The sequence below is a fragment of the Phasianus colchicus genome, chromosome 37, assembly GCF_987193195.1.
Source record: "Phasianus colchicus chromosome 37, bPhaCol1.hap1.1, whole genome shotgun sequence".
NCBI classification, from domain to species: domain Eukaryota; kingdom Metazoa; phylum Chordata; class Aves; order Galliformes; family Phasianidae; genus Phasianus; species Phasianus colchicus.
Genome location: NC_143472.1, coordinates 1,132,200 through 2,046,230, shown reverse-complemented (window position 1 = coordinate 2,046,230; position 914,031 = coordinate 1,132,200). Strand labels below are relative to the sequence as shown.

The 914,031-nt window shown below is 59.0% G+C and overlaps 33 protein-coding genes, 4 long non-coding RNA genes and 1 other non-coding gene across 70 annotated transcripts; 18 read left to right on the top strand and 20 right to left on the bottom strand.

The window, feature by feature from the left end:
* Positions 1 to 395: 395 nt before the first annotated feature.
* On the bottom strand, positions 396 to 2,728 carry FLRT1 (fibronectin leucine rich transmembrane protein 1). The gene is given in 2 exon segments (XM_031609586.2): positions 396 to 578; positions 581 to 2,728. Coding segments are annotated over 2 exon segments (1,923 nt in total). The 5' UTR covers positions 2,321 to 2,728.
* Positions 2,729 to 8,022: 5,294 nt separating this feature from the next.
* OTUB1 (OTU deubiquitinase, ubiquitin aldehyde binding 1) lies at positions 8,023 to 16,344 on the bottom strand. Its single transcript, XM_090129760.1, has 7 exons — positions 16,188 to 16,344; positions 14,910 to 14,971; positions 14,719 to 14,817; positions 13,112 to 13,230; positions 12,938 to 13,022; positions 11,020 to 11,214; positions 8,023 to 8,656 (listed from the first exon to the last, which is right to left on the bottom strand). The coding sequence occupies exons 1-7, from the start codon at positions 16,240 to 16,242 to the stop codon at positions 8,459 to 8,461; spliced, it is 813 nt and encodes a 270-aa protein (XP_089985886.1). The 5' UTR covers positions 16,243 to 16,344; the 3' UTR covers positions 8,023 to 8,458.
* A 373-nt stretch (positions 16,345 to 16,717) lies between these two features.
* Positions 16,718 to 22,799, bottom strand: NAA40 (N-alpha-acetyltransferase 40, NatD catalytic subunit). 2 transcript variants are annotated; one of them, XM_031609581.2, is made up of 9 exons: positions 22,669 to 22,799; positions 20,164 to 20,259; positions 19,958 to 20,010; positions 19,568 to 19,663; positions 19,327 to 19,485; positions 19,153 to 19,236; positions 18,960 to 19,037; positions 17,001 to 17,781; positions 16,718 to 16,926 (listed from the first exon to the last, which is right to left on the bottom strand). In XM_031609581.2, the coding sequence occupies exons 1-8, from the start codon at positions 22,672 to 22,674 to the stop codon at positions 17,640 to 17,642; spliced, it is 714 nt and encodes a 237-aa protein (XP_031465441.1). In that variant the 5' UTR covers positions 22,675 to 22,799; the 3' UTR covers positions 16,718 to 16,926; positions 17,001 to 17,639. The 2 variants fall into 2 exon arrangements, with proteins under 2 accessions (XP_031465441.1, XP_031465442.1); XM_031609582.2 differs by lacking the exon at positions 16,718 to 16,926 and adding an exon at positions 18,788 to 18,849 and having other exon boundaries at positions 17,642 to 17,781.
* A 78-nt stretch (positions 22,800 to 22,877) lies between these two features.
* On the top strand, positions 22,878 to 33,174 carry RCOR2 (REST corepressor 2). Of its 2 annotated transcripts, XM_090129759.1 has the most exons (12): positions 22,878 to 23,115; positions 25,990 to 26,105; positions 26,338 to 26,394; positions 26,513 to 26,593; positions 26,702 to 26,754; positions 27,674 to 27,835; positions 29,442 to 29,566; positions 29,662 to 29,929; positions 31,227 to 31,304; positions 32,359 to 32,416; positions 32,508 to 32,716; positions 33,103 to 33,174. In XM_090129759.1, the coding sequence occupies exons 2-12, from the start codon at positions 25,994 to 25,996 to the stop codon at positions 33,103 to 33,105; spliced, it is 1,206 nt and encodes a 401-aa protein (XP_089985885.1). In that variant the 5' UTR covers positions 22,878 to 23,115; positions 25,990 to 25,993; the 3' UTR covers positions 33,106 to 33,174. The 2 variants fall into 2 exon arrangements, with proteins under 2 accessions (XP_089985885.1, XP_089985884.1); XM_090129758.1 differs by having other exon boundaries at positions 32,508 to 33,104.
* On the bottom strand, positions 33,161 to 59,023 carry MARK2 (microtubule affinity regulating kinase 2). 7 transcript variants are annotated; one of them, XM_090129755.1, is made up of 19 exons: positions 58,427 to 59,022; positions 42,950 to 43,129; positions 41,754 to 41,807; positions 41,580 to 41,628; positions 41,384 to 41,449; positions 41,194 to 41,264; positions 41,039 to 41,095; positions 40,167 to 40,403; positions 39,922 to 40,041; positions 39,465 to 39,564; positions 39,252 to 39,364; positions 37,804 to 37,930; positions 37,522 to 37,697; positions 36,618 to 36,715; positions 36,410 to 36,538; positions 35,860 to 36,111; positions 34,784 to 34,810; positions 34,575 to 34,619; positions 33,161 to 34,463 (listed from the first exon to the last, which is right to left on the bottom strand). In XM_090129755.1, exons 1-19 carry the CDS (start codon positions 58,481 to 58,483, stop codon positions 34,115 to 34,117), a joined length of 2,307 nt encoding a protein of 768 aa, XP_089985881.1. In that variant the 5' UTR covers positions 58,484 to 59,022; the 3' UTR covers positions 33,161 to 34,114. The 7 variants fall into 7 exon arrangements, with proteins under 7 accessions (XP_089985881.1, XP_089985882.1, XP_089985877.1 ...); XM_090129756.1 differs by lacking the exon at positions 58,427 to 59,022 and adding an exon at positions 52,943 to 53,048; XM_090129751.1 differs by lacking the exon at positions 58,427 to 59,022 and adding an exon at positions 43,462 to 46,300.
* Positions 59,024 to 59,372: 349 nt separating this feature from the next.
* ZFTA (zinc finger translocation associated) lies at positions 59,373 to 65,467 on the top strand. Of its 3 annotated transcripts, XM_090129543.1 has the most exons (4): positions 59,373 to 59,543; positions 61,000 to 61,365; positions 62,114 to 62,452; positions 63,853 to 65,467. In XM_090129543.1, the coding sequence occupies exons 1-4, from the start codon at positions 59,504 to 59,506 to the stop codon at positions 63,924 to 63,926; spliced, it is 819 nt and encodes a 272-aa protein (XP_089985669.1). In that variant the 5' UTR covers positions 59,373 to 59,503; the 3' UTR covers positions 63,927 to 65,467. The 3 variants fall into 3 exon arrangements, with proteins under 3 accessions (XP_089985669.1, XP_089985670.1, XP_089985668.1); XM_090129544.1 differs by having other exon boundaries at positions 61,078 to 61,365; positions 62,114 to 65,467; XM_090129542.1 differs by having other exon boundaries at positions 62,114 to 65,467.
* A 275-nt stretch (positions 65,468 to 65,742) lies between these two features.
* On the bottom strand, positions 65,743 to 78,660 carry RTN3 (reticulon 3). Of its 2 annotated transcripts, XM_090129541.1 has the most exons (8): positions 78,431 to 78,610; positions 68,462 to 68,669; positions 66,877 to 67,015; positions 66,706 to 66,775; positions 66,539 to 66,585; positions 66,332 to 66,390; positions 66,180 to 66,238; positions 65,743 to 66,086 (listed from the first exon to the last, which is right to left on the bottom strand). In XM_090129541.1, exons 1-7 carry the CDS (start codon positions 78,531 to 78,533, stop codon positions 66,193 to 66,195), a joined length of 672 nt encoding a protein of 223 aa, XP_089985667.1. In that variant the 5' UTR covers positions 78,534 to 78,610; the 3' UTR covers positions 65,743 to 66,086; positions 66,180 to 66,192. The 2 variants fall into 2 exon arrangements, with proteins under 2 accessions (XP_089985667.1, XP_089985665.1); XM_090129539.1 differs by lacking the exons at positions 65,743 to 66,086; positions 66,180 to 66,238; positions 66,332 to 66,390; ... (2 more) ...; positions 66,877 to 67,015; positions 68,462 to 68,669 and adding exons at positions 68,670 to 73,230; positions 74,098 to 74,148 and having other exon boundaries at positions 78,431 to 78,660.
* A 798-nt stretch (positions 78,661 to 79,458) lies between these two features.
* PC (pyruvate carboxylase) lies at positions 79,459 to 127,299 on the top strand. Of its 2 annotated transcripts, none has more exons than XM_090129594.1 (21): positions 79,459 to 79,538; positions 83,021 to 83,156; positions 85,263 to 85,447; positions 88,374 to 88,539; positions 89,823 to 89,968; positions 92,476 to 92,593; positions 94,892 to 95,043; positions 97,849 to 97,967; positions 98,645 to 98,807; positions 103,655 to 103,837; positions 103,930 to 104,074; positions 107,237 to 107,326; positions 108,165 to 108,386; positions 110,411 to 110,567; positions 112,015 to 112,255; positions 115,112 to 115,361; positions 118,780 to 119,024; positions 122,043 to 122,222; positions 123,488 to 123,736; positions 123,961 to 124,101; positions 126,915 to 127,299. In XM_090129594.1, the coding sequence occupies exons 2-21, from the start codon at positions 83,021 to 83,023 to the stop codon at positions 127,161 to 127,163; spliced, it is 3,537 nt and encodes a 1,178-aa protein (XP_089985720.1). In that variant the 5' UTR covers positions 79,459 to 79,538; the 3' UTR covers positions 127,164 to 127,299. The 2 variants fall into 2 exon arrangements, with proteins under 2 accessions (XP_089985720.1, XP_089985719.1); XM_090129593.1 differs by lacking the exon at positions 79,459 to 79,538 and adding an exon at positions 80,655 to 80,806.
* Positions 127,300 to 128,839: 1,540 nt separating this feature from the next.
* LOC149913470 (putative transcription factor Ovo-like 1) lies at positions 128,840 to 147,011 on the bottom strand. The gene is made up of 4 exons (XM_090129723.1): positions 146,725 to 147,011; positions 138,359 to 138,540; positions 135,322 to 135,573; positions 128,840 to 129,888 (listed from the first exon to the last, which is right to left on the bottom strand). The coding sequence occupies exons 3-4, from the start codon at positions 135,434 to 135,436 to the stop codon at positions 129,581 to 129,583; spliced, it is 423 nt and encodes a 140-aa protein (XP_089985849.1). The 5' UTR covers positions 135,437 to 135,573; positions 138,359 to 138,540; positions 146,725 to 147,011; the 3' UTR covers positions 128,840 to 129,580.
* Positions 147,012 to 154,168: 7,157 nt separating this feature from the next.
* LOC149913469 (uncharacterized) lies at positions 154,169 to 161,381 on the top strand. The gene is made up of 4 exons (XM_090129724.1): positions 154,169 to 154,405; positions 154,693 to 155,115; positions 159,861 to 159,920; positions 160,019 to 161,381. The coding sequence occupies exons 2-4, from the start codon at positions 154,911 to 154,913 to the stop codon at positions 161,161 to 161,163; spliced, it is 1,410 nt and encodes a 469-aa protein (XP_089985850.1). The 5' UTR covers positions 154,169 to 154,405; positions 154,693 to 154,910; the 3' UTR covers positions 161,164 to 161,381.
* Positions 161,382 to 165,464: 4,083 nt separating this feature from the next.
* LOC149913468 (uncharacterized) lies at positions 165,465 to 169,302 on the bottom strand. Its single transcript, XR_016461236.1, has 2 exons — positions 169,085 to 169,302; positions 165,465 to 165,498 (listed from the first exon to the last, which is right to left on the bottom strand). It is a non-coding gene; the product is annotated as an uncharacterized LOC149913468 (long non-coding RNA).
* On the bottom strand, positions 168,865 to 168,994 carry LOC116241029 (small nucleolar RNA SNORA57). Its single transcript, XR_004169436.1, has one exon. It is a non-coding gene; the product is annotated as a small nucleolar RNA SNORA57 (small nucleolar RNA).
* Positions 169,283 to 180,578, top strand: INTS5 (integrator complex subunit 5). Its single transcript, XM_090129687.1, has 5 exons — positions 169,283 to 169,393; positions 169,486 to 169,550; positions 171,067 to 171,137; positions 172,929 to 173,382; positions 176,346 to 180,578. Exons 4-5 carry the CDS (start codon positions 173,261 to 173,263, stop codon positions 179,140 to 179,142), a joined length of 2,919 nt encoding a protein of 972 aa, XP_089985813.1. The 5' UTR covers positions 169,283 to 169,393; positions 169,486 to 169,550; positions 171,067 to 171,137; positions 172,929 to 173,260; the 3' UTR covers positions 179,143 to 180,578.
* Positions 180,579 to 181,130: 552 nt separating this feature from the next.
* POLR2G (RNA polymerase II subunit G) lies at positions 181,131 to 194,143 on the top strand. 2 transcript variants are annotated; one of them, XM_090129690.1, is made up of 8 exons: positions 181,131 to 182,010; positions 183,329 to 183,438; positions 184,714 to 184,873; positions 186,518 to 186,568; positions 187,049 to 187,114; positions 189,594 to 189,665; positions 193,872 to 193,905; positions 193,998 to 194,143. In XM_090129690.1, the coding sequence occupies exons 1-8, from the start codon at positions 181,672 to 181,674 to the stop codon at positions 194,009 to 194,011; spliced, it is 846 nt and encodes a 281-aa protein (XP_089985816.1). In that variant the 5' UTR covers positions 181,131 to 181,671; the 3' UTR covers positions 194,012 to 194,143. The 2 variants fall into 2 exon arrangements, with proteins under 2 accessions (XP_089985816.1, XP_089985817.1); XM_090129691.1 differs by lacking the exons at positions 181,131 to 182,010; positions 183,329 to 183,438 and adding an exon at positions 184,456 to 184,612.
* Positions 194,144 to 194,341: 198 nt separating this feature from the next.
* EEF1G (eukaryotic translation elongation factor 1 gamma) lies at positions 194,342 to 229,766 on the top strand. Its single transcript, XM_090129689.1, has 10 exons — positions 194,342 to 194,466; positions 197,520 to 197,678; positions 200,542 to 200,605; positions 206,639 to 206,781; positions 213,188 to 213,331; positions 217,340 to 217,469; positions 220,285 to 220,495; positions 222,812 to 222,984; positions 224,966 to 225,090; positions 229,516 to 229,766. Exons 1-10 carry the CDS (start codon positions 194,452 to 194,454, stop codon positions 229,672 to 229,674), a joined length of 1,323 nt encoding a protein of 440 aa, XP_089985815.1. The 5' UTR covers positions 194,342 to 194,451; the 3' UTR covers positions 229,675 to 229,766.
* Positions 197,684 to 198,900, top strand: LOC149913467 (uncharacterized; the record flags this gene model as incomplete). The annotated part of the gene is made up of 2 exons (XM_090129574.1): positions 197,684 to 198,274; positions 198,461 to 198,900. Coding segments are annotated over 2 exons (978 nt in total), but the record flags the coding sequence as incomplete, so codon positions are not given.
* LOC149913466 (uncharacterized) lies at positions 225,673 to 227,013 on the bottom strand. Of its 2 annotated transcripts, none has more exons than XR_016461234.1 (3): positions 226,727 to 227,013; positions 226,126 to 226,690; positions 225,673 to 225,761 (listed from the first exon to the last, which is right to left on the bottom strand). It is a non-coding gene; the product is annotated as an uncharacterized LOC149913466 (long non-coding RNA). The 2 variants fall into 2 exon arrangements; XR_016461235.1 differs by adding an exon at positions 226,010 to 226,078 and having other exon boundaries at positions 225,686 to 225,761; positions 226,183 to 227,013.
* Positions 229,767 to 232,975: 3,209 nt separating the features above from the next.
* LOC149913464 (uncharacterized) lies at positions 232,976 to 252,267 on the bottom strand. Its single transcript, XM_090129584.1, has 4 exons — positions 252,244 to 252,267; positions 233,618 to 233,779; positions 233,220 to 233,351; positions 232,976 to 233,155 (listed from the first exon to the last, which is right to left on the bottom strand). The coding sequence occupies exons 1-4, from the start codon at positions 252,265 to 252,267 to the stop codon at positions 232,976 to 232,978; spliced, it is 498 nt and encodes a 165-aa protein (XP_089985710.1).
* On the top strand, positions 240,768 to 279,415 carry AHNAK (AHNAK nucleoprotein). 6 transcript variants are annotated; one of them, XM_090129559.1, is made up of 7 exons: positions 240,785 to 240,843; positions 254,231 to 254,284; positions 255,264 to 255,290; positions 256,603 to 256,756; positions 257,540 to 257,727; positions 260,072 to 266,302; positions 267,614 to 279,415. In XM_090129559.1, the coding sequence occupies exons 3-7, from the start codon at positions 255,264 to 255,266 to the stop codon at positions 277,778 to 277,780; spliced, it is 16,767 nt and encodes a 5,588-aa protein (XP_089985685.1). In that variant the 5' UTR covers positions 240,785 to 240,843; positions 254,231 to 254,284; the 3' UTR covers positions 277,781 to 279,415. The 6 variants fall into 6 exon arrangements, with proteins under 6 accessions (XP_089985683.1, XP_089985685.1, XP_089985686.1 ...); XM_090129560.1 differs by having other exon boundaries at positions 260,072 to 271,483; positions 272,816 to 279,415; XM_090129555.1 differs by having other exon boundaries at positions 260,072 to 279,415.
* A 5,014-nt stretch (positions 279,416 to 284,429) lies between these two features.
* Positions 284,430 to 291,454, top strand: ZNHIT2 (zinc finger HIT-type containing 2). Its single transcript, XM_090129583.1, has one exon. It carries the CDS (start codon positions 285,251 to 285,253, stop codon positions 288,065 to 288,067), a length of 2,817 nt encoding a protein of 938 aa, XP_089985709.1. The 5' UTR covers positions 284,430 to 285,250; the 3' UTR covers positions 288,068 to 291,454.
* A 2,622-nt stretch (positions 291,455 to 294,076) lies between these two features.
* On the bottom strand, positions 294,077 to 345,207 carry SART1 (spliceosome associated factor 1, recruiter of U4/U6.U5 tri-snRNP). 3 transcript variants are annotated; one of them, XM_090129562.1, is made up of 20 exons: positions 344,759 to 345,198; positions 343,155 to 343,209; positions 342,082 to 342,137; positions 341,857 to 341,983; positions 339,406 to 339,511; positions 339,216 to 339,293; positions 336,954 to 337,053; positions 335,045 to 335,187; positions 331,091 to 331,291; positions 327,630 to 327,739; positions 326,056 to 326,219; positions 321,159 to 321,281; positions 318,541 to 318,686; positions 315,846 to 315,956; positions 312,025 to 312,112; positions 308,673 to 308,763; positions 302,387 to 302,522; positions 300,240 to 300,329; positions 298,164 to 298,285; positions 294,077 to 294,152 (listed from the first exon to the last, which is right to left on the bottom strand). In XM_090129562.1, the coding sequence occupies exons 1-20, from the start codon at positions 345,078 to 345,080 to the stop codon at positions 294,134 to 294,136; spliced, it is 2,388 nt and encodes a 795-aa protein (XP_089985688.1). In that variant the 5' UTR covers positions 345,081 to 345,198; the 3' UTR covers positions 294,077 to 294,133. The 3 variants fall into 3 exon arrangements, with proteins under 3 accessions (XP_089985688.1, XP_089985689.1, XP_089985690.1); XM_090129563.1 differs by lacking the exons at positions 294,077 to 294,152; positions 298,164 to 298,285; positions 300,240 to 300,329; positions 302,387 to 302,522 and adding an exon at positions 302,529 to 302,830 and having other exon boundaries at positions 344,759 to 345,207; XM_090129564.1 differs by lacking the exons at positions 294,077 to 294,152; positions 298,164 to 298,285; positions 300,240 to 300,329; positions 302,387 to 302,522 and adding an exon at positions 302,837 to 303,751 and having other exon boundaries at positions 344,759 to 345,207.
* Positions 345,208 to 348,194: 2,987 nt separating this feature from the next.
* MUS81 (MUS81 structure-specific endonuclease subunit) lies at positions 348,195 to 369,974 on the bottom strand. Of its 3 annotated transcripts, XM_090129565.1 has the most exons (16): positions 369,816 to 369,974; positions 368,561 to 368,684; positions 367,154 to 367,224; positions 367,011 to 367,070; positions 366,855 to 366,920; positions 364,771 to 364,841; positions 363,600 to 363,809; positions 362,818 to 362,898; positions 360,605 to 360,723; positions 359,278 to 359,378; positions 358,121 to 358,237; positions 356,735 to 356,830; positions 353,121 to 353,243; positions 350,781 to 350,884; positions 350,607 to 350,690; positions 348,262 to 348,685 (listed from the first exon to the last, which is right to left on the bottom strand). In XM_090129565.1, exons 1-16 carry the CDS (start codon positions 369,930 to 369,932, stop codon positions 348,619 to 348,621), a joined length of 1,611 nt encoding a protein of 536 aa, XP_089985691.1. In that variant the 5' UTR covers positions 369,933 to 369,974; the 3' UTR covers positions 348,262 to 348,618. The 3 variants fall into 3 exon arrangements, with proteins under 3 accessions (XP_089985693.1, XP_089985692.1, XP_089985691.1); XM_090129567.1 differs by lacking the exons at positions 368,561 to 368,684; positions 369,816 to 369,974 and adding an exon at positions 367,776 to 368,215 and having other exon boundaries at positions 348,195 to 348,685; XM_090129566.1 differs by lacking the exon at positions 353,121 to 353,243 and having other exon boundaries at positions 348,261 to 348,685.
* An 877-nt stretch (positions 369,975 to 370,851) lies between these two features.
* BANF1 (barrier to autointegration nuclear assembly factor 1) lies at positions 370,852 to 378,121 on the bottom strand. Its single transcript, XM_090129598.1, has 3 exons — positions 377,984 to 378,121; positions 375,507 to 375,637; positions 370,852 to 372,653 (listed from the first exon to the last, which is right to left on the bottom strand). Exons 2-3 carry the CDS (start codon positions 375,630 to 375,632, stop codon positions 372,507 to 372,509), a joined length of 273 nt encoding a protein of 90 aa, XP_089985724.1. The 5' UTR covers positions 375,633 to 375,637; positions 377,984 to 378,121; the 3' UTR covers positions 370,852 to 372,506.
* A 4,537-nt stretch (positions 378,122 to 382,658) lies between these two features.
* Positions 382,659 to 384,291, bottom strand: LOC116240894 (uncharacterized). The gene is made up of 2 exons (XR_004169419.2): positions 384,080 to 384,291; positions 382,659 to 383,940 (listed from the first exon to the last, which is right to left on the bottom strand). It is a non-coding gene; the product is annotated as an uncharacterized LOC116240894 (long non-coding RNA).
* A 605-nt stretch (positions 384,292 to 384,896) lies between these two features.
* Positions 384,897 to 415,925, top strand: HNRNPUL2 (heterogeneous nuclear ribonucleoprotein U like 2). The gene is made up of 14 exons (XM_090129812.1): positions 384,897 to 385,617; positions 390,990 to 391,110; positions 392,742 to 392,818; positions 394,185 to 394,324; positions 398,370 to 398,460; positions 401,617 to 401,729; positions 403,922 to 404,191; positions 406,463 to 406,585; positions 408,252 to 408,380; positions 408,485 to 408,653; positions 410,794 to 410,994; positions 415,445 to 415,521; positions 415,616 to 415,723; positions 415,847 to 415,925. Exons 1-14 carry the CDS (start codon positions 384,960 to 384,962, stop codon positions 415,913 to 415,915), a joined length of 2,346 nt encoding a protein of 781 aa, XP_089985938.1. The 5' UTR covers positions 384,897 to 384,959; the 3' UTR covers positions 415,916 to 415,925.
* Positions 415,926 to 418,318: 2,393 nt separating this feature from the next.
* Positions 418,319 to 447,935, bottom strand: BSCL2 (BSCL2 lipid droplet biogenesis associated, seipin). Its single transcript, XM_090129536.1, has 10 exons — positions 447,851 to 447,935; positions 444,691 to 444,933; positions 441,704 to 441,785; positions 436,790 to 436,930; positions 428,432 to 428,566; positions 425,876 to 425,973; positions 421,543 to 421,651; positions 420,325 to 420,370; positions 419,092 to 419,178; positions 418,319 to 418,495 (listed from the first exon to the last, which is right to left on the bottom strand). Exons 2-10 carry the CDS (start codon positions 444,885 to 444,887, stop codon positions 418,347 to 418,349), a joined length of 1,044 nt encoding a protein of 347 aa, XP_089985662.1. The 5' UTR covers positions 444,888 to 444,933; positions 447,851 to 447,935; the 3' UTR covers positions 418,319 to 418,346.
* LOC149913461 (guanine nucleotide-binding protein G(I)/G(S)/G(O) subunit gamma-3-like) lies at positions 444,478 to 465,190 on the top strand. Of its 2 annotated transcripts, none has more exons than XM_090129538.1 (3): positions 444,478 to 444,735; positions 459,640 to 459,739; positions 464,944 to 465,190. In XM_090129538.1, exons 2-3 carry the CDS (start codon positions 459,644 to 459,646, stop codon positions 465,070 to 465,072), a joined length of 225 nt encoding a protein of 74 aa, XP_089985664.1. In that variant the 5' UTR covers positions 444,478 to 444,735; positions 459,640 to 459,643; the 3' UTR covers positions 465,073 to 465,190. The 2 variants fall into 2 exon arrangements, with proteins under 2 accessions (XP_089985664.1, XP_089985663.1); XM_090129537.1 differs by lacking the exon at positions 444,478 to 444,735 and adding an exon at positions 448,278 to 448,430.
* A 4,861-nt stretch (positions 465,191 to 470,051) lies between these two features.
* Positions 470,052 to 475,721, bottom strand: UQCC3 (ubiquinol-cytochrome c reductase complex assembly factor 3). 2 transcript variants are annotated; one of them, XM_090129609.1, is made up of 4 exons: positions 475,373 to 475,704; positions 473,479 to 473,627; positions 472,490 to 472,789; positions 470,052 to 470,262 (listed from the first exon to the last, which is right to left on the bottom strand). In XM_090129609.1, exons 3-4 carry the CDS (start codon positions 472,656 to 472,658, stop codon positions 470,147 to 470,149), a joined length of 285 nt encoding a protein of 94 aa, XP_089985735.1. In that variant the 5' UTR covers positions 472,659 to 472,789; positions 473,479 to 473,627; positions 475,373 to 475,704; the 3' UTR covers positions 470,052 to 470,146. The 2 variants fall into 2 exon arrangements, with proteins under 2 accessions (XP_089985735.1, XP_089985736.1); XM_090129610.1 differs by lacking the exons at positions 470,052 to 470,262; positions 472,490 to 472,789 and adding an exon at positions 473,184 to 473,220 and having other exon boundaries at positions 475,373 to 475,721.
* Positions 475,722 to 485,069: 9,348 nt separating this feature from the next.
* Positions 485,070 to 596,012, bottom strand: PLCB3 (phospholipase C beta 3). Of its 2 annotated transcripts, XM_090129761.1 has the most exons (33): positions 595,870 to 596,012; positions 586,623 to 586,700; positions 583,845 to 583,913; positions 580,281 to 580,421; positions 577,522 to 577,601; positions 575,290 to 575,343; positions 573,502 to 573,577; positions 570,893 to 570,993; positions 568,124 to 568,290; positions 564,565 to 564,711; positions 561,921 to 562,078; positions 558,642 to 558,724; positions 555,536 to 555,620; positions 552,542 to 552,719; positions 549,068 to 549,151; positions 546,417 to 546,484; positions 540,983 to 541,079; positions 538,189 to 538,273; positions 531,812 to 531,936; positions 529,529 to 529,683; positions 523,435 to 523,596; positions 519,992 to 520,091; positions 512,732 to 512,836; positions 510,041 to 510,132; positions 507,194 to 507,326; positions 505,075 to 505,110; positions 501,889 to 502,030; positions 497,882 to 497,966; positions 495,723 to 495,799; positions 494,488 to 494,574; positions 491,998 to 492,055; positions 486,281 to 486,367; positions 485,070 to 485,319 (listed from the first exon to the last, which is right to left on the bottom strand). In XM_090129761.1, the coding sequence occupies exons 1-33, from the start codon at positions 595,966 to 595,968 to the stop codon at positions 485,194 to 485,196; spliced, it is 3,420 nt and encodes a 1,139-aa protein (XP_089985887.1). In that variant the 5' UTR covers positions 595,969 to 596,012; the 3' UTR covers positions 485,070 to 485,193. The 2 variants fall into 2 exon arrangements, with proteins under 2 accessions (XP_089985887.1, XP_089985888.1); XM_090129762.1 differs by lacking the exon at positions 549,068 to 549,151.
* Positions 495,797 to 522,381, top strand: LOC149913459 (uncharacterized). Its single transcript, XM_090129763.1, has 2 exons — positions 495,797 to 496,101; positions 520,054 to 522,381. Exon 2 carries the CDS (start codon positions 520,526 to 520,528, stop codon positions 521,357 to 521,359), a length of 834 nt encoding a protein of 277 aa, XP_089985889.1. The 5' UTR covers positions 495,797 to 496,101; positions 520,054 to 520,525; the 3' UTR covers positions 521,360 to 522,381.
* An 882-nt stretch (positions 596,013 to 596,894) lies between the features above and the next one.
* PPP1R14B (protein phosphatase 1 regulatory inhibitor subunit 14B) lies at positions 596,895 to 600,386 on the top strand. Its single transcript, XM_090129764.1, has 4 exons — positions 596,895 to 597,214; positions 599,128 to 599,211; positions 599,950 to 599,982; positions 600,128 to 600,386. The coding sequence occupies exons 1-4, from the start codon at positions 596,951 to 596,953 to the stop codon at positions 600,194 to 600,196; spliced, it is 450 nt and encodes a 149-aa protein (XP_089985890.1). The 5' UTR covers positions 596,895 to 596,950; the 3' UTR covers positions 600,197 to 600,386.
* Positions 600,387 to 602,520: 2,134 nt separating this feature from the next.
* Positions 602,521 to 613,405, bottom strand: FKBP2 (FKBP prolyl isomerase 2). Its single transcript, XM_090129770.1, has 6 exons — positions 613,265 to 613,405; positions 610,834 to 610,980; positions 608,680 to 608,792; positions 607,299 to 607,345; positions 603,977 to 604,012; positions 602,521 to 602,619 (listed from the first exon to the last, which is right to left on the bottom strand). Exons 2-6 carry the CDS (start codon positions 610,978 to 610,980, stop codon positions 602,558 to 602,560), a joined length of 405 nt encoding a protein of 134 aa, XP_089985896.1. The 5' UTR covers positions 613,265 to 613,405; the 3' UTR covers positions 602,521 to 602,557.
* LOC116241112 (dnaJ homolog subfamily C member 4-like) lies at positions 613,355 to 621,711 on the top strand. 2 transcript variants are annotated; one of them, XM_090129768.1, is made up of 7 exons: positions 613,355 to 613,463; positions 614,041 to 614,253; positions 614,360 to 614,450; positions 617,374 to 617,612; positions 619,293 to 619,430; positions 620,471 to 620,551; positions 621,623 to 621,711. In XM_090129768.1, exons 2-7 carry the CDS (start codon positions 614,222 to 614,224, stop codon positions 621,708 to 621,710), a joined length of 669 nt encoding a protein of 222 aa, XP_089985894.1. In that variant the 5' UTR covers positions 613,355 to 613,463; positions 614,041 to 614,221; the 3' UTR covers position 621,711. The 2 variants fall into 2 exon arrangements, with proteins under 2 accessions (XP_089985894.1, XP_089985895.1); XM_090129769.1 differs by having other exon boundaries at positions 613,385 to 613,463; positions 614,023 to 614,253.
* A 27,302-nt stretch (positions 621,712 to 649,013) lies between these two features.
* Positions 649,014 to 709,732, top strand: LOC149913456 (autophagy-related protein 2 homolog A-like). Its single transcript, XM_090129765.1, has 26 exons — positions 649,014 to 649,086; positions 649,719 to 649,861; positions 651,255 to 651,451; positions 654,054 to 654,262; positions 656,561 to 656,711; positions 658,888 to 659,057; positions 661,634 to 661,714; positions 663,544 to 663,650; positions 663,746 to 663,838; positions 671,390 to 671,460; positions 672,168 to 672,244; positions 676,628 to 676,777; positions 678,462 to 678,567; positions 679,072 to 679,271; positions 679,995 to 680,224; positions 681,455 to 681,551; positions 685,313 to 685,504; positions 687,055 to 687,162; positions 688,406 to 688,478; positions 689,591 to 689,663; positions 693,583 to 693,652; positions 695,977 to 696,059; positions 698,322 to 698,443; positions 701,864 to 702,015; positions 705,829 to 705,912; positions 707,189 to 709,732. Exons 2-26 carry the CDS (start codon positions 649,746 to 649,748, stop codon positions 707,291 to 707,293), a joined length of 3,117 nt encoding a protein of 1,038 aa, XP_089985891.1. The 5' UTR covers positions 649,014 to 649,086; positions 649,719 to 649,745; the 3' UTR covers positions 707,294 to 709,732.
* Positions 709,733 to 709,860: 128 nt separating this feature from the next.
* FIBP (FGF1 intracellular binding protein) lies at positions 709,861 to 744,856 on the top strand. 2 transcript variants are annotated; one of them, XM_090129767.1, is made up of 10 exons: positions 709,861 to 710,048; positions 713,249 to 713,447; positions 715,721 to 715,847; positions 721,290 to 721,390; positions 729,143 to 729,276; positions 731,630 to 731,738; positions 734,085 to 734,148; positions 738,322 to 738,408; positions 739,614 to 739,711; positions 744,671 to 744,856. In XM_090129767.1, exons 1-10 carry the CDS (start codon positions 709,964 to 709,966, stop codon positions 744,738 to 744,740), a joined length of 1,074 nt encoding a protein of 357 aa, XP_089985893.1. In that variant the 5' UTR covers positions 709,861 to 709,963; the 3' UTR covers positions 744,741 to 744,856. The 2 variants fall into 2 exon arrangements, with proteins under 2 accessions (XP_089985893.1, XP_089985892.1); XM_090129766.1 differs by having other exon boundaries at positions 709,906 to 710,048; positions 713,356 to 713,447.
* A 36,098-nt stretch (positions 744,857 to 780,954) lies between these two features.
* LOC149913454 (uncharacterized) lies at positions 780,955 to 794,369 on the bottom strand. Its single transcript, XR_016461118.1, has 4 exons — positions 794,292 to 794,369; positions 787,864 to 787,970; positions 785,494 to 785,532; positions 780,955 to 781,004 (listed from the first exon to the last, which is right to left on the bottom strand). It is a non-coding gene; the product is annotated as an uncharacterized LOC149913454 (long non-coding RNA).
* Positions 794,370 to 794,389: 20 nt separating this feature from the next.
* ZFPL1 (zinc finger protein like 1) lies at positions 794,390 to 839,075 on the top strand. Of its 3 annotated transcripts, none has more exons than XM_090129612.1 (8): positions 794,390 to 794,502; positions 801,441 to 801,546; positions 807,415 to 807,526; positions 819,043 to 819,236; positions 820,737 to 820,797; positions 830,639 to 830,731; positions 834,667 to 834,784; positions 838,919 to 839,075. In XM_090129612.1, the coding sequence occupies exons 2-8, from the start codon at positions 801,445 to 801,447 to the stop codon at positions 839,061 to 839,063; spliced, it is 825 nt and encodes a 274-aa protein (XP_089985738.1). In that variant the 5' UTR covers positions 794,390 to 794,502; positions 801,441 to 801,444; the 3' UTR covers positions 839,064 to 839,075. The 3 variants fall into 3 exon arrangements, with proteins under 3 accessions (XP_089985738.1, XP_089985740.1, XP_089985739.1); XM_090129613.1 differs by having other exon boundaries at positions 794,400 to 794,478; XM_090129614.1 differs by lacking the exon at positions 830,639 to 830,731.
* A 4,021-nt stretch (positions 839,076 to 843,096) lies between these two features.
* Positions 843,097 to 901,828, bottom strand: LOC149913452 (EGF-containing fibulin-like extracellular matrix protein 2). 3 transcript variants are annotated; one of them, XM_090129633.1, is made up of 12 exons: positions 901,382 to 901,828; positions 893,626 to 893,707; positions 887,658 to 887,706; positions 882,758 to 883,003; positions 878,211 to 878,330; positions 873,704 to 873,820; positions 868,984 to 869,103; positions 865,796 to 865,912; positions 861,210 to 861,342; positions 850,884 to 851,067; positions 844,132 to 844,317; positions 843,097 to 843,157 (listed from the first exon to the last, which is right to left on the bottom strand). In XM_090129633.1, exons 1-11 carry the CDS (start codon positions 901,438 to 901,440, stop codon positions 844,132 to 844,134), a joined length of 1,413 nt encoding a protein of 470 aa, XP_089985759.1. In that variant the 5' UTR covers positions 901,441 to 901,828; the 3' UTR covers positions 843,097 to 843,157. The 3 variants fall into 3 exon arrangements, with proteins under 3 accessions (XP_089985759.1, XP_089985758.1, XP_089985760.1); XM_090129632.1 differs by lacking the exon at positions 901,382 to 901,828 and adding an exon at positions 898,974 to 899,067; XM_090129634.1 differs by lacking the exons at positions 843,097 to 843,157; positions 901,382 to 901,828 and adding an exon at positions 898,974 to 899,067 and having other exon boundaries at positions 844,179 to 844,317; positions 850,884 to 850,939.
* Positions 901,829 to 914,031: the final 12,203 nt, after the last annotated feature.

The window sequence follows — 914,031 nt, the reverse complement described above, 5'->3', positions numbered from 1 at the left end:
CCCTATGAGGAACCCCAAAAAGATGGGGAGGTCCCCAAATGTCCCTTAAGAGGAGTTTCCCCAAATAGGGGGGGGAGGGGGCGAGGAGGGTGGGGGGGGCGGAGGGGTGGGGGCGGACGGACCGAAAGTGTCTGTGAATGGAAGGTGGGGGACCCCAAAAGCGTCCTCTCAGAGGGGTCCCCAAATGCACAAATCCCAAAGCGTCCATTCGGGAACCCTCAAAAGTAGGGTGGGATTCCCAAGGTCCTCTACGATGGGGGGGGGGGGGGGGATGTCCCCAAACTATGGGTTGTCCCCAATGAGAAGGTCCCCAAAATGTCCACAATAAAGGGGGGGGTTGGGGAGGTCCTTAAAATAAGGCCCCTCGACCCCAGCGTTCCCCCCCCCCTCCCCTCTCAGGATCCCCCACCGCCGCCCCCCACCACGCCATGGGGCACCGCGCCCCCCCGGTACCCCCGGACCGCGGGTGGGGGCGGGGGGGGCGGCGGGGGGGGGTAAACCGTGCGAATCCCCCCGTCCTCGGGTGGATGACGGAGAGGTCTGAGCGCCAAGCCCCCCCCTCCCCCTTTCCCCCCCTCCCACCACCCCGCGATGTAAAGGCGGGGGCAGCCCCCCCCCCCCCCCCTCCCCTCCGCCGCTTCCAACACCCCCCCACGACCCCCAACGCCAACAACGCCGCAGCCGCCGCCCCCCCCGCCGCCGCCCGAGGGAAAACCGGAGGGGATGCGTGGGGAGAAGCGGGGGTCCCGGAATTGGAGGGCGAAGGATCGCCCCCCCCGGCCCGCGCTTGAGCACAAAGAGGGGGTGGCGGAGCGCCGGGGGCGTCGAGGACGGACAGACAGACGCGGTACGGAGCGAACGGTTGCAACGCCGTCACCACGTACTCCCCTCGCTCCCCCCTCACCAACGTCTCGGTGACGGATCCCCCCCCCGGCCTCAACCAACTGAGCCGTAACGAAGCGCCGGGAGGGGCGGGAGGCCAACGGACCCTTAATGCCCCCCCCGGGGCCGATTGGACCCAAAGCCCCGGGGGGGAAACGGCCGGAGGTGGTGATTCGGCGGCACCCGGTGGGATCGCAGCACCCGGTGCGCCCGCAACGTTCGGTGCGCCCGCAACCCCCGGCTGACCCCCAACCCCCGGCTGACCCCCAACTCCCGGCTGACCCCCAGCCCCCGGTTGACCCCCAACCCCCGGTTGACCCCCAGCCCCCCGTGCGCCGGATGCGATCGCAACACCCGGCGCGCTGTTGGCCGGCGCGGGGGTCCCGCAAGCGTCCATCTCCCCCCTCAACTCCCCCACCGGCAGCCCCCGCAGCCGGGCTGGCGCCTGGCACAGCAACCCCCGCACCTCCAACCCTCCGGCCGCGCGTCTCCGCACCCAATCCCGCAACCAAGCCAGGTTACAGCCGCAGAACCACGGGTTGTTGCGCAGCCCCAGGTGACTGAGGCGGCTCAGGTCGTCGAACAGCCCTCGGGGCAACGTGGTCAGGTTGTTGTCCGATAGATCCAAACGTTCCAACGCCCGCATCCTCGACAACGAACCGGCCGGGACGTGACTGATGGCGTTGGCAGCCAACGATAAACGTCGGAGTTGAGCCCTGGGGAGGTTGGCCGGAGGAGCGGCCAAAGCGTTGCGACCCAACGACAATTCGCTGAGGTTGTACAACCGGCTGAACGTATCGTCCGCCATCCGTTGGTTGGCCAAAAGGTTCCCGTCCAACACCAGGCGGCGCAGCGCCGGCAGCCCCTCGAAGGCTCGCAGCGGGATGGTGTGGATGCGGTTGTCGTCCAGCCGCAGCTCCTCTAAAGCCGGAGGGAGACCGGGCGGGACGCTGCTCAAATGATTGCGGGATAAAAACAACAACCGCAACCTCCCGCTTTCGGCGAACGCGTCTTCCTCGATACCGGCGGCCGACACCGAGTTGTCGTCGAGGTGCAAACGCTCCAACAGCGGCGCCCGAGCCAAGGAACGGCGGCACAAACCCCGCACGTTGTTGTCCTGAAGGTGCAGCTCCCGCAAAGCGGGCGGGAGGTGCTTCGGCAGCTGCTCCAAAGCGTTGGCGTAGAGGTAGAGAACCCGCAAAGCTTGCAGGCGACCCAGGCGGGGGGGGATCCCGGCGTCTCCGATGCGGTTGTTTTGCAGGAAGAGGGTGGTGGCCCCCGGCGGGACCCCCTCGGGGACGGCCGTCAGTCCGCGGTCGTTGCAGTAAACGCGGCCCCCGGCGCAGCGGCAGACGGACGGGCACGGAGCCGCGCCGCCCCACAGCGAAGCCAGGAGGGCGAGAGCCCAGGGGAGGGGGGGCGGGGGAGGGGGGGCCATGGGGGGGGCTGCGGGGGGGGAGCGCGGAGATGGGACCCACTCGTAAGGTGGGAAGGGGGGGGGTCACCCCGACGGTCAACCCGACGGCTGCACCCCCGTCCCGTCGCTGTTCCAATCGCTGAACCCGTCCAGCCCCACTCCTCATCCCAATCCCAATCCCTGATCCCATGTGAGCCCACTTCTCATCCCAATCCCAATCCCTGACCCCATCTAACCCCACACCTCATTCCATCCCATCCCAATCCCTGACCCCGTCCAGCCCCACTCATCCCAATCCCAATCCCTGACCCCATGTGAGCCCACTTCTCATCCCAATCCCAATCCCAATCCCAATCCCAATCCCAATCCCTGACCCTGTCCAGCCCCACTCCTCATCCCATCCCATCCCAATCCCTGACCCCATCAAATCCCATTCCTCATCCCAATCCCAATCCCTGACCCCGTCCAGCCCCACTCCTCATCCCAATCCCAATCCCTGATCCCGTCCAACCCCAATCCTCATCCCATCCCAATCCCTGACCCCATCTAATCCCACACCTCATTCCATCCCGTCCCAATCCCTGACCCCGTCCAGCCCCACTCATCCCAATCCCAATCCCTGACCCCATGTGAGCCCACTTCTCATCCCAATCCCAATCCCTGACCCCGTCCAACCCCACTCCTCATCCCATCCCATCCCAATCCCTGACCCTGTCCAACCCCAATCCTCATCCCAATCCCAATCCCTGACCCCATGTGAGCCCACTCCTCACCCCAATCCCAATCCCAATCCCTGACTCGGTCCAGCCCCACTCCTCATCCCATCCCAATCCCTGACCCCATCAAATCCCATTCCTCATCCCAATCCCAATCCCTGACCCCGTCCAGCCCCACTCCTCATCCCATCCTAATCCCCATCCCTGACCCCATCCAATCCCACTCTTCATCCCAATCCCAATCCCTGACCCCGTCCAGCTCCACTCCTCATCCCAATCCCACTCCTCATCCCATCCCATCCCAATCCCAATCCCTGACCCCGTCCAACCCCACTCCTCATCCCATCTCATCCCAATCCCAATCCCTGACCCCATCCAACCCCAATCCTCATCTCAATCCCAATCCCTGACCCCATGTGAGCCCACTCCTCATCCCATCCCAATCCCAATCCCTGATCCCATGTGAGCCCACTCCTCATCCCAATCCCAATCCCTGACCCCGTCCAACCCCACTCCTCATCCCATCCCAATCCCAATCCCTGACCCTGTCCAGCCCCAATCCTCATCCCAATCCCAATCCCTGACCCCATCCAACTCCTCTCCTCATCCCATTCCAATCCCATCCCAATTCCATCCCCAATTAATCCCACCTCATTCCATTCCCTGTCCCCATCCCAATCTCAGTCCCAACCCCGATCCCATTTCCAATCCCAATCCCAGTATCAATCCTAATCCCAATCCCTGACCCCATCCGACCCCAATTCTCATCCCATTCCAATTCCATCCCAATCCCCAGCCCTGTGCCCACCACGATCCCAGTTCCGGTCTCCATGCCATACCAATCCCGTTGTCAATCCCAATCCCAAACCCAATCCCACCTCATTCAATTCCATCATAATCCTAATCCCAATCCTAATCCCAATCCCAACTTTGATCCCATTTCCAATTCCAATCCCCATCTCAGTAACAATCCTAGTCTCAATCTCAATCTAATCCCCTTAACAACCCCAATCTCAATCCCACCCCAATCCCAATATAATCATAATCCCAATTCCACTCTAATCCCAATCCCAATCCCAATATACTCCCAGACCCAATAGAATCCCAATCCCAACCCAATCCCAATATAGTCCCAATCCCAATATAATCCCACCTCAATCCCAATATACTCCCAATTCCACCCTAATCCCAATCCCACCCCAATCCCAATATAATCAGAATTCCAGTCCCAATGTAATCAGAATTCCAATCCCACCCTAATCCCAATATGCTCCCAATCCCAACATAATCCCAATCCCAATATAATCCCACCTCAATCCCAATATGCTCCCAATCCCAATATGCTCCCAATCCCAATATAATCCCACCCTAATCCCAATATGCTCCCAATCCCGATATAATCCCACCCTAATCCCAAAATGCTCCCAATCCCAATATAATCCCACTCTAATCCCAATATGCTCCCAATCCCAATATGCTCCCAATCCAATATAATCCCACCTCAATCCCAATATGCTCCCAATCCAATATAATCCCACCTCAATCCCAATATGCTCCCAATCCTAACACAATCCCAATCCCAATATAATCCCACCCTAATCCCAATATAATCCCAATCCCAATATAATCCCTTCCTAATCCCAGTATGCTCCCAATCCAAACATAATCCCACCCTAATCCCAATATAATCCCAATTCAAATACAATCCCACCCTAATCCCAATATAATCCCAATCCCAATATAATCCCAATCCAAATATAACCCCACTCTAATCTCATATTATCCCAGTCCCAATATAATCCCACCATAATCCCATTATGCTCCCAATCCCAATATAATCCCACCCTAATCCCACTATGCTCCCAATCCCACTATGCTCCCAATCCCAATATAATCCCAATCCCAATATAATCCCTTCCTAATCCCAATATGCTCCCAATCCAAACATAATCCCACCCTAATCCCAATATAATCCCAATTCAAATACAATCCCACCCTAATCCCAATATGCTCCCAATCACAAAATAGTCCCAATCCAAATATAATCCCACTCTAATCTCATATTATCCCAGTCCCAATATAATCCCCCCCAATCCCAAAATGCTCCCAGTCCCAATATAATCCCACCCTAATCCCATTATGCTCCCAATCCCAATATAATCCCAATCCCAATATAATCCCAATCCCAATATAATCCCTTCCTAATCCCAATATGCTCCCAATCCAAACATAATCCCACCCTAATCCCAGTATAATCCCAATTCAAATACAATCCCACCCTAATCCCAATATGCTCCCAATCCCAATATAGTCCCAATCCAAATATAATCCCACTCTAATCTCATATTATCCCAGTCCCAATATAATCCCAATCCAATCCCAGAATGCTCCCAATCCCAATATAATCCCACCCTAATCCCACTGTGCTCCCAATCCCACTATGCTCCCAATCCCAATATAATCCCAATCCCAATATAATCCCAATCCCAATATAATCCCTTCCTAATCCCAATATGCTCCCAATCCAAACATAATCCCACCCTAATCCCAGTATAATCCCAATTCAAATACAATCCCACCCTAATCCCAATATAATCCCAATCCCAATATAATCCCAATCCCAATACAACCCCGCCCCAATCCCCATTTACTCCCCATCCCAACATAATCCCAATCCCACCCCATATCCTCCCGTGCCCCCCCCCTCCCCACCTCAGTCCTGGGGGTGCTCCCAGCACACGACGTCCCCGTGATGTCCCCGTGATGTCCTCGTGCAACGTCCTCGTGCAACGTCCCCGTGCAACGGCTGCTACCGGCTCCGTTGCCCCATGGCTGAGCCACACGGCCACTCCCGGGGGGGGGATCCGGGGGGGCCGCTGTGTTTTGGGGAAGAAACACGGAAGGAGGGGCTCACACCGCCTCGTGCAATGCTCTGGTGCAAGGAGAGCTCTTGTGCAAGGAGAGCTCTTGTGCGACTGGCACCCCCTGTGGTGCACGCAACCTTGTGCAAAAGCAGCCCTCGTGCAAAAGCTGCCCTCGTGCAACGCGTGCTGTCTGGTTTTGTGCAACAGCCACGCTCACACAACGTGCAACGACAGCCTTTGTGCAATGCACAACTGCTGCAATAGCGGCTCTCGTGCAAGGCACACCTTGTGCCATGTGTCCACGTGCAGCGTGCATTCTCCAAACGCACTAGCGTGCAATAATAATCCTTGTGCAATTCCTCTGCAACGCCTGCTGTTGCACAGCCACCCTCGTGCGACACGCTCTCGTGCAACACACAATCCCTGCGATATCTGCTCGTGCAGTGCACAGCCTCACCCAACACACAATCTCGTGTCACACCTTCCCCCGTGCAACGACTCTTGTGCAACACACACCCTCGTGCAACACACACTTGTGCAACAGCCGCCCTTGTGCAACACAAGTGTGAAAGGCACATCAGCGTGCAACACACCCTCGTGCAACGTGCACTCACCCACCCCCCGTGCACTTCACCCTTACATCCCCCCCTGCCCCCCCCCCACCCCGTGCTAATTAGCCACAGCGTTAACGAGCTTCTCCCCAGCCCCACGCTAACGAAGCCCCACGAGGACCCCCCTATGTGGGGGGGGGGGGTGGGGGGGAGTGGTGCTAATTAGCAGCAGCTCATTAGGGACTTCATGCCCCCCCCCCCCCTTGGGGATGCCCTTGCATCAGCCATGGCCTTTAGGGGGGAGGGGGGGGGGAACTGAGGCACCAAAATGGGACCCCCCCCCCCCAAACACATGGAAACCCCCCCCCCAATACTGAGACCCCCCCCATAAAAAACCCAACATATCAGGACCTGACCCCCAATATCAGGACCCCCCAATATTGGGACCCCCCCCCCCACCAAACTCCCTCCACAGCTTTGCCTCTCCAGTATCACCCCCCCCCCCCCCATATCACAACCCCAATTATTAGGAACCCCCCCCCCTTATCAATAAACCCCCCCCCAAAAAGCTCTCGGTCCCATTCCAGATTTTGGGGGGAGTCCCCACTTTGTCTGCCCCCCCCGCCCCCCCAAGTTTCCCACGGGGGGGCCTCTGGGGGGGGTTCATGGGATGGGGGGGGGGGTCCAAAAGGAGGGGGGCGGGGCCCTGGATGGGGGGGGGTCTCTGTTGGTTGTAAAGGGGGGGGGGGCTGCAGGTCGGTGGGAGGAGGGGATTCTCGGGGGGGGGGGGGGGGGGGGGGAGAGAACGAAGGTGGGATTTGGGAGGGAGAGGGAATGGGGGGGGGGGGGGGCGCTGAGGCCTTGGGGCATCAATGGGGGCTGGGGAGGTCGGGGGGGGGGGGGGGTGTGGAAGTGAGGGGGGGGGCGCGGGGGTCCGTCGGTGCTGCCGGAGGGATGTGGGGGGGGGGTTTGGTGGGGGGGGGGGGGAGGAGGACACGGATATTCCCATCCATCCCCGCGGCGCCGAGCATCTCTGGATGGGAGGGGGGATGGGGGATGAAGGGGATGGGGGCTCTGAATGGGGGGGGGGGTCCCTAAGTGGGGAGGTGGGGGGGGGAAGGGGGGGGGGGGGGTCGTTACCGGGCCGGGGCCGGGCGGAGCGGTGCGGGGCCGCTGCTGGCGGCGGCGGCGGCTGCGGGCGTGGGAGGGCGGCGGGCGGGGAGGGGGCGGTGCCGGGAGCCGGGGGGGGGGGGGTTGTACCGGGGTTTGCACGGGGATTTGCACAAGGACCGGCGGAAGGGGATGAGATTTGGAGGGGGAGGGGGGGGGGCGTGGGGTCCAACGGGGCTCGCATAGGATGGGGACAATTTGTGCCCCCCCCCCTCCCCTCCCCCCCTTCCTCCTCCTCCTGATGTGGGGGGTATTGGGGGTCTCAGGAGGTGGCAGCACACGTGCAAGGGCCGTGCACGAGTGTGCAAATGTGAGTTCATACCGGGTTTTTGCACGAGGACGCCTTGCACGTCTCGCACCAGGACCCAACCCCCCCCCCCCAGCCCAACCAATGCACCCCCTTCAATAAACACGTGCACAAGTAGGGGGGGCCACGTCTTTATTTGGAACTGAAGGCGAGGGAGGATGCACAAGAGCCGTGCAAGGGCGCACGGGGACTCGTGCAAGGCCTCGCAGGGCTCGTGCAAGGCCATCGTGAGGCTGCTTGAAACCCTGGAGGGTTGTGCAAGGCCTGACAGGGACCTGCAGGACTTGTGCAAGGCCACGCACGGCCGTGCAAAGGCCCGTGAGACTCGTGTAAGGACCTTGCGGAGCCACGGGGAGCCCTGCAGGCCTCGTGCAAGACCCGACGAAGCCGTGCACAGCCCCACGGGCCTCGTGCAAGGCCAAACACGACCGCGTGGCGCTCGTGCAAGAGCCTCGTGAGACCACGGGGGGACAGCGCACGACCCCGCGGGACTCGTGCAAAGCCCTGCAGAGCCTTTGGGGGACTCGTGCGAGGCCGTGCGAGCGGCGCGGTCACTTGTAGAGGATGTCGTAGTGGCCGGGACGATAGAGGAGGCAGACACGGGGTTGTGAACCCTCGGGGAACACGTGGGGGTTGGTGGCACCACCCTCACCCCGGTCCATGTATTCCACCAACACCGGCACCTGCAGCGCTCGTGCCAACGCGATGATGTGGATGTGGTCGCTCTCCTTGCACATGGGTTCCACCTCCTGCCAGGGAAAAGAGTGGGGTGTGCACAAGCGGCGTGCGAGGAGGCGTGGGGGTGGGGTGTGTGTGTGTGTGAGAGGCGGTTTGGGGGAGTGGGGAAGTGTGCAAGAGGGGGGGAGGATGTGTGTGCGGTGCGGATGCGTGCAAGGGAAAAGGCAATGGGGGGTTGGAGGAGTGGAAGGCTTGAGAAAGTTGTGGTGGACGTGCAAGGGATGTTTAAGGCTGGGCAGTGTTGTGCAGAGTCGTGCAAGGGGTGTTTGGGGGCAGTGCAAAACCATGCCGGATGGTGGAAATGGTGTTTTGGGTCGTGCAAGCACTGTTTGAACAAGCAGAAGTCCAGTGAGAGTGTGCACAAGGCAGTAGGAGGCGTGCAAGCCCCTTGTGAGTGTGCACAAGCCCCGTGCAAGGCCCCCACAAGCCCCACAAGCCTCCATAGCCCCCACAAGCACCCTGTGAGTGCACAACAGCCCAGTGCAAGGCTCCCCAGCCCCTTGTGAGTGCACACAAGCCCTGTGCAACACCCTCCCAGCCCCTTGTGAGTGCACACGAGCCCCGTGCAAGGCCCCCACAAGCCCCCCATAGCCCCCACAAGCACCCTGTGAGTGCACACGAGCCCCGTGCACGGCCTCCCAGCCCCTTGTGAGTGCGCACAAGCCCTGTGCAACACCCTCCCAGCCCCTTGTGAGTGCACACGAGCCCCGTGCAAGGCCCCCACAAGCCCCCCATAGCCCCCACAAGCACCCTGTGAGTGCACACGACCCCCGTGCAACACCCTCCCAGCTCACTGTGAGTGCACAACAACCCAGTGCAAGGCCGTCCCAGCCCCTTGTGAGTGTGCACAAGCCCCGTGCAAGGCCCCCACAAGCCCCCCATAGCCCCCACAAGCACCCTGTGAGTGCACACGACCCCCATGCACGGTCCCCCAGCCCACTGTGAGTGCACAACAGCCCATTGCAACGCCCTCCCAGCCCCTTGTGAGTGCACACGAGCCCTGTGCAAGCCCCCCATAGCCCCCACAAGCACCCCGTGAGTGCACACGAGCCCTGTGCACGGCCTCCCAGCCCCTTGTGATTGCATAACAGCCCATTGCAACGCCCGCCCAGCCCCTTGTGAGTGCACACGAGCCCCGTGCAAAGCCCCCCAAAGCCCCCACAAGCACCCTGTGAGTGCACACGAGCCCCATGCACAGCCTCCCAGCCCCTTGTGAGTGCACAACAGCCCATTGCAACGCCCGCCCAGCCCCTTGTGAGTGCACACGAGCCCCGTGCAAGGCCCCCACAAGCACCCCGTGAGTGCACACAAGCCCCATGCACGGCCTCCCAGCCCCTTGTGAGTGCACAACAACCCAGTGCACGGCCCTCCCAGCCCCTTGTGAGTGTGCACAAGCCCTGTGCAACACCCTCCCAGCCCCTTGTGAGTGTGCACAAGCCCCGTGCAAGGCCCCCACAAGACCCATACAAGCCTCCATAGCCCCCATAAGCACCCTGTGAGTGCACAACAGCCCAGTGCAAGGCTCCCCAGCCCCTTGTGAGTGCACACAAGCCCCGTGCACGGCCCCCACAAGCCCCATACAAAGCCCCCATAGCCCCCACAAGCACCCTGTGAGTGCACATGAGCCCCGTGCACGGCCTCCCAGCCCCTTGTGAGTGCACACAAGCCCTGTGCAAGGTCCTCCCAGCCCCTCGTGAGTGCACACGAGCCCCGTGCAAAGCCCCCACAAGCCCCCCATAGCCCCCACAAGCACCCTGTGAGTGCACACAAGCCCCGTGCACGGCCTCCCAGCCCCTTGTGAGTGCACACGAGCCCCGTGCAAGCCCCCCATAGCCTCCACAAGCACCCTGTGAGTGCACACGAGCCCTGTGCACGGCCTCCCAGCCCCTTGTGAGTGCACAACAGCCCACTGCAACGCCCTCCCAGCCCCTTGTGAGTGCACACGAGCCCCGTGCAAGGCCCCCACAAGCACCCCGTGAGTGCACACAACCCCCATGCACAGCCTCCCAGACCCTTGTGAGTGCACAACAGCCCATTGCAACGCCCGCCCAGCCCCTTGTGAGTGCACACAAGCCCCGTGCAAGGCCCCCATAGCCTCCACAAGCACCCTGTGAGTGCACACAAGCCCTGTGCACGGCCTCCCAGCCCCTTGTTAGTGCGCACAAGCCCTGTGCAACACCCTCCCAGCCCCTTGTGAGTGCACACGAGCCCCGTGCAAAGCCCCCCAAAGCCCCCACAAGCACCCTGTGAGTGCACACGACCCCCATGCACGGTCCCCCAGCCCCTTGTGAGTGCACAACAGCCCATTGCAACGCCCTCCCAGCCCCTTGTGAGTGCACACGAGCCCCGTGCAAGCCCCCCCCCACGACCCCACCTGCTGGCAGAACTCCTTGATGCTGCGCCCCCCCTCCAGGAACTGCTCGAAGAAGCGGCGGTGGCGTTGGAGGCAGCCTGAGGTGAGCAGGCGGAGGTAAACCACCAGGTAATCTGAGGTGCTGGGCTCGTTGAAGGCTGCCAGCAGCTCCGGCAGCGGCACGCCACGCTCCACGCGTTCAATCAGCTCCATGAACTGCAAAAAGGGGAGGGGGGCCGCAAAGGGGGGGTGTCATGGGGTGATGTATGGGCTGATGTATATGGCACGGGGGTCCTGCATGGGTTACGCACGCTGTCATGGGGTCACACACATTCGTTATGGGGTCGTATGTATCACTGTGGTGTCACACGTGTTACCGTGGGGTCATACATGGGGTTACATGTGTCACCATGGGGTCATATGTGGGGCCACATGTGTCACCATGGGGTTACATGTGTCACCATGGGGTCACACGTGTCATCACGGGGTCACACATGGGGTTACATGTATCACCATGGGGTCACATGTGTCACCATGGGGTCATATATGGGGTTACATGCATCACCATGGGGCTACATGTATCAGCATGGGGTCACACATGTTACCGTGGGGTCATACATGGGGTTACATGCATCACCATGGGGCTACATGTATCACCATGGGGTCACATGTGTCACCACGGGGTCATATATGGGGCCACATGTGTCACCATGGGGTCACACGTGTCACCATGGGGTCATATATGGGGTTACATGCATCACCATGGGGCTACATGTATCAGCATGGGGTCACACGTGTTACCGTGGGGTCATACATGGGGATACATGTGTCACCATCGGGTCACACGTGTCACCACAGGGTCATATATGGGGTTACACGTGTCACCATGGGGTCAAACATGGGGTTACACGTGTCACCATGGGGTCACACGTGTCACCACAGGGTCACACATGGGGTTACATGCGTCACCATGGGGTTACATGTATCACCATGGGGTCACACATGTCACCATGGGGTCATACATGGGGATACATGTGTCACCATCGGGTCACACGTGTCACCACAGGGTCACACATGGGGTTACACGTGTCACCATGGGGTCAAACATGGGGTTACATGTGTCACCATGGGGTCACACGTGTCACCATGGGGTCACATATGGGGTTACATGCATCACCATGGGGTTACATGTATCACCATGGGGTCACACATGTCACCATGGGGTCATACATGGGGATACATGTGTCACCATCGGGTCACACGTGTCACCACAGGGTCACACATGGGGTTACATGTGTCACCATCGGGTCACGTGTCACCACGGGGTCATATATGGGGTTACATGCATCACCATGGGGTCACACGTGTCACCATGGGGTCAAACATGGGGTTACACGTGTCACCACGGGGTCATACATGGGGTTACTTGGCTTGTAATGGGGTCATACAGGGCTTACACATGTCGTTGTGGGGTCACGAGGGGGGGGTCATGGGGTTATCTGTGTCTGCACGTGTTGACATACGTGGCTGTGGGGTCCTGCGGGGAGCTACACGTGTGTTCATGGGATCCTGCATGGCTTACACACACACAGTTGTGGGGTCACACGCACGGTTATGGGGTCACACGTGTGACTGGGGGGTTCGATGCGCCACGACGGAGTCACACGTGACATCACACACGGGGTTACACGCGTTGCCATGGAGCCACACACGGCGTTACACGGATCCCCACGGGTTCACACGCAGGGCTACACGTCTCCCTACACACATCATACGTGGGATGTATCACGTGTGATGCGACACAGGCACAAACCGCAGCGACACGCAGACACTACGGGGACACGGGGACACGTAGGACACCCCACAGGTGAAGCCACGCCACCGCCACGCATCCCCCCACCCCACAACCCCAGCGACCCCCCCCCCGATGTCCCCACACCGTGTTGTGGAAATCCTCGATCGTGAATTCGGTGAAGCCCTGGGCCACCAACTCGTCCTTGCTGCGTGCCGAGATCTCCTTGAAGCTGTGGGACGCAGGGGTGGCACTGAGCTTTGGGGACACGGCTGTGGGGTGGGGGGAGGGAGGGGGGAACTTGGGGACAGCAGCACCCACCGCTGCAGCTCCTGGCTGTCCTCCAGCAGTGCCTCCAGGTGAGCGAAACCGAAGGCGCGGTAGAAGCAGTTTCCATCCGGCCGCGTTTTGCGGATGTAGGAATACTTCTGCAGGAGGTCCTGGGGAAAGAAAGGGGACCCAAAAAAGGGATGTGAGGGGACGAGAGGGGACGTGAGGGGACGTGGGAGCGCTGGGGGGTGGTAGGGGGTAGGGTAAAGGGTGGGTAAAGAGGGGTGCGGGGACATCAAGGGGATGCCAAGGGTGTGGAAAAGGGGATGTGAGGGCGTCCAAAGGGATGTGGGGACACCCAAAGGGGACAGGAGGACACCAAGGGGACACGAGGACACCCAAAGGGGACAGGAGGACACCCAAAGAGGACAGGAGGACACCAAGGGGACACGAGGACATCCAAAGGAGACAGGAGGACACAAGGGGACATGAGGACACCCAAAGGGGACAGGAGGACACCCAAAGAGGACAGGAGGACACCCAAAAGGGACAGGAGGACGCCCAAAGGGGAGACGAGGACACCCAAAAGGGACAGGAGGACACCCAAAGGGGACATGAGGACACCAAGGGGACACGAGGACACCCAAAGGGGACAGGAGGACACCCAAAGAGGACAGGAGGACACCCAAAGAGGACAGGAGGACACCAAGGGCACAGGAGGACAGGGGGACTCCAAGGGGATAAAAGAACATCCAGAGGGGACATGAGGACACCAAGGGGACACGAGGACACCCAAAAAGATCAGGACACCAAGTGGACATGAAGACACCCAAAGGGGACACGAGGACACCCAAAAGGGACATAGGGACACCAGGGGGACATGAGGACACCCAAAAGGGACATGGGGACACCAAGGGGACACGAAGACACCCAAAAGGGATACAGGGACACCAGGGGGACACGAGGACACCCAAAAGGGACATGGGGACACCAAGGGGACACGAAGACACCCAAAAGGGATACAGGGACACAAGGGGGACATGAGGACACCCAAAAAGGTCAGGACACCAAGCGGACATGAAGACACCCAAAGGGGACACGAGGACACCCAAAAGGGACACAGGGACACCAAGGGGACACGAGGACACCCAAAAGGGACATAGGGACACCAAGGGGACACGAGGACACCCAAAAGGGACACCAAGGGGACACGAGGACATGCTAAAGGGACATGGGGACATTGAGAGGAAGGGGACGTGAAGAGACCCCAAAGGGGACATAAGAACAGCTCAGAGGACACCAAGACCCCCTGGCAGATGTGAGATCACCCTAAAGGAACATAGGGACGCTCTAAAGGACAGCCTAGGGACACCAGAACCACTTGGGGTACGTGGGGACACCTTAAAGGGACACGGGGACACCAAGGGGACACGAGGACTCCTAAAGGGGTACAGGGACAACCTGGGGACATGGGGACACCAAGAACGTGCCAAGGGGACAGAACAGACATCCTAAAGGGACACGGGGACAGCAAGGGACACCCTAAAGGGATAGAAGAGCTGAAAGGGGTTCTCAGTGCCACAGGTGGGAACACCTCCAGCGCCATACTGGTGCGTACTGGTGTGTACTGGTGTGTACTGGTGTGTACTGGTGCCTACCTTGATCTTTTGCTGGTAGATGTGGTCGTCCTGCGCGTATTCCTTGTACAGCACCGCCAGCTCCAGGCGCTCCGACACCAGTGGGTTCTGCACAGCGATCTGGGAGGGGTGTCGTAATTAATTAGCGAGGGGGGTTAATGAATTAATTAGCGAGGGGGAGGGGGGGGTTAACGAAGCGGGGAAACTCTCACCTCCTGCTGGATGCGGTCCTGCTGTGCCATGATGGCTTCGTCGTAAGCTAAGCAGTTCACTCCTGGGGGAAAGGGGGGAGGGGGGATGTGGGGTTAGGATGCCCCAAAATAGGGGGAGACCCCAAGGGGGGGGTCATATGGGGGAGTTCTGGGGGGTATTGGTGTCCTATGGGGGGGGTTGGGTGCTGTGAGGGGTTTATGGGGCCACTGGGAGATAGCTGGGGGTCTGTGGGGGATGAGGGGGGAGGGATGTGGGGTTAGGATGCCTCAAAATAGGGGGAGGCCACAAGGGGGGGTCATATGGGGGAGTTCTGGGGGGTGTTGGTATCCTATGGGGGGGGTTGGGGGGTTTTAGGGGGCCACTGGGATATAGCTGGGGGTCTGCGGGGGATGAGGGGGGAGGGATGTGGGGTTAGGGATGCCCCAAAATAGGGGGAGGGCCCAAGGGGGGGGTCATATGGGGGAGTTCTGGGGGGTGTTGGTGTCCTATGGGGGGGGTTGGGTGCTGTGTAAGGTTTATGGGGCCACTGGGAGATAGCTGGGGGTCTGTGGGGGATGAGGGAGGAGGGATGTGGGGTTAGGATGCCCCAAAATAGGGGGAGGCCCCAAGGGGAGGGGGCATATGGGGGAGTTCTGGGGGGTGTTGGTGTCCTATGGGGGGGTTGGGTGCTGTGAGGGGTTTATGGGGCCACTGGGAGACAGCTGGGGGATACTGGAGTGCTATGGGAGGTGCTGGGGGGGGATGTAGGGGGTCTGAGGGGGATATAGGGGTGCCATAGGGAGTAGTGGGGGGATCTTAGGGGAGGTTGGGGTATCAGTGGGGGGCATGAGGTGCTACTGAGAGCCTATAGGGAACAATGGGGGAGTTTACGGGGCGCTATGGGGACTTGGAGAGGCTCCCTATGGGGCTGCGGGGGTTTTATATGGGGCTCTCCAGGGTCTCTATCGGGCTCTACGGGTCTTTGGGGTCGCTGAGGGGTTCTATAGGAAGCTCCGGGGCTTCTATAGGATCTCCATAAGGATCCATTGAGGGTTACAGGATCGCCATACGGGGCCCTATAGAAATTCTGCAGGGCTCTACGGGGTCTCTAAGCGGCCATAGGTTCTCTGCAGCTCCCTACGGAGCTCGGAGGGAATCCCCGCTGGGTTCCGGACCGTGGGGCCCACCGGGTGAATCCGACCGCACAGCGCAGTACCGGACCCGGGGGTCCCACGGCGGAGCTGCGGAGCTCCAAACCGCCGCGGGATTCAGGGCCGGGCTCGGGGCCGCGCCGTTACCGTCCGCATCGGGGCCGAGCGGCTCCGGCTGCTGCTGAGGGACCTCCGCCGCCATCTTCCGCCGCTGCCCCGCCCCGCGCTGCTCTTCCGGGGCACCGGTGACTGAGAAAGAAGCACTTCCGGGGCAACGGCCGCCCCGCCGGAAGTGAGCCCTGGGATATAGATGCCGCCCCTAGCAACCGCGGGGAGTGGAAACCCCGCCCATAGCAACCAATCAAGATCCTGGCAACGGACACGCCCCCTAGCAACAGGGAGAGTCCGTAGAGACGGGCTGGGATCTTGGCAACGGGAAACGCCCCTAGCAACAGGAAACGCCCCTAGCAACCAGCCCGGCCCATAGCAACAGGAAACGCCCCTAGCAACGGGGAAGGTCCCGAGCGGCGGGAAACGCCCCCTAGCAACCAATCTGACCAATGACCGCCCCTAGCAACGGGGAACCGCCCCCGTCAACCGCCAAAGATGCCCCAATCTGCAGCGTGACGTCACATAATGACGTCAACCCCCCTCAACAACACACACACACACAAAAATTGGAGGAGGACGCGGCCTAAGCGGCCTTTATTGGGGATGGGGCGCCCGTAAGCCCCAGGTCCGTGGAGAAGAGGTCCGTGACGGCGTTGATCCCAGAATGACGGGTGAGGACTCACTCCCGCTTCTTGTAGTCCTCGAGGTGCGCCAGGACCCAGGCGGCGGGGCCCAGGCAGGTGACAAACATGGCGACCAGGCCCACGACGCTCTCCTGAGGGCACATCGGCAGTCAAAAACCCTTTCTCCAAGGTCACCCCCCTCCCCGAGCCGTCCCCCAGAGCTCACCGCGGTGCCCAGGGGATGCTGGGGCGGCCCCGAAACGATCCCACGCGGGGCCGGACCGGGCCGGACGGCGGAGCGGAGAAAAGACCGGGCGAAGCGTCCGAGGAGCGACATGCCAGCAACGACCTGAGCGATGCGGAAGTGCAGCCGCACTTCCGGCGGAAGGAGGGAGGTGGGAACAAGGAAAGATCTTGCGCTGCTATTGGTTGATAGGAACCGCTCCCTCAAAGCGCTCATTGGACAGAGCCCTGGGGGCCACGCCCCCTCAGCAAACCACGGTCCCTATCGCCCCGGAGGGCCGAGCGGCGCGGTGCACGCCGGGAGGTTTCTTTCATTACTCGGGGCCGCGCGCGCGGGGGATGCTGGGAAACGTAGTCCGATAGCACAAACTCTACTGTCTTTATTTGTAACATACAAACCAGAGCGGCCAAAACCGAGAAAAAACAGGCAAAATCGTTCTTTAAATCCCCAAAGTGAGAGCCCCACCCCAAAGCACGTGGGCGGAGGGGTGCTAAGGGTCACCCTATGACGGTGAATACTACCTGAAGGCCCCCAAAACACGGAGGTGACAAACAGGGGAACGCAGCCAGGCTGGCTGAGCCCAATTTTGGGTGAAGATACGATGGATTTGGGTGTAGGGGCTCAATGGCAGCAGGTACCGCAGTGCCCACCAGCAGGGAGTTGGTGACCGTCACCGAATTTCGTCCTCCGGCTCAGGACCTCATAGGAGCAGTCGTCCCCACAGCAGCCTGAGACACTGGGTGAGGAATCATCGATGTCAAACCTGGAGGAAAAGGTGCAGGAGGTCAGCAGAGGTTCTGCATCACCCCCCTGGGCAGCTGTGGCCTTCTGGTGTGGGGGAAAGGAGGGGGTGGAGGTGGGGGAGTTTGGATTGAGGGAGAGGAGCGCTCGCGCGAGGAGATCAGAGGGGCAAAAACACCAAAGGGGGGTAAAACCCGAGGCCATGGGGTGAAAAGAGGGCTCAAAGATCCCTAGAAGGGGGTTAAAAAGCATCTGGAAGGGGAAAAATGGGCTTAAAATCAATCTCCATTATGTCAAAACAGAAAGAGGCTCTAAAAAGCCTCGATGGAAAAAAAAAAATGGGGAGCTAAGAAACAGGAATAAAAAAAACAAACTGAAGCCTGAAGAATAAAAGGCTTCTTTCCGCTGGAAAGAAATAAGCAGAAGTAAAATGGGTCCCAAAAATGGTCCTGGAAGCACCCAGAAGAGATGAAATCCAACCCCAGTTATGGGCCAAAGCACCTCAGCAGAGAGGGGCAAAAAGCGACAACAAAAGTAATAAAATCTCCCACTAAAAATGGCCTTTAGAGCAAACAAAAAAATGCCCCAAAACAGCAAAGAGTTCAGAAACCTCACTAAAATAAAAAAAAAAGTTAAAAAACCTCACCGAAAAGGGGCAAAAAAAAACCAACAATCCCAAGAAACAGAGGAAAGTCCTCCGTTAAAAGGGCTAAAAGCCCTCAGAACAACAAAAAAAGTCCTGGAAAAAATAAACAACAAATAATTAAGCAGCAAAAGGTTGAAAATCTTCACTTGAAAAGGGTTAGGAAAAAAAAAAAACCCAACAATTCAAGAATAAAAAAAAATAATATTCACTAAAAGCGATGCTTCGAACCGCAGAAAAGACCCGAAACCCCACCGAAACGGCTTAAAATCCCTCAACTGACCAAAACGGTGTCAAAAAAACAACCAAAAAATTGAACGGAGGAGTTGTAAAAAGCCCCAAATCTGCCTCAAAACCGCAGCAGGGGGGGCCCCCACGCACCCACCTCTCTTGGCTGCCGGCCCTGTGCCCGCCTGCCCCGGCCCACGCCCTCACGTCGCCAGCGCGCTGCAAGACAGACGTGGGGACACCACGTTATGGGAAGGGGAAAACGGGGTGAAAAGCAGTGATTTTGGGGGTTTTTTTTTTGGTTTTTTTGTTTTTTTGGTGATGCTTACTGCAACGCTTCTCGGAAGAACTGATAGGCGCCGTGGTTGTGCTTGAAAACTGTCAGCATCACTTTCTTCATCTGCGTGCTGCGAGGATGCGGTTAGAAGGAAGAATGGTGATGAAAAGATCTGGTTTTCAGCCCAAAAAATGAGCGTGGGGTGAGCTGCTCCCACCCTAAAAATAAGCCCAGTCCATCCTTACCTATTGGCCACCAGCTGTAGGATCTGCAGGAGGAACTTGCCCAGCCCTTTCCGTCGCACTTGGCTCTCCAGCTGCACTTCGTAGCTGTGGGGAACAGCCCAGCTGTTGTTTTTTTGGGGGTGAAATCACATCATTTTGGGCTACGTGGAGCAGCTCCATCCCGGCTCTACCTACCAGTACAGAACCTCATCTCCACACTCGACGTCAAAGCGGAAATGGGAAAAGGCAACAGGGCGGGCGCCGGGCTCACGTGCAATCAGGAACCAGGCGCGCTCATCTGTCAGCTCATCCCTTTTCTCCCTGTCCTTCCATCCCCATTCGCTCTGTTCATACCTGCAAGGAGACCGTGGGGCCCTGAGGTATCCATCCTCGAGTTTTTTTTGGGGTGAAATCTTTGGGTTTTGGGTACGCTTACAGAGTCTGCATGTTGGTTTTGGTCAGTTCGAACGCCCAGTCAACCGTGGCTCGTTCCAGGCTGGAGACACGTTTGCATTCGATGGAAACGTTGAGGCTGTGGGAGGAGGGAGAAGGTTGGAGCTGGGGGGCCCCCCTGTTGCTGGATGGGGGGAGGGGGGGCACTGGGAAAGGACCAGGGGGGAGCTGGAGACACTGGGAAGAAACTGGGTGGGCTTCAAGAGGTCTGAGGGAAACACTGGGAGAAGATAAGGGGATGAAGGTGAACACTGTGAAGCAACTGGGAAGGGGATTAGAAGGGCTTAAAGGGGGCTGGGGGGAGAGGGGGGAGAGGATCAGGAGGCAACTGGGAGACACTGGGAGGGAACTGGAGTGGCTTGAGGGCTCTCACCCGTTGCGATCGTATTTCTTGAAGACTGGAAAGGCTTCGAGGGGATCTTCCAGCTGCAAGCAGAGGGAAAAAAAGCAAAGAGCTGCCCCAGAAATAGGTTGGGGAGGGGGGGGAGGAAAAGCAAGAGCGGCCCACGCTGCCACAATGGGCATCTCACCCCCACCCACACCCTGTTTTCAGCCAGTTTTCACCCTAAGGATGCTTACTTTGTTGGCAGCCTCCACCTTGGCGCAGACAGCAGCCATGGCTGCGCGCTCCTCCAGGCGTTTCTGCTTCTTCTCCTTGGCTTTGCTCGATTTCCTCTGAGCAAGAAAAGGGAAAATTCGTTAGGATTATGCTTTATTAAGCTGAAGAAACCCTACCTCCATCCAATAGAATTCTTTCTGCTATGCAAAAAACAGCAACCAAGCAGCCCAGCAGAGGAAAAACGAGCAAAACCCACAGAGCACGGGAGATTTGTCCTTGCAGACAAAGTGATTTTGCAGGGGAAATAACATTTTAAAAGATGGGGAGGAGAATGAAAGAGGAAAGCCCAGATGGGGAGGAGGGCAGAGAATGAAAGAGGAAAGCCCAGAGTGCCAACAACCCCATCGAAGGCTCTGAACACGTTGAATTTCAGCAGCAAATTGGATTCCTGGGTTTCATCTCCACCAAAACAAGACTGGAAAAGCCCCAAAGGAAAACTGCACGCTGTGCTGTGTGGGGGGGGGGAGGTCAGCCCCACGTCGCCCCACATTTTGGGGGTGGGAGGAAGGGAGGGGGGGGGTTCTGGTGCAAACTGAGCTCGTGGCCAGCTGGGATAGAAGCTCCACAACCACCAATATGGGTTAATTTTGGGGGCAGAGGGGATGCTTTCCTCCAATATCTGGAGATTTGCCTTCATGGCCAGCTTGGCGCTGCCCCCAAACCCCACACAGGGCCCCAAAACTGCCCCCAAATAACCCCATAATCACCCCAAACACCCAGACCTCCATACAGGGCCCATAACCACCCCAAATAACCCCATAACTGCCCCCAAGAACCCCAAGCCTCCAAACAAGACCCCATAACTGCCCCCAAACCTCCACACAGAGCCCCATAACCACGCCAAATAACCCCATAACTGCCCCCAAACCTCCACACAGAGCCCCATAACCACCCCAAATAACCCCATAATGGCCCCCAAACACCCAGACCTCCACACAGGGCCCATAACCACCCTAAATAACCCCATAACTGCCCCCAAACCTCCACACAGGGCCCCATAACCACCCCAAATAACCCCATAACTGCCCCCAAACACCCAAACCTCCACACAGGGCCCCATAACCACCCCAAATAACCCCATAACTGCCTCCAAACCTCCACACAGGGCCCCATAACTGTCCCCCCAAGGGCCCTATAAGCTCCATGCAAGACCCCATAACTGCCCCCAAATAACCCCATAATCGCCCCCAAAAGCCCAGACCTCCACACAGGACCCATAACCACCCCAAATAACCCCATAACCACCCCCAAACAGTCAGACCTCCACACAGGGCCCCATAACTGCCCCCAAATAACCCCATAACTACTCCCAAACTCCCATAATCTCCACACAGGGCCCCATAATTGCCCCCCCAGGGGCCCTATAAGGTCCATACAAGACCCCATAACTGCCCCCAAATAACCCCATAACTACCCCCAAACACCCAGACCTCCACACAGGGCCCCATAACCACCCCAAATAACCCCATAACTGTCTCCAAACCTCCACACAGGGCCCCATAACTGCCCCCCCAAGGGCCCTATAAGTTCCATACAAGACCCCATAACCGCCCCCAAATGCCCAGACCTCCACACAGGGCCCCATAACCACCCCAAATATCCCCATAACTGCCCCCAAACCTCCACACAGGGCCCCATAACCACCCCAAATAACCCCATAACCACCCCCAAACACTGAGACCTCCACACAGGGCCCCATAACTGCCCCCAAATAACCCCATAACTACTCCCAAACTCCTACAATCTCCACACAGGGCCCCATAAGTTCCATACAAGACCCCATAACTGCCCTCAAATAACCCCATAACCACCCCCAAACGCCCAGACCTCCACACAGGGCCCCATAACCACCCCAAATAACCCCATAACTGCCCCCAAACCTCCACACAGGGCCCCATAACTGCCCCACAAACAACCCCATAATCACCACCAAATGGCCTCATAACTGCCCCCCAAACAACCCCATAACTGCCCCCAAACCCCCATAACCTCCACACAGGACCCCATAACTGCCCCCAAACCTCCACACAGGGCCCCATAGCCACCCCAAATAACCCCATAACCACCCCAAGGGCCCCAAACACCCAGACCTCCACACAGGACCCCATAACCACCCCAAATAACCCCATAACCACCCCCAAACACTCAGACCTCCACACAGGGCCCCATAACTGCCCCCAAATAACCCCATAACAGCCCCCAAACTCCCATAACCTCCACACAGGGCCCCCAACCCCCCCCCAAGGCCTCCATTTACTCCCAGAAGGCCCTAAAAACACTCAGCTAATCCCCAAAGCCCTCAGCCCCCCCCCACAGACGCCCCCAAACGGCCCACGCTGCCCCAACTCCCCCCCCAAAGGCCCCAATTCACCCCCGAGAAGCTCCCGACCCCACGCAGCTCCCCCAGATCCCCTTGGAAAAGGCCCCAAATCCCTCAAGCCCTCCTTTAAAGCCGCCCCGCTCACCCCCATTGCGACAGCTCCTCACGGCGCGGGGGCGCGCGGCCCACTGCGAAAGTGCTGCCGGGAGCGCGCCGTATATATAGGGGGGGGAGGAGCGACCCAGCACAATGCGCCTGCGCAAACCTTCGCCCCGCCCATCCGCGCAGGCGCGCTGAGGTGGATTTGTGACGTCATGGCCGCCGTGAAGGCGGGGGCGGGGCTAACGGCCGTGCGCGTGGCGGCGGTTTCGGGCGCGAAGGCAGGCGGGCGCTGATTGGCTGAGAGCGCGGAGGGCGGGAAGGCGGCGCGGCCACGCCCTTCGCTGTGGGGAGCTGAGCCTGGGTCCGCCCCACAGCGCGCGGCTGCCCCATAGCCACCCTATAGCCCCCCATAGCCGCCCTATAGCCACCCCAGAGCCGCCCCACAGTGGTAGAAGGATCCATCCCCCGTGCTCCACGGCGCCCCATAGCGGTGAGTGGGGAGAAATGGGGTGTGGGGAGGGAGGTAGGCCCTCGTGGTGGGGGCGAGGAGGTTTGGGATGAGGGAGTGGGCCCTGGGGGACTCCTTCTGCCCTAAAGCAGCTCCACGTGCCCCTGACTGCCCTATATGGGCCCCTGCCTGCCCTATATGAGCCTTTGACTGCCCTATGGGTCACTACAAGCCCCATGGGCCCCTAACTGCCCTATATGGTCCCCATCTGCCCTATGGACCCCTAACTGCCCTATATGGCCCCTAACTGCCCTATGGACCCATAACTGCTTTATATGGATCCCTATCTGCCCTATGGACCCGCAACTGCCTTATATGGACCCCCTAACTATATTATATGGGTCCCTATCTGCCCTACATAAATCCTTGCCTGCCCTAGAAATGGGCCCCCCCCATCTGCCCTATATATAGGCCCCCTATCTGCCCTATATGGTCCCCATCTGCCCTACATGAATCTCTGTGTGCCCTATATATGGATCCCTCTATCTGTCCTATATATGGATCCTTCTGTTTGCTCTATATATTGGCCCCCCATCTGCCGTACATGGGCTCCTAAATACCCTATACGGGTCCCTATCCTATGGTCCCAGCACTGCTATGGGGTGAATGTGGGGCTGGGACCCCCTGTGTTCCCCCATTCGTGTTCCCTTATCTCACCTTGTCCCCACATCCCCCTCTGTGCTCACACCCCCCATGTCAGCGCCATGTTGTCCCTATGCGTCCCTACATCCTCACCAAGGATGTCACCATATCCCCACATCTCCCTGCCCCCCATATTATTTACCCCCCCCACGTTCCCAGTGCCCCCATATCCACCCCCATGTCCCCATATCCACCCCAATGTCCTCACATCCCCCGTGCCCCCACATCCACCCCCATGTCCCCACATTCACCCCCATGTCCTTACATCCCCCGTGTCCCCATATCCACCCCCATGTCCCCATATCCACTCCTCCTGTGTCCCCATATCCCCCGTGCCCCCACATCCACCCCAATGTCACCATATCCCCAGTGTCCCCATATCCACCCCTGTGTCCCTACATCCCCCATGTCCCCATATACACCCCAATGTCCTCACATCCCCAATGCCCCCATATCCACCTCAATGCGCCCCCGTGTCCCCATATCCACCCCCATGTCCCCATATCCACCCCTGTGTCCCCATATCCCCAATGCCTCCATATCCACCCCCACGTCCCCACATCCTCCAAGCCTTCCATATCCCCTCCCCAATGTCCCCATATCCCCCCCAGTGTCCCCATGTCCCCAGTGTCCCCATATCCACCCCCGTGTCCCTACATCCCCCATGTCCCCATATACACCCCAGTGTCCTCACATGCCCCATGTCCCCACATCCCCCCCCATGTCCCCACATCCACCATGCCCCATATCCACTCCCACGTCCATACATCCCCCATGTCCCCATATCCTTCTCCATGCCCCCATATCCACCCCCATGTCCCCACGTTCCCTGTGTCCCCATATCCACTCCTATGCCCTCATATCCATCCCTGTATCCACCCCTATGCCCCCATATCCACCCCTATGCCCCCATATCCACCCCAGTGTCCCCATATCCACCCCAGTGTCCCCATATCCACCCCTATGCTCTCATACCCACCTCCATATCCACCCCAATGACCCCATATCCACCCCTATGCCCTCATATCCACCCCCATATCCACCCCAATGTCCCCATATCCACCCCAATGTCCCCATATTCACCCCTATGCCCTCATACCCACCCCCATATCCACCCCTATGCCCCCATATCCACACCACTGTCCCCATATCCACCCCCATATCCACCCCAATGTCCCCATATCCACCCCAATGTCCCCATATCCACCCCTATGCCCTCATACCCACCCCCATATCCACCCCTATGCCCCCATATCCACCCCACTGTCCCCATATCCACCCCCATATCCACCCCAGTGTCCCCATATCCACCCCAGTGTCCCCATATCCACCCCTATGTCCCCATATCCACCCCACTGTCCCCATATCCACCCCTATGCTCTCATACCCACCTCCATATCCACCCCAATGACCCCATATCCACCCCTATGCCCTCATACCCACCCCCATATCCACCCCAATGACCCCATATCCACCCCTATGTTCTCATATCCACCCCCATATCCACCCCTATGCCCCCATATCCACCCCAATGTCCCCATATCCACCCCAATGTCCCCTCATACCCACCCCCATATCCACCCCTATGCGCCCATATCCACCCCTATGCGCCCATATCCACCCCACTGTCCCCATATCCACCCCCATATCCACCCCTATGCGCCCATATCCACCCCAATGTCCCCATATCCACCCCTATGCCCTCATACCCACCCCCATATCCACCCCACTGTCCCCATATCCACCCCCATATCCACCCCAATGTCCCCATATCCACCCCTATGCCCTCATATCCACCCCCATATCCACCCCAGTGCCCCCACATCCCCCGTGTCCACATCCCCCCATTCTCCCCACATCCCCCCGTCCCCCCCACCCCGTGACATCCCCACTTCCCCCCCTCCCATCCTCAACTCCCCCCCCCAGCCCCGTTACCCCCCCGTGCCCCGTGCTGCCGGCGGAGGGCTACGCCAGGGGGCCGTGCTGAGGCCGGGGGAGCTGGAACTACTTTGGCACCGGCAGGCGGCGGGAGCAGCAGCGGCGCTTTGTGTGGCCGCGGGACCCCCACCTTCCCCCCTTTATTTCTCCTATTCGGGGCTCCCCCCTTGCAATTCCCACCCCCCCCTCCCCCCCCAACACTCTCTCAATTTGTGGGGCAGCGCCGTGAAGGGACAGCCGGCTTTTCCCCCCCCCCTCCTCTCTCCCCCCTCCCAGCGCGATGCCCTCAGTGATGGAGAAGCCCTCCGGGATTCTCTCCCGGAGCAGAGCCAAGGCGGGGGTGAGCGGCCCCCCCTCAGAGGATGAGGGCAGCGAGGAGGAGCAGACGCACGGTGAGTGCCCCCCCCCCTCCTCCACCACCCCCCCGGATCAGAGCATGGAGGGGGGGGGGGGGGGTGGGGTGTGTAGGGGGGGGTGATTGAGGGGGGGGGGGGGAACAAAAGCCCTCGGCCCCATTGTCCCCGAGCGCCGCGTGGGCACAGACCGCCGGCTTTGTTCCCTGCTGCTGCCCCCCCCCCCCCCCCCCCAATCTTAATTAACCCCCCCCCCCGGTGTTAATTGCAGACAGCATGATCCGCGTGGGTGCCGACTACCAGGCGGTGATCCCCGACTGCAAGCCAGGTAGGGCTGTTGGGGGGGGGGGGGTTGGGGTTGGGAGGGCTGGGGGAGAGGGAGGGGGGAGAAGCACATTTTGGGGTCTTCACACCCCCCCCCCTCCCATCCCAAAATGTCACTGCAGAGAGCCCCGCACGCTACAGCAACAAGGAGCTGAAGGGGATGCTGGTGTGGGCCCCCAACCAGCGCGTGTCTGATGCCAAGTGTGAGTGCAGGCCCCCCCCCCCCACGGGACAGCCCCACGGTGGGGGGAGGAGGGTCTGGGGGGGTGGGATGTGGGGACGCCCCTCACTTTGCACCCCCCCCCCCGCAGTGGATAAATACATCGCCATGGCCAAGGACAAACATGGCTACAACATCGAGCAGGTAGCAGAGCGGCGCTGGGGGGCTGCCCCACACCCCCACATAGCCCACCCCCCCCCACCCTACAGCCCCCCACCCTACAGCTCCCCAAACCCCCCACACCTCCCTAATTCCTCACAGCCCCCCACAACTCCCCAAACCCCCACACCCCCCCAAACCCCACAGCCCCCCACAGCTCCCAACCCCCCCCACAGCCCTCCACACCTCCCCACCCCCCATCCCAGACCCCCCCACCTCCCCACATCTCCCCATACCCCACATTCCCCCCACCCCCACCATTCCCCACACCCCAACACCCCCCTACACCTCCTCACACCTCCCCACCCCCCCGTAATCTACAGCCTCCCATACCCCACACCCCCCACCCCCCCCACCTCCCCAACCCCCCATACCCCACACCCCCCACAGCTTCCCACACCTCTCCCCACCTCCCCACAGCTCCCCAAACCCCCCCACACTCCCCCAAACCCCACACACGCCACAACCCCCACAAGCCCCCACACCTCCCCACACCCCCCCACACCTTCCCACTCCCCATACCCCACACTCCCCCCACAACCCCCCACAGTTTCCCACACCTCTCCCCACCCCCCATACCCCACACCCCACAGCTCCCCACAGCCCCCCCACACCTCTCCACCCCCCCAAACCCCACAGTTCCCCAAACCCTCCACACCCCCCTGCACCTTCCCACACCCCACAGCTCCCCAAACCCCCCTACACCCCCCCCCACACCCCATACCTCACACCCCCCCCAGCTTCCCACACCACTCCCCACCTCTCCACCCCCCCATACCCCACACCCCACACCCCCCACCTCTCCACCCCCCCATACCCCACACCCCACACCTCCCCCATACCCACAGCATCCCACACCCCCCTGTGTGCCCCCCCTGTGTTCCCCCCCCGTGTGCCCCCCCAGGCCCTGGGGATGCTGCTGTGGCACAAACACGATGTGGAAAAGTCTCTGGCTGACCTGGCCAACTTCACTCCGTTCCCTGACGAATGGTCGGTGGAGGACAAGGTGCTTTTCGAGCAGGCCTTCAGCTTCCACGGCAAGAGCTTCGCCCGCATACAGCAGATGGTGCGGACCCCCCCCCACAGCTGCCCCTCCCGACCCCACTTTTAGGGCTGCCTTTCCTCCCCCTCCCCCCACTCCAGACCCACTGTTGCCCCCCATCCCCACCCATACAGCCCGGACCCCCCCATCCCACCCAAACAAACCCATACACCCCCAAACCCCCCCAACCAAACCCAGACTCCCCAAATCTCCCCATAGATCCCTCTACCTACCCAAACCCAAATCAGTGATGCTCCACAGTCCCCCATGACCCCATCCTGTGCCCCCCAGACCCCCCCATAACCCCCTCCCGTGCCCCCCAGACTCCCCATGACCCCATGTGACCACCAGCCCCCTCCAATGAAGCCTCCATGACCCCCAGCACCCATAATGACCTCTCCCTGTGACCCCCCCATGCCCATCCAGCCCCCCCAATGACCTCTCTGTGTCCCCCAGCTCCCATGTGACCCCCCAGTGAACCCTGGGCTCCCCAAGCCCCCCCAGTGATCCCCTTCCATGCCCCCCAGCCCCCAATTGACCCCCCATGAACCCGTGCCCCCCAGCTTCCCTATGACCCCCCCCATAACCCTCCTGTGCCGCCCCCCATGACCCCCACCCAGTCCCCCCAGTGACCTCCCCATATTCCCCCCGGCCCCCCATGACCCCCTGCCATACCTCCTGCCCCCCATGACCCCCTGCCGTGCCCCCCAGCTCCCCCCCAATGATCCCCTGCCATGCTCCCCAGCTTCCCCATGACCCCCCCATGAGCCTCCATTGCCCCTCAGCTCTCCTATGACCTCCCCAGCCTCTCCATGACCCCCTGCCATGCCCCCCAGCCCCCCATGACCCCCCCCTTGCCCCCCAGCCCCCTCAATGACCACCTGCCATGCCCCCCAGCCCCCCCAATGACCCTCTGCCGTGCTCCCCAGCCCCCCCCATGACTTCCCTGTGCCCCCCCAGCCCCCCCATGTTCCCCCCATGACCCTCCCATGTGACCCCCAGTGAACCCCTGGGCCCCCCAAGCCCCCCTAATGATCCCCTTCCATGCTCCCCAGCCCCCAATTGACTCCCCATGAACCCTTGTGCCCCCCATGACCCCCACCCAGCCCCCCCAGTGACCTCTCTGTGCCCCCCCAACCCCGCCAATGACCCTTTGCTGTGCTCCCCAGCCCCCCCATGACTTTCTTGTGCCCCCAGCTTCTCCATGACCCCCCCATGACCCCCCCTTGCCCCCCAGCTCCCCTGTGACCCCCCATGAACCTCTGTGCCCCCCAGCCCCCCATGACCCCCACCCATCCCCCCCAGTGACCTCCCAGTGACCTCCCCGTGCCCCCCCATCCCCCAAATGACCCCTTGCTGTGCCCCCAGCCCCCCCCATGACCCTCCCATGCCCCCCAGCTCCCCTGTGACCCCCTAGTGACCCCCCCCTACCCCCCGGCTGTGCCCCCCAGCTCCTCCATGACCCCCTCCTGGCTCCCCTGTGCCACCAATCCCCCCCAGTGATCTCCCCGTGCTCCCCCCCCCCAACCCCCCCCAATGACCCCTTGCTGTGCTCCCCAGCCTCCCCTATAACTTCCCCGTGCCCCCCAGCCCCCCCATTACCCCCCTGTGACCCCCCCATGCCCCCCAGCTCCCCGACAAGCTGATTCCCAGCCTGGTGAAGTATTATTACTCCTGGAAGAAAACACGGAGCCGCACCAGCGTGATGGACCGCCAGGCCCGGCGTCTGCTGGGCCGCAAGGAGCGTGATGACAGGTGCCCCCCCCCGCCCCCCAACACATCCCCAAATCCCCCCCACACCCCCTCTTACCTTCTCCCCCCTCCCCCCCACCCCCCCCTGAATTTCACAGCAACGATGAGCTGGATGAACCTCGCCTCGCCAACGAGGGCGAAGCGGAGGCGATCGACCCCAAAAAGGAGACGTTTCACCCCAAAAACGGTGCCGGGGGGGGGCGGAAGGAGGTGCAGTACCGTCATCACCCCCCCAGGCAAAGGAGGAGACCCCCCCGGGGGATGCATCTGAGCCGGGAGGACGTGGAGGGGGTCAGCGCCAACCCCGAGCTGGGGGCTGCGGCGCTGAGGCAGCTGGACTGCCAGCTGGTGGCCCTCAAACGGCAGGTGGGGGGGGGGCTTATGTGGGGGGTGGGCGGGGCGTGGGGGGGTCACAAAATGGGGAGCAGAGGGGTGTAAGTGGGAGGGGGAGTTCCTATATTGAATGGGGGAGCTGTAAACGAGGATGGGGGGGAAGTGGGGTGGGTGCAGGGAATGAGGAAAGGGCTGTGCCCAAAGTTGGGGGAGGTCCTGAATTAGAGGGGGGGTCCTGAAGTTGGGGGGAGGGTGGGGGTTGAATCTGGGGGGGGGGTGCTGTATTAGAGAGGTGGGGGTTCTGAGTTAGGGGTGGGTCCTGAATTAGAGGAGGGGTCCTGAATTAAGGAGGGGATGCTGAAGTTAGGGGAGGGGTCTTGAATTAGGGGGTCTTGAATTAGAGGGAGGAGTCCTGAATTAAAAGAGGGGTCCTGAATTAGGGTGGGGGTACTGAAGTTAGAGGGGGGTCCTCAGTTAGGGAGGGAATCCTGAATTTGGGGAGGGGTCTTGAATTAGAGAGGGGGTCTTGAATTAGAAGGGGGGGGCCTGAAGTTAGGGTAGGGAGGGTCTTGAGTTGGAGAGGGGGTCTTGAATTAGAAGGGGGGGTCCTGAAGTTAGGGTAGGGAGGGTCCTGAATTAGAGGAGGGGGTCCTGAAGTTAGAGGGGGGGTCCTGAATTAGAGGAGGGATCCTGAATTAGAGGGGAGGGGGGCTCCTGAATTAGAGAGGTGGGTCTTGAAGTTAGGGGAGGGGTCCTGGATTAGAGAAGGGGTCCTGAATTAGAGGGGGGGTCCTGAAGTTAGGGTTGGGAGGGGTCTTGAATTGGAGAGGGGGTCTTGAATTAGAGGAGGGGTACTGAGCTGGGGGGGGGGTCCTGAATTAGAGGAGGGGGTCCTTAATTAGGGAGGGAGTTCTGAAGTTAGAGGGGGTGGGTCCTGAATTAGAGGGGGAGGTCCTGAATTACAGGAGGGGGTCTTGAATTAGAGGAGAGGTTCTGAGTTAGAGGGAGGGGGGTCCTGAGTTAGAGAGGGATCCTGAATTAGAGAGGGGGTCCTGAATTTGGGGGGAAGGGGGGGTCCTGAAGTCAGAGGGGGGGCTGTAAGAGACAGAAGGGACTCCGGGGTTGGGATGCAGTCGTCAGCCCCTTTGGGACATAAAGGGGAGGACCGGGAATGGGGTCTGCTGTGCTGCAATGGGGGGATGTGGGTTGAGGTGTGGGGGTGCAGACGGGCAGCGCTGCAACGTGGGGGTCCCTGGGGGGGGGGTCAGGCTCTGCCCCCCGGGGGTCCCATCCTGCCCCACCCCCCTGACCCCACGGCTGCTCCCTGCAGGTGCAGCGCATCAAGCAGCTGAGCTGCGGGCTGCGGCAGGCGCTGGAGGGCGGCGTGGAGGGGCTGCGGCCCCCAGAGGTGGGTGGGGGTCTGTGGGTACTCCGTGTCACCCCACTGTGTCCCTCTGTGTCCCATCATGTCCCTCTGAGTCCCATTGTGTCCCATTGCATCCCTCTGAGTCCCATTGTGCCCCATTGCATCCCTCTGAGTCCCATTGTGTCCCGTTGCATCCCTGTATCCCTCTGTGTCCCATTGCATCCTTCTGTGTCCCATCATGTCTCTTTATGTCCCTCTGTGTCCCATCGTATCCCATTGCATCCCTCTGTGTCCCATCATGTCCCATCATATCCCTCTGTGTCCCAGTGTCCCATCACGTCCCTCTGTGTCCCAGTGTCCCACTGAATCCCTCTGTGTCCCATTGTGTCCCATTGCATCCTTCTGTGTCCCATCGTGTCCCTTTATGTCCCTCTGTGTCCCATTGCATCCCATTGCATGCCTCTGTGTCCCACTGTGTCCCATCATGTCCCATCTTGTCCTTCTGTATCCCAGTGTCCCATTGAATCCCTCTGTGTCCCATCATGTCCCTCTGTGTCCCATTGTGTCCCATCCTGTCCCTCTGTGTTCCATTGTGTCCCATCATGTCCCATCTTGTCCCTCTGTGTCCCATATGTCCCTCTGTGTCCCAGTGTCCCACTGAATCCCTGTGTCCCATCATATCCCATTGCATCCCTCTGAGTCCCACTGTGTCCCATTGCATCCCTGTATCCCATTGTGTCCCATTGAATCCTTCTGTGTCCCATCGTGTCCTATTTCATTCCTCTGTGTCCCGTTGCATCCCTGTGTCCTATTGTGTTCCATCGTGTCCCATTGTATCCCATTGTGTCCCATCATGCCCCTCTATGTCCCTTTGTGACCCATCGTGTCCCATCATGTCCCGCTTTGTCCCATTGCATCCCATTATGTCCCACTGTGTCCCATTACACCGTGTGCCACTGGATGCTGCTGTGTCCCCCCATGACCCCACACACCCCCCGTGTCCCGATGTCCCCCCATGTCCCGATATCCCCCTGTATCACACAGCGCTGTGCAACCCCCCCACCCCCCACTCTCTTCCCCCCTCCCCTCCCCGCAGACCCCCGCCAAGTTCAGCTCCCGGTGGACCACGGAGGAGCAGCTGCTGGCCGTGCAGGGTGAGAGCACAGAGCGAGGGGTGACCGGCAGCGCGGGGGGGGGGGGGTTACGGCCACGTGGGTGCCGTGCTGACAGCGCGGTCTTTCGCAGCGCTGCGCCGTTACGGCCGCGACTTCCCGGCGGTGGCGGCGCTGCTGGGCACCAAAACCGCCGCCCAGGTGCGGGGCTTCGTGGGCAGCGCACGGCGTCGCTTCGGTTTGGACCGAGCGCTGCGGGAATGGGAGGCGGAGCGCGGCGGCGGCGCCGCCCCCCCGGAGGAGGAAGAGGAGGAGGAGGACGCGGAGGAAGAGGAGGAGGAGGTGCGGATCACGGCCGTGACGGCCCCGCGCGTCCCCGCGTCCCCCCCGCAACCCCCCCCTCCGCCGCTGCGCCCCGCTCTGCCTCCCGGCCCGGTGCCGCCGCCCCCCCCGGGGCTGCCCCGCCCCCCGCCCCCCCTGCAGCCCGGCCGCGCGCTTCCGCCGCGTCACGCCCCGCCCCCTTTGGTGCGGCCGGGTCGCGCCCCGCCCCTTTGAGCCCGGCCACGCCCCCTCTCGCGGGACGATCCGCTTCCGGAGGCTGCGCTCTTCAGTCGAGCGCCGCCTGCCGACTTGGAGGACTGCGGCTCCCAGCGAACGGACGCCGCTGGGAGGGGAGGAGGGGGAGGAACGGGGGGGCTGCGGCCGCGTTTGCAATAAAGGTATTTTAGTAGAGAGACGCGAGCGGCGCGCCGGGGGTCACTGCGGACGCCGGGTCGAACCGAGGGCTCTTTCTGGAAAGGTTTTAATCTAGAACCTGGAAAATCTACAGTTGGCGCTGAAGGGGGTGTGCGCGGCGGTGCTGCCCCTCTACAGCCCCTTTCCCCCCCCCCCCCCAACCCCCCCGGGGCAGCAGCACCCATGGGTGCCCCCCGAGGATGAAATCAGCACCCTCCCCCACCCCCACGCACCCCCCCAGCTGCACCACAGCCCTGGGTGGGGGAGGGGGAGTTCAGCAGGTCAAAGGGAGCGACGCCTCACCCCCCCCTCTTCCCCGGGGGTGGGTGGAGGGAGGGGACGGCCCCGGCCGCTGCCGAGCTCCCCGCCATCCCCCCCTGCAGGACCCTTCCTGAGTGAGGGGCGGGGGCGGCCCCCCGGTAACCCCCCGGAAATGGGCCGGCAGCCTCACGACCCGGGGAGGGCACAGGAACCCCCAGGGGAAAGGGGGGGGGAATCTCCCCACGTCCCCATAAGGCCACAGGACAGCCCCGGAGGGAGCGAGGGCGGCCCCGAGGACGTCCCCACAGGGCAGAGGACGATTTCCCCGTGTCCCCACCGCGGGGCTCCGGGACAGCCCCAAAACGCCCCATAAGGCCCCACATCCCCACATAAGGCTCTGGGCCGTACCTGGGACACGAGGGGGTCCCGGTGTCCCTACAAGGCAGCGGGGCGGCCGGGCGGTCCAGGTGCCTCTGTAAGGCCACAACGGCCGCCCCGGTGGACCCGGCAGACGGAGGACGGGCACCTCATCCCCGTAAGGCTCCGAGTTGTCCCCCACGGTCATCCCGGATCTCCCCCGGCAGCTTCGGGGTCTCACCGCAGGTCCTGGGTCCGTCCCCGCAACCCCGAATCGTCCCCACGTCCATCCCTGCAGCTCCTCAGGGTCGGGGGGGGGGACTCAATCCGTTTTTATGCTCACGGTGTCTCCCCCCCCACCCCAACCCCGGGCTCAGGGGCTGCCGCTCACAGCTTCAACTCGTTGGCCACCTTAGAAGCGATGTTCTTAAAGGCCATGGAAGTGCCGGCGATGCGTTTGAAGCGGACGCCGTTGAGGGAAAGGCGAGGAAGTTTACAAACTTCCATTTCCCATTGCACGAAGGAATCGTGGCCAGGAGCTCCGTGGGCGCAGAGAAGAACGAAACGCTCCTGCAGCTCGCAGCGGCAGCTGTTGGCGTCCAGCACTTTGCGGATCTCACGCATCATCTCGCCCGGTTCCAACGCGCTCGTCGTCTTCATGCTCCAAGTGAAACGCAGTGAGCGTGGCTTCGCCTCCCGGCCTTCCTCCCGTTCTTTTTCCACTCCCACCGGCGGCCTTGGGGGGGGGGGGGAACGGGGGTGTGATGATGTATAAAAATGGGGGTTTACGGGTGGGAAAATTATGGGGGTGTGAGGCTGGGGGGGGGGGGTTCAGCACAAGGCTCACCGCAGCGTCTCCACGCGTTCCTTGCTCTCAGGCTCATGCGGGTTCCTTGAGAAACAGAAGGGGCAGAGATCAGGCTTGGGAGGGGGGGGATGCAGCCCCCTCCTCTTCCTCCTCCTCCCCCGTAATGGACAGACAGGACAGGGACAGGGGGACACGGGGACATGCGGGGCTGAGGGGGGGCTGGGAGGGGGTGGGGAGGAGGCGCCTACCTTCTGGCAAACCTGAAAGACAGATTTCTACAAAGACAAACAGAAAGAAGGTGGCGTTGGGGGGCGGCGCTGGGGGGCTGGGGGAGCCACCCCCTCCCCGCAATGGGGTCACCCCACCTCTCCCCCCCCCCCCCAGACTGCCCCCGAGTCTCCCAGAAGGAGGTGGGATCAGCACAGGGAGGGGACAATGGGGGATCAGCACAGGGAGGGGACAATGGGGGACACAGAGGGAACACGAGCTGAAGGGGGGGGAGGGAGGAGAGGAGTGGGCTGTGAGGACAGTGAGGGACATAGGATGAAGGAAGGGGACATGGGACAAGAGGAGAGGACACAGGGGTACGTGGAGAGTCCCAAGGGAACACGGAAGAGAAGTAAACAAGGGGGGAGACATGGGGAGGGAACACAGAACAGTAGGGAGAAGGAGGAGCAACAGGGGGACACAGGAGTAGAATGGGGACAAAGGGGACATGGAAAGGACAAAGGGGGACCCTGGGGTGGGGACAGCGGTGGCATAAATGGGGGGATGATGACCAGAGGAGCACAGAGGCACCACAGGCAGCCTTGGAGTGGGGATGAAGGGGACACGGAGGGGACAAAGGGGGACACAGAGGGGACAAAGGGGGACACAGAGGGGACAAAGGGGGACACAGAGGGGACAAAGGGGGACACAGAGGGGACAAAGGGGGACCCTGGGTGGGGACAACGGTGGCACAAATGGGGGATGAAGACAAGAGGAGCACAGAGGCACCACAGGCAGCCTTGGAGTGGGGATGAAGGGGCACAGAGGGGATGTGGGGGACACAGAGGGGACAAAGGGGGACCCTGGGTGGGGACAACGGTGGCATAAATGGGGGATGATGACAAGAGGAGCACAGAGGCACCACAGGCAGCCTTGGAGCGGGGATGAAGCAGACACAGAGGGGATGTGGGGAACCCTGGGGTGGTGACAGAGGGAGAACACAGAGGGGACGTAGGGAACACGGAGGAGCCACAGATGGACCCCGGAACGGAGCCGACGGGGGGGGGGGGGACACAGAAGGAAGAGACGGAAGGAAGAGGAGGAGCCAGGCGCTCACCTGCGCACGAACTTGGAGGTGAACTTGCTGAAGAGGCTGGCTGATGGCCCGCGGCGGCCCTGGCTGGCACCCGAGGGGGAGGCGGGGGGCACGGCGTAGGGCAGGGGGGCCTGGTCCCGGGCCTGCCTCAGCTGCCCGGCGTGGAAGGTGCTGCGGCTGGAAACGCCGCGTGGGAAACTGGGCCGCTCGCACAACCCCTGGCTGATGTTGTGTGCGGAGGGCGAAGCCACGGGAACCCGCGTTGGAGCCGCGCTGCGGGGAGACAGAGATGGATGTTATTTGGGTTGGGGGTGAGGGGGGGGCTGTGAGGTCAATTCGGGGCGATTTGGGGAGAAGCTTGTGGCACTGACACACCGTGACGACCCCAATAGGAGCTCAGAGACGGGCAGGGGGTGGGATGCTGCCACCCCGTGACACCCCATAGACATGCAGGGGACGCCGCCACCCCAATAGGACTCAGAGGGCACGCTGTCCGTCCGTCCATCCCCCCATCCAAAGTGACCCCCCACCCCCATGTGAGGATCCTGGGGGGGGGGGGGGGGGGCCTTGCCTGGGTCGGGACCCCTCGCAGTTGGCGTCGCTGGGGGCCGCGGTGCTTTTCGGGTGCTGCCGGGACCTTGGGGGTGCAGCTGGGGCTGGGGGAGCGGCGGGAGAGGGTCTGCAGCCCGGGGTGGGTAAGCTAGGAGAGAAAAGCGGGGTGGGGGGCATTAGGGGGAGGGGTGAGGAGGCGCAGGGGGGGGGTGCAGGGGGGCCCCCACCTGTCCTTGCCGTTTTGCAGTGAGTTGGGACCCAGGCTGGCGCGGTCGAGCAGCGGGGAGTTGCGGCTGCGCGTGGTGCCGGTGGAGAGCACGCTGTTCTGTGGGACAGGTGGGGAGAGCAAGGTGATACCCCAAAATTGGAGGGGGAGGGGTCCCAAAATTAACCCAGGGAGGGGTTCTGGGGGGGGGGGGGGGAGGGGAGAGGGGAGGGAACACAGTGTCCGAGTGTCCCAAAACTGGGAGCCAGGTGTCTCGGTGCCCCAGAATGCAGGACTCGGGTATCCTGAAACCCCAAACAAACTGGCAAGCCAAAATAGGAGTTCCATTGTTACAGAACCCCAAGTTCACCCCAAAACAAGGGACTCAGGCACCCCAAAAAAACGACCCAGGTGTCCCAGCCCCCCAACCCCATCCCCGGACTGACTGTGGATTGTGATCACCCCAAAACAAGTGACTCAGGCACCCCCAAAACACACGACCCAGGTGACCCAGACCCCCAACCCCATCCCCAGACTGACTGTGGATGGTGATAACCCCAAAACACACGACCCAGGCGTCCCAGCTCCCCAGACTGACAGTGGATGGTGATCACCCCAAAACAAGGGACTCAGGCACCCCCAAAACACATGACCCAGGTGTTCCAGCCCCCCAGACTGACAACAGATGGTGATCACCCCAAAACAAGGGACTCAGGCACCCCCAAAACACACGACCCAGATGTCCCAACCCCCCAGACTGACTGTGGATGGTGATCACCCCAAAACAACGGACTCAGGCACCCCCAAAACACACGACCCAGGTGTCCCAACCCCTCAGACTGACTGTGGATGGTGATCACCCACAAACAAGGGACTCAGGCACCCCCAAAACACACGACCCAGGTGTCCCAGCCCCCCATACTGACCGTGGATGGTGAGGGGGTGCCCTTGCTGCGTTCCAGCCCAGGCAGGGGACTGGGGGGCACCTTGGCAGTGCTGCCTGTCCTCCGCCCCCCCTCCTCCTCGGCCACCCTCTTGTTCTCAGCGTTGGCTGCCTGAGTCTTCTTGGAATAGGATGAGGAGGTGGGGATGGACAGCCCAGCTGCAGGACAGAACTCAGCGTCACCCCCTGCCCTGAGGGGACGTAGATTTGGGGGGTGGTCCCAGCAAGTGGGGGGCAGGGGAGGGGGGTGGGGAAAGGGGCTCACCCTGATCGCTGACGCGGCGTTTGGGGTTGGCGGAGACGCTGCGCTGCACTTTGTGTGCAGGGGAGGGGGCTGAGCTGTTGGCCACCTCTGGGGCCGCCCGCGGCTTCAGCGGCAGATTTTCATCCAGCTGGGGGACGGAAAGGGACGGCGTGAGGGGACACGAAGGGGGGGGTGGGGTGGGCAGGGGGGGGGGATGGACAATGGGGGGGGTGGGGGATAGAATGGGCAGGGGGTGGATGGACAAGGGGGGGTGGGGGACGGAATGGGGGGTGGGGGACGGAATGGGGGGTGGGGGACGGAATGGGGGGTGGGGGACGGAATGGGGGGTGGGGGACGGAATGGGGGGTGGGGGACGGAATGGGGGGTGGGGGACGGAATGGGGGGTGGGGGACGGAATGGGGGGGGCAGGGAGGTTGGACAAGGGGGGGGTGTAGGAATGGGCAGGCGGTGGACAAGGATGGAAGGGGGGGTGGACAAGGATGGAAGGGGGGGTGGACAAGGATGGAAGGGGGGGTGGACAAGGATGGAAGGGGGGGTGGACAAGGATGGAAGGGGGGGTGGACAAGGATGGAAGGGGGGGTGGACAAGGATGGAAGGGGGGGTGGACAAGGATGGAAGGGGGGGTGGACAAGGATGGAAGGGGGGGTGGACAAGGATGGAAGGGGGGGTGGACAAGGATGGAAGGGGGGGTGGACAAGGATGGAAGGGGGGGTGGACAAGGATGGAAGGGGGGGTGGACAAGGATGGAAGGGGGGGTGGACAAGGATGGGGGGTAGAGAGAAGGGGATGACAAGGGGGGTGGGCAGGGGGGGCGGCAGGAATGGGCAGGGGGTGGATGGATAAGGGGGGGGTGGACAAGGGTGGGGTGTAGGAATGGGCAGAGGGTGGACAAGGGTGGGGTGTAGGAATGGGCAGAGGGTGGACAAGGGTGGGGGGGTGGACGACAAGGGTGGGGGGGGGTGGACGACAAGGGTGGGGGGGGGTGGACGACAAGGGTGGGGGGGGGTGGACGACAAGGGTGGGGGGGGGTGGACGACGGGGATGACAAGGGGGGTGGGCAGGGGGGTGGGCAATGGGGGTGGACGGACTGGGGGGTGGCAGGAATGGGCAGGGAGGGGACAGGGGGACGGGGTAGGGGACAGGGGGCCACAGCAACCCACGAACAGGGACAGCTCTGGGGACAGGGCAGCATGGCTGGAGGTCACAGACACAGTGTGTGGGCTGGGGATGGGGCAGCACAGACATCTCCAACCCCCCCCCCCATAGCACCCACCCCCTCATATCCCCCATCCCATCTGTGCCACCTCATCACTCCCCACTATCCCTGCCACGCCTGATTCCCTCCTCTTGTTGGCCCCAAATCCCACCTCACAGCCCCCGCCATGTCCTCACATCCCTGTTGTGCCCCCTCCTGCCCCCCCCCAAATCCCCCCACCCCAGCCCCGTACCTCGGAGCTCTTGTGGTCCAGCAGCAAATAGGTGGCCATCACCTCATTGTATTTCTGTCCCACCAACGACTCCTGGATCTCCTCCCGTGTGTACCCCATGGACACCATCAGCTCTGGGGACATTTGGCCTCAGAGAGGGGGGGTCCCGGGGGATGCCACCCTCCCCCCCCCTCCCACCCCAAGAGGGGATATTTTGTCACCCCACAGCCCCACCTGTCCTCCGGGGGTCTTTGTAGTCTGGCACGGGCTCCATGTAGGGTTTCAGCTCGTCGTCCTCGTGGCCCACGTTCATCCAGCGGTCCTTCATGATTTGCTGTAGGGTGGGAGGGACAGTGAGGGGGGTCAGCAGCTTCCTGGGGTGACACTGCGGGTTTCAGGCACTTCAGAATCCCAGGTTGGGGGGGAAGGGGAGATGGGGGCTGTCTGGACACCAGGCAGTCCCACCTTAGGGGACTTTCTTGGGGTCACATTTAGGATCTGGGGATCTTCCTGGGGTCACTTTTCGGGTCCCTGGGGGTGAGCACAGCCATTTTCAAGGGCAGAGAAGCTCTCCAGGGGCAGCTGGGCTTATGTTGGGGGTTGCCTGGAGCTGTGCTTAGGGGGGGGGGAAACCTGGGGTAACCCAGGAACTTTGCAGTGTGCCCTAAACCACACCGGGGATCCCCCTCACCTCCAGGGTACCCCGTTTGGTGGGGTTGAGGATGAGGAATTTCTTCAGCAGGTTCTCACAATCGGTGGACATGTAGAAGGGGATCCGGTATTTGCCCCGCAGCACCCGCTCCCTCAGCTCCTGGGTAAAAAGATGTGGCACAAATCAGTACTGGGGGAGGGGGGGCAGAATGGACCCCTAGGGCATCCCACACGTGGTCCCCAAGGCTGGGGATACCCCCCTCCTCCCCCCAGGCAGGCACTTACCTTCAGGTTTTGCCCATCAAAAGGCAGGGAACCGCTGACCAGGGTGTAGAGGATGACTCCCAGGCTCCAGACGTCCACCTCGGGTCCGTCGTATTTTTTGCCTTGGAAAAGTTCAGGGGCAGCGTAGGGTGGGGATCCACAGAACGTGTCCAGCTTGTTTCCGAAGGTAAATTCGTTACTGAACCCAAAATCAGCAATTTTGATGTTCATGTCGGCGTCCAGCAACAGATTTTCTGCCTGCCAGAGAGAGATGGCTGCGGTCAGGACCTTGAGGAGGGGAAGGGGGTGAGGGAGGGTGGGAAATAAGGAAGGGATGGGGGTCTGGGGGCTGCTGAACGGTGTCCTGGGGATTCCAGACATGGTCCTGGAGGTCCTGGGGTGTCTTGGTGCCACCCTGGGGGTCTCTGGGTGCTGCCCTGGGGGTCCCCGGGTGTTTCCTGGGGGTCTTTGGGTGCTGCCCTGGGGGTCCCTGGGTGTTCCCTGGGGGTCTCTGGGTGCTGCCCTGGGGGTCTTTGGGTGCTGCCCTGGGGGGTCCCTGGGTGTTTCCTGGGGGATCCCTGGGTGCTGCCCTGGGGGTCCCTGGGTGCTGCCCTGGGGGTCTTTGGGTGTTTCCTGGAGGGTCTCTGGGAGCTTCCTGGGGGGTTCCTGGGTGCTGCCCTGGGGGTCCCTGGGTGTTTCCTGGGGGGGGGGCTAAGGGGGGGATGCTGCCAGGGGTCTGGGAATGGTCAGAGATCTGTGACAATGTGACAGGGCAGCGTGGGGAGTGGGATCAGGAGGATTGTGGAAGAGAAATTGGAGAGGTGGGGGGGGGGGGGGGGGGGCACGAGGGGGGCTGGGGGGGGTCAGCCAGGAGGGACACACGAGCTCCTCACCTTCAGGTCTCTATGTACAATGAACTTCTGGTGACAGTACTGCACGGCAGATACGATCTGCAAGAGGAGGGGGGGGGGACAGACTGTCAAGGGGAGACCCCACCCCAAATGGGCATCATCACACGGGGAGGGGGGGTCCCATGCAGCCTCCCCACCTGTCGGAACTTCGCCCGGGCTTCCTTCTCCTTCATGCGCCCGTGAGCCACCAGGTAGTCAAAGACTTCGCCTGGGGGGTTGGGGGGAAGGAGATGCAGGGGTGAGATGCAGCCACAGCTGTCCTGGACCCCAACCACCCCATGTGCCCCCTCCCCTGTCCCCCGACCCCCCCTCTCCTCCCCTGCTCACCCCCACTGGCGTACTCCATCACGAGGTAAAGGGTCTTCTCTGTCTCGATCACCTCAAAGAGCTTCACTGCAAGAAACCAATTGGGGCTGAGGGGGGGAGAGTGGCCACCCACCCCCACCGTGTCCCCAGATTTGGGGGGGGGGGGAGATGATGACACAAATCCCGGTGCTGTAGGGTGGCATTTGGGGGGGCTCACCTATGTTGGGGTGGTTCAGGACCTTCATTATCCGCACCTCCCGAAAAAGCTGAGAGGAAAGGATGGGGGTCAGATGCTGCGTCCCCCCCTTTCCCCCCACCCTCCCCCATAAAGGGAGATGGTGCTGGGGGAGCTGCAAGCCACAGGGAGGGATGTTGGGGGGGGGACCATCACCTTCTGCAGGCTGGAGGAGTTGAGCTGTGTCTTGTCAATGATCTTCACAGCAACCTGCAGGGAGAGGAAAGGATGGGGCTGAGCCAGAGCTGTGCCCGCAGGCAGTGGGACTCAGAGGATGAGGACCAGCAGCCCAGCACTGGCCTTCATAACCAGGATGAGGACAGCAGCCCAGCACTGGCTTCAGATCACACTGGGACCCTCAGGATGAGGACCAGCAGCCCAGCACTGGCCTTACATCACACTGGGACCCTCAGGATGAGGACCAGCAGCCCAGCACTGGCCTCAGATCACAGTGGGACTCACAGGATGAGGACCAGCAGCCCAGCACTGGCCTTCATAACCAGGATGAGGACCAGCAGCCCAGCACCGGCCTTACATCACACCGTGAGCCTCAGGATGAGGACCAGCAGCCCAGCACTGGCCTTACATCACATTGGGGATCTCAGGATGAGGACCAGCAGCCCAGCACTGGCCTCAGATCACACTGGGACTCACAGGATGAGGACCAGCAGCCCAGCACTGGCCTTACATCACACTGAGGATCTCAGGATGAGGACCAGCAGCCCAGCACTGGCCTTACATCACCAGGATGAGGACCAGCAGCCCAGCACTGGCCTTACATCACACTGGGACCCTCAGGATGAGGACCAGCAGCCCAGCACTGGCCTTACATCACACTGGGACCCTCAGGATGAGGACCAGCAGCCCAGCACTGGCCTTACATCACACTGGGACCCTCAGGATGAGGACCAGCAGCCCAGCACTGGCCTTACATCACCAGGATGAGGACCAGCAGCCCAGCACTGGCTTTAGATCACAATGGGGATAACAGGATGAGGATCAGCAGCCCAGCACTGGCCTTACATCACCAGGATGAGGACCAGCAGCCCAGCACTGGCCTTACATCACCAGGATGAGGACCAGCAGCCCAGCACTGGCTTTAGATCACAATGGGGATAACAGGATGAGGATCAGCAGCCCAGCACTGGCCTTACATCACCAGGATGAGGACCAGCAGCCCAGCACTGGCTTCAGATCACACTGGGGATCTCAGGATGAGGACCAGCAGCCCAGCACTGGCCTTACACAACACTGGGGATCTCAGGATGAGGACCAGCAGCCCAGCACTGGCCTTACATCACCAGGATGAGGACCAGCAGCCCAGGACCGGCCCTATTGTTGTGGCTGCTCACCTCCTTGCCGGTCAGGACGTGCCGGGCCAGTTTGACCTTGGCGAAGTTGCCCTTGCCGATGGTTTTCAGCAGCCTGTAGTTGCCGATGTGGGGCTGCTCGTCGGCGGAGGTGGCCGAGTTGCGGCCCCGCAGCATGTTGGGCTTCCCAGCTCCCTTCCCTTCCGCGTGGCCCAGCGCCGGCTGCGGGGGGACACAGAGGGGACACTCAGTTTACAGCCCCCCCCCCCCCCCCAGGAGGAGGAGAAGGAAGGAGAAGGGGGTGGAGAGGAGAGGGGGGGGGTTTGGAGGCAGGCAGGGCTGGGAGCAAAGTCCGGGTGTGCCACACCGCGCCCCGGGCGGACCGGGAGCCGCCCCCGATACCTGACGCAAGCGGGGTGGTTTCGGGCTCCCTAAGGACAGGGAGGAAGGGATTTGCCCCACGCTGTCAGCTATGGGGTTGTGGGGAAATGGAGGGAGGGGTTCTGCCCCGCAGGAGGGGGAAAACAGGGTGGGATTTGGGGTTAAACGGAGACCTGCGCTGCGCGCAGCTCCGGAGCGGTGATGCCAAAACTTTCATGGCTGGCTCCAAAGCAGGGGTGGCTCCAAACCCCCACATTCAGCCCCAAATCCCCACATCCAGCCCCAAAATGGGGATGTCTCCAAAAACCCAAAGCCAGCCCCAAAACAGGGATGTCTCCAAATCTCCACATCCAGCCCCAAAACTGGGATGTCTCTAAAAACCCAAAGCCAGCCCCAAAACTGGGATGTCTCCAAACCCCCACATCCAGCCCCAAAATAGGGATGACTCCAAATCCCCACATCCAGCCTGAAATCCCCACATTCAGCCCCAAAACAGGGATGTCTCCAGACCCCCACATCCAGCCCCAAATCTCCACATCCAGCCCCAAAACGGGGATGTCTCCAAACCCCCACATCCAGCCCCAAATCTCCACATCCAGCCCCAAAACAGGGATGTCTCCAGACCCCCACATCCAGCCCCAAATCTCCACATCCAGCCCCAAAATGGGGATGTCTCCAAAAACCCAAAACCAGCCCCAAAACTGGGATGTCTCCAAAAATCCAAAGCCAGCCTCAAAACTGGGATGTCTCCAAATCTCCACATCCAGCCCCAAAACTGGGATGTCTCCAGACCCCCACATCCAGCCCCAAATCTCCACATCCAGCCCCAAAATAGGGATGACTCCAAACCCCCACATCCAGCCCCAAAATGGGGATGTCTCCAAAAACCCAAAGCCAGCCCCAAAATGGGGATGTCTCCAAATCTCCACATCCAGCCCCAAAACAGGGATGTCTCCAAAAACCCAAAGCCAGCCCCAAAACTGGGATGTCTCCAAAACTCCACATCCAGCCCCAAAATGGGGATATCTCCAAATAAACGGGGATGTCTCCAAACCCCCACATTCAGCCCCAAAATGGGGATGACTCCAAACCCCCACATCCAGCCCCAAAATGGGGATGTCTCCAAAAACCCAAAGCCAGCCCCAAAACGGGGATGTCTCCTAATCCCCACATCCAGCCTGAAATCCCCACATCCAGCACCAAAACAGGGATGTCACCAGACCCCCACATCCAGCCCCAAAACAGGGATGTCACCAGACCCCCACATCCAGCCCCAAATCTCCACATCCAGCCCCAAAATGGGGATGTCTCCAAAAACCCCCACATCCAGCCCCAAAACTGCGATGTCTTCAAATCCCCACATCCAGCCCCAAAACTGCGATGTCTCCAGACCCCCACATCCAGCCCCAAATCTCCACATCCAGCCCCAAAACAGGGATGTCTCCAAACCCCCACATCCAGCCCCAAATCCCCACATTCAGCCCCAAAATGGGGATGTCTCCAAACCCCCACATCCAGCCCCAAAACGGGGATGTCTCCAAACCCCCACATCCAGCCCCAAAATGGGGATGTCTCCAAAAACCCAAAACCAGCCCCAAAACTGGGATGTCTCCAAACCTCCACATCCAGCCCCAAAACGAGGATGTCTCCAAAAACCCAAAGCCAGCCCCAAAACTGGGATGTCTCCAAACCCCCACATCCAGCCCCAAAACGGGGATGTCTCCTAATCCCCACATCCAGCCCCAAATCTCCACATCCAGCCCCAAAAATGGGGATGTCTCCAAAAACCCAAAGCCAGCCCCAAAATGGGGATGTCTCCAAATAAATGGGGAATGTCTCCAAATCTCCACATCCAGCCCCAAAACGAGGATGTCTCCAAAAACCCAAAGCCAGCCCCAAAACGAGGATGTCTCCAAAAACCCAAAGCCAGCCCCATATCCCCACATCCAGCCCCAGAACAGGGATGTCTCCAAATAAATGGAGATGTCTCCAAACCCCCACATCCAGCCCCAAAACAGAAATGTCTCCAAACCCCCACATCCATCCCCAAAGCCCCCCATGTACCCAAATTCAGCCCCAAAGCCCTCAGCCCCAAACCCCGTGCTCCTCCCAGGCTCTATTTCCACATCCCACCCCCAAATCCCCACTTTCTGCCCCCAAATCCCCACTCCCTGCCCCCAAATCAGCCTCTCCACATCCCCAAGCTCAGCCCCACAGCTCCCAAAGGAGCTGGCTGCTGCCCACCCCAAATCCCAGCACCCCATATCAACACCCCCTTCCCCCCCAGAGATGGAAAACCCCAAAACAGGGACGTCTCTAAAAACCCAAAGCCAGCCCCAAAACTCCATATCCAGGCCCAAAACCAGGATGTCTCCAAACCCCCACGTTCCATCCCAAAACAGAAATGTCTCCAAAAACCCAAAGCCAGCCCCAAATCCCCACATCCAGCCCCAAACCCCCAAATCCATCCCCAAAGCCCCCCATGTACCCAAATTCAGCCCCAAACCCCTCAGCCCCAAACCCTGTGCTCCTCCCACCCTCTATTTCCACATCCCACCCCCAAATCCCCACTCCCTGCCCCCAAAACAGCCTCTCCACATCCCCAAGCTCAGCCCCACAGCTCCCAAAGGAGCTGGCTGCTGCCCACCCCAAATCCCAGCACCCCATATCAACACCCTTTTCCCCCCCAGAGATGGAAAACCCCAAAACAGGGATGTCTCCAAAACTCCACATCCTGCCTCAAAACGGGGATGTCTCCAAAAACCTAGAACCAGCCCCAAAACTCCACATCCAGCCCCAAAACCAGGATGTCTCCAAACCCCCACGTTCCATCCCAAAACAGAAATGTCTCCAAAAACCCAAAGCCAGCCCCAAACCCCCACATCCAGCCCCAAACCCCCACATCCATCCCCAAAGCCCCCCATGTACCCAAGTTCAGCCCTAAACCCCTCAGCCCCAAACCCCGTGCTCCTCCCAGGCTCTATTTCCACATCCCACCCCCAAATCCCCACATCCCGCCCCCAAATCCCCACTCCCTGCCCCCAAATCAGCCTCTCCACATCCCCAAGCTCAGCCCCACAGCTCCCAAAGGAGCTGGCTGCTGCCCACCCCAAATCCCAGCACCCCATATCAACACCCTTTTCCCCCCCAGAGATGGAAAACCCCAAAACAGGGACGTCTCCAAAAACCCAAAGCCAGCCCCAAAATTCCACGTCCAGCCCCAAAACAGGGATGTCTCCAAATAAATGGGGATGTCTCCAAATCCCCACTTCCTCCCCCAAAACAGGGATGTCTCCAAACCCCCACATCCAGCCCCAAAACAGAAATGTCTCCAAAAACCCAAAGCCAGCCCCAAATCCCCACATCCACCCCCAAACCCCCACATCCATCCCCAAAGCCCCCCATGTACCCAAATTCAGCCCCAAAGCCCTCAGCCCCAAACCCTGTGCTCCTCCCATCCTCTATTTCCACATCCCACCCCCAAATCCCCACTTTCTGCCCCCAAATCCCCACATCCCACCCCCAAATCCCCACTCCCTGCCCCCAAATCCCCACATCCCGCCCCCAAATCCCCACTCCCTGCCCCCCAAAACACCCCCTTCCCCCCCAGAGATGGAAAACCCCAAAACAGGGACGGCTCTAAAACTCCACATCCAGCCCCAAAATGGGGATGTCTCCAAAAACCCAAAGCCAGCCCCAAAACTCCACATCCAGGCCCAAAACCAGGATGTCTCCAAACCCCCACGTCCCATCCCAAAACAGAAATGTCTCCAAAAACCCAAAGCCAGCCCCAAATCCCCACATCCAGCCCCAAAACAGGGATGTCTCCAAATCCCCACTTCCTCCCCCAAAACAGGGACGCCTCCAAAAACCCAAAGCCAGCCCCAAAATTCCACGTCCAGCCCCAAAACAGGGATGTCTCCAAATCCCCACTTCCTCCCCCAAAACAGGGACGTCTCCAAAAACCCAAAGCCAGCTCCAAAATTCCACATCCAGCCCCAAAACAGGGATGTCTCCAAATATATGGGGATGTCTCCAAATCCCCACTTCCTCCCCCAAAACAGGGATGTCTCCAAACCCCGATGTTCCATCCCAAAACAGAAATGTCTCCAAAAACCCAAAGCCAGCCCCAAATCCCCACATCCAGCCCCAAAGCCCCCATGTACCCAAATTCAGCCCCAAAGCCCTCAGCCCCAAACCCTGTGCTCCTCCCAGGCTCTATTTCCACATCCCACCCCCAAATCCCCACTTTCTGCCCCCAAATCCCCACTCCCTGCCCCCCAAATCAGCCTCTCCACATCCCCACGCTCAGCCCCACAGCTCCCAAAGGAGCTGGCTGCTGCCCACCCCAAATCCCAGCACCCCATATCAACACCCCCTTCCCCCCCAGGGATGGAAAACCCCAAAACAGGGACGTCTCCAAAAACCCAAAGCCAGCCCCAAAATTCCACGTCCAGCCCCAAAACAGGGATGTCTCCAAATAAATGGGGATGTCTCCAAATCCCCACTTCCTCCCCCAAAACAGGGATGTCTCCAAACCCCCACATCCAGCCCCAAAACAGAAATGTCTCCAAAAACCCAAAGCCAGCCCCAAATCCCCACATCCATCCCCAAAGCCCCCCATGTACCCAAGTTCAGCCCTAAACTCCTCAGCCCCAAACCCTGTGCTCCTCCCAGGCTCTATTTCCACATCCCACCCCCAAATCCCCACTTTCTGCCCCCAAATCCCCACATCCCACCCCCAAATCCCCACTTTCTGCCCCCAAATCCCCACTCCCTGCCCCCCAATACACCCCCTTCCCCCCCAGAGATGGAAAACCCCAAAACAGGGACGCCTCTAAAACTCCACATCCAGCCCCAAAATGGGGATGTCTCCAAAAACCCAAAGCCAGCCCCAAAACTCCACATCCAGGCCCAAAACCAGGATGTCTCCAAACCCCCACGTTCCATCCCAAAACAGAAATGTCTCCAAAAACCCAAAGCCAGCCCCAAATCCCCACATCCATCCCCAAAGCCCCCCATGTACCCAAGTTCAGCCCTAAACCCCTCAGCCCCAAACCCTGTGCTCCTCCCAGGCTCTATTTCTACATCCCATCCCCAAATCCCCACTTTCTGCCCCCCAAATCCCCACTCCCTGCCCCCAAATCCCCACTCCCTGCCCCCCCAAATCCCCACATCCCGCCCCCAAATCCCCACTCCCTGCCCCCCAAATCCCCACTCCCTGCCCCCCAAATCCCCACTCCCTGCCCCCCAAATCCCCACATCCCGCCCCCAAATCCCCACATCCCGCCCCCAAATCCCCACATCCCGCCCCCAAATCCCCACATCCCGCCCCCAAATCCCCACTCCCTGGCCCCCAAATCCCCACTCCCTGGCCCCAAATCCCCACTCCCTGGCCCCCAAATCCCCACTCCCTGGCCCCCAAATCCCCACTCCCTGCCCCCCAAATCAGCCTCTCCACATCCCCACGCTCAGCCCCACAGCTCCCAAACGACAGCGCTGTGGGGCTGAAGACCACCTGGGGGTCCCCGTGGTGGTCCTACAATACGCATCGATGGGCCGTAGGGCAGCCGCCCCCCGACTGCATCACCCCAAAGCATCCAAGCCCGCACCCCCTTCACTCATTAACGCTGCTGCTTAATTAGGAAGGGGAGCACAGCGAGAGGAAGCCGCGGGCGGAAGCCGGCAGCTCGTTTCACAAACGGTGATGGTGAAACCACAGCGTTGGGGATCCCACAAAAGCCCCCCCCCCAAAAAAAAAAACAACCACCCAACACCCCGACGTTTGGGGCAGAGCTGTTGGCTGCCGATGCTCCCCCCTCCCTTCCCCAAATCCGATGGGATTATTTGGGAAATCGAAAGGTTTGGGGTTTTTTTTTTTTTGGGGGGGGTTTTGTTTTTCCCTGCCATAAAAGCTGCTGTGGCAACGGGGTGGGAAGCGGCGCTCAGCATATGGCCAAACTGCCAGGGAATTCATTTGGGTTCTGAGGCTGAATCCTAAAACGTGGGGACCCTCAGAATCCCAAACCCGCAGAGATTTGGGCTGAACGATGCCCCAAACTGCGAGATCCCATCCGTTCCTCTGCTTGAAAACCCCACGTGGAAGCAGAGAAAAGCCTGGGAATGGCAAAAAAAAAAAGGGTTTGTTTGGGGTTTGGTTTTTTTTTTGCCCTTTGTGTACATGGGGCAAAGCATGCCTGAAATGCCTGCTGCGTCTCAAGCACCTCTTATCACCCTGCAGGCGACGCCGTGGCTCTCAGCTCCCCATTTTGGGGGGTCCTGGAGGGGGGATTTGGGGGTGTATTGGGGCCCTTGGAGGCACCCCATAGAATCGTGCCCTGCAGGCACAGCCCTGCTGCCTTCCCCACAGCGACGTGGCTCCTGCTGGATGAATGAGGCGTTGCTGCTGTTGTGGGGCATCCCCAGCCCCATAGGGACGGGTTTGGGATGGGACCAAAAGGGAAGGAAAACGTCCCCCCCCCCAAAAAAAAGAAATTCAATGCTGCCCATCCTAAAGCAGCCCCGTAACCCCCCCCAAATCCACACCCTGCTGGGCATCAGACCCCAAAAGTTAAGGGGTAGGCAGACACCAAAGGATCGAGGATGCCCACCTCCAAACAGCCCCAAATCCTCCAGCAGCTCTAAACCCCAAACCAGCGAGCTGACAGGAGGAAAACCCCAAAAGCTCAGAGCCCAGAAAACACCCCAAAACCCAGAACAGCCCAAAAAACATCACAAGACCCCCCCCCCCCCCAAAAAAAAAGCCCCAAACTCAGCAACAGGAAGACCTGCAGATCCCAAAGCCAACCTGTTTTGGGGTGGCTGGGTTCAGCCCTAAAGCCCTGAGCCCCAAACCCTGTGCTCCTCCCACCCTCTATTTCCACATCCCATCCCCAAATCCCCACTTTCTGACCCCAAAACAGCCTCTCCACAACCCCAAGCTCAGCCCCACAGCTCCCAAAGGACAGCGCTGGCTGCTGCCCACCCCAAATCCCAGCACCCCATATCACCAACCCCCCCCCCAGAGATAGAAATCCCCAAAACGGGATGTCTCCAAACCCCCACATCCAGCCCCAAATCTCCACATCCAGCCCCAAAACGGGGATGTCTCCAAATCTCCACATCCAGCCCCAAATCTCCACATCCAGCCCCAAAACGGAGATGTCTCCAAAAACCCAAAGCCAGCCCCAAATCCCCACATCCAGCCCCAAAACCGGGATGTCTCCAAACCCCCACATCCATCCCCAAACCTCCCAAGGACCCAAGTTCAGCCCTAAACCCCTCAGCCCCAAACCCTGTGCTCCTCCCATCCTCTATTTCCAAATCCCACCCCCAAATCTCCACTTCCTGACCCCAAATCCCCACTTCCTGACCCCAAAACAGCCTCTCCACATTCCCAAGCTCAGCCCCACAGCTCCCCCAGGACAGCATTGGCTGCTGCCCACCCCAAATCCCAGCACCCCATATCAGCAACCCTCCCCCCCCCCCCTCCAAAAATGGAAACTGAGGTGTTGCTCACCTGGCAAAGCCCAGCACGGCCCCAGGAGCCCCCAGGTAGCCCCAAAAAGCCCAGCAACAGCCCCAGGAACCTTCAGATGGCCCCAGGAAACCCCAGGTGGCCACAAGAAGCCCAGCACAGCCCCAGGTAGCACCAGGAAGCCCAGCACAGCCCCCAAGTGGCCTCAAGGGGCCACAAGAAGCCCAGCACAGCCCCAGAGACCCCCAGGTGGCACCAGGAAGCCCAGCACGACCCCAGGAAGCCCCAGGTGGCCACAAGAAGCCCAGCAACACCCCAAAGACCCCCAGGTAGTCCCAGGAAGCCCCAGGTGGCCACAGGAAGACCCAGGAAGCCACAAGCAGCCCAGCACAGCTCCAGAGACCCCCAGGTGGCACCAGGAAACCCCAGGTGGCCACAAGAAGCCCAGCACAACCCCAGGAAGCCACAAGAAGCTCCAAAGACCCCCAGGTGGCCACAGGAAGACCCAGGTGGCCACAAGCAGCCCAGCACAGCCCCAGAGACCCCCAGGTGGCACCAGGAAACCCCAGGAAGCCACAAGAAGCACCAAAGACCCCCAGGTGGCCACAGGAAGACCCAGGTGGCCACAGGAAGACCAGCACAGCCCCAGAGACCCCCAGGTGGCACCAGGAAACCCCAGGTGGCCACAAGAAGCCCAGCACGACCCCAGGAAGCCACAAGAAGCACCAAAGACCCCCAGGTGGCCACAGGAAGACCCAGGTGGCCACAAGCAGCCCAGCACAGCCCCAGAGACCCCCAGGTGGCCACAGGAAGCCCAGCAACACCCCAAAGACCCCCAGGTAGCCCCAGGTGGCCACAAGAAGCCCAGGAAGCCCCGGACGGCCCTGCTGGGTGCTGGGCGGTGCCGGCGGAAGTTCCCAATGCCTGAACTCCTGGACCGGCCCAACCGGTTGTGCTGAGCTGGGAAGGGGGGGGGACGGGGGGGGGGGGGGGCGGACGGACGGACAGACAGACGAGACGGACAGACGGACGCAGGGTCAGCCCTAAACCCCCATCCTACAGAGAGAGAGAACAGCCTGGATCCCATAAGCCTGCGGTGCGGAGGCACTGAGGGGGTGAATGGAGAAAAGAGGGGGGGGGAAGAAAAAAAAAAGGGGGGGTGTTAATGGGGAACCCCAAAATCGGTGGGATTGGCACCTGAAAGGTCAAGGTGAGGTGACCCCCCCCCCCCAAAAGTGGGTGCTGGGGTGATGCCATGGGGGGGGGGTCACACATCCAGGCTGGAGATCCCAATGCAACCAAAGGATGCAAGGCTGGAGACGGGTCCGGAATAACAACCACCCCCCCCCCCCAAAAAAAAAACAACACACCCTAAAAGCCCCCCCCCCCCCCCCAAAATGAAGCCCAGGATGAGCTTCAGCCTCCTGGCACCGCACAGCTCTGCTCTTCCTCCTCCTCCTCCTCCTCCTCCTCCTCACCCTCAGAACCACAGCGCTGCCTGCACCTCCATCCCGACTTCCCACGTTGGGGGGGGGGGGGAACACACAGCCTCACGGGGGGGGGGCACAGCCTCATTGGGGGGGGGGGGGGGACACGACACACAGCCTCACTGGGGGGGGGGGACAACCTCATGGGGGACAACACACAGCCTCATGGGGGGGGGGGCACAGCCTCATTGGGGGGGGGGGGAAGACACACAGCCTCACTGGGGGGGGGGGGGGCAACCTCATGGGGGACAACACACAGCCTCACGGGGGGGGGGGGGCACAGCCTCATTGGGGGGGGGGGGAAGACACACAGCCTCATGGGGGGGGGGGGGAAGGCACACAGCCTCATGGGGGGGGGGGGGAAGGCACACAGCCTCATGGGGGGGGGGGGGGAAGGCACACAGCCTCATTGGGGGGGGGGGGAAGGCACACAGCCTCACTGGGGGGGGGGAAGGCACACAGCCTCACTGGGGGGGGGGGAAGGCACACAGCCTCATGGGGGGGGAGGACACGACACACAGCCTCATGGGGGGGGACGACACACAGCTTCATGGAGGGGGGGGCACAGCCTCATTGGGGGGGGGGGGGGGAAGACATACAGCCTCACAAGGGGGGGGGGGCACAGCCTCACAAGGGGGGGGGACGACACACAGCCTCACGGGGGGGGGGGGAGGGGGGGGGCAGCCTCACACGGGTTGATCCCACGTGGACTCGGTGACCCCATAAAGTGGTTCCTGCATGGGATCCGCCGGGTCGATCCTACACGGCTCCGTTTTCCCCCCCCCCAGCAACCAACCCCCCCCCCCCCCCCCCTCCTCAAGCAGAAAAGGATCTGGAAGCGGCTCCTGATGGATGGCGCTGAAATGTCAGCCAAATTTAGGTATTTTCAAGAAATATATATATATATTTTTTATGTGCCACGTGACGCAGGCTTGGCTGCGAAGGTTGGGGGGGGGGGGGAAAAAACCCAACCCCCCCCCCCGATTTTGAGGGTTGCCCATCTCCAAACCCAACCGAGAGCCTTTGGGCACCGATGGAGAGCAGGAAGGGGTGAAAAAGGTGCATGGAAACACAGCCCCCCCCCCCCTCCCCCCCTCTTTAAACCCCCCCCCCATCTTTAAAGCCCCCCCCCCTTCTTAAATCCCCCCCCCCCCGCATCTCCTCCTCTTTCATTCGCCAGCATGAATAATTACCCTCCATTCTTATATAACCCACCCGAGCAGCAGGGGAAAAAAATAAAATATAAATTAAAAGCAAAAAAAAAATACAACGCGCAGCCCCCCCCCCAACCCCCCCCTCCTGGGGGGGGGGGGGGGGACAACATAGCAACCCCCCCCCAAAAAAAAAACCAAACCCAATGCCACTGCAACGACCCCACTGACATCACAGCTGCTGGGAAGTGACCCCAGAGGGGGGGGGGGCTTCAGGTCACCTGGGGGGGGGGGGGGCATCCATGTTGGTTGGATTAAATGTGGGGGTGTCCAGCCCCCCCCCCCCCCGACCCACAACAGGGTGCTGCCCCCCCCCCCAGTGCCACTAAATGCTACCACAACGCCCACAAAAAGCAGCCGAATGGGGGCTCTGTCCGTCTGTCTGTCTGTCCGTCCGTCCCCCCCCCCACAGCATCTCTCATACAGAGCAGCACTGAAGCAAGACCCCCCCCCCCAAAAAAAAAACCACCATATTTGGGGAGGCCACCGCTCACAACCCAGCATCCAAAGCCATAACCCCCCCCCCCCCCCCAAAAAAAATCTCTCTGGAATGAATGAACACCCAAAACAGGGGGGGGGGGGGGGGAAATGCTGCCAACACCCCCCCCTCAACATCAGCTGCACCAAACACATCACAAACCCCCCCCCCAAAGTGGGATCCCCCCCCCAGACACCCCCCAAATTGGGACCCCCCAAAAGTGGGACCCCCCCAAAAGTGGGATCTCCCCCAGACCCCCACCCCCAAAGTGGGATCCCCCCACCCCCAAAAGTGGGATCTCCCCCAGACCCCCCCCAAAGTGGGACCCCCCCAGACCCCCACCCCCAAAGTGGGATCCCCCCCAGACCCCCCCAAATTGGGACCCCCCCACCCCCAAAAGTGGGATTCCCCCCAAGACCCCCCCAAAGTGGGACCCCCCCAGAGCCCCAAAAGTGGGATCTCCCCCAAGACCCCCCCCAAATTGGGACCCCCCCAAAAGTGGGACCCCCCCACCCCCAAAAGTGGGATCCCCCCAGAGCCCCCCCAAATTGGGACCCCCCCCAAAAGTGGGACCCCCCCACCCCCAAAAGTGGGATCCCCCCAAGACCCCCCCAAAGTGGGAACCCCCCCACCACCCCCCCAAAGTGGGATCCCCCCCAAGACCCCCCCAAAGTGGGAACCCCCAAAAGTGGGATCCCCCCAGGACCCCCCCAAAGTGCGACCCCCCCAGACCCCCACCCCCAAATTGGGACCCCCCCAGACCCCAGGCACCCCCCAAAGTGGGACACCCCCCCCCCCCCATCACAAAGCCCATTCTGGGTGGTCTCCATGCAACCCCCCCCCCCAACACACACAGCTCAGCTGACGGCGCCACCCCCACAAAACCCATGGGGGGGGGCACAGCTCTCAGCTCCCACCCCCACAGTCAGACATTTGGGGGTGGGAGGAGACACCCCCAAAACGCCCCCCCCCCAAATTACCCCCATGGATCAGTGCTTTTTTACCCCCCTCACAAAGCCATGCAGGACCCCCTCAACTCCCCCCAAAGAGAGACAAGACCCCCCCCCAAAAGCCCCTTCATTTCCAGGCAGTAACGCTCAGCCCCCCCCCCCAATACTCCAAACCCCACAAAAAGCCCCCAGACCCCCGCAGCCCCAACCCAATTCCCCTCCTGGTGACCCCAGACCCCCCCCCCACAACGCCCTGAGTCCCCTCAGCACAGCCCTTCATCCCCCCCCCCCCCCAAAATAAAAGGCCTCAAGACCCCCCTCTGACCCCCCCCCCTTTACTCCATCAACTGATCCCAGCCCCTCCCAGCCCCCCTCTTTCACCACCCCAGACAGACCCCAGACCCAATTACACCTCACTTTTCTCCCCCAGACCCAACCAGGACCTCCCCCATCTCCCCCCCAGGACCCCCCCAATTTCCTCACAAGACGCCCCAGGACCCCCCAGCCCCCTCCCCACACTCTCAAAAGGGGTCAAGGACCCCCCAGCCCCCCCTTTTCCACCCCAGGCAGACCCCAGACCCAATTACACCTCACTTTCCTCCCACAAACCCAACCACAACCCCCCAACCTCCCCCCCAGGACCCCCAGCCCCCTCCCCACACTTTCAAAAGGGATCAAGGCCCCCTCAGCCCCCCCTTTTCCACCCCAGACAGACCCCAGACCCAATCACACCTCACTTTCCTCCCACAAACCCAACCACGACCCCCCATCTGCCCCCCAAGACCCCCTCAGTCCCCTCACAACACAACCCAGCCCCCTCCCCACACTCACAGAAGGGGCTCAAAGCCCCCCCTTTTCCAACATTGACAGACCCCAGACCCAACCACACCTCACTTTCCTCCCACAAACCCAACCAGGACCCCTCATCTCCCCCCCAGGACTCCCCCATTTCCACACAAGACCCCCCAGCCCCCTCCCCACACTCACAGAAGGGGTCAAGGCCCCCCTTTTCCAACATTGACAGACCCCAGACCCAACCACACCTCACTTTCCTCCCACAAACCCAACCACAACCCCCCAATCTCCCCCCCAGGACGCCCACAAGATGCACCAGGACCCCCCAGCCCCCTCCCCACACTCACAAAAGGGGTCAGGGCCCCCCCAGCCCCCTCTATCCCACCCCAGACAGACCCCAGACTCGATCACACCTCACTTTTCTCCCACAGAGCAACACCAAACCAAACCATGACCCCCAATCTGCCCCCAGGACCCCCGCAACCCCCTCCCCACACTCACAGAAGTGACTCAAGGCCCCCCCAGCCCCCCCCTTTTCCACCATAGACGGAGTCCAGACCCAAACACACCTCACTTTTCCCCAAAAAAACAAAACACGACCCCCCCCATCTCCCCCCCACGACCCCCAGCCCCCTCCCCACACTCACAGAAGGGGCTCAAGGCCCCCTCAGACCCCCTCTCCCACCCCAGACAGACCCCAGACCCAATCACACCTCGCTTTCCTCCCACAAGCCCACCAATCTCCCCCCCAGACCCCCCCCAATTTCCTCACAGGACACCCCAGCCCCCACCCCACACTCACAGAAGGGGCTCAAAGCCCCCCCTTTTCCAACATTGACAGACCCCAGACCCAACCTCACCTCACTTTCCTCCCACAAACCCAACCAGGACCCCCCATCTCCCCCCCAAGACCCCCCAGCCCCCTCCCCACACTCACAGAAGGGGCTCAAGGCCCCCCTAGACCCACCTTTTCCAGCACAGACAGACCCCAGACCCAACCACACCTCACTTTCCTCCCACAAACCCAACCACGACCCCCAAACTCCCCACCAAGACCCCCTCAGCCCCCTCACAGGACACCCCAGGACCCCCCAGCCCCCTCCCCACACTCACAGAAGGGGCTCATGACCCCCCTTTCCCACCATAGACAGACCCCAGACCCAAACACACCTCACTTTTCTCCCAAAAAGCAAACCAAGACCCCCGGAGTCCCCTCACAAGACACCCCAGGACCCCCCAGCCCCCTCCCCACACTCACAGAAGGGGCTCAAGACCCCCCCAGCCCCCCCTTACTCACCCCAGACAGACCCCAGACCCAACCACACCTCACTTTTCTCCCACAAACCCCACCACGACCCCCCAACCTCCCCCTCAGGACCCCCTCACAGGACACCCCAGGACCCCCCAGCCCCCTCCCCACACTCACAGAAGGGGCCCAAGGCCCCCCCAGCGCCCCCTTTTCCCACCATAGACAGACCCCAGACCCAACCACACCTTGCTTTCCTCCCACAAACCCAACCACGACCCCCCATCTCCCCCCCAGGACCCCCTCATTCCCCTCACAAGACACCCCAGGACCCCCCAGCCCCCTCCCCACACTCACAGAAGGGGCTCAAAGCCCCCCCTTTTCCAACATTGACAGACCCCAGACCCAATCACACCTCACTTTTCTACCAAAAAGCAAAACAAGACCCCCAGTCTCCCCCACATGTCCCCCCAGCCCCCTCCCCACACTCACAGAAGGGGCTCAAGGCCCCCCCAGCCCCCTGCTTCTCCACCCCAGACAGACCCCAGACCCAACCACACCTCACTTTCCTCCCACAAACCCAACCACGACCCCCCATCTCATCCCCACGACCCCCAGCCCCCTCCCCACACTCACAGAAGGGGCCCAAGGCCCCTGCAGCCCCCTCTTTCTCCACCCCAGACAGACCCCAGACCCAACCACATCTCACTTTCTGCCCACAACCCCAACCACGACCCCCCATCTCCCCCCCAGGACCCCCCCAATTTCCTCACAAGACCCTCCAGCCCCCTCCCCACACTCACAGAAGGGGCTCAAGGCCCCCCCAGCCCCCTGCTTCTCCACCCCAGACAGACCCCAGACCCAACCACACCTCACTTTCCTCCCACAAACCCAACCACGACCCTCCATCTCCCCCCCAAGACCCCCCAGCCCCCTCCCCACACTCACAGAAGAGGCTCAAGACCCCCCCAGCCCCCCTTACTCACCACAGACAGACCCCAGACCCAACCACACCTCACTTTCCTTCCACAAACCCAACCACGACCCCCCATCTCCCCCCAAGGACCCCCTCAGCCCCCTCACAAGACGCCCCAGGACCCCCCAGCCCCCTCCCCACACTCACAGAAGGGGCTCAAGGCCCCCCTAGACCCACCTTTTCCCACCATAGACAGACCCCAGACCCAAACACACCTCATTTTCCTCCCACAAACCAAAACACGACCCCCAAACTCCCCCCCAAGACCCCCTCAGCCCCCTCACAAGACCCCCCAGCCCCCTCCCCACACTCACAGAAGGGGCTCAAAGCCCCCCTTTTCCCACCATAGTCAGACCCCAGACCCAACCACACCTCACTTTCCTCCCACAAACCCACCCAGGACCCCCCATCTCCCTCCCACGACCCCCACCCCCCTCCCCACACCCACAAAAGCGACTCCCAGACCCTTTCCCCCCCCCTCCCCCCCTTTCCCCCTCACGACCCCCCGCTTTCCCCACCTGCTCCGCGTCCCTCTCGCTGACGGTGGGCAGGGGGCTGCGACCGCTGCTCGACATGGCGTTCCCCCCCGCCGCCGCCGACTATCGCGATATCGCGATAGGGGGAAGCGCTGCGCCTGCGTCCAGAGCCCTGGCCTTCGCTCAGGGGGCGGGGGGGGGCCAAACCGGAGGCATTTGGGAGGGGGGGGAGCGGGGAGGGGACGGGAGAGGAGGAGGAAGGGAAGAGGGGGAACGGGGCCGCCTCACGCCCGCGCTTCCTCAGCGCCCAGCGGTTCCCAACATGGCGGCCGCCGCCGGCCCTCGGCCATTTCCGCCGCCGCGCCGGAAACATCCGACACGCCTCCTCTCTCTTCCCCCGCCCCCCCTCCGACTCTTCGGTTTTTTTCGGATTGCTTCGAGCGTTCGGGTGTTTCCGGAGAATCTCCGCCTCTATCGGCTTCGGGAGATGACGGAAAGAGACGAAGAGGCGTTCGGTAATTTCCGTCACTCAGCGTCGTCTTGGAGCGAAGCCGGAAATACCCGAACGTAGCTAGCACGACATCGGCCGTTTCCGTTCGCGGACGGAAACAGCCGAGAGGAGCCGAACCCCTCCCCATCCCCACAACGATGAGGAGGGGAGGGGCTAAAGAGGGGAAAACCCCCCGTTCGGTGGGCGTGGCCTAACCGCAGGCCACGCCCCTTTGGTCCAAAGGGGCGGGGCTCGCACAGGGCATGGAAGGACGGGGGGGGGGGGGGGGGTGCGGTGGTTTTTGGCTTCCCCGAGGGCGATGCTGCGGGGATGGGGCGGGGGGGGCGGCGAGGGGGAGGCGCGACGCCCCCCAAAAATTATAAAGCTTTTTATTCCTAAAGAAAAAAGACCGGAGATGAGCCTCCTCAACTCATCCTCCCCCCCTCTCCGAGTCCTCCCCCCCCCGTAGACCCCATCCTCCGGTGGTGGTGGGGGGGGGGGGGAGGAATGGAAGCAGGGGGGGAGAGCGGAAAGGCGCACGGCCCCTTTAAATTTACCCAGGAGCCCTTCGAGGAGCCCCAGGGGCCCCACGACCGCGTCCCCACCCCGGCCGGCCCCTGCCCGCCGCCATGGAACCCCCGCGGCCGCTCCCGCACCCGGAGCCCGCAGGTGAGAGCCGACGCTACGGGGGGGGGAAGCGCGGGGAGCGCGGCCCCTTTAAGGACGCCCCCAAGGAACGGGAGCGGGGTTTCCCCCGGCCGCACAATGGGAGCGGCGTTGGCCCTTTAAGACGCCCCCCCCCCAACCGGCTTGGGAGAGCCCCCACTGCTTTGCCAGCACCGGGATGACCCCGACCCTTTAAGATGCTCCTCCATCCCATTAAGGTGCCCGCATCAAATTTGGGATGGGTGTCCCCGTGACTTTTCAGGTGTCGCTGTCCCTTTAAGGTGCCCCCGCCGATTTAAGGCGACCCCCCCCTCCCGTTCCGCCACCCTCGTCCCCTTCGAAATGCTTGCTGCCCCTTTAAGGGCCCCGCCCCTTTCACGCAGCCCCGCCTCTTTAAGTCTGGTGCCCCTTTAACACGCCCTGACCCTATAAGAACCTCTTTGCCCTTTTAAGATCCCCCCCCCCCGGTGCCTTCGAGTCCCAAAAGCTTTTGACATCCCCGGCCCCTTTAAGAGCCCTCATTTGATTTCCCCCAAAAGAATTCCCATAAGGGAGCCTCCCCCCAGTGCCCACACACCCCCAAATCCCATCACTGGCTCCCATCCCCCCCCTTGCCTCCTTTTCAACATTTCCCAAAAGCCTCCATCACTGAAGACCCCAAAGAAACCCAAAGACCCCCCCTCTGCCCATACCCAGAAATCCTCATATTTGTGTCCCCCCCCATCCCTAGAGCTCTCCAAACCCCCCATAAGTGGATTCCACAAATGCTCCCATCATTGAGGAGCCCCCATTGCCCCCCATACGTGGCATCCCTAAGACCTCTTCCCCCCAGAGACTCCCCTGGTGCCCAGACACCCCAAATCCCATCATTGGCTCCCATCCCCCCCCTTGCCTCCTTTTCAACATTTCCCAAAAGCCTCCATCACTGAAGACCCCCAAAGCAACCCAAATCCAAAGACCTCCCCTCCACCCCTACCCAGAAATCCTCATATTTGTGTCCCCCCCCCCATCCCTAGAGCTCTCCAAACCCCCCATACATGCATTCCACAAATCCTCCCATCACCGAGGAGCCCCCAATTCCCCCCCATAAGTGGCATCCCTAAGACCTCTGCTGCTTTGATTCCCCCCAAAAACTCCCCCCTGGTGCCCAGACACCCCCAAATCCCATCATTGGCTCCCATCCCCCCCTTGCCTCCTTTTCAACATTTCCCAAAAGCCTTCATCATTGAAGACCCCCAAAGCAACCCAAAGACCCCCCCCCTCCACCCCTACCCAGAAATCCTCATATTTGTGTCCCCCCCATCCTTAGGGCTCTCCAAACCCCCCATACATGCATTCCACAAATCCTCCCATCACTGAGAAGCCCCCATTTCCCCCCATATGTTGCATCCCCAACCCCTCTCCATCCTTAATTCCTCCCCCTACCCTCCCCATCACCTGACCCCCTGCACCCCTGCAGCCTCTCCACCGGGCCCGGGGGGGCAGCGGGGGGGCCGGCGGAGCACGGATCATTGTGAAGCACGAGCATCGCGCCCAGGTCGGAGCCGAATTCCGGGTCGGGACCACCGTCGTTATTACCACGAACGTTGGCGAGCTGAATATTTGATGGAATTCAACGCGGCGCGGCACGGGATGCTCTGCATGGTCTGCGGGAGCGCCCTCGCCACCCTGAAGCTCAGCACCATCAAACGCCACATCCGTCAGAAGCATCCTTATTCTGGAGCTTGGGGGCCACGAGAGAAGCAGCTCATCCTCCGCTCCTGGGACGCTCACCTGGGGCCCCACGCTGACCCCGACGTGGTGCCGAGTGGTGGTCGTGGGCCAGGTACAGGTGCTGCAGGGTGGGGGGCTCTCAGTATGAGACCCCTTAGCTTGGCCCCCGATAGCCGGGTCATTGCCTCTTTAAGTTGTCCCCTTGCCCCATTAGCTTTGGGTTGCTTGAATGCTGGGCAGACCACACCTGGCCATTGCTCTTTTAACGTGGGGTCCTTATGATGAGGCCCCTTTTTGCGGGTTCCCCACCCCCGGTAACCATTGAGCCCTACCCCTTTTAAATTAGACGCTGCCCCTTTAAGGCAAGCCACGCCCCGAGGGTGGCGGGCCACGCCCACTCCCAGCAAGCCACGCCCCTAAGCCCATTAGGCCCGGTGGCACAAGACCACGCCCCTTTCGCGCGGCCACGCCCCGATGATGCAAGACCACGCCCCTTTTCGCGGCCACGCCCACAGGTCCGTTAGGCCACGCCCCTGTTACAAGACCACGCCCCTTTCGCGCAGCCACGCCCAGCGGTCCATTAGGCCACGCCCCGATGCTACAAGACCACGCCCCCACGTCCACTAGGCCACGCCCCTGTGGTGTCGGACCACGCCCCCACCTCCACCAGGCCACGCCCATCTGCCGACGGACCACGCCCACTTCCACAAAGCCACGCCCCCAGCTCCATTACCCCGCGCCCTTCCTCACCCTGACCACGCCCCCTCCTCTCCTTGGCCCCGCCCCCTTCCATCCCCAAAGCGTCCCCAGCCCACCGCCCCGGCCCGTCCCCAAAACGTCCCCGCTGTCCCCCCATCCAGGCTGCCCGCCCCCTCCCCACCGCCGAAGCCGTTTCCGTCCCCCGTCCCCACGAGGCACCAAAGCGGCGGCGGCGGGGGGCGACTCGCTGCGGGGTTGGCTGCGGGCGGAGCTGCTGCTGGACCTGGAGGCGGGGGGCAGCCGCCTGCGTTGCCTCCTGTGCGCCCGAGCGCTGCCGTCGTTGCACCTCGGGGACATCCGACGGCACGCCTTGGCCGCGCACCCCGCATCTCTCAGCCTCGGAGCCGCAGAACGGGGAGCGCTGCTGAGAGCCTGCGGGGACGGCACCGGGAATGGGACCGGGAATGGGACCGGGGACGGCGAGGAGGACGCGCCCGGCGGTGAGATGGGAGGGGATTTGGGGGCTGTGGGGCGACAGTGGGGATGGAGACAATGGGGAGGTGGGGGGGTGATGGGGACACGTGGGGTGGGGGGGATGTGGGGACATGATGGGGTGAGGGGACATGATGGGGAGGCAGGGACATGATGGGGATGTAGGGACAATATGGGGTGAGGGGGATGTGGGGACATTGTGGGGTGATGGGGATGTGGGGACATGATGGGGATGTAGGGACAATATGGTGTGATGGGGATGTGGGGACATGATGGGATGTAGGGCAATATGGGGTGGTGGGGACAATATGGGGTGAGGGGGACGTGGGGACATTGTGGGGTGATGGGGATGTGGGGACATGATGGGGATGTGGGGACAATATGGAGATGTGGGGACAGTATGGGGTGGTGGGGACATGATGGGGTGGTGGGGACAATATGGGGTGGTGGGGATGTGGGGACAATATGGAGATGAGATGTGGGGACATGATGGGATGTAGGGACAATATGGGGTGAGGGGGATGTGGGGACAATATGGGGATGTGGGGACAATATGGGGATGTGGGGACAATATGGGGTGAGGGGGATGTGAGGACATTGTGGGGTGATGGGGATGTGGGGACATGATGGGGATGTGGGGACAATATGGGGTGAGGGGGATGTGGGGACATTATGGGGTGGTGGGGATGTGGGGACAATATGGGGATGAGATGTGGGGACATGATGGGATGTAGGGACAATATGGAGATGTGGGGACATGATGGGATGTAGGGACAATATGGAGATGTGGGGACATGATGGGGATGTAGGGACAATATGGAGATGTGGGGACATGATGGGATGTAGGGACAATATGGGGTGAGGGGGATGTGGGGACATGATGGGGTGGTGGGGACATGATGGGGTGGTGGGGATGTGGGGACATGATGGGGATGTGGGGACATGATGGGGTGGTGGGGACATGATGGGGATGTAGGGACAATATGGGGTGAGGGGGATGTGGGGACATGATGGGGATGTAGGAACAATATGGGGTGAGGGGGATGTGGGGACATTGTGGGGTGGTGGGGATGTGGGGACAATATGGGGTGGTGGGGACAATATGGGGTGAGGGGGATGTGGGGACGTTGTGGGGACGTTGTGGGGATGTAGGGACAATATGGGGACGTAGGGACAATATGGGGTGGTGGGGATGTGGGGACAATATGGGGATGTAGGAACAATAGAAAGATGTGGGGACAATACGGGGTGATGGGGACGTGGGGACAATATGGAGATGTGGGGACATTATGGGGATGTAGGGACAATATGGGGTGGTGGGGACGCTGCAGGGGGGCGTGGATTGGGTCGGGGGGTGGGGGGTGTCCAGCTGAGGACAGGACGGGGATCTGTCTGTCCCCATCGGCAGCCCCCAGCCCCACAGAGGAGAAGGAGGTGGAGGCTGAAGCAGCAGAGGCTGTGGGGACGCAGTGGGGGACGTAGGGGCCACCCCCTCCTTGAGGACACCCCCCCTCCCCCCCCGAGCCCTGGTGAGGTGGGGACAAACGGACAAGATGGACACGGGAGGGGGCATCCCTTAGCCGCCCCCCAAAGTGTCACCTGTTGGTCTCCTGGAGTGGCAGCACTCCCCAATGTGCCACCAGCCCCCAAAGGGTCCCCCAATGTGTCACCAACCCCCAAAAGGGTCCCGACATGTCAGCAACCCCCAAAGGGTCCCCCAATGTGTCACCAACCCCCAAAGGATCCATCAATGTGTCACCAACCCCCAAAGGGTCCCCTGACATGTCAGCAACCCCCAAAAGGTCCCCAATGTGCCACCAACCCTCAAAGGGTCCCCCAACGTGTCACCAATCCCCAAAAGGGTCCCTCAGTGTGTCACCAACCCCCAAAAGATGCCCCAACGTGCCACCAACCCCCAGAAGGTCCCCCAACCAACAGGGTCCCTCAGTGTGTCACCAACCCCCAAAGGATCCATCAATGTGTCACCAACCCCCAAAGGATCCATCAATGTGCCACCAACCCTCAAAGGGTCCCCCAGTGTGTCACCAACCCCCAAAGGATCCCCCAACCTGCCACCAACCCCCAAAAGGATCCCTCAGTGCCACCAACCCCCAAAAGGTCCCCAATGTGCCACCAACCCCCAAAAGGGTCCCCCAAGCCCCCAAAGGGTCCCTCAGTGTGTCATCAACCCCCAAAGGGTCCCCCAATGTGCCACCGACCCCCAAAGGGTCCCCCAACGTGCCACCAACCCCCAAAAGGTCCCCCAATCTGTCACCAACCCCCAAAGGGTCCCTCAATGTGCCACCGACCCCCAAAAGGGTCCCCCAACCGGGTCCCCCAATGTGCCACCAACCCCCAAAGGGTCCCCCAACATGTCACCAACCTCCAAAAGGGTCCTGACATGTCAGCAACCCCCAAAGGGTCCCCCAATGTGCCACCAACCCCCAAAAGGGTCCCCCAACCGGGTCCCTCAATGTGCCACCAACCCCCAAAGGGTCCCCCAACGTGCCACCAATCCCCAAAAAGGTCCCTCAGTGTGTCACCAGCCCCCAAAGGATCCCTCAACCCCCAAAAGGACCCCCAACCCCCAAAAGGACCCCCAATGTGCCACCAACCCCAAAGGGTCCCCCAATGTGCCACCGACCCCCAAAGGGTCCCCCAATCCCAAAGGGTCCCCCAACGTGCCACCAACCCCCAAAGGGTCCCCCAACATGTCACCAACCTCCAAAAGGGTCCTGACATGTCAGCAACCCCCAAAGGGTCCCCCAATGTGCCACCAATCCCCAAAGGATCCCTCAACATGTCACCAACCCCCAAAAGGTCCCCTAATGTGCCACTGACTCCCAATGTGCCACCAACCCCCAACGGGTCCCCCAACGTGTCACCAACACCCAAAGGGCCCCTCAATGTGCCACCGACCCCCAAAAGGTCCCCCAACCCCCAAAAGGTCCCCCAACGTGCCACCAACCCCCAAAAGACCCCTCAATGTGCCCCCACCGTGTCCCCTCTCCTGCTGTCACCACTCCCCCCCCCCCCCCACCCTGTGTGTCCCCTGTGCCCCCCCTCCACCCCCCCCCCCTTATTTATGCGCCCCGTTTTTCATTTTTATGCCCCATTTTGTAAGCAAACTTCCTTCAATAAACCCAACCCAACGCGGAGCAGAGGATGTGGGGACACCCAAACAAAACGGCCTGGAAGCTCCCATCTGTCATGGTGATTTATTTGACCCCCCCCCCCCCCCTTTTTGCCGAGACCGGCTCACGCCATGGGGAGGAGGAGGAGGAGGGGGGGGGGGGGGGGGAAAACGCCACTTTTTTTCTTTTTTGGGGTGGTTTATGGGATTAGGGACACCCCCCTGTGCTCAGTGTACGGGGGGTGTGACAGAAGAAGGGGGGGGGGGGAACAGACACAGAGCCATTTTGGGGATGCGAGGGGGCCGTGCCCCCTACCCGGTTTTACAGCAGTTACAGACATTTCACTTCATTAACATTAAAAAAAAAGTATTGGGGGGGGGGGAAGAACGAGCAGGGATGAGGGGGAGACCCCTGGGGGGGGGGGATTTGGGGGTTTGGACCTTCCCCCCCCCCCCAGAGGCCAAAGTCCAAAGCTGAGGTGGAGGAGATGGATGCCACCGTAGGACGGCTGAAGGGGGGGGGAAATGGGAGCACAATGAGGGGTGGGGGTGATACCCCAGTATTATATTCCCCCCCCCCTGCACCCCCCACCCCCCCCAACCTTAGCTCTGGGTTCATTCTGGCTTCTTCTTGGCCAGGCCTGGGAGCTTCGCTTGGACCCTGGGGGGGAGAGGAGAGAGGTGAGATTGAGGGGGGAGGGGTGGGGGGGGGAGGGGGGGCTGTGGTGACATGGGGGGGGGGACATGCACTCACTTTGCAATGAGGGACTTGGTCTGCTCACGGGCGATGCCCACGTAGTGGTCGATCTGTACCTGGGGGGGGGAGGGCAAAAAATGGGGGGCGTCAGGTGGGGGGGGGGAGGTCCTGGCTGCTCCCCGACCCCATTTTTGGAGATCTCACTCCAAAAAGTTTGGGATCTCACCCCCAATTTGGGGATTTCTCCTCATTTTGGGGTCTCACCTTGTTCTTCTCGTAGACGGGTGGGAGGGTGAAGGCCAGCAGCTCAGCTGTGGGATGAGAAATGGGGTCAGCACCCGCTTTGGGGGGGGGGGTGGGGAGTGTGGAAATGTGGGGGGGACACGGCCCCTTAATGAAATCCAGCTTGTTAATTTGGGGAGGGGTCTTACCAAGGATGAGGAGGGTGATGCCATTGAAGACAGCTCCCACGTAGGTCATCAGCCACATGGCCACGGCCAGCTGGGGACAGATTGGGGACAGTGAGGTTCTAGGGCTTTTTTTTTGGGGGGGAGGGAGGGGTCTTCTGGGGGGTTTTGGGGGGGGGGTGGGGGGTCACACACCTTCAGCGAGTCCACCAGGTCCTCCACAAGGAAGAGGCGGAGCAGCAGCTTCAGTGCGTGGTTGACGTGGGCCATGGCAGCAGTGGCATGGCTCTGGAAGGCCTCAGGGGACAAGGTGACATCAAGCTCCAGGTAGGCCCTGGTGAGGGTGGGACACGTGGGGACAGAGGGGCAGGGGGACATGGGGTCACTACAAGGGTGACAGCATGGAGTGTCATCTCTATCGTCACCACGGGTGATGCCATCCCCATGGGTGCCAAAAAAACCCACAGAGGTGCCACCTCCATCGTCCCCATGGGTGACACCATCCCCAGAGATGCCACCACAACCCCCAGGGGTGTCCCCTCCATTGTCCCCATGGGTGATACCATCCCCACAAGTGCCACCACAACCCCCAGAGGTGTCCCCTCCATTGTCCCCATGGGTGATGCCATCCCCACAAGTGCCACCACAACCCCCAGAGGTGTCCCCTCCATTGTCCCCATGGGTGATACCATCCCTAGAGGTGCCACCACAACCCCCAGAGGTGTCCCCTCCATTGTCCCCATGGGTGACACCATCCCTAGAGGTGCCACCACCATTGTCCCATGGGCAACACCATCCCAAGTGCCACCACAACCCCCAGAGGTGCCACCACAACCCCAGAGGTGCCACCTCCATCATTCCCATGAGTGACACCATCCCTAGAGGTGCCACCACCATTGTCCCATGGGCAATACCACCCCTAGAAGTGCCACCACAACCCCCAGAGGTGCCACCTCCATCGTCCCCATGGGTGATGACATCCCCACAAGTGCCACCACAACCCCCAGAGGTGTCCCCTCCATTGTCCCCATGGGTGATACCATCCTCAGAGGTGCCACCACAACCCCCAGAGGTGCCACCTCCATCATTCCCATGGGCAATGCCATCCCCAGAGATGCCACCACAACCCCCAGAGGTGCCACCTCCAACATCCCCATGGGTGATGCCATCCCCACAAGTGCCACCACAACCCCCAGAGGTGCCACCTCCATCGTCCTCATGGGTGACACCATCCCTAGAGGTGCCACCACCATTGTCCCATGGGCAACACCATCCCCACAAGTGCCACCACAACCCCCAGAGGTGCCACCACAACCCCAGAGGTGCCACCTCCATCATTCCCATGAGTGACACCATCCCTAGAGGTGCCACCACCATTGTCCCATGGGCAATACCACCCCTAGAAGTGCCACCACAACCCCCAGAGGTGCCACCTCCAACATCCCCATGGGTGATGCCATCCCCACAAGTGCCACCACAACCCTCAGAGGTGCCACCTCCATCATCCCCATGGGTGATGCCATCCCCAGAGGTGCCACCACAACCCCCAGAGGTGCCACCTCCATCGTCCTCATGGGTGACACCATCCCTAGAGGTGCCACTACCATTGTCCCATGGGCAATGCCATCCCCAGAGATGCCACCACAACCCCCAGAGGTGCCACCTCCATCATTCCCATGAGTGACACCATCCCCAAAGTTGCCACCACCCTCCCTGAAGCCACCCACTACCGCTGCAATGTGTGCCAACCCCCCTCCCTCCCTCACCCCCGGGGTCTCACCTGAAGGGATGCCCCTCCTCAGACTTCTGCACGGCCTGGATGACCGACTTGTAGACACGGAAGCTGATGGTGACAGAAAGCAGGGCCAGCACCAGGTAAGCCACCACGCTGACCACGCTGAAGGCAGCCAAGGACAGCAGCAGCAGCAGGCTGGAAGCAAACACCAAGCCACTCCTCCTCACGTCCCTCCAGAAGATCAAGTCGTGCACTGCAGGAACAGGAACACGGCGTGGGTCCCATCTGTGTCCCCTTCCCAGCTTCCCATCCTCGAGCCCTCCGTCTCATAGGATCACAAGGGTTGGAAGGGAGCTCAAGGATCACGAATCTCCAACCCGCTGCCACGTGCAGGGCCACCAACCTTCACATTTCACAGCAGCCCAGGCTGCTCAGGTCCACATCCAACCTTGCCTTCAACACCTCCAGGGATGGACTGGGCATCCACAGCCTCTCTGGGCAGCTGTTCCAGCACCTCATCACTCTCATATCAAAAAACTTCCCCCTGGCATCCAACCTCAATCTTCCCACCCTCAACTTCCAACCATTTCCCCTTGCCCTGCAGTTATCGACCCTTCTCAACCCATCTCACGCCCTCCATTCTGTCCTGTCCGTTCGTTAACGCAGCTGCTCGTTAACATGGTGGCTCATTAAGGGATCCACAAAGCTACGAAGGGAATCACAGCACGTTTTGCCCACAAAACAACCCACAAAAATGGGTTTTTTTGTCAAAACCATCCTCCCAACCCTATGTCTTCCACTCCCCACGTCCTTCCAACACCAACTCCTGTTTTATGCCACCCCTTCGTTAACGAAGCTGCTCATTAAGAGCTCAACAAAGCTGTCATTGGGAGAGCCAGCTCCCCATCATACATTCTACCCCAAAAATCCCATTTTTGTCACCAAAAGTGTCCTCCCAACATCACATGCTCCCAACCCTGCATCTTCCATTTGGCGTCTTCCATTTTGCAAAGCCTGCTCGTTATTGGGGTGGCTCATTAATGGGGCGGCTCATTAATGGGGTAGCTCATTAAGGGCTCCACAAAGCTACGAAGGGAATCACAGCACGTTTTGCCCACAAAATAACCCATAAAAATGGGGGTTTTTGTCAAGAGCGTCCACCCAACCCTACGTCTCCCAATCTCCACGTCCTCCCAACACCAACTCCTGTTTTATGCCATCCCTTCGTTAACGAAGCTGCTCATTAAGAGCTCAACAAAGCTGTCATTGGGAGAGCCAGCTCCACATCTATGTTCTACCCCAAAAATCCCATTTTTGTCACCAAAAGCTTTCACCCAACCTCACACGCTCCCAACTTCACATCTTCCATTTGGCGTCTTCCATTTTGCAAGGCCTGCTCGTTAATGGGGTGGCTCATTAATGGGGTGGCTCATTAACATGGCAGCTCATTAAGGGCTCCACAAAGCTACGAAGGGAATCACAGCACATTTTGCCCACAAAACATTCCCAAAAAATGGGGGTTTTTGTCAAAGCCATCCTCCCAACCCTACGTCTCCCAATCCCCACGTCCTCCCAACACCAACTCCTGTTTTATGCCACCCCTTCGTTAACGAAGCCGCTCATTAAGAGCTCAACAAAGATGTCATTGGGGGAGCCAGCTCCCCATCATACATTCTACCCCAAAAATCCCATTTTTGTCACCAAAAGTGTCCTCCCAACATCACATGCTCCCAACCCTGCATCTTCCATTTGGCGTCTTCCATTTTGCAAAGCCCGCTCGTTAATGGGGTGGCTCATTAATGGGGTGGTTCATTAACATGGCAGCTCAATAAGGGCTCCACAAAGCTACGAAGGGAATCACAGCACGTTTTGCCCACAAAACAACCCACAAAAATGGGGTTTTTTGTCAAGAGTGTCCACTCAACCCTATGTCTCCCAATCCCCACGTCCTCCAAACACTAACTCCTGTTTTATGCCACCCCTTCGTTAACGAAGCTGCTCATTAAGAGCTCAACAAAGCTGTCATTGGGAGAGCCAGCTCCCCATCTTATATTCTACCCCAAAAATCCCATTTTTGTCACCAAAAGCTTTCACCCAACCTCACACGCTCCCAACTTCACATCCTCCATTTGGCGTCCTCCATTTTGCAAAGCCCGCTCGTTAATGGGGTGGCTCATTAATGGGGTGGCTCATTAATGGGATGGCTCATTAAGGGCTCCACAAAGCTACGAAGGGAATCACAGCACATTTTGCCCACAAAATAACCCATAAAAATGGGGGTTTTTGTCAAGAGTGTCCACCCAACCCTACGTCTCCCAATCTCCACGTCCTCCCAACACCAACTCCTGTTTTATGCCACCCCTTCGTTAACGAAGCCGCTCATTAAGAGCTCAACAAAGCTGTCATTGGGAGAGCCAGCTCCCCATCTATGTTCTACCCCAAAAATCCCATTTTTGTCACCAAAAGCTTTCACCCAACCTCACACGCTCCCAACTTCACATCCTCCATTTGGCGTCTTCCATTTGGCAAAGCCCGCTCGTTAATGGGGTGGCTCATTAACATGGCAGCTCATTAAGGGCTCCACAAAGCTATGAAGGGAATCACAGCACGTTCTGCCCACAAAACAACCCACAAAATTGGGGGTTTTTGTCAAGAGCGTCCACCCAACCCTACGTCTCCCAATCTCCACGTCCTCCCAACACCAACTCCTGTTTTATGCCACCCCTTCGTTAACGAAGCTGCTCATTAAGAGCTCAACAAAGCTGTCATTGGGAGAGCCAGCCCCCCATCATACATTCTACCCCAAAAACCCCATTTTTGTCACCAAAAGCTTTCACCCAACCTCACACGCTCCCAACTTCACATCTTCCATTTGGCGTCTTCCATTTGGCAAAGCCCGCTCGTTAATGGGGTGGCTCATTAATGGGGTGGCTCATTAATGGGATGGCTCATTAAGGGCTCCACAAAGCTACGAAGGGAATCACAGCACATTTTGCCCACAAACCAACCCACAAAAATGGGGGTTTTTGTCAAGAGCGTCCACCCAACCCTACGTCTCCCAATCCCCACGTCCTCCCAACACCAACTCCTGTTTTATGTCTTCCCTTCGTTAACGAAGCCGCTCATTAAGAGCTCAACAAAGCTGTCGTTGAGGGTCTCATCCCCTGAATGACACCACGGTGCAATTTTTTTTTTTCTTCTTAACCAAAAACCACGTTTTATCACCTAAAAGCATCTCTCCAACCCTACGCCTTCCCAACCCATCCTCCATTTTGTGCCGTCCGTTCGTTAACGCAGCTGCTCATTAAAAACCTCAACGCGCCCTTAATTGAGGAGTCACCTCCCCACTGCCAAGGAGTTCTCTGCCCCACAATATTGGTTTTTCCACCTCTAACCCTCAGTCCCCCCCCTGGGCTGGATGGGGTTGTGAGGGGTCGCAACCCCTATGAGTTAACCTCAAAGATCCCTTCCAACCCCCACCACTCTGATGGAGACAATTTGCCCCAAATCTGTGTTTTTTTCCACCAAAACCAAGAGCGTGTGAGCGGTGCACAATATAGGGGGGGCATTCTGTCCATTCCCGTGGTACAGATTTGAGCCAAAATCCGTGAGTTTAAGGCAATGTTTTGGGATGGGAAAAGTGTTACCTGCAAGGGGTGGGAGCAGGCGGGGGGTCCCGGGTGGGGTAGGGGGTCCTGGGGGGGTCTCCATCGCTTCCCGCAGTGCCTGCAGTGTCACCTGCTCCATGTCTGGAGGGGTTGTTTTGGGGGGGACGTTTTTGGGGGCGTTCCTTTTAGGTTGAGGGGACCCCAGACCTTTCTGATCAGGAGGGGTTTCCATTGGCACAACCCAAGCGCGCGGTTGTGGTTCTGGTGCTGATTCTGCATCTCTGGAAGGGCTTTTTGTTGGAACCACTGAGCTGCCTGGCTGTGGTTCTGGTTCTGATTCCACATCTATGGGAAGGCTTTTCATTGGAATGACTGAAATGCCACGCTGTGGTTCTGGTTCTGATTCCACACCTATAGGAGGGCTTTCCATTGGAACCTCAGAGCTGCCTCGCTGTGGTTCTGGTTCTGATTCCACATCTCTGCCAGGGCTTCCCATCGGAACCACAGAACTGCCTTGCTGTGGTTCTGGTTCTGATTCCACATCTCTGCCAGGGCTTCCCATCGGAACCACAGAACTGCCTTGCTGTGGTTCTGGTTCTGATTCCACATCTCTGCCAGGGCTTCCCATCGGAACCACAGAACTGCCTCGCCGTGGTTCTGGTTCTGATTCCACATCTCTGCCAGGGCTTCCCATCGGAACCACAGAAACGCCTCGCTGTGGTTCTGCTACTGATTCCACACCACCACCTCCTACACAAGGGGCTTCCATCGGCACATCCGACCCACCACCACGGCGCTGCGGTGCCGGCAGCGACGCCGTGCCTTCACCTCTCTCCCCATCATCCTCAATCACGGTATCATCAGAATCCCCCGAGCTCTCATCACCCGGCGGCGGCCCATCGCCGCGTTCCACCCAGTCCCAACTCAGCAGCTCGCTGGTGAAGCTGTGCATCTCCCTCACGCATTTGGACACCTCTTCCAAAGCCGCCGCCGTCCCCGAGCTCTGCCGGCACAACGCCGGGCTTTTGGCGATGCTGGCAACGCCTCGTGGTTTGGTGGTGAAGTCGCAGATTTGATCTTCTGGGATTTGACTGAGAGCTGCTCTCTCTCCCAGCAGAGCCGCCGCGTATTCCCGGTCGAAGGCTGCACGGTCCAGCACCAATTCGAAAGGTGATTCGGGGGAATCTTTCTCTTTTTGGGGTTCCCCTTGTGAGGAAGAGGAGGAGGAGAATGGGACGAAGGCTTCGGGGCTCGAAGGCCGGAGGGGGGGTTTCCCCTCGCTGCCCCCCGATGCGGCCTCACTCGCTGGTGGGGGAGAAACTCAGCTGCTGTTAGGGCAAGCGGCATGCGGGGGGCAAGCAGGCACCCCCCCCTCCCCAATGTCCCCCTATTTTGGGGACCCTCCCACGAACAGCGTGGCCATGCGAGCGGATAACAGCGCCAGTGCTTTCATCTCCATCTTCCATTTAGGGTTGAAAATGCCTGGGTTGGGTTCAGAGCTCGGGGTCCTGGCTACACAGATAAGATGTGACCTGAATGTGTTTTCTAATTATTTTTTTTTTTCCCACCATCCGGACCCAAATCTGCCTCCCTAAGTGGGTAAACGGTGTGGTTTGGGGCTGGTGTCCCCATAAAGCCAGGTTTTGGGGTGAGGGTGTGGGGTTTTGGGGGGGGGGTCTTCGTGCCACAGTGGGGTCCTGGTGTCCTTTTGTCCTCAGCAGGGATGAGCGTGCAAAGCAAGGCAGCAGCAGCAGCAGCAGCAGCAGCAAGGCACAGCAGCTCAGAAACGGGCAGATTTGGTTAAAAAGAAGGCAAAGAGCAGAATTAAAAAAAAAAAAAAAAAAAAAAAATGTGGGGTTTTTTTTTGAAAACATCGAATTTGAGGCTGGAACCGAGGTGGTTTTGGGATATGTTTCACTTTCCCTCAGCTGCCAGTGCTGAGAATTGCCAGTTGGGGATCCCCTCTGTGAGGCATCCCCAAGTTCCAGCATCATTCCCCAGTTTTCCACCCCAAAAAAAAAAAACAACCCCACATTTTTCTTCTGCAAAGGAAGCAGAAAAGGAGAGACTTGCCTGGTGAAGCCGCAAAGAGAGAGACAGGCTGGGAGGAAGAAACAAGGGGATCTGCAAGAGAATACAGAGGGTGAGAGCTCTGGACACGCCGCTGCCCCACATCTCATCACCCCCCAGCCCTGGAAAGGGGAGGGGGGGGGGGGGGTCACTGCAAGATGGGGCTGCTTGGTGTCACCAGCACAGCAATGTTGGCACAGCCAGAGCAGAGCGAGGAGTGAATCCCAGAGCAAAAGGCCTTTCTTTGCACGGTTTTTGGGGTGAAATCCCTGAAATTCAGGGGAAAAAAGGCTTTGAGGAAAAGAGGATTGCACCCACCCGGCCACCCTCACCCTTCACTTCCTCTTTTTGGGACCCTGCCTTGGGGCACAGCTCTGTGCAAGCCTTCCTCCTCCTCTTCCTCCTGCTTTGGTTTCCAGTTCCCGTATCAGCATTGTTCCAGCACTCTTCTTCCTCCTCGTTTCAGGCTCTGCTCCCCATCTTCCTCCTCGTTTCAGGCTCTGCTCCCCATCTTCCTCCTCGTTTCAGGCTCTGCTCCCCATCTTCCTCCTCGTTTCAGGCTCTGCTCCCCATCTTCCTCCACGGCCATTTCAGGGCAGTGATCCCCATTCCACAACACACAGCTTTCTGTGCCTTCCTCCTCCTCTTCCTCCAGCATTTTGGGGGATGTCTCATCCCCACATTTGTGTACAGCACTTATTGCCTTCCTCCTCTTCCTCCTTCTCTGGGGCCATTTTGGGGTCTGGTCCCTTTCCCTCCTTCAGAACCATTTTGGGGTCTGGTCCCTTTCCCCTCCTTCAGAGCCATTTTGGGGTCTGGTCCCTTTCCCTCCTTCAGAGCCATTTTGGGGTTTGGTCCCTTTCCCTCCTTCAGAGCCATTTTGGGGTTTGGTCCCTTTCCCTCATTCAGAGCCATTTTGGGGTTTGGTCCCTTTCCCTCCTTCATCACCATTTTGGGGATCTGGTCCCCATCTTTCTCCTCCTCCTTCATCACCATTTTGGGGTGCGGTTCCCATTCTCTCCTCTTCCTCAGCCCCCATTTCTGGCTTCAGTCCCAAATGGAGTTGCAGCACCGGCCCCAAAATCTTCCTCCTCCCTGCAGCCACGTCGGGGCTCAGTGCCCATTCCCTCCTCCCACCCACACAGAGCAGGTTTCCCAGCCTTCGTTAATGACTGCTAACGAGGATGACGACAAAAACCTGCAAGCACTGCTTTCTTTGTACCCCAAAAACATTACGGGGCAGGACATCTCGTTTCTTCCAGTTTCCCTTTTTTGGAGTGTCTCAAAGCAGTGTTTTTTCACCTCAAACTGCTGCTCAGCACAAAACTTACAACTTCCTCCAGGTGACACCCAGCTTTGACCAAACTGGGTTTTTTTTTGTTGTTTTTTTGTATATATTTTTTAACCTCTGGGATGCTGTTCTTATGGGGCTCGAGGTGTGATGTAAGCTTAACGTGAACCAACAGCGTGTGATTACAGCTGGGAAAGCAAATAGGAATCCATCCTGGGCTCCATCATCAGCAGAGGGGGTGGCCAGCAGGGACAGGGAGGTGATTTTTCGCCCTCTCTATTCTGCTCAGATGTGAGGCCACATCTGGAGTGCTGTGTGCAGGGCTGGGGGTTCCAATACAGGAAAGACAGAGAGCTGTTGGAGAGGGTTGAGATGAAGATGATCAGGGGGCCATAAAGATAATTGAGGGGCCATAAAGACAATCAGGAGGCCACAAAGATGATTAAAGGGCCATAAAAATGATCAGGGGGCTGCAGCACCTCCCCTATGAAGACAGGCTGAGGGAGCTGAGCTTGTTCAGCCTGGAGAAAGAAGGCTGCTGGGTGAGCTCATTACAGCCTTCCTAGAGCTAAAGTGAACCTACAAACAGGAGGGGAATCAACTCTTGGAAAGGGGAGATGATAGCAGGATGAGGGGAAACGGTCTGAAGTTGATTGAGGTTGGATGTCAGGGGGGAAGTTGTTTGATACGAGAGTGGTGAGGTGCTGGAACAGCTGCCCAGAGAGGCTGTGGATGCTCAGTCCATCCCTGGAGGTGTTCAAAGCCAGGTTGGATGGGGATCTGAGCAGCCTGGGCTGCTGTGAAATGTGGAGGTTGGTGGTCCTGGATGTTGGGGGTGGGGGGGGTTGGAGATTCGTGATCCTTGTGGTCCCTTCCAAACCTGACCATTCTGTGATTCTGTGATGTGCCACAACGGTGGGGGTGCTGCTCCTATGGGGTGCTGCTCCTATGGGGTGCTGCAGGGGCAGTGTGAAGGAAATGCTGCTGAATCCACCCCTGGATGTACGATGACCCCCCCCCCCAAACAAGTGATGCTATCAAGGATGGGAAAAAAAATAAAATAAAATAAAAAATGAAGGTTTTGAAGGGGAAAAAAAAGAAAAACCAGCAAAAAAAAACCAAAACCCACAGGATTTAGAGGAGAAAAAAAAAAAAACAACAGGATTTTGAGGCTCCGTGGTGGCACTGTGTGAACAAAGCACCCCTTCAGCTGGGCTGAAAACGGGATGTTTTCCCTACACCTCAGCAAACCCCCCCTCCACCCTTTCTGTGCTTCTTTCCTCTCCCTTCAGGCTTCACCTGATGCTGTCGTTGTCGTGTTGTTCTCCCCCCCCTTTTTTCCCCTCCTCCCCCCCCCCCCCCACGCCCAGCAGCATCTGCAGTGCAGATCCGGACAATGGCGCACGCCTTTGTCATCAGCTGTCCCTCCTGGTGACATCCCAGCACTCTGCTGGCATGAAGGGGGGCTTTGGGGAGGGGGAAAGGAGGGGAAGGGGGCTCCCTTTGTGTCCCTCAAATCTTCGTTCTGAATCCTTTTCATCCCTTCGTTCAAAAAACCCAAATCCGAGGCCCCCCCCCCCCCAAAAAAAAGACCTAAAAGATCCCGTTTCCATCATTTTAAACCCAGATTCCAGAGCCGAGCCCACAAAAGGGCTCCCCCCTTTCCCCCCCACCGATGTCTGAGCCCCCAAAATTCACACCTGAGCCACAAAAAAATAAAAAGCCTCCCGTGTCATCACCCCTAAAAACACCCCCCCAAAAAAAAGCCCAATTCCCCCACATCCCAACCCCAAAAAGCATCACCAGCAACTCAAAAACTCCATGCCTACAACAAAAGCCCACGTTTACACCCAGAGGCTCACACTTAAGCCCCAAATCCCACATTTCTCCCCACCTGCGCCCTGGATTTGAGCCCCAATGGCCTCAGCCTCCTCATCTGCACCCCAAAATCCCCTTTTTCCTTGCCCCAAATCCCCACTTTTTGCCCTAAATCTCACATCTGTGCCCCAGGTTTCCACATGAGCCCCAGGTTCCCACAGCTGAGCCACCAAAGGCCTCATTCTCTTTACCCACACCCCAAAATCCCACATTTATGCCCTCCAAAACCCATTTACATCCACCTGTCCCTTTTATTTGAGCCTTAAGGCCGCAATTCTCCTTATCCACGCCCCAAAATCCCACAATTTAACCCCAAAATCCCACATTTATGCCCTCCAAACCCCACTGATGTCCACCTGTCTCTTTCATTTCAGCCTTAAGACTGCAATTCTCCTAATCTACCCCCCAAAATCCCACATTTATGCCCTCCCAACCCCATTGATGCCCACCTGTCCCTTTTATTTCAGCCTTAAGGCCACAATTCTCCTTATCCACGCCCCAAAATCCCACATTTTAACCCCAAATCCCACATTTATGCCCTCCAAACCCCACTGATGTCCACCTGTCTCCTCAGTTTCAGCCTTAAGGCCGCAATTCTCCTCACCTACCCCCAAAATCCCCACATTTTAACCCCAAAATCCCACATTTATGCCCTCCAAAACCCATTGATGTCCACCTGTCCCTTTTATTTGAGCCTTAAGGCCACAATTCTCCTTATCCACGCCCCAAAATCCCCCAATTTAACCCCAAAATCCCACATTTATGCCCTCCAAAACCCATTGACATCCAACTGTCTCTTTAATTTCAGCCTTAAGGCTGCAATTCTCCTCACCTACCCCCAAAATCCCACATTTTAACCCCAAAATCCCACATTTATGCCCTCCAAACCCCATTTATATCCAACTGTCTCTTTAATTTCAGCCTTAAGGCCGCAATTCTCCTCACCCACACCCCAAAATCCCACCTTTTAACCCCCAAACCCCACATCCGAGCCCCCAAACCCCACTTTCACACCTCCAAAGGCCTCGCTCTCCTCACCCACCCCACAAAATCCCATCTTCACACCCCCAAAATCCCACATTTCCTCCCCCAGACTCCACAGATGCAGGCCTCACAAAGGCCCAGCCGGGCCCGTTCCCCTTTGCCTCCCTTCATCCCGCCTCTTACCGGCACAAGCCGGGGTTCCGTGCCTCCTGCAGGCCGACCCGGTTGGCTCGGAAGGAGCCGAGGAGGAGGAGACGAACGGGGATTGAGCGGCAGGGTCGGCCATGGCGGCGGCGTCGGAGCCTCAGCGCGGAGCGTCCGTCCGCGACGGCGGCCACTCAACGACTGCGGCCGGGGGTGGGGCGGGGCGGCGGCGCGCAGCCACTGCGCATGCGCCAAACCTCCGCGCCGTGCGCAGAGACCCGCCGCGCATGCGCGGCCCCACCCACCCGCCTCTCGGCCGCGCTGCGCATGCGCAGAAACAAAACCGCGCCTCTTCACGTGATCCGCCCCGCCCCGCATGGCGTTGCCATGGCGCCCCCGCGCGCGGGGGTTGATGGGAGATGTAGTTCGGCAGGCCGCACGCTCCAATGGCGGTGGGATCCTGCAGGGCTCCGTGCTGTAGGGAGGGCCGCAGGGGGCCCGTTGGCCTCTCTGTGGATGAAGCAGCACTTCGAAACGCTTTAGTTGCCTACGCTTTTTGTTTTTTTTTTCTTCTATGGGGTACAGAATGGCTCTACTGCCCTGCAGAGAGCTGAGAGGATTTTCCACCAGGAGAACGCAGCTATAAGCTGTTCAATATAAGTGAGTGCGAGCTGTAAAGCGCTCCGCATAGGGGACGCGTGTGTTTTCTACATGCGTGATGCTACAGGAGCTCTTCCGGAGGAGGCAGAGGCCATAGAGCGCCCCCCGAGGAGTGTAGAGCGTCGCGCAGACGCTCTCGCTTGTAGAGCGCCCCCTTCCGGCTGGGAGGTCCCGCCCCCAGAGGTCCCAGGGGGGAAGGGGCGGAGACATTGAAGTCACGTGACCGCCCGTCCCGCCGCAAGAATGAGTCACGCGGGCCCGGCCCCCATTGGCTCCGCCTTCAGCCAATCACCGGCAAGCGGGGAAGGCGTGTCCTTCTCCAAGGAGCGACGTTCATCCGGACCAATAAAAAAGCGAGCTCGGGGGAGGCGAGCCAATCAGATTCACGCTTTCCGATAAGTGGGCGGTTCGGAGGCGGAGCAATAAGGGGCGGGGCTAGCGGGCCGGGCCGGACCGGGACCCGGGGGGCAGCGGCAGTCGCAGAGCGGTGAGCGGGGGGGGGGGGGAGGGGGGGGGATTGCCGGGGGACGACGTAAGTACCCCTATATGACCTGACCCACGTGACCCCCGTAAGACACGCCCCCTTTCCCCGTATAGCCACTCGCTATAGGGGAGCGGTGCCCACGTGACCTCCTCTATAGTCCCTATAGCCCTTCCATGTGTCCCAGTCCATATAGCGCCTATAGGGCCCCCTATGACACCCCCACCCCCACCTTATAGGCGCTGGGATTCCCTGTAGACCCGACCCCTGTTCAGTGTCCCTATATGGGGTCACTTATAGGGCCTGGCTTCCTGCCATACGTCAGAACCGCCCTATAGACCCGTTATATGGACCCCTATACCCATACAAGCCGGTGTCCCATATGGAGTGGGGTCTCCTATAGGGCGGGGGGGGGGGCGGGTTGTAGGATCCCTGTGGGTCTACGGGGCCCCTGTGGGTCTATAGGGACCCTGTGGGGTTATAGGGACCGTATGGAATTACTGGGGGTTGTATGGGGCTATATGGGGTTATATGGGGGCTATAAGGGCTGTATGGGGTTATTAGGAGTCACGCAGGGTTATTGGGGGCCCCTGTGGGGTTATAGGGACCGTATGGAATTACTGGGGGCTGTATGGGGCTATATGGGGTTATATGGGGTTATAAGGGCTGTGTGGGGTTATTAGGAGTCACGCAGGGTTATTGGGGGCCCCTATGGGGTTATAGGGACCGTATGGAATTACTGGGGGCTGTATGGGGTTATATGGGGTTATATGGGGGCTATAGGGGCTGTGTGGGGTTATTAGGAGTCACGCAGGGTTATTGGGGGCCCTGTAGGGCTATAGGAGCTGTATGGGGTCATTAGGTGCCACGCGGAGTTTTTAAGGGCTATATGGGGCCATTGAGAATTATTAGGGTCCATATAGGAACCGTAGCAGCTACCTGTAGTCATTAGGGGCCAGAAGGAGTTTTTGGGTCCCGTATGGGGCTATAGGGGCTCATAGGGAAATAATGGGGGTCACAGGAAGCTGTGTGGGGTTATTGGGGTCCTTAGGGGACGTGGGGAGCTAATTAGGAAAGGTAGAGGTTAATTGGGGGCCGTGTGGGGCTATAGGGGCCGTGTGGGGCTATAGGGGCCAGGCAGGGGCAGCACCACGTGGGCTCGGACTTCGCCCTCCCTGGGGGTCAATGATTCACCAGGGCCAGCGTGCGAGGCGCGTGCAAGAAGGTGGTCGTGCCAGGGGAGCTCGTGCAAGGAAGGCGCTTGTGCAAGAGAGGTGCTTTCTGCGAGGAGTGCGTGGGAGTGCAAGGGAAAGGGGGGGGGGTTGGGGGGGGGGAGGGGGTTGGGCAGGGTGCTCGTGCAAAGGTTGCTGGTGAGGAAGAGGTGCTTCCGCAGGAGGTGTTTGTGCTAGAAAGTTGGTTGTGCAAGGAGGGCTCGTGCAAAGGGTGTCCTGTGCGAGGAGGGCTTGCGAAAGGAAGGGGCTTGTGTAAGGAGGGCTTGTGGAGGTGATGTGCTCGTGCAAATAGGGCTTGTGGAAAGGGTGCTTGTGTGAGGAAGGCTCGTGCAAGGAAGGTGCTTGTGTAAGGAGGGCTTTGTGGAGATGATGTGCTTGTGCAAGGAGGGCTCGTGTGAGGAAGATGCTTGTGTAAGGAGAGCTTGTAGAGATGATGTGCTAGTGCAAATAGGGCTTGTGGAAAGAGTGCTTCTGTAAGGAAAGCTTGTGCAAGGAAGATGCTTGTGTAAGGAGAGCTAGTGGAGATGATGTGCTCGTGCGAGGAGGGTTTGTGCAAAGGGTGATTGTGCAAGGAAGATGCTTGTGTAAGGAGGGCTTGTGGAGATGATGTACTTGTGCAAGGAGGGTTTGTGCAAAGGGTGCTTGTGCAAGGAAGATGCTTGTGTAAGGAGGGCTAGTGGAGATGATGTGCTTGTGCAAGGAGGGCTTGTGCAAAATGTGCTTGTGCAAGGAAGGCTCATGCAATGAAGATGCTTGTGTAAGGAGAGCTTGTGGAGATGATGTGCTTGTGCAAGGAGGGCTTGTGCAATGAAGATGCTTGTGTAAGGAGAGCTTGTGGAGATGATGTTCTAGTTCAAATAGGGCTTGTGGAAAGGGTGCTTGTGCAAGGAGGGCTCGTGCAATGAAGATGCTTGTGTATAAGAGAGCTAGTGGAGATGATGTGCTAGTGCGAGGAGGGCTTGTGCAAAGGGTGCTTGTGCAAGGAAGATGCTTGTGTAAGGAGAGCTAGTGGAGATGATGTGCTCGTGCGAGGAGGGTTTGTGCAAAGGGTGATTGTGCAAGGAAGATGCTTGTGTAAGGAGGGCTTGTGGAGATGATGTTCTTGTGCAAAGATTGCTTGTGTGAGAAAGATGCTTGTGTAAGGAGGGCTAGTGGAGATAATGTGCTTGTGCAAGGAAGGAGCTATTGCAAAGGGTGCTTGTGCAAGGAAGGCTCGTGCATGGGAAGTGCTTGTGTAAGGAGAGCTTGTGGAGATGATGTGCTCGTGCAAGGAGGGCTTATAAAGATGATGTGCTTGTGCAAGGAGGGCTCATGTGATGAAGATGCTTGTGTAAGGAGAGCTTGTGGAAATCATGTGCTAGTGCAAGGAGGGCTTGTGCAAAGGGTGCTCGTGCAAGGAAGGCTTGTGCAAGGAAGGTGCTTGTGTAAGGAGAGCTTTGTGGAGACGACGTGCTCGTGCAAGGAAGGCTTGTGCAAAGGATGCTTGTGCAAGGAGGGCTCGTGCAAGGAAGATGCTTGTGTAAGGAGGGTTGTGGAGATGGTGTGCTCGTGCAAAGGGCGCTCGTGCAAGGGCTGCTTGTGCATTCACACGCGCTTGCTGAGGCCGTGGCAGCGCTCACCCCGCCTCCACCGTCTCATTAATCAAGCCACTCTCGCTGCCTGCTAATTAAGCCGGGCCGGCGCTAATTGGCCGCGCTGGGAGGTGGGGGACCCCGGGTTGAGGATTCTCTGCTGTCTGCTATGGGGTTGTGCTTGTTGGTTTTTGGGGGGGGGGGGGGGTCAGAGGGCACTGGGGGAGCACTGAGGTCCTTTCCTGTAGGAGGAGGGGATTCTCTGCTGTCTGCTATGGGGTTGTGCTTGTTGTTTTTTGTGGTTTTTTTTTTTTTTTTTGGGGGGGGGGGGGGGGTTGGAGGGGGGAGGAGGGCACTGCCCCCTTCTGGGAATAGAGGAGGATGGGGGCAGAGATTCTCCCGTGGCTCTTATAGGGGTTGTGTACGTTTGAGGTCATGGGGCAGTAGGGCAAAGGTGGGCGTCTGGATCCCTTCTGTGAATGGGAAGGGGGGGGGGGAGGGAGGGATAGGAGGGTGGGGGGGGGGGGGGGATGCAGCACTCTGCCAGCCCCATAGGGGTTGGGCTGCCTGGGGTCAGCGGGCAGTGGGGGAAAGGTTGGCAAGGGATTCTCTGCTGGCACGTATGGGGTTGTGATCCGTGTCCGTCTGTCCCTCCCTCCCCTTCTCTTTGCATCTCCCCTTTCAGATGTCGCAGCTGTGCTTCCCCCGTGGGGGCCGGACCCTCTTGGGGGTATGGAGGCTTCGTTTTTTGTTGACCCCCCCCGGATCCGTGCGTTCTGCCAGCTGCCAGCCCATCCGCAAAGTGCTGGTGGCCAACCGTGGTGAGTGGTTGGCTTCCGTGTCCCCTTTGTCCCCCCTTCCTCCGTCCCTCCATTGTCCCCTGGGCTCCCTTATCTCAGCTGGGTCCCTTCCATCCCTGGGTCCATCATCCCTTCCATCCCTGGGTCCCTTTTTGTGCCATCTCGTCCCCATCCCAAGCACAGCATCCCCAATGCGTGTCCCTGTCCTTCTGTTCTGATGTCCCCCATGTCTGCACATCTCCATCCCATATACAGGCATCCCCGTGTCCCCATCCCCACGTTCAGGTCCCACACGGGGTTTCTCATGTCCCCACATCCCCATTCCATGTGGGATGTCCCAGTTCTGTCCCCATGGCTTTGTCCCAAGCAGGACATCCCAGAGCTGTCCCTATTTCCATGTTCCTACATCCCCATCCTATGCAGGATGTCCCAGTTCCGTCCCCATCTCCCTGTCCCAATCAGGGCAACCCAGAACTGTCCCCATCTCCTTGTCCCCACATCCTCATCCTATGCAGGATGTCCCAGTTCTGTCCCCATCTCCCTGTCCCATGCAGGGTGACCCAGAGCTGTCCCCATATGGGATGTCCCAGGACCATCCCCATGTCTGTCCCAGGCAGGGCATCCCAGAACTGTCCCCATCTCCATGTCCCCACATCCCCATCCCATATGGGATGTCCCTGTTCTGTCCCCATGGCTCTGTCCCAAGCAGGACATCCCAGTTCCATCCCCATCTCCCTGTCCCAGGCAGGGCATCCCAGAGCTGTCCCCATCTCCTTGTCCCCACATCCCCATCCCATGTGGGATGTCCCAGTTCTGTCCCCATGGCTCTGTCCCAGTTCCATCCCCATCTCCCTATCCCAATCAGGACATCCCAGAGTTGTCCCCATCTCCATGTTCCCACATCCCCATCCCATGTGGAATGTCCCAGTTCTGTCCCCATTTCCCTGTCCCAAGCAGGACACCCCAGAGCTGTCCCTATTTCCATGTTCCTACATCCGCATCCTATGCAGGATGTCCCAGTTCCGTCCCCATCTCCATGTCCCAATCAGGGCAACCCAGAACTGTCCCCATCTCCTTGTCCCCACATCCCCATCCTATGCAGGATGTCCCAGTTCTGTCCCCATCTCCCTGTCCCATGCAGGGTGACCCAGAGGTGTCCCCATATGGGATGTCCCAGGACCATCCCCATGTCTGTCCCAGGCAGGACATCCCAGAGTTGTCCCCATCTCCATGTCCCCACATCCCCACCCTATGCAGGATGTCCCAGTTCTGTCCCCATCTCCCTGTCCCAAGCAGGGTGACCCAGAAGTGTCCCCATATGGGACATCCCAGTTCCATCCCCATCTCCCTGTCCCAAGCAGGACATCCCAGAGCTGTCCCCATCTCCATGTTCCCACATCCCCATCCCATATGGGATGTCCCTGTTCTGTCCCCATGGCTCTGTCCCAGGCAGGACATCCCAGTTCCATCCCCATCTCCCTGTCCCATGCAGGGCAACCCAGAGCTGTCCCCATATGGGACATCCCAGTTCCATCCCCATCTCCCTGTCCCATCCCAGAGCTGTCCCCATCTCCATGTCCCCACATCCCCATCCCATGTGGAATGTCCCAGTTCTGTCCCCATTTCCCTGTCCCAAGCAGGACATCCCAGAGCTGTCCCCATCTCCCTGTCCCAAGCAGGGCAACCCAGAACTGTCCCCATATGGGATGTCCCAGTTCCATCCCCATCTCCCTGTCCCAAACAGGACATCCCAGAGCTGTCCCCATCTCCTTGTCCCCACATCCCCATCCCATGTGGAATGTCCCAGTTCTGTCCCCATTTCCCTGTCCCAAGCAGGACATCCCAGAGCTGTCCCCATATGGGATGTCCCAGGACCATCCCCATGTCTGTCCCAGGCAGGACATCCCAGAGCTGTCCCCATCTCCTTGTCCCCACATCCCCATCCCATGTGGGATGTCCCAGTTCCATCCCCATCTCCCTGTCCCATCCCAGAGCTGTCCCCATCTCCACATTCCCCCATCCCCATCCTATGCCGGGGATACTCCCCCCCCTCCCTGGGGCTGTTTCACACCTCCCCACCCCACCTGGGATATCCTGCATCCCCACATTGACCCCAAATATCCCCAGGTGAGATCGCCATCCGTGTTTTCCGTGCCTGCACGGAGCTGGGGCTGCGCACGGTGGCCGTTTATTCAGAGCAGGACACTGGGCAGATGCATCGTCAGAAAGCAGATGAAGCTTACCTGGTGGGGAGGGGGCTGCCCCCCGTCCAAGCCTACCTGCACGTCCCAGACATCATCCGTGTGGCCAGGGTGGGAAAGGGGGTCTGGCAAAATGGTGGTTTGGGGTGGGATTCCTGGGGTTTGTGGGGTAGCTGGGACCCCTATGGTGGTTTGGGGTGGGATATCTGGGGTAGCTGAGACCCCTATGGTGGTTTGGGGTGGGATATCTGGGGTAGCTGAGACCCCTATGGTGTTTTGGGGTGGGATTCCTGGGGTCTGTGGGGTAACTGGGACCTCTATGGTGGTTTGGGGTGGGATTCCTGGGGTCTGTGGGTTAGCTGGGACCCCTATGGTGGTTTGGGGTGGGATATCTGGGGTAACTGAGACCCCCATGGTGGTTTGGGGTGGGATATCTGGGGTAGCTGAGGCCCCTATGGTGGTTTGGGGTGGGATATCTGGGGTAGCTGAGGCCCCTATGGTGGTTTGGGGTGGGATATCTGGGGTAGCTGAGGCCCCTATGGTGGTTTGGGGTGGGATATCTGGGGTAGCTGAGGCCCCTGTGGTGGTTTGGGGTGGGATATCTGGGGTAGCTGAGACCCCTATGGTGGTTTGGGGTGGGATTCCTGGGGTCTGTGGGGTAACTGGGACCCCTATGGTGGTTTGGGGTGGGATATATGGGGTAACTGGGACCCCTATGGTGGTTTGGGGTGGGATTCCTGGGGTCTGTGGGGTAACTGAGACCCCTATGGTGGTTTGGGGTGGGACAGGTGGGGTCTGTGGGGTAGCTGGGACCCCTATGGTGGTTTGGGGTGGGATATCTGGGGTAACTGAGACCCCTGTGGTGGTTTGGGGTGGGACAGGTGGGGGTCTGTGGGGTAACTGAGACCCCTATGGTGGTTTGGGGTGGGATTCCTGGGGTCTGTGGGGTACCTGGAACCCCTATGGAGGTTTGGGGTGGGATACTTAGGGTCTGTGGGAAAAGGGACAGCTGGGACCCCTATGGTGGTTTGGGGTGGGATATCTGGAGTAACTGAGACCCCTATGGTGGTTTCGGGTGGGACAGGTGGGGGTCTGTGGGGTAACTGAGACCCTTCTGGTGTTTTTTGGGTGGGATTCCTGGGGTCTGTGGGGTAGCTGGAACCCCTATGGTGGTTTGGGATGGGACAGGTGGGGTCTATGGGATAGCCCTATCCCCCTCGCCCTCCCCTTCCCAATTCCCCTTCCCTTCCCCTCCCTTCCCCTCCCTTTCCCCTATTCCTCTTCCTCCTCACCCTCCCCTTCCCCCTTCCCCTTTCCCCCTTCCGCCTTCCCCTTTCCCCCTTCCCCCTTCCCCCTTCCTCTTCCCCTTCCTTCCCCTTCCCCCTTCCTTCCCCTTCCCCCTTCCTTCCCCTTCCCCTTCCTTCCCCCTTCCATCCCCTTCAATCCCCTTCCTTCCCCCTTCCTTCCTCCTTCCTTCCTCCTTCCTTCCCCTTCCTTCCCCTTCCTTCCCCTTCCTTCTCCCTTCCTTCCCCCTTCCTTCCCCCTTCCTTCCCCCTTCCTTCCCCCTTCCTTCCCCCTTCCTTCCCCCTTCCTTCCCCTTCCTTCCCCTTTCCTTCCCCCTTCCTTCCCCTTCCTTCCCCTTCCTTCCCCCTTCCTTCCCCTTCCTTCCCCTTCCTTCCCCTTCCTTCCCCTTCCTTCCCCTTCCTTCCCCCTTCCTTCCCCCTTCCTTCTCCCTTCCTTCCCCTTCCTTCCCCTTCCCTCCCCCTTCCTTCCCCTTCCTTCCCCTTCCTTCCCCCTTCCTTCCCCTTCCTTCCCCCTTCCTTCCCCTTCCTTCCCCTTCCTTCCCCTTCCTTCCCCCTTCCTTCCCCCTTCCTTCTCCCTTCCTTCCCCTTCCTTTCCCTTCCTTCCCCCTTCTCCTATCTCCCTATCCCCCTTCCCCTTCCTTCCCCTTCCTTCCCCTTCCTTCCCCTTCCTTCCCCCTTCTTTCCCCTTCCTTCCCCCTTCCTTCCCCCTTCCTTCCCCTTCCTTCCCCCTTCCTTCCCCCTTCCTTTCCCCTTCCTTCCCCTTCCTTCCCCTTCCTTCCCCTTCCTTCCCCCTTCTTTCCCCTTCCTTCCCCCTTCCTTCCCCCTTCCTTCCCCTTCCTTCCCCCTTCCTTCCCCCTTCCTTCCCCCTTCCTTCCCCCTTCCTTCCCCTTCCTTCCCCCTTCCTTCCCCTTCCTTCCCCTTCCTTCCCCTTCCTTCCCCTTCCTTCCCCTTCCTTCCCCCTTCCTTCCCCCTTCCTTCTCCCTTCCTTCCCCTTCCTTCCCCTTCCCTCCCCCTTCCTTCCCCTTCCTTCCCCTTCCTTCCCCCTTCCTTCCCCTTCCTTCCCCCTTCCTTCCCCTTCCTTCCCCTTCCTTCCCCTTCCTTCCCCCTTCCTTCCCCCTTCCTTCTCCCTTCCTTCCCCTTCCTTTCCCTTCCTTCCCCCTTCTCCTATCTCCCTATCCCCCTTCCCCTTCCTTCCCCTTCCTTCCCCTTCCTTCCCCTTCCTTCCCCCTTCTTTCCCCTTCCTTCCCCCTTCCTTCCCCCTTCCTTCCCCTTCCTTCCCCCTTCCTTCCCCCTTCCTTTCCCCTTCCTTCCCCTTCCTTCCCCTTCCTTCCCCTTCCTTCCCCCTTCTTTCCCCTTCCTTCCCCCTTCCTTCCCCCTTCCTTCCCCTTCCTTCCCCCTTCCTTCCCCCTTCCTTCCCCCTTCCTTCCCCCTTCCTTCCCCCTTCCTTCCCCCTTCCTTCTCCCTTCCTTCCCCTTCCTTCCCCTTCCTTCCCCTTCCTTCCCCTTCCTTCCCCCTTCCTTCCCCCTTCCTTCCCACTTCCTTCCCCTTCCCTCCCCCTTCCCTCCCCCTTCCTTCCCCCTTCCTTCCCCTTTCCTTCCCCCTTCCTTCCCCCTTCCTTCCCCCTTCCTTCCCCCTTCCTTCCCCCTTCCTTCCCCTTCCCCTTCCCCTCCCCTCGGCCTCCCCCATAGCTGTGTGTGGGACACGTTTGGATCCGTGACTCAGTTTCCCCATAGGAGAACGGTGTGGACGCCATTCACCCCGGTTACGGTTTCCTATCGGAACGCGCCGACTTTGCCCAGGCCTGCGTGGATGCGGGGGTCCGTTTTGTTGGCCCCCCCCCGGAGGTGGTCCGTAAAATGGGGGACAAAGTAGAAGCAAGGGGCATCGCCATCGCTGCCGGTGGGTGGGGGTCCAGGGGGGGGGTGGGGGGTGGGGTTTAGGATTAGGGTTAGGGTTAGGATGGCAAATGAGATGAGCCCCCCCCCCCCAAAAAAAAAAAGGGGGGGGTTAACCTGACCGAAAATGAGATGGGGGGGGGGAGAAAAGGGGGGATGACCCCAAACCTGCATCACCTCCAGTGAGATGGGGGGGGGGGTTCTTAAAGTGCCAGGGGTTGTATGGGGGGGGGGGGATGGGGGTTGTGGCCATGGGGGGGGGGGGGGGAGGATGGGGTTTTTGGAGGGGGGGGTGGGGGTTGTGGCCATGTGGGGGGGGGGAGGATGGGGTTTTTTGGGGGGGGGGTGGGGGTTGTGGCCATGTGGGGGGGGGGAGGATGGGGTTTGAGGCTGGGGGGGGGGATGGGATCTGTGTCTATGTGGGGGGGGGGGGAATTGGAGGCTGTGGGGGCGGGGGGGATGGGGTTTAAGGCTATGTGGGGGGGCAGGATGGGGTTGGAGGGTTGTGTGGGGGGGGGGGATGGGGTGTGTGTGTGTGGGGGGGTGTTTGTGGCTATGTGGGGGGGGCAGGATGGGGTTTGTGGCTATGTGGGGGGGGATGGGGTTTTGGGGGGGGGGTGTTTGTGGCTATGTGGGGGGGGGGAGAATGGGGTCTGAGGCTATGTGGGGGGGGCAGGATGGGGTTTATGGCTATGTGGGGGGGGGAGGATGGGGTTTCAGGCTATGTGGGGGGGGCAGGATGGGGTTTCAGGCTATGTGGGGGGGGCAGGATGGGGTTTATGGCTATGTGGGGGGGGAGGATGGTGTTGAAGGGTATGTGGGGGGGAGGGTGAGGTTTTGGGGGGGGAATGGGGTTTGTGGCTATGTGGGGGGGGGAGGATGGGGTCGGAGGTTGGGGGGGAGGATGGGTTTTTGGGGGGGGGATGGGGTTGAAGGCTATGGGGGGGGGGTAGGGTGGGGTTGGAGGGGATGTGGGGGGGGGAATGGGGTTTTGGGGGGGGGGGTGGTGTTTGTGGCTATGTGGGGGGGGGGGGATGGGGTTGGAGGGGATGTGGGGGGGGGAATGGGGTTTTGGGGGGGGGGTGGTGTTTGTGGCTATGTGGGGGGGGGCAGGATGGGGTTGGAGGGTGGGGGGGGGGATGGGTTTTCAGGCTATGTGGGGGGGGGATGGGGTTTCAGGCTATGTGTGGGGGAGGGGGAGAGGAAAGGGAGGGGTATATGGGGGGGGGGAGGGGTAGGGGTGATAACCATGGTGCCCCCCCCCCTGCCCCCCCCCCCCCCCCCCAGGTGTCCCGGTGGTGCCGGGGACGTCGGCACCGGTGGCGACGTTGAAAGAAGCTCAGGAATTTGCTGCCCACGTTGGGTTCCCCATCATTTTCAAAGCGGCTCACGGGGGGGGGGGACGGGGGATGCGCGCGGTGCACGGCCCCCAGGTACTGGGATTGGGGGGGGGGGGAAGGGGGGGGGCAAAAAGGGGGGGGGGGGGGCTGGGGGGTGGCAGATGGGGGGAGAAAGGGGGGGGGGTATCGATAGGAGGGGTGTTTGGGGGGTGTTGGTGTGTATGGGGGGGGTATGGGGTGGGGGGGGGCATTTGGGGGGATATGGGGTATGGGGGGGTATGGGGGGATATGGGGTATGGGGGGGTATGGGGTGTGAGTGGGGTATGGGGTGTGGGGGGGGGTATGGGGGGATATGGGGTATGGGGGAGTATGGGGGATATGGGGTATGGGGGGATATGGGGTATGGGGGGGATATGGGGGGATATGGGGTATGGGGGGGATATGGGGGGATATGGGGTATGGGGGGGTATGGGGTGTGGGGGGGGCATTTGGGGGGATATGGGGTATGGAAGGGTATGGGATATGGGGTATGGGGGGGATATGGGGTATGAGGGAGTATGGGGGGGTATGGGGTATGGGGGGGATATGGGGTGTGGGGGGATATGGGGTATGGAAGGGTATGGGATATGGGGGATATGGGGTATGGGGGGATATGGGGTGTGGGGGGGGCATTTGGGGGGATATGGGGTATGGAAGGGTATGGGATATGGGGTATGGGGGGGATATGGGGAATAAGGGACTATGGGGGGTATGGGGTATGGGGGGATATGGGGTGTGGGGGGGTATGGGGTGTGGGGGGATATGGGGTATGGAAGGGTATGGGATATGGGGGATATGGGGTGTGAGTGGGATATGGGGTGTGGGGGGGTATGGGGGGATATGGGGTATGGGGGAGATATGGGGTGTGGAAGGGTATGGGGGGATATGGGGTATGTAGGGTATGGGTTATGGGGGATATGGGGTATGGGGGGGTATGGGGTGTGGGGGGGCATTTGGGGGGTGTTGGCACTGAGGGATATGGGGTATGGGGGGTTACGGGGTATGGGAGGGATATGGGGGGATATGGGGTGTGGGGGGATATGGAGTGTGGGGGGATATGGGGTATGGAAGGGTATGGGATATGGGGGATATGGGGTGTGAGTGGGATATGGGGTGTGGGAGGGTATGGGGGGATATGGGGTATGGGGGAGATATGGGTTGTGGAAGGGTATGGGGGGGTATGGGGTGTGGGGGAATATGGGGTGTGGGGGGATATGGGGGGATATGGGGTATGGGGCGGATATGGGGTATGTAGGGTATGGGATATGGGGGATATGGGGTATGGGGGATATGGGGTGTGGGGGGGTATGGGGTGTGGAAGGGTATGGGATATGGGGTGTGGGGGGATATGGGGTATGGGGGGGCATTTGGGGGGTGTTGACACAGGGATATGGGGTATGGGAGGGATATGGGGGGATATGGGGTATGGGGGAGTATGGGGGATATGGGGTATGGAAGGGTATGGGATATGGGGTATGGGGGGATATGGGGTATGGGGGGGCATTTGGGGGGTGTTGGCACTGAGGGATGTGGGGTGTGGGGGGATATGGGGTATGGAAGGGTATGGGGTATGGGGGGATATGGGGTATGGGGGGGTATGGGGGTATGGAAGGGTATGGGATATGGGGGATATGGGGTATGGGGGGATATGGGGTGTGGGGGGATATGGGGTGTGGGGGGGCATTTGGGAGATATTGGAACTGAGGGATATGGGGTATGGGGGGATATGGGGTGTGGGGGGGATATGGGGGGATATGGGGTATGGAAGGGTATGGGATATGGGGTATGGGGGGATATGGGGTATGGGGGGGCATTTGGGGGGTGTTGGCACTGAGGGATGTGGGGTGTGGGGGGATATGGGGTATGGAAGGGTATGGGGTATGGGGGGATATGGGGTATGGGGGGGTATGGGGGTATGGAAGGGTATGGGATATGGGGGATATGGGGTATGGGGGGATATGGGGTGTGGGGGGATATGGGGTGTGGGGGGGCATTTGGGAGATATTGGAACTGAGGGATATGGGGTATGGGGGGATATGGGGTGTGGGGGGGATATGGGGGGATATGGGGTATGGAAGGGTATGGGATATGGGGTATGGGGGGATATGGGGTATGGGGGGGCATTTGGGGGGTGTTGGCACTGAGGGATGTGGGGTGTGGGGGGATATGGGGTATGGAAGGGTATGGGGTATGGGGGGATATGGGGTATGGGGGGGTATGGGGGTATGGAAGGGTATGGGATATGGGGGATATGGGGTATGGGGGGATATGGGGTGTGGGGGGATATGGGGTGTGGGGGGGCATTTGGGAGATATTGGAACTGAGGGATATGGGGTATGGGAGGGATATAGGGTGTGGGGTGATGTGGGGGATATGGGGTATGGGAGGGTATGAGATATGGGGGGATATGGGGTATGGGGTGATATGGGGTATGGGAGGGATTGGGGTGGGATTGAGTTTGGGGGGGGGGGGGATCCGGGAAAGGGGCATCTGGGTGCCTTACAGAGGGGGACTTTGGGGTCATTTGGGGTCTGTGACTGTGCCCCCCCCCCCCCTGGCAGGAGCTGGAGGAGAGCTTCTCCCGCGCCTCCTCGGAGGCTCTGGCTGCTTTTGGGGACGGAGCTCTGTTTGTGGAGAAACTCATCGAACGGCCGCGGCACATTGAGGTCCAGATCCTGGGTACGGGGGGGGGTGGGGGGGGTGGGGGGTTGAGGTCCATTAGGGGTGTGGGGGGGGGATGGGGTTTTGGGGATGGGATGGGATGGGATGGGATGGGATGGGATGGGTGGCACATTGAGGTCCTTCATGGGTTTTGGGGGGGGGGGGGGATGGGGGTATGGGGTTTTTGGGTGCTGGGATGGGATGGGATGGCAGGGATGACACATTGAGGTCCATCCTGGTTGTGGGGAGGGGATGGGGGGGCTGTGGGTGTGGGGTTTTGGGGGCTGGGATGGGATGGGATGGGATGGGATGGGATGGGATGGGATGGGATGGGATGGGATGGGATGGGGTGGGGTGGGGTGGGGTGGGGTGGGGTAGGATGGGTGGCACGTTGAGGTCCTTCATGGGTTTTGGGGTGGATATGGGGTTTTGGGGGCTGGGATGGGATGGGTGACACACTGAGGTCCTTCCTGGGTTTTGGGATGGGATGGGGGGGCTGTGGGTATGGGATTTTGGATGCTGGGATGGGATGGGATGGGATGGGATGGGATGGATGACACATTGAGGTCCATCCTGGGATTGTGGGGGCTGTGGGTATGGGATTTTGGGTGCTGGGATGGGATGAGATGGCAGGGATGACACATTGAGGTCCATCCTGGTTGTGGGGTGGGGGATGGGGGGGCTGTGGGTATGGGGTTTTGGGGGCTTTGTGGGATGGGATGGGATGGTTGACATGTTGAGGTGTATCCTGGGGGTGGGGGGGTTGTGGGTATGGGATTTTGGATGCTGGGATGGGATGGGATGGGCTGGGATGGGATGGGATGGATGACATGTTGAGGTCCTTCATGGGTTTTGGGGGGGATATGGGGTTTTGGGGGCTGGGCTGGGATGGGATGGGTGACACATTGAGGTTCATCCTGGGTTTTGGGGAGGGATGGGGGGGCTGTGGGTGTGGGATTTGTGGGATTGGATGGGATGGGATGGGATGGATGACATGTTGAGGTCCTTCATGGGTTTTGGGGTGGATATGGGGGGGCTGTGGGTGTGGGATTTGTGGGATTGGATGGGATGGGATGGGATGGGATGGGATGGGATGGATGACATGTTGAGGTCCTTCATGGGTTTTGGGGTGGATATGGGGTTTTGGGGGCTGGGCTGGGATGGGATGGGTGGCACATTGAGGTCCATCATGGGTTTTGGGGGGGGATGGGGGGGCTGTGGGTATGGGGTTTTGGGGGCTTTGTGGGATGGGATGGGATGGGTGACATGTTGAGGTGCATCCTGGGGGTGGGGGGGTTGTGGGTATGGGATTTTGGATGCTGGGATGGGATGGGATGGGATGGGATGGGATGGGATGGGATGGGATGGGATGGGATGGGATGGGATGGGTGACACATTGAGGTCCATCCTGGGTTTTGGGGGGGGATGGGGGGGCTGTGGGTGTGGGGTTTTGGGGCTGGGATGGGATGGGATGGGATGGGATGGGATGGGATGGGATGGGTGACACACTGAGGTCCATCATGGGTGTGGGGGGGGATGGGGGGGGTGGGGGTATGGGGTTTTGGGGCTGGGATGGGATGGGATGGGATGGGAGGCACATTGAGGTCCATCAAGGGTTTGGGGGGGGATGGGGGGGCTGTGGGTGTGGGGTTTTGGGGGCTGGGATGGGATGGGATGGGATGGGATGGGATGGGATAGGATGGGTGGCACATTGAGGTCCATCCTGGCTTTTGGGGGGAGATGGGAGGGCTGTGTGTAGGGGATTTTGGGTGCTGGGATGGGATGGGTGACATGTTGAGGTCCATCAAGGGTTTTGGGGAGGGATGGGGGGGCTGTGGGTGTGGGATTTGTGAGATTGGATGGGATGGGATGGGTGGCACATTGAGGTCCATCATGGGTTTTGGGGGGTGGATGGGGGGGCTGTGGGGATGGGGTTTTGGGGATGGGATGGGATGGGATGGGATGGGATGGGATGGGATGGGATGGGATGGGATGGATGACACATTGAGGTCCATCCTGGGATTGGGGGGGCTGTGGGTATGGGATTTTGGATGCTGGGGTGGGATGGGATGGGATGGGTGGCACATTGAGGTCCATCCTGGGGTTGGGGGGGCTGTGGGTATGGGATTTTGGATGCTGGGATGGGATGGGATGGGATGGGATGGGATGGGATGGGATGGGTGACACATTGAGGTCCATCCTGTGAACGTGTGTGTGTTGGGGGTTCCGGGGATGGGGATGGAGGGGGGGGGTTGGATGTCCCAAAACCCGTTGTCATTGTCCCCGTCCCGTCCCCCCCCCTTTATTTCCTGGCAGGGGACAAACACGGGAACGTGGTTCACCTGTACGAACGCGACTGCTCCATCCAGCGGCGCCACCAGAAAGTGGTGGAAATCGCCCCGGCCGCCTGCCTGGATCCGCGGCTCCGCGCCCGCCTGGCATCCGATGCCGTGCGCATCGCCCAGCAGGTATTTGGGGTTTTTGGGGGGGGTTAATGGGGTTTTTGGGGTGTGTGGGGGGGTGGGGGGGTCGTGGGGTGAGCGAAGACCCCGAAGTGTGACTTGTAGGGTTGGGATGGGGGTGGGTCAAACTAAGGGGTCCTGGAGAGGATTTGGGGGGTTTGGGGAGGGTTGGGTTTGGGGTAAAATGGAGTTTGGGGTTTTGGAGGGGGGTCATGGGGTGAGACCCCAATGGGGTGGAGGTGAGGGGGGGAGTAAAGACCCCAAAGTGTGACTTATAGGGTTGGGATGGGGGTGGCAGCCAAACTATGGGGTCCTGGAGAGGATTTGGGGGGGTTTGGGGAGGGTTGGGTTTGGGGTGAAATGGAGTTTGGGGTTTTGGGGGGGTGGGGTTTGGGGGGGGGAGAAGACCCCATGGATTGGAGGTAAGGGGGGGAGTAGAGACCCCAAAGTGCGACTTGTAGGGTTGGGATGGGTGTGGGTCAAACTATGGGGTGCTGGAGAGGATTTTGGGGGGTTTTGGGAGGGTTGGGTAAAACAGAGTTTGGGGTTTTGGGGTGATGGGGTGAGCGAAGACCCCAAAGTGCGAATTGTAGGGTTGGGATGGGGGTGGGTCAAACTAAGGGGTCCTGGAGAGGATTTTGGGGGGTTTGGGGAGGGTTGGGTTTGGGGTAAAACGGAGTTTGGGGTTTTGGGGGGGTGGGGTTATGGGGAGTTGAGACCCCAAAGTGCGACTTGTAGGGTTGGGATGGGGGTGGGTCAAACTATGGGGACCTGGAGAGGATTTTGGGGGGTTTGGGGAGGGTTTGGGGTAAAACGGAGTTTGGGGTTTTTGAGGGGGGATGGGGTGGGGGGGGGGTCGGGAGGAGAACAAAGACCCCATGGATTGGAAGTAAGGGGGGCAGTAGAGACCCCAAAGTGCGACTTGTAGGGTTGGGATGAGGGTGGCAGCCAAACTAAGGGGTGCTGGAGAGGATTTTGGGGGGTTTGGGGAGGGTTGGGTTTGGGGTAAAACGGAGTTTGGGGTTTTGGGAGGGGTGGGGGGGGTGGGGGGGCTTATGGGGAGTTGAGACCCCAAAGTGTGACTTGTAGGGTTGGGATGGGGGTGGGTCAAACTAAGGGGTCCTGGAGAGGATTTTGGGGGGTTTGGGGAGGGTTGGGTTTGGGGTAAAATGGAGTTTGGGGTTTTGGGGGGGTCATGGGGTGAGACCCCATGGGATGGAGGTAAGGGGGGCAGTAGAGACCCCAAAGTGCGACTTGTAGGGTTGGGATGGGGGTGGCAGCCAAACTAAGGGGTGCTGGAGAGGATTTTGGGGGGTTTGGGGAGGGTTGGGTTTGGGGTAAAATGGAGTTTGGGGTTTTGGAGGGGGGTCGTGGGGTGAGACCCCAATGGGGTGGAGGTAAGGGGGGGAGAAAAGACCCCAAAGTGTGACTTGTAGGGTTGGGATGGGGGTGGCAGCCAAACTATGGGGTCCTGGAGAGGATTTTGGGGGGGTTGGGGGATGTAAGCAGCCCATAATAAAGAGTGGGGGTCTCTGGTGTTTTTGGGGTTGTGTGTGGGGTTGGGGGGATGTGAGCAGCCCATAATAAAGAGTGGGGGTCTCTGGTGTCTTTTTGGGGTTGTGTGTGGGGTTGGGGGATGTAAGCAGCCCATAATGGAGAGTGGGGGTCCCTGGTGTCTTTATGGGGTTGTGTGTGGGGTTGGGGGATGTAAGCAGCCCATAATGAAGAGTGGGGGTCCCTGGTGTTTTATGGGGTTGTGTGTGCGGTTGGGGGGAGGTAAGCAGCCCATAATAAAGAGTGGGGGTCCCTGGTGTCTTTATGGGGTTGTGTGTGGGGTTGGGGGGATGTGAGCAGCCCATAATAAAGAGTGGGGGTCTGTGGGGTTGTGTGTGGGGTTGAGGGGGGGTAAGCAGCCCATAATAAAGAGTGGGGGTCCTTGGTGTCTTTTTGGGGTTGTGTGTGGGGTTGGGGGGACGTAAGCAGCCCATAATAAAGAATGGGGGTCCCTGGTGTCTTTTTGGGGTTGTGTGTGGGGTTGGGGGAGGTAAGCAGCCCATAATGAAGAGTGGGGGTCCCTGGTGTCTTTATGGGTTTGTGTGTGGGGTTGGGGGGGGGTAAGCAGCCCATAATAAAGGGTGGGGATCCCTGGTGTTTTATGGGGTTGTGTGTGGGGTTGGGGGGATGTGAGCAGCCCATAATAAGAAGTGGGGGTCCCTGGTGTCTTTATGGGGTTGTGTGTGGGGTTGGGGGGACGTAAGCATCCCATAATAAGGAGTGGGGGTCCCTGGTGTCTTTATGGGGTTGTGTGTGGGGTTGGGGGGATGTGAGCAGCCCATAATAAAGAGTGGGGGTCTGTGGGGTTGTGTGTGGGGTTGAGGGGGGGTAAGCAGCCCATAATAAAGAGTGGGGGTCCCTGGTGTTTTATGGGGTTGTGTGTAGGGTTGGGGGATGTAAGCAGCCCATAATAAAGAGTGGGGGTCTCTGGTGTTTTTGGGGTTGTGTGTGGGGTTGGGGGGATGTGAGCAGCCCATAATAAAGAGTGGGGGTCTCTGGTGTCTTTTTGGGGTTGTGTGTGGGGTTGGGGGATGTAAGCAGCCCATAATAAAGAATGGGGGTCCTTGGTGTCTTTATGGGGTTGTGTGTGGGGTTGGGGGGATGTAAGCAGCCCATAATGAAGAGTGGGGATCCTTGGTGTTTTTTGGGGTTGTGTGTGGGGTTGGGGGGATGTGAGCAGCCCATAATAAAGAGTGGGGGTCTGGGGGTCCCTGTTGGGGGGGTCCTCACCAAAATGAATTTTGGGGGGGGGTCCAGGTGGGCTATGAGAACGCGGGGACGGTGGAATTCCTGGTGGACCGAGATGGGAAGCATTACTTCATCGAGGTGAACTCGCGGCTGCAGGTGGAGCACACGGTGACCGAGGAGATCACGGGGTGAGGAGGGGGGGGCTGGGGGCTCTGGGGGTCGTTTTGGGGTGGGGGGGGTGGGGGGGTGGGGGGGGTGGAGGGGGGGTAATGTGGTTCCTGAGGTTCGGAAAAAGGCTTGCAGTAAGGATGGGGGATGCTGGGGTGGGGGGGTGGGGGGTATGGGGGGGGTATGGGGTATGGGGGGATATGGGGTATGGGGGGGTGTGGGGTGTGGGGTATGGGGGTGTATGGGGAGGTGTGGGGTATGGGGGGATATGGGGTATGGGGAGGATGTGGGGTATGGAGGGGCATTTGGGGTCACTGGAACTGAGGGATATGGGGTATGGGGGGGATATGGGGTATGGTGGGGCATTTGGGGTCACTGGAACTGAGGGATATGGGGTATGGGGGGGATATGGGGTATGGGAGGGATATGGGGTATGGAGGGGCATTTGGGGTCACTGGAACTGAGGGATATGGGGGAGTATGGGGGGGATATGGGGTATGGAGGGGCATTTGGGGTTATTGGAACTGAGGGATATGGGGTAAGGGAGGGATATGGGGTATGGAGGGGTATGGGATATAGGGGGGATATGGGGTATGGGTGGGATATGGGTTATGGGTGCACCCCAAAGAGGAAACGGGGCGGGGGGGGCATTTCCCCTAAAAGCGCCTTTTTCCCCCCCCCCCTTTCCCACCCGCAGGGTGGATTTGGTCCAGGCTCAGCTTTTGGTGGCCGCTGGCCGTTCCCTGGCCGAGCTGGGGCTGCAGCAGGACGGGGTGAGGGTGAACGGCTGCGCCATCCAGTGCCGCGTCACCACCGAGGATCCGGCCAGAGGCTTCCAGCCCGACACCGGGCGCATCGAGGTGGGGGAGGATTTGGGGTGGGGGGGGGAGGGGGGGTCGTGGGAGGGGGGGGGGGTTGGGGGGTGGATGGGATTTGGGGGGGAAAGATGGGAGAAATGGGGGGTGGATGGGGGATGTGGGATTTGGGGTGAATGGGGAGCTGCTATGGGGGGGGAGATGTGGGGTGAATGGGGAAATGCTATGGGGGGGCAGATTTGGGGGGAGGGAGATTTGGGGTGAATGGGGAGCTGCTATGGGGGGGGAGATGTGGGAGGGGGGGAGATTTGGGGTGAATGGGGAAATGCTATGGGGGGTGGATGGGGGATGTGGGATTTGGGGTGAATGGGAAGCTGCTATGGGGGGGGAGATTTGGGGGGGGGAGATTTGGGGTGAATGGGGAACTGGCACAGAGGCTTCCAGCCCGACACCGGGCGCATCGAGGTGGGGGAGGATTTGGGGTGGGGGGGGGAGGGGGGGGTCGTGGGAGGGGGGGGGGGTTGGGGGGTGGATGGGATTTGGGGGGGAAAGATGGGAGAAATGGGGGGTGGATGGGGGATGTGGGATTTGGGGTGAATGGGGAGCTGCTATGGGGGGGGAGATGTGGGGTGAATGGGGAAATGCTATGGGGGGGCAGATTTGGGGGGAGGGAGATTTGGGGTGAATGGGGAGCTGCTATGGGGGGGGAGATGTGGGAGGGGGGGAGATTTGGGGTGAATGGGGAAATGCTATGGGGGGTGGATGGGGGATGTGGGATTTGGGGTGAATGGGAAGCTGCTATGGGGGGGGAGATTTGGGGGGGGGAGATTTGGGGTGAATGGGGAACTGGCACAGAGGCTTCCAGCCCGACACCGGGCGCATCGAGGTGGGGGAGGATTTGGGGTGGGGGGGGGAGGGGGGGGTCGTGGGAGGGGGGGGGGGTTGGGGGGTGGATGGGATTTGGGGGGGAAAGATGGGAGAAATGGGGGGTGGATGGGGGATGGGGGATTTGGGGTGAATGGGGAGCTGCTATGGGGGGGGAGATGTGGGGTGAATGGGGGGGGAGATTTGGGGTGAATGGGGAAATGCTATGGGGGGTGGATGGGGGATGTGGGATTTGGGGTGAATGGGGAAATGCTATGGGGGAGAGATTTGGGGTGAATGGGGCGGAGATTTGGGGTGAATGGGGAACTGCTATGGGGGAGAGATTTGGGGTGAATGGGGCGGAGATTTGGGGTGAATGGGGAACTGCTATGGGGGAGAGATTTGGGGTGAATGGGGAAATGCTATGGGGGGTGGATTGGGGATGTGGGATTTGGGGTGAATGGGGAGCTGCTATAAGGGGGGAGAGATGTGGGGTGAATGGGGAAATGCTATGGGGGGGAGATGTGGGGTGAATGGGAAACTGCTATGGGAAGTGGCATTTGGGGGGGGGAGATGTGGGGTGAATGGGGAGCTGCTATGGGGGGGGAGATGTGGGGTGAATGGGGAAATGCTATGGGGGAGAGATTTGGGGTGAATGGGGAACTGCTATGGGGGGGAGATGTGGGATGAATGGGGGGGGAGATTTGGGGTGAATGGGGGGGGAGATGTGGGGTGAATGGGGAAATGCTATGGGGGGTGGATGGGGGATGTGGGATATGGGGTGAATGGGGAAATGCTATGGGGGGGGAGATTTGGGGTGAATGGGGAACTGGCACAGAGGTTTCCAACCCGACACTGGGAGCATCGAGGTGGGGGAGGATTTGGGGTGGGGGGGGGGGGTCGTGGGAGGGGGGTTGGGGGGTGGATGGGATTTGGGTGGGAAAGATGGGAGAAATGGGGGGTGGATGGGGGATGGGGGATTTGGGGTGAATGGGGAGCTGCTATGGGGGGGGAGATGTGGGGTGAATGGGGGGGAGATGTGGGGTGAATGGGGAAATGCTATGGGGGGGGGAGATTTGGGGTGAATGGGGAAATGCTATGGGGGGTGGATGGGGGATGTGGGATTTGGGGTGAATGGGGAGCAGCTATGGGGGGGAGATGTGGGGTGAATGGGGGGGGAGATTTGGGGTGAATGGGGAACTGGCACGAGGTTTCCAGCCCGACACCGGGAGCATCGAGGTGGGGGAGGATTTGGGGTGGGGGGGGTCGTGGGGGGCGGGTGGTTGGGGGATGGATGGGATCCGGGGGGGAAAGATGGGAGGGAGAAATGGGGGGTGGATGGGGGATGGGGGATTTGGGGTGAATGGGGAAATGCTATGGGGGGAGATGTGGGGTGAATGGGGGGGGGGGAATTGGGGTGAATGGGGAAATGCTATGGGGGGGGAGATTTGGGGTGAATGGGGAACTGGCACAGAGGTTTCCAACCCGACACTGGGAGCATCGAGGTGGGGGAGGATTTGGGGTGGGGGGGGGGGGGTCGTGGGAGGGGGGTTGGGGGGTGGATGGGATTTGGGTGGGAAAGATGGGAGAAATGGGGGGTGGATGGGGGATGGGGGATTTGGGGTGAATGGGGAGCTGCTATGGGGGGGGAGATGTGGGGTGAATGGGGGGGAGATGTGGGGTGAATGGGGAAATGCTATGGGGGGGGGAGATTTGGGGTGAATGGGGAAATGCTATGGGGGGTGGATGGGGGATGTGGGATTTGGGGTGAATGGGGAGCAGCTATGGGGGGGAGATGTGGGGTGAATGGGGGGGGAGATTTGGGGTGAATGGGGAACTGGCACGAGGTTTCCAGCCCGACACCGGGAGCATCGAGGTGGGGGAGGATTTGGGGTGGGGGGGGTCGTGGGGGGCGGGTGGTTGGGGGATGGATGGGATCCGGGGGGGAAAGATGGGAGGGAGAAATGGGGGGTGGATGGGGGATGGGGGATTTGGGGTGAATGGGGAAATGCTATGGGGGGAGATGTGGGGTGAATGGGGGGGGGGGAATTGGGGTGAATGGGGAAATGCTATGGGGGGGAGATTTGGGGGGGGGAGATTTGGGGTGAATGGGGAACAGCTATGGGAAGTGGCATTTGGGGGGGGGAGATTTGGGGTGAATGGGGAACTGCTATGGGGGAGAGATTTGGGGTGAATGGGGAACTGCTATGGGGGGGGAGATTTGGGGTGAATGGGGGGGGACATTTGGGGTGAATGGGGAAATGCTATGGGGGGTGGATGGGGGATGTGGGATTTGGGGTGAATGGGGAAATACTATGGGGGGGAGAGATTTGGGGGGGGGGGAGATTTGGGGTGAATGGGGGGGGGAGATTTGGGGTGAATGGGGAACTGGCACAGAGGTTTCCAACCCGACACTGGGAGCATCGAGGTGGGGGAGGATTTGGGGTGGGGGGGGGGTCGTGGGGGGGGGTGTTGGGGGGTGGATGGGATCCGGGGGGGAAAAATGGGAGGGAGAAATGGGGGGTGGATGGGGGATGTGGGATTTGGGGTGAATGGGGAAATGCTATGGGGGGGGGAGATTTGGGGTGCCTATTGAAGGTGAATCTGTAGGATCGATCCCTATGGGGTTCCTAGGAGCTTGTAGGGTGCAATCTATGGGCTCACATCAGATCTATAGGATCTATATGGGGTTCCTAGGTCCTTATAGGGTGCGATCTATGGGCTCACAGTGAATCTATAGGATCCCTATGGGGTTCCTAGGAGCTTGTAGGGTGCGATCTATGAGCTCCCAGTGAATCTATAGGATCCATATGGGGTTCCTAGGAGCTTGTAGGGTGCGATCTATGGGCTCACATCGGATCTATAGGATCCCTATGGGGTTCCTAGGAGCTTGTAGGGTGCGATCTATGGGCTCACATCGGATTTATAGGATCTATATGGGGTTCCTAGGAGCTTGTAGGGTGCGATCTATGGGCTCACATCGGATCTATAGGATCCCTATGGGGTTCCTAGGAGCTTGTAGGGTGCGATCTATGGGCTCACATCGGATCTATAGGATCCCTATGGGGTTCCTAGGAGCTTGTAGGGTGCGATCTATGGGCTCACATCGGATCTATAGGATCCATATGGGGTTCCTAGGAGCTTGTAGGGTGTGATCTATGGGCTCACATCGGATCTATAGGATCCCTATGGGGTTTCTAGGAGCTTGTAGGATGCGATCTATGGGCTCACATTGGATCTATATGGGGTTCCTAGGAGCTTGTAGGGTGCGATCTATGGGCTCACATCGGATCTATAGGATCCCTATGGGGTTCCTAGGAGCTTGTAGGGTGCGATCTATGGGCTCACATCGGATCTATAGGATCCCTATGGGGTTCCTAGGAGTTCTAGGATGTGATCTATGGGCTCACATCGGATCTATAGGATCCCTATGGGGTTCCTAGGAGCTTGTAGGGTGCGATCTATGGGCTCACAGTGGATCTATAGGATCTATATGGGGTTCCTAGGAGCTTGTAGGGTGCAATCTATGGGCTCACATCGGATCTGTAGGGTCTGTATGGGGTTCCTAGGAGCTTGTAGGGTGCGATCTATGGGCTCACAGTGGATCTATAGGATCCATATGGGGTTCCTAGGAGCTTGTAGGATGTGATCTATGGGCTCACATTGGATCTATATGGGGTTCCTAGGAGCTTGTAGGGTGCGATCTATGGGCTCACATCAGATCTATAGGGTCTATATGGCGTTCCTAGGAGCTTGTAGGGTGCGATCTATGGGCTCACAGTGAATCTATAGGATCCCTATGGGGTTCCTAGGAGCTTGTAGGGTGCGATCTATGGGCTCACATCAGATCTATAGGATCCCTATGGGCTTCCTAGGAGCTTGTAGGATGCAATGTGCCCTACAGATGCGCCGTATAGGATCCTCAGCCATACAACCTATAGGACCATACAGTAGCTACGTATCCCTATCATACGGATGCCCTATACAGCCACCCTATAGGATTTATAAGTTTCCCATCCATCCTCCAGGTATTCCGGAGCGGTGAAGGTATGGGAATCCGTTTAGATGGAGCTTCAGCATTTCAAGGTGCTTTGATTTCACCCCATTACGACTCACTGCTGGTGAAAGTCATCGCCCACGGCCCCGACCAGCCAGCAGCAGCAGCCAAGATGAGCCGAGCCCTCGCCGAGTTCCGCATCCGAGGCGTTAAGGTTGGGCGGTGGGCTGCACCTAAATTGGGGAGGGGGTCGGTTTTCACCCCCCCCCTCCCCTTTGCTCGCCTCAATGCTGATGTTCCTTGCAGACAAACATCCCCTTCCTGCAAAACGTCCTCGCCCACCCTCAGTTTTTGGGGGGGGCTGTCGACACTCAGTTCATCGATGAGAATCCCGAGTTGTTTCACCTGAGACCCAGCCAGAATCGAGCGCAGAAGCTGCTGCATTATTTGGGTGGGGGGCCTGATGGATGTCGGGGGGGGGTACTGGGTTGGGGTTGGGGTCATGGGTTATGGTTAGGGTCCTGGGTTGGGGTTGGGGTCCTTGGTTGGGTTCCAGGGTTAGGGTTGGGGTTGGGGTCCTGGGTTGGGGTCCTGGGTAAGGGGTTCTGGGTTGGGGTCCTGTGTTTGGGTTGGGGTCCTGGGTTAGGGTTGGGGTCCTGGGTTGAGATTGAGGTCCTTGGTTGGGGTCCTGGGTTGGGGTTGGGGTCCTGGGTTTGGGTTGGGGTCCTGGTTAGGATTAGGGTCCTGGGTTAGGGTTGGGGTCCTGGGTTGGGATTGAGGTCCTTGGTTGGGGTCCTGGGTTGGGGTCCTGGGTTGGGGTTAGGATCCTGGGTTGGGGTTGGGGTCCTGGGTTGGGGTCCTGGGTTATGGTTAGGGTCCTGGGTTGGAGTCCAGGGTTAGGGTTGGGGTCCTGGGTTGGGGTTGGGGTCCTGGTTAGGATTGGGGTCCTGGGTTAGAGTCCTGGGTCAGGGTTGGGGTTCTGGGTTGGGGTCCTGGGTTGGGGTCCTGGGTTGAGATTGAGGTCCTTGGTTGGGGTCCTGGGTTGGGGTCCTGGGTTGGGGTTGGGGTCCTGGGTTAGGGTTAGGGTCCTGGGTTGGGGTTGGGGTCCTGGGTTGGGGTCCTGGGTAAGGGGTCCTGGGTTAGGGTTGGGGTCCTGGGTTGCGATTGAGGTCCTTGGTTGGGGTCCTGAGTTGGGGTCCTGGGTTGGGGTTGGGGTCCTTGGTTGGGGTCCTGGGTTGGGATCCTGGGTTGGGGTTGGGGTCCTGGGTTGGGGTCCTGGGTTGGGGTTGGGGTCGTGGGTTGGGGTCGTGGGTTGGGGTCCTGGGTTGGGGTTGGGGTCCTGGGTTGGGGTTGAGGTCCTGGGTTGGGGTCCTGGGTTGGGGTCCTGGGTTGGGGTTGGGGTCCTGGCTTATGGTTAGGGTCCTGGGTTGGGGTTGGGGTCCTGGGTTAGGATTAGGGTCGTGGGTTAGGGTTGGGGTCCTGGGTTGGGGTCCTGGGTTGGGGTCCTGGGTAAGGGGTCCTGGGTTAGGGTTGGGGTCCTCGGTTGCGATTGAGGTCCTTGGTTGGGGTCCTGAGTTGGGGTCCTGGGTTGGGGTTGGGGTCCTGGGTTATGGTTAGGGTCCTGGGTTGGGGTTGGGGTCCTTGGTTGGGGTCCTGGGTTGGGATCCTGGGTTAGGATTAGGGTCCTGGGTTAGGGTTGGGGTCCTGGGTTAGGGTCCTGGGTTGGGGTTGGGGTCCTGGGTTGGGGTCCTGGGTTGGGGTCCTGGGTTATGGTTGGGGTCCTGGGTTGGGGTTGGGGTCCTGGGTTGGGGTCCTGGGTTATGGTTGGGGTCCTGGGTTGAGGTCCTGGGTTGGGGTCCTGGGTTGGGGTTGGGGTCCTTGGTTGGGGTCCTGGGTTGGGATCCTGCCTTAGGGTTGGGGTCCTGGGTTAGGGTCCTGGGTTGGGGTTCTGGGTTGAGGTCCTGGGTTGGGGTCCTGGGTTGGGGTTGGTGTCCTGGGTTGGGGTTAGGGTCTTGGGTTAGGGGTGGGGTCCTGGGTTAGGGTTGGGGTCCTGGTTTAGAGTCCTGGGTTAGGGTTGGGGTTCTGGGTTGAGGTCCTGGGTTGGGGTTCTGGGTTGGGGTTGGGGTTCTGGGTTGAAGTCCTGGGTTGAGGTCCTGGGTTGGGGTTGGGGTCCTGGGTTGGGGTCCTGGGTTGGGGTTAGGGTCTTGGGTTAGAGTCCTGGGTTGGGGTTGGGGTCCTGAGCTAGGGTTAGGATCCTGGGTCAGGGTTGGGGTCCTGGGTTAGGGATGGGGTCCTGGGTTGGGGTTGGGGTCCTGGGTTGGGGTCCTGGGTTGGGGTTAGGGTCTTGGGTTAGGGGTGGGGTCCTGGGTTAGGGTTGGGGTCCTGGGTTGAGGTCCTGGGTTGGGGTCCTGGGTTGGGGTCCTGGGTTGGGGTTAGGGTCTTGGGTTAGAGTCCTGGGTTGGGGTTGGGGTGCTGGGCTAGGGTTAGGATCCTGGGTCAGGGTTGGGGTCCTGGGTTAGGGTTGAGATCCTGGGTTAGGGTCCTGGGTTAGGGGTGGGGTCCTGGGTTAGGATTAGGGTCCTGGGTTATGGTTAGGGTCCTGGGTTGGGGTCCTGGGTTGGGGTCCTGGGCTGGGGTCCTGGGTAAGGGGTCCTGGGTTAGGGTTGGGGTCCTGGGTTTGGGTTGGGGTCCTGGGTTGAGTTTGGGGTCCTGATTAGGATTGGGGTCCTGGGTTAGGGTTAGGGTCCTGGGTTAGGGTCCTGGGTTAGAGTTGGGGTCCTGGGTTGGGGTCCTGGGTTAGGATTAGGGTCCTGGGTTGAGATTGAGGTCCTTGGTTGGGGTCCTGGGTTGGGGTCCTGGGTTGGGGTTGGGGTCCTGGGTTATGGTTAGGGTCCTGGGTTTGGGTTGGGGTCCTGGGTTGGGGTTGGGGTCCTGGTTAGGATTGGGGTCCTGGGTTAGGATTAGGGTCCTGGGTTGGGGTTGGGGTCCTGGGTTGGGGTCCTAGGTTAGGATTAGGGTCCTGGGTTAGGGGTGGGGTCCTAGGTTAAGGTCCTGGGTTAGGGGTGGGGTTGGGATTATGTTTGGGGTCCTGGGTTAGGGTTGGGGTCCTGGTTTAGGGTTAGGGACCTGATTTAGGGTTAGGGTCCTGGGTTATGGTGAGGGTCCTGAGGGGGAGGGGGTCTTGTGGATGTTTGGGAGGTGGGTGGGGGGGGGTCCTGAAAGGGTTCTGGGGGTCTTGGGAGGTGGCCAGGGGAATCTTAGGAGGTGTTTGTTGGGTTCCTAAAGGGGTTTTTGGGGGAGTTCTGGGGGGGGGGGAGCCTGGTTGACCTGAGGGTCCTAAAGGAGTGGGGGGCGGGGGGGTTGGGTGGGGGGGTCAAGAGGTCTTGTGGTGTCCTGAAAGGGTTTTAAACGGGGGGGGGGGGGGTTGGGGTATTTGGGGGGGTGTTTAAGGAAGCCCCTAAAGGGGTCTTGTTGGGGGGGGGGGGGGTCTTTTGGGCATCCTGGAGGCTCTGAATGGAGTGGGAGGGAGGGGGGGGGGTCTTTGGGAATCTCTGGGAGGCTGACCAGCCACCCCCCCCCCCCCCCAAAAAACCCCCCCCCCTCCCCATGCCAGGCCATGTGATGGTGAACGGCCCCAGCACCCCCCTCCCTGTGAAGGCCAAGGCTGCATTGGTGGAGCCCGTGCCCCCCCCGGTACCCATGGGTGAGTGGGGGGGGGGGGGGGGTCGTTGGGTGCTATGGGGTCCTCCTGGGGGGGGGGCAGAGGAGAAGGTGGAGGGGGGGGGTCCCAAACTGATGGTGGGGGTTCCATAGGGGGGGTTTCTTTGGATTGGTGGGGGGGGGGGCTCTCTGGGTCCTATGGGATCCTCCTTGGGGGGGGGGGGCAGAGGAGAAGGTGGAGTAGGGGGGGGGTCCCAAACTGATGGTGGGGGTTCCATAGGGGGGGCTTCATTGGATTGGTGGGGTGGGGGGGGCACAGATATCCTTGTTGGGGGGGGGGGGGTCTGTGGGGCTCTGTGGGTGCTATGGGATCCTCCTTGGGGGGGGCAGAGGACAAAGTGGAGGGGGGGGGGTCCCAAACTGATGGTGGGGGTTCCATAGGGGGGGTTTCTTTGGATTGGTGGGGTGGGGGGGGGGCACAGATATCCTTGTTGGGGGGGGGTGGTCCCATAAAAATATTCTGGGGGGGGGCTGTCTGGGTCCTATGGGGTCCTCCTGGGGGGGGGGCAGAGGACAAGGTGGAGTAGGGGGGGGTCCCAAACTGATGGTGGGGGTTCCATAGGGGGGGCTTCATTGGATTGGTGGGGTGGGGGGGGCACAGATATCCTTGTTGGGGGGGGAGGGGTCTGTGGGGCTCTGTGGGTCCTATGGGATCCTCTTTGGGGGGGGGCAGAGGACAAAGTGGAGGGGAGAGGATGGGGGGGGGACAGAGAGAGGAGGACGCTGGCACCCATCGCAGCATGGAGGAGGACTTTTTTATTTTGGGGGGGGGCTTCACCTCCATCCTTCATCCCCCACCCCCCCCCCCCTCCCCCTATTAGAGCCCCCCCCAGAGGGTCTGCGCGCCGTGCTGCAACGTGAGGGACCGGCGGGGTTTGCGAAGGCGCTGCGGGGGCACCGGGGGCTGCTGTTGACCGACACGACTTTCCGTGATGCCCATCAATCCCTGCTGGCGACCAGAGTGCGGAGCCGGGATCTGGCCCGCATCGCTCCGTTCGTGGCTCATTCGCTCAGCCCGCTCTGCAGCATGGAGACGTGGGGCGGTGAGGGGGCGGGGCTAAAGGAGGGGCAGGGCTTTGGATTGGAGCGCGGACTTCAAGGGGGCGGGGCTTACTGGGGTCGGGGGCTTCGGATTGGGGAGTGGATTTCGGGGGGCGGGGATTTCAGGATGGGGCGTGGCTTTGGGATGGGCGGGGCTTCGGGAGTGACCGGGTTTTGGATTGGGGCGTTGACTTCAGGGGGCGGGGCTTACTGGGCGGTGGAGGCTACTGATTGGGGGGAGGAGTTTGGGGGGCGGGGCTTCGGGAGGGGAGGGGCTTCGGGAAGGGCGGGGCTACGGGAGTGACCAGGCTTTGGATTGGGGCGCGGGCTTCAGGGGCGGGGCTTTCTGAGCAGCGAGGGCTTCGGATTGGGGGGTAGACTTTAGGGGGCGGGGCTTCGGGAGGGGAGGGGCTTCGGGAGTGACCGGGCATTGGATTGGGGCGCAAACATCAGGGGGCGTGGCTTAATGGGGTCGGGGGCTTCGGATTGGGGCGCCGATTTCGGGGGGCGGGGATTTCAGGATGGGGCGTGGCTTCGGGGTGGGCGGGGCTTCGGGAGTGACCGGGCTTTGGATTGGAGAGTGGGCTTCTGAGGGCGGGGCTTACTGGGGGCGGAGGCTACGGATTGGGGCGTGGAGTTTGGGGGGCGGGGCTTCGGGAGGGGAGGGGCTTCGGGAGTGACCGGGCTTTGGATTGGGGCGCGGACTTCAGGGGGCGGGGCTTTTTGGCGGCGGAGGCTACGGATTGGGGCGTGGAGTTTGAGGGGCGTGGCTTCGGGAGGGGGCGGGGCTTCAGGAGTGACCGGGTTTTTTATTGGGGCGCGGACTTCATGGGGAGGAGCTTACAATGGGCGAAGGCTACGGATTGGGGCTTGGATGTCGGGGGGCGGGGCTTCTGGGAGGCGGGGCTTTCGTGAATGGCCAGGCTTCGGATTGGGGCGCGGACTTCAGGGGGCGGGGCATTCTGGGCGGTGGGGGCTACGGATTGGGGCGTGGATTTCGGGGGGCGGGGCTTCGGGATGGGCGGGGCTTCGGGAGTGACCGGGCTTTGGATTGGAGAGTGGGCTTCTGAGGGCGGGGCTTACTGGGGGCGGAGGCTACGGATTGGGGCGTGGAGTTTGGGGGGCGGGGCTTCGGGAGGGGAGGGGCTTCGGGAGTGACCGGGTTTTTTATTGGGGCGCGGACTTCAGGGGGAGGAGCTTACGATGGGCGGGGGCTACGGATTGGGGCGTGGATGTCGGGGGGCGGGGCTTCTGGGGGGCGGGGCTTTCGTGAATGGCCAGGCTTCGGATTGGGGCGCGGACTTCAGGGGGCGGGGCTTTCTGGGCGGTGGGGGCTACGGATTGGGGCGTGGATGTCGGGGGGCGGGGCTTCGGGAGGGGCGGGGCTTTCGTGAATGGCCAGGCTTCGGATTGGGGTGCGGACTTCAGGGGGCGGGGCTTTCTGAGCGGCGAGGGCTTCGGATTGGGGGGTGGACTTTGGGGGGGCGGGGTTACGGGAGGGGCGGGGCTTCGGGAGGGGCGGGGCTTCGGGAGTGAACGGGCTTTGGATTGGAGGGCAGACTTCAGGGGGCGGGGCTTTTTGGCGGCGGAGGCTACGGATTGGGGCGTGGACTTCGGGGGGGCGGGGCTTCGGGATGGGCGGGGCTTCAGGAGTGGGCGGGTCTCTGATTGGTCTTCACTGGTAGGAAAGGCTGTGCAGGGGGCGTGGCCTCGAGGGGCGGGGCTTAACGAGATGGGGCAGCTGGCTCTGCTATTGATTGACAGCTAGGCGTGGCCTGGGGGCGTGTCTTCCTGTGCTGTGAATTAACGTGGGGCGGGGCTTCGAGGGGTGTGGTCTGTAGGGGGCGGGGCTTCCAGGGGGCGTGGCCTCAGGAGTGGGTGGAGCTTTGTGGGGAAGGGTTGGAAGCAGGGAGGGTTAATGGGGGGGTGATGTACACGAAGGGGGCGGGGCTTGCACTATGGGGGCGGGGCTTGCACCATGGGGGCGGGGCTTGCACTCACCTACAGGCTTCTGCTGGCCCTGCAGGTGCCACCTTTGACGTTGCCATGCGTTTCTTGCACGAGTGCCCCTGGGAAAGGCTGCGGGAGCTGCGGCGTTTGGTCCCCAACATCCCTTTCCAGATGCTGCTGAGGGGTGCCAACGCTGTTGGTTACACCAATTATCCTGATAACGTCATCTACCGGTGCGGGGCTGGGGGGGGGAGGGAGGGGAAGTAGGGGAGGGGGTGGGTTTGGGTCTTGGGGGTCTTATTGAGGGTATAGGAGGTCATGGAGAGAGTCATGGAAGGATGGAGAGAGGGATTCTGGTGGGCTGGAGGAGGGGGGGAGAAGGGGAGGGGGTGGGTTGGGGTCTTGGGGGTCTTCATGAGGGCATAGGAGGTGATGGAGAGAGTCATGGAAGGATGGAGAGAGGGATTCTGGTGGGCTGGGAAGGGGGGGGAGGGAGGGGAGGGAGTGGGTTTGGGTCTTGGGGGGCTTATTGAGAGTATAGGAGGTCATGGAGAGAGTCATGGAAGGATGGAGAGAAGGATTCTGGTGGGCTGGAAGGGGGGGGAGGGAGGGGAGGGAGTGGTTTTGGGTCTTGGGGGTCTTCATGAGGGCATAGGAGGTGATGGAGAGAGTCATGGAAGGATGGAGAGAGTCCTGGAAGGATGGAGAGAGGGATTCTGGTGGGCTGGAGGAGGGGGGGAGAAGGGGAGGGGGTGGATTTGGGTCTTGGGGGGCTTATTGAGAGTATAGGAGGTCATGGAGAGAGTCCTGGAAGGATGGAGAGAAGGATTCTGGTGGGCTGGGGGGGAGGGGGGGAACGGGAGGGGGTGGGTTTGGGTCTTGGGGTCTTAATGAGGGCGTAGGAGGTCATGGAGAGAGTCCTGGAAGGATGGTGAGAGTCCTGGAAGGATGGAGAGAGGGATTCTGGTGGGCTGGGGGTGGGGGGGGGGAAGGGGTGGGGGTGGGTTTGGGTCTTGGGGGTCTTAATGAGGACGGAGGAGGTCATGGAGAGAGTCCTGGAAGGATGGAGAGAGGGATTCTGGTGGGCTGGGGGTGGGGGGGGGAAGGGGAGGGGGTGGGTTTGGGTCTTGGGGGTCTTAATGAGGGTATAGGAGGTCATGGAGAGAGTCCTGGAAGGATGGAGAGAGTCATGGAAGGATGGAGAGAGGGATTCTGGTGGGCTGGAGGAGGGGGGAGAAGGGGAGGGGGTGGGTTTGGGTCTTGGGGGTCTTAATGAGGGTGTAGGAGGTGATGGAGAGAGTCCTGGAAGGATGGAGAGAGGGATTCTGGTGGGCTGGGAGAAGGGAATGGGACCAGGTTGTGGGGATGTGAAGGGATGGGGGTGAGTTTAGGGGTCATGGGGAAGATGTGGAGGATTTGGAGACGTGGGAGTTTAGGGGAGAAAATGGTTTTAGGGGGGATGTGGGAACTTAGTGGGATTTGGGGGGTGTGGAGGGATATTGGGACGTGATGGGGCGCGGGGGATGGGGGTGATGTGAGGATATGGGGAGCTGTAGGGAGATGAGGGGACCGAGGAACGTGGTGGGAACGCAGCAGAATATGGATGTGATGGGGGGGCGTGGAAACCCGAAAGCGAACGGAAGGATGCAGGGATCCTGATGGTGTTTGACCCCCCTTCAGCTTCTGCGAGGTGGCAGCAGCCAATGGAATGGACATCTTCCGTATCTTTGATGCTCTCAACTACCTGCCCAACCTGCTGCTGGGAGTGGAAGCCGTGGGTCGGGCTGGGGCTGTGGTGGAGGCTGCATTATCCTACACTGGGGACGTGGCTGATCCCACACGTACCAAATACAGTTTGGATTATTACCTGGGTTTGGCCCGAGAGCTGGTGGCTGCTGGTACCCACATCCTGTGCATTAAGGTGAGGGGTTTGGGGGGGGGGGTGGAGGGGGTGTTGGGGGGGGGTTGGGATGAGGTTTTAGGGTGAGGAAAGGGAAATTGGGTGGGTGAGGGGTTGGGATGGGTATCACAGCATCATCAGTGTAGAAGGATGGGGAGTAGGAGGATGGGGAGTAGGAGGATGGGGGCTGAAGGTTGGGGGACTGGGGGGGGGATTGGGGAGGGTTGGGATGAGGTTTTAGGGTGAGGAAAGGGAAATTGGGTGGGTGAGGGGTTGGGATGGGTATCACAGCATCATCAGTGTAGATGGATGGGGAGTAGGAGGATGGGGAGTAGGAGGATGGGGGGTGAGGGTTGGGGGATTGGGAGGGAGGATGAGGAGGGGGGGTGGTTGTGGGGGGGTTGGAATGAGGTCTTGGGGTGAGAAAAGGGAAATTGGGGGTTGTGAGGGGTTGGATGGGTATCACAGCATCATCAGTGTAGATGGATGGGGAGCAGGAGGATGGGGAGTAGGAGGATGGGGGGTGAGGGCTGGGGGATTGGGGAAGGTGGGGGTTTTGGGGGGGTTGGAATGAGGTCTTGGGGTGAGGAAAGGGAAATTGGGTGGGTGAGGGGTTGGGATGGGTATCACAGCATCATCAGTGTAGAAGGATGGGGAGGAGAAGGATGGGGGGTGAAGGTTGGGGGTCTGGGAGGGGGATTGGAGGAGGTGGGGGTTTGGGGGGGATTGGGATGAGGTTTTAGGGTGAGGAAAGGGAAATTGGGGGTCGTGAGGGGTTGGGATGGGTATCACAGCATCAGCACTGTAGATGGATGGGGAGGAGAAGGATGGGGAGTAGGAGGATGGGGGGTGAAGGTTGGGGGATTGGGAGGGGGGATTGGGGTTGTTAGGGGGGTTGGAATGAGGTTTTAGGGTGAGGAAAGGGAAATTGGGTGGGTGAGGGGTTGGGATGGGTATCACAGCATCATCAGTGTAGGAGGATGGGGAGCAGGAGGATGGGGGGTGAGGGTTGGGGGATTGGGAGTGGGGATTGGGGAGGGTTGGGATGAGGTTTTAGGGTGAGGAAAGGGGAATTGGGGCTTGTGAGGGGTTGGGATGGGTATCACAGCATCATCAGTGTTGAAGGATGGGGAGTAGGAGGATGGGGGGTGAGGGTTGGGGGACTGGGAGGGGGGATTGGGGGTGTTAGGGGGGTTGGAATGAGGTCTTGGGGTGAGGAAAGGGGAATTGGGGCTTGTGAGGGGTTGGATGGGTATCACAGCATCATCAGTGTAGAAGGATGGGGAGCAGGAGGATGGGGAGTAGGAGGATGGGGAGTGAGGGTTGGGGGACTGGGGGGGGGATTGGGGAGGGTTGGGATGAGGTTTTAGGGTGAGGAAAGGGAAATTGGGTGGGTGAGGGGTTGGGTGGGTATCACAGCATCATCAGTGTTGAAGGATGGGGAGGAGAAGGATGGGGAGTGGGGATTGGGGGGCTGGGAGGGGGATTGGAGGAGGTGGGGGTTTTGGGGGGGTTGGGATGAGGTCTTGGGGTGAGGAAAGGGGAATTGGGGTCATGAGGGGTTGGGATGGGTATCACAGCATCATCAGTGTAGATGGATGGGGAGGAGAAGGATGGGGAATGGGGATTGGTGGGCTGGGAAGGGGGATTGGGAGGCTGGGGGGTGGATTGGGGGGGGTGGAATGAGGTCTTGGGGTGAGGAAAGGGAAATTGGGGGTCGGGGGGGGTTGGATGGGTATCACAGCATCATCACTGTAGATGGATGGGGAGGAGAAGGATGGGGAGTAGGAGGATGGGGGGTGAAGGTTGGGGGACTGGGGGGGGATTGGGGAGGGTTGGGATGAGGTTTTAGGGTGAGGAAAGGGAAATTGGGTGGGTGAGGGGTTGGATGGGTATCACAGCATCATCAGTGTAGATGGATGGGGAGTAGGAGGAAGGGGGGCGAAGGTTGGGGGTCTGGGAGGGGGATTGGGGGAGGTGGGGGTGTTGGGGGGGTTGGGATGAGGTCTTGGGGTGAGGAAAGGGAAATTGGGGGTTGTGAGGGGTTGGATGGGTATCACAGCATCATCAGTGTAGAAGGATGGGGAGGAGAAGGATGGGGGGTGAGGGTTGGGGGACTGGGAGGGGGGATTGGGGGTGTTAGGGGGGTTGGAATGAGGTCTTGGGGTGATGAAAGGGAAATTGGGTGGGTGAGGGGTTGGGATGGGTATCACAGCATCATCAGTGTAGATGGATGGGGAGTAGGAGGATGGGGAGTAGGAGGATGGGGAGTGAGGGTTGGGGGACTGGGAGGGAGGATTGGGGGTGTTAGGGGGGTTGGGATGAGGTTTTAGGGTGAGGAAAGGGGAATTGGGGCTTGTGAGGGGTTGGGATGGGTATCACAGCATCATCAGTGTTGAAGGATGGGGAGTAGGAGGATGGGGGGTGAGGGTTGGGGGACTGGGAGGGGGGATTGGGGGTGTTAGGGGGGTTGGAATGAGGTCTTGGGGTGAGGAAAGGGGAATTGGGGCTTGTGAGGGGTTGGATGGGTATCACAGCATCATCAGTGTAGATGGATGGGGGGTGAGGGTTGGGGGATTGGGGGACAGGGGGTGTTGGGGGGGTTGGAATGAGGTCTTGGGGTGAGGAAAGGGAAATTGGGGGTTGTGAGGGGTTGGATGGGTATCACAGCATCCATCATCCCAGAATCATCCCAGAATCACAGGGCTTGGAAGGGACATCATCAAATCTGACCCCCCCCCTTCCCAAATCAGGTTTAATAGGGCACCTATTAAGATGTGGGAGCAGGACCCCCCCCCCCCACTCCTCTAAGTCATTCTAAAAGTCCCAAGTCCCCCCCGCGACGAGCCTTGATGAGATCCCTATTGCTGCCCCCAGGACATGGCAGGGCTGCTGACCCCTTCGGCCGCCCGTTTGTTGGTGGGGTCTTTAAGGGAACGTTTTCCTGATGTTCCCATCCACGTTCACACCCACGACACGGCCGGAGCTGCCATTGCCACCCTGCTGGCAGCTGCTGATGCCGGTGCCGACGTGGTGGATGTGGCTGTGGATGCCATGTCTGGGATGACATCACAACCCAGCATGGGAGCTTTGGTGGCTTGCGCTCGTGGGACCCCTCTGGATACAGGTATGGGGTGGGGTTGGGGGCTATGGGGTGGGTTTGGGGGTCTATGGGGTGGGTTTGGGGGTGTGGAGGTAACATAGGGGCTGTGGGACCCCCTGGATGCAGGTGTGGGGTGGGTTTGGGGGTCTATGGGGAGGGTTTGGGGGTCTATGGGGTGGGATTTGGGGTCTATTGGGTGGGTTTGGGGATCTATGGGGTGGGTTTGGGGTTTATGGGGTGGGTTGGGGGTCTATGGGGTGGGTTTGGGGGTGTGGAGGTGACACAGGGGCTGTGGGACCCCCTGGATACAGGTATGGGGTGGGGTTGGGGGCTATGGGGTGGGTTTGGGGGTCTATGGGGAGGGTTTGGGGTCTATGGGGTGGGTTTTGGGGTGTGGAGGTAGCATAGGGGCTGTGGGACCCCCTGGATGCAGGTATGGGGTGGGGTTGGGGGTCTATGGGGTGGGTTTGGGGGTGTGGTGGTAACACAGGGGCTGTGGGACCCCCTTGGTAGAGGTATGGGGTGGGGTTGGGGGTCTATGGGGTGGGTTTGGGGTGGCAGTGAGGGGTTTGGAGGTGACACAGGGGCTGTGGGACCCCCCTGGATACAGGTATGGGGTGGGGTTGGGGGCTATGGGGTGGGTTTGGGGGTCTATGGGGTGGGTTTGGGGTGGCAGTGAGGGGTTTGGAGGTGACACAGGGGCTGTGGGACCCCCTGGATTCAGGTATGGGGTGGGTTTGGGGTCTATGGGGTGGGTTTGGGGATCCATGGGGTGGGTTTTGGGGTCTATGGGGTGGGTTTGGGGTCGATGAGGTGGGTTTTGGGGTGTGGAGGTAACACAGGGGCTGTAGGACCCCCTGGATGCAGGTATGGAGTGGGATTTGGGGTGATGGGGTGGTGATTGGAGGTAAAAATGGGCTGTGGGACCCCCTGGATTCAGGTGTGGGGTGGGTTTGGGGTCTATGGGGTGGGTTTGGGGTGTGGAGGTGACACAGGGGCTGTGGGACCCCCTGGATCCAGGTGAGGGGTGGGTTTGGGGGTCTGTAGGGTGGGATTTGGGGTCTATGGGATGGGTTTGGGGATCTATGGGGTGGCATTTTGGGTCTATGGGGTGGGTTTGGGGGTGTATGGGGTGGGTTTGGGGGTCGATGAGGTGGGTTTGGGGGGTGTGGAGGTGACACAGGGGCTGTGGGACCCCCCTGGATACAGGTATGGGGTGGGGTTGGGGTCTATGGGGTGGGTTTTGGGGTCTATGGGGTGGGTTTGGGGATCTATGGGGTGGGATTTGGGTCTATGAGGTGGGTTTGGGGGTCTATGGGGTGGGGTTGGGGATCTATGGGGTGGGTTTGGGGGTCTATGTGGAGGGTTTGGGGGTCTATGGGGTGGGTTTGGGGTGGCAGTGAGGGGTTTGGAGGTGACACAGGGGCTGTGGGACCCCCTGGATGCAGGTATGGGGTGGGGGTGTGGGTCTGTGGGGTGGGTTTGGGGTCTATGGGGTGGGTTTTGGGGTGTGGAGGTAACATAGGGGCTGTGGGACCCCCTGGATCCAGGTATGGGGTGGGTTTTGGGGTCTATGGGGTGGGTTTTGGGTTCTATGGGGTGGGTTTGGGGTCTATGGGGTGGGTTTTGGGATGTGGAGGTGACACAGGGGCTGTTGGACCCCCTGGATCCAGGTGAGGGGTGGGTTTGGGGGTCTGTAGGGTGGCATTTGGGGTCTATGGGGTGGGTTTGGGGATCTATGGGGTGGGATTTGGGGTCTATGGGGTGGGTTTGGGATCTATGGGGTGGGATTTGGGGTCTATGGGGTGGGTTTGGGATCTATGGGGTGTGTTTGGGGATCTATGGGGTGGCATTTGGGGTCTATGGGGTGGGTTTGGGGATCTATGGGGTGGGATTTGGGGTCTATGGGGTGGGATTTGGGATCTATGGGGTGGGATTTGGGGTCTATGGGGTGGGTTTGGGATCTATGGGGTGTGTTTGGGGATCTATGGGGTGGCATTTGGGGTCTATGGGGTGGGATTTGGGGTCTATGGGGAGGGTTTGGGGGTCTATGGGGTGGGTTTGGGGCTCTATGGGGTGGGTTTGGGGATCTATGGGGTGGAATTTGGGGTCTATGGGGTGGGTTTGGGGTCTATGGGGTGGGTTTTGGGGTGTGGAGGTAACATAGGGGCTGTGGGACCCCCTGGATCCAGGTATGGGGTGGGTTTTGGGGTCTATGGGGTGGGTTTGGGGTCTATGGGGTGGGTTTTGGGATGTGGAGGTGACACAGGGGCTGTTGGACCCCCTGGATCCAGGTGAGGGGTGGGTTTGGGGGTCTGTAGGGTGGCATTTGGGGATCTATGGGGTGGGTTTGGGGATCTATGGGGTGGGATTTGGGGTCTATGGGGTGGGTTTGGGATCTATGGGGTGGGATTTGGGGTCTATGGGGTGGGTTTGGGATCTATGGGATGTGTTTGGGGATCTATGGGGTGGCATTTGGGGTCTATGGGGTGGGTTTGGGGATCTATGGGGTGGGTTTGGGGGTCTATGGGGTGAAAATGTGGGGTGTGGATGTAACACAGCAGCCGTGGGACCCCCTGGATTCAGGTGTGGGGTGGGTTTGGGGGTCTATGGGGTGGCATTTGGGGTCTATGGGGTGGGTTTGGGGATCTATGGGGTGGCATTTGGGGTCTATGGGGTGGGGTTGGGGTCTATGGGATGGGTTTGGGATCTATGGGGTGGCATTTGGGGTCTATGGGGTGGCATTTGGGATCTATGGGATGGGTTTGGGGATCTATGGGGTGGCATTTGGGATCTATGGGGTGGGTTTGGGGGTCTATGGGGTGGCATTTGGGGTCTATGGGGTGGGTTTGGGGATCTATGGGGTGGGTTTGGGGTCTATGGGGTGGGTTTGGGATCTATGGGGTGGGTTTGGGGTCTATGGGATAGCATTTGGGGTCTATGGGGTGGGGTTGGGGTCTATGGGGTGGGTTTGGGGATCTATGGGGTGGGTTTGGGGTCTATGGGGTGGGTTTGGGGATCTATGGGGTGGCATTTGGGGTCTATGGGATGGGTTTGGGGATCTATGGGGTGGCATTTGGGGTCTATGGGCTGGGTTTGGGATCTATGGGGTGGGTTTGGGGTCTATGGGGTGGCATTTGGGGATCTATGGGTTGGCATTTGGGGTCTATGGGATGGGTTTGGGGATCTATGGGGTGGGTTTGGGGTCTATGAGGTGGGTTTGGGATCTATGGGGTGGGTTTGGGGATCTATGGGGTGGCATTTGGGGTCTATGGGGTGGGTTTGGGGATCTATGGGGTGGCATTTGGGGTCTATGTGGTGTTTAAAAAGGCCCTGTGGGACCCCGTTGGTAGAGATACAGGTTGGATTTTTGGGATGATGGGGTCCCCATCCTCGCTGTTCCCCAACTGTTGGTGTGTCCCCCCCCCCTCCCCATCCTCAGGCATCACCTTGGAGAGGGTCTTCGAGTACAGCGAATATTGGGAGGGGGCTCGGGGGCTCTACGCCGCCTTCGACTGCACGGCCACCATGAAATCGGGCAACGCCGACGTCTACGAGAACGAGATCCCAGGAGGTCAATACACCAACCTCCATTTCCAAGCCCACGCCATGGGGCTGGGCCATAAATTCAAGGAGGTGAAGAAAGCCTACGCCGAGGCCAATAAGATGCTGGGGGACCTCATTAAGGTGAGGTGGGGGGGTGTGGGGTGGGGGGGGATGGGGGAGTGGGGAGGGGGGGGGTTGTATAGGGTGGGGGGGCTTGGTGGGTTTGGGTTTGGCTTGAGGTGGGGTGTATTGGGGGGGGAGATGATCTATAGGGTGGGTTTTGGGGTGGGTGGGTGGGGAGATGATCTATAGGGTGGGTTTTGGGGTGGGTGGGTGTGGGGGGATGTTGTATAGGGTGGGTTTTGGGGTGGGTGGGTGGTCTTGGTGGGTTTGGGTTTGGCTTCAGGTGGGGTATATGGGGGGGGGGGATGTTGTATAGGATGGGTTTTGGGGTGGGTGGGGGGGGGATGTTGTATAGGGTGGGTTTTGGGGTGGGTGGGTGGTCTTTGGGTTTGGCTTTAGTTGGGGTATTTGGGGGGGGGGCATGTTGTATAGGGTGGGTTTTGGGGTGGGTGGGGGGGGGATGTTGTATAGGGTGGGTTTTGGGGTGGGTGGGTGGTCTTGGTGGGTTTGGGTTTGGCTTTAGGTGGGGTATGGGGGGGGGAGATGTTGTATAGGGTGGGTTTTGGGGTGGGTGGGTGGTCTTTGGGTTTGGCTTTAGGTGGGGTATTTGGGGGGGGGGATGTTGTATAGGGTGGGTTTTGGGGTGGGGCAGGGAAGGGATGTTGTATAGGGTGGGTTTTGGGGTGGGTGGGTGGTCTTGGTGGGTTTGGGTTTGGCTTTAGTTGGGGTATAGGGGTGGGGAGATGCTCTATAGGGTGGATTTTGGGGTGGGTGGGTGGTCTTTGGGTTTGGCTTTAGGTGGGGTATATGGGGGGGGGGAGATGCTCTATAGGGTGGTTTTTGGGGTGGGTGGGTGCTCTTGGTGGGGTATGGGGGGGGGGATGTTCTATAGGGTGGGTTTTGGGGTGGGTGGGGGGTCTTGGTGGGTTTGGGTTTGGCTTGAGGTGGGGTATATGGGGGGGAGATGATCTATAGGGTGGGTTTTGGGGTGGTCTTTGTGGGTTTGGGTTTGGCTTTAGGTGGGGTATTGGGGGGGGGAGATGCTCTATAGGGTGGGTTTTGGGGTGGGTGGGTGGGGGGATGTTGTATAGGGTGGGTTTTGGGGTGGGTGGGTGGTCTTGGTGGGTTTGGGGGTGGGGAGATGTTTTATAGGGTGGGTGGGTTGGGGGGGGATGTTCTATAGGGTGAGTTTTGGGGTGGGTGGGTGGTCTTGGTGGGTTTGGGGGTGGGGAGATGTTTTATAGGGTGGGTGGGTGGGGGGGGATGTTCTGTAGGGTGGGTTTTGGGGTGGGTGGGTGGTCTTGGTGGGTTTGGGTTTGGCTTTAGGTGGGGATGGGGGGGGATGTTGTATAGGGTGGGTTTTGGGGTGGGTGGGTGGTCTTTGGGTTTGGCTTTAGGTGGGGTATTTGGGGGGGGAGATGCTCTATAGGGTGGTCTTTGGGGTGGGTGGGTGGTCTTGGTGGGTTTGGGTTTGGCTTCAGGTGGGGTATGGGGGGGGAGATGATCTATAGGGTGGTCTTGGTGGGTTTGGGTTTGGCTTTAGTTGGGGATGGGGGGGGATGTTGTATAGGGTGGGTTTTGGGGTGGGTGGGTGGTCTTGGTGGGTTTGGGTTTGGCTTTAGGTGGGGTATGGGGGGGGAGATGCTCTATAGGGTGGGTTTTGGGGTGGGTGGGTGGTCAGCATGGGATTGGCTTTATGGCTTTAGTTGGGGTATGGGGAGGGTGGATGTTGTATAGGGTGGGTTTTGGGGTGGGTGGGGGGTCTTGGTGGGTTTGGGTTTGGCTTGAGGTGGGGTATATGGGGGGGAGATGATCTATAGGGTGGGTTTTGGGGTGGTCTTGGTGGGTTTGGGTTTGGCTTTAGGTGGGGTATATGGGGGGGCGAGATGCTCTATAGGGTGGGTTTTGGGGTGGGTTTTATGGTGGGTGGGTGGTCTTGGTGGGGTATGGGGGGGACATGCTCTATAGGGTGGGTTTTGGGGTGGGTGGGTGGTCTTTGGGTTTGGCTTCAGGTGGGGTATGGGGGGGAGATGCTCTATAGGGTGGGTTTTGGGGTGGGTGGGTGGTCTTTGGGTTTGGGTTTGGCTTTAGGTGGGGATGGGGGAGAGTGGGGGATGTTCTATAGGGTGGGTGGGTGGTCTTGGTGGGTTTGGCTTTAGGTGGGGTATATGGGGGGGGAGATGCTCTATAGGGTGGGTTTTGGGGTGGGTGGGTGGGGGGGGGATGTTCTATAGAGTGGGTTTTGTGGTGGGTGGCTGGTCTTTGGGTTTGGCTTTAGTTGGGGTATGGGATGGGGGAGATGCTCTATAGGGTGGGTTTTGGGGTGGGTGGGTGGTCTTGGTGGGGTATGGGGGGGACATGCTCTATAGGGTGGGTTTTGGGGTGGGTGGGGGGGGATGTTCTGTAGGGTGGGTTTTGGGGTGGGTGGGTGGTCTTTGTGGGGTATGGGGGTGGGGAGATGTTTTATAGGGTGGGTGGGTGGGGGGGGTGTTCTATAGGGTAGGTTTAGGGGTGGGTGGGTGGTCAGCATGGGATTGTCTTTATGGCTTTAGTTGGGGTATGGGGGGGAGATGCTCTATAGGGTGGGTTTTGGGGTGGGTGGGTGGTCTTGGTGGGTTTGGGTTTGGCTTCAGGTGGGGTATGGGGAGGGTGGATGTTGTATAGGGTGGGTTTTGGGGTGGTTGGGTGGTCTTTGGGTTTGGCTTTAGGTGGGGTATATGGGGGGGGAGATGCTCTATAGGGTGGGTTTTGGGGTGGGTGTGGGGGGATTTTGTATAGGGTGGGTTTTGGGGTGGGTGGGTGGTCTTGGCGGGGTATGGGGGTGGGGGGAAGTTCTATAGGGTGGGTTTTGTGGTGGTCTCGGTGTGTTTGCCTTTATAGGACGGGCTGCACAGGATGCTTTCTTATAGGGTGTTGCTTATGGGATGCTGCCCTGACGAGCAGCAGCTCCTCACCCCGACCCTTCGGGCTCATCTCACGCTGTGATGCTGAGGCTGTATTTTTTTTTTGGGGGGGGGGGGTTGGGGTGGAAAACAGGTGACCCCGTCGTCAAAGGTGGTGGGAGACCTGGCTCAGTTCATGGTGCAGAACGGATTGTCCCGAGAGGAGGCAGAAGCACGAGCTGATGAACTTTCCTTTCCCCTTTCCGTCGTCGAGTTCTTACAGGGTTACATCGGGACCCCCCCAGGGGGTTTTCCTGAGCCTTTCCGTTCCAAAGTAGGTGGGGGGGGGGTGGGTGGGTGCTGGGGGGGGGGGCGAGGAGTGGGAATTTGGGGTGATGGGAAGGGATTGAGGAGCATCGGGATGGATGGGGGCTGGTTGCCGTGGTGATAAGAGCGTGGGAACGGCTGCTAATGGCAGCTTAGGAATGGGGGGGGGGCTGGTTGCCATGGCAACGGGGTGGTGATGGTTGTCGTGGGGGGTTGCCATGGTTACCGTGGATGGTTGCTGTGGGTGGGTACAGTTAGATGGTCGCCATGGTTACCGTGGCTTGTTGCCATGGTTGCTATGGATGGATAGCGTGGATGGTTGCCATGGTTACCGTGGATGGTTGCCATGGATGGTTGCTGTGGTTGCCATGGATGGATAGCATGGATGGTTGCCATGGTTACCGTGGCTTGTTGCCATGGTTGCCATGGATGGATAGCATGGATGGTTGCCATGGATGGTTGCCATGGTTACCATGGATGGTTGCCATGGCTGGTTGCTGTGGTTGCCATGGATGGATAGCATGGATGGTTGCCATGGTTACCGTGGCTTGTTGCCATGGTTACCATGGATGGATACCATGGATGGTTGCTATGGATGGTTGCCATGGTTACCATGGCTGGTTGCCATGGCTGGTTGCTGTGGTTGCCATGGATGGATAGCATGGATGGTTGCCATGGTTACCGTGGATGGTTGCCATGGTTACCATGGATGGTTGTCACAGATGGGTACCATGGATGGTTGCCATGGATGGGTAGCATGAATGGTTGCCATGGTTACCGTGGCTTGTTGCCATGGTTGCCATGGATGGTTGCCATGGATGGTTGCTATGGATGGTTGCCATGGATGGTTGCCATGGATGGTTGCTATGGAGGGTTGCCATGGTTACCATGGATGGGTACCTTGGATGGTTGCCATGGTTACCGTGGATGGTTGCTATGGATGGTTGCCATGGTTGCCATGGCTGGTTACCATGGTCGGTTGCCATGGTTACCATGGCTGGTTGCAGTGGATGGTTGCCATGGTTGCCATGGCTGGTTACCATGGTCGGTTGCCATGGTTACCATGGCTGGTTGCCATAGCTGGTTTCCATGGTCGGTTGCCATGGTTACCATGGCTGGTTGCCCTGGCTCTCAGCTCCCGTTGTGCATCTCACCATCCCATCCATACTGACAATCAACACCTTCGGTTGCCATGGCAACGGCTCCTCATCATCTGAGGACCCGGTTACCACAACCCTCATCACCATAGCAACGTCAGCATCCTCTCCCCAGGTCCTGAAAGACCTCCCACGTGTGGAGGGCCGCCCGGGGGCTTCTCTGCCCCCCCTGGACTTCGAAGCACTGAGCCAAGAGTTGGGGGCACGCGATGGGACCCCCCCCAGCCCCGAGGATTTACTCTCAGCAGCTCTGTACCCCAAAGTTTACGCCGAATTCCGTGACTTCACCTCTAATTTTGGTCCCGTCTCCTGTTTGGGCACCCGCCTTTTCCTGGAGGGTCCAACCATCGCCGAAGAGTTTGAGGTATGGGGAAGGGGAGGTGAGGGGGGGGGGGGTCTTGGGGAGTTGGTGGGGGGGCTTATTTGGGAGCTGAGGGCTTCTGATGGATGGGGTTTGCAGGCAGGTGTGGTTTGACGTAGAGGAGCTGTGTTGGCGAAACGCTGGTGCAACGCTGGTGCACGGGGGCCGTTGCACGCCCTTGCACGAGGCCTTTTTTTGGGTTTTTTTTTTTTTTTTTGCACGCGCAGGTGGAGCTGGAGAGGGGGAAGACGCTGCACATCAAAGCTTTGGCCCTGGGGGATCTGAACGCCGCCGGGCAGCGCGAGGTTTTCTTCGAGCTCAACGGGCAGCTGCGCTCCATCCTCGTCAGGGACACTCAGGCCATGAAGGTGTGTGTATATGGGGGGGGGGGGGGAAGGGTCTGAGAGGGGTCTGGGGGCATCGTCATCATCTGGGGGGGGGGGTTGGGAGGGAGTTCTGGGGGTTGGGGGGGGGTTGGGGGGAACGCGATGCTGATTTTGTGGGGTGAAAGGGGATGCGGTGGGGCTTGGGATGTGATAAGGGGTCCCATGGAGAGGAGGGGGTCCTTAGGGATGTGAGGGTGGCTCATGGACCGTGGGGGGGTCTTGGGGATGTAGGGGGGTCCCATAGGTGTCCCACAGACCATAGGGGGGTTCTTGGGGATGTAGGGGGGTCCCAGGGGTGTCCCATGGACCATGGGGGGGTTCTTGGGGATGTAGGGGGGTCCCATAGGTGTCCCATGGACCATGGGGGTTTCCAGGGGTGTCCCATGGGCCATGGGGGGTCTTGGGGATGTAGGGGGTCCCAGGGGTGTCCCATGGACCATGGAGGTTTCCAGGGGTGTCTCATGGACCATGGGGGGTCTTGGGGATGTAGGGGGGTCCCAGGGGTGTCCCATGGATCGTGGGGGGTTCTTGGGGATGTAGGGGGTCCCAGGGGTGTCCCATGGACCATGAGGGGTTCCTGGGGATGTATGGGGGGCTTCAGGGACTTGAGGGTGTCCCACAGACCATGAGGGGTTCTTGGGGATGTAGGGGGTCCCAGGGGTGTCCCATGGTCCATTTGGGGTTCCTGGGGATGTAGGGGGTCCCAGGGGTGTCCCACAGACCATGGGGGGTTCTTGGGGATGTAGGGGGGTCCCATAGGTGTCCCATGGACCATGGGGGTTTCCAGGGGTGTCTCATGGACCATGGGGGGTTCCTGGGGATGTAGGGGGTCCCAGGGGCGTCCCATAGACCATGGGGGGGTCTTGGGGATGTAGGGGGGTCCCAGGGGTGTCCCATGGACCATGGGGGTTTCCAGAGGTGTCCCATAGACCATGGGGGGTTCTTGGGGATGTAGAGGGGTCCCATAGGTGTCCCATGGACCGTGGGGGTTTCCAGGGGTGTCTCATGGACCATGGGGGGTTCTTGGGGATGTAGGGGGTCCCAGGGGTGTCCCATGGTCCATTTGGGGTTCCTGGGGATGTAGGGGGGTCCCATAGGTGTCCCATGGACCGTGGAGGTTTCCAGGCGTGTCTCATGGACCATGGGGGGTCTTGGGAATGTAGGGGGGTCCCAGGGGTGTCCCATGGATCGTGGGGGGTTCTTGGGGATGTAGGGGGGTCCCAGGGGCTGTGAGGGTGTCCCAGAGACCATGGGGGGGTTCTTGGGGATGTAGGGGGGTCCCATAGGTGTCCCATGGACCGTGGGGGTTTCCAGGGGTGTCTCATGGACCATGGGGGGTTCCTTGGGATGTAGGGTGTCCCAGGGGCGTCCCATGGACCATAGGGGGGTCTTGGGGATGTAGGGGGTCCCAGGGGTGTCCCACGGACCATGGGGGGTTCTTGGGGATGTAGTGGGGTCCCAGGGGTGTCCCATGGACCGTGGAGGTTTCCAGGGGTGTCCCACAGACCATGGGGGGTTCCTGGGGATGTAGGGGGTCCCAGGGGTGTCCCATGGACCATGGGAGGTTCCTGGGTACATATGGGGGAATTCAGGGACTGTGGGGGGGTCCCACAGACCATGAGGGGTTCTTGGGGATGTAGGGGGGTCCCAGAGGTGTCCCATGGACCATGGGGGGGTCTTGGGGATGTAGGGGGTCCCAGGGGTGTCCCATGGTCCATTTGGGGTTCCTGGGGATGTAGGGGGGTCCCATAGGTGTCCCATGGACCATGGGGGTTTCCAGGGGTGTCTCATGGGCCATGGGGGGTCTTGGGGATGTAGGGGGTCCCAGAGGTGTCCCATGGACCATGGGGGGGTTCCTGAGGATGTATGGGGGGCTTCAGGGACTTGAGGGTGTCCCACAGTCCATGAGGGGTTCTTGGGGATGTAGGGGGTCCCAGGGGTGTCCCATGGTCCATTTGGGGTTCCTGGGGATGTAGGGGGTCCCAGGGGTGTCCCATGGACCATGGGGGTTCCTGGGGATGTAGGGGGTTCCATAGGTGTCCCACAGACCATAGGGGGGTTCTTGGGGATGTAGGGGGTCCCAGGGGTGTCCCATGGACCATGGGGGTTCCTGGGGATGTAGGGGGTCCCAGGGGTCTCTAATGGACCATGGGGGGTTCATGGGGACATATGGGGGAATTCAGGGACTGTGAGGGGGTCCCACAGACCGTGGGGGGTTCTTGGGGATGTAGGGGGGTCCCGGGGGTGTCCCATGGACCATGGGGGTTTCCAGGGGTGTCTCATGGGCCATGGGGGGTCTTGGGGATGTAGGGGGGTCCCAGGGGTGTCCCATGGATTGTGGGGGGTTCTTGTGGATGTAGTGGGGTCCCAGGGGTGTCCCATGGACCATGGGGGTTTCCAGAGGTGTCCCATAGACCGTGGGGGGTTCTTGGGGATGTAGGGGGGTCCCATAGGTGTCCCATGGACCATGGGGGTTTCCAGGGGTGTCTCATGGGCCATGGGGGGTCTTGGGGATGTAGGGGGTCCCAGAGGTGTCACATGGACCATGGGGGGGTTCTTGGGGGAGTTCTTGGGGACACAGGAGGGTTGGGGGTGGGGGTTTGGGGGGAGGTCCTGAACAATATGGGGAAGGGGAGGTTGTGGGCGTAGCTGGGGGTCCTAAGGAGAATCCTGAATGATGGATGTGGGGTTGGGGGGGGACGGTGGGGATTTACGAGTCGGATTAAATTATGGGGTGGGGGGTTGGAGGGGGGATGTCAGAAGGTAATTTTTTCACACCCCCCCCCCCCTTTAAGGAAATGCACGTCCATCCCAAAGCGGACCGGTCCTCTAAAGGACAGGTGGGGGCACCCATGCCTGGAGAAGTGGTGGAAGTGAGGGTGAAAGAAGGGGAAGAGGTGGAGAAAGGAGCCCCTCTGTGCGTGCTGAGCGCCATGAAGATGGAGACGGTGGTGACGGCGCCCAGGGGGGGGAAAGTCAGCCGCCTCCACGTCAGTCCTGGAATGAGCCTGGAGGGGGACGACCTGATCGCCGTCATCGAGTAGAAGGATGATGATTATTGGGGGGGGGGGGGCAATTGTGGACCACCCCCACCCCCCAACACCACCACCACCACCAACCCACGGAGCCTCAGACCCCATTCTTCACCCCTCCTCCCCACGTAGCCACAAACACCACCCCCCCCCCCCCAAACTCCATCCCCCCCCCCCCCCACAGCCTCCAATTCCACCCTCCCCCCCCCCCACAGCCTCCAATTCCATCCTCCCCCCCCCCCACATAACCTCAGACCCCATCCTCCCCCCCCACATACCCACAAACAACCCCCCCCCAAACTCCACCCCCCCCCCACTCAAACACCACCCTCCCCCCCCCACATAACCTCAGACCCCATCCTGCCCCCCCCACATACCCACAAACACCCCCCCCCCACAAACTCCATCCCCCCCCCCACAGCCTCCAATTCCACCCTCCCCCCCCCCACAGTGCCTGAAATCCCACCCCCCCCCACATAGCCTCAGACCCCACCCTCCCCCCCCCCACAGCCACAAACACCACCCCCCCCTCAAACTCCATCCCCCCCCCCCCACAGCCTCCAATTCCATCCTCCCCCCCCCACATAACCTCAGACCCCATCCTACCCCCCCCCCACGTAGCCACAAACACCCCCCCCCAAACTCCATCCCCCCCCCACACCCTCCAACCCCATCCCCCCCCCCCATAACCACAAACCCCACCCCCCCCCCAGCCTCCAATTCCACCCCCCCCACACATAGACACAGATCCCACCCCCCCACAGCCTCAACCCCCCCCTCAAACAACCCTCCAACCCCATCCTGCCCCCCCCACATGGCCACAACCCCCACCCCCCCCACAAACTCCATCCCCCCCCCCCAAATACCATCCAACCCCCCCCCCCTCCCAATACAACCCCTGGCACTTTAAGAATCCCCCCCCCTCCCATCTCTCTGGAGGTGATGCAGGTTTGGGGTCGTCCCCCCTTTTCTCCCCCCCCCCCCCCAAAAAAAACCCCCCATCATCTCATTATTTTCTTTTGGGGGGGGGGGTTTGTCCCTTTTTAGGGGATAAACCCATTTCTGGGGGTCCATCTCATGGTTCACCCCCCCCCTTTTTTTTTTTTTTTTTTTGGGGGGGGGGGCTCATCTCATTTTGGGGGTAACGACCCCATTTATAGTGGGGGGGGGGCATCACCGTGTATATATATGTATTTTTTTTTGGGGGGGGGGGCACACTTTGCCAAATGGGGGGGGGGGTGTCGATTTTGCCCCCCTCCCCCCCCCCCTCCTTTAACCCTACCCTGGAAATATGGGGGGGGGGGGCTTTGCCCTGCCATGCTGCCTTAAAGGGGAAGATGGGGGGGGGGCGGGGGGGGAAGCAGCGTTTTTTTTTGGGGGGGGGGGCAGGGGGGGGGTTAACGTGTACAGAATCTGTGACCAAAGGCTGGGAAAGGACTGGAATTTGGGGGGGAGGGTTGGATTCCCCCCCCCCCACCCCCCCAAAAAAATAAAAGGGGGGGAGGGGGGGGCTCTCCCCCCGGCCCTCCCCCCTCCCCCCCCCAAAAAAAAAAAGCCCTGGGTAATAAAGACTGGACTAATTGCCTTGTTTTGCATTTTTGGGGGGAAAAAAGTGGGGGGGGGGGGGATGAAGTTTATTGGGGGGGGGCTCAACTTCCCACCAGCCTTGAAAGGGGGGGGGCGGTATCCAATCCCACGTGACCCTATAGAAACACTGGGAGGCCATGGATGAGCATAGAAAGCTTTATGGGGGGGCCCTCCCCCTTTTTTGGGGGGGCGAGTGGAGGAGGGGGGCGTGGCTTCGGAGCACGGGGGGGCGGGGCTTGCTCGAAAAGAGGCGTGGCTTCGCCGCGGGGGGGGCGTGGCTCCAATTGGGAGAGAGGCGGGGTCAATGCCGGAAGGGGGCGTGGCTGAAAGGCGGAGGGGGCGGGGCCTGTTCTGAAAGGGGACGTGGCTCCAGTTCCAAAAGGGGAGTGGCCTATTCTGGAAGGGGGCGTGGCCTATTTAAAGGGAGGCGACGCTCCACTTTCGAAGGGGGCGTGGCCTGTTCTAGAAGTGGGCGTGGCTCCAATTTCCAAGAGGACGTGGTCTGTTCTAAAAGGGGCGTGGCTCCAATTCAAAGAGGGCGTGGCCTGTTCTAAAAGGGGCGTGGCTCCAATTCAAAGAGGGCGTGGCCTGTTCTTAAAGGGGCAGTGACTCCAAATTCTAGGGAGGCGTGGCCTGTTCTACAAGGGGGTGTGGCTCCAATTCGAAGGGGGCGTGGCCTATTTAAAGGGAGACGCCGCTCCAATTTCTAAGGGGGCGTGGCCTGTTCTAAAAGTGGGCGTGGCTCCAATTCCAAAGAGGGCGTGGCCCGTTCGAAACGGGGCGTGGCTTGACTCGAAAGGGGGCGTGGCTTGGCCGGCATGGGGGCGGGGCCATCGTTCTCTCTATGGGGGAGGCAGCAGACGGGGAGGGACGGCGGGTTGGGGACGGGGCTGGGGGGCGGCGGCGGCGGCGGCTTTCCGTGCCAGTTTGGCGAGGAGGGGGCTGTGGGGATGCCGTTGGCGCAGGTGGGCCAGGTGGGCGTCCTGGCTGTCGGCGGTGCCACCGCATTCCTCGCAAACGTAGAGCTTGGCGCGCCGCTCCTTGTAGGCGTAGCGCTGAGCCACGCCGTGGATTTTCTTCAGGTGCGATTCCAGCGAGCAGCGCTGCGTGAAGGCTTTCTCACAAAGGCTGCATTTGTAGGGGCGGACACCTGGGGGCGGGGGGGGGGTCCAATCCACGCTGCCTTTGCCGCTCCCTTCCCTGGTCAATTATCCCCCTCCCCCCCCCCCCCCCATCATCCCCACTCCATCCCCACTCCCCACACCCCCACCCCGTTCCCCCCATCCCCCCGTCCCCCTCACCCCCATCCGCCCCATCCCCACCCATCCCACCGCACCCATCTCTTCCCCCCATCCCATCCCCATCTGCCCCCATCCCATCTCCATCTCCATCCCCATCCCCATCCCCATCTCCATCCCCATCCCCATCCCCATCTCCATCCCCATCTCCATCCCCATCTCCATCTCCATCTCCATCTCCATCCCCATCCCCATCCCCATCTCCATCTCCATCTCCATCCCCATCTCCATCCCCATCTCCATCCCCATCTCCATCCCCATCTCCATCCCATCCCATCCCCATCCCACCCCCATCCCATCCCCATCCCATCCCCATCCCACCCCCATCCCATCCCCATCCCATCCCATTCCAGCCACATCCATCACCCCCATCCCATCCCCATCTCCATCCCCATCTCCATCCCCATCCCATCCCATCCCCATCTCCATCCCCATCTCCATCCCCATCTCCATCCCCATCCCATCCCCCCGTCCCCCTCACCCCCATCCGCCCCATCCGTCCCATCCCCACCCATCCCACCGCCCCCATCTCTTCCCCCCATCCCATCCCCATCTGCCCCCATCCCATCTCCATCCCATCCCCAGCCCCCCTTACCCCCCCCATCCCACCAAACCCCCACCACCCCCATCTCCCCCATCCCCATCCCCATCCCCATCCCATCCCATCCCATCCCCATCCCACCCCCATCCCACCCCATCCCATCCCATTCCATCCCATCCCATCCCATCCCACCCCCATCCCACCCCATCCCATCCCACCCCATCCCATTCCATCCCATCCCATCCCATCCCATCCCATCCCATCCCATCCCATCCCATCCCATCCCCATCCCATCCCATCCCCATCTCCATCCCCATCTCCATCTCCATCCCCATCCCCATCTCCATCCCCATCTCCATCCCCATCTCCATCCCATCCCCATCTCATCCCCATCCCCATCCATCACCCCCATCCCCATCCCCACCCCCATCCCCATCCCATCCATCACCCCCATCCCATCCCATCCCATCCCCATCCCATCCATCACCCCCATCCCACCCCCATCCCCATCCCATCCCATCCCATCCCATCCCATCCCATCCCATCCCATCCCATCCCATCCCACCCCCATCCCATCCATCACCCCCATCCCACCCCCATCCCCACCCCCATCTCATCCCATCCATCACCCCCATCCCCATCTCATCCCATCCCATCCCCATCCTCATCCTCATCCCACCCCCATCCATCACCCCCATCCCATCCATCACCCCCATCCCATCCCATCCCATCCCATCCCATCCCATCCATCACCCCATCCCATACCCATCTCATCCATCACCCCCATCCCATCCCATCCCATCCCATCCCATCCCATCCCATCCCATCCCATCCCCATCCCATCCATCACCCCCATCCCACCCCCATCCCCATCCCATCCCATCCCATCCCATCCCATCCCATCCCATCCTCATCCCACCCCCATCCCATCCATCACCCCCATCCCACCCCCATCCCATCCATCACCCCCATCCCACCCCCATCCCCACCCCCATCTCATCCCATCCATCACCCCCATCCCCATCTCATCCCATCCCATCCCCATCCTCATCCTCATCCCACCCCCATCCATCACCCCCATCCCATCCATCACCCCCATCCCATCCCATCCCATCCCATCCCATCCCATCCCATCCCATCCCATCCCATCCCATCCCATCCCATCCATCACCCCCATCCCATCCCCATCCCATCCATCACCCCCATCCCACCCCCCATCCCATCCCATCCATCACCCCCATCCCACCCCCATCCCATCCCATCCCATCCCATCCCATCCCATCCCATCCCATCCCATCCCCATCCTCATCCTCATCCTCATCCCACCACCATCCCATCCCATCCCATCCATCACCCCCATCCCATCCCACCCCCATCCCACCCCCATCCTCATCCCTTCCCCATCCCCATCCCATCCCCATCCCATCCCATTCCAGCCACATCCATCACCCCCATCCCATCCCCATCTCCATCCCCATCTCCATCCCCATCCCATCCCATCTCCATCCCCATCCCCATCTCCATCCCCATCTCCATCCCCATCTCCATCCCATCCCCATCTCATCCCCATCCCCATCCATCACCCCCATCCCCATCCCCACCCCCATCCCCATCCCATCCATCACCCCCATCCCATCCCATCCCATCCCCATCCCATCCATCACCCCCATCCCACCCCCATCCCCATCCCCATCCCATCCCATCCCATCCCATCCCCATCCCATCCATCACCCCCATCCCACCCCCATCCCCATCCCATCCCATCCCATCCCATCCCATCCCATCCCATCCCATCCCATCCCATCCCATCCCATCCCACCCCCATCCCATCCATCACCCCCATCCCACCCCCATCCCATCCATCACCCCCATCCCACCCCCATCCCATCCATCACCCCCATCCCACCCCCATCCCCACCCCCATCTCATCCCATCCATCACCCCCATCCCCATCTCATCCCATCCCATCCCCATCCTCATCCTCATCCCACCCCCATCCATCACCCCCATCCCATCCATCACCCCCATCCCATCCCATCCCATCCCATCCCATCCCATCCCATCCCATCCCATCCATCACCCCATCCCATACCCATCTCATCCATCACCCCCATCCCATCCCATCCCATCCCATCCCATCCCATCCCATCCCATCCCCATCCCATCCATCACCCCCATCCCACCCCCATCCCCATCCCATCCCATCCCATCCCATCCCATCCCATCCCATCCTCATCCCACCCCCATCCCATCCATCACCCCCATCCCACCCCCATCCCATCCATCACCCCCATCCCACCCCCATCCCCACCCCCATCTCATCCCATCCATCACCCCCATCCCCATCTCATCCCATCCCATCCCCATCCTCATCCTCATCCCACCCCCATCCATCACCCCCATCCCATCCATCACCCCCATCCCATCCCATCCCATCCCATCCCATCCCATCCCATCCCATCCCATCCCATCCCATCCCATCCCATCCATCACCCCCATCCCATCCCCATCCCATCCATCACCCCCATCCCACCCCCATCCCATCCCATCCCATCCCATCCCATCCCATCCCATCCCATCCCATCCCATCCCATCCCATCCCCATCCTCATCCTCATCCTCATCCCACCCCCATCCCATCCCATCCCATCCATCACCCCCATCCCATCCCACCCCCATCCCACCCCCATCCTCATCCCTTCCCCATCCCCATCCCATCCCCATCCCATCCATCACCGCCATCCCATCCCCATCCCATCTCATCTCCATTCCCCCAAATCCCATCCCATCCCATCCCATCCCCATCCCATCCCATCCCCATCCCATCCATCACCCCCATCCCCACCCCCACCCCCATCCCCATCCCATCCCATCCCATCCCATCCCATCCCATCCCCATCCTCATCCTCATCCTCATCCTCATCCTCATCCTCATCCTCATCCTCATCCTCATCCTCATCCTCATCCCACCTCCATCCCATCCCATCCCATCCATCACCCCCATCCCATCCCACCCCATCCCACCCCCCCCAGGCCCCCATCCCCATCCCATCCATCCCCCCAAATCCCACCCCCATCCCATCCCCATCTCATCCATCACCCCCATCCCATCCCATCCCACCCCCATCCTCATCCCTTCCCCATCCCCATCCCACCCCCATCCCATCCATCACCGCCATCCCATCCCATCCCATCCCATCCCATCCCATCCCATCCCATCCCATCCCATCCCCATCCTCATCCTCATCCTCATCCTCATCCTCATCCTCATCCTCATCCTCATCCTCATCCTCATCCCACCTCCATCCCATCCCATCCCATCCATCACCCCCATCCCATCCCACCCCATCCCACCCCCCCCAGGCCCCCATCCCCATCCCATCCATCCCCCCAAATCCCACCCCCATCCCATCCCCATCCCATCCATCACCCCCATCCCACCCCCATCCCATCCCATCCCATCCCATCCCATCCCATCCCATCCCATCCCATCCCATCCCATCCCCATCCTCATCCTCATCCTCATCCCACCCCCATCCCATCCCATCCCATCCATCACCCCCATCCCATCCCACCCCCATCCCACCCCCATCCTCATCCCTTCCCCATCCCCATCCCATCCCCATCCCATCCATCACCGCCATCCCATCCCCATCCCATCTCATCTCCATTCCCCCAAATCCCATCCCATCCCATCCCATCCCCATCCCATCCCATCCCCATCCCATCCATCACCCCCATCCCCACCCCCACCCCCATCCCCATCCCATCCCATCCCATCCCATCCCATCCCATCCCCATCCTCATCCTCATCCTCATCCTCATCCTCATCCTCATCCTCATCCTCATCCTCATCCTCATCCTCATCCTCATCCCACCTCCATCCCATCCCATCCCATCCATCACCCCCATCCCATCCCACCCCATCCCACCCCCCCCAGGCCCCCATCCCCATCCCATCCATCCCCCCAAATCCCACCCCCATCCCATCCCCATCTCATCCATCACCCCCATCCCATCCCATCCCACCCCCATCCTCATCCCTTCCCCATCCCCATCCCACCCCCATCCCATCCATCACCGCCATCCCATCCCATCCCATCCCATCCCATCCCATCCCATCCCATCCCATCCCCATCCTCATCCTCATCCTCATCCTCATCCTCATCCTCATCCTCATCCTCATCCTCATCCCACCTCCATCCCATCCCATCCCATCCATCACCCCCATCCCATCCCACCCCATCCCACCCCCCCCAGGCCCCCATCCCCATCCCATCCATCCCCCCAAATCCCACCCCCATCCCATCCCCATCTCATCCATCACCCCCATCCCATCCCATCCCATCCCACCCCCATCCTCATCCCTTCCCCATCCCCATCCCACCCCCATCCCATCCATCACCGCCATCCCATCCCATCCCATCCCATCCCATCCCATCCCATCCCATCCCATCCCATCCCATCCCATCCCATCCATCACCCCCATCCCACCCCCATCCCATCCCACCCCCATCCCATCTCCATCCCCCCAAATCCCATCCCATCCCATCCCATCCCATCCCATCCCCATCCCATCCATCACCCCCATCCCATCCCATCCCATCCCCATCCCATCCCATCCCACCCCCATCCCATCCCATCACCCCCATCCCATCCCATCCCCACCCCCAACCCCATCCCACCCCCCACCCCATCCCATCCACCCCCCCCACCCCATCCCACCCCCCCAGGCCCCCACTGACCCGTGTGCGTACGGACGTGCCGCTTGAGGTCGAAGGTGTCGTTGAAGCCCTTCCCGCAGTAGGGACACAGGTGTCTCTTCACCTCGCTGTGACACTTGAGGTGACGGTTCAGCATCCTTTGGAAGCCGAAGCTTTTCTGACACACGGGGCAGGAGAACAGCTCCCCCCCCCCGAAACCCCCCCAGGGACGTGGATGCTTCCGGCTATGGGTACCACCATAGGGAGAGGAGCTGCGACGGGACCTGGGGGGACCTGGAAATAAAGGGGTGGGCAATGAGGGGTCTCCCAGTCGTGGGGACCCCCAGATATGGGGACCTCAGTCATGGGATCCCCCAAATATGTGGACCCCCAAATATGTGGACCCCCAAAGATGCAGACCCCCAAAGATGGGGACCCCCAAAGATGGGGACCTCCAAATATGGGGACCTCCAAATATGGGGACCCTCCGCAGCCATGGGATCCCCCAAATATGGGGACCCTCCCCAGCCATGGGATCCCCCAAATATGGGATCCCCCAAATATGGGGACCCTCCCCAGCCATGGGATCCCACAAATATGGGGACCCCCAGTCATGGGATTCCCCAAATATGGGGATCTCAGTCATGGGGACCCCCAAAGATGGGGACCTCCAAATATGGGGACCCTCCCCAGCCATGGGATCCCCCAAATATGGGGACCCTCCCCAGCCATGGGATCCCCCAAATATGGGGACCTCCAAATATGGGGACCTCCAAATATGGGGACCCTCCGCAGCCATGGGATCCCCCAAATATGGGGACCCTCCCCAGCCATGGGATCCCCCAAATATGGGATCCCCCAAAGATGGGGACCCCCAAAGATGGGGACCTCCAAATATGGGGACCCTCCCCAGCCATGAGATCCCCCAAATATGGGATCCCCCAAAGATGGGGACCCCCAGTCATGGGGACCCCCAAAGATGGGGACCCCCAAATATGAGGACACCCAAATATGGGGACCTTCCCCCATCATAGGGACTCCCAAATATGGGGACCTCAGTCATGGGGACCCCCAAATATGGGGACTCTCCACGGTAATGCAGACCCCCAGTCACGGAGAACCCCCAAATATGGGGACTCTTCCCAGTCATGGGGACCCCAAATATGGGATCCCCCAGTCATGGGATCCCCCAAATATGGGGACCCCCAAATATGAGGACACCCAAATATGGGGACCTTCCCCCATCATAGGGACCCCCAAATATGGGGGCTCTCCCCAGTCATGGGGACCCCCGGTCATGGGGACCCCCAAAGATGGGGACCCCCAAAGATGGGGACCCTCCCCAGCCATGGGATCCCCCAAATATGGGATCCCCCAAATATGGGGACCCTCCCCAGCCATGGTATCCCCCAAAGATGGGGACCCCCAGTCGTGGGATCCCCCAAATATGGGGATCTCAGTCATGGGGACCCCCAAATATGGGGACTCTCCCCAGTAATGCAGACCCCCAGTCATGGGGACCCCCAAATATGGGGACCCCCAAATATGGGGATCTCCAAATATGGGGACCCCCAAATATGGGGACCCTCCCCAGCCATGGGATCCCCCAAATATGGGATCCCCCAAATATGGGGACCCTCCCCAGTCATGGGATTCCCCAAATATGGGGACTCTTCCCAGTCATGGGGACCCCAAATATGGGGACCCTCCCCAGTAATGCAGACCCCCAGTCATGGGATCCCCCAAATATGGGGACCTTCCCCCATCATAGGGACCCCCAAATATGGGGACCTCAGTCATGGGATCCCCCAAATATGGGGAGTCTTCCCAGTCATGGGGACCCCAAATATGGGGACCTTCCTCAGTCATGGGAACCCCCAAATATGGGGACCCTTCCAAATATGGGGACCCTCCCCACATCTCCATTCCCACTCCATCCCTGTCTCCCCCCCACCCCCTCCCCATCCCCTCCTGATCCCCATCCCCACCCCCCCATCTCTATCCCCATCCCTATCCCCTCCCCCTCCCCTACCAACCCTATGCCCCCCCAAATCCACCCCCCCATTCCCCCCCATTCCAATCCCCCCCCATCCCAACCCTTAACCCCCCCCAACCCCACCCCCCCATGCCCCCCATCCCCATTCCCATCCCCCCCCAATCCCATCCCTATCCCCCCCTTTCCCCATCCCCATCCCCCCCCAACCCCAATCCCCCCCATTCCCCCCAATTTATCCCCTCCCCCCCCCTTCCACCCCCCCACCCCCCCCATTTCCACCATCCCCCCCCATCCTCATCCCTATCTCCCCCCAAATCCCCCCCCAAATCCCCCCCCATTCCTCCCATCCCCATCCCCCCCAAACACACCCCATCCATCCCCAAATCCCCCCAATTTATCCCCTCCCCCCCCCATTCCACCCCCCACCCCCCATTTCCACCCCCCCCCATCCCCATCCCTATCCCCCCCCAAATCCCCCCCCATTCCTCCCATCCCCATCCCAATCCCCCCCATCCCCCCCCAAACACACCCCATCCCCCCCCAAATCCCCCCAATTTATCCCCTCCCCCCCCCATTCCACCCCCCACCCCCCATTTCCACCCCCCCCCATCCCCATCCCTATCCCCCCCCAAATCCCCCCCCATTCCTCCCATCCCCATCCCAATCCCCCCCATCCCCCCCCCAAACACACCCCATCCCCCCCCAAATCCCCCCAATTTATCCCCTCCCCCCCCCATTCCACCCCCCACCCCCCATTTCCACCCCCCCCCCATCCCCATCCCTATCCCCCCCCAAATCCCCCCCCATTCCTCCCATCCCCACCCCCCCCATCCCCATCCCTATCCCCCCCCAAATCCCCCCCATCCCTATCCCCCCCCAAATCCCCCCCCATTCCTCCCATCCCCACCCCCCCCCCAAACACACCCCATCCCCCCCCAAATCCCCCCAATTTATCCCCTCCCCCCCCCTCCCACCCCCCACTCCCCATTTCCACCATCCCCCCCCATCCCCCCCCAAATCCCCCCAATTTATCCCCTCCCCCCCCATTCCACCCCCCACCCCCCCCATTTCCACCATCCTCACCTTTCCTTTGGGGTGCAGGAAGGATCCGTGCGGGGCGCGGGAGGGGGTGGGGGGTAAAGGGGGGGCCGGACTGAAGGCACCCCCCCCCCGTAATGTCATATCCAGGGGGGAAACGGGGGACGTGGGGGCTTCTGCCACTGCTGGTTCGGGGTCCCTGCGTAGGGCGCAGCCCCCCAGGCAAACTGGGGGGGGGGGGGGGGGGGAAAGGTTAAATGGAGACCCCACAAATGGGGACCCCAAAAGTGCATCCCCCAAAATAGGGAACCCCTCTGAGATCCCACAAATGAAGACCCCAAAAGTGCATCCCCCAATATAGGGAACCCCTCTGAGACACCATAAATGGAGACCCCACAAATGGGAGCCCACAAATGGGGAACCCCTCTGAGACCCCATAAATGGAGACCCCAAAAATGGGGACCCCCAAAGTGCATCCCACAAATGGGGAACCCATATGAGACCCCATAAATGGAGACCCCACAAATGGGGAACCCCAAAGTGCATCCCACAAATGGGGAGCTCCTATGAGATCCCATAAATGGACACCCCACAAATGGGGACCCCAAAAGTGCATCCCACAAATGGGGAGCTCCTATGAGACCCCATAAATGGAGACACCGCAAATGGGAGCCCTATAAATCGGGGCTGAGAATGGGGACCCTAAATGGAGACCCCACAAATGAGACCCCAAAGTGCATCCCACAAATGGGGAGCTCCAATGAGACCCCATAAATGGAAACCCCACAAATGGGAGCCCTAAAGTGCATCCCACAAATGGGGAGCTCCTATGAGACCCCATAAATGGACACCCCACAAATGGGGACCCCAAAGTGCATCCCCCAAAATAGGGAACCCCTCTGAGACCCCATAAATGGAGACCCCACAAATGGAAGCCCTATAAATCGGGGCTGAGAATGGGGACCCTAAATGGAGACCCCACAAAAGGGGACCTCAAAAATGCATCCTCCAGATAGGGAACCCTTATGTGACCCCATAAATGGAGACCCCACAAATGGGAGCCCACAAATGGGGAACCCCTCTGAGACCCCATAAATGGAGACCCCAAAAATGGGGACCCCAAAGTGCATCCCACAAATGGGGAGCACCTATGAGACCCCATAAATGGAGACCCCACAAATGGGGACCCCAAAAGTGCATCCCACAAATGGGGAGCTCCTATGAGACCCCATAAATGGAGACCCCACAAATGGGGACCCCCAAAGTGCATCCCACAAATAGGGAGCTCCTATGAGACCCCATAAATGGAGACCCCACAAATGGGAGCCCTATAAATCAACACTCAGAATGGGGACCCTAAATGGAGACCCCACAAAAGGGGAACCCAAAAATGCATCCTCCAAATAGGGAATCCTTATGTGACCCTATAAATGGAGACCCCACAAATGAGACCCTTAAAGTGCATCCCCCAAATAGGGAACCCCTCTGAGATCCCATAAATGGAGACCCCACAAATGGGAGCCTTATAAATCAACACTCAGAATGGGGACCCTAAACGGAGACCCCACAAATGAGACCCCCAAAGTGCATCCCCCAAATAGGGAACCCCTCTGAGACCCCATAAATGGAGACCCCACAAATGCAGACCCCAAAAGTGCATCCCACAAATGGGGAGCCCCTATGTGACCCCATAAATGGAGACCCCACAAATGGGGAACCCCAAAGTGCATCCCACAAATGGGGAGCTCCTATGAGACCCCATAAATGGAGACCCCACAAATGGAAGCCCTATAAATCGGGGCTCAGAATGGGGACCCTAAATGGAGACCCCACAAAAGGGGACCCCCAAAGTGCATCCCACAAATGGGGAGCTCCTATGAGACCCCATAAATGGAGACCCCACAAATGGGGAACCCCTATGAGACCCCATAAATGGAGACCCCACAAATGAAGACCCCTAAAATGCATCCTCCAAATAGGGAACCCTTATGTGACCCCATAAATGGAGACCCCACAAATGGGAGCCCTAAAGTGCATCCCACAAATGGGGAGCTCCTATGAGACCCCATAAATGGACACCCCACAAATGGGGACCCCAAAAGTGCATCCCACAAATGGGGAGCTCCTATGAGACCCCATAAATGGAGACCCCACAAAAGGGGACCCCAAAAATGCATCCTCCAAATAGGGAACCCTTCTGAGACCCCATAAACGGAGACCCCACAAATGGGGACCCCCAAAGTGCATCCCCCAAATAGGGAACCCCTCTGAGACCCCATAAATGGAGACCCCACAAATGCAGACCCCAAAAGGGCATCCCACAAATGGGGAGCCCCTATGTGACCCCATAAATGGAGACCCCACAAATGGGGAACCCCAAAGTGCATCCCACAAATGGGGAGCTCCTATGAGACCCCATAAATGGAGACCCCACAAATGGAAGCCCTATAAATCGGGGCTCAGAATGGGGACCCTAAATGGAGACCCCACAAAAGGGGAACCCCAAAGTGCATCCCACAAATGGGGAGCTCCTATGAGACCCCATAAATGGAGACCCCACAAATGGGGAACCCCTATGAGACCCCATAAATGGAGACCCCACAAATGAAGACCCCTAAAATGCATCCTCCAAATAGGGAACCCTTATGTGACCCCATAAATGGAGACCCCACAAATGGGAGCCCTAAAGTGCATCCCACAAATGGGGAGCTCCTATGAGACCCCATAAATGGACACCCCACAAATGGGGACCCCAAAAGTGCATCCCACAAATGGGGAGCTCCTATGAGACCCCATAAATGGAGACCCCACAAAAGGGGACCCCAAAAATGCATCCTCCAAATAGGGAACCCTTCTGAGACCCCATAAACGGAGACCCCACAAATGGGGACCCCCAAAGTGCATCCCCCAAATAGGGAACCCCTCTGAGACCCCATAAATGGAGACCCCACAAATGCAGACCCCAAAAGGGCATCCCACAAATGGGGAGCCCCTATGTGACCCCATAAATGGAGACCCCACAAATGGGGAACCCCAAAGTGCATCCCACAAATGGGGAGCTCCTATGAGACCCCATAAATGGAGACCCCACAAATGGAAGCCCTATAAATCGGGGCTCAGAATGGGGACCCTAAATGGAGACCCCACAAAAGGGGAACCCCAAAGTGCATCCCACAAATGGGGAGCTCCTATGAGACCCCATAAATGGAGACCCCACAAATGGGGAACCCCTATGAGACCCCATAAATGGAGACCCCACAAATGAAGACCCCTAAAATGCATCCTCCAAATAGGGAACCCTTATGTGACCCCATAAATGGAGACCCCACAAATGGGAGCCCTAAAGTGCATCCCACAAATGGGGAGCTCCTATGAGACCCCATAAATGGACACCCCACAAATGGGGACCCCAAAAGTGCATCCCACAAATGGGGAGCTCCTATGAGACCCCATAAATGGAGACCCCACAAATGGGAGCCCCATAAATCGGGGCTCAGAATGGGGACCCTAAATGGAGACCCCACAAAAGGGGACCCCCAAAGTGCATCCCACAAATGGGGAGCTCCTATGAGACCCCATAAATGGAGACCCCACAAATGGGGAACCCCTATGAGACCCCATAAATGGAGACCCCACAAATGAAGACCCCTAAAATGCATCCTCCAAATAGGGAACCCTTATGTGACCCCATAAATGGAGACCCCACAAATGGGAGCCCTAAAGTGCATCCCACAAATGGGGAGCTCCTATGAGACCCCATAAATGGACACCCCACAAATGGGGACCCCAAAAGTGCATCCCACAAATGGGGAGCTCCTATGAGACCCCATAAATGGAGACCCCACAAATGGGAGCAAACAAATGGGGAACCCATCTGAGACCCTATAAATGGAGACCCCACAAATGGGAGCCCTATAACTCGGGACTCAGAATGGGGACCCTAAATGGAGACTCCATAAATGAGACCCCCAAAGTGCATCCCCCAAATAGGGAACCCTTCTGAGATCCCATATATGGAGACCCCACAAATGAAGACCCCTAAAATGCATCCTCCAAATAGGGAACCCTTATGTGACCCCATAAATGGAGACACCGCAAATGGGAGCCCTATAAATCAACACTCAGAATGGGGACCCTAAATGGAGACCCCACAAATGAGACCCCAAAGTGCATCCCACAAATGGGGAACCCCTATGTGACCCCATAAATAGAGACCCCACAAATGAAGACCCCTAAAATGCATCCTCCAAATAGGGAACCCTTATGTGACCCCATAAATGGAGACCCCACAAATGGGAGCCCTATAAATCGGGGCTGAGAATGGAAACCCTAAATGGAGACTCCATAAATGAGACCCCCAAAGTGCATCCCACAAATGGGGAGCTCCAATGAGACCCCATAAATGGAGACCCCACAAATGGGAGCCCTATAAATCAACACTCAGAATGGGGAACCTAAATGGAGACCCCACAAAAGGGGAACCCCAAAAATGCATCCTCCAAATAGGGAACCCTTATGTGACCCCATAAATGGAGACCCCACAAATGGGAGCCCTAAAGTGCATCCCACAAATGGGGAGCTCCTATGAGACCCCATAAATGGAGACCCCACAAATGGGGACCCCAAAAGTGCATCCCACAAATGGGGAGCTCCTATGAGAACCCATAAATGGAGACCCCACAAATGGGAGCCCTATAAATCAACACTCAGAATGGGGACCCTAAACGGAGACCCCACAAATGAGACCCCCAAAGTGCATCCCCCAAATAGGGAACCCCTCTGAGACCCCATAAATGGAGACCCCACAAATGGGAGCCCTATAAATCGGGGCTCAAAATGGGGACCCTAAATGGAGACCCCACAAATGGGGAACCCCAAAGTGCATCCCACAAATGGGGAGCTCCTATGAGACCCCATAAATGGAGACCCCACAAATGGAAGCCCTACAAATCAACACTCAGAATGGGGACCCTAAATGGAGACCCCCCAAATGGGGAACCCCTACGTGACCCCATAAATCCTAAACGCCCCCCCCCCATTTCCTATAAGCCCCCCCCCATCCCCCCCTCATCCTCCCTCCCCCCCCCGCCCCACCGGTTGAGCAGCTCCGACTGCGGCGCCCCAAAATTATGGGGTTCCAACGGGTGTGGGCCCTTTTTTTTTTTTTTTGGGGGGGGGGGGCAAAGTAGGGTGGGGGGGGGGCAAAGAAGCCATGCCAACACCTGTCCTCCCCCCTCCCCCTTTCCCCCCCCCCCAAAATTTCCCCTATATCCCCCCCCAAATATTTCCCCTATCACCCCTCCCTCCCCCCTTCCATGCACCCCCCCTTTCCGTGACCCCCCCAGATTTGTCACCCCCCCCACTCCTCCAATGCCCCCCCCCTTTCCATGACCCCCAGGTTTGTAACCCCCCCCCCCCCTTCCATGACCCCCCCAGGTTTCTCACCCCACCCCCCTTCATGACCCCCCCAGGTTTGTCCCCCCCCCCAACCCACGACCCCCCCAGCCTTGTGTCCCCCCCCCATGACCCCCCCAGGTTTCTCACCCCCCTTCCATGACCCCCCCACGTTTCTCACCCCCCCCCTTCCATGAACCCCCCCTTCCATGTCACTTCCCCCCCCCCCCCATCCATGACCCCCCCAGGTTTGTCCCACCCCCTTCCATGACCCCCCCCCTCCATGACCCCCCTCCATGACCTTCCCAGGTTTGTTACCCCCCCCCCCTCCATGACCCCCCCAGCTTTGTCCCCCCCCCATGACCCCCCCAGGTTTGTCACCCCCCCTCCATGACCCTCTCAGGTTTGTCCCCCCCCCTTCCATGACCCACCCCTTCCATGACCCCCCCTGGTTTGTCACCCTCCCCTTCCAACCCTCCATGACCCCCCCAGGTTTGTCAACCCCCCCATGACCCCCCACGTTTCTCACCCCCCCCCTTCCATGACCACCCCAGGTTTGTCACCCCCCCCTCCCTTCTATGACCCCCAGGTTTGTCACCCACCCCTTCCATGAGCCCCCCTCCCTTCCATGACCCCCTCAAGTTTCTCACTGCCCCCCCCCTTCCATGACCCCCCCCTTCCATGACCCCCCCAGCTTTGTCCCCCCCCCCCTCCATGACCCCCCCACGTTTCTCACCCCCTCCCCTTCCATGACCCCCTCAACTTTCTGTCAACCCCCCCCCCATCCCCAAATATTCATCTGGTCGTCGTCCCCCCCCCCCCCGTGCCCCCCCCCGGGGTAGGGCTGGGCACCACTGGGTGGTGACCGCGTGGCTTCAGCCCCACCTGGGAGGGGTTGTGCCCTGGGCCCTGTCATTATGGGGTTAATCACCACCCAACGCCTGTTTTGGTGCTTGGGGGGGGGGCCAAGGGGGGGGGGACACACACGACATGTGCTAAACTCCCCAAAACCTGGCTCCCACTCCCCCTAAAAAAATGGGTGGCCGTCATCCCCCACGTTACCTGAATGCCCCCCCCCCCCCACGATACGGTGACCCCCCCCCTCCTCAACACTGTGACCCCCCCGCTTCCCCCCCCCCCTTCGCATGAGTCTCCCCCCCCCCCAAATTAACTGAGCGCCCTCCGCATCACCTGGGTCCCTCCCAAACTCTGGGACCCCCCCCCAACATGGTGACCCCCCCCCACCTGTGTCTCCCCCCCCCCCCATTACCTGGGTGCCCTCCACATCGACCCCCCTCCCCCCAACATGTTGACCCCCCCATACCTGATTCTCCCCCCCCCCCCCCATTACCTCACTGCCCTCCACATCGACCCCCCCCCAACAAGGTGACCCCCCCCACCTGAATCTCCCCCCCCCCCCCACATCACCTGGGTCCCTCCCAAACTCTGGGACCCCCCCCCAACATGGTGACCCCCCCCACCTGTGTCTCCCCCCCCCACACATCACCTGGGTCCCGCCCAAACTCTTGGTCCCCAAAACAGGGTGACCCCCCCCCAACCTGATTCTCCCCCCCCCCCATTACCTGACTGCCCTCCACATCGAGCCCCCCCCCAACATGCTGACCCCCCCAACAAGGTGACCCCCCCCAACAAGGTGACCCCCCCCCAACAAGGCAACCCCCCCCAACAAGCTGACCCCCCCCCCAACAAGGTGACCCCCCCCCAACAAGTTGACCCCCCCCCCAACAAGGTGACCCCCCCAACAAGTTGACCCCCCCCACCAAGGTGACCCCCCCCAACAAGTTGACCCCCCCCACCAAGGTGACCCCCCCCCACCAAGGTGACCCCCCCCAACAAGTTGACCCCCCCCCAAACAAGTTGACCCCCCCCCAACAAGGCAACCCCCCCCAACAAGTTGACCCCCCCCCAACAAGGCAACCCCCCCCAACAAGGTGACCCCCCCCCCAACAAGGTGACCCCCCCCCCAACAAGTTGACCCCCCCCCCAACAAGGTGACCCCCCCCAACAAGTTGACCCCCCCCCAAACAAGTTGACCCCCCCCCAACAAGGCAACCCCCCCCAACAAGTTGACCCCCCCCCAACAAGGCAACCCCCCCCAACAAGCTGACCCCCCCCCCAACAAGGTGACCCCCCCCCCAACAAGTTGACCCCCCCCCCAACAAGGTGACCCCCCCCAACAAGTTGACCCCCCCCACCAAGGTGACCCCCCCCAACAAGTTGACCCCCCCCCAAACAAGTTGACCCCCCCCACCAAGGTGACCCCCCCCAACAAGTTGACCCCCCCCCAAACAAGTTGACCCCCACCACCAAGGTGACCCCCCCCAACAAGTTGACCCCCCCCCAAACAAGCTGACCCCCCCCCCCAACAAGGTGACCCCCCCCCAACAAGTTGACCCCCCCCCCACCAAGGTGACCCCCCCCAACAAGGTGACCCCCCCCCCAACAAGGTGACCCCCCCCCACCAAGTTGACCCCCCCCAACAAGGTGACCCCCCCCAACAAGTTGACCCCCCCCCACCAAGTTGACCCCCCTCCCAACAAGGTGACCCCCCCCAACAAGGCAACCCCCCCCAACAAGGTGACCCCCCCCACCAAGCTGACCCCCCCCCCCAACAAGTTGACCCCCCCCAACAAGGCGACCCCCCCCCACCAAGGTGACCCCCCCCAACAAGTTGACCCCCCCCCCCAACAAGGTGTCCCCCCCCAACAAGTTGACCCCCCCCCCCACCAAGGTGACCCCCCCCAACAAGTTGACCCCCCCCCCCACCAAGGTGACCACCCCCCCAACAAGTTGACCCCCCCCCACCAAGGTGACCCCCCCCACCAAGTTGACCCCCCCCCAACAAGGCGACCCCCCCCACCAAGTTGACCCCCCCCCAACAAGGCAACCCCCCCCACCAAGGTGACCCCCCCCAACTAGTTGACCTCCCCCCAACAAGGTGACCCCCCCCCCCACCAAGGTGACCCCCCCCCACAAGGTGACCCCCCCCCACGCACTGGGGACGTAGATCTCCGCTCTCTGTTCATCCGGCAGCTCGCTCCAGTTGCGTTTGGCCGTGGCCACGCATGGCTTCTTCACCAAGAAGGCACGAGGCATGGCGGATCCCCGACGGATCCCAGTAGATCCCACAAGTAGATCCCGGCTTTGTTCTCGATCGCAGGGTTTTTTTTTGGCGGGGGGAGGTTTGGGGGGGGGAAGGGGGGCAGCTTCAGCCTTCAGGTGATCGAATTGGGGATGGATTTCGGCAAGAAATCTCAGATTTCCAGTCTGCTTCGGTGGTGGATCCTCGATCTTTGGTCAGTTTCAGTGGTAGATTCCCAATCCTTGGTCAGTTTTGGCACCGGATCCCAGATTCCTGGTCAGTTTTGGCACCGGATCCCAGATTAGTTTTGGCAATGGATCCCAGATTCCTGCTCAGTTTTGGCACCAGATCCCAGATTCCAGCTCAGTTTTGGCACCGGATCCCAGATTCCTGGTCAGTTTTGGCACAGATTCTCGGTCAGTTTTGGCACTGGATCCCAGATTCCTGCTCAGTTTTGGCACCGGATCCCAGATTCCTGCTCAGTTTTGGCACCGGATCCCAGATCAGTTTTGGCACCGGATCTCAGCTGGTCAGTTTTGGCACCGGATCCCAGATTCCAGCTCAGTTTTGGCAACAGATCCCAGATCAGTTTTAGCACCGGATCCCAGATTCCTGGTCAGTTCTGGCACAGATTCCTGCTCAGTTTTGGCACCAGATTCCTGCTTGGTTTTGGCACCGGATCCCAGATTCCGGCTCAGTTTGGGCACCAGATTCCTGCTCAGTTTTGGCACCAGATCCCAGATTCCGGCTCAGTTTTGGCACCAGATCCCAGATTCCAGCTCTGTTTTGGCAACAGATCCCAGATCAGTTTTAGCACCGGATCCCAGATTCCTGGTCAGTTTTGGCACAGATTCCTGCTCAGTTTTGGCACTGGATCCCAGATTCCTGCTCAGTTTTGGCACCAGATTCCTGTTTGGTTTTGGCACCGGATCCCAGATTCCTGCTCAGTTTTGGCACCAGATTCCTGCTCAGTTTTGGCACCAGATCCCAGATTCCGGCTCAGTTTTGGCAATGGATCCCAGATCAGCTTTGGCACCGGATCCCAGATTCCTGCTCAGTTTTGGCACCGGATTCCTGCTCAGCTTTGGTACCGGATCCCAGGTCAGTTTTGGCACCGGATCCCAGATTCTTGCTCAGTTTTGGCACCAGATTCCTGCTCAGTTTTAGCAACGGATCCCAGGTTCCTGGTCGGCTTGGGTACCAGATTCCAGATCAGTTTTGGCACCGAATCCCAGATCAGTTTTGGCACCAGATCCCAGATTCCTGCTCAGTTTGGGCACCAGATCCCAGATCAGTTTTGGCACCAGATCCCAGATCAGTTTTGGCACAGATTCCTGCTCAGCTTTGGTACCAGATCCCAGGTCAGCTTTGGCACCGGATCCCAGATTCCTGCTCAGTTTGGGCACCAGATCCCAGATCAGTTTTGGCACAGATTCCTGCTCCGTTTTGGCACCGAATCCCAGATTCTCAGTCAGTTTTGGTTCCTGATCACAAATATTTCATCAATTCCAGCAGCGGATCCCAGATCCTCGCTCAGTTTCAGCAGCAGATCCCCGATCCTCGATCAGCTCCAGCTCCCAGATCCTCTCCCTATTTCAGCTCCAGCTCCTCGGCTCGCTTTGACATCCCGGATTTCCACGCTTTCAGCTCCAGATCCCCATCCCAAAAAAAAAAGAACCCGAAATCCTCCATCAGTTACAACACCGGATCCCACAAACCTCAATGGATCCCGCTCTCATCCGAGCCCGGATCCCGACTGAATCCTTCACCACCACCACCTGCATCACCAACACCCACCAATACCTCCAAACACCCGGAATCACAGCCACGTCACCCAAAAGCTGGAGGTCCTCACCACCACCACCTGCATCACCACCACCCAGCAATACCTCCAAACACCCGGAATCACAACTGCGCCACCGACACCCAGAATCACAACTGTGTCACCAACACCCAAAAGCTGGAGGTCCTCACCACCACCACCAATACCTCCAAACACCCAGAATCACAACCACGTCAACGACACCCAAAAGCTGGAGGTCACCACCACCACCGACACCCAAAAGCTGGAGGTCCTCACCACCACCACCACCAATACCTCCAAACACCCGGAATCACAACCGTGTCACCCAAAAGCTGGAGGTCCTCACCACCACCACCTACATCACCAACACCCACCAATACCTCCAAACACCCGGAATCACAACCGCGCCACCGACACCCAAAAGCTGGAGGTCCTCACCACCACCACCAACACCCAGCAATACCTCCAAACACCCGGAATCACAACCATGTCACCCAAAAGCTGGAGGTCCTCACCACCACCACCTGCATCACCACCACCCAGCAATACCTCCAAACACCCGGAATCACAACCGTGTCACCCAAAAGCTGGAGGTCCTCACCACCACCACCACCAATACCTCCAAACACCCGGAATCACAACTGCGCCACCGACACCCAGAATCACAACTGTGTCACCAACACCCAAAAGCTGGAGGTCCTCACCACCACCACCAATACCTCCAAACACCCAGAATCACAACCACGCCACCGACACCCAAAAGCTGTAGGTCCTCCCCAACACCCAAAAGCTGGAGGTCCTCACCACCACCACCTACATCACCAACACCCACCAATACCTCCAAACACCCAGAATCACAACCATGTCACCCAAAAGCTGGAGGTCCTCACCACCACCACCACCAATACCTCCAAACACCCAGAATCACAACTGCGCCACCAACACCCAAAAGCTGGAGGTCCTCACCACCACCACCCCCCCACCACCACCACCACCTGCATCACCACCACCACCAATACCTCCAAACACCCAGAATCACAACCATGTCACCCAAAAGCTGGAGGTCCTCACCACCACCAATACCTCCAAACACCCGGAATCACAACCATGTCACCCAAAAGCTGGAGGTCCTCACCACCAATACCTCCAAACACCCGGAATCACAACTGCGCCACCAACACCCAAAAGCTGGAGGTCCTCCCCAACACCCAAAAGCTGGAGGTCCTCACCACCACCACCACCACCAACACCCACCAATACCTCCAAACACCCAGAATCACAACCGCGCCACCGACACCCAAAAGCTGTAGGTCCTCACCACCAATACCTCCAAACACCCGGAATCACAACCGCGCCACCGACACCCAAAAGCTGTAGGTCCTCCAATTCGACTTCTCGTCACCGAGCCACGAGCTGCTGCTCATCACCACCGATGCTCGGCCGGTTCGGGTGTCGTCAGACTGTCACCAATCGGGTGCCGGTGCCGTCGGTGACGTGTCACCCATGGGTGCTGCTTGCTTGTTGGTGGTGGTGGATGTGTATTATTATTTGCAAGGTTCTTCTTGTTTTGTCCCGCCCCGGGAGGTGTCACCGGAGGGACCGGTTAAGCCAGAGTCAAATTTTGGAGCCGGTCGGTCGGGCGCCGAGTTGGGAAATAACGGGGAGCCCCCGCCCCAGCCTTGGGGATGAGGAGGGTAATGGGGACGTGGGGGGGTGAGGGAATAGGGGGGGATGTGAGGGGATAGGGGGAGAGTAGGGGGAGGTGGGGGGGGAGGTGGGAATGTGGGTTGGGGGGGGGAATGTGGGGGATGTGGGGGATTTGGGGACTGGGTGATATGGGGGGAGATGGGGAAGTGATGGGGGTGGGGGGCTGGGGGGGTGTGAGGGAATAGGGGGAGGGTAGGGGGAGGTGGGGGGGATGTGGGGGATGTAGGGGATTTGGGGACTGGGTGATATGGGGGGAGATGGGGGGAGTGATGGGGGTGGGGATGTGGGGATGGGGGGGGAAAGGGGGGGTGTGAGGGAATAGGGGGGGGTTATGGGGAGGTGGGGGGGGGATGTGGGGGATGTGGGGGATTTGGGGACTGGGTGATATGGGGGGAGATGGGGAAGTGATGGGGGTGGGGATGGGGGGAGATTGGGGGAATGATGGGGGTGGGGGGCTGGGGGGGTGTGAGGGAATAGGGGGAGGGTGGGGGGATGTGGGAATGTGGGGGTCTGGGGGGCTGTGGGGGATGTGGGGGATTTGGGGACTGGGTGATATGGGGGGATATGGGGGGAGTGATGGGGGTGGGGATGGGGGGAGATGGGGGGAGTGATGGGGGTGTGGGGGGGGGGGAAGGGGGGGTGTGAGGGAATAGGGGGGGGTTATGGGGAGGTGGGGGGGGGATGTGGGGGATGTAGGGGATTTGGGGACTGGGTGATATGGGGGGAGATTGGGGGAGTGATGGGGATGTGGGGATATGGGGGGAAATTGGGGGAATGATGGGGGTGGGGATGTGGGGATGGGGGGGTGAAGGGGGGGTGTGAGGGAATAGGGGGAGGGTAGGGGGAGGTGGGGGGGGAGGTGGGAATGTGGGTTGGGGTGGGGGGATGTGGGGGATGTGGGGGATTTGGGGACTGGGTGATATGGGGGGAGATTGGGGGAAATATGGGGGATGGGGATGTGGGGACATGGGGGAGCGTGTGATGGATGGGGAGGGCAGGGATGTAGGGGGACGTGGTGGGGACATGGGGACAGGGTGGGGACATGGGGACACAGAGGACTTAGGAACATGGGGGAGAGTGTGAAGTATGGGACATAGGGGGACACGGGGGGGACATGGGGACAGGGTGATATGGGGGGAAATTGGGGGAAATGTGGGGGATGTGGGGACATGGGGGAGCGTGTGATGGATGGGGAGGGCAGGGATGTAGGGGGACGTGGTGGGGACATGGGGACAGGGTGGGACATGGGGACATGGTGGGGACATGGGGACAGGGTGGGACATGGGGACAGGGTGGGGACATGGGGACACAGAGGACTTGGGGACATGGGGGAGAGTGTGAAGTATGGGACATAGGGGGACACGGTGGGGACATGGGGGAACGTGTGATATATGGGGGGGGCAGGGATGTAGGGGGACACGGTGGGGACATGGGGACAGGGATATTTGGGCGGGGGGGGGACAGACATTGGGGGAATGATGGGGACGTGGATGTGGGGACATGGGAGCTGATGGATGTGAATCCATGGGGCGATGGGGAGGGAGACGTTGGGGGGGCTGAAAGGGGACACGGGGGGGGGGGGGGGGACACAAACAGAGCTGGGCTATGGGGACTTGAAGGGATGTAATGGGGTTGCATGGGCAGCACGGTGCAGTTTGGGCGGTGGCAGCAGCCTGGGGGATGATGGAGGGGGTGGGGGGGGGGGTTGAGTGGGGTGGGGGGTGGGGGGGGACGCCGGGGAACCGGCCTGGCCGGCCCTGAGTCACCTCACTGCAGCCTGGGGACAGGGACGAGCCAGCACAACGCCTGCTGTCACCCCCAGAGCCCATGGCGTCCACGTAATGAACGGGGGTGGGACAAAAGGGGGATGGGGAGGTCGGGGGGGGGGAGGTAAGGGGGGGTCTGTGAGGGGTGATGGGGGGTTATATGGGGTCTGGGAGGGGTTATGGGGGGTTATATGGGGTCTGGGAGGGGTTATGGGGGGTCTGTGAGGGGCTATAGGGGGTTTCTGAGGAGTTATAGGGGGTCTGTGAGGGGTTATGGGGGGGCTGTGAGGGGTTATGGGGGGTTATATGGGGTCTGTAAGGGGTTATAGGGGGTCTGTGAGGGGTTGTAGGGGGTCTGTGAGGGGTTATGGGGGGTTATATGGGGTCTGGGAGGGGTTATGGGGGGTTATATGGGTCTGTAAGGGGTTATGGGGGGTCTGTAAGGGGTTATGGGGGGTTATATGGGGTCTGTGAGGGGTTATGGGGGGTTATATGGGGTCTGTAATGGGTTATAGGGGGTCTGTGAGGGGTTATGGGGGGTTATATGGGGTCTGTGAGGGGTTATAGGGGGTCTGCGAGGGGTTATGGGGGGTTATATGGGGTCTGTGAGGGGTTATAGGGGTCTGGGAGGGGTTATGGGGGGTTATATGGGGTCTGGGAGGGGTTATATGGGGTCTGTGAGGGGTTATGGGGGGTATGTGGGGGGTTTAGAGGGCATGTGAGGGGTTATATGGGGTCTGTAAGGGGTTATGGGGGGTCTGTGGGGGGTTATGGGGGGTTATAAGGGGTCTGTAAGGGGTTATATGGGGTCTGTGAGGGGTTGTAGGGGGTCTGTGAAGGGTGATGGGGTTTATATGGGGTCTGTGAGGGGTTATGGGGGGTATGTGGGGGGTTTAGAGGGCATGTGAGGGGTTATATGGGGTCTGTAAGGGGTTATGGGGGGTCTGTGAGGGGTTGTAGGGGGTCTGTAAGGGGTTATGGGGGGTCTGTGGGGGGTTATAGGGGGTTATATGGGGTCTGTAAGGGGTTATATGGGGTCTGTGAGGGGTTACAGGGGGGCTGTGAGGGGTTATGGGGGGTCTGTGAGGGGTTATAGGGGTCTGGGAGGTGTTATAGGGGGTTATATGGGGTCTGGGAGGGGTTATGGGGGGTCTGTGAGGGGTTACAGGGGGTTATATGGGGTCTGTGAGGGGTTATGGGGGGTTATATGGGGTCTGTGAGGGGTTATGGGGGGTCTGTGAGGGGTTATGGGGGGGCTGTGAGGGGTTATAGGGGGTTATATGGGGTCTGTAAGGGCTTATAGGGGGTCTGTGAGGGGTTATGGGGGGTTATATGGGTCTGTAAGGGGTTATGGGGGGTCTGTAAGGAGTTATGGGGGGTTATATGGGGTCAGTGAGGAGTTGTAGGGGGTCTGGGAGGGGTTATGGGGGGTTATATGGGGTCTGTGAGGGGTTGTAGGGGATCTGGGAGGGGTTATGGGGGGTTATATGGGGTCTGTGAGGGGTTATGGGGGGTTATATGGGGTCTGTAAGGGGTTATGGGGGGTTATATGGGGTCTGTGGGGGGTTATATGGGGTCTGTGAGGGGTTATGGGGGGTTATATGGGGTCTGTGGGGGGTTATATGGGGTCTGGGAGGGATTATAGGGGTCTGGGAGGGGTTATGGGGGGTTATATGGGGTCTGTGAGGGGTTATGGGGGTTATATGGGGTCTGTAAGGGGTTATGGGGGGTCTGTGAGGGGTTATAGGGGGTCTGTAAGGGGTTATAGGGGGTCTGTAAGGGGTCTGTGAGGGGTTATGGGGGCTTATAGGAGGTCTGTGAGGGGTTATATGGGGTCTGTGAGGGGTAGTAGGGGGTCTGTGAGGGGTTATGGGGGGCTGTGGGGTGTTATAGGGGGTTATATGGGGTCTGTGAGGGGTTATGGGGGGGCTGTGAGGGGTTATGGGGGGTTATATGGGGTCTGTGAGGGGCCACAGGGCGGCTATAGGGCGGCTACAGGGTGCCCGCATGGCGACAGCGGCCCTATGGGGGCTATGGGGCACCGTGGGGCCCTATGGGGCCATGAGGGGGGCGGGGCCACACAGACACCCTCCCTCCCACTTCCGGTCTCACCCTCCCACGCCGCCACGCCCTACTTCCGGTCACGACCCACTTCCGGCAACACCCCGCTCCTCCACGCCCCGCTTCCGGTCGCGCCCCGCAGCGCCATGGCGGGGCCTTGGGGGCGGCTGACGGCGGCCCTCAGCCTCCAAACCCCTTCCGCTCCCCCGGCTCTGCGCGCCCTCCGCCGCCACCACCCCTCCTCCCCGCGCCACCAGGTGAGGCTCCTGCGATTTCCTCCATTATCCCCCAATGGGTCCCACCGTAACTACTCCCCCTAAAGTGAACGCGTGCACCGCTAAAATACGTCCCCCCCGGAAACGCGTTCTACCTCACTAGCGTTCCGCTCTCCCTTTGGTTCTCACAGCCCACCGACCCAAATTAAGGCGAGCCCGGGTGGTGGTGGGGGGGGGGGGGACAGCGTGTCTTGGGGGGGGGTGATGCTAAGCTGGAAAGAGACCCCGTGTGTCCCCCCCCCCCTTACACCCAGTTTCCCCTCCCACAGACGGAGTTGCTGCTGTTATTACTGGAATTCCCCCGGGAGTTGTGCGGGGGTCGCGGGGGGGTCGCGGAAATTTACGAGGCGTTGTTGGAACTGCTGACTTTACCCCAAAATCCCGCGACCCCCCCCCGTTCTCTTCTCTTTTTGGCCACCGTCACCGTTTTGTTGGCTACCGGCGCGGTGGGGGGGGGGGGTCACTGGATGTCGCCCCCTTGATAGCCATGCTGCTACAGGAAATTGAGGGGGGGGGTTTAAAACAAGGGGGGGCACCGGCGGCGGCTGCTGAATGCCTGAGGGAATTGCTGAAGGCAAAAGGACCCGGGGACCCCCCCAAAAAAATGTTGCCCCCCCCCGCACGGAGGTCCCTTTTGGCTCGTTTGGCTGCGGGGTCTGCAGTGCAGCCCCTGGTTCTGCTGCTGGCGGAAGGTGAGAAGGTTTGGGGGGGGGCGGGGGGGGGAGCGAGGGGGGCGGAGGGGGGGGCGGGGGGGGGCGGGGGGGGGACACCCAAGGGATCCTGTGGTGGGATTGGGGGTGAATTTTGGGGGGGGGGGCATTGGGGGTGGATTTTGGGGGGGGGGGGTTGGGGCAATGGGGGTGAATTTTGGGGAGGGGGGGCGGGGGGGGGACACCCAAGGGATCCTGTGGTGGCATTGGGGGTGAATTTTGGGGGGGGTTTGGGGCATTGGGGGTGGATTTTGGGGGGGGCTGAGGGAGTTTTGTGGCATTGGGGGTGAATTTTGGGGGGGGTTTGGGGCATTGGGCTGAATTTTGGGGAGGGGGGGGGATCTGTGACAGTGGGAGTGAATTCTGGGGGGGGGTCGGGGCATTGGGGGTGGATTTTGGGGGGGGCTGAGGGAGGTTTGTGGCATTGGGGGTGGATTTTGGGGGAGGGGGGGGGATGGGTGTCAATTTTGGGGAGGGGGGGGCGGGATCCGTGGCATTGGGGGTGAATTTTGGGCAGAGGGGGGCGGGGGGGTGACACCCAAGGGATCCTGTGGTGGGATTGGGGGTGAATTTTGGGGGGGGGGGGGAGGGGTCTGTGGTATTGGGGGGTGAATTTGGGGGGGGGGAGGGGGGGTCTGTGGCATTGGGGGTGAATTTTGGGGAGGGGGGGCAGGGGGCGACACCCAAGGGATCCTGTGGTGGGATTGGGGGTAAATTTTGGGGAGGGGGGTTGGGGATGGGTGTCAATTTTGGGGAGGGGGGGGCGGGATCCGTGGCATTGGGGGTGGATTTTGGGGGGGGGGGGGCATTGGGGGTGGATTTTGGGGGGGAGAGGGGGTGTCTGTGGCATTGGGGGTGAATTTGGGGGGGGGATCCGTGGCATTGGGGGTGAATTTTGGGCGGGGGGGGTGGGGGGGCGACACCCAAGGGATCCTGTGGTGGGATTGGGGGTGAATTTTGGGGGGGGGAGGGGGGGCCTGTGCCATTGGGGGTGGATTTGGGGGGGAGGGGGAGGGGGGGTCTGTGGTATTGGGGGTGAATATGGGGGGGGGGTTGGGGCATTAGGGGTTGATTTTGGGGAGGGGGGGGGATGGGTGTCAATTTTGGGGGGGGGGGGATCCGTGGCATTGGGGGTGAATTTTGGGGAGGGGGGGCGTGGATCTGTGGCATTGGGGGTGGATTTTGGGGGGGGGGGGGGGGGGATCTGTACCATTGGGCCCCATCCAACCTGGCCTTCAGCACCATCTTCGTGGCCCCCCACTCACTTTTATAGCCTCCAATCACCCCGATCATCTTCATGGCCCCCACCCCCATATTGTGGCACAGCAGCTGAGACCCCCACCCCCATATTGAGACCCCCACCCCCATAGAGTAGCAGAGCCCTGAGACCCCCACCCCCAATAGAGTGGCACAGCAGCTGAGACCCCCACCCCCATAGCATGAGACCCCCCCCCATAGGAAGGCAGAGCAGCTGAGACCCCCACCCCTATAGAGTGGCACAGCAGCTGAGACCCCCACCCCCATAACCTGAGACCCCCACCCCTATAGCATGAGACCCCCACCCCCATATTGAGACCCCCACCCCCATAGAGTGGCACAGCAGCTGAGACCCCCACCCCCATAACCTGAGACCCCCACCCCCATATTGTGGCACAGCAGCTGAGACCCCCACCCCCATAACCTGAGACCCCCACCCCCATAGCATGAGACCCCCACCCCCATATTGTGGCACAGCAGCTGAGACCCCCACCCCCATAGCATGAGACCCCCACCCCCATAGAAGAGCACAGCAGGTGAGACCCCCACCCCCATAGCATGAGACCCCCACCCCCATAGAAGAGCACAGCAGGTGAGACCCCCACCCCCATAACCTGAGACCCCCACCCCCATAGAGTGGCACAGCAGCTGAGACCCCCACCCCCATATTGAGACCCCCACCCTCATAGCAGGAGACCCCCACCCCCATAGAGTGGCACAGCAGCTGAGACCCCCACCCCCATAGCAGGAGACCCCCACCCCCATAGAGTGGCACGGCAGCTGAGACCCCCACCCCCATAACCTGAGACCCCCACCCCCATAGGAGAGCACAGCAGCTGAGACCCCCGCCCCCATAACCTGAGACCCCCACCCCAATAGAGTGGCACAGCAGCTGAGACCCCCACCCCTATAGCATGAGACCCCCACCCCCATATTGTGGCCCAGCAGCTGAGACCCCCACCCCCATAACCTGAGACCCCCACCCCCATATTGTGGCACAGCAGCTGAGACCCCCACCCCCATATTGAGACCCCCACCCCCATAGGAAGGCAGAGCAGCTGAGACCCCCACCCCTATAGCATGAGACCCCCACCCCCATATTGTGGCCCAGCAGCTGAGACCCCCACCCCCATAACCTGAGACCCCCACCCCTATAGCATGAGACCCCCACCCCAATAGAGTGGCACAGCAGCTGAGACCCCCACCCCCATAGCATGAGACCCCCACCCCAATAGAGTGGCACAGCAGCTGAGACCCCCACCCCCATCGCATGAGACCCCCACCCCAATAGAGTGGCACAGCAGCTGAGACCCCCACCCCCATAACCTGAGACCCCCACCCCCATAGCATGAGACCCCCACCCCCATATTGTGGCACAGCAGCTGAGACCCCCACCCCCATATTGAGACCCCCACCCCCATAGGAAGGCAGAGCAGCTGAGACCCCCACCCCTATAGCATGAGACCCCCACCCCCATATTGTGGCCCAGCAGCTGAGACCCCCTCCCCCATAACCTGAGACCCCCACCCCCATATTGTGGCACAGCAGCTGAGACCCCCGCCCCCATAACCTGAGACCCCCACCCCCATAGGGAGGCACAGCAGCTGAGACCCCCACCCCCATAGCATGAGACCCCCACCCCCATAGGAGAGCACAGCAGCTGAGACCCCCGCCCCCATAACCTGAGACCCCCACCCCAATAGAGTGGCACAGCAGCTGAGACCCCCACCCCCATAACCTGAGACCCCCACCCCCATATTGTGGCACAGCAGCTAAGACCCCCACCCCCATATTGAGACACCCACCCCCATAGAGTGGCACAGCAGCTGAGACCCCCACCCCCATAGCATGAGACCCCCACCCCCATATTGTGGCACAGCATCTGAGACCCCCACCCCCATCGCATGAGACCCCCACCCCAATAGAGTGGCACAGCAGCTGAGACCCCCACCCCCATAGCATGAGACCCCCACCCCCAATAGTGTGGCACAGCAGCTGAGACCCCCACCCCCATATTGTGGCACAGCAGCTGAGACCCCCGCCCCCATAACCTGAGACCCCCACCCCCATAGGAGAGCACAGCAGCTGAGACCCCCACCCCCATAACCTGAGACCCCCACCCCCATATTGTGGCACAGCAGCTGAGACCCCCACCCCCATAGGAAGGCACAGGTGCTGAGACCCCCACCCCTATAGCATGAGACCCCCACCCCCATAGGGAGGCACAGCAGCTGAGACCCCCACCCCCATGACCTGAGACCCCCACCCCCATAGAGTGGCACAGCAGCTGAGACCCCCACCCCCATAACCTGAGACCCCCACCCCCATATTGTGGCACAGCAGCTAAGACCCCCACCCCCATATTGAGACCCCCACCCCCATAGAGTGGCACAGCAGCTGAGACCCCCACCCCCATAACCTGAGACCCCCACCCCCATATTGTGGCACAGCAGCTGAGACCCCCACCCCCATAGCATGAGACCCCCACCCCCATTGGAAGGCACGGCAGCTGAGACCCCCACCCCTATATCATGGGACCCCCACCCCCAATAGAGTGGCACAGCAGCTGAGACCCCCACCCTTATAGCATGAGACCCCCACCCCCATATTGTGGCACAGCAGCTGAGACCCCCACCCCCATAGCATGAGACCCCCAACCCCATATTGTGGCACAGCAGATGAGACCCCCACCCCCATAGCATGAGACCCCCACCCCCATAGAAGAGCACAGCAGGTGAGACCCCCACCCCCATAACCTGAGACCCCCACCCCCATAGCAGGAGACCCCCACCCCCATAGAGTGGCACAGCAGCTGAGACCCCCACCCTCATAGCATGAGACCCCCACCCCCATCGCATGGCACAGCAGCTGAGACCCCCGCCCCCATAACCTGAGACCCTTACCCCCATATTGTGGCACAGCAGCTGAGACCCCCACCCCCATATTGAGACCCCCACCCCCATAGGAAGGCAGAGCAGCTGAGACCCCCACCCCTATAGCATGAGACCCCCACCCCCATATTGTGGCCCAGCAGCTGAGACCCCCACCCCCATAACCTGAGACCCCCACCCCTATAGCATGAGACCCCCACCCCCAATAGAGTGGCACAGCAGCTGAGACCCCCACCCCCATAACCTGAGACCCCCACCCCCATATTGTGGCACAGCAGCTGAGACCCCCACCCCCATATTGTGGCACAGCAGCTGAGACCCCCACCCCTATAGAATGAGACCCCCACCCCCATATTGTGGCACAGCAGCTGAGACCCCCACCCCCATAGGAAGGCAGAGCAGCTGAGACCCCCACCCCCATATTGTGGCACAGCAGCTGAGACCCCCACCCCCATAACCTGAGACCCCCACCCCCATAGGAAGGCAGAGCAGCTGAGACCCCCACCCTCATAGCATGAGACCCCCAGCCCCATATTGTGGCCCAGCAGCTGAGACCCCCCCCCTTTCCTTTCCCATCAGATCCCAGTGGCTCCTGCCCTGCAGTTGGATCAGATCCTGGCTCATCCCCCAGCCCTGCAGGTGATTCCTTTCACCCCCCCCCCGCCCCCCCCCCCCGCTGTGATCCACTCGATCCCTTCCTGCTGGGTGGCTGAAATCTTTTCTGTTTCCTTTGGCAGCTGATTTTGCCCAGCCTCGCATCGCCGTGGGACCCAACTCCAGTGGATCCCACCGCCCCGTTTTGCTGGATCCAACAGATCCCCGTGCCGTGGCATCACCAGATCCCCGGGATCCTCGTGCCACAGCATCACCAGATCCCAGGAATCCCTGTGCCACGGCATCACCAGATCCCCGGGATCATCGTGCCACGGCATCACCAGATCCCAGGGATCCCTGTGCCATGGTATCACCAGATCCCAGGGATCCTCGTGCCACGGCATCACCAGATCCCAGGGATCCTCGTGCCATGGCATCACTAGATCCCAGGGATCCCTGTGCAATGGCATCACCAGATCCTGGAGATCCCTGTGCCATTGCACCACTGGATCTTAGGGATCCTCGTGCCATGGCATCACCAGATCCTGGGGATCCTTGTGCTGTTGCACCACTGGATCTTAGGGATCCTCGTGCCGTTGCACCACTGGATCTTAGGGATCCCCATGCCACTGCACTACTGGATCCTAGGGATCCCCGTGCCACCGCACCACCAGATCCTAGGGATCCCTGTGCCACAGCATCACCAGATCCCATGCATCCCCGTGCCACAGCAGCACCAGATCCTAGGGATCCCCTGTCCCCAGCACCACCGGATCCCACGGATCCCCCCAGCACAGCTCTGCAGAATCCAGCCATTTCCCTTCACTCCACCTCCCCAGATCCCAAAGATCCCCACACCTCCGCACCGCTGGATTTCGGGGATCCCGATGACAAAACCCCACCGGATCCCAACCAACCTCACACCAAACCTCCGGATCCAGACCCCCCCTTCCCCCCCCCACCTCCCCGCCGTCTCCTCCTCTTCCTCCTCTCCCATTCCTTCCTCCTGACCCCAGCAGCCCAAGCTCAGCTCCTTTGGAATCTGGGGGGCACCGAAAACCCTTCGCCCCCCCCTCCGACCCCATCCCCAATTCCAAACCATCTGCTGCCCACCGTAGAGCCAGCATTGCTTCATTCCATCCTCCGGGGGTCCCGGGGGGGGGGGAGGGGGAGGAAATGGGGGTCGTCACCCCATCCTTCCTTCCTTCCAACGCCGTTTGGTTTCTTTAACCCAACACCCCGCCCTTCATCCTTCCCTGCGCCTCTTCTTCCTCTTCTGCCTCTCTAACCCCCCCGTGCCCCCCCTCCCCCCCGATTTAGCGTCCAACCTCTTCCCCAATTTCGCCGACCCCCCCGAATTTCTCCTGCCCCGTTTCGAGCTGGCGGCTTCTTCTTGTTTTGACGGTGGTGATGATGATGGTGATGATGATGATGATGAAGGCGGGGGGGGGGGCCGCTGGCTTCAGGCTTTGGTGGTGAAATTGGCGGCGCGGTGGGGGGGGGGAAATGGGGCTGGGGGGGGTGGTGGTGGTGGGGGGGAAAATCCCGGCGTTTTTTGTCGGGCTTTGGTGATTCTGTCGAAATACCTGGGGGGGGGGGGGAGGGGGGCGACGACACGGGACCCCCCCCACTCCCCCCCCAACCGAGTTGACCTCAGCTTTCGTTTCGTTGCTTTTGCGTTGCCCCCGTTTCGCCCCCCAGCTTTTAGAAGCGGCGGGGGGGGCGGCGGTGGGTTGGGGGGGGGTTTTGGGTTCCGCTTTAAGGTCGGGGGTTTTGGGGGCTCCTTTCCCATCTCATGAAGGGGGGGGGGAGTTACGGGGTTATTTAAAAATATTGACTCGTGCACCCGGCCCCCCCAAACCCAAAGCTTGCAGCCGTTACCTGCGCCGTTTAACCGCCCGTTTTGGGGAGGGGGGGGGATTTAATTGGAGGGGGGGGCAGGGAGTTTTGAGTTCCTCCTCCCCGCTTTTAATTTACGGCACCGTTCGTCCTTTAAATCCCGAAAGCATCGGAAAAGAGGAGCTGGATGTTAAGGATCGAGCCGGGCTTCATTTGGCTTTAACGACCTCTTTGAGCCCCCCCAAATTAATTAGCGTCTTGTTTTGCCCCCCCTTCCCTTTTCACGCCCCCCCGATTCGTTCGACGGCGGCTGAAAGCGGCGGCGGGGGGGGGGGAGGGATGGGGGGTGGTGGGATTTCGACCCTCACCATCCTTTCTATCCAACCCCCCCCTTTTTTTCTCCATCTCCTTCCCTTCCCCCCCCCTCCCATCCCACCGCCTTTCGGCGCCCCCCCGGATCCTCGAGGTTACGGGAGAGCCGTGGCGGGGGGGGGGAAAGGAGGAAGAAAAAAAGGGGGGGTTTTACAGCTTCGATTCCGTTTGGAGCCGCGTTTTTCTTCCCACCCCCAGCTTCGAGTTTTGGCTTTGCTGTTAAACGTGGGGGGGGCGGAGGGTCGCGTGGTCCGTTTACCCCCGGGGGGGGCGAATTTAAGGTTGATTTTACGACCTTCTTTTCGCCCCCTTCCTTCAATTCTTCCCGTCGTCGCCGTTTTCAGTTCGTCGGGGGGGTCGGCGATTTTAACTAATTTACCCCCCCTCCATTTACCTTTAACGGCTCTGTTACGACCTTTAACCATCCCGAAAATTTGGGACCCCCCAAAAAAACGTCGAATGTTCGAAAGCATGTGGCAAAATCTCCGGGGGGGTCCAGAAAGCAGAATAATATGCGATAAAATCCGACCGCCCCCCGATTCCCTCAAACCTTTTCTTTTGGATGATAGGAGTGAAAAGGATGGGGAGGGGGCGGCGGGGGGGGTTGGGGGGGGGGGGGAATGGATGGCGGCCGCTTTTTTGCCCCCCCGGGGGTTGATTTTGATTTGGGGTCGGGAGGGGAGAGCGGATCTGAGATGCCAACGGTGGGGGGCTTTAATTCCTTTGGCCCGGCTGTTGAGGGGGGAGGAATAAAGGTAAACCCCCCCCCCCCTCCATTTCCAACCCCCCCCCCTCCTTCCAAACCCTTTAAATAAAAGGAATGCAGAGCTGCTGTCTGTCCGTCCGCCTGTCTGTCCGTCGGTCGCAGGGAAATTGTGAGCCCCCCCCCCTATGAGATTAAAGGGGGTCCTTTGGGGAGGGGGGGGTGATGGGGGGGGAGGGGAGGGGGCGTAAAGCGGAGAGCTGTGGAGAATAAATGGGGATGGGGGGGTTCTCCCCCAAAATATCGCTGTTCTACCCCAAAATGTGACTTGTCTCCACCCAACCCCAAAACCCCACATCCAACCCCATGAACCCAATCCCATAAACCCCAAAACCCCACATCCCACCCCAAAACCCCAAACCCAACTCCATTACCAACCCCATAACCCCACATCCCACATCCCACCCTACAACCCCACATCCAACCCCATAAACCCAATCCCATAAACCCCAAAACCCCACATCCCACCCCAAAACCCCAATCCCAGAACATAAAAACCCCAATCCCAGAACCCCACATTCCACCCCAAAACCCCAAACCCAACCCTATAACCAACCCCATAACTCCACATCCCACCCCAAAACCCCAAACGCCACCCCAATCCCATAAGTCCACATCCAACCCCATAACCCCATAACCCAACCACATAACCCCACATCCCACCCCAAAACCCCAAACCCAACTCCATTACCAACCCCATAACCCCACATCCCACATCCCACCCTACAACCCCACATCCAACCCCATAAACCCAATCCCATAAACCCCAAAACCCCACATCCCACCCAAAAAACCCCAATCCCATAACCCCACATCCCACCCCAAAACCCCAAACGCCACCCCAACCCCATAACCCCACATCCCACCCCAAAATCCCACAACCCACCCTACAACCCCACATCCAACCCCATGAACCCAATCCCATAAACCCCAAAACCCCACATCCCACCCAAAAAACCCCAATCCCAGAACCCCACATCGCACCCCAAAACCCCAAACCCAACCCCGTAACCCCCCATCCAACCCCATGACCCCAATACCATAAACCCCCAAACCCCACATCCCACCCCAAAACCCCAATCCCAGAACATAAAAACCCCAATCCCAGAACCCCACATTCCACCCCAAAACCCCAAACCCAACCCCATAACCCCACATCGCACCCAAAAACCCCAAACCCAACTCTATAATCAACCCCATAACCCCATATCCCACCCTACAACCCCACATCCAACACCATCATCCCATAAACCCCATAACCCCGATCCCATAAACTCCAAACCCCACATCCCACCCCAAAACCCCAATCCCAGGACCCAAAAACCCCAACCCCATAACCCCACATCCCACCCCAAGACCCCACATCCCACCCTACAACCCCAACATCCAACCCCATGAACCCAATCCCATAAACCCCAAAACCCCACATCCCACCCCAAAACCCCAATCCCAGAACACAAAAACCCCAATCCCATAACCCCACATCCCACCCCAAAACCCCAAACCCAACCCTACAACCAACCCCATAACTCCACATCCCATCCCAAAACCCCAAACCCAACTCCATTACCAACCCCATAACCCCACATCCCACCCCAAGACCCCACATCCCACCCTACAACCCCACATCCAACCCCATGACCCCAATCCCATAAACCCCTTAACCCCCACATCCCACCCCAAAACCCCACATCCAACCCCAAAACCCCAAACCCAACCCCATAACCCCACATCGCACCCAAAAACCCCAAACCCAACTCTATAATCAACCCCATAACCCCATATCCCACCCTACAACCCCACATCCAACACCATCATCCCATAAACCCCATAACCCCGATCCCATAAACTCCAAACCCCACATCCCACCCCAAAACCCAAATCCCAGGACCCAAAAACCCCAACCCCATAACCCCACATCCCACCCTACAACCCCACATCCAACCCCATGAACCCAATCCCATAAACCCCAAAACCCCACATCCCACCCAAAAAACCCCAATCCCATAACCCCACATCCAACCCCAAAACCCCAAACCCAACATCCCACCCCAAAACCCCAAATGCCACCCCAATCCCATAACCCCACATGCCGTTTATAGGGCAGCAGAAACAAAAGATCCCAATAGAGGAGAAAATCTGCCTTTATTTCGGGGGAACTTATGGGGCCGCCCCACACACGGCTATAGGGCCAAACTCTATAGGGCAGCCCCACATATGGTTATGGGGCCAAACACTCTATGGGGTCACCCCACACATGGCTATGGGGCCAAACACTCTATGGGGTCGCCCCACACATGGCTATGGGGCCAAACACTCTATGGGGTCGCCCCACACATGGCTATGGGGCCAAACACTCTATGGGGTCGCCCCACACATGGCTATGGGGCCAAGCACTCTATGGGGTCGCCCCACACATGGCTATGGGGCCAAGCACTCTATAGGGCAGCCCCACATATGGTTACGGGGCCAAACACTCTATGGGGTCACCCCACACATGGCTATGGGGCCAAACGCTCTAGGGGTCACCCCACATATGGCTATGGGGTCGCCCCACACATGGCTATGGGGCTGAGCACTTTATAGGGTCAAGAACTCTATAGGGCCGCCCCACATCTCCCCCATCTCAGCGCCGTCCATCAGCAGAACCTACAGAGACAAAGCAGAGCTGTGAGCCCCCACCCCACAAATCCCATATAGGGCGTCCCCATCCCCCACGGCCCTACAAAGGGTCCCTATTAGGGTTCCTAAGGGGGGGGAGGAGGGGGGTGTTTGGGGTCAGGATCCTAAAAAGGGGGGTGGGGGAGGTGGTCCCAAACCTCGGGTCTATATGGGGTCATTAAGGGGGGATCCACACTCTCATGTCCCTATAGGGGGGGTCCGCAGTCCCATAGATTTATAGGGGATCGCCCTGCCTAAGAGGGGGATGGGGGTCCCTATGGGGATCCTATAGGTTCTGGATGCCCTCATCCCTATTGGGGTCCCTAAAGGGAGGGGGCTCCTCTGGAAGTTCCCAATCCCATATCCCTATGGGGTCCTTATAAAAAAGGGTCCTAAGGGGGGTCCTTAATGGGGTTTCTCAACCCCATATCCTTTTTGGGGTCCTTAAGGGACCTTGGGGTCCTATGGGGTCCTTAAGGGGGTTTGCCAACCCCATATCCTTTTTGGGGTCCTTAAGGGGGTTCCCAACCCCATTTCCTAATTGGGGTCCTTAAGGGACCTTGGGGTCCTATGGGGGTCCTAAAGGGGGTTTCCCAACCCCATATCCTTTTTGGGGTCCTTAATGGGGTTTGCCAACCCCATTTCCATTTTGGGGTCCTCAAGGGACCTTGGGGTCCTAAAGGGGGTTTCCCAACCCCATTTCCTTTTTGGGGTCCTTAATGGGGTTTCCCAACCCCACATCCTTATTGGGGTCCTAAAGGGGGTTTCCCAACCCCATTTCCTTTTTGGGGTCCTTAAGGGACCTTGGGGTCCTAAAGGGGGTTTCCCAACCCCATATCCTTTTTGGGGTCCTTAATGGGGTTTCCCAACCCCATATCCTTATTGGGGTCCTTAAAGGACCTTGGGGTCCTATGGGGTCCTTAAGGGGGTTCCCAACCCCATATCCTTTTTGGGATCCTCAAGGAACCCTGGGGTCCTATGGGGTCCTTAAGGGGGTTCCCAACCCCATATCCTTTTTGGGGTCCTTAAGGGACCTTGGGGTCCTATGGGGTCCTTAAGGGGGTTTGCCAACCCCATTTCCATTTTGGGGTCCTCAAGGGACCTTGGGGTCCTAAAGGGGGTTTCCCAACCCCATATCCTTTTTGGGGTCCTAAAGGGGGTTTCCCAACCCCACATCCTTATTGGGGTCCTAAAGGGGGTTTCCCAACCCCATATCCTTTTTGGGGTCCTTAATGGGGTTTCCCAACCCCATATCCTTATTGGGGTCCTTAATGGGGTTTCCCAACCCCATATCCTTATTGGGGTCCTTAAGGGGGGTTCTCAACCCCATTTCCTTTTTGGGGTCCTTAAGGGACCTTGAGGTCCTTAATGGGGGCTTTCCCAATCCCATATCCCTATTGGGGTCCTTATAAAAAAGGGTCCTTAAGGGGGGTCCTTAATGGGGGTTTCCCAACCCCATATCCTTTTTGGGGTCCTTAAAGGACCTTGGGGTCCTATGGGGTCCTTAAGGGGGTTTGCCAACCCCATTTCCTTTTTGGGGTCCTCAAGGGACCTTGGGGTCCTATGGGGGTCCTTAATGGGTTTCCCAACCCCATATCCTTTTTGGGGTCCTTAAGGGACCCTGGGGTCCTATGGGGTCCTTAAGGGGGTTTCCCAACCCCATATCCTTTTTGGGGTCCTTAAGGGACCTTGGGGTCCTATGGGGTCCTTAAGGGGGTTTCCCAATCCCATATCCTTTTTGGGGTCCTTAAGGGACCTTGGGGTCCTATGGGGTCCTTAAGGGGGTTTCCCAATCCCATATCCTTATTGGGGTCCTTAAGGGACCTTGGGGTCCTATGGGGTCCTTAAGGGGGTGTGCCAACCCCATTTCCTTATTGGGATCCTTAATGGGGGTTTTCCCAACCCCATATCCTTTTTGGGGTCCTTAAGGCACCTTGGGGTCCTATGGGGTCCTTAAGGGGGTTTCCCAACCCCATATCCTTTTTGGGGTCCTTAAGGGACCTTGGGGTCCTATGGGGTCCTTAAGGGGGTTTCCCAACCCCATATCCTTATTGGGGTCCTTAAGGGACCTTGGGGTCCTATGGGGTCCTTAAGGGGGTTTCCCAACCCCATATCCTTATTGGGGTCCTTAAGGGACCCTGGGGTCCTATGGGGTCCTTACGGGGGGTTCCCAACCCCATATCCTTATTGGGGTCCTTAAGGGACCTTGAGGTCCTTACTTGGGGTTCCCAACCCCATATCCCTATGGGGGTTTTTAAGGGGGGATTCCCACCCCATGTGTCCCCATGGGGGTCCCTAAGGGGAGGGGCCCCTTTGGGGGTTTCCAACCCCATATCCCTATAGGGATTCTTAAGAAAAGGGGTCTTAAGGGGGCTCTCATCACACTCAGCCCTATAGGGGTTCCTAAGGGGAGGAGGCTCTATGGGGGTCGTTATAGGGGGGGTTCCCAACCCACGTGTCCCTATGGGGGTCCTTAAAGGGGGGTTCTCAACACCCTCATCCTTTTAGGGGTCCTTAATGAGGGGTCCCAACCCCATATCCCTATTGGGGTCCTTAAGAAAATGGGGCCCTATGGGGGTCCTTAAGGGGGGGGGGGTTCCCAATCCCATATCAGTAATGGGATCCTTAAGAAAAGGGGGTCCTATGGGGGTCCTTAAGGGGGGGGTTCTCAACCCCACATCCTTATGGGGGTCCTTAAGGGGGGGTCCCAACCCCATATCCCTATTGGGGTCCTCAAGAAAAGGGAGCCCTATGGGGGTCCTTAAGGGGGGGTTCCCAATCCCATATCAGTAATGGGATCCTTAAGAAAACGGGGCCCTATGGGGGGGCTCTCATCACACTCAGCCCTATAGGGGTCCCTAAGGGGAGCGGGGGGTCCTATGGGGGTCCTTAAAGCGGGGTTCTCAATACCCTCATCCTTTTAGGGGTCCTTAATGAGGGGTCCCAGCCCCATATCCCTACTGGGGTCCCTAAGAGAAAGGGGTCCTTAAGGGGGGGTTCCCATCGCACTCAGTCCTATGGGGGTCCCATGGGGGTCCTTGAGGGGGGCTTCCCAACCCACGTGTCCCTATGGGGGTCCTTAAAGGGGGGTCCCAACCCCATATCCCTATTGGGGTCCTGAAGAGAAAGGGGTCCTTGTGGGGGTCCTTAAAGGGGGGTCCCAACCCCATATCCCTATTGGGGTCCTATGGGGGTCCTTAAGGGGGGGTTCCCAATCCCATATCAGTAATGGGATCCTTAAGAAAAGGGGGTCCTATGGGGGTCCTTAAGGGGGGTTCTCAACACCCTCACCCCAATGCGGGTCCCTAAGGGGGGTTCCCACCCCCTCCCCACGTGCCGCCCCCGACGTTCCTCGCGTGTCCCGGCGCGGGAGGGCAGAACCCCGCGGATGGCCGCGGGTACCGAAGACGCCGCTCCGGTCTCTGCTCTACCTCCGCCCATACAGAGCCGGGCACGGCGAGCCGGGCCTGCCAAGAACCGGAGGAGCCTCCCCCATCCAACCCCCCCGCCTCCACGTTCCCTCTTTCTCCCCCTCGTAACTGAAGCCGTATTTCGGACGCCATTACTACCGCACCTCCGCTCCGCGCTCCGCTCTGCCGCAAAATGGTCGGCTCGCCTCCACGCGGCGCCTTTTGTGCGTCGCTCAGCCAATCAGACGCGGCGCTGTCTGGAAGGAGCCAATCGCGCGCGGCGCTGGCTGACGGACAACCAATGGGGAGAGAGAATGGGCGGGATGACAGGTGAGGAGCGGAAGTGGATTTGAGAGCCACGTGGTACGGAACGGAAGCAGCGTGAGCGGAAGTCGGAGAAACAAGAAGTGGCCGGGGCCGGAAGTCGCACGTGCGCGATGGGGATCGGGGGAAAAATCAACCGACCGAAAACGGTGCGCGGCGGGAAACCTGGGGGAAAGGGAAAGGGAAAGGGGGGGGGGGGGGCAGTTCCGGTTCCGGTCTCGGTAACGGTTCCGTCCCGCAGGAGCTGCGCCGGAAGTTGTTCAAGAGGCGGCGGGAACTCAGCAAGGCGCGGAGGCGGCCGAAACGGTGATTTCTTCGGGCGCCCGGCCTCTGTGCCCCACAGCGCCGTGGTCCCTTAACGCCGGGACCCAACGGCCCGAAACCCTACAGCCCGGAACCCCATAATCCCTTAAACCCATATACCGTGATCCCATAAACCCATAACCCCACAGCCCCATAATCCCTTAAATCCATAATCCCATAAACCCATAACCCCATGGCCCCATAACCCCATAATCCCTTAAACCCATAACCCCACAATCCCTTAAAACCATAATCCCACAGCCCCATAACCCCAAAGCCCCCATTGACCCCAATGCCCCCATTGCCCCCAATGTCCACATTGACCCCATTGACCCCAATGCCCCCATTGACCCCAATGCCCCCATTTACCCCAATGTCCACATTGACCCCAATGTCCCCATTGACCCCAGTGTCTACATGGACCCCATTGACCCCAATGCCCCCATTGACCCCAAATGGCCTCAAATGCCTCCAATGTCCCCAATGCCCCCATTGACCCCAAATGTCTCCATTGTCCCCAAATGGCCTCAAATGCCCCCAATGTCCCCATTGACCCCAATGCCCCCAGTGTCCCCATTGCCCCCATTGACCCCAATGCCCCCATTGACCCCAAATGTCCTCATTGTCCCCAAATGTCCTCAAATGCCCCCAAAGCCCCCATTGACCCCAATGCCCCCATTGACCCCAAATGTCCTCATTGTCCCCAAATGTCCTCAAATGCCCCCAATGTCCCAAATGTCCCCATTGACCCCAAATGTCCCCATTGTCCTCAAATGCCCCCAATGTCCTCAAATGCCCCCATTGACCCCAAATGTCCCCATTGTCCCCAAATGTCCTCAAATGCCCCCAATGTCCCCATTGACCCCAATGCCCCCATTGACCCCAAATGTCCCCATTGACCCCAAATGTCCTCAAATGCCCCCATTGACCCCAATGCCCCCATTGACCCCAAATGTCCTCAAATGCCCACAATGTCCCCATTGACCCCAATGCCCCCATTGACCCCAAATGTCCTCAAATGCCCACAATGTCCCCATTGACCCCAATGCCCCCATTGTCCCCAAATGTCCTCAAATGCCCCCAATGTCCCAAATGCCCCCATTGACCCCAAATGTCCTCAAATGCCCACAATGTCCCCATTGACCCCAATGCCCCCATTGTCCCCAAATGTCCTCAAATGCCCCCAATGTCCCAAATGTCCCCATTGACCCCAAATGTCCCCATTGTCCCCAAATGCCCCCAATGTTCCCAAATGCCCCCAATGTCCGCGTGACACCCCATAATAACCCCATGTAACATCCCATAACAACCCCATGTAACATCCCAGAATAACCCCCTGACATCCCATAATAACCCCATGTGACACCCCATAATAACCCCACGTGACACCCCATAATAACCCCCCTGACATCCCATAATAACCCCACGTGACACCCCATAATAACCCCACGTGACACCCCATAATAACCCCATGTGACACCCCATAATAACCCCCTGACATCCCATAATAACCCCGCAGCGTTTCCATCCCGGCTCCCTCCTCCAAACGCCGCCGGAAGCTCCTGAAACGCCTCCGCCATTCGGCCAATGGTGAGTTGAGGGCGCGGCGTCATGGCGGCGTCATGGCGACGTCGTGGGGGGGGGGGGGGGGGGTCGTGGTGGTATTATGGGATGTTATGGGGGGATTGTGGGATGTGTGGGGGATTGTGGGATGTGTGGGGGATTGTGGGATGTGTGGGATGTCACGTGGGGTATTATGGGATGTCACGTGGGGTATTATGGGATGTTATATGGGGTTATTATGGGATGTGTTATATGGGGTTATTATGGGATGTTATATGGGGTTATTATGGGGTGTCTCATGGGGTTATTATGGGGTGTCACGTGGGGTTATTATGGGATGTGTCACGTGGGGTTATTATGGGGTGTCACGTGGGGTTATTATGGGATGTATATGGGGTTATTATGGGGTGTGTTATATGGGGTTACTATGGGGTGTCACATGGGGTTATTATGGGGTGTCACATGGGGTTATTATGGGATGTCACGTGGGGTTATGGGATGTCACATGGGGTTATTATGGGATGTGTTATATGGGGTTATTATGGGGTGTCACGTGGGGTTATTATGGGGTGTCACGTGGGGTTATTATGGGATGTATATGGGGTTATTATGGGGTGTGTTATATGGGGTTATTATGGGATGTGTCATGTGGGGTTATTATGGGATGCGTTATATGGGGTTATTATGGGATGTGTCACGTGGGGTTATTATGGGGTGTCACGTGGGGTTATTATGGGGTGTCACGTGGGCTATTATGGGGTGTCACGTGGGGTTATTATGGGGTGTCACGTGGGCTATTATGGGGTGTGTTATATGGGGCTATTATGGGGTGTGTTATATGGGGTTATTATGGGGTGTCTCATGGGGTTATTATGGGGTGTCTCATGGGGTTATTATGGGGTGTCACGTGGGGTTATTATGGGATGTGTCACGTGGGGTTATTATGGGATGTGTCACGTGGGGTTATTATGGGATGCGTTATATGGGGTTATTATGGGATGCGTTATATGGGGTTATTATGGGATGTGTCACGTGGGGTTATTATGGGATGCGTTATATGGGGTTATTATGGGATGCGTTATATGGGGTTATTATGGGGTGTCACGTGGGCTATTATGGGGTGTCACGTGGGCTATTATGGGGTGTGTTATATGGGGTTATTATGGGGTGTCGCGTGGGGTTATTATGGGGTGTCGCGTGGGGTTATTATGGGATGTGTTATATGGGGTTATTATGGGATGCGTTATATGGGGTTATTATGGGATGCGTTATATGGGGTTATTATGGGGTGTTATATGGGGTTATTATGGGATGCGTTATATGGGGTTATTATGGGGTGTTATAAGGGGTTATTATGGGGTGTCACGTGGGGTTCTTATGGGATGTGTTACATGGGTTTATTATGGGGGTCTTGGGGTTGTTCTGAGGTATTATGGGATGTTATGGGGTTATTATGTTGTGTCATGGGTTATTATGGGCTGTTATGGTATGTTACGGGGTGTTATGGGGTTATTATGGGGTGTCTCATGAGGTCACCTCAGGGGTCTTTGGGGGTCACGTGGGGATGCCTTGTGGGACTTTGGGGACATCTTGGGGTCACGTGGGGTCATCACGGGTCATGTGAGGTTACCCTGGGGTCACTGGAGGGCACCCTGAAGCCATCGCGTGATGGCTCCCAGGACCCCCCCCCCCCGGGCCATTTTGGGGACCCCAAATGACACGGAAGTGGCCACAGAGGGGCACCTGTCCCCCCCCGGGTCCCCATGGACTCCTATGGGGTCGTTGCTCCTCCCCTCTTAAACCCCCCCCCCCCCTCAGCTGTCCCCAAGAAGCCACAGGACGTGGAGATGGCGGATGTTACAGCGGGGAACTGAGTGATTCGATGCCGTCCCAATGTGACCAATAAAGGCTTTTGTTGCTGTTACGTGTCCGTGTGTTCTCCGTGTCCCTCTGTCCTTCTCCTCTTCCTCAACCCCCTCCAACCCACCCTCGAAAAGTTTCCTCACGGACTCATTTCGCAGCGCCGGAACATTTCAGCTGCGGAACCATTCTACGGTTCACACTTCCCGGGTCGGAACCATGAAGCGAAAAGGACACGCTTCCGGTTTGGAACCCTTTTTTTTTAGTTACCCGACACATTTCCGGTTCGGATGACGGAAGTGCGCTCCGCGCATGCGCACTCTGCACTCCGGTCCTCCGTCCCGCCTTCCGCCGCCATGGCCGCGCTGTGTGACCCCCCCGGTGCGGGCAGCCCCCCCCGGACACCGCTCAGGTACCGCCACGATCCCCCCCCCTCCCAGCCTCCCACCTCCCCCGCTCCCCCCTTCCTCTCGTTCCACGCTTCGGCCCTTCCGCCCCGCTCCCCCCCCCCCCCCAACCCCACAGACCCCCGTAGGCCTCACCGCCCCCCCCCCCCCCCCCCCTTCTATGGTTTTCGGCCCATTTCATCCATTTAACCCCATTTACATCCGGTTTAACCCCATTTAATCCCATATAGACCCCATACAGACCCCTTTTAACTCCACTTAGTCCCATACAGACCCCTTTTAGCCTATTTAATCCCATATAGACCCCATATAGACCCCTTTTAACCCCATTTAATCCCTTATAGACCCCTTTTAACCCCATTTAATCCCATATAGATCCCTTTTAACCCCATTTAGCCCCATATAGACCCCTTTTAACCCCATTTAATCCCTTATAGACCCCTTTTAACCCCATTTAATCCCATATAGATCCCTTTTAACCCCATTTAGCCCATATAGACCCCTTTTAACCCCATTTAATCCCACATAGGCCCCTTTTAACCCTATTTACTGCCATATAGACCCCACATACATCCCTTTTAACCCCACTTAGTCCCATACAGACCCCTTTTAAGCCCTTTTAGTCCCATATAGACCCATTTTAACCTATTTAATCCCATATAGACCCCATATAGATCCCTTTTAACCCCATTTAGTCCCACATAGACCCCTTTTAAACACCTTTAATCCTATATAGATCCCTTTTAACCTTATTTAATCCCATATAGACCCCTTTTAACCCCATTTAATCCCATATAGATCCCTTTTAACCCCATTTAGCCCATATAGACCCCTTTTAACCCCATTTAATCCTACATAGGCCCCTTTTAACCCTATTTACTGCCATATAGACCCCACATAGACCCCATATAGACCCCTTTTAAGCCCTTTTAGTCCCATATAGACCCTTTTTAACCTATTTAATCCCATATAGACCCCATATAGACCCCTTTTAACCCCATTTAGTCCCACATAGACCCCTTTTAAGCCCATTTAATCCTATATAGATCCCTTTTAACCTTATTTAATCCCATGTAGACCCCTTTTAACCCCATTTAATCCCATATAGACCCCACATAAACCCCTTTTAACCCCCTTTAATCCCATATAGACCTCATTTCGACCCCTATTAACCCCATTTAATCCCATATAGACCCCTTATAGACCTCTTTTAACCTCATTTAGATCCCGTTTAACCCCATTTAATCCCATACAGACCCCATATAGACCACTTTGAACTTCTTTTAACCCCATATAGATCCCCTTTAACCCCATTTAGTTCTGTTTTAACCCCATTAATCCCACATAGACCCCATTGCGCTCCCTTGTAACCCCATTTAACCCCATTTAGATCCTTTTAAACCCCTTTTAATCACATGTACACCCATATAACCCCATTTAGACCCCATATAACCCCATTTAATCCCATTTCCCCCCCATCTACTCCCCATATAGACCCCTTTGAACCCCAATTAACCCCATATAGACCCCTTTAAACCCCATTAACCCTATATAGATTCCTTTTAACCCCCTTTAACCCTATTTAATCCTATATAACCCCATTTAGCCCCATATACACCCCTTTTAATCCCATATAAGCCCATTTACTCCCTACTTAGACCCCATTTAGACGCCATTTAACCCCATTTAGACTCCATTTAGTCCCATATAGACCCCATTTAACCCCACATAGACCCCATATAGACCCCATTCTCACCCACGTAACCCATTCAGACCCCATTTGCACTCATTTAACCCCATATAGACCCCATTTAACCCCATTTAGCCACATTTGATCCCATTTAGACCCCATTTAAACCCCATTTAACCCCATATAGACCCCACAAAGACTCCATTTAACCCCATACTGACTCCATATAGACCCCATTTAACCCCATTCAGACCCCATTCTCACTCATTAAACCCCATTTCCTTCACATTTAATGCTTTTTCATCGCTTTAACCCTCACTTCTGAGTTTTAAACTCTTCATTCCCCCCCCCTTCTCTGCCCCCCCAAAATATCTCCCATATGTCCCATATCTCCCCCATTATCCCCCCCATTTCTTCCCAGTTAACCTTATTACCCCTTCTTCCCCCTATTTTCCCTCTTCTTTCCCTTATTTTCTCCTTTCCTCAACTTTCCCCATTTTTCCCCCATTTTCATCCCATATCTCCCCCATTCTTCCCAATCCTAACCTATTTCCCCCCCTTAACCCCATTCTGCAGCCCCCAGGACCTCTCCCAGGGTCCCAAAGCCTTCCTGATGGGCTCAGACCCCACTCTGGGCACCCCTTTGTCCCCAGTATCCCCCCATCTCCTCCCCACTTAACTCCATTCCCCCTTCTTCCCCCAGTTTTCTCCTCCTTCCCCCAATTTCTTTCCATATCTCCCCATTTCCCCCAAATTCTTCCCAATCCTAACCTATTTTCCCCCCCCTTAACCCCATTCTGCAGCCCCCAGGACCTCTCCCAGGGTCCCAAAGCCTTTCTGACGGGCTCAGACCCCACTCTGGGCACCCCTTTGTCCCCAGTATCCCCTCATTTCCTCCCCACTTAACCCCTTTTCCTCTTTATTAACCCCTCCTTGCCCTGATTTTTCCCCTTGTTGCCTCAATTTTTCTCCTCCACCCCTCAACTTTCCCCATTTTTCCCCCATTTTCATCCCTTATCTCCCCCATTCTTCCCAATCCTAACCTATTTCCCCCCCTTAACCCCATTCTGCAACCCCCAGGACCTCTCCCAGGAGCTCAGAGCCTTTCTGACAGACTCAGACCCCACTCTGGGCACCCCTTTGTCCCCATTATGCCCCCATCTCCTCCCCACTTAACTCCATTTCCCCTCCTTCCCCCAATTTCTTCCCATATCTCCCCATTTCCCCCAAATTCTTCCCAATCCTAACCTATTTCCCCCCCTTAACCCCATTCTGCAGCCCCCAGGACCTCTCCCAGGAGCTCAAAGCCTTTCTGACGGGCTCAGACCCCACTCTGGGCACCCCTTTGTCCCCCCCGGATCACGCTCGCTGTGCCCTCCGCCTCCTCCGCCGCCTCCCAGCCGCCCGCCACGCCGTCCTGCAGCACTTGGCTGGGCTTTTTGACGACCACGTCTGCGCCCACCTCCGCCTGCGTTCTGAAATCCCCTCCAACCCCCCTTCCAACCCCCTCCTCCTCCCCCCAGCCGCCCCTTCGGCTCTCACCGAGGTGATCCACGAAACTCAACGCCTCCTGTTGGCTTTCATCAAAGCCAAACCCAACGCCTGGGCTCCTCTGTTGGCCGCCTGGGCCGTGGAGCTGCTGGGGCAGCTGAGCAGCAAATATTCGGGACGGCACGGAGCGCGGGGGCTGAACGAGCTGCTGCAGCTGTGGATGTCGTGCGAGGCCACGCGCACCCTGATGGACATTTACGCCCAATGCCTGGCCGCCCTCATCGCCTCCTGCCCTGACGCCTGCGTGGACGCCCTGCTGGACACCTCTGTTCAGCACTCGCCCCATTTTGATTGGGTGGTGGCCCACATTGGGGGCTCCTTCCCGGGCACCATCATCAGCCGAGTGCTGTCCTGTGGCCTGAAGGATTTCTGTGCCCACGGGGACGCCGTGGTGGTGGGAGGCGGTGACAAACGCGTCCCCAAGCTGGCCTCGGTGGTGGGCATCCTGGGCCACCTGGCTTCTCGCCACGGTGCCAGCATCAAGCAGGAGCTGCTGCGAATGTTCCACGAAGGTTTGGCACCCGGGCAGCACAAAGGCACCGTTCCCTTCCTGCTGCAGCTTGCCCTCATGTCCCCTCCGCTTTTAGGCACCGTGGCGGCTGAATTGGTGGAATCCCTCAAACCTTCGGTGCTCAACCAGCTCCACCAACGTTTCTCCCCTCTGCCCCGTGACGAATTAGATTCCACCGTCGCCCTTCTGGTCCGTCTCATCTGCCAGACGTCGGCCGGGGCGTTCCGCACCCTGCAGTTCCTTTTGGACACGGCCATGCCCGCCTCGGTCATCACCCCTCCTGGCTTGGCTCTTCACGACGGCGTCCGCGAGGCCTGCGACCGCCTGGTTGCTCTCCTGCTGCTACAACTGCAGAAATTGGTTCACAACCGTTCAGCTCCCAGCCTGGCCGACGGTCCTCAACGCTGCGTTCCTTTCCTGGAAGCCCTGAGGGGTCGCGTGGCCGAGCTGTGCGCCGAAACCTTGAGGTTGGAGAGGAAGCGTTACCTGTGGCAGCACCAGCTGCTGGGGCTTCTGGCTGTTTATGCGGCCCCACACGGAGCTCCCGAGGCCATGTTCCACCTGCTGGCTTTGGCCAAAGGGCAGGACGAGCTGGCTTTGGCCACGCAGCTGCACGCCGTTCTATCTGCCAGCTTGGCCGACCTCCCCGCCGCCACCGCCGCGCTCTGCGTGCGCCAAATCCACGCCGGGGCTCTGCCGGCCCCGCAGCTCACGCAGCTCCTGCACAACCTGGCTTTGGTGGCTGCTAACGAAGACGCTAACGAGCCAGCATCGTTAGGGACGCAATTAGCACCGGCGTTGGCGTCACACCTCCCCGAGCTGGCGCAGCTCCTCCTTCACCCCGTGCCGGATACGGCCGAAGCTGCAGCACTGCTGCTCTGCTCCCTGCCAGCCCCACGTTGCCTGCGGCCGGCTCAGCTCCATGCCGGGCTCCGTGCCGCCGTGCACCATTTCTTCCTGGCTCTGCGCCGCGCTGGCACTGATGGCGGAGCCGGGCTGTGCCACGCCACGCGGCTACTGGAGAAACTGAGCGCCGTCACGCCAAGCGCCGGCAAAGCCGCCTTGCAGCTGCTGGTGGAGGGAGCTCTGCGTGGGGGGAACGCCGAGCTGTTTGGTGGCACGGCGACCGGTGCCAACGACGGCGATGATGGCAGCAAAGACGGCGCAGCCACGTCGCTGCTGGACACCAACCGGCGCTTCACCGCCGCCGTGGATTTCTCAGCCGGAGTCTGGTCAGTTTTCCACGCCGGTGTCATCGGGCACGGCTTGAAGGCACCTTCGGGGCCGCCGACGAGGAGCCAGGAGGAGGTGAACCGTAACACCCACGCCTTCCTCAACGTCCTCCTGCGCTGCTGCCGCGCCGCCGAGCCGGCTCCGCCTCCCCTCCCTTCCATCGGCCCCGAGGCGGCCAAAACTGTGGCTTCGGCTTTGGTGGACAGCGTGTGCCCGGCGGCAGCGGCGGCAGCTGGGGGAGAGCTGTGTTGGCCCCCGGAAGAACAAGCCAGGAGCACCGTGGAGCGCGACCTCGGCATCCTGCGACGCTTCCGACAGCAGCCGTTGCTTTTCCCGTTGCTGCGGGTCGTGGCCATGGGTCGGCCGGCTCTGTGCTACTGCTCCGTGTTGCTGCGGGGGCTGCTGGCCACTTTGATGGCTCACTGGGACGCGTGTCGGCACGGGGACACCACCTCATCGCCGTGGCATCTGCAGGCATCCTGCGCCTTGGTGGCTTGCATGGCCGAGGGCTCCCTGCTGCCTCCGGTGCTGGGTGAGGTGCAGGAGCTTTTCCCCCGCCTGGCGCCCTTCGAAGTCAGGCTGTTGCTGCTGAGTGTTTGGGAATATTTGAGGGAGCACAGCCCGCTGCCGCAGCGTTTCAGTTTCCAACCACACAGGGGGCTTTTCCAGCGTGATTTCGCCCGCGAAGGAGATCCGGGGAAATATTTGGTGGCTTTGCACAGCGTGTTGCATCGCAACGTCGATCGCCTCGGGCTGCTGGCTGGGAGGTTTCGATCCTAAAGGAGGGAGAACGGGTTGCTGGAGGCGCCCGTGGGGGTGTGGGGGTTGGGAAATGGGGGGCTGGTGGCAGCTGGAGGTGCCTAGGTGGTATTGAGGGCTGAGAAATGGCATCTGGTGGAACCTGGATGGCACCTGGAAGAACCCGCATGGTGTTGAGGGCTGAGAAATGGCATCTGATGGAACCTGGAAGAACCCAGATGGCATTGAGGGTCAATTAGTGGCGTCTCATGGCACCCGAAGGCACCCAGATGACACTGGGGGCCAAGAAATGGCGTCTGAAGGCACCCAGATGGCACTTGGAGGCACCCAGATGGCACTGGGGGTCAAGAAATGGCATCTAATGGCAACTGGAAGCACACAGATGGCGTTGGAGGCCAAGAAATGGCATCTGATGGAACCCAGGTGGCACCTGAAAGCAGCACCCAGATGGCATTGAGGGCTGAGAAATGGCATCTGATGGCACCTGGAAGCACCCAGATGGCATTGGAAGTCAAGAAATGGTGTCTGATGGCCTCTGGAGGCACCTGGATGGCATCAAGGGCTGAGAAGTGGCATCTGATGGAACACAGCTGGCACCTGAAGGCACGCAGATGGCAGAGAGGGTCAATCAGTGGCATCTGATGGCACCTGGAGGTGCCCAGGTGGCATTAAAGGCCAAGAAATGGCCATCTGATGGCACCTGGAAGCACCCGGATGGCATCGAGGGCCGAGAAATGGCATCTGATGGAACATAGATGGCACCTGGGCCACCTGAATGGCATCAGCAGTCAAGAAATGGGCATCTGATGGAACCCAGATGGCACCTGAGGGCACCCGAATGGCACCGAGGGTCAATCAGTGGCGTCTGATGGCACCCAAAGCACACCTCGAGAGACCCAGATGGCATCTAGGGTTGAAAAATGGCATCTGATGGCACCTGAAGGCACCCAGATGGCATTGAGGATGAAAAAATGGCATCTGATGGAAACCTGATGGCACCTGAAGGCACCCAGGTGGCACTGAGGGCCAAGAAATGGGTGTCTGATGGCACCTGGAGGCACCCAGATGGCACGAATGGTCAATGAGTGGCACCTGATGGGACCCAAATGCCATCTGGAGGAACCTGAGTGGCATCAGGAGTCGATCAGTGGCATCTGATGGAATTCGAATGGCACCTGGAGGCACCCAGATGGCATCGAGGACCAAGAAATGGCATCTGATGGCACCTGAAGGCACCGAGGTGGCATCGAGGGCCGAGAAATGGCATCTGATGGAACCCAAATGCCACCTGGAGCCACATGAGTGGCATCAGGCGTCAATGAATGGCACTTGATGGCACCCAGGTGGCACCTGGAGGTCCCCAAATGGCATCTCAGGTCAATAAGTGCCACCCAAGTATGACTTAATGGCACCAAAGTGGCTTCTAGAGATAATAAATGACATCTGATGGCACCTAAGTGGCATCAAGTGTTAATAAGTGTGACTTAATGGCACCCAAGTGACATCTTGGGACAATAAATGATGTTTGGTGGCACCCGAGTGGCATTGAGTGTCAGTAAGTGCCACCCCAGTGTGACTTAATGGCACCTAAGTGACATCTTGGGAAAATAAATCTGGTATCTGGTGGCACCCAGGAGGCATCCAGGGTCAATAAATGGCACCCAAGTGACATCTAGGGACAATAAATGGCATTTAGTGGCACTCAGGTGACATTGAGTGGCAATAAGTGCCACCCAAGTATGACTTAGTGGCACCTAAGTGACATCTTGGGACAATAAATGATGTTTGGTGGCACCCAGGTGACAGCTGGTGGCATTTCATGACACCCTGGTGTCACCTTGGTGGCACCAAATTGCACTGAATGACTCCCAGATGTCACCTGGTGGCATTTAGTGTCACCTCAGTGTCACCTTGGTGGCACATGGTGGCCCAGTGCATCACCTCGTGTCACCCCAATGTCACCTGGTGGTTCTGGGTGTCATCCAAGTGTCACCTGATGGCACATGGTGACATCCAAGTGTCCCCTCAGTGTCACCTGGGGGAACCTGGTGGCACATAGTGTCACCTCTTGTCACCCCGGTGGCATTTAGTGACATAGATGTCACCTGGTGGCACCTGTGACACCTAATGACACCCCAATGTCACCTCCTGTCACTTTGGTGGCACTGAGTGGCACCTCCTATCACCCGTGTGTCACCTGGTGGCCCTTAATGCCACTCCAATGTCACCTTGGTGTCACCTGGTGACACTTAGTGGCAGCCAATGTCACCTGGTTGCTCTGGGTGTCACCCGATTGTCACCTACTGGCACATAGTGGCACCCAAGTGTCACCCCTGTGTCATCCGGTGGCACTTAATGGCACTCCAGTGTCCCCTCATGTCCCCTTGGTGGCACACGGTGGCACCTGTGACACCTAATGACATCTCAGTGTCACCTTGGTGGCACATAGTGGCACCCCAATGTCACCTTGGTGGCACATGGTGGCACCTGTGGCGCTTGACGTCACCCAATGTCACTTCTTGTCACCTCGGTGGCACTTAGTGGCACTTAATGTCCCCCCAATGTCCCCTCACGTCCCCTTGGTGTCACGTGGTGGCACTCAGTGTCACCTCAATGTCACCTCAATGCCACCCGCTGTCACCCCGTGTCTCCCAGTGCCACCCCATGTTACCCACGGGAGTTCCCCCGTCAATCATTCCCGCGCAGCCAATCAACGCTCACTTCTCCCCTCTATTCCCTCCAATCCCGCCCATCCAGCTCTGCGCATGCGCAGCAATTACGGAGGTGGAGCCGTGTGGCGAGCGGACCAATCAGCGCCGAGCGGATGGGCGGGGTTTTGCGTTACTTCCGGCACGGCGGCGGAGCGGCGGCGCGAAGATGTTCTATCACGTGAGCGGCACCGGGAAGGGAGGGGGGCGCACCGGAAGGGGCCCGGGTGGCACCGGAAGTGGTCCGGGGGGGGGGGCGGGGCGGACTGGGGGGGGTCCCAGTTTAAACCAGTCCAAACTGGAGGCGTCCCAGCACCAAACTGGAGAGTGTTGGTGCAAACTGGTGCCAGCCCAGTGCATCCCAGTCCCATCCCAGTTCCTCCCAGTGCATCCCAGTCCTTCCCAGTTCCCCCTAGTCCCGTCCCAATCCCCCCTAGTACCCCTCAGTCCCTCCCAGTCCCATCCCAGTTCCTCCCAGTCCCATCCCAGTGCCTCCCAGTCCCTCCCAGTTCCATTCCAGTCCCATCCCAGTTCCTCCCAGTGCCTCCCAGTCCCATCCCAGTCCCTTCCAGTCCCTTCCATCCCATCCCAGTTCCATCCCAGTCCCATCCTACTCCCTCCCAGTTCCTTCCATCCCATCCCAGTGCATCCCAGTCCCTTCCAGTCTGTCCCAGTCCCTTCCATCTCATCCCAGTCCCATCCCAGTCCCTCTCAGTCCCATCCCAGTCCTTCCCAGTCCCTTCCATCCCAGTCCCATCCCAGTCCTTCCCAGTCCCTTCCATCCCAGTCCCATCCCAGTCCCATCCCAGTCCTTCCCAGTCCCTTCCATCCCAGTCCCATCCCAGTCCCATCCCAGTTACTCCCAGTCCCTTCCATCCCAGTCCCTTCCAGCCCATCCCAGTTCCATCCCAGTCCCATCCTACTCCCTCCCAGTTTCTTCCATCCCATCCCAGTCCCATCCCAGTGCCTTCCATCCCAGTTCCATCCCAGTTCAATCCCAGTCCCTTCTGTCCCATCCCAGTCCCTCCTAGTCCCATTACAGTCCATCCCAGTCCTTCCCAGTCCCATCCCAGTTCCTCCCAGTGCATCCCAGTCCTTCCCAGTCCCCCCCAGTCCCATCCCAGTCCCTACCATTCATCTCAGTCCCATCCCACTCCCTCCCAGTCCCATCCCAGTTCCTCCAAGTCCCATCCCAGTCCCATCCCAGTTCCTCCCAGTCCCTTCCATCCCATCCCAGTCCTTCCCAGTTCCTCCCAGTCCCTTCCATCCCATCCCAGTCCCATCCCAGTCCCATCCCAGTCCCATCCCAGTTCCTCCCAGTCCCTTCCATCCCATCCCAGTTCCATCCCAGTCCCATCCCAGTGCCTTCCATCCCAGTCCCTCCCAGTCCCATCCCAGTCCATCCCAGTCCCATCCCAGTCCCTCCCAGTCCCTCCCAGTCCCATCCCAGTCCATCCCAGTCCCATCCCAGTCCTCCCATTCGCTCCCCTCTCCCACAGATCTCCCTCGAACACGAGATTCTCCTCCACCCGCGGTACTTCGGGCCCAACCTGCTGAGCACCGTCAAGCAGAAACTCTTCACCGAAGTGGAGGGGACCTGCACCGGGAAGTGGGTGGGGGGGAACCGGAAATGGGGGGGGGGGAAACAGGAAGTGGGGGGAGGAAATGGGAAGTTGGGAGGGAGGGAAGTGGGGGGAGCACTGGGAAGTTGTGGTAGGGGGGAACAGAAGTAGGGGGGGAGGCACTGTGAAGTGTTGGGGGGGAACCGGAAATAGGAGGGGGCACCAGGAAGTGGGGGGGGGAACCGGAAGTGGGGGGGCATCTGGAAGTGGGGGGGAACCAGAAATGGGAGGAGGGCACCAGGAAGTGGGTGGGGGAACCGGAAATGGGGTGGCACTGGGAAGTGGGTGGGGGAGAACTGGAAATGGGGGGGGAACAGGAGGTGTGGGGGGAATGGGAAGCTGGGGGGGAGGGAAGTGAGGGGAGCACCGGGATGTGGGTGGGGGTGGGAAACAGAAGTGGGAGGGAGGCACCAGGAAGTGTGGGGGGGGAACCGGAAATGGGAGGGGGCGCCAGGAAGTCGGGGGGGAACCGGAAGTGGGGGGCACCTGGAAGTGGGTGGAACCGGAAATGGGGGGAGAACAGGAAGTGGGGGGGGGATGGGAAGTTGGGGGGAAGTGAGGGGAGCACAGGGAAGTGGGTGGGGTTGGGAAACAGAAGTGGGGGGGGGAGGCGCCGGGAAGTGTTGGGGGGGAACCGGAAATGGCAGGAGCACCGGGAAGTGGGGGAGGGAACTGGGAAGTGGGAGGGTGGAACTGGAAAGGAGGGGGGACTGGGAAGTGGATGGGGGGGAATTGCAAATGGGGGGGCACCGGGAAGTGGGGAGGGGAACCGGAAATGGGTGGGGACTGGGAAGTGGGGGGGGGAACCGGAAATGGGCGGGGACTGGGAATTGGGGGAACCGGAAATGGGCGGGGACCGGGAAGTGGGGGGGGTGGAACCGGAAATGGGGGTGCACCGGGAGGTAGGGGGGGGGGCACCGGGAAGTGAGCATTGGGGGGGGGGATGGGAGGTGAAGGAGAACCGGAAGTGAGTATGATTTGTTGGGGGGGGGGGGGGGGGGGTCGTGTGAATATGGGGGTAACCGGAAGTGAGTCCGGAAGCAACCGGAAGTGAGTTTGGGGGGGAATGGAAGTGAGTTGGAGGGAACAACCGGATGCGAGTGTGGGGAAAACCGGAAGTGGGTGTGGAGACAACCGGAAGTGAATGCTGGACTACCGGAAGTGAGTTGGGGAGGGGCACCGGGAAGGGAGTTTCGGGGGGGGGGGAGAAGGGGAGAGCCACCGGGGGAGGGGTTGGGGGTGACGTGTCGGTCACGTGACAGGTACGGGTTCGTGATCGCCGTGACCACCATCGATAACATCGGGGCCGGGGTGATCCAGCCGGGCCGCGGCTTCGTGCTGTACCCGGTGCGCTACAAGGCCATCGTGTTCCGGCCCTTTAAGGGAGAGCTGGTGGATGCCGTGGTCACCCAGGTCAACAAGGTGAGGGGGGGGGCGTGGGGGGGGGGGGAGGTACTGGGGGGGTTGGTTGGTGGGGGGGGCGTTGGGGTGGGGGGGGTGTTGGGATGGGGGGGTATTGATGTGGGGGGGGTGTTGGGGTGGGGGGACGTTGGTGAGGTGTTGGGGTGGGGGGGTATTGGTATGGGGGGGTATTGATGGGGGGGGAATTGGGGTGGGGGGTTGTTGGGGTGGGGGGCATTGATGTGGGGGGTGTTGGGGTAGGGGCGTATTGGTGGGGGGTGTATTGATGTGGGTGGGGAATTGGGGTGGGGGGGTGTTGGGATGGGGGGGTATTGATGTGGGGGGGGTGTTGGGGTGGGATGGTGGTGAGGTGTTGGGGTGGGGGAGGTGTTGGTGGGGGGGGTGTTGGGGTGGGGGGGCTATTGATATGGGAGGGTATTGATATGGGGGGGGTATTGGGGTGGGGGGCGTATTGGTGGGGAGGGGGGGTGTTGGGGTGGGGGTGTGTTGGGGGGGGGGTTGGTGTTGATGTGGGGGGGGGCATTGATGTGGGGGGGCTATGGGGTACCGTTGCTATGGGGCACTGTTGCTATGGGATGCTGTTCCTATGGGGTGCTGTTGCTATGGGGCGGTGTTGCTATGGGATGCCATTGCTATGGGGCGGTGTTGCTATGGGGCACCGTTGCTGTGGGACGCTGTTGCTATGGGGCGGTATTGCTAAAGGATTCCATTGCTATGGGGCGCCGTTGGCATGGGACACTGTTGCTATGGGGCGGTGTTGCTATGGGACGCCGTTGCTAAGGGACGTCGTTGCTATGGGGCGCTGTTGCTATGGGGCGGTGTTGCTATGGGGCGGTATTGCTATGGGGCACCGTTGCTATGGGGCACCGTTGCTATGGGGCGCCGTTGCTATGGGGTGCCGTTGCTATGGGATGCCGTTGCTATGGGACGCTGTTGCTATGGGGCGCCGTTGCTATGGTGTGCCGTTGCTAAGGGATGCCGTTGCTATGGGGCACCGTTGCTATGGGGCACCGTTGCTATGGGGCGGTGTTGCTATGGGACGCCGTTGCTAAGGGACGCCGTTGCTATGGGACGCTGTTGCTATGGGGTGCCGTTGCTATGGGACGCTGTTGCTATGGGGTGCCGTTGCTATGGGGCACCGTTGGCATGGGACACTGTTGCTATGGGGCAGTGTTGCTATGGGATGCCGTTGCTATGGGGCGGTGTTGCTATGGGACGCCGTTGCTAAGGGACGCCGTTGCTATGGGACGCTGTTGCTATGGGGCGGTGTTGCTATGGGACGCTGTTGCTATGGGGTGCCGTTGCTATGGGGCGCTGTTGCTATGGGGCGCTGTTGCTAAGGGATGCCATTGCTATGGGGCGCTGTTGCTATGGGATGCCGTTGCTATGGGGCGGTATTGCTATGGGGCACCGTTGCTATGGGGCACCGTTGCTATGGGATGTCGTTGCTATGGGACACTGTTGCTATGGGGCACCGTTGCTATGGGATGCTGTTCCTATGGGGTGCCATTGCTATGGGATGCCGTTGCTATGGGACACTGTTGCTATGGGGCAGTGTTGCTATGGGGTGGTGTTATTATGGGATGCCGTTGCTACGGGGCGGTGGTCCCTACATGGTGCTGTCCCGTTTTCCCCCCCCCCCAGGTGGGGCTGTTCACAGAGATCGGCCCCATGTCCTGCTTCATCTCCCGCCACGTGAGTGCCCCCCAAAAACCCCAAATGCCCCCCATTGCCCCCCCGGATGGGGTCACAACCCCCCCAAAAACCCCAAATCCCCCCCATTGCCCCCCCAGATGGGGTCACAACCCCCCCAAAAACCCCAAACCCCCCATTGCGTCCCCCCCCAGAATGGGGTCACAACCCCCCAAAAATCCCAAACCCCCCATTGCCCCCCCCCCGATGGGGTCACAACCCCCTCGAAGACCCCAGACCCACCCTTTATCCCCTTGGGGGGGGGGGGTCACATCCCCCCCCCAAAAATCTCCCCCTTCCCCCCCCCAGGAGGGGTCACAACCCTTCCAAAGTCCCCAAACCCCTTTTTATCCCCCCAGGAGGACTCACAACGCCCCCCCAAAAAACCCCAAACCCCCCTCTCCCCTTTGTCTTTCTGTGGGGGGGGGGGGGGGGATCACAACTCTCAGGCTGTGACCCCCCCATCCCCCCCCCCCAAAACAGTCAATCCCATCCGAGATGGAATTCGACCCCAACTCCAACCCTCCCTGCTACAAAACGGTGGATGAGGTCAGTGGGACCCCCAGGACCCCCCCCCCATATCCCCCCATAGCCCTATATAACCCCCCCATCCCCCATAGAACCCCGTATCCCCCATATAACCCCCCCAACCCCCATAGAACCCCGTATCCCCCATATAACCCCCCCAACCCCCATAGAACCCCTCTATCCCCCATAGAACCCCGTATCCCCCATATAACCCCCCCATCCCCCATAGAACCCCGTATCCCCCATATAACCCCCCCATCCCCCATAGAACCCCGTATCCCCCATAGAACCCCCCCAACCCCCATAGAACCCCGTATCCCCCATATAACCCCCCCAACCCCCATAGAACCCCGTATCCCCCATATAACCCCCCCATCCCCCATAGAACCCCGTATCCCCCATATAACCCCCCCAACCCCCATAGAATCCCTCTATCCCCCATAGAACCCCGTATCCCCCATAGAACCCCATACAACCCCATACTTCCATATCCCCTATACAACCCCATATAGCCCCATATCCCCCATACAACCCCATAGAACCCCGTATCCCCCATATAACCCCATACAACCCCATATCCCCCATATAACCCCATACAACCCCACGTCCCCATATCCCCCATACAACCCCATATCCCCCATGTAACCCCATAGAACCCCACATCCCCCATATAACCCTATACAACCCCATATCCCCCATATAACCCCGTACAACCCCATACCCCCATATCCCCCATATCCCCCATACAACCCCATATAACCTCATATTCCCCATACAACCCCATAGAACCCCATATCCCCATATAACCCCATACAACCCCATATCCCTCATGTAATCCCATAGAACCCCATATCCCCCATATCCCCCATACAATCCCACATCCCCATATTCCCCATACAACCCCATATCCCCCATACAACCCCCTAGAACCTCATATCCCCTATACAATCCCATATAACCCCATATCCCCATATCCCCCATACGACCCCACGTCCCCATATCCCCCATACGACCCCATATAACCCCATATCCCCATACAACCCCATACAACCCCATGTAACGCCATATCCCCATACAACCCCATACAGCCCCATATCCCCCATACAACCCCATATCCCCATACAACCCCATATAACCCCATATCCCCCATACAACCTCATACAACCCCATACCCCCCATACAACCCCATATCCCCCATACAACCCCATATCCCCCATACAACCCCATAGAACCCCATATCCCCATATAACCCCATACAACCCCATATCCCCCATACAACCCCATAGAACCCCATATCCCCATATAACCCCATACAACCGCATATCCCCCATACAACCCCATATCCCCCATATCCTCCATATAACCCCATATCCCCCATACAACCTCACATAACCCCGTATCCCCCATATAACCCCATAGAACCCCATATCTCCGTATCCCCTATACAACCCCATATAGCCCCATATCCCCCATACAACCCCATATCCCCCATACAACCTCATATAACCCCGTATCCCCCATATAACCCCATACAACCCCACGTCCCCATATCCCCCATACAACCCCATATCCCCCATGTAACCCCATAGAACCCCATATCCCCCGTATAACCCTATACAACTCCATGTCCCCCATATAACCCCATACAACCCCATACCCCCATATCCCCCATATCCCCCATACAACCCCACATCCCCATATCCCCCATACAACCCCATATCCCCCATACAACCCCATATCCCCCATACAACTCCCTAGAACCTCATATCCCCTATACAACCCCATACAACCCCATATCGCTCATATTCCCCATACAACCCCATATCCCTCATACAACCCCATACAACCTCATATCCCCATACAACCCCATACAGCCCCATATCCCCCATACAACCCCATATCCCCATACAACCCCATACAGCCCCATACCCCCCATACAACCCCATATCCCCATACAACCCCATATCCCTCATACAACCCCATATAACCCCATATCCCCATACAACCCCATACAGCCCCATATCCCCCATACAACCCCATATCCCCATACAACCCCATACAGCCCCATACCCCCCGTACAACCCCATATCCCCATACAACCCCATATCCCCATACAACCCCATATCCCTCATACAACCCCATATAACCCCATATCCCCATACAACCCCATACAGCCCCATATCCCCCATACAACCCCATATCCCCATACAACCCCATACAGCCCCATACCCCCCGTACAACCCCATATCCCCATACAACCCCATATCCCCATACAACCCCATATCCCCATACAACCCCATACAGCCCCATATCCCCATACAACCCCATATAACCCCATATCCCCATACAACCCCATACAACCCCGTATCCCCATACAACCCCATATCCCCATACAACCCCATATCCCCCATATAACCCCACATCCCCCCCACATCACCCCTGTAACCCCACATCCCCCACATCCCCCCCACGACCCCATACAACCCCGTATCTCTTGTAGGACATCGTTATCCAGCAGGACGATGAGATCCGCCTCAAGATTGTAGGGACGCGCGTGGACAAGAATGACATCGTGGGTCCCAGCGCCCCATAGAGACCCCATAGACCCCATAGAGACCCCAGTGCCCCATAAAGACCCATAGAGACCCCATAGAGACCCCAATGCCCCATAGAGACCCCATAGACCCCATAGAGACCCCATAGAGACCTCAGTGTCCCATAGAGACCCCATAGAGACCCCATAGAGACCCCAATGCCCCATAGAGACCCCATAGACCCCATAGAGACCATAGAGACCTCAGTGTCCCATAGAGACCCCATAGAGACCCCATAGAGACCCCAATGCCCCATAGAGACCCCATAGACCCCATAGAGACCATAGAGACCTCAGTGTCCCATAGAGACCCCATAGAGACCCCATAGAGACCCCAATGCCCCATAGAGACCCCATAGACCCCATAGAGACCCCATGGAGACCCCAATGTCCCATAGAGACCCCATAGAGACCCCATAGAGACCCCAATGCCCCATAGAGACCCCATAGACCCCATAGAGACCCCATGGAGACCCCAATGTCCCATAGAGACCCCATAGAGACCCCATAGAGACCCCAATGCCCCATAGAGACCCCATAGACCCCATAGAGACCCCATGGAGACCCCAATGTCCCATAGAGACCCCATAGAGACCCCAATGTCCCATAGAGACCCCAATGCCCCATAGAGACCCCATAGAGACCCCAGTGCCCCATAAAGACCCATAGAGACCCCAATGTCCCATAGAGACCCCATAGACCCCATAGAGACCCCATAGAGACCTCAGTGTCCCATAGAGACCCCATAGAGACCCCATAGAGACCCCATAGAGACCCCAATGCCCCATAGAGACCCCATAGAGACCCCATAGAGACCCCATAGAGACCCCAATGCCCCATAGAGACCCCATAGAGACCCCATAGAGACCCCAGTGCCCCATAAAGACCCATAGAGACTCCATAGAGACCCCAATGTCCCATAGAGACCCCATAGACCCATAGAGACCCATAGAGACCCCATAGAGACCCCAATGTCCCATAGAGACCCCAGTGCCCCATAGAGACCCATAGAGACCCCATAGAGACCCCATAGAGACCCCAGTGCCCCATAAAGACCCATAGAGACCCCAATGTCCCATAGAGACCCCATAGACCCCATAGAGACCCCATAGAGACCCCAATGCCCCATAGAGACCCCATAGAGACCCCATAGAGACCCCAGTGCCCCATAAAGACCCATAGAGACCCCATAGAGACCCCAGTGTCCCATAGAGACCCCCTAGACCCCATAGAGACCCCAATGCCCCATAGAGACCCCATAGAGACCCCATAGACCCCATAGAGACCCCAGTGCCCCATAGAGACCCCATAGAGACCCCATAGAGACCCCAGTGCCCCATAGAGACCCATAGAGACTCCATAGAGACCCCAATGTCCCATAGAGACCCCATAGACCCCATAGACCCCATAGAGACCCATAGAGACCCCAATGTCCCATAGAGACCCATAGAGACCCCAATGTCCCATAGAGACCCCAATGCCCCATAGAGACACCATAGAGACCCCATAGAGACCCCAGTGCCCCATAGAGACCCATAGAGACTCCATAGAGACCCCAATGTCCCTTAGAGACCCCATAGACCCCATAGAGACCCATAGAGACCCCATAGAGACCCCAATGTCCCATAGAGACCCCAGTGCCCCATAGAGACCCATAGAGACCCCATAGAGACCCCAGTGCCCCATAGAGACCCCATAGAGACCCCATAGAGACCCCAGTGCCCCATAAAGACCCATAGAGACCCCATAGAGACCCCAGTGCCCCATAGAGACCCCATAGAGACCCCATAGAGACCCCAGTGCCCCATAAAGACCCATAGAGACCCCATAGAGACCCCAGTGTCCCATAGAGACCCCCTAGACCCCATAGAGACCCCAATGCCCCATAGAGACCCCATAGAGACCCATAGACCCCATAGAGACCCCAATGCCCCATAGAGACCCCATAGAGACCCCATAGAGACCCCAGTGCCCCATAGAGACCCATAGAGACTCCATAGAGACCCCAATGTCCCATAGAGACCCCATAGACCCCATAGACCCCATAGAGACCCATAGAGACCCCAATGTCCCATAGAGACCCCAATGCCCCATAGAGACCCCATAGAGACCCCATAGAGACCCCAGTGCCCCATAGAGACCCCATAGAGACCCCATAGAGACCCCAGTGCTCCATAGAGACCCATAGAAACCCCATAGAGACCCCAATGTCCCCAATGTGACCCTAATGTCCCCATAGAGACCCCAATGCCCCATAGAGACCCCATAGAGACCCCAATGTCCCCATAGTGACCCCAATGTGACCCTAATGTCCCCATTGTGACCCCAGTACCCCATAGAGACCCCATAGAGACCCCAATGTCCCTGTTGTGTTTTCAATGCCCCATAGAGACCCCAATGTGACCCCGTTGTCCTCATAGAGACCCCACTGTCCCTAAAGAGACCCCATAGAGACCCCAATGTGACCCTATTGTCCCCATTGTGTCCCCAATGTCCCCATAGAGACCCCAATGAGACCCCATTGTCCTCATAGAGACCCCAATGTCCCTATAGAGACCCCATAGAGACCCCGTTGTCCTCATAGAGACCCCAATGTTCCTATAGAGACCCCATAGAGACCCCAATGTCCCCATAGAGACCCCAATGTGACCCTATTGTCCTCATTGTGTCCCCAATGTCCCCATAGAGACCCCAATGTGACCCCAATGTCCTCATAGAGACCCCAGTGTCCCCATAGAGACCCCATAGAGACCCCATTGTCCCCATAGAGACCCCAATGTGACCCTATTGTCCTCATTGTGTCCCCAATGTCCCCATAGAGACCCCAATGTGACCCTATTGTCCTCATTGTGTCCCCAATGTCCCCATAGAGACCCCAATGTGACCCTATTGTCCTCATTGTGTCCCCAATGTCCCCATAGAGACCCCAATGTGACCCCAATGTCCTCATAGAGACCCCAGAGTCCCCATAGAGACCCCATAGAGACCCCATTGTCCCCATAGAGACCCCAATGTGACCCCAATGTCCTCATTGTGTCCCCAATGTCCCCATAGAGACCCCAATGTGACCCTGTTGTCCCCATAGAGACCCCAATGTGACCCCAATGTCCTCATAGAGACCCCAGTGTCCCCATAGAGACCCCAATGTGACCCCAATGTCCTCATAGAGACCTCAGTGTCCCCATAGAGACCCCATTGTGTCCCCAATGTCCCCATTGTGTCTCCAGTGTCCCCGTTGTGTCCCCAATATCCCCACAGAGACCCCAATATCCCCAATGTGACTCCAGTGTCCCCATAGAGACCCCACAGAGACCCCAATGTCCCCAGGGTGTCCCTAGGGTCCCCATTGCCCTCCAATGTCCCCAATGTTCCCCCATGTCCCCCAGTGTCCCCCATGTCCCCAATGTCCCCATTGCCCACAGTGTCCCCAATGTCCCCAGATGTCCCCAATGCCCCCAATGGCCCCCAATGGCCCCAATGTCCCCATTGACCCCAATGTCCCAAATGTTCCCATTGACCTCAATGCCTCCAATGCCCCCCCATATCCCCCAGTGTCCCCAATGTCCCCAACACCCTCAACGCCCCCAATGTCCCCCCATGTCCCCAATGTCCCCATGTCCCCAATGCTCCCAGTACCCATAATGTCCCCCAATGCCCTCCAATGTCCCCAGTGTCCCCAATGTTCCATTGACCTCAATGCCTCCAATGCCCCCCATGTCCCCCAGTGTCCCCAATGTCCCCAACACCCCCAACGCCCCCAATGTCCCCCCATGTCCCCAATGTCCCCATTGCCCCCAACGCTCCCAATGCCCCAATGTCCCCCAATGCCCTCCAATGTCCCCAATGTCCCCAATGTTCCATTGACCTCAATGCCTCCAACGGCCCCCCATGTCCCCAAGTGTCCCCAATGTCCCCAACACCCTCAATGCCTCCAATGTCCCCCCATGTCCCCAATGTCCCCATGTCCCCAATGCTCCCAGTACCCATAGTGTCCCCCAATGCCCTCCAGTGTCCCCGATGTCCCCAACACCCCCCATGGCCCCAATGTCCCCATTGACCTCAATGCCCCCAATGACCCCAATACCCCCCAATGTCCCCAATGTCCCCCAATGCTCCCAATGTCCCCCATGTCCCCAACGTCCCCCAATACCCCCGATGTCCCCACACTCATCTCCCCCATTGCAGTTTGCCATCGGTTCCCTGATGGACGATTACCTCGGTGAGTGCAGAGTGGCCACGTGGTGCTGTGGGTCCCATTGTCCCCCATTGTCCCCAATGTCCCCCGGTGCCACCACCCCGTGTCCCCCCCAGGTCTCGTCAGCTGAGCGCCGTGGGACGAGCAGAGCAGTGGGATGGGGGATGGGATGGGGGACAAGGCTGGCCGTGGGGCTCGGTTATGGGGTGGCCCCCCCCTCCGTTCCCAATAAAAACGCTTTTTTTTTGTCACTTGACGACGTTTTGTCACGTGGGGACGCGCGACACGCGTGGCGATCGCTCGGTGGGCCCCACCTCGGTCCATCGCCGCTTTAAGGCGACGCGCGGCCGCTTGAAGCGAGAGGCTCCCGCGCGCATGCGCAGCGAGCAAGGTGGTGCCCCCGCAGCGCGCTTTGCGGCTTCGGCGCGCTTTACGGCTCCGGCGTGCTTTACGTTTTCGGGGCGCTTTACGTCTTCGGGGGGGCTTTACGACCGCCGCGCTTTCCGGCTTGGAATCACTTTCCGGCAGCGCCGCTCCGCCCCGCCCTCTCTTTCCACTGCGCTCCTCAAGATGGCGGTGTCCGGGGTGAGTGCGGCGCGCCTCCCGCAATCTGCTGCCATCCTCCGCTCCGAGCCGACCGGAGGGAACGGGACCGGCGGGGGGCGGAGCGCGGGGCTCTCCCGATGGGGTCGGGGGCGATCGGGGCGGCGGAGGGGCGCGGGGAGAGCGGCGATGGCGGACGGAGGGAGGGGGGGCGGGGGGTAGGGTAGGCCGCGGCCCGGAGGGGGGGATGGGCGCTGCGGTGCCGTGCGGGTCGGAGTGACCACGTGACCCAGAGCGCTGTCCCCAATGTCCCTTACCGGTGACCCCTCGCCCCATAGCCGCGCCCCATAGCGCCGTCCCTGTGGGTCTGAGGTTCCCCACACCCCATAGCGCTGTCCCCATGTCCCATATTGGTGACCCCACACCCCATAGTCCTGTCCCCGTGTCCCATAGCAGTGACCCCATAGCGCTGTCCCCGCACCCCATTGATGTCCCCACGCCCCATAGCAGCGTCCCCATGTCCCATAGCAGTGACCCCACACCCCATTGATGTCCCCACATCCCGTAGCGATGATCTCACACCCCATATTGGTGACCCCACACCCCATAGCGCCGTCCCCACACCCCATTGATGTCCCCACGCCCCATAGCAGTGATCCCACACCCCATAGCCCTGTCCCCATCACCTCTCGATGCCCCCCACCCCATAGCAATGCCCCCACCCCATAGCAACGGCCCCTACCCCATAGCAATGCCCCCACCCCATAGCAACGGCCCCTACCCCATAGCAATGCCCCCCACCCCATAGCAATGCCCCCCACCCCATAGCAATGCCCCCCACTCCATAGCAATGCCCCCCACCCCATAGCAATGCCCCCCACTCCATAGCAATGCCCCCCACCCCATAGCAATGCCCCCCACTCCATAGCAATGCCCCCCACCCCATAGCAATGCCCCCACCCCATAGCAATGCCCCCACCCCATAGCAACGGCCCCTACCCCATAGCAATGCCCCCACCCCATAGCAATGCTCCCATCCCATAGCAATGCTCCCACCCCACAGCCCTGTCCCCATCACCTCTCGATGCCCCTCACCCCATAGCAGTGCCCCCACCCCATGGCAGTGCCCGCCACCCCATAGCAATGTCCCCCACCCCATAGCAATGCCCCCCACCCCATAGCAATGCCCCCCACTCCATAGCAATGCCCCCCACCCCATAGCAATGCCCCCACCCCATAGCAATGCCCCCACCCCATAGCAACGGCCCCTACCCCATAGCAATGCCCCCACCCCATAGCAATGCTCCCATCCCATAGCAATGCTCCCACCCCACAGCCCTGTCCCCATCACCTCTCGATGCCCCTCACCCCATAGCAGTGCCCCCACCCCATGGCAGTGCCCGCCACCCCATAGCAATGTCCCCCACCCCATAGCAATGTCCCCCACCCCATAGCAATGCCCCCCACTCCATAGCAATGCCCCCCACCCCATAGCAATGCTCCCACTCTGTAGCCCTGTCCCCATCACCTCTCGATGCCCTGCACCCCATAGCAATGCCCCCACCCCATAGCAATGCCCCCACCCCATAGCAATGCCCCCACCCCATAGCAATGCCCCCCACTCCATAGCAATGCTCCCACCCCATAGCAATGCCCCCACCCCATAGCAATGCCCCCACCCCATAGCAATGCCCCCACCCCATAGCAATGCCCCCCACTCCATAGCAATGCTCCCACCCCACAGCCCTGTCCCCATCACCTCTCGATGCCCCCCGCCCCATAGCAATGCCCCCCACCCCATAGCAACGCCCCCCACCCCATAGCTACGCCCCCCACCCCATAGCAATGCCCCCACCCCATAGCAATGCTCCCACCCCATAGCAATGCCCCCCACCCCATAACAATGCTCCCACCCTGTAGCCCTGTCCCCATCACCTCTCGATGCCCTGCACCCCATAGCAATGTCCCCCACCCCATAGCATTGCCCCCCACCCCATAGCAATGTCCCCCACCCCATAGCAATGCCCCCCACCCCATAACAATGCTCCCACCCTGTAGCCCTGTCCCCATCACCTCTCGATGCCCTGCACCCCATAGCAATGTCCCCCACCCCATAGCATTGCCCCCCACCCCATAGCAATGTCCCCCACCCCATAGCAATGCCCCCCACCCCATAGCAATGCCCCCACCCCATAGCAACGGCCCCTACCCCATAGCAATGCCCCCCACCCCATAGCAATGCCCCCCACCCCATAGCAATGCCCCCCACCCCATAGCAATGCCCCCCACCCCATAGCAATGCCCCCCACTCCATAGCAATGTTCCCACCCCATAGCATTGCCCCCCACCCCATAGCAATGCTCCCACCTTGTCGCCCTGTCCCCATCACCTCTCAATGCCCCCCACCCCATAGCAATGCCCCCCACCCCGTAGCAATGTTCCCACCCCATAGCAATGCCCCCCACTCCATAGCAATGCCCCCCACCCCATAGCAATGCTCCCACCCCATAGCAATGCCCCCCACCCCATAACAATGCTCCCACCCTGTAGCCCTGTCCCCATCACCTCTCGATGCCCTGCACCCCATAGCAATGTCCCCCACCCCATAGCATTGCCCCCCACCCCATAGCATTGCCCCCCACCCCATAGCATTGCCCCCCACCCCATAGCAATGCCCCCCACCCCATAGCAATGCCCCCACCCCATAGCAATGCCCCCCACCCCATAGCAATGCTCCCACCTTGTCGCCCTGTCCCCATCACCTCTCAATGCCCCCCACTCCATAGCAATGCCCCCACCCCATAGCAATGCTCCCACCCCATAGCAATGCCCCCCACCCCATAACAATGCTCCCACCCTGTAGCCCTGTCCCCATCACCTCTCAATGCCCCCCACCCCATAGCATTGCCCCCCACCCCGTAGCAATGTTCCCACCCCATAGCAATGCCCCCCACTCCATAGCAATGCCCCCACTCCATAGCAATGCCCCCACCCCATAGCAATGCCCCCCACCCCATAGCAATGCCCCCCACCCCATAGCAATGCCCCCCCCATCCCCGTCCCCATCGCTCCTGACGCCCCATCGCCGCGCGCAGACGCTGTTCACGTACCCCGAGAACTGGCGCTCGTTCAAGGCGCAGATCGCGGCTCAGTACAGCGGGGCGCAGCTCCGCGTCCTCAGCTCGCCGCCCCACTTCCGCTTCGGACACAGCAACCGCAGCGCCGACTTCCTGCGCAAGTTCCCCGTCGGGAAGGTGGGCCGGCCCCACATCGCCCCACATCGCCCCACATCTCTGCCATACGGCCCCACAAACCCCACATCACTCCATATTGCCCCATATTGCCCCATATCACCCCGTATGGCCCCATAAACCCAGTATCGCCCCATATGTTTGCCATATGGCCCCACAAACCCCATATTGCCCCATATCGCTCAATATGGCCCCATAAACCCCATATCGCCCAGTATGGCCCTATAAAAACCCCATATCGCCCAGTATGGCCCTATAAAAACCCCATATCGCCCCATATATGTGGTATATGGCCTCACAAACCCTATATCGCTCCATATCGCCCCATATTGCCCAATATGGCCCCACAAACCCCATATTGCCCAGTATATCTTTTATATGGCCCCACAAACCTCGTATCACCACATATATCTGCTATACGGTCCCACAAACCCCAAATCACTCCATATCGCCCCATATGTCCCGTATACGGTGTCATAAATCCCATATCACCCTATATCACATCGTATCGCACCATCTGGCCCCATAAACCCCATATCACGCTGTTTATCTCCCATACAGCCCCAGAAATCCCATATCACCCCATATCGCCCAATATGGCCCTATAAACCCCATATCGACTTACATCAGGCTATATTGTTCCTTATCTCTTTATATGGTCCTATAAACCCCATATCGCCCCATGTATTTGCCATACAGCCCCATAAACTCTATATGTCCTGTACATGGCCCCATAATCCTATATCGCCCCATACTGCCCCATATCGCCCAGTGTGGCCCCATAAGTCCTGTATTGTTTTATGTCACATTATTTTGCTCTACATGGCCCCATAAACCGCATATCGCCCCATATATCTTCCATACGGCCCCATAAGCCCCATTTCGCCCCGTATCCCCCCATATCGCCTCATATCCCCCCATATCACCCCATATCGCCCCGTATCCCCCCATATCGCCTCATATCCCCCCATATCACCCCATATCCCCCCATATCGCCCCGTATCCCCCCATATCGCCTCATATCCCCCCATATCGCCTCATATCCCCCCATATCACCCCATATCCCCCCATATCGCCCTATATCGCCTCATATCCCCCCATATCACCCCATATCCCCCCATTTCGCCCCATATCCCCCCAAATCCCCCCGTATCGCTTCCTATCCCCCATAACTTCCCATACGACCCCATACGGCTCAGTGTTCCCCCCCCCCCCATCCGCCATGTTCCCCCCTGCCCCCCACATCCCCCCCATCCCCCCCAAATTCCCCGTGCCCCCCCACCCCCCTCACCCTGCCCTGTCCCCCCCAAATCCCCCCCAAATCCCCCTGACCCCCCCGTGTCCCCCCCCAAATTCTCCCATCCCCCCCCTGTCCCCCCACCCCCCCAAACCCCCCATGTCTCCCCTGCCCCCCCATTCCCCTGACCCCCAATTGTCCCCCCACCCCCCCACCCCCCCCAAATCCCCCTGCCCCCCCCTCCCCAACCCCCCCCTGACCCTATGACCCCCCCATCTCCCCCATTATCCCCCTGACCCCCCCATGTCCCCCCCGTCACCCCCGTCCCCGTGCCCCCCACCCCCCAACCCTGCCCTGTCCCCCCCCCAAACCCCCCATGCCCCCCCCATCGCCCTGACCCCCAATTGCCCCCCTGACCCCCCCCATGCCCCCCCATCCCCATGCCCCCCACCCCCCAACTCTGCCCTGTCCCCCCCCCAAACCCCCCATGCCCCCCCCATCGCCCTGACCCCCAATTGCCCCCCTGACCCCCAACACCCCCCCAACCCTGCCCTGTCCCCCCCCCAAATCCCCCAAGTCTCCCATGCGCCCCCCATTCCCGTCCCCAATTGCCCCCCTGACCCCCCCATTCCCCCCCCCACATCCCTGTGCCCCCCACCCCCCGACCCCCAATTGCCCCCCTGACCCCCCATGTCCCCCCCCAACCCTGCCCTGTCCCCCCCCAAATCCCCCATGCCCCCAAATCCCCCTGTCCCCAATTGCCTCCCTGACCCCCCCCATGCCCCCCCATCCCCATGCCCCCCACCCCCCAACTCTGCCCTGTCCCCCCCCCAAACCCCCCATGCCCCCCCCATTCCCCTGACCCCCAATTGCCCCCCTGACCCCCAACGCCCCCCAACCCTGCCCTGTCCCCCCCCAAATCCCCCAAGTCCCCCATGCCCCCCCCATTCCCGTCCCCAATTGCCCCCTTGACCCCCCCATTCCCCCCCCCCACATCCCTGTGCCCCCCACCCCCTGACCCCCAATTGCCCCCCTGACCCCCATGTCCCCCCCCAACCCCCAAATCCCCGTCCCCAATTGCCCCCCTGAACCCCCGTTTCCCCCCCCATCCCCAATTGCCCCCCACCCCCCTAACCCTGCCCTGTCCCCCCCCCAAATCCCCCATGCCCCCCCCATTCCCCTGTCCCCAATTGCCCCCCATGTCCCCCCCATTCCCCCCCCATCCCTGTGCCCCCCACCCCCTAACCCTGCCCTGTCCCCCCCCCAAACCCCCCATGCCCCCCCCATCCCCCTGACCCCCAATTGCCCCCCTGACCCCCATGTCCCCCCCATCCCCCCAAATCCCCCTGTCCCCAATTGCCCCCCTGACCCCCCCACGTCCCCCCATCCCCCCCACATCCCCCTTTCCCCCCCACGCCCCCCCCACGCCCCCCCAATTCCCCATACAACCCCCCCACCCCCCTCACAGCCCCCAACCCTTCCCCCCCACCCCCCCATTGTCCCCCTGACCCCCCCACGTCCCCTCACCCCCCACCTAATTCCCCCCCCACCCCCCTCACACCCCCCCAACCCTCCCCTGCCCCCCCCGTGCCCCCCCTTGCCCCCCCCCAACCCATTTCCCCCCCCCAGGTTCCGGCCTTTGAGGGCGACGACGGTTTCTGTGTGTTTGAGAGCAACGCCATCGCCTACTATGGTGAGTGCTGGGTCAAACCCCCCCATTTTGGGGACGCCCCCCCCATTCTGGGGTCGACCCCCCCATTTTAGGATCGCCCCCCCCCCTTTTGGGCTTAAATCCCCCCTTTTTCGGGTTAAATCCCCCCCCTTTTGCATCCAAATTGCTCCATTTTGGGGTTAAATCCCCACCTTTTTGGGTCCAACCCCCCCCCTTTTGAGTTTAAATCTCCCCCATTTTGGGTCCAACCCCCCCATTTTGGGTCAAACCCCCCCATTTTGGGTCCAACCCCCCCCATTTTGGGTCCAACCCACCCCAATTTTGGGTCCAACCCATTCCTTTTGAGTTCAAATCTCCCCCATTTTGGGTCCAACCCCCCCATTTTGGGTCCAACCCCCCCCCTTTTGGGTTAAATCCCCCCATTTTGGAGCCAACCCCCCCCTTTCTGGGTCCAACGCCCCCATTTTGGGGCCAAACCCCCCAATTTTGGGTCCAACCCCCCCCCTTTTGAGTTTAAATCTCCCCCCTTTTGGGTCCAACCCCTCATTTTGGGTTAAATTCCCCCCATTTTGGAGCCACCCCCCCCATTTTGGTTTAAATCCCCCCATTTTGGGTTGAGATCCCCCAATTTTGGGTCCAACCCCCCCATTTTAGGTTAAATCCCCCCCAATTTTGGGGCCAAACCCCCCAATTTTGGGTTAAAATACCCCAATTTTGGTCCAACACCCCCATTTTGGTTTAAATCCCCCCCATTTGGGGGCCAACCCCCCCAATTTTGGGCCCAACCCCTCCCCCCCCCCCCCTTTGACTTTAATTCCCCCCCCATTTTGGAGCCAAATCCCCCCCCATTTTGGGTTGAGATCCCCCAGTTTTGGGTCCAACCGCCCCATTTTGGGTTAAATCCCCCCCATTCTGGGGCCAAATCCCCCCTTTGGGGTCCAATCTCCCCCTTTTGGGACCAACCCCCCCATTTTGAGTTCAAACCCCCCCCTTTTGTGTTCACCCCCCCACTTTTCAGGTTAAATCCCCCCCATTTTGGGGTCCAAGCCCCCCCTTTTGGGGTTAAATCTCTCCCTTTTGGGTTCGAACCTCCCCATTTTTGGGTCCAAACCCCCCCTTTTTGGGTCCAAATCCCCCCCTTTTGGATCCAAACCTCCCCCTTTTGGGTCCAACCCTCCCCCCCCCCCCTTTTTGGGTCCAGTCCCCCCCCCCCCCTTTGGGTCCCACCCCCCATTTTGGGTCCAAACCCCCCCCATTTTGGGGCAGATTTGGGGCATTTCCCTCCCTATTGGTAACGGTGCATTTCCCCCCCCTCACACTGGATACTGGGGGCTGTGGGGCAATTAATTGCCTAATTAATGCAATTGTGGGACCATTTTCCATCCTAATGAGGTGTGTTTGGGGGTTGTGAGGTGATTATTTGACTAATTAAAACAATTTGGGGGCCTTTTCCCACACTAACGAGGTGTGTTTGGGGGCTGTGGGGTGATTAATTGCCCAATTAATGCAATTTTGGGGCCTTTTCCTATTTTAATGAGGTGTGTTTGGGGGTCCTGGGGCAATTAATTGCCTAATTAACGCTATTTTGGGGTAGTTTTCCATCCTAACGAGGTGTGTTTGGGGGTCGTGGGTTAATTAATTGCCCAAATAATGCAATTTTGGGGCCTTTTCCTATTTTAATGAGGTGTGTTTGGGGACTATGGGGTGATTAATTGTCCAATTAGTACAATTTTGGGGCCTTTTCCTATTTTAATGAGGTGTGTTTGGGGGTCGTGGGGCAATTAATTGCCTAATTAACGCTATTTTGGGGCAGTTTTCCATCCTAACGAGGTGTGTTTGGGGGTCGTGGGTTAATTAATCGCCTAATTAATGCAATTTTGGGTTCCTTTTCCATCCTAACGAGGTGTGTTTGGGGGTCGTGGGGCAATTAATTGCCCAATTAATGCAATTTTGGGGCAGTTTTCCATCCTAATGCGGGATGTTTGGGGGCAGTGGGGTGATTAATTGCCCAATTAATGCAATTTTGGGGCTTTTACCTATTTTAATGAGGTGTGTTTGGGGGTCGTGGGGCAATTAATTGCCTAATTAATACTATTTTGGGGCAGTTTTCCATCCTAACGAGGTGTGTTTGGGGGTCGTGGGTTAATTAATTGCCCAATTAATGCAATTTTGGGGCCTTTTCCTATTTTAATGAGGTGTGTTTGGGGACTATGGGGTGATTAATTGTGCAATTAGTACAATTTTGGGGCCTTTTCCTATTTTAATGAGGTGTGTTTGGGGGTCGTGGGGCAATTAATTGCCTAATTAACGCTATTTTGGGGCAGTTTTCCATCCTAACGAGGTGTGTTTGGGGGTCGTGGGTTAATTAATTGCCTAATTAATGCAATTTTGGGGCAGTTTTCCATCCTAATGCGGGATGTTTGGGGGCAGTGAGGTGATTAATTGCCCAATTAATGCAATTTTGGGGCCTTTTCCATCCTAACGAGGTGTGTTTGGGGGTTGCAGGGCAATTAATTGCCTAATTAATACTATTTTGGGGCAGTTTTCCATCCTAATGCGGGATGTTTGGGGGCAGTGAGGTGATTAATTGCCCAATTAATGCAATTTTAGGGCCCCTTTCCATCCTAACGAGGTGTGTTTGGATGCTGTGGGGCAATTAATTGCCTAATTAATGCAATTTTGTGGCAGTTTTCCATCCTAATGCGGGATGTTTGGGGGTTGAGGGGTGATTAATTGCCCAATTAATGCAATTTTGGGGCAGTTTTCCATCCTAATGCTGTGTGTTTGGGGGTCGTGGGTTAATTAATTGCCTAATTAATGCAATTTTGTCGCAGTTTTCCATCCTAATGCGGGATGTTTGGGGGTTGTGGGGTGATTAACTGCCCAATTAATGCAATTTTGGAGCAGTTTTCCATCCTAACGAGGTGTGTTTGGGGGTTGTGGGGCAAATAATTGCCCAATTAATGCATTTTTGAGGCAGTTTTCCATCCTAACGAGGTGTGTTTGGGGTCTATGGGTTGATTAACTGCCTAATTAATGCAATTTTGGTGTAGTTTTCCATCCTAACGAGGTGTGTTTGGGGCCTATGGGGTGATTAACTGTCTAATTAATGCAATTTTGGTGTAGTTTTCCATCCTAATGAGGTGTGTTTGGGGTCTATGGGGTGATTAACTGTCTAATTAATGCAATTTTGGTGTAGTTTTCCATCCTAACGAGGTGTGTTTGGGGTCTATGGGTTGATTAACTGCCTAATTAATGCAATTTTGGTGTAGTTTTCCATCCTAACGAGGTGTGTTTGGGGCCTATGGGGTGATTAACTGTCTAATTAATGCAATTTTGGTGTAGTTTTCCATCCTAATGAGGTGTGTTTGGGGTCTATGGGGTGATTAACTGTCTAATTAATGCAATTTTGGTGTAGTTTTCCATCCTAACGAGGTGTGTTTGGGGTCTATGGGTTGATTAACTGCCTAATTAATGCAATTTTGGTGTAGTTTTCCATCCTAATGAGGTGTGTTTGGGGTCTATGGGGTGATTAACTGTCTAATTAATGCAATTTTGGTGTAGTTTTCCATCCTAACGAGGTGTGTTTGGGGTCTATGGGGTGATTAACTGTCTAATTAATGCAATTTTGGTGTAGTTTTCCATCCTAACGAGGTGTGTTTGGGGTCTATGGGGTGATTAACTGCCTAATTAATGCAATTTTGGTGTAGTTTTCCATCCTAATGCTGTGTGTTCGGGGGTCGTGGGTTAATTAATTGCCTAATTAATGCAATTTTGTCGCAGTTTTCCATCCTAATGCGGGATGTTTGGGGGTTGTGGGGTGATTAACTGCCCAATTAATGCAATTTTGGAGCAGTTTTCCATCCTAACGAGGTGTGTTTGGGGGTTGTGGGGCAAATAATTGCCCAATTAATGCATTTTTGAGGCAGTTTTCCATCCTAACGAGGTGTGTTTGGGGTCTATGGGTTGATTAACTGCCTAATTAATGCAATTTTGGTGTAGTTTTCCATCCTAACGAGGTGTGTTTGGGGCCTATGGGGTGATTAACTGTCTAATTAATGCAATTTTGGTGTAGTTTTCCATCCTAACGAGGTGTGTTTGGGGACTATGGGGTGATTAACTGCCTAATTAATGCAATTTTGGTGTAGTTTTCCATCCTAACGAGGTGTGTTAGGGGACTATGGGGTGATTAACTGCCTAATTAATGCAATTTTGGGGCAGTTTTCCATCCTAACGAGGTGTGTTAGGGGTGTATGGGGTGATTAACTGCCTAATTAATGCAATTTTGGTGTAGTTTTCCATCCTAATGCGGGATGTTTGGGGGTTGTGGGGTGATTAATTGCCCAATTAATGCAATTTTGGGGCCCTTTTCCACACTAATGAGGTGCGTTTGGGGGTTGTGGGGCAAATAATTGCCCAATTAATGCATTTTTGGTGTAGTTTTCCATCCTAACGAGCTGTGTTAGGGGACTATGGGGTGATTAATTGCCTAATTAATGCAATTTTGGTGTAGTTTTCCATCCTAATGAGGTGTGTTTGGGGTCTATGGGGTGATTAACTGCCTAATTAATGCAATTTTGGGGCAGTTTTCCATCCTAACGAGGTGTGTTAGGGGACTATGGGGTGATTAACTGCCTAATTAATGCAATTTTGGTGTAGTTTTCCATCCTAACGAGCTGTGTTAGGGGACTATGGGGTGATTAATTGCCTAATTAATGCAATTTTGGTGTAGTTTTCCATCCTAACGAGGTGTGTTTGGGGCCTATGGGGTGATTAACTGTCTAATTAATGCAATTTTGGTGTAGTTTTCCATCCTAACGAGGTGTGTTTGGGGACTATGGGGTGATTAACTGCCTAATTAATGCAATTTTGGGGCAGTTTTCCATCCTAACGAGGTGTGTTAGGGGTGTATGGGGTGATTAACTGCCTAATTAATGCAATTTTGGTGTAGTTTTCCATCCTAATGCGGGATGTTTGGGGGTTGTGGGGTGATTAATTGCCTAATTAATGCAATTTTGGTGTAGTTTTCCATCCTAATGCGGGATGTTTGGGGGTTGTGGGGTGATTAATTGCCCAATTAATGCAATTTTGGGGCCCTTTTCCACACTAATGAGGTGCGTTTGGGGGTTGTGGGGCAAATAATTGCCCAATTAATGCATTTTTGGTGTAGTTTTCCATCCTAACGAGCTGTGTTAGGGGACTATGGGGTGATTAATTGCCTAATTAATGCAATTTTGGTGTAGTTTTCCATCCTAATGAGGTGTGTTTGGGGTCTATGGGGTGATTAACTGCCTAATTAATGCAATTTTGGGGCAGTTTTCCATCCTAACGAGGTGTGTTAGGGGACTATGGGGTGATTAACTGCCTAATTAATGCAATTTGGGGGCAGTTTTCCATCCTAACGAGCTGTGTTAGGGGACTATGGGTTGATTAACTGCCTAATTAATGCAATTTTGGTGTAGTTTTCCATCCTAATGAGGTGTGTTTGGGGTCTATGGGGTGATTAACTGTCTAATTAATGCAATTTTGGTGTAGTTTTCCATCCTAACGAGGTGTGTTTGGGGACTATGGGGTGATTAACTGCCTAATTAATGCAATTTTGGGCAGTTTTCCATCCTAACGAGGTGTGTTTGGGGTCTATGGGTTGATTAACTGCCTAATTAATGCAATTTTGGGGCAGTTTTCCATCCTTACGAGGTGTGTTTGGGGACTATGGGGTGATTAACTGCCTAATTAATGCAATTTTGGGCAGTTTTCCATCCTAACGAGGTGTGTTTGGGGCCTATGGGGTGATTAACTGTCTAATTAATGCAATTTTGGGGCAGTTTTCCATCCTAACGAGGTGTGTTTGGATGCTGTGGGGCAATTAACTGCCTAACTAATGCAATTTTGGTGTAGTTTTCCATCCTAATGCGGGATGTTTGGGGGTTGTGGGGTGATTAACTGCCCAATTAATGCAATTTTGGGGCAGTTTTCCATCCTAATGCTGTGCGTTCGGGGGTCGTGGGTTAATGACTCTCCTAATTAATGCAATTTGGGGTGCTTTTGGCGCAGTGAGCAACGAGGAGCTGCGTGGGGCCACGCGGGAGCGGGCGGCGCAGGTCCTGCAGTGGGTCAACTTTGCTGACAGCGACATCGTGCCCCCCGCCAGCACCTGGGTCTTCCCCACCCTGGGCATCATGCACTACAACAAGCAGGTGAGCGACCAAACGGCCCCAAAACGACCCAAAATGGCACCAAATGGCACCAAAATGGCCCAAAATGGCACCAAAACGGCACCAAAATGGCCCAAAACGGCACCAAAATGGCCCAAAATGGCACCAAAATGGCCCCAAATGGCACCAAAATGGCCCCAGAATGGGAGGTGGGATTTCAGAAATGGGGTTTTGAGGATTCTGAGCACTACAACAAGCAGGTGAGCGACCACAATGGCCCCAAAATGGCCCAAAATGGCCCCCAAATGGCCCCAAATAGCACCAAAATGGCCCAAAATGGCCCCAAAATGGCACCAAATGGCACCAAATGGCTCCAAAATGGCCCCAGATGGCACCAAAATGGGAGGTGGGATTTCAGAAATGGGGTTTAGAGGATTCTGAGCACTACAACAAGCAGGTGAGCGACCACAACGGCCCCAAAACGGCCCCAAATGGCACCAAAATGGCCCAAAATGGCACCAAAATGGCCCAAAATGGCACCAAAATGGCACCAAACGGCACCAAAATTGCCCAAAATGGCACCAAATGGCTCCAAAACGGCCCAAAATGGCACCAAAATGGGAGGTGGGATTTGAGAAATGGGGTTTTGAGGAATCTGAGCACTACAACAAGCAGGTGAGCGACCACAACGGCCCCAAAACGACCCAAAATGGCCCCAAATGGCACCAAAATGGCCCCAAATGGCACCAAAATGGCCCCAGATAGCCCCAAACAGCCACAGAATGGTGCCAGATGGCCCCAAAATTGGACCAAAATGGGAGGTGGGATTTGAGAAATGGGGTTTTGAGGATTCTGAGCACTACAACAAGCAGGTGAGCGACCACAACGGCCCCAAAATGGCCCCAAAATATCCCCAAAATGGCCCCAAAGGGCCCCAAAATGGCCCAAAATGGCCCCAAAATGGCACCAAATGGCACCAAATGGCTCCAAAATGGCCCCAGATGGCACCAAAATGGGAGGTGGGATTTCAGAAATGGGGTTTAGAGGATTCTGAGCACTACAACAAGCAGGTGAGCGACCACAACGGCCCCAAAACGGCCCCAAATGGCAACAAAATGGCCCAAAATGGCACCAAAATGGCCCAAAATGGCACCAAAATGGCACCAAACGGCACCAAAATGGCCCCGAATGGCACCAAATGGCTCCAAAACGGCCCAAAATGGCACCAAAATGGGAGGTGGGATTTGAGAAATGGGGTTTTGAGGAATCTGAGCACTACAACAAGCAGGTGAGCGACCACAACGGCCCCAAAATGGCCCCAAAATATCCCCAAAATGGCCCCAAAGGGCCCCAAAATGGCCCAAAATGGCTCCAAAATGGCCCAAAATGGCACCAATGTTGGACCAAAATGGGAGGTGGGTTTTCAGAAATGGGGTTTAGAGGATTCTGAGCACTGCAACAAGCAGGTGAGCGACCAGAATGGCCCCAAAACGGCCCCAAATGGCCCCAAATGGCCCCAAAATGGCCCAAAATGGCACCAAAATGGCCCAAAATGGCCCCAGATGGCTCCAAAATGGCCCAAAATGGCCCCAGAATGGGAGGTGGGATTTCAGAAATGGGGTTTTGAGGATTCTGAGCACTGCAACAAGCAGGTGAGCGACCACAACGGCCCCAAAACGACCCCAAAATGGCACCAAAATGGCCCAAAATGGCACCAAAATGGCCCAAAATGGCACCAAAATGGCACCAAACGGCACCAAAATGGCCCAAAATGGCACCAAATGGCTCCAAAACGGCCCAAAATGGCACCAAAATGGGAGGTGGGATTTGAGAAATAGGGTTTTGAGGAATCTGAGCACTACAACAAGCAGGTGAGCGACCACAACGGCCCCAAAATGGCCCCAAATGGCCCCAAAATGGCACCAAACGGCAATAAAATGGCCCAAAATGGCCCCAGAATGGGAGGTGGGATTTCAGAAATGGGGTTTTGAGGATTCTGAGCACTACAACAAGCAGGTGAGCGACCACAACGGCCCCAAAACGGCCCCAAATGGCACCAAAATGGCCCAAAATGGCTCTAAAATGGCCCAAAATGGCACCAATGTTGGACCAAAATGGGAGGTGGGATTTCAGAAATGGGGTTTTGAGGATTCTGAGCACTGCAACAAGCAGGTGAGCGACCACAACGGCCCCAAAACGGCCCCAAAATGGCCCTAAATGGCACCAAAATGGCCCCAAACGTCACCAAAATGGCCCAAAATGGCCCCAGATGGCTCCAAAATGGCCCAAAATGGCCCCAGAATGGGAGGTGGGATTTCAGAAATGGGGTTTTGAGGATTCTGAGCACTGCAACAAGCAGGTGAGCGACCACAACGGCCCCAAAACGACCCCAAAATGGCACCAAAATGGCCCAAAATGGCACCAAAATGGCCCCAAACGTCACCAAAATGGCCCAAAATGGCCCCAGATGGCTCCAAAATGGCCCAAAATGGCCCCAGAATGGGAGGTGGGATTTCAGAAATGGGGTTTTGAGGATTCTGAGCACTGCAACAAGCAGGTGAGCGACCACAACGGCCCCAAAACGACCCCAAAATGGCACCAAAATGGCCCAAAATGGCACCAAAATGGCACCAAACGGCACCAAAATGGCCCAAAATGGCACCAAATGGCTCCAAAACGGCCCAAAATGGCACCAAAATGGGAGGTGGGATTTGAGAAATGGGGTTTTGAGGAATCTGAGCACTGCAACAAGCAGGTGAGTGACCACAACGGCCCCAAAATGGCCCCAAATGGCCCCAAAATGGCACCAAACGGCAATAAAATGGCCCAAAATGGCCCCAGAATGGGAGGTGGGATTTCAGAAATGGGGTTTTGAGGATTCTGAGCACTACAACAAGCAGGTGAGCGACCACAACGGCCCCCAAACGGCCCCAAAACGGCTCCAAATGGCACCAAAATGGCCCAAAATGGCACCAAAATGGCACCAAAACCACCAAATGGCGCCAAAATGGCACCAAATGGCACCAAATGGCTCCAGAATGGCCCCAGATGGCACCAAAATGGGAGGTGGGATTTGAGAAATGGGGTTTGGAGGATTCTGAGCACTGCAACAAGCAGGTGAGCGACCACAACGGCCCCAAAATGACCCAAAATGGCCCCAAATGGCACCCAAATGGCACCCAAATGGCACCAAAATGGCACCAAATGGCCCAAAATGGCCCCAAAGTTGGACCAAAATTGGAGGTGGGTTTTCAGAAATGGGGTTTTCGATGAATCTGAGCACTGCAACAAGCAGGTGAGCGACCACAACGGCCCCAAAACGGCCCAAAATGGCACCAAAATGGCCCAAAATGGCCCCAAAATTGGACCAAAATGGGAGGTGGGATTTCAGAAATGGGGTTTAGAGGATTCGGAGCACTACAACAAGCAGGTGAGCGACCACAACGGCCCCAAAACGACCTAAAATGGCCCCAAATGGCACCAAAATGGCCCCGAATGGCACCAAAATGGCCCCAAATGGCACCAAATGGCTCCAAAACAGCCCCAAAATGGCCCCAAATGGCCCCAAATGGCTCCAAAACGGCCCAAAATGGCCCAAGATGGCCCCAAAATGGGAGGTGGGATTTCAGAAATGGGGTTTTGAGGAATCTGAGCACTGCAACAAGCAGGTGAGTGACCAGAACTGCACCAAAACGGCCCCAAATGGCCCCAAAATGGCCTCAAGGATCCCAAAATGGTCCATATAACCCCATTTCCCCTCATAACCCCCACGTCCGCCCCATAACCTCCCCATAACCCCGTTTCCCCCATAACCCCGTTTCCCCCATTACCCCCCCATTACCCTATAACCCCCTTATTTCCCCCATAACCCCATTATTCCCCCATATCCCCCACCTAACCTCATCTAACCCCATTATTCTCCCATTACCCCCCATCTAACCCCATTATTCCCCCATGTAACCCCATCTAACCCCATTATTCACCCATTATTCCCCCATGTAACCCCATTATTCCCCCATCTAACCCCATATAATCCCATTACTCCCCCATCTAACCCTATCTAACCCTATTACCCCCCATATAACCCCATTATTTCCCCATCTAACCCCATCTAACCCCAATATCCCCCATTATTCCCCCATCTAACCTCATTACCCCCCATATAACCCCATTATTCCCCACTGTTCCCCCATCTAACCCCATATAACCCATCATTCCCCCACTATTCCCCCATCTAACCCCATTATCCCCCATCTAACCCCAATATTCCCCATTATTCCCCCATCTAACCCCATTATTCCCCCATTTTTCCCCCATTACCCCCCATATAACCCCACTATTCCCCCACTATTCCCCATTATTCCCCCATCTAACCCCATTACCCCCATTGTTCCCTCATCTAACCCCATTATTCCCCCATTATTCCCCCATTATTCCCCATGTAACCCCATTATTCCCCCATCATTCCCTCATCTAACCCCATTACCCCCCATCTAACCCCACTATTCCCCCATTATTCCCCCATGTAACCCCATTATTCCCCCACTATTCCCCCATAACCCCACTATTCCCCCATAACCCCATTATTCCCCCATTATTCCCCTACCTAACCCCATTATTCCCCCATAACCCCATTATTCCCCCATCTAACCTCACTATTCCCGTTATTCCCCCATAACCCCGTTATTCCCCCACTATTCCCCCATAACCCCATTATTCCCCCATCTAACCCCATTATTCCCCCGTTATTCCTCCACCTAACCCCGTTATTCCCATGTTATTCCCCCATATAACCCCACTATTCCCCCATAACCCCACTATTCCCCCATAACCCCATTACCCCCCATAACCCCATAAATCCACTATTCCCCCATTACCCCGTTATTCCCCCATAACCCCACTGTTCCCCCATTACCCCACTATTCCCCCATTACCCCCCATATAACTCCACTATTCCCCCATAACCCCATAACCCCACTATTCCCCCATTACCCCCCATAACCCCACTACCCACCATAACCCCACTGTCCCCCCATTACCCCCATAACCCCACTATTCCCCCATAACCCCATTGTAACCCCATAACCCCACTATTCCCCCATTACCGCCCATAACTCCTCTATTCCCCCATAACCCCACTGTTCCCCCATAACCCCATAACCCCGTTATTCCCCCATAACCCCATAACCCCACTGTTCCCCCATAACCCCACTACCCCCCATAACCCCACTGTTCCCCCATAACCCCACTATTCCCCCATAACCCCCCAGAATCCCACTATTCCCCCATTACCCCACTATTCCCCCATAACCCCATAACCCCGTTATTCCCCCATAACCCCACTGTTCCCCCATAACCCCATAACCCCACTGTTCCCCCATAACCCCACTATTCCCCCATAACCCCATAACCCCACTATTCCCCCATAACCCCTCTTCCCCCATAACCCCACTGTCCCCCATAACCCCACTGTTCCCCCATAACCCCATAACCCCATAACCCCACTGTCCCCCCATAACCCCACTATTCCCCCATAACCCCACTGTTCCCCCATAACCCCATAACCCCTCTGGTCCCCCATAACCCCATAATCCCACTGTTCCCCCATTACCCCCAATAACCCCATAACCCCACTATTCCCCCATAACCCCATTACCCCCCATAACCCCACTATTCCCCCATAACCCCATAACCCCACTATTCCCCCATAACCCCATTACCCCCCATAACCCCACTATTCCCCCATAACCCCATAACCCCACTATTCCCCCATAACCCCATAACCCCACTATTCCCGCATTACCCCCCATAACCCCATAACCCCACTATTCCCCCATAACCCGATAACCCCATAACCCCACTGTTCCCCCATAACCCCATAACCCCATAACCCCATGACCCCTCTTCCCCCATAACCCCATAACCCCATAACCCCATGACCCCTCTTCCCCCATAACCCCATAACCCCATAACCCCATGACCCCTCTTCCCCCATAACCCCATAACCCCATAACCCCATAACCCCATAACCCCATAACCCCGTTATTCCCCCATAACCCCATAACCCCATAACCCCATTACCCCCCATAACCCCATAACCCCATAACCCCGTTATTCCCCCATAACCCCATAACCCCATAACCCCATAACCCCATAACCCCATAACCCCATAACCCCATAACCCCGTTATTCCCCCATAACCCCATAACCCCATAACCCCATTACCCCCCATAACCCCATAACCCCATAACCCCGTTATTCCCCCATAACCCCATAACCCCATAACCCCATTACCCCCCATAACCCCATAACCCCATAACCCCGTTATTCCCCCATAACCCCATAACCCCATAACCCCATTACCCCCCATAACCCCATAACCCCATAACCCCGTTATTCCCCCATAACCCCATTAATTACCCCCATGTCCGCCCTGCCCGCTGCCCAGGCGACAGAGCAGGCGAAGGCGGAGGTTCGCCGCGCGCTGTCGGTGCTGGACGCCCACCTGCAGAGCCGCACCTTCCTGGTGGGGGAGCGCGTGTCCCTGGCCGACATCAGCGTGGTCTGCGCCCTGCTCTGGCTCTACAAGCAGGTACGGCTGCCCCATAGCCGCCCCATAGCCGCCCCATAGCTGCCCCATGGCTGCCCCATACCCGCCCCATAGCCGCCCCATAGCCGCCCCATAGCCGCCCCATAGCCGCCCCATAGCCGCCCCATGGCTGCCCCATAGCTGCCCCATGGCTGCCCCATGGCTGCCCCATGGCTGCCCCATAGCTGCCCCATGGCTGCCCCATAGCCGCCCCATAGCTGCCCCACGGCTGCCCCATGGCTGCCCCATGGCTGCCCCATGGCTGCCCCATGGCTGCCCCATACCCGCCCCATAGCCGCCCCATAGCTGCCCCATGGCTGCCCTATAGCTGCCCCATGGCTGCCCCACGGCTGCCCCATAGCCGCCCCATAGCCGCCCCATAGCTGCCCCATAGCTGCCCCATGGCTGCCCCATAGCCGCCCCATAGCCGCCCCATAGCTGCCCCATGGCTGCCCCATAGCCGCCCCATAGCCGCCCCATAGCTGCCCCACGGCTGCCCCACAGCTGCCCCATGGCTGCCCCATGGCTGCCCCATAGCTGCCCCATGGCTGCCCCATGGCTGCCCCATGGCTGCCCCATAGCTGCCCCATAGCTGCCCCATAGCTGTCATATAGCTGCCCCACGGCTGCCCCACGGCTGCCCCATGGCTGCCCCATAGCTGCCCCATGGCTGCCCCATGGCTGCCCCATAGCTGCCCCATGGCTGCCCCATAGCTGCCCCATAGCCGCCCCATAGCTGCCCCACGGCTGCCCCATGGCTGCCCCATGGCTGCCCCATGGCTGCCCCATAGCTGCCCCATAGCTGCCCCATAGCTGTCATATAGCTGCCCCACGGCTGCCCCACGGCTGCCCCATAGCTGCCCCATAGCTGCCCCATGGCTGCCCCATGGCTGCCCCATGGCTGCCCCATAGCTGCCCCATGGCTGCCCCATGGCTGCCCCATGGCTGCCCCATAGCTGCCCCATAGCCGCCCCATAGCTGCCCCACGGCTGCCCCACGGCTGCCCCATGGCTGCCCCATGGCTGCCCCATGGCTGCCCCATAGCTGCCCCATAGCTGCCCCATAGCTGTCATATAGCTGCCCCACGGCTGCCCCACGGCTGCCCCATGGCTGCCCCACGGCTGCCCCATAGCTGCCCCATAGCTGCCCCATAGCTGCCCCATGGCTGCCCCATAGCCACCCCACAGCTGCCCCACGGCTGCCCCATAGCTGCCCCATAGCCGCCCCATAGCCGCCCCATAGCCGCCCCATACCTGCCCCATACCTGCCCCATGGCTGCCCCATAGCTGTCATATAGCTGCCCCATGGCTGCCCCATAGCTGCCCCACAGCTGCCCCACGGCTGCCCCACGGCTGCCCCACGGCTGCCCCACGGCTGCCCCATAGCTGCCCCATAGCCGCCCCATAGCCGCCCCATAGCCGCCCCATAGCTGCCCCATACCTGCCCCATGGCTGCCCCATAGCTGTCATATAGCTGCCCCACGGCTGCCCCATAGCTGCCCCATAGCCGCCCCATGGCTGCCCCATAGCCGCCCCATAGCTGCCCCATAGCCGCCCCATAGCCGCCCCATGGCTGCCCCATGGCTGCCCCATAGCTGCCCCATAGCTGCCCCATGGCTGTCATATAGCTGCCCCATGGCTGCCATATAGCTGCCCTATAGCTGCCCCACGGCTGCCCCATGGCTGCCCCATAGCTGCCCCATAACCGCCATATATCTGCCCCACGGCTGCCCCATAGCCGCCCCATAGCCACCCCATAGCCGCCCCATGGCTGCCCCATAGCTGCCCCATAGCCGCCCCATGGCTGCCCCATAGCTGCCCCACGGCTGCCCCATGGCTGCCCCATAGCTGCCCCACAGCTGCCCCATAGCTGCCCCATAGCTGTCATATAGCTGCCCCATAGCCGCCCCATAGCTGCCCCATGGCTGCCCCATGGCTGCCCCATAGCTGTCATATAGCTGCCCCATGGCTGCCCCATAGCTGCCCCACAGCTGCCCCACGGCTGCCCCATAGCTGTCATATAGCTGCCCCACGGCTGCCCCATAGCTGCCCCATAGCTGCCCCATGGCTGCCCCATGGCTGCCCCATAGCCGCCCCATAGCCGCCCCATAGCCGCCCCATGGCTGCCCCATGGCTGCCCCATAGCTGCCCCATAGCTGCCCCATAGCTGCCCCATGGCTGCCCCATAGCTGCCCCATAGCCGCCCCATAGCCGCCCCATGGCTGCCCCATGGCTGCCCCATAGCTGCCCCATAGCTGCCCCATAGCTGCCCCATGGCTGTCATATAGCTGCCCCATGGCTGCCATATAGCTGCCCTATAGCTGCCCCACGGCTGCCCCACGGCTGCCCCATGGCTGCCCCATAGCTGCCCCATAGCTGCCCCATAACTGCCATATATCTGCCCCACGGCTGCCCCATAGCCGCCCCATAGCCGCCCCATAGCTGCCCCATGGCTGCCCCATAGCTGCCCCATAGCCGCCCCATGGCTGCCCCACAGCTGCCCCACGGCTGCCCCATGGCTGCCCCATAGCTGCCCCACAGCTGCCCCATAGCTGCCCCATAGCTGTCATATAGCTGCCCCATAGCCGCCCCATGGCTGCCCCATGGCTGCCCCATGGCTGCCCCATAGCTGCCCCATAGCTGTCATATAGCTGCCCTATAACTGCCCTATAGCTGCCCCATAGCCGCCCCATAGCTGCCCCACGGCTGCCCCATAGCTGCCCTATAACTGCCATATAGCTGCCCCACGGCTGCCCCACAGCCGCCCCGTAGCTGCCCCACGGATGCCATATAGCTGCCCCAGAACTGTCATATAGCTGCCCCATAACCGCCATATATTTGCCCCACAGCTGCCCCACAGCTGCCCCACAGCTGCCCCATAACCACCATATAGCTGCCCCATAGCTGCCCTATAACTGCCCCACAGCTGCCCCATAGCTGCCCTACAACTGACCTGTGACTGCCCCACGGATGCCCCCCCAAATTCCCCCCCAGCCCCCTCAAACTGCCCCCCATAGCCCTCAAACTGCCCCCAGCCCCCTCAAGCTGCCCCCCCAGCCCCCTCAAACTGCCCCCCAACACCCACTGATTGCCCCATAGCCCCCACAAACTGCCCCCAGCCCCCTCAAACTGCCCCCCAGCCCCCCCAAACTGCTCCCCAATGCCCTCAAATTCCCCCCCATTGCCCTCAGACTGCCCTCCATCCCCCTCAAACTGCCCCCCAATGCCCTCAAGCTGCCCCCCATCACCCTCAAATTGCCCCCAGCTCACAAGAACTGCCCCCCAATGCCCTCAAACTGCCCCCAGCCCCCTCAAACTGCCCCCCAATGCCCTCAAGCTGCCCCCCATCACCCTCAAATTGCCCCCAGCCCCCTCAAACTGCCCCCCAATGCCCTCAAACTGCCCCCCAGCCCACAAGAACTGCCCCCCAGCCCCCCCAAACTGCCTCCCAATGCCCACAAGCTGCCCCCCATCACCCTCAAATTGCCCCCCATTACCCTCAAACTGCCCCCCAATGCCCTCAAACTGCCCCCAGCCCCCTCAAGCTGCCCCCCATCACCCTCAAACTGCCCCCAGCCAACAAGAACTGCCCCCCATCCCCCTCAAACTGCCCCCCAAATTACCCTCAAACTGCCCCCCAGCCCCCAAGAACTGCCTCCAATCCCCTCAAACTGCCCCCAGCCCCCTCAAACTGCCCCCCAGCCCCCAAGAACTGCCCCCAGCCCCCTCAAACTGCCCCCCAACACCCACTGATTGCCCCATAGGCCCCTCAAACTGCCCCCAGCCCACAAGAACTGCCCCTCAGCACCCCCAAACTGCCCCCCAATGCCCTCAAGCTGCCCCCCATCACCCTCAAATTGCCCCCAGCCCACAAAAACTGCCCCCAGCCCCCTAAAACTGCCCCCAGCCCCCTCAAACTGCCCCCCAACACCCACTGATTGCCCCCCATCCCCCTCAAACTGCCCCCATCCCCCCCCCAGATGCCGATGTTCCCCTTTTCCCCCCCCCGGCAGGTTTTGGAGCCGTCCTTCAGGCAGCCCTTTGGCAACGTGAACCGTTGGTTTCTCACCTGCCTGCATCAGCCCCAGTTCCGGGCCGTGCTGGGCGACGTCCCCCTGTGCCAGAGGATGGCTCAGTTCGATGGTCAGAGCCCAAAACGGGGCCAGAAGAGGGGGAGTGGGGCAAAAAGGGGCTGGGGGGGGTGGGAGAGGGGGTTGGGGGGGAAATAGGGGGAAGGAATGGGGGTTTGGGGGGGAAGAATGGGGGTTTGGGGGGAATAATGGGGGCTTCGGGGGAAATATGGGGAGTTTTGGGGAATAATGGGGATTTGGGGGGCAATAATGGGGGCTCGGGGGGAATAATGGGGATTTGGAAGGAAATATGGGGAGTTTTAGGGAAGGAATGGGGGCTTGGGGGGGAATAATGGGGTTTGGAGGGGAATAATGGGAGTTTGGGGGAGGCTGGGGGGTGGGAGAGGAGGTTGGGGGGGAATAGGGGGAAGGAATGGGGGCTTGGGGGGGAAGAATGGGGGTTTGGGGGAGATAATGGGGGCTTCGGGGGGAAATATGGGGAGTTTTGGGGAATAATGGGGATTTGGGGGGCAATAATGGGGGCTTGGGGGGAATAATGGGGATTTGGAAGGAAATATGGGTGTTTTAGGGAAGGAATGGGGGCTTGGGGGGGAATAATGGGGTTTGGAGGGGAATAATGGGGGTTTGGGGGAGGCTGGGGGGTGGGAGAGGGGGTTGGGGGGGGAATAGGGGGAAGGAATGGGGGTTTGGGGGGGAAGAATGGGGGTTTGGGGGAGATAATGGGGGCTTCGGGGGGAAATATGGGGAGTTTTGGGGAATAATGGGGATTTGGGGGGCAATAATGGGGGCTTGGGGGGAATAATGGGGATTTGGAAGGAAGTATGGGGTGTTTTAGGGAAGGAATGGGGGCTTGGGGGGGAATAATGGGGGTTTGGGGGAGGCTGGACGGTGGGAGAGGGGGTTGGGGGGAAATAGGGGGAAGGAATGGGGGTTTGGGGGGGAATAATGGGGGTTTGGAGGGGGATAATGGAGGTTTAGGGAGAAATAATGGGGACTTAGGAGAGAATAATGGGGGTTTGGGGGGGGCTGGGGGGTGGGAGAGGAGGTTGGGGGGGAAATAGGGGGAGGGAATGGGGGTTTGGGGGGGAATAATGGGGTTTGGGGAGGCTGGGGGGGTGGGAGAGGGGGTTGGGGGGAAATAGGGGGAAGGAGTGGGGGTTTGGGGGGAAAACATGGGGGTTTGGGGGGGAAATATGGGGGCTTGGGGGGAATAATGGGGATTTGGGGGGAAATATGGGGAGTTTTGGGGAAGGAATGGGGGCTTGGGGGGGAATAATGGGGTTTGGAGGGGAACAATGGGGGTTTGGGGGAGGCTGGGGGGTGGGAGAGGAGGTTGGGGGGGAAATAGGGGGAAGGAGTGGGGATTTGGGGGGAATAATGGGGGTTTGGGGGAAATAATGGGGGCTTGGGGGAGGCTGGGGAGTGGGAGAGGGGGTTGGGTGGGAATAGGGGGAAGAAATGGGGGTTTGGGGGAATAATGGGGGTTTGGGGGAAATAACGGGGGCTTGGGGGAGAAACATGGGGAGTTTTGGGGAAGGAATGGGGGCTTGGGGAATAATGGGGGTTTGGGAGGAAATAAAAGGGATTTGGGGGGGAAATAATGGGGGTTTGGGGAGGCTGGGGGGTGGGAGAGGAGGTTGGGGGGAAATAGGGGGAAGGAATGGGGGTTTGGGGGGGAATAATGGGGGTTTGGGGGGAAATAATGGGGGTTTGGGGGAGGCTGGAGGGTGGGAGAGGAAGTTGGGGGGAATAGGGGGAGGGAATGGGGGTTTGGGGGGGAAATAATGGGTTTGGGGGGAATAATGGGGGTTTGGGGGGAAATAATGGGGATTTAGGAGAGAATAATGGGGGTTTGGGGAGGCTGGGGGGTGGGAGAGGGGGTTGGGGGGAAATAGGGGGAAGGAATGGGGGTTTGGGGGGGAATAATGGGGGTTTGGGGGGAAATAATGGGGGTTTGGGGGAGGCTGGAGGGTGGGAGAGGAAGTTGGGGGGGAATAGGGGGAGGGAATGGGGGTTTGGGGGGGAAATAATGGGGGTTTGGGGGGAATAATGGGGATTTAGGAGAGAATAATGGGGGTTTGGGAGAGGCTGGGGGGTGGGAGAGGGGGTTGGGGGGAAATAGGGGAAGGAATGGGGGTTTGGGGGGGAAATATGGGGTTTAGGGGAAGGAATGGGGGTTTGGGGGAGGCTGGGGGGTGGGAGAGGAGGTTGGGGGGAAATATGGGGTTTAGGGGAAGGAATGGGGGTTTGGGGGGAAATAATGGGGACTTGGGGGGATATAAGAGGAAATGTGGGCATTGGGGGGGAAGTAATGGGGACTTGGGGGGGAAATGGGAGATTTGGGGGGAAATGAGGGGGATGTGGGGGGAAATAAAAGGGATTTGGGAGGAAATGAAAGGGATCTGGGGGGAAACGATGGGATTTGGGAGGAAATGAAAGGGATCTGGGGGGAAATGATGGGATCTGGGAGGAAATGAAAGGGATCTGGGGGGAAATGATGGGATTTGGGAGGAAATGAAAGGGATCTGGGGGGAAATGATGGGATCTGGGAGGAAATGAAAGGGATCTGGGGGGAAACGATGGGATTTGGGAGGAAATAAAAGGGATCTGGGGGGAAACGATGGGATTTGGGAGGAAATGAAAGGGATCTGGGGGGAAACAATGGGATTTGGGAGGAAATAAAAGGAATCTGGGGGGAAATGATGGGATCTGGGAGGAAATGAAAGGGATCTGGGGGGAAATGATGGGATCTGGGAGGAAATGAAAGGGATCTGGGGGGAAATGATGGGATCTGGGAGGAAATGAAAGGGATCTGGGGGGAAACGATGCGGATTTGGGGGTCCTGAGTGTCGTCCCTCCCCCCCCAGCCAAGAAGTTTGCAGAGAACCAAGCCAAGAAGGAAGCCCCGAAGAAGGAGAAGAAGGAAAAGGAGAAGGACAAGGACAAGGAGAAGGACAAGGACAAGGACAAGGACAAGGACAAGGAGCGCGGGGCTCCCGAGGAGGAGCTGGATGAGTGCGAGCAGGCGCTGCTGGCTGAGCCCAAAGCCAAGGATCCCTTCGCACATCTGCCAAAGAGGTGGGGGGCGGCGGGGGGGCTGGGGACATGAATGGGGGTTGGGGACATGAATGGGGGGCTGGGGACATAATTGGGGGTTGGGGACATGAATGGGGGGCTGGGGACATGAATGGGGGGCTGGGGACATAATTGGGGGGCTGGGGACATAATTGGGGGTTGGGGACATGAATGGGGGGCTGGGGACAGCATTGGGGGGTTGAGGACAGCATTGGGGACATGAATGGGAGGTTGGGGACAGCATTGGGGACATGAATGGGGGGCTGGGGACTTGAATGGGGGGTTGGGGACAGCATTGGGGGGTTGAGGACTGCATTGGGGACATGAATGGGAGGTTGGGGACAGCATTGGGGACATGAATGGGGGGCTGGGGACATGAATGGGGGGCTGGGGACAGCATTGGGGACATGAATGGGGGGCTGGGGACATGAATGGGGGGTTGGGGACATGAATGGGGGGCTGGGGACATGAATGGGGGGCTGGGGAGCATTGGGGACATGAATGGGGGGCTGGGGACAGCATTGGGGACATGAATGGGGGGCTGGGGACATGAATGGGGGGTTGGGGACATGAATGGGGGGCTGGGGAGCATTGGGGACATGAATGGGGGGCTGGGGACAGCATTGGGGGGTTGGGGACAGCATTGAGGGGTTGGGGACAGCGTTGGGGACACTATTGGGGGGTAGGAGACAGCATTGGGGACATGAACAGGGGGTTGGGGACAGCATTGGGGGGTTGAGGACAGCATTGGGGACATGAATGGGGGTTTGGGGACATGAATGGGGGGTTGGGGACAGCATTGGGGACATGAATGGGGGGCTGGGGACTTGAATGGGGGGCTGGGGACATGAATGGGGGGTTGGGGACATGAATGGGGGGTTGGGGACAGCGTTGGGAGACATTATTGGGGGGGACATCATAGGGATGCCATGGGGACCCCATAGGGACACTGTAGGGATGGTGGGGACCCCATAGGGACACCATGCGGTTGGTGGGGACCCCATGGGGACATCATAGGGTTGGTGGGGACCCCATGGGGACGCCATGGGAACATCATAGGGATGCCATAGGAACACCATGGGGACACCATGGGGATGCTTTTGACCCCATAGAGACCCAGTGGGGATGGTGGGGACCCCATGGGGACACCATAGGGACCCCATGGGGACATCATAGGGATGCCATGGGGACCCCATAGGGACGTTATAGGGACATCATAGGGATGCCATAGGGACATCATAGGGACCCCATGGGGACATCATAGGGACATCATAGGGACACCATAGGGACCCCATAGGGCCATCATAGGGATGCCATAGGGACCCCATAGGGACATCATAGGGATACCATAGGGACATCATGGGGATGCCATGGGGGCACCGTAGGGATGCCATAGGGACCCCATAGGGACATCGTAGGGATGCCATGGGGACCCCATGGTGGCACCATAGGGATACCATAGGGACATCATGGGGATGCCATAGGGACCCCATAGGGACATCATAGGGATGCCATGGGGACCCCATGGGGGCACCATAGGGATGCCATGGGGACCCCATAGGGCCATCGTAGGGATGCCGTGGGGACCCCATGGGGACATCATAGGGATGCCATGGGGACCCCATAGGGTCATCATAGGGATGCCATAGGGATGCCATAGGGACACCATAGGGCCATCATAGGGATGCCATGGGGACCCCATAGGGACACCATAGGGATACCATAGGGACATCATGGGGATGCCATAGGGACACCATGGGGACATCATAGGGATGCCATGGGGACCCCACGGGGACACCATAGGGACACCATAGGGACCCCATAGGGACATCATAGGGATGCCATAGGGACCCCATAGGGCCATCATAGGGATGCCATGGGGACCCCATGGGGGCACCATAGGGATGCCATGGGGACATCATAGGGACATCATAGGGATGCCATAGGGACCCCATGGGGACACCATAGGGACACCATAGGGACCCCATAGGGCCATCATAGGGATGCCATAGGGACATCATAGGGATGCCGTGGGGACCCCATGGGAACACCATGGGGACATCATAGGGATGCCATAGGGACACCATGGGGACATCATAGGGATGCCATGGGGACTCCATGGGGGCACCATAGAGATGCCATGGGGACATCATAGGGACATCATAGGGATGCCATGGGGACCACATGGGGACCCCATAGGGACCCCATAGGGACCCCATAGGGACCCCATAGGGATGCTGGGGACCCCGCGGTGCCACCTTAGGGACCCTGTAGGGCGGGTGCCCCCCCAGCCCTCTCTGACAGCCCCATCCTCGGCAGCCCGTTCGTGCTGGACGAGTTCAAGAGGAAGTACTCCAACGAGGACACGCTGGCGGTGGCGCTGCCACACCTGTGGGAGCACTTCGACCCCCAGGGCTGGTCGCTGTGGTACGGCGAGTATCGCTACCCCGAGGAGCTCAGCCAGACCTTCATGAGCTGCAACCTCATCACCGGTGATGGCGCTGCCCCTCCAGGCCCCTCCTGGCCCCTCCTGGCCCCTCCTGTCCCCTCCTGGCCCTGTGACGTCCCCTCCCATCCCTCATGTCCCCCCCATCCCTGTGATGTCCCCTCCTGTCCCCTCCTGTCCCCTCCTGGCCCTGTGACGTCCCCTCCCATCCCTCATGTCCCCCCCATCCCTGTGATGTCCCCTCCTGTCCCCTCCTGTCCCCTCCTGGCCCTGTGACGTCCCCTCCCATCCCTCATGTCCCCCCCATCCTTGTGATGTCCCCTTCTGTCCCCTCCTGGCCCCTCCTGGCCCTGTGACGTCCCCTCCCATCCCTCATGTCCCCCCCATCCCCGTGATGTCCCCTCCTGTCCCCTCCTGGCCCTGTGACGTCCCCTCCCATCCCTCATGTCCCCCCCATCCTTGTGATGTCCCCTCCTGTCCCCTCCTGGCCCTGTGACGTCCCCTCCCATCCCTCATGTCCCCCCCATCCCCGTGATGTCCCCTCCTGTCCCCTCCTGGCCCTGTGACGTCCCCTCCCATCCCTCATGTCCCCCCCATCCCTGTGATGTCCCCTCCTGTCCCCTCCTGTCCCCTCCTGGCCCTGTGACGTCCCCTCCCATCCCTCATGTCCCCCCCATCCCTGTGATGTCCCCTCCTGTCCCCTTCTGTCCCGTCCTGTCCCCTCCTGGCCCTGTTAAGGTCACCTTCTGTCCCCTTCTGTCCCTTTCTGTCCCCTTCTGTCCCTATGATGTTCCTTCCTGTCCCCATGCTGTCCCCTCTCGATGTCCCCACGCTGTCCCCCCCGTGTCCCCCTGGTATCCCCTCACTGACTCCTCTTGGCGTCCCCACACTGTCCCCACACTGTCCCCTCCTGTCCCCCTGCCGTCCCTGCTGTCCCCTCTCAATATCCCCATGCTGTCCCCACACTGTCCTCCCCATGTCCCCTCAGTATCCCCCCGCTGTCCCCCTGCTGTCCCCACATTGTCCCCTCCTGTCCCCAGGCTATCTCCCCATTGTCTCCTCTCGATGTCCCCCTGCTGTCCCCAACTGTCCCATCCTGTCACCACGCTGTCCCTGCTGTCTCCTCTCACTGTCCCCCCACTGTCCCCCCCATGTCCCCTGCTATCCCCCTGCTGTCCCCCCCCTGCTATCCCCAACTGTCCCCTCCTGTCCCCTTGCTGTCCCTGCTGTCCCCTCTCACTGTCCCCACGCTGTCCCCCCATGTCCCTCTGCTATCCCTTTGCTGTCCCCCCTTGCTGTCCCCAACTGTCCCCTCCTGTCCCCCCGCTGTCCCCACATTGTCCCCCCCATGTCCCCCTGCTATCCCCCTGCTGTCCCCCCCTGCTGTCCCCAACTGTCCCCTCCTGTCCCCTTGCTGTCCCTGCTGTCCCCTCTCACTGTCCCCACACTGTCCCCCCCATGTCCCCTGCTATCCCCCTGCTGTCCCCCCTTGCTATCCCCAACTGTCCCCTCCTGTCCCCATGCTGTCCCTGCTGTCCCCTCTCACTGTCCCCACACATTCCCCCCCGTGTCCCCCTGGCATCCCCTCCTGTCCCCATGCCATCCCCCCGCTGTCCCCCCATGTCCCCACGCTGTCCCCCTGCTGTCCCATCATGGTGTTTCCATGCTGTCCCCCACTGTCCCCCCCTGCTGTCCCCAACTGTCCCCTCCTTCCCCTTGCTGTCCCTGCTGTCCCCTCTCACTGTCCCCACACATCCCCCCCCGTGTCCCCCTGGCATCCCCTCCTGTCCCCACGCTGTCCCCCCCATGTCCCCCAGCTGTCCCCAGGGATGTCCCCTCCTTCCCCTTGCTGTCCCTGCTGTCCCCTCTCACTGTCCCCACACATTCCCCCCCCGTGTCCCCCTGGCATCCCCTCCTGTCCCCCCGCTGTCCCCATGTCCCCCCGCCGCCCCCCCGCCGTCCCATCGTGGTGTTCCCACGCTGTCCCCTCACTGTCCCCGCTGTCCCCCCCCCGCTGTCCCCCCCAGGGATGTTCCAGCGCCTGGACAAGCTGCGTAAGAACGCCTTCGCCAGCGTCATCCTCTTTGGGACCAACAACGACAGCAGCATCTCGGGGGTGTGGCTGTTCCGGGGGCAGGAGCTGGCCTTCACCGTGAGTGTCACCTCTGTGTCACCTCCTGTGTCACCTCCAGGTCACCTCCGGGTCACCTTCATGTGTCAGCTCCTGTGTCACCTCCGTGGCACCTCCTGTCAACTCCTTGCACGCCTGTGTCACCTCCTGTGTCACCTCCTCCTGTGTCACCTCCTGTGTCACCTCTCTGTCACCTCTCTGTCACCTCTCTGTCACCTCCTGTGTCACCTCCGTGTCACCTCCGGGTCACCTTCATGTGTCAGCTCCTGTGTCACCTCCGTGGCACCTCCTGTCAACTCCTTGCACGTCTGTGTCACCTCCTGTGTCACCTCCTCCTGTGTCACCTCCTGTGTCACCTCTCTGTCACCTCTCTGTCACCTCTCTGTCACCTCCTGTGTCACCTCCGTGTCACCTCCGGGTCACCTTCATGTGTCAGCTCCTGTGTCACCTCCTTGGCACCTCCTGTCAACTCCTTGCACGTCTGTGTCACCTCCTGTGTCACCTCCTCCTGTGTCACCTCCTGTGTCACCTCTCTGTCACCTCTCTGTCACCTCTCTGTCACCTCCTGTGTCACCTCCGTGTCACCTCCGGGTCACCTTCATGTGTCAGCTCCTGTGTCACCTCCTTGGCACCTCCTGTCAACTCCTTGCACGCCTGTGGCACCTCCTCTGTGTCACCTCCTCCTGTGTCACCTCCTGTGTCACCTTCATGTGTCACCTTCATGTGTCACCTCCTGTGTCACCTCCGTGTTACCTCTGTGTCACCTTCATGTGTCAGCTCCTGTGTCACCTCCTGTGTCACCTCCGTGTCACCTCCGTGCCACCTCTGTGTCATCTTCATGTGTCAGCTCCTGTGTCACCTCCGTGTCACCTCTGTGTCACCTTCATGTGTCACCTCCTGTGTCACCTCCTGTGTCACCTCTGTGTCACCTGTGTGTCACCTGTGTGTCACCTTCATGTGTCAGCTCCTGTGTCACCTCTGTGTCACCTCTGTGTCACCTGTGTGTCACCTCTGTGTCACCTCCTGTGTCACCTCCGTGTCACCTTCATGTGTCACCTGTGTGTCACCTCCTGTGTCACCTCCTGTGTCACCTCCGTGTCACCTCTGTGTCACCTTCATGTGTCAGCTCCTGTGTCACCTCTGTCACCTCTGTGTCACCTCCGTGTCACCTGTTTGTCACCTTCATGTGTCAGCTCCTGTGTCACCTCCGTGTTACCTCTGTGTCACCTTCATGTGTCAGCTCCTGTGTCACCTCCTGTGTCACCTCCGTGTCACCTCTGTGTCACCTGTGTGTCACCTTCATGTGTCACCTTCATGTGTCACCTCCGTGGCACCTCCTGTCAACTCCTTGCACGTCTGTGTCACCTCCTCTGTGTCACCTCCTCTGTGTCACCTCCTCCTGTGTCACCTCCTCCTGTGTCACCTGTGTGTCACCTCCTGTGTCACCTCCATGTCACCTCCGTGTCACCTCTGTGTCACCTTCATGTGTCACCTCCTGTGTCACCTCCGTGTTACCTCTGTGTCACCTTCATGTGTCAGCTCCTGTGTCAGCTCCTGTGTCACCTCCATGTCACCTCCGTGTCACCTCCATGTCACCTTCATGTGTCACCTCCTGTGTCACCTCCGCGTTACCTTCATGTGTCACCTCCTGTGTCACCTCCGTGTTACCTCTGTGTCACCTTCATGTGTCAGCTCCTGTGTCAGCTCCTGTGTCACCTCCATGTCACCTCCGTGTCACCTCCATGTCACCTTCATGTGTCACCTCCTGTGTCACCTCCGTGTTACCTCTGTGTCACCTTCATGTGTCAGCTCCTGTGTCAGCTCCTGTGTCACCTCCATGTCACCTTCATGTGTCACCTCCTGTGTCACCTCCGTGTCACCTCTGTGCCACCTCTATGTGGCTCCTCTATGGCACCTCAGTGTCACCTCAGTGTCGCTTTTGTGTCCCCTCCTGGCACCTGCCACCTCCGTGTGTCGCCTCCTGTGTCACCTTCATGTGCCACTCTGTGTCACCTCCTCTGTGTCACCTCCTCTGTGGCACCTCCTGGCACCTCTGTGTCGCCTCCATGTGTCACCTCCTGTGTCACCTCCGTGGCACCTCCTGTCACCTCCTCGCACCTCTGTGTCACCTCCTCCTGTGTCACCTCCATGTGTCGCCTCCTGTCAACTCCTGGCACCTTCATGTGTCACCTCTTTGTCACCTCGTTATTACCCCATTATTCCCCCAAACCCCCCATAGTGACCCCAGACCCCCCATTACTCCCCCAAACTCCCCCATACTGACCCCAAATCCCCCATTATTCACCCCCAGACCCCCCATACTGACCCCATACCCCCCATTATTCCCCCCACACCCCCCATACTGACCCCAAGCCCCCCATACTGACCCCAAATTCCCCATTATTCACCCCCAAACCCCCCATACTGACCCCATACCCCCCATTACTTCCCCCAGACCCCCCATAATGCCCCCAAACCCCCCATTATTCCCCCCAAATCCCCCCATACTGACCCCATACCCCCATTACTCACCCCAGACCCCCATACTGCCCCCAAACCCCCCCATACTGACCCTAAACCCCCCATTACTCCCCCCACACCCCCCATACTGACCCCAAACCCCCCATACTGGCCCCATACCCCCCATTACTCCCCCCACACCCCCATACTGACCCCATACCCCCATTATTCCCCCCAGAACCCCATACTGCCCCCAAACCCCCCCATACTGACCCCAGACCCCCCCCATTATTCCCCCTATACCCCCCATAGTGCCCCCAAACCCCCTCATACTGACCCCATACGCCCATTACTCCCCCCAGATTCCCCATACTGCCCCCATACCCCCCCATACTGACCCTAAACCCCCCATTACTCCCCCCAGAGCCCCCATACTGCCCCCAAACCCCCCCATACTGACCCCATACCCCCATTACTCCCCCCAGACCCCCATACTGCCCCCAAACCCCCCCATACTGACCCCAAGCCCCCCATTATTGCACCCAAACCCCCCCATACAGACCCCATACCCCCCATTACTCCCCCCATACCCGCCATTCTGCCCCCAAACCGCCCCATACTGACCCTAAACCCCCCATTACTCCCCCCACACCCTCCATACTGCCCCCAAACCCCCCCATACTGACCCCATACCCCCCATTATTCCCCCCAAACCTCCCCATACTGCCCCCAAACCCCCCCATACTGACCCCATACCCCCCATTATTCCCCCCAAACCCCCCATACTGCCCCCAAACCCCCCCATACTGCCCCCAAACCCCCCATAGTGCCCCCAAACCCCCCCATACTGACCCCATACCCCCCATTACTCCCCCTATACCCGCCATTACTCCCCCCAGCCCCCCCATACTGCCCCCAAACCCCCCCATACTGACCTTAAACCCCCCATTACTCCCCCCAGACCCGCCATACTGCCCCCAAACTCCCCCATACTGACCCCATACCCCCCATTATTCCCCCCACACCTCCCCTTACTGATCCCATACCCCCCATTACTCCCCCTATACCCCCCATACTGCCCCCAAACCCCCCCATACTGACCCCAGACCCCGCATACTGCCCCCAAAGCCCCCATACTGACCCCATACCCCCATTACTCCCCCTATACCCCCCATACTGACCCCAAACCCCCCCATACTGACCCCATACCCCCCATTATTCCCCCCACACCTCCCCTTACTGATCCCATACCCCCCATTACTGCCCCCAAACCCCCCCATACTGCCCCCAAACCCCCCCATACTGCCCCCATACCCCCCATTACTCCCCCCAAACCCCCCATACTGACCCCAAACCCCCCATTATTCCCCCCAAACCCCCCATACTGACCCCAAACCCCCCCATAGTGCCCCCAAACCCCCCCATACTGCCCCCATACCCCCCATTACTCCCCCCACACCCTCCATATTGCCCCCAAACCCCCCCATACTGACCCCATACCCCCCATTATTCCCCCCAAACCTCCCCATACTGCCCCCAAACCCCCCCATACTGACCCCATACCCCCCATTACTTCCCCCAGACCCCCCATACTGCCCCCAAACCCCCCATTATTCCCCCCTATACCCGCCATACTGCCCCCAAACCCCCTCAAACCCCCCCATACTGCCCCCAAACCCCCCCATACTGACCCCAAACCCTCCATTATTCCCCCCAAACCCCCCCATACTGACCCCATACCCCCCATACTGCCCCCAAACCCCCCTTATTCCCCCCAACCCCCCCATACTGCCCCCAAACCCCCCATTATTCCCCCCTATACCCCCCATACTGCCCCCAAACCCCCCCAAGCCCCTCTATAGTGCCCCCAAACCCCCCCATACTGCCCCCAAAGCCCCCCAAACCCCCCCATAGTGCCCCCAAACCCCCCCATAGTGCCCCCAAACCCCCCCATAGTGACCCCAAACCCCCCATTCCTCCCCCCAGCTGAGCCCAGACTGGCAGGTCGATTACGAATCCTACACGTGGCGGAAGCTGGAGCCCGGCAGCGCCGAGTGCCGCACCTTGGTGACGGAATATTTCTCCTGGGAAGGGGAATTCGCCCACGTGGGGAAACCCTTCAACCAGGGCAAAGTGTTCAAGTGATGGAACACGGCCCCCCCACCGGGGGGGGGGCAGGGGGGGGCACTGCTGGGGGCTGCGGTGTCAGCAGGGGGAATAAATGGAGAGGAAACGGCTGTGGTTGTGGTTTGTGATGGGCGCCTTAATTGGGGGGGGGGGGGTAATGGGGGTAATGAGGGCATTGGGGGTGATGGGGTGATGGGGGAGATTGGGGTAATGGGGGCAATGGGGGTAAAGGGGTAATGGGGGTAAAGGGGGTAATGGGGGCATTTGGAGTAATGGGGGCATTTGGGGTAATGGGGGCAATGGGGGTAAAGGGGGTAATGGGAGTAAAGGGGGTAAAGGAGGTAATGGGGGTAAAGGGGGTAATGGGGACATTTGGGGTAATGGGGGTAAAGGAGGTAATGGGGGTAAAGGGGGTAATGGGGGCATTTGGGGTGATGGGGGCAATGGGGGTAAAGGGGTAATGGGGGTAAAGGGGGTAATGGGGGCATTTGGGGTGATGGGGGCATTTGGGGTAATGGGGGCAATGGGGGTAAAGGGGGTAATGGAGGCATTTGGGGTAATGGGAGTAAAGGGGGTAAAGGAGGTAATGGGGGTAATGGGGGTAAAGGGGGTAATGGGGACATTTGGGGTAAAGGGGGCATTGGGGGTAAAGGGGGTAATGGGGGTATTTGGGGTAATGGGGGCATTTGGGGTAATGGGGGCAATGGGGGTAAAGGGGGCATTGGGGTAATGGGGGCAATAGGGGCAGTGGGGTAAGGGGGGTATTGGGGGGATGGGGGACATTGGGGTAATGGAGGTAAAGGGGGTATTGGGGGCATTTGGGGCAATGGGGGCAATGGGGGCATTTGGGGTAATGGGGGCATTTGGGGTAATGGGGGCATTTGGGGTAATGGGGGCAATGGGGGTAAAGGGGGTAATGGGGTAATGGGGGCATTTGGGGCAAGGTGGGCAATGGGGGCATTGGGGTAAAGGGGGTAAAAGGGGGCACTGTGTGACACTGGTGGCTATGGGGTGACAGTGGGGTGGCACTGGGTGATACTGGTGGCCATGAGGTGACACTGGTGACACTGGGGTGGCCATGGGGTAGCAGTAGGGTGACACTGGTGGCCATGAGGTGACACTGGTGGCCATGGGGTGGCACTGGTGGCCATAAGGTGGCAGTGCGTGACACTGGAGTGGCGCTGGGTGATACGGGTGGCTATGAGGTGACACTGGTGACCATGGGGTGACACTGGGGTGGCATTGGGTGATACTGGTGACACTGGGGTAGCAGTGGGGTGGCAGTAGGGTGACACTGGTGGCCATGAGGTGACACTGGTGGCCATGGGGTGCCATGAGGTGGCACTGGGTGGCACTGGGGTGGCACTGGGTGATACTGGTGGCACTGGGTGGCACTGGTGGCCATGGGGTGACATTGTTGGCAATGGGGTGGCCATGGGGTGGCAGTGGGTGGCACTGGGGTGGCACTGGGTGATACTGGTGGCACTGGGTGGCACTGGTGGCCATTGGGGTGGCACTGGTCGCAATGGGGTGGCACTGGGTGACACTGGTGGCCATGAGGTGACACTGGTGGCCATGGGGTGGCCATGGGTGACACTGGGATGGCCATGGGGTGGCAGTAGGATGACACGGGTGACAATGGAGTGGCACTGGTGGCCATGGGGTGGCGCTGGGGTGGCCATGGGGTGATACTGGTGGCCATGGGGTGGCAGTGGGGTGGCAGTAGGGTGACACTGGTGGCCATGAGGTGACTCTGGTGGCCATAAGGTGGCACTGGTGGCCATGGGGTGGCCATGGGTGACACTGGTGGCCATGAGGTGGCACGGGGTGACACTGGGGTGGCCCTGGGTGATACTGGTGGCTATGGGGTGCCATGGGGTGGCACTGGGTGGCACTGGTGGCCATGGGGTGACATTGTTGGCCATGGGGTGGCCATGGGGTGACACTGGTGGCCATGGGTGACACTGGTGGCCATGAGGTGGCACGGGGTGACACTGGGGTGGCACTGGGTGATACTGGTGGCCATGGGGTGGCACTGGTGGCCATGGGGTGACATTGTTGGCCATGGGGTGGCCATGGGGTGACACTGGTGGCCATGGGGTGACACTGGTGGCCATGGGTGACACTGGTGGCCATGAGGTGGCACTTGGTGACACTGGGGTGGCACTGGGTGATACTGGTGGCACTGGGTGACACTGGTGGCCATGGGGTGACACTGGTGGCCATTGGAGTGGCACTGGTCGCAATGGGGTGGCACTGGGTGACACTGGGGTGGCGCTGGGTGACACTGGTGGCCATGGGATGGCAGTGGGTGACACTGGGGTGGCGCTGGGTGATACTGGTGGCCATGGGGTGACACTGGTGGCCATGGGGTGGCACTGGTGGCCATGGGGTGGCTATGGGTGACACTGGTGGCCATGGGGTGGCACTGGTGGCCATGGGGTGGCTATGGGTGACACTGGGATGGCCATGGGGTGGCAGTAGGATGACACGGGTGACAATGGAGTGGCACTGGTGGCCATGGGGTGGCGCTGGGGTGGCCATGGGGTGATACTGGTGGCCATGGGGTGACATTGTTGGCAATGGGGTGGCCATGGGGTGGCAGTGGGTGGCACTGGGGTGGCACTGGGTGATACTGGTGGCACTGGGTGGCACTGGTGGCCGTGGGGTGGCACTGGTCGCAATGGGGTGGCCATGGGGTGACACTGGTGGCCATGGGGTGGCCATGGGGTGATACTGGTGGCCATTGGAGTGGCACTGGTCGCAATGGGGTGGCACTGGGTGACACTGGGGTGGCGCTGGGTGACACTGGTGGCCATGGGATGGCAGTGGGTGACACTGGGGTGGCACTGGGATGATACTGGTGGCCATGAGGTGACACTGGTGGCCATGGGGTGACATTGTTGGCCATGGGGTGGCCATGGGGTGACACTGGTGGCCATTGAGGTGACACTGGTGGCCATGGGGTGGCACTGGTGGCCATAAGGTGGCCATGGGTGACACTGGGGTGGCCATGGGGTGGCAGTAGGATGACACGGGTGACAATGGAGTGGCACTGGGGTGGCCATGGGGTGGCGGTAGGGCGACACTGGTGGCCCCGAACCACGTGGTGCCGCTGCATCTGTCACTCACGCTCCTCCGTAGCCCCGCCCACCGCTCGTGGCCACGCCCACTCCCCCCGCTTAGCCCCGCCCACCCGGCGCCGCGCCCGTGAGTCACCGCTGGCCCCGCCCACTCCGCGCGGTTGGCCACGCCCACTCGGCTTTGGCCACGCCCCCTCCCAGCCGTGTGTCTGTGAGTCAGCGCGGCCGGAAGTGAGTCAGAGGGTGGGGCGGCAGGACGGACCAGTATGGACCAGTATGGACCAGTATGGACCAGTACGGAACTGCACGGAGCTGCACGGAGCTGCAGGGAACTGTGAGCACCGGTATGGAGCTGTGTGTGCACCAGTATGGACCAGTATGGAGCTGTGTGTGCACCAGTATGGACCAGTATGGAGCTGTGTGTGCACCACTACGGACCAGTATGTGCACCAGTATGGAACTGTGTGCACCAGTATGGACCAGTATGGAGCTGTGTGCACCAGTATGGACCAGTATGGAACTGTGGGCACCAGTAGGGACCAGTATGGACCAGTATGGAACTGTGTGCACCAGTATGGACCAGTATGGAGCTGTGTGCACCAGTATGGACCAGTATGGAGCTGTGTGTGCACCAGTATGGACCAGTATGGACCAGTATGGAACTGTGTGCACCAGTATGGACCAGTATGGAGCTGTGTGCACCAGTATGGACCAGTATGGAGCTGTGTGTGCACCACTACGGACCAGTATGTGCACCAGTATGGAACTGTGTGCACCAGTATGGACCAGTATGGAGCCGTGTGCACCAGTATGGACCAGTATGGACCAGTATGGAGCTGTGTGCACCAGTATGGACCAGTATGGAGCTGTGTGTGCACCAGTATGGACCAGTATGGAACTGTGGGCACCAGTAGGGACCAGTATGGAGCTGTGTGCACCAGTATGGACCAGTATGGACCAGTATGGAGCCGTGTGCACCAGTATGGACCAGTATGGAGCTGTGTGTGCACCAGTATGGACCAGTATGGACCAGTATGGAACTGTGTGCACCAGTATGGACCAGTATGGAGCTGTGTGTGCACCAGTATGGACCAGTATGGAGCTGTGTGTGCACCACTACGGACCAGTATGTGCACCAGTATGGAACTGTGTGCACCAGTATGGACCAGTATGGACCAGTATGGAGCTGTGTGCACCAGTATGGACCAGTATGGAGCTGTGTGTGCACCAGTATGGACCAGTATGGACCAGTATGGAGCTGTGTGCACCAGTATGGACCAGTATGGAGCTGTGTGTGCACCACTACGGACCAGTATGTGCACCAGTATGGAACTGTGTGCACCAGTATGGACCAGTATGGAGCTGTGTGCACCAGTATGGACCAGTATGGACCAGTATGGAGCTGTGTGCACCAGTATGGACCAGTATGGAGCTGTGTGTGCACCAGTATGGACCAGTATGGACCAGTATGGAGCTGTGTGCACCAGTATGGACCAGTATGGAGCTGTGTGTGCACCAGTAGGGACCAGTATGGAACTGTGGGCACCAGTAGGGACCAGTATGGAGCTGTGTGTGCACCAGTATGGACCAGTATGGACCAGTATGGAACTGTGTGCACCAGTATGGACCAGTATGGACCAGTATGGAGCTGTGTGCACCAGTATGGACCAGTATGGAGCTGTGTGTGCACCAGTATGGACCAGTATGGACCAGTATGGAGCTGTGTGCACCAGTATGGACCAGTATGGACCAGTACACACCAGTACAGACTGAAATATAGCACTGCGTTCCAGTATGCAGCTGTGGGGCAGCCATGGGGCAGCTATAGGGCAGCTATAGGACAGCTATGGGGCAGCTATAGGGCAGTTATAGGGCAGTTATAGGGCAGCTATGGGGCAGCTGTAGGGCAGTTACAGGGCAGCTATAGGGCAGCTATGGGGCAGCTATAGGGCAGTTACAGGGCAGCTATGGGGCAGCTATAGGGCAGCTGTAGGACAGCTATAGGTCAGCTATAGGGCAGCTATGGGGCAGCTATAGGGCAGCTATGGGGCAGCTATAGGGCAGCTATGGGGCAGCTGTAGGGCAGTTACAGGGCAGCTATGGGGCAGCTATGGGGCAGCTATAGGGCAGTTATAGAGCAGCTGTAGGGCAGTTATAGGGCAGTTATAGGGCAGCTATGGGGCAGCTATAGGGCAGTTATGGGACAGCTATAGGGCAGCTATAGGGCAGCTATGGGGCAGCTATGGGGCAGCTATAGGGCAGCTATGGGGCAGCTGTGGGACAGCTATGGGTAGCTATGGGGCAGCTATGGGGCAGTTATAGAGCAGCTGTAGGGCAGTTATAGGGCAGCTGTGGGGCAGCTATGGGGCAGCTGTGGGACAGCTATGGGTAGCTATGGGGCAGCTATAGGGCAGCTATAAGGCAGCTATAGGGCAGTTATGGGGCAGCTATAGGGCTGTTATAGTGCAGCTATAGGGCAGTTATGGGGCAGCTATTGGGCAGCTATAGGGCAGCTGTGGGCAGCTATGGGGCAGCTATAGAGCCGCTATGGGGCAGCTGTAGGGCAGCTATAGGGCAGCTGTGGGGCAGCTATAGGGCAGCTATGGGGCAGCTATGGGGCAGCTATAAGGCAGCTATAGGGCAGCTATGGGGCAGCTATAGGGCAGTTATAGGGCAGCTATGGGGCAGCTATAGGGCAGCTGTGGGGCAGCTATAGGGCAGCTATGGGGCAGCTATGGGGCAGCTGTGGGGCAGCTATAGGGCAGCTATGGGGCAGCTATGGGGCAGCTATAGAGCCGCTATGGGGCAGCCATGGGGCAGCTATAGGGCAGCTATGGGGCAGCTGTAGGGCAGCTATAGGGCAGCTATAGGGCAGCTATGGGGCAGCTGTGGGGCAGCTATGGGGCAGCTACAGAGCCGCTATGGGGCAGCCATGGGGCAGCTATGGGGCAGCTGTAGGGCAGCTATAGGGCCGCTATGGGGCAGCTATAGGGCAGCTATGGGGCAGCTGTGGGGCAGCTATGGGGCAGCTACAGAGCCCCTATGGGGCAGCCATGGGGCAGCTATGGGGCAGCTATAGGGTAGCTATGGGGCAGCTACAGGGCAGCTATGGGGCAGCTATGGGGCAGCTGTGGGGCAGCTATGGGGCAGCTATAAGGCAGCTATAGGGCAGCTATGGGGCAGCTGTAGGACAGCTATGGGGCAGCTATAGGGCCGCTGTGGGGCAGTTAGAGGGCAGCTATAGGGCAGCTATGGGGCAGCCATAGGGCCGCTATGGGGCGTTTTGCCACCCTTTGGGACGCGTCTCCGCCCGCGGCCGCCGCTCCGGAATCCCAAAAATTCCCCACGTGACCTCGGGGGGGGGAGGAGAAGGGGAGGGGAGGGGGGGGGTCTTCCTGATCCCGCCCCCCCCCACGGCCACGCGAGACCCACAGCCGTGGGGCACCGCCCTATAGGACAGCCCCATAGGTTCTGTGGGCTCAGCCCCATAGGGGTGTGGGGCAGCCCCATAGATGTGGTCTCAGCCCCATAGATATGGGTTCTGCCCCATAGATGTGGGTTCAGCCCTATAGATGTGATCTCGGCCCCATAGCTATGGCTTAAACCCCATCGATGTGTGGGGCAGCCCCACAGATACGCTTCAGCCCCACAGATGGGGGTTCAGCCCCATAGATGGGGGTTCAGCCCCATAGATGTGGGTTCAGCCTCATGGATGTGGTCTCAGCCCCATAGATGTGTGGGGCAGCTCCATAGATATGGGTTCAGCCCCATAGATGTGGGCTCAGCCCCATAGATGTGAATTCAACCCCATAGATGTGGTCTTAACCCCATAGATATGGGTTCTGCCCCATAGATGTGGGCTCAGCCCCATAGATGTGAATTCAGCCCCATAGATGTGGGTTTGGCCCCATAGATGTGATCTCGGCCCCATAGATGTGAATTCAGCCCCATAGATGTGAATTCAGCCCCATCGATGTGTGGGGCAGCCCCATAGATATGAGCTAAACCCCATCGATGTGTGGGGCGGCCCCATAGATATGAGCTAAACCCCATCGATGTGTGGGGCAGCCCCATAGATGCAGGTTAAACCCCATAGATGTGGTCTCAGCCCCATAGATATGAGCTAAACCCCATCGATGTGTGGGGCGGCCCCATAGATATGGGCTAAACCCCATCGATGTGTGGGGCGGCCCCATAGATATGAGCTAAACCCCATCGATGTGTGGGGCGGCCCCATAGATATGGGCTAAACCCCATAGATGTGTGGGGCAGCCCCATAGATATGGGCTAAACCCCATCGATGTGTGGGGCGGCCCCGTAGATATGGGCTAAACCCCGTAAATGTGTGGGGCAGCCCCATAGATCCCGTAGGGCGGGCTCTGCTTGCTTTCAGCCAATCAGAAGCGCCCACGGAGGGGCGGGGTCTGAATGGGAGCGGCCGGCTGCTGGGCGCGCGGGGGGGGGGCGTGGCCTGGAAGTGGGCGTGGCTTCGCGGTGGGCGTGGCTTTGTGGTTTGTGGGCGTGGCCTGCGGGGATTCCTGGGCGGGGCGGGGCCGGGATTCCCTACGGGGGGGGGGAGGGGCGGAAAAGGGGGGTTCCGGGTGGGGGAGGGGGGCGGAGGGGGGCGGGGCTAAAAGGGGGACCCTGAGGGGGGTTCCCGGGGGGCGGAGCTACGGGGGAGATCCCCGGGGGCGGGGCCAAAGGGGAGGGGGGGCGGATTTATAGGGTTTCTGTGGGGTTTCTGTGAGTCCCTATGGGGTTTCTTGGGGGGGGGAGGGGTTCGGTGGGGTTTTGTGTGGGGTTTCTATGGGTCGCCCCATGGGTCCCTATGGGGTTTCTGGGGGGGGTCCTGTGGGGGTCCTATGGGTGTCCCCTGTGGATCTGTATGGGGCCTGGGGGTCCCTATGGGTCCCTATGGGGCCTTATGGGTCTCTATGGGGTCCCTATGGGGTCTCTATGGATTTCTATGGGGTCTGTGGGTCCCTGGGGTCTCTATGGGATCTTATAGGACTCTATGGGGTCTCTATGGATTTCTATGGGGTCTCTATGGATTTCTGTGGGGTCTGTGGGTCCCTGGGGGTCTCTATGGGGTCTTATAGGATTCTATGGGTTCTCTATGGATTTCTGTGGGGTCTGTGGGTCCCTGGGGGGTCTCTGTGGGGTCTTATAGGACTCTATGGGGTCTCTATGGATTTCTGTGGGGTCTGTGGGTCCCTGGGGGGTCTCTGTGGGGTCTTATAGGACTCTATGGGGTCTCTATGGATTTCTGTGGGGTCTGTGGGTCCCTGGGGGGTCTCTGTGGGGTCTTATAGGACTCTATGGGGTCTCTATGGATTTCTATGGGGTCTGTGGGTCCCTGGGGGGTCTCTGTGGGGTCTTATAGGACTCTATGGGGTCTCTATGGATTTCTGTGGGGTCTGTGGGTCCCTGGGGTCTCTATGGGATCTTATAGGACTCTATGGGGTCTCTATGGATTTCTATGGGGTCTGTGGGTCCCTGGGGGTCTCTGTGGGGTCTTATAGGATTCTATGGGGTCTCTATGGATTTCTATGGGGTCTGTGGGTCCCTGGGGGTCTCTGTGGGGTCTTATAGGATTCTATGGGGTCTCTATGGATTTCTATGGGGTCTCTATGGATTTCTGTGGGGTCTGTGGGTCCCTGGGGTCTCTATGGGATCTTGTAGGACTCTATGGGGTCTCTATGGATTTCTATGGGTCCCTATGGGGTCCCTATGGGGTCTCTATGGATTTCTGTGGGGTCTGTGGGTCCCTGGGGTCTCTATGGGATCTTATAGGACTCTATGGGGTCTCTATGGATTTCTATGGGGTCTGTGGGTCCCTGGGGGTCTCTATGGGGTCTTATAGGACTCTATGGGGTCTCTATGGATTTCTATGGGGTCTGTGGGTCCCTGGGGGTCTCTATGGGGTCTTATAGGACTCTATGGGGTCTCTATGGATTTCTGTGGGGTCTGTGGGTCCCTATGGGATCTTATAGGACTCTATGGGGTCTCTATGGATTTCTGTGGGGTCTAGGGTGTCTCTATGGGTCTCATCGGTCCCTATGGGGTTTCTACGGATTTCTATGGGGTCTGTGGGTCCCTGGGGGTCTCTGTGGGGTCTTATAGGATTCTATGGGGTCTCTATGGATTTCTGTGGGGTCTGTGGGTCCCTGGGGTCTCTGTGGGGTCTTATAGGACTCTATGGGGTCTCTATGGATTTCTGTGGGGTCCCTATGGGTCCCTGTGGGTCTCTATGGGATCTTATAGGATTCTATGGGGTCTCTATGGATTTCTGTGGGGTCCCTATGGGTCCCTGTGGGTCTCTATTGGATCTTATAGGACTCTATGGGGTCTCTATGGATTTCTATGGGGTCTCTATGGATTTCTATGGGGTCTGTGGGTCCCTATGGGATCTTATAGGACTCTATGGGGTCTCTATGGATTTCTGTGGGGTCTAGGCTGTCTCTATGGGTCTCATCGGTCCCTATGGGGTCTCTATGGATTTCTATGGGGTCTGTGGGTCCCTGGGGGTCTCTGTGGGGTCTTATAGGATTCTATGGGGTCTCTATGGATTTCTGTGGGGTCTGTGGGTCCCTGGGGTCTCTGTGGGGTCTTATAGGATTCTATGGGGTCTCTATGGATTTCTGTGGGGTCTGTGGGTCCCTGGGGTCTCTGTGGGGTCTTATAGGATTCTATGGGGTCTCTATGGATTTCTATGGGGTCTGTGGGTCCCTGGGGTCTCTGTGGGGTCTTATAGGATTCTATGGGGTCTCTATGGATTTCTGTGGGGTCCCTATGGGTCCCTGTGGGTCTCTATTGGATCTTATAGGATTCTATAGGGTCTCTATGGATTTCTGTGGGGTCTGTGGGTCCCTGTGGGTCTCTATGGGATCTTATAGGATTCTATAGGGTCTCTATGGATTTCTATGGGATCTATGGGTCCCCGTGGGTCCCTGTGGGGTTCCTATGGGTCTTTATGGTGTCTATAGGGCCCTATAAGTCTCAGAGGAGTCTCCTGTGGGTCGCTATGGGGTTCTGTGAGTCCCTATGGATCCCTATGGGTCTCTATGGGCCTGTATGTGTCCCTATATGCCCCTATATGCTCCTATATGTCCCTATATGTCCCCAGGTGTCCCTACAGCTCTCTCTGTGTCCCTATAGGGCGCTGCATGTCCCTATGGCTCTCTACGGGTCCCTATACGTCCCCACGTGTCCCTATGGCTCTCTATAGATCCCCAAGTGTCCCTATATGCCCCTACATGACCCTATATGTCCCCACCTGTCCCAACAGCTCCCTATGCGTCCCTATGAGGTTCTGTATGTCCCTATGGCTCCCTATGGCTCCCTATATGTCCCTATGGGTCCCTATGGGTCCCTATGTGTCCCTATATGTCCCCATGTGTCCCTATGTGTCCCTATGGGTCCCTATACGTCCCTATATGTCCCTATGGGTCTCTATGGGGCAACGCGGGTCCCCATACGTCCCCACACGTCCCCACGTGTCCCTATAGCTCTCCCTACGCATCCCTATGGTTCTCTATGGGTCCCCACGTGTCCCTTTGGGTTCCTATGGGGCGCTGTGGGTCCCTATATGTCCCTATGGGTCTCTATGGGTCCCTATACGTCCCCACGTGTCCCTATGGGTCTCTATGGGTCCCTATATGTCCCTATATGTCCCTATATGTCCCCACGTGTCCCTATGTCTATGGGTCCCTATATGTCCCTATGTGTCCCTATATGTCCCTGTATGTCTCTATGGCTCTCTATGGGTCCCTATGCGTCCCCATGGATTCCTATGGGGCAATGTGGGTCCCTATATGTCCCCATATGTCCCCATACGTCCCCACACGTCCCCACGTGTCCCCTATATCTCTCCCTACGCGTCCCTATGGGGCGCTGCGCGTCCCTCCGGCTCCGTCTCCCCACGCCCCCCCCCCCCGCACCCCCCCCGCCCTCCGCCCCTCTTCGCTCCGCCCCTCCCCCCCCCCCCCCACCCTCCGTCCTTCCCCCCCCCCCACCCCCCACCCCCCCCCCCGCCCTACAAGAGCGGCTCGCGGTTCGGGGCGCGGCCACTGCGGGGCCGGGAGCGGAGCGGCGTGACGGGGCGGTGAGCGGCTGTGCGTGGGGTGGGGGGGGGGGGGGAAAAACACGCGTGGGGTGGGGGGGGTAGTGGGAGAAATGGGGGGGGGGAGGTGTGGGAAGTTATGGAAAGGGGGGGGTTTGGGGAAAGTTGGAAAGCGGGGGGGGGGGAGAGGAGGAGGGGTTTGTTGTGGGGTCACGAGTGGGGGTTGGGGGGGTTGGGGACACGCGTGGGGTGGGGGGGTAATGGGAGAAAGGGGGGGTGTCGATATGGGAAGTTATGGAAAGGGGGGGTTTGGGGAAAGTTGGAAAGCGGGGGGGGGGGAGAGGAGGAGGGGTTTGTTGTGGGGTCACGAGTGGGGGTTGGGGGGGTTGGGGACACGCGTGGGGTGGGGGGGTAATGGGAGAAAGGGGGGGTGTCGATATGGGAAGTTATGGAAAGGGGGGGTTTGGGGAAAGTTGGAAAGCGGGGGGGGGGAGAGGAGGAGGGGTTTGTTGTGGGGTCACGAGTGGGGTTGAGGGGGTTGGGGACACGCGTGGGGGGGAGGGGGAGGGGGTGGGGGGGGTAGGGGGCATTCGGGGGGGGTTTGGGGTCATTGGGGGGGAGTGCGAGGAGGAATTTGGACGTGAGGGGGGGGGAGAAGGTGGGGTCCCACGCGTGTGCTTGGAGGGGTCACGAGTGGGGTTGGGGGGCACGCGTGGGGTCAACGTAGGGGGGTCCTGGGGGGGGGGGTTGGGGGCATTTGGGGGGTTTCGAGGAGGAATTTGGACGAGGGGGGCGGAATGGGGGTAAGGAGGGGACCCACGCGTGTTTATGGGGGCGTCTGGAGTGGAGTTTGTGGGGTTTGCGGACACGCGTGGGGTCACCGTAGGGGGGTCTGGGGGCGGCTTGGGGGCATTGTGGGGGGGGGCCGAGTAGGAATTCGGCGGTGCGTTGGGACGAGAAGAGGGGGGGGGGGCGTAAGGTGGGGTCCCACGCGTGTTTATGGAGGGGTCACGAGTGGGGGTGAGGTTGCAGCGCGGGTGGGAGACGCTCGTGGGGTTTTTTGGGGGGAGTTTGGGGGCTTCGGAGGCTCTTTGCGGGGGGGGGCGGGAGGGGAGGGGGGGGGGGAGGTTTGTGCCGTAGTTGTAAATAGCGCGGGGTGGGGCACGGGGGGGTCCCACGCGAGACGATCGCCGTAGGGAGCGGGGCGGTGTCGCGAGTGGGGTATTGGGGGGGGGGGGGGGGATGGGTTATGAGGGGGGGTCCCGGGTGGGGATTTTGGGGCCGTTTGGGGTTTTTTGGAGCGTGCCGTGCGAGGGGGGAAAGGCGGACGGGGGGGGGGGGGGGAGAAGAGCCGCGCCCACTCGTGACGGGGTGGGGGGGTGGGGGGGGACACGGGTGGGGCCGTGGGGACGTTGTGGACACGGGGGGGGGGTCGCCGTTGGGGGGTTTTGGGGCGGTTTGAGCGCTTTTCTGTTTGTGAGGGGGGAGCGTTGGTTTGGGGGCACCCACTCGTGTTTTTTTTAGTGGGGAGGGTGGGGTCGCGGGGGTACATCGGGCGGGGCGGGGGGGGTTGTCCCGCGTGGGGTCTTTTGGGGCTGTTTTCATAAGGGGGGTTCCGGAGTAGTCTGCATTGGGTGGGGGCACCCACGCGTGTTTTTTTTTGTGGGGAGGGTCCACGCGTGGGTCGCTTTGTGGCACTCCGCCCCTTTTCACGCCCTCAATATCCCTGGCTGTGCCCCCCCCCCAATCCCACCCCCCCACGCGAGATTTTTGGGGCCGAAGCCGCCGTTTGGTGCCGTTTCTCCCCCGCCACGCGTGTCACGCGTGGGGTGCGGGCCGCCTTTTAGGGCTCATTTTAGGGCCGTTTGTCCCATTTCAACCCCAACCCCCCCCCCGCCCCCCCCAGCCCACCCACCAAATCCGTCACGTTGCCCCCCCCCCCATACACACCACGCGTGTCTTTACGATACCCCACGCGTGGGGGCCCTCGATGCCGCGTGTCCGTGGGTCGGGGAAGTGGGGGGGGAGGGGGGGGGGGGTCCCACGCCTCAATTTTGGGGCGTTTTCCCCTAATTTCCCCCCAAACCCGTCACTTTGCCGCCCCCCCCCCACGCGTGCCTTTTCCATACCCCACGCGTGTCCGTGGGTTTTCGGGGGGGGGAGGAGGCAACGTTAGGTGTCGGTGCGGGGGGGTGCGGGGGGGTGGGGGGGGGGGTGGGGTCCCACGCCGCGTTTTTCGGCTCGTTTCTCCCGTTTTTTTTCTCTCTCCTGCTCCCCCCCCACGATCGACCCACGCGCGTTCGCGTTTTCCCGTGGGTTGGGGGGGGGTTGTTGAGGGGGGGGGGATTCCGAGAGCGCGAGCAGGGCGTGGCACCCTCCCCACCCCCCCCCCCCCACCCCACCCAATGTCCCGTTGGCGCCGGGGAGTCCCCGCGTGGGGGCGTGGTCACGCGTGGCCCCGCCCACTCCGCGCCCTTTTCTATGGGGGGGGGAGGAGGGGGGGGGGAAGGGCGCGGTCGTCTCGCGTGGGTGCGGTGTGGGGGGGGGGGAAGGGGGTTGGGGGGGGAAAATTGCGGGTGGGAAGCGGAATTTGGGGCTTTTTTGGGGCTTTTTTTGGGATTTGGGGGAAATCGGGGAGGTTTTGGGGTCGGCGGAGGGTTTGGTGTTTTGGGGTGTTTTGGGGTTTTTTGTTATAAAGGGGGGGTGTGTGGGGGGGGGGGGTTTAGGGCGGTTTTGGGGTGGGGGAAGGGGGTGGGATTTAGGGCCACGTGGGGGGGGTTGTGGGGTCTGTGTGTTCTTATGGGGTCAGGGGGGTTCTGTGGGGTCTGTGGGGTTTATGGGGTCTGTGGGTTCCTATGGGGACCTATGGGGTCCTGTGGGGTTCTGTGGGGTCCTATGGGATCTGTGGGTCCTCTGACCCCACCCGTGCCTGTGGGCCCCATAGGGCTGTAGGGTCTGTGAAGTTCTATGGGGTTTGTGGGGTCCTATGGGGTCCTGTGGGGTTCTGTAGGGTCTGCAGATCCTCTGATCCCACTCGTGTCCGTGGGCCCCATAGGGCTGTGGGGTCTGTGGGGTCCTATGGGGTTTGTGGGTTCCTATGGGGTCCTGGGGGATTCTGTGGGGTCCTTTGGTTCCCCAACCCCACCCGTGTCCGTGGGCCCCATAGGTGTGGGGTCTGTGGGGTTTCTGTGGGGTTTGTGGAGTCCTATGGGGTTTTATGGGGTCTTTGGGTTCCTATGGGATCCTATAGGGTCCTGTCGGGTTCTGTGGAGTCCTGTAGGGTCTCTGGGGTTCTGTAGGGTTCTGTGGGGTCTGTGGGTCCTCTGACCCCACCCGTGTCCGTGGGCCCCATAGGGCTGTGGGGTCTGTGAAGTTCTATGGGGTCTGTGGGGTTTGTGGGTTCCTATGGGTTCCTATGAGGTCCTATGGGGTCCTATGGGGTCCTGTGTGGTCCTGTGGGGTTTTTTTGGGTCCCCAACCCCACTCGTGTCCGTGGGCCCCATAGGGCTGTGGGGTCTGTGAAGTTCTATGGGGTCTGTGGGGTCCTGTGGGTTCCTATGGGGTTCTGTGGGGTCTGTGGGTCCTCTGACCCCACCCATGTCCGTGGGCCCCATAAAGCTGTGGGGTCTGCGAAGTTCCATGGGGTCTGTGGGGTCCTGTGGGGTTCTGTAGGGTCCTATGGGGTTCCTATGGGGTCCTGTGGGGTCCTATGGGGTTGTGTGGGGTCCTGTGTGGTCCTGTGGGGTTTTTTGGGTCCCCAACCCCACTCGTGTCCGTGGGCCCCATAGGGCTGTAGGGTCTGTGAAGTTCTATGGGGTCTGTGGGGTTTGTGGGTTCCTATGGGTTCCTATGGGGTCCTATGAGGTCCTATGGGTTCTGTGGGGTCCTGTGGGGTCCTGTGGGGTTTTTTGGGTCCCCAACCCCACTCGTGTCCGTGGGCCCATAGGGCTGTGGGTTCTGTGAAGTTCTATGGGTTCTGTGGGGTCCTATAGGGTTCTGTAGGGTCCTATGGGGTTCCTATGGGGTCCTGTGGGGTCCTATGGGGTTGTGTGGGTTCCTATGGGTTCCTATGGGGTTCTATGGGGTCCTATGGGGTTCTGTGGGGTACTTTGGGTTCCCAACCCCACTCGTGTCCGTGGGCCCATAGGACTGTGGGGTCTGTGAAGTTCTATGGGGTCTGTGGGGTCCTGTGGGGTTCTGTAGGGTCCTATGGGGTTCTGTGGGTTCCTATGGGGTCCTATGGGGTTGTGTGGGTTCCTATGGGGTCCTATGGGGTTCTATGGGGTCCTATGGGGTTCTGTGGGGTACTTTGGGTTCCCAACCCCACTCGTGTCCGTGGGCCCATAGGACTGTGGGGTCTGTGAAGTTCTATGGGGTCTGTGGGGTCCTGTGGGGTTCTGTAGGGTCCTATGGGGTTCTGTGGGTTCCTATGGGGTCCTATGGGGTTGTGTGGGTTCCTATGGGGTCCTATGAGGTCCTCTGGGGTTCTTTGGGTCCCCAACCCCACGCGTGTCCGTGGGCCCCATAGGACTGTAGGGTCAGCGGGCTCTTTGAGGTCCCGTAGGGTTCCTATGGGATCCGTGTGGTTTATGGGATCTGTCTATGGGGCGGCCGCACCCAGAGGGTTCCCCACCCCCCCCACCCCCCCCCCCATCCCGTGGGGCGGAGTCACGCGTGGGGGCGGGGCGGTGGAACCGGTCCGGGAGCGGCTGCGGGTGCGGCGCCACGTGGGGAGCCGTGGGGATGGGGGGGGGGGGGTTTGTGGGGTTTGGGGGGTTTTATGGGGTCTGGGGGGGCTGGGGGGTGAGGGGGATTCTATGGGGTCTGGGGGGTCTGTGGGCTCCTATGGGGTCTGTGGGGTTTGGGGGATTCTATGGGGTCTGGGGGGTCTGGGGGATTTTATGGGGTCTGTGGGGTTTGGGGGATTCTATGGGGTCTGGGGGGTCTGTGGGGTTTGGGGGATTCTATGGGGTCTGGGGGGTCTGTGGGGTTTGGGGGATTCTATGGGGTCTGGGGGGTCTGTGGGCTCCTATGGGGTCTGTGGGGTTTGGGGGATTCTATGGGGTCTGGGGGGTCTGGGGGATTTTATGGGGTCTGTGGGGTTTGGGGGATTCTATGGGGTCTGGGGGGTCTGTGGGGTTTGGGGGATTCTATGGGGTCTGGGGGGTCTGTGGGGTTTGGGGGATTCTATGGGGTCTGGGGGGTCTGTGGGGTTTGGGGGATTCTATGGGGTCTGGGGGGTCTGTGGGCTCCTATGGGGTCTGTGGGGTTTGGGGGATTCTATGGGGTCTGTGGGGTTTGGGGGATTTTATGGGGTCTGGGTGGTCTGTGGGGTTTGGGGGATTCTATGGGGTCTGGGGGGTCTGGGGGATTTTATGGGGTCTGTGGGGTTTGGGGGATTCTATGGGGTCTGTGGGGTCTGGGGGATTTTATGGGGTCTGTGGGGTTTGGGGGATTCTATGGGGTCTGTGGGGTTTGGGGGATTTTATGGGGTCTGGGGGGTCTGTGGGGTTTGGGGGATTCTATGGGGTCTGGGGGGTCTGGGGGATTTTATGGGGTCTGTGGGGTTTGGGGGATTCTATGGGGTCTGGGGGGTCTGTGGGCTCCTATGGGGTCTGTGGGGTTTGGGGGATTCTATGGGGTCTGGGGGGTCTGGGGGATTTTATGGGGTCTGTGGGGTTTGGGGGATTCTATGGGGTCTGTGGGGTTTGGGGGATTTTATGGGGTCTGGGGGGTCTGTGGGGTTTGGGGGATTCTATGGGGTCTGGGGGGTCTGTGGGGTTTGGGGGATTCTATGGGGTCTGGGGGGTTTGGGGGATTTTATGGGGTCTGGGGGGTTTGGGGAGATTTTATGGGGTCTGGGGGGTCTGTGGGCTCCTATGGGGTCTGTGGGGTTTGGGGGATTTTATGGGGTCTGGGGGCTCTGGGGGGTCTGTGGGGTTTGGGGAGATTTTATGGGGTCTGTGGGGTTTGGGGGATTTTATGGGGTCTGGGGGGTCTGTGGGCTCCTGTGGGGTCTGTGAGGTTTGGGGGATTTTATGGGGTCTGGGGGGTCTGTGGGGTTTGGGGGATTTTATGGGGTCTGGGGGCTCTGGGGGGTTTGGGGGGATTTTATGGGGTTTGTGGGGTCTGGGGGATTCTATGGGGTCTGTGGGGTTTGGGGGATTTTATGGGGTCTGTGGGGTTTGGGGAGATTTTATGGGGTCTGGGGGCTCTGGGGGGTCTGTGGGGTTTGGGGGATTTTATGGGGTCTGGGGGGTCTGTGGGCTCCTATGGGGTCTGTGGGGTTTGGGGGATTTTATGGGGTCTGGGGGCTCTGGGGGGTCTGTGGGGTTTGGGGGATTTTATGGGGTCTGGGGGCTCTGGGGGCTCTGTGGGGTTTGGGGGATTCTATGGGGTCTGTGGGCTCCTATGGGGTCTGTGGGGTTTGGGGGATTTTATGGGGTCTATGGGGGGCTGGGGGGTCTGTGGGGTCTGTGGAGTCTGTGGGGTCTGGGGGATTCTATGGGGTCTGTGGGGTTTGGGGGATTTTATGGGGTCTGTGGGGTCTGGGGGATTCTATGGGGTCTGTGGGGTTTTGGGGGATTCTGTGGGGTCTGTGAGGTCTGGGGAGTCTGTGGGCTCGTATGGGGTCTGAAGGGTTCTGGGGTCTGTGGGTCTGTGGGATCTGTGGGGTCTGTGGGATTCTATGGGGTCCGAGGGGTCTGGGGGATCCTATGGGGTCTGTGGGGTCTGTGGGATCTGTGGGGTCTGGGGGATTCTGTGGGGTCTGTGGGCTCCTATGGGGTCTGTGGGGTTTGGGGGATTCTATGGGGTCTGTTGTGTCTGGGGGATTCTGTGGGGTCTGTGGGCTCCTATGGGGTCTGTGGGGTCTGGGGGATTCTATGGGGTCTGTGGGGTCTGTGAGCTCCTATGGGGTCTGTGAGCTCCTATGGGGTCTGTGGGGTATGTGGGCTCTTATGGGGTCTGTGGCCCCCATAGGGCTATGGGGTCTGTGAGGTTTGTGGGCTCCTGTGGGATCTGTGGGGTCTGTGGGATTCTGTGGGTCCCATAGGGCTGTGGAGTTTTGTGGGGTCTGTAGGGTCCTGTGGGGTCTGTGGACTCCTATGGGATCTGTGAGCTCCTGTGGGGTCTGGGGAGTCTGTGGGGTCCTGTGGGGTTTGAGGGATCTGTGGGCTCCTGTGGGGTCTGTGGGCCCCATAGGGCTGTGGGGTCTGTGAGGTTCTGTGGGGTCTTTAGGGTCCTATGGGGTCTGTGGGACCTATGCAGATGTGGGGTCTGTGGGCTCCTATAGGGTCTGTGGGCTCCTATGGGATTTGTGGGGTCTGCGGGTCCTCTGACCCCACCCGTGTCTGTGGGACCCACAGGGCTGTGGGTTCTGTGGGGTCAGTGGGACCTATAGGGCTGTGGGGTCAGGGGGGGGTCTGTGGGCTCCTATGGGGTCTGTAGGGTCCTGTGGGGTCTGTGGGGTTCTGTGGGTCCCACAGGGCTCTGGGGTCTTGTGGGCTCCTATGGGGTCTGTGGGGTCTGTGGGGTTCTGTGGGTCCCATAGGGCTGTGGGGTCTGTGGGCTCCTATGGGGTCTGTGGGGTCTGGGTGGGTCCCTCGTAGGGACCATAAATGACAGCGATCCCATAGCGAGTTCATATAAGGACCCCATAGGGTGACACCAGGACCCCATAGGGACACCCATAGGGTGATCCTGAGACCCCATAGGGTCTCCATATAGGGACACCCATAGGGTGACACAAGGACCCCATAGGGTGACACAGGGACCCCATAGGGATCCCATAGGGTGATGCAGGGGCCCCATAGGGTGATCCCGAGACCCCATAGGGACCCCATATAGGGATACCCATAAGATGACACCGAGACCCCATAGGGACCCCATATAGGGACACCCATAAGGTGACACCGAGACCCCATAGGGAACCCATATAGGGACCCTATAGGGTGATCTCGAGACCCCATAGGGACCGCATATAGGGATACCTATAGGGTGACACTGAGACCCCATAGAGACCCCATATGGAGACCCCATAGAGTGACACCAGGATCCCATAGGGACCCCATATAGGGACCCCATAGGGTGATCTCGAGACCCCTATATAGGGATACCCATAGGGTGACACCAAGACCCCATAGGGACCCCATATAGGGATACCCATAGGGTGACACAGGGACCCCATAGAAACCCCATAGGGTGACATGGAGACTGCATAGGGACCCCATAAGGACCCCATAGGAACCCTTTAAGGACCCTATAAGGACCCCATAGGAACCCTATAAGGACCTCAAAAGGACCCCATAGGAACCCTATAAGGACCCCATAAGGACCCCATAGGAGCCCCATAGGAATCCTATAATGACCTCAAAAGGACCCCATAGGAACCCTATAAGGACCCTATAAGGACCCCATAGGATCCCCATAGGAACCCTGTAAGGACCCCATAAGGACCCCATAGAACCCCGTAGGAACCCTATAATGACCTCAAAAGGACCCCATAGGAACCCTATAAGGACCCCATAAGGACCCCATAGGAACCCTATAAGGACCCCATAAGGACCCCATAAGGACCCCATAGGAACCCCATAGGAACCCTATAATGACCCCATAAGGACCCCCTAGGAACCCATAAGGACCCCATAAGGACCCCATAGGAACCCCATAGGAATCCTATAATGACCCCATAAGGACCCCATAGGAATCCTATAATGACCCCATAAGGACCCCATAGGAACCCTATAAGGACCTCAAAAGGACCCCATAGGAACCCCATAGGAATCCTATAATGACCCCATAAGGACCCCATAGGAACCCCATAGGAACCCTATAATGACCCCATAAGGACCCCATAGGAATCCTATAATGACCCCATAAGGACCCCATAGGAACCCTATAATGACCTCGAAAGGACCCCATAGGAATCCTATAATGACCCCATAAGGACCCCATAAGGACCCCATAGGAACCCTATAATGACCCCATAAGGACCCCATAGGAACCCTATAAGGACCCCATAAGGAACCCATAGGAACCCCATAGGAACCCTATAATGACCTCGAAAGGACCCCATAGGAATCCTATAATGACCCCATAAGGACCCCATAAGGACCCCATAGGAACCCTATAATGACCCCATAAGGACCCCATAGGAACCCTATAAGGACCCCATAAGGAACCCATAGGAACCCCATAGGAACCCTATAATGACCTCGAAAGGACCCCATAGGAATCCTATAATGACCCCATAAGGACCCCATAAGGACCCCATAGGAACCCTATAATGACCCCATAAGGACCCCATAGGAACCCTATAAGGACCCCATAAGGACCCCATAGGAACCCCATAGGAACCCTATAATGACCTCGAAAGGACCCCATAGGAATCCTATAATGACCCCATAAGGACCCCATAGAACCCTATAAGGACCCCATAAGGACCCCATAGGAACCCTATAAGGACCCCATAAGGACCCCATAGAACCCTATAAGGACTCCATAAGGACCCCATAGGAACCCTATAATGACCTCAAAAGGACCCCACAGGAACCCCATAGGAACCCTATAATGACCCCATAAGGACCCCATAGGAACCCTATAAGGACACCATAAGGACCCCATAGAACCCTATAAGGACCCCATAGAACCCCATAGGAACCCCATAGGAACCCTATAATGACCTCAAAAGGACCCCATAGAACCCTATAAGGACCCCATAGAACCCCATAGGAACCCCATGGGAACCCTATAATGACCTCAAAAGGACCCCATAGAACCCTATAAGGACCCCATAAGGACCCCATAGGAACCCTATAATGACCTCAAAAGGACCCCATAGAACCCTATAATGACCCCATAAGGACCCCATAGAAACCCCATAGGGCGGCGCAGGGCAGGGGGGGCAGTGCTAAATATAGGGCAGCGCGTGGCTGCCATAAATAACTTTGTGGGGTATAGGGCCGGGGGGGTGTGGGGCGGGGATATGGGGCCGGGGGGGGGGTATAGGGCGGGGATATAGGGTGGGGATATAGGGCCGGAAGGGTATGGGACGGGGATATAGGGCAGGGATATGGGGCGGGGATATAGGGCTGGGGAGGTATAGGGTGGGGATATGGGGCCAGAAGGATATGGGGTGGGGGGATATGGGGTGGGGGTATGGGGTGGGGATATAGGATGGAGATATGGGATGGGGGATATGGGGCCAGGGGGTTATGGGGCAGGGATATAGGGCCAGGGGGATATAGGATGGGGATATGGGGCCAGAGGGGTATAGGGTAGGGATATGGGGTGGGGATATGGGTGGGGATACGGGGTGGGGATATAGGATGGAGATATGGGGTGGGGGGGGTATGGGGCCAGGGGGTTATGGGGCAGGGATATAGGGCCAGGGGGATATAGGGTGGGGATATGGGGCCGGGGGGGGGGTATAGGGCGGGGATATAGGGCCGGAAGGGTATGGGGTGGGGATATAGGGCGGGGCTATGGGGCCAGAAGGGTATGGGGTGGGGCTATGGGGTGGGGGGTATGGGGCCAAGGGGGTTATGGGGCAGGGATATAGGGCCAGGGGATATAGGGTGGGGATATGGGGCCTGAGGGGTATAGGGCGGGGATATAGGGTGGGGATATGAAGTTGGCAGGTTATGGGACTGGGAGGTTATGGGGTGGGGATATAGGGCAGGGATATGGGGTGGGGATATAGGGCTGGGGAGGTATAGGGCGGGGATATAGGGCCGGAAGGGTATGGGGTGGGGATATAGGGCGGGGCTATGGGGCCAGAAGGGTATGGGGTGGGGCTATGGGGTGGGGGGTATGGGGCCAAGGGGGTTATGGGGCAGGGATATAGGGCCAGGGGATATAGGGTGGGGATATGGGGCCTGAGGGGTATAGGGCGGGGATATAGGGTGGGGATATGAAGTTGGCAGGTTATGGGACTGGGAGGTTATGGGGTGGGGATATAGGGCAGGGATATGGGGTGGGGATATAGGGCTGGGGAGGTATAGGGCGGGGATATAGGGCCAGAAGGGTATGGGACGGGGATATAGGGCAGGGATATGGGGCCAGAAGGGTATGGGGTGGGGATATGGGGTGGGGGGGTATGGGGCCAGGGGGTTATGGGGCAGGGATATAGGGCCAGGGGGATATAGGGTGGGGATATGGGGCCAGAGGGGTATAGGGTAGGGATATGGGGTGGGGATATGGGGTGGGAATATAGGATGAGGATATGGGGTGGGGATATGGGGCCAGAGGGGTATAGGGTAGGGATATGGGGTGGGGATATAGGATGGGGATATGGGGCCGGAGGGGTATAGGGCAGGGATATGGGGCCAGGTGTGGTATGGGGTTGGGAGGGGTCTGTGGGTCTTCATTGGGGTCCCACTGGTCCTCCTTTTTGGGGTCGTCCTTTTTGGGGTCTGCTCTGGGTCCTTTTTGGGGTCTCACCATCGTCCTCAACGGAGTCCCCATTATTGTCCTTTTTGGGGTCCCCCACGAGGACATCTGTCCCCATTACGCCGCCCTATAGGGCCATGCTATGGGGCCGCCCTATGGGGCCGCCCTATAGGGCTGCGGTTGGTGGTGGGAGGAAAAAGGGAAGCGAAACCCCACAGCCCCAAAACCCCACAGCCCCGAAATCCCACAGCCGCCCCACTTCCCCCTTTATCCATAGGGTGGGAGGGGGGGGGGGGGATTTGGGGTTTTGGGTTCCTCTCTGCTCTGTGTGGGGTTGGATGGGTTGGGTTTGGGGTGAGGGCGGCTGTGGGGTGGATTTAGGGTGGATTTGGGGTGGTTGTGGGGCTGGTTCTGATGGGTTCTGGGTGTGGGGTGGCTGTAGGGCGGCTTTGGGGTGGCTGTAGGGTGGTTGTAGGGTGGCTTTGGGGCTGGTTGTGATGGGTTCTGGGTATGGGGTGGCTTTGGGGTGGCTGTGGGGTTTTGGGGCTTTGGGGTTTTGCTTTCCTTTCGCATCCCCTTCCTGTGGGGTTTTGGGGCTTTGGGGTGGCTGTAGGGTGGATTTGGGGTGGCTTTGGGGTGCTGTAGGGTGCTATGGGGTGCCAGGGGGCATTATGGGGCGCTGTGGGACACTGTGGGGCCCTATGGGGTGCTATGGGGCACTGTGGGGCACTATGGGGTGCTGTGGGGTGCTGTGGGTCTCTATGGGGTGCTGTGGGGCGCTATGGATCTCCGTGGGACACTGGGGTGCTAGGGGGCTCTATGGGGCGGTGTGGGGCGCTATGGGGCACTATGGGGCGCTATGGGGCACTATGGGGTGCTATGGGGCTCTATGGGGCACTATGGGGTGCTGTGGGGCTCTATGGGGTGCTGTGGGGCGCTATGGGTCACCATGGGGCGCTATGGGGTGCTGTCGGGCTCTATGGGGTGCTGTGGGGTGCTATGGGTCTCTGTGGGACAATGTGGGGTGCTGTGGGGTGCACTGGGGCACAGTGGGGCGCTATGGGGGCACTATGGGGTGCTGTGGGGTGCTATGGGGCGCTATGGGGTGCTGTGGGGCGCTGTGGGGTCTCTATGGGGTGCATTATGGGGCCCTGTGGGGTGTTATGGGTCTCTATGGGGTGCACTGGGGCACAGTGGGGCGCTATGGGCTGCTATGGGGCACTGTGGGGTGCTATGGGTCTCTATGGGACAATGTGGGGTGCTATGGGGTGCACTGAGGCACAGTGGGGCGCTGTGGGGTCTCTATGGGGCGCATTATGGGGCCCTGTGGGGTGTTATGGGTCTCTATGGGGTGCACTGGGGCGCAGTGGGGTGCTGTGGGTCTCTATGGGACGCTATGGGGCGCTATGGGCTGCTATGGGGCACTGTGGGGTACTATGGGGCGCTATGGGGTGCTATGGGTCTCTATGGGACACTGTGGGGTGCTATGGGGTGCTATAGGGCACTATGGGGCGCTGTGGGGTGCTATGGGTCTCTATGGGACAATGTAGGGTGCTATGGGGCACAGTGGGGCACTATGGGGTCTCTATGGGGCGCTGTGGGGCTCTGTGGGGTGTTATGGGTCTCTATGGGGGGCGCATTGGGGCACAGTGGGGCGCTATGGGTCTCTATGGGGCGCTGTTGGGCGCTGTGGGTCTCTATGGGGCGCTGTGGGGCGCTGTGGGTCTCTATGGGGCGCTGTGGGGCTCTGTGGGGTGTTATGGGTCTCTATGGGGCCAATTGGGGCACAGTGGGGCGCTGTGGGTCTCTATGGGGCGCTGTGGGGCGCTATGGGTCTCTATGGGGCCAATTGGGGCGCTGTGGGTCTCTATGGGGGTGCTGTGGGGCGCTGTGGGGCGCTATGGGTCTCTGTGGGGCACAGTGGGGCGCTGTGGGTCTCTATGGGGGTGCTGTGGGGCGCTGTGGGTCTCTATGGGTCTCTATGGGGCGCTGTGGGGCGCAGTGGGGCAGCGGTGACGGAGCCGCTCTGTGCCCCCAGATGCGCGCAGCACGGTGAGGTCGGAGCGGCGCTGCGGCCCCGGAGGCACCAAAGGTGGGAGACTCCCCCACGCCCCCCTCCCTCTCCCCTTCTCCCCTCCCCTCTCCCCCTCCCCTCCCCTCCCCTCCCCTCCCTCTCCCTTCCCTCCCTCCTTCCTTCCCCCCACCTTCGATCTTCCCTCCCTTTTCCCTTCCCCTCCCTTCCCTCCCTCCACTCCCCCTCCCTCTTCTCCCCTCTCTTCTCCCTTTCCTCCCTCTCCCTTCCCTCTCCTCCCCTCCCTCCCTCCCTCCCCCCGTCCTCTCCCTGTCCTTCCCTCCTCCCTCTCCCTCTTCCTCCCCCTCTCCCTCCCTCTCCTCCCCTCCCTTCTCCCTTTCCTCCCTCTCCCTCCCACTCCGCCCTTCCCTCTCCCTGACCTCCCTCCTCCCCTCCCCTCCCTCTCCCTCCCCTCTCCCTTCCCCCTCTCCCTCCCTCTTCTCTCTCTCCGTTCCCTCTCCTTCTCTCCCTCCCTGTTCCCATCCCCCTACCCCCTCCCTCTCCCTCCCTCCCCCCTTCTCCCTCCTCCCCTCCCCTCCCCTTCCTCTCCCCTCCCTCTCCCTTCTCTTTCCCTCCCCATCCCCCTTCCTCGTCCTCCCTCTCTCCTCCCTCCCCTCTCCCTGACCCCCTCCCTCTCCTCCCTTCCCTTGCCTTCCCCTTCTCATCCTCTTATCCGCTCCCTCTCCCTCCCCCTTCTCCCCTCCCCCTCATCCTCCTCCACTCCCTCTACCTGACCCTCCTCCCTCCCCTCTGCTCCCTCTCCCTCCCCCTCCCCCTCCTCTCCCTCTCCCTGTCCCTCGCTCTCCTCCCCTCCCTCACTCCTCTGCTCCCTCTCCCTCCCTCCCTCCTCCCCTCCCTCTTCCTCACCTCCCATCCCTCTCCCCATATGGATCTCACAGATGACACGCATGAGGTTCTCTCCCCTCTCTCTCCCTGTCCTCCCCTCTCCTCCCCTCCCTCTCCCCTCCCTCCCTCTCCCTCACCCCATCCTTCTCCCCAGATGGATCTCACTGACGACACCCACAAGGTTCTCTCCCCTCCCTCTCCCCTCCCTCTCCCCTCCCTCTCCCCGTCCTCCCCTCTCCCCTCCCTCTCCCCATCCCTCTCCCCAGATGGATCTCACAGATGACACCCACGAGGTTCTCTCCCCTCTCCTCCCCTCTCCTCCCCTCTCCTCCCCTCTCCTCCCCTCTCCTCCCCTCTCCTCCCCTCTCCTCCCCTCTCCTCCCCTCCATCACCCCTCTCCTCCCCTCTCCCCTCCCTCACCCCGTCCTCCCCTCCCTCTCCCCGTCCTCCCCTCTCCCCTCCCTCTCCCCAGATGGATCTCACAGATGACACCCACGAGGTTCTCTCCCCTCCCTCTCCCCTCCCTCTCCCTGTCCTCCACTCTCCCCTCCCTCACCCCATCCCTCTCCCCAGATGGATCTCACAGACGACACCCATGAGGTTCTCTCCCCTCCCTCTCCCCGTCCTCCCCTCTCCCCTCCCTCTCCCCGTCCTCCCCTCTCCCCTCCCTCTCCCTGTCCTCCCCTCTCCCCTCCCTCACCCCATCCTTCTCCCCAGATGGATCTCACTGACGACACCCACAAGGTTCTCTCCCCTCCCTCTCCCCTCCCTCTCCCCTCTCTCTCCCCTCTCTCTCCCCTCCCTCTCCCCTCCCTCTCCCCTCCCTCTCCCCTCCCTCTCCCCTCCCTCTCCCCTCCCTCTCCCTGTCCTCCCCTCTCCCCTCCCTCTCCCCATCCCTCTCCCCAGATGGATCTCACAGATGACACCCACGAGGTTCTCTCCCCTCTCCTCCCCTCTCCTCCCCTCTCCTCCCCTCTCCTCCCCTCTCCTCCCCTCTCCTCCCCTCTCCTCCCCTCTCCTCCCCTCTCCTCCCCTCTCCTCCCCTCTCCCCTCCCTCACCCCGTCCTCCCCTCCCTCTCCCCGTCCTCCCCTCTCCCCTCCCTCTCCCCAGATGGATCTCACAGATGACACCCACGAGGTTCTCTCCCCTCCCTCTCCCCTCCCTCTCCCTGTCCTCCACTCTCCCCTCCCTCACCCCATCCCTCTCCCCAGATGGATCTCACAGACGACACCCATGAGGTTCTCTCCCCTCCCTCTCCCCGTCCTCCCCTCTCCCCTCCCTCTCCCCGTCCTCCCCTCTCCCCTCCCTCTCCCTGTCCTCCCCTCTCCCCTCCCTCACCCCATCCTTCTCCCCAGATGGATCTCACAGACGACACCCATGAGGTTCTCTCCCCTCCCTCTCCCCGTCCTCCCCTCTCCCCTCCCTCACCCCGTCCTCCCCTCCCTCTCCCCGTCCTCCCCTCTCCCCTCCCTCACCCCGTCCCTCTCCCCAGATGGATCTCACAGACGACACCCGCGAGGTTCTTTTCGCCCCTTTTGCTGGCGGCGCCCCCCACGGGCTGACCATCGCTCAGACGGAGCGCGGCCTCTTCGTCCAAAGCGTCCAGCAGGGGTCGCCCGCGGCGCGAGCCGGCGTCGTGCAGGAGGGTGAGAATTTGGGCTGAAATCACCAGATTCTGGGGCCTTCGGGGGGCCGGGGGGGGGGGAGAGAGGGGTTGGGGTTTTTTGGGGCGGGAATCCCGGGGTTTTGTTTGGGGTTTGGGGGGAGATCCTCTCCCATCTCCCTGTTTCCCCCCTCAGGCCCCTCACTCCCATCCTCCCACCCTCTCCCGACCTCTGGATCCCCACATCCCCCCACCATCTCCCCCTCCTCCCCCCTCAGTCCTCCTGCCCTCTCCCCACACACTCCCCCTTCCCCTTTTTCCATCCTTTCCCCCCCTTCCCCTTTTCCATCCCTCTCCCCAGATCCTCCTCCCCCCTCAGTCCTCCCACCCTCTCCCCAACCACCCCCTCACCCTTTTCCCTCCCTCTCCCCAGATCCTCCTCCCCCTCCTCCACCTCCTCCCTTCTCCCCACCCTCAGCCCCACCTCCCACCCCCACCCCACGCCCCTCTCCCCACACACTCACCCCCTTCCTCCCCTATTTCAATCCTCCCTTCCCCCCTTAGACTCCCTCCCACTCTCCCCCCAACCACCACCACCTGACCATCTCCCCAAACCTTCCCTCTCCCCCTCCCCAGATCCTCCTCCCCCCTCAGTCCTCCCACCCTCTCCCCAGCCACCCCCTCACCCTTTTCCCTCCATCTCCCCAGATCCTCCTCCCCCTCCTCCACCTCCTCCCTTCTCCCCACCCTCAGCCCCACCTCCCACCCCCACCCCACGCCCCTCTCCCCACACGTTCACCCCCCTCCCTCTTCCCTCTCCTCCCAGGGGACCAAATTGTCAGTGCCACGGTCTACTTCGACCACCTGGAGTCTGGGGAGGTGGCGCAGCTCCTGGATTCCATGGGGCACCACACGGTGGGGCTGCGGCTGCAGCGCAGGGGGGACAAATCCCCCCATGGGGAAACGCTGTGGGGGCACGGAACGCCGGGGGGCAGCAGCCCTGAGGTGGTCCTGGTGAGCTGGGGGGGGTCCTTGGGGCTGGGGGGGGAGCAGAAGGGGGTGAGGAAGGGGTTTTTTGGTGAGCTGGGGGGGCTTTATGGGGGAGGGAGGGGCAGGAGGGGGTCGTGGTGAGTTGGGGGAGTCCTTGGGGGGAGGGGGGGCTGAGAAGGGGGTGAGGAAGGGGTTCTTGGTGAGCTGGGGGGGCGGTTTGGGGGGAGGGAGGGGCAGAAGGGGGTGGGGAAGGGGGTTCTGGTGAGCTGGGGGGTCCTTGGGGGACGGGAGGGATCAGAAGAGGGTGAGGAAGGGGTTCTTGGTGAGCTGGGGGGACTTCGGGGGGGAGGGAGGGGCAGGAGGGGGTCGTGGTGAGTTGGGGGGAGTCCTTGGGGGAAGGAGGGGTTGAGAAGGGGGTGAGGAAGGGGTTCTTGGTGAGCTGGGGGGGCTTTGGGGGGGAGGGAGGGGCAGAAGGGGGTGGGGAAGGGGGTTCTGGTGAGCTGGGGGGGGTCCTTGGGGGAAGAAGGGGTCAGAAGGGGTGGGGAAGGGGGTCGTGGTGAGGTGAGGGGGTCTTTGGGGAGCAGGATGGAAGGGGATCCTGGGGTTGTGGGGTGAGAATGGGGTTGGAAGGGGGTTCTGGTGAGCTGGGGGGGGTCCTTGGTGGGAGGGAGGGCAGAAGGGGGTTGGGGGGAGGATGGAGGGGGATCCTGGGGGGTGTGGGGTCAGAAGGGGGTGGGAAGGGGGCCTCAGTGAGCTGGGGGGGGGTCCTTGGGGGCAGGGGGGGATTGGAAGAGGTGGGAAAGGGGGTCTTGGTGAGCTGAGGGGTCCTTAGGGAGGAGGATGGGAGGGGATCCTGGGGTTGTGGGGGTCAGAAGGGGGTGGGGAAGGGGGTCCTGGTGAGCTGGGGGGGGTCCTTGGGGAGAGGGCGAGGGGCAGAAGGGGATGAGGAAGGGGGTCGTGGTGAGTTGGGGGGTCGTTGGGAGGGGGTCAGAAGGGGAAGGGGAAGGGGTTCTTAGTGAGCGGGGTTGGGGGGTCCTTGGGGGAAAGGTGGGGTTGGAAGGGTGGGGAAAGGGGTCCTGGTGAGCTGGTGGGGTTCCTTAGGGAGGGGGTGGTCAGAATGGAGAAGGGAAGGGGGTCTTGGTGAGTTGGTGGGTGCTTGGGGGAATTGGGGGGGGGTCCTGGTGGTCTGCAGGTCGCAGCGTGGGGCTGAAGGCTGCAGCTCATTGGCTGTGCCGTTATCAGAGCGGTGATGATGAGGAGTATCTGCGTATCTACAGTGGGGGGAGTTCCTGGGGGTCCATGGAGTGAATGGGGGTCCTGTGGGGAGTCTTGGGGGTCTGTGGGGCGCAGTGTGGGGCTGAAGGCCGCAGCTCATTGGCTGTGCTGTTATCAGAGCGGTGACGATGAGGAGTATCGGCGCATCTGTGGTGGGGGGAGTTCCTGGGGGTCCATGGGTGAATGGAGGATTCAGGGGAATTCCTGGGGATCTATGGGGTGAATTGGGGGTCCTGTGGGGTCTGTGGGGCGCAGTGTGGGGCTGAAGGCTGTTGCTCATTGGCTGTGCCGTTATCAGAGCGGTGACGATGAGGAGTATTGGTGTATCTACAGTGGGGGGAGTTCCTGGGGGTCCATGGGGTGAATGAGGGGGGGGTTCCTGGGGGATGGGGAGGAGGAGGGTCCTGGGGGTCCATGGGGTGAATGAGGGATTCTAGGGGGGCTTTTGTGGGTCTGTGGGGCGCAGTGTGGGGCTGAAGGCTGTCGCTCATTGGCTGTGCCGTTATCAGAGCGGTGACGATGAGGAGTATCGGCGCATCTGTGGTGGGGGGAGTTCCTGGGGGTCCATGGGTGAATGGAGGATTCAGGGGAATTCCTGGGGATCTATGGGGTGAATTGGGGGTCCTGTGGGGTCTGTGGGGCGCAGTGTGGGGCTGAAGGCTGTTGCTCATTGGCTGTGCCGTTATCAGAGCGGTGACGATGAGGAGTATTGGTGTATCAGCAGTGGGGGGAGTTCCTGGGGGTCCATGGGGTGAATGAGGGGGGGGTTCCTGGGGGATGGGGAGGAGGAGGGTCCTGGGGGTCCATGGGGTGAATGAGGGATTCTAGGGGGGCTTTTGTGGGTCTGTGGGGCGCAGTGTGGGGCTGAAGGCTGTCGCTCATTGGCTGTGCCGTTATCAGAGCGGTGATGATGAGGAGTATCGGCGCATCTGTGGTGGGGGGAGTTCCTGGGGATCCATGGGGTGAATGGGGGATTTGGGGGGAGTTCCTGGGGGTCCATGGAGTGAATGGGGGTTCCTGTGGGGAGTCTTGGGGGTCTGTGGGGCGCAGTGTGGGGCTGAAGGCTGCAGCTCATTGGCTGTGCCGTTGTCAGAGCGGTGACGATGAGGAGTATCGGCGCATCTACGCCACGAAGATCAAACCGAGGCTGAAGGCAGAGGATGCAGCCGAGGGAGAAACCCAGAGCCGCACCATCACCGTGACTCGCCGCGTCACCGCCTACACCGTGGACGTCACCGGACCCGACAGCACCGTCGTCGACGTGCCCGGAACCGATTTCAAGATCCGCCTCCCCGGAAGTGAAACGGCCATCGGGGTGCAGAGCCCCGGAACGGAGAGCGGCGTCGGTGGGGTGTGGGAGGAGAGCGTCCGTTTTGGGGCGGAAAGTGGGAAAATTGGGGGTGTGAAAGGAGCGAGCCAAGCCGGACTTATGGGGCAGATGGGGAGCGTGGTGGTGAAGGGTCCCGAATGGGGCGGGATGGAGTGCGGTTCTGCCCCATACGTGGGCGAAGGAAGTGGGGCGGGGGTGGGGGTGGTGAAGATCCCCGCTATGAAAATGCCCAAATTTGGGGTTTCGGTGGCGGGGTCCGATGGAGGTGATGTGAAAACGACCCCCCCCCAAAAGGGGCCCGGCGTGGAGGGAGAATGGAAGGGACTGCAGTTCAAGAAGACGGAGACGCCGCACATCTCCCTGTCGGACGTCGATCTGAACCTGAAGGGCTCCCATCGCGGCTCAGCGGCACCCAAAGGAGAAGGAGACCCCAATGGGCTCCAGGGGGACCCCCGTGGGTGCGCCGTGGGGGCTGTGGGGCTGGAGGTGAAGGGGCTGAAAGGAGCGGAGGGGCCGGCGATGGATGTGGGTGTGGATGTGAAGGGGCCGCAGTGGGACGTCGGAGTGGGAGTGGGCGCTGCTGGAGTGGGGGTCCAGGGGGCCAAAGGTGACATCAAAGGGCCCGAATTTGACATCAAAGGACCCAAAGTGGACATTGAAGCACCCAAAGGTGACGTCAAAGGGCCCAAAGTTGACACTGAAGCTCCAGATGTGGACATCCGTGGCCCAGATGGCAAGCTGAAGATGCCCAAGCTGAAAATGCCCAAATTTGGGGTTCCTGGCCTAAAAGGAGACGTTGATGTTTCACTTCCAAAGGGTGAAGTTGATATTTCTGCCCCCAAAGTGGACATCCATGCCCCCAAAGTGGACATTGCAGGCCCACAAGGACACCTGAAGGGCCCCGCGGTGACGATGCCCGAAATGCACGTCAAGGCGCCCCACATCTCCATGCCCGACATCGACCTGAACCTGAAGGGCCCCAAAGTGAAGGGGGATGTGGACATTTCTGCCCCAAAACTGGAAGGGGAGCTCAGAGGGCCTGGAATTGACATCAAAGCTCCAAAAGTTGACATAGAAGTGCCCAAAGTTGACGTCAAAGGACCGAAAGTTGACATTGAAGCCCCAGATGTGGACATCCATGGCCCAGATGGCAAGCTGAAGATGCCTAAGTTGAAAATGCCCAAATTTGGGGTTCCTGGCCTAAAAGGAGATACTGATGTGTCACTTCCAAAAGGTGAAGTTGACATTTCTGCCCCCAACGTTGATATTTCTGCCCCCAAAGTTGATGTTGTAGTGCCACAAGGACACCTGAAGGGCCCTGCAGTGACGATGCCCGAAATGCACGTCAAGGCGCCCCACATCTCCATGCCTGACATCGACCTGAACCTGAAGGGCCCCAAAGTGAAGGGGGATGTGGACATTTCTGCCCCAAAACTGGAAGGGGAGCTCAGAGCACCAGGACTTGACATTAAAGCGCCCAAAGTTGACATTGAGGTGCCCAAAGTTGACATCAAAGGCCCCAAAGTGGACATTGAGGCTCCCGATGTGGACATCCATGGCCCAGATGGCAAGCTGAAGATGCCCAAGCTGAAAATGCCCAAATTTGGGGTTCCTGGCCTGAAAGGAGACGTTGATGTTTCACTTCCAAAAGCTGAAGTTGACATTTCTGCCCCCAAAGTGGACATCCATGCCCCCAAAGTGGACATTGCAGGCCCACAAGGACACCTGAAGGGCCCTGCAGTGACGATGCCCGAAATGCACGTCAAGGTGCCCCACATCTCCATGCCCGACATCGACCTGAACCTGAAGGGCCCCAAAGTGAAGGGAGATGTGGACATTTCTGCCCCAAAACTGGAAGGGGAGCTCAGAGCACCAGGACTTGACATTAAAGCACCCAAAGTTGACATTGAGGTGCCCAAAGTTGATGTCAAAGGACCGAAAGTTGACATTGAAGCTCCAGATGTGGACATCCATGGCCCAGATGGCAAGCTGAAGATGCCCAAGCTGAAAATGCCCAAATTTGGGGTTCCTGGCATAAAAGCAGAGCTCCCCGATGTCGACGTGTCGCTCCCAAAGGGTGAAGTTGACATTTCTGCCCCCAAAGTGGACATTGAAGTGCCCAAAGTTGACATCAAGGGACCCAAAGTGGACGTTGAAGAGCCCAAAGTTGACTTGAAAGGCCCCAAAGTGGACGTTGAAGCTCCAGATTTGGACATCCACGGCCCAGATGGCAAGCTGAAGATGCCCAAGTTGAAAATGCCCAAATTTGGGGTTCCTGGCCTAAAAGCAGAGCTCCCCGATGTCGACGTGTCGCTCCCAAAAGGTGAAGTTGACATTTCTGCCCCCAAAGTTGACATTGAAGTGCCCAAAGTGGACATCAAAGGACCCAAAGTGGACGTTGAAGGCCCCAAAGTGGACGTTGAAGCCCCAGATGTGGACATCCACGGCCCAGACGGGAAGCTGAAGATGCCCAAGCTGAAAATGCCCAAATTTGGGGTTCCTGGCCTAAAAGCAGAGCTCCCTGACGTCGACGTATCACTCCCAAAGGGTGAAGTTGACATTTCTGCCCCCAAATTCGATCTCGATCTGCCCGACATCGACATTGAAGCCCCGGAGGTGAAATCGAAGGGCATCAAATTCCGGATGCCTGAACTGAACGTGCAGAGCCCCAAACTTTCCATTCCCGACGTCGACATCAGCCTGAAGGGCCCCAAACTGAAAGGAGACGTCTCTGCCCCAAAGGTCTCCGGGGAACTTAGGGGACCCAAAGTGGACGTGGAGGGTCCCGGGCTGGGGGTCGACGTTCCTGAGATGGACTTGGAGTGTCCAGAAGGGAAAATAAAAGGCCCCAAATTTAAGATGCCCAAACTGAACATCAAGACACCCAAACTGTCCAAACCTGAGGTGGACCTGAATGTAAAGGGACCTAAAATTAAGGGAGAAGTGGACGTTTCGGCCCCAGAAATGGAGGGGGAGCTGAAAGGACCCGGGGTTCACGTGAAGGGTCCCGGTGTGGAGGTCCCCAACGTCGACCTGGAGTGTCCTGAGGCCAAACTGAAAGGACCCAAAATAAAACTGCCCCATTTCAGCCTTTCGGGACCGAAGTTTGAGGGCGCAGATATCGAAGTGAGCGGCCCCAGAGGAGAGGTGGAGGTTTCTGGACCAGAGGTGGAGCTGGAAGGGCCGGAGGTGGATGTAGGGGGAGCAGAAGGGAAATGGAAGGGCCCCAAATTTAAAATGCCGAAACTGAACATCAAAACATCAAAGATCTCCATGCCTGATGTCGACCTGAACCTGAAGGGCCCCAAACTGAAGGGAGACGTGGATGTGTCCGTGCCCAAGATTGAGGGTGACCTGAAGGGTCCTGAAATTGATATCAAAGGTCCCAAAGTGGACGTGGACCTTCCTGAGGTGGACATTGAGGGACCAGAGGGGAAAGTGAAAGGCCCCAAGTTCAAGATGCCTGAAATGCACTTCAAGGGCCCCAAAATCTCCATGCCTGATGTTGATTTCAACCTGAAGGGCCCCAAAGTGAAGGGAGACGTGGATGTGTCCGTGCCCAAGCTGGAAGGAGACCTGAAGGGCCCCGAGGTGGACATCAAAGGCCCCAAAGTGGACGTTGACGTTCCCGACGTGGACGTTCACGGCCCTGAGGGCAAATTGAAGCGGCCCAAGTTCAAGATGCCCAAATTCTCCATGCCGGGATTCAGGGCAGAGGGCCCCGAGGTGGACGTGGAGCTGCCCAGCGGAGGGCTGGATGTGTCCGGCCCCAAAGTGGACATTGAAGGACCAGAAGTGGATGTGGCGTTGCCAGAGGGGAAAGTGAAAGGTCCCAAATTCAAGATGCCCGACATCAAGATGACCAAAATCTCCATGCCCGATGTGGACTTGAACCTGAAGGGCCCCAAAGTGAAAGGAGACGTGGATGTGTCTGTTCCCAAGTTGGAAGGGGAGCTGAAGGGCCCCGAGGTGGACATCAAAGGCCCCAAAGTGGACGTTGACGTTCCCGACGTGGACGTTCACGGCCCTGAGGGCAAATTCAAGCTGCCCAAGTTCAAGATGCCCAAATTCTCCATGCCGGGCTTCAGGGCAGAGGGCCCCGAGGTGGACGTGGAGCTGCCAAAAGGGGACGTGGACATTTCTGTCCCCAAAGTGGACATTGGAGGTCCTGAGGTGGACATTGAGGGACCCGAGGGGAAAGTGAAGGGCCCCAAGTTCAAGATGCCAGAGATGCACATCAAGACTCCAAAGATCTCCATGCCTGACATCGACCTGAACCTGAAGGGCCCCAAAGTGAAGGGGGACGTGGATGTGTCCGTGCCAAAGATTGAGGGTGACCTGAAGGGCCCTGAAATCGATATCAAAGGCCCCAAAGTGGACGTGGACCTTCCTGATGTGGACATTGAGGGTCCCGAAGGGAAAGTGAAAGGCCCCAAGTTCAAGATGCCCGAAATGCATCTCAAGGGCCCCAAATTCTCCATGCCCGATGTGGACCTGCACCTGAAGGGCCCCAAAGTGAAGGGAGACATGGATGTGTCCGTGCCAAAGATTGAGGGTGACCTGAAGGGCCCTGAGGTGGACATCAAAGGTCCGAAGGTGGATGTTGGCCTTCCTGACGTTGATTTAGAGTGTCCAGAAGCAAAGCTGAAGGGTCCCAAATTCAAGATGCCTGAAATGCACTTCAAGGCACCAAAGATCTCCATGCCTGACATCGACCTGAACCTGAAGGGCCCCAAAGTGAAGGGGGACATGGATGTGTCCGTGCCAAAGATGGAAGGGGAGCTGAAGGGCCCTGAAATTGACATCAAAGGCCCCAAAGTGGACGTGGACCTTCCTGATGTGGAACTGGAAGGTCCAGAAGGGAAAGTGAAGGGCCCCAAGTTCAAGATGCCCGAAATGCACTTCAAAGCCCCCAAAATCTCCGTGCCTGATGTTGACTTCAACCTGAAGGGTCCCAAAGTGAAAGGAGACGTGGATGTGTCCGTGCCAAAGATTGAGGGTGACCTGAAGGGCCCTGAGATTGATATCAAAGGTCCAAAGGTGGATGTGGAAGTTCCCGATGTTGATTTAGAGTGTCCAGAAGCAAAGCTGAAGGGCCCCAAGTTCAAGATGCCTGAAATGCACTTCAAAGGCCCCAAATTCTCCATGCCCGATGTGGACCTGCACCTGAAGGGACCCAAAGTGAAGGGAGACCTGGATGTGTCCGTGCCAAAGATTGAGGGCGACCTGAAGGGCCCTGAGATTGATATCAAAGGTCCCAAAGTGGATGTTTACCTTCCTGATGTTGAGTTGGAAGGTCCCGAGGGGAAACTCAAAGGCCCCAAGTTCAAGATGCCCGAAATGCACTTCAAAGCCCCCAAAATCTCCATGCCTGATGTTGATTTCAACCTGAAGGGCCCCAAAGTGAAGGGAGACGTGGATGTGTCTGTGCCAAAGATTGAGGGCGACCTGAAGGGCCCTGAGGTGGACATCAAAGGCCCCAAAGTGGATGTGGACCTTCCTGACGTCGATTTAGAGTGTCCAGAAGCAAAGCTGAAGGGCCCCAAGTTCAAGATGCCCGAAATGCACCTTAAGGGCCCCAAATTCTCCATGCCCGACATTGACTTCAACCTGAAGGGCCCCAAAGTGAAAGGAGACGTGGATGTGTCTGTTCCCAAGTTGGAAGGGGAGCTGAAGGGCCCCGAGGTGGACATCAAAGGCCCCAAAGTGGACGTTGACGTTCCCGACGTGGACGTTCACGGCCCTGAGGGCAAATTCAAGCTGCCCAAGTTCAAGATGCCCAAATTCTCCATGCCGGGCTTCAGGGCAGAGGGCCCCGAGGTGGACGTGGAGCTGCCAAAAGGGGACGTGGACATTTCTGTCCCCAAAGTGGACATTGGAGGTCCTGAGGTGGACATTGAGGGACCCGAGGGGAAAGTGAAGGGCCCCAAGTTCAAGATGCCAGAGATGCACATCAAGACTCCAAAGATCTCCATGCCTGACATCGACCTGAACCTGAAGGGCCCCAAAGTGAAGGGGGACGTGGATGTGTCTGTGCCAAAGGTTGAGGGCGACCTGAAGGGCCCCAAAGTGGACATAGAAGCTCCTGATGTGGACATTGAGCTGCCAGAGGGGAAAGTGAAGGGCCCCAAGTTCAAGATGCCTGAGATGCACTTCAAGGGCCCCAAGTTCTCCATGCCCGATGTGGACCTGCACCTGAAGGGCCACAAAGTGAAGGGAGAAATGGACATCTCCGTCCCAAAAATAGAGGGTGACCTGAAAGGGCCTGACGTGGAACTGAAAGGTCCCAAAGTGGACATCGATGTTCCTGATGTGGAGCTGGAATGTCCCGAGGGCAAAGTGAAGGGCCCCAAGTTCAAGATGCCCGAGATGCACTTCAAGGCCCCAAAAATCTCCATGCCCGACTTCGATCTGAGCCTGAAGGGTCCCAAAGTGAAGGGGGACGTGGATGTGTCCGTGCCCAAACTGGAAGGGGATATAAAAGGCCCCGAGGTGGACATCAAAGGCCCCAAAGTGGACGTTGAGGTTCCCGATGTTGAGCTGGAAGTTCCAGAAGGGAAACTCAAAGGTCCCAAATTCAAGATGCCAGAGATGCACATCAAGGCCCCAAAGATCTCCATGCCCGACATCGACCTGAACCTGAAGGGCCCCAAAGTGAAGGGGGACGTGGATGTGTCCGTGCCGAAGTTGGAAGGGGACCTGAAAGGTCCTGAGGTGGACATCAAAGGACCCAAAGTGGACGTGGACCTTCCTGACGTTGATTTGCAGTGTCCTGAAGGGAAAGTGAAAGGCCCCAAGTTCAAGATGCCTGAAATGCACTTCAAAGCCCCCAAAATCTCCATGCCTGACTTCGATCTGAGCCTGAAGGGCCCCAAAGTGAAGGGAGACGTGGATGTGTCCGTGCCAAAGGTTGAGGGCGATCTGAAGGGACCTGAAATGGATATCAAAGGTCCCAAAGTGGACGTGGACCTTCCTGATGTGGACATTGAGGGACCTGAAGGGAAAGTGAAGGGCCCCAAGTTCAAGATGCCCGAGATGCACATCAAGGCACCAAAGATCTCCATGCCTGATGTGGACTTCAACCTGAAGGGCCCCAAAGTGAAGGGAGACGTGGATGTGTCCGTGCCAAAGGTTGAGGGCGATCTGAAGGGACCTGAAATGGATATCAAAGGTCCCAAAGTGGACGTGGACCTTCCTGATGTGGACATTGAGGGACCTGAAGGGAAAGTGAAGGGCCCCAAGTTCAAGATGCCCGAGATGCACATCAAGGCACCAAAGATCTCCATGCCTGATGTGGACTTCAACCTGAAGGGCCCCAAAGTGAAGGGAGACGTGGATGTGTCCGTGCCAAAGATTGAGGGCGACCTGAAGGGCCCCGAGGTTGATATCAAAGGTCCCAAAGTGGACGTGGACCTTCCTGATGTGGACATTGAGGGCCCCGAAGGAAAGCTGAAGGGCCCCAAGTTCAAGATGCCCGAAATGCACTTCAAAACACCAAAGATCTCCATGCCTGACATCGACCTGAACCTGAAGGGCCCCAAAGTGAAGGGAGACGTGGATGTGTCCGTGCCAAAGATTGAGGGTGACCTGAAGGGCCCCAAAGTGGACATAGAAGCTCCTGATGTGGACATTGAGCTGCCAGAGGGGAAAGTGAAAGGCCCCAAGTTCAAGATGCCCGAAATGCACTTCAAAGCTCCCAAAATCTCCATGCCTGACTTCGATCTGAGCCTGAAGGGCCCCAAAGTTAAGGGGGACGTGGATGTGTCCGTGCCCAAGATGGAAGGGGACTTGAAGGGCCCTGAGATTGGTATCAAAGGTCCCAAAGTGGACGTGGACCTTCCTGATGTGGAACTAGAAGGTCCTGAAGGGAAAGTGAAGGGCCCCAAATTTAAGATGCCGGAGATGCATTTCAAGGCACCAAAGATCTCCATGCCTGATGTTGACTTCAACCTGAAAGGACCAAAACTGAAGGGAGACGTGGATGTGTCCGTGCCTAAACTGGAAGGGGACCTGAAGGGCCCTGACATTGACATTAAAGGACCCAAAGTGGACGTGGACCTTCCTGAGGTGGACATTGAGGGACCCGAGGGGAAAGTGAAGGGCCCCAAGTTCAAGATGCCTGAAATGCACATCAAGGCTCCAAAGATCTCCATGCCAGACATCGACCTGAACCTGAAGGGCCCCAAACTGAAGGGAGACGTGGATGTGTCCATGCCAAAGATTGAGGGTGACCTGAAGGGCCCCGAAATTGACATCAAAGGCCCAAAGGTGGACGTGGACCTTCCTGATGTTGAGCTGGAAGGTCCTGAGGGGAAACTCAAAGGCCCCAAGTTCAAGATGCCAGAGATGCACCTCAAGGGTCCCAAATTCTCCATGCCCGACGTCGACTTCAACCTGAAGGGCCCCAAAGTGAAAGGAGACGTGGATGTGTCTGTTCCCAAGCTGGAAGGGGAGCTGAAGGGCCCCGAGGTGGACATCAAAGGCCCCAAAGTGGACGTTGACGTTCCCGACGTGGACGTTCACGGCCCTGAGGGCAAATTCAAGCTGCCCAAGTTCAAGATGCCCAAATTCTCCATGCCGGGCTTCAGGGCAGAGGGCCCCGAGGTGGACGTGGAGCTGCCAAAAGGGGACGTGGACATTTCTGTCCCCAAAGTGGACATTGGAGGTCCTGAGGTGGACATTGAGGGACCCGAGGGGAAAGTGAAGGGCCCCAAGTTCAAGATGCCAGAGATGCACATCAAGACACCAAAGATCTCCATGCCTGACATCGACCTGAACCTGAAGGGCCCCAAAGTGAAGGGGGACGTGGATGTGTCCGTGCCAAAGATTGAGGGCGACCTGAAGGGCCCTGAAATCGATATCAAAGGCCCCAAAGTGGACATTGAGGTTCCTGATGTGGACATTGAGGGACCTGAGGGGAAACTCAAAGGCCCCAAGTTCAAGATGCCTGAGATGCACATCAAGGCACCAAAGATCTCCATGCCTGATGTTGACTTCAACCTGAAGGGTCCCAAAGTGAAGGGGGACATTGACGTGTCTGTGCCCCACTTGGAAGGGGACCTGAAGGGCCCTGAGGCGGACATCAAAGGCCCTAAATTGGATGTGGACCTTCCTGACGTTGAACTGGAAGGTCCTGAAGGGAAACTGAAAGGCCCCAAATTCAAGATGCCTGAAATGCACCTCAAGGGCCCCAAATTCTCCATGCCTGATGTTGACTTCAACCTGAAGGGCCCCAAAGTGAAGGGGGACATGGATGTGTCTGTACCCAAAATTGAGGGCGAGCTGAAGGGCCCCGAGGTGGACATCAAAGGCCCCAAAGTGGATGTAGACCTTCCTGAGGTGGATGTTCCCAGTCCCGAAGGTAAAGTCAAGCTGCCCAAGTTCAAGATGCCCAAATTTGGGGTCCCAGGTTTCAAGGCTGAGGGCCCCGAGGTGGAAGTTGGGCTCCCTGAAGCCGACGTCTCTGTGTCCGCCCCGAAGGTCGATGTCACTCTTCCTGATGTGGACATCGAAGGACCGGAGGGGAAACTGAAGGGCCCCAAATTGAAGAAACCCGAATTCGGTGTCCCCAAAATCTCCATGCCCGACATCGACCTCAACTTGAAGGGCCCCAAAGTGAAGGGAGACGTCGATCTGTCTGCCCCCAAAATCGAGGCGGAGCTGAAAGGTCCTAAAGTGGATCTGAAAGGGCCGGAGTTGGAGGCCGAGGTGCCCAAGATCGATCTGGAAGCCAAGGGCAAAAAATCCAGGTTCAAATTGCCCAAATTCGGCTTTTCTGGCCCTAAAGTGCAAAGCCCAGATGTGGATGTAAAGCTGAAGAAACCCGACGTGGAGATGTCCGGCCCCAAAGTGGAGGTTCAGGGGCCGGAGGTGGACGTCCAAGCGAAAGCAAAAGGCTCCAAGTTCAAAATGCCCTTCCTGAGCATTTCCTCCCCCAAAGTTTCGATGCCGGATGTGGAGCTGAACCTGAAAGGGCACAAAGTGAAGGGAGAGTTCGACCTGAGTGGCCCCAAAGTGGAGGGGGACATGAAAGGGCCGGAGGTGGACATCAGAGGACCCAAAGTCAGCGTTGAGGCTCCCGACGTGGACATTTCGGGACCAGAAGGGAAAGTGAAAATGCCCAAATTCAAAATGCCCAAATTTGGGGTGAAGGGTGAAGGGCCGGAGCTGGAGGTCGGCGTTCCCAAAGGAGAAGTGGAGATGGAATGTCCGCAGGTGGAGATCGAAGGACCTGAGGGGAAGGGGAAGGGGCTTCACTTCAAGATGCCCGAGATGCACCTCAAGGGCCCTAAAATCTCCATGCCTGATGTCGACTTCAACCTGAAGGGCCCCAAAGTGAAGGGGGACGTGGATGTGTCCGTGCCAAAGATTGAGGGCGACCTGAAGGGCCCCGAAGTGGACATCAAAGGTCCCAAACTGGATGTGGACCTTCCTGATGTGGAGCTGGAAGGTCCTGATGGGAAACTCAAAGGCCCCAAGTTCAAGATGCCCGAAATGCACATCAAGGCACCAAAGATCTCCATGCCCGATGTTGATTTCAACCTGAAGGGGCCAAAACTCAAGGGGGATGTGGATGTGTCTCTGCCCAAGTTGGAAGGGGAACTGAAGGGCCCTGAGGTGGACATCAAAGGCCCCAAAGTGGACGTGGACCTTCCTGATGTTGAGCTGGAAGGTCCTGAGGGGAAACTCAAAGGCCCCAAGTTCAAGATGCCTGAAATGCACCTCAAGGGCCCCAAATTCTCCATGCCTGATGTGGACTTCAACCTGAAGGGCCCCAAAGTGAAAGGAGACGTGGATGTGTCTGTTCCCAAGCTGGAAGGGGAGCTGAAGGGCCCCGAGGTGGACATCAAAGGCCCCAAAGTGGACGTTGACGTTCCTGACGTGGACGTTCACGGCCCTGAGGGCAAATTCAAGCTGCCCAAGTTCAAGATGCCCAAATTCTCCATGCCGGGCTTCAGGGCAGAGGGCCCCGAGGTGGACGTGGAGCTGCCAAAAGGGGACGTGGACATTTCTGTCCCCAAAGTGGACATTGGAGGTCCTGAGGTGGACATTGAGGGACCCGAGGGGAAAGTGAAGGGCCCCAAGTTCAAGATGCCAGAGATGCACATCAAGACTCCAAAGATCTCCATGCCTGACATCGACCTGAACCTGAAGGGCCCCAAAGTGAAGGGAGACCTGGATGTGTCTGTGCCAAAGTTGGAAGGGGACCTGAAGGGCCCTGAAATCGATATCAAAGGCCCCAAAGTGGACATTGAGGTTCCTGATGTGGACATTGAGGGTCCCGAAGGGAAAGTGAAGGGCCCCAAATTCAAGATGCCCGAAATGCACATCAAGGCACCAAAGATCTCCATGCCTGATGTTGACTTCAACCTGAAGGGCCCCAAAGTGAAGGGGGACATTGACGTGTCTGTGCCCCACTTGGAAGGGGACCTGAAGGGCCCTGAGGCGGACATCAAAGGCCCTAAATTGGATGTGGACCTTCCTGACGTTGAACTGGAAGGTCCCGAGGGGAAACTGAAAGGCCCCAAGTTCAAGATGCCCGAGATGCACATCAAGGCACCAAAGATCTCCATGCCTGATGTTGATTTCAACCTGAAGGGCCCCAAAGTGAAGGGAGACGTGGATGTGTCCGTGCCCAAACTGGAAGGGGATATAAAAGGCCCCGAGGTGGACATCAAAGGCCCCAAAGTGGACGTTGACGTTCCTGATGTGGACATTGAGGGCCCCGAAGGGAAATTGAAGGGCCCCAAGTTCAAGATGCCTGAAATGCACTTCAAAGCTCCCAAAATCTCCATGCCTGACTTCGATCTCAACCTGAAGGGCCCCAAAGTGAAGGGAGATGTGGATGTGTCCGTGCCAAAGATTGAGGGCGATCTGAAGGGCCCTGAGGTTGATATCAAAGGCCCTAAATTGGATGTGGACCTTCCTGATGTGGACATTGAGGGCCCCGAAGGAAAGCTGAAGGGCCCCAAGTTCAAGATGCCCGAAATGCACTTCAAAACACCAAAGATCTCCATGCCTGACATCGACCTGAACCTGAAGGGCCCCAAAGTGAAGGGGGACGTGGATGTGTCCGTGCCCAAAGTAGAAGGTGACCTGAAAGGTGTTGGCCTGGAATTGAAAGGACCCAAAGTGGACCTGGATGTTCCCGAAGTGGACATCGAAGGACCCGAAGGAAAATTGAAAGGCCCCAAAGTGAAGATGCCAGAGATGCACTTTAAGGCTCCGAAAATTTCGATGCCCGACTTTGATCTGAACCTGAAAGGCCCAAAAGTGAAAGGAGACGTGGATGTGTCCGTGCCGTGTGTGGAAGGTGGAGTGAAAGGAGGGACTGTGGATGTGAAAGGTCCAGAGATGGACGTGGAGGCTCCAGGGCTGAGCTTGGAGGGACCCGAAGGGAAAGTGAAGGGCCCCAAATTCAAGATGCCTGAAATGCACTTCAAGGCCCCCAAAATCTCCATGCCCGACTTCGATTTAAGCCTGAAGGGCCCCAAAGTGAAGGGAGACGTGGATGTGTCCGTGCCAAAGATTGAGGGCGACCTGAAGGGCCCCGAAATTGACATCAAAGGTCCCAAACTGGACGTGGACCTTCCTGAGGTGGACATTGAGGGACCTGAGGGGAAAGTGAAGGGTCCCAAATTCAAGATGCCCGAAATGCACATCAAGGCTCCAAAGATCTCCATGCCCGACATCGACCTGAACCTGAAGGGCCCCAAAGTGAAGGGGGACGTGGATGTGTCCGTGCCGAAGTTGGAAGGGGACTTGAAGGGTCCTGATGTGGACATCAAAGGTCCCAAAGTGGACGTGGAACTTCCTGATGTGGAACTAGAAGGTCCAGAAGGGAAAGTGAAGGGCCCCAAATTCAAGATGCCTGAAATGCACTTCAAAGCCCCCAAAATCTCCATGCCTGACTTTGATCTGAGCCTGAAGGGCCCCAAAGTGAAGGGAGACGTGGATGTGTCTGTGCCAAAGATTGAGGGTGACCTGAAGGGTCCCAAAATGGACATAGAAGCCCCTGATGTAGATGTTGAGCTGCCAGAGGGGAAACTGAAGGGCCCCAAGTTCAAGATGCCTGAGATGCACATCAAGGCACCAAAGATCTCCATGCCTGACTTCGATCTGAGCCTGAAGGGCCCCAAAGTGAAAGGAGACGTGGATGTGTCTGTTCCCAAGCTGGAAGGGGAGCTGAAGGGCCCCGAGGTGGACATCAAAGGCCCCAAAGTGGACGTTGACGTTCCCGACGTGGACGTTCACGGCCCTGAGGGCAAATTCAAGCTGCCCAAGTTCAAGATGCCCAAATTCTCCATGCCGGGCTTCAGGGCAGAGGGCCCCGAGGTGGACGTGGAGCTGCCAAAAGGGGACGTGGACATTTCTGTCCCCAAAGTGGACATTGGAGGTCCTGAGGTGGACATTGAGGGACCCGAGGGGAAAGTGAAGGGCCCCAAGTTCAAGATGCCAGAGATGCACATCAAGACTCCAAAGATCTCCATGCCTGACATCGACCTGAACCTGAAGGGCCCCAAACTGAAGGGGGACGTGGATGTGTCCGTGCCAAAGATTGAGGGCGACCTGAAGGGCCCTGAAATTGATATCAAAGGCCCCAAAGTGGACGTGGACCTTCCTGATGTGGACATTGAGGGACCTGAGGGGAAAGTGAAGGGGCCCAAATTCAAGATGCCTGAGATGCACATCAAGGCACCAAAGATCTCCATGCCTGACTTCGATCTGAGCCTGAAGGGCCCCAAAGTGAAGGGAGACGTGGATGTGTCTCTACCCAAAGTAGAAGGGGACCTGAAGGGTCCTGAAATTGATATCAAAGGCCCCAAAGTGGACATTGATGTTCCCGATGTGGAGCTGCATGGTCCGGATGGGAAAGTGAAGGGCCCCAAGTTCAAGATGCCTGAAATGCACCTCAAGGGCCCCAAATTCTCCATGCCTGATGTGGACTTCAACCTGAAGGGCCCCAAAGTGAAGGGGGACATGGATGTGTCCGTGCCAAAGATTGAAGGCGACCTGAAGGTCCCCGAGGTTGACATCAAAGGCCCCAAAGTAGATGTGGACCTTCCTGATGTGGAGCTGGAAGGTCCTGAAGGGAAACTCAAGGGTCCCAAATTCAAAATGCCTGAAATGCACCTCAAAGGCCCCAAATTCTCCATGCCCGACGTCGACTTCAACCTGAAGGGCCCCAAAGTGAAAGGAGACGTGGATGTGTCTGTTCCCAAGCTGGAAGGGGAGCTGAAGGGCCCCGAGGTGGACATCAAAGGCCCCAAAGTGGACGTTGACGTTCCCGACGTGGACGTTCACGGCCCTGAGGGCAAATTCAAGCTGCCCAAGTTCAAGATGCCCAAATTCTCCATGCCGGGCTTCAAAGGGGATGGGGTGGACGTGGATGTGAACCTCCCAAAGGGTGACGTGGACATCGCTGGTCCCAGCGTGGAGGTGGAGGCTCCTGACCTCAGTGTGGATGGGAAGCTGAAAGGTCCCAAATTCTCCATGCCCGAAATGCACATCAAGACTCCAAAGATCTCCATGCCTGACATCGACCTGAACCTGAAGGGCCCCAAAGTGAAGGGGGACATGGATGTGTCCATGCCAAAGATTGAGGGTGACCTGAAGGGTCCTGAAATCGATATCAAAGGCCCCAAAGTGGACATTGAGGTTCCTGATGTGGACATTGAGGGTCCCGAAGGGAAAGTGAAGGGGCCCAAGTTCAAGATGCCCGAAATGCACATCAAAGCCCCCAAGATCTCCATGCCTGACTTCGATCTGAGCCTGAAGGGCCCCAAAGTGAAGGGGGACGTGGATGTGTCCGTGCCAAAGATTGAGGGTGACCTGAAGGGCCCCAAGGTGGACGTGGATCTTCCTGATGTGGAGCTGGAGGGTCCCGAAGGGAAAGTGAAGGGCCCCAAATTTAAGATGCCAGAGATGCACATCAAGGCCCCCAAGATCTCCATGCCTGACGTTGACTTTAACCTGAAAGGCCCCAAAGTGAAGGGGGATGTGGATGTGAGCCTTCCCAAGGTGGAAGGGGATTTGCAATGTCCAGACGTTGACCTCAAAGGCCCCAAATTGGACCTTCAGATGCCCGATGTGAAGGTCCCTGAAATGCACCTCAAGATGCCCCACGTCTCCGTCCCTGACGTCGACCTCAACCTGAAGGGCCCAAAGATGGAGGGGGGACTGAAGGGCCCCAGTGTGGATCTTAAGGGCCCCAGTGTGGACCTGAAGGGCCCCAGTGTGGACCTGAAGGGTCCCAAAGTCGATATCGAGTGTCCAGGAGTTGACATCGATGGTCCAGAGGGAAAACTGAAACTACCAAAAATGAAGCTGCCGAAATTTGGGCTGAAAGGAGATGCCCCCGAGGTGGATGTGGAGCTGCCCAAAGGAGAGGTTGAGCTTTCGGGCCCCAAAGTGGACGTCGCTGTCCCCGATGTGAGCATTGAGGGTCCGGAAGGAAAACTGAAAGGTCCTAAAGTGAAGATGCCCGAAATGCACGTGAATGTGCCCAAAATCTCCATGCCTGACATCGATCTGAGTCTGAAAGGGCACAGAGCGAAGGGAGGATTCGACCTCACGGCCCCAAAGATCGAAGGGAGCCTGAAGGGACCCGATGTCACCATCAAAGGACCCGAATTTGGGGTGAAAAGCCCCGAAATGGACATTGAGTGTCCCGAGCTGAGCGTCGAAGGGCCGGAGGCGAATGTCAAGGCTCCCAAATTCAAGAAACCGAAATTTGGGTTTGGGATGAAGAGTCCGAAGGGCGACGCGAAGGCCCCGGAGGTGGAATTCCCAGAGGTGGAGCTGAGCGCGGATTTACCCGACCTGAGCGTGGCGGCCAAAGGCAAGAAGAGCAAATTCAAGATGCCCAAACTCCACATGAGCGGCCCCAAAGTGAAGGGGAAGAAGGGAGCCTTCGACGTGAGCGTGGCGGGGGCGGAGGTGGACGTGGGTGTGAAATCCCCCGACGTGGATGCGAGCGTGGCCGGCCCCGACATGGCCATAAAGTCCCCCAAAGGGAAGAAGGCCATGTTTGGGAAGATCTCCTTCCCCGATGTGGAGTTCGACCTGAGGTCGCACCGCTCGCGGGGGGATCCAGCAGTGGCGCTCCCAAAAATGGAAGGGGAACTGAAAGAGTTGGAGGTGAAGGGTCCGAGTGTTGACGTGGAGGTGGGAGCGGCGGATTGGAGCGCAAAGAAAGCGAAAGCGGCGGTTCCAGGGGTGAAGGTGGAGGGGGATCTGAAGGGTCCCAGCGTTGATGTCACCGTCCCCTCCGTCACAGCGCCGGAGTTTGACCTGAAAGGACCAAAAGGCAAAGTGGAAATGTGCGTTCCTGAAGGAAAGCTGAACGTGGGGGACGTGGGGCTGAAAGGACCCGAATTCGATGGGAACCTGAAAGGACCAAAGGTGAAAAGCGATGTGGAGCTCGGAGGGTTCGGAGGGCAGCTGTCCCATCTGACAGCGCCGCGCATGGAGGGCCCCGAGCTGAGCATCGGCGGCTCCGTCCCGTCCCTGGGCTGCCAGGGGGGTCACCTCCACCTCCCTGGCCCTTCGGTGGCCGTTTCGGCCCCGGATCTCAACATGAAGTCAGAGCTCGGAGGCTCCGCCAAATCCCCGGTGCTGTCGGTGGACGCGGCCGGCGTCGGCGTGGAGGTGTTGGGCGGAACCATCAAACTGCCGTCCCTCCAGCTGCCCCAGTTCGGCCTCTCCGTTAACGGGGCTGACGTTGAAGGAGTCGGCGTTGCCACGTCCGACGTCTCGGCAGCCAAAGCGAGCGCCCGAGGGCCCACGGCGTCGGGAGGAGGCGGCACCAAAGACGGCAGCACGGAGCTCTGCGCCGGCAGAGTGAGCTTCCCCAAACTGCGGGTGCCGAAATTCCATTTCTCCGAGCCGGAGGTGAAGGGCAGAGAGGTGGCGGTGGATGTGGAGTTCCCAGGGATGGAGGCGGGCGTCCCTGCGGAGCCCGAGGCGGAAGATGCCAAAGGGAAGAAATCCAAACTGAAGATGCCCAAATTCGCCTTCTCCAAAGGGAAGGCGAAAGGGGGGGCGGCTCCCGGTTCCCCCGAACTGCCCGGCTCCCCCGGGGGCTCCCGGGGCGACCTGAAGAGCTCCAAAGGCAGCCTGGGCTCGGCGGAGGGCGAGCTGGACGAGGGGACATCCTCCAAAGGGAAGTTCTCCATCTTTAAGAGCAGGAAGACGAGGCTCCGCTCGTCGTCCTTCAGCGCGGAGCCGCAGGAGCCGGAGGGAGCGCAGGGAAAAGCCAAGTTTGGGACGTTCGGCGGCGTGGGCTCCCGGAGTAAAGGCTGCTACGAGGTGACGGGGGGTGAGGAGCAGCCCTCCTCGGCCCCACATCAGCCCTCCTCGGCCCCACATCAGCCCTCCTCGGGCCCCAGCGCCGCCCGTGGGGCGCTGCGTTTGCCTTCGCTGGAGCTGACGGTGGCCAAGCGACGCGAGCAGGAGGGCGGCTGCACATAGGGCCGGGCAGACAACGCTCTGCTTCCTTTTTCCCCTTTTTCCCCTTTTTTTCCCTTTCCTTTTTTCCTTTTCCTTCTCCCCCTCCCCTTTTTTTTGTTAAAACCATTTTTGGTGTTTTTTTTTTTTTTCCCCTCCCGCCGCCAGCGGAGGTGCGGTGCGCATTTCCCCGTCCTCGGCTCCTTCGGGTCACATTTCCCCTTTTTTTTATTTACCAAATTTCGGTTCGTATCTCCCAGTTTTCACAAAATTTCGGTCCGTATTTACCCGTTTTCCCAAAATTTCGCTTCGTATTTCCTCTTTTTCCCCAAATTTCAGCTCCTATTATTTCCCCATTTCCCCAAATTTCGGTTCCCATTTCCTCAAATTTCGGTTCGTATCTTTCTTTTTCCCCAACATTTTAGTTGATATTTCTGGTTTTTCCTCAGATTTCGGTTCACATTTCCCTTTTTTCCCAGAATTTCAGCTCATATTTCCCCATTTTCCCACCATTTGGGCCCATATTTCCCCTCTTCCCAAAATTTCGGTTCGTATTTCTCCTTTTTCCTCCCATTTCGGTTCATTTTTTTCCTTTTTCCCAACACTTTGGTCCACATCTCCCCTTCTTCCCAATATTTTGATCCACATTTCCCACATTTTTCCCCAAATTTCAGTTAGTATTTCCTTGTTTTCCCAACATTTTGGTCCGTATTTTCCCTTCTTCCAAAAATTTTGGGTCATGTCTCTCCATTTTCCCAAAATTTCAGTCCACATTTCCTCATTTTCCCAACTTTTTGGTCCATGCATCCCCACTTTCCCAACATTTTAGTCCCTATTTCCCAACATTTTGGTCCCTATGTTCCCAATTTCCCACCATTTTAGTTCACATTTTCCCCATTTTCTCAACATTTTGGTCCATATTTTCCCCATTTCCCACAAATTTCAGCTCATATTTCCCCAATTTCCCACTAATCTGGTTCACATTTTCCCCATTTTCCCAACATTTTGGTCCATATTTCTCCCCGTTTCCCCCAAATTCCAGCTGATATTTCCCCACTTTCCCAACATTTTGGTGCATATTCCCATATTTTCTCACTCCACGTACTCAGACATTTTCCCCCTCCATTTCCCCATCATTTTCCTCAGCATTTTGCTTCCAAACGACCCCTTTCCGCTGCTTTTTTTTTTTTTTTTTTTTTTTAATTATCATTTTCTATTTTGGGGCAGATTCTCATTTTCAGCTCTTTTCGGGCTTTGCTGGCAGGAATTTTAAAAAAAAACCTAAAAAAAAAAACCCCAATAAACCCCAAAAGCACCGGGGGGGAGGGGCAGTGGGAGAGGGTGCACAGCAGGGTGGGAGGAGCACAGTTTGGGGTGATTTCCTTCAAATTTGGGATTTTTGTGGAATTCCCCCTTTTTTTTTTTTTTTTCCCCCCTGGTTCGATGCCTTTTGTGTTGGATTTCTGTTGAACAAAGCGGAGGATGAGTTACAAAAGAGATGATGAAAAAACAAAAATTATAAAATATATATTTTATATATAGATTTAAAAAAAAAAAAAAAAAATACCGACGCCCTTTTCAGCACTTTACTGGGAAATTAATGGAGAATGTAAGAAATAATCGTGTAAAATGCAAATTAAAAAGTTTATTAACCATTCATTATTGGCGCGCGTTTTATTGTCCCAGTGCTCCCTCGGTTCAGGGCTGCACAAATTTGGGCCCAGAGCCCCATTTTTGGGTCTAAAACGCCTTTTTTTGGGCCCAAACCCCCAAATTCAGAGCCCAAATCCCAATTTTTGGCCCAAATCCCCGATTTTGGGTCTCAAATGCCCGATTCTAGAAGCTTAAATCCCCATTTTTGCACCCAAACCCGCAATTCTGGGTCTCAAATGCCTGATTTTTAGGGTCCAAATCCCCATTTTTAGGCCCCTACCCCCAGTTTTGGGTCTCAAATCTCATAATTTTTAGAACCAAATCCCATTTTTGGGCCCAAACCATCAATTTTGGGTCTGAAATCCAAAATTGTAAGAGCCCAAATCTCCATTTTTTTGGCCCAAACCCCGAATTCTGGGTCTCAGATCCGTAATTCTTAGGAGCAAATCCCCATTTTTTTGGCCCAAACCCCCAGTCCTGATTCTCAAACGCTCAATATTTATGATCAAATCCCCATTTTTTGGTCCCAAACCCTCAATTTTGAGTCTCAAATCTGTAATTTTTAGAACCAACTCCCCATTTTATGGCCCGTATCCCCAATTTCAGCTCTCAAATCCCCAGTTTTAAGGGTTCAAATCCCAATTTTTTGTCCCAGACCCCAAATTTTATGTCTGAAACTCCAAATTTTTAGGGCCCAAATCCCCATTTTTGAGCCCCAGACCTCAATTTCAGATCTCAAATGGGACATCAATGGGACATGGGGACCCCAAAGGGACATGGGGACCCCAATGGGACACTGGGACCCCAGTGGGACATCAAGGGGACATGGGGACCCCAAAGGGACATGGGGACCCCAATGGGACGTGGGGACCCCAGTGGGACATCAATGGGACATGGGGACCCCAGTGGGACATGGGAACCCCAAAGAGACACTGGGACCCCAGTCGGACATCAAGGGGACATGGGGACCCCAATGGGACACTGGGACCCCAGTGGCACATCAAGGGGACATGGGAACCCCAATGGGACGTGGGAACCCCAATGGGACACGGGGACCCCAATGGGACACTGGGACCCCAGTGGGACATCAGTGGGACATGGGAACCCCAATGGGACATGGGGACTCAAAAGGGACACAGAGAACCTTGATGGGACACTGGGACATCAGTGGGACACTGGATATCAATGGGACATGGAGAACTGTGATGGGACACTGGGACTCCAAAGGGACATGGGGACCCCAAAGGGACTTGAGGACCCTGATGGGACATGGGGATATGAATGGGACATGGGGACCCCAATGGGATGTGGGGACCCCAATGGGACACTGGGACCCCAGTGGGACCCCAATGGGACGTGGGGCCTGTCCTATAGGGGAGGTGCTGCAGCCCCCTGCTCATCTCTGTGGCTCCTCTGGCCCCTCTCCAGCAGCTCCCTGTCCTTCTTGTCCTGGGGGCTCCAGCCCTGGACGCAGTGCTGCAGACGGAGCCTCACAAGAGCAGAGCAGAGGAGAACAATCACCTCCCTGTCCCTGCTGCCACCCCTCTGCTGATGGAGCCCAGGATCCCATTTGCCTTCCGAGCCGCAAGGGCAAACTGCTGGCTGGGCTCACCTCCCCTATAGGACAGGCTGAGGGAGCTGGGCTTGTTCAGCATGCAGAAAAGAAGGATTATGGGCTGCCCAGGGAGGTGGTGGAGTCACCAACCCTGGAGGTGTTGAAGGAACGTCTGGATGTTGTGCTGAGGGATTTGGTTTAGCGAGAACCATTGGTGATGGGTGGATGGTTGGGCTGGATGATCCTGTAGGTCTTTTCCAACCTCGGTGATTCTGTGATTCTGTGATATGGGGTGAACCATTGCAGCCTGCGGTACCTAAAGGGAGCCTACAGACAGGAGGGGGGTCAGCTCTTGGGAAGGGGAGATGGCAGCAGGACGAGGGGAGATGGTGTGAAGTTGACGAGGGGAGATTGAGGTTGGACAGCAGGGGGAAATTCTTTAAGGGAGAGCAGTGAGGTGCTGGAACAGCTGCACAGAGAGGCTGCGGACGGGCATCCATCCCTGGAGGTGTTCAACAGGTTGGATGGGGATCTGAGCAGCCTGGAGGAGCATTAGGTGGGGAGGTTGGTGGCCCTGCGTTGGCAGGGGGTTGGAGATCCATCATCCTTGAGGTCCCTTCCAACCCTGGCCGTTGATTCTGCGAGGGACGCGGATCCGTGAGAGCTGGTGGTGAAATGGGGTGAAGGTGGGGTTTTGGGATGGCGGAGCTCTGCTCCCACCTTGGGGTTCTGTGATGCTGCTGCGAGGCTGTGATGATCCCCATCAGATCAGGATGTGGTGCGGGGTGGCATGGGAGGCTGGGCTCCTGCCCAGCTGATGGAAAGGCCACCGCTCGCCTTTCCCCGTCCAGCACCCGGCAGCCAGGACTTCTCAAATGGTTTGGGTCCAACGGATCATTTCCAGCACGAGTCCCCGGGTTTTACATCTCTAAGCCCCACTTCCATGAGTCCAAACCCCACTTTTGGGATCAAATCCCCAGGTTTTACATCTCTAAGCCCCACTTTTATGGGTCCAAACCCCATTTTTGGGATCAAACTTTGAATTTTACATTTCTAAGCCCCAGTTTTATGAGTCCAAACCCCACTTTTGGGATCAAATCACGAATTTTAGGTCTCTAAGCCCCACTTCCACGAGTCCAAATCCCAATTTTGGGATCAAATCTCCAGATTTTATATCTCTAAACCCAACTTCCACGAGTCCAAACCCCATTTTGGGGATCAAATCTCGAGTTTTACATCTCTAAGCCCCACTTCCATGAGTCCAAACCCCACTTTTGGGATCAAATCCCCAGGTTTTACATCTCTAAACCCCACTTCCATGAGTCCAAACCCCAATTTTGGGATCAAAACCCAGTTTTTACATCTCTAAGCCACACTTTTATGGGTCCAAACCCATTTTTGGGATCAAACTTTGAATTTTACATCTCTAAGCCCCACTTCCATGAGTCCAAACCCCATTTTTGGGATCAAATCACGAATTTTAGGTCTCTAAGCCCCACTTCCACGAGTCCAAATCCCAATTTTGGGATCAAATCTCCAGATTTTATATCTCTAAACCCAACTTCCATGAGTCCAAACCCCACTTTTGGGGTCAAATGTCGAATTTTACATCTCTAAGCCCCACTTTTATGGGTCCAAACCCCACTTTTGGGATCAAACTTTGAATTTTACATCTCTAAGCCCCACTTCCATGAGTCCAAACCCCAATTTTGGGATCAAACCTCAAATTTTACATCTCTAAGCCCCAGTTCCATGAGTCCAAACCCCACTTTTGGGATCAAATCACGAATTTTAGGTCTCTAAGCCCCACTTCCACGAGTCCAAATCCCAATTTTGGGATCAAATCTCCAGATTTTATATCTCTAAACCCAACTTCCGTGAGTCCAAACCCCATTTTTGGGGTCAAATGTCGAATTTTACATCTCTAAGCCCCACTTTTATGGGTCCAAACCCCATTTTTGGGATCAAACTTTGAATTTTACATTTCTAAGCCCCACTTTTATGAGTCCAAACCCCATTTTTGGGATCAAATCCCCAAGTTTTACATCTCTAAGCCCCACTTTTATGAGTCCAAACCCCATTTTTGGGATCAAACTTTGAATTTTACATCTCTAAGCCCCACTTCCATGAGCCCAAACCCCACTTTTGGGATCAAATCCCCAGATTTTACATCTCTAAACCCCATTTTTATGAGTCCATACCCCACTATTGTGATCAAACCTCGAATTTTACATCTCTAAGCCCCATTTTTATGGGTCCAAACCCCACTTTTGGGATCAAATCCCCAGGTTTTACATCTCTAAGCCCCACTTTTATGAGTCCAAACCCCATTTTTGGGGTCAAATCTCGAATTTTACATCTCTAAGCCACACCTTTATGAGTCCAAACCCCAATTTTGGGATCAAATCCCCAGGTTTTACATCTCTAAGCCACACTTTTATGAGCCCAAACCCCATTTTTGGGATCAAATCTCGAATTTTCAGTCACAAATCCTCATTTTTAGGGGTCCAAATCCCACTTCTGGAACCAAATCCCCAAACATTACATCTGAAAAGCCCAGTTTTAAGGGCCCAAACCCCATTTTGGGACCAAATTCCCACATTTTAGTTTTCAAAACCCCATTTTTAACCTTCCAAAGCCCATTTTTGGAACCAACATCCCACATTTTTTTGCCTTGAACACCAATTTTTAATGGCCAAAACCCCGTTTTGGGGTCAACCCCCCAAATTTTGTGTCTCAAAATCCTGTTTTTAAGCTTCTAAATCCCATTTCTTGGAACCAATTTCCCCAATTTTTGCCCCGAACTCCAATTTTTAAGGCTCCAAACCCCATTTTTGGGTCAAACCCCCAAATTTTACATCCCAAACCCCCACTTTTAAGGGTCCAGCCGCCACCTTGGGGCCACATCCCCCAAATTTCGCATCAAAACCCCCATTTTTAAGGGTGCAGAGTCCCGTTTTTGGGTCGAATTTCCCCTCTTCCCGTCAAAAAATCCCAATTTTTCGCTTTTTAACCCCATTTTGGAGCCCACCCCCCTCACCCTTCTGTCCCCCAAACCCCACATTTCGGATTTCTGGGCTCCCATTTTGGGGTTCTTTGGGGTTTTTGGGGGTTATTTGAGGTTTTTTTGGGGCCATTTGGGGTTTTTTTGGGTCCAGTTTTGGGGTTTTTTGGGGCTTTCGGGTCCATCGCAGCGCTGGGAAAAGCGAAACCTGCGCTTAATGAGTCCCCGTCTCCCTCAGCGCCCGGCGGGGGTGTTAATGAGCCTTAATTAGAGGCGGGGCGCCCGCAGACGTTAATTAGAGGCGCCGCGCGGCTGTTAATTACAGGGAAGCGCCGTGCGGGGGCGGGGAGCGCTGCGAGCGGCGGAAAGAGCCGAGCGGGGGCGGAAAAAGCCGAGCGTGGGGGAGGGGGGTGTGGGGGAAGGGAGAGCCGAGCGGGGCCGGAAAGAGCCGAGAGATTCCGGAAAGAGACGAGGTGGGCGGGGGGAGGAAGGGAGAACCCAGGAGGGCCGGAAAGAGCCGAGCGATTCCGGAAAGAGCCGAGGTGGGCGGGGGGAAGAAGAGAGGGCCGAGAGGGGCCGGAATAAGCCGAGTCATTCCGGAAACAACCGAGCGTGGACGCGTGGGGAGGGGAGAGCCCAGGGGGCCGGAATATGCCGAGCGATTCCGGAAAGAGCCGAGCGTGGGCTGGGGGAGAAAGGGGAAAGCCCAGGGGGGCCGGAAAGAGCCGAGTTGGAGCGGAAGGAGCCGAGCGATTCCGGAAAGAGCCGAGGTGGGCGGGGAGTGGGAGGGGAGAGCCGAGCAAGGCCGGAAAGGGCCGAGAGAGGCCGGAAGAAGCCGAGCGGGGGCGGCAGAAGACGAAAGGGACCGGAAAGAGCCGAGCGATTCCGGAAAGAGCCGAACGTCGGCGGGGGGAGGAGGGGAAGAGGGGAGAGCTGAGCAAGGCCGGAAAGGGCCGAGTAGAACCGGAAAGGGCCGAGAGAGGCCGGAAGAAGCCGAGTGGGGGCGGCAAAAGACGAAAGGGACCGGAAAGAGCCGAGCGGGGACGGAAAGGGCCGAGCGCTTCCGGAAGGAGCTGAGTGGGGGTGAAAGAAACGAAGACGGACCGGAAAGAGCCGAGAGGGAGGCGGGAGAAGCCGAGTGAGAACGGAAAGAGCCGAGCGGGGCCGAAGAAATCGAGCGTTTCCGGAAGCAGCCGAGCGGGACCGGAAGAGACCAAAGCGAGAACCGGAAGAGGCCTCAGCAGAGACCGGAAGCGGAAGTCCCCCGCGCAGCGAAACCAAGATGGCGGCCGCCTGCGATCACTGCGCGGCCGCCGGCGCTCCGTACACGTGTCCCCGCTGCAACCGCCGCCTCTGCTCCCTCGGCTGCTACCGCGGGCACGGGGCCTGCGCCGAGGCCTTCTACCGCGAGCAGGTGCTGCGGGAATTGAGCTCCAAAGCGACTCCGGAGCCGTCCGAGGTGGCCCGGCTGGGGGACGCCATGGGGAGGCTGCGGGACGGCGTGGGGGGGGGAGAGGAGCGCGGGTTGTGGGGGCGGCTGAGCGAGGAGCAAAAGGCCGAATTCCGGAGGATGCTGAAAAGCGGGGAGGCCGCCCGGCTGCTGCCGCCCTGGAGGCCGTGGTGGTGGGGGAGGAGGAGGCTGGTGGAGGAGATCGGGGGGGGGGAGGGCTGGGCGGACGGAAAGGGGGCGGGCGGGGCGGGGAGGGGGGCGAGCAGCCGGGGCACGGCGGCCACCAGAGGCACAGGCGGCAACAGGGGGGGTGGCGCGGCTGATAAGAGCGCGGCCAGGGTGGGCAAGGAGACGGGTGCCAGGCTGGGCAAAAAGGGCGCAGCCAGGGTGGCCACTGAGACCACAGCCGAAGTGGCCAATGAGAGGGCAACCAGGGTGGCCACTGAGACCACAGCCAAAGTGGCCAATGAGAGGACAACCAGGGTGGCCACTGAGACCACAGCCAAGGTGGCCAGCAAGAGAACGGCCTGCGTGGCCAATGAGAGGACAGCCAAGGTGGCCAATGAGAGGACAACCAGTGTAGCCAATGAGGGCACAGCCAATGTGACCAAAAAGGGCACAGCCAAGGTGGCCAACGAGAGGACGGCCTGTGTGGCCAACGAGAGCACAGCCAAGGTGGCCAATGAGAGGACAGCCAATGTGGCCAAAAAGGGCACAGCCAATGTGGCTAGCAAGAGGACAGTCAACATGGTCAACGTGGTCAGTGAGACTGAAGCCAATGTGGCCAATGAGAGGACAGCCAGTGTGGCCAACATGGCCAACAAGACTGAAGCCAGTGTGGCCAACATGGTCGGTGAGACTGAAGCCAACATGGCCAATGAGAGGACAGCCAGTGTGGCCAATGAGAGGATGGCCAATGTGGCCAATGAGACTGAAGCCAATGTGGCCAACGAGAGGACAGCCCATGTGGCCAACAAGAGCTCGGCCAAAATGGCTGAGAAGAGCGAAGCCATTGTGGCCAATAGGAGTGAGGCCATAAGGGAGGAGGAGGAAGGCAAGAAGATGGAATGCAGGGACACCGGTGACAGTGGGGTCAGTGGTGGCAGCGGGGTCAGCAGAGACATTGGGGTCACCGATGACAACGGGGTCACAAATGATGATGAGGACAGCGATGGCAGTGGGGTCAGTGGTGGCACTGGGGTCAACAATGGCTTTGGGGTCACTGATGACAATGGGGTCACCAATGATGACGAGGACAGCGCTGACGTTGGGGACAGTGGTGGCATTGGGGTCAGCAGTGACAATGGGGTCACCGATGAGAACGGGGTTGCCAATGATGATGAGGACAGCGATGACAGCGGTGTCACCAATGACAATGGGGTGACCAATGACAATGGGGTCGCCGATGATGATGACAGCGATGACAATGGGGTGACCAATGACAATGGGGTCACCAATAACAATGGAGTCACCAGTGATGATGAGGACAGCGATGACATTGGGGTCAGCAATGACAACGGGGTCACCGATGACAATGGGGTTGCCAATGATGACGAGGACAGCGATGACAATGGGATCACTGATGACAATGGGGTCAGTGGTGGCAATGGGGTCAGCAATGACAATGGGGTCACCAGTGATGATAAGGACAGCGATGACATTGGGGTCAGCAATGACAATGGGCTCAGTGGTGGCAATGGGGTCGCCGATGATGATGAGGACAGCGATGAGAATGGGGTCAGCAATGACAACGGGGTCACCGATGACAATGGGGTCACCAATGATGATGAGGACAGCGATGAGAATGGGGTGACCAATGACAACGGTGTCGCCGATGATGATGAGGACAGCGATGACAATGGTGTCAGCAATGACAACGGGGTCACCAATGACAATGGGGTCACCAGTGATGATGATGACAGCGATGACAATGGGGTCAGCAATGACAATAGTGTCACCGATGACGACGAGGACAGCGCTGATCCCGGTGACACCGACGGGCACAGCGCCGATGACGACGCTGGCATTCCAGGCCCGACGCCCCCCACCCCCACCTCTGTGCCCCCCCTCAGCTCCTTCCGTGCCCCAGCTCCGTCCCCGCTGCTGCGCTTCCAGCTTCCCAACGTTCTCTACGGTTACGCCTTCGCCCTCAGCCTGCACGTGGGGGACGATTCCTTCCTCCCCGACGTCGCCATGGCCGCCCTGGCCGTCTCAGCCGCTCTGCGTGGCCGTCAGCCCTTCTCCTCCACCGTGGAGGCTCTGCTGGATGCCCGGCGCTCGGCCGAAGCCGCCGGTTACCCGCGGTGTCCTTTGGGTGATGCCGGCACCGTTACGGCCGTGGCTGAGCTGATGAGGGGACGCAGCCGGCATCGACCCACTGAGGACGTGGAGACGGCGCTGCATCACTTAGAGGTGATGCTGGAGAGGGCGAGGAGGATGGAAAGGGGGGAGGAGAGGGAAAGGTTGGGCCGAGCGCGGAGGAAATGTGGCTTCCTGCTGGCTTGGAGTCGGGAGAGAGGAGCGGCTGCGCTGGGGGAGATGGCAGCTGAAACGGAGGAGCTGAGCGCCAGAATGGCAAAGGGGGGGAGGGGGATGTGGGGGGGGGAGAGGAAGCAGAGAGAGGGGAACCCATGGAGATGGGAAGCATAGAGAAGGGAATCAGAGAGGAAACCACAGAGATGGGAAGCATAGAGAGGGAAAACAGAGAGAGGGGAACCATGGAGATGGGAACCATGGAGAGGGGAAACAGCAGAACCAGAGAGATGGGAATCGTGGAGACGGGAACCATAGAGAGGGGAACTGGAGAGAGAGAGGAAAACATGGAGATGGGAACCATAGAAAGGGGAATCAAGTGAACCAGAGAGAGGGGAACCCATGGAGAGGGGAACCATAGAGAATGGAACCAGAGAGAGGGAAATCAGAGCAGAACCACGGAGATGGGAACCACGGAGATGGGAACCATGGAGATGGGAAACCATAGAAAGGGGAATCAGAGAGAGGGGAAACCATGGAGGCAGAAACCACAGAGAGTGGAACCATGGAGATGGGAACCATGGAGATGGGAGCCATAAGAAGGGGAATCACAGAGAGGGGAACCTGAGAGAGCAGAACCATGGAGATGGGAATCCATAGAGAGGGAAGCAGAGAGATGGGAACCATGGAGATGGGAACCGTGGAGATGGAAACCCGTGGAGAGTGGAACCATGGAAAGGGGAATCACAGAGATGAGAACCAGAGAGAGGGGAAACCATGGAGATGGGAACCATAGAAAGGGGAATCACAGAGAGGGGAACCTGAGAGAGCAGAACCATGGGGATGGGAATTCATAGGGGAACCAGAGAGAGGAGAACCATAGGGACAGAAAGCATGGAGATGGGAACCCAGAGAGAGGGGAACCATTGAGATGGGCACCATAGAAAGGGGAATCAGAGAGATGGGAACCAGAGAGAGGGGAGCCATAGGGACAGAAACCATGGAGATGGGAACCAATAGGGACTGGAACCATGGAGGTGGGATCCATGGAGATTGGAAATATAGGAGAACCAGAGAGAGGAACCCAGGGAGAGGGGAACCAGGGAGAGGGGAACCCTTGGAAATTGGAAGCATAGAGATGGGAACCATAGAAAAGTGGAATCAGAGAGAGCAGAACCATAGAGACAGAAAGCATGGAGATGGAAACCATAGAGTTGGGAACTCAGAGAGACAGGAATCATAGAGAAGGAAATCAGAGAGGAATCAGAGCAGAACCATAGAGACAGAAACCATGGAGATGGGAACCAGAGAGAGGGGAACCATTGAGATGGGAACCAGAGAGAAGGAACCATGGAGAGGGGAACCAGAGAGTTGGGAACTCAGACAGAAACCATAGAGAGGGGAATCAGCAGAACCATAGAGACAGACAGCATGGAGAGGGGAACCATGGAGATGGGAACCATAGAAATCAGAACCAGAGAGATGGGAACTCAGAACCATAGAGAGGAGAATCAGAAAGCAGAACCATTGAGCCAGAAAGCATGGAGATGGGAACCCAGAGAGAAGGGAACCATAGAGAGGGGAACCAAAGAGAGGGGAACCAGAGAGGAATCAGAAGAAAGCATGGAGATGGGAACCAGAGAGTTGGGAACCAGAGAGTTGGGAACTCAGAGAGACAGGAACCGTAGATAGGGGAATCAGGGGAATCAGAGAGCAGAAAGCATGGAGATGGGAACCCATGGAGAGGGGAACCATTGAGATGGGAACCATGGAGAGGGGAACCAGAGAGTTGGGAACTCAGAGAGACAGGAACCATAGAGAGGGGAATCAGAGAGGAATCCGTGAGCAGAAAGTATGGAGATGGGAACCATAGAGAGGGGAACCATTGAGATGGGGACCATAGAAATCAGAACCATAGAAATCAGAACCAGAGAGATGGGAACTCAGAACCATAGAGAGGAGAATCAGAAAGCAGAACCATTGAGCCAGAAAGCATGGAGATGGGAACCCAGAGAGAGAGGAACCATTGAGATGGGAACCCAGGGAGAGGGGAACCATTGAGATGGGAACCAAAGAGAGGGGAACCATTGAGATGGGGAACCATTGAGATGGGAAACAATTGAGATGGGAACCAAAGAGAGGGGAACCATTGAGATGGGAAGCAGAGAGAGGGGAAGCAGAGTGAAGGACGAGAGAAGGGCTTCAGAGGACGTGGGGATCGAGAGGTAATTTACAGAAGCAAACGTGTGGAGTTGTCAGAAGAATGGGGACTGCAGGCGCAATCAGACCAGGAGGGGGTGGAGAACATAAGGAGTTTGGGAGCAGCCTGAGGACGTCAGCAGGGAGGTGAGGAGGCGTCCTGAAGGGCAGAAGATCACAGCGAGGAAGACTCCGATTCTTCATCCCACCGCCACCCGGAGGGGAGCCCCCCCAACCTCTGACTGCTCAGACATTGGGGGGGGGGGGTCTGCATGCTAATGAAACCTAATGAACGTGCATCCGAATCCCTGGGAATTCCTGTGGCTGGTGTGTGCAGCACGTTTCTTGCGGGGTGCAGGGCTGGGGGAGCTGCTGTCCTTGGAGCCCGCTAATGGAGCATACAGCACACGGGCTGCGTTCAGGATGTGGGCTTTGATTTCTGCATGCCCCCACCAAAAGCCACGCCCACATCCGACCCCCTGGCCACGCCCACGTAACCTCAGGCCACGCCCACAAATCTGCGACGCGTAGCCGCAGGCCACGCCCCCTAAAAAGACACGCCCACTTAAAAGACCGAGCCCTGACCACGCCCCCTACGAAAAGCCACGCCCACTTAAAAGACCAAGCCCTGACTACGCCCACTACAAAAAGCCACGCCCACTTAAAAGACCGAGCCCTGACCACGCCCCCTACAAAAAGCCACACTTACTTAAAACCCGCCCAAGCCCTGACCACGCCCCCCACAAAAGCCACGCCCACTTAAAAAGACCGAGCCCTGACCACGCCCCCTACAAAAAGCCACGCCCACTTAAAAAGACCGAGCCCTGACCACGCCCCTTACAAAACCCTCGCCCACTTAAAAGACCAAGCCCTGACCACGCCCCCTACAAAAAAGCCACGCCCACTTAAAAGACCGAGCCCTGACCACGCCCCCTACAAAAAGCCACGCCCAGAACAAAACCCTTGACCACGCCCACATCACGCAAAGCCACGCCCCCCACAAAGCCCAGCCCACATAACTTCAGGCCACGCCCACTACCTATCCCGGACCACGCCCACCTGTCATCAGGCCACGCCCACCACAAAAAAAAAGCCACACTTGCAACCAATCACCACGCCCACATAATCTCCGCTCACGCCCCCTACAAAAAGCCACGCCCACATATCGCCAGGCCACGCCCCCGAAGAGCTCCTCCCACAACCAACCCCCGATGGCCGCATCTCAGGCCACGCCCACAACCCAAAGTCCCGCCCACACAACCCCAGGCCACGCCCGGAACCGAAAGCCACGCCCACAGCTACACGCTGGCCACGCCCCCCCCCGAAACCTCAGGCCAAGCCCGTAAAGCCCCGCTCACCAACCACAGGCCACGCCCACCGGCCACCCACGTGACTCCCGGCAGCACACCTCACTTAAGCCCCGCCCATAACAAGCTCAGGCCACGCCCCCTCCCACTTAAGCCCCGCCCACCACTGGGGTCATGGGGCTCTCCGGGTTATGGGGTCATTTGGGGTCATTTTTTTGGGGCAATTTGGGGTCATTCCGGGTCAGTTTGGGGTCTGGATGAGCTCGGCAGAATAAGGGTCGTTTTGGGGTCTTTTTTGGGGTCGTTCTGGGTTATTTTTGGGGGTGTGGATGAGCTCAGCAGAATTGGGGTCATTTTGGGGTCTTCTGGGTTCATTTTGGGTCATTCCAGGTCATTTTTGGGGTGTGGATGAACTCAGCAGAATTCTGGGGTCCTTTTGGGTCTTTTAGTTTTTTTTTTTGGGGGGGTGGAGGTCATTTTGGGGGTCTGGATGGGCTCAGCAAAATCGGGATTATTTGGGTCATTTGGGGTCATTTGGGGGCATTTTGGGGTCACTTTGGGGTCATTCCAGGTCAGTTTGGGGTCTGGATGAGCCCAGCAGAATTGGGGTCATTTTGGGATTATTTTTGGTTATTTTGGGGTCATTTGGGGATCTTGATGAGCTCAGCAGAACTGGGGTCATTTTGGGGTCAATTTGGGGTTTTTTGGGGTCATTTCGGGGTCATTTTGGGGTCATTTTGGGGGTGTGGATGAGCTCGGCAGAATTGGGGTCATTTTGGGGTTTTTTGGGGGTCATTTTTGAGGACATTTGGGGGTCTGGATGAGCCTCAGCAGAATTGGGGTCTTCTGGGGGTTATTTTTGGTTATTTTGGGGTCATTTTGGGGGTCCTGATGAGCTCAGCAGAATTGGGGTCATTTTGGGTCTTTTGGGGTCATTTTGGGGACATTTTGGGGTCAATTTGGGGGCATTTTGGGGTCACTTTGGGGTCATTCCAGGTCAGCATGGGGGTCTGGATGAGCCCAGCAGAATTGGGGTCATTTTGGGGTCAATTTGGGGTTTTTTGGGGTCATTTCGGGGTCATTTTGAGGTCATTCCAGGTCAGTTTGGGGTCCGGATGAGCTCAGCAGAATTGGGGTCATTTTGGGGTCATTTTGGGGACATTTTTGGGTCATTTTGGGGTCTTTTGGGGGTCATTTTGGGGGTGTGGATGAGCTCAGCAGAATTGGGGTCATTTGGGGTCAATTTGGGGTTATTTTGGGGTCATTTGGGGGCATTTTGGGGTCACTTTGGGGTCATTCCAGGTCAGTTTGGGGTCTGGATGAGCTCAGCAGAATTTGGGTCGTTTTTGGGGTCAATTTGAGGTTATTTTGGGGTCATTTTTTTTGGGGGGGTCATGTTGGGGTCATTTTGGGGTCACTTTGGGGTCATTCCAGGTCAGTTTGGGGTCTGGATGAGCTCAGCAGAATTTGGGTCGTTTTTGGGGTCAATTTGAGGTTATTTTGGGGTCATTTTTTTGGGGGGGGTCATGTTGGGGTTATTTTGGGGTCACTTTGGTATCTTGATGAGCTCAGCAGAATTGGGGTCATTTTGGGGTCATTTTGGGGTCATTTCGGGGTCATTTTGGGGTCTTTTGGGGGTAATTTTGGGGGTGTGGATGAGCTCGGTAGAATTGGGGTCATTTTGGGGTTATTTTTGGTTATTTTGGGGTCATTTGGGGATCTTGATGAGCTCAGCAGAATTGGGGTCATTTGGGGTCAATTTGGGGTTTTTTGGGGTCATTTCGGGGTCATTTTGGGGTCATTCCAGGTCAGTTTGGGGTCCGGATGAGCTCAGCAGAATTCAAGTCATTTTGGGGTCATTTTGGGGACATTTTGGGGTCTTTTGGGGTCATTTGGGGATCTTGATGAGCTCGGCAGAATTGGGGTCATTTTGGGGTCAATTGGGGTCATTTTTGGGTCATTTGGGGGCATTTTGGGGTCACTTTGGGGTCATTCCAGGTCAGCTTGGGGGTGTGGATGAGCTCAGCAGAATTCGAGTCATTTTGGGGACATTTTTGGGTCATTTTGGGGTCATTTTGGGGACATTTTGGGGTCTTTTGGGGGTCATTTTGGGGGTGTGGATGAGCTCGGCAGAATTGGGGTCATTTTGGGGTTATTTTTGGTTATTTTGGGGTCATTTGGGGATCTTGATGAGCTCAGCAGAATTGGGGTCATTTTGGGGTTTTTTGGGGGTCATTTTTGAGGACATTTTAGGGTCTGGCTGAGCTCAGCAGAATTGGGGTCATTTTGGGGTCATTTTGGGGTCATTTTTGGGTTATTTTGGGATTATTTTGGGGGTGTGGATGAGCTCAGCAGAATTCGAGTCATTTTGGGGTCATTTTTGGGTCATTTTGGGGTTATTTTTGGTTATTTTGGGGTCATTTGGGGATCTTGATGAGCTCGGCAGAACTGGGGTCATTTTGGGGTCAATTTGGGTTTTTTTGGGGTCGTTTTGGGGTCATTTTTGGGTCATTTTTGGGTCATTTTGGGGTCTTTTGGGGGTCATTTTGGGGGTGTGGATGAGCTGAGCAGAACTGGGGTCATTTGGGGTCAATTTGGGGTTTTTTGGGGTCGTTTTGGGGTCATTTGGGGGTCATTCCCCCTCCCCCCCCCCCCCATGAGACGACCCCTCACAGCGCTGTCCCCAATCCCAAATTTATTGTCCCCATTTTGGGGGCGGCTCCTTTGTGGGGCGGCGTCACTTGGTGATGGTGTTCCTGTAAGGGGGGGGAGGGGCTCAGCGCCTCCCAGTGCTCCCAGTTCAACCCAGTAACCCCAACCAGTGCTCCCAGTTCAACCCACTGACCCCCCCCCACTCCATCCCAGTGCCCCCCCACTATTCCCAGTTCATCCCAGTGCTCCCAGTTTAACCCAGTGACCCCCCCACTCCATCCCAGTTCCCCCCCCAGTATTCCCAGTTCTTCCCAGTGCTCCCAGTTTAACCCAGTAACCCCAGCCAGTGCTCCCAGTTTAACCCAGTGACCCCCCCACTCCATCCCAGTCCCCCCCCAGTATTCCCAGTTCATCCCAGTGCTCCCAGTTTAACCCAGTGACCCCCCCACTCCATCCCAGTTCCCCCCCCAGTATTCCCAATTCATCCCAGTGCTCCCAGTTCAACCCAGTAACCCCAACCAGTGCTCCCAGTTCAACCCAGTAACCCCCCCACTCCATCCCAGTCCCCCCCCAGTATTCCCAATTCATCCCAGTGCTCCCAGTTTAACCCAGTGACCCCCCCACTCCATCCCAGTGCCCCCCCACTATTCCCAGTTCATCCCAGTGCTCCCAGTTTAACCCAGTAACCCCCCCAGGACACCCAGTTCTCCCCCAAGTCCATCCCAGTTCCTCCCAGTTTAACCCAGTAACCCCCCCAGTGCTCCCAGTTTAACCCAGTAACCCCCCCACACCATCCCAGTGCCCCCCCACTATTCCCAGTTCATCCCAGTGCTCCCAGTTTAACCCAGTAACCCCAACCAGTGCTCCCAGTTCAACCCAGTGACCCCCCCACTCCATCCCAGTTCCCCCCCCAGTATTCCCAATTCATCCCAGTGCTCCCAGTTCAACCCAGTAACCCCAACCAGTGCTCCCAGTTCAACCCAGTGACCCCCCCACTCCATCCCAGTCCCCCCCCAGTATTCCCAGTTCATCCCAGTGCTCCCAGTTTAACCCAGTAACCCCCCCAGGACACCCAGTTCTCCCCCAAGTCCATCCCAGTTCCTCCCAGTTTAACCCAGTAACCCCCCCAGTGCTCCCAGTTTAACCCAGTAACCCCCCCACACCATCCCAGTGCCCCCCCACTATTCCCAGTTCATCCCACTATTCCCAGTTTAACCCCCCCCACTCCATCCCAGTGTCTCCCAGTGCTCCCAGTTTAACCCAGTAACACCCCCAGTGCTCCCAGTTCAACCCAGTGACCCCCCCACTCCATCCCAGTGCCCCCCACTATTCCCAGTTCATCCCAGTGCTCCCAGTTTAACCCAGTAACCCCCCCAGGACACCCAGTTCTCCCCCAAGTCCATCCCAGTTCCTCCCAGTTTAACCCAGTAACCCCCCCAGTGCTCCCAGTTTAACCCAGTAACCCCCCCACTCCATCCCAGTCCCCCCCCAGTATTCCCAGTTCATCCCAGTGCTCCCAGTTTAACCCAGTAACCCCCCCAGGACACCCAATTCTCCCCCAAGTCCATCCCAGTTCCTCCCAGTTTAACCCAGTAACCCCCCCAGTGCTCCCAGTTTAACCCAGTAACCCCCCCACTCCATCCCAGTCCCCCCCCAGTATTCCCAATTCATCCCAGTGCTCCCAGTTCAACCCAGTAACCCCAACCAGTGCTCCCAGTTTAACCCAGTGACCCCCCCACTCCATCCCAGTCCCCCCCCAGTATTCCCAATTCATCCCAGTGCTCCCAGTTTAACCCAGTGACCCCCCCACTCCATCCCAGTGCCCCCCCACTATTCCCAGTTCATCCCAGTGCTCCCAGTTTAACCCAGTAACCCCCCCAGGACACCCAGTTCTCCCCCAAGTCCATCGCAGTTCCTCCCAGTTTAACCCAGTAACCCCCCCAGTGCTCCCAGTTTAACCCAGTAACCCCCCCACTCCATCCCAGTCCCCCCCCAGTATTCCCAATTCATCCCAGTGCTCCCAGTTCAACCCAGTAACCCCAACCAGTGCTCCCAGTTCAACCCAGTGACCCCCCCACTCCATCCCAGTCCCCCCCCAGTATTCCCAGTTCTTCCCAGTGCTCCCAGTTTAACCCAGTGACCCCCCCCCAGGACACCCAATTCTCCCCCAAGTCCATCCCAGTTCCTCCCAGTTTAACCCAGTGACCCCCCCACACCATCCCAGTGCCCCCCCACTATTCCCAGTTCATCCCACTATTCCCAGTTTAACCCCCCCCACTCCATCCCAGTGTCTCCCAGTGCTCCCAGTTTAACCCAGTAACACCCCCAGTGCTCCCAGTTTAACCCAGTAACCCCCCCACACCATCCCAGTGCCCCCCCACTATTCCCAGTTCATCCCAGTGCTCCCAGTTCAACCCAGTAACCCCAACCAGTGCTCCCAGTTTAACCCAGTGACCCCCCCACTCCATCCCAGTTCCCCCCCCAGTATTCCCAATTCATCCCAGTGCTCCCAGTTCAACCCAGTAACCCCAACCAGTGCTCCCAGTTTAACCCAGTGACCCCCCCACTCCATCCCAGTCCCCCCCCAGTATTCCCAATTCATCCCAGTGCTCCCAGTTCAACCCAGTAACCCCCCCACTCCATCCCAGTCCCCCCCCAGTATTCCCAGTTCTTCCCAGTGCTCCCAGTTTAACCCAGTGACCCCCCCCCAGGACACCCAATTCTCCCCCAAGTCCATCCCAGTTCCTCCCAGTTTAACCCAGTAACCCCCCAGTATTCCCAGTTCATCCCAGTGCTCCCATTTTAACCCCCCACTCCATCCCAGTGTCTCCCAATGCTCCCAGTTTAACCCAGTGACCCCCCCACTCCATCCCAGTGCCCCCCCAGTATTCCGAGTTCATCCCAGTCCATCCCAGTTTAACCCAGTGACCCCCCCACTCCATCCCAGTGCCCCCGCCAATGCTCCCAGTCCCTCCCAGTGCTCCCCAGTTCATCCCAGTCCCATCCCAGTCCCCCCTAATGCTCCCTGCTCCCCCACCCCCCTCCCAGTCCATCCCAGTTCAATCCCAGTCCTTCCAATTCCTCCCCCCAGTCCCCCCCAGTCCCCACCAGTCCATCCCAGTCCCTCCCAGTGCCCCCCAGTCCCTCCCAGTCCTCTCTAACACTCCTCCCAGTCCCTCCCAGTCCCCCACCAGTCCCTCCCAGTTCCCCCCCAGCCCCCCTAACGCTCCTCCCAGTGCCCCCCAGTCCATCCCAGTCCCTCCCAGTCCCTCCCAGTTCCCCCCCAGCCCCCCTAACGCTCCCCCCAGTGCCCCCCAGTGCCCCCCAGTCCATCCCAGTCCCTCCCAGTGCCCCCCAGTCCCTCCCAGTGCCTCCCAGTTCCCCCCCAGCTCCCCTAACGCTCCCCCCAGTGCCCCTCCCAGTCCCTCCCAGTACCCCCCAGTGCCTCCCAGTGCATCCCAGTCCCCCCCAGCTCCCCTAACGCTCCTCCCAGTGCCCCTCCCAGTCCCTCCCAGTGCCCCCCAGTCCCTCCCAGTTCCCCCCAGCCCCCTAACACTCCTCCCAGTGCCCCCCAGTCCATCCCAGTCCCCCCTAACGCTCTTCCCAGTGCCCCTTCCAGTCCATCCCAGTCCCTCCCAGTCCCTCCCAGTTCCCCCCCAGCCCCCCTAACGCTCCCCCCAGTGCCCCCCAGTGCCCCCCAGTCCATCCCAGTCCCCCCCAGTCCCTCCCAGTGCCTCCCAGTTCCCCCCCAGCTCCCCTAACGCTCCCCCCAGTGCCCCTCCCAGTGCCCCCCAGTCCCTCCCAGTTCCCCCCCAGCTCCCCTAACGCTCCTCCCAGTGCCCCTCCCAGTCCCTCCCAGTGCCCCCCAGTCCCTCCCAGTTCCCCCCCAGCCCCCCTAACGCTCCTCCCAGTGCCCCCGAGTCCATCCCAGTCCATCCCAGTGCCCCCCAGTCCATCCCAGTCCCCCCTAACGCTCTTCCCAGTGCCCCCCAGTCCCTCCCAGTGCCTCCCAGTCCCTCCCAGCTCCCCCCCAGCTCCCCTAACGCTCCTCCCAGTCCCTCCCAGTCCCCCCCAGTCCCTCCCAGCGCCCCCAGTGCCCCCAGTGCCCCACGGACGCATTCATGCTCTTCCCGCTGCCGCTCAGCACGATGTACGGCGTCTTCTGCGCCCTCTGCTTCTCCTGCAGCAGCGCCACGGTGCCCAGCGGGGTGTCGCTGGAGCTCATCTTCTTCAGCAGCTGCGGGGCGGCGGGCTCAGACCCACACGTGTGGGGCCAGACCCACAGCGGGACCCCAGACCCATAGCGGGACTCCCAGACCCATAGCGGGACTCCCAGACCCACACGTGTGGGGCCAGACCCATAGCGGGACCCCAGACCCATAGCGGGACTCCCAGACCCATAGCGGGACTCCCAGACCCACACGTGTGGGGCCAGACCCATAGCGGGACCCCAGACCCACACGTGTGGGGCCAGACCCATAGCGGGACCCCCAGACCCACACGTGTGGGGCCAGACCCATAGCGGGACCCCAGACCCACACGTGTGGGGCCAGACCCACAGCGGGACCCCAGACCCATAGCGGGACCCCAAACCCATAGCGGGACCCCCAGACCCACACGTGTGGGGCCAGACCCATAGCGGGACCCCAGACCCATAGCGGGACTCCCAGACCCACACGTGTGGGGCCAGACCCATAGCGGGACCCCAGACCCACACGTGTGGGGCCAGACCCATAGCGGGACCCCAGACCCACACGTGTGGGGCCAGACCCACAGCGGGACCCCAGACCCATAGCGGGACCCCAAACCCATAGCGGGACCCCCAGACCCACACGTGTGGGGCCAGACCCATAGCGGGACCCCAGACCCATAGCGGGACTCCCAGACCCACACGTGTGGGGCCAGACCCATAGCGGGACCCCAGACCCACACGTGTGGGGCCAGACCCATAGCGGGACCCCAGACCCACACGTGTGGGGCCAGACCCACAGCAGGACCCCAGACCCATAGCGGGACTCCCAGACCCACACGTGTGGGGCCAGACCCATAGCGGGACCCCAGACCCATAGCGGGACTCCCAGATCCATAGCGGGACTCCCAGACCCACAAGTGTGGGGCCAGACCCATAGCGGAACCCCCAGACCCATAGCGGGACTCCCAGACCCATAGCGGGACCCCAGACCCACAAGTGTGGGGCCAGACCCATAGCGGGACCCCAGACACATAGCGGGACCCCAGACACATAGCGGGACTCCCAGACCCACAGTGGGACCCCCAGACCCATAGTGGGACCCCCAGACCCACAGTGGGACCCCCAGACCCACAAGTGTGGGGCCAGACCCATAGCAGGACCCCAGACCCATAGCGGGACCCCAGACCCATAGCGGGACTCCCAGACCCACAGTGGGACCCCCAGACCCACAAGTGTGGGGCCAGACCCATAGCAGGACCCCAGACCCATAGCGGGACCCCAGACCCATAGCGGGACTCCCAGACCCATAGCAGGACCCCCAGACTCACAAGTGTGGGGCCAGACCCATAGCGGGACCCCAGACCCACAAGTGTGGGGCCAGACCCATAGCAGGACCCCAGACCCATAGCGGGACCCCCGGATCCATAGCGGGACCCCCAGACCCATAGCAGGACCCCCAGACACACAAGTGTGGGGCCAGACCCATAGCGGGACCCCCAGACCCACAAGTATGGGGCTCAGACCCATAGCAGGACCCCCAGACCCACAACTGTGGGGCCAGACCCATAGTGGAACCCCAGACCCACAGCAGGAGCCCCAGACCCATAGCGGGACCCCAGACCCATAGCAGGACCCCCAGACCCATAGTGGGACCCCAGACCCACAAGTGTGGGGCCAGACACATAGCGAGACCCCCAGACCCATAGCGGGACCCCAGACCCACAAGTGTGGGGCCAGACCCATAGCGAGACCCCCAGACCCACAAGTGTGGGGCCAGACCCACAAGTATGGGGCTCAGACCCATAGCAGGAACCCCAGACCCACAACTGTGGGGCCAGACCCAAAGCGGGACCCCCAGACCCACAAGTGTGGGGCCAGACCCATAGCAGGACCCCAGACCCATAGCGGGACCCCCAGACCCACAGCTATGGGGCTCAGCCCCACACATTTCCCCCAGTCCCCCTTTGCCCAAAATCGCCGTTTCCGGCCCCAAACTCACCGCCTCCTCGTCCAGTTTCTTCATGCGCCGCTCCGTCTTCATCTTCCCCGAGCCTTTGCCATGGAAGCGGTGCGACAGCTGCCGGAACGCCTGCGCAACAGCCGCACTGCTGCCCCACTGCTGCCCCATAGCTGCCCCACTGCTGCCCCATAGCTGCCCTATAGCTGCCCCATAGCAGCTGTATAACTGCCCTATAGCTGCCCCACAGCTGCCCCATAACTGCCCCATAGCTGCCCCATAGCTGCCCCACTGCTGCCCTATAGCTGCCCCATAGCTGCCCCACTGCTGCCCCATAGCTGCCCCATAGCTGCCCTATAGCTGCCCCACTGCTGCCCCACTGCTGCCCTATAGCTGCCCCACTGCTGCCTCATAGCTGCCCTATAGCTGCCCCACTGCTGCCCTATAGCTGCCCCACTGCTGCCCTATAGCTGCCCCACAACTGCCCCATAGCAGCTGTATAACTGCCCTATAGCTGCCCCACAGCTGCCCTATAACTGCCCTATAGCTGCCCCACTGCTACCCCACAGCTGCCCCATAGCTGCACTATAACTGCCCCATAACTGCCCCATAGCTGCCCCACAGCTGCCCCTCTGCTACCCCATAGCTGCCCCACTGCTGCCCCACAACAGCCCCATAGCTGCACTATAACTACCCCACAGCTGCCCCATAACTGCCCCACTGCTGCCCCATAGTTGCCCCTTAACTGCCCCATAGCTGCCCCACAGCTGCCCCACACCCACCCCATTGCCGCACCAGAGCTGCCCCACCCCACACCCCACAGCCGCCCCACAGCCCACCCCATAGCTGCCCCACCCCACACCCCACACCCACCCCACACCCAACCCATGCCCACCCCATAGCTGCCCTATAACTGCCCCACACCCACCCACCCCACACCCACTCCATCACTTCCCCATAGCCGCCCCACCCCCGCCCCACAGCTGCCCCACCCCACACCCCACAGCCACCCCACAGCTGCCCCACACCCACCCACCCCACGCCCACTCCATCACTGCCCCATAGCTGCCCCACACCCACCCCACCCCCGCCCCATAGCCGCCCCACACTGACCCCCATAGCCGCCCCACACCCACCCCACACCCACCCCATAGCCACCCCACAGCTGCCCCACCCCACACCCCACAGCCACCCCATAGCTGCCCCACACCCACGCCCCCCACGCCCACTCCATCACTTCCCCACAGCCGCCCCATCCCCGCCCCATAGCTGCCCCACACCCACCCCATAGCTGCCCTATAACTGCCCCACGATGACCTCACACCCACCCCACAGCCGCCCCACAGCCCACCCACCCCACGCCCACTCCATCACTGCCCCATAGCTGCCCCACCCCACACCTCACACCCACCCCACAGCTGCCCCACTCCACACCCCATAGCCGCCCCACCCCTGCCCCATAGCCGCCCCACCCCACACCCCACAGCTGCCCCACACCCACCCCACACCCACCCCATAGCCACCCCACAGCCGCCCCACAGCCCACCCCATAGCTGCCCCACACCCACCCACCCCACACCCACTCCATCACTGCCCCATAGCCGCGCTATCCCTGCCCCATAGCTGCCCCACACCCACCCCATAGCTGCCCCACCCCACAACCCACACTCACCCCACGCCCACCCCATAGCTGCCCTATAACTGCCCCACAATGACCTCACACCCACCCCACAGCTGCCTCACTCCACACCCCACAGCCCACCCCACAGCTGCCCCACACCCACCCACCCCACACCCACTCCATCACTGCCCCACAGCTGCCCCACCCCACACCCCACAGCCGCCCCACAGCCCACCCACCCCACGCCCACTCCATCACTGCCCCATAGATACCCCATAACCAGCCCCACAGCTGCCCCACCCCACACCCCACACCCACCCCACGCCCACCCCATAGCTGCCCTATAACTGCCCCACAATGACCTCACACCCACCCCACAGCCGCCCCACAGCCCACCCACCCCACGCCCACTCCATCACTGCCCCATAGCTGCCCCACACCCACCCCACCCCCGCCCCACACCGCCCCCCAGCCGCCCCACAGCCCACCCCATAGCCGCCCCACCCCCGCCCCATAGCCGCCCCACACCGCCCCCCACCCGCCCCATAGCCGCCCCCCATCGCCGCACCTCCTTGGGGCTGAGCTTGCGGCCGGTCTCGTCCACGTACTCGATCTTGACGTCGGGCCGGTAGCCGTCCTTCTCCTTGAAGTCCTGCGTGAAGCCGCGGAACTCCTCCCGCCGGCTGTACTTGTCGTCTATGGCCCTGCGCAGGGGGTTATGGGTGATATGGGGTCACGTGGGGTCATGGGGTCAGATGGGGTCATAGGTTATGTGGGGTTATATGGGTTACATGGGGTCACATGGGGTCAGATGGGGTCATGGGGTCAATGGCTGCACTTGTCGTTTATGGCCCTGCGCAGGGGGTTATGGGTACTATGGGGTCATGGGGTCACATGGGGTCATGGGTCACATGGGGCCGCATGGGTTGATGGGTTATATGGGGTGATATGGGTGATATGGGGTCAATGGCTGTGGAACTCCTCCCGCCGGCTGTACTTGTCGTCTATGGCCCTGCGGGTCACGTGGGGTCACGGGGTCACGTGGGGTCACGGGGTCACGTGGGGTCATGGGGTCACATAGGGTCATGGGGCCATAGAGGGTCAGATGGGGTCATGGGGTCAATGGCTGTACTTGTCGTCGATGGCCCTGCGCAGGGGGTTATGGGTGATATGGGGTCACATGGGGTCATGGGGTCACGTGGGGTCACGTGGGGTCATGGAGTCACATGAGGTCATGGGTTATATGGAGTCACATGGGGTGATATGGGTTATATGGGGTCAATGGCTGTGGAACTCCTCCCGCCGGCTGTACTTGTCGTCGATGGCCCTGCGGGTCACGTGGGGTCACGTGGTCACGTGGGGTCACGGGGTCACGTGGGGTCACGTGGGGTCATGGGGTCACATGGGGTTATATGGGTTATATGGGGTCATGGGGTCAATGGCTGTACTTGTTGTCGATGGCCCTGCGCAGGGGGTTATGGGTGATATGGGGTCATGGGGTCACGTGGGGTCATGGGGTCACATGGGGTCATGGGTTATGTGGGGTTATATGGGGTTATATGGGTTATATGGGGTCAGATGGGGTCATGGGGTCAATGGCTGCACTTGTCGTCGATGGCCCTGCGCAGGGGGTTATGGGTGATATGGGGTCATGGGGTCACATGGGGTCACATGGCTGTACTTGTCCTCTATGGCCCTGTGCAGGGGGTTATGGGGTCAGATAGGTTATATGGGGTCACATGGGGTCATGGGGTCACATGGGGGTCAGATGGGGTCACATGGGGTTATATGGGGTCACATGGGGTCCATGGCTGTACTTGTCCTCTATGGCCCTGTGCCATCATATGGGTTATATGGGGTTATATGGGGTTATGGGGTCAGATGGGGTCAGATGGGGTCATGGGGTCAATGGCTGTACTTGTCGTCTATGGCCCTGCGGGGTTATATGGGGTTATGGGGTCAGATAGGTTATATGGGGTTATGGGGTTATATGGGGTCACATGGGGTTATATGGGGTCACATGGGGTTATGGGGTCACATGGGGTTATATGGGGTCATATGGGGTTATATGGGGTCACATGGGGTTATGGGGTCATATGGGGTCACATGGGGTCATATGGGTTATATGGGGTCAATGGCTGTACTTGCTGTCTACGGCCCTATATGGGGTACGGGGCCAGTTATGGGGTTATGGGGGCGGTTATGGGGTCAGTGGGGATAATGGGGACATTGGGGTCAATGAGGGTAATGGGGTCAATGGGGGCACTGGGGGTAATGGGGTCAATGGCTGTACTTGTCCTCTATGGCCCTATGGGGTCAGTTATGGGGTCAGTGGGGTTATGGGGTCCACGGAGACGGAGGGGGGATTGGGATTTGGGGGCACTGGGATCCCTACGGGGTCAATGGGGTCACACTGAGGACACTGAGGTACAGAGGTGACATTTGGGGGCATTTTGGGGCCATTTAGGGCCACTTTGGGGACATTTTGAGCACACACTGAGGACACTGGGGTACAAGGGTGACATTTTGGGGCAATTTAGGGCCATTTTGGGGCCATTTTGGGGTCATTTAGGTCCATTTTGGGGCCAATTTAGGGCCACATTGAGGACACTGGGGTACAAGGGTGACATTTTGGGGCCATTTAGGGCCAATCTGGGGCCATTTGGGGCCACTTTTGAGCCATTTTGGGCTCATATTGAGGACACTGGGGTACAAGGGTGACATTTTGGGGTCATTTGGAGCCATTTTAGGGCCACTTTGGGGCCATTTGGGGCCACTATGGGCTCATACTGAGGACACTGGGGGACAAAGGTGACATTTTGGGGCTACTTGGGGCCATTTTAGGGTCATTTTGAGGCCACTTTTGGGCCATTTGGGGCCACTTTGGGGTCACACTGAGGACATGGGGTACAGAGGTGACATTTTGGGGTCATTTAGGGCCAATCTGGGGCAATCTGGGGCCATTTGGGGCCACTTTGGGGCCATTTAGGGCCACTTTGGGATCACACTGAGGACACTGGGGGACAAAGGTGACATTTTGGGGCTACTTGGGGCCATTTTAGGGTCATTTTGAGGCCACTTTTGGGCCATTTGGGGCCACTTTGGGGTCATACTGAGGACATGGGGTACAGAGGTGACATTTTGGGGTCATTTAGGGCCAATCTGGGGCAATCTGGGGCCATTTGGGGCCATTTGGGGCCACTTTGGGGCCATTTAGGGCCACTTTGGGATCACACTGAGGACACCGGGATACAGAGGTGACATTTTGGGGCAATTTAGGGCCATTTTGGGGCCATTTTGAGGCCACTTTTAGGCCACTTGGGGCCACTTTGGGGTCACACTGAGGACATGGGGTACAGAGGTGACATTTTGGGGTCTTTTAAGGCTATTTTCGGGTCATTTTGGGCCATTTTGAGGCCATTTGGGGCCATTTGGGGCCACTTTGGGATCACACTGAGGACACTGGTGTACAAAGGTGACATTTTGGGGCCATTTGGGGCCATTTTGGGGCCACTTTGGGGCCATTTAGGGGCCACTTTGGGGTCACACTGAGGACACTGGGGCACAACAGTGACATTTTGGGGCCATTTGGGGCCATTTTGGGGCCATTTGGGGCCACTTTGGGGCCACTTTGGGGTCACACTGTGGACAGCGGGGTACAGAGGTGTCATTTTGGGGCCATTTGGGGCCATTTTGGGGCCACTTTGGGGCCATTTAGGGGCCACTTTGGGGCCATTTAGGGGCCACTTTGGGGTCACACTGAGGACACTGGGGCACAACAGTGACATTTTGGGGCCATTTAGGGCCACTTTGGGGACATTTTGAGCACACACTGAGGACACTGGGGTACAAGGGTGACATTTTGGGGCAATTTAGGGCCATTTTGGGGCCATTTTGGGGTCATTTAGGTCCATTTTGGGGCCAATTTAGGGCCACATTGAGGACACTGGGGTACAAGGGTGACATTTTGGGGCCATTTAGGGCCAATCTGGGGCCATTTGGGGCCACTTTTGAGCCATTTTGGGCTCATATTGAGGACACTGGGGTACAAGGGTGACATTTTGGGGTCATTTGGAGCCATTTTAGGGCCACTTTGGGGCCATTTGGGGCCACTATGGGCTCATACTGAGGACACTGGGGGACAAAGGTGACATTTTGGGGCTACTTGGGGCCATTTTAGGGTCATTTTGAGGCCACTTTTGGGCCATTTGGGGCCACTTTGGGGTCACACTGAGGACATGGGGTACAGAGGTGACATTTTGGGGTCATTTAGGGCCAATCTGGGGCAATCTGGGGCCATTTGGGGCCACTTTGGGGCCATTTAGGGCCACTTTGGGATCACACTGAGGACACTGGGGGACAAAGGTGACATTTTGGGGCTACTTGGGGCCATTTTAGGGTCATTTTGAGGCCACTTTTGGGCCATTTGGGGCCACTTTGGGGTCATACTGAGGACATGGGGTACAGAGGTGACATTTTGGGGTCATTTAGGGCCAATCTGGGGCAATCTGGGGCCATTTGGGGCCATTTGGGGCCACTTTGGGGCCATTTAGGGCCACTTTGGGATCACACTGAGGACACCGGGATACAGAGGTGACATTTTGGGGCAATTTAGGGCCATTTTGGGGCCATTTTGAGGCCACTTTTAGGCCACTTGGGGCCACTTTGGGGTCACACTGAGGACATGGGGTACAGAGGTGACATTTTGGGGTCTTTTAAGGCTATTTTCGGGTCATTTTGGGCCATTTTGAGGCCATTTGGGGCCATTTGGGGCCACTTTGGGATCACACTGAGGACACTGGTGTACAAAGGTGACATTTTGGGGCCATTTGGGGCCATTTTGGGGCCACTTTGGGGCCATTTAGGGGCCACTTTGGGGTCACACTGAGGACACTGGGGCACAACAGTGACATTTTGGGGCCATTTGGGGCCATTTTGGGGCCATTTGGGGCCACTTTGGGGCCACTTTGGGGTCACACTGTGGACAGCGGGGTACAGAGGTGTCATTTTGGGGCCATTTGGGGCCATTTTGGGGCCACTTTGGGGCCATTTAGGGGCCACTTTGGGGCCATTTGGGGCCACTTTGGGGTCACACTGAGGACACTGGGGCACAACAGTGACATTTTGGGGCCATTTGGGGCCATTTTGGGGCCATTTTGGGGTCATTTAGGTCCATTTTGGGGCCAATTTAGGGCCACATTGAGGACACTGGGGTACAAGGGTGACATTTTGGGGCCATTTAGGGCCAATCTGGGGCCATTTGGGGCCACTTTTGAGCCATTTTGGGCTCATATTGAGGACACTGGGGTACAAGGGTGACATTTTGGGGTCATTTGGAGCCATTTTAGGGCCACTTTGGGGCCATTTGGGGCCACTATGGGCTCATACTGAGGACACTGGGGGACAAAGGTGACATTTTGGGGCTACTTGGGGCCATTTTAGGGTCATTTTGAGGCCACTTTTGGGCCATTTGGGGCCACTTTGGGGTCACACTGAGGACATGGGGTACAGAGGTGACATTTTGGGGTCATTTAGGGCCAATCTGGGGCAATCTGGGGCCATTTGGGGCCACTTTGGGGCCATTTAGGGCCACTTTGGGATCACACTGAGGACACTGGGGGACAAAGGTGACATTTTGGGGCTACTTGGGGCCATTTTAGGGTCATTTTGAGGCCACTTTTGGGCCATTTGGGGCCACTTTGGGGTCATACTGAGGACATGGGGTACAGAGGTGACATTTTGGGGTCATTTAGGGCCAATCTGGGGCAATCTGGGGCCATTTGGGGCCATTTGGGGCCACTTTGGGGCCATTTAGGGCCACTTTGGGATCACACTGAGGACACCGGGATACAGAGGTGACATTTTGGGGCAATTTAGGGCCATTTTGGGGCCATTTTGAGGCCACTTTTAGGCTACTTGGGGCCACTTTGGGGTCACACTGAGGACATGGGGTACAGAGGTGACATTTTGGGGTCTTTTAAGGCTATTTTCGGGTCATTTTGGGCCATTTTGAGGCCATTTGGGGCCATTTGGGGCCACTTTGGGATCACACTGAGGACACTGGTGTACAAAGGTGACATTTTGGGGCCATTTGGGGCCATTTTGGGGCCACTTTGGGGCCATTTAGGGGCCACTTTGGGGTCACACTGAGGACACTGGGGCACAACAGTGACATTTTGGGGCCATTTGGGGCCATTTTGGGGCCATTTTGGGCCACTTTGGGGCCACTTTGGGGTCACACTGTGGACAGCGGGGTACAGAGGTGTCATTTTGGGGCCATTTGGGGCCATTTTGGGGCCACTTTGGGGCCATTTAGGGGCCACTTTGGGGCCATTTGGGGCCACTTTGGGGTCACACTGAGGACACTGGGGCACAACAGTGACATTTTGGGGCCATTTGGGGCCATTTTGGGGCCATTTGGGGCCATTTAGGGCCACTTTGGGGCCACTTTGGGCTCATACTGAGGACACTGGGGGACAAAGGTGACATTTTGGGGCTACTTGGGGCCATTTTAGGGTCATTTTGAGGCCACTTTTGGGCCATTTGGGGCCACTTTGGGGTCACACTGAGGACAGCGGGGTACAGAGGTGTCATTTTGGGGCCATTTGGGGCCATTTTGGGGCCACTTTGGGGCCATTTGGGGCCACTTTGGGGCCATTTGGGGCCACTTTGGGATCACACTGAGGACACTGGTGTACAAAGGTGACATTTTGGGGCCATTTGGGGCCATTTTGGGGCCACTTTGGGGCCATTTAGGGGCCACTTTGGGGTCACACTGAGGACATGGGGTACAGAGGTGTCATTTTGGGGCATTTTGGGGCGTTTTGGGGCGTTTTGGGGCGCTGTGGGCTCACATCTTGTCCTCGATGCAGTACACGGCGGAGGGCAGCGATTTGTTGGGCGCCTTCACGCGGGCGACTTTTTGCACCGTCGTCTCCAGCAGCCCTGGGGGAGCACGCGGCTGCCCCACTGCTGCCCCACTGCTGCCCCACTGCTGCCCCACTGCTGCCCCACGGCTGCCCCACGGCTGCCCCACAGCTGCCCCACAGCTGCCCCACAACTGACCCATAGCTGCCCCATAGCTGCCCCATAGCTGCCCCACAACTGACCCATAGCTGCCCCATAGCTGCCCCACGGCTGCCCCATAGCTGACCCACAGCTGCCCCATAGCTGACCCACAGCTGCCCCAAAGCTGCCCCATAACTGACCCACAGCTGCCCCAAAGCTGCCCCATAACTGACCCATGGCTGCCCCATAACGGCCCTATAACTGCCCCATGGCTGCCCCACAGCCACCCTATAACTGCCCCACAGCTGCCCCATAACAGCCCCACAGCTGCCCCATAACAGCCTGATAACTGCCCCACAGCTGCCCCATAACTGCCCCACTGCTGCCCTATAGCAGCCCTATAACTGCCCCATAGCTGCCCCACCCCTGCCCCATAACTGACCCACAGCTGCCCTATAACGGCCCTATAACTGCCCCACAGCTGCCCCATAGCTGCCCCACAGCTGCCCCATAACTGACCCACAGCTCACACATAACCAGCCCATAACTGCCCCATAGCTACACCATAGCTGCCCCATAACTGACCCACAGCTGCCCCATAACAGCCCTAAAACCGCCCCACAGCTGCCCCATAACAGCCCTAAAACTGCCCCATAACTGACCCACAGCTGCCCCATAACTATCCCATAGCTATAGCTACCCATAGCTGCCCCATAGCAGCCCCACAGCTGACCCATAGCTGCCCCATAGCTACCCTATAACTGACCCACAGCTGCCCCACAGCTGCCCTATAATTGCCCCACAGCTGCCCCACAACTGACCCATAGCTGCCCCATAACACCCCATAACTGACCTACAGCTGCCCCATAGCCCCCCAAAATCCCCCCAAATCCCCCCAGAATGACCCCAAATCCCCCTCAAATGACCCTAAAATCCCCCAAATCCCCCAAACGACCCCAAATCTCCCCCAAATGACCCCAAATACCCTCAAAATGACCCCAAATGCCCCCCATAATGACCCCCAAACCCCCCAAATGCCTCCCCCCAAATGACCCCAAATCTCCCCCATAGTGACTCCAAATCCCCCCCAAACGCCCCCAAATCCCCCCAAATGACCCCCATGACCCCAAATCCCCTCAAAACGACCCCAAATCCCCCCCATAGTGACCCCAAATCCCCCCCAAAACGACCCCAAATGCCCCCAAATCCCCCCAAAACGACCCCAACCCTCCCCAACGACCCCAAATCCCCCCAAAACGACCCCAAATCCCTCCCATAGTGACCCCAAATGACCTCAAATGCCCCCATAGTGACCCCAAATCCCCCCCAAAACGACCCCAAATCCCCCCAAATCACCCCATAGTGACCCCAAATCCCCCCCAAATGACCTCAAATCCCCCCATAGTGACCCCAAATGACCCCAAATCCCAAAAAGACCCCAAATGACCTCAAGTGCCCCCATAGTGACCCCAAATCCCTTCAAAACAACCCCAAACCCCCCCAAATGACCCCAAACCCGCCCAAACGACACCAAATCCCCCCATAGTGACCCCAAATCCCCTCAAAACGACCCCAAAACCCCCCCAACGACCCTAAATCCCCCCCATAGTGACCTCAAGTGACCCCAAATCCCCCCAAAACGACCCCAAATCCTCCCCAAACGACCCCAAATGCCCCCAAATCCCCCCATAGTGACCCCAAATCCCCCCAAAATCCCCCCAAATCCCCCCCATAGTGACCCCAAATCCCCCCCCAAAACGACCCCAAATCCCCGCCAAAGGACCCCAAATCCCCCCCAAATCCCCCCCATAGTGACCCCAAATCGCCCCCAAAACGACCCCAAATGACCCCAAATCCCCCCAAAACGACCCCAAATCCCCCCATAGTGACCCCAAATCCCCCCAAATCCCCCCCAACGACCCCAAATCCCCCCCAAAGGACCCCAAACCCCCCCAAAACGACCCCAAATCCCCCCATACTGACCCCAAATCCCCCCAAACAACCCCAAATCCCCCCCAAAACGACCCCAAATGACCCCAAATCCCCCCATAGTGACCCCAAACCCACCCAAAACGACCCCAAATCCCCCCAAACGACCCCAACCCCCCCCAGCCCCACCATAGTGACCCCAAATCCCCCCCATAGTGACCCCAAATGACCTCAAATGCCCCCATAGTGACCCCAAATTCCCCCCCAAACGACCCCAAATGCCCCCAAATCCCCCCCATAGTGACCCCAAATCCCCCCAAAACGACCCCAAATCCCCCCAAATCGCCCCATAGTGACCCCAAATCCCCCCCAAACGACCCCATAGTGACCCCAAATCCCCCCATAGTGACCCCAAATCCCCCCAAATCCCCCCCAAACGACCCCAAATCCCCCCCATAGTGACCCCAAATGCCCCCCAAAACGACCCCAAATGCCCCCCAAAACGACCCCAAATCCCCCCATACTGACCCCAAATCCCCCCAAACGACCCCAAATCCGCCCCAAAACGACCCCAAATCCCCCCATAGTGACCCCAAACCCACCCAAAACGACCCCAAATCCCCCCAAACGACCCCAACCCCCCCCAGCCCCACCATACTGACCCCAAATCCCCCCATAGTGACCCCAAATGACCTCAAATGCCCCCATAGTGACCCCAAATTCCCCCCCAAACGACCCCAAATGCCCCCAAATCCCCCCCATAGTGACCCCAAATCCCCCCCAAAACGACCCCAAATCCCCCCAGTGACCCCAAATGCCCCCAAACGACCCCATAGTGACCCCAAATCGCCCCCAAATGACCCCAAATCCCCCCAAAACGACCCCAAATCCCCCCATAGTGACCCCAAATCCCCCCAAATCCCCCCCAAACGACCCCAAATCCCCCCCATAGTGACCCCAAACGACCCCAAATCCCCCCATAGTGACCCCAAATCCCCCCCAAAACGACCCCAAATCCCCCCAAATCGCCCCATAGTGACCCCAAATCCCCCCCAAACGACCCCATAGTGACCCCAAATGCCCCCATAGTGACCCCAAATCCCCCCAAATCCCCCGAAATCCCCCCCAAAGGACCCCAAATCCCCCCCATAGTGACCCCAAACGACCTCATATCCCCCCATAGTGACCCCAAATCCCCCCCAAAACGACCCCAAATCCCCCCAACGACCCCAAATCCCCCCAAAGGACCCCAAACCCCCCCAGCCCCACCTTTGTTCTGGCAGAGCAGCAGGGCGGCCGCCAGCCCCCTGTTGACGATGGGCTCCTCGTCCAGGATGGTGGTGGAGGCGGCCGAGAACTGGGGCAAAAAACAGCAATTTTGGGTCTGATGCCCAAAAAATGGCAATTTTGGGGTCTTATGTTCAAAAAGTGGCAATTTGGGGTAGGTTTTATGTCCAAAAAATGGCAATTTTGGGTTGGCTTTATGTCCCAAAAATGGCAACTTTGGGGTTGGTTTCATGTCCAAAAATGGCAATTTTGGGGTCTTATGTCCAAAAAATGGCAATTTGGGGGTTTTATGACCAAAAAACGGCAATTTTGGGGTCTTATGTCCAAAAAATGGGAATTTGGGGCTTTTATGTCCAAAAATGGCAATTTTGGGGCTGGTTTTATGTCCAAAAATGGGAATTTGGGGTCTTATGTCCAAAAAATGGGAATTTGGGGTTGGTTTTATGTTCAAAAATGGCAATTTTGGGTTGGCTTTATGTCCCAAAAATGGCAATTTGGGGTTGGTTTTATGTCCAAAGAAATGGCAACTTTGGGGTCCTATGTCCAAAAAATGGGAATTTGGGGTTGGTTTTATGTCCAAAAATGGCAATTTTGGGGTTTTATGCCCCAAAAAACAGCAATTTGGGGGTTTTATATCAAAAAATTGGCAACTTGGGGTTGGTTTTATGTCCAAAAATGGCAATTTTGGGGGGTTTTATGTCCAAAAAAATGGCAATTTTGGGGTCTTATGTCCAAAAAATGGCAATTTTGGGTTGGTTTTATGTCCAAAAATGGGAAATTTGGGTTGGCTTTATGTCCAAAAATGGGAATTTTGGGGTGGTTTTATGTTCAAAAAATGGCAGTTTGGGGATCTTATGTCCAAAGAAATGGCAATTTTGGGGTCTTATGACCTAAAAATGGCAATTTTGGGGTTGGTTTTATGTCCAAAAATGGCAATTTTGGGGGGTTTTATGTCCAAAAAATGGCAATTTTGGGGTCTTATGACCAAAAAATGGCAATTTTGGGGTTGGTTTTATGTCCAAAAATGGGAACTTGGGGGTTGGTTTTATGTCCAAAGAAATGGCAATTTTGGGGTCTTATGACCTAAAAATGGCAATTTTGGGGTTGGTTTTATGTCCAAAAGTGGCAATTTGGGAGTTTTATGTCCAAAAAACGGGAATTTAGGGGTTGGCTTTATTTCCAAAAAATGGAAATTTTGGGGTCTTATGTCCAAAAAATGGCAATTTGGGGGGTTTTATGTCCAAAAAATGGCAATTTTGGGGCCAAAAAGGGACATTTTGGCTTTTTAGGGAAAAAAAGAAAAGCATTAGGGGGACAAAAAAGGAGATTTGAGGGGCAAAAAAATGGGAATTTGGGGTTTTATGTCCAAAAATGGGCAATTTGGGGGTTTATGTCCAAAAAATGGGAATTTGTGGGGTTTTATGACCATATTTAGGATCCACCCCATATTTGGGGTCCCCTTTATATTTTAGAATCCCCCCCATATTTTGGAATCCCCCCCCATATTTAGGATCCCCCCCCATATTTTGGGTCCCCTTTATATTTTAGAAACCCCCCCCATATTTGGGGTCCCCCCCATATTTTAGAATCCCCCCCAATTTGGGGTCCCCTTTATATTTCAGAACCCCCCCATATTTTGGAATCCCCACCCCAAAATTTAGGGTCCCCCCCCATATTTGGGGTCCCCCCCATATTTTAGAATCCCCCCCCATATTTCGCCCCCCCCCCCCATTTGGGGTCCTCTTTATACTTTAGAACCCCCCCCAATATTTGGGATCCCCCCCATATTTAGAATCCCCCCCATATTTGGGATCCCCCCCATATTTGGGGTCCCCTTTATATTTTAGAATCCCCCCCCCCATATTTAGGATCCCCCCCCCCATATTTAGGATCCCCCCCCCCCCCATATTTGGGGTCCCCGTTATATTATAGAATCCCCCCCCATATTTCGGCCCCCCCCCATATTTGGGGTCCCCTTTATATTTTAGAATCCCCCCCATATTTCGCCTCCCCCCCCCCCCATTTGGGGTCTCCATTATATTTCAGAATCCCCCCCATATTTAGGATCCCCCCCCATATTTGGGGTCCTCCCCATATTTTGGGATCCCCCCCCATTTGGGGTCCCCTTTATATTTTAGAACCCCCTCCCCATATTTCAGGTCCCCCCCCATATTTGGGGTCCCATTTATATTTTAGAATCCCCCCCCCATTATTTGGGGTCCCCCCCCCAATTGGGGTCCCCCCCCCATATTTGGGATCCCCTTTATATTTTAGAATCCCCCCCATATTTCGCCCCCCCCCCCCCATTTGGGGTCTCCATTATATTTCAGAATCCCCCCCATATTTAGGATCCCCCCCCCATATTTGGGGTCCCCCCCCATATTTCAGACCCCCCCCATATTTTGGAATCCCCCCCCAATATTTAGGATCCCCCCCCATATATAGGATCCCCCCCAAATTTGGGGTCCCCTCCATATTTTGGAATCCCCCCCCATATTTGGGGTCCCCCCCCATATTTAGGGTCTCCTTTATATTTCAGACCCCCCCCATATTTTGGAATCCCCCCCCATTTTTGGGGTCCCATTTATATTTTAGAACCCCCTCCCCATATTTCAGGTCCACCCCCCCATATTTGGGGTCCCATTTATATTTTAGAATCCTCCCCCCATATTTGGGGTCCCCCCCCATATTTGGGGTCCCCTTTATATTTTAGAATCCCCCCCATATTTCGCCCCCCCCCCCCCATTTGGGGTCTCCATTATATTTCAGAATCCCCCCCATATTTAGGATCCCCCCCCATATTTGGGGTCCTCCCCATATTTTGGGATCCCCCCCCATTTGGGGTCCCCTTTATATTTTAGAACCCCCTCCCCATATTTCAGGTCCCCCCCCATATTTGGGGTCCCATTTATATTTTAGAATCCCCCCCCCATTATTTGGGGTCCCCCCCCCCAATTGGGGTCCCCCCCCCATATTTGGGATCCCCTTTATATTTTAGAATCCCCCCCATATTTCGCCCCCCCCCCCCCATTTGGGGTCTCCATTATATTTCAGAATCCCCCCCATATTTAGGATCCCCCCCCCATATTTGGGGTCCCCCCCCATATTTCAGACCCCCCCCATATTTTGGAATCCCCCCCCAATATTTAGGATCCCCCCCCATATATAGGATCCCCCCCAAATTTGGGGTCCCCTCCATATTTTGGAATCCCCCCCCATTTTTGGGGTCCCATTTATATTTTAGAACCCCCTCCCCATATTTCAGGTCCACCCCCCCATATTTGGGGTCCCATTTATATTTTAGAATCCTCCCCCCATATTTGGGGTCCCCCCCATATTTGGGGTCCCCTTTATATTTTAGAATCCCCCCCATATTTCGCCCCCCCCCCCCATTTGGGGTCTCCATTATATTTCAGAATCCCCCCCATATTTAGGATCCCCCCCCATATTTGGGGTCCTCCCCATATTTTGGGATCCCCCCCCATTTGGGGTCCCCTTTATATTTTAGAACCCCCTCCCCATATTTCAGGTGTCCCCCCCATATTTGGGGTCCCATTTATATTTTAGAATCCCCCCCCCATTATTTGGGGTCCCCCCCCCCAATTGGGGTCCCCCCCCCATATTTGGGATCCCCTTTATATTTTAGAATCCCCCCCATATTTCGCCCCCCCCCCCCCATTTGGGGTCTCCATTATATTTCAGAATCCCCCCCATATTTAGGATCCCCCCCCCATATTTGGGGTCCCCCCCCCCATTTGGGGTCCCCCCCCCATATTTGGGGTCCCCTTTCTATGTAACCCCACCTCGTGCTGCTGCCGCTCCTCGCTGATGTCGACGCTGCTCCACCCCACGTTTTCCTCCCCCTCCGAATCCGGCGCTGCTGGAGGCGATGGCCGCTCCTCTCGCTCCATTTCCTGCCCCAAAATCCCCACAATTCACCCCAAAATCACCGCCCCCAAAACCTCAAAATCGCCGCCCCAAAAAAACTCCGAAGTCCTGACCCAAAATGCCCAGAATTCAGCCCAAAATCCCTGCCAAAAAACACCAAAATCACTGCCTCAAGATCCCCGCATTTAACCCCAAAATCACCGCCCCAAAAAGCCCCAAAGTCCTGACCCAAAATGCCCGGAATTCAGCCCAAAATCTCTGCCCAAAAACCCCAAAATCTCTGCCCCAAGATCCCCAGAATTCACCCCAAAATCACTGCCAAAAAACCCCAAAGTCCTGCCCCAAAGTCCCCGGAATTCACCCCAAAATCACCGCCCCCAAAACCTCAAAATCGCCGCCCCAAAAAACCCCAAAGTCCTGACCCAAAATTCCCGGAATTCAGCCCAAAATCCCTGCCAAAAAACACCAAAATCACTGCCTCAAGATCCCCGCATTTAACCCCAAAATCACCGCCCCAAAAAGCCCCAAAGTCCTGACCCAAAATCCCCGGAATTCACCCCAAAATCACCGCCCCCAAAACCTCAAAATTGCCGCCCCAAAAAAACTCCGAAGTCCTGACCCAAAATCCCAAGATTTCAGCCCAAAATCTCTGCCCAAAAATCCCAAAGTCACTGCCCCAAGATCCCCGCATGTAACCCCAAAATCACTGCCCAAGAACCCCAAAGTCCTGACCCAAAATCCCCAGAATTCAGCCCAAAATCACCGCCCCCAAATCCTCAGAATCGCCGCCCCATTCCCCACCATCTTTCCAGCCCCAAACCCACCCCCAAATCGCCCTTTTTCCATCCCCAAATCCCCAGAATTTACCCCAAAATCCCCATTTTTTGCCCATTTCTGCCCCCCCTTTCTGGCCCCCACCCCATATTTGAAGCCCCCCCCCCCCAAATTGCCCAAAATCGCCCTTTTTCACCCCAAATCCTCACCCAACAGCCCTACCCCTTCCATCCCATATTTGGAGATTCTCCATCCCCAAATCTGCCCCCAAATCCCCATTTTTCACCCCTTTCTGCCCCCCACCCCATATCTGAAGCCCCCCCCACCCCCGAATTGCCCAAAATCGCTGTTTTTCACCCCAAACCTCACCACGTCCCCCCCATTCCTCGCCATCTTTCCAGCCCCAAACCCACCCCCAATTCGCCCTTTTCCAACCCCCAAATCCCCATTTTTCACCCCAAATCCCCATTTTTCGCCCCTTTCTGCCCCCCACCCCATATCTGAAGCCGCCCCCACCCCCAAATTGCCCAAAATCGCCCCTTTTCACCCCAAATTCTCACCACATCCCCCCCATTCCCCACCACCTTTCCAGCCCCAAACCCACCCCCAAATCGCCCTTTTTCCATCCCAAAATCCCCATTTTTTGCCCATTTCTGCCCCCCACCCCATATGTAAAACCCCCCCACCCCAAATTGCCCAAAATCGCCCTTTTTCACCCCAAAAATTCAACACTCACCCCCCATTCCTCACCATCTTTCCAGCCCCAAACCCAACCCCAAATCACCCTTTTTCCATCCTGAAATCCCCAAAATTTACCCCCAAATCCCCATTTTTTGCCCATTTCTGCCCCCCACCCCATATCTGAAGCCCCCCCCCCACCCCCAAATTGCCCAAAATCGCCCTTTTTCACCCCAAATCCTCACCCAACAGCCCTATCCCTTCCATCCCATATTTGGAGATTCTCCATCCCCAAATCTGCCCAAAATCCCCATTTTTCACCCCAAAATCCCCATTTTTTGCCCCTTTCTGCCCCCCATGCCATATGTGAAGCCCCCCCCACCCCCAAATTGCCCAAAATCGCCGTTTTTCACCCCAAAACCTCACCGCCTCCCCCCCATTCCCCACCATCTTCCCAGCCCCAAACCCACCCCCAAATCGCCCTTTTCCTACCCCAAAATCCCCATTTTTTCCCATTTTTTGCCCATTTCTGCCCCCCACCCCATATCTGAAGCCCCCCCCCTCGAAATTGCCCAAAATCGCCCTTTTTCACCCCAAAACCTCACCGCGTCCCCTCCATTCCCCACCATCTTTCCAGCCCCAAACCCACCCCCAAATCGCCCTTTGCCAACACCCAAATCCCCATTTTTCACCCCAAAATCCCCATTTTTCGCCCCTTTCTGCCCCCCACCCCATATCTGAAGCCGCCCCCACCCCTGAATTGCCCAAAATCGCCCCTTTTCACCCCAAATTCTCACCACATCCCCCCCATTCCCCACCACCTTTCCAGCCCCAAACCCACCCCCAAATCGCCCTTTTTCCATCCCAAAATCCCCATTTTTTGCCCATTTCTGCCCCCCACCCCATATGTGAAACCCCCCCACCCCAAATTGCCCAAAATCGCCCTTTTTCACCCCAAAACTTCACCACTCACCCCCCATTCCTCGCCATCTTTCCACCCCCAAACCCAACCCCAAATCACCCTTTTTCCATCCCGAAATCCCCAAAATTTACCCCCAAATCCCCATTTTTCACCCCTTTCTGCCCCCCACCCCATATGTGAAGCCCCCCCCATCCCCGAATTGCCCAAAATCGCCGTTTTTCACCCCAAATCCTCACCACGTCCCCCCTGTTCCCCGCCATGCCGTAGGTGGGGATGTCGCCCAGCGCCCTGCAGAACTCGGAGGTGGCGTTGAAGACGATGGCGGCGCCGCGCGGCTCCGCGGGAACCGCGGCCCCAAAGGGAAACGGCGGGGGGGGGGGGGGCCTGCGTTTGGGGGAAAAAACGGGGATTTTGGTTAAAAGCGGGAATTTGGGGGGAGAGGGAGGTGAAGTTGGGGTTAATGGGGGGGCTGTTGGGGTTAAAGGGAGGAAAAGGGATTTGGGGGAAGAAATGAAGGATTTGGGGTGAAAAAAAAGGGGATTTGGGGGGGGGGAGAAAAGAAGGGATTTTGGGGTGAAAAACGGGGATTTTGGTTAAAAGCGGGAATTTGGGGGATAGGGAGCTGAAGGGGGGTTAATGTGGGGGGGGTTAAAGGGAGGAAAGGGGGTTTGGGGGAAGAAATGAAGGATTTGGGGTGAAAAAAAGGGGATTTGGGGGTGAAAGAAAAGAAGGGATTTTGGGGTGAAAAACGGGGATTTTGGTTAAAAGCGGGAATTTGGGGGGAGAGGGAGGTGAGGGGGGGGGAATGGGGGGGGGGGATGAAGGGAGGAAAGGGGGTTTGGGGGAAAAATGGGGGGGAAAGAGGCGATTGGGGGGGAAACGGGAGATTGGGGGCGGAAGGGGATTTTGGGGTGAAAAACGGGGATTTTGGTTAAAAGTGGGAATTCTTTGGGAATAGGGAAATGAAGGGGGGGGTAACGGGGGAGGTGTTGGGGTTAAAGGGAGGAAAGGGGATTTGGGGGAAGAAATGAAGGATTTGGGGTGAAAAAAAAGGGGATTTGGGGGGGAGAAGAAAAGGGGATTTTGGGGTGAGAAACGGGGATTTTGGTTAAAAGTGGGAATTTGGGGGGATAGGGAACTGAAGGGGAGGGGAGTTTGGGATTAAAAGGACAAAAAACTGGTTTGGGGGAAGAAATGAAGGTTTTGGGGTTGAAAAAAGAAAAGGGATTTTGGGGAAAGAAAGAAAAGGGGATTTTGGGGTGAAAAACGGGGATTTTGGTTAAAAGTGGGAATTTTTGTGATAGGGAGCTGAAGGGGGGGGTTAATGGGGGGGGGTTAAAGGGAGGAAAGGGGGTTTGGGGGAAGAAATGAAGGATTTGGGGTGAAAAAAGGGGATTTGGGGGGGAGAAGAAAAGGGGATTTTGGGGTGAAAAATGGGGATTTTGGTTAAAAGCGGGAATTTGGGGGGAGAGGGAGGTGAGGGGGGGGGAATGGGGGGGGGGGATGAAGGGAGGAAAGGGGGTTTGGGGGAAGAAATGAAGGATTTGGGGTGAAAAAAAAGGGGATTTGGGGGGGGGGAGAAAAGAAGGGATTTTGGGGTGAAAAGTGGGGATTTTGGTTAAAAGTGGGAATTTGGGGGGAGAGGGAGGTGAGGGGGGGGGAATGGGGGGGGGGATGAAGGGAGGAAAGGGGGTTTGGGGGAAAAATGGGGGGGAAAGAGGCGATTGGGGGGGAAACGGGAGATTGGGGGCGGAAGGGGATTTTGGGGTGAAAAACGGGGATTTTGGTTAAAAGTGGGAATTTGGGGGATAGGGAGCTGAAGGGGGGGTAATGGGGGGGGATGAAGGGAGGAAAGGGGGTTTGGGGGAAAAACGGGGGGAAAGAGGAGATTGGGGGAGAAAGGGGAGATTGGGGGAGGAAGGGGATTTTGGGGTGAAAAATGGGGATTTTGGTTAAAAGTGGGAATTTTGGGGGATAGGGAGCTGAAGGGGAGGTTAATGAGGGGGGTGTTGGGGTTAAAGGGAGGAAAGGGGATTTGGGGGAAGGGAAAGGGGGGATTTGAGTGAGAAAAGGGGGATTTTAAGGTGAAAAACAGCAATTTTGATTAAAAACTTTATTTTGCCCCAAAACTCCCCCTTTGCAGGTGCAGCTCCTGACCCCAAAACCACCCCTAAAACCACCCCAAAACTCCCCCAAAATCCCCTCAAACCCACCAAAACAACCCCAAACCCCCAATAAAAACCCCCAAAAGCCCCAAAATCCCAAAATCGCCGCTTTTGACCCCAAAATCCCACCTGCATGTTGGCCGGTTGCCGCAGCGCCCGCAGCCGCCTCCCCCTCTCCAGCTGCAGCTCCCGACCCCAAAACCACCCCAAAATGCCCCAGAATCCCTAAAAATGCCCCCCAAGACCCCCCCAAAAAACCCAAGTCCCAAAAAACCCCAAAAAGCCCCAAAATTGCCGCTTTTTACCCCAAAATGTCCATGCAGTGCTGCACTGCCCACAGGCGCCACTCACCCTCTCCAGCTGCAGCTCCCGACCCCAAAACCACCCCCAAAACCCCAAAATCCACCCAAAATCCCCCAAAACCACCCCAAAAACCCCCACTAAAAACCCCCAAAAGCCCCAAAATCTCAAAATCGCCGTTTTTTGCCCCAAAACTCCCATGCAGTGCTACGTGCTGCTGCAGTGCCCGCAGCCACCGCCTGCATTCCCATGCATCTCCTGACCCCAAAACCACCCCAAAATCCCCCCAAAAAACCCCCAAATCCCCCCCAAAACAACCCCAAACCCCCAATAAAAACCCCCAAAAGCCCCAAAATCCCAAAATCACCGCTTTTGACCTCAAAATCCCACCTGCATGTTGGCCTGTTGCCGCAGCGCCCGCAGCCGCCTCCCCCTCTCCAGGTGCAGCTGCAGCTCCCGCTCCGCTTCGTCCTCCTCCAGCACAGGGGGGGATCCTGGTGCCGCTGCCTCCTCTGACCCAAAATCCCACTTTTTCACCCCAAAAGTTCGGCCCCAAATCGCCCTTTTTTACCCCAAAACGCCGCCGCCTCCCAAAGACCCAAAAACCTCCATTTTCACCCCAAAATTCCACCCCCAAACCGCTCTGCTTCACCCCAAAGTAGCGCCACCTCCGCTCCCACTGACCCCAAAGCTTTGCCCCAAAATCCCACTTTTTCACCCCAAAACCTCTGACCCCAAATCGCCCTTTTTTACCCCAAAACGCCACCGCCACCCAAAGACCCAAAAACCGCCACTTTCACCCCAAAATTCCACCCCCAAACCGCTCTGCTTCACCCCAAAGTAGCGCCACCTCCGCTCCCACTGACCCCAAAGCTTTGCCCCAAAATCCCACTTTTTCACCCCAAAACCTCTGACCCCAAATCCATCTTTTTTACCCCAAAATGCCGCTGCCACCCATTGACCCAAAAACCGCCACTTTCACCCCAAAATTCCACCCCAAAACCGCTCTGCTTCACCCCAAAACAGCACCCACCACTTTCACCCAAATCCCTCTTTTTCACTCCAAAACTCTTCCCCAAAATCCCACTTTCTCACCCCAAAATCTTTGCCCCAAATCCCACTTCATCACCCCCAATTTTTTCCCCCAAATTCCCTCCTTTTACCCCAAAGCTTTGTCCCCAAATCCCACTTTTCCACCCCAAAACTTCTACCCCAAATCACCCTTTTTCACTCCTACAATTCTGACCCAAAATCCCACTTTTTCACCCCAAAAGTTCAGCCCCAAAACGCCCTTTTTTACCCCAAAACACCGCCGCCTCCCCATGACCCAAAAACCCCCACTTTCACCCCAAAATTCCACCCCAAAACCGCTCTGCTTCACCCCAAAACAGCACCCACCACTTTCACCCAAATCCCTCTTTTTCACTCCAAAACTCTTCCCCAAAATCCCACTTTCTCACCCCAAAATCTTTGCCCCAAATCCCACTTCATCACCCCAATTTTTTTCCCCCAAATCCCCTCTTTTTACCCCAAAGCTTTGCCCCAAAATCCCTCTTTTTCACCCCAAAACTTTGTCCCCAAATCCCACTTTTCCACCCCAAAAGTTCGGCCCCAAATCGCCCTTTTTTACTCCTACAACTCTGACCCAAAATCCCACTTTTCCACCCCAAAACTGCTACCTGAAATCACTCTTTTTCACTCCTACAATTCTGACCCAAAATCCCACTTTTTCACCCCAAAAGTTCAGCCCCAAATCGCCCTTTTTTACCCCAAAACGCCGCCGCCTCCCCATGACCCAAAAACCTCAATTTTCACCCCAAAATCCCACCCCAAACCGCTCTGCTTCACCCCAAAACAGCACCCACCACTTTCACCCAAATCCCTCTTTTCCACCCCAAAACTTTCACCCAAATCCCTCTTTTCCACCCCAAAACTTTCACCCAAATCCCTCTTTTCCACCCCAAAACTTTGCCCCAAAATCCCACTTTCTCACCCCAAAACTTTGCCCCAAATCCCATTTCATCATCCCCAAATTTTTCCCCCAAATCCCCTCTTTTTACCCCAAAGCTTTGCCCCAAATCCCACTTTTCCACCCCAAAACTTCTACCCCAAATCACCATTTTTCACCCCTACAACTTTGACCCAAAATCCCACTTTTTCACCCCAAAAGTTCGGCCCCAAATCGCCCTTTTTTACCCCAAAACGCCGCCGCCACCCATTGACCCAAAAACCTCCATTTTCACCCCAAAATTCCGCCCCAAACCGCTCTGCTTCACCCCAAAACAGCACCCACCACTTTCACCCAAATCCCTCCTTTTCACCCCAAAACTTTGCCCCAAAATCCCACTTTCTCACCCCAAAACCTCTGCCCCAAATCCCACTTCATCACCCCCAATTTTTTCTCCCAAATTCCCTCTTTTTACCCCAAAGCTTTGCCCCAAATCCCACTTTTCCACCCCAAAACTTCCACCCCAATCACCCTTTTTCACTCCTACAACTCTGACCCAAAATCCCACTTTTTCACCCCAAAAGTTTGGCCCCAAATCGCCCTTTTTTACCCCAAAACATCACCGCCTCCCAAAGACCCAAAAACCCCCATTTTCACTCCAAAATTCCACCCCCAAACCGCTCTGCTTCACCCCAAAACAGCACCCACCACTTTCACCCAAATCCCTCCTTTTCACCCCAAAACTCTGCCCCAAAATCCCACTTTCTCACCCCAAAATCTCTGCCCCAAATCCCACTTCATCACCCCCAATTTTTTCTCCCAAATTCCCTCTTTTTACCCCAAAGCTTTGCCACAAATCCCACTTTTCCACCCCAAAACTTCTACCCCAAATCACCCTTTTTCACTCCTACAACTCTGACCCAAAATCCCACTTTTTCACCCCAAAAGTTCGGCCCCAAATCGCCCTTTTTTACCCCAAAACGCCGCCGCCACCCATTGACCCAAAAACCTCCATTTTCACCCCAAAATTCCGCCCCAAACCGCTCTGCTTCACCCCAAAACAGCACCCACCACTTTCACCCAAATCCCTCTTTTTCACCCCAAAACTTTGCCCCAAAATCCCACTTTCTCACCCCAAAATCTTTGCCCCAAATCCCCCTTCATCACCCCCAAATTTTTCCCCCAAATTCCCTCTTTTTACCCCAAAGCTTTGCCCCAAAATCGCCCTTTTTCACCCCAAAAATCTTTCCCCCAATTCCTTGGTTTTTGCCCCAAATCTTTCGCCCCAAATCCCTCTTTTTCACCCCAAAACTTTGGCCTGAAATCCCACCCAAATTCCACCCCTTCCCCCCCCCCAAAAACCTCGTTTTACCCAAATTTTCCCCCCTCTTCCCCCCAAATCCCCCATTTCTCCCCCAATTTGCCCAAATCCTCCCATTTTTCACCCCAAATCCCCCCATTTCTCCTCCCCAAATCCCCCATTTTTCCCATTTTTCCCCCCCAAATCCCCCAGTTTTCCCCCAAGCCCCCCATTTTCCCAACATTTTTCCCCTAAACCCCATTTTTCTCGTATTTCCCCCCCAAATCTCCCCTCTTTCCCACCAAATCCCCCATTTCTCCCCCAATTTGCCCAAAACCTCCCTTTTTCACCCCAAATTCCTCATTTTCCCTCCAAGTCCCCCATTTTCACCCTATTTTCCCCCCCAAATCCCCCATTTCCCCCCAATTTGCCCAAATCCCCCATTTTTCCCCCTAAATCCCCCAGTTTTTCCCCCATTCTTCCCCCCAAATCCCCCTTTGCCCCCCAAACCCCCCATTACTCCCCCAATTTGCCCAAATCCCACATTTTTCCCCCCAAATTCCCCCATTTCCCCCCACAAATCCTCAATTTTTTCCCCCCAAACCCCCCATTTTCCCCCCAAATCCTGTTTTTCCCCCCCATATTCCCCCAAATCCCCCATTTTCCCCCCCAAATCCCCTCATTTCTCTCCCCAAACCCCTCATATCCCCCCACAAATCTCCCATTTTCCTTTAATTTGCCCAAATCCCCCATTTTCCCCCCAAATCCCCCATTTTCCCCATATATTTCTCCCCAAACCCCTCAGGTTTCCCCCCATTTTTCCCCATTTTCCCCCAAATCTCCCATATTCCCCCCCCCATTTCCCCCCTATTTGCCCCAAATCCCACATTTTTTCCCCCAAATCCCCTCGTTTCTCTCCCCAAACCCCCCATATCCCCCCCCAAAATCCCCCATTTCCCCCCCAATTTCCCCCATTTTTCCCCATTTTCCCCCCCAAATCTCCCGTATTCCCCCCCAACCCCCCCATTTCCCCCCAATTTGCCCCAAATCCCCCATTTTCCCCCCCAAATCCCCTCATTTCTCCCCCCCAAATCCCCCATTTTCCTTTAATTTGCCCAAATCCCCCATTTTTCCCCCCAAATCCCCCATTTTCCCCCCAAGCCCCCCAATTTCCCCAAATTTTTCCCCAGTTTCCCCCCATTTTCCCCCCCAAATCTCCCATATTTCCCCCCCAACCCCACCATTTCCCCCTATTTGCCCCAAATCCCCCATTTTTTCCCCAAATCCCCTCATTTCTCCCCCCAAATCCCCCATTTTCCCAACATTTTTCCCCCCAAATCCCCCCATTTTCCCCCCTTTTTCCCCATTTTCCCCTTTCGCCCCCCAAATCTCCCATATTCCCCCCCCCCAAATCCCCCATTTTCCCTTAATTTGCCCAAATCCCCCATTTTTCCCCCCCAAATCCCCCATTTTCCCCCCAAGCCCCCCATTTTCCCAACATTTTTCCCCCCAAATCCCCCCAGTTTTCCCCCCAAACCCCCCAGTTTCCCCCCATTTTTCCCCTTCCCCCCCCCAAATCTCCCATATTCCCCCCCATTTGCCCCAAATCCCCCATTTTTTCCCCAAATCCCCTCATTTCTCCCCCAAATCCCCTCATTTCTCCCCCAAATCCCCTCATTTCTCCCCCCCAAATCCCCCATTTTCCTTTAATTTGCCCAAATCCCCCATTTTTCCCCCCAAATCCCCCATTTTCCCCCCAAGCCCCCCAATTTCCCCAAATTTTTCCCCAGTTTCCCCCCATTTTCCCCCCCAAATCTCCCATATTTCCCCCCCAACCCCCATATTTCCCATTTGCCCCAAATCCCCCTTTTTTCCCCCAAATCCCCTCATTTCTCCCCCCAAACCCCCCATATCCCCCCCCCAAATCTCCCCATTTTTCCCCCCAAATCCCCCCATTTTCCCCCCATATTCCCCCCTTACCCCCCCCATTTCCCCCCCATTTGCCCAAATCCCCCATTTTTCACCCCAAAACCCCCACCGTCGCTGCTCATTTCCATGCTCTCCACTCGGGTGTCATCAGACAGGGGGGGCTCCGTGGGGGGGGCACAGCCGGGCTCTCCTCCTCCCCCCCCCTCCTCCCCCCCTGGGGGCTCTTCTGCCCCCCCCTCCCCCTCCTCTTCTCGGCGCCCGCGGCCGCGTGTCCTAAAAAAAAAGGGGGGGGGAACTCTCAGACCCCATAGGGAGCCCCTCCCCCCCCCAGGAACCCGTAGGAAGCCTCAGAGACCCCCCAGAACCCCATAGGAACCCTCAGACCCCATAGGGACGCCCAGAACCCCATAGGGACCCTCAGACCCCATAGGGACGCCTAGAACCCCATAGGGACCCCCCCAGAACCCCATAGGGACCCTCAGACCCCATAGGGACCCCCCCAGAACCCCATAGGGACCCTCAAACTCCACAGGGACCCCCAGAACCCCATAGGGACCCTCAGACCCCATAGGGACACCCAGAACCCCATAGGGACACCCAGAACCCCATAGGGACCCCCCCAGAACCCCATAGGGACCCCCCCAGAATCCCACAGGGACCCTCAGACTCCATAGTGACCCCCCCAGAACCCCATAGGGACCCTCAAACTCCACAGGGACCCCCAGAACCCCATAGGGACCCTCAGACCCCATAGGGATGCCCAGAACCCCATAGGGACCCTCAGACCCCATAGGGACGCCCAGAACCCCATAGGGACCCCCAGAACCCCATAGGATCAGGGTGCCCTCCCCCCATCCCAATATGGGGTTATAGGAGCAAGGTGCCCCCCCCAATCCTAATATAGGGTTATAGGGTTGGGGTGCCCCCCCCATCCCAAAATGGGTTTATAGAATCGGTGTGGAGTTATAGGATCAAGGTGCCCCCCCCAATCTCAATATAAGGTTATAGGGTCAGGATGCCCCCCCCCCCATCCCAATATGGGGTTATAGGGTCGGGGTGGAGTTATAGGATCAAGGTGCCCCCCCCCATCCCAATATAAGGTTATAGGGTCGGGATGCCCCCCCCATCCCAATACGGGGTTATAGGGTGGGGGTGGAGTTATAGGATCGGGGTGCCCCCCCATCCCAATACGGGGTTATAGGGTCGGGGTGGAGTTATAGGATCGGGGTGCCCCCCCATCCCAATATGGGGTTATAGTACCGGGGTGGACTTATAGGATCAAGGTGCCCCCCCCAATCCCAATATAAGGTTATAGGGTCGGGATGCCCCCCCCCCATCCCAATATGGGGTTATAGGGTCGGGGTGGAGTTATAGGGTCAGGATGCCCCCTCCCCATCCCAATATGGGGTTATAGGGTCGGGGTGGAGTTATAGGATCGGGGTGCCCCCCCATCCCAATATGGGATTATAGGACTGGGGTGGAGTTATAGGATCAAGGTGCCCCCCCCCAATCCCAATATAAGGTTATAGGGTCGGGATGCCCCCCCCCCGATCCCAATACGGGGTTATAGGGTCGGGATGCTCCCTCCTCCCCATCCCAATACAAGGTTACAGGATCAAGGCGGGATTACAGGGTGTGGTTATAGGGTCGGGGTGGGGTTATGGGGTCAGGACGCCCCCCCACCTGGACCCGAAGTCCCCGTGGCTCTGGGGGGGGGCGCTGGGCAGGAGCTCATCGGCGCGGAGCCGCTCCCGACGGCGCAGCCGGCGAACCCGGCGTCGGGGCTTACGGAACTGGGGGGGGAAACCCCAAAGTCAGCCCAAATACCCCGGATTTACCCCAAAAATGGGGCTGGGGGGGGGGAAAACCCCAAAATGAGCCCAAATCCCCCCGGATTTACCCCAAAAATGGGCCTGGGGGGGAAAAACCCCAAAATGAGCCCAAATCCCATCAAATTTACCCCAAAAATGGGCCTGGGGGGGGGGAACAACCCCGAAATGAGCCCAAATCCCCCCGGATTTACCCCAAAAATGGGCCTGGTTTGGGGGAAAACCCCCAAAAGGAGCCCAAATGCCCCCGGATTTACCCCAAAAATGGGGCTGGGTTGGGGGAAAACCCCAAAATGAGCCCAAATCCCCCAAATTTACCCCAAAAATGGGGCTGGGTTGGGGGAAAAGCCCCAAAAGGAGCCCAAATGCCCCCAAATTTACCCCAAAAATGGGCCTGGTTTGGGGGAAAGCCCCCAAAAGGAGCCCAAAGCCCCCGTATTTACCCCAAAAATGGGCCTGGTTTGGGGGAAAACCCCCAAAAGGAGCCCAAATGCCCCCGGATTTACCCCAAAAATGGGGCTGGGTTGGGGGAAAACCCCAAAAGGAGCCCAAATCCCCCTGGATTTACCCCAAAAATGGGCCCGGGGGGGAAAAACCCCCAAAATGAGCCCAAATCCACACAGATTTACCCCAAAAATGGGCCTGGGGGGGGAAAACCCCAAAGTGAGCCCAAATCCCCCGGATTTACCCCAAAAATGGGTCGGGTTTGGGGTAAAACTCCAAAATGAGCCCAAATCCCCCCGGATTTACCCCAAAAATGGGCCTGGTTTGGGGGAAAACCCCCAAAAGGAGCCCAAATCCCCCCAAATTTACCCCAAAAATGGGCCTGGGGGGGGGGGGAACAACCCCGAAATGAGCCCAAATCCCCCTGAATTTACCCCAAAAATGGGCCTGGTTTGGGGGAAAACCCCAAAATGAGCCCAAATCCCATCAAATTTACCCCAAAAATGGGCCTGGGGGGGGGGAACAACCCCAAAATGAGCCCAAATCCCATCGAATTCACCCCCAAAATGGGCCTGGGGGGGGGAAACAACCCCGAAATGAGCCCAAATCCCCCTGAATTTACCCCAAAAATGGGCCTGGTTTGGGGGAAAACCCCCAAAAGGAGCCCAAATGCCCCCGGATTTACCCCAAAAATGGGCCTGGGGGGGGGAAAACCCCAAAATGAGCCCAAATCCCCCCAAATTTACCCCAAAAATGGGCCTGGGGGGGGGGGGGAGGAAATGGGGACGTGCCCCAAATCCGCCTCAAATGGACCCAAATCTGCCACTAATTGCCCCTCCAAGCCCCCCCCCCCAAATCCCCCTCCCCAAAACCCCCCACCCCCCCAAAAATGCTCCCCCCTTCAACCCCCCCCCCAAATTACCTCCCAAAATCTCCCCCCCAAAGCCCCCCCACCCCCCCCAAAATCTTCCACCCAATCCCCCAAAAATTCACCCCCAAAGCCCCCCCTCACAACCCCCCCCCCAAAATCTCCCCCCCTCCCAACCTCCCCCAACCCCCCCCGAAAATGCTCCCCCTCCCAACCCCCCCAAATTCTCCCCCCTACCTGCAAATCTCCCCCCCAAAATCCCCCCCATCTCCCCCAAAATTCTCCCCCCTCAAATCCCCCCAGCCCCCCCAAAATTCTCCACCCCCCAAATCCCCTCAAAGCCCCCCCCAAAACCCCCCCACATCCCCCCCTCCAAAATCCCCCCCGTCCCCACTCCCCCAAAATCCCCCCCAACGTCCCCCCCCCAAAATCTCTCCCACCCCCAATATCTCCATCCCCCTTCAAATCTCCCCCCCCCAAAACCTCCCCCCTGCCCCCAACCCCCCCAAATCTCCCCCCCCAAATCTCCCCCCCAAATCTCCCCCCTGCCCCCAACTCCCCCAAATCTCCCCCCCCAAATCTCCCCCCCCAAAACCTCCCCCTTGCCCCCAACTCCCCCACAAATCTCCCCCCACAAATCTCCACCCCACCCCCAACCCCCCCCCAAAATCTGCCCCCCCAAAATCTCCCCCCCGCCCCAAATCTCCCCCCCCAAATCTCCCCCCTGCCCCCAACCCCCCCCAAATCTCCCCCCTGCCCCAAATCTCCCCCCCTCCAAAATCTCCCCCCTGCCCCCAACCCCCCAAAATCTCCCCCCCCAAATCTCCCCCCCGCCCCCAACCCCCCCCCAAATTCTCCCCCGCACCTCCAACCCCCCCCAAATCTCCCCCCGCCCCAAATCTCCCCCCCCAAAATCTCCCCCCCCCAAAATCTCCCCCCCGCCCCCAACCCCCCCAAATCTCCCCCCCCAAATTCTCTCCCCTGCCCCCAACCCCCCCCCCAAATCTCCCCCTCCAAAATCTCCCCCCCGCCCCCAACCCCCCCCAAATCTCCCCCCCAAAATCTCCCCCCCCAAATTCTCTCCCCTGCCCCCAACCCCCCCCTAAATCTCCCCCACAAAATCTCCCCCCCGCCCCAAATCTCCCCCCCCAAAATCTCCCCCCTGCCCCCAACCCCCCCCAACCCCCCCAAAATCTCCGCCCCCCAAAATCTCCCCCCCGCCCCAAATCTCCCCCCCCAAAATCTCCCCCCCAAAATCTCCCCCCTGCCCCCAACCCCCCCCAAATCTCCCCCCCCACCAAAATCTCCCCCCCCACCAAAATCTCCCCCCCAAAATCTCCCCCCTGCCCCAAAATCTCCCCCCCACCGCCAAGCCCCCCCCAAATCTCCCCCCCCAAAATCTCCCCCCCCAAAATCTCTCCCCTGCCCCCAACCCCCCCCAAATCTCCCCCCCAAAATCTCCCCCTGAAATCTCCACCCCACCCCCAAACCCCCCCAAATCTCCCCCCCCCCAAAATCTCCCCCCGCCCCCAACCCCCCCCCAAATTCTCCCCCCCCAAATCTCCCCCCCACCCCCAACCCCCCCCCAAATTCTCCCCCCCCAAAATCTCCCCCTGCCCCCAACTCCCCCAAATCTCCCCCCCCAAATCTCCCCCCCGCCCCCAACCCCCCCCAAATCTCCCCCCTGCCCCAAATCTCCCCCCCAAATCTCCCCCCCAAAATCTCCCCCTTGCCCCCAACCCCCCCCCAAAATCTCCCCCCCATCCGCAACCCCCCCCCAAATTCTCCCCCCCCAAAATCTCCCCCTGCCCCCAACCCCCCCCCAAATCTCCCCCCCCAAAATCTCCCCCTTGCCCCCAACCCCCCCCCAAAATCTCCCCCCCATCCGCAACCCCCCCCCAAATCTCCCCCCCCCCAAAATCTCTCCCCCGTCCGCAACCCCCCCCCCAAATCTCCCCTCCCCCAATCCCCCCCCCGCCCCCCCCCAGCTGCCCCCCCCTCACCTCCTCAGGGCTCAGATACTCAGCTGCCAGGCGCAGGGGGGGCAACTCCAGGCTCTGCACTTCGGGGCCGGCCGCCCCCCCCCCAATTCCCTGCGCCGCCCCCTCCCCCCCCGCGGTGCCGTGGGGTCCCAGGCGGAAGGTGGGGCGTTGGGGGGGGGTCAAAACCTCATCGTATTGCGGCAGGAGGCTGTGGGGGGGGGGCTGAAATGGGGGGGAGAAGAGTTAATTTGGGGGGGAGGGGGGGAGATGGGATAAATGGGGGGGGGGTGCAGCTTGAGGAGGTGATGTAGGGATAAGTGGGGGGTACAAAGTGGGGGGGGCATAGGGATAAATGGGGGGGGGCACAGCTTGAGGAGGTGATGTAGGGATAAGTGGGGGGGGGATAAAGTGGGGGGGGACAAAGTGGGGGGGTGATACAGGGATAAGTGGGGGGGGCACAGCTTGAGGAGGTGATGTAGGGATAAGCTGGGGGGGGACAAAGTGGGGGGGGACAAAGTGATAAATGGGGGGGGCACGTTGAGAAGGTGACGTAGGGATAAGTGTGGGGGGGAACAAATTGGGGGGGGCATAGGGATAAATGGGGGGGGCACAGCTTGAGGAGGTGATGTAGGAATAAGGGGGGAGGTACAAAGTGGGGGGGGGACAAAGTGGGGGGGGCATAGTGATAAATGGGGGGGGCAGCTTGAGAAGATGATGTAGGGATAAGTGGGGGGGGGGGTGACAAAGAGATAAATGGGGGGGGCCCACCTTGAGGAGGCGATGTAGGGATAAGTGGGGGGGGGACAAAGTGGGGGGGGGAACAAAATGGGGGGGCATAGGGATAAATGGGGGGGGCACAGCTTGAGGAGGTGATGTAGGGATAAGGGGGGGGTACAAAGTGGGGGGGGGACAAAGTGGGGGTGGCATAGGGATAAATGGGGGGCGGCACAGCTTGAGGAGGTGATGTAGTGATAAGCTGGGGGGGAACAGTGGGGGGGGAACAAAATGGGGGGGACATAGGGATAAATGGGGGGGGGGCACAGCTTGAGGAGGTGATGTAGGGATAACTTGGGGGGGGGACAAAGTGCGGGGGGGACACAGGGATAAGTGGGGGGGGACAAAGTGGGGGGGGCATAGGGATAAATGGGGGGGGGCACAGCTTGAGGAGGCGATGTAGGGATAAGGGGGGGGGCAAAGTGGGGTGGTACAAAGTGGGGGTGATATAAGGATTAATGTGGGGGGGCACAGCTTGAGGGCTTGAGGAAGTGATGTAGGGATAAGTTGGGGGGGGACAAATTGGGGGGGGGGGGACGAAGTGGGAGTGACAATAGGGATAAGCAGGGGGGGGACAAAGTGTGGGGGGGGGACACAGGGATAAGTGGGGGGGGCACAGCTTGAGGAGGTGATGTACGAGGTGGCCCAGTGACAGAAGAGGTGACAGAAGAGGTGGCACACGAGGTGGCACAGTGACACAAAAGATGGCACGCGAGGTGGCCCAACAGGTGGCACAGGAGGTGGCCCAGTGACACACGAGGTGGCACACGAGGTGGCCCCAATGAGGTGACCCAGTAATGCATGGGGTGACACAAAGAGGTGACACAAGGGGTGACACAAAGGGTGACACACGGGGTGACCCCCATGGGGTGACACAAGGAGGTGGCACAAGGGGTGGCACAAGGGGTGGCCCCCATGGGGTGACACAAGGAGGTGGCACAAGGGGTGACACAAGGGGTGACGCAAGGAGGTGACGCAAGGAGGTGACGCAAGGAGGTGACCCCCATGGGGTGGCACAAGGAGGTGGCACACGGGGTGACCCCCATGGGGTGGCACATGGGGGGACACAAGGGGTGACCCCCATGGGGTGACACAAGGAGGCGACACACGGGGTGACACACGGGGTGACCCCCATGGGGTGGCACAAGGAGATGACACAAGGGGGTGACCCCCATGGGGTGACACAAGGGGGTGACACAAGGGGGTGACCCCCATGGGGTGACACAAGGGGGTGACACAAGGGGGTGACACAAGGGGGTGACCCCCATGGGGTGACACGAGGGGTGACACGAGGGGTGACACGAGGGGTGACACAAGGAGGTGACCCCCATGGGGTGGCACAAGGAGGTGACACACGGGGTCACCCCCATGGGGTGAAACACAGGGTGACACACGGGGTCACCTCCATGGGGTGACACAAGGAGCTGACACAAGGAGCTGACCCCCATGGAGTGACACAAAGGGTGACACAAAGGGTGACCCCCATGGGGTGACCCAAGGGGTGACACAAGGGGTGACCCCCATGGGGTGACACAAGGAGGTGACACAAGGAGGTGACCCCCATGGGGTGACACAAGGAGGTGACACCCATGGGGTGGCACAAGGAGGTGACACAAGGGGTGAAACAAGGAGGTGACCCCCATGGGGTGACATGAGGGGTGACCCCAATGGGGTGGCACAAGGAGGTGACACAAGGGGTTACACTCATGGGGTGACACAAGGAGGTGACACACGGGGTTACCCCCATGGGGTGACATGAGGGGTGACCCAAGGAGTGGCAAAAGGGGTGACCCCCATGGGGTGACACAAGGGGGTGACACAAGGGGGTGACCCCCATGGGTGACACAAGGGGGTGACACAAGGGGGTGACACAAGGGGGTGACCCCCATGGGGTGACAAGGGGGTGACACAAGGGGGTGACCTCCATGGGGTGACACAAGGGGGTGACCCCCGAGGGGTGACACGAGGGGTGACACGAGGGGTGACACGAGGAGGTGACCCCCATGGGGTGGCACAAGGAGGTGACACACGGGGTCACCCCCATGGGGTGCAACACAGGGTGACACACGGGGTCACCTCCATGGGGTGACACAAGGAGGTGACCCCCATGGAGTGACACAAAGGGTGACACAAAGGGTGACCCCCATGGGGTGACCCAAGGGGTGACCCCCATGGGGTGACACACGGAGGGACACAAGGGGTGACCCCCATGGGGTGACACAAGGGGTGACACCCATGGGGTGGCACAAGGAGGTGACACAAGGGGTGAAACAAGGAGGTGACCCCCATGGGGTGACGTGAGGGGTGACCCCAATGGGGTGGCACAAGGAGGTGACACAAGGGGTTACACTCATGGGGTGACACAAGGAGGTGACACATGGGGTTACCCCCATGGGGTGACATGAGGGGTGACCCAAGGAGTGGCAAAAGGGGTGACCCCCATGGGGTGACACAAGGGGGTGACACAAGGGGGTGACCCCCATGGGGTGACACATGAGGTGACAGACAGGGTGACCCCCATGGGGTGACCCAAGGGGTGACCCCCATGGGTGACACAAGGGGGTGACACAAGGGGGTGACACAAGGGGGTGACACAAGGGGGTGACACAAGGGGGTGACAGACAGGGTGACCCCCATGGGTGACACAAGGGGGTGACACAAGGGGGTGACACAAGGGGGTGACACAAGGGGGTGACCCCCATGGGGTGACAAGGGGGTGACACAAGGGGGTGACACAAGGGGGTGACACAAGGGGGTGACACAAGGGGGTGACACAAGGGGGTGACCCCCATGGGGTGACACATGAGGTGACAGACAGGGTGACCCCCATGGGGTGACCCAAGGGGTGACCCCCATGGGTGACACAAGGGGGTGACACAAGGGGGTGACCTCCATGGGGTGACACAAGGGGGTGACACAAGGGGGTGACCCCCATGGGGTGACACAAGGGGGTGACAGACAGGGTGACCCCCATGGGTGACACAAGGGGGTGACACAAGGAGGTGACCCCCATGGGGTGACAAGGGGGTGACACAAGGGGGTGACCCCCATGGGGTGACACAAGGGGGTGACCCCCATGGGGTGACACAAGGGGTGACACGAGGGGGTGACACGAGGGGGTGACACGAGGGGGTGACACGAGGGGTGACCCCCATGGGGTGACACAAGGAGGTGACACACGGGGTGCCCCCCCCCCCCCACCTTGGTGGCTCCGTCCCCTGCGTCCCCCTCCCCATAGGGGTCGTAGCCCGGCTTCCTGCGCCGCAGCTCCGCGTTCTGCGCCGCCGCCTCCGCCTCCGCCAGGGTGGGGTTGAGCAGGACGTCCTCTGAGTCCTCCAGGACACCTGGGGGGGCGGGGGGGGATTTGGGGGTCATTGGGGGGGCGTTTGGGGGGATATGGGGGTCATTGGGGGGGATATGGGGGTCATTGGGGGGGATATGGGGGGGATTTGGGGGGTATCAGAGAGGGGTTGAGCAGGACGTCCTCTGAGTCCTCCAGGACACCTGGGGGGGTGGGGGGGTCATTGGGGGGCAGTTGGGGAGGTATGGGGGGGTTGGGGGGTCATTGGGGGGGATTTGGGGGAGTATGGGGGCAATTGGGGGGGATTTGGGGGGATATGGAAGGGTATGAGGGGATTTGGGGTGTATGGGGGGGGTATCAGAGTGGGGTTGAGCAGGACGTCCTCTGAGTCCTCCAGGACACCTGGGGGGGCGAGGGGGGTCATTGGGGGGGGGTTGGGGGCGGATATGGGGGTCATTGGGGGGGATTTTGGGGGGTATGGGGTGGGTATGAGGGGATTCAGGGGGGATTTGGGGGGGATCAGCGTGGGGTTGAGCAGGACGTCCTCTGAGTCCTCCAGGACATCTGGGGGGCGGGGGGGGTCGTTGGGGGGGGTTTGGGGGGATATGGGGGTCATTGGGGGGGATTTGGGGGAGTATGGGGGCAATTGGGGGGGATTTGGGGGGATATGGAAGGGTATGAGGGGATTTGGGGTGTATGGGGGGGGTATCAGAGTGGGGTTGAGCAGGACGTCCTCTGAGTCCTCCAGGAGACCTGGGGGGGGCGGGGGGGGTCGTTGGGGGGGGGTTGGGGGGATATGGGGGTCATTGGGGGGGATTTGGGGGGGATTTGGGGGGTATCAGAGTGGGGTTGAGCAGGACGTCCTCTGAGTCCTCCAGGACACCTGGGGGGCGGGGGGGTCATTGGGGGGGGGTTTGGGGGGGGCAGGGGGGTCATTGGGGAGGATTTGGGGGAGTATGGGGGTCATTGGGGGGGATTTGGGGGGATATGGAAGGGTATGAGAGGATTTGGGGGGTATCAGAGTGGGGTTGAGCAGAACATCCTCTGAGTCCTCCAGGACACCTGGGGGGGCGGGGGGGTCATTGGGGGGGGTTGGGGGGGGATTTGGGGGTCATTGGGGGGGCGTTTGGGGGGATATGGGGGTCATTGGGGGGGATTTGGGGGGGATTTGGGGGGTATCAGAGTGGGGTTGAGCAGGACGTCCTCTGAGTCCTCCAGGACACCTGGGGGGGCGGGGGGGTCATTGGGGGGGGTTGGGGGGGGATTTGGGGGTCACTGGTGGGGGGTTGGGGGGATATGGGGGGGGATATGGGGGGAGCATCATGGGGTGACATGGGGGGCCATCAGGGTGGGATATGGGAGGGATGTGGGAGGGAATGGGGGGGTTGGGTGGGACTGGGGGGGGCGTGTAATGGGGATATGAGGGGGGGGATACGAGGGGGGGGGATACGAGGGGGGGGGATACGAGGGGGGGGGATACGAGGGGTTATGGGGTGTATGGGGGGGTCATAGGGGAGAATATGGGGAGATATAGGGGGGGTACAAGAGAGATACAGGGGGGTTGGGGGGGGTATAGAAGGGATATGGGTGTATAGGGTGGGAACGTGGGGGGGGAGATCATGGGGGGGCACCATGGTGGGAGGGGGGGGCACAGTGCGGGGGGCGGATATGGGGGGGATCCTGTGGGGGGGACATGGGGAGACCACAAGGGCACCCAGCATGGAGATGGGTGGGCATTTGGGGTCACTGGGGATATGGGGGAGGGGGGCATTTGGGATATGGGGGGGCCATTTTGGGACCCCCCCTCACCTTTGTCCTTGAGGGTGAGCACCAGGGTCTGCCCCTCGCGGATGGCTGAGGGGTCGTGCTGCACTGCCAGGCCCTGCAGGTCCCGAGAGCTGTACAGCTCCTGGGGGGCAGCAAGGGCACCGTAAGGGACCCCATACGGACCCCTGACCCCAAAGGGACCCCATAGAGACTTCATAGAGACCCCTGACCCCAAAGGAACCCCATACGGACCTGTGATTCTAAAGGGACCCCATACGGACCCCTGACCCCAAAGAGATCCCATAGAAACTCCATAGAGACCCCTGACCCCAAAGGGATCCCATAGAGACTCCATAGAGACCCCTGACCCCAAAGGGATCCCATAGAGACTCCATAGAGACCCCTGACCCCAAAGGGACCCCATACAGACCCGTGATTCTAAAGGGACCCCATAGGGACCCCTGACCCTAAAGGGATCCCATAGGGACTCCATAGAGACCCCTGACCCCAAAGGGATCCCATAGAGACTCCATAGAGACCCCTGACCCCAAAGGGACCCCATACAGACCCGTGATTCTAAAGGGACCCCATAGGGACCCCTGACCCTGAAGGAACCCCATAGGGACCCCTGACCCCAAAGGGATCCCATAGGAACCCCTGATTCCAAAGGAACCCCATAAAGACCCCATAGGGACCCCATAGGGACCCCTAATTCCAAAGGGATCCCATAGAGACCTCTGATCCCAAAGGGACCCCATAGGAATCCCTGATTCCAAAGCGAACCCATAAAGACCCCATAAAGACCCCTGACCCCATAAGGACCCTATAAAGACCCCTGATTCCAAAGGAAGCCCATAGAGACCCCATAGAGACCCCTGACCCCAAAGGAACCCCTGATTCCGAAGAGATTCCAAACGGACCCCATAGAGACCCTTGACCCCATAGGGACCCCATAGAGACCCCTGACCCCATACGGAGACCCCATAGGAACCCCAGATTCTAAAGCGAACCCATAAAGACCCCATAGGGACCCCTGACCCCAAAGGGATCCCATAGAGACTCCATAGAAACCCCTGACCCCAAAGGGACCCCATAGGGACCCCTGATTCCAACGGGACCCCATTGCCCCCCCCAATGCCCCCCCACTGCCCCATTTCCCACCATATTGCCCCACTCCGCCCCGTTCCCCCCCCCACTGCCCCCCCCATTTCCCCCTTCCCACCCCCATTTCCCCATTTCCCCCCCATTGCCCCCTTCCCCCTCCATCTCCCCATTTTCCCCCCATTCCCATATTTTCCCCCCATTCCCACCCCATTCCCCCCCCACTGCACCCCCATTTCCCCAATTGCCCCCCCAATTGCCCCATTCCCCCAATTCCCCCTGAATTGCCCCAATTCCCCCCCGTTGCTCCCCCATTTCCCCCCCCGTTGCCCCATCCCCCCCATTTCCCATTGCCCCCCCATTCCCCCACTCCCCCCCCATTGCCCCACTCCCCCCATTTCCCCAATTGCCCCCCCATTGACCCACTGCCCCCCCCAGTTCCCCCCATTGCCCCTTTCACCAAATTGCCCCAATTGCCCCCCCACTGCCCCCTTCCCCCCCATTCCTCCCCCATTGCCCCCTTCCCCCCATTCCCCCCTCCCCCCCATTTCTCCCCCACTGACCCCATTGCCCCATTCCCACCATATTGTCCCCCCTTCCCCCCCATTTCCCCCCTCATTCCCCCCTTCCCCCCCATTGCCCCATTCCCCCCCCATTGCCCCCTTCCCCCCCCCATTTCTCCCCCACTGACCCCATTGCCCCATTCCCACCATATTGCCCCCCCCTTCCCCCCCATTTCCCCCCTCATTCCCCCATTGCCCCCTTCCCCCCATTCCCCCCTTCCCCCCCCATTTCTCCCCCACTGACCCCATTGCCCCATTCCCACCATATTGCCCCCCCTTCCCCCCCATTTCCCCCCTCATTCCCCCATTTCCCCCCTCATTCCCCCCCACTGCCCCATTCCCCCCCATTTCTCCCCCACTGACCCCATTGCCCCATTCCCACCATATTGCCCCCCCTTCCCCCCCATTTCTCCCCCACTGCCCCCCCATTGCCCCATTCTTACCCTATTGCCCCCCCATTCCCCCCTCATTCCCCCATTCCCCCCCTTCCCCCCCCATTCCCATTTCCCCCCCCATTCTCCCCCCGTTCCCCCATTTCCCCATCCCCCCCATTCCCCATTGCCCCCCCCACTGCCCCATAACCCCCCACGACCCCAATTCCCCCCCCATAACCCCCCCCCCCAATTCCCCCCCCCCTCACCCTCTTCCTCCTCATGAACTCCTCCTCCACCAAGCTGCTGACGCCGAACTCCTGCTCCATCTCCTCCAGCAGCTTTTCCTAAAACCGCCTCGTTTCACCCCAAATCCTCAGCCTTGGAGGATAACGGGGGAGGGGGGGGTCCCTCAAAGCCCCCCCCCCCCCCAAAATAAAATAAAATAAAACCCCCCACCCTTTTCTCAGCCATTTCCCTCTCCTTTTGCAGCTGCCGGGAGCGCTCGATCCAGGCGGCCGCGTCGTCCAACCAAGGCTCACCTTCACCCAAAGGCTTCACCTTCCTTTTGGGGCAAAAAAGGCACGTTTTGGGCAAACGGAGGCGGGGGGGGGGGGATTGGTGATTGCGGGGGGAGAAAGGGGGCGTTTGGGGGGGGGGAAAAGTGAGAGGTTGGGGAGGGATGGGGTGGGTTGGGGGAGGAGATCTGGGGGTAAATATGGGGATTTGGGGGCAAAAAGGGGGGATTTGGGGGACAAAGTCTTTAAATTGGGGCAAAAAGTGGGGAATTTGGGGGAAAAAGTGGGGATTTGGGGGCAAAAAGTGGGAATTTGGGGGAAAAAAGTATTTATATTGGTGCAAAAAGGGGGGATTTGGGGGAAAAAGTGGGGATTTGGGGGCGAAAAGGGGGGATTTGGGGGACGAGATATTTATAGTGGGGGAAAAAGTGGGGATTTGGGGGCAAAAAGTGGGGATTTTGGGGGGCAAAAAGTGGGGATTTTGGGGGGCAAAGTATATTGGGGCAAAAAGGGGGGATTTGGGGGAAAAAGGGGGGATTTGGGGGAAAAAGGGGGGATTTGGGGGAAAAAGGGGGGATTTGGGGGACAAGGTATTTATAGTGGGGGAAGAAGTGGGGATTTGGGGGCAAAAAGTACTTATATTGGGGCAAAAAGTGGGGATTTGGGAGCAAAAGGGGGATTTAGAGGGGCAAAGTATATTGGGGCAAAAAGGGGGGATTTGGGGGCAAAAAGGGGGGATTTGGGGGCAAAAAGGGGGGATTTGGGGGACAAGGTATTTATAGTGGGGGAAAAAGTGGGGATTTGGAGGAGCAAAGTGTATTGGGGCAAAAAGTGGGGATTTGGGGGCAAAAAGTGGGGATTTTGGGGGGCAAAAAGTGGGGACTTTGGGGGGCAAAGTATATTGGGGCAAAAAGGGGGGATTTGGGGGCAAAAAGTGAGGATTTGGGGGACAAAAAGGGGGGATTTGGGGGACAAGGTATTTATAGTGGGGGAAGAAGTGGGGATTTGGGGGCAAAAAGTACTTATATTGGGGCAAAAAGTGGGGATTTGGGGGAAAAAGTGGGGATTTGAAGGGGCAAAGTGTATTGGGGCAAAAAGTGGGGATTTGGGGGCAAAAAGTGGGGATTTTGGGGGGGCAAAAAGTGGGGATTTTGGGGGGGCAAAAAGTGGGGATTTTGGGGGGGCAAAAAGTGGGGATTTTGGGGGGGCAAAAAGTGGGGATTTTGGGGGGATAAAGTATTTATATTGGGGCAAAAAGGGGGAATCTGTGGGCAAAAAGGGGGGGGATTTGGGGGGGGACAAAGTATTTATATTGGGGCAAAAAGTGGGGATTTGGGGGCAAAAAGTGTATCGGAGCAAATAGGCAATTTTGGGGCAAAAAGAGATGATTTTGGGGTAAAAAGCGTCCATTTTGAGGGCAAAGTGATGACTTTTGGGAGGTAAAGTATTAATATTGGGACAAAAAGTGGGGATTTTGGGGCAAAATGAGGCCCCCTCCCAGCCCCCCCAAACCCCTCCAGGACTTCCCCCCAGTTGCCCCCCCCCCACAAACTCACCCCACTTTCTGCCTCTGCAGCCACTTCCACTTTCCTGCCCCCATAACCCCCCCAAACCCCCCCAGGCCCCCTCCAAGACCCCCCCTAAATCCCTCCAAGCCCCCAGGCCCCCTCCAAGCCCCCCCATGACCCCCCCCAGTCCCCCCCCCACACACTTTCTGCCTCTGCAGCCACTTCTCTTCCACTTTCCTGCCCCCAAAGCCCCCCTCAACCCCCCCCCAGGCCCCCTCCAAGCCCCCCCCGACCCCCCCCACCCCACTTTCTGCATCTGCAGCCACTTCTCTTCCACTTTCCTGCCCCCATAACCCCCCCACACACCCCCCCAGCCCCCCTCCCAACCCCCCCAGTTGTCCCCCCCCATAAAACCCACCCCATTTTCTGGCTCTGCAGCCCCTTCTCTATCACTTTCCTGCCCCCATAACCCCGTCAAACCCCCAAAAATCCCCCCCCAGACCCCCCATCTGCCCCCCCCTATAAAACCCACCCCACTTTCTGGCTCTGCAGCCCCTTCTCTATCACTTTCCTGCCCCCATAACCCCCTCAAACTCCTTCCAAACCCCCCCAAATTCCCCCCCAAACCCCTCCAGGCCCCCTCCCGACCCCCCCCAGCCCCTCCAACCCCCCCAGGACCCCCCCAGCCCCCCCAGCACCCCCTACCCAGTTGCCCCCCCATAAAACCCACCCCACTTTCTGGCTCTGCAGCCGCTTCTCTACCACTTTCCTGCCCCCATAACCCCCTCAAACTGCCCCCAAACCCCTCCAAATCCCCCCCCCCCCCACCTCCAACCCCCCCCAGGACACCCCCCCCCCGTTGCCCCCCCCCCCCCAAAACCCACCCCAATTTCTGGTTCTGCAGCCTTTTCTCCTTGGCAGCTGCCAGCCTCTCCCGGATCTCCTGCCGCTGCTTCATCGCCATGGGGTTCACCACGTCGGCCACCACTGGCTGCTCCTGGCTGCCCGTTTCTGGGGGGGGGGGACATTTGTGGTGGGGGGGGGGTCGTGGGGAGGGGTGGACCCCCCCTTTCTGGGGGGATTTTGGTGGTTTTGGGGGGGTTTTGTACCTTTTTTAGGGGCGGAGACCTCCAGGGGTTTCAGGCCCAGCTTGGCACGGAGTTTGCTGGGGGGGGGGGAGGAGAAGGGGGGGGTGAGTTTGGGGGGGTGGCCATAAATTTTTGGGGGGGGCACAAAAGTTGCCCCATGGGTTTGGGGGAGGGAGGGTAAAATTTGGGGAATCCCATAGATTTGGAAAAGGGAGGGTGTAAGTTTGGGGGGGCAAAAATGTTTTGGAGGGGGGTCCCACGCATTGGGAGGGGAAGGGGGGGTCACATGGGTTTCGGGGGGGGTCATAAGTTTAGGGGGTCCCATGGGTTTGGAAAGGGGGGGGTGTAAGTATGGGGGGGGTGCACAAATGTTTGGGGGGGTCCCACACATTGGGGGGGGAGGGGGGGTCACATGGGTTTGGGGGGGGGCACAAATGATTGGGGGGGGTCCCATGCATTGAGAGGGGAGTGTAAGTTTGGGGGGGGGTCATAAGTTTGGGGGTCCCATGGATTTGGAAAAGGGGGGGGCGGTGTAAATTTGGGGGGTGTCCCACGGGTTTGGGGGGGGGTCATAAGTTTGGGGGTCCCATAGATTTGGAAGAGGGGGGTGTAAGTTTGCGGTGGGGGGGCACAGAAGTTTGGGGGGGGGGGGCCAAGGAAGGATGGTGGGGAAATGGGCTTCGGGGGGGGTCATAATTTGGGGGGGGAGTCGCACAGGTTTGGAAAGGGGGGAGGCTGTAAATTTGGGGGGGGGCACAAAAGTTTGGGGGGGGTCTCATGGATTTGGGGGGTCCCATTAATTGGAAAAGGGGGGCGTGGGTTTGGGGGGGGGGTCTGATGGATTTGGGGGGGGGCCATGGGTTGGAAAAAGAGAACATGAGTTTGATGGGGGGGGGGTCGTGGGTTTGGAGTGGTTGAGTGGTGCCATTAACTGGGGGGGGGCACAAAAGTTTGGAGGGGAACAGTGGGAGGAAAGGGGGGGGGGAATGTAGGAAAGAACCGAATTTTGGGGGGGGGGGAAGAAATTTTGAGGGAAATCCCTTTTTGGGGTGGAGGGGGAACCCAAGAATTTGAGGGGGGGGCACAACACCCACTTGGTCTCCTCCACGCTGAGTGAGGTCTCCCCTGAGGCGGCCTTGGGGGGGGCAGCTGGGGGGGGGGGCACAAAGGGAAACAACAAATAAGAGTCTTCCCCCCCCCCCAATATCCCCCCCATCAGCACCCCAAATTCCAAACTACCCCCACCCCAATTACCACCAACCCCCCCCAAAAAAAACCCCATGCTCCCCAATATCCCCCTCCTGAATGCCCCCCACCCCAAAACCTTCCAACGCCCCCAAAAATGCCCCCCAACCCCCCCAAAATTTACACCCTCCCCTCTCCCCCCCCCCCCCCCAAAATGCCCCCCCTGCCTGATCTCCCCTCACCCCCCAAATACCCCCCAGGCCCCCATCTCCCTCCAATCCCCCCCCCCCCCAGTCCTTCCCCCCCCCAAATTACCCTCCTCCCCAGTCTCCCCCCTCACCCCCCCCCAAATTTACCCCCCAGCCCCCCTCAATTACCCCCACCCTGCCCAAAATTACTCCCACCTCCTCCAAATGCCCCCCAACCTCCCCCCCAAATTCACCTCCCAACCCCCCCCAAATTACCCCCTCACCCCCCCAATCTCCCCCAAGCCCCCCACCCCTTTCCCCCCAATATCAACCCCCCACCCCCCCCCATAACCCCTCAAATGCCCAATATCCCCCCACCCCCCTCAAATTTCCCCCCCAGCCCCCAACCTCTCTCCAACACCCCCAAAATTATCCCCACCCCCCCTATAAACCCCCATCCCCCCCAAATGCCCCCCCAGGCCCCCAATATCCCCCCCCTCCAAATTTCTCCCCCACCCCTGCCCAAAATGCCCCCCATCCCCTCCCACACCACCTACTACCCCCCCCAGCCCCCCCAAATCTCCCCCCTGTTTCCCCCTCATCTCCCCCCCCCGTTTCCTCCTCCTCGTCTCCCCCCCATTTCCCCATCCCGCCCCATTTCCCCCCCATCTCCCCCCCTCCCATCCCCCCCCATCTCTCCCCCACCCCACTCTCCCCCCATATCCCCCCCCATCTCCTCCCACTCCCCACATCCCTCCCCCTCCCCCCCTCCCTCCCCTCATACCACCCCCCCATTTCCCCCCTCCTCATCCCCTCCATCTCCCCCCTCCTCGCCCCTATGTCCCCCCTCATCTCCCCCCTCCCACCTCCACCCCTCTCCCCCTCACCCCCATCTCCCTGCTTCCCCCCTCACCCTCTTCCCCCCCCAACTTCCCATCTCCCCCCCACTCCCTCCCCTCACACCACCCCCTCCATTTCCCCCCTCCTCATCCCTCACGCCTCCCCCCCTCCACCCTGCCTCCCCCATTTCCCCCCTCCTCACCCCTATCTCCCCCGTCATCTCCCCTCTTCCCCCCCTCATATCCTCCCTCCCACCTCCACCCCTCTCCCCATCCCCCCCTCAACTTCCCATCTCCCCCCCACTCCCTCCCCTCATATCGCCCCCATTTCCCCCCTACTCATCTCCCCCACTTCTCCCCCTCCCCCTCACCTCCCCCATCTCCCATCTCATCTCCCCTCTCCCCCCCCTCCCCCCATCTCCCCACTTCCCCTCCTCACCTCCCCCCCCATCTCCCTCCCCCACCCCCCCCCTCCCCCCCACTCACCGCTCTCCTCCCGCTCCTCCCTCCGTTCCCTCTTGCTCCTCCTCCCGCTCTCTCCTCCATCCGTTCTCCCATGGCCGCTCCTCGCCGCCGCCGTTTCCTCAGACCCCCCCCTTCGGCCCGAACCCCCCGACGAAGGCCCGGTCCCGGTTCCGGTCCCTCCGGCTCCGCTCCTCTCCCCCCGGGACCGGCTCCGTTTTCCCCGCCGCTCCCCGGCGCGGTGCCGATGTTTGCGGTGCTCCCTGGGCCGCCCCGCGCTCCCCGTCGCCTCCTCCGAGGCTTCGGTCCCTCCGCGCTCCCCCCGGTGCTTCTTCGAGGAGCCCATGGCGGTTCGCGCGCCACTTCCGGTCCCGCTCGACTTCCGCTTCCGCTGGGAAGAACTTCCGGTGCGTTACCTAGGCAACGGTCGAGCTTTCCTGCGCGTTGCTAAGGGAACGGCTGAACTTCTGGTGCGTCGCTGAGGGAATACCGGAACTTCCGTCGCGTTGCCAAGGGAGCGGCATCGCTCCGCCCCCTCCTTGCGAACTCGCGGTGGTGATTGGCTGAGCGAAAGGCGCGCTCCGGAAGTAGGCGGGGCTGTGGGTGGTGGATAAGGGAGGCGCTCTGTGGGGTCACAGCGCCACCTATGGGGCCTTAATGGCACTGATGGGGTCCCAGGGTCACTTTTAGGGTCCCAGTGTCACCTATGGGGTCTCCAATGTCACCTATGGGGACTTAATGGCACTCTGTGGGGTCCCAGTGCCACCTATGGGATTTTAATGGCACTTTTAGGGTCCCATGGTCGCCTATGGGGGCCCAGTGTCACCCAATGGGGACTCCATGTCACCCTATAGGGTCCCAGTGTCACCTATGGGGTCCCAGTGCCACCTATGGGATCCCAATGTCACCCTATGGGGTCCCAGTGTCACCTATGGGACCTCAATGCCACTTATGAGGTCCCAGTGTCACTTTTAGGGTCCCAGTGTCCCCTATGGGGGATTCATGTCACCTATGGGGTCCCAGTGCCACTTTTAGGGTCCCAATGTCACCCTATGGGGTCCCAGTGTCACTTATGGGGTCCCAGTGTCACCAATGGGGGATTCATATCACCTATGGGGTCCCAGTGCCACTTTTAGGGTCCCAATGTCACCCTATGGGGTTCCACTGTCTCTTATGGGGTCCCACTGTTCCCAATGGGGGACTCCATGTCACCCTATGGGGTCCCAGTGCCACTTTTAGGGTCCCACTGTCACCTACGGGGGATTAATGTCACTCTATGGAATCCCAATGTCACCTATGAGGTCCCAGTGTCACTGTTAGGGTGCCAGTGTCACTTATGGGGTCCCAGTGGCACCAATGGGGGATTCATATCACCTATAGGGTCCCAGTGCCACTTTTAGGGTCCCAGTGTCCCCTATGGGGTCCCAGTGTCTCTTATGGCGTCCCAGTGTCACCAATGGGGGATTAATGTCACCTATGGGGTCCCAGTGCCACTTTTAGGGTCCCAATGTCCCCTATGGGGTCCCAGTGTCACCAATGGGGGATTCATGTCACCCTATGGGGTCCCAGTGCCACTTTTAGGGTCCCAATGTCACCCTATGGGGTCCCAGTGTCTCTTATGGGGTCCCACTGTTCCCTATGGGGGATTCATGTCACCTACAGGGTCCCAATGCCACTTTTAGGGTCCCAGTGTCCCCTATGGGGTCCCAGTGTCTCTTATGGGGTCCCACTGTCACCAATGGGGGATTCATGTCACCCTATGAGGTCCCAATGTCACCCTATGGGGTCCCAGTGCCACTTTTAGGGTCCCAATGTCCCCTATGGGGTCCCAGTGTCTCTTATGGGGTCCCACTGTCACCAATGGGGGATTCATGTCACCCTATGGGGTCCCAGTGCCACTTTTAGGGTCCCAATGTCCCCTATGGGGTCCCAGTGTCTCTTATGGGGTCCCACTGTCACCAATGGGGGATTCATGTCACCCTATGGGGTCCCAGTGCCACTTTTAGGGTCCCAATGTCACCCTATGGGGTCCCAGTGTCACTTTCAAGGTCCCAGTGTCACTTATGGGGAATTAATGTCACTTTTAGGGTCCCACTGTCCCCTATGGGGGATTCATATCATCTATGGGGTCCCAGTGCCACTTTTAGGGTTCCAATGTCACCCTATGGGGTCCCAGTGTCACCAATGGGGGATTCATGTCACCTATGAGCTCCCAGTGCCACTTCTAGGGTCCCAGTGTCCCCTATGGGGTCCCAGTGTCTCTTATGGGGAATTAATGTCACTTATGGGGAATTAATGTCACTTTTAGGGTCCCACTGTCCCCTATGGGGGATTCATATCACCTATGGGGTCCCAGTGCCACTTTTAGGGTCCCAATGTCACCCTATGGGGTCCCAGTGTCTCTTATGGGGTCCCACTGTTCCCTATAGGGGATTTATGTCACCTATGGGGTCCCAGTGCCACTTTTAAGGTCCCAATGTCCCCTATGGGGTCCCAGTGTCTCTTATGGCATCCCACTGTCACCAATGGGGGATTAACGTCATCCTATGGGGTCCCAGTGTCACCCTATGGGGTTCCAGTGTCACTTTTAGGGTCCCAGTGTCACTTATGGGGAATTAATGTCACTTTTAGGGTCCCACTGTCCCCTATGGGGGATTCATATCATCTATGGGGTCCCAGTGCCACTTTTAGGGTCCCAATGTCACCCTATGGGGTCCCAGTGTCACCAATGGGGGATTCATGTCACCTATGGGGTCCCAGTGCCACTTTTAGGGTCCCAGTGTCACCTATGGGGTCCCGGTGTCACTTTTAGGGTCCCAGTGTCACTTATGGGGAATTAATGTCACTTTTAGGGTCCCACTGTCCCCTATGGGGGATTCATGTCACTCTGTGGGGTCCCAGTGCCACTTTTAGGGTCCCAATATCACCCTATGGGGTCCCAGTGTCACTTATGGGGTCCCACTGTCACCAATGGGGGATTAATGTCACCCTATGGGGTCCCAATGTCACCCTATGGGGTCCCAGTGTCTCTTATGGGGTCCCACTGTTCCCTATAGGGGATTCATGTCACCTATGAGGTCCCAGTGCCACTTCTAGGGTCCCAGTGTCCCCTATGGGGTCCCAGTGTCTCTTATGGGGTCCCAGTGTCACCAATGGGGGATTCATGTCACCCTATGGGGTCCCAATGTCACCCTATGAGGTCCCAGTGTCACTTTTAGGGTCCCAGTGTCACCTATGGGGAATTAATGTCACTTTTAGGGTCCCACTGTCCCCTATGGGGGATTCATATCACCTATGGGGTCCCAGTGCCACTTTTAGGGTCCCAATGTCACCCTATGGGGTCCCAGTGTCTCTTATGGGGTCCCACTGTTCCCTATAGGGGATTTATGTCACCTATGGGGTCCCAGTGCCACTTTTAGGTCCCAATGTCACCCTACGGGGTCCCAGTGTCACCAATGGGGGATTCATGTCACCTATGGGGTCCCAGTGTCACTTTTAGGGTCCCAGTGTCACCCTATGGGGTCCCGGTGTCACTTTTAGGGTCCCAGTGTCACTTATGGGGAATTAATGTCACTTTTAGGGTCCCACTGTCCCCTATGGGGGATTCATGTCACCTGTGGGGTCCCAGTGCCACTTTTAGGGTCCCACTGTCACCCTATGGGGTCCCACTGTCCCTTTTAGGGTCCCAGTGTCCCCTATGGGGCCGCGGTGCCCCCAGACCCCCAGAAACACCGACACAAGGGGGGGTCACAATCCGTACTGGGGGTCACCCCTTCCTTTGGGGTCCCGTTTTTATTTGGGGGGGGGGAGGGGGGTCAGCCCATTCTTGAGGGTCCCCTCTTTATTTTGGGGGGGGGTCCCACGGATTTGGGGTCGCCCCCCCCTCAGTGCAGAGGTCCTTCGGTCCCATAAAGCTGCGCCAGCGCCCGGCTCAGCACCGGGCCCAGGTTCCTGGGGGGGGGGGGGGGGGCACAAAAATGGGGTGTTGGGACCCCCCCTGTGGGTCTGGGGGCTTCTTTGGAAGTGGGGGGGGGCAGGAATTCAAGGGGGGGGGGGGGTCGCAGTTATTGGGGTGTCCCACGTGTTGGTTGGGGGAGGGGGGATCCTATGGATTGGGGAGGGGGTCCCGTAAATTGGGGAGGGGGGGTTTGATTTGGAGGGGGGGTCTCATGGATTGGGGAGGGGTTCCAATTGGGGAGGGGGGGGTTGATTTGGAGGGGGGGTCTCATGGATTGGGGAGGGGTTCCAATTGGGGAGGGGGGGGTTGATTTGGAGGGGGGGTCTCATGGATTGGGGAGGGGTTCCAATTGGGGAGGGGGGGTCTGATTTGGAGGGGGGGTCTCATGGATTGGGGAGGGGGTCCTCGTGGATTGGGGAGGGGGTTCAATTTGGGGGGTCATGTGGATTTGAGTGGGGGTTTAATTTGAGGGGGGGTCTCGTGGATTTGGGAGGGGGGGGGGTCCAATGTGGGGGGCTGTCATGGATTGGGGAGGGGGTCCGATTGGGGGGGGTCCTCGTGGATTGGGGTGGGGGTTCAATTTGGGGGGGGGTCTCGTGGATTGGGGAAGGTGGGGATCCAATGTGGGGGGGGGGGTCTTGTGGACTGGAGAGGGGGGTCCAATTTTGGGGGGGGGGTCTCGTGGGTTAGGGAGGGGGTTGAATTTGAGGGGGGGTCTCGTGGATTTGGGGAGGTGGGGATCCAATGTGGGGGGGTCTCGTGGATTGGGGAGGGGGTCTTGTAGATTGGGGAGGGGGTCCAATCTGGGGGGGGGGGGTCCTCGTGGATTGGGGAGGGGGTCCAATTGGGGGGGTCATGTGGATTTGAGTGGGGGTTGAATTTGAGGGGGGGTCTCATGGATTGGGGAGGTGGGGGTCCAATGTGGGGGGGTCTCGTGGATTGGGGAGGGGGTCCAATCTGGGGGGGGGTCCTCGTGGATTGGGGAGGGGGTTCAATTTGGGGGGGGGTCTTGTGGATTGGAGAGGGGGTCCAATTGGGGGGGTTGTGTGGATTAGGGAGGGGGTTGAATTTGAGGGGGGGTCTCGTGGATTTGGGAGGGGGGGGGTCCAATGTGGGGGGGTCTCGTGGATTGGGGAGGGGGTCTTGTAGATTGGGGAGGGGATCCAATTTGGGGGGGGAATCTCACGGATTAGGGAGGGGGTTGAATTTGAGGGGGGGTCTTGTGGATTTGGGGGGGGGGTCCAATGTGGGGGGGTCCTCGTGGATTGGGGAGGGGGGTCCAATTTTGGGGGGGAATCTCACGGATTAGGGAGGGGGTCGAATTTGAGGGGGGGTCTCGTGGATTTGGGGAGGTGGGGGTCCAATGTGGGGGGGGGGTCTCGTGGATTGGGGAGGGGGGTCCAATTTGGGGGGGGTCCCTTGGATATGGGGGGGTCCTAGGAATTGTGGGGGGGGTCCCATGTATATGGGGGGGGGGGTCTCACAGATATGGGGGTTCCCAAGAATTGGGAGGGGGGTCCCATGGATATGGGGGGGGGGGTCTCACAGATATGGGGGTTCCCAAGAATTGGGAGGGGGGTCCCATGGATATGGGGGGGTTCTCGTATATGTGGGGGGGATCCCAGGAACTGGGGGGGGGTCCTACATAAATGGGGAGGGTCCCAAGAATTGGGGGGGGGGGGGTCTTAAGAATTGGGGGGAGGGGTCCCACATACGTGGGGGGAATCCTAGGAAATGGGGGGGGGGGGAGATCTCACATATATGGGGGGGGATCCCAGGAACTGGGGGGGGGTCCCACATAAATGAAGAGAATCCCAAAAATTGGGGGGGGGGGGTGTCTTAAGAATTGAGGAGGGGGGGGTCTTAAGAACTGGGGGGGGGGGGGTCCCAAGAATTGTTGGGGGGGGGTCCCACCTTTGCAGCACCCCCCACTTGGTGTCCCTCAGCAGCTCCTGGCGGCTGCGCTCATCAGGGCAGCTCCGCAGCTCCTCCATCAGCCTGGGGGGGGGGGGGGAATTATTTGGGGGGGGGGTCGTTATTAGGGACCCCCCCCCACCCCGGACCCCCCACCCTCAGACTCCCAAATACCGGGCGGGGGTCCCGCAGCGCTGCAGGAGGGCTCTGGCTTGAGACCCCCCCAAACCCCTCAGCTGCAGCAGCTGGCGGGCGAAGACGGCGCCGACGCTTTGGGGCTGGGGGGGGGGAAATTGGGGAGGGGGGGGGAAGGGGGAAAAATGGGGAGGGGGATTTAAAGAGGGGGGGGGGGGAAATGGGGGGAGGAGCAATTGTTGAAATGGGGTGAAAAAACCCCAAAATGGGATCGCTGAGCAACGCGAAATGGGCCTCAAGGACCCCCAATCCCCCCCACCCCATAAAGAGACGCAAATCCCCCCCCCCCCCCCCGCAAAGACCCCCCCCCAAATCCCCCCATAGAACCCTATAAAACCCCCAAATCCCCCCACAAAACCCCATAAAACCCCCAAATTCCCCCAGAGAAACCCAAAGACCCCCTGAAGACCCCCACAGAATCCCCAAAGACCTCCAGATCCCCCCATAGAGCATCAAAGACCCCCCAAGACCCCAAATCCCCCCCCCAAAGACCCCCATAAAACCCCAAACACCCCCCAAATCCCCTCATAGAACTCCAAATGCCCCCCAAGACCCCAAATCCCCCCCTAAATTCCCCGATAGTCCCCCAAAGACCCCCAAATCCCCCCCAAATCCCCCCATACAACCCCAAAGACCCCCCAAAGACCCCCCAAGACCCCCAAATCCCCCCCAAATCCCCTCCAAGACCCCCCAAATCCCCCCAAACCCCCCCACAGAACCCCAAAGACCCCCCAAATCCCCCAAATGCCCCCCAAGACCCCCAAATCCCCCCAAATCCCCCCATAGAACCCCAAATCCCCCCAAAGACCCCCATAGAAACCCAAAGACCCCCCCAAATTCCCCCAAGACCCCCCTAAATCCCCCCATAGAACCCCAAAGACCCCCCCAAATCCCCCAAATTCCCAAGACCCCCAAAAGACCCCCAAATCTCCCATAGAAACCCAAAGACCCCCCAAATCCCCCAAATGCCCCCCAAGACCCCCCCAAAGACCCCCAAATCCCCCCCACAGACCCCCAAATCCCCCCCAAATCCTCTCCAGGACCCCCAAAGACACCCAAAGACCCCCATAGAACCCCAAAGACCCCCCAAATGTCCCCCAAGACCCCCAAATCGCCCCCAAAGACCCCCCAAAGACCCTCAAAGGCCCCCATAGAACCCGAAAGACCCCCCCAAAGACCCCCAAATCCCCCAAGACCCCCAAATCCCCCCCAAAAACCCCCCAAAGACCCCCCAAATCTCCCCCCAAATCCCCCAAAGACCCCCCAAATCTCTCCCCAAATCTCCCCCAAAGACCCCCCAAATCCCCCAAATCCCCCCAAATCCCCCAAAGACTCCCCAAATCCCCCAAAGACCCCCCAAATCTCCCCCCAAATCCCCTCAAGACCCCCCAAATCTCCCCCCAAATCCCCCCAAATCTCCCCCCAAGACCCCCCAAATCCCCCAAGACCCCCAAATCCCCCCCAAATCCCCCAAAGACCCCCCAAATCTCCCCCCAAATCTCCCCCCAAGACCCCCCAAATCCCCCAAGACCCCCCAAGACCCCCAAATCCCCCCCAAAGACCCCCCAAATCCCCCAAAGACCCCCCAAATCTCCCCCCAAATCCCCCCAAAGACCCCCCAAATCCCCCAGACCCCCCAAATCTCCCCCCAAATCCCCCCCAAGACCCCCCAAATCCCCCAAGACCCCCCAAGACCCCCAAATCCCCCCCAAAGACCCCCCAAATCACCCCCCAAATCCCCCCAAAGACCCCCCAAATCTCCCCCCAAGACCCCCCAAATCCCCCAAAGACCCCCCAAATCTCCCCCAAAGACCCCCAAATCCCCCAAGACCCCCAAATCCCCCCCAAATCTCCCCAAATCTCCCCCCAAGACCCCCCAAATCCCCCAAAGACCCCCCAAATCTCCCCCCAAATCCCCCCAAGACCCCCCAAATCTCCCCCCAAATCCCCCCAAATCCCCCAAAGACCCCCCAAATCTCCCCAAATCTCCCCCCAAGACCCCCCAAATCCCCCAAAGACCCCCCAAATCCCCCCCAAAGACCCCCCAAATTCCCCAAAGACGCCCCAAGACCCCCAAATCCCCCCCAAGACCCCCCAAATCCCCCAAAGACCCCCCAAATCCCCCCCAAAGACCCCCCAAATTCCCCAAAGACGCCCCAAGACCCCCAAATCCCCCCCAAGACCCCCCAAATCCCCCAAAGACCCCCCAAATCCCCCCCAAAGACCCCCCAAATTCCCCAAAGACGCCCCAAGACCCCCAAATCCCCCCCAAAGACCCCCCAAATCCCCCAAATCTCCCCCCAAATCCCCCCCCCACACCTGGCTCTTGCTGCCCCCCTCCCGCAGCCGCCGGAAGCTGAGCAGAGCGCAGGGGGTCCCGGGGGGGCCGGGTGGGGGGGGGCGGTCCTTCAGATCCCCCTCCCAAGAATACAGCACGCGACCCTACGGGGGGGCGGTGACGTCATCGGTGCGCGCCCACGTGCTGACGTCATCAGTGCGCGCCCCCCCACGTGGCGCCCCATAACACAGACCCCATAGCACAGACCCCATAGGGCTGTACCCCATAAAACAGACCCCATAAAACAGACCCCATAGCACAGACCCCATAGGGCTGCGCCCCATAGGATCGACCCCATAGCACAGACCCTATAAAACAGACCCCATAGCACAGACCCCATAGGGCTGCACCCCATAGCACAGACCCCATAGAACAGACCCCATAGCGCAGACCCCATAGCAGACCCCATAAAACAGACCCCATAGCACAGACCCCATAGGGCTGCGCCCCACAGCACAGACCCCACAGCACAGACCCCACAGCACAGACCCCATAGCACAGACCCCATAGAAAAGATCCCATAGATCAGACCCCATAGCACAGACCCCATAATGTGCCCTGTACAACAGGGCCCTATAGAAAAAACCCCATAGAACAGAACCCATAGGGCTGCGCCCCATAGCACAGACCCCATAGAACAGACCCCATAGGGCTGCACCCCATAGCACAGACCCCATAGAACAGACCCCATAGCACAGATCCCGTAGAACAGACTCCATAGAATAGACCCCACAGCACAGACCCCATAGCGCAGACCCCATAGCGCAGACCCCATAGAAAAGATCCCATAGGGCTGCACCCCATAGCACAGACCCCATAGCACAGACCCCATAGGGCTGCACCCCATAGCACAGACCCCATAGCACAGACCCCATAGCACAGACCCCATAGCGCAGACCCCATAGGGCTGCACCCCATAGCACAGACCCCATAGCACAGACCCCATAGGGCTGCGCCCCATAGGACAGACCCCATAGCACAGACCCCATAGCACAGACCCCATAGCACAGACCCCATACTGTGCCCCACAGGACAGATCCCATAGGATTGACCCCATAGTGTGCCCCATATGACAAGGCCCTATAGCACAGACCCCATAACATAGATCCCATAGAACAGACCCCATAAAACAGACCCCATAGGGTTGCACCCTATAGCACAGACCCTATAGCACAGACCCCATAGTGTGCCCCACAGCACAGACCCCATAAAACAGACCCCATAGAAAAGATCCCATAGAACAGACCCCATAGCACAGACCCCATACCTCACCCCATACCCATGTCCCATAACACACCCCATACCCACCCCACACGCCCCCAATATCCAACACCCCCCCCACACCCCACAACCCCCCCATAACCCCCAACCCACCCCATATCCCATAACACCCCCACACCCCATAACCCCCCCACACCCCATAACCCCCCCATACCCCATAACCCCCCCATACCCCATAATCCCATAACTCCCCCCATAACCCCCCCCACATCCCATAGCCCCCCCATACCCCACACCCCCCCCCATACCCCATAACCCCATAACCCCCCCCACCCCATAACCCCCCGTACCCCATAACCCCACATCCACCCCATATCCCATAACCCCCCCCACACCCCATAACCCCCCACACCCCATAACCCCCCATACCCCATAACCGCACAACCCCCGACACCCCATAACCCCCCCCACACCCCATAACCCCCCATAGCCCCACACGCCCCCCATATCCCATAACCCCATAACCCCCCCCACACCCCACAACCCCCCCATACCCCATAACCCCCCCATACCCCACACACCCCATACCCTAAAACCCCACACCCCCCCCACATCCCATAACCCCCCCCACACCCCATAACCCCCCCGTACCCCATAACCCCCCCACATCCCATAACCCCCCCCACCCCATAACCCTCCCGTACCCCATAACCCCACAGCCCCCACACACCCCATAACCCCACACCCACCCCATAACCCCATAACCCCCCCCACATCCCATAGCCCCCCCATACCCCACACCCCCCCAAACCCCATAATCCCCCCACACCCCATAACCCCCCATACCCCATAACCCCACACCCCCCCACACCCCACACACCCCATACCCCATAACCCCCCATACCCCATAACCCCATAACCCCCCCACACCCCATAACCCCTCCATACCCCACACACCCCATACCCTAAAAACCCACACCCCCCCCATATCCCATAACCCCCCCATACCCCATAACCCCACACCCCCCCCACACCCCATAACCCCCCCACACCCCATAACCCCCCCACATCCCATAACCCCTCCATACCCCACACCCCCCCATACCCCATAACCCCCCCGTATCCCATAACCCAACACCCACCCCACATCCCATAACCCCCCCCCACACCCCATAACCCCCCGTACCCCATAACCCCCCCCACCCCATAACCCCCCCATACCCCATAACCCCACACCCACCCACACCCCACACCCCACAGCCCCCCCACACCCCATAACCCCCCCATACCCCATAACCCCACACCCCCCCACACCCCATAACCCCCCACACCCCATAACCCCCCCATACCCCATAACCCCACAGCCACCCCACACCCCATAACCTCCCCATACCCCATAACCCCCCCATACCCCACACACCCCATACCCTAAAACACCACACCCCCCCACATCCCATAATTCCCCCATACCCCATAATCCCATAACTCCCCCCATATCCCATAACTCCCCCCATATCCCATAACCCCCCCACACCCCATAACCCCCCTGTACCCCATAACCCCACACCCCCCCACACCCCACACCCCCCCCACACCCCATAACCCCACACCCACCCCATAACCCCATAACCCCCCCCACATTCCATAGCCCCCCCATACCCCACACCCCCCCACACCCCATAACTCCCCCATACCCCACACACCCCATACCCCATAACCCCACACCCACCCCATATCCCATAAACCCCCCACCCCATAACCCCCCCATAACCCCATAACCCCCCCACACCCCATAACCCCCCGTACCCCATAACCCCACACCCTACACCCCATAACCCCCCCACACCCCATAACCCCCCATAGCCCCGCACCCCCCCCATACCCCATAACCCCATAACCCCCCCCACCCATTAACCCCCCCACCCCATAACCCCCCGACACCCCATAACCCCCCCCCGTACCCCATACCCCCCCACACCCCATACCCCCCCCACCCCATGACCCCCCAATACCCCATAACCCCCCACACCCCCCCACACCCCCCCACACCCCATAACCCCCCACACCCCATAACCCCCCCATAACCCCATAACCCCCCACACCCCATAACCCCCCACACCCCATAACCCCTCCATACCCCATAACCCCACACCCCCCCCACACCCCACACCCCCCCCACACCCCATAACCCCCCACACCCCATAACCCCCCCACCCCATAACCCCCCCCGTACCCCATACCCCCCCACACCCCATGACCCCCCAATACCCCATAACCCCCCACACCCCCCCACACCCCATAACCCCCCACACCCCATAACCCCCCCATAACCCCCCCACAACCCCATAACCCCCCCCACCCCATAACCCCGTACCCCATAGATGCCCCCCAGCTGCCCCCCCAGCAGCCCCAAATACGCCGCCGTCTCCCTGGGGTCCCTGGTGAGCTTCACAAACAGCCCGTCCTGCACCTGCGCAGAGGGGGGGGGGCTTCATTTGGGGGGGGTCTTTTAGGTCCGGGGGGGTCCCATGGGTGTGGGGGGGGCCCTTAATTGTGGGGGGGGGGTCCCTTAGTTGGGGGGGTTCCCGTAATTGGGGGCGGGGGGTCCCTTAATTGTGGGGAGGGCATCGGTTTGGGGGGGGGCATTGATTTGGGGAGGTCCCATGGACAGGGGGGGGGTCCTTAATTGTTGGGGGGGGTCCCATTGGGTTTGGGGGGGGCCCTTAATTGTGGGGGGGGGTCCCTTAGTTGGGGGGGTTCCCTTAATTGGGGGGGGGGGTCCCTTAATTGGGGGGGGGCTCCCTTAATTGTGGGGAGGGCATCGGTTTGGGGGGGGGCATTGATTTGGGGAGGTCCCATGGACAGGGGGGGGGTCCTTAATTGTTGGGGGGGGTCCCATTGGGTTTGGGGGGGTCGCATGGATGTGGGGGGGTCCCTTAATTTTGGGGGGGGGCTCCCTTAATTGTGGGGGGGGCATCGGTTTGGGGGGGCCCATTGATTTGGGGGGGTCCCATGGACATGGGGGGGGTCCCATTGGGTTTGGGGGGGTCCCAAGGATGTGGGGGGGCCCTTAATTGTGGGGGGGTCCCTTAATTGGGGGGGGCATCGGTTTGGGGGGCCCCATTGATTTGGGGGGGGTCCCCCTGGGTTTGGGGGGTCCCAAGGACATGGGGGGGTCTGGGGGGGTCCCATGGGTGTGGGGGGGGCCTTAATTGGGGGGGTCCCTTAATTTTGGGGGGGCTCCCTTAATTGGGGGGTGCATCGGTTTGGGGGGGTCCCATTGATTTGGGGGGGTCCCATTGGGTTTGGGAGGGTCCCATTGCTTTGGGGAGGGTCCCAATGGGTTTGGGGGGGTCCCATTGTTTGGGGGGGGGTCCCATTATTTGGGGGGGGGTCCCAATGGGTTTGGGGGGGTCCCATTATTTGGGGGGGGGTCCCAATGGGTTTGGGGGGGTCCCATTGGGTTTGGGGGGGTCCCATTGCTTTGGGGAGGGTCCCAATGGGTTTGGGGGGGTCCCATTGTTTGGGGGGGGGTCCCATTATTTGGGGGGGGGTCCCAATGGGTTTGGGGGGGTCCCATTATTTGGGGGGGGGTCCCAATGGGTTTGGGGGGGTCCCATTATTTGGGGGGGGGTCCCAATGGGTTTTGGGGGGGTCCCATCGTTTGGGGGGGGTCCCAATGGGTTTGGGGGGGTCCCATTGGGTTTGGGGGGATCCCATTGTTTGGGGGGGGGTCCCATCGTTTGGGGGGGGTCCCCACCTGCGTGCTGGCGGCCGCCTGGCGCAGCGTGGCCGTGGGGAGGGGCAGCTGCTGGGCCCCCCCCAAGCCCTCCAGCAGGAAGACGGGGAGGGTCAGCCCGCAACGCCGCAGGCGCCACTGGGAGCAGACCAGTATGCACCAGTATGGACCAGTTCCCCCCACCGGACCCCCCCCCAAAACCCCCCATCACCAGCCCTGTTTCCCACACCCCGACCCCCCAACCCCATTCCGGTCCCTCCCAGTTACACCACAGCCCCCCCATATCTGCTCCCAGTTCCTCCCAGTATCCCCCCCCCCCCACAACTGCTCCCAGTCCATCCCAGTGCTCCCCATTTCCCCCATATCTGCCCCCAATTCCTCCCAGTTCCTCCCAGTTACCCCCAAGACCCCCATGTCTACTCCCAGTCCCTCCCAGTAATCCCTATTCTCCCCCCAAAGACCCCCCAAAATCCCAACCCCCCCCCATAGACCCCCAAATCCCCCCCATCCCCACTCCCAGTTCCCTCCCAGTCCCTCCCAGTATCCCCAACGCCCCCCCCAACTGCTCCCAGTCCCTCCCAGTTATCCCCAAGACCCCCATATCTGCTCCCAGTTCCTCCCAGTATCCCCAACCCCCCCCTACAACTGCTCCCAGTCCATCCCAGTACTCCCCATTTCCCCCATATCTGCCCCCAGTTCCTCCCACTAATCCCTATTCCCCCCCAAAGACCCCCCAAAACCCCAACCCCCCCCATAGACCCCCAAATCCCCCCCATCCCCACTCCCAGTTCCCTCCCAGTTACCCCCAAGACCCCCATATCTGCTCCCAGTCCCTCCCAGTATCCCCAACGCCCCCCCCCAACTGCTCCCAGTCCATCCCAGTATCCCCAATCCCCCCCTCAACTCCTCCCAGTTCCTCCCACTAATCCCTATTCTCCCCCAAGACCCCCAAAGACCCCCTAAAATCCCCAATAAAACCCAAAACATCCCCTAAACTCCCCCCAAATCCCCCAATAGAACCCCAATTCCCCCCATAGAACCCCAATATCCCCCCAAGACCCCCAAAGGTTCCCCTATAGAACGCCAACATCCCCCCCCAGTACCCCCCAGGTTCCCAAATCCCCCCCATACCCACTCCCAGTCCCTCCCAGTCCCTCCCAGTCCCCCCCATTCCCCACCTTCTGCTCCCTGTACCGCCCATCGCTGAGGCTGTGGCACAAATCCGCCGCCGTTTTCCTCTCCACCACCACGTCCAGCACCAGCTCGTGGGGGGGCCGGCCTGCGGGGGGAGGAGGGATCAGCACAAGGCCCCGCCCACCACCCCCAAACCCCGCCCACATTGCTATAGCCCCGCCCACCACGTCGTAACCCCACCCACAGCCCCAGAACCACGTGCTCCATTTGCATAAACCCGCCCACTGTCGATTAACCCCGCCCACAACCCACAAACCCCGCCTACAATATTGCAGCCCCGCCCACCACTTCGTAACCCCGCCCACCGTCCCACAGCTCCGCCCACAATACCATAACCACGCCCCCCATTTGCATAGACCCGCCCACTGCCGAATAGCCACGCCCACCACCCCAAAACCCGCCCACGATACTATAGCCACGCCCACTAAATCCAAACCCCGCCCACTGATCTAAAGCCCCGCCCATCCTGCCGTAGCCCCGCCCACTGATCTAAAGCCCCGCCCACTACACCATAACCCCGCCCACCGAGACATAGCCACGCCCACCATTCCATAACCCCGCCCACAACGCAATAGCCCCGCCTACCATGCCATAGCTCCGCCCACTCCGCTACGACAACCCCACCCGCTATCTGAAAGCCCAGCCAATCGGCTCAGAGCCCCGCCCACCGACCTAAAGCCCCGCCCACTACACCGTAACCCCGCCCATTGCAAAAAAGAACCCCGCCCACTATGCTAAAGCCCCGCCAATCGGGTTCATAGCCCCGCCCATCCACCCAAAGCCCCGCCCACTACAACACACCACGCCCCCGTCCCATAGCCCCGCCCATTTCACCATAACCACGCCCATTATGATAAAACCCCGCCCACCATCCCAATAGCCCCGCCCACTGCACAATATCCACGCCCACAATCGCATAGAGCCGCCCACTGCACGTCAACCACGCCCACTATGCTAAAGCCCCGCCCACCATCGCATAGACCCGCCCACATCAACATAACCACGCCCACCACCCCATAGCCCCGCCCACTGTGCCACAACCACGCCCACCATGCTAAAGCCCCTCCCACTGTCTCATAGCCCCCGCCCACATCACCCTAACCCCGCCCACCATTCCCTGGTCCCGCCCACCACCCCATAGCCCCGCCCACATCACCATGACCCCCCCATTATGCTAAAGCCCCGCCCACCACCCCAAACCCCGCCCATCACCCTTTAGCCCCGCCTACCATTCACGACACCCCGCACACCCACCCATAGCCCCGCCCACTACGCCCACCGGAAGTCCCTCCCGCCGGAAGTCCCGCCCACCTGGGGGCGGATCTGTCTCTCGTGCCACCCACAGGAAGTCACCGACCGGCAACCGGCGCAGCTCCACCCGCTGCCCCACAGCCTGCAGGGGGGGCAGCGCCCCGCGGGAACGGCCCGGGCTGTGGGGCACGGAGTGGGGTCACCCCATAGGGTACGGGGTCACCCCATAGGGATGTAGGGTCACCCCATAGGGATATGGGTCACCCCATAGGGTACGGGGTCACCCCATAGAGGTGGGGTCACCCCATAGAAGTGGGATCACCCCATAGGGATACGGGGTCACCCTATAGAGGTGGGGTCACCCCATAGGGATATGGGTCACCCCATAGGGATACGGGGTCACCCTATAGAGGTGGGGTCACCCCATAGCAACAGAATCACCCCATAGAAGTGGGGTCACCCCATAGGGATACGGGGTCACCCTATAGAGGAGGGGTCACCCCATAGAGGTGGGGTCACCCCATAGGGATATGGGTCACCCCATAGGGTACGGGGTCACCCCATAGAGGTGGGGTCACCCCATAGCAATAGAATCACCCCATAGAAGTGGGGTCACCCCATAGGGATACGGGGTCACTCTATAGAGGTGGCGTCACCCCATAGGAATGGGATCACCCCATAGAAGTGGGGTCACCCCATAGAAGTTGGGTTACCCCATAGGGATATGGGGTCACCCCATAGAGCTGGGGTCACCCCATAGGAATGGGGTCACCCTATAGAATTGGGGTCACCCCATAGGTATATGGGCCACCCCATAGTGATGGGATCACCCCATAGAGATGTGTGTCACCCTATAGAGCTGTGTGTCACCCCATAAAGATGTTAGTCACCCCATAGAGCTGCAGATCACCCCATAGAGATGTGGGTCACCCCATAGAGATGTGCAGCACCCCATAGAGCTGTCCGTCACCCCATAAAGCTGTGTGTCACCCCATAGAGCTGCGTGTCACCCCATAGCGATGTGTGTCACCCCATAGTGATTTGTGTCACCCCATAGAGCTGTGTGTCACCCCATAGAGATGTGCAGCACCCCATAGAGCTGTCTGTCACCCCATAAAGCTGTGTGTCACCCCATAGAGCTGCGTGTCACCCCATAGTGGTCTGTCACCCCATAGAGCTGCATGTCACCCTATAGAGCTGCGTGTCACCCCATAGAGCTGCGTGTCACCCCATAGCGATGTGTGTCACCCCATAGCGATTTGTGTCACCCCATAGAGCTGTGTGTCACCCCATAGAGATGTGCAGCACCCCATAGAGCTGTCCGTCACCCCATAAAGCTGCGTGTCACCCCATAGAGCTGCGTGTCACCCCATAGTGGTCTGTCACCCCACAGAGCTGCATGTCACCCTATAGAGCTGCGTGTCACCCCATAGAGCTGCGTGTCACCCCATAGCGATGTGTGTCACCCCATAGCGATTTGTGTCACCCCATAGAGCTGTGTGTCACCCCATAGAGATGTGCAGCACCCCATAGAGCTGTCCGTCACCCCATAAAGCTGCGTGTCACCCCATAGAGCTGCGTGTCACCCCATAGTGGTCTGTCACCCCACAGAGCTGCATGTCACCCTATAGAGCTGCGTGTCACCCCATAGAGCTGCGTGTCACCCCATAAGGATGTGTGTCACCCCATAGAGCTGTGTGTCACCCCATAGAGCTGCGTGTCACCCCATAGTGGTCTGTCACCCCACAGAGCTGCATGTCACCCTATAGAGCTGCGTGTCACCCCATAGAGCTGCGTGTCACCCCATAAGGATGTGTGTCACCCCATAGAGCTGTGTGTCACCCCATAGAGCTGCGGGTCACCCCATAAGGATGTGTGTCACCCCATAGCGATGTGTGTCACCCCATAGAGCTGCGGGTCACCCCATAAGGATGTGTGTCACCCTATAGAGCTGCGTGTCACCCCATAAGGATGTGTGTCACCCCACAGACCTGCGTTTCACCTATAGAGCTGCGTGTCACCCCATAGAGACATGGGTCACCCCATAGAGCTGTCTGGCACCCCATAGAGCTGTCTCTCACCCCATAGAGCTGCGTGTCACCCCATAGCAATGCCTGTCACCCCATAAAGATGTGGGTCACCCCATAGAGCTGCGTGTCACCCCATAGCGATGTGTGTCACCCCATAGCGATGTGTGTCACCCCATAGCAATGTCTGTCACCCCATAGCGATGTGTGTCACCCCACAGAGCCGCGCGCCACCCACAGACCCACCCGGTGCCCTCGGTGACATCAGCGCACAGCAGCACCTCGAAGTGCCCCGGGCGCAGCTCCACCCGTTCCTCGATGGCACCCCTACGGCACAGAGATCACGTGATGTCCATCTGTCACATGACTTCTCTATCCTCCTTCCCCCAGTCACGTGACACCTCCTGACCGCCCCACCCCAACCCCGTGGTCACGTGACACTGGGGGCGGCTCCAACCATCGCTCAATGTCACCCCCATAGTGGAGATCACGTGACATCCAGGAGTCACATGACCCCTCTGTTTACCTCCCCCCTCCTAAGGTCACGTGACACCCCCCCCGACCTCCACCCCAAGGTCACGTGACCCAGGGAGCAGCTCCAACCTCCAACCTCCATTCCTCGATGTCACCCCTAAGGCAGAGAGATCACGTGATATGCAAGGGTCACATGACTCCTCTATCCTCCCCCCCCAGGTCACGTGACACCTCCTGACCCCCCCACCCCAGCCCCGTGGTCACGTGACCCCAAGAGCAGCTCTAATCATCACTCAATGTCACCCCCATAACAGAGATCACGTGACAACCATGGGTCACATGACCCTTCAGTTTACCCCCCCCACAAGATCACATGACACCCCTGACCCCACCCCACAGTCACGTGACTCCAAGAGCAGCTCCAACCACTCCTCGATGTCAGCCCTACGGCAGAGATCACGTGACATCCAGGGGGTCACACGACCTCTCGCTTATTTTTCCCACGGTCACATGACCCATCCCACGGTCACGTGACCCTTCCCCATAGCCCTTACTCTGGGGACGGAGCGCTGTCCAAAGAGGGGGCGGAGTCTTCTGAAGGGGCGGAGCTTACATGGGCGTGGTCACCGGAAGGGGCGGGGCTATCGGCAGCCATCGCCGTGCGGGTGGGGTCTGCGAGGGCGGGGTGCACCGGAAGGGGCGGGGCTTCGGTGCTCTCAGCCAATCGCTGAGCCAGGAGGCGGCCACGGTCGGTCAGCGAGTATCTGGGGGGGGGGAGGGGTGACCCCATAGAACCCCACACCCCAGAGACCCCACAGAGACCCCAACGCCCCCCCCAACACCCCATAGGGACCCCTATGCCCCCCCCTGACCCCCCCACACCCCATAGACCCCATAGGGACCCCTATGCCCCCCCCCACGTGCCCTCCACGTGCCCCACAGAGACCCCATGCCCCTCCCCAATGCCCCCCCCACACCCCATAGAGACCCCGTGCCCCCCCCAACTTACCCCCCCATGTGCCCCATAGAGACAGAAGTGCCCCCCCAACGCCCCCCCTCCCCACACACCCCATAGAGATCTCATGCCCCCCCCAACTTGCCCCCCCATACGCCCCATAGGGACCCCAATGCCCCCCCCAGTGCCCCCCACACCCCAGAGACCCCACAGAGACCCCAACGCGCCCCCTCAATGTCCCCCCCAACACCCCATAGGGACCCCTATGCCCCCCCTGCCCCCCCCACACCCCATAGACCCCACAGAGACCCCAATGCCCCCCCCCACGTGCCCTCCACGTGCCCCACAGAGACCCCATGCCCCCCCGAATGCCCCCCCCACACCCCATAGAGACCCCGTGCCCCCCCAACTTACCCCCCCATGTGCCCCATAGAAACCCCATAGAGATCCGTGCCCCCCCCCAGTGTCCCCCCCAACACCCCATAGAGACTCCTATATCTCCTAGTGCCCCCCCCCACCCCATAAAGACCCCAGTGCTCCCCCCAGTGCCCCCCCCCAGTGCCTCCCCATTACCTCGTGCCCCCCCCCAATACCCCACTTCCCCCCCACACCCCCTCCCTCATCCCCTCACACCCCACAACCCCCCCCCATTTGCCCCCTCAATCCCCCCCACCCCCCATCTATGCCCTCTACCCCCATTTGCCCCCCTCCCCCAGACCCCCCTCATTTTACCTCCCCTTCCCCCCCTCCTCCCCCCCCCCCCCCCATACCTTGGGGGTCTCCCATGACGCCTCACCAGATCTCTCTGTATCAACGTCCTCAGTGCCCCCCCCGGGGCTGCCTGGGGGGGGGGGGGGGTGGGAGGAAAGACCCTCAGTTCCCCTCAGGACCCCCATAAAGACCCCATGGGTTGGGGGGCACAGCAGGGGCACAGAATGGGTGTGGGGGTGGAAGGGGGGGGGGGGGAAATGGACCCTAAGTGCCCCCCAGGACCCCCATAGTGACCCACAGAGAAGCACATAGCGCCCCCAAGACCCCCCCCCCCCCAAATAGGGAACCACAGAACACCCCAAAACCCCCAAAGGAACCCCCAGGACCCCCATAAATCCCCCCGCCCCCCCCCCAAAACCCCACAGACTCCATAGGGCTCCCAAACCCTCAGAGGATCCCACAAAGCCCCCAAAACAACCCCATAGGACCCCCCAGGACCCCCATAGGACCCCCGAGAACCTCCAGGACACCCCCAGAACTCACAAGACCCCCCCAAAGGCCCCATAGGACCACCATGACCCCCATAGGTCTCCCATGACCCCCATAGAACCCCACAGGGCCCCATAGGACCCCCATAGAAACCCCATAAAACCACCATAAAACCCCAAAAGGCCCCCCAGACCCACATAGAACCCCATAGGACCCCCAGAAAACCCCACAGGACCCCCATAGAAACCCCCTAAGACCCCCATAAAACCTCATAGAACCCCCACACTTCCCCATAGGACCCCCATAGAAACCCCATAGGAAACCCCATAAAACCCCATAGGAACCCCAGACCTTCATAGAACCCCATAGGACCCCCATAAAACCCCATAGGACCCCCCAGATCCCCATAGAAACCCGATAGGACCCCCATAAAACCCCATAGGACCCCCATAGAAACCCCATAGGAAACCCCATAAAACCCCATAGGGCCCTCAGACCCACATAGAATCCCCATAGGACCCCCATAAAAACCCACAGGACCCCCATAGAAACCCCACAGGACCCCCAGATCCCCATAGAAACCCCATAGGACCCCCATAAAACCCCATAGGACCCCCATAGAAACCCCAAAAGAAACCCCATAAAACCCCATAGGACCCCCAGACCCACATAGAATCCCCATAGGACCCCCATAAAACCCCATAGGACCCCCCAGACCCCCATAGAATCCCCATAGGACCCCCACATGTCTCCATAGGACCCCCATAAAACCCCATAGGACCCCCATAAAACCCCATAGGACCCCCACACGTCCCCATAGGACCCCCATAGAACCCCATAGGACCCTCATAGGACCCCCACACGCCCCCATAGAACCCCCCAGCCCCGCATTGACCCCCATAGAACCTCCAGGACCCCCCCAGAATCCCCAAGACCCCCCCAGAGACCCCATAGGAACCCCCAGAACCCCCCTAGGACCCCCAAGACCCTCATAGGACCCCATTGAACCCCATAGACACCCATAGGACCCCCCCAGACCCCCATTGAACCCCATAGGCACCCATAGGACCCCCCCAGCCCCCCATAGAACCCCATTGAACCCCATAGGCACCCATAGGACCCCCCCAGCCCCCCATAGAACCCCCCCGGACCCCCATAGGCACCCATAGGACCCCTCCAGCCCCCCATAGAACTCTCCCAGACCCCCATAAACACCCATAGGACCCCATTGAACCCCATAGGCACCCATAGGATCCCCCCAGCCCCCCATAGGACCCCATTGAACCCCATGGACACCCATAGGACCCCCCCAGACCCCCATTGAACCCCATAGACACCCATAGGACCCCTTCCAGCCCCCCATAGGACCCTATTGAGCCCCATGGACACCCATAGGACCCCCCCAGTCCCCCATAGAACCCCCCCGGACCCCCATAGATACCCATAGGACCCCCCCAGCCCCCCATAGGACCCCATTGAACCCTATAGACACCCATAGGACCCCCCCGCTCCCCATAGGACCCCATTGAACCCCATAGACACCCATAGGACCCCCCCAGCCCCCCATAGGACCCCATTGAACCCCATAGGCACCCATAGGACCCCCCCAGCCCCCCATAGGACCCCATTGAACCCCCCAGGGTTGGCTGCTCACAATGGGGCGGGCACGGAGGGGCGGAGCCACGCTCAGAAGCTCCGCCTCCAGGAGGGGCTGATTGGTCTGTGGGCGGAGACAAGGGTAAGGGGGGCGGGGCCAAACGGAGTCACGTGACCTGCCTAACCCCGCCCACTACCCAGAAGTCGGACTCACCCTGAGCAGAGCGACCAATAGGGTGTGAGGGGCGGAGTGGGGGCGGGGCTTGTAGCACTCCTGTGGGTGCGGAAAGGGGTGGGGCTTAGCGAGGCCACGCCCCCTCCCTTGTGGGCATCGTCCAATCAGGGTGGTGCACTCACCGTGGGCGGAGCCACGGTGGGGGGCGGGGCCTGTGGAGCGGAGGCTGGGGGACTCGGAGGGAGCCCTTGTTCTGCAGGGAATTAATGAGCAATGAGCATGCAAATGAGTATGTAAATGAACACCTAATAATGAATTTACAAATTATAAACGCCTGGAAACTTGTATGCAAATCACATGCAAATGGAGCACACCCGTATACGCCCCACCCACGGCACCACCCCAGCTCCAGCTCCTCCTTAAGCCCCTCCCACCCAACTAAGCCCCGCCCACACCACACACCCCACCCACCTCATAGGCCCGTCCACATCACACGCTTCAGCCAATCAGAAGCCTCGCCCACACCAGCAGGTCCCACCCACTACTTCCGCCACACCCACCCCGAGGCTCCGCCCGCCCCCATAGGCTAAATCCAACCCATAAGCCCCGCCCACCTCTCCCATTGGTCCCTCAGTCCATAAGCCCCGCCCATCTATCCCATAAGCCTCGCCCACCCTCAGAAGCCCCACCCACTCCCCACGCCCCACCCACCCCTCTCAGAGCCCCCCCCACAGTTCAAGCCCCGCCTACATCCCCCATTGGCTCATCCCATAAGCCCCGCCTCCATAAGCCCCGCCCACTCACCCCTATTGGTCTCACCCACTCCTTGTTCCATGCCACCCATTGATGGCCCCAAACTTTTTCAACCACGCCCACTTCCAGCCCTACCCACTCCATGATGCCCAACCTCCCACCCCTCCACTTCCGGTCCCTCCCACTTCCGGTCCCGCCCCTCCCATGATGACCGACTTCCGGCCCCTCCCACTTCCGGCCTCTCGCACCCAATGACGCCCCCATTCCAAGCCCCGCCCACTTCCATCCCTACCCACACCATGATGGCCAACTTCCAGTCTCTCCACTTCCGGTCCCTCCCACTTCCGACCCCACCCCCCATATGGGGTCCGACTTCCGGCCCCGCCCACTCCCGGCCCCTCCCACCCAGTGACGCCCCATTCCAAGCCCCGCCCACTTTCTGCCCTACCCACCCCACCTTTTCCAGCCCTTACAGTGATCCCCCCCTCCACTTCCGGTCCCGCCCACTTTTTGCCCCACCCACCCCATGTTGCCCCATTTCCGGCCACACCCACCACACGACGACCGACTTCCGGCCCCGCCCACTCCTGGCCCTTCCCACCCAATGATGCCCAATTCCATGCCCCGCCCACTTCCAGCCCCATGATGCCCAACTTCCAACCCCTCCACTTCCGGCCCCGCCCACTTCCGTTCCCTCCCACCCAATGACGCCCCATTCCAAGCTCCACCCACTTCCTGCCCTACCCACCCCACCTTTTTCGGCCCTTCCAATGACCCCCCCTTTCACTTCCTGTCCCCCCCACTTCCGGTCCCGCCCACTTCCGGTCCCCGCCCACCCACGCGGTGGGTCCTCATCCTCGTCTCGATTTTCTGGCAGAGCCGCGGCCCAAAGTGCCGCAGGATGGCGGCGTCGCGGCCCGAGCGCAGCGGCAGCGGGTAACGGCGCAGCGAGCGCAGGGCCTGGAGGTCACGGGGTCAGGGGTCACGGGGTCAGGGGTCACGGGGAGTCACGTGTCCCAGCCCCACAGCCCCACATCTCCCCGTTCTGCGCTCCGTAACGCCGGACTTCAATGCTCTCATAGCCCACACCCCAAATCTCACGCCCCAAATCCCACGCCCCACACCTCGTATCCCCCTCCCCACATCCCACACCCTAAATCCCGTATCCCACACCCCATGGCTCGTATCCCACACCCCATATTCCTCACCCCACACCCCACGTCCCGTATCCCACATCTCTCACCCCACATCCCGTATCCCACACCCCTCATCCCATTTTCCACACCCCATATCTCATATCCCACACTCCAAGCCCCATATCCTACACCCCATATCTCATATCCCACACCCCACATCCCATATCCCAAACCCCAAACCCTGTACCCCACAGCCCACATCCTGTACCCCGCATCCCACATCTCATACCCCTCTCCCCACACCCCAAATCCCACACCCCACATCCCGTATCCCACATCTCTCACCCCACATCCCCTATCCCAAACCCCGTACCCCACAGCCCACATCCTGTGCCCCGCATCCCACATCTCATACCCCTCTCCCCACACCCCAAATCCCACACCCCACATCCCGTATCTCATATCCCACACCACACATCCCTCACCCCATATCCCTCACCCCACACCCCAAATCTCTCACCCCCCCACCCCCCGTTCCCATACCTCACATCCCATAATATCCCACCCTCCCCGTCCCATAACATCCCATATCCCACAACCCATAATACCCCACTTCCCCATCCCATAATGCCCCCATCCATCCCATAATGCCCGCATCCATCCCACAATGCCCCCATCCGTCCCATAATGCCCCTCATCCATCCCATAATGCCCCCATCCATCCCATAATGCCCCTCATCCATCCCATAATGCCCCCATCCATCCCATAATACTCTCCATCCCATAATATCCCCATCCCATCCCATCCCATAATGCCTCCATCCATCCCATAATGCCCCCCATCCATCCCATAATGCCCCCAACCCATCCCATAATGCTTCACTCCCCCGCCCCCCATTTCCACCCCCACCCCATCCCCAGGCCCCGCCCCCTTCCCATAGGCCCCGCCCCTCACCCTATCATAGACCGCCCTGGCCCTGGCTCCGCCCCCCGCCTCTTCCCGCCATTCCCGAAGCCACGCCTCCACGTGCGCGTTCGGCCGCCGCCGCCGCGCTCTGCGGGGCTGCGCCATAATGGCGCCGCCGGAAACGGAAGTGAGCCCTGGAAGAGCTGAGCGCTGAACCGGAAGCACCTCCTCAGCGCCGCTCTAGGCCGCCTGGAAGACCCGAGCCGCTGCTCTGGAGGACTCTTTCAATGACTCCATCCCACGGCTGGGGACCCCCCCAAAGTGACCCCAACCTCCCCCATAGGGACCCCAAAAACCCCCCAGAGGCCCAAATCCACCCACAGACCCCACGTTCCCCTTTAGAACCCCAATTTCCTCCCACAGACCCCAAATACCCCCCCCCCCAAGACCCCAAATGTCCCCCTAGAAACCTCATTTCCCCCCCCCCAGACCCCAATTTTCCCTTGCCCAATCCCCAAATCCCCCCTGGAGCCTCCATCTCCCCCCTAAAAAAGCCCAAATCCCCCTCCAGACCCCAAATCCCTCCCCAGAGATGCCTCTCCCCCTCTCCCTACCCTATTTCTTCCCCCCTAAGAGACCCCATTTCTCCCCCAGACCCTAAATCCAACTCAGATACTCAATTTCTCCCCCCCCCAGACCCCAAATCCCCCCGCCAAAGACCCCATTTCCTCCCCCCCCAGTCCCCAAATCCCCCCCAGAGACCCCATTTCCACCCGCCAGACCCCAAATCCCCCCCAAAAAAAACCCAAATCCCCCCTTCCCCAGAGACCCCAACCCCCCCCCCATTTCCGGGCTCTTCCAACACAGCAAACCTTTATTTCTCTTTTTTAGAAAATCCTTTTACAAACAAATTTTGGGGTCAAAAGGATGAAAAATTAAAGGGGGGGAGGGGGGGGGGGGTCGGGGGGGGGGGGGTCGGGGGGGCACCCCAAAATCAGACCCCCAAGGATGAGGATAACGCAGTGGGGGGGGTCGGGGGGGGGTCAGTCCTTTGGGGTCTATGGGGGACCCCTGGGGGGGGGGGGGGGGGGATATGGGGGTCTTTTTTGGGATCCAGATTTAGGGACCCTATTGGGTGAATCTGGGCTGGTTTGGGACCCCCCCCCTCAACCCCCCCAGGTGGGTTTTGGGGAACCTCGGGTTGTTTTTGGGGTCCCTGAGACCCCCCCCCCCCCCAAGACCCTGTGGGATCCCCCAGCCCCATTTTAGCCCATCAGGGAACCCCAAAAGCCATTTGGGGTGGCTTGGAAAGGTGCTGGGGATCCTCAGTGTCACTTTGGGGTCTCCTAAAGGCATTTTGGGGTCTCAAATCCATTTTGGGGGGGGGGGATCTGAACCCATTGGGACCCCAAAGGTTGATTTGGGGAACACAAAACCCAAACTTGGGCCCAGAAAGTCCAAATTTGGGGCCAAAAAGACCAAATTTGGGATCCCAAAGCCCAACTTCGAGACCCCAAAGATCCATCTGGGGATCCCAAAACCCTTTTGGGATCCAGAAGTCCGATTTTGGGATCCCAAAACCCAAATATAAGGCCTACAAACCCAAACTTGGGCACAGACAGAGCAATTTTGGGGACAAAAAGACCAAATTTGGGATCTCGAAGTTGGCCTTTGGGATCCCAAAAACCTTTCTAGTGACCCCAAAACCCATTCGGATCCCAAAGTCCAATTTTGGGACTCCAAAGCTCAAATTTAAGACTCCAAAACTCCAACTTTAAGATCAGAAAACCCAATTCTGGAACCCAAGAAGACCAAATTTGGGATCCCAGAGCCCATCTTTGAGACCCCAAAGACCCTTTTTGGGGTCCCAAGACCCGTTTGGCGCCCTAAAAACTGATCTTGGGACCCCAAAGTCTGATTTTGGGACCCCAAAGCTCAGATTTAAGTCCCCAAACCCAACTTTGAGATCAGAAAACCCAATTTTGACCCCAAAAAGACCAAATTCGGGATCCCAGAGCCCATCTTTGAGACCCCAAAGACCCCTATTGGCGTCCCAAGACCCGTTTGGTGCCCTAAAAACTGATCTTGGGACCCCGAAGTCTGATTTTGGGACCCCAAAGCTCAGATTTAAGTCCCCCCAACCCAACTTTGAGATCAGAAAACCCAATTTTGACCCCAAAAAGACCAAATTTGGATCCCCAAAAACCCCTTTTGGGGGTCCCAAGAAGCGTTTGGGAGCCTAAAAACTGATCTTGGGACCCCAAAGTCCGATTTTGGGACCCCAAAGCTCAACTTTAAGTCCCCCCAACCCAACTTTGAGATCAGAAAACCCAATTTTGACCCCCAAAACACCAAATTCGGGATCCCAGAGCCCATCTTTGAGACCCCAAAGACCCCTTTTGGGGTCCCAAGACCCATTTGGGGCCCTAAAAACTGATCTTGGGACCTCAAAGTCCGATTTTGGGACCCTAAATCTCAGATTTAAGTCCCCCCAACCCAATTTTGAGATCAGAAAACCCAATTTTGACCCCAAAAAGACCAAATTCGATCCCCCCAAAGAGCCCGGAACCCACAGGGCTCCCCGGCTCCCGACCCTTTGGGGTCACCCATCCAACCAAGCGGCGCGGGGACGCGATTCGGCGACGAGATTCGGGACGCGGGGTCCGGATTCGGGGTAAGGAAGTCGTACGCGGGGTGGGGAAAGGTGGATTTTGGGGTGAAAAGTGGGGATTTGGGGGCTCAGAGGAAGGCATCGCACCACTCGCGCAGGCAGCCGGAGCAATCGCGGCTCTGCTTGGCGTTGGCCCCGCAGGCGTCGCGCAGCCATTCCCGAAACAGCTCCTCGTCCTTCTTCAGCACCAGGAACTGCCCCAGCACCACGTAGGCCTGCAGGGGGGGGACACCAAAAATGTGCAATTGGTCCCCAAAATTGTCCCCAAGGTGGCCCTAAAATGTCCTCAAAGCGTCCCCTACGGTGGCCGTAAAATGTCGCTGAAGTAGCCCCAAAGTGGCCCCAAGGTGCTCCCAAAATGTCCCCGTGGTGGCCCTAAAATGTCCCCAAAGTGGCCCCAAGTTGGTCCCAAAATGTCCCCGTGGAGTCACTGAGGTGGCCCCCAAAGTGGCCCTAAGATGGCCCCAAAGCGTCCCCTACAGTGGCCATAAAATGTCGCTGAAGTAGCCCCAAAGTGGCCCCAAGGTGCTCCCAAACCATCCCCATGGTGGCCCCAAAATGTTCCCATGGAGTCACTGAGGTGGCCCCAAGCTGCTCCCAAAATGTCCCCATGGTGGCCCCAAAACGTCCCCAAAATGCCCCCATGGTGGCCCCGAGGTGGCACTAAAATGTCCTCAAAGCGTCCCCTACGGTGGCCCTAAAATGTCGCTGAAGTAGCCCCAAAGTGGCCCCAAGGTGCTCCCAAAATGTCCCCAGATTAGCTCCAAGTTGGTCCCAAAATGTCCCCATGGAGTCACCAAGATGGCCACCAAAGGGACCCTAAGATGGCCCCATGGTGGCCCCAGAATGTCCCCAAAGTGGCCCCAAGGTGGCCCCAAAATGTCCTCAAAGCATCCCCCATGGTGGCCATAAAATGTCTCTGAAGTAGCCCCAAAGTGACCCCAAGGTGCTCCCAAAATGTCCCCATGGAGTCACCGAGGTGGCCCCCAAAGTGGCCCTAAGATGGCCCCAAGGTGGCCCGAAAATGTCCTCAAAGCGTCCCCTACGGTGGCCATAAAATGTCGCTGAAGTAGCCCCAAAGTGGCCCCAGGGTGCTCCCAAAATGTCCCCGTGGTGGCCCCAAAATGTCTGTGTGGAGTCACCAAGGTGGCCACCAAAGTGACCCTAAGATGGCCCCCATGGTGGCCCCAGAATGTCCCCAAACTGGCCCCAAGGTGCTCCCAAAATGTCCGCATGGTGGCCCCAAAGTGGCCCCAAGGTGGTCCCAAAATCTCCCCGTGGAGTCACCGAGGTGGCCACCAAAGTGGCCCTAAATGGCCCCAAGGTGGCCCTAAAATGTCCCCAAAGCGTCCCCTACGGTGGCCATAAAATGTCGCTGAAGTAGCCCCAAAGTGGCCCCAAGGTGCTCCCAAAATGTCCTCGTGGTGGCCCCAAGTTGGTCCCAAAATGTCCCCATGGAGTCACAGAGGTGGCCCCAAAGTGGCCCTAAGATGGCCCCATGGTGGCCTCAAAATGTCCCCAAAGTGGCCCCAAGGTGCTCCCAAAATGTCCTCGTGAAGTCACCGAGGTGGCCACCAAAGTGGCCCCAAGATGGCTGTAAGATGGCCTCACGGTGGCCCCAAAATGTCCCCAAAATATCCCCCACGGCGGCCATAAAATGTCTCTGAAGTAGCCCCAAAGTGGCCCCATGGTGGCCTAAAATGTCCCCAAGGTGGCCCCAAGGTGCTCCCAAAATGTCCTCGTGGTGGCCCCAAGTTGGTCCCAAAATGTCCTCATGGAATCACCGTGGTGGCCACCAAAGTGGCCCCAAGATGGCCCCATGGTGGCCCTAAGATGTCCCCAAAGTGGCCCCAAGGTGGCCCTAAGATGGCCCCAAAATGTCCCCGTGGAGTCACCGAGGTGGCCCCCAAAGTGTCCCCCAAGTCCCCAGTGCCACCCCACACCCGCAAGACTTCCACCCCACATCCCCACCAACCCAACCCCAAGCCCCCCCCATGTCCCCAAGGCCCCCACAACGCCCCCAAGGCCCCCAATGTGTCCCCAAGTCCCCCGCCACGTCCCCAAGGACCCCGATGTGTCCCCAAGTCACCCAACATGTCCCCAAGGCCCCCACCATGTCCCCAAGGCCCCAGTGTGTCCCCAAGCCCCCCACCATTTCCCCAAGGACCCCGCCATGTCCCCAAGGCCCCAGTGTGTCCCCAAGCCCCCCTCCACGTCCTCAAGCCCCCCAACGTGTCCCCAAGGCCCCCGCCATGTCCCCAAGACCCCCCCCACGTCCCCAAGCCCCCCAGTGTTTCCCCAAGGCCCCCAGCATGTCCCCAAGGCCCCCCCATGTCCCCAAGCCCCCCTCCACGTCCTCAAGGCCTCCCAATGTGTCCCCAAGACACTCAACGTGTCCCCAAGCCTTTCCTCCACATCCCCAAGCCCCCCAACATGTCCCCAAGACCCCCCCCATGTCCCCAAGCCCCCCTCCATGCCCTCAAGCTCCCCAACGTGTCCCCAAGGCCCCCCAATGTGTCCCCAAGACACTCAACGTGTCCCCAAGGCCCCCCCATGTCCCCAAGCCCCCCTCCATGTCCTCAAGCCCCCAATGTGTCCCAAGGCCCCCCAACGTGTCCCCAAGACGCTCAACATGTCCCCAAGGCCCCCCAACATGTCCCCAAGGCCCCCCCATGTCCTCAAGCCCCCCATGTGTCCCCAAGACACTCAACATGTCCCCAAGGCCCCCCCCGTCCCCAAGCCCTCCTCCATGTCCCCAAAGCCCCCAGTGTGTCCCCAAGGCCCCCCAATGTGTCCCCAAGACGCTCAACGTGTCCCCAAGGCCCCCGCCATGTCCCCAAGCCCCCCTCCATGTCCCCAAGGCCCTCACCATGTCCCCAAGGCCCCCGCCATGTCCCCAAGCCCTCCCCCATCCCCAAGCCCAACATGTCCCCAAGCCCAAACGTATCCCCAAGCCCTTCCTCCACATCCCCAAGCCCCCCAACGTGTCCCCAAGGCCCTCACCGTGTCCCCAAGCCCCCCAGTGTGTCCCCAACCCCCCCGACGTGTCCCCGAGACCCCCCCCCCACCTTGTCAAAGCCCTTCTCCTCCAGCTTCTTGCCCAGCACGTCGCCGATCCCCGCCAACGTCCCCACCGGTTTGTCGCCCATCGGCTCCGCCACGAAGTCCCGGTGCTTCTGGGAGGTCGAGGACATCTCGGCTGGGGGGGGGGGGGGACAACGGGGACAATGAGGGATGTGGGGACAATGGGGGGCAGCGGGGACAATGGGGGGACAACGGGGGATGCAGGGACATGGTGGAACAATGAGGGACCACAATAGGATGACGGGGGATAATTGGGGATGTGGGAGGGATGAGGGAACAATGGGGGGTGTGGGGACAATGGGGGATGTGGGGACAATGGGGGGACAACGGGGACAATGGGGGATGTGGGGACATGGTGGAACAATGAGAAGACAATGGGGGACCATAGGAGGATGACGGGGGATAATTGGGGATGTGGGAGGGATGAGGGAACAATGGGGGGTGTGGGGACAATGGGGGATGTGGGGACAATGGGGGGACAACGGGGACGATGGGGGATGCGGGGACAATGGGGGAACAATGAGGAGACAATGGGGGACCACAGGAGGATGAAGGGGGGATAATGGGGGATGTGGGAGGGATTGGGGAACAATGGGGGATGTGGGGACAATGGTGGGACAACGGGGACAATGGGGGATGTGGGGACAATGGGGGGACAAGGGGGGATGTGGGGGGACAACGGGGGATGCGGGGACATGGTGGAACAATGAGGAGACAATGGGGGACCACAGGAGGATGACGGGGAATAATTGGGGATGTGGGAGGGATGAGGGAACAATGGGGGGTGTGGGGACAATGGGGGGACAACGGGGACAATGGGGGATGTGGGGGGATGTGGGGGGACAACGGGGGATGCGGGGACATGGGGGAACAATGAGGAGACAATGGGGGACCACGGGAGGATGATGGGGGATAATTGGGGATGTGGGAGGGATGAGGGAACAATGGGGGGTGTGGGGACAATGGGGGGACAGTGGGGACAATGGTGAGACAATGGGGACAATGGAGGGACAATAGTGGGACAATGGGGGATGTGAGGACAATGAGAAATGTGGGGGGACAATGGGGGACAGTGGGGACAATGGGGGACAATGAGTGATGTGGGGGGACAATAGTAGAACAATGGGGGATTTGGGGGGACAACGGGGACAACGGAGGGATGTGGAGACAATGGGGGACAGTGGGGACAACGTTGGGCAGTGGGGGATGTGGGGGGACAATGGAGGGATGTGGAGACAATGGGGGATGTGGGGGGACAACGGGGACAATGGAGGGACAATAGGGGATGTGGGGGGACAACGGGGACAATGAGGGATGTGGGGACAATGGGGGACAGCAGGGACAATGGGGGATGTGGGGGGACAATGTGGGGACAATGGGAGAGGTGGGGGAACAATGTAGGGTTGATGAGGGATGTGGGGACAATGAAGGATGTGGGGGGACAGTGGGGACAATGATGGGACAGTGGGGGATGTGGGGGGACAATGGGGGATCTGGGGGGAGAATGGGGGATGTGGGGGGAGAATGGGGGATGTGGGGACATGGGGGAACAATGAGATGACAATGGGGGACAACAGGAGGACAACAGGGGACAATGGGGGATGTGGGAGGGATGTGGGGACAACGGGGGATGTGGGGGGACAATATAGGAACAATGGGGGATATGGGGACAATGAGGGGAGAATGGGGGGACAATGGGGTATGTGGGAAGGATGTGGGGGGACAACGGGAGATATGGGGACAATAAGGGGGCAATGGGGGGACAATGGGGACGTGGGGGACGTAGGGGGATAATAGGGGACAATGGGGGATGTGGGGGACGTGGGGGGGGGATGGGGACAACGGTGGGACAAATGGGGGGTCAATGGGGGGGGTGAAGGGACACGGAGGGAAAATGGGGACAGCGGGGAATGTGGGGATAATGGGGGACAATGGGGACATGAAGGGACAAGGAGGGGACAATGGGGGGGCAATGGGGGAACAGTGGGGGATGGGTGGGGACAATGGGGGGGCAATGGGGGGATAATGGGGGGGCAATGGGGGGATAATGGGGGGGCAATGGGGGGAATGTTGGGACAGTGGGGGATTTGGGGACAACGGGGGGACAACAGGAGGACAATGGGGGGACAATGGGGGATGTGGGGACAGTGGGGGGGACAATGGGGGATGCGTGGGGATATAGGGGATGTGTGGGGGCAATGTGGGGACAATGGGGACGTGGGGGGCAATGGGGGGAAGTGGGGACGTTTGGGGTTGGGGTCGTGGGGGCAGTGGGGACATTTGGGGACATTGGGGGACATTTTGGGATGGGAACGCGGGGGGGGGGGGTTATGGGGGGCCATGGGAGCCATTTGGGGACGGGGCCGGGGGGACACCGGGGGGGAGGGGGGAGTGGAGGTGACACGGCGACACGTGACCCGTGACACGTGACCCTTCCCCGCTCCCTCCCCCCTCCTCTCACCTCCGCTACAACCGCCGCTCCCGCCTCGGGCCTCCGCCGCCGTGCAATAGCGTCACTTCCTGCCGCCGCAGCCGCGTGTTGACGTCACTTCCTTTCGCCGCGCAGGAGTTACTTCCGGACTCTCCCGGAAGCGCCGCTCTGGGCGGAAGGAAGGGACCATAGAGACGGGCGGGGGGACCAAATTCCTCATTTTTTGCCTTTCCGAGCCCTAAAATTCTCATTTTCAGCCCTAATGAAACCCCAAATTGCCCTTTTTTGGCCTTTATGAACCCAAAACTGCCTATCTTTGCCCCTTTTTTATTCTTCCAAACCCCCAAATCCTTTTTTTCCCCCTTCTGAGCCCCAAATTCCTCATTTTTGGCCCTTAGGAACCCCAAATTGCCCATTTTTGGCCCTCCTAAACCCCAAATTGCCCATTTTTTACCCTTCTGAACCCCAAACTTCTCATTTTTTGCTGTCCTGAACCCCAAATTCTCCGTTTTTTTCCCTTATGAATGCACAATTTCCCATTTTCTCTCTTCTAAACCCAAAATTTCCCATTTTTTTTCTTCCGAGCCCCAAAATTGTCATTTTTGGCTGTTATGAGCCCCAAATTCCCCATTTTGTGCCCTTCTAAACCCCAAATTGCCCATTTTTGCCCTTCTGAACCCACAATTGCCCCTTTTTTGTTCTTCAAACGCCCCCAATTTTTTTTTCCTGCACTTCTGAGCCCCAAATTCCCCATTTTTGCCTTTCCGAGACCCAAAACTCTCATTTTTGGCCCTTATGAACCCCCAAATTCCCCATTTTTGGCCCTCCTAAACCCCAAAATCCCCATTTTTTGCCCTTCTGAACACACAGCTGTGTACATTTTGCCCCCAATTGCCCATTTTTTGCCATTTTCACCCACATTTCCGTGTTTTTCCCCTCCCCATTGCCCAAATTCAGCCCTCCATTCCCAATTTTTGCTGTTCTGAACCAACAGTTGTCCAATTTTGCCATTTTCACCCCCAAATTTCCCCATTTTTTACCCTTCTGAGCCCACAATTCCCCATTTCTCCCACTTCCCAGCACAGAATTCCCCATTTCTTGCCCTTCTGACCCCAAAATCACCCATTTTTTGCCCTCCCAACCTCACATTTATTGAACGCTGTCCTTCCCAGCCCTCATTTACCCATTTTTTGCTTTTCTGAACCCACTTTTGCCCATTTTTAACCTTCCAAATCCGCATCTTCCCCTTTTCCCCCATTCTGATCCTACAATCGTCCATTTTTCATCTTCTGAACCCATTTTTGCCCTTTTGAGCCCACAACTGCCCAATTTTTGCACTCATTTCCTCATTCTTTTCTCCCCACCCCCCATTTTGTTGCCTCCCTGACCCCGTATTGACCATTTTTAAAGCAAAATTGCCCCCATTTTTTGCATTTCTGCAGCCACATTTACCCACTATTCCCATTTCCCTGTCTTTCTCAGCCCATTTCTCACTTTTTTACCTCAAATTTCCCCATTTTTAAATCATTTCACCCACAATTACCCCTTACTCACCATTCCAAACCCACAATTTCCCATTTTCTGCCCATCCCAGCCCAGAATTGCCCAATTTTGGGTATTTTTGGGCTCGGCATCATTCATGCTCAGCGCCTACTTTCATTTTTCTGGCGAAAACTATTTTAAAACGGCCTTTTTGGTGCCATTCTCCTCATTTTTTGGTGCACTGTGGCTCTGCCACGTGCTCAAGGTTCGCCCCGCCCCCCAAAGCCCCGCCCACACCACTTGGTCACGCCCCCTTGTGCAGGAAGTGGGCGGGGCATGCAAATGACCGCAATCCGTAGTGCACAAAAGGAGGCGTGGTTATGCAAACAAGTAGGGCGGTGCACTCACAAAACACACCCACCACGCCCTACAGCCAATCAGGAGGCAGCAGCGCCTGCTAACAGCCAATAGGGTTGCGGCGCGTCCTCACGTGACCAGCTCAAAATAAAGGAAGTCGGGATAGAGAGGCAGAGAGCTTCCATGTGCCCCAATATGGCGACGAGGGGACAGGAACCCCGTTATGGGGACAGAACTCCTGATATGGGGACAGAGACCCCCAGAATGTCCCTATATGGGGACATGGGCACAGCAAGACCCCAATATGGGACAGGGACCCCCAATATGGGCACAAGGAACCCAAATGTGAGGACAGGGATCCCCCAAAGCGTCCCCATATAAGGACATGGGGACAGGAAGACCCTACTGTGGGGACAAGACCCCCAGTATGGGGACAGGGACCCCCTGCATGTCCCTATATAGGGACATGGGGACAGGAAGACCCTACTATGGGGACAGGACCCCCGATACGGGGATAGGAACCCCCTGTGTGTCCCTATATGGTGATATGGGGACAGGAAGACCCCAATATAGGGACATGGGGACCCCCCGAGGGTCCCTATATGGAGGCAGGACCCCCTCACATGGGTGCATGGACCCCCAGAATGGGTACAGCACCCCCAGTATGGGTTCAGGGAACCTCAGAGTGTCCCTATGAGGGGATACGGGGACAGGAAGACCCCATTATGGGGACAGGATCCCAAATACGGGGACAGGGACACCCAGTGTGTCCCCATATAAGGATTTGGGGATAGGAAGAGCCCACTATGGGGACAGGACCCCCAGTATGGGGACAGGCACCCCCTGCATGTCCCTATATGGGGATATGGGGACAGGAAGACCTCAATATGTGGCAAAGGAACCCCCAATATGGGCACAAGGAACCCAGATGTGAGGACAGGGATCCCCCATAATGTTCCTATATGGGGACATGGGGACAGGACCTCCAGGATGGGGACAGGGACCCCCTGCATGTCCCTATATAGGGACATGGGGACAGGAAGAGCCCAACATAGGGACAGGACCACCAGTATGGGCACAAGGAACCTAAATGTGAGAACAGGGATCCCCCAAAATGTCCCTATATGGGGACATAGGAACAGGAAGACCCCAATATGGGGATAGGACCCCGATATGGGGCCAGGACCCCCAATATGCAGACAGGGCCCCTCAGTGTGTCCCTATATGGGGCCAGAGACCCCTCACATGGGTGCACGGCCCCCCAGTTTGGGGATAGAGATCCCCAGTATGGGGACAGGGAACCCCAGAGTGTCCCTATGAGGGGATACGGGGACAGAAAGGCCTCAGTATAGGGACAAGACTCCCAATAATGGGACAGGGACCCCCAGAGTGTTCCTGTATGGGGACATGGGGACAGGGACCACCCTATATGGGGACAGGACCCCCTCACGTGAGTACAAGGTCTCCTAATATGGGGACAGGGACACCCAGTGTGTCCCCATATAAGGACATGGGGACAGGAAGACCCCAATATGGAGACAGGGACCCCCTGCATGTCCCTATATGGAGAAATAGGTACAGGAAGACCCCAATATTGGGACAGGACCCCCAATATGGGCACAAAGACCCTCCAATGTGTGGCCAGAGACCCCCAATATGGGAACAGGATGCCAAATATGAGCACAAGGAACCCAAATGTGAGGACAAGGATCCCCCAAAGTGTCCCCATATAAGGACATGGGGACAGGAAGACCCTACTGTGGGGACAGGACCCCCTGCATGTCCCTATATGGAGACATAGGGACAGGAAGACCCCAATATTGGGACAGGACCCTGATATGGGGACAGGGACCCCCAGTATGGGCACAAGGAACCCAAATGTGAGGACAGGGATCCCCCAGAGTGTCCCTATATGGGGACATTGGGACAGGAAGAGCCTACTATGGGGACAGGACCCCAATGTGGGACAGGGACCACCTGTGTGTCCCTATATGGGGACATAGGGACCGAAAGACCCCCATTTGGGGGCAGGACCCCTAATATAGGGAGAAGGACCCCCAGTATGGGCACAAGAAACCCAAATGTGAGGACAAGGATCCCCCAAAGCGTCCCTATATGGGGACATGGGGACAGGAAGAGCCTACTATGGGGACAGGACCCCAATGTGGGCACAAAGACCCCCCAGTGTATGGCCAGAGACCCCCAGTATGGGCACAAGGAACCCAAATGTGAGGACAAGGATCCTCCAAAGCGTCCCTATATGGGGACAGGACCCTGATATGGGGACAGGGACCCCTTGCATGTTCCTATATAGGGACATAGGAACAGGAAGACCCCGTTATGGGGACAAGACCTGCAAATTGGAGACAGGGACCCCCAATATGAGCACAAGGAACCCAAATGTGAGGACAAGGATCCCCCAAAGCATCCCTGTATGGGGACATGGGGACAGGAAGACCCCGTTATGGGGACAGGGACCCCTTGCACATCCCTGTATAGGGACATAGGAACAGGAAGACCCCGTTATGGGGACAGGGACCCCAATATGGGCACAAGGAACCTAAATGCGAGGACAGGGATCCCCCAAAGCGTCCCTGTATGGGGACACGGGGACAGGAAGACCCTGTTATGAGGACAGGGTCCCCTTGCACATCCCTATATAGGAACATAGGGACACGCAGACCCCATTATGGGGACAAGACCCCCAAATTGGGGACAGGGACCCCAATATGGGCACAAGGAACCCAAATGTGAGGACAGGATCCCCCAAAGCGTCCCTATATGGGGAGATGGGGACAGGAAGACCCCGTTATGGGGACAGGACCCCCAACATGGGCACAAAGACCCCCCAGTGTGTGGCCAGAGACCCCCAACGTGTGCTCAAGACCCCCAATATTGGGGCAGAACCCCAATGTATGGCACAGGGACCCCAATGTGTGCACAAAGACCCCCCAGTGTGTGGCCAGAGACCCCCAATATGGGCACAAGGAACCCAAATGTGAGGACAAGGATCCCCAAAGCGTCCCTGTATGGGGACAAGGGGACAGGACCCTGATATGGGGACAGGGACCCCTTGAACATCCCTATATGGGGACATAGGAAGACCCCAGTATGGGGACAAGACCCCCCAAATGGGGACAGGGACCCCCAATATGGGCACAAGAAACCTAAATGTGACGACAGGGATCCCTCAAAGTGTCCCTATATGGGGACATGGGGACAGGAAGACCCCAGTATGGGGACAGGACCCCCAATATGTGCACAAAGACCCCCCCAGTGTGTGGCCAGAGACCCCCAATATGGGCACAAGGAACCCAAATGTGACGACAGGGATCCCCCAAAGCGTGCCTGTATGGGGACAAGGGGACAGGACCCTGATATGGGGACTGGGACCCCTTGCATGTTCCTATATAGGGATATAAAAACAGAAAGATCCCAGTATGGAGACAAAACCCCCAAAATGTAGACAGGGACCCCAGTATGGACACAAGAAACCCAAATGTGAGGACAGGGATCCCCCAAAGCATCCCTATATGGGGACATGGGGACAGGAAGAGCCCACTATGGGGACAGAGACCCCCAATATGGGCACAAAGACCCCCCAGGGTGTCCAGAGACCCCCAATATGGGCACAAGGAACCCAAATGTGAGGACAAGGATCCCCCAAAGCGTCCCTATATGGGGACATGGGGACAGGAAGACCCCGTTATGGGGACAGGACCCCTGATATGGGCACAGAGACCCCCAACGTGTGCTCAAGACCCCCAATGTGGGGACAGAACCCGAATACATGGCACAGGGACCCCCAATGTGTGCACAAAGACCCCCCAGCGTGTGGCCAGAGCCCCCAGCCTCATAAGCAGGAGCTCATTAGTGTGAGTTCATTACTGGGGGACTCGCGGGCTCCACTCAGGTCCCAGTTGGTGACACTTTGGTGACATTTGGTGACACTTTGGTGATAATTGGTGACACTTTGGTGACACTTTGGCGGCTCCGGGCTCTGCACAGCCCTTTCCTCGCCCCGCATCCCCGCTTTTTCACCGCTTCGCGGATTAAATCCGGCCTTTAATCGACCCGCTCCTCTCACAGCACCTGTCCACAGCACGGCGGCTTCCACACCTTCAGCGCTCAGTAACCGCACGGCACAGCTGCAGAAAAGGCATTAAATCGGTATTAAATCGCCAGAAATCACCACAGATTCCGCTCCGAAGCGGCCCGGCCCGCCGCTCCCCCTCAGCGCTCCGCTCCCCCTCACGGCCGCCACCATTTTCCTCAGCCTCTACGCACCAACCCTCCCGCCGCGCTCCGGGCTCCGTTTTCCACTCCTCTGGGCTCCTTCGCTTCCCCCCTCGCCCCGAGGAGCCGGGTTCGCCTCCGGGGGTCCCGTTGGAGGCTCGGGGCCGCCCCCGGGCTCAGCCCCGCCGCCCTCCACCCCCCTGAGGAACCCTCACAAAATGGCGGCGGGCGCGCGGCGGCGGGAAGCGGGCGAGGAAGGCGCTCTGCGCTCTCACCCAATAGGCGAGCCGCTTTCCGCGTCGCTAGGCAGACCTCGACGCATCCAGCTCCTCGATTGGCCGGCGGCGAACCAATGAGAAAATCGAACCTCTCGCGGCGGGGCGGGGGGCGCCGCGCGGCACGTAGGTGCGGGGCGAGCGAGCGACGCGCATGCGCGATACCCTCCGGCGGCGGGGGCGGGTCGGAAAGCGCATGCGCGCCGGCTCGGAGCGGGAGGGAGTGCGCGCGCGGCGCGTGCGCGCCGGAAGCAGCGCGCATGCGCGGGGTGCGCGGCGCATGCGCAGTGCGCGGGCGGGAGGCGCCGAGGAGGCAGCGGAGGAGGCCGCGCTCCGGCAGCCGCCGCGACTTCGGCCTTCCCTCAAGCGCCGCCCTTCCTCCCTCCCTTCCTCCTCCTCCTCCTCGCCCGCTCTCCCGCTCCTCCCGGAGCCCCTCGGGGGGCTCGACAGCTCTCTTCGGGCCCCCCTTCCCCCCCTCCCCCCGTCCTCCCCTCGGCGCTCCCCCCTCCCCTCGGCCCTCCCTCAGCGCTCAGGCGCGCCTTCCGCTTCCCCCCTTCCCTCTCTCCCTCTCCCCCCCCTCGTTTCTCCCTCCACCCCCCCCCTCCGTTTCTGTTTTTTTTTTTTTTTTCTTCTCTTTCTCCATCCCTCCCTCCGCCATGGACGTGAAGAGGCTGAAGGTGACCGAGCTTCGGGCCGAGCTTGGCCGCCGAGGCCTGGATTCCAGAGGCCTAAAGGTAGAATTGGCTCAGAGGCTGCAGGAAGCGTTGGATGCTGAGATGTTGGCGGCGGGACCCGAAGAGAGCGGAGGTGGAGGAGGAGGAGGAGGAGGAGGAGGGGGTGGAGGTGGAGGTGGGGGTGGAGGAAGCGCTGGAAGCTCCGGGCCGTGCGGAGGGGATGCGGCTGGGACGGCGGCGGTGGGTGAGGAGGAGGAAGAGGAGGAAGAGGAAGAAGAAGAGGAAGAGGAGGAAGAAGAGGAGGATGAAGAAGCGCTGCTCGCCGAGGAAGAGCCGCAGGAAGCGGCTGCAGAAGCGGAGGCGGCTCCTGGAACGGCTGAAGAAGAGGAGGAGGAGGAAGAGGAGGAAGGAGGGGAGGAAGGAGCTGCCGAAGCCGGTAAAGCCGTGGTGGAAAAGGAAGAGGAAGCGGTGGGAGAACCGGAGCAGCCGCAAACCGAAGGCCCCGAAGTGGGCGGGGGGGTGAACGGAGCTCAACCGGCGGCCGAACCCGAGGAGGGACCCAGCGGGGACGAAGCTGCGGCAGCCGCCGATACCGACCAGAAGGAGGAGGAGGAGGAGGAGGAGGAGGCGGCGCCGGCGGGTGAGAGAGCGGGACGGCACGGGGGTGGAGATGGGGGGAGGGGAAGGGGGGATGTGGAGTCTGGAATGGGGGGCTTTGGGGAGGGGGGGGGGGTAATGGGAGAGCTTTATGGGGCATCCAGAGCTTGTGTGGGGTATTGGGAGAACTCCATAGGGCATCCAGAGCCAATGTGGGGTATGGGGAGGGCTGTATAGGGCATCCAGAGAGCAGTATGGAGCCCACAGACCCAATGTCGGGGCACCTGGAGAGCCCTGTAGACCCCCCAGACCCAATGTTAGGGGACCCAGAGAGACCTATAGACCCCCCCAGACCCAATGTTAGGGGGCCCAGAGAGCCCTATAGACCCCCCCAGACCCAATGTTAGGGGGCCCAGAGAGCCCTATAGACCCCCCAGACCCAATGTTAGGGCACCCAGAGAGCCCTATAGACCCCTCAGACCCAATGTTACGTCACCTGGGGACCCCATAGAACATCCAGAGCTAATGTGGGCCAACAGGAAAGCTCTATGGGGCATCCAGAGCTTGCGTGGGGTATTGGGAGAGCCCCATAGGACAGCCAGAGAGCCCTATAGCCCCCCAGACCCAATGTTAGGGCATCTAGAGAGCCCTATGGAACCCCCAGACCCAATGTTAGGCCACCCAGCGACCCCTATAGACCCCCAGACCCAATGTTAGGATATTGGGGGACAGCCATAGAGCCCTGAGACCCAATGTGGGGGCACCTGGGGAGCCCCACAGAGCATCCAGAGCTCGTGTGGGGTATTGGGAGAGCCCTATAGGGATTCTAGAGACCCCTATAGACCCCCCTGAGCTAATGTGGGCCAATGGGAGAGCCGCATAGGGCATCCAGAACCAATGTGGGTTATTGGGAGAAACCTATAGGGCATCCAGAGGTTGTGGGAAGAGCTCTGTGGGGCATCAGAGAGCCCTATAGACCCCCCAGACCCAATGTTATGTCACCTGGGGACCCCGTAGGGCATCCAGAGCTAATGTGGGCCAACAGGAAAGCTCTATGGGGCATCCAGAGCTTGTGTGGAGTATTGGGAGAGCCCCATAGGGCATACAGAGAGCCCTACAGATCCCCAGACCCAATGCTAGGGCACCCAGAGACCCCTATAGACCCCCAGGCCCAATGTTAGGCCACCCAGCGACCCCTATAGACCCCCAGACCCAATGTTAGGATATTGAGGGACAGCCATAGAGCCCTGAGACCCAATGTGGGGGCACCTGGGGAGCCCCACAGAGCATCCAGAGCTCGTGTGGGGTATTGGGAGAGCCCTATAGGGATTCTAGAGACCCCTATAGACCCCCCTGAGCTAATGTGGGCTAATGGGAGAGCCGCATAGGGCATCCAGAACCAATGTGGGTTATTGGGAGAGCCCCATAGGGCAGCCAGAGAGCCCTATAGACCCCCAGACCCAATGTTAGGGCATCTAGAGAGCCCTATGTAACCCCCAGACCCAATGTTAGGATACTGAGGGAAAGCCATAGAGCCCTGAGACCCAATGTGGGGGCACGTGTAGACCCCTGTGGACCCCCACATCCAATGCAGGGCTACCTGGCAGCCCCATAAAGCACCCAGAGACCCCTATAGACCCCTAGGCCCAATGTTAGGGTACTTGGGGACCCCTGAGACCCAATGTGGGAGCACCTGGGGACCCCTATAGGGCAACCAGAGCCAATGTGGGCCCCTATGCACCCCCAGATCCAATGCAGGGGTACCTGGGAGCCCCATGGAGCACCTTACAGACTCCCCAGACCCAATGTTAGGGCACCTGGGGACCCATGAGACCCAATGTTAGGGCACCTGGGGACCCATGAGACCCAGTGTGGGGGCACATGGAGACCCATTAGGGCACCCAGAGACCCCTATCAACCCCCAGACCCAACGTTAGGGCAGTTGGGGACCCCCATAGAGCACCCAGAGCCAATGTGGGGGCATGTGGAGACACCTGTGGACCCCCACGTCCAATTCTGGGGCACCTGGGAGCCCCGTAGAGCACCCAGAGACCCCTATAGACCCCCAGACCCAATGTTAGGGCACCTGGGGACCCATGAGACCCAATGTGGGGGCACATGGAGACCCCATAGGGCACCCAGAGACCCCAATTGACCCCCAGACCCAACGTTAGGGCACCTGGGGACCCCCATAGAGCATCCAGAGCCAATGCAGGGGCACCTGGGAGCCCCATAAAGCACCCAGAGACCCTAATTGACCCCCAGACCCAACGTTAGGGCAGCTGGGGACCCCCATAGAGCAGCCAGAGCCAATGTGGGGGCACCTGGAGACCCCTGTGGACCCCCATGTCCAATGCAGGGGCACCTGGGAGCCCTGTAGAGCACCCAGAGACCCCTATAGACCCTACGTGGGGATACCTAGAGACCCCTATGGACCCCCAGACCCAAAATGGGGACAGCCAGAGGTCCCCCCCCCCCCCAGGCCCAACTTAGGGGCACCCAGAGACCCTATGTGGGGATGTTTAGAGACCCCAGACCCAACGTGGAGGCACTGAGTGACCCCTGTAGGCCCACAGCCCCTACGTGGGGTACCTGGAGTCCCTTATAGATTCCCAGACCCAGTGTGGGGGCACCCAGAGATCCCTACAGACTCACAGACCATATGTGGGGATATCTAGAGATCCCTAGAGACCCCAGACCCAGTATGGGGGCACACAGAGATCCCTATAGACCCACAGACCTTACGTTGGGGTACCTGAAGATCCTTAGAGACCCTAAACCCAGCATGGGGGCACCCAGAGACCCCTAGAGACCCCAGACCCAACGTGGGGGCACCCAGAGACCTTATGGACCCCCAGACCCAACATGGGTGCATCCAGAGGCCCCTATAGATCCCAAACCCAGCGTGGGGTCAGCCCCATAGATTCATAGACCCTATGTGGAGATACCTAGAAACCCTACAGCCCCCAGACCCAGTGTGGGGCCACCCAGGGACCCCCATAGAGCCCCCAGACCCAGGGTGAGGCCACCCAGAGACCCCATAGAACCCCCAGACCCAATGTGGGGCAACCTAGAGAGCCCTGTGGTCCCCCAGACCCAACATGGAGACCCCCCCTCCACAAGACCCAATGTGGGGACCCCCAGAGTCCCCCCAGACCCCAGTGAATGTTTTGGGTTGTTCTGGGGGGTCCCTTTGTATGTTGTAGGGTAATTTTGGGGGTCTGCCTGTATATTTTGGGGCTGTTTTGAGGACTTTTTGTATGTTTTGTTTTTGTTTTGGGGCTCCCTCTTAATGTTTGGGGTCTGTTTTGGGGGTCTCTTTGTGTGGTTTGGGGGGGGTCTCTGCACATTTTGGGGCAGTTTAGGGTTCCCTGTTTGTTTTGGGGTTTGCTGTGCACATTTTGGGGTGATTTGGGTTGTTTCTGTGCATACTTTGGGATGGTTTGGGGTCCTGTGTGTTTGTTTGGGATTTCCTGCACTCAGCTGGGGGCAATTTTGGGGTCGGGATTGGGGTCTGTGTGTCTGTTGTGGGGCTGTTTTGGGGTTCCCTCTAGCACGTTTGGGGGCAGTTTTAGGGTTCTCAGCACACATTTTGGTGTGGCTTGGGGTTCCCTGTGTTTTGAGGGTTCCCTGTGCCCATTTTGGGGTGGTTTTGGGACACCCTGTGTGCATTTTAGGTTTCCTGTGTCCATTTTGGGGTGGTTTTTGCGTCCCTGTTCCCATTTTGGGGCAATGTTGGGGTTCCCTGTGCCCATCTTGGGGTGGTTTTGGGGTTCCTGTGTCCATTTTGGGGTTCCTTGTTCCTGTTTTGGAGCAGTTTTGGGGCTCCCTATCTTTGTATTGATATTCTGTGGCAGTTTTGGGGTTCCCTGTGCCCATTTCGGGGTGGTTTTGGGTTCCCTGTGCCCCTCTTGGGGCTATGTTGGGGTTCCCTGTGCCCACTATGGGGTGGTTTTGGGCTTCCCTGTGTCTGTTATGGGGTTCCCTGTGTACATTTGGGGCTGTTTTGGGTTCCTTGTGCCCATTTTGAGGCAATTTTGGTCCTTTGTGCCCATTATGGGGTGGCTTTGGGGTTCATTGTGCCTGTTTTGTGGTTCCTGTGTGCCATAATGGGCCCATTTGGGATTCTTTGTGCCCATTTTGGGGCAGTTTTTGGGCTTCCTGTGCCTGTATTGGGGCAGTTTTGGGACTCCCTATGTCTGTATTGGGAATCCTGTGCCCATTTTGGGGGAGTTTTGGCTTCCCTGTCCCCATTTTGGGGCAATGTTGGGGTTCTCTGTGCCCATCTTGGGATGGTTTTGGGACTTCCTGTGTCCGTTTTGGGGTTCCTGTGTCCATTTTGGGGTTTCTTGTTCCTGTTTTGGGCAGTTTTGGGGCTCCTTATGTCTGTATTGGGAATCCTGTCCCCATTTTGGGGCAATGTTGGGGTTCTCTGTGCCCATCTTGGGATGGTTTTGGGACTTCCTGTGTCCGTTTTGGGGTTCCTGTGTCCATTTTGGGGTTTCTTGTTCCTGTTTTGGGCAGTTTTGGGGCTCCTTATGTCTGTATTGGGAATCCTGTCCCCATTTTGGGGCAATGTTGGGGTTCCCTGTGCCCATCTTGGGATGGTTTTGGGACTTCCTGTGTCCGTTTTGGGGTTCCTGTGTCCATTTTGGGGTTCCTTGTGCCTGTTTTGGGCAGTTTTGAGGTTCCCTATGTCTGTATTGGGAATCCTGTGCCCATTTTGGGGGAGTTTTGGCTTCGCTGTCCCCATTTTGGGGCAATGTTGGGGTTCCCTGTGCCCATCTTGGGATGGTTTTGGGACTTCCTGTGTCCGTTTTGGGGTTCCTGTGTCCATTTTGGGGTTCCTTGTTCCTGTTTTGGGCAGTTTTGAAGTTTCCTATGTCTGTATTGGGAATCCTGTGCCCATTTTGGGGGAGTTTTGGGGTTCCCTGTGCCTATTTTGGGATGGTTTGGGGGCTCCCTGTGTCCATATTGGGTTCTTTGCCCCCCATTTGGGGGCGGTTTTTGGTTCCCAGTGCTCAGTTTGGGGTTCCTGTGCCTATTTTGGGAAAACTTTGGTTTCCCCCCATGCCCCCCCCCCTTTTCCCCCCATGCCCCCCCCCCTTTTCCCCCCATGCCCCCCCCCCTTTTCCCCCCATGCCCCCCCTCTTTTCCCCCCATGCCGCCCCCTTTTCCCCCCATTCCCCCCCTTTTCCTCTTTTTCCTTTGCCCCCCCCCTTTCCCTTGCCCCCCCCCTTTCCCTTTGCCCCCCCCCCCTTTTCCTTTGCCCCCCCTCCCTTTTCCTTTGCCCCCCCTCCCTTTTCCTTTGCCCCCTCCCTTTTCCTTTGCCCCCCCTTTTTCCCTTGCCCCCCCCCATTCCCCCCCCCCACCCCCCCTTGTCCCAATTCCTCCCTTTTTTGCCCCATTTTGCAGCTGACGAAGCCTCCAAGGCCGCCGGCTCAGACGAGCGGCGCGGGGTGAAGCGGCAGCGCGACGAGAAGGACGAGCACGGCCGGGCCTACTATGAGTTCCGTGAGGAGGCCTACAACAGCAGGTACGGCCCTTTTTGGGGCACAAACAGCCCTTTTTGGGCAAAAACAGCCCTTCTAGGGGGAAAAACGGCCACTTTGGGGCAAAACCAGCCCTGCTGGGGGGAAAAACGGCCACTTTTGGGGCGGGAACAGCTGGTTTTGGGGTAGAAACAGCTCCAAATCCAGCTCCTTTTTGGGGCAAAACCAGCCCTTTTTGGGGCAAAACCAGCCCTTTTGGGGCAAAACCAGCCCTTTTGGGGCAAAACCAGCCCTTTTGGGGCAAAACCAGCCCTTTTTGGGGGAAAAAACAGCTCCTATTTGGGGCAGAAGCAGCTCCTTTTGGGGCAGAAACAGCTCCAAAAGCAGCTCCTTTTTGGGGCAAATCCAGCTCCTTTTTGGGCAGAAACAGCCCTTTTTGGGGCAAAACCAGCCCTGCTGGGGGGAAAAATGGCCACTTTTGGGGCGGGAACAGCTGGTTTTGGGGTAGAAACAGCTCCAAATCCAGCTCCTTTTTTGGGGGCAAATCCAGCTCCTTTTTTGGGGGCAAAACCAGCTCCTTTTGGGGCAAAACCAGCCCTTTTTGGGGGAAAAAACAGCTCCTATTTGGGGCAGAAACAGCTCCTTTTTGGGCAGAAACAGCTCCAAAACCAGCTCCTTTTTGGGGCAGAAACAGCTCCAAAACCAGCTCCTTTCTGGGGCAAATCCAGCTCCTTTTTGGGCAGAAACAGCTCTTTTTGGGGCAAAACCATCCCTTTTGGGGGGAAAAACTGCCACTTTTGGGGCAGGAACAGCTCCTTTTTGGGGCAAATCCAGCCGTTTTGGGGGGAAAAACTGCCACTTTTGGGGCAGGAACAGCTCCAAATCCAGCTCCTGTTTGGGGCAAATCCAGATCCAAATCCAGCTCCTTTTTGGGGCAGAACCAGAACCAGCTCCTTTTTGGAGGAAAAACAGCTCCTTTTTGGGGAAAAACAGCTCCAAATCCAGCTCCCTTTTGGGGCAAATCCAGCTCCCTTTTGGGGCAAATCCAGCTCCCTTTTGGGGCAAATCCAGCTCCCTTTTGGGGCAAATCCAGCTCCCTTTTGGGGGAAAAAGCAGCTGCTTTTGGGGCAGAAACAGCTCCAAATCCAGCTCTTTTTTGGGGCAAACCCAGCCCTTTTTGGGCAAAACCAGCCCTTTTGGGGGGAAAAACAGCTCCTTTTGGGGCAAAACAGTTCCAAATCCAGCTCCTGTTTGGGGCAGAAACAGCTCCAAATCCAGCTCCTTTTTGGGGGCAAGACCAGCTCCTTTTTAGGGCAAATCCAGCTTCTTTTTAGGGGAAAAACAGCTCCAAATCCAGCTCCTTTCTGGGGCAAAACCAGTTTCACAACAGCTCCTGTTGGGGCAAAATAAGCTCCTTTTGGAGCAAAAATGGTTCCTTTTGGGGCAAAAGCAGCTCCAAAACAGCTCCTTTTGGGGCAAAAATGGATCCTGTTGGGAGAAAGAATGCTCCCGTTGGGGCAAAACCAGTCTTTTTTGGGTGAAGACAGCTCCTGTTGGGTCAAAAACTGCCTTTTTGGGGGAAAAAAAACAGCCCTTTTTGGGACAAAAGCTGCTCTTTTGGGGTCCAAACCTGCTCTCTTTGGTTCCATTTTGGGTTTTTTTTTCCCACTTTTAGGTCCAAATCACCGCCACCACCCGAGGAGGAGCCGAGGGAAGGGGAGGAGGATGAGAGTCTGGTCATCCTGGATACCTGTATGTGGGGTTTTGGGGTGAAAAAGGCCCTTTTTGGGGCATTTGGGGGAGGGAGGAGCCTGAAAATGGTGTTTTTTAATACTTTACACCTTCATTTGTTGGGTTTAATTGAATGAGTGCTGCTCGTTAACGAGGAAACAGCAAGGAGGTTCATTAGGTCTGGGGGTGAAAGGAAGGGAGGGTGCATGGGGAGGGGAAATTTGGGGTAAGAAAGGTCTAAAAATGTCACTTTGAGAGGGCTTTCTCCCCCTAAAATGCCAGTTTTTGGGGGAAGTTATCTAAAAGTGGCATTTTGGGGTGAAAAGGTTTCTGAAAATAGTATTTTGCAGGGGAAAATCCTCTGGAAATCGCACTTTTGGGGGATGAACTCTGTTCAAAACCACTGTTGTTTAGGAGAAAAATTGTCCAAGTGTGTCATTTTTGGGGGAAAGCTGTCTGAAAATGGCCCTTTTTTGGAATAAACTCTGTCCCAAAACACTGGTTTTTAGGAAAAAAATGGTCTAAATGTCATTTTTGGGGAAAAGCTCTCTGAAAATGGCAATTTTTGGGGGGGGAAGCTCTCTGAAAATGGCACTATTGGAGGAAAAGCCCTCTGAAAATGGCATTTTTTGGGGAAAAGCTTTCTGAAAATGGCATTTTTTGGGGGAAAAGCTCTCTGAAAATGGCACTTTTTGGGGGAAAAGCTCTCTGAAAATGGCATTTTTTGGGGGAAAAGCTCTCTGAAAATGGCATTTTTGGGGGGAAAAGCTCTCTGAAAATGGCACTTTTGGGGGGAAAAGCTCTCTGAAAATGGCACTTTTTGGAGGAAAAGCCCTCTGAAAATGGCACTTTTGGGGGGAAAAGCTCTCTGAAAATGGCACTTTTGGGGGGAAAAGCTCTCTGAAAATGGCACTTTTGGGGGAAAAGCCCTCTGAAACTGGCACTTTTGGGGGGAAAAGCCCTCTGAAACTGGCACTTTTGGGGGGAAAAGCCCTCTGAAAATGGTGCTTTTTGGGGGAAAAGCCCTCTGAAAATGGCGCTTTTGGGGGGAAAAGCCCTCTGAAACTGGCACTTTTGGGGGGAAAAGCCCTCTGAAAATGGTGCTTTTTGGGGGAAAAGCCCTCTGAAAATGGCGCTTTTGGGGGGAAAAGCTCTCTGAAAATGGCACTTTTGGGGGGAAAGCTCTCTGAAAATGGCACTGTTGGGCAAACTTTTCACGACCCAATTCTGAGTGTGAAAAAATCCCTCAAACCACCCCTTTTTTGGGTCCAAACCTTTGCAAAACCCATATTTTAGACGCCTGAAACCCCCCCAGACCCAATTTCCCAACTCCCTGCGTTTCCCCGCTCCCCATTTTAGGGTTTTTCACCCCGTTTCTTCCCCTCAGACACTTCAGATCTCCACTTTCGTGCCACCAAGGACCGTTATGGGGGGCAGCCTCTGTTCTTTGAGCGTTTCCCAGCGCTGTGGTCGGGGGCACGGAGCACACATGGGGTCACTGCAGGGAAGGTCTGCTTCGAGGCCAAGGTATGGCATTGGGGGTGGGGGGGGAGGCTTTTTGGGGTCGTTTCGGGGGAGTTTGGGGTCACTCGGGGGTCTGTGATGTCATCTGGGAGCGCTTAGGGTCATTTTGGGGTATTTAGAGTTATTTTGGGGGGGATTTGGGGTGGTTTTGGTGGGATTTGGGGTCACTTGGGGGTCTCTGATGTCATCTGGGAGCGTTTAGAGTCATTTTGGGTATTTAGAGTTATTTTGGTGGGTTTTAGGGTGATTTTGGTGGGTTTTGGGGTCACTCGGGGATCTGATGTCATGTGGGAGCGTTTAGGGTCATTTTGGGGTATTTAGAGTTATTTTGGGGGGGGATTTGGGGTCATTTTGGTGGGATTTGGGGTCACTCGGGGGGTCTCTGTTATCTGAGAGCGTTTAGGATCATTTGGGGGCACTTGGGGTTGTTTTGGGGGGATTTGGGGTAATTCTGGTGGGTTTTGGGGTCACTTGGGTGTCTCTGATGTCATCTGGGAGCATTTAGGGTCATTTTGGGGCAGTTGGGGGTTGGTTTGGGGGGGATTTGGGATGACTTTGGTGGGTTTTGGGGTCAGTTGGGGGGCTTGAATGGCAGTTGGGGGCATTTAGGGGCATTTGGAATCGGTTTGGGGAGGGATTTGGGGTGATTTTGTTGGGTCTTGGGGTCAGTCAGGGGGCTCGAATGTCATTTACAGGCATTTGGGATTGGTTTGGGGAGGGATTTGGGGTGATTTTGGTGGGTTTTGGGGTCACTTGGGTGTCTCTGATGTCATCTGGGAGCATTTAAGGTCATTTTGGGGTATTTAGGGTTGGTTTTGGGGGGGATTTGGAGTGATTTTGGTGGGTATTGGGGTCACTCAGGGGCCTTGAATGGCAGTTGGGGGCATTTAGGAGCATTTGGGGTTGGTTTAGGGGAGATTTAGGGTGATTTTGGTGGGTCTTGGGGTCAGTCAGGGGGCTCGAATGTCATTTGGGAGCGTTTAGGGTCATTTTGGGGCACTTGGGGTTGGTTTTGGGGGGGATTTGGAGTGGTTTTGGTGGGTTTTGGGGTCAGTCAGGGGTCTCTGATGTCATTTGGGAGCGTTTAGGGTCATTTTGGAGCACTTGGGGTTGGTTTTGGGGGGGATTTGGAGTGGTTTTGGTGGGTTTTGGGGTCACTTGGGTGTCTCTGATGTCATCTGGGAGCATTTAGGGTCATTTTGGGGCAGTTGGGGGTTGGTTTGGGGGGGATTTGGGATGACTTTGGTGGGTTTTGGGGTCAGTTGGGGGGCTTGAATGGCAGTTGGGGGCATTTAGGAGCATTTGGAATCGGTTTGGGGAGGGATTTGGGGTGATTTTGGTGGGTTTTGGGGTCACTCAGGGATCTCTGATGTCATCTGGGAGCATTTAGGGTCACTTTAGGGTATTTAGGGTTGGTTTGGGGGGGTTTAGCGTGATTTTGGTGGGTTTTGGGGGCTTGAATGGCAGTTGGGGGCATTTAGGGGCATTTGGGGTTGGTTTGGGGGGGATTTGGGACGACTTTGGTGGGTTTTGGGGTCACTCGGGGATCTTTGATGTCACCTAGGAGCATTTAAGGTCATTTTAGGGTATTTAGGGTTGGTTTGGGGGGGGGATCTAGGGTGTCTATGGTGGGTTTTGGGTCAGTTGGGGGGCTTGAATGGCATTTGGGGGCATTTTGGGGCATTTGGGATTGGTTTGGGGAGGGATTTGGGGTGATTTTTGTGAATTTTCGGGGGTCTCTGATGTCACATAGGAGCATATAGGGTCATTTTGGGGGCATTTAGAGTTGGTTTGGAGGGGATTTGGGGTGATTTTGGTGGGTTTTGTGGTCTGTCGGGTTTCTGATGTCATCTGGGAGCGTTTAGGGTCATTTTGGGGCACTTGGGGTTGGTTTGGGGGGCTTTAGGGGGGCATTTCAGGGCATTTTGGGGTTACTTGGGGGTCTTGAGTGTCATTTTGGGGCACTTGGGTTGGTTTTGGGGGGGATTTGGGGTGATTTTGGTGGGTTTTGGGGTCAGTTGAGGGCCTTTGATGTCATTTGATAGCATTTAGGGGCATTTGGGATAGGTTTGGGGGGATTTGGGGTGATTTTGGTGGGTTTTGAGGTCACTCAGAGGTCTCTGATGTCACGTAGGAGCATTTAGGGCCATTTTGGGGTATTTAGAGTTGGTTGGGGGGTGATTTGGGGTGAGTATGGTGGGTTGTGGGGTCAATCAGGTACCTTTGATGTCACGTAGGAGCATTTAGGGGCATTTTGGGGGTATTTAGGGTTGATTTGGGGAGGTGTTTGGGGTGATTTTGGTGGGTTTTGGGGTCATTTGGAGGTCTTTGATGTCACGTAGGAGCATTTTGGGGTATTTAGGGTTGGTTTGGGGGGGTTTGGGGGGGCATTTCATGGGGTTTGGGGGTCACTTGGGGGTCTTGAGTGTCATTTAGGGGCACTTGAAGTTGGTTTGGGGGGGATTTGGGGTCATTTTGGTGGATTTTGGGGTCATTTGGGAGTCTTGAGTGTCATTTGGGGGGTTTACGGGTATTTGGGGTTGATTTGGCATCGTTTTAGTGGGTTTTGGGGTTCCTGGGAGGTCTCTAATGTCATTTTGGGTGATTTGGTGGTTTTGGGGTCACTTGGTCTGTGATGTCATTTGGGGGCATTTAGGGTTGGTTTGGGGAGGGAGGATTTGGGGTCAGTTTGGTGGGTTTTGGGGGTCTCAGGGGTCCGATGTCGTTTGGGGACATTTAGGGTTGGTCTGGAGGGGATCTGGGGTCAATTGGGGGTCTTGAATGGCATTTAGGATTGGATTGGGGGGGAGGATTTGGGGTGATTTTGGTGGGTTTTGGGGTCATTTGGGGGTCCTGAAGGTCATTTGGATGCATTTAGGGTCATTTTGGGGTCATTTTAGGGTGCCTTAAGGGTGATTTTGATGGATTTTGGGGTCATTGTTGGGTATCTAATTTTTTTAGGGGGGGAAGAGGGGCATTTAGGGTCATTTTGTAGGGTTCTTAGGGTGATTTTGATGGATTTGGGGGGTCATTCTGAGGACATTTAGGGTTTCGGGTCTGGTGAGTAGCTTTTGGGAAGTTTTTGGGGTGAGTTTGCTGGTTTTGGGGTCGTTTGTGGGCTGTTAGAGTTATTTGGGAGCACTTAAAACCATTTTGGAATTTTTGGGGGGGCATTTTAGATTATTTTAGGGTGATTTGGGGGGGTATTTGGGGTGATTTAGCTGGCTTTTGGGGACTTTCGTATCCGTTGAGAGCATTTAGGGTCATTTAGGGATTATTTTGGGACATTTAGGATTGTTGGGGGGGGGATTTAGGGGTGTTTTGGGGGACTTGGGGGGGTCATTTGGGGACCTTTGGGGTTGTTTTGGGGCCCTTAGGATAATTTTAGGGTTTTGAGGTGATTTTGGTGGACTTCGGGGGTCGCTTTGGGGTCTTTAATATCATCTGGGGGCATTTAGGATCACTTTGGGGTCACTTTGGGGATTTTGGGGTGGGGCTTAGGGTCCTTGTGAGGGCTTTCAGGGGGTCTTTAGGGCGATTTGGGGGTCTTCCTGTGTCCTTTTGGTGATCTTTAGGGTCTTTAGGGTCATTTTGGGATTTTTGGGGGGGCATTTGGGGAGGGTTAGGGTGCTTTCGGATGACTTGGGGAACTTTTAGGGTCATTTTGGGGTCTTTAGGGTCTTAGGGGAGGGGTTATGATGATACAGGGGGGTCCTTGGAGTCCTTTGGGGGCCCTGCTGGATCATTTTGGGGTCATTTCGGGGGATTTGGAGTCATCTTTTGTGGGGTTGGGGCTTTGGGTCAGTTTGGAACCCCATTTCCACCCGAATTTGGGGCTTTTTGGGGACTTAAAACCCCCCACCCAACTTTCGTATCCCAAATTTAGCACATTTTTTTGGGATTTTTTCCACCTTTTTGAACCGTTTCCTGACGCTTTTAGCTTTTTGCTTCCACTCCATTCCCTTTTTCCTTTTCCTATCCCATAATTATACCCCAAAACGGTGCAATTTTGTCCCCAAATCCCCCAATTTCTCCCCAAAACGTGCAGGTTGCTCAGCACCTCCCACTGAAGGAGGGCAGCTCTGAGGTGCCGCTGTTCCGCGTCGGGTGGTCCGTCGACTTCTCTCGTTCCCAGCTGGGTAAGGACCCCCCTCTGCACCCCAAAAATGGGACCTCCCACCCCAAAACCACCCCAAAAACAAGAAACCCAAAGCCACGTCTCTGGGCCCCCCAAAACTGCTGGTTTTGACACCACAAAACCACCCCCGGTGCCCCCAAAACCACAAATCATGGGGATCCCAAAACCTGACCCCTCTGGGAACCCCAGAATTGCCTTTGGGAACCCCAAAAATGGCCTTGAGTGCCCCCAAAATGGCCCTGGATGCCCCCCAAAACCTCCAATGTTGGGGACTCCAAAATCAGACCCCCAGGGAACCCCAAAGATGGCCCTGGGTGCCCCAAAAATTGACCTGAGTGTCCCCCAAAACCTTTAATGCTGGGGATCCCAAAATCAGACCCCTCTGGGCACCTCAAAACTGCCTCTGGGAACCCCCAAAATGGCCCTGGGTGCCCCAAAAACGGGACCCTCCATCCCAAGACCCCCCCAAAAACAAGCAACCCAAACCCACATCTCTGGGCCCCCCAAAACTGCTGGTTTTGACACCACAAAACCACCCCCGGTGCCCCCAAAACCACAAATCCTGGGGATCCCAAAACCTGACCCCTCTGGGAACCCCAGAATTGCCTTTGGGAACCCCAAAAATGGCCTTGAGTGCCCCCAAAATGGCCCTGGATGCCCCCCAAAACCTCCAATGTTGGGGACTCCAAAATCAGACCCCCAGGGAACCCCAAAAATGGTCCTGGGTGCCCCCAAGATGGGACCCCCCCACCCCAAAAGCACCACAAAAGCAAGAAACCCAAACCCAAATCTCTGGGCCCCCCCAAAATGCTGGTTTTGGCACCACAAAACCACCCCTGGTGTCCCCAAAATCTCAAATCCCGGGGATCCCAAAACCATAACCCTCTGGGAACCCCAAAAATGGCTCTGAGTGCCCCCCAAAACTTGAAATCCTGGGGACCTCAAAATCAGACCCCTCTGGGAGCCCCAAAACTGCCTCTGGGAGCCTAAAGATTGGCTTTAGGGACCCCAAAAATGGCCCTGGGTGTCTCAAAGCTCCTTCTGGACACCCCAAAAATGACTTTGGGTGCCCTAAATCCCCTCTGGGTGCCCCAAAAATGGCCCTGGGTGTTTCAAAGCCTCACCTGGGTACCCCAAAAATGGCTGTCGGTGCCCCCATACCTCCTTTGGGCACCCCAAAAATGGCCCTGGGTGTCTCAGAGCCCCACTTAGGTGCCCCGAAAGTGATTCTGGGTGCCCCAAAAATGCCTGTGGGTGCCCCAAAATCTCTTCTGGGTGCCCCAAAAATGGCTGTTGGTGCCCCAGGCCTCACTTGGGCACCCCAAAAATGACCCAGGGTGTCTCAGAACCCCATCTGGGCATCCCAAAAATGGATGTTTGTGCCCCAAAAATGGCTGTTGGTGCTCCAAAGCCCCATCTGGGCACCCTAAAAATGCCTGTGGGTGCCCCATTTCCCCCTCTGAGCACCCCAAAAATGGCCCTGGGTGTCTCAGAACCCCATCTGGGCACCCCAAAAATGACACTGGATGCCCCAAACTCCCTCACAGCGCCCCAAAAATGGCTGTTTGTGCCCCAAAGCTCTATCTGGACACCCCAAAAATGGCCCTGAGTGTCTCAAAGCCCCAGTTGGGTACCTTAAAAATAGTTGTTTGTGGCTCAAAAATGGGTGTGGGTGCCCCAGATCCCCTTTGGGTGCCCTACAAAATGGCCCTGGGTGTCTCGCAGCCCCACCTGAATGCCCCCAAAGTGAGTGTGGGTGCCCTAAAAGTGGCTGTTGATGCCCCAAAAAGGGTTTTGGGTGCCCTCAAAATGGCCCTGGGTGCCCCAAAGCCCCATCTGGGTGCCCCAAAAATGACTCTGGGTGCCCCCAAAGCTGCTCCCAGCTCCCCCAAACCCCTCCTTTTGCCCCCCCCTCAAATGAGGACCCTCGATTTGAGCCCCCTGCCCCCCATAACCCACTGCCCCCCTCCCCAACCCCGTTGTCCCCCCCCCAATTTCAGGGGAGGACGAGTTCTCCTATGGCTACAATGGGAGGGGGCTGAAGGTGGATGGACCCCAAAACCTCAAATCTTGGGGATCCCCAAACCAGACCCCTCCCTGTGAGCCCCAAAAGTGCTTCAGGGTGCCCCAAAATCTCCTCTGGGTGCCCCCAAAATGGCTGTTGGCACCCCAGGCCTCACCTGGGCACCCCAAAAATGGCCCAGGGTGTCTCAGAACCCCATCTGGGCACCCCAAAAATGACACTGGGTGCCCCCAAAGCTGCTCCCAGCTCCCCCAAACCCCTCCTTTTGCCCCACCCTCAAATGAGGACCCTCGATTTGAGCCCCCTGCCCCCCATAACCCACTGCCCCCCTCCCCAAACCCGTTGTCCCCCCCCCAATTTCAGGGGAGGACGAGTTCTCCTATGGCTACAATGGGAGGGGGCTGAAGGTGGATGGACCCCAAAACCTCAAATCTTGGGGATCCCCAAACCAGACCCCTCCCTGTGAGCCCCAAAAGTGCTTCAGGGTGCCCCAAAATCTCCTCTGGGTGCCCCCAAAATGGCTGTTGGCACCCCAGGCCTCACCTGGGCACCCCAAAAATGGCCCAGGGTGTCTCAGAACCCCATCTGGGCACCCCAAAAATGACACTGGGTGCCCCCAAAGCTGCTCCCAGCTCCCCCAAACCCCTCCTTTTGCCCCACCCTCAAATGAGGACCCTCGATTTGAGCCCCCTGCCCCCCATAACCCACTGCCCCCCTCCCCAAACCCGTTGTCCCCCCCCCAATTTCAGGGGAGGACGAGTTCTCCTATGGCTACAATGGGAGGGGGCTGAAGGTGGATGGACCCCAAAACCTCAAATCTTGGGGATCCCCAAACCAGACCCCTCCCTGTGAGCCCCAAAAGTGCTTCAGGGTGCCCCAAAATCTCCTCTGGGTGCCCCCAAAATGGCTGTTGGCACCCCAGGCCTCACCTGGGCACCCCAAAAATGGCCCAGGGTGTCTCAGAACCCCATCTGGGCACCCCAAAAATGACACTGGGTGCCCCCAAAGCTGCTCCCAGCTCCCCCAAACCCCTCCTTTTGCCCCACCCTCAAATGAGGACCCTCGATTTGAGCCCCCTGCCCCCCATAACCCACTGCCCCCCTCCCCAAACCCGTTGTCCCCCCCCCATTTCAGGGGAGGACGAGTTCTCCTACGGCTACGATGGGAGGGGGCTGAAGGTGGAGAGCGGGCGCTTCGAGGAGTTCGGGCAGCCTTTTGGGGAGGGGGACGTCATCGGCTGCTTTGCGGTCAGCACCGGGGGGGTTGGGGGGCTTTTAGGGGGGCGGTGGGGGGATTTGGGGGGGATTTAGGTGGTTTGGGGGGGGTTTGGTGGTGTTTTGGGGGGGTTGGAAGCATTTGAGGGGGCATTTTTGGGGGGGTGAATTGGGGGATTGTGGTGCATGAGAGTTGAGGGGGTAATTTGGGAGGTTGGGGGGGGGTTGGGGGCAGTTTGGGGGGAGTTTGGGGGCATTTTCGGGGGGTTTGGGGAATTTTTCTGGGGGTTAGGGGCAGTTTTGGGGAGCTTGGGGGATTTGGGGCAATTTGGGGGGGTTTGGGGGCAATTTGGGGGGGGTGGGAGCAATTGAGTGGGCATTTGGGGGGAGTTTGGGGCATTTGGGGGGAGTTTGGGGCATTTGGGGGGGCTGGGGCAGTTTGGGGCTTTTTGTGGGGGGTCGGGGGGCAATTTGGAGGGGTTTGGGAGTGGTTGGGAGCATTTGAGGGGGCATTTGGGGGGTTGGGGGCTGTTTTGGGGGGCTTGGGGCACTGGGAGGATTGGGGCAATTTGGGGGGGGGGTTCCGGGGGCAATTTGGGGGTGGGTGGGAGTGTTTGTGTGGGCATTTTGGGGGGGTGGGGGGGTTTGGAGGTTTTGGGGGGGTTGGGGGCAGTTTTGGGGAATTTGGGAGGGTTTGGGGGCATTTTGGGGGGGAGTTGGGGGCATCGGGGGGGGGGGTTGAGGGTAGTTTGGAGGTGGTTGGAGCATTTGAGGGAGCATTTGGGGGGAGTTTGGGGAATTTTTGGGGGGGCTTTGGGGCAGTTTTGGGGAGTTTGGGGCAGTTATAAAGGGTAGGGGGTGTTTTTGGGGGGGGTTAGGGCGTTTGCGGGGGCTTGAGGGAGGAATTTGGGGGTAGGAGTTGGGGGCAGAATTTGGGGGGGGGAAATGAGAGCATAATTTGGGGAGGAGGTTTGAGGGCAGAGGGAAAAGGGGGGTGGGTTGGGTGGAGGGGTGGAATTTGGGGTAAAATGATGCAGATTTGGGTGTGCTGGTTGGGATTGGGGCAGGATTTCGGGCGGAGCATAATTTGGGGGGGGATTGGGGCATAATTTGGGGGGGGACACAGAATTTGGGGGGGGATTGGAGAGGAAAAGGAAAAGGGGGGGGTTGGAGGGATGAAGGGTGGAGGGGTGGAATTTGGGGTAAAATGGTGCAGATTTGGGTGTGCTGGTGGGGATTGGGGCAGAATTTGGGGGGGGGAGCAGAATTTGGGGGGGGATTGGGGCAGAATTTGGGGAGGGGAATAGAATTTGAGGGGGGGATTTGAGAGGAAAGGGAAAAAGGGGGGGGGTGGGTGTGGAGGGGTGGAATTTGGGGTAAAATGATGCAGATTTGGGTGTGCTGATGGGGATTGGGGGGGGCTGAGTATGGGGGGGGATTGGGATAGAAATGGGGGAGTGCATAGTTTTGGGGGGGGGTTAGGACAGAATTTGGGTGGGGGGCTTAATTTTGGGGGGGGGATTTGAGGGGAAAGGGAAAAAGGGGGTTGGGGTTGGAGGGGTGAAGGGTGGAGGGGTGGAATTTGGGGCAAAATGATGCAGATTTGGGTGTGCTGATGGGGATTGGGGCATAATTTGGGGGGGAGCATAATTTGGGGGGGGATTGGGGCAGAATTTGAGGAGGGGGCAGCATTTGGGGGGGGATTTGCGGGGAAAGGGAAAAAGGGGGGGCTGGGGTTGGAGAGGTGGAATTTGGGGCAAAACGGTGCAGATTTGGGTGTGCTGATGGGGATTGGGATAGAAATGGGGGAGTGCATAGTTTGGGGGGGGGGGTTAGGACAGAATTTGGGTGGGGGGCTTAATTTGGGGGGGGGATTTGAGGGGAAAGGGAAAAAGGGGGGTTGGGGTTGGAGGGGTAGAATTTGGGGCAAAATGATGCAGATTTGGGTGTGGTGGTTGGAATTGGGGGGGGCTGAATATGGGGGGGGATTGGGATAGAAATTGGGGAGTGCATAGTTTTGGGGGGGGGGTTAGGACAGAATTAGGGTGGGGGGCTTAATTTGGGGGGGGGGGTTGAGGGGAAAGGGAAAAAGGGGGTTGGTGTTGGAGGGGTGAAGGGTGGAGGGGTGGAATTTGGGGCAAAACGGTGCAGATTTGGCTGCTCAGACTCAAATTTTGACCCTTTCCCCCCCCCCATTTGTTGTCCCCCCCCCCAATTTGACACAGGACTTCGAGACAGGCGAGGAGGAGGTGCAGCTTTCCTTCTCCAAAAACGGGGAGGGGCTGGGGGTCGCTTTTCATGTCCCCAAAGAGGCTCTGGGGGGGCGGGCGCTGCTGCCCCACGTCCTTTGCAAAGGTTGCTCCGTGCAGCTCAATTTTGGGCAGAGAGACCCTCTGTGCCCCCCGCCCCCCCCCGGGTACGTCTTCATTCACTGCGTGCCCCCCGAGCAACGTGTGAGAACCCCCCCGGCACCCAGCGAGCTGCAGCAGTGCGAGGTGAGGGGGTTTGGGGGGGAGAATGGGGGGCTGGGGGGGGGGTTGGCCAGGGGGAATGGAGGGGATTTGGGGGGGAACTGGGGGGGTTGGCAGGGGGAAATGGGGGAATTGGTAGGGGGGAGAATGGGGGGTTTGGGGGGGAGAATTGGGAGGGTTGGGGGGGACTTGGGGGGAGTTGGGGGGGAATGGAGGGGATTTGGGGGGTTGGTGGGGGGGAATGGAGGGGTTTTGGGGGGGAACTGGGGGGGTTGGCGGTGGGAAATGGGGGAGTTGGTGGGGGGAAGAATGGGGGGGTTTAGGGGAAGAATGGGGGGTTTAGGGGGGAGAATTGGGGGGATTGGGGGGAGAATGGGGGGGATTTGGAGGGGAACTGGGGGGGTTGGCGGGGGGGATTGAGGGGGTTGGCGGGGGGGAATGGAGGGGAATTGGGGGGGAGCTGGGGGGTTTGGCAGGGGGGAATTTGGGGGGTTGGCGGGGGGGAATGGAGGAGATTTGGGGAGGAACTGGGGGGTTTGGCGGGGGGAAATGGGGGAGTTGGTGGGGGGAAGAATGGGAGGTTTAGGGGGGAGAATGGGGGGGTTAGGGGGTAGAACTGGGGGGGTTGGGGGGGAATTGGGGGGGGTTGGCAGGGGGAATGGGGGGATTTGGGGGGAACTGGGGGGGTTGGGGGGGGAAATGGGGGAGTTGGTGGGGGGAAGAATGGGGGGTTTGGGGGGGGAGAATTGGGGGGGTTTAGGGGAAGAATTGGGGGGATTTGGGGGGGAACTGGGGGGGTTGGTGGGGGGGATTGAGGGGGTTGGCGGGGGGGAATGGAGGGGAATTGGGGGGCAGCTGGGGGGTTTGGCAGGGGGGAATTTGGGGGCTTGGTGGGGGGAATGGAGGGGATTTGGGGGGGAACTGGGGGTTTGGAAGGGGGAAATGGGGGAGTTGGCGGGGGGGAGAATGGGGGGTTTAGGGGGGAGAATTGGGGGGGTTGGGGGGACTTGGGGGGGGTTGGCGGGGGGAATGGAGGGGATTTGGGGGGGAACTGGGGGGTTTGGCGGGGGGGGATTTGGGGGGTTGGCGAGGGGGAATGGAGGGGATTTAGGGGGGAAATGGGGGAGTTGGGGGGGAGAAGGGGGGGTTTAGGGGGGGAGAATTGGGGGGGTTGGGGAGGAATTGGGGGGGGTTGGCGGGGGGGAATGGAGGGGATTTGGGGGGGAACTGGGGGGGTTGGCGGTGGGAAATGGGGGAGTTGGTGGGGGGAAGAATGGGGGGTTTGGGGGGGAGAATTGGGGGGGTTTAGGGGAAGAATGGGGGGTTTAGGGGGGAGAATTGGGGGGGTTGTGGGGAGAATGGGGGTTTAGGGGGGGAGAATTGGGGGGGTTGGGGGGGAATTGGGGGTTGGCGGGGGGGAATGGAGGAGATTTGGGGAGGAACTGGGGGGTTTGGTGGGGGGAAATGGGGGAGTTGGTGGGGGGGAGAATGGGGGGTTTAGGGGGGGAGAATTGGGGGGGTTGGGGGGGAATTGGGGTTGGCGGGGGGAATGGAGTAGATTTGGGGGGCACTGGGGGGTTTAGGGGGGGATTGGGGTTGGTGGGGGGGTGAATGGGAGAGTGGGGGGGAATAGGGGATGTGGGGTTTGGGGGGGACTTGGGGGGAAGGAATGGTGGTTTGGGGGGGGCTTGGGGGGAGAATGGGGGGAAATGGGGGCTTTGAGTTGGGAAATGGGGGACTTGGGGGGAAGAATGGGGGGGAAATGAGGGGGCTGGGGGAGGAATGGCAGTTTGGGGGGGGGAGAATGGAGGGTTTGGGGGGGGGAAATGGGGGAGCTCGGGGGAGAGAATGGGGTTTGGGGGGGGGAATGGGGGATTTGGGAGGTTGGGGGGAGAATGGGAGCTTTGGGGGGGAGAATGGGGGTTTGGAGGAGAGAATGGGTGTTTGAGGGCAAAATGGGGGGGGAGAATGAGGGTTTGGAGGGGGAATGGGGGGTTTGGGGGTGAGGAATGGGCATTTGGAAGGGAGAATGGGAATTTGGGGGGGGGGAAATGGGTTTGTAAGGGAGAATAGGGATTTGGGGGGGCTTTGGGGGTGGGAAATGTGCATTTTTGGGGTGAATGTTTATGTTTGGTGAGTAGTGTGACTCTTGAAATGACAAATAGACATTTTTTGGGGGGGAGAAATATTCATTTGAGGAGCGAGAGTGAAAGAAATGCTTCTTTTGTGGATGGGGGAACGACCAAATTTGAGGGGGGGGGTCTTCCTCACTGTGCCCCCCTCCCCATCCCCAAGGTGCTGCTGATGGTGGGGCTGCCGGGCTCTGGGAAAACCCAATGGGCTCAAAAACACAGCGCAGAGAACCAGGAGAAACGTTACAACATCCTGGGCACGGAGCTGGTGCTGCACCAGATGAGGGTAAAACCCCCCTCCCCAAATAAACACCCCCCCCCAAAAAAAAAAACAACAACCAACCAAACCCATTTTGCTGCGAAATCCTCACTTTTTGGATCAAATGAGGGATCTTAAGGGCGGATAGCTGAGCACAAAGAGCAGAGTGTGCCTTCGAACCCACAAAAACACCCCGAAGCCCCCCCAGAATGACCCTGAATCCCCCCCCCTCAAAAGATCTCCGAAGATCCCCAGCCCATCACTCCTCCATTTTCTTGCTAAATCCCCACTTTTTGGGTCAAATGAGGGACCCTGAGGTCAGATAGCTGAGCACAAAAAGCAAAGAGCTGCTGATCCAGCAGGCTGCTCACTGCTTAGCACCACTAAGACCCCAAGCCCCCCAAACCCCCCCAAATGATGCTGAATCCCCCTGTAAAAGACCCCCAAAGACCCCCAACCCGTCACCCTGCTAAATCCCCAATTTTGGGTCAAATGAGGGACCCTGAGGTCAGATAGCTGAGCACAAAAAGCAAAGAGCTGCTGATCCAGCAGGCTGCCCACTGCTTAGCACCAATAAAACCCCAAAACCCCAAAAAATGACACTGAATCCCCCCATAAAAGACCCCCAAAGACCCCCCAACCCGTCACGCTTCCATTTTCCTGCTAAATCCCCACTTTTTGGGGTAGGTGAGTGGTCCTGAGGTCGGATAGCTGAGTGCAAAAAGCAAAGAGCTGCTGATCCAGCAGGATGCCCACTGCTTTAGGACCACTAAGGCCACAAAAACACCCCCAGATGACCCTGACTCCCCCCCCCCCCCCCCACGCCCCCAGGAAGACCCCCAAAGACCCCCAGCCCATCACCCCTCCATTCTCCTGCTAAATCCCCACTTTTGGGGGTAGGTGAGTGGTCCTGAGGTCGGATAGCTGAGCACAGAGAATGAGGAGCTGCTGATCCAGCGGGCTGCCTAGTGCCTTAACACCCTTAAGGCCACAACCCCCCCCCCAAATGACCCTGAATCCCCTCGTGGAAGACCCCCCCCAACGACCCCAACACATCACCCCTCCATTTTCCTGCTAAATCCCCAATTTTTGGGGTGAGAGGTCCAGAGGTCAGATAGCTGAGCAGAAACAGCAAGGAGCTGCTGATCCAGCAGGCTGCCTGGTGCCTTAGCACCCCTAAAGCCACAACCCTCCCCCTGTCCTCCGCCCAAATGACCCTGAACCCCCCCCAAAAGACCCCCAAAGACCCTCAGCCCATCACAGCACCGTTTTCCTGCTAAATCCCCACTTTTTGGGGTAGGTCAGGGACTCTGGGATCAGATAGCTGAGCAGAAACAGCAAGGGGCTGCTGATCCAGCAGGCTGCCCAGTACTTAGCACCCTTAAAGCCACAACCCTCCCCTGCTCCCCCCCCCCAAATGACCCTGAACCCTCCCCCAAAAGACCCCCAAAGACCCCCAACCCATCACAGCTCTGTTTTCCTGCTAAATCCCCACTTTTTGGAGCAGATGAGGGGCCGTGGCGTCAGATAGCTGAGCAGAAACAGCAAAGAGCTGCTGATCCTGCAGGCTGCCTGGTGCCTTAGCACCCTTAAAGCCACAACCCTTCCCCCCCAAATGACCCTCAACCCCCCCCAAAGACCCTCAGCCTGTCACAGCACCGTTTTCCTGCTAAATCCCCACTTTTTGGGTCAGACAAGGGGTCCTGAAGTGGAAGAGCTGGACGCCAAGAGCAAGGACCTGCTGATCCAGCAGGCTGCCCAGTGCCTTAGCAAGCTGGTTCAGATCGCTCCCAGAGCCAAGAGGAACTTCATCCTCGACCAGGTACACCCAGGGGAGGCTCACAGAAACCCCAGGGGGGGCTCACAGGCATCCCCTGATGTCCCTTTTCACCTTTTTTTCCTCCTTTTTCCCCTCGTTTTGGGCAGTGCAACGTGTACAACTCGGGGCAGCGGCGCAAGCTGTTGGCATTCAAGGGGTTCTGCCGTAAGGTGGTGGTGGTGGTGCCCACTGAGGATGACTGGAAGAAGAGGCTGGAGCTGCGTAAAGAGGCCGAGGGGGAGGATGTGCCCGAGTCTGTCATGCTGGAGATGAAAGGTGGGCTTCAGGAATGGTGCTTGGAGACCCAAAAATGGCACTTGGTAGCCCAGAAATGGTGCTTGGAGACCCAGAAATGGCCCTCGGGCGCCTAGAAATGGTGCTTAGAGACCCCAAAATGGCACTTGGGGACCCAAAAATAGTGCTTAGAGGCCCAGAGATGGCACTTGGTAGCCCAGAAATAGTGCTTAGAGGCCCAGAAATGGCCCTCAGGGGCCTAGAAATGGTGCTTAGAGAGCCAGAAATGGGACTTGGGGGCCCTTAGAGACCTAAAAACGGTGCTTAGAGACCCAAAAATGGTGCTTGGAGACCCAAAAATGGCACTTGGTAGGCCAGAAATGGTGCTTGGAGACCCAGAAATGGCCCTCGGGTGCCTAGAAATGGTGCTTAGAGAGCCAGAAATAGGACTTGGGGCCCTTAGAGACCTAAAAATGGTGCTTAGAGACCCTAAAACGGCACTTAGGGACCAAGAAATGGTGCCTGGGGGCCCGGAAATGGGATTTGGAGACCCAAGAATGGGACTTGAGGGCCCTTAGAGACCAAGAAATGGTGCTTGGAGACCCAAAAGTGGTGTTTAGAGAGCCAGAAATGGTGCTGAGAGACCAAGAGACTGTGCTTAGAGATCTAGAAATGGTGCTTGGAGACCCAGAAATGGCACTTGGGGCCCAGAAATGGGATTTAGAGACCCAGAAATGGCCCTCGGGGGCCTAAGTATGGTGCTTAGGGAGCCAGAAATAGGACTTGGGGGCCCTTAGAGACCTAAAAATGGTGCTTAGAGACCCCAAAACGGCACTTGGGGACCCAAAAATGGTGCTTGGAGACCCAGAAATGGTGCTTGGAGACCTAAAAATGGCACTCGGGGCCCAGAAATGGGGCCCAGAAATGGTGCTCAGAGGCCAAAAATGGCACTTGGGGGGCCATTACCTTAACCCTAATCCCTTTTCAAGGCCCCCAGCTGCCCTCTAACCTCTCTATGAGCATCCCAACTGCCCCCTCTCCCCTATAGCATTCCCTCTAAGATCCCCCCAACCCCTCTCTTAAGTCCCCCAACCACCCCTTAACCCCCTCTCCAAGCCCCCCAGCCTCACCTTATCCTTTTTAGGAGCCCCCCAACCTCTGCCTAACCCATCTAGGATCCCCCCAACTCTCCCCTAACCCCTCTCCAAGCCTCCCAACCAGCCCCCAACCCCTCTAGGATCCCCCCCAATTCCCCCCTAATCCCTCTCCAAGCCCCCCAACCTCACCTTATCCTTTTTAGGATCCCCCCCCAACTCCTCTCCAAGCCTCCCAACCACCCCCAACCTTTCTAGGATCCCCCCAAATGCCCCTAACCTCTCCAAGCCCCCCAACCTCACATTATCCTTTTTAGGAGCCCCCCTAACTCTCTCTAAGTCCCCCAACTCCCCCCTAACCCTTCTCCAAAGCCCACAGCTGCTCTCTAACCCATTTCCAAGCCCCCCAACCTCACCTTATCCTTTTCAGGATCCCCCTAACCCCTCTCGAAGCCCCCAAACTTCACATTATCCTTCTCAGGAGCCCCCCCAACCCCTCTTAAAGCCCCCCAACTCCCCCCTAACCCTTCTCCAAAGCCCCCAGCTGCTCTCTAACCCCTTTCCAAGCCCCCCACCCTCACCTTATCCTTTTTAGCATCCCCCTAACCCCTCGAGAAGCCCCCCAAACTTCACATTATCCTTCTCAGGAGCCCCCCCAACCCCTCTTAAAGCCCCCCAACTCCCCCCTAACCCTTCTCCAAGGCCCCCAGTTGCTCTCTAACCCCTTTCCAAGCCCCCCAAACCTCACCTTATCCGTTTTAGGAGCCCCCCAACCACCCTCTAACCCTTCTCCAAAGCCCCCAGCTGCTCTCTAACCCCTTTCCAAGCCCCCCAACCTCACCTTATCCTATTTAGGATCCCCCTAACCCCTCTCGAAGCCCCCCAGACTTCACATTATCCTTCTCAGGAGCCCCCCCAACCCCTCTTAAAGCCCCCCAACTCCCCCCTAACCCTTCTCCAAGGCCCCCAGCTGCTCTCTAACCCCTTTCCAAGCCCCCCACCCTCACCTTATCCTTTTCAGGATCCCCCCAACCACCCCCTAACCCCTTTAGGATCCCCCTAACCTCTCTCCCTCCTCATCTCTACAGCCAACTACTCCCTCCCGGAGAAGAGTGAATACCTGGACGAGGTGCAGTACGGCGAGCTGCCCAAGGAAGAAGCCCAGCCCTTGGTCACCAAATACAAAGAGGAGGCCAGGAAACTCCTTCCACCCTCCGAAAAACGAGCCAACCGCCGCAACAACCGCAACAAACGCAACCGCCAGAACCGCAACCGCGGCCAGGGCTACGGTGAGACCCTGCTGGGGGGCTGGGGGGGGACCTGGGCCTCATTTCGGGGGTCCTGTGCCCTCCTTTCGGGGGATTGGTAGACCTGGACCTCATTTTCGGGGTCCTGTGTCCTTCTTTTTGGGGTCAGACCTCAATTTGGGGGTCCTGTGCCCTCCTTTTGGGGTTTTTGGGGGTCCAGGACCTCAATTTGGGGTTTCTGTCCCCTCTTCTGGGGGGATTGGCAGACCTGGACATCATTTTGGGGGTCCTGTGCCCTCCTTTTGGGGGCTTTGTACCTCCTGGAGTTCATGGTGGGGGTCCTGTGTCCTCCATCTGGGGGTCGGACCTGCGCCCTCCTTTTGGGGGTCCTGCGCCCTCCTTTTGGGGGTTTTGTATGTCCTGGGCCTCATTTTGGGGGTCCTGTCCCTTCCATTTGGGGTTTTCGGGGGTCCTGGAGCTCAATTTAGGGGTCCTGTGCCCTCCTTTTGGAGCTTTTGGTGGTCCTGGAGCTCAATTTGGGGGTTCTGTGCCCTCCTCTTGGGGTTTTGGGGGGTCCTGGACCTCATTTTGTGGGGTTCTGTGTCCTCCTTTTGGGGGTAGGACCTCAATTTGGGGGTCCTATTCTATCCTTTTGGGGGTTGGACATCATTTTGGGGGTCCTGTCCCTTCCATTTGCGGTTTTTGGGGGTCCTGGACCTCAATTTGGGGATCCTGTGCCCTCCTTTTGGGGGCTTTGTACCTCCTGGAGTTCATGGTGGGGGTCCTGTGTCCTCCATCTAGGGGTCGGACCTCAATTTGGGGGTCCTGTGCCCTCCTTTTGGGGGTTTTGTATGTCCTGGAGCTCATTCTGGGGGTCCTGTGCCTTCATTTTGGGGGTTTTGTATGTCCTGGACCTCATTTTGGGGGTCCTGTCCCCTCTTTTTGGGAGATTGGTAGGCCTGGACCTCATTTTGGGGGTTCTGTGCCCTCCTCTTGGGGTTTTGGGGGGTCCTGGACCTCATTTTGTGGGGTTCTGTGTCCTCCTTTTGGGGGTAGGACCTCAATTTGGGGGTCCTATTCTATCCTTCCGGGGGTTGGACCTCATTTTGGGGGTCCTGTCCCTTCCATTTGCGGTTTTTGGGGGTACTGGACCTCAATTTGGGGGTCCTGTGCCCTTCTTTTGGGGGCTTTGTACCTCCTGGAGTTCATGGTGGGGGTCCTGTGTCCTCCATCTAGGGGTCGGACCTCAATTTGGGGGTCCTGTGCCCTCCTTTTGGGGGTTTTGTATGTCCTGGAGCTCATTTTGGGGGTCCTGTCCCTTCCATTTGGGGTTTTTGGGGGTCCTGGAGCTCAATTTGGGGGTCCTGTGCCTTCATTTTGGGGGTTTTGTATGTCCTGGACCTCATTTTGGTGGTCCTGTCCCTTCCATTTGGGGTTTTTGGGGGTCCTGGAGCTCAATTTGGGGGTCCTGTGCCCTTCTTTTGGGGGCTTTGTACCTCCTGGAGTTAATGGTGGGGGTTGTGTGCCCTCCTTGTGGGGGTCGGACCTCAATTTGGGGGTCCTGTGCCCTCCTTTTGTGGTTTTTGGGGGTCCTGGACCTCAATATGGGGGTTCTGTCCCCTCTTCTTGGGGGGATTGGCAGACCTGGACCTCATTTGGGGGTCCTGTGCCCTTCTTTTGGGGGCTTTGTACCTCCTGGAGTTCATGGTGGGGGTCCTGTGTCCTCCATCTAGGGGTTGGACCTCAATTTGGGGGTCCTGTGCCCTCCTTTTGGGGGCTTTGTACCTCCTGGAGTTCATGGTGGGGGTCCTGTGTCCTCCATCTAGGGGTCGGACCTCAATTTGGGGGTCCTGTGCCCTCCTTTTGGGGGTTTTGTATGTCCTGGACCTCATTTTGGGGGTCCCGTCCCTTCCATTTGGGGTTTTTGGGGCTCCTGGACCTCAATTCGGGGGTCCTGTGCCCTCCTTTTGGGGGCTTTGTACCTCCTGGAGTTCACGGTGGGGGTCCTGCGTCCTCCATCTGGGGGTTGGACCTCATTTTGGGGCTCTTGGACCTCAATTTGGGGGTCCAGTGCCCTCCTTTTGGGGTTTTTGGGGGGTCCTGGACCTCATTTTGTGGGGTTCTGTGTTCTCCTTTTGTGGGTCGGACCTCAATTTGGGGGTCCTATTCCATCCTTTTGGGGGTTGGACATCATTTTGGGCTCATTCCCCCTCATTTTGGCCTCATTTCTGCTCCCCAACCCCCTAATTTTCCCCAATTTCCCCTCGTTTGGGGCTCATTTCCCCTCGTTTCTTGTCCCCAATTTTTCCCAATTTTTCCCAATTCCCCCTCATTTTGGGTTTGATTTCCCCTCGTTTTGGCCTCATTCCCCCTCGTTTTGGCCTCATTTCTGCTCATTTCCGGTCCCCACCCCCCCAATTTCCCCCCAATTTCCCCCAATTCCCCTCATTTTGGGCTCATTTCTCCTCATTTCCGCTCCCCAACCCCCCAAATTCCCCCAATTCCCCCCCATTTTGGCCTCATTCCCCCCCATTTTGGCCTCATTTCCACTCCCCAACCCCCCAATCCCCCCAATTTCCCCCAATCCCCCCTCGTTTTGGGTTTGATTCCCCCTCAATTTCGGTTTGATTTCCCCTCGTTTTGGGCCCATTTCCCCCCCAGTTCTCCCCAATCCCCCCAATTTCCCCCAATTTCCCCTTGTTTTGGGCTCATTTCTCCTCATTTTGGGCTCATTCCCCCTCATTTCCGCTCCCCACCCCCCAATTTTCCCCATTTCCCCCTCATTTTGGCCTCATTTCCCCTCATTTTGGGCTCATTTCCGCTCCCCAACCCCCCCAATTTCCCCCCAATCCCCCCTCATTTTGGGTTTGATTTCCCCTCGTTTTGGGTTTGATTTCCCCTCGTTTTGGCCTCATTCCCCCTCATTTTGGCCTCATTTCTGCTCATTTCCACTCCCCAATTCCCTCTCATTTTGGGCTCATTTCTCCTCATTTTGGGCTCATTCCCCCTCATTTCCGGTCCCCAACCACCCAATTTTCCCCAATTCCCCCTCGTTTTGGCCTCATTCCCCCTCGTTTTGGCCTCATTTCCCCTCGTTTTGGGCTCATTTCCGCTCCCCAACCCCCCCAATTTCCCCTCAATTCCCCCCAATTCCCCCTCGTTTTGGGTTTGATTTCCGCTCATTTCCACTCCCCAACCCCCCAATTTCCCCCAATTTCCCCCCAATTCCCCCTCATTTTGGCCTCATTTCCGTTCATTTCCGCTCCATAACCCCCCAATTTCCCCCCAATTTCCCCCAATTCCCCTCATTTTGGCCTCATTCCCCCTCATTTTGGGTTTGATTCCCCCTCATTTTGGCCTCATTTCCGCTCCCCAACCCCCCAATTCCCCCCCAATTTCCCCCCAATCCCCCCAATTTCCCCCAATCCCCCCTCGTTTTGGGTTTGATTTCCCCTCGTTTTGGGTTTGATTCCCCCTCATTTTGGCCTCATTTCTGCTCATTTCCACTCCCCAATTCCCCCTCGTTTTGGGCTCATTTCTCCTCATTTTGGGCTCATTCCCCCTCATTTCCGGTCCCCAACCCCCCAATTTTCCCCAATTCCCCCTCGTTTTGGCCTCATTTCCCCTCGTTTTGGGCTCATTTCCGCTCCCCAACCCCCCAATTTCCCCCAATTTCCCCCCAATTCCCCCTCATTTTGGCCTCATTTCCGCTCATTTCCGCTTCCCAACCCCCCAATTTCCCCCCCATTTCCCCCCAATCCCCCCAATTTCCCCCAATCCCCCCTCATTTTGGGTTTGATTTCCCCTCGTTTTGGGTTTGATTTCCCCTCGTTTTGGCCTCATTTCCGCTCCACAACCCCCCATTTCCCCCCAATTCCCCCCAATCCCCCCAATTTCCCCTCGTTTTCGGTTTGATTCCCCCTCATTTTGGCCTCATTTCTGCTCCCCAATCCCCCCAATTCCCCATAATCCCCCCAATTTCCCCCAATCCCCCCTCATTTTGGGTTTGATTTCCCCTCATTTTGGGTTTGATTCCCCCTCATTTTGGCCTCATTTCCGCTCATTTCTGCTTCCCAACCCCCCAATTTCCCCCCAATTTCCCCCCAATCCCCCCCATTTTCCCCCAATCCCCCCAATTTCCCCCAATCCCCCCTCATTTTGGGTTTGATTTCCCCTCGTTTTGGGTTTGATTTCCCCTCGTTTTGGCCTCATTCCCCCTCATTTTGGCCTCATTTCCGCTCCACAACCCCCCATTTCCCCCCAATTCCCCCCAATCCCCCCAATTTCCCCCAATTCCCCCTCATTTTGGCCTCATTCCCCCTCGTTTTGGGTTTGATTTCCCCTCGTTTTGGGTTTGATTTCCCCTCGTTTTGGGTTTGATTTCCGCTCATTTCCACTCCCCAACCCCCCAATCCCCCCCTTTTCCCCCCAACCCCCCCAAACCCCCCCCAAAACCCCCCCAAATCCCCTCACCCCCCATTTCTCCCCGCAGTGGGCGGCCAGCGCCGCGCTTACGACAACCGCATCTACGGGCAGCAGCAGTACTGGGGGCAGCCTGGCAACCGCGGGGTGAGCGCACCCAAAAACCCCCAAAAACCCCCCCAAATTCCCCCAAAACCCCCAAATTCCCCCAAAACCCTCCTTTTTTCCCCCAAAATCACAGGGCTACCGCAATTTCTACGACCGCTACCGGGGGGATTACGACAGGTTCTATGGCCGCGACTACGAGTACAACAGATACCGGGATTACTACCGGCAGTACAACCGCGAGGTGAGGCCACAAATGGACCCAAAATCCACTTTTTTCACCCCAAAAATCGCCTCCATCCTCTCCCTATTGCCCTACGGCTTCTTTTTTTCCCATTTTTTACTTCTTTTTCTTGTTTTTTCCCAGTGGCAAAACTACTACCAGGACAGAGATCGATACTACAGGAATTACTACGGCTATCAGGGCTATCGGTGAAGTCCCAAAATCGGCCGATTTTCACCCAAAAAAAAAAAAGAAAAAAAAAAAAAAAAGGAACCCGAAATAACCGTAAAATAAGAGGAGAAAAAAAAAAAGACAAAAAAATCGGACAAAAAAAAAAAAAAAAAAAAAGGGTGGGGGGGTTTTTGGGAGTTGGGGTGGGGGGTGAAAATTGGGGGAGGGGGGGATGGGGGGAAAAGGGGGGAAAAGGGGGGGAAAAAAAGGAGGAAAGAGTTAAAAAAAAAAAAAAAAACAGCCCCCCCAAAAAGGTGGGGGGGGAGCAGGGGGGGGGAGGGGAGGAAGGAATTGGGGGTGGGGGGGGGGGGGGGGATGGGGGGGGGAGGGGGGGGGAGAAAAAAAAGAGGAGGAAAAAAAGAAAAAAAAAAAAAAGAGACGGAATTGTAAATTTCTTTTTTTTTTTTTTTTTTTTTTTTTAAAGTTTGTTGAAAAAGAGCGGAGCTGTGCGTCTGTCTTGGGGGGGGGGGGGGATTTTTGGGGTGAAAAAGGGCTGGTTTGGGGTTTTTTATGGGGCGGGGGGGGATGCGACCCCATTGGGTTCGGTATCCTAGTGATGGATTGGGGCCTTTTTGGGGCTTTTTGGGGCCATTTTGGGGCTTTTTTGGGGTTTCTTCCCCCCCTTCCACCCCCATCCTGCTCCAAAAGAATGGAGTTTGAGGTTGGGGGGATTTTGGGGTGAAAAAGGGCTGATTTGGGGTTTTTATGGGGGTGGGGAATGTGGCCCATTGGGTTCACTGTCCCAGTGATGGATTGGGGCTTTTTGGGGCTTTTTGGGGCTTTTTGGGGTTTCTTCCCCCCTCCTCCACCCCCACCCTGCTCCAAAATAATGGATTATGGGGGGGGGGGGGTGGATTTTGGGGTGAAAAAGGGCTGATTTGGGGCTTTTATGGGGGTGGGGAATGCGGCCCCATTGGGTTTGGTGTCCAGTGATGGATTGGGGCTTTTTGGGGCCATTTTGGGGTTTCTTCCCCCCCCCCCCCCCTGCTTTAAAATAATGGATTATGGGGGGGGGGTGGATTTTGGGGTGAAAAAGTGTTGATGTGGGGCTTTTATGGGGGGGGTGAATGTGGCCCTATTGGGTTCCCTGTCCAGTGATGGATTGGGGGCTTTTTGGGGGCATTTTGGAATGTCTCCCCCCCCACCCCCCCCAACCTTCCCTCCACCCCAAAAGAATGGAGTTGGGGGGGTGGATTTTGGGGTGAAAAAGGGCTGATTTGGGGTTTTTATGGGGGTGGGGAATGCGGCCCCATTGGGTTTGGTGTCCAGTGATGGATTTGGGGTCATTTTGGGGCCATTTTGGGGTTTCTTCCCCCCCTCCACCCCCACCCTGCTCCAAAATAATGGATTATGGGGGAGGGGTGGATTTTGGGGTGAAAAAGTATTGATTTGGGGCTTTTATGGGGGGGGTGAATGTGGCCCTATTGGGTTCCCTGTCCCAGTGATGGATTGGGGGCTTTTTGGGGGCATTTTGGAATGTCTCCCCCCCCCACCCCCCCCAACCTTCCCTCCACCCCAAAAGAATGGAGGTGGGGGGGTGGATTTTGGGGTGAAAAAGGGCTGATTTGGGGTTTTTATGGGGGTGGGGAATGCAGCCCCATTGGGTTCGGTGTCCAGTGATGGATTGGGGCCTTTTTGGGGCCATTTTGGGGTTTCTTCCCCCCCCCCCCTCCACCCCCACCCTGCTCCAAAATAATGGAGTTTGGGGGGGGGGGGGGGGGGGGTGGATTTTGGGGTGAAAAAGGGCTGTTTGGGGGCCATTTTTGGGATGTCTCTCACCCCCAAATTGTCCCACATGGCCCCAAAAAGGGCCCCAAAATTACCCCCCCAAGAGGCCCTAAAAGAAAGGGCCCCAAATGTCCCCAAATAGGGCCTAAAATCCCCCAAATTGCTGAAAGTAAGCTTCCAAAAAGGCCCTGAAATCCCCCAAATTGCCCCAAAAAAGGGCCCCAAATTGCCAGAATTGCCCCACGTGGCCCTAAAAAAAGGCCTCAAAACCCCAAAATTGCTGAAAATGGCCCCCAAAAGCACCCCAGAACGCCGCCATCTTGGAATCGGCAGCAGCCATATTGAGGCGGGCGCTGCCATCTTGGAACCGGGAGCTGCCATCTTGGAGTTGGGAGCGCCATGTTGGAGGCAGGCGCCGCCATCTTGGAATTGGGAGCGCCATCTTGGAAGCGAGCACCGCCGTCTTGGAATCTGGAGCAGCCATATTGGAGGCGGGCGCCGCCATCTTGGAACCGGAAGCGCCATGTTGGAGGCAGGCGCCGCCATCTTGAAATTGGGAGCAGCCATATTGAGGCGGGCGCCGCCATCTTGGAACCGGGAGCCCATTGAGCCCTTCAGCACCACCCCACGCATCCCATAATAACCGCACGCATCCCATAATAACCCCAGGCGTTTATTTGCGGGCTCAGCAACGGCCGCACGTGGGGCGCAGGCGGAGGTGGGGGGGCACCGCGGTGACATCAGAGGCACCGGTGGTGACGTCATCGCTGACGTCATCGTTGGCATCGGCGGTGACGTCATCGGGGTTATGGGGCGGCCCCACGGCGTCGGGGTCTGGGGGGGGGGGGAAACGTGGGGTGAGGAATGGAAGGGGGGGGGGGGGAGGGGGGGGAATCTATGGGGTGGGACCCCCAAAAAGGGGGACCCCGAGTTCTGTAGGGTGACCCCAAAGTGGGACCCCAAAAATCTATGGGGTGACCCTAAAATCAGACCCCAAAATCTATGGGGTGACCCATCAAAGATCCCCAAATCTATGGGGTGACCCTAAAATGGGGCCCCGAAATCTATGGGGTGAAACCCCCCACAGTGGGATCCCCCCAAAAAGACTGGGACCCCAAAACCTATGGGGTCAAACCCCCAAAATAAGACCCCAATATCTGTGGGGTGACCCCAAAGCGGGACCCACCCCAAAAAAGACTGAGACCCCAAAATCTATGGGGTGAAACCCCACAAGAGGAACCTCAATATTTATGGGGTGACCCCAAAGTGACCCCCCCCAAAATAGGACCCTAATATCTGTGGGGTGACCCCAATATGGCACCCCTAAATCTATGGGGTGACCCCAAAATGGGACCCCAGTATCTGTGGGGTGACCCCAAAGTAAACCACACCCCCAGAACGGGACCCCAAATCAATGGGGTCCCCCCCACCTTCAGGCTCCGCCCCCTTCGTCCCCTCCTCGTCCCCTTCTGTCACCCCGATGTCCTCCGCTTCCCCCGTGGGGTCGGGGGTGGCACCTATGGGGTCAAAGGTCAGCGGGACCCCCCCCAAATCCCCCATCCCCTGTCCGATCAGCCCCACAACCCCCCCCTAAACCCCCCCAACCCCAAATCCCCTTCCCCAGCCCCACATCTGCCCCCAAACCCACCCCCCAACCCCACACCCCTCCATCAGCCCCACATCCCAACCCCAAAACCCACCCCCCAACCCCAAATCCCCTTCCCCACCCTACACCTCCCCCCAACCCCACATCCCCATCAGCCCCACATTCCCATCCTAAAACCCACCCCCGAACCCCAAATCCCCTTCCCCACCCCCACCCCACCCCATACGCCACCCCAAAACCCCCCCAGCCCCACATCCCCACCCTAAAACCTCCACCCCCAACCCCAAATCCCCTTCCCCACCCCATATGCCACCCCTAAACCCCCCCAACCCCACATCCCCTCCATCAGATCCACATCCCAACCCCAAAAACCCACCTCCCAACCCCACCTCCCAAATCCACCCCAAATCCCCATTCCCCAGCCCCACGTCTTCCCCCAAACACAACCCCATAGCCCCATATCCCCACCCCAAAACCCACCCCCCCCCAAACCCCAAATCCCCCACCCCACATCCCCCCCCCCAAGCCCACCCCATCAACCCCACATCCCCACCCCAAACCCAACCCCCCGGCCCCACATCTTCCCCCAAACCTCTCCACCATCAGCCCCTCCCCCAAACCAACCCCCCCAGCCCCACATCCCCTCCCTCACCCCGAATTCCCACCCCCCAACCCCACATCCCCCCCTAAATCCCCCTAAACCCCCCCAACCTCACACCCCCCCCCCAATCCTCCCCATCAGCCCCACATCCCCACCCCAAAACCCACCCTGCCAGCCCCACATCTTCCCCCAGCCCCCCCCAGCCCCATACGCCCTCCCTCACCCCAAATCCCCTCCCCCAAACCCACCCTCAGCCCCATATCCCCTCCCTCTGCCCCATATACCCCCCTAAAACCCCCAGCCCCATTCCCCAACCCCACACCCCCCTCAACCCCACACACCCCATCAGCCCAGATCCCCACCCCCCAACCCCACATCCCCCCCCACCAGCCCCACATCCCCTCCCTTCACCCCATATCCCACCCCACATCCCCCCCCAACCTCCCTACAACATACCAGGGTCCGGGACACGACGTTGGCTTGGCACTGATCGGGGCTGAGACTGCAAGAATTGGACACCGCTCAACATCCCATAATACTTCCCACCCCACATCCCACCGCCCTATATCCCCCAGCCCCATATACCCCACCTCCAACCCTACACCCCACACCCCACGTGCCTCCACCCCATAACCCACCCCAATAAACCCACCACCCCATAACCCAGCCCACACCCCCCAAATAACCCCCACACCCCATAATTCCTCACCCCATAACCCCCCAACCCGTAACCGAGCCCACATCCCACCTAAATACCCCCCCATCCCATAATCCCTCCCTTTCCATCCCATAATGCACCCCGCCATCCCATAATCCCCCCCAACCATTCCCACAATACCCTTGAATCCATCCCATAATACCCTTGAATCCATCCCCTCATGTCCCACAATCCATCCCATCCATCCCATAATGTCCCAATCCATCCCACAATCCATCCCGTAATACCCCTGCTATCCCATCATGCCCCACAATCCATCCCATATTTGTGAATCCATCCCATGATGCCCCAATCCATCCCATAATGCACCACAATCCATCCCATGATCCCCAATCCATCCCATAATGCCCAATACATCCCATAATACCCATGAATCCATCCCATGATGCCCCATCCATCCCATAATGCCCCAATCCATTCCATAATGCCCATGAATCCATCCCATAATGCCCCAACCCATCCCATGATGCCCCAATCCATCCCATAATGCCCCACAACCCATCCCACGATGCCCCGCAATCCATCCCATGATGCTCCACAATCCATCCCATAAAGCCCCAATCCATCTCATGATACCCATGAATCCATCCCATAATGCCCCCATCCATCCCATAATACCCCATCCATCCCACGCTGCCCCCATCCATCCCATAATACCCCATCCATCCCATAATGCCCCACCCATCCCATGCTGCCCCCATCCATCCCATAATGCCCCAACCCATCCCACGCTGCCCCCATCCATCCCATAATACCCCACCCATCCCATAATGCCCCATCCATCCCATAATGCCCCATCCATCCCATGCTGCCCCCATCCATCCCATGATGCCCCCATCCATCCCATAATACCCCATCCATCCCATGATGCCCCCACCCATCCCATAATACCCCACCCATCCCATAATACCCCCATCCATCCCATGATGCCCCACCCATCCCATGATGCCCCGCACCTGCCCCCATCCCCGCGCGCAGCCCAGCAGGGCGATGGCGGCCATGAAGGCGAAGTTGGTGGCGATGCCCACGATGGCCGACGTCACCGGGAAGTGGTACAGCACGTAGCTGCGCAAGGGATTGTGGGTAATGGGTCAGAAAGGCATTGTGGGTAGTGGTACAGCACGTAGCTGTGCAAGGGATTGTGGGTAATGGGTCAGAAAGGCATTGTGGGTAATGGGTCAGAAAGGCATTGTGGGTAGTGGTACAGCACGGAGCTGCGCAGGGCATTGTGGGTAATGGGGGGTCAGAAAGGCATTGTGGGTAGTGGTACAGCACGGAGCTGCGCAGGGCATTGTGGGTAATGGGTCAGAAAGGCATTGTGGGTAGTGGTACAGCACGGAGCTGCGCAGGGCATTGTGGGTAATGGGTCAGAAAGGCATTGTGGGTAGTGGTACAGCACGTAGCTGCGCAGGGCATTGTGGGTAATGGGTCAGAAAGGCATTGTGGGTAGTGGTACAGCACGTAGCTGCGCAGGGCATTGTGGGTAATGGGTCAGAAAGGCATTGTGGGTAGTGGTACAGCACGGAGCTGCGCAGGGCATTGTGGGTAATGGGTCAGAAAGGCATTGTGGGTAGTGGTACAGCACGGAGCTGCGCAGGGCATTGTGGGTAATGGGTCAGAAAGGCATTGTGGGTAGTGGTACAGCACGGAGCTGCGCAGGGCATTGTGGGTAATGGGTCAGAAAGGCATTGTGGGTAATGGGGGGGTCAGAAAGGCATTGTGGGTAGTGGTACAGCACGTAGCTGTGCAAGGGATTGTGGGTAATGGGTCAGAAAGACATTGTGGGTAGTGGTACAGCACGGAGCTGCGCAAGGGATTGTGGGTAAGGGGTCAGAAAGGCATTGTGGGTAGTGGTACAGCACGGAGCTGCGCAAGGGATTGTGGGTAAGGGGTCAGAAAGGCATTGTGGGTAGTGGTACAGCACGGAGCTGCGCAGGGCATTGTGGGTAATGGGTCAGAAAGGCATTGTGGGTAGTGGTACAGCACGTAGCTGCGCAAAGCATTGTGGGTAAGGGGTCAGAAAGGCATTGTGGGTAATGGTACAGCACGGAGCTGCGCAGGGCATTGTGGGTAACGGCCGTTAGAAAGGCATTGTGGGTAATGGGGGGGGTTATGGGGGATTGTGGGTAGTGGTACAGCACGGAGCTGCGCAGGGCATTGTGGGTAATGGGTTAGAAAGGCATTGTGGGAAGTGGTACAGCACGTAGCTGCGCAACGCATTGTGGGTAAGCGGCGGTTAGAAAGGGGGTTCTGGGTAATGGGGGGTTACAGGGCATTATGGGTAAGGGGCGGTTAGAAAAGTGTTGTGGTAAGGGGGTGGTTACAGGGCATTGTGGGTAATGGGGTTATAAAGGGATTGTGGGTAATGGGGAATTGTGGGTAATGGGGGTTACAGGGGATTGTGGGTAATAGGGAGAAGTGATAGAGGACATAGCTGCGCGGGGCATTGTGGGTAAGGGGCGGTTATAAAGGGATTGTGGGTAATGGGGTTATGGGGAATTGTGGGTAATGGGTTATAGGGGATTGTGGGTAATGGAGCTACAAGGAATTGTAGGTAATGGGAGGTTATAAGGGATTATGGGTAATATGGTTACAGGGGATTGTAGGTAATTTGGGGGATTATAGAGCATTGTGGGTAATGGGGTTATGGGGAATTGTGGGTAATGGGTTATAGGGGATTGTGGGTAATGGAGCTACAAGGAATTGTAGGTAATGGGAGGTTATAAGGGATTATGGGTAATATGGTTACAGGGGATTGTAGGTAATTTGGGGGATTATAGAGCATTGTGGGTAATGGGCTTATAGGGGATTGTGGGTAATGGGGTTATAGAGGAATGGGGGAACAGGGTTATATGGGAAATGGGGGAACAAGGTTATAGGGGAAATGGATTATAGGGGAAATGTGGTTATAGGGGAAATGGCGGAATGGGTTATGGGGCAATGGGGGCAATGGGGTTATAGGGGAAATGGAGTTATAGGGGACATGGGGGAATGGAAGAAGGGGGTTATGGGGGAAACGGGGCAATGGGGTTATAGGGGAATGAGGCAATGGGGTTATGGGGGAATGGGGTTCTCTGTGGGGAATCTGTGCACCCCTATGGGTCCCTATGGGTCCCCATGGATCCCTATATGTCTCTACGGGTCCCTACATGGGTCCCTATGGCTCTCAATGCACCTCTAGGTGTCCCTATGGGTCTCAGTGGGTCCCTATGTGTCCCTATGGCTGCCCACGGGTCCCTATGGTTTCCCTATGGGTCTCTATGGGTCTGAATGGATCTCTATGGGTCCCTATGGGTCCTTATGGCTCTCAATGTGCTCCTATGGGTCCCTATGGGTCCCTATGGCTCTCAATGTGCTCCTATGGGTCCCTATTGGTCTCAGTACATCCCTATGTGTCCCTATGGCTGTCCATAGGTCCCTATGGTTTCCCAATGCGTCTCTATGGGTCCCTATGGGTCTGAATGGATCTCTATGGGTCCCTATGTCTCCCTATGGGTCTCTATGGGTCCCTATGTGCCCCTATAGCTCCCCATGGATCCCTAGGGCTCTCAATGTGCCCCTATGGGTCCCTATGGCTGCCCACGGGTCCCTATGGTTTCCCTATGCGTCGCTATGGGTCTCTATGGGTCCCTATGTCTCCCTATGGGTCTCTATGGGGCCCTATGTGCCCCTATAGCTCCCCATGGATCCCTATGGCTCTCAATGTGCCCCTATGGGTCCCTATGGGTCTCAGTGGGTCCCTATGTGTCCCTATGGCTGCCCACGGGTCCCTATGGTTTCCCTATGGGTCTCTATGGGTCTGAATGGATCTCTATGGGTCCCTATGGGTCCCCATGGATCCCTATGGCTCTCAATGTGCCCCTATGGGTCCCTATGGGTCTCAGTGGGTCCCTATGGCTGCTCATGGGTCCCTATGGTTTCTCTATGCATCCCTATGGGTCTCTATGGGTCCCTATGTCTCCCTATGGGTCCCTATGTGCCCCTATAGCTCCCCATGGATCCCTATGGCTCTCAATGTGCCCCTATGGGTCCCTATGGATCTCTCTGGGTCCCTATGGCTGCCCACGGGTCCCTATGGTTTCCCTATGCGTCGCTATGGGTCTCTATGGGTCTGAATGGATCTCTATGGGTCCCTACGAGCCCCTATGGCTCCCCATGGATCCCTATGGCTCTCAATGTGCCCCTATGGGTCCTTATGGATCTCTATGGGTCCCTGTGGGTCTCAGTGGGTCCCTATGTGTCCCTATGGCTGCCCATGGGTCCCTATGGTTTCTCTATGCATCCCTATGAGTCTCTATGGGTCTGTGTGGGTCTCTATGGGTCCCTAAGTCTCTCTATGGGTGTCTATGGGTCCCTACAAGCCCCTATGGCTCCCCATGGATCCCTATGGCTCTCAATGTGCCCGTATGGGTTCCTATGGGTCTCTATGGGTCTGAATGGATCTCTATGGGTCCCTATGTCTCCCTACGGGTCTCAGTGGGTCCCTATGGGTCCCTATGGCTGCCCATGGGTCCCTCTGGTTTCCCTATGTGTCCCTATGGGTCTCTATGGGTCTGAATGGATCTCTATGGGTCCCTATGCCTCCCTATGGGTCTCAGTGGGTCCCTATGGGTCTCAACGCACCTCTAGGTGCCCCTATGAGTCTCTATGGGTCCCCATGGATCTCTACGGATTCCTACGGCTCCCCATGGATTCCTACATGGCTCTATGGGTCCCTATGGGTCCCTATGGGTTTCTATGGGTCCTTACGGCTCTCAATGTATCCCTATGTGTCCCTATGGGTTTCAGTGGATCCCTACGGGTTTCTATGTGTCCCTATGGCCTCCCGTGGGCCCCTATGTTTTCCCTCTGCGTCCCTATGGGTCTCTATGGGTCTGTATGGGTCTCTATGGGTCTGTATGGATCTCTATGGGTCCCTAGGTCTCCCTATGGGTCTCTACGGGTTTCTATGGGTCCTTATGGCTCTCAATGTATCCCTATGTGTCCCTATGGGTCTCAGTGGGTCCCTATGTGTCCCTATGGCTGCCCACGGGTCCCTCTGGTTTCTCTATGCATCCCTATGGGTCTCTATGGGTCCCTATGCCTCCCTATGGGTCTCAGTGGGTCCCTATGGGTCTCAACGCACCTCTAGGTGCCCCTATGAGTCTCTATGGGTCCCCATGGATCTCTACGGATTCCTACGGCTCCCCATGGATTCCTATATGGCTCTATGGGTCCCTATGGGTCCCTATGTGTCCCTATATGTCTCCGTCCCCCCCCAACCCCCCCGCCCCCCCCCCCCCCACACACCGTATGCCGTTGAATCGGGCGTGCAGCCGCAGCCTGGCGCTGTAGATCTCAATGCGGCGACTGTGGATCTCCAGCAGAGCCGCCACCGTCGGGGCGTACTGAGGGGGCAGCGTCAGCAGCGCCCCCTATGGGACACCGCCGGCACTGCATAGAAACCCTATGGGACCCCCCCGCACAGCGCCCCCTATCGGACACCGCCGGCACTGCATAGAAACCCTATGGGACCCCCCCGCACAGCGCCCCCTATGGGACACCGCCGGCACTGCATAGAAACCCTATGGGACCTCCCTGCACAGCGCCCCTATGGGACACCGCCGGCACTGCATAGAAACCCTATGGGACCTCCCTGCACAGCGCCCCTATGGGACACCGCCGGCACTGCATAGAAACCCTATGGGACCTCCCTGCACAGCGCCCCTATGGGACACCGCCGGCACTGCATAGAAACCCTATGGGACCTCCCTGCACAGCGCCCCTATGGGACACCGCCGGCACTGCATAGAAACCCTATGGGACCCCCCCGCACAGCGCCCCCTATCGGACACCGCCGGCACTGCATAGAAACCCTATGGGACCCCCCCGCACAGCGCCCCCTATGGGACACCGCCGGCACTGCATAGAAACCCTATGGGACCTCCCTGCACAGCGCCCCTATGGGACACCGCCGGCACTGCATAGAAACCCTATGGGACCTCCCTGCACAGCGCCCCTATGGGACACCGCCGGCACTGCATAGAAACCCTATGGGACCTCCCTGCACAGCGCCCCTATGGGACACCGCCGGCACTGCATAGAAACCCTATGGGACCTCCCTGCACAGCGCCCCTATGGGACACCGCCGGCACTGCATAGAAACCCTATGGGACCCCCCTGCACAGCGCCCCCTATGGGACACCGCCGGGACTGCATAGAAACCCTATGGGAGCCAATGGGACTGCAGGGTGCTCCTATAGGACCCCCACACAGCGCCCCCTATCGAACACCGCTGGGACTGCATAGAAACCCTATGGGACCCCCCAGCACATCGCCCCCTATGGGACACCGCCGGCACTGCATAGAAACCCTATGGGACCCCCCCGCACAGCGCCCCCTATGGGACACCGCCGGCACTGCATAGAAACCCTATGGGACCCCCCCGCACAGCGCCCCCTATGGGACACCGCCGGGACTGCAAGGCGCCCCTATAGGACCGCTCCCCACAGCGCCCCCTATGGGACACCGCCGGCACTGCATAGAAACCCTATGGGACTCCCCCGCACTGCGCCCCCTATGGGACACCGCCGGGACTGCAAGGCGCCCCTGTAGGACCGCTCCCCACAGCGCCCCCTATGGGACACCGCCGGCACTGCATAGAAACCCTATGGGAGCCAATGGGACCGCAAGGCGCCCCTATGGAATCCTACACAGCGCCCCCTATCGAACACCGCCAGGACTGCACAGAAACCCTATGGGAACCCCCGGACATCGCCCCCTATGGGACACCGCCGGGACTGCATAGAAACCCTATGGGACCCCGCACAGCGCCCCCTATGGGACACCGCCGGGACTGCATAGAAACCCTATGGGACCCCGCACAGCGCCCCCTATGGGACACTCATGGGACCCCAATATCCCTCCAGCGCCCCCTATGGGACCCCAACAGGACTTCACAGCACCCCACAGAACCCCCTATGGGTCCCCAATAAGTCTCCAATATCCCCACAGCGCCCCCTATGGGTCACCAATGGTACGCCAACACCCACACACCCTGTAACCCTCCCATACCCCTCATAACCCTGCTACACCCCCCATAAGCCCCCCACACCCCATAACCACCCCATAACCCTCCCCCACACACCCCACTCTCCCCCTATCCCCCCAATCCCCCCCATCCCCCAACTCCCTCCATCCCCCCAATTCCCCCCATCACCTACATTCCCCCCATTCCCCCAATTCCCCCCACTGTCCCCCCATCCCCCCACTCCCCCCCACCCCCCAACTCCCTCCAACCCCCCCATTCCCAATTCCCCCCACTCCCCCATTCCCCCATCCCCCCCATCCTCCCCATTCCCCCAATTCCCCATCCCCCCTGATCCCCCCACTCCCCCACCCCAACTCCCCCATCCCCCCAATTCCCCCCACTCCCCACACTGTCCCCCCATCTCCCCACTCCCCCCCACCCCCCAACTCCCTGCAACCCCCCCACTCCCCCAATTCCCCCCACTCCTCCACCCCAACTCCCCCCATCCCCCCAATCCCCACCCCCCCAACTCCCTCCATCCCCCCCATTCCCCCATCCCCCCAATTCCCCCCACCCCACACGCTCCCCCCAACCCCCATCCCCCCAATCCCCCCCCAGCCCCCCAACTCCCTCCATCCCCCCAATTCCCCCCATCCCCCCAATTCCCCCCATTCCAATTCCCCCCACCCCCCCAACTCCCCCCACTGTCCCCCCATCCCCCCAATGCCTCCCACCTCCCCACCCCCCCATTCCCCCCCACTCCCCCATTCCCCCAATTCCCCCCCATCCCTCCACCCCCCCAATTCCCCCCCCTGCCCCCCCCCTCCCCAAATTACCGGGTCCTCCCTGTAGGCGTCGTTCAGCTCCACCTCCAGCAGATGCTTCTGCTCGGCCGCCCCCACCAGGAACAGCCCTGACAGCAGCAGCGCCTCCAGCGCCCGCAGCAGCGCCGAGCGGTAGCGCAGCATGGCCTGGGGGGGCAGGGGGGGTCATGGGGGGGTTGGGAGGGTTGGGGGGGGGGTTATGGGGGGGTTATGGGGTGTGGGAGGGGGTATGGGGGGAGTATGGGGGGGTGTGGGGGGATATGGGGTGTGTGGCGGTAGCGCAGCATGGCCTGGGGGGGGAGCAAAAGTGGGGGTTATGGGGTGTGGGGGGGTATAGGGGGTTATGGGGGGGTTATGGGGGGCCTATAGGGGGTTATGGGGGGGTTATGGGTTGTGGGGGGGGCGTTATAGGGGGTTATAGGAGGGTTATGGGGGGGTATGGGGTATGTGGTGGTAGCGCAGCATGGCCTGGGGGGGGCAAGGGGGTGTCATGGGGGGGCTATGGGGGGGCTATGGGGGGGTTATGGGGTGTGTGGGGGGCTTATAGGGGGTTATGTTGGGGTTATGGGGGGGCTGTGGGGGGGCTATGGGGTGTGGGGGTGTATAGGACATATGGCGATAGCGCAGCATGGCCTGGGGGGGGCAGGGGGGGGTCATGGGGGGGTTATGGGGTTATGGAGGGGTTATGGGGTGTGGGGGGGGTTATGGGGGGCTGTGGGGGGGTATAGGGCGTATGGCGGTAGCGCAGCATGGCCTGGGGGGGGCAGGGGGGGTCATGGGGGGGTTATGAGGGGGTATGGGGGGGTTATGGGGTTATGGGGGGCTTATGGGGTGTGGGGGGGTTTATAGGGGGTTATGGGGGGGTTATGGGGTGTGGGAGGTGGTATGGGGGGAGTTTGGGGGGGTTATGGGGGGTGTGGGGGGGTATGGGGTGTGTGGCGGTAGCGCAGCATGGCCTGGGGGGGGGCAAGGGGGGGTCATGGGGTGGTTATGGGGGGGTATGGGGGGGTTATGGGGTGTGGGGGGGGTTATAGGGGGTTATGGGGGGGTTATGGGGTGTGGGGGGGGGTTATAGGGGGTTATGGGAGGGTTATGGGGGGGTGTGGGGGGGTATAGGACATATGGCGGTAGCGCAGCATGGCCTGGGGGGGGCAAGGGGGGGTCATGGGGGGGTTATGGGGGGGTTAGGGGGTGTGGGAGGTGGTATGGGGGGAGTTTTGGGGGGTTATGGGGGGTGTGGGGGGGTATGGGGTGTGTGGCGGTAGCGCAGCATGGCCTGGGGGGGGGCAAGGGGGGGTCATGGGGAGGTATAGGGGGGTTTTGGGGGGGTTATGGGGTTATGGGGGGGTTATGGTGTGTGGGGGGGGTTATAGGGGGTTACGGGGGGGTTATGGGGGGCTGTGGGGGGGTATAGGGCGTATGGCGATAGCGCAGCATGGCCTGGGGGGGGGCAGGGGGGGGTCATGGGGGGGTTATGGGGGGGTTATGGGGGGGCTATGGGGTGTGGGGGGGTATAGGACATATGGCGATAGCGCAGCATGGCCTGGGGGGGGGGCAGGGGGGGGTCATGGGGGGGTATGGGGGGGTTATGGGGGGGTTATGGGGTGTGGGGGGAGTTATAGGGGATTATGGGGTGTGGGGGGGGCTTATAGGGGGTTATGGGGGGGTGTGGGGTGTGGGGGGGGTTATAGGGGGTTATGGGGGGGTTATGGGGGGTTGTGGGGGGGTATAGGGCGTATGGCGATAGCGCAGCATGGCCTGGGGGGGCAGGGGGGGGTCATGGGGGGGTTATGGGGGGGTTATGGGGGGGCTATGGGGTGTGGGGGGGTATAGGACATATGGCGATAGCGCAGCATGGCCTGGGGGGGGGGCAGGGGGGGGTCATGGGGGGTTATGGGGTTATGGGGGGGTTATGGGGTGTGGGGGGAGTTATAGGGGATTATGGGGTGTGGGGGGGGCTTATAGGGGGTTATGGGGGGGTGTGGGGTGTGGGGGGGGTTATAGGGGGTTATGGGGGGGTTATGGGGGGTTGTGGGGGGGTATAGGGCGTATGGCGATAGCGCAGCATGGCCTGGGGGGGGCAAGGGGGGGTCATGGGGGGGTTATGGGGGGGTTATGGGGGGGTTAGGGGGTGTGGGAGGTGGTATGGGGGGAGTTTTGGGGGGTTATGGGGGGTGTGGGGGGGTATGGGGTGTGTGGCGGTAGCGCAGCATGGCCTGGGGGGGGGCAAGGGGGGATCATGGGGAGGTATAGGGGGGTTTTGGGGGGGTTATGGGGTTATGGGGGGGTTATGGTGTGTGGGGGGGGTTATAGGGGGTTACGGGGGGGTTATGGGGGGCTGTGGGGGGGTATAGGGCGTATGGCGGTAGCGCAGCATGGCCTGGGGGGGGCAGGGGTGGTCATGGGGGGGTTATGGGGGGTTATGGGGGGGTTATGGGGTGTGGGGGGGGTTATAGGGGGGTTATGGGGGGGTTATGGGGGGGTGTGGGGGGGTATAGGACATATGGCGATAGCGCAGCATGGCCTGGGGGGGGCAAGGGGGGGTCATGGGGGGGTATGGGGGGGTTATGGGGGGGTTATGGGGTGTGGGGGGGGTTATAGGGGGGTTATGGGGGGGTTATGGGGGGGTGTGGGGGGGTATAGGACATATGGCGATAGCGCAGCATGGCCTGGGGGGGGGCAAGGGGGGGTCATGGGGTGGTTATGGGGGGGTATGGGGGGGTTATGGGGTGTGGGGGGGGTTATAGGGGGTCATGGGGGGGTTATGGGGTGTGGGGGGGGGCTAAGGGGGTTATGGGGTGTGTGGTGGTAGCGCAGCATGGCCTGGGGGGGGCAAAGGGGGGGGGTTATGGGGGGGTTATGGGGTGTGGGGGGGTTATAGGGGGTTATGGGAGGGTTATGGGGGGGCTATGGGGGGTTATGGGGGGGTTATGGGGTGTGGGGGGGGTATGGGAGGGTTGTGGGGGGGTTATGGGGGGGGTATGGGGTATGTAGTGGTAGCGCAGCATCGCCTGGGGGGGGGCAAGGAGGGGTTATGGGGGGGTTATGGGGGGGCTATGGGGGGGTTATGGGGTGTGGGGGGGGCGGTTATAGGGGGTTATGGGGGGCTTATGGGGGGGTGTGGGGGGGTATAGGACATATGGCGATAGCGCAGCATGGCCTGGGGGGGGCAAGGGGGGGTCATGGGGGGGTTATGGGGGGGTATGGGGGGGCTATGGGGTGTGGGGGGGGTTATAGGGGGTTATGAGGGGGTTATGGGGTGGTTATGGGGGGAGTATGGGGGGGCTATGGGGTGTGTGGATGTAGTGCAGCATTCCCATTGCTCCCATTCCTCCCCTAACCCCATTCCCCCATTGCCCCCCACTCCCCCCATTCCCCCATTCCCCCTATTGACCCCATTCCCCCTATTGACCCCATTCCCCCATCCCCCTCCCATCCCCGCTCCCCCCCCCGACCCCATTCCCCCATTGACCCCATTACCCCCATTCCCCCGCTCCCCCCATTCCCCCATCCCCCCATCCCCCTCCCATTCCCGCTCCCCCCCCCCGACCCCATTCCCCCATTGACCCCATTGACCCCATCACCCCATTGCCCCCCACCCCCCTCCCATCCCCGCTCCCCCCCCCGACCCCATACCCCCCATTGACCCCATTCCCCCATTGACCCCATTCCCCCACTCCCCCTATTGCCCCAATCCCCCCATCCCCCTCCCATCCCCGCTCCCCCCTCCCAACCCCATTCCCCCATTGACCCCATTGACCCCATCACCCCATTGCCCCCCACCCCCCTCCCATCCCCGCTCCCCCCCCCGACCCCATACCCCCCATTGACCCCATTCCCCCCAATGACCCCATTCCCCCATTCTCCCCATTGACCCCATCTCCCCATTGACCCCATTCCCTCCATCGACCCCATTGCCCCCATTTCCCCACTCCCCCTCCCAACCCCATTCCCCCCATTGACCCCATCCCCCCATTCCCCCTATTGACCCCATTGCCCCCATTCCCCCATTGCCCCCCACTCCCCCTCCCAACCCCATTGACCCCATTCTCCCCAATGCCCCCATTCTCCCCATTCCCCCCATTCCCCCCCAACCCCATTCCCCCCAATGCCCCCATTACCCCCATCCCCCCATTGACCCCATTCCCCCATCCCCCCACTCCCCCCATTCCCCCATTGACCCCCACCCCCCTCCCATCCCCGCTCCCCCCCCGACCCCATCCCCCCATTGACCCCATTGCCCCCATTCTCCCCATTGACCCCATTAACCTCATTCCCCCTCCCAACCCCATTCCCCTCATTCCCCCATTTTCCCCCACCCCCCTCCCATCTGCGCTCCCCCCCCAACCCCATTTCCCACATTGACCCCAATACCCCCATTCCTCCTATTGACCCCATTCCCCCCAATGCCCCCATTCCCCCCATTGACCCCATTCCCCCACTCCCCCTATTGCCCCCATCCCCCCATCCCCCTCCCATCCCCGCTCCCCCCCGACCCCATACCCCCCATTGACCCCATTCCCCCATTGACCCCATTCCCCCACTCCCCCCTTTGCCCCCCATCCCCCTCCCATCCCCGCTCCCCCCCCAACCCCATTACCCCCATTCCCCCCATTGCCCCATTGTCCCCCACCCCCCTCCCATCCCCGCTCCCCCCCAGACCCCATTCCCCCATTGACCCCATTCCCCTATTACCCCCCACCCCCCTCCCATCCCCGCTCCCCCCCCGACCCCATATCCCCCATTGACCCCATTCCCCCCAATGCCCCCATTACCTCCATTCCCCCCATTGACCCCATTCCCCCATTGACCCCATACCCCCCATTGACCCCATTCCCCCATTGACCCCATTCCCCCACTCCCCCCTTTGCCCCCCACCCCCCTCCCATCCCCGCTCCCCCCCCGACCCCATTCCCCCCATTGACCCCATTACCCCCATTCCCCCGCTCCCCCCACTCCCCGTATTGCCCCCATCCCCCCACCCCCCTCCCATCCCCGCTCCCCCCCCCTGACCCCATTCCCCCCATTGACCCCATTCCCCCCATCGCCCCCATTGACCCCATTCCCCCCATTGCCCCCCACCCCCCTCCCATCCCCACTCCCCCCCGACCCCATTCCCCCTATTGATCCCATTCCCCAGCTCCCTCCATTCTCCCCACTCCCCCCATTCCCCCACTCCCCCTCCCAACTCCATTGACCCCATTCCCCCCAATGCCCCCATTCCACCCATTGACCCCATTGACCCCATTCCCCCACTCCCCCTATTGCCCCCATCCCCCCACCCCCCTCCCATCCCCGCTCCCCCCCCGACCCCATTACCCCCATTGACCCCATTCCCCCCATTCCCCCCATTGACCCCATCCCCCCACTTCCCCCATCCCCCTCCCATCCCCACTCCCCCCTGACCCCATTCCCCCCATTGACCCCATTCCCCCATTTTCCCCCACCCCCCTCCCATCCCCGCTCCCCCCCCCCGACCCCATTAACCCCATTGACCCCATTAACCCCATTCCCCCTCCCAACCCCATCCCCCCACCCCCCTCCCATCCCCGCTCTCCCCCCGACCCCATATCCCCCCAATGTCCCCATTACCCCCATTGACCCCATTCCCCTGCTTCCCCCATTCCCCCATTGCCCCCCACCCCCCTCCCATCCCCGCTCCCCCCCCAACCCCATTCCCCCCAATGTCCCCATTCCCCCTCCCAACCCCATTCCCCCCATTCCCCCATTGCCCCCCACCCCCCTCCCATCCCCGCTCCCCCCCCCGACCCCATATCCCCCATTGACCCCATTCCCCCCAATGCCCCCATTGACCCCATTCCCCCCATTGACCCCATTCCCCCCATCACCCCCATTCCCCCCATTCCCCCACTCCCCCCATTGTCCCCCACCCCCCTCCCATCCCCACTCCCTCCCCCCGACCCCATACCCCCCATTGACCCCATTAACCCCATTCCCCCTCCCAACCCCATTCCCCCCATTGCCCCCCACCCCCCTCCCATCCCCGCTCCCCCCCCGACCCCATATCCCCCATTGACCCCATTCCCCCCATTCCTCCTATTGACCCCATTCCCCCCAATGCCCCCATTCCCCCCATTGACCCCATTCCCCCACTCCCCCTATTGCCCCCATCCCCCCATCCCCCTCCCATCCCCGCTCCCCCCCGACCCCATACCCCCCATTGACCCCATTCCCCCATTGACCCCATTCCCCCACTCCCCCCTTTGCCCCCCATCCCCCTCCCATCCCCGCTCCCCCCCCAACCCCATTACCCCCATTCCCCCCATTGCCCCATTGTCCCCCACCCCCCTCCCATCCCCGCTCCCCCCCAGACCCCATTCCCCCATTGACCCCATTCCCCTATTACCCCCCACCCCCCTCCCATCCCCGCTCCCCCCCCGACCCCATATCCCCCATTGACCCCATTCCCCCCAATGCCCCCATTACCTCCATTCCCCCCATTGACCCCATTCCCCCATTGACCCCATACCCCCCATTGACCCCATTCCCCCATTGACCCCATTCCCCCACTCCCCCCTTTGCCCCCCACCCCCCTCCCATCCCCGCTCCCCCCCCGACCCCATTCCCCCCATTGACCCCATTACCCCCATTCCCCCGCTCCCCCCACTCCCCGTATTGCCCCCATCCCCCCACCCCCCTCCCATCCCCGCTCCCCCCCCCCTGACCCCATTCCCCCCATTGACCCCATTCCCCCCATCGCCCCCATTGACCCCATTCCCCCCATTGCCCCCCACCCCCCTCCCATCCCCACTCCCCCCCGACCCCATTCCCCCTATTGATCCCATTCCCCAGCTCCCTCCATTCTCCCCACTCCCCCCATTCCCCCACTCCCCCTCCCAACTCCATTGACCCCATTCCCCCCAATGCCCCCATTCCACCCATTGACCCCATTGACCCCATTCCCCCACTCCCCCTATTGCCCCCATCCCCCCACCCCCCTCCCATCCCCGCTCCCCCCCCGACCCCATTACCCCCATTGACCCCATTCCCCCCATTCCCCCCATTGACCCCATCCCCCCACTTCCCCCATCCCCCTCCCATCCCCACTCCCCCCTGACCCCATTCCCCCCATTGACCCCATTCCCCCATTTTCCCCCACCCCCCTCCCCTCCCCGCTCCCCCCCCCCGACCCCATTAACCCCATTGACCCCATTAACCCCATTCCCCCTCCCAACCCCATCCCCCCACCCCCCTCCCATCCCCGCTCTCCCCCCGACCCCATATCCCCCCAATGTCCCCATTACCCCCATTGACCCCATTGACCCCATTCCCCTGCTTCCCCCATTCCCCCATTGCCCCCCACCCCCCTCCCATCCCCGCTCCCCCCCCAACCCCATTCCCCCCAATGTCCCCATTCCCCCTCCCAACCCCATTCCCCCCATTCCCCCATTGCCCCCCACCCCCCTCCCATCCCCGCTCCCCCCCCCGACCCCATATCCCCCATTGACCCCATTCCCCCCAATGCCCCCATTGACCCCATTCCCCCCATTGACCCCATTCCCCCCATCACCCCCATTCCCCCCATTCCCCCACTCCCCCCATTGTCCCCCACCCCCCTCCCATCCCCACTCCCTCCCCCCGACCCCATACCCCCCATTGACCCCATTAACCCCATTCCCCCTCCCAACCCCATTCCCCCCATTGCCCCCCACCCCCCTCCCATCCCCGCTCCCCCCCCGACCCCATATCCCCCATTGACCCCATTCCCCCCATTCCTCCTATTGACCCCATTCCCCCCAATGCCCCCATTACCTCCATTCCCCCCATTGCCCCCATCCCCCCACCCCCCTCCCATCCCCGCTCCCCCCTCCCAACCCGATTCCCCCATTGACCCCATTCCCCCATTGCCCCCCACCCCCCTCCCATCCCCGCTCCCCCCCCCGACCCCATATCCCCCATTGACCCCATTCCCCCCAATGCCCCCATTGACCCCATTCCCCCCATCACCCCCATTCCCCCCATTCCCCCACTCCCCCCATTGCCCCCCACCCCCCTCCCATCCCCGCTCCCCCCCCCGACCCCATATCCCCCATTGACCCCATTCCCCCCATCGCCCCCATTGACCCCATTCCCCCACTCCCCCCATTGCCCCCCACCCCCCTCCCATCCCCGCTCCCCCCCCGACCCCATTCCCCCCATTCCCCCACTCCCCCCATTCCCCCATTGCCCCCCACCCCCGTCCCATCCCTGGTCCCCCCCCCCGACCCCATTCCCCCCATTGACCTCATTGACCCCATTCCCCCCATTCCCCCACTCCCCCCATTCCCCCATTGACCCCATTCCCCTCATTCTCCCCATTGCCCCCCACCCCCCTCCCATCCCCCCACCCCCCCCCCCGCCCCGACCCACCGTCCTGGTGCAGGACGCCCCCCCCCCGGCCGCGTTGCGCCATGTCAGCCCCACCAGGAACATCCCCAGGCGCCGGTTGCACGGCGACTCCGGCAGCTCCAGCTCCAGCGCCACGCGGTACAGCTGGCCTGGGGACAGCGCCTGGGGGGTGGGGTTGTGGGGTTATGGGGTTATGGGGTTATGGGGTTAGGGGTTGTGGGGTTATGGGGTCAGGGGTTATGGGGTCAGGGGTGTGGGGTCAGGGGTTATGGGGTTATGGGGTCAGGGGGGGCAATGGGGGAATGGGGGGAATGGGGGCAAGGGGGGCGATGGGGGGAATGGGGGCGATGGGGGAATGGGGGGAATGGGGGTTATGGGGTCGGGGGTGTGCGGTCAGGGGGTGTGGGGTCAGGGGGTATGGGGTCAGGGGTTATGGGGTCAGGGTGTTATGGGGTCAGGGGTGTGGGGTCAGGGGGGGCAATGGGGGTGATGGGGGAATGGGGGCAATGGGGGGAATGGGGGCAATGGGGGGAATGGGGTTTGTGGGGTTTGTGGGGGTTATGGGGCCAGGGGTATGGGGTCAGGGGGTATGGGGTCAGGGGTGTGGGGTCAGGAGGGGCAATGGGGGAATGGGAGGAATGGGGGGAATGGGGGCGATGGGGGGAAAGGGGGTTATGGGGTCAGGGGTGTGGGGTCAGGGGGTGTGGGGTCAGGGGGGTTATGGGGTCGGGGGGGGCAATGGGGGAATGGGGGCGATGGGAGAATGAGGGCGATGGGGGGAATGGGGGTTATGGGGTCAGGGGTGTGGGGTCAGGGGTGTGGGGTCAGGGGTTATGGGGTCACAGGTGTGGGGTCAGGAGTTATGGGGTCAGGGGGTTATGGGGTCAGGGGGGGCAATGGGGGAATGGGGGGAATGGGGGAGTTGGGGTTATGGGGTCAGGGGGGTTATGGGGTCAGGGGTGTGGGGTCAGGGGGAGCAATGGGGGAATGGGGGCGATGGGGGCGATGGGGGGAATGGGGAAGTTGGGGTTATGGGGTCAGGGGGTTATGGGGTCAGGGGGGGCAATGGGGGAATGGGGGGAATGGGGGAGTTGGGGTTATTTGGTCAGGGGGTTATGGGGTCAGGGGTGTGGGGTCAGGGGGGGCAATGGGAGAATGGGGGGAATGGGGGAATGGGGGCGATGGGGGAATGGGGGCGATGGGGGAATGGGGTCAGGGGGTTATGGGGTCAGGGGGGGCAATGGAGACGATGAGGGGAATGGGGGCAATGGGAGCAATGGGGGGAAAGGGGGCGATGGGGTTTGTGGGGGTTATGGGGTCAGGGGGTGTGGGGTCAGGGGGGGCAATGGGGGAATGGGGGCAATGGGGGCGATGGGGGGAATGGGGGCATTGGGGGAATGGGGGGGATGGGGTTTGTGGAGGTTATGGGGTCAGGGGGTTATGGGGTCGGGGGGGGCAATGGGGGAATGAGGGTGATGGGGGAATGGGGGTTATGGGGTCAGGGGTGTGGGGTCAGGAGGGGCAATGGGGGAATGGGAGGAATGGGGGGAATGGGGGCGATGGGGGAATGGGGGGAATCGGGGATATGGGGTCAGGGGGGTGTGGGGTCAGGGGTTATGGGGTTGGGGGTTATGGGGTCGGGGGTGTGGGGTCAGGGGTGTGGGGTCAGGGGTTATGGGGTTGGGGGGGTTATGGGGTCAGGGGGGGTTATGGGGTCAGGGGGGTGGGGTCAGGGGTGTGGGGTCAAGGGGTTATGGGGTTATGGGGTCAGGGGTGTGGGGTCAGGGGTTATGGGGCCAGGGGTTATGGGGTCACAGGTGTGGGGTCAGGGGTGTGGGGTCAGGAGGGGCAATGGGGGAATGGGAGGAATGGGGGGAATGGGGGCGATGGGGGAATGGGGGGAATCGGGGATATGGGGTCAGGGGGGTGTGGGGTCAGGGGTGTGGGGTATGGGGTGTGGGGTCAGGGGGTGGGGGATCAGGGGTGTGGGGTCAGGGGTGTGGGGTCAGGGGTGTGGGGTCAGGACGGGCAATGGGGGAATGGGAGGAATGGGGGGAATGGGGGCGATGGGGGAATGGGGGGAATGGGGGATATGGGGTCAGGGGGGTGTGGGGTCAGGGGTTATGGGGTATGGGGTTATGGGGTCAGGGGTGTGGGGTCAGGGGGTTATGGGGTTATGGGGTCAGGGGTTATGGGGTCAGGGGGTGTGGGGTCAGGGGTGTGGGGTCAGGGGGTTATGGGGTCAGGGGTGTGGGGTCAGGGGGTGTGGGGTCGGGGGTTATGGGGTCGGGGGGGACAATGGGGGAATGGGGGCGATGGGGGGTTATGGGGTCAGGTGGTTATGGGGTCAGGGGGGGCAATGGGGGCAATGGGGGAATGCGGAGAATGGGGAGAATGGGGGCAATGGGAGAATTGGGGTTATGGGGGGAATTGGGGATATGGGGTCAGGGGGTTATGGGGTCGGGTGGGGGTTGTGGGGTCAGGAGGAGCAATAGGGGGAATAGGAGGAATGGGGGGATGGGAGGAATGGGGGCGAGGGGGAATGGGGTTACGGGATTATGGGGTTAATGGCAGAATGAGGTCATGGGGTTATGGGGGAACGGGGTTAACGGGGTGGGGGGCAATAGGGGGAATGGGGTTATGGGGCAACGGGGGCAACAAGGGAACGGAGGTAATGGGAGAATTGGGGAATGGGGTTATGGGGTTAACGGGGAGAAAGGGAGAACATTGAGACACGTGCAGTTACCCCATAGCCATCCTACAGCGCCCCCTGCCCACCCCACACCCACCCCATAACCCCATACCCACCCCATTGTGCCCCATACCCACCCCATAACCCCCCCGTAACCCTATACTCACCCCTCTGTGCCCCATACCCACCCCATAACTCCATACCCACCCCACTATGCGCCAAACCCACCCCATAACCCCACACTCACCCCATTCTGCCCCATACCCACCCCATATCCACCCCACATCCCCCCATAACCCCATACTCACTCCTCTGTGCCCCATACCTACCCCATAACCCCCCCATAACCCCATACCCATCCCACTGTGCCCCATACCCACCCCACAACCCCGTACTCACCCCACTGTGCCCCATACCCACCCCATAACCCCACACTCACCCCATTCTGCCCCATACCCACCCCATACCCACCCCACATCCCCTCATAACCCCATACTCACCCCACTGTGCCCCATACCCACCCCATATCCCAATAATCACTCCTCTGTGCCCCATACTCACCCCATAACCCCCATAACGCCATACTCACCCCACTGCGCCCCATACCCACCCCATAACCCCATACCCACTTCTCTGTGCCCCATAGCCACCCCATAATCCCATACTCACCTCTCTGTGCCCTATTCCCACCCCATAACCACATACCCACCCCACTGTGCCCCATACCCACCCTATAACCCCCCCATAACCCCATACCCACCCCACTATGCGCCAAACCCACCCCATAACCCCACACTCACCTCATTCTGCCCTATACCCACCCCATACCCCCCCATAACCGCATACCCATCCCACTGTGCCCCATACCCACCCCACAACCCCATACTCACCCCACTGTGCCCCATACCCACCCCATACCCACCCCACATCTCCCCATAACCCCATACTCACCCCACTGTGCCCCATTCCCACCCGTTAAACCCCATAACCCCATACTCACCCCATTGTACCCCATACCCACCCCATAACCCCATATCCACTCCTCTGTGCCCCATACCCATCCCATACCGACCCCATAACCCCATACTCACCCCACTGTGCCCCATACCCACCCCATAACCCCATACCCGCTCCTCTGTGCCCCGTACTCACCCCATAATCCCATACTCACCTCTCTGTGCCCCATACCCACCCCATACCCACCCCATAACCCCATACTCACCCCACTGTGCCCCATACCCACCCCATATCCCCATAATCACCCCTCTGTGCCCCATACTCACCCCATTACCCCCATAACCCCATACTCACCCCATTGTACCCCATACCCACCCCATACCCACTTCTCTGTGCCCCATACCCACCCCATACCCACCCCATAACCCTGTACTCACCCCATTCTGCCCCATACCCACCCCATACCCACCCCATAATCCCATACTCACCTCTCTGTGCCCCATACCCACCCCATAACCCCATACTCACCCCACTGTGCCCCATGCCCACTCCATACCCACCCCATAACCCCATACCTACTTCTCTGTGCCCCACACCCGCCCCATACCCACCCCATAACCCCATACTCACCCCACTGTGCCCCATACCCACCCCATACCCACTCCATAATCCCATACTCACTTCTCTGTGCCCCATACTCACCCCATACCCACCCCATATCCCCATAATCACCACTCTGTGCCCCATACCCAACCCATACCCAGCCCATAATCCCATACTCACCTCTCTGTGCCCCACACCCACCCCATACCCACCCCATAACCCCATACTCACCCCACTGTGCCCCATACCCACCCCATACCCACCCCATAACCCTGTACTCACCCCATTCTGCCCCATACCCACCCCATACCCACCCCACATCTCCCCATAACCCCATACTCACCCCACTGTGCCCCATTCCCACCCCATAACCCTATACTCACCCCATTGTACCCCATACCCACCCCATAACCCCATATCCACTCCTCTGTGCCCCATACCCATCCCATACCGACCCCATAACCCCATACTCACCTCTCTGTGCCCCATACCCACCCCATAACCCCATACCCGCTCCTCTGTGCCCCATACTCACCCCATAATCCCATACTCACCTCTCTGTGCCCCATACCCACCCCGACCCACCCCATAACCCTGTACTCACCCCATTCTGCCCCACACCCACTCCATACTGACCCCCTACCCCACACCCCACAACCCCACACCCCACAACCCCCCCCTACCCGCTGCCTTTCGGGGCCGAGCAGCGAGACGTTGGCGGTGGGGAAGGAGCAGAGCTCAGCCCCGTGCGGGGTGCAGTCGGTGCTGTGGGGTTTAATGGGGTCACACAGATGTGGGGCTGCCCTATAGACACCCCGCAACCCTCCCCAACCCCACAAGCACCCCGCAACCCTCCCCATCCACCCCATAACCCCCCGACTGCCCCATATCCCCCCATCCACCCCATAACTGCCCCATATCCCCCCATCCACCCCATAACCTTCCCCAACTGCCCCATATCCCCCCATCCACCCCATAACCCCCCGACTGCCCCATATCCCCCCATCCACCCCATAACCCCACAACTGCCCCACATCCCCCCATCCACCCCATAACCCCACAACTGCCCCATATCCCCCCATCCACCCCATAACGCCCCGACTGCCCCACATCCCCCCATCCACCCCATAACCCCCCAACTGCCCCATATCCCCCCATCCACCCCATAACTGCCCCATATCCCCCCATCCACCCCATAACCCCCCGACTGCCCCACATCCCCCCATCCACCCCATAACCCCCCAACTGCCCCATATCCCCCCATCCACCCCATAACTGCCCCATATCCCCCCATCCACCCCATAACCCCCCCAACTGACCCATATCCCCCCATCCACCCCATAACCCCCCGACTGCCCCATATCCCCCCATCCACCCCATAACCCCCCGACTGCCCCACATCCCCCCATCCACCCCATAACCCCCCGACTGCCCCATACCCCCCCATCCACCCCATAACCCTCCCCGACTGCCCCACATCCCCCCATCCACCCTATAACCCCCCGACTGCCCCATACCCCCCCATCCACCCCATAACCCTCCCCGACTGCCCCATACTCCCCCTAATCCACCCCATAACTGCCCCATAAACCCACAACCACCCCATAACTGTCCCACAGCCCCCCGAGCTGCCCCATAACCCCACAACCCCATAACCACCCCATAACCCCCCAGCCACCCTACAGCCACCCCACATACCCCAATCCACCCCATAATGCCCCCAGCTGCCCCATTATCCCCCACCCACCCCATAACCTCCCCAGAGATCTTATAACCCCCCAACCACCCCATAACTGCCCCATAACCCCCCAACCACCCCAAAACCTTCCCAATCCACCCCACAACCCCTCAGCTGCCTCGTATCCCCCCCAACCCACCCCATAACCCCATACCCACCCCATAACTGCCCCATGACCCCACAACCACCCCACAACCCCATAACCACCCCATAACCCCCCAGCCACCCTACAGCTACCCCCCCATACCCCCAATCCACCCCAGAACCCCCCAACTGCCCCATAACCCCTCACCCACCCCATAACTGCCCCATAACCCCCCCAACAGTCCCATATCTCCCCCAACCCCATAACCCCTCCCACTCACCCTATAACTGCCCCATAACCCCCCAGCCATCCCATAACCTCCCCAATCCACCCCATAACCCCACAACCACCCCATAACCCCACAATCCCCCCCCCAACCCCATAACCTCCCAGCCACCCTACAGCTACCCCCCACATCCCAATCCACCCCATAACCCTCCCAACCACCCCATAACCCCCCAACCCACCCCATAACTGCCCCATAACCCCACAACCACCCCATAACAGCCCCATAACCACCCCATAACCCCCCCGCTCACCCCAGAACCCCCCAACCACCCTACAGCTGCTCCCCTGTGCCCCCAACCCACCCCATAACAGCCCCACAACCACCCCATATTCCTCCCCCCACCCCATAACCCTCCCCAACCACCCCATAGCCCCCAAAACCACCCCAAAACCCCGCAGCCACCCTACAGCTGCCCCCCCCATACCCCAATCCACCCCATAACCCCCCCAGCTGCCCCATATCCCCCAACCCACCCCATAACCCTCCCCAACCACCCCATAACCCCCCAACTGCCCCATAACCCCACAACCCCATAACCCCCCAACCCCCCCATAAGTCCCCAACCACCCATAACCTCCCTAATCACCCCATAACCCCACAACCGCCCCATAACCCCCCAACCCACCCTATAACCACCCCATAGCCCTCCCAACCACCCCATAACCTCCCAACCCACCCTATAACCACCCCATAACCCTCCCTGCTCACCCCATAACCCCGCAGCCACCCTACAGCTGCCCCCCTGTGCCCCCAACCCACCCCATAACAGCCCTACAACCACACCATAACCCCCCTCAACCACCCCATAACCCCGCAGCCACCCTACAGCTGCCGCCCCCCAACCGCAACCCACCCCAAAACCCCCCCAGCTGCCCCATAACCCCCCAACCCACCCCATAACTGCCCCATATCCCCCCCCCACCCCATAACCACCCCATAACCCCCCCAAACCCCCATCCATCCCATAATACCCCCCGTAACCACCCCATAACTCCCCATTCATTCACCCCACAACCACTCCAACCCCCTCCCCAAATTCACCCCAAAAGCCCCCCCCAAAAACCCCATAAAGACCCCCAAAATCCCCCCCCCAACCCTCAAATCCCAACCGGAAGTGCTACCATTTCCCACCGGAAGTGCCAAATTTGACGCCACCGGAAGTCCATATTCCCTGCCCCCCCCCACCCAAATCCCCCCCCCATTCACCTCAAATCCCACCGAACTGCCCCAAGTCCAAATCACCCCGAATTCACCCCCAAAAGCCCCCCCACAAAAACCCCCAAATCCCCCTCAAATCCCAACCGGAAGTGCTCCCATTCCCCCACCGGAAGTGCCAAATTTGACGCCACCGGAAGCCTACGATTCCTCCACCGAAATCCTCCCAACCCCTCTGCCGGAAGTTCCCAATCCTCCCACCGGAAGCCCAACAAACCCCATCCGGAAGCCCCCCGATCCCCAAACCGGAAGTACCACGATACCAAAGCACCCATTGGCTCCCACCCCGACCGGAAGTCTTTAAACCCCTAAAACCGGAAGTAACTCCCCCCGCAGCGCCTACCGGAAGCGGAAGTGCACCGGAGCAACCAGCCCGGCGGCAGGCACGGTAAGGAAGTAGAATCCGCCGTAAGCGAAGGCCGCGGCCCACAGCAGCAGCGCCGCCCCCGCCCCGCACAGCGCCGCCCGCACCGCGCAGCGCCGAGCCCAGAGCAGCAAAAGCCGCGGCCATTGCGGGGCGGCGCCGTGCGAGGGGAGCATCGGCGGGCGGAACCGGAAGGGGCGGGGCTTGGGCCGGAAGCGGGGCCTGGCAGGGGGGGGGATAGAGAGATCACAAGCGGTGGGGTTTCGTGGTGGCTGGGTGGGACCGGAAGAGGCGGGGCTTGGGCCGGAAGCGGGGCATGGAGGAGGGGAATAGATCACCAGCGGTGGGCTTTCATGGTGGCTGGGAGGGACCGGAAGGGGCGGGGCTTTAGGCGGAAGTGGGGTGGGGGTTGGGGAATAAGGAGGGGGGGTGAGGAAGAGGGTGTGGAACCAAATCCTGCCCCATAGATTTGTGGGGGGGCCTGAGACCCCCAAGTGCTGCCCCATAGAGACCCCAAATCCTGCCCCATAGATTTGTGGGGGATGAGACCCCCAAGTTCTGCCCTATAGAGACCCCCAACAGCCCCATAGAGACCCCAAATTCGGCCCCATAGGGACCCCAAATCCTGCCCCATAGATTTGTGGGGGGCCTGAGACAGACCCCCAAGTGCTGCCCCATAGAGACCCCAAATCCTGCCCCATAGATTTGTGCGGGATGAGACCCCCACGTGCTGCCCCATAGAGACCCCAAATTCGGCCCCATAGAGACCCCAAATCCTGCCCCATAGATGTGTGGGGGGCTGAGACCCGCAAGTTCTGCCCCATAGAGACCCCCAACAGCCCCATAGAGAACCCAAATTCGGCCCCATAGAGACCCCAAATGCTGCCCCATAGATGTGTGGGGTTTTGAGGCCCCCAAGTGCTGCCCCATAGAGACCCCAAATGCTGCCCCATAGACGTGGGGTTTTGAGGCCCCCAAGTGCTGCCCCATAGAGACTCCTGCCCCACAGATGTGTGGGGTGCTGCAACCCACAGCATCCGTCCCACCCTACAAATCTATAGGGCACCCCACAACCCCACGCCCCCCAAATTCTGAGCGCCCCAAATTCCGCCCCACACATCTATGGGGCGCTCAGACCCCCAGATTCCACCCCACACATCTATGGGGCGCTCAGACCCCCAGATTCCACCCCACACATCTATGGGGCGCCCCACATCCCCACATTCCATCCCATAGAAACGAATGGGGCTCAGAACCACACAACTGCCCCACACATCTATGGGGCGCCCCATATCCAGCCCCACAGCCCCACATTCTGCCCCACACATCTGTGGGGCCCTCAGACCCACAAATCCCACCCATACAGATCTATGGGGCGCCGCACACATCTATGGGGCGCCCCACAACCCCAAGATCTGCCCCACACATCTGTGGGGCACCCAAAGCCCCAGGATCCCACCCCACACATCTATGGGGCGCCCCACATCCAGCCCCACAACCCCACATTCCACCCCACACATCTATGGGGTTCTCAGACCCACAGACCCCGCCCCACACATCTATGGGGCGCCCCATATCCCACCCCACAGCCCCAAATTCCGTCCCACACATCTGTGGGGCTCTCAGACCCACAAGTCCCACCCTACAGATCTATAGGGCGCCCCACACATCTATGGGGTGCCCCATATCCTGCCCCACAGCCCCAAATTCCGCCCCACACATCTGTGGGGCTCTCAGACCCACAAATCCCCCCCTACAAATCTATGGGGTGCCCCACATCCCCAAGCTCTGCCCCGCACATCTATGGGGCACCCAAAGCCCCAGGATCCCACCCCACACATCTATGGGGCGCCCCATATCCAGCCCCACAACCCCACATTCCACCCCACACATCTATGGGGTTCTCAGACCCACAGACCCCGCCCCACACATCTATGGGGCGCCCCACATCCCCACTTTCCACCCCATAGAAACGAATGGGGCTCAGAACCACACAACTGCCCCACACATCCATGGGGCGCCCCATATCCTGCCCCACAGCCCCACATTCTGCCCCACACATCTGTGGGGCCCTCAGACCCACAAATCCCACCCATACAGATCTATGGGGCGCCGCACACATCTATGGGGCGCCCCACAACCCCAAGATCTGCCCCACACATCTGTGGGGCACCCAAAGCCCCAGGATCCCACCCCACACATCTATGGGGCGCCCCATATCCCACCCCACAGTCCCAAATTCCGCCCCACACATCTGTGGGGCTCTCAGACCCACAAATCCCATCCTACAGATCTATGGGGCACCCCACAACCCCAAGCTCTGCCCCACACATCTGTGGGGCACCCAGAGCCCCAGGATCCCACCCCACACATCTATGGGGCGCCCCACATCCAGCCCCACAACCCCACATTCCACCCCACACATCTATGGGGTTCTCAGACCCACAGACCCCGCCCCACACATCTATGGGGCGCCCCATATCCCACCCCACAGCCCCAAATTCCGTCCCACACATCTGTGGGGCTCTCAGACCCACAAGTCCCACCCTACAGATCTATAGGGCGCCCCACACATCTATGGGGTGCCCCATATCCAGCCCCACAGCCCCAAATTCCGCCCCACACATCTGTGGGGCTCTCAGACCCACAAATCCCCCCCTACAAATCTATGGGGTGCCCCACAACCCCAAGCTCTGCCCCACACATCTGTGGGGCACCCAAAGCCCCAGGATCCCACCCCACACATCTATGGGGCGCCCCACATCCAGCCCCACAACCCCACATTCCACCCCACACATCTATGGGGTTCTCAGACCCACAGACCCCGCCCCACACATCTATGGGGCGCCCCATATCCCACCCCACAGCCCCAAATTCCGTCCCACACATCTGTGGGGCTCTCAGACCCACAAGTCCCACCCTACAGATCTATGGGGCACCCCACAACCCCAAGCTCTGCCCCACACATCCATGGGGCGCCCCATATCCTCCCTCACATCCCCAGGATCCCACCCTACACATCCATGGGGCGCCCCATATCCCGCCCCACAGCCCCACATTCAACCCCACACATCTATGGGGCACCCAAAGCCCCAGGTCCGGCCCCACCCCACACATCTATGGGGCCGCCCCCCCTCACCACGCGCTGCTGTTCTCCCTGCGATGCGCTCCAGGCTCCGCCTCAAGCCCCGCCCCTTCCGCTTCATCGCCCCGCCCCTTCGGCCGCCGCTTCCGCCGTACAACACATCCTACAGCGATGCCACTTCCGCCGTACGGCACAGCCACTTCCGGTCTTTATTCCGCTTTCCAGAACATCCACTTCCGCCGTACGGCACAGCCACTTCCGACCTTTATTCTGCTTTACACCACGGCCACTTCAGCCGTACGGCACCGGCACTTCCGGCCTTTATTCTCCTTTACCTGCACCCCCACTTCCGCCGTATATTCTTCTCTGCATCGCGGCCACTTCCGCCCTTCAAACCCTTTGACTTCCGCCGTACGCTTCCCTCTAACCCCGCCCCTTTCCGCTCCCCCACGCAGAGCGACTTCCGCTCTTTCCGCCTACAAGCACCGCCCACTTCCGGCGCACAGTGCCGCATGAAGCCCCGCCCCCTTTTAAGCCCCGCCCAATGCGGCTGAAGGTGGTGGGCGTGGCTTTAAGCTCCGCCCACTTTTAGGCCACGCCCACTTCTGAGGAGCGCCGCGATCGCAGCGAGGAGGTTGGGGGGGGGGATTTTGGGGTGAATTTGGGGCATTTTGGGCAAATTTGGGGGATTTGGGGATTGGGGGCTTCGGGATGTAAAAAATGGGGATTTTGGGGGGGGATTTGGGGTAAAATTGGGGGATTTGGGGGGATTTTGGGGGTTGGGGAGGATTTGACTCGAAAATGGGGATTTTGGGGGGGTGAATTTGGGGGATTTTGGGGCATTTTGGGGGAAATTTGGGGGATTTGGGGCGAATTTGGGGGATTTGGGGTTTGGGAGCAGTGGGAGATAAAAATGGGGATTTTTGGGGGTGAATTTTGGGGTTTTTGGTGTAAAATTGGGGGATTTTGGGTTCTTTTGGGGATGGGGAAAAGGAACCAAAAATGGGGATTTTTAGGGTCAATTTGGGGGATTTTGGGGCATTTTGGGGGAAAATTGGGGGATTTGGGGTTTGGGGGCAGTGGGAGATAAAAATGGGGATTTTTAAGAGGGTGAGATTTGGGGTTTTGGGGTAAAATTGGGGGTTTTGGGGTCTTTTGGGGTGGGGAAAAGGGACCAAAAATGGGGATTTTTGGGGTGAATTTGGGGGATTTTGGGGCATTTTGGGGGAAATTTGGGGGATTTGGGGCAAATTTGGGGGATTTGGGGTTTGGGGGCTCAGAGATGCAAGAAGTGGGGATTTTTTGGGGTGAATCTTGGGGTTTTTGGGGTAAAATTGGGGGATTTTGGGGGTGGGGAAAAGGGACAAAAAATGGGGATTTTTGGGGGGTGAATTTGCGGGATTTTGGGGCATTTTGGGGGAAATTTGGGGGATTTGGGGCAAATTTGGGGGATTTGGGGTTTGGGGGCTCGGAGATGCAAGAAGTGGGGATTTTTTGGGGTGAATTTTGGGGTTTTTGGGGTAAAATTGGGGGGGTTTGGGGATGGGAAAAAGGAACCAAATTTGGGGATTTTTAGGGTGAATTTGGGGGATTTTGGGGGTGAATTTGGGGGAAATTTGGGGGATTTGGGGCAAATTTGGGGTTTGGGGGCTTCGGGATTGAAAAAATGGGGATTTTGGTTGGAGAATTTTGGGGTTTTGGGGGTAAAATTGGGGGATTTTGGGGATGGGGAAAAGGGACAAAAAATGGGGATTTTTTGGGTGAATTTGGGGCATTTTGGGGCATTTTGGGGTGAATTTGGGGGATTTGGGGTTTGGGGGCAGTGGGAGATAAAAAATGGGGATTTTTGGGGGGAGATTTGGGGTTTTGGGGGTAAAATTGGGGAAATTTGGGGTCTTTGCGTAGGGAGAAGGGACCAAAAATGGGGATTTTTGGGGTGAATTTGGGGATTTTGGGGCATTTTGGGGGAAATTTGGGGGATTTGGGGTAAATTTGGGGTTTGGGGGCTTCGGGATTGAAAAAATGGGGATTTTGGTGGGAGAATTTTGGGGTTTTTGGGGTAAAATTGGGGGATTTTGGGGTCTATTGGAGTGGGGAAAAGGGACCAGAAATGGGGATTTTGGGGGGTAAATTTGGGGGATTTTGGGGCATTTTGGGGGAAATTTGGAGGATTTGGGGCAAATTTGGGGGATTTGGGGATTGGGGGCTTCGGGATGTAAAAAATGGGGATTTTGGGGGGGGATTTTGGGGTAAATTTGGGGGATTTTGGGGGATTTTGGGGGGGTGGGGAGGATTTGACTCGAAAATGGGGATTTTTGGGGGGTGAATTTGGGGGATTTTGGGGCATTTTGGGGGAAATTTGGGGGATTTGGGGCAAATTTGGGGGATTTGGGAGCAGTGGGAGATAAAAAATGGGGAATTTTGGGGGGGGAATTTTGGAGCATTTTGGGGTAAAATTGGGGGATTTGGGGTCTTTGCGTAGGGAGAAGGGACAAAAATGGGGATTTTTGGGGTGAATTTGGGGGATTTTGGGGCATTTTGGGGCATTTTGGGGCATTTTGGGGCACTTTGGGGCAAATTTGGGGGATTTGGGGTTTGGGGGCTCGGAGATGCAAGAAGTGGGGATTTTTTGGGGTGAATTTTGGGGTTTTTGGGGTAAAATTGGGGGATTTGGGGGATGGGGAAAAGGAACCAGAAATGGGGATTTTTAGGGTGAATTTGGGGGATTTTGGGGCATTTTGGGGGAAATTTGGGGGATTTGGGGCAAATTTGGGGTTTGCGGGCTTCAGGGTTTAAAAAATGGGGATTTTGGTGGGAGAATTTTGGGGTTTTGGGGGTAAAATTGGGGGATTTTGGGGTCTTTTGGGGTGGGGAAAAGGGACCAAAAATGGGGATTTTTTGGGGGTGAATTTGGGGGATTTTGGGGCATTTTGGGGGAAATTTGGGGGATTTTGGGGTCTGGGAGCAGTGGGAGATAAAAATGGGGATTTTGGGGGGGGGAATTTTGGGTTTTTGGGGTAAAATTGGGGGATTTGGGGTCTTTTGGGGATGGGGAAAAGGAACCAAAAATGGGGATTTTTAGGGTGAATTTGCGGGATTTTGGGGCATTTTGGGGGGAATTTGGGGGATTTGGGGTTTGGGAGCAGTGGGAGATAAAAATGTGGATTTTTTGGGTGCAGAATTTGGGGGTTTTGGGGTAAAATCGGGGGATTTTGGGGTCTTTTTGAGATGGGGAAAAGGGACCAAAAATGGGGATTTTGGGGTGAATTTTGGGATTTTTGGGCATTTTGGGGGAAATTTGGGGGATTTGGGGCAAATTTGGGGGATTTGGGGTTTGGGGTCTCGGAGTTGCAAGAAGTGGGGATTTTTTGGGGTGAATTTTGGGGTTTTGGGGGTAAAATTGGGGGATTTGGGGGATGGGGAAAAGGGACCAAAAATGGGGATTTTTTGCGGTGAATTTGGGGGATTTTGGGGCATTTTGGGGGAAATTTGGGGGATTTGGGGCAAATTTGGGGTTTGGGGGCTTCGGGATGTAAAAAATGGGGATTTTGGTGGGAGAATTTTGGGGTTTTTGGGGTAAAATTGGGGGATTTTGGGGTCTATTGGAGTGGGGAAAAGGGACCAGAAATGGGGATTTTTGGGGGGTAAATTTGGGGGATTTTGGGGCATTTTGGGGGAAATTTGGAGGATTTGGGGCAAATTTGGGGGATTTGGGGATTGGGGGCTTCGGGATGTAAAAAATGGGGATTTTGGGGGGGGATTTTGGGGTAAAATTGGGGGATTTGGGGGGATTTTGGGGGTTGGGGAGGATTTGACTCGAAAATGGGGATTTTTGGGGGGTGAATTTGGGGGATTTTGGGGCATTTTGGGGGAAATTTGGGGGATTTTGGGGTCTGGGAGCAGTGGGAGATAAAAATGGGGATTTTGGGGGGGGGAATTTTGGGTTTTTGGGGTAAAATTGGGGGATTTGGGGTCTTTTGGGGATGGGGAAAAGGAACCAAAAATGGGGATTTTTAGGGTGAATTTGCGGGATTTTGGGGCATTTTGGGGAAAATTTGGGGGATTTGGGGCAAATTTGGGGGATTTGGGGTTTGGGGTCTCGGAGTTGCAAGAAGTGGGGATTTTTTGGGGTGAATTTTGGGGTTTTGGGGGTAAAATTGGGGGATTTGGGGGATGGGGAAAAGGGACCAAAAATGGGGATTTTTTGCGGTGAATTTGGGGGATTTTGGGGCATTTTGGGGGAAATTTGGGGGATTTGGGGCAAATTTGGGGTTTGGGGGCTTCGGGATTGAAAAAATGGGGATTTTGGTGGGAGAATTTTGGGGTTTTTGGGGTAAAATTGGGGGATTTTGGGGATGGGGAAAAGGGACAAAAAATGGGGATTTTTTGGGTTAATTTGGGGCATTTTGGGGCATTTTGGGGTGAATTTGGGGGATTTGGGGTTTGGGGGCAGTGGGAGATAAAAATGGGGATTTTGGGGGGGGGAATTTTGGGTTTTTGGGGTAAAATTTGGGGATTTGGGGTTTTTGGGGATGGGGAAAAGGAACGAAAAATGGGGATTTTTGGGGTGAATTTGGGCATTTTGGGGCATTTTGGGGGAAATTTGGGGGATTTGGGGCAAATTTGGGGGATTTGGGGTTTGGGGGCTCGGAGTTGCAAGAAGTGGGGATTTTTTGGGGTGAATTTTGGGGTTTTTGGGGTAAAATTGGGGGATTTTGGGGATGGGGAAAAGGAACCAGAAATGGGGATTTTGGGGGTGAATTTGGGGGATTTTGGGGCATTTTGGGGTGAATTTGGGGGATTTGGGGTTTGGGAGCAGTGGGAGATAAAAAATGGGGATTTTTAGAGGGGGGAATTTTGGGGTTTTGGGGTAAAATTGGGGGATTTTGGGGGGGAGGATTTGACCCCAAAATGGAGATTTTTGCGGGGTGAATTTGGGGGATTTTGGGGTAAAATTTGGGTTTTCGAGTCAAATTTGGGGCAGATTTGGGATTTTTGGGGTCAAAATGGGGCAAATTTGAGGTTTGGCGACAAAAATTTGGGGCAGATTTGGGGCTTTTGGGGTCAAATTTGGGGTTTTGGGGGACAAATTTGGGGCAGATTTGGGTTTTTTTGAGTCAAATTTGGGATTTTGGGGTCAAATTTGAAGCAAATTTGGGGGTTTTGGGGTCAAGTTTGGGGCAAATTTGGGGATTTTTGAGTCAAATTTGGGGCAGATTTGGGAATTTTGGGGTCAAATTTGGGGCAGATTTGGGGTTTTTGGGATTAAAATGGGGCAAATTTGTGGTTTGAGGCCAAAAATTTGGGGCAGATTTGGGGTTTTGAGGATCAAATTTGGGTTTTTTGGGTCATATTGGGGTAAATTTGGGGTTTGGGGTCAAATTTGGGGGAGATTTGGGGTTTTTTGAGTCAAATTTGGGGTTTTGGGGTCAATTATGGAGCAAATTTGGTGTTTATGGGGTCAAATTGGGGCAGATTTGGGGTCTTTGGGGTCAAATTTGGGACAGATTTTGGGATTTGGGGTCAAAGATGGGGCAGATTTGGGTTTTTTGGGCTCACAATACAAATTTTGGGGTAATACTGGGGTTTTTTGGGGTCTCATTTGGGGATTTTGGGGTCATACTGGAGATTTTTGGGGTCACATTGGGGATTTCTGAGTCAAATTTGGGGCAGATTTGGGTTTTTTGGGGGCTTTTTGGTCAAATATGGGGCAGATTTGGGGTTTTTGGGGTCACAATAGAGATTTTTAGGTCACATTGTGGATTTTGGGGTCAGACTGGGGATTTTTGGGGTCATTCTGGCTATTTTTGGGGACACATTGGGGATTTTTGGGTCACATTGGGGTTTTTTGGGGTCACATTGGGGATTTCTGCGTCAAATTTGGGGCAGATTTGGGGTTTTTTGGTCAAATATGGGGCAGATCTGGGGTTTTGGGGGTCATACTGGATATTTTTGGGGTCACATTGGGGATTTTGGGGTCACACTGGGGATTTTTGGGGCCATATTGGGGATTTTTGGGGTCACATTGGGGATTTCTGAGTCAAATTTGGGGCAGATTTGCGGTTTTTGGGGTCAAATTTGGGGCAGATTTGGGTTTTTTTGGGGTTTTTTTGGTCAAATATGGGGCAGATTTGGGGTTTTTTGGGGTCATATTGGGGATTTTGGGGTCACATTGGGGATTTCTGCGTCAAATTTGGGGCAGATTTGGGTTTTTTTGGTCAAATATTGAGCAGATTTGGGGTTTTTGGGGTCACATTGGGGATTTTGGGATCATATTGGGTTTTTTTGGGGTCATACTGGGGATTTTGGGGTCACATGGGGGATTTTTGGGGTCACATTGGGGATTTTGGGGTCACATTGGGGATTTCTGAGTCAAATTTGGGGCAGCTTTGGGGGTTTTGGGGTTTTTTTGGTCAAATATGGTGCAGATTTGGGTTTTCTGGGTTCACATGGGGGATTTTGGGGTCACATTGTGGATTTTGGGGTCATATTGGGAATTTTTGGGGTCACATTGGGGATTTCTGAGTCAAATTTGGGGCAGATTTGGGTTTTTTTGGTCAAATTTGGGGCAGATTTGGGTTTTTGGGGGATTTTTGAGTCAGATTAGGGGGAGATTTGGGTTTTTTGGGTCAAATATGGGGCAGATTTGGGGTCTTCGGGATCATATTGTATTTTTTGGGGTCACATTGCGGATTTCTGAGTCAAATTTGGGGCAGATTTGGGGATTTTGGGGTCATTCTGGGGTTTTTTGGGGCCATATTTGGGATTTTTGGGGTCACATTGGGGATTTTGGGGTCACACTGGGGTTTTTTGGGGCCATATTCGGGATTTTTGGGGTCACATGGGGGATTTTGGGGTCACATGGGGGATTTTGGGGTCATACTGGATATTTTTGGGGTCACATTGGGGATTTTGGGGTCACACTGTGGATTTTAGGGTCACATTGGGATTTTAGAGTCACATTGTGGATTTTGGGGTCATACTGGGTATTTTTGGGGTCACATTGGGGATTTCTGAGTCAAATTTGGGGCAGATTTGGGTTTTTTGGGGTGTTTTGGTCAAATATGGGGCAGATTTGGGATTTTGGGGTCACATTGGGGGTTTTGGGGTCATACTGGGTTTTTTTGGGGTCACATGGGGGATATTTGGGGTCACATTGTGGATTTTGGGGTCATACTGGGGACTTTTGGGGTCACATTGGGGATTTTGGGGTCATTCTGGCTATTTTGGGGGTCACATGGGGATTTTGGGGTCATATTGGGGACTTTTGGGGTCACATGGGGGATTTTGGGGTCATACTGGGGGTTTTGGGGTCACATTGTGGATTTTGGGGTCACATTGGGGATTTTAGGGTCACATTGGGGATTTTGGGGTCATACTGGATGTTTTTGGGGTCACATTGGGGATTTTTGGGGTCACATTGGGATTTTAGGGTTACACTGGGGATTTTAGGGTCACATTGGGATTTTAGGGTCACATTGTGGATTTTAGGGTCACATTGGGATTTTGGGGTCACATCCGGGAATCCCGCCTCAAACTTGGGGCATCTTTGTGTTTCCCTGGCCTCAACGAGGGGCTTTTTGGGGTTGAGAGGCGGGGATTTTTGGTGTGAAATGCGGGGATTTTGGGGTCAGTTTTGGGGCCGAGGTCTTTGGGGTCAGTTTTGGGGCCGAGGTGTTTGGGGTCAGTTTTGGGGCCGAGGTTTTTGGGGTCTGTTTTGGGGCCGAGGTTTTGGGGTCAGTTTTGGGGCCGAGGTTTTTGGGGTCATTTTTGGGGCCGAGGATTTGGGGTCAGTTTTGGGGCCGAGGTGTTTGGGGTCAGTTTTTTGGGGTCAGTTTTGGGGCCGAGGTTTTGGGGTCAGTTTTGGGGCAGAGGTTTTTGGGGTCAGTTTTGGGGCCGAGGTTTTGGGGTCAGTTTTGGGGCCGAGGTCTTTGGGGTCAGTTTTGGGGTCGGTTTTGGGGTCAGTTTTGGGGTCAGTTTTGGGGCCGAGGTTTTGGGGTCGGTTTTGGGGTCGGTGTTGGGGTCGGTTTTGGGGTCGGTTTTGGGGTCGGTTTTGGGGTCAGTTTTGGGGTCGGTTTTGGGGTCGGTTTTGGGGTCAGTTTTGGGGCCGAGGTTTTGGGGTCGGTTTTGGGGTCAGTTTTGGGGTCAGTTTTGGGGTCGGTTTTGGGGTCGGTTTTGGGGTCAGTTTTGGGGTCGGTTTTGGGGTCAGTTTTGGGGTCGGTTTCGGGGTCAGTTTTGGGGCCGAGGTTTTGGGGTCAGTTTTGGGGCCGAGGTTTTTGGGGTCAGTTTTGGGGTCAGTTTTGGGGTCAGTTTTGGGGCCGAGGTGTTTGGGGTCAGTTTTGGGGCCGAGGTTTTGGGGTCAGTTTTGGGGTCGGTTTTGGGGTCAGTTTTGGGGTTGGTTTTGGGGTCAGTTTTGGGGTCAGTTTTAGGGTCGGTTTTGGGGTCAGTTTTGGGGTCAGTTTTGGGGTCGGTTTTGGGGTCAGTTTTGGGGCCGAGGTTTTGGGGTCGGTTTTGGGGTCAGTTTTGGGGTCGGTTTTGGGGTCAGTTTTGGGGTCAGTTTTGGGGCCGAGGTTTTGGGGTCAGTTTTGGGGTCGGTTTTGGGGTCAGTTTTGGGGTCAGTTTTGGGGTTGGTTTTGGGGTCAGTTTTGGGGTCGGTTTTGGGGTCGGTTTTGGGGTCAGTTTTGGGGTCGGTTTTGGGGTGGGTTTTGGGGTCAGTTTTGGGGTCGGTTTTGGGGTCGGTTTTGGGGTCAGTTTTGGGGTCAGTTTTGGGGTCAGTTTTGGGGTCGGTTTTGGGGTCAGTTTTGGGGTCGGTTTTGGGGTCGGTTTTGGGGTCAGTTTTGGGGTCGGTTTTGGGGTGGGTTTTGGGGTCAGTTTTGGGGTCGGTTTTGGGGTCGGTTTTGGGGTCAGTTTTGGGGTCAGTTTTGGGGCCGAGATTTTGGGGTCGGTTTTGGGGTCGGTGTTGGGGTCAGTTTTGGGGTCGGTTTTGGGGTCAGTTTTGGGGTCAGTTTTGGGGTCAGTTTTGGGGCCGAGGTCTTTGGGGTCAGTTTTGGGGCCGAGGTTTTGGGGTCAGTTTTGGGGTCGGTTTTGGGGTCGGTTTTGGGGTCAGTTTTGGGGTCGGTTTTGGGGTCGGTTTTGGGGTCGGTGTTGGGGTCAGTTTTGGGGTCGGTTTTGGGGTCAGTTTTGGGGTCGGTTTTGGGGTCGGTTTTGGGGTCAGTTTTGGGGTCAGTTTTGGGGCCGAGGTTTTGGGGTCAGTTTTGGGGTCGGTTTTGGGGTCGGTTTTGGGGTCAGTTTTGGGGTCGGTTTTGGGGTCAGTTTTGGGGTCAGTTTTGGGGCCGAGGTCTTTGGGGTCAGTTTTGGGGCCGAGGTTTTGGGGTCAGTTTTGGGGTCAGTTTTGGGGCCGAGGTTTTTGGGGTCAGTTTTGGGGCCGAGGTTTTGGGGTCAGTTTTGGGGTCGGTTTTGGGGTCGGTTTTGGGGTCGGTTTTGGGTTCGGTTTTGGGGTCGGTTTTGGGGTCGGTTTTGGGGTCAGTTTTGGGGTCGGTTTTGGGGTCGGTTTTGGGGTCAGTTTTGGGGTCAGTTTTGGGGTCGGTTTTGGGGTTGGTTTTGGGGTCAGTTTTGGGGTCGGTTTTGGGGTCAGTTTTGGGGTCGGTTTTGGGGTCGGTTTTGGGGTCAGTTTTGGGGCCGAGGTCTTTGGGGTCGGTTTTGGGGTCAGTTTTGGGGTCAGTTTTGGGGTCAGTTTTGGGGTCAGTTTTGGGGTCGGTTTTGGGGTCGGTTTTGGGGTCAGTTTTGGGGTCAGTTTTGGGGTTGGTTTTGGGGTCAGTTTTGGGGTCGGTTTTGGGGTCGGTTTTGGGGTCAGTTTTGGGGTCGGTTTTGGGGTGGGTTTTGGGGTCAGTTTTGGGGTCGGTTTTGGGGTCGGTTTTGGGGTCAGTTTTGGGGTCAGTTTTGGGGTCAGTTTTGGGGTCGGTTTTGGGGTCAGTTTTGGGGTCGGTTTTGGGGTCGGTTTTGGGGTCAGTTTTGGGGTCGGTTTTGGGGTGGGTTTTGGGGTCAGTTTTGGGGTCGGTTTTGGGGTCGGTTTTGGGGTCAGTTTTGGGGTCAGTTTTGGGGCCGAGATTTTGGGGTCGGTTTTGGGGTCGGTGTTGGGGTCAGTTTTGGGGTCGGTTTTGGGGTCAGTTTTGGGGTCAGTTTTGGGGTCAGTTTTGGGGCCGAGGTCTTTGGGGTCAGTTTTGGGGCCGAGGTTTTGGGGTCAGTTTTGGGGTCGGTTTTGGGGTCGGTTTTGGGGTCGGTTTTGGGGTCGGTGTTGGGGTCAGTTTTGGGGTCGGTTTTGGGGTCAGTTTTGGGGTCGGTTTTGGGGTCGGTTTTGGGGTCAGTTTTGGGGTCAGTTTTGGGGCCGAGGTTTTGGGGTCAGTTTTGGGGTCGGTTTTGGGGTCGGTTTTGGGGTCAGTTTTGGGGTCGGTTTTGGGGTCAGTTTTGGGGTCAGTTTTGGGGCCGAGGTCTTTGGGGTCAGTTTTGGGGCCGAGGTTTTGGGGTCAGTTTTGGGGTCAGTTTTGGGGCCGAGGTTTTTGGGGTCAGTTTTGGGGCCGAGGTTTTGGGGTCAGTTTTGGGGTCGGTTTTGGGGTCGGTTTTGGGGTCGGTTTTGGGTTCGGTTTTGGGGTCGGTTTTGGGGTCGGTTTTGGGGTCAGTTTTGGGGTCGGTTTTGGGGTCGGTTTTGGGGTCAGTTTTGGGGTCAGTTTTGGGGTCGGTTTTGGGGTTGGTTTTGGGGTCAGTTTTGGGGTCGGTTTTGGGGTCAGTTTTGGGGTCGGTTTTGGGGTCGGTTTTGGGGTCAGTTTTGGGGCCGAGGTCTTTGGGGTCGGTTTTGGGGTCAGTTTTGGGGTCAGTTTTGGGGTCAGTTTTGGGGTCGGTTTTGGGGTCGGTTTTGGGGTCAGTTTTGGGGTCGGTTTTGGGGTCGGTTTTGGGGTCGGTTTTGGGGCCGAGGTTTTGGGGTCAGTTTTGGGGTTGGTTTTGGGGTCAGTTTTGGGGTTGGTTTTGGAGTCGGTTTTGGGGTCGGTTTTGGGGTCAGTTTTGGGGCCGAGGTTTTGGGGTCGGATTTGGGGTCAGTTTTGGGGTCAGTTTTGGGGTCAGTTTTGGGGCCGAGGTGTTTGGGGTCAGTTTTGGGGCCGAGGTTTTGGGGTCAGTTTTGGGGTCGGTTTTGGGGTCAGTTTTGGGGTCAGTTTTGGGGCCGAGGTCTTTGGGGTTGGTTTTGGGGTCGGTTTTGGGGTCAGTTTTGGGGTCGGTTTTGGGGTTGGTTTTGGGGTCAGTTTTGGGGTCGGTTTTGGGGTCGGTTTTGGGGTCGGTTTTGGGGTCAGTTTTGGGGTCGGTTTTGGGGTCAGTTTTGGGGCCGAGGTCTTTGGGGTTGGTTTTGGGGTCGGTTTTGGGGTCAGTTTTGGGGTCGGTTTTGGGGTCGGTTTTGGGGTCGGTTTTGGGTTCGGTTTTGGGGTCGGTTTTGGGGTCAGTTTTGGGGTCGGTTTTGGGTTCGGTTTTGGGGTCGGTTTTGGGGTCGGTTTTGGGGCCGAGATTTTGGGGTCAGTTTTGGGGTCAGTTTTGGGGTCAGTTTTGGGGTCGGTTTTGGGTTCGGTTTTGGGGTCGGTTTTGGGGTCGGTTTTGGGTTCGGTTTTGGGGTCGGTTTTGGGGTCGGTTTTGGGGTCAGTTTTGGGGTCGGTGTTGGGGTCAGTTTTGGGGTCAGTTTTGGGGTCGGTTTTGGGGTCGGTTTTGGGGTCGGTTTTGGGGTCAGTTTTGGGGTCGGTTTTGGGGTCAGTTTTGGGGTCGGTTTTGGGTCGGTTTTGGGGTCGCCGCAGCCCGGTTCCCTGTAGGGCCATGAAGGGCGAGGCGGCGCCGGGGGCGCTGAGCGTGGGCCAGGCCAGGAGGATGGTGGAGCAGCTGCGCATGGAGGCGGCCGTGGGCAGAACCAAGGTGGGATATGGGGTCTGTGGGGTCTTATGGGGTCTGTGGGGTTTTATGGGGTCTGTGGGGTCCTTATGGGGTCTGTGGGGTCCTTATGGGGTTGTGGGGTCCTTATAGGGTCCTTATGGGGTCCTTATGGGGTTGTGGGATCCTTATGGGGTCCTTATGGGGTCTGTGGGGTCCTTACGGGGTCCTTATGGGGTCCTTATGGGGTTGTGGGGTCCTTACGGGGTCCTTATGGGGTCCTTATGGGGTCCTTGTGGGGTCTGTGGGGTCCTTACGGGGTCCTTATGGGGTCCTTATGGGGTCCTTATGGGGTCCTTACGGGGTCCTTATGGGGTCCTTATGGGGTCCTTATGGGGTCCTTACGGGGTCCTTATGGGGTCCTTATGGGGTCCTTATGGGGTCTGTGGGGTCCTTACGGGGTCCTTATGGGGTCCTTATGGGGTCCTTATGGGGTTTTGGGGTTGTGGGGTCCTTATGGGCAGAACCAAGGTGGGATATGGGGTCTGTGGGGTCTGTGGGGTCCTTATGGGGTCCTTATGGGGTTTTGGGGTTATGGGGGCCTTATGGGGTCCTTATGGGGTCCTCATGGGGTTTTGGGGTTGTGGGGTCCTTATGGGGTCTTTATGGGGTCTTATGGGGTCCTTATGGGGTCTTGTGGGGTCTTATGGGGTCCTTATGGGGTCTGTGGGGTCCTTATGGGGTCCTTATGGGGTCCTTATGGGGTCTGTGGGGTCCTTATGGGGTCCTTATGGGGTCCTTATGGGGTCTTGTGGGGTCCTTACGGGGTCCTTATGGGGTCCTTATGGTGTCCTTATGGGCAGGACCAAGGTGTGATACGGGGTCTGTGGGGTCCTTATGGGGTCTTATGGGGTCTTGTGGGGTCTTGTGGGGTCTTATGGGGTCCTTATGGGGTCTGTGGGGTCTTATGGGGTCTGTGCGGTCATATGGGGTCCGTATGGGGTTTTGGGGTTGTGGGGTCCTTATGGGCAGGACCAAGGTGCGATATGGGGTCTGTGGGGTCTGTGGGGTCCTTATGGGGTCTGTGGGGTCCTTATGGGGTCCTTATGGGGTTTTGGGGTTGTGGGGGCCTTATGGGGAGGACCAAGGTGGGATACGGGGTCTTGTAGGGTCTTATGGGGTCTTATGAGGTCTGTGGGGTCTTGTGGGGTCCTTATGGGGTTTTATGGGGTCCTTATGGGGTCTTGTGGGGTCCTTATGGGGTTTTGGGGTTGTGGGGTCCTTATGGGCAGGACCAAGGTGGGATATGGGGTCTGTGGGGTCCTTATGGGGTCTTGTGGGGTCTTATGGGGTCCTTATGGGGTCTGTGGGGTCTGTGGGGTCTGTGGGGTCCTTATGGGGTTTTGGGGTTGTGGGGGCCTTAAGGGGTCCTTATGGGGTCCTTATGGGCAGGACCAAGGTGCGGTACGGGGTCTTATGGGGTCCTTATGGGGTCTTGTGGGGTCCTTATGGGGTTTTGGGGTTATGGGGTCCTTATGGGCAGGACCAAGGTGCGATGTGGGCTCTGTGGGGTCCTTATGGGATCTGTGGGGTCTTATGGGGTCCTTATGGGGTTTTGGGGTTGTGGGGTCCTTATGGGCAGGACCAAGGTGGGATACGGGGTCTGTGGGGTCTTATGGGGTCCTTATGGGGTCTGTGGGGTCTTGTGGGGTTCTTATGGGGTCCTTATGGGGTCTGTGGGGTCTTATGGGGTCTTGTGGGGTCTTGTGGGGTCCTTATGGGGTCCTTATGGGGTCTGTGGGGTCCTTATGGGGTCCTTATGGGGTCATTATGGGGTCTTATGGGGTCCTTATGGGGTCTTATGGGGTCTTGTGGGGTCTTATGGGGTTTTATAGGGTCCTTATGGGGTCTTATGGGGTCTTGTGGGGTCTTATGGGGTCTTATGGGGTCCTTATGGGGTCCCTATGGGGTCTTTATGGGGTTGTGGGGTCCTTATGGGGTCTTTATGGGGTCTTATGGGGTCCTTATGGGGTCTTCTGGGGTCCTTATGGGGTTTTGGGGTTGTGGGGTCCTTATGGGGTCTTTATGGGGTCCTTATGGGGTCCTTATGGGGTCTTGTGGGGTCCTTATGGGGTTTTGGGGTTATGGGGCCCTTATATGGTCTTTATGGTGTCTTGTGGGGTCTTATGGGGTCCTTATGGGGTTTTGGGGTTGTGGGGTCCTTATGGGGTCCTTATGGGGTCTTGTGGGGTCCTTATGGGGTTTTGGGGTTATGGGGGCCTTATGGGGTCCTTATGGGGTCCTTATGTGGTTTTGGGGTTGTGGGGTCCTTATGGGCAGGACCAAGGTGCGATATGGGGTCTTATGGGGTCCTTATGGGGTCCTTATGGGGCCCTTATGGGGTTTTGGGGTTGTGGAGGCCTTATGGGGTCTTATGGGGTCTTGTGGGGTCTGTGGGGTCTTTATGGGGTTTTGGGGTTGTGGGGGCCTTATGCGGTTTTATGGGGTGCTTATGGGGTCTTATGGGGTCCTTATGGGGTTTTGGGGTTATGGGGGCCTTATGGGGTCCTTATGGGGTCCTCATGGGGTTTTGGGGTTGTGGGGTCCTTATGGGGTCTTTATGGGGTTCTTATGGGGTCCTTATGGGGTCTTATGGGGTCCTTATGGGGTTTTGGGGTTATGGGGCCTTATGGGCAGGACCAAGGTGCGATATGGGGTCTGTGGGGTCTGTGGGGTCCTTATGGGGTCTGTGGGGTCTGTGGGGTCCTTATGGGGTCCTTATGGGGTCTGTGGGGTCTTGTGGGGTCCTTATGGGGTCTTTATGGGGTCTGTGGGGTCTGTGGGGTCCTTATGGGGTCTTGTGGGGTCATTATGGGGTTTTGGGGTTATGGGGTCCTTATGGGCAGGACCAAGGTGCGGTATGGGGTCTGTGGGGTCTTATGGGGTCCTTATGGTGTTTTGGGGTTGTGGGGTCCTTATGGGGTCCTTATGGGCAGGACCAAGGTGGGATACGGGGTCTGTGGGGTCTTGTGGGGTCTTATGGGGTCCTTATGGGGTTTTGGGGTTATGGGGGGCTTAAGGGGTCCTTATGGAGTCTTATGGGGTCCTTATGGGGTTTTGGGGTTGTGGGGTCCTTATGGGGAGGACCAAGGTGGGATATGGGGTCTGGTGGGACCTTATGGGGTCCTTATGGGGTTTTGGGGTTGTGGGGTCCTTATGGGTTCCTTACAGGGTCTTATGGTGTCTTATGGGGTCCTTATGAGGTCTTATGGGTTCCTTATGGGGTTATGGGGTCTTTATGGGGTTTTGGGGTTATGGGGTCCTTATGGGGTCCTTATGGGGCCTGAGGGGTCTTACGGGATTGTGGGAGGTTATGGGGTCATTATGGGGTTATGGGGCAGCTCTGGGGCACTTGTGGGGCACTTGTGGGGCAGCTATGTGGCACTTATGGGGCACTTGTGGGGCACTTGTAGGGCAGCTATGCGGCACTTATGGGGCACTTGTGGGGCAGCTATGGGGCAGCTATGGGGCAGCTATGTGGCACTTATGGGGCACTTGTCGGGCACTTGTGGGGCAGCTATGGGGCACTTATGGGGCACTTGTCGGGCACTTGTGGGGCAGCTATGGGGCACTTATGGGGCACTTGTGGGGCACTTGTGGGGCAGCTATGGGGCACTCGTGGGGCAGCTATGGGGCACTTATGGGGCACTTGTGGGGCAGCTATGCGGCACTTATGGGGCACTTGTAGGGCAGCTATGGGGCACTTATGGGGCACTTGTGGGGCACTTATGGGGCACTTGTGGGGCAGCTATGCGGCACTTATGGGGCACTTGTGGGGCAGCTATGGGGCACTTATGGGGCAATTATAGTTCACTTATGGGGCAGTTCTGGGGCACTTGTGGGGCAGCTATGGGGCACTTGTGGGGCAATTATAGTTCACTTATGGGGCAGTTCTGGGGCACTTGTGGGGCAGCTATGGGGCACTTGTGGGGCAATTATAGTTCACTTATGGGGCAGTTCTGGGGCACTTGTGGGGCAGCTATGTGACACTTATGGGGCACTTGTGGGGCACTTATGGGGCACTTGTGGGGCAGCTATGAGGCACTTATGGGGCACTTGTGGGGCACTTGTAGGGCAGCTATGGGGCACTCGTGGGGCAGCTCTGGGGCACTTATGGGGCACTTGTGGGGCAGCTATGCGGCACTTATGGGGCACTTGTAGGGCAGCTATGGGGCACTTATGGGGCACTTGTGGGGCAGCTATGGGGCACTTATGGGGCACTTGTGTGACACTTATGGGGCACTTGTGGGGCAGCTATGGGGCACTTGTGGGGCACTTGTGGGGCAGCTATGTGACACTTATGGGGCACTTGTGGGGCACTTCTGGGGCAGCTATGGGGCACTTATGTGGCACTTATGGGGCACTTGTGGGGCACTTGTGGGGCAGCTATGTGGCACTTATGGGGCACTTGTGGGGCAGCTATGTGGCACTTATGGGGCAAGTATAGTTCACTTATGGGGCAGTTCTGGGGCACTTGTGGGGCAGCTATGTGGCACTTATGGGGTACTTATGGGGCACTTGTGGGGCAGCTATGGGGCACTTATGGGGCACTTGTGGGGCACTCGTGGGGCACTTATGGGGCACTCGTGGGGCAGCTATGCGGCACTTATGGGGCACTTGTGGGGCACTTGTGGGGCAGCTATGGGGCAGCTATGGGGCACTTGTGGGGCAGCTATGCGGCACTTATGGGGCACTTGTGGGGCACTTGTGGGGCAGCTATGTGGCCCTTATGGGGCACTTCTGGGGCAGCTATGGGGCACTTATGTGGCACTTATGGGGCACTTGTGGGGCACTTGTGGGGCAGCTATGTGGCACTTATGGGGCACTTGTGGGGCAGCTATGCGGCACTTATGGGGCACTTGTGGGGCACCTATAGGACACTTGTGGGGCACTTATGTGGCACTTATGGGGCACTTGTAGGGCACTTATGGGGCACTTGTGGGGCAATTATAGTTTACTTGTGGGGCACTTGTGGGGCACTTGTGGGGCAGCTATGGGGCCCTTATGGGGCAGTTCTGGGGCACTTGTGGGGCAGCTGTGGGGCAGTTCTGGGGCACTTGTGGGGCAGCTATGGGGCACTTGTGGGGCAGCTATGCGGCACTTATGTGGCACTTATGGGGCACTTGTGGGGCACTTGTGGGGCAGCTATGCGGCACTTATGGGGCACTTGTGGGGCACTTGTGGGGCAGGTGTCGAAGGCCGCGGCAGAGCTGCTGTCGTACTGCGAAGCCCACGCAGGTGAGGATCCGCTGCTGGCGCCCGTCCCCACGGCCGAGAACCCCTTCAGGGAGAAGAAGCTCTTCTGCGCCCTGCTCTGAGCCGCGCTTGTGGGGCAGCCCCACACTTATGGGGCGGACCCACACTTAGGGGGCGGACCCACATTTATGGGGTGGAGTCGGACTTGGGCTGAGCCATAGATGTGGGGCTGTGTCTGAAGGCTGTGTATCACTTTGTGTTTCACTTATGGGGCAGCCCCACATTTATGGGGTGGACCCACACTTAGGGGGCGGACCCACATTTATGGGGTGGAGTCGGACTCGTGGGGTGGAATCATAGATGTGGGGCTGCGTCTGATTCTGAGGGTTTGTGTCATTTTGTGTTTCACTTATGGGGCAGCCCCACACTTATGGGGCAGACCCACACTTAGGGGGCGGACCCACACTTATGGGGTGGCATTGGACTCGTGGGCTGGAATCATAGATGTGGGGCTGCGTCTGATTCTGAGGGCTGTGTGTCACTTTGTGTTTCACTTGTGGGGCAGCCCCACACTTATGGGGCAGACCCACACTTATGGGGTGGACCCACACTTATGGGGTGGAATCGGACTTGTGGGGCTGAGCCATAGATGTGGGGCTGCGTCTGATTCCAAAGGTTGTGTCACTTCTGAAGGGTTTGTGTTCCACTTATGGGGCAGCCCCACACCTATGGGGTGGAGTCACACTTATGGGGCAGCCCCACACTTAGGGGGTGGACCCACACTTATGGGGTGGAGTCGCACTTGTGGGGCTGAGCCATAGATGTGGGGCTGCATCTGAAGGCTGTGTGTCATTTTGTGTTTCACTTATGGGGCAGCCCCACACTTATGGGGTGGACTCACACTTAGGGGGCGGACCCACACTTATGGGGCGGACCAAAACTTATGGGGCGGACTCACACTTCTGGGGTGGAATCACACTTATGGGGCAGCCCCACACTTATGAGGCAGACCCACACTTATGGGGCTGAGCCATAGATGTGGGGCTGTGTCTGAAGGCTGTGTGTCATTTTGTGTTTCACTTATGGGGCAGCCCCACACTTATGGGGTGGACCCACACTTATGGGGCGGGCTCACACTTATGGGGCTGAGTCATAGATGTGGGGCTGCGTCTGATTCCAAAGGTTGTGTTTCACTTCTGAAGGGTTTGTGTTCCACTTATGGGGCAGCCCCACACTTAGGGGGTGGACCCACACTTAGGGGGTGGCGTCAGACTCGTGGGGTGGAATCATAGATGTGGGGCTGCGTCTGATTCTGAGGGCTGTGTGTCATTTTGTGTTTCACTTGTGGGGCAGCCCCACACTTATGGGGTGGACCCACACTTATGGGGCTGAGCCATAGATGTGGGGCTGCATCTGATTCCAAAGGTTGTGTCACTTCTGCAGGGTTTGTGCTCCACTTATGGGGCAGCCCCACACCTATGGGGTGGGTCCACAGTTATGGGGCAGACCCACACTTATGGGGTGGAGTCGCACTTGTGGGGCTGAGCCATAGATGTGGGGCTGTGTCTGAAGGCTGTGTGTCATTTTGTGTTTGACTTATGGGGCAGCCCCACACTTAGGGGGTGGACCCACACTTATGGGGTGGAATCGGACTTGTGGGGCAGCCCCAAACTTATGGGGTAGACCCACAGTTATGGGGCTGAGCCATAGATGTGGGGCTGCATCTGATTCCAAAGGTTGTGTCACTTCTGAAGGGTTTGTGCTCCACTTATGGGGCAGCCCCACACCTATGGGGTGGGTCCACAGTTATGGGGCTGACCCACACTTATGGGGTGGAGTCGCACTTGTGGGGCTGAGCCATAGATGTGGGGCTGCGTCTGATTCTGAGGCCTGTGTGTCATTTTGTGTTTCACTTATGGGGCAGCCCCACACTTATGGGGTGGACCCACACTTATGGGGCGGGCTCACACTTATGGGGCAGCCCCACACTTATGGGGCAGGGCTAAGAGATGCGGGGCTGGTGTTAAACTTTGGGAGCAGATCCACACTTGGGGGTCCAGCCCCACATTTGGGGTCTCACCCCACACTTTGGGGTCCTGCCCCACACTTGGGGGTCTCACCCCTCATTTAGGGGTCTCAGCCCCCACTGGACAGTCTCACCCCACATTTAGGGGTCTCACCCCACACTTATGGGGCTGCCCCACATCTCGGGCACCGGAACCAATAAAGTGTTGCTCACAGAGCTGCAATGCGTGGCTCCCAATGTTCCCCCCCACCATGGGGTCTCTATGGGGTGCTGTGGGTCTCTATGGGACGCTATGGGTCTCTATGGGGAACTATGGGGTCTCTATGGGGCACTATGGGGTCCCTATGGGGCACTATGGGTCTCTATGGGGCACTATGGGTCTCTATGGGGCGCTATGGGGTCTGTATGGGGTCTCTATGGGGCACTCTGGGTTTCTATGGGGTCTCTATGGGGTCCCTATGGGGTTCTATGGGTCTCTATGGGGTCCCTATGGGGTCTCTATGGGGCACTATGGGTCTCTATGGGGCACTATGGCGCACTATGGGTTTCTATGGGGTCTCTGTGGGGCTCTATGGGGTCTCTATGGGTCTCTATGGGGGCTCTATGGGGTCCCTATGTGGTCTCTATGGGGTCTCTGTGGGGCCCTATGGGGCACTCTAGGTTTCTATGGGGTCCCTATAGGGTCCCTATGGGGCAATATGGGGCTCTATGGGGCTCTACAGCGCACTATGGGTTTCTATGGGTCTCTATGGGGTCTCTATGGGGCACTATGGGGTCTCTGTGGGGCCCTATGGGGCACTATGGGTCTCTATGGAGCTCTATGGGGTCCCTATGGGGTCTCTATGGGGTCCCTATGGGGTCTCTATGGGGTCTCTATGGGTCCCTATGGGTCTCTATGGGTTTCTATGGGGTCTCTATGGGGTCTCTATGGGTCTCTATGGGTCTCTATGGGGTCTCTGTGGGGCTCTATAGGGTCCCTATGGGGCTCTATAGGGTCCCTATGGGGCTCTATGGGGTCCCTATGGGGTCTCTATGGGGTCTCTATGGGGTCCTATGGGGTCTCTGTGAGTCCCTATGGGGTCCCTATGGGGCACTATGGGGTCCCTATATGTCCCTATGGGGTCCCCATGTAACTCCATGTGTCCCTATAGGGTCCCCATATGTTCTGATAAACCCCTATAGGATTCCTACATGTCCCTACAGGGTCCCTATAAGTCACCCTACATCCCTACAAACCTCTATGGGGTCCCTATACATCGCTATGGGGTTCCCATGTGTTCCTATACGCCCCTATGAGGTCCCTATATGCCACTATAGGGTCCCTATATGTCCCTATGGGGTCCCTATAAGTCCCTATAGGGTCTCTATAAGTCCCTACAGGTCACCCTACGTCCCTATATGTCTCTATAGGATCCTTGTATGTCCCTACAGGTCCCTATGTGTCCCTATAAGGATCCCATATGTCCCTATGGGGTCCCTACAGGTCCCTATATGTCCCTATGGGGTCCCCATGTAACCCTGTGTGTCCCTATGGGGTCCCTATATGTCCCTATAAGGATCCCATATACTCCCATAGGGTCCCTACAGGTCCCTATATGTCCCTATAGGGATCCTATGTGTCCCTATAAGGATCCTATATATCCCTATGGGGTCCCTATACGTCCCTATAAGGATCCCATATGCCCCTATGGAGTCCCTACAGGCCCCTATATGTCCCTATAGAGTCCCTACAAAGATCCTATATATCCCTATAGGGTCCCTATGTCCCTATGGGGTCCCTATATGTCCCTATAAGAATCCCATACGCCCCTATGGGGTCCCTACAACTCCCTATATGTCCCTATAGGATCCCTATACGTCCCTATAAGGATCCCATACGTCCCTATGGGGTCCCTACAAGTCCCTATATGTCCCTATAGGAATCCTATGTGTCCCTATAAGGATCCTATATGTCCCTATGGGGTCCCTACAAGTCCCTATAGGGTCCCTATATATCCCTATAAGAATCCCATATGTCCCTATGGGGTCCCTTCAGCTCCCTATACATCCCTATGGGGTCCCTATATGTCCCCATAAGGATCCCATACGTCACTATGTGGTCCCTACAGGTCCCTATAGGGATCCTATGTGTCCCTATAAAGATCCCATATATCTCTATGGGGTCCCTACAGGTCCCTATATGTCCCTATGGGGTCCCCATGTAACCCTGTGTGTCCCTATGGGGTCCCTATATGTCCCTATAAGAATCCCATACGTCCCTATGGGGTCCCTACAGGTCCCTATATGTCCCTATAGGGATCCTATGTGTCCCTATAAGGATCCTATATATCCCTATGGGGTCCCTATACGTCCCTATAAGGATCCCATATGCCCCTATGGAGTCCCTACAGGCCCCTATATGTCCCTATAGAATCCCTATAAGGATCCTATATATCCCTATAGGGTCCCTACAAGTCCCTATAGGGTCCCTATATATCCCTATAAGAATCCCATACGCCCCTATGGGGTCCCTACAACTCCCTATATGTCCCTATAGGATCCCTATGTGTCCCTATAAGGATCCTATATATCCCTATGGGGTCCCTACAAGTCCCTATAGGGTCCCTATATATCCCTATAAGGATCCCATATGTCCCTATGGGGTCCCTTCAGCTCCCTATACGTCCCTATGGGGTCCCTATATGTCCCTATAAGAATCCCATACATCCCTATGGGGTCCCTACAGCTCCCTATATGCCACTATAGGATCCCTATGTGTCCCTATAAGGATCCCATATGTCCCTATGGGGTCCCTACAGGTCCCTATATGTCCCTATGGGGTCCTTATATGTCCCTATAAGGCTCCCATATGTCCCTATGGGGTCCCTTCAGCTCCCTATATGTCCCTATATGTCCCCATAAGAATCCCATACGTCCCTATGGGGTCCCTACAGGTCCCTATATATCCCTATGGGGTCCCTATGTGTCCCTATAAGGATCCCATACGTCCCTATGGGGTCCCTTCAGCTCCCTATATGTCCCTATAGGATCCCCATGTGTCCCTATAAGGCTCCCATACGTCCCTATAGGCCCCCATTCACACCCAGCAGCGCCGCACACCTTTATTTACAGCACCATCCCCCCGTCCGTCCCCCCGTCTGTCCGTCCATCCGTCCGTCCGTCCATCCCCGTCACCGTCCGTCCGTCCGTCCGTCCGCGCCGTCATGGCTGCCGTGCGGCGCCGCCCCGCTGTAGATCTGCTTCCCCACCGGGTCCACCAGGATGACGACCCCCCACGCGCCGACGCCTGGGGAGAAAGGGGCAAAGGTCAAAGGTCAGGGGCAAAGGTCAAAGGTCGGCCCGGCGCCATGGTGACACCTCACCTCACCTCCAACCCCCCCCCCCCCCCTCCATGGCAACCAGTAAGCCCCCCCCCCCGCCCGCCATCTTGGCTTACTATCATCCCTGTTGCCATGGCAACCAGTCAGACCCCCCCGCCATCTTGGTTTCCATGTTGCCATGGCAACCACTAAGCCATTCCCCCCGCCATCTTTGTTTCCATGTTGCCATGGCAACCAGTAAGCCCCCCCCCCGCCATCTTAGTTTCCTTGTTGCCACGGCAACCAGTCAGTTTCCTCCCCCCACCATCTTGGTTTCCTTGTTGCCATAGCAACCAGTAAGCCCCCCCCCCCCCCGCCATCTTGGTTTCCCTGTTGCCATGGGAATCAGTAGCCCATTTTCCCCCCCGCCATCTTCGTTTCCCTGTTGCCATGGCAACCACTAAGCCATTCCCCCCCGCCATCTTCATTTCCCTGTTGCCATGGCAACCAGTAGCCCATTTCCCCCCCCACTATCTTTGTTTCCCTGTTGCCATGGCAACCAGTAAACCCCCGCCCCCGCCATCTTGGTTTCCTTGTTGCCACGGCAACCAGTCAGTTTCCTTCCCCCACCATCTTGGTTTCCTTGTTGCCATGGGAACCAGTACGCCATTTCCCCCCCGCGCCATCTTGGTTTCCCTGTTGCCATGGTATCCACTAAACCACCCCCCCCCCCGCGCGCCATCTTGGTTTCCCTGTTGCCATGGCAACCATTCAGCGCCCCACCCCCCCCCCCCCCTCAAATCCATCATCTTGGTTTCCTCTTCCTCAACTCAATCCCCCCCCACCCGTTCGGCCGCCATTTTGTCCCCCCCCAAATCAACTCCACACTCCTTCAATTCCTCCGCCATTTTGCCCCCCCCCTCAATTCTTCACCTTCTCCAGTCCCCAATTCGGCCGCCATTTTGTCCCCCCCCCCATCAACTCCCTCCCCAACCCCCCCCAACTTCTGCTGCCATTTTATCCCCCCCTTCCTCAACTCAATCCCCCCCCACCCCTTCGGCCGCCATTTTGTCCCCCCCCGAATCAACTCCTCACTCCTCCAATTCCTCCACCATTTTGTCCCCCCCCCTCCCTCAATTCTTCACCTTTTCCACTCCCCAATTCGGACGCCATTTTGCCGCCCCCCCCCCCCCCCCCCGAAATCCCCAGTCCCCCCCTACTTCAGCCTCCATTTTGTCCACCCGCCCCCCACCAACTCCTCACCTCCCCCCCCATTTCCACCACTTTGACCCCCTGCCAGTCCCCCCCCCCCGCCGTCTCCTTGCCCGTCACTCTGCCACCATTTTCTCTTGCCCCCCCCAAATCTGCCACCTTTTTGTCCCCCCCCACCTCAACTCCTCACCCCTTCCCCTCCCCAATTCCGCCACCATTTTGTGTTTCCCCCCCTTCAACTCCCTCCCCAACCCCCCCAACTTCTGCTGCCATTTTATCCCCCCCCCCTTCCTAAACTCAATCCCTCCCCCTCCCCCCTCCCACCCCTTTGGCCGCCATTTTGTCCCCCCCGAATCAACTCCTCACTCCTCCAATTCCGCCACCATTTCGTCCCCAGCCCCCCCCCTACTTCGGCCTCCATTTTGTCCATCCGCCCCACCATCAACTCCTCACCCCCCCCCCTTTTCCACCATGTTGACCCCCCTTCCCCCCCCCCCGTCTCCTTGCCTGTCACCCCGCCGCCATTTTGACCCCCCCCCTCCCGCCAACTTCAACTCCTCACCCCCCCGCAGACCCGTACACCCCTTCAGCCACCATTTTATCCCGCCCCCCGCCTCCCAATTCCGCCATTTTGCCCCCCCCCCTCAATTTTTCACCCCTTCCACGCCCCAATTCTGCCGCCATTTTGCTTCCCCCACCCCCAACTCCCCAGCCCCCTCCTCCTACTTCGGCCTCCATTTTGTCCATCCTCCCCCTTTTCGCCATTTTGACCCCCCGTCCGCGACCCCCCCCACCGTCTCCTTGCCCGTCACCCCGCCGCCATTTTGACACCCCCCCTCCCGCCAACTTCAACTCCTCACCCCCCCGTAGACCCGTACACCCCTTCAGCCACCATTTTATCCCGCCCCCCGCCTCCCAATTCCGCCATTTTGTCCCCCTCCCCTCCCTGCCGCCATTTTGCCCCCCCCCCCCCCCCCACGCGCCAGTTTCCCCCCCTCTCACAGATGGCGAAGGTGATCTGCGCCACGTCTCCCATTCCCGGGGTCAGCCCGCTCCGTATGAGGGCCCGAGGCCGCCGGTAGATCCAAGCGGCGGCTGCGAGCAGCGCGGCCCCCCCAAGGAAACGGCAGCTCCAGCACCGAGACAGCAAAGGCCGCTGGTCAGCCGCCATCGCGCCGGAAGTTGACGGAATATCCGCCGGAAGCGATGGGACCGGAAAGAAGTGGAACCGGAAGTGGGGAGGGTTCGCTACGCAGCCACCGGAGGTGATCCCAAATTGACCGGAAGTGATGCAAGGGCGCCCTGTAGAAAACGGCGAAAAGCCCGGAATCAACGACCGAACGACGGAAGTGACCGAAGAAAGCGCCGGAAGTGACGGTGAGAACATATGCGCGCACCGGAAGTGATGCGGATACGACCGGAAGTTAGACATGCCGGAGCTGAGTGAAGAACCCAACGTGAAAGACCGAATAACCCGCCGGAAGCGACAGGAAAGAAACCGAAAGAGATGGGAAACGCCGCCGGAAGTGCCAGCAGCCCAACAGGAAGCGATAAGGACCCACTAAAAGCAGAACCGGAACTACCAAAGGGCCCGCAGGAAACGGGCGTCAAGCCAACCGGAAGCGGCAAGGAACCACCGGAAGTGACCGCGGAACCCGCAAGCAAGGGCAGGGAGAGAACCGGAAGTGCCGAGCGCCGACAGGAAGTGAGCAAAAGATTCGCCGGAAGCGATCCTAAACCGAACTGGCGCACCGGAAGTAAGGCACTCGCCGGAAGCTGCACCCTAGGAGCTGGCCGACCAGAAGTCAATAAAAGATTCGCCGGAAGCGCCTCGAAACTGAAACTGCCGACCGGAAGTGAGTAAACGATTCACCGGAAATGACCTTAAGATGAACCCGCCGAACCGGAAGCGAGTGAAAGAACTCAGCGGAATCGACCATAAAATGAACTTTCAGACCGGAAGTCAGCCGAGCAACCCGGCAGCTCCTTACCGGAAGTCAACCCTCCCTCACTTCCGCCACGGCACCGGACGCCTGGCCACGTTCTCCTCGGTGCTGGCCGCTTCCCGCAGGGCCTCCAGCAGCAGCTCGTTGTGCCGCCGCCGCTCGGCCAGCAGCTCGGCGCTGACCTCGGGAAGGGCCTGCAGGGAAACGCATCTCCCTCATATTCCCTTTTAATCCTTCCATTCCCATTTAATCCCCCTTTTTTCCCCATAATCCCCCATATCCCCTTTAATCCCCTTCGGAGACCCCTTTAATCTCCATTTGTTACCCCATAATCCCTCATATTTCTTTTTATTCCCTCCCATATCGCCCTTTAATCCCTCTTTATTCCCCCATAATCCCTATATCCTCTTTAATCCCCTTTATAGACCCCTTTAATCCCCCCATATCATCCCATAATCCCTCACATCCCCCTTTAATCCCCCTTAGAACCCCTCTAATCCTCTATATTTCCCTCTAATCCCGCATAATCCCTCATATCCCCCTTTAATTCCATCCACAGACATCATGTATAATGCATTAATTTCCCTTAGTCCCCATTAATCCCCATTAAATCCCCATTAATTGAGATTAATTCACTTTAATCCTCCCTAAATACGCCCTAATCCCCCTACCCTGCATTAATTCCCCTTAATCCCCATTAAATCCCTATTAATTGCCATTAACTCACTTTAATCCCCACTAAGTCCCTCCTAATCCCTGCTACCCTTCATTAATTCCCCCTCAATCCCCATTAATCTCTATTAAACACAATTAACTCACTTTAATCCCCCTTAAATATCTCCTAATTCCCCACCACCATGCATTAATTCCCCTTCAATCCTCATTAATCCCCATTAAATCCCTGTTAATCACCATTAACTCACTTTAATCCCCATTAAATCCCTCTTACCCCCCGCCACCCCCCCTCACTCCACACTAAATCCCCTACAGATCCCTCCATAGTCCCCCCATTCCACCTTTAGGCCCCTGGACCATCCCCCATTCCATATTACGACCCAAGAAACTCCCTCCGTTCCACCTTAACCCCACAGAACTCCCCCATTGCACCTTAAGACCTCCGGATCTCCCTCCGTTCCACCTTAAGACCCCCTTAACCCTCCGCGATCCACCCTAAATCCCCGGATCTCCCTCCGTTCCACCTTAACACCTTCTTAACCCTCCCCGTTCCACCTTAAATCCCCGGATCAGCACCCTGTTCCACCTTAGCACCCCCTGAACCCTCCCCGTTCCACCTTAAATCCCCGCATCTCCTCCCCGTTCCACCTTAAATCTCCGGATTCCCCCTCCCCCCCTTCAACCTTAACACCCCCTTAACCCTCCCCGTTCCTCCTTAAATCCGCGAATCTCCCCTGTTCAACCTTAGCAGCCCCTTAACCTTCTTCGTTCCACCTTAAATCCCCGGATTCCCCCCCCCGTTCAACCCTAACACCCCCTTAACCCTCCCCGTTCCTCCTTAAATCCCGGATTTCCCTCCGTTCCACCTGAACACCCCTTCAGCCTCCCCATTCCACCTTAAATCCCGGATCTCCTCCCGTTCCACCTTAAAATCCCGGATCTCCTCCCGTTCCACCTTAGCATCCCCTTAACCCTCCCCGTTCCACCTTAAATCCCCGGATTTCCCTCCGTTCCACCTTAACACCCCCTTAACCCTCCTGGTTCCACCCAAAATCCCCGGATCTCCCCCGTTCCACCTTAACACCTTCTTAACCCTCCCCATTCGACCTTAAATCCCCGGATCTCCTCCCGTTCCTCCTTAAATCCCCGGATCTCCCTCGTTCCACCTTAAGCAGGCCAAATTTCCCCCGTTCCCGCCCCGCCCCGCCCCCCCCCCCCCCAATCTCCTCCCGTTTCGTTTCCCGTCCCGCTGCCGCCGTCCCACCCGGATCTCCTCCCGTCTCCGTTCTTCTCCCGCCGCCACCGCCGCCCACAGCAGCGCTCCCAGCCCCACCGGCAGCGCCCCGAGGCTCAGAGCCCGAGCCCAGCGCCTCAGAGCCTCCATGGGCGGAAGTGAGCCCGGAGGGGGGGGGAACGGAAGTGACGTAAGGAAGGGCGCAGAAAGAGAGCTCGGGAAGGCCGGAAGTGAGCGTGCAGCGGCCGGAAGTGATGTGAGAGAGGCGAAGGAGCTCGAGAAGGCCGGAAGTGACGCAAAGAAAGAGAGCTCCGAAGGCCGGAAGTGAGCCTGGAGCGGACGGAAGTGATATGAGAGGGGCGAAAGAGAGCATGGAAGGCCGGAAGTGACGTACAGAGCGACCGGAAGTGATATGAGAGGGGCGAAAAAGAACATGGAAGACCGGAAAGTGACGTAAAGAGCGGCGGGGGAAGGCGGGAATTAAGCCTGAGGCAGCAGGAAGTGATATGAGAGGAGCGAAAGAGAGCTGCGGAAGGCCGGAAGTGACGCATAGAGGGGCGGGATAGACAGCTCCGGAAGACCGGAAGTGAGCGTGCGGCGGGCGAAAGTGATAGAAGAGAGGCGCAAAAGAGCTCGGAACGGCCGGAAGTAAATCTGAGACGGCCGGAAGTGGCGTGAAAACGGATTAAAGAAAGCACGGAACGGGCGGAAGCGGCTGCCTGGCGGGCGAGTGTCCTCAGGGGACTGAATAGAACCCATTGTGAGCGCAAAATGGTAGTGGCCAGACCGGAAGGGACGCAAAGAGGGAACTAAAGAAATCCCGAGGCGGCCGGAAGTGAGTCCGAGATGAGAAGAAAGTGAAACCCAAAGCGCCGGATGTCAGTGGGGGATGCCGGATGTGACGAAATGAGCGGCTACAGAAAGACGGGTCCGAACGGAAGTGAACCTGAAACGAGAAGAAAGTGAAACCCAGAACGCCGGAAGTGATCGCGGGGTGGCCGAAAGTGGCGTCAGATGGGCAAAAAGTGCCCGGGGTGGGCGGAAGCGACCGAGGGACGGCGGAAGTTTTGAGCAACTAAAGAGAGGCTGTGGCCGCCGGAAGTGATCCCGTGGCGGGGGGAAAATGAAACCCAGAACGCCGGAAGTGCCGCCATAGCAGAGGGCTCATCCCTACGGGACCACGAAAGCACAGCGTGGATGTCCAGCATGGATTTCTATGGGGCAGCCCCACAACTACAGCCCTACAACTTCGAGCCCCGCAAACTACGGGGCGGCTCCACAATTATGGGGCTGTCCTACAACTTCAAGCCCTCCAATAGGGGGCAGCTCAACCACTGTGGGTCTGCCCTACAACTATGGGGCAGCTGCACATCTATGGGGCAGCCCTATAGCTATGGGGCTGCTCTGCAATTATAGGGCAGCCCTCCAACTACGGGGCAGCTCGATCCCTACCTCAGATTTGCATATGCAGTCATCTACATACATATTCATTCCTTCCCAGTGGCTCATTAGCATATGCTAATGAACCCCCCCCCCCGGGCACCTCAGCGCTTTCCATCCCCCACCGCTTCATCCCCACTGAGCAACACCGGCTTTGGTGCAGAGGCCCCGGCCCCACATCCACCCATTTCCATCCCGCTGCAAACCAAACCACAAAAATCGGCCTTTTCTCCACCGTTTTCCCCTTTTTTCCGCGCTTTCATCTCATCTTTGCGCCGTTTAAAACCTGTTTTTAAGGCCTTTAAGGATCGCGCCTCCGCTCCGACTCAAAATGGCGCCGCTTCCGCCTTGCTCAGCCAATCAGACGCGGCGCTGTCAACAAGCAGCCAATAGGAAGAGAGGGGAGGCGGGACGAGTGGCGAGGAGCGGAAAAGGAAGCGAAGCGAAGCGAAAGTTATGGGTGGGGTTTGGTGACGTAATGAGGATGCCGGGCGGTGATTGGCGGGCGGCGGTGTCAAGCCGGAAGCGGAAGCGCGGAGGGACGCGGAGAGGCGGTGGAGTGGAGGTGGGGGGAGGGGCAGAGGGGGGAGAATTTGGGGTTAAAAACGGGGATTTTGGGGCTTTTTGGGGTTAAAAATTGGGGTTTTGGGGTCGGGTTTGGGGGAGGGGGTCGGGTTGGGGTTGGGGGGGCGGGGGGTTTTGGGGGGAAAAATGGGGATTTGGGGGTCGGAGTTGGGGAGTTTTGGGGTAAAAAATGGGGATTTTGGGGTTAAAAATGGGGGTTTTGGGGTCGGGGTTTGGGGAGGGGGTCGGGTTGGGGTTGGGGGGGCTGAGGGTTGGGGGTTTCGGGGGTTTTGGGGTGAGAAATGGGGATTTTGGGGTCGGAGTTGGGGAGTTTGGGGGTAAAAAATGGGGATTTTGGGGTCAGAAATGCGAATTTTGGGATTAAAAACTGGGATTTTGGGGCTTTTGGACTTAAAAATGGGAACTTGGGGGTCGGAATTTTGGGGGGTGGTCGGGTTAGGATTGGGGAGGGGGGTGAGGGGAAGTTTGGGGGGGGGTTGAGGTGAAAAATGGGGATTTTGGGGTGGGAATTGGGGTTTTGGGGGTTTTTGGGGTCATCAGGGTTCATTTTTGGGGGTTTTATTCGGGATTTTGGGGTCATTTTGTGGGGCTTTTGGGGTGGGGGGTCGTTTTGGGGTCCTTTGAGGGTCATTTTGGGGTGATTTTGGGACATTTTGGGGGCAGGGGGGCTTTGGGGGAGGATTTTGGGGTCATTCTGTGGGTTTTTTTGGGGTTTTAAGGCTCATTTAGAGCTATTTTGGGGATTCTTAGGGTGGGGGGGACTTTTGGGGTCATTTTGTGAGATTTTGGGGTCACTTTCTGGAGCTTTTAGGGTGGGGGGGTCATTTTGGGGGTGATTTTGGGGGCAGGGGGCTTTTGGGGAGGGGATTTTTGGGGTCATTTTGTGGGGTTTTTGGTGGGGGGGGTCGCTTTGGGGTCATTTTGAGGCTCAGTTTGGGATCTGCTGGGGGGGATCTTTTTTTTGGGGGGGATTTTTGGGGTCATTTTGTGAGATTTTGGGGTCACTGTGGGGTTTTGGTGCGGGGAGGGTCGTTTTGGGGTCATTTTGAGGCTCTTTTGGGGTCATTTTGGGGTATTTTGGGGCCAGGGGGCTTTTGGGGGGGGATTTTGGGAGTCATTTTTTGATATTTTGGGGTCATTTTAGGGGGTTTTTGGGGTGGGGGGGGTCGCTTTGGGGTTATTTGAGGCTCAGTTTGGGGTCATTTAGAGCCGTTTTGGGGGTTTTGAGGGTGGGGGGGGACTTTTGGGGTCATTTTGGGGTCTTTTAGGGGGGTCTTTTTGGGGGAGGATTTTTGAGGTCATTTTGTGAGATTTTGGGGTCATTTTGGGGGGCCTTTGGTGCGGGGGGGTCATTTTGTGGCTCATTTTGGGGTCTTTTGGGGAAGGTCCTTTGGGGGGGGGGGATTTTGGGGTCATTTAGTGGGGTTTTCAGTGCGGGGGGGGGGGCGCTTTGGGGTCACTTAAGGCTCATTTTGGGGTCATTTAGAGCCATTTTGGAGTCTTTCATGGGGGGGGGGGGGGCATTTTTGTTCTCATTGAGTGGGATTTTGGGGGGGGGGGGGTTGATTTAGGGGGTAAAAATGGGGGTCTTTCCTCCCCCCCGTGCCCCCCCCCAGGCCATCATGCCCTGACCATGTTCAGCATCGAGGAGTTCCCGGAGGAGCCCCCCCCCCTTCCCGGCCCCCGGGACCCCCCCGAATCCCCATGGGGGGGGGGGGGCAGCTCCGGTTCCAGCCCTGCCGGCACCCCCACAGGTGAGACCCCCCCCCCCCCACACCCCAACACCCCATTAAGACCCCCCCCCCCACCTAAAAGGATCCTGTCCTTAAAACCCCCCATTGGAATCCTCCTCTTAGGACCCCCCCCGCTCTGTCCCCCCCCCCCCATTAGAACTCTCCACTTAGGAGCCCCCCTGTCCCCCCCCATTTTGAAACCCCCCACTCAGGACCCCCCATTGGGACCCCCCCCATTGGGCCCCCATTGGGACCCCCCCCATTGGAATCCTGTTCTTATGACCCCCCCCCATTTTGAAACCCCCCACTCAGGACCCCCCATTGGACCCCCCCCCACTTTGGGACCCCCCCCATTAGGAACCATTGGACCCCCCCCCAATAGAACCCTGTCCTTAGGACCCCCCCATTTTGAAGCCCCCACTCAGGACCCCCCATTGGGACCCCCCCTTTTGGAACCCCCCCCTGATTAGAATCCTATTCTTAGGACCCCCCCCCAATTTTGAAACCCCCCACTCAGGACCCCCCTTTATGACCCCCCCATTGGGCCCCCCCCCACACTGGGACCCCCATTAGGACCCCCCCATTTTGAAGCCCCCACTCAGGACCCCTCATTGACCCCCCCCAACTGGGACCCCCATTAGGACCCCCCCATTTTGAAGACCCCTTTCAGGACCCCCAATTGACTCCTCCATTGGAACCCCCCCCATTGCCCCCCCCCCCTTTGGGACTCCCCCATTAGGACCCCCCCATTTTGAAGCCCCCACTCAGGACCCCTCATTGACCCCCCCCATTGGGCCCCCCCCACACTGGGACCCCCATTAGGATCCCGCCCCCCATTTTGAAGCCCCCCCCTCATCCCCCAATTGCCTCCTCCATTGAAACCCCCCCACTGCCCCCCCCTTTGTAGCCCCCCCCATTAGAACCCTGTCCTTAGGACCCCCCCCATTTTGAAACCCCCACTCAGAATCCCTCATTGACCCCCCCCATTGGGCCCCCCCCACACTGGGACCCCCATTAGGACCCCCCCCCCATTTTGAAGCCCCCCCTCATCCCCCAATTGCCTCCTCCATTGAAACCCCCCCACTGCCCCCCCCCCTTTGAATCCCCCCCCCATTAGAACCCTGTCCTTAGGACCCCCCCCATTTTGAAGCCCCCACTTAAGCCCCCCCATTGGATCCCCTCCCCCCCCCATTGGGATTCCTATTTGACCCCCCTCCCAAATTGGGACCCCCCCCATTAGGACCCCCCCCATTGGAATCCTGTTCTTATGACCCCCCCCCATTTTGAAGCCCCCACTCAGGACCCCTCATTGACCCCCCCCATTGGGCCCCCCCCACACTGGTACCCCCATTAGGATCCCTCCCCCCATTTTGAAGCCCCCCCTCATCCCCCAATTGCCTCCTCCATTGAAACCCCCCCACTGCCCCCCCCTTTGTAGCCCCCCCTCATTAGAACCCTGTCCTTAGGACCCCCCCCATTTTGAAGCCCCCACTCAGGACCCCCCTTTAGGACCCCCCCATTGCCCCCCCCCCAAGTAGCAGACACGGGGGGGGGGGGGGCACAGGAAGCTCACCCCCCCTCCACCCTTCAAGACCCCCCCCCAAATTTTGGGGCCCTTTCCCCCCTCCGTCAATAGCAGACACGTGGGGGGGGGGGCACAGGAAATTCGCCCCCCCCCATTTAAGACCCCCCCCCCCCCAAATTTTGGGGCCCTTTTCCCCCCCCCGCAATATCAGACACGTTTGGGGGGGGGACAGGAAGCTCGCCCCCCCCACCCCCTTTAAGACCCCCCCCCACCTTTTAGATTCCCTACTCTCCCCCCCCCCATAAACAGACACGGGGGAGGGGAACAGGAAGCTCACCCCCCCCCCCCCTTTAAGACCCCCCCCCCAAATTTTGGGGCCCTTTCTCCCCCAATATCAGACACGTGGGTGTGGGGGGGCACAAGAAGCTCAGATTCCCCCCCCCCCCCCCCCGTTTAAGACCCCCCCCCGAATTTTGGACTCCTTACTCTCCCCCCCCCCTCCATTGACAGACACGGGGGGGGCACAGGAAGCTCACCCCCCCTCCACCCTTCAAGACCCCCCCCCAAATTTTGGGGCCCTTTCCCCCCCCCGCAATATCAGACACGTTTTGGGGGGGGGACAGGAAGCTCAGACCCCCACCCCCCATTTAAGACCCCCCCCCCCCCCAGATTTTGGACTCCTTACTCTCCCCCCCCCCTCCATTGACAGACGCAGGGGGGGGCACAGGAAGTTCGCCCCCCCCCCCGTTTCGGGGCCGCTCCCGCTCCGCCCCCCCCGTGCTGTGGGCGGCGCGGCGGTACGGCAGGGAGCTGCGCAGGATGAGCGATGAGTTCCAGCTGCTGGTGGGACTTCCGGTCACGTGGGGTCGCGTGGGGTCACGTGGGGATATGGGGTTATATGGGGTTGTCGGGTCTTAGGGGCCAGCTGCTTGTGGGGCTTCCGGTCACGTGGGGTCACGTGGGGATATGGGGTTACCGGGTCTTATGGGCCAGCTGCTGGTGGGACTTCCGGTCACGTGGGGTCACGTGGGGATATGGGGTTATATGGAGTCTTATGGGCCAGCTGCTGGTGGGACTTCCGGTCACGTGGGGTCACGTGGGGATATGGGGTTATATGGGATTACCGGGTTTTATGCGCCAGCTGCTAGTGGGGCTTCCGGTCACGTGGGGTCACGGGGGTTACGTGGGGTCACGTGGGGATATGGGGTTATATGGGGTCGGGTCTTATGGGCCAGCTGCTGGTGGGACTTCCGGTCACGTGGGGTCACGGTGTCACGTGGGGTTATGGGGTTATATGGGGTTATATAGGGTTATCGGGTCTTATGGGGTTATATGGGGTCTTATAGGGTCAGATATAGGGTTATAGGGTTTTATGGGGTTACATGGGGTCTTATGGGGTGGGATATAGGGTTATATGGGGGGTTATGGGGTTATATGGGGGAAGATGTAGGGTCTTCTGAAGTTATGTGGGGTTTTATGGGGCTATATAGGATGAGATGGAGTGAGATGGGGCCAGATATAGGGTCTTATGGGCTTATGTGGGGTCTTATGAGGTTATGTGGGGTTTTATGGGGTTATATGGGGTTTTATGGGTCAGTGGGGTCTCTATGGGATCAATGGGGTCTCTATGGGGTTAGTGGGGTCTCTATGGGATCAATGGGGTGTCTATGGGGTCAGTGGGGCTTCTATGGGGTTAGTGGGGTCTCTATGGGATCAATGGTGTCTCTATGGGTTCAATGGGCTCTATATGGGATCAATGGGGTCTCTATGGGATCAATGGGGTCTCTATGGGGCCAATGGGGTCTCTATGGGGCCAGTGGGGCTTCTATGGGATCAGTAGGCTCTCTATGGGGTCAATGGGGTCTCTATGGGTTCAATGGGGTCTCTATGGGGTCAGTGGGGTCTCTATGGGATCAGTGGGGCTTCTATGGGGTCAGTGGGGTCTCTGTGGGGTCATTGGGTTCTCTACGGGGTCATTGGGCTTTCTATGGGGTCAGTAGGCTATGGGATCAATGGGGTCTCTATGGGATCAATGGGGTCTCTATGGGGTCAGTGGGGTCTGTATGGGATCAGTGGGGTGTCTATGGGGTCAATGGGGTTTCTATAGAGTGAATGGAGCTTCTATGGGGTCAGTGGGGCTTCTATGGGGTCAGTGGGGTCTCTGGGATCAATGGGGTCTCTATGGGGTCGGTGGGCTCTATATGGGATCAATGGGGTCTCTATGGGTTCAATGGGGTCTCTATGGGGTCAGTGGGGTCTCTATGGGTTCAATGGGGTCTCTATGGGGTCGGTGGGCTCTATATGGGGTCAGTGGGGTCTCTATGGGGTCAGTGGGGTCTCTATGGGGTCAGTGGAGTCTCTATGGGGTCTGCGGGGTTTCTATGGGGTCAGTGGGGTCTCTATGGGGTCAGCGGGGTCTCTATGGGATCAATGGCGTCTCTATGGGATCAATGGGGTCTCTGTGGGGTTAATGGGGTCTCTATTGGGTCGGTGGGCTCTATATGGGATCAATGGGGTCTCTATGGGACCAATGGGCTCTCTATGGAGTCGGTGGGATCTCTATGGGGTCAGTCGGCTCTCTATGGGGTCAGCGGGGTTTCTATGGGGTCGGTGGGGTCTCTATGGGATCAGTGGGGTCTCTATGGGGTCAGTGGGGTCTCTGTGGGGTTAACGGGGTCTCTATGAGGTCGGTGGGCTCTATATGGGATCAATGGGGTCTCTATGGGACCAATGGGGTCTTTATGGGGTCAGCAGGGTCTCTATGGGATCAGTGGGGTCTCTATGGGACCAATGGGGTCTCTATGGGGTCAGTGGGGTCTCTATGGGGTCAGCGGGGTCTCTATGGGATCAATGGTGTCTCTATGGGATCAATGGGGTCTCTATGGGGTCGGTCGGGTCTCTATGGGGTCAGCAGGGTCTCTATGGGATCAATGGTGTCTCTATGGGATCAGTGGGGTCTCTATGGGGTCAGCAGGGTCTCTATGGGATCAATGGTGTCTCTATGGGATCAGTGGGGTCTCTATGGGGTCAGCGGGGTCTCTATGGGGTCACTGGGCTCTCCATGGTTTCAATGGGGTCTCTATGGGGTCAGTGGGCTCTCTGTGGGGTTAATGGGGTCTCTATAGGGTCAGCGGGGTCTCTATGGGGCATTAGGATCACATTGGGGTCTATGGGATCAATGGGGTCTCTACGGGGTCATTGGGCTTTCTATTGGGTCAATGGGGTCTCTATGGGGTCGGTGGGGTCTCTATGGGGTCAATGGGGTCTCTATGGGACCAATGGGGTCTCTATGGGGTCAGCGGGGTTTCTATGGGGTCAGCGGGGTTTCTATGGGGTCGGTGGGGTCTCTATGGGATCAGTGGGGTCTCTATGGGGTCAGTGGGGTCTCTGTGGGGTTAATGGGGTCTCTATGGTGGTCGGTGGGCTCTATATGGGATCAATGGGGTCTCTATGGGATCAATGGGGTCTCTATGGGGTCAGTTGGCTCTCTATGGGATCAATGGTGTCTCTATGGGTTCAATGGGGTCTCTATGGGACCAATGGGGTCTCTATGGGTTCAATGGGGTCTCTATGGGGTCAGTGGGTTCTCTATGGGGTCGGTGGGCTCCCTATGGGGTCAATGGGCTTTCTATGGGGTCGGCGGGGTCTCTATGGGGTCAGTGGGCTCCCATTGGTGACGCACACTGACCCCCCCTCCCCATTTCCCCCCCCCCAGGTCCTTCCGCGCCCCACAAGTGTGGGGGGGACGCCCCGCGGCCGCTGGATGGGGTTGGGGGTCCCGGGGGGGGGCGGAGGGGGGGGTTGGCGTGAAGCTTTGGAGAGATGGTGGAGGCGCCGCCCCCCCCGGTGACCCCCAACCCCCCCCATAAACCCGCCCTCCCCCAATTTAAAGACCCCCAAATTGAGGGCGTCGTTGCCCCCCCCCCAAAAAAACAAATTATATGGAGGCATCCATAGAAGAATAAAGAGCTCTTATTATACAATAGGAGAATTAATTGGGGGGGGGGGGGTTAATTAAGGAGGGGGGCACCGTTTTATAGGTGCCCCCCCCCCCCCACAGCAGAGCGGGACAGACAGGTGCCCCCCCCCGCCCAAATTTAGGAGAATAGCCCTTTAAAAGACACCCCCCCCCCCCCCCCCATCACCCCTATTTTGGAGTGGGGGGGTGGGGGGGGGGTTGGAGTGTGTGTGCCCCCCCCCCCAAGGCTGAATTCGAGAGGGGGGGGGGGATGTGTGTGTGAAATGCTGTAGTGTGAATATTTCCCCCCCCCCCCCAATATTTTTTTGGGGGGGTCCCCATTATTATGTGCTCCCCCCCCCCCCCCAAATTTTGGGGGTTGTGGGGAGGGGGGGTTGGAATGTGAGGTGGGGGGGGGGGGGGGTTGGAGCGTGTGTTTCGGGGGGGGGGTGACACCCCTTTAGTGGTCATTGGGGGGGGGGGGCACATGGGCCCCCCAGGAGGAAAATGTGGGGGTGGGGGTCCCCAAAATGAGCCCCCCCCCCTCCCCTTTGCAAACCCTAAACAGGGTTTTTTTTTGGGGGGGGGGGATTGAAGGTGGGGGGGGGGGTCACAGCACGGTGAAGTCCTCAGTGTCAGTTTGGGGGGTGGTCCCAGGGGGGGGTGGTGCCCCATTGCCAACTCCCCCCCCAAAATGGGGGGGCAGCTCCCAGCCCCGCTCCAGCTCCTGTGCCAGCTGTTTTGGGGGGGGGGGGGGGGGACACCCAAAAATTAGGGGGTTGAGCACCGAAAAAATCCCTCTGACACCCCCCCCCCCAGCCACCAGACCCCCATGAAAAACCCAAATCCCACCTGAAACCCCCCAGATCCCACCTGGACCCCCCCCCAGACCCCCATAGAGACCCCAAATCCCACATGAACCCCCCAGACCCCCCCCCCCCCCCAAGGAAAACCCCAAATCCCACCTGGACCCCCCAGATCCCATAGAGACCCCAAATCCCACCTGGACCCCCCCAAATCCCATTCACTCCTCCCCCCCCCCAGACCCCCATAGAGACCCCAAATGCCAACTTGACCCCCCCCACCCCCCCCCATATCCCACCTGGACCCCCCACACCCCCATAGAGACCCCAAATCCCACCTGGACCCCCCCCCAAATCCCATTCAGTCCTCCTCCCCTCCAGACCCCCATAGAAACCCCAAATCCCACCTGGACCCCCCCAGACCCCCATAGAAACCCCAAATCCCACCTGGACCCCCCCCCAAATCCCATTCAGACCCCCCCCCCCCCCCAGGCCCCCATAGAAACCCCAAATCCCACCTGGACCCCCCAGACCCCAAATCCCATTCAGTCCTCCCCCCCCAGACCCCATAGAAACCCCAAATCCCACCTGGACCCCCCCCCAAATCCCATTCAGTCCTCCCCCCCTCCAGACCCCCATAGAAACCCCAAATCCCACCTGGCCACCCCCCCCAAATCCCATTCAGACCCCCCCCCCCCAGACCCCCATAGAAATCCCAAATCCCATTTGGACCCCCCCACCCCAAACCCAGCTAAAACCCCCCCTCCAAACCCCCACCCAATTCCCCCACCCCCCCCTCTGAGACCCCCAGATCCCCCCCCCATAGGATGAAGACCCCCTCCCCCGATTTTTGTGACCCCCCCCCCCCCTTTTAGGACCCCCGACCCCAAATACCCGTGGCTCCTCATCCTGGATCTGCTGTAGGATCCCCCGGTGCCCCTCCAGCAGCTTCTCCTGACGGCGCTGCTGAGCCTCCTCCAGCTGGGGGGGGGGCAATGGGGGGGGGGGGTTATGGGGTCGGCTTTGGGGTCATTGGGGGCAATGGGGGCATTGGGGTTAATGGGGGGAATGGGGGCAATGGAGGAATGGGGTCATTGGGGTCAATGGGGGCATTGGGGGCAATGGGGGGAATGGGGTCAATGGGGGAAATGGGGTCATTGGGGTAAATGGGGGGCAATGGGGGGCAATGGGGTCAATAGGGGTAATGGGGTTAATGGGGTCATTGGGGTCAATGGGGGCATTGGGGTCAATGGGAGCAATGGGGGTAATGGAGGCAATGGAGAAATGGGGTCATTGGGGTCAATGGGGTCATTGGGGGCATTGGGGGATATGGGGGGAATGGGGGTAATGGGGTCAATGGGGGGAATGGGGTCATTGGGGTCAATGGGGTCATTGGGGGCAATGGGGGTAATGGGGTCAATAGGGGTAATGGGGTTAATGGGGTCATTGGGGTCAATGGGGGGCATTGGGGTCAATGGGAGCAATGGGGGTAATGGGGGCAATGGGGGTAATGGGGGCAATGGAGAAATGGGGTCAATGGGGTCATTGGGGGCATTGGGGGATATGGGGGGAATGGGGATAATGGGGTCATTGGGGTCAATGGGGGGCATTGGGGTCAATGGGGGCATTGGGGTCAATGGAGGGAATGGGGGTAATGGGGGCAATGGAGGAATGGGGTCATTGGGGGCATTGGGGTCAATGGGGGGAATGGGGGTAATGGGGTCAATGGGGTCAATGGGGGGAATGGGGTCAATGGGGGAAATGGGGTCATTGGGGTCAATGGGGGGCAATGGGGTCAATAGGGGTAATGGGGTTAATGGGGTCATTGGGGTCAATGGGGGCATTGGGGTCAATGGGAGCAATGGGGGTAATGGGGGCAATGGAGAAATGGGGGCAATGGGGTCATTGGGGGCATTGGGGGATATGGGGGGAATGGGGGTAATGGGTCAATGGGGGGAATGGGGTCATTGGGGTCAATGGGGGAATGGGGGGATGGGGGATATGGGGTCAGCTTTGGGGTATTGGGGTCAATGGGGTCAATGGGGGCATTGGGGGCATTGGGGTCAATGGGGGCAATGGGGCCAATAGAGGGAATGGGGTCATTAGGGTCAATGGGGGCATGGGGGTCAATGGGGGTAATGGGGGTTATGGGGTCAGCTTTGGGGGTATTGGGGGCATTGGGGTCAATGGGGGTAATAGGGTCATTGGAGTCAATGGGGTCATTGGGGGCATTGGGGGCATTGGGGGATATGGGGGGAATGGGGTCAATGGGGGGAACGGGGTCATTGGGGTCAATGGGGGCATTGGGGTCAATGGAGGGAATGGGGGTAATGGGGGCAATGGAGGAATGGGGTCATTGGGGTCAATGGGGGCATTGGGGTCAATGGGGGGAATGGGGGTAATGGGGTCAATGGGGTCAATGGGGGGAATGGGGTCAATGGGGGAAATGGGGTCATTGGGGTCAATGGGGGGCAATGGGGTCAATAGGGGTAATGGGGTTAATGGGGTCATTGGGGTCAATGGGGGCATTGGGGTCAATGGGAGCAATGGGGGTAATGGGGGCAATGGGGGTAATGGGGGCAATGGAGAAATGGGGTCAATGGGGTCAATGGGGTCATTGGGGGCATTGGGGGATATGGGGGGAATGGGGGTAATGGGGTCAATGGGGGGAATGGGGTCATTGGAGTCAATGGGGTCATTGGGGGCAATGGGGGTAATGGGGGTAATAGGGTCAATGGGGTCAATGGGGTCAATGGGGGGAATGGGGGGAATGGGGTCAGCTTTGGGGGTATTGGGGTCAATGGGGTCATTGGGGGCAATGGGGCGAATTGGGGTAATGGGGTCAATGGGGGGAATGGGGTCATTGGGGTCATTGGGGTCAATGGGGTCATTGGGGACAATGGGGGGTAATGGGGTCAATAGGGGTAATGGGGTCAATGGGGTCATTGAGGTCAATGGGGCCAGTGGGGTCAATGGGAGCAATGGGGGCATTGGGGTTAATGGGGGGAATGGGGGCAATGGAGGAATGGGGTCATTGGGGTCAATGGAGAAATGGGGTCATTGGAGTCAATGGGGGCATTGGGGGCATTGGGGGCAATGGGGGGAATGGGGGAAATGGGGTCAATGGGGGTAATGGGGGGAATGGGGTCAGCTTTGGGGGTATTGGGGTCAATGGGGTCATTGGGGACAATGGGGCGAATGGGGGTAATGGGGTCAATGGGGGAAATGGGGTCATTGGGGTAAATGGGGGGCAATGGGGGGCAATGGGGTCAATAGGGGCAATGGGGTTAATGGGGTCATTGGGGTCAATGGGGGCATTGGGGTCAATGGGAGCAATGGGGGTAATGGGGGCAATGGGGGTAATGGGGGCAATGGAGAAATGGGGTCATTGGGGTCAATGGGGTCATTGGGGGCATTGGGGGATATGGGGGGAATGGGGGTAATGGGGTCAATGGGGGGAATGGGGACAATGGGGGGAATGGGGTCAATGAGGGTAATGGGGTCATTGGGGGCAATGGGGGGTAATGGGGTCAATAGGGGTAATGGGGTTAATGGGGGCATTGGGGTCAATGGGAGCAATGGGTTCAATGGGGGTAATGGGGGTAATGGGGGTAATGCGGTCATTGGGGTCAATGGGGGGAGCTTTGGGGTATTGGGGTCAATGGAGGGAATGGGGTCATTGGGGGCAATGGGGGCTTTGGGGTCAATGGGGGTAATGGGGGCAATGGGGGGAATGGGGTCAATGGGGGAAATGGGGTCATTGGGGTAAATGGGGGGATGGGGGTTATGGGGTCAGCTTTGGGGTATTGGGGTCAATGGGGTCAATTGGGGCATTGGGGTCAATGGGGGTAATGGGGGTTATGGGGTCAGCTTTGGGGTATTGGGGTCAGTGGGGTCATTGGGGGCAATGGGGGGAATGGGGTCAGCTTTGGGGTATTGGGGTCAGTGGGGTCATTGGGGGCAATGGGGGGAATGGGGTCAATGGGGGTAATGGGGTCAATGGTGTTAATGGGGGTTATGAGGTCAGCTTTGGGGTAATGGGGTCAATGGTGGTAATGGGGGTTATGGGGTCAGCTTTGGGGGTATTGGGGTCAATGGGGGTAATGGGGGGAATGGGGGTAATGGGGGTAATGGGGTCAATGGGGGGAATGGGGTCTTTGGGGTCAATGAGGTCATTGGGGTCAATGGAGGGAATGGGGTCATTGGGGGCAATGGGATCAATGGGGTAATGGGGGGATGGGGGTTATGGGGTCAGCTTTGGGGTATTGGGGCCAATGGGGTCATTGGGGGCAATGGGGGGAATGGGGTCAATGGGGGTAATGGGGTCAATGGTGGTAATGGGGGTTATGAGGTCAGCTTTGGGGTATTGGGGTCAATGGGGTCATTGGGGGGATTGGGGGCATTGGGGTCAATGGGGGCAATGGGGGCAATGGGGCAATGGGGGTTATGGGGTCAGCTTTGGGGGTATTGGGGTCAATGGGGCTATTGGGGTCAATGGGGGAAATGGGAATGGGGTCAATGGGGGGAATGGGGTCAATGGGGGGAATGGGGTCAATGAGGGTAATGGGGTCATTGGGGGGGAATGGGGTCATTGGGGTCAATGGGGACATTGGGGGCATTGGGGGCAATGGGGGGAATGGGGGTAATGGGGTCAATGGGGGTAATGGGGGCAATGGAGAAATGGGGTCATTGGGGTCAATGGGGTCATTGGGGGCATTGGGGGATATGGGGGGAATGGGGGTAATGGGGTCAATGGGGGGAATGGGGACAATGGGGGGAATGGGGTCATTGGGGGCAATGGGGGGTAATGGGGTCAATAGGGGTAATGGGGGTAATGCGGTCATTGGGGTCAATGGGGGGAGCTTTGGGGTATTGGGGTCAATGGAGGGAATGGGGTCATTGGGGGCAATGGGGGCTTTGGGGTCAATGGGGGTAATGGGGTCAATGGGGGGAATGGGGTCAATGGGGAGAATGGGGTCATTGGGTTCAATGGGGGGATGGGGGTTATGGGGTCAGCTTTGGGGTATTGGGGTCAATGGGGTCAATTGGGGCATTGGGGTCAATGGGGGTAATGGGGGTTATGGGGTCAGCTTTGGGGTATTGGGGTCAGTGGGGTCATTGGGGGCAATGGGGGGAATGGGGTCAATGGGGGTAATGGGGTCAATGGTGTTAATGGGGGTTATGAGGTCAGCTTTGGGGTAATGGGGTCAATGGTGGTAATGGGGGTTATGGGGTCAGCTTTGGGGGTATTGGGGTCAATGGGGGCAATGGGGGGAATGGGGGTAATGGGGTCATTGGGGTCAATGGAGGGAATGGGGTCATTGGGGGCAATGGGATCAATGGGGTAATGGGGGGATGGGGGTTATGGGGTCAGCTTTGGGGTATTGGGGTCAATGGGGTCATTGGGGACAATGGGGGTAATGGGGTCAATGGGGGTAATGGGAGCAATGGGGGAATGGGGGCATTGGGGTCAATGGGGTCATTGGGGCCATTGGGGGCAATGGGGGGAATGGGGGCATTGGGGGCAATGGGGGCAATTTGAGGTCACTTTGGGGTCATTTTAGGGTCATTTGGGGGTCATGTTGGGGTCACATTGGGGTCACATTGGGGACATTGGGGTCACATTGGGTCACTGGGGTCACTGAGGTCACTTTGGGGTCAATTAGGAGTCATTTTAGGGTCACTTTGAGGTCATTTTGGGGTCACTATGGGATCATTTTAGGGTTACTTTGGGGTCATTTTGGGGTCTTTGGGGTCACTTTGAGGTCACTGGGGTCAGTTTGGGGTCACTAAGGGGTTACTTTGGGGTCACATTGGGGTCACTGAGGTCACTTTGGGGACATTGGGGTCACATTGGGGTCACTGGGGTCACTTTGGGGTCATTTTAGGGTCCCTTTGGGGTCATTTTGGGGTCTTTGGGGTCACTTTGGGGACATTGGGGTCACATTGGGGTCCCTGGGGTCATTTTAGGGTCACTTTGAGGTCACTTTGGGGTCAATTTGGGGTCATTTTGGGGTCTTTGAGGTCACTTTGGTGACATTGGGGTCACATGGGGGTCACTTTGGGGTCAATTTGGGGTCACTTTGGGGTCTTTGAGGTCACTTTGGGGACACCGGGGTCACTTTGAGGTCACTTTGGGGTCAATTTGGGGTCATTTTGGGGTCTTTGAGGTCACTTTGGGGACATTGGGGTCACATGGGGGTCACTTTGGGGTCAATTTGGGGTCACTTTGGGGTCTTTGAGGTCCCTTTGTGGACATTGGGGTCACATTGGGGTCACTGGGCTCATTTTAGGGTCCCTTTGGGGTCATTTTGGGGTCTTTGGGGTCACTTTGTGGACATTGGGGTCACATTGGGGTCACTGGGGTCATTTTAGGGTCCCTTTGGGGTCATTTTGGGGTCTTTGGGGTCACTTTGGGGTCACTTTGGGGACTTTGGGGTCACTTTGGGGACATTGGGGTCACTGGGGTCATTTTAGGGTCCCTTTGGGGTCATTTTGGGGTCTTTGGGGTCACTTTGGGGTCACTTTGGGGACTTTGGGGTCACTTTGGGGACATTGGGGTCACTGGGGTCATTTTAGGGTCCCTTTGGGGTCCCTTTGGGGTCCCTCACCCTCCTGATGGACGTCACCGACTCCGTGATGTGGCGGCGGTTGATCTCCGTCAGCTCCCTGGGGGGGGGTAATTAATTAACGGGGCTTAATTAATCAGCGCGGGTGGAGCCATTAATTAACGAATGGGAGTCACTTGGATATGGGGGGGAGGGGGTGGCGTGGCTTTGGGGGTCCTGGGGGGGGATTTTAGGGTACTGAAGGGGGGGGGGGGGATTTGAGGGTCCTATAGGGGAATTTGGGGAGGGGTCCCATGGGGGGCATTTGGGGGTCCTGGGGGGGAGTTGGGGGGTCCTATGGGGTAATTTGGGGGGGGGTCCCATGGGGGGCATTTGGGGGTCTTGGGGGGGGGGCTTGGGGGGTCCTATAGGGGAATTTGGGGAGGGGTCCCATGGGGGGCATTTGGGGGTCCTGGGGGGGGTTTGGGGGGTCCTATGGGGTAATTTGGGGAGGGGTCCCATGGGGGGTATTTGGGGGTCCTGGGGGGGGGTTGGGGGGTCCTATGGGGTAATTTGGGGAGGGGTCCCATGGGGGGGTATTTGGGGGTCCTGGGGGGGGGTTGGGGGGTCCTATGGGGTAATTTGGGGGGGGGGGGGGTCACATGGGGGTCACTGGGGTCTGGGGGGGGGATTTGGGGGTCCTATAGGGGAATTTGGGGAGGGGTCCCATGGGGGGCATTTGGGGGTCCTGGGGGGATATTTGGGGGATCCTATGGGGTAATTTGGGGAGGGGTCCCATGGGGGGTATTTGGGGGTCCGGGGGGGGGTTTTGGGGGATCCTATGGGGTAATTTGGGGAGGGGTCCCATGGGGGGTATTTGGGGGGCCTGGGGGGGGGTTGGGGGGTCCTATGGGGTAATTTGGGGAGGGGTCCCATGGGGGGTATTTGGGGGTCCTGGGGGGGGGTTGGGGGGTCCTATGGGGTAATTTGGGGAGGGGTCCCATCGGGGGCATTTGGGGGTCCTGGTGGGGGGGTTTGGGGGGTCCTATGGGGTAATTTGGGGAGGGGGGCCACATGGGGGTCACTGGGGTCTGGGGGGGGGATTTGGGGGTCCTATAGGGTAATTTGGGGAGGGGTCCCATGGGGGGCATTTGGGGGTCCTGGGGGGGGGGTTTGGGGGGTCCTATGGGGTAATTTGGGGAGGGGTCCCATGGGGGGTATTTGGGGGTCCTGGGGGGGGGTTGGGGGGTCCTATGGGGTAATTTGGGGGGGGGGGTCACATGGGGGTCACTGGGGTCTGGGGGGGGGATTTGGGGGGTCCTATGGGGTAATTTGGGGAGGGGTCCCATGGGGGGGTATTTGGGGGTCCTGGGGGGGGGTTGGGGGGTCCTATGGGGTAATTTGGGGGCGGGGGGTGTCACATGGGGGTCACTGGGGTCTGGGGGGGGGATTTGGGGGTCCTATGGGGGGATTGGGGGTCTCAGGGTTTAGGGGGAGTTTAGGGGGGGTCCCAAGGGGTATTTGGGGGTCTCAGAGTTTTGGGGGGGTCCCAAGGGGTAATTTGGGGGGGGGTCCTATGGGGGGATTGGGGGTCTCAGGGTTATGGGGGGTCCTTGGAGGGGGATTTGGGGGTTACAATGGGGGTCTCATGGGGTGATTTGAGGGGGGTCCCATGGGGGGATAGGGGGGGGGTCCCATGAGGTAATTTGGGGGGGGGGTCCCATGTGGGCATTTTGGGGGTCCTGGGGTGGTATTTGAGGGTCCTGGAGGGGGTTTTGGGGGTCTCAGGGTTTAGGGGGGGGTCTCAAAGGGTATTTGGGGGTCCTGGGGGGGGGGTTGGGGGATTCTATGGGGTAATTTGGGGAGGGGTCCCATGGGGGGTATTTGGGGGGCCTAGGGGGGTTTTGGGAGGTCCTATGGGGTAATTTGGGGGGGGGGGGGGGGTCACATGGGGGTCACTGGGGTCTGGGGGGGGGATTTGGGGGGTCCTATGGGGTAATTTGGGGAGGGGTCCCATGGGGGGTATTTGGGGGTCCGATGAGGCAATTTGGGGGGGGGTCCCATGGGGTAACTGGGAGTCCCAATGATAATTTGGGGGGGGGTCCGAAGGTGTAATTTGGGGGGGGGGTCCCATGGGGGGATATGGGGGGGTCCCATCATAGGGGTAATTCGGGGGTCCTGGGGGGGGTAATTTGGGGGGGGTCCCAGGGGGTAATTTGGGGGGGGGGTCCCATGGGGGGTAATTTTGGGGAGGGGTCCCATGAGGTATTTGGGGGTCCTGGGGGGGTATCTGGGGGTCCCATGAGGCAATTTGGGGGGGGTCCCATGGGGGGATTTGGGGGGGGGGGGTCCCAAGGGGTATTTGGGGGTGTCCCATGGGGTAACTGGGGGTCCCAATGATAATTTGGGGGGGTTCCCAGGGGGTAATTTGGGGGGGGGGTCTCATAGGGGGATCTGGGGGGGGTCCCATAGGGTATTTGGCGTCCCAGTGATAATTTGGGGGGGGGGTCCCATGGGGGGGGATTTTCGGGGGGGTCCCGGGGGTCTCCCTACGTTTGCCGCCGCCCCCCCCGTCCTCGCGCCTCTGTGATGCTGCGGTGCCGGCGCCGCTCCAGGATCTTCTGCAGCTCCTTCTTCTCCCTGCACCAGTATGGACCAGTATAGACCAGTATGGACCAGTATAAACCAGTATAGACCAGTATGGACCAGCACGAACTGATATGGACCGGTAAAAACCAGTACAAACTAATATAGACCAGTACGGACCAGTAAAAATCAGTACAAACTCGTATAGACCAGCATGGCCCAGTATAAACCTGTACGGACCGCTATGGACCAGTATAAACCAGTACGAACCGGTATAAACCAGTACAGACCAGTATGAACCTGTACGGACCGCTATGGACCAGTATAAACCAGTACGAACCGGTATAAACCAGTACAGACCAGTATGAACCTGTACGGACCGCTATGGACCAGTATAAACCAGTACGAACCGGTATAAACCAGTACAGACCAGTATGAACCTGTACGGACCGCTATGGACCAGTATAAACCAGTACGAACCGGTATAAACCAGTACAGACCAATATGAACCTGTACGGACCAGTACAAACCAGTATAAACCAGTACAGACCAATATGAACCTGTACGGACCGGTACAAACCAGTATAAACCAGTACAGACCAGTATGAACCTGTATGGACCAGTACAAACCAGTATGGAGCAACAAGGATCAGGATAAACCAGTTTAAACCAATATAGACCAATATAAACCTGTACGGACCAGTATGGACCAGTACAAACCAGTATGGACCAGTACGGACCAGTACAAACCAGTATGGACCAGTATGAACAGTACGGACCAGTACAAACCAGTAGGGACCGGTATGGTCCAGTAGGGACCAGTACAAATCAGTTGGGACCACTATGGGCCAGAGACACCAGTATGAACCAGTACAGACCAGTATGGACCAGTATGCACCAGTACGGGCCAGTACAGACCAGTATGGGCCAGTACAGACTGGTTTGGGATCAGTATGGACCAGTATGGGCCAGTATGGACCAGTCCATCCCAGTATATCCCAGTCCCTCCCAGTACATCCCAGTGCTCCCAGTCCCATCCCTGTCCCATCCCAGTCCCTCCCAGTATATCCCAGTTCCATCCCAGTCCATCCCAGTTCATCCCAGTCCCTCCCAGTTCAATCCCAGTCCATCCCAGTATATCCCAGTCCCCTCCCAGTATATCCCAGTCCCTCCCAGTACATCCCAGTGCTCCCAGTCCCCACCTCTCACTGGTTTGTCGCAGCAGTTTCAGCTGCGCCGCCTGAACCTCCAACGCCACCTCCCGGAGCCGCTGCTGCGCCTGCGGGCACCAGTATGGACCAGTAAGAACCAGTATGGACCAGTAAAAACCACTATGGATCAGTAGCAACCAGTATGGACCAGTAAGAACCAGTATGGACCAATAAAAACCACTATGGATCAGTAGCAACCAGTATGGACCAGTAAGAACCATTACGCACCAGTAAGAACTAGTACAGACCAGTAAAAACCAGTATGAACCAGCACAGACCAGTATGGACCAGCACAGACCAGTGAGAACCAGTACAGACCAGTATGGACCAGTAAGGCCCAGTATGGATCACCAGGGACCAGTATGGACCAGTAAGAGCCAGCATAGACCAGTATGAAGCAGTGCTCCCAGTTCCCCTCCCAGTATCCCACAGCGCTCCCAGTCCCTCCCAGTTCATCCCAGTCCCATCCATTACCTCCCAGTCCCTCCCAGTATATCCCAGTTCCCTCCCAGCCCCCCCCAGTCCCTCCCAGTCCATCCCAGTATCCCCAGTATATCCCAGTCCCTCCCAGTCTATCCCAGTTCCCTTCCAGCCCCCCCCCAGTCCCTCCCAGTATATCCCAGTTCCCTCCCAGTCCCCTCCCCAGTATATCCCAGTCCATCCCAGTCCATCCCAGTTCCCTTCCAGTCTATCCCAGTATCCCCAGTATATCCCAGTCCCTCCCAGTCTATCCCAGTATCCCCAGTATATCCCAGTCCCTCCCAGTCCCTCCCAGCCCCCCTCCAGTCCCTCCCAGTATATCCCAGTCCCTTCCAGTCTATCCCAGCTCCCTCCCAGTATATCCCAGTCCCTTCCAGTCTATCCCAGTCCCTCCCAGTCTATCCCAGTCCCTCCCAGTCTCAGTCCCTCCCAGTCCATCCCAGTGCCCCCCAGTATATCCCAGTCTATCCCAGTTCCCCCTCAGTCCCCTCCCAGTCCCTCCCAGTCTATTCCAGTCCCTCCCAGTCCATCCCAGTGCCCCCCCACTGTATTCCAGTCCCTCCCAGTCCCTCCCTGTCCCCTCCCAGTGCCCCCCAGTATATCCCAGTCCATCCCAGTCTATCCCCGTTCCCCCCCAGTCCCTTCCCAGTATATCCCAGTCCCTCCCAGTCTATCCCAGTTTCCCCCCAGTCCGCTCCCAGTATATCCCAGTCCCTCCCAGTCTATCCCAGTTCCCCCCCAGTCTCCTCCCAGTATATCCCAGTCCCTCCCAGTCTATCCCAGTTCCCCCCAGTCCCCTCCCCGTATATCCCAGTCCCTCCCAGTCCCTCCCAGTCCCCTCCCAGTGCCCCCCAGTATATCCCAGTCCATCCCAGTCTATCCCCGTTCCCCCCCAGTCCCTTCCCAGTATATCCCAGTCCCTCCCAGTCTATCCCAGTTTCCCCCCAGTCCGCTCCCAGTATATCCCAGTCCCTCCCAGTCTATCCCAGTTCCCCCCCAGTCTCCTCCCAGTATATCCCAGTCCCTCCCAGTCTATCCCAGTTCCCCCCAGTCCCCTCCCCGTATATCCCAGTCCCTCCCAGTCCCTCCCAGTCCCCTCCCAGTGCCCCCCAGTATATCCCAGTCCATCCCAGTCTATCCCCGTTCCCCCCCAGTCCCTTCCCAGTATATCCCAGTCCCTCCCAGTCTATCCCAGTTTCCCCCCAGTCCGCTCCCAGTATATCCCAGTCCCTCCCAGTCTATCCCAGTTCCCCCCCAGTCTCCTCCCAGTATATCCCAGTCCCTCCCAGTCTATCCCAGTTCCCCCCAGTCCCCTCCCCGTATATCCCAGTCCCTCCCAGTCCCTCCCAGTCCCCTCCCAGTGCCCCCCAGTATATCCCAGTCCCTCCCAGTATATCCCAGTTCCCCCCCAGTCCCCTCCCAGTATATCCCCGTCCCTCCCAGTATATCCCAGTCCCTCCCAGTCTATCCCAGTCCTTCCCAGTCTATCTCATTCCCTCCCAGTCTATCCCAGTGCCCCCCAGTATATCCCAGTCTATCCCAGTTCCCCCTCAGTCCCCTCCCAGTCCCTCCCAGTCCCTCCCAGTCCCTCCCAGCCCTCCCCCAGTCCCTCCCAGTCCCTCCCAGTGCCCCCCAGTGCCTCCCAGTCGCTCCCAGTATGCCCAGTACACCTGCCGCAGATGCTCCCTCTGGCAGCCCCTCTCTGCCCGCTGCTGTTCCTCCCTCAGCAGCTGCAGCCTCTCCGCCTCCGCCGCGCTGTGGGGTCACCGTGGGGGGGACCCCAAATCCATGGGGGGACCACGAACCCCATAGGGGGACCCCAAAACCCATAGGGGGACCCCAAATCCCATAGGGACCCCAAATCCCGCAGGGGGACCACAAACCCCATAGGGGGACCCCAAACCCCATAGGGGGACCACAAACCCCATAGGGGGACCCCAAATCCATGGGGGGACCACGAACCCCATAGGGAGACCCCAAACCCCATAGGGGGACCCAAATCCCATAGGGAGACCCCAAACCCCATAGGGGGACCACGAACCCCATAGGGGGACCCCAAACCCCATAGGGACCCCAAATCCCACAGGGGGACCACAAACCCCATAGGGGGACCCCAAATCCCACAGGGGGACCACGAACCACATAGGGGGACCCCAAATCCATGGGGGGACCACGAACCCCATAGGGGGACCCCAAACCCCATAGGGACCCCAAATCCCACAGGGGGACCACAAACCCCATAGGGAGACCCCAAACCCCATAGGGGGACCCCAAACCCCATAGGGACCACAAACCACATAGGGGGACCCCAAATCCCATAGGGAGACCCCAAACCCCATAGGGGGACCACAAGACCCATAGGGGGACCCCAAATACCATAGGGAGACCCCAAACCCCACAGGGGAACCCCAAATCCCATAGGGGGACCACAAATCCCACAGGGGGACCCTAAACCCCACAGGGAGACCCCAAACCCCATAGGGGGACCCCAAATCCCACAGGGGGACCACAAACCCCATAGGGACCCCAAATCCCACAGGGGGACCACAAACCCCATAGGGGGACCCCAAATCCCACAGGGGGACCACGAACCCCATAGGGGGACCCCAAAACCCATAGGGGGACCCCAAATCCCACAGGGGGACCACGAACCCCATAGGGGGACCCCAAATCCCACAGGGAGACCCCAAATCCAATAGGGGTACCCCAAATCCCATAGGGAGACCCCAAACCCCATAGGGGGACCACAAACCCCATAGGGGGACCCCAAATCCCATAGGGGGACCACGAACCCCATAGGGGGACCCCAAATCCATGGGGGGACCACAAACCCCATAGGGGGATCCCAAATCCCATAGGGGGACCCCAAATCCCATAGGGGGACCACGAACCCCACAGGGGGACCACAAACCCCATAGGGACCCCAAATCCATCAGGATCCCAAATCAAATCCATAGAGGAATCCCAAACCCCATAGGGGGACCGCAAACCCCATAGGGGAACCCCAAATCCCATAGGGGAACCCCAAACCCCATAGGGAGACCCCAAACCCCACAGGGGGACCACAAACCCATAGGGACCCCAAATCCATCAGGATCCCAAATCAAATGCATAGGGGGATCCCAAACCCCATAGGGGGGCCCCAAATCAAATCCATAGGGGGATCCCAAACTCCACAGGGGGACCCCAAACCCCGTAGGGACCCCAAATCCATCAGGACCCCAAATCAAATGCATAGGGGACCCCAAACCCCATAGGGGGACCCAAAACCCCATAGGGGAACCCCAAACCCCATAGGAGGACCCCAAAACCCCATAGGGAGACCCCAAACCCCACAGGGGGACCACAAACCCCATAGGGACCCCAAATCCATCAGGACCCGAAATCAAATCTATAGGGGGATCCCAAACCCCATAGGGGGACCCAAAACCCCATAGGGGAACGCCAAACCCCATAGGAGGACCCCAAAACCCCATAGGGACCCCAAATCCATCAGGACCCCAAATCAAATCCATAGGGGGACCCCAAACCCCATAGGGGGACCACAAACCCCATAGGAGGACCCCAAACCCCATAGGGGGCCCCAAAATCCTATAGGGACCCCAAATCAGGAGGGGCTCGGTTTTGGGGTTTTGGGGCTCAGTTCTGGGGTTTTGGGGTTGAGTTTTGGGGTTCCAGGTCTCAGTTTTGGGGCTGTTTTGGGGTTCTGCTTTGGGGTTACAGAGTTCACTTTTGGGGTACAGATTTGGGGTTTTGGGGCTCGGTTTTGGGGTTTTGGGGGCTCAGTTTGGGGATTTTGGGGCTCCGTTTTGGGGTTCAGTTTGGGGATTTTGGGGGTCACTTTTGGGGTTTCAAGTCTCAGTTTTGGGGCTCAGTTTTGGGATTTTGGGGTTCAGTTTTGGGGTTTTGGGGGCTCAATTTGGGCTCGCTTTTGGGGTTTCAGGGCTCAGTTTTCAGGCTGCTTTGGGGTTTTGGGGGTCAGTTTTGGGGTCAGTTTTGGGGTTCAGTTTTGGGGCTCAGTTTTGGGGTTTCAGGGCTCAGTTTTGGGGCTGTTTTGGGGTTCTGCTTTGGGGTTTCAGATTTCAGTTTTTGGGGCTCAGTTTTGGGGCTCAGTTTTGGGGTTTTAGGACTCAGTTTTGGGTTCATTTTTGGGGTTTTGGGGCTCAGTTTGGGGCTCAGTTTTGGGGATTTGGGGCTCAGTTTTGGGGTTCAGCTTCTGGATGTTGGGGATGGGTTTTGGGTTCATTTTTGGGGTTTTGGGTCTCAGCTTTGGGGCTCAGGCGCTCAGTTTTGGAGCTCATTTGTGGGGTTCAGTTTTGGGGTTTTGGGGCTCAGTTTTGGGGTTTGTGGCTCAGTTTTGGGTATTAGAGCTCAGTTTTGGGGTTCCATTTTGGGGTTCTGCTTTGGGTTTCAGGGCTCGGTTTTGGGGTTCAGATTTGGGTTTTTGTGGCTCAGTTTTGGGGTTTCAGGGCTCAGCTTTGGGGCTGTTTTGGGGTTCTGCTTTGGGGTTTCAGAGCTCAGTTTTGGGTTCACTTTTGGGGTTTCAGGGCTCAGTTCTCAGGCTGCTTTGCTTTGGGGTTTTTGGGGTCAGTTTGGGGGCTCAGATTTGGGGCTCAGTTTTGGGGTTTCAGGGCTCAGTTCTGGGGCTGTTTTGGGGTTCTGCTTTGGGGTTTCAGAGTTCAGCCTTTGGGGCTCAGTTTTGGGGCTCAGTTTTGGGGTTTTAGGACTCAGTTTTGGGTTCATTTTTGGGGTTTTGGGGCTCAGTTTTGGGGCTCAATTTTGGGGTTCCCTTTTGGGGTTTCAGAGCTCAGTTTTCGGGATGCTTTTGGGTTCTGCTTTGGGGTTTTGAGGCTTAGTTTTGGGGATTTGGGGGTTCAGCTTTGGGGCTCAGTTTTGGGGTTTTAGGGCTCCGTTTTGGGGCTCAGGTTTGGGGTTTTGGGATTCAGTTTTTGGGTTCAGTTTCAGGATTTTGGGGATGGGTTTTGGGTTCATTTTTGGGGTTTTGGGGCTCAGCTTTGGGGCTCAGGCGCTCAGTTTTGGGGCTCAGTTTTGGGGCTCGTTTTTGGGGTTTTAGGGCTCAGTTTTGGGGCTCGTTTTTGGGGTTCAGTTTTGGGGTTTCGAGGCTCATTTTCGGGGCCCATTTTTGGGACATTTCGGGGCTTTTTGGGGTGGTTCTTGGGGTCCCCACCTGCGCTGCAGGCGCTGCCTCAGGGCCCCCATCCTCTGGCCTCAGCTTTGGGGTTCAGTTTTGGGGTTTTGGGGCTCAATTTTGGGGTTCCCTTTTGGGGTTTCAGGGCTCAGTTTTCAGGCTGCTTTGGGGTTCTGCTTTGGGGTTTTGAGGCTCAGTTTTGGGGATTTGGGGGTTCAGCTTTGGGGCTCAGTTTTGGGGTTTTAGGGCTCCGTTTTGGGGCTCAGTTTTGGGGTTATGGGGTTCAGTTTTTGGGTTCAGTTTCAGGATTTTGGGGATGGGTTTTGGGTTCATTTTTGGGGTTTTGGGGCTCAGCTTTGGGGCTCAGGCGCTCAGTTTTGGGGCTCAGTTTTGGGGCTCGTTTTTGGGGTTTTAGGGCTCAGTTTTGGGGCTCGTTTTTGGGGTTCAGTTTTGGGGTTTCGAGGCTCATTTCGGGGCCCATTTTTGGGACATTTTGGGGCTTTTTGGGGTGGTTTTTGGGGTCCCCACCTGCGCTGCAGGCGCTGCCTCAGGGCCCCCATCCTCTGGCCGTGCCTCCTGCGCAGCTCCCCCAGCTCCCTGCTCTGCTTCTGCTGCAGTTTGCGCAGAGCTTTGTGCTGCCGCAGCTCCTCCAGGGCTGGGGGGGTCACGGCTGGAGGGAATTTGGGGGGGGGGCTTCAGTATGGGGGGGGTTTCAAGGGGGTTTAGGGGGTAGAAATGGGGTTTAGGGGGCAGAATTGGGGGGATTTGGGGGGGTTTGGGGCAGAATGAGGGGGGTGGGGGTAGAATTTGGGGGGGGGCTTCAGTATGGGGGGGGCATGGGGGGGATTTGGGGATAGGATTTGGGGGGGGGCTTCAGTATGGTTGGGTTTCAAGGGGGTTATGGGGGTAGAAATGGGGTTTAGGGGGCAGAATTGGGGGGATTTGGGGGGGTTTGGGGCAGAATGAGGGGGGATTTGGGGATAGAATTTGGGGGGGGGCTTCAGTATGGGGGGGGGATGGGGGGGATTTGGGGATAGCATTTGGGGGGGTCTTAATTATAGGGGGTTATGGGGGTAGAAGAGGGGGGTCAGGGGGTTATGGGGGGGGATTTGGGGATGGAATTTGGGGGGGGGGCTTCAGTATGGGGGGGCTGGGGGGGATTTGGGGATAGAATTTGGGGGGGGCTTCAGTTATGGGGGGGCTTTGGGGGTAGAAATGGGGTTTAGGGGGCAGAATTGGGGGGTTATGGGGGGGGTTGGGGCAGAATGAGGGGTTGGGGATAGAATTTGGGGGGGGGGCTTCAGTATGGGGGGGGCATGGGGGGGATTTGGGGATGGAATTTGGGGGGGGGGCTTCAGTGTGGGGGGGTTATGGGGGTAGAAATGGGGTTTAGGGGGCAGAATTGGGGGGATTTGGGGGGGTTTGGGGCAGAATGAGGGGGGTGGGGGTAGAATTTGGGGGGGGGCTTCAGTATGGGGGGGGCATGGGGGGGATTTGGGGATAGGATTTGGGGGGGGGCTTCAGTATGGTTGGGTTTCAAGGGGGTTATGGGGGTAGAAATGGGGTTTAGGGGGCAGAATTGGGGGGATTTGGGGGGGTTTGGGGCAGAATGAGGGGGGATTTGGGGATAGAATTTGGGGGGGGGCTTCAGTATGGGGGGGGGATGGGGGGGATTTGGGGATAGCATTTGGGGGGGTCTTAATTATAGGGGGTTATGGGGGTAGAAGAGGGGGGTCAGGGGGTTATGGGGGGGGATTTGGGGATGGAATTTGGGGGGGGGGCTTCAGTATGGGGGGGCTGGGGGGGATTTGGGGATAGAATTTGGGGGGGGCTTCAGTTATGGGGGGGCTTTGGGGGTAGAAATGGGGTTTAGGGGGCAGAATTGGGGGGTTATGGGGGGGTTTGGGGCAGAATGAGGGGGTTGGGGATAGAATTTGGGGGGGGGGCTTCAGTATGGGGGGGGCATGGGGGGGATTTGGGGATAGGATTTGGGGGGGGGCTTCAGTATGGGGGGGTTTCAAGGGGGTTATGGGGGTAGAAATAGGGTTTAGGGGGCAGAATTGGGGGGATTTGGGGGGGTTTGGGGCAGAATGAGGGGGGATTTGGGGATAGAATTTGGGGGGGGGGCTTCAGTGTGGGGGGGGCATGGGGGGTTATGGGGGTAGAAATGGGGTTTAGGGGGCAGAATTGGGGGGTTATGGGGGGTTATGGGGATAGAAGAGGGGGGTTGGGGGGTTATGGGGGGGGATTTGGGGATAGAATTTGGGGGGGGCTTCAGTATGGGGGGGTTATCGGGGTAGAAATGGGGTTTAGGGGGCAGAAAGGGGGGGTTATGGAGGGGTGGGGGTCGAACTTGGGGTGGGGGCTTCAGTGGGGGGGGGTTATAGGGATGGAAAAGGGGGATTGGGGGGGTTATTGGGGGGATTGGGGATAGAATTAGGGGAGGGGGCTTCAGTATGGGGGGGTTATGGGGATAGAAGAGGGGAGTTGGGGGGTTATGGGGGGGGATTTGGGGATAGAATTTGGGGGGGGGCTTCAGTATGGGGGGGCATGGGGGGGATTTGGGGATAGGATTTGGGGGGGGGCTTCAGTGTGGGGGGGTTATGGGGGTAGAAATGGGGTTTAGGGGGCAGAATTGGGGGGTTATGGGGGGGTTTGGGGCAGAATGAGGGGTTGGGGGTAGAATTTGGGGGGGGGGCTTCAGTATGGGGGGGGTATGGGGGGGATTTGGGGATAGAATTTGGGGGGGGGCTTCAGTATGGGGGGGCTATGGGGGGGATTTGGGGATAGGATTTGGGGGGGGCTTCAGTATGGGGGGGTTTCAAGGGGGTTATGGGGGTAGAAATGGGGTTTAGGGGGCAGAATTGGGGGGATATGGGGGGGTTTGGGGCAGAATGAGGGGGTTGGGGATAGAATTTGGGGGGGGGGCTTCAGTATGGGGGAAGCATGGGGGGATTTGGGGATAGAATTTGGGGGGGGGCTTCCGTATGGGGGGGTTTTGGGGGGTTATGGGGGTAGAAATGGGGTTTAGGGGGCAGAATTGGGGGGTTATGGGGGGGTTTGGGGCAGAATGAGGGGTTGGGGATAGAATTTGGGGGGGGGATTCAGTATGGGGGGGGATGGGGGGGATTTGGGGATAGAATTTGGGGGGGGTCTTAATTATAGGGGGTTATGGGGATAGAAGAGGGGAGTTGGGGGGTTATGGGGGGGGATTTGGGGATGGAATTTGGGGGGGGGCTTCAGTATGGGGGGGCTGGGGGGGATTTGGGGATAGAATTTGGGGGGGGGGCTTCAGTGTGGGGGGGTTATGGGGGTAGAAATGGGGTTTAGGGGGCAGAAAGGGGGGATATGGGGGGTGGGGGCAGAATGAGGGGGGTGGGGGGGGTTCTGGGGGGGTTGGGGATGGAATTTGGGGGGGGGGCTTCAGCGTGGGGGGGTTATGGGGATAGAAGAGGGGGGTGGGGGGTTATGGGGGGGGATTTGGGGATAGAATTTGGGGGGGGGTCTTCAGTATAGGGAGGAATTTGGGTTCCCCCCCCCCCCAGCCTCCCATAACATCCCCCCCTCCCCCCCCCCCCTTCAGACTTTTTGCCCCCCCCCCCTCCCAAACTGGAGGTGCTCCCCCTTCACCCCCCCGCCCCCCCCCCGCATTTTTGGGGTGAAAATGGAGGTTTTTGGGGTGTTTTCCCCCCCCTTCCCCCCCCCCCCCGGTACCTGTGAGGATGCTGGCAATGAGGTCGTCCCTCTGACCTGGGGGGGGGGGGGGGCACAGAAATTTTGGGGGGGGGGACACACAAATAGGACCCTCCCCCCTCCCCCCCCCCCCAAAATAGGGGAAGGAAGTGGGGGTCCCATGGGGGGCGGAAGGGAAGGGGGGGGGGGGTTGAGGGTCCTATTTTAGCTGGGGGTCTCATTTTGGGGGGGGGGTCCCATATTGGGGGAGGGGGGGGCAATTCTGGGGGTCCCATGTTTTGGGGGGGGCAATTTTAGGGGCCCCATTTGGAGGGGGGGGGTTGGGGGGGGTTTCATTTGGGGGGGGGTCCCATATTGGGAGGGGGAGCAATTTTGGGGGTCCCATGTTTTGTGGGGGGGGGTAACTTTGGGGGTCCTATTTGGGGGGGGGGATTTTAGGGGTCTCATTTTGGGGGGGGGGATTTTAGGGGTCTCATTTTGGGGCAATTTGGGGGGGGTCTCATTTTGGAGGGGAAATTGGGGTCCCCTTGGGGGGGGGGGTCTTATTTTGGGGAGGGTCTCATTTTGGGGGTTCCCATTTTGAAGGGGGGGGCAATTTTGGGGGTCTTATTTTGGGGGGGGGGATTTGGGAGGGGGTCTCTCATTTTGGGGGGGCATTTTTGGGGTCTCATATTTGGGGGAGGGGGGCAATTTTAGGGGCCCCATTTGGAGGGGGGGGATTTGGGGGGGTTTCATTTGGGGGGGGGGATGTTGGGGGTCCCAAATTGGGGGGGGGCAATTTTGGGGGAGGGATTTGGGGGGTTTCATTTGGGGGGGGGGGATGTTGGGGGTCCCATAGGGGGGTGGTGTCTCATTTTGGGGGGGGGTCTCATATGGGGGAGGGGGGCAATTCTGGGAGTCCCATGTTTTGGGGGGGGTCTGGGGGGGTCTATAAGGGGGGGGGATTTTGGGGTTCTCATTTTGGGGGTCTGATTTTGGGGGGATGATGGGGGTCCCATGGGGGGGGGGGGTCCCATTTTGGGGGGGGGGATTTTAGGGGTCTCATTTTGGGGCAATTTGGGGGGGGTCTCATTTTGGAGGGGAAATTGGGGTCCCATGGGGGGGGGGGGGTCTCATTTTGGGGAGGGTCTCATTTTGGGGGTCCCATTTTGAGGGGGGGGCAATTTTGGGGGTCTTGTTTTGGGGGGGAGGATTTGGGGGGGGTCTCTCATTTTGGGGGGGCATTTTTGGGGTCTCATATTTGGGGGAGGGGGGCAATTCTGGGGGTCCCATGTTTTGGGGGGGGCAATTTTAGGGGCCCCATTTGGAGAGGGGAGGGTTTGGGGGGGTTTCATTTGGGGGGGGGATGTTGGGGGTCCCATTTAGGGGGGGGTCCCATATTGGGGGGGGGACAATTTTGGGGGTCCCATGTTTTGGGGGGGGCAATTTTAGGGGTCCTATTTGGAGGGGGATGTTGGGGGTCCCAAATTGGGGGGGGGCAATTTTGGGGGAGGGATTTGGGGGGTTTCATTTGGGGGGGGGGGATGTTGGGGGTCCCATAGGGGGGTGGTGTCTCATTTTGGGGGGGGGTCTCATAAGGGGGAGGGGGGCAATTTTGAGGGTCCCATGTTTTGGGGGGGGTCTGGGGGGGTCTATAAGGGGGGGGGGATTTTGGGGTTCTAATTTTGGGGGTCTGATTTTGGGGGGATGATGGGGGTCCCATGGGGGGGGGGGTCTCATTTTGGGGGGGGGATTTTAGGGGTCTCATTTTGGGGCAATTTGGGGGGGGTCTCATTTTGGAGGGGAAATTGGGGTCCCATGGGGGGGGGGTCTTATTTTGGGGAGGGTCTCATTTTGGGGGTTCCCATTTTGAGGGGGGGGGCAATTTTGGGGGTCCTATTTGGGGGGGGGGGATGTTGGGGGTCCCAAATTGGGGGGGGGCAATTTTGGGGGAGGGATTTGGGGGCTTTCATTTGGGGGGGGGGGAAGTTGGGGGTCCCATAGGGGGGTGGTGTCTCATTTTGGGGGGGGTCTCATAAGGGGGAGGGGGGCAATTCTGGGGGTCCTATTTTGGGGTTGGGGGGGTCTTATATTAGGGGGGATTTTTGGGGTCCCATTTTGGGGTTGGGATGGGGGGGGGGGGGGGGACTTGAGGGGATACCTGGACTGGGGATGGGGGGGGGCGGCCCCGGGACCCCCCCAGAGTTTATGGGGGTTCGGGGGTCTCCGGGGGGGTCAGCACTGCTCTCATTGCGGACCCCCACAGTGGGCTCTGGGGGTCGGTCCATGTTGTCCTATGGGGGGGGGGGGTGAGGGGGGACTCAGTGACCCCAAATCCCCTCCCCCCCCCCCCACCCCAAACCCTATAGGATCCCACCCCAGACCCCAACTCCCAGACCCCATAAGACCCCCTCCTACCCCATAAGCTCCCCCAGACCCCATAAACCCCCCCCAGACCCCATAAGACCCCCCCCGACCCCATAAGCCCCCTCCGACCCCATAAGCTCCCCCCAGACCCCATAAGAGCCCCCCTGACCCCATAAGCCCTCCCAGACTCCATAAGACCCCCCCAACCCTATAAGCCCCCCCAGACCCCATAAACCCTCCCCCACCAGACCCCATAACCCCCCCAGACCCCATAAGACCCCCCTGACCCTATAAGCCCCCCCATACTCCATAAGACCCCCACCGACCCCATAAGCCCCCTCCTACCCCATAAGCTCCCCCAGACCCCATAAACCCCCCCCAGACCCCATAAGACCCCCCCCGACCCCATAAGCCCCCTCCGACCCCACAAACTCCCCCCAGACCCCATAAAACCCCCCCAGACCCCATAAGCCCCCTCCTACCCCATAAGCTCCCCCAGACCCCATAAACCCCCTCCCCCCCAGACCCTATAAGACCCCCCAGACCCCATATCCCCCCTCCCCCAGACCCCATAAGAGACCCCCCCCAACCCCATAAGACCCCCGACCCTATAAGCCCCCCCAGACCCCATAAATCCCCCCCCCAGACCCCATATCCCCCCCGACCCATAAGCCCCCCCCGACCCCATAAGCCCCCCTCAGACCCCATAAGAGCCCCCCTGACCCCATAAGCCCCCACAGACCCCATTAAACCCCCCTCCCCAGACCCCATATCCCCATAAAACCCCATAGGACCCCCCTGACCCCATAAGCCCCCCCAGACCCCATAAGAGCCCCCCCGGCCCTATTAGCCCCCCCAGACCCCATAAGCCCCCCCCAGACCCCATAACCCCTCCCCTCGCAGACCCCATAGGACCCCTCTGACCCTATAATCCCCCCCCAACCCCATAAGCCTCCCCAGACCCCATAGGACCCCCCTGACCCCATAAGCCCCCCCTCGACCCCATATCTCCCCCAGACCCCATAAGACCCCCCCGACCCTATAAGCCCCCCCCACCAGACCCCATATCCCCCCCAGACCCCATAGGACCCCCCTGACCCCATAAGCCCCCCCCCCCACACACCCCATAAGCCCCCCCAGCCCCCATAAGACCCCCCCGCCCCTATAAGCCCCCCCCCGACCCCATATCCCCCCCAGACCCCATAGGACCCCCCTGACCCTATAATCCCCCCCCGACCCCATAAGCCCCCCCCCAGACCCCATAACCCCCCCCCTCGCAGACCCCATAGGACCCCCCTGACCCTATAAACCCCCCCCGACCCTATAAGCCTCCCCAGATCCCATAGGACCCCCCTGACCCCATAAGCCCCCCCCCGACCCCATATCCCCCCCAGACCCCATAAGACCCCCCCAACCCTATAAGCCCCCCCAGACCCCATAAACCCCCTCCCCCCAGACCCCATAAGCCCCCCCCAGACCCCATAAGAGCCCCCCTGACCCTATAAGCCCCCCCAGACCCCATAACCCCCCCCCCAGACCCTATAAGCCCCCCCAGACCCCATAAACCCCCTCCCCCCAGACCCCATAAGACCCCACCAGACCCCATATCCCCCCCCCAGACCCCATATCCCCCCCAGACCCCATAAGACCTCCCCGCCCCTATAAGCCCCCCCCCGACCCCATATCCCCCCCAGACCCCATAGGACCCCCCTGACCCTATAATCCCCCCCCGACCCCATAAGCCCCCCCCAGACCCCATAACCCCCCCCCTCGCAGACCCCATAGGACCCCCCTGACCCTATAAACCCCCCCCGACCCTATAAGCCTCCCCAGATCCCATAGGACCCCCCTGACCCCATAAGCCCCCCCCAGACCCCATATCCCCCCCAGACCCCATAAGACCCCCCCGACCCTATAAGCCCCCCCAGACCCCATAAACCCCCTCCCCCCAGACCCCATAAGACCCCACCAGACCCCATATCCCCCCCAGACCCCATAAGCCCCCCCCAGACCCCATAAGACCTCCCCGCCCCTATAAGCCCCCCCCCGACCCCATATCCCCCCCAGACCCCATAGGACACCCCTGACCCTATAATCCCCCCCTGACCCCATAAGCCCCCCCCAGACCCCATAACCCCCCCCCCTCGCAGACCCCATAGGACCCCCCTGACCCTATAAACCCCCCCCGATCCCATAAGCCTCCCCAGATCCCATAGGACCCCCCTGACCCCATAAGCCCCCCCCAGACCCCATATCCCCCCCAGACCCCATAAGACCCCCCCGACCCTATAAGCCCCCCCAGACCCCATAAACCCCCTCCCCCCAGACCCCATAAGACCCCACCAGACCCCATATCCCCCCCAGACCCCATAAGCCCCCCCCAGACCCCATAAGAGCCCCCCTGACCCTATAAGCCCCCCCAGACCCCATAAGCCCCCCCCACCCCTATAAGCCCCCCAGACCCCATAACCCACCCCCCCCCAGACCCCATAGGACCCCCCTCCCCAGACCCCATATCCCCCCCAGACCCCATAAGCCCCCCCAGACCCCATAAGACCCCCCTGCCCCTATAAGCCCCCCCCAGACCCCATATCCCCCCCAGACCCCATATCCCCCCCCGACCCCATAAGCCCTCCCCCACCTCGGGGTCTCCCATCAGGGCTGCCAGTCTCTTGGTGCGCTGGTCCATCAGGCTGACGTGTTTAATTGGGTTAATGAGCGCCTCGGCGTAATCTGGGGGGGGGCAGGGGTCAGAGGTCAGAGGTCAGGGGGTCGTGGGGGGGGGGGCACCCTAAAAGGTAGGGGTGGCAGAAGACCCCCCCCTGTATTTTTGTGTCCCCCCCCCAGCACAGATCCAGGGTCCCCCCCCCCGTATTTGGTTCCCCCCCATATTTGGGATCCCCCCCCACGACCCCCCCCCACAATTCAGCCCCCCCCCTTATTTGGGCCCCCCCCATATTTCACCCCCCCCCCCCCCCATATTTGGGGTCCCCCCCACGACCCCCCCCCACATTTCAACCCCCCGCCATATTTGGGGTCCCCCCCACGACCCCCCCCCACATTTCAACCCCCCGCCATATTTGGGGTCCCCCCCACGACCCCCCCCCACATTTCAACCCCCCGCCATATTTGGGGTCCCACCCCACGACCCCCCCCACAATTCAGCCCCCCCTTATTTGGGATCCCCCCCCATATTTCCCCCCCACACTCCATATTTGGGGTCCAACCCCCACGACCCCCCCCCACAATTCAGCCCCCCCCCTTATTTGGGCCCCCCCCATACTTCACCCCCCCCCACTCCATATTTGGGGTCCCCCCCCACGACCCCCCCCATATTTCAGACCCCCCCCCTTATTTGGGGCCCCCCCCCATATTTCACCCCCCCACACTCCATATTTGGGGACCCCCCCACGACCCCCCCCCACATTTCAACCCCCCCCCATATTTGGGTCCCCCCCCATATTTCACCCCCCCACTCCATATTTGGGGTCCCCCCCCACAACCCCCCCCCCACATTTCAGACCCCCCCCATATTTGGGGTCCCCCCCCACGACCCCCCCCCCACAATTCAGCCCCCCCCTTATTTGGGCCCCCCCCATATTTCACCCCCCCTCACTCCATATTTGGGGTCCCCCCCCACGAGCCCCCCAATATTTCAGCCCCCCCCCATATTTGGGGTCCCCCCCCTAAAATTCAGCCCCCCCCATACTTGGGGTCCCCCCCACTTCCGTATTTCAACCCCCCCCCCCAAATTCGCGGTCCCCCCCACGACCCCCCCTCCATATTCCAGACCCCCCCTTATTTGGGGTCCCCCCCCATATTTCACCCCCCCCCACTCCATATTTGGGGTCCCTCCCCAGGACACCCCCTATTTATGTCCCCCCCCCCATTTATGTCCCCCCCAATTTTTGCCCCCCCCCCATTTCCCCCCCCCTCACCCAGCTGCCCCCCCATTTTGAGACCCCCCCCAATTTATGTCCCCCCCCCATATTGGGACCCCCCCCATTTTCGCCCCCCTCACCCAGGTGCCCCCCATTTTGGGATCCCCCCTTTTTCGCCACCCCCCCCACCCAGATGCCCCCCCATATTGGGACCCCCCCCCCCCATTTTTGCGCCCCCCGCACCCAGCTGCCCCCCCCCTTTTAAGACCCCCCCCTATTTATGTCCCCCCTCATATTGGGACCCCCCCCATTTATGTCCCCCCCCATTCCTGTGCCCTCCCCCCATTTTCCCCCCTCTCACCCAGCTGCCCCCCCATATTGAGCCCCCCCCCCATCTATGTCTCCCCCCATATTGGGACCCCCTGCATTTATGTCCCCCCCCCCAATATTGAGCCCCCCCCATCTATTTCCCCCCCCCATATTGGGGGGGCCCACCCTCACCCAGCTGACCCCCCATTTTGGTACCCCCCCATTTATATCCCCCCCCCATTCCTATGCCCCCCCCCCCAATTTTCGCCCCCCCTCACCCAGCTGCCCCCCCATATTGAGACCCCCCCCTATTTATGTCCTCCCTCCCATTTTGGGACCCCCCCCCATTTATGCCCCCCCCCATATTGGGACCCCCCCCCATTTTGCCCCGCTCACCCAGCTGCCCTCCCATATTGAGCCCCCCCCTATTTATGTCCCCCCCCCATATTGGGACCCCCCCCATTTATGCCCCCCCCCCATTCCTGTGCCCCCCCCCATTTTGCCCCGCTCACCCAGCTGCCCCCCCATATTGAGCCCCCCCCCATCTATGTCTCCCCCCATATTGGGACCCCCTGCATTTATGTCCCCCCCCCCAATATTGAGCCCCCCCCCATCTATGTCCCCCCCCCATATTGGGGGGGCCCCCCCTCACCCAGCTGCCCCCCCATTTTGGTACCCCCCCATTTATGTCCCCCCCCCATTCCTATGTCCCCCCCCCCAATTTTTGCCCCCCCTCACCCAGCTGCCCCCCCATATTGAGCCCCCCCCCTATTTATGTCCCCCCCCATATTGGGACCCCCCCCATTTATGTCCCCCCCCCCATTCCTATGTCCCCCCCCCCAACTTTTGCCCCCCCTCACCCAGCTGCCCCCCCATATTGAGACCCCCCCCTATTTATGTCCTCCCTCCCATTTTGGAGCCCCCCCCCCATTTATGTCCCCCCCCATATTGGAACCCCCCCCCATTTTCGCCTCCCCTCACCCAGCTGCCCCCCCATTTTGAGACCCCCCCCATTTATATCCCCCCCCCATTCCTGTGCCCCCCTCCCCATTTCCGCCCCCCCCCACCCAGCTGCCCCCCCATTTTGTGCCCCCCCCATTTATGTCCCCCCCCCTCCTGTGCCCCCCTTTAAGCCCCCTCACCCAGATGCCCGCTCGGCACGTAATCGCTGGCCTCGGTGCGGACCAGCAGCGCCGCCAGCCCCAGCGGCACGTTGCTCTCGGAGCGCAGCGACACGTAGTGGTAGCCTGGGGGGGGGACGGGGTGACCCCACAGCGACCCATAGCGACCCCATAGGGGATGACCCCACAGCGACCCCATAGGGGATGACCCCATAGCGACCCCATAGGGGATGACCCCATAGCGACCCCATAAGGGATAACCCCACAGCGACACATAGCGACCCCATAGGGGATGACCCCATAGCAACCCCATAGAGACCCCATAGCGACCCCATAGGGGATAACCCCACAGCGACCCCATAAGGGATAACCCCACAGCGACCCCATAGGGGATAACCCCATAGCGACCCCACAGCGACCCCACAGCGACCCCATAGCGACCCCATAGGGGATAACCCCACAGCGACCCCATAGAGACCCCACAGCGACCCCATAAGGGATAACCCCACAGCGACCCCACAGCGACCCCATAGAGGATAACCCCACAGCGACCCCACAGCGACCCCATAAGGGATAACCCCATAGCGACCCCATAGTGACCCCATAGGGACACGGAGGGGATGACCCCATAGCGACCCCATAGGGGATAACCCCACAGCGACCCCACAGCGACCCCATAAGGGATAACCCCATAGCGACCCCATAGTGACCCCATAGCGACCCCATAAGGGATAACCCCACAGCGACCACATAAGGGATAACCCCACAGTGACCCCACAGCGACCCAGAGCGACCCCATAGGGACCCCATAAGGGATAACCCCATAGCGACCCCATAGGGGATAACCCCACAGCGACCCCATAGGGGATAACCCCATAGCGACCCCACAGCGACCCCATAGGGGATGACCCCATAGCGACCCCATAAGGGATAACCCCACAGCGACCCCACAGCGACCCCATAGAGGATAACCCCATAGCGACCCCATAGAGACCCCACAGCGACCCCATAAGGGATAACCCCACAGCGACCCCACAGCGACCCCATAGAGGATAACCCCACAGCGACCCCACAGCGACCCCATAAGGGATAACCCCATAGCGACCCCATAGTGACCCCATAGGGACACGGAGGGGATGACCCCATAGCGACCCCATAGGGGATAACCCCACAGCGACCCCACAGCGACCCCATAAGGGATAACCCCATAGCGACCCCATAGTGACCCCATAGTGACCCCACAGCAACCCCATAGCGACCCCATAAGGGATAACCCCACAGCGACCACATAAGGGATAACCCCACAGTGACCCCACAGCGACCCAGAGCGACCCCATAGGGACCCCATAAGGGATAACCCCATAGCGACCCCATAGGGGATAACCCCACAGCGACCCCATAGGGGATAACCCCATAGCGACCCCACAGCGACCCCATAGGGGATGACCCCATAGCGACCCCATAGTGACCCCATAGCTACCCCATAGAGGATAACCCCATAGCGACCCCATACAGGATAACCCCACAGCGACCCCATAGGGGATAACCCCATAGCGACCCCATAAGGGATAACCCCACAGCGACCCCACAGCGACTCCATAGGGGATGACCCCATAGTGACCCCATAGCGACCCCATAGCGACCCCATAAGGGATAACCCCATAGCGACCCCACAGCGACCCATAGCGACCCCATAGGGGATAACCCCACAGCGACCCCACAGCGACCCATAGCGACCCCATAGGGGATGACCCCACAGCGACCCCATAGGGGATAACCCCACAGCAACCCCATAAGGGATAACCCCATAGCGACCCCACAGCGACCCATAGCGACCCCATAGGGGATAACCCCACAGCGACCCCACAGCGACCCACAGCGACCCCATAGGGGATGACCCCATAGCGACCCCATAGGGGATAACCCCACAGCGACCCCACAGCGACCCCATAGCGACCCCATAGGGGATAACCCCACAGTGACCCCATAGGGGATAACCCCACAGCAACCCCATAAGGGATAACCCCACAGCGACCCCACAGCAACCCCATAGGGGATAACCCCACAGCGACCCCACAGCGACCCATAGCGACCCCATAGGGGATAACCCCACAGCGACCCCATAGAGACCCCACAGCGACCCCATAAGGGATAACCCCACAGCGACCCCACAGCGACCCCATAGAGGATAACCCCACAGCGACCCCACAGCGACCCCATAAGGGATAACCCCATAGCGACCCCATAGCGACCCCATAGGGACACGGAGGGGATGACCCCATAGCGACCCCATAGGGGATAACCCCACAGCGACCCCACAGCGACCCCATAAGGGATAACCCCATAGCGACCCCATAGTGACCCCATAGTGACCCCACAGCGACCCCATAGCGACCCCATAAGGGATAACCCCACAGCGACCACATAAGGGATAACCCCACAGTGACCCCACAGCGACCCAGAGCGACCCCATAGGGACCCCATAAGGGATAACCCCATAGCGACCCCATAGGGGATAACCCCACAGCGACCCCATAGGGGATAACCCCATAGCGACCCCACAGCGACCCCATAGGGGATGACCCCATAGCGACCCCATAGTGACCCCATAGCTACCCCACAGAGGATAACCCCATAGCGACCCCATAAGGGATAACCCCACAGCGACCCCACAGCGACCCCATAGGGGATGACCCCATAGTGACCCCATAGCGACCCCATAGCGACCCCATAAGGGATAACCCCATAGCGACCCCACAGCGACCCATAGCGACCCCATAGGGGATGACCCCACAGCGACCCCATAGGGGATAACCCCACAGCAACCCCATAAGGGATAACCCCACAGCGACCCCACAGCAACCCCATAGGGGATAACCCCATAGCGACCCCACAGCGACCCATAGCGACCCCATAGGGGATAACCCCACAGCGACCCCACAGCGACCCACAGCGACCCCATAGGGGATGACCCCATAGCGACCCCATAGGGGATAACCCCACAGCGACCCCACAGCGACCCCATAGCGACCCCATAGGGGATAACCCCACAGTGACCCCATAGGGGATAACCCCACAGCAACCCCATAAGGGATAACCCCACAGCGACCCCACAGCAACCACATAGGGGATAACCCCACAGCGACCCCACAGCGACCCATAGCGACCCCATAGGGGATAACCCCACAGCGACCCCATAGAGACCCCACAGCGACCCCATAAGGGATAACCCCACAGCGACCCCACAGCGACCCCATAGAGGACAACCCCACAGCGACCCCACAGCGACCCCATAAGGGATAACCCCATTGCGACCCCATAGCGACCCCATAGGGACACGGAGGGGATGACCCCATAGCGACCCCATAGGGGATAACCCCACAGCGACCCCACAGCGACCCCATAAGGGATAACCCCATAGCGACCCCATAGTGACCCCATAGTGACCCCACAGCGACCCCACAGCGACCACATAAGGGATAACCCCACAGTGACCCCACAGCGACCCAGAGCGACCCCATAGGGACCCCATAAGGGATAACCCCATAGCGACCCCATAGGGGATAACCCCACAGCGACCCCATAGGGGATAACCCCATAGCGACCCCATAGGGGATGACCCCACAGCGACCCCATAGGGGATAACCCCACAGCGACCCCATAGGGGATGACCCCATAGTGACCCCATAGCGACCCCATAGCGACCCCATAAGGGATAACCCCATAGCGACCCCACAGCGACCCATAGCGACCCCATAGGGGATAACCCCACAGCGACCCAACAGCGACCCATAGCGACCCCATAGGGGATGACCCCACAGCGACCCCATAGGGGATAACCCCACAGCGACCCCACAGCGACCCATAGCGACCCCATAGGGGATGACCCCACAGCGACCCCATAGGGGATAACCCCACAGCAACCCCATAAGGGATAACCCCACAGCGACCCCACAGCGACCCCATAGGGGATGACCCCATAGTGACCCCATAGCGACCCCATAGCGACCCCATAAGGGATAACCCCATAGCGACCCCACAGCGACCCATAGCGACCCCATAGGGGATAACCCCACAGCGACCCCACAGCGACCCATAGCGACCCCATAGGGGATGACCCCACAGCGACCCCATAGGGGATAACCCCACAGCAACCCCATAAGGGATAACCCCACAGCGACCCCACAGCAACCCCATAGGGGATAACCCCATAGCGACCCCACAGCGACCCATAGCGACCCCATAGGGGATAACCCCACAGCGACCCCACAGCGACCCACAGCGACCCCATAGGGGATGACCCCATAGCGACCCCATAGGGGATAACCCCACAGCGACCCCATAGGGGATAACCCCATAGCGACCCCATAGGGGATGACCCCACAGCGACCCCATAGGGGATAACCCCACAGCGACCCCATAGGGGATAACCCCACAGCGACCCCATAGGGGATGACCCCATAGTGACCCCATAGCGACCCCATAGCGACCCCATAAGGGATAACCCCATAGCGACCCCACAGCGACCCATAGCGACCCCATAGGGGATAACCCCACAGCGACCCCACAGCGACCCACAGCGACCCCATAGGGGATGACCCCATAGCGACCCCATAGGGGATAACCCCACAGCGACCCCACAGCGACCCCATAGCGACCCCATAGGGGATGACCCCACAGCGACCCCATAGGGGATAACCCCACAGCAACCCCATAAGGGATAACCCCACAGCGACCCCACAGCAACCCCATAGGGGATAACCCCACAGCGACCCCACAGCGACCCATAGCGACCCCATAGGGGATAACCCCACAGCGACCCCATAGAGACCCCACAGCGACCCCATAAGGGATAACCCCACAGCGACCCCACAGCGACCCCATAGAGGATAACCCCACAGCGACCCCACAGCGACCCCATAAGGGATAACCCCATAGCGACCCCATAGTGACCCCATAGGGACACGGAGGGGAAAACCCCATAGCGACCCCATAGCGACCCCATAGGGACACGGAGGGGATGACCCCATAGCGACCCCATAGGGGATAACCCCATAGTGACCCCATAGCGACCCCATAGAGGATAACCTCATAGCAACCCCATAGTGACCCCATAGCGACCCCATAGGAGATAACGCCACAGCGACCCCATAAGGGATAACCCCATAGCGACCCCATAGTGACCCCATAGTGACCCCACAGCGACCCCATAGCGACCCCATAGAGGATAACCCCACAGCGACCCCATAGGGGATAACCCCACAGCGACCCCACAGAGACCCCATAAGGGATAAACCCACAGCGACCCCATAGGGGATGACCCCATAGCGACCCCACTGCGACCCCACAGCGACCCCATAGAGGATAACCCCACAGCGACCCCATAAGGGATAACCCCACAGCGACCCCACAGCGACCCCATAGGGGATAACCCCATAGCGACCCCATAGCGACCCCATAGGGACACGGAGGGGAAAACCCCATAGCGACCCCATAGCGACCCCATAGGGACACGGAGGGGATGACCCCATAGCGACCCCATAGGGGATAACCCCATAGTGACCCCATAGCGACCCCATAGCGACCCCATAGAGGATAACCCCACAGCGACCCTATAGCGACCCCATAAGGGATAACCCCACAGCGACCCCACAGCAACCCCATAGGGGATAACCCCATAGCGACCCCATAGTGACCCCATAGCGACCCCATAGCGACTCCATAAGGGATAACCCCACAGCGACCCCACAGCGACCCCATAGAGGATAACCCCATAGCGACCCCATAGTGACCCCATAGCGACCCCATAGCGACCCCATAAGGGATAACCCCACAGCGACCCCACAGCGACCCCATAGAGGATAACCCCATAGCGACCCCATAGTGACCCCACAGCGACCCCATAGCGACCCCATAGCGACCCCATAGCGACCCCATAGGGACACGTAGGGGATAACCCCATAGCGAACCCATAGGGACACGCAGGGGAGAACCCCACAGCGACCCCACAGCGACCCCATAGCGACCCCACAGGGACACGGAGGGGATGACCCCATACCGATCCCATAGGGACACATAAGGGAAAACTCCACAGAGACCCTATAGAGACCCCACAGAGACCCCATAGGACCCCACAGACCCCACGCAGACCCCATAGGACCCCACAGACCCCACAAAGACCCCACAGGACCCCACAGACCCCACACAGACCCCATAGGACCCCCTGGGACCCCACAGACCCCATGCAGACCCCATAGGACCCCACACAGACCCCACAGAGACCCCATAGGACCCCATAGGACCCCACACAGACCCCACAGACCCCACACAGACCCCATAGGACCCTACAGACCCCACAGAGACCCCACAGAGACCCCATAGGACCCCACACAGACCCCATAGGACCCCCTGGGACCCCACAGACCCCACACAGACCCCACAGACCCCACACAGACCCCATAGGACCCCACAGACCCCACACAGACCCCATAGGTCCCCATAGGACCCCACAGAGACCCCATAAGACCCCACAGACCCCACACAGACCCCATAGGAGCCCACAGACCCCATAGGACCCCATAGGACCCCACAGACCCCACACAGACTCCATAGGACCCCACAGACCCCACAGAGACCCCATAGGACCCCAAAGGACCCCACACAAACCCCATAGAGACTCCACAGACCCCACACAGACCCCATAGGACCCCCTGGGACCCCACCGACCCCACACAGACCCCACTCAGACCCCACAGACCCCACACAGACCCCATAGGTCCCCATAGGAACCCACAGACCCCACAGGACCCCACAGACCCCACACAGACCCCATAGAGACCCCATAGGACCCCATAGGACCCCCTGGGACCCCACCAACCCCACACAGACCCCATAGGACCCCACAGACCCCACTCAGACCCCACAGACCCCACACAGACCCCATAGGTCCCCATAGGAACCCACAGACCCCACACAGACCCCATAGGACCCCACAGACCCCATAGGACCTCACACAGACCCCATAGGACCCCACAGACCCCACAGAGACCCCACAGACCCCACACAGACCCCATAGGACCCCACTGACCCCACACAGACAACACAGACCCCACACAGACCCCATAGGACCCCACACAGACCCCATAGGACCCCATAGGACCCCACAGACCCCACAGACCCCACAGACCCCACACAGACCCCACAGACCCCACAGACCCCACACAGACCCCACAGACCCCACAGACCCCACAGACCGCACAGTTCCCCGCTGTAGGGCCGTACCGGAGCGCAGCGCCGCCACGGGCAGCACGCGGTGCCCCAGGAATCGCCCGCCCTCCTCGTAGGCGGCAATGCGCAGCGAGGCCAGCGACGGCAGCACCACCTGTGGGACACCATACGGACCAGTACGGACCAGTATGGACCAGTATGGACCAGTACGGACCAGTACGGACCAGTACGGACCAGTACGGACCAGTATAGACCAGTACGGACCAATATGGACCAGTATGGAGCAGTACGGAGCAGTACAGAGCAGTACAGAGCAGTATGAACCAGTACGGACCAGTACGGAGCAGTACGGGGCAGTACGGACCAGTACGGACCAGTACGGACCAATATGGACCAGTATGGACCAGTACAGACCAGTACGGACCAGTACGGACCAGTACGGAGCAGTACCGACCAGTATAGACCAGTACGGACCAGTACGGACCAGTACGGAGCAGTACCGACCAGTATAGACCAGTACGGACCAGTACAGACCATTACGGAGCAGTATAGACCAGTACAGACCAATATGGACCAGTATGGACCAGTATGGAACAGTATGGACCAGTATGGACCAGTACGGATCAGTACAGACCAGTACGGAGCAGTATAGACCAGTACGGACCAGTACGGACCAATATGGACCAGTATGGACCAGTATGGACCAGTACAGAGCAGTATGGACCAGTATGGACCAGTACGGACCAGTACGGACCAGTACAGAGCAGTATGGACCAGTACGGACCAGTACGGACCAGTACAGAGCAGTATGGACCAGTATGGACCAGTACGGACCAGTACGGACCAGTACAGAGCAGTATAGAGCAGTACAGAGATTTATGGACCAGTACGGACCAGTATGGACCAGTACGGACCAGTACGGACCAGTATGGAACAGTATGGACCAGTACAGACCAGTATGGACCAGTACAGAGCAGTATGGACCAGTACGGACCAGTACGGACCAGTACGGACCAGTACAGAGCAGTATGGACCAGTATGGACCAGTACGGACCAGTACGGACCAGTACAGAGCAGTATAGAGCAGTACAGAGATTTATGGACCAGTACGGACCAGTATGGACCAGTACGGACCAGTACGGACCAGTACGGACCAGTATGGAGCAGTATGGAGCAGTACAGAGCAGTATAGACCAGTATGGAGCAGTATGGACCAGTACAGACCAGTACAGACCAGTGTGGACCAGTACGGAGCAGTATAGACCAGTACGGACCAGTATGGACCAGCACGGAGCAGTGTGGACCAATATGGACCAGTATAGACCAGTACAGACCAGTATAGACCAGCATGGTCCAGTACGGAGCAGTACGGACCCGTACAGACAAATACAGACCAGTACGGACCAGTATGGACCAGTATAAATCAGTATAGACCAGTATGGATCAGTATGGACCAGTATAGACCAATACGGACCAGTATGGACCAGTATAAATCAGTATAGACCAGTATGGATCAGTACGGACCAGTATAGACCAATACGGACCAGTATGGACCAGTATAAATCAGTACAGACCAGTATGGATCAGTACAGACCAGTATAGACCAGTACAGACCAGTACAGACAGTACAGACCACTATGGACCAGTATGGACCAGTACAGACCAGTACAGACCAGTATGGACCAGTATCAGACCAGTACAGCCCAACATAAACCAGTGCCCACCAGTACAAACCAATATAATCCAGTATAAACCAATGCAAACCCCCATCTTGGCTCCCAGTGCCTCCCAGTTCATCCCAGTCCCTCCCAGGGCCCCCCAGCCCCCTCCCAGTATAACCCAGTATAACCCAGTATAACCCAGTGCCTCCCAGTGCCCACATATCCCCTCCCAGTATAACCCAGTATAAGCCAGTATAACCCAGTGCCTCCCAGTGCCCACATATCCCCTCCCAGTATAACCCAGTATAACCCAGTATAACCCAGTGCCTCCCAGTGCCCACATATCCCCTCCCAGTATAACCCAGTATAACCCAGTATAACCCAGTGCCTCCCAGTGCCCACATATCCCCTCCCAGTATAACCCAGTATAACCCAGTATAACCCAGTGCCTCCCAGTGCCCACATATCCCCTCCCAGTATAACCCAGTATAACCCAGTATAACCCAGTGCCTCCCAGTGCCCACATATCCCCTCCCAGTATAACCCAGTATAACCCAGTATAACCCAGTGTCCCCGTATCCCATCCCAGTCCATCCCAGTGCCTCCCAGTGTCCCCATATCCCATCCCAGTGCTTCCCAGTCCCTCCCAGTTCCCCCACATCCCCTCCCAGTCCCTCCCAGTTCCCCCATATCCATTCCCAGTCCCTCCCAGTCCCCCCAATCCCATCCCAGTGCTTCCCAGTCCCTCCCAGTTCCCCCATATCCCATCCCAGTCCCCCCAATCCCATCCCAGTGCTTCCCAGTCCCTCCCAGTTCCCCCATATCCCATCCCAGTCCCCCCAATCCCATCCCAGTGCTTCCCAGTCCCTCCCAGTTCCCCCATATCCCCTCCCAGTCCATCCCAGTTCCCCCATATCCCATCCCAGTCCCTCCCAGTTCCCCCATATCCCATCCCAGTCCCCCCATATCCCCTCCCAGTTCCCCCATATCCCATCCCAGTCCCTCCCAGTTCCCCCATATCTCGTCCCAGTCCATCCCAGTCCCCCCACATCCCCTCCCAGTCCATCCCAGTTCCCCCATATCCCATTCCCAGTCCCTCCCAGTTCCCCCACATCCCCTCCCAGTCCATCCCAGTTCCCCCATATGCCATCCCAGTCCCTCCCAGTCCCCCCATATCCCATCCCAGTCCCCCCATATCCCCTCCCAGTCCCTCCCAGTTCCCCCATATGCCATCCCAGTCCCTCCCAGTCCCCCCATATCCCATCCCAGTCCCCCCATATCCCCTCCCAGTCCCTCCCAGTTCCCCCATATGCCATCCCAGTCCCTCCCAGTTCCCCCATATCCCATCCCAGTCCCTCCCAGTCCCCCCATATCCCATCCCAGTCCCCGCATATCCCCTCCCAGTTCCTCCCAGTTCCCCCATATCCCATCCCAGTTCCCCCATATCCCATCCCAGTCCCTCCCAGTTCCCCCATATCCCCTCCCAGTTCCCCAAATCCCCTCCCAGTCCCTCCCAGTTCCCCCATATCCCCTCCCAGTCCCCCCATATCCCATCCCAGTTCCTCCCAGTTCCCCCATATCCCATCCCAGTTCCCCCATATCCCATCCCAGTCCCTCCCAGTTCCCCCATATCCCCTCCCAGTTCCCCAAATCCCCTCCCAGTCCCTCCCAGTGCCCCCATATCCCCTCCCAGTCCCCCCATATCCCATCCCAGTGCTTCCCAGTCCCCCCACATCCCTTCCCAGTGCCCCCATATCCCCTCCCAGTCCCCCCATATCCCCCCATATCCCGTCCCAGTCCCTCCCAGTCCCTCCCAGTACAGCCCGGCGCCCCCACCTTGCAGAAGACGAAGGGCTCCTCGTCCCACACGGGGTTGAAGGCGCTGCCCTGCACGGTTCTGGTCCGGAACCGGCGCCGCGTGTCCACGGGGAGCCCGAAAAGGTCCACCTCCACGTAGAACCCGGCCCGGCGCTCCCCCAAAAACTGCCCCGAGATCACCTGGAGCAGAGCGGCCCCAAATGACCCCAAATGGCCCTAAATGGCCCTAAATGACCCCAAATGGCCCCAAACGGCCCCAAAAACTGCCCCGAGATCACCTGGAGCAGAGCGGCCCTAAATGACCCCAAATGGCCCTAAATGGCCCTAAATGACCCCAAATGGCCCTAAATGGCCCCAAAAACTGCCCCGAGATCACCTGGGGGCAGAACGGCCCCAAATGGCCCTAAATGGCCCCAAACGGCCCCAAAAACTGCCCCGAGATCACCTGGGGGCAGAACGGCCCCAAATGGCCCCAAATGGCCCCAAATCGCCCCAAAAACTGCCCCGAGATCACCTGGGGGCAGAGCGGCCCTAAATGACCCCAAATGGCCCCAAAAACTGCCCCGAGATCACCTGGGGGCAGAACGGCCCTAAATGACCCCAAATGGCCCCAAATGGCCCCAAATGGCCCCAAAAACTGCCCCGAGATCACCTGGGGGCAGAGCGGCCCCAAATGACCCCAAATGGCCCCAAAAACTGCCCCGAGATCACCTGGGGGCAGAACGGCCCTAAATGACCCCAAATGGCCCCAAATGGCCCCAAATGGCCCCAAATGGTCCCAAAAGTGCCCCGAGATCACCTGGGGGCAGAACGGCCCTAAATGGCCCTAAATGGCCCCAAGTGGCCCCAAAAGCTGCCCCGAGATCACCTGGGGGCAGAACGGCCCCAAATGACCCCAAATGGCCCTAAATGGCCCTAAATGACCCCAAATGGCCCTAAATGGCCCCAAACGGCCCCAAACGGCCCCAAAAACTGCCCCGAGATCACCTGGGGGCAGAACGGCCCTAAATGACCCCAATTGGCCCCAAATGGCCCTAAAAACTGCCCCGAGATCACCTGGGGGCAGAACGGCCCCAAATGGCCCTAAATGGCCCTAAATGGCCCCAAAAACTGCCCCCAGATCACCTGGGGGCAGAACGGCCCTAAATGACCCCAAATGGCCCCAAAAACTGCCCCGAGATCACCTGGGGGCAGAACGGCCCCAAATGGCCCCAAATGGCCCCAAATGGCCCCAAATGGCCCCAAATGACCCCAAAAACTGCCCCGAGATCACCTGGGGGCAGAGCGGCCCTAAATGACCCCAAATGGCCCTAAATGGCCCCAAACGGCCCCAAAAACTGCCCCGAGATCACCTGGGGGCAGAGTGGCCCTAAATGACCCGAAATGGCCCTAAATGGCCCCAAAAACTGCCCCGAGATCACCTGGGGGCAGAACGGCCCCAAATGGCCCCAAATGGCCCTAAATGGCCCCAAAAACTGCACCGAGATCACCTGGGGTGCAGAATGGCCCTAAATGAACCTAAATGGCCCTAAATGGCCCCAAATGGCCCCAAAAACTGCCCCGAGATCACCTGGGGGCAGAACGGCCCCAAATGGCCCTAAATGGCCCTAAATGGCCCCAAAAACTGCCCCGAGATCACCTGGGGGCAGAACGGTCCCAAATGGCCCTAAATGGCCCCAAAAACTGCCCCGAGATCACCTGAACACAGAACGGCCCCAAATGACCCCAAATGACCCCAAATGGCCCCAAAAACTGCCCCGAGATCACCTGGGGGCAGAACGGCCCTAAATGACCCCAAATGGCCATAAATGGCCCCAAAAACGGCCCCGAGATCACCTGGGGGCAGAACGGCCCCAAATGACCCTAAATGGCCCCAAATGGCCCCAAAAGGCCCCAAAAACTGCCCCGAGATCACCGGGGGGCAGAACGGCCCCAAATGACCCCAAATGGCCCCAAAAACTGCCCCGAGATCACCTGGGGGCAGAACGGCCCTAAATGACCCTAAATGGCCCTAAATGGCCCCAAATGGCCCCAAAAACTGCCCCGAGATAACCTGGGGGCAGAGCGGCCCTAAATGACCCCAAATGGCCCCAGATGGCCCCAAAAACTGCCCCGAGATCACCTGAACACAGAACGGCCCCAAATGGCCCCAAATGGCCCTAAATGGCCCCAAGTGGTCCCAAAAGTGCCCCGAGATCACCCAGGGCACAGAACGACCCATCCCTGACCCCATAACCCCATGTCTCCCCCCAGACTTCCATCTCTGACCCCATAACCCCCCACACCCCCATCTCTGACCCCATATCTCCCCCCACACCCCCACATCAGACCCTATAACCCTCCCACACCCTGATCCCTGACCCCATAACTCCCCCATAACCCCCTTCCACAGCCCCACACCCCCACATCAGACCCTATAACTCCCCCATGCCCCCATCTCTGACCCCATAACCCCCCCATAACCCCATCCCTGACCCCATAAACCCCCCACACCCCCATCTCTGACCCCATACCTCCCTCTATTCCCCCACATCTGACCCCATAACCCTCAAATACCCCTATCTCTGACCCCATAACCCTCCCCATAACCCCCTTCCACAGCTCCACACCCCCACATCTGACCCCACAACCCCCCCATGCCCCTATTTCTGACCCCATAACCCTCAGATACCCCCATCTCTGACCCCATAACTGCCCCATAACCCCCTTCCACAGCTCACACCCCCATCTCTGACCCCATAACCCCCCAATCCCCCATCTCTGACCCCATATCTCCCCCACACCCCCACATCTGACCCCATAACCCCCCCACACTCCCATCTCTGACCCCATAACCTTCCCATACCCCATTTCTGACCCCATAACCCCCCATACCCCCATCTCTTCCCACATACCCCCACATCTGACCCCATAACCCTCAATACCCCCATCTCTGACCCCATATCTCCCCCCACAACCCCACATCAGACCCCATAACCCCACCTCTGATCCCATAGCCCCCCCCATAACCCCATAACCCCCACCTCTGACCCCATAACCCCCCCACACCCCCATCTCTGACCCCATATCTCCCCCTATTCCCCCACATCTGACCCCATAACCCCACCTCTGATCCCATAGCCCCCCCCCATAACCCCATAACCCCCACCTCTAACCCCATATCTCCCCCCATACCCCCATCTCTGACCTCATACCCCCATCTCTGACCCCATATCTCCCCCCATAACCCCATCCCTGACCCCATAACCCCCCCATACCCCCATCACTGACCTCATGCCCCCATCTCTGACCCCATATCTCCCCCTATTCCCCCACATCTGACCCCATAACCCCTCCTCTGATCCCATAGCCCCCCCCCATAACCCCATACCCCCCACCTCTGACCCCATAACCCCCCCATACCCCCATCTCTGACCTCATACCCCCATCTCTGACCCCAAATCTCCCCCCACACCCCCACATCAGACTCCATAACCCCACCTCTGATCCCATAGCCCCCCCCCATAACCCCATACCCCCCACCTCTGACCCCATAACCCCCCATTCCCCCATCTTTGACCCCATAACCTCCCCATACCTTCATCTCTGACCCCATAACCCTCCCCATAATCCCCTTCCACAACCCTACACCCCCACATCTGACCCCATAACCCCCCCATGCCCCCATTTCTGACCCCATAACCCTCAGATACCCCTATCTCTGACCCCATATCTCCCCCTATTCCCCCACATCTGACCCCATAAGCCCCCATAACCCCATCCCTGACCCTATAAGCCCCCCATAACCCCCTTCCACAGCCCCATACCCCCATCTCTGACCCCATATCTCCCCCTATTCCCCCACATCTGACCCCATAACCCCACCTCTGATCCCACACCCCCCCCCATAACCCCATAACCCCCACATCTGACCCCATAACCGCCCATACCCCCATCTCTGACCCCATACCTCCCCCCATACCCCCATCTCTGACCTCATAGCCCCATCTCTGACCCCATATCTCCCCCCACACCCCCACATCTGACCCCATAACCCCACCTCTGATCCCACAGCCCCCCCCCATAACCCCATAACCCCCACATCTGACCCCATAACCCCACCTCTGATCCCACAGCCCCCCCCCATAACCCCATAACCCCCACATCTGACCTCATAAGCCCCCCATACCCCCATCTCTGACCCCATATCTCCCCCCATAACCCCATCCCTGACCCCATAACCCCCCCCATAACCCCCTTCCACAGCCCCACACCCCCATCTCTGACCCCATATCTCCCCCACACCCCCACATCTGACCCCATAACCCCACCTCTGATCCCACAGCCCCCCCCCCATAACCCCATAACCCCCACCTCTGACCCCATAACCCCCCATTCCCCCATCTTTGACCCCATAACCTCCCCATACCTTCATCTCTGACCCCATAACCCTCCCCATAATCCCCTTCCACAACCCTACACCCCCACATCTGACCCCATAACCCCCCCATGCCCCCATTTCTGACCCCATAACCCTCAGATACCCCCATCTCTGACCCCATATCTCCCCCTATTCCCCCACATCTGACCCCATAACCCCCCATAACCCCATCCCTGACCCTATAAGCCCCCCATAACCCCCTTCCACAGCCCCACACCCCCATCTCTGACCCCATATCTCCCCCCATAACCCAATACCTGACCCCATAACCCCACCTCTGATCCCATAGCCCCCCCCATAACCCCATAACCCCCACATCTGACCCCATAACCCCCCCATGCCCCCATTTCTGACCCCATAACCCTCAATACCCCCATCTCTGACCCCATATCTCCCCCTATTCCCCCACATCTGACCCCATAACCCCACCTCTGATCCCATAGCCCCCCCTCATAACCCCATAACCCCCACATCTGATCCCATAACCCCACCTCTGATCCCATAGCCCCCCCTCATAACCCCATAACCCCCACATCTGACCCCATAACCCCCCCATACCCCCATCTCTGACCCCATAACCCTCAATACCCCCATCTCTGACCCCATATCTCCCCCTATTCCCCCACATCTGACCCCATAACCCCACCTCTGATCCCATAGCCCCCCCCATAACCCCATAACCCCCACATCTGACCCCATAACCCCCCATTCCCCCATCTTTGACCCCATAACCTCCCCATACCTCCATCTCTGACCCCATAACCCTCCCCATAACCCCCTTCCACAGCCCCACACCCCCACATCTGACCCCACAACCCCCCCATGCCCCCATTTCTGACCCCATAACCCTCAGATACCCCCATCTCTGACCCCATAACTGCCCCATAACCCCCTTCCACAGCTCATACCCCCATCTCTGACCCCATAAGCCCCCAATCCCCCATCTCTGACCCCATATCTCCCGCCACACCCCCACATCAGACCCCATAACCCCACCTCTGATCCCACAGCCCCCCCCATAACCCCATAACCCCCACATCTGACCCCATAACCCCCCATACCACCATCTCTGACCCCATATCTCCCCCTATTCCCCCACATCTGACCCCATAACCCCCCATAACCCCATCCCTGACCCTATAACCCCCCCCAAAACCCCCTTCCACAGCCCCACACCCCCATCTCTGACCCCATATCTCCCCCCATAACCCAATACCTGACCCCATAACCCCCCCATACCCCCATCTCTGGCCTCATACCCCCATCTCTGACCCCATAACCCTCAATACCCCCATCTCTGACGCCATATCTCCCCCTATTCCCCCACATCTGACCCCATAACCCCTCCTCTGATCCCATAGCCCCCCCCCATAACCCCCACATCTGACCCCATAACCCCCCCATACCCCCATCTCTGACCCCTTCCTCCCCCCATACCCCCACATCTGACCCCATAACCCCCCACAGCCCCACATCTGACCCCATAACCCCACCTCTGATCCCATAGCCCCCCCCCATAACCCCATAACCCCCACATCTGACCCCATAACCCCACCTCTGATCCCACAGCCCCCCCCCATAACCCCATAACCCCCACATCTGACCCCATAACCCCACCTCTGATCCCACAGCCCCCCCCCATAACCCCATACCCCCCACCTCTGACCCCATAACCCCCCAAATCCCCCCCACCTGCACGCTGAGGCTGTTGGCCACCACCCCATCCACGATGTCCTCAGCGAAGGGGTCGAAGGTTTTGTCCCGGCGCCGCATGAATTCGGGCTTCAGCAGAAACCCTGAGCGGGCGTTGTACTCAAAGAGCCCCAGGTTGAGCTGCATGGGGACGTCTGGGGGGACGGGGGGGGGTTATGGGGTCAGATGGGGGGTCTGAGATGGGGGTATGGGGTCAGAGGTGGGGTTTGAGATGGGGTATGGGGTCAGATGGGGGTTATGGGGTCAGATGGGGGGTCTGAGATGGGGTATGGGGTCAGATGGGGGGGTTATGGGGTCAGATGGGGGGTCTGAGATGGGGAATGGGGTAAGATGTGGGGTCTGAGATGGGGGTATGGGGTCAGAGGTGGGGTTATGGGGTCAGATGTACTCAAAGAGCCCCAGATTGAGCTGCATGGGGACGTCTGGGGGGACGGGGGGGGGTTATGGGGTCAGATGTGGGGTCTGAGATGGGGGTATGGGGTCAGAGGTGGGGTTTGAGATGGGGTATGGGGTCAGATGGGGGTTATGGGGTCAGATGGGGGGTCTGAGATGGGGTATGGGGTCAGATGGGGGGGTTATGGGGTCAGATGGGGGGTCTGAGATGGGGAATGGGGTAAGATGTGGGGTCTGAGATGGGGGTATGGGGTCAGAGGTGGGGTTATGGGGTCAGATGTACTCAAAGAGCCCCAGATTGAGCTGCATGGGGACGTCTGGGGGGACGGGGGGGGGTTATGGGGTCAGATGTGGGGTCTGAGATGGGGGTATGGGGTCAGAGGTGGGGTTTGAGATGGGGTATGGGGTCAGATGGGGGTTATGGGGTCAGATGGGGGGTCTGAGATGGGGTATGGGGTCAGGTGTACTCAAACAGCCCCAGGTTGAGCGGCATGGGGACGTCTGGGGGGACGGGGGGGGGGTTATGGGGTCAGATGTGGGGTCTGAGATGGGGTATGGGGTCAGAGATGGGGGTTATGGGGTCAGGTGTAGGGTCTGAGATGGGGTATGGGGTCAGAGATGGGGGTTATGGGGTCAGGTGTAGGGTCTGAGATGGGGTATGGGGTCAGAGGGGGGGGTATGGGGTCAGGTGTGGGGTCTGAGATGGGGTTATGGGGTCAGATGTACTCAAAGAGCCTCAGATTGAGCTGCATGGGGACGTCTGGGGGGACGGGGGGGGGTTATGGGGTCAGATGGGGGGTCTGAGATGGGGTATGGGGTCAGAGGAGGGGGTATGGGGTCAGGTGTGGGGTCTGAGATGGGGTATGGGGTCAGATGGGGGTTATGGGGTCAGATGGGGGGTCTGAGATGGGGGTATGGGGTCAGAGGTGGGGGTATGGGGTCAGGTGTAGGGTCTGAGATGGGGTATGGGGTCAGAGGTGGGGGTAAGGGGTCAGATGTGGGGTCTGAGATGGGGTCATGGGGTCAGAGATGGAGGTATGGTGTTATGGAAGGGATTATGGGGTCAGATGTGGGGGTATGGGGTCAGATATGGGCTCAGAGATGGGGTTATGGGGTCAGAGATGGGGTTATGGGGTTATGGAAGGGGGTATAGGGTCAGATGTGGGGGCTATGGGGTTATGGGGGGAGCTATGGGGTCAGAGATGGGGTTATGGGGCCAGATGTGGGCTCAGACATGGGGTTATGGGGTCAGAGATGGGGGTATGGAGTTAGGGAAGGGGATATGGGGCCAGAGATGGGACTATGCAGGGGTTATAGGGTCAGAGATGGAAATATGGGGTCAGAGATGGAAATATGGGGTCAGAGATGGAAATATGGGGACAGAGATGAAGTTATAGAGCGAGATATGAGATTATGGGATCAGAGATGAAGGTAAAGGGGGCTTATGGGGTCACATATGGGGGTGTAGGGGGGTTATGGGATCAGATGTGGGGTCAGAGATGGGGTCAGAGATGGGGGGCAGCACTGGGTGCAATGTTACAGACTGCCGCTAGGGGGCAGCACTGGATGGCAGCACCGATCGGCAATGCTATGGGCTGCCGCTATGGGGCATCAGTGGGTGGCAGTTCTATGGACTGCCGCTAGGGGGCAGCACTGGATGGCAGCACTGGGTGCAATGCTATGGGCTGCCGCTAGGGGGCAGCATTGTATGGCAATGTTATAAACTGCCGCCAGGGGGCAGCCCTGGATGGCAGTTCTATGGACTGCCGCTAGGGGGCAGCACTGAATGGCAGCGCTATGGGGCAGCGCTATGGGGCAGCGCTATGGGGCAGCGCTATGGGGCGGTTATGGGGCGGTTATGGGGCTGACCGAGGGTCTGGAAGTTGAGGGCGGCCATATGGCAGCCCGCGTTCCAGAAGAGCTGCGGCTGGAAGTTGGAGGAATCCACGCGCGTCCCTTTGGGGTAAACCCGGCTCAGCTGCCTCTTATTGTACCTGGGGGGGCATTAAGGAGCCACAGCGCCACAAGGGGAGCCCCATAGCGACCCCAAAACCCCATAGGGATCCTATAAACCCCATAGGGACCCCAAAACCCCATAGGGACACTATAAACCCCACAGAGACCCCAAAATCACATAGGGACACCATATTTCCATATGGACCCCATAAACCCCATAGGAACCCCATATTCCCATCATGACACTAGAAACCCCACAGGGACCCCAAAATCCCATAGGGACCCTATAAGCCCCATAGCGACCCCAAAACCCCATAGGGACACTATAAACCCCACAGGGACCCCAAAATCCCATAGGGACCCTATAAGCCCCATAGGGACCCCAAAACCCCATAGGGACACCATATTTCCATAGGGACCCCATAAACCCCATAGGAACCCCATATTCCCATCAGGACACTATAAACCCCACAGGGACCCCAAAATCCCATAGCAACCCCATAAACCCTTTAGGGACCCCATCAACCCCACTGAGACCCCCAAACCCCATAGGGACACCATAAATCCCATAGAAAGCCAATAAACTCCACTGAGACCCCCAAATCCCATTGGGACTCCAAAACCCCATAAAGACCCCATCAACCCCACTGGGACCCTGAAACCCCATTGGGACCTCATAAATCCCATAGGGACCCCCCATATTCCCATAGGATCCCCATAACCACACAGGGAAACCCCCAGGGACCCCAAAACCCCATAAGAACCCCATATCCCCATAGGGACCCCAATGAACCCCATAGAGACTCCATAAACCCTATAGGGACCCCATTAACCCCACAGGGACCCCCGAGCCCCATAGGGATCCCATAAACCCCACAGGAACCCCATAAACCCCACTGGTACCTTCACGCCCCATAGGGATCCCATAAACCCTATAGGGACCCCATTAACCCCACAGTGACCCCCAAACCCCATAGGGACCTCAAAACCCCCACTGGGACCCCACAAACCCCATAGAGACTCCATAAACCCTATAGGGACCCCATTAACCCCATAGGGACCCCCAAACTCCATAGGGACCCCATAAACCCCATAAAGACCTCATAAACCCCATAGGGACCCCATAAACCCCAGAGGGACCCCCAAACTCCATAGGGACCCCATAAACCCCACAGGGACCCCATTAACCCCACAGTGACCCCCAAACCCCATAGGGACCCCATAAACCCCATAAAGACCTCATAAACCCCATAGGGACCCCATAAACCCTATAGGGACCTCATTAACCCCACAGGAACCCCCAAACCTCATAGGGACCCCATTAACCCCACAGTGACCCCCAAACCCCATAGGGACCCCATAAACCCCATAAAGACCCCATAAACCCCACAGGGATCCCATAAACCCCATAAAGACCCCATAAACCCCATAGGGACCCCATAAACCCCAGTGGTACCTTCACGCCCCATAGGGATCCCATAAACCCTATAAAGACCCCATCAACCCCACTGAGAGCCCCAAAACCCCATAGGGACCTCAAAACCCCCACTGGGACCCCACAAACCCCATAGGGACCCCATTAACCCTATAGGGACCCCATTAACCCCACAGTGACCCCCAAACTCCATAGGGACCCCATAAACCCCATAAAGACCTCATAAACCCCATAGGGACCCCATAAACCCCACAGGGACCCCCAAACCCCATAGGGATCCCATAAACCCCATAAAGACCCCATAAACCCCATAGGGACCCCATAAACCCCACTGGGACCCGCAAACCCCATAGGGATCCCATAAACCCCATAAAGACCCCATAAACCCCATAGGGACCTCAAAACCCCCACTGGGACCCCACAAACCCCATAGGGACCCCATAAACCCCATAGGGACCCCATTAACCCCACAGGGACCCCCAAACCCCATAGGGACCCCATAAACCCTATAGGGACCCCATAAACCCCACAGGGACCCCACAAACTCCATAGGGACCCCATAAACCCCATAAAGACCCCCAAACCACATAGGGACCCCATAAACCCCATAAAGACCCCATAAACCCCATAGGGACCCCATAAACCCCACAGGGACCCCCAAACCCCATAGGGACCCCATAAACCCCATAAAGACCCCATAAACCCCATAGGGACCCCATAAACCCCACAGGGACCCCCAAACCCCATAGGAATCCCATAAACCCAATAAAGATCCCATAAACCCCATAGGGACCCCCAAACCCCATAGGGACCCCATAAACCCCATAAAGACCCCATAAACCCCATAGGGACCCCCAAACTCCATAGGGACCCCATAAACCCCATAAAGACCTCATAAACCCCATAGGGACCCCATAAACCCCATAAAGACCCCATAAACCCCACAGGGACCCCATAAACCCCACAGTGACCCCCAAACCCCATAGGGATCCCATAAACCCCATAAAGACCCCATAAACCCCATAGGGACCCCATAAACCCCACTGGGACCCGCAAACCCCATAGGGATCCCATAAACCCCATAAAGACCCCATAAACCCCACTGGGACCCCCAAACCCCACAGTGACCCCCAAACCCCATAGGGAACCAATAACCCCATAAAGACCCCATAAACCCCATAGGGACCCCATAAACCCCACTGGGACCCGCAAACCCCATAGGGATCCCATAAAACCCATAAAGACCCCATAAACCCCATAGGGACCCCATTAACCCCACAGGGACCCTCAAACTCCATAGGGACCCCATAAACCACACAGGGACCCCATTAACCCCACAGTGACCCCCAAACTCCATAGGGACTCCATAAACCCCATAAAGACCTCATAAACCCCATAGGGACCCCATAAACCCCACAGGGACCCCCAAACCCCATAGGGACCCCATAAACCCCATAAAGACCCCACAAACCCCATAGGGACCCCATAAACCCCACTGGGACCCCCAAACCACATAGGGATCCCATAAACCCCATAAAGACCCCATAAACCCCACTGGGACCCCATAAACCCCACAGTGACCCCCAAACCCCATAGGGAACCAATAACCCCATAAAGACCCCATAAACCCCATAGGGACCCCATAAACCCCACTGGGACCCGCAAACCCCATACGGATCCCATAAACCCCATAGGGACCCCATAAACCCTATAGGGACCTCATTAACCCCACAGGAACCCCCAAACCTCATAGGGACCCCATTAACCCCACAGTGACCCCCAAACCCCATAGGGACCCCATAAACCCCATAAAGACCCCATAAACCCCACAGGGACCCCCAAACCCCATAGGGATCCCATAAACCCCACAGGAACCCCATAAACCCCACTGGTACCTTCACGCCCCATAGTGATCCCATAAACCCTATAAAGACCCCATCAACCCCACTGAGAGCCCCAAAACCCCATAGGGACCTCAAAACCCCCACTGGGACCCCACAAACCCCATAGGGACCCCATAAACCCTATAAGGATCCCATTAACCCCACAGTGACCCCCAAACTCCATAGGGACCCCATAAACCCCACTGGGACCCCCAAATCCCATAGGGATCCCATAAACCCCATAAAGACCCCATAAACCCCATAGGGACCCCATAAACCCCACTGGGACCCCCAAACCCCATAGGGACCCCATAAACCCCATAAGGACCCCATTAACCCCACAGGGACCCCATAAACCCCACAGTGACCCCCAAACCCCATAGGGATCCCATAAACCCCATAAAGACCCCATAAACCCCACAGTGACCCCCAAACCCCATAGGGATCCCATAAACCCCATAAAGACCCCATAAACCCCACTGGGACCCCATAAACCCCACAGTGACCCCCAAACCCCATAGGGAACCAATAACCCCATAAAGACCCCATAAACCCCATAGGGACCCCATAAACCCCACTGGGACCCGCAAACCCCATAGGGATCCCATAAACCCCATAAAGACCCCATAAACCCCATAGGGACCCCATAAACCCCACAGGGACCCCCAAACTCCATAGGGATCCCATAAACCCCACAGGGACCCCATTAACCCCACAGTGACCCCCAAACCCCATAGGGACCCCATAAACCCTATAGGGACCCCATAAACCCCACAGGGACCCCATAAACCCCATAAAGACCTCATAAACCCCATAGGGACCCCATAAACCCCACAGGGACACCCAAACCCCATAGGGACCTCATTAACCCCACAGGAACCCCCAAACCTCATAGGGACCCCATTAACCCCACAGTGACCCCCAAACCCCATAGGGACCCCATAAACCCCACAGGAACCCCCAAACCCCATAGGGATCCCATAAACCCCATAAAGACCCCATAAACCCCACAGGGACCCCATAAACCCTATAGGGACCCCATAAACCCCACAGGGACCCCCAAACCCCATAGGGACCCCATAAACCCCATAAAGACCCCATAAACCCCACAGTGACCCCCAAACCCCATAGGGATCCCATAAACCCCATAAAGACCCCATAAACCCCATAGGGACCCCATAAACCCCACAGTGACCCCCAAACCCCATAGGGATCCCATAAACCCCACAGGGACCCCCAAACCCCATAGGGATCCCATAAACCCTATAGGGACCCCATAAACCCCATAGGGCCCCCATTAACCCCACAGGGACCCCCAAACCCCATAGGGATCCCATAAACCCCATAAAGACCCCATAAACCCCATAGGGACCCCATAAACCCCACAGGAACCCCATAAACCCCACTGGTACCTTCACGCCCCATAGGGATCCCATAAACCCTATAGGGACCCCACTCACCCCACAGTGACCCCCAAACCCCATAGGGATCCCATAAACCCCATAAAGACCCCATAAACCCCATAGGGACCCCATAAACCCCACTGGGACCCCCAAACCACATAGGGATCCCATAAACCCCATAGGGACCCCATTAACCCTATAGGGACCCCATTAACCCCACAGTGACCCCCGAACCCCATAGGGACCCCATAAACCCCACAGGGACCCCCAAACCCCATAGGGATCCCATAAACCCTATAGGGACCCCATAAACCCCATAGGGCCCCCATTAACCCCACAGGGACCCCCAAACCCCATAGGGACCCCATAAACCCCATAGGGCCCCCATTAACCCCACAGGGACCCCCAAACCCCATAGGGATCCCATAAACCCCATAGGGACCCCATAAACCCCACAGGAACCCCATAAACCCCACTGGTACCTTCACGCCCCATAGGGATCCCATAAACCCTATAGGGACCCCACTCACCCCACAGTGACCCCCAAACCCCATAGGGACCTCAAAACCCCCACAGGGACCCCACAAACCCCATAGAGACCCCATAAACCTTATAGGGACCCCATTAACCCCACAGGGACCCCCAAACCCCATAGGGATCCCATAAACCCCATAAAGACCCCATAAACCCCATAGGGACCCCATAAACCCCACAGTGACCCCCAAACCCCATAGGGATCCCATAAACCCCACAGGGATCCCATAAACCCCATAAAGACCCCATAAACCCCACAGGGACCCCCAAACCCATCTTTGGGGTCCGTCTCTTTTTAGGGTCCCCCCATATTTTAGTGTCCCTCTTTATGGGGTTCCCCCAACATTTTGGGGTCGCCCCAATTTTGGGGTTTTGCCCATATTTTGGGGTCCATCCCCTCTTGGATTCTCCCCCCCCCCATTTTTGGGGTCCCTTTTTAGGGTCTCTCCTCCTTTTTGGGGTCCTCCCCATATTTTGGGGTCCTCCCCATATTTTGGGACCCCCCCCTTTTTGGGGTCCCCCATATTTATTTTGGGGTCCCCCCCTTTTTGATTCCCCCATTTTTTGGGGTTCTTCCCTTTTTAGGGTCCCCCCCCACATTTTACTGCCCCTCTTTTTGGGGTCCCCAAATATTTCGGCGTCCCCCACATTTTGGGGTCCCCCCCCTCTTTAAATCCCCCCCCATTTTTTAGGGTCCCTCTCTTTTTAGGGTCGCCCCCCCCCCCCATTTTGGCGTCTCTCTTTTTGGGATTCCCCCCATATATTGGGGTCCTCCAGCATTTTGGGGTTTTTCCCATGATTTGGGGCCTCCCCCCTTATTTTGGGGGGTCACCCCTCCCCATTTTTTGGGGTCGCCCTCCCCCATGTTTTAGGGTCGCCCCCCCCATGTTTTGGGGTCGCCCTCCCCCATGTTTTAGGGTCGCCCCCCACCATGTTTTGGGGTCGCCCCCCCCCATGTTTTAGAGTCGCCCCCCCCATGTTTTGGGGTCGCCCCCCCCATGTTTTGGGGTCGCCCCCCCCCATTTTTTGGGATACTCGACGAACTCGATGGGGCTCTTTGTGAGCTGCTCCAAGCCTTTGGTCTCCACGAAGGACGACATCTCGAAGGCTTTGTCCCGCTCTGCAGACCCCAAAAACAGCAGCGTCACCCCAAAAACCCCAGACAGGACCCCAAAAACCCATAGGGAACCCCAAAACCCCATAGGAAACCCCAAAATCCCATGGAGAACATGAAAAGCCCACAAGGGAGCCCCAAAAACCCAGAGGAAACACCAAAACCCCATAGGAAACACCAAAATCCCATAGGGGGCATCCAAATCCCATAAGTGCCCCCCACCCCATAAGTGCCCCCAGCCCCATAAGTGCCCCCAAACCCCATAAGTGCCCCATAGGACCCCCACCCCACAGTGACCCCAAACCCTACAGAGATTCCTCCAGCCCCATAAGTGCCCCCCACCCCATAAGTGCCCCTAGCGCCATAAGTGCCCCCAAACCCCATAAGTGCCCCCGCCCCATAAGTGCCCCCAAACCCCATAAGTAAGTGTCCCCTCCCCAGACCCCATAAGTGCCCCCAGCCCCATAAGTGCCCCCAAACCCCATAAGTGCCCCCAGCCCCATAAGTGCCCCCAAACCCCATAAGTGCCCCCAGCCCCATAAGTGCCCCCGCCCCATAAGTGCCCCCAGCCCCATAAGTGCCCCCACCCCACAGTGACCCCAAACCCTACAGAGATTCCTCCAGCCCCATAAGTGCCCCCAAACCCCATAAGTGCCCCCAGCCCCATAAGTGCCCCCAAACCCCATAAGTGCCCCCAGCCCCATAAGTGCCCCCGCCCCATAAGTGCCCCCAGCCCCATAAGTGCCCCCACCCCACAGTGACCCCAAACCCTACAGAGATTCCTCCATCCCCATAAGTGCCCCCAGACCCCATAAGTGCCCCCAAACCCCAAAAGTAAGTGCCCGCCCCCCAGACCCCATAAGTACCCCCGCCCCATAAGTGCCCCCCCCCCCAGACCCCATAAGTGCCCCCGCCCCATAGGACCCCCATCACACAGTGACCCCAAACCCTATAGTACTCCTCCAACCCCATAAGTGCTCCCCCCCAGACCCCATAAGTGCCCCAAGACCCCATAAGTGCCCCCAGCCCCATAAGTGCCCCCAGACCCCATAAGTGCCCCCGCCCCATAAGTGCCCCCCGCCCCATAAGTGCCCCAAGCCCATAAGTGCCCCCAAACCCCATAAGTAAGTGTCCCCTCCCCAGACCCCATAAGTGCCCCCAGACCCCATAAGTGCCCCCAAACCCCATAGAGGTCCTCCAGCCCCATAAGTGCCCCCAAATCCCATAAGTGCCCCCAACCCCATAAGTGTCCCCACCCCATAAGTGCCCCCAGACCCCATAAGTGCCCCCAAACCCCATAGAGGTCCTCCAGCCCCATAAGTGCCCCCACCCCATAAGTGCCCCCAGACCCCATAAGTGCCCCCAAACCCCATAAGTGCCCCCCGCCCCATAAGTGCCCCCAGCCCCATAAGTGCCCCCCCTCCCCAGACCCCGTAAGTGCCCAAACCCCATAAGTGCCCCCCCATCCCATAAGTGCCCCAAGCCCATAAGTGCCCCCAAACCCCAAAAGTAAGTGCCCCCCCCCCAGACCCCATAAGTGCCCCCACCCCATAAGTGCCCCCAAGCCCATAAGTGCCCCCAAACCCCATAGAGGTCCTCCAGCCCCATAAGTGCCCCTGCCCCATAAGTGCCCCCCGCCCCCAGACCCCGTAAGTGCCCAAACCCCATAAGTGCCCCCAGCCCCATAAGTGCCCCCACCCCAGAAGTGCCCCCCCCTGACCCCATAAGTGCCCCCAAACCCCATAAGTGCCCCCCACCCCATAAATGGCCCCCCCAGACCCCATAAGTACCCCCCGCCCCATAAGTGCCCCCGCCCCATAAGTGCCCCCAAACCCCATAAGTGCCCCCACCCCATAAGTGCCCCCAGCCCCATAAGTGTCCCCAGCCCCATAAGTGCCCGCAAAACCCATAAGTGCCCCCAGACCCCATAAGTGCCCCATAGGACCCCCACCCCACAGTGACCCCAAACCCTACAGAGATTCCTCCAGCCCCATAAGTGCCCCCAAACCCCATAAGTGCCCCCAGCCCCATAAGTGCCCCCACCCCATAAGTGCCCCCAGCCCCATAAGTGCCCCCACCCCATAAGTGCCCCCAGCCCCATAAGTGCCCCCACCCCATAAGTGCCCCCAGCCCCATAAGTGCCCCCACCCCATAAGTGCCCCCAAACCCCATAAGTGCCCCCACCACATAAGTGCTCCCAGCCCCATAAGTGCCCCCACCCCATAAGTGCCCCCAAACCCCATAAGTGCCCCCACCACATAAGTGCTCCCAGCCCCATAAGTGCCCCCACCCCATAAGTGCCCCCAAACCCCATAAGTGCCCCCACCACATAAGTGCTCCCAGCCCCATAAGTGCCCCCAGCCCCATAAGTGCCCCCAAACCCCATAAGTGCCCCCCCAGACCCCATAAGTGCCCCCAGCCCCATAAGTGCCCCCCCCCCCAGACCCCGTAAGTGCCCAAACCCCATAAGTGCCCCCAGCCCCATAAGTGCCCCCAGCCCCATAAGTGCCCCCACCCCAGAAGTGCCCCGCCCTGACCCCATAAGTGCCCCCCGCCCCATAAGTGCCCCCACCACATAAGTGCCCCCACCCCATAAGTGCCCCCAGCCCCATAAGTGCCCCCCGCCCCATAAGTGCCCCCAAACCCCATAAGTGCCCCCGCCCCATAAGTGCCCCCGCCCCATAAGTGCCCCCCGCCCCAAAGCGCCCCGCGCACTGCAGGCAGCGCTGAAGGACTTGAACTTGACGGGCTCCACGTAGTTGACCAGCGTCGACATCTCCTCGCTCGCCCGCACCTCGCTGCTCGCCGTGCCCTGCAGCCCCACAGCAACCCCGTAAGGGGCCCCGAAACCCCGCACGGGGAACGGAACCCCACAGCGGGGGCAAAAACCCCACAGCGGGGGCAAAAACCCCACAGCGGGGGCAAAAACCCCACAGCGGGGGCAAAAACCCCACAGCGGGGGCAAAAACCCCATAGGAGACACTAAAAACCCCATAGCGGAACCAAAAACCCCAGAGCGGGACCAAAAACCCCAGAGCAGGGGCAAAAATCCCATACGGGGACCAAAAATCCCATAGCGGGAGCAAAAATCCCATAGGGGGACCAAAAATCCCATAGCGGGACCAAAAACCCCATAGCAGGACCAAAAATCCCATAGCAGAACCAAAAACCCCAGAGTGGGGGCAAAAATCCCATAGGGGGACCAAAAATCCCATAGGAGACCCTAAAAACCCCATAGCAGGACCAAAAACCCCATAGCAGGACCAAAAACCCCAGAGCGGGGGCAAAAATCCCATAGGAGACACTAAAAACCCCAGAGCGGGAGCAAAAATCCCATAGCGGGAGCAAAAATCCCATAGAGGGACCCAAAACCCCATAGGGGGACCAAAAATCCCAGAGCGGGGGCAAAAACCCCAGAGCGGGACCAAAAACCCCAGAGCGTGGGCAAAAATCCCATAGGAGACACTAAAAACCCCATAGTGGGACCAAAAACCCCATACGGGGACCCAAAACCCCATAGGGGGACCAAAATCCCATAGGGGGACCAAAAATCCCATAGGAGACCCTAAAAACCCCATAGCGGGACCGAAAACCCCATAGCAGGACCAAAAACCCCAGAGCGGGGGCAAAAATCCCATAGGAGACACTAAAAACCCCATAGCAGGACCAAAAACCCCAGAGCAGGACCAAAAATCCCATAGGGGGACCCAAAACCCCATAGCGGGACCCTAAAAACCCCATAGCAGGACCAAAAACCCCATAGCGGGACCAAAAATCCCATAGGAGACACTAAAAACCCCATAGCGAAACCAGAAATCCCATAGCAGGACCAAAAATCCCGTAGGAGACCCTAAAAACCCCATAGCAGGACCAAAAATCCCATACGGGGACCCAAAACCCCATAGGGGGACCAAAATCCCATAGGGGGACCCGAAACCCCATAGGAGATCCTAAAAACCCCATAGCGGGACCGAAAACCCCATAGCAGGACCAAAAACCCCAGAGCGGGGGCAAAAATCCCATAGGGGGACCAAAAACCCCAGAGCGGGACCAAAAATCCCATAGGAGACACTAAAAACCCCAGAGCGGGAGCAAAAATCCCATAGAGGGACCCAAAACCCCATAGGGGGACCAAAAATCCCATAAGGAAACCAAAAATCCCATAGGAGACCCTAAAAACCCCATAGCAGGACCAAAAATCCCATAGCGGGACTAAAAATCCCATAGGGGGACCCAAAATCCCATAGACAGCCCTAAACCCCATAGAAGGCCCTAAACCCCATAGGAGACCCTAAAAACCCCATACAGGGACCGAAAATCCCATAGGGGGACAAAAAATCCCATAGGGGGACCCTAAACCCCATAAGGGGACCAAAAATCCCATATGGGGGCCCAAAACCCCATAGCGGGACCAAAAATTCCATAGGAGACCCTAAAAACCCCATAGCAGGACCAAAAATCCCATAGAAGGACCAAAAATCCCATAGCGGGACTCAAAACCCCAGAGCGGGACCAAAAATCCCATAGGAGACCCTAAAAACCCCATCGGGGGGATTAAAAATCCCATGGCAGGACCAAAAATCCCATAGGGGGACCCGAAACCCCATAGGGGGACCAAAAATCCCATAAGGGGACCCTAGAAACCTCATAGCAGGACCAAAAATCCCATAGCAGGACCAAAAATCCCATAGGGGGACCCGAAACCCCATAGGGGGATCCAAAACCCCATAGGAGACCCCATAAGGGGACCAAAAATCTCATACGGGGACCTGAAACCCCATAGGGGGACCAAAAATCCCATAGCGGGACCCGAAACCCCATAGCAGGACCAAAAATCACATAGAGGGACAAAAAATCCCATAGAGGGACCCAAAAATCCCATACAGGGACTCAAAACCCCATAGGAGACCCTAAAAACCCCATAGCGGGACCAAAAATCACATAAGTGGACATAAAATCCCATAGGGGGACCCGAAACCCCATAAGGGGATCCAAAACCCCATAGGAGACCCCATAAGGGGACCAAAAATCCCGTACGGGGATCCAAAATCCCATAGAAGACACTAAAAACCCCATAGGAGGACCGGAAATCCCATAGGCAGACCCAAAACCCCATAGCGGGAACAAAAATCCCATAAGTGGACCAAAAATCCCATACGGGGACCCAAAACCCCATAAGGGGAACCAAAACCCCATAGGAGACCCTAAAAACCCCATCGGGGGACCAAAAACCCCATAGGGGGACGCAAAATCCCATAGAGGGCCCGAAACCCCATAGGAGACCCTAAAAACCCCATAGCGAGACCAAAAACCCCATAGATGACCCAAAACCCCATAGCAGGATCAAAAATCCCATAGTGGGACCAAAAACCCCATACAGGGACCCAAAACTCTATAGGAGACCCTAAAAACCCCATAGGGGGACCCGAAACCCCATAGTGGGACCAAAAATCCCATACGGGGACCCAAAACCCCATAGGAGACCCTAAAAAACCCATATGGGGACCAAAACCCTATAAAGAGCCCCAAAAACCCCATAGGGGACCCAAAACCCCATAGAAGCCCTAAGAACCCCATAGCGGAACCAAAAATCCCATAGAGGGCCCAAAAATCCCGTATGATCCCCTAAACCCCATAGGACCTCAAAAACCCCATAGGACCCCAAACCTATAAGACCTCCCCAAACCTCAAAGAACCCCAAAAACCCCATAGGACCCCAAAGAACCCCAAAAACCCCACAGCACCCCAAAGAACCCCATAGGACTCCCAAAACCCCATAACCCCCTCAAGCCCTATAGGAACTCCCAAACCCCATAAGACCCCAAACCTATAAGACACCCCCCCACCCCATAGAACCCCCAAAACCCCATAGGACCCCAAAAACCCCACAGGACCCCCAAAACCCCATAGAACCCCAAAACCCCATAGGACTTCAAAAACCCCACAGAACCCCCAAAAACCCCATATGATCCCCTAAACCCCATAGGACCTCAAAATCCCCATAGGATCCCAAACCTATAAGACCTCAAAAACCCCATAGCCCCCCCCAAAACCCCACAGCACCCCAAAACCCCACAGGACCCCGAAAAACCCATAACCCCCTCAGGCCCTATAGGAACTCCCAAACCCCATAAGACCCCGAACCTATAAGACCCCCCCCCACCCCATAGAACCCCCAAAACCCCATAGGACCCGAAAAACCCCAAAGGACCACAAAACCCCATAGGACGTCAAAACCCCATAGGACTTCAAAAACCCCACAGAACCCCCAAAAACCCCACAGCACCCTAAAACCCCACAGGACCCCGAAAACCCCATAACCCCCTCAGGCCCTATAGGAACTCCCAAACCCCATAGGACCCCAAACCTATAAGACCCCCCCACCCCATAGAACCCCCAAAACCCCATAGGACCCCAAAAACCCCACAGGACCCCAAAAACCCCATAGGACCCCAAAACCCCATAGGATTTCAAAAACCCCACAGAACCCCCAAAAACCCCATATGATCCCCTAAACCCGACAGGACCTCAAAAACCCTATAGGAACCCAAACCTATAAGACCTCCCAAAACCCCATAGAACCCCAAAAACCCCACAGCACCCCCAAAACCCTTTAGGACTCCCAAAACCCCACAGAACCCCCTCAAGCCCTATAGGAACTCCCAAACCCCATAAGACCCCAAACCTATAAGACCCCCCCCCACCCCATAGAACCCCCAAAACCCCATAGGACCCCAAAAACCCCACAGGACCCCAAAAATCCCATAGGACGTCAAAACCCCGTAGAATTTCAAAAACCCCACAGAACCCCCAAAAACCCCATATGATCCCCTAAACCCCATAGGACCTCAAAAACCCCATAGGATCCCAAACCTATAAGACCTCCCAAAACCCCATAGAACCCCAAAAACCCCACAGCACCCCCAAAACCCCATAACCCCCTCAAGCCCTATAGGAACTCCCAAACCCCATAAGATCCCAAACCTATAAGACCCCCCCCACCCCATAGGACCCCCAAATCCCCACAGGACCCCAAAACCCCATAGGATTTCAAAAACCCCACAGAACCCCCAAAAACCCCATATGATCCCCTAAACCCCATAGGACCTCAAAAACCCCATAGGACCCCAAACCTATAAGACCTCCCCCACCCCATAGTCCCCCCAAAACCCCACAGGACCCCAAAAATCCCATAGGACGTCAAAAACCCCATAGGACTTCAAAAACCCCACAGAACCCCCCAAAACCCCATATGATCCCCTAAACCCCGTAGGACCTCAAAAACCCCATAGGATCCCAAACCTATAAGACCCCCCCACCCCATAGGACCCCCAAAACCCCATAGGACCCCAAAACCCCACAGGACCTCAAAAACCCCATAGGACCCCAAACCTATAAGACCTCCCCCACCCCATAGCCCTCCCCAAAACCCCACAGGACCCCAAAACCCCACAGGACCCCAAAAACCCCATAACCCCCCAAAACCCCATAGGATCTCAAAGACCCCCCAGAACCCCATATGATCCCCTAAACCCCATAGGACCCCAAAAACCCCATAGGATCCCAAACCTATAAGACCCCCCCACCCCATAGTCCCCCCAAAACCCCACAGGACCCCAAAACCCCATAGGACCCCAAAACCCCATAGGATTTCAAAAACCCCACAGAACCCCCCAAAACCCCATATGATCCCCTAAACCCCACAGGACCTCAAAAACCCCATAGGACCCCAAACCTATAAGACCTCCCCCACCCCATAGTCCCCCCAAAACCCCACAGGACCCCAAAAATCCCATAGGACGTCAAAAACCCCATAGGACTTCAAAAACCCCACAGAACCCCCCAAAACCCCATATGATCCCCTAAACCCCGTAGGACCTCAAAAACCCCATAGGATCCCAAACCTATAAGACCCCCCCACCCCATAGCCCTCCCCAAAACCCCACAGGACCCCAAAAACCCCATAACCCCCCAAAACCCCATAGGATCTCAAAGACCCCCCAGAACCCCATATGATCCCCTAAACCCCATAGGACCCCAAAAACCCCATAGGATCCCAAACCTATAAGACCTCCCCCACCCCATAGCCCCCACCAAAACCCCACAGGACCCCAAAACCCCACAGGACCCCAAAAACCCCACAACGCACCTCCTCCCCCGTGGGTTTCCTCATTTCGGGGTCGTCCTCCTCCTCCTCCTCACTCTCGGCCTCGCGGTCTGGGGGCGACCCCAAAGATTTTAGGGACCCCCCCTCCGTGACCCCATAACCCCCCTGTGACCCCATAACCCCCTGCTGTGACCCCATAACCCCCCCATGACCCCAAATCCCACCCCAATACCTCATAACTCCCATGTGACCCCATAACCCTATGTGACCCCATAAGCCCCCATAACCCCTTGACCCCATAACCCCATGTGACCCCAAATCCCCCCCATGACCCCATAACTCCCATGTGACCCCATAACCCCCCCATGACCCCATAACCCTGTGACCCCACAACCCCATGTGACCCCAAATCCCCTCCATGACGCCATAACCTTGTGACCCCACAACCCCACGTGACCCCAAATCCCCCCCATGACCCCATAACTCCCATGTGACCCCATAACCTTACGTGACCCCATAAGCCCCCACAACCCCATGTGACCCCAAATCCCCCCATGACGCCATAACCCCCATGTGACCCCAAATCCCCCCCATGACCCCATAACTCTGATGTGACCCCATAACCCCGTGACCCCATAACCCCCCCGTGACCCCAAATCCCACCCCAATACCTCATAACTCCCATGTGACCCCATAACCTTATGTGACCCCATAAGCCCCCATAACCCCTTGACCCCATAACCCCCCCATGACCCCATAACTCCCATGTGACCCCATAACCCCCCCATGACCCCATAACTCCCATGTGACCCCAAATCCCCCCATGACCCCATAACCTCCATGTGACCCCATAACCCCCAGATGACCCCAAATCCCCCCCATGACCCCATAACTCCCATGTGACCACATAACCCCGTGATCCCATAACCACAACGTGACCCCACAACCCCACGTAACCCCAAATCCCCCCCATGACCCCATAACTCCCATGTGACCCCATAACCCCCCTGTGACCCCATAACCCTCCCGTGACCCCAAATCCCACCCCAATACCTCATAACTCCCATGTGACCCCATAACCCTCCCGTGACCCCAAATCCCACCCCAATACCTCATAACTCCCATGTGACCCCATAACCTTACGTGACCCCATAAGCCCCCATAAGCCCATGTGACCCCAAATCCCCCCCATGACCCCATAACCCCCATGTGACCCCACAATCCCATGTGACCACAAATCCCACCCCATGACCCCATAAGCCCCCAAATGACCCCATAACCCTCAGCGACCCCATGACCCACACATGACCCCATAACCCTGTGACCCCATAACCCTTAGTGACCCCATGACCCCATATCTGACCCCATGACCCCATAACCCCATATCTGACACCATGACCCCATATAACCCCATAACCCCATATCTGACCCCATGACCCCATAGCTGACCCCATAATCTCATATCTGAACCCATAACCCCATATCCGACCCCATGACCCCATGACACCATATCTGACCCCATGACCCCATAGCTGACGCCATGACCCCATAGCTGACCCCATAACTCCATATCTGACCCCATGACCCCATATGTGACCCCATGACCCCACATGTGACCCCATAACCCCATATCCGACCCCATAACCCCGTGACCCCATATCTGACCCCATAACCCCATATCTGACCCCATAACTCCATATCCGACCCCATGACCCCATATCCGACCCCATGACCCCATATCTGACCCCATAACTCCATATCCGACCCCATGACCCCATATCTGACCCCATAACCCCACACGACCCCATGACCCCATATCTGACCCCATAACTCCATATCCGACCCCATGACCCCATATCTGACCCCATAACCCCACACGACCCCATGACCCCATATCTGACCCCATAACCCCATATCCGACCCCATGACCCCATATCTGACCCCATAACTCCATATCCGACCCCATGACCACATATCTGACCCCATAACTCCACATCTGTCCCCATAACCCCATCTGTGACCCCATGACCCCATATCCGACCCCATGACCCCACATGTGACCCCATAACCCCACACGACCCCATAACCCCATATCTGACCCCATAACCCCATATCCGACCCCATGACCCCACATGTGACCCCATAACCCCATATCCGACCCCATAACCCCATGACCCCATATGTGACCCCATGACCCCATATCCGACCCCATGACCCCACATGTGACCCCATAACCCTATATCCGACCCCATAAACCCGTGACCCCATATGTGACCCCATGACCCCATATCCGACCCCATGACCCCACATGTGACCCCATAACCCCACACGACCCCATAACCCCATATCTGACCCCATAACCCCATATCCGACCCCATGACCCCACATGTGACCCCATAACCCTATATCCGACCCCATAAACCCGTGACCCCATATGTGACCCCATGACCCCATATCCGACCCCATGACCCCACATGTGACCCCATAACCCCACACGACCCCATAACCCCATATCTGACCCCATAACCCCATATCCGACCCCATGACCCCACATGTGACCCCATAACCCCATATCCGACCCCATAAACCCGTGACCCCATATGTGACCCCATGACCCCATATCCGACCCCATGACCCCACATGTGACCCCATGACCCCACACGACCCCATGACCCCGTGACCCCACAGCTCACCGATGGACTTTCGGGGTTCTCCCAACTTTTGGGGTCGCTCGTCTCCATTTGGGGTCAGGGGGGGCAGCGCAGCGTCGGGGGGGTCTGCAGGGGGTTATGGGGTCACATACGGGGTTATGGGGTCAGATATGGGGTTATGGGGTTATGGGGTCAGATATAGGGTCAGATATGGGGTTATGGGGTCAAATATGGGGTTATGGGGTCAGATATAGAGTCAGATATGGGATTATGGGGTCAGATAGGGAGTTATGGGGTTATGGGGTCAGATATAGGGTCTGATATGGGGTTATGGGGTCAGATAGGGGGTTATGGGGTCAGATATAGGGTCTGATATGGGGTTATGCAGTCAGATAGGGGGTTATGGGGTTATGGGGTCAGATATAGGGTCAGATATGGGGTTATGGGGTCAGATATAGGGTCAGATATGGGGTTATGGGGTTATATGGGGTTATGGGGTCAGATAAGGGGTTATGGAGTTATGGGGTCAGATATAGGGTCAGATATGGGGTTATGGGGTTATATGGGGTTATGGGGTCAGATAAGGGGTTATGGAGTTATGGGGTCAGATATAGGGTCAGATATGGGGTTATGGGGTTATATGGGGTTATGGGATTAGATGGGGTTATGGAGTTATGGGGTCAGATAGGCGGTTATGGGGTTATATAGGGTTATGGGGTCAGATAGGGGGTTATGGAGTTATGGGGTCAGATATAGGGTCAGATATGGGATTATGGGGTCAGATAGGGAGTTATGGGGTTATGGGGTCAGATATAGGGTCAGACATGGGGTTATGGGGTCAGATAGGGGGTTATGGAGTTATGGGGTTAGATATAGGGTCAGATACGGGGTTATGGGGTTATATGATGTTATGGGGTCAGATAGGGGGTTATAGGATTATGGGGTCAGATATAGGATCAGATATGGGGTTATGGGGTTATATGGGGTTATGGGGTCAGATAGGGGGTTATGGGGTTATGGGGTTAGATATAGGGTCTGATATGGGGTTATGGGGTTATATGGGGTTATGGGGTTATATGGGGTCATGGGGTTATATTGGGTGTGGGGCTATGGGACGGGATATGGGGTTATGGGCTATGGGGTTTTGGGGTGGGATATGGGGTTATGGGATGGGATATGGGGTTATAGGATGGGCTATGGGGTTATGGGGTGGGATATGGGGTTATGGGGTGGGATATGGGGTTATGGGATGGGATATGGGGTTATAGGATGGGCTATGGGGTTATAGGTTGGGCTATGGGGTTATGCGGTGGGATATGGGGTTATGGGGTGGGATATGGGGTTATGGGACGGGATATGGGATTATAGGATGGGCTATGGGGTTATGGGGTGGGATATGGGGTTTTAGGGTGGGATATGGGGTTATGGGATGGGATATGGGGTTATAGGATGGGCTATGGGGTTATAGGATGGGCTATGGGGTTATGGGGTGGGATATGGGGTTATGGGATGGGATATGGGGTTATGGGATGGGATATGGGGTTATGGGGTGGGATATGGGGTTATAGGATGGGCTATGGGGTTATGGGGTGGGATATGGGGTTATGGGGTGGGATATGGGGTTATGGGATGGGATATGGGGTTATAGGATGGGCTATGGGGTTATAGGATGGGCTATGGGGTTATGGGGTGGGATATGGGGTTATGGGACGGGATATGGGGTTATAGGATGGGCTATGGGGTTATAGGATGGGATATGGGGTTATGGGACGGGATATGGGGTTATGGGGTGGGCTATGGGGTTATGGGGTGGGATATGGAGTTGGGGGGGATGTGGGGTTATGGGGCGAGCTGTGGGGTTATGGGGTTATGAGTTTATGGGGTTATGGGCTTATGGGGTTATGGGGTTATTGGGTTATGGGGTTACAGTGTTATGGGACTGGTTATAGGGTTATGGGGTTATAAGATTATGGGGCGGGTTATGAGGTTATGGGGCTATGAGGTTATAGGATTATGGGGTTACGGGGTTATAGGGTTATAAGATTATAGGGTTATAGGATTACAGGGTTATAGGGTTAAAGGGTTACAGGGTTACAGGGTTACAGGGTTATAGGGTTACAGGGTCACAGGTCTATAGGATTACGGATCTATAGGGTCACAGGTCTATAGGGTTACAGGGTCACAGGTCTATAGGGTCACAGGTCTATAGGGTTACAGGTCTATAGGGTTACAGGGTCACAGGTCTATAGGGTCACAGGTCTATAGGGTCACAGGGTCACAGGTCTATAGGATTATAGATCTATAGGGTCACAGATCTATAGGATTACAGATCTATAGGATCACAGGTCTGTAGGGTCACAGATCCATAGGGTCACAGGTCTATAGGGTCACAGGTCTATAGGGTCACAGGTCTATAAGATTATAGATCTATAGGGTCACATGTCTATAGGTTTACAGGGTCACAGGTCTATAGGATTACGGATCTATAGGGTCACAGGTCTATAGGGTTACGGATCTATAGGGTCACAGGTCTGTAGGGTCACAGATCCATAGGGTCACATGTCTATAGGTTTACAGGGTCACAGGTCTATAGGATTACGGATCTATAGGGTCACAGGTCTATAGGATTATAGATCCATAGGGTCACAGGTCTATAGGGTCACAGGTCTATAGGATCACATGTCTATAGGGTCACAGATCCATAGGATCACAGGTCTATAGGATCACAGGTCTATAGGATTATAGATCTATAGGGTCACAAGTCTGTAGGGCCACGGATCCATAGGATCACAGGTCTATAGGATTATAGATCTATAGGGCCACAGGTCTATAGGGTCACGGATCCATAGGGTGACAGGTCTATAGGGTCACAGGTCTATAGGATTATAGATCTATAGGGTCACAGGTCTGTAGGGTCACAGATCCATAGGGTCACAGGTCTATAGCATCACATGTCTATAGGGTCACAGGTCTATATGGTCACAGATCCATAGGATCACAGGTCTGTAGGGTCACAGGTCTATAAGATTATAGATCTATAGGGTCACAGGTCTATAGGATTACAGGGTCACAGGTCTATAGGATTACGGATCTATAGGGTCACAGGTCTATAGGGTCAAAGGTCTATAGGATTATAGATCCATAGGGTCACAGGTCTGTAGGGTCACAGATCCATAGGGTCACAGGTCTATAGAATTATAGATCTATAGGGTCACAGGTCTATAGGGTCACAGGTCTATAGGATTATAGATCCATAGGGTCACAGGTTTGTAGGGTCACAGGTCTATAGGATTACAGATCTATAGGGTCACAGGTCTGTAGGGTCACGGATCCATAGGGTCGCAGGTCTATAGGATTATAGATCTATAGGGTCACAGGTCTGTAGGGTCACGGATCCATAGGGTCACAGGTCTATAGGATTATAGATCTATAGGATCACAGGTCTATAGGATTATAGATCCATAGGATCACAGGTCTGTAGGGTCACGGATCCATAGTGTGACAGCAGCGCCGTACCGTCGTTGTGGCCGGGCTCATTGGGCCGCCGCCGCTGGGGGGCGCTGTCGGCGGAGGTTCCGCCGGCGGCGGGGGGGGGCGGCGCTCCGGGTTGGGGTCGCGGCCGCCGCTTTTTGTTCTTAATGAGGATCCGGCCGCGCAGCTCCTCGGGGCTCGGCAGCGGGACGCCGGGCTGCAGCTGCGTTGGGGAGGAAGGGGTTAAAAATGGCCAGCGGGCCCCAAAACGGCCCCAATTCACCCCAAAACCCCAAATCTTATGACACCAATCTCCGGTGATCCCCAGTGGCCCCAAATCCCCCCAGACCCCAACGACCCCCGGGCTGCAGCTGGGTTGGGGAGGAAGGGGTTAAAAATGGCCAGCGGGCCCCAAAACGGCCCCAGTTCACCCCAAAACCCCAAATCTTATGACACCAATCTCCAGTGGTCCCCAATGGCCCCAAATCCCCCCGACCCCAATGACCCCCGGGCTGCAGCTGGGTTGGGGGCGAAGGGGTTAAAAATGGCCAGCGGGCCCCAAAATGGCCCCAATTCACCCCAAAACCCCAAATCCCTTCTAATGAATCCAATCTCTGGTGATCCCCAACAACCCCAAATCCCCCCAGATCCCAATGACCCCCGGGCTGCAGCTGGGTTGGGGGCGAAGGGGTTAAAAATGGCCAGCGGGCCCCAAAACGGCCCCAATTCACCCCAAAACCCCAAATCTTATGACACCAATCTCCAGTGGTCCCCAACGACCCCAAATCCCCCCGACCCCAATGACCCCCGGGCTGCAGCTGGGTTGGGGGCGAAGGGGTTAAATATGGCCAAGAGACCCCAAAATGGCCCCAATTCACCCCAAAACCCCAAATCTTATGACACCAATCTCCAGTGATCCCTAACGACCCCAAATCCCCAAACCCCAAATCCCTTCTAATGACACCAATCTCCAGTGATCCCCAATGGCCCCAACGACCCCAAATCCCCCAAATCCACCCAGACCCCAAAGACCCCCGGGTGCAGCTGGGTTGGGGGGGGGAAGGGGTTAAATATGGCCAAGAGACCCCAAAACGGCCCCAATTCACCCCAAAACCCCAAATCTAATGACACCAATCTCCGGTGATCCCAAATCCCCCCCGATGACCCCAATGCCCCCAAATCCCAATGACCCCAATGACCCCCAATGACCCCAAACCCCAATGACCCCAATTGCCCCCAATGACCCCAAATCCCAATGACCCCAATAACCCCCAATGACCCCAAACCCCAATGATCCCAATGTCCCCAATTGCCCCCAATGACCCCAACGCCTCCAAATCCCAATGACCCCAATCCCCAATGACCCCAATGCCCCCCAATGACCCCAACGCCCCCAAATCCCAATGACCCCAATGACCCTCAATGACCCCAAACCCCAATGACTCCAATTGCCCCCAATGACCCGAAATCCCAATGACCCCAATGCCCCCCAATGCCCCCAAACCCCAATGACCCCAACGCCCCCAATGACCCCCAATGACCCCAAACCCCAATGACCCCAATTGCCCCCAACGCCTCCAAATCCCAATGACCCCAATGCCCCCCAATGACCCCAAACCCCAATGACCCCCACTGACCCCACTGACCCCACTGACCCCAATGACCCCAATTGCCCCCAATGACCCCAATGCCCCCAAATCCCAATGACTCCAATGCCCCCCGATGACCCCAATGCCCCCAAATCCCAATGACCCCAATGACCCCAATGACCCCAATTGCCCCGAATGACCCCAAATCCCAATGACTCCAATGCCCCCCAATGACCCCAATGCCCCCAAATCCCAATGACCCCAAACCCCAATGACCCCCACTGACCCCCACTGACCCCAATGACCCCAATTGCCCCATGACCCCAACGCCCCCAAATCCCAATGACCCCAATGACCCCAACGCCCCCAAATCCCAATGCCTCCCAATGCCCCCCAATGACCCCAAACCCCAATGACCCCCACTGACCCCAACAACCCATTGACCCCAATGACCTGAATTGCCCCCAATGACCCCAACGCCCCCAAATCCCAATGACCCCAATGTCCCCCAATGACCCCTAACCCCAATGACCCCCACTGACCCCAACGACCCCAATGACCCCAATTGCCCCCAATGACCCCAACGCCCCCAAATCCCAATGACTCCAATGCCCCCCAATGACCCCAATGCCCCCAAATCCCAATGACCCTAATGACCCCAATAACCCCAAACCCCAATGGCCCCAATTGCCCCGAATGACCCCAAATCCCAATGACCCCAATGCCCCCCAATGATCCCAACGCCTCCAAATCCCAATGACCCCAATGCCCCCCAATGACCCCAAACCCCAACAATCCATTGACCCCAATGACCCCAATTGCCCCCAATGACCCCAACGCCCCCAAATCCCAATGACCCCAATGTCCCCCAATGACCCCAAACCCCACTGACCCCAATGACCCCAACAACCCATTGACCCCAATGACCCGAATTGCCCCCAATGACCCCAACGCCCCCAAATCCCAATGCCTCCCAATGTCCCCCAATGACCCCAAACCCCAATGACCTCCACTGACCCCAACGACCCCAATGACCCCAATGACCCCAACGCCCCCAAATCCCAATGACCCCAATGCCCCCCAATGACCCCAAACCCCAATGACCCCCACTGACCCCACTGACCCCAATTGCCCCCAATGACCCCAACGCCCCCAAATCCCAATGACCCTAATGCCCCCCGATGACCCCAACACCCCCAAATCCCAATGACTCCAATGCCCCCCAATGACCCCAATGCCCCCAAATCCCAATGACCCCAATGACCCCAATGGCCCCAATTGCCCCGAGTGACCCCAAATCCCAATGACCCCAATGCCCCCCAATGACCCCAACGCCTCCAAATCCCAATGACCCCAATACCCCCCAATGACCCCAAACCCCACTGACCCCACTGACCCCACTGACCCCATGACCCCATGACCCCCTGACCCCACGACCCCTCAGGCTCACCGGATATTTGTCCAGTGGCTGCAGCAGCAGCGCCTCCCCAAAGGTGGAGCGGCAGTAATCCGCCATCTTGGCCTGCTGCTTCGCTCTGCCACCAGGGGGCGCAACCGAGTCAGTGGGGCAACGGGGGGCAATGGGGTCAATGGGGGTCAATGGGGGTCAATGGGGTCAATGGGGTCATGGGGGGGATGGGGGTCAATGGGGGTCAATGGGGGAATGGGGGTAATGGGGGTCAATGGGGGTCAATGGGGTCATGGGGGGGATGGGGGTCAATGGGGGTCAATGGGGTCATCTGGGGGAGGGGGTCAATGGGGGTCAATGGGGGAATGGGGGTAATGGGGGCATCGGGGTCAATGGGGTCAATGGGGTCATCGGGGGGAGGGGGTCAATGGGGGAATGGGGGTAATGGGGGCATCGGGGTCAATGGGGTCAATGGGGTCAATGGAGGTCAATAGGGTGAATGGGGGTCAATGGTGTAATGGGGGTCAATGGGGCATTCGGGGTCAATGGGGTTATGGGGGGATGGGGGTCAATGGGGGGGATGGGGGTCAATGGGGGTCAATGGGGTCATGGGGGTCAATGGGGGTCAATGGGGTCATGGGGGTCAATGGGGTCAATGGGGGTCAATGGGGGTCAATGGGGGAATGGGGAGGAATGGGGGCATCGGGGTCAATGGGGTCAATGGGGTCAATGGAGGTCAATAGGGGGAATGGGGGTCAATGGGGTCATGGCGGGGATGGGGGTCAATGGGGGTCAATGGGGGAATGGGGGGAATGGGGGTCAATGGGGGAATGGGGGTAATGGGGGCATCGGGGTCAATGGGGTCAATGGAGGTCAATAGGGGGAATGGGGGTCAATGGGGGTCAATGGGGTCATGGGGGGAATGGGGGTCAATGGGGGAATGGGGGTAATGGGGGCATCGGGGTCAATGGGGTCAATGGGGTCAATGGGGGCAATAGGGGGAATGGGGGTCAATGGGGGTCAATGGGGTCATGGGGGGAATGGGGGTCAATGGGGGAATGGGGGTAATGGGGGCATCGGGGTCAATGGGGTCAATGGAGGTCAATAGGGGGAATGGGGGTCAATGGGGGTCAATGGGGGTCAATGGGGTCATCGGGGGGAGGGGGTCAATGGGGGAATGGGGGCATCGGGGTCAATGGGGTCAATGGGGTCAATTGGGTCAATGGGGTCAATAGGGGGAATGGGGGTCAATGGGGTCATGGGGGGGATGGGGGTCAATGGGGGTCAATGGGGGAATGGGGGTAATGGGGGCATTGGGGTCAATGGGGTCAATGGGGTCAATGGAGGTCAATAGGGGGAATGGGGGTCAATGGGGGTCAATGGGGTCATGGGGGGAATGGGGGTCAATGGGGGTCAATGGGGGAATGGGGGGTAATGGGGGCATCGGGGTCAATGGGGTCAATGGGGTCAATGGGGGTCAATAGGGGGAATGGGGGTCAATGGGGGTCAATGGGGTCATGGGGGGAATGGGGGTCAATGGGGGAATGGGGAGGAATGGGGGCATTGGGGTCAATGGGGTCAATGGGGTCAATGGAGGTCAATAGGGGGAATGGGGGTCAATGGGGGTCAATGGGGTCATGGGGGGGATGGGGGTCAATGGGGGTCAATGGGGGAATGGGGGTAATGGGGGCATCGGGGTCAATGGGGTCAATGAGGGTCAATGGAAGTCAATAGGGGGGAATTGGGGTCAACGGTGTAATGGGGGTCAATGGGGCATTCGGGGTCAGTGGGGTTATGGGGGCATGGGGGTCAATGGAGGTCAATGGGGGTCAATGGGGGAATGGGGGTCAATGGGGTCAATGGGGTCAATGGGGGTCAATGGGGGAATGGGGGTAATGGGGGCATCGGGGTCAATGGGGTCAATGGTGTCAATGGGGTCAATAGGGGGAAAGGGGGTCAATGGGGGTCAATGGGGGCCAATGAGGTCATGGAGGGGATGGGGGTCAATGGGGGTCAATGGGGGAATGGGGGTAATGGGGGGGATGGGGGTCAATGGGGGTCAATGGGGGAATGGGGGTAATGGGGGCATCGGGGTCAATGGGGTCAATGGGGTCAATGGGGTCAATAGGGGGAAAGGGGGTCAATGGGGGTCAATGGGGGTCAATGGGGGAATGGGGGTAATGGGGGCATCGGGGTCAATGGGGTCAATGGTGTCAATGGGGTCAATAGGGGGAAAGGGGGTCAATGGGGGTCAATGGGGGTCAATGGGGTCATGGGGGGGATGGGGGTCAATGGGGGTCAATGGGGTCATCGGGGGGAGGGGGTCAATGGGGGTCAATGGGGGAATGGGGGTAATGGGGGCATCGGGGTCAATGGGGTCAATGGGGTCAATGGGGTCAATGGAGGTCAATAGGGTGAATGGGGGTCAATGGTGTAATGGGGGTCAATGGGGCATTCGGGGTCAATGGGGTTATGGGGGGATGGGGGTCAATGGGGGGGATGGGGGTCAATGGGGGTCAATGGGGTCATGGGGGTCAATGGGGCATTTGGGGTCAATGGGTGAACGGGGCTGAATGGGGGGAATGTGGGGGATGGGGGTCAATGGGGGTCAATGGGGTCAATGGGAGGCAATGGGGGGCAATGGGGGAATGGGGTCAATTGGGGTCATTGGGGGTCAATGGGGGAATGGAATCATTGGGATCATTGGGGTCAATAGGGACACTGGGGGTAATAGGGGAGTGGGGGAATGGGATCATTGGGGTCATTTGGGGTCAGTGGGGTCATTGGGATCATTTGGGGGCATTGGGGTAAATGGGGCCTCTATGCAGATAATAGGGTCTCTATGGGGCATTGGGGTCACATTGGCGTAATGGGGACAATGGGGTCTCTATGGGAGATTGGGGTCTTTATGGGGTCAATGGGGTTTCTGTGGGGACACTGGGGCCACACTGGGATCTCTATGGGGCAATGGGGTCTTTATGGGAACACTGGGATCTCTATACGACAATGGGGTCCCTATGGGGCATTGGGGTCTGTATGGGGACAATGGGGTCACGCTGGGGTCTGTACGGGGACAATGGGGTCAGCGGGGGTGTGGGGGGGTCGGGGCGTGCTTTTGGGGTCAGTTTGGGGTATTTGGGGCGCTCACGAGTCCACGTGGTTCTCGAAGGACAGGATGACGGGATATGGGGACGTCTTGAAGGCGCTCTCTGCAATGGCCTCAATCACCTCCTGGGTTATGGGGTTGTGGGGTCAGCGGGGTCAGCGGGGTCAATGGGGTCATTGGGGTCAGTGGGGACATTGGGATCACTGGGGTCAGTGGGGGCAATGGGGTCATTGGGGTCAGTGGGGACATTGGGGTCACTGGGGTCAGTGGGGTCAATGGGGACATTGGGGTCAGTGGGGTGTCAGTGGGGGCGATGAGGACACTGGGGTCAATGGGGACATTGGGGGCAATGGGGTCAGTGGGGTCATTGGGGACATTGGGGGCATTGGGGTCAATGGGGCCATTGGGGTCAATGGGGTCAGTGGGGTCAATGGGGCCATTGGGGTCAATAGGGTCAGTGGGGGAAATGGAGCCATTGGGGTCAATGGGGACATTGGGGTCAGGGGGGCAATGGGATCAGTGGGGTCAATGGGGACATTGGGGGCATTGGGGTCAGTGGGGGCATTGGGGTCAATGGAGCCATTGGGGTCAATGGGGACATTGGGGTCAGGGGGGCAATGGGGTCAGTGGGGGCAATGGGGTCAGTGGGGTCAGTGGGGGCGATGAGGACACTGGGGTCAATGGGGACATTGGGGGCAATGGGGTCAGTGGGGTCAATGGGGACATTGGGGGCATTGGGGTCAATGGGGACATTGGGGTCAGGGGGGCAATGGGGACATTGGGGTCAATGGGGTCATTGGGAGCAATGGGGACATTGGGGGCAATGGGGACATTGGGGTCAATGGGGTCATTGGGAGCAATGGGGTCAGTGGGGTCAATGGGGCCATTGGGGTCAATAGGGTCAGTGGGGGAAATGGAGCCATTGGGGTCAATGGGGACATTGGGGTCAGTGGGGGTAATGGGGTCAGTGGGGTCAATGGGGTCATTGGGAGCAATGGGGTCAGTGGAGTCAATGGGGACATTGGGGTCAGTGGGGTCAATGGGGTCAGTGGGATCAGCAGGGTCAATGGGGTCAGTGGGGTCAATGGGGACATTGGGGTCAGTGGGGTCAATGGGGACATTGGGGTCACCTCAAAGGGGATCTCACTGGGTGCAGAGACCCTATGGGGGCTATAGGGTCTGGGGGGTCCTATGGGGTCCCTATGGGATCTAGGAGGGTGATTTTGGGTTTTTTTTGGGGGGGAGAGTGGGGGGGTGACCTTGAAGGGGATCTCAGTGATCCTATGGGTGCACTATGGGGGTCCTATGGGGGTCCCTATGGGTCCCTATAGGGTCCCTACAGGTTCTATGGGATCCCTATGGGATCTGTGGGGCGGGGGACATTTTGGGGCCTTTGGGGTGATTTTTGGGGTTTTTTTTTTGGGGTGGGGGGTGACCTTGAAGGGGATCTCAGTCACCCTAGGGGTGCACTATGGGGGTCCCTATAGGGTCCCTATGGGATCTATGGGGTCCCTATGGGATCTATGGGGCGGGGGCCGTTTTGGGGCCGTTGGGGTGATTTTTTCGGGGTTTTTTTTTGGGGTGGGGGGGTGACCTTGAAGGGGATCTCAGTGGTCATGGTGACCCTATGGGTGCACGATGGGGGTCCTATGGAGATCCTTATGGGTCCCTATAGGGTCCCTACGGGTTCTATGGGATCCCTATGGGATCTATGGGGCGGGGGCCATTTTGGCTCTTTGGGGTGATTTTTGGGGTTTTTTTCTTTGGGGTGGGGGGGGGACCTTGAAGGGGATCTCAGTGGTCATGGTGACCCTATGGGTGCACGATGGGGGTCCTATGGAGGTCCTTATGGGTCCCTATAGGGTCCCTACGGGTTCTATGGGATCCCTATGGGATCTATGGGGCGGGGGCCGTTTTGGGGCCGTTGGGGTGATTTTTGGGGGTTTTTCTTTGGGGTGGGGGGGTGACCTTGAAGGGGATCTCAGTGGCCATGGTGACCCTATGGATGCACTATGGGGGTCCCTATAGGGTCCCTACGGGTCCTATGGGGTCCCTATGGGATCTGTGGGGCGGGGGCCGTTTTGGGGCCGTTGGGGTGATTTTTGGGGGTTTTTCTTTGGGGTGGGGGGGTGACCTTGAAGGGGATCTCAGTGGCCATGGTGACCCTATGGATGCACTATGGGGGTCCCTATAGGGTCCCTATGGGTTCTATGGGGTCCCTATGGAATCTGTGGGGCGGGGGCCGTTTTGGGGCCATTTGGGTGATTTTTTCGGGGTTTTTTTTTGGGGTGGGGGGGTGACCTTGAAGGGGATCTCAGTCACCCTAGGGGTGCACTATGGGGGTCCTATGGGGGTCCCTATGGGTCCTATGGGGCCCCTATGGGATCTATGGGGCGGGGGCCGTTTTGGGGTCGTTTGGGTGATTTTTTCGGGGTTTTTTTTTGGGGTGGGGGGGTGACCTTGAAGGGGATCTCATTGGCCATGGTGACCCTATGGGTGCACTATGGGGGTCCTATGGGTCCCTATAGGGTCCCTACAGGTTCTATGGGATCCCTATGGGATCTGTGGGGCGGGGGACATTTTGGAGCCTTTGGGGTGATTTTTGGCGTTTTTTTTTGGGGTGGGGGGTGACCTTGAAGGGGATCTCAGTCACCCTAGGGGTGCACTATGGGGGTCCCTATAGGGTCCCCATGGGTTCTATGGGGTCTGTATGGGATCTATGGGGCGGGGGCCGTTTTGGGGTCGTTTGGGTGATTTTTTCGGGGTTTTTTTTTGGGGTGGGGGGGTGACCTTGAAGGGGATCTCAGTGGTCATGGTGACCCTATGGGTGCACGATGGGGGTCCTATGGAGATCCTTATGGGTCCCTATAGGGTCCCTACGGGTTCTATGGGATCCCTATGGGATCTATGGGGCGGGGGCCGTTTTGGGTCTTTGGGGTGATTTTTGGGGTTTTTTTCTTTGGGGTGGGGGGGGGACCTTGAAGGGGATCTCCGTGGTCATGGTGACCCTATGGGTGCACTATGGGGGTCCCTATAGGGTCCCTATGGGTCCGATAGGGTCCCTATGGGTTCTATGGGGTCCCTATGGGATCTATGGGGCGGGGGCCGTTTTGGGGTCTTTGGGGTGATTTTTGGGGTTTTTTTCTTTGGGGTGGGGGGTGACCTTGAAGGGGATCTCAGTGACCCTATGGGTGCACTATGGGGGTCCCTATAGGGTCCCTATGGGTTCTATGGGATCCCTATGGGATCTATGGGGCGGGGGCCGTTTTGGGGCCGTTGGGGTGATTTTTTCGGGGTTTTTTTTTGGGGTGGGGGGGTGACCTTGAAGGGGATCTCCGTGGTCATGGTGAAGCCGTGGGTGATGAAAGGCTCCTCGTCGGGCGGCCGCCCCTTCCAGCAATCCAACTCAATGCAGCGGCAGCCGCTCAGCAGCACCTGGCGGTACATCTCCACCGAGGAGCTGCCTGTCAGCTGACCAGCTGGGGGGGGGGAAATGGGGAGGGGGGGTCAGCATCACAAAGCGACCCCCCCACAGGTCCCAAATACACCCCCAGATCCCAAGGACCCCCCCCAAAAAAAGCCCAAATACCGTTGACCACCCCTTCCCCAATAACAGCGATTCCAATTGAAGAGCTTCCATTCTTTCGATTGGGGGGGGAGGGGGAGGGGGAGAGGGGGGGATTGATTGGGGGGGGAGGGTCAGCATCACAAAGCGACTCCCCCACAGACCCCAAATGCACCCCCAAATCCCAAAGACCCCCCCCCAACAAAAGCCCAAATCCCATTGACCACCCCCTCCCCAATAACAGCGATTCCAATTGAAGAGCTTCCATTCTTTGGAAGGGGGGGGGAAGATCAGGGAGGGTTGGTTGGGGGGGGGGTCAGCATCACAAAGCGACCCCCCCACAGACCCCAAATACACCCCAAATCCCAAGGACCCCCCCCCCCCCAAAAACCCCCCCCCAAAAAACTCAAATCCCATGGACCCCCCTCCCCCCTCTCAGGGATCCCAACCAAGGTGCTGAGGGGGGTGTATGGGGGGGGGGGGGGCTGGTTGTGAGGTGGGGGGGGGGAGCACACGGGGGGGGGCAGCACTACAAAAGACCCCCCCCCCAGACCCCAAATATACCCCCAAATCCTATGGACCCCCCCAAAGACCCCCCCCAAAAAAATCAAATCCCATGGACCCCCCCCCATCCTACCTCAGAAAGGGGTGGGGAGGAGCTGGTCTAAAGAGGGGGAGGGGGGGGTTTGCAGCTTGGGGGGGGGGAGACACGGGGGGGGGGGCAGTACTACAAAGGACCAACCCCCAGACCTTAAATATACCCCAAATCTTATGCCCCCCCCCAAAAAAAAACCTCAAATCCCATGGACCCCCCCCCCCCCAATCCCACCCCAGGGATCACAATTGAGGAGCTGCTGGTGAGCTAAAGGGGGGGGGGCTGGTTGTGAGGAGGGGGGGGGCACACGGGGGGGTCAGCACTACAAAGTGACCCCCCCCTCCCCCCCCCAGACCCCATATATACCCCTAAATCCTATTCCCCCCCCTCAAAGACCCCCCCCCCCAAAAAAAAATCCCATTGATGCCCCCCCTTCCCCCCCACAACAGGGATTCTTTGGAGGGGGGGGAGATCTGGGGGGGGGGCTGGCTATGGGGGGGGGGGGGGGGGGTCAGCATCATCAATGGACCCCCCCCCCCCCACAGACCTCAAATATAGCCTAAATCCCACGGACCCCCCCCCAGGACCCCCCCCCATAACCGCCCCCCCCCCCCCAATTAATACAAGTCAATCAGGCGCTATGAGAGAAATTAATGAAGTACGCAGGCAGGCGTTGCCTCACATCCTGGTGCAGCCCCCCCAAATCCCCCCCCCCAACCCCCCCAGGACCCCCCCAGGACCCCCCCCAGGACTCCCCCGTGCCCCCCCCCACGCCCCCCCCCCAATTCGTACCGCTCAGATAGGTGTTATGGGAGGAATTGATGAAGTAGGCAGGCAGGGGTTGCCTCATATCCTTGTGAAACCCCCCCAAATCCCCCCCCAAATCCCCCCCAAATCCCCTCCAACCCCCCCAGGACCCCCCCCGCGCCCCCCCCCCAATTCATACCGGTCACATAGGTGTTATGGGAGGAATTGATGAAGTACGCAGGCAGGGGTTGCCTCACGTCCTGGTGCAGCCCCCCCAAACCCCCCCCAAATCCCCCCCCAACTCCCCCCAGGACCACCCCCAGGACCCCCCCGTGCCCCCCCCACGCCCCCCCCCCAATTCATACCACTCACATAGGTGTTATGGGAGGAACTGATGAAGTATGCAGGCAGGGGCTGCCTCATGTCCTTGTGAAACCCCCCCAAATCCCCCCCAAACCCCCCCCAAATCCCCCCCCATCTCCCCCAAATCCCCCTCCAACCCCCCCAGGACCCCCCCGTGCCCCGCCCCGTGCCCCCCCCCGTGCCCCCCCCCGTGCCCCCCCCCCAATTCGTACCGGTCAGATAGGTGTTATGGGAGGAATTGATGAAGTACGCAGGCAGGGGTTGCCTCACATCCTGGTGCAGCCCCCCCAAACCCCCCCCAAATACCCCCCCAAACCCCCCCAGGACCCCCCCGTGCCCCCCCCCACGCCCCCCCCCCAATTCATACCGGTCAGATAGGTGTTATGGGAGGAATTGATAAAGAATGCAGACAGGGGTTGCCTCATGTCCTTGTGAAACCCCCCCAAATCCCCCCCCAGCCACCCCAGGACCCCCCCAGGACCCCCCCGTGCCCCCCCCCATGCCCCCCCCCCCAATTCATACCGGTCAGATAGGTGTTATGGGAGGAATTGATGAAGTACGCAGGCAGGGGTTGCCTCATATCCTGGTGCAGCCCCCCCAAACCCCCCCCAAATCCCCCCCCATCTCCCCCAAATCCCCCCCAAACCCCCCCAGGACCCCCCCGTGCCCCCCCCGCGCCCCCCCCCAATTCGTACCGGTCAGATAGGTGTTATGGGAGGAATTGATGAAGTACGCAGGCAGGGGTTGCCTCATGTCCTGGTGCAGCCCCAGCGTTTCGGGGGGGACGATGCTGTTTTCCTCCCCCCCCAGGAAACGTCCAAAGCCTTCCACAGACAGCTGGTCTGATTTGGGGGGGGGGCATGAAATTATGGGGGGGGGTCACCTACGTCACTGAGCCCCCCCCCCCTTCAGAAAATCCCATGTTGTTGATGCTACCCCCCCCCCCCCTCACCAAAACCCCAAAGCTTCCATCATTGACCCATCGCTGACCCCCCCCCAAATTAATAACCCCCATCATTGACCCCCCCCAAATTAATAACCCCCATCATTGACCCCCCCATCATTGACCCCCCCCCAAATTAATAACCCCCATCACTGACCCCCCCATCATTGACCCCCCCCCAAATCAATAACCCCCATCATTGACCCCCCCACAAATTAATAACCCCCATCATTGACCCCCCCATCACTGACCCCCCCATCATTGACCCCCCCCCAAATTAATAACCCCCATCACTGACCCCCCCATCATTGACCCCCCCCCAAATTAATAACCCCCATCATTGACCCCCCCCCAAATTAATAACCCCCATCACTGACCCCCCCCATCACTGACCCCCCCATCATTGACCCACCCAAATTAATAACCCCCATCATTGACCCCCCCATCACTGACCCCCCCCAAATTAATAACCCCCATCACTGACCCCCCCCCCAAATTAATAACCCCCATCACTGACCCCCCCATCATTGACCCCCCCCCAAATCAATAACCCCCATCATTGACCCCCCCAAAATTAATAACCCCCATCATTGACCCCCCCACAAATTAATAACCCCCATCATTGACCCCCCCATCACTGACCCCCCCATCATTGACCCCCCCCCCAAATTAATAACCCCCATCATTGACCCCCCCCAAATTAATAGCCCCCATCACTGACCCCCCCATCATTGACCCCCCCCAAATTAATTCTCCTCCATCATTGACCCCCCCCAAATAAACACCCCCCCCATCACTGACCCCCCCACCCCAAATAAATACCCCCAACATTGACCCCCCCCCAATTAAATACCCCCCCATTACTGACCCCCCCATCACCGACCCCCCCCCCCAAAATAAACCCCGCATCATTAACCCCCCCATCAATGACCCCCCCCCAAATAAATACCCCCATCACTGACCCCCCCTCAAATAAATCTCCCCAAATAAGCCCCCCCATTATTAATCCCCCCATCACTGACCCCCCCCCAAATAACCCCCCCCCCCCCCATCCATTACCCCCCCCCCAAATAACCCCCCCCATTATTGACCCCCCCCACCCATGACCCCCAAATCCCCCCCAGGACCCCTTTAGGACCATTCCATGAATATTTATGACTCTTCATGAATATTTATAACGCACTATGAATATTTATGACCCCCCCCCACTGACCCCACTCCCAGAACTGCCTGTTGGGTTCTTATTTCTCCCCCCCCCAAGACCCCCTAAATCCCCCCAAGACCCCCAAGACCTCCCCAAAACCCCTCCAACCCCCCCCCAGGACCCCTTTAGGACCCCTTTAGGACCCCCCCACGAATATTTCTGCCCCCCCCCCACTGACCCCTATCCCAGAACTGTCTGTTGGGTTGGATCTCTCCACCACCAGGACCCCCTAAATCCTCCCAGGACCCCCAAGACCCCCCAAATCCCCCCCAAGCCACTCCAAGCCCCCCAGGACCCCCCCCCAAATCCCCCCAGGACCCCTTTAGGACCCCCCCAGGACCCCCCCACGAATATTTCTGACCCCCCTCCCCCCCCACTGCCCCCTATCCCAGAACTGCCTGTTGGGTTCTTATTTCTCCCCCCCCAAGACCCCCTAAATCCCCCCAAGACCCCCCAGACCTCCCCCAAACCCCTCCAAACCCCCCCAGGACCCCTTTAGGACCCCTTTAGGACCCCCCCACGAATATTTCTGACCCCCCCCCAACTGACCCCTATCCCAGAACTGCCTGTTGAGTTTCCTATCTCTCCAGGACCCCCTAAATCCCCCCAGGACCCCCCAAACCTCCCCAAATCCCACCCCAAACCCCTCCAAGCCCCCCAGGAGCCCCCCCAGATCCCCCCAGGACCCCTTTAGGACCCCTTTTGGGCCCCCCCACGAATATTTCTGACCCCCCCCGCCGACCCTTACCCCAGAACTGCCCATTTTGTTCCTATCTCTCCACCCTAATTCCCCCCAAGACCCCCCAGACCTCCCCCAAACCCCTCCCAGCCCCCCCAGGACCCCTTTAGGACCCCTTTAGGACCCCCCCATGAATATTTCTGCCCCCCCCCACTGACCCCTCTCCCAGAACTGCCTGTTGGGTTGGATCTCTCCACCACCAGGACCCCCTAAATCCCCCCAAGACCCCCCAAGACCACCCCAAACCCCTCCCAGGCCCCCCAGGACCCCTTTAGGACCCCTTTAGGACCCCCCCATGAATATTTAGGACCCCCCCCCCCACTGACCCCTATCCCAGAAGTGCCTGTTGAGTTTCCTATCTCCCCAGGACCCCCTAAATCCCCCCAGGACCCCCCAGACCTCCCCAAATCCCACCCCAAACCCCTCCAAGCCCCCCAGGAGCCCCCCCAAATCCCCCCCAGGACCCCTTTAGGACCCCCCCAGGACCCCCCCACGAATATTTATGACCCCCCCCCCAACTGACCCCTATCCCAGAACTGCCTGTTGGGTTGGATCTCTCCACCACCAGGACCCCCTAAATCCCCCCAGGACCCCCCAAGACCTCCCCAAAACCCCTCCAAACCCCCCCAGGACCCCTTTAGGACCCCTTTAGGACCCCCCCATGAATATTTCTGTCCCCCCCCAACTGACCCCTATCCCAGAACTGCCTGTTGAGTTTCCTATCTCTCCAGGACCCCCTAAATCCCCCCAGGACCCCCCAGACCTCCCCAAATCCCACCCCAAACCCCTCCAAGCCCCCCAGGACCCCCCCCAAATCCCCCCCAGGACCCCTTTAGGACCCCCCCAGGACCCCCCCACGAATATTTATGACCCCCCCCCCAACTGACCCCTCTCCCAGAATTGTCTGTTGGGTTGGATCTCTCCACCACCATGACCCCCTAAATCTTCCCAGGACCCCCCAAGACCTCCCCAAAACCCCTCCAACCCCCCCCAGGACCCCTTTAGGACCCCCCCACGGATATTTCTGCCCCCCCCCACTGACCCCTATCCCAGAACTGCCTGTTGGGTTCGTATTTCTCCCCCCCAAATCCCCCCAAGACCCCCCAGACCTCCCCCAAACCCCTCCAAACCCCCCCAGGACCCCTTTAGGACCCCTTTAGGACCCCTTTAGGACCCCCCCATGAATATTTCTGCCCCCCCCCCACTGACCCCTATCCCAGAATTGTCTGTTGGGTTGGTATTTCTCCACCACCAAGACCCCCTAAATCCCCCCAAGACCTCCCCAAACCCCTCCAAACCCCCCCAGGACCCCTTTAGGACCCGTTTAGGACCCCCCCACGAATATTTCTGCCCCCCCCCCCCACTGACCCCTGTCCCGGAACTGCCTGTTGGGTTCGTATTTCTCCACCAGCAGCCTGGCCTGCTCAGCGCTCAGGGGGGGGTGCAGCACCTCGTTGAGGCGGGGGTCTCGCTGCCTCCTGTTCACGAAATCCCGCAGCTGCTCCAGGCTGACGTACGGCTTCCCTGCTGCACCGCTGGGGGGGGGCAGAAAAATTGGGGGGGGGGGGGAGCGTTAGGATGGGGGGGGGGGGAGTTGGGGGGTAAGGGGGGGGGGCAATGGGGGGAGGCATCGATTGTGGGGGTCGATAAGGGGGGGGCGGCAATGGGGGGGGCAGGATGGGGGGGTTGCAATGGGGGGGGTCAATAAGGGGGGGGCAGCAATGGGGGGGTCAGTATGGGGGGAGAATGGGGGGGCAGAAATGGGGGGGGCAGGATGGGGGGGCAATGGGGGGGCATCGATTGTGGGGGTCAATAAGGTGGGGCAGCAATGGGGGTGGAAGGATGGGGGGGCAATATGGGGGGGCAATGGGGGGGCAGCAATGGGGGGGTCAGTATGGGGGGGCAATGGGGGGGGCAATGGGGGGGCATCAATGGGGGGGGTCAGTATAGGGGGGGCAATGGGGGGGCATCAATTGTGGGGGTCAATAAGGGGGGGCAGCAATGGGGGGGCTTAGTGGGGGGGGAAATGGGGGGTAGCAATGGGGGGGTCAGTATGGGGGGGCAATGGGGGGAGACATCGATTGTGGGGGTCAATAAGGGGGGGGCGGCAATGGGGGGGGCAGGATGGGGGGGCAATGGGGGGGTTGCAATGGGGAGGGGTCAATAAGGGGGGGGCAGCAATGGGGGGAGGTCAGTATGGGGGGGGCAATGGGGGGGCATCGATTGTGGGGGTCAATAAGGGGGGGGGCAGCAATGGGGGGGGCAGCAATGGGAGGGCAGTGGGGGGGGTCAGTTTGGGGGGGAGACGACAGAGGGGGGGTCAGTTTGGGGGGGCAACGATTGTGGGGGTCAATAAGGGGGGGTTGCAATGGGGGGGGTCAGTGGGGGGGGCAATGGGGGGATTGCAATGGGGGGGGTCAGTATGGGGAGGCAATGATTGTGGGGGTCAGTAAGGGGGGGGCATCAATGGGGGGGGTCAGTAAGGGGGGGCAGCAATGGGGGGAGGTCAGTTTGGGGGGGGCAATGGGGGGGCATCGATTGTGGGGGTCAATAAGGGGGGGGCGGCAATGGGGGGGGCAGGATGGGGGGGCAATGGGGGGGTTGCAATGGGGGGGGTCAATAAGGGGGGGGCAGCAATGGGGGGGGTCAGTATGGGGGGAGAATGGGGGGGCAGAAATGGGGGGGGCAGGATGGGGGGGCAATGGGGGGGCGTCGATTGTGGGGGTCAATAAGGTGGGGCAGCAATGGGGGTGGCAGGATGGGGGGGCAATATGGGGGGGCAATGGGGGGGCAGCAATGGGGGGGTCAGTATGGGGGGGCAATGGGGGGAGACATCGATTGTGGGGGTCAATAAGGGGGGGGGCAGCAATGGGGGGGGCAGGATGGGGGGGCAATGGGGGGAGGTCAGTTTGGGGGGGGCAATGGGGAAGGGGTCAGTTGGGGGGGGCAATGGGGGGAGGCATCGATTGTGGGGGTCAATAAGGGGGGGGCAACAATGGGGGGGTCAGTATGGGGGGGCGGCAATGGGGGGGTAGCAATGGGGGGGGCAATGGGGGGGCATCGATTGTGGGGGTCATTAAGGGGGGGCAGCAATGGGGGGGTCAGTATGGGGGGGTCAGTAAGGGGGGACAGCAATGGGGGGAGATCAGTTTGGGGGGGGGGCAATGGGGGGGGTATCGATTGTGGAGGTCAATGGGGGGGGCAGCAATGGGGGGGTCAGTGGGGGGGGCAATGGGGGGGGCAGAAATGGGGGGGGGTCAGTTTGGGGGGGGGCAATGGGGGGAGCATTGATTGTGGGTGTCATTAAGGGGGGGCAGCAACGGGGGGGTCAGTTTGGGGGTGGCAGCAATGGGGGGTCCCCCATTCACAAAATGGGGGGGTCAGCGACCCCCCCACACCCCATAGACCCCCCCTTGTCCCCCCCCCCAAATAAACCCCCCATTTTTTTGGGGGGGGGGGCTCACATATCCAGCAGGTCGGTGTCAATACACCCCCCTCATTTTGGGGTCTCCAATCATTTTGGGATCCCCCATTCACAAAATGGGGGGGGCCGCTGACCCCCCCACACCCCATAGACCCCCCCTTGTCCCCCCCCCCAAATAAACCCCCCCATTTTTTGGGGGGGGGGCTCACATATCCAGCAGCACGGTGTCGATGTCCCCCCCCCATTTGGGGGTCTCCCTTCATTTTGGGGTCCCCCATTCACAAAATGGGGGGGGTCAGCAACCCCCCCACACCCCATAGACCCCCCCTTGTCCCCCCCCCATATAAACCCCCCCATTTTTTTGGGGGGGGGCTCACATATCCAGCAGGACGGTGTCGATGTCCCCCCCCCATTTGGGGGTCTCCCTTCATTTTGGGGTCCCCCATTCACAAAATGGGGGGGTCAGCAACCCCCCCACACCCCATAGACCCCCCCTTGCGCCCCCCCCCCCCCAAAATAAACCCATTTTTTTTGGGGGGGGGCTCACATATCCAGCAGGACGGTGTCAATACACTCCCCTCATTTTGGGGTCTCCCTTCATTTTGGGGTCCCCCATTCACAAAATGGGGGGTCAGCAACCCCCCCACACCCCATAGACCCCCCCTTGTCCCCCCCCCGTATAAAACCCCCCATTTTTTGGGGGGGGGGCTCACATATCCAGCAGCACGGTGTCGATGTCGGGGCGCACGCAGAGCTTGGTCAGGAAATGGGTGAAGGTCTCCAATGGGAACTGATGGGGGGGGATGGCATCGTTCTGGGGGGGGGGGGGGAAACCAAAATGTCAGGGGGGGGGGGCACCAAAATATGGGGGTGGGGGTCCACAGAATGGGGGGGACCACAAAATATTGGGGGGGGACACCCAAAATATCAGGGGGGGGTCCTAAATTATTGGGGAGGCATTAAAATGTGAGGAGGGGTCCCCAAAATGAGGGGGGGCCCAGAATGGGAGGGGGGGGTCCCAAATTATGGGGGGGGGGTCCTTAGAATGGGGAGGGGAACACGAGAAGGGGGGGGGGGGGGGCAATGAAATATGGAGGGGGGGGGCACTGAAATGTAGGGGGGGGGTCTTAGAATTAGGGGAGGAACCCAAAATGGGGGGGGGCACTGAAATGTAAGGGGGGACCCCAAAATGAGGGGGGGTCCCCAGAATGGGAGGGGGGGTCCCAAATTATGGGGGGGGGGCACTAAAATGTGAGGAGGGGTCCTCGAAATGGGGGGGGGGGCTCAAAGTGGGGGGGAGGCTCAAAATGGGGGGGAGGCTCAAAATGGGGGGGGGTCCCCAAAATACGGGGGGGGTCCCCAGAATAGGAGAGGGGGTCCCAAATTATAGGGGGGGGCTCTAAAATGTGAGGAGGGGTCCTCAAATGGGGGGGGGGCTCAAAATGGGAGGGGGGTCCCAAATTATGGGGGGGGGTCCTTAGAATGGGGAGGGAACACCAGAATGGGGGGGGGGACCGAAATATGGAGGGGGGGGATCCCAAAATGTGGGGGGGGGTCCTAGAATTTGGGGAGGAATCGAAAATGGGGGGGGGGCACTGAAATGTAAGGGGGGACCCCAAAATGAGGGGGGGTCCCCAGAATGAGAGGGGGGGTCCCAAATTATGGGGGGGGGGACCTAAAATGTGAGGAGGGGTCCTCGAAATGGGGGGGGGGGGGCTCAAAGTGGGGGGGGTCCCCAAAATATGGGGGGGTCCTTAGAATGGGGAGGGGAATAACAGAATGGGGGGGGGGGGGCACTGAAATGTGGGGGGGGGACCGAAATATGGAGGGGGGGGGATCCCAAAATGTGGGGGGGGGCCTAGAATTTGGGGAGGAATCCAAAATGGGGGGGGGCACTGAAATGTAAGGGGGGACCCCAAAATGAGGGGGGGTCCCCAGAATGGGAGGGGGGGTCCCAAATTATGGGGGGGGGCTCTAAAATGTGAGGAGTGGTCCTCAAAATGGGGGGGAGGGGCTCAAAGTGGGGGGGGTCACCATAATGGGGGGGGCACTGAAATGTGAGGGGGGGGGACCGACAAAAAATAGGGGTGGTCCCCATTTTGGGGGGGGGGTCTCATTTTTTTGGGGGGGGGCCCATTTCTGGTGGGTGTCCCCATTCCTTGGGGGGGGGGGTCCCAGTTTTTTGGGGGGGGTCCCATGCTTTTTCGGGGGTCCTCTTTTTAGGGGGGGGGTCCTATTATTTTTTTTCGGGGGGGGTCACCATTTTTAGAGGCTGATTTCGGGTGGGGTCCACTTTATTTTGGGGGGGGGGGGCATTTTTAGGGGGGGGTCCCCATTATTCAGGGGGTCCCTGTTAATTTTTAGGGGGGGATTTTTAGGGGGGGGGGTCCATTTTTCTGGGGGGGGTCTCCATTTTTTTTTTGGGGGGGGGGGGTCTCCATTTTGGGGAGGCGGCCATTTTGGGGGGGGGTCTCCGCTTTTCTTGAGGGATCCCCATTTTTAAGGGGGGGGGGATTCTTTGCGGGGGGGGGTCCGCATTTTTAAGGGGGGGGGGTCCTCGTTTCTTCGGGGGGGGTGATTTTGGGTGGGGTCCACTTTATTTTGAGGGGGGGGTCCCCATTATCGGGGGGGTCCCAGTTAATTTTTAGGGGGGGGGGGAATTTGGGGGGGGGTCCCCATTTTTCTAGATGGGGGAATTTTTGGGGGGGGGTCCATACTATTTGGGGGGGGCATTTTTTTTTGGGGGGGGGTCTCCACTTTTCTTGAGGGATCCCCATTTTTAAAGGGGAAATTTTTATTGGGGGGGGTCCAAATTTTTGGGGGGGGGCATTTTTTGGGGGGGGTCCTCATTCCTTCGGGGGGTGATTTTGGATGGAGTCCACTTTATTTGTGGGGGGGGGCGTTTTTGGGGGGGGGCTCCCAATTATTGGGGGGGTCCCAGTTAATTTTTAGGGGGGGGGGATTTGGAGGGTGGGGGGGTCCCCATTTTGGGGCTTCCCCCATTTTGGGGGGGGTCTCCGCTTTTCTTGGAGGATCCCCATTTTTTGGGGGGGCATTTGGGGGGGGTCCCTATTTTGGGGGGGGGGGGGTGTTTTTTTTGGGGGGGGTCCCAATTATTGGGGGGGTCCCAGTTAATTTTTAGGGGGGGGGGATTTGGAGGGTGGGGGGGTCCCCATTTTGGGGCTTCCCCCATTTTGGGGGGGGTCTCCGCTTTTCTTGGAGGGTCCCCATTTTTTGGGGGGGCATTTGGGGGGGGGGTCCCTAATTTGGGGGGGGATTTTGGGGGGGGGGGGGCATTTTTTTGGGGGGGGGGGCTCCATACCCGGTTGGAGCTGAGGCCGCACGACTCCAGCGCCGTCTCCACGCGTTTCTTATCAGCTGGGAACATCTTCAGGATGCTGGGGGGGGGGGGGGCACAAAGATGGGGGGGGGGGCAGAAATAATGGGGGGGGGTCATAAAGTGGGGGAGGGCATAGAAAATTGGGGGGGGGGGGCAGAAAAAATAGGAGGGGGTGTTGAAATGGGGCAGAGCTCAATGGGGGTTGAGGGGATGGAATGAGGGGGGGGGGACAAATTGGAAGGGGGGGGCAACAAAATGGGGGGGGGGCATCAAAAATTGGGGGGGGGTCATAAAGTGGGGGGGGGTCATAAAGTGGGGGGGGCTTAAAGTGGAGGGGGGGCATAAAAAATGATGGGGGAACCCAAAGGATTTGAAGGGGGTGGAATGAAGGGGGGGGTCTCAAAATTGGAGGGGGGGGAACAAAAGGGGGGGGCAGAAATAATGGGGGGGGTCATAGAAAATTGGGGGGGGGGCAGAAATAAGGGGGGGGGTCATAGAAAATTGGGGGGGGGGCAGAAAAAATAGGAGGGGGGGTTGAAATGGGGCAGAGCTCAATGGGGGTTGAGGGGATGGAATGAGGGGGGGGGGACAAATTGGAAGGGGGGGGCATCAAAATGGGGGGGGGGCATCAAAAATTGGGGGGGGTCATAAAGTGGGGGGGGGCTTAAAGTGGAGGGGGGGCTTAAAGTGGAGGGGGGGGCATAAAAAATGATGGGGGAACCCGAAGGATTTGAGGAGGGTGGAATGAAGGGGGGGTCTAAAAAATGGGGGGGGTGGGGGGGGGAATAAAAAGGGGGGGCACAAAAAATGGGGGGGGGGCAATAAAAAATGGGGGGGGGCAATGAAATGGGGGGGGGGGCGTAAGAAATTGGGGAGGGGGTCACCAAAACGAGGGGGGGGGAATAGGAGACCCCAAATGGGGGGAACTGGGGGGATGGAATTGGGGGGGGGGGGGCCAAAATTTCGGGGGGGGTCCCAAAATTGGGGGTTCCAAAAATTTGGGTGGGGGTCCCAAAAGTGGAGGAGGGGGGGGTCCCAAATTTGGGTGGGGGTCCCAAAATTGGGAGACGGGGGGGTCCCAAGATTTGGGTGGGGGTCCCAAAATATCAGGGGGGGTCCCAATATTGGGGGAGGGGTCCCAAAATTTGGGTGGGGGTCCCAAAATTGTGGGGGGGGGCCCAAAATGTGGGTAGGGGTCCCAAAATTTGTGGGGGGTCCCAAAAATGTGGGAGAGGGGCCCCAAAATTTGGGTGGGGGATCCCAAAATTTCAGGGGGGGGTCCCAAAATTGGGGGAGGTGGGGTCCCAAAATTTGGGGGGGGTCCAAAAATTGGGGGAGGGCGGAGTCCCAAAATTTGGGTGGGGGTCCCAAAGTGGGGGGTGGAGGGTCCGAAAATTTGGGGGGGGTCCCAAAATTGGGGGGGGGCCCCAAAATTTGGGTGGGAGACCCAGATTTGGGTGGGGGTCCCAAAATTGGGGGGGGGTCCCAAAATTTGGGTGGGAGACCCAGATTTGGGTGGGGGTCCCAAAATTGGGGGGGGGGGGCAAAAATTTGGGTGGGGGTCCCAAAATTGGGGGAGGAGGAGTCCCAAAATTTGGGGGGGGGGTCCCAAAATTGAGGGGGGTCCCAAAATTGGGGGGGGGGTCCCAAAATTTGGGGGGGGTCCCAAAATTGGGGGGGGTCCCAAAATTGGGGGGGGTCCCAAAATTGGGGGAGGGGGGAGTCCCAAAATTGGGGAGGGGTCCCAAAATTTGGGGGGGGGTCACTCACTTCCGGACGGGGATTCGGCCTTCAGAGTTGAGCTGCAGCGTCAGCTTCCGGTGTCTGGGGGGGGGGGGGGGGGGGGGGTTAATTATTGGGGGGGTTAATTATGGAGGGGGGTTAATTATGGCAGGGGGGGGACAATTATAGGGGGATAATTATTGGGGGTAATTATTTGGGGGGTTAATTATTGGGGTAATTATTGGGGGGGGTAATTATAGGGGGGTTAATTGTGGGGGCTGCTGTAGGACAGCTATAGGGCAGCTATGGGGCGCTATGGGACGTTATGGGGTCTCTATGTGGTCTCTATGGGGTCTCTATGGGTCTCTATGGGTCTCTATGGGGTCTCTGTGGGGTCTCTATGGGTCTCTATGGGGTTCTATGGGGTTTTATGGGTCTCTATGGGGTTCTATGGGTCTCTATGGGGCCTCTGTGGGTCTCTATGGGTCTCTATGGGGTTCTATGGGTCTCTGGGCAGTCTCTGTGGGGTCTCTATGGGTCTCTATGGGTCTCTATGGGGTCTCTGTGGGGTCTCTATGGGTCTCTATGGGGTCTCTATGGGTCTCTATGGGGTCTCTATGCGTCTCTATGGGGTCTCTATGGGGTCTCTATGGGTCTCTATGGGTCTCTATGGGGCCTCTGTGGGTCTCTATGCGTCTCTATGGGGTTCTATGGGGTCTCTATGGGTCTCTGTGGGGTTCTATGGGTCTCTATGGGTCTCTATGGGTCTCTATGGGGCCTCTGTGGGGTGTCTATGGGTCTCTATGGGTCTCTATGGGTCTCTATGGGGCCTCTGTGGGGTCTCTGTGGGTCTCTATGGGTCTCTATGGGTCTCTGTGGGGTGTCTATGGGTCTCTATGGGGCCTCTGTGGGGTGTCTATGGGTCTCTATGGGTCTCTATGGGTCTCTATGGGGTCTCTATGGGTCTCTATGGGGCCTCTGTGGGGTCTCTATGGGTCTCTATGGGTCTCTATGGGTCTCTATGGGGTCTCTATGGGTCTCTATGGGGCCTCTGTGGGGTCTCTATGGGTCTCTATGGGTCTCTATGGGTCTCTATGGGGTCTCTATGGGTCTCTATGTGGCCTCTGTGGGGTCTCTATGGGTCTCTATGGGGTCTCTATGGGTCTCTATGGGGCCTCTGTGGGGTCTCTATGGGTCTCTATGGGTCTCTATGGGTCTCTATGGGGCCTCTGTGGGGCCTCTGTGGGGTCTCTGTGGGTCTCTATGGGTCTCTGTGGGGTGTCTATGGGTCTCTATTGGGTCTCTATGGGTCTCTATGGGGTCTCTGTGGGGTCTCTGTGGGTCACTATGGGGTCTCTGTAGGGTCTCTGTGGGTCTCTATGGGTCTCTATGGGGTCTCTATGGGGTTCTATGGGTCTCTATGGGGTCACTATGGGGTCTCTATGGGTCTCTATGGGGCTCTATAGGTCTCTATGGGGTTCTATGGGTCTCTATGGGGCACTATGGGGCACTATGGGTCTCTATGGGTCTCTATGGGTCTCTATGGGTCTCTGTGGGGTCTCTATGGGGTCTCTATGGGTCTCTATGGGGCTCTATAGGTCTCTATGGGGTTCTATGGGTCTCTATGGGGCACTATGGGGCACTATGGGTCTCTATGGGTCTCTATGGGTCTCTATGGGGTCTCTATGGGTCTCTATGGGTCTCTATGGGGTCACTATGGGGTCTCTATGGGTCTCTATGGGGTCTCTATGGGTCTCTGTGGGGTCCCTATGGGGGTCTATGGGGTCTGTATGGGGTCTCCCTCTATGGCGTCCCTATGGGTCTCTCTATGGGGTCTCTCTATGGGGTCTCTATGGGGGGGTCTCCCTCTATGGGGTCCCTATGGGGTCTCTCTATGGTGTCTCTCTATTGGGTCTGTATGGGGTCTCCCTCTATGGGGTCTCTATGGGGTCTCTATGGGGTCGCTATGGGGTCTCTCTATGGGGTCTGTATGGGGGGGTCTCCCTCTATGGTGTCCCTATGGGTCTCTCTATGGGGTCTCTCTATGGGGTCTCCCTCTATGGGGTCCCTATGGGTCCCCATGGGGTCTCTCTATGGGGTCTCTATGGGGTCTCTATGGGGTCTCTCTATGGGATCCCTATGGGTCCCTATGGGGTCTCTATGGGGTCTCCCTCTATGGGGTCCCTATGGAGTTTCTCTATGGGGTCTATCTATGGGGTCTCTCTATGGGGTCTGTATGGGGTCTGTATGGGGTCGCAATGGGGTGGCCCAGCCCCTCACGCTTTGCGCAGCGCGGTGTTGCGGCAGGCGTTGCGGTGCAGGATGTTGGTGGCCAACTTGAACAGCTCCGATGCCCAGACCTGCGGGGTGGGGGGTGGGCGATGGGACCCCAAATCCCCCCCCCAAAACCCCCCATACCGACCCCAAAACCCCACATAACGACCGCCAAACCCCACATAGGACCCCCAAATCCCCCCATAGGACCCCCAAAGCCCCCCAAGTCCCCCCATAAGACCCCCAAAGCCCCCCAAGTCCCCCCATAAGACCCCCAAATCCCCCCATAGGACCCCCAAATCCCACATATGACCTCCAAACCCCTCATAGGACCCCCAAATCCTCACATAGGATCCCCAAACCCCACATAGGACCCCCAAATCCTCCCCAACACCCCCCATAAGACCCCAAATCACCCCCCAAATCCCCCATAGGACCCCCAAACCCCACATACAACCGGCAAACCCCACATAGGACCCCCAAATCCTCCCCAAATCCCCCCATAGGACCCCCAAACTCCCCAAATCTCCCCGTAAGACCCCCAAATCACCCCCAAACCCCACACAGGACCCCCAACCCCCCCCAAATCCCCCCATAAGACCCCCAAATCCCCACATAGGATCCCCAAATCCCACATAGGACCCCCAAATCCTCCCCAAATCCCCCCATAAGACCCCCAAATCCCCACATAGGACCCCCAAATCCTCCCCAAATTCCCACATAAGACCCCCAAATCCTCCCCAAATCCCCCCATAGGACCCCCAATCACCCCCAAATCCCACGTAGGACCCCCAAATCCTCCCCAAATCCCCCCATAAGACCCCCACTCACCCCCATACCCCCCATAGGACCCCCAAACCCCACATACAACCACCAAACCCCACATAGGACCCCCAAATCCTCCCCAAATCCCCCATAGGACCCCCAACCCCCCCACAAATCTCCCCGTAAGACCCCCAAATCACCCCCAAACCCCACATAGGACCCCCAACCCCCCCCAAATCCCCCCAGAAGACCCCCAAACCCCACATAGGACCCCCAAATCCTGCATATGACCTCCAAATCCCCTATAGGACCCCCAAACCCCACATACAACTGCCAATCCCCACATAGGACCCGCAAATCCTCCCCAAATCCCAACATAGGACCCCCAAAGCCCCCCAAGTCCCCCCATAAGACCCCCAAATCCCCCCATAGGCCCCCCAAATCCCACATAGGGCCTCGAAACCCCTCATAGGACCCCCAAATCCTCATAGGATCCCCAAACCCCACATCGGACCCCCAAATCCTCACATAGGACCCCCAAACCCCACATAGGACCCCCAAATCCTCCCCAACACCCCCCATAAGACCCCAAATCACCCCCCAAATCCCCCATAGGACCCCCAAACCCCACATACAAACACCAAACCCCACATAGGACCCCCAAATCCTCCCCAAATCCCCCCATAGGACCCCCAACCCCCCCCAAATCTCCCCGTAAGACCCCCAAATCACCCCCAAACCCCACACAGGACCCCCAACCCCCCCCAAATCCCCCCATAAGACCCCCAAATCCCACATACAACTGCCAAACCCCACATAGGACCCCCAAATCCTCCCCAAATCCCCCCATAAGACCCCCAAATCCCCACATAAGACCCCCAAATCCCCCCATAGGACCCCCAAATCCCACATATGACCTCCAAACCCCTCATAGGACCCCCAAATCCCCACGTAGGACCCCCAAACCCCACATACAACCACCAAACCCCACATAGGACCCCCAAATCCTCCCCAAATCCCCCCATAGGACCCCCAAACCCCCCAAATCTCCCCGTAAGACCCCCAAATCACCCCCAAACCCCACATAGGACCCCCAACCCCCCCCAAATCCCCCCAGAAGACCCCCAAACCCCACATAGGACCCCCAAATCCTGCATATGACCTCCAAATCCCCTATAGGACCCCCAAACCCCACATACAACTGCCAAACCCCACATAGGACCCGCAAATCCTCCCCAAATCCCCCCATAGGACCCTCAAACCCCCCAAATCTCCCCGTAAGACCCCCAAATCACCCCCAAACCCCACACAGGACCCCCAACCCCCCCCCCAAATCCCCCCATAAGACCCCCAAATCCCCACATAGGACCCCCAAATCCTCCCCAAATCCCCCCATAGGACCCCCAACCCCCCCCCAAAACTCTCCGTAAGACCCCCAAATCACCCCCAAACCCCACACAGGACCCCCAAATCCCCCCATAAGACCTCTAAACCCCTCATAGGACCCCCACATCCTCACATAGGATCCCCAGATCCCCACATAGAACCCCCAAACCCCACATAGGACCCCCAAATCCTCCCCAAATCCCCCCATAAGACCCCCAAATCCCCACATAGGACCCCCAAATCCTCCCCAAATTCCCCCATAAGACCCCCAAATCACTCCCAAACCTCACATAGGACCCCCAAATCCTCCCCAAATTCACCCATAAGACCCCCAAATCCTCCCCAAATCCCCCCATAGGACCCCCAATCACCCCCAAATCCCACGTAGGACCCCCAAATCCTCCCCAAATCCCCCCATAGGACCCCCAATCACCCCCAAATCCCACGTAGGACCCCCAAATCCTCCCCAAATCCCCCCATAGGACCCCCAATCACCCCCAAATCCCACGTAGGACCCCCAAATCCTCCCCAAATCCCCCCATAGGACCCCCAAATCCTCCCCAACCCCCCCCATAGGACCCCCAAATCCCCCCCCCCCCCCAAATCCCCCCAACCTGTGCCACGTCGTCCTGCACAGCCACGAAGTTGAGGAAGGAGATGCTGACCATATCGGGGCCGTGCACCACCGTCAGCAGCCGCTCTATGGGGTGCCCCCCCGGCTCCCCAAAACCCAGAGCCTCCCGTGCACGAGGATCCTAAAACAAAAAAAAGGGGGGGGGGGGGGGAAGTTACCCCAAAATTGGGGCATCCAGGAACCCTAAAATAGGGCAGCGGGACCCCAAAATGAAAGACGGGACCGCAAAAAGGAAATGGGATCCTAAATGGGTCACCGGGACCCCAAATGGGGGATGGGAGCCCCAAAAAGGAGATGGGGCCCCAAAATGGGGGGATGGGACCCCAAATGGGGGATGGGACTCCAAAATGGGGGGATGGGACCCCAAAAAGGAGATGGGACCCCAAAATGAGAGATGGGACCCCAAAATGGGGGGATGGGACCCCAAATGGGGGATGGGATCCCTAAGTGGGGGATGGGACCCCAAATGGGGGATGGGATCCTAAATGGGTCACCGGGACCCCAAATGGGGGATGGGACCCCAAAATGGGGGGATGGGACCCTAAATGGGTCACTGGGACCCCAAATGGGGGATGGGGTCACAAATAGGAGAGGGGACCCCAAAATGGGGGGATGGGACCCCAAATGGGGGATGGGACCCAAAAATGGGGGGATGGGACCCCAAAAAAGAGATGGGACCCCAAAATGAGAGATGGGACCTGAAATGGGGGGATGGGATCCCTAAGTGGGGGATGGGACCCCAAATGGGGGATGGGACCCCAAAAAGGAGATGGGATCCTAAATGGGTCACCGGAACCCCAAATGGGGGATGGGACCCCAAAATGGGGGGATGGGACCCTAAATGGGTCACTGGGACCCCAAATGGGGGATGGGGTCCCAAGATGGGAGATGGGACCCCAAAATGGGGGGATGGGACACCAAAAAGGAGATGGGATCCTAAATGGGTCACCGGGACCCCAAATGGGGGATAGGACCCCAAAATGGGGGGATGGGGCCCTAAATGGGTCACTGGGACCCCAAATGGGGGATGGGGTCACAAATAGGAGAGGGGACCCCAAAATGGGGGGATGGGACCCCAAAAAGGAGATGGGACCTCAAAATGAGAGATGGGACCCCAAAATGGGGGGATGGGACCCCAAAAAGGAGATGGGACCTCAAAATGAGAGATGGGACCCCAAAATGGGGGGATGGGACCCCAAAAAGGGGATGGGACCCCAAAATGAGAGATGGGACCCCAAGATGGGAGGATGGGATCCCTAAGTGGGGGATGGGACCCCAAATGGGGGATGGGACCCCACAAAGGAGATGGGATCCTAAATGGGTCACCGGGACCCCAAATGGGGGATGGGACCCCAAAATGGGGGGATGGGACCCTAAATGGGTCACTGGGACCCCAAAATGGGGGGATGGGGTCCCAAATAGGAGAGGGGACCCCAAAATGGGGGGATGGGACCCCAAATGGGGGATGGGACCCCAAAATGGGGGGATGGGAGCCCAAAATGAGAGATGGGACCCCAAAAGGGAGATGGGACCCTAAATGGGTCACCGGGACCCCAAATGGGGGATGGGACCCCAAAATGGGGGGATGGGACCCCCAAATAGGAGAGGGGACCCCAAAATGGGGCACCAGGATCCTAAATGGGACATGGGACCCCAAATGGTGCACTGGGACCCCAAAACTGGGAGATGGGACCCCAAAATGGGAGACAGCACCCCAAAATGGGGCACCAGGATCCTAAATGGGAGATGGGACCCCAAAATGGGGCACCAAGATCCTAAATAGGAGATGGAACCCCCAAATGGGGCACTGGGACCCCAAAATAGAAGATGGGATCCCAAATGGGGCACCAGGACCCCAAATGGCGGATGGGACCCCAAAATGGGGGGATGGGAGCCCAAAATGAGAGATGGGACCCCAAAATGGGGGGATGGGACCCCCAAATAGGAGAGGGGACCCCAAAATGGGGCAGCAGGATCCTAAATGGGACATGGGACCCCAAAATGGGGGACAGCACCCCAAAATGTGTTACCAGGATCCCAAATGGGAGATGGGACCCCAAAATGGGGGGTGAGACCCCAGTGCTCCCAGTCCATCCCAGTGCCTCCCATTCCCATCTCAACCCATCCCAGTCCCTCCCAGTCTCTCCCAATCCCACCCCAGTGTCTCCCAGTACCCTCTATTCCCATCCCAGTGCCCCCCAGTGCTCCCAGTCCATCCCAGTGCCTCCCATTCCCATCCCAGTCCCATCCCAGTCCCTCCCAGTGCTCCTTATTCCCATCCCAGACCCTCCCAGTCTCTCCCAGTGCCCCCCAGTTCCATCCCATTCCCATTCCAGTCCCATCCCAATTCCTCCCATTCCCATCTCAACCTCTTCCAGTCCCTCCCAGTCTCTCCCAGTCCCTCCCAGTGCCTCTCATTCCCATCCCAGTCCCCCCAGTTCCATCCCAATCCCTCCCAGTCCCCCCAGTCCCTCCCAGTCCTTCCCAGTGCCCTCCAACTCAATCCCAGCCCCTCCCAGTCCCATTCCAGTCCCTCCCAGTGCTCCCAGTCCATCCCAGTGCCTCCCATTCCCATCCCATTCCCATCCCAGTCCCATCCCAATCCCTCCCATTCCCATCTCAACCTCTTCCAGTCCCTCCCAGTCCCATCCCAGTTCCCTCCAGTCCCTCCCAGTCCCATCCCAGTCCTTCCCAGTCCCCCCCAGTTCCATCCCAGTCCCTCCCAGTCCCATCCCAGTCCCATCCCAGTTCCCTCCAGTCCCTCCAGTCCCATCCCAGTCCCTCCCAGTCCCCCCAGTTCCATCCCAGTCCCTCCCAGTCCCATCCCAATTCCCCCCAGTTCCATCCCAGTCCCTCCAGTTCCATCCCAGTCCCTCCCAGTCCCATCCCAGTTCCCCCCAGTTCCATCCCAGTCCCTCCCAGTCCCATCCCAGTCCCTCCAGTTCCATCCCAGTCCCTCCCAGTCCCATCCCAGTCCCTCCCAGTCCCCCCAGTTCCATCCCAGTCCCTCCCAGTCCCATCCCAGTCCCATCCCAGTCCCTCCAGTCCCTCCCAGTCCCCCCAGTTCCATCCCAGTCCCATCCCAGTCCCTCCAGTTCCATCCCAGTCCCTCCCAGTCTCATCCCAGTCCCATCCCAGTTCCCTCCAGTTCCATCCCAGTCCCTCCCAGTCCCATCCCAGTCCCTCCAGTCCCATCCCAGTCCCTCCCAGTCCCCCCAGTTCCATCCCAGTCCCATCCCAGTCCCTCCAGTTCCATCCCAGTCCCTCCCAGTCCCATCCCAGTCCCATCCCAGTGCTCCCAGTCCATCCCAGTGCCTCCCAGTCCCATCCCAGTCCCATCCCAATCCCTCCCAGTCCCTCCAGTTCCATCCCAGTCCCTCCCAGTCCCTCCCAGCCCCATCCCAGTCCCTCCCAGTCCCATCGCAGTTCCTCCCAGTCCCTCCCAGTCCCTCCCAGTCCCATCCCAGTCCCTCCCAGCCCCATCCCAGTCCCCCCAGTCCCATCCCAGTCCCTCCCAGTCCCTCCCAGTCCGTCCCAGTCTCACCCTGGGCACCCTGGCATAGCGCCCGTTGCGGGTATCTCTGATCACACAGACGTCCAGCAGCTCCACCTCCTGGGGGGGGGGGCAGGAATTGGAGCCCCCAGTAACAACCAGTAACAACCAGTAACAACCAGTGACCCCCCCCCAGTGGCTCCCAGTAACAACCAGTGACCCCCACCAGTGACCCCCCCGAATGGCTCCCAGTGGCTCCCAGTAACAACCAGTGACCCCCCCAGTGCCTCCCAGTAACAACCAGTAACAACCAGTGACCCCCCCAGTGGCTCCCAGTAACCACCAGTGACCCTCCCAGTGGCTCCCAGTGGCTCCCAGTAACAACCAGTAACACCCACTGACCCCCCAATGGCTCCCAGTCGCTCCCAGTAGCAACCAGTGACCCCCCCAGTGCCTCCCAGTGCCCCCCAGTAACAACCAGTGACCCCCATAATGGCTCCCAGTAACAACCAGTGACCCCCCCAGTGCCTCCCAGTGCCCCCCAGTAACAACCAGTAACAACCAGTGACCCCCCCAGTGGCTCCCAGTAACAACCAGTAACAACCAGTAACAACCAGTGACTCCCCCCAGTGGCTCCCAGTGCCTCCCAGTAAACAACCAGTGACTCCCATAATGGCTCCCAGTAACAACCAGTGACCCCCCCAGTGGCTCCCAGTGGCTCCCAGTAGCAACCAGTAACAACCAGTGACCCCCCAATGGCTCCCAGTGCCCCCCAGTAACACCCACTGACCCCCCCAGTGCCTCCCAGTGCCCACCAGTAACAACCAGTGACCCCCATAATGGCTCCCAGTAACAACCAGTGACCCCCCCAGTGGCTCCCAGTGGCTCCCAGTGGCTCCCAGTAACAACCAGTAACACCCAGTGACCCCCCGAATGGTTCCCAGTGCCCCCCAGTAACAACCAGTAACACCCAGTGACCCCCCCAGTGCCTCCCAGTATCAACCAGTATCAATCACTGACCCCCACAACGGCTCCCAGTGCCCCCCAGTAACACCCAGTGACCCCCCCAATGCCTCCCAGTATCCCCCCAGTATCTCCCCCAGTAGATCCCAGTATCCCCCAGTTCCCCCCAGTATCCGCTCAGTGCCACCCAGTTCCCCCCAGTATCCTCCCAGTTCCCCCCAGTATCCTCCCAGTGCCCCCCCAACGTGTCCCAGTGCCCCCCAGTATCCTCCCAGTATCCTCCCAGTGCCCCCCCAACGTGTCCCAGTGCCCCCCAGTATCCTCCCAGTATCCTCCCAGTGCCCCCCCAACGTGTCCCAGTGCCCCCCAGTATCCTCCCAGTATCTCCCAGTGCCCACCCAGTGGCTCTGATTTTGGGGTCCAGTATTTGGGGTTTAGGGTTTGGGGTGGGGGGTTTTAGGGTGGGGGTCTGGGGTGGGGATTTGGGGTGGGGGTTTTTAGGATGGGGATTTTGGGGTGAGGTTTTTAGGATGGGGATTTTGGGGTGAGGTTTTTGGGGTGAGGGATTTTGGGGTGGGGATTTTGGGGTGGGGATTTGGGGTGAGGGATTTTGGGGGATTTGGGATGGGGGATTTTGGGGTGAGAGTTCTGGGATGAGAGTTTTGGGGTGGGGGTTTTTGGGGTGGGGGTTTTTGGGTGGAGATTTGGGGTGGGGGCTTTTGAGGGTGGGGATTTGGGGTGAGGGTTATTATGGTGGGTGTATGGGGTGGCGATTTTGGGGTGGGGGGTTTTTGGGGTGAGGGATTTTGGGGTGGGGGATTTGGGGTGGAGTTTTGGGTGGAAGTTTGAGGTGGCGATTTTGGGGTGAGGGATTTTGGGGTGGGGGATTTGGGGTGGGGGTTTTTAGGGTGGGGGTTTGGGGTGGAGTTTTGGGTGGAAGTTTGGGGTGGGGGATTTTGGGGTGGGGGATTTTGGGGTGGGGATTCGGGGTGGGGGTTATGGGGTGGGGTTTCGGGGTGGAAGTTTGGGGTGGTGGATTTGGGGTGAGGGTTCTGGGGTGGGGATTTGGGGTGAGGGTTTTGGGGTGGGGATTTGGGATGGAGGATTGGGGTGAAGGTTTTGGGTTGGGGATTTTGGGGTGGGGGATTTTGGGGTGAGGGTTCTGGGGTGGGGATTTGGGGTGGTGGATTTGGGGTGAGGGTTCTGGGGTGGGGATTTGGGATGGAGGATTGGGGTGAAGGTTTTGGGGTGAGGGTTTTGGGTTGGGGATTTTGGGGTGGGGGATTTGGGGTGGGGATTTGGGGTGGAGTTTTGGGGTGAGGGTTTTGGGGTGGGGGTTCTTGGGTGGAAGTTTGGGGTGGGGGATTTTGGGGTGGGGATTTTGGGTTGGGGATTCGGGGTGGGAGGTTGGGGTGGGGTTTCGGGGTGGAGGTTTGGGGTGGTGGATTTGGGGTGAGAGTTTTGGGGTGGGGGTTTTGGTGTGGGGATTTGGGGTGAGGGTTTTGGGGTGGGGATTTGGGATGGAGGATTGGGGTGAAGGTTTTGGGGTGAGGGTTTTGTGTTGGGGATTTTGGTTTGGCGTGCGGGTTTTGGGGTGGGGATTTGGGATGGGGATTTGGGGTGAGGGTTTTGGGTCTGGGATTTTGGAGTCGGGGATTTGGGGTGAAGGTTTTGGGGTGGGGGGTTTGGGGTGGGCATTTTTGGGGTGGGGATTCGGAATGGGGGGTTTTGGGGTGAGGGTTTTTGGGGTGTAGGATTTGGGGTGCAGATTTGGGTTGAGGGATTTGGGGTAGGGTTTTTGGGGTGGGGATTTGGGGTGAGGGATTTGGGGTGAGGGATTTGGGGTGGGGGTTTTTGGGGTCTCACCATGCTGGGGCCGTTCCAGTAGAGGTAAAATCCGTCCTCATCCACACGAAGGGTCACCAAAGTGCGGGTGGGGGGGTCCTATGGGGTGGGGGGTCAGAGGGGGGAACCCCAAAACTGCCCCCCCCCCCCCCACAAATCCCAAATCCACCACACAGACCCCATAAGGACCCCCAAAACTCCAAAGGAACCCAAAAACCCCATAACAGACCCCCCCAAAACCCATAGAGAACCTCGAAGCCCCAACTGGACGCCCCCCAAAACGACCCCAAAAACATAAAGGAACCCCACAAGGACCCCAAAACCCCATAAGGTTCCCCAAAAACCCCACAGGGACCCCCAAAAACCCATAGGAAACCTCAAAACCCACAGGGACAGCAAAACCCTACAAAAGATCCCCAAAACCATTCAAAAGCCCCATTGGGAACTCCCCCCACCCCCCCATAACCCAAAGGGAACCCCAAAACCCCACAGGGACCCCCAAACCCCACAGGTATACACCAATGGGACCCCAAAACCCAAAGGGAAACCCCAAAAGCACCAAGGAACCCCACAGGAACCCCATAACTCCACAGGGACCCCATAGGGACCCCAAAACCCCACAAAATGACACCAAAACCCCACAGAGACCCCATAGGTCCCCCCAAAATCCCTTAGAGGCCCCAAAACCCCACAAAATGACCCCATAGGGCCCCCCAAAATCCCATAGAGACCCCAAAACCCCATAGGGACTCTATAGGGCCCCCCAAAACCCCATAGGGACCCCGAAAACCCCACAGAGAATCCATAGGGACCCCAAAACCCCACAAAATGACCCCAAAATCCCCAAAGGGACCCCAAAATCCCACAAAATGACACCAAATCCCCACAGAGACCCCATAGGGCCCCCCAAAACCCCATAGAGACCCCAAAACCCCATAGGGACTCTATAGGGCCCCCCAAAACCCCATAGGGACCCCAAAACCCCACAAAATGACCCCAAAACCCCACAGAGACCCCATAGGGCCCCCCAAAATCCCATAGAGACCCCAAAACCCCATAGGAACTCTATAGGGCCCCCCAAAACCCCATAGGGACCCCCAAAATCCAGTAGAGACCCCATAGGGACCCCAAAACCCCACAAAATGACCCCAAAATCCCCAAAGGGACCCCAAAACCCCATAGAGACCCCAAAACCCCATAGGGACTCCACAGGGACCCCCCAAACCCCATAGGGACCCCAAAATCCCACAAAATGACACCAAATTCCCACAGAGACCCCATAGGGCCCCCAAAAACCCCATAGAGACCCCAAAACCCCATAGGGACTCTATAGGGCCCCCCAAAACCCCATAGGGACCCCAATACCCCACAAAATGACCCCAAAATCCTACAGAGACCCCATAGGGCACCCCAAAATCCCATAGAGGCCCCCAAACCCCATAAGGACTCTAAAGGGCCCCCCAAAACCCCATAGGGACCCCAAAACCCACGAAATGACCCCATCGGGCCCCCCAAAATCCCTTAGAGACCCCAAAACCCCACAGGGACTCTATAGGACCCCCCAAAACCCACTAGGGACCCCAAAACCTCACAAAATGACCCCAAAATCCCAGAGAGACCCCATAGGGCCCCCCAAAATCCCATAGAGACCCCATATGGCCCCCCAAAACCCCATAGAGACCCCAAAACCCCATAAGAACTCTAAAGGGCCCCCCAAAACCCCATAGGAACTCCCAAAACCCCACAAAATGACCCCATAGGGCCCCCCCAAATCACTTAGCGACCCCAAAACCCCACAGGGACCCCAAAACCCCACAAAATGACCTTAAAACCCTACAGAGACCCCATAGGGCTCCCCAAAATTCCATAGAGACCCCAAAACCCCACAAGGACTCTATAGGGCCCCCCAAAACCCCACAAGGACCCCAAAACCCCATAAAATGACCTTAAAACCCTACGGAGACCCCATAGGGCTCCACAAAATCCCATAGAGACCCCAAAACCCCACAGGGACTCTATAGGGCCCCCCAAAACCCCATAGGGACCCCAAAACCTTACAAAATGACCCCCAAATCCCATAGAGACCCCATAGGGCCCCCCAAAATCCCATAGAGACCCCAAAACCCCATAGGAACTCTATAGGGCCCCCCAAAACCCCATAGGGACCCCCAAAATCCAGTAGAGACAACATAGGGACCCCAAAACCCCACAAAATGACCCCAAAATCCCCAAAGGGACCCCAAAACCCCATAGAGACCCCAAAACCCCATAGGGACTCCACAGGGACCCCCCAAACCCCATAGGGACACCAAAACCCACAAAATGACCCCAAAATCACACAGAGACCCCATAGGGCTCCCCAAAATCCCATAGAGACCCCAAAACCCCATAAGGACTCTAAAGGGCCCCCCAAAACCCCATAGGAACTCCCAAAACCCCACAAAATGACCCCATAGGGCCCCCCCAAATCCCTTAGAGACCCCAAAACTCCACAGAGACCCCATAGGGCTCCCCAAAATCCCATAGAGACCCCAAAACCACATAGGGACTATATAGGGACCCCAAAACCCCATAGGGACCCCAAAACCCCCCAAAATGACCCCATAGGGCTCCCCAAAATCCCATAGAGACCCCAAAACCCCACAGGGACTCTATAGGACCCCCCAAAACCCCATAGGGACCCCAAAACCCTACAAAATGACCCCAAAATCCCAGACAGACCCCATAGGGCCCCCCAAAATCCCATAGAGACCCCAAAACCCCATAGGGACCCCAAAACCCCACAAAATGACCCCAAAATCCCAGACAGAGACCCCATAGGGCCCCCCAAAATCCCATAGAGACCCCAAAACCCCCACAGGGACCACAAAACCCCACAAAATGACCCCAAAATCCCACAGAGACCCCATAGGGCCCCCCCAAATCCCTTAGAGACCCCAAAACCCCACAGAGACCCCATAGGGCTCCCCAAAATCCCATAGAGACCCCAAAACCCCACAAAATGACCCCAAAATCCCAGACAGACCCCATAGGGCCCCCCAAAATCCCATAGAGACCCCAAAACCTCCACAGGGACCCCAAAACCCCACAAAATGACACCAAAATCCCACAGAGACCCCATAGGGCCCCCCAAAATCCCATAGAAACCCCAAAACCCCCACAGGGACCCCAAAACCCCACAAAATGACACCAAAATCCCAGACAGAGACCCCATAGGGCCCCCCAAAATCCCTTAGAGACCCCAAAACCCCATAGGGACCCCAAAACCCCATAGAATGACCCCAAAATCCCACAGAGACCCCATAGGGCCCCCCAAAATCCCATAGAGACCCCAAAACCCCATAGGGACCCCAAAACCCCACAAAATGACCCCAAAATCCCGGACAGAGACCCCATAGGGCCCCCCAAAATCCCATAGAGACCCCAAAACCCCCACAGGGACCACAAAACCCCACAAAATGACCCCAAAATCCCACAGAGACCCCATAGGGCCCCCCCAAATCCCTTAGAGACCCCAAAACCCCACAGAGACCCCATAGGGCTCCCCAAAATCCCATAGAGACCCCAAAACCCCACAAAATGACCCCAAAATCCCAGACAGACCCCATAGGGCCCCCCAAAATCCCATAGAGACCCCAAAACCTCCACAGGGACCCCAAAACCCCATAAAATGACACCAAAATCCCACAGAGACCCCATAGGGCCCCCCAAAATCCCATAGACACCCCAAAACCCCATAGGGACCCCAAAACCCCACAAAATGACCCCAAAATTCCGGACAGACCCCATAGGGCCCCCCAAAATCCCTTAGAGACCCCAAAACCCCACAAAATGACCCCAAAACCCCATAAGGAAACATTTTATGGGTTCTCCCCCCCCCCTGGCCCTAAAACCGATGTAAAAAAATGGGATTTGGGGTCACCCCTCCCCCCCCCCTTCGTTCTGCATAGCAGAAATTGGGGCAAAAAAGGGCGGATTTGGGGCATGGAGGGGTTGGGGGGGGGGGGCACCCAAAATTTGGGGTTTTTTGTGTTAATTTGGGGGGGGGGGGAGTTGAAATTCTGGGAGATTTTGGGGGGTTTTGGGGGGTTTTAGGGCAAATTTTGGGGGCATTTTGGGGCAAATTTGGGGCATTTCTGGTGGATTTGGGGGCAAATTTGGGGGGCATTTTCAGTGGATTTTGGGGCTTTTAGGGCAAAATTTGGGGGCATTTAGGGCAAATTTTGGGGCATTTTGGGGCATTTTCAGTGGATTTGGGGGCATTTGGGGGCTTTTAGGGCAAATTTTGGGGCATTTTGGGACAAATTTGGGGCATTTCTGGTGGATTTGGGGGCAAATCTTGGGGCATTTTCAGTGGATTTGGGGGCATTTTGGGGCTTTTAGGGCAATTTTTGGGGGCATTTGGGGGCAAATTTGGGGCATTTCTGATGGATTTGGGGGCAAATTTGGGGCATTTCTGATGGATTTGGGGGCAAATTTTGGGTCTTTTAGGGCGAATTTTGGGGCATTTTGGAGAATTTCAGGGTTTTTAGGGCAAATTTTGGGGCATTTTGTTGGATTTGGGGGCAAATTTGGGGGCATTTTCAGTGGATTTGGGGGCTTTTAGGGCAAATTTTGGGGGCATTTTGGGGCAAATTTGGGGCATTTCTGATGGATTTGGGGGCAAATTTTGGGTCTTTTAGGGCGAATTTTGGGGCATTTTGAAGAGTTTCAGGACTTTTAGGGCAAATTTTGGGGCATTTTGTTGGATTTGGGGGCAAATCTTGGGGCATTTTCAGTGGATTTGGGGGCATTTGGGGGCTTTTAGGGCAAATTTTGGGGGCATTTTGGGGCAAATTTGGGGCATTTCTGATGGATTTGGGGGCAAATTTTGGGTCTTTTAGGGCGAATTTTGGGGCATTTTGAAGAGTTTCAGGACTTTTAGGGCAAATTTTGGGGCATTTTGGTGGATTTGGAGGCAAATTTTGGGGCATTTTCAGTGGATTTGGGGGCTTTTAGGGCAAATTTTGGGGCATTTTGGGACAAATTTGGGGCATTTCTGGTGGATTTGGGGGCAAATTTTGGGGCATTTTCAGTGGATTTTGGGGCATTTTCAGTGGATTTGGGGGCTTTTAGGGCAAATTTGGGGGGCATTTGGGGGCAAATTTGGGGCATTTCTGGTGGATTTGGGGCAATTTTGGGGTTTTTTAGGGCGATTTTTCGGGCATGTTGGGGTTATTTTGGGGTATTTGGGGGCATTTTCAGTGGATTTTGAGGCATTTTGCGGCTTTTAGGGCAAATTTTGGGGCAGTTCTGGTGGATTTAGGAGCAATTTTGGGGTCTTTTAGGGCAATTTTGGCGGCAAATTTTGGGGCATTTTGGTGGATTTTGGGGCATTTTGAGGCATTTCAGGGCTTTTAGGGCAAATTTTGGGGCATTTTGGTGGATTTGGGGGCAAATCTTGGAGGATTTTCAGTGGATTTGGGGGCATTTGGGGGCTTTTAGGGCAAATTTTGGGGCATTTTGGGGCAAATTTGGGGCATTTCTGAAGGATTTGGGGGCAAATTTTGGGTCTTTTAGGGCAAATTTTGGGGCATTTTGAAGAATTTCAGGGCTTTTAGGGCAAATTTTGGGGCATTTTGGTGGATTTGAGGGCAAATTTTGGGGCATTTTCAGTGGATTTGGGGGCTTTTAGGGCAAATTTGGGGGGCATTTGGGGGCAAATTTGGGGCATTTCTGGTGGATGTGGGGGCATTTGGGGGCTTTTAAGGCAAATTTTGGGGCATTTTCAGAGGATTTTGGGGCATTTTGTGGCTTTTAGGGCAAATTTTGGGGCATTTTGCTGCAAATTTTGGGCATTTTTGGTGGATTTTGGTACAAATTTTGGGGGCAAATTTGAGGCATTTTGGGGAAACCTTGAGGTCAAACTGGGATGAATTTGGGGAGAATTTGGGGGATTTGGGGTGAACTTGAGGGATTTGGGGGCAAATTTGGGGGATTTTAGTGTAAATTTGGGACATTTTAGGGCAAATTTAGGGGATTTAAGGGCAAATTTGGGGGATCTGGGGTGAATTTGGGACATTTGGGGTCAACTTGAAGTGAATTTGGGGGATTTGAGGGCAAATTTGGGGTCAGTTTGAGGGATTTGGGGACAAATTGAAGAAAAAAATGGGAGATTTAAGAGCAAATTTGGGAGATTTTAGGGCAAATTTGGGAGATTTGGGGCCACTGGCAGTTTTGGGGCAGTTTGGGTCAATTTTGAGCCATTTTGGGGCCGTTTTTAGGTAGTTTGGGGGCAGTTTGGGTCAGTTTAGGGCCAATTTAGGACCGTTTATGGACATTTGGAGACATTTTGGGGTGATTTAGTGCCATTTTGGGGTCATTTCAGGGCAGTTTGGGTCATTTGGGGCCACTTTGGGGCCATTTATGGACATCTGTGAACATTTTGGGTCACTTTGGGGCCATTTGAGGGCATTTGGGGTCAGTTTAAGGCCATTTTGGGACCATTTCAGGGCATTTTGGGTCACTTTGGGGCCATTTCAGGGCATTTTGGGTCAGTTTAGGGTCACTTTGGGGCCATTTCAGGGCATTTTGGGTCAGTTTAGGGTCACTTTGGGGCCATTTCAGGGCATTTTGGGGCCATTTCAGGGGATTGTGGGGTGGTTTGGGTCAGTTTTGGGCCATTTCAGGGCATTTTGGACCATTTCAGGGCCATTTGTGAGCATTTTGGGTCAGTTTAGGGTCACTTTGAGGTCGTTTCAGGGCATTTTGGGGCAGTTTAAGTCCACTTTGAGGCCATTTCTGGACATTTGGGGTCAGTTTAGGGCCATTTTGAGGCCATTTCAGGGCATTTTAGGGCAGTTTGGGTCGGTTTTGGGTCACTTTGGGGCCATTTGAGGGCAGCTTAAGGCCAACTTGGGACACTTTCAGGGCATTTTGGGTCAGTTTCTCACACTTTAGTGCCACTTAGGGGCAATTTCAGGACATTTTGGGTCTCTTTAGGGCCACTTTGGGGCCATTTCACAGCATTTATGGAAATTTTGGATCGGTTTAGGGCCATTTGGGGGCCACTTCAGGGCATTTTGGGGGCATTTGGGGTCAGTTTAGGGCATTTTGGGGCCATTTCAGGGCATTTTGGGGCAATTTTGGGGCTATTTCAGGGCATTTGGGGTCATTTGGGGTCAGTTCAGGGCCACTTTGGGGCCATTTCAGGGCATTTGTGGACATTTTGGATCTGTTTAGGGCCATTTTGGGGTCATTTCAGGACATTTTGGGGCATTTGGGGTCGGTTTTGGTCCACTTTGGGATCACTTCAGGGCATTTTGGGTCACTTTATGGCCATTTTGGGGCCATTTTAGGGCCACTTCAGGGCATTTGGGGTCATTTTGGTCAGTTTAGTGCCACTTTGGGGCCATTTCAGGGCATTTATGGAAATTTTGGATCGGTTTAGGGCCATTTGGGGGCCATTTCAGGGCATTTTGGGGGCATTTGGGGTCAGTTTAGGGCATTTTGGGGCAATTTTGGGGCTATTTCAGGACATTTGGGGTCAGTTTGGGTCAGTTTGGGGCCATTTTGGGGCCATTTCAACACATTTTGGCTCAGTGTGGGGCAGGCTAGGGCCATTTGCAGGCCATTTGAGGACATTTTGGGTCAGTTTGGGTCAGTTTAGGGCCACTTTGGGGTCATTTCAGGGCATTTTGGGTCAGTATGGGGCCATCTTGGGGCCATTTCAGGACATTTTGGGTCAGTTTGGATCAGTTTAGGGCCATTTTGGGGCCATTCCAGGGCATTTTGGGTCAGTTTAGGGCCATTTTGGGGCCATTTCAGGGCATTTTGGATCAGCTTGGGGCAATTTGGGGGCCATTTCAGCACATTTTGGGTCAGTTTGGGTCAGTTTGGGGCCATTTTGGTGCCATTTCAGGGCATTTTGGGTCAGTTTGGGGCAGTTTTGGGGCCATTTCGGGACATTTGGGGTCAGTTTGGGGCAGTTTAGGTCCACTTTGGGGCCATTTCAGAGCATTTTCAGTCAGTTTGGGTCAGTTTTGGGGCTTCTTGGGGCCATTTCAGGGGATTTGGGGTCAGTTTGGGGCAGTTTTGGGGCCATTTCAGGACATTTAGGGTCAGTTTGGGGCAGTTTAGGGCCATTTTGGTGCTATTTCAGGGCATTTTAGGGCATTTTGGGTCATTTTAGGGTCATTTGGGGGCCATTTCAGGGCATTTTGGGTCATTTTGGGGCCATTTCAGGGCATTTTAGGGCATTTTGGGTATTTTAGGGTCACTTTGGGGCCATTTCAGGGCATTTTGGGTCAGTTTGGGTCAGTTTTGGGGCACCTTCGGGCCATTTCAGGGCATTTTGAGTCAGTTTGGGTCAGTTTAGTGCCATTTTGGGGCCATTTCAGGGCATTTTGGGTCATTTTGGGTCAGTTTAGGGCCACTTTGGGGTCATTTCAGGGCATTTGGGGTCAGTATGGGGCCATCTTGGGGCCATTTCAGGACATTTTGGGTCAGTTTAGGGCCATTTGGGGGCCATTCCAGGGCATTTGGGGTCAGTTTAGGGCCATTTTGGGGCCATTTCAGGGCATTTTGGATCAGCTTGGGGCAATTTGGGGGCCATTTCAGCACATTTTGGGTCAGTTTGGGGCCATTTTGGTGCCATTTCAGGGCATTTTGGGTCAGTTTGGGGCAGTTTTGGGGCCATTTCGGGACATTTGGGGTCAGTTTGGGGCAGTTTAGGTCCACTTTGGGGCCATTTCAGAGCATTTTCAGTCAGTTTGGGTCAGTTTTGGGGCATCTTGGGGCCATTTCAGGGGATTTGGGGTCAGTTTGGGGCAGTTTTGGGCCATTTTGGTGCTATTTCAGGGCATTTTAGGGCATTTTGGGTCATTTTAGGGTCATTTGGGGGCCATTTCAGGGCATTTTGGGTCACTTTGGGGCCATTTCAGGGCATTTTGGGTCAGTTTAGGGTCACTTTGGGGCCATTTCAGGGCATTTTGGGTCAGTTTGGGTCAGTTTTGGGGCATCTTCGGGCCATTTCAGGGCATTTTGAGTCAGTTTGGGTCAGTTTAGTGCCATTTTGGGGCCATTTCAGGGCATTTTGGGTCATTTGGGGGCAGTTCAGGGCCACTTTGGGGTCATTTCAGGGCATTTGGGGTCAGTTTGGGGCAGTTCAGGGCCACTTTGGGTCATTTTGGGGCAGTTCAGGGTCAGTTTGGGGCCATTTCAGGGCATTTGGGGTCAGTTTGGGGCCATTTCAGGGCATTTTGGGGTTCCCCCCGGGGTCCCTCCTCACCTCGTCCCAGCGGATGAATTTGCTGCCCTGCACCAACATGGCGGGGACCCGCGGCGGCTCCAACGGGAGCGGAACCGGGACCGGGCGCGGCGCCGCCATGATTGCACCGGGGCGGGCCGGGGCGGGGGGGCGGGGCTACAGAGGAGAGCCGCGAGGCGATTGGTGGAACCGTGGGAAAGGGGGAGGGGCCAGCGGAGAGAAGCGCGCGCCGATTGGTGGAAAGGCGGAAAGGGGCGGGGATGAGAGCGGCGCGCGTGCGCGGACGTGCATAGAGGGCTCAGTGGGCGTGGCCTGGTGCGGAAATGGGCGTGTCCAAAGTGAATGGCGGTATGAAGGGAGGGGGCGGGGTCTCGTTTTGTAAAAGGGCGTGGCCTCGTGGAAAGGGGGCGTGGCCTCGAGGTATCCGGAAATGGGTGTGGTCCCAAAGATTTGAATGGAGGGATTTGAATAGAGGGAGTCGGGGGTGAATGGGCGCTGTCTTATGGAAGGAACCGTGGTCTGAGCCACGTGCGGCCGTTATAAACCGAGAGTGGTCCCAGCTCGCTGCATCGCCGCTTTAAGTGAGCGAGGTCTCCTCCGAAGGGGCGTGGTCTCAAGGAGGGCGGCGTGGTTTCATTGGGGTCGAAAGTCCAATAGGTGGGTCCCACCCAACTCATCGCCCCTTTAAAAAGACGCGGTCTAACAGCTGTCCCGAAGATCTCAAACGAAAGGGTGGACCTCACCAGGACCATCGCCGCTTTTAAGGAGGCGTGTTTTAACTGCAGAGGGCGTGGCCTCACGTAAACTGGGCGTGGCCACACAGAATGAGCTTTTTCTCAGCTCGGCGTTGCCGCTTTAAAGCCTCTCGGATGGTCCCACAACCTGCATCGCCGCTTTAAGGGGGCGTGGTCTCACCGGGTGGAGGCGTGGCTCCGTGCTGGCAGTTTCAGCTCTTTACCTCCGCATCGCCGCTTTAAGAGAGCATCGGCCCCATCAATCACATCGCCGCTTTAACCGAGCGAGGCACGCCGCCTTTTCTCCACACAAAGCCGTTTCCGTTTCCGGAAGGGCGGCTTCCGGTTCCGGTCCGGCAGGGCAGGGCATGGCGGCGCCGTGCGGCCACCCGGGCCCTCCAGCGCCGCCGCCTCCCCCCGCCGGGCCGGGGCCGAGCTCAGCGCCGGGACCGCGGGTTTGCTTCGCAACGGGACCGGAGGGAGCGGACGGAGCGGCGGTCGGGGCGGAGGAGGCGGCGGGAGCGCGGAGAGGAGGGAAGGTGACGGTGCGGTACGACCGCAGGGAGCTGCGGAAACGGCTGCACCTGGAGGAGTGGATCCTGGGGCAGCTCACGGCGCTCTACGACTGCCGGGTACGAGCGGGGGGGGGGTGAGGGCACCGGTAATAACGGGGGAAGGGGCGGAGGGCCACGCCCCCCAAATCCCGGTTACACGTTTAGGTCCCGCCCTCAAGCCACGTGACCCCCTTTAGGCCACGCCCCCAAGGCCGCCGACCCTCATAGGCCACGCCCCCTGATCCGCATGACCCCAAACCATGTGACCCCATTAAGCCCCGCCCCCAAATCCTGTGACCCCCCTTTAGGCCTCGCCCCAAACCACATGGCCCTTTTAGGCCACGCCCACAAGCCACCCGACCCCCATAGGCCACGCCCCCTAATCTGCACGGTCCCACATAGGCCCCGCCCCCAATCCACGTGCCCCGCTTAGGCCCCACCCTCAAACCACGTGACCCCATAGACCCCGCCCCCAATCCACATGCACTTTAGGCCCCACCCCCAAGCCATGTGACCCCTTAAAGCCCCACCCCCCAATCCCACTGACCCATTTAGGCCCTGCCTGCCAATCAACATGAATACCCTTTATGCCCCGCCCCCAAACCACGTGACCCCACTTACGCCCCGCCCCAAACCACATGATCTCAGGTAGTTTCCGCCCCCAAACCATGTGACCCCTTTTAGGCCACACCCCCCAAACCACATGACCCTACTTATTCCCCGCCCCCAAATCACCGGATCCCTTTAGGCCCCACCCCCAAACCACGTGATCCCTTTAGGCCCCGCCCCCATTTCCCAGGATCACTTTCTGCCCCGCCCCCAAGCCACGTGACCCGTTTTGGCCACACCCCCAAGTCACGTGACCCCATTTAGCCCCCCCACCCAACCTGACCCTTTATGCCCCGCCCCCAATCCATGTGCTCCCTCCAGGCCCTGACCCAGCCTGACCCTTTTAGGCCCCACCCCCAAGCCACGTGACCCCATAGACCCGCCTCCAAACCACGTGACCACTTTAGGCCCCGCCCCCAATGCATGTACCCCCTTTGTGCCCCCCGTATTTTGAAGACCCCATATTTGATGCCCCCTCCCCCCCAAATTTTGGGACCCCCTGCCATTTTTAAACACCCCCCCCCCCCCCCCATCAATTTTGGGACCCCCCCCCAGTTTTGAATCCCCCTTTCAGTTTAGGGATCCCCCCATATTTGAAAACCATCATTTCCCCCCCCCCAAATTTTGGGACCCCCTGCCCTTTTTAAGGACCCCCCCCAATTCTGGGACCCCCCCTCAGTTTTGGGTCCCCCCCCAAGTTCTGAATCCCCCCTTCAGTTTAGGGATCCCCCCATATTTGAAAGTCAACCCCCCCTTCCCCAATTTTGGGACCCCCTGCCCTTTTTAAGGGCCCCCCCCTCAATTTTGGGACCCCCCCTCAATTTTGGGTCCCCCCCCAAGTTCTGAATCCCCCCCTTCAGTTTAGGGATCCTCCCATATTTGAAAGTCCACCCCCCCTTCCCCAATTTTGGGACCCCCCCTCAATTTTGGGTCCCCCCCCAAGTTCTGAATCCCCCCCTTCAGTTTAGGGATCCCCCCATATTTGAAAGTCAACCCCCCCTTCCCCAATTTTGGGACCCCCTGCCCTTTTTAAGGGCCCCCCCCTCAATTTTGGGACCCCCCCTCAATTTTGGGTCCCCCCCCAAGTTCTGAATCCCCCCCTTCAGTTTAGGGATCCTCCCATATTTGAAAGTCCACCCCCCCTCCCCCAATTTTGGGACCCCCTGTCATTTTTGAAGACCCTCCCCCCCTCAATTCTGAAACCCTTCAGTTCTATGATCCCACCACCTTTAAAGGTTGCTCCTTTAGGTTTAGAACCCATTGCCATTTTGGAAGACCCCCCCCTCCAAATTCTGAGACCCTCCCCCCCCTAATTTCGGGCTCACACTCAATTCTGAGACCCCCCCCTTTGAATTTTGGGTTCCCCCCCCCCCCCCCCATAGGAGGAGGAGATCCCAGAGCTGGAAATTGACGTCGATGAACTCCTAGAGATGGAGAGCGACGGCGCCCGCAGCGCCCGCGTTCAGGTACCCAAATTGGGGAGGGGGGGGCCTTAAAAATTAGGGGGGGCTCCTCAACATTGTGAGGGGGCAGAGCTGTGGATCCCCCCCCCCAAAAAAAAACCTCAAAAACCTGTAAAATTTGGGCTGAAATGCCCTGAATTTGGGCTGGAATCAATGAGAGAATATTTGCACGTTCGCTCCCAACATTTTGGGGTAGCCCCACATTTTTGGGGTGAATTTCTCCAATTTTGGGGTTTTAGGCTTCTTTCCCTCCCACCCCCATAAGGGGAGGCCCAACAATTCCCACAAAACCCCACAAAATGCCCCAAAAATTCCCCCAAATTTGGGTGAAATGGCCGCAAATTTGGGCTGGAATCAATGAGAGAACATTTGCACGTTCGCTCCCAACATTTTGGGGTAGCCCCACATTTTTGGGGTGAATTTCTCCAATTTTGGGGTTTTAGGCTTCTTTCCCTCCCACCCCCATAAGGGGAGGCCCAACAATTCCCACAAAACCCCCCAAAATGCCCCAAAAATTCCCCCAAATTTGGGTGAAATGGCCGCAAATTTGGGCTGGAATCAATGAGAGAACACTGCGTGTTCACCCCCCCCACGTTTTGGCGTCCCCCCCCAAATTTTTGGGGTGAATTCCTCCAGTTTTGGGATTCTGCTCCCCCACTGCTATAAAGGAAACCCCAAAAATCCCCTAAACGTCCCCCCCCCCAAAAAAAATCCCCTTCTGATCCCAATTTCCCCCCATAGGAAATCCTGGTGGACTGTTACAAACCCACAGAGGTAAGTGAGACCGGAAGGGGGGGGGGGTTGGAATTCCAATCCCCCCCCCCAAAATTGTGCCCCCCTCCCATATTTGGGGTCTCCCCCCCCCAATTTGGGGGTCCCCCCTCCCCTTTTTAACCTTTTCTCCCCCCCCCCCCCATAGGCATTCGTCTGTGACCTGCTGGACAAGATCCGAGGGATGCAGAAACTCAACACCCCCCAAAAGAAGTGACCCCCCCCTGCAAATTTGGGGACCCCCCTCAATTTTGGGGGACCCCCCCCGTTTCGGGGACCCCTCCCTCAATTTTAGGCCCCCACCCATTTTGGGGACCCTCTCCCCTCTCAATTTTTGGGCCCCCTCCCAATCCAGCCCCCCCCCCCCCTCCAATTTGGTTGATTCCCTTCCCATTTTGGAGACCCCCCCCCCTTTAATTTTGCCCCCCTCTCCCCAATTTGGGAACCCCCCCAATTTTGGGAACCCCCCCAATTTTGGGAACCCCCCCAATTTTGGGGAACCCCCCCTCAATTTTTGGGGCCAGCTCCCATTTTGGGGACCCTCCTTAAATTTTTGGGCCCTTCCCCCCCCCCCCCCAATTTGGGTGATCATCCTCCTCCCATCTTTAGGGCCCCCTCCCATCAATTTTGGGGCCCCCCTCCATGTTGAGGACCCCCCCCTATTTGAGCCCATCCATTTTGGGGCCCCCCCCTCACAATTTTGGGGCCCCCCCCGCAGCGATAATCACATCAACCCCCCCCCCTTCATATCCGTTATCCCCCCTCCCCATAATCCCAATTTGGGGTGGGGGTCCCACGGGGGGGGGGTTCAGTTTTGAGGGTGTGTGTCCCCCCCCCCCATTGGGGTCTGTGTGTCTGTGTGTGTGGCGGGGGGGGGGGGGGGGGGGGGGGCATCGTTTTTTGGGTGCTTTTTTAGCGATTTTGGGGTCTTTTATTATTTGTCCCAAATCTGTGACTTTTCGGGGTTGTTTTTATATGGATTTAATAAAGCGCCGTTTTGACATTTCTGGGGGGGGGGCGTCTGGTGATCCTCAACCCCCCCCCCCCGTTCTCCCCCCCCAAAATACCCCCCCCATTTCACCCCCCCTCCCAAAAAATTCCCCATCCCAAAAGCTCTCCTAAATACCCCCCCATGTCTGTCGACCCCCCCAAAATGACCCCCCCCCAAGTCCCCTCATAAATTCCCCATCCCAAAGGCCCCCCAAATCCCCCCCCATGTCTTCCCCCCCCAAAATACCCCCCCATGTCCGTCCACCCCCCCTAAATTCCCCCCTAAATTCCCCATTCCGAAGGCCCCCATCCCAAAACCCCTCCTAAATACCCCCCTATGTCCACCCCCCCGAAAATGACCCCCCCAAAACCCCCCCATGTTCGCCCCCCAAAATCCCCCATCCCAAAAGCCCCCAAATACCCCCCCATGTCCATCCAACCCCCCCCCATAAGTCCCTCCCCCAACCCCCCCCATAAATTCCCCATCCCAAAAAGCCCCCCTAAATACCCCCCCCATGTCCACCCCCCCAAAATGACCCCCCCAAAATCCTCCCCCATGTCTGTCCATCCCCTCCCAAATCCCCCCCCATAAATTCCCATCCAAAAAGCCCCCCTAAACACCCCCCCATGTCCACCCCCCCAAAAAAAGACCCCCCAAATCCCCCCATGTCTGCCCCCCCAAAATTCCCCATCCCAAAAGCCCCCCTAAACACCCCCTCCATGGCAACCCCCCAAAAATGACCCACCCCATGTCTGCCCCCCCCACAAAATCCCCCCATGAATTCCCCATCCCAGAAGCCCCCTAAATACCCCCCCCCAAATGCCTCCCCCCAACAAATCCCCCATAAATTCCCCATCCCAAAAGGTTCCCAATTCCCCCCCCATGTCCGTCCACCCCCCCCCCAAAATTATTCTTTCAAATCCCCCCAGCATGAAAAATGCCCCCTAAATGTGACCCCCTCCCCAAATCACCCCCCCCCCCCAAAAAAAAAACCTCATAAACCAATTCTAATTTACCCTTTTATTGCCCCAAAATGTGCCCCCCCCATGTGACCCCCCCCAAACGTGCCCCCCCCCTCCCCTTTATTACCCTAAAATGTACCCCCCCCCCCCACCCCATTCGGAATTCCCTCCCCAACCCCTCCCCAAAGTGACCCCCCCAATAAAAAAATCCCCCCCCCCAATTTGTGACCCCCCCCAAATGTCGTCCCCTCCCCCCCAAAAAAAAAACCCATAAACCGATTCCAATTTACCCCTTTCTTACCCCAAATTTTGCCCTCCCCCCCCCCCCATCAGGACCCCTCCCAACCCCCCCCCAGATGTGACCCCCCCCCCCCCAAATTCCCCCCCCCCAAAAAAAACCCCATAAACCGATTTCAATTTACCCCTTTATTACCCCAAATTTTGCCCCCCCCAAATGTGACCCCCCCCAAATTCCCCCCCCCCAAAAAAAACCCCCCATAAACCGATTCCAATTTACCCCTTTCTTACCCCAAATTTTGCCCCCCCCCAAAAAAAAACCCATAAACCGATTCCAATTTCCCCTTTTATTGCCCCAAATTGTGCCCCCCCCCCGCCCCCCCCCCCCTCACAGCTCCGGGCGCCGTTCGATTTTCAGCAGCTCCACCTCAAAAATCAGCACCGCCCCCCCTGCAAACAGACCCAAAATCTTCATTTTTCACCCCAAAATCCCACTCGGAAATCCCCATTTCTCACCCCAAAACTACAGCCCCCAAATCCCTGTTTTTCACCCCAAAATGAGACCCCAAAATCCCCATTTCTCACCCCCAAAATCCCCATTTTTTACCCCAAAAAAGAGCCCCCGATTCCCTGTTTTTCACCCCAAAATGAGACCCCAAAATCCCCATTTTTCACCCCAAAATCCCAATCTGAAATCCCCACTTCTCACCCCAAAACTACAGCCCCCAAATCCCTGTTTTTCACCCCAAAGTGAGACCCAAAAATCCCCATTTCTCACCCCAAAAAAGAGCCCCCAATTCCCTGATTTTCACCCCAAAATGAGACTCCAAAATCCCCGTTTTTCACCCCAAAATGGGACCCAAAAGTCCTCATTTCTCACCCCCAAAATCCCCATTTCTCACCCCAAAACTACAGCCCCCAAATCCCTGTTTTTCACCCCAAAATGAGACCCAAAAATCCCCATTTCTCACCCCCAAAATCCCCATTTTTCACCCCAAAAAAGAGCCCCCAATTCCCTGTTTTCCGCCCCAAAATGAGACCCCAAAATCCCCATTTTTCACCCCAAAATGAGACCCCAAAATCCCTATTTCTCACCCCCAAAAAGAGCCCCCAAATCCCTGTTTTTCACCCCAAAATGAGACCCCAAAATCCCCATTTTTCACTCCAAAATCCTAATCTGAAATCCCCATTTCTCACCCCAAAACTACAGCCCCCAAAATCCCCATTTTTCACCCCAAAATGGGACCCAAAAATCCCCATTTCTCACCCCCAATCCCCATTTTTCACCCCCAAAAAAGAGCCCCAAAATCCCCATTTTTCACCACAAAATTCCAGCCCCAGAATCCCCATTTTTCACCCCAAAATCCCAGCCCCCAAATCCCCCATTTTCACCCCAAACCCACAGACCCAAAATCCCCGTTTTTCACCCTAAAAAAGAGCCCCCAAATCCCCATTTTTCACCCCAAAATCCCAGCCCCCAAATGCCCCATTTTCACCCCAAGCCCACAGACCCAAAATCCCCATTTTTCCCCCCAAAATTCCAGCCCCAAAATCCCCATTTTTCACCCTAAAAAAGAGCCCCAAAATCACCATTTTTCCCCCCAAACCCCCAGCCCCAAAATCCCCATTTTCACCCCAAAATTCCAGCCCCCAAATCCCCATTTTTCACCCTAAAAAAGAGCCCCAAAATCCCCATTTTTCACCCCAAAATCCCAGCCCCCAAATCCCCCATTTTCCCCCCAAACCCCCAGCCCCAAAATCCCCATTTTTCACCCCAAAAATCCTGCCCCCCCCCCCCAAACCATACCGGGGATTTTTGGTGGCGCCCCTCGCTCTCCGTACCCTACAGACAAAAATCCCATATTGGGGGGGGGGGGGGGGTCCAAATTGGGCGCCCATTTTGGGGACCCCAAAGACCCCCCCCCCAAATTTTAGGGTCTCTTTAGGGCCCCCCCTGTTTTAGGGTCTCCCTTCCCCCCCCCATTTTGGGGTCCCCCCCCATTTTGGAGACCCCAAAGACCCCCCTCAAATTTCAGGGTCCCCATAGGACCCCCCCAATTTTAGGGTCTCCCACTCCACCCCATTTTGGGGACCCCAAAGACCCCCCTCAAATTTCAGGGTCCCCATAGGACCCCCTCCCAATTTTAGGGTCTCCCACTCCACCCCATTTTGGGGACCCCAATGCCCCCCCCAAATTTTAGGGTCCCCCCCTATTTTAGGGTCTCCTTCCCCCCCCCCATTTTGAGGACCCCAAAGCCCCCCCCCAAATTTTAGGGACCTCTCCCATTTTTGGGGTTCCCATAAGAGCCCCCCCACTTTAGGGTCTCCTTCCCCCTCCCCCAAATTTTAGGGTCCCCCCCATTTTAGGGTCTCCTTTCCTCCTCCCCATTTTGGGGTCCCCATAGCCCCCCCCAATTTTAGGGTCTCCAATTCCCCCCCCCCCCCCATTTTAGGATCCCCCCATTTTAGGGTCTCTCTTCGCCCCCCCACCCCCCATTTTTGGGGACCCCTATGCCCCTCCCCCAATTTTAGGGTCTCCAATTCCCCCCCCCATTTTAGGATCCCCCCATTTTGGGATCCCCCCCCCACCCCCCCCCATTTTAGGGGTCCCCAAAGCCCCCCCCCCGAATTTTAGAGTCTTTTTAGGGTCCCCCCCCATTTTGGGGTCCCCATATTCCCTCCCCCAATTTTAGGATCTCCAATTCCCCCTCCCCCATTTTAGGATCCCCCCATTTTAGGGTCTCTCTTCCCCACCCCCCCATTTTTGGGGACCCCAAAGGGCCCCCCCCCCAATTTTGGGGTCCCCAAAGTCCCCCCCTCCCCCAAATTTTAGGGTCCTTTTAGGAATCCCTCCATTTTGGGGACCCCATATGGCGCCCCCCCAATTTTAGGGTCCCCAATTCCCCCCCCCATTTTAGGGTCTCCCTTCCCCTCCCCACTTTTGGGGTCCCCAAAGCCCCCCCCCCGAATTTTAGGGTCTCTTTAGGGCCCCCCATGTTTTAGGGTCTCCTATCCCCCCCCCCATTTTGGGGTCCCCCCCGTTTTAGGGTCTCCTTCCCACCCCCATTTTGGGGACCCCAAAGAACCCCCCCCAAATTTTAGGGTCCCCATAGGACCCCCCCAATTTTAGGGTCTCCTATCCCCCCCCCCGTTTTAGGGTCTCCTTCCCCCCCCACCATTTTGAGGACCCCAAAGCCCCCCCCCCCCAAATTTTAGGGTCCTCTCCCATTTTTGGGGTTCCCATAGGACCCCCCCCCATTTTAGGGTCTCCTTCCCTCCCCCATTTTGGGGACCCCAAAGCCCCCCCCCAAATTTTAGGGTCTCTTTAGGGCCCCCCATGTTTTAGGGTCTCCCTTCCCCCCCCCATTTTGGGGACCCCAAAGACCCCCCCCAAATTTCAGGGTCCCCATAGGACCCCCCCAATTTTAGGGTCTCCAATTTGCCCCCCCCATTTTAGGATCCCCCCATTTTAGGGTCTCTCTTCCCCACCCCCCCCATTTTTGAGGTCCCCAAAGCCCCCCCCCCCAATTTTAGGGTCTCCAATTCCGCCCCCCCCCATTTTAGGATCCCCCCATTTTAGGGTCTCTCTTCGCCCCCCCACCCCCCATTTTTGGGGACCCCTATGCCCCCGCCCCCAATTTTAGGGTCTCCAATTCCCCCCCCCATTTTGGGATCCCCCCCCCACCCCCCCCCATTTTAGGGGTCCCCAAAGCCCCCCCCCCGAATTTTAGAGTCTTTTTAGGGTCCCCCCCCATTTTGGGGTCCCCATAGCCCCCCCCAATTTTAGGATCTCCAATTCCCCCTCCCCCATTTTAGGATCCCATTTTAGGGTCTCTCTTCCCCACCCCCCCATTTTTGGGGACCCCAAAGGGCCCCCCCCCCAATTTTGGGGTCCCCAAAGTCCCCCCCTCCCCCAAATTTTAGGGTCCTTTTAGGAATCCCTCCATTTTGGGGACCCAATATGGCGCCCCCCCAATTTTAGGGTCCCCAATTCCCCCCCCATTTTAGGGTCTCCCTTCCCCTCCCCACTTTTGGGGTCCCCAAAGCCCCCCCCCCCGAATGTTAGGGTCTCTTTAGGGCCCCCCCTGTTTTAGGGTCCCCTATCCCCCCCCCCATTTTGGGGTCCCCCCCGTTTTAGGGTCTCCTTCCCCCCCCCATTTTGGGAACCCCAATGCCCCCCCCAAATTTTAGGGTCCTCTCCCATTTTTGGGGTTCCCATAAGACCCCCCCCACTTTAGGGTCTCCTTCCCCCTCCCCCAAATTTTAGGGTCCCCCCCATTTTAGGGTCTCCTTTCCTCCTCCCCATTTTGGGGACCCCAAAGACCCCCCCCAAATTTCAGGGTCCCCATAGGACCCCCCCAATTTTAGGGTCTCCAATTCGCCCCCCCCATTTTAGGATCCCCCCATTTTAGGGTCTCCCTTCCCCACCCCCCCATTTTAGGGGATCCAAAAGCCCCCCCCCCCCCCCCCAATTTTAGGGTCTCCAATTCCCCCCCCCCCATTATAGGATCCCGCCATTTTAGGATCTCTCTTCCCCACCCTCCCCAATTTTGGGGTCCCCAAAGCCCCCCCCCCCAATTTTAGGGTCTCCAATTTCCCCCCCCCATTTTAGGATCCCCCCATTTTAGGGTCTCCCTTCCCCCCACCCCATTTTTGGGGTCCCCAAAGCCCCCCCAATTTTAGGGTCTCCAATTTCTCCTCCCCTCTCCCATTTTGGGATCCCTCCCCCCACCCCCCCAATTTTAGGGGACCCCAAAGACCCCCCCCCAAAATTTAGAGTCTTTTTAGGGTCCCCCCCATTTTGGGGTCCCCATATGGCCCCCCCCAAATTTAGGGCCTCCAATTTCCCCCATTTTGGGGTCCCCATACAGGCCCCCCCCCCCCCCTAATACAATTTTAGGCTCTCCCCCCCATTTTGGGGTCCGCTCCATTTTGGGACCCCCCCAGCCCCCCCCCCCCCACAAATTTTAGAGTCACTCACTCTTCTAATTTTGGGGTCCCCCCCCATTTTGAGGCCCCCATGGATCCCCCCAGCCCTCACTCCTCCCCCCCCCCCTCATTTTAGGGTCTCTCCCAATTTTGTTGTGTCCCCCCCCCCCCAATTTTGGGGTTCCCCCCCCCCATCTCACCCAGTTCCGGTGGGATCACCAACTTCCTCTTCTCCCCTTCGCACATCCTGGGGGGGGGGGGGGGGGGCAGGGATTTAAGGGGGGGGTCCCCAATTTAGGGGTCACCCACTGAGTTGGGGGGGGTCCTTATTTAGGGTCTCCCATTGATGGGGAAGGGGGGGGGGGGCAATTCAGAGGGTCTCAATTTTTTGGGGGGGGGGGGGGTTCCCTCATTACTTTTTAAGACCCCCTCCTCATTTTGGGGTCCCCCCCCCCATCAATTTTTTTCCTCCACTTTCGGCCCCCCCCCCCCCCCCCCCCACTTTGGAACCCCTCCCACTTCAGGGTTTTCCCTCTCCCATTTATGCCCCCCCCCCCAAATTTTGGGGTCCCCCCCCCATGTACCCCAGCAGCCCCCCCTCAATTATCGTGTGCCCCACCCCCCATTTTAAGGACCCCCCCCCATTACTGTACCCCCTGGCCCTTGATGCACCCCCCATTTACAACTCCCCCATTTTAATAACACCCCCCCCATTATTTTGTGCCCCCCCCCATTTTAAGAACCACCCCCCCCATTATTTTGTGCCCCCCCCCATTTTAAGGACCACCCCCCCCATTTTAAAGCTCCCCCCCCCCATTACCATACCCCAGCAGCCCCTGCTCCCAATCCTTGATACCCCCCCATTTCATGCACCCCCCCCCAATTTTGATGATGCCCCCCACTATTTTGTGCCCCCCCCCCGTTTGAAGGCCCCCCCCCCATGTTAAGGACCCCCCCCCCATTTTAAAGCCCCCCATTACCATACCCCAGCAGCCCCTGCTCCCAGCTCTTGATTACCCCCCCATTTCTAAACCCCCCCCCATTTTGATGATGCCCCCCACTATTTTGTGCCCCCCCCCCCCGTTTGAAGGCCCCCCCCCCATGTTAAGGACCCCCCCCATTTTAAGGCCCCCCCCATTTTAAGGACCCCCCCCCCATTACCATACCCCAGCAGCCCCTGCTCCCAGCTCTTGATTACCCCCCCATTTCTAAACCCCCCCCATTTTGATGATGCGCCCCACTATTTTGTCCCCCCCCCCATTTTAAGACCCCCCCCCCCCATTACCGTACCCCAGCAGCCCCTGCTCCCAGCCCTTCATGCATCCCCCCATTTACAACCACCCCCCATTTTAAGGACCCCTCCCCACTATTTTGTGCCCCCCCCACTATTTTGTGCCCCCCCCCCCAATTTAAGCCCCCCCCCGTTACCGTACCCCAGCAGCCCCTGCTCCCAGCCCTTCATGCACCCCCCCATTTACAACCACCCCCCATTTTAAGGACCCCTCCCCACTATTTTGTGCCCCCCCCCACTATTTTGTGCCCCCCCCCCCCCCAATTTAAGCCCCCCCCCCGTTACCGTACCCCAGCAGCCCCTGGTCCCAGCCCTTGATGACCTGCCCGGTCCCCAGTGAGAACACGAAGGGCTGCCCCCTGCCCACACTGCTGTCGAACTGCGAGCCGTCCTCCAGCCGCCCCTGCACCAGTACAGACCAGTATAAACCAGTACAGACCAGTATAAACCACTACAGACCAGTATAAACCAGTACAGACCGCTATTACCCCAGTGACCCCCCCAGTCCCCTCCGTTCCCATCCCAGCGCCTCCCGGTTGTTCCCAGTCCCTCCCAGTGCCCCCATTCCCATCCCAGTATATCCCAGTCCCATCCCAGTGTCTCCCAGTATGATCCCAGTCCACCCCAGTGCCCCCCATCCCCATCTCAGTTCATCCCAGTCCCCCCCAGTCCCATCCCAGTCCCTCCCAGTGTTCCCTGTTCCCATTCCAGTCCCTCCCAGTCCCATCCCAGTCCTTCCCAAATCCCATCCCAGTCCCTCCCAGTTGCTCCCAGTGGCCCCCATTCCCATCCCAGTCCCTCCCAGTGCCCCCCATTCCCATCCCAGTCCCTCCCAGTTGTTCCCAGTTGCTCCCAGTGGCCCCCATTCCCATCCCAGTCCTTCCCAGTGCCCTCTGTTCCCATCCCAGTCCCTCCCAGTTGCTCCTACTCCCTCCCAGTGCCCCCCATCCCTATCCCATTCCCTCCCATTCCCATCCCAGTCCCTCCCAGTGCCCCTGTATCCCATCCCAGTGCCCACCAATCCCATCCCAATCTCTCCCAGTCCCTCCCAGTTGCTCCCAGTCCCTCCCAGTGCCCCCCAATCCCACCACAGTCTCTCCCAGCGCCTCCCATTCCCATCCCAGTCCCTCCCAGTGCCCTCCATTCCCATCCCAGTCCCTCCCAATGCCCCCGTATCCCATCCCAGTCCCTCCCAGTGCCCCCGTATCCCATCCCAGTCTCTCCCATTCCCTCACAGTTGCTCCCAGTCCCTCCCAGTGCCCCCCAATCCCATCCCAGTGCCCCCCAATCCCATCCCAGTCTCTCCCAGTCCCTCACAGTGCCCCCCAATCCCATCCCAGTCCCTCCCATTCCCATCCCAGTTGCTGCCAATCCCATCCCAGTCCCTCCCAGTGCCCCCCAATCCCATTCCAGTCCCTCCCAGTGACCCCCAATCCCATCCCAGTCCCTCCCATTCCCATCCCAGTTGCTGCCAATCCCATCCCAGTCCCTCCCAGTGCCCCCCAATCCCATCCCAGTCCCTCCCAGTGCCCCCCAATCCCATCCCAGTCCCTCCCATTCCCATCCCAGTTGCTGCCAATCCCATCCCAGTCCCTCCCAGTGCCCCCCAATCCCATTCCAGTCCCTCCCAGTGACCCCCAATCCCATCCCAGTCCCTCCCAGTGCCCCCCAATCCCATCCCAGTCCCTCCCATTCCCATCCCAGTGCCTTCATATCCCATCCCAGTCCCTCCCAGTGCCCCCCGTATCCCATCCCAGTGCCTCCCAGTGCCCCCCAATCCCATCCCAGTCTCTCCCATTCACTCCCAGTTGCTCCCAGTCCCCCCCAATCCCATCCCAGTCCCTCCCATTCCCATCCCAGTGCCCTCATATCCCATCCCAGTCCCTCCCAGTTGCTGCCAATCCCATCCCAGTCCCTCCCAGTGCCCCCCAATCCCATTCCAGTCCCTCCCAGTTCCCCCCAATCCCATCCCAGTCCCTCCCATTCCCATCCCAGTTGCTGCCAATCCCATCCCAGTCCCTCCCAGTTCCCCCCAATCCCATCCCAGTCCCTCCCATTCCCATCCCAGTTGCTGCCAATCCCATCCCAGTCCCTCCCAGTGCCCCCCAATCCCATCCCAGTCCCTCCCAGTGCCCCCCAATCCCATTCCAGTCCCTCCCAGTGACCCCCAATCCCATCCCAGTCCCTCCCAGTTCCCCCCAATCCCATCCCAGTCCCTCCCATTCCCATCCCAGTTGCTGCCAATCCCATCCCAGTCCCTCCCAGTGCCCCCCAATCCCATCCCAGTCCCTCCCAGTGCCCCCCAATCCCATTCCAGTCCCTCCCAGTGACCCCCAATCCCATCCCAGTCCCTCCCAGTGCCCCCCAATCCCATCCCAGTCCCTCCCATTCCCATCTCAGTTGCTGCCAATCCCATCCCAGTCCCTCCCAGTCCGTCCCAGTACCGTGTAATGCATATGCAGGAGGTCCCCCCTCCTGGACCGCACCCCGCACTCCTCCGGGCGGCGCCGAACCCCGATCTGCACCCGACGGCGCCAGTCTGGGAGGGGGTCAGCAGCCAAAGCCAGGGCCAGCAGCGCCCAGCGCCACATCTTGGGGTGAAAAACAGCACTTTTGGGCAAACTGGGGATGGGAGAACACACACAAAGAGAGAGGAGTGCCCAGCGCTGCATCTTGGGGTGAAAAATTAGGATTTTGGGCAAATTGGGGATGGGAGAACACTGAGAGAGAGAGAGCAGCGCCCAGTGCTGCATCTTGGGGTGAAAAATCAGGATTTTGGGCAAATTGGGGATGGGAGAATACAGAGAGAGAGAGAGAGAGCAGCGCCCAGTGCCACATCTTGGGGTGAAAAACAGCACTTTTGGGCAAATTGGGGATGGCAGAACGCACACAAAGAGAGAGCAGAGCCCAGCGCTGCATCTTGGGGTGAAAAATGGGGATTTTGGGCAAATTGGGGATGGGAGAATACAGAGAGAGAGAGAGAGCAGGGCTCAGCGCCACATCTTGGGGTGAAAAACAGCACTTTTGGGCAAATTGGGGATGGCAGAACGCACAAAGAGAGAGCAGAGCCCAGCGCTGCATCTTGGGGTGAAAAATCAGGATTTTGGGCACCCACCCACAACCCCCATAAGACCCAATACAGCCCCCCAGCCCCCATAAAACCACTCCGAGTCCCACCAGCCGGCCCCATAGAGCCCCTATAGGGCCCTCAGTCACCCCCCAAAATCCCCAGCCGGCCCCATAGAGCCCCTATAGGGCCCCAAGCCACCCACCCACAGCCCCCACGAGACCCCCCCAAGTCCCCCCAGCCCCACAGAACCCCTATAGGGCCCCCAGTTGCCCTCCTACAGCCCCCATAAACCCCCCCCAAGTCCACCTCAGCCCCATAGAACCCCTATAGTGCTCCTAGCCACCCACCCACAGCCCCCATAAGACCCCATACAGCCCCCCACAACCCCTATAGGGCCCCCACAACCTCCCTCCAAGTCCCCCCAGCCCCACACAGCTCCTACAGGGCCCCCAGTTGCCCCCCCAAACCCCCAGCCGGCCCCATAGAGCCCCTATAGGGCCCCAAGCCGCCCACCCACAGCCCCCATAATTCCCCCCTAAGTCCCCCAGAACCCCTATAGGGCCCCCAGTTATCCTCCTACAGCCCCCATAAACCCCACCCAAGTCCCCCTCAGCCCCATAGAGCCCCTATAGGGCCCTCAATCACCCACCCACAGCCCCCATAAGACCCCATAGATCTCCCCACAATCCCTATAAGGCCCCCACAAAAAACCCCCCCAAGTCCCCCCAGCCCCACAGAACCCCTATAGGGCCCCTGGTTGCCCTCCTACAGCCCCCGTAAGACCCCCCCAAGTCCTCCCCGCCCCATAGAGCCCCTATAGGGCCCCAGGGTGCCCTCCTACAGCCCCCATAACCCCCCCCCCCAAGTTGCCCCCAGCCCCATAGAACCCCTATAGTGCTCCCAGCCACCCACCCACAGCCCCCATAAGACCCCATACAGCCCCACAGAACCCCTATAGGGCCCCCAGTCGTCCCCCCAAACCCCCAGCCAGCCCCATGGAGCCCCTATTGGACCCCCAGCCACCCACCCACAGCCCCCAGAAGACCCCTCCCAACCTCCAGTTGGCCCCATAGAACCCCTATAGGGCCCCCAGCTGCCCTCCCAGAGCCCTCATAAGACCCCATAAAACCCCTCCAAGCCCCCCAGGCCCCAGCTGGCCCCACAGAACCCCCATAAAGCCCCTACAGGGCCCCCAGCTGCCCTCCCACAGCCTTCACAAGACCCCCATAAGACCCCCCCAAGCCCCCCCAGCCCCACAGAAGCCCCATAGAGCCCCCTAGAACTCCTATAGGGCACCCAGTCGCCCTCCCGCAGCCCCCCCAAGCCCCCAGCTGGCCCCATAGAGTCCTTATAGGGCCAACAGCCGTCCTTCCACAGCCCCCATAAGACACCCCATAGAGCCCCACAGCCCCCATAGCCGCCCCCCCCCCCCGGCCCCATTACAGCCACAGAGCACCCCACAGCCCCCATGGGGTTCCTATAGGCCCCCCCTTAACCACCCCCACAGATCAAATAGGCACAGAAGACCCCCCCACAACCCCCCCATGGAGCCCTATAGGAATCATACAGCCCCCACTGAACCCCCTACCCCTAAAACCCTCCCCCAAATCCCCCTATAGGGTCCGCACAGTGTCCCTATAGCCCCTATAAAGGCCCCATAAACCCGCAATGGTGCCGCTATAGAATCCATACGACCCCCACAGAACCCCTCCTAAGACCCCTCCCCAAATCCCCCTATAGGGTCCGCACCGTGCCCCTATAGCCCCTATAAGGTCCCCATAAACTTCCCCCCCCCCCCCCCGAACCTTCGCACAGTTCCCGCTCGGGCTCGCAATGCGCAGGCGCGAAACCACGTGACCGCCGCGCACCAATCAGCAAAGGGGGCAGGGTGGCGCTGGGACGTTTCACGTGACGGGAAGTGGTTCTACAGCTGTTTTCCGTTTCCGGTGCCCTCCGCTTCCGGCGGCGGAGTGAGACCAGCAGGGCCCGGGCGGCGTTCCCATGGTAACGACCGCGGTGGGAACCTCGTTATGGCTTATTAGCATCTCATTAGCGTCTCGTTAGTTTCTCGTTAGCATCTCATTAGCGCGGAGCGGGGCGCGGCCATAGCGGCGGGGCGGAAGGGCGAGTGACAGCCCGAAGGGGCGGGTCTAACAGGAAGTGGGCGTGGCCATGCACAGTGGGGACGGGGCATAAATGGCTGTGTGAACCGGAAGGGGCGGGGCTAAAAGATAACTACATCCGGAAGGGGCGGGGAATAAATAGGCTGTTGATACCGGAAGGGGCGTGGTCGACGGGTGGTGGGCGGGGTCTGATGGAATGTGGGCGGGGCTATGAGGCAGTGGGCGGGGTCAAAAGCCCCCCTTTCTACTTAATAAGACACAACGATTAATTTCTTGCAATTACTACTGATTAATTTTTTTGCTCGCTTTTACTACTAGATATTTGTGTTGCTTATGGGTGATCTGTGGTTTTATCGCTGGAGTAATGAGTTCACAGAAATATTAGTTAGAATATGTCTATATTCAAGAGTTATTCAATATTAATTACCAACTGTAATTAGCGGTTTGCCGTTTCTAAGCTCCAAGTTTCCACGAATTCCTTTGGAGCTGTCACTAAACTGCCACCTGGACCCTCATCAAACGCTAACAAAACGCCAAATGGATCCTAATTTAGAGTTAATTGAAGGTTGATTAAGCTCAGAGGAGCCTCAATTAAGCACTAATTAGCCCCTAATGAGGAGGTAGCACTCAGGCCTCGCCATGACCGCGGCGCTGCGGCGCTTCTGCACGAGGTGAGCCGCTGTCACATGACCCCCATGGTGGGGCAACCTCGGTCACGTGACCCTGCGGGGTGCCCTCGTCACGTGACATCCCCCCCCCCCCCCTCCTTCCTCCCAGGCCCCCCCAGGATCACTACCAGGTTTTGGGGGTCCCCCCCGACGCCACCCCCCAACAGATCCGTGCGGCGTTCCTGCAGCGCTGCAAGGAGGTGGGGGGGCACTGGGAGGGACTGGGAGCAACTGGGGGGGCAATGGGAGGGACTGGGAGCAACTGGGGGGCAATGGGAGGGACTGGGAGCAACTGGGGGGGCAATATGAGCATTGGGGGGCAATGGGAGGGACTGGGGGGCACTGGGAACAACTGGGGGGCACTGGGGGGGCAATGGGAGGGAACTGGGAGTGACTGGGGAGGCACTGGGAGGGACTGGGAGCAACTGGGGGGGCACTGGGAGGGACTGGGAGCAACTGGGGGGGCAATGTGAGCATCTGGGGGGCAATGGGAGGGACTGGGGGCACTGGGAACAACTGGGGGGCAACTTGGGGGCAATGGGAGGGAACTGGGAGTGACTGGGGGGGCACTGGGAGGGACTGGGAGCGACTGGGGGGGCAATGGGAGGGACTGGGAGCAACTCGGGGGGCAATGGGAGGGACTGAGAGTGACTGGGAGCAACTGGGGGGGCACTGGGAGGGACTGGGAGTGACTGCGAGTGTCTGGGAGTAACTGGGGGGGTAATGGGAGGGACTGGGAGGGACTGGGAGTGTCTGGGAGTAACTGGGGGGGCAATGGGATGGACTGGGATCAACTGGGGGGCAATGGGAGGGACTGGGAGCAACTGGGGGGGCAATATGAGCATTGGGGGGCAATGGGAGGGACTGGGGGGCACTGGGAACAACTGGGGGGCACTGGGGGGGCAATGGGGGGGAACTGGGAGTGACTGGGGAGGCACTGGGAGGGACTGGGAGCAACTGGGGGGGCACTGGGAGGGACTGGGAGCAACTGGGGGGGCAATGTGAGCATCTGGGGGGCAATGGGAGGGACTGGGGGCACTGGGAACAACTGGGGGGCAACTTGGGGGCAATGGGAGGGAACTGGGAGTGACTGGGGGGCAATGGGAGCAACTGGGGGGGGCAATGGGAGGGACTGAGAGCAACTCGGGGGGCGATGGGAGCAACTGGGGGGCAATGGGAGGGACTGGGAGCAACTGGGGGCAACTTGGGGGGGGCACTGGGAGCAACTGGGAGCAACTGGGTGGGCAATGTGAGCATCTGCGGGGCAATGGGAGGGACTGGGGGCACTGGGAACAACTGGGGGGGCAATGGGAGCAACTGGGGGGCAATGGGAGGGACTGGGAGCAACTGGGGAGGCAATGTGAGCATCTGGGGGGCAATGGGATGGACTGGGGGGCACTGGGAACAACTGGGGGGCAACTTGGGGGCAATGGGAGGGAACTGGGAGTGACTGGGGGGGCAATGGGAGGGACTGGGAGGGACTGGGAGGGACTGGGGGGGCAATGGGAGGGACTGGGAGGGACTGGAAGCAACTGGGGGGGCAATGGGAGCAACTGGGGGGCACTGGGAGTGACTGGGGGGCACTGGGAGGGACTGGGAGCAACTGGGGGGGCAATGGGAGCAACTGGGGGGCACTGGGAGCAACTTGGGGGGCAATGGGAGCAACTGGGAGCGACTGGGGGGGCAATGGGAGCAACTGGGGGGCACTGGGAGGGACTGGGGGGGCACTGGGAGCAACTGGGGGGCACTGGGAGTGACTGGGGGGCAATGGGAGGGACTGGGAGCAACTGGGGGGGCGATTTGAGCATCTGGGGGGCAATGGGAGGGACTGGGAGGGACTGGGAGCAACTTGGGGGGCAATGGGAGTGACTGGGAGGGACTGGGGGGGCAATGGGAACAACTGGGGGGCACTGGGAGCAACTTGGGGGGCAATGGGAGGGACTGGGAGCAACTGGGGGGGCAATGTGAGCATCTGGGGGGCACTGGGAGGGACTGGGAGTGACTGGGAGCAACTGGGGGGCACTGGGAGGGGCTGGGGGGGACTGGGGGCAATGGGAGGAACTGGGAGGGAACTGGGAGCAACTGGGGGGGGCTTTTGGGATCCCCTTTTGGGATCCCCTTTCAGGACCCTCTTTCAGGATCTCCTTTCAGGATCTCCTTTTGGGGTCTCCTTTTGGGGTCTCCTTTTGGGGTTCCCTTTCAGGATCTCCTTTTGGGGTTCCCTTTTGGGCTCTCTTTTTGGGGTCTCCTTTTGGGGTCTCCTTTTGGGGTCTCCTTTTGGGATGTCCTTTTGGGGTTCCCTTTCGAGGTCTCCTTTTAGGATCTCCATTTGGGGTTTCCTTTGGGGATCTCCTTTTGGGATATCCTTTCAGGGTCTCATTTTGGTGTCTCCCTTTGGGATCATCTTTCAGGGTCCCCTTTTGGGGTCTCCCTTTGGGATCCCCCTTTGAAATCCACTTTTGGGGGTTCCCTTTTGGGATCTCCTTTCAGGGTCTCCTTTTGGGGTCTCCTTTTGGGGTTCCCTTTCTGAGTCTCCTTTTAGGATCCCCTGTCATGATCTCCTTTGGGGATCTTCTTTTGGGGATCTTCTTTTGGGGTCCCCTTTTGGGGTCTCCTTTAAGGATCTCCTTTCAGGGTCCCCTTTTGGGATCTCCCTTTGGGATTCCCCTTTGAGATCCCATTTTGGGGTTTCCTCCTGGGGTCTCCTTTTGGGATCCCCTTTCAGGGTCCCCTTTTGGGGTCTCCTTTTGGGATCTCCTTTCAGGGTCCCCTTTTGGGGTCCCCTTTTGGGGTCTCCTTCTGGGGTCTTCTTTCAGGATCTCCTTTTGGGATTCCCTTTTGGGATCTCCTTTCGGGGTTTCCTTTTGGGGTCTCCTTTTAGGATCCCCTTTCAGGGTCCCCTTTTGGGGTCTCCTTTTAGGATTCCCTTTCAGGGTCCGCTTTTGGGGTCTCCTTCTGGGGTCTTCTTTCAGGATCTCCTTTTGGGATTCCCTTTTGGGATCTCCTTTCGGGGTTTCCTTTTGGGATCCCCTTTCAGGGTCCCCTTTTGGGGTCTCCTTTTGGGGTCTCCTTTTGGGATCTCCTTTTGGGCTCCCCCTTTAACCCTTCCCCCCCCCCCCCCAGGTCCACCCTGACGGTGACCCCACAGACCCGTCCCGCCACGGCCGTTTCCAGGTCCTGGCAGAGGCTTATGGGGTCCTGGCTCGCCCCTCCACCCGCATTGCCTACGACCGCCAGCGCCGCGCCCCCCCCCCCCACCCGGGGGTCCCCCCCCCACTTGGGATCCCCCCCCCCGGCACCCAAAGCACCTCATCCCATAGTGGGACCCACCATCGGACCCCCGGATCCGGCCCTACAGAGAGGTAAAAGGGGGGAGGGGGGAGGAAATGTGGGGGGAGTTTTGGGGGTCTATAGGGGCTGGGGGAGGGGGGTTCCTATGCGGGGGGGGGCACTCAGGGGCGGTGGGATTTGGGGGCTGGGGGGGGGCATGGGAATGGGGGGGACTTGGGGGAGGGGATTAAGGGTGGGGGGGTTCCTATGGGGGGGAATCAGGGGCGGTGGGATTTGGGGGCTGGGGGTGGGGAGCCCATGGGGGGGGGACTTGGGGGAGGGGATTAAGGTTGGGGGGGTTCCTATGGGGGGGGTCTGAGGGGAGGTGGGATTTGGGGGCTGGGGGGGGGCCACGGGAGGGGGGGGGATTTGGGGGAGGGGATTAAGGGTGGGGGCTTCCTATGGGGGGGGGCTCTGAGGGGAGGTGGGATTTGGGGGCTGGGGGGGGGGGGCATGGGAGGGGGGGGATTTGGGGGAGGGGATTAAGGTTGGGGGGGGAGTCTTATGGGGGGGGGCAGTCAGGGGTGGTGGGATTTGGGGGCTGGGGGGGGGCATGGGAGGGGGGGGATTTGGGGGAGGGGATTAAGGTTGGGGGGGGAGTCTTATGGGGGGGGCACTCAGGGGTGGTGGGATTTGGGGGCCGGGGGGGGGGCCACGGGAGGGGGGGGGATTTGGGGGAGGGGATTAAGGGTGGGGGCTTCCTATGGGGGGGGCTCTGAGGGGAGGTGGGATTTGGGGGCTGGGGGGGGGGAGCGCATGGCGGGGGGACTTGGGGGAGGGGATTAAGGTTGGGGGGGAGTCTTATGGGGGGGGCACTCAGGGGTGGTGGGATTTGCGGGCTGGGGGGGGGGCATGGGAAGGGGGGGATTTGGGGGAGGGGATTAAGGGTGGGGGGGTTCCTATGGGGGGGGCACTCAGGGGCGGTGGGATTTGGGGGCTGGGGGGGGGGCGTGGGAAGGGGGGGATTTGGGGGAGGGGATTAAGGGGGGGGGGGGAGTCTTATGGGGGGGGGCAGTCAGGGGTGGTGGGATTTGGGGGCTGGGGGGGGGCATGGGAGGGGGGGGGATTTGGGGGAGGGGATTAAGGGTGGGGGCTTCCTATGGGGGGGGCTCTGAGGGGAGGTGGGATTTGGGGGCTGGGGGGGGGGAGCGCATGGGGGGGGGACTTGGGGGAGGGGATTAAGGTTGGGGGGGTTCCTATGGGGGGGGGCAGTCAGGGGTGGTGGGATTTGGGGGCTGGGGGGGGGGAGCCCATGGGAGGGGAGAACCTGAAGTGGGGAGATTAAGGGTGGGGGGCACCTATGGGTGGGGGGGAATCCTGGGGGGGGGGGGGGGAGCATCTGTGGGTGTGAGGGGTACCTGGGGGGGGGGGGGGAAATTAGGGACGGGGGAAATTTGGGGGTTCTATAGGGACTGGGGGGGGTGTCTTATGGGGGGGTACTCAGGGGTGATGGGATTTGGGGGCTGGGGGGGGGGGGGGGTCCTATGGGAGGGGAGAACCTATGGGTGGGGGGGAATCCTGGGGGGGGGAGCATTTATGCGTGGGAGGGGTACACGGGGGGGGGGGGGTTAATTAGGGGCTGGGGGGAGTTTTGGTGTTCTATAGCAGCTGGGGGGGGGTCTTGGGGGGGCTGGGGGGAGAGTTTGAGGGTCCTATGGATGCTGGGGGGGGCTTGGGGGTCTCAGAGCTCCCATGGGTGCCCCCTCCTTCAGGGTGGACCCCAACAGCCGTTATTGGTCCCAATTCCGCCCCCCCGGTCCCCCCCCCGGGACCCCCCACCGGCGACGGGTGCTGCTGCTGTGTCTGCTGCTGGCGGCGGGGGGGGCAGCCGTGCATGCGCTGGCCTACAGGTGGGGGGGGGGGGGGCACCCATGGGTGGGGGGGAGGGGGGGGCACCCAGGGGTGGTGGGATTTGGGGCTTGAGTGGGGGTCCTATGGGTGGGGGAGGATTTGGGGGGGGGGGGGGCACCTTGGGGTGGGATTTAAAGGGTGTGGGGGGGCACCCAGGGGTGGGGGGGGGGAACTTGCAGGGGGAATTAAGGGTGGGGGGCACCTATGGGGGGGGCACTCAGGGGTAGTGGGATTTTGGGGCTGGGGGGGGGGGGGGCTATGGGTGGGGGGCACTTGGGGATGGGATTAAGGTTAGGGGGGCACCTGGCGGTGGGGTTTAAATGGTGGGGGGGGGCACCCAGGGGTGGTGGTGGGATTTGGGGGCTGGGGGGGGGGTCCTATGGGTGGGGAGGACTTGAGGGGGGGGATTAAGGGTGGGGGAGCACGTGGGGGTGGGATTTAAATAGTGGGGGGGGGGGGCACTCAAGGGTGGTGGGATTTGGGGGCTGAGGGGGGGGGGTCCTATGGGTGGGGGGCACTTCGTGGGGGAATTAAGGGTGGGGGGCACGTATGGGAGGGGGGACTTGGGGGCGCGGATATTAGGGGTGGGGGGCACATATTTTGGGGGGGGGCTTGGGGGGAGGGATTAGGGGTGGGTGGGGGATCTGGGGGTGAGATTTAAAGGGTGGGGGGGCACCCACGGGTGGGGAGGGGAGACCTGGGGGAGGGGGAATTAGGGGTGGGGGTGCCTGTGGCTCGGGGGTGACCTGGGGTTGTGGGATTTTGGGGCTGGGGGGGGGGGGGGGTTGGGAGGGGGATTTCGGGGGGGTGGGGGCCACATGTGGGTGGGGGGGGAGCACCAATGGGGGGGTTGGAGGGGGAAATGGGGGGGAGGGGGCACCTATGGGTGGGGGGTGTCAGCCTTCATTGCTTCCAGTATGGAGCCAGTCTCATGGGAGCCCCCCACCCCAATTTAATGGGTCAGGGTTGAGTTTGCGGGGGGGGGGGGTTACTTTGGGGTCTCACCTTTCCCCCCCCCCCCCAAAATCACCCCCCCCAGGTACGTGGCAGGCGCCCACAGCGCCTTTATGGATGAAAGGGACCGGGAGCTGAGGGCGGTCTATGAGAGGAGCCGGGCACGGTGAGGGGGGGGCAATGGGGGTGGGGGGGTCAAAGGGTGCTGGGAGGGGGTCAGTGGGTGCTGTTGGGTCCTATGGGGGTTGGGGGTGGGGGTCAATGGGGAGTGGGGGGGGTCCTATGGGTGTTGGGGGGGGTCCGTGGGTGCTGGAGGGAAGTCATTGGGGGCTGGGGGGTTCAGTGGGTGCTGGGGGGTCCTATAGGTGCTGGGTGGGTCCATGGGTGCTGGAGGGGGGTCAGTGGGGGCTGGGGGGGTCCTATGGGTGCTGTTGGGTCCTATGGGTGCTGGGTGGGTCCATGGGTGCTGGAGGGGGTTCAGTGGGGACTGGGGGGGTCCTATGGGTGCTGTTGGGTCCTATGGGTTCGGGGTGGGTCCATGGGTGCTGGGGAGAGTCAATGGGTGCTGTTGGGTCCTATGGGGACTAGGGGGGGGTCCTATGGGTGCTGGGTGGGCCCATGGGGTCTCAGAGGGTCCATGGGTGCTGGGGGAGTCAATGGGTGCTTTTGGATAATATGGGTGCTGGGGGGGTCCTAAGAGTGCTGGGGGGTCAATGGGTGCTGGGGGGGCTCATGGGTGCAGTTGGGTCCTACGAGGGCTGGGGGAGGTCCTAAGGGTGCTGGGGAGGTTAGTGGGGACTGGGGGAGCCCATGGGTGCTGGGGGGGGGGGGGTCCATGGGTTCTGGGGGGGTCAATGGGTGCTGGGGGGGCTCATGGGTGCAGTTGGGTCCTACGAGGGTGGGGGAGGTCCTAAGGGTGCTGGGGAGGTTAGTGGGGACTGTGGGAGCCCATGGGTGCTGGAGGGGGGGGTCCATGGGTTCTGGGGGGGTCAATGGGTGCTGTTGGGCCCTATGGAAACTGAGTGGGTCCATGGGTGCTGGGGGGGGGGGTTAGTTCAATGGGTGCTGTTGGGTTCAATGGGGGTGGGGGGGGGGATATGGGGCCTTGGGGGGTGGGGAGGGATCAATGGGGGAAGGGGGGGGCTAGGGAGCCCCGTAGGGGGGGGGGAGGTTCTATGGGGCCCGGGTCTGTTGTGCCCCTCAAGTGACCCCCTCCGTCCCCATATCGCCTCCCCAGGGCAGGCTCCCGGCAGGAGGTGCTGCAGCGGCTGCGGGAAGCGCGACAGCGGGGGCGGGGGGGGCACAGGGGGGGCAATAAAAACTGAGAAAGCAGCGCTGTGTGTGTGGGGGGGGTGCGCTGTGGGGCGGGGGGGGGAACGTTGGAGGGGCGGCTGGTGGGGGGGGTGGCGGAACACGCGGACCCCGGAACGTTTCTCTCTGGCACCGTTCCCATGGGGAAGCGCTGAGTGCACGGACAGCGCGCATGCGCGTTGCTCCATGTTCACCCTTTCGGGGGCGGGCTCTGTGAAAGGAGCGACCAATCGCTTCCCGCTCTCCTCACGGCTCAACCAATCATCGCGGCTCTCCCCGCGCGTGCGTCGGAGGGCGGGCCCAGCGCGGCGCTCAGCCAATCCCCTCCTAGCTTTCATCCTCACGAACCAATCGGCGGGATGCCGAAACGCCGGAAGCGGAGCCGAGCAAACCGGAAGCGGAGCATAGAAACGCCGGAAACGGAGCTACAGGACGCCGGAAAACGGAGCACCGGGAAGGATGAGGCGTTGGGCAGCGGCCTGGCCGGGCGCTTTGAAGGCCCGAGCGGCGCGTTACGCTCTGGAGCGTTCCCTGGGGCCGTTCCTGGAGGAGCGGCTGCGGCTCGAACAGCTCAGCCTGGACCTCCGCCGCGGCACCGGGCGGCTCACGGCACTGCGGCTGCGCGCGGCGGTGCGGGACTGAACCCCCCCCCCTCCCTCTTTCCCCCCTTCATTCCGTTCCCGGTGTTCCTATGGCTCCCGGTGTCCCTTTGTCCCCAATGCCCCCCCTTCGCCCCGTTGGCTCCCGGTGTCCCCACGTTCCCCTCCCATCTGTTCCCGGTGTTGTCGCCCCCCCCCCACCCCCCCCACCATTCCCGGTGTCCCCCCGGTCCCGCTGTCCCTCCGTCCCCAGTGTCCCCGTCCGTCTCCCCCCCCCGGTTTGTTCCCGGTCTCCCTAATGTCCCTGTTGTCCCCACCCAGCCCCTCTAGGACCTCCCCCCCTCCCCCCCCCAGGACCCCAATCCCCCCTCCCCTCCAACCCCTATAGGACCCCCACAGCCCCCCTGGATCCCCACCCCCCCCCCTCCAGCCCCTATAGAACCCCTCCAGCCCCCCACTGGACCCCCAGATTCCCCCCAGCCCCTCCAGGACCCCCAATCTCTCCCATCCAGCCCCTATAGGATCCCTGCAGGACCCCCCAATCCCCCCCACCAGTCCCTACAGGACACCCCCAGCCCCCCCAGGAACCCCAGTCCTCCTCCAGCCCCTATACAACGCCCCCTCAGCTCCTCCAGGATCCCCCCCCCCCCCAGGACCCCAATCCCCCCCCTCCAACCCCTATAGAACCTTCCCAGCCCCCATCCTGGACCCCTAACCCCCCCCTCCAGCCCCCCCAGAACCCCCAATTCCTCCCTCCAGTCCCTCCAGGACACCCCCAGCCCCCCCAGGAACCCCAGTCCTCCTTCTCCAGCCCCTATACGACCCCCCCCCAGCTCCTCCAGGACCCCCAACCCCCCCCCCCCCTCCAGGACCGCTTCAGGACCCTCACTTCCCCCCTCCAGCCCCTATAGGATTCCCCCAGCCCCCCACTGGAACCCCGAATTCCCCCAAGGCCCCCAATCCCTTCCTCCAACCCCTAGAGAAGTCCTCCAGGACCACCAATCTCCTCCTCCAGCCCCTCCAGGACGCCCCTCCCCCCAGGACCCCCAGTGTGTTGCTCCAGCCCCTGTAGGACCCACATAGCCCCCTACTGGACCCCCAAATCCTCCTCAGCTGCTCTAGGATCACCCCCTAGTCCCCCCCCAACCCCCCCAGGACCCCAGTTGCTCTTCTCCAGCCCCTGTACTACACCCCTCCTCCCTCCAGGACCACCAGTTTCCCCATCCAACCCCTACAGAACCCCCCAGGACCCCCAATCTTCCCTTCCAGCCCCTATAGGACTTCCCCAAGACCTCCAATCTTCCCCTCCAGCCCCTACAGGACCCCCCTAGGACTCCCAATCCCCCTCCTCCAGCCCCTATATGACCCCCCCTCTCTCTCCAGGACCCCCCAAACCCCACACAGGACCCGTTCCCCTCCTGCAGCCCCTACAGGACCCCCCCAAGGACCCCCAATCCCTTTCCTCCAACACTTATAGAACCCCCCCAGCCTCTCTAGGACCCCCAATCCCCCCCTCCAACCCCTACAAGACCCCCCCAGGACCCCCAGTTCCCCCCTCAAGCCCCTATGGGATCCCCCCAGCTCCCCACTGGAACCCCAAATTCCCCCCAGACCCCTCAGGGCCCCCAATCCCCTCTTCCAGCTTCTATAGAACCCCCCGAGGACCTCCAATCTCCCCCTTCACATCCTCCTGGAGCCCCCAGGACCCACAATCCCCTCCTCCAGCCCCTATACAACCCCCCCTCTCTCTCCAGGACCCCCAATCTCCCCTTCCAGCCCCTCCAGGACCCCCCAGGACCCCCAATCCCCTCCTTCAGGACCCCCCCAGGACCCCCAATCCCTTTCCTCCAACACTTACAGGACTCTCTGAGACCCCCAAGATGCTCAATTCTCTCTCCAACCCCTTCAACACCCCCCCAGGAACCCCAATTCCCCCCTCCAGCCCCTATAGAACTCCCCCAAGACCTCCAATCTTCCCCTCTAGCTCCTCCAGGACCCCCTTAGGACCCCCAATCCTCCTCCTCCAGCCCCTATAAGTCCCCCTTCAGGCCCCCCCTTAACTCTATCACCCCCTCCCACCCCCCCAGGCGGTGGACGCAGAGCTGGCACGCAATTTGGTTCCCCTGGAGCTGCTGGAAGGCTGCGTGGCCGCCGTGGCCGTCAGCGTCCCGTGGGCAGCACTGGGCACAGAGCCCTGCACCCTGCATGTCACCGGCCTGCGCCTGGCCCTGAGACCCCGTGAGTACCCCCCTGCCCCCCCCCAGGGTCCCTTTGTCCCGTCCTTGGGGTCTTTATGCCCATCCCGGGTCCCACATCCCCTCCCTGGGGGTCCCTGTCCCCATCCTGGGATCCTTCTCCCTTTTTTGGGGTCCCCATTCTGTCGCTGGAAGTCCCTGTCCCATCCCTGGGGTCTCCATCTTCTCCTTGGGGTTCCCTGTCCCCATCCCAAGTCCCACATCCCCTTCCTGGGCATCCTTGTCCCCTCCTTGAGGTTCTTGTCCCCTCCTTGGGGTCTTTGTGCCCATCCCAGGTCCCACGTCCCCTCCCTGAATGTCCTTGCCCCCTTCCTGGGGTCTCCATCCCTATCCCAGGGTCCCCTCCCTGGGGGTCCCTGTCCCCATCCTGGGATCCTTCTCCCTTTTTTGGGGTCCCCATTCTGTCCTTGAAAGTCCCTGTCCAATCCCTGGGGTCTCCATCTTCTCCTTGGGGTTCCCTGTCCCCATCCCAAGTCCCACATCCCCTTCCTGGGCATCCTTGTCCCCTTCTTGGGGTCCTTGTCTCCACCTTGGGGTCTTTGTGCCCATCCCGGGTCCCACATCCCCTCCGTGGGGGTCCTTGTCCCCTTCCTGGGGTCTTCATCTCCATTGCAGGGTCTCCTCCTACGGGTGGGTCCCTGTCCCCATCCTGGGATCCTTCTCCCTTTTTTGGGGTCCCCATTCTGTCCCTGGAAGTCCCTGTCCCATCCCTGGGGTCTCCATCTTCTCCTTGGGGTTCCCTGTCCCCATCCTAGAATTTTTATCCCTTTTTTGGGGTCCCCATCCCCAGCACAGGGTTTTTCTCCTCTCCCTGGTGTCTCCTGTCCCCATCCCAGGTCCCACATCCCCTTCCTGGGCATCCTTGTCCCCTTCTTGGGGTCCTTGTCCCCACCGTGGGGTCTTCATGCCCATCCCAGGTCCCACATCCCCTCCATGGGGGTCCTTGTCCCCTTCCTGGGATCTCCATCCCCATCGCAGGGTCCCCTCCCTGGGGGTCCCTGTCCCCATCCTGGGATCCTTCTCCCTTTTTTGTGGTCCCCATTCTGTCGCTGGAAGTCCCTGTCCCCTCCCTGGGGTCTCCATCTTCTCCTTGGGGGTCCCTGTCCCCATCCCAAGTCCCACATCTCCTTCCTGGGCATCCTTGTCCTCTTCTTGGGGTCCTTGTCCCCACCTTGGGGTCTTCGTGCCCATCCCGGGTCCCACATCCCCTCTGTGGGGGTCCTTGTCCCCTTCCTGGGGTCTCCATCCTCATCCTGTGTCCCCTGTCCCCCCCCCCCCCCCCAGGAGGTCCCTATCCCCACTCTGTGGTCTTGGTGCCCATCTCAGGTCCCACCTGCCCTCCCTGGGGGTCCTTGTCCCCATCCTGGGGTCTCCATCCCCATCGCAGGGTCCCCTCCCTGAGGGTCCCTGTCTCCTTTCTGGGGTCCCTGTCCCCATCCTGGGATCCTTATTCCTTTCTTGGGGTCCCCATCCCCACCCTGGGGTCCCTGTCCTCAACTTGGGGGTCCTTGTACCCCTCCCAGGGTCCCCATATCCCCCCCATATTCCCCCCATATCCCCACTCGTGTCCCCCTGCCCTACACCCCCCCCCATGTCCCCAAAGTGTCACCATATCCGCCCCATGTCCCCAAGCTGTCCCCATACCCCCCATGTCCCCCTGCCCCACACCCCCATGTCCCAGAAGTGCCCCCATGTCCCCCCAAAACCCCCCCACGACCCCAAAGTGTCACCATATCCCCCCCACCTCTCCACGTCCCCAAGCTGTCCCCATACCCCCGTGTCCCCCTGCCCCACACCCCCATGTCCCAAAAGTGCCCCCATATCCCCCCCAAACCTCCCCACGTGCCCCCCAAACCCCCCCACGTCCCCAAAGTGTCACCATATCCCCCCCACCTCTCTACGTCTCCAAGCTGTCCCCACATCCCCCCCCCCATGTTCCCCCCCCACTCCTCCATGTCCCCAAGCTGTCCCCATGCCCCCCCCTCCCCCCATGACCCCCCCAATGCCTCCAATCTGTCCCCATATCCTCCCAGGCCAACCGGGGGCTGCAGGCTCCGACCCCCCCCCTGACGTCACCCCAGAGACCACCGGGGAGCCCCCCCCAGAGCCGCCCCCCCTGGAGGGCTTGGAGGCGCTGGCGCTCACCATTGATACCGGTAAGGGGGAGGGGGGGAAGGGGGGGGGTCCCGGGGGGGAGATGTGATGAGGTTTGGGGGTACCGACACCCCCCCATACCATGAGACCCCCCCCCAAATCACGTGACCCCCCCCCCAACTGTGTGAACACCCCCTCAACCACGTGACCCCCACATAGCAAGTGACCCCCCTACGTGACCCCCCCAAATCATGTGACTCCCCACCACGTGACCACCCCCACCACATGACTCCATCAAGTCACGTGACCCCCACCACGTGACCCCCCAAAAAACATGTGATCCCCAAAAATCATGACTCCATGTGACCCCCATATCACGTGACCCCCCGTATCACGTGACCCCGTATCACGTGACCCCCCAACTTGTAACCCCCCCCACACCGTCTGACCTCCCCCACCACGACACCCTCAAACCACGTGACCCCCCCCAAAAAACATGTGACCCCTCACCATGTGACGCCCCCCGCCCTCCACATACACCACGTGACCCACCCACATCATGTGACCCCCACCATGTGACCCCCTGCCCTCCACAAACACCACGTGACCCACCCACATCATGTGACCCCCCACCATGTGACCCCCTGCCCTCCACAAACACCACGTGACCCACCCACATCATGTGACCCCCACCATGTGACCCCCTCGCCCTCCACAAACACCACGTGACCCACCCACATCATGTGTCCCCCCCACCATGTGACCCCCTGCCCTCCACAAACACCACGTGACCCACCCACATGATGTGACCCCCACCATGTGACCCCCCTGCCCTCCCCCCCAGTGCTGCGGCAGCTGCGTGTGACGCTGGAGGACGCGGTGCTGAGATTGGAGCAGCTGCCAGAGGGGGGCAGGGCGGGGGCTGCGCTGGAGATCAGGATGGAGAGGTGGGAGAGCGGGGGGGGGGGGGAAGGGGGGTCAATGGGGGGAGGGGGGTCAGTGGGGGGATGGGGGTCAATGGGGGAACAGGGGTAAGGGAGGTTAATGGGGGAATGGGGGTCAATGGGGTCAATGGGGAAATGGGGGGCAGTGGGGTCAATGGGGGCATGGGGAGAATGGGGGTCAATGGGGGAAAGAGGGGAATGGGGTCAGTGGGGGGAATGGGGGTCAATGGGGGGAGGGGGGTCATGGGGGGGATGGGGGCAATGGGGTCAGTGGGGGGAATGGGGGTCAATGGGTCAATGGGGGAATGGGGGTCAATGGGGGGAGGGGGGTCAGTGGGGGGATGGGGGTCAATGGGGGTCAGTGGGGGGCATGGGGGTCAATGGGGGAATGGGGGTCAATGGGGGGAAGGGAGGTTAATGGGGGAATGGGGGTCAATGGGGGTCAGTGGGGGGAAAGGGGTCAATGGGGGTCAATGGGGAAATGGGGGGCAGTGGGGTCAATGGGGTCAATGGGGAGAATGGGGTCAAAGCTGGGAATGGGGGCCAATGGGATCATGGGAGTCAATGGGGGGTAATAGGGGAATGGGGGTCAGTGGGGGAATAGGGGGCAGTGGGGTCAATGGGGGAATGGGGGACATTAGGGTCACATTGGGGTCGTTGAGGTCCCATGAGGGACAGTGGAGTTTGTGTGGGAACATTGGGGTCACATTGGGGTCATTGGGGTCTCATGGGGGACAACAGAGTCTGTATGGGAACAGTGGGGTCATTGGTGTTTCATGGGGGACAGTGGAGTCTGTGTGGGGACATTGGGGTCCCATTGGGGTCCCGTGGGGGACAGTGGGGTCTGTATGGGGACATTGGGGTCATTGGGGACATTGGGGTCACCTTGGGGACGCTGGCAGAAGTTGGAGGTAATGGGGTGGACTGTATGGGGTCATGGGGGTGTGATGGGCTCGTGTGAAGATGTGTGGGGTGGGTGGGGGTGGGGGGGACAGTTGGGCATTGGGGTCACACCGTGGTTCCCCCCCCCCCAGGCTGCAGTACGAGGATGAGGGGGGGGTGGGCGCCGGCCCCCCCCCGGTGCTGCGGAAGCGGCTGCGACTCGGGAGCGTGAGGCTCTACTGCCAGGAGCTGCCCCACTGCGCCCCCCCGGTGTGTCACGGGGACCCCAGCGACCCCATAGAGACCCCATGGGAGCCCCATTGACCCATTAGGGCCCTATTGACCCCATTGGAACGCATGGATGCAGTAGAGACCCCACTGACCCCATAGAGACCCCATAGGAGCCCTATTGACCCATTAGGACCCTATTGACCCCATAGGAACCCCATGGATGCAGTAGAGACCCCACTGACCCCATAGAGACCCCATAGGAACCCCATTGACCCGTTAGGACCCTATTAATCTCATAGGGACCCCACTGACCCCATAGGAACCCCATGGATGCAGTAGAGACCCCACTGACCCCCAGAGACCCCATAGGAACCCCATTGATTCCTTAGGACCCTATTGACCCCATTGGAACCCCATGGATGCGGTAGAGACCCCACTGACCCCCAGAGACCCCATAGGAGCCCTATTGACCCATTAGGACCCTATTGACCCCATTGGAACCCCATGGATGCAGTAGAGACCCCACTGACCCCCAGAGACCCCATAGGAACCCCATTGATTCCTTAGGACCCTATTGACCCCATTGGAACCCCATGGATGCGGTAGAGACCCCACTGACCCCCAGAGACCCCATAGGAGCCCTATTGACCCATTAGGACCCTATTGACCCCATAGGAACCCCATGGATGCAGTAGAGACCCCACTGACCCCATAGAGACCCCATAGGAACCCCATTGACCCGTTAGGACCCTATTAATCTCATAGGGACCCCACTGACCCCATAGGAACCCCATGGATGCAGTAGAGACCCCACTGACCCCCAGAGACCCCATAGGAACCCCATTGATTCCTTAGGACCCTATTGACCCCATTGGAACCCCATGGATGCGGTAGAGACCCCACTGACCCCCAGAGACCCCATAGGAGCCCTATTGACCCATTAGGACCCTATTGACCCCATTGGAACCCCATGGATGCAGTAGAGACCCCACTGACCCCCAGAGACCCCATAGGAACCCCATTGATTCCTTAGGACCCTATTGACCCCATTGGAACCCCATGGATGCGGTAGAGACCCCACTGACCCCCAGAGACCCCATAGGAGCCCTATTGACCCATTAGGACCCTATTGACCCCATAGGAACCCCATGGATGCAGTAGAGACCCCACTGACCCCATAGAGACCCCATAGGAACCCCATTGACCCGTTAGGACCCTATTAATCTCATAGGGACCCCACTGACCCCATAGGAACCCCATGGATGCAGTAGAGACCCCACTGACCCCCAGAGACCCCATAGGAACCCCATTGATTCCTTAGGACCCTATTGACCCCATTGGAACCCCATGGATGCGGTAGAGACCCCACTGACCCCCAGAGACCCCATAGGAGCCCTATTGACCCATTAGGACCCTATTGACCCCATTGGAACCCCATGGATGCAGTAGAGACCCCACTGACCCCCAGAGACCCCATAGGAACCCCATTGATTCCTTAGGACCCTATCAATCTCATAGGGACCTCACTGACCCCATTGGAACCCCATGGATGCAGTAGAGACCCCACTGACCCCATAGAGACCCCATAGGAACCCCATTGATTCCTTAGGACCCTATTGACCCCATTGGAACCCCATGGATGCGGTAGAGACCCCACTGACCCCCAGAGACCCCATAGGAGCCCCATTGACCCGTTAGGACCCTATCAATCTCATAGGGACCCCACTGACCCCATAGGAACCCCATGGATGCAGTAGAGACCCCACTGACCCCCAGAGACCCCATAGGAACCCCATTGACCCGTTAGGACCCTATTGACCCCATTGGAACCCCATGGATGCAGTAGAGACCCCACTGACCCCCAGAGACCCCATAGGAACCCCATTGACCCGTTAGGACCCTATTGACCCCATTGGAACCCCATGGATGCAGTAGAGACCCCACTGACCCCATAGAGACCCCATAGGAACCCCATTGAGCCATTAGGACCCTATTGACCCCATTGGAATCCCATGGATGCAGTAGAGACCCCACTGACCGCATAGAGACCCCATAGGAACCCCATTGACCCGTTAGGACCCTATTGACCCCATCGACCCCATAGGAACCCCACTGACCCCATTGGGACCCCATAGGAGCCCCATTGACCCGTTAGGACCCTATTGACCCCATAGGAACCCCACTGACCCCTAGAGACCGCATAGGAGCCCCACTGACCCATTAGGACCCTATTGACCCCGTAGGAACCCCACTGACCCCGTAGGGACTGGATTGACCTCATAAAGATTACATTGCTTTATCGGGACCATATTGATTTCATGGAGACGCCACTGACCCCATAGGAACCCTGTTGACCCACTGGGACCCCACTGACCCCATAGGGACCCTATTGACCCATTGGGACCCCATAGGGACTCCTTTGACCCATTAGGACCCCACTGACCCCATAAGGAACCTATTGACCTACTGGGACCCTATAGGAACCCCTTGGACCTATTGGGGCCCCACTGACCCCACTGGGACCCCACTGACCCCATAGGGACCCTATTGACCCATTGGGACCCCGCTGACCCCATAGGGACCCTATTGACCCATTGGGACCCCATTGGGACCCCTTTAACCCCTTGGGACCCTGCTGACCCCATAGGGACCCCTTTGACCCATTGGGACCCTATTGACCCATTGGGATCCCATAGGGACCCCTTGGACCCATTGGGACCCTGTTGACCCTATAGGGGCCCCACTGACCCCATTGGAACCCCATGGACGCCATAGAGACCCCACTGACCCCATAGGGACCGCACTGATCCATTGGGATCCCATTGACCCATTGGGACCCTTCTGACCCTGTAGGGAGCTCGTTGACCCCATAGAGACCCCACTGATCCTATAGAGGTCCCATTGGGACTCCATTGACCCATAGAGAACCCATTGACCCATATGGACCCTGTTGATTCCATAGAGACGCCACTGACCCATAGGAACCCCATTGACCCCATAGAGACCCTACTGATCCCAGTAGGACCCCATTGACCCGTTGGGACTGCACTGACCCCATAGGGAACTCATTCACCCTATAGAGACCCCACTGACCCCATTGGGACTGCATTGGCATCCTACTGATCTGTATAGGATCTACGTTGACTCTGTATGGCCTGCGCTGACCCCATAGGGACCCCAGTGACCCCATAGGGACCCCAGTGACCCCATAGAAATCTTGTTGATCCCATAGAGCTCCCAATGTTCTCGTAGAGGCTTCGTCGTCCATATAGGGACCCCATTGACTCCATAGGGACGTTTTTGAGACCCTGATGTCCCCATAGGGACCCCATTGACTCCATAGGAACCCCATTGACCCATTGGGACCCCACTGACCCCATAGAGATCTCATTGATCCCACAGAGCCCCCAGTGCCTCCATGCAGGCTTCATTGTCCCTACAGGGACCCCATTGACCCCCTAGGAACGCTTTTGAGACCCTGATGTCCCTATAGGAACCCCATTGACCCACTGGGACCCCACTGACCCCATAGAGATCCCGTTGATCCCACAGAGCCCCCAGTGCCCCCATGCAGGCTTCATTGTCCCTATAGGGACCCCATTGACCCCCTAGGAACGCTTTTGAGACCCTGATGTCCCTATAGGAACCCCATTGACCTATTGGGACCCCACTGACCCCGTAGAGATGTCATTGATCCCACAGAGCCCCCAATGCTTCATTGTCCCTACAAAGACCCTGTTGACCCCGTAGGAACTTTTTTGAGACCCTGATGTCTCCGTAGAGACCCCATTGACCCATTGGGACCCCACTGACCCCAAAGAGATCCCGTTGATCCCATAGAGGCCCCAATGCCCCCATGCAAGCTTCTTTGTCCCTATAGGGACCCCATTGACTCCCTAGGAACATTTTTGAGACCCTGATGTCCCCATAGGAACCCCATTGACCCCATAGGAACCCCATTGACCCACTGGGACCCCACTGATCCCATAGAGATGTTATTGATCCCCAGTGCCGCCATAGAGGCTTCGTTGTCCCTACAGGGACCCTATTGACCCTATAGGGACTCGTTTGAGACCCCATTGACCCCATAGAGACCCCATTGAACCCTAGAGACCCCACTGACCCCATAGAGATCTCGTTGATCCCATAGAGCTCCCAATACTGCCGTAGAGGCCTTATTGTCCATATAGGGATCTTATTGACCCCATAGAGACCCCGTTGACCCCATAGGGACCCCGTTGACCCTATAGAGACCCCAATGCCCCCATTCTGTGCCCCCCCAGGGCCCTTTGGTTCAGGTGGGTTTCAGTCCCGGCCCCTCCGACCTCGCGCTGCGCCTGAAGCAGAACGCGGCCCTGCCAGGACCCAAGGTGGGGGGGGGGGGCTTTTATGGGGCTGGGGGGGCTCCTATGGGGTTTTGGGGGCTGGGGGGGGGGCTCCTATGGGTGCTGGGGGGGACCCTATGGAGCTGGGGGGGGGGGTTATGGGGCTGGGGGGGCTTCTATGAGTGCTTGGGGGCTTTTGGGGGCTGGGGGGGGCTTTTATGGGGGTGCAGGGGCTCCTATGGGGCTGGGGGGGGTTTATGGGGTTGGGGGGGCTCCTATGGGTGCTGGGGTGTTCCTATGGAATGCTTTGGTGCTCCTATGGGTGCTGGGGGGGACTGTATGGAGCTGGGGGGGGGGGTTTATGGGGCTGGGGGGGCTTCTATGAGTGCTTGGGGGCTTTGGGGGGCTGGGGGGGGCTTTTATGGGGCTGGGGGGACTCCTATGGGGTTTTGGGAGCTGGGGGGGGTGGCTCCTATGGGTGCTGGGGGGGACCGTATGGAGCTGGGGGGGGGGGTTTATGGGGCTGGGGGGGCTTCTATGAGTGCTTGGGGGCTTTGGGGGGCTGGGGGGGGCTTTTCTGGGGGTGCAGGGGCTCCTATGGGGCTGGGGGGGCTTTATGGGGTTGGGGGGGCTCCTATGGGTGCTGGGGTGTTCCTATGGAATGCTTTGGTGGTCCTATGGGTGCTGGGGGGGGACTGTATAGGGTTGGGGGGGGGTTTATGGGGCTGGGGGGGCTTCTATGAGTGCTTGGGGGCTTTTGGGGGCTGGGGGAGGGACTTTTATGGGGGTGCAGGAGCTCCTATGGGGCTGGGGGGGGGGTTTATGGGGTTGGGGGGCTCCTATGGGTGCTGGGGTGTTCCTATGGAATGCTTTGGTGCTCCTATGGGTGCTGGGGGGGACTGTATGGGGTTGGGGGGGGGGGTTTATGGGGCTGGGGGGGCTTCTGTGCTTGCTTGGGGGCTTTTGGGGGCTGGGGGGGGCTTTTATGGGGCTGCAGGAGCTCCTATGGGGCTGGGGGGGCTGCTATGAGGCTGGGGGTGCTCCTATGGGTGCTGGGGGGGCTTTTGGGGGCCAGGGAGGGGGGGCATTTATGGGGCTGGGGAGGCTCTTATGGGTGCTGGGGGTCTTTTGGGAACTGGGGGGGGTTTTATGGGGTGTGGGGACTTTGGGGGGCTGGAGGAGATTCCTATGGGTGCTGGGGGGGGCTCCTATGGGGTGCTGGGGGGGAGGGGGGGCACCCATGGGTGCTGATGAGGCGTCAACCGCAGGTGGAGCTGGAGGGGACGGTGGGGGCCCTGCATCTGCTGCTGCCCCCCCCCCTGTTGGGGGTCCTGCGGGGGCTGCTGGGGGCGCTGGGAGCCCACGGTGAGTGGGGGGGGGGAGCATGGGGGGGGGCTATGGGGTATTTGGGGGGGGGGATTGGGGGGGTTAAGGGGTTGGGGGGTATTTGAGGGGGGCTGGGGTGGGAATTGAGAGGGCTATGGGTTATTTGGGGGGGGGTTTGGGGGGGCTTGAGGGGTTGGGGGGCATTTGGGGGGGCTGGGGTGGGAATTGAGGGGCTATGGGTTATTTGGGGGGGGGTTTGGGGGGACTTGAGGGGTTGGGGGGGATCTGGGGGGGGCATTAGAGGGGCTATGAGGAATCTGGGGGGGAGTTGGGGGGGCTATGGGGAATCAGGGGGGGTTGAGGGGGTGTTTAGGGGGTCAGGGAGCATTTGGGGGGGCTGGGGTGGGAATTGGGGGGGTATGGGGTATTTGGGGGGGGTCAGAGGGGGTGTTTGAGGGGTTGGGGGGGATGGGGGGGCTGGGGGGAATTGGGGGGGTATGGGGTATTTGGGGGGGGTCTGAGGGGGTGTTTGAGGGGTGGGGGGGCATGGGGGGGCTGGGGGGGAATTGGGGGGGTATGGGGTATTTGGGGGAGGTTTGGGGGGGCATGAGGGGTTGGGGGGGATCTGGGGGGGGCATTAGAGGGGCTCTGAGGAATCTGGGGGAGAGTTGGGGGGCTATGGGGAATCTGGGGGGGTTGAGGGGGTGTTTAGGGGGTCGGGGGGCATTTGGGGGGGCTGGGGTGGGAATTGGGGGGGTATGGGGTATTTGGGGGGGGTCTGAGGGGGTGTTTGAGGGGTTGGGGGGCATTTGGGGGGGCTGGGGTGGGAATTGAGGGGGCTATGGGTTATTTGGGGGGGGGTTTGGGGGGGCTTGAGGGGTTGGGGGGGATCGGGGGGGGCATTAGAGGGGCTATGAGGAATCTGGGGGGGAGTTGGGGGGCTATGGGGAATCTGGGGGGGTTAAGGGGGTGTTTAGGGGGTCGGGGGGCATTTGGGGGGGCTGGGGTGGGAATTGGGGGGGTATGGGGTATTTGGGGGGGTCTGAGGGGGTGTTTGAGAGGTTGGGGGGCATTTGGGGGGCTGGGGGGGAATTGGGGGGTATGGGGTATTTGGGGGGGGTCTGAGGGGTTGTTTGAGGGATTGGGGGGGTTTCGGGGGGTCTGAGGAGTTGGGACATTTGGGGGGTATATGGGGGGGCTGGGAGGGCTGATTGAGGAGCTATGGGTCACTGGGGGGTCTGGGGGGGGCATTTGGGGGGCTGGAGGGTATGGGGTGGCTGGGGGGGGCATTTGGGTGGGGGTCTGAGGGGCATTTGAGGGGTTGTGGGGGGGCTGGGGGGAGATTGAGAGTCTGGGGGGGGGCATGGGGGGATATGGGGCATATGGGGGGTGGGGGGGCGTTTGGAGGGGGGGATTAGGGGGTGTATGGGGGGGTGGGGGGCATTAGAGGGGCTGGGGGGGCACATGGGGGGGCTATGGGGCATATATGGGGTGGAGGAGCATTTGGGGGGGGATTAGGGGGTGTATGGGGGGGCTTGGGGGATCTGGGGGCAATTGAGGGGCTATGGGGGTGGGGGGGGCAATTGAGGGGCTGGGGGGGTCTGGGGAGGCATATGGGGGGGCGTTTGAGGGGGGTGTTTTGGGGGGGGGCGTTTGGGGGGATTAGAGAATATATGGGGAGGAAGGAGTGGAGATTGGGGGTGGGGGGGCACATGGGGGGGTATAGGGCATATGGGGGGGGTCTGGGGGGGCATTTGAGGGGTTGTGGGGGGGCTGGGGGGAGATTGAGAGTCGGGGGGGGGCATGGGGGGATATGGGGCATATGGGGGGGCATTTGGAGGGGGGGATTAGGGGGTATATGGGGGGGTGGGGGGGCATTAGAGGGGCTGGGGGGGCACATGGGGGGGCATTTGGGGGGGGGCGTTTGGGGGGATTAGAGAATATATGGGGAGGAAGGAGTGGAGATTGGGGGTGGGGGGGGGGGCACATGGGGGGGTATAGGGCATATGGGGGGGGTCTGGGGGGGCATTTGAAGGGTTGTGGGGGGGCTGGGGGGGCAGTGATGGTGTTGGGGGGGGGGTAAATGGAGGAGGATCTCAGGATAGGGGGGGCACCAAGGTGGGGGGGCAATTTGGGTGGTTTTGGGGGGGTGAACCCATGGATTTTTTTTGGGGGGGGGGGTGGGGTGGGGGGAGGTGCTCAGTGATGGTGAATCCTGCAGAGCCTGACCCCCCCCAGGGGGGGCAAAACCGCCCAATGGGCCCCCAAGATTTGGAGCTGATTGAGAGGGAGCTGAGCCGGCAATTGAGGGAGCCCCCCCCGCAAGGACCCCCCCCTGGGGCTGAAGGTGAGAGCTGGGGGGGGGGGCAAATGGGGGGGGAGCTTGGGGGGGCATTTAGGGGGAGAAGGGGGGGGGGGAATTGGGGGCTGGGGGGGGGGGGCAATTTGAGGGGGTTTTGGTGGGGGCTGGGGGGTAAATGGGGGGGGTTGGGGGGCATTTAGGGGGAGTTGGGGGGGGGAAGGGGAATGGGGGGGCAATTTGAGGGGGTGCGGGGGGGGCAAATGGGGGGGCTTGGGGGGAAATGGGGGGGGCTGGGGGGCATTTAGGGGGAGTTGGGGGCGTATGGGGAATGGGGGGTCAATTTGAGGGGGGTTTGGGGGGTGCGGGGGGGCAAATGGGGGCAATTTGGGGGGGAAATGGGGGGGCTGGGGGGCAGTTGGAGGGGGATCTGGGGGGGTTGAGGAGTTTGGGGGGGTAAATGGGGGGGTTGGGGGGCATTTAGGGGGAGTTGGGGGGGTATGGGGAATGGGGGGGCAATTTGAGGGGGGGTTTGGGGGGTCTGGGGGCAATTTGGGGGGTTGGGGGGCAAATGGGGGGGTTTGGGGGGGTCTGGGGGGCATTTAGGGGGAGTTGGGGGTGTATGGGGGCAATTTGGGGGAGGTTGGGGGGTGGGGGGGCAATTTGAGAGGGGTTGGGGGGGTCTGGGGGTGATTTGGGGGGGTTGGGGGGAAATGGGGGGGCTGGGGGGCAATTGGTGGGGGATCTGGGGGGGGTTGAAGGGGTTTACGGGGGTAAATGGGGGGGTTTGGGGGGCATTTAGAGGGAGTTGGGGGGGTATGGGGAATGGGGGGGCAATTTGAGGGGGGTTTGGGGGGGCAAATGGGGGGGTTGGGGGGAAATGGGGGGGGCTGGGGGGCAATTGGAGAGGGATGTGGGGGGGTTGAAGGGGTTTGGGGGGGTAAATGAGGGGGGTTGGGGGGCATTTAGGGGGAGTTGGGGGGTATGGGGAATGGGGGGGCAATTTGAGGGGGGTTTCAGGGGTGCGGGGGGGGCAAATGGGGGTTGGGGGGAAATGGGGAATGGGGGGGGCAGTTGGAGGGGGGTTTGGGGGGCATTTAGGGGAAGTTGGGGGGGTTTGGGGAATGGGGGGGCAATTTGAGGGGGGTTTGGGGGGTGTGGGGGGGCAAATGGGGGGGTTGGGGGGCAAATGGGGGGGTTTAGGGGGGGTTTGGGGGGCATTTAGGGGGAGTTGGGGGTGGTATGGGGAATGGGGGGGCAATTTGAGGGGGGTTGGGGGGGTCTGGGGGCAATTTGGGGGGTTGGGGGGCAAATGGGGGGGTTTAGGGGGGGTCTGGGGGGCATTTAGGGGGAGTTGGGGGTGTATGGGGGCAATTTGGGGGAGGTTGGGGGGTGTGGGGGGCAATTTGAGGGGGGTTGGGGGGGTCTGGGGGTGATTTGGGGGGGTTGGGGGGAAATGGGGGGGCTGGGGGGCAATTGGTGGGGGATTTGGGGGAGTTGAAGGGGTTTAGGGGGGTAAATGGGGGGGTTTGGGGGGCATTTAGGGGGAGTTGGGGGCGTATGGGGAATGGGGGGGCAATTTGAGGGGGGTGCGGGGGGTGCGGGGGGTAAATGGGGGCAATTTGGGGGGGAAATGGGGGGGCTGGGGGGCAGTTGGAGGGGGATCTGGGGGGGTTGAGGAGTTTGGGGGGGTAAATGGGGGGGTTTGGGGGGCATTTAGGGGAAGTTGGGGGGGTGTGGGGAATGGGGGGGCAATTTGAGGGGGGTTTGGGGGGTGTGGGGGGGCAAATGGGGGGGTTGGGGGGCAAATGGGGGGGTTTAGGGGGGGTTTGGGGGGCATTTAGGGGGAGTTGGGGGTGGTATGGGGAATGGGGGGGCAATTTGAGGGGGGTTGGGGGGGTCTGGGGGCAATTTGGCGGGTTGGGGGGCAAATGGGGGGGTTTGGGGGGGTCTGGGGGGCATTTAGGGGGAGTTGGGGGTGTATGGGGGCAATTTGGGGGAGGTTGGGGGGTGTGGGGGGCAATTTGAGGGGGTTTAGGGGGGGTCTGGGGGGGGCACATGGGGGGGTTGGGGGGAAAGGGGGGGGCTGGGGGGCAATTGGTGGGGGATCTGGGGGGGTTGAAGGGGTTTGGGGGGGTAAATGGGGGGGTTTGGGGGGCATTTAGGGGGAGTTGGGGGGGTATGGGGAATGGGGGGGCAATTTGAGGGGGTCTGGGGGGGGACATGGGGGGCATTTAGGGGTGGTTGGGGGGGGGGCGATTTGATGGGAGTTTGGGGGGGGGGAGTCTGGGGGGGGTTAAGGGTAATTTTGGGGGGCTTGAAGGGTCTGGGGGGGGGGATATGGGGGGGTTATGTGGGGGGGGGGGTTGTGGGGTAATTGGGGGGTTGGGGGCTATATGGGGTATTATTTTGGGGGGGGGGTCTCATGTCATCATCCCCCCCCCCCCCAGAGATGTTCTACTCCATGACGGGGTCCATTGGGGGGGACAGCGTGGCCCCCCCCAGAGAAAACAGCCCCCCCAGTCCTGGGGTGAGTGCTGGGGGGTAATTGGGGGAGGGGGTCCTAAATGGGGGGGGGGGGGGGTCCTAATTGGGGAGAGGGTCCCAAATTGGGTGGGGGGGGGGCATTTAGGGGTCCTAAATGCGGGGGGGGGGGGGCATTGGAGGTGGGGCCCAAAATGGGGGGGGGGGGCATTTGGGGGTCCTAAATGGGAGGGGGGGGGACATTGGGGACCCAAAGTTGGAGGGGGGGGGGCGCATTTGGGGGGTTCAAAATTGGGGGGGGTACGGGGATGACAGCATATTGGGGAGGGGTTTTTTTGGGGGGGGGGTCACAAATGTGGAAGGGGGGGCGTTGGGGGGGAGATATTTGGTGGGGGGGGGATATTTGGGGGGTGAAATTTTGGGCGGGGGGGGGGCGGTGTCCCAAATTGGGGAATATATGAGGGTGATATTTTGGGGGGGGGGGCGGGGGGGGGATATTTTAGTGACCCCCCCCTCCCCCCCCCCCCCCCTCCTTTCAGGACAGCCCTAAGCACCGCCCCCCCCCTCCGCACAGCTCTGCCCCCCCCGGTGAGTACAGAGAAAGGAAAGATTTTCAGTGGGGGGGGGGAAGGGGGGGGAGGAGGGGAGTTTTTTATGTCAGCCCCCCCCCCCAGCAACAAAAAACCCCATTTGACCCTGGCCCCCCCCCCCCCCCACCCAGGACGGGGCCCCCCCTGGCGGGGGGGGGCACGACTTCGGTTGACGTTGGGGACGCTGACGGCAGCTCTGCCCCACGAGGGCCCCCCCCCGCCGCCCCCCCCCGCCATGGCTCAACGTTTCTTCGCCCACATCGGCCTGGGGGGGGGGGAAGGGAGCGGAGCCCCCCCCCCGCCTGACTGGCAGCTCGCTCTGCCCCACCCCCACCTCAGGTATTTGGGGGGGGGGGCGACTCCTCCTCCTTCCACCCTTTCTGCCCCCCCCCCACCTTGGTGCCCCCCCCCCCCTTTTGGTTACCCCCCCCCAGCCCCGCTTTGTGCCCCCCTCCCCCCTTTGGTCCCCCCCCCCCTTTGTGCCCCCCCCCCCTCAACTTTGGTGTCCCCCTCCCCACTCCTTATTCGACTTTGTGCCCCCCCCCTGCCCCCCCTTTGGTCCCCCCCCCTTTTGTTCCCCCCCCCCTCAACTTTGGTGTCCCCCTCCCCACTCCTTATTCGACTTTGTGCCCCCCCCCCTGCCCCCCCTTGTGTCCCACCCCCCCCCTTGGTGCCCTCCCCCACCTTTGTGGGCCCCCCCCCCTTTTGTGCCCCCCCCCCCCCTACACCCTTATTGCATCCCCCCCCCTTTTCTGCTCCCCTCTCCTTGTGCTCCCCCCCCACTCTTTGTGCCCCCCCACCTTGGTACGCCCCCCCCCCCCTTTTGGTGACCCCCACCCCCGCTTTGTGCCCCCCTCCCCCCTTTGGTGCCCCCCCCCCCCCTTTGTGCCCCCCCCCCCCTCAACTTTGGTGCCCCCTCCCCACTCCTTATTGTGTCTCCCACTCGACTTTGTGCCCCCCCCCGCCCCCCCCTTGTGTCCCACCCCCCCTTGGTGCCCTCCCCCACCTTTGTGCCCCCCCCCTTTTGTGTCCCCCCCCCCAACTTTGGTGTCCCCCCCCTACACCCTTATTGCACCCCCCCCCCCTTTTCTGTTCCCCCCTCCTTGTGCTCCCACCCCCCCCCTTTGTGCCCCCCCCCTCTTTTAGTGACCCCCCCCATTTGGGAGTGTCACCCTTGTGCCCCCCCACAACTTTGGTGCCCCCCCCACCCTCTTACTGTGTTCCCCTTTCCCCCCACTTTGTGTTCCCACCCCCCTTTGTGCCCCCCCCGCCCTTTTGGAGCCCCCCCCCTTTGTGTCCCCCCCCCTTTGTTTCCCCCCCCCCAACTTTGTTTCCCCCCCCTCACCCCCCCCCTCACCCCCTTATTGTGCCCCTTGTTGCCCCCCCCCTTAACATCCAACCCCCCCACCCCCTTTGTGTCGCCCCCCCTTTGCTTTATGTTCTGCCCCCCCCCTCCCCTTTTATGCCCCCCCTTTATTCCCTCTCCCTCTTTATTCCCCCCCCCCCATTGCTGCCCCCCCCACCCCCTTAGTGAGTTCTCCCCCTCCTTGTTGCCCCCCCCCTTGGTGTACCCCCCCCATTTGTGTCTCCTCCCCCCTTTGTACCCCCCTATTTTGATCCCCCCCCCCACTTTCTCACCCCCCCTTATCATTTCGCCCCCTTTTTGTGCCCCCCCCCATTGTTGCCCCCACCACTTTGAGCCCCCCCTTCCCCCCCCCGGCTTTGTACCCCCCCATTTCTCCCCCCTCCCATTCACATACCCCCACCTTCCCCCCCCCTTTGTGCCCCCCCCTCTTTGTGCCCCCCCTTGTTACCCCCCCACTTTAACCCCCCCCCCCCCTTCAAACCCCCCTCATTGGTACCCTCTCCTTTCCCCCCCCCATTGCTGCCCCCTCCCATTCACACGCCCCTCCCCCCCCCACCTTTTTATTCCCGCCCCCCCCAGGCTGTGTGCAGGGGGGGCTCAGGCTCACGTGGAGGTGGGGGCCGCGGGGGGGGCCCATGGGACGCTGGCGGTCGCCCGCATGGAAGTGCTGGAGGCGCTGCAGGGGGCGGAGCCTGACAGGCTGCAGGTGGGCGGGGCTTCGGTACGGGGGCGGGGCTTCGGTACGGGGGCGGGGCTTCGCCATGCGGTTGGGAATAGGACAGGGGGCGGGGCTTATGCGAGGGGGTGTGGCCAGGGAAGGGGGCGGAGCTTCTCCAATAGGGGAGGGGGGAACTTCAGCAAGGGGGAGGAGCCAGGGGTTGGGGGCGGGGCTTCGGAAGGGAGCCGGGAATAAGAGTGGGAGGGGCTTCAGCAAGAGGGCGGGGCCAATGCTGGTGGGCGGGGCTTGGACACAGGTGGGATGGGGAGGGGGGCGGGGCCAAAGCTGGTGGGCGGGGCTTGGACACCGGTGGGATTAGGGCGGGGGGCGGGGCTTGGGGGTGAGGGCGGGGCCATCGGTGGTGGGTGGGGCTTCAGTAAGGATGTGGGAATAGGAAAGGAGGCGGGGCTTGAGCATGTGGGCGGTGCCAAGGGCGGGGGCGTGGCTTCGACGTGGGGGGTGGAATAGGACAAGGCGTGGAGCTTCGGTATGGGGGCGGGGCATTAAGGAGGGGCGGGGCTTAGACTTGAATTTGGGATTGGGAAAGGGGGCGGGGCTTGGGACAGGGGGCGGGGCTAAGGGCGGTGGGCGGGGCTATGGTGCAGGTGGGATAAGGATAGTGGGTGGGGATCTGGAGGGGGGCGGGGCTATGGGAGGGGGCGGGGCTTCCCCATGGGGACGGTCACTAAGGAGGGGCGGAGCTTGCGCATGGGGGCAGGGCCATGGGTAGTGGGCGGGGCTTTTGCATAAGGGAGGCGGTTCCGTGGGCGGGGCATCGGCAAGGGGGTGGGGCCTATTCCAGAGGGCTTGCAGTCATTGGCATTGGTGGGGCTGTGGTTTCGGGGTAGGGGCGGGGCCAAAGTGGAGGTCGGGGCTTCGGCATGGGGGCGGGGCCAAAGTGGGGGGCGGAGCTCCGGCATGGGGGCGGGGCCAAAGTGGAGGGTGGGGCTTAGAGCTTAGACTGGGTCATGGGGGTAGGGCTCTATGGGGGGGCGTGGTATGGCTTCAATGTAGGGGGCGTGGCCTGTTGTGGGCGTGGCCATCGCTAACCCCGCCCCTTTCAGGTCCTTCACTTCCCCGAGGCAGAGCCCGGATCCACCCCCCCCCGGCCGTGCCTTCAGCTGCGCTTTGGCCCCGCCCCCTCGGACCAGGTGGGTTCAATACTGAGTGGGCGTGGCCTCCGGAAGCCCCTCCCCCTCTCTGACCACGCCCCTTTCTCAGGGCCACGCCCCCGGGGCGGAGCTGAGCCTGGAGCTGCGGGCGCTGCGCTCCGAGTTGGACCTGGGGCTGCTGGAGCGCCTCGGCCCCGCCCTCTCCCGGCTGCGAGGCCACGCCCACCGCCACGCCACGCCCACCAATCAGGTGAGGGGGCGGATTGCAGTGGGCGGGGCTTCGAGCCACGCTGCTCGCCGATTGGAGGAGCTTTGAGTAGGGGGTGTGGCTTTGGGGGAGGATTGCACATGGAAGGGGCGGGGCTTGTGTGAGGGGCGGGGCTTCAAGTGGGCGGGGCTTGGGACGAGTGTGTCAATGGTGGTGGGCGGGGCCTGAGCCGTGTGGGCGTGGCCTGCAGTGGTGGGCGGGGCCAGCGCTTAATGGGCAAGTGGGGGGAGGAGCCAAGGATGATTGACAGGCTTGCAGGTTGGGTTTGCTCTTAATGAGGATACGGCTAATTAATTGGCGGTTGATGCTTAGAGAGGGGTGGGGCTTAAACCTGATTGAGGGACATGCAACCAATATGGGGGGAGGTTGAGGCTTGTGGGTGGAAGTGGGCGGGGCTTAGTGGGCAGAGGAAGCCAATGGGTGAGCCGGGAAACCCAGTGTGGGCGTGGCCAGTACAGAAAGGGCGGGGCTAAATCAGTGGGCGGGGCTGTGTTTAAAGTGGGCGTGGTCAATGCACAGTGGGCGGGGTCAGAGCGGGGGGCGTGGTCTGTGCGTGGTGGGCGTGGTCTGCGCATGGTGGGCGTGGTCTGCTCAATAGTAGGCGTGGGCGTGGCCTGATCACAGTAGGCGTGGTCTGTGCGTGGTGGGCGTGGTCTGATCATAGGCGTGGTCTGCGCACGGTGGGTGTGGTCTGGATGTTGGGGGCGGGGCTTGTTCCCACTTGTGGGCGGTCCCTGACTTGGCCCCGCCCCCTTCGCAGGCTCCGCCCCTGCACTTCCGGTGGGCGGTTCCGGGGGCGGAGCTTTGCCTTTGGTTACCCCAGTTGGATTTGCGGCCCCCCCCCGCCCGAAGGCCGTGGTACCGACCTGCAATGAGGGCCGAGAGGCTGAGGATGCACATGGGGGGGGTCCGGGGGGCTGCGGGCCCAGGGGGGGGGCGGCTGCAGTGTGAGACCCTGAGCGGTGAGAATTGAGGGGGGGGGGTTATAGGGGGTGTTGGGGGGGGGATATGGGGGGGTGGGGGTGGGTTATGGGGGGGGTGGGGGGCGTTTGGTGGGGATATGGGGGGGTTGGGGGGGGTTATGGGGGGATATGGGGGGCTGGGGGTGGGATATTGGGGGGTGGGGGGCACATGGGGGGATATGGGGGGGTTGGGATGGGATATGGGGGGGATATGGGGGGAATTAATGGGGGAGGGGGGTCCGGGGAGTTGTAGGTAGAGGGGGGGGGTGGCTGCAGTGTGATACCCTGAGGGGTGAGAATTGGGGGGGGGGGGGTTATAAAGGGTGGAAGGGGGGGGATTGGGGGGGATATGGGGAGGTGGGGGTGGGATATAGGGGGGTGGGGGGTGTTTGGGGGGGGGCATGTGAATGGGGTGGGGTCTTGGGGTTTGGGGGATGGGGGATTGGAGTGGGATATGGGGGGGTGGGGGGGTGAGGGTGGGATATAGGGGGTGGGGGGGTGGGGGGGCATATGAATGGGGTGGGATCTTGGGGTTTGGGGGATGGGGGGATTGGAGTGGGATATGGGGGGGGTGGGGGGCATATGGGGGTGATATGGGGGGGTGTGGGTGGGTTATAGGGTGGTGGGGGGCGTATGGGGGGGGTGGGGGGGCATATGGATGGGGTGGGGTCTTGGGGTTTGGGGGAAGGGGGGATTGGAGTGGGATATGGGGGGGTGGGGGGGCTGCGATGGGATATGGGGGGTTATGGGGGGTGGGGGGGCGTATGGGGGGGATATGGGGGGTTGGGATGGGATATAGGGAGAATTAATGGGGGGGGGGGGTCCGTGGGGCTGTGGGCCGAGGGGGGGTTTCTGCAGTGTGAGACCCTGAGCGGTGAGAATGGGGGGGGGGGAATGGCGGGGTTGGGGGGGTTATGGGGGAGTGGGGGGTGATGGGGGACATATGGGGGGGGGTGGGATATGGGGGGGTTGGGGGGGCTATGGGGGGATGGGGGCCATATGGATATGGGGGGATGGGGTGAGGGGATATGGGGGGGTGAGGGGATATGGGGGGGTGAGGGTATGGGGTTATGGGGTCATGGGGTGATGAGGATATGGGGTTATGGGGTGATGAGGAGATGGGGTTTGGGGTTATGGGGTTATGGGATTATGAAAATATGGGGTTGTGGGGCTTGGGGTGATGAGGATGTGGGGTCTTGGGGTTTGGAGTTATGGCGTGATGAGGATATGGGGTTATGGGGTTATGGCGTGATGAGGATATGGGGTTATGGGGTTTGAGGTTGTGGGGTTATGGGATGATGAGGATATGGGGTTATGGGGTTTGGGGTTATGGGGTTATGGGATGATGAGGATATGGGGTTATGGGGTTTGGGGTTATGGGGTTATGGGATGATGAGGATACGGGGTTATGGGGTTATGGGGTGATGAGAATATGGGGTTATGAGGCATGGGGTGATGAGGATATGGGGTTATGGGGTTTGGGGTGATGAGAATATAGGATTACGTGGTCATGGGGTTACGAGGTGATGAGGATATGGAGTTACAGGGTTTGGGCTGATGAAAATATGGGATCATGGGGTTTGGGGTTACGGGGTTATGGGGTGATGAGGATATGGGGTTATGGGGTGATGAGGATATGGGGTTTGGAGTTATGGGGTTATGGGGTGATGAGGATATGGGGTTATGGGGTGATGAGGATATGGGGTTTGGAGTAATGGGGTTATGGGGTGATGAGGATATGGGATTATAGCGTGGTGAGGAGATGGGGTTATGGGGTTTGGGGTTATGGGGTTTGGAGTGATGAGGATATGGGGTTATGGGGTTTGGGGTTATGGGGTGATGAGAATATGGGGTTTGGGGTTATGGGGTTTGGAGCGATGAGGAGATGGGGTTATGGGGTTTGGGGTTATGGGGTGATGAGAATATGGGGTTTGGGGTTATGGGGTTTTGAGGATGTGGGGTTACGAGGTTTGTGGTTACGGGGTTGTGGGGCTGTAGGGATCTGGTGTTACGGGGTCCTGGGGCTTTTGGGGTCACAGTTGCAGATATGGGGCTGGCGGGGGGGGGGGGGGAACTGAGTGACCCCCAACCCTCCCCCCCCTTTTTTTTGTGTCCCCCCCCCCCAGCTCTGTACGAAGCCCCGGATTTGGGCTCCGTCCAATGGCTGCAAGCGGCTGCAGGGATGGGGGCGGAGCCGAGTCTGATCACGTGAGGGGGGGGGGCACCTATGGGAGGGGGGGGGCACGCATGGGGGGAGTCTTAATTTGGGGGGGGGGGCACTTTGTGGGGTCGTATTGACTGGGGGGGGGCACCCATGAGGGGGGTTATTGGGGGGAGGATTATTGGGGGGGGGCATGTTGGGGGGGGGGCATCCATAAGGGGGTCTTATTTTGGGGGGGGGGCACCTATGGGAGGTGTTATATTGGGGGGGGGGGGCACTTATGGGGGGGTTCTTATTTGGGGGGGGCACCTATGGGGGTCATGTTGGGGGGGGGGGCATCCATAAGGGGGTCTTATTTGGGGGGGGGGGGCACCTATGGGAGGTGTTATATTGGGGGGGGGCACCTATGGGGGGGTTCTTATTTGGGGGGGGGCACCTATGGGGGGATCATGTTGGGGGGGGCATCCATAAGGGGGTCTTATTTTGGGAGGGGGGGCACCTATGGGAGGTGTTATATTAGGGGGGGGGCACCTATGGGGGGGTTCTTATTTGGGGGGGGGCACCTATGGGGGGATCATGTTGGGGGGGGCATCCATAAGGGGGTCTTATTTTGGGGGGGGGGCACCTATGGGAGGTGTTATATTGGGGGGGGGCACTTATGGGGGGGTTCTTATTTGGGGGGGGGCACCTATGGGGGGGTCATGTTGGGGGGGGCATCCATAAGGGGGTCTTATTTGGGGGGGGGGCACCTATGGGAGGTGTTATATTAGGGGGGGGGCATCCATAAGGGGGTCTTATTTGGGGGGGGGGGCACCTATGGGGGGGTTCTTATTTGGGGGGGGGCACCTATGGGGGGTCATGTTGGGGGGGGGGCATCCATAAGGGGGTCTTATTTGGGGGGGGGGGCACCTATGGGAGGTGTTATATCGGGGGGGGCACTTATGGGGGGGTTCTTATTTGGGGGGGGCACCTATGGGGGGGTCATGTTGGGGGGGGGGCATCCATAAGGGGGTCTTATTTTGGGGGGGGGCACCTATGGGAGGTGTTATATTAGGGGGGGGGCATCCATAAGGGGGTCTTATTTGGGGGGGGGGGCACCTATGGGGGGGTTCTTATTTGGGGGGGGGCACCTATGGGGGGTCATGTTGGGGGGGGGGGCATCCATAAGGGGGTCTTATTTGGGGGGGGGGGCACCTATGGGAGGTGTTATATCGGGGGGGGCACTTATGGGGGGGTTCTTATTTGGGGGGGGCACCTATGGGGGGGTCATGTTGGGGGGGGGGCATCCATAAGGGGGTCTTATTTTGGGGGGGGGCACCTATGGGAGGTGTTATATTGGGGGGGGGCATATTTATGGGGGCTCAAATTGGGGGGGGGCACCTATGGGGGTTCATATTTGGGGGGGGGTCAACATGGGGCTGTCTTATTGGGGGAGGGCACTTATTGGGGGGCTTATGGGGGGGGCACACATGGGGGGGGGTCCTACGGGGGGGGGGCACCCGTGGGTCTCATAGGGGGGTCTTATTGTGGGGGGGGGGGGGGGGGGGGTTCGCCATGGGGGGGGGTTATTGGAGGGGGTCACCATGGGGGGGTTCCTGTAGGGGGAGTCCTATTGGTGGGGGGGGGGCACCCATGGGACCCATGGGGGGGGGTCTTATTGGGGGGGGGGTCACCATGGGGGGGGGGGTTCTTTTGTGGGGGGGGAACATGGGGGGGTTCCTGTTGGGGGGGAGTCACTATGGGGAGGGTCCCAAGAGGGGGGGGGTGGGGGGGGGGTCACCATTGTGGGTGGGGGGGTCACCCATATGGTTTCTTATGGGGGGGGTCGTATTTTGTATTGGGGGGGGGGGGGGGCACCCATGGGTTCCATAGGGGGTCTTATTGTAGAGGGGGGGGTCACCATGGGGGGGGGGAGGGGGGGGTTATTGGAGGGGTCACCCTGGGGGGGTTCCTGTTGTGGGGGGGGGTCCCAAGGAGGGGGTCAAATGAGGGGGGGTCACCATTGGGGGGGGGGTCACCCATGGGGGGGTTCTTACGGAGGGTGGCATTATGGGGGGGGCCACCCATAGGTCTCATAGGGGGGTCTTATTGTGGAGGGGGGGGGTCGGCATGGGGGGGGGGGGGGGTTATTGATGGGGTCACCATGGGGGGGGGGGTTCCTGTTGGGGGGGGTCATATGGGGGGGGGGCACCCATGGATCTCATAGAGGGTCTTATTTATAGTGGGGGGGGGGTCATATGGGGGGGGCACCCGTGGGACCCATAGGGGGGGGGTTTATTGGGGGGGGGGCACCATGGGAGGGGGTCCTGTGGGGGGGGGGGTCACCCATGGGGGGATTCTTATGGGGGAGGGGGGGGTCGTATGGGGGGGGGGGGCACCCATGGGTCTCTTATAGGGGGGTCTTATTATAGGGGGGGGGGGGGTCATACGGGGGGGGCACCCATGGGTCTCTCATAGGGGGGTCTTATTGTAGGGGGGGGGTCATATGGGGGGGGGGCACCCATGGGTCTCATAGAGGGGTCTTATTGTAGGGGGGTGGTCACCATGTGGGGGGGGGTCCCATTGGGGGGGGGGGTTACTATGGGGGGGTCCTATTGGGGGTGTGAGGGTGGGGTGCCCCCCCCTCCCCCCGACCCCCCCTTTGACTCCTCCTTCCTCCCCCCCCCAACCAGGTTGGAAGTGACTTTCCCCCCCCCCCCCCCCAATCTGGGGGTCCCCGCGTGCCCCCCCCCACCCCGTTCTCCTCCCAGCGCAGCATCTATGAGAGCCATGAGGTGCGGCCCCCCCCCCCGCGGGAAGGGGGGGGGGGTAATTTTGGAGGGGGGGGGGGTCCAGGGAGGAGGTTTTTTTTGGGGGGTGGGGGGTGCAGGAGGGGCTTTTTTGAGGGGGGGGTTTAGAAGGTGGGGTTTTTTTGGGGGGGGGGTCCTGTGGGTTGAGGGGGTCTGGACTTTTTTTGAGGGGGGGGGTCTTGTGGGGTTTTGGGGAGGGGGGGTTCTGAGGGGTCTTTTGGGGGGGGGGATGTCCAGAAGGTGGGTTTTTTTTGGGGGGGGGGGGTTCTGATGGGTTGGGGGGGTGTCTGAGTTTTTTTTGGGGGGGTTCCTATGGGGTTGGGGGGGGTCTTTTTTTTTGGGGGGGGGGGGGGCAGTGCAGGAATTTTGGGGAGGGGCCATGTAGGATTGGGGGGGGGGGTGGATTTCTTTTGTTGGGGGGGGGGGGGGTCGTTTATAAGAGAATCCCTTCGATTTGGTGGGGGGGCTTTAGGTTTTTTTTTTTGGGGGGGGTTGAGTGTTGTAGAGCAATTCCTGACAATTTGGGGGGGGGGGGGGGGGTCACTTTTTTTGGCCAATGTTGGGTCTTTTTGAAAGTCCCATTGCCCCCCCCCCAAATAATTTCTTCCCCCCCCCAGTTAGTGTTACCTGGTAACCCTGAGGAGATGGGGGGGTTCGTGGGGGGGGCCATGGGGGGGTCGTGGTGCTCCCTCCATCTCAGGCTGCCCCGCGCCCACCTCCGCCTCAGCCCCCCCCAGCTGCTGCAGAGACTCTACAACAGGTGGGGGGGGGCACAGAGGGGGCGGGTCGTGGGGGGGGTCCCAATGGGTCTGGGGGTGTTGGGGGGGGGGATTGGGGGGGGGTCCCAATGGGCTTGGAGGTATTTGGGGGTGGGGGTTGGAGGGGGGGTTTGGGGGGGGGGTCCCAATGGGTCTGGGGGTGTTGGGGGGGGGATTGGGGGGGTCCCAATGGGCTTGGAGGTATTTGGGGGGGGTTGGAGGGGGGGTTTGGGGGGGGTCCCAATGGGTCTGGGGGTGTTGGGAGGGGGGGATTGGGGGGGGGTCCCAATGGGTCTGGGGGTGTTGGGGGGGGGATTGGGGGGGTCCCAATGGGCTTGGAGGTATTTGGGGGGGGTTGGAGGGGGGATTTGGGGGGGGTCCCAATGGGTCTAGGGGTGTTGGGGGGCGGTGATTGGGGGGGGGTCCCAGTTGGTCTGGGGGTGTTGGGGGGGGTTGGAGGGGGGGGTCCCAATGGGTCTGGGGGTGTTGGGGGGGTGGATTTGGGGGGGGGTCCCAATGGGCTTGGAGGTATTTGGGGGGGGTTGGAGGGGGGGTTTGGGGGGGGTCCCAATGGGTCTGGGGGTCTTGGGGGGTGGGTGATTGGGGGGGGGGGCAATGGGTCTGGGGGTGTTGGGGGGGGGCATTGGGGGGGGGGTCGCAATGGGCTTGGAGGTATTTGGAGGGGGGGTGTTGAGGGGGGGTGATTGGGGGGGGGTCCCAATGGGTCTGGGGGTGTTGGGGGGGGTGATTGGGGGGGGGTCCCAATGGGCTTGGAGGTATTTGGGGGGGGTTGGAGGGGGGATTTGGGGGGGGTCCCAGTGGGTCTGGGGGTGTTGGGGGGGGGTTGAGGGGGGTTTGGGGGGGGGGGTCCTGATGTCTTTGGGGGTATTTGGAAGGGGGGCAATGGGTTTGGGGTTATGGGGGGGGAGTTTGGGGGGGGGGGGGTAATTTGGGGGGGGGTCCCAATGGGTTTGGGGTTATGGGGGGGGTAATTTTGGGGGGGGGTAATTTGGGGGGGGGGAGTTTTGAGGGGGGTCTCAATGGGTTTGGGGGTATTGAGGGTAATTTTGGGGGGGGTCTCAATGGGTTTGGGGTTAAGGGGGGGTAATTTGGGGGGGGGGTCCCAATGGGTTTGGGTTATGGGGGGGGGGGTCCCTTGGGTTTGGGGGTATAGAGGGGGTAATTTTGGGGGGGGTCTCAATGGGTTTGGGGTTAAGGGGGGGGGGGCCATTGGGGGTATTGGGGGTAATTTTGGGGGGGGCTCAATGGGTTTGGGGTTAAGGGGGGTAAATTTGCGGGAGGGGTGCCAATGGGTTTGGGGGTAGTTGGGGGGGGGGGGGGATTTTGGGGGGGGTCCCAATGGGTTTGTGATTTTTGGGACCCCCCCCCCAACAGGCTGAACAACGACCTGCTGCTATGGGAACCCGCCGGACCCCCGCCCCCCGATGAGCCCCCCCAGGGAGGAGGCCACGCCCCCACGGGTGGCCACGCCCCTTCTGAACGCCACGCCCCTCCAGGAGGCCACGCCCACTCCGGAAGCCACGCCCCCTCCAGCGGTGACACCTTCAAGCCCTGCACGGGGGGGGGGACAGGTGGGACTATGGGGGCTATGGGGTCTTTATGGGGTCTTTATGGGGTATTGGGGTTTCTATGGGGGTCTCTATGGGGTCAGTGGGGTCTTTATGGGATTTTAGGGTTTCTATGGGGGAGTCTTTATGGGGTATTGGGGTTTCTATGGGGGGCTGTGGGGTCAGTGAGGTCTGTATGGGGTATTGGGGTTTCTTTGGGGGGCTATGGGGAGTTATGGGGTTAGTGGGGTCTCTATGGGGTATTGGGGTTTCTAGGGGGGGCTATGGGGAGTTATGGGGTCAGTGGGGTTTCTATGGGGTATTAGGGTTTCTATCCGGGGCTGTGGGGGGTTATGGGGTCTCTATGGGGTATTAGGGTTTCTGTGGGGGGCTATGGGGTCAGTGGGGTTTCTCTGGGGTATTGGGGTTTCTGTGGGGGGTGATGGGGTCAGTGGGGTCTCTGTGAGGTTTCTATGGGGGGCTATGGGGGGCTATGGGGTCAGTGGGGTCTCTATAAGGTATTAGGGTTTCTATGGGGGGTTATGGGGGACTGTGGGGGGCTATGGTGTCAGTGGGGTCTCTATGGGGTATTGGGGTTTCTGTGGGGGGCTGTGGGGGGTATGGGGTCAGTGGGGTCTCTATGGGGTTTCTATGGGGGCTATGGGGTCAGTGGGGTCTGTATGGGGTATGGGGGTTTCTATGGGGGGCTATGGGGTCAGTGGGGTCTCTATAAGATATTATGATTTCTATGGGGGGCTATGGGGTCAGTGGGGTCTCTATGGGGTTTCTATGGGGGCTATGGGGTCAGTGGGGTCTCTATGGGGTATGGGGGTTTCTATGGGGGGCTGTGGGGGTTATGGGGTCAGTGGGGTCTCTATGGGGTATTGGGGTTTCTATGGGGGCTATGGGGTCAGTGGAGTCTCTATGGGGTATGGGGGTTTCTATGGGGGGCTATGGGGTCAGTGGGGTCTCTATGGGGTTTCTATGGGGGCTATGGGGTCAGTGGGGTCTGTATGGGGTATGGGGGTTTCTATGGGGGCTATGGGGAGTTATGGGGTCAGTGGGGTCTCTATGGGGTTTGGGGGTTTCTATGGGGGCTATGGGGTCAGTGGGGTCTGTATGGGGTATGGGGGTTTCTATGGGGGGCTGTGGGGTCAGTGGGGTCTCTATAAGATATTAGGATTTCTATGGGGGGCTATGGGGTCAGTGGGGTCTCTATGGGGTTTCTATGGGGGCTATGGGGTCAGTGGAGTCTCTATGGGGTATGGGGGTTTCTATGGGGGCTATGGGGAGTTATGGGGTCAGTGGGGTCTCTATGGGGTTTGGGGGTTTCTATGGGGGGCTGTGGGGTCAGTGGGGTTTCTATGGGGTATTAGGGTTTCTATCCGGGGCTGTGGGGGCTTATGGGGTCTCTATGGGGTATTAGGGTTTCTGTGGGGGGCTATGGGGTCAGTGGGGTCTCTATGGGGTATTGGGGTTTCTGTGGGGGGTTATGGGGTCAGTGGGGTCTCTGTGAGGTTTCTATGGGGGGCTATGGGGGGCTATGGGGTCAGTGGGGTCTCTATGGGGTTTTGAGGTCACACTGGGGTCCCTATGGCGTCAGTGGGGTCTCTATGGGGTCCCTATGGTCAATGGGGTCTCTATGGGGTTGTTGAGGTTACATTGGGGTCTCTATGGGGTCAGTGGGGTCTCTATGGGGTCCCTATGGTCAATGGGGTCTCTATGGGGTTGTTGAGGTCACATTGGGGTCTCTATGGAGTCAGTGGGGTCGCTATGGGGTTGTTGGGGTCACATTGGGGTCCATATGGGGTCAGTGGGGTCTCTGTGAGGTTTCTATGGGGGGCTATGGGGGGCTATGGGGTCAGTGGGGTCTCTATGGGGTTTTGAGGTCACACTGGGGTCCCTATGGCGTCAGTGGGGTCTCTATGGGGTCCCTATGGTCAATGGGGTCTCTATGGGGTTGTTGGGGTCACATTGGGGTCTCTATGGGGTCAGTGGGGTCTCTATGGGGTCCCTATGGTCAATGGGGTCTCTATGGGGTTGTTGAGGTCACATTGGGGTCTCTATGGAGTCAGTGGGGTCGCTATGGGGTTGTTGGGGTCACATTGGGGTCCATATGGGGTCAGTGGGGTCTCTATGGGTTTTTGAGGTCACATTGGGGTCTCTATGGGGTGGGTGGGGTCTCTATGGGGTTGTTGGGGTCACATTGGGGTCTCTATGGGGTCAGTGGGGTCTCTATGGGGTTGTTGGGGTCACATTGGGGTCCATATGGGGTCAGTGGGGTCTCTATGGGGTTGTTGGGGTCACATTGGGGTCTCTATGGGGTCAGTGGGGTCTCTATGGGGTTGTTGGGGTCACATTGGGGTCCATATGGGGTCAGTGGGGTCTCTGTGGGGTTGTTGAGGTTTCATTGGGGTGTCTGTGGGGTCTCTATGGGGTTTTGGGGTCTTTCTGGGGTCCCTATGGTCAATGGGGTCTCTATGGGGTTGTTGGGGTCACATTGGGGTCTCTATGGGGTTTTGAGGTCACATTGGGGTCTCTATGGGGTCAGTGGGGTCTCTATGGGGCATTGGGGTCTGTATGGGATGGGTGCACAGCGTGGGGCAGCGCCCCATTGTGCCCCCAGTCTTGGATGGCGATGGTGGCCCCGATGCTGAAGGTGACGCCGACGATGACGCCGATGGTGACGACGGTGACGATGACGCCGACGACGATGACGATGACGACGAAGGCCCCGCGCTGCCCTCGGGCTCAGCGCCGCCGTGTCCCCAAAGCGCCGTCACCGTCCTCCTCTGCGTCCAGCGGGGGCGCATCACCGCGCACTGCGCGGCTGTGGTGTGTCACCTCTGTGTCACCTCTGTGTCACCTCTGTGTCACCTCTGTGTCATCATCTGTGTGTCACCTCTGTGTCACCTCTGTGTCACCTGTGTGTGTGTCATAATCTGTGTGTCACCTGTGTGTCACCTGTGTGTCACCTCTGTGTCACCTCTGTGTCATCATCTGTGTGTCACCTCTGTGTCACCTCTGTGTCACCTGTGTGTGTGTCATAATCTGTGTGTCACCTGTGTGTCACCTGTGTGTCACCTCTGTGTCACCTCTGTGTCATCATCTGTGTGTCACCTCTGTGTCACCTCTGTGTCACCTGTGTGTGTGTCATAATCTGTGTGTCACCTGTGTGTCACCTCTGTGTCACCTCTGTGTCACCTGTGTGTGTGTCATAATCTGTGTGTCACCTGTGTGTCACCTCTGTGTCACCTCTGTGTCATCATCTGTGTGTCACCTCTGTGTCACCTGTGTGTGTCATCACCTGTGTGTCACCTCTGTGTCATCATCTGTGTGTCACCTCTGTGTCACCTGTGCGTGTCATCACCTGTGTGTCACCTCTGTGTCACCTCTGTGTCATCATCTGTGTGTGTCATCACCTCTGTGTCACCTCTGTGTGTCACCTGTGTCACCTCTGTGTCACCTGTGTGTCACCTGTGTGTCAACTCTGTGTCACCATCTGTGTGTCACCTCTGTGTCACCTCTGTGTCACCTCTGTGTCACCTGTGTGTCATCACCTCTGTGTGTCACCTCTGTGTGTCACCTCTGTCACCTCTGTGTGTCACCTGTGTGTCACCTGTGTGTCACCTGTGTGTCACCTCTGTGTCATCACCTCTGTGTCACCTCTGTGTCACCTCTGTGTCATCACCTGTGTGTCACCTCTGTGTCACCTGTGTGTCATCTGTGTGTGCCATCATCTGTGTGTCACCTGTGTGTCACCTGTGTGTGTCATCACCTGTGTGTCACCTGTGTGTGCCATCATCTCTGTGTCACCTCTGTGTCACCTCTGTGTCACGTGTGTCATCTGTGTGTGTCATCATCTCTGTGTCACCTCTGTGTCACCTCTGTGTCACCTGTGTGTGTCACGTGTGTGTGTCATCACCTGTGTGTCACTTCTGTGTCACCTCTGTGTCACGTGTGTCACCTGTATGTCATCACCTGTGTGTCACCTGTGTGTGCCATCATCTGTGTGTCACCTCCTCCCCAAATTGTCCCCCCCCATGTCGGTCCTCCAATGCCCCCTGACCCCCCCCCCCCAGAGCCCCCCACTCCATACGTGGGTCCTCCAACCTCCCCCAGACCCCCCCTATAGTCATCCCCCCCCAAATGTGGCTCCTCCAACCTCCCCCCTGACACCCCCTCCCCAAATTGTCCCCCCCCAAATGTGGGTCCTCCAACCTCCCACTGACCCCCCCCATGTGGGTCCTCCAATGCCCCCTGCCCCCCCCAGAGCCCCTCCCTCCACCCCACTTCTGGGTCCTCCAGCCTCCCCCTCACCCCCCCCCCCACCAAAACGTGAGTCCTCCAACCTCCCCCCTGACACCCCCTCCCCAAATTGTCCCCCCCCATGTGGGTCCTCCAACCTCCCCCTGACCCCCCCCACCCAAATGTGGGTCCTCCAACCTCCCCCTCACCCCCCCGTGTGGGTCCTCCAATGCCCCCTGCCCCCTGACCCCCCCCCAGGGCCCCTCCCCCCACCCCATACATGGGTCCTCCAACCTCCCCCTGACCCCCCCCCCCCAAATGTGGGTCCTCCAACCTCCCCCTGACCCCCACCCATAACTCCCCCCCCACATGTAAGTCCTCCAACCTCCCACTGTCCCCCCCCCATGTGGGTCCTCCAATGCCCCCTGACCCTCCCCCAGGGCCCCTCCCCCCACCCCATACATGGTCCTCCAACCTCCCCCTGACCCCCCCCCCCAAATGTGGGTCCTCCAACCTCCCCATGACCCCCCCCAACACCCCCCACCCCACTTGTGGGTCCTCCAACCTCCCCCTCACCCCCCCCATGTGGGTCCTCCAATGCCCCCTGACCCCCCCCCAGAGCCCCTCCCCCCACCCCATACATGGGTCTTCCAACCTCCCCCTGCCCCCCCCCCCACCCAAATGTGGGTCCTCCAACCTCCCCCTGACCACCCCCTCCCCAAATTGTCCCCCCCCATGTGGGTCCTCCAACCTCCCCCTGACCCCCCCCCCAAATGTGGGTCCTCCAACCTCCCCCCTGATACCCCCTCCCCAAATCGTCCCCCCTCCATGTGGGTCCTCCAACCTCCCCCTGACCCCCCCCAAATTGTCCCCCCGCCCCCCCAGGACCCTCAGGGTCGCCCCCTGGAGGGGCAGCACGGGGAGCTGCTGCTGGAGCTGTGGGGGGGCCGCGTGTGCGTGGTTGGCCAGCAGGGGGGGCACAGCGGGCGGAGCTGCGCCGGCATCGAGGCGGAGAGCCTGGCCCTATTTCATGCAGGTATGGGGCGGGGGGGGCACCGACCCCATAGGGACCCCATAGGGACCCATAGGGATGCACTGACCCCATAGGGACCTATAGGGACACACCGACCCCATAGGGACCCCATAGGGACCCATAGGGATACACTGACCCCATAGGGACCTATAGGGATGCACTGACACCATAGGGACACACTGACCCCATAGGGACCCCATAGGGATGTACTGACTTCATAGGGACACACTGACCCCATAGAGACCCCATAGGGATGCACTGACCCCATAGGGACTGACAGGGACACACTGACCCCATAAGGACCCATAGGGACCCCATAGGGACCCACAGGGACACACTGACCCCATAAGGATGACTGACCCCATAGGAACCCCATAGAGACCCCATAGGGACACACCGACCCCATAGGGACCTATAGGGACACACCAACCCCATAGGGACCCCATAGGGACCCATAGGGACACACCGACCCCATAGGGACCTATAGGGACACACTGACGCCATAGGGACACACTGACCCCATAGAGACCCCATAGAGACCCCATAGGGACACACTGACCCCGTAGAGACCCCATAGAGACCCCATAGGGATGCACTGACGCCATAGGGACACACTGACCCCATAGAGACCCCATAGGGATGCACTGACCCCATAGGGACTGACAGGGACACACTGACCCCATAGGGACCCCATAGGGACCCCATAGGGACCCACAGGGACACACCGACCCCATAGGGACCCTATAAGGGGGGGCACAGCGGGCGGAGCTGCGCCAGCATCGAGGCGGAGAGCCTGGCCCTATTTCATGCAGGTATGGGGCGGGGGGGCACCGACCCCATAGGGACCTATAGGGACACACCGACCCCATAGGGACACACTGACCCCATAGGGACCCCATAGGGATGTACTGACTTCATAGGGACACACTGACCCCATAGAGACCCCATAGGGATGCACCGACCCCATAGGGACACACTGACCCCATAGAGACCCCATAGAGACCCCATAGGGACACACTGACCCCATAGAGACCCCATAGGGATGCACTGACCCCATAGGGACTGACAGGGACACACTGACCCCATATGACCCCATAGGGACACACTGACCCCATAGAGACCCCATAGGGACACACCGACCCCATAGGGACCCTATAAGGGGGGCACAGCGGGCGGAGCTGCGCCGGCATCGAGGCGGAGAGCCTGGCCCTATTTCATGCAGGTATGGGGCGGGGGGGGGCACCGACCCCATAGGGACCCATAGGGATGCACTGACCCCATAGGGACCCCATAGGGATGCACTGACCCCATAGGGACCCTATAGAGACCCATAGGGATACACCGACCCCATAGGGACCCCATAGGGGCACACTGACCCCATAGGGACCCCATAGAGCCACACTGACCCCATAGGGACACACTGACCCCATAGAGACCCCATAGGGATGCACTGACCCCATAGAGACCCCATAGAGACCCCATAGAGACCCCATAGGGATGCACTGACCCCATAGGGACACACTGACCCCATAAGGACCCATAGGGACCCCATAGGGACCCACAGGGTCACACTGACCCCATAGGGATGACTGACCCCATAGGAACCCCATGGGGACCCATAGGGACACACCGACCCCATAGGGACCCTATAGAGACCCATAGGGATACACCGACCCCATAGGGACCCCATCGGGCCACACTGACCCCATAGGGACACACTGATCCCATAGAGACCTCATAGGGACCCCATAGGGACCCACAGGGACACACGGACCTTGTAGGGATGCACTGACCCCATAGGGACCCCATAGGGACCCATAGGGCCACACTGACCCCATAGGGACACACTGATCCCATAGGGGCCCCATACTGCCACCCTGACCCCATAGGGACCCCATAAGGATGCACTGAGCCCATAGGGACCCCATAGGGACCCCTAGAGCCACACTGACCCCATAAGGACCCCATAAGGACCCATAGGGACACACAGACCCCAGAAGGTCACACTGACCCCATAGCGACCCCATACTGCCACCCTGACCCCATAGGGACCCCATAGGGACCCGCTTACCCCATCCCCACCCCATAGGATCCCAAATCCCTATAGGGTTTCTCAGTGGGATTTGGGGTCTGTCGGGGTTTCTGCGCCCCCCTAACCACCACCCCCTCCCCCTTTTAGGGTCGGTTGCGGACGATTTGGGGTCGGGGTCCCTGGAGGTGCCTATAGGGCCGCCCCCCCCCCACCTGCACCCCACAGTGCTGCCGTGGGACGACCCCAAACCCCCCCACCCCAAAACGAGCCGGATGTTGGGGGCGGCCGTCAGGGGGGTCCTGAGGGGGGACGTCAAGGTGGGGGGGTTATGGGGTCGGGTATGGGGTGGGGTTATGGGGTTGGGTATGGGGTGGGGGTTATGGGGTAGGGGTTTGGTTATGGGGTGAGGTTTGGGGTGGGGGGTTGTGGGGTGGGGTATGGGGTGGGGTTGTGGGGTGGGCTTGGTTATGGGGTGAGGTTTGGGGTGGGGGGTTATGGGGTGGGGGGGTTATGGGGTCGGGTATGGGGTGGGGTTGTGGGGTGGGGGGTTATGGGGTCGGGTATGGGGTGGGGTTGTGGGGTGGGGTATGGAGTGGGGGGTTATGGGGTGGGTTTGGTTATGGGGTGGGGTTATGGGGTCGGGTATGGGGTGGGGGTTATGGGGTAGGATATGGGGTGGGTTATGGGGTGGGTTTGGTTATGGGGTGAGGTTTGGGGTGGGGGTTGTGGGGTGGGGTTATGGGGCAGGGGGTTATGGGGTGGGGTTATGGGGTCGGGTATGGGGTGAGGGGTTGTGGGGTGGGGTATGGAGTGGGGGGTTATGGGGTGGGTGGGGTTATGGGGGCCGGGTATGGGGTGGGGGATTTTAGGGTGGGTTATGGAGTGGATTTGGTTATGGGGTGAGGTTTGGGGTGGGGGGTTGTGGGGTGGGGTTATGGGGTGGGGTTATGGGGTCGGGTATGGGGTGGGGGTTATGGGGTGGGATATGGGGTGGGGGGTTGTGGGGTGGGGTTATGGGGTGGGATATGGGGTGGGGTATGGGGTGGGGTATGGGGTGGGGTTGTGGGATTGTGGGTTTTGGGGTGAGGTTTGGGGTGGGGGGTTATGGGTGGGGTTTATGGGGTCAGGTATGGGGTGGGGTTATGGGGTGGGGGGTTTTGGGGTCGGGTATGGGGTGGGGGGTTGTGGGGTGGGGATATGGGGTGGGGTATGGGGTGGGGATATGGGGTGGGGGGTTATGGGGTGGGATATGGGGTGGGGTATGGGGTGGGGGGTTGTGGGGTGGGGTATGGGGTGGGGGGTTATGGGGTGGGTTTGGTTATGGGGTGGGGTTATGGGGTCGGGTATGGGGTGGGGGTTACGGGGTGTGGGGAGGGGGGTTATGGGATGGGCTATGGGGTGGGTTATGGGGTGTGGGGTGAGGTTATGGGTTGGGTTATGGGGTGAAGTTTTGGGGTGGGCTGTGGGGTGGGATATGGGGTGGGAGTTATGGGGTGGGTTTGGTTATGGGGTGAGGTTTGGGGTGGGGGGTTATGGGGTCAGATGTGGGGTGGGGGGTTATGGGGTGGGGTTATGGGGTGGATTTGGTTATGGGGTTTTGATGTGGGTTGGAGTGTTGTGGGGTGGGGGCTTATGGGGTGGGGTTTTGGGGTGGGGGGTTATGGGGTGGGGGGTTATGGGGTGGGGTTTTGGTGTGGGGCAGGGGGGTTTGTGGGATCAGTTATAGGGTGGGGGTTTATGGGGTGGGGTATGGGGTGGGTTTGGTTATGGGGTTTTGGTGTGGGGTGGGGGTTTATGGGATGGGTTATGGGGTCACTTATGGGGTAGGGGTTTATGGAGCGGGTTATGGGGTGGGGGGGTTATAGGGTCAGTTATAGGGTGGGGGTTTAAGGGGCGGGGTTATGGGGTGGGGGGGTTATGGGGTCAGTTATAGGGTGGGGGGTTATAGGGTCAGTTATAGGGTGGGGGTTTATGGGGCGGGGTTATGGGGTGGGGGGGTTATGGGGTCAGTTATAGGGCAGGGGTTTATGGGGTGAGTTATGGGGTGGGGGGTTATGGGGTCAGTTATAGGGTGGGGGGTTATAGGGTCAGTTATAGGGTGGGGGTTTAAGGGGCGGGGTTATGGGGTGGGGGGGTTATGGGGTCAGTTATAGGGCAGGGGTTTATGGGGCGAGTTATGGGGTGGGGGGTTATGGGGTCAGTTATAGGGTGGGGGGTTATAGGGTCAGTTATAGGGTGGGGGTTTAAGGGGCGGGGTTATGGGGTGGGGGGGTTATGGGGTCAGTTATAGGGCAGGGGTTTATGGGGCGAGTTATGGGGTGGGGGGTTATGGGGTCAGTTATAGGGTGGGGGGTTATAGGGTCAGTTATAGGGTGGGGGTTTAAGGGGCGGGGTTATGGGGTGGGCGGGTTATGGGGTCAGTTATAGGGTGGGGGGTTATAGGGTCAGTAATAGGGTGGGGGTTTATGGGGCGGGGTTATGGGGTGGGGGGTTATGGGGTCAGTTATAGGGCAGGGGTTTATGGGGCGAGTTATGGGGTGGGGGGTTATGGGGTCAGTTATAGGGTGGGGGGTTATAGGGTCAGTTATAGGGTGGGGGTTTATGGGGTGGGGTTATGGGGTGGGGGGGTTATGGGGTCAGTTATAGGGCAGAGGTTTAAGGGGCGGGGTTATGGGGTGGGCGGGTTATGGGGTCAGTTATAGGGTGGGGGGTTATAGGGTCAGTTATAGGGTGGGGGTTTAAGGGGCGGGGTTATGGGGTGGGGGGGTTATGGGGTCAGTTATAGGGCAGGGGTTTATGGGGCGAGTTATGGGGTGGCGTTATGGGGTGGGGGGGTTATGGGGCGGGTTATGGGGCGGGTTATGGGGTGGGCACTATTATGGGATGCCCGCAGGAGCTGGTGGTGTCGGTGGCCCTGGAGGGGGCGACGCTGAGGCACCGCCCGGAGCCCCCAGAGCTGCGCTGGTACCGCCAGGTATGGGGGCGCTTTTGGGGGCGCTATTTGGGGTCGCTATTTGGGGTCTCCCTATTTGGGGTCCCTATTTGGGGTTTTCCCTTTTTGGGGTCCCTATTTGGGGTCACTATTTGAGGTCCCCCTTTTTTGGGGTACCTTTTTTGGAGTCCCTATTTGGGGTTTCCCTTTTTGGGGTCCCTATTTGGGGTCTCCCTATTTGGGGTCCCTATTGGGGGTTTTCCCTTTTTGGGGTCCCTATTTGGGGTCCCCCTTTTTTGGGGTCCCCTTTTTTGGGGTACCTTTTGGGGTCCCTATTTGGAGTTTCCCTTTTTGGGGTCCCTTTTTGGGGTCCCTATTTGGGGTCCTCCTTCTTTGGGGTCCCCTTTTTTGGGGTCCTTATTTGGGGTTTCCCTTTTTGGGGTCCCTATTTGGGGTCCCTATTTGGAGTTTCCCTTTTTTGGGGTCCCTATTTGGGGTTTCCCTTTTTGGGGTCTCTATTTGAGGAGTTCCTATTTGGGGTTCCCCTTCTTTGGGGTTCTTTTTGGGGTCCCTATTGGGGTGTTCCTATTTGGGGTCCCTATTTGGGGTTTTCCCTTTTTGGGGTCCCTATTTGGGGTCACTATTTGAGGTCCCCCTTTTTTGGGGTACCTTTTTTGGAGTCCCTATTTGGGGTTTCCCTTTTTGGGGTCCCTATTTGGGGTCGCTATTTGGGGTCTCCCTATTTGGGGTCCCTATTTGGGGTTTTCCCTTTTTGGGGTCCCTATTTAGGGTCCCCCTTTTTTGGGGTCCCCTTTTTTGGGGTACCTTTTTTGGGGTCCTTATTTGGGGTTTCCCTTTTTGGGGTCCGTATTTGGGGTGTTCCTATTTGGGGTCCCTTTTTGGGGGTCCCTCTTTGGGGCTCCCCTTTTTTGGGGTATGTATTTGGGGTCCCCTTTTTTGGGGTACCTTTTTTGGGGTGTTCCTATTTGGGGTCCCTTTTTGGGGTCCCTATTTGGGGTTTTCCCTTTTTGGGGTCCCTATTTGGAGTCCCCCTTTTTTGGGGTCCCCTTTTTTGGGGTACCTTTTGGGGTCCCTATTTGGAGTTTCCCTTTTTGGGGTCCCTATTTGGGGTCCCTATTTGGGGTTCCCCTTTTTTGGGGTCCCCTTTTTTGGGGTACCTTTTGGGGTCCCTATTTGGAGTTTCCCTTTTTGGGGTCCCTATTTGGGGTCGCTATTTGGGGTCTCCCTATTTGGGGTCCCTATTTGGGGTTTTCCCTTTTTGGGGTCCCTATTTGGGGTCCCCCTTTTTTGGGGTCCCCTTTTTTGGGGTACCTTTTTTGGGGTCCCTATTTGGGGTTTTCCCTTTTTGGGGTCCCTATTTGGGGTCCCCCTTCTTTGGGGTCCCCTTTTTTGGGGTCCTTATTTGGGGTTTCCCTTTTTGGGGTCCCTATTTGGGGTCACTATTTGGGGTCCCCCTTTTTTGGGGTCCCTCTTTGGGGTTTCCCTTTTTGGGGTCCCTATATGGGGTCTCTTTTTTGGGGTTCTCTATTTGGGGTCCGTATTTTGGGGTTCCCCCTCAGCCCCCCATTTTTTGGGGTCTTCCCCCCCCCCCACCCTACAGCTTCTGGATCTGCTGTGCCTGGAGGACGACCCCATTTTGGGGTCCCCATTTTGGGGTCTGGCTTTTGGGGTCCCTCTTTGGGGTCTCCATTTTGGGGTCCAGATTTTGGGGTCTGGCTTTTGGGGTCCCTCTTTGGGGTCTCCATTTTGGGGTCTGCATTTTGGGGTCCCCATTTTGGGCTTCTCTATTTGGGGTCCCCACCCCTCACCCCCCCATTTTTTGGGGTCTTCCCCCCCCCCCCACCCTACAGCTTCTGGATCTGCTGTGCCTGGAGGACGACCCCATTTTGGGGTACAGCCCCCCGACCCCATTAACCGAGCTCCACCTCCACCTGTGCCGCTGCGCCGCCGACTACAGGTGGGCGCGGGGGGGGATTTTATGGGGTGGGATTTTATGGGGTGGGATTTTATGGGGTGGATTTGGGGTCTCTGACGTGTGACCCCCCCCCACAGCCCCCCCCCGTTGCCCCTGCGGGTTTTTCTCACCGCTGAGACCCTCAGCATCAGCAGCAACGTCGTGAGCGACACCGCCGTGTTCCGGCTCAGGTCACGGGGGTTATGGGGTCGTGGGGGGATTTGGGGTCACAGGGGGGGTTATGGGGTCACGGGGGGATTTGGGGTTATGGGGGGGTTATGGGGTCACGGGGGGGATTTGGGGTCACGGGGCAGTTTGGGGTCATGGGGGGTTATGGGGTCATGGGGGGGGTTATGGGGTCGTGGGGGGATTTGGGGTCACAGGGGGGGTTATGGGGTCACGGGGGGATTTGGGGTTATGGGGGGGTTATGGGGTCATGGGGGGATTTGGGGTCACGGGGGGAATTGGGGTTATGGGGGGGTTATGGGGGCACGGGGGGATTTGGGGTCACGGGGGGATTTGGGGTTATGGGGGGGTTATGGGGTCATGGGGGGATTTGGGGTCATGGGGGCATTTGGGGTCACGGGGGGTTATGGGGTCATGGGGGGATTTGGGGTCACGGGGGGGTTTGGGGTTATGGGGGGGTTATGGGGGCATGGGGGGATTTGGGGTCACAGGGGGTTATGGGGTCATGGGGGAATTTGGGGTCACTGGGGGAGGTATGGGGTCACGGGTGGATTTGGGGTCACGGGGGGATTTGGGGTCACGGGGGGATTTGGGGTTATGGGGGGCTTATGGGGTTACGGGGGGGTTATGGGGGGTCACGGGGGGATTTGGGGTCACAGGGGGGGTTATGGGGTCACGGGGGGGTTTGAGGTCACGGGATTTGGGGTCATGGGGGGAATTGGGGTCACAGGGGGGTTTGGGGTCACGGGGGGTTATGGGGTCATAGGGGGATTTGGGGTTATGGGGGGGTTATGGGGTCACGGGGGGGGATTTGGGGTCTGGGGGGGTTATGGGGTCATGCGGGGCTTATGGGGTCACAGGGGGATTTGGGGTCACGGGGGGGGATTTGGGGTCATGGGGGGATTTGGGGTCACAGGGGGGGTTATGGGGGCACGGGGGGATTTGGAGTCACGGGGGGAATTGGGGTTATGGGGGGCTTATGGGGTCATGGGGGGGGTTTGGGGTCACGGGGGGATTTGGGGTTATGGGGGGTCACGGGGGGATTTGGGGTCACGGGGGGGTTTGGGGTCACGGGGCAGTTTGGTGTCATGGGGGGATTTGGGGTTATGGGGGGGTTATGGGGTCGTGGGGGGATTTGGGGTCACAGGGGGGGTTATGGGGTCACGGGGGGATTTGGGGTTATGGGGGGTTATGGGGTCGTGGGGGGATTTGGGGTCACAGGGGGGGATTTGGGGTCACGGGGGGATTTGGGGTTATGGGGGGTTATGGGGTCACGGGGGGGGATTTGGGGTCTGGGGGGGTTATGGGGTCGTGCGGGGCTTATGGGGTCACAGGGGGATTTGGGGTCACGGGGGGGGATTTGGGGTCGGGGGGGGTTATGGGGTCGTGCGGGGCTTATGGGGTCACAGGGGGATTTGGGGTCACGGGGGGGGATTTGGGGTCACGGGGGGTTATGGGGTCACGGGGGGTTATGGGGGCACGGGGGGATTTGGAGTCACGGGGGGAATTGGGGTTATGGGGGGGTTATGGGGTCATGGGGGGGGTTTGGGGTCATGGGGGGATTTGGGGTTATGAGGGGGTTATGGGGTCACGGGGGGTTATGGGGTCACGGGGGGATTTGGGGTCACAGGGGGGGTTATGGGGTCACGGGGGGATTTGGGGTCACAGGGGGAATTGGGGTTATGGGGGGGTTATGGGGGCATGGGGGGATTTGGGGTCACAGGGGGATTTGGGGTCACGGGGGGATTTGGGGTTATGGGGGGCCACGGGGGGGGTTGGGGTCACGGGGGGGTTTGGGGGCACAGGGGGATTTGGGGTCACGGGGGGATTTGGGGTTATGGGGGGCCACGGGGGGGGTTGGGGTCACGGGGGGGTTTGGGGGCACAGGGGGATTTGGGGTTATGGGGGGGTTATGGGGTCATGGGGGGATTTGGGGTTATGGGGGGGTTATGGGGGCACGGGGGGATTTGCGGTCACAGGGGGGTTTGGGGTCATGGGGGGATTTGGGGTTATGAGGGGGTTATGGGGTCACGGGGGGTTATGGGGTCACGGGGGGATTTGGGGTCACAGGGGGGGTTATGGGGTCACGGGGGGATTTGGGGTTATGGGGGGGTTATGGGGTCATGGGGGGGGTTTGGGGTCACGGGGGGATTTGGGGTCACAGGGGGGTTTGGGGTCAGGGGGCAGTTTGGTGTCATGGGGGGATTTGGGGTTATGGGGGGGTTATGGGGTCACGGGGGGATTTGGGGTTATGGGGGGGTTATGGGGGCACGGGGGGATTTGGAGTCACGGGGGGAATTGGGGTTATGGGGGGGTTATGGGGTCATGGGGGGGGTTTGGGGTCACGGGGGCATTTGGGGTTATGGGGGGTCACGGGGGGATTTGGGGTCACAGGGGGGTTTGGGGTCACGGGGCAGTTTGGTGTCATGGGGGGATTTGGGGTTATGGGGGGGTATGGGGTCACAGGGGGATTTGGGTCACGGGGGGTTATGGGGTCATGGGGGGATTTGGGGTTATGGGGTGTTATGGGAGGCCACGGGGGGATTTGGGGTCACGGGGGGATTTGGGGTTATGGGGGGTCACAGGGGGATTTGGGGTCACGGGGGGGTTTGGGGTCACGGGGCAGTTTGGTGTCATGGGGGGTTATGGGGTCATGGGGGGGGTTTGGGGTCATGGGGGGATTTGGGGTTATGGGGGGTCACGGGGGGATTTGGGGTCACGGGGGGGTTTGGGATCACAGGGGGCATTTGGGGTCACGGGGGGAGGTATGGGGTCACGGGGGGATTTGGGGTCACAGGGGGAATTGGGGTTATGGGGGGCTTATGCGGTCACGGGGGGTTATGGGGGGTCACGGGGGGATTTGGGGTCACAGGGGGGGTTATGGGGTCACGGGGGGGTTTGAGGTCACGGGATTTGGGGTCATGGGGGGAATTGGGGGCACAGGGGGATTTGGGGTAACGGGGGGATTTGGGCTTATGGGGGGGTTATGGGTTCACGGGGGGGTTTGGGATCACGGGGGGAATTGGGGTTATGGGGGGGTTATGGGGTCACGGAGGGGGATTTGGGGTCGGGGGGGGTTATGGGGTCGTGCGGGGCTTATGGGGTCACAGGGGGATTTGGGGTCATGGGGGGGGATTTGGGGTCGGGGGGGGTTATGGGGTCACGGGGGTTATGGGGTCGTGGGGGGGTTATGGGGTCACGGGGGTTATGGGGTCGTGGGGGGGTTATGGGGTCACGGGGGGATTTGGGGTTATGGGGGGGTTATGGGGTCACGGGGGGGATTTGGGGTCACAGGGCAGTTTGGGGTCATGGGGGGTTATGGGGTCATGGGGGGGGTTTGGGGTCATGGGGGGATTTGGGGTTATGGGGGGTCACGGGGGGATTTGGGGTCACAGGGGGGGTTATGGGGTCACGGGGGGGTTATGGAGTCACGGGGGTTATGGGGTCACGGGGGGGTTTGGGGTCACCGGGGGGTTTGGGGCCACGGGGGGTTATGGGGTCACGGGGGCATTTGGGGTTATGGGTGGGTTATGGGGGCACAGGGGGATTTGGGGTCACGGGGGGAATTGGGGTTATGGGGGGGTTATGGGGGCACGGGGGGATTTGGGGTTATGGGGGAATTTGGGGTCACGGGGAGACTTATGGGGTTATGGGGGGCTTATGAGGTCACGGGGGGGTTATGGGGGGTCACGGGGGGATTTGGGGTCACAGGGGGGGTTATGGGGTCACGGGGGGGTTTGAGGTCACGGGATTTGGGGTCATGGGGGGAATTGGGGTCACAGGGGGGTTTGGGGTCACGGGGGGATTTGGGGTCACGGGGGGTTATGGGGTCATGGGGGGATTTGGGGTTATGGGGGGGTTATGGGGGCACGGGGGGATTTGGGGTTATGGGGGGGTTATGGGGTCATGGGGGAATTTGGGGTCACGGGGGGGTTTGGGGTTATGGGGGAATTGGGGTTATGGGGGGGTTATGGGGGCAAGGGGGGATTTGGGGTTATGGGGGGGTTATGGGATCGGGGGGGGATTTGGGGTCACGGGGGGGTTTGGGGTCATGGGGGCATTTGGGGTCACCGGGGGAATTGGGGTTATGGGGGGGTTATGGGGGCAAGGGGGGATTTGGGGTCACAGGGGGAATTGGGGTTATGGGGGGGTTATGGGGTCATGGGGGGGTTTGGTGTCACGGGGGGATTTGGGGTCACGGGGGTTATGGGGTCATGGGGGGATTTAGGGATATGAGGGGGTTATGGGGTCACGGGGGGTTATGGGGTCACGGGGGGATTTGGGGTCGGGGGGAGGTTATGGGGTCATGGGGGGGTTTGGGGTCACGGGGGGAATTAGGGTTATGGGGGGGTTATGGGGGCACAGGGGGATTTGGGGTCACAGGGGGGTTTGAGGTCACGGGATTTGGGGTCACGGGATTTGGGGTCACGGGAGGAATTGGGGTCACAGGGGGGTTTGGGGTCATGGGGGCATTTGGGGTCACGGGGGGTTATGGGGTCATGGGGGGATTTGGGGTCACGGGGGGAATTGGGGTTATGGGGGGGTTATGGGGGCATGGGGGGATTTGGGGTCACAGGGGGTTATGGGGTCATGGGGGAATTTGGGGTCACTGGGGGAGGTTTGGGGTCACGGGTGGATTTGGGGTCACGGGGGGATTTGGGGTCACGGGGGGGATTTGGGGTTATGGGGGGCTTATGGGGTTACGGGGGGGTTATGGGGGGTCACGGGGGGATTTGGGGTCACAGGGGGGGTTATGGGGTCACGGGGGGGTTATGGAGTCACGGGGGTTATGGGGTCACGGGGGGGTTTGGGGTCACCGGGGGGTTTGGGGCCACGGGGGGTTATGGGGTCACGGGGGCATTTGGGGTTATGGGTGGGTTATGGGGGCACAGGGGGATTTGGGGTCACGGGGGGAATTGGGGTTATGGGGGGGTTATGGGGGCACGGGGGGATTTGGGGTTATGGGGGAATTTGGGGTCACGGGGAGACTTATGGGGTTATGGGGGGCTTATGAGGTCACGGGGGGGTTATGGGGGGTCACGGGGGGATTTGGGGTCACAGGGGGGGTTATGGGGTCACGGGGGGGTTTGAGGTCACGGGATTTGGGGTCATGGGGGGAATTGGGGTCACAGGGGGGTTTGGGGTCACGGGGGGATTTGGGGTCACGGGGGGTTATGGGGTCATGGGGGGATTTGGGGTTATGGGGGGGTTATGGGGGCACGGGGGGATTTGGGGTTATGGGGGGGTTATGGGGTCATGGGGGAATTTGGGGTCACGGGGGGGTTTGGGGTTATGGGGGAATTGGGGTTATGGGGGGGTTATGGGGGCAAGGGGGGATTTGGGGTTATGGGGGGGTTATGGGATCGGGGGGGGATTTGGGGTCACGGGGGGGTTTGGGGTCATGGGGGCATTTGGGGTCACCGGGGGAATTGGGGTTATGGGGGGGTTATGGGGGCAAGGGGGGATTTGGGGTCACAGGGGGAATTGGGGTTATGGGGGGGTTATGGGGTCATGGGGGGGTTTGGTGTCACGGGGGGATTTGGGGTCACGGGGGTTATGGGGTCATGGGGGGATTTAGGGATATGAGGGGGTTATGGGGTCACGGGGGGTTATGGGGTCACGGGGGGATTTGGGGTCGGGGGGAGGTTATGGGGTCATGGGGGGGTTTGGGGTCACGGGGGGAATTAGGGTTATGGGGGGGTTATGGGGGCACAGGGGGATTTGGGGTCACAGGGGGGTTTGAGGTCACGGGATTTGGGGTCACGGGATTTGGGGTCACGGGAGGAATTGGGGTCACAGGGGGGTTTGGGGTCATGGGGGCATTTGGGGTCACGGGGGGTTATGGGGTCATGGGGGGATTTGGGGTCACGGGGGGAATTGGGGTTATGGGGGGGTTATGGGGGCATGGGGGGATTTGGGGTCACAGGGGGTTATGGGGTCATGGGGGAATTTGGGGTCACTGGGGGAGGTTTGGGGTCACGGGTGGATTTGGGGTCACGGGGGGATTTGGGGTCACGGGGGGGATTTGGGGTTATGGGGGGCTTATGGGGTTACGGGGGGGTTATGGGGGGTCACGGGGGGATTTGGGGTCACAGGGGGGGTTATGGGGTCACGGGGGGGTTTGAGGTCACGGGATTTGGGGTCATGGGGGGAATTGGGGTCACAGGGGGGTTTGGGGTCACGGGGGGTTATGGGGTCATAGGGGGATTTGGGGTTATGGGGGGGTTATGGGGTCACGGGGGGGGATTTGGGGTCTGGGGGGGTTATGGGGTCATGCGGGGCTTATGGGGTCACAGGGGGATTTGGGGTCACGGGGGGGTTTGGGGTCACGGGGGGTATGGGGTCACAGGGGGATTTGGGTCACGGGGGGTTATGGGGTCATGGGGGGATTTGGGGTCACAGGGGGGGTTATGGGTTCACGGGGGGAATTGGGGTCACGGGGGGTTATGAGTTCACGGGGTGGTTTGGGGTCATGGGGGGGTTTGGGGGCACGGGGCGATTTGGGGTCACGGGTGGGTTTGGGGTCACTGGGGGGGTTATGGGGTCACGGGGGGATTTGGGTTTACGGGGGGATTTGGGGTCACGGGGAGGAATGGGGGAAGTTTGGGGTTATTGGGGGGAATCTGGGGTTATGGGGTCTGTGGGGTTATGGGGGGGAATGGGGACAATGGGTCAGTGGGGTACTGGGGTTCTCTGTGGGTCTCTATGGGGTTTCTATGGGGTCTCTATGGGGTCGCTCTGGGGTCTCTATGCGGTTTTGTATGGGGTCTTTATGGGTTCTCTCCATGGGTCCCAATGAGTCCCAATGGGTCTCTATGGGTCTCCATGGGTCTCTATGGGGTCTCTATGGGTCCCTGTGGGTCTCTATGGGTCCCAATGGATCTCTATGGGTTCCTATGGGTTGCTATGGGTCTCTATGGGTCTCCATGGGTCTCCATGGGTCCCTATGGGTCCCTATGGGTCTCCGTGTGTCCCTATGGGTCTCTATGGAGTCTCTATGGGTCTCCGTGGGTCTCCATGGGTCCCTATGGGTCCCTATGGGTCTCTATGGGGTCCCAATTGGTCCCAATGGGTCCCTATGGGTCCCTATGGGTCCCTATGGATCTCCATGGGTCTCCATGGGTCTCCATGGGTCCCAATGGGTCCCAATGTGTCCCAATGGGTCCCTATGGGTCTCCGTGGGTCCCAATGGGTCCCTATGGGTCTCCGTGGGTCCCAATGGGTCTCTATGGGTCTCCGTGGGTCCCAATGGGTCTCTATGGGTCCCTATAGGTCCCTGTGGGTCTCCGTGGGTCCCTATGGGTCTCCGTGGGCCAATGGGTCTCTATGGGTCCCTATAGGTCCCTGTGGGTCCCTATGGGTCCCTATGGGTCTCCATGGGTCCCTATGGGTCCCAATGGGTCCCAATGTGTCCCAATGTGTCCCTATGGGTCTCCATGGGTCCCTATGGGTCTCTGTGGGGTCTCTGTGGGGTCCCTATGCGTCCCAATGGGTCCCTATGGGTCTCTGTGGGGTCCCTATGGGTCCCAATGGGTCCCTATGGGGCTGCCCCACAGGCTGCTGGTTGATGACGGGGCGCTGTTCCTCACTGAGCGCTGCGATGGGGCCGGGTTGGAGCTGCAGAAAGGTGAGACCTCCGTGGCAATTAGTGCCAATTAATGGCAATTAATGGCACCCCAGTATCCCCCAATGTCCCCCACGGCCTCCCCAGTAGCACCCCTATGGCACTTCAATGCTAATTAATGGCAATTAGTGGTAATTAGTGGCACCCCAATGTCCCCCAATGCTCCCCTAAAGTCTCCCAATGACACCTCAATGCCAATTAATGGCAATTAATGACAATTAATGGCACCCCAATGTCCCCCAATGCCCCCCTGATGTCCCCTAGTGGCACCATAATGCTAATTAATGCAAATTAATGGCACCCCAATGTCCTCTAATGCCCCCCCAGCATCCCCGAGTGACACCTTAATGCCAATTAATGCCAATTAATGCCAATTAATGGCACCCCAGTGTCTCCCAATGCCCCCCTGATGTCCTTTAGTGGCACTATAATGGCAATTAATGTCAATTAATGTTAATTAATGGCACCCCCATGTCCCTCAATGCCCCCTTAATGTCCCCTAGTGGCACCATAATGCCAATTAATGGCAATTAATGCCAATTAATGGCACCCCAGTGTACCCCAGTGTCCCACAATGGCACCATAATGCCAATTAATGTCAATTAGTGGCGCCCCAGTGTCCCCCACCACTGCCCCCCCCCCCCCCAATAGCATCTTAATGTCAATTAGTGGCAATTAATGCCGTTAATTAATGCTCCCCCCTCCCCCAGACTTTGTGTGCGTGGTGGACGTGGATTTCATGGAGCTGCAGATCAGCACCTGGAAGGGCAGCGGGGGGCAGAGAGCGGTGAGGGGGGGGCTATGGGGGGCTATGGGGGGTTATGGGGGGCTATGGGGGGGTTATGGGGGGCTATGGGGAGTTATGGGGGGCTGTGGGGGGGTTATGGGGGGCTATGGGGGAGTTATGGGGGGCTGTAGGGGGTTTATGGGGGGCTATGAGGAGTTATGGGGGGGCTATGGGGGGGTTATGGGGGGCTGTGGGGGGGCTATGGGGGGTTATGGAGGGGTCAAGGGGGGCTATGGGGAGGTTATGGGGGGCTGTGGGGGGGCTATGGGGGGTTATGGAGGGGTCAAGGGGGGCTATGGGGAGGTTATGGGGGGCTGTGGGGGGGTTATGGGGGGGTTATGGGGGGCTGTAGGGGGTTTATGGGGGGTTATGGGGGGGCAGTGGGGGGTTATGGGGGGGCTGTGGGGGGCTGTGGGGGAGTTATGGGAGGTTATGGGGGGGCTATGGGGGGCTGTGTGGGGGTTATGGGGGGGCAGTGGGGGGTTATGGGGGGCTACAGGGGGCTATGTGGGGCTGTAGAGGGTTTATGGGGGGCTATGGGGAGTTATGGGGGGCTATGGGAGGTTATGGGGGGCTGTAGGGGGGTTATGGGGGGACTATGGGGCGGTGTGGGGTGTTATAGGGGGGCTATGGGGGGTTGCAGGGGGTTATGGGGGGGCTATGGGGGGTTATGGGGGGCTGTAGGGAGTTATGGGGGGGCTATGGGGGGCTATGGGGAGGTCGTGGGGGGGCTACGGGGGGGCTGTGGGGGGTCATGGGGGGCTGTATGGGGGGTTTTGGGGGGCTACGGGGGGCTGTGGGGGAGTTATGGGGGGGCTATGGGGGGGTTATAGGGGGGCTGTGAGGGGTTATGGGGGGCTGTGGGGTGGTTATGGGGGGTTAAGGGGGGGCCGTAGGGGGGTTATGGGGGGCATTGGTGGGCTATGGGGGGTTGTAGGGGGTTATGGGGGGGCTATGGGGGGCTGTGGGGTGTTATAGGGGGTTATGGGGGGGCTATGGGGGGCTGTAGGGGGTTATGGGGGGGCTATGGGGGGCTGTGGGGTGTTATAGGGGGTTATGGGGGGGCTATGGGGGGCTGTAGGGGGTTATGGGGGGGCTATGGGGGGCTGTGGGGTGTTATAGGGGGTTATGGGGGGGCTATGGGGGGCTGTGGGGGGGTTATGGGGGGCTATGGGGGGCTGTAGGGAGTTATGGGGGGCTGTGGGGGGGTTATGGGGGGCTATGGGGGGCTGTAGGGAGTTATGGGGGGCTGTGGGGGGCTATGGGGGACTGTGGAGGGGTTATGGGGGGGGGCTGGGGGGGTTATGGGCAGTGTTATAGGGGCTGGGGGGGGTTAAGGGAGGCAATGGGGGGTTATGGGGGAGTTATGGGGGGGTTTTGGGGGGGTTATGGGGGACCATGGGTCTCTATATGTCCCTATGGCTCCCTATGGGTCTCTATGTGTCCTTATACGTCCCTACGTGTCTCTACATGTCCCTATATGACCCTGAGGATCCATCTTTGTCCCCATATGTCCCCATATGTCCCTATATGACCCTGAGGGTCCCTATGGGTCCCTATATGTCTCCATGGCACACAGTGCTCTCTATGGGTCCCTATAGGTCTCTATACGTCCCTACATGACCCTGATGGTCCCTGTGTGTCCCTATGTGTCCCTATATGTCCCTACGTGTCCCTTCTGTCCCTATATGACCCTAAGGGTCCCTATGGCTCCTTGTGTCTCTATATGTCCCTATAGGTGTCTGTACATCCCTCTATGACCCTGAGGGTCCCTGTGTGCCCCTATGTGCCCCTATATGTCCCTACGGGTCCCTATGGGTCTCTATGGGTCCCTATATGTCCCTACGTGTCCCTTCTGTCCCTATATGACCCTGAGGGTCCCTATGGATCCCTGTGTGTCTCTATATGTCCCTATAGGTGTCTGTACGTCCCTATATGACCTGGAGGGTCCCTATGTGCCCCTATGTGTCCCTATATGTCCCTATGTGCCCCTATGTGTCCCTATGAGTCCCTATGGGTCCCTATGGGTCTCGATGGGTCCCTACGTGTCCCTTCTGTCCCTATATGACCCTGAGGGTCCCTATGGATCCCTGTGTGTCTCTATATGTCCCTATAGGTGTCTGTACGTCCCTATATGACCCGGAGGGTCCCTATGTGTCCCTATGGGTCCCTACGGGTCTCTGTGGGTCTCTGTGGGTCCCCATATGTCCCTACGTGTCCCTAATGTCCCTATATGACCCTATAGGTCCCTATGGATCCCTGTGTGTCTCTATATGTCCCTATAGGTGTCTGTACGTCCCTATATGACTCTGAAGGTCCCTATGTGCCCCTATGGGTCCCTATGTGTCCCTATGGGTCTCTATGGGTCCCTATATGTCCCTACGTGTCCCTTATGTCCCTATATGACCCTAAAGGTCCCTATGGATCCCTGTGTGTCTCTATATGTCCCTGTAGGTGTCTGTACGTCCCTATGTGTCCCTATGTGTCCCTATGTGTCCCTATGGGTCCCTACGGGTCTCTGTGGGTCTCTATGGGTCTCTATATGTCCCTACGTGTCCCTTATGTGCCTCTATGACCCTGAGGGTCCCTATGGATCCCTGTGTGTCCCTATATGTTCCTATAGGTGTCTGTACGTCCCTATATGACCCAGAGGGTCCCTATGTGCCCCTATGTGTCCCTACGGGTCCCTATGGGTCTCTATGGGTCCCTATGTGTCCCTACGTGTCCCTTATGTCCCTATATGACCCTGAGAGTCCCTATGGATCCCTGTGTGTCTCTATATGTTCCTATAGATGTCGGTACGTCCCTATATGACTCTGAAGGTCCCTATGTGTCCCTATGTGTCCCTACGGGTCCCTATGGGTCCCTATGTGTCCCTTCTGTCCCTATATGACCCTGAGGGTCCCTATGGATCCCTGTGTGTCCCTATATGTCCCTATAGGTGTCTGTACGTCCCTCTATGACCCTGAGGGTCCCTATGTGTCCCTATGGGTCCCTACGGGTCTCTGTGGGTCTCTATGGGTCCCCATATGTCCCTATGTGTCCCTTCTGTCCCTATATGACCCTATAGGTCCCTATGGATCCCTGTGTGTCCCTATATGTCCCTATAGGTGTCTGTACGTCCCTATATGACCCTGAAGGTCCCTATGTGCCCCTATGTGTCCCTATGTGTCCCTACGGGTCTCTGTGGGTCTCTATGGGCCCCCATATGTCCCTATGTGTCCCTTCTGTCCCTATATGACCCTGAGGGTCCCTATGGATCCCTGTGTGTCTCTATATGTTCCTATAGATGTCTGTACGTCCCTATATGACTCTGAAGGTCCCTATGTGCCCCTATGTGCCCCTATGTGCCCCTATGTGTCCCTATGTGTCCCTATGTGTCCCTATGGGTCCCTATGGGTCCCTATGAGTCTCTATGGGTCCCTATATGTCCCTATGTGTCCCTTCTGTCCCTATATGACCCTGAGGGTCCCTATGGATCCCTGTGTGTCTCTATATGTTCCTATAGATGTCTGTACGTCCCTATATGACCCTGAGGGTCCCTGTGTGCCCCTATGTGCCCCTATGTGTCCCTATGTGTCCCTACGGGTCTCTGTGGGTCTCTATGGGTCCCCATATGTCCCTACGTGTCCCTTCTGTCCCTATATGACCCTGAGGGTCCCTATGGATCCCTGTGTGTCTCTATATGTCCCTATAGGTGTCTGTACGTCCCTATATGACTCTGAAGGTCCCTATGTGCCCCTATGTGTCCCTATGTGTTCCTATGGGTCCCTATGTGTCCCTACGTGTCCCTTCTGTCCCTATATGACCCTATAGGTCCCTATGGATCCCTGTGTGTCCCTATATGTCCCTATAGGTGTCTGTACGTCCCTATATGACCCTGAAGGTCCCTATGTGCCCCTATGTGTCCCTATGTGTTCCTATGGGTCCCTATGTGTCCCTACGTGTCCCTTCTGTCCCTATATGACCCTATAGGTCCCTATGGATCCCTGTGTGTCCCTATATGTTCCTATAGGTGTCTGTACGTCCCTATATGACCCTGAGGGTCCCTGTGTGCCCCTATGTGCCCCTATGTGTCCCTATGTGTTCCTACGGGTCTCTGTGGGTCTCTATGGGTCCCCATATGTCCCTACGTGTCCCTTCTGTCCCTATATGACCCTGAGGGTCCCTATGGATCCCTGTGTGTCTCTATATGTTCCTATAGATGTCTGTACGTCCCTATATGACTCTGAAGGTCCCTATGTGTCCCTATGTGCCCCTATGGGTCCCTATGGGTCCCAATGTATCCCTGTGGGTCTCTATATGTCCCTATGTGTCCCTATAGGTCTCTATACGTCCCTATACGACCCTAAAGTTCCCTATATGTGTGTGTCCCCCCCCCAGCCGCAGCCCCCCGAGGAGCTCCGTGCCGCCCCCTTGCGGCTCCGCGCCCGCACGTGTCCCGACAGCACGGCCGCTATCGTGCGTCTGTTGCGATACCTGGGGGCACCCGGCCCCACAGCCGGCCCCACAGCCGGGCACGGGAAGCCCAAAGTGGGTCTGGGGGGGGGGAGTGGGACCCCATATTGGGTGTGGGGGGGGTGTGGGACCCCATAATAACCTGCATATGGGAATGGGGGGATATGGGATCCTATAGTGGGTGTGGGGGGGATATGGGACCCCCATGTGGGTCTGGGGGGAGGGTGGGACCCTATAGTGGGTGTGCGGGGGATATGGGACCCCATAGTGGGTGTGGGGGGATGTGGGACCCCATAGTGGGTGTGGGGTGGATGTGGGACCCCATAGTGGTTGGGGGGGTGTGTGGGACCCCATAATGGGTGTGGGGGGGATGTGGGACCCCATAGTGGGTATGGGGGGATATGGGACCCCAAGTGGGTGTGGGGGGGATATGGGACCCCCATGTGGGTCAGGGAGGGGGGGTGGGACCCTATAGTGGGTGTGCGGGGGATATGGGACCCCATAGTGGGTGTGGGGTGGATGTGGGACCCCATAGTGGGTGGGGGGGTGTGTGGGACCCCATAGTGGGTGTGGAGGGGTGTGGGACCCCATAATAACCTGCCTATGGGAATGGGGGGATATGGGACCCTATAGTGGGTAGGGGGGGGGATATGGGACCCCATAATAACCTGCATATGGGTATGGGGGGATATGGGACCCCAAGTGGGTATGGGGGGGATATGGGACCCCATAATCGGTGTGGGGGGGTGTGGGACCCCGTAATGACCTGCATGTGGGAATGGGGGGATATGGGACCCTATAGTGGGTGTGGGGGGGATATGGGACCCCATAATAACCTGCATATGGGAATGGGGGGATATGGGATCCTATAGTGGGTGTGGGGGGGATATGGGACCCCCATGTGGGTCTGGGAGGGGGGGTGGGACCCTATAGTGGGTGTGCGGGGGATATGGGACCCCATAATGGGTCTGGGGGGGATATGGGACCCCATAGAGGGTGTGGGGTGGATGTGGGACCCCATAGTGGGTGGGGGGGTGTGTGGGACCCCATAATGGGTGTGGGGGGGATGTGGGACCCCATAGTGGGTATGGGGGGATATGGGACACCATAGTGGGTGTGGAGGGGTGTGGGACCCCATAATAACCTGCATATGGGAATGGGGGGATATGGGACCCCAAGTGGGTATGGGGGGGGTGTGGGACCCCATAATGGGTGTGGGGGGGATATGGGACCCCATAATGACCTGCATGTGGGAATGGGGGAGATATGGGACCCTATAGTGGGTGTGGGGGGGTTGGGACCCTATAGTGGATGTGGGGGGGTATGGGATCCCATAATGGGTGTGAGGGGGATATGGGACCCTATAGTGGGTCTGGGGGGGGGTGTGGGACCCTATAGTGGGTGTGGGGGGGATATGGGATCCCATAATGGGGTGTGGGACCCCATAATAACCTGCATATGGGAATGGGGGGATATGGGACCCCCATGTGGGTCTGAGGGGGGGGGGGGACCCTATAGTGGGTCTGGGGGGGATATTTGACCCCCATGTGGGTGTGGGGGGGTTGTGGGACCCTATAGTGGGTATGGGGGGATATGGGATCCCATTGTGGGTCTGGGGGGGGAGTGGGACCCCCAAGTGGGTTTGGGTAGAATATAGGATCCCATAGTGACCCCATAGTGGGTCTGGGGGGGGATATGGGACCCCCATGTGGATTTTGGGGGGGGGGGCCACTCCCTAAGTGGGTCTGTGCCCCCCCAGCCCCCCCCGCCCCCCCCCAGTGCCCCCACAGCTGCAGTGAACCAAGGGGATCTGACGGATGCCCTCCAAGACCCCCCCCGGCCCCACAGCGCCCCACAGCCCCACGGTATGGGGGGGGGGGGGAGGGGAGGGGGCCATTATGGGTGAGGGGGGGCTCTGGGGGGGCAGATGGGGGTCCTGGGGGAGGGGGGGGGGGGAGAAGATAGGGGTCGTGGGCTGGGGGGGGCAGATATGGGTCCTGGGGGGGGCAATTATGGGTTCTGGGGGGGCAGATATGGGTCCGGGGGGGGGCAATTATGGGTCCGGGGGGGGCAGATATGGGTCCGGGGGGGGCAGATATGTGTCCGGGGGGGGGCAATTATGGGTCCTGGGGGGCAGATATGGGTCCTGGGGGGGGCAATTATGGGTCCTGGGAGGGGCATTAATGGCTCCTGGGGGGGGCAGATATGGGGGAGGGTGGCAATTTTGAGACCTGGGGGGGGGCAATAATGATTCATGGGGGGCAGTTATGGGCTTCAAGGGGGGGGGGCGGTGGGTGGCAATTATGGGACATGGGGGGGGGGTACTTACATCCCTGCCCCCCCCCCCCCCCTCCCATCCCCCCACCCAGCAGAAGCCACCACCCCCCCTGCCCCCCCGGTCTCTGTTTACCTCTTCCCAGGGGAGGGGGGGGCAGGGGGTGGGGGGCACCCAGTAGTGACCCCCCCGGAGCCCCAACCACCACCGCCGCCGCCGCCCCCCCCCCCGGACCCCAACCCGGACCCCGATGGATTCTGCATTCTCGATGCCCCCCCCGGGAGTGAGGAGGCTGTGAGTGGGGGCGGGGGGGGGGGCACAAAATCTGGGGGGGGGGGCAATGGGAGTCATTGGGTTTTATGGGGGGGGGCAATGGGGGTCATTGGGTTCCATTGGGTTTTATTTGGGGGGGGGAAGGGGGGCAATGGGGGTCCTTGTATGGGGGGGGCACTGATTCCAATTGGGTTTTATTGGGGGGGGGGCAGTGGGGGTCGTTGGGTCTTTTGGGGGGGGGCAATGGGGGTCGTTGGGTTCCATTGGGTTTTATTTGGGGGGGGGGGAAGTGGGACAATGGGGGTCTTTGTATGGGGGGGGGGCACTGATTCCAATTGGGTTTTATTGGGGGGGGCAGTGGGGGTCGTTGGGTTTTATTGGGGGGGGGGGCAATGGGGGTCGTTGGGTTTTATTGGGGGGGGGGCAGTGGGGATCATTGGGTTCCATTGGGTTTTATTTGGGGGGGGGGGAAAGGGGGGCAATGGGGGTCCTTGTATGGGGGGGGGCACTGATTCCAATTGGGTTTTATTGGGGTGGGGGGGGGCCATGGGGGTCACTGGGTTGTATGGGGGGAGGGGGGGGGGCAATGGGGGTCTCATTGGGCTTTATGGGCGGGGGGGGGCACTGATTCCCATTGGATCCTATGAAGTTGGGTCCTATGAGGGGTGGGGGGTATTGGGATGCCCCCCCCCCCCCCACGACCCCCTCGCATAACCCCCTGCCCCCCCCCCCCCTTTTTATCAGCCCCCCCCCCCAACCATCCGCTGGCTGCGACCCGGACCCCTCATCCTGCGGGAGGGGCACTTCGCCGCTCCGAGGGGCGGGGCCGGAGGAGGAGCCGGAAGCTCTGATTGGTTGAGGGCTCCCCCCCGCCTGCCCCCCCCACGCGCCCGTTTGCTGCTACGTGACGCTTCCCTCCAATGGCAGCTCTACGGGGGGCGGGACTTCGGGCCTGGCCCCACCCCCAAACCGCGGTGAGGACACGCCCCCTTTTCCACATAAGTCACGCCCACTTTGTTAAAGCCACGCCCCCTTGCTCCCAATCTGTGGGTCCCTATGGGGTCCCTATGGGGTCCCTATGGGGTCAGGGTGTCCCTATGGGGTCACTGTGTCCCTATGGGGTCTGTGTGGGGTCAGTGTGTCCCTATGGGGTTACTGTGTCCCTATGGGGTCAGGGTGTCCCTATGGGGTTACTGTGTCCCTATGGGGTCTGTGTGGGGTCAGGATGTCCCTATGGGGTCCCTACGGGGTCAGTGTGTCCCTATGGGGTCAATGTGTCCGTATGGGGTTCCAACGGAGTCAGTGTGTCCCTGTGGGGTCCCTGTGGGATCAGTATGTCCCTATGGGGTCTGTGTGGGGTCAGGGTGTCCCTATGGGGTCCCTATGGGGTCAGGGTGTCCCTATGGGGTTACTGTGTCCCTATGGGGTCTGTGTGGGGTCAGGGTGTCCCTATGGGGTCAGTGTGTCCCTATGGGGTCTTTGTGGGGTCAGGATGTCCCTATGGGGTCCCTACGGGGTCAGTGTGTCCCTATGGGGTCAATGTGTCCGTATGGGGTTCCAACGGAGTCAGTGTGTCCCTGTGGGGTCCCTGTGGGATCAGTATGTCCCTATGGGGTCTGTGTGGGGTCAGGGTGTCCCTATGGGGTTCCTGTGGGGTCAGTGTGTCCCTATGGGGTCAGTGTTTCCCTATGGGGTTCCAATGGAGTCATTGTGTCCCTGTGGGGTCAGTGTGTCTCTATGGGGTCAGTGTGTCCCTATGGGGTCTCTGTGGGATCAGTGTGTCCCTATGGGGTTCCTGTGGGCTCAGCGTGACCCTATGGAGTGGTATGGGGTCATTGTGTCCCTATGGGATCCCTATGGGGTCAGTATGTCCCTATGGGATTTCTATGGGGTCAGTGTGTCCCTATGGGATGGGGCGCCCATGTATCATAGTCACCGCCCCCACCATTAACCAAGCCACGCCCATTGGCCAAAGCCACGCCCACTTCCCACTAAGCCCCGCCCATTACTTTAGAAGACCACGCCCCCATGACCTCAGGCCACGCCTCCTTCATAACAACTCGGTTTAGTGCTAAGCCACGCCCCCTTGTCAACAAGCCACGCCCCCTTTGCCATTAAGCCCCGCCCCACTTCATAATCCCGGCCCTTGGTTGGCTGGCGGCTTCGCTCAGGGGGCGTGGCTCACTATCGCCCCGCCTTCTCAGCTCCCGCGGAGGCTCCGCCCCCCCCAAGGGACATTGGAGGAGCCGGGGGGGGCCGGGGAGGAGAACGGATCTGCTGATGGAGCTGAGCCTGGGGAAGGTGGGGGGCTGGGGGGGGGAATGGGGGTCCCGGGGGGGGGGGGGGGGGCTGGGGGTAATTGAGGATCCTGAGGGGAGGATTTGGGGTCCTGGGGGGGGGAAATTTCGGGGTCCTGAGGGGGGAATTGGGGTCCTGGGGGGGGAATTGGGGGTCCTGGGGGGGGGGGAGGGAATTTCGGGGTCCTCGGGGGGGGATTTCAGAGTCTTGGGGGGCGGAATTGGGGTCCTGGGGGGGGGAAGTGAGGGGTCCTGGGGGGTGGTCTCATGGGGTTCCTAGGGGGGTTCTGGGGGGGGTTCCTAGGGGGGTAATGGGGTTCTGGGGGGTCTCATGGGGGTCCTGGGGTGTCCTGGGGATTTTGGGGGGCTCATGGGATCCTGGGAGCTCATGGTGGTCTGGGGGGGGGGCGTAGGGGGGGTCTCATGGGGCTCCTGGAGAGCTCCCAAGGGTCTTGGGGGTCTCATGGGGGGTCCTGGGGGTGTAATGGGGGTCTGGGGGGTCCTGGGGGGTCTCATGGGGGTCCTGGGGGGTAATGGGGGGCCTGGCGGGGTCTCTCATGGGAGTCCGGGGGGTAATGGGGGTGCAGGGGGTCTTGGGGGGTCTTATGGGGGTCCTGGGGGTCTCATGGGGGGGTCTAAGGTCTCATGGGTTCTGGGAGGGGGGGTAATGAGGGTCTGGGGGGGTCCTGGGGGGGGTGTAATGGGGGTCTGGGGGGTAATGGGGGGCCTGAGGGGGTCTCATGGGGGCCCGGGGGGGTAATGGGGGTCTTGGGGGGTCCTTGGGGGTCTCATGGGGGTCTGGGGGATAATGGGAGTCTTGGGGGGGTAATGGGGGTGCAGGGGGTCTTGGGGGGCCTTATGGGGGTCCTGGGGGTCTCATGGGGGGGTCTGAGGTCTCATGGGTTCTGGGAGGGGGGGTAATGAGGGTCTGGGGGGGTCCTGGGGGGGGTGTAATGGGGGTCTGGGGGGTAATGGGGGGCCTGAGGGGGTCTCATGGGGGCCCGGGGGGGTAATGGGGGTCTTGGGGGGTCCTTGGGGGTCTCATGGGGGTCTGGGGGATAATGGGAGTCTTGGGGGGGTAATGGGGGTGCAGGGGGTCTTGGGGGGCCTTATGGGGGTCCTGGGGGTCTCATGGGGGGTCTGAGGTCTCCTGGGTTCTGGGAGGGGGGGGGTAATGGGGGTCTGGGGGGGTCCTTGCGGGTCTCATGGGGGTCTGGGGGATAATGGGGGGTCCTACTGGGGTCCTGGGGAGTAATGGGGTGCAGGGGGGTCCTTAGGGGAGTAATGGGGGATCTGGGGGGTCTCATGGGGGTCCTGGGGGGTAATGGGGGTCTTGGGGGCTCCTTGGGGGAGTAATGGGGGTCTGGGGGGTCCTGGGGGTCTTGGGGGTTCTTATGGGGGTCCTGGGGAATAATGGGGGTCCTGGGGGGTCCCGTGGGGGTCCTGGGGGGTAATGGGGGGCCTGGGGGGTCTCATGGGGGTCCTGAGGGGTCCTTGGGGGAGTAATGGGGGTCTGGGGGCCCCTGAGGGTCTTGGGGGGTCTTATGGGGGTCCTGGGGGGTAATGGGGGTCTTGGGGGTCTCATGGGGGGTCTGAGGTCTCATGGGTTCTGGGAGGGGGGGTAATGAGGGTCTGGGGGGGTCCTGGGAGGTCCCATGGGGGTCCTGGAGTGTCCTGGGGGTCTTATGGGGGTCCTGGGGGGTAATGGGGGTGCAGGGGGTCCTGGGGGGTCTTATGGGGGTCCTGGTGGTCTCATGGGGGGTCTGAGGTCTCCTGGATTCTGGGAGGGGGGGTAATGGGAGTCTGGGGGGGTCCTGGGGAGCTTATAGGACTTCTGGTGGGGAGTTGGGGGTCCTGGGGGTCTTATGGGGGTCCTGGGGGGTCCCATGGGGGTCCTGGGGGGCCTTATGTGTGTCCTGGGGGTCTCATGCGGGGTCTGAGGTCTCATGGGTTCTGGGAGGGGGGATAATGGGGGTCTGGGGGGGTCCTTGGGGGCGTAATGGGGGTCTTGGGGGTAATGGGGGGCCTGGGGGGTCCTTGGGAGAGTAATGGGGGTCTGGGGGGCCCTGGGGGTCTTGGGGGGTCTTATGGGGGTCCTGGGGGGTAATGGGGGTCCTGGGGGTCTCATGGGGGGTCTGAGGTCTCGTGGGTTCTGGGAGGGGGGGTAATGGGGGTTTGGGGGGGTCCTTGGGGGTCTCATGGGGGTCCTGGAGTGTCCTGGGGGTCTTATGGGGGTCCTGGGGGGTCCCATGGGGGTCCTGGGGGGCCTTATGTGTGTCCTGGGGGTCTCATGGGGGGTCTGAGGTCTCATGGGTTCTGGGAGGGGGGGTAATGGGGGTTTGGGGGGGTCCTTGGGGGTCTCATGGGGGTCTGGGGGATAATGGGAGTCTTGGGGGGGTAATGGGGGTGCAGGGGGTCTTGGGGGGCCTTATGGGGGTCCTGGGGGTCTCATGGGGGGTCTGGGGTCTCATGGGTTCTGGGAGGTGGGATAATGGGGGTCTGGGGGGGTCCTTGGGGGGGTAATGGGGGTCTTGGGGGTAATGGGGGGCCTGGGGGGGTCTCATGGGGGCCCGGGGGGGTAATGGGGGTCTTGGGGGGTCCTTGGGGGTCTCATGGGGGTCCTGGGGGGTAATGGGGGTGCAGGGGGGTTCTTGGGGGAGTAATGGGGGTCTCATGGGGGGTCTGAGGTCTCATGGGTTCTGGGAGGGGGGATAATGGGGGTCTGGGGGGGTCCTTGGGGGGGTAATGGGGGTCTTGGGAGTAATGGGGGGCCTGGGGGGTCCTTGGGGGAGTAATGGGGGTCTGGGGGGCCCTGGGGGTCTTGGGGGGTCTTATGGGGGTCCTGGGGGGTAATGGGGGTGCAGGGGGGTTCTTGGGGGAGTAATGGGGGTCTGGGGGGTCCTGGGGGGCCTGGGGGGTCTCATGGGGGGTCTGAGGTCTCATGGGTTCTGGGAGGGGGGATAATGAGGGTCTGGGGGGGTCCTGGGGGGGGTAATGGGGGTCTGGGGGGTAATGGGGGGCCTGGGGGGGTCTCATGGGGGTCCTGGGGGATAATGGGGGTGCAGGGGGGTTCTTGGGGGAGTAATGGGGGTCTGGGGGGTCCTGGGGGTCTCATGGGGGGTCTGAGGTCTCCTGGGTTTTGGGAGGGGGGGTAATGAGGGTTCAGGGGGGTCCTGGGGGGTCCCATGGGGGTCCTGGAGTGTCCTGGGGGTCTTATGGGGGTCCTGGGGGGTAATGGGGATGCAGGGGGTCTTGGGGGGCCTTATGGGGGTCCTGGGGGTCTCATGGGGGGTCTGAGGTCTCCTGGGTTTTGGGAGGGGGGGTAATGAGGGTTCAGGGGGGTCCTGGGGGGTCCCATGGGGGTCCTGGAGTGTCCTGGGGGTCTTATGGGGGTCCTGGGGGGTAATGGGGATGCAGGGGGTCTTGGGGGGCCTTATGGGGGTCCTGGGGGTCTCATGGGGGGTCTGAGGTCTCCTGGGTTTTGGGAGGGGGGGTAATGAGGGTTCAGGGGGGTCCTGGGGGGTCCCATGGGGGTCCTGGAGTGTCCTGGGGGTCTTATGGAAGTCCTGGGGGGTAATGGGGATGCAGGGGGTCTTGGGGGGCCTTATGGGGGTCCTGGGGGTCTCATGGGGGGTCTGAGGTCTCCTGGATTCTGGGAGGGGGGGTAATGGGGGTCTGGGGGGGGTCCTGGGGGGCTTATAGGACTTCTGGTGGGGAGTTGGGGGTCCTGGGGGGCTTATGGGGTTTCTTCCCCCCCCTCCCCAGGTGTGTGTGCAGCACGAGAGCTACGAGGTCCCCTCGGATGAGGGGGGGTCCGGGGGGGTCCCGGTGGAGCGGCCGGTGGGGCGGCTGGTGGTGCTGGTGCACGAAATGGAGCTGAGAGACCGGCTGGCGGGGGGGGGGGGCGAAAGTTTCCTGAAGGGTCTGCCGGGGGGGCACGGAGCCCCCAGACCCATGGTAAGGAGTGGGGGGGGGGGGGGGTCCTATGGGCTTGGGGGGGGGCTGGATTTCTTTTTGTGTGTGTGGGGGGTGTTGTGGAGTTGGGGGGGGGGGGTCCTGAGGCTTCTGAGGGGTTTATTTGGGGGGGGGGGGGGGGGGGCAGAAGGTGGTTTTGGGGGGGGGGGTCCAGAGGGGTTTTGCATGGGGGGGGGGACGTGGGGGGTGTAGGCAGAAGGTGGGGGGGGTCAGTATGGTCCTGGGGGGGGGTCTTTGGGGTCTTGGGGGGTCTGTGGGGGGGGGGAGGGGAGGTTTGGTTGGGGGGGGGATGGTGGAGGTGGGAGGTGGGGGGGTTTATGGGGGGGGAATAGGGTTTATGGGAAGGGGGGGTCTGTGGGTTGGGGGGGGTCCTAAAGCTTCTGAGGGGTTTATTTGGGGGGGGGGGGGGGGCAGAAGGTGGTTTGGGGGGGGGGACGTGGGGGGGTGGTCCTGGGGGGGGGGTCTTTGAGGTCTTGGGGGGTCTGTAGGGGTGGGGGGGGGAGGAAGGGGGGGGAGGTTTGGGTGGGGGGGGATGGTGGAGGTGAGAGGTGGGGGGGTTTATGGGGGGGGGAATAGGGTTTATGGGAAGGGGGGGTCTGTGGGGTTGGGGGGGGGGTCCTGAGGCTTCTGAGGGGTTTATTTGGGGGGGGGGGGGGGCAGAAGGTGGTTTGGGGGGGGGAGGTATTGAGGGTGGGGGGGGGTCCAGAGGGGTTTTGCATGGGGGGGATATGGGGGGTGTAGGTAGAAGGTGGGGGGGGCCAGTGTGGTCCTTGGGGGGGGGTCTTTGGGGTCTTGGGGGGTCTGTGGGGGGGGAGGGGGGGAGGTTTGGTTGGGGGGGGGGGATGGTGGAGGTGGAAGGTGAGGGGTCTATGGGGGGGGGAATAGGGTTTATGGGAAGGGGGGGTCTGTGGGGTTGGGGGGGGGGGGGTCCTGAGGCTTCTGAGGGGTTTATTTGGGGGGGGGGGGCAGAAGGTGGTTTGGGGGGGGGGAGGTATTGAGGGTGGGGGGGGGTCCAGAGGGGTTTTGCATGGGGGGGGGTACGTGGGGGGTGTAGGCAGAAGGTTGGGGGGGGGTCAGTGTGGTCCTGGGGGGGGGTCTTTGGGGTCTTGGGGGGTCTGTAGGGGTGGCGGGGGGGGGGGGGGATGGGGGGTGTAGGGGGGGGAAATCTATAGGGTTGGGGGTGGGGGGTGATGGGGGGTGGAAGGTGGGGGGGTTTATGGGGGGGGGGAGTAGGGTTTATGGGAAGGGGGGGGTCTGTGGGGTTGGGGGGGTGATGGGGAAAGGGGTGAGGAGGGTAGGGGGGGTCTGTGGGGGGGTGGGATATGGGATGGGGGGGGTTCCGTGGGGTGGGGAGGGGGATGTTGGGTGGGGGATGGGGGGTGTGGGTGGGGGGGGGTGGGTGAGGGATCTGTGGGATATGGGAGGGGATTTGGGGGGGGGTCTATGGGGTGTGTGGAGTGAGAGGGTGGTGAGATATGTGGGGGGGGGAGGGGTAAGGAGAGTCACATGACTGCCCCCCCCCCCCCCCCCAGCTGGCAGTGAAGGCGCTCCGGGTTCTCCCCCACCCGCCCCCCCCCGGGGGGGTCCCTGAGTGCTGCCTGAGGGTTTCCTTGCGACCCCTGCGCCTCCACATCGACCAGGTGAGGGGGGGGTCCTTAGGGGGGAGGGGGGGGGGGTCCTGGAGGGTTTTACTGCGGTCTTGGGGGGGTCTTGAGGGGGGTTTATTGAGGTCCTGGGGGGGTGCTGGGGGTCCTGGGGGGTTTATTGGGGTCCTGGGGGGGTGCTGGGGGATTCTGGGGGGGGTTTATTGAGGTCATGGGGGGGTTAGGGGGGTCCTGGGGGGGTTTATTGAGGTCCTGGGGGGGTCCTGGGGGTCCTGGGGGGGTTTATTGAGGTCCTGAGGGGCTTTATTGAGGTCCTGGGGGGGTCCTGGGGGGTTTATTGAGGTCCTGGGGGGATGCTGGGGGATTCTGGGGGGGGTTTATTGAGGTCCTGGGGGGCTTTATTGAGGTCCTGGGGGGGTCCTGGGGGGATGCTGGGGGATTCTGGGGGGGGTTTATTGAGGTCCTGGGGGGGTTTATTGGGGTCCTGGGGGGGTGCTGGGGGTCCTTGGGGGGGTTTATTGAGGTCCTGGGGGGGTCCGGGGGGGGTCCTGGGGGGGTCCTGGGGGTCCTGGGGGGGCTTTATTGAGGTCCTGGGGGGGTCCTGGGGGGTTTATTGAGGTCCTGGGGGGGTCCTGGGGGGATGCTGGGGGATTCTGGGGGGGGTTTATTGAGGTCCTGGGGGGGTTTATTGGGGTCTTGGGGGGGTGCTGGGGGTCCTGGGGGGTTTATTGAGGTCCTGGGGGGCTTTATTGAGGTCCTGGGGGGGTCCTGGGGGGGTGCTGGGGGATTCTGGGGGGGGTTTATTGAGGTCCTGGGGGGGTGCTGGGGGTCCTGGGGGGGGTTTATTGAGGTCCTGGGGGGGTCCTGGGGGGGTGCTGGGGGTCCTGGGGGGGTTTCTGGGGGTACCTGAGAGGGTGCTGGGGGGGTTAGGGGGGTCCTGGGGGGGCTCTGGAGGGTCTGTGGGGGCCCTGGGGTGGGTGTGGGGGGGGTCAGGGTGGTCCTGGGGGGGGGGGCTTTGTGGGGTCCTGGGAGGGGGTCCCTCAGGGGGGGTCTTATGGGATTTGGGGAGACCTGGGGGGGGGGGGGGGCTCTGTGGGATGGGAATTGTCCTGGGGGGGCTCTATGGGGTCCTGGGGGTCACTGGGGAGATCAGTGGGGGGGTCAGGGTGGTCCTGGGGGGGGCGGGGGGGTGGTCCTGAGTGTGTTGGGTGGGGGGGGGGGGGGGCAGATCTGCAACACTGGGGTTTATGGGATGCCTGACACCCCCCCCCCCCCCCAGGATGCACTCATCTTCCTCAGGGACTTTGCCAGCAGCTTCCTCACCCACCTGACCCCCCCGGGACCCCCCCACGGTATGGAGGGGGAGGGGGGAGGGGAGGGGGGAGGGGAGGGCACCCATGGGTGGAGGAAAAGGGGGGGGAAGGAGGGGCTATGGGGGCACCTATGGTGGGGGGAAGGTCTGTGGGGGCACCCATGGGTGGGGAGGGTGGGGCTATGGGGGGGTAATGGGGGCACCCATGGGTGGGAGGAGGGGGGCTATGGGTGGGGGACAAGGGCTGTGGGGGCACCCATGGGTGGGAGGAGGGGGCTGTGGGGCACCCACGGGTGGGAGGGGGGGCTATAGGGGGCTATGGGGGCACCCACGGGTGGGAGGGGGGGGGGTATAGGGGGCTATGGGGGCACCCATGGGTGGGAGGGGGGGGGCTATGGGGGCACCCATGGGTGGAAGGGGGGGCCTATGGAGGCACCCATGGGTGGGGGGGGGCTATAGGGGGCTGTGGGGGCACCCATGGGTGGGAGGGGGGGCTATGGGTGGGAGGAGGGGGGCTATAGGGGCACCCATGGGTGAGAGGATGGGGGCTATGGGGGCACCTATTGTGGGAGGGTGGTCTGTGGGGGCACCCATGGGTGGGGAGGGTCGGGGGCTATGGGTGGGGGAGGGGGCTGTGGGGGCACCCATGAGTGGGAGGAGGGGGCTCCGGGGGGGTAATGGGGGCACCCATGGGTGAGAGGAGGGGGGCTATGGGTGGGGGATGGGGGCTACGGGGGGTAATGGGGGCACCCATGGTGGGGGAGGGGGGCTATGGGAGCACCCATGGGTGGGGGGGCTTGGGGAGATGCTATGGGGGCACTCAGGGACTGGGGGAGAGGGGGCTATGGGGGGGGCTATGGGGGCACCCATGGATGGGAGGGGAGGCTATAGGGGGCTATGGGAGCACCCATGGGTGGGGGAGGGGGCTATGGGGGGGCTATGGGAGCATCCATGGGTGGGGGGGAGGTCTGTGGGGGCACCTATGGGTGGGGGAGGAGGCTATGGGGGGCTGTGGGGGCACCCACGGGTGGGAGGGGGGGTGCTATAGGGGGCTATGGGGGCACCTATGGGCGGGAGGGGGGGGCTATAGGGGGCTATAGGGGCACCTGTCATGTGACCCCATCTTCTCCCCCCCCCCCCCCCCCAATAAAGGTGACCCCATGGCCCCCCCCGGGCCGTCTCCACCAATGGAAGAGGAACCTGAAGACCCCCCCATCTATTTCCGGTAGGGTGGGGGCTGGGGGGGCACTTTGGGGTCACACTGGGTCACATTGGGGTCTATGGGGGCATTGGGGTCACATTGGGGTCTCTATGGGGTCACTTTGGGGTCACGTTGGGATCTATGGGGTCTCTATGGGGGCATTGGTGTCACATTGGGGTCTCTATGGGGTCACATTGGGGTCTCTATGGGGTCACTTTGGGGTCACATTGGGTCACATTGGGGTCTATGGGGGCATTGGGGTCACATTGGGGTCTCTATGGGGTCTCTATGGGGTCACTTTGGGGTCTATGGGGGCATTGGGGTCACATTGGGGTCTCTATGGGGTCACATTGGGGTCACATTGGGTCACATTGGGGTCTATGGGGACATTGGGGTCACATTGGGGTCTCTGTGGGGTCACATTGGGGTCTATGGGGGAATTGGGGTCACATTGGGGTCTCTATGGGGTCACTTTGGGATCTATGGGGGCATTGGGGTCATATTGGGGTCACATTGGGGTCTATGGGGGAATTGGGGTCACATTGGGTCGCTTTGGGGTCTATGGTGGCATTGGGGTCACATTGGGGTCTCTATGGGGTCACTTTGGGGTCTATGGGGGCATTGGGGTCATATTGGGGTCACATTGGGGTCTATGGGGGCATTGGGGTCACATTGGGTCACTTTGGGGTCTATGGGGGCATTGGGGTCACATTGGGGTCACATTGGGGTCTCTATGGGGGCATTGGGATCAGATTGGGGTCTCTATGGGGTCACATTGGGGTCTCTATGGGGTCACTTTGGGGTCACATTGGGTCACATTGGGGTCTATCGGGGCATTGGGGTCAAATTGGGGTCTCTATGGGGTCTCTATGGGGTCACTTTGGGGTCTATGGGGGCATTGGGGTCACATTGGGGTCTCTATGGGGTCACATTGGGGTCACATTGGGTCACATTGGGGTCTATGGGGTCAATGGGATCACATTGGGGTCTCTATGGGGTCACTTTGGGGTCTATTGGGGGCATTGGGGTCATATTGGGGTCACATAGCGGTCTCTATGGGGGCATTGGGATCACATTGGGGTCTCTATGGGGTCACTTTGGGGTCTATGGGGGCATTGGGGTCACATTGGGGTCATTTTGGGGTCACATTGGGGTCTATGGTGGCATTGGGGTCACATTGGGGTCTCTATGGGTCATTTTGGGGTCACATTGGGGTCTATGGGGGCATTGGGGTCACAGTGGGGTCTCTATGGGGTCACATTGGGTCACATTGGGGTCTATGGGGACATTGGGGTCACATTGGGGTCTCTATGGGGTCACTTTGGGGTCACATTGGGGTCTATGGGGACATTGGGGTCACATTGGGGTCTCTATGGGGTCACTTTGGGGTCTCTATGGGGGCATTGGGGTCATATTGGGGTCACATTGGGGTCTATGGGGGCATTGGGGTCACTGTGGAGTCACATTGGGGGCATTGGGGTCACATTGGGGTCTCTATGGGGTCACTTTGCGGTCACATTGGGTCACATTGGGGTCTATGGGGTCAATGGGGTCACATTGGGGTCTCTATGGGGTCACTTTGGGGTCCCTATGGGTCACATTGGGGTCTATGGGGACATTGGGGTCACATTGGGGTCTCTATTGGGTCTCTATGGGGTCACTTTGGGGTCTATGGGGGCATTGGGGTCACATTGGGGTCACATTGGGGTCTCTATGGGGTCACATTGGGGTCACATTGGGTCACATTGGGGTCTATGGGGACATTGGGGTCACATTGGGGTCTCTATGGGGTCACTTTGGGATCTATGGGGGCATTGGGGTCATATTGGGGTCACATTGGGGTCTATGGGGGCATTGGGATCAGATTGGGGTCTCTATGGGGTCACATTGGGGTCGCTTTGGGGTCTATGGTGGCATTGGGGTCACATTGGGGTCTCTATGGGGTCACTTTGCGGTCACATTGGGTCACATTGGGGTCTCTGGGGTCACTTTGGGGTCACATTGGGTCACTTTGGGGTCTATGGGGGCATTGGGGTCACATTGGGGTCTCTATGGGCATATTGGGGTCATATTGGGACACATTGGGGTCTATGGGGTTAATGGGGTCACATTGGGGTCTCTATGGGGTCACTTTGGGGTCTCTATGGGGTCACTTTGGGGTCTATGGGGGCATTGGGGTCACATTGGGGTCACATTGGGGTCTATAGGGGAATTGGGGTCACACTGGGTCACATTGGGGTCTATGGGGGCATTAGGGTCATATTGGGGTCACATTGGGGTCTATGGGGGCATTGGGGTCACATTGGGGTCACATTGGGGTCACATTGGGTCACATTGGGGTCTATGGGGTCAATGGGGTCACATTGGGGTCTCTATGGGGTCACTTTGGGGTCTATTGGGGGCATTGGGGTCATATTGGGGTCACATAGCGGTCTCTATGGGGGCATTGGGATCACATTGGGGTCTCTATGGGGTCACTTTTGGGTCTATGGGGGCATTGGGGTCACATCGGGGTCTCTATGGGGTCACTTTGGGGTCTATGGGGGCATTGGGGTCACATTGGGGTCATTTTGGGGTCACATTGGGGTCTATGGGGGCATTGGGGTCACATTGGGGTCTCTATGGGTCATTTTGGGGTCACATTGGGGTCTATGGGGGCATTGGGGTCACAGTGGGGTCTCTATGGGGTCACATTGGGTCACATTGGGGTCTATGGGGACATTGGGGTCACATTGGGGTCTCTGTGGGGTCACATTGGGGTCTATGGGGTCAATTGGGTCACATTGGGTTCAGTGGGGTCTCTGTGGGATCAGTGGGGTCACATTTGGGTCTCTATGGGGCACATTGGGGTCTCTATGGGGTCAGTGGGATCTCTATGGGGTCAATGGGGTCACATTGGGGTCTTTGGGGCATTGGGGTCACATTGAGGTCTCATGGGGTCTATGGGGGCATTGGGGTCACAGTGGGGTCTCTGTGGGGCACATTGGGGTCCCTATGGGGTCAGTGGGGTTTCATGGGGTCAATGGGTACATCGGTGTCACATTGGGGTCTCTATGGGGTCACATTGGGGTCACATTGGGGTCTCTATGGGGTCACATTAGGGGCATTGGGGTCACATTGTGGTCCCTGTGGGGTCACATTAGGGTCACATTGGGGGCTATGGTGGCATTGGGGTCCTTATGGGGTCATTTTGGGGTCACATTGGGGTCTCTATGGGGTCACATTGGTGTCACATTGGGGTCTCTATGGGGTCACATTGGGGTCTCTATGGGGTCACATTAGGGGCATTGGGGTCACATTGTGGTCCCTGTGGGGTCACATTAGGGTCACATTGGGGGCTATGGTGGCATTGGGGTCCTTATGGGGTCATTTTGGGGTCACATTGGGGTCTATGGGGGCTTTGGGGTCACAGTGGGGTCCCTATGGGGCACATTGGGGTCCCTATGGGGTCAGTGGGGTCTCATGGGGTCAATGGGTACATTGGTGTCACATTGGGGTCTCTATGGGGTCATATTGGTGTCACATTGGGGTCTCTATGGGGTCACATTAGGGGCATTGGGGTCACATTGTGGTCCCTGTGGGGTCACATTAGGGTCACATTGGGGGCTATGGTGGCATTGGGGTCCTTATGGGGTCATTTTGGGGTCACATTGGGGTCTATGGGGGCATTGGGGTCACAGTGGGGTCTCTATGGGGTCACATTGGGTCACATTGGGGTCTATGGGGACATTGGGGTCACAGTGGGGTCTCTGTGGGGCACATTGGGGTCTCTATGGGGTCAGTGGGGTCTCATGGGGGCTATGGTGGCATTGGGGTCTCCATGGGGTCAGTGGGGTCACATTGGGGTCTATGGGGGCATTGGGGTCACAGTGGGGTCCCTATGGGGTCAGTGGGGTCACATTGGGGTCAATGGGGTCTTTCTCCCCCCCCTCCCCCCCCCCAGGGAGTTCCGGTTCGTCTCAGAGGTTCCGGTGTGGTTGGATTACAGAGGGAAGCGAGTCAGCATGGAGCAGGTGGGAGGGGGGGGGGGGGGGGCATTTGGGGGGGTCTTGGGGGGAGGGGGTTGGAGGGGAGTCTGGGGGGGGTCTTGGGGGGGTTTGGGGCTTCTGGGGTGGCTGGGGGAAGGTTTGGGGGGGGTCTTGGGGGGCCATGAGGGGGGTTGGGGGTTCTGGGGTGGCTGGGGGGAGGTTTGGAGGGGGTCTTGGGGGGATTTGGGGGGTCTTGGGGGGGATTGGGGGGTCTGGGGTGGCTGGAGGGAGGTTTGGGGGGGGGTCTGAGGGGGGGCTTTGAGGGGGGTTGGGAGGTCTGGCGTGGCTGGAAGGAGGTTTAGGGGGGGTCTGAAGGGGGGCTTTGAGGGGGGTCTTAGGGGGTCTGGGGGGGCTGGAGGGAGGTTTGGGGGGGTCTTAGGAGGATTTGGGGGGGTTTGGGGGGTCTGGGGTGGCTGGAGGGAGGTTTGGGGGGGTCTTGGGTGGATTTGGGGGTCTTGGGGGGTCTGGGGTGGCTGGAGGGAGGTTTGGGGGGGGTCTTGGGGGGCCATGAGGGGGGTTGGGGGTTCTGGGGTGGCTGGGGGGAGGTTTGGAGGGGGTCTTGGGGGGATTTGGGGGGTCTTGGGGGGGATTGGGGGGTCTGGGGTGGCTGGAGGGAGGCTTGGGGGGGGTCTGAGGGGGGGCTTTGAGGGGGGTCTTAGGGGGTCTGGGGGGGCTGGAGGGAGGTTTGGGGGGGTCTTAGGAGGATTTGGGGGGGTTTGGGGGGTCTGGGGTGGCTGGAGGGAGGTTTAGGGGGGGTCTTGGGGGGATTTGGGGGGGGTTGGGGGGTCTGGGGTGGTTGGGGGGAGGTTTGGGGGGGGTCTTGGGGGATTTGGGGGGGATTGGGGGGGGTTGGGGGGGTCTTAGGAGGATTTGGGGGGGTTTGGGGGGTCTGGGGTGGCTGGGGGGAGGTTTGGGGGGGGTCTTGGGGGGATTTGGGGGGGTTTGGGGGGTCTGGGGTGGCTGGAGGGAGGTTTAGGGGGGGTCTTGGGGGGGTTTGGGGGGGATTGGGGGGTCTGGGGTGGTTGAGGGGAAGTTTGGGGGGGGTCTTGGGGGGATTTGGGGGGGTTTGGGGGGTCTGGGGTGGCTGGAGGGAGTTTTGGGGGGGGGTGATTTGGGGGTCGGGGGGGGGATTGAGGGGGTCTGGGGGGTTTGAGGGGTCTGGGGGGAGGTTTGGGGGGGGGGGTCTGGCGGATTTGGGGCACTGTGGGGGGTTCAGAAGGGGACCTGGGGGGGTTTTGGGGGGGCTGGGGGTGTTTGGAGGGTATCTGTGTGGGGGGGGGGGGGTCTGTGGGGTTTAGGGAGGTTTAGAGGGGGGGTCTGGGGGGGTCTGGGGGGTTTTGGGGGTCTGGGGGGTTGGGGGGGGGTCTGGGGGGGGGATATAGGGGGTCTGGGGGGGGATTGAGGAGGACTGGGGGGGCTAGAGGGAGGTTTGGGGGAGTCTGGGGGGGTCTGAGGGGGGTCTTAAGGGGGTCGGGGGGGTTTTGGGGGTCTGGGGGGTTGGGGGGGGGTCTGGGGGGAGGTCTTAAGGGACCTGGGGTGATTTGGGGGGGGTCTGGGGGGGGGATTGAGGGGGTCTGGGGGGTTTGGGGGGCCTGGGGGGAGGTTTGGGGGGGGGGTCTGGGGGATTTGGGGTCCATGTGGGGGGGTTTGGAAGGGGGCCTGGGGGGATTTTGGGGAGGGGGGGGGTGTTTGGAGGGTGTCCGTGGGGGGGGGTGGGGGGGTCTTTGGGGTTTGGGGAGGTTTAGAGGGGGGGTCTGGGGGGGTCTGGGGGGGTCTGGAGAGGGTCTTAAGGGGGGGTCTGGGGGGTTTTGGGGGTCGGGGGGGTTGGGGGGGGGTCTGGGGGGAGGTCTTAAGGGGGCCTGGGGTGATTTGGGGGGGGGTTGGGGGGTCTGGGGGGGGATTGAGGAGGACTGGGGGGGCTGGAGGGAGGTTTGGGGGGGTCTGTGGGGGTCTGAGGGGGGTCTTAAGGGGGTCGGGGGGGTTTTGGGGGTCTGGGGGGTTGGGGGGGGTCTGGAGGGAGGTCTTAGGGGACCTGGGGTGATTTGGGGGGGGGGTTGGGGGGGGACTGAGGAGGACTGGGGGGGCTGGAGGGAGGTTTGGGGGGGTCTGGGGGGGTCTAAGGGGGGTCTTAAGGGAGTCGGGGGGGTTTTGGGGGTCTGGGGGGGTTGGGAGGGGTCTGTGGGGGGGTGGTCTTAAGGGACCTGGGGTGATTTGGGGGGGGTCTTGGGGGGGGATTGAGGGGGTCTGGGAGGGGGTCTGGGGTGGGGTCTCCGGGGGGGGGCGTTGCGTGTGACCGCGTTGGCCCATAGGGGGCGCTGGCGGGGATCCTGATCGGGTTGGCCCGGCTGAACTGCTCCGAACTGAGGCTGAAGAGACTGAGCCACAGACAGGGGTGGGGGGGGGGGGCAAGGGGGGCGGTGGGGGGGGGGGGAGTGGGGCGGGGGGGGGGGATTTGGGGGGGGGGTTGGGGAGGGGATGGGGGGGGGAATGGGGAAATTGGGGGTGGAAAATGGGGGAGGTGGGGGAATGGGGGATTGGAATTGGGGGGGGGGGAATGGGGGGAGAAATGGGGGAAATGGGGGGGGATGGGGAAATGGGGGGGGAATGGGGAAATGGGGGGGGGGAATGGGGGGATGGGGGCAATTGGGGAATGGGGGGGTGGCGGATGGGGGGAATGGGGGAAGGAATTGGGGGTAGAAGGGGGGAATGGGGGGGGGAATGGGGGGGATGGGGGGCAAATGGGGGCAATGGGGGGGAATAGGGGAAGAAATGGGTGAATGGGGTTGAATGGGGGGAAATGGGGGAAGGAGTGGGGGGGGGAATGGGGGCAATTGGGGGATGGGGGAATGGGGGGGGAATGGGGGATTGGAATGGGGGGGGGAAATGGGGGGGTTGGGGGGGAATGGGGGAAGGAATGGGGGGATGGGGGGGAAATAGGGGCAATGGGGGGGGAATGGGGAGAGGAATGGGCAAATGGGATTGAATGGGGGGGAATGGGGGAAGGAGGGGGGGCGGAAGGGGGGAGAATGGGGGCAATTGGGGGATGGGGGAATGGGGGGGAAATGGGGGGGGAATGGGGGAAGAAATGGGTGGGGAATGGGGGAAATGGGGGGTGGGGGAATGGGGGGGCAATGGGGGGGAATGGGGGAAGAAATGGGGGAGGAATGGGGGAAATGGGGGGGTGGGGGAATGGGGGATTGGAATGGGGGGGGGGAATGGGGGAAGGAATGGGGGAATGGGGGGGGAAGTGGGGGGGGAATTGGGGGCAATTGGGGAATGGGGGAATGGGGTGGAATGGGGGAGAATGGGGGGAATGGGGGGGGGAATGGGGGAAATGGGGGAATGGGGAAGGAATGGGGGGTCAGTGGGGTCCCTGTGGGGTCAATGGGAGTCAATGGGGTCTCTGTGGGGTCAGTGGGAGTCAATGGGGTCTCTGTGGGGTCAATGGGTGTCAATGGGGTCTCTGTGGGGTCAGTGGGGTCTCTGTGGGGTCAATGGGTGTCAATGGGGTCTCTGTGGGGTCAGTGGGGTCTCTATGGGGACAGTTGGAGTTGCTGGGGCTCTCCATGTCCTCACAGTGTCTGTCTGTCCTCCTGCCCCACATCCCCCTACCCCCCCCCAACCTCCGTCCCTCCACCCCACATCCCCATATCCCCCCCACACCCCATATATCCCCCATACACCCCATACCCTCCACACCCCCCGCACCCCATACGTCCCCCCCACACCCCACACACCCCATACGTCCCCCCCACACCCCACACCCCCCACACCCCATACATCCCCCCCACACCCCATATGTCCCCCCCACACCCCATACACCCCATACACCCCATATGTCCCCCCCCACCCCACACCCCCCACACCCCATACGTCCCCCCCACACCCCATACATCCCCCCCACACCCCATATGTCCCCCCCACACCCCATACATCCCCCCCACACCCCATACGTCCCCCCCACACCCCATACATCCCCCCCACACCCCATATCTCCCCCACACCCCATATCTCCCCCACACACCCCATACATCCCCCACACACCCCATACGTCCCCCCCACACCCCATACACCCCATATGTCCCCCCCCACCCCACACCCCCCACAACCCATACGTCCCCCCCACACCCCATATCTCCCCCACACACCCCATATCTCCCCCCCACACCCCATACACCCCATATGTCCCCCCCCATACCCCCCATATCCCATGTAACCCCTATATCCCCCATATATCCCCCATACCCCCCCCACCCCCCCCACCCCACACGTCCCCCCCACACCCCACACACCCCATACGTCCCCCCCACACCCCATATGTCCCCCCCACACCCCATACACCCCATACACCCCATATGTCCCCCCCCACCCCACACCCCCCACACCCCATACGTCCCCCCCACACCCCATATGTCCCCCCCACACCCCATACACCCCATACACCCCATATCTCCCCCACACACCCCATACATCCCCCCCACACCCCATATCTCCCCCACACACCCCATACGTCCCCCCCACACCCCATACATCCCCCCCACACCCCATATCTCCCCCCCACACCCCATACGTCCCCCCCACACCCCATACATCCCCCCCACACCCCATACGTCCCCCCCACACCCCCCCTGTCCCCCCCGTCCCCCCCCCGCAGGCTGCTGGGGCTGGGCCGCGTGCTGAGCTTCGCGGTGTCGCAGTGGCTGGGTGACATTCGGCGCCACCAGCTGCCGGCGCTGCTGGGGGGGGTGGCTGCGGTGCAGGCCGTGCTGCGCCTCTGTGAGTCGCCTGGGGGCGCTGGGGGAGCACGGAGTGACCCCATAGTGACCCCATAGGGACCCCATAGTGACCCCATAGAGACACCATAGTGACCCCATAGACACCCCATAGACACCCCATAGTGACCCCATAGTGACCCCATAGTGACACCATAGTGACCCCATAGAGACCCCATAGACACCCCATAGTGACCCCATAGTGACACCATAGTGACCCCATAGAGACCCCATAGACACCCCATAGTGACCCCATAGTGACACCATAGTGACCCCATAGAGACCCCATAGACACCCCATAGTGACACCATAGTGACCCCATAGTGACCCCATAGACACCCCATAGACACCCCATAGTGACCCCATAGTGACCCCATAGACACCCCATAGTGACCCCATAATGACCCCATAGCCTCTCCATAGACATCCCATAGAGACCCCACAATGACCCCATAGCGATACCATAGACATCCCATAGTGACCCCATAATGACCCCATAGCCGCCCCATAGTCACCTCATAGTGACCCCATAATGACCCCATAGCCACCCCATAGACATCCCATAGAGGCCCCATAATGACCCCATAGCCGCTCCATAGCCGCCCCATAATGATCCCATAATGACCCCATAGCGATACCATAGACATCCCATAGTGACCCCATAAAGACTCCATAGCCATCCCATAATGAGCCCATAATGACCCCATAATGACTCCATAGCCACCCCATAATGACCCCATAGCCGCCCCATAGCCACCCCATAATGACCCCATAGCGACACCGTAGACACCCCATAGCCACCCCATAGTGACCCCATAATGACCCCATAGCCACCCCATAGTGACCCCATAGTGATTCTGTAGACACCCTATAGCCACCCCATAATGACCCCATAGTGACCCCATAGAGACCCCATAAAGACCCCATAGCCACCCCATAATGATCCCATAGCCACTCCATAAAGACCCCATAAAGACCCCATAGCCACCCCATAGAGACCCCATAATGACCCCATAGTGACCCCATAGCCACCCCATAATGACCCCATAGTGACACCGTAGAGACCCCATAATGACCCCATAAAGACCCCATAATGACCCCATAGCCACCCCATAGTGACCCCACAGTGACACTGTAGACACCCTATAGCCACCCCATAATGACCCCATAGCCACCCCATAAAGACCCCATAGTGACCCCATAGCCACCCCATAGACACCCCATAGTGACCCCATAATGACGCCATAGCCTCCCCATAGACACCCCATAATGACCCCATAAAGACCCCATAGCCTCTCCATAGACATCCCATAGAGACCCCACAATGACCCCATAATGACCCCATAGCGATACCATAGACATCCCATAGTGACCCCATAAAGACTCCATAGCCATCCCATAATGGGCCCATAATGACCCCATAGTGACATCATGACCCCATAACCACCCCATTGCCACCCCATAGTGACCCCGTAAAGACCCCATAGCCGCCCCATAGCCACCCCATAATGACCCCATCGTGACCCCATCATGACCCCATAGCCACCCCATAGTGACCCCACAGTGACACTGTAGACACCCCATAGACACCCCATAATGACCCCATAGTGACACCATAGCCACCCCATAATGACCCCATAGTGACCCCATAGCGACCCCATAATGACCCCATAAAGACCCCATAAAGTCCCCATAGTGACCCCATAGCCACCCCATAGACACCCCACTGTCCCCAAGCCCCCCTGTTTCCCCCCAGCCCCATTTCCCCCCACGCCCCCCATGTCCCCCATCCCCCCACGCCCCCCATGTCCCCCCTCCCCCCCACCCCCCGTGTCCCCCCACCCCCAACCCCTGATCTCCCCCATCCCCCCCCCAAACCTCCCCACCCCCCGTGTCCCCCCCATGTCCCCCCTCACCCCCACGTCCCCCCCACCCCCTTTGCCCCCCCCCACCCCCATGTCCCCCCCCACGTCCCCCCCATCCCCCCCTCACCCCCACATCCCCCCCACCCCCTTTCCCCCCCATGCCCCCCCCACCCCCATGTCCCCCCCACTCCCATGTCCCCCCCATGTCCCCCCTCACCCCCACGTCCCCCCCACCCCCTTTGCCCCCCCCCACCCCCATGTCCCCCCCCACGTCCCCCCCATCCCCCCCTCACCCCCACATCCCCCCCACCCCCTTTCCCCCCCATGCCCCCCCCACCCCCATGTCCCCCCCACTCCCATGTCCCCCCCATCCCCCCCTCACCCCCACATCCCCCCCACCCCCTTTGCCCCCCCCCACCCCCATGTCCCCCCCCACGTCCCCCCCATCCCCCCCTCACCCCCACATCCCCCCCACCCCCTTTCCCCCCCATGCCCCCCCCACCCCCACATCCCCCCCACCCCCATGTCCCCCCCATCCCCCCCTCACCCCCACATCCCCCCCACCCCCTTTGCACCCCCATACCCCCATGTACCCCCCACCCCCATGTCCCCCCACATCCCCCCCCCATCCCCCCCACCCCCACATCCCCCCCACCCCCTTTGCACCCCCATGACCCCCCGCACACCCCCATGTCCCCCCTCTTACCCCCCCACCCCCATGTCCCCCACCCCCACATCCCTCCCATACCCCCCCTCACCCCCACGATCCCCCCACCCCCTTTGCCCCCCCATACCCCCATGTTCCCCCCATCCCCCCCCCCACCCCCTTGTCCCTCCCATACCCCCCCTCACCCCCACATCCCCCCCCACCCCCACGACCCCCCCACCCCCTTTGCGCCCCCCCCCACCCCCATGTCCCCCCCATCCCCCCCACCCCCTTTGCCCCCCCACGCCCCCCCCACCCCCATGTCCCCCCCATCCCCCCCTCACCCCCACATCCCCCCCACCCCCTTTGCCCCCCCATGCCCCCCCCCACATCCCCATGTCCCCCCCCATACACCCCCACTCCCATGTCCCCCCCCACGTCCCTCCCATACCCCCCCCCACCCCCACGACCCCCCACCCCCTTTGCCCCCCCATGCCCCCCGCACCCCCATGTCCCCCCCGTCCCCCCCGACCCCCACATCCACCCCACCCCCTTTGCCCCCCCATGCCCCCCCCCACCCCCACGTCCCCCCCACCCCCTTTGCCCCCCCACGTCCCCCGCATCCCCCCCCCACCCCCACGACCCCCCCACCCCCTTTGCCCCCCCATGCCCCCCCCACCCCCATGTCCCCCCCACTCCCATGTCCCCCCCGTCCCCCCCTCACCCCCACATCCCCCCACCCCCTTTGCCCCCCCATGCCCCCCCCACCCCCATTTCCCCCCCATCCCCCCCTGACCCCCACATCCCCCCCACCCCCACGTCCCCCCCATCCCCCCCTCACCCCCCCATCCCCCCCACCCCCTTTGCCCCCCCACGCCCCCCCCCCACACCCCGTGTCCCCCCCCCCCCCCAGGGCGCGCTCTGCGGGAGCTGCTGCTGCTTCCTCTGAGGCCGCTGTTGGACGCGGGGGGGGCGCGGGGGGTGCGCCGTGGGGTCAGCGCCTTCGGGGCCTCCTCTGCCTCCGCCGCCGTGGGGTTGGGGGCCCGACTGCTGCGTGCCCTGCAGGTGAGACCCCCCCCCAAAAATGTGGGATCACACCCCCACTGGGACTTCCCCCCCCCCACCCCACCCCATGGAACCCCTAAGAGGACCACCCTAATAGGACCCCCCCTCCCCCCCCAATGGGACCCTCAATGGAACACCCCCTCCGTGGGACCCCCACCTCATGGGACCCCCACCTCATGGGACCCCCCCAATAGGACCCCCACTTTGGGAATCCCAATGGGACCCCCCCTTGGGACCCCCACCCCATGGGACCCCCCCCAATAGGACCCCCCCATTGGGACTCTCAATGGAAACCCCCTGTGGGACCCCCACCCCATGAGACCACCCCCAATAGAACCCCCCCCAATGGGACCCTCAATGGAACCCCCCCACCCCTTGGGACCCCCCCCAATAGAACCCCCCCAATAGGACCCCCCCTTGGGGACCCCCACCCCATGGGACCCCCCCAGTGGAACCCCCCCATTTGGACTTTCAATGGAACCCCCCCCCTCCTTGGGACCCCCACCCCATGGGACCCCCCCCAATAGAACCCCCCCCATTGGGACCCTCAATGGAACCCCCCCACCGCTTGGGACCCCCCCCCTATAGGACCCCTCCAATAGGACCCCCCCCTGGGGACCCCCACCCCATGGGACCCCCCCAATAGGACCCCCCCATTTGGACTCTCAATGGAACCCCCCCCGTAGAACCCCCCCAATAGAACCCCCCCAATAGGACCCCCCCACTGGGACTCTCAATGGAACCCCACCCCCCCTTAGGACCCTCACCCCGTGGGACCCCCCCATTGGGACCTCCCCAATAGGACCCCCCCATTGGGACCCTCAGTGGAACCCCCACCCCATGGGACCCCCCCCCAATAGGACCCCCCCTTGGGGACCCCCACCCCATGGGACCCCCCCAATGGAACCCCCCCTTGGGGACCCCCACCCCATGGGACCCCCCCAATGGAACCCCCCATTGGGACCCTCAATGGAACCCCCACCCCATGGGACCCCCCCCAATAGAACCCCCCCCAATGGGACCCTCAATGGAACCCCCCGTGGGACCCCCACCCCATGGGACCCCCCCCCCAATAGGACCCCCCCGTGGGACCCCCACCCCATGGGACCCCCCCAGTAGGACCCCCCCATTAGGACTCTCAAAGGAACCCGCCCCCCGTGGGACCCCCACCCCGTGGGACCCCCCCCAATACTCCCCCCCTTTAGGACCCCCCCTTGGGGACACCCACCCCATGGGACCCCCCCAGTAGGACCCCCCAAATGGGACTCTCAATGGAACCCCCCCTCCTTGGGACCCCACCCCATTGGACCCCTCCCAATAGGACCCCCCCCAATAGGACCCCCCCCAATGGGACCCACAATGGAACCCCCCCCCCCCTCCGTGGGACCCCCACCCTATGGGACCCCCGCAATAGGACCCCCACTTTGGGAATCCCAATGGGACCCCCCCAATAGGACCCCCCCATTGGGATCATCAATTAACCCGCCCCCCCCCGTAGGACCCCCCCCAATGGGACCTCCAATGGGACCCCCCCTAATTGTACCCCCCCCTCCATGGGACCCCAGTGAGACCCCCCAATGGGACTCCCCCCATGGGACCTCAGTGGGACCCCCCCCATGGGCTCCCCCCCCCATTGGGACCCCCCCCCAATTGAACCTTCAATGGAACGCCGCCTGTGGGACCCCCACCCCATGGGAACCCCAATGGAACCCCCCCTTTTAGACCCCCACCCTACAAGCTCCTCCCAGTGGGACCCCCCCCATGGGAACACCCCCAATGGGTCCCAATGGGACCCCCCCATGGGACCCCCATCCTACAAGCCCCCCCCGTAGAGAACCCCTCCCCCAATAGGACCCCCACCCTACAAGCCCCCCAAGTAGAACCCCCCGCCCCCCCAATGGGACCCCCACCCTACAAGCCCCCCCCAGTAGTAGCCCCCCCCCCGCAATGGGACCCCCACCCTACAAGCCCCCCCCGTAGAGACCCCCTCCCCCAATGGAACCCCCACCCTACAAGCCCCCCCCAGTAGGACCTCCTCCCCCAGTGGGTCCCCCACCCTACAAGCCCCCCCCAGTAGGACCCCCCCCCTCATGGGATCCCCACCCTACAAGCCCCCCCAGTAGGACCCCTCACCCCCATGGGACCCCCACCCTACAAGCCCCCTCCAGTAGGACCCCCTCCCCGAATGGGATCCCCACCCTACAAGCCCCCCCAGTAGAACCCCCCCCCCCATGGGACCCCCACCCTACAAGCCCCCCCTTGTAGGACCCCCTCCCCCAATGGGACCCCCACCCTACAAACTCCCCCTTGTAGGACCCCCTCCCCCAATGGGACCCCCACCCTACAAGCCCCCCCCAGTAGGACCCCCCCCCAATGGGACCCCCACCCTACAAGCCCCCCCAGTAGGACCCCCCCCCCAATGGGACCCCCACCCTACAAGCCCCCCCTTGTAGGACCCCCTCCCCCAATGGGACCCCCACCCTACAAACTCCCCCTTGTAGGACCCCCTCCCCCAATGGGACCCCCACCCTACAAGCCCCCCCCAGTAGGACCCCCCCCCAATGGGACCCCCACCCTACAAGCCCCCCCCAGTAGGACCCCCCCAAATGGGACCCCCACCCTATAAGCCCCCCCTGTAGAGAACCCCTCCCCCAATGGGACCCCCACCCTACAAGCCCCCCCTGTAGAGACCCCCTCCCGCAATGGGACCCCCACCCTACAAACTCCCCCTTGTAGGACCCCCTCCCCCAATGGGACCCCCACCCTACAAGTCCCCCCCCTAGAGACCCCCCCCATGGGACCCCCACCCTACAAGCCCCCCCCAGTAGGACCCCCTCCCGCAATGGGACCCCCACCCTACAAGCCCCCCTCAGTAGGACACCCCCCAATGGGACCCCCACCCTACAAGCCCCCTCCAGTAGAGACCCCCTCCCCCAATGGGACCCCCACCCTACAAGCCCCCCCCAGTAGGACCCCCCCCCAATGGGACCCCCACCCCACAAGCCCCCTCCAGTAGGACCCCCTCCCCGAATGGGATCCCCACCCTACAAGCCCCCTCCAGTAGAGACCCCCTCCCCCAATGGGACCCCCACCCTACAAGCCCCCCCCAGTAGGACCCCCCCCCAATGGGACCCCCACCCCACAAGCCCCCTCCAGTAGGACCCCCTCCCCCAGTGGGACCCCCACCCTACAAGCCCCCTCCAGTAGGACCCCCTCCCCGAATGGGATCCCCACCCTACAAGCCCCCCCAGTAGAGCCCCCCCCCCCATGGGACCCCCACCCTACAAGCCCCCCCTTGTAGGACCCCCTCCCCCAATGGGACCCCCACCCTACAAACTCCCCCTTGTAGGACCCCCTCCCCCAATGGGACCCCCACCCTACAAGCCCCCCCCAGTAGGATCCCCCCCCAATGGGACCCCCACCCTACAAACTCCCCCTTGTAGGACCCCCCCCCCCAATGGGACCCCCACCCTACAAGCCCCCCCTTGTAGGACCCCCTCCCCCAATGGGACCCCCACCCTACAAGCCCCCCCCAGTAGGACACCCCCCAATGGGACCCCCACCCTACAAGCCCCCCCAGTAGAACCCCCACCCCCAATGGGACCCCCACCCTACAAGTTCCCCCTTGTAGGACCCCCTCCCCCAATGGGACCCCCACCCTACAAGCCCCCCCCCGCAATGGGACCCTTCCAGTGGGACCCCCCCCCCATGGGACCCCCTGACCCCATTGCCCCCCCCCCTCCATGGGACCCCCTGACCCCATTGTCCCCCCCCCCGCCATGGGACCCCCTGACCCCATTGCCCCCCCCCCAGGCATTGGCTGAAGCTCTGTATGAACTGGTGGCCCCCCCCGGACCCCCCCGACCCCTCCGTGCGCTGCCATCCAGCCCCCACCAGGTACGGACCAGTATGGACCAGTATGGACCAGTAGGGGACCAGTATGGACCAGTTTGGGTCAATAGGGACCGGTGGGACCAATACAAACCTATAGGGACCAGTGGGACCAGTACAGACCAGTACAGACCAGTATGGGTGTGTATGGACATTGTGGACCAGTATGGAGCAATATTGACCAGTAGGGACCAGTAGGGTCAGTGTAGACCAGTATGGACCAGTATGGGCCAGTATGGGCCTGTAAGGACCAGTATGGACCAGTGTGGACCAGTAGGGTCAGTAGGAGCCAGTATGGACCAGTATGGCCCAGTATGGACCAGTGGGAGCCAGTATGGACCAATATGAACCAGTTGGGGGGGGGGGCAGTGGGGGCCAATATGGACCAATATGGCCCAGTATGAACCAGTGGGGGGGGGGCAGTGGGGACCAGTATGGCCCAGTATGAACCAGTGGGGGGGGGGCAGTGGGGACCAGTATGGCCCAGTATGAACCAGTGGGGGGGGTAGTGGGGGGCCAGTATGGCCCAGTATGGCCCAGTATGGACCAATATGAACCAGTGGGGGGGGCATTGGGGACCAGTATGGCCCAGTATGAACCAGTAAGGGGGGGGGGGGGGCAGTAGGGAGCCAGTATGGCCCAGTATGGACCAGTATGAACCGAGGGGGGGGGCATTGAGGACCAGTATGGGCCAGTATGAACCAGTATGAACCAGTGGGGGGGGGCAGTGGGGACCAGTATGGCCCAGTATGAACCAGTGGGGGGGGCAGTGGGGGGCCAGTATGGCCCAGTATGGACCAGTATGGGCCAGTATGAACCAGTGGGAGCCAGTATGGCCCAGTATGAACTGGGGGGGGAGGCAGTAGGGAGCCAGTATGGCCCAGTATGAACCAGTATGAACCATTGGGGGTGGCAGTGGGGACCAGTATGGCCCAGTATGAACCAGTAAGGGGGGGGGGGGCAGTAGGGAGCCAGTATGGCCCAGTATGGACCAGTATGAGCCAGTGGGAGCCAGTATGGCCCAGTATGGACCAATATGAACCAGTGGGGGGGGGGGGCATTGGGGACCAGTATGGCCCAGTATGAACCAGTGGGGGGGGCAGTGGGGGGCCAGTATGGCCCAGTATGGCCCAGTATGAACCAGTGGGGGGGGGGCATTGGGGACCAGTATGGCCCAGTATGAACCAGTAAGGGGGGGGGAGGGGGGCAGTGGGGGCCAATATGACCCAGTATGGCCCCTGAGTGCCCCCCCCCACCCCCACCCCCCGTTTCCCCCCCCCAGGCGCCCCCCAGGTCCAGCCCACGGAGGGGCCACCACCCCCCCCCCACCCGGAGGGGACAACGGGGGACAGCGGCCACCACGCGGGTCCCCATGGGGCCGTCGTGACCCACAACCGCCCCCCACCCCCCCCACCATCACCCTACAAGTTGGGGACAGCGAGGGACACCGGGCCCCCCCCCCCACGGGGACACCTTGGGGACAACGGTGGACGTGGTGCCGTCACCTTGGGGACGCCTTGGTGGCACCTCGGGGACGGCGTGGGACGTGGAGGGGACATGGTGCCACCCCTTGGGGACGCCTTGGTGGCACCTTGGGGACACATTGGGGACATCTTGGGGACACGGTGGCACCCCTTGGGGACGCCTTGGTGGCATCTTGGTGGCATCTTGGTGGCACCTTGGCGACATCTTGGGGACATCCTTGGTGGCACTTTGGCGGCACCTTGGGGACATCTTGGGGACACCATCGAGGGGATGTTGTGACTTGGTGGCACCTTGGGGACATCTTGGGGACATCATGCCACCCTTTGGGGACGCTTCGGTGGCACCTCAGTGGCATCTTGGTGGCACCTTGGGGACACTTTGGGGACACCGTGGAGGGGGTGTCGTGCCTTGGTGGCACTTTGGGGACGTTGTGTCACCCCCTTGGTGGCATCTTGGGGACATCTTGGGGACACCGTGGAGGGGACGTCGTGACTTGGTGGCACCTTGAGGATGTTGTGTAACCCCCTTGGGGACAACTTGGTGGCACCTTGGGGACATCGTACCACCATCCCTTGGTGGCACCTTAAGGACGCCTTGGTGGCACCTCGGTGGCAACTTGGTGGCACCTTGGGGACACTTTGGGGACACAGTGGAGGGGACGTCGTGCCTTGGTGGCACTTTGGGGACATCTTGTGCCACCACCCCCTTGGGGACACCTTGGTGGCACCTTGGGGACACCTTGGTGGCACCGTGGGGACAAGTTGGGGACACCGTGGAGGGGACGTCGTGCCTTGGTGGCACTCTGGGGACATCTTGTGCCACCACCCCCTTGGGGACACCTTGGTGGCACCTTAAGGACACCTTGGTGGCACCGTGGGGACAAGTTGGGGACACCGTGGAGGGGACGTTGTGACTTGGTGGCACCTTGGGGACAGCGTGGGACGTGGAGGAGACATCGTGCCACCCTTTGGGGACGCCTCAGTGGCACCTCGGTGGCATCTTGGTAACACCTTGGGGACACTTTGGGGACACCGTGGAGGGGACGTCGTGTCTTGGTGGCACTTTGGGGACATCTTGTGCCACCACCCCCTTGGGGACACCTTGGTGGCACCTAGGGGACATCTTGGGGACACCGTGGAGGGAACATCATGACTTGATGGCACCTTGGGGACATCATGCCACGATCCCCTTGGGGACACCTTGGTGGCACCTTAAGGACACCTTGGTGGCACCTTGGGGACAATCATGGATGTCGTGCCACCCCCCTTGGGGACAGCTTGGTGGCACCTTGGGGACACTTTGGGGACATCTTGGGGACACTGTGGGATGTGGAGGGGACGTCGTGCCTTGGTGGCACCTTGGGGACAATCATGGACATCGTGCCACCTCCCTGGGGACACCTTGGGGACAGTCATGGATGTCGTGCCACCTCCTTGGTGACACCTTGGTGGCACCTTGGGGACATCTTGAGGGCATCGTTGTGCCACCGTTGGGGACACCTTGGTGGCACCTTGGGGACAATCATGGACATCATTGTGCCAACTCCTTGGGGACATCGTTGTGCCACCTTTGGGGACACCTTGGGGGACACCTTGGTGACATCGTGCCACCTCTTTGCGGACACCTTGGGGACAATCATGGACGTCGTGCCACTTCCTTGGTGACACCTTGGGGACACCTGGGGGACATTTTGGGGACACGGTGCCACCCCCTTGGGGACACTTTGGGGACAATCACGGATGTCACGCCGCCTCTTCGGGGACGCTTTGGTGGCACTTTGGGGACGTCGTCGTGTCACCCTTGGGGCTACGATGGCCTTGGGGACAATGGGGACATTGTGCCACCCCCGGGTGTCACTTTGGGGTCACTGTGGGGCATTAAAGGTCCTGGGGACACTTTGGGGACATCGTGTGCTGCTTGGGGATGCCGCGGTGGCACTTGGGGACAATTGGAGACACTTTGGGGGACATTTTGGTGTCGTTATTGAGGTCACCGTGGGGACACTTTGGGGACATTTTGGGGACACTTTGGTGCCATCTCGAGGTGACAGCTGGGGATGCTTTGGTTTCATTTGAGTACCACGTTTGGGGACACTTTGGGGACATTAGGGGACACTTTTGGGGGCACTTTGGGGACATTTTGGTACAACCATGGGGACACTTTTGGGGACATTTTGGTGCCACATTTGGGGACACTTTGGGGACATTTTAGTGCCACATTTGGGGACACTTTGGGGGACGTTTTGGTACAACCATGGGGACACTTTTGGGGACATTTCAGTGCCACTTTTGGGGACATCATGGGGACACTTTGGTGCCACTTTGGGGACATTTAGGGGACGTTTGAACCACGTGACTTCAGCCCTCCCACCCGGGATTCGAACCCGCGTCTCTACAGCGGCGCTCAGTGGGCGGAGCTCAGCGCGTAGCCACGCCCCCTTCGTCGGAAACACTGCGGCTGCGCTCCTGACGTCATCAGAGCGCGCCTCTCGCTGACGTCATCACAGCGCGCCGCGCGCAGCGTTTCGCTGGTAGCGGCGTTCCGTCGCGGCGTCGCGGCGTTTTGTCGCGACATGGCGAGCGAGCTGGACATCTTCGTGGGGAACACGACGCTGATCGACGAGGAGGTGTACCAGCTATGGCTGGACGGCTACTCGGGTGCGATATGTCGCGATATCCCTCCTCCTCCCCGCCCCCCCATCCCTTGTATTGTGATGTACCCATCCCATAATATCCCGCATCCCAGCGTATCCCGTATTTCAGACCCCCGCATCCCATAATATCCCATATCTCCCCTCCCACCCTATTGCCCCCCCCCCCCGGACCCCATATCCCCCAGTGACCTCAGGTGACCCCAACGACCTCAGGTGACCCCAACGACCCCTCGGACCCCAAAAAGTGACCCCATACGACCCCATACGACCCCGCTGACCCCACAACTGGCCCCATGTGCCCCCCCAGTGCCCGAGGCCGTGTCCCACCGCCTGCAGGGGGGTCCTGGAGCCCCATTTCCCCCAACCCCCATTGACCCCCATATCCCCCTGACCTCCTATGACCCCATATGACCCCATACGACCCCATAAGACCCCACTACTGACCCCATATGACCCCATATGACCCCACATGACCCTTCAGTGCCCAAGTCCATGTCCTGCTGCCTACGGGGGGGGTCCTGGATCCCCATCTGCCCCTGACCCCCATTGACCCCCATCGACCTTCTATGACCTCCTATGACCCCATATGACCCCATACGACCCCATACGACCCCGCTGACCCCCCAGGTGACCCCATGTGCCCCCCAGTGCCCGAGGCCGTGTCCCACCACCTGCAGGGGGGGGTCCTGGAGCCTCATCTGCCCTCGACCCCCATTGACCCCCATATCCCCCTGACCTCCAACAATCTCCTATGACCTCCTATGACCCCTGGGACCCCATACGACCCCGCTGGCCCCACAACTGACCCCATATGACCCCATAGGACCCCATAGGACCCCACATGACCCCTCAGTGCCCAAGTCCATGTCCTGCTGCCTATGGGGGGGGGTCCTGGATCCCCATCTGACCCCAACCCCCATCAACCTCCAACGACCCCATATGACCCCGTACGACCCCATACGACCCCATACGACCCCGCTGACCCCACAACTGACCCCATATGACCCCATATGACCCCTCAGTGCCCAAGTCCATGTCCTGCTGCCTACGGGGGGGGTCCTGGATCCCCATCTGACCCCAACCCCCATTGACCCCCATGTCCCCCGGACCTCCTATGACCCCATGTGACCCCATACGACCCCATACGACCCCATACGACCCCGCTACCCCCCCAGCTGACCCCATGTCCCCCCCCAGTGCCCGAGGCCGTGTCCTGCCGCCTGCAGGGGGGGTCCTGGATCCCCATCTGACCCCAACCCCCATCAACCTCCTACGACCCCATATGACCCCATACGACCCCATACGACCCCATACGACCCCGCTGACCCCCCAGCTGACCCCATGTCCCCCCCCAGTGCCCGAGGCCGTGTCCCACCGCCTGCAGGGGGGGTCCTGGATCCCCATCTGACCCCAAACCCCATCAACCTCCTACGACCCCATACGACCCCATACGACACCATACGACCCCGCTGACCCCACAGCTGACCCCATGTCCCCCCCCAGTGCCTGAAGCTGTGTCCCGCCGCCTGCAGGGGGGGGTCCTGGAGCCCCATCTGCCCCTGACCCCCATTGACCCCCATATCCCCCTGACATCCTACGACCTCCTATGACCCCATACGACCCCGCTGACCCCACAACTGATCCCATATGACCCCACATGACCCCATATGACCCCTCAGTGCCCAAGTCCATGTCCTGCTGCCTACGGGGGGGGGTCCTGGATCCCCATCTGACCCCAACCCCCATTGACCCCCATATCCCCCTGACCTCCTATGACCCCATACGACCCCATACGACCCCATACGACCCCGCTGACCCCACAACTGACCCCATATGACCCCATACAACCCTGTATGACCCCATACGATCCTGCTGACCCCCCATATGACCCCATATGACCCCTCAGTAGCTGAGGCCGTGTCCCACCACCTGCAGGGGGGGTCCTGGATCCCCATCTGCCCTCGACCCCCATTGACCCCCATATCCCCCTGACCTCCAACAATCTCCTATGACCTTCTATGACCCCTGGGACCCCATACGACCCCGCTGACCCCACAACTGACCCCATATGACTCCATATGACCCCATACAACCCCATATGACCCCGCTGGCCCCACAACTGACCCCATATGACCCCACATGACCCCTCAGTGCCCAAGTCCATGTCCTGCTGCCTATGGGGGGGGGTCCTGGATCCCCATCTGACCCCAACCCCCATCAACCTCCTACAACCCCATATGACCCCATACGACCCCATATGACCCCATACGACCCCGCTGACCCCACAGCTGACCCCATGTGCCCCCCCAGTGCCCGAGGCCGTGTCCCGCCGCCTGCAGGGGGGGGTCCTGGAGCCCCATCTGCCCCTGACCCCCATTGACCCCCATATCCCCCTGACCTCCTACGACCTTCTATGACCCCATACGACCCCGCTGACCCCACAACTGATCCCATATGACCCCACATGACCCCATATGACCCCTCAGTGCCCAAGTCCATGTCCTGCTGCCTACGGGGGGGGTCCTGGATCCCCATCTGCCCCTGACCCCCATTGACCCCCATCGACCTTCTATGACCTCCTATGACCCCATATGACCCCATACGACCCCGCTGACCCCACAACTGACCCCATGTGCCCCCCAGTGCCCGAGGCCGTGTCCTGCTGCCTACAGGGGGGAGTCCTGGATCCCCATCTGACCCCAACCCCCATTGACCCCCATATCCCCCTGACCTCCTATGACCCCATACGACCCCATACGACCCCATACGACCCCGCTGACCCCACAACTGACCCCATATGACCCCATACAACCCTGTATGACCCCATACGATCCTGCTGACCCCCCATATGACCCCATATGACCCCTCAGTAGCTGAGGCCGTGTCCCACCACCTGCAGGGGGGGTCCTGGAGCCCCATCTGCCCCCGACCCCCATTGACCCCCATTGACCCCCATATCCCCCTGACCTCCTACGACCTCCTATGACCCCATATGACCCCATACAACCCCGCTGACCCCACAACTGACCCCATATGACCCCACATGACCCCTCAGTGCCCAAGTCCATGTCCTGCTGCCTACAGGGGGGGGTCCTGGATCCCCATCTGTCCCTGACCCCCATTGACCCCCATCGACCTCCTACGACCCCATACGACCCCATACGACCCCGCTGACCCCACAACTGACCCCATGTCCCCCCCCAGTTCCCGAGGCCGTGTCCCGCCGCCTGCAGGGGGGGGTCCTGGAGCGTTCAGGGACGTCGCTGGCGGTGCTGCAAAGCGACACCCGCGACCATTTCCGCACCTTCCAGATGTTGGAGCGGCTCCTCCATTCCCCCCCCCGCCTCCTCCAGCAGCTCCTCTTTCAAATCCCCCCCCCGAGGCTCGCCGTGCTGGTGCAGAGGTGGGGGGGGGTGTTTTGGGTGGGGGGGGGCGCTGGGAGGGTGTGGGGTGGGGTGGGGAAGGGGATGGGGGGGAATGGGGGGAGTGGGGGGGGTGGGATGGGGTGGGAGGGGGAATGGGGGGAGTGGGGGGAGTGGGAGGGGGGGGGAATGGGGGGAGTGGGGGGGTGGGAGGGGATGGGGGGGAATGGGGGGAGTGGGGGGGTGGGAGGGGATGGGGGGGAATTTGGGGAGTGGGAGGGGTGGGAGGGGATGGGGGGGGGAATGGGGGGAGTGGGGGGAGTGGGGGGAGTGGGAGGGGAGGGGAATGGGGGGAGTGGGGGGGTGGGAGGGGATGGGGGGGAATTTGGGGAGTGGGAGGGGTGGGAGGGGATGGGGGGGGGAATGGGGGGAGTGGGGGGAGTGGGGGGAGTGGGAGGGGAGGGGAATGGGGGGAGTGGGATGGGGTGGGGAAGAGGGGGCAATGGGGGGAGTGGGGGTGGGTGATGGGGGGTGGGAGGGGGGGGCGAGAGGGGTAGGATGGGGTGGGGGGGGAATGGGGGCAGTGGGGGGGTGGGAGGGGGGGGAATGGGGGGAGTGGGATGAGGTGGGGAATGGGGGGAATGGGGGGAGGGGGGGGAATGGGGGTTGGGGGGGGGCGAGGGGGGTAGGATGGGGTGGGGGGGGAATGGGGGGAGTGGGGGGGCAGGGGGGGAATGGAGGGAGTGGGATGGGTGGGGAGGAGGGGGCGGAATGGGGGGAGTGGGGGGGTGGGATGGGGTGGGAGGGGGAATGGGGGCAGTGGGGGAGTGGGAGGGGGGGAATGGGGGGAGTGGGATGGGGTGGGGAAGGGGGGGGAATGGGGGGAGTGGGAGGGGGTGATGGGGGGTAGGAGGGGGGGGCGAGGGGGGTAGGATGGGGGGGGGGAATGGGGGCAGTGGGGGGACAGGGGGGGAATGGAGGGAGTGGGGGGGTGGGGAGGGGGGGGAATGGGGGGAGTGGGGGGGTGGGGAAGGGGGGGGAATGGGGGGAGGGGGGGGGCGAGGGGGGTAGGATGGGGTGGGGGGGGAATGGGGGGAGTGGGGGGGTGGGATGGGGGGTGGGAGGGGGATGGAGGGAGGGGGGGGGAGTGGGAGGGGGTGGGAGAGGGGGGCAATGGGGGGAGTGGGAGGTGAGGGGGGGTGGGAGTAGGATGGGGGGAGTGGGGGGTAGGATGACCCATAGAGCCCCATAGTGACCCATAGTGACCCATAGTGACCCATAGAACCCCATAGAACCCCATAGTGACCCATAGTGACCCATAGATCCCCATAGTGACCCATAAGTGACCCATAGAGACCCCATAGTGACCCATAGTGACCCATAGAACCCCATAGTGCCCCATACTGACTCATAGAGCCCCATAGTGACCCATAGCGACCCATAGAGCCCCATAGTGACCCATAGAGCCCCATAGTGCCCCATAGCAACCCATAGAACCCCATAGCGACCCATAGAGACCCATAGTGACCCATAGAACCCCATAGAGCCCCATAGTGACCCATAGCGACCCATAGAACCCCATAGAGCCCCATAGTGACCCACAGAACCCCATAGAGCCTCATAGTGACCCATAGTGCCCCATAGCTACCCATAGAACCCCATAGAGCCCCATAGCAACTCATAGTGCCCCATAGCGACTCATAGTGCCCCATAGCGACCCATAGAGCCCCATAGAGCCCCATAGTGACCCATAGTGACCCATAGGGCCTCATAGTGACCCACAGAAACCCATAATGACCCATAGAGCCCCATAGTGCCCCATAGCAACCCATAGAACCCCATAGAGCCCCATAGCAACTCATAGTGCCCCATAGCGACTCATAGTGCCCCATAGCGACCCATAGAGCCCCATAGAGCCCCATAGTGACCCATAGGGCCTCATAGTGACCCACAGAAACCCATAATGACCCATAGAGCCCCATAGTGCCCCATAGCAACCCATAGAACCCCATAGAGCCCCATAGCAACCCATAGAACCCCATAGAGCCCCATAGTGACCCATAGAGCCCCATAGTGACCCATAGCGACCCATAGAACCCCATAGAGCCCCATAGTGACCCACGGAACCCCATAGAGCCTCATAGTGACCCATAGAGCCCCATAGAGCCCCATAGGCGCTGAGTTAAATACAACAACTGTCAGAAAGGGGGAAAGCGAAGCGGGCGGGGGGGGGCTCAGATTCCATTGCCCCCTCCCCCAATATTAACGCCCCCTCCCCCCCGCCCCCCCCCTATATTTTGGGCCCCCCCCCCAGGTACTACGCCTTCGACGAGGGCTTCGCTCGGGAGCTGCTGGGGAAGAAGTTGAGCAAAGGGGCCAAAAAGGACCTGGAGGAGCTGAGCGGGCGCTGCGGGCTCAACGTGCGCAGCTGCAGGCGGCAGGTGGGGGGGGGGGGGGGGGGCAAAAATTGGGGGGGGGGGGGCTAAAATGAGGGCGGGGGGGTTCGGGGGGAGGGGTTAAAAGTGAGGGGAGGGGGGTTAAAATTGAGGGGGGGGAGGTTAAAATTGAGGGGGGGGAGGTGAAATGGGAGGGGGTTGAAGTTGGGGGGGTCTCAGGTTGGGGGGGGTAAAATTGAGGGGGGGCTCAAGTGGGGGGGTTCTCAGGTGGGGGGTTAAAATTGAGGGGGGGTTAAAATTGGGGGGGGTAAAATGGGAGGGGGTTCAAGTTGGGGGGGTCGCAGGTGGGGGGGGTTAAATTGGGGGAGGGAGGTAAAATGGGAGGGGGGTCAGGTGGGGGGGCTCAAGTGGGGGGGGTCTCAGGTCGGGGGGGTTAAAATTCGGGGGGGTAAAATGGGAGGGGGCTCAAGTTGGGGGGGGTCTCAGGTGGGGGGGGCTAAAATGGGAGGGGGCTCAGGTTGGGGGGGGGGCTAAAATTGGGGGGGGAGCTAAAATGGGAGGGGGCTCGAGTTGGGGGGGTCTCAGGTTGGGGGGGGTCTCAGGTGGGGGGGGTTAAAATTCGGGGGGGTAAAATGGGAGGGGGCTCAAGTTGGGGGGGGTCTCAGGTGGGGGGGGCTAAAATGGGAGGGGGCTCAGGTTGGGGGGGGGGCTAAAATTGGGGGGGGAGCTAAAATGGGAGGGGGCTCGAGTTGGGGGGGTCTCAGGTTGGGGGGGGTCTCAGGTGGGGGGGGCTAAAATTGGGGGGGGTAAAATGGGAGGGGGGGTTCGGGGGGGGTTAAAATTGAGGGGGGGGAGGTGAAATGGGAGGGGGTTTAATTTGGGGGGGTCTCAGGTCGGGGGGTAAAATGGGAGGGGGCTCAGGTTGGGGGGGGTCTCAGGTCGGGGGGTTAAAATTGGGGGGGGTAAAATGGGAGGGGGCTCAGGTTGGGGGGGGGGTCTCAGATGGGGGGGGCTAAAATTGAGGGGGGGTAAAATGGGAGGGGGCTTAAGTGGGGGGGGGTCTCAGGTGGGGGGGGAATTAAAATTGGGGGGGTAAAATGGGAGGGGGCTCAAGATGGGGGGGTTTCAGGTGTGGGGGGGGAAAGTTGGGGGGGCTCAGGTTGGGGGGTAAAATTTGGGGGGGCTCAGGTTGGGGGGGGTAAAATGGGAGGGGTCTCAGTTTGGGGGGGGTCGCAGGTGGGGGGGGCTAAAATTGGGGGCGTAAAATGGGAGGGGGGGTTCGGGGGGATTAAAATTGAGGGGGGGGAGGTGAAATGGGAGGGGGTTGAAGTTGGGGGGGTCTCAGGTGGGGGGGTAAAATGGGAGGGGGCTCAGGTTGGGGGGGGTCTCAGGTGGGGGGGTTAAAATTGGGGGGGGAGGTAAAATGGGAGGGGGCTCAGGTTGGGGGGGGTCTCAGATGGGGGCTAAAATTGAGGGGGGGTAAAATGGGAGGGGGCTCAGGTTGGGGGGGGAGCTAAAATGGGAAGGGGCTCACGTGGGGGGGGGTCTCAGGTGTGGGGGGGGTTAAAATTGGGGGGAGTAAAATGGGAGGGGGCTCAAGTTGGGGGGAGGGGTCTCAGGTGGGGGGGGCTAAGGTGGGGGGGGCTCAGGTTGGGGGGGGGCTAAAATTGGGGGGGGGAGCTAAAATGGGAGGGGGCTCCAGTTGGGGGGTCTCAGGTTGGGGGGGGGGTTAAAATTGAGGGGGGGCTCAAGTTGGGGGGGTCTCAGGTGGGGGGGGAAAGTTGGGGGGTCTCAGGTTGGGGGGGCTAAAATGGGAGGGGGCTCAGGTTGGGGGGGGTCTCAGGTGGGGGGGGCTAAAATTGGGGGGGGTAAAATGGGAGGGGGGTTTGGTGGGGGTTAAAATTGAGGGGGGGGAGGTGAAATGGGAGGGGGTTGAAGTTGGGGGGGTGTCAGGTTGGGGGGGGTAAAATGGGAGGAGGCTCAAGTTGGGGGGGTTAAAATTGAGGGGGGGGTAAAATTGGGGGGGGTAAAATGGGAGGGGGCTCAAGTGGGGGGGGTCTCAGGTCGGGGGGTTAAAATTGGGGGGGGAGGTAAAATGGGAGGGGGCTCAGGTTGGGGGGGGATCTCAGATGGGGGGGCTAAAATTGAGGGGGGGTAAAATGGGAGGGGGCTTAAGTGGGGGGGGTCTCAGGTGGGGGGGGAATTAAAATTGGGGGGGTAAAATGGGAGGGGGCTCAGGTTGGGGGGGGGCTAAAATTGGGGGGGAGCTAAAATGGGAGGGGGCTCGAGTTGGGGGGTCTCAGGTTGGGGGGGCTAAAATGGGAGGGGGCTCAGGTTGGGGGGGGTCTCAGGTTGGGGGGGCTAAAATTGGGGGGGGTAAAATGGGAGGGGGGGTTCGGGGGGGTTAAAATTGAGGGGGGGGAGGTGAAATGGGAGGGGGTTGAAGTTGGGGGGGTCTCAGGTTGGGGGGGGTAAAATGGGAGGGGGGTCAGGTTGGGGGGGCCTCAGGTCGGGGGGGTTAAAATTGGGGGGGGTAAAATGGGAGGGGGCTCAGGTTGCGGGGAGGGGTCTCAGGTGGGGGGGCTCAGGTGCGGTGGGGGTTAAAATTGAGGGGGGGCTCAAGTTGGGGGGGTCTCAGGTGGGGGGGGAAAGTTGGGGGGGCTCAGGTTGGGGGGGTAAAATTGGGGGGGGCTCAGGTTGGGGGGGTTTCAGGTCGGGAGGGGTAAAATGGGAGGGGGCTCAAGTTGGGGGGGGTCGCAGGTGGGGGGGGTTAAATTGGGGGGGGTAAAATAGGAGGGGGGTTTGGTGGGGGTTAAAATTGAGGGGGGGGAGGTGAAATGGGAGGGGATTTAAGTTGGGGGGGTCTCGGGTGGGGGGGGTTAAAATTGGGGGGGGTAAAATGGGAGGGGGCTCAAGATGGGGGGGTCTCAGGTGTGGGGGGGTAAAATTGGGGGGGGCTCAGGTTGGGGGGGGGTCTCAGGTGGGGGGGGCTAAAATTGGGGGGGGTAAAATGGGAGGGGGGGTTCGGGGGGGGGAGGTGAAATGGGAGGGGGTTGAAGTTGGGGGGGTCTCAGGTGGGGGGGTAAAATGGGAGGGGGCTCAAGATGGGGGGTCTCAGGTGTGGGAGGGTAAAATTGGGGGGGGCTCAGGTTGGGGGGGGGTCTCAGGTGGGGGGGGCTAAAATTGGGGGGGGTAAAATGGGAGGGGGGGTTCGGGGGGGGGAGGTGAAATGGGAGGGGGTTGAAGTTGGGGGGGTCTCAGGTGGGGGGGTAAAATGGGAGGGGGCTCAGGTTGGGGGGGGCTCAGGTGCGGGGGGGTTAAAATTGGGGGGGGAGGGAAAATGGGAGGGGGGTCAGGTTGGGGGGGGCTAAAATTGAGGGGGGGTAAAATGGGAGGGGGCTCGAGTTGGGGGGGGCTCAGGTGGGGGGGGCTAAAATGGGAGGGGGCTCGAGTTGGGGGGGTCTCAGGTTGGGGGGGGTAAAATGGGAGGGGGCTCAAGTTGGGGGGGGTCTCAGGTGGGGGGGGCTAAAATTGGAGGGGGCTCAGGTGGGGGGGTTAAAATTGGGGGGGGGGTAAAATTGGGGGGGCTAAAATGGGAGGGGGCTCAAGTGGGGGGGGTCTGAGGTCGGGGGGGTTAAAATTGGGGGGGAGGTAAAATGGGAGGGGGCTCAATTGGGGGGGGTCTCAGGTGGGGGGGGCTAAAATTGAGGGAGGGGTTCAAGTTGGGGGGGTAAATTGGGGGGGGCTGAAATTGGGGGGGGGGCTCAAATTGCGGCGGCGGCTCTAAAGTGGGGGGGGGGCTCGAATTGGGGTGAGGGGGGGATCCTAAAATGGGGGGGGGGCTGAAATTGGGGGGGGCTCAAATTCCCCTTTTTTGGGGTCTCCATTTTGGGGTCCCCCTTTTGGGGTCCCCCTTTTTGGGTCTCCATTTTGGGGTCCCTATTTTGGAGTTTCACTTTTGGGGTCTCCATTTTGGGGTCCCCCTTTTGGGGTCCTCATTTTGGGGTCCTCATTTTGGGGTCCTCATTTTGGGGTCACTATTTGGGGTCCCCCTTTTGGGGTCTCTATTTTGGGGTCCTCATTTGGGTTCTCCATTTTAGGGTTCCTATTTTGGGGTCCCCCTTTTGGGATCTCCATTTTGGGGTCCCTATTTTGGAGTTTCACTTTTGGGGTCTCCATTTGTGGTACCTATTTTGGGGTCCCCCTTTTGGGGTCTCCATTTTGGGTTCCCTATTTGGGGTCTCCATTTTGGGGTCCCCCTTTTGGGGTCTCCATTTTGGGGGTCTCCATTTTGGGGTCCTCATTTTGGGTTCCCTATTTTGGGGTCTCCATTTTGGGGTCTCCATTTTGGGGTCCCTATTTTGGGGTCCCCCTTTTGGGGTCTCCATTTTGGGATCCTCATTTGGGGTCCCTATTTTGGGGTTCCCCTTTTGGGATCCTCATTTGGGGTCCCTATTTTGGGGTTCCCCTTTTGGGGGCTCCATTCTGGGGTCCCCCTTTTGGTGTCCTCTTTTGGGATCTCCATTTTGGGTTCCCTATTTTGGAGTTTCACTTTTGGGGTTTCCATTTTGGGGTCTCCATTTTGGGGTCCTCATTTTGGGGTCTCCATTTTGGATTCCTCATTTGGGTTCTCCATTTTGGGGTCCTCATTTTGGGTTCCCTATTTTGGGCTCCCCCTTTTGGGGTCTCCATTTTGGGGTCCTCATTTGGGTTCTCCATTTTGGGGTCCCTATTTTGGAGTTTCACTTTTGGGGTCTCCATTTGTGGTCCCTATTTTGGGGTCTCCATTTTGGGGTCCCCCTTTTGGGGTCCCTATTTTGGGGTCCTCATTTGGGTTCTCCATTTTGGGGTCCCTATTTTGGGGTCTCCATTTTGGGGTCCCCCTTTTGGGGTCCCTATTTTGGGGTCCTCATTTGGGTTCTCCATTTTGGGGTTCCTATTTTGGGGTCCGCCTTTTGGGGTCCCTATTTTGGGGTCCTCATTTTGGGGTCTCCATTTTGGGGTCCCTATTTTGGGGTCCCCCTTTTGGGGTCTCCATTTTGGGATCCTCATTTGGGGTCCCTATTTTGGGGTTCCCCTTTTGGGGGCTCCATTCTGGGGTCCCCCTTTTGGTGTCCTCTTTTGGGATCTCCATTTTGGGTTCCCTATTTTGGAGTTTCACTTTTGGGGTCTCCATTTTGGGGTCCTCATTTGGGTTCTCCATTTTGGGGTCCTCATTTTGGGTTCCCTATTTTGGGCTCCCCCTTTTGGGGTCTCCATTTTGGGGTCCTCATTTGGGTTCTCCATTTTAGGGTCCCTATTTTGGGGTCCCCCTTTTGGGGTCTCCATTTTGGGGTCCCCATTTTGGGGTCTCCATTTTGGGTTCCTCATTTGGGTTCTCCATTTTGGGGTCCTCATTTTGGGTTCCCTATTTTGGGCTCCCCCTTTTGGGGTCTCCATTTTGGGGTCTCCATTTTGGGGTCTGATTTTGGGGTGTCCCCCCCCCAGTTCGACAATTTCCGGCGGGTCTTTAAGGCTGTGGAGGAGCTGCGGGGTCCTTTGGCCGAAAACATCCAGCAGCACTTCCTGCTTGCCCCCCCCCTCGCACGGTGAGTGCTGCTAGGGGGCGCTATGGGGCGCTATGGGGTGCTAGGGGGCGATTTGGGGCACCTATGGGGTGTTATGGGGCGCTATGGGGCACTTATGGGGCGATTTGGGGCACCTATGGGATGATTTGGGGCACCTATGGGGTAGTTATGGGAGGCTATGGGGCACTTATGGGGCTATTTGGGGCACCTATGGGGCGCTATGGGGTACTTATGGGGCACTATGGGGCACTTATGGGGCGATTTGGGGGACCTATGGGGTGCTTTGGGGCACCTATGGGGTAGTTATGGGAGGCTATGGGGCACTTATGGGGTACTTATGGGGCACTATGGGGCACTTATGGGGCGATTTGGGGCACCTATGGGATGATTTGGGGCACCTATGGGGTAGTTATGGGAGGCTATGGGGCACTTATGGGGCGATTTGGGGGACCTATGGGGTGCTTTGGGGCACCTATGGGGTAGTTATGGGAGGCTATGGGGCACTTATGGGGTGATTTGGGGCACCTATGGGGCGCTATGGGGCAATTTGGGGCACTTATGGGGTGCTACGGGGCACTTAGGGGGCGATTTGGGGCACTTACGGGGTGCTATGGGCCACTTATGGGGCGATTTGGGGCACCTATGGGGTGCTTTGGGGCGCTATGGGGCATTTATGGGGTGCTATGGGCACTTATGGGGCCATTTGGGGCACCTATGGGGTGCTATGGGGCGCTATGGGGTGCTATGGGATGCTATGGGGCAGTTATGGGAGGCTATGGGGCACTTATGGGGTGATTTGGGGCACCTATGGGGTGCTATGGGGCGCTATGGGGCGATTTGGGGTAGTTATGGGAGGCTATGGGCAGTTATGGGGCAATTTGGGGCACCTATGGGGTGCTATGGGGCGCTATGGGGCAGTTATGGGAGGCTATGGGGCACTTATGGGGCGATTTGAGGCACCTATGGGGCGCTATGGGGCACTTATGGGGCAATTTGGGGCACCTATGGGGTGATTTGGGGCACCTATGGGGCAGTTATGGGAGGCTATGGGGCACTTATGGGGCGATTTGAGGCACCTATGGGGCGCTATGGGGCACTTATGGGGCAATTTGGGGCACCTATGGGGTGATTTGGGGCACCTATGGGGCAGTTATGGGAGGCTATGGGGCACTTATGGGGCGATTTGGGGCACCTATGGGGTGCTATGGGGCAATTTGGGGCACCTATGGGGCACTATGAGGCACTTAGGGGGTGATTTGGGGCACTTATGGGGTGCTATGGGGCGCTATGGGGTGCTATGGGGCGCTATGGGGCAGTTATGGGAGGCTATGGGGCACTTATGGGGCGATTTGGGGCACTTATGGGGCACTATGGGGCACTTATGGGGCGATTTGGGGGACCTATGGGGTGCTTTGGGGCACCTATGGGGTAGTTATGGGAGGCTATGGGGCACTTATGGAGCGATTTGGGGCACCTATGGGGTGCTTTGGGGCGCTATGGGGTACTTATGGGGCACTATGGGGCACTTATGGGGCGATTTGGGGGACCTATGGGGTGATTTGGGGCGATTTGGGGCAATTTGGGGGACCTATGGGGTGCTTTGGGGCACTATGGGGCACTTATGGGGCGCTATGGGGCACTTATGGGGCAATTTGGGGCACCTATGGGGCGCCGTGGGGCACTTATGGGGCACTATGGGGCACTTATGGGGCGATTTGGGGACCTATGGGGTGCTTTGGGGCGCTATGGGGTACTTATGGGAGGCTATGGGGCACTTATGGGGCGATTTGGGGCACTTATGGGGCACTATGGGGCACTTATGGGGCGATTTGGGGCACCTATGGGGTGCTTTGGGGTGCTATGGAGTACTTATGGGGCAATTTGGGGCACTTATGGGGCGATTTGGGGGACCTATGGGGTGATTTGGGGCACCTAAGGGGCAGTTATGGGAGGCTATGGGGCACTTAGGGGGCGATTTGGGGCACCTATGGGGTGCTATGGGGCGATTTGGGGCGATTTGGGGGACCTATGGGGTGCTTTGGGGCACCTATGGGGTGCTATGGGGCGATTTGGGGCACTTATGGGGCGATTTGGGGCACCTATGGGGTGCTTTGGGGCACTATGGGGTAGTTATGGGAGGCTATGGGGCACTTATGGGGCAATTTGGGGCACCTATGGGGTGCTATGGGGCGATTTGGGGCACTTATGGGGCGATTTGGGGCACCTATGGGGTGCTTTGGGGCGCTATGGGGCACTTATGGGGTGCTATGGGGCACTTATGGGGCCATTTGGGGCACTTATGGGGTGCTATGGGGCGCTATGGGGTGCTATGGGGCGCTATGGGGCAGTTATGGGAGGCTATGGGGCACTTATGGGGCTATTTGGGGCACCTATGGGGTGCTATGGGGTACTTATGGGGCACTATGGGGCACTTATGGGGCTATTTGGGGCACCTATGGGGTGCTATGGGGTACTTATGGGGCACTATGGGGCACTTATGGGGCGATTTGGGGCACCTATGGGGTGCTTTGGGGCACTATGGGGTAGTTATGGGAGGCTATGGGGCATTTATGGGGCGATTTGGGGCACCTATGGGGTGCTATGGGGCACTATGGGGCACTTATGGGGCGCTATGGGGCACTTATGGGGCGATTTGGGGCACCTATGGGGTGCTATGGGTCTCTGTGGGTCCCTATGGGTCCTTATTGGTCTCTATGGGTCCCTATGGGTCTCTATGTGTCCCTGTGGGTCCCTATGGTTCCCTATGTTTCCCTATGGGTCGCTGTGGGTCCCTATGGGTCCCTATGTGTCCCTATGGGTCCCTATGGGTCTCTATGTGTCCCTATCTGTCCCTATGGGTCGCTGTGGGTCGCTATGGGTCTGTATGGATTCCAATGGGTCCCTATGGATCCCTATGGATCTCTATGGTTCCCTATGTGTCCCTATGGGTCTCTATGGGTCTCTATGTGTCCCTATGGGTCTCTGTGGGTCCCTATGGGTCCCTATGGGTCTCTATGGGTCCCTATCTGTCCCTATGGGTCGCTATGGGTCCCTATGGGTCGCTATGGGTCCTATGGGTCCCTATGTGTCCCTGTGGGTCCCTATGGTTCCCTATGTGTCCCTATGGGTCTCTGTGGGTCCCTATGGGTCCCTATGTGTCATTATGTGTCCCTGTGGGTCCCTATGTGTCCCTATGGGTCGCTGTGGGTCGCTATGGGTCTCTATGGATTCCAATGGGTCTCTATGGATCCCTATGGATCTCTAGGGATCCCTATGGGTCCCTATGGGTCTCTATGTGTCCCTATCTGTCCCTATGGGTCGCTATGGGTCCCTATGGGTCCTATGGGTCCCTATGTGTCCCTGTGGGTCCCTATGGGTCCCTATGTGTCATTATGTGTCCCTATGGGTCTCTGTGTGTCCCTATCTGTCCCTATGGGTTGCTGTGGGTCGCTGTGGGTCCCTATGGGTCCTTATGGGTCCCTATGGGTCTCAGTGGGTCCCTATGGGTCCCTGTGTGTCATTATGTGTCCCTATGGGTCCCTATGTGTCCCTATATGTCCCTATGGGTCTCTATGTGTCCCTGTCTGTCCCTATGTGTCCCTATGTTTCCCTATGGGTCGCTGTGGGTCGCTATGGGTCTGTATGGATTCCAATGCGTCTCTATGGATCCCTATGGATCTCCAGGGATCCCTATGGTTCCCTATGGGTCTCTATGTGTCCCTATCTGTCCCTATGGGTCGCTATGGGTCCCTATGGGTCCTATGGGTCCCTATGTGTCCCTGTGGGTCCCTATGGGTCCCTATGTGTCATTATGTGTCCCTATGGGTCTCTATGTGTCCCTATCTGTCCCTATGGGTTGCTGTGGGTCGCTGTGGGTCCCTATGGGTCCTTATGGGTCCCTATGGGTCTCAGTGGGTCCCTATGGGTCCCTGTGTGTCATTATGTGTCCCTATGGGTCCCTATGTGTCCCTATATGTCCCTATGGGTCTCTATGTGTCCCTGTCTGTCCCTATGGGTCCCTATGTTTCCCTATGGGTCGCTGTGGGTCGCTATGGGTCTGTATGGATTCCAATGCGTCTCTATGGATCCCTATGGATCTCCAGGGATCCCTATGGTTCCCTATGGGTCTCTATGTGTCCCTATCTGTCCCTATGGGTCGCTGTGGGTCGCTGTGGGTCCCTATGGTTCCCTATGTGTCCCTATGGGTCTCCATGGGTCGCTATTGGTCCCTATGGGTCTCTATGTGTCCCTATCTGTCCCTATCGGTCGCTATGGGTCCCTATGGGTCCTATGGGTCCCCATGTGTCCCTGTGGGTCCCTATGGGTCCTTATGGGTCCCTATGTGTCGCTATGGGTCCCTATGTGTCCTATGGTTCCCTATGGGTCCCTATGGGTCCCTATGTGTCCCTGTGGGTCCCTATGGGTCCCTATGGGTCTCTGTGGGTCTCTATGGGTCCCTGTGGGTCTCTATGGGTCTCTATGGGTCCCAGTGGGTCTCTGTGGTTCCCTATGGATCCCTATGGGTCCCTATGGGTCCCTATGGGTCCTTGTGGGTCCTTATGGGTCACTATGGGTCCCTATGGTTCCCTATCTGTCCCTATGGGTCTCTGTGGGTCCCTATGGGTCCCTATGTGTCATTATGTGTCCCTATGGGTCTCTATGTGTCCCTATCTGTCCCTATGGGTTGCTGTGGGTCGCTATGGTTCCCTATGTGTCCCTATGTGTCCCTGTGAGTCCCTATGGGTCCCTATGCGTCCCTATGGGTCGCTATGGGTCCCTATGTGTCCCTATGGGTCCCTATGCGTCCCTATGTGTCCCTGTGGGTCCCTATGTGTCCCTATGGGTCTCTATGCGTCCCTATGGGTCTCTGTGGGTCCCTATCTGTCTCTATGTGTCCCTATGTGTCCCTATGGGTCCCTATGGGTTTCTATGTGTCCCTATGTTTCCCTATGGGTCGCTGTGGGTCGCTATGGGTCTCTATGGATTCCAATGGGTCTCTATGGATCCCTATGGATCTCCAGGGATCCCTATGGGTCCCTATGGGTCTCTATGTGTCCCTATCTGTCCCTATGGGTTGCTGTGGGTCGCTGTGGGTCCCTATGTGTCCTATGGTTCGCTATGGGTCCTTATGGGTCCCTATGGGCCCCTATGGGTCGCTATGGGTCGCTATGGGTCGCTGTGGGTCTCTAGGGATCCCTATGGGTCTCTATGTGTCCCTATGGCTCCCTATCGTTCCCTATGGGCCCCTATGGGTCTCTATGGGTCGCTGTGGGTCCCTATGGCTCCCAATGGGTCCCTATGTGTCCCTATGGGTCTCTATGGGTCCCTATGGGTCCCTATGGGTCCCTATGGGTCCCTATCTATCCCTATGGGTCTCTATGGGTCTCCATGGGTCTCTGTGTGTCCGTATCTGTCCCTATGGTTCACTACGGGCCCCTATGGGTCGCTATGGGCCCCTATGGGTCCCTACGGGCCCCTATGGGTCGCTGTGGGTCGCTGTGGGTCTGTATGGATTCCAATGGGTCTCTATGGATCCCTATGGATCCCTATGGATCTCTATGGGTCCCTATGGGTCCCTATGGGTCTCTATGTGTCCCTATGCGTCCCTATGGGTCTCTATGTGTCCCTATGGGTCCCTATGTGTCCCTATCTGTCCCTATGGGTCCCTATGTGTCCCTATGGGTCTCTGTGGGTCCCTATGGGTCCCTATGGGTCTCTATGGGTCCCTATCTGTCCCTATGGGTCGCTATGGGTCCCTATGGGTCGCTATGGGTCCTATGGGTCCCTATGTGTCCCTGTGGGTCCCTATGGTTCCCTATGTGTCCCTATGGGTCTCTGTGGGTCCCTATGTGTCCTATGGTTCCCTATGGGTCTCTATGGGTCCCTATGTGTCGCTATGGATCTCTGTGGGTCCCTATGGGTCCCTATGTGTCCTATGGGTCCCTATGGGTCCCTATGTGTCCCTATGGGTCTCTGTGGGTCCCTATGGGTCCCTATGTGTCATTATGTGTCCCTGTGGGTCCCTATGGTTCCCTATGGGTTTCTATGTGTCCCTATCTGTCCCTATGGGTCGCTGTGGGTCGCTATGGGTCTCTATGGATTCCAATGGGCCTCTATGGATCCCTATGGATCTCTAGGGATCCCTATGGGTCCCTATGGGTCTCTATGTGTCCCTATGGGTCTCCATGGGTCCCTATGGGTCCCTATGGGTCTCTATGGGTCCCTATCTGTCCCTATGGGTCGCTATGGGTCCCTATGGGTCGCTATGGGTCCTATGGGTCCCTATGTGTCCCTGTGGGTCCCTATGGGTCCCTATCTGTCCCTATGTGTCCCTATGTGTCCCTATGGGTCCCTATATGTCCCTATGGGTCTCTATGTGTCCCTATCTGTCCCTATGGGTCCCAATGGGCCCCTATGGGTCGCTGTGGGTCGCTGTGGGTCTGTATGGATTCCAACGGGTCTCTATGGATCCCTATGGATCCCTATGGATCTCTATGGGTCTCTATGGGTCCCTATGGGTCCCTATGTGTCCCTATGGGTCCCTATGGGTCTCTATGTGTCCCTATGGGTCCCTATGTGTCCCTGTCTGTCCCTATGGGTCTCTATGTGTCCCTATGGGTCCCTATGGGTCGCTGTGGGTCGCTGTGGGTCGCTATGGGTCCCTATGTGTCCCTGTGGGTCCCTATGTGTCCCTATGTGTCCCTATGCGTCCCTATGGGTCTCTGTGGGTCCCTATGTGTCCTATGGTTCGCTATGGGTCCTTATGGGTCCCTATGGGTCGCTATGGGTTGCTATGGGTCCCTGTGTGTCCCTGTGGGTCCCTATGGTTCCCTATGGTTCCCTATGGGTCCTTATGGGTCCCTATGTGTCGCTATGGGTCCCTATGTGTCCTATGGTTCCCTATGGGTCTCTATGGGTCCCTATGTGTCGCTATGGATCTCTGTGGGTCCCTATGGGTCTCTATGTGTCCCTATCTGTCCCTATGGGTTGCTGTGGGTCCCTATGGGTCCTTATGGGTCCCTATGGGTCTCAATGGGTCCCTATGGGTCCCTGTGTGTCATTATGTGTCCCTATGGGTCCCTATGTGTCCCTATGGGTCCCTATGGGTCTCTATGTGTCCCTATGGGTCCCTATGTGTCATTATGTGTCCCTATGGGTCTCTATGTGTCCCTATCTGTCCCTATGGGTTGCTGTGGGGCGCTGTGGGTCCCTATGTGTCCTATGGTTCCCTATGGATCCTTATGGGTCCCTATGTGTCCCTATGGGTCTCTGTGGGTCCCTATGTGTCCCTATGGGTCTCTATGTGTCCGTATCTGTCCCTATGTGTCCCTATGGGTCGCTATGGGCCCCTATGGGTCGCTATGGGCCCCTATGGGTCGCTATGTGTCCCTATCTGTCCCTATGTGTCCCTATGGGTCTCTATGTGTCCCTATGTGTCCCTATGGGTCGCTATGGGCCCCTATGGGTCGCTATGTGTCCCTATCTGTCCCTATGTGTCCCTATGGGTCTCTATGTGTCCCTATGGGTCGCTATGGGCCCCTATGTGTCCCTATGGGTCCCTATGTGTTCCTATGTGTCCCTATGTGTCCCTATGGGTCTCTATGTGTCCCTATGGGTCGCTATGTGTCCCTATCTGTCCCTATGTGTCCCTATGTGTCCCTATGGGCCCCTATGGGTCCCTATGTGTTCCTATGTGTCCCTATGGGTCGCTATGTGTCCCTACGGGCCCCTATGTGTCGCTATGTGTCGCTGTGTGTCGCTGTGCCCCCGCAGGCAGTACGCCGCCGTCGTGTTCCTGGCGCACGGGCGCTACGAGACGGGCCGGCGCCGCCTGCACTTCCTGTCCTTCGCCGACTTCGCCGCCTGCGCCCAGCAGCTGATGCAGCACTGGAGCCACGGGGCGCTGGGTGAGGAGGTGGGGGGCGGGGGGCGGGGGGGGGGCGCCGTGGGGCTGGGGGGTGGAGGGCGATGGGGGGCGGGTGTGGGGTGGGAGTGGGGCACGGGTGGGGTGGAGGTGCGGTGGGTGTGGGGTGGGTGATGTGGGGTGGGTGTGGGGTGATGTGGGGTGGGTGTGGGGTGGGTGTGGGGCACGGGTGGGGTGGAGGTGCGGTGGGTGTGGGGTGGGTGATGTGGGGTGGGTGTGGGGTGGGTGTGGGGCACGGGTGGGGTGGAGGTGCGGTGGGTGTGGGGTGGGTGTGGGGTGGGGGTGGGGCAGCTGTGGGGCACTGGTGGGGTGGATGTGGGGTGGGTGTGGGGTGGGTGATGTGGGGTGGGCGTGGGGTGGGTGTGGGGTGGATGTGGGGTGGGTGTGGGGTGGGTGTGGGGTGTGTGTGGGGTGGGTGTGGGGCACGGGTGGGGTGGATGTGGGGTGATGTGGGGTGGGTGATGTGGGGTGGGTGTGGGGTGGGTGTGGGGCACGGGTGGGGTGGATGTGGGGTGATGTGGGGTGGGTGATGTGGGGTGGGTGTGGGGTGGGTGTGGGGCACGGGTGGGGTGGAGGTGCGGTGGGTGTGGGGTGGAGGTGGGGTGGGGGTGGGGCAGCTGTGGGGCACTGGTGGGGTGGGTGTGGGGTGGGTGTGGGGTGGGTGATGTGGGGTGGGTGTGGCGTGGATGTGGGGTGGGGGTGGGGCACGGGTGGGGTGGAGGTGGGGTGGGTGTGGGGTGGGCGTCGGGTGGATGTGGGGTGGGTGTGGGGTGGGTGTGGGGTGGGGGTGGGGCACGGGTTGGGTGGAGGTGGGGTGGGTGTGGGGTGGGTGATGTGGGGTGGGTGTGGGGTGATGTGGGGTGGGTGATGTGGGGTGGGTGTGGGGTGGGTGTGGGGCACGGGTGGGGTGGAGGTGCGGTGGGTGTGGGGTGGGTGTGGGGTGGGGGTGGGGTGGGGGTGGGGCACGGGTGGGGTGGATGTGGGGTGGGTGTGGGGTGGGTTGTGGGGTGGATGTGGGGCATGGGTGGGGTGGGGGCGGGGTGGGTGTGGGGTAGGTGTGGGGCAGCTGTGGGGCACTGGTGGGGTGGATGTGGGGTGAATGTGGGGTGGGTGTGGGGTGGATGTGAGGCATGGGTGGGGTGGGTGCGAGTGCAGGGCATGTGGGGCAGCTGTGGGGTAGAGCTATAGGGCAGCTGTGGGACAACTATGGGGCTGTTATGGGGCAGCCATGGGGCAGCTGTGGGGCAATTGACCCCATTAACCCCATTGACCCCATTATTCCATTGACCCCATTGACCCCGTTGACCCCATAACCCCCATTGACCCCATTGGCCCCCACTGACCCCATTACCCCCATTGACCCCATTATTCCATTGACCCCATTGACCCCGTTGACCCCATAACCCCCATTGACCCCATTGACCCCCACTGACCCCATTACCCCCATTGACCCCGATGACCTCATTGACCCCATTACCCCCATTGCCCCCATTGACCCCATTGACCCCATTGACCCCGGTGACTCCATTGACCCCATTGACTCCGTTGACCCCGTTGACCTCATTGGCCCCATTACCCCCATTATCCCCATTAACCCCATTATTCCCATTAACCTCATTGACCCCATTACCCCCATTGACCCCATTAATCCCATTAACCTCATTGACCCCATTACCCCCACTGACCCCATTAACCCCGTTGACCCCATTAACCTCATTGACCCCATTGGCCCCATTACCCCATTGACTCCATTGACCCCATTACCCCCATTAGCCCCATTACCCCCATTGACCCCACTGACCCCATTACCCCCATTACCCCATTACCCCCACTGACCCCATTTCCCCCATTGACCCCACTGACCCCATTACCCCCATTGACCCCATTGACCCCATTACCCCCATTACCCCATTACCCAATTACCCCCACTGACCCCATTACCCCCATTGACCCCATTAACCCCACTGACCCCATTACCCCCATTGAACCCATTGACCCCATTACCCCATTGACCCCAATGACTCCATTGACCCCATTGACCCCATTACCCCATTAACCCCATTGACCCCATGACCCCATTACCCCCATTGACCCCATTGACCCCATTACCCCATTAACCCCATTGACCCCATTGACCCCATTACCCCCATCGACCCCATTAACCCGTTGACCCCATTGACCCAATTACCATTGACCCCATTGACCCCCTTGACCCCATTGCCCCCATTACCCCATTACCCCCACTGACCCCATTACCCCCATTACCCCCACTGACCCCACTGACCCCGTTGACCCCAATACCCCCACTGACCCCGCTGACCCCGTTGACCCCACAGCCCCGGAGGCGGCGGAGCTGGACGCCGACGTTCCCAAATCCTTCCTGCAGGACCTGAAGGAGCTGAAGGTGTTGGTGACCGACAAGGACCTGCTGGACCTGCACAAGAGGTGACCCCAAACGGCCCCAAATGGCCCCAACGGCCCCATAGAGACCCAACAACCCCATAAAGACCCCAATGGCCCCCAATGGCCCCATAAAGACCCCATAGTGACCCCAATGGCCCCATAAAGACCCCAATGACCCCCAATGGCACCATAAAGACCACAGTGGCCCCAAATGGCCCCATAAAGACCCCAGTGGCCCCATAAAGACCCCAATGGCCCCCAATGGCCCCATGCTGACCCCATAGTGACCCCAATGGCCCCATAAAGACCCCAATGGCCCCAAATGGCCCCATAAAGACCCCAGTGGCCCCAAATGGCCCCGTAAAGACCCCAATGACCCCAAATGGCCCCATAAAGACCCCAGTGGCCCCATAAAGACCCCAATGGCCCCAAATAACCCCATGCTGACCCCATAGTGACCCCAATGGCCCCATAAAGACCCCAATGGCCCCAAATGGCCCCGTAAAGACCCCAATGACCCCAAATGGCCCCATAAAGACCCCAGTGGCCCCATAAAGACCCCAATGGCCCCAAATAACCCCATGCTGACCCCATAGTGACCCCAATGGCCCCATAAAGACCCCAGTGGCCCCAAATGGCCCCATAAAGACCCCAATGACCCCAAATGGCCCCATAAAGACCCCAGTGGCCCCATAAAGACCCCAATGGCCCCAAATAACCCCATGCTGACCCCATAGTGACCCCAATGGCCCCATAAAGACCCCAGTGGCCCCAAATGGCCCCATAAAGACCCCAATGACCCCAAATGGCCCCATAAAGACCCCAGTGGCCCCATAAAGACCCCAATGGCCCCAAATAACCCCATGCTGACCCCATAGTGACCCCAATGGCCCCATAAAGACCCCAATGGCCCCAAATGGCCCCGTAAAGACCCCAATGGCCCCATAAAGACCCCAATGGCCCCATAAAGACGCCAATGGCCCCATAAAGACCCCAATGGCCCCCAAAGGCCCCATAAAGACCCCAGTGGCCCCAAATTGCCCCATGCTGATCCCAGTGGTCCCAAATAACCCCATAGTGACCCCAATGACCCTAAATGGCCCCATAAAGACCCCAATGGCCCCATAAAGACCCCAATGGCCCCCAATGGCCCCATGGCAACCCAAATGGCCACAAATAGCCCCAAATGGCCCCAAATGACCCCAAATGCACCGATGGTGACCCCAATGGCCCCCAATGGCCCCAGTGGCCCCAGGGCGACCCCAATGGCCCCAAATAAACCCCAAATGGCCCCTAATGAACCTATGGTGACCCCAGTGGCCCCAAATGGCCCCTAGTGGCCTCCAATGGCCCCATGGCAACCCCAATGGCCCCCAATGAACCTTTTGTGACCCCAATGGCCCCAGTGGCCCCAAATGGCCCCCAATGGCCCCATGGCAACCCCAATGGCCCCATGGTGCCCCCAGTGGCCCCTAGTGGCCCCCAATGGCCCCATGGCAACCCCAGTGGCCCCCAATGGCCCCCAATGGCCCCATGGCGACCTCAATGGCCCCTAGTGGCCCCCAATGGCTCCATGGCAGCCCCAATGGCCCCCAATGGCCCCCAATGGCCACGTGGCAACCCCAATGGCCCCAAATAGCCCCTAGTGGCCCCCAATGGCCCCATGGCAACCCCAATGGCCCCGTGGCAACCTCAATGGCCCCCAGTGAACCTGTTGTGACCCCAATGGCCCCAAATGGCCCCCAATGGCCCCATGGCAACCCCAATGGCCCCATGGAGACCCCAGTGGCCCCCAATGGCCCCTAGTGGCCTCCAATGGCCCCATGGCGACCCCAGTGGCCCCCAGTGAACCTGTTGTGACCCCAATGGCCCCAGCAGCCCCAAATGGCCCCCAATGGCCCCATGGTGACCCCAGTGGCCCCTAGTGGCCCCCAATGGCTCCATGGCGACCTGAATGGCCTCAAATGGCCCCTAGTGGCCCCCAATGGCCCCATGGCAGCCCCAGTGGCCCCCAATGGCCCCGTGGCAACCCCAATGGCCCTGTGGTGACCCCAATGGCCCCCAATGGCCATCAATGGCCCCATGGCGACCCCAATGGCCCCCAATGGCCCCATGGCAACCCCAATGGCCCCGTGGCAACCTCAATGGCCCCCAGTGAACCTGTTGTGACCCCAATGGCCCCAGCGGCCCCAAATGGCTCCCAATGGCCCCATGGCAACCCCAATGGCCCCCAATGGCCCCATGGTGACCCGAATAATCCCAAATGGCCCCAGACGGCGACCCCAATGTTCCCGATCTCCCCATAAAGCCCCCAGTGTCCCCATAAAGACCCCAATGTCCCCCAAAATGTCCCCATAAAGACCCCGATATCGTGTCCCCCCCCCCCAGCCTGGTTTGCACAGCGCTGCGGGGGAAGCTGTCGGTGTACAACGAGATGGAGGCCAACTTTAAGGTGGGGGTCTTTTGGGGGGGGGATTTGGGGTCCTGGGGGGGGGGGATATTGGGGTCTTATGGGGGGGATTTGGGGTCCTCAGGGGGGATTTGGGGTCTGGGGGGGGGATATTGGGGTCTTATGGGGGGGATTTGGGGTCTTGGGGGGGGGGATATTGGGGTCTTATGGGGGGGATTTGGGGTCTTATGGGGGAAATTTGGGGTCTTGGGGGGGGGGATATTGGGGTCTTATGGGGGGGATTTGGGGTCCTCAGGGGGGATTTGGGGTCTGGGGGGGGGGATATTGGGGTCTTATGGGGGGGATTTGGGGTCCTCAGGGGGGATTTGGGGTCTTGGGGGGGGGATATTGGGGTCTTATGGGGGGGATTTGGGGTCCTCAGGGGGGATTTGGGGTCTTGGGGGGGGGATATTGGGGTCTTATGGGGGCGATTTGAGGTCTGGGGGGGCTCCTGGGGAGGGGATTTGGGGTTATGTGGGGTCAGGGGGGGGATTTGGGGTCTTAGTAGGGGATTTGGGGATTATGTGGGGGCTCTGGGGGGGGATATTGGGGTCCTGAGGGGGGGATTTGGGGTCTGGGGGGGCTCCTGGAGAGGGAATTTGGGGTTATGTGGGGTCTTGGGGGGGATATTGGGGTCCTGGGGGGGGATTTGGGGTCTTATGGGGGGGATTTGGGGTCCTCAGGGGGGATTTGGGGTCTTGGGGGGGGGGATATTGGGGTCCTGGGGGGGGATTTGGGGTCTTATGGGGGGGATTTGGGGTCCTCAGGGGGGATTTGGGGTCTTGGGGGGGGGATATTGGGGTCTTATGGGGGGGATTTGGGGTCCTCAGGGGGGATTTGGGGTCTTGGGGGGGGGATATTGGGGTCTTATGGGGGCGATTTGAGGTCTGGGGGGGCTCCTGGGGAGGGGATTTGGGGTTATGTGGGGTCAGGGGGGGGATTTGGGGTCTTAGTAGGGGATTTGGGGATTATGTGGGGGCTCTGGGGGGGGATATTGGGGTCCTGAGGGGGGGATTTGGGGTCTGGGGGGGCTCCTGGAGAGGGAATTTGGGGTTATGTGGGGTCTTGGGGGGGATATTGGGGTCCTGGGGGGGGATTTGGGGTCTTATGGGGGGGATTTGGGGTCCTCAGGGGGGATTTGGGGTCTTGGGGGGGGGGATATTGGGGTCCTGGGGGGGGATTTGGGGTCTTATGGGGGGGATTTGGGGTCCTCAGGGGGGATTTGGGGTCTGGGGGGGGGATATTGGGGTCCTGAGGGGGTGGATTTGAGGTCTGGGGGGGCTCCTGGGTAGGGGATTTGGGGTTATGTGGGGTCAGGGGGGGGATTTGGGGTCTTAGGGGAGGATTTGGGGATTATGTGGGGGCTCTGGGGGGGGATATTGGGGTCCTGAGGGGGGATTTGGGGTCTGGGGGGGCTCCTGGGGAGGGGATTTGGGGTTATGTGGGGGCAGGGGGTGGATTTGGGGTCCTGGGGGGGGATTTGGGGTCTTATGGGGGGGATTTGGGGTCCTCAGGGGGGATTTGGGGTCTTGGGGGGGGGGATATTGGGGTCCTGGGGGGGGATTTGGGGTCTGGGGGGGCTCCTGGGGAGGGGATTTGGGGTTATGTGGGGTCTTGGGGGGGATATTGGGGTCCTGGGGGGGGATTTGGGGTCTTGGGGGGGCTCCTGGGGAGGGGATTTGGGGTTATGTGGGGTCAGGGGGTGGATTTGGGGTCCTGGGGGGGGATTTGGGGTCTTAGTAGGGGATTTGGGGATTATGTGGGGGCTCTGGGGGGGGATATTGGGGTCCTGAGGGGGGGATTTGGGGTCTGGGGGGGCTCCTGGGGAGGGGATTTGGGGTTCTGTGGGGGCAGGGGGTGGATTTGGGGTCCTGGGGGGGGATTTGGGGTCTTATGGGGGGGATTTGGGATCCTCAGGGGGGATTTGGGGTCTTGGGGGGGGGATATTGGGGTCCTGAGGGGGGATTTGGGGTCTTAGGGGGGGATTTGGGGATTATGTGGGGGCTCTGGGGGGGGATATTGGGGTCCTGAGGGGGGATTTGGGGTCTGGGGGGGCTCCTGGGGAGGGGATTTGGGGTTATGTGGGGTCTGGGGGGGAATATTGGGGTCCTGGGGGGGGATTTGGGGTCTTATGGGGGGGATTTGGGGTCCTCAGGGGGGATTTGGGGTCTTGGGGGGGGGATTTGGGGTTATGTGGGGTCAGGGGGTGGATTTGGGGTCCTGGGGGGGGATTTGGGGTCTTAGGAGGGGATTTGGGGATTATGTGGGGTCCTTGGGGGAGATATTGGGGTCCTGGGGGGTGGGGGGGCGGTTGGGGACTGAGGGGGAATACTGGGATCTGGGGGGGGGGCGGATTTGGGGTCTGGGGGGGATATTTGAGGTCGGGGGGGGGATTTGGGGTCTGGGGGGGATTTTGGGGTCTGGAGGGAATATTGGGATCCTGGCGGGGGGTTGGGGGTCCTAGGGGGAATATTGGGATCCTGAGGAGGGGGGGATTTGGGGTCCTGGGGGGGGATTTGGGATCCTGGGGGGGGGATTTGGGGTATGGGGGGGAATATTGGGATCCTGGGGGGGGATTTGGGGTCCTGGGGGGATTTGGGTTCCTGGGGGGAATATTGGGATCCTGGGGGGGGGATTTGGGGTCTGGAGAGAATATTGGGATCCTGGGAGGGGGATTTGGGGTCCTGGGGGGAATATTGGGATCCTGGGGGGGGGGGATTTGGGGTCTGGGGGGGGTTGGGTTCTTGGGGGGAAATATTGGGATCCTGGGGGGGGGTTTGGGGTACTGGGGGGAGATATTGGGGTCTGGAGGGAATGTTGGGATTCTGGGGGGGGGATTTGGGGTCTGGGGGGAATATTGGGATCCTGGGGGGGGGATTTGGGGTCCTGGGGGGGATTTGGGGTCTGGGGGGAATATTGGGATCCTGGGGGGGGGGGTATTGGGGTCTGGGGGGGAATATTGGGATCCCGGGGGGGGGATTTGGGATCCTGGGGGGGGGATTTGGGGTCTGGGGGGAATATTGGGATCCTGGGGGGGGGATTTGGGGTCTGGAGAGAATATTGGGATCCTGGGGGGGGGATTTGGGGTCTGGGGGGAATATTGGGATCCTGGGGGGGGGATTTGGGGTCTGGAGAGAATATTGGGATCCTGGGAGGGGGATTTGGGGTCCTGGGGGGAATATTGGGATCCTGGGGGGGGGATATTGGGGTCTGGTGGGGGATATTGGGGTCTGGGGGGGGGATATTGGGGTCTTGGGGGGGAATATTGGGATCCTGGGTGGGGGGGGGGTGGAATTCGGGGTCAGGGGGGGATATTGGGGTCTGGAGGCGGATTTGGGGTCCTGGGGGGGATTTGGGGTCTGGGGGGGGGGGGGATTTGGGGTCTTGGGGTGGAATGTTGGGATCCTGGGGGGGGAAGGGGGGGGATTTGGGGTCTGGGGGGAGGGTTTGGGGTCTGGGGGGGGAATGTTGGGATCCTGGGTGGGGGGGGGGTGGAATTTGGGGTCAGGGGGGGAATTTGGGGTCTGGGGGGGGGGATATTGGGATCCTGGTGGGGGATTTGGGGTCTGGGGGGGGGGATATTGGGATCCTGGTGGGGGATTTGGGGTCTGGGGGGAGGGTTTGGGGTCTGGGGGGGGGATTTGGGGTCTTGGGGGGGCTCCTGGGGAGGGGATTTGGGGTTATGTGGGGTCGTGGGGGGGGATATTGGGGTCCTTGGGGGGATTTGGGGTCTTGGGGGGGAATATTGGGATCCTGGGGGGGGGATTTGGGGTCCTGGGGGGGATTTGGGGTCTTGGGGGGGATTTGGGGTCTGGGGGGGGAATATTGGGATCCTGGGTGGGGGGGGGGGTGGAATTTGGGGTCAGGGGGGGAATTTGGGGTCTGGGGGGGGGATTTGGGTTCTTGGGAGGGAATATTGGGATCCTGGGGGGGATTTGGGGTCTGGAAGGGGATTTGGGGTCTGGGGGGGGATATTGGGATCCTGGGGGGGATTTGGGGTCTGGAAGGGGGTTGGGGTCTGGGGGGGGATATTGGGGTCCTGGGGGGGATTTGAGGTCTTGGGGGGGAATATTGGGGTCCTGGGGGGGGATTTGGGGTCTGGGGGGACTCCTGGGGGGGGTCTTGGGGGGATATTTGGGGTCATGTGTGTGTCCCCCCCCCTTTCCCCCCCCCCAGAACCTGTCTCGGGCGCTGCTGAACGTGGCGGCCAAGGTGACCCACGCCAAGGATGGGAGGGAATTCTTTGTGGACCTCGTGGAGAAGGTTTGGGGGGGGGGGGGGGGGCAAAAATTTGGGGGGGGGCGGGGGGAGGGAAATCGGAGGGGGGGGGGCAAGAAATGGGGAGGGGAAGCCAAAAATTTGGGGGGAGGGTTTTCAAAATAATGGGAGGAGGGGAAAGAATATGGGGGGGGAAATTGGGGGGGGGGGGGGGGGGCAGAAATTGGGGGGGGGCAGAAATGGGGGGGGGGCAGAAATGGGGGGAGGACACTGAAATTTGGGGGGAGGGGTTTGAAAAAAATGGGGGGAGGGCAAAAAATATGGGGGGAGAAATTGGGGGGGGGGGGGCAAAATTGTGCGGGGGGGGGGCAGAAATGGTGGGGGGGCAAAATGGGGGGAGGAGCCCGAAATTTGGGGGGAGGGGTTTCATAAAAATTTGGGGGGAGGGGAAAGAAAATGGGGGGAGAAATTGGGGGGGGGCCGAAATTGGGGGGGGGGGGCAAAATGGGGGGGGGCGTCAAAATGTTGGGGGGGCAAATGGGGGAGGAAATGGGGGGGGGGGAAATGGAGGGGGACCTCAAAATTGGGGGGGTAGAATGGGGGGGGGGCTGAAATTGGGGAGGAGGGGGTGCAAAAAATGGGGGGGAGGGGGGCAAAATGGGGGGGGGGAGGAGGTAAAAATTGAGGGGGGGGCAAAAAATTGGGAGGGGGGCAAAATGGGGGGGGGCTAAAAATTGGGAGGGGGGCAAAATGGGGGGGGGAAGGGGGTAAAAATTGGGAGGGGGGCAAAATGGGGGGGGGAGAGGTCAAAAAATTGGGAGGGGGGGCAAAAAATTGGGAGGGGGGCAAAATGGGGGGGGTAAAAAATTGGGAGGGGGGCAAAATGGGGGGGGGGTTAAGATTTGGGAGGGGGTTAAAATGGGGGGGGTCAAAAAATGGGGGGGACCCCGAAATTGGGGGAGGGCAAAAGGGGGGAGGAAGTGGGGGTGCAAAAATGGGGGGGGGGACAAAATTTTGGGGGGACCCCAAAATGGGGGGGGGGGGCCGAAGGGGGGCAGGGGTGAAAATGGGTTTCTGTGGGATTTCAGTGGGATTTTGGGGCTTTCTATGGGATTTTGGCCATTTCTATGGGATTTTTGGTGGGATTTTGGGGCTTTCTATGGGATTTGGGATCTTGGTGGGATGGGGGGGGTACCCCAAAAATGGGGGGGGGTCTCCATGTCTTCTTGCCCCCCCCTCCCCCCCCCCAGTTTATCGAGCCGTGCCGCGCCGACCGCTGGACGCCCCGAGACCTTCAGCTCTTTTTGGGGCAATACTGCAGTGCTGTGCATGGGATGGAGGGCTTCCGGTATGGGGACCCCAAAAATTGAGGGGGGGGACCCCAAAAATGGGGAGGGGGACGCTAAAAATGGGGAGGGGGACCCCAAAATTGGGGAGAGAGACCCTAAAAGTGGGAGGGGGTGACGCCAAAAATGGGGATCGGGACACCTAAAGTTGGGGGGTGGGGGACCCCAAAAATGGGGAGGGGGACCCCAAAAATAGGGTGGAGGACCCTAAAAAATGGGAAGGGGGACCCGAAAATTGGGGAGGAGGACCCTAAAAGTGGGGAGGGGGACCCTAAAAGTGGGAGGGGGTGACACCAAAAATGGGGATCGGGACACCTAAAGTTGGGGGGTGGGTGACCCTAAATTGGGGCTGGGGACCCCAAAAGTGGGGAGGGGGACCCTAAAAGTGGGGAGGGGGACCCCAAAATTGGGGAGGGAGACCCTAAAAATAGGGAGAGAGACCCTAAAAGTGGGAGAGGGTGACCCCAAAAGTGGGGATCAGGACACCAAAAGTTGGGGGGTGGGTGACCCCAAAAATGGGGAGGGGGACCCCAAAATTGGGGAGGGGGACCCTAAAAATGGGAGTGAGACCCTAAAAGTGGGAGTTGGGACCCCAAAAATGGGGATCGGGACACCTAAAGTTGGGGGGTGGGTGACCCTAAATTGGCGATGGGGACCCCAAAATTGGGGAGGGGGACCCTAAAAGTGGGAATGGGGACCCTAAAAGTGGGAAGGGGTGACACCAAAAATGGGGATCGGGACACCAAAAGTTGGGGGGTAGCTGACCCCAAAATGGGGAGGGGGACCCCGAAATTGGGGAGGAGGACCCTAAAAGTGGGGAGGGGGACCCTAAAAGTGGGAGGGGGTGACACCAAAAATGGGGATCGGGACACCAAAAGTTGGGGGGTAGCTGACCCCAAAAATGGGGAGGGTGACTCCAAAATTGGGGAGGAGGACCCTAAAAGTGGGAGGGGGACCCTAAAAGTGGGAGTGGGGACCCAGAAATGGGAAGGGGACCCCAAAAGTGGGGAAAGAGACCCCAAAATTGGTGCTGGGGACCCCAAAAGTGGGGAGAGAGACCCTAAAAGTGGGAGTGGGTGACCCCAGAAATGGGGATAGGGACACCTAACGTTGGGGGGTGGGTGACCCTAAATTGGGGCTGGGGACCCCAAAATTGTGGAGGGGGACCCTAAAAGTGGGGAGGGGGACCCCAAAATTGGGGAGGGGGACCCTAAAAATGGGAGTGAGACCCTAAAAGTGGGAGGGGGACCCTAAAAGTGGGAAGGGGTGACACCAAAAATGGGGATCGGGACACCAAAAGTTGGGGGGCGGGGGACCCCAAAAATGGGGAGGAGGACCCCAAAAATGGGAGTGAGACCCTAAAAGTGGGAGTTGGGACCCCAAAAATGGGGATCGGGACACCTAAAGTTGGGGGGTAGCTGACCCCAAAAATGGGGAGGGGGACCCCAAAATTGGGGAGGAGGACCCTAAAAGTGGGGAGGGGGACCCTAAAAGTGGGAGGGGGTGACACCAAAAATGGGGATCGGGACACCTAAAGTTGGGGGGTGGGTGACCCTAAATTGGGGCTGGGGACCCCAAAAGTGGGAGTGGGGACCCCAGAAATGGGGGGGGACCCTAAAAGTGGGGGGGAGACCCTAAAAGTGGGAGGGGGTGACACCAAAAATGGGGATCGGGACACCAAAAGTTGGGGGGTGGGTGACCCCAAAAATGGGGAGGGGGACCCTAAAAGTGGGGACGGGGACCCTAAAAGTGGGAGGGGGTGACACCAAAAATGGGGAGGGGGACACCAAAAGTTGGGGGGTAGCTGACCCCAAAAATGGGGAGGGTGACTCCAAAATTGGGGAGGAGGACCCTAAAAGTGGGAGGGGGACCCTAAAAGTGGGAGTGGGGACCCAGAAATGGGAAGGGGACCCCAAAAGTGGGGAAAGAGACCCCAAAATTGGTGCTGGGGACCCCAAAAGTGGGGAGAGAGACCCTAAAAGTGGGAGTGGGTGACCCCAGAAATGGGGATAGGGACACCTAACGTTGGGGGGTGGGTGACCCGAAATTGGGGCTGGGGACCCCAAAAGTGGGAGTGGGGACCCAGAAATGGGGGGGGACCCCAAAATTGGGAAGGGGGACCCCAAAAGTGGGGAGAGAGACCCTAAAAGTGGGAGTGGGTGACCCCAGAAATGGGGATCGGGACATCTAACGTTGGGGGGTGGGTGACCCTAAATTGGGGCTGGGGACCCCAAAAGTGGGAGTGGGGACCCCAGAAATGGGAGGGGGACCCTAAAATTGGGGAGGGGGACCCTAAAAGTGGGAGGGGGTGACAACAAAAATGGGGGTGGAACCCCAATAATGGGGTTGGAACTCCCAAAATTGGGATAGGGACACCAAAAATGGTGATAGAGACCCTAAAAGTGGGAGAGGGTGACCCCAAAAGTGGGTTCAGAACCCCCAAAAATTCAGATAGGAACATTAAATGTGGGGGTGGAGACCCTAAAAGTGGGAGGGGGTCCCCAAAAATGGGGATGGGGACCTTAATAATGAGAGGGGAGGCCCCAAAAATGGGGTAGGAACCCCAAATGTTGGGACAGGGACACCAAAAGTTGGGGGGTGGGGACCCCAAAATTGGGGCTGGGGGACCTCAAAATCTGAAATTTTGACCCCAAAATCTCAACTTTAGCCCCCAAAATCGCACTTTTTACCCCCAAATCCCAACTTTTCACCCCCAAATTCCACCTTTTGACCCAAAGTCCCATCTTTTAACCCCAAGATCCCAACTTTTCACCTCAAAGTTTCAACTTCTGAATGTCAAAGTCCCAATCTTTTGACCCCAAAATCCCAACTTTTTACCCCAAATCCCAATTTTTAGCCCTCAAAATCCCAGCTTTTTACCCCAAAATCCAAAATGTTGACTCCCAAACCCCAATTCTTGACCCGAAAATCCCCGCAATAACCCCAAAAAACCTCAACTTTCGACCCCAAAATCCCAACTTCTCACTGCAAAATCTCAACTTTAATCCCAAATTCCCAATTTTTGACCCCAAAATCCCAACTTTTGACCCCCAAATCGCAGCTTTTGACTCCAAAATCCCAACTTCTAACCTCAAAATTCACAACTGTTGACCCCCTCAACGCCCAACTTTTAACCCCCAAATCCAAAATTTGACCCCTAAATCCCAACTTTTAACCCCAAAATTCACAATTTTTAACTGAAAAATCCCAACTTTTGACCCAGAATCCGTTATTGATCCCTCAAATCCCAAATTTTTTACCCCAAAATCCCAAATTTTGACCCCAAAATCCAACCTTTAATACCCCAAATCCCATCTTTTAGCCCCAAGATCCCAACTTTTAGCCTCAAAATTTGAACTTTTGAACCTAAAAGTCCCAACTTTTAACCCCAAAATCTCAACATTTGACGCCAATATCTCAACTTTAACCCCAAAATCCCAACTTTTATTCACCAAATCCCGAATTTTGACCCCAAAATCTCAACTTTAACCCCAAAATCCCAAATTTTGACCCCTAAAATCCCAACTTTTAACCCAAGATCCCAACTTTTAACCTCAAAATTTGTTATTTTGACCCCCAAATACCAAATTTTTAAACCCAAAATCTCAACTTTAACCCCAAAATCCCAACTTCTGACCCCAAATCCCAACTTTTAACCACAAAATCTCAACTTTAACCCCAAAATCCCAACTTTTAACCCCTAAAATCTCAACTTTTGAACCTCAAAATCCCATTTTTTGACCCCCAAGTCCCGAATTTGGACCCCCAAATCCAAACTTTTATACCTAAAATCCCAAATTTTCACCCCAAAATCTCAACTTTAACCCCAAAATCCCAAATTTTGACCCAAGATCCCAAATTTCAACATCAGAATCTCAACTTTAACCCCCAAAATCCCAAATTTTGACCCCAAAAATCTCAACTTTAACCCCTGATATCCCAAATTTTGACCCCAAAATCCCAACTTTTGAACCCAAAATCTCAATTTTAACCCCCAAAATCCCAAATTTTGACCCCAAGATCCCAACTTTTAACCTCAAAATTTGAACTTTTGAAACTCAAAATCCAAACTTTTAACCCCAAACTCCCAAACTTTTAATCCCAAAATCTCAACTTTAACCCCCAAAATCTCAAATTTTGACCCAAGATCCCAACTTTTAACCTCAAAATTTGTTCTTTTGACCCCCAAATCCCAAACTTTCGACCCCAAATTCTCAATTTTAACCCCTAAAATCCCAACTTTTGCCTCCAAAATCTCAACTTTAACCCCAAAATCCCAAATTCTGCCCCCCAAAATCCCAACTTTAACCCCTAAAATCCCAAATTTTGACGCCAATCCCAATTTTTAACCCCTAAAATCCCAACTTCTGACCCCAAATCCCAAACTTTTAACCCCAAAATCTCAACTTTAACCCCTAAAATCCCAACTTCTGACCCCAAATCCCAAACTTTTAACCCCTAAAATCCCAACTTTTGACCCCAAGTCCCCAATTTGACCGCACAATCTCAACTTTAACCCCTAAAATCCCAACTTTTCACCCCAAAATCCCAACTTTAACCCCTAAAATCCCAACATTTCCCCCCAAAATCCCAACTTCTGACCCAAAATCCCACCTTTTAACCCCCAAATCCCAACTTTTCCCCCCAAAATCGCAACTTCTGACCCCAAAATCCCAGCTTTTAACCCCCAAAATCCCACCTTCTGACCCCAAATCCCAACTTTTCACCCCTAAAATCCCAACTTCTGACCCCAAATTCCCACCTTTTGACCCCAAATCCCAACTTTTCACCCCAAAATCTCAACTTTAACCCCTAAAATCCCAACTTCTGACCCAAAATCCCAACTTTAACCCCAAATCCCAACTTTAACCCCCCAAACCCCAACTTTCCCCCACATCCCCGCTTCTGACCCCCAATCCCAGCTCCTGACCCCAAATCTCCTTTTCTTGCCCCAATTCCAGGCACCAGGCGCTGTGGGATCGCTACATGGCGGCCGTCAGCGCCTGCCTGCTGCGCATGTACCACGACTGACCCCCCCCAAAAAAAGAAATGGGGGGGGGTCCCCGAAATTGAGGGGGGTCCCAAAAAACAGGGCGGGGTCCCGAGAAATGGGGGTGGGCGCCAAAATTGGGGGGGGGGTGGCGTCTGAAATCAGGAGGGGGTACGAAATGGGGGGGGGGGAGGGATGGCAAAATTGAGGGGGGGTCCCAAAATAAAGGAGATTGGAAAATGAGGAGGTGTGTTTTGGGGGGAAAGTGGGGGTTTGGGGGGGAAAGTGGGGTTTTGGGGTCAGAAAAGTGGGATTTTGGGTGTAGAAAAGTGGGGTTTTGGGGGGAAAAGTGGGATTTTGGGTCAGAAAAGTGGGATTTTGGGGGGAAAAGTGGGATTTTGGGGGGAAAAGTGGGATTTTGGGTCAGAAAAGTGGGATTTTGGGGGGAAAAGTGGGATTTTGGGGAGAAAAGTGGGGTTTTGGGTCAGAAAAGTGGGATTTTGCGGTAGAAATGTGGGATTTTGGGGAGAAAAGTGGGATTTTGGGTCAGAAAAATGGGATTTTGGGCTAGAAAAGTGGGGTTTTGGGTCAGAAAAGTGGTATTTTGGGGGGAAAAGTGGGATTTTGGGGAGAAAAGTGGGATTTTGGGTCAGAAAAATGGGATTTTGCGGTAGAAATGTGGGATTTTGGGGAGAAAAGTGGGATTTTGGGGTAGAAAAGTGGGGTTTTGGGGAGAAAAGTGGGATTTTGGGGAGAAAAGTGGGATTTTGGGTCAGAAAAGTGGGGTTTTGGGGAGAAAAGTGGGATTTTGGGGAGAAAAGTAGGGTTTTGGGGGGAAAAGTGGGATTTGGTGTCAGAAAAATGGCATTTTGGGGTAGAAAAGTGGGATTTTGGGGGGAAAAGTGGGATTTTGGGTCAGAAAAATGGGATTTTGGGGTAGAAAAGTGGGGTTTTGGGGTAGAAATGTGGGATTTTGGGGTCAGAAAAGTGGGATTTTGGGGAGAAAAGTGGGATTTTGGGGGAGAAAAGTGGGATTTTGGGGAGAAAAGTGGGGTTTTGGGTCAGAAAAGTGGGGTTTTGGGGGCGGGAAAGTGGTATTTTGGGGGGAAAAGTGGCATTTTGGTCAGAAAAATGGGATTTTGGGGGAGAAAAGTGGTATTTTGGGGGGAAAACTGGGATTTTGGGGAGAAAAGTGGGATTTTGGGTCAGAAAAATCCCAACATTTCCCCCCCAAATCCCAACTTTTCATCCCAAAATCCCAACCTTAACCCCTAAAATCCCAACATTTCCCCCCAAAATCCCAACTTCTGACCCCAAATCCCACCTTTTAACCCCCAAATCCCAACTTTTCCCCCCAAAATCGCAACTTCTGACCCCCAAATCCCAACTTTTCCCCCCAAAATCCCAACTTCTAACCCCCCAAATCCCAGCTTTTAACCCCCAAAATCCCACCTTCTGACCCCAAATCCCAACTTTTAACCCCTAAAATCCCAACTTCTGACCCCAAAATCCCAGCTTTTGACCCCAAAATCCCAACTTTAACCCCAAAATCCCACCTTTTGACCCCAAAATCCCAACTTTTCCCCCCAAAATCTCAACTTTAACCCCTAAAATCCCACCTTTTGACCCCAAAATCCCAACTTCTGACCCCAAATCCCGACTTTTAACCCCCAAAATCCCAACTTCTGACCCCAAATCCCAAACTTTTAACCCCAAAATCTCAACTTTAACCCCTAAAATCCCGCCTTTTGACCCGAAATCCCAAACTTTTAACCCCTAAAATCCCAACTTTTGACCCCAAGTCCCCAATTTGACCGCACAATCTCAACTTTAACCCCCAAAATCCCAACTTCTGACCCCAAAATCCCAGCTTTTGACCCCAAAATCCCAACTTTAACCCCCAAAATCGCAAACTTTTCCCCCCAGAATCCCAACCTTAACCCCCAATCCCAGCTCCTGACCCCAAATCTCCTTTTCTTGCCCCAATTCCAGGCACCAGGCGCTGTGGGATCGCTACATGGCGGCCGTCAGCGCCTGCCTGCTGCGCATGTACCACGACTGACCCCCCCCAAAAAAAGAAATGGGGGGGGGTCCCCGAAATTGAGGGGGGTCCCAAAAAACAGGGCGGGGTCCCGAGAAATGGGGGTGGGCGCCAAAATTGGGGGGGGGGTGGCGTCTGAAATCAGGAGGGGGTACGAAATGGGGGGGGGGGAGGGATGGCAAAATTGAGGGGGGGTCCCAAAATAAAGGAGATTGGAAAATGAGGAGGTGTGTTTTGGGGGGAAAGTGGGGGTTTGGGGGGGACAGTGGGGTTTTGGGGTCAGAAAAGTGGGGTTTTGGGTGTAGAAAAGTGGGGTTTTGGGGAGAAAAGTGGGATTTTGGGGGGGAAAAGTGGGATTTTGGGTCAGAAAAATGGCATTTTGCGGTAGAAATGTGGGATTTTGGGGAGAAAAGTGGGATTTTGGGGAGAAAAGTGGCATTTTGGGACAGAAAAATCCCAACATTTCCCCCCCAAATCCCAACTTTTCACCCCAAAATCCCAACTTTAACCCCTAAAATCCCACCATTTGACCCCAAATCCCAACTTTTGACCCCAAAATCTCAACTTTAACCCCCAAAATCCCAAACTTTAACCCCCAAATCCCAACTTCTGACCCCAAATCCCAACTTTTAACCCCAAAATCTCAACTTTAACCCTTAAAATCCCTACTTCTTACCCCAAATCCCAAACTTTTAACCCCTAAAATCCCAACTTTTGACCCCAAGTCCCCAATTTGACCCCACCATCTCAACTTTTGACCCCAAAATCTCAACTTTAACCCCCAAAATCCCAAACTTTAACCCCCAAATCCCAAATTCTGACCCCAAATCCCAACTTTTAACCCCAAAATCTCAATTTTAACCCCAAAATCCCAACTTTTCACCCCAAATCCCAAACTTTTCACCCTAGAATCTCAACTTTTCACCCCAAAATCCCACCTTTTGACCCCAAGTCCCAATTTTTAACCCCTAAAATCCCACCTTTTGACCCCAAAATCCCACCTTCTGACCCCAAAATCTCAACTTTAACCCCTAAAATCCCACCTTTTGACCTCAAGTCCCCAATTTGACCCCAAAATCCCAACTTCTGACCCCAAAATCTCAACTTTTAACCCCAGAATCTCAACTTTAACCCCCAAAATCTCACCTTCTGACCCCAAATCCCAAACTTTAACCCCTAAAATCCCAACTTCTGACCCCAAAATCCCAACTTTTGACCCCAAAATCCCAACTTCTGATCCAAAATCTCAACTTTAACCCCAAAATCCCAACTTTTGACCCCAAAATCCCAACTTTTTACCCCAAATCCCAATTTTTAGCCCTCAAAATCCCATCTTTTTACCCCAAAATCCAAAATGTTGACTCCCAAACCCCAATTCTTGACCCGAAAATCCCCGCAATAACCCCCAAAAACCTCAACTTTCGACCCCAAAATCCCAACTTCTCACTGCAAAATCTCAACTTTAATCCCAAATTCCCAACTTTTGACCCCAAAATCCCAACTTTTGACCCCCAAATCGCAGCTTTTGACTCCAAAATCCCAACTTCTAACCTCAAAATTCACAACTCTTGACCCCCTCAAAGCCCAACTTTTAACCCCCAAATCCAAAATTTGACCCCTAAATCCCAACTTTTAACCCCAAAATTCACAACTTTTAACTGAAAAATCCCAACTTTTGACCCAGAATCCCAGTTATTGATCTCTCAAATCCCAAATTTTTTACCCCAAAATCCCAAGCTTTGACCCCAAAATCTCAACTTTAACCCCAAAATCCCAAATTTTGACCCCTAAAATCCCAACTTTTGACCCAAGATCCCAACTTTTAACCTCAAAATTTGTTATTTTGACCCCCAAATACCAAATTTTTAAACCCCAAATCTCAACTTTAACCCCAAAATCCCAACTTCTGACCCCAAATCCCAACTTTTAACCACAAAATCTCAACTTTAACCCAAAAATCCCAACTTTTAACCCCAGAATCCCAACTTTTAACCCCTAAAATCTCAACTTTTGAACCTCAAAATCCCATTTTTTGACCCCCAAGTCCCGAATTTGGACCCCCAAATCCAAACTTTTATACCTAAAATCCCAAATTTTCACCCCAAAATCTCAACTTTAACCCCAAAATCCCAAATTTTGACCCAAGATCCCAAATTTCAACATCAGAATCTCAACTTTAACCTCCAAAATCCCAAATTTTGACCCCAAAATCCCAACTTTTGACCCCAAAATCTCAATTTTAACCCCCAAAATCCCAAATTTTGACCCCAAGATCCCAACTTTTAAACTCAAAATTTGACCTTTTGAAACTCAAAATCCAAACTTTTACCCCCAAAATCTCAAATTTTGACCCCAAAATCTCAACTTTTGACCCAAGATCCCAACTTTTAACCTCAAAATTTGTTCTTTTGACCCCCAAATCCCAAACTTTCAACCCCAAATTCTCAATTTTTCCCCTAAAATCCCAACTTTTGACCCCAAAATCTCAACTTTAACCCCAAAATCCCAACTTCTGACCCCAAATCCCAAACTTTTAACCCCTAAAATCCCAACTTTTGACCGCAAAATCGAAACTTTGGACCCCAAAATCTCAACTTTAACCCGCAATATCCCACCTTTTGACCCCAAAATCCCACCTTCTGACCCCAAATCCCAACTTTTAACCCCTAAAATCCCAACTTTTCACCCCAAAATCCCAACTTCTGACCCCAAAATCCCACCTTTTGACCCCAAAATCTCAACTTTAACCCCTAAAATCCCACCATTTGACCCCAAATCCCAACTTTTGACCCCAAAATCTCAACTTTAACCCCCAAAATCCCAAACTTTAACCCCCAAATCCCAACTTCTGACCCCAAATCCCAACTTTTAACCCCAAAATCTCAACTTTAAACCTTAAAATCCCAACTTCTTACCCCAAATCCCAAACTTTTAACCCCTAAAATCCCAACTTTTGACCCCAAGTCCCCAATTTGACCCCACAATCTCAACTTTAACACCTAAAATCCCAACTTTAACCCCCAAAATCCCAACTTTTGACCCCAAATCCCAACTTTTGACCCCAAAATCTCAACCTTAACCCCTAAAATCCCAACTTCTGACCCCAAATCCCAAACTTTTAAACCCAAAATCTCAACTTTTCACCCCAAATCCCAAACTTTTCACCCCAGAATCTCAACTTTAACCCCCAAAATCCCAACTTCTGACCCCAAATGCCACTTTTCACCCCCAAATCCCAACTTTTCACCCCAAAATCGCAAACTTTTCACCCCAAAATCTCAACTTTTGACCCCAAAATCCCAATTTTAACCCCAAAATCTCAACTTTAACCCCTAAAATCCCAACTTCTGACCCCAAAATCCCACCTTTTGACCCCCAAATCCCAACTTTTAACCCCTAAAATTCCAAATTTTCACCCCAAATCCCAAACTTTTGACCCCAAAATCTCAACTTTTCACCCCTAATATCCCACCTTCTGACCCCAAATCCCAATTTTTAACCCCTAAAATCCCAAACTTCTAACCCCAAAATCTCAACTTTAACCCCTAAAATCCCAACTTTTGACCCCAAAATCCCAACTTTTGACCCCAAAATCTCAACTTTAACCCCTAAAATCCCACCTTTTCACCCCAAAATCCCAAACTTTTCAACCCAAATCTCAACTTTTGACCCGAAAATCTCAAGTTTTAACCCCTAAAATCCCAACTTTTGACCCCCAAATCCCACCTTTTGACCCCAAAATCTCAACTTTTCACCCCAAAATCTCAACTTTAACCCCTAAAATCCCACCTTCTGACCCCAAATCCCAAACTTTTAACCTCTAAACTCTCACCTTTTGACCCCAAATCCCAAACTTTTAACCCCTAAAATCCCACCTTTTCACCCCAAAATCCCAAACTTTTCACCCCAAATCCCAAACTTTTCACCCCAGAATCTCCACTTTAACCCCTAAAATCCCAACTTCTGACCCCAAATGCCAAACTTTTCACCCCCAAATCCCAACTTTTCACCCCAAAATCGCAAACGTTTCACCCCAAAATCACAACTTTTGACCCCAAACTCCCAATTTTAACCCCAAAATCTCAACTTTAACCCCTAAAATCCCACCTTTTGACCTCAAGTCCCCAATTTGCCCCCAAAATCCCAACTTCTGACCCCAAAATCCCAGCTTTTAACCCCAGAATATCAACTTTAACACCTAAAATCCCAACTTCTGACCCCAAAATCCCACCTTTTGACCCCAAAATCCCACCTTTTGACCCCAAATCCCAACTTTTAACCCCTAAAATCCCCAGTTCTGACCGTCAAATCCCACCTTTTGACCCCAAAATGCCACCTTTGGACCCCAAAATCCCAAACTTTTAACCCCAAAATCCCAACTTTTGACCCCCAAATCTCAACTTTTGACCCCAAATCCCAAACTTTTAACCCCCAAATCCCAACTTTAACCCCTAAAATCCCACCTTTTGATCCCAAAATCCCAAACTTTTGACCCCAAAATCTCAACTTTAACCCCAAAATCCCAAACTTTTGACCCCAAAATCCCACCTTTTGACCCCAAAATCTCAACTTTAACCCCTAAAATCCCAACTTCTGACCCCAAAAACCCACCTTTTGACTCCAAATCCCACCTTTTGACCCCAAAATGCCAACTTCTTACCCCAAATCCCAAACTTTTAACCCCTAAAATCCCAACTTTTGACTCCAAAATCCCAACTTTAACCCCTAAAATCCCACCATTTCACCCCAAATCCCAACTTTTGACCCCAAAATCCCAACTTTAACCCCCAAAATCGCAAACTTTTCCCCCCAGAATCCCAACCTTAACCCCCAATCCCAGCTCCTGACCCCAAATCTCCTTTTCTTGCCCCAATTCCAGGCACCAGGCGCTGTGGGATCGCTACATGGCGGCCGTCAGCGCCTGCCTGCTGCGCATGTACCACGACTGACCCCCCCCAAAAAAAGAAATGGGGGGGGGTCCCCGAAATTGAGGGGGGTCCCAAAAAACAGGGCGGGGTCCCGAGAAATGGGGGTGGGCGCCAAAATTGGGGGGGGGGTGGCGTCTGAAATCAGGAGGGGGTACGAAATGGGGGGGGGGAGGGATGGCAAAATTGAGGGGGGGTCCCAAAATAAAGGAGATTGGAAAATGAGGAGGTGTGTTTTGGGGGGAAAGTGGGGGTTTGGGGGGGAAAGTGGGATTTTGGGGTCAGAAAAGTGGGGTTTTGGGTGTAGAAAAGTGGGGTTTGGGGGAGAAAAGTGGGATTTTGGGGGGAAAAGTGGGATTTTGGGTCAGAAAAGTGGGATTTTGGGGTCAGAAAAGTGGGATTTTGGGTCAGAAAAATGGCATTTTGGGGTAGAAATGTGGGATTTTGGGGGGAAAAGTGGGATTTTGGGGTCAGAAAAGTGGGATTTTGGGTGTAGAAAAGTGGGGTTTTGGGGAGAAAAGTGGGATTTTGGGGGGAAAAGTGGGATTTTGGGGTCAGAAAAATGGCATTTTGGGGTAGAAATGTGGGATTTTGGGGGGAAAAGTGGCATTTTGGTGAGAAAAGTGGGATTTTGGGGGGAAAAGTGGGATTTTGGGGAGAAAAGTGGGATTTGGGGTCAGAAAAATGGCATTTTGCGGTAGAAAAGTGGGATTTTGGGGGGAAAAGTGGGATTTTGGGGGGAAAAGTGGGATTTTGGGTCAGAAAAATGGGATTTTGCGGTAGAAATGTGGGATTTTGGGGGGAAAAGTGGGATTTTGGGGGGAATAGTGGAGTTTGGGGCCAGAAAAATGGGATTTTGGGGTAGAAAAGTGGGGTTTTTGGGTCTGAAAAGTGGGGTTTTGGGTGGGGGAAAGTGGTATTTTGGGGGGAAAAGTGGCATTTTGGTCAGAAAAATGGGATTTTGGGGGAGAAAAGTGGTATTTTGGGGGGAAAACTGGGATTTTGGGGAGAAAAGTGGCATTTTGGGTCAGAAAAATCCCAACATTTCCCCCCCAAATCCCAACTTTTCACCCCAAAATCCCAACTTTAACCCCTAAAATCCCAACATTTCCCCCCAAAATCCCAACTTCTGACCCAAAATCCCACCTTCTGACCCCCAAATCCCAACTTTTAACCCCTGAAATCCCAACTTTTCACCCCAAAATCCCACCTTTTGACCCCAAATCCCAACTTTTCACCCCAAAATCTCAACTTTAACCCCTAAAATCCCAACTTCTGACCCCAAATCCCAACTTTTCACCCCAAAATCCCAACTTTAACCCCTAAAATCTCACCTTTTCACCCCAAAATCCCACCTTCTGACCCCAAATCCCAACTTTTAACCCCCAAAATCCCAACTTCTGACCCCAAAATCGCAACTTCTGACCCCAAAATCCCAACTTCTGACCCAAAATCCCAACGTCTAACCCCCCAAATCCCAGCTTTTAACCCCCAAAATCCCAACTTTTGACCCCAAAATCCCAACTTTCCCCCCCACATCCCCACTTCTGACCCCAAAATCCCAACTTCTGACCCCAAATCCCAACTTCTAACTCCCCAAAATCCCAACTTCTGACCCCAAAATCCCACCTTTTAACCCCCAAATCCGAACTTTTCCCCCCAAATCCCAACTTTTCACCCCAAAATCCCTACTTTAACCCCTAAAATCCCACCATTTCACCCCAAATCCCAACTTCTGACCCCAAAATCCCAGCTTTTGACCCCAGAATCTCAACTTTAACCCCCCAAACCCCAACTTTCCCCCCACATCCCCACTTCTGACCCCCAATCCCAGCTCCTGACCCCAAATCTCCTTTTCTTGCCCCAATTCCAGGCACCAGGCGCTGTGGGATCGCTACATGGCGGCCGTCAGCGCCTGCCTGCTGCGCATGTACCACGACTGACCCCCCCCAAAAAAAGAAATGGGGGGGGGTCCCCGAAATTGAGGGGGGTCCCAAAAAACAGGGCGGGGTCCCGAGAAATGGGGGTGGGCGCCAAAATTGGGGGGGGGGTGGCGTCTGAAATCAGGAGGGGGTACGAAATGGGGGGGGGGGAGGGATGGCAAAATTGAGGGGGGGTCCCAAAATAAAGGAGATTGGAAAATGAGGAGGTGTGTTTTGGGGGGAAAGTGGGGGTTTGGGGGGGAAAGTGGGGTTTTGGGGTCAGAAAAGTGGGGTTTTGGGGGGGAAAAGTGGGATTTTGGGTGTAGAAAAGTGGGATTTTGGGGAGAAAAGTGGGATTTTGGGGAGAAAAGTGGGATTTTGGGGGGGAAAAGTGGGATTTTGGGTCAGAAAAGTGGGGTTTTGGGGTCAGAAAAGTGGGGTTTTGGGGAGAAAAGTGGGATTTTGGGGGGGAAAAGTGGGATTTTGGGTCAGAAAAGTGGCATTTTGGGGTAGAAATGTGGGATTTTGGGGGGAAAAGTGGCATTTTGGGGTCAGAAAAGTGGGATTTTGGGGAGAAAAGTGGGATTTTGGGTCAGAAAAGTGGGATTTTGGGGAGAAAAGTGGGATTTGGGGTCAGAAAAATGGCATTTTGCGGTAGAAATGTGGGATTTTGGGGGGAAAAGTGGGATTTTGGGGTCGGAAAAGTGGCATTTTGGGGTCAGAAAAGTGGGATTTTGGGGAGAAAAGTGGGATTTTGGGGATAAAAGTGGGATTTTGGGTCAGAAAAATGGCATTTTGCGGTAGAAATGTGGGATTTTGGGGTAGAAATGTGGGATTTTGGGGGGAAAAGTGGCATTTTGGGTCAGAAAAATCCCAACATTTCCCCCCAAATCCCAACTTTTCACCCCAAAATCCCAACTTTAACCCCTAAAATCCCAACATTTCCCCCCAAAATCCCAACTTCTGACCCAAAATCCCAACTTCTGACCCAAAATCCCACCTTTTAACCCCCAAATCCCAACTTTTAACCCCTGAAATCCCAACTTTTCCCCCCAAAATCCCACCTTCTGACCCCAAATCCCAACTTTTAAGCCCTAAAATCCCAACTTCTGACCCCCCAAATCCCAGCTTTTAACCCCCAAAATCCCAACTTCTGACACCAAAATCGCAACTTCTGACCCCAAAATCCCACCTTCTGACCCCAAATCCCAACTTCTAACCCCCCAATCCCCACTTTCCCCCACATCCCCACTTCTGACCCCCAATCCCAGCTCCTGACCCCAAATCTCCTTTTCTTGCCCCAATTCCAGGCACCAGGCGCTGTGGGATCGCTACATGGCGGCCGTCAGCGCCTGCCTGCTGCGCATGTACCACGACTGACCCCCCCCAAAAAAAGAAATGGGGGGGGGTCCCCGAAATTGAGGGGGGTCCCAAAAAACAGGGCGGGGTCCCGAGAAATGGGGGTGGGCGCCAAAATTGGGGGGGGGGTGGCGTCTGAAATCAGGAGGGGGTACGAAATGGGGGGGGGGGAGGGATGGCAAAATTGAGGGGGGGTCCCAAAATAAAGGAGATTGGAAAATGAGGAGGTGTGTTTTGGGGGGAAAGTGGGGGTTTGGGGGGGAAAGTGGGATTTTGGGGTCAGAAAAGTGGGATTTTGGGTGTAGAAAAGTGGGGTTTTGGGGAGAAAAGTGGGATTTTGGGTCAGAAAAGTGGGATTTTGGGGGGAAAAGTGGGATTTTGGGGAGAAAAGTGGGATTTTGGGGGGAAAAGTGGGATTTTGGGGGGAAAAGTGGGATTTTGGGGTCAGAAAAGTGGGATTTTGGGGAGAAAAGTGGGATTTTGGGTCAGAAAAGTGGGATTTTGGGGGGAAAAGTGGGATTTTGGGGAGAAAAGTGGCATTTTGGGTCAGAAAAATCCCAACATTTCCCCCCCAAATCCCAACTTTTCACCCCAAAATCCCAACTTTAACCCCTAAAATCTCACCTTTTCACCCCAAAATCCCACCTTCTGACCCCAAATCCCAACTTTTAAACCCAGAATCTCAACTTTAACCCCCAAAATCCCACCTTTTGACCCCAAAATCCCAAACTTTTGACCCCAAAATCTCAACTTTAACCCCAAAATCCCAAACTTTTGACCCCAAAATCTCAACTTTAACCCCCAAAATCCCAACTTCTGACCCCAAAATCCCAGCTTTTGACCCCAAAATCCCAACTTTAACCCCCAAAATCGCAAACTTTTCCCCCCAGAATCCCAACCTTAACCCCCAATCCCAGCTCCTGACCCCAAATCTCCTTTTCTTGCCCCAATTCCAGGCACCAGGCGCTGTGGGATCGCTACATGGCGGCCGTCAGCGCCTGCCTGCTGCGCATGTACCACGACTGACCCCCCCCAAAAAAAGAAATGGGGGGGGGTCCCCGAAATTGAGGGGGGTCCCAAAAAACAGGGCGGGGTCCCGAGAAATGGGGGTGGGCGCCAAAATTGGGGGGGGGGTGGCGTCTGAAATCAGGAGGGGGTACGAAATGGGGGGGGGGGAGGGATGGCAAAATTGAGGGGGGGTCCCAAAATAAAGGAGATTGGAAAATGAGGAGGTGTGTTTTGGGGGGAAAGTGGGGGTTTGGGGGGGAAAGTGGGATTTTGGGGTCAGAAAAGTGGGATTTTGGGTGTAGAAAAGTGGGGTTTTGGGGAGAAAAGTGGGATTTTGGGGGGAAAAGTGGGATTTTGGGGGGAAAAGTGGGATTTTGGGGGGAAAAGTGGGATTTTGGGGGGAAAAGTGGGATTTTGGGGGGAAAAGTGGGATTTTGGGGAGAAAAGTGGCATTTTGGGTCAGAAAAATCCCAACATTTGCCCCCCAAATCCCAACTTTTCACCCCAAAATCCCAACTTTAACCCCTAAAATCCCAACATTTCCCCCCAAAATCCCAACTTCTGACCCAAAATCCCACCTTTTAACCCCCAAATCCCAACTTTTCCCCCCAAAATCGCAACTTCTGACCCCAAAATCCCAACTTGTAACCCCGCAAATCCCAGCTTTTAACCCCCAAAATCCCAACTTCTGACCCAAAATCCCAACTTCTGACCCAAAATCCCAGCTTTTAACCCCAGAATCTCAACTTTAACACCTAAAATCCCACCTTTTCCCCCCAAAATCCCAACTTTTCCCCCCAAAATCCCAACTTCTAACCCCCCAAATCCCAGCTTTTAACCCCCAAAATCCCAACTTCTGACCCCAAAATCCCAACTTCTGACCCCAAATCCCAACTTCTGACCCAAAATCCCACCTTTTAACCCCCAAATCCCAACTTTTAACCCCTGAAATCCCAACTTTTCCCCCCAAAATCCCACCTTCTGACCCCAAAATCCCAACTTTTCCCCCCAAAATCCCAACTTCTAACCCCCCAAATCCCAGCTTTTAACCCCCAAAATCCCACCTTCTGACCCCAAATCCCAACTTTTAACCCCTAAAATCCCAACTTCTGACCCCAAAATCACACCATTTCCCCCCAAAATCCCAACTTCTAACCCCCCAAATCCCAACTTCTGACCCCAAATCCCAACTTCTAACCCCCCAAACCCCAACTTTCCCCCCACATCCCCGCTTCTGACCCCCAATCCCAGCTCCTGACCCCAAATCTCCTTTTCTTGCCCCAATTCCAGGCACCAGGCGCTGTGGGATCGCTACATGGCGGCCGTCAGCGCCTGCCTGCTGCGCATGTACCACGACTGACCCCCCCCAAAAAAAGAAATGGGGGGGGGTCCCCGAAATTGAGGGGGGTCCCAAAAAACAGGGCGGGGTCCCGAGAAATGGGGGTGGGCGCCAAAATTGGGGGGGGGGTCCCGAAAAAGTGGGGGGGTGGCGTCTGAAATCAGGAGGGGGTACGAAATGGGGGGGGGGGAGGGATGGCAAAATTGAGGGGGGGTCCCAAAATAAAGGAGATTGGAAAATGAGGAGGTGTGTTTTGGGGGGAAAGTGGGGGTTTGGGGGGGAAAGTGGGATTTTGGGGTCAGAAAAGTGGGGTTTTGGGTGTAGAAAAGTGGGGTTTGGGGGAGAAAAGTGGGATTTTGGGGGGGAAAAGTGGGATTTTGGGTCAGAAAAGTGGGATTTTGGGGTCAGAAAAGTGGGATTTTGGGTCAGAAAAATGGCATTTTGGGGTAGAAAAGTGGGATTTTGGGGGGAAAAGTGGGATTTTGGGGTCAGAAAAGTGGGATTTTGGGTGTAGAAAAGTGGGGTTTTGGGGAGAAAAGTGGGATTTTGGGGGGAAAAGTGGGATTTTGGGGTCAGAAAAATGGCATTTTGGGGTAGAAATGTGGGATTTTGGGGGGAAAAGTGGCATTTTGGTGAGAAAAGTGGGATTTTGGGGGGAAAAGTGGGATTTTGGGGAGAAAAGTGGGATTTGGGGTCAGAAAAATGGCATTTTGCGGTAGAAAAGTGGGATTTTGGGGGGAAAAGTGGGATTTTGGGGGGGAAAAGTGGGATTTTGGGTCAGAAAAATGGGATTTTGCGGTAGAAATGTGGGATTTTGGGGGGAAAAGTGGGATTTTGGGGGGAATAGTGGAGTTTGGGGCCAGAAAAATGGGATTTTGGGGTAGAAAAGTGGGGTTTTTGGGTCTGAAAAGTGGGGTTTTGGGTGGGGGAAAGTGGTATTTTGGGGGGAAAAGTGGCATTTTGGTCAGAAAAATGGGATTTTGGGGGAGAAAAGTGGTATTTTGGGGGGAAAACTGGGATTTTGGGGAGAAAAGTGGCATTTTGGGTCAGAAAAATCCCAACATTTCCCCCCCAAATCCCAACTTTTCACCCCAAAATCCCAACTTTAACCCCTAAAATCCCAACATTTCCCCCCAAAATCCCAACTTCTGACCCAAAATCCCACCTTCTGACCCCCAAATCCCAACTTTTAACCCCTGAAATCCCAACTTTTCACCCCAAAATCCCACCTTTTGACCCCAAATCCCAACTTTTCACCCCAAAATCTCAACTTTAACCCCTAAAATCCCAACTTCTGACCCCAAATCCCAACTTTTCACCCCAAAATCCCAACTTTAACCCCTAAAATCTCACCTTTTCACCCCAAAATCCCACCTTCTGACCCCAAATCCCAACTTTTAACCCCCAAAATCCCAACTTCTGACCCCAAAATCGCAACTTCTGACCCCAAAATCCCAACTTCTGACCCAAAATCCCAACGTCTAACCCCCCAAATCCCAGCTTTTAACCCCCAAAATCCCAACTTTTGACCCCAAAATCCCAACTTTCCCCCCCACATCCCCACTTCTGACCCCAAAATCCCAACTTCTGACCCCAAATCCCAACTTCTAACTCCCCAAAATCCCAACTTCTGACCCCAAAATCCCACCTTTTAACCCCCAAATCCGAACTTTTCCCCCCAAATCCCAACTTTTCACCCCAAAATCCCTACTTTAACCCCTAAAATCCCACCATTTCACCCCAAATCCCAACTTCTGACCCCAAAATCCCAGCTTTTGACCCCAGAATCTCAACTTTAACCCCCCAAACCCCAACTTTCCCCCCACATCCCCACTTCTGACCCCCAATCCCAGCTCCTGACCCCAAATCTCCTTTTCTTGCCCCAATTCCAGGCACCAGGCGCTGTGGGATCGCTACATGGCGGCCGTCAGCGCCTGCCTGCTGCGCATGTACCACGACTGACCCCCCCCAAAAAAAGAAATGGGGGGGGGTCCCCGAAATTGAGGGGGGTCCCAAAAAACAGGGCGGGGTCCCGAGAAATGGGGGTGGGCGCCAAAATTGGGGGGGGGGTGGCGTCTGAAATCAGGAGGGGGTACGAAATGGGGGGGGGGGAGGGATGGCAAAATTGAGGGGGGGTCCCAAAATAAAGGAGATTGGAAAATGAGGAGGTGTGTTTTGGGGGGAAAGTGGGGGTTTGGGGGGGAAAGTGGGATTTTGGGGTCAGAAAAGTGGGATTTGGGGTGTAGAAAAGTGGGGTTTTGGGGAGAAAAGTGGGATTTTGGGGGGGAAAAGTGGGATTTTGGGGGGAAAAGTGGGATTTTGGGTCAGAAAAGTGGGATTTTGGGGGGAAAAGTGGGATTTTGGGGAGAAAAGTGGGGTTTTGGGTCAGAAAAGTGGGATTTTGCGGTAGAAATGTGGGATTTTGGGGAGAAAAGTGGGATTTTGGGTCAGAAAAATGGGATTTTGGGCTAGAAAAGTGGGGTTTTGGGTCAGAAAAGTGGTATTTTGGGGGGAAAAGTGGGATTTTGGGGAGAAAAGTGGGATTTTGGGTCAGAAAAATGGGATTTTGCGGTAGAAATGTGGGATTTTGGGGAGAAAAGTGGGATTTTGGGGTAGAAAAGTGGGGTTTTGGGGAGAAAAGTGGGATTTTGGGGAGAAAAGTGGGATTTTGGGTCAGAAAAGTGGGGTTTTGGGGAGAAAAGTAGGGTTTTGGGGGGGAAAAGTGGGATTTGGTGTCAGAAAAATGGCATTTTGGGGTAGAAAAGTGGGATTTTGGGGGGAAAAGTGGGATTTTGGGTCAGAAAAATGGGATTTTGGGGTAGAAATGTGGGATTTTGGGGGGAAAAGTGGCATTTTGGGGTCAGAAAAGTGGGATTTTGGGTGTAGAAAAGTGGGGTTTTGGGGAGAAAAGTGGGATTTTGGGGGGGAAAAGTGGGATTTGGGGTCAGAAAAGTGGGGTTTTGGGGAGAAAAGTGGGATTTTGGGTCAGAAAAATGGGGTTTTGGGGGGGGGAAAGTGGTATTTTGGGGGGAAAAGTGGCATTTTGGGGAGAAAAGTGGGATTTGGGGGAGAAAAGTGGGATTTTGGGGGGAAAAGTGGGATTTGGGGTCAGAAAAATGGGATTTTGGGGTAGAAAAATGGGATTTTGGGGTAGAAATGTGGGATTTTGGGGGGAAAAGTGGGATTTTGGGGGGAAAAGTGGGATTTTGGGGAGAAAAGTGGGGTTTTGGGTCAGAAAAGTGGGATTTTGGGGGGAAAAGTGGGATTTTGGGGGGAAAAGTGGGATTTTGGGGAGAAAAGTGGGATTTTGGGTCAGAAAAGTGGGATTTTGGGGGGGAAAAGTGGGATTTTGGGGGGAAAAGTGGCATTTTGGGGTCAGAAAAGTGGGATTTTGGGTGTAGAAAAGAGGGGTTTTGGGGAGAAAAGAGGGATTTTGGGGGGGAAAAGTGGGATTTTGGGGGGGAAAGTGGGATTTTGGGGTAGAAATGTGGGATTTTGGGTGTAGAAAAGTGGGGTTTTGGGGAGAAAAGTGGGATTTTGGGGGGAAAAGTGGGATTTTGGGTCAGAAAAGTGGGATTTTGGGTGTAGAAAAGTGGGGTTTTGGGGAGAAAAGTGGGATTTTGGGGGGGAAAGTGGGATTTTGGGGTAGAAAAGTGGGATTTGGGGTCAGAAAAATGGCATTTTGGGGTAGAAATGTGGGATTTTGGGGGGAAAAGTGGCATTTTGGGGTCAGAAAAGTGGGATTTTGGGGAGAAAAGTGGGATTTTGGGGAGAAAAGTGGGATTTTGGGTCAGAAAAATGGGATTTTGGGGAGAAAAGTGGGATTTTGGGGTCAGAAAAGTGGGATTTTGGGTCAGAAAAATGGCATTTTGCGGTAGAAATGTGGGATTTGGAGTCAGAAAAGTGGGATTTTGGGGTCAGAAAAGTGGGATTTTGGGGAGAAAAGTGGGATTTGGGGTCAGAAAAATGGGATTTTGGGGTAGAAAAGTGGGGTTTTGGGTCAGAAAAGTGGGATTTTGGGGGGGGGAAGTGGTATTTTGGGGGGAAAAGTGGCATTTTGGTCAGAAAAGTGGGATTTTGGGGAGAAAAGTGGGATTTTGGGTCAGAAAAATGGGATTTTGGGGTAGAAAAGTGGGGTTTGGGGTCAGAAAAGTGGTATTTTGGGGGGAAAAGTGGCATTTTGGTCAGAAAAGTGGTATTTTGGGGGGAAAAGTGGCATTTTGGGGGGAAAAGTGGCATTTTGGGTCAGAAAAATGGGATTTTGGGGAGAAAAGTGGGATTTTGGGGGGAAAAGTGGGATTTTGGGGTAGAAAAGTGGGGTTTTGGGTCAGAAAAGTGGGATTTGGGGGGGAAAAGTGGGGTTTTGAGGAGAAAAGTGGGATTTGGGGGGAAAAGTGGGATTTGGGGTCAGAAAAATGGCATTTTGGGGTAGAAATGTGGGATTTTGGGGGAGAAAAGTGGGATTTTGGGGGGAATAGTGGGGTTTGGGGCCAGAAAAATGGGATTTTGGGGTAGATAAGTGGGGTTTTGGGGAGAAAAGTGGGATTTTGGGGGGGAAAATTGGGATTTTGGGGGGGAAAAGTGGGATTTTGGGGGGAAAAGTGGGATTTTGGGGGGAAAAGTGGGATTTTGGGGTAGAAATGTGGGATTTTGGGGAGAAAAGTGGGATTTTGGGGGGGAAAATTGGGATTTGGGGTCAGAAAAGTGGGATTTTGGGGTAGAAATGTGGGATTTTGGGGAGAAAAGTGGGATTTTGGGGGGGAAAAGTGGGATTTGGGGTCAGAAAAGTGGGATTTTGGGGTAGAAATGTGGGATTTTGGGGGGAAAAGTGGGATTTTGGGTCAGAAAAATGGGATTTTGGGGTAGAAAAGTGGGGTTTTGGGTCAGAAAAGTGGGATTTTGGGGGGAAAAGTGGGATTTTGGGGAGAAAAGTGGGATTTTGGGTCAGAAAAATGGGATTTTGGGGTAGAAATGTGGCATTTTGGGGGGAAAAGTGGCATTTTGGGGTCAGAAAAGTGGGATTTTGGGGAGAAAAGTGGGATTTGGGGGAGAAAAAGTGGGATTTGGGGGGAAAAGTGGGATTTTGGGGGGAAAAGTGGGATTTTGGGGGGGAAAAGTGGGATTTTGGGGAGAAAAGTGGGATTTTGGGTCAGAAAAATGGCATTTTGGGGTAGAAATGTGGGATTTTGGGGGGAAAAGTGGGATTTTGGGGTAGAAATGTGGGATTTTGGGGGGAAAAGTGGGATTTTGGGGGGAAAAGTGGCATTTTGGGGTCAGAAAAGTGGGATTTTGGGGAGAAAAGTGGGATTTTGGGGTCAGAAAAATGGGGTTTTGGGTCAGAAAAGTGGGGTTTTGGGGGGGGGAAAGTGGTATTTTGGGGGGAAAAGTGGGATTTTGGGGAGAAAAGTGGGATTTTGAGGAGAAAAAAGAGGGATTTTGGGGGGAAAAGTGGGGTTTTGATGAGAAAAGTGGGATTTGGGGGGAAAAGTGGGATTTGGGGTCAGAAAAATGGCATTTTGGGGTAGAAATGTGGGATTTTGGGGGAGAAAAGTGGGATTTTGGGGGGAATAGTGGGGTTTGGGGCCAGAAAAATGGGATTTTGGGGTAGAAAAGTGGGGTTTTGGGTCAGAAAAGTGGGGTTTTGGGGGGGGGAAAGTGGTATTTTGGGGGGAAAAGTGGCATTTTGGTCAGAAAAATGGGATTTTGGGGGAGAAAAGTGGGATTTTGGGGGGAAAACTGACCCCCCCACGACTGACCCCCCCAAAATCCTGGGGGGGCCGAAATGAGGAGGAGGAGGGGGGCCCAAAACTGGGGGGGGGTCCCATGAAATGGGGGGACCTCCGAAATGAAAGGGGGGGTCCCAAAATTGGGGGGGTCCCATGAAATGGGGGGAGGTCCTCTGAAATGAAAGGGGGGGGTCCCAAAATTGGGGGGGGGTCCCAACAAATGGGGGAAGTGCTGCGAAATGAGGGGAAGGGTCCCAAAATGGGGGGGTTCCTCCAAAATGGGGGGGGGGGGGTCCTCCAATAAAGGAGATTCCAGAATGAGGAGATGTGTTCAAAAGGGGGGGGCAAAACTGGGGGGGGGGGCTCAAAATGAGGGGGGGTCCCATAATAGGGGAGGGGGGTTCTTCGAAATGAGGGGAGGGGTCCAAAAAAGAAGGGAGGGGTCCCAAAACTGGGGGAGGGGGGGGGGTCCAAAATGAGGAGGGGGTCCTCAAATGGGGGGGTCGCCAAAATTGGGGGGGGGGGTCACAATAAATAGGGTAAGTGCTGCGAAATGAGGGGAAGGGTCCAAAAATGGGGGGGTCCTCCAAAATGGGGGGAGGGTCCCAAAATAAAGGAGATTCCAGAATGAGGAGATGTGCTCAAAAGGGGGGGGGCTCAAAATGAGGGGGGGTCCCATAGTGGGTGAGGGGGGGGAGGGGTTCTCTGAAATGAGGGTAGGAGTCCGAAAATTGGGGGGGGTCCCAAGAAATGGGGGAGGGTCTTCCAAAATGAGGAAGGGTCCCAAATTGGGAGGTTCCCAAAACTGGGGGGGGGTCCTCCAAAATGCGGGGAGGGTCCCCAAGAAATGGGGGGGTCTTCCAAAATGAAGGGGGGGGATCCCAAAAAAAGGGGGGGGTCCGAAATGGGGGGAGGGGTCCCCAAAATGGTGGGGTCCCAAAATGGAGGGTGGTCCTAAAAAACGGGGGGTGGTCCTCCAAAATAAGGGGGGGGTCCCAAAAAATAAGGGAGTGCTCCAAAAGGGGGGGGTCCTCCGAAATGAGGGGAAGGGTCCCAAAATTGGGGGCGTCCCAAAAAATGGGGGGGGGGTCCTCCGAAATGAGGAGGTCCTCAAATGAGGGACGGGTTTCAAAAGAAGGTGGTCCCCAAAATGGGGGGGGGTCCAAAAACTGGGGGGACCCTCAAAATGGGGGGGGTCCCAAAACTGGGGAGGGGTCCAAAATGAGGAGGGGGTCCTCAAATGGGGGGGTCGCCTAAATTGGGGGGGGGGGTCCCAAAATAAAGGAGATTCCAGAATGAGGAGATGTGCTCAAAAGGGGGGGGGCGGAATTGGGGGGGGGCTCAAAATGAGGGGGGGTCCCATAATAGGGGAGGGGGGTTCTTCAAAATGAGGGGAGGGGTCCCAAAATTGGGGGGGGCTCCCAAAAAATGGGGGGTCCTCAAAATGGGGGGGGTCCCAAAAACTGGGGGAGGGGGGGGATCCAAAATGAGGAGGGGGTCCTCAAATGGGGGGGGTCGCCAAAATTGGGGGGGGGGGGTCACAATAAATAGGGGAAGTGCTGCGAAATGAGGGGAAGGGTCCCAAAATGGGGGGGGGGGGGGGTCGTCAGAAATGAGGGGAGGGGTCTCAAAAACGAAGGGGGGGGAGGAGGAGGGTCTAAAATGGGTGGAGGTCCCAAAAAAAGGGCCGTAAAAATGGGGGGGGGGATTCGAAAAATGGGAAGCGGGGGGAGGGGGGGGGTCTCCAAAATGAGGAGTGGTCTGAAAAAATGGACGGGAGTCTCAAAAAATGAGGGGGGGGTCCTCAGAAATGGGGGGGGTGCCAACGATATGGGACGGGGGGGTCCCATAAATTGGGGGGGGTCCCACAGTGTCCCCATACCAGCACTCACAGCACAGCAATGAACTGTTTGTAATTTGGGGGGGGGTCACACAATTGCGGGGGTCCCAACGATTTGGGGGGGTCCCATAAATTGGGGGGGTCCCATAAATGTGGGGGGGGTCCCAGTTTGGGGGGGGTCCCATAAATTGGGGGGGGGTCCCACAGTGTCCCCATACCAGCACTCACAGCACAGCAATGAACTCTTTGTCATTTGGGGGGGGTCACACAATTGGGGGGGGGTCCCACCGATTTGGGGGGGGTCCCATAAATTGGGGGGGGTCCCGTAAATGTGGGGGGGGTCCCATAAATTGGGGGGGGTCGCATAAATTGGGGGGGGGTCCCACAGTGTCCCCATACCAGCACTCACAGCACAGCAATGAACTGTTTTTAATTTGGGGGGGGTCACACAATTGGGGGGGTCCCACAGATTTGGGGGGGGTCCCATAAATTGGGGGGAGGTCCCGTAAATGTGGGGGGGGTCCCAGGGTGGGGGGGGTCCCATAAATTGGGGGGGGTCCCACAGATTTTGAGGGGGGGGTCCCACAGTGTCCCCATACCAGCACTCACAGCACAGCAATGAACTGTTTTTAATTTGGGGGGGGGGTCACACAATTGGGGGGGGTCCCACCGATTTGGGGGGGGGTCCCATAATTTGGGGGGGTCCCAAAAATGTGGGGGGGGTCCCATAAATTCGGGGGGGGTCGCATAAATTGGGGGGGGGTCCCACAGTGTCCCCATACCAGCACTCACAGCACAGCAATGAACTGTTTTTAATTTGGGGGGGGGTCACACAATTGGGGGGGGTCCCAACGATTTGGGGGGGGTCCCGTAAATTGGGGGGGGTCCCGTAAATGTGGGGGGGGGTCCCAGGGTGGGGGGGGGTCCCATAAATTGAGGGGGGGTCGCATAAATTGGGGGGGGTCCCACAGTGTCCCCATACCAGCACTCACTGCACAGCAATGAACTGTTTTTAATTTGGGGGGGGGTCACACAATTGGGGGGGGTCCCACCGATTTGGGGGGGTCCCATAAATTGGGGGGGGTCCCGTAAATGTGGGGGGGGGTCCCAGGGTGGGGGGGGTCCCATAAATTGAGGGGGGGTCGCATAAATTGGGGGGGGTCCCACAGTGTCCCCATACCAGCACTCACTGCACAGCAATGAACTGTTTTTAATTTGGGGGGGGGTCACACAATTGGGGGGGGTCCCAACGGTTTGGGGGGGGTCCCATAAATTAGGGGGGGTCCCATAAATGTGGGGGGGGTCCCAGGGTGGGGGGGGTCCCATAAATTGGGGGGGGGTCCCATAAATTGGGGGGGGTCCCAAAGATTTTGAGGGGGGGTCCCACAGTGTCCCCATACCAGCACTCACAGCACAGCAATGAACTGTTTTTAATTTGGGGGGGGGGTCACACAACTGGGGGGGGTCCCACCGATTTTGGGGGGGTCCCATAAATTTGGGGGGGTCCCAGGTTGGGGGGGGTCCCATAAATTGGGGGGGGGTCGCATAAATTGGGGGGGGGTCCCACAGTGTCCCCATACCAGCACTCACAGCACAGCAATGAACTCTTTGTCATTTGGGGGGGGGTCACAAAATTGGGGGGGTCCCACCGATTTGGGGGGGGTCCCATAATTTGGGCGGGGTCCCAAAAATGTGGGGGGGGGGTCCCAGGGTGGGGGGGGTCCCATATATTGGGGGGGGGTCGCATAAATTGGGGGGGGTCCCACAGTGTCCCCATACCAGCACTCACAGCACAGCAATGAACTGTTTTTAATTTGGGGGGGGTCACACAATTGGGGGGGGTCCCACCGATTTGGGGGGGGTCCCGTAAATTGGGGGGGGTCCCGTAAATGTGGGGGGGGTCCCAGGGTGGGGGGGTCCCATAAAATGAGGGGGGGTCGCATAAATTGGGGGGGGTCCCACAGTGTCCCCATCCCAGCACTCACAGCACAGCAATGAACTCTCTGTGATTTGGGGGGGGGTCACAAAATGGGGGGGGTCCCACCGATTCGGGGGGGTCCAATAATTTGGGGGGGGTCCCGTTAATCTGGGGGGGGTCCCAGGGTGGGGGGGGTCCCATAAATTGGGGGTGGTCCAATAAATTGGGGGGGGGTCCCACAGTGTCCCCATACCAGCACTCACAGCACTGCAATGAACTGTTTTTAATTTGGGGGGGGGTCACACAATTGGGGGGGGTCCCACCGATTTGGGGGGGGTCCCATAAATTGGGGGGGCCCCATAAATGTGGGGAGGGGTCCCAGGGTGGGGGGGTGCCATAAATTGGGGGGGGGTCGCATAAATTGGGGGGGGTCCCACAGTGTCCCCATACCAGCACTCACAGCACAGCAATGAACTGTTTTTAATTTGGGGGGGGGTCACACAATTGGGGGGGGTCCCACCCTTTTGGGGGGGTCCCATAAATTGGGGGGGGTTCCGTAAATGTGGGTGAGGGTCCCAGGGTGGGGGGGGTCCCGTAAATTGGGGGGGGGCTCCCAAAAATTGGGGGGGGGTCCCACAGTGTTTCCATACCAGCACTCACAGCACAGCAATGAACTGTTTTTAATTTGGGGGGGGGGTCACACAATTGGGGGGGGTCCCAACGATTTGGGGGGGGTCCCATAATTTGGGAGGGGTCCCAAAAATGTGGGGGGGGTCCCAGGGTGGGGGGGGTCGCATAAATTGGGGGGGGGTCCCACAGTGTCCCCATACCAGCACTCACAGCACAGCAATGAACTGTTTTTAATTTGGGGGGGGGGTCACACAATTGGGGGGGGTCCCACCGATTTGGGGGGGGTCCCATAAATTGGGGGGGGTCCCATAAATGTGGGGGGGGTCCCAGTGTTGGTGGGGGTCCCATTAATTGGGGGGGGTCGCATAAATTGGGGGGGGGTCGCATAAATTGGCGGGGGTCCCACAGTGTCCCCATACCAGCACTCACAGCACAGCAATGAACTGTTTTTAATTTGGGGGGGGTCACACAATTGGGGGGGGTCCCACCCATTTGGGGGGGTCCCATAAATTTGGGGGGGTCCCAGGGTGGGGGGGGGTCCCATAAATTGGGGGGGGGTCCCACAGATTTTGAGGGGGGGGTCCCACAGTGTCCCCATACCAGCGCTCACAGCACAGCAATGAACTGTTTGTAATTTGGGGGGGGGTCACACAATTGGGGGGGGTCCCACCGATTTGGGGGGGGGGTCCCATAAATTGGGGGGGGTCCCATAAATGTGGGGGGGGTCCCAGTTTGGGGGGGGTCCCATAAATTGGGGGGGGTCCCACAGTGTCCCCATACCAGCACTCACAGCACAGCAATGAACTGTTTTTAATTGGGGGGGGGGTCACACAATTGGGGGGGGTCCCAACGATTTGGGGGGGGGTCCCATAAATTGGGGAGGGTCCCATAAATGTGGGGGGGGTCCCAGGGTGGGGGGGGGGTCGCATAAATTGGGGGGGGGTCCCATAAATTGGGGGGGGTCCCACAGTGTCCCCATACCAGCACTCACAGCACAGCAATGAACTCTTTGTCATTTGGGGGGGGGTCACACAATTGGGGGGGGTCCCACCGATTTGGGGGGGGTCCCATAAATGTGGGGGGGGTCCCGTAAATGTGGGGGGGGTCCCAGGGTGGGGGGGGTCCCATAAATTGGGGGGGGGTCGCATAAATTGGGGGGGGGTCCCACAGTGTCCCCATACCAGCACTCACAGCACAGCAATGAACTCGTTGTCATTTGGGGGGGGGTCACACAATTGGGGGGGGTCCCACCCATTTGGGGGGGTCCCATAAATTGGGGGGGGGTCCCGTAAATGTGGGTGGGGGTCCCAGGTTGGGGGGGGTCCCATAAATTGGGGGGGGGTCGCATAAATTGGGGGGGGTCCCACAGTGTCCCCATACCAGCACTCACAGCACAGCAATGAACTGTTTTTAATTTGGGGGGGGGTCACACAATTGGGGGGGGTCCCACCGATTTGGGGGGGGTCCCATAAATTGGGGAGGGTCCCGTAAATGTGGGGGGGGTCCCAGGGTGGGGGGGGTCAGATAAATTGGGGGGGTCGCATAAATTGGGGGGGGTCCCACAGTGTTTCCATACCAGCACTCACAGCACAGCAATGAACTGTTTTTAGTTCAGGGGGGGGGTCACAAAATGGGGGGGGGTCCCACCGATTTGGGGGGGGTCCCGTAAATTGGGGGGGTCCCAAAAATGTGGGGGGGGTCCCAGTGTTTGTGGGGTGCCATAAATTGGGGGGGGGGTCCCAGAGATTTTGAGGGGGGGGTCCCACAGTGTCCCCATACCAGCACTCACAGCACTGCAATGAACTGTTTTTAATTTGGGGGGGGGGTCACACAATTGGGTGGGTCCCATAAATTGGGGGGGGTCCCATAAATGTGGGGGGGGTCCCAGTGTTGGTGGGGTCCCATTAATTGGGGGGGGTCCCATAAATTGGGGGGGGGTCCCACAGTGTCCCCATACCAGCACTCACAGCACAGCAATGAACTCTTTGTCATTTGGGGGGGGGTCGCACAAACTGGGGGGGGGTCCCACCGATTTGGGGGGGGTCCCATAATTTGGGGGGGTCCCATAAATGTGGGTGGGGGTCCCAGGGTGGTGGGGGTCCCATAAATTGGGGGGGGGTCGCATAAATTGGGGGGGGGTCCCACAGTGTTTCCATACCAGCACTCACAGCACAGCAATGAACTCTTTGTCATTTGGGGGGGGGTCACACAATTGGGGGGGTCCCACCGATTTGGGGGGGGTCCCATAAATTGGGGGGGGTCCCATAAATGTGGGGGGGGTCCCAAGGTGGGGGGGGGTCTCATAAATTGGGGGGGGGTCGCATAAATTGGGGGGGGTCCCACAGTGTTCCCATACCAGCACTCACAGCACAGCAATGAACTGTTTGTAATTTGGGGGGGGGTCACACAATTGGGGGGGGTCCCAACGATTTGGGGGGGGTCCCATAAATTGGGGGGGGTCCCGTAAATGTGGGGGGGGTCGCAGTTTGGGGGGGGTCCCATTAATTGGGGGGGGGTCGCATAAATTGGGGGGGGGTCCCACAGTGTTTCCATACCAGCACTCACAGCACAGCAATGAACTGTTTTTAATTTGGGGGGGGGGTCACACAATTGGGGGGGGTCCCAACGGTTTGGGGGGGGGTCCCATAGTTTGGGGGGGGTCCCAAAAATGTGGGGGGGGGTCCCAGTTTGGGGGGGGTCCCATAAATTGGGGGGGGGTCGCATAAATTGGGGGGGGGTCCCACAGTGTCCCCATACCAGCACTCACAGCACAGCAATGAACTCTTTGTCATTTGGGGGGGGGTCACACAATTGGGGGGGGTCCCACCCATTTGGGGGGGTCCCATAAATTGGGGGGGGGTCCCGTAAATGTGGGGGGGGTCCCAGGGTGGGGGGGGTCCCATAAATTGGGGGGGGGTCGCATAAATTGGGGGGGGTCCCACAGTGTCCCCATACCAGCACTCACAGCACAGCAATGAACTCTTTGTAATTTGGGGGGGGTCACACAATTGGGGGGGGTCCCACCGATTTGGGGGGGGTCCCATAAATTGGGGGGGGTCTCATAAATGTGGGGGGGTCCCAGGGTGGGGGGGGGGCGCATAAATTGGGGGGGGGTCGCATAAATTGGGGGGGGGTCCCACAGGGTCCCCATACCAGCACTCACAGCACAGCAATGAACTGCTTTTAATTTGGGGGGGGGTCACACAATTGGGGGGGTCCCACCGATTTGGGGGGGGGTCCCATAAATTGGGGGGGGTCCCGTAAATGTGGGGGGGGTCCCAGTTTGTGGGGGGGGTCGCATAAATTGGGGGGGGGTCCCACAGTGTCCCCATACCAGCACTCACAGCACAGCAATGAACTCTTTGTAATTTGGGGGGGGTCACACAATTGGGGGGGGTCCCACCCATTTGGGGGGGTCCCATAAATGTGGGGGGGGTCCCGTAAATGTGGGGGGGGTCCCGTAAATGTGGGGGGGGTCCCATAAATTGGGGGGGGTCGCATAAATTGGGGGGGGGTCCCACAGTGTCCCCATACCAGCACTCACAGCACAGCAATGAACTGTTTTTAATTTGGGGGGGGTCACACAATTGGGGGGGTCCCACAGATTTGGGGGGGGTCCCATAAATTGGGGGGGGTCCCGTAAATGTGGGGGGGGTCGCAGTTTGGGGGGGGTCCCATTAATTGGGGGGGGGTCGCATAAATTGGGGGGGGGTCCCACAGTGTCCCCATACCAGCACTCACAGCACTGCAATGAACTGTTTTTAATTTGGGGGGGGGTCACACAATTGGGGGGGGTCCCACCCATTTGGGGGGGTCCCATAAGTTGGGGGGGGGTCCCATAAATGTGGGGGGGTCCCATAAATTGGGGGGGGGTCGCATAAATTGGGGGGGGGGTCCCACAGTGTCCCCATACCAGCACTCACAGCACAGCAATGAACTGTTTCTAATTTGGGGGGGGTCACAAAATTGGGGGGGGTCCCACCGATTTGGGGGGGTCCCATAAATTGGGGGGGGTCCCGAAAATGTGGGTGGGGTCCCAGGGTGGGGGGGGTCCCATAAATTGGGGGGGGTCCCACAGATTTTGAGGGGGGGGTCCCACAGTGTCCCCATACCAGCACTCACAGCACAGCAATGAACTGTTTTTAATTTGGGGGGGGGGTCACACAATTGGGGGGGGTCCCACCGATTTGGGGGGGGGTCCCATAATTTGGGGGGGTCCCAAAAATGTGGGGGGGGTCCCAGGGTGGGGGGGGTCCCGTAAATTGGGGGGGGGCTCCCAAAAATTGGGGGGGGGTCCCACAGTGTTTCCATACCAGCACTCACAGCACAGCAATGAACTGTTTTTAATTTGGGGGGGGGTCACACAATTGGGGGGGGTCCCACCGATTTGGGGGGGGTCCCATAATTTGGGGGGGGTCCCGTAAATGTGGGGGGGGGTCCCAGTGTTGGTGGGGACCCATAAATTGGGGGGGGTCCCACAGTGTCCCCATACCAGCACTCACAGCACAGCAATGAACTGTTTTTAATTTGGGGGGGGGGTCACACAATTGGGGGGGGTCCCACCGATTTGGGGGGGTCCCATAAATTGGGGGGGGTCCCGAAAATGTGGGGGGGGTCCCAGGGTGGGGGGGTGCCATAAATTGGGGGGGGTCCCACAGATTTTGAGGGGGGGTCCCACAGTGTCCCCATACCAGCACTCACAGCACAGCAATGAACTGTTTTTAATTTGGGGGGGGGGTCACACAATTGGGGGGGGTCCCACCGATTTGGGGGGGGGTCCCATAAATTTGGGGGGGTCCCAAAAATGTGGGGGGGGTCCCAGGGTGGGGGGGGGTCCCATAAATTGGGGGGGGTCGCATAAATTGGGGGGGGGTCCCACAGTGTCCCCATACCAGCACTCACAGCACAGCAATGAACTGTTTTTAATTTGGGGGGGGGTCACACAATTGGGGGGGGTCCCACCGATTTGGGGGGGGGTCCCATAAATTGGGGGGGGTCCCATAAATGTGGGGGGGTCCCAGTTTGGGGGGGGGGCCATAAATTGGGTGGGGGGTCCCAGAGTGTCCCCATACCAGCACTCACAGCACAGCAATGAACTCTTTGTCATTTGGGGGGGGGTCACACAATTGGGGGGGTCCCAACGATTTGGGGGGGTCCCATAATTTGGGAGGGGTCCCAAAAATGTGGGGGGGGTCCCAGGGTGGGGGGGTCCCACATATTTTGAGGGGGGGTCTCACAGTGTCCCCATACCAGCACTCACAGCACAGCAATGAACTGTTTTTAAATTGGGGGGGGGGTCACACAATTGGGGGGGGTCCCACCGATTTGGGGGGGGTCCCATAAATTGGGGGGGGTCCCATAAATGTGGGGGGGGTCCCAGGGTGGGTGGGGGTCCCATAAATTGAGGGGGGGTCCCATAAATTGGGGGGGGGTCCCACAGTGTCCCCATACCAGCACTCACAGCACAGCAATGAACTGTTTGTCATTTGGGGGGGGGGTCACACAATTGGGGGGGGTCCCAACGATTTGGGGGGGGTCCCATAAATTGGGGAGGGTCCCATAAATGTGGGGGGGGTCCCATAAATTGGGGGGGGGTCGCATAAATTGGGGGGGGGTCCCACAGTGTTTCCATACCAGCACTCACAGCACTGCAATGAACTCTTTGTCATTTGGGGGGGGGTCACAAAATGGGGGGGGTCCCACCGATTTGGGGGGGGTCCCATAAATTGGGGGGGGTCCCGTAAATGTGGGGGGGGGTCCGAGGGTGGGGGGGGTCCCATAAATTGGGGAGGGGTCCCATAAATTGGGGGGGGTCCCACAGTGTCCCCATACCAGCACTCACAGCACAGCAATGAACTCTTTGTAATTCGGGGGGGGTCACACAATTGGGGGGGGGTCCCACCGAATTGGGGGGGGTCCCATAAATTGGGGGGGGTCCCGTAAATGTGGGGGGGGTCCCAGGGTGCGGGGGGGTCCCACAGATTTTGAGGGGGGGGTCCCACAGTGTCCCCATACCAGCACTCACAGCACAGCAATGAACTGCTTTTAATTTGGGGGGGGGGGTCACACAATTGGGGGGGGTCCCACCGATTTGGGGGGGTCCCATAAATGTGGGTGGGGGTCCCAGGGTGGGGGGGGTCCCATAAATTGGGGGGGGGTCGCATAAATTGGGGGGGGGGGTCCCACAGTGTCCCCATACCAGCACTCACAGCACAGCAATGAACTGTTTGTAATTTGGGGGGGGGGTCACACAATTGGGGGGGGTCCCACCCTTTTGGGGGGGTCCCATAAATTGGGGGGGGTTCCGTAAATGTGGGTGAGGGTCCCAGGGTGGGGGGGGTCCCGTAAATTGGGGGGGGGCTCCCAAAAATTGGGGGGGGGTCCCACAGTGTTTCCATACCAGCACTCACAGCACAGCAATGAACTGTTTTTAATTTGGGGGGGGGTCACACAATTGGGGGGGGTCCCACCGATTTGGGGGGGGGTCCCATAAATTGGGGGGGGTCCCATAAATGTGGGGGGGTCCCAGTTTGGGGGGGGGGCCATAAATTGGGTGGGGGGTCCCAGAGTGTCCCCATACCAGCACTCACAGCACAGCAATGAACTCTTTGTCATTTGGGGGGGGGTCACACAATTGGGGGGGTCCCAACGATTTGGGGGGGTCCCATAATTTGGGAGGGGTCCCAAAAATGTGGGGGGGGTCCCAGGGTGGGGGGGTCCCACATATTTTGAGGGGGGGTCTCACAGTGTCCCCATACCAGCACTCACAGCACAGCAATGAACTGTTTTTAAATTGGGGGGGGGGTCACACAATTGGGGGGGGTCCCACCGATTTGGGGGGGGTCCCATAAATTGGGGGGGGTCCCATAAATGTGGGGGGGGTCCCAGGGTGGGTGGGGGTCCCATAAATTGAGGGGGGGTCCCATAAATTGGGGGGGGGTCCCACAGTGTCCCCATACCAGCACTCACAGCACAGCAATGAACTGTTTGTCATTTGGGGGGGGGGTCACACAATTGGGGGGGGTCCCAACGATTTGGGGGGGGTCCCATAAATTGGGGAGGGTCCCATAAATGTGGGGGGGGTCCCATAAATTGGGGGGGGGTCGCATAAATTGGGGGGGGGTCCCACAGTGTTTCCATACCAGCACTCACAGCACTGCAATGAACTCTTTGTCATTTGGGGGGGGGTCACAAAATGGGGGGGGTCCCACCGATTTGGGGGGGGTCCCATAAATTGGGGGGGGTCCCGTAAATGTGGGGGGGGGTCCGAGGGTGGGGGGGGTCCCATAAATTGGGGAGGGGTCCCATAAATTGGGGGGGGTCCCACAGTGTCCCCATACCAGCACTCACAGCACAGCAATGAACTCTTTGTAATTCGGGGGGGGTCACACAATTGGGGGGGGGTCCCACCGAATTGGGGGGGGTCCCATAAATTGGGGGGGGTCCCGTAAATGTGGGGGGGGTCCCAGGGTGCGGGGGGGTCCCACAGATTTTGAGGGGGGGGTCCCACAGTGTCCCCATACCAGCACTCACAGCACAGCAATGAACTGCTTTTAATTTGGGGGGGGGGGTCACACAATTGGGGGGGGTCCCACCGATTTGGGGGGGTCCCATAAATGTGGGTGGGGGTCCCAGGGTGGGGGGGGTCCCATAAATTGGGGGGGGGTCGCATAAATTGGGGGGGGGGGTCCCACAGTGTCCCCATACCAGCACTCACTGCACAGCAATGAACTGTTTGTAATTTGGGGGGGGGGTCACACAATTGGGGGGGGTCCCACCCTTTTGGGGGGGTCCCATAAATTGGGGGGGGTTCCGTAAATGTGGGTGAGGGTCCCAGGGTGGGGGGGGTCCCGTAAATTGGGGGGGGGCTCCCAAAAATTGGGGGGGGGTCCCACAGTGTTTCCATACCAGCACTCACAGCACAGCAATGAACTGTTTTTAATTTGGGGGGGGGTCACACAATTGGGGGGGGTCCCAACGGTTTGGGGGGGGTCCCATAAATTGGGGGGGGTCCCGAAAATGTGGGGGGGGTCCCAAGGTGGGGGGGGGGTCGCATAAATTGGGGGGGGGTCCCACAGTGTTTCCATACCAGCACTCACAGCACAGCAATGAACTGTTTTTAATTTGGGGGGGGGTCACACAATTGGGGGGGGTCCCACCGATTTGGGGGGGGTCCCATAATTTGGGGGGGGTCCCAGGGTGGGGGGGGTCCCATAAATTGGGGGGGGGTCCCATAAATTGGGGGGGGGTCCCGGTTTGGGGGGGGGTCACTCGACCACCAGGTGGAAGCGCTCGGCCTCCTCAAACTGAGCGTTCATGCGGGCGGCCCAGGCCTCCAGCTCCTGTGCCTGGGGGGGTAATTAGGGGGGTAATTAAGGGCATGGGGGGTAATTAAGGGACATGGGGGGGTAATTAAGGGCATGGGGGGGTAATTGGGGGACATGGGGGGGTAATTAAGGGCATGGGAAGTAATTAAGGGCATGGGGGGCAACTGGGGGGGTAATTGAGGGAGATGGGGGGCAATTATGGACATGGGGCGGTAATTAGGGGACATGGGGGGTAATTAAGGGCATGGGGGTAATTAAGGGCATGGGGGGGTAATTAAGGGACATGGGGGGGTAATTAAGGGACATGGGGGGGTAATTATGGGACATGGGGGGGTAATTATGGACATGGGGGCGTAATTAAGGACATGGGGGCGTAATTAAGGACATGGAGGAGGTAATTAAGGACATGGAGGGGGTAATTAAGGACATGGAAGGGGTAATTAAGGACATGGGGGAGGTAATTAGGGGACATGGGGGGGTAATTAAGGACATGGGGGGGTAATTAAGGGACATGGGGGGCAACTAGGGGGGTAATCGAGGGAGATGGGGGGCAATTATGGACATGGGGGGCAATTGGGGGACATGGGGGGGTAATTAAGGGACATGGGGGGGTAATTGGGGGACATGGGGGGGTAATTAAGGGCATGGGGGGGTAATTAAGGGCATGGGGGGCAACTGGGGGGGTAATTGAGGGAGATGGGGGGCAATTATGGACATGGGGCGGTAATTAAGGGCATGGGGGGTAATTAAGGGACATGGGGGGGTAATTAAGGACATGGGGTAATTATGGACATGGGGGGGGTAATTAAGGACATGGGGGCGTAATTAAGGACATGGAGGAGGTAATTAAGGACATGGAGGGAGTAATTAAGGACATGGAGGGGGTAATTAAGGACATGGGGGGGGTAATTAGGGGACATGGGGGGGTAATTAAGGACATGGGGGGTAATTATGGACATGGGGGGGTAATTAAGGGACATGGGGGGTAATTAAGGGACATGGGGGGTAATTATGGACATGGGGGGGGAAATAAGGGACATGGGGGGGTAATTAGGGGACATGGGGGGGTAATTGGAGGACATGGGGGGGTAATTAAGGACATGGGGGGGTAATTAAGGACATGGGGGGGTAATTAAGGGATATGGGAGGGTAATTAAGGACAAGGGGGGGTAATTAAGGGCATGGGGGGGTAATTAAGGGCATGGGGGGGTAATTAAGGGACATGGGGGGCAACTAGGGGGGTAATCGAGGGAGATGGGGGGCAATTGGGGGACATGGGGGGGTAATTAAGGGCATGGGGGGTAATTAGGGGACATGGGGGGGTAATTATGGACATGGGGGGGTAATTAAGGGACATTGGGGGTAATTAAGGGCATGGGGGGCAACTGGGGGGGTAATTGAGGGAGATGGGGGGCAATTATGGACATGGGGGGGTAATTAAGGGACATGGGGGGTAATTAGGGGACATGGGGGGGTAATTAAGGACATGGGGGGGTAATTAAGGGCATGGGGGGTAATTAGGGGACATGGGGGGGTAATTATGGACATGGGGGGGTTATTAAGGACATGGGGTGGCAATTGGGGGACATGGAGAGAGTAATTAAGGACATGGAGGGAGTAATTAAGGACATGGGGTAATTATGGACATGGGGGGGTAATTAAGGACATGGGGGGGGTAATTAGGGGACATGGGGGGGGTAATTAGGGGACATGGGGGCAATTATTGACTTGGGGGGGCAAATGGGAGACCTGGGGGCAATTGGGGCACATGGGGGGGTAATTATGGGCATGGGGGGCAATTATGGACATGGGGGGCAATTGGGGGACATGGGGGGTAATTGGGGGACATGGGGGGGTAATTATGGGCATGGGGGGTAATTATGGACATGGGGGGCAAATGGGGGGGTAATTATGGGCATGGGGGGGTAATTAAGGGGGGCAAATGGGGGGGTAATTATGGACATGGGGGGCAATTGGGGGACATGGGGGGTAATTGGGGGACATGGGGGGGTAATTATGGACATGGGGGGCAAATGGGGGGGTAATTATGGGCATGGGGGGGCAATTAGGGACATGGGGGGGTAATTATGGGCATGGGGGGCAAATGGGGGGGTAATTATGGGCATGGGGGGGTAATTAAGGGGGGCAAATGGGGGGGTAATTATGGGCATGGGGGGCAATTGGGGGACATGGGGGGTAATTGGGGGACATGGGGGGGTAATTATGGGCATGGGGGGTAATTATGGACATGGGGGGCAAATGGGGGGGTAATTATGGGCATGGGGGGCAATTGGGGGACATGGGGGGTAATTGGGGGACATGGGGGGGTAATTATGGGCATGGGGGGTAATTATGGACATGGGGGGCAAATGGGGGGGTAATTATGGGCATGGGGGGGCAATTATGGGCATGGGGGGTAATTATGGGCATGGGGGGCAATTGGGGGACATGGGGGTTAATTATGGGCATGGGGGGGCAATTGGGGGAACTGGGGGAGCAATTGGGGGGGTCAATGTGGGGGGGGGCATCAATGTGGGGGGGGATTAGTCAATATGGGGGGGTCAATAAGGGGGGGTCAGTCAATATGGGGGGGTCAACGTGGGGGGGGGCAACGTGGGGGGTCAATGGGGGGTCAATAGTGGATATGGGGGGGTCAGTGTGGGGGGGGCGTCAATTTGGGGGGGGTGTCAATATGGGGGGGGTCCATCAATGTGGGGGGGTCAATATGGGGGGGGTCAATATGGGGGGGGTCAATAGTGGATATGGGGGGGTCAGTGCAGGGGGGGGGTCAATGCGGGGGGGGGGTCAATGCGGGGGGGGGGTCAATATGGGGGGGGGGTTAATATGGGGGGGGTCAATGCGGGGGGGGGGTCGATGCGGGGGGGGGTCAATAGTGAATATGGGGGGGTCAATGCGGGGGGGGGGTCAATGCGAGGGGGGGGGTCAATGCGAGGGGGGGGGTCAATGCGAGGGGGGGGGGTCAATATGGGGGGGGTCAATATGGGGGGGGGGTCAAAGCAGGGTTAATAGTGGATATGGGGGGGTCAATGTGGGGGGGGGTCAATATGGGGGGGGGTTAATGCGGGGGGGGGTCAATAGTGGATATGGGGAGGGTCAATATGGGGGGGTCAATGCGGGGGGGGTCAATATGGGGGGGGTCCATCAATGCGGGGGGGTCAATATGGGGGGGGGTCAATGTGGGGGGGGGTCAATATGGTGGGGGGGGAGTCAATAGTGAATATGGGGGGGTCAATGCGAGGGGGGGGGGTCAATATGGGGGGGTCAATATGGGGGGGGGTCCATCAATGTGGGCGGGTCAATAGTGGATATGGGGGGGTCAATATGGGGGGGTCAATATGGGGGGGGGTCAATGGGGGGGGGTCAATGGGGGGGGTCAATAGTGGATATGGGGGGGTCAATGCGGGGGGGGGTCAATATGGGGGGGGGGTCCATCAATGTGGAGGGGTCAATAGTGGATATGGGGGGGGGGTCAATATGGGGGGGGGGTCCATCAATGTGGGGGGGTCAATAGTGGATATGGGGGGGGTCAATATGGGGGGGTCAATATGGGGGCGGTCAATGCGGGGGGGGGTCAATAGTGGATATGGGGGGGTCAATATGGCGGGGGGTCCATCAATGTGGGGGGGTCAATGCGCGGGGGGGTCAATATGGGGGGGAGTCAATAGTGAATATGGGGGGGTCAATGCGGGGGGGGGGGTCAATGCGAGGGGGGGGGTCAATATGGGGGGGGGGGTCAATCAATGGGGGGGGTCAATCAATGGGGGGGTGGGGATCAAAGTGGGGGGGTCAATGCGGGGGGGGTCAATATGGGGGGGGGTCAATGCAGGGGGGGGTCAGTCAATATGGGGGGGGGCAATAGTGGATATGGGGGGGGTCAATATGGGGGGGGTCAATGCAGGGGGGGGTCAACAGTGGATATGGGGGGGGTCAATGCGGGGGGGGTCAATATGGGGGGGGTCAATATGGGGGGGGGTCAATGCGGGGGGGTCCATCAATGTGGGGGGGTCCATCAATGTGGGGGGGTCATTGCGGGGCGGGGTCAATATCGGGGGGTTCAATAGTGGATATGGGGGGGGCAACGTGGGGGGGGCGTCAATTTGGGGGGGGGTCAATGCGGGGGGGGTCCAACAATGGGGGGGGGTCAATGCGCGGGGGGGTCAATATGGGGGGGGTCAATGTGGGGGGGGTCAATGTGGGGGGGGTCAATGTGGGGGGGGGGTCAATGCGAGGGGGGGGTCAATGCGAGGGGGGGGTCAATATGGGGGGATCAATATGGGGGGGGGTCAATATGGGGGGGGGTCCATCAATGTGGGGGGGTCAATAGTGGATATGGGGGGGTCAATATGGGGGGGGAGTCAATAGTGAATATGGGGGGGTCAATGCGGGGGGGGGGGGTCAATGCGAGGGGGGGGGGTCAATATGGGGGGGGGGTCAATGCGAGGGGGGGGGTCAATATGGGGGGGGGTCAATATGGGGGGGGGTCCATCAATGTGGGGGGGTCAATAGTGGATATGGGGGGGTCAATATGGGGGGGTCAATATGGGGGGGGGGTCAATGGGGGGGGGTCAATGGGGGGGGTCAATATGGGGGGGGGTCAATATGGGGGGGGGTCAATATGGGGGGGGGTCAATGGGGGGGGTCAATATGGGGGGGGGTCAATGGGGGGGGTCAATGGGGGGGGGTCAATATGGGGGGGGGGTCAATAGTGGATATGGGGGGGTCAATAGTGGATATGGGGGGGTCAATGCGGGGGGGGGTCAATGCTGGGGGGTCAATAGTGGATATGGGGGGGGTCAATATGGGGGGGTCAATATGGGGGGGTCAATATGGGGGGGTCAATATGGGGGGGGGGGTCAATATGGGGGGGTCAATATGGGGGGGGGGGTCAATATGGGGGGGGGGGTCAATATGGGGGGGTCAATATGGGGGGGGGGTCAATATGGGGGGGGGTCTCCACTCACATCGATGGGCGCAGCTCTTTTCTTCCTCTTCCTCTCGGGGGGGGGTCCGGAATTGTGGGGGGGGGGCAGGATAGGAGACAACCCCAAAACGGTGGAGGGGGGGGGCTTGGAATGGTGGGGGGGGGGGGAGGAGGGGGGGGTCCCCAAATGATGATGGGGGGGGGCGGGGGGGGCGCTGAGGCGGCTGTAGGAACGACGGACGCGGGGGGGGGCGGAAGGGAGGGGGGGGGACGGAGGGGGGGGGGCGGGGGGGGGCGGCGCCGGGATGTTTTCCTTCTGGCTGCACAGCTGGAAATGGGGGGGGGGTTATTATTGCGACCCCCCCCCAAATTTAAAGGCCCCAAGCATTTTTTAAAGACCCCCCCCCCAATTTTTAGGACCCCCGTCTTTCACGTTTAAAGACCCCCCCCCTCATTTACACCCCCCCATTTTAAAGACCCCCCCCTATTTTAGGGACCCCCCCCATTTTTAGGACCCCCCCCATTCACGTTTAAAGACCCCCCCCCCATTTACACCCCCCCATTTTAAAAACCCCCACCCTCCACGTTTAAAGACCCCCCCCCTCATTTACAACCCCCATTTTAAAGACCCCCCCCATTATTTGACCCCCCCCCTATTTTAGGGACCCCCCCCCATTTACACCCCCCCCATTTTTTTGACCCCCCCCATTTTAGTGAACCCCCATTTTAAAGACCCCCCCCTCATTTACACCCCCCCCCATTTTAAAGACCCCCCCGCATTTTTTTGACTCCCCCCATTTTAGGGACCCCCCCCATTTTATTTCCCCCCCCCACGTTTAAAGAACCCCCCATTTTAAAGACCCCCCCCCAATTTTCCCCCCCCCCTCCACGTTTAAAGATCCCCCCATTTTTTTGACCCCCCATTTTTTTGACCCCCCCACATTTACACCCCCCCCATTTTAAAGACCCCCCCAATTTTTTCCCCCCCCTTTCAACGTTTAAAGACCCCCCCCATTTACACCCCCCCATTTTTTTGACCCCCCCCTATTTTAGGGACCCCCCCCATTTTTAGGACCCCCCCCCGTTCACGTTTAAAGACCCCCCCCCTCATTTACACCCCCCCCATTTTAAAGACACCCCCCCATTTTTTTTGACCCCCCCCTATTTTAGGGACCCCCCCATTTTTTGTGACCCCCCCCATTCTACGACCCCCCCCGTTTTTTCTTACCCCCCCCTCCACATTTAAAGACCCCCCCCTCATTTACACCCCCCCCATTTTAAAGACCCCCCCCCATTTTTTTTGACCCCCCCCCATTTTAAAAACCCCCCCATTTTTTTTTACCCCCCCTCCACATTTAAAGACCCCCCCCCCATTTGGGACCCCCCCATTTTTTTACCCCCCCTCCACATTTAAAGACCCCCCCCCCATTTACACCCCCCCATTTTTTTGACCCCCCCCTATTTTAGGGACCCCCCCCCCATTTTTAGGACCCCCCCCATTCACGTTTAAAGACCCCCCCCTCATTTACACCCCCCCCATTTTAAAGACCCCCCCCCATTATTTGACCCCCCCCCTATTTTAGGGACCCCCCCCATTCTAGGACCCCCCCCCCGTTTTTTCTTACCCCCCCCTCCACATTTAAAGACCCCCCCCCCATTTACACCCCCCCCATTTTAAAGACCCTCCCCATTTTTTTTGACCCCCCCCCATTTTAAAAACCCCCCCATTTTTTTTTACCCCCCCTCCACATTTAAAGACCCCCCCCCCATTTACAGCCCCCCATTTTTTTGACCCCCCCTATTTTAGGGACCCCCCCATTTTTAGGACCCCCCCCCGTTCACGTTTAAAGACCCCCCCCCTCATTTACACCCCCCCCATTTTATAGACCCTCCCCCATTTTAAAGACCCCCCCCATTATTTGACCCCCCCGTATTTTAGGGACCCCCCATTGTTTTGACCCCCCCCTCCACATTTAAAGACCCCCCCACATTTCGATCCCCCCCCCACATTTGGGACCCCCCCATTTTTTTGAACCCCCCGTATTTTAGGGACCCTCCCCATTTTTTGTGACCCCCCCCCCATTTTTTTTACCCCCCCCTTCACCTTTAAAGCCCCCCCCTCATTTTTTAGGACCTCCCCCACGTTTAAAGACCCCCCCCATTTTTCCCCCCTCCCCCTCCACGTTTAAAGACCCCCCCCCATTTACACCCCCCCCATTTATTTGACCCCCCCCATTTTTTGTGACCCCCCCATTTTTTTTACCCCCCCCTTCACCTTTAAAGACCCCCCCCCCATTTACACCCCCCCATTTTTTTGACCCCCCCCTATTTTAGGGACCCCCCCATTTCACGTTTAAAGACCCCCCCCCTCATTTACACCCCCCCCATTTTAAAGACCCCCCCAATTTTTTTTCCGCCCCCCTCCACGTTTAAAGACCCCCCCATTTTAAAGACCCCCCCCATTTTTTTGACCCCCCCCTATTTTAGGGACCCCCCCCATTTTTAGGACCCCCCCCCGTTCACGTTTAAAGACCCCCCCCTCATTTACACCCCCCCCATTTTAAAGACCCCCCCCCATTATTTGACCCCCCCCCCTATTTTAGGGACCCCCCCCCATTCTATGACCCCCCCCGTTTTTTCTTACCCCCCCCCTCCACATTTAAAGACCCCCCCCCATTATTTGACCCCCCCCCCTATTTTAGGGACCCCCCCCCCATTCTATGACCCCCCCCGTTTTTTCTTACCCCCCCCCTCCACATTTAAAGACCCCCCCCCATTTACACCCCCCCCATTTTAAAGACCCCCCCCCATTATTTGACCCCCCCCTATTTTAGGGACCCCCCCATTTTTTGTGACCCCCCCCCATTATTTGACCCCCCCCCTATTTTAGAGACCCCCCCATTTTTTTTACCCCCCCCTCCACGTTTAAAGACCCCCCCATTTTTTTACCCCCCCATTTTTTTGACCCCCCCCTTTCACGTTTAAAGACCCCCCCCCATTTTAGACCCCCCCCCATTTTTTTGACCCCCCCCTCCACATTTAAAGACCCCCCCACATTTCGATCCCCCCCCCCCACATTTGGGACCCCCCCCATTTTTTTGACCCCCCCCTTTTTTTACCCCCCCTTCACCTTTAAAGCCCCCCCCCCATTTTTTAGGACCCCCCCCACGTTTAAAGACCCCCCCCATTTTTTTACCCCCCCTCCACGTTTAAAGACCCCCCCCATTTACACCCCCCCCATTTTTTTGACCCCCCCCGATTTTAAGGACCCCATTTTTTTTACCCCCCCCCCCACATTTAAAGACCCCCCCCATCATTTTAGGCCCCCCCCCCATGTTTAAAGCCCCCCCCCCATTTTTTTTACCCCCCCCTCCACATTTAAAGACCCCCCCCCCATTTGGGACACCCCCCCCCCCATTTTAGGGACCCCCCCCATTTATTTTTTTTATCCCCCCCCCCCATTTTGAGACCCTCCCTCATTTTAACCCCCCCCCCTTTTGGGACCCCCCCCTTTTAACCCCCCCCCCCCCTTTTGGGATCCCCCTTTTATGTCCCCCCCCCCATTTTGGGACCCCCACCTTTTTATGCCCCCCCCCCCCCCCATTTTGGGACCCTCCCCCTTTTAATCCCCCCCCCCCCCATTTTGGGACCCCCCCCATTTCATCCCCCCCCCCTAATTTTGAGACCCCCCCTCATTTTATCCCTCCCCCCCCCCATTTTGAGACCCTCCCCCTTTTAATTCCCCCCCCCTCTTATGACCCCCCCCCCTCTATTTTGAGACCCTCCCCTTTTTAATCTCCCCCCCCCCATTTTGGGACCCCCCCTCCTTTTTACCCACCCCCCCCCTAATTTTGAGACCCCCCCTCATTTTATCCCTCCTCCCCCCCCCATTTTGAGGCCCCCCTCCTTTTTAATCCCCCCCCCCTATTTTGAGACCCTCCCCTTTTTAATCTCCACCCCCATTTTGGGACCCTCCCCCTTTTTACCCCCCCCCCATTTTGGGACCCCCCCCTCCTAATTTTGAGACCCCCCCTCATTTTATCCCTCCCCCCCCCCCCCATTTTGAGACCCTCCCCCTTTTAATTCCCCCCCGCTTTTATGACCCCCCCCCCAATTTTGCGACCCCCACCTTTTTATGCCCCCCCCCCCCAATTTTGGGACCCCCCCTCCTTTTTACCCCCCCCCCCATTTTGAGACCCTCCCCCTTTTTACCCCCCCCCCATTTTGGGACCCCACCCCCCATTTTATCCCCCCCCCCATTTTGGGACCCCCCCTCCTTTTTACCCCCCCCCCCATTTTGAGACCCTCCCCCTTTTTACCCCCCCCCCATTTTGGGACCCCACCCCCCATTTTATCCCCCCCCCCATTTTGGGACCCCCTCTCCTTTTTACCCCCCCCCCCCATTTTGAGACCCTCCCCCTTTTAACCCCCCCCCATTTTGGGACCCCCCCTCATTTTATCCCTCCTCCCCCCCCCCATTTTGGGACCCCCCCCTTTTTATGCCCCCCCCCCCACTTTGGGAACCTCCCCCTTTTAACCCCCCCCCCCCCATTTTGGGACCCCCCCCTCATTTTATCCCTCCTCCCTCCCGCCCATTTTGGGACCCCCCCCCTTTTTATGCCCCCCCCCCCATTTTGGGAACCTCCCCCTTTTAACCCTCCCCCATTTTAGGACCCCCCCCCATTTTGGGAACCCCCCCTTTTTATGCCCCCCCCCCCCCATTTTGGGAACCTCCCCCTTTTAAACCCCCCCCCCCCCCATTTTGGGACCCCCCTCATTTTATCCCTCCCCCCCCCATTTTTGTGCCCCCCCCTCACCCGAGGGCTGCGCCGTGGCCCCGTCTTCCATTCACCGACCTTTGGGGGGGGGGGGGGGGCGACAAATTCAAATTATTTATGACCCCCCCCCATTTTTGGGGAACCCCCCTTTTCAAAACCCCCAATTCCCCCCCATTTCACCCCCCCCCCAATTCCATCCCCCCCCCAATTCCACCTCCCCTCCAACCCCCCCCAATTCCACCCCCATTTCCCCCCCCCATTTCCACCCCCCCATTTCCCCCCCCCCAATTCCACCCCCATTTCCCCCCCCCATTTCCACCCCCCCATTTCCCCCCCCCCAATTCCATCCCCATTTCCCCCCCCCATTTCCACCCCCCCATTTCCCCCCCCCCAATTCCATCCCCATTTCCCCCCCCCATTTCCACCCCCCCATTTCCCCCCCCCCAATTCCATCCCCATTTCCCCCCCCATTTCCACCCCCCCTCCAACCCCCCCCAATTCCACCCCCATTTCCCCCCCCCCAAATTCCACCCCCATTTCCCCCCCCAATTCCACCCCCCCAAATTCCACCCCCATTTCCCCCCCCCCAGTTCCACCCCCATTTCCCCCCCCCAATTTCCATCCCCCCCATTTCCCCCCCCCCAATTCACATTCCCCCCCACCCCCCCAATTTCCCCCCCCAATTCACATTCTCCCCCACCCCCAATTCCCTCCCCCCCATCCCCCCCCTCCAATCCCCCATCGCCCCCCCCATATTCCATGCCCCCCCATTCCACCCCCATCTCCCCCCCCCCAATTCACATTCCCCCCCCAATTCCCCCCCCTCCAACCCCCCCATTTCCCCGCAATTCCACCCCGCACCCCCCGTTCCCCCCCCCAATTCAATCCCCCCCTATTTCACATCCCCCCCATTCCACCCCCCTCCCCAACCCCCCCCATTTTCCCCCCCCCAATTCCACCCCCATTTCCCCCCCCCATTTCCCCCCCCCCAATTCCACCCCCCATCCCCCATTTCCCTCCCCCAAATCCACCCCCCCTCCAACCCCCCCCAATTCCACCCCCATTTCCCCCCCCCAATTTCCATCCCCCCCATTTCCCCCCCCCAATTCACATTCCCCCCCACCCCCCCAATTTCCCCCCCCAATTCACATTCCCCCCCACCCCCCCCAATTCCCTTCCCCCCCATTCCCCCCCCCTCCAATCCCCCATCGCCCCCCCATATTCCATGCCCCCCCATTCCACCCCCATCTCCCCCCCCCCAATTCCACCCCCCAATTCACATTCCCCCCCCAATTCCCCCCCCTCCAACCCCCCCATTTCCCCCCCAATTCCACCCCCCATCCCCCGTTCCCCCCCCCAATTCAACCCCCCCCCTATTTCACACCCCCCCATTCCACCCCCCTCCCCAACCCCCCCCATTTCCCCCCCCCCAATTCCACCCCCCATTTCCCCCCCCCAATTCAATCCCCCCCATTCCATTCCCCCCCATTTCACATCCCCCCCCAATTCCCCCCCATCCCCCGTTTCCCCCCCCCAATTCCCAGCCCCCCCACTCCCCCCCCAATTCCATTCCCCCCCATTCCCTTCCCTCCAATTCCACCCCCCCATTTCCCCCCCCAATTCAATCCCCCCCATTTCACACACCCCCCCATTCCAACCCCCCCTCCCCAACCCCCCCATTTCCCCCCCCAATTCCACCCCCCCTTCACATTCCCCCCCCTCCAATCCCCCATCACCCCCCCCATATTCCATGCCCCCCCCATTCCAGCCCCCTCTCCCCCCCCCAATTCCACCCCCCCATTCACATCTCCCCCAATTCCACCCCCCCATTTCCCCCCCCAATTCCACCCCCCCTCCAATCCCCCATCTCCCCCCCCATATTCCGTGCCCCCCTCCCCCCAATTCCACCCCCCCTCCAACCCCCCCATTTCCCCAATTCCACCCCCCCATCCCCCTTTCCCCCCCCAATTCAATCCCCCCCATTTCACACCCCCCCCATTTCCACCCCCCCTCCCCAAACCCCCTCAATTCCCCCCCCCAATTCCCCCCCATCCCCTGTTTCCCCCCCCAATTCCATTCCCCCCCATTTCCACCCCCCCCCTCCCCAACCCCCCCATTTCCCCCCCCCAATTCCCCCCCATCCCCTGTTTCCCCCCCCCAATTCCATTCCCCCCCAATTTCCATCCCCCCCATTTCGCCCCCCCATTCCACCCCCCCAATTCACATCCCCCCCCCCAATTCCCTTCCCCCCCATTCCCCCCCCCAACCCCCATCTCCCCCCCCAATTCCCCCCCCCCTCTCCTGCCCCCAATTCCCCCCCCCAATTCACATTCCCCCCACCCCCCCCATTTCCACCCCCCATCCCCCCCATTTCCCCCCCCAATTCCAACCCCCCCCCCCCCCCCTCACCTCTGGGGGGGCCGCGATCTCCTCCAGCACCCTGGGCTTGGGGGGGGCGCAGGATGGAGACCCCCCCCGGGGGGAAGGGGTTGGGGGGGGGCCCAAACTGCGTCGGGCTGACGGTGGGTGGGGGGGGGGGGGGGAAGGGGGCGGAGTCAGACCCATTACTGCCCCATTGCCCCCCCCATAACCACCCTATTGCCCCCCCGTACCCCATTGCCCCCCCCCATGGCCCCATAACCACCCCATTGCCCCCCCCTTGCCCCATTGCCCCCCCCCCAGCCCCATAACCACCCCATTGCCCCCCCCATTGCTCCATTGCCCCCCCCTTGCCCCATGGCCCCCCCCCCAGCCCCATAACCACCCCATTGCCCCCCCCATTGCCCCATTGCCCCCCCCTTGCCCCATTGCCCCCCCCATGGCCCCATAACCACCCTATTGCCCCCCCCCCATGGCCCCATAACCACCCTATTGCCCCATAACCACCCTATTGCCCCATAACCACCCCATTGCCCCCCCCCCCGCCCCATTGCCCCCCCCATAGATCCCGACGCCCCATTGCCCCCCTCCCATAACCACCCTATTGCCCCCCCCCGCCCCATTGCCCCCCCCCCCCCCCCATGGCCCCATAACCACCCTATTGCCCCCCCCCTTCCCCCCCCCCCCATGGCCCCATAACCACCCTATTGCCCCCCCCCTTCCCCCCCCCCCATGGCCCCATAACCACCCTATTGCCCCCCCCCCTTCCCCCCCCCCCCATGGCCCCATAACCACCCTATTGCCCCCCCCCGCCCTATTGCCCCCCCGCCATGTCCCCATAATCACCCTATTGCCCCCCCCTTGCCCCATTGCCCCCCCCAGCCCCATAACCACCCCATTGCCCCCCCCCATGGCCCCATAACCACCCTATTGCCCCCCCCTACCCCATTGCCCCCCCATGGCCCCATAAGCACCCTATTGCCCCCCCCCCATGGCCCCATAACCACCCTATTGCCCCCCCCGCCCTATTGCCCCCCCCCATGGCCCCATAATCACCCTACTGCCCCCCCCCGCCCCATTGCCCCCCCCCATGGCCCCATAACCACCCTATTGCCCCCCCCCCTTGCCCCATTGCCCCCCCCATGTCCCCATAACCACCCCATTGCCCCCCCACCCCCCCTCATGGCCCCATAACCACCCCATTGCCCCCCCCCATGGCCCCATAATCACCCTACTGCCCCCCCCGCCCCATTGACCCCCCCCCCCATGGCCCCATAAGCACCCTATTGCCCCCCCCCTTGCCCCCCCCCCCCATAACCACCCTATTGCCCCCCCCCCTTGCCCCATTGCCCCCCCCATGTCCCCATAACCACCCCATTCCCCCCCACCCCCCCCCACGGCCCCATAACCACCCCATTGCCCCCCCCCATGGCCCCATAATCACCCTACTGCCCCCCCCGCCCCATTGACCCCCCCCCCCATGGCCCCATAACCACCCTATTGCCCCCCCCCTTGCCCCATTGCCCCCCCCATGTCCCCATAACCACCCCATTGCCCCCCCACCCCCCCTCATGGCCCCATAACCACCCCATTGCCCCCCCCCATGGCCCCATAATCACCCTACTGCCCCCCCCGCCCCATTGACCCCCCCCCCCATGGCCCCATAAGCACCCTATTGCCCCCCCCCTTGCCCCCCCCCTTGCCCCCCCCCCCCATAACCACCCTATTGCCCCCCCCCCTTGCCCCATTCCCCCCCCATGTCCCCATAACCACCCCATTCCCCCCCACCCCCCCCCACGGCCCCATAACCACCCCATTGCCCCCCCCCCATGGCCCCATAATCACCCTACTGCCCCCCCCGCCCCATTGACCCCCCCCCCATGGCCCCATAAGCACCCTATTGCCCCCTCCCCCCAACTGCCTCATAACCGCCCCATAACCGCCCCATTGCCTCCCCACTGCCCCATAACCACCCCATAAGCCCCACCAGGCCCCCATAAGCCCCCCACATCGCCCCATAGGCCCCTCCAGACCCCCACAGGACCCCATAAGCACCCCATATCGCCCCATAGGCCCCACCAGACCCCCATAAGCACCCTATAAGCAATACATGAGCCCCTCCAGGACCCCATAAGCACCCCATAACTGCCCTATAAGTGCCCCATAGGCCCTTCCAGACCCCAACACGATCCCATAATCACCCCTCCAGGTTCCCATAAGTGCCCCATATCGCCCCATAGGCCCCTCCAGACCCCACAGACACCCTACATCACCCTATAAGCCCTTCCAGGTCCCCATAAGAACCCTATAAGCACCACGTAAGCACCCTATAGGCCCCTCCAGACCCCCATAAGTGCCCCATAGGCCCCTCCTGCACCCCATATCGCCCCATAGTCCCGTCCGGGCCCCATAGGCTCCTCCAGACCCCCATAAGAACCCTATAAGCACCCCACAAGCACCTCATACCACCCTCCAGAACCCCATAAACGCCCCATAAGCCCTTCCAGAATCCCTCCAGACCCCCACAGGACCCCATAGGCACCCCATATCGCCCCATAGGCCCCTCCAAACCCCCATAAGAACCCCATAGGCCCCTCCAGACCCCCACATCACCCCATAATGGCCCCATAAGCGCCCCATAGGCCCTTCCAGACCCCCACAGGACCCCATAAGCACCCCATATCGCCCCATAGGCCCCTCCAGACCCCATAAGAACCCTACAAGCGCCATATAAGCGCCCCATAGGCCCCTCCCGAGCCCCATATTGCCCCATAAGCACCCCATAAGTGCCCCATAGGCCCCTCCATATGCCCACAGGACCCCATAAGCACCCCATAACGCCCCAAAGGCCACTCCAGACCCCATATACACCCTATTTCTTCCCATAAGTCCCTCCACTCCCCCATAAGAACCCTATAAGCGCCCCATAAGTGCCTCATAGGCCCTCCAGACCCCCATAGGACCCCATAAGCACCCCATATCACCCCATATCTTCCCATAGGCCCCCCCAAACCCCCATAAGTGCCCTATAAGTGCCCCATAGGCCCTTCCAGTCCCCCTATAGATCCCCATACGACCCCATAAGTACCCCCTATAACCCCTCCAGACCCCCACAAGTGCCCCATATCGCCCCCATAGGCCCCCCCAGACCCCCAAAAGCACCCCATAAGTGCCCCAAACCTTCCCATAAGCCCCTCAGGCCCCCCACAGGACTCCATAAGCACCCATATCGCCCCATAAGCCCCCCCAGTCCCCCATAAGCACCCCATACCTTCCCATAGGGCCCTCCAGACCCCCATAGGACCCCATAAGCACCCCATATCACCCCATAGGCCCCACCAGACCCCCATAAACACCCCATAAGTGCCCCAAACCTTCCCATAAGCCCCTCCAGACCCCCACAGGACCCCATAAGTGCCCCATATCGCCCCATAGGCCCCTCCAGACCCCATAAGCACCCTATATCTCCCCATAAGCCCCACCAGAACCCCATAAGAACCCTAGAAGCACCACGTAAGCACCCCAAAGGCCCCCCCTGACCCCCATAAGCGCCCTATAAGTGCCCCATAGGCCCTTTCAGACCCCCTCCAGACCCCCACAGGACCCCATAAGCACCCCATATCACCCCATAAGCCCCCCCAGACCCCCATAAGCACCCCATAAGTGCCACATAGGCCCCTCCAGACCCCCATAGGACCCCATAAGCACCCCATATCGCCCCATAGGTCCTTCCAGACCCCATAAGAACCCTACAAGCGCCATATAAGCGCCCCATAGGCCCCTCCCGAGCCCCATATTGCCCCATAAGTGCCCCATAGGCCCCTCCAGACGCCCACAGGACCCCATAAGCACCCCATAACGCCCCAAAGGCCACTCCAGACCCCATATACACCCTATTTCTTCCCATAAGTCCCTCCAGTCCCCCATAAGAACCCTATAAGTGCCCCATAAGTGCCTCATAGGCCCTTCCAGACCCCCACAGGACCCCATAAGCACCCCATATCGCCCCATAACCCCCCCCAGTCCCCCATAAGCACCCCGTACCTTCCCATAGGGCCCTCCAGACCTCCATAGACCCCATAAGCACCCCATATCGCCCCATAGACTCCTCCAGAGCCCCATAAGTGCCCTATAAATGCCCCATAGGCCCCTCCAGACCCCCACAGGACCCCATAAGCACCCCATATCGCCCCATAGGTCCCTCCAGTCCCCCATAAGAACCCTACAAGCCCCATATAAGCGCCCCATAGGCCCCTCCAGAGCCCCATATCGCCCCATAAGCACCCCATAAGTGCCCCATAGGCCCCTCCAGACGCCCACAGGACCCCATAAGCACCCCATAACGCCCCAAAGGCCACTCCAAAACCCATATACACCCTATTTTGCCCCATAAGTCCCTCCAGTCCCCCATAAGAACCCTATAAGCGCCCCATAAGTGCCTCATAGGCCCTCCAGACCCCCATAGCACCCCATAAGCACCCCATATCACCCCATATGCCCCTCCAGGTCCCCTTAAGTGCCCCATACCATCCCATAGACCCCCCCCAAACCCCATAAGCACCCCATAAGCGCCCCATAGGCCCTTCCAGACTCCCTCCAGACCCCAATAGGACCCCATAGGCACCCCATATCGCCCCATAGGTCCCTCCAAACCCCCATAAGCACCCCATAGGCCCCTCCAGACCCCCACATCACCCCATAGCTGCCCCATAAGTGCCCTATAAGTGCCCCATAGGCCCTTCCAGACCCCATAAGCACCCTATATCTCCCCATAAGCCCCACCAGAACCCCATAAGAACCCTAGAAGCACCACGTAAGCACCCCAAAGGCCCCCCCCGACCCCCATAAGCACCCCATAAGTGCCCCATAGTCCCCTCCAGACCCCCACAGGACCCCATAAGCACCCCATATCTTCCCATAGGTCCTTCCAGACCCCCATAAGCACCCTACAAGCGCCATATAAGCGCCCCATAGGCCCCTCCAGAGCCCCATATCGCCCCATAAGCACCCCATAAGTGCCCCATAGGCCCCTCCAGACACCCACAGGACCCCATAAGCACCCCATAACGCCCCAAAGGCCACTCCAAAACCCATATACACCCTATTTCTTCCCATAAGTCCCTCCAGTCCCCCATAAGAACCCTATAAGCGCCCCATAAGTGCCACATAGGCCCCTCCAGACCCCCACAGGACCCCATAAGCACCCCATATCTTCCCATAGGTCCTTCCAGACCCCCATAAGCACCCTACAAGCGCCATATAAGCGCCCCATAGGCCCCTCCAGAGCCCCATATCGCCCCATAAGCACCCCATAAGTGCCCCATAAGCCCCTCCAGACACCCACAGGACCCCATAAGCACCCCATAACGCCCCAAAGGCCACTCCAGACCCCATATCCACCCTATTTCTTCCCATAAGTCCCTCCACTCCCCCATAAGAACCCTATAAGCACCCCATAAGCACCTCATAGGTCCTCCAGACCCCCATAGGACCCCATAAGCATCCCATATCACCCCATATGCCCCTCCAGGTCCCCTTAAGTGCCCCATACCGTCCCATAGATCCCTCCAGACCCCCATAAGCACCCCATAAGCGCCCCATAGGCCCTTCCAGACTCCCTCCAGACCCCAATAGGACCCCATAGGCACCCCATATCGCCCCATAGGCCCCTCCAAACCCCCATAAGCACCCCATAGGCCCCTCCAGACCCCCACATCACCCCATAATGGCCCCATAAGTGCCCTATAAGTGCCCCATAGGCCCTTCCAGACCCCCTCCAGACCCCCACAGGACCCCATAAGCACCCATATCGCCCCATAGGCCCCTCCAGACCCCCATATCGCCCCATATGCCCCACCAGACCCCCATAAGCAACCCAAAAGTGCCCCATATCGCCCCATAGGCCCTTCCAGACCCCATAAGCCCCCTATATCTCCCCATAAGCCCCACCAGAACCCCATAAGAACCCTAGAAGCACCACGTAAGCACCCCAAAGGCCCCACCGAGCCCCATATCGCCCCCATAGGCCCCCCTAAACCCCCATAAGCACCCCATAAGGGCCCCAAAAGCTTCCCATAAGCCCCTCAGGACCCCCACAGGATCCCATAAGCACCCCATATCTCCCCATAAGCCCCCCCAAAGCCCCATAAGCACCCTATAAGTGCCCCATAGGCCCCTCCAGACCCCCACAGGACCCCATAAGCACCCCATATCGCCCCATAGGCCCCTCCAGACCCGCATAAGCACCCCAAACGTGCCCCCTATCGCACCATAGGCCCCCCCAAACCCCCATAAGCACCCCATAAGGGCCCCAAACCTCCCCATAAGCCCCTCAGGACCCCCACAGGATCCCATAAGCACCCCATATCGCCCCACAAGCCCTCCAGACCCCCATATACCCCCATATCCCCCCCTATCGCCGCATATCGCCCCATATCGCCCCACAGGCCGCCCCTCACCCGACGCCCGCCGCTCGCTTCCCGCCATCGCTTTCGAACCGCCGGAAGTGACGTCACGCGGAGCGCGCGGGGAGCTGAGGTGAATCCGCTTCCGGGAGAGGAGAGGGGCGCGGCGGAAGTGACGCCATCTGGGTGCGACCCCGGAAGTGCCGCGCCAACGGGGCAGCAGCGCGTCACCATAGGAACCGTGAGCCGGGCCGGGGGGGAACCGGTGAGGCGATAGAAGGGGGGGGTTGTGGGGCGATAGGGGGGTCTGTGGGGCGATAGGGGGGTTCTATGGGGCGATAGGGGGGTCTGTGGGGCGATAGGGGGGTTTGTGGGGCGATTTGGGGGGGTCGTATGGTGCGATAGGGGGGTCTGTGGGGCGGTATGGGGGTTCTATGGGGCCACTTGGGGGTCCTATGGGCCGATAGGGGGGTCTGTGGGGCCAAATGGGGTCCTATGGGGAGATAGGGGGGTCCTATGGGGTGATGGGGGGGATGTGTGGGGACAATTGGGGTCCTGTGGGGCGATAGGGGGGTCCTGTGGGGCGGTATGGGGGTCCTGGGGGCTGATAGGGGGGGTCCTATGGGGCGATTTGGGGGTCCTATGGGGCCACTTGGGGGTCCTATGGGGCGACAAGGGGGTCCTATGGGGCGGTATGGGGGTCTGTGGGGCGATTTGGGGGTCCTATGGGGCGACGGGGGGGTCCTGTGGGGCGATAGGGGGGTCCTGTGGGGCGATAGGGGGGTCCTGTGGGGCGGTATGGGGGTCCTGGGGGCTGATAGGGGGGTCCTATGGGGCCATATGGGGGTCCTATGGGGTGATAGGGGGGTCTGTGGGGCGAATTGGGGTCCTATGGGGGGATATGGGGGTCTGTGGGGTGATACGGGGGGGTCTGTGGGGCCAATTGGGGTCCTATGGGGGGATAGGGGGTTCCTATGGGGTGATATGGGTGTCCTGTGGGGCGGTTTGGGGGTCCTATGGGGCCAATTGCGGGTCCTATGGGGTGATATGGGGGTCTGTGGGGCCAATTGGGGGTCCTGGGGGCTGATAGGGGGGTCCTATAGGATGATAGGGGGGTCTGTGGGGTGATAGGGGGGTCTGTGGGGCGATTTGGGGGTCCTATGGGGCCACTTGGGGGTCCTGTGGGGCGATAGGGGGGTCCTGTGGGGCAGTATGGGGGTCTGTGGGGCCAAATGGGGTCCTATGGGGCGATAGGGGGGATGCTATGGGTTGATTAGAGGATCTGTGGGGTGATAGGGGGGTATGTGGGGCGATTTGGGGGTCCTATGGGGTGACGGGGTGTCCTGTGGGCTGATAGGGGGGTCCTATGGGGCCATATGGGGGTCCTATGGGGCGATAGGGGCGTCTGTGGGGCGGTATGGGGGTCCTATGGGGTGATAGGGGGGGTCCTATGGGGTGATAGGGGGGTTTGTGGGGCGATTTGGGGGTCCTATGGGGCCACTTGGGGGTCCTGTGGGGCGATAGGGGGGTCTGTGGGGCGGTATGGTGGTCCTATGGGGTGATATGGGGTCCTATGGGATGATAAGAGGTCCTATGGGGCGATAGGGGGGTCTGTGGGGAGGTATGGGGGTTCTATGGGGCCACTTGGGGGTCCTATGGGCCGATAGGGGGGTCTGTGGGGCCAAATGGGGTCCTATGGGGAGATAGGGGGGTCCTATGGGGTGATGGGGGGGGTCCTGTGGGATGATAGGGGGGATGTGTGGGGACAATTGCGGTCCTATGGGGCGATATGGGGGTCTGTGGGGCGATATGGGGGTCCTATGGGGTGATAGGGGAGGTCCTATGGGGCGATAGGGGGGTCTGTGGGGCGGTATGGGGGTCCTATGGGGCCACTTGGGGGTCCTATGGGGTGATAGGGGGGTCTGTGGGGCGATATGGGGGTGCTATGGGATGATGGGGGGGTCCTATGGAGCGATAGGGGGGTCTGTGGGTCCAAATGGGGTCCTATGGGGAGATAGGAGGGTCTGTGGGGTGGTATGGGGGTCCTATGGGGTGATATGGGGTCCTATGGGATGATAAGAGGTCCTATGGGGTGATAGGGGGTCCTGTGGGGCGACAGGGGGGTCCTATGGGGTGATAGGGGGGTCTGTGGGGCCAATTGGGGTCCTATGGGGAGATAGGGGGGTCTGTGGGGTGGTATGGGGGTCCTATGGGGTGATATGGGGTCCTATGGGATGGTAAGAGGTCCTATGGGGCGATAGGGGGGTCTGTGGGGCCAATTGGGGTCCTATGGGGTGATAGGGGACCCTATGGGGTGATAGGGGGGTCTGTGGGTCCAAATGGGGTCCTATGGGATGATAGGGGGGTTCTATGGGGGGATAGGGGGGTCTGTGGGGCGGTATGGGGGTCCTATGGGGCCAATTGGGGTCCTATGGGGCGATAGGGGGGTCTGTGGGGCGATATGGGGGTCCTATGGGATGATAGGGGGGGTCCTATGTGGCGATATGGGGGTCTGTGGGGCGACAGGGGGCTCCTATGGGGTGATATGGGGTCCTATGGGATGATAAGAGGTCCTATGGGGTGATAAGGGGGTCTGTGGGGCCAATTGGGGTCCTATGGAGTGATAGGGGGGTCTGTGGGGTGACAGGGGGGTCCTATGGGGTGATATGGGGTCCTATGGGATGATAAGAGGTCCTATGGGGCGATAGGGGGGTCTGTGGGGAGGTATGGGGGTCCTATGGGGCGATAGGGGGGTCCTATGGGGTGATAGGGGGGTCCTATGGGGTGATATGGGGGTCCTATGGGGCGGTATGGGGGTCTGTGGGGCGGTATGGGGGGTCTGTGGGGCCAATTGGGGTCCTATGGGGTGATAGGGGGATCCTGTGGGGCGGTATGGGGGTCCTGGGGGCTGATAGGGGGGTCCTATAGGATGATAGGGGGGTCTGTGGGGTGATAGGGGGGTCTGTGGGGCCAATTGGGGGTCCTATGGGGCGACAGGGGGGTCCTATGGGGTGATAGGGGGGTCTGTGGGGCGGTTTGGGGGTCCTATGGGGCCCATTGCGGGTCCTATGGGGTGATAGGGGGGGTCCTATGGGATGATAGGGGGGGTCCTATGGGATGATAGGGGGGGTCCTATGGGGTGATAAGGGGGTCTGTGGGGCCAATTGGGGTCCTATGGGGTGATAAGGGTTTCCTATGGGGCGACAGGTGGGTCTGTGGGGCGACAAGGGGGTCCTATGGGGCGGTATGGGGGTCTGTGGGGCGGTATGGGGGTCCTATGGGGCCAATTGGGGTCCTATGGGGTGATAGGGGGGTTTGTGGGGCGATTTGGGGGTCCTATGGGGCGACAGGTGGTCTGTGGGGCCAAATGGGGTCCTATGGGGCGATAGGGGGGTCCTATGGGGTGTCTATGGGGGGTCTGTGGGGTAAAGGAGGGCCTCTGTGGGGCACAGATCCATGGGGCTGAGGTGTGGGTCTGCCCCACAGATCCATGGGGCTGAGATGTGTGGGTCTGCCCCACAGATCCATGGGGCTTAGGTGTGGGTCCAGCCCTATAGGACCAATCTATGGGGCTGAGGTGTGGGGCTGAGATGTGGGTCTGCCCTATGGGGCTGATATATGGGGCCGATGTATGGGTCTGCCCCCCAGCTCCATGGGGCCGATGTGTGGGTCTGCCCCACAGATCTATGGGGCTGAGGTGTGGGGCTGAGGTGTGGGTCTGCCCCACAGATCCATGGTGCTGAGATATGGGTCTGCCCCACAGATCCATGGGGCTGAGGTGTGGGTCTGCCCCACAGATCCATGGGGCTGAGGTGTGGGTCTGCCCCACAGATCCATGGGGCTGAGGTGTGGGTCTGCCCCACAGATCCATGGGGCTGAGGTGTGGGGCAGAGCTGTGGGTCTGCCCCACATATCAATGGGGCTGAGATGTGGGTCTGCCCCACAGCTCCATGGGGCTGAGGTGTGGGTCTGCCCCGCATATCCATGGGGCTGAGGTGTGGATCTGCCCCACATATCTATGGGGCTGAGGTGTGGGTCTGCCCTATGGGGCTGATCTATGGGGCTGAGGTGTGGGTCTGCCCCACAGATCTATGGGGCTGAGATGTGGGGCTGAGGTGTGGGTCTGCCCCACAGATCCATGGGGCTGAGGTGTGGGTCTGCCCCACAGATCCATGGGGCTGAGGTGTGGGTCTGCCCCACAGATCCATGGGGCTGAGGTGTGGGTCTGCCCCACAGATCCATGGGGCTGAGGTGTGGGTCTGCCCCACAGATCCATGGGGCTGAGGTGTGGGGCAGAGCTGTGGGTCTGCCCCACATATCAATGGGGCTGAGATGTGGGTCTGCCCCACAGCTCCATGGGGCTGAGGTGTGGGTCTGCCCCACAGATCCATGGGGCTGAGCTGTGGGTCTGCCCCACAGATCCATGGGGCTGAGGTGTGGGTCTGCCCCACAGATCCATGGGGCTGAGGTGTGGGGCTGAGGTGTGGGTCTGCCCCACAGATCCATGGGGCAGAGCTGTGGGTCTGCCCCACAGCTCCATGGGGCTGTGGTGTGGGGCTGAGCTGTGGGTCTGCCCCACAGATCCATGGGGCTGAGGTGTGGGGCTGAGCTGTGGGTCTGCCCCACAGATCCATGGGGCTGAGGTGTGGGGCTGAGGTGTGGGGCTGAGGTGTGGGTCTGCCCCACAGATCCATGGGGCTGAGGTGTGGGTCTGCCCCACAGATCCATGGGGCTGAGGTGTGGGTCTGCCCCACAGATCCATGGGGCTGAGCTGTGGGGCTGAGCTGTGGGGCTGAGGTGTGGGTCTGCCCCACAGCTCCATGGGGCTGAGGTGTGGGTCTGCCCCACAGATCCATGGGGCCAATGTGTGGGTCTGCCCCACAGATCCATGGGGCTGTGGTGTGGGGCTGAGGTGTGGGTCTGCCCCACAGATCCATGGGGCTGTGGTGTGGGGCTGAGGTGTGGGTCTGCCCCACAGATCCATGGGGCTGAGGTGTGGGTTTGCCCCACAGATCCATGGGGCTGTGGTGTGGGGCTGAGGTGTGGGTCTGCCCCACAGATCCATGGGGCTGAGCTGTGGGGCTGAGTTGTGGGGCTGAGGTGTGGGTCTGCCCCAGAGATCCATGGGGCTGAGGTGTGGGTCTGCCCCACAGATCCATGGGGCTGACGTGTGGGTCTGCCCCACAGATCCATGGGGCTGAGCTGTGGGTCTGCCCCACAGATCCATGGGGCTGAGCTGTGGGTCTGCCCCGCATATCCATGGGGCTGACGTGTGGGTCTGCCCCACAGATCCATGGGGCTGAGGTGTGGGTCTGCCCCACAGATCCATGGGGCTGAGGTGTGGGTCTGCCCCACAGATCCATGGGGCTGAGCTGTGGGTCTGCCCCACAGATCCGTGGGGCTGAGGTGTGGGGCTGAGGTGTGGGTCTGCCCCACAGCTCCATGGGGCTGAGGTGTGGGTCTGCCCCACAGATCCATGGGGCTGAGGTGTGGGTCTGCCCCACAGATCCATGGGGCTGTGGTGTGGGGCTGAGGTGTGGGTCTGCCCCACAGATCCATGGGGCTGAGCTGTGGGGCTGAGTTGTGGGGCTGAGGTGTGGGTCTGCCCCAGAGATCCATGGGGCTGAGGTGTGGGTCTGCCCCACAGATCCATGGGGCTGAGGTGTGGGTCTGCCCCACAGATCCATGGGGCTGAGGTGTGGGTCTGCCCCACAGATCCATGGGGCTGAGGTGTGGGTCTGCCCCACAGATCCATGGGGCTGAGGTGTGGGTCTGCCCCACAGATCCATGGGGCTGAGCTGTGGGTCTGCCCCACAGATCCGTGGGGCTGAGGTGTGGGGCTGAGGTGTGGGTCTGCCCCACAGATCCATGGGGCTGAGCTGTGGGGCTGAGGTGTGGGGCTGAGGTGTGGGTCTGCCCCACAGCTCCATGGGGCTGAGGTGTGAGTCCAGCCCTATAGGACCAATGTATGGGGCTGAGGTGTGGGTCTGCCCCACAGATCCATGGGGCTGAGGTGTGGGTCTGCCCCACAGATCCATGGGGCTGTGGTGTGGGGCTGAGGTGTGGGTCTGCCCCACAGATCCATGGGGCTGAGCTGTGGGGCTGAGTTGTGGGGCTGAGGTGTGGGTCTGCCCCAGAGATCCATGGGGCTGAGGTGTGGGTCTGCCCCACAGATCCATGGGGCTGAGCTGTGGGTCTGCCCCACAGATCCATGGGGCTGAGCTGTGGGTCTGCCCCACAGATCCATGGGGCTGAGCTGTGGGTCTGCCCCACAGATCCATGGGGCTGAGCTGTGGGTCTGCCCCGCATATCCATGGGGCTGACGTGTGGGTCTGCCCCACAGATCCATGGGGCTGAGGTGTGGGTCTGCCCCACAGATCCATGGGGCTGAGGTGTGGGTCTGCCCCACAGATCCATGGGGCTGAGCTGTGGGTCTGCCCCACAGATCCGTGGGGCTGAGGTGTGGGGCTGAGGTGTGGGTCTGCCCCACAGATCCATGGGGCTGAGGTGTGGGTCTGCCCCACAGATCCATGGGGCTGAGGTGTGGGTCTGCCCCACAGATCCATGGGGCTGTGGTGTGGGGCTGAGGTGTGGGTCTGCCCCACAGATCCATGGGGCTGAGCTGTGGGGCTGAGTTGTGGGGCTGAGGTGTGGGTCTGCCCCAGAGATCCATGGGGCTGAGGTGTGGGTCTGCCCCACAGATCCATGGGGCTGAGGTGTGGGTCTGCCCCACAGATCCATGGGGCTGAGGTGTGGGTCTGCCCCACAGCTCCATGGGGCTGAGGTGTGGGTCTGCCCCACAGATCCATGGGGCTGAGCTGTGGGGCTGAGGTGTGGGGCTGAGGTGTGGGTCTGCCCCCCAGCTCCATGGGGCTGAGGTGTGAGTCCAGCCCTATAGGACCAATGTATGGGGCTGAGGTGTGGGTCTGCCCCACAGATCCATGGGGCTGAGGTGTGGGTCTGCCCCACAGATCCATGGGGCTGAGCTGTGGGGGCTGAGCTGTGGGTCTGCCCCACAGATCCATGGGGCTGAGGTGTGGGTCTGCCCCACAGATCCATGGGGCTGAGCTGTGGGGGCTGAGCTGTGGGTCTGCCCCACAGATCCATGGGGCTGAGGTGTGGGTCTGCCCCACAGATCCATGGGGCTGAGATGTGGGTCTGCCCCACAGATCCATGGGGCCAATGTGTGGGTCTGCCCCACAGATCCATGGGGCTGTGCAAGTGCCCCCGGCGCCGCGTGACGCCGCTCTTCTGCTTCGAGCATCGCGTCAACGTCTGCGAGAGCTGCATGCTCAGCAGCCACCCCAAGGTGCCACGGGCTGTGGGGCGGCTGTGGGGTGACTATGGGGCGGCTATGGGGCGGCTGTGGGGTCTGTGGGGCGGTTATGGGGTCTGTGGGGCGGTTATGGGGCAGTTATGGGGCGGTTATGGGGTGGTTATACTGTGGTTATGGGGGTCAGTGGGGCGGTTATGGGGCAGTTATGGGGTCTATGGGGCGGCTGTGGGGTGGCTGTGGGGTCTGTGGGGCGGTTATGGGGTCTGTGGGGCAGTTATGGGGCGGTTATGGGGCAGTTATGGGGTCTGTGGGGCGGCTATGGGGCGGCTGTGGGGCGGCTGTGGGGTCTGTGGGGCGGTTATGGGGTCTGTGGGGCGGTTATGGGGCGGCTATGGGGCGGCTGTGGGGTCTGTGGGGGGGTTATGGGGCGGTTATGGGGCAGTTATGGGGTCTATGGGGTGGTTATGGGGTGGTTATGGGGCGGTTATGGGGTGGTTATACTGTGGTTATGGGGGTCTGTGGGGGGGTTATGGGGTGGCTGTGGGGTCTGTGGGGGGGTTATGGGGCGGTTATGGGGGCTTATGGGGCAGTTATGGGGTCTGTGGGGCGGCTGTGGGGCGGCTGTGGGGCGGTTATGGGGCGGTTATACTGTGGTTATGGGGCGGTTATGGGGCGGCTGTGGGGTGGTTATGGGGCGGTTATGGGGGCTTATGGGGCAGTTATGGGGTCTGTGGGGTGGCTGTGGGGCGGCTGTGGGGCGGCTATGGGGCGGTTATGGGGCACCTATGGGGTCTGTGGGGTGGTTATGGGGTGGTTATGGGGGTCAGTGGGGCGGTTATGGGGCGGTTATGGGATCTATGGGGTGGTTATGGGGTCTGTGGGGCAGCTATGGGGCGGCTGTGGGGCGCCTATGGGGTCTATGGGGCGGCTATGTGGTCTGTGGGGCGGTTATGGGGCAGTTATGGGGTCTATGGGGCGGCTGTGGGGCGGCTGTGGGGTGGTTATGGGGCGGCTGTGGGGTCAGTGGGGCGGTTATGGGGCGGTTATGGGGTCTGTGGGGCGGTTATGGGACGGTTATGGGGGCTTATGGGGCAGTTATGGGGTCTGTGGGGCGGCTATGGGGCGGCTGTGGGGTCTGTGGGGCGGTTATGGGGCGGTTATGGGGCGGTTATGGGGCGGTTATGGGGTGGTTATGGGGTGGTTATACTGTGGTTATGGGGGTCACTGGGGCGGTTATGGGGTCTATGGGGTGGTTATGGGGTCTGTGGGGTGGCTATGGGGCGGCTGTAGGGCGGCTATGGGGCGCCTATGGGGTCTATGGGGCGCCTATGGGGTCTGTGGGGCGGTTATGGGGCAGTTATGGGGTGGTTATACTGTGGTTATGGGGGTCAGTGGGGCAGTTATGGGGCAGTTATGGCGGCTGTGGGGTGGTTATGGGGCGGCTGTGGGGTCTGTGGGGCGGTTATGGGGTGGTTATGGGGTGGTTATACTGTGGTTATGGGGGTCAGTGGGGCGGCTTTGTGGGGTGGCTGTGGGGCAGCTATGGGGCGCCTGTGGGGCAGCTATGGGGCGGTTGTGGGGTCTGTGGGGCGGCTGTGGGGCGGTTATGGGGCCCCTATGGTGTCTATGGGGCTCCTATGGGGTCAGTGGGGCGGCTATGGGGCGGCTGTGGGGTGACTATGGGGCGGCTATGGGGTCTGTGGGGCGGTTATGGGGCGGTTATACTGTGGTTATGGGGGTCAGTGGGGCGGTTATGGGGCAGTTATGGGGTCTGTGGGGTGGCTATGGGGCGGCTGTGGGGCGCCTATGGGGTCTATGGGGTGGTTATGGGGTGGTTATGGGGCAGTTATGGGGTGGTTATACTGTGGTTATGGGGGTCAGTAGGGCGGCTGTGGGGTGGTTATGGGGCGGCTGTGGGGCGGCTGTGGGGTCTGTGGGGCGGTTATGGGGCAGTTATGGGGTGGTTATGGGGCGGTTATGGGGTGGTTATACTGTGGTTATGGGGGTCAGTGGGGCGGTTATGGGGCGGTTGTGGGGTCTGTGGGGCGGTTATGGGGCGGTTATGGGGCAGTTATGGGGTCTGTGGGGCGGTTATGGGGCGGTTATGGGGCGGCTGTGGGGTGGTTATGGGGCGGTTATGGGGGCTTATGGGGCAGTTATGGGGTCTGTGGGGTGGCTGTGGGGCGGCTGTGGGGCGGCTATGGAGCGGTTATGGGGCACCTATGGGGTCTGTGGGGTGGTTATGGGGTGGTTATGGGGGTCAGTGGGGCGGTTATGGGGCGGTTATGGGATCTATGGGGTGGTTATGGGGTCTGTGGGGCAGCTGTGGGGCGGCTGTGGGGCGCCTATGGGGTCTATGGGGCGGCTATGGGGTCTGTGGGGCGGTTATGGGGCGGTTATGGGGTGGTTATACTGTGGTTATGGGGGTCAGTGGGGCGGTTATGGGGCAGTTATGGGGTCTATGGGGCGGCTGTGGGGCGGCTGTGGGGTGGTTATGGGGCAGCTGTGGGGTCTGTGGGGCGGTTATGGGGTGGTTATGGGGTGGTTATACTGTGGTTATGGGGGTCAGTGGGGCGGCTGTGGGGTGGTTATGGGGCGGCTGTGGGGTCAGTGGGGCGGTTATGGGGCGGTTATGGGGTCTGTGGGGCGGTTATGGGGCGGCTGTGGGGTCTGTGGGGTGGTTATGGGGCGCCTATGGGGTCTATGGGGCTCCTATGGGGTCTATGGGGCGGTTATGGGGTGGTTATGGGGTGGTTATACTGTGGTTATGGGGGTCAGTGGGGCGGTTATGGGGCGGTTGTGGGGTCTGTGGGGTGGTTATGGGGTCTGTGGGGCAGCTATGGGGAGGTTATGGGGTCTGTGGGGCTGTTATGGGGCGGCTGTGGGGCGGCTGTGGGGTGACTATGGGGTCTGTGGGGCGGTTATGGGGCGCCTGTGGGGGGGTTATGGGGCAGTTATGGGGTCTGTGGGGCAGTTATGGGGTGATTATGGGGCGGTTATGTGGGGCTGCCCCATAAGTGCCTCCCCCCCCCCATTGCAGTGCGTGGTTCTGTCCTACCTCCCCCCTCCCGCCCCCTAAGTGTGGGGCAGCCCCTCCTCCCCCCTCCCTCCCCCCCTAAGTGTGGGGCAGCGCCCCCTCCCCCCTCCTCACCCCATAAGTGTGGGGCAGCGCCCCCTCCTCCCTCCCGCCCCATAAGTGTGGGGCAGCCCCATAAGTGTGGGGCAGACCCCCTCCCCCCTCCTGCCCCCTAAGTGTGGGGCAGCCCCCTAAGCTCCCCCCATTGCAGTGCGTGGTTCAGTCCTACCTGCCCCCTCCTCACCCCATAAGTGTGGGGCAGCCCCCCCTCCCCCCTCCTCACCCCATAAGTGTGGGGCAGACCCCCCATCTCCTCCTGCCCCCTAAGTGTGGGGCAGCCCCCCCTCCCTCCCCCCTCCCGCCCCCCTCCCGCCCCCTAAGTGTGGGGCAGCCCCCCCTCCTGCCCCATAAGTGTGGGGCAGCCCCCTAAGCGCCCCCCGTTGCAGTGCGTGGTTCAGTCCTACCTGCCCCCTCCTCACCCCATAAGTGTGGGGCAGGCCCCCCATCTCCTTCTGCCCCCTAAGTGTGGGGCAGCCCCCTAAGTGTGGGGCAGCCCCCCTCCTGCCCCCTAAGTGTGGGGCAGCCCCCCCTCCTCACCCCATAAGTGTGGGGCAGGCCCCCCATCTCCTCCTGCCCCATAAGTGTGGGGCAGCCCCCCTTCTCCCTCCCGCCCCCTAAGTGTGGGGCAGCCCCCTAAGCTCCCCCCGTTGCAGTGCGTGGTTCAGTCCTACCTGCCCCCTCCTCACCCCATAAGTGTGGGGCAGGCCCGCCATCTCCTTCTGCCCCCTAAGTGTGGGGCAGCCCCCTAAGTGTGGGGCAGCCCCCCTCCTCACCCCATAAGTGTGGGGCAGGCCCCCCATCTCCTCCTGCCCCATAAGTGTGGGGCAGCCCCCCTTCTCCCTCCCGCCCCCTAAGTGTGGGGCAGCCCCCTAAGCCCCCCCCGTTGCAGTGCGTGGTTCAGTCCTACCTGCCCCACATCTATGGGACCCGTCACCCCTCTTCCCCCTCCTGCCCCCTAAGTGTGGGGCAGACCCCCCTCCTGCCCCCTAAGTGTGGGGCAGCCCCCCCTCCTGCCCCATAAGTGTGGGGCAGCCCCCTAAGCGCTCCCCGTTGCAGTGCGTGGTTCAGTCCTACCTGCCCCCTCCTCACCCCCTAAGTGTGGGGCAGCCCCCCTCCCCCCTCCCTCCCCATAGGTGTGGGGCAGCCCCCTAAGCTCCCCCCGTTGCTGTGCGTGGTTCAGTCCCCCCTCCCCCCTCCTCACCCCATAAGTGTGGGGCAGCCCCCCATCTCCTCCTGCCCCCTAAGTGTGGGGCAGCCCCCTAAGTGTGGGGCAGCCCCCCTCCTCACCCCCTAAGTGTGGGGCAGCCCCATAAGTGTGGGGCAGCCCCCCCTCCCCCCTCCCTCCTCCCTCCCTCCCCCCATAAGTGTGGGGCAGCCCCCCCATCTCCTCCCGCCCCATAAGTGTGGGGCAGCCCCCTAAGCTCCCCCCATTGCAGTGCGTGGTTCAGTCCTACCTGCCCCCTCCTCACCCCATAAGTGTGGGGCAGCCCCCACATCTCCTCCTGCCCCCTAAGTGTGGGGCAGCCCCCTAAGCGCCCCCCGTTGCAGTGCGTGGTTCAGTCCTACCTGCCCCCTCCTCACCCCATAAGTGTGGGGCAGCCCCCACATCTCCTCCCGCCCCATAAGTGTGGGGCAGACCCCCCATCTCCTCCCGCCCCCTAAGTGTGGGGCAGCCCCCCCTCCCTCCCCCCTCCCGCCCCCTAAGTGTGGGGCAGCCCCCTATGTGTGGGGCAGCCCCCTAAGCTCCCCCCGTTGCAGTGCGTGGTTCAGTCCTAACTGCCCCCTCCTCACCCCATAAGTGTGGGGCAGCCCCATAAGTGTGGGGCAGCCCCCCCTCCCCCCTCCCGCCCCCTAAGTGTGGGGCAGCCCCCTAAGCGCCCCCCGTTGCAGTGCGTGGTTCAGTCCTACCTGCCCCCTCCTCACCCCATAAGTGTGGGGCAGCCCCCCCATCTCCTCCCGCCCCATAAGTGTGGGGCAAACCCCCCATCTCCTCCTGCCCCATAAGTGTGGGGCAGCCCCCCTTCTCCCTCCCGCCCCCTAAGTGTGGGGCAGCCCCCTAAGCCCCCCCCGTTGCAGTGCATGGTTCAGTCCTACCTGCCCCACATCTATGGGACCCGTCACCCCTCTTCCCCCTCCTGCCCCCTAAGTGTGGGGCAGACCCCCCTCCTGCCCCCTAAGTGTGGGGCAGCCCCCCCTCCTGCCCCATAAGTGTGGGGCAGCCCCCTAAGCGCTCCCCGTTGCAGTGCGTGGTTCAGTCCCCCCTCCCCCCTCCTCACCCCCTAAGTGTGGGGCAGCCCCCCATCTCCTCCTGCCCCCTAAGTGTGGGGCAGCCCCCCCCTTCCCCCCCTCCCGCCCCCTAAGTGTGGGGCAGCCCCCTAAGTGTGGGGCAGCCCCCCCTCCCCCCTCCTCACCCCCTAAGTGTGGGGCAGCCCCCCCTCCCCCCTCCCGCCCCCTAAGTGTGGGGCAGCCCCCCTTCCCCCCTCCCTCCCCATAGGTGTGGGGCCGCCCCCTAAGTGTGGGGCAGCCCCCTAAGCGCCCCCCGTTGCAGTGCGTGGTTCAGTCCCCCCTCCCCCCTCCCGCCCCCTAAGTGTGGGGCAGCCCCCCTTCCCCCCTCCCTCCCCATAGGTGTGGGGCCGCCCCCTAAGTGTGGGGCAGCCCCATAAGTGTGGGGCAGCCCCCCATCTCCTCCTGCCCCCTAAGTGTGGGGCAGCCCCCCCTCCTGCCCCCTAAGTGTGGGGCAGCCCCCTAAGCGCCCCCCGTTGCAGTGCGTGGTTCAGTCCTACCTGCGCTGGCTGCAGGACAGCGACTACGAGCCCAGCTGCCCCCTGTGCCACCAGGCGCTGGCGGGGGGCGACACCGTCCGTCTCGTCTGCTACGGTGAGGGGGGGGGGGCGTGGGGGGGGGGCGTGGGGGGGGATTTGGGGGGGTTTGGGGGGAAATGGGGGGAAATGGGGGGATGTGGGGGGGTTTGGGGGCAAATGGGGGGAATATGGGGGGGATATAGGGGGGATTTGGGGGGGATGTGGGGGGAAATGGGGGGGATGTGGGGGGGTGGGGGGGATTTTGGGGGAAATGGGGGGAGATGTGGGGAAATATGGGGGGGGTGGGGGGGTTTTGGGGGGGTTGGGGGGGATATGGGGGGTGGGGGGAGTGAAGGGGGTTGGGGGGGTTTGGGGGGGATATGGGGGGGATATGGGGGGGTTTTGGGGGGGGTTTGGGGGCAAATGGGGGGGATATGGGGGGATATAGGGGGGGTGGGGGGGTTTGGGGGGGATATGGGGGGGTTTTGGGGGTTATGGGGGGAAATGGGGGGGATGTGGGGGGGTGGGGGGGGATTTGGGGGGAAATGGGGGGGATGTGGGGGGGGATTTGGGGGGGGTTGGGGGCAAATGGGGGGGATATGGGGGGATATAGGGGGGGTGGGGGGTTTGGGGGGGATATGGGGGGGATATGGGGGGGTTTGTGGGGGGTTATGGGAGGAAATGGGGGGGGTTGGGGACAAATGGAGGGGATATGGGGGGGATGTGGGGGGGTGGGGGGGGATTTTGGGGGAAATGGGGGGGATGTGGGGGGGGATTTGGGGGGGGGTTGGGGGGGGTTTGGGGGGAAATGGGGGGGTGGGGGGGGAAATGGGGGGGATATGGGGGGAAATGGGGGGGTGGGGGGGGATTTGGGGGGGGTTGGGGGGTTATGGGGGGAAATGGGGGGGTGGGGGGGGTTGGGGAGGGTTTGGGGGGGGATTTGGGGGGAAATGGGGGGAATGTGGGGGGGGATTTGGGGGGATATGGGGGGAAATGGGGGGGTTTTGGGGGGATATGGGGGGGATATGGGGGGTGGGAGGGGATTTGGGGGAGTTTGGGGGGGATATGGAGGGGTTATGGGGGGATATGGGGGTAAATGGGGGGGGTGGGGGGATTTGGGGGGTTTTGGGGGGGTTTTTGGGGGGGGGGTTTGGGGGGAAATGGGGGGAGATATGGGAGGGTGGGGGGGATTTGGGGTGATTTTGGGGGGTTTGGGGGGGATATGGGGGGGATATGGGGGGGTTTTGGGGGGGTTGGGGGCAAATGGGGGGGATATGGGGGGATATAGGGGGGGTGGGGGGGTTTTGGGGGGGATATGGGGGGGTTTTGGGGGGTTATGGGGGGAAATGGGGGGGATGTGGGGGGGTTTGGGGGGGGATTTGGGGGGAAATGGGGGGGATGTGGGGGGGGATTTGGGGGGGGTTTGGGGGGAAATGGGGGGGATATGGGGGGAAATGGGGGGGTGGGGGGGGATTTGGGGGGGGTTGGGGGGTTATGGGGGGAAATGGGGGGGTGGGGGGGGTTGGGGAGGGTTTGGGGGGGATTTGGGGGGAAATGGGGGGAATGTGGGGGGGGATATGGGGGGAAATGGGGGGGATGTGGGGGGGGATTTGGGGGGATATGGGGGGAAATGGGGGGGTTTTGGGGGGATATGGGGGGGATATGGGGGGTGGGAGGGGATTTGGGGGAGTTTGGGGGGGATATGGAGGGGTTATGGGGGGATATGGGGGTAAATGGGGGGGGTGGGGGGATTTGGGGGGTTTTGGGGGGGTTTTTGGGGGGGGGGTTTGGGGGGAAATGGGGGGAGATATGGGAGGGTGGGGGGGATTTGGGGTGATTTTGGGGGGTTTGGGGGGGATATGGGGGGGATTTGGGGGGGGTTTGGGGGCAAATGGGGGGGATATGGGGGGATATAGGGGGGGTGGGGGGGGTATGGGGGGATATGGGGGGGTTATGGGGGGAAATGGGGGGATTTGGGGTGATTTTGGGGGGTTTGGGGAGGGTTTTGGGGGGGATTTGGGGGGAAATATGGGGGGATGTGGGGGGGGGATTTGGGGGGGTTGGGGGGGATATGGGGGGTGGGGGGAGTGAGGGGGGTTGGGGGGGTTATGGGGGGAAATGGGGGGGATGTGGGGGGGGGATTTGGGGGGGTTTGGGGGGATATGGGGGGAAATGGGGGGGATATGGGGGGGTGGGGGTGTTTTGGGGGGGGTTGGGGGGAAATGGGGGGGTTTTGGGGGGATATGGGGGGAAATGGGGGGGATGTGGGGGGGATTTGGGGGGGCTTTGGGGGGATATGGGCGTAAATGGGGGGGGTGGGGGGGATTTGTGGGGATTTGGGGGGGATTTGGGGTTTTTTTGGGGGGGTTTGGGGGGGTTATGGGGGCAAATGGGGGGGTTTGGGGGGGATATGGGGGGGATATGGGGGGTGGGAGGGGATTTGGGGGGGTTTAGGGGGGATATGGGGGGGGTTATGGGGGGATATGAGGGTAAATGGGGGGGTGGGGGGGTTTGGGGGGGGGTTTGGGGGGGATATGGGGGGGATATGGGGGGGTGGGGGGGGAAATGGGGGGAATATGGGGGGTTTTGGGGGGGGCTTTGGGGGGGTTGGGGGGGTATGGGGGGGTTATGGGGGGAAATGGGGGCATTTGGGGTGATTTTGGGGGGTTTGGGGGGGAAATGGGGGGGATATGGGGGGGATATAGGGGGGTGGGGGGCGGTTTGGGGGCAAATGGGGGCGATATGGGGGATATAGGGGGGGTGGGGGGGGTTGGGGGGGATATGCGGGGGTTTTGGGGCTTATGGGGGGGTTATGGGGGAAATGGGGGGGATATGGGGGGGTTATGGGGGGATATGGGGGGAAATGGGGGGGATGTGGGGGGATTTGGGGGGGTTTGGAGGGGCTATGGGGGGAAATGGGGGGGATATGGGGGGGATATAAGGGGGTGGGGGGGGTTTGGGGGAAATGGGGGGGATGTGGGGGGGGATTTGGGGGGGTTTTTTGGGGGAAATGGGGGGAGATATGGGAGGGATATTGGGGGGGTAGGGGGGGAAATGGGGGGGCATATGGGGGGGATGTGGGGGGGAAATGGGGGGAATATGGGGGGGTGGGGGGGGGGTTGGGGGGGTTGGGGGGGTATGGGGGGATATGGGGGGGTGGGGGGGATTTGGGGGGGTTTGGGGGCAAATGGGGGGGATATGGGGGGATATAGGGGGGTGTGGGGGTTTGGGGGGGATATGGGGGGGTTTTGGGGGGTTATGGGGGAAATGGGGGGGATGTGGGGGGGCTTGGGGGGGTTATGGGGGGAAATGGGGGGGTTTGGGGGCAAATGGGGGGGATGTGGGGGGGGATTTGGGGGGATGTGGGGGCATAGGGGGGGTTTGGGGGGTTTTGGGGGGTTATGGGGGAAATGGGGGGGATGTGGGGGGGCTTGGGGGGGTTATGGGGGGAAATGGGGGGGTTTGGGGGCAAATGGGGGGGATGTGGGGGGGGATTTGGGGGGATGTGGGGGCATAGGGGGGGTTTGGGGGGTTTTGGGGGGTTATGGGGGAAATGGGGGGGATATGGGGGGGTGGGGGGGGTTTTGGGGGGGGTTGGGGGGTTATGGGGGGAAATGGGGGGGTTTTGGGGGGATATGGGGGGGATGTGGGGGGGGATTTGGAGGGGCTTTGGGGGGGATATGGGGGGGGTTATGGGGGGTTTGGGGGGAAATGGGGGGGGTGGGGGGGATTTGTGGGGGTTTGGGGGGGATTTGGGGTTTTTTTGGGGGGGGTTTGGGGGGGTTATGTGGGGAAATGGGGGGGTTTGGGGGGGATATGGGGGGGATATGGGGGGGTGGGAGGGGATTTGGGGGAGTTTGGGGGGGATATGGGGGGGGTTATGGGGGGATATGGGCGTAAATGGGGGGGTGGGGGGGTTTGGGGGGGGGTTTGGGGGGGGTTTGGGGGGATATGGGGGGGTGGGGGGGGAAATGGGGGGAATATGGGGGGTTTTGGGGGGGGTTTTGGGGGGGTTGGGGGGGTATGGGGGGGTTATGGGGGGAAATGGGGGGATTTGAGGTGATTTTGGGGGGTTTGGGGGGGAAATGGGGGGGATATGGGGGGGATATAGGGGGGTGGGGGGGGGTTTGGGGGGTTATGGGGGGAAATGGGGGGGATGTGGGGGGGTGGGGGGGGATTTGGGGGGAAATGGGGGGGATGTGGGGGGGGATTTGGGGGGGGTTTGGGGGGGGTTTGGGGGGAAATGGGGGGCTGGGGGGGGAAATGGGGGGATATGGGAGGAAATGGGGGGGTGGGGGGGGATTTGGGGGGGGTTGGGGGGTTATGGGGGGAAATGGGGGGGTGGGGGGGGGTTGGGGAGGGTTTGGGGGGGGATTTGGGGGGAATGTGGGGGGGGATATGGGGGGAAATGGGGGGGTTTTGGGGGGATATGGGGGGGATATGGGGGGTGGGAGGGGATTTGGGGGAGTTTGGGGGGGATATGGAGGGGTTATGGGGGGATATGGGGGTAAATGGGGGGGGTGGGGGGATTTGGGGGGTTTTGGGGGGGTTTTTGGGGGGGGGTTTGGGGGGAAATGGGGGGAGATATGGGAGGGTGGGGGGGATTTGGGGTGATTTTGGGGGGTTTGGGGGGGATATGGGGGGGTTTGGGGGCAAATGGGGGAGATATGGGGGGATATGGGGGGGTGGGGGGGTTTGGGGGGGATATGGGGGGGTTTTGGGGGTTATGGGGGGAAATGGGGGGGATGTGGGGGGGTTTGGGGGGGTTATGGGGGGAAATGGGGGGGTGGAGGGGCAAATGGGGGGGATGTGGGGGGGGATTTGGGGGGATTTTGAGGGGGATATGGGGGGGATGTGGGGGGGATGTGGGGGGAAATGGGGGGGATGTGGGGGGGGATTTGGGGGGGTTTGGAGGGGCTATGGGGGGAAATGGGGGGGATATGGGGGGGTTATGGGGGGAAATGGGGGGATTGAGGGGGGTTTGGCTGGTTATGGGGGGGGTGGGGGGGGATTTGGGGGGGGGTTGGGGGGGTTATGGGGGGGAAATGGGGGGGTTATGGGGGGTTATGGGGGGGTGGGGGGGATTTGGGGGGGGTTGGGGGGTTATGGGGGGAAATGGGGGGGTGGGGGGGGTTGGGGAGGGTTTGGGGGGGGATTTGGGGGGAAATGGGGGGAATGTGGGGGGGGATTTGGGGGGAAATGGGGGCGTTTTGGGGGGATATGGGGGGGATATGGGGGGTGGGAGGGGATTTGGGGGGGTTTGGGGGGGATATGGAGGGGTTATGGGGGGATATGGGGGTAAATGGGGGGGGTGGGGGGATTTGGGGGGTTTTGGGGGGGTTTTTGGGGGGGGGGTTTGGGGGGAAATGGGGGGAGATATGGGAGGGTGGGGGGGATTTGGGGTGATTTTGGGGGGTTTGGGGGGGATATGGGGGGGATTTGGGGGGGGTTTGGGGGCAAATGGGGGGGATATGGGGGGATATAGGAGGGTGGGGGGGGGTTGGGGGGGATATGGGGGGGTTTTGGGGGGTTATGGGGGAAATGGGGGGGATGTGGGGGGGTTTGGGGGGGGATTTGGGGGGAAATGGGGGGGATGTGGGGGGGGATTTGGGGGGGGTTTGGGGGGAAATGGGGGGCTGGGGGGGGAAATGGGGGGGATATGGGGGGAAATGGGGGGGTGGGGGGGGATTTGGGGGGGTTATGGGGGGAAATGGGGGGATTGAGGGGGGTTTGGCTGGTTATGGGGGGGTGGTTATGGGGGGATTTGGGGGGATATGGGAGCGATATGGGGGGAAATGGGGGGGTTATGGGGGGTTATGGGGGGGTGGGGGGGGATTTGGGGGGGATATGGGGGGGATATAGGGGGGTGGGGGGGGGATTTGGGGGGATTTTGAGGGGGATATGGGGGGGATGTGGGGGGGATGTGGGGGCGTGGGGGGGGTTTGGGGGGGGTTTTTGGGGGAAATGGGGGGAGATATGGGAGGGTGGGGGGGATTTGGGGTGATTTTGGGGGCTTTGGGGGGGATATGGGGGGGTTTTGGGGGGTTATGGGGGAAATGGGGGGGATGTGGGGGGGTGGGGGGGGATTTGGGGGGAAATGGGGGGGATGTGGGGGGGGATTTGGGGGGGGGTTGGGGGCAAATGGGGGGGATATGGGGGGATATGGGGGGGTGGGGGGTTTGGGGGGGATATGGGGGGGTGGGGGGGGGTTGGGGAGGGTTTGGGGGGGATTTGGGGGGAAATGGGGGGAATGTGGGGGGGGATTTGGGGGGATATGGGGGGAAATGGGGGGGTTTTGGGGGGATATGGGGGGGATATGGGGGGTGGGAGGGGATTTGGGGGAGTTTGGGGGGGATATGGAGGGGTTATGGGGGGATATGGGGGTAAATGGGGGGGGTGGGGGGGTTTGGGGGGGTTTGGGGGGGATATGGGGGGGATATGGGGGGGTGGGGGGGGAAATGGGGGGAATATAGGGGGGTGGGGGGGGTTTTGGGGGGAAATGGGGGGGATATTGGGGGAAATGGGGGGGTGGGGGGGATTTGGCGGAAAATTGGGGGCATGTGGGGGGGGTTTTGGGGGGGGGCGGGGATGTGGGGGGGTTTGGGGGGATATGGGGGGAAATGGGGGGGATGTGGGGGGGTTTGGGGGGGTTTGGGGGCAAATGGGGGGGATATGGGGGGAAATGGGGGGGAAGTGGGGGGGTGGGGGGATTTGGGGGGGGTTTTGGGGGGCAAATGGGGGGGATATGGGGGGGATTTGGGGGGGTGGGGGGCCATTTGGGGGGGTTTGGGGGTTATGGGGGGAAATGGGGGGGATGTGGGGGGTGGGGGGGGAAATGGGTTATGGGGGATATGGGGGGAGGTGGGGGGGGATTTGGGGGCGTTATGGGGGGATATGGGGGGAGGTGGGGGGCATGTGGGGGGGGTGGGAGGGGATTTGGGGGGGTTTGGGGGATATGGGGGGGTTATGGGGGGATATGGGGGGAAATGGGGGGGATGTGGGGGGGGGTTTGGGGGGATATGGGGGGGTTTTGGGGGGGTTTGGGGGCAAATGGGGGGGATATGGGAGGGTGGGGGGAATTGGGGTGATTTTGGGGGGGATATGGGGGGTATATGGGGGGGATATGGGGGGGTGGGGCGGCATTTGGGGGAGTTATGGGGGGATATGAGGGTTTATGGGGGGTGGGAGAGGATATAGGGGGGGTGGGGGGGATTTGGGGGGGTTATGGGGGGATATGGGGGGAGGTGGGGGGGATGTGGGGGGGTTTGGGGTGGTTATGGGGGGGATATGGGGGGGAAATGGGGGGAGATGTGGGGAAATAGGGGGGGGTGGGGGGGTTTTCGGGGGGTTTGGGGGGGATATGGGGGGTGGGGGGAGTGAGGGGGGTTGGGGGGGTTATGGGGGGAAATGGGGGGGATGTGGGGGGGTTTTGGGGGGGGTTTGGGGGCAAATGGGGGGGATATGGGGGGATATAGGGGGGGTGGGGGGGGTTTGGGGGGGATATGGGGGGGGATTTGGGGGGGTTTTTTGGGGGAAATGGGGGGAGATATGGGAGGGATATTGGGGGGGTAGGGGGGGAAATGGGGGGGATATGGGGGGGGATATGGGGGAGTTATGGGGGGGATGTGGGGGGGATGTGGGGGCGTGGGGGGGGTTTGGGGGGGTTTTTTGGGGGAAATGGGGGGAGATATGGGAGGGTGGGGGGGATTTGGGGTGATTTTGGGGGCTTTGGGGGGGATATGGGGGGAAATGGGGGGGATGTGGGGGGATTTGGGGGGGTTTGGAGGGGCTATGGGGGAAATGGGGGGGATATGGGGGGGATATAAGGGGGTGGGGGGGGTTTGGGGGCAAATGGGGGGGATATGGGGGAATATAGGGGGGGTGGGGGGGGTTGGGGGGAAATGGGGGGGATGTGGGGGGGGATTTGGGGGGGTTTGGGGGGAAATGGGGGGGATGTGGGGGGGGATTTGGGGGGGTTTGGGGGGAAATGGGGGGGATGTGGGGGGGGATTTGGGGGGGGTTTTGGGGGGAAATGGGGGGAGATATGGGAGGGATATTGGGGGGGTAGGGGGGGAAATGGGGGGGATATGGGGGGGGATATGGGGGAGTTATGGGGGGGATGTGGGGGCGTGGGGGGGGTTTGGGGGGTTTTTTGGGGGAAATGGGGGGAGATATGGGAGGGTGGGGGGGATTTGGGGTGATTTTGGGGGGTTTGGGGGGGATATGGGGGGAAATGGGGGGGTTTTGGGGGGGATATGGGGGGGTAGGGGGGTTTGTGTGGGGATATGGGGGGATGTGAGGGGGATATGGGGGGTGGGGGGGATTTGGGGGTGGAAATGGGGGGGATATGGGGGGGTGGGGCGGGATTTGGGGGGGTTATGGGGGGCTTTGGGGGGGTTATGGGGGGATATAGGGGGGGATATGGGGGGGTTTTGGGGGGCTTTGGGGGGGATATGGGGGGGTTATGGGGGGAAATGGGGGGGTGGGGGGGTTTTGGGGGCCTTTGGGGGGGATATGAGGGGGTTATGGGGGGTAAATGGGGGGGATATGGGGGGATTTGGGGGGTTTTGGGGGGGATATGGGGGGTGGGGCGGATTTGTGGGGGGATATGGGGGGTATATGGGGGGGTGGGGGGGGATTTGGGGGGAAATGGGGAGGATTTGGGGGGGATATGGCGGGGTGGGGGGGTTTGGGGAGGAAATGGGGGGGGATGTGGGGGGATGGAGGCGAGTGGGGGGGTGGGGGGGATTTGGGGAAAAATGGGAGGATTTGGGGGGGATTTGGGGGGCAAATGGGGGGGATATGGGGGGCATATGGGGGGGATATGGGGGGGAAATGGGGGGGTGGGGGGCATTTGGGGGCGTTTGGGGGGGATATGGGGGGATTTGGGGGGGGTTTGGGGGGGGTTATGGGGGGATATGGGGGGGTTATGGGGGGAAATGGGGGGATATGGGGGGCATATGGGGGGGTTTGGGATGATATGGGGGGGTGGGGGGGATTTGGGGGGGTTTGGAGGGGTTATGGGGGGATATGGGGGGAAATGGGGGGGATATGGGGGGGGTTTGGGGGGGTTATGGGGGTAAATGGGGGGGAAATGGGGGGATATGGGGGGTGGGGGGGATTTGGGGGGGTTTGGGGGGGATTGGGGGGATGTTGGGGGTATTGGGGGGGATATGTGGGGGTGGGGGGAGATTTGGGGGTTATGGGGGGATATGGGGGGGATTTGGGGGGATTTGGGGGGGATATGAGGGGGTGGGGGGGATTTGGGGGTTTTTTTTGGGGGGTTTGGGGGATTATGGGGGGAAATGGGGGGGTTTGGGGGGCATATGGGGGGGATATGGGGGTGGGAGGGGATTTGGGGGAGTTTGGGGGGGTTATGGGGGGATATGGGGGTAAATGGGGGGGGTGGGGGGGATTTGGGGGGATATGGGGGGATGGGGGGGATTTGGGGGGTTATGGGGGGGGGTTGGGGGGGTTTGGGGGGCTATTGGGGGGGATATGTGGGGGTGGGGGGAGATTTGGGGGTTATGGGGGGATTTGGGGGGAAATGGTGGCATATGGGGGGATTTGGGGGGGATATGGGGGGGTGGGGGGGATTTGGGGGTTTTTTTTGGGGGGTTTGGGGGATTATGGGGGGAAATGGGGGGGTTTGGGGGGCATATGGGGGGGATATGGGGGTGGGAGGGGATTTGGGGGAGTTTGGGGGGGTTATGGGGGGATATGGGGGTAAATGGGGGGGGTGGGGGGGATTTGGGGGGATATGGGGGGATGGGGGGGATTTGGGGGGTTATGGGGGGGGGTTGGGGGGGTTTGGGGGGCTATTGGGGGGGATATGTGGGGGTGGGGGGAGATTTGGGGGTTATGGGGGGATTTGGGGGGAAATGGTGGCATATGGGGGGATTTGGGGGGGATATGGGGGGGTGGGGGGGATTTGGGGGTTTTTTTTCGGGGGGTTGGGGGGGGTTATGGGGGGAAATGGGGGGGTTTTGGGGGGTTTGGGGAGGATTGGGAGGGTGGGGGGGGATTGGGGGGGTTTTTGGGGGGTTATGGGGGGGATTTAGAGGGATATGGGAGGGGATGGGGGGATATGGGGTGGTTTGGGGGCTCTATGGGGCCCTGGGTGCTCCGTGGGTTTTTATAGGGCACTATGGGTCCCCATGGGGCTCTATAGGTCTCCATAGGGCTTCTATAGGGCACTATGGTTCGCTGTGGGTCTCTATGGGGCACTATGGGTCTCTATGTGTCTCTATGGGGCACTATGGGTCTCTATGGGGCACTATGGGTCTCTATGGGTCTCTGTAGGTCCCTATGGGTCTCTATGGGTTTCTGTGGGTCCCTATGGGTCTCTATAGGTCCCTATGGGTCCCTATGGGTCCCTATAGGTCCCTATGGGTCCCTATGGGTCTCTATGGGTCTCTGTGGGTCCCTATGGGTCTCTGTGGGTCCCTATGGGTCTCTGTAGGTCCCTTTGGGTCTCTATAGGGCCCTATGGGTCTCTATAGGGCTCTATGTGTCACCGTGGGTCCCTATGGGTTTCTGTGGGTCCCTATGGGTCCCTATAGGTCCCTATGGGTCTCTGTAGGTCCCTATGGGTTTCTGTGGGTGCCTATGGGTCTCTATAGGTCCCTATGGGTCTCTTTGGGTTTCTGTGGGTCCCTATGGGTTTCTGTGGGTCCCTATGGGTCTCTATAGGGCCCTATGGGTCTCTGTGGGTTTCTATGGGTCTCTATAGGTCCCTATGGGTCTCTATGGGGCTCTGTGGGTCCCTATGGGTCTCTATAGGTCCCTATGGGGCGCAATAGGGCCCTATGTGTCACCGTGGGTCTCTATGGGTTTCTGTGGGTCCCTATGGGTCCCTATAGGTCCCTATGGGTCTCTGTAGGTCCCTATGGGTCTCTATGGGTTTCTGTGGGTGCCTATGGGTCTCTATAGGTCCCTATGGGGCTCTATGGGTCCCTATGGGTCTCTATAGGGCCCTATGTGTCACCGTGGGTCCCTATGGGGCTCTATAGGTCCCTATGGGTCCCTATGGGTCTCTATGGGTCCATATGGGTCTCTATAGGGCCCTATGGGTCTCTGTAGGTCCCTATGGGTCTCTATGGGTTTCTATAGGTCCCTATGGGGATCTATACGGCTCTATGTGTCTCTGTGGGTCCCTATGGGTCTCTGTGGGTCCCTATGGGTCTCTATAGTTCCCTATGGGTCTCTGTAGTTCCCTATGGGTCTCTGTAGGTCCCTATGGGTCTCTATGGGTTTCTATAGGTCCCTATAGGTCTCTATAGGTCCCTATGGGGCTCTATAGGTCCCTATGGGTTTCTGTATGTCCCTATGGGTCTCTATAGGTCCCTATGGGTCCCTAGGGGTCTCTATAGGTCCCTATGGGGCTCTATAGGGCTCTATGTGTCACTGTGGGTCTCTATGGGTCCCTATGGGGCTCTATAGGTCCCTATGGGGCTCTATAGGTCCCTATGGATCTCTGTAGGTCCCTATGGGGCTCTATAGGACCCTACGTGTCACCGTGTGTCTCTATGGGGCGCTGCGCCGCGCGCGTTGCAATTCCCCTCCCGCCCGCTAAGCGGCGCTGTCTCGCAGACGTGGTTCACTGGCGCTGCCTGTGCATCCGGTGCCGCTCTCTCCCGCCCCTCACCGCCCCCGCTGGTTTCCGGTGTCCGACCTGCGCGGCTCCGCTTTTCCCGCCTCCGGATACGCGCGGTCCCGTGGCGGACGCTCTCCGCTCCCGATTGGCTGCCGTCTCTTGGGCCCGCCCCGGCCTCGGCCTCCCATTGGTCAGTGACGACACCGCCCCCCCCTTCGCTCCGCCCACTTCTCTTAACCGCCCCCTCCCCTATTAATTATGCTGCCGTTAATGAGGCTCCCATTCATTATTTCCTCCATTGATTAACCCCTCCATTAATGGCTGTCTCCATTAATTAGCCCCTTCATTAATTCTCCCCCTATTAATTACCCCCCATTAATGATTCCTGTTATAATTATCCCCCATTAATTATCCCCCATTAATTATCCCCTATTAATTACCCCCCTATTAGTTGACCTCCGAATTAATTATCCCCCCATTAACGACTCACCCTGTAATTGCTCCCTCATTAATTACCTCATTAATTACCCCCCCCCATTAATTACTTCCTCTGTAATTACCCTCCCTATTATTTTCTTCCTCATTAATGAACGCGCTCATTAATGAACATAGTCATTAATGAAGTCAGTCGTTAATCAACTCAGCCATTAATGAATTCAGTCGTTAATCAACTCGGTCATTAATCAACTTAGTCGTTAATTAACTCTGTCATTAATCAACTCGGTCATTAATGAACTCAGCCATTAATGAATTCAGACATTAATCAACAGAGTCATTAATCAACTCGGCCATTAATCAAATCAGTCATTAATGAACTCAGTCATTAATGAACTCGGTCATTAATGAACTGGGTCGTTAATGAATTCAGTCATTAATGAATTCAGTCATTAATGAACTCGGCCATTAATGAATTCGGCCATTAATGAATTCAGCCATTAATCAACTCGGCCATTAATCAACTCGGCCATTAATCAACTCGGCCATTAATGAACTCAGCCATTAATGAACTCAGCCATTAATGAACTCAGTCATTAATCAACTCAGCCATTAATCAACTCAGCCATTAATCAATTCAGGCATTAATGAACTCGGTCATTAATGAACTCAGCCATTAATCAACTCAGCCATTAATGAACTCAGCCATTAACGAACTCACTCATTAATGAACTTGGTCACTGATCAACTCAGCCATTAATCAACTCGATCGCTAATCAACTCGGTCATTAATGAACTTGATCGCTAATCAACTCGGTCATTAATGAACTCGATCGCTAATCGACTCGGTCATTAATGAACTCGGTCATTAATCAACTCAGCCATTAATCAACTCGATCGCTAATCAACTCGGTCATTAATTAACTCGGTCATTAATGAACTCAGCCATTAATCAACTCAGCCATTAATGACCTCTGTCGCTAATGAACTGTGCCGCTAATGAACTCATTTGTTAATTACCGCCCGCCCAGCTGGAGGACGCCATTAATGAATTCAGTCATTAATGAATTCTGTCATTAATGAACTCGGCCATTAATGAATTCAGCCATTAATGAATTCAGCCATTAACGAACTCACTCATTAATCAACTCGGTCATTAATGAACTCAGCCATTAATCAACTCAGCCATTAATGACCTCTGTCGCTAATGAACTGTGCCGCTAATGAACTCATTTGTTAATTACCGCCCGCCCAGCTGGAGGACGCGGAGCCGGAACCCGAGGAGACGGACGGCAGCGAATGGGGGGGGGGCAGCGGTGAGCGGCCCCAAAAACCCCAAAAACCCCAAAGGGACCCCAAAAACCCCAAAAACCCCAAAGGGACCCCAAAGGGACCCCAAAAACCCCAAAGGGACCCCAAAAACCCAAAGGGACCCCAAAAACCCCAAAGGGACCCCAAAAACCCAAAGGGACCCCAAAAGGACCACAAAAACAGCAAAGGGACCCCAAAAACCCAAAGGGACCCCAAAAACCCCAAAGGGACCCCAAAAGGACCCCAAAAAACCCAAAGGGACCCCAAAAACCCCAAAGGGACCCCAAAAACCCAAAGGGACCCCAAAGGGACCCCAAAAACCCCAAATGACCCCAAAATCCCCAAAAGGACCCCAAAAGGACCCCAAAAACCCCAAAGGGACCCCAAAGGGACCCCAAAAACACCAAAGGGACCCCAAATGACCCCAAAAGGACCCCAAAGGGACCCCAAAACCCCAAAGGGACCCCAAAAACCCCAAAGGGACCGCAAATGACCCCAAAAGGACCCCAAAGGGACACCAAAACCCCAAAGGGACCCCAAAAAGACCCCAAAAACACCAAAGGGACCCCAAAGGGACCCCAAAAACCCAAAGGGACCCCAAAAACCCCAAAGGGACCCCAAATGACCCCAAAAGGACCCCAAAGGGACACCAAAACCCCAAAGGGACCCCAAAAACCCCAAAAGGACACCAAAGGGACCCCAAAAACCCCAAAGGAACCCCAAAAACCCAAAGGGACCCCAAAAACCCAAAGGGACCCCAAAGGGACCCCAAAAACCCAAAGGGACCCCAAAAGGATCCCAAAAATCCCAAAGGGACCCCAAATGACCCCAAAAGGACCCCAAAGGGACCCCAAAGGGACCCCAAAGGGACCCCAAAAACCCCAAATGACCCCAAAATCCCCAAAGGGACCCCAAAAACCCAAAGGGACCCCAAAAGGACCCCAAAAACCCCAAAGGGACCCCAAAGGGACCCCAAAAACCCAAAGGGACCCCAAAAGGATCCCAAAAACCCCAAAGGGACCCCAAATGACCCCAAAAGGACCCCAAAGGGACCCCAAAAACCCCAAAGGGACCCCAAAGGGACCCCAAAAACACCAAATGACCCCAAAAACACCAACGGGACCCGAAAGGCACCACAAAAACCCAAAGGGACCCCAAAAGGACGCCAAAGGGACCCCAAATGGACCCCAAAAACCCAAAGGGACCCCAAAGGGACCCCAAAAACACCAAAGGGACCCCAAAAGGACCCCAAAGGGACCCCAAAAACCTCAAATGACCCCAAAAACCCCAACGGGACCCCAAAGGGACCCCAAAAACCCCAAATGACGCCAAAATTCCCAAAGGGACCCCAAAAGGACCCCAAAGGGACCCCAAAAACCTCAAATGACCCCAAAAACCCCAACGGGACCCCAAAGGGACCCCAAAAACCCCAAAGGGACCCCAAAAACCCAAAGGGACCCCAAAAGGACCCCAAAAACACCAAAGGGATCCCAAAGGGACCCCAAAATCCCCAAATGTCCCCAAAAACACCAACGGGACCCCAAAGGCACCACAAAAACCCGAAGGGACCCCTAAAACCCAAGGGGACCCCAAAATCCTCAAAGGGACCCCAAAAACCCAAAGGGACCCCAAAGGGACCCCAAAAACCCAAAGGGACCCCAAAAAACCCAAAAGGACCCCAAAGGGACCCCATAAACACCAACGGGACCCCAAAGGGACCCCAAAAACCCCAAATGACCCCAGAATCCCCAAAGGGACCCCAAAAACCCCAAAGGGACCCCGAAAGGACCCCAAAAACCCCAAAAGGACCCCAAAAGGACCCCAAATGACCCCAAAAACACAAAACCCCAAAGGGACCCCAAAAACCCCAAAGTGACCCCAAATAGACCCCAAATGACCCCAAAAACACAAAACCCCATAGGGACCCCAAAGGGACCCCAAAAAACCCAAATGACCCCAAAAACCCCAAAAGGACCCCAAATGACCCCAAAAACACAAAAACCCCAAAAGGACCCCAAAAAGACCCCAAAAGGACCCCAAATGACCCCAAAAACACAAAACCCCAAAGGGACCCCAAAGGGACCCCAAAAAACCCAAATGACCCCAAAAAGACCCCAAAAGGACCCCAAATGACCCCAAAAACACAAAACCCCAAAGGGACCCCAAAGGGACCCCAAAAAACCCAAAGGGACCCCAAAAGGACCCCAAATGACCACAAAAAGACCCCCAAAACCCCAAAATGAACCCAAAGGGACCCCAAAAACCCAAAGGGACCCCAAAAGGACCCCAAATGACCCCAAAAACACAAAACCCCATAGGGACCCCAAAGGGACCCCAAAAAACCCCAAAGGGACCGCAAAAGGACCCCAAAAAGACCCCAAATGACCACAAAAAGACCCCAAATGACCCCAAAAACACAAAAACCCCAAGGGGACCCCAAAGGGACCCCAAAAAACCCAAAGGGACCCCAAATGACCCCAAAAACACAAAAACCCCAAAGGGACCCCAAAAGGACCCCAAAAAACCCAAAGGGACCCCAAAAACCCCAAAAGGACCCCAAAAAGACCCCAAAAACCCCAAAATGAACCCAAAGGGACCCCAAAACCCCCAAAAGTTCCCCAAATGACCCCAAAAACACAAAAACCCCAAAGGGACCCCAAAGGGACCCCAAAGGGACCCCAGAAAACCCAAAGGGACCCCAAATGACCCCAAAAACACAAAAACCCCAAAGGGACCCCAAAGGGACCCCAAAAACCCAAAGGGACCCCAAAAGGACCCCAAATGACCCCAAAAACACAAAACCCCAAAGGGACCCCAAAAGGACCCCAAAAAACCCAAAGGGACCCCAGAAGGACCCCAAATGACCCCAAAAACACAAAAACCCCAAAGGGACCCCAAAGGGACCCCAAAGGGACCCCAGAAAACCCAAAGGGACCCCAAATGACCCCAAAAACACAAAAACCCCAAAGGGACCCCAAAGGGACCCCAAAAACCCAAAGGGACCCCAAAAGGACCCCAAATGACCCCAAAAACACAAAACCCCAAAGGGACCCCAAAAGGACCCCAAAAAACCCAAAGGGACCCCAGAAGGACCCCAAATGACCCCAAAAACCCCAAAAGGACCCCAAAGGGACCCCAAAAAATCCAAAAACCCCAAAGGGACCCCAAAAAGACCCCAAAAGGACCCCAAGTGACCCCAAAAACCCCCAAACCCCCAAAGGACCCCAAAAGGTCCCCAAAAAGACCCCAAGTGACCACCAAAACCCCAAAAGGACCCCAAAAAGACCCCAAATGACCCCAAGACCTCAGAAGAACCCCAAACCCCCAAAAATGCCCCCATATCTCCCCCAACCCCATAACCCCCACCGACCCCATAACCGCCCTGACCCCACAGTGACCCCATAGTGACCCCCCCTGACCCCATAACCCCCCTGACCCCACAGTGACCCCTAGTGACCCCATAGGACCCTATAGAGACCCCCCCTGACCCCATAGTGACCCCCCCTGACCCCATAAAGCCCCCGACCCCATAGTGGCCCCAAGTGACCCCATAGGACCCCATACTGACCCCTCCCTGACCCCATAACCTCTCCCGACCCCATAGGACCCCATAGTGCCCCCCTGACCCCATAGTGACGCCACGGTGACCCCATAGACCCCATAGGACTCCATAGTGACCCCATAGTGACCCCCCTGACCCCATAGTGACCGTAAGTGACCCCATAGTGACCCCATAACCCCCTCTGACCCCACAGTGACCCCATAGGACCCCATAATCCCCCCGACCCCATAGTGACCCCCCTGACCCCATAACCCCCATGACCCCATAGGACCCCATAGTGCCCCCCTTACCCCATAGTGACCCCAAGTGACCCCATAGGACCCCATAGAGACCCCCCCGACCCCATAACCCCCCCCGACCCCATAGTGGCCCCAAGTGACCCCATAGGACCCCATACTGACCCCTCCCTGACCCCATAACCTCCCCTGACCCCATAGGACCCCATAGTGCCCCCCCGACCCCATAGTGACCCCACAGTGACCCCATAGGACCCTAGAGTGACTCCTCCTGACCCCATAACCCCCCCCGACCCCATAGTGACCCCAAAGGACCCCATAGTGACCCTTCCTGACCCCATAACCCCCCCGATCCCAAGTAACCACACACTGACCCCATAGTGACCCCATAGTGCCCCCCCTACACCATGGGACCCCATAGTGACCCCCCCTGACCCCATAACCCCCCCTGACTCCATAGTGGCCCCAAGTGACCCCATAGGACCCCATACTGGCCCCTCCCTGACCCCATAACCTCCCCCGACCCCATAGGACCCCATAGTGACCCCCCAACCCCATAGTGACCCCACAGTGACCCCATAGACCCCATAGGACTCCATAGTGACCCCATAGTGACCCCCCTGACCCCATACACCCCCCCGACCCCATAGTGACCCCATAGGACCCCATAATCCCCCCAACCCCATAGTGACCCCCCCGACCCCATAACCCCCCTGACCCCATAGTGACCCCCACTGACAGGAAGTGACCCCATAGTGACCCCATGTGGCCCCATAACCCCCCTGACCCCATAGTGACCCCATGTGACCACATAGTGACCCCATAGTGATCCCACGTGACCCCATACCCCCCCTGACCCCATAGTGACCCCATGTGACTACATAGTGACCCCATAACCCCCCCTGACCCCAGAGTGACCCCATGTGACCACATAGTGACCCCATAACCCCCCTGATCCCATAGTGACCCCATGTGACCCCATAACCCCCCCTGACCCCACAGTGACCCCACAATGACCCCACAGTGACCCCATACCCCCCCTGACCCCAGGTGACCCCATAGTGACCCCATAGTGACCCCATGTGACCCCATAACCCCCCTTACCCCATAGTGACCCCACAGTGACCCCATAGTGACCCCATACCCCCCCTGACCCCAGGTGACCCCATGTGACCCCATGTGATCCCATGTGACCCCATAGTGACCCCACGTGACCCCATAACCCCCTCTGACCCCACAGTGACCCCACAGTGACCCCATAATCCCCCCTACCCCATAGTGACCCCCATGACCCCATAGGACCCCATAGTGCCCCCCTTACCCCATAGTGACCCCATAGTGACCCCAAGTGACCCCATAGTGACCCCATAGAGACTCCCCCTGACCCCATAACCCCCCCTGACCCCATAGTGACCCCCCCTGACCCCATAAAGCCCCTGACCCCATAGTGGACCCAAGTGACCCCATAGGACCCCATACTGGCCCCTCCCTGACCCCATAACCTCTCCTGACCCCATAGTGACCCCACAGTGACCCCATAGACCCCATAGGACTCCATAGTGACCCCATAGTGACCCCCTGACCCCATAGTGACCCTAAGTGACCCCATAGTGACCCCATAACCCCCCCTGACCCCGTAACTCCCACAGTGACCCCGCAGTGACCCCACAGTGACCCCATAGTGACCCCATGTGACCCCATAACCTACCCGGCCCCACAGTGACCCCATACCCCCCCCGACCCCATAGTGACCCCATGGTGACCCCATAGTGACCTCATGTGACCCCCTAACCCCCCCAACCCCAAGTGACCCCATAGTGACCCCACGTGACCCCATAATCCCCCCAACCCCATACTGACCCCCCCGACCCCATAGTGACCCCATAGTGACCCCATGTGACCCCATAACCCCCCCAACCCCAAGTGACCCCATAGTGACCCCACAGTGACCTCCTCTGACCCCAAGTGACCCCAAGTGACCCCATGTGACCCTATAGTGACCCCATGTGACCCCATAACCCCCCCTGACCCCACAGTGACCCCACAGTGACCCCATAGTGATTCCATACCCCCCCTGACCCCAGGTGACCCCAAGTGACCCCATGTGACCCCATAACCCCCCTGACCCCAGGTGACCCCATAGTGACCCCATAGTGACCGCATGTGACCCCATAACCCCCCTGACCCCATAGTGACCCCATAGTGACCCCACGTGACCCCATAATCCCCCTGCCCCCATAGTGACCCCATAGCGATCCCATAACCCCCCCTGACCCCATAATGACCCCATAGTGACCCCATAGTGACCCCCCTGACCCCATAACCTACCCTGACCCCATAGAACCCCACAGTGACCCTACAGCGATCCCATATGACCCCACAGGACCCCACAATGACCCCCCCTGACCCCATAACCCCCCCTACCCCATAGGACCCCTTTAATCCCCCCCTCATCCCATAGCGACACCATACTGACCCTCCCTGACCCCATAACCCCCCCCCGACCCCATAAGACCCCCATAACCCCCCCGGATCCCATAGTGACCCCATAACCCCCCCCGACCCCATAGGACCCCCTTAATCCCCCCCTCACCCCACAGTGACTCCACAGTGACCCCATAATCCCCCCGACCCCATAGTGACCCCCCTGACCCCATAACCCCCATGACCCCATAGGACCCCATAGTGCCCCCCTTACCCCATAGTGACCCCATAGTGACCCCATGTGACCCCAAAGAGCCCCATAACCCCCCTGACCCCACAGTGACCCCAAGTGACCCCATAGGACCCCATAGAGACCCCCCCGACCCCATAACCCCCACCGACCCCATAGTGGCCCCAAGTGACCCCATAGGACCCCATACTGACCCCTCCCTGACCCCATAACCTCTCCCGACCCCATAGGACCCCATAGTGCCCCCTCGACCCCATAGTGACCCCACAGTGACCCCATAGGAACCTAGAGTGACTCCTCCTGACCCCATAACCCCCCCCGACCCCATAGTGACCCCAAAGGACCACATAGTGACCCTCCCCGACCCCATAAGCCCCCCGATCCCAAGTAACCACACACTGACCCCATAGTGACCCCATAGTGCCCCCCTACACCATAGGACCCCATAGTGACCCCCCCTGACCCCATAACCCCCCCCGACCCCATACTGGCCCCTCCCTGACCCCATAACCTCCCCCGACCCCATAGGACCCCATAGTGCCCCCCTGACCCCATCGTGACCCCACAGTGACACCATAGACCCCATAGGACTCCATAGTGACCCCATAGTGACCCCCCTGACCCCATACACCCCCCCGACCCCATAGTGACCCCATAGGACCCCATAATCCCCCCTGACCCCACAGTGACCCCACGTGACCCCACGTGACCCCATAACCCCCCCTGACCCCATAGTGACCCCACAGTGACCCCAAAGTGACCCCATGAGACTCCATAACCTCCCCCAACCCCAAGTGACCCCATAGTGACCCCATGTGACCCCATAACCCCCCCAACCCCAAGAGACCCCACAGTGACCCCACAGTGACCCTATACCCCCCCTGAACCCACGTGACCCCACGTGACCCCATAGTGAACCCACGTGACCCCATAACCCACCCCTGACCCCATAGTGACCCCACGTGACCCCATAACCCCCATAGTGACCCCCCTGACCCCATAGTGACCCCACATGACCCCATAAACCCCCTGACCCCAGGTGACCCCATAGTGACCCCATAGTGACCCCATAGTGACCCCATGTGACCCCATAACCCCCCTGACCCCATAGTGACCCCCACAGACAGGAAGTGACCCCATGTGACCCCATGTGACCCCATAACCCCCCCTGACACCACAGTGACCCCACGTGACCCCATAGTGACCCCATAGTGACCCCACGTGACCCCATAACCCCCCTGACCCCATAGTGACCCCACGTGACCCCATCCCCCCCCTGACCCCATAGTGACCCCCACAGACAGGAAGTGACCCCATGTGACCCCACGTGACCCCATAACCCCCCCTGACCCCATAGTGACCCCATGTGACCACATAGTGACCCCATAGTGACCCCATGTGACCCCATAGTGACCCCACGTGACCCCATAACCCCCCCTGAACCCATAGTGACCCCATAGTGACCCCACAGTGACCCCATAGTGACCCCATGTGACCCCATAGTGACCCCACGTGACCCCATAACCCCCTTGACCCCATAGTCACCCCATAGTGACCCCATAGTGACCCCATGTGACCCCATAAGCCCCCTGACCCCACAGTGATCCCACAGTGACCCCACAGTGACCCCATGAGACCCCATAGTGACCCCCCCTGACCCCATAGTGACTCCATGTGACCCCATACCCCCCCTGACCCCAGGTGACCCCATAGTGACCCCATGTGACCCCACGTGATCCCATAACCCCCCCTGACCCCATAGTGACCCCACGTGACCCCATAACCCCCCCGACCCCATAGTGACCCCATAGTGACCCCATAGTGACCCCCCCTGACCCCATAGTGACCCCATAACCCCCCTGACCCCACGTGACCCCGCGTGACCCCGCGTGACCCCACGTGACCCCATAACCCCCCCTGACCCCATAGGACCCTACAGTGACCCCACAGTGACCCCATAGTGGCCCCCCCTGACCCCATAGTGACCACATGTGACCCCATAACCCCCCCTGACCCCATAGTGACCCCGTAGTGACCCCATGTGACCCCATAACCCCCCCTGACCCCATAGTGACCCCATAGTGACCCCATGTGACCCCATAACCCCCCCATCCCCAAGTGACCCCACAGTGACCCTATACCCCCCCTGACCCCAGGTGACCCCACGTGACCCCACGTGCCCCCACGTGACCCCATAGTGACCCCATAGTGACCCCACGTGACCCCATACCCCCCCTGACCCCATAGTGACCCCACGTGACCCCATAACCCCCACAGTGACCCCATAGTGACCCCACGTGACCACATGGTGACCCCATAGTGACCCCATAACCCCCCTCACCCCATAGTGACCCCATAGTGACCCCATAGTGACCCCACGTGACCCCATAACCCCCCCTGACCCCATAGGACCTTACAGTGACCCCATAGCAACCCCACGTGACCCCATACCCCACTGACCCCACGTGACCCCATAGTGACCCCATAACCCCCCCAACCCCAAGTGACCCCATAACCCCCCCTGACCCCATAGTGACCCCATGTGACCACATAGTGACCCCCCCTGACCCCATAGTGACCCCATACCCCCCCTGACCCCACGGTGACCCCATAGGACCCCATTCCCCCCCATGACCCCATAGTGACCCCATAGTGACCCCACGTGACCCCATAACCACCCTGACCCCACAGTGACCCCACGTGACCCCACGTGACCCCATAACCCCCCGACCCCACAGTGATCCCACAGTGACCCCAAAGTGACCCCACGTGACCCCATAGTGACCCCCCCTGACCCCATAGTGACTCCATGTGACCCCATAACCCCCCCTGACCCCATAGTGACCCCACAGTGACCCCATAGTGACCCCACGTGACCCCATAGTGACCCCCCCTGACCCCATAGTGACTTCATGTGACCCCATAACACCCCCTGACCCCATAGTGACCCCATAGTGACCCCATAGTGACCCCATAAGCCCCCTGACCCCACAGTGATCCCACAGTGACCCCAAAGTGACCCCATGAGACCCCATAACCCCCCCTGAACCCATAGTGACCCCACGTGACCCCATAACCCCCCCTGACCCCACAGTGACCCCACAGTGACCCCACAGTGACCCCATACCCCCCCTGACCCCAAGTGACCCCATAGTGACCCCATAGTGACCCCATAACCCCCCTTACCCCACAGTGACCCCACAGTGACCCCATAGTGACCCCATAACCCCGCCTGACCCCATAGTGACCCCATAGTGACCCCCCCTGACCCCATAGTGACCCCATACCCCCCCTGACCCCATGTGACCCCGCGTGACCCCACGTGACCCCACGTGACCCCACGTGACCCCACGTGACCCCGTTCTCCCCCCCAGCTCCTCCCGCCGCCCCCGCTCCCCCCCCCAGCCCAACCCCCCCCCCCCCGAGCCACGCCGTCATCCACGTGGGGGGGGGGCAGAGTCTGCTTGGTGAGTGGGGGGGGGAGGGGGGGGCTTATGGGGTCGGGGGGGGTTATGGGGTCACTATGGGGTCAGGGGGGGTCACTATGGGGTCGGGGGGGGTCACTATGGGGTCACTATGGGGTCAGGGGGGTCACTATGGGGTCGGGGGGGTCACTATGGGGTCAGGGGGGGTTATGGGGTCACTATGGGGTCAGGGGGGGTCACTATGGGGTCGGGGGGGGTTATGGGGTCACTATGGGGTCGGGGGGGGTCACTATGGGGTCACTATGGGGTCAGGGGGGGTCACTATGGGGTCGGGGGGGGTTATGGGGTCACTATGGGGTCGGGGTGGTCACTATGGGGTCACTATGGGATCAGGGGGGGTCACTATGGGGTCGGGGGGGGTTATGGGGTCACTATGGGGTCAGGGGGGGTCACTATGGGGTCGGGGGGGGTTATGGGGTCACTATGGGGTCAGGGGGGGTCACTATGGGGTCACTATGGGGTCAGGGGGGTCACTATGGGGTCGGGGGGGGTTATGGGGTCACTATGGGGTCAGGGGGGGTCACTATAGGGTCGGGGAGGGTTATGGGGTCGGGGGGGTCACTATGGGGTCGGGGGGGGTTATGGGGTCACTATGGGGTCAGGGGGGGGTCACTATGGGGTCAAGGGGGGTCACTATGGGGTCGGGGGGGGTTATGGGGTCACTATGGGGTCAGGGGGGGTCACTATGGGGTCACTATGGGGTCAGGGGGGGTCACTATGGGGTCGGGGGGGGTTATGGGGTCACTATGGGGTCGGGAGGGGGGTTATGGGGTCGGAGGGGGGCCCTATGGGGGTCCTATGGAGTCAGGGGAGGAGTTATGGGGTCAGGGGGGGGTTATGGGGTCGGGGGGGGCACTATGGGGTCACTATGGGGTCGGGGGGAGGAGTTATGGGGTCGGGGGGGGTTATGGGGTCGGGGGGGCACTATGGGGTCACTATGGGGTCGGGGTGGGGCTTATGGGGTCGGGGGGGGCACTATGGGGGTCCTATGGAGTCAGGGGAGGAGTTATGGGGTCAGGGGGGGGTTATGGGGTCACTATGGGGTCCGGGGGGGTCACTATGGGGTCACTATGGGGTCGGGGGGGGTCACTATGGGGTCACTATGGGGTCGGGGGGGGTCAGTATGGGGTCGGGGGGGCACTATGGGGTCACTATGGGGTCGGGGAGAGGAGTTATGGGGTCGGGGGGGGTTATGGGGTCACTATGGGGTCAGGGGGGGTCACTATGGGGTCGGGGGTGTCAGTATGGGGTCGGGGGGGCACTATGGGGTCACTATGGGGTCGGGAGGGGCGTTATGGGGTGGGGGGGGGGACACTATGGGGGTCCTATGGAGTCGGGGGGGGGAGTTATGGGGTCGGGGGGGTTATGGGGTCGGGGGGGGTCACTATGGGGTCACTATGGGGTCCTATGGGGTCCTATGGGGTCGGGGAGAGGAGTTATGGGGTCGGGGGGGGCACTATAGGGGTCCTATGGGGTCGGGGGTTCAGTATGGGGTCACTATGGGATGAGGGGGGGATTAAGGGGGTCCTATGGGGTCGGGGGGGTTATGGGGTCGGGGGGTGCACTATGGGGTCACTATGGGGTCGGGGGGGGGTACTATAGGGGTCCTATGGAGTCAGGGGGGGCGTTATGGGGTCGGGGGGGGCACTATGGGGTCGGGGGGAGGAGTTATGGGGTCGGGGGGGGTTATGGGGTCCTATGGGGGCACTATGGGGGTCCTATGGGGTCGGGGGGGGCGTTATGGGGTCGGGGGGGGCACTATGGGGGTCCTATGGGGTCGGGGGGGGCGTTATGGGGTCGGGGGGGGACACTATGGGGTCGGGGGGGGGCACTATGGGGTCACTATGGGGTTGGGGGGGTCACTATGGGGTCACAGTGGGGTTTTGGGGGGGATTAGGGGGGTCCTATGGGGTCATGGGGGGTTATGGGGTCGGGGGCGGGTCACTATGGGGTCACTATGGGGTCGGGGGGGTGTTATGGGGTCGGGGGGGGGGCACTATGGGGGTCCTATGGGGTCGGGGGGGGTTATGGGGTCACTATGGGGTCGGGGGCGGCGTTATGGGGTCGGGGGGGGCACTATGGGGTCACTATGGGGTCAGGGGGGGTTATGGGGTCACTATGGGGTCGGGGGGGGCGTTATGGGGTCGGGGGGGGCACTATGGGGTCACTATGGGGTCGGGGTCGGTTATGGGGTCGGGGGGGTCACTATGGGGTCACTATGGGGTCAGGGGGCGTCACTATGGGGTCAGTATGGGGTCCTATGGGGTCGGGGAGAGGAGTTATGGGGTCAGGGGGGGTTATGGGGTCACTATGGGGTCGGGGGGGGTCACTATGGGGTCACTATGGGGTCCTATGGGGTCGGGGAGAGGAGTTATGGGGTCGGGGGGGGTTATGGGGTCACTATGGGGTCAGGGGGGGTCACTATGGGGTCACTATGGGGTCGGGGGGAGGAGTTATGGGGTCGGGGGGGTCACTATGGGGTCACTATGGGGTCAGGGGGGGTTATGGGGTCGGGGGGGGTCAGTATGGGGTCACTATGGGGTCGGGGGCGGTTATGGGGTCCTATGGGGGCACTATGGGGTCACTATGGAGTCAGGGGGGGGGAGTTATGGGGTTGGGGGCGGTCACTATGGGGTCGGGAGGGGTTATGGGGTCGGGGGGGGCACTATGGGGTCGGGGGGAGGAGTTATGGGGTCGGGGGGGGTTATGGGGTCCTATGGGGGCACTATGGGGGTCCTATGGGGTCGGGGGGGGCGTTATGGGGTCGGGGGGGGCACTATGGGGTCACTATGGGGTCGGGGAGAGGAGTTATGGGGCCAGGGGGGGGTTATGGGGCTGGGGGGGGTCACTATGGGGTCGGGGGGGGGAGTTATGGGGTCGGGGAGGGCACTATGGGTGTCCTATGGGGTCGGGGGGGGGCACTATGGGATCACTATGGGGTTGGGGGGAGGAGTTATGGGGTCAGGCGGGGGTTATGGGGTCGGGGGAGTTCAGTATGGGGTCACTATGGGGTCAGGGGGGGTTATGGGGTCGGGGGGCACTATGGGGTCACTATGGGGTCGGGGTGAGGAGTTATGGGGTCGGGGGGGGGTTATGGGGTCGGGGGGGGCACTATGGGGGTCCTATGGGGTCGGGGGGATTATGGGGTCGGGGGGGGACACTATGGGGTCGGGGGGGGGCACTATGGGGTCTCTATGGGGTTGGGGGGGTCACTATGGGGTCACAGTGGGGTTTTGGGGGGGATTAGGGGGGTCCTATGGGGTCGGGGGGGGTTATGGGGTCGGGGGGGGTTATGGGGTCCTATGGGGGCACTATGGGGGTCCTATGGGGTCGGGGGGGTTATGGGGTCGGGGGGGGACACTATGGGGTCACTATGGGGTCGGGGGGGGTTATAGGGTCAGGGGAGGTCACAATGGGGTCAGGGGGGGTTATGGGATCTGAGGGGGGCTGGGTCTCTCTATGGGGCTGAGATCTATGGGGCTGAGATCTATGGGGCAGGCAGGCCGTGCTGTGGGGCTGAGATCTATGGGGCTGAGATCTATGGGGCAGGCAGGCCGTGCTGTGGGGCTGAGATCTATGGGGCTGAGATCTATGGGGCAGGCAGGCCGTGCTGTGGGGCTGAGATCTATGGGGCTGAGATCTATGGGGCTGAGATCTATGGGGCAGGCAGGCCGTGCTGTGGGGCTGAGATCTATGGGGCAGGCAGGCCGTGCTGTGGGGCTGAGATCTATGGGGCTGAGATCTATGGGGCAGAGGGGCTGTACTGTGGGGCTGAGCTCTATGGGGCTGAGATCTATGGGGCAGGCAGGCCGTGCTGTGGGGCTGAGATCTATGGGGCTGAGATCTATGGGGCAGGCAGGCCGTGCTGTGGGGCTGACCCCTTTCTGCCCCCTTTTTGCCCCCCTCCCCCCCTTCAGGCTCCGCCCCCCGGAAGCCGCTGTGGGGCCGGGAGAACCGAAGCGAAGCGGAGCGGAGCGACGAGGACGAAAAATACCGACGGCGGCCCCACAGAGCGGGGCTGCGGCACCGCCTACGGTGAGCGGGGGGGGGCGGTTGTGGGGCAGATGTGGGGCAGGTGTGGGGCAGAGGTGGGGCAGATGTGGGGCCAGCGGTGGGCGGGGGGGGCGGTTGTGGGGCAGATGTGGGGCCTATGGTGGGTGGGGTGGGGGCGGTTGTGGGGCAGATGTGGGGCAGATGTGGGGCAGATGTGGGGCCTACGGTGGGCAGGGGGGCGGTTGTGGGGCAGGTGTGGGGCAGGTGTGGGGCAGATGTGGGGCAGGTGTGGGGCCTACGGTGGGCGGGGGGGTTGTGGGGCAGATGTGGGGCAGAGGTGGAGCAGATGTGGGGCAGATGTGGGGCCTACGGTGGGCGGGGGGGGCGGTGGTGGGGCAGATGTGGGGCAGATGTGGGGCAGATGTGGGGCAGATGTGGGGCCTGCGGTGGGCGGGGGGGGCGGTTGTGGGGCAGGTGTGGGGCAGATGTGGGGCCTACAGTGGTTGGGGGGGGTTGTGGGGCAGATGTGGGGCAGATGTGGGGCCTACAGTGGTTGGGGGGGGTTGTGGGGCAGATGTGGGGCAGATGTGGGGCCTACGGTGGGCGGGGGGGGTTGTGGGGCAGATGTGGGGCAGATGTGGGGCCTACGGTGGGCGGGGAGAAGTTGTGGGGCAAATGTGGGGCAGATGTGGGGCAGATGTGGGGCCTACGGTGGGCGGGGGGGCGGTTGTAAGGCAGATGTGGGGCAGATGTGGGCAGGTGTGGGGCCTACGGTGGGCGGGGGGGGGTTGTGGGGCAGATGTGGGGCCTATGGTGGGCAGGGGGGGTTGTGGGGCAGATGGGAAGATGTGGGGCAGGTGTGGGGCCTACGGTGGGCGGGGGGGGCGGTTGTGGGGCAGATGTGGGGCAGGTGTGGGGCCTACGGTGGGTGGGGGGGTGGTTGTGGGGCAGATGTGGGGCAGATGTTGGGAGATGTGGGGCCGTCGGTGGGCGGGGGGGGTTGTGGGGCAGATGTGGGGCAGATGTGGGGCCTACGGTGGGCGGGGGGGCGGTTGTGGGGCAGATGTGGGGTAGGTGTGGGGCAGGTGTGGGGCCTATGGTGGGCGGGGGGGGTTGTGGGGCAGATGTGGGGCAGATGTGGGGCAGATGTGGGGCCTACGGTGGGCGGGGAGAAGTTGTGGGGCAGATGTGGGGCAGGTGTGGGGCCTACGGTGGGCGGGGGGGGGTTGTGGGGCAGATGTGGGGCAGGTGTGGGGCTGGATGGTGTGGGGCAGATGTGGGGCTGGGCGGGGGGTGTGGGGAGGACGTGTGGGGCTGGGGAAGATGTGGGGCTGGGGGAGATGTGGGGCAGGTGTGGGGCAGATGTGGGGCTTGGAGGCATGTGGGGCTGTGGGATTATGTGGGGCGGGTGTGGGGCTGGGGAGGTGTGGGGCAGATGTGGGGCTGGGGGGTGTGGGGCTGGGGGGGATGTGGGGCTGGGGGAGATGTGGGGCAGGTGTGGGGCAGATGTGGGGCTTGGAGGGATGTGGGGCTGTGGGATTATGTGGGGCGGGTGTGGGGCTGGGGGGGTGTGGGGCAGATGTGGGGCTGGGAGAGATGTGGGGCAGATGTGGGGCTGGGGGGGTGTGGGGAGGACGTGTAGGGCTGGGGGAAATGTGGGGCTGATGGGGCTGGGGGGGCAGGTGTGGGGCTGGGAGAGATGTGGGGCTGGGGAGGGGTGTGGGGGGAGGTGTGGGGCAGATGTGGGGCTGGGGGGAGGTGTGGGGCTGGGGGAAATGTGGGGCAGATGTGGGGCTGTGGGAGATGTGGGGCTGGGGGGGATTGTGGGACTGGAGCAGATGTGGGGCTAGGGGGGGTGTGGGGCTGTGGGATTATGTGGGGCTGGGGGGGGTGTGGGGCAGATGTGGGGCTGTGGGAGTTGTGGGGCTGGGGGAAATGTGGGGCAGATGTGGGGCTGGGAGAGATGTGGGGTGGATGTGGGGCTGTGGGAGATGTGGGGCTGGGGGAGATGTGGGGCAGATGCGGGGCTGGGGGGGACGTGGGGGTGAATGGGGTTCATTGAGATGAATGGGGCCCATTGATCAGATTGGGGTCCATTGATAAAATTGGAGCCCATTGATAAAATTGGGGTCCATCAATAAGATTGGAGGCCATTGATAAGATTGGGGTTCATTGATAAAATTGGGGTTCATTGATAAGATTTGGGTCCTTTGATAAAATTGGAGCCTATTGATAAGATTGGAGTTTATTGATAAGATTGGAGCTCATTGATAAGGTTGGGGTCCATTGATCAGATTGGGGTCCATTGATAAAATTGGAGCTCATTGATAAGATTGGGGTTCATTGATAAAATTGGAGCCAATCGATCAGATTGGGGTCCATTGATCAGATTGGGATCCATTGATAAGATTGGGATCCATTGATCAGATTGGGGTCCATCGATAAAATTGGAGCCCATTGATAAGATTGGGGTCTATTGATAAAATTGGGGCCAATTGATAACATTGGGGTTCATTGTTAAGATTGGGATCCACTGATAAAATTGGAGCCCATTGATAAGATTGGGGCCCATTGATAAAATTGGGGTCAATTGATAACATTGGGGTTCATTGATAAGATTGGGGTCCATTGATAAAATTGGGATCCGTTGATCAGATTGGGGTCCATTTATAAGATTGGGGTCCATTGATAAAATTGGAGCCCACTGATAAAATTGGGATCCATTGATAAAATTGGGATCCATCGATAAATTTAGGGCCCATTGATAAGATTGGGGTCCATTGTTAAGATTGGAGCCCCTTGATAAAATTGGAGCCCATTGATAAAATTGGGGCCCATTGATAACATTGGGGTGCATTGATAAGATTGAGGCCCATTGATTAAATTGGGGTCCATCGATAAGATTGGGGTCCATTGATAACATTGGAGCCCATTGATAAGGTTGGGGTCCATCAATAGATTTAGGGCCCATCGATAAGATTGGGGTCCATTGATAAGATTGAGGCCCATTGATAAGATTGGGGTCCATCGATAAGATTGGAGCCCATTGATAAAATTGAAGCCCATTGATAAAATTGGGGCCAATTGATAACATTGGGGTTCATTGATCAGATTGGGGTCCATCGATAAAATTGGAGCCCATTGATAAGATTGGGGCCAATTGATAACATTGGGGTTCATTGATAAGATTGGAGCCCATTGATAAGATTGGAGCCCATTGATAAAATTGGAGCCCATTGATAAAATTGGGGCCCATTGATAACATTGGGGTGCATTGATAAGATTGAGGCCCATTGATTTAATTGGGGTCCATTGATAAGATTGGGGTCCATTGATAACATTGGAGCCCATTGATAAGGTTGGGGTCCATCAATAGATTTAGGGCCCATCGATAAGATTGGGGTCCATTGATAAGATTGGGGTCCATCGATAAGATTGGAGCCCATTGATAAAATTGGGGCCAATTGATAACATTGGGGTTCATTGATCAGATTGGGGCCCATTGATAAAATTGGAGCCCATTGATAAAATTGGGGCCAATTGATAACATTGGGGTCAATTGATAACATTGGGGTTCATTGATAAGATTGGGGTCCATTGATAAAATTGGAGCCCACTGATAAAATTGGGATCCATTGATAAAATTGGGATCCATTGATAAATTTAGGGCCCATTGATAAGATTGGGGTCCATTGTTAAGATTGGAGCCCCTTGATAAAATTGGAGCCCATTGATAAAATTGGGGCCCATTGATAACATTGGGGTTCATTGATAAGATTGGGGTCCATTGATCAGATTGGGGTTCATTGAGACGATTGGAGCCCATTGATAAGATTGGGGTCCATTTATAAGATTGGGGTCCATTGATAAAATTGGGGCCAATTGATAACATTGGGGTTCATTGATAACATTGGGGCCCATTGATAGAATTGAGGCCCATTGATAACATTGGGGTTCATTGATAAAATTGGAGCCCATTGATAAAATTGGAGCCCATTGATAAAATTGGAGCCCATTGATCACAACGGATTCCCATCACAGCACCGTACCTCTGGGGGGGGGGGGGGAGGAGGGGGCGGGGGCTTTTCGAAAGGGGGTGGGGGGGGGGCGATTCTCAACACCATTCCCGGCACTCACCGCGCCCCCCCCCCCCTCCCCCCCCCTTCCTCTCCGCAGGTGCCGCCCCCGCGCCCCCCCCCTGGCGCTGCTGCTGCTGGCGCTGCCGTTGCTGGGGCTGCTGCTGCTGCTCGGTCGCCTCGGGGGGGGGGATTTGTCCCCACCGCCCCCCCTGGGTGCTGAACCGCTGAGACCCGGGCGCTGAATGACCCCCCCCCCCCCCTTCCCCCCCCCTTTCATCTTCTGCCCCCCCCCCAAATAAAAATATCAAAGTCAATAAAACGGGGGAGCTCCCATCCGTGTGGGACCCCCCCCCCCCATTTCTACAGGGTGTTGGGACCCCCCCCCCCTCCATTAATTATTGGGAGCCCCCCCCCCCCCCCCAAAAAAAAAAAAACAGCGGTTCTTCCATCCGTGTGGGATCCCCCCCCCCATCCTTCCGGGTGTTGGGACCCCCCCCCTTAATAATTGCGACCCCCCGCCCTTAATAATTGGGAGCCCCCCCCCCATTAATTATCGGACCCCCCCCCCCAATCCTTCTTCTGCCCCCCCCCCCCCAAAAAAAGTCAATAAAACAGGGGCGCCCCCCCCCAATCTGGGATTCCCCCCCCCCTTTTCTCCCGGATGTTGCGACCCCCCCCCCTTAATAATTGCGACCCCCCGCCCTTAATAATTGGGATCCCCCCCCCATTAATTATCGGGACCCCCCCTCAATCCTTCTTCAGCCCCCCCCCCCCCCCCCAAAAAAAGTCAATAAAACAGGGGCGCCCCCCCCATCTGCGATCCCCCCCCCCCCTTTTCTCCCGGATGTTGCGACCCCCCCCTTAATAATTGCGACCCCCCCCCCCATTAATTATTGGGAGCCCCCCCCCCTTAATTATCGGGACCCCCCCCCACTCCTTCTTCTGCCCCCCCCCAAAAAAAGAACTCAATAAAACAGGGGCGCCCCCCCCATCTGGGATCCCCCCCCCCCCCCCTTTTCTCCCGGATGTTGCGACCCCCCCCCTTAATAATTGGGAGCCCCCCATTAATTATTGTGAAACCCCCCCCCCCATTAATTATCGGGACCCCCCCCCCAATCCTTCTTCTGCCCCCCCCCCAAAAAAAGAACTCAATAAAACAGGGGCGCCCCCCCCAATCTGGGATCCCCCCCCCCCCCCCCCCTTTTCTCCCGGATGTTGCGACCCCCCCCCTTAATAATTGCGACCCCCCCCCCATTAATTATTGGAAGCCCCCCCCCCTTAATTATCGGGACCCCCCCCCACTCCTTCTTCTGCCCCCCCCCCCCCAAATAAATAAGTCAATAAAACAGGGCCCCCCCCCATCTGCGATCCCCCCCCCCCTTTTTTCTCGATGTTGGGACCCCCCCCTTAATTATTGGGACCCCCCCCATTAATTATTGGAAGCCCCCCCCCATTAATTATCTGGAACCCCCCCCAATCCTTCTTCTGCCCCCCCCCCCCCAAAAAAAGAACTCAATAAAACAGGGGCGCCCCCCCCCAATCTGGGATCCCCCCCCCCCCCCCCGCTGTTGGGACCCCCTTAATTGGACCCCCCCCATTAATTAGGACTCCCTCATCAATTAGGACTTCCCCCCCCCTTAATTTGCCCCCCCCTCCCCCAAAAACCCAATTAATTAATCCCCCACCTCATTACTTGGGGGGGGTGGCACAAATTGGAGATCCCCCCTTAATTTGCAACCCCCCCCCCCCCGAAAAAAAAAAACCCAATTAATTAATCCCCCACCTCATTAATTGGGGGGGGGCCCAAATTGGAGACCCCCCCCCCCCAAAACCCAATTAATTAATCCCCCACCTCATTAATTGGGGGGGGGGGCCCAAATTAGAGACCCCCCCTTAATTTGCCCCCCCCCCCCCCAAAAAAAAACCACACAATTAATTGATCCCCCACCTCATTAATTGGGGGGGGGGCTCAAATTGGAGACCCCCCCCTTAATTTGCTCCTCCCCCGTAATTTGGCCCCCCCTTAATTTGCCCCCCCAAAAAAAAAAACCCACGCAATTAATTAATCCCCCACCTCTATAATTGGGGGGGGGCTCAAATTGGAGACCCCCTCCCCCCCAAAACCCAATTAATTAATCCCCCACCTCATTAATTGTGGGGGGGGGCTCAAATTGGAGACCCCCCCCCCTTAATTTGCCCCCCCCCCATCGATGGGGGTCAAACTTTGTGCCCCCCCCCCCTCGCCCCCCCCCCCCAATAAAGGCCTTTGAATCCTCAGAACGGAGCCGGGGTTTATTTTTTTGGGGGGGGGGGCAGACCACAAATTGGGGGGGGGTCGATTTTTTTTGGGGGGGGAAGGGAGGGGGGGGGCCTCAATTTTGGGGGGGGGGGTGAAGCTGTCGGGAGGGGCATTTGGGGGGGGGAGCACCCAATTTTGGGGGGGGGGAGGCGGATGGAGGGGGGGGGACACCCAATTTTGGTTGGGGGGGGCACCAAATTTGGGGGGGGGGTGACACCCAATTTTGGGGGGGGGGGCATTTGGGGGGCGACACCCAAATTTGGAGGGGGCAGTTGGGGGGGGGGCACCCAATTCTGGGGGGGGTGACACGCAATTTGGGGGGGGCATTTTGGGGGGGGGGGCACGAAATTTGGAGGCGGCATTTGGGGGGGGGGAGCACACAATTTTGGGGGGGGTGACACCCAATTCTGCGGGGGGGGCATTTGGGGGGGGGAGCACCCAATTTTGGGGGGGATGACACGCAATTTTGGGGGGGGCATTTGGGGGGGGAACAAATTTGGGGGGGGGGGCAGTTGGAGAGGGGGGGACACCCAATTTTGGGGGGGGCACTTGGGGGTGGGGGAGCACCCAATTTTGGGGGGGGGTGACACCCAATTCTGCCGGGGGGGCATTTGGGGGGGCACCCAATTTTGGGGGGGGGCACCAAATTTGGGGAGGATATTTGGGGGGGGGGAGCACCCAAATTGGGGGGGGGCATTTTGGGGGGGGCATTTTGGGGGGGAGAGCACCCAATTTTGGGGGGGGTGACACGCAATTTGGGGGGGGGGCATTTTGGGGGGCACCCAAATTTGGGGGGGGGGCGACACACAATTTGGGGGGGGCATTTGGGGGGGGAACAAATTTGGGGGGGGGGGCAGTTGGAGAGGGGGGGACACCCAATTTGGGGGGGGGCATTTGGGGGGGGGGCACCCAATTTTGGGGGGGGTGACACAATTTGGGGGGGGCATTTTGGGGGGGGGAGCACCCAATTTTTGGGGGGGGGTAACGCAATTTTGGGTGGGGCATTTGGGGGGGGCACCCAATTTTGGGGGGGGAGGACATTTGAGGGAGGGGACACCCAAATTTGGGGGGGGGTGACACACAATTTGGGGGGGCATTTTGGGGGGGGCACCGAATTTGGGGGGGGGGGCAGTTGGGGACACCCAATTTTGGGGGGGGCGGGCATTTGAGGGGGGGGCGACACACAATTTTGGGGGGGGGAGCACCCAATTTTGGGGGGGGGGGCATTTGGGGGGAGCACTCAATTTTGGGGGGGGAGGTGACACGCAATTTGGGGGGGGGGGCATTTTGGGGGGGCACAAAATTTGGGGGGGGGGTCAGATGGGGACACCCAATTTTGGGGGGGGCATTTGGGGGGGGGGAGCACCCAGTTTTGGTTGGAGGGGGGGCACCAAATTTGGGGGGGCCGTTTGGGGGGGGAGCACCCAATCTGGGGGGGGGTGACACACAATTTGGGGGGGGGGCATTTGGGGGGGGGGGCAACATTTTGGGGGGGGTGAAGCCGTCGGGGGGAGGGGGGGGGGACACCCAAATTTGGGAGGGGGGGGGGACACGCAATTTTGGGGGGGGCACCAAATTTGAGGGGGGCGTTTGGGGGGGTGGCAGCACCCAATTTTGGAGGGGGGGGGGATAAAATTTTGTTGGGGGGGGCATTGGGGGGGGTCACCCAATTTGGGGGGCGGGGGGGGCAATTTTTGGGGCAGACACCCAATTTTGGGGGGGGGCGCATTTTTTGGGGGGGGGGACACAACCAATGTGGGCTGGGGGGGGAAATTTCGGGGGGGGGGACACCGCAATTTGGGGGGGGGGGGGCATTTGGGGGGGAAACACCCAAATTTGGGGGGGGCACCCCTTTTTTGGGGGGGGAACACAGCGGTTTTTGGGGGGGGGGGGTGACCCCATTTTGGGGGGGGGAGGGGACGCGAATTTTGGGGGGGGGGGGACCGAATTTTGGGGGCGGGGGGGGGTCGTGGGGGGGGGTTGTGGGGGGGGGGGGGGTGAATGGGAGCCCAGCTCTGCCTGCGGCCGCGGGGGAACCTGGGAAAAAAACATGGCGGTTATGGGGGGGGTGTTATGGGGCGGGGGGGTTGTGGGTCGCTATGGGGCGCTATGGGGCACTGTGGGTCGCTATGGGGCTCTATGGGTCTCTATGGGTCGCTATGGGTCTCTATGGGTCACTATGGGGGACTGTGGGTCGCTATGGGTCACTATGGGGCTCTATGGGGCACTGTGGGTCGCTATGGGTCGCTATGGGGCGCTTTGGGGCACTGTGGGTCGCTATGGGGCTCTATGGGTCGCTATGGGTCTCTATGGGTCTCTATGGGTCACTATGGGGGACTGTGGGTCGCTATGGGTCGCTATGGGGCGCTTTGGGGCACTGTGGGTCGCTATGGGACTCTATGGGTCGCTATGGGTCTCTATGGGTCACTATGGGGGACTGTGGGTCGCTATGGGGCGCTATGGGGCGCTATGGGGCACTATGGGTCTCTATGGGTTGCTATGGGTCGCTATGGGTCTCTATGGGTCGCTATGGGGCTCTGTGGGTCGCTATGGGGCGCTATGGGTTTCTATGGGTCTGGGTCTCTATGGGGCACTGTGGGTTGCTATGGGTCTCTATGAGTCGCTATGGGTCTCTATGGGTCGCTATGGGGTGCTGTGGGTCGCTATGGGGCGCTATGGGTCGCAATGGGGGACTGTAGGTCGCTATGGGTTTCTATGGGTCACTATGGGTCTCTATGGGTCGCTATGGGGCGCTATGGGGTGCAATGGGGCACTGTGGGTTGCTATGGGGCGCTATGGGTCGCTATGGGCCGCTATGGGTCGCTATGGGTCTCTATGGGTCGCTATGGATCTCTATGGGTCTCTATGGGGTGCTATGGGTCTCTATGGGTCCCTATGGGGCACTATGTGTCTCTATGGGTCTCTATGGGTTCCTGTGGGTCTCTATGGGGCGCTATGGGTCTCTATGGGGCGCTATGGGGCGCTATGGGGCGCAGTGGGGCAGCGCTCACCTAGAACGGCCACCGCCCCACCAGCAGCTTCAGCCGCAGCACCGCCATTGGCCGGGCGGTGGGCGTGGCGGTGGGCGTGGCCGGAAGAGGCCCCGCCCCCGGAAGCAGCTCCACCTCCAGCTCCACCTCCCGCGGGCCCGCCATTGGGCGGCGCAGCTCCAGCAGCGCGCTCTCATTGGACAGATCCTGAGTGGGGGGCGGGCTTAAGGAGGGAGGCCACGCCCATCGAGCCGACCCGAGCTTTTCCCATTGGGACCCGGCTGGCGCCCATAAACCCGCATAGAACCCCATAAAACCCCCATAGAACCCCATAAGACCCCCTATAGGACCGTAGAACCGCCATGGAACCCCTTAACCCCCAAGAAAACCCTATAACCCCCCCATAGAACCCCATAAACCCGATAGAACCCCATAACCCCCCCATAGAACCCCATAACCCCCATAAAACCCCATAACCCCCATAGAACCCCATAAACCCTTATAGAACTCCATAAACCCCCATAGAACCCCATAACCCCCCCCATAAAACCCCATAACTCCCATAGAAGGCCATAACCCCCATAAAACCCCATAACCCCCATAGAACCCCATAAACCCCCATAGAACCCCATAACCCCCAATAGAACCCCATAACTTCCATAAAACCCCATAACTTCCATAGAACCCCATAACCCCCCCATAAAACCCCATAACCCCCATAGAACCCCATAAACCCTTATAGAACCCCATAACCCCCCCCATAAAACCCCATAACCCCCTTAGAACCCCATAAACTCCAATAGAACCCTATAACCCCCCCATAAAACCCCATAACCCCCTTAGAACCCCATAAACTCCAATAGAACCCTATAACCCTTCCATAAAACCCCATAACTCCCATAGAAGGCCATAACCCCCAATAGAACCCCATAACCCCCCCATAAAACCCCATAACCCCCAATAGAACCCCATAAACCCCATAGAACCCTATAACACCCCATAAAACCCCATAACCCATATAAAATCCCATAACCCCCATAGAAACCCATAACCCCCCCATAAAACCGCATAACCCCCCAAAAAAACCCATAATCTTCCATTGAACCCTATAACCCCCACATAACCCCATAACCCCCCATAGAACCCCATCACCCCCAATAGAACCCCATAACCCCGATAGAACCCCATAACCCCCATAGAAGCCCACAACCCCCATAAAACCCCATAACTCCCCATAGAACCCCATAACCTCCAATAGAACCCCATAACCCCCGATAGAACCCCATAACCTCCAATAGAACCCCATAACCCCCGATAGAACCCCATAACTCCCCATAAAACCCCATAACCCCCGATAGAACCCCATAACTCCCCATAAAACCCCATAACCCCGATAGAACCCCATAACTCCCCATAAAACCCCATAATCTCCCATAAAACCCCATAACCCCTATAAAACCCCATAACCCCCACAGAACCCCATAACTCCCCATAGAACCTCAAAACCCCCCATAGAATCCCATAACCAACCTATAAATCCCCATAACACACATAAAACCCCATAACCCCCCATTGAACCCCATAACCCCCAATAGAACCCCATAACCCCCAATAAAACCCCATAACCCTCTATAAAACCGCAAAACCCCCATAGAACCCCATAACCCCCCATAAAACCCCATAACTCCCATAGAACCCCATAACCCCCCCATAAAACCCCATAACTCCCATAGAAGGCCATAACCCCCATAAAACCCCATAACCCCCATAGAACCCCAGAACCACCATGGAACCCCTAACCCCCAAGAAAACCCTATAACCGCCCCATAGAACCCCATAACCTCGATAGAACCCCATAACCCCCAATAGAACCCCATAACCCCGATAGAACCTCATAACCCCCATAGAAGCCCACAACCTCCATAAAACCCCATAACTCCCCATAGAACCCCATAACCCCCGATAGAACCCCATAACTCCCCATAAAACCCCATAACCCCGATAGAACCCCATAACTCCCCATAAAACCCCTTAATCTCCCATAAAACCCCATAACCCCTATAAAACCCCATAACCCCCACAGAACCCCATAACTCCCCATAGAACCTCATAACCCCCCATAGAATCCCATAACCAACCTATAAATCCCCATAACACACATAAAACCCCATAACCCCCCATAGAACCCCATAACCCCCAATAGAACCCCATAACCCCCAATAAAACCCCATAACCCTCTATAAAACCGCAAAACCCCCATAGAACCCCATAACCCCCCCATAAAACCCCATAACTCCCATAGAACCCCATAACCCCCCATAAAACCCCATAACTCCCATAGAAGGCCATAACCCCCATAAAACCCCATAACCCCCATAGAACCCCAGAACCTCCATGGAACCCCATAACCCCCCAAAAAAACCCTATAACCGCCCCATAGAACCCCATAACCCCGATAGAACCCTATAACACCCAATAAAACCCCATAACCCCCCCATAAAACCCCATAACTCCCATAGAAGGCCATAACCCCCATAAAACCCATAAAACCCCCATAGAACCCCATAAACCCCCATAGAACCCCATAACCCCCATAAAACCCTATAACCCCCCCATAAAACCCCATAACTCTCATAGAAGGCCATAACCCCCATAAAACCCCCATAGAACCCCATAACCCCCCATAAACCCCATAACCCCCATAGAACCCTATAACACCCCATAAAACCCTATAAACCCCCCAAAAAAACCCATAATCTTCCATTGAACCCTATAACCCCCACATAACCCCATAACCCCCCATAGAACCCCATCACCCCCAATAGAACCCCATAACCCCGATAGAACCCCATAACTCCCATAGAACCCCATAACCCCCATAGAACCCCATAACGCCCAATAAAACCCCATAACTCCCATAGAAGGCCATAACCTCCAAAAAACCCCATAAAACCCCCATAGAACTCCATAAACCCTTATAGAACCCCATAACCCCCCCATAAAACCCCATAACCCCCTTAGAACTCCATAAACTCCAATAGAACCCTATAACCCCCCCATAAAACCCCATAACTCCCATAGAAGGCCATAACCCCCAATAGAACCCCATAACCCCCCCCATAAAACCCCATAACCCCCCATAAACCCCATAACCCCATAAAACCCTATAACACACCATAAAACCCCATAACCCGTATAAAATCCCATAACCCCCATAGAAACCCATAACCCCCCCATAAAACCGCATAACCCCCCCCAAAAACCCCATAATCTCCCATAGAACCCTATAACCCCCACATAACCCCATAACCCCCAATAAAACCCCATAAACCCCCATAGAACCCCATAACCCACATAGAACCCCATAACCCACATAGAACCCCATAAACCCCCTATAAAACCCATAACTCCCCTATAAAACCCCATAACCCCCATAGAACCCTATAACCCCCTACAGAACCCCATAAACCCCCGTAGAACCCTATAACCTCCTTCAGAACCCCATAAATCCCCTATAAAACCCATAGCCCCCCTATAGAACCCCATAACCCACATAGAACCCCATAACACACATAGAACCCCATAACCCCCTATAAAACCCCATAACCCCCATAGAACCCCATAACCCTCATAAACCTCCATAACCCACATAGAACCCCATAACTCCCATAGAACCCCATAACCCCCATAAAACCCCAAAACCCCCCCATAGAACCCCCATAAAACCCCATAACCCCCATAGAACCCCATAACCTCCAATAGAACCCTATAACCACCCATAGAACCCCGTAACCCCCCATAAGACCCCATAACCCCTATAAAACCTCATAACCCCCTACAAAACCCCATAAACCGCTTATAAAACCCATAACCCCCCTATAGAACCCCATAACCCCCCATAGAACCCCATAAAACCCCATAGAACCCCATAAAACCCCATAACCCCCCATAGTACCCCATAATACCCCATAGAACCCCATAGAACCCCCATAAAACCCCATAACCCCCCATAGAACCCCATAATACCCCATAGAACCCCATAGAACCCCCATAAAACCCCATAACCCCCATGGAACCCCATAAAACCCCATAGAACCCCATAAAACGCCATAACCCCCCATTGAACCCCATAATACCCCATAGAACCCCATAACCCCACATCGAACCCCAGAACCCCCCCTATAGGACCCCATAACCTCCCATAACCCCATATAAACCCCCATAACCCTCAAAACCCCATACCAACCCCATAAACCCCCATAAGCACACACAAAACCCACAATCCCATACAAACCCCATATAACCAGCCATAACCCCATAGAACCCCATATAAGCTCCTCGTACCACTATATAAATCCCACAATCCCATATAACACCCCATAACCCCATATAACACCCCATAACCCCATAACAAAGCCCACATAACCCCACACTCCATACAAACCCCACACAAACAAAAAAACCCCATAAAAACCCCATACAAACCCCAAAGTAACCCAATAAGCCAAAACAAACCCCATACAAACCCCACAACCCCATATAAACCCCATATAACCCCCTATAACCCATATAACCCCATATAATCCCACATAACCCCACATAACCCTATATAACCCCACATAATCCCATATAACCCATATAACCCCTAAAATCCCATATTACCCCATATAACCCCTATAATCCCATATAACCCCACATAACCCCATATAACCCCTATAACCCCATATAACCCCACATAACCCCATAGAACCCCATAGAACCCCATAGAACCCCACATAATCCCATATAAACCCACATAACCCCATAAAACCCCATATAACCCCTATAATCCCATATAACACCCCATAACCCCATATAACACCCCATAACCCCATAACAAACCCCACATAACCCCACACTCCATACAAACCCCATACAAACAAAAAAACCCCATAAAAACCCCATATAACCCCCTATAACCCATAGAACCCCATATAACCCCATATATCCCATATAACCCCACATAATCCCATATAACCCCACATATCCCATATAACCCCACATAATCCCATATAACCCCACATAATCCAATAAAACCCCACATAACCCCATAGAACCCCATATATCCCATATTACCCCACATAACCCCATATAATCCCATATAACCCCACATAACCCCATATAACCCCATAGAATCCCACATAATCCCATATAACCCCACATAACCCCATAAAACCCCATATAACCCCATATAACCCACATAATCCCATAGAACCCCATATAATCCCATATAACCCATACAACCCCATAAAACCCCACATAATCCCATATAATCCCATATAACCCCACACAATCCCATAGAACCCCATATAACCCATATAACCCCTAAAATCCCATATAACCCCACATAACCCCATATAACCCCTATAATCCCATAAAACCCCACATAACCTCACATAACCCCATAGAACCCCACATAATCCCATAAAACCCCATATAACCTCACATAACCCCATATAATCCCATATATCCCCATAGAACCCCACATAACCCCATATAACCCCACATAATCCCATATAACCCCATATAACCTCACATAACCCCATATAACCCCATATAACCTCACATAACCCCATATAATCCCATATAACCCCATATAACACCACCTAACCCCATATAACCCCTATAATCCCATATAACCCCACACAATCCCATATAACCCCACCTAACCCTATATAACCCCACATAACCCCATATATCCCATAGAACCCCACATAACCCCATATAACCCCACATAATCCCATATGATCCCATATAATCCCATATAACCCCACATAACCCCATATAACTCACATAACCCCATAAAACCCCACATAACGCCACATAACCCCATATAACCCCATATAACCCCATATAACCCCTATAATCCCATATAACCCCACATAATCCCATATAACCCCCATAGAACCCCATATAACCCCATATAACCCTACATAATCCCATATAACCCCACATAACCCTATATAATCCCACATAATTCCATATAACCCCATATAATCCCACATAACCCCTAAAATCCCATAAAACCCCACATAATCCCATATAATCCCACATAATCCCATAAAACCCCACATAATCCCATAAAACCCCACATAATCCCATATAACCCATACAACCCCATAAAACCCCACATAATCCCATATAACCCCACATAACCCCACATAATCCCATATAACCCCTATAATCCCATAAAACCCCACATAACCCCATATAACCCCACATAACGCCACATAATCCCATATAACCCCTATAATCCCATAAAACCCCACATAATCCCATAAAACCCCACATAATCCCATATAACCCCACATAACCCCACATAACGCCACATAACCCCATATAACCCCTATAATCCCATATAACCCCACATAATCCCATATAACCCCATATAACCCGTATAACCCTATAATCCCATATTACCCCACATAATCCCACATAATCCCATATAACCCCTATAATCCCATAAAACCCCGCACAACCCCATAGAACCCCACATAATCCCATATAACCCCACATAATCCCATATAACCCCTATAATCCCATAAAACCCCACACAACCCCATAGAACCCCACATAATCCCATATAACCCCACATAATCCCATATAACCCCTAAAATCCCATAAAACCCCACATAATCCCATATAACCCCACGTAACCCCTATGACCCCACGTAACCCCTATGACCCCACGTAACCCCGCTTCCCCCTCCCCCCCCCCCCCCCCCGCCCCGTACCCGCAGTCGGAACGTTCCTTCCGGTCCCCCTCTCAGCCTCAACTTCCGGTTGGGTCCTGGAGGGCGGCGGAACTGATAGAGCGGGACCGGGGGGTGGGGGAGCGACGGAACGGCAAGGAACCGGAAGAGGAGGCGAGGGGGGAGGGGAGAGCAGGATGGGAGCGAGGCTGGGCACACGCAGCTCCTGCGGACGGACGGACGGACGGGGGGTTGGGGACAGGGGGACAAGGGGGGGTCAGTGGGGTCAGAGGGGTCATGGGGGCAATGGAGACGTTGGGGTCAGTGGGGGAAATGGGGTCAATGGGGGGGAAGGGGTCAATGGGGGAAATGGGGTCAATGTGGTCAATGGGGGCAATTGTGGTAATGGGGTCAATGGGGGTAATGGGGTCAATGGGGGTAATGGGGTCAATGGGGGGATGGGGGTCAATGGGGGAAATGGGGTCAATGGGGACATTGGGGTCAATGGGGTCAATGGGGGAATGGGGTCAATGGGGGCAATGGGGGAATTGGGGGAAATGGGGTCAATGGAGGCAATGGGGGAATTGGGGGCAATGGGGGAAATGGGGAGGATGGGGGTCAATGGGGGAATTGGGGTCAATGGGGGGAATTGGGGTCAGTGGGGGAAATGGGGTCATTGTGGATATTGGGGTCAATGGGGTCAGTGGGGGCAATGGGGGGCAATGGGGTCAATGGGGGGGATGGGAGTAAATGGGGGGAATTGGGGTCAGTGGGGGAAATGGGGTCATTGTGGATATTGGGGTCAATTGGGGGAAATGGGGTCAATGGGGGGGAATTGGGGTCAGTGGGGGAAATGGGGTCAATGGGGGGAATTGGGGTCAATGGGGGGAATTGGGGTCAGTGGGGGAATGGGGTCAATGGGTCAATGGGGGAAATTGTGGTAATGGGGTCAATGGGGATAATGGGGGAATTGGCGGGAATGGGGTCAATGGGGTCAAAGGGGGAATGGGGTCAATGGGGGCAATGGGGACAATGGGGGTAATGGGGTCAGTGGGGGTAATGGGGGAATTGGGGGCAATGGGGTCAATGGGGGGATGGGGGTCAATGGGGGGAATGGGGGAAATGGGGTCATTGGGGATATTGGGGTCAATGGGGTCAGTGGGGGAATGGGGTCAATAGGGGTAATGGGGTCAATGGGGGTAATGGGGTCAATGGGGACATTGTGGTCAGTGGGGACATTGGGGTCAATAGGGGTAATGGGGTCAATGGGGTCAATGGGGGAATGGGGTTAATAGGGGTAATGGGGTCAGTGGGGGCAATGGGGTCATTGGGGACATTGGGGTCAATGGGGGAATGGGGTCAATGGGGGCAATGGGGGAAATGGGGTCAATGGAGGCAATGGGGGAATTGGGGGCAATGGGGGAAATGGGGTCATTGGGGGAATGGGGGCAATGGGGGCAATGGGGACAATGGGGGTAATGGGGTCAGTGGGGTCAATGGAGGAAATTGGGGTCAATTGGGTCCATGGGGGTTATGGGGTCAATGGGGACTTTGGGGTCAATGGGGGCAATGGGGTTAATAGGGGTAATGGGGTCAATGGGGGTAATGGGGTCAGTGGGGGCAATGGGGTCATTGGGGACATTGGGGTCAATGGGGGCAATGGGGACAATGGGGGTAATGGGGTCAGTGGGGTCAATGGAGGAAATTGGGGTCAATTGGGTCCATGGGGGTAATGGGGTCAATGGGGGGATGGGGGTCAATGGGGTAAATGGGGACATTGGGGTCAATGGGGGTAATGGGGTCAATGGGGGGATGGGGGTCAATGGGGGGAATTGGGGTCAATGGGGGAAATGGGGTCATTGGGGATATTGGGGTCAATGGGGTCAGTGGGGGAATGGGGTAATGGGGTCAATAGGGGTAATGGGGTCAGTGGGGTCAATGGGGGAATGGGGTTAATAGGGGTAATGGGGTCAATGGGGGTAATGGGGTCATTGGGGACCTTGGGGTCAATGGGGTCAATGGGGGAATTGGGTCAATGGAGGAATTGGGGTCAATGGGGTCAATGAGGGGGGATGGGGGTCAATGGGGTGAATTGGGGTCATTGGAGGAATGGGGTCAATGGGTCAATGGGGGAAATTGTGGTAATGGGGTCAATGGGGATAATGGGGGAATTGGCGGGAATGGGGTCAATGGGGTCAAAGGTGGAATGGGGTCAATGGGGGAACGGGGTCAATGGGGACAATGGGGGTAATGGGGTCAGTGGGGGTAATGGGGGAATTGGGGGCAATGGGGTCAATGGGGGGAATGGGGTCATTGGGGGAAATGGGGTCATTGGGGATATTGGGGTCAATGGGGTCAATGGGGGAATGGGGTCAATAGGGACATTGGGGTCAATGGGGGAATGGGGTCAATGGGGACATTGGGGGAAATGGGGTCAATGGGGGAAATGGGGTCATTGGGGTCAATGGGGTCAATGGGGTCAATGGGGGAATGGGGTCAATAGGGGTAATGGAGTCAATGGGGGTAATGGGGTCAGTGGGGGCAATGGGGTCATTGGGGACATTGGGGTCAATGGGGGCAATGGGGACAATGGGGGTAATGGGGTCAGTGGGGTCAATGGAGGAAATTGGGGTCAATTGGGTCTATGGGGGTAATGGGGTCAATGGGAACATTGGGGTCAATGGGGGCAATGGAGACGTTGGGGTCAATGGGGGAAATGGGGTCAATTGGGTCCATGGGGGTAATGGGGTCAATGGGGTCAGTGGGGACAATGGGGTCAGGGGGATCAAAGGGGGAATGGGGTCATTGGGGGAAATGGGGGTAATGTCGTCAATGGGAGCAATGGGGGAACTGGGGACAATGGGGTCATTGGGGACAATGGGGTCATTGGGGTCAATGGGGACATTGGGGGAAATGGGGTCAATGGGGGAATGGGGGCAATGGGGATATTGGGGTCAATGGGGTCAAAGGGGGAATGGGGGCAATGGGGGGTTATGGGGTCAATGGGGGTAATGTGGTCAATGGGGACATTGGGGTCAATGGGGACATTGGGGTCAATGGGGTCAATGGGGGAATGGGGTCAATGGGGGCAATGGGGGAAATGGGGTCAATGGGGGTAATGGGGTCAATGGGGGAAATGGGGTCAATGGGTCAATGGGGGAAATTGTGGTAATGGGGTCAATGGGGATAATGGGGGAATTGGCGGGAATGGGGTCAATGGGGTCAAAGGTGGAATGGGGTCAATGGGGGAATGGGGTCAATGGGGACAATGGGGGTAATGGGGGAATTGGGGGCAATGGGGTCAATGGGGGGGATGGGGTCATTGGGGGAAATGGGGTCATTGGGGATATTGGGGTCAATGGGGTCAATGGGGGAATGGGGTCAATAGGGGTAATGGGGTCAATGGGGACATTGGGGTCAATGGGGGTAATGGGGTCAATGGGGACATTGGGGAAATGGGGTCATTGGGGTCAATGGGGTCAATGGGGGAATGGGGTCAATAGGGGTAATGGGGTCAATGGGGGGAATTGGGGTCAATGGGGGGAAATGGGGTCATTGGAGACATTGGGGTGAATGGGGTCAAACTGGGAATGGGGTCAATGGGGACATTGGGGTGAATGGGGGGGATGGGGACATTGGGGTCAATGGGGTCAAAGGGGAACAGGGTGAATGGGGGCAATGGGGACAATGGGGGTAATGGGGTCAGTGGGGGTAATGGGGGAATTGGGGGCAATGGGGGCAACGGGGTCAATGGGGGTAATGGGGTCAATGGGGGGATGGGGGTCAATGGGGGAATTGGGGTCAATGGGGGAAATGGGGTCATTGGGGCCATTGGGGTCAATAGGGGTAATGGGGTCAATGGGGACATTGGGGTCAATGGGGTCATTGGGGGCAACGCGGTCATTGGGGTCAATGGGGCTAATGGGGTCAATGGGGGTAATGGGGGAATTGGGGTCAATGGGGGAATGGGGGCAATGGGGTCAATTGGTTACATGGGGGTAATGGGGTCATTGGGGGTAATGGGGTCAATGGGGTCATTGGGGGAAATGGGGGCAATGGGATTAATGGGGGAAATGGGTTTAATGGGGTCAGTGGGGGCAATGGGGGAATTGGGGGGAATGGGGGAAATGGAGACATTGGGGTCAGTGGGGGGAATGGGGTCAATTGGGTCCATGGGGGTAATGGGGTCAATGGGGACATTGGGGTCAATGGGGAAATTGGGGTCAATGTGGTCAATGGGGACATTGGGGTCAATGGGGTCAAAGGGGGAATGGGGGCAATGGGGGAATGGGGTCAATGAGGGTAATGGGGTCAATGGGGACATTGGGGTCAATGGGGTCAAAGGGGGAATGGGGTCAATGGGGGTAATGGGGTCAATGGGGGAAACGGGGGCAATGGGGAAATGGGGGGTAATGGGGACATTGGAGTTTCTATGGGGACTTTGGGGTCCCTGTGGGGACATTGGGGTCTCTATGGGACATTGGGGTCTCTATGGGGACAATGGGGTCCCTGTGGGGACTTTGGAGTCTTTATGGGGACAATGGGGTCCCTGTCGGGACAGTGGGGTCTCTATGGGGACTTTGGGATCTCTATGGGGACAGTGGGGCCCCTGTGGGGACTTTGGGGTCTCTATGGGGACATTGGGGTCTCTATGGGTTGTTGGGGTCTCTATGGGGACAATGGGGTTTCTGTGGGGACTTTGGGGTCTCTGTGGGGACTTTGGGGTCTCTATGGGGATTTTGAGGTCTCTATGTGGCATTGGGATCTCTATAGGGTCAATGGGGTCTCTGTAGGGTCAGTGGGGTCTCTATGGGGACACTGGGGTCTCTATGGGACTTTGGGGTCTCTATGGGGACATTGGGGTCTCTATGGGACTTTGGGGTCCTTATGGGGACACTGGGGTCACTATGGGACTTTGGGGTCTCTATGGGGACATTGGGGTCTCTATGGGTCGTTGGGGTCTCTATGTGGCATTGGGATCTCTATAGGGTCAATGGGGTCTCTATGGGGACAATGGGGTCTCTATGGGGACATTGGGGTCCCTGTGGGGACTTTGGGGTCTCTATGGGGACATTGGGGTCCCTGTGGGGACAATGGGGTCTCTATGGGACATTGGGGTCTCTGTGGGGACTTTGGGGTCTCTATGGGGACATTGGGGTCTCTATGGGTCATTGGGGTTTCTATGGGATCAATGGGGTTTCTATGGGGACTTTGGGATCTCTATGGGGACAGTGGGGTCCCTGTGGGGACTTTGGGGTCTCTATGGGGACATTGGGGTCCCTGTGGGGACAATGGGGTCTGTATGGGACATTGGGGTCTCTGTGGGGACTTTGGGGTCTCTATGGGGACAATGGGGTCTCTATGGGACTTTGGGGTCTCTATGGGGACACTTTGGGGTCTCTATGGGGACATTGGGGTCCCTGTGGGGACAATGGGGTCTCTATGGGACATTGGGGTCTCTATGGGATCAATGGGGTCTCTGTAGGGACTTTGAGGTCTCTATGGGGACATTGGGGTCTCTATGGGTTGTTGGGGTCTCTATGTAGCACTGGGATCTCTATAGGGTCAATGGGGTCTCTATAGGGTCAGTGGGGTCTCTATGGGACTTTGGGGTCTTTATGGGGACATTGGGGTCTCTATGGGTCATTGGGGTTTCTATGGGATCAATGGGGTTTCTATGGGGACTTTGGGATCTCTATGGGGACAATGGGGTCTCTATGGGACATTCGGGTCTCTATGGGGACACTGGGGTCCCTGTGGGTCGTTGGGGTCTCTATGTAGCATTGGGATCTCTATAGGGTCAATGGGGTCTCTATAGGGTCAATGGGGTCTCTATGGGACTTTGGGGTCTCTATGGGGACATTGGGGTCTCTATGGGGATTTTGGGGTCTCTATGTAGCACTGGGATCTCTATAGGGTCAATGGGGTCTCTATAGGGTCAATGGGGTCTCTATGGGACTTTGGGGTCTCTATGGGGACATTGGGGTCTCTATGGGTCATTGGGGTTTCTATGGGATCAATGGGGTTTCTATGGGGACTTTGGGATCTCTATGGGGACAGTGGGGTCCCTGTGGGGACTTTGGGGTCTCTATGGGGACAGTGGGGTCCCTGTGGGGACTTTGGGGTCTCTATGGGGACATTGGGGTCCCTGTGGGGACAATGGGGTCTCTATGGGACATTGGAGTCTCTGTGGGGACTTTGGGGTCTCTATGGGGACATTGGGGTCTCTATGGGACTTTGGGGTCTCTATGGGGACAGTGAGGTCTCTATGGGACATTGGGGTCTCTATGGGACATTGGGGTCTCTATGGGGACATTGGGGTCTCTATGGGTCGTTGGGGTCTCTATGTGGCATTGGGATCTCTATAGGGTCAGTGGGGTCTCTATAGGGTCAATGGGGTCTCTATGGGACTTCGGGGTCTCTATGGGGACAATGGGGTCCCTGTGGGGACTCTGGAGTCTCTATGGGGACATTGGGGTCTCTATGGGGATTTTGGGGTCTCTATGTGGCATTGGGATCTCTATAGGGTCAATGGGGTCTCTATAGGGTCAGTGGGGTCTCTATGGGACTTTGGGGTCTTTATGGGGACATTGGGGTCTCTATGGGTCATTGGGGTTTCTATGGGATCAATGGGGTTTCTATGGGGACTTTGGGATCTCTATGGGGACAGTGGGGTCCCTGTGGGGACTTTGGGGTCTCTATGGGGACATTAGGGTCCCTGTGGGGACAATGGGGTCTCTATGGGACATTGGGGTCTCCATGGGGACAATGGGGTCCCTGTGGGGACTTTGGGGTCTCTATGGGGACATTGGGGTCCCTGTGGGGACTTTGGGGTCTCTATGGGGACATTGGGGTCTCTATGGGTCATTGGGGTTTCTATGGGATCAATGGGGTTTCTATGGGGACTTTGGGATCTCTATGGGGACAGTGGGGTCCCTGTGGGGACTTTGGGGTCTCTATGGGGACATTGGGGTCCCTGTGGGGACAATGGGGTCTCTATGGGACATTGGGGTCTCTGTGGGGACTTTGGGGTCTCTATGGGGACATTGGGGTCTCTATGGGTCATTGGGGTTTCTATGGGATCAATGGGGTTTCTATGGGGACTTTGGGATCTCTATGGGGACAGTGGGGTCCCTGTGGGGACTTTGGGGTCTCTATGGGGACATTGGGGTCCCTGTGGGGACAATGGGGTCTGTATGGGACATTGGGGTCTCTGTGGGGACTTTGGGGTCTCTATGGGGACAATGGGGTCTCTATGGGACTTTGGGGTCTCTATGGGGACACTTTGGGGTCTCTATGGGGACATTGGGGTCCCTGTGGGGACAATGGGGTCTCTATGGGACATTGGGGTCTCTATGGGATCAATGGGGTCTCTGTAGGGACTTTGAGGTCTCTATGGGGACATTGGGGTCTCTATGGGTTGTTGGGGTCTCTATGTAGCACTGGGATCTCTATAGGGTCAATGGGGTCTCTATAGGGTCAGTGGGGTCTCTATGGGACTTTGGGGTCTTTATGGGGACATTGGGGTCTCTATGGGTCATTGGGGTTTCTATGGGATCAATGGGGTTTCTATGGGGACTTTGGGATCTCTATGGGGACAATGGGGTCTCTATGGGACATTCGGGTCTCTATGGGGACACTGGGGTCCCTGTGGGTCGTTGGGGTCTCTATGTAGCATTGGGATCTCTATAGGGTCAATGGGGTCTCTATGGGACTTTGGGGTCTCTATGGGGACATTGGGGTCTCTATGGGTCATTGGGGTTTCTATGGGATCAATGGGGTTTCTATGGGGACTTTGGGATCTCTATGGGGACAGTGGGGTCCCTGTGGGGACTTTGGGGTCTCTATGGGGACATTGGGGTCCCTGTGGGGACAATGGGGTCTCTATGGGACATTGGAGTCTCTGTGGGGACTTTGGGGTCTCTATGGGGACATTGGGGTCTCTATGGGACTTTGGGGTCTCTATGGGGACAGTGAGGTCTCTATGGGACATTGGGGTCTCTATGGGACATTGGGGTCTCTATGGGGACATTGGGGTCTCTATGGGTCGTTGGGGTCTCTATGTGGCATTGGGATCTCTATAGGGTCAGTGGGGTCTCTATAGGGTCAATGGGGTCTCTATGGGACTTCGGGGTCTCTATGGGGACAATGGGGTCCCTGTGGGGACTCTGGAGTCTCTATGGGGACATTGGGGTCTCTATGGGGATTTTGGGGTCTCTATGTGGCATTGGGATCTCTATAGGGTCAATGGGGTCTCTATAGGGTCAGTGGGGTCTCTATGGGACTTTGGGGTCTTTATGGGGACATTGGGGTCTCTATGGGTCATTGGGGTTTCTATGGGATCAATGGGGTTTCTATGGGGACTTTGGGATCTCTATGGGGACAGTGGGGTCCCTGTGGGGACTTTGGGGTCTCTATGGGGACATTAGGGTCCCTGTGGGGACAATGGGGTCTCTATGGGACATTGGGGTCTCCATGGGGACAATGGGGTCCCTGTGGGGACTTTGGGGTCTCTATGGGGACATTGGGGTCCCTGTGGGGACTTTGGGGTCTCTATGGGATCAATGGGGTTTCTGTGGGGACTTTGGGGTCTCTATGGGGACAATGGGGTCCCTGTGGGGACTCTGGAGTCTCTATGGGGACATTGGGGTCTCTATGGGGATTTTGGGGTCTCTATGGGGACATTGGGGTTCCTGTGGGGACTTTGGGGTCTCTATGGGGACATTGGGGTCTCTATGGGACTTTGGGGTCTCTATGTGGCATTGGGATCTCTATAGGGTCAGTGGGGTCTCTGTAGGGTCAATGGGGTCTCTATGGGACTTTGGGGTCTCTATGGGGACATTGGGGTCTCTGTGGGTCATTGGGGTTTCTATGGGATCAATGGGCTTTCTATGGGGACTTTGGGATCTCTATGGGGACATTGGGGTCTCTATAGGGTCATTGGGGTCTCTATGGGACTTCGGGGTCTCTATGGGGACAGTGGGGTCCCTGTGGGGATTTTGAGGTCTCTATGTGGCATTGGGATCTCTATAGGGTCAATGGGGTCTCTATGGGACTTTGGGATCTCTATGGGGACAGTGGGGTCTCTATGGGGACAGTGGGGTCTCTATGGGACATTGGGGTCTCTATGGGACTTTGGGGTCTCTATGGGGACATTGGGGTCCCTATGGGACAATGGGGTCTCTATGGGACATTGGGGTCTCTATGGGGACAGTGGGGTCCCTGTGGGGACTTTGGGGTCTCTATGGGATCAATGGGGTCTCTATGGGGACATTGGGGTCTCTATGGGACTTTGGGGTCTCTATGTGGCATTGGGATCTCTATAGGGTCAATGGGGTCTCTATGGGGACATTGGGGTCTTTATGGGGACAATGGGGTCCCTGTGGGGACATTGGGGTCTCTATGTGGCATTGGGATCTCTATAGGGTCAATGGGGTCTCTATGGGGACATTGGGGTCTCTATGGGTCGTTGGGGTCTCTATGTAGCACTGGGATCTCTATAGGGTCAATGGGGTCTCTATAGGGTCAGTGGGGTCTCTATGGGACTTTGGGGTCTTTATGGGATCAATGGGGTCTCTATGGGACTTTGGGGTCTCTATGGGGACATTGGGGTCCCTGTGGGGACAATGGGGTCTCTATGGGGACAGTGGGGTCCCTGTGGGGACTTCGGGGTCTCTATGGGGACATTGGGGTCCCTGTGGGGACAGTGGGGTCTCTATGGGACACTGGGGTCTCTATGGGGACACTGGGGTCCCTGTGGGTCGTTGGGGTCTCTATGTAGCATTGGGATCTCTATAGGGTCAATGGGGTCTCTATGGGACTTTGGGGTCTCTATGGGGACAGTGGGGTCTCTATGGGTCATTGGGGTTTCTATGGGATCAATGGGGTTTCTATGGGGACTTTGGGATCTCTATGGGGACAGTGGGGTCCCTGTGGGGACTTTGGGGTCTCTATGGGGACATTAGGGTCCCTGTGGGGACAATGGGGTCTCTATGGGACATTGGGGTCTCTGTGGGGACTTTGGGGTCTCTATGGGTCGTTGGGGTCTCTATGTAGCACTGGGACCTCTATAGGGTCAATGGGGTCTCTGTAGGGTCAGTGGGGTCTCTATGGGACTTTGGGGTCTCTATGGGGACAGTGAGGTCTCTATGGGACTTTGGGGTCTCTATGGGGACAATGGGGTCTCTATGGGACTTTGGGGTCTCTATGGGAACAGTGGGGTCTCTATGGGGATTTTGGGGTCTCTATGTGGCATTGGGATCTCTATAGGGTCAATGGGGTCTCTATGGGACTTTGGGGTCTCTATGAGGACAATGGGGTCCCTATGGCAATTTTGGGGTCCCTGTATGGGGCCGTTGTGACTCCCACCCATGAGTGCGGTTGTCCCCCCTGTAGGGGGCGCTGCAGAGCTCGGTGGGGACGCAGCGGTGCCCCCCAAAGGTGTTGACGCAGCGCTGCTCCGCCCCACAGCTGTGGGTCCCTTCCTGGCACTCATCCACGTCTGGGGGGGGGGGAAATGGGGGGAGATGGGGGGCACTGGGAGCCTTTCGGTGGCCCCATAGCGCCCCACAGCTCCCCGCTGCCCCCCGTCGTCCTGTACCCCCCCCATACCCTATAAAAGCCCCCCCATTCCCCATTACACCCTATAGACCCGCAGTGACCCCATAACCCCATATGACCCCATAACATGACCCCGTATGACCCCACAACCACCCATGACCCCATAACATGATCCCATACGACCCCATGACCACCCATGACCCCATAACATGACCCCATGACCCCATAACATGACCTCATGACCCTGTATGACCCCACGACCACCCATGACCCCATAATATGACCCCATATGATCCCACAACCACCCACGACCCCATAACATGATCCCATATGACCCCATGACCACCCATGACCCCATAACATGACCCCATGACCCCATGACATGACCCCATGTCCCTGTATCACCCAATGACCACCCATGACCCCATAACATGACCCCATATGATCCCACAACCACCCACGACCCCATAACATGACCCCATATGACCCCACGACCACCCATGACACCATAACATGACCCCATGTCCCCATATGACCCCACAACCACCCACAACCCCATAACATGATCCCATATGACCCCATGACCACCCATGACCCCATAACATGACCCCATGACCCCGTATGACCCCACGACCACCCATGACCCCAAAACATGACCCCATATGAGCCCACGACCACCCATGACCCCATAGCATGACCTCATATGACCCCCATGGCCACCCATGACCCCATAACATGACCCCATGTCCCCGTATGACCCCACGACCACCCATGACCCCATAACATGACCCCATGTCCCCATATGACCCCACGACCACCCATGACCCCATAACATGACCCCGTATGACCCCACAACCACCCACGACCCCATAACATGATCCCATATGACCCCATGACCACCCATGACCCCATAACATGACCCCATGTCCCTGTATCACCCCATGACCACCCATGACCCCATAACATGACCCCATGACCCCATAACATGACCCCATGACCCCGTATGACCCCACGACCACCCATGACCCCATAGCATGATCCCATGACCCCATATGACCCCACGACCACCCATGACCCCATAACATGATCCCATATGACCCCACGACCACCCATGACACCATAACATGACCCCATGACCCCATAACATGACCCCATGTCCCTGTATCACCCCATGACCACCCATGACCCCATAACATGACCCCATGACCCCATATGATCCCACGACCACCCATGACCCCGTAACATGTCCCTGTATGACCCCATATGACCCTTTGACCTCTCATGGCCCCATAACATGACCCCATGACCCTATAACATGACTCCATGACCCCAAAGGACCCCACGACTACCCATGACCCCATAACATGACCCCATATGATCCCATGACCCCATACGACCCCATGATCACCCATGACCCCATAACATGACCCCATATGATCCCATGACCCCATACCACCCCATGATCACCCATGATCCCATAACATGACCCCATGTGATCCCCACGTTACCCCACGCGTCCCCATGTGACCCCACATGACTCCATGACCCCATATGACCCCACACGACCCCATGTGACCCCACATGATCTCATGTGACCCCACACGACCCCACGTGACCCCACATGATCTCATGTGACCCCACATGACCCCACATGGTCCCCTATGAGCCCGCATGACCCTATGTGACCCCATGTAACCCCATATGACTCCATGACCCCATATGATCCCACATGACACCATATGACACCATATGACCCCACGTGACCCCACATGGCCCCTTATGACCCCACATGACCCCACATGGCCCCTTATGACCCCACATGACCCCACGTTACCCCACATGGCCCCTTATGACCCCATATAACCCCATGTGACCCCACATGACCCCACATGGCCCCTTATGACCCCATGTGACCACCTATGACCCCACATAAACCCATGTGACCCCATATGACTCTGTGACCCCTGATGACCTCACGTGAACCCAAATGACCCCACGTGACCCCACATGACCCCACGTGACCCCACATGGACCCACATGACCCCATATAACCCCACGTGACTCCACATGGCCCCTTATGACCCCTTATGACCCCACATGGCCCCTTATGACCCCACGTGACCACCTATGACCCCACATAAACCCATGTGACCCCACATGACTCTGTGACCCCTAATGACCCCACATGACCCCATATAACCCCACGTGACCCCACATGGCCCCTTATGACCCCATGTGACCCCACATGGACCCACATGACCCCATATAACCCCACGTGACCCCACATGGCCCCTTATGACCCCATGTGACCCCGTGACCCCACATAAACCCATGTGACCCCATATGACTCTGTGACCCCTGATGACCTCACATGACCCCACATGACCCCACATGACCCCATATAACCCCACGTGACCCCACATGGCCCCACATGGCCCCTTATGACCCCACGTGACCCCACATGACCCCACTTGGCCCCATATAACCCCACGTGACCCCACATGGACCCACATGGCCCCATATAACCCCACGTGACCCCACATGGCCCCTTATGACCCTACATGATCCCGTGACCCCACATGGCCCCTTATGACCCCACGTGACCCCACATGACCCCACATGGACCCACATGACTCCATATAACCCCACGTGACCCCACATGGCCCCCTTATGACCCTACATGACCCCGTGACCCCACATGGCCCCTTATGACCCCTTATGACCCCACATGGCCCCTTATGACCCCACGTGACCACCTATGACCCCACATAAACCCATGTGACCCCACATGACTCTGTGACCCCTGATGACCCCACATGACCCCACATGACCCCATATAACCCCACGTGACCCCACATGGCCCCTTATGACCCCACGTGACCCCACATGGACCCACATGACCCCATATAACCCCACGTGACCCCACATGGCCCCTTATGACCCCACGTGACCCCATGTGACCCCGTGACCCCACATAAACCCATGTGACCCCATATGACTCTGTGACCCCTGATGACCTTACATGACCCCACATGACCCCATATAACCCCACGTGACCCCACATGGCCCCACATGGCCCCTTATGACCCCACGTGACCCCACATGGCCCCTTATGACCCCACGTGACCCCACATGACCCCACATGGACCCACATGACTCCATATAACCCCACGTGACCCCACATGGCCCCCTTATGACCCTACATGACCCCGTGACCCCACATGGCCCCTTATGACCCCTTATGAACCCACATGGCCCCTTATGACCCCACGTGACCACCTATGACCCCACATAAACCCATGTGACCCCACATGACTCTGTGACCCCTGATGACCCCACATGACCCCACATGACCCCATATAACCCCACGTGACCCCACATGGCCCCTTATGACCCCACGTGACCCCATGTGACCCCGTGACCCCACATAAACCCATGTGACCCCATATGACTCTGTGACCCCTGATGACCTTACATGACCCCACATGACCCCACATGACCCCATATAACCCCACGTGACCCCACATGGCCCCACATGGCCCCTTATGACCCCACGTGACCCCACATGACCCCACTTGGCCCCTTATGACCCCACGTGACCCCACGTGACCCCACATGGACCCACATGACCCCATATAACCCCACGTGACCCCACATGGCCCCCTTATGACCCTACATGACCCCGTGACCCCACATGGCCCCTTATGACCCCTTATGACCCCACGTGACCACCTATGACCCCACATAAACCCATGTGACCCTATATGACTCTTTGACCCCTGATGACATCACATGACCCCACATGACCCCACATGACCCCATATAACCCCACGTGACCCCACATGGCCCCACATGGCCCCTTATGACCGCGCGTGACCCCACATGGACCCACATGACCCCATATAACCCCACGTGACCCCACATAGCCCCTTATGACCCCACATGACCCCACATGGACCCACATGACCCCATATAACCCCACGTGACCCCACATGGCCCCACATGGCCCCTTATGACCCCACGTGACCCCACATGGCCCCTTATGACCCCAACGTGACCCCACATGGACCCACATGACCCCATATAACCCCACGTGACCCCACATGGCCCCTTATGACCCCACGTGACCCCACATGGACCCACATGACACCATATAACCCCACGTGACCCCACATGGCCCCTTATGACCCCACATGACCCCACATGGACCCACATGACCCCATATAACCCCACGTGACCCCACGTGACCCCACATGGCCCTTTATGACCCCACGTGACCCCACATGGCCCCTTATGACCCCAACGTGACCCTACATGACCCCACATGATCCCACGTGACCGCACTTGGCCCCTTATGACCCCACGTGACCCCACGTGACCCCGTGACCCCTTACCCAGGCATTGCCCCCCCCGCTGGGGTCGGTACCCCTGGGGGCAGTGGCAGCGGAAGCCCCCCGGCAGATTCTCACAGCGGTGCTGGCACTGCGAGCCCCCCCGGCATTCGTCCACGTCTGGGGGGGTGGAAGGGGAGGGGTCAGAAAAGGGGAGGAGTCAAGGGGCGGGGTCAGAAAAGGGGCGGGGTCAGAAAAGAGGCGGGGTCAGAAAAGAGGCGGAGTAAGGAATGAGGGAGGAGTCAAGAAAGGGGCGGGGTCAGAAAAGGGGCGGAGTAAGGATTGCGGGAGGAGTCAAAAAAGGGGAGGAGTCGGAAAAGGGGAGGAGTCGGAAAAGAGGCGGGGTCAGAAAAGGGGCGGAGTAAGGATTGGGAGAGGAGTCGGGAAAGGGGAGGAGTCAGAAAAGAGGCGGGGTCAGAAAAGGGGTGGAGTAAGGATAGGGGAGGAGTCAAAAAAGGGGAGGAGACAAAAAAACGGGAGGAGTCAGGAAAGAGGTGGAGTCAAAAAAGGGGCGGGGTCAGAAAGGGGGAGGAGGCAGAAAAAAGGCGGGGTCAGGAAAGGGGCGGGGTCAAAAAAGGGGGGAGGCAGAACAGGGGCGGGGTCAGAAAGGGGTGGAATCAGGAAAGGGGTGGAGTCAAAAAAGGGGTGGAAAAAGGAAAGGGGGTGCCAGAAATGGGGCGGGGTCAGAAAAGGGGAGGAGTAAGGATTGGGGGACGAGTCGGGAAAAGGGGAGGAGTCAGAAAAGAGGTGGGGTCAGAAAAGAGGCGGGGTCAAACGGGGCGGAGAGAGGATTGGGGGAGGAGTCAAAAAAGGGGAGGAGTCAGGAAAGGGGGGAGAGAGAAAAGGGGCGGGGTCAGAAAAGAGGCGGAGTAAGGATTGGGGGAGGAGTCAAAAAAGGGGAGGAGTCAGGAAAGGGGAGGGGTCAAAAAGGGGAGGAGTCAGGAAAGGGGGGAGACAGAAAAGGGGCGGGGTCAGAAAAGAGGTGGGGTCAGAAAAGAGGCGGGGTCAGAAACGGGGCGGAGTAAGGATTGGGGGAGGAGTCAGAAAAGGGGCGGAGTCGGGAAAGGGGCGGGGTCAGAAAAGGGCGGGGTCAGAGAATGGGAGGAGTCAAGAAAGGGGCGGGGTCAGAAAAGGGGCGGGGTCAGAAAAGGGGCAGAGTAAGGATTGGGGAAGAGTCAGGAAAGGGGAGGAGTCAGGAAAGTGGTGGAGACAGGAAAGGGGGAGCCAGAAAGGGGGCGGGGTCAGAAAAGGGGCGGGGTCAAGAAAGGGGCGGGGCTGGGAAGGGGGGAGGAGTCAGTAATGGGGAGGAATCAGAAAAGGGGCGGGGTCAGGAAAGGGGAGCAGTCAGGAAGGGGGAGAAGTGAGGAAATGGGCGGAGTCGAAAAAATGGGCGGAGTCAGGAAAGGGGGCGTCGGGAAAGGGGCGGGGTTAGGATTGGGGGAGGAGTCAGGGAAAAGGCAAGGTCCGGGAATGGGCGGAGTCAGAAAAAGGGGAGGAGTCAAAAGGGAGGAATCAGGAAATGGGTGGAGTTGGAAAATGGGCGGGGTCAGGAAATGGGAGGGGTCAGAAAAGGGGCGGAGTCAGGATTGGGGGAAGAGTCAGAAGCGGTGAGGGGTCAGAAAGGGGGGAGACAGGAAATGGGCGGGGTCAGGATTGGGGGAGGAGTCAGGAAGGGGGAGGAGACGGAAAAGGGGCGGGGTCGGAAGAGGGGTCAATCAAGGCAAAGACTAAAAAAGGGGAGGAGTCAGAAAATGGGGCGGAGCCAGGAAAGGGGTGGAGCCGGAAAAGGGGCGTGGCCATTATGTGAGGGGCGTGGTCATTTGGGGGTATGGGGAATTAGGGGTGTCCATGGGGGGCTATGGGGGAATAGTGGGGTGGGGTTAAAGGTCGGGTGGGCGTGGTCACTGTTTGGGGGCGTGGTCACGTGGAAGGGGGCGTGGCGTAATGATGGGGGCGTGGTCATCATGATGTGGGCGTGGCCTCGGGTGCAATCCCAACCATAGTGGGGGGGGTCAGGGTGCAGGGGGTCAAAGGTCGGGTGGGCGTGGTCACCGTAGGAGGCGTGGTCTCATGGAATGGGCGTGGCCTAAGTGGGGCGTGGCCGATGAGTTGGGGCTCGGGGATTTGGGTGTGGGCGTGGCTTCTGCTCCTATCTCAACCATAATGGGGTTGTCAGAGGTCGGGTGGGCGTGGCCACGGTATGGAAGGCGTGGTCTCATAGAAGGGGGCGTGGCTTAATGATAGGGGCGTGGTCATCGCGATGTGGGCGTGGCCTCGGGTCTAATCCCAACCATAGTGGGGGGGGTCAGGGTGGGGGGGTCTAATGTCGGGTGGGCATGGTCACGGTGTGGGGGCGTGGTCTCATGGAAGGGGCGTGGCCTAATGATGGGGGCGTGTCCATTGCGATGTGGGCGTGGCTTCTGCTCCAATCCCAACCACAGTCGGGGGGGTCATGGTGGGGTGGGGTCTAATGTCGGGTGGGCGTGGTCACTGTGGGGGCATGTTCTAATGGAAGGGGGCGTGGCCTAATGTTGGGGGCGTGGCCATTGCGATGTGGGCGTGGCTTCTGCTCGAATCTCAACCATATTGGGGGTTTATGGGGTTGGCGGGGTGAAAGGCCGGGTGAGCGTGGTCAATGTAGGGGGCGTGGCCTAATGAGGGCGAGGCCCAATGGAGGGGGCGTGGTCACAGCGATGTGGGCGTGGCCTCGGATCCTGTCTCAAACATTGGGGTGGGTGTCACAGGATGAGGGGGGGTCAAAGGTCGGGTGGGCGTGGTCACTGTGGGGGCGTGGTCTCATTGAAGGGGGCGTGGCCTAATGTTGGGGGCGTGGTTTAATTATAGGGGCGTGGTCATTGCGATGTGGGTGTGGCTTCTGCTCCTATCTCAACCACGGGGGGGAAGTCAGTGTGGGGAAGGGGTCAAAGGTCGGGTGGGCGTGGTCACTGCGTGTGTGGGCGTGGTCTCACGGAAGGGGGGCGTGGCCTAATGGTGGGGGCGTGGTCATTGCGGTGTGGGCGTGGCCTCGGGTCCTATCTCAACCATATTGGGGAGGTCACAGGATGGGGGGGGAGGGTTAATGGCGGATGGGCGAGGCCACTGTATAGGGGGTGTGGTCTAACGGATGGGGCGTGGCCTAAGGGGGGCGTGGCTTAGGGGGGCGTGGCTTAAAGGGGGGTGGGGTTTGGTACCATCACAGCTGAGGCCGTCGGAGCTGAGGACGAATCCGGGTCGGCAGCGGCACCAAAAGGAGCCGAAGGTGTTGAGGCAGAGCTGAGCACAGCGGGCGCCCATGGAGCATTCGTCCACGTCTGTAGGGCCGGGGGGCGAAACCCCATGGGGGCACGGATCCCGTAGGGGCACAGACCCCAGAGGGACACGGATCCCATGGGGACACGGATCCCGTAGGGGCACAGACCCCATGGGGGCACGGATCCCGTAGGGGCACAGACCCCATAGGGACACGGATCCCATAAGGACACGAATCCCATAGGGGCACAGACCCCAGAGGGACACGGATCCCGTAGGGGCACAGACCCCATTGGGACACAAACCCCATAGAGGCACAAGTCCCATAGGGACACAAATCCCATGGGGACACGAATCCCATAAGGACATGAACCCCATGGGGGCACAAACCCCATAGGGACACGAATCCCATAACGACACGAATCCCATGGGGACACGAATCCCATAGGGACACAAATCCCGTAGGGACACAAATCCCATGGGGACACGAATCCCATAGGGACACAAACCCCATAGGGACACGAATCCCATTGGGACACACATCCCATAGGGACACGAACACCATAGGGACACGAATCCCATAGGGACACAAACCCCATAGGGACACGAATCCCATTTGGACACGAATCCCATTTGGACACAAACCCCATAGGGTCACGAATCCCAAAGGGACACAAATCCCATAGGGACACGAATCCCATAGGGACACAAACCCCATAGGGACACGAATCCCATAAGGACACGAATCCCATTTGGACATAAACCCCATAAGGACACGAATCCCATTGGGACACGAATCCCATAGGGACACAAACCCCATAAGGACACAAATCCCATAGAGACATAAACCCCATGGGGGCACAAATCCCAAAGGGACACAAACCCCATAGGGACACGAATCCCATAGGGACACGAATCCCATAGGGGCACGAATCCCATAGGGACACAAACCCCATAGGGACACGAATCCCATAAGGACACGAATCCCATAGGGACACAAATCCCATAGGGACACAAACCCCGTAGGGACATGAACCCCATTGGGACACAAAACCCACAGGGACACGAACCCTATAGGGGCACAAAACCCGTAGGGACACAAATCCCATAGGGACACGAATCCCATAGGGACACAAAACCCATAGAGACACGAATCCCAAAGGGACACAAACCCCATAGGGACACAAATCCCATAGGGACACAAACCCCATAGGGACACAAACCCCGTAGGGACACAAACCCCGTAGGGACACGAATCCCATAAGGACATGAACCCCATGGGGGCACAAACCCCATAGGGACACGAATCCCATAAGGACACGGATCCCATTTGGACACGAATCCCATAGGGGCACGAATCCCATAGGGACACAAACCCCGTAGGGACACGAATCCCATAGGGACATGAACCCCATGGGGGCACAAACCCCATAGGGACACGAATCCCATAAGGACATGAACGCCATGGGGGCACAAACCCCATAGGGACACGGATCCCATAGGGGCACAGACCCCATGGGGACACGAATCCCATAGGGACACGGATCACATAGGGACACAAACCCCGTAGGGACATGAACACCATGGGGGCACAAATCCCAAAGGGACACAAACCCCATAGGGACACGGATCCCATCGGGACATGAATCCCATAGGGACACAAACCCCATTGGGACACAAACCCCATAGAGGCACAAGTCCCATAGGGACACGAATCCCATAGGGACACGAATCCCATAAAGACACAAATCCCATAGGAACACAAACCCCATAGGGACACAAATCCCATAGGGACACGAATCGCATTGGGACACGAATCCCATAGGGACACGAATCCCATAGGGACACGAACCCTATAGGGACAAAAACCCCGTAGGGACATGAACCCCATGGGGGCACAAATCCCAAAGGGACACAAATCCCATAGGGACACGAATCCCATAGGGACACAAACCCCATAGGGACACAAATCCCATAGGGACACAAACCCCATAGGGACACGAATCCCATAGGGACACAAACCCCATAGGGACACAAATCCCATAGGGACACAAACCCCATAGGGACACGAATCCCATAGGGACACAAATCCCATAGAGACACGAATCCCATAGGGACACAAACCCCATAGGGACACGGATCCCATAGGGACACGAATCCCATAGGGGCACGAATCCCATGGGGACACGAATCCCATAAGGACATGAACCCCATGGGGGCACAAACCCCATAGGGACACGAATCCCATAGGGACACGAATCGCATTGGGACACGAATCCCATAGGGACACGAATCCCATAGGGACACGAACCCTATAGGGACAAAAACCCCGTAGGGACATGAACCCCATGGGGGCACAAATCCCAAAGGGACACAAATCCCATAGGGACACGAATCCCATAGGGACACAAACCCCATAGGGACACAAATCCCATAGGGACACAAACCCCATAGGGACACGAATCCCATAGGGACACAAATCCCATAGAGACACGAATCCCAAAGGGACACAAACCCCATAGGGACACGAATCCCATAGGGACACAAATCCCATTTGGACACGAATCCCATGGGGACACGAATCCCATAAGGACATGAATCCCATTGGGACATGAACCCCATGGGGGCACAAACCCCATAGGGACACAAACCCCATAGGGACACGAATCCCATAGGGACACGGATCCCATGGGGACACGAATCCCATGGGGACACAAACCCCGTAGGGACATGAACCCCATTGGGACACAAAACCCACAGGGACACGAACCCTATAGGGGCACAAAACCCGTAGGGACACAAATCCCATAGGGACACGAATCCCCATTGGGGTCCCTATTTATATCCCTATTGGGGTCCCTTTTGGGGTCCCTATTGGGGTCCCTATGGGGTCTCTATTGATATCCCTGTTGAGGTCCCTTTTGGGGTCCCTATTGGGATGTCTATTGGGGTCCCTATTGAGGTTCCTATTGGGGTCCCTATGGGGGTCTCTATTGGGGTCTCTATTGAGATCCCTATTGAAGTCCCTATGGGGTCTCTATTGGGGTCCCTATTGGGGTCCCTATGGGGTCTCTATTGGGGTCTCTATTGGGGTCCCTATTGGGGTCCCTATGGGGTCTCTATTGATATTCCTATTGAGGTCCCTTTTGGGGTCCCTATTGGGGTCCCTATTGGGGTCCCTATGGGGGTCTCTATTGGGGTCTCTATTGAGATCCCTATTGAAGTCCCTATGGGGTCTCTATTGGGGTCCCTATTGGGGTCCCTATTGGGATGTCTATTGGGGTCCCTATTGAGGTCCCTATTGGGGTCCCTATTGGGGTCCCTATGGGGGTCTGTATTGGGGTCTCTATTGAGATCCCTATTGAGGTCCCTTTTGGGGTCCCTATTGGGGTCCCTATTGGGGTCCCTATGGGGTCTCTATTGATATCCCTGTTGAGGTCCCTATTGGGGTCCCTATTGGGGTCCCTATGGGGGTCCCTATGGGGTCTCTATTGATATCCCTATTGGGGTCCCTTATGGGGTCCCTATGGGGTCTCTATTGATATCCCTAGTGGGGTCCCTATTGGGGTCCCTATTGGGGTCCCTATGGGGTCTCTATGGGATCCCTATTGGGGTCTCTATTGGGGTCCCTATGTGGTCCCTATTGGGGTCCCTATTGAGGTCCCTATTGGGGTCTCTATTGGGGTCCCTATGGGGTCTCTACGGGAGTGCCTATGTGGTCCCTACTGAGGTCCCTATTGGGGTCTCTATTGGTGTCCCTATTGGGGTCCCTTTTGGGGTCCCTATTGGGGTCCCTATGGGGTCTCTATTGATATCCCTGTTGAGGTCCCTTTTGGGGTCCCTATCGGGGTGTCTATTGGGGTCCCTTTTGGGGTCCCTATTGGGGTCCCTATGTGGTCTCTATTGATATCCCTATTGAGGTCCCTTTTGGGGTCCCTTATGGGGTCCCTATTGGGGTGTCTATTGGGGTCCCTATGGGGTCTCTATTGATTTCCCTATTGAGGTCCCTATTGGGGTCCCTATTGGGGTCCCTATTGGGGTCTCTATGGGATCCCTAGTGGGGTCTCTATTGGGGTCCCTATGTGGTCCCTATTGGGGTCCCTATTGGGGTCCCTATTGATATCCCTATTGGGGTCCCTTTTGGGGTCCCTATGGGGGTCCCTATGGGGGTCACTATTGGGGTCTCTATTGAGATCCCTATTGGGGTCCCTATCGGGTCTCTATTGGGGTCCCTATTGGGGTCCCTATGGGGTCTCTATTGATATCCCTGTTGAGGTCCCTTTTGGGGTCCCTTATGGGGTCCCTATTGGGGTCCCTATGTGGTCTGTATTGATATCCCTATTGAGGTCCCTTATGGGGTCCCTATGGGGTCTCTATTGATATCCCTATCGGGGTCCCTTTTGGGGTCCCTATGGGGGTCCCTATTGGGGTCCTTATTGATATCCCTATTGAGGTCCCTTTTGGGGTCCCTATTGGGGTCCCTATGGGGTCTCTACGGGAGTGCCTATGCGGTCCCTACTGAGGTCCCTAGTGGGGTCTCTATTGATATCCCTATCGGGGTCCCTATTGGTGTCCCTATTGGTGTCCCTTTTGGGGTCCCTATCGGGGTCCCTTTTGGGGTCCCTACGGGGGTCCCTACGTCCCTCTGCCAGCCCCCCTTACCCAGACAGGAGCGGTTGTTGGGCGCCAGGCGGAAGCCGGGGTGGCAGCGGCAGGAAAAGGAGCCGGGGGAATTGGAGCAGCTGTGCTGGCACAGCCTCTGCGTGCACTCGTCCTCATCTGGGGGCGGCGGGGGGGGCACGGTGACACCACAACCCCCCCACCTCAGGGCCCACATCGCCCATAGCCCCCCATAGCCCCCCCATAGCCCCCCATGGCACCCATAGCCCCTGTAAAACCCCATAGCCCCCCATAGCCCCCCCATAGCCCCCCATGGCCTCGCATATCTCCCATAGCCCCCCATAGCCCCTGTAATACCCCATAGCCCCCCCCATAGACCCCCATGGCCCCCATAGCCCCCCATGGCCCCCCCGGAGCCCCCCCATAGCCCCCATAGCCCCTGTAACACCCCATAGCCCCCCCATAGCCCCCCATAGACCCCCATGGCCCCCCATGGCCCCCATAGCCCCTGTAACACCCCATAGCCCCCCATAGCCCCCCATGGATCCCCGTAGCCCCCCCATATCCCCCAATAACCCCCATAGCCCCTATAACACCCCATAGCCCCCCATAGCCCCTGTAATACCCCATAGCCCCCCCCATAGACACCCATGTCCCCCATAGCCCCCCATGGCCCCATAGCCCCTGTAACAGCCCATAGCCCCCCATAGCCCCCCATGGATCCCCGTAGTCCCCCCATATCCCCCAATAACACCCCATAGCCCCCCCATAGCCCCCCATATCCCTCCATGCCCCCCCATAGCCCCTATAACACCCCATAGCCCCCCCATAGCCCCCCATAGACCCCCATGGCCCCCCAAAGCCCCTGTAACACCCCATAGCCCCCCCATATCCCCCCATGGCCCCCCGTAGCCCCCCCATGGCCCCCATAGCCCCTATAACACCCCATAGCCCCCCATAGCCCCCCATGGATCCCCGTAGCCCCTCCATATCCCCCAATAACCCCCATAGCCCCTATAACACCCCATAGCCCCCCCATAGCCCCCCCCATATCCCCCCATGGCCTCGCATATCTCCCATAGCCCCCCATAGCCCCTGTAATACCCCATAGCCCCCCCCATAGACACCCATGTCCCCCATAGCCCCCCATGGCCCCATAGCCCCTGTAACACCCCATAGCCCCCCATAGCCCCCCATGGATCCCCGTAGCCCCCCCCCCATATCCCCCAATAACCCCCATAGCCCCTATAACACCCCATAGCCCCCCCATAGCCCCCCATAACCCCCTCATAGCCCCCCCAAAACATCCCAAATCCCCCCATAAGCCCTCCATAATCCCCCCCAAATCCCCCCATAACCCCCCCATAAACCCCCCCAAGAGGTCCCATAGCCCCCCTATATGCCCCCCCCCCAGAAGTTCCCATAGGCCCCCATAACCCCCTCATAGCCCCCCCAAAAACATCCCAAATCCCCCCATAACCCCCCCATAATCCCCCCCATTACCCCCCCATAACCCCCCACCCCCCCCACGAGATCCCATAGCCCCCCATAACCCCCCAACCCCACAAAACATCCCAAATCCCCCCATAACCCCCCCATAATCCCCCCCATTACCCCCCATAACCCCCCATAACACCCCAACGATCCCATAGCCCCCCATAACCCCCCCACCCTCCCCAAAACATCCCAAATCCCCCCATAACCCCCCCATAATCCCCCCCATAGCCCCCCATAACCCCCCCAACCCCCCCAATCCCCCCATAACCCCCCCATAAACCTCCCCACAAGGTCCCATAGCCCCCCTATATGCCCCCCCCCCCAGAAGTTCCCATAGGCCCCCATAACCCCCTCATAGCCCCCCCAAAAACATCCCAAATCCCCCCATAACCCCCCCATAATCCCCCCCATTACCCCCCCATAACCCCCCACCCCCCCCACGAGATCCCATAGCCCCCCATAACCCCCCAACCCCACAAAACATCCCAAATCCCCCCATAACCCCCCCATAATCCCCCCCATAGCCCCCCATAACCCCCCCACCGCCCCCAAAACATCCCAAATCCCCCCATAACCCCCCCATAAACCCCCCCATGAGGTCCCATAGCCCCCCTATATGCCCCCCCCAGAAGTTCCCATAGGCCCCCATAACCCCCTCATAGCCCCCCCAAAAACATCCCAAATCCCCCCATAACCCCCCCATAATCCCCCCCATAGCCCCCCATAACCCCCCCATAACCCCCCCAACCCCCCCAATCCCCCCATAACCCCCCCATAAACCTCCCCACAAGGTCCCATAGCCCCCCTATATGCCCCCCCCCAGAAGTTCCCATAGGCCCCCATAACCCACTCATAGCCCCCCCAAAACATCCCAAATCCCCCCATTACCCCCCATAACCCCCCCACCCCCCCACGAGATCCCATAGCCCCCCATAACCCCCCACCCCCCCAAAAACATCCCAAATCCCCCCATAAACCCCCCCATGAGGTCCCATAGCCCCCCTATATGCCCCCCCCGAAGTTCCCATAGCCCCCCATAACCCCCCCCATAACCCCCCATAATCCCCCCCATTACCCCCCCACCCCCCCCACGAGATCCCATAGCCCCCCATAACCCCCCACCCCCCCCAAAACATCCCAAATCCCCCCATAAAACCCCAAAATCCCCCCCAAATCCCCCCATAACCCCCCCATAATCCCCCCCATAGCCCCCCATAACCCCCCACCGCCCCCAAAACATCCCAAATCCCCCCATAAACCCCCCATAAACCCCCCCATTAGGTCCCATAGCCCCCCTATATGCCCCCCCCCCAGAAGTTCCCATAGCCCCCCATAACCCCCCCTATAATCCCCCCCATAACCCCCCCACCCCCCCCACGAGATCCCATAGCCCCCCCATAACCCCCCAACCCCCCAAAAACATCCCAAATCCCCCCATAACCCCCCCATAATCCCCCCATAGCCCCCCATAACCCCCCCAATAACCCCCCCATAACCCCCCCACCCCCCCACGAAATCCCATAGCCCCCCATAACCCCCCCACCCCCCCCAAAACATCCCAAATCCCCCCATAAACCCCCCCATAATCCCCCCCATAACCCCCCCCCCCAAAAACATCCCAAATCCCCCCATAACCCCCCCATAATCCCCCCCATAGCCCCCCATAACCCCCCCACCCCCCCCAAAACATCCCAAATCCCCCCATAACCCCCCCATAAACCCCCATTAGGTCCCATAGCCCCCCTATATGCCCCCCCCAGAAGTTCCCATAGGCCCCCATAACCCCCTCATAGCCCCCCCAAAAACGTCCCAAATCCCCCCATAACCCCCCCACTCCCCCACGAGATCCCATAGCCCCCCATAACCCCCCACCCCCCCCAAAACATCCCAAATCCCCCCATAAACCCCCCCATAATCCCCCCCATAACCCCCCCACCCCCACCAAAACATCCCAAATCCCCCCATAACCCCCCCATAAACCCCCCCACGAGGTCCCACAGCCCCCCTATATGCCACCCCCCCAGAAGTTCCCATAGGCCCCCATAACCCCCCCCATAACCCCCCCATAAACCCCCATTAGGTCCCACAGCCCCCCTATATGCCCCCCCCCAGAAGTTCCCATAGGCCCCCATAACCCCCTCATAGCCCCCCCATAACCCCCCATAATCCCCCCATAACCCCCCCACCCCCCCCCCACGAAATCCCATAGCCCCCCATAACCCCCCACCCCCCCCAAAACATCCCAAATCCCCCCATAACCCCCCCATAATCCCCCCATAGCCCCCCATAACCCCTCCACCCCCCCCAAAACATCCCAAATCCCCCCATAAACCCCCAAAATCCCCCCCATAGCCCCCCATAACCCCCCCACCCCCCCAAAACATCCCAAATCCCCCCATAACCCCCCCATAAACCCCCATTAGGTCCCATAGCCCCCCTATATGCCCCCCCCAGAAGTTCCCATAGGTCCCCATAACCCCCTCATAGCCCCCCCAAAACATCCCAAATCCCCCCATAACTCCCCCATAATCCCCCCATAGCCCCCCATAACCCCCCCAATAACCCCCCCATAACCCCCCCACCCCCCCACGAAATCCCATAGCCCCCCATAACCCCCCCACCCCCCCCAAAACATCCCAAATCCCCCCATAACCCCCCCATAATCCCCCCATAGCCCCCCATAACCCCCCCAATAACCCCCCCATAACCCCCCCACCCCCCCACGAAATCCCATAGCCCCCCATAACCCCCCCACCCCCCCCAAAACATCCCAAATCCCCCCATAACCCCCCCATAATCCCCCCCATAGCCCCCCATAAACCCCCCCATGAGGTCCCATAGCCCCCCTATATGCCCCCCCCCGAAGTTCCCATAGCCCCCCATAACCCCCCCACCCCCCCAAAAACATCCCAAATCCCCCCATAAACCCCCCATAATCCCCCCCATAACCCCCCCACCCCCCCCAAAACATCCCAAATCCCCCCATAAACCCCCCCATAAGGTCCCATAGCCCCCCCCCACCCCCCCGTGCCCCCCCCCAACCCCCACTGACCGACGCACTCGGTGCGCAGATGCCGATACCCGGGGGGGCAGCGGCACTCGAACCCCCCCGGGCGGTTGATGCACTCCTGGCTGGGTTGGCAGGGGGGGGGTCCCTCACATTCATCCACATCTGGGACAAGTGGGGGGGGGGGGTGAAGCAATGGGTCCCTCAGACCCCAAATCCCCCCCCCAGCGACCCCCAATTCCCTCTTAATTCCAACCCCCCCCCAGCGACCCCCAATTCCCTGTTAATTCCACCCCCCCCCCCCAAAGACCCCCAACACGACCCCAATCACCCCCCCCCCAGGATCCCATGTCCCCCCCGCCCCCCCCAGCGACCCCCAATTCCCTCTTAATTCCACCCCCCCCCCCCAAAGACCCCCAACACGACCCCAATTACCCCCCCCAGGATCCCATGCCCCCCCCCTCCCTCCCAGCGACCCCCAACTCCCTCTTACCAACCCCCCCCCACTCAAAGACCCCCAACACGACCCCAATTCCCCCCCAAGGATCCCATGCCCCCACCCTCCCCCAGCGACCCCCAATTCCCTCTTACCAACCCCCCCCCCCCCCCAAAGACCCCCAACACTCAAGGACCCCAAATTCCCCCCCCAGGACCCCATGTCCCCCCCCCCCCCACCCCCAGCGACCCCCCAAATTCCCTCTTAATTCCACCCCTCCCCCCCCAGAAACCCCAACACAACCCCAATTCCCCCCCCCAGGATCCCATGTTCCCCCCCCCCCCCCCCAGCGACCCCCAACACTCAAGGACCCCAAATCCCCCCCAGGACCCCATGAGTCCCCCCCCCCCCTCCCCCAGCGACCCCCAACTCCCTCTTAATTCCAACCCCCCCCCCAGAGACCCCCAACACGACCCCAATTCCCCCCCCCCAGGATCCCATGTCGTTCCCCCCCCCCCCCCAGCGACCCCCAACGCTCAAGGACCCCAAATCCCCCCCAGGACCCCATGTGTGTCCCCCCCCCCCTCCCCCAGCGACCCCCAATTCCCTCTTACCAACCCCCCCCCCAAAGACCCCCAACACGACCCCAATTCCCCCCCCCAGGATCCCATGTTCCCCCCCCCTTCCCCCAGCGACCCCCAATTCCCTCTTAATTCCACCCCCCCCCCCAGAGACCCCCAACACTCAAGGACCCCAATTACCCCCCCCAGGATCCCATGTCGCCCCCTCCCCCCCGCAGCGACCCCCAATTCCCTCTTACCAACCCCCCCCCCCCCCAAAGACCCCCAACACTCAAGGACCCCAAATCCCCCCCAGGACCCCATGTGTGTCCCCCCCCCCCTCCCCCAGCGACCCCCAATTCCCTCTTACCAACCCCCCCCCCCCCAAAGACCCCCAACACGACCCCAATTACCCCCCCAGGATCCCATGTCCCCCCCCCTCCCCACCCCCAGCGACCCCCAACTCCCTCTTAATTCCAACCCCCCCCCACAGAGACCCCCAACACGACCCCAATTCCCCCCCCCCAGGATCCCATGTTGTCCCCCCCCCCTTCCCCAGCGACCCCCAATTCCCTTTTACCAAGCCCCCCCCCCAGAGACCCCCAACACTCAAGAACCTCAATTACCCCCCCCCAGGATCCCATGTCCCCCCCCCCCCTCCCCCAGCGACCCCCAATTCCCTCTTAATTCCACCCCCCCCCCCAGAGACCCCCAACACTCAAGGACCCCAATTACCCCCCCCCAGGATCCCATGTCCCCCCTCCCCTCCCCCAGCGACCCCCAACTCCCTCTTAATTCCAGCCCCCCCCCCCCCAAAGACTCCCAATACGACCCCAATTATCCCCCCCAGGATCCCATGTCGTCCCCCCCCCCCAGCGACCCCCAACGCTCAAGGACCCCAAATCCCCCCCAGGACCCCATGTGTCCCCTCCCCCCCCCCCCCCCCAGCGACCCCCAATTCCCTCTTACCAACCCCCACCCCCTCAAAGACCCCCAACACGACCCACCCCAATTACCCCCCCCCCAGGATCCCAGGGCCCCCCCCCCCCTCCCCCAGCGACCCCCAATTCCCTCTTAATTCCAACACCCCCCCAGAGACCCCCAACACTCAAGGACCCCAAATCCCCCCCAGGATCCCATGTCGCCCCCTCCCCCCCTCCCCCAGCGACCCCCAACTCCCTCTTAATTCCACCCCCCCCAAAGACCCCCAACACGACCCACCCCAATTACCCCCCCCAGGATCCCATGCCCCCCCTCCCCCAGCGACCCCCAATTCCTTCTTAATTCCACCACCCCCCCCAGAGACCCCCAACACGACCCCAATTCCCCCCCCCAGGATCCCATGTACCCCCCCCTCCCCCAGCGACCCCCAATTCCCTCTTACCAACCCCCCCCCCTCAAAGACCCCCAACACGACCCACCCCAATTACTCCCCCCCCAGGATCCCATGTCGTCCCCCCCCCACCCCCAGCGACCCCCAACTCCCTCTTAATTCCACCCCCCCCCCCCAGAGACCCCCAACACGACCCCAGTTCCCCCCCCAGGATTCCATGTTGTCCCCCCCCCCCCTTCCCCAGCGACCCCCAATTCCCTTTTACCAAGCCCCCCCCCCCAAAGACCCCCAACACGACCCCAATTACCCCCCCCCAGGATCCCATGTCCCCCTCCCCTCCCCCAGCGACCCCCAATTCCCTCTTACCAACCCCCCCCCCCCAAAGACCCCCAACACGACCCACCCCAATTACCCCTCCCCCAGGATCCCATGTCGTCCCCCCCCCCCCCAGCGACCCCCAACACTCAAGGACCCCAAATCCCCCCCAGGACCCCATGTGTCCCCTCCCCCCCCCCCCCCAGCGACCCCCAATTCCCTCTTAATTCCACCCCCCCCCCCAAAGACCCCCAACACGACCCCAATTACCCCCCCAGGATCCCATGTCCCCCTCCCCTCCCCCAGCGACCCCCAATTCCCTCTTACCAACCCCCCCCCCCCCCAAAGACCCTCAACACGACCCCAATTACCCCCCCCCAGGATTCCATGTTGTCCCCCCCCCCTTCCCCAGCGACCCCCAATTCCCTTTTACCAAGCCCCCCCCCCCAGAGACCACCAACGCTCAAGGACCCCAAATTCCCCCCCCAGGACCCCATGTCCCCCCACCCCCACCCCCAGCGACCCCCAAATCCCTCTTAATTCCAACCCCCCCCCACAGAGACCCCCAACACGACCCCAATTCCCCCCCCAGGATCCCATGCCCCCACCCTCCCCCAGCGACCCCCAATTCCCTCTTACCAACCCACCCCCCCCCAGAGACCCCCAACACTCAAGGACCCCAATTACCCCCCCCAGGACCCCATGTGTGTCCCCCCCCTCCTCCCCCAGCGACCCCCAATTCCCTCTTACCAACCCCCCCCCCCCAAAGACCCCCAACACGACCCCAATTCCCCCTCCCAGGATCCCATGTCCCCCCCCCTCCCCCAGCGACCCCCAATTCCCTCTTACCAACCCCCACCCCCTCAAAGACCCCCAACACGACCCCAATTACCCCCCCCCCAGGATCCCATGTTCCCCCTCCCCACCCCCAGCGACCCCCAATTCCCTCTTAATTCCACCCCCCCCACCCAGAGACCCCCGACACTCAAGGACCCCAATTCCCCCCCCCAGGATCCCATGTCCCCATCCCCTCCCCCAGCGACCCCCAATTCCCTCTTAATTCCACCCCCCCCCCCAGAGACCCCCAACACGACCCCAATTCCCCCCCCAGGACCCCATGTGTCCCTCCCCTCCTCCCCCAGCGACCCCCAATTCCCTCTTAATTCCAACCCCCCCCCAGCGACCCCCAACGCTCAAGGACCCCAAATCCCCCCCAGGACCCCATGTGTGTCCCCCCCCCCTCCCCCAGCGACCCCCAATTCCCTCTTACCAACCCCCACCCCCTCAAAGACCCCCAACACGACCCACCCCAATTACCCCCCCCCCAGGATCCCATGTCGCCTCCCCCCCCTTCCCCAGCAACCCCCAATTCCCTCTTAATTCCAACCCCCCCCCAAAGACCCCCAACACGACCCCAAATCCCCCCCAGGATCCCGTGTCCCCCCCCCCCTCCCCCAGCGACCCCCAATTCCCTCTTAATTCCAACCCCCCCCCCCGAGACCCCAAACAATTAGCCCCGCCCCTTATTCCTGGCCACGCCCACCGCTGCCTAGCCACGCCCCCACTCCAGGTTAACCCCACCCACCACCAGCGCCCCTCCCCATTTGCTCTGAACCTCTTTAGCCCCGCCCCCTATTCCTGGCCACGCCCACAGCCGCCTAGCCCCGCCCCCACTCCAGGTTAACCCCACCCACCAAAAACTCACCTCCCCATTGGCTCTGATCCCCTTTAGCCCCGCCCGTAATCTGGCCACGCCCACAGCCTTATAGCCACGCCCCTATTCCAGGTTAGCCCCACCCACCACCAGCTCACCTCCCCATTGGCTCTGATCCCCTTTAGCCCCGCCCCTAAATCTGGGCGCATCCCCAGCCCCAGACCGCACCCACAGCCTATTAGCATAACCCCGCCCCCTTTAACCCCGCCCCCTCTCTAAGCCCCGCCCCCTCACCTTGACACGTGCCGTCGGGGGCGGGGCCGTAGCCGGGCGGGCAGCGGCCGTCGGTGGGCGGGGCGTAAGGAAGGGGCGGGGCGTAGGGAAGGGGCGGGGCTAAAGGAGGGGGCGGGGCTAAAGGAGGGGGCGGGGCTCCGCGGATGAGCGCTGCGGATCGGGGCAGGCAAAGGAAACCCCCGAAATGGTTGAGGCACCGCATGGAGCCGCGGCACGGGGGGGGCTGCGACGAGCATTCGTCCACGTCTGCAGTTGGGGGGGGGGACACATAACGCTAATTAGGGGCTGAAGTTCGTTAACGGGGGAAAACCCCGCCCCACGGATACGGGAGACCCCCCAATAGGGGACCCCCCCAATGGGAGACTCCTAATATGGGAGCTCCAACTGGGGACCCCCAATGGGAGACCCCAATAGGGGACCCCCAGTTGGAGAACCCCCCCATAGGAGACCCCCAATGGGAGACCCCAATAGGGGACCCCCAATGGGAGACCCCCAATGGAGACCCCCCCCCATAGGAGACCCCCAACGGTAGACCCCAATAGGGGACCCCCAATAGGACACCCCCAATTGAGGACCCCCCCAATGGGAGACCCCCAATAGGGGACTCCAAATAAGGGAGCCCCAATGGCAGACCCCCAATGGGAGAGCCCCAATAGGGGACCCCCAACAGGAGACCCCCAATGGAGACCCCCAACGGGAGACCCCAATAGTGGACCCCCAGTTGGAGACCCACAATGGAGACCCCCCCCCATAGGAGACCCCCAACGGGAGACCCCTATAGGGGACCCCCAGTGGGAGACCCTCAATGGAGACCCCCCCCATAGGAGACCCCCAATAGGAGAGCCCCAATAGGGGACCCCCAATGGGACACCCCCAATGGAGACCCCCAACGGGAGACCCCAATAGGGGACCCCCAATAGGACACCCCCAATTGAGGACCCCCCCAATGGGAGACCCCCAATAGGGGACTCCTAATAGGGGAGCCCCAATGGCAGACCCCCAATGGCAGACCCCCAATGGGAGACCCCCAATGGAGACCCCCCCCATAGGAGACCCCCAATGAGAGACCCCAATAGGGGACCCCCAATGGGAGACCCCCAATGGAAACCCCCCATAGGAGACGCCCCATAGGAGATGCCCCAATTGGAGACCCCCCATAGGAGACCCCCCAGTAGGAGACCCCCCAATAGGGGCGCCCCAATGGGAGACCCCCAATGGGAAACCCCCCCCCCCATAGGAGACCCCCAATGGAGACCCCCCAATAGGGGACCCCCAATAGGGGACCCCCCCATAGGAGACCCCCAACGGGAGACCCCTATAGGGGAACCCCAGTGGGAGACCTCCAATAGGAGACCCCCCATAGGGGACCCCCAATTGGAGACCCCCAATGGGAGACCCTCAATGGAGACCCCCCCCCATAGGAGACCCCCAATAGGGCACCTCCAATGGCAGACCCCCAGTGAGGGACCCCCAATGAGGGACCCCCAATGGAAGACCCCCAATGGAAGACCACCCATAGGAGACCCCCAACGGGAGACCCCCAATGGGAGACCCCCCCATAGGAGACCCTTAACTGGAGACCCCCAGTACGGGACCCCTAATTGGAGACCCCCAATGGAGACCCCCCAATAGGGGACCCCCAATGGGAGACCCCCAATGGAAGCCCCCCCATAGGAGACCCCCAATGGAGACCCCCCAATAGGGGACCCCCAATAGGGGACCCCCCCATAGGAGACCCCCAACGGGAGACCCCTATAGGGGAACCCCAGTGGGAGACCTCCAATAGGAGACCCCCCATAGGGGACCCCCAATTGGAGACCCCCAATGGGAGACCCTCAATGGAGACCCCCCCCCATAGGAGACCCCCAATAGGGCACCTCCAATGGGAGACCCCCAATTGTAGACCCCCAATGAGGGACCCCCAATGGAAGACCCCCAATGGAAGACCACCCATAGGAGACCCTCAACGGGAGACCCCAATAGGGGACCCCCAGTGGGAGACCCCCAGTGGGAGACCCCCACATAGGAGACCCTTAACTGGAGACCCCCAGTACGGGACCCCTAATTGGAGACCCCCAATGGAGACCCCCCCATAGGAGACCCCCCAATGGGAGACCCCCAACGGGAGACCCCCAATGAGGGACTCCCAATGGGAGACCCCCAATATGGGACCCCCAATACGGGACCCCCCATAGGGGAGCCCCAGTTGGAGACCCCCAATAGGGGACCCCCAATGGGAGACCCCCAATGGGAGACCCCCCCCATCCGAGACCCCCATAGGAGACCCCCCATAGGAGACCCCCAATGGAGACCCCCCAATAGAGGTCCTCCAATGGGGGATCCCCAATGGAAGACCCCCAATGGGAGACCCCCAGTGGGAGACCCCCAGTGGAGACCCCCCCCACAGGAGACCCCCAAAGAGAGACCCCAATAGGAGACCCCCAATGGGAGACCCTCAATGGCGACCCCCCCCATAGGAGACCCCCAATAGGGCACCTCCAATGGGAGACCCCCAATTGTAGACCCCCAATGAGGGACCCCCAATGGAAGACCCCCAATGGAAGACCACCCATAGGAGACCCCCAACGGGAGACCCCCAATGAGGGACTCCCAGTAGGAGACCCCCACATAGGAGACCCTTAACTGGAGACCCCCAGTACAGGACCCCTAATTGGAGACCCCCAATGGAGACCCCCCAATAGGAGACCCCCCATAGGAGACCCCCAACGGGAGACCCCCAATACGGGACCCCTCAATGGAAGACCCCCAATATGGGACCCCCAATACGGGACCCCCCATAGGGGAGCCCCAGTTGGAGACCCCCAATAGGGGACCCCCAATGGGAGACCCCCAATGGGAGACCCCCCCCATCCGAGACCCCCATAGGAGACCCCCCATAGGAGACCCCCAATGGAGACCCCCCAATAGAGGTCCTCCAATGGGGGATCCCCAATGGAAGACCCCCAATGGGAGACCCCCAGTGGGAGACCCCCAGTGGAGACCCCCCCCACAGGAGACCCCCAAAGAGAGACCCCAATAGGAGACCCCCAATGGGAGACCCTCAATGGCGACCCCCCCCATAGGAGACCCCCAATAGGGCACCTCCAATGGGAGACCCCCAATTGTAGACCCCCAATGAGGGACCCCCAATGGAAGACCCCCAATGGAAGACCACCCATAGGAGACCCCCAACGGGAGACCCCCAATGAGGGACTCCCAGTAGGAGACCCCCACATAGGAGACCCTTAACTGGAGACCCCCAGTACAGGACCCCTAATTGGAGACCCCCAATGGAGACCCCCCAATAGGAGACCCCCCATAGGAGACCCCCAACGGGAGACCCCCAATACGGGACCCCTCAATGGAAGACCCCCAATATGGGACCCCCAATAGGAGACCCCCAATGGAGACCCCCCCCATAGGAGACCCCCAATGGGAGACCCCAATAGGGGACCCACAATGGGAGACCCCCAATGGAAACCCCCCATAGGAGACGCCCCATAGGAGATGCCCCAATTGGAGACCCCCCATAGGAGACCCCCCAGTAGGAGACCCCCCAATAGGGGCGCCCCAATGGGAGACCCCCCCCCCCATAGGAGACCCCCAATGGAGACCCCCCAATAGGAGACCCCCAATAGGAAACCCCCAATGGGAGACCCTCAATGGAAACCCCCCCCATAGGAGACCCCCAATGAGAGACCCCAATAGGGGACCCCCAATGGGACACCCCCAATTGAGGACCCCCCCAATGGGAGACCCCCAATGGGGGACCCCCAATAGGGGACCTCCAATGGAAGACCCCCATTGGAAGACCACCCATAGGAGACCCCCAACGGGAGACCCCCAATGAGGGACTCCCAATGGGAGACCCCCAATATGGGACCCCCAATACGGGACCCCCCATAGGGGAGCCCCAATTGGAGACCCCCAATAGGGGACCCCCAATGGGAGACCCCCCCCATCCGAGACCCCCATAGGAGACCCCCCATAGGAGACCCCCAATGGAGACCCCCCAATAGAGGACCCCCAATGGGGGACCCCCAATGGACACCCCCCCATAGGAGACCCCCCATAGGAGACCCCCAACGGGAGACCCCCAATACGGGACCCCTCAATGGAAGACCCCCAATATGGGACCCCCAATAGGAGACCCCCAATGGAGACCCCCCCCATAGGAGACCCCCAACGGGAGACCCCTATAGGGGACCCCCAATGGGAGACCCCCAATAGGAGACCCCCCATAGGGGACCCCCAATGGGAGACCCCCAATGGGAGACCCCCCCCATAGGAGACCCCCAACGGAAGACCCCCAATTGGAGACCCCCAATTGGAGACCCCCAACGGGAGACCCCCAATAGGGGACCCCCAATTTGAAACCCCCAGTGGGAGACCCCTAATAGGTGACCCCCAAAGATGTGGGACCCCCACCCCAAAATATGAGACCCCCAAAGTGGACCCACACCTCAAAACCCCCCCCCAAGGATGAGACCCCCACCCCAAAACGAGGAGACCTCCCAAAGGTGGGACCCCCACCCCATAATATGGGACCCCAAAAGATGGGACCCCCACCCCAAAACACGAGAACCTCTGAAGGACGAGACCCCCACCCCAAAACAAGGAGACCTCCCAAAGGTGGGACCCCCGCCCCATAATATGGGACCCCAAAAGATGGGACCCCCACCCCAAAATATGGGACCCCCCAAGTGAACCCCGACCTCAAAACACAGAAGCCCCCCCAAACTGGAGACCCCTCCCCAAAAATTATAGGGAACCCCAAATAAGGGACTTCCCCCCCCCCCCCGGCTCCGCAAATAGGGGAACACGAGAACAGGGGACCCCCACCCCAAATGTGGGACCCCCAAATGTGGGACCCCCCCCCAAAAAAAACCCAGCCCCCCACCTTTGCAGTGCTCGGTCTCGGGGTCCCACTCGTATCCATCTGTGCACTCCTGGGGGGGGTCCCAAAATGTCACCGTGTGACCCCAAAGGCCCCAGTGACCCCATAGGGACCCCAATGTCCCCATAGAGACCCCAAAGTCCCAATAGAGACCCCATAGAGACCCCAATGCCCCATAGAGACCCCGCTGACCCCATAGAAACCCCACTGACCCCATAGAGACCCCAAAGTCCCCATAGAGACCCCAAAGACCCCATAGAGACCCCAAAGTCCCATAGAAACCCCACTGACCTCACAGAGACCCCAAAGTCCCAATAGAGACCCCATAGAGACCCCAATGCCTCATAGAGACCCCAAAACCCTGTAGAGACCCTACTGTCCTCATAGAGACCCCACTGACCCCATAGAGACCCCAAAGTCCCCATAGAGACCCCACTGACCCCATAGAGACCCCAAAGTCCCATAGAAACCCCACTGACCTCACAGAGACCCCAAAGTCCCAGAAGAGACCCCATAGAGACCCCAATGCCCCATAGAGATCCTGCTGACCCCAGAGACCCCAATGCCCCATAGAGACCCCACTGACCCCATAGAGACCCCAAAGTCCCCATAGAGACCCCATTGTCCTCATAGAGACCCCAATGCCCCATAGAGGCCCCACTGACCCCATAGAGACCCCAAAGTCCCCATAGAGACCCCATAGAGACCCCAATGCCTCATAGAGACCCCAAAACCCTGTAGAGACCCTACTGTCCTCATAGAGACCCCACTGACCCCATAGAGACCCCAAAGTCCCCATAGAGACCCCACTGACCCCATAGAGACCCCAAAGTCCCATAGAAACCCCACTGACCTCACAGAGACCCCAAAGTCCCAGAAGAGACCCCATAGAGACCCCAATGCCCCATAGAGATCCTGCTGACCCCAGAGACCCCAATGCCCCATAGAGACCCCACTGACCCCATAGAGACCCCAAAGTCCCCATAGAGACCCCATTGTCCTCATAGAGACCCCAATGCCCCATAGAGGCCCCACTGACCCCATAGAGACCCCAAAGTCCCCATAGAGACCCCATAGAGACCCCAATGCCTCATAGAGACCCCAAAACCCTGTAGAGACCCTACTGTCCTCATAGAGACCCCACTGACCCCATAGAGACCCCAAAGTCCCCATAGAGACCCCACTGACCCCATAGAGACCCCAAAGTCCCATAGAAACCCCACTGACCTCACAGAGACCCCAAAGTCCCAGAAGAGACCCCATAGAGACCCCAATGCCCCATAGAGACCCTGCTGACCCCACAGAGACCCCAAAGTCCCATAGAGACCCCATTGTCCTCATAGAGACCCCAATGCCCCATAGAGACCCCGCTGACCCCATAGAGACCCCACTGACCCCATAGAGACCCCAAAGTCCCCAGAGAGACCCCACTGACCCCATAGAGACCCCAAAGTCCCATAGAGACCCCACTGACCCCATAGAGACCCCAAAGTCCCATAGAGACCCCACTGACCCCATAGAGACCCCAAAGTCCCATAGAAACCCCACTGACCTCACAGAGACCCCAAAGTCCCAATAGAGACCCCCATAGAGACCCCAATGCCTCATAGAGACCCCAAAACCCTGTAGAGACCCTACTGTCCTCATAGAGACCCCACTGACCCCATAGAGACCCCAAAGTCCCCATAGAGACCCCACTGACCCCATAGAGACCCCAAAGTCCCATAGAAACCCCACTGACCTCACAGAGACCCCAAAGTCCCAGAAGAGACCCCATAGAGACCCCAATGCCCCATAGAGACCCTGCTGACCCCACAGAGACCCCATAGAGACCCCAAAGTCCCCATAGAGACCCCATTGTCCTCATAGAGACCCCACTGACCCCATAGAGACCCCAAAGTCCCAGAAGAGACCCCATAGAGACCCCATAGAGACCCCAATGCCCCATAGAGACCCCGCTGACCCCATAGGGACCCCAAAGTCCCATAGAGACCCCACTGATCCCATAGAGACCCCACTGTCCCACAGAGACCCCATTTTCCCCATAGAGACCCCACTGACCCCAAAGAGACCCCAAAGGCCCATAGAGACCCCAAAGTCCCATAGCGACCCCAGTGTTCCATAGAGACCCCACTGGCCCCATAGAGACCCCAAAGTCCCAATAGACACCCCGAAGAGACCCCAGTGCCCCATAGAGACCCCAAAATCCCAATAGAGACCCCATAGAGACCCCAAAGTCCCATAGAAACCGCACTGACCTCACAGAGACCCCAAAGTCCCAGAAGAGACCCCATAGAGACCCCAATGCCCCATAGAGATCCTGCTGACCCCAGAGACCCCAAAGTCCCACAGAGACCCCACTGACCCCATAGAAACCCCAAAGTCCCCATAGAGACCCCATTGTCCTCATAGAGACCCCAAAGTCCCATAGCGACCCCAGTGTTCCATAGAGACCCCACTGGCCCCATAGAGACCCCAAAATCCTCACAGGGACCCCATTGTCCCCATAGAGACCCCAAAATCCCAATAGAGACCCCAAAGAGACCCCAGTGACCCATAGAGACCCCAAAATCCCAATAGAGACCCCATAGAGACCCCAAAGTCCCATAGAGACCCCGCTGACCTCACAGAGACCCCAAAGTCCCAGGAGAGACCACATAGAGACCCCAATGCCCCATAGAGACCCTGCTGACCCCACAGAGACCCCAAAGTCCCATAGAGACCCCATTGTCCTCATAGAGACCCCACTGACCCCATAGAGACCCCATAGAGACCCCAATGCCCCATAGAGACCCTGCTGACCCCACAGAGACCCCAAAGTCCCATAGAGACCCCATTGTCCTCAAAGAGACCCCAAAGTCCCATAGAGACCCCACTGACCCCATAGAGACCCCAAAGTCCCCATAGAGACCCCATTGTCCTCATAGAGACCCCACTGACCCCATAGAGACCCCATAGAGACCCTGCTGACCCCACAGAGACCCCAAAGTCCCATAGAGACCCCACTGATCCCATAGAGACCCCACTGTCCCACAGAGACCCCATTTTCCCCATAGAGACCCCACTGACCCCAAAGAAACCCCAAAGGCCCATAGAGACCCCAAAGTCCCATAGCGACCCCAGTGTTCCATAGAGACCCCACTGACCCCATAGAGACCCCACTGATCCCATAGAGACCCCAAAGTCCTCACAGGGACCCCATTGTCCCTATAGAGACCCCAAAATCCCAATAGAGACCCCAAAGAGACCCCAGTGCCCCATAGAGACCCCCAAATCCCAATGGAGACCCCATAGAGACCCCAAAACCCTGTAGAGACCCTACTGTCCTCATAGAGACCCCACTGACCCCATAGAAACCCCAAACTTTCATAGAAACCCCAAACTTTCATAGAAACCCCACTGACCCCATAGAGACCCCATTGTCCCCATAGAGACCCCACTGACCCCATAGAGATCCCAAAGTCCCATAGAGACCCCACTGACCTCATAGAGACCCTACTGTCCTCATAGAGACCCCACTGACCCTATAGAGACCCCAAACATTCATAGAAACCCCACTGACCCCATAGAGACCCCAAAGTCCCCATAGAGAACCCATTGTCCTCATAGAGACCCCACTGACCCCATAGAGACCCCATAGAGACCCCAATGCCCCATAGAGACCCTGCTGACCCCACAGAGACCCCAAAGTCCCATAGAGACCCCATTGTCCTCATAGAGACCCCAATGCCCCATAGAGACCCCGCTGACCCCATAGAGACCCCACTGACCCCATAGAGACCCCAAAGTCCCCATAGAGACCCCATTGTCCTCATAGAGACCCCACTGACCCCAAAGAGACCCCAAAGGCCCATAGAGACCCCAAAGTCCCATAGCGACCCCAGTGTTCCATAGAGACCCCAAAGACCCCATAGAGACCCCACTGTCCCCATAGAGACCCCAAAGGCCCATAGAGACCCCATTGTCCCTATAGAGACCCCAATATTCCATAGAGACCCCACTGACCCCATAGAGACCCTAAGGTTCCCATAGAGACCCCAATGTCCCCAATGCCCCCAATGCCCCCATTGCCCCTAAATGCCCCCAATGTCCCCATTGTCCCCATTGCCCCCATTACCCCCATTGACCCCAATGCCCCCATTGTCCCTATTGACCCCACTGACCCCAATGCCCCCAATGTCCCCAATGTCCCCAATGTCCCCAATGCCCCCATTGACCCCAATGCCCCCATTGTCCCCAATGCCCCCATTGACCCCAATGCCCCCAATGCCCCCAATGTCCCCAATGTCCCCATTACCCCCATTGCCCCCATTGACCCCAATGCCCCAATGCCCCCAAGACCCCCATTGACCCCAATGCCCCCATTGACCCCAATGACCCCAATGTCCCCAATGCCCCCATTGCCCCCAATGTTCCCACTGACCCCAATGTCCCTAATGTCCCCAATGTCCCCAATGCCCCCAATGTCCCTAATGTCCCCAATGCCCCCATTGCCCCCAATGTTCCCACTGACCCCATTGTCCCCAATGCCCCCAATGTCCCCAATGCCCCCATTGCCCCCAATGTCCCCATTGCCCCCAATGACCCCAATGTCCCCATTGACCCCAATGACCCCAATGTCCCCAATGCCCCCATTGACCCCAATGCCCCCATTGTCCCCAATGCCCCCATTGACCCCATTGTCCCCAATGCCCCCAATGCCCCCAATGTCCCCATTACCCCCATTGCCCCCATTGACCCCAATGCCCCAATGCCCCCAAGACCCCCATTGACCCCAATGCCCCCATTGACCCCAATGACCCCAATGTCCCCAATGCCCCCATTGCCCCCAATGTTCCCACTGACCCCAATGTCCCTAATGTCCCCAATGTCCCCAATGCCCCCAATGTCCCTAATGTCCCCAATGCCCCCATTGCCCCCAATGTTCTCACTGACCCCATTGTCCCCAATGTCCCCAATGCCCCCAATGCCCCCAATGTCCCCAATGTCCCCATTACCCCCATTGTCCCCATTGACCCCAATGCCCCAATGCCCCCAAGACCCCCATTGACCCCAATGCCCCCACTGCCCCCACTGACCCCATTACCCCCATTGTCCCCATTGCCCCTATTGACCCCAATGTCCCCATTGACCCCAATGTCCCCATTGCCCCCATTGACCCCAATGTCCCCAATGCCCCCATTGCCCCCAATGTCCCCAATGCCCCCATTGCCCCTAAATGCCCCCAATGTCCCCATTGCCCCCACTGACCTCAAAGTCCCCAATGTCCCCATTGACCCCATTGACCCCAATGCCCCCATTGCCCCCATTGCCCCCAATGTCCCCAATGTCCCCAATGCCCCCATTGCCCCTAAATGCCCCCAATGTCCCCATTGCCCCCATTGACCCCATTGCCCCCATTGACCCCAATGCCCCCAATGTCCCCAATGCCCCCACTGACCCCAATGCCCCCAATGTCCCCAATGACCCCAATGTCCCCATTGACCCCAATGTCCCCAATGCCCCCACTGACCCCAATGCCCCCAATGTCCCCAATGCCCCCACTGACCCCATTGCCCCCAATGTCCCCAATGTCCCCACTGACCCCAATGCCCCCAATGCCCCCATTGTCCCCATTGCCCCCATTGACCCCAATGTCCGCATTTCCCCCAATGTCCCCATTGACCCCACTGACCCCATTGCCCCCATTGTCCCCATTGTCCCCAATGCCCCCATTATCCCCAATGCCCCCATTGTCCCCATTGACCCCAATGCCCCCATTGTCCCCATTACCCCCATTGTCCCCATTGTCCCCATTGACCCCAATGCCCCCATTGACCCCAATGTCCCCAATGTCCCCAATGTCCCCAAATGCCCCCACTGATCCCAATGTCCCCATTGTCCCCATTGACCCCAACGCCCCCAATGCCCCCAAGGCCCCATTGCCCCCAATGCCCCGCCATTTCCCCCCCCCCCCACAGCTGCCCCCCACCTCCTCCCCCTCCTCCATTTGGGGGGGGGCTGCGGCCGCCAGCAGCGCTCCCAGGACGACGCAGCTCAGGGGGGTCATGGCCCTTTATTTGGGGGGGGGGGGACACGAGATTGGGGTCACACAGAGCATTGGGATATGGGGGGGGGGGGGCACAGACATCCAGCACCCCCCCACCCCGGAAAACCCCAATAATCCCCCTGCCCCACCCCCCCCAATACCCCCATACCCCACCCCCCTCCCCCAGACTCAATGGGACCCCCAATATGGCCCCCCCCCAGAATTCCCCCCCCCACCCTCAAAGCCCCCCAGGACCCCCCCAAAAAACCCTTAGAGCCCCCCCAGTTCCCCCCCAATCCCCCTCATTCCTCAGACCCCCCCCCCAAAAACACCCTGCAGACCCCAAAGGATCCCCAAAAGACCACCTGGGACCCCCCCCTGACACCCCCCCCCAATTACCCCCCAATCCCCCTCCCCAAATCCCCCAACCGACCCCCCCAGACCTTCCCAAACCCTTGACTTCCTCCCCCCTCGCCCCCCCCCAAATCCTCCCATGTCCTCAACCCCCCCCCCAAATAACCCCCAACCCCCCCACCGCCCCCAAAGCCCCCCAGGACCCCCCCCCAAATACCCCCAGTTCCCCCCCAGTCCCCTTCATTCCTCAGACCCCCCCCCCAAAAAACACCCTGCAGACCCCAAAGGATCCCCAAAAGACCCCCCCCATATCCCATAACCCCCCCGCAGCCCCCCCCAAATTACCCCATTACCCCCCCAATACCCCTCCCCAAATCCCCCAACACACCCCCCTCACTTCCTGCCCCCTCGCCCCCCCCCAAATCCTCCCATGTCCTCAACCCCCCCCCCAAATAACCCCCAACCCCCCAGCTCCCCCAGGACCCCCCCCAAATACCCCCAGTTTCCCCCCAATCCCCCTCATTCCTCAGACCCCCCCCCCAAAAAACACCCTGCAGACCCCAAAGGATCCCCAAAAGACCACCTGGGACCCCCCCCAAATACCCCCCACCCCCAATTACCCCATTACCCCCCCAATACCCCTCCCCAAATCCCCCAACAGCCCCCCCCAGACCTTCCCACTTCCTTCCCCCTCGCCCCCCTCCCCAAATCCTCCCATGTCCTCAACCGCCCCCCCCCCCCCAAATAACCCCCAACCCCCCCAGCTCCCCCAAACCCCCCAGGACCCCCCCCCAAATACCCCCAGTTCCCCCCCAATCCCCTTCATTCCTCAGACCCCCCCCCTAAAAACACCCTACAGACCCCAAAGGATCCCCAAAAGACCCCCCCATATCCCATAACCCCCCCTTGCAGCCCCCCCCCAAATACCCCCAGTTCCCCCCCAATCCCCTCATTCCTCAGACCCCCCCCAAAAAAAACACCCTGGAGACCCCAAAGGATCCCCAAAAGATCCCCCCCATATCCCACCCCCCCCTGTAGCCCCTCCCCCAAATTACCCCATTACCCCCCAATACCCCTCCCCACATCCCCCAACCGCCCCCCCCAGACCTCCCCCCTCGCCCCCCCCCAAATCCTCACATATCCTCAACACCCCCCCCCCAAATAACCCCCAACTCCCCCACCTCCCCCAAAGCCCCCCAGGACCCCCCCCAAATACCCCCAGTTTCCCCCCAATCCCCTTCATTCCTAAGACCCCCCCCAAAGAACACCCTGCAGACCCCAAAGGATCCCCAAAAGACCACCTGGGACCCCCCCTGCAGACCCCCCCCCAAATTACCCCATTACCCCCCAATACCCCTCCCCAAATCCCCCAACCGCCCCCCCCAGACCTTCCCACTTCCTCCCCCCTTTTCCCCCTCCCCAAATCCTCACATATCCCCAACCCCGCCCCCAAATAACCCCCCCAGCTCCCCCAAAGCCCCCCAGGACCCCCCCCAAATACCCCCAGTTCCCCCCCAATCCCCTTCATTCCCCAGCCCCCCCCCAAAAAACACCCTGCAGACCCCAAAGGATCCCCAAAAGACCACCTGGGACCCCCCCCTGATGCCCCCCCACCCCCCAATTATCCCCCAATACCCCTCCCCAAATCCCCCAACCGCCCCCCCCAGACCTTCCCCGTCACCCCCCCCCAAATCCTCACATATCCTCAACCCCCCCCCCCCCCCCAAATAACCCCCAACCCCCCCACCGCCCCCAAAACCCCCCAGGACCCCCCCCAAATACCCCCAGTTCCCCCCCAATCCCCCTCATTCCTCAGACCCCCCCCCAAAAAAAACACCCTGCAGACCCCAAAGGATCCCCAAAAGACCACCTGGGACCCCCCCCTGGCGCCCCCCCCCCCAATTACCCCCCAATACCCCTCCCCAAATCCCCCAACCGACCCCCCCCCATACCTTCCCAAACCCCTCACTTCCTCCCCCCTCGCCCCCCCCCCCAAATCCTCACATGTCCTCAACCCCCCCCCCCCAAATAACCCCCAACCCCCCCAGCTCCCTCAAAGCCCCCCAGGACCCCCCCCAAATACCCCCAGTTCCCCCCCAATCCCCACCATTCCTCAGACCCCCCCCCAAAAAAACACCCTGCAGACCCCAAAGGATCCCCAATAGCCCCCCCCATATCCCATAACCCCCCCTTGCAGCCCCCCCCCCAATTACCCCCATTACCCCCCAATCCCCCTCCCCAAATCCCCCAACCCCCCCCCCCCCAAATTCTCCCATGTCCCCACCCCCCCCTCCCCCAGTAACCCCCAACCCCCTCTGATGACCCCCAGGACCCCCCCAAAAAACCCCCCCAAGACCCCCCTCCCCGCCTTAAAAACACCCAGGACAACCCCCCCACCCCCCAGACCCCCCCCATAACCCCCTCAGGACCCCCCCCAATACCCCCTGAACCCCCCCATGCCCCCCCCCCTCCGCCATGACTCCCCATCGCCCCCCAGGACCCCCCCCCAATACCTCCATTCCCCCCATTCATCCCCCACGACCCCCTCAAATCCCCCCAACCCCCCAGGACCCCCCCCCCAATACCCCAATCACCCCCATTCCCCCCCCCAGGACCCCCTCAAGACCCCCCAACTCCCTCAAATACCCCCCAGTGACCCCCAAGATGCCCCCCAGCCCCCTCCCCAATATCTCCATTCGCCCCCATCCCCCTTCAGGACCTCCACAACCCCCCCGTCCCCCCCCCAAACCCCCCCAGACTCTTGCCAATACCCCCAGACCCCCTCAGGACCCCCCCCCAAAGACCCCCCCAGGACCCCTTCCTTCCAAATACCAGCATTACCTCCATAAAGAGGTTCAAGGGGGGGGGGGGGATTTATGGTTTTTTTTTTGGGGGGGGGGATCTTAGAGGAGAAGAATTTTTTGGGGGTCCTTTTTGGGGATGATTCCAAAGGACTTGGGGTGAATTTGGGTCATTTGGGGTCGTTTTGGGGCTCTTTTTTTTTGGGGGGGGGGCGGGGTGAGGGGGGGGGGGTTGGGGTTGAACACATTGGGGTCATTTTGGGGGTGGGGGGGGGGTTGGATTTGGGTCTTTCTGAGGGGGATGGGGGGGAAATGAGGCGATTTTGAGGGGTTTGGGGACAAAAACCCCCAGAACAACCCCCCCACCCCCCAGACCCCCCCCCATAACCCACTCAGGACCCCCCCCAATACCCCCTGAACCCCCCCATGCCCCCCCCCTCCGCCATGACTCCCCATCGCCCCCCAGGACCCCCCCCTCCAGACCCCCCCTCAGGGGAAGAATTTTTTGGGGTCCTTTTTGGGGATGATTCCAAAGGACTTGGGGTGAATTTGGGTCATTTGGGGTCGTTTTGGGGCTCTTTTTTTTTGGGGGGGGGGCGGGGTGGGGGTGGGGGGTTGGGGTTGAACACTATGGGGTCATTTTGGGGGTGGGGGGGGGTTGGATTTGGGTCTTTCTGAGGGGGATGGGGGGGAAATGAGGCGATTTTGAGGGGTTTGGGGACAAAAACTCCCAGGACAACCCCCCCACCCCCCAGACCCCCCCCAAAAACCCCCTCAGGACCCCCCCCAATACCCCCTCAACCCCCCCATGCCCCCCCCCCCTCCGCCATGACTCCCCATCGCCCCCCAGGACCCCCCCCCAGACCCCCTCCAATACCTCCGTTGCCCCCATTCATCCCCCACGACCCCCTCAAATCCCCCCCAACCCCCCAGACCCCCCCCCAATACCCCAATCTCCCCCATTCCCCCCCCAGGACCCCCTCAAGACCCCCCAACTCCCTCAAATACCCCCCAGTAACCCCCAAGATGCCCCCCAGCCCCCTCCCCAATATCTCCATTCCCCCCCATCCCCCTTCAGGACCTCCACAACCCCCCCGTCCCCCCCCCAAATCCCCCCAGACTCTTGCCAATACCCCCAGACCCCCTCAGGACCCCCCCCCAGGACCCCCCCAGGACCCCTTCCTTCCAAATACCAGCATTACCTCCATAAAGAGGTTCAAGGGGGGGGAAGAGGGGGGGGGGATTTATGGTTTTTTTTTTGGGGGGGGGGATCTTAGAGGAGTTGGGGTCCTTTTTGGGGATGATTCCAAAGGACTTGGGGTGAATTTGGGTCATTTGGAGTCGTTTTGGGGCTCTTTTTTTTTTGGGGGGGGGGGGCGGAGTGAAGGGGGGGGGGTTGGGGTTGAACACATTGGGGTCATTTTGGGGGTGGGGGGGGGTTGGATTTGGGTCTTTCTGAGGGGATGGGGGGGAAATGAGGCGATTTTGAGGGGTTTGGGGACAAATCGGAAGTTTTTGGGGGTGAGTTTGGGTCTTTTTTTGGGGGGGGGGGGGGATTTGGGGCAGTTTGGGTAAATTCGGCTTTTTTTGTTGTTTTTTTTTGGGGGGGGGAAGAATTGTGAGCAGATTTGGGTCATTTTGGAGAGATTTGGGGTCACTTCGGGAAGGGGCCGGGGGGCTTTTTTTTTGGGGGGGGGGGGGTGGATTTGGGGGTGTTTCGGTGATTTTGGATGAATGCGGTTTTTTTTCATGGGGGGGGGGGGAGGATTTGGGTCATTTAGGAGCGATTTGCGGACTTTTTTTTGGGGGGGGGGGGGGGAAGTTTGGGAGCGGTGATGGGGAAGGGGGATCTCCGAGCTGATAGGGGTAAATTGCGCGGATTTTGGGTCATTTTGGGGCACTTTGGGGATCTTTGGGGGGGGCTCTCGATCGGTTCGGTTTCTTCTCCCCCCCCCATAGCCAACGTGGCCGCGGGGGGGGGGGACGAATGGCGGGGGGGTGAGGGGCGGACCAGGAAAGAGCGCATCGGGGAACAGAGGGAGGGGAGAGCACAGCCCAGGACCCCCCCCCCCCACCACAGCCCCGCTCCTCCCGCCCCCCCCCCTGCCTCCTCCCCCCCCACAGATCCGCACTCACCGCTCCGTTCCGCGCCCCCCCCCCCAGAAACAGCGGAACGAGGGGAGACCACGCCCACCCCCATTCATAAACCCGCCCCCCCGAAGCCACGCCCACACCGCTCTTTAAACCCCCCCCACCCCCCGAAGCCACGCCCACCCCACTCATAAACCCGCCCCCCCCGAAGCCGCGCCCACCCCCAATTAATAAGCCGACCCCCCTTGAGGCCACGCCCTCCATTCACAAACCCGCCCTCCGAAGCCACGCCCACGACGCACTCGTTACTCTGCCCCCCCTAAGCCACGCCCACCCCTAAACCATAAACCGGCCCTTCTGAGGCCACGCCCACCGCCATTCATAAACCGGCCCCACCTGAAGCCCAGCCCTCCATTCATAAAACCGCCTCTCCCGAAGCCACGCCCACACCGAATTCTTAAGCCCCCCGCCCAAGCCACGCCCATCCCCGGATCCATAAACCGGCCCCTCCGGAAGCCACGCCCACCCCGCATTCAGCCACGCCCACCCCATTCATAAACCCGCCCGTCCCGAAGCCACGCCCACACCGCATTCTTAAGCCCCTCGCCCAAGCCACGCCCACCCCCGGATCCATAAAGCGCCCCATCCTGAAGCCACGCCCACCCCGCATTCAACCCCTCCCAGCCCAGCCCACCACCCATTCATAAACCCGCCCCCCCGAAGCCACGCCCACTACGCATTCGTTACTCTGCCCCCCCTAAGCCACGCCCACCCCTAAACCATAAACCGGCCCCTCTGAGGCCACGCCCATCGCCATTCATAAACCGGCCCCACCTGAAGCCCAGCCCCCCATTCATAAAACCGCCCCTCCCGAAGCCACGCCCACACCGAATTCTTAAGCCCCCCGCCCAAGCCACGCCCACCCCCGGATCCATAAACCGGCCCCTCCGGAAGCCACGCCCACCCCGCATTCAGCCACGCCCACCCCATTCATAAACCCGCCCCTCCCGAAGCCACGCCCACACCGCATTCTTAAGCCCCCCGCCCAAGCCACGCCCACCCCCGGATCCATAAACCGCCCCATCCCGAAGCCACGCCCACCCCGCATTCAACCCCTCCCAGCCCAGCCCAGCACCCATTCATAAAGCCGCCCCCCCTAAGCCACGCCCACCCCCGGATCCATAAACCGGCCCCTCTGAGGCCACGCCCACCCCCAATTCATAAGCCGGCCCCCCTTGAGGTAACGCCCCCTCCATTCATAAACCCGCCCACCCCAAGCCACGCCCACTACGCATTCAACCCTCCCAACAAAGCCCACCACCCATTCATAAACCCGCCCGTCCCTAAGCCACGCCCACACCGCATTCGTAGCCCCGCCCCCTGAAGCCACGCCCACCCCATTCATAAACCGCCCCACCTGAAGCCCAGCCCCCCATTCATAAAACCGCCTCTCCTGAAGCCACGTCCACCCCGCACTCATAACCCCCCCACCACCCCAGCCCAGCCCACCACCCATTCATAAACCCGCCCCCCCGAAGCCACGCCCACTACGCATTCGTTACTCTGCCACCCGTAAGCCACGCCCACCCCCGGATCCATAAACCGGCCCCTCTGAGGCCACGCCCACCGCCATTCTTAAACCGGCCCCACCTGAAGCCCAGCCCCCATTCATAAACCCGCCCCTCCCGAAGCCACGCCCACACCGCATTCGTAGCCCCGCCCCTCCGGAAGCCACGCCCACCTCCATTCATAAACCAGCCTCTCCTGAAGCCACGCCCACCCCGCACCCATATACCCTCCAGCCAAGCCCACCACCCATTCACGAAGCCACCCCCCGAAGCCACACCCACCTCCATTCATAAACCCGCACACCGGAGCCCCGCCCACTACGCATTCGTTACCATGCCACCCCCTGAAGCCACGCCCACACCCGGATCCATAAACCGCCCCCCCTTGAGGCCACGCCCACCCCGCATTCAACCCCCCCCCAGCCCAGCCTACCACCCATTCATAAACCCGCCCCCCCGAAGCCACGCCCACACCGCATTCGTAGCCCCACCCCCGAAGCCACGCCCACCCCCTTTCATAAACCCGCCCACTCCGAAGCCACGCCCACCCCCAATTCATAAGCCGGCCCCCTTGTGGCCACGCCCCCTCCATTCATAAACCCGCCCACCCCAAGCCACGCCTACTACGAATTCAAACCCCCAGCAAAGCCCACCCCCCATTCATAAACCCCCCACCCCCGAAGCCACGCCCACCCCCATTCATAAACCCGCCCCCCCGAAGCCACGCCCACTACGCATTCGTTACTCTGCCACCCCCTAAGCCACGCCCACCCCATTTCTAAACCTGCCAACCTCAGGCCACGCCCACCCCGCATTCAACCCCCCCCAGCCCAGCCCACCACCCATTCATAAACCCGACCCCCCGAAGCCACGCCCACTACGCACCTCCCTGCCCCATAGAATTGGCATCTCCCTGCCCCATAGTGGGGGGCACAGCACTTCATCCCTGCCCTATAGATGGGCACAGCACATCAGCCCTGCCCCATAGAATGGAGACAGCACCTCCCTGCCCCATAGAATTGGCAACTGCCAGCCCCATAGAATGGGCACCACACCTCCCTGCCCCATAGATGGGCACAGTGTGTCCCTGTCCCTATCCCCACCCCATAGATGGGCACAGTGTGTCCCTGCCCCATCCCTGCCCCATAGAATGGGCACCTCCCTGCCCCACTGAATTGGCACAGCACCTCCCTGTCCCCATCCCTGCCCCATAGATGGGCACCGCACCTCCCTGCCCCATAGAACTGGCCCCCTGAAGCCACGCCCACCCCATTCATAAACCGCCTGAAGCCCAGCCCACCATTCATAAACCCGCCCTCCCGAAGCCACGCCCACACCGCACTCGTAGCCCCGCCCCTCCCGAAGCCACGCCCACCCCATTCATAAACGGGCCCCACCTGAAGCCCAGCCCCCCATTCATAAAACCGCCCGTCCCGAAGCCACGCCCAAACCGCACTTTAAACCCCCCACCCCCGAAGCCACGCCCACCCCCATTCATAAACCCGCCCACCCCGAACCCACGCCCACTACGCATTCAACCCCCCAGGCAAAGCCAATCACCCATTCATAAACCCGCCCGTCCCGAAGCCACGCCCACACCACATTCGTAGCCCCGCCCCCTGAAGCCACGCCCACCCCATTCATAAACCTGCCCACCCCAAGCCACGCCCACCCCATTCATAAACCCGCCCCCCGATGCCACAGCCACCACACCTTCATAAACCCGCCCCTCCCGAAGCCACGCCCACACCGAATTCTTAAGCCTCCCGCCCAAGCCACGCCCACCCCCGGATCCATAAACCGGCCCCTCCGGAAGTCACGCCCACCCCGCATTCAGCCAAGCCCACCCCATTCATAAAACCGCCCCTCCCGAAGCCACGCCCATACCGCCTTCGTAGCCACGCCCCTCCAGAAGCCACGTCCACCTCCATTCATAAACCCGCCCCCCCGAAGCCACGCCCACCGCATTCATAAACCCGCCCCATCCTGAAGCCACGCCCACCCCGCATTCAACCCCCCCCCCAGCCCAGCCCACCACCCATTCATAAACCCACCCCGCAGAAGCCACGCCCACACCGCATTCGTAACAACCCCGCCCAAGCCACGCCCACCAATGGATCCATAAACCGCCCCCTCCCGAAGCCACGCCCACACCGCATTCGTAGCCCCGCCCTTCCTGAAGCCACGTCCACCTCCATTCATAAACCCGCCCACCCCGAGCCACGCCCACCCCCAGACCCATAAACAGCCCCCCCTTGAGGCCACGCCCCCTCCTTTCATAAACCCGCCCACCCCAAGCCACGCCCACCCCGCATTCAACGCCCCAGGCAAAGCCCCCCACCCATTCATAAACCCGTCCCCCCGAAGCCACGCCCACGACGCATTCGTTACTCGGCCCCCCTTAAGCCACGCCCACCCCCGGATCCATAAACCGGCCCCTCTGAGGCCACGCCCACCCCATTCATAAAACCGCCCCTCCCGAAGCCATGCCCACACCGCATTCGTAACAACCCCGCCCAAGCCACGCCCACCCACGGATCCATAAACCGGCCCCCCCGGAAGCCACGCCCACCCCGCATTCAGCCAAGCCCACCCCATTCATAAAACCGCCCGTCCCGAAGCCACGCCCATACCGCCGTCGTAGCCACGCCCCTCCTGAAGCCACGTCCACCTCCATTCATAAACCCGCCCACCCCAAGCCACGCCCACAACGCACTTTAAAAACCCCAACCCCGAAGCCACGCCCACCCGAATTCATAAACCCGCCCACTCCGAAGCCACGCCCACCCCCAATTCATAAGCCGGCCCCCCTTGAGGTAACACCCCTCCATTCATAAACCCGCCCACCCCAAGCCACGCCCACTACGCATTCAACCCTCCCAACAAAGCCCACCACCCATTCATAAACCCGCCCGTCCCTAAGCCACGCCCACACCGCATTCGTAGCCCCGCCCCCTGAAGCCACGCCCACCCCATTCATAAACCGCCCCACCTGAAGCCCAGCCCCCCATTCATAAAACCGCCTCTCCTGAAGCCACGTCCACCCCGCACTCATAACCCCCCCACCACCCCAGCCCAGCCCACCACCCATTCATAAACCCGCCCCCCCGAAGCCACGCCCACTACGCATTCGTTACTCTGCCACCCGTAAGCCACGCCCACCCCCGGATCCATAAACCGGCCCCTCTGAGGCCACGCCCACCGCCATTCATAAACCGGCCCCACCTGAAGCCCAGCCCCCATTCATAAACCCGCCCCTCCCGAAGCCACGCCCACACCGCATTCGTAGCCCCGCCCCTCCGGTAGCCACGCCCACCTCCATTCATAAACCAGCCTCTCCTGAAGCCACGCCCACCCCGCACCCATATACCCTCCAGCCAAGCCCACCACCCATTCACGAAGCCACCCCCCGAAGCCACACCCACCTCCATTCATAAACCCGCACACCGGAGCCACGCCCACTACGCATTCGTTACCATGCCACCCCCTGAAGCCACGCCCACACCCGGATCCATAAACCGCCCCCCCTTGAGGCCACGCCCACCCCGCATTCAACCCCCCCCCAGCCCAGCCTACCACCCATTCATAAACCCGCCCCCCCGAAGCCACGCCCACACCGCATTCGTAGCCCCACCCCCGAAGCCACGCCCACCCCCTTTCATAAACCCGCCCACTCCGAAGCCACGCCCACCCCCAATTCATAAGCCGGCCCCCTTGTGGCCACGCCCCCTCCATTCATAAACCCGCCCACCCCAAGCCACGCCTACTACGAATTCAAACCCCCAGCAAAGCCCACCCCCCATTCATAAACCCCCCACCCCCGAAGCCACGCCCACCCCCATTCATAAACCCGCCCCCCCCGAAGCCACGCCCACTACGCATTCGTTACTCTGCCACCCCCTAAGCCACGCCCACCCCATTTCTAAACCTGCCAACCTCAGGCCACGCCCACCCCGCATTCAACCCCCCCCATCCCAGCCCACCACCCATTCATAAACCCGACCCCCCGAAGCCACGCCCACTACGCACCTCCCTGCCCCATAGAATTGGCATCTCCCTGCCCCATAGTGGGGGGCACAGCATTTCATCCCTGCCCTATAGATGGCCCAGCACATCAGCCCTGCCCCATAGAATGGAGACAGCACCTCCCTGCCCCATAGAATTGGCAACTGCCAGCCCCATAGAATGGGCACCACACCTCCCTGCCCCATAGATGGGCACAGTGTGTCCCTGTCCCTATCCCCACCCCATAGATGGGCACCTCCCTGCCCCATAGATGGGCACCTCCCTGCCCCATAGATGGGCACAGTGTGTCCCTGTCCCTATCCCCACCCCATAGATGGGCACCTCCCTGCCCTATAGATGGGCACCTCCCTGCCCCACTGAATTGGCACAGCACCTCCCTGTCCCCATCCCTGCCCCATAGGTGGGCACCGCACCTCCCTGCCCCATAGAACTGGCCCCCTGAAGCCACGCCCACCCCATTCATAAACCGCCTGAAGCCCAGCCCCCCATTCATAAACCCGCCCTCCCGAAGCCACGCCCACACCGCACTATAAACCCCCCACCCCCGAAGCCACGCCCACCCCAATTCATAAACCCGCCCACCCCGAAGCCACGCCCACTACGTATTCAACCCCCCAGGCAAAGCCAACCACCCATTCATAAACCCGCCCGTCCCGAAGCCACGCCCACACCACATTCGTAGCCCCGCCCCATGAAGCCACGCCCACACCGGATTCTTAAGCCTCCCGCCAAAGCCACGCCCACCCCCGGATCCATAAACCGCCCCATCCTGAAGCCACGCCCACCCCGCATTCAGCCAAGCCCACCCCATTCATAAAACAGCCAGTCCCGAAGCCACGCCCACAACGCACTTTAAACCCCCCAACCCCGAAGCCACGCCCACCCCCATTCATAAACCCGCCCACTCCGAAGCCACGCCCACCCCCAATTCATAAGCCGGCCCCCCTTGAGGCCACGCCACCTCCATACATAAACCCGCCCACCCCAAGCCACACCCACTACGCATTCAACCCTCCCAACAAAGCCCGCCACCCATTCATAAACCCGCCCGTCCCGAAGCCACGCCCACACCACATTCGTAGCCCCGCCCCCTGAAGCCACGCCCACCCCATTCATAAACCGCCCCACCTGAAGCCCAGCCCCCCATTCATAAAACCGCCTCTCCTGAAGCCACGCCCACCCCGCACTCATAACCCCCCCACCACCCCAGCCCAGCCCACCACCCATTCATAAACCCGCCCCCCCGAAGCCACGCCCACGACGCATTCGTTACTCCGCCCCCCCTAAGCCACGCCCACCCCCGGATCCATAAACCGGCCCCTCTGAGGCCACGCCCACCGCCATTCATAAACCGGCCCCACCTGAAGCCCAGCCCCCCATTCATAAAACCGCCCCTCCCGAAGCCACGCCCACACCGAATTCTTAAGCCCCCCGCCCAAGCCACGCCCACCCCCGGATCCATAAACCGGCCCCTCCGGAAGCCACGCCCACCCCGCATTCAGCCACGCCCACCCCATTCATAAACCCGCCCGTCCCGAAGCCACGCCCACACCGCATTCTTAAGCCCCCCGCCCAAGCCACGCCCACCCCCGGATCCATAAACCGCCCCATCCTGAAGCCACGCCCACCCTGCATTCAACCCCCCCCAGCCCAGCCCACCACCCATTCATAAACCCGACCCCCCGAAGCCACGCCCACGACGCACTCGTTACTCTGCCCCCCCTAAGCCACGCCCAACCCCGGATCCATAAACCGGCCCCTCTGAGGCCACGCCCACCGCCATTCTTAAACCGGCCCCACCTGAAGCCCAGCCCCCCATTCATAAAACCGCCCCTCCCGAAGCCACGCCCACCCCATTCATAAAACCGCCTCTCCCGAAGCCACGCCCACACCGAATTCGAAAGCTCCCCGCCCAAGCCACGCCCACCCCCGGATCCATAAACCGGCCCCTCCAGAAGCCACGCCCACCCCGAATTCAGCCAAGCCCACCCCATTCATAAAACCGCCCCCCGAAGCCTCGCCCACACCGCCTTCGTAGCCCCGCCCCCTGAAGCCACGCCCACCGCCATTCATAAACCGGCCCCACCTGAAGCCCAGCCCCCCATTCATAAACCCGCCCGTCCCGAAGCCACGCCCACCCCATTCATAAACCCGCCCTCCCTAAGCCACGCCCACACCGAATTCTTAAGCCCCCCGCCCAAGCCACGCCCACCCCCGGATCCATAAACCGGCCCCTCCGGAAGCCACGCCCACCCCGCATTCTGCCAAGCCCACCCCACTCATAAAACCGCCCCTCCCGAAGCCACGCCCATCCCGCATTCGTAGCCCCGCCCCCTGAAGCCACGCCCACCCCATTCATAAACCGGCCCCACCTGAAGCCCAGACCTCCATTCATAAAACCGCCCGTCCCGAAGCCACGCCCACCCCATTAATAAACCCGCCCACCCCAAGCCACGCCCACACCGCATTCAACCCCCCCAGCAAAGCCCCCCACCCATTCATAAACCCGCCCGTCACGAAGCCACGCCCACTCATTCATAAGCCGGCCTGCCTTGAGGCCACGCCCACCCCATTCTTAAACACGCCCCTCCGAAGCCACGCCCACCACACGTTCATAAACCCGCCCCTCCCGAAGCCATGCCCACACCGCATTCGTAGCCCCGCCCCCCGAAGCCACGCCCACCCCATTCATAAACCCGCCCCTCCCAAAGCCACGCCCACACCGCACTCTTAAGCCCCCCGCCCAAGCCACGCCCACCCCCGGATCCATAAACCGCCCCATCCTGAAGCCACGCCCACCCCGCATTCAACCCCCCCCAGCCCAGCCCACCACCCATTCATAAACCCGCCCCCCCGAAGCCACGCCCACTACGCACCTCCCTGCCCCATAGAATTGGCATCTCCCTGCCCCATAGTGGGGGGCACAGCACTTCATCCCTGCCCTATAGATGGGCACAGCACATCAGCCCTGCCCCATAGAATGGAGACAGCACCTCCCTGCCCCATAGAATTGGCAACTGCCAGCCCCATAGAATGGGCACCACACCTCCCTGCCCCATAGATGGGCACAGTGTGTCCCTGTCCCTATCCCCACCCCATAGATGGGTACCTCCCTGCCCCATAGATGGGCACAGTGTGTCCCTGCCCCATCCCTGCCCCATAGAATGGGCACCTCCCTGCCCCACTGAATTGGCACAGCACCTCCCTGTCCCCATCCCTGCCCCATAGATGGGCACCGCACCTCCCTGCCCCATAGAACTGGCCCCCTGAAGCCACGCCCACCCCATTCATAAACCGCCTGAAGCCCAGCCCCCCATTCATAAACCCGCCCTCCCGAAGCCACGCCCACACCGCACTCGTAGCCCCGCCCCTCCCGAAGCCACGCCCACCCCATTCATAAACGGGCCCCACCTGAAGCCCAGCCCCCCATTCATAAAACCGCCCGTCCCGAAGCCACGCCCAAACCGCACTTTAAACCCCCCACCCCCGAAGCCACGCCCACCCCCATTCATAAACCCGCCCACCCCGAAGCCACGCCCACTACGCATTCAACCCCCCAGGCAAAGCCAATCACCCATTCATAAACCCTACCCCCCGAAGCCACGCCCACTACGCACCTCCCTGCCCCATAGAATTGGCATCTCCCTGCCCCATAGTGGGGGGCACAGCACATCAGCCCTGCCCCATAGAATGGAGACAGCACCTCCCTGCCCCATAGAATTGGCAACTGCCAGCCCCATAGAATGGGCACCACACCTCCCTGCCCCATAGATGGGCACAGTGTGTCCCTGCCCCATCCCTGCCCCATAGAATGGGCACCTCCCTGCCCACTGAATTGGCACAGCACCTCCCTGTCCCCATCCCTGCCCCATAGATGGGCACTGCACCTCCCTGCCCCATAGAACTGGCCCCCTGAAGCCACGCCCACCCCATTCATAAACCGCCTGAAGCCCAGCCCACCATTCATAAACCCGCCCTCCCGAAGCCACGCCCACACCGCACTCGTAGCCCCGCCCCTCCCGAAGCCACGCTCACCCCATTCATAAACCAGCCCCACCTGAAGCCCAGCCCCCCATTCATAAAACCGCCCGTCCCGAAGCCACGCCCAAACCGCACTTTAAACCCCCCACCCCCGAAGCCACGCCCACCCCCATTCATAAACCCGCCCACCCCGAAGCCACGCCCACTACGCATTCAACCCCCCAGGCAAAGCCAATCACCCATTCATAAACCCGCCCGTCCCGAAGCCACGCCCACACCACATTCGTAGCCCCGCCCCCTGAAGCCACGCCCACCCCATTCATAAACCTGCCCACCCCAAGCCACGCCCACCACACGTTCATAAACCGCCCGTCCCGAAGCCACGCCCACACCGGATTCTTAAGCCTCCCGCCAAAGCCACGCCCACCCCCGGATCCATAAACCGCCCCATCCTGAAGCCACGCCCACCCCGCATTCAGCCAAGCCCACCCCATTCATAAAACCGCCCGTCCCGAAGCCACGCCCATACCGCCTTCGTAGCCACGCCCCTCCTGAAGCCACGCCCACCCCCATTCATAAACCCGCCCACTCCGAAGCCACGCCCACCCCCAAGTCATAAGCCGGCCCCCCTTGAGGCCACGCCCCCTCCATTCATAAGCCCGCCCACCCCAAGCCACGCCCACTACGCATTCAACCCTCCCAACAAAGCCCGCCACCCATTCATAAACCCGCCCGTCCCGAAGCCACGCCCACACCCCATTCGTAGCCCCGCCCCTGAAGCCACGCCCACCCCACTCATAAACTGGCCCCACCTGAAGCCCAGCCCCCCATTCATAAAACCGCCTCTACTGAAGCCACGCCCACTCCGCTTTCGTAGCCACGCCCCTCCCGAAGCCACGCCCACCTCCATTCATAAACCGGCGCCCCTCTAGGCCACGCCCACCCCATAAAAACACAGCAGACACAAATCCCAAATCCTGAACCCCGCAGACCCCATAAAAACGGACACAAATCCCAAATCCTGAACCCCGCAGACCCCATAAAAACGGACACAAATCCCAAATCCTGAACCCCGCAGACCCCATAAAAACGGACACAAATCCCAAATCCTGAACCCCGCAGACCCCATAAAAACGGACACAAATCCCAAATCCTGAACCCCGCAGACCCCATAAAAACGGACACAAATCCCAAACCCTGAACCCCGCAGACCCCATAAAAACGGACACAAATCCCAAATCCTGAACCCCGCAGACCCCATAAAAACAGACACAAATCCCAAATCCTGAACCCCGCAGACCCCATAAAAACGGACACAAATCCCAAATCCTGAACCCCGCAGACCCCATAAAAACGGACACAAATCCCAAATCCTGAACCCCGCAGACCCCATAAAAACACAGCGGACACAAATCCCAAATCCTGAACCCCGCAGACCCCATAAAAACGGACACAAATCCCAAATCCTGAACCCCGCAGACCCCATAAAAAGACACAAATCCCAAATCCTGAACCCCGCAGACCCCATAAAAACGGACACAAATCCCAAATCCTGAACCCCGCAGACCCCATAAAAACGGACACAAATCCCAAATCCTGAACCCCGCAGACCCCATAAAAACGGACACAAATCCCAAATCCTGAACCCCGCAGACCCCATAAAAACAGACACAAATCCCAAATCCCGAACCCCGCAGACCCCATAAAAACGGACACAAATCCCAAATCCTGAACCCCGCAGACTCCATAAAAACGGACACAAATCCCAAACCCCGCAGACCCCATAAAAACGGACACAAATCCCAAATCCTGAACCCCGCAGACCCCATAAAAACACAGCGGACACAAATCCCAAATCCTGAACCCCGCAGACCCCATAAAACACAGCAGACACAAATCCCAAATCCCGAACCCCGCAGACCCCATAAAAACGGACACAAATCCCAAACCCTGAACCCCGCAGACCCCATAAAAACGGACACAAATCCCAAATCCTGAACCCCGCAGACCCCATAAAAACAGACACAAATCCCAAATCCTGAACCCCGCAGACCCCATAAAACACAGCAGACACAAATCCCAAATCCTGAACCCCGCAGACCCCATAAAAAGACACAAATCCCAAATCCTGAACCCCGCAGACCCCATAAAAACACAGCGGACACAAATCCCAAATCCCGAACCCCGCAGACCCCATAAAAATGGACACAAATCCCAAATCCTGAACCCCGCAGACCCCATAAAAACACAACAGACACAAATCCCAAATCCTGAACCCCGCAGACCCCATAAAAACGGACACAAATCCCAAATCCTGAACCCCGCAGACCCCATAAAAACAGACACAAATCCCAAATCCTGAACCCCGCAGACCCCATAAAACACAGCAGACACAAATCCCAAATCCTGAACCCCGCAGACCCCATAAAAACACAGCGGACACAAATCCCAAATCCCGAACCCCGCAGACCCCATAAAAAGACACAAATCCCAAATCCTGAACCCCGCAGACCCCATAAAAACACAGCGGACACAAATCCCAAATCCCGAACCCCGCAGACCCCATAAAAACGGACACAAATCCCAAACCCCGCAGACCCCATAAAAACGGACACAAATCCCAAATCCTGAACCCCGCAGACCCCATAAAAACACAACGGACACAAATCCCAAATCCTGAACCCCGCAGACCCCATAAAAACGGACACAAATCCCAAATCCTGAACCCCGCAGACCCCATAAAAACGGACACAAATCCCAAATCCTGAACCCCGCAGACCCCATAAAAACGGACACAAATCCCAAATCCTGAACCCCGCAGACCCCATAAAAACGGACACAAATCCCAAATCCTGAACCCCGCAGACCCCATAAAAACAGACACAAATCCCAAATCCTGAACCCCGCAGACCCCATAAAAACGGACACAAATCCCAAATCCTGAACCCCGCAGACCCCATAAAAACACAGCGGACACAAATCCCAAATCCCGAATCCTGCAGACCCCATAAAAACAGACACAAATCCCAAATCCTGAACCCCGCAGACCCCATAAAAACAGACACAAATCCCAAATCCTGAACCCCGCAGACCCCATAAAAACGGACACAAATCCCAAATCCTGAACCCCACAGACCCCATAAAAACGGACACAAATCCCAAATCCTGAACCCCGCAGACCCCATAAAAACACAGCGGACACAAATCCCAAATCCCGAACCCCGCAGACCCCATAAAAACACAACAGACACAAATCCCAAATCCCGAACCCCGCAGACCCCATAAAAACACAGCGGACACAAACCCCAAATCCCGAACCCCGCAGACCCCATAAAAACAGACACAAATCCCAAATCCTGAACCCTGCAGACCCCATAAAAACGGACACAAATCCCAAATCCTGAACCCCGCAGACCCCATAAAAACGGACACAAATCCCAAATCCCGAACCCCGCAGACCCCATAAAAACGGACACAAATCCCAAATCCTGAACCCTGCAGACCCCATAAAAACGGACACAAATCCCAAATCCCGAACCCCGCAGACCCCATAAAAACGGACACAAATCCCAAATCCCGAACCCCGCAGACCCCATAAAAACGGACACAAATCCCAAATCCTGAACCCCGCAGACCCCATAAAAACACAGCGGACACAAATCCCAAATCCTGAACCCCGCAGACCCCATAAAAACGGACACAAATCCCAAATCCTGAACCCCGCAGACCCCATAAAAACGGACACAAATCCCAAATCCTGAACCCCGCAGACCCCATAAAAACGGACACAAATCCCAAATCCTGAACCCCGCAGACCCCATAAAAACACAGCGGACACAAATCCCAAATCCTGAACCCCGCAGACCCCATAAAAACGGACACAAATCCCAAATCCCGAACCCCGCAGACCCCATAAAAACGGACACAAATCCCAAATCCCGAACCCCGCAGACCCCATAAAAACGGACACAAATCCCAAATCCCGAACCCCGCAGACCCCATAAAAACGGACACAAATCCCAAATCCTGAACCCCGCAGACCCCATAAGAACGGACACAAATCCCAAATCCTGAACCCCACAGACCCCATAAAAACGGACACAAATCCCAAATCCTGAACCCCGCAGACCCCATAAAAACGGACACAAATCCCAAATCCCAAACCCCGCAGACCCCATAAAAACGGACACAAATCCCAAATCCTGAACCCCGCAGACCCCATAAAAACACAGCGGACACAAATCCCAAATCCTGAACCCCGCAGACCCCATAAAAACACAGCGGACACAAATCCCAAATCCTGAACCCCGCAGACCCCATAAAAACAGACACAAATCCCAAATCCTGAACCCCGCAGACCCCATAAAAACGGACACAAATCCCAAATCCTGAACCCCGCAGACCCCATAAAAAGACACAAATCCCAAATCCTGAACCCCGCAGACCCCATAAAAACGGACACAAATCCCAAATCCCGAACCCCGCAGACCCCATAAAAACGGACACAAATCCCAAATCCCGAACCCCGCAGACCCCATAAAAACACAGCGGACACAAATCCCAAATCCTGAACCCCGCAGACCCCATAAAAAGACACAAATCCCAAATCCTGAACCCCGCAGACCCCATAAAAACGGACACAAATCCCAAATCCTGAACCCCGCAGACCCCATAAAAACGGACACAAATCCCAAATCCTGAACCCCGCAGACCCCATAAAAACGGACACAAATCCCAAATCCTGAACCCCGCAGACCCCATAAAAACGGACACAAATCCCAAATCCTGAACCCCACAGACCCCATAAAAACGGACACAAATCCCAAATCCTGAACCCCGCAGACCCCATAAAAACGGACACAAATCCCAAATCCTGAACCCCGCAGACCCCATAAAAACGGACACAAATCCCAAATCCTGAACCCCGCAGACCCCATAAAAACAGACACAAATCCCAAATCCTGAACCCCGCAGACCCCATAAAAACAGACACAAATCCCAAATCCTGAACCCCGCAGACCCCATAAAAACACAGCGGACACAAATCCCAAATCCTGAACCCCGCAGACCCCATAAAAACGGACACAAATCCCAAATCCTGAACCCCGCAGACCCCATAAAAAGACACAAATCCCAAATCCTGAACCCCGCAGACCCCATAAAAACGGACACAAATCCCAAATCCCGAACCCCGCAGACCCCATAAAAACGGACACAAATCCCAAATCCCGAACCCCGCAGACCCCATAAAAACGGACACAAATCCCAAATCCTGAACCCCGCAGACCCCATAAAAACAGACACAAATCCCAAATCCCGAACCCCGGAAGACCCCATAAAAACGGACACAAATCCCAAATCCCGAACCCCGCAGACCCCATAAAAACACAGCGGACACAAATCCCAAATCCTGAACCCCGCAGACCCCATAAAAACGGACACAAATCCCAAATCCTGAACCCCGCAGACCCCATAAAAACGGACACAAATCCCAAATCCTGAACCCCGCAGACCCCATAAAAGAGACA

Bases quoted from the DNA above. Each gene is read 5' to 3' on its own strand.
- PPP1R14B (XM_090129764.1), top strand. From the start codon at position 596,951: ATGGCGGCGCCGTGCGGCCACCCGGGCCCTCCAGCGCCGCCGCCTCCC. The intron at 597,215-599,127 runs GTACGAGCGGGG...CCCCCCCCATAG, and splicing joins CGGCGCTCTACGACTGCCGG to GAGGAGGAGATCCCAGAGCT. The intron at 599,212-599,949 runs GTACCCAAATTG...TTCCCCCCATAG, and splicing joins CCCGCAGCGCCCGCGTTCAG to GAAATCCTGGTGGACTGTTA.
- BSCL2 (XM_090129536.1), bottom strand. From the start codon at position 444,887: ATGCTCCCCTCGCACGGCGCCGCCCCGCAATGGCCGCGGCTTTTGCTG. The intron at 441,786-444,690 runs GTAGGCGCTGCG...TAAACCCCACAG, and splicing joins CCGGTGCACTTCCGCTTCCG to CACCGACTGCACCCCGCACG. The intron at 421,652-425,875 runs GTGTGTGGGGGG...TCCCTTGCGCAG, and splicing joins GCCCGATTCAACGGCATACG to CTACGTGCTGTACCACTTCC.
- LOC149913459 (XM_090129763.1), top strand. From the start codon at position 520,526: ATGGAACAGTATGGACCAGTATGGACCAGTACGGATCAGTACAGACCA.
- MARK2 (XM_090129751.1), bottom strand. From the start codon at position 44,145: ATGTGGGGGTTTGGAGTCATCCCTATTTTGGGGCTGGATGTGGAGATT. The intron at 43,130-43,461 runs GTCTCCGTTTAA...GTCCCCCCGCAG, and splicing joins CGGAGCTGCGCGCAGCGCAG to CCGGCGCTGGGCCACGCGGA. The intron at 41,450-41,579 runs GTGAGCCCCCCC...GGTTTCTTGCAG, and splicing joins CCTGAACCACCCCAACATAG to TGAAGCTCTTTGAGGTGATC.
- INTS5 (XM_090129687.1), top strand. From the start codon at position 173,261: ATGACGGAAGTGCGCTCCGCGCATGCGCACTCTGCACTCCGGTCCTCC. The intron at 173,383-176,345 runs GTACCGCCACGA...CCCATTCTGCAG, and splicing joins CCCCCCCGGACACCGCTCAG to CCCCCAGGACCTCTCCCAGG.
- UQCC3 (XM_090129609.1), bottom strand. From the start codon at position 472,658: ATGGCGGCTGACCAGCGGCCTTTGCTGTCTCGGTGCTGGAGCTGCCGT. The intron at 470,263-472,489 runs GTGAGAGGGGGG...CTTTCTCCCCAG, and splicing joins GCAGATCACCTTCGCCATCT to GCGTCGGCGCGTGGGGGGTC.
- NAA40 (XM_031609581.2), bottom strand. The intron at 19,038-19,152 runs GTAAGGATGGAC...GCATCCTCGCAG, and splicing joins CTACAGCTGGTGGCCAATAG to CACGCAGATGAAGAAAGTGA. The intron at 17,782-18,959 runs GTAAGCATCACC...CTTTTCCTCCAG, and splicing joins TTCTTCCGAGAAGCGTTGCA to GTTTGACATCGATGATTCCT.
- BANF1 (XM_090129598.1), bottom strand. From the start codon at position 375,632: ATGTCCTCGACCTCCCAGAAGCACCGGGACTTCGTGGCGGAGCCGATG. The intron at 372,654-375,506 runs GTGGGGGGGGGG...CCCCCCCTGCAG, and splicing joins AGGAGAAGGGCTTTGACAAG to GCCTACGTGGTGCTGGGGCA.
- LOC149913470 (XM_090129723.1), bottom strand. From the start codon at position 135,436: ATGCTGAACCGTCACCTCAAGTGTCACAGCGAGGTGAAGAGACACCTG. The intron at 129,889-135,321 runs GTCAGTGGGGGC...CCCCGCCCCCAG, and splicing joins GCACGTCCGTACGCACACGG to GTGTCCGCCCCTACAAATGC.
- PLCB3 (XM_090129761.1), bottom strand. From the start codon at position 595,968: ATGGCGGCGCCGCGCCCGGTCCCGGTTCCGCTCCCGTTGGAGCCGCCG. The intron at 568,291-570,892 runs GTGAGCCCCCCC...GCCCCCCCCCAG, and splicing joins GACACCGTGCTGCTGGATAT to CGGTGCAGCAGGGAAGCCGT. The intron at 512,837-519,991 runs GTACGGCCCTAC...TCCCCCCCCCAG, and splicing joins CGTGGCGGCGCTGCGCTCCG to GCTACCACTACGTGTCGCTG.
- RTN3 (XM_090129539.1), bottom strand. From the start codon at position 78,533: ATGGCCGACCCTGCCGCTCAATCCCCGTTCGTCTCCTCCTCCTCGGCT. The intron at 74,149-78,430 runs GTAAGAGGCGGG...ATTCTCTTGCAG, and splicing joins CGGAACCCCGGCTTGTGCCG to ATCCCCTTGTTTCTTCCTCC. The intron at 73,231-74,097 runs GCAAGTCTCTCC...CTTCCTCACAAG, and splicing joins TCTCTTTGCGGCTTCACCAG to GGGAACCCCAAAAAGAGAAA.
- LOC149913456 (XM_090129765.1), top strand. From the start codon at position 649,746: ATGGGGGGGTTCGTGGGGGGGGCCATGGGGGGGTCGTGGTGCTCCCTC. The intron at 659,058-661,633 runs GTGGGGGGGTTA...GGATGCCCGCAG, and splicing joins TCCTGAGGGGGGACGTCAAG to GAGCTGGTGGTGTCGGTGGC. The intron at 705,913-707,188 runs GTACGGACCAGT...TCCCCCCCCCAG, and splicing joins TGCCATCCAGCCCCCACCAG to GCGCCCCCCAGGTCCAGCCC.
- LOC149913464 (XM_090129584.1), bottom strand. From the start codon at position 252,267: ATGGGGACTCCGTTGAGGACGATG. The intron at 233,780-252,243 runs GTGAGACCCCAA...TGGTGCACACAG, and splicing joins GGACTCCGTTGAGGACGATG to TTCCATACTGGTCCATACTG. The intron at 233,352-233,617 runs GTGCACACACAG...ACAGCTCCATAC, and splicing joins TTCCATACTGGTCCATACTG to TGGTCCATACTGGTGCACAC.
- EEF1G (XM_090129689.1), top strand. The intron at 197,679-200,541 runs GTGGGCCGGCCC...TCCCCCCCCCAG, and splicing joins GCAAGTTCCCCGTCGGGAAG to GTTCCGGCCTTTGAGGGCGA. The intron at 200,606-206,638 runs GTGAGTGCTGGG...CTTTTGGCGCAG, and splicing joins CAACGCCATCGCCTACTATG to TGAGCAACGAGGAGCTGCGT.
- OTUB1 (XM_090129760.1), bottom strand. From the start codon at position 16,242: ATGGCGGCGGAGGTCCCTCAGCAGCAGCCGGAGCCGCTCGGCCCCGAT. The intron at 14,972-16,187 runs GTAACGGCGCGG...CCTTTCCCCCAG, and splicing joins GCTCGGCCCCGATGCGGACG to GAGTGAACTGCTTAGCTTAC. The intron at 13,231-14,718 runs GTAGGCACCAGT...TTCTTTCCCCAG, and splicing joins TCTACCAGCAAAAGATCAAG to GACCTCCTGCAGAAGTATTC.
- ZFTA (XM_090129542.1), top strand. From the start codon at position 59,504: ATGGAACCCCCGCGGCCGCTCCCGCACCCGGAGCCCGCAG. The intron at 59,544-60,999 runs GTGAGAGCCGAC...GCACCCCTGCAG, and splicing joins CCCGCACCCGGAGCCCGCAG to CCTCTCCACCGGGCCCGGGG. The intron at 61,366-62,113 runs GTACAGGTGCTG...CCCCCCATCCAG, and splicing joins GAGTGGTGGTCGTGGGCCAG to GCTGCCCGCCCCCTCCCCAC.
- POLR2G (XM_090129690.1), top strand. From the start codon at position 181,672: ATGTCCCCCCAATGTCCCCTCACGTCCCCTTGGTGTCACGTGGTGGCA. The intron at 183,439-184,713 runs GTGGGTGGGGGG...GTCACGTGACAG, and splicing joins GAGGGGACCTGCACCGGGAA to GTACGGGTTCGTGATCGCCG. The intron at 189,666-193,871 runs GTGGGTCCCAGC...CCCCCATTGCAG, and splicing joins GCGTGGACAAGAATGACATC to TTTGCCATCGGTTCCCTGAT.
- LOC149913469 (XM_090129724.1), top strand. From the start codon at position 154,911: ATGCTGCTACAGGAAATTGAGGGGGGGGGTTTAAAACAAGGGGGGGCA. The intron at 155,116-159,860 runs GTGAGAAGGTTT...CTTTCCCATCAG, and splicing joins GGTTCTGCTGCTGGCGGAAG to ATCCCAGTGGCTCCTGCCCT. The intron at 159,921-160,018 runs GTGATTCCTTTC...TTCCTTTGGCAG, and splicing joins CTCATCCCCCAGCCCTGCAG to CTGATTTTGCCCAGCCTCGC.
- ZFPL1 (XM_090129612.1), top strand. From the start codon at position 801,445: ATGGGGCTGTGCAAGTGCCCCCGGCGCCGCGTGACGCCGCTCTTCTGC. The intron at 807,527-819,042 runs GTGAGGGGGGGG...GCTGTCTCGCAG, and splicing joins CGTCCGTCTCGTCTGCTACG to ACGTGGTTCACTGGCGCTGC. The intron at 819,237-820,736 runs GTCAGTGACGAC...CCGCCCGCCCAG, and splicing joins CCGGCCTCGGCCTCCCATTG to CTGGAGGACGCGGAGCCGGA.
- FIBP (XM_090129767.1), top strand. From the start codon at position 709,964: ATGGCGAGCGAGCTGGACATCTTCGTGGGGAACACGACGCTGATCGAC. The intron at 710,049-713,248 runs GTGCGATATGTC...GTCCCCCCCCAG, and splicing joins ATGGCTGGACGGCTACTCGG to TTCCCGAGGCCGTGTCCCGC. The intron at 734,149-738,321 runs GTGGGGGTCTTT...CCCCCCCCCCAG, and splicing joins AGATGGAGGCCAACTTTAAG to AACCTGTCTCGGGCGCTGCT.
- AHNAK (XM_090129555.1), top strand. From the start codon at position 255,264: ATGGATCTCACTGACGACACCCACAAG. The intron at 255,291-256,602 runs GTTCTCTCCCCT...CCCTCTCCCCAG, and splicing joins TCACTGACGACACCCACAAG to ATGGATCTCACAGACGACAC. The intron at 256,757-257,539 runs GTGAGAATTTGG...CTCTCCTCCCAG, and splicing joins AGCCGGCGTCGTGCAGGAGG to GGGACCAAATTGTCAGTGCC.
- FKBP2 (XM_090129770.1), bottom strand. From the start codon at position 610,980: ATGTGGCGCTGGGCGCTGCTGGCCCTGGCTTTGGCTGCTGACCCCCTC. The intron at 607,346-608,679 runs GTACGGTAACGG...CCCCCCCCCCAG, and splicing joins TGGGACCAGGGGCTGCTGGG to GATGTGCGAAGGGGAGAAGA. The intron at 604,013-607,298 runs GTGAGATGGGGG...TTTTGTCTGTAG, and splicing joins GGTGATCCCACCGGAACTGG to GGTACGGAGAGCGAGGGGCG.
- ZNHIT2 (XM_090129583.1), top strand. From the start codon at position 285,251: ATGGCGGCCGCCTGCGATCACTGCGCGGCCGCCGGCGCTCCGTACACG.
- MUS81 (XM_090129565.1), bottom strand. From the start codon at position 369,932: ATGGCGCAGCCCCGCAGAGCGCGGCGGCGGCGGCCGAACGCGCACGTG. The intron at 367,225-368,560 runs GTGGGCGGGGAC...AATTCCCTGCAG, and splicing joins GATGAGGACCCACCGCGTGG to AACAAGGGCTCCCTCCGAGT. The intron at 366,921-367,010 runs GTGAGTCCGACT...CTCCGCCCACAG, and splicing joins TATTGGTCGCTCTGCTCAGG to ACCAATCAGCCCCTCCTGGA.
- RCOR2 (XM_090129758.1), top strand. From the start codon at position 25,994: ATGCCCTCAGTGATGGAGAAGCCCTCCGGGATTCTCTCCCGGAGCAGA. The intron at 26,106-26,337 runs GTGAGTGCCCCC...TGTTAATTGCAG, and splicing joins CGAGGAGGAGCAGACGCACG to ACAGCATGATCCGCGTGGGT. The intron at 32,417-32,507 runs GTGAGAGCACAG...GGTCTTTCGCAG, and splicing joins GCAGCTGCTGGCCGTGCAGG to CGCTGCGCCGTTACGGCCGC.
- LOC149913461 (XM_090129538.1), top strand. From the start codon at position 459,644: ATGAAGGGCGAGGCGGCGCCGGGGGCGCTGAGCGTGGGCCAGGCCAGG. The intron at 459,740-464,943 runs GTGGGATATGGG...CTTGTGGGGCAG, and splicing joins CGGCCGTGGGCAGAACCAAG to GTGTCGAAGGCCGCGGCAGA.
- PC (XM_090129594.1), top strand. From the start codon at position 83,021: ATGTCGCAGCTGTGCTTCCCCCGTGGGGGCCGGACCCTCTTGGGGGTA. The intron at 85,448-88,373 runs GTGGGAAAGGGG...GTTTCCCCATAG, and splicing joins ACATCATCCGTGTGGCCAGG to GAGAACGGTGTGGACGCCAT. The intron at 89,969-92,475 runs GTACTGGGATTG...CCCCCCTGGCAG, and splicing joins GCGCGGTGCACGGCCCCCAG to GAGCTGGAGGAGAGCTTCTC.
- HNRNPUL2 (XM_090129812.1), top strand. From the start codon at position 384,960: ATGGACGTGAAGAGGCTGAAGGTGACCGAGCTTCGGGCCGAGCTTGGC. The intron at 394,325-398,369 runs GTATGGCATTGG...CAAAACGTGCAG, and splicing joins AGGTCTGCTTCGAGGCCAAG to GTTGCTCAGCACCTCCCACT. The intron at 404,192-406,462 runs GTGAGGGGGTTT...CCCATCCCCAAG, and splicing joins GCGAGCTGCAGCAGTGCGAG to GTGCTGCTGATGGTGGGGCT.
- LOC149913452 (XM_090129632.1), bottom strand. From the start codon at position 899,041: ATGAATGGGGGTGGGCGTGGTCTCCCCTCGTTCCGCTGTTTCTGGGGG. The intron at 865,913-868,983 runs GTACCAAACCCC...CCACCCCCCCAG, and splicing joins CGACGGCCTCAGCTGTGATG to ACGTGGACGAATGCCGGGGG. The intron at 851,068-861,209 runs GTGGGAGTCACA...GTCCGTCCGCAG, and splicing joins GGGGACAACCGCACTCATGG to GAGCTGCGTGTGCCCAGCCT.
- LOC116241112 (XM_090129768.1), top strand. From the start codon at position 614,222: ATGACCGCGGCGCTGCGGCGCTTCTGCACGAG. The intron at 617,613-619,292 runs GTAAAAGGGGGG...CCCCTCCTTCAG, and splicing joins GGATCCGGCCCTACAGAGAG to GGTGGACCCCAACAGCCGTT. The intron at 620,552-621,622 runs GTGAGGGGGGGG...TCGCCTCCCCAG, and splicing joins TATGAGAGGAGCCGGGCACG to GGCAGGCTCCCGGCAGGAGG.
- SART1 (XM_090129562.1), bottom strand. From the start codon at position 345,080: ATGGGCTCCTCGAAGAAGCACCGGGGGGAGCGCGGAGGGACCGAAGCC. The intron at 339,294-339,405 runs GTGGGGGGTTTT...AGGCGGTTTTAG, and splicing joins GGGAAATGGCTGAGAAAAGG to GAAAAGCTGCTGGAGGAGAT. The intron at 308,764-312,024 runs GTGGGGCTGGGG...GTGCTCCCCCAG, and splicing joins GCTGCTCTGCCAGAACAAAG to GGCTGCTGGAGACGACGGTG.